Source organism: Mauremys mutica, chromosome 9 (genome assembly GCF_020497125.1).
Source record: "Mauremys mutica isolate MM-2020 ecotype Southern chromosome 9, ASM2049712v1, whole genome shotgun sequence".
NCBI lineage: Eukaryota > Metazoa > Chordata > Testudines > Geoemydidae > Mauremys > Mauremys mutica.
The window spans coordinates 1,413,611-2,512,284 of NC_059080.1; the positions used below are offsets into that span (position 1 = coordinate 1,413,611).

At 45.8% G+C, this 1,098,674-nt stretch overlaps 8 protein-coding genes across 24 annotated transcripts; 5 read left to right on the forward strand and 3 right to left on the reverse strand.

Annotated features, from left to right (window-relative positions):
- The first annotated feature begins 813 nt into the window (after positions 1 to 813).
- HTR2C (5-hydroxytryptamine receptor 2C) lies at positions 814 to 595,155 on the forward strand. 8 transcript variants are annotated; one of them, XM_045029298.1, is made up of 8 exons: positions 814 to 931; positions 11,267 to 11,443; positions 124,918 to 125,054; positions 298,997 to 299,071; positions 465,407 to 465,501; positions 530,111 to 530,751; positions 578,864 to 579,064; positions 593,370 to 595,155. In XM_045029298.1, exons 6-8 carry the CDS (start codon positions 530,367 to 530,369, stop codon positions 594,200 to 594,202), a joined length of 1,419 nt encoding a protein of 472 aa, XP_044885233.1. In that variant the 5' UTR covers positions 814 to 931; positions 11,267 to 11,443; positions 124,918 to 125,054; positions 298,997 to 299,071; positions 465,407 to 465,501; positions 530,111 to 530,366; the 3' UTR covers positions 594,203 to 595,155. The 8 variants fall into 8 exon arrangements, with proteins under 8 accessions (XP_044885233.1, XP_044885232.1, XP_044885238.1 ...); XM_045029297.1 differs by lacking the exon at positions 11,267 to 11,443 and having other exon boundaries at positions 821 to 931; XM_045029303.1 differs by lacking the exons at positions 11,267 to 11,443; positions 578,864 to 579,064 and having other exon boundaries at positions 821 to 931.
- Positions 595,156 to 613,171: 18,016 nt separating this feature from the next.
- IL13RA2 (interleukin 13 receptor subunit alpha 2) lies at positions 613,172 to 643,235 on the reverse strand. The gene is made up of 10 exons (XM_045030672.1): positions 643,087 to 643,235; positions 639,278 to 639,427; positions 637,244 to 637,395; positions 633,242 to 633,395; positions 632,023 to 632,143; positions 627,372 to 627,556; positions 622,502 to 622,659; positions 620,584 to 620,728; positions 618,236 to 618,338; positions 613,172 to 616,459 (listed from the first exon to the last, which is right to left on the reverse strand). The coding sequence occupies exons 2-10, from the start codon at positions 639,354 to 639,356 to the stop codon at positions 616,411 to 616,413; spliced, it is 1,146 nt and encodes a 381-aa protein (XP_044886607.1). The 5' UTR covers positions 639,357 to 639,427; positions 643,087 to 643,235; the 3' UTR covers positions 613,172 to 616,410.
- A 40,987-nt stretch (positions 643,236 to 684,222) lies between these two features.
- LRCH2 (leucine rich repeats and calponin homology domain containing 2) lies at positions 684,223 to 757,302 on the reverse strand. Of its 5 annotated transcripts, XM_045030831.1 has the most exons (24): positions 757,057 to 757,169; positions 739,474 to 739,609; positions 732,605 to 732,778; positions 730,599 to 730,743; positions 728,246 to 728,372; positions 722,505 to 722,610; positions 722,281 to 722,417; positions 719,488 to 719,621; positions 718,757 to 718,844; positions 717,339 to 717,450; positions 716,944 to 717,041; positions 716,789 to 716,856; positions 716,460 to 716,564; positions 713,878 to 713,955; positions 710,382 to 710,450; positions 704,063 to 704,111; positions 702,668 to 702,784; positions 695,935 to 695,979; positions 692,959 to 693,009; positions 691,387 to 691,444; positions 689,374 to 689,486; positions 687,757 to 687,894; positions 687,363 to 687,440; positions 684,223 to 685,991 (listed from the first exon to the last, which is right to left on the reverse strand). In XM_045030831.1, the coding sequence occupies exons 3-24, from the start codon at positions 732,636 to 732,638 to the stop codon at positions 685,872 to 685,874; spliced, it is 2,070 nt and encodes a 689-aa protein (XP_044886766.1). In that variant the 5' UTR covers positions 732,639 to 732,778; positions 739,474 to 739,609; positions 757,057 to 757,169; the 3' UTR covers positions 684,223 to 685,871. The 5 variants fall into 5 exon arrangements, with proteins under 5 accessions (XP_044886766.1, XP_044886769.1, XP_044886764.1 ...); XM_045030834.1 differs by lacking the exon at positions 732,605 to 732,778; XM_045030829.1 differs by lacking the exons at positions 732,605 to 732,778; positions 739,474 to 739,609 and having other exon boundaries at positions 757,057 to 757,302.
- A 22,157-nt stretch (positions 757,303 to 779,459) lies between these two features.
- On the forward strand, positions 779,460 to 800,585 carry LOC123377662 (UAP56-interacting factor-like). The gene is made up of 9 exons (XM_045030835.1): positions 779,460 to 779,622; positions 785,862 to 786,005; positions 793,129 to 793,271; positions 795,469 to 795,596; positions 797,026 to 797,113; positions 798,759 to 798,802; positions 798,880 to 798,954; positions 799,686 to 799,797; positions 800,408 to 800,585. Exons 1-9 carry the CDS (start codon positions 779,535 to 779,537, stop codon positions 800,501 to 800,503), a joined length of 918 nt encoding a protein of 305 aa, XP_044886770.1. The 5' UTR covers positions 779,460 to 779,534; the 3' UTR covers positions 800,504 to 800,585.
- A 77,467-nt stretch (positions 800,586 to 878,052) lies between these two features.
- Positions 878,053 to 966,713, forward strand: PLS3 (plastin 3). Of its 4 annotated transcripts, none has more exons than XM_045029947.1 (17): positions 878,053 to 878,171; positions 927,336 to 927,432; positions 933,309 to 933,395; positions 947,174 to 947,337; positions 951,863 to 951,992; positions 952,630 to 952,762; positions 954,113 to 954,194; positions 954,864 to 955,029; positions 957,379 to 957,521; positions 959,489 to 959,584; positions 960,181 to 960,376; positions 961,149 to 961,227; positions 961,726 to 961,840; positions 961,968 to 962,101; positions 963,917 to 964,040; positions 964,419 to 964,543; positions 965,460 to 966,713. In XM_045029947.1, exons 3-17 carry the CDS (start codon positions 933,329 to 933,331, stop codon positions 965,590 to 965,592), a joined length of 1,887 nt encoding a protein of 628 aa, XP_044885882.1. In that variant the 5' UTR covers positions 878,053 to 878,171; positions 927,336 to 927,432; positions 933,309 to 933,328; the 3' UTR covers positions 965,593 to 966,713. The 4 variants fall into 4 exon arrangements, with proteins under 4 accessions (XP_044885882.1, XP_044885883.1, XP_044885884.1 ...); XM_045029948.1 differs by lacking the exon at positions 878,053 to 878,171 and adding an exon at positions 878,639 to 878,763; XM_045029949.1 differs by lacking the exon at positions 878,053 to 878,171 and adding an exon at positions 905,767 to 905,784.
- Positions 966,714 to 982,832: 16,119 nt separating this feature from the next.
- Positions 982,833 to 997,379, reverse strand: LOC123377517 (leucine-rich repeat-containing protein 4B-like). The gene is made up of 2 exons (XM_045030541.1): positions 997,370 to 997,379; positions 982,833 to 983,687 (listed from the first exon to the last, which is right to left on the reverse strand). Exon 2 carries the CDS (start codon positions 983,490 to 983,492, stop codon positions 982,833 to 982,835), a length of 660 nt encoding a protein of 219 aa, XP_044886476.1. The 5' UTR covers positions 983,493 to 983,687; positions 997,370 to 997,379.
- On the forward strand, positions 997,316 to 1,001,801 carry AGTR2 (angiotensin II receptor type 2). Its single transcript, XM_045030210.1, has 2 exons — positions 997,316 to 997,609; positions 1,000,161 to 1,001,801. Exon 2 carries the CDS (start codon positions 1,000,173 to 1,000,175, stop codon positions 1,001,361 to 1,001,363), a length of 1,191 nt encoding a protein of 396 aa, XP_044886145.1. The 5' UTR covers positions 997,316 to 997,609; positions 1,000,161 to 1,000,172; the 3' UTR covers positions 1,001,364 to 1,001,801.
- Positions 1,001,802 to 1,036,744: 34,943 nt separating this feature from the next.
- On the forward strand, positions 1,036,745 to 1,082,649 carry LOC123377373 (sodium- and chloride-dependent neutral and basic amino acid transporter B(0+)-like). Of its 3 annotated transcripts, none has more exons than XM_045030207.1 (14): positions 1,036,745 to 1,036,888; positions 1,057,997 to 1,058,165; positions 1,063,461 to 1,063,592; positions 1,066,235 to 1,066,396; positions 1,067,605 to 1,067,743; positions 1,069,080 to 1,069,212; positions 1,070,663 to 1,070,803; positions 1,072,165 to 1,072,393; positions 1,073,302 to 1,073,427; positions 1,073,962 to 1,074,080; positions 1,074,857 to 1,074,956; positions 1,075,463 to 1,075,572; positions 1,077,192 to 1,077,359; positions 1,080,698 to 1,082,649. In XM_045030207.1, the coding sequence occupies exons 1-14, from the start codon at positions 1,036,775 to 1,036,777 to the stop codon at positions 1,080,845 to 1,080,847; spliced, it is 1,992 nt and encodes a 663-aa protein (XP_044886142.1). In that variant the 5' UTR covers positions 1,036,745 to 1,036,774; the 3' UTR covers positions 1,080,848 to 1,082,649. The 3 variants fall into 3 exon arrangements, with proteins under 3 accessions (XP_044886142.1, XP_044886144.1, XP_044886143.1); XM_045030208.1 differs by lacking the exon at positions 1,036,745 to 1,036,888 and adding an exon at positions 1,057,446 to 1,057,523; XM_045030209.1 differs by lacking the exon at positions 1,057,997 to 1,058,165 and having other exon boundaries at positions 1,036,748 to 1,036,888.
- The last annotated feature ends 16,025 nt before the right edge of the window (positions 1,082,650 to 1,098,674 follow it).

A 1,098,674-nucleotide genomic window follows, 5' to 3' on the forward strand; every position in this document is an offset into this window, starting at 1 on the left:
GGCAGTAGGGCTCAGGGGGTGGATTCTGGGGTCCCCTCTCTGGCTACGGTGGGGCAAGTCCAGCTTCTGAGCCCCTACAGCGGTGTCCTCCCATGAGGCCAGGAGTGGTCTGCATCCAAATGGCCAGCAGCAGCATTTCCTTCTGAAGCCTGGTCTCCTTGCTGCGAGCGATCACAGCTGCTGCAGAGGCCTGGAAACACAATGGGACTGATAAGGCCTGATTTAGAGGAGGGATTTACTCACCATCCCCTGAGTAACTGGCCTAAAGATTCCTGTTTGCTTAAAAATAAATACTCATATCATGCAAATAGCCCACACTCAGCCCACTGGACTGCTGCAGTGTAGCTTTCTCAGATATCCGTCTCAACGGTGTATTGTTCAACTCCTTGCAAAGATACTAGCCAGCCATAGCAGAACGTGGTCTGCACCCAGCCCTCACACTCCACCGAGCCCTGCTCAGACTCCCGCTTTCCAGCTGTGGGCAACCGTGTCATTTTACAAGGGCCCCGGAAGAGTCAGTCTCACTTCCCAGAGATCTCCCTAGGCTAACCTCACCAGTCTGGTCTGGTTTGTCTCCTTCTCCTCCCCTCCCGCACCATTGCCTTCCTGTGCCTTTTTGATCAGTCCTCAGCTGCTGGGCTAATTAATCCTTGAGCTCACCCAGCCTGCTATCCTGATGAGCTACTTGCATTTCATTTCCCAATCAGATCTCTCTGGGGGAGCCAATTAGCCACCTGTTAATGCTCAGCACTCTGTGCCACCACCTGATTCCAAAACTACATTTCCCAGAACACCCTGTTCCCAGCTAGACAAGCTCCAACCCTTTCAGGAGCTGATAGCACAAGCTGGTCTCTTAAGGCATCAGCAGTCCCGCTTCTGATCTCAGTGGTCCGGTAACACATGCCATCATGTTCGCCAGCAGCCCCAAAAGGTACCATTTTAATAATCAGTGTGTAGTCAGAGTCACTCCTTTTTAACAGAATGGTTTCCTAAGGTGTTTATTTTTCTTAGGGAGCTTGTTGAATAACCCACTTGATGTCCAAGTGTGCATGGAAGTGGAAGTTTCTTTAAACAGCACCTCCCTCATTGAGATCTCTTGTTCTGTATCACTGTGCTGATACTCTTTTGAAGCTGCTGCTTTTGCATCTGCAAGAGGAAATGGGAATAATAAATAAAACGCAGGAGGGGTTTTTAGCATGGTCACTTGCTGAGTTGGTCTCAGTGTGAGGGGTTTTTAGTCTGTTTGCTACAGCACAGCCTGTTCCAAAGTTTTCTCCTTCAGAGTGTCCCAGCAATGTTCTTTGTGTCTTTAACTAAACATTCCTCTGTAATATTTTATTCAAAGTAAAAACAAGTCACTTATAAACAGACCTGTACGGAGTAACGGAGCTAATCAGCCAACTTGGAATGTGTCACATGGGGCTGGACACAGATTGATTTTTCTGCTGCATAAGCTTAGTTGTGATGAAAACCAGTTCAAGGAAAATATAGTGGTTTGTGACTTGGTTTTATTTAAACAAACAAAAAATGCTCTTTGGCTATTTCTTTAAAGCTCTTCACAGAATTATTGAATCAGGTCATGTTCTTATAATATAGAAAAATAGAACGTTTTATATTTGATTAACTCTGCCCATTTTGCCTAACTAGTAATGAAGAAATCTGGTGTTGTACAGGGAGCCATACCCTGGTAAATGCAGTTTGCATGCACAGGGGTCAAAAAAGTACATGGGTGACCAGCTCCCCATTTTTTAGGATACTTTGATTGAACCACAGGGTGTATGAGAGACATTCCTGCTTACATGTAGCAGGATTTTGGCAACCATAACCCTGGGAACGGGAATAAAGCAGTGCTATGCTCTTCTTGTTTAGAAAGGTGTATTAGGAAGAAGAAACTGTCTTGGGTTGTCTAAAGGATTTAAAATAACAAACCTCTCCTAGGTTCCATTGTTTGAAATCTCAGTTACATAAAAATGCTGTGATGGGGATGGCTCACAAGGGGTTTGAACATTTTCAAATTCATACTTTTTCTGAAAGAAAATTGGTGGAAACTTTCACAAATATCACATTTCTTTCCCCCTCCATCTTCCTTTCTAGTTTCAGCCGTTCTAGTGAGCCTAATGCATCCCCACATTGTTAACAAGTGTCTTTGCTTGTTATAGCCTCTCTAAAAAGCTATACACTGGACGAACACAGGAGGGAATGGAGGTTGTTCATATCTGTATGTATAAATATCCCCTGTCTGTGTGTTCCATTCTATGCATCCGAAGAAGTGAGCTGCAGCTCACGAAAGCTCATGCTAAAATAAATTTGTTAGTCTTTAAGGTGCCACAAGTACTCCTGTTCTTTTTGCAAAATGTTACAGTTGTTCTTTCAAAAGTTTACAATTGACTTAATCCAGCTTTGAAACTTTACTATGCAGAAGAAAAACACTGCTCTCCCTTTGTTTTGTTTTTCTAGTAGTTTACTTTCAACACAGCACTGTACTTATTTGTGTTTTTTCCTTTTTTTGTCGCTGCTGCTGCCTGATTTCATACTTCCGGTTCCAAATGAGGTGTGCGGTTGACTGGTCAGTTCGTAACAGGTGTTTGTAACTCTGAGGTTCTACTGTATTCTAATGAATATCACTCTTGAAGACTCAGCCAATACCTGCAAGAGTATAGACCAGTTATGCCAAAAATCATGAAAAATTTCAAAGCTTCGGAAAGCCCCATGGGAATCTTTCTCAAAGGATTTTACCTTCCAAGAGCTGGTACTTATAGGGTGACCAAACAGCAAGGGTGAAAAATCGGGACGGGGTTGGAGGGTAATAGGAGCCTATATAAGAAAAAGACCCCAAAATCGGGACATCTGGTCACCCTAGGCACTTACCAGTTCCCATGCTTCTCTCACTGATTGTCTCCTGGCTCTCAAAGCTCCCAGCTTTCATCAACAATTTATCCCTTGTGCTGTGCTCTCTCTCTACAAATCTGCATCTTATTGAACCTGACCATGTGGGCGGAGAGTTGAGTACATTGAATTTAATATCAAAATTGACATTTCAAATTTAATTTAAAAAATCTCTGGGCCAGGTGCTGAGATGATATAACCTGGTGACATACGTGGAAGTCAATAGAGTTTAGGGGCGGCTCTAGCAATTTCGCCGCCCCAAGCACGGTGGCACGCTGCGGGGGGCGCTCTGGCGGTCGCCGGTCCTGCGGCTCCGGTGGACCTCCCGCCGACATGCCTGCGGAGGGTCCGCTGGTCCCACGGCTCCGGTGGAGCATCCGCAGGCACGTCTGCGGGAGGTCCACCGCAGCCGCCTGCTGCCCTCCTGGCAACAGGCAGAGCGCCCCCCGCGGCATGCCGCCCCAAGCACGCGCTTGGCACGCTGGGGTCTGGAGCCGGCCCTGATAGAGTTTAACTGATTTACACCAAGTGAGGATGGCCCCATCATCTTAATTTGCATGAAATTGCTGTGGGATTTCCATTCTACTCCCAAGAGTGCTGCAGATACCAGAGAGCTTGCAGAAGAGTGCACCAAGCCTGAGTCCTGATCACTGACCTTTCTAAAGCACCGCATAAACAAAGGCTATGCAAACCATATACTCTAGGTGAATGTCTTTACCTCCTACTAGAGTGCAGCTGCCTCTGCATTCACCCCAGCAGCTGTTCAGCAGTGTTTGATGGATCAGACGCTGTCCACAAGTGAGCTGGATGAGCTTGAGAGTGCAGGGCTAGGAACAGTGTAAAGCTGTGACCAATGCTTCTCAACACAGCAGATCCTTTGCCAGAATCTCTCCAATTGCCCACAGAATCCCTGTTTTCAGTACAGCTTCTCCTCTGTATTGACAAGGCCGGTTTATGGGCTAGCATGCAGAAAAGCTTTGTGCTTTAGCAGAAATCCCTAAAAACCAAACTGCAATAAACAGTCGATTTGGCTGTACAAAACCCTGTTATTAAACTATCCTGGGAAAGATCACAATCAAAGAAGCCGGTACAGTAACAATCTGCAGCACTAATCAACCTGTATTACAGCGAGTATCATCTCTGTATAGGTTTGTAACCTTCTCTGTTCCGGTGTGACATTAGCCTATTATTGTACCAGCTAATCACTTCCACTTGATAGGAACTATGCAATTTATGCAAAACAATCTGTTAGAGTTAATGAGCACTCACTTAGCCCCCTTTTAGCAGAATGAAGCATGGCTCCACTAAGTATTGTATGTAAATGTGGTGAGAATGACCAATGAGACTCTTCCCAGGAGGTCAGGCAGAGAGGAAACCGTAGCTGGAACCTGATTAAGCTACAACTTGGCCCCTGTGTATTGCTGCCTTTTTCATTGAGCCTGTAATTATGTTAATTCCTCTTGGCTCATTTAGGAGCAGGTCATACTTCAGCGTTTCAACAGCTAGTTCCTGCAGCAGCCGCTCCTTTTGCCTATCTCCTTGTTAGCAATTCTTTACTCATTCAGTTTGGGAAGTCAGTGTTTTCAAGGACTTCAGAGGAAGAAAATATCAGGCTTGTATGGTCCCGACAAACTCATCTTTTAATTGTGACACAGTGCGAATGAGTGGTTCCTATAACACACCAATAGTGTTGTGGAGATACAGTGATTGACCACTGGGGGGCTACAGTCCATTATAATGAGCCCAGGGAAGAAAGCAACATTACCCTCAACAATTGCTCCTAGTCTAAGATGAAATACCATGTAAATGTTTGCATTATGTTTCTACTTCCCTGATTTAGTGTCACAGGGGTGCCTTTATTTTTAGTTTCTGATTTTTGTAAAACAGCTGTCCACCCCCATCTATGAACAATACATACCAGCTATAACAATCAGCCATTATTTGTGATGGTGGCTCAGGTGACACTGAGATCCCTGGAATCAGATAGTAGGGATGATATGGTCTGGAGTCTCAAATTATTTTAGATTTAGCTGAGTTACAACTTCTTACTTTATTCTTGCACTATACACTGTTAGACTGGAGGGTGTCAGAGGTTGCCATCAATCACAGACTTAGCTGAAGTGGACTGGTATACGGAGCACGCGTCATTCAGGCTAAATGGGGGAGCGATTAAATGCCCTTTTGTGTGGTGGTGGCTGAGACAGCGGAGGCCACATTCATAGAATCATAGAATTTCAGGGTTGGCAGGGACCTCAGGAGGTATCTAGTCCAACCCCCTGCTCAAAGCAGGACCAATCCCCAACAATTCCCCAAGGCACAGGCCAGCATAGCAGAGCCTGAGCAGGAGCTGGGTCATGTGGGCTGAGGGATTTCCCTGGGGACTGACTGCAGATGCAGGATCTGGGGCTTTGCTTGGTTGGAGCTGTGTGTCACACAAGGGCGCCAATTAGGTAGGGGGGGAGCCTCTCTTTCCCCCCCCTTCAGTTTCATACAGGAGGGGCGCTTCCAGCCGGAGCGCTGAACTGCTCAGCATTAGTGTGGAATGTGAGTTCTGCAGAGGAGAGGTGCTTCTCTCAGCTTGTGTCCTTGGGGCCCGGGAGTCAGTGTTTTGTTTACAAACAGAGGCAGGGTGATTAAGATCAGAAAAGGCTGGTAATTTAATTAAGGATCTGGAAGTCGTTAGATGAACCTGTAAAACAGCAAAGAGTCCTGTGGCACCTTATAGACTAACAGACGCATTGGAGCATGAGCTTTCGTGGGTGAATACCCACTTCGTCGGATGCACCCACGAAAGCTCATGCTCCAATACGTCTGTTAGTCTATAAGGTGCCACAGGACTCTTAGTCTGGATCTGTAAAAGCAGCAAACACGGCTCCCCCTCTGATACTGTAAAACAGGAATCCCTGGGGGGGATGGTTGAAGAGCGAATGCAGGGGACTCAGAAGAAATACAGCCAAGGTTATATTCAGAAGAGAGGAAGATGTGAGGGGCATAAGTGAAAATAAGGGGCCAAAACCCAGGGAAGGGATAGCAGTGGCATAGAGAGGTTCTCACGCTACCTCTGGTACTTACGTGGGCCCATCATTGTATTATCTGAGCCCCTCACATCCCAGCCCCTCGGCGAGGCAGAGCAGGGCTGTTATCCCCTGGTACAGGTGGGGCACTGAGAGACCAGCGGCCAGATTTCCAAAGGCACCTAGGCACCTAGAAGGTTTGGTGCTTTGTAAACCCCAGTAGGTGCCTAGCTGTGTCTTTGGGTGCCTAAAAACCTTTGAAACTCTGTCTCTAAGGCCCGGGCCTGAGCTCAGACGGGAAGTCGGGGTGGGGAGGGGAGTAGGTCCCTCAGGGCTAGCTCCCTCTCCGCTGGACCAGCCTCTTTCTCTCTGCTGCATGCTGCAAAATAGAGGCCTCTGATAGATGGGAGCAAAACCAAGGCAGCCAGTCCTCTGAGACTCCAGCAAACAGTCCCAGGACATTGGGGTGGAGGTCATGTCTGACAGACGTCAGGAAGGCTGGAGAATGAGAGTCAGAGGAGAGGAGATCATGTAACCCCCAAGGGGTGGCAGGTTCTGCCCCAGGCTGGGTTGCAGAGCAATGGCTGCTGTGCAGTTTTACATTTTAACTGAAAACCACTTTGTTCAGTCATTGTTTGCTCTGAGCTTGAGAAAAGGAAGGAATGAGAAAGTGTCGCCTGAGTATCAGATGTGTTCAGCTGTATCCAGGCCAATTCCAGAACACAGAAAAGAAACTGCATCCACAGAGTCCATAAAGTCGACCATTATTGTCATGATTTGTGTTATTCACTGGGCACCATCTGTGATGTTTATATCTGAGTAGAGGCACTGATGGCAATAGATGTTTTACTGGATTAAGGACTAGAAGATTTGACGCTCCAACCTTCTTTCTAAAGGAAGAGCTGCCCAGAGCTCCTGTGCCTGTTTATTTTCCTGTCCTGCCTGCAGTTGCCCTGATGTACCTCAGAAGTCTCAATTTTTTCCCCAACTTTAAAATGTTGAATTTTCTTGGTGTTTGATTTAAAATATTCTGCTCTGAGAACTGCAACTCAATCACTGTAGTGTTGTGTTTAAGAGCCTTCTGGAAAGTAACTAGCCTTTTAAACAGAAGTAAAAGCAGTGCTGCCAATTCTCACAATTTTGTCGTGTGTCTCATGATAAGTGTTTTCCTTAAAGCCCCAGCTCCTGGAGTCAAGGGGATACGTGATGATTTCAGCCTTCGTTCTTAAAGAAAAATGACGTTTCTAGCCCTCGTGGCTGTGGAGAAAGCTTCAAAATGTGACCCTAGTGCACCCCAAAGGCTCAAAAAGCAGAATGTAAATAAAAAGAATACTAAAATCTATTATTTTTACATAATCTCATGAGTTTAGAGCCAATCTCACGATTTTTGGTGAGCCTGATCCATGATTTTTGGCAATACTGTGAAAGTGACTTGAAAGTGTTGCTTTCACTCCTGTTTAAGGTCAGTTTCTAGTCTGTTGTTTGTAATGGGGTAACATCCCTAGAGCCCCAGGCAGGTGCATTATAAATAAACTCACAGGGCCTTGTCCTAGTAGTATGTCCCCAAACGTTAAACGATTTATTCCAAGCTTGACAAACGGCAGAGAAGTGACAGAAAGTCATCTAGATTTTTCTATAGTTGTTTCAATGATTGTATTCAGAGTTAGTAACAAAGTAAGAATATACGTACATTTTTTTAAACCTAACCAGTGTCCCTTAAGTGAATTGACACAAGATGCCAGAACAAGTATTAGAATAGGTGGGTCTAATATTTATTTAATTTTCTTTCTTTATATAGGAATTAGAAATTATTATCTGACAGGTGCACTGTATCTAAGTTGTTATCTGCAAAAAACCAAGAAGTTTTCAGGTGCCCAAGTAGCCTTTGGAATTATGGTTAAAGTCCCGCCCCCCAAATCTGAGATGGCAGCCATGGTGTCAGAACCAGAAAATGAGGAGAGAGCCATGTGAGCATGGCCCGGAGAGGGATCAGAGACCGAACGCAGGGCTAGCCAGAAAGGGCAGCCTTGGAAATTGTGAGCAAGGAAACTGCCTGAGATTGTTCCTACTGTGTTCAGGGTACCAGAACTTTGTGGGCATTTTAAATAAAGAAGATTGTACCAAAGAAATACCTGACTTATATCCTCAGTATCTCCAGCCTGGCAAGACCCCAAGCGCTGGCTAATCACTTGGGCTACAGGGCAACAAGGTATTCAGGAATCTTGAGACTGTAAACCGAGAGTTACTTCTCACATGCAGCAGGCCTTCTTCTCCAAGCAGCCTCCATCCATGCTGAATGATGGCCTCAGGGCGAGTCAGAAAATACAGATTTTAACAGGGGCCGTGGGGAAAAACTCTGCCATGTTACTGATGAAGCCCTGGATCTTGCCTAGATGTAAATGACAAATGCATTTGGTCTGTGTCATTTTTTAGCTTCAAATGAAATCACTGGAGTATGAGGACTGGATTTAATTTCAGTTATGCTGGTATTAATCTAAACCTACGATCCATTGACTTCATGGAATCTTACTGTAGACGTCTGTCCCATTCTGGCCACTACAAAACAGTAACCTCCAGACAGAGCTATGTAGGAGAATGTTATTCCCTGATAACCAGAAACTTCTATGGTTAAACTCTGCACCATTCACTTTTTTTATCATCATCTTAATAAAATGTTTAAATATGATACTGGGACGGACCTGCTCTTGGGGTGCCATTCTAGATGCAGGGCACTGGCGCGTTGCTCTAGGTTTGCACAGGTGTAACTGAGTTCAGAATGCAGCCCCTGGATCTCAACGCTGTACCCTCCGTTATGTGGATGTAATGAGGGGCAGACTTTGGTTTCGTTATTGTGGGTACGCTGCAGACACACACACGTGCTGAGTTAGTGCAAAAGTAACCCAGGACTCACCAATGCGTGTTTTTAATGGCATTAATACAATGATGATTTCTGCATTGTGCATCTCACTTCAAACAACCTGAAACTGTGGAATGTGATAACTGAGCTGTACATCAGGACGCTCATTTTGGATGCTCTGAGTGAATTTCCATATCCTGGCATTCTGTTTCTGTAAGGGTTCTGTTTAGCTTGGGAGCTTTACTCAGACTCTCAGGTTGATTTTCACCACTAAGTTGGTAGGAGAATGACAGCTGTATCAAGCAGATTTCTTGGATACAACGAACTAACTTTTAAAACAATAAGAAAATACATTCACCTTTTATTTGACTGATTTTTTTTCTGTGTTTTAAGCGAGACAAGAAAATAAGTCACAAGTTCAGAACCAGTATTTAAAGGTGCAGAAGTGAGATCAGAATTTTAAATTTTGTTTTCGTCTAAATCAGTGGTTCTCAACCTATTTACCATTGTGGGCTGCATCCAATACTACCTGTATGGCCCTGAGGATGTCACATGGGCTGCAGCTCTGTGCTGATTGGGCCACAAGCGGCCTGCAGGCCGCAGGTTGAGAACCACTGCTCTAAATTGTCAAAGACTAGCATAGGACTGGGCCACTAGTCTCTCAGGTTCAGGCATTCCTGTCCGCCTTGAAATTATTCACCTGCTCCAGAAATCTCTCACTCAGTGACACGTTTAAATAACACCAGCTAAACTCTGCTTTGGGGTGAGGCTGGCTACAAATTACATGTCCCAGGCTTGGGTCTGAATTTAGGGCAGTTCATTTAAAAATGCCATGTTTGTCAACAAATGAGAGTGCCAAAAAGCTAAGGAAAAATAACAATAAAAGACCCCCCTTGTCTTTTCAGTGTGTACAACCGAATTATCCATAGAAAGAATTTGAGTGAATTAATGAGGTGACAAGACAAGTCTTTTTGTCTCTCATTTTCTTCTGTTGCCTGTGCCCAGCTGATGGTGTTGGGGCCAGTTGACCAGATGGTGCTAGATTCGTGACTGCCCCTTCTGAGTCAGTACCTGGCACTGGAGAATATTTTGCTCCTGGAGCGGCCGTCTTTCAAATGAGACATCATACTACAATTTTGTGGCTGTTCTTGCAGCAGTAGTTGCAAGAGTAAGATACCAGGATGGGAAGGTGGGAGTCAGCACAACACTTTTGCAAAGGGCTCTGTATGGAAAGTGTGAGAACCTCTGGGCTAAGGTCTCTTCCGTGGCTGCCAGATGTGTCTGCCCATCGGCTGCCCTAGCTGGTCCGGTGAGTTTGGGTGGTTTGGACCCACTCCACATGCTCTCCTGCTTGACTGGCTGCTTTCAACCTCCAGGTTATGCTCCACAATGCTGCTCCCTGTAACGATAATCTCCATGGAAACTGCAATCCAGGGAGCAGCAGAGCATAGTCTCAACAGCCGGGAATTCAGAGCAGGTACCTGGCAGCACTAGCGAGGGGAGACACCACACTCGGCTGGGTGGAGCGCGAGGCTTTGGACAAGGTGTATCTGGGTCAGGTTCTTCCTGTGCGGTTACACCTCTACCACACTCCACCCTGAAGCAGTTACATCTCTGCAGCCATCTCTGCCTCTTGTAAGCAAGCGCTCCAAGGCCATTCAGGATCCAGTGGTCTGGACTTGGAGAAGATTATTTTTCTCTCCGCTCTGATTATCCTCTTTAAAACAACATGAGCCCCACTAAATCCCTTCTGAAACACCGAGTGTGTGTGTTCGTTATAGAGCTTAGCCCTGTAAACACGACTGTATTTATCAGTAGGTACCTGACTTCGCATTTCGGTAATTGAATAGTTACGTTGGATAAAAGTGGTTAGCGCAGAAGTTACTGCCCCAGGACCACAGTCACTCGGCTGCTTTCATTCTGGTGTTTTTCCTGAAGTTGGTACCTTTGTCTTAGATATACGATTTCTTTTACTTTTGGGCTGTCCCTCAAACAATTGACAATTACTAAACTGCACCAAAGTGCTCTGCATTCAGAGAAAACCTGCTCTGGAACTGTTATTACTGACAAATTATCTGGCTGTTCCACCTGCCCATTTGAGTTTTTTTGTTTGTATTCGCTCATGTGACAGACTAAGTGTTAAAAGAGGCTGAGCATGCTGTCAGTTAAAAATGGCTCACCAGAAATATTTGGGATTTGTTGCACTCAGTGAGGGGAAGCCTGATAAAGTCGTTGACTAGCCTATTTCATGGGCTTTTTGTCTTGATCTTATTTTATTATTAGTAGTAGTATTTTATTATCACTACTGCCAGGAAGACAAGGGTCTTCATCAAGATGTGAGGGAATATTGGTGAAGCGAGAAAGTGACTAGTATGCCTGCAGAACATGGACTACACCTTCTGGCATCTTTGGTGTATGCTGGTTTCACCATGACCTGGGATTCAATGTCTAAAGAGCATATTTGAGTTACTGTAAATCATGATGAAGAGTTGAATTTTTGATCTTTCAGAATGTAACTCCACGTCGCTTGGGTACTGGATGACTATAAAGACTTCACTGGTGAAATGGCTGCCATTGCTCCATTGATTCCTCCAACCTGCAAACTCAATTACCAACTTTTGCTCCAAATACTTGCTCTGTGCCTAACTTTACCCGAAGTAAAATACATTGTGCCAAGGTGGATAAGGTTATATCTTTTATTGGCCAACTTCTGTGGGTACACAGTGGAGCCTAGTGGCTGAAACATGTTCAGGATTAGAGTGTTCTTGAGTAAGGCTATGCTCAACCACCCTTCCAGAGGACATGCCTCTATGCTGCTGGTGGGTTCTGCTCGATAGCAATCTGAAGCAGAGCGGACCGACGCATGTTCATTTTCATTATTTGAGTCAGATGCCACCAGCAGAACATTGATTTTCTTTTTTGGTGGTTTGGGTTCTATCGTTTCTGCATTGGAGTGTTGCTCTTTTAAGACTTCTGAGAGCATGCTCCACACCTCGTCCCTCTCAGCTTTTGGAAGGCACTTCAGATTCTTAAACCTTGGGTCGAGTGCTGTAGCTGTCTTTAGAAATCTCACATTGGTACCTTCTTTGTGTTTTGTCAAATCTGCAGTGAAAGTGTTCTTAAAACTAACATGTGCTGGGTCATCATCTGAGACTGCTTTAACATGAAATATATGTCAGAATGTGTGTAAAACAGAGTAGCAGACATACTATTCTCTCCTAAGGAGTTCAGTCACAAATTTAATTAACACACTTTTTTTTAACGAGCATCATCAGCATGGAAGGCATGTCCTCTGGAACGACGGCCAAAGCATGAAAAGGCATATGAATCTTTAGCACGTCTGGCATGTAAATATCTTGCGATACTGGCTACAACAGTGCCATGCAAATGCCTGTTCTCACTTTCAGGTGATGTAATTAAGAAGTGGGCAGCATTATCTCCCATAAATGTAAACAAATTTGTTTCTCTTTGCAATTGACTGAACAAGAAGTAGGACTGAGTGGACTTGTAGGCTCCAAAGTTTTACATTGTTTTGTTTTTGAGTGCAGTTATGTAACAAAAACATCTATATTTTTAAGTTGCACTTTCATGATAAAGAGATTGCACTACAGTACTTGTATGAGGTGAATTGAAAAATAGTTTCTTTTGTTTACAAATATTTGCACTATAAAAATGATAATCAAATATAAAGTGAGCACTGTACACTTTGTACTCTGTGTTGTAATTTAAATCAATACATTTGAAAATGTAGAAAAACATCCAAAATATGTAATACATTTAAATTAGTATTCTATTTAATAGTGTGATTAATTGCGATTAATTTTTTGAGCTAATCGTGTGAGTTAACTGTGATTAATTGACAGCCCCAGTAAATTGCTAAACATGCTGACTTGTCTGGGCAGTTAGGTTGCAAATTAAAGACAAAAAGAAACTGACTAGAATGAAGAGGATGATCCTAGCAAACAACTGATTGTTTTCGGTGGCTGCAGAAAGAGAGGGGGGAGTATCTGTTCTAAACTGCACTTGAATTTAATCTAAAACCGAGAGCTTGATGGTGGATTGTAATGGTGGAAAATTCAATCTGCACAAGGTTAGCAGATGCGTTTCTAAGCCTCTGGAATCTAGTGGGTCGGACGCTGCTCTGTGAAATGTTGAAGTGCTGATTCCCATTAGCTGCAGTAATGCCAGGGAAGGCAGAGGTAATGAACTGTGGAATTGCCTTCTGCTCAGTTTCTAACCAGCTTTTTGTTTAATTCAACAGGTATTTGTACTTGTTAATGTAAATGGGGGGAGAGATTTGAAGGCAGAATTTAACATTTGGAATGGTTTGCAGATATTGTAAACTAGCCACATCTTGTAATCGTGACTTAATGGGAAAACCACGGAAGGTTCTTTATTTAAAAAAAAACACAACAAAACCAAAAAACACTGCAGATTTTGCTTTCTCTGTACCAGCCAATAACCTGACTCTTGTGCCGGTTTAAATAGTCAGACCTTTAATGAATACCAACATGATACAGTACTCTGCCCCTCTCCTTCCAGGAATAGATGCTTGAGGAGAACATTTTAGGTCAGCGGTGGCATCCTTGCTTTACCAGCTAGTCACATCTATGTATCTTTTGGAAGCTGTGTACAAATTACTAGAAATTTTTTATCTTTGCTGCAGATCTAAAACAAAGTGAAACAATAAATCAAGTAGATAGGTTTACCATTTGCTTGGGCAAAACCGCATGTTGTATGCATTTGTTTCTGATGACTTTCCCACCCACGGCATTGCCTCAGACAGGCACTTGACTCGTAGCCTGGGTTTGGTTAGCCCTGTAAAGCACAAAAACGTATTTCCTTCAGCATCCCAGCTAGGAAAGGGATGCCACACTTCCCTCTGAGTCCACCAAAAGTTTTGGGCCTTCTAGATAACCCCCAGGTATTTCCTTCAAGTCCACGGATATTTAAACTGATGCTGGTCTTTGAGGTCTGAATGAGGTATGTCCTGTAGAAATGTGCTCAGGGAGAGAGTACATTAAACACCTGTAATTGATAATACAGTAGTTGTACAGGCACAAAGAGATTCCCCATATTTTAGATGATGCAAAAACCTTCTGAACTTGCTGCCTGCATGCATTACTGGATACTATTGACTATGCATATGGAGATAACATGATCCAGTGGTTAATAGCACATATGCTAGAATTTATTGAACATAAATTGTCAACATGGTCCAGCCATGGACACTAGTTACTGGAGCTTCCACCTTTTGATGCCATGTTATACAAAGAACTAAACGACAAGTCAACAGTTGGCGTGAGTTGCATTCCTTAACTGACCAATGAATTGGCTTGAATACTGGAGACTGAAGCAGTTGATGTTGGGGCAAGGTGCCCAGGGGCCATCGCCAAGAGCACAGAGTAGAATAGTAAGCTAGAGGGAGGGAAATTCATTCAGATAAATTATTTGTACTGCAGTAGTGTCCAGGGCCCTAACCAGGCCCCCTGACACCAGGCACAGTACAAATCCATAACAAAGACAGTCACTGACCCAAATAGCTTGTGATCAGGTGGAGAATGTTGTTGGGAGAGTAGGACGAGGTTACTTAGGAGAAGAATGGCTGAGAGGGGATTGGATTGTGCTCTCATTACGTCCAGGATAAATACTAGGGAGGAAGAAGAGCTACGTCTGCTACAGGACAATGTTGGCACAAGAAGAAATGGATATAAACTTGACAGGAATAAATTTAGGCTGGAAATCAAAAGAAGGTTTCTAACCATCAGAGGAATGAGGTTCTGGAACAGCCTCACAGTAGGAGCAGTTGGGGCAAACAACCTAGCTAGTCTGAGGGTGCAGCTGAAGACATCTCTGAACTTAAATTCATCGATTCCAAGGCCATGAACTTCTGCATAACATAGGCCAGAGACCTGCCCCAAAACAATTCCTGGAGCAGATCCTTTTGAAAAACATCCAGTGTGAATTTAAAAATGGCCAGTGATGGAGAATCCAACACAGCAGTTGGTAAATCGTTCCAACAGTTAATTACCCTAACTATTAAAAATATACACCTTAGTTCCAGTCTGAATTTGTCTAGCTTCAACTTCCAGCCATTGGGTCGTGTTAGACCTTTCTCTGCTAGACTGAAGAGCCCATTATTAAATATCTGTTCCTCATGTAGATACTTACAGACTGTAATCAGGTCACCCCATAACCTTCTCTTTGTCAAACTAAATAGATTGAGCTCCTTGAGTCTATCACCACGAGGCATGTTTTTAAATCCCTGAATCATTCCCATGGCTCTTCTCTGAGCCCTCTCCAATTTTCTTAAAACTGGACACAGGATTCCACCAGTGGTCACATCAGTGCCAATATAGGGGTAAAACAACCTCTCTAATCCTACTCAAGATTCCTGTTTATGCAGGATCACATTTAGCTTTTTTTGGCCACAGCGTCGCACTGGGAGCCCATGTTCACGTGATTATTCACCACACCCCCCAATTTTTTTTCAGTCACTGCTTCCAAGCATAGATTCCCCATCCTGTAAGTATGGCCGACATTCTGTTTTCCTAGATCTGTATGTTTATATGAAGCCATATTAAAATGCATGTTGTTTGCTTGTGCCCAGTTTACCAACTGATTCAGTGACCTGTCCTCTTCATTATTTATCACTCTCCCAATTTTTGTGGTGTTACTGAGAACATTTATGGATGATTTTGGATTTCCTTCCAGGTCATTGATAAAAATGTAAAATAGCATAGGACCAAGAACCAATACCTGTGGGAACCCATGGGAAACAGACCTGCTTGATGACAATATCCCATTTCCAATTACATTTTGAGACCTATCAGTTAGCCAATTTTTATTCCATGTAATGTGTGCCATGTTAATTTGATATTCTAGTTTTTTAATCAAAATGTCATGATATCAGGGGACTACAACTGATGACCCAGAGGTGTCGCCCAGTCTCATGTCCTGCCTTTCTGTGACCCTGAGTTGAATTCATATAAACTTATTTAAGAGGTGGGCAACAAACTATATAAGAAGGAATGTATCTTCAGCAGCCTCTTCCTCCCAGAGCTTGGGATGGTGGTGGAGAGGGCTGGAGGCAGTCCTGAAACCTCTTGGGCCTGTCTACCAATTGTAAGGTAATTTCTGGGCTGAGAGTAGCAGCCTTGAAAGTGCAGCATGTAAAGGGAATTGGTTGAGGAGTACAGGGAGACCAGGCTGCATGAGGAGTATTGTGCTCAGTTTCAGTCACTGTCCCTGAGAAGGAGGCTCAGGTCATGGGACAGGGGAAGCATGAAACAATATGAAACCTGAACAAAACCCACTCCAGGACTGCGCTCGTCCTCCAGCCCCTCCCTGGCCACTTTCCTGCTATCTCCTTATCTCCTTCTGGCGTTTATCGTCTTTTAGAGTCCAAGCTGTCTGCCAGGACCATGCCTCTTTGTGTCTGTCCAGCACATTGTACCAGAACTGAATAATGAATCCACCCTGTCCTTTAACTCAGTAGTTCTCAACCAGGGGTACATGTACGTGTACCCCTGGGAGTACACAGAGATCTTCCGACATCAACTCACCTAGAGATTTGCCTACTTGTACAACAGGCGACATAAAAAGCACTAGGGAAGTCAGTACAAACTAAAATTTCATACAGACAATGACTTGTTTATACTGCTCTGCGCTATACACTGAAATGTACGTACAAGCTTTATAGCCCAATTGATGTATTCTATGATTATATGGTAAAAATGAGAAAGGAGCAATTTTTCAAGTAATAGTGTGCTGCATAGGCGCCGACTCCATGGGTGCTCTGGGGCAGGAGCACCCCCAGGGAAAAATTAGCGGGTGCTCTGCACCCACTGCCAGCCAGGCTCCCCCGCCCCCTCCTCATGTCGTCCTCCCCATGAGCGCACCGGGTCCCTGCTCCTCCCCCTCCTTCCCAGCGCTTCCCGCTGCCTAACAGCTGTTTGGCAGCACTTTGGACTTTTGGGGAGGGATGGGGAGGAGCGGGGATGCAGCGCGTTCAGGGGAGGAGGTGGAGAAGAGGTAGGGGAGGGGTGGAATGGGGGTGGGGCGAGGATGGTGCAGGGGTGGGAAGAGGCAGGGAAGGGGTGTGTGTGTGTGGGGGTGAGTACGCACCGGGCAAAGGGGAAGTCGGTGCCTATGGTGTGCTGTGACACCTTTGTATTCTTACGTCTGATTTTGTAAGCGACTGGTTTTTAAATGAGGTGAAACCTGAGGTTATCCAAGATAAATTGCCTCCTGAAAGGGGCACAGCAGTCTGGAAAGGTTGAGAACCACTGCTCTAACCAACTCCCTTGTCCTTTTAGAAGGTCTGGGGACACGGGAGGGTCTTGCATCTTGTCCTATGAGTTGCCAAACCGAAGTCCTTGGGAGCCCTATCCTGGGGGTTATAATAGCAGAGGGGGGGAATATGGAGAGTTGTGACATGGCTCTGTTGCATGCAGAGAAGGTTTCTGGTTAGTATTCATGTGCTTTGACAGAGATAAAATTGTTCCTAAACCCTGACTGTTCCATCGTTTTATACAGAGAACCTCTCTCATAATTCTAGTTATTATTTAGTGTCATGCTAATTACACCTCGTCGCTTTTAGTGTATAATCATTGTTGGAAAGTAAATGCAGCTTTTTACTGAGATCTGATTTTTCTTGTTGGATTTGTAATTGCCTGGGCAGGTGTTTGATTTGGAGAAATTAGCCGGAGGCGCTCATACAGAGCGCATTGCTATTCAGCAGATACAAAGGTATTGAAAAAGTGGGCAGATATCGAGCACCCGGTCAAGAAGCAAACAGAAGTGGGGGTTACAAACTCAGCTTGAAGAGTTGGAAGAACTTCAGATTCCAGACATGTCTCTTAGAAGCACCACTTCTGTAGTTCTCTGCAGGAGTGATTGATAATACAAAGAGGAGGAAGATACACCCTGGCAGGTGGCGTGCTGGGTTAGCAGCAGCAGGCACAGCCCTGAATGCTGATTATTGGTAACGAGCTCAGGGCTCAAAGCTGGAGCCGGTTGGAACATTTTGGACTAAATGAAATTTCAGCAAAATACGCTGTTTGTCAAAGCTGAAACGTTTTGTGGAGACATTTCAGTTTCAACAAGCTCTTCATCAGTGAAGGGTTGTCAGTTCTGGTCTGCGGGGGTGGGAGAGAGACTGACATATTCTGTTTCTGGCCTGATGGTTAGGGCATTGCCCTGGGATGAGGGAGACCCCCACAGGTTCTTCAGTCGAAGACGTCAAGTGATGGAGAACCCACCTCCTCCCTCCAGTGAGCTGTTCCAGTGCTGCTGGGCATGGCTTGACAGCCTCACTCTGCAGTCCTGTTTTAAAGGTTTTGGTGCCAATCTAGTGAAGTGTTATGCTGGAGTAGTTCTCTCACAGTGGGGGCACAGAGGTCTGAGGGCTAGTCCGCACTAGAAGCGCTATATCACCAGGATATATGGAGCCAGGAAAGCACTCTCCCGTCGACGTAATTACTCCACCTCTAGGAGAGGCGGAAGCTATGTCAGCAGTAGACCTGCCCCAAGAGTCAGAACTATGTCCACAAGTAAAGGTTTGGTAAGGTCATTCACCCCTTAGCTATGCCAGCACTGTAACCTTTAGCAGTCAAACTTGTAAACTCCAAAAAACACCATGCTACTTTGGCAAGATCTATTTTCCATAACCCCATGTTGGTTTGCGTTAATTACTTTACCCTCCTTTAGGTCTTTATTCATCGATCCCATGTCAGCTTCTCCATTATCTTGCCCAGAATCAATGTCAGGCTGACAGGCCTATAATTACCCGGTCATTCCATTCACCAATTTTAAAAACAGGCACCACATTAGCTTCCTTCTAGCCTTCTGGAACTTCCCCACTGCTTCAGGACTTATTGAAAATCAGTGTTAACAGTCCAGCGAGTTCCTCAGCCAGCTCTCTGAAAACTCTTGGATGCAAGTTGTCTGGGCCCGCTGGTTTAAAAATGTCTAACTATAGTCGTTTCTGTTGAACATCCTTCAGAGATACTAGGGGAATGGAAAAAGTCATCACCATACAATGAGATTATACAATCTGTTTCTTCCCCAAATATACAACACACACATTCCTTGAACGCTTCTCCCTTTTCTGAATTACTATTGATAATTCACCAGTTCCATCTAGTAAGGGACCAATATTATTGTCAGGATTCTTTTGGTTTCTAATATAATTTTACAAACTCCTTTGTATTGTCCAGTGCAGTGTGGACACTTGGAAACACCCAATCTGCAGGCTTACTAAGCAGTGTAGACGTAGCCTAGCCCCGCCCCTTATCAGCAAGGCTTTCAAACACTGGCCTCTTGTTTTGCATCCAATCCTTGTGGGCTCAGCTAGGCCGGGGCAGACTTTTGCCCCCACGATTCTTTATTGGCTCTGTTTAGAACATTTAGATGTTTAAGGACCTGATCTGCAGGCACAGCTATTCAGATGCCGAAATGACTGAAACTGAATCCATAAATAACTGGGAGTGCAACAGTGTCCTGGTGAAGGCCAGGCAGGGAGTCTGACTTTTGCTCTAGCTACATTGATCATTTGTGTACCCCCTCCACACCCCAGCCACTGCCTCAGCCTGCAGCCCCCTCCCATATTCCAAATCCTTTGGCCCAACCCCAAACCCCTCATCCCCACCCCAGAGCCCTCAATCCCTCCTGCACCCCAACTCCCTGTCTCAGCCTGGAGCCCCCTCCCACACTCTCAACCCCTCATTTCTGGCCCCTCACCCCCTCGCACATCCCTGCCCCAGCCCAGTGAAAGTGAGTGAGGGTGGGGGAGAGCAAGCCACTGAGGGAAGGGGAATGGAGTGAGTGGGGGGCAGGGCCTCAGGGAAGGGGCGAGGCCTAGGGTGTTCGGTTTTGTGCAGTTAGAAAGTTGGCAACCCTGCTCGTGAATCATTGCTCCAGGACTTCCTACTTTAAAAATGTCAGCGCTAGTTTTTAATTAGTTAGTTAGTTACAAAACTGTTCTACAGACCTAGTTCCTGGGTTTGACTTGATGATGCAACCGTAGCTTGCATCTCTCCTTTTCTACTGGCTTTGCATTTCATGTGTTCTAATTTGAACCATCATTAATAGAACTGTGTGCCAGAGACTGAAACTCTGTTATAACAAGCCAGTAAGTGGCAAGTGTTTGAGAAAGTTTGTGCGTTCTCTGCAGTGCCCATCTGAGAATCTCAAGATGGAAGTCAAGCCTGCAAAATTAATTTGAGTATAAAAATGCATCTACCATGGCACCAGGTTGCATATTCAAACAATGGACCAAGGTCTGACGTCCAAAGATTTAATTGTTTTGCCTGACCAAGACTTCAGAACTTGGCTCAGTTATAAAAACCACAAACGTGCTCTGTACAGGTGTGCACAGCGAATGCTGTGTTTATATTTAGTGATTAAACTGGTTTCTCAAAGTGAGTAGAATTCTTTAAATATTCTGAATAAGCAAGACATTGTTACAGGTTCTTACAGCTTTTAGCAGCTCTGTCTAAATCACGTCTTGGTAGACCAGATCAAGATTTATACATGAAGAAATCTTCATAAATTTGGATTTTGTACAGATGAATTAACTTTGTATGTCAGTTTTCCCCTCTGAAAATACATATAGAAAATGGTTCATGCTACTGTTTTAAATCTTTCTATTTGTCTGCTAAAATACGGTGAGTATTCTATTCCAGGGTACAGCAATATACAATGTGCTCACTGTTGTGGATATAATAAAGAAGGATTTTGTGAAGCTTTTGCTATCTAATTATATTCCATTCTAGCCCACAATGTGTCCATACATCTATTCCTAATCCTGAAAGGCACCCTAAACACTAGCAAGTGCCAAGACAAATTAAAGCATCCAATCTAAGTAAACAAGCACATGGTGGAGTCCATATGTTCCAAAATTAGGCTCATCTTTGTTTATAACAATATATTACTCTTCTGCATTTAGAAAGGAAATCAAACCACTTCTCTTGCATTGGGATGACAGTCTTGCATCCTTAGTGACAGACAGAATATTAATATCACTTTGGGATATTTTTCAGTTCTGTGTTTTGGAATCAGCCCTAGCAGACGGCCTGCTCCATGGATCCTAAAAACCGGCCACTTTCAGTCACTTGGACAAACATTGCAAACAGTCTCATTATGCGCTAGCGTGCATGACACAAAGCAACTTCTGCATTTTGTACAAAAGCTGATACTTGTTTTCTATTGTTTCTGGAGCTGATGAAGTATGTGGCACACGCTGTGTGATTAAAAAAGGTATTTAATGGTAAACCTGGGTGACCCGGGTGATTCCCACCAAATCGCTGCCCAATGCACCTCAGTCCTGACATGTCACCTCTGCACCTCCTGCATGTTACGGGTAGACTTATTGACTGTGGGACCTTGAGGCACTGGATCTCCGTGGACACCTCACTTCAGGCGGAAATGGCTTTTTAAATCTGGGATTTCACTGCCGGCCAGATAATGCGTTGGAACGGAGTGCTCCCAAGGACAGGGAACTAAGCTCAAAAGCCTTTTTCCTCAATGAGCTGTGGTATAATCCATCTCTAGGGACTGGGCAGAGAGCCCATCCACACCCAGTCCTAGCGTTCACTCTTAAAATCTCCTTCCATGAGTCTGGCAGCCTATGTCCCTGAGCCGCTGGCGTCCTGGGATATTAGAGGGGGTAGGTAGTGTTGATCCAGGCCGGGCTGGATTGGCCTGGACTTCAAAAGAAAAGAGAGGAGGCCAAAAGTGAGCAACGCTGAGAGTTTTCCTAAAAACTCATTGGAAGCCGGAGCACTGTAGCTTGTGTAATAGAATGCAAAATTGTACTGTGCTGTTCAGCCACTCGGGGGTGCTGCATAACACCCTCTATTTAAACAAACCTCAGCTGTACCTGGTGGACCATTAAAGGATCTTATGATGAACACAGCTGATGTGTATAAGCACACTCTGTGGCCAGTCTGTATCTATATAGAAGTACATGACATGGTGTCAGGAGTAAACTAGGAACAAAGCAACAGAGATTGCAGGATCTCATCAACATGCTGCTCCTCAACGTTCCAGAGAACTTCAGCTCTAACAGACCTTCACAATGGAGAGACTGGATACAGTATTTTGCAAGATTTTGAATTGTAAACAAATTCCATAAAGAAACTGGAGATACACCGGTATCTTCTTTAATTATGCTGTTTGCTGCACCAAAGCAAACATTCAAGAGCCATTGTTCCTGGGCTCTATCCCATATGATGACAGAGCCTGCTTGGAAAGTGAAACTGTATGTTCATGGTAACACTGACTTTGCAGTTGACTCAGGAGCAGAGGTCCCAGTCATCTCAGAAGGGACTTACAATCAACTTCAACCCCTTCCAGAGCTGAACTCACCTGGCATGGGCTAGTCAGTCACAGAAACTTACAGAGACAAAAGCTTTGAATTCAGAGTGCATGTGATCAAAGACCAACAACTGTCTCAGCTGTAACACACAGCCATGATGGACTTAGTGAGAAAGGGGGAAGAACCTGACAGAGGATTCAATTATATTGGACTTTTCAAAGGCGATCCCGTACAAATCAACTTAAAAGACAACGCTGAAACATACAAACACCTCTACCAGACAGACCTTGGAAGAGACTAGCTGTAGATTTGTGCGAATTCAGAGGACATTGTTACCTGGTTGTGGACTATTTTTCCAGGTATATAGAAATAATGTACTTGAAAGAAATAACATGTCAGTGTTATCGAGAAACTGAAGTGCAGTCCTGCTCACTTCGGTATTCCAGAATCACCAGTGATGGATAATGGACCACAACTCACTGCAGCAAAATTTAAGTAATTCAAAATGAAATATGGTTTTGATCATATTACCAGCAGCCCACATTACCCACAAGTGAATGGAGAGGCTGAGAGAGCTGCACAGACAGCCAAGAAAATCCTAAAGCAAGAGGATCCATTCCTTGCTCTCCTGAGTTAGAGATCAACGCTGATAGCAGCTACTGGATATAGTCCAGCACAACTCCTGATGGGAAGACAACTCAGAACTTAGGTTCTTTTTCTAATCTCCAAAGTGGCCAGATGAGGAGAGATTCTTTTTAACTGATCTGGCTAATGAACACTTTAATAACAGAGGACACTCAGGACCGATGGGTGTTGAACCTGGTGATTGTGTTCATGTGAAATTGGATGGAGAAATGAGACGAACAGCTCCACCTGTCGTAAAGAAAAAATTCAAGTGCCCAGATCAAATGTGATAGAGACCAACCGTGGAGAGTTCAACAGGAACCATCGACATCTACAGATTGTTCCTCGGAAAGAACAATCAACAGAGCAAACTGTACAGATGGCAGATGCAGAACAGGAAGACGACTCAAGCATTCCAAACCAACCACCGCCAGTGGTTGCAACTAATGGACAGCCAGATGGCCAAGCTGTTATGTGTTTAGGTCGTGTAATCAGAAAACCAGTGTGATTCAGAGCCACTTAAGTCTGATATGTACTGAACGTCAAAGACCTCATGATAGTACAAATAGTGTAAATGGTAGGAATGTAGAACTTAAAGGGGAGATGGGGTAGAATGCTAACGTGTCTTATACTGTTCAGCCACTAGGAGGCACTGTGTGTAAAATACCCTGTTCAAGTGGATCTTAGCCATACCTGGAGTAGCACAAAGGCTCTTATGATGAACACAGCTGGGGGGTATATGCAGGCTGGGACCGGGTCAGGGCTGGTACGGGACAGATACCTTGAGTAATGCTGAGCTGACACTAACTGGGTGGCAGCATTGGGGGGATATTCCAGGCTTGGGCAGAACGCACTAGGGGCTGGGCAGCTTGCTGATTACTTTGGTCACTTTTTGTGGGTTGGGGTGAATCTGGAGGGCTAGGTGCTAGATTTGGAATTAACGTGTGTACTTTCACTTTGGCATAACGAGCTCTAGGAAGGCTACTTCTCGAAGAACAGAATGACGAAATCTGAAGAAAAGATGCCTAGGGAAGCTTACAATGTAGTCTGTCTGTTTAGGCAGAATTGTCTATCGTGTGCTGCCTGTTATCTGTAGTCTTGGCATGCATTTAATGTATGGAAAACTATAAAACCAATAGACATTTGCAAGAACTACTAAAACTTTGTTTAATTCTCATTGTAGACGAACCCATCTTCTCTTTACCTCACGGGATGCCATCTTCAAATGGTGCAGACTTTACACTATAAAAGGGGCCAGCCTAGGATACCAGACATGAACCTTTCTGAACATTGCAGAGACTTCTATCTAGATCTCACTTCCTCCATCCAGATTCTATGTAGAATAATTCCAAAGATTCAGGACATCTGGCTGGTGAGCAAGAGCTGAAGTGGAATAGCTGCTGAAATAATCAGAATTTCCCACAACTTGTTCTAGCTGGCTGCAAGTAATTAGGATCTTTTTAATAGGAATGTTTGACTCTAAATGTATTTTAAAACGAGCAAAATAATTAAAGAAATTGTTTAAAAATTAAATGGCATTTTATAAGTACAGGACAATGTCTAATGCTCTAAATATTGTATTAGCCCTTTTAATGAAGAATTAAAAATATGCTGCTATAATAGATAAGAATCTGCCTCTACGGAATGTAGATTTACTATTACTGGAACAAAGAAGCAGCAAAGAATCCTGTGGCACCTTATAGACTAACAGACGTTTTGCAGCATGAGCTTTCGTGGGTGAATACCCACTTCTTCAGATGCAAGTCTGAACAAAGAATTTTCCTTGGAAAAGGTGGAGATAGGAGTCCTGTATCCAACAACTACTTTTAAATTTTCTGATCTTAAGTGTCATGAGACATTTAGTTTGAATGTCACAAAAACATTTGATTAGTTATAGCCTCTTGACTCGGATGTCCTGTGAAGAGCTGGAGACTTATTCAGATAAAAACAGATAATAATTTAGCTACATTTCTGGCTTGCAAATAGCTTGTGAGCCAAGCCTCATTTTCTAAACACTGGTTTCTCATTAGTAACTTTCAGGCTTGTTTTTGCTTCCTGCTTGGATGACAAACATTTCAAAAAGTAGAATAAGGAACAGCAAATAACCCACCTCTGGTCCAGTGTTTGAGCTGAATAGCCATTATTAGCCAATAGTCCCTAATTTGTGAAAACTCTGGGATTCACAGACATTTATAGGGGTCCTGGGTGGTTCTCCAAACTCTCAGGAGTAATGAATGCTCTGATGTAGCAAATGCAGCTCTGAACTTCTATTAACGAAATGCTCCTGTCTTTTTATTTTTTAAATTTGACCATCTCTAGTGTTGTAATGTCCATGGAAAGCAGACACCCCCGTCAGCTGATAATCAGACTCTCTGGTGACTGCTCACCCTCTCCTGCCTCACATTAAATACCTGAATACTTCAATATACATGCACCTTTGAAGTGAAGTACTGTGTGTCCGAAGAATGGTCTTGTCCTGAGCTGTGCCTCTTGTCTTTCTGGCGCAGGTCAGATGGGTAATAGCTAGCTTACCCTGCTCCTCCCCCAGAGCTTTGGTGTACTTCTAATGCTGTGTGCTGGCAGCTGCTGGCCAGTGCCTAAAGGGCAGATGGCAGGCGCCAGATGTGCTGCTCCTCCTGCTGAGGCAGTGCCATGTGATTCAGAGCAGGGATCTGTTGCAGCTCTATATAAGGTAACCGCAGAGGGTCAGAATTGTGGCTTGGTAACTACTAATAAAGCATTCATCAAGTCAAACAAACGCCGTGCTGCTTGTCTGCGAAGTTTCTCTGTTAAACACTGTCCTAGGTGAACATCTTAAGAGACGCTAACCCTCGAGTGACTGCCAGGGCGTGTTCCCATCATTGTAAATTCCGGTCATGCCAATGAGCTGAAAGCTCAGTTTCAGAAACTCCTATTCCCAGGGCATTGCAATCTCTACTGTAAAGCAGCCCCTGAATACAAAGGACAAGGCAGATCTGACAGTTCGGTAGGTTTGGAAATTTTTATTTGCAGTAAAAGAAAAATAAAAGTTTGCAGGTCACAGATGGCTGTTTTTGTGCTCAGATAACTTACAGTTCATAATGAATTGATCTCTCAGGTACACATTTTACACCCCACTCTCCCCAGCCTAATTATGTATTTCCTACAGGGACTGGAGCAGCTACAACATTTATTCCTTTCCTTGGACGGTTCTATTTAAAATGAACCTAAACGCACATAACAAAAGTAAGAGTTAAGGCTGATCTCACGGTCCCCTTTTTACTGCCTGCTTAAAGCCTGTCGCTGTTAGTGCATGGCCATGGGAGGGGTAGGGGGAGACAGTCCTAGATCCGTAGAAAGGAGCACATTGAATTTTTGAGCCTTTCATGGTTAGAGAACATAGTGTCTTGTTCCAGTCTTGTGGTGCTTTTGAGAAGACAGCATTTCCCATGGTGATTTTGTGATGTGCATAACGGGAAGCAACAATGAGACCACAGAATTAATTTCCTCTTGTGCCCTGAACTGGGATTTGAACTCTGATTCCCAGAGGTGCAAGGACCCTGCTGTACCGCCTTGCCCCCTGTAATGGGTGTCTTTTATTTTATTCATCTTCTGTCTTCAGTATTTTTTTTTCTCCTATGTGGCCAGTGGCAATTTAAGTAACTAGTCTGTGACCTGTTGCATACAAACATAATGGCTCAATGTAAATGTCAAGTTATATAACTGCAATTAAGACTAACGAAATGGATTGGATTTAGTGATCAATGTACTGATTCACTTTCAACATGCTTGTTAATATGTGACAATATATATAGTCTCTAATTCACATACATCTATTTCTGTGTATAATCTTATGCCATGTTTTAAAACAATATAGTAGGAGCCTAGGAGGCAAGACCACTGGGTTGTTTCCAGCTCTGCCATAGACGCTATGTGACCCTAGGCAAGTCGTTTATTCTTGCTGTGCTTCAATTAGCATACCAGCGAAATTGGATGAATATTACTTCTCTAGCACCCTCCATTTGAGGATCTGGATCACTTCAATAATAGCCACACCTTCTCCCTTAAATCTCCATGACTCTGACAACTTTTTGGAGAGATTAAATTCTAGAACAGGTGGATGATTAGAAGATGGTGGAAGACTGGCTCTAAACATGCATAAGGACAGTTGGGGTTGGTTCTGCTTTGAGCAGGGGGTGAGACTAGATGAGCTCCTGAGGTCCCTTCCAACCCTGAGATTCTGTGATTCTATGATTCTAAGCAGCAACTAGGCTGGCCCCTTTAAGAACCTCTCTAGCACGTCTTGTAAGTGATGATGAAGGAAGCTGGGACCAGGCCTGTCAGAAAATATTTTTAAATTGTGAGGGGAAAATAGGCTAGGAAATAGTATGTAAGTGTGACCATCACTAGTATTTCTACTCCCATCAAGCACTCAGCACCCTGAAAAAGGTCTGACTTCTCTTCTGTCTGCCCTGAACCTGGGACCTTATTGTGAAAGGGACAACTAAAGTGAATAGGGAAAATAAACCAAAATTGTTGATTTAATCACTTTATACTGACCTGGTTCCCTTTGGCCTGCTAAACCCTGATAACTGTGGAGTGTTGGGAAAACAGCTCACAACTTTCTAGTGCATTGGATGTGGGTTAATTTAAAAGCCCAACCCAATAAAGTCAGTAGCTTTTATAATCATTGTGTTGACTGCACTTACTCCTCGGGCAGAAGGATCGGCCACACCGATACAGTACTCCCAACAGTGGGTGTTTTTTGGCAGTAGGGCCAACGCTCACAGTGTTTCTGAGTGATTGCAGAGGGCTCTGGAGCTTGTCTGCCCATTGACGTGAGATGCCCCAGCCCCCTTACGAAGCCATTTGTGGCCCTCCCAGGAGGGGAGGAAGGAGCAAAGAGCCCACCCAGTCGCCCCCGCATCCAGGACTGTCCGTCTGCTCCTCCCCTTTCCCTCCCTGCAGCACCTGGCCTGGGAAGGGGTGAAGACGCCCTTGGAGCTGGCCTCCCCCGCAGCCTGGGAAAAGGGAGAGGGGGATCCTGCTGCAGCCCCCCAGGCGTGGGAGCGTGAAGCGATGAAGCCTGGAAGGAGCAGGGGTGAGGCTGGGGGTGGGAAGAACTGAGCGTCTGAAGTGAACAGGGTGGGGGCTAAAGGGATTGGAGCAGTGGGTGGGGACAACAGGCAGATCTAGGGGTGAAAGCCCCGACAGTGGGGGCCATAATCCCCTTACCCAATAACCCTGTCACCGTGCATAGTGCGGGGAGTTCAGAAATCAAACCACAGACTGAAACCCACAACCCTCATGACTTTTGAGCACTCGGGGTTGGAAGTACTGCTACAGCCTAGAGACTCGTATTCGAACTCCGCTAGCAGGTGGTAGCTACATTTTTATAGCCTCTAAAGGCAGGTTTTAGCTTTTTACCCCTGTTGTTGTTGTAAAAGACGTAATGATAGTAATAATACCTTTCATGTTCATGCTAATCATGCATTGTCATTACATCCCATGAAAACCCCTAAGGTTGACATATCTGCTGTAGAATCTGAAATCCATGCGAATTGAGCTTTGAAATTGTTTGTTGTACTAGAAGTACAAAAGGGGGGAGTGTGGAAGCCAGTAAATAATTAACAAGGATTTGAAGGGATCTTAATGAATGTTAGTTACTTAGCAAGAGTCAGGCCATACTGTAACCCTAATGACGTGAGACTTGTAGGAGCAAAGATAGTGCGAGGCGACAGGACAAGAACTGTGTACAAAGTTATTACGACCTTGCAATCACTAACCAAAATGCAGGCTTGCTTTTCTTAGGAGTGAGGCAAATAAGATAAGCCTTTCTGCTATGTATAAACAAAATGTATTTGTTGCTTTTTACTGTCTCCATGATTGCTAGAAATTGTCTGTAACAAAGGTATAAAGGCTTGATGTAATTGTTTACCAGTTGAGAGACCTGTCCGGGACTGGGGTGACCCTGTGTCCTATGGCACTCTCTCCCTCCATTGTAATTACTGGAGAAATAATAAAGTATTTGATTTTGCTGCACCCAAACAAAAAGTGAGAACTGAGTTTTTCTTCGACACCCCGTTCACATTGGGCTGAATGCGAAAGGTGGTTATGGAAGAAGTGGTTCTGCTGGGCTCACCCAGCAGAACATCTGGTGCGGCAGGCCCCCAGCATGCGTTCATATTTACAGCTAATGACTCTTGTCCCCTGGATGGGGTGAATTCCATCCGTTTGGAGGAGTTTCCAAACCAGCCCTCTTTCAGAGGGGCTCGCCTGCCCTCCTCCAGGGAACTGGAGACCGGCTTGAACCCACCCCTGGGTCTCCCGGGCCGTATGTGTCGTATTGCCAACCTCCAGAGAGCAGAAATGCCAGTCCCAATAGGTTGGGAATCAGGTCCCAAACTGTCAGGATCTAGAGCAGCCCATGTAGTGCTCTGGGTTGTGATTGTTGTGTCTCCCCACCCAGCTGTAGTGCCGGGAGGCGAGCGGGGGGCGGTTAGCACCGCCCACTCTCCCAGTGTCTTACCCACCTCTGGCTTCTGTAACCGTTACTCTGGAGATTAGCGCTACCCCTGCAAAGAGCGTGGGAGGGAGCCAAGGGGACGGGGGTCTAGCAGGAGGCAAGCAGGGCACTCAGGTAGCTGGCTTGGACTTTGGGATCTGCTTAATGAACCCAAGGTGCCCCCTACTACAAGACCCTGGTTACTGCCACTTGCAGACCAAATGCAGGTGATCTGACCAAAGAATGTCTAGACTTTCATGACATTCTCTTGGGAGGCTGGGTAACCGCAAGGTCTCAAATCTTAAATGTATCTTTCAAAAATAGATTCTGTGCTCTCTCACCCACGAGCAAAGCCATTCTGCAAACCTGCTGAAGCATGCAGTGTGCCGGCAAAGCAGTTGGAAAGACGCTGTGCATCTATACTGCAGCACCTACTTACGTAGCTGTGAAGAACCTAAAGACCAAAAAAAGGCGCTGGAATGAATGTTCAGCAAGCAGCCTGTATTCTGAACAAATGCTTAAAAAAACGTATTTCCGCTTAAAATATTTTGCTGACTAATGTAAATTAAAGTGAGGAATGTGCTTTGAATGGGGATAAGCTTTCAATACTGGCTTAATTTTAAGCATGCATTTTAGTGTTTAGTTGAACATTTGAGATGAAGGATTGTTTACTGCTATGTCACATACATGGCACCTTTCATTTTAAATCTGGTTTGTAGTGGACTGTGACAGGTGACATCAGTGGCAGTTTCAGCAGGACTCTTTCTGTGAAAAGATTTTCAGCGTAGTTAATCCCTGTCTGTTCTGGGTTAGCGTAATTTACATGATAGGATGCTTCTGTAACAAGTATATAGAAATTACAATGAGAGGAAAGCTGTTAAAGCAATCAGACTAAAAGTTTGGCTGTGTAATGAGCTCGCTGAAGAAACTTAGCGACTGTTTGTTGAATATTTATGATGATTCAACAAGCTGATTCTCTCCCCTGTTGTTCAGGGCACCCAAGAGTGCATTTGGCTTGATTACTTATGCAAGGTTGTTGTCTCCAGATCTCCAATAAGCAGAGACAATCAAAATCTGAACCTATGTCCCTTTTAAAGAACAGGAGGACTTGTGGCACCTTAGAGACTAACACATTTATTTGAGCATAAGCTTTCGTGGGCTACAGCCCACTTCATCGGATGCATAGAATGGAACATATATTGAGGAGATATATATACACATACAGAGAACATGAAAAGGTGGGAGTTGCCATACCAACTGTAAGAAGCTAATTAATTAAGATGAGCTATTATCAGCAGGAGGAAAAAAAACTTTTGTAGTGATAATGACAAGAAGGTGTGAGGATACTTAACATGGGGAAATAGATTCAATGGGTGTAACGGCTCAACCATTCCCAGTCTCTATTCAAGCCCAAGTTGATGGTATCTAGTTTGCAAATTAATTCCAGTTCAGCAGTTTCTCGTTGGAGTCTGTTTTTGAAGCTTTTCTGTTGCAAAATTACCACCTTTAAGTCTGTTACTGAGTGGCCAGAGAGGTTGAAGTGTTCTCCTACAGGTTTTTGAATGTTATGATTCCTGATGTCAGATTTGTGTCCATTTACTCTTTTGTGCACAGACTGTCCGGTTTGGCCAATGTACATGGCAGAGGGGCATTGCTGGCACATGAAGGCAGATATCACACCTTGTTCCGCGTTTGTTTCTCAGTGAAAGAGAGCAGGTTGCATGAGCTGTCACTAGCACTGGCCAGCCGAATGACAGCTTTTCGAGCTGGTTCTCACCATAGACGGGGGCTGTGACATACACCCAGATGGGAAATGCTAACACAGTTCCTCTCTCCTAGCCACACTCACTGCGTCAAGGTGCTGCCATAGTGGCAAGAGGGGATTCTCTGGCTTTCTGGCTGCTTTCTCTGCCACAGCTGCTTTGCACTGGTAGGGTAGGGTCCAAGATCTGGCCCATAGCATAGTCCTCATCCATTCACTCCTTAACTGGCTAGGCCTGCCAAGACGGGGTGCCAACTAACGTGAGCAGTGCTGGTGCCTGGTGTGATACGCACACCTGTCCGCTGAGAGCTAGATGGAAATTGCCAAATCAGATGCACTGAATACCTAGCAGATAGTGACTTGCATCGCTGCTCAATAAGAACTTCTGTAGAACAGTACCAAGCCTACCTCGACTTGAGCCACTGATGCCAGTTACAATATTGTTGTCTTTTTACCTTGGCTATATAATCAGTCCCCTGAGCTATCCCGTACCCTTCCACATCCTCAAGAAGTGGTTAAAATGGCTGGGGCAAATAATGCCATGAGGTTAAAAACAGAATTGATAAATGCAGGTTTTGTGGGTATTCTCTGATCATGCATTTAGTCAAAGCATTTATTCAAATATAAGGTCAAGGAATAGATTAAGAAACATGCTAGGGAATGTTATTGTATTGAAATGTACAACACTTACTCCTGAGGGCATTCTGCACTAGAAATTTACAAATTTTGCACCAAAAATGTAAATATTCTACGCATCGTATTTTAAAATTCTGCAAATTTAATTGCTCAATAAATAAATATGGAGGCTCCAGCATGGCAATGGGAGCACAGGCACAGAGGTGGGAGATCATCCTGCAGCCTGCCCCGGACACGGACTGTGGGGGGTGAGGCTGCACCTGATTCTGCCACAATGCAAGGGCCTGGCCTGCCCCAGAAACACCCCGGGGCCCTGCCCCTCCGTGCCAAGCACACTCGATGTAGGCAGGCAGGCTCAGCCCAGCAGTGTGGGGAGGTCCCGGTGTGGGGTGATAGCATTCTGGGTGGAGCAGTCTGGGTGCAGGTGGCTTGGTGAGGGGTCTGGTTGTGGGGGGGTGGTGGGATCTGGATGTACGGGCTCATTGGGGGGTCTGGGTGCAGAGGCATTGGGACTCTGCAGGGGGATCCAGGTGAAGGTGGTTGGGGCTCATCGGGGGGGGTCTGGGTGCTGGCTTCGTGGAGTGCGGGTCTGGGTGCTGGCTTGGTGTGGCTCAGTGGGGTGGGGATCTGTGTGCAGGGGGCTTGTTGGAGTGGTCCTGGTCCGGGGCTTGTTGGGGTGGGGGTTCAGTTGTGGGGGGCAGTCTGGGTACAGGGGTGGATGCAGGGAGGTGGGGCTCAATGGGGGTTCAGGGTGCAGGGGGTGAGGTTTTGTGGGGTGATCTGGATATGAGGTGAGTCCAGATTTATGGGGGTTGGGCGGATGGGAGAGCAGCTTCCTGTACAGTGACCCCTCCCCCGCACAGCTGAGGAGCGATGGAGACAGGAAATGGAGGGGTGTGGAACTTCTTGCAGCCGGAGAGGTTTTTGGGGGTGCATCTGACCTAGCCCTGGATGCTACTTGCAGGGGAAGAGGCAGTCCCATCCTCCCCAGCCCAGCTGGGACTAGCAGCTGGGTAGACACCCCTGGCCGTGGCGTCCCCAGCCCTCCCCCCCCACCAAGTGATTTACCTCTTGGCTAGCTGCTATTGGCACCTGAAATGATGCACCAACACCGCTGGCGAGCGGCACATAACTGCTCTTGTGGCTTCCCTTTGCTTCCCCATCAGAAAGTCATTTTTCTGTGGGGAAGCAAAGAAATCAGTGGGGGACATGAATACTGCACACACACAGTGGTGCATCATTCCCCCAGGAGTAAACAGTCAGATGATGACATATTAGACAACCTATAAAGCCAGGATGTTGTGAGGTTTGTTTCCTTTACAAAACAATGGTATCAGGCAGCTCTCTTCTTTCTGAGTTTTCAAGAAGAAAATACCAAATGAGAAACAGCAGAAATATTTGTTTTGACTTCAGTAAAGTCGACTGGCAAGAAAAAAATCCTAGGTTCATAAAAACAAACGTTTTCATTAGAAGACAAAGTGGGTGAGGGAATATCTTTTATTGAACCAACTGCTGTTGGGGAGAGACAAGCTTCTGAGCTACACAGAGCTCCTTGTCAGGCATTTCACTCAGATCTATGTCAAAAATAAAACTTTAAATATCAGTTGAATTTTCAGGGGTTTAATTGCTGTGTGATGTGTAATTTCAACCCTGTTGTAAATAACTCAACTATTTATACATGAGCTATATGTGTAATGAGATAATTATTGCTACATTACTATTACAATGAATATTTGTGCATTTAATTAACATTTTACCAGACAGCAATTATAATTAAGCAGAGTACTGTTTAAACCAATAACACTTATTAAATGTTTGCGTTTTAACTCTGCATGTGTCTGTAGGAAATGCTCAGTTATCTTCAACCTCTGTGCTTTTTCTATGGGTTACTTTCAGCAGAGTGTTTCCCTAACTCAGACACTAGATTTAGAACAGGCTTCTGAGGGCTGTTCCATTTTGCCAAGGGGAAGGAAGTTCTGGACTGACTGTTCCTTTCCCCCCCTCTCTGGCAGTCCTAGAAGCAGAGCATGAAATAGTTCCAAACCAGAATCATTATTGCAAATCTGAAGTTTGACCATAGGAGTATGGAACAGCTTCCATATGAGGAGAGATTAGAAAGACTGGGACTGGTCATCTTGGAAAAGAGATGGCTAAGGGAGGATATGATGGAGGTCTATAAAATCTTGACTGGTGTGGAGAAAGTGAACAAGGAAGTGTTGTTTAATCCTTTGCATAATACAAGCAGCACAGGTCCCCCAATGAAATTAATAGGCAGCAGGTTTAAAACAAACCATAAGGAAGTAATTCTTCACACAACGCACAGTCAACTTGTGGAACTTCTTGTCATGGGATGTTGTGAAGGCCAAAACTACAACTGGGTTCAAAAAAAGAATTAGGTAAGTTCATGGAGTCCATCAGTGGCTGCTTGCCAAGATGGTCAGGGACACAACCTCATACTCTGGGTGTCCCTAAACCTCTGACTGCTAGAAGCTGGGACTGGACGACGGGATGGATCACTTGATAAATTGCCCAGTTCTGTTCATTCCCTCTGAAGCATCTGGCACTGGCCACGGTTGGAAGAGAGGATACTGGACAAGATGGACCATTGGTCTGATCCAGTATGGCCGTTCTTATGTTCATGATTATTAAAACTTGATTGGTCTTACATCTGTTGGTGGCTTTCAGGCTGAACGATGTAAGAAAGAACTGTTGCTAGTTCTTTGTTTGTTTCAATGTTGGAACATCTGTGGCTGTGTCTACACTATGGAGCCTGTGTTGGTATAGCCAGGTTGGCTTTGCCCCCTAGTTTATATGCAGCATATACCTACAGGAAGAGGATGGGAAAACTAGTAAGAGGCCAATATGGCTCCATGAGGAGTTCTTTAATGATTTGAAAATCAAAAAGGAATTCTACAAAAAGTGGAAACATGGATGACTTGCTAAGGAGGAGAATAAAAGAATAGCACAAGCCTGCAGGGACAAAATCAGAAAGGGTAAGGCATATGATGAGTTACACCTAGCAAGGGACATAAAAGGCAACATGAAGAGGTTATTTAAATACATTAAAAGAAGAGAAAGGTGAAGTAAAGTGCAGGTCCTCTGCTTAATGGGAAGGGAAAACAAATAATGGATGTCATCAAGAAGGCCAATTAATGCCTATTTTGCTTCAGTCTTCACTAAAAAGGTAAATGGTGACCAGATACTCAACACAATTAATGTTAAGGAAGGTAAGGAATGCAAGCCAAAATAGGGAAAGAACAGGTTAAAGAGTAGTTAGATATATTCAAATTGGCAGGGCCTGATGGAATTCATCCTAGGATACTTAAGGATCTGAAGCAATCTTGGAAACGGTAGCAATGATCTCTGAGAACTCATGGAGGATGGGTGAGGTCCCAGAGGACTGGAGAAGAGCAAACAGAGAATCTATCTTTAACAAGGGGAGCAAAGAGGACCCAGGGAATTTATGGAAGCCTAACTTCAATACCTGGAAAGATACTGAAACAAATTATTAAGCAGTTTGTAAGCACCTAGAGGATAATAGGGTAATCAGGAATAGCCAGCATAGATTTGTCAAGAAACAATTATGCCGAACCAACCTAATTTCCTTTTTGGCATGTTACTGGCCTAGTGGATAGGAAGAAAGCACTAGACATATTATATCTTGCCGTTAGTAAGGCTTTTGACACAGTCACATATGACATTCTCATAAACTAGGGAAATGTAGTCTAGATTAAATAACTATAAGGTGGGTGCACAACTGGTTGAAAGACTGGACTCAGAGTAGTTATCAGTGGGTTCGCTGTCATAATGGGAGGGTGTATCTAGAGGGATCGCACAGGGGGCAGTCCTGTGTCCAGTACTATTTAATATTTTCATTAATGACTTGGATAATGGAGTGGAGCGTGTGCTTGCAAAATCTGTGGCTGACACCAACCTGGAAATGACTGTAACCACTCGGAGGACAGGATTAGAATTCAAAATGACCTTGACAAATTAGACAATTGGTCTGAAATCATCAAGATGAAATTCAATAAAGACAAGTGCAAAGTCCTACACTTAAGAAGGAAAAATCAAATGCACAACTACAAAATGGGAAGTAACTGGCTAGGCAGTAGTACAGCAGAAAAGGAGCTGGGGGCTATCGTGGATCACAAATTTAATATGAGTAAACAATTCGATACAGTTGTGAAAAAGGCTAATATCATTCCTGAGTGTATCGGCAGGAATGTTGAAAGTAATACATGGGAGATAATTGACCCTCTCTGCCCAGGACTGATGAGGCCTCAGCTGGAGTACTATGTACAGTTCTGGGCACCACACCTTAAGAAAGTTGTGGAAAAACCGGAGAGAGTCCAGAGGAGAGCAACAAAAATGATTAGAGGTTTGAAAACCTGATCTGTGAGGAAAGGTTAATAAAACTGGGCCTGTGTAGCCTTGAGAAAAGAAGGCTGTTTTCAGGTCCCACCCTCAACCATCAAATATGTGAAGGGCAAAGAGAACAGTGATCAATTGTCCGCCCTGTCCACTGAAGGTAGGACAAGAAGTGATGCGCTTAATCTGTAGCAAGGGGGACAATGGTTAAATATTAGGAAAATCTTTCTAACTATAAGGGTAGTTAAGCTCCGGAACAGGCTTCCAAGGCAGGTTGTGCAATCCCATAACTGGAGGTTTCTAAGAACACGTTGGACCAGGGATCAGCAACCTTTGGCATGTGGCTCTCCAGGGTAAGCACCCTGGCAGGCTGGGCCGGTTTGTTTACCTGCCGCGTCCGCAGGTTCGGCCGATCGCAGCTCCCACTGGCCGCGGTTTGCTGCTCCAGGCCAATGGGGGCTGCGGGAAGTGGTGCGGGCTCAGGGATGTGCTGGTCGCCGCTTCCCACCGGTCCTGCCTGGACGAGATGACCTCTTGAGGTCCCTTCTAGACTGACATTTATATGATTCTATGAAAATGAAACATAACATAAAATATGGACTAGCAACACAAGCAGGCAAAGGCTTTTAAAAAAACACAGTTGTCGATGGCTATAATCAGGGGCGGCTCTAGGATTTCCGCTGCCCCAAGCAGGGCGGCACGCCGGTCCAGCGGCCCCTCCGCAGGCACGTCTGCGGGAGGTCTACCGGAGCCGCGGTCCCAGCGGCCCTTCCGCAGGCATGTCTGCGGGAGGTCCGCCGGAGCCGCCTGCCGCCCTCCCGCTGGGACGCCGCCCCAAGCGCGCGCTTGGCGCGCTGGGGTCTAGAGCCGGCCCTGGCTATAATGGACCGTCCATAGAATACTGCCTCTGGTCTCCTGTACCTTTCACATGCACGTCCGTTACCTTCTTGAGTTTAGACGAGGCTCTCCCATAAGAACATAAGAAAGGCCGTACCGGGTCAGACCAAAGGTCCATCTAGCCCAGTATCTGTCTACCGACAGTGGCCAATGCCAGGTGCCCCTGAGGGAGTGAACCTAACAGGCAATGATCAAGTGATCTCTCTCCTGCCATCCATCTCCATCCTCTGATGAACAGAGGCTAGGGACACCATTCTTACCCATCCTGGCTAATAGCCATTTATGGACTTAGCCACCATGAATTTATCCAGTCCCCTTTTAAACATTGTTATAGTCCTAGCCTTCACAACCTCCTCAGGTAAGGAGTTCCACAAGTTGACTGTGCGCTGCGTGAAGAAGAACTTCCTTTTATTTGTTTTAAACCTGCTGCCTATTAATTTTAAACCTGCTGTCTATTTTAAACCTGCTGCCTATAGCATGTGGAATTGTTGTTTTACCCTCAGCCTTATAAATAAGGTGTTCAGTTGAAGCAGTTCTGGCGTAGTCGTCTCTACAACTCTGGCAGGGGAGCTTTTCTGTCTTCAAAGGATTCTTCTCTTTGCACCACTAAGGGAAGTTGCAGTTTATTGTTTTAAGACTGTTATCCCATGGAGTGAAGAAAAATCGTGTAGTAAACATATTTGATCTGGTAACTCTGGAAGCTAGAACATTTGGCTACAGTTTCTAAGACTGGGACACTGTGTGTGGGTGGGTGGGTGGGTGGGTGGGTGTACCACCCTCATTCCCCCACATTCTCAGGTAGGCTGCATTTGAGTAAGTTTGTAGGAATCATGCAAATCATTCCAATGTGTTGTGCATATTTAAGACTGTGTTGGCATGAATCCCATCTCCACAAGGTTCTGGAGGTTACTGTAATGGATGAAGTTAACAGTGTGTTAGCAAACCCAAGATCCCCTCGGCCTTATGGCTGTCCTGTGCCACACCTTGGCCACTCAGAATCTCCTGGTGAGAGCAGCAGTTGAACTTGGACCCAGGTTCTACAGGACCCTGGGCCCTACTGCGCAGAACGCTCACGCAGCAGTACAGGGCCTGAGACAAAGGGGAGTGGTTCTGAGTCTCCCTAGCAGAGGGCATTAGTGCATAAAACACTAAACAATGACAGTATTAACTGTTTGGGTAAAGGGGAGAGTCTGCAGTGTGAGCTCCCCCACAGGACTTGTTGCAGTTCTGCTTACTGTTCATTGCCTACTGAAAACGTATCCCTACGGTAAAACTCTCAAATGCTCTGCAGGGTAAAACTGCTTTTTAATCCCTCACTCACAGGAACTGTCTGATTTTTTTGGCAGAGGTTTTTAATGTTTGCTTCTGAAGCTGAGCCAGGATTTTTGAAGTCTTTGACAATGTGTTAAGTAGCTTCAGATTTTTACACGCTAACTCGGTGGACTTCAGTGACCCACCTAATGTACTGTTTGTTCCTAACAGCTTCCATTTGCATTCAGATGGATCTGCTGAAGTCAAAGACAAAACTTGAATTCACTTTGACGGGAAGAAGATGGTGCCCTGTGGTTTTTGTTTTTTGTCCAGTGTGACAGTGCCTGTGAGTTTAGTACATCCAAAATGTCTTCACAGAACCAAACAAGATTTGCACATAGATCTTCCTGCAAACAGGAAAGCTTTGATTGTGAGATGAGAAACCTTTAGGTAGTCTTTTATGGCTGACGCTGAGAATTCAAAATGATTGTTCATCACTTGAAAGACATCAGCTAAATTGCGACAAGAAAAAGGAATTGTGATTCCTTGTCCTGAGATTGGGAATTATTGTCGGACTTGAGTGCTCATCAAAAAAATCTGTTTTATGAAATAGTACAGCTGTCCAAATTATAGACTCAGTGCTTTCTGCAGGAGACAATCATTTCTGTTATTCCTTCATCAACTTTTACTGCCACAAATGTTTGGTTTATTTTATTTGTGTTTTTGCCTGTAGCATGGACATCAAGTGCTCAATTCTGCTTTCACTTGGTCTCATTTTACGCCAGTGTAACACTGTAGACTTCAGCTGACTTGCTCTTCATTTGCACTTGAGATCTGAATCAGGCTGTTGTTTCTCTGGATAAAGATGAGGCTATTGAAACCAGTGATTGAGTCTATTGAGAAATCTAAATACCGTATCAGCCAAGAAAGCCAGCTGCAGAATTCATAGACTCTGTCTGATAAAAAGATTGGTGTACACTTGTGTATTTACCAAAATACTTTAAATTGTATTTGAAGGCCAAAAGCCCTTTTCTGACTTTACATCTGTTGGTAACTGAAGGTGTTGATGAATCAAATTCTGCAGTTCACAGAGCTAAGCAAAGAGGTGAGTAATCTGTATTCACGCTTTATTACAATTCTTTATACAGGTATTTGATTGCTAGACATTTGTCTTGAGGGTATGCAGCATGTTTCAGCTATTGTGCCTGGGGGAATCCTGCTCTGTGCCATACATACGTAGAACTACTATAGCGTGTGGTGTTTCCACCACTGAAGCTGCACTGCCTTATGCAATCCTGGAAACAGCAGGAAATGTCTGCTGAGTCGGAGAAGAAATGCTCTGTCGTTCTCTGTTGTTGGAGGGCAGCAGCTTGTGTTATCTGAAATACCCTAGCGCATGTATGTAGCAGGGCACAAGACGACTAGCTGTGCCTGCAATTCCTCCTGTTGGTCTATATGCTCCCTCGCACACAGGTTCCGGAGTGGGTGTGAACACCTGCACTCACTGTCTTTGCTTTGAAACAATGTTCTGAGCCGCACTCAGCGGAGAGCCTGAAAGAGTGTTTAAACCGTGCCAGTTTCCCCATGCACAAACCAAGCCATGCACGTTGGACTCCTACCTTCCCAAGTCCACGTGGAATTTGGGAATCTCCCCAGAAACCTTCCCTTCCTACTGTGTAAGTGACTATAATTTTTAAAAGCAACAAAGAGTCCTGTGGCACCTTATAGACTAACAGACGTTTTGGAGCATGAGCTTTCTTGGGTGAATACCCACTTCGTTGGATGCATGTAGTGGAAATTTCCAGGGGCAAATATATATATATATATATATATGCAAGCAAGAAGCAGGCTAGAGATAACGAGGTTAGTTCAATCAGGGAGGATGAGGCCCTGTTCTAGCAGTTGAGGTGTGAAAACCAAGGGAGGAGAAACTGGTTCTGTAGTTGGCAAGCCATTCACAGTCTTTGTTTAATCCTGAGCTGATGGTGTCAAATTTGCAGATGAACTGGAGCTCAGCAGTTTCTCTTTGAAGTCTGGTCCTGAAGTTTTTTTGCTGCAGGATGCCACCTTAAGATCTGCTATGGTGTGGCCAGGGAGGTTGAAGTGTTCTCCTACAGGTTTTTGTATATTGCCATTCCTAATATCTGATTTGTGTCCATTTATCCTTTTCCGTAGAACTGTCCAGTTTGGCCGATGTACATAGCAGAGGGGCATTGCTGGCATATGATGGCATATATTACATTGGTGGACGTGCAGGTGAATGAACCAGTGATGGTGTGGCTGATCTGGTTAGGGCCTGTGATGGTGTCGCTGGTGTAGATATGTGGGCAGAGTTGGCACTGAGGTTTGTTGCATGGATTGGTTCCTGAGTTAGCATTACTATGGTGCGGTGTGCAGTTACTGGTGAGAATATGCTTCAGGTTGGCAGGTTGTCTGTGGGCGAGGACTGGCCTGCCACCTAAGGTCTGTGAAAGTGCAGGATCATTGTCCAGGATGGGTTGTAGATCCCTGATGATGCGTTGGAGGGGTTTTAGCTGGGGACTGTATGTGATGGCCAGTGGAGTCCTGTTGGTTTCTTTCTTGGGTTTGTCTTGCAGTAGGAGGCTTCTGGGTACACGTCTGTCTCTGTTGATCTGTTTCCTTATTTCCTCATGCGGGTATTGTAGTTTTGAGAATGCTTGGTGGAGATTTTGTAGGTGTTGGTCTCTGTCTGAGGGGTTGGAGCAGATGCGGTTGTACCTCAGTGCTTGGCTGTAGACAATGGATTGTGTGGTGTGCCCTGGATGGAAGCTGGAGGCATGAAGGTAGGCATAGCGGTCGGTAGGTTTTCGGTATAGGGTGGTGTTAATGTGACCATCACTTATTTGCACCGTGGTGTCTAGGAAGTGGACCTCCCGTGTAGATTGGTCCAGGCTGAGGTTGATGGTGGGGTGGAAGCTGTTGAAATCGTGGTGGAATTTTTCTGGAGTCTCCTTCCCATGGGTCCAGATGATGAAGATGTCATCAATGTAGCATAAGCAGAGAAGGGGCATGAATGGACGAGAGCTGAGGAAGCGTTGTTCCAGGTCAGCCATAAAAATGTTGGCATATTGTGGGGCCATGCGGGTGCCCATAGCGGTGCCACTGATCTGGAAATATATATTGTCATCAAATTTGACATAGTTGTGTGTGAGGATAAAGGCACAGAGCTCAGCAACCAGTTGTGCTGTGGCATCATCAGGGATACTGTTCCTGACAGCTTGTATTTCATCTGTGTGTGGGATGTTTGTGTAGAGAACCTCTACATCCATGGTGGCTAGGATGGTGTTTTCTGGAAGGTCACCAATGCATTGTAGTTTTCTCAGGAAATCAGTGGTGTCACGGAGATAGCTGGGAGTGCTGGTGGCGTAGGGTCTGAGCAGAGAGTCCACATATCCAGACAGTCCTTCAGTGAGAGTTCCAATGCCCAAGATGATGGGGCGTCCAGGATTTCCGGGTTTGTGGATCTTGGGTAGTATATAGAATAACCCTGGTCGGGGCTCTAAGGGTATGTTGATTTGTTCCGGTGTTAGTGTAGGGAGTGTCCTGAGTAGATGGTGCAGTTTCTTAGTGTATTCCTCAGTGGGATCTGAGGGATGTGGCCTGTAGAATTTGGTATTGGAGAGTTGTCTGGCGGCCTCCTTTTGGTAGTCAGACCTGTTCATGATGACAACAGCACCTCCTTTATCAGCCTCGCCCACAGACAACCTGCCAACCTGAAGCATATTCTCACCAGCAACTGCACACTGCACCACAGTAACTCTAACTGAGGAACCAACCCATGCAACAAACCTCAATGCCAACTCTGCCCACATATCTACATCAGCGACACCATCGCAGGACCTAACCAGATCAGCCACACCATCACTGGTTCATTCACCTGCATGTCCACCAATGTGATATATGCCAGCAATGCCCCATTGCTATGTACATCGACCAAACCGGTCAGTCCCTACGGAAAAGGATAAATGGACACAAATCAGATATTAGGAATGGCAATATACAAAAACCTGTAGGAGAACACTTCAACCACCCTGGCCACACCATAGCAGATTTTAAAGTAGCCATCCTGCAGCAAAAAAACTTCAGGACCAGACTTCAAAGAGAAACTGCTGAGCTCCAGTTCATCTGCAAATTTGACACCATCAGCTCAGGATTAAACAAAGACTGTGACTGGCTTGCCAACTACAAAAGCAGTTTCTCCTCCCTTGGTTTTCACACCTCAGCTGCTAGAACAGGGCCTCATCCTCCCTGATTGAACTAACCTCGTTATCTCTAGCCTGCTTCTTGCTTGCTTATATATACCAGCCCCTGGAGATTTCCACTACATGCATCTGACGAAGTGGGTATTCACCCATGAAAGCTCATGCTCCAAAACGTCTGTTAGTCTATAAGGTGCCACAGGACTCTTTGCTGCTTTTACAGATCCAGACTAACACGGCTACCCCTCTGATACTATAATTTTTAAGGCTATGTAGTAAATCATGGCCCAATATATTTTGGTGTAACCTTGAAAGCAGGCTCAGCACCTCCCCAAGATACACTGCTGAGGGAGGGGTTCCTCCTTAGCTGGTCATTTCTGGCAGGAGCTAATTGAGCTACTGACCCTGCCCGGGATGGCAGCCTGCATTGCATGTCGGCCTGCTGCTCCCGCTGGCCCCTCTGCCATTTGCGTGGGACAAAGTCCCCTGAGCACTTGTAAACCTGCCGCCCTCTCTTTACATCCCTCCTGAAAGCCTGCCTCTACTCTGCTGCCGACAGACCGCCCCTGTCTGGCCCTGCTGGGGCATAGGGTGAGCTGAGACTTCAGCTTGTCTGCTGCTGAGTCCCCCGCCCCGTCTATCACATTCACTTGGCAGGGCCTGTGTGACAGCTGCACTGTGAGCTCTTTCGGGGTCTGTACAGGGCCTTAGAAGGTGGGGCCGTGACCGTGGGCTGGGCGTCTTGGGCACTAACACAAGCTAATAGAGATTCCACCCCGTGATTCCTTGATGTAGGTACAAGAACATGTTTCTTTTGGCTGTTTTTGTGTAACAGCACTGCACCTGTTACATGGGACGTTGCATCTGTTTTCCACCACAAAACCCCTTATCCTGGAGACCAGCTTCCATGGCCTATCATGTTGGAGGATAGACCGTGACAGGGGCACTTGGCTGTACTGGCAGTATATGGACAGGCCCATATCCTAAACAGCACTTCCTGGCCAAGTTACTCTTTGTAACGCCACTACGTTCAAAGGCAGGGCTTTGGAGCTGTGCTCCGGCTCCGCTCCAGCTCCAGGCAAAAACCTGCAGCTCCACTGCCCCGGAGCTGCTCCACGCTCCAGCTCCAGGCTCCTCTCCAAAGCCCTGTTCAAAGGGATGAATTTAGTTTTTTTCCTCATCCTTGAGCAATTCCTTTCTGAAGGCTTGTCTACATGGCAGGCTGGTGCACTGTAGATTCATGCCCTGGCCTGCTGCTTAGTAACTTGCCATGTAGACAAGGGCTGCGTCACTGACACCTCAGAGAGGGAATACAACTTCATTGGACCGCAAACCTCCTATACTTTGGCATCCTAGCTTACACCTACCAGCTGTTGACAAAGTCTGTACTGTAGGGTGATCGAAACCGAATTCCTTCCATGGCTGGTGGAGAGTTTTCAATCTCTTGCCTCCGATAACTTCAGATAGTTGACTTGCCTTTTAAGATTCCTGTTAGGGTTGTAGGAACAGCTGTACACCTGTCCCCATTTGGTCTCTGAGTGCACCCCTCCAGTGTCAGACTTGGGTCTCTACCTCTCTGGGGGTGGATTCCTGCAGTTCATTCTCTCTGAACAGCTGTGAGCAACAGTAGCTGTTGTGTCCACTGTGGTTACTCAGAGGTCCAGCCGGGTTTGGCACCTGTGGATCTTCCCTTCAGGAGTCTGTGTCTGGTGGCATTCAGGGACTGATGGGACGATGGATTCTGCCTTAAAGGGAGGGGGCGAGAGGCCCCAACCCCGCCATGGCCCCGCCCCTGCTCCTCCTCTTCTCCCTCAAGGGTTTGCCCCCAGAAGCTGGAGCCTGGCCGGGGATCCTGAGCCCCTCCACCTGCCCAGGGAGAGCAGCCTCTGGCCTGTGTCCCCACCCCCAGACCTCCCACCCAGGGCAGGTGAAGGGTCTGTGGCTCCCCACATCTGCCCAGGCTTCAGCTCCCGGCCTGGGCAGGGGGCAGGGCAGGGCTTCAGGGGTGGGGGTGGGGGGGGGGGAGAGGGGTCGGGGTAGGGTTGCCAATTTTGGTTGGATGTATTCCTGGAGATTTCAGATCCTTAATTAAAGATTAATCTTTAGTTCCTGGGGACTCCAGGCCAATCCTGGAGGGTTGGCAACCCTAGGCAGGGGGCCAGAACTGGGCGAAAAGTGGCCAGGACAGGCCCATCCACTTTCAGAAAGTGGGAGGGCTCTGGCCCCTGGCGCCCTGTGACTGGGCAGCCTTCCTAAACCAGGGTTCTGTTTCTTTCAACAGTAGGAAAAAACAGGGTTGCCAGGTGTCCAGTTTTCGACCGGAACATCTGGTCAAAAAGGGAACCTGGCAGCATCTGGAGGCAGGGCAAGGGTGCTCGGTTTTCAGCAATTGGAACGGTGGCACCCTTGGAACAAAGCACGTAGAGGGAAGTATTTTAAAACACCATTTCTATGCATGTCTCTTACCTACAGGCTTGCAGTCCCCAGATGGTAACCCAGGCAGGTCCCTGTGTCTGTCTGGGTTCCCCAAACGTCTACCCCCAACTCTTGATTGAGGGTCCCTTTTAAAGCCGCCTGCTCTAGTTCTTCTGTTCCTGGGCTTTGACCTTTCTGTTCCAAGCTAGTCCCGAACCCCTGCCCCCACGTTCTGGCATTGTCCCTTCACAATTCCAGTGTTTGTTCTGGGGTACCTTAATCTGAGTCATTCTTTTCCGTCCTGCCTGTTTTTTCCAGACAGGCTCCTGTTAAGTTAGCCCCAATATATGCATACAGTAAGCATCCCCATAGCCAGGCCAGCACACAGCATCCAGACACTACAGAGCTGCTCCAGTTCCATCGCTCGCTTCGAGTTCTAATGTAAAGTAGCTTCTTGCGGAATAAATTCTCTTTGGCATCCACCTAGAAATTAATAAATTATAATTTTTTAGATGTGCTTGGGATTGAGGTTCAGATTCTCTTGTTTAATTCTATAGTGCATGTCAGTGAAGCAGTGAGATAAATCTGGGCTGTGTAATGTGAATTACAAGTGACATCTTGCAGAAAAAAGTAAAGAAGGAAACATGTTAGATTCTGAGGCAAATGTCTCCCCATTAAAAATGTGACAGGTGCAGAGAAATCTAAATCTTCAGGCAACTTGCCAGCTTTGTGATTCAGCACAAGAAGAGTCCCTATTTCTGCGTAGTTGTTCTGTTTTAGTGCTGAGGTGCGGTGCTCTGGAGTTTGTTAGAGTAGTGTTGAGAATTTCTTGACAGGTATGAAGGTGATTGTTCTTAGGGAGGTCACTGGTATTAATGAACCATGCTCTGAAAAGAACGATGGAGTATATGGTATATATTAAACAAACAGAATCTATGCAATTTTATTGCAGCAGTAAATTCCTGGTGTGCGGGTTTATATTCTTTTGGATTGGGAGAAATCTAAGTAGGGCTGTGTGCATATGGGGCAGATTGCTTGCTTGCTAAGATCGGCCACTGCCAAAGTGGATCTGATTGCAGGATGGGTGTCCTGAGCGTAAGTTGTTAGTATGGTCACTTCTAAGAAGAAAATGCTTCTTGTTTGTTATTATATCACAAGCTCAACATTAGATTGTGCTCCTTGCGCAACAAGAAACCTCACAGGCACTGTCGGGGTCCAAATAACCCTGCTTACTAAAAATATACAAACACGCCAGGCCAGCACAGGCTCTTGCCAGGCACACTCTGTCTCTAAAACACACACTGCTTGGGTTCTGGGTGCTTGAAACAGAGCACATGGTGAGTGCCACTAGAGGCCCACAGACTATTTAAAGGGATACTACCCTATTTCTAGCTACTACAATCATCAATCAGTTATTGTTCTTTTTCCATTCTGTCTGTCAGACCTTTGCAGCTAGGCAACAGTATATGCCGGAGCACCTGCTCTGTTTCTTTTGGTCTCTTGCAAGGGGAAGCAGTATCCCAGAAATATGGTTCCATGAGGGAGTCTCTCAACCTCCTGAATGAAATGCTTCTGCTCCTAGGGCTCTGCACTTAGTTCCAGAGCCTGAGAGCGTGGATGAAGAGGATACAGTGTGCACATACAGCAACATACAGAAGTTCACACTATCTACATTGAAGAGAACCCACATGGAATGTTGCGGGCTCCTCGCAAGCAAAGTAGCAGGGACATGTGTATGCCCCTCAAACATCTAAACAGACAGCCGAGCGGTGCAAACCTCCCGCTTGGCTTGGCAATGTGCGGGTTAATTGGGTAGCTTTGTAAAGTCAGGGCGGGATTTATTCCATTGCGACACTAGGCGTGATAGGCTGCATGTGGCATAGTGCCTGTTCCAGCTCCTCCCTGCTTCTCAGTAGTGACGTGGTCCAAGCGCTGGCAGGAACCAATAGGAGTGGGCATGCTAATGTATGCACTAGGGCCTTCTAGAGCTCCAGTAGGTTTGTGTGGCTCAGGTCCTTGTCGATTCACCCCCCCCACCCCCCAACATCACGTCCTCTCAGGGTTGAACAAATCCAAAATATCAGTGTGGTTTTCAGTTTGACAATTTCACTGTCGCCTGGTTTCAATCTCAGACACAGAGACCAGCATTTCTCGTGATTCCCATGTCAGACTGCATAAGGCAAACTTTCCGTGAACCTGGCTGGAATTCCAGTTTAATAACCAAACCCAAAGCTGGCTAACTTTTGGGCTTTTTGATAGTGCTGTGAACACTTTGTGCAGCTCTGGCGTGGATGGAGTTTTTTCTCAAGTGACAAAATTTAGGAGATTACAGATCATGGTTCTGTGGTTGAAATATGAGCATCTATTTTTCACATGTAAAATGGTATTTCCTTGCACAAACAGAATATTTGCACATCATATTGCCTGCTTTGCCTGAACTAATTTAAGACTTGATTCTGCATAGTAATTTATTAGATGTTATGGCCTGTTGGGCATGTCAGAACAATCTCTGAACTACACATGGAGAGGTTTCTCTTTAGCACTAGAAAAGTAAAGGAACTAGCACGGGCCAGAGGACAGACCTGAAAGGGAGACTATCTCCTTTAGGGTCCCGGGCAATACCCATTGAAGCTAATGGAAAGATTCTCATGGATTTGGACCCTTAATTTTAAGTATACTGGGCTTTCACTGTCTTATGATTTACTCTCACCATAAATGTAAGAACTAGGAGTGTAGAACAGGCCAGACTGGATTGGACCTGAGGGTGTCTGGTATTGTGTCCTGTCTCTAATAATGGCCAAGACCGGCTGCGTCAGAGGAGGAGTGCAAGAGCCTCGACATGACCAATACTAGAATAATCTGCCCATAAAGGAAGCTCTGTCCTGTCCCCTCAGCTGGAGATGGCTGATGCCCTGAAGCAGGGGGCTTTATATCCCTTACCAAATTTTGGTGGCTAGGTTGAAAAGAATTATCTAATGTAGCTGTGGATGTTCAATTCCTCTTTTGGTCTGTTAATTGAGTCTGCTTAATCTCTCTGTGACAAATGTTGTTGTTTTTCCTCGATAGACTGCACTTGTAGATTTGACAGTACTGTTTTTTTAAAGACCATGAAGAATGTGAGATCTAGTGATTGAAGATTGGAAACTCCCAGACAATAGGAAATCAGCCAGCACAAGGTGGTAATTATAGCTCCATGACTGACAGCAGTAAGCAGCAGGCCCACCAAAAGAACTGTAAACTGATTAAATTCCATTTCTTTTGTATAATGTCCTCAATTTGCACAGCACTCATCTGCATTGGTATCTAAACTCTCTTGTTATGCATGCTTTCCCTAATTGCTTTTTGAAGGGGGATCCATACAGCATATTTCTCATACCGCTAAGCTTATAGTGACATGACTCTGCACATACCATGTCTCGTACAATCTGTCATTGCCCATGCTCAAGCAGTCACTGATCTGATAAGAGGACCAGGGTTTTCATAGCTGGTGTCACAGCCAGGCTGCTCAGTCCTCACTTAGACACCTGAATAAAAGTGTCTGGACTTTAAGGTGCTTGGGGAGCGCAGTGGCAGGGTGTGGCCCGGAGCGCCCCCTTGTGACACAGTGAGGTCCTGCAGACACACTCCCTCCAGCTCCCTCTAGTGCGTTCAGCAATAAACCACTTCCCTCCAGGGTCTTTGAACTAAATTAGCCAGACCCAGGAGAAGGGGGATATTGTTTAATCAGCTTCCTCCCAAAGAGCTCCCTTTTCGGCTCAGGGGTCTTCCCAGCCCCCCCTCCTCGGCGCCAGGGGCATTTCCTGCCAAGCATCTCCCTTCCTTGGCCCAGGAGGCCCACGCTCGCCTTGCTGGGCTGGGCGCGTTACCTGTGGCCAGCTGTGGCTTTCCACCGGCGGCTGCTGCAGCTAGCGCCTTGTTCACGTTGGTCCCTTTTCTCCCTGGCCTGGAAGAGCTCAGCAGGGGCTGGATTTGATGACTTCTCGAGGTCCCCGGCAGCCCCTATGGTTCTGTGAGCTTCCCCCTGCTGGTGTCTCGGCTCAGAGGGAGGAAGCGAGGAACATTCTGCCCTGTTTGCCAGAGGCTGGTTGGGGTAGAGGGAGGAGCCCTGCTCTGCCCCCACTACGAGACTCTCGCTCTGGGGACCTTAAAGGAATAGCCGCATAGGTTTTCCTCAAACCCAGAGTAGTCCCTGAGGCCGCTTCCTCTCTCCCCATATCTGCTGATGCCATTTTCCTAGACCCTTGCGTACCAAACTTTTAGAGGAGCCGTGCCATGGAACAGGATTGGGAACTACCCTTAAGGGGACAGACCACCTCTGTGTCAGTCCCTTACAAGGTAACGGAAGAAGAGCCTGACAGCTCAAGCGAAGTGTGAGGCAGTGGTGAGAACCCAGTGTCAGAGGCCCTACAGGGCAATGAGGCAGAAGTCACTATCCCATCACTGCCAGCTGATTGGGCATAGCCTCGCACTATCCCATGGTCATTAGGATCATCACTGCATTCAGTTTTGCACCGGGTACTTTAAAATGTGCCAAGGAAATTGGAAATCTGCTTTTATTCCCCTGTCTCTGTATATTTAATGTGCCCATCCCTGTGGTATCTGACCTGCCAGCAATCCAACAAGAAGTAGCAAATTGGCTATGAATCTGAGTTGTACTTGTTAAGCTTGCATGAAGAGAATAAATCTAAACATTAACTGGCATGGTAGGTACTGCCAGCAACTTAACAAGTGGGTTCTTTATTTTGAGTTTTCTTGCTATTTCTGCTGGTACTGAGTTCTTGCCCACAGCTTCTCTCCACCAATGCTAGAGTAGCCTTTTGATAGAAGTAGGTAGTAATCTGGTAACATGCATTAGCAGTATCAATATTTCCTATACATCCTCAAAGGGAAGTCCTGTTTTCTAGAACAGGCTGATGCCTTTTCTTCAGAAAAATGAGTTCTGGTGCAGAGAACCATCAGATCAAATATATATTCAGAGGGGCCAGAGCAACAGATACACAAAGGATTGATTAGATCTTATTCTGCTTGATGAGTTTTTTCCATTTTCCATGTGGGCCATGACAAGCGGAATTGTGTGAGACTGAATACGTTACTGTGGAGAGAACAGTGTTTGCTGAACAGAACACATTGTGCTTCTCTGCATTTCCCATGTAAACAGTGTCAAGTGACTCAACAACTTGTGGGCTGTGTTATTAAAATCAGAAGTAGGAATTCTGTGCCTGACCAAAACCAGAGCTTGGAGCTGAACTGCTTCAAAAATGGCATGAGGCATCGGGAGTTGTGCACGGATGTTCCCTCTGGATCAGTTTCTGCCCTTCTCAGTTTTGTGAGAAACTTACATGACAGCGAATTGCAATTCATGTTTTTAAAAATGGTTAGTGTTTAAGGTCTCAAATATGTAACGTAACATGTCCAGTTACCTTAAGCACCCCCCTTTGCACTGCACCATTGTGGCGCTAGTGCGGTGAGTGGTCATTATGTGACAGAATAGCATTGTAGTGAAAATGGTGAATATATGAAATAACGGGCCAGCTCCAAAGCCAGCAGAAATCAGTGGGAGTGTTTCCAGTAGCATGGCTGGGCTTCAGCTCTAGCTCACACTCACCGCAATTCATGCGAGATGATAACCCGTAGAAAGGATTCACAGCCACTTCACAGCTGGCTAAAAGTATCCAAGTCTGAACATGTGCTGATGGACAGATGCTTCTTGGAGCGTAAGGAGGAGATCGTTGAATTCTAGCTTTCTAGCATATTCTATAGAACGCTGCTAGAGATGGGCAGACAGTCCATTTGTCCCACACCGGCTGCAACAGGAGCCTTATCTGCACTACAGAAGATGCTTGTGCTGACAATGGATGACAGTGGCGGATGCAGCTGACCCAGGTGGACACATGGCTTGCACCCTTCCTTGCAGCTTCTGGGGAGGGTGCAGAAGGTCCACTCTGCTGCTCCCCTCCCAGGCACTGGTCTGTATGGCCCTCAAGTGTAGAACATTTAGGATGAACCAAACCAGGTGTTCATCTGCATTGCTGTCATAGCTTCTGGACGGGTAGGAGACGTGGACACCAGGAGCTGGGTTATTTTCTGGCTGGCGTAAGATACTCTTTCCTAGTAGGAATATTGATAGCACATATAGAGTCGCAGACTCCAAGCTCAGGGAGGCCAAGTGACATATGTCATGTGGCTGGAGAGCTGCTGATTTGGGCTGAGAGCTAGGCTTCCCTGTGCGGAGTGCCCAACCCATGTCGCAGGACATGGAGCACGGGGGTTGGGTCGGAGGGAATCTCTGCAGGCATTCTGTGGCCTGGATGAAGAGTCTCCTGCCTCCCCTTTGGCTTGATGAGAGGGCTGGATCTCTGGCCTGATAAGCATAGATAAGTGACCACCCTGGGGGGATGTAATGTGAGCAGGAACGTGTCCTCCCATATGCTCTAAATAAGCCCAGCTTGTGACCCTACTGGTGTGTGTAATTCCACTGAAGATGTGAAGGTTAGGAAGGGTGAGTAGGAGTCAAAGGCCCAGTGGCCACACAGGGATTTTTATTAGATGGCTATATTGGACTTTCCTCAGGTATGTTAACAATGACCCCACCTTGCAAACTGTCTTACGCTGCTTGACATTTTTTCAAGTGAGAAAATAACTGAATAAACTAATTGAAACTCTCATAGCAGAATTAATGAGCAGGATCCTGTGCGGCGCGTGAATCCATTTATTCTTGAGAGATTATGGGAATGACTGTCAATATCTTTTACATGCTTGAACTGTTTTGATCAACAGCTCTCAGATGTGGATTATCTGCTCTTGACAGTAATTGTTTCTGTTTTTGCCAAGTTCTTGCAGAGGTTCCTTGGATGCTTCTTCTCTACTCTAGAGGCAAAATGGAAACTTTCAAACAAATGATCATTTGTCAGAGATCAACCCCCTGGGAAGGATATAATTTTAGCAAGGCAGAAATATTGGTTGTGAGGAAAATTCCAGGGAAAATTGTATGCTGTAAACAAGGTTGTATGTCAATGAATATCAGTGTGAAACAGTAATAGCCACTGACATTTAGTAACACAGCAACTGGTTAATATTCTGTGGAAGATACTTGATCACGAGCAGTGTATCTTTTGTATCATCTCCTTTGTTTCTCTGTAATGAGCACATTTGGCTAGAGGGCACTTGTGCAGTTTATTGTGGTTATTTACCATCTCTGGCAGCTGAAGGTAGCAATGACATTAAGCTGCTAGGACTAAACCAGTAAGAGAGACCGCCCACCTAAGCAAATTTAAACTCAATGCTAAATGCACTAAAAGACCCTAAATAAAGCACTGAATTATTAATTCATGTCCCTTATGCAAGAGCTTTCAGGTAATTCATGGTACATTTCCAGGATAAAAATGATGGGCTGCCATAGAATTATGGGCTTCTCTTGAATGTCTGAATTGCTTTGCCTGTTACTTACCATCCTGTTTCTGGTTCTTAAGTCACTAATTGGCATATGCAATGTGGTGGCGTCAATGCTAACGGCCTTTCAAGGGGGGGATCAAAGCAACTAGAAAAGTATTACTGTAAATGATTTTGTTATAACTAGGTTAATAATTGGCCTAATTATTACAGCCAATGTAAAGAAGGTTATGTTAATTTCAGCAGAGTAAATTGATAAATATTATAATTAAGAAGGTCAGAATCAAAGGTGTTACCATGATCCTGTCACTGTACAACATCAAACACTTAACATGGTTCAGGGTTTTGAATACTGAGACCTTGGCCTGCATATGGCAAACACATAACTAAAAATATTTGTTTACCTTTTATTAAAGATACAGAGAAACCATTAATGTGAAATGTCAAGGATTAAGAAAGGCTTGGTGCACATTTTAACAATGCCTATGGCATGTTTACCAAGCAAAAGGTGTTTATTTGGCAGTAGTCTTCAGAGACTGGGACTCAAATGTTTAAGGAAAGATTTTGATAGAATTCTAGCTCAAACTACAGTCTCTCTCCCACTCACACTTTTTGTTTGAAAGTACAAAATAGCCTTTTAGCTTGTGAAGAATGTGAAATAATTTTATCTTTGATCCTCATAACAGACTAGGAAGTTTTAAAGATTGAAGTGCTGATGGAGTTGAGGAGTTTGGTTTGTCTCTCAATTCATCTCTTCTGGCCTAGTCTTTCGCCAGTCATGTTGCTTCTCTTGGAGCACCTGCAAATAAACCTGCCACAGGCCTGGGCCTTCCAAGCACAATCTGGTGCCATATAAAAGTCAATAAGAAAATAGAAATAAACTCAAACTTACATGTAGTACAAATACATATAGACTGAGACATCAGAAAGATCTGCCACAGTGCAGGACAGACTACATGCCCCAGTAGCCAGATGGAAGAGATTGTAAATCAGTCCAAGCTCAGACTAGAGCTGCGGCTTCTAATCCATTAGCATTCCTAGCCAACGCTCAGCAGTTCTGTTTGTCTGCAGCATGTTTGGTTTCAGCATCTAATCTGCACTAAACACATTGAAAACACTGGAGCTCTCAGCCAGGCTTGTCGTTTATTTGTGTCACAGCTCCGAATTCTGAATTTAGCTTGTCACCTTCTTGGGAAGCCTCTGACAGTTGGAAATACCGTATATTGCATAAAGCAAAGGGTAAGCTTATCCCGAATGACCATGAATCAGACTGAGGATGAGACGGGAGCCGGAATATGTCATTACAGGGCCATAAAGTGGAGCTGTAAGTGAAGATTTCTGTACAGGAGCAGGGGAGATCACAGCTGTGGTATCTTTGGGTCTAACTCACTCATGCAAACAGACCCCTGCGCAGAGTCGGGTTTCTTAAACTTCCTCTTAAAGGCACAGACATTGGTGGAAATCTGCCAGTATTTGCTACTGGAAAACTTAAAACATTTTAGCAACTAGTATTGGGCTTGGCGATTGGGAGAGTCCCGGGCAAGAGACTCGTGAGCTCACTCATGTATTCAGAGTTCTAGAATGCACTGATCAGTCTTCAAGCGAGTGCACAAATTCTACAAGCAAAGGGTAGGTGTACACTGCAAGCGATGGGGCAGGCACTCCCACACTAGCCTTAGCCTAGCTAGCACAGGTAGCAGCAGTACTGTCGGTGTGGTGACATTGGCTTCATCAGGACCTAGCAACCAATGTTCAACCTGGCTAGGGAGTCAAGGTTTCTACTCGCGTGGCTAGCCTCTGCTGAAGCCCATGGTGTCATGTCTACACTACTGTTGTTATCCATGCTAGCTTTAATTGAGCTAGTACACGTGTTCCTCCTTGTGCTACTAGCAGGGAGTTGAACCATTCAAATTTTTGGTTCAGTTCCTGTTCGGGTTTATCAGTATTTCCTAACTCTCCGGTTCGTTTCTGGTTCAGACACTAACTTAGAATGATCGTTTGGTAACCGGTTCAACCACTTGGAACCTGTTTGAACAGGCACAGATACGTTTCCTGCAGATTACTGTCACACACTCTTAAGTTTGCATTGTAACAACTAGCAAAAGAATACAATGATCAATACTTCTTTCATTGGCGAAAATTATTTATATTTTGAACAAGTTACTCCAGAACTCGGTCAGTCAGATCTAGCCGCTGAGGTGACAGAATGAATTTTAGCCCAGAAAATGCCCGTTCTACACTGACTTGCGTCGCAGGAACAAGCCCTCAGCAGAAAGGAGGAGGAGAAGGGAGGGAGGTGTCATGGGCAGTTCTCTACATGGGCATAAGAACAGGAGAACTAACAGTCTCAGAACCCCTCTCTTCACCTCCTCCCTCTCATCTCCTCCAAAGGCTTCCTGGGAAATGTAGCCTCTGGCCCCCTCTGGGGTGGAAGAGGGGAGCGCCTTTCCTCAGCACCCCCAAAAGAGCCCCCCAAAGCACCTGAACTGCTTACCAGGTTTTGTTTTTTGGGCTTCGGTTTCGGTTCAGTCCACAAACCCCTCTGTACTGGCGTTCAGGTTCAAGTTGGGATTTGGTTCGAGTCCCTGCCCACAAGCTTTCCTTGCAGTGTAGACGTAGCACTGATGGGCCCAATGAGCTGAGCTGGGCGATCTAGAGACTGCGGTTTGGAGGATGGGGCCGTGCCTGCTGCGTATCAGTGCCCTGACTCCGTCTGCCTCTGGCAGCCTAAGCAGTGATGTCCAGGCCTTCGCAGGCCTTGCACTCTCTGTGCAGGTGGCGATAGGCACCTACCAACCCCAAGTCCTGCGAGCATCCTGCTGGGGTGCCCAGCCCCTGTGCCACTGAGCACTCACAGAGCTCTCCGATCAGCTGCTCCCACAGGAATAGTATGCACCAGCCTGCCAGATTCAGCTCAGGGTCGCACGCCGCTTAGCACGCACCACTTCTCCTTGGGTTCCCCACTGCGTATATAATACAGTTTATTCTCGGAGAGCAGAGATTCAAATGATAGTAAGTGAGAATACTGGAAACAAATGGTTACATGTAAAACAAAATCATAACATGCTCTCTCTGCCCGACCTTAACTCACAGGGCATCCTCTGTCTCCTATAACCTAGCCTGCCCCAAGCCTTTTCCCCACTGTTTCCAGTCCAGATGGCTGAGACTCCCCCTTTTGAAAGATCAAGCTCACTGGGAGCTTGCCTTCACACACGGTAGAATGCCAGGGCATCTCTCTGCATCCTCAGCTAGCCCAGACCAGGCGTTTGCCTTCACCTGACAACAGGGTCCCATTCTCTCCCACTATTTACCTCTTCCTGTTAATTCCCTTCTGGAGTCTCCACAAGCGCTTCATTAGCATTGGAGTCTGCTAAGAGGCTTTGCTTGGAAGGCACAATACACAATGCTCCAGCAGGGAGGTAAGTGTCCCCACCGCCTGCCTGGAAAAGTTTGTCCCAAAAGTTTGCTCCCTCTGACTGGCCTGCCTTTAATGGCAGGAATGCAGTTTTCAGCATAGATCCATAACACGCATGTCTGCGTGTACATCTCCTTGTGATTATGATCAGTGTGACACTGGCTTTCATTAGAGACCTTACATGGCATTCTTTTGGTGAACCCAAGCGATCCCTGTACCTTATTCACCCCTCTGCCACTTGGCATCACAAGGTCCTTGGGTCACAAGTATGGCAGCACAAGCCTTTTTCCCCTTTATTTAAAACATTTTAGCAGATAGTTCCCAAATATCTGGGCCCCAGTGACGGCATAGGGCGAGGCCCTTACTCTTTGGCGCACAGAAAGGGACTCGGCAAAACGACTGCCCTTCCCTCCTGGGCACTGCCTGGGGAGGGAGCCAGAAGCACTGTTCTCGATAGGAGGCGGTACAGTCCCCACCTGCCTTCGTCTTCTGGGTAGCCCCCCACCCAAAGCCCCGGTAGCCCCGTTTGTGTGCTGCTGTGGGGGAGTGCCCAGGGAGATCTCTCCTGCAGACCCTCCCGGGGCTGTTAATACCATAGGGAGTGACCGGGACCTGCAGATGTGCCGTGCTCTCCCCTGACGCAGCACACTGGAGATGTACTCTCTGCCTGAGTCTGGGGGGTGCTTGGTGTGTTATAGACCAACGTCTGTCTCCCACCCCCCATCCACCCTCTTTTCCTGTTCTGTTGTTGTTCTTAAACCACACTCACCTCTGTGTTATCTGAGCGCTTGTCATGTGTTTTGTTCTCTCGTTGTCTCCTCCAGGGGAGGTGTCTGCACTCCACTGTCCTCATTGCTGTGTGTGTGTTGAGAAGACAGGTCAGACGAGTGTTCCTGGAACTGGCAGCAGAAGGCGGGGACGTTTGGGAAGCTCCGTAGTGCCTGGGGCAATTCTTTCCATGCTGTGGGAGTGGGCCCCGAGAAAGTTCTGTCTCCGACACCGATGAGCTTTACCTTTATTGTGGAGAGTTCCATTGTGTCGGAGAAGTGGAGTTGTTCACCCCTGAGCTTTAGGCTCTTTAAATACCCTGGGCCCAGGCCAGGCAGGATCTTGCAGATAAGGACTGAGACCTTGAACGTGGTTCGATATTCTATGGGAAGCCAGTAGAGTGAGTGGAGGACAGGTGTGATGTGTCTGTGGCAGCCCATGTTGCTGAGCAATCATGCTGGGCTGTTCTGCACTAGCCGGAGTGTCCCCTAATACTAATGGTTTCATACCCAGGTGAACCTCGCTGCTGTAGTCAAACTGAGAGAGAATAAAGATATGAAAAACTGAGGCCAGGTCACTGCCTGCCAGGATGAGACTGTCTCCTATCGAACCAAAGATGGTAAAAAGCACCTGAGCATCAGTGAAGAATCCCCGAGTATTCCTAGACCGTGGACTGAATTGACCAGTTGTGGGTGTGTACCTTCAACCGAAGGAGGCTGTACATGCTTTCTTTGCTCACTAGCATCACTTCTGTCTTGCTGGGATTCCACTTCATCCAACTGCTCTTCAGCCATGAGCTGACCTCATCCGAACACTGGGCCATCTTGGTGACAGTGGTGTGTTGTCTGGGATGAAGGATAAGTAGCTGTATGTCATCTGCATCTTGCTGGCTCTTGAGTCCATCTCATCTGCAGCCTCTCTCAGGCGAGATAGCAGGATCTCAGGGTCAGCAGTGTCAAATGGTGCGAAGAGGTCCAGGAGAATGAGAATGGATGTCTGCCTTCCATGCACTGACAGGAGATCATCTATCAGTGTCACTCAGGTGGTTTTGGTTCCGTGCCTTGGCCTGAATCCAGATTGCACCAGGCCTAGGATATTAGCTTAAATTAGATGAGCTTGTAGATGGCCTTTGGGTACCATCTCTGTGAGTTTGCTCAGCAACAGGAGGTTTGACACTAGGCGGTAGTTGGCTAGGGCTGATGTGGTGTTTCTTCAGTGACAATCAGACTATTATTGTGTGTTTGAAGGAGAAAGGGAAGATTCCATTTCCGAACGAGGCATTGTTTCTTTTGATCAGGAGCGGCACCAGTTATTCATGGCTGTCTTTTTTACAGTCAATAAAAGCAGTTACATAAATATGAGTGTCTAGAATGAACTTTATGATGTTCCAAGTAAGTTTCTATTAAACGTTACTGTAGAATGTTTATAGATCAGTCCCTCTAGGGAGTGATTTTTTCTGAGCTAGTTCATGTACTGCAAAGTGGTGCATTCAGGATGCTTCAGCATTGCCTATTAGCTTTGCATAAGGTGGCTTGTTCAGCCTTTGGCTCTGTGCTGTTTAGCTTAGGAAAATTAATCTTGTTTTTCTGTTATTGTAAGTTCTAATGCTTTATCCATGATCACAAGTTTATTAGCTACTATTCTTAATATTGTATTAGCTGTTTGTTTCTGAGAGAGGCTGCTGCTTTCATGGAAATCCAAGGTTTTCCCTCTAGCCTCAGAAGGAGCAGGACTGGTTTCTAAAATGGCAGTCATTTCTCAGGGGGGATTGGCTTCAAACCTGAAAAAATCTCTGACATTTTGGGCATTACATTACCAACGACCATATTGGATCTCATACTACTTCCTAACCGGTTGCTGTACAGGCAGCGCAGTATTTCAGTAAGAGTAGTATCTGTCTCTTACTAACCAGGGACAACAGGTCTCTAAATACATAGCTATGAAAGTTCTCGCCACTGGACAGTAAGATGTACAGCTGACCACTGCCACTTCCCAAAGCCGTATCCTTGACTCTGTTGCCCAGAAAGACAGTATTTTAAACTTTGGTGAAGCTCGGGGTTGGCCCAGGGATGAATATGGCTCAGTGTGTATAGTTGTCTGCAATTTCCTCTAGCAACTAAGGAGTTCATCAGCAATGACTCAGAGTTTGGCCTGGCCAAAGAACTGTACGGAGGCACTGCACCCATTCCAACGTGTCACTAGACGTAAATAGAACAGATCAGAGATTAATGTGATGTATGTGTAATCCACTGGTGAGTTGTATTATGGGTCCCACGCTGTTCCAATGCACAGAGGAGATGAGTTTTTTGAGGCCTCAGCTGCAGGAATATAGCTCTTTAGCTCAAGCTGTAGCAGCTTATGCCTTTAGCTCTGGAGGTCTCCAGTTCAATCCCCAATGTGTTGGCTGTCACCTGTCTTCAGAGTTCTCACCAGCAGATCTCTTCAGGGAGCACAGGAGAGAGAAGAATCTGGCGTCCCCACGCTGAGTGTTGGGATGTGATGTTTGCTGAGTGCTTTCGCTTCTCCAGTGCACCACCACGACGGTGGGGTTCTGCTTTCCCTGTGGTCAATATCTATTGATTATTACAGTTTCATTAGTTACACTACATTAGTGCCTACAGACTCTGCTCAAGGATCAGGGCTCCGTAGTGCCTGGCACGAGTTCTGCCATTGCTGATTGTTATCACATATTGCATGAAGTCAGCAACTACCCGTCTTCCAGTAAAGAGATCTATTTAACAGAGCAAGAGAACGGTGCAGGGTCTAGGCAAGAACCCGTGTGGGGGATGAGAAAACGAAGAATGCAAGGTTGATATTCTACTCATTTTAATCCAGTCTCTTTTTAGTAGACAGAAGCTGTCTGTAGGCATCATCTTCAACTCATACCTCTGCCTAGGTCCTCACATCTGGGCTGTGCCTAAATGTTGGTGATTCATTCTACATAATGTGTCTAAGATATGGCCTTGCCTAACCATGCACACAGATAAACCTCTTGTCTAGGCTCTTATCTCTCTTACTACAACATCCTTTTCTCCGGCCTGCCCCGCTCCTGTCCTTTTGGAATGCTGCTGCGAAGATGGTTTTCCTAGCCTCTCTCTTCGACTCTGTCACCCGTCTCTCTGAATCCCTCCTCTGGCTGTCCCGTCTCTATCTCATCAAACATAAGCTACTTGTCTTCATTTCAACACCCTTCACAGTCTATTTCCACCCTACCTACGATCTCATTCAGTATCGAAAGGTCACCCCCCCGCCTCCGATCGGCCCATGATATAAGTCTCCATTGCTCCCTTGCTAAATTTTCAAACCAGGTTCATCAAACTTTCTCCCATTCTGCCCCCAGCACTTGAAAGAAGCTTCCCACAAACATCTGCAACACAACCTCGTTATCCTAATTCACAGTCCTCCCTACTTGTCTTTGCCACGATGCCTACAAAAACATTGACAACAAGCCACTAATGTGCTGAGGCCTCTGCCTGTCATGCTGAGCAATATCATCTCATGGTTTCCTTGTTCTCCTCCTTGGGCTGTCTGCATCTTTCTGGTGTCTCTTGACTTACCTGTAGATTGGAGCTCTTGCAGGCGGGGGGTGTCTTTGTTCTGTGACAGCACCTAGCACACTGGGCTCCTAGGTGCTCTGGTAATAAAAACAACTTGTCTCATGATCACCCTATTTATCCATTCTGCTGCTTCCTTCCACGAGAGCTGGAATTATTGCTGTGCCCAGAGGCCCCAGCACAGCCCCGAGTTGCTGTCTGAACAAACTGGAAGGCACAGTACCTGCCACACACCTCTCACCTTCTAATTTAGTGCTGCCCTCAGTGCTGTCTGGGCCGCAGTGCCGTCTTTCCACATGCTCTAGAGGGCTGAGAAAGGACTCCAATTGCCTGGAATATAGCAGGGGAATCTCTTCTGCTGACAAACACTCCGGTGTTATGTGTGTGCTAAGCAGCATCCTCGGGAAGACAATCCTTCTCCTGCGGAAGGAGGGTGCTTTTCCAAGCCATTGGAGCCGTGAATCCTCCTAGACTAGCAGAGATGGAAATCACATTCTTACCAAAATAAGGCTCGAAGGCGATGTCAGTAAATCAGTCGGGAATAATAGTCAAGCCTTTGGTCTATTGCATTTGATCAATGAAGTGGAAATTCATTAGCTGTCTGTTTAGAATAAATACCCTCCCAAATGTCTGACCTTTGTGGTGCAGTGATACTTTGTCATGTCGGGACTTTGAGGAGTGTAGTCCAAGTGCTCTCAATCTTCTGTTGTTCATTTTAAATTTAATAGGCAATCACTGTGTCAACAGCACATTTGTCACCATTATCTTAAAAATGTTTCTTCTCCTCTTGTCTTTAAAGGAAGAAGTGAACTTAATGAAACTTTAGCTTTTCAAATGTTGATGGGGCGAATCCTGGACAAGGAGTATCTCTGTGAATCACCTGTTGAATAAGGAGTTCAGGGTTGGGCTCATTGTTGGGGCACTTACACCAGATACCAGAATCTGTTTTAGCAGATGACTCATCTTTAATACAGGGATGGTCTTCTAGGTGTAGTAGGTTTATCTGCAACGCATCCTCAATGTGGTAATCCTTGCATGTGGTAAAGTCCAGTGTAGCCTCGATAGCTCGTAACGACTCGTAACGATTGAGGCCATCTTACCAACCTTGCCTGTATTTTTCTTTTCATTATGTTTGCTGTTCAATAACTGTAGATGATGATGGTGATTCTGATGTCCTCAGTTAGTAGGTCCTGGCTCTCCTTGTTCTGTGGAGTACAGAAAATTGGCTGCTTCTCAGTGCTGAAATATTGTCCTGCAGTTTTACTGCTGTAGTGAGGAACGTGTATCCTTGCGGTAGGCCCATATTCCTTTCAGTACCACCATTCCAAGTCCAAAATGTGCCAATTCGCATGAACAGTTCTGATTAGTGCTCTATGCTTTCAAAATACTATAGAAAAGTTTCAGTTTGTCATAATACTCTCCAAGGTCTGTCCTAATAATATTTGGTTTCGTGCTGGTACAGCCCCAGAAAGCCTGTTTCTGTGCTCCCTGGGGACTGAGCCGGAGGCCGTACTAGCTCATCATTTCGCAGTGAGACTACAGACATCTGACATCTCTGGCCCAAGACGCAAAAGTCTTACGAGCCCTTTACAGTAATAACCATGCATAGCTCTTGGAGTATTCCTCATCCATAGATCTCAAAATGTATTACAAATATTGGTTGGATTTTTTATCCCCCATTTATAGTTAGGGAAACTGAGGCATGGAGATCGTGTGACCTCACATGGTGAGTTCAATGATAGGATTGCAAGTCTAGTCCCATCTCTACCTGGATCCGTTTAGTGCTCCGCTCCATTTAGAGCTGTGTGTTCAATGGCATAGTGTGCAGACCTACCAGCTAAGTCATTCTAGAAGTATGGTACGGAGGCGACGTGGAGTCTTCTGCAGAGTGATACAACTTTTTATTTTTAAAAGAAACAAATGGGTCAGTCTTGCCACCACAGGTCCTATTGCCTGGTGAGGGAACCTTGCATGTTGAGGGTATTGCAGTATGCTTCCCCTAATACAGAATGATCATTCATGTTCTCTGGGACTTTCTTGGACAGTGCAGAGACTCTATACTTTAGCAGCTATGGAAACCTGCAGTCAAACCACAGCTGTACAACGCAACAGGCTTCTGCCACACAGGTCTGCACTTCTAATAACAGTGGTGGGAGGAAGAGAAATGTGCCCTGTAAAGACGATGCTTTTTAATATTTAATGATGCTTAGCTAGAGAAATGCGTCAGTATTCAGTGTCTGTAGCTGTTAACTAGTGCGGGGGGAGGGGGTGGTTTTAAAATCAGATTTTAGAGTTATGTGGATGATTTTGATGTAACTGTATTAAATCCACTTCAGAGCTAAAGGAAAATGCTTTGCTTATGTTTTATTTTCCGTAATTCCCAGGGTGGAGCATGCTTGGTAGCAAGGCCTAGCACTGGTGTGCTGACCCTGGAAGTTGGACTCTTTCTGCTGGTGGGGTTAGGGATATTGCCGAGGGAGCGTGTGAAAGCTGCAATGCTGCTGCTGGTTGTGCTGCTTCCTGGACCCAGGGCCACTGGTTTGAGCCGGTAGTTGGGAGAACCTGAATGATGAGTGCGGGATTAGCTTGGGCTCCCCATCAGCGGCGTCCCAGGTAGCTTCTCCTGTCACAGCTGGCCAGGCTCCCTTTTTTGGGTTGGGACTCGGGGGGTGGGAACTGTGACCTTGCCATTGACTACTAGCCCCTTCATTCTGTTCTCGCTGCTCACATGCCACGGCGAGGGGACGGTCTGATCGTGGTGTTACATGAAGATCACGTATCTGTACTGATGGGGGGACCCTATTCACGAGTCAGTAGCTTGCTGCTTTTGAACCTTTAACAAAATTGGCAAAAACTCCCTTAAACTCTGCGTTTTTTCCTGCCTGTCACTGCTGATTACGAAGACTCGTTTTAGTGTTTGCAAACAGTATTTTCCAATCTCCAGGCTGCTGTTTCTATTTGATTGAGTCAATGATATCGCAATCTGGTGTTTGTGACATTTATAATCACCTTGGAATTGGTGTTGTCAGACAGGCCAGATTGATGGCATTGCTGATTGACTGGGGGGTGCTGAAGAGATGGATTTGAAAGGAGAAAACGTCTGTCTCCAATGGAAATAACTCAGTAACCAGCAATGGCGGGTGGGAATAGAGTTCGTGGGGCAAGTGCACTGGAGTTTTGAATTAACACTTGAGTCTGGAGAAGTTTATCAGAACTGTCGGCAAGAATCATCTCCCAACTCTCAACCTTTTTGATTTTAACAAGAAGGCTTTGGCTTGAGATTTGCTGTTGCGTGTCTTGGCAAGTCAATTCAGTTGTCAAAGTCAAACCCCATGTTTTTGAAGGCCAGATAAATTGGTACCCAAAGCTAGCAGGCTTTTGAAATCTGGCTATCAAGTTGACTTCCCTGGATATTTGTCTATTATTGGGTGACTTTAGAGATATCTGCCTTCTTCAAGGGTGGTTTTATACTGGGGTTTGCTCATTTAATGGGGCGCCCTGGGCGTTTGTCAGATTGCACTCTGAGACCCTTTCAAATTTTTCCATCACTGCACTTTGCGTTTGGAGAATGGAGAACTGCTTCTCTGCTTATTCATTTGATTTCAAAGTTTTCATTCTCTGTGATTAGACTGAAAAGCACCCAAGTTAAAACTCTTCATAGAAGATGGGTTTATGAATTATAGGAACTTGGGCATGCTGGCTGCATTCTAAATGCTCAATGGTCGTCTTATTGACTGTGCTGGGTCTTCAGACAAATCCACAACTTACGGTTCAGTAAAGCCTATTTGAATGAATAAACACTTCCTTAAAAATGCATTAAAGCAGAACTTTGTAAAACTATAAATCCTTTTCAAACTGGTGCTAAGAAGGAAAAATATCTTGCATATGCTGGTATATGTGCAATTTCTTTTGCCAGCAGTCTTCTGTATTCCGATTTCTATTTCCTTAAAGCTCTTTTTGTATGAAGTATGGCCCTGTTTCCTCAAACTCTATCGCTTCACCTTCTGCTTGATCCTACAGTAAAGTCGTCATTTTATATTTGTCTCCTCACTAGGTTGTAATGACCCATCCTGCATGGGGCTAAGCCACTTGTTTCTTAAATGCCTCTCCTCGGAGGCCTCGGGCCTTGGCATTTAACTTCTTCACAGAGTTTGTTGTATGTGAGAGTGCGTTCATCTGAAACACAAGCCTGGGAGTTTCTGAATCGCCTGAGTGGTTTAGGAGCAGGCTGCACATCATTAAATGTCCATGAGACTTGTGCACCTGAGTCGTTTAGGTGTGTTTGGAAATTCACCACAGATATGTCTGATTGGGATTTAGATTTTTAATTAATGTCTATGCCAAGGTAAGATTTGTTCTTGAATTAATATTTATTAAACATGGAAAGGAAAACAGTTTGAACACCAAAGATAAACATTTTGAGCAGGATTTATTTTAAAGCATCTCCTTGGAGGAGACTTTCACAGTAAAGAATGTAAAAATGATTCCCCCATTGTCAGCAATTTCCCATATTCCCTTTGCTGTATTGAAAATAATTTAAGTAAGTGCCACCACCAGCCTTAAAACGTATGAAAAAGGGATCATAATCGAATCCTAGCAATGTCGGGCTGGAGGGGACCCTGAGAGGCCATCGAGTCCAGCCCCCTGCACTGAGGCAGGACCAAGTGAACCTAGACCAGCCCTGACAGGGCTTTGTCCGACCTGTTCTCAAAAACCTCCAATGGCAGAGATTCCACAACGTCCCATGAAGCCTATTCCTGAGCTTATCTGTCCTGAGAGTTAGAAAGCTTTTCCTAAGATCTAACCTCGGTCTCCCTGGCTGCAGATTAAGCCCAATACTTCTTGTCCTGCCTTCAGTGGACATGGAGAACAATTCATCACAGTCCTCTTTAGAATAGCCCGTAACGTATCGGAAGGCTGTTCTCAGGTCCCCCCTCAGTTACCTTTTCTCAAGACTAATAAAGCACTGGGTTTGTTCAACCCTTGCCCATAAGTCAGGCCTGCTAAACCTTGTGTTGTTGTTGTTCCTCTCCTCTGCATTCTCTCCAGTTATGTCCGTTGGGTCAAGGATCATCCTTTGCAGTGGATGCAAAGCCCAGCCTAGCTGTGGCTATTTGGTGTTACCACAATTTAAATGTTAAATAACTGTGATCTAACGTGGGAGACTCACAACTGAGGAGTGAAACCCTGAGGACTCTGCCCCATTATTCAGCAGGAAGCCGGTCGCAGGAGCAGAGCCCTGGCATGATGAGCGGTGGCCTATGTCGCAGTTCAGACAGGCTGCTGTGGTCTGTAACCAGTGGAGTGATTTTATTCAAGTCTGGCTGTTTCATTCCCAGTCGTGGTGTTTTTCAGCTGTCAAATGTGAGGTCACCACGATCCAGGCGCTCCTGGCCAAATCAGACAGGATGGGATGTTGTTCCTCTCCAGCGGCAAAGGCGTGGTGGGGCGGGGCAGCATTATTTCCGCTGTTCTGATTTCCAGAACTGCTGAGGGGTGCAGGTGGACCCTGAGACCAGGGCCTGTCTGGCTGAACCAAGGGAAGACTCCCCAGTGGAAGGGGGGGGTGTTACGGTGGTAGCAAGGGGAATAAGGTCTCTGGAAGGCGAAGTGCAGGTGCCCACCATGACTGAAGGAAGCTCACTGATTCCCCTGCCATCTTGCTGGGTCAGGGCATCGGTGTTCCAGAGCCAACTCTCAGGTCAGTGGGGCCTGGGTGTGCCAGCTTAGGACATGCCCAGCACTGATTTGGCAGGGTAGCATGGGGCTATGCCACTGCTGCCTGGCACAGTTTGATCGCACTCCCTTTCAGATGCTGTCTAGGCTTGACTGATGTGCACTGTATGTCAGGTAACAGGAGGGAGGCCCAGTGTCTGTGTAAAGGTGAAATCTTCAGTTTGGAAGCGTTTTTATAAGCTTTGCCATTCACCCCGAACACGCTTTTTGGAATTATTTAATGATCTCTTAGTAAAGTTTTTTTTAAATGTTTCACTAATTAGTCCTTTTCTCATGTTTTGACAGGCTATTGTGTAACTACAATAATTAATTCTTATTTTTCTGTGTTTGAATGAACACCTGTTGAAAATCTCAACTAATGATTGGGTTTATTTGTGTTTAAATTTGCCACCAGTGTTTTACATAACAAGGAATTTTGTCTCCATTTAAGTATATGCATGCTTTCCTCGTACTATCATTATATAACAACAGGAGTTAGAAGAAAGTGAGCTCTGGGGTATAATGCAAAATGTTAATTTTGGTACTCAAATCTTCTTAACTGTGAAAGGAATCACCACAGAAGTCTGCAAACAAATCGTGCCATCAATCCTGTAACACTGACAATGTAGCTTCATTGGTTTCAGATGTGCAAGGCTGCTGAAAATGCTGAGGTTTGCTTGATGTTTTTAATATTACTAACCAGTATGAGGTGCATGTTTCAACAAAGATTTGGAAAAAAATAGGCTTGTTGTATTGCCTGGGTACTTAAAAACAAGTTTACAATTGCCTAGACTATTGAAAGCAAAACTTCCTGTAGCAGAGGGCTATCCTACAGAGAGAAGATATCAGATTACCATTGACACAAGAGCCAGCAGGATCCCCCTGATGTCTGTTCACTGAGACTTTGAGAAATCTTAACAAAACTATTTTTAATACGCTAAAGCTGATTGAAAAGTCTCAAAATTATTTCTAAAGTAACTTACGACTGAGGAGGCAAGTTACAGCTCGACAACAAGACATTTTTAACCCAAAATTCAACAAAAGCTAGCATATCCAGCCTTCCTCGTACTCTGCTTTGAGCGTCTAGCTCTATGGAAATAGTGGGCAGCAATGAATTATTTTTATTTATTTCATTCTTTACAGTTTAGTGTTACCACTCTCAAGACAACGAATCCACACCCACAGAATATGCTAGCTGAATGCAAAGGCTATATAAATCAGTGGCCAATAATGCAATAAAATCTAGCAATTTCTTTCTCTGCTGACGTTCTCCATCTTTCCTGCTCTGATTTTTAATAATTACTTGCATACTCAATTTACATATTAGATTAAGCAAACAGATAATTGACATTCATTCGGAAATCCATTTTATTAGCAGAAAATTTACCAGCTAGTGTTGGGCCTGCAATTCTTTTAATCAGAGAAGTTAGCCACAAAAAAGCCTCATCTTGTAACCCTCATGTGAGCAGTCCTTGCTATCAGGAAGTCCCGTAGTCCAGAGGTGCAGGATCAAGCCTGAAATGGGCTGTGAAATGTTGCAGCAAACGTGGGTAATTCTAAGGTGAACATTCTCTCCGGTTGTTCTGTTGTTCTGTTTGTTACAGTAGCACTTAGACACTCCAACCAAGGTTGGGGTCGTAGTGTGCTGGGTGGTGCACAAACACACAGTGAGAGACCGTCCCTGTGATAAACAGCTCACAGTCTAGACAGACGCAGGGTGAGGAAACGGGTATAGCAACCAAGGGGAGTGAGAGGCACAGAAAGAGACGTGACTTGCCCAAGAACACCCAGCAGGTTGGTGGCTAGTCCAGGAATAGAAACCAGTTCTGCTGACTCTCAGCCCAGGGCCCTAACGGTAGAGTCATAGAAATGTTGGGAAGGGACTTTGAGAGGTCATCAAGTCCCTGAGCTGAGGCAGGACCAAGTAAACCTAGACCATACCTGACAGGGGTTTGTCCAACCTGTTCTTAAAAACCTCCAGTGACAGGGATTCCACAGCCTCCCTTGGAAGCCTGTTCCAGAGCTTAACTACCCCAAGAGTTAGAAAGATTTTCCTAATACCTAACCTCAATCTCCCATTACTTCTTGTCCTACCTGCTGTGGACATGGAGAACAATTGATCACTGTCTTCTTTATAAGAGCCCTTAACCTATTTAAAGACTGTTTTCAGGTTGCCCTTCAGTCTTCTTTTCTCAAGACTAAACATGCCCTGTTTTATTAACCTTTCCTCAGAGGTCAGCTTTTACCAACCTTCTTTCATTTTTGTTAGTCTCCTCTGGACTCTCTCTCCAGTTTGGCCCCACTTTTCCTAGAGTGCGGTGCCCAGAAGTGGCCGAGTGCTCAAGCTGAGGCCTCCCCAGTTCCGAGGAGAGTGGGACAGTTGCCTCCAAGGTCTTACACACGACACTCCTGTTCATATATCTCAGAATGATATTAGCCTTTTTTTGGCACTGCCTTACCTTGTTGACTTGTATTCAATTTGTGATCCGCTACAAGCCCCAATCCTTCTCAGCAGTATTACTGCCTTTTGTAGTTGTGCACATGATTCTTCCTTCCTAAGTGCAAAGTTCTTCACTTTTCTTTACTGAATTTCATCTTGTTGATTTCAGACCAATCCTCCAATTTGTCAAGGTCGTTTTGGATTCTAATCCTCTCTTCCGACGTCCTCCCAGCTTGGTGCCATCTGCAAATCTTGTAAGTATCCACTCCATTATCCAACGGGGCAGGGGTTCACTCGCAGCAGGTGTACCTCCTTGGGGCCAGGTGTGCCATAGTGGCTGCCTTCCTGTATGACGCTTGAAGCTGACGGTAGCTCCATTGTTGTGTTGATCTCTCTTCCCACAGTGTGGCCTTCTGGGCAGATCATGCTTTAGAGCACCGCTGCTGGGGTATCAGAATCCAACCAAGCTATCGTCCAATGATCTTACAGTGGGTTTTCCATCTTCCTCCGTGCTCTGTGCTCCTTACATTCCTTTCCTCAGGGGGATTCACCCCATCTTCCTTGGTGGCTGGTAGGGGAACCCAGGCCCATCCTCTTCTCTTTGTTCCAGCCAAGTCCTTGCTGCCTCCTTGGATCGCTTCCTACCTCTTCTATCCCCCTGAGAGTGTCTGCAGACTCTGTCCCTGCAGCCCCTTTCGCCGTCGTCTTGGCCTTTGTGGTGCAGCAGGCTCACCTCTGGAGTCGATGGCTGCCATTCCCTGGATTTCCTGCAGAGGCGGTGACTTAGATTGTCACCTTTTCCAGTATTTCTAAAGAATTGCAAAATAGCTTTTTAAACTGGGTTCCACTTTCCTTGTATTCTGGAAAGGTGTTGCAAAGAATTTTGTTACTACAAGACTTCTGAGTTGTCCATTTAAATATCTCCTTTCACTGGTTCTGTCTTTACAAATCCGTAAGAGATGACTTATCATTTCTGGGACCTTCCGTGTCTTGCATGGTCCATCCTTCTGTTTGTTACAAATAGATTACTATTTAGTCCACAAAGCCATGTTATAATCCTGAATAGAACCACATTGCTCGTCTTCTCGGGATTATATCAGCATTATCAACTACAGGGCATGCTTCATGGATGTTTTATCCCGTCACTTCGTGCTCCCGCAGTTCTTGCCATTTCTTCTTTAGCTCATTAAGTGTTTAAATTCATGCTTCTTTGGCAATTCATTGCCAGCTACCTCTGCATGCCCCAGGACCTGTGCTATTCCTATGGTCGCATCCAGTTGCATGAGTTCACTTGTTAGCAGTAATATTTCATTAAGTATGTCGTTTCTGCTGTCAGACTTGCTATTGTAGGGTGCCTGCAACCCTAGTAGGAATCAGACAGGATGGCCATGGCTGCTGGCTGCACCTCTAAAGCCCAGGTTAGTGCCAGCAATGTGTCTTTTAGCTCAACAGTAACATCAGAGAGAAAGTTGGTTAGCGCAACTGTTTTGTGGAGTCTGAACATGGGCACATAGATTGTCAGATACAGAGACGAACATAATTTGTTGGGGAAGAGTCAACATGGTTTCTGTAAAGGGAATCATGCCTCACCAATCTACTAGAATTCTTCAAGGGGGTCAACAAGCATGTGGACAAGGAAGATCCAGTGGATATAGTGTACTTAGATTTTTAGAAGGCCTTTGACAAGGTCCCTCATCAAATATCTTTAAGCAAAGTAAACTGCCATGGGATAAGAGGGAAGGTTCTCTCATGGATCAGTAACTGGTTAAAAGACAGGAAACAAAGGGTAGGAATAAATGGTCAGTTTTCAGAATGGAGAGAGGTAAATAGTGCTGGGCCCAGTCCTATTCAACATATTCATAAATGATCTGGAAAAAGGGGTAAACAGTGAGGTGGCAAAATTTGCAGATGATACAAAACTACTCAAGATAGTTAAGTCCCAGGCAGACTGCAAAGAGCTACAAAAGGATCTCACAAAACTGGGTGACTGGGCAACAAAATGGCAGATGAAATTCAGTGTTGATAAATGCAAAGTAATGCACATTGGAAAACATAATCCCAGCTATTGATGGGATTAATTAAATTAGCTGTTACCGCTCAAGAAAGAGATCTTGGAGTCATTGTGGATAGTTCTCTGAAAACATCCACTCAATGTGCAGCGGCAGTCAAAAAAGTGAACAGAATGTTGGGCATCATTAAGAAAGGGATAGATAGATAATAAGACAGAAAATGTCATGTTGCCTCTCTATAAATCCACGGTACGCCCACAGCTTGAATACTGTGTGCAGATGTGGTCGCCCCATCTCAAAAAAGAGATATTGGAATTGGAAAAGATTTGGAAAAGGGCAACAAAAATGATTATGGGTATGGAACAGCTTCAATCTGAGGAGAGATTAATAAAACTGGGACTTTTCACCTTAGAAAAGAGATGACTAAGGTGGGATATGAAATAGGTCTATAAAATGATGACTGGTGTGGAGAAAGTAAATAAGGAAGTGTTATTTACTCCTTCTCATAACATAAGAACTAGGGGTTCCCAAATGAAATTAATAGGCAGCAGGTTTAAAACAAACACAAGGAAGTATTTCTTCACACAACACACAGTCACCCTCTGGAACTCCTTGCCAGAGGATGCTGTGAAGGCCAAGATTATAACAGGGTTCAAAAAAGAACTGGATAAATTCATGGAGGATAGGTCCATCAATGGCTATTAGCCAGGATGGGCAGGAATGGTGTTTGTCAGAAGCTGGGAATGAGCGACTGGGAATGGATCACTTCATGATTCCCTGTTCTGTTCATTCCCTCTGGGGCACCTGGCATTGGCCACTGTCGGAAGACAGGATACAGGACTAGATGGACCTTTAATCTGACCTGTTCTTATGTTCGCCATTCTTATGTTCCCTTTGCAACTATTTGTTACCTAACCAAATCTTTGACACCTGTATCATCTCATTTGGAGGAGATTTATACAGCTTAGTCCAGAATCTCTGATACCCTAAAGCTACTCCATCTGGAAGTATCCTTCCTTTAACTGTGATCAGTAAGGCTGTTGAGGGCTTGCTCACAGGACTTCTGTTAATTAGCCTCTTAGCATGTGTCACCTTATCTTCACCTATTCCTTGCTTTATTTCCTCTTCTGATACTTCACATGGCACATCCTAGACCAGCCCTCTTGTTTCAGGTAGGAATCTGGGGAGCTGGCAGTTTATTTTTAGCTTTGTTAGCATCTTTTGTCTTAAGGAACTATCCTACTTATTCTTTGGTTTTGCATTCCACTAACAAGTCTGCACCAGGTAGTTTTCTAGCTCTTACTAAATCTCCAACACATTTTTTTGAAACTACTCTGCAGTCCGCAGGGATTGATATCTCCTATTTGTATGTCCTTAGCTAGGGATTTTACTATTCTGTCCCCCCCATGCCCCATTCCTGCCTTCTCACTTGCTGTTCCTTCTGCTGGTTCTAAAGAATCCACCTGATTTTGAAAGTCTTCCATATGTTAGTTTTCAAACTATTTTAAAGTCCCCCCTCACTAGCTTGGAGAGTCAAAGGGCCCAGCTAATATATATCTTTGGCTCTGGTCCTCTGAATGCCCCAGAACCAGAGAGACACTATGGGTATGTCTACACTATGGGATTATTCCGATTTTACATAAACCGGTTTTGTAAAACAGATTGTATAAAGTCGAGTGCACGCGGCCACACTAAGCACATTAATTCGGCGGTGTGCGTCCATGTACCGAGGCTAGCGTCGATTTCCGGAGCGTTGTACTGTGGGTAGCTATCCCGTAGCTATCCCATAGTTCCCGCAGTCTCCCCTGCCCATTGGAATTCTGGGTTGAGATCCCAATGCAAAAACAGTGTTGCGGGTGATTCTGGGTAAATGTCGTCACTCAATCCTTTCTCCGTGAAAGCAACGGCAGACAAACATTTTGCGCCCTTTTTCCCTGGATTGCCCTGGCAGACGCCATAGCATGGCAATCATGGAGCCCGTTTTGCCTTTTGTCACTGTCACCGTATGTGTACTGGATGCTGCTGACAGACGCGGTACTGCAGTGCTACACAGCATCATTCATTTGCCTTTGCAAGATAGCAGAGATGGTTACCAGTCATATTGTACCGTCTACCATGCCATTGTAAATTGGCGATGAAATGACAGTTATCAGTCGTTCTGTACCGTCTGCTGCTATCATGGGTGCTCCTGGCTGGCCTCGCTGAGGTCGTCCGGGGGCGCATAGGCAAAAATGGGAATGACCCCCGGGTCATTCCCTTCCTATGTTTTGTCTAAAAATAGAGTCAGTCCTGCCTAGAATATGGGGCAAGTGTACTAGAGAACCAGAGAGCACAGCCGCTCCATGTCAGAGCCCCAGAGATCCCGCAGAAATGATGAGCTGCATGCCATTCTAGGGGGTGCCTCTGCAACAACCCCACCCGTTGCTTCCCTCCTCCCCCAACCCTCCTGGGCTACCGTGGCAGTGTCCCCCCATTTGTGTGATGAAGTAATAAAGAATGAAGGAATAAGAAACACAGACTTTTTAGTGAGATAAAATGAGGGGGAGGCAGCCTCCAGCTGCCATGACAGTCCAGGCAGTACAGAATCTTTTCTTTAGACATGATGGGGGGGGGGGGGCTGATAGAGCTCAGCCCCCAGTTGCTATGATGAGGATGGTTACCAGCCGTTCTGTACCATCTGCTGGGAATGACCAGGAGTCATTCCTATTTTTACCGAGGCCAGCCAGGAGCACTCACGGGCTAATGACGAGAACGGACACCAGTCCTTCTGCACTGTACCGTCTGCCACCGGGGAGGGAAGGGGAGAGGATGCTGCTGTTTAGCGCTCCAGCACCCCGTCTACCAGCAGCATGCAGTAGACATAGGGTGACATTGAAAAAAGGTGAGAAACAATTTTTTCCCTTTTCTTTCGGGGGGGGTGTTGAAGGGTGTAAATTGACGACATACGCCTATAGTAGCAAAGGCTGGATGCTGTACATCTGTGTGCGCCCATGTCAAGGATGCATCGATTTAAACTCAGGAAGGACAAGACTTGAAAGAAACGTAGTCAGCTCCACATTTCCCTGAGTAATAGAATCAGCTTGCAGCAGGTGACAATGAGACCTGGCAAGTTTCCCACTGAAATTAGCAAGAGACTAGCGAGAGTGGCTTCCTGCTCACCTCTCAAGACTGCACTTGAGCATAAATAGTTCTGAAAGTGCGAGAGATGCACAGAAAAGAAACAAAGCAGCATTTCCACCTGGGAAGGAGTTGTGCTCCAAGGCAGCTTACCACTCCGTTCTCCGTGCCTCGTGGGAGGGGCTGATGGAATTAGAATGAGGTTGGTTGCAAGGGGAAACTGTTCTGGAAGGAGCTGGGAGTTTATCTGCCGCTGGAGAAGAGGGAGATTCTTGCAGCAAAGAGGAGATTCTTGGGGGCCTGAGGCAGAGGCAGATTTATTGGGGTCCTGGGCACAAAGAAGGTTTGGGCCCCTCACACCCTGGGGGTCCAGGAGTGCCAGAACTGGGCAAAGGTGGCCATTTTGCCCCTCCCCCGGGAGGGCAGGGACACAGGCCAGGGGCTGCTCTCAGACAACCTGGCCCCTGTCCTGGGCAGGTGGAGGGTCCGGAGCTCCCCACAGTGGCCTGAGCTTCCTGGGTGGCTGTTACCAGTGCCTGGCTCCAGTTTCCGGTTTGGCCCCGGGGTGAGGCCTCAGGGGGAAGAGGAGGAGCAGGAGATGGGGTCTCAGTTCCAGCACCAGTGGCTCCCCCACTTCTACCCAGGTTCTGATGCTCCTGCAGGGGCCACCAAATTGGCTGGGGCCCCGGGCATGGGCCCTGTGGGTCTGTGCTGTAATCGGCCACTGGCCCAAAGCTCACGGAAGTCAATGGAAACTCCAGTTGACTCAATAGATGTTGGATTTGGCTGTAGGTATGTTATGCTGAGGGAGCTTTGTAGCAGTAAGAGTTTTTAACTCCTCAATGAACCCCGTAGGAGTGAGTGGACGTTGGAGAACATCTGCTTTGGGGCCCATTTGCTGCGTGACTGAAGAGGGGTGTCAGCTCATCGTGGGATGGGCAGGGTGTCTGGAGGAGAATCTTGTGGCTGGATGGCTGAGTTATTTGTTCCTGTCTGAATGATTGTGTTTTGATGCTGTGGGGGGTGTTATGTTGTAGTAACAAGGTGTTGGTTCATCTAGAGCCTATGTACGGGCATATTATTATTATTATTATTATTTTATTATTAACATTTAACTAACTAATAGTGAAAGGAAAAAGATTGAATAAACTCCGATGCTCAAGTATATATTGTTGGGTTCCATTCTGGGGTGTTCTGATATCTGCTCTCACACTTCCTTGTATTCTGTTCCTGAGCTAAATCCTTCGTATTAACACAATCCTGCTTGTATTTGCTACCCAATAAACGTGGTGCTTGCAGTAAAGTTCTGGTGTGTGCATTTAGCCGATTGTGGCCTGACCTTGGGACGTGTTCGTTATCAGGATGAGGCACAGGAGGGATCTAGGGAAAGTTGCTTAACTCACCAGCTTAAATGGGGGTGGCAGCGAAACAATAAACAAAATCCTCTGTCTTTGTAACACTGATTTGAGGCTGAGCTCATGGGTGTTAGGTACAGCTGTTAACTCTAAAGAGAAATCTAGTTGGCTTAAGGGCACTTGTCTGCCCTAAAACTGCTTTTGTTCCTACCAACTGCAGTTTCAATTGTCAGACAATTCGATTCAGTTTCCACCTGGCACACTCCTACTGTTTCTGAGCACAGAATGGGTGCAAATGACTTGCTATATTTTGTGAGTAACCTTGTTTCAATCTCTTAAATGTTATTGTTGGGTCACTCTTTTGTCACTGTGTGTTCCTTATTTTCAGACTTTAATAGCTTCACTAAATTACAATATTACAAATACAAGAAACTTTAATGGGTGGTAATTGCAGGACAATTAGGCAAATTACTGAAACAGAAAATGATGGTATTAAGTTTTAACTTTTATTATGAATTTTAAAAACCCTTAATACTAACCAAGAACAAGACTAAAGAGCACGAGGTACAGTACTTCCCTGAGAAGTATTTAAGATAGCAGAGAGCTCCATGGCAGGCTACAAAACGAGCTATCGTTTACACGGTGTAAGCTCAAAAGCTTGTCCCTCTCGCCACAGAAGTTGGTCCAGTAAAAGACGTCCCCTCGCCTACTTGTCCTTGTAAAAAATACTCAGATATAGTAAATGTGACACCTCCTCACGCCCAGCTCAGATCCCTTTAAAAGCAAGGAAAGATCCATTTGTGGGACACCTCTTTCCCATACCTGAATGCCCACCCAGCACATTTCTAGTGACTGGGGCACACGCTCCATCGGCACAGTGCGCGAATGCCGGTCTGCCTCAAACAGATAAGGCAATACATGATCCACAACACATCAGTCTCCCTCACAGTTTGTGACAGCCCCAGTTACAACCTCAGTGACACCAGCAAACATTCAGCCTCTGCATGTGCACAGGGCAAGTGGTGGTGTGTCCGTGTGAGCTAGTGAGGAACGAGGGAGGAGTTTCAAGGGATCTGAACTAAGCTTGTTGGGAGGCAAAGTGGTAAACGTCAGGGCTTGTCTTGAGAGCCCCTTTTGTGAAACAAAGGGTTTTCTTTCTAAACAGGGTTTAAAAAACACAAGCAGTGGCTTTAACCCAGAAAAAATTATCTGCCAATCTGGCCTTATCAGCTTCTAACCAATCTACAATAAATGTGTAAACCGTTTGAACCCTTCCGTGTGCGAGAGATTCGGTGAAACACTGGGACTTTCTCCTAGAATGGGAAGGAGCAAAAAAGCCAGTATTGGGAGCCAAGTTCGACCTCGGAGCACCCCCACTCTGGCTACGCGTGCAAATAGGAGACAAGTGTTTGATCCAAAGGCCTGTATTTGAAAAAGTGCCCTGAGTTAACCGCCTCCTACAGAACTTGAACTTAACTCGAGGGACACGTCACAGCTGCACAGTGGAGAACATGCTGATAGCAGTGAACGGAGACCTAGAGAAGAGAGAGCGGTTCCTGAAAACGATCGAATCCATTAATTGGAACTCACCACTCCTGGGACTCAACTTACCAAAGTGCATCAGTAACTCTCTGCTCAGTGTGTGTTCTGCATCCTCTGCTGCCAGATCCGGGGATGGTGCGACTCTGTGACAACTCCGTTTTCAGAGCCTGGCTCCTTAGCTCGAGCTGCAGAGACTTTCCTTTTGCTCTTGAGCTGCTTGGTGTTGGCCAAGACAGTGGCCGTTACACATCTTACATTGAATGCCCCATGTTTGAGCATCTGGAATCCCCCAGCATATCCAAGCGCCATCGCAGAGGGATATTAATTCACTCCTGAACCCCCTTCGCTTTTGCTTCTCTCAGATGTATACTGTTTTCCCTCCTTAATTAGTGGGAACTGTTGCTCCTTTCGCTTAGCGTTTGTTGTGATCAGCCCTTGTTAATTCTGTTTAAAGCTAGGACTTTAGTCCAAATGAGATGCTGGCTTTATTTTGCAAAACTCTCCCTCCTAATCCCTCTGTGCTGGCCTGATGCTGAATCTTTCAGTGTCTTCCTGGATTGTCCCGAATAGAAACAACCTTCAGGTTTCAGAGTAGCAGCCGTGTTAGTCTGTATCCGCAAACAAACAACCTTGTCACTCTCAGTTTTTACAGAGTTCCCTTGTGGCCAGCTTCCCACCTGCCCTTCAGTCTCATTTCCTCAGCTCCGACTCTCCCGCCTTATCGTCCCAAGCAGGGCAGCTCCTCCTTCCCCTTGCTCCCCGCAGTGCGTCCCAGGCCATCTGGGGAGCTGGCCTGTTTTCTTAGAGACAAGGGGGGAGAGGGACTGTCTTTTATTGGCCCAATTTCTGTCGGTGACAGAGACAAGCTTGTGAGCTACACAGAGCTGAGGGAGAGCTCCGCGTAGCTGGCAAGCGAGTCTCTTTACCACAGAAGTTGGTCCAATAACAGATATTCCCTCCCCCACCTTGTGTTTGTAATATCCTGGGACCAACACTGCAAACAACATATTTTATTATGGTCCAAATATCCCTTCTGTTTATTCCTTTGCGTTCTGACAGCTCTGGTAAATCCCCATTCTTTCTGCCGCACTGTGTTGCCTGGAAACCAGGTTAAGCTGTTTGAAACCTGGGTGAATGCAAACGTTCTCTTAGTGATACAGTCTTACTTGAATGAAGGCTTCTCCCACGTGCACAGCTGTTACTCTCACCTCAGCAACCACATGTTCTCCCGCATGTGCGCGTTACAATCCCCGTAGGAATTCCCTGCTTTCCTGTTCCTCCTTGTCCCAGCCCTTCTAGGTGTGAGCTCTGCTGGCCTCTTCCTGTCGGGACACACACTTGGCCCAGGCTAACACCTGTATCCTTGTGATGTACAGGGAGTGCAGATCATCTAAAACAAGAACACCTGAAACTGCAACGTCTGACCCCTCCTTGGCCCATGCAGGCTTCATGTGAGGTGGCACATGGCAAGTGGTCTCTCCCTCATGGACTGGAGAAAATGGCCCCTGAAAAGACCAGCCTCTGCCTTTTAAAACCTCCAGCGCCCTGTACCAGGAGGGCTTCAACCTGTTAAGTTCCCCTGCCACAATTAAACACTGTCCTCCATACCGGTGCTTCCTTTCGCCACTGGGAGTGTACCTGGGCTCACTGCTGTTACCTTCCCGGAAATGGACTGTCAGCCCCGATACCTGCCTCCCCTGCGGCTCTCATTCCTTAGCAGACTTGCATCAGACTCAGTGTGTGTAAGTGAAACGTGACCATCAATAGCATGTCCGTGGTCAACAACCATCTTAGAAAGGGGAGTGGTTTGGCAGACAGGCAGATGTGCTCAACACACCCCATACAGTCTAGATTTGGGTCTGGGTTACGAACACCCCAAAACTGGGGAGTGCCTGGATCAGGGTTTGGCTTTAGCTCATTCTGTGTCATGTTCCTCAGTACCAGATCCGGCCTGGCCTCAAAGCCTGAGTGTATGGCCCAGCTGCGTTCATCTTAAGATCCTTTCATGCTCTGCCAGGTCTGGCTGATTTTCCTTTAAATAAGGGGTTACATACAGCGCCGCCTGGTGGCTGAGCCGTATAATACAGGTGAGCAATCCATCACCTTATAGGGAACATATGGGTTACTTGCAAAATCTGGATCTGGGATTGGATTTCAAAGATCTCCAAGACATGGCTGCATTCATATTCAGGGGGTTGGTAAGGACTGTTGTCTGGTGCATTTTCACAGACATCAGTGGGACTGTTCATGAGTTAGTAGATCCTGAAGTGCTTTGCTGAATGGGGGGTGTAATGCTTTACTCGCTTTTCCTGGGATCCAGGAATGGGGCACATTCTCTAGAGCTGCTCTCCGGGATATATGTTGCCTTTCTTGTGGTAAATAAGTTTCACCCACTGCTTTTAAAAACTATTCACTAGGGTTGCGTCTGTGAAGCGAAGTACGGCATTTCCCCCCCGTTACCCGTTCTGTTTCAGGAGCTGCGTCTGCGAAGCTGGATATCGCTGCTGTTGATTTGTTTTACAGGAGTTGAACGTATGTTAAAGTGTTCATTGCTTGTAGTGCGTGGCCACCATTGATCTGTGGAGTGGAGCTGCTCTCTTCATTACTGTCCCTTTGGGAGCCGAATGAATGGCTGAGAGAAACAGTTGTTTTGAAAATGACATTTTCTATCCCTTTGTATTGAAAGGAGATGAATGCCTCTGCATTTACTGCTGCCTCAGCTACTCACTATCAGACAGGATCTGGCCAGTGGCAGATCTTGCCCTTTTCAAGCTGGCATGCAGCAAGCTGACTGGGAATAGCCCGGCAAGGAAGCCTGAGGACATATTTATAGTTCTCTTGCCCTGTATGAAATCTCGCTCACGTAAACAAGGGTTTGTCTGTGATGTTTGTCTAAGCACCAAACTAAAGCCTTTCGGCAGCATGCCAGATTGTCTTTAAAGCAGCCCAAAGACGCAGTGCCAGGCGGTGCATTTGGGGCCCTGTCTATCTGCTGTCTCACTTTTATATCCACAGTAATTTCCTCTTTGGCTCTCTTCTTCACTGCGCGTTTATTGACCGGTTCTTCTGTTTCATGTGGCTTCTAATTTGGGCTTTGAGGCTGCAAGCCCATCCACATGGATGGATCTCCTGTGGAGACCTGGGTGGCACTGAAACGTCGGAGATGTAATCATCTGAACACAAGGTTCCCAATGGAAGCATGGCGTACCGTCTCGCTACAGCAGTGCTGCCATGTGACCGTACAATAAAACGGAGACTTGCACCCGGGTGCTGTCCTGCAGCGGAAGAGGCTGTAGCTAAGTTGTTGTATACAAGGGTTACTTGACTCTAGAGGACACTAAAGCCCTTTTCTCAGAACAGTTAATACTGCTCAGAATTATTTTGGTGCCTGTTGATGTGATAGATGCTGATTTCAATTAAGCATCTGGCTGAAGGTCCCCTTGACTATGGCTGTTAAGTTTCCCTTCTGATCAGTTTGTTCACGAACTGATGGCTAGTATTCCATCATGCTTTTATGTTCAGTTGGGGCTTGCCTTCCACCCGGACGTGCTATGAGGATGATGCATTGCTAAACAAGACTAAATATCTGCATCTGTTACAGCAGAGAAAATCTGAAAGTTTGCCAGGGTAATTGGAACACGCCATTAGAGAAGGTCTGACAATGAAATGCACAGGAGCAAATTCTGCTCTCAGGCACCTTCAATCTCCAAAGTGAAGTCAACGAAGATGCAAGGATGTGAGATCAGAATTTGACCCAGAGTGTCCAAAATTGGGGGATCTAGGTGAAAATGTCAGTAAATATCTATATTTCCCCTCCCCGCACCGTCTAAAAGACACACTGTGTGTTCTTACCTGGAACCAGAGCTGTGCCTATCTGTGCTTTAGGGCCTTTACAGTCATGGGTGAAGGTGAAGTTTCTGCCCCAAAGAGCTTAAAGTCTCATGCGCCAGTCCTGAATTAGATGTGTGTGGGTGCAGGGATCTGCCTGGGTGGAAGGAGTTCTGGTTAGTCCCTACCCAGAGAATGCACACCTGCAGAACGGAGAGGGGAGCCCTGAAGCAGTGTGACTGGATGGTGAGACACAGCACGAGCAGTGTTAGTTCCAGACTGCTGACAGATTGTACCGTCAATTGCTTGACCACACACTTCGGTCTGGTGTGAAATATAGTCAAGAGACTAAACAGCCAATGTCAGTCAGATTGATTAATATTGTAAAGGAAAAAGGTTCTATAGAACACGGTCTCTGACGAGAAACCCTGTGCAGCCAAGTTACATTCACCTTACACAGAAGGTGTGCTCCCCAAGTTACACATTTCAGATGAGCCCATGTCGTAGGGGGTCTGCCTCTGTGCCGCCTCCACCCCTTGGCTGGAGGAATTTTATCCCAGATGTTACAAGCCACCTGGAGAATGGCGTTTGCTGGAACGTTTTGTGTCGTCCTTGCAGCATGTCTGAAAAGCGCAAGATGCTCCCTGTGACAATGGCCCCAGTGGTCTGTAGACCTGAGTGACCATAAACATCTGCATTACAGATGAAGTAATTCCACTTTATGCCCAATATAAGACGTTGATATTTTGTGTGGAAAGCCTCCAGCTTTGTCCAGTCTGAGCAGCATAGTGTCCATGTTTCGCAGCCGTACAACAGTGTGGGAAGGATACAAGTCGAATAAATCCTGAACTTGGTTGTCACATGGCAGATGCTGCGATGCCATTCAGATGGAGAACCTCCGTGTGAGAACTGGAGGAGCTGGTAAGTACAGAACCCAGATAGCAAAAGCTGGAAACTGATTAGACGGTTTCGTTGCTCAAAGAGATTGGAGTCGCAGGTGGACCTGGTCCTAGATTTTGCAGTTTTATCTTTGACCATGAAACATGGAGACCAGTCTTAGCTGACTCCTCCTCCATATGCTGGAGTACCTCACACAACCTGTTGGGGCTCTGCACTAAGAGAACAACATTTCAGCAGGTAATATTTGTAGGATTTTACAAGTTACACATCTCTTTACATGTCTCTAAAATCCAACCCATCAGTTTGTCCCAGTCCCCGAGCTTGTTGTTCTGTTCCTTTTTTAGCTTTGGTTTGGATTCTGGCGTTCCAGGTACTGGTCTGTCAAGGTACCTCCCTAGCTTGTTCTAAGACATGGAACAAATGTACCTTGATTTTGACAAGTTTCCCATCTGCTTGTGCCAAATGCTTACTCAACAAATGCAAGGAGTTGTGGGTACTTAGCATCAGTGAACAGGGTAGGCCAGGTTAGGCTATATCACTATTACAGTATTTGTGCGTAACGTTATTGGTGCTTAATGCACACAAATTATATATTAGTGCGGACAATTCATGTTATTAATCTAATAGATACTTGTATGCTAGCCAGTATATGTTAGTCAACAAGAGTGAATTTTAAAAATAACTAATTTGAGTTTTCAGTCGCCTTTGTGAATACTGCTCTGTGCATATAATATGATGCTGCAGGATACTCTATTTTGTTTTCCCCAGTTTCACAGAAGGTGAAAAACTTGCCATTACCAGTTCAGGTTTGCACAGTTTTGCAATGTGTAAAATACAGTGGAATTTCACAAAGATGACTGGGTTGCTATGAAGGTGGCAGGTACACAAACTTCCTTTTTTCTTTAAAATATTGTCTGCCCAGGATGGCTGGAACCACTTGTAGCTTTCCAGTGCATTCCCACTTGCTATAGATCAGGGGTTCTCAAACTGGGGGTCGGGACCCCTCAGGGGGTCGTGAGGTTATTACGTGGGGGGGGGGGGGTCGCGAGCTGTCAGCCTCCACCTCAAACCCCTCTTCTCCTCCAGCATTTATAATGGTGTTTAATATATTTAAAAGTGTTTAATTTATAAGGGGGGGCCGCACCCAGTGGCTTGCTGGGTGAAATGGGTCACCAGTACAAAAGTTTGAGAGCCACTGCTATAGATCACTGACGACAATAGGCTTAGCTCCTCCCAAATCTAGAATGTTTTTGCCTTCTGATAACAATTGCAACTTGTTAAGTAACTAAAATGATTGTGGAGACAAGGTGGGTCAGGTAATGTCTTTTATTGGACCAACTTCTGTTGGTGAAAGAGACGAGCTTCTGAGCTACACAGAGACCTTACTGAAGAAGGCTCAATGAAAGATACTACCTCACTCACCTTCTCTCTCTGATACCCTAGGACCACCATGACTACAACACTCTAAACTAGGGCTGTCAAGCAATTAAAAACATTCATCCTGTTTAATCATGCGATTAATCACACTGTTAAACAATCATAGAATACCATTTATTTAAATATTTTTGGAGGTGTTCTACATTTTCAAATATATTGATTTCAATTATAACACAGAATACGAAGTGTACAGTGCTCAGCTTGTTTGATTACAAATATTTGCACTGTAAAAAACAAACGAAATAATATTTTTCAATTCACCTACTACAAGACTGTAGTGCAATCTCTTTATCGTGAAAGTTGAAATTACAAATGTAGAAATATGTACAAAAATTAACTGCATTCTAAAATAAAACAATGTAAAACTTTAGCGCCTACAAGTACACTCAGTCCTACTTCTTGTTCAGCCAATCACTCAGACAAACAACTTTGGTTACATTTGCAGGAGATAATGCTGCCTGCTTCTTGTTTACATTGTCACCTGGAAGCGAGAACAGGCGTTCGCATGGCACTGTTGCAGCCGGCTTTGCATGATATTTACATGCCAGATGCACTAAAGATTCATATGTCCCTTCATGCTTCATCCACCCTTCCAGAGGACATGCGTCCATGCTGATGACAGGTTCTGCTCGATAATGATCCAAAACAGTGCAGACCGACACATGTTCATTTTAATTATCCGAGTCAGATGCCACCAGCAGCAGAATGATTTTCTTTTTTGGTGGTTTGGGTTCTGTAGTTTCTGCATCAGAGTGTTGCTCTTTTAAGACTTCTGAGAGCATGCTCCACACCTCGTCCCTCTCAGATTTTGGAAGGCACTTCAGATTCTGAAACCTTGGGTCGAGTGCTGTAGCTGTCTTTAGAAATCTCACATTGGTCCCTTCTTTGCGTTTTGTCAAATCTGCAGCAAAAGTGTTCTTAAAACAAACAGTATGTGCTGAGTCATCATCCTAGACTCCTATAACATGAAATATATGGCAGAATGTGGGTAAAACAGAGCAGGGGACATACAATTCTCCCTCAAGGAGTTCAGTCACAAATATAATTAACGCATTATTTTTTTAATGAGCGTCATCAACATGGAAGCATGTCCTCTGGAATGGTGGCTGAAGCATGAAGGGGCATATGAATGTTTAGCATATCTGGCACATAGATACCTTGCAATGCAGGCTAAAAAAGTCCCTTGAGAACATTTGTTCTAAATTTCAGGTGACATTGTAAATAAGAAGCAGGCAGCATTATCTCCTGTAAATGTAAACAAACTTGTTTGTTTGAGCAATTGCTGAACAAGAAGTAGGACTGAGTAGACTTGTAGGCTCTAAAGTTTTACATTGTTTTGTTTTTGAGTGCAGTTATGTAACAAAAAAAAATCTACATTTGTAAGCTGCACTTTTCATGATAAAAAGATTGCAACAGTACTTGCATGAGGTGAATTGAAAAATACTATTTCTTTTATTTATTATTTTTACAGTTCAAGTATTTGTAATAAAAATAATATAAAGTGAGCACTGTACACTTTGTACTTTGTATTTTAAATCAATATATTGGAATATGTGAAAAACATCTAAAATATTTAATACATGTCAATTGGTATTCTATTGTTTAGCAGTGCAAATAGAACTGCAATTAATCGGGATTAACTTTTTAATTGCAATTAATTCTTTTGAGTTAATCATATGAGTTAACTGGGATTAATCGACAGCCCTGCTCTAAACATAACATAATTGTATTTGCAGTTTCTGTTCAGTGATTATAATTTTGAGCTGGCAGAAGTATGTATCTTGATAGTCTATAGCCAGGCTTTTCACTGAAAAATACAGATTCAGGTTGACTGAAATATTTTGTGAAACGGTGTTGATAGATGCCAAGCACCTAGAACGGGCCTCTCCGGAACGGTCACTGACAGTGTAACCCTGTCCCTTATGGTGGTGGTCCCGCTCAGCAAATGGTGCCGCGTCAGATAACACTGGCACAGGGTTCGAATGCTTGATTGCTCATCTTGAGCTCACTCTGCAGAACGGAAGCAGTTGCATTTTGGCAAGAGCTTTTATCCGGATCTCTGGAAAGTAACCCAGACAAAGAGCTGCAAACTAGAGAAAGTGGAGCAGGCTCTGCTCTGGGTCACAGGCAGGAACTGCACACGAGTGGGATTGTCCTCGGAAAAGCAACTTATGGGAGAGTCTAGAAGGCGTAAGTAGGCTTGGCAGATTTCAATTTTTATTTTTTTATAATTCCAGTGGATAATATCAATGTTTGTTTGTAAGATTTTTATCTATTTTCTCAGTTGTGGGAAATTATGGGGTGGGTCCGACAATAATTATTTAATGACCGCAGACCGTGATACTCAAAAAGCTCACACTTTATAACTGTTAAGACACAAGCTGCCAGCATCACACATCAAAATAGATAAAGGAAATATCGCTGGGATTACAACACATGCAGATCACGGTGGGACTCGAATACGTTCTTGCAGAGCGTTCCTCTTCCGTTCTGTCTGTCCATTTCTATGATTATCGATGGGACTGTCTGCCAGTTTGGGTGTGTGCTGCAATTGATGTGACTGATGAAAATGGAACCCTTCCAAGCCTAGGTACACCTCTACCCCGATATAACGCCACCCGATATAACACGAATTCGGATATAACGCAGTAAAGCAGTGCTCCGGAGGGGCGGGGCTGCGCACTCCGGCGGATCAAAGCAAGTTCGCTATAACGCGGTTTCACCTATAGCGCGGTAAGATTTTTTGGCTCCCGAGGACAGCGTTATATCGAGGTAGAGGTGTATAAGGTGGAGAACATCCCTCCCGTGGACATCACCCCCTTCCTATGTTAATTGCAACAAACTCTCACCAGCTACCTTATGCTGCCATTGTGCCATGAGGGATCATGGCCCATTGTCTTGTGTCACCATCACACAGTTTGCATGATTGTATGATTTGGTGTTGTCTGTACCTGCTGCTGAATGAACTCCACAGAAAGCAGCTGCAGCTGGGGCACATTTTGTTAAGCGGGTTGTAATGGGGCTGATGGGTCGAGTCCTGCCTGCAAACTAGTGTGATGTGTGGAATCCCCTGGTGCAGGGTTGAGGCGCTGCCTTGGAGGGCTGCATCAGTTCAACACAGCTCCTATACTTTCAGATGCCCTGAAATGAGAGTAATTGCTTGTGAAATTTATGATGATTGAATGAAGTGCTTGGTTCAGAGGGTACAGCACACTTCTGTTTGACTCACTTTATATTTTAATCCAAACTTATTGTTATTGACAAACTAAACTCCATTGAAAGAACAAGTGACACTAGAGAGGGAATTTATGGAAACCCAACTCTGTAAGTATTGTACTTTGGAAGGCAAAGAAAGTCAGTCTATAAAGTGTCGTAAGAACTCGGGGAAAGCAAGAGGCAAGTGACTTGGCACTGTAGTGCTTGGCAATGGCAAGACCAGAGGACACGGGAGGAATGGTAGCGTCCATGATAAATGTCTAACTTGACTTCTCATGAGGACCTGTCGTCATATGTGCCTAGAGCTGAAGCAGCAGCTGGAACAGCCTCAGGCAGAAACAGGGAGAAATGACCCATTGACCAAGGGCACCTGTGTCCCTTCCGAGCTGGAGTTTATTTTGAGCACAGGGAGTGAAAACTGGGAGGAAAAAGAATGTCCTGCCTGCTTCACACCCATCCTGCATGAACAGAATTACTGTCCTGTAGTCACATAGATTCGCCTCCCGAGGCTTTTACAGAAAATACAAATACAAATAGTCCAGCAGCTGAGCAAAGAGAAACCAAACTCAGTGGGGTCTAGCAGCAAACAGAATGGTACAGATCTAGCTTGCTGTGTTGCGCACTCTCTCTGATCACTTTGCTACTGCCGTAGTCTCTGAGTCTTTAGGCTGCAGGCTCTGTGTTTGTCTTTCGTGCATGTACAGGCCCTAGCATAATGGGGCCCTGATGGTGGCTCTTTGCGTTTCTGTGATATAAAGAATTAACAGACTGAAAAAGACAGTGAGAGAACATGCAGGTTGCCAAGTCAGGCATTCAAGAGATAGGAAGTGCCAGAATTACGGCTGAGTGGGTCTCCTTGTGTTATGTGCACTTTCTGATTACGCCATCACCTACTTTCCCCCACACTTTTGCTGTAACTATAAACTATTTTAGAAGAACCAATGATAAAAATCACTTTCAGCCAAAATACCTTATCGGTGCATTCTTCAAAACCTTCCCCTGTTAATAATCTGATAGCTGAAGCCTGCTATTTTGTACTTTAACTAAACTCCATGTTCTAAATTCATATTCTGTGACACCACCCCTCTATCTCCTGTTATCTCTAAACAGAGTGGCTGTTCTTTTGTTCGGATTGTACATAATGGATAACGATTCTCTCTTTCCATGAAGCTTGGGAGATTTTCCCAGTTTTGTTGCCCAGTTCTGGGTTTCAAAATTCCCTAAGACATCGTCACACTATACTAGTTAAGTCTGTTTTCCACAAGGTTGGGAACATGAGGGATTTTTGCTCACTAAGCCAAACTGGAAGCTTCCATCTCCCACTGCTCCATTCATACAGCAGGGTGAGTTCCTGAAGACCAGGTAGCATCTGGGTTGACCAGCCAACTCAGACCTGATATAACACCCATGTAGGTGAGGGATTACCTTGTGGCACCCTAAGCATTAAGGTTTGGAAGAAACCCTTTTATGCCTTTTCCCTCCAATGGGTTACAGCAGAGCTGTAACAAGGAATTTTTGCGCCCGAGGCAAGGGCTGGCTTCAGGCTCTTCAGCAGCACTTTGGCAGTGGGTCCCTGAGTCCCTGTCGGACGGAAGGACCTGCTGCCGAATTGCCGCTGCTGCTTCATTCATTCTTCGGCGGCGGGTCCCTGAGTCCCTCTCGGAGAGAAGTACCCGCCGCCGAAGAATGAATGAAGCTACCAGACAGACTCCCTCCGAGACAGACTCAGGGACCTGCTGCCGAATTGCCATTGAAAAAGCGGTGGCGGTAGAGCTGCCGCTGAAGTGCTGCCGATCGCGGTAGGGCTGCGCCCCTCCGCTTTGCGCGCCTGAGGCAAGTGCCTCACTCACCTCGCCCTTGTTACAGCACTGGGTTACAGCTCCTTTGTTCCAGGTGTAGATGGGCCCTGACACCCAGAGCAGGAGCTATTCTCAGAGTAGTATTAGATCCTGTGTTTCTACCCATCGACACACAGGCTGGGGAAGCGCACGCAGGAGCTGAATGACATTCTCTTGATTTAATTTTCCAAAACTGAAAAGAAGAATCCAAACTGGGCATTGACCACGAAATAACTTAGTGATTCAGTGAGTACAGTAGAGACTTTTCTCACTTTCTAGCATAGAAGCTGGCTGAAAGGGACGTTTTTGGAGCAAACTTGGAAGAGTTTTGCTCCCTGTGGAGCAGCAACACTCCTCACTGTGGCCCTTAGAGATGGAGTTTAGTAAACTGTGTTTGACTTCAGCAGGAGCTCTGAGGGCCTGAGGACTTCCCTTGGGCCCATTTATAGTGCCAGGGCTGATTTTAGGAGGTCCGGAGCATGCTCGCGTTCAGCTGGAATCAATGGGAGCTGCCGTGCTCAGCACTTCTGAAAAACAGGCCCTAAATCTATAGTAGCCCGTAATATTGTTAGTGGCATGTAGTTCCTTTCTGTACCTGAGATATAGGGTGGAGGTGGGTTGCACTATTTGGTTGATTTTTTTTTTTGAGTTATTACTTATTTCAAATTCACATTTTTCAGGAACATTGAACAAGTATTTTGAAGTCTGCTCGTGCTGAGTTTAAGGCTTGTTGTTGGGATCATGAACTTTGCAAAGCAAAATAAGCTTTTAAATTTAAAAACTCTCTTGCCTGCCCTTTGGGTTTTCTGAAGGGGAGTTAGTGTGACAATTCACCAGGTGCAGGTGAATCTGCCTGGATAACATTATAAAACAAGTTACCTGGGATAAACTGATCTTGGAAAAAGTGTGATTCTTAAAGCAGCCACAAGAGGGAGACTGTCCTGAAATTTTCTCCCTTACACTATTTAGAGAAGGAAAGCTGCAATACAAGCCAGAAAGAGGCAATTCCTTCAACTGATGAATATTCCAGCCCCTAGAGAGACAAGGTGGGTGGGGTAATGTCTTTTACTGGACCTGTGAGGGGCTGGATCACAGAACCCCCCCCTTGGGAGCTGCCAACGGATGTGCCAAGACTACTTCTGCCCCTGCCAGCTTGGGACTTCAGTGCCATGCCTGATGTGAGCCAGATCCGCTAGCCTGCTGCAAAGCCAGACCCAGCGTCTGAACCACCTCCCCTGGCAGCTGTAGGCTTATCTGAGAGCAGCTAATAGACGTGTTCCTGTCTTTAACGCTCAGGGTACGCCTGGCGGGGAGTAATCAACCTATCGGGGATCGATTTGTCTCGGCTAGACGCGATAAATAGATCTGCGAATCGACGCCCGTACTCCACTGCGGCAGGAGGAGTAAGCAGCGTCGATGGCTCCTGACGGGGGAGCCGCAGCAGTCGACTCCCTCCCCCAGTGTAGACCAGCCCTCAGATGCCCAACTCCCAATGGGGTCTAAACCCAAATAAATCCGTTTTACCCTGTATAAAGCCTACACAGGGTAAACTTTTGCATGAAGCATAGTCCAGTTACATTATATTCACTCATTAGCATATTTTTATAAAACCATATAGACTGCAGCGTCACAGGACCCTTGCCTGTTGGTGAGAGACACTATCTCCCCCCTTGGTACCTTTTTTCTAGGCATTGTTAACTAAGAAAACCAAAGCAAAACCCAGCATGGTATCTAAAATAACCAGAGAGCAAAGGCTCCTCTCTGCGTGTCGTTTGTTCATGGTTAGAATATTAAAATTGAATGTATTTCTATTTCAAATGTTTTAAGAGAGGCCTTTTTACTTGCATATTGACTGCGTGCAGAATTCGGAACTGGTGTGGTGTATTCTTTAAAAACAACCCCCCACTCTGCTCTCTGTTTAAGAGAGATTCTTATACCGTGCTCATCACTGTAGTGTGTGAGCAGTGATCTCTGCACAGAACTGGTCCCAGGCTCAATCAGATCTGAGCATGGAATCCTTCTGGGTGTAAGTTTGACCTCTCCCTGACCCCATTTTTTTTGTTCTGGATTTCCTGGCTTCTGCCACGAATAGAGAGGGTCACAAAGAAACTCCTCACTCGATTACCCTCGTGTTCTTGGAACCTGCTTGGACATGCCCATTAGCTGGAACATCAGGGCAAGGCCATTCTGAGACATCTGCCTGAAGGTTAGACCAGGGAGGTAACATAGATTCCTAGATTCCAAGGCCAGAAGAGACCATTGTGATCATCTAGTCTGACCTCCAGCGTAAAACAGGCCAGAGACCAGAATAATGGCTAGATCAGATGTTTTAGAAAAAACATCCAGTGTTGATTTAAAAATCATCAGTGATGGAGACTCCACCATGACCCTTGGCAAATTGTTCCAATGGTCACAGTTACTCTCACTGTTAAAAATTTACACCTTATTTCCAGTCTGAAATTGTTTAGCTTCAACTTCCAGCCATTGGATCATGTTGTAACTTTTTCTGCTAGACTGAAGAGCCCATTATTAAATATTTGATCCCCATGTAGGTACTTATAAATTGTAATCAAATCACCCCTTAAAAAGAGAAAGTTAAGCTAAATAGATAGACTCAGTCACTGAAGGCATGTTTGTGAATCCTTTAACCTTTCTTGTGGTTTTTCTCTGAACCCTCTCCAATTTATCAAACATCCTTCTTGAATTGTGGACACCAAAACTGGACACAAGATTTCAGCAGTGGTCACACCAGTGTCAACTAGAGGTAAAATAACCTCTCTACGTCTATTCAAGATTCTTCTGTTTATGCATCCCAGGATCGCATTAGCCCTTTTGGCCAGGAGTCGCACTGGGAGCTCATGTTCAGCTCATTATCCGCCACGATCCCCAGATCTTTTTCAGAGTTGCTGCTTCCCAGGATAGAATCCCCCATCCTGTAAGTATGGCAGATGTTCTTTGTTGATTGAACCCACACCTGCACAACCTGCATCGACTTTCCTGAGCAGGATGGGAGTAGTCACAGAGCCCATCCTCCAGTGTGGAGAGCATGGTGTCCATGAAATGGGCTCAAACTCTTGGATCCTGTCACTCTGTGCATACTGCAGCCCCCGCTGAAGCCCATGGCAGTGGTCTGTGTGCAGTAATGGCAGGTGGGCACTTACACAAGTTCTAGTACATCAGACTTGCCAGTATCTCACACATGTGACATGGGAATCTGTCTCTGGGAGCCCAGGGGCTCCTTTCCCCCGGCCTTGGTCCTTTCTCCATTCATGGTATAAATTGGCAGCTGAATTGGATATTTTATGGGTTTTCCTTGGTTGAATGTTGTCAAGCATCTGTGATTACAGCTAACCTGTCTCTGCCCAGAGGAGAGAGATGTCACAAGAACCAGGGGTCACCAAATGAAATTAACAGGCAGTGGGTTTAAAACAAGTAAAAGGAAGTATTTCTTCACAGAACACACAGTCTCCCTGTGGAACTCCTTGCCAGAGGATGTTGTGAAGGCCAAGACTATAGCAGGGTTAAAAAAAGAACTAGATACGTTTGAACTTAGTGTCACAAGAGTCTATTTTTACGATAGACATGCATCCGAACGTGAGTATTTGATATTCCAGTGGATGAAATTTGAGTGTGCTGAACAAAGAGATAATTTGATTCAACTAGCCAAGTTTGCACCATAATTACCACCTCACGCTGTTTTGAAAACAAATGAATATCTACTCTCTAGAAGCTGAATGAATTTGAAAAACAGAATCAAGTACATGTCCCAGAAGGTAAATATGAGTCTCATTCTCAAGTCCCTGCTTGGGCAAAACTCTCCTTAGTTATTATGTAGCAGAAGCACCCAAAGGCCCCCATGTAGACCAGAGGCTCAATGTCCTAGGCACTGCACCAACTCTAGGAGATGGTCCTTTGCCTGACGAGATTTCAGTCTGAGGTCCCAGGCCTGCCGCTTTCTCCATCTGCCTGGGTTTCCAAGTGCAGAGAATCTCCATACTGCCCCTTTTGGGGAGTGATTCAGTTTGAGCAGGAGCTAACACAGGGTGAAATATATTAACAAAGCTCCAACAGCCACTGCAGTTGGAATCTGAAATGAAACAGGGCAGAGCTCAACACCTGCCATCTGCTTCTCAGCTTGTGCGGTCAAAAAGACAGTTAATGCAAAGCTCCTCTGAGCATCGACAGGTCTCTGGCATTGCTTTGCCAACTGCCTTTAGGAAAGAGGCTCATTTGTTTAATTATTAAATATGAAGTACAAGCTGATGACATCTGGACTCTGTCCATGGCCTCTGGCGTTTCAGAGGGAGAAGCATCCTGACTCAAGTTGAAGAGAAGAGGTGCTTGCTTTGCAGGGCCAGGAGCCCTGCTGGCCTGCTCTGAAAAAAACTTTCATTCTGACCCTAGGATGCAATTTCCTGGTTTCTGCAAATCAAAATGTTAAATGCAGAGACGAAGAACCATCTGCATGGATCCTGGTGCATTCACTGTTGTAATCAGTTCCAGACCTGAGTAATAAGTAGCAGCATATGTCAAACAGGGCCATCTCAAAGCAATTAAATCCAGCCTGTGAAATTCCGGAAACATTTTTCTTTGAAATGGGACCTACAAAGCTGAAAAGAAAATGCAGCCAAACTCCATCATATCTACTGAATGCCCGAGGTTCTGGATGGAGGAGGGGACTCTGCACCGAAATCGGCTCAGCTATTTCTAGGGGATGTTATTTCTCCCCTGTGAATTCCGCAGTGTTTCCTACAGGTCTCCTAGAATGCACCAAGTCTGGTTGCAGCCCAGGCAAGCCATGGTGTTTGGGACTGACCAGGAGGAGTCATTCTAGGAGAGCTGCCGTGAAGCTGGAAGCACCAACGTGATTGCAGGGGTTGGGCAGAAGGGCAGACTTCTAAACCAGCCTGTGTTTGTGCTGCAAATGCTCACAGCCAAGGCATCCAGCACGTTCATGCTCACTTCTCATTGTGAGCATTGATATAAAAGACAAATAACTCAGGGCGACTAAGATACAGAGGTGAATCGGTGTAAATCGTAAGCACGTATTAATCCCTGGGTATTTACCATAGCAGCACTAAGCCTTTTCCCCTCTTCCAGGGCTGACACTACTGAGAAATAAATATGAAACGCACAGGCAGTATGAGTCATTCAATTTACCCCTCCTAAATTAGTTGGCTGAATTTAGGGAAATGCATTTTAGGTTTATTAATGCAATTGTGGCTATAAAGCCTGTCCCTGAAGAGCTCTGAATCAGAGTGCAGGGAGCTAATTTAGGAAGTGCTTTTATGTCTGTCTTCTGTAGGCATCTCCGCTCCTGATAGGTGGGGGAGGGAGGGGAAGGAGCGTTTGGATAGGGCCCGGTCCCTTTGTCAGGTTCCCTCTCCTGCCATCCATTTCCACCCTCTGACAAACAGAGGCTAGGGACACCATTCCTTACCCATCCTGGCTAATAGCCATTAATGGACTTAACCTCCATGAATTTATCCAGTTCTCTTTTAAACCCTGGTATAGTCCTAGCCTTCACAACCTCCTCAGGCAAGGAGTTCCACAGGTTAACTGTGTGCTGTGTGAAGAAGAACTTCCTTTTCTCTCTCTCTCTCTGACATAGGGTTGGAGGTGTGCACATGACAATGATAAATAACATTAAGCCATCACAGCTGAATAACCTTAACCCAGCTCTGTTGTTGGTCTCATGCATGGCCCATCACCTGTGTGTCAAGGTATAGTACGTATGAATACATCTGTCCAATAGGGCCCTGAAATCTGCCCTGCCCCCGCTGACTGCTGCATGGGGAGGCTTGGTTTCCTTCTGTTTCATTGGGCCCAGCACTGGAGTAGCAAAGAACCTTGCAAAGTGGTGACCCATTGGTGTTGCTCTCCCCACTCTGAAGGACCCCAGATTCTCAAGGGAGGGGTTCACGAGCTACTTACCCCCTTGTTTCAGTGGTGAGTGGGGTAGATACAGGGTGGTTTCTAATCTGCACACAAAAGGTGAGCAAGGTCCGTTGTGGTGTGTGGCTGGTGAATGGGAGCAGGGCTTGTCCTTGAGCCATACAGATAAGATTGCCCCCTAGTACCCTAGTGCTTGTGTAGAGAACGGGAGGGGACAGTCTCCGGCGTGTACTTGCAGGCAGAGATGTGTGATGTTGGGGTCAGGGGCCCATAACCAGAGGGCAGAATGAAGGAAGGGCAGCTAACCAGCCGTGTTGCTCAGGAGAGCTGGATTCCTTCTCCTGCAGAGTGACGGGTGGCCCGGGGGGCAAATGTTACAGCCGGGGCATGTGGAGGCTGCGATCAGAGAGAGGCAGAGTTCACAGGGTCTCTGACAAACACGCCCTGCTCTTGTCGCTCCTGAGTGAGGAGGGGGGAGAAGATGGTATTTGCACCAAGCACCTTCAGGACAGGGTTCTACTTGGGCAGGGGGGGGCAGTTTTATCTTGCACCTAAATGTCCCTGACAGCGGAGCCAGTGAATTGGTGCAGCTGCCTGATCGCTTGGCCTCTGGGGGTGGCGCTGGCTGCGCGTGTGGGTTTCTTGCACCTCCACCACCTTCTGCTGGGCAGACTCACTACTGCTGGGCCTTTCACCCTGGGTTACCGGGCGGAACCCAGGCTAACCTGGGCTGAATGGAGCCAGAGGAAGCAAGTGATCAGGCTGGGGTACGTGGGTGGGTGTGGGTGGGTTGATGGAGGGTGGGGCTGGGGGGATATAGAACTTCGGGGAAGGAATGGAGGCTGCTTAGTGCCTGGGCAATGGGCAGCTGGCCGAAGCCGTGAGGGTGGCAGGGGGCGCAGGGGCGTATGAGGTGGTGCAGAGCATGGAGCGTGAGTTGCAGTGGTGAACGTGTCCTGTCCCCCGCGCTGCCCCGTGTAGCCATGGCCCCAGCAGGCCCTATCTGCATGTCAGGGCTTTGTCCCCGGCGCGTCTCCCTGGGAGGTCCCCTTGGTCGATATTCACAGAACGTTATCACTGTCCCTGTGGTGCAGGGGAGGGGGGCTGCTGCCACCTCAGCTGTGCTCACCTGCGGTCGGGAGGGAGTTTGGGTGTGGGAGGGGGCTCAGGACTGGGATGGGGGTTGGGGCACAGGAGGATGTCTGGGGTGCGGGCTCTGGGAGGGAGTTTGGGTGTGGGAGTGGTTGTGAGGTGCCAGCTCTGGGAGGGAGTTTGGGTGCGGGGGGGGCTCGGGGCTAGGGCAGGGGGTTGGGGCGCTGGACGGGGTGAGGGGTGTGGCTCTGGGCGGCACTTACCTCGGGCAGCTCCCTGGAAGCAGTGACGTGTCCCTCGGCTCCGAGGTGGAGGCGTGGCCAAGTGGCTCTGCGTGGTGTGCACTGCCTCCGCCCGCAAGCACCATCCCCGCAGCTCCCATTGGCCATAGTTCCCAGCCAACGGGAGCTGTGGAGTCGGTGCTTGGGGCGGGGGCAGTGTGTGGAGCCCACTTGGCTGCGCCTCTGCCACAGAGCCAAGGGACACGTCACTGCTTCTGGGGAGCCGCGTGGAGCCAGGTAGGGAGCCTGCCTTAGCCCTGCAGCGCTGCTGACTGGACTTTTAGTGGAGCTGCTGGACTTTTAATGGAAAACCGGACACCTGGCAACCCTAAGGGGACCCCAAGATAAGCAACATATTAGTGTGTGAACTTGGCATAAAACTTCTCAGTGGCATTGAATGGGAAGAAACAAAGTCACTTCCGTATGTAAAGACAGCAGCGAAAGGCATTAACGTGGGGGGAGAGGAGGAAGGTCAATAGACAGGGCACCCTGGCAGAGCCAGGGGAACGGGGTGAAAAGCTGTAGCCCCCAGCAAAGTGAAGCGTGGTGCAAACAGGCTAATCTGACCCAACGTCTCGCGTGAATTCTCTGGGCACGGGCTGGGTTCGCTCACCCACACTCTGAGTCACAACTAAAATGAGATCCATTGAGTACGAATCACTACTGACTGACTGATTTATAGTGCAAGGTGCTTCCAGGAGTGATTTCAAATGCAGATGTTTTCTGCGCTGCCTCTCGTGTTGATTGGAGCGAGGTCACTTTGATGCCATGTGGCAGGAGATTGGATTAATTACAAACTGCCTGTACAATGCACTCTCCTTGAAACATAGGGCAGGTTGGGACTTCGTTTAAAACATTAAAATGGTTTAGACTAATAAATACAAGGAGTCACTAGCAGTTTTTCTGCCCAAACTCGTCCTTGTTTTTCAGTGTGGCTGCAGTATGCACACAGCTGGGGGTTAGGGAATGGATACCTGGTGTCTCCAGGAGACGGGGCATTGGTGAGGGTCTGGGTCAAAGGAAGGAAAAGCTGTAGGCTGAGGCTGTATTAAGTTGATGGACCGGTCACAAACGCTAGTGGTGTGTAGATAAAGAGTTAGTGGGTGTGAACCTTTACCCTGTTAAGAGATTTGGACTGACTAAGCACATCTTGGGGTATCTCCCCCTTTCTTCTCCCCTGCCTCTTGGCTAAGTGATATTCCATGGGTAGAGGGTTTTGACTGATTTAATTTTGCTGACCTGTTGAATGGTAAAGGATCAGGCCCATGTGCTTCCTTCTCAGCATGAGACTAAAGTTAGGATTTGAAAGGACACGATGATTTGTGTCACTAAAACAATGCACCGTTACAATTTCTTCTCTGCAGTGTTTCTGTCAACTGTTGCATAATGGCCCTACCATAATCTTTTTATGTCAGCATAATTTTTCAAGGCCATGTTGCTATTTTGCATAAAGCAAATTAATGACTCATTGCTTGACAAATAGTTAACATCAGCACACAGAGAAATTAATATAATTCCACTACACATGGAAAGACTTATAGAAAAGGAAAATGTAAAGAACATTGTCTCAACCTAAGGGGAACTATTTGAGATAATCTATGTGTAACACCGACAGACCCCGGTCGTCATCGGGCGGGATAGAACCTGGGGCCTCCGTAGGGCAAACTCATTAATCTCTCTCGCTAAGGGGTCTCGGCGCCCCTAGATGGGATTGAACACCACACCCAGGAGGTGTGTGGGTTACACATGCTTTATACATGTATAGCTTTATTGCTTTTTATATAAGTACATTAAAATGTGCAACATTCCAGCAATACCATCTTGCATTTGATACCATCCTGTGGATTACAAATCTGTTCATTTTAATGATGTAGAATTTACACATTCCAATGGCAAAAATATCTATTTTCTGTCACCGAATATCTTGAGACCATCTGTGCTCTGAAATTTGTAGGTATTGGATAGAACCTAAAAGCATTTCCATGAAGCATCTACAGTAAACTCCATGCTCTTTTACTACCGTGGCATACAGTTTGTCAGCTTAAGAACATCAACCCATTTTCCCCTTAAGATATGATAATTTATGCACTATTTACATACTGAAGATTTCCCTTAACTACTTTTCAACTAAGAAACCTATAATGAGCCCAAACCATAAAAATCCTACTTACTGGTTATAGGTATGACTGTCTAGCAGCACATCTTTTTATGCAAAGGATGTGGTCTGCTTTATGTTGCTTATAAATAAAGACTTAAATATCAGATCTATACCAGTATTAGTACAGTATAGAGAATGTTTTGTTATAGGTTAATCAGGCATAATTGGAGCCACTTGACAGTGGAATACTGGCTCAGCAGGGACAAGAGTCGCATATGTTCACCTGACTGTAATATTGTTCTTATTCAGCCAGCAGAAACCAAGCTCTCAAGCAAAGGAGCCCCACTGTGGTAACAATTACTGTGATGGAGCAAACACAGCCCCGTACCATCTGTCCAAAAACCCAGGAGGTCAATAGAGTAGCCTGGAACAAGCTCCATCCTGCCTATGCTGCAAGTCCTAGTAGGATAGAGATAGAGTTGTAGCTGCTTGGGAACAGGAAATGAAGAAGAGGAAGGGTTTCTCCCTGCACAGAGGGCAGATCTTGTCCCTCCCTGTGGCCAGAAGGAGTCTTGTCGGCCAAAGTCAGCTAGGAAGGTCATTTGGTCCCAGGTGGGAAACAGATGGAGAAAGTGCCTACCTGCAGCTGATTTACCCCATGGCACATGCTGTCTTTTCTCCAGCTGGCTGTACCAAGGGGGCAGTGGGCAGGCTGCTGTCCTCAGCTGATATTTGTTTTTTCTTTCTCCCTGATAGCCTGGGATAAAGTTACGGTGACTTCATGGGCTCTTTTATGTTCTCCTGGCAGCCAAACTCTCTGTAGTTAAGGAAATGCTGGGGCAATGGGTGTGCTGGTCGACTGCCCTAGGTGTGGTTCTGTATCCGGGAACCATTGGACTGAGCAATGCGTAAGGCTGGAGAAATTGTTTGTCTGAAGGAACATGAGTCAGTCTTCTCCTCTGGAATGGGGCTGATTGTGTGGGGTCCAGCGTGCTTCTGGAGCACGCTTCCGAACATCTCAAGAGCTCGGGGGGTGGGGGTGCTGGGCGGGGAGCTCAGGAAGTTTCTTGTTGGGGTATGTCTTCGGACATGCAAGTAGGGTATCCTATGTCTTCAGACACGACCAACGGACACAGAAGAATACACGGAGACTGGAGTCTTCGGCTACGGTTGTGTGTTTATTGTAGCAGAAGCTCAACGACACCCTGCAGAATCATAGCTGTACCACACTTGTTCCCTCCCCCACATCCGGAGGACTGAGCACCGAGATCCTTTTGCGTTTCCCCACCCCCTCTCCAGGTGGGCAGTTCTGGTCTCGGCCCAATAATGGCCCTCTAATTCCCCTGCTAAATTCCCCGCCCTGTTTATGTTGACCCTCGCTCATGACCATCGTTGCCATATAAGGGGTGGTTCCTGAGCACTTGGCTGTCTGTCAGTGAACACCTGCAAGCTTGTGGTCCATGTGTGTCTCTGCCAGCACCTACCAGGTAGACTCGATGTAACTGCCCACGTTTCTAACTTTTCATTGGCTTGCTAAGGGAGGAGTCTGATGGCTTGTGCTGGTGACGCAGAAGGAGCCGAAGGACTTCCTGAGGTGGGACAACGAACAGTGTTTTCTGCCCTTGTAGTATGGCCTAGAATGTCTGAGCCGCACGGCATCCTCTCCCAAAGCTGCATCAAGGAGCCAGCAGCTGTCACAGCAAACAAGTGACTTCCCTCCTTAACATAAGTGAGTTATTGCCGGCTTTATGTTCGGAACGGGATTCCCTAATGAATTTTCTAAGCCTTATGTCTCAGTCAAGATACATTTGCCATTGTGAGCTGATGGTAGTGGATAAATATCGCTGGTGGCCCATGTCCCATCCCATCGACTTCAAAGATGAGCATTCAGGGTAGGCCGAGCTCATCTGAGTCTAAAGAGTCTAACCCTCTTAAGAACATAAGAATGGCCATACTCGGTCAGACCAAAGGTCTATCATGTCCTGTATCCTGTCCTCTGACAGTGGCCAATGCCAGGTGCCCCAAAGGGAATGAACAGACAGGTTATCATCAGGTGATCCATGCCCTGTCACCCAATCCCAGCTTCTGGCAAACAGAGGCTAGGGACATCATTCCTGCCCATCCTGGCTAATAGCCATCTTCCATGAACCTTTTGAACCCCGTTATAGTATTGGCCTTCACAACACCCTCTGGCAAGGAGTTTCAGAGGTTGACAGTGTGTTGCGTGAAATAATACTTTCTTGTGTTTGTTTTAAACCTGCTACCTATTAATTTCATTTGGTGGCCCCTTGTTCTTGTATTATGAGGAGTAAATAATACTTCCTTATTTACTTTCTCTATACCACTCATGATTTTATAGACCTCTATCATATCCCCCCTTAGTCGCCTCTTTTCCAAGCTGAAAAGTCCCAGTCTTATTAATCTCTCCTCATGCGGAAGCTGTTCCATACCCCTAATCATTTTTGTTGCCCTTTTCTGAACCTTTTCCAGTTCCAATATATCTTTTTTGAGATGGGGCGACCACATCTGCACACAGTATTCAAGGTATGGGTGTACCGTGGATTTATATAGAGGCAACATGATATTTTCTGTCTTATTATCTATCCTTTTCTTAATGATCCCCAACGTTCTGTTTGCTTTTTTGACTGCTGCTGCACATTGAGTGGATGTTTTCATAGAACTATCCACAATAACTCCAAGATCTTTCTTGAGTGGTAACAGGTAATTCAGATCCCATCATTGTATACATATAGTTGGGATTATGTTTTCCAATGTGCATTACTTTGCATTTATCAACATTAAATTTCATCTGCTATTTTGTTGCCCAGTCAGCCAGTTTTGTGCTTAAATAATAACACACAACAGGGGTTAGGCATGAACCTGCACACAGGTCCACCAGCGTTACTGAGAAGCCAACCAGATATTGTCTGTGTTCTAACAGGTTCTGCATAAATATTCACTTGATTTTTTTTCCCCCTTAATTGAGTGTGCTCTCTACAATACATACTTTTTAATTTAAAAAAGATTGGGGGAAGTGAATGACAAAGTTCAGAATACATTTGCAAGTATATTAATTAAAACCACCACCAAATGTACGTGCAAGCTGTGCAGATGCCATCGTAGCAACTAGAAGATTTTTCCAGTGTGTGTTTAGTTGCTTGTACTGTTATAACACACACATACAATTATAATCAAATATTGCCACATCTCTGGTACCAAACATCACTCCCTGCTTGGAGATTCCAGAAATATATAATCATAAAGTGATAAGATGAAGACAGATTGTTGCAAATTGGAGTTTATGTGCTCTTGTCAGTTTCTGACAAAGACTTAATTTTATTTCAATGAGTTTTGTTATTTCCCTTTGATTTCAATGGTTAGTGGCTGGGATTCTCAAAGGAGGTTGAGTGTTAAGCATTGGCACCTAACTCCCTTAGGCTCCTTTTTAACAATAGTAACCTAAGATTTTCAAATGGGAGGAAGATCCCTTGGTGCTGATGGGGAAAACATCTCCTGGGTCTCTTCCATAGATAACTGTTAGTATCAAGTAAGTGTGTGTGTGTGTGTGTGTGTGTTACGCTAAGGTTTTCACCAGGGAAAAAATCTCTTCTGGTGCTGTGAAGGGTGCCCTCACTGGCAGTGCTGGCTAGTGGTCAGGCAGGGGTGTGGCAGGTTGGTCCCTTCTTTTGCTGCTCAGCTCTCTGGCTGGGGCCTGTGTTCCAGTCCCCCCAGTTCAGGGTATGCAAAAGGAAAAATCCAATACCGTCAGGGTCTCTTGGTGCCTGCCAGGGCTTCGGGGCTCTCTCCTTAGCCTCAGGGGGTAGGGCCTGGACCCCTGTGTATTCAGGGCCGTCCCCAGCTGGATTCCAGGCCGAGGGTTAGACTTGTTTTGCTGTCTCCCCTTTAAGGGTTGGTAGGGGAGCTCAGGCCCACCCTCTCCACTGGGCTCTGATCCAGGGCCCCATGGTGGGAAGCTAAGTTCTGCACCTTGGGGTGCTAAGCAGCTGCCTGCCTGGGTCACTTCCTGCCGGAGCTCCCCTGTTCCCCCAGAGGCTAAATTGAAAGAACTGAGCAGAAAATAAAGTTTCTGACCTTCCTAAACAGTTGCTGGGCTCTGCTTTGAGTGCTTGGCTGTGTCACTGTGGTCAGGTCTCAAGCAGTAAGAACTCCTGGGCATCTGCAAATTTGACACCATCAGCTCAGGACTAAACAAAGACTGTGAATGGCTTGCCAACTACAGAACCAGTTTCTCCTCCCTTGGTTTTCACTCAACTGCTAGAACAGGGCCTCATCCTCCCTGATTGAACTAACCTCGTTATCTCTAGCTTGCTTCTTGCTTGCTTATATAAACCTGCCCCTGGAAATTTCCACCACTTGCATCCGAAGAAGTGGGTATTCACCCACGAAAGCTCATGCTGCAAAACGTCTGTTAGTCTATAAGGTGCCACAGGACTCTTTGCTGCTTTTACAACTCCTGGGCAGTTACCTCCCCTGAGCTCAGAGTACAGGGCTGTTACCTTCCACTGCCTGCCCCCTTCTGAGCTGCTCCCCTGCCCCTTCTAAGCGCCACCTCCAGCTTGTGTGGGTTTTCCAGATGCAGGGTATGGGGCTGCCTGGGCTTCTTTGCAGGAGCAGCTCCTTAACCCCTTGTTCTTCAGTGTGGGGTTTGTACACCCCATCACAGGTGCAAGTGCAATTTTTAAAGGAACCCAAACACAATCTCATTTTCCGTATCTGTAACTCACACACAGTATAATTTAAAATAAACTCCTGGGGCCCTATCTATCCCTAAGTGAGCACTAAATATATCATGCTCTGGATAGAGGTTTGTGCAGCCATGGCTAGTGGGGACGTACCTCAGAAGAACAGGCGTATTTCTCTGGCTGTCAGTGAACCTGTTCCCTGCATGGCAGCTGTGGGCCAGCACTCACAAAGAGTCCTTTGGCTAAGAGAAACTAGCCGGTAAGACTCCAGCATTTGGAAACTGTAAGTCTGCATCAAAATGCTTTGTGTAGAGGAGAGTTGGGAGCAGTGATGTTGAAGTTACAGGAACAGCTGTACAGGTTGGAAAATAAACAGCTAGCTTTGTGACAAATTCTGGAGCTGTTCTTGTTTGGAAGAGCTTGAAATGGACTCACTTGCTAAATATTTTTCATAGAAATTTTTATCAAACCTTATCAAAATGGTTATTGAAAGTTCATTTGCTGTAAATCCATTTTTGGGTAAGCAAAGTGGTGAAAACCAGCTTACCAACATTTTATATAATGGTTTCAGTAAAATATCCTATAATTTCAGTGTAAACTATCATTACATTTTTGGAAAAAAAAATTCATTTTAGAAAAAAAGTGCCATGTGAGACTTCGTGAAATCTCGTTGAAATGGTATCAGAGCAAACTGGTCTCAGTGGAAATACTCCCACAGGCTGGAGATCCACACTAGTGGTTCTGTGCCGCCGTTCTCAGTATGGAAAGAGAATACTTTGGGATAAACTATTTTTAACATGAGAAGGTAATTATAAGTGTAGTCTAATAAAAGCTAAGAGAAAATTATACTTCTGGTTAGAGTGTGGGCTGGATTCAACATCCAGAATCCATTACTGTGTCCCCTCTGGGATTTGTACTGAAAATTTGTATTTTAATCACTTGCTTTTAGTTGTACAGTAGCCAGTCATGGGGGCAATGAAATCACACTAAAATATCCTCCAAATCCCAGAATTACCCATGCCTAACAAATTCACTGCAGTAAACAACGTTAGTCCGAAGTAGGTGTTTGGAAGCGCCGTTGTCTCAGAGCCCACGGGCCTAGAACTGGGGTCTGCAGGATTTAAGGCCTGGGTGGGGATGCCACTGAGAGGCTGAGCCCTGCAGCAAGTCCTGTCCTAAGGGACATGAGTGACAGCACTCTGTCATTGGCTAGCTCTCCCCATAGAGAGCAGGAAGCCATTTCTGGGAGTTGTCCAGGAAACACAGGTCCTTTGGTGTGCTTAGACCCTGCTCGTCACTACTCACCTTGATCCCAGCTCCTGACCCTCATCCTGGTTTACTATCTTCGGCTTAAGACCTTTGCTGACCCTGGTGAAAGAGCCTGGTCCATCACAACTCCAATTCTCACCTCACACTGTCAGTTTGGTAACAGACTTGGACTTTGGGGTTTTGACCTGGCCTGGTCCGAGACCTTCTAGTAAGCAGCTCACTCCATGCCCCCAGACACCCACAACCCAGCTATTGCGTAGAGGCCCAGTGTGTAGATAACAATTGAAGCAGTACTTCCCCCTCACTTTCCCCACATGTTGGCAGGGCATTGTCCATTCTGTCACTTGGCTAGGATGACTCTTAACTATAATAATTTGCTACAATGTGCAATGTCCATATCCATAAGATGAAGTCAGATCTTGTGTGTTCCATGGTTGTGAAACGACGGCTTCCTATAAATAAAGATAGGGGCCAAACTATGGAAAATGTTTTATTATTGCAGTAGCACGTAGAGACCCAGTCAGGAACCAGAGTGCCATTGCTCTGTGCACTGGACACATGTAAAAATAGAGTCCCTGCCCCAAAGAACTTGTGATCTAAAGGTATGATGAGGCAGCATTGCATCCACAGTGAACGGAAGTGCCATTTAGCACTGAAAAGCATCATTTCTTTGAATCTGGCCTTGTGGATCAGGTAGATGTCTGTCTAAATGCTCTTGAACAATGATTTTGTAGTGTAAAATCCACACATCATTGAGGGACTAATGTTGCAAGAAGCAAAAGGTAGGAATAAATGGTCAGTTTTTACAGTAGAGAGAGGAAAATAGCAGGGTCCCCCAAAGATCTGTACTGGGACCAGTGCTGTTCAACATATTTATAAATGATCTGGAAAAAGAGGGTGAGCAGTGAGGTGGTGACGTTTGTAGATGATACAAAATTGCTCAAGATAGTTAAGTCCAAAGCTGAAGTTTACAAAGGGATCTCCCAAATACATTGGCAACTCACCCATTTCATCCTCACCCATAACAATTTTATATTCAACAACAAACACTTTGTCCAAACATGGGAACAGCCGGGGTAGTAGAACGGCTCCCCCCATGCCAACCTCTTCATGGGCCCTCTTGAAGAAGGATTTCTGGACCAATGCACCATGAAACCAATGATATACCTGGGATACATCGATCATTTTTTCATCCTCTGGGCAGATGGCTTAAGCTCCCTCATAGATTTCCACCAGAAATTCAACAACCACCACCCATCCACTGAACTCTTTCCAGAACATTCCCACACTTGCATCAACTTCCTGGACAGCGTGATCAGCTTCGACAATGGAACCCTTCAGATAAGTGTCTACGAGACACCCACCGGTCACCACACCTACTTTCACAGATCCAGTAACCACCCCAAACACACCAAGAGATCTGTTACCTACAGCCAGGCACTCAGATACCACAGAGAATATGCTCTGAGCAGAGTGTCTGGGACATACACCTTAACACACTTAAAACTGCCTTCACCAAAACAAGGACACTCCACCAGGGAAGTAGACCGCATCATGGAATAGTCCACTCAAATGCCGCAGGAGAACCTGCTTCAGTACAGAAATCAAATCCCATCTGAACTCACACCCCTAGTTATCACTTACCACTCCACACTGGAGCCCATACAGGGCATCATCAAATAGCTACAACCCACACTCAATGGGGACCCCATCCTGATAGAAATCTTTCCTGAACCCCCACTTCAGTTCTTCAAACAACCCCCCAACCTCTCCAACCCCATCATCACAAGCAAGCTCCTCACAGACTAGGACACATTAACTCAAAATGGCACCAGACCCTGCCAAAACAACAGATGCAAAACTTGCAGACATATCTCCACTGGTACAATGATCAACCCTCCCACAACACACCTGTCAAGATCCATGGGTGTGTCCTTATCCCAACGTGTTGGGTACCTTATCCAGTGCACTCAATGCCCTAATAACAACTACGACTGCAGAGGTATTAATGGACCACTCTATCTTGAATGGTCCCTTACAATATGTGCTAACTCCTTAATGCTAATCAATCTGTTCCACCTGGCATTTAGCTGTGATGCTGGGAGTTCCTTTCCAGACCTGAAGAATTGCTCTGTGTAGCTTGAAAGTTGGTCTATCTCACCACCAGAAGTTGGTCCAATAAAATATATTCCCTAACCCACCTCATCTCTCTGGGACAGAAAAGGGCAGATGAAATTGAGTGTTGATAAGTGGAAAGTAATGCACATTGGAAAATATAATTCCCAACTGTACATACAAAATGATGGGATCTAGATTAGCCGTGTTATGTATTCTCAATGTTGATGACTATTTTGCCAGGTATAAAAAGGCACGTACAGCTATGGGGTAGGAGCTAGGAAGGTGTGTGTGTGTGTGTGTGTGTTTAAGGGGTAGCATAGGAATTTTGTTGCACACAACTCTGCATCGCAGTAGGTGAAGGAATATTTTTTTTCATATTAAACAGAAATATAGAATACAAAATATGTAATTAAGAAATAGTTGTTTTGGCTACTTGTTTGTTTCCTATTTCCATATAGAAATATTCCAGCTGCCTTAACAAATACAACACCTGCGGAGTAATTTTTAAATAGGCAGGTTAAACATCACTTTAGTTGTTGAAGTGTCAATAAAACATATGAGAAGCAGATGACTCAATAAAAGCATCCCTTCGTGATACATCACTGTTCATCCTTCATGTTGGAGAGAAAGTGCTGGGGGAAAACAGAAGAGTCATAACAATGAAGTGGTTGAGTCTGTCATTAAAGCAATGGGATGGGAAGAGCCAAACCCATTCAAACCTGCTGACAAATGCTGGGCTTTTTAATCAGCTGGCGATTGTTCCCACGCTGTTTGGCTCTCTCTTGTATTGGTGTGAATCCAGTAAGGATGAAACTCACCTCAGTGCCATTCACAAGGGTGCGTGGGCTGCTGATGCCCAGAACAAACCCTAAGTGGCTCTCCAGGGTAAGACCCTGCAGACTTTCTTGTCCAATATGAACTGAGCTAAGGCACGGATGCAGGTAATTTTGTCTGTTCTGCAGATGTCTGTTGAATCCAATTAACTTTTTCCATAATGGTTTCAAATGCTAAAGACAGAATCCAACTGGAGAAAATGTGGTGCATGGCTGGGCGGGGACTAAGTATCTTGGAAGCCAGTCATTGGTCACTTTGCCCAGCAAGTTTGAACAGCAGAATGAAGTGATTGGTGCAGATTATCAAATGCTTTATTATTGTTGTTTGTATTACTGCAGAAACCAGATTTCTCAGCCCAGTTCCATGTAGTTTAATAGTCGATGGTTGCTTACTTGTATTGAACTCCAATACGTGCTCTGTGGATGGCTTTCGCTACTTTGGAATTAATTGCCCGTGGCCATATGCTGTGGCCACCATTCATTTTCTGGACACAGAATGAGAGACGGCCTCTGCCCCTAGGAGTGGATAGTGTACAACACAGAAGGCAAAAGGAGGGATTATTTCCCCCATGGAACAGATGGGGGGGGGGCCTGATGGACAGAGGTGAAATGACTCACCCAATGCGAGGGCCTTGGCCATGCAGGGAGAGGTACCCCAGTCTCTGGAGTCCCAGTCCTGAGCCTGAACCATCAGACCGATCTAACGTTCCTCACTTTGACCCTACGACCATGTGGGAGGCTCACCCCTAAACTTCTGCAGTGCCGGGATAGAGCTGGGGGCAGCAAAACAAACTCTGCCTTTGGTTGCTGGTAGGAAAGAAGTCCTGAGTCTCCAGTGCAGTGGGGGAGCTGCAGGCCCAGCAGGCACCCGTTCCCGAGTGTCCTCCCTCACTCTGAGGCCAGGATTGTGTCTGGCTAGTCCAATCCATGCCTGCTGGTAAGGCAGCAGGGGCTGCACACGGCTCAGCTCAACACCATCAATGCACTGGTGCCCGCGGAAGAATAGTTTGGAAACCACTCCACTCACCAGGGCTGTGCACAGAAGTTTAACTTTGACCCCTTTGGGGGGGGGGCCATTTTGGGCCCCCACGGCTCCAGCAGGATCTCTCTTCACCACCTGTCCCGGCTCCGGAAGGAGCTCGCGCTCCCCACTACCGCGGCCCTGGGGCTGGAGGAGTTCTGTGCCCCCAGTGATTATGGGGTGTCCCTGCTTGCCCCCCTTGTGCACGCCCCTGCCACTCACTGGACAGTGGGCCTGGCCGACAACCTGGCCAGCAGCATGCCTGCAGAGGGGCACATGTACATCAGCACCACACACCGGGCCAGTTAGACATCACTGACCGAAGGCAGAACTGAGCCCCTCATCCACAAAGGGGTCTCGGCCCTTTGGATGTTGGGAAAGAAGTTGGACTAGTTTTGGGGGAAAGTGAACCAGGACTCATTCTCCAGTACCTGAGTGGCCTGTGTTAATACACTCACTGCTCCTCTTGCACTGATGACGCTGGTTGTATTGTTACAAACAGAAGGACCTTAGTTAATTCAGCAGCAAAGAGTCCTGTGGCATCTTATAGACTAACAGACGTATTGGAGCATGAGCTTTTGTGGGTGAATACCCACTTCGTCAGATGCATGACTCTTTGCTGCTTTTACACATCCAGACTAACACAGCTACCCCTCTGATACTTAGTTAATTCAGCCAGTCTTACAAAATGTTTTTCTTTCTTTTACAGCGAAACTTGGGGAAAACCCCTGTTTATAATCTGTCCATCTTCCCTGTGCTGTGAAGGACTAGGGAAGCAATACGGGTGATACAGTGAGCTACTGCCAGTGCTTTGTTTACATAAAACACATCCCAGCGATGTGCCAGTGCAGTGCGGTTTGTGGTTGGCTAGCTAGTAAATACCATTTGTACACTTGCCAGTCGGCACTGCACCACTATTGTGTGTCGCTGCTGATTGTTCTGCAGAACACGGTGTTTGTGTGAAATTAACCTGCATCAACACCATAATCAATCATGAAAATAAATGCTCTGTAGTGTGGCTGTATTGGCCGGCATTGATTAGCTTGAATTGCAAACGATGTACTTTGGGCCAAGTCCCATGTAGCAGTTCTGTAGTCCTGTGCGGCAGCACACGCTAGACAACCAATCCGTTATTTATTGGCTGATAAGAACATAGGCAGGAACACATTTTTCATTTTATGTTGAACCCAATTGAGGTCACCCCTGAAGCCTCCAACATGTTCTACGTGCATTTTGAGGATGTTTTCTACAGCTAATAGATCCTCCAGTCGGGCCGAGCTGCACTGGAGTGCAGGAGCTGAGGAAAGGAGGGCAAGGCAGAGAAATAGGCTTCCATTGCTCCGTTTCCACTTGCGTGACTGAACATAAGTTATATTAAATGCCTTAAGAGTGCCCTCACGTCATCCGTTCAGAAATTCTACTCGACACTTTGGCTACATCTCCGCTCGGAGCTGGGGGGTAATTCCCGGCTTGCGGAGACAGCTTCATGCTAGCTCCCATCGAATAGTGCGCAAAAAGGCGTCAGTAGCTGTGGTAGTGCAAGCAGTGGCTTGGGTTCACTGCCTGGGTAGGTGCCCATGGGGTCCAGATGGGTTTATACTCAGGGCCTCTAGCCTCTCCTGCTGCTCGCCGGAGCCCAGAGTCCTGTGGCTCTTTTAGTGTGCTAGCTTCATGAGCCATGGGGTTGGGGCTGGGAATGAGCTCCCACTATCGACATACCTTTAGCTTTTAAAGGACATTACCATATCATTTCTTGGTCTGTGCTGTGGAGGTTTGGTAGCCATCCTTATGGTCGAGCTCGAGTCCATTGTGTGCGTTCTAGAGAAATGGAGATGAGGCAATTAAATCACTAGAGAGGCGCCAAATCATACTGGGTGTTTGTGGGGAAATTGGGGATAGAAGCCAGCTCTTCAGATTAAAGCTGGTTGGAAAATTGTTTTTACCCATGGCGGAGAAAAAAGATCGAAATTTTCTGTACAAAATTTCAATTTTTTTCCCCAGTGAAAAATGAAAACTCAACTTTTTGGCTGAAAACTGAACATTTCAATGTGGAAATGTCACTGCAGTGCTTCATGGGAGTTGTGGTTCAGTGCCTCATGCCCTCATTCTCCTTTCTGGGCGGGGCTCCCCGGAGACAGACTATATATCCCACGATGCACTAGGGTTGCCTCTCCCCTCTTGCTGAGCTGCCACAGTGCCTGGTGGAGTCATTAACTTTTGACCAGCCCTACCTCAGACACCCAATGTTGGTTTAACCGCATGCCACCATTGGAAATATTGCTCCTGCAAGTGGTGATGCTAAGAATTTAATCACAACATCAGACCAGTTGGTCATTGCTGTGAAATTAAAGAGGCAGGAGTTTTGGTAAAGGCATCAAACATGGTGGCTCAGTTTGAGAAAGTCTGGGGAAAGTGTAAATTATCCAGTGGGACATGCTACATATACATATATATTACTGTATTTTTCAATTGCCTGTATACAGTACTGTACAATGAGATGCTCACCAGTAACTGTTCCAACCATCCTGAAAGGAGTCGTGGTGTTTATTTCAGAAAGGGGACTTCCTTTATTATAGCAGAGGATAGAAGCAGAGATCGCCTCTAGCTATAGTTTGGATTTAGTTAATTACCAGGCAGAGACAGGTCTATAACAATGTAAGTGGTATAAAGGAGGACACTAAATTGTAAACAAATACGCTTGCAGATCATTTATATATTGGCAAAAATGAAGGGTCCTGCTTTTAGGTTGACTGGGTGGTGTCCCCTCAAACATTCTGGACCCATGGTGCTTGTTGCAGCATCCTTTTATAAATTTTATTAAAACACTTAAAATCAAGAGACGAGATCACAAAGTTAAAACTACTCTTGATAGCATTGAACTAAACTGAGAGTAAAGCTCTACAAATGTTCAATCATGACACTAAACTGGGAGGACTGGTAGATACGCTGGAGGGTAGGGATAGGATACAGAGGGACCTAGACAAATTAGAGGATTAGGCCAAAAGAGATCTGATGAGGTTCAACAAGGACAAGTGCAGAGTCCTGCACTTAGGACGGAAGAATCCCATGTACTGCTACAGACTAGGGACCGAGTGGCTAGGCAGCAGTTCTGCAGAAAAGGACCTAGTGGACAAGAAGCTGGATATGAGTCAACAATGTGCCCTTGTTGCCAAGAAGGCTAATGACATTTTGGGTTGTATAAGTGGGGGCATTGCCTGCAGATTGAGGGACGTGATCATTCCCCTCTATTCAACACCGGTGAGGCCTCATCTGGAGTACTGTGTCCAGTTTTGGGCCCCACACTACAAGAAGGATGTGGAAAAATTGGAAAGAGTCCAGCGGAGGGCAACAAAAATGGATAGAGGGCTGGAACACATGACTTATGAGGAGAGGCTGAGGGAACTGGGATTGTTTAGTCTGCAGAAGAGAAGAATGAGGGGGGATTTGATAGCTGCTTTCAACTACTTGAAAGGGGGTTTCAAAGAGGATGGATCTAGACTGTTCTCAGTGGTGGCAGATGACAGAACAAGGAGCAATGGTCTCAAGTTGCAGAGGGGGAGGTTTAGGTTGGATATTAGGAAAAACTTTTTCACTAGGAGGGTGGTGAAGCACTGGAATGGGTTCCCTAGGGAGGTGGTGGAATCTCCATCCTTAGAGGTTTTTAAGGTCAGGCTTGACAAAGCCCTGGCTGGGATGATTTAGTTGGGTTTGGTCCTGCTTTGAGCAGGGGGTTGAACTAGATGACCTCCTGAGGTCCCTTCCAACTCTGATATTCTATGATCCTATGATTATCTGATCAAGGTCAAATTAACTAATTAGTCTTAATTTTGGATTGGAGTTAAATCATCAAATGAATACTAAAAATAACCAGCCCCTTATACATTCTGAGGTGTCTGTCTGTCTGGTTATAATTGCCAACCAAAGAATTTTACCAAAGTTAATCAAATCTCTAATTTGGAATTGGTTGAATACCTTAGTATTGAAACCAAATTAAATAATTCTGAACCACAACTCCAGAGCCAATAATAAAGATTCCTCCTAGAATTTCAATTCTTGTGTGGTGACCAATTCTTTCCTAGCATGCCCCCACCCCTGAACAGAGATGTTATAATGCAGATTTGAACAGAACGAGTTTGGTAGTCAGAAGCTAGACTCTGAAGCCTGAGTGACACAGTTACACCAGCCTACCCCCCCAGCAAAGACAGTAGGGAGGTGGAGTATCTATGCCAACGGGTAGGTACAAAAAGTTCAGTATTAGTATTCAGGTTCAAATTCGCTGAGAGTCAACTTAGAAAAGTCCCACTTAAATCAGCAATTTAGAAATGTGCTTTTACCATCCTGCAGAGACTGTAAGTCTGTGCCCACCCCCCAAATATCAAAACTCTGGATCCATGAGACTGCTTTTTGGAACACTGGCATGGTCTTATCTGGGTGAAATGATCTTGAGAGGACGTCATCTCATTAATTTACAGTCCATTCAGTATAAAAAACATCCTGTAAAATAGCTGATTGCTAGGACTCTTTTTCAACACCCATTCAACATTCATCCAGCAGCAAAATTAAAAATAAGTGTGCCTTTATGATTGATGTCATCTTACAAACAAGACAATTTATAGAAATTTTTCTATTTAGGAACTGGTTATAATTCAAATATCTGATCTTCTGGAAACTTCTTGATAGAGAAGTTATTTTAAAACTTATCAAGATGAAACCTGTTTAAGAAACACGTTATTACATTTATGTAAGGTGTTTTCTTTCACACTATATTTTTGATGTCTCATTCAAAATGAAACAAGGTGATAATGGTGTAGGCTGCATCATTAAGCTATTGCCTGGGTTCACTTGGGTGTGATTCTCCACTGTTTCACCTAGAAAAGTTGTGGGCTGAGGTGGAGATCTGTCTACTGTATATATCTTGAGTTATAGGGAAGTCAGGTTTATAATTTTTGCTCTCTGTGGCATGACATACATGTGTCTGTCTAAAAAAGGTAAATAAAAATCCGCATGTGTTCTCACTTCAAAAATAAAATTGCCCTGTCTCACCATGAGTCCTCTTGAGTCATCATGCACATGAAACCTCTTCAGCAAGGCAACTGAAAATTAAGGATTCTGAAAATGCAATTAAGTTAACAGACACCAGTTCAGACATGGTCATGAGTATCCATTGTGGTTGGTGCATACTGGTTAATGGGGAAACATAAACACTCCTTGCACGATCTTATATCCCAGTTTCAGCACACGCATTATACCTCGTTACCACCCAGGCTGTGAATGTGTTAGCTCTCTTACGTTAAGCAGGTACGGGGCTGGTACTTGGATGGGAAAACCTCAAGGCTAAACTAGTGGCTGCAATGAGGCCCCACTTCTGGAGGGAGGCTCTAGGTCATGACTGACACATGAAGGGCAGCAGAAGCTTGTCATGACCCAAGAAAGAGGCTAATCATTGTTCACATGCAAGTTGTCATTTTGAAAGGAGGGGAGCCTAATTCCGAGTCACAAGCGGGTTGTACGGCAGTAGTGGGGTGTGTAGTGTGCTGCATGGCATTCTCATGCAGAAGTCTCAGGAATAAACCATCCCTTCAGTGTTTTAAACCAAGGATTTACTTGGCAGGTGGGCCCTGAAGTTGGAATAACAAGCATGCTAATCTTCTTTGGTTGCCTGAATTGGGAGCCATTCCTTTCACGGGAGCTGCAGAAGCTAGGATTGTGACAAGAGCACCACGATGCTTTCTATTGCCGGGGAAAGAAATGGAAGTTCCTCACAGGATCGGCAAAGTTACAGACGCTCTTTTACAGAGATGATGGTATGCCTTTTTACTTCGATTGAAAAAATATCACTTTTCGGGCAACCTACATTGGGTGTAACTAGTGGTAGAAAGTCAGATCCCGAAGAAGAAAGTTATAAACATTATGTCCATTATTTATTTAAATACATATTTCTGGCAGCAGCTTAAATGTTGCTTTTTAAACCATACATTTCCTGATACTGCATTCATTTAAACATTCGGTACAGTCTTCCTAGCATCTGTTATGCCTCCCTGATTGGGAAGGTCTGGCAGAGCTTAGTTAAAAATGTTGTAGAATTGGGAATGTTAAATTGAGCAGCTGAACGAATACAAACTTTAAGGTACCCCTCACTAATACAAATGTGTCTTGCATCATATGCAATATATGGCATCTATGCTTTAGCCTTATGTGTGAAAAGGGCGGGCCTCAGGATTCTACTGCAATAACATTCTCAAGTCTGGCTCCGGGTCTTTGAAGAAGAAACTGCACTGAGAAAAGTTAAACTAAACACCAAAAACATTTTACTCCAAATTTGCCATGCTTTACTTTCTTATAACCTCCCCCCAAAACAAAACCAAACCGAATATAAACAAAAAAGAAAATACAAAAAACAGGGCGCTCTAGGCAAAATTCTACACCCTCCTAATCCCTTGGTCATTTTGTGCGTATAAATCTATTGAAGAACTAGTAACATGGCTCCACAAAGCAAACAATAATTCAAGCCTATCACATCAGGGAGAGGAAGAGTCGTGTTTTGAGAGAGAGAAATCCATTCAGAAGCCTGTCTCTCTAAGACACTGGCTAGATTAGGGGATGGGGAAGGGATATCCAATTTTTACAAGTCTATTGCTTTTCGATGTTTGGTTTTAGTGAGTGCCACTGTACTTAACAATTTATTCAATGTAGGTTTTATTGCCCAAGACATTATTTGATGCATTTGGATAAATGCTAAGTGTGTGCGCCTTGGAGCTTAACTGCTCAGTTATCCAGAGAAGATGGGTGACATAAATCTCCTTGTGCGATGTGGATGGTGCGTCTTCATCCTGTAATAAGCACACTTGAATGTGATGCCAAAGGCGCACCAGCTGTGGGACTGTGGAATTGCTTATGGATCACAGAGTGTGAAGTGTTAGGCCCTAGAACACTACAAGGTCCATTTCCTCTTCAGAACAGCTTGGGCAGAGTTGAAGCTTTGACACCAGGCGTCTATACTCCTCATGGCCTTTATAGAAACCCCTGTGTCACAAAGACAATATTTGCAATAATAGAGGAAAGGGAAAGCTGGAGCTTGATGAACATGTCATTCTATTTCTGCCAACCAGGCAACAGTGCTGGGCAAGCCATTTGGTAGAACAAGCAGCAGGCTCGCACTGTCCATGAGACCACGCGTGAGCCAATGCAGATTTACTGTGACATGGGTCCACAGGACAGATTGAACAGCAAAAGATTCAGCTGGAAAGAGCTAAAGACACACATCATGCACTTGCTGGGGATCTGGGAAAGATGCCCAAAGGGGAAACTCCGCACCCAGAAGCATTGGGTAAGCAGTGGCCATCCAGCAGTGCCAAACCAGTTGGACAAATTTCAGGTCTCGTCAAACCAAAAAGTTACTCTCCACCTCTGTGCAGTTTAGGTTCTTTCCCCAACCTATACAATTGCCACCAATATTAAATAGGGCCCTTAAGTTCAATAGGTGGTCAGAGGGGAAGAATGTTTTGGCATGTCATGGAAGGGGTGACCCAAGGGTGTGATGATGGTTATTATTCTATGATGTATTTATTCGAAGGACCATCAACTTCTGTGTTTAAATGTTGGAACACAGAAATATGTCACAAGCCAGCAGGCAAAGTGGTGAATATAACTTGCTTCACAGAGGCTGCCCACCTGGAATGGAACTGTTCTTGCATGTTCAGGGATACTTTTTGGGTGATCTTGACAGAGTGTTTTGTCAGAGTGGTTTCCTGTACACCTTGGCTCTTTGTTATTTGTGAGTTAAGTAGGTGAAGAATTTGGCCAAGATTTTAAAAAAATTGGTCCATAAAGTTAGGTTCCTAGGTCCATATTTAGGCACCTAAATCAGTGACCTCAATGGGACTGTTCAACTCTTTTGATAATCAAACTATTTACATAGATGCTAAAATATGGATTTAGGAGTCTAATTTTAGGCACTCACTTCTGAAAAAATGCTTGGCCTTTATCTTTGTGACCCATTAAAGGGTAAATGTTAACAAAGAGACACAAGGCTACCAGATATCATATGCTGATTGTAAAGGTTCCCAGCCAATCAGAGCTGCGGAGCCAGTGCTCGGGGTGGGGGCAGCGTGCAGAGTCGTTTAGCTGTGCCTCTGCCTAGAAGCATCAGGGACAGGTCGTTGCTTGCAGGGAGCCGCCCGAGATCAGCACCCCCTGAATCCGGCAACCCGAAAGCCCTCTCGCGTCCTAACCCCCTGCCCTGAGCCCCCTCCTGCATCCAAACTCCCTCCCAGAGCCTGCCCCCCACACCCCCTCCCATGCCCCAACCCCCCCAGCCCCACACCCCCTCCCCTACCCAAACTCCCTCCCTCTTAGCTAACCGGTATTTTTCACTTACCGGCACCCCCAATCCCCCAACATGCCGGATAGAAAAGCGTTTACGGTATATGAGTTGGGAGTCTTACCAAGAGTGCGTTAGCTTGTGGTGGCTCTTGAGTTCATATACTGAGCTTGTGATTACCACCTTTTCCAGTAATCTGAGCATCTTTTTAAAGTACTTTTGGCTCTGGTAGAGCGTGAAGATATTTCAGCGGCAGTTGGGCAGTGGGTCAGCATGACCTAGTGATTGTTATGATATCATCATTGTGGTGTACTAGAAACTTGTGCCATCAGTCAGCATTACATGCCATAGTGTGAGGATGCATGTTGCTGGGGCAGCCTGCAGGCTTTCTCCTGGGGCTGTGATCACCTTTAACGCCTGCATATGTCGTAGCTGAATTTAGGATTAATAAGAATCTTATACAACATTAAGGCCTTTGTTTCTGTTCCTTCTGGAGTCCTAAGAATCTTTGTCTTTAATCTGCCCCGATTTTTAGGTCCAATTGTTTTCTTTTCTTTTGTTACCCAACAGCTTTGGTCTTTTCTTTTAAACTGTTTGTTGCAGGTTTACTGAACTGTTTAGTGAATGAAAGATCGAGTTACTGATGATCTTGGACAACTACTGCTTGCCTCCCCCAGCTGTTCAAATCAATATGCCCAGGGAGAAGAAAACACATAATGCCCTGGGACCAGAGATGTCCTCCGGCTGCAAGAATATTTCCAGTCAGCACCAGCTAGGAAGGTGGGATCAATGGGGAGGACACTAGCTGGCTATGTCCAGGTGTATTTTTGTCTTGCTCATTGTCATGGTATCTGAGCGTAGTACGCTACTCACAATGTTCTTTTAGTGAACAATGCCCACCTGATTCCTTCCCACGACATCTTCCATGTTTGCCGCATCGGTCCCAGGATATCAGAGAGACAAGGTGGGAGAGGGAATATCTTTTTGGACCAACTTCTGCTGGTTAGAGAGACAAGCTTTTGAGCTTACCCAGAGCTGCTCTTTAGGTCTGGGAAAGGTGACACTCGGGGTTCTTTTCCCAGACCTGAAGAAGAGCTGTGTGTGGCTGAAAGCTGGTCTCTCTCACCAACAGAAGTTGGTCCAATAAAAGATATTCCATCACCCCCCTTGTCTCTCTTACAGTGAGGTCTGACAGCATTTGTAACCTCACATGTGACCCCTGACTGGTGGGATGGTCTGTATCAGAGCAGCTGAGACACTGTAGTAACATCTTCCTTATTCTTTAGGTGCAATATACTAATTTAATTCAAGAAATGCAGAGAGGCCAGGGGAAAGGTGAGGGATTGCAGGTTGTTCTTTCTTTTGTTGCTCTTACTGAATTCAATAGATTCATACACACTTATGGGTTTCTTTATAGATTTGATGAGTTACATAAGGAAAAAATTGTTAACTAGAAATGGATCTGTATTAGAAAATACTGTGTTCTTGGTACCTCTCTGATCCACCAAGAGAGAGATCCCACTGTATTTGGGTATCAGTGAAGAATTGCAGCACGGTACTTTAGGTAATTGGAACAGCTGCAGGTCAGATGAATGCACAAAGTACTTTACTGTTGTCAGTCCTAGATGCTGAATGCTGTAATTTTCCATCAATAAATAGTTTTGTACTTTGGCAGTTAACAATCCTCTGGGTCTATCCATCATGGGCAAAACAAGCAGCCAATACTGAATATTTTCGGGTGGTTAATGCCAATCCGCATTTTTGCCATTGCTGTGTGGAGCCAGCTGGCCCCTCTCAAGCTGCCAGCAGTGACTCAAGAGCCTGGGTATCAGCGTCAGGGCACAAACCCCCAAATGGTTGTGAGTTCACCAACCAGTTATCGAGTGTAACCTACTCAGGCACTATAACGGCCTATACATGGCGAGACAGACGCTCTCCTCGGGTGTTCCAATGTATCTTGCCACCCAGGTGAGCATACCTTTGTGATAGATGCCTCCTCACACCAAGAATCACAGCAATATTCAGCGGCAAAGAGTTGTGGGGCACCTTATAGACTAACAAACATATTGGAGCATGAGCTTTCATGGGTGAATACTCACTTTGTCGGTTACACCCACGAAAGCTCATGCTCCAATACGTTTGTTAGTCTATAAGGTGCCACAGGACTCTTTGCTGCTTTTACAGATCCAGACTAACACGGCTACCCCTCTGATACTTAACAATATTCAGGTTACTCCCAGTCCTGAAGGACCGGTCAGTTACCCAGCTCAGTTGTGCCTTAGATCTTATACCAAAGACAACGCTTGTAGCCAGTCCTCTAATAAACAATATACAGATTTATTAAATAGGAAAAGGAAACTAAAGTTATTTACGAGATTAATGTGGGTAAACGTATAACCACAAATTAGTTACAATGTTAAGTTTCAAGAAGTAATAGACACTTCTGTAACAAGCAAGCTCTACCCATCCTTTAGGGCTAGCCCAGGCTAAGGACTGGGGATCTCTTGCTTATGCCTAATAAATCGAGCCCCCAGAGTCCAAGCAGCAGAAAGATACATTTCCTTCTTGTAAGGGGTTTCTGTCCCCCTGCTCCCTTGTGCTCTGAGCTGCAAACTCAGGTGTTGGGAGGAAACCACTTGCGTGACTCATTCTCCTGGGGGGAGGGCAGAACAACCAGTGCCTTTTGTCCTCTTTATCGTCCCACAATAGACCATCTGGTCTTGTCCTGTTGGGCAGGACGTAGCACTCTCTGTTGGAGACCAGCTCTTCGTACGACTTAATGTCTCTCTCCTGTCTGGTGATTACACAGTCACAGTGGCTCACAATGCAGCTGCTCCAGTGTTCCCGTACAGTATGGGATACAGCTGTTATAGCTGAGATAAATGCAGGTGGCCACCCACAATCATGCCATAAAGCCTAAGCACTAAACACATTCTTGTAGTTCTGATGCCTGTTTAACGACACTGACACACAGGTGAGCCAGACTCATTCCAGCTAGTTAGCGTTCAGTTGAGACACAGGGATCCTGGCATGAGCTGGCACCTGGTCTGCCAACGTCACAGCCCTCCTCCCAGAGAAATAACCGTGCAGAAGGGAAATTTGAAAAAGTGTGTGTACCCCCCGACCATACAACACAGGGACAACATTTTGCATAATACAAAAGAACACCATGCACTTGACGGCAGAGCTGGCGTTAGGCATAAGCAGGCTAAGCAATGGCCAAGTGGGCCCCTTGTTCACTTTTTATGATGTATTGTTTGTGTAGGGGAGGGAAATATCCCTGTGTAGGGCCCCCAGTGGGCTAGCACCACCTCTGCTCGATGGCAGAGGGGACGAGATTTCCTAACGCAATTGGTTGTTTTTGATGCCTTCATTTTGGGTGCCCAGCTTCAGACTGTTCTAAGGGGCCTGATTCTCAGAAGGTGGGTGCTTTGCGCTTTCCGAAAATGCTGGCCCTTGTCAGGTATCTCGGTCAGAGAACTTACCAGAGCTAGTCACTTTAAAAGTAAAAGACCCAGGCCAAGACAGCCGAAGCTATCTGACAGATCAGCCAGGAATGGTGAAAGGGAGCTCCCCTGACGGTCTTGGGGTAACACAGCCAGGGACAGACTGGGGTCATTGCTGGCTCTGCATGGATTCTCCTCTCTTTGGCATGCTCTGCTTTGCAGGTTACCTTTCACTTATTTCCTGTGGCTTGTTTCTCTTCCCCCTTGGTTTTGCGTTGTCTGAATTTTCTTGTATCATAAAGCTGTGAAAAATGTAAAATACTTAGACACAATGGATACGGCTTTGTATTATATTCGCTGGCCTCAATTTATGTGACTTCATTGTGACAGCCCTCTGATCCTTCATGCAGCAAAACCACTCAATCCACAACAGAGTTCGCATAAGCTTTGATTTTTTAAGTTATTGTAAAGGACATTTCCTGGGCTCCTGTTCCTGCCTGCTGCATGGCGGTTGATGTATTGCACTGACAAGGTGCCATCTATCTTGCAGCATCTTGCTGCAGTACATCTTCAGAGAGGCTGCCAGATGCCACAGTGGCCCTGCAAGGGTGGCCTTCTCACCTCGATTGTCCTTTGAAAGGAGATTAGTGCGCCTGGGGGAGGAGTAGGACAGAAGATGCAAGGAGTCTAGGAAGCCCCTAGTTGTAAACACTTCCTTTCCGGTATAAGGTGATGCTGCCCAGAAGTGACTCCGCTGTCAGGACCAGCTCTATGGGCATTTTGTGAAGAAGTGATGTCGCTGGTGTTTGGGGGAGTGCGAGGCTGGGCAGGGTTGGTTTTGAGTGAACCAAACCAGTGAAGCTCCCCTGTTATCTGTGACCCTACGCCACCAGGTCCCTGCAGCTGGGCTCTTCAGGGAGGGGGTCCAGCTGCCCGGTACCTCTGGAGAGCTCCCCCCTAGGCAGAACATTTTGTATATCAAAGGCATTGTAGTGTTTCCTTCCCAATAAGCACTGTGGGGTATGAAATCCGGGAGCCTGCAGGATATTGGGCTCCATCCACTCCCACTTCCAGCGAGTGCGGTAGCAGGGAGAGCTGGGCTTCTCACCGACTATCACACGATCGTCACATTCATCCCTACTCCAGAGACACGTAACAGATTGAGGAGTTTCTACTTTTAACTGAAACGTGGGACTTCAGTGGAAATATGCTCCCCCTGCCTTGCGGTGAGGTACTGTGGAGGTTTTGAACAGAGACGCCGATGCAGACTTTTCAAATCCCTTACAGCCGAGGCCTAGCGTCTGCCATTGCGAAAGGGCCAACAAATGCGAACCGAGTGAGTAGGGGCTGGGGGTGCACAAACTCCCCTGAGTTCTCGGTGTGGCAGTGATCCTGGCTGAGTGCCCTGGGTGGTTTAATGGAATGAGAAGAGTTGTGTTTGGGGAGGTCTCAGATGAGCACGGAGCAGCTGCACGGTTGTGCCAAGTTCTCACGCCGGCTTTCAGGGGAGGGTTCCGACCCTTCTCTCTCACACTGGCCCCTCCTGCTCTTTGCATGGGGGAAAGGGAATTGGGCCGTTAGTATTGTAACGCTCGATATTGTTTTTAAACATTAATGCTTAGCACTGATGCAGCTCGTTGTATTTTCAAAGTGCTTCCCCGTGAAGAGCCGACGTTCTCCTAGCCCCGTTACGTCTACAGACCCCAAAGCACTATAGTCACAGACCATATGCAGTTGTGACAGTTTATATTGGGAACGATCTCACTGTGATTAAAGACTGTTGCTATCACAGCATGGGAAAATGTCCCCTTTTCCGTTCCGGAGAGTGCTTGTCCCAAGCAATGTTTCTGCACTATCCCGGGGTTATGCTGTCCCCCCCTATTGCTGATCTGTTCCCTGTCTGAAAACAGAACTGGGATGCTTATTTCCATGTCCCTTTTCCAAATTCCTATTAATCTTATTCTGTTAGACACGGCACATTATCGGCACGTCTTCAGAACGATAGGGTAAAGGCTGGTTAGCAGCTTCCTCCAAAGTGAGTCTAACGATGGCTCCAGGGATTCTCGGAAGATGCAGCAGAAGGAATAATGCCATTGGCACCCAACGCCAGCTCAAGGCCAGAGTCTGAGCCTGCCACTTGGGCAGTTCCATATGCAGTACGGTCACTGAGTGCCCTGAAAGCATCCAAATGGGTGAAGGGGAGTTTGAGCCGAGCTGGCTGCTGTCCAGAGACCCTCTGGTCATGCTTTCTACTAAGGGTAACGCTGAACTGTTAATAAATGATGTTTTCACAAATCACTTGTTAGACTGTTGCAGTCTGAACTGCTTAAATCATCTGCCACACCTAGGGTCGTTCTCAGAGCCATCTATAGCATGTTACCCGTGTGTGTGATGTGCTCAGACCCTCTGTGTGTACCATGTATTATTAACATGCCATGTGTAATACCCCGATACCATGGAGTGTCATGTCTGAGGATACACAGCGTCCTTCACTTAGTATGTAAAAGCTGGCGAGCTTGTCAGAGTGATGTACGTAGTTTATTTAAATGTACTGCACTCTTGACAGCAGCCATTAGTGTGTCTTTGCATGGTCCTTGGCAGCAATTGTCTTCCCCGTTCCTAGGACGATGTTTAACTTTTATTGATTTCTGCTCACTAATATTCATTATAATAAAATGTTTGTGTACTAAATGTTTACTATGTTGTTCCTAATGTAACGTATATCCACATAGCCAGGTGTCTATTGCGCACCCGAAAAGGTGAAGTCCATGCTGGGGATGGGGGTAACTCTCTAGCAGAGAGCTTTGCTGCCCCCGGATAATTCTTACCCAGATATTTCTGGCCAGTTTGCAGACCAGAGGACTGTGCCTTGGTGCTCACTTTGGATTTGCCTGACAACGCAGTTGTAACAGTAGCCAGGCTAGAAATCACAGGCGTTATTACTGTTAGTGGAGAAGGGTGTGAACTGATCGCTTGCTGGGATGAGGAAGGAAATTCTCCCCAAAGGCGTGAGGTTAGTTGGTAGCTGCATCACAGGAGCTTTCACCATGCGGTGTATGGGCCATTGTTGATTTACATGGACCCAAGCAAGGGTAGGCAATAGGCATAGTCCTCTGCTTTGAGCAGAAGCACGTGGAGCTCCCTTGCTCTCCGGCTCAGGATGAAGGGTCAGGGTTCGGGTTTCTCTGAGGAGGCCGGGGTGTCGGTGCCCTGCTCTTCAGATGAATGGGGGGCTTGATTACACGCTCTTCTCTTTGACCTTGCAAATCAGAGTAACCTGTTTTCCCAGCAGTGGGATCAGTGGCCAGCAGTGCTTTGCCCCTGGCCATCCCATTTTCACTATTGGTAACCTTGTGCTTGTGTGTGTGAGACTTTATCCCTATGCAGGATCAAGCCCTTTATATGAATTACCTTCTAGTGCTGAAAAACATTTATCCTGTGAATTAGGTGTAGTGCGGCAGAATGGGTCGTGGGAAAAACCACCATCCAGGTGTCGTCCAGCTGCATGGATTGGGATGGGGCTTTTAGAGTAATCAATTTCCGGGGGAAGGCAGTAAAAATCCTGTTATAATCAACCAGATTTTGTGTTTCATGTTCAGCTGTCACGCTATTAACACTAGAGCACTGCAGCCTGGCACAAGATTTTTTTTTATTAATGGAAGTGAACTTTTCTGCTTGGTCATTCAGTGATGTTTATGGAGCAAACACATTTTTTAGGTAGCTGATGAACGCAAAGCCGTGGTTGTCCAGTTATCCTCTGTCCTGCCTGCTTGCATATACCTGCATGATGCAAAGGCAGTTTCTTTGTGATTTGTGGTTCATGTTAAATCATTCCAGCAACACTCTCCAGTCCTCTTTCCGGAGAAGAAAATTAACCTGTTTCCTTAACGAGGAAATAAAAATGAGCAAGAAATCCTAGAACAGCTGTATTGCAGACACATCTCTATTCCAGAGAGTAAAAATGGTCAAAAACAGCTCAGCGAACCAGCCAAGCTGGGAGTGAACACAGCTTCTGAGTATCAGGCTAGGTGGGGAGAGAGCTGTAGGCCAGCGAAGAAAAAATCACTCTCTGACTAAGCCTTTGATGGGCTCTTCCAGACACAGCACAAATGGTAGCCATCTGGCTTCCCCCCCACCCATAGAAAGGCAGTGCAGGGTCGACCCCCACCCCCACCCCTCCTTTCTGGGCAGACCGGCTAGGGCTGGCCAGAAAACAAGAATTCCATTTAGCGAAAAATTTTAAGGTTTCAACATTTTTCATTCTGCATCTGAGTGAATCTGAGCACTTTCAAAATTACAGCTGCCCTGCCCCAGAACAGCCGATATCCCGCTAGTTAGGGCAGTCGTCTGGGATGTGGGAGACCCAGGTTTAAGTCTGCCTGGCTCAAAGCAGGGACATTAACCTGGGTCTCCAACATGCCAGGCGAGTGCCCAAGCCCTGGACTAGAGTCAGTCCGTCTTCCTCCTGCTGGAGCCCTTCAGCTTTGCATCAATAATTAAATAGTCACTAGACGCTGAAAGCTTGTGCTGTTGTATCGGTGTAGCAGTGAGGCCAAGTAAGATATAATCTATGTCGTCTCCCTTATACAGCCAATGAAATTGTTGCAGGCAAATTAGCTATAGCGTAAGGGTGGTAACTGATTGAATTACCTCTGGGATCCCAATGGTCTAGGCTGGAGGATGGAAAAGATCCCAGAGGACAGGAAAAGGGCAAACTAGCACCTAGCTATACAAAGGGGAATAAAGACAACCCAGGGAATTATAGACTAGGTAGCTTCATTTAGGTAGCCGGCAAGATAATTGAGCAAACAATCAGTTTGTAAGCACCTGGAAGAAGATAAGGTGATAAGTAACAGTCAGCATGGATTTGTCAAGAACAAATCATATCAAACCAACCTAATATCTGTCTTTGATCTGTCATTGATAGGGTGACAAAACTTGTGGATAGAGGGAAGCAGTAGATGTGATATATCTCAAATTTAGTAAGGCTTTTGATACTGTCTCTCATGAACTTCTCAAACAAACTAGGCAAATATAGCCTAGACCCTGCAAACCATAGTCAGAGAGCCGTTATCAATGATTCACAGTCAAGCTGGAAGGGCATATTGAGTGGGGTCCTGTGGGGATCAGTTCTGGGTCTGGTTCTATTCAATATCTTCATAAATTATTTGGATAATGGCATAGAGAGTACACTTAAATGTTGTGGACAATATCAAGGTGGGAGGGTTACAACTGGTTTGGAGGACAGGATTAGAAGTTAAAATGATCTTGACAAATTCAATAAGGCAAATGCAAAGTACTCTGCTTAGGAAGGAACAATCAGTTGCACACATACAAAATGGGAAATGACTGCCTAGGAAGGAGCACTGCGGAAAGGGGTCTGGTGGATCTCAACTAAATATGAATCAACAGCGTAACACTATTGCAAACAACCCAAACATCATTCTGGGATGTATTAGCAGGAGTGTTGTAAACACGACACGAGAATTCTCTCACTCTTCTCAGCACTGATTAGGCCTCAGCTGGAGTATTGTGTCCAGTTCTGGGCACCACACTTGGGGAAAGATGTGGATAAATTGGAGAAAGTCCAGAGGAGAGCAACCAAAATGATTAAAGGCCTAGAAAACATGGCTGATGAAAGATTGAAAAAATTGGGTTTCTTTAGTCTGGGAACTGAAGAGAAGAGGAGACTGATAAGGGGACATAAGTCTTCAAGTACATAAAAGATTGTTATAAAAAGTAGAGTGATAAATTGTTCTTAACAACTGAGGGTAGGACAAGAAGCATTGGGCTTAAATAGCAGCAAGGGAGATTTAGGCTGGACATTTGGAAAAATTTCCTATTTTTGTGAAAAAAAACAGGAGTACTTGTGGCACCTTAAAGACTAACAAATTTATTTAAGCATGAGCTTTCGTGAAGTGAGCTGTAGCTCACGAAAGCTCATGCTTAAATAAATTTGTTAGTCTTTAAGGTGCCACAAGTACTCCTGTTTTTTTTGCGGATACAGACTAACACGGCTGCTACTCTGAAACCTATTTTTGTGAGATATACAAAGGCCAGTCTTTTTGAGGATCTTGTTAAATTCTTGGCTTCAATGGCATCCTGTGGCAATGAGTTCCACAGTTTGTTTATGCATTGTGTGGAAAAAGTGTTTCCTTCTATCAGCTTTGAATTTCCCACGTTTTAGTTTCATTGCACATCCCCTTGTTCTTGTGTTATGAGATGGGCAGAACAGAAGCTCCTGATTAGGGTGACCCGATTTTATAGGGTCTTTTTTTGGGTCTTTTCCTTATATAGGCACCTGTTACTCCCCATCCCCTGTCCTGATTTTTCACATTTGCTGTCTGGTCACCCTACTCCTGATCTAAACACAGTTTGAAATTGGCCCAGGTGATTTGAGAACCACCGAAGTAGGGGAAACCACTACAGAAAACCAGACTGGTGTGACGGGTCCACACACAGACTAATCGTTCCTCCATCAGTTTTTCTGGAGTGTGGTTTGAGAGTTTTCTTTTGTTCATTCTGTAGCAATTCAAATATTGACCAGACTCTCTGATTTTCTAATTATTTTAATTAACAGAAGCCGAAACTGTTACTGACAGCTAGAGTTATGGAAACATCTTCCAACATCCGATGTCTGATTCTCCTCTCCCTGACCCAGGTATGAATCGGGAGCAACTCCCCTTGAGTCCGTGGATTCACACCGGTGTAAAATTGGTAAGAGAGGAGAACTGGGGGTGATTATTGCTTGGTTTTTGCTTTTCTTGGTTTTTCTTCCACTCTGCTTGAGTATACAGAGACAAATTCTCTGTGCTCTCCAGCAGCAGAAGCTGCAGGCCTCTCTCCACTAGGTTTCCCTGCTGTTCTTTGAAATGCTTACCCCTTGCTCAGCTGTCAGTCTAGCATGAAAAAGTAACAAAAAGTAAGATGACACAGGAGGGCAAAATGCAGATGCTGTTATGTTGCTGTGTGATCCCCTGAGTCAAAACCTTTACAGAGGAAGCATTTTAAAAATGTCCCATTTAAAAAAAAATGTGCCCATGGTTCCTCTTCTTTCTGTGAGTTTAATTGGCTAAATAATCATAATCCACACAAACCTCCACCTTTCTTTCTCTCTGTCATCTCTGTGTGCAGGGACACAAAGATCGCAAAGAATCACAATAGCAAAGTAAACAAATATGATAAATTGACTGCGCAAATGGATGAATCCCTGCGTCATTTTAACCTTCTAATGTGCATAAATGATGTTGATAACAATTAATTATTTCTGGAATGTCAAAAATGTATTAGTGCCTCTTAAAATTTTCCAGACTCTTATATTTAGGCCAGTTCAGAAATTATATCCAAGTTCAGGTAAATACTTTTATATTTGTATAGTACTTTGAAAAAGACCTATATTAACAATCTTATGGATGGTAAAAAGATGAAACTGAAACGGCTGAAGTTATCAAATTAATGAATACATTAAATATATTCAATCATATGTGAAATCTGAACTGGCACATTCTTCTAGAAATGGGTTTATTAGGTGATGTAGTCTTGCTAAAGGTGTCCTTCAGTGAATCATGTTCTTTTCACATTTACATCTTGGTAATATTTCTCCTTAGTTTATTTTAAGGTAATAAATGTAAGGATTTATTAAACATCCAAACATACTCCAGTTTCTGTACAAGGTATTTTATCATAGAATATCAGGGTTGGACATAATACTGGATGATATTTTAATTGGTGAACTGTCCAGGTGCCTGGTGTGTGCATGGCTAACACAGGCAGGCGCATAAAAATGAAACTTGTGAACAATGTCTGCAGGTAATGACGGTGCTTATACCTGTCACTGGTCCACAGGCCCCAAAGCCATTCCCGGAACCCTTCGAGGATGGAGCCTGCCACCCGGGCTCGACAGACTTGGGCTAATGGGGCTCATGCTAGCGCTGTATCCGTAGCTCTGAGGTTGGGGTTCAGGCTCTCAAGTCCATCCCCCTGTCTAGGTATCAGAGCCCAAACTCCAGCCCGAGCGCAAGCCCCGCTGGCCTGAGGCTGTTGGCCTGGATTGGGCGGCTCTGTCCCAGCCTCGGGCTCCAAAGCACTGTGTGGCCACAACCTTACCGTGCTAGTGTGCCCCACTGAGAGCCTCCAGCTAGCAACCAGCCATGGGCAGAGCCAAGGACCAGCGTGAAGGAGGTGGCGCAGTGTTTCAGACCCACAGTTCTCACAGTGCCCAGTCCCCCTGCCATTGGAGGCCAGGATCAGGCTCACAACGTCTGCAAAGAAACGAACAGGATGAGGAACTTATTTTGTGGGAATAGCTGGACAATCAAATGTCTCCAAGGAGGAGAATGCGCTGGACTGAATGCTTACAACGGTTAGTGGGAATGAGCTATGCAGTGAGGATGAGAGAGACAGTCCTGGAGAAGAATATTATTTTGTGACACATCTTAAAATAGTGATACACAATATTTTATTTTATCAAAATAGTTTCCCAAATCATTTGCATATTGAGATCTGGGTTTTGGAAATCAAAAAAATGTCAAAAATGATTGTGATCAAAATTTTGATTAAAAGTATCACAGAGAATGAATGTTGATAACATCAGCAATTATTGTTCACAATTTCATTTCCATGTGTAGGCAATATTTAGACATTTCCCCACACACCCATTTGTGCAGGAATGTGAACTGGCTGTATTTGGTGTAGCCTTTTGAAAGCCCTTTTAAAAGATGTCCTGGGTCTTGGCTCCTCGTTGGCTCTTCCACCCCATATTTCTGTGCCCATCTCTTCTCCTGTTTGTCTTGTCTGTCTTAGTGCTTCACTAGTTCCATTTACTCACGCTCTTCTAATGCCCATATCTTAATTTCATTCCCTGTCTAATTAACCCATATCTGCTTCCACGGTAATTATGGCCAGATTCTGATTCTCTTACTCACAAAGTAGTACCTTACTCTGGAAGGGTACAGCTTCTTGAGAAAAATATTACTCAGATTCTGATACCCTTAGTTTCTCTCTCTCTTTTTTTCTTTATAGATGAGGCAGGGGGCAACATCTCTTCCTTCAAACACCATTGTCAGTTGTATCGTTTGTTTTCTGTTGTAAATTCACAATGCCTCATCACTTTCACCCTGCTGATTAAATTGACTAGCTGCTGTTACTAAGTGACCAGACCTGCAGTTTTCTGTAATACTGCAGCAATGTCGGCAGTTTCTCACCTTAAGCTCAAGTACAGACTATTAAGATAAAAATCACCTTTCAAAAGGGTTGCCCTCTGTGTCAAGCCTCATATCACCATTTCCTTGTACAACAGAGAGAGTAAAACCTATCCAAGTGAACTGATGGTTTTGGAAAGTTTTTACTTTATATCTTTTAAAAATCGAGGATTTTTCAAACCTTTCACACAGTTTTTCTCTAGCTGTGCAGAAACCATATCGTGTCTCTGACACGTTTCCCACAGTCTGGCCTTGCGCTGTGGCCACAGGGAGGATGTTCCCAGCCCTGCAGGTGTGGAGGGTTTGGAAAGGTTTTCTTTTTGACCTTCTCTCTTTGCTTTGAATTTGGTTCCACGTTTGAGTGTTTTGAGAGCTTGTAGACTCAAATCTCTGATACAACTTAGTGGAATGAGGAATACTAAGGGCTGGTCTGCAGTGGAGGTGTACATCAGCATCGCTCTGTCTCTCAGGTGTGTGAAAAATGGACACCCCTTGGAGATGTCACTGAGCTGAGCTGTGTAGACCGTGGTTCGGGAGGGGGATAATTACAGGGTTGGGACAGCCCCTCCTGTCACTACAGTGGGCGTCTGCTGAAGCGCTACAGCGGCGCCGCTGCAGCTCTTTAAGTGTAGCGTACCTGAAGCGCACTACGCTGTACAGCCAGAGCTGCATTCTAAATACAGTGAGGAGATTTTGAGAACAGTGAGTGCAATCAGCATGTTCGGGGCTGTATTCAGAGGCAGGAGGACCATCTTGTGGTTGAAGCCCTGGACTGAGACTCAGGAGATCGTGATTTAATTCCTAGCTCTGCCACAGATTGCCAGGGCGACCTTGGGCAAGTTGCTTAATCTCTGTGCCTCAGTATCTTACCTGTAACATGGGGATGATATTATTTCCTTTGGCTCACCTCTTGCCCGTTTCAAGGAAAGCTCTGCGAGATGGGTGGCTGCTTACTCTGCATGTACAGCACAGTGGGGCCATGATCTCCCTTAGGGTACCTAAGCACTACCGGAAAGAACAGAAAGACGTGGCTTGAACCACAAGGAGCTCGTTATGTTCTTCAGACACTGCTCCAAATGATACAATACAATGCGGAGAATGACACCTAACAAACAGCACTTCCCCACTGGAACGAGTTACCAGGGGCTGGGGGAATTCTCGGTCACTGGATGTTTTTCTAAGAGGTCTGCACTAGTCCCAGCAGGAATTGCCTCGGGAAGTGCCCTGGCCTGTGGGTGCCGGAGGTCAGACTAGGAGTGCGCATGGGGCATTTGAGATTGACTGGGAGAAGATGATGGGAGGGCTGCTCTTCGCCCATGGAGTGGCAAGAACGGGCAAACTTCAGAGTCACCCCTGTTTGTGGTGCTGGTTCTCCTCCGGGCTGCCGTGGAGCACCGTAACTTTAGTGCCTAGGCCTGGATCCTCCCCCTCGGTTTGTCCAGCATGGGGTGGTCAGTTGTGTCTGGATTAACATCCGCCTGCATGGCACCCTCCTGAGCTGAGCACGAGGTGAATCTCGACGTGGGTGTGGAGCAGAGCACTCAGGAGTCATGGTGTGGGGTGAGCATCACCACTGAGTGGCTCCGTTCAGAGGGAGGGAGAGCTGCAGCTGTCCCTGGGGCACAGAGCCTTTGTTAAAGCAGTGCTCTATATGCGTATACTGAGCATGCACAGAAAGTACACTGAAAGGACCGTCATTACGGGGAAGCACGGAGAAGCTAGGAAATACCAGAAATAAGCCTGCCTGTGCAACCTTAATTTGGCCGCCTTGTGCATACGCATGATGATACAGACTTGAATTGCATGGTCATATGCTATTTTCCCCACACAACCCTGTCTCATTTGGTGCTCACTTTATGAGCAGCCACTCAATGTTTTGTTTACTCCTTGTTCAGTGTGTAACCCTGGGCCTTTTTTACCGCACACTAGTCAACCCCTGCTGTAAAGACAGAAGGATTAATTTCCTCATGGGTTTTTCTGGGGCACCCATCAGTGTAGTACCTGAGTGCTTCACAAACACCCTCTTTTTACAGATAGGGAACTGAGACTGAGATTAAGGTCAAAAGTATCCACTAATTTGGGTGCCCCAGGATGCCTGGGATGTGTTTTTTCGGAGCACTTTCTATGTTCAAACCTCAATTCCTGTTGATTTCAGTTGCACCTGTGAGTGCTCAGCACTTTTGCAAATTAGAACTCAGGGTATCAAACTTGTGCACTGCAGATGCCTTCCCCTGACTGTTCTGCTATTGGCTCCAAGAGTCTCCATGTGTTCAGCCCTGGCCTCAGTCTAGAAGATCTTGTGTTACCTGCTGCATCGTCCTTTTCAAAAGCATTTCCTGATAGAAGGTGCACTGAGTGGTGATGTGGAGCTGTCTTTCTGCCTGTCTTGCTTTTCCTGTATTGTGAGTGGCTGGTCATCCTGCCAAGCATATGCTGAGCATGAACTGAATTTTTATGGTGGTCAATTTGCCTGGCAAAGAGAAGTGACGACAGGATGGGGCAAAATGAAAGGGGAGAAAACAGGATAAGGAAATGTGTCTTCTACCCTCTCATTATGTCACCCCCTGCCATTCGTTGCAAATGGAAACATCTGCGTTAAGGCTTGATTTTGACACTGAGTGGGAAGCCAGAGCTATATGCATTACTTGTGCGTTCTTTCTAGTTTTATAAGGTTCAAAACTTATGGAAAAGTAACACTAAAAATCCTCATGAGCTATCCACTGCAATTGATTAATTGCCCTAAGATTTCCTATCAGTTTACTCCAGTTTCAGGAGCTCACTATGGTTATTATTCAAATAAAGAACATTCAAATAAACAAGTTATGCATGAAAATGGAAGGAAGACTGTATAATTGATGCAGAACAAAGCTAATCTCTCTTCCTCCGAGCCCTTGTTCGAATAGCAAACAGTACTTTTATAGCATCTGAATAAAATACAGTAACAGTCTGCCTGGAATGGTTTTTATCAGAGGGATGCCAGAGATATGTATAGAAAGTCCTTGAAACCACACACACCATCTTGCTTCTGCAAGAACAGCCTGATTTCTAGAACTCCATGAATCTCTCTAATGGCTTTGGACATTCAGAGTGAGTGTGATCTGAAAACAGATCGCAAGCCATCCCTGCTCCCAAGAAGACTAATTGCATCAGCAGCGATGTCTTTGTATTTTAAAGGGATGTCTAAATACACACTTTTCTGATGTCTTAGAAGTGCTTTTTCTACCTGCATATTTCCCTATAGTCAGTGTGAGAGTAACTCCTGCAGAAGGCCCTTTAAAAAGTATCATGTGAACATCTAACAAGGACTGGAAGAGCCTGAAGGCTTCTGAACAAGCAGATCCTGAGTAACAATAGCTGACTGGCTCTTTTAAACTGAAACTAAACTGAACTGTTCAGAGCATAAATAACTTTTCCTCGTCAGCCTTTGTACCTTCTCCTACTTGCACAGTGTCATTAACTTCTCCAAACCTCAGCTTTGACCCGTTTTTCCTGTTTCCTCTGTTCTTCCTCTCATGTCTGAATGAAAACCTGCTGGACACTGACATTTGTTTGTTTTAACAGACAAGGGAAAGGGAGCAAAGGGAGGCCGTTGTAATACCCTGAGCCTTTTAAAGCTGCTACTTTATTTGTACTCATGCTCCTGATAATAATCAGCATGCTTTCTATTGACACACCAGCTTTCTATCCCAGGCTCTAAAAGTACATTAATAATCTAACCCGCACAACTCCCCTATGAAAGAGCTAAGATGAGCTGTACCCATTCTCCACATGGGCAAACTTAGCTACGCACAGGGCGTGGCCAGATTCACTTACGGAGCACTTGCAGCTCCCTTTGATTTCAATGGAAGCAGTGAATTCTCACCAACACTGAAAATCAGGCCCAAGGTCAGAGGGTGTGTGGCAGAGAAGACTTTGCTGCCTCAAGTTCTGACGTGCAGTAACTTGCTCCCACTCCTGGATGATATGAGTAAGTATGAACACAGGAGAATCCCCGCTCCTGAAGCTGTGCCAATATCCTTCCTTCCTTTACACCTCCAAAGGGCACCATCAATTTGAAATTGTCATTCTTTTAAAGAACTAAAAGTCGTTACCCCACCCTCCCGCCGTCCCTGAACTCACCTGCCAGGAGAAACAGTGGCCTGGTCTATGCTACGCGTTTAAACCGAATTTAGCAGTGTTATACCGATCTAACCCTGCACTCATCCACACAATGAGGCCCTTTATATCGATATAAAGGGCTCTTTAAACCGGTTTCTGTACTCCTCCCCGACGAGACGAGTAGCGCTGAAATCAGTATTGCCATGTTGGATTAGGGTTAGTGTGGCCGCAAATCGACGGTATTGGCCTCCGGGAGCTATCCCACAGTGCACCATTGTGACCACTCTGGACAGCAATCTGAACTCGGATGCACTGTCCAGGCAGACAGGAAAAGCCCCGCGAACTTTTGAATTTCATTTCCTGTTTGCCCAGCGTGGAGCTCTGATCAGCACGGGTGGCGATGCAGTCCCAAATCCAAAAAGAGCTCCAGCATGGACCGTACGGGAGATACTGGATCTGATCGCTGTATGGGGAGACAAATCTGTTGTATCAGAGCTCCGTTACAGAAGACGAAATGACAAAGCGTTTGAAAAAATCTCCAGGCTATGATAGACAGAGGCCACAGCAGGGACTCAGCACAGTGCTGCGTGAGAAGCGTAACGGAAAGCCAAAGAATCAAATGGACGCTCATGGAGGGAGGGAGGGAGGGAGGACTGAGAACTCCAGCTATCCCACAGTCCCCGCAGTCTCTGAAAAGCATTTGCATTCTTGGCTGGGCTCCAAGTGCCTGAAGGGTCAAAAACATTTTCCCGGGTGTTTCAGGGTGTATGTCGTCAATTTACACCCTTCCCCCCACCCCGAAAGAAAAGGGAAAAAAATCGTTTCTCGCCTTTTTTCAATGTCACCCTATGTCTACTGCATGCTGCTGGTAGATAGGATGCTGGAGCGCTAAACAGCAGCATCCTCTCCCCTTCCCTCCCTGGTGGCAGATGGTACAGTGCAGAAGGACTGGTATCCGTCCTCGTCATCATCCTGTGAGTGCTCCTGGCTGGCCTCGGTGAGGTCGGCTGGGGGCACCTGGGTAAAAATAGGAATGACTCCTGGTCATTCCCAGCAGATGGTACAGAATGGCTGGTAACCGTCCTCATCATAGCAACTGGGGGCTGAGCTCCATCAGCCCCCCCCATCATGTCTAAAGAAAAGATTCTGTACTGCCTGGACTATCATAGCAGCTGGAGGCTGCCTCCCCCTCATTTTATCTCACTAAAAAGTCTGTGTTTCTTATTCCTGCATTCTTTATTACTTCATCACACAAATGGGGGGACACTGCCACGGTAGCCCAGGAGGGTTGGGGGAGGAGGGAAGCAACGGGTGGGGTTGTTGCAGGGGCACCCCCTAGAATGGCATGCAGCTCATCATTTCTGCGGGATCTCTGGGGCTCTGACACGGAGCGGCTGTGCTCTCTGGTTCTCTAGTACACTTGCCCCATATTCTAGGCTGGACTGACTCTATTTTTAGACAAAACATAGGAAGGGAATGACCCAGGGAGTCATTCCCATTTTTGCCTATGCGCCCCCGGCCGACCTCAGCGAGGCCAGCCAGGAGCACCCATGACAGCAGCAGACGGTACAGAAGGACTGATAACCGTCATCTCATCGCCAATTTACAATGGCAGACGGTGCAATATGACTGGTAACCGTCTCTGCTATCTTGCAAAGGCAAATGAATGCTGCTGTGTAGCACTGCAGTACCACATCTGTCAGCAGCATCCAGTACACACATGGTGACAGTGACAAAAGGCAAAACGGGCTCCATGATTGCCATGCTATGGCGTCTGCCAGGGCAATCCAGGGAAAAAGGGCGCAAAATGATTGTCTGCCGTTGCTTTCCCGGAGGAAGGATTGAGTGACGACATTTACCCAGAATCACTCGCGACACTGTTTTTGCATTGGGATCTCAACCCAGAATTCCAATGGGCAGGGGAGACTGTGAGGACTATGGGATAGCTACGGGATAGCTACCCACAGTACAACGCTCTGGAAATCGACGCTAGCCTCGGTACATGGATGCACACCGCCGAATTAATGTGCTTAGTGTGGCCGTGTGCACTCGACTTTATACAATCTGTTTTACAAAACCGGTTTATGTAAAATCGGAATAATCCCGTAGTGTAGACATACCCAGTGAAACTGACTTTACACACAATACTATCATATGCACAAGTGAACTGCAAAAACATTGTTTTTTTCAAATCTCTTCCCTTCTAAGTGGTCTTGGGTGTCACTTGCTACAATTGTAGATATATCGTTTTCACATTATTACACTGATTTGTGTCTCTATTTCTTGCTTTGCTTGTCGCCCCGGCAGCACTGTACTTTCTAACAGTCTCTCAGGATCCTGCGGCTTAAATTCTGCACTCCTTTTTAGGTCTTTGCTCAATCAGAAATCCCCTGGACTTCCCCGTCCCTAAGGACTTGGGTCTGTATTTGTGATCAAATCAAATGTTACCGTGCTGAAATGTGTTATTTTTCTTATCTGTGTAAGATGAATAAATAAGACTTCACTAAAAAGCCACATTGGGAAGAAAATCACTCCATTTAGAATAAGTACAGTGGGGAGCCAATGTAATGTAATGCAGTATTTTCACGCAGAGCTCTTCCAGGCCTCTGCTTGACAGAAAAATATTGCAACACTTGCATTTTCCTTAGACTCAGATCTTCATTACTATTGGTAAAACAATTTTCCTATTGTCCTTCTGTCCAGCTAGAAGAGAGTGTATTCTCTGACTCAGCTGTGGTTAGTGGAAAAAGGACGGTAAAGAAAGGGATCTTTTCCTTTCCTTTCCTGTAATGTACCCTGTGTTTACAAATACTTAAAGCTAAGTGAGAGGTCACTGTGTCTGCAACAAATATATGGGGAAGATTTCAATGCTGAGAAACCATTTAAAATGGGGATATGTCAGTGGAAAAATGTTCTCTGAGATGTTGAAGTCATTTTATAGCTGTGCTCTGATTTATAGCACTTGTATTTTGGGCTTTCAAAAGTAATCAGTTTTAAAGACACATTTGATCTACTTTTCTTATTGCATTTCAAAAGGTCACTATACTCAGAATGAATAGAATTTAAACTCCAGAATACTTTATGGCATTACATCAATAGAACCTCCAAAGTTCATTGGATTTATATTGATCCCATTTTTTATGCTGATTGCATTTAGTGCATTAGAAATTTACATTAAAAAAATCACTTTTTAATTAGCTTTCCGCTTCCAATGTGACATCAAGAAGATAGTTGTTTTCTGACACTTCTGTAACTGCCATTGTATTTTCTCTTATTGTGACCTCTTGTGGAAAGAGAGAGTTAAATCTAGGTGCTGAATCTTTCAGAATACAAGATAGTCTTGAATATGTTCGCTTGAGTAATTCTCATCCTTTATATACAGTGGGTTATATACAGTAGGCTAAACTCCCACTGAAGGACATCGGTAGCAGTTCGGCAATAGTGCATATGTTGCACTTCTCAGTCACCTGTACAGCTGCACATTGTAAAGGTGAAAAACAAAAGTATTTGGATTATATTTTACCCATTGAGAGCTCCATGAAAACTGCATCTGATTGGGCTGTTACCATCTGTAACTACTGCATGGTAAGAATTCGGAGTTTGGGTGGCAAACTAGTAATGACTAATAATTACCATTGACTTTTCATCCCCTCCCATACCCCCATGCAGAACATTCATTCAGTTTAGAACCAGAGAACACGCAACCCCAACAAGGTGTATTAATATCTATCTTCAGGCTGCATCTCTTAAAAACATGCTCAAGTAAACAATTTCAATTGCTGACAGATCTCATTACTAGACACAAGAAGCATCAGCAGTGCCAAAAGGCTTTGCATGTTTCTATCTCTGCGTTGAGGTATTAGTGGCTGAGATAAGGCCATGCCGCATAGGACACCAGTTGCCTGTCCTCCTCTGGCATAACCTCTTCCTTCTCATGATGGTCTCTTTGATGGGAAGGTGATGTGAGTGGGGAATTCTGATGCATCATTTGTAGATCCTTCTATTCAACTCCCTAGATAAGGAGATTCAGAGGCCAGCTCTGCTGTGCCCCAGCTTTGACCTTGAGTTCCACCAAAGCTGTCAATTCCTTTCCAGTCCTAAGCCTTCGGACCACTTACATTCCAACCCCTGGGAAGTGCCCCAGGCCATAGTTTCTATCTACACCAGGGGTCCGCAACCTTTCAGCAGTGGTGTGCCGAGTCTTCATGTATACACTCTAATTTAAGGCTTCGCGTGCCAGTAATACATTTTAACGTTTTTAGAAGATCTCTCTATAAGTCTATAATATATAACCAAACTACTGTTATATGTAAAGTAAACAAGGTTTTCAAAATGTTCCAGAAGCTTTATTTAAAATTAAATTAAAATGCAGATCTTATTAGTTTAGTGTGATCCTTGCCCTTGCTTTTCCTAGCTGAGTTTTCCAATGTCTGGTGGCGCCTATTTAGATACTTTAAGCTGCACACAGGCTTCTGAGTTATAAGTTGATAACCGGCTGGCAGGAGGTCAGCGGCTGGAACCCCTGATCCGCAGCTGAGGTGAGTGGAGCTGGCGGCTGGTAGGGCTGAGCAGGGCCGGAGGCCTGGACCCTGTCTGGCAGGGGGCCTGTGCTGGAACTCCAATGGGAAGCAAGGTGAGTGGGGCTGAGGGGACCCTGGCTGGCAAGGGGCCAGCAGCCAGAACCCCAGAGCAGCGGTGGGCTGACTGCCACCGCTCTGGGGTTTCCATCACCGGATCCTGCCAGCTGGGGTCTCAGCCCACTGCCAGCCTGGGGTTCCTTCCCCCAGGCCAGCAGCGGGTATTGAGTGGGGCTGCGGCAGGGGGGACCCCGGCTGGCAAGTGGCCAGCAGCGGGAACCCCAGAGCGGTGGTGGGCTGAGTAGCTCAGCCCACCCTGCGTGCCATGAAAAATCGGCTCCCGTGCCACCTTTGGCACGCGTGACGTAGGTTGCCGACCCCTGATCTACACCATTCCAGGCTGCACAGGAGGCCTGGTGACTTTATGATAATCTTTGGCAGCCTCATTTCTTTCTACTGAAATAAAAATGTCACCTATACAAGGCCCAGCTTGCTCCCTGCGGCATTAAAAGGGCTCTGGTGTCCTTCAGGTGGGTGGAAGAATCCCATTGTGGGCAGGTAGCTCACTGATGCATCTCTGTTCCTATTTTGGGGCTCATTCTGCCGGGGACATGGCTTATTGGATGGAGAAACACCACACTGATCAGAGGAAGCCTGTAAGGCAGCTGCCTGATTGTCAGGACGTTCTCTTTCTTAGCATTGCAAAACTGAGCTGCTGTTTCCTTTGGATACAGAGTTAAAAAAAAAAAGAATAATTTGATCTTAATGGTTCAGGATGAAGATGTCTGTTGTTAAAAATAATATAAAATAATATTATTATTCCTTCTGGGATGTAGTAATTCTTGTAGTTCATTGTTAATTGAATAGACTTTATAGTGCCTTCTTCATCACAGGCTAGTTCTAGTTTCAGGGGTTTCTCTAATTCCTTGTGTGCCTTAAAACAAGTTCTGAAAACGGAGATTCTGCAAAGCGTATCTTTGGCTTCTGTGCACTGAATGTCTCACTTAAACCACTTCAGTAAATTTTAGGCATAAGAAAGCATGGCATCTTCACTAGTTTACCCAAGTGTTGCTATTTTAGCACATTTATATCTGCTCACATTTTTCTGCAGGTTTAGAGCTCTCTAGTACTTCTGATTGCTCGTTTTTGCCCTTGTGGGATTTCCAGTGTTTAATTGCAATACTGCTGTTAATCAGCATTTAGCAGTGCACGTTCTAGACTGTCAGTGTTGAAGAGCTGAGCAATAGGTTGCCAACTTCTGAATTCTAATCAGAATCATTAGATTATTAATACAAACAAGAACACTGCTTGACAGCCTGCTGCATTTCTCTTTTCTCTACAGCAAATAGGAACTGATAGGAGAAAGGAACTAACTACTTTGAAACAACAGGGATATTCTTTTTAGATCTGATTTCTTGAAGATACAATACAAACTATTTTATCAGGGAACCTGGCAGCTGGCTTTGTTTTTTTTGTTCATGATCTCCACTACATTGTCTCCTAAGACATGGCAATAAAGGTTTCTGATAAATCTTCTTTGCCCAAGAGGAGGAAAGCGTTTTACCATTTGGACATTTTCAGATATAAACAAAGCCATCTGTTCTATTTAAAGCATGGCGGCATTTAATTCCTCATTGTGAGGAAAGGCGTGTGGCTGCCAGAGATGGAGTTCTTTACAGAGAGGTATAAAATATAATTGCAACCAAATTTTTGCAGTAATTTTTCTTCTTTGATGTTTACAGACATTATCCTAATTTAGCTTTTATTATGTACTACAAGTACAGAAGCACATCATGTCTGTTTATCAGACAAAACTTGTCAAGGTACGTTACTTACCGAAGTCCATTGAAGTTTGTAAGACTGACAGCATAGAAGGGATGCAGCTGCTATTTTTTCAGCTTATTTTTTGAATGTAGAGACACTGACCTCTGGTCGTTTGAGAGAGGGATACGGGAGGAGAAAGGGTCCTGTCATTGTATCCTGCAAACACCATTGCTACATAAATTCATAGAATCTTAGAAGATCAGGGTTAGCAGAGACCTCAGGAGGTATCTAGTCCAACCCTCTGCTCATGGCAGGACCAACCCCAACTAAATCATCCCAGCCAGGGCTTTGTCAAGCCTGACCTTAAAAACCTCTAAGGATGGAGATTCCACCACCTCCCTAGGGAACCCATTCCAGTGCTTCACCACCCTCCTAGTGAAATAGTGTTTCCTAATATCCAACCTAGACCTCCCCCACTGCAACTTGAGACCATTGCTCCTTGTTCTGTCATCTGCCACCACTGAGAACAGCTGAGGAATGTTTTCACAGGCATGTTTTCAGTGTGTGAGTGACTCGTGATGTCATTCATGAATGAGTGAGAAGGGAATATTTTTTCTCTGTCACCAAAACCACCAAATTTTTGTGAATCCTTGGTGTAAGAGGGATGGGCAGGCAGGGACAAGGGCGCTCACAATTAGCCATTATTGATATAGATACCAGGGGCACAACGTGATGCTTCCACCTCACCGCAGAGTCTTGTTTTTCACATCACTAAATATCAGCTGTCAGCAGTGGCCTTGCAGCCTAGAGTTAGTAGCTGGCCAGTTGCTCTGCGGCCTAGCTTCGGAAGCAGGCCCCAAGGAGGGGTTAGTTGGGGGCAGGTGTTCTCCATGGGGAACCTCTGGAGGCTGCTGTTCTGAGCAGTAACTGCGTTACTAAAAGGTGGCCGTGCGGTTCCATTCTGACCCCAGCCATGCTTGTGGTCTCGGTGTGTGAAGTGTGTGCTTGGTATCAGGCTGCAGTTAGTAGATTTAAATATCTGGCTTGCAGGAGTCTTGTTGACTGCGTGAGGTGCTGATCGTTCTGCGGACATGTCCCGTTCCTAGGAGAATGGGCTGTAAATCCTTCCCCAGCCCGGGTGCCCAGCTCTCCCCAAGCTGTGCTGGAGAGCCCTGCCCTGGCAGCCTTCTCCCCACAACTTGTGGGGGGGTGTAGAGTCCATCTCTGCCACCACTGAAACCATCTGCCAGGGACAGCTCGAGCAGGTACAGTGCAGGGCACTGCTCCCGGTGGTCCATCTCTCTGGCTGCACCCAGCTGCTGGGGCTTGTGTGCACAGGCTGGGGGCTGGTGGGTTATTTCCTGTGTCAATGATTGAGAGGAGAAGTGAGAAAAGTGCTTTTCAGCTTGTCAGAAATCCTGCCGGGGTCCCAGCCCCTTTCCCCCTGAAAGGGTGCTGCTCCCCCAGTCTGTCCAGCGGCATGGAGCCACCTACCGGTTATCCCAGAGCAATGACTCCTCCCTGCCCCTCTCTTCCTCCTCCTATCTCCATCCTCCTTTTGTTCCCTTCTTTTCCAAGAGTTCCTGCATAGCCTTTGCACAAATCCCTCCCTTGGCTGTCCTGCTTCCCCTCCGTCGTCTGGCGACCCTGATCCCCTCTACCCTTCAGCATCTCTCTGTGGTTCCCTGAGGCCTGCCCCAGCACTGCTCTCCCTCTGGCTCCCCTCAGCGGCTCTCTCTGGGGGTGTGAGAGCAGGACCCGCTGCTGCTGGGCTGCGTGCAGCGATGGAAGTGGTGCCCCCAGGTCCCTCTGCTCGCTGTGCATGGATCACACCTGCAGAGAGTCCTGCAGGCAGCGTTTGCCCTGCAGAGCCAGCGCAGCTACACATCGGGGAGGAGATGCTGAGGCACAATTGCTGGGCGTGTGGCTTCCTGCCAGACAGGGGCTCTTGACACGGGCCTGTTCTGCTAGTGTCTAATCCGCCCTGGGAGGAGTCGTCTGCCCTTCTGGTACAATGAGAGTTTTATTGCTCCAAAGGTAACAGTCGGCAGCTGTTGGTCTGTTTTCTTGGTGCAGTGTTCTTAGTGCTTTGTACAGTGGAGCTGGTTCGTGGCCGGCTGAGGGCTTGTAATTCATCTGTCAGACAAAACCTGCAGCCTGCTCTCGCTGCTGGGTGTAATGGTGACAGTTTCATTGCAACACAACCTTCCTAACACTTGCTCCCTTCTGCTTTGGGGATGAGTCTTCTGGCTCTGCCTGGCTGTTAACCCAGCAACAGGAGACCTGACCCTGTGCAAACATTCACTTCCCTTGGAAGAGTGGAGTCAGCAGAGCCGCCTGCATCTTGTTGATTTCAGTGGGAGATGAAGGCCCTGGGCACCACACTGAGAGCAGGCCTTCTGGGACTCTTCCCCTGATTGCTGGGTGGCATTGGGCACGTCACTTTCCCTTATTGGTCCTTCGTTTCCTTGTATGTAAAATCTGTATAAATAATACCGGGTAAGGCAGAAGGAGCTCCGTTATTGGCCTTTGTCCTGTGGTGGGGTAACATTTTCAAAAACACCTAAGTGATTTAGGAGCCCAAGTCTCACTGAAAGTCAGTTTGGAAAGGGGGGGGGGGGAGGCAGAGAGAGGATTTTATAACTGTTCGCAGGAGCACAAACACTGAAGTGACTGAATCACCAGCGTTGCCACATTCTGTTTTTCCTCCCTCTATTTTTAGATATTTCTGATGTACTTTAAAGGTGAGATATGCAAACGGGAAAGGAAAAGGGCAGAATTCTAAGGGATACTGCCAAGGCTTTGAGTAAGTTGTAGGTGGGGCGATTTCAACACTGCACTTAAAAGGCTTCCTTTTGGGAGTGTGAGTGGAGAGTTGTATGTTGTAGCATTTAGAGGAAGTGCTGTGAGCTTTAGGCTGTGAAAGGTTACACTTTTGTAGAGATTATTTTCAGGCACTGTGATTTATAAGGTATGTATTTTTGTGATCATTTTACTCGTGGTATGTTTTTGCATCACTCTACAGTAGTGACTGGTCTGTCAACCATAAACATATGAGCTGGGCTCAAACTTGGAACATATGTTGTGTGTATGCATGTGTATATTTATGCACACACACAAAAATGGTATTAGTTGAAGAAGATTTGGATTGATTTAGCTAATTTATAGGAGTGCAACAAATTGGAAGATTTTAAACCTTCAAATTCTTGTCTTTTCTATCAGGATCGGTAGTCAATCTCTAATGTGCATTTGGCACTTGTGGTATTTAAAAAATAAACCATCTTGTGCCCTCTGAAATCACATTACATATAAAAGGGATGAGTCGAGTCCCCAGAGAATGTAAAGTGCGTAAGGGATTTGTCATGAGTTGCATAAAATGAAGGTTCTCCCCAGCTAGAAATCTTCTGAGAAGGGAGGAGGGTGGGCATGGAAGGGAACACAGATGAGGTTATAATAATTTTTCACAATGTTCATTTAACTTAGTGATGGTTCATCTCAGGACAACATAATGAAAAGAGATGAAATTAATGATCCATAAAATCTACAGAAACCAGGTAGGGTAATTTTTCAATCTGTCAAAATTAATATTAAAACAAATTTCCTAGAGCTGTGCCTCTTAGAGCGTGGGGGTGAAATCAAGCCCTCCTGTTAGAACTTTGGAAAAGTTCTGATCTAGACTAGAACCTTAACCTTCAAATCAGACCCAGCTCTGCTTTCGTAATCTAGATTGAAATAGCTTTCATTTCTATTCGTGTGGCATTTTTTAAAAGTACACCTATCACTCATGAGTCTCATTATGTAAAAATACGTATTCTTCATACTTGATCTTTTCCTTGGATGTGTTGAGAGTCACAGCTGCTCATTTTAGTGACAAAAATAAATGTCTACAGCTTTTTTACTTCAGTTATCCTTGGAAAGATGATGCAACTAACTCTTCAGTGCAGATTAACTCACGTCATAACCTGTGTTGCCCCTAACTCAAATCCTTTCCACACACACAAACCCTTAACTCAAGCATGGTGTTTTCAGCTTGAATTGGCTGGTCTGTCACAGCTTGATTTAGCACAATTTGTTGCCTGCTAAAACAGCCACTCAGTGTTGATCAAGTGTTATAACGCAGTGTGCCTGTTCTCACTTGAAAATTCCTCTGACGTTAGCCTGTCTTGAGTGTAGACAAACCTGAAGATAGTGAGTTGGGTTCTGTTTTTCCTTGTGCATCATGAACAGACTTGATTGCTATGTTCCACATTGAAAGCAATGGCACTGCACAGGTGTTGTTAAGTGGTTAATTTTGCCTGCAAAACCTGTGTTACCGATGGTGATTGGGACAGATATAGCAATTTCCTGCAGTATCCTTGAAAGACCTTATGGAATTAAGTTTGTATATTATTGTGGGCCAGGATTCTGTGTAACTTCTTTAGGGGGGAGATGTGACAAATATTGCAACCCCATGCAGTATCTTTGGGGTCCATTGTTTTACATACATGTGTTGTGTCTGATTGTGTTCTGCTGTGGGCGGGGAAGGCTCCCACAGCTCCTACAGGAACTAAAAACAGTGGATGGAGATTGAGGGTATGGCTACACTTACGGTTTGCAGTGCTGGTAGTTTGCAGCGCTGGTCATCCAGCTGTGCAGGGCCAGCGCTGGTGTGTGGCCACACTCACAGCTACCAGCGCTGGTGTGTGGCCACATTTGCAGCATTTGCAGCGCTGTTGGGAGTGATGCATTATGGGCAGCTATCCTAGTGTTCAAGTGGCCGCAACGTGCTTTTCAAAAGATGGGGGTGGAGTGGGGTCTAGTGTGACAGGGAGCGGGGGGAGAGAGAGAGGGGATTTTTGGAGCCAACACTGTGTGTTTAGCTTCCTGCCTTGAAAAATCAGAACATGTTTCCGACCCCTTAGTCTTAACTCTTAATTGCAAACAGCCTGCAGCCAACACGACTCCCCGCTGTTTCATTCGCTCCCTGCCTGCCTCTCATTTGATTGTTTACAGCCAGGTACAGATGATCACAGCAAACAGGAGCTCTGTTTGTTTTTTAGATAAGCAGCAGCGGCAACGGAACTCCGCGCGGAGCTCGTTCATAACAAAACAAAGAGAGGCTGCATAACAAAACAAAGAGAGTAATTTATAAAAGCATTCTGGGATACATCCTTATACCCTGGAGGCCAATCACAGCGCTGGTGTGTGGCCACACTTGATGACCAGCGCTGCAGCACCAGCGCTGGAATCCTTATTCCCCATGCTGAGTGAGGTGTACGGCCAGCGCTGCAGCCAGGGAGTTGCAGCGCTGGAAGAGCCCTGCAGGTGTGGCCACTTACTGATTGCAGCGCTGGTGGAGGCTTTCCAGCGCTGCAACTCGCCAGTGTAGCCATACCCTAAGGCAAATTGACTGGGTTGTAGCCTCCCGATAAGGTACCACCCCCTGGAGAGGCTCACATATACTAGTTCCAACTAGATTCTCCAGAGACCAACAGACAAAGAAAGCACTTTTGGATAAATAGCATGAGTTTAAACTGACTCAGGGCTTTCCTTCTGATCAGCAAATGGACAGAGCCTTCTTTCTGATGGCCCAGTCCTTGTTGAAAGGACTGACATCGGCCAGCACCTGAGGCTGGGGGTGACCTCTGGTAAGCTGTTTAGCATACACATAGGTTCTCTTATTGTCTTTAGTATGTTTTCTCTGTAATGCTTTCACCTTTAGAATAAATGTGCTTGCTTAGAAAGCTGTGCGATGACTTGTGACTGCTGACAATTACAGCTGGTCGTAGCCTCTGGAGAGAAAGCAAGGCGCACATGCTGGCTTGTTTAGGCAGTCTGGCTTGCAGGGAATATCACAGGGTAAGGTAGGGAACTGGGCAGCCTGGAATAAACAGGTCAGGACGGGGAGAGACAAGGGGATCTACCCAAGAGAAGTGATGGCTAATGAGCTGGGAGCCTATAGGGACGCCCTTGAGGGACCATGGAACGGGAATACAGGTGCAGTTGTGCTGAACTGTGATAGTGATGAATGAGAATAACACCCAGCTTGACTCCCGGATTCAAGGCTGAATTTGAAGAGCTAGAAGTTAGCTCACTATAAGCAGCCTGATGAAGAGCAGTTGGCTGGTGATGCTTGTGGGAAGCACTTAGAAAAATGAGCTTTCTCACATCCCCGTTTTAGTGAGGGCAACTGTTTGCAGACTAAGTTGGTCCACAGCCCCAGGATCCTGGGTGATACTAGGTGCCCAAATATTCACAGTTGCAAAACCCTCCCCATTTCCACGTGCATCTGGCCAGGAGACCGTATCCCGTCCTATCCAAGGCAGACCTGGCCATGGTGAGCCAGGCATTTTTGCCTTCCAGGCTTGATTACTGCAACTGATATCTAGAAATGAAAGCATACTCTTGGAGACAGCCCCAAGTCTTTGGCTACTGAAGATCAGGAGCAGATTATCCCACATCTGCTACTGCAGGGCTCTTGCATCTTCCTCTGAAGACTCTGGCTTTGACCGTTGTGGGAGAAGAACCCTGGATAAGATGAACCTCAAGTCTGATCCAGTCTGGCAATGCTTATGTCCCTATGTGCCGCTCACTGCAACTGCCCACCTCAGAACTTTGAGGGGAATCTTTTGGCTTGGGTAAAGCTAGCCAAACCGGCTCCTTACTCCAGTCACTCCTGCCCGGTGTGTAAGGGGAGAGCACACCTGCTGTCCACCAATTCTCAGCTGGTCTATGGTTCCCTTAGAGGCCAGAGCCAGCTGACAAAAGTTAGAGCAGCCTAGAGACTGCTCTAATTTATGTTGGGACCAGGGCAGCTGCACTTGAGAATGAGGGAGCTATAAACTGCAACTTGATGTCCCACCACCAGAGTCCATTAGAGAGAATCTGGCCCAAGAAGTGTTAGCTAATTAGGATAATTAGTAATAGCAAGTTGTTTGACGGTCCATTGCATTGACGACTTGACACCATCAGGGATTCAATAACTACATTAATGTCATAAAACATTACAGCTTCCTATTGTGTGTTTGCAGGCTGTCAGCAGATTCACGGCACAGCATGCTTGTTGCTTTCATTGTAGTTAATTACAGTTTATTTCTGTACTTCCATATGTTAATTTATAGCAAAGATTCCCCCTTTCTAATTGACAAGTGTTTTTTTTGTGGCTGGGGGTGGGGAGGGGGGGGGAGCAAGGGGTACAAAGGCAGCAGCAACTTGCATGTTTAACTTCAAACTGTGATCAATAATGTGTTGATACTTGTATAATGCCTGTCCCCTGCAGGCCTCCTGGGGCCTTCTGAACATTAACAGCATCTTCCTAGGCAGTGGCTGCACTTCCTCAGTTACCACCATTTCTTAATAGACACACCATAGGTTATTTCTGTTCTGAGTGCAGGGTAACATTACAGCATCTCGACGCTAGTGCCCTCTGTTTTTACTGGGAAGCGGGGGCCATTAGCACATGTACACTGACAGGTCCGTCTTTCTGAGTAGTAAGCTGTGGAGGCAAGGGAAGGGTTTCTTCTGTCATGGATGGTCCTGCAGAGGCAGGGGGACCAGATGTCTCGATTTCATACGGACAGTCCCGATTTTGGGGTCTTTTTCTTATATAGGCTCCTATTACCCCCACCCCGTCCCGATTTTCACACTTGCTGTCTGGTCACCCTATGCAGAGGTGGTGAGATGCATGGTGGGTTTTTATCCTTCCTCTAAGTGGCGGGATACCAGATCTAGGAGCTGAACTTATGCAGCAATTCCATATTCTTATACTATCTTCAGATTTTATTGCATAGAATGCAAGTTGGATCTCCTTCACCTGGTCTACAGAGATCGCGAAGGAGCTGGCGTGTTTCACTGCTGCCTTTTAGAACCGTGCAAGTTGAGACTGTTCTAGAAGTGACTTTGAACCAGTGGATGAGTGTGCCCCCTCTAACCGCACCATCAGTGCATGGGCTGCACCTGTTTGAAATTTGCCAGTATTGAGCATATGCTGTTGGGTCAAGTTTGTATTTTAAATGGCTCTGGGGGTTGAGCATCTTCAGCAGTTGAAAAGCTGGTTAAACGGGATAGTTCCCAATATTACATGATTAATATCACTGGCTGGTTTGAGTCAGTGCTGCATGTTGCTTAAATGTCTGTGAAGTGGTGTTAATCTCCACCAAAAAGTATTTCTGATTCATAGCTAAAGCTAGGATGAGCCTAACAGAACTTACCTGCTGAGCAAAATTGCTTTGACTGGTGTACAGTGGTTCCCCTGGCCTGGTCCAATGCCCCATGAAGCTGAAGGGTGTATTTCTGCTGAATGCAAGGGGCTGTGATCAGACCTCATGTCTGCAAGTCTGCAGTGTGTTCAATTACTGAGCCACGAAATAGTAGTTTAGTGTTGAAAGTGCCCGTCTTGGATTTACAAAGCCTGAGGAACTCAGAATATGACACTCTTAATTAGATTTATTTGTGAACCTTTCATGGCTTAATCTAGTCTGTTTCCTTCTCTTAAACCCTCTGTTACTCTTTGAGTTTAAATGATGCTGGTACTGTGCTCTGTCTTGTCTGTTTTAGAAACCCACAAGGTGATGGTGTTCAGCATGGTGGTTGCTCATTGCATGCTACTTCTCTTTCTCAGCCCACGACTATAGCCTCACTTAGGCTTTGTCTACAAGATGCATCTTTTAGCGACATGACTGTGCTGATATGGCTGTGCCACTACAGCCATGCCGCTAAAAGGCGTGCAGTGTAGCTGCTGTTTGTCGGTAGAAGAGAGCTCTCCCACCAACAAAAAACTTCCACCCCAACAAGCAGCGGTAGCTTTGTTGGCAGGAGAGCGTTTCCGCCGACAACGCGCTGTTCACACTGGCGCTTTCCTCGACAAAAACTTTTGTCTTTGGGGGAGGTGTTTTTTTTTAACACCTCTGAATGACAAAAGTTTTATCCTTCAGTTACCAGTATAGACAAAGCCTTAGCTACCACTGAAGAATTAATGTGATGCTCCTGATGGGATCATGGTGCTGGATCCTACTCTATCCATTCCCTTTAGTCTTTTACCTTTGCCAACAGCTGCTACAGGAGAACATCAGGTTAAATGTAAACTATTAAAAAAAAGTTTAAAAGAAAGATTTGACAAGGTAAGGAAACAGTTCTGTGCTTCTTTCATTTAAATTAAGATTGTTAAAAGCAGCATTTTTCTTCTACAAAGTAAAGTTTCAAAGCTGTATTCAGTCAATGTTCAGCTGTAAACTTTTGAAAGAACCACCATAACGTTTTGTTCAGAGCTACAAATATTTCAGAGTTACGAACAACCTCCATTCCCGAGGTGGCCGTAATGCTGTAGTTCTACTGTACATTGCTAGCAGCAGTTTGAATTTCCTGGCCACTCGGTGGCACAGCTGGATTTTTTTTCACTGTGACTCACGTGTCATCACAAGCCTTCTGGACATACTTGGGCTTGCCCTGCAAAGCAAACCTGTGGAGCTAGTTAGAAAGAAGCTCCCAGACAAAGGTTCACAGGAGCTGAGGGGTTTATTTGCCCCAGTTCTTGGGTAGAATTTATGTTGTCCAACTGAAAAGGATGCTGTGAATATGGTGTTTGGATAGAACTGTTGCATTCCACTGTAGCACTGTGAATTAAGAAGCCAATGTTCCTGCACCACAGCAATAGCTAAGAGATTGCTTTGTGATACCTGCGGCAACGCAGATTTCTTAATGGCACCCACTGTGCAGGTTGTTGCTAAATGTGCTAAGAAATGGCAAACTGCTCATATCAGCCCTACGCTATCCCAGTGGGTCGAAGGAAAGCCGGGCAGTCCTTTTGCTTCATGTTCCAGAAGAATGAATTACACATCTCCACAGGTGCCTAAGAGAAACCCCCGTCTGCTGACAAGCTTTATCTGATTGCTCTCCTACCCACTCTTGTTAACACCCTGCTTCTGACTCTGGGCTAACGCTTGGTGATTAGGAATCAAACAGACATACCAAGCTACAGGTCTGTACAGCGTGTCCCATGCTAACGCTTGAACATCACGACTGTGCACAAGACAATTGCCAAGTCAAAGAAAACAGGAAATAGAGATTGGCCAACCTGTCTTACTTCCTAGGCATTCCAGCCAGAAACTTTATGTGGCTGTTATCCTGTCAGGACCCCTGAACTCTGCCAGCTGCTTAGCTCCTACCATAAGATGTAGTCTGGGAGATCTGAGAGAGACTCAGGTGAATGGTTTCTGGGATTAACAACCAAAAGGCAGGCAAGTCGAAATGAGAGAGAGAACCCAAAGGTCTTCCTGCGCTGTGGGTGAATGGACTGTTAGGCCCCAGTCCTACCAATCCATAACCACACCTATAGATTTACTCATGATTTGTCAGAACAAATCATGCCAAACCTACCTAATTCCTTTCTTTGACAGGGTTCCTGGCTAGTGGATAGGAGGGAAGCAGTAGCTATGATCTATCTTGATTTTAATACGGCTTTTGACATTTTTATAAGCAAACTAGGGGAATGTATGTCATGCCAGACTAACCTTCTTTGAGAAAATCACTGATTTTTTTTAGATAAGAGAAATGCAGTAGATCAGGGGATCTCAGCCTTTCCAGACTACTCTTCCCCTTTCAGGAATCTGATTTGTGTTGTGTACCCCCAAGTTTCACCTCACTGAAAAAACTGCTTGCTTACAAAATCAGACCTAAAAATGCCAAAGTGCCACAGCCACACTAGTACTGAAAAATGGCTGACTTTCTCATTTTTACCATGTAATTATAAAATAAACCAGTTAGAATGCAAACACTGTACCTACATTTCCAGTGTATAGAAAATAGAGCATGTGATGCGGCGCCTGCCCGACACTGGGCTCTAAGGGGCTAATACAGTCCTTGGGAGGCTGTGCAGGAGGCAGCCAATCAGAGAAGGGCTGCTAGGAGCAGCCAATCAGGGCCGGGCAGGCCCATATAAGAAGGGCTGCAGGGCACAGCAGCTTCAGTCACCTGGAGCTCGAGGAGGGAGGAGGACTGGCTGCCCTGCAGGCTGAGGCCCTGAGGAAGGGCAAAGAGGGTGCTGGGCCTGCAGGGAAGTGGCCCAGGGAAATGTACTGAGGACTCAGAAGTGGCCCAGCAAACAATGGCCTTCTACAGGGTCCCTGGGCTGGGACCCAGAGTAGTGGGCAGGCCTGGGTCCTCCTCCCCTCCCCGCTTCCTTGCCACTGGGGAAGTGGCTAGATAGACTGCAGTCACCACTGAGAGAAGTGGCCGGGCAGGGATTGCAAAGACGTCTTTTGGAAAGGAGGGACACAGAGCATGACACAGCTGCGGGTCTGTGTCACTGAAGGGGACACTGCGGTCCTCGGAGGGATGTAGGTCCAGGAACGAAGAGGTGAGTGGTGAAGCACCACCAGAGTAGGGTGCACTGGCTACCAGAGCTAATCCCCGGGACAGCCACAAGTAGGCGCCGGAGGGGTGAGTGAACCCTGTTACAGAGCCGTATAAACAAGTCACTGTCTGTATGAAGTTTTAGTTTGTATCGATTTCGATCGTGCTTTATATATAGCATGTTGACAAATATCTAGATGAGCTGATGTACCCCATGAAATATCTCTGCCTACCCCCAGGGGTTCACGTACCACTGGCCGAGAACCACTGCAGTAGATCTAATATACTTGGACTCAGTAAAGCATTTGACATGGTACCACATGGGAAATTATTAGTTAAATGACAGCAGATAGGGATCAGTCCAAGTATTGTGAAGTGGATAAGGATCTGGCTAAAGGGGAGAAGGCAATGGATTGTGCCAAAAGGTGAACTGTCAGACTGGAGGGAGGGTACTAGTGAGGTTCCTCAAGGATCTGTCTTGGGACCAATCTTAGTCAATATTATTATTAATGAGCTTGACAGAAAACGGAGGAGAGCGCTAATGAAATTTCCTGATGGTACAAAGCTGGGAGGCACCAACAATACATGAGAGGATCGGATTATTAGACAGGAAAAGCTGGATGACCTTGAAGCCTGGAGTGACAGAAGTGGGATGAAATTCAGTAGTACAAAGTGTAAGGTCATATGCTTAGGGTCAAATAGTAAGAAGTTTTGCTGCAAGCAGTGGGCTCATTGGTTGGAAGTGGGAGAGGAAGAGAGAGACCTGGGTGTGTGGGTCCATCACAGGATGACTCTGAGGCACCAATATAATGCGGCTGTGAAAAAAGCAGATGCGATCCTAGGAGGTATCCTGTGAGGTATTTCCAGTAGAGAGAGCCATTGTACAGGGCACTGGGAAGACCTCATCTGGAGTACTGGGTACAGTTCGGCCATTCCTGTTCAACCCATATTACCTGTGTTTGGGAAAGAGGATTTCAAAGTGGAACAGGTGCTGAGAAGAGCTACTTGGGTGATAGGGGAATGGAGGACCTGTCTTATGAGCAGAGACTGGAAGAGCTTGGCTTGTTTAGCCTAGCACAAAGAGGGGATATGCTCGTTCTCTATAAATACGTCACGGGGGTAAATGCCAGTGAGGGTGAAGAGTTATTCAAGCTAAAGAAGTGGTATAAACTGGTCAGGAAAACATTTAGGCTGGAAATGAGAAGATGGTGTCTAAGCAACAGGGGGGTGAGGTTCTGGAGTAGCCTGCCAGTAGGAGCTGTCAGACAAACAACTTGATTAGTTATAAGAGAACTGGACAAATTGATGAGTGGGATTGTATGACAGTGTTGCTTGTGATGGTGGAGGGCAGGGCTCAGCAGCCCTAGGTGTCCCTTCCAGTTCGTGTCTTACATTTCTAGAGCTCAAGCTTCAGGGCTTCAGCTGGCCACCTGCAGGGGTCAGGGAGAGATTCCTTGCCCCCACACCAAAGTATTCTGGGGGAGGAAGTTTGGCCTCCCTGGCCGGAGATGGGGCGCTGGACAGGGTGGGCACTGAGCATTCTCTTTCTCAGGTGCTTGTTCTGGCTGGTCCTCGCTCACAAACTCAGGGGCTAATGGATCGCCACGTGTGGGCTTGGGAAGGAATCTTTCCCCAGGTCAGACTGGCGGTGGTCTTGGGTTTTTTTGCCTTCCTCTGCAGTGCAGGGTGCGGGTCACTTGCAAGGATTATCTGGGGGCATCTCATTTAATCATTTCCCTGCCATTGCCGGGAGCTTGGTGCCCCTTGGACCTTCCTGTTCTCTGCCTGTGGCACATCCTGAGCGCTGTAATGCTGTGATCCAGTGTTGGTTATTGGGCTCAGTGTGGGGGAGCAAGGGGGTGTTGATGGCTTGATCTGGGGGTCTCCTCTGGCCTTTGTCTCTGTGGCAACAAGGCATTGTGTTTGGAGCCACTGGAAACCAATCTTGGCATTAGCGCCGAGCAGAGCTCGTGCTAAATGATTGAGATGGATAGAGTGAGAGTCTGACAGCTATTCATGGTTAATTAGTTTATAATGAAAACGGCTCTCGTATTCACGGCAGACTATCGGAGACAATAAGTGCAGAGTTATTTTATTGCTTTTGAACAAAGTCTTATCTAGCTCATGGGTGCTCCTGCTGCTCCACCGCTCTGCATCCCAGGGAAGAGCATTCATCTTCCAAACCATCAATGGCAACAGATTAAAGAGGGTGTTTTCTTGAAAGAGGAAAAGGAGGGAACACATTCTCGGAGCAGTACCTTTTACATCAGGCTGTCTGAGTGAATAATGGTGTGCAAAGAGTGACAGCAATGCAAAGCTGCCTCCCTGCTTGGAGAGTGGAAGATCTCTTGAGAAATGGCATCACAGCTCCATGGAAACTAATCGCTACGCTAGGTGGGTGATCAAAGAACTGTAGTAGATAAGGTCCTTTTGTTTGAAATTAAGATGAGCCTGTGTGTTAGGTGTGCCAGATTTTACTTGAGGAAATGTGGTAGGAAGCTACACAAGGGGAGAGAGCAGCATTTGGAAAGAAGGATTTACGCTAATTAATGAAGATGTCACCAAGGGAAGAATGAATGGGAGTGGGCTCCATAGAGAAAAAGCAAACCTTGCAAACTGGGCCGAATTACAGATAAAAACAATTTACTTCTGGGGAAAAGAAAATAACAAAACATAAGTAATGGGAATTGCATTTTCTATCCAGTAATGTCTTTCTTTTTTTAACCTTATTAATGAACCAAAGATGTTAGAGGTAGAAGCAGCAAAAGGAGTGAGCATCAAAATACGATAATGTGCCTTTGAAGTAAAATGCACCTTGGAAACTGTAACTAGGGTCCATGTAAACAAATATATGTGGACAACTTGTTATCCAGTGAAAGTTCCACTGTTTGTATTTAATTCGTGTGGGTGTTTTACTAGCTCTGCACTGGCTTTATAGGACTGAAAGGTGGCTCAGAGCAGTGCACTCTGTAGGGAATCTGAACCTGTAACCGGGCCTGTTCTAGACGGGCGTACTGGGCTGTGAGAAGCTCCTTAGCGAGGGAAGCCGTTGGCACTTGGGCCAGTAGGAACATTTGACGCTGCACTAGGCTCTCACTCGGCAGCAGCTCTGCTGGTTTGTGTTGCCTGAGGGCGACGTGTTGCCCAGCACCCCGGGGAGGTGAGAAAGGACTGTGAGTGGGGCCTGCTCAGAAGGTAACAATATTGACTCAACAGTATCTCGGTGGGCGAAAAGGTTTAGGGTCAGAGTTTAGCCCATGAAATGGCCCCTTGGCAGCTCTCTGGCCAGCTGAGAATAGGTAGGAAGCAGGACTAGCTGTCTCTAAACCGCCCCTTCCTGGCTCCACCTAGCACAGCGATGGGTGCTGGGGAGAGAGGTGTGAGGCGGGCGTGGAGGTGTGCTGCATTGAAGCCCAGTTACTCCTCTTCCCCCCAGCAGTGTTATGGCCCCTTTGTGGGCTTTTCAAGCGGGCACGATTCACAGCAGCCCGGAGGTTGTTCTAAATCACACCAGGGGCTGAACCAGGTCAAGGGTGCACTAGGGTGCTGTGCTTCTGCTTCTCCCTCAGCCCAGGGCCTAGCCCTTAACTTCTCCTTTATGTGGTCCCGACTCTGCCACAGAAATGTCTGATGGGGGATTACAAAGGTTTAGGTCACATCCTTTTCTACTATGGCTGCTTGTAGACACTGCTAGGCTTGCTGACATCCTCCAGATTTCCCCATATTTGCATAAAAATGCAAGCACAAGTCAGTAGCAGTAGGTGCCTTTTATTTTGCAGTTACACTATGGGGAGATAACTCTATGGATTAATGGGGGGGTGTATGGATAAGATAGTGTGTGTGTGTGTATGTATCCAGTAAATATTTAGCCTATTACAAATAATGTATGGACAGAAATGCCATATTTCTGGTTTTTCCCCATTCTCATTTTGGTGATTAGTTGTAAGCAGATGGTGCAGCAATATCCCAAATGTCATGTAATTAACGCACAGAATGTCAGAAGAAATGGCAGAAAGTTGATCCTTTTTCAACTCTGTCCTGGTGTCCATGGAAGAAATGCTGATGACATTCAGCAGTGTGCACTTAAAAGCCAAGGATCAAAAAACTGCATTCCCCATTTTCTCTGATCTCAGGGAATTATCTGAGAAAGGGAGCCCCAGGAAGTCCTTACAGCAGATTTCATTCTTGAATAGGGTGAAATGAGATATCTGGGAAACATGGACATTTTTAAAAAATGGAGAGAGAGAGAGATTGAGAAACAAACATTTGCCTGGAATGTTTCACTGCGAGTGAGAGTCTGGGGACTCTGAATTTAGATCTTCTAAATTGAACCAGGGATGGGAAACAGGCTGGCTTGTAAACATGCCAGAGCTATTCCTTAGTGCTCACATGTTGTTCTGATTTCACAAGAGCCTGGTATCACAAAGCCCAGTAGATTATTCAACTTCCCCTGCAGGCTTGGAGAAATGGCCAGCAATCGGTAGGCCAGACGGAGGGTGGCAGACTTGGTGGGTCTTTGCTGCATCTTTACTTAACTGTTCTTTTCAAACCTAAATTTATTTTAGGTGGGACTGGATGAGAGCTTCTCAGATAGAGCTATCCTTTCAAACAGCAGACCCCGGCTACCCCTGTGGAGTGCGTGCCTGTTGCTGTGCGCGTGTTCGCTTTTTGGCTTTCATTTGACATCTTTGTTAATTATCTTCATGTGTAATATGCCAGGCTTTTATCATCAACCCTTCCAGCATTTGTAAAGGAAGGAGCAGTTTATATAAACCTAACGATGTAGTATTTTGTATTTTCTATAACTGAACGGCTGCTTTGGGGCCAGTCATTTGCACCAGTGATGCAACTTCTCTGCCTTTTCTGGCTTCTCATTGCGTAATGAAGATCACAGTTGCCTATGTTAATCTTTAATCTAACGTGTTCCTTTCCCACTTATTTAAAGCCAGCAACACTGTATAGTTTCATACCTGGTTTGTTAAAGAATTCAAGCTGACATTTGCAGATACGTACATATTAAACCAGCTGTGGGAGGAGTCACATGTCTAGTTAAATTCCCCCTCCAAGCTGTTCTCCAGACTGCTGTGAGGGGCTCCAACCCCTGAGTCCCTGCTCGCTTCAAGCCTCTGGAGTCTGAATGGAGTCCAGGTCCTGCCCATCATGTGTGGATTTCAGGTGCCCTCTCAAGGTACAAATCCTCTGTCTAGCACCCTGCTGAGAGCTGCAACACTGCAGTCCAACTGCCTAGCTCCTGGGACCAGGCCTAACCCTTCAGCCTCCTCCAGAGCTTGAACACACCCTCTTCCAGAACTCCAGCGATGTGGGTGCTCTGGCTTTACCATCTACCTCATCAGGTAACACATCTCACTCGCGCACACACACACATTGCACAGGTGTATAACACCATTGCTCTTAGTAGCACCAGAAATACACAGATCTAGACAAAAATAATACACCCTACACTCATTTCCCTGCCTCAGTTTCCTCACCACTCTGGATCATTCTTTGAGGTGGGGTGAAAGACCTCTGGATGCATCCTAGGCTCCCTCAGCTGCTCATGGGTTGTCTTCTGAACCAAGGAGCCCTTTTCTCTTGGCCAGCTCGCTTGGTCCCACAGCTAAAACAGGTCTCCCTTGCTAGGAAAGCATGCCTGTCTCTTCCCCTCTCCTGCCCGAAGTTTCTTGTCCTTCTCAAAGCCTTCCCCCCGCGAGTCCTTTTTAAAGACCCCAGCTTTGTCACCTCTGTCTTTTTATCCTATTTGGAAATCTTCTACTATCCAAACACTAGCCCTCTGCTCCTAGGGGAAAACTGGATCTCCTAGCGCTAGCCAACCTCCTTAGCATACCCGTGGTGTAGTCAGAGTACAATTGTTGGGTCAATGGAGTAGTTAACCTTTAGTCTGGTGCGTATATGCTCCAGGCCCTGCCAGCCTACGTGGATTCCACATTTCCATAGAGGCATTTCATGATACAGCAGTGTTTCTAGTAACAATTTAATAACAACATCCAGAATTAATTCATTGTACAGACAGGCTTCTCCCCAAATCACCACCGTAGGTAAATGAATTAGGGCCTGATTCTGGAAACCCTTACTACTAGAGGTAGGGAATGCATGATCCTGACTCACATACACACATAGTAGATAGTGTCCAGTTTAAGGCCCTGATCCTGCAAACATTTGTGAATGTGCTTAGCTTTATGCATGTGAGTAATGCCATTGCCATTAGTTGAACAACTCATGTATTTAAAGTTAGGCATACGTTTGCGTTGGCAGAAGTGGCGTCTGGGTCTGAAAATCAGGCTCTTCAGAAGTCCCTCACTGTTACCATTGACTCCAGTGGGAGTAGAATTAGGTCCGTGTGGAAAACTTTGGAAGATCCCACTTTTACTGATCACGTGCAGGACTGAAGGTTGGCAATATGTAGCCCCAGGTAACTCTGTGAAATCAGTGACTTTCGTGGAGGGTGTATCGGATCCATGGCTGTCTGGGTTGTGGTTGGCTAGAGCATTACTTAGGGACTAAGTCCTTAGCTCACAGAGTTTTCAAAGGAAGGACAGGGCTGGTCAATCCTGCTGCTCTAATTATTTTATCCTTAAAAGCATGACAGTTCACTTTCCTGATTGGCTGATGACTGGAATCACACAGGGCTGATTGATTTCCCACAAATTTTGTTGCCCGCATGGAGTGTTTTATGCCTTTCCTGAAAGATATGAGGAGGCTTATCCCACTTCTGCCAGCATTTGCTTGCTTAAAAGGGCTGTTGAATTATGGATTAAAGTACTTAGCATGCTTCAACAGGCAGAGAGGCAATTGTCTTAGCCGCACGATGCAGGTCCCGCTCCTCCTTGGAGAGCAATTCTTCACTGAAAGTAATTTGTGGTTTTAAACAAAGAAATGTTTCTCCAGCTCCTTACAAATTACGTAACAGCAAAGGGACTTCTTTGTGAACTGACAGACAGACCCATCCCCTGCTTCTCAAACCAATGTGCCCTGGAAGTATATAGCGCTTCCCCCAGGCAAAATGCATGAACTTCACAGTATGTATGGGTTTGCCCCAGGCAACAAACCTAACAGAGGGATTTAAAGACACTCCTCCCCACACTTAGATGGGTACCAGAAATTTCTCCACTATATTTTTCTACTCACATGAGGGTTTTTTGCCCATGGATGCAACTTCATATTGTTCCCCACGCGGCTGTCGCTCTGGCTCCTCAGGCATCGCACCGCTTTATGGAAGCAGCTTGAATACTAATCAGCGAGCAGTGATGTCAAATGAAGTGCCAGTGGGAGAATGGAGTCTAACTGCTAACTACAGACAGTCATTGAGTGGAAGACCTCTTACTATGCTTTGCACATCTCTACCCCAAGCCCAAGTCTGAGGGTGAATGACACAACAAAGGACCGCTACAAGAGTTTTCGCTCAGAGGTTATGTCTACACTGGGAAGTTTCTGCGCCACTTATTAAAACATGCTGGAATTAAACCACTGTTGCATGTCCACACTGGGCTCCTTGTGATGCTGGAGCACATCCACATTAGCAGCTCTTGCAATGGCAAAGAAAGCAGTGCATTGTGGTAGCTATCCCTCTGTGCAACTGGCTGCAGGGTGCTTTGGGAAGGGTTTGCAATGCCTTGTGGGGCAGGCACAGCATCACATGATGCTGGTTTCCCAATCCCATCCTTCCATGGGCATCCTACTACATTGCCAGCTGCTTTTCAACTGAAGGGGCAGGGCAGAGTGTGTGACAGAGCGTCTGTGTACGGACAGGGGAGGGAGACGGTGTCAGCATGCTGGCTTGTAAGTTCAGATGGCGGCAGGAAGCAACCACTCCTGGGGGAGGGGGAAACCCCGACATCAGCCCCTGCCTCCCTCCTTGGGTTCACTGCACAATAATCTCTCTCTCTCTCTCTCGCGCGCGCGCAATAGAGCGCTGGAGCCTCTGCGCAAATAGCCTCACGACTCTTGTTGAGGTGGGGTTTTTGCAGCACTGGCACTGAGGAGTTTCTGCGCACCAAGTGGCTTGGCAGTGTGTGCACGTCTGCAGTTTGAGTGCAAAAAGCTGCTTTCCTGCGCACAAACTTGCCAGTGTAGAGAAGCCCAGAGAGAGGTTAGAGTCGTCGATTCAGTCCTGCCTCTGGTGTTCATCAGTGGGAAGACCCTGTTCCCATTGGGCATGGAGTTCTTTGACTTCCATCCTGGTGAGTGGGAGGGTTTGAAGCTCTCTCCAGGACAGGGGTCATATGGCTGCAGCTCAGCTCAGTTGGGCTTTCCAGGCCACTGTCTCATGGGAAGGGATGGGATTCTGTCTCTTCATGAATACAGCTATTCCCTTCTTCATAGAAAACTCCCGTTTGTGGCATTGGCCAGGAGGTAGCTTAGTGCTTGTCCCACAATGTATGAGAGAAAGAGTCCTTCCCAGGATCCACTGACCCTCGGTTCTGCAGGCTGGGGGGGAGGGGAAGAATTTCCCCATCCCTGCACCAGTGCGGAGCAGGCTGCAGCACCAACCGATAGGGGTGGTAGTATTACGTGCTAACTGTATGCTGTGTCGATGATCCCCCAGGGATAGGGCGATGGGGAAGCACCTCTTGGGGGGTACAAACATGGCAGGCAGCGTCCAATAGACACATGAGCTTCCTAACAAGCCTTCTCAAACATTTCCAGATTATTTGCTTTATGTGAATATCCACTTTGTGAATTATACGTTTGTGCCAAAGATTTGGAGACAAATTTCCTGCTCTCCAAATAGATAGCTGGCTTTTGATTAAATAGATGCATGCCCTTCCCTAGCTTTTAGCATTCAGATTGCATTAATACTCATTTAGCTGTGATACATTGTGTTCTGCTCTACACAAGCATGCCGCAAAACAATATAATGTAAGCGCTAAAGCACAATTGAATGGCTAAAATTTCAAAGGGAACTGTGTTCAAATCAGGTTTCTATCAGTTCAGTGACTAGGCATCTCATCAAAATATTGTGGGCTAAACAGGAGCAGTGTGAATCCTTGTGTGCAGTACTGAAGACCCTGTTTGGATTAGATGTGTCCAACCTGGAAAATACATATCTGAACAAGGACACAAACGACTCCAAAATTGGGCTGCTTGTGAATCTGAATCTGTTTTTAGCAGTCTTCCTTCCTGGGCAGGCAAAGGAGGAGAGTCCTGAATGCCTTCCTTCTCAGCCTTCAATAGAATTTACATAAGGTGGGAAGCCTTTGTTTCCAGTGGAAAACTACCAGCAGTGTCCAGGGTGGTACTCCGTACCAGGTGACATCATCAGATGACCCTGCAGTGTCAAAGCAACATCCAGGAAGCTTCTCAGGAAGGTGGGAGATTAGTATCTTCAAAGTTCTATTGTCCTTCTTAATCATAGAATATCAGGGTTGCAAGGGATCTCAGGAGGTCATCTAGTCCAACCCTCTGCTCAAAGCAGGACCAATCCCCAACTAAATCATCCCAGCCTGGGCTTTGTCAAGCCTGACCTTAAAAACCTCTAAGGAAGGAGGTTCCACCACCTCCCTAGGTAACCCATTCCAGTGCTTCACCACCCACCTAGTGAAATAGTTTTTCCTAATATCCAACCTAAACCTCCCCCACTGCAACTTGAGACCATTACTCCTTGTTCTGTCATCTGGTACCACTGAGAACAGTCTAGATCCATCCTCTTTGGAACCTCCTTTCAGGTAGCTGAAAGCACCTATCAAATCCTCCCTCATTCTTCTCTTCCTCAGACTAAACAATCCCAGTTCCCTCAGCCTCTCCTCATAAGTCATGTGCTCCAGCCTCCTAATCATTTTTGTTGCCCTCCGCTGGACTCTTTCCAATTTTTCCACATCCTTCTTGTAGTGTGGGGCCCAAAACTGGACACAGTACTCCAGATGAGGCCTCACCAATGTCGAATAGAGGGGAATGATCACGTCCCTCGATCTGCTGGCAATGCCCCTACTTATACAGCCAAAATGCCATTAGCCTTCTTGGCAACAAAGGCACACTGTTGACTCATATCCAGCTTCTCATCCACTGTAACTCCTAAATGGCCCAATCCAGGCTGATTGCCTACAGTCTGGTGGACATTCCCCAAATACACACCCAGTTGTAATTGTTACATAATCAATATTCCTAACTTCAGATACAGAAATGATACATGCATACAAATTGAATAAGCAAATTCAGTAGATCATAACCTTTCCAATGATCTCACATGACCCATCTTGCATAAAACATGTCTTAGTTATTCCATATTCATATCATAACAAAATTTCTATGAAGAATATGAGGTGTAATGTCACAATGATATTTAGTGCATAATGGGAGGTGGATTGTCCTGAGGTTAAAACACAGAACTGGGAATTGGGGTTCCTGGGGGTCTCTTACCAGCTCTGCCACAGAGAATGTATGACCTTGGGAAAGTCGCGTTGCCTCTCATTTTGCATCGTAAAAGGGATGACAGGCCTTCCCCACCCCCAAGGGGGTTGGGAGGCTCTTTGTGAGGTGCTGAGATACCGTGGAGATGAGCACCCTAAAAAGGCTTATAAATAAAAGTAGACCCCATTGTGGGATAGAGTAAGAGCTGCTCCTGTACCTTCCACTCCCTGATAATTTACGATATCTCCCTTTTTACCTCTGCTCTGGTTGGGACACATTAGAAGTTTCCCCCTCCTCATGCAGTACAGGAGACCTCATTCTGTTATTTCCTTCACTTTCTCCACCAACACACACCAGTTTGGAATACACCCCCTATTCCACACCCACTCCCAGGCAGCCTGACCCCTCTCACCCTGCTTACAAGTTAGCAAAGGGGATTCGGGTTTCAAGGGACCTGGGAATGTCTCACCCTGAATCTTGGACATTGCACTCAGGGAATCCTATTGAACTAGATTGCAGAGAGCTCCAGCTTTGCTGGGTCCTGGGCTAGGGCTGTTATCTGGGTAGATCATTATCTCCCTGCAAACAGGTCAGTTCATCTCTGTTTACCTTAATAGTTACTCCAAGATTCAATCGGACCCATTGTTTTAGTTTAGAAACGTTGCTGTGACTCCATCACAGATTGCCAGCCAGAAGGTGATGAATGATGCTTTTGGTTTTTTTGTTAGGAATGAAGGAAAGAAATGAGCCTTGGGCCTTTGTATAATATATCCTTGTTAAGAGAGCTAGCTGTTGATTCACCCACGTACTGCTGGACTTACAAGATATCAGAGCTGGTTTTAGAGCAGAGACCTGCAGGCACTCAGACCTATTCAGCATTGAGGCATTCCTGTTTCTTAGTACAGTATCCTTGAATTAAGAACAAAGGTTTAGTTAGTTTACATGATAAAAATTTTAAAAGTGCCCCATGACTTTTGTGTACGTGCAAACCCCAGGATGCCCATATCTGCCTGAACATGGGATGCAGATGTGTGGTGGAGCTTGAGCATGTGCAGAAGTTTGCGTTCACTGCTGAAAACCTGTCCTTTGAAGCCCCCTCCTATCAAGTGTCCTGATTACTATACAAGAAAGAGAACTCCTTTTTAAAGGGATAATTCATGCCCTATCTTTTGAACATTGTTTTGAATAAAATAGGAACTGCGTTCTGACCTGATTTTCTTTCGAGCTTAGTTGGACTTCTGTAAGGCTGTAACTCTATTGATCAAGTTAAGATTTTGGACGTATGAGTAAAATAGCAATTTCGTCTCACACTCTGGCCAGTGAGGTGTCTGACATTCCACCGGCTGGTTACTGCTGAAACGCCAGCATCCCTTGAGAGAGACGGTCCTAGCTGTGGCGCTCAAAGGTGCTCCACCTCTCTTCATGGAGGCAGGAATGTCCCCAACCCCAAGTATTTGTAAACACCGTCAGGCAGCGTTGAAAGGTTAGACAGTCCTTATGTCTAAAGGAAAATGTTGGTTTCTTCTTATTCCAAGGCAATTTTCCAGGCATCCAGCAATGAAATGGAATGATCCTGGCTTTGATGCTGATGTTGCTTTCTTGGAAAGCAGCCTAGATATGTGTAACAGTTCCAGGATCAGAGTAGCCATTTGACATAAATTGGTCTTCTGATTATTGTACTTAAAACTCATTATGTGGCACATGTTCCTATCAGCAGAAACCACCGTTAAGCACAATTTAAAAAAAGACTTGATAACCCAGGTGTATGATGTCATCTCTATTCAGTGACTCCTGAAGGGGAAATTGTCTGGAATTACTTGCTTGATTTTGTCATGAAAGATGAGAATATGAAGCAGAAGACCTTGGTCATTATCTCTGGTTGTTATGCAGTTAGTGACCCTGGAGTAACATTCCCCATGATCAGATGCCTAGATAGCAGGGTGATTTGCACATGTGCTATATATAGGTAGGCAGGTCAAAAGTTGTTCTCAGCTTTATCTTTTAAGTGGAAGCACTGATGTAGCTCAACAGGAGAATAAAAGTCTCTCTGACACACATGTGCACACACACACTCCGGGGGGCCTGCTCAGAACTCGGGGATAGCTGTGTAACAATGCACATTTTCACTTGTAATGAGTAGGAAGTTCAGGATTTGGAAATGTAATGTGGTTTTGGAGCATTTGAGGAATAACTTGTTAAAATAAAATAAATGTGAAAAGCTCAGTTTTAAGACACAGTCCAAGAATAGGAATTTGGAGATAGGAGAGGCTGAGGGGGCACTTCCTTAAACTGAATGCTGAATGCTCTGACTGTCAAATAAGGGGAGGTGTGTATTGCTTTGTATGTGCACTTAGGGCAAAAGTTTCCCTCGACAGCACTCTAGTGGATAGGTGTCCAGGGCATGTGCTGAGCCAATTCTGTATCAGTGTCCCCAAGTGACGTGAAGGGATTCCGTGTGCAGGAGGCGCACCGGTGGAGAATCACGGTTCGGAGTAGAGGAGGCCGTCTTGCCCTTCATTTGTGCAATGCTGACAGGTTGAAGGGGCCTTAAGCAGCTGAAATGTGTTTGGCGTATGGAGTTTCCCCCTTGACTCTCAATGTTGTCAATTTCTTAAACAAATGTTATTGCCGGAAAAGAACTGACTGACGTTAGATAAAGGAAAATGTGGAATCATTCCGTACTGAGGTCTGTCCATGCCCCCCAAAATGTTAAAAGGCACAGCAGGTAGCATTGAACTCAAGCTGTGTGTGTGTGTGTGTGTGTGTGTGTGTGTTGTGTGTGTGTGTAACCCTTAATAGTCAATGCACTATCAAACAAGAAATGAACTAAAAACAAATCAAAAGGTGAAAACACACAGGAAAAATAAAAAGAGGGAAGGGAGGGGGAGAAAAAGGAAAAGTTATGGTGACCCCTTGGATCGTCCAGAATTAGGGGAATTCTGCTCCATCTAAATGTAAAATGAAGGTCAAGTTAAACAACATCCTTGACCTGCAGGCAGACCCAATGTTAACTTGCCCATAACCAAAGTGAGCCATGTCCCCCTCTCAGCGTAGGGCTGGTATAGACCTTCCCAGGCTCTGTTGAGAGAACCTCCTTTGGGACTAGCATGGGAAATGAACAGGTTAATTTGAGGGAACAGATCGGATAAGCAAGTAGATAACTCAAAAGGCAAAACCAGTCTGGGCCTGTAGGAAAAGCTGTTTTTAACTAATAGCCCAAACTAGGACCAAGCGAGGCAAAGTCCAGCAATGGTGGCGGAAGGAACTGATTTGAAGACTTCTTAGCAATGGTGAGAGGAGAGGATCAGGAACCTCATAAAGAGGGATGGAGCAGTGGAGACCTTGGAAGCTTTTTTAACTTGCATGTCTGAAGATATGAAAGATGTAGAACAATTGTAGATACATTACTAAATCTTACTGCAGCTATGATGAGAGAGAGAGTCATTTGAAATCTCTCTCCGAGCATTGCATGGATACTTTAATTTAATTTAAAAAAAAATATTAAATTATTAAATTAAATTAAATTAAATTAATACTTGCATTTTTCCATGTATGGACATTTTAAAGTGATTTCATGTGTAAGTTTGTGAATATAGTAACTCCTCACTTAAAGTCGTCCCGGCTAACGTTGTTTCATTGTTACGTTGCTGATTAATTAGGGAACATGCTTGTTTAAAGTTGCGCAATGCTCCCTTCTAACGTTGTTTGGCAGCTGTCAGCTTTGTCCACTGCTTGCAGGAAGAGCAGCTCATTGCAGCTGGCTGGTGGGGGCTTGGAACCAGGGTGGACCGGCAGCCCCACTATCAGCTCCCCGCTCCCCCAAGTTCCCTGTGCGGCAGCTGCCCAGCAGGCTAGCAATTGCAGCTGTCCCTGCCCCACTGCCATGTGCTGCTCCTGCCCTCTGCCTTGGAGCTGCTCCCCGAGACTCCTGCTTGCTGGGGGGGGGAGGGAAGAAAGAGAGGGGCTAATGTCAGGGTGTCCCCCTGCTCCTGCACCCCGCTTACCCCATCTTCCATAGAGTGGGGGGACACACCAGGGCTCAGGACGGAGGGAGCTTGCAGCAGCTGTGGTCTCAGCAAGCTGATCTAATTAACAAGGCAGTGTACTTAAAGGGGAAATGCGCATATCTCCCTCCATTCCTGCTACCTTGTGTAGAGAGAGAGTTAACCCTTGAGGGCTCAGCCAATTGCTAGTTCATCATTTAGCAGTAAGGGAAATATCCTACCCTCTGACTCCTCCACCTCAACCAAGCTTCACAATCATCATCACTGTGTACCAGTATTAAATTGTTTGTCTAAAACTTATACTGTGTGTGTATATATAATATAGTCTTTTGTCTGGTGAAAAAAATTTCCCTGGAACCTAGCCCCCTCATTTACATTCATTCTTATGGGGAAATTGGATTTGCTTAACATCGTTTCACTTAAAGTCACATTTTTCAGGAACATAACTACAACATTAAGAGAGGAATTGCTGTATATGTAGATGCTTGGCATGGTCTCTTCAATAGATTCTCCGCAATCGTCCTGTGCTGAGCTCTGTCATACTGTACTCAAGTTCCTCCTCTTTTGAGTCCCAAACACATCATTCGGGATCATTACCCTGTGCAAATCAAACACTGGTATAATGACTAGCAACACAGCAGGCTAATAAAAAAGAAGGCAAATCAAACCTCTAAAGAAGTTTGTAGGCAAAGGGTTCCTCAACCAGCAACGCAGAAGCGGTTTCTGAATCTGGTATTGTTGAGTCTCAGATAACACCACCGAAAGCCAAGGGAAAGTGCTTGTTGGGGATGGAGAAGTTGGAATGTTGGATAAGTTGGAATGTTGGAAAAGTGGGGAAATTCCAGAAGACTGGGAGGGCGCTTATGTTGTGACTGTATTAAAACAGGCAAGTGGGATGACCCTGGTAAATAGAGGCTGGTAGCCTGACATCAGTCCCAGGTAAAACGATGGAAAAGCTGATATGGGTTCAAATGACACAGAATTAAAGAAGAGGATTATAATTCATGCCAGTCCACATGGCTTTATGCAAAACAGGTCTTAACAAACCTGATTTCACTCTTTAATGTGATGACAAGTTTGTTTGCGAAAGGTAACTGAGTAGATGTATACTTACACTTTTGTAAGTGATTAAAAATTAGCACTAGACAATGTCAGTAACGCATACTTTCTATGGGTTAAGGACGGGCTGACAGCTCTCAGAGTAGTTGTCAGTGGGGAATCATGGAATGGGGTGTTTTTAGCAGTGTTCCTCAGGGATCGGTACTAGGCCTGACGCTATTCAACGTTTTCATCAGTGATCTGGAACGAACTATAAGATCTTGTGATAAAATTTGTGGATGACTCAAAGACTGGGCAGAGTGGTAAGTAATGATGAGGGCAGTCATGCAGAGTGATCTGGATCGCTTGCTAAAATTTATTTTAATTCAGCAGGGGCGTAGTGACCCAGGGGATACCTGTAAAACTCTGCATCTCCTGTGCCCTCTGCCAATTGATACCAAGTAATTCCTAGGTCACAGTAGCATGGCCAGATTTGTAATGCTCAGAGTAACTCACAATGTCATAACCTTGATGTTAACGTGGTTGACAGAAAAGAATTTGACAAGGCAGATCACATCCGTGTTCTGTTTGGAGGCTAGGGAGTCGAGAACAGAGCATTTAGCAGTGGAGAGACACTGTTGGTGGGTAATGCAGCGGCATTCCCATCACCTTGCTTTGGCAGGGGAAACCAAAGCTGCATGAAGCAGGCCAAATCTTTCAGATCTTGACTTGGTACTAGCTGCACCGGTCTCTCCACTGCAGACTGAACTCTAATGTTGCAGCAGGTGATGTTACCTATTTGCGGGCTTTCTGAGGCTCTTGTCAGGTTTTATTACCAAACAAGTGTTCCTCAGGTAGGTATAGTAGGCAATGGCTTTGAAGCGGGGTTTGCTATACCCCTGGGGAGTGCATTAGCTCCGATGGAAGGCAGTTGGTATTGTAGGCAGCAGGTAGATCAGTGAATGCTCGGAGTAAATACGCTCACTAGAACTATATCGAGGGTTTCTTTTATCACAGCCAGTTTTCTACTAACTCTTCAATATCTAGGGAAGGGGGTGGCAGCCCCTGGGCCCCAAAACACCTGCACAGGAACAAGGCCCAGCAAAGGTCTCTGAGTGGTCGTGCTGCGGGACTGGCTACTGTACCCAGCAGTACTCTGTGGGCCAAGGCTGCTGTGCACTGCTGGGAGGACACAGACCGCATCTCCCTGCAGCAGTGTGCAGCTGTCAGGACCTCCCTGTACTACCATCCCCACAGGACTCCGGGAGGGCTCCTGCCTTCTTGGTTAGGTCCCCACTGCTTCTCAGCAGACCTTCTTTAATGGATTCTAAGCCAAGAGGGCTAATTGCAAATGCAAACGGTTCAGGAAAGAACATGCATGAAGTCCATCGCTAGTGACGTATGGATTATGGACAGCATGAATGTCACGGGGGGAAAAAGGGCTGTAGTTCGCTGGGGATTTCTGTGGAATAAAATGTTGGCAGATGCCCAAACTGGGGTTGCCATGAGAGAGGCACTTTCGTAGCTGGATAGCTGCCTGCCCTCCTCTGCTGTGAAACCAAATAAAAAATTAGTGGCACTGATCAGTTGATATCGATTGTGAAAGTAGCTCAGTTTAAGATGCTTTATTTGTTATTGCTCACGGTAGGACTCCCCTTTCATTAAAATCCTCTGATTAGATTAGACTGCGTAGGCTGCAAACATGCTCTCAGGTGAGACGAGCTGTGCCATCCATCAAAGGGAATCTCCCTCGTTAGCTCTTCATAGGTTTCTTTTCACTCCACTTCCAATTCTCATTGCCTGTAGAGGAAAAGCTCTGATGCCACCACTCTCAGCTGCATGGTCCATTTTAGGATCTCCATGGTTGCTGTTTGGATGCAGGGATTCTCCTCCACCTCCTCAGTGGAGAGGAGTCTCTGTGCAGTCTGTGGGCCTCTCTGATTTCCCTAATGGCCTAGAGCGGGAAGCAGAGGGGAGATCCCCTGTGGATCTCCCTCAGCACTCTCTTAGGGAAGCAGCCCCCAATCAGATTTCCGATTCTGCTCTATAACTCTGGAGTCAGGCAGGCCCTTAGAGCTCCTTCTGGCTCTGAGACTTGATTGGGCAAGATTTACCTCTTAGCGTTATGTGGCTTCTAGAGCTGCTCTGAGAGCCTGCACCCTTACATACAATTGCAAACAAATGCATAATTATGTAGAAAAGAAAGAAAAGGCAATGGAATGTAGGCATGGCTTGACGTGAGTAATTTAAATATGAGGGGAGGGCTCATTTCTTGAAAGACAGGGTTAAGCAAGTAACTAGGTCAGCAGGCTGAAAATGGTCTTTTTGTGATAGGATAAGTCAGTGGGTCAATGAGCTAAAAGACAGATGTCTGAACTAGCTACAATACAAGCAGGAACACCCAGGGAACCATTTACTGAGAAAAAGATAACGGGCAAGGGGAGTCAGGAGTGTAAAGATGAAGTAGAGCGCAAAGTCGAACATGGACAGTGTGTGGACAGAGCGTGCGGTACAGGGATTGATTCCTGCCCAGTAACCAAGCCAGTCCCCAAACGTGTAGTGCCTGTACTGGGATGTGTAAATGTATCTAAAGGGAGCGGGGTTCTATGAAACATTGGATGTGTGATATGCCTGTACCCATCCTTACACTTGAACCTAATGAACTCCAGCGTAGTTTGATGGTCAGCGTCGGCGATCCCTCGAGGATGATCTGTTTCACAGGTGGGTCCTTTGGTGACTGAGGGATAGCTCAGTGGTTTGAGTATTGGCCTGATAAACCCAGGGTTGTGAGTTCAATCCTTGAGGGGGCCATTTAGGGATCTGGGGCAAAAATCTCTCAGGGATGGTTCTTGGTCCTGCTGTGAAGGCAGGGGACTGGACTTGATGGCCTTTCAACATCCCTTCCAGTTCTATGAGATAGGAATATCTCCATATTAAAGAGTCTAATCCTTAAGCCACAGGCTCCTTGGGCGAACATTGCAGATGATGTTGGAAGTTAAGGTTGGGCTGTGATCGGTGTGTGACAGTTGTCCGTCCTTTCTTTTCTGGCATTTTTCTGTGACCAGGGAAAGGTGATTTCCCTCAAAAATGGATCTTTCCTCTCTGACAAGTCTGTCCTGGGCTACTGTTTCTTTTGGCCTCCCTGTTTCCTTTCTCATTTGGTGAGTTGGGCGTACAGCCGTTGTTTTGGTGAGGGTACATCAGGCATGCGCACACAGTGCCCGCTCCACCTCAGCTGTTGCTGGATAGTCAGGGCCTCAACACTGAAGACGTTGGGCTCTGTGAGGACACTGACATTAGTGCGATGATCCTCCCACTTTATGTTGAGGATCTTCTGGAGAAAGTGCTGGTGCTGGCGTTCCAGATTTTTCAGCTGTTTTCTATAGGTCATGCAAGGCTCGCAGCCGTAGAGGAAAGTTGGGATTATCACCGCTTTATAAACAAAACATCTAGTTTGATTGTATGTCAATAAAGAAACCTCAGTGACGAGTTCAAACTTGAGCTGCGTTCTTGGGAACCAAGTGGGTAAGGTCTCAAAGGCTCCTGAGTGGATAAGAAGCAACCTCAAGAACAATGAAGACCAAGCATGTTTCACAGAGATAGGCAAAGCCTCTGCTACAAACCTGGCATGTTCATTAAACTAGTTTCTCTGGCTCTGCCAGGAGGGGAGGGGTGGAGCTGAGGGTGGCACTGTGCTGTTCCAGAATTTCAACGTTAGTTTAAAAGAAATGCCTAGCTCTTATGGCTGCGAAGAAAACCTGCTGTTTAGTCACTAATGCAGGGCTGTCCTGCTGCAGGCTCTTTCAGCCAAATTCTTCTGTCCATAGGCAACATTTCTATTGAAGTCCATGCCAGGTTCGTCCACGTACGAAGTGCAGGGTTTCAGGATTTGGGCCTAGGAGTTATAAACAGTCTTCAGTCACCTGAAGAGGCTGTAAACTCTGAATCAAATGATGAGACAAGAGCATCTGGGGGCACTCAAACTCTGCCCCGCTGTGTCCCTCCCCTCGGATAACGAAGGAGGGGATCTGTACGATGTGGATGGGAAATGACCTATGTTTTAATGAAACTGTGCATTGGTATGATCATTAGGACTGTTTCAGTGAGTCATGATCTGAAGTGTGAAAACAGTTAGAAGTAACATCAGGTCTGCTTCAGAGGGGTGTAAGAGCTCCCCTGGGGTACTTGAGAGATACCCCAGCTCCATTCATCTCAAAGTTTGGCAAGAGATGGCAATTTGGGAAATCTACATATAACTCATGAATTCTAGATTGTGTATGAACTCTGTATATATATCTTTGTCACACTGCCCACTCCATTTTGGGAACGTGGGGCTTGTCTGCCTACTCTGCTGTCTTTTTACCTCCATGTTGGACTGAAATTCCAAGGGATGGTGATATAGGGCTGACAACGGAGGGTCATTAAACATTGACAGTCCTCTAGTCATGTGGAAGCCCCTTTGGGCAAAGAATTGGCTACTGCCCAGAAGAGCCAATCTGCCCAGGTGAACTGGTAACCAAGCAACGATCAGCTGGTGGAGGACTTTGATCATCTGATGAGGCTGATTGGGGGTCACCTGACAACGGGGACTAGCGGTTATAAAGGCAAATGTGTCTCACTAGCCACTCTGGGAGGTGGAGAGAAGAGGAGAGAGCGCAGAAGGCTGGCTGCAAGAGTGAGCAAAGACTACATGGTCCAGAGAAGAAGCCATGTGCAGCAGGGAAGTGAGAGAGGAAGGATCGTGACCTCATTAGGGGACTCTGACTCTGAGCCCAAAGAGGGCTCCAGAGTTGTGAGGAAACTGAGGGTGCATCCCGGTGTTTTATTGTTTTGTCTGGATGTGTATAAATCTTGTGCTGTCTAAAGAATGACTGTGTTAGAATCCCTTTTGCAAAGTCTCTGTGTTATGTACTTCAGCTATCCAGGGTCCCTGCGCTTATGCTCCTGGGGAGTTTGGGGGGGGGGCTAGGGGGCAACTGGACTGCAAGGTCTCACTTCTGTGAAGAGGTAACAGACAGAGCCTGCGCCCAAGAAGTGTGCCAGAGATGCCAAGGAAAGACACTACACTGCTGCAGCCTATGCCGATCAAGGGAAGTGCAACAGCGGACAAGTCCAGCCTGGGGGACCCAAATCCAGCAGCCTAGTGAGCGTTCAGCTGGAAGGGCTTCACCAGGGTTGTGACGGGAGTCGGTGTGTACATCGTCCCCCGGCAGAACCTCTTCCGACAAGATCAGGACAAAGACGTGTTCTTGTTCAAACAGGGATCCAGCGAGGCTCGGTCTGATCCTTTTTCAATCATATTTTTCTTGCAGATATTAGAAGACCTCTAATAAGATGGCTTCCAATTTTAACAAATATTTTGTAAAGCTCTGAGTCAATTAAAGGTGTAGTTTGAATAGTGTTTGTAGCTACAGTATTTGAGACGGGTGGAAATTCATTAGCTGCATATTTCACGGTGACAAGAATTTTCAAGCTGAAAACTTCTTCAGATTCACGTACAGCAAACAGAGACATTTTGGCTCTGAGTGCTCTGACAGATTCCGCCTTGGTAGGAAGATAATTGTCCTCTGATATGATGTGTCTCCTCTTGCCGCCTTCTAACTGTGAAGGATTATCATTGTGCATGTCCATAGATTCTGTGCTGAGCCGAGGGAGTTGCTGCGCAAAATTCTTGCGGAAGTCACATTTCCCATGGTAAATGCAGTAATATATTTTTATAGGAAAAGTCTTTAATCTGAATAATCAATACTTAGGGCTAAATTCTGCTCTGTTACACCTGGCAAGGGAATTGTCCCAGGGTAAACAAGAACAGAATTTAACCCAGTGCTTCTATGTAAATATCTCCACGATGTATTCTGTACTTCCAAATACCCAAGCTGAGGATAAGTGTGGAGGACTCATTAAGCCATAAGAACAGCCACACGGGGTCAGACCAAAGGTCCCTCTAGCCCAGTACCCTGTCTTCCGACAGTGGCCAATGTCAGTACAGTAGGAGAAGTCAGCAAAGCACAGTTACACTTACAAGCATACAGGCAAAATAGGAACAAGGGGTGGGGGAGTGTGTAAATTTCCCTGCAACATAGTCAACACCAATTTCTAACCAGGGCACTAGTTTCATAACGAGACCCTGGCATGACTTTACTTTAGAAGAAAACGGAAGATGGGAGAAAATTCTTGCTAGTGAAGCCATTTCATCTAGAGACTTCAGAGCCCTATTGTGAAACACAGCACCGAAATGTGGAGTTCGACGCAAAGAGCTCTGTAATATCACACCAGGGGGAGAACGGAAGAGTTACACAGCGAGGTTCACTCAGTGCAATGGGAAACGTTCGATGGTTCAGAGCTTCACATTTACCACTGGTGATGTTAATATAATAATTGGAGATACACCTATCTTCTAGGACTGGAAGGTCATCAAGTCCAGCCCCTGCCTTCACTAGCAGGACCAAGTACTGATTTTTGCCCCAGATCCCTAAGTGGCCCCCTCAAGGACTGAACTCACAACCCTGGGTTTAGCAGGCCAATGCTCAAACCACTGAGCTGTCCCTCCCCAGACCTGTAGCTGGTGAGATGAAGACAGCTGGGAGACTAAGGGTCAGCCAGCCGGTGAGTATCTCTGGGGCACGTCTGTCTGAGTGCTAGTGACTAACACGGGGGGAGGGGAGAAGAGAGCACTTTTCTGTGCTGGGAATGTGCCATCAGGCTCAGTAAAACTCTGGGCTGGTTGGCTGTGTCTGAAATCTTGGCTTAGGTGCTGCCTGGGTTAGGTTGCTCTTCAGCTAAGGTGGGTTAGTGTGTGAATTCAAGCAGGGCTCTTGGAAGTGAAAGCCATCGGACAGGCCCACAGCGCCCTGGAAACACAGGCTATAGCTCAACTCTAGTGAGGGGAGGTGGGACAGCAAAATGGCTCCCAGATGCCAGGAAAACCCTTTGAATTGTGGGAGGACTTGAGAGCCAATCAGCCCCACCCCACCTGTTCAATAGGAGGCAGAGAACCTCTCCCCAGGCACACTCCAACATACGCCTTGATGCACGAGGAGGGGCTCAGCTCCGGCACGTTGGGCCATGAGCTCTCCCCTGCCTCTCCGTACCTGGAGCACCCCCCTGCTAGCCCAGACAAACCTGCCTCCCGCTGAGCTGGGGAGGGGCATTATTCCTTGTGTCGTCTTCCACATTTCCAGCCGTAACTGTGATGTGCTATTATAGATATCATTATATACATGGTGCCTGCTGAAGCCTGACGCTCACAGAGCATAGGCCAGAACAAAGGAATGGCCGTACTGGGTCAGACCAAAGATCCATCCAGCCCAGTATCCTGTCTGCCAACAGTGGCCAATGCCAGGTGCCCCTGAGGGAGTGAACCTAACAGGCAATGATCAAGTGATCTCTCTCCTGCCATCCATCTCCCTCCTCTGACAAACAGAGGCTAGGGACACCATTCCTTACCCATCCTGGCTAATAGCCATTGATGGACCTGCCCTTCATGAATTTATCTAGTTCTCTTTTGAACCCTGTATTAGTCTTGGCCTTCACAACAACCTCTGGCAGGGAGTTCCACAGGTTGACTGTGCATTCTGTAAAGAAATACTTACTTTTGTTACCTTTAAACCTGCTGCCTATTAATTTCATTGGGTGACCCATAGTCCTTTTGTTATGAGGAGTAAATAACACTTCCTTATTTACTTTCTCCATAGCAGTCATGATTTTATAGACCTGAATCAGATCCCCCCCTTAGTCGTCTCTTTTCCAAGCTGAAAAATCCCAGTCTTATTAAACTCTCCTCATATGGAATCCGTTCCATACCCCTAATCATTTCCGTTGCCCTTTTCTGAACCTTTTCAATTGCAATATATCTTTTTAGAGATGGGGTGAGCACATCTGCATGCAGTATTCAAGGTGTGGGCGTACCGTGGATTTATATAGAGGTAATATACTATTTTCTGTCTTCTTATTTATCCCTTTCTTAATGATTCCCAACATTCTGTTCACTTTTTTGACTGTCGCTGCACATTGAGTGGATGCTTTCAGAGAATGATCCACAATGACTCCAAGATCTTTTTTGAGTGGTAACAGGTAATTCAGACCCCATAATTTTATATGTATAGTTGGGATTTTTTTTCCAATGTGCATTACTTTGCATTTATCAACATTAAATTTCATCTGCCATTTTGTTGTCCAGTCACCCAGTTTTGTGAGATCCTTTTGTGGCCCTTCACAGTCTGCCTGGGACTTAACTATCTTGAGTAGTTTTGTATCATCTGCAAATTTTGCCACCTCACTGTTTACTCCCTTTTCAACATCATTTATGAATATGTTGAATAGAACTGGTCCCAGTACAGACTCCTGGGGGACACCACTATTTACCTCTCTCCATTCTGAAAACTGACCATTTATTCCTACCCTTTGTTTCCTGTCTTTTAACCAGTTACCAATCCATGAGAGGACCTTCCCTCTTATTCCATGGCAGCTTACTTTGCTTAAGAGCCTTTTGGAGAGGGACCTTGTCAAAGGCTTTCTGAAAATCTAAGTACACTATATCCACTGGATCCCCCTTGTCCACATGCTTGTTGATCCCCTCAAAGAACTCTTAGTTTGGTGAGGCATGATTTCCCTTTACAAAAACCATGTTGACTCTTCCCCAACTAATTATGTTCATCTATGTGTCTGACAATTCTGTTCTTTACTATCGTTTCAACCAGTTTGCCTGGTACCGAAGTCAGGCTTACAGGGCTGTAATTGCCGGGATCACCTCTGGAGCCCTTTTTAAGAATTGGCGTCACATTAGCTGTCTTCCAGTCATTTGATACAGAAGCTGATTTAAATGATAGGTTACAGGCTACAGTTAGTGGTTCTGCAATTTCACATTTGAGTTCCTTCAGAACTCTTGGGTGATACCATCTGTTCTGGTGACTTATTACTGTTCAGTTTATCAATTTGTTCCAAAACCTCCTCTAATGACACCTCAATCTAGGACAGTTCCTCAGATTTGTCACCTAAAAAGAATGGCTCAGGTTTGGGAATCTCTCTCACATCCTCAGCTGTTAAGACTGATGCAAAGAATTCATTTAGCTAAATTCATCCCTGGTGTAGGAGTGAATTTGGTTCAAGTGTGTGGCCTCTTCTGTAAATCACCTGAAGCAGGTGGCACATCAACTCTGTGCTTTCAGGAGACAGCTGTGGTGAAAAGCATGGCTCTGCATCCTGCCCTTTCCTTGTGGACTGGCAGATAGTTGTTCACCAGTCAGGGTGCCGTGAAAGTACAATGGGTAAAATTAAAGCCAGGGGCCAGAGTCTGCCATGGCGTAAGCTCCGTTCAGCTCAAGTGACCCCATAAGGATGCAGAGAGCTAAGCTGAGTGTGGCCCGTGGAGTTATAAACATCATTCTGGTGTCAGCTCTTAGAAAAAGAAATCAACACATGGTCAAAAAGAAAAGGGAATGTTCTCATCACTGCTAAGCTTCAGCAGAACGCAAGGAGCAAAGAGTCGATCAGAACAAGGTGTTTATATTCAGACATATACCTCATTACGCCCCTACTCCTCCCACCAGTAGCTGGGAAGCTCACTAACACGCTGTTAATTAACCTTTGGGTTCCCTGGATTAGTGCCTGGACACCCAGTTTGATGGTAGCAATAGGAAAAACATCTGCTCAATCAGATTTTTAAGCATAGTGCATTCTTACATCAGTCTGACAAGAAGGACATCCCCTGTTTACCTGTGTCCCTGAGGTTTTTCCTAAAAAAAATGTGTCTGTCTGTCTCTGACAGTTTAGTACCAGATTGTTGTTGAAGAAGACCAAGCATTGTGCAAAAAATTCTGTGCAGCATGTTTCCGTACATACTTTCCAGCAGGAACCTGTTTCTTTATTTTTCTTATGAAAAGCAAAGGAAACTGGTAAATAATACCTTTTGTAATTGAAGTCAACAGCTGGTCCCAGGGAGGCAAAGGGTAAGAATGTTTGTTTGCTTTCACTTTCTTCCCCAAATCTAATCTGTCGAGTTGCTTCACATCAAAATAGGCTACATTACTCACACCATTGTGTCACATAATGCATAATGTGATGTGACAACTCAGTGTAACTCATCAAGTCAGACTCAGGAAGGGCAGAATTAAGGACTTAAGGAAAGGAAACGCCCCTATACACTTTTGGTCATGGACATCCTGTGATTTAGGGGTGAGAATGGGGCAGAGGGGTATTTTAAACCTCCATGGCCAGATACAGACTCACATGGCATAACTTACATCACCTTCAGGCCTCTCAATATTTAAATTATACTCATTTAGATTCCAGAAGACTCACCCACTTACTGACATGTCACTACAACCCCTTGTGCATCTCCTCTGCGTTTGGCCAGTCTGGTCACACGCATGGCATGAGGCCAAAGGGGAGGGAGATAGTGGGGAAAGCGACTGACCGGAGGGTGGTGTTAGAAGGTCTATGTGCTTCCTTGGTGTCAGGAATGAGGTGAGAGCCAAGCTGAACCTCCGTTTAGCTGTTGAACCAAAAGAAATCCCGTCCGTCTGAGAGGCTTGTGACGTATTATGATGCGGTTGTGTAGCTTTCTCCCTTTTATTTGTCTGTGGTGACAAGTGAGATGTTAAATCCACAGGTTACTGCTCCCAGGGGGGAACCAAGCCAGGGCAAGGCTTGGACATGGCTTGGGTGAGCTCTGAATGTGAGCGGACTTCATGGTTTAAGTGACACGTAAGCATGGGCCTAATTAGGGGGGCACAGCTTAGCTTGGTGAGGAACAGAGCGTAGGCCGGAGGGCATGAACCTGCAGCAGGTGGAAGTGAGACTTTTCCAGAGGAGGGACTGAGCTGCAACTGGGAACTGGAGGAGTGACACGGCAGTGGAAAAGAGGAGCAATGTAACCACATGAGGTGGAGAGAGTGGAAGAAAGGACTTGCCAAAGAGACTTAGGAGTCCAAGTCCCATTGACTTCAAGCTGCAGACCCTGGTGGAGGAGCACAGCCAGGCTGAAGCGTTTTAGCTTCCTGGAATTACGAAAGTTGGAAGCAGGTGGTGGTTGCGATTACAGCTTGTGCTATTTGCTTATCAATTTTGTGGTTGAGTTTGTGGTGTTCTCACAGTCAGGGTGTTAGAAGAGCTCTGAGCTTGTATTTGTCAGCAACGATGAGCTGAAGTATGAAAGTTCTTACTGGAGAGAATCTCTATGTAAAATCTGAAATATTTCTGACCAAGAGAAAACTAATTAAAGAAACACGTACAAAGCATCCCCTTTAGCAATTTAAGATCTTACAAGGGAGAAAAGCAAAGAAGTGGAAACATGGAAGTAAAACAATCTGATTTAAGTTTAAAAACAGAGTGATTTTTAAATAAAACATAATTTACATTTTAAAATATAGATATTTTTAAGTTTAAAAAATTATGATATTTTTCCATCCTGGCAGCTGGGGAGAGTCTGTAGAACACAAGCTACAGCAAAGCCAACTCCCATACAAGCTACTGCTGTCGAGGTACAAGCTGGGTGTCCTTTCAAGAGTCAAACTGAGGCTGCTGAGCAGTGGTGAATCGAAGGAGCCAGGCTCGGTGACACAGTGTCACGAGGACTGTTTTCAGACGCCACTACATTTCCTGGTTTTACCTGGGACCTAGAGTGCAAATACCATTCTCACAGTATTTCTTATCCAACTGAAGCCAGGATGCTGTTATATATTGATGAAAACTGCACAGAGGACAGAAATCCTGTCTTGTGAAGGATTCTGAATTTGCAAAATCAGTTTTCTTTCCGATTTGGAATTAAATCAACACATTTTGAAAGTATCCGTGACAGAAAATGTGAACAACAATCTGTTTCAGATTGAAATGTTTCATTTTGTTTTGGCTTTTTAATTTTATATTATATATAATACACAATTAATAACACATTAAAAACAAACAGTGATTTCCAAACAAAAAATATAAACCTTTCATTCCAAAAAAGTTCTAAATGGGATCTTTCAACGTGGTTGGAACTGTCTTTCTGGTATTTCTCCAAAACAAAATGTGAGTAAAATCATCACCAGTGTCACGAAATGCTTCAGTTGGAATGGAACTGCATTTTCGGACTGAACTTGGTTCTGTTGACGTTTTTCCACTAGCTCTAGTGACAAGCACTGAACACTGCACATCTCTGTCCCAGGGGATGTCTTAATCTAAAGCATAATGTTATAATTCCATCTCCTTCCGTTTACACCAATGGGTGATCTGCCCCAATGGATACACCTGGAGCAGGATGGCCTAAACTCTTCACAGACAGAATGAAGTTTCTCTGAGGAACCGAGGGAGGGAGCCTGGTGCACTTTAATTGGGAGGCCCTAGGAATCTCATGAGAACACAGGATTATCACACAATTGTTACTCTCACAGATTTCCAGCCGCCTTTGAGACCATAACCGTTTGGATAAGCTTTGACTTACTCACTTGAAGTGAACCTCCAAACGCTTAGAGCTTTACATTGCTTAAAAAGCAAATGCTGATGGGATCATTTACTGGCATGAGTTTGGAATATGAATAGTTCAATATCAATCAAAATAACAAAATGCTTCCCTCGTGAATCCCTGTTTCCATTGGGAGCAGACACTCGTCTCTCATAAGGATGCTCTTGTAAGAAAGGGTCTGCAGCCCGTCCATTCCACCAGCCCCCTGGCCCTTTCTCAAGCTGCCAGACTGCAGTTCTGTTGGAGAGTGCTGTCCATGCGGAAGGCTGATACTGACCCACTTCATCAGGAAGAACTGATGTTCTGTATCTTCCAACTAAGGCTAACTGTGGGTGATGTCAGAGAGCCACTACTAGGAAAGGGGACGATGAACTTTTTCAAGTCTCTAATCAGGCCAGTTAAGTATCTGAGGTTTGGCTATAAGATTATTTTATTATCATCACTGTGGTCTGAGTGTTGTCCACAGAGTCCAGGCCACTGTGTGAGTTTGCCAAGTAGTAAACAACAGTAATTTCCTGGTAACTGTTACATTTACTCCTGGGTAAATGAGTAGTAGATATTTCTAAAAACTTCAGCAAGTGCCTACATTACTGACAACAAAACTCAAATATACAAATAAAATGATGTTAGCAGTTCACATCATCTCCTTTTCCAGCAGTTCAGTCATAATGACAGAAATTAAAACTGCAGTGTATGAACTATCCCAGTCTTGGTGCTTTAGTGTATGACTCAGTGTATATTTGAAGATCAGAAGAAAGCTGCAGGCATTTGTCAATCAAATGAACTTGTGAAATGACCACTGCTTTGCTCTCTCTCTTGGAGAAAGGGGAAAAGCAAGGGCAGGTGAGCTACCCACCCTTTGACAAGCAAAATGTTTATGAATAGAGTTCAGTACGTGGAGGAAGGGTTTATAAAACTTCATTGAGGTGCACAGTGAGGAGAGACAGATACAGAACTGCAGTAAGAAAAATTCACCCTGTCCTCTAACAAGAGAGACCATTGTAGAGAGCATCATGAGATTATAGATTCACAGTTTAAGGCCGGGAGGGCCATTAGACCACTTAGTCGACCTGTGTATCACCGGCCATTGAATGTCACCCCATTACCCCGTATTGTATTTAGTGCAATGTGCGTGTTTGTTGTTATTGATAATGACTGAGGAAGGAAAGTGCAGTGGTAACTGCAAGGACAGTGTGGATTGCTCCAAAATGGTAAAAATAAAACTTTGTTCCCGTAGCCCGTTACAAATTACTGACCTTCCCACGACCTGTTCAGCCAGTGGGTAAAGAATTGACCTGGGACTTCCCAGCTCTCCTATAGACTCTCCATGTGACCTCGCTCAAGTCACAGGCTCTCCTGAGGGCTCGGTTGCCCATCGGTAAAATGGGGATGGTGAGACTTGCTGGCCGCACAGGGGTTGGGTGGATAATGTCATCGATATGCAGGAGGCGCTTGGATATTATAGAGATAGGGCTGCATATCTAGATTGAGAGGTGAGGCTTTTGAGTGAACCTGGGCCCAGCTACAAGCAAACCAGATTTACATGAAAATCCAGAGAGAACTGCCATTTTGTGTGTAATGAAACAGAGACCTGAAGAAGAGCTTGGCGTGGCGCAAAAGTTTGGCTCTCTCTTGCCGACAGAAGCTGGTCCAGTAGCACATATTACCTCACACACCTTGTCTTTTTGAAATTGTTAGTCAGTTTTGCTTTGAATTTTAGGGAAAAAGCCATTTAAATACATGGGAATGAATTGTTAGATGTTCAGCTATTAAAGAGATGGGCCTGTATGAATGTCTGGATCACTCCCGTAACCATAGCTTTGATCCTGTCTCATCTCCCATGCAACACCCCCCAAAATAAGGAGACACGCAGCTGGATAGACACATTAATGAACAATTGAATGGATAGAAAATCGGGGACAACTTTGATCACTAAAATGTAAGTGAGGCCATTTTGAATGCCATAGAGCCGTGTGGCTCACCTAACTATGTCGTGTGTCTAGTCTTAGATAGGTAGTGCCATGTGCTCCAGCGTACAGACAGCACACTGGACCTCAGGAAAGAGTCAGAATTTAAGCTTCCCTTCTCTGCGGGTTGTAGACTTCTTGATGTCCTCAGACAAGATTCCGGGAGAGACTGCCAAGGTGCACAGGGTTTTAAATGTCAGATCATTTTCAGATTGAGATTTAACATGGTATCGATCTTACTTGCCCAGTATTTTGGCTTCCCCAGGTGGCAGCAATACAAGGACAAAGTTAAGGTGGTTGAGTGACCTTAGGTGTAAGTTTCAACACTTTCCTAACTTTGAATTTTCTGGCTTCCTAATGACTTTTCCCCCCCTGAGGCTGGCTCTGTCAATGCCACGTAACCACCTTGAATCTCAGTTTTCTTCTCTATTACACAACCATGAATGCTGGTTACCTACACACCAGTGTATTGCAAGACTTAAATTGGGGTTATTAGGTGCTTTGAATGGAATTCACCACATAAATGCAAATGATTAAAGCCAGTTAATAATCCATGGATTATGAGGATCCTTGGCTCTCAGACCTGAACTGTCGACTAAATCATGCTGCCTCAAGTAGGTCTGTCTCTCTCTGCAGCCTGGCAGGAGCCTCTGAACCCCCGAAAATGCAGCTGGCGCAAGTCACTGTGTGGAATTCGGTAACCTGTGAGCATTAGATGGCTTGACCACACGATTTCTGAAGCAGGCATCAACATTCCGAGTGCTTCCAGAAGCTTGCTGACCCCACGGGGGTTTCCTAATATTTGTGAGTGAGAGTTAAAATCCCTGATAATCTGGCACCAAACTATCCAAAGCTAGCCAGAAGCGCCAGTCATCACTGGTCAAAAGACTAGGTAGACACTGGGCTCTGTGGGTCAAACCGTTCTTGATTTTAGGACTAGTCAGAGAAAGTTGAGGGATGTCCCCAAAATGATTCTACCTCCCTAATGAACAGCCTTGTTCAATTTGCTTTACATTTTCAGAAAATTTCAGCCTTGGCGTAAGAACCCAAAAGAGGAACTGCCAAGGCAGATGGATTTCGCTTTGGCAAGTCAGAGGAGTGAGGGTCAGGTCAGCCCATCAGGCTCGTAATGGAAAGGTAGCTTCAGCTGTAAGCACTGGAGTCCCTCCACAGCGCTGGCAGTGTCCCCTGGAAGGGTTCGCGTTCGCCGTTGATAGCTCAGGTTTCTATAGCACTCTGAGACCCTTGAATGAAAGAAGCTACAGAAGCACAAAGCCGCTTTATTAGTAGCACGCTCACCTGTTTGTTTGCTGTTTCAGTCGGTATAAAGGAGTCAGCCTGATGGGAGAATGGAATTAAAAATTAAACAGGTTAGAGCAGCAAAAATAAAGTATTGGAGAAAAAAACCTGGAGAAAGAGCAGCTTCCTTTTATGCTCTCTCTCAAATTACCCCAAGCAAAGGAAGTGACACGTGATGTTTTCCACAGATGGATTAGACGTGGCAGGCAGAGAGTACAGCTGTGCATATCGAGAGCCCCGGTGAGAGATTCTGTATTTGCTGGGCAGCCAGAAGCAGCAGCTCATTTTTATTGGGATTAAACTGCACCATTGGCGACCAAGCAGCAAAGTAGTTCCTGGGCTCTGATTCCGCTCCCGGGGAGCAAGCGAATGACTCTGCTCCTCCAGCTCATGCCTTTCTGTGAAGGATCAAAAGGTGCCGTCTGAAGGTGGAGAGGTGGGACTGTGGCCCTTTCAGAGATCAGGAGACTGAGGCCGAGGGAGGTTAATCACACATATCTGTCAGCTACAACCCCTGGGGTAGGACTAGAGAGGGGCAAAAACATTGACAGGAATAATATCATCGCTTTGACCTCAGTGGGCTGCTTGTGTGAGTAAGTGCTTCCCTGGATGAGTCAGGGTGGCACAAGCCGGCTCTCAGTGTGTCAAGAAATCCACAAAACCTGCTTCACATGCTGAGTCCTCAAAAATAAAGGCAGTGTTTTAAATCTCCCCAAAGGGGAATGCTTTGTATCCTAGCCACAGCGTCAGAGCCAGAGTCAGCCTTTCATTAACTGCAATGTTGCAGACAGGTTGCTTTGCTGAGTATCGACTGGCTGTTCATGAAAACATTTTAAAAATGAAGGTACAGCCTCATGCCGTGGTGTTAGAGAGTTGTCTAATATTAACAACACTCACGTTTTCTACCTTTTGGTCTGCTGCTAGTAGCCAGAATCAGGAGCCTGTTGTTCCGTCTAACAGAGAGTGTGTTCAGTATTTGGAGATTCACATCCACACGTCAGGAGCCCTGGCTTAGCTCAGTTCCCTGGACCAGTCTCTCTCTGGCCAAGGAGGCTGTTTAATCCTTTCATTGCACTTGAAAGCTGAATCCATAGCATTTGCCAATAGAAATGGACACATACATCAAGCTAGGGTATTGTTATGATGCCCCCTTAAACAGGGCCGCCCAGAGGATTCAGGGGGCCTGGGGTCTTCCCCCGCCACCAAATTGCCACTGAAGACCTGGCAGGGGCCCCGAAAAACTCTCGTTGGGGCCCCCGGGGGCCCGGGGCAAATTGCCCCACTGGCCCCCCCCCCCCCCCGGGGCAGCCCTGCCCTTAAACGTGCAGAAAGAAGGGGAATGACCATCTCCTCCGCACAGGGTTGTCATGTTAAATGTCTCTCCTTGAAATGCCCCTTTAGCCATTAGAGAGACAAGGTGGGTGTGGTAACACCTTCTAATGGACCAGCTTCTGGTGATGAGAGAGACAAGCTTCCGAGCTTACACAGAGCTCACCTTCAGGTCTGGCTAAGGCTCTCCGAGTGTCACCGCTAACCGTGGACCATTATCAGCTTTGTGGTGTGATGTCTGGCCAGATCCTTGTTAGGTCTGGTAATGGGAGCCACCATAAAGCCACAATTCTCAATGTAGACTATGCAAAGCAGGGAGGGGACTGCCCATTGGACATGGTTTGGATAATGCTGTTGTACTAAATGTTTTGTTAACCTCTTCAGTTCTCTTTGGGCGTAAGCAAGCCCCGTGGCTCTGTCTGACTAATCCTAGATCTCTCTAAGGCCTCACCATGGCACCTGTGCATCATGCAGTCATTAAGAAGCACTGCATGTGCCCAAACTCCCTCCTTTCCCTGCGCATCACTTAAATCGTCCTCCTCCCTCTCCTTTTGCTCCCATTCTCTCTGTTACTTCTTTCCTGCTTGCCGCCTGCTTTCCCCTCCTACCTGCCCTGTTCTGGATAGGACCCGAGGGAGATATTACCGGGAGAAGGCCTCTTGCGTTTGGATCTGAACATGGTGACAGTTGGATTCTCTAATCTCCCCAGCCAGGTTGTTCCCTTGGTGCTGAGAATGCTCCGCTCATTGCTGATGCTGGCTGACTAACGGGGAAGGATGTTCTGGTGGTTCAGCCAGAGGACTAGCAGTCAGGAGATCTGGGTTTTTTATTTCTGTCTCTACTAGCGACTCACTGTGTGACCTTGGGCAGGTCACGTCACCACTCTGTGCCTCAGTTTCCCCAGTGGTGCAGCAGGGGAAATCCAGAGATGCTGTGTTAAAATTCATGACCTACAAAATGCAGCAATTGTTAGTGCAGATTTAGCATGGTCCAAAAAATGTAACAATTGTTTTGCCCAGTATGATAGTGGAATTATAGCGCAGACACTATGGTATGTTGCCACAAGGAAAGAATTTTTTAAAAAATGGAATAACGTTTCTTTGGCTATGAGGTGGGTTCTTGTTGCTGAAGCACAATCCAGAACCGCTCCTGATGTGCACTGTAGCTTTCAAGATTGAAAACCTGTTCCCTTGGACATGACGCTGTTCTCTCCTCTGCCCGTGGGGTTGTTGTTCACAAGCTCCTTCACGAATGCAAACAGCCAGCTGTTCTCAGCTTTTACAGTCTCCAGCAGTGAGACTGTTGAAAAACAGCTCACATGGAGTCAGAGCTCCATAATAGTCAGTCAATAATAGACACACTTTTTTGTCTTTATGAAGAAAATTGGAGACCCTGTTTCTAGACTTTTCCCCAGAAAAGAGGCACTTTTCAAAAGGGAAAGTCACTGGGACTTGTTTACTTTAATCCTGTCGGTGCTTTTGAATGTCTCCCCAAGGTGTCCAGCTGTTTTCTCCAATTGCCTTTCTGAGGAAAGGCACGGAACAGCAAATTTTAATCTCAAACATCCCCTCCAGCCTCCCCGGTGCGTGGGGCTCATGATTGGGGGGTAAATCCCCAATCCCACAGTCTGAGCTGTGTGGCTAGAGGAAATGTGTCCCTGGGAGCAGCCCACTGGGTCGGAATTTTTTAAAAATTATTTGGTGCGTTTAATTTGGGCAACAGAAGCATTTTGGGAAACTCTTCTAGTGGGAGCTTCTGAGAGACAAAGCCAGTGAATTAACACCCGTGTGGCTGTTTAGAACTAACCCCCCACCCTTTACATGGATGACTGCTGTTATAAATGGTGAGTTCTTTTTTTCAGTGTAACCCCAGTTTGCAGTTGGATTTATCTGGTGGTGTGTGAGTAATAAAGCTGTGAGATATTGACTGGTTCCCTGTTCTCTCACTGCTCGCAGTACATCAAGGAAGGCTTCCCTAGAGGAACTTCTGGCAGGCTGTAAAGCATCAGCCATGACAGCACTGAGGAAACAGAGAGTTGTTTGGCTTTCTAATCTGTTCTCTCCTGCGAGTTCAACATGATTTAACTGTGTTCATCACTTTGTCCTAGTCCCTAGTCCCCTTCGTGATCACTCTTTCCTCCTTCTATTCTTTACAAAAACGTTGGTTCCTCACAGCAGGACCCAGTGACACCAAACTGCATCTCCCTGGGCGGTGCCTGCAGGCAGTCTTTGCCAGCCTCCCGCTGGTGCCATACAGCTGTAGGTAATTCCTGTTGGTCTTGGCCGTGTATTGATACTTTCTGTATTGAGGCCCCAATTCAGCAAGGTACGTAAGCATGTGTCGAGCTCTCAGGATGCGCGTGGGCCCATTGGGGTCTGTAGGCCAGGATGGAAAGAAGAGAGCACACGTAGCAAGTTCAGTGTGGCCTCTGTTATCCTAAAGCAAAGGCTGGGATGTTACACAGCTGACTGATAGTTACTTAGCTGGGGAAAAGAAGGATCCGGGAGACAATGTCTCTCCTCACCTGGTGGTTTCACGCTTGAGATCCAGGAGGAGGTGTAACTGCTTCGCCTCTCCAAAAGGAAACAGCCAATAGGCATGTGTGGCTAAATCACAGACTCTAAAGCCAGAAGGGATCATCATGATCATCTTGCAGGTCACAGAGCCTCACCCAGCCACCCCTGGCTGAGTTACTGACATCCTCAAACCTCCATTTAAAGACTTCAAGTTACAGAGAATCCACCATTTACTACAGTTCAAACCAGCAAGTGACCATGCCCTATGCTGGAGTGGAAAGTGCAATACCACCAGGGTCTCTGCCAATCTGATCTGGGGAAAATTCCCTCCTGACTCCAAATATGGTGATCAGTGAGATCCTGAGCATGTGGGCAAGACCCGCTGGCCAGACACCTGGGAAAGAATTGTCTGTTGTAACTCAGAGCCCTCCCCATCTAGAGCCCCATCACTGGAAATATTTGCTAATAGCAGTCACGGGTGGGCCATATGCCATTACAGGCAGGGTCATCATACCATCTCCACCATACATTTATCAAGCTCAGTCTTGAAGCCAGTTAGGTTTTTTGCCCCTTCTGCTCCCCTGGGAAGGCTGTCTCAGAACTTCACTCCTGTGATAATTAGAAGCCTTTGTCTAATTTCAAGCCTGAACAGAGTGATGGGCAGTTTATATCCACTTGTTCTTGTGCCAAAGTTGGCCCTTAACTTAGATAACTCCTCTCCCTGCCTGGTGTTTATCCCTCTGATGTATTTATAAAGATCAATCGTATCTCCCCTCAGCCTTTGCTTGGTTAGGCTAAACAAGCCAGGCTCCTTAAGTCTCCTCTCATAAGGTAGGCTTTTTATTCTTCTGATCATCCTGGTAGCCCTTCTCTGCACCTGTTCCAGTTTGAATTTATCTTTCTTAAACACAGGAGACTAGAACTGCACACAGGATTCCAGATGAGGTCTCACCAGTGCCTTGTATAATGGTACTAACACTTCCCAGTCTCTACTGGAAATACCTCGCCTGATGCAGCCTAGGATTGCATTAGCCTTTTTCACAGCCACATCACACTGGTGGCTCATAGTCATCTTGTGACCAACCAATACACTCAGGTCTTTCTCTTTCTCTGTCGCTTCCAACTGGTACGTCCCCAGCATATGGCAAAAATTCTTGTTGTTAGTGCTTATGTGCATGACTTTGCACTATTAAATTTCAGCCCATTTCTATTAGTTCAATTTTCAAGATCATTCAGAACTTCTCGTATGATATCCCAGTCCTCCTCCATATTGGCAGTAGCTCCCAACTTTGTGTCATCCACAGATTTTATTGGCACGCTCCCACTTTTTGTGCCATGGTCATTAGTGAAAATGTTAAATAAGATCAGCCCCAAGACCTTGAGGAGCTCCACTGCTAACCTGACAGTTCACCTTTCAGCATGACTTGTCGTGTCCCCTGTAACCAGTTCCTTATCCATCTTTTGATTCTCATATTAATCCCCATTTTCTCCAATTTAACTAATAATTTCCAATGTATAGGCTTCAAGTGACAGAATCAATTCCATCCTTAGGTAATGGTATGAACGTGCTGTAACATGTCTTGGTTCTGGTGATTTGTTCCCCTCCTTAGGTTGGGCTGGTCTGTCCCCTAACATTTAGAGATGTCAGGCCAGATTCTTCACTGGAGTAGGTTAGCTGGCATTTGATGTGTGAGGGGAACTGTGCCCTGCCTTTTCTGTCATTGAAAGGCTTCCCCCCAAAGCGTGTCACTTTGCCCACCGTGTTCCTTTTCCTGTCATTGATGTTTTCCTGAGTAAGTGCCAGCATTTGGCTTAGCCCAAGACTGACTATAGGCAATATTACTTTCTGGGAATATCTTCCTGCCCTCCACAGGTAGAGGTGCAGTTTAGGGCCAGTATCTCTCTGTCTCTCTCTCATTCTTTCCCCTTTATTGACCCTTAGCATTTGCAGAGGCCAAGGTACAGTTTAGAGGTCAAAAGTCAACAAAAAGTTAGTTACCATAGTGCAGCAAGCTTATCCTTCCCCTGCGCTGATGCCTTCGCATCCTTCAAGATCTGTCTTAGAACAATCCAGATATTAGACTGAATCAATTGCACTCAGAGCACCAGATAGCACTGAACTTGCTCATATTTCTTTCTGTGGCTCTTTCTTTCAGAGGGAACAGTTGTTATGCAGTCGCTAGGGCTTGGAAGGAAGATACAAATTTGAAGTGCCCGTTCTTTTAAAATCTAGAGACCTGGAAACTCCTAGAATGGGCAACTCTTCAGGGGCTTGAGAACCCAGTTTCTATTAGTTACAAATTTAGTTTGTTTTTTTTAAACTGCTGCAGGTAGGCTAACAAACACAACCCCATAAGAATGTCCCTTTGCCTTATCCCAGAAAAGACAAAGGGTTTGAAAAGTGTGGAACCTCCTTTTACTAGAAAACATTGCCTGCCACACAATAGCGTTGATAGTCATGTTTTATTACAGTGCCTGCAATCCACTTCTTGCTTTGATAAATATAAAGCCATCTTTGTTTTCCTTATCTTCCCAGCTTCTTTTACTCCACATGATAATAGTCTCTTAGTTTCCCTTGCCTTTCAAACAGGGCTCTGTAAACGGGTCGGACTCACCCCTGCGGCGCCTCCTGCTGGTTTCTCTCCAAATTCGCTCTGTTCAGCCCTGGAGCACCCTCTGCAGGCCGGTGATCCCCCTGTTCGTAGGCCCCCGTGTCCCTCCTCGGACCCGGTGCCCCTTTCTCTGGGGTGCTGCCCCCTGGCAATAACCCCTTTCTTACTCTGTCTGGGTTTCCCCTTCCTTGGGAACCCCCCCACCCTACTATCCCCACTTCGCCTCAGTAGTGGCTACTGCCCAGTCTCTATTTAGCCCCCGTTCGCTGGGGCAGACTGCAGTAGCCCGTACTCATCATTGGCAAAGGGGGTTTGGACCTGCTGCCTTGGCCTAACCTTAAGTTGCCCTCTGCAACCTCCCAGTACCTTCTGCCCTCTGCTAGGCCGCAGCCTGGGGCTTTCCAGGCCAGAGCTTCCCAGCTCCTTAGCCCTGTCCCCAGCCCTGCTTCACCCTAGGTACCTTGTCTCGTCTACCAAGCAGCTAGGCCCATCTCTCTCTATCACCAGCGAGAGAGACTGCCTGGGCTCCTGGCTTCCCTGCCTTTTATAAGGCCCTGCTCCTCAGTTTGGGGCGTGGCCCCAGCTGCAGCCACTTCCCTAATCAGCTCAGCCCTGTCAGGCCACTTTTTAAACCCCTTAAAACCCCGGAGCAGGGGTCCACCCTGCTACAGGCTCCTTTAGAATTTTAAAGCATTTTGTGGCCTCAGATGTTCTACAAATGTCCCTTTATCCAAAGAACAGTCACTGACCAATGGAAGTTTGTAATTCCAGCATTGCTGATGTTACATATTTTCTCACTGTATTTACTCTTGTTTGGTTGTAAAATTAAAAATGATAAAAATGTCCCATGCTTTAGTTGGTAAAACCCAAAGATGAGCAAAAGGCAGTTTTCTGCTTTTGTTAGATATTAATAGATAGAAATGCACAAACTCTTCTGGGATGAAAAACCCATCTAGTGCAATGCACTGTAAGGAGAATTGATGGTATTACTGCAAGGTGTAAGATGTTATATGGTCTCCTCAGTAGCAAGCCCCAGTACAAGGCTTGGGCAGAAAATTGAGTCCAGAGTAATTGAAACTGAGAATACTAGATACATGATTTTGTTTCAGAAAATCTACTAGTTTAAAATAAAAAAGATTGAACTGTGCTTTTCATGGGCAGCTGGTCTCGCCTCAGTCCCTGCTTTTACTTTATGCTTTGTTTGATTCTGTATTATAGTACATTTGATGAGATAATTGATTGGATTCAGTGTGAAGCAAGCACTCTATAGTATTTGAATATTCTATTCTGTCATTTCCCCCCGAGATCAGAAAGTGTTGTAATCTGATCAGGGTACTGAGAACATTGTACATAAAACATGCGGTTACCTGTATAATGGAGCCGGAGTGCCAACAAAAGCTATAGTTAAGGTTGCCTAAGTGATTCCAATCTGAAGGCTGTTTTTCAGTTACGTTTTGAACTTTTCATGCTAAAATTTTCTGTGCTCGGTGGCCTTTCTGATAGAATGTTTAAGTGAAAACAATCCAGCCATTTGTGAGTATGAGAAAAAATGGACTTTTCCCACTGCAAATTGTTGTGCTCTGGTTTTGTATGGCTTTAGTGTCAAGGCAGCAGCGTAGAAAGTGGGAATTTGCCTAGGAGAGTTGTCTTGGTGTGTCTTGGTGAAAATTAGTTTTTATATGCCTGAGTTATGAGGTTTAAGAACATAATCATCAGCCAGTGTTCTTAATGAACATTTTTTGTGTAATTAATTAAACACATTTTGAAACATGTAAAGTGAACAGTTTTGTGTATTGAAATCAGCCTAGTGGTAAGTGAGAAGCTTTGGAGTACAATTTATAGGCCTTGAGAATGAGGTGGGATCCCCTAGTCCATTCTGGTTTGGGCATTGGGGAGCCCTGCCTCACTCAACATGAAAAAGTGTATAATTGGCCCCTGGTTCTGCAAGATGCAAGGGTCTGCGGAGGTGCAGGGGGCTGCTTGTGTGCCCCAGGGTGCTGGATTAGGGGCTAGGTGACGGCCTGGATGTCAGATTTAATACTCGTTTCTACAAGCAGTGCCATGGGTTCTTAGAGGTCACGAGTGATTGGGGCCTTTATTTTAAATTTAACGTGTGTGTGTGTGAGAGAGAGAGAGAGAGAGAATGAGAATCCTAGAAATAATGGGGATGGCTTAATGCTAAGTGAACGAATGTCATCATCGTCTCAGATCAGTCTGGGATTCCACACTATGACTGATACACCGGGGCTATAAAAGAAACCTAACTGAAACCTAATGTTCAGAGAAGAGTAACGTGTTGCTCCAAGCCAATAAAAATACTTCCTTAGAAATTACAATGCCTTGGAACAAGGCAATTATCTCTCCTTTAGGTAGGGAGTGTTGTGCTAATGTTTTTTTAAAGTTGTCAGTTTGTGCACTCTGCGTTTCATCGATTGTCTGCCTGTCTGCCTGTCTGTCTGAGAGACAAGGTGGGGGAGGGAACATCTTTTATCGGACCAACTTCTTTGGGGGGGGAGAGAGAGAGAGAGAAGCTTTCGAGTTCAGACAAACTTGTCTCTCTCACCAACCAAAGTTGGTCCCATAAAAGAGATTCCCTCCCCCACGATGTGTCTCAAATATCCTGGGACCAACACGGCTACAACAACCCTGCGTACAGTGTCTGTCTGTCTAGATGATCTAATCTAATCTACACCCTCTGTGGACACATGATAGAAAACTAAGTCCCGATGATAAAGGTACATTGTCCAAAATATTTCAGCGGAGGTAAATGGATTTTGGTGTTTTTAAACAAAGAAAATACGTACTGAAATTACCATTTTATTCCTTTAACATCTGTAGCAGCTCCCCTGCCAGGCTGGCTTGTGTGTTTTACTGTGCTCTTGGTCACTTTGCTGGATACCCATTAGAGCAAACGGCAGCTGAGCAGTTGTTGGGATTGCTCAGAGTGAGAAGCTGCATTTGGTAAATCAAGAAAGGTTCCTAGCTTCTGTAAAAGAAAGTGCTGCCATCAAGGGCACGGAGATTCTAGCCAGCAGAGAAACATTCCTAGATCAATGTCTTACCGATGGGGGGGATTGATTCAGAATCTGAGGAACAGGGAAGCTTGACACCAGTGTCCCGGAGCTATTTGAATTTAGACTAGTAAAGACTGAATTCGTACAGCCGAGCAAGCAGAGGGGAATGTAGAGACCTGGTGCAGGGGGAGGAGGATTTAAAACATCCGTGGATGTGGAGGAAGGCCTCTCTTCAGTATGAAGATGCAATAGACTGTACTGTAAAAAAAGAAAAGTAAATGACACAACAAGGGGGCCAGGATCTGCTTAGAGATCTCAGGGGAGAAGGGATTATTTGTTATAAGGCTCAGTTTCATTAGCTTTTTGTCCTGTGCCCAGAGCATTGCGTTGGTGCTTTATAAATGCTAATAGGTAATTGTCACAGTTCAGGGCAGCTGTACCTGCCTTTCCTCTCGGCGGCCTAGCCAAGGCACCCAATCTCGGCTTCCAGCTGTGGCCTTTCTTGGGTGGAGACCTGTGTCCCTTCCTCTTCTGACCAGGGTATTTCCAGGCTGCACCGTTCCCTGCCTTAACTGTATATATCTCAGGACAGACAGGTTGCCTAGACACCTGCTGGCTTTCTCTGCAGAGATGGCTAACAGGTGTCTGCTACAGTTATACGATACTACATGGTTCTTCCTGTGCAAGCCAACTTTATCCTTGAGGTCAAAAGCATCACAGGAAAAACAATACCCCCCCCCCACATGCATGCTAACGAGCTCACCAGAATTAACCCCGACTCTCACATGGATTCTGGTGCGAACAGTCCTTCGCCCCTGCCCACCCACCCAAGGGGATTCCCTGTGGTCACTGCCTCAGCTCAGAACATGGTTATACAGTTCAGGTTCTTACACCTGTCCTGGAAGTTCGGACACAAGGGTTTTGGAGGGGAGAATTTGCATTCCCCTCACCCCACAGTACTTCCTAGGAAATCCATTTCGCACGTATTGTTCCAAAAAGACCTTTGAAGTTCCTAATACCTTCCAGAGACTGCATTCATCTCGTCGTCTTGCTGCACACATTCCAGACACAGGACAGGAACGTTTGCACTTCCGATACAGTGGGTTCACCCTCATTCGATAAGGTTTATTTTCATTCCATACGGTTTGTGCAGGATCAGACCGGATATTGTCCGTCTGTCACAGGAGTGCTGTGGTTAATTGTTTTTTACGGCGGTGCCTCAGAGCCATGCAAGGCCGGAACCCTTCTCTGGTGGGCCCTGCATACACCCAGAGTAGTACAGCCCCGGCCCTGAAGAGCTCCTGGTGTCCTGTCATGTCTGTGTTCGCATGGGCCTCTTTGGCCCTGTGGCGTGTGGAAGGGGGAGTGTCCCTGAGGTGCTTTAGCCATGTTGGCAGTGGCTCACCTCTGGAGCAGGCCGACACTGATGTTCAAAATGGGGCACTCTTCTCGCGAGGAGGGGTTTGAGCCCCAGCGATGTGCCGCTGCTCTACTGGTGCCTCAACAGTGGGGGCACGTCGGCCGCGGGGCCCTCTCTCTGCCCGTGGGAGTGGGGCAGGGAGAAGGATTCCCAGCCCGCCTGGCCTCTGGAGAAGGAGGAGGAACGGACCAGTGGGCCATCTGAAGTGAATGCTGAAGCCAAGAGACCTTCCCAAGCTTTTCAGCTGTCGCTCAGCTGGCTGAGATCGAGCAAACGTTGGGGACTGAGTTTTGTTGCTGCCCCTTGCTCGTGGACTCACACAGCAGGCGGTGGTTTCCTGAATAAGCTGGCTGTACAAACGGAAGCTATTAGGCACCCCATGACTAGGAAGTGGCCAGTACCATAGCAGCGACAATGACATCGACACACCAGCCGTGTATTGACAGCTTGAGAAGAAGCCCTGCGGTCAGGGCATTCAGAAAGACAAATGCGCTCTCCCTTCCTTGCTGACTGTGCAAATCGAATAGCCATTTCCAGGCTCTGGTTCACTTCAGGCATGATCTGGATGTGGGTTAAAGCCAGGTTACCTCTCCTCAGCACCTCACCTCTGCATTACATCCCGCTTCCTTGTGCGAGGCTCTCTCTCTTCACCTGCCTTGAGCCACCACCACGTCGATCACTCCGCGTCATGCAGCTTCAGCTTCTCACTCCTCTTCCTGCTCTCTCACTGCGTCAGGCTAGAAGCCTTTGTCTCCTGGAGCCGTTGACGGCTGCTGACATTGCCAGGCTCTGGGCCCTCACATCACACAGTCTTTGGTTATCGCCCGGGGCAGATGGAGAGCAGCTATCTTGCTGGCTGCCCCTGGAGCCTGCAAACCCCATGCTTCACCCTTCCGCTGGTTCAGCTCTTTGCAAAGGACTGTGCTGTACACAGCAACAGGTGTGAGAAGCATCTGCTACCACCATGGCATTGCGCGCTCAGCAGAGCGGCATCCTGCCAGAGAGACGCCACTTGCATCGTTATGCACACTCCCCATCTGTAGGCAGCTTTGTTTAGAACCTATTGCCCTCGTCAAACTGGCACGTCTTGTAAATGGGCACAATGCGGTTCTAGCATATGGGACTGAACAGAGAGAGCCAAGAATGTACAGCAGAAGCAGTGAATTTATTCAACTGGAATGTCAGAACAACTGACTTGTCCTGAGTTTCTCTTCCTAAACCCAGGCATATCAAACACAAAACTGTGTGTGTGTGTGTGTGTGTGTGTGTGTGTGTGAGAGAGAGAGAGGTGGATTATAGGATGAAGTCTGCATAATCATTTGCATCTTCATGTTTCCGTAGAAGGCTTAAATTTATTACTTTTCTGAAGTTTTTCCAAAGAGGTGGTACAGTAACTCTGGGGGCCAATCATGTATTTATAAACGAACACATTTCCTGCTCTGTATATTGTACGTGGCTGGTTTTATCTTTGATTGCAGTGCCGTGTTGAGCTGTGGATTCGCCCCCTCTGAAATCTGTTGCCAGCCGCCCAATACCCTCTTTGGCTCTTCACCTTTTTCCTCCTCCCAGTTGTTCTTGCAGCGGGTTTGCAGTGTTAGCTGGGTCTGGGGTGTGAGGACTAATCTGTGAGTACTGGTGGGTGATAATGGTATGACTGTTGTAAGTGACCTGTCAGCGGGGGAAAGTTCCTGTGTGGATGTATTGGTCTAATGTAGCAGGGGGCTGTGGGAAGGGCAAACCAAACAGCCGCACAATAGGTCTTGATAAGCAGCCAAAGACCGTGGAACGAGCTGTAGCTTCAGGGATCCTGTCTCCAAGGGAGACAAGCTGGTTTTGCCAGGCTGGGAACTTGGAGATCAAACAGACCAAACAACTTTTAAAGGGGACCCTCCCCGAAGCATAGGGGGAGAAAGGGCTTGTGAGTGAAGGGAATGGATTCTGCCAGCCAGACCTTGGGGTTCCCGGTGAAGGGGTGTCTATAGGGAGCTTAGACCTACTAGGAGTGGTTGGACACCTGCTAGGCTAGAGAGCAGTGCTGTTGGTTGCTGGTTTTCTCTGAAATGCTTTTATGGCCCACTGGCCTGGGGCACAGGAGGCCCAGACTCCATCTGCAGCTCGGTCAGTGGACAGAGCACTCGCCTGCGGCTCAGGAGGCCCAGGCTCCATCCCCAGCTTGGCCACTGGCTGACACACTTCCCCTGTCTGTGCCTCAGTCTCCCCAGCTGTCACATGGAGTGATGCTGACCTCCTTTGTGAAGCACTTTGAGCTCTGCGGAGGAACAGGGCTAGCTCAGAGCTGGCTATGACTGTTAGATAAATAATACTTGGCTTTAAGGACACTGTCCTGGAGTCACTGCTCCTGGAGGGAGCAGAGCTGCAGGGTCTGCACCTAAGTCAGGCCTGCCAAGGTGACGCTGGGTAGTACCAGGGGATGACAGCCAGAGTCTGCTTGAGAGCGGGGGAGTCACATGAGGCTCGTGCGCGTGTGCGCGCGTGTGCATGTGTGTGCAATGAGTCAGGAGGGATCAGAGGTGCGGTTCACCTGATTATTGTGGCAGCCGGGAAGCAGAGAACTTCAGTCCATCCTGTGGCCCCTGCCTGCAGGGCTTCAGGCATGCAGCTGTGCGTGCACCAAAGCCAGAATCTGGCCCTAAAAGAGGCGCATGCTTGGACGGAGCTTCAGCCTGAGGAATATGAGAGCAGCTTTGTGCAATTTCTCTCCTTCCCTCTGCTGATGCCACTTTGGTTTCTGTTTGGGTGCGTCCTGGAGGTGATGATCTGGCCTGGAATATATTAGTCATTGAAATGGCATGGAAGTTTCCTTTGAAAACATTCTCCTTGTTCCAAAGACAGTGGAAAATATTTCCCAACTGATGTATCTTTTGCTATTCACATTTGGGGATTGCTCAGCAAGAATCCATCCCATTTGAACCACAGTGCCACGGTCACAGAAAAACTGCTGCAAAAAGCCAGTGTTCTGGCATGCTGCTGGACTGGCAATGCTGTTACTGCAAAGGCAATTAGCAGTGGTTATCTCCAGCCTGGCTTATTGAGTGGGAGGTATCTTAGAGTCACCGGCAATCCATCGCGGGTTGCTGGGAAGTCAGCAAATGGCACGGGCTGTGTAGGAATGCGTCCCACAGTCTGGTGTCTTCTCCATAAGGCTCTTTATTTTGTATGCTGTAAATGACATCCTGCTTGTTGCTGGCATTGCACTTTTTCCTCACTTTAATTGTGAAGCTGGCAATGTCCACAATGATGTAGTCTTGGCTAAAGCTTCACTGTGTGCTGCCTTCCTCTGGAACGAGTGGTATTCGAATCCCGCTTTATGAACTGCCAACTGAGAAGAAACTTTTATGGAATACTGCTGATCCAAGTTGGCCCCATATCCTTCGACAGCTTGCAGGGTGTGGGTCATTAAGCAGTGTCTGCTAGCAGTGACGCTGGTCTGAGCACGCCTGTTGTACAAGCAATTCCAAATCAGGTGACCTTTCAAGTTTTGTACTGCTTGTATTAATTATCCACCTGGATTCTGATATTGTGATAGATTTTGGAGGAATTTGGGGGGGGAATTGCACCTGTATTCCCCCTCCATAGTCCCTCCAGGGCACCCATGTAAGGTTTGTGGCTCCCAGCTGTCACCTCTCTTGGGCAGAGACATACTTCTCTCTCCCTTCCCACCAGGTTTTTAAGGCTGCCCAGCTCCCTGCCTTACACTGTGATATCCACAGCAAGCCAGACTGCCTTGAGCCCAACCGTATGCTCTGCTTTCTCTCCAAGGCCTCTGACCAGTGTATTGCCAGCAGTTACAAGTTACCATCCAGCTCCTTGTCAGCAAGCACATTTATTCTTAAAGTAAAAGCAATACAGAGAAAACATATTAAAACAATAAATAGATTTAAACTGACACTCAACAAACCCCAGGTCACCCATCAATCTTATATGGCCCTAATAGGCCAAAGTCTTTCCTGTTCTTCTGCAAGGGTTGGATCCCCTCATGGGCAGAAGTTCCTGTCCGTTTGCTGGATCAGAAAGCAGGTCTTGGGTCAGTTTAAATGCAGCCTTTTTATGCCATAAGCCCTTACTTGTCTGTTGGTCTCTGGAAAATTCAGTGTGAACCATTCTATGCAAGCCTCCCCATGGGTGGGGTACCTTTCTGGAGGTGTTTATAACCTATGTGATTCACCTGACCCGTCTCCCGCCCCAGTTCTTAGTTCCCAGAGGGGCTAACCCTCCCCCCTGAGTTCTATACATCCTTGGCCCACAGTGATACATGACCTTAATACAATATGGTCCCCAAAGATTTTGCAGTTGCATGGAGTTGCAATATTTGTTACCAACTCTAATGGACTTTTGTTGTGCATCATATATAGACACTATTTTTTAACTTTGATTTTTTTCTCTTGCTATTTGTAAAGTCTTTGCAAGCCTAGGAAATATGCAAAGCTGAGAGATATGCCATTGTTCTCTTGCTGTCATACACCTCTGGAGGATGTCTGTTGAAAGTCACATTTTTCCAGTAGAAGTTTGTAAAAGGAATTAAATGGAAGCACTCGTTTGAACTGCAAAAAATAACCACTTGATCAGACTGAAACACAATGACTGTACTTACTTCAGACCGGCTAGTATAATCATTCAGTGTGCTAGGTGGAGCTAGTATGACATTTTTAAAGTGGCACTAGAGTGAGAAGCCAGGCTCCTGTATGAAAGGACAATGTGTGTATATATTTTAGAGCATTCATTGCTAAAATTAATGATAGGTTTCACCCCTCCTGCCAAAGCTGCTTAGTCATTTTTCTTCCAACCCTGTTAAGATAAGCCTCTTTTCAGCTCTACTGGAGAGCTAGCCTAATATGTTCAGGCTGAGTAAGCGGGATTTGTGAATGTCCTGCACAGGGGCTGGGAGAGCAGAATCCGCCTTCCTGACTCCAGGCCAGACTGCAGGGCTTCAGAACAGCTGAAATCTCCAGGATGGCTGCACTAGGTAGTGGGTGTGCTGGGGGGAGTTCCTTGCAACGACTGGAACGTTCCTTTGCGGCACACACCCGTTTATGCCTGGTGAGCCTTGTGTTGTCAGCTCACTTTCCTCCCCCCTTGGGTGGGGTGGGTCCTGGGGCAAGGAAAGAGAAGACAAGGAGGCCTCCCTATTTTGGTGCTCCTGCCTCAGTCTCATTCTTTGTGTGCCCAGAACACAAGGTCCTGGGGTTCCCTAGTGTCACTGGACAGCCCAGAGGCGTGGGGGAGCCTATGGTGCTGTCCCCAGCCTTCCGCACTAGCAGGTGGATCAAGGCCAGCATGGGAACTGATTGCTGAACCAGTCCATAGGGTGTCTGGACAATGTCCCCCGGGGCCACCAGAGACATGTTCCTGTCTTTAGGAGGTATTACTAGTGCAGAATTTCTCCTCCCTTCGGTGTCTATAGCTTCCCAGCGACAAGTTTCCCATAACATCTACCTCCATTTTCTCCCTGGCACATTAGATCTAGGTATTCTGTGTGTCTTGCTCCAATTCCATCACATCAGTGCTTGTGCTCTAGATCTGAGAAGGGAAAACACCAACACACGGTTTGCAATTTATGGTTAATGTTTTGTTTCATTTATGAAAAATTAAGGCCCCCCTTCCTCAGGTGTCAGCTTAGCAGTTCCCTGGAGCTGACACCAGGCTCAGTTTACATGTTGCTGAGCAGGAAGCGCTGGAGAGAAACCGATTTTATTTTATAATAAATTCACAGAAATATGACAGAATCCTTTTAGAATGTAAATTATTTACCAAAAACCATAATAAGTTATTACCAGCCCCTAAATAATTAAATAAAATGTATATGAATAAAAAATGCACCGCAGATAAGAAGCAGTATGAGGCTATCAAATGAAAGGAACGATCCATTTGGAAAATACCACAATAGTTTTTGAAGCATTTGAGAGTCACCTGTGACATGTTTAAGGCCCTGGTCATGCCTGGAGAACCCTTCGAAGAGCCTGTAGCGCAGTAGCAGAGGCCAGGCTCAAGCTCTGTGTTTTCAGGGCAGGATTGGGTCCTTGGTTTGTAAAATCAACACACTGCATATCTGACCCACTGGATGCTTCCAAAACATGGCTGGTTTGGTGTTTCCATGAGTAGCTATTTAGTGGCGACATCCCAGCCAGCTTGTGTTTCTTTATAGCTTCTGGAAAGGACATTTCTCTCTCTGTGAATAAGGCAACTGGCACGTATGCTGCTTGGTGGCACTGACCTGGCTCCCCTCAAGCTTGCCCACATCTGAGTATGGAATTGGGCCTCTTCTGTGTATGTTGGACACCCCTGTTGTGTGTTAGGAACAACAGTTAACTCAGGAACACATCCAAGTCACTTGTTATGCTTTCATCAGGTTCACTTTTCCATGCAGCTCTATCTCATAGTGTTACTATGTCAACAGTGTCCAGAGTGAGCAAAGTGATTTATCGACAAATCAAATAGACGCTGTCTTACCCAAGAAGCTTACACTGTCCTATCACTGGATCTGCATGGGCAGATCTTTGTGTCTATGGACTGTGAAGTTGGCGAGGTTCCACGCAGTTGCTGTAGACTGCCTTCCTGATCAGCTTGCACAACTGGAGCCTGAAGAGAGATGTAACTGGAAAATAATAATATATGTCTTATATAGCGGGTGTGACACTGAGCCAGCAAGGGCTAAGCAACCAGCAGTCTGGGTGACCGAAAAGCAGCCCTTCTAAGGACAAATTAGAAGAGTATTGAAATGGTAAATGGGACCATTCCTTGTAGATAGTTATCAAAAACATATTAAGTAGACTAGAATCCTTGATATGTAGGTCTGTATTGTTAGAGGGTCAAAAGTAGATACTAATTGTTTTTGTCTATGTTAAACGTCTAACAAGATATAGGTAACCAATGTGATCTAATTAGCTTGTAGATGCTAAACTTCTGTTTCTGTCTATAATGATTCATTACTATATTCTATTGATTCAGAGATCAAAAGTGGATATTATCATTTAGATGGAACTTGTGGTGTAATATTATTGTCTTCATTTCTCTTTGAAATCCACGACTCCACATAGTAAAATTACCTGTGAACTATTTGAATGGTTAACTTCCTTATACTAATGAATCCAACTTGTTACTGGTGTATGCCTAGGAAACAGAGTTTAGTTTCAAAGCTGCAATGTACACATTACTAATCTTTATCCAAGGGAGGCCTGCTGTGATGATTTGCTGTCAAGAGGCTTATCCACTGAACTTCAAGCTATAAAGGAAGTTTTGGGCCGGATCCTTGCTATCTCAGATCTGCTTAAACTTGGGGCTTGTCTACACTTACCGGGGGATCGACATGCGGCAATCGATCCACCGGGGGTTGATTTAGCAGGTCTTTGACTGCCGATTGCGCTCCCATCGACTCTGGTACTCCACTGGAATGAGAATCATAAGGTAAATCAATGGGAGAGTTTCTCCCGTCGACCCAGAGTGGTGTAGACACCCCAAAAGGTTGACCTAAGCTATGTCAAACGTAGCTGGAGTTGCGTAACTTAGGTCAACTTAGCCCCGTAGTGTAGCCCTGCCCTTGGACAGGGAAAATCTAAGCCTGCAAGACGGAGGTCTCCAGGTCTACTCTGGATTAACCCTGCAATTCTCATGGAAGAATCTGAAGAAACTCTGCACATGGGCTGCCTATTGGATTATAACCTTTGAAATTGATTCCAGAAGGAATTTTACAAATTAGCAGCTTCACTGTCTCTGCCATGAAACTGACTGAAGAACTTTACTGAGCTCTGTATGTGTAATGATCTTTAACCATAGCAACTCTGTTTTTTATTAATAAATCTGAGATTTAGTTAATAAGGATTGGCTGTAAGAGTGTATTTGGGTAAGATTTGTAATATTCATTGACCTGGTGGGTAATGTGTCCAATCTCTTGGAATTAGTAGAACTTTATATATAGACTCATAGACTTTAAGGTCAGAAGGGACCATTATGATCATCTAGTCTGACCTCCTGCACAATGCAGGCCAGAGAATCTCACCCACCCACTCCTATAACAAACCCCTAACCTATGTCTGAGTTATTGAAGTCCTCAAATATATGGTGACTAAGGTTTTTAGTAACCCTCCCTATAGTAGGCTGGGCTGTCTGGGTGGGAGCCAGAGGCTGGAGTGCTTAAAGGGGACTGTATTTTGGCTTCTCGGTAACCAGTAAGGTATTACAGAAGCTGTTTGGTTACTGGCTTGGTGGAATCTAATTCTAGATTAAACCACCAGTTGTGGGGATCGTCTGCCCTAGTCTATGCAGTTTGCCCTGAATGAGCATTTCCAGCATGGCCTCTCCAGCGCCACAGTCACAGCAGTGTTTATCAGTAGAGCGCCAAGCATTTTATAAATAGCAAGGTGGTATGATCCCCATTTTACAGATGGGGAAACTGAGGCACCAAGTAGTTAAGTGACTTGGCCAAGGTCACCCACCAGGCCAGTGGAGAAGCTGGCAATAGAACCCAGGTCTCCTGAGTGCCAGGCCAATGCTCTATCCAGTAGACCATACTGCCTCACAGAAAGAAGTATTGAAAATCCAGGGTGACAAGCGCTACCAATGCAGCAGTGGTCATGAGTTGTTCTCTGGGAATACCCATGTGTCAGGCAGCGGGTCCTGGAGTATTTCTAGGACTGGGCCCCATGTTCTGAGACTGCACCCAGGGGGCCGTATCAAGGTGGTTGGAAAAATTCTGAAGAAACAGTTTCTTGTTAAAACCAAAATGGTCCGTGAAAGAGTTCTAGCTTGATGAAGTTGCTCCAAAAACCAGGAAGGTTTTGAAATCTGTCTGGTCTTCTGTCCATTAGTCTTCCTTGGTAGCCCACCAGTGGGACTGTCCCTGAGCTGAGGTCTCCAGGGTTTTCCTGTTTGCTGAGAATTTTGACATTTTTGATTTGCGTTCCTAATCAGAATGAAATGAAACTTTGAAATACCAAAATCCTCTGGGGGAAAAAAAGACCTTTCTCTTCACAGCTTTAGTTCAGTGTGTGTATGGCTGTTTCCTGATTTTTTCTAAGGTTCGTATTTTATTTTAATGTTTTGCCATTAAACGTGCCCTTGTTTATTTCAAACAAATTGAGTAATATCAGCAAATCTAAAGGGAGCCTCCCTGCTGGTTACACTGGAAAGCTCGTTTAAAAACTGCTGAAGGGAATTTCTAATCCCCAGGTTGGGTGAACACACTCCTTTGACTTTGTGCCCACCTACTCAACGAATTCTCAAGCCCGCCTCACAATACAAATGCTCCCATTTCACTATCAGTGCCACAGGGATGGCAGTGAACGCCTGAGTTCCAGACACAACCTGAAATGTTGATAAAGAGCCAAGATGATTGAAGACACAGAAGCAATTTGATCTGCCTCCAAAAAGTGCAGGTAAAAAGGATGTTTCTGGTTTTCTCAATCATGTATTTGAAACGATATTGATTGACTAATATCCCGAATGTCCTTCCTTAGGTGAACTCCCATGCAGATCGCTGTGAGTTTGCCTAAGTAACAACTGCAGATGGGCCCTGGTAGGACTGCCACTAAGATGCTGCCGCTCTGGCAATCAGGGTTGGAGGGACATGTTTTTGGCATGGCCTGGAGTTTCGGCAGCGTAAGCAAGCTCTGCGCCAGTCAGCCCCGCTATGCTGACGTTCACACCTAGGCTTGCTGCAGCATGCTCTGTCATTGCCTCTGTAGGAATGTTCATTGTCGCCTTTAGGTTTGCTGGGAGTATGATGGGATCATTTCTTTTCTTTAAATTCTAAAGCTCTAGGACACTGGTTCTCCTGCTCTCAAACCTGATCCCTCCTCCCTGGGATCCACCTCCTGTTTTTGGCAATATGAAGGGAGGATGAGAGCCCCAGTGCTTGGGTTTTGAGCACCCCAAAATCCCATTATGACTTGGGGTCTGTGAGGAGTGCAGCACTGGGCCTATCTCTTGTTGTTTCTGAGCATATATCTGGAGCTGCTCTCTTTCGAGAGGCTCTGCCGCCAAGGTCTGGCCAGCGTTGGCATGGTATTTTCCTTTGGCTAGGGAGTGCAGAGGAGATTTATGTAATGCTGATAGACCCCGGTTGTCGGTGGGCGGGATTGAACCTGGGACCTCTGGGCATGAGTGTCCACTGCATGAGCTAAAAGCCAGCTGCCTGTTAGCTAAGGCTGTAGAGCAGACTCATTGAACACACTCTAAGTGGTCTCGGTGCCACTAGATGGGACAGAACCCCACACCCAGGAGGTGTGTGGGTTACATTTACCCTTATAGTTCTGCAGTGGGCTATCGAATAGAGTAATACAAACCTTAGGGCCAGATAAGGGAACATTTTCAAATGCACCTAGGTGACTTAGACACCTCAGTCCCAGGGACTTTCAATGAGGGTCCTAAATCAGTTAGGTGCTTCTGAAAATTTCACCCTTATAACCACATGTGCATATGCCATTGGCACCAGCAGTAGTGCCACGTTCCCACTGTAGGCAGTGTACCCGGTGGCTCTGCACACGTGTTGTACCACGTAGAACTTGTGTGAAACTGATTGCACTGAAGCCAGTTCTCAGCATAAAAACTGTAAATATTTGGTCACTTCCTGTTAAGGATACTGTAGACCAGTGGTCCCCAACCTTTTTGGCTGGCGGGCGCCAACCGAAGGACTACTGCGGCGGTGGAGCACCCGCCGAAATGCCGCCGAATTTTGGTGGCATTTTGGCCGCGATGCCTCTCGAGTGATGTCATCGAGAGGCGTCCCCGCCAAAATTCGGGAGCGACGCCTCTTAATGACGTCACTTGTCGACGGCAAGCAGCGTCATCGAAAGGTGTCCCCGCCGAAATGCCGCTGAAATTCGGCGGCATTTCGGCGGGTGCTCTCCCGGGGGCCAGGACACGGGCACATTAAGATGCCCCCGTGGGCACCATGGCACCCACGGGCACCGCATTGGGGACCACTGCTGTAGACGTGTGGACTCACCCCTGTGGCACCTCCTGCTGGTGACTTCCGGGAATTAGCTCGATTCCAGCTTTGGAGCGCCCTCTGCAGGCTGGTGATCCCCTTTAACTGGGGTGCTGCCTCCTTGCAGTACCCCTCTGATCTGGGTCTCCCCTCCCTGGGAAACCCCCACCCACTAACCCCACCTTACCTCAGTATCAGGCTACTGCCCAGTCTCCATCTAGCCCCCGCTCACTGGGGCAGACTGCAGTATCGGCCACTCATCACAGGCAAAGGGGTTTGGACCTGCTGCCTTTGCCTACCCCTGGGGTGCCCCCTGCAACCCCCAGTACCTCTTGGCCTTATGCTAGGCCGCAGGCTGGAGCTCCCCAGCTCCTCTGCCTTTCCCCAGCCCTGCTCCACTCAGGTACCCTGTGTCCAGCTCCCTGCAGCCAGGCCCTTCTCCCTCTACAGCCAGAGGGAGACTGCTGAGCTCCTGGCTCCCAGCCTCTTTATACAGGCCAGCTGTGGCCTGACTGGGGCATGGCCCAGCTGCAGCCACTTCTCAATCAGCCCAGCTTAGTAGCTCCCAGCCACAACCTTCCCCCAGGGCTGTTTTAAGCCCTTCGGGGCAGGAGCAGGGTAACCACCCTGCTACAGATACCCTTGTAAGTACTCCTGAAAACAGGTGAGTAATATAGCGAAGATACATCAGCAGGTTACAGACACGAATAACAGGTTACAGATAGTTGTAAGCCAAGGTCATAAGCAACCTAGTGAAGTCCAACTCTAACAATGGATTAACCATTCATGAAACTGTTGAACATTTATTAACCTTTACTAAACTCTTTATAAAGTGTAACCGAATATGGACCATCGTGAATGAGCTGAAGTGAGGGTGGGGAGTCTGTAGAGGAGCAAAGTTGTGGCTAGTTTTGGAAAATGTTTTTTGAGCTACCAGCCATGGTGTGGCCCCCAGTGCCCATGTGAGTGGGAGGGTTCCTGGGATAGTGGGGTTGGGCCTTTGCCAGTTTCTGTTTTAAAGTGACCATTTAATTGGCTGCTGTTTGTTTCTTAACCGCTCCAAGCACGGTCAGGGCATTCCCTGCCCGATAGCTCCTGCAGTGGAAATGCTGGTCTAACTGTTTTCTAACACCACTGCTGGTCAGTGGCTCTTTCCAGATTGGCATCTCCAACATGAACAACATTTTGGATCAGGGAAGTGCAGAATTTGCACTACAGACCTCACCAGCTCAGATACTTTCAGAGTTGTTATGGTCTGTTGGGTCAAGGCTCCCACATGCTCAGGACAGCTTTTTTAAAGCCATTGTATGGGTGGATTTGCTGCTTTAGCTTTACATGTATTTGATTGTTACAGTTTTTAGAACAGTAAAGCCGTTGAGAAGAGTTGTTTGTGCTCTTTTCAGTGCAGCACTCTGTAATCTGTGGTCTCTGTGGGCTATATAATTCTTGGTGGAACATACAATTTAGTAGAAGTTATGGGAGAATGGCAGCTCCTGCATTTATTTATAGACTTCTTAATGCTTCAGTTTTCTATAATAAGTCTGTATTTAAGGCAGGTTTTATTCACTTTACTGGAATTGTAAAGACATTTCTTATTACCCTGAATCAAAGAGCTGGCATACTCTGCAGCTGATTATGGCCAAATTCCATCCTTGGATGCATGTGCATAATTCCTGCTGACACATCTCATAGCTGAAGGCAGAATTTGGCCCGGAGGTGTGGATTCTGGTCTTGAAACACCAGTCGCTCTATTGCCTTCAGTGGAATAATGGAAATCCACGTATGGTTTTAGGAATTCAGCAGGAAGAGTCTGGGCTGGAATTTAATTTTGATTGACAAATCGTGTCTTACTCTTCAAAAGATAATGATGTCTGTTTGCAGTAAGATGTTCCCTTTTAATGTGCTGCAGGGAGCTGCTAGAATCACTTTGCTGTGTTTCCGTGCTAATCAGATTAGTTCATAAAGCATTATACTTCAGAAAGCCTCAACTATTCTAGATGGAACGAATGTGGTCTTTGATGTGCAGAGAGAGCTTCCAGAGTACGAAGTTTGAAGTGCCTCTCTCAGCAATTTGGTTATTACTTAAACACATTTTGTAGGTTTGGTATCAAAGAGGCTTCTCTTTAATACACTCCAGTGCTTAATTTATAACTTTAAGACAATTTTGAGCAATTACATTGCTGTCCCTTTCTCTACCCGCTTTTCTGACCTGAAGCAATGAAGCAGTGTCTGGCTATTTGTGTTGAGCGGTTTCAATGAATTAAGTACACTTTTTAATAAGTCCCAAATGCTGAAATCCATGCAATGGATATTTTTAACAATGCTTCTGATACTTGTTTGAATTTGTTGGTAACATTTAGGTGGGGTTGAATTTTAAGGCAAAGATCTGGGTCCTTCTTTTAGGCCTTTCTCCAGCAAAATGCTAAACCAAACATATAGCTACCACCTCTTAACGTAGCAGTTCCTTGTGGCATTTTGTGAGCTGGAACCATGGGGGGAGGGATAGCTCAGTGGTTTGAGCATTGGCCTGCTAAACCCAGGGTTGTGAGTTCAATCCTTGAGGAGGCCACTTAGGGATCTGGGCCAAAAATTGGTCCTGCTAGTGAAGGCAGGGGGCTGGACTCAATGACCTTTCAAGGTCCCTTCCAGTTCTAGGAGATTGGCATATCTCCAATTATTACCTTATTACCATGCTAAAGAATCCCTGCTGAGCACGACTCCCCTGGGGGTAGGGAAGAAAAGAGATCTCATGGCTCCCTATGGACATCTGTACACATGTGACCAGCCAGAGACAGCCTCATCTGTTACTTCCTGTCGGAGACCCGTCTCCTCCTGTACACGTCTGTACACATGTGACCAGCCAGAGACAGCCTCATCTGTTACTTCCTGTCTGAGACCTGTCACCTCCTGTACACGTCTGTACACATGTGACCAGCCAGAGACAGCCTTGTCTGTTACTTCCTGTCGGAGACACGTCTCCTCCAGTTTACCTGTCTTCAGTAGACACCTCACTCGGTACAAATGAGCCATACGCATGTTTTGCAGCTATTTGACAAGCAGTGGGCGACTGGCTCCAGGTGGAGACCTCACATGCCACCCTTTAGTGAGTTACTGTGCATCTGTCAGACCCAAGGGATCCCTGTAAAACCGTATGTGCCCCCTGTGCCCTCTGCCAGTTGACACCTAGAGGCACCTGGGGGGAGGGATAGCTCAGTGGTTTGAGCATTGGCCTGCTAAACCCAGGGTTGTGAGTTCAATCCTTGAGGGAGCCACTTAGGGATCCGGGGCGAAAACCTGTCAGGGATGGTTTTTGGTCCTGCTGCGAAGGCAGGGGACTGGACTCGATGACCTTTCAAGGTCGCTTCCAGTCCTACACTTCTATGATTCCTCTCTGTAGCCAGGACCATGCTCAGCACTTACAAAACACCTACATCAGCAGCTCTAAAGATGCTCTCACCTGCCACCTTCTCTCCCACTGGAAGGGACCCAGCAGGGAGAGCTGCAGGAAGCGGGGAGCGAGCAGGCTGAGGCCCTGAGTAGCTGGGAGGGGGAGCTGTCAGGAAGCCTGGCTCCAAGGACCTCAGGGAGGCTGAGGGAGGGCAGGTGTGCAACTGTCTCTCTGGAGCACTCACATGGGCAGGGATGCTGCCAGCCCCTGGGAGCTAAGCCTTCATCTCTGGAGAACCAGCCCAGGCAAACAGAGGCCAGGCTGGCATCCTTAGTGCTCAAATGCCGGGAGGCCTGCCTCGCCGCCCTCCTCGTCCCTGGCTCTTCCTGCTGTCTCCTCTGCCCCCCGGCCCAGAAGTGGGTGCCTGGTCAGCATGCCTCCCTTCTCCCTCTGCAAATAAGAAGCACCCCGCGCGGTGCCCCCCTGCAGTCTGCTCCCCGACAGGACCCGTGGGCGATGTGCCTTTAAGAATAGCAGCTGAGCCGTCGGAGCCCCCTCCCCCCTGTTAATTGTAACGTGTTTTCTCAGCCATGCTTTTCAGTCACATTCGCAGGCTGCGAGAGGGAGCTGCTCCTGCGCCTAGCTGGGTTTGGATGTGTTGTGCTCGCTGGCAGGCAGACTGGCTGGAGGGGATGAGGCTGCTTTCAGCGCGGGCATGAGGACAGGATGGGGAGACAGCTAGAGGAGCAGCATTTGTCCAGGAAGTCGAAGCTCCACCGACCTAAGGAAAGACTCGTCCAGTAGGTAATGTCTGACTCTGCCCGCTGCCCGCGCACTGAGATGTGGGGGTGACACGCCAGGGCACAGCAGCCCCACCCCACCCGGTGCAGGGGCACTGGCGGGATCTGGGAGCACTGCTGTTCCCAGCCTCTCTGCGATTGCTCCCTGGTACCCGGGTACCCTGCCCCGAGGAGACAGCGCTGCCTGTGGTGCGGGGCTGCCTGCCTGGCCAGGTAAGAGCCGGCTGCGACTAACTCGAGGCTTGTGCTACTTCGTGGATAATGCCTGCTGCTTCTCCACTCAGGCTCCTCCATCCCGGCCCAGAGGCGTCTAGTGCCACTTGCTGCTCAGTGCCAAAGGGGAAGCGCGGCAGCTGCCAGGGCACAGGCCTCCGAAGGGTTAAGAGACTCAGTCCGTGCTCCCAGGGTTGGAGTGAGAATTAGTCTGCAGAGGTACACGTACAGCAGTTCAGCTGCTGCTGCTGCTTCTCCGAGGCTGCTGCTGCTACTGCAGGTTGGTGTGTGTGAAGAGCAGCTCTGCTCGCAGAAGATGCTCGCTTGGTGTGTCCGAAGCCCTGTGCATGGCAGCAGAGCCCTGGCAGCGCGAGCTGTCGCTGTCTGAGGGGATTAGTCACCTGCCCACTCCGGCTTCTTAGCAAGGTAGGTGCCATTTCCAGTGTAACGGGCACTGGTCTTTGCTCAGTGCTGGCAGCCTCCGCCCTGCACAGGGGAACGCACCTCCACAGATGTGGGAGAGGAGAGAGAAGGGTTTGGGGTTGTCCCCTAAACCTGGGAAGGGAGGGCTGGCAGGGCAGGTGGGCGGGGGGAGAGAGCCAGGACACCAAACAGCCGACCTGAGTGATATTTCTCAGTGCTGCAAGCAAAGTGGTTGCACAAAATGAGAGCAAACTTGCTGGGGTCTTTGCACCGACCCTTTGGACTGTTCCTCCTTCCCGGGGTGACCTCTGGGCTGGGGAGAGGCAAGGTCATGCCTGGGGACCAGGGAGTCGGGCATGGCGCATGTGCAGGAGCCTTCGCTTTGCTGTCCCAGGCCGTGGCGAGGCCGAAGGGGACCGGTGTGGAGAGAGGAGCGCAGAGGCAGGAGCAATGTTGTTTTTGTGGAGTAAAATGAGATTTGGCTGGGCTGCTAGTGCTTCTTCAGGGCTCAGGGCATTCTAGGCTCCCGGGTGTCAGTTTCTTCTCTCCGAAGAAGATAAACCTATTTTAGGAGGGGCTGCTGGGCACAGGGGCTTTTATTGCCAGCTCTCTGTTCCCCTCTGCTAACTGCTCTCCCACCCGGAACCTGTGGCTGAATTTTTGTTGCATGAACACCCCAGAGAGAGAAGCTGCCACTTTCATCACATTTCCTAAGACAGACTTTTTAGAAAGATGCCGTCTTGGAAAGTGTCTAATGAAGTCAGTGACAACTGGTGCCGTTCCTCCTCTCTCACCAGCTGCTGACGCGCTTTAGGTTTGCCCAGAGGCACAACTGAGGGGTTTAGTCTTCAAGGATTCAGCTGAATGGGAAGCCTTCTGGCTGAGTTCTCAAGCAAGTTCTCCTCCAGAACAGCTGGGGAGGCAAGTTCCTATGACTGACCCGTGTGCTCATGTTAATTAGCCTGTGAACATGCAAACACAGCCCCTGCCAAGGAATGTACAGGACACGCTATCTGGGGTTTAAGCATGGATTGGAGATGGAAGTAGGCAGTGTACGGATTATGTACTCCAAGCACACAGGGAGAATCCTGCAGGTTGCTGGCACTGCAGTTATCTTACGATAAGCAAAAGAACAGTGCCATCGGTGAGTAATATTTTCAGCACGTTTAATGTGGCAGAATAAGTGTTTTTCCTTACAGTGCCCTTAAGGAACATGAGCAGAAGTCTGACCTTCACAGCAATCTTTTTATGTGCTTTTGTGTGATTAGTCGTGGCTTCCTGACAGGAATGACTTCTTGCTTAAACAGTTCAGTCAGATCGCGTCTTGCTTCCTGAACTTCCCAGCATCAGTGTGCAGGGCTTGAGGAAGTACTTGTGTACCTGCTAGGGAAGGCTAGGAAGAGCTCGTTAGTGACACTAGGAGCAAATTCTGCCCCAGCAAATGCAGGGAACGAATATGGTTCTTTTGTGTGGGAGTGGAACAAGATGTAGGGAGCCCATGCAGAGGGCATGTACCCCAGAACTCTGCTCTGCAAGGTTTCTCTGCTCTTTGTAGCACAGGATGGAGGGAGCTTTAGGGTTTGGAGTGGAGGATCAGGAGTGGGACAGGTAGATCTGCTGCTGTGTGAACCCGTCAGCTGCTGGAGGAGTGATGCAGGAGCTGTGAGCAATGCTGCAGTGATGGCTATGGAGCAGCAACTCTGGTGGTTTGTGGCTTGGGAGAGGTGATTCCCAGTTACTCAAACAACATGCTTGGGATGGGATTTGTCCCATAGCCAGCGTGTGTTTATATGACAGAGGGCCTGATTCTCCTTTTGTTGATGCTGGTGTAAATCAGGAGTAACTATACTGACAGCAGTATATATACCGGAGTTACAGCAATGTAAAACAGGTGTAAATGAGACCAGAAGCTAGACCGGTCTCTAAAACATCACCTACAAAATGTGATGAGCATTGAGTAATCAAATGACTATTGTAATTGGGTGCAGACAACACTGGAAACATTCTATGGTAGTCATCACATTTACTGCTTATTACACATAGACAGAATGGCAATTAGAGCTGGCTGAATTCTCAAAATGTTCCCTACAAACATGCGTTCGAAACTCTAAATGAATTTGGTTCAACTGGCAGCTCTTCTGTGTTACTTTGTGCCAGTATGCTAGCGAGTGTGTTTACTGCTGAGAATGTTTGTCAGAACAGCCAGGTTTTAAGCACATGTTGGAGAATTGTCACAAGCAGTGAATTTTGAATTTTCCAGTGTGAATATTTGCACTGCAATCCTGATTCTATGTGCTATGCTCATCCAATCAGGGAACAGAAACTAGCCATATGATTTAGAGGTCATACCTAAAATAGGTTGCTTTTCAAATGCCAAGTACTTGCACCAAACTTCTCATGCGTGGTCTATAGACCAAGAATTATCTGCAGAAATCACTCGGCAAATCATGTATTGAATAATGAATAAATCACGATCTGTTAACAAATGCCAAAAGATTAATTTAATCTGTCAAAAAATATGCTATGGAATATTCCCCTGGCTCCCATGGTGAAATAAGCAGAAGATAATAATTATGTGATTGCAGTGTTTCAAAGGCAGCTGAATTCTGATTTGAATGTTCTGCTACACCAGCCACAGGTGACCAGAGGTCTGTTGTCCAGAAGCTGCTGAACCAAAGATAAAATATACCTTTCTGGTGATAGGTGAGATGTCTTTGAATGAGCGTAATAGTGCAATTGCAATATATCCGGCTTTGTGCAGTTTGTAAAATGTGCACACACTAGGTGATAGTCAGACTCTCTTAGTGATAGAGGATTTATGTGTATTATGCAAGGTTTTCCCATTTTACTGCATTCCGAGGATGATTGGAGATACCGTTCTTGTTAGACAAAAAATGGAATCTGACGTTAGAGGTGAATTCAAAGAGCAATTTCCACTTAATATATATAGCCACAAATAGGAGGAAAGCTGCTTAAAGATTACTTTAATGATGAATCGTTATAGGGCTCTCACCGGGTTGAAAAGCAATAAAAGTCAAAATGAAGTGGTAGGATTTAGTCAGCTGGAAAATATATAGAAAAGCTCCTGTATTATAGACACAGGACTTACACCACAGCAAAACAAAACTATTGGGAGGTACAAGAGTATCGTCAAGTGGCTCTTAACCTCAAAGATACAATGGCAGCTACTCTCTATCATTTCTTGCTCCAGAAGATTATTACCTCAGTTTTTAGTAATTCTTAGTTTAAAGAAAACAATCAGTCGATACCAACAGATATGTCTCCTCTTTCAGCTGCAAATACTGTGTCGTGTTCCTTTCCCCCTGCATGCTGTCATTTTTATTACTAATTTTAATTAAGTGCTGTGCTTTCCCAAAGTCAGATTATTTTGAACTATCATTCCAAACACACAGATGATGCTAGCTGTATAACTGGGAATCATTAACTGTTCACGGACCCATAGCTTTGCTGTAAAGCTGCAGTGGCATGAGTCCATGGATCATGCTACCTTTCTTCAGATGACATGGATTGTAATGGGTTTACTTTTGTTTAAGAAGGATGAATAGAAATGTCAGCTGTTGGGTCCCATGTTCTGTCCCCAAGTCAACACACACTAGACAAATGACATTGTCTTTCATGTCAGTTAAGTCCAATCTTCTCTTTATAAATATTGTCTCAAATCTATAGTTTCTGCACAGAGGATAAATGGGAAGTGTAGCAGAGAGAAGCTGTTGTGCATTGACATCACCAGGTATTTGTTGTTCATGTAGTGTGAACGGAATGGATTTAGAATGTATTTTATTTTATCATCTAAAATGTTTCCACTTGAGGGCTACAGTTTGAGATTTCAGGCTGCGTAACGGGCATTGCACTTACTTGTCTAGCCTGGTATCAAACTAACATTTCCATCAGCACTTGACTCTCTCGGGGAATATCACAGGTGTTACAGGATTTGGTAACCCAGTTCCTACAGGCCAATTTGTTAGAGCTCTTAAGTGGCTGAATAATTATTTTGGGCTCTGCCTCAGGCAATGAAGCCTCAGCTGGTGTCCCACCTCCGTCAGTGCTGTCATGAAAACCCGACTGCCTGTTCCACGGCAGTGACATCTGAAAGCACGGCTCTTTTGATTGTATATCTAAGTACCTGGTATCAAAGGGCAGAAGGTGCTTTGCAGCTAAGGCTGTTCATTAGGCCAGGACCCTGCAACAAGCTGAGTGCCTCTTGGGTGGGGCTGGGAATTCAGGGGACTCAGCACCTCGCAGGATCAGGCCCTTTGAGTTAAACGTTCTTTCAAATCTTGAATTACATAATTAATTGATAGCATAAAATGTAGCATTGCAGTCTGCGATGCCTATTCCCACCCTACCATCAAACAGCAGGCATACTTCCAATTTCGGATCCTGGTATTGTTGTAACTATTCTATGCAATTACATGAATAAACATAATAAATATGAACATTCTTTGTCAAAAGCTAGTAAAATCTTCCTAGTTTACAATTCTTTTATGCTGAAATGGAGTTAGGTATCCCCTGCCACCCTGGAGATAAAGTTGAATAAATACAATATTTGCTTTAGTGGCATTCACAGATCTCCCATTCTCATCCTGCTTTTTATTCTGTATCTACTTGTTCATGCGGAAAATGCAAATTTTCCAAATTAAGAAACAGTAATAAAATCAGTGTTTCACGTAACAAACTATCTCTTGTACTATTCTACCTACTAGGGACTCCGCTGGCAGTCTTCACTCAGGCAAATTCTCATTGAATTCAGAGATTATTTCGTTATCTTTGCACATAGGAGGGCTTCAGCATTTGGCCAGTGATGTCCCTCTTTGTCTTTCTGCAGCAGGTATAGCACAGAATTTTGTTAACGCGCCGTAAGTTCTAAACAGGCATTTATTGTCATGACTTGATAATAGCTGCTGGTTGCTAAAGAGTTACAAAAAGTTACATAAAATGCTGAGTTAGAGTTATTTGGATAATTAATATACAGCAGTTGTCGTTAAAAGTGATCATTTGCCAACAGTTATCATGCAACTCTTATCCAAGGTACCGTAGTTTTATTAGTTCTAATGGGGCCAGTGGAGGTCTCATTCATAAACTGCAGCTCTGTAGTTCCAGTTTTGTTTCAGTATGAATCCTGTTAGGAAGACGCTTTAATTTGTTAGTTTTTATGGTGCCCAGTGTGGCAGTAAAAGCACAGCGGAGTCCTGGAACACACACAGGAACATCTGTACCAAAGAGGACTCTGGCCATAATGATCTGCCTTTGTTATTTTTTATCCATAACCTTCCAGACTTTTCTAAGAGTGGGTTCAAGTGTAAACACTAAAGTGAATCCATACATCTGGATAAGTGTCAGGAGTACAATAAATATTGTGATGACATTATTCAAAGATTTTAAAGATGGAAGGGACCATTATGATCATCTAGTCTGACCTCCTGCTTACCATGGGTCTGAGAACTTCACCCATGGGATTCTTGCACGTCTCTTAGGAAAACTTCCAATCTTCATGTAAAGACTCCAAATGACTGTGACTCTACTCCCTCCCTCGGGAAGTTGTTTCAGTGCTCAATTTTTCACAGTTTAAAAAAAAGTATTTATTTTCCAATTTGCATTTGTCTAGCTTCAACCTTCAGTCGTTGGCTCTTGTTCTGCCTTTGTCTGCTAGATTAAAGTGCTCTCTGCTCTCAGAAACCTTCAGATGAAGTACTTATAGACTATAATCAAGTCACCTCTAAACCGTCTCTTTGTGCAACTAAATAGACTGAGCTCCTTTTTTTTTTTTATTTCACAGTAAGACATATTTTCCATAAGAACATAAGAGCGACCATACTGGGTCAGACCAAAGATCCATCTAGCCCAGTATCCTGTCTTCAGACAGTGGCCAATGCCAGGTGCCCCAGAGGGAATGTACAGAACGGATAATCATCAAGTGATCCATCCCCTGTCGCCCATTCCCAGCTTCTGGCTTCCAGACCTTGAATCATTCTCGCAGTTCTTTTGTGGACTCTCTCTGGTTTTTTAACTTCCTTTTTGAAGTGTGGACATCAAAATTGGAATCAGTATCTCCAGTAATCGTCTCACTAATGCCATATACCGAAGTTATATCACTTCACTATTTTCATGCAATATTTCATCTGTTTGTATGTCCCAGGATAGCGTTTGCTGTCTTAGCGATAGCAGCGCTCTGGGTGCTCATGTTCAGTTGGTTATCTGCAATGACCACATAGTCCTTTTCAAAGTCACAACTTTCCAGGATATGGGTCCCCCATGCTGTAAGTATGGCCTACATTCGTTGTTTCCAGATACATGGTCTTGCATTTGCTTGGTTAAATGCATGTTGTTTGATTGTGCTCGGCTTACCAAGTGGTTCAGATCACTCTATATCAATGAACCTGTCCTTGCCTATATTACCACCTTGACCAATACTGAATAGCATTGGACTGAGAATTCATCCCCGTGAAGCCCATCCACTGATGGGTCCTCATTAACAATTACCTTGTACTATCTATCAGTTAGTTTCTGAACCATTTGATGTGCACCATAGTAATTGTGCCTAGTGCTAATTTTTAATCTGCATGTTGTGCAGTACTAAGAGAGGTGTACTTTGTGAGCACAGCAGTCTTTGTCAACCAGTCTTGTAATGCATTTGAAGAATCATGTCAGGATCATCTGATGGTGACTAGTTTCCATAAAATCATGCAGACTGATATTTAATTATTTTATCACCCTTTAATTCTTTGACTGAGTCCTCAGACAGCTGTTCCACAATTTTGCCTGGGATTAATGTAAAGCTCACTGGACTATAATTACCTAGGTCATCCTGCTTGCCCTTTGTCAGGATTGGTATGACGTTGGCTTTCTTCCAGGCTTGCTTTCAACAGCAGAGTCTTTAATGGTAAGCTGTGTGTGTGTGTGTGTGTGTGTGTGTGTGTGTGTGTGTGTGTGTGCATATAAAAAACATATAGATCCCTCTTTCTATCCACCATGCAGGCTCACACACAACTCCCTCCCCTTCCACGCAACCTGTCATGAGATCCAGCACCTGAAGCTCCCTTCTTCTTGGAGTGCTGATGCCTATGTGTATTCCACTGTGAGTGTGCACGCCCGCCCGATGCTCGGAGTCGGAGCATTCTTGCAAGCAGTCCACTGGTCTGCGCTGTCGCTCTGCCTATCTGAGGAGATAAAGGGTGAAATAGCCCAACCCCTTTCCAGTTCTTCCACCACCACATGGCTAAGGTCAAAACCTCCAGTGTCCGGAGCTTGGTCTTCCTTTTTCTCCCTGCACTGCCACCTCCACCCCCAGGTACCCTGTTCCAGGTACTGGAGTATGCCCAGGACTCCAGGCTTCAAAGTCAGTGCTTCTTTCCCATGCTCCTTCTCTGTCAGCAACAACCATCAGCGTGGCCTGTACTGCCTTGGGGAAGGTGCCACCTGTTTCCCAATCATACCCGTGAGGGGCAGGAACTTTGCCTTAAGAGGCACCGAATGGAGAAGGCCATGAGGCCACAGCTGAACCCAAGCCAGGAGCCCACCCGTACACATCGGCCTCACTCAGGAAGGAGTGTGCCTCCTGCGGTGAGGTCTGACTTAGGAACACGGGACTCTGCTCCCACAGATCCCCCACTGGGGTCTTGTCGAGAGGGCAGGGAACTTTCTCATAAACATGAGAGCAAATGCTCCTCTAAGTCCACTTCAGAGAAGTTGTATCAACCCTGCCTAAGTCGTGTAAATCTTTCTGCTCAGCCCCTGGGAATTAAAATGTCCGAAGTCTCAGGGTCATGACAAGAAAGCCCACAAATCCAGGGCTCCCTCAGTACCAGACCGTGCTCCAGCAGCAGTGGTGCCTCAGGTAACAACTAAACCGAAACGCTGGGAAGCGATGGCATCAACAAAAGGCAGCCATTGAGAGCCCCTGCCGCCCCGACTGTGGCACAAATGAACTGCTCCCGCTCTGTCGGTTCAGGTGGACGGGCCCCTCGCGCGTCAGGAAGAGCAGTGTCTTACGTTCCACCTGATGACATCTTTTGCTCTCCTGGATCCCCTAGCTCCATCGCCATCCGGTCCTTCCCTCACAGGGGAGGGCGGGTGGTTTTCTCTACTTTGCTGCTGCAACCTGGGCTTGCTTTTCAATGAGTCACTTGTGGGACAGCCCCAGCTCCTTTCAAACACTGCAGGAGCCACATGATCATGCCCAAATGAGCCCTCGAGCCTCCACTGCCACAGCATGGAGGGGAAGAGCCATGTGCGGGGTTTTCCCTTGCTGCCTGAGCCTGGCAGTGGGCATCCTGTGAGCTCACCAAGGGCCGCTCTTACCCTCCTCTGCACTGCTGTGTCTTGAGTGCATGAATCTTCCTAATGGATTTCCCAGTATTGATGGAACAGCGCCTGTGCTGTGCTGTCCTAGCGCCTGCTGAGACCAGCATCAGACTTCCCTATGCGTCATTCTGCTAGTGGATTTGCCCATGACCAGGGCGAGAGAGGACGTGTTTCATGCTCACTTGACATTTAAAAAGGAGCTCCCAGGTCAGTGTGGGCCACTGTGATCTGTGTGACAAAATCCTGGTCCTACAGGTCCCATGCACCTTGGAAGGCGTGTTTCTTGGTGCTGACAGTCAAAAGTCCCACGTACTGCGAGCTGCCTCACAGCACAACAGCAGGGCGATTTTTCTCTTATTTTGCAATTTCTTAAGCTAAGTGGGAGACTATTTTTGTAATAATCAGTAACCCATGAAACTGGGGTTAATGCACTCTGTCAGTTGCTCTAGCCTTTGTATTTAGTCATTGTAACACAATTGTGCTAATATGTATGTATCCTTGGGTAATAACGAGTCAAATCCAAACAGAGTAGAAATAGAACCAGCAGAATCCAGAGAGTGTAAATATATCATGCTCCATCATCCTTGGTAAAAGCAGGCTGCAATTTCAGTCTCTAAAGCAGAAGAAAAAGATACACAAAGAAGGTGGAATTAGAACTTCAGTTTATTTTATGGGGACTGATCCCAAAGCCACTGACTAATGGGCTTTGTTGTCAGCCCACAAGGGCCTAACTTTTCCAAGTGTTTAGAGGCCTAAAGATGCAGAGAGGTGCCCCGTGGGATGTACAGCAGCTCCTGAGCAGGCGAGGCACCTCGCTCTCATTGATTTCAATGGCGGTTAGGTAGCTCATCTACTTAGGTGCTTTTGACAATCCCACTAGGTACCTGTCTGCATCTTTAGGTGCCTAAATGCCTTGGAAAATCTGGCCCATAGTGCTTAATGTGACAGGCACTTTAGACAGGTCCGTATGCCGATCAGCTCACAATCTTGGGAATGCATTCTGCACACATTCAGTCACTGCTCTGCTGTTACTTCCACAGAGCCCTAGTCAGGCCCCTGGGGCTCAACACAGGAGTAACCTTACGCGTGTAAATGTGTGCAGGATTGCGCCCTAGGCTGGGCTGCAGCATGTCACATGATGGGTTACAACAGAGGGGGAAGTCACAGAGCTCCAGGGAGAGGGAGCTGTTCGGGTTTGTTCCAGAGCCATAACAAGGAATTTTTGCGCCCGAGGCAAGAGCCGGCTCCAGGCTCTTTGGCGGCAATTCAGCGGCGGGTCCCTGAGTCTCTGTCGGAGGACCAGCTGCGGCCGCTTCATTCATTCTTCAGCAGCAAGTCCCTGAGTCCCTCTCGGAGAGAAGGACCCGCCGCCGAATTGCCACCGATGAATGAATGATGCGGCAGCAGCAATTCGGCGGCAGGTCCTTCCGTCCAACAGGGACGCGCCGCCGAATTGCCTCTGAAGAAGAGGCAGTGGTAGAGCTGCTGCCGAAGCGCTGCCGATCGCGGTAGGGCTGCGCCCCTCCGCTTTGCACGCCCGAGGAAGGGCCTCACTCGCCTCACCCTTGTTACGGCACTGGTTTGTTCCCTACACAGCTTCATGGGTCTAGTTTGGTTTATTTTATTTCTCTCAAATATGGAGACAAAGAACAAATCAATGAGGCCAATCCCCCGACCATGCAAAGAGGTCAGAACTGGGGGACGAAAGTATAAAAATGGAATTAAAATTCATCCAAAGACTAAATTAAAACAGTAGCCATCAGCGGGGCTGTCTTCCATTAGGGCAATAGATCAAATAGGTGCGGGCTGCTATGTAAATCCAAGGCCTGAACAGTTTAATTAGGGAGGTATGTTGCTGACTTTCGCCCTCTAACTCAACACTTAACATCTCTTTTCCATTTGGGTGTCTCTCTCTTACCAGCACTCCCCCAATTAAGCCTGAATTTAAATAGTCAACCACACTGAAGGCAGCGAGATTTATTCCCTGGTGATGGTCAGATTTGCTGATAAAACATCGGAGGGGAAGAATTTTTAATTGAGTATTTTTATGCAACCTCATCTGTCTTCAGGGTAGAGAGTTTTTTGTTTTGATTTGGACTTTTTATTTTTATATCAGGAAAAGTTTTGGAGAAATCCTTGAAACTTTTATCTCAAGAATAAAGCACAAAAGGATAATGGTAAATACGTCAACACTAATGTTAATAAAGTAATAGAAATTAAAGATGTCAAAACCTAGTGGGGCTCAATTCATCTCTATTGGGGCTCTTTCCATTCACTACAATGGGAGCATGATCAGACATTATTCATAGCCCACTGAAGTCAGTAGGGGTCTTCCACTGATTTGAATCAGGCTCTAAGGAGTCTGCCATTTTAGCTAGTGCAGGATTTTTCCCTGGTGGTATGTACTTCATCTTGATTACAAAAGCAACCTGGCTTAGAGGAGATGTGAAGACAGCTATTAACCCCCCCACCCCAATATATATCAAATGTAAGAAAGGAGAAGTTGGTAGTAATTAATATAAATCAAAAGCTAGGAATTGTAGAAAATTGATAAAGGATGCGAATGGATGCAGGGAGAAATCTGTGGGCAGCAGAGTTAAGAACAAAAAGAAGTATTTTTTAAGGTATATTAGTAACAAAAAGAATCTTACCCATGATACTGGTGCATTACTAGATGGAAATGGTAGACTGATCAATAATAATTCAGAAAAGGCAAAAGTGTTCAATAAATATTTCTGTTCTGTATTTGAGAAATACGGATGATGTCATCATATCATATGATGATGAAACAGTTTCCATTGCAAAATAAGTAACTCAGGATGTTAAACAGCAGCTACTAAAGTTTAGTCGAGTGGGGGAGTGGCCAGTAAAGAAGAGGACGTGTCGCTGACAGAGGGTGATATGGATCCCTTGGTAAAATAGGTGCAAGAAAACAATATGATACAGTCAAATGTAAAGTTACATCTGTAGGAACAAAGAATGCAGGCCATACCTACAGGATGGGGAACTGTATCCTGGGAAGCAGGGACTCTGAAAGAGACTTATTTGTCATGGTGTGTGATGGACATGAGCTCCCAGTGTGACACTACGGCCAAAAGGGCTAACTGATCCTTGGATGCATAAACAGTGGACTTGTGAGCGGGTGTGGAGAGATTTATTACCTCTGTATTTGGCACGGGTGCAACTGCTCCTAGAATCCTGCGTCCAGTTCTGGTGTCTGCAATGAAAGAAGAATGGTGATAAATTGGAGAGGGTTCAGAGAAGAGCCATGAGAACGGGTCAGGAAGTTGAAATGTTAAAAAGTAAAGGGTAGGCAAATAGTTTCCCTCCCAGCTCCAGCCCAGGTTTAATCTCAGCACATTTCATCTGGGGTTTTAGTGCCTCTGCCTGGTGGTGTTGAGGATAACTACTGTTGTGTGAGGAAATCATATCAGACAGTCCCTTGCTGGGATTCTAACCTTCTATCATATATAACAAACCTTGGTTAAGAGAGAATTAAGGTTGCGGTGACAGAACAGTGCCTTACATAAGAATGGCCAGACGGGGTCAGAGCAAAGGTCCATCTAGCCCAGTGACCTGTCTTTCGACAGTGGCCAGTGCCAGGTGCCCCAGAGGTAATGAACAGAACAGGGAATCATCAAGTGACCCATCCCCTGTCGCCCATTCCCAGCTTCTGGCAAACAGAGGCTAGGGACACCATCCCTGCCCATCCTGGCTAACAGTCATTGATGGACATGTACTCCATGAACTTACCTAATTCTTTTTTGAACCGTTAGTCTTGGCCTTCACAACATCCTCTGGCAAGGAGTTCTACAGGTTGACTGTGCGTTGTGTGAAGAAATACTTCCTTTTGTTTGTTGTAAACCTGCTGCTTATTAATTTAATTGGGTGACCCCTAGCTCTTGTGTTATGAGAAGGAGTAAATAACACTTCCTTATTTACTTTCTCCTCACCAGTCATGATTTTATAGACCTGAATCAGATCCCCCCATTAGTCGCTTCTTTTCCAAGCTGAAAAGTCCCAGTCTTATTAATCTCTCCTCATTACGGAAGTAGTTCCATACCCCTAATCATTTTTGTTGCCCTTTCCTGAACCTTTTCTAATTCCAATATATCTTTTGTGAGATGGGGAACTACATCTGCACACAGTATTCAAGATGTGGGCGTAAGGTTGATCTATATAGAGGCAATATGATATTTTCTGTCTTATTATTTATCCCTTTCTTAATGATGCCCAACACTCTGTCCGCTTTTTTGACTGCCGCTGCGCATTGAGTGGATGTTTGCAGAGCACTATCCACAGTGACTCCACGATCTCTTTCTTGAGTGGTAACAGCTAATTTAGACCCTTCTGCTTCGCATGCCCTTCCTCAGCATGGGACTTCCAAAACCAGAGCTCAACCATCAGAAGACCAGGAAATGCTAAGCTAATGTGTCCCTGCACATGTCCAATAACAGCCCAAGTGTATATTTTTCAAGATATTAACAGTTGTGATGTTGATTAGAGCATAGAATTGTAATGAAACATGATTGCTCCATTGACTGAAAACATCTGGCAGTGGGAATACTGGGTGAGGCCCCTTTTTCAACCCAAGAATCAGTACTTTTCCAAGACAAGGTGAAGTGTTTTAGTCTGTGTTGAATCCTGAAAATAACAGACCCCATTAACTGGAGATTTAAGCTGCTTTTCACTGGCTGCTGCTGGCTGTAGTTTTTATGATCGTTCTCTTTTTATATCTTCAATTTGTATTGTACAATTTATGTTGATTTAGCTGGTGCCTGAGTCTGCTTGAGAAGGTTGTCTCACCTCAGGCTGCTGATTTAAATTTTTCCAAGTCTTTCAGGGGAGAGAAGGAAGATCTTTCCTTTCTTTCATCTCTCTCCCTGCTGCAGCAGGGCCAGTGCTGTGTTGCCTTCCCGGCTGCCGCAGTGACGTGCTGTTCTGGAGAGCAGGCGGAAGAGCAGTTATTGCCCTGTCTGGTGAATCGGCACTTGTGCAGTCCTCAAGGAGGCAGCATTTGCCTACTCTGCTGATGAAGGGCTAGGCTCCGTCTGCATATGGGGTCTCCAGTGCTGTCAGCAGAATTGGTTTTGATGATAAAGACAGTTTTTCCTGAGGAAAAGTCCAAGGTTTGTATTGTTGTCTTGGCAAAGGAGTTGGCTTGTTGATGAGTGACATGTTGTGACACTGTTTGGCCCATAGTGGAGAGGCTGCAACACTGACTGCTGTCGACATGGGCTGATGTAAAAATCACTGTACCGTCTTCCCCTGTGTCCCTGAGACACAACAGAACCTATTAAGGAGCGTGTGCATCCTGGGTTGAAAGGCTATTCCCACACGAGTTCCAGCCCAGTGGCATGATGTTTGGACACATGTTCCTTTTGTTGTTTTTAATTGGTACTAAACATTTTGGATCCTTTTTCAGAATGAACCAGAGTGTTTTGAGACTATCCATTTTTGCCCGGTGTGGATTTCCTACTCTGGCACATAGCACCTCCCCTCTTCCCAGAGTTGTTGAGGGTGCTTAGCACCTTGGGCTGAAAAGGTTTTAAATGTGTGAATGTTTCAGTTATGAAAAATAATCATTAAACATTTATAGGCGTTTTCACATTGTCGGTGTCACTGGTTTTAATGTCAGGAAACTTTGCATTTCATTACTGGAGTCAAGTGCTGTATGTAATTATTGGGTAGTGTCACCTAGCCAGTTGTAATCGATTTGTAAAGAACCTGGGAGGGTATGTAATTTGCAGGATGCTGGGGTTTCATGCTAAGAAAGAGGTGTCACACACCTGAGTTAATTGTGCTGCAGCACATTTCCTTTACATTTTCAAGTATGTCTCCTTCATCATGTTTTCGCACAGTGAGTGTGTGTCTGAATGGAACCGTCCAGCCGTGTCAATATCGTGAGAAAAGGAATGCCTCTTGACTGTCTCCAGGACGGTTGGTAAAATGAGAGGGGGTGTCACACTGAGATTTGTGCCCCTCTCCTGAAGAGATGTTGAGTGTAGCTGGATTTCAGTTACCTGCAGGTGATGAGCAAGTCCTGACATTCCAAATCAACTTCTGCTCTGGGAGTTGAGCTATGAGAAGTAAGGTGACTAACTTTACACACAGAGCCCATGGGGAAAACAAAGACGTATCACTTTTGTGTGAGGCATTCTAACGCAGTTTTGGATTGCTATCCAATGAGTGTCATGTTCAGACTTAGCAAGCTTAGCTAATCATGCAATTCTAATGATCTGCAGGTCATCCTTACTGGCTATGACTGAACAAAAGAACAGAATCTAATGCCAATGACAGAGAGAACCCTTTCTTACTGTTCACATAATGTTCTTCTAAAGAGGTCTCAGCATTCTCAGACAGCTCTTCCTCTCTTGATTTGAGCTAAGGCATAACCTATCAACCACATCATCACCGATAGAACAACACTTTGTCAGTCCACTTTCAAACTGTGCCATGTTCTCTTACAATCTTGCAAAAGTCAAGAACAGCTTGAGCTGAGCCAAATGATTGCAGTACTATATCACTCACTTGAAATGGGGAGTTTGGGGTTGTTTTCTATTTTGAGACTTCTGGAGAAAAGGTTTTGTATCTGGAGATCAGTAGACTGTTCTCTGTCACCAAGTGCGTCTCCCAGGCTTTTCCTGTTCACTGCTGGCTGATTGAGGAAAGAAGAGGGAAAATATCAATCAAACAGTGAAATCCCTAGTGGTCTGAAAATGCCTGGGTGTTGCAGTAGCTGTTGATCCCAGCGAAGATGGATGGCATGGAGGACAAGATTTAACACTATTCTATCACTGTCTGGGATCGAGGAGGCTAGTCAAGGAAAGTTATTTGTGTGTTATAGATAAAGTAGAATAAAAAAGTATCGTCTCGCATTTTTCAATAGCATAGAAGGGATGCCATTTCCTGCACCAGAGGCCATGTTTGTTGCTAGGAATGCAGACACTGTATCCAGAAAACCCAGAAGAAACAAATGATTACCAGAGATGAATGGTATCCTAATTCCATCATTCTTTTCTTTTATACAAGCCACTGCCATACACAAGCCATGGCAATGAAGGCAGATCTCATTCTGAAAATATTTCAAGTTTTGAATGGATTCTGGGGATAATGTAATTAGTTATTACCTGTTCTTTGGCTTTCAGAAAGGGCTGTTATCAATGCTGTATAGTTATAGGTTCTGTGGTCCAAGTCAGAGCCTCCAAAGAACCCAGTTGTTGGGCCTGTTCCCATTTATCGCAGTGATTTTCAGGATTGAGTTTTGGAACAAAATGAAACTCGTCATATCAATGCAGTCTCTGAAGTTTGTCACAGTAGCTACAAAGTCAAACCTCCCACGGGATGGAGACTTCTTTGAGGATCGTTGTCACAGCCAAGGGCAGGCTATAAAGAACGAGTTTGTGTGGGGGTTTACCAAATACCGACCACATGACTTTTATGTTGCTGTTAGTTTGTTCATCATCTACCTATGAATATCAGATGAGAATGTAGGCCTCAAAATAGTGATTATTTCTTTAACTATAAGAATGTGTGGGGTTGAGGTGAGTGATGCATCCTAGGTTACTGGATGGCTCCTTAAATCAAAACATTGTAGAGAGGTGCATAAGAAGGAGCTGTATTGAACATGTCTGCACTATATGAGTATTCTCACAGCTCTGAATAAACTCCTGAGTCCTGTCCCAGCATAGATTCATAGACTCTAGGCCTGGAAGGGACCTCGAGAGGTCATCGAGTCCAGTCCCCTGCCCTCATGGCAGGACCAAATACTGTCTAGACCATCCCTGATAGACATTTATCTAACCTACTCTTAAATATCTCCAGAGATGGAGATTCCACAACCTCCCTAGGCAGTTTATTCCAGTGTTTAACCACCCTGACAGTTAGGAACTTTTTCCTAATGTCCAACCTAAACCTCCCTTGCTGCAGTTTAAGCCCATTGCTGCTTGTCCTATCCTTAGATGCTAAGGTGAACAAGTTTTCCCCCTCCTCCTTAGGACACCCTTTTAGATACCTGAAAACTGCTATCATGTCCCCTCTCAGTCTTCTCTTTTCCGAACTAAACAAACCCAATTCTTTCAGCCTCCTTCATAGGTCATGTTCTCTAGACCTTTAATCATTCTTGTTGCTCTTCTCTGGACCCTCTCCAATTTCTCCACATCTTTCTTGAAATGTGGTGCCCAGAACTGGACACAATACTCCAGTTGAGTCCTGACCAGCGCAGAGTAGAGCGGAAGAATGACTTCTCGTGTCTTGCTCACAACACACCTGTTAATGCATCCCAGAATCACGTTTGCTTTTTTTGCAACAGCATCACACTGTTGACTCATATTTAGCTTGTGGTCCACTATAACCCCTAGATCCCTTTCGGCCATGCTCCTTCCTAGACAGTCTCTTCCCATTCTGTATGTGTGAAACTGATTGTTCCTTCCTAAGTGGAGCACTTTGCATTTGTCTTTATTAAACTTCATCCTGTTTACCTCAGACCATTTCTCCAATTTGTCCAGATCATTTTGAATTATGACCCTATCCTCCAAAGCAGTTGCAATCCCTCCCAGTTTGGTATCATCTGCAAACTTAATAAGCGTACTTTCTATGCCAATATCTAAGTCGTTGTTGAAGATATTGAACGGAGCCGGTCCCAAACCGGACCCCTGCGGAACCCCACTTGTTATACCTTTCCAGGATTGGGAACCATTAATAACTACTCTCTGAGTAGTTCTCTCACTTTACTTTCTGGATTTCTTTATTTATTGAACTAATCATTGTAGTAATAAAAGTTTTACAGTTACAAAAGGTCTTCCCTCAGTATGACCATTGTTGGCTCCCAAAGCAGTAACTGATAATACTGGGCCTGAACTAGGGACATGAACCTACCAAATGACAGAATGCTAATGGGGAATTTCAATCAATAACATAACCAACAAATAGTCAATAGATCAGGCAACTGGGGATAAAGGATTATATCACTAGATTCTACGACAACAGGAGCATTAGAATGCAGATAGAGAGACCAGAGAATATGGTAAAAGTGAAACAATACAGACTAGTACAGTTCTGAGCAACTCACTCTTAAAAAGATAGACGTATGAGAGATTCTGGAAAAGAATAACAACTATGACTAACCTGACCAATCACTTGAAGGAAGTGGAGGTTGGGTAGGGAGATATGATAACTGCAAGTATCTGGATAGTGTAACACTGAAAAGGGAGAAGAATTACCTAGGGTGGTCCAAGTGGTAAAACAAAATAATAGGATTAAATAAAGCGAAAGCAAATTCAGGATGAGCAACAGAAAAGAAAGAGCTATTCAACTCTGGAACCGCCGTTACATATGTTATTTAAAATGCGTAAAGATTTTGAGACTACACTACAGCAAACAACCCTGCACTGGCCAGTGGAACGGACAAGAGCCTAACACAGCTTTTCCAGGGTTCAGACTGGTAGCCGGGTCAGTCTGTATCAGCAAAAGGAATGAGGAGTTGTAGCAGGCTGGACCCCCGCTCCTGCCCTGAAGGGGTAAAAACAGCCCTGGGAGGGGGCTGTGGCTGGAGAAAGCAGCTTTTAGGCTGGGCTGATTGGGGGAAGTGGCTGCAGCTGGGGCCACGCCCCAAACAGACTCAGCTGGCCCTATAAGGGCAGAGAAGCCACGCTGGGTAGCCCTGGCTTTTCATTGGACCAGAGAGCTGCTTGTCCGGATGCCATATAGAGAACTCCCGTTTGGCCTCAGGAGGGTTCCTAGTCTCTCCCCGCCATGTCTCCAAGCTTGCTGAGAAATGGTGTCAGTGGGCCCTGGCAGCCACTCCGGTTGCAGTCCTGTTGGTCGAGCCCCCTACTTCAGTGGCTCTCAACGTTCCCAGACAGCTGAATCCCTTTCAGAAGGCTGATTTGTCTTGCGTACCCCAACTTTCACTTCAATTAAAAACTACTTGCTTGCAAAATCAGACATAAAAATAGAAGTGTCACAGCCACACTATTCCTGGAAGATTGCTGACTTTCTCATTTTCACCATATAATTACAAAATACATCAATTGGGATATAAAGCTTGTACTTACATTTCCGTGTATAGGACACAGAGCAGTACAAATAAGTAATTGTATGAAATTTTAGTTTGTCCTGATTTCACTACTGCTTTTTATGGAGCCGCTTGTAAAACTAGGTAAATGTCTAGCTGTGTTGCTGTACCAGGGCCGCCCAGAGGGGGGGGGCAAAGGGGCAATTTGCCCCGGGCCCCGGGCTCCGCAGGGGCCCCCAAGAGAAGAGCGGAGGCTCCCGCCTCCGCCCCTCTCCTGGAGCCTCAGCGCATCAAGCGCCGAGTCTCCTCCGGGGCCACTGAGCCCCGCCCCGATCCGAGCCGCGTGGGGAGGAGGTGGGGCTGGGAGCTCCGGGCTGAGCTCAGCTCCCTCCGCTCGGCGTGGAGCTCCCAGCCCCGCCCCCTCACCACGCGGCTATGAGCGGGACAGAGCTCAGGCCCCGCTGGCCACACGCTGCGGCTGTTCTGGCGAGGCGCTGAGACTCCGGGTGAGGAGGGAGCTGGGGGTAAGAGGCTGGGGCCGGGCCGAGGCGGGGGGGAAGCGGGACCCACCGCCGAAGTGCAGCCCGGTCTTCGGCGGCGGGGGGCCCCTTCCGTTCCGGGACCTGCCGCCGAAGTGCCCCGAAGACCCGCGGCGGGGACCTCCCCCGCCACCGAATTACCGCCGAAGACCGGGCTGCACTTCAGCGGCGGGTCCCGCTTCGGCAGTAATTCGGAGGCGGGGGGCTCCCGCCACAGGTCTTCGGGGCACTTCGGCGGCGGGTCCTGGAACGGAAGGGCCCCCCTGCCGCCGAAGACCCCGGGCCCCCGGAATCCTCTGGGCGGCCCTGTGCTGTACCCCCGGCAGAGCTCTGTGTACTCCGAGGCACGTGTAGACCCAGAGGTACATGTACCCCTCCTTGAGAACCATTGCCCAAGGGGGTCATTCTGGCCCCCCAGGAGCTGGCAAACTCCAAGTGGGCGTTGCACATTCATTCATTAAAAAGAAAAGATTCTCTTCCCAGGGGCTGCATTTAAAAAAATCTCTTATCTAGTGAGATGAAATCTTATATGCAAATAGCAACAAAAGAAATGAAATAAAATAAAATATAAACCTTTTTTCATTACAACAATGTAATCAGCTAATGCCTCTTGGAATGGGGAATGATCACGTACGTTAACTCACCTGCTGGTCATGAAAGGGCGTATGCAAAATAACATGATCAAAAGAGGCAGGCAAGTTTTCATGCTCGTAATGTCACGATGATCAGGGGAGTGTGGATCAGCATTAATATCCATGTCCCATTCCACTGGCATCCTCAGTGGCACCACTAAACAGCTTCAAGCAGCTCTCTCCCTTCATTCATTCCAACAACGGCTGTTGTAATCAAAAAGAATGTCAGCAGCAGATGAAAGCCTACTTTAATGATGCTGAGGCAGAAATACTAATTATCTGGAAGGGATTAGGAAGGGAAATGTTGTTTTAACTCCTTACAGATATTAATTATGACATGAATAGCCACTTTCCCTATATGCCTTTTCAGTAGGGAAAAAGCACTGCACGCCGGATGATTGAAAAGACGATATGGTGGCAGAATTGGCAGCCTTTTTGTAGTGGTCCTTAGACTGTGAGACATAATGTGGTTTTGAGTCTCTCTAATAACATAGGTTATTTGCATCTGAATATGTGTGTTAAGTTTGTTAGATGTAGTCAAGGTCTGTTTATTATCACTATGATGAATTGTGTTCTCTATTGGTTTAGCTGCTCACGGTGCTTTAGATAATACATGAAGAGTGATATGTAAAAACCTCAAAGACCTGACATGTTAACTCTGATATAGGAACTGCCAGGCTGAATCAGATTCGAGGGCCATCAGGTCCAGTGTCCTGTCTCCAGACGTAGCATAGGAAGGTGCAAGAACCCTGCAGCAACCGGATGTGGGATAATCTGCCCCCAGCATTAGGTCTCCTCCTTGTCCCCACTAGTTAAGAGACTGGCATATAACACTGTGGTGTTTGGTGCACCGGATGTGTGTATGCACATGTATGGGCGAGGGGTGCCGTCCCACACACAGCGGCAGCATGAAAGAATGCCTAGAGAGGAGGTTACCGGGGAGAGGATGGGGATGTGCATAAAGAAATTGAGTCGTGGTGGAAGGGAGCGGGGACCAAAGAGATACGGAAGGAGCAAAGTTTTTTTCTCTCTCTCTTTTTATGCTGTTTTGTGGCTGCCATTTACATTTATAAAATTCTAAAAGGAAACAATCAGCATGAAATCTGGTCAGTTTAAAAATGAGTTAAAGGTTGTTTCAGGTATGACAGCTGCCCTTGACTCCCCCTGTGAATTTTTGAGGTCTGAATCCCCCTTTTGTATTTTAACAAGTGTTTTCTATCCTCTGTGGCTGTGTGAAAGTCCCACACAAACAACAGGGGAAACTGACGGAGGATGCAAGGGAAACCATGCAACTGACTGCATGCAAAGTGCTGAGACAATAGAAAATAGAAGTTTTGACAGTATCAGGAAGGCCACTGCGAGCCAGGACAATGGTTTTACCACTGGGACCTAGGCAAAGGGCAGACTGGCCCCATTGAAGTCAGTGGGAGTTTTGTCATTGATTTCATCGGAGCCAGCATTTCACCCCAAGTGTCTGCAAAGCTGGCAGGCTAAGGAAGGCACCCCATAACTTCACCACGCTCCCAGATTACATGGCATGCCCCTACAGTGTTTGCTTGTGAAAGAGCCGGAGGATGAGTAGCTGGTCCCCATGGTTCCTTCCGGACGATTTTACATGCTGGCAAACGGAACGGCCTGAGGCAAGTCCCACTCTTGTCCAGTGCTGCTGAACCCTGGGGGGGCGGGTTGCCTGGGTGTACCTGGCAGCACCTCACTCTGTTGTGGGCTAGGGAACAGATACCACTGAGACAGTGGCTCACCAGACACCAGGACATTTTCCTCATGCTGTAGGAATTCCAGTCACGCTCCCCTGGTTTGTGAGGTAGGGAGCTCACCACCATTTTTATCCTGTGTCATGGCATAAAAAGAAAAGATGATTTTACTCACACGAAACGCTGGTGCCATTGAGCTCATTTCTGCACTCAGCTAAGTATATATTCCCCATGGCTTCAGTGAGACATGCACAATTCTACTTGAGGGCTTGACATGACCTCTGAACCTAAGGGAAAGACTGCCATTTACCTCCATGTCCGACCTGGCTCCGGCTTTAAGGGCCGGGCTTGTATGGGATCATGTTGCCTGGAAGCAGGTGGGAAGGAAAGACTGGAGTATTGCCATCAGGGAATGGCATATCCAATTCTTGGGTTTTCTAATCATCGCTTTCCGTGATCTGACAGCAGTAACAGTTCTGTGACACTACTGCAGAAACCCCTTGATTTTGTACATTAGTTCTGCATCTTACAGCTGGACTTTTTTGCCTTCCTCTGCAGCGTGGGGCATGAGTCACTTGCTGGAGGATTCTCTGCACCTTGAAGTCTTTAAACCACGATTTGAGGACTTCAGTGGCTTGGATATAGGTTAGGGGTTTGTTACAGGAGTGGGTGGGTGAGATTCTGTGGCCTGCCTTGTGCAGGAGGTCAGACTAGATGATCATAATGGTCCCTTCTGACCTTAAAGTCTATAAGTCTATGAGACTTGTTTTTACTTTACCTCTTTTGGGTGATGGCTTGCCAACAAAGCAAAGCTATTTTCCATAGATTTTCTATAAAAATAAAGCAATTTATTCCATAGCAATGTGTGGTCATTAGCTTTTATTTCATCACACAGCTTGGGATCATCACGGGCCTTGTACCCTTTCCATAGTGTTTGTCAGGTTTTTTAGTTTTGTTTTTTACTTATTGCATGAAATTAAAATAGAGGATTTTATTTGGTCCAGCTTCCGCATTCATGTTGCCAAGCACCAGCCCCCTCATTCAAAAGGATAAAGCAGGACTGCACTGGCAGGGCAAGAGACTCGGAAAATCACTCTGTAGGTGCCAGCTTGCTGCCATGTAGGGGCTGCTTCTCCCACAGGACGCTCTGTGGAGCTCTTCCTGGCTTCTGGTGCAGAGGGCTGGAAGGTCAAGAATTGACCTCACTATATATCTGCTGCCACAGGCAAAGGGTGGGTGGTAGGTGGGGGAGTGATACCTGAACAAGCTTCCAACATCCCTCCCTCCTAACCCTGAAGTGAGAGACCCTTTTCAAGAGCTGCTTCTTGAGGTCTGATGGACAGCCCATTGAAATCAGTGCAAAGACTCCCATACATTTTTATACGCCAAGCCCACAGGTATATATCTAGGAACAAAGAATGTAGGTCACATTTGCAGGATGGGAATTATATTCTAGAATGTGGTGACTCTGAAAAGGACCATGGAGAAAACCAGCTGAACACAACCTCTCAGTGATATGTGGTTGCCAAGAAAGCTAATATGATCCTTGGATGTATAAGCAGGGAATATTGCGTAGGACTAGGGATGTGGGATTGCTCTGTCTGCAGCATTGGGGAGACTATTAATGGATACAGTGTCCTGGTCTGATGTCTACACGTCAAAAAGAATGTTGACAAACTGGAAAGGGTTCAGAAAAGACCAATGAGAAAGACTGGAGGTCTGAAAAATATGCCTCATAGTGAGAGACTGAAGAAGCTCTATTTAGTTTAAAAAAATTAAGAGGTGACTTGCTCACAGTCTGTAAGTACCTACATGGGGAGGAGAATTATGATAGAGGGGTCTTCAGTCTAGCAGACAAAGGCAGAACGACATGATTCAATGGTTGGAAGCTGAAGCCAGACCTATTAAGACTAGGAATAAGGTACATATTTTTGTCAGTGAGGATCATCAACCAGCATGTTACCTAGACACATGGTGGATTCTCCATCACTTGCCGTCTGTAATTAAGATTAGATGTCTTTCTAAAAGAGAAGTTCTAGCTCGTTCAGAAGTTATGGGCTTGATGTAGGAATCCCTGGATGAAATTCTCCAGCCTGTGCGATGCAGGAGGTCAGATGTGAGAAGGTTAGAATGGCTCCTTCTGGTCTTAAAATCTGTGTTTCTATGAATCATTGACTTGAATGGGCTTTGGAGCAGGTCCATGAAGACCAAAATCATGTAATTCTAGGGTGCCATGATACTCTGATCCGGACCCCATAGTATAGGATTGCTCTAATACACGGTGATTAAAGGGACATTGTCTGCTTGTATTATTATATATTAACTAATATTTTAAATATTCATCTTCTGATAGAGCAGCCTGTAAACAGAATGCCTTGAATTTTTAAATATTTCTTTTAAAAAACTGTATAAATGTTTTGATGCCTTTCTTATGTTTAAAAAGGTCTCTTTGAAAGCGAGAAACTGACTAGCTAACCAATCTACAGGGGAAACAGTCAAACCAACCGTCCTGGTTAAATGCACAAAGTGAATGAGAAAAAAGATGTTTGGATTTTTTTTTTGCTGACTTCTTTTGGTTGTAGCAATCTTAAGTGTTGCTGGTAACTTCAGAATGTACATGAATTGACAGAGATAGGGTGTTTCAAGTCAATGATACCCCTATAAAGGACAATTCGCTATCAGAATCCTAGGTGACAGGGAGGATTTTGGATGGAGAAGTGGATTGTAAGATCACAGTTTTGTGGTTACAAGTGCCATTTTGCTTTGTTTTTACCATAAAAAAACATAACTATGGTAAAAGACTGAATGCGCCTGAGGATATTGTATTCATTGAAGTCCTTTCTTCTACATAAGTCTGGTTCATTTTCCAGTGATTCCCATGAGGTGCCTAATTGAAACCACAGTCAGAGCAGGATTTTGCATCTCATTCTGCACAAATGGGCTATGCAGGATCAGCTGTAGGCTCTTCATTAATTAAAAAAACCCAGTGTCATTTTTGGAAAGAACAAACTGAGCCTGATTTAAAAACTAAAAATTCCCAGGGCAGGTTTGAGTTGCATTCTGGCTACTTAGGAGATTTTTGCATTCACAGTAAATAGGTAAATCTCACTGGAAGAAAAAGAGTTGATGGGTCACAATGACAGTCACAAAATCAAAACAAATGACATTTTAATGGGAAACAGAATCACACTTTTGGGGGATGCTAATGACCCTATTTTCCCCTGATTTAGCCAGCTGGAAGTGTTTCACCAGCATTCATGATCTTTGTGACACCCTAATGTGGCTGGCGCTGTGCTCGGTATGGCCTATGTTATTATAAACATGAATAACACATACAGAGAATTCAGGGTTCCCAGTTTTTCAATTAAGTTGTGGGTTACAGGGAAAGGAATAAACAAAGCGTGAGACACAATAAAGAAACAAGCAGCTCAGCAGATTAAAAAAATACAACATGCAATCAACAACACCATTGTTTCCAAATGAGCAACCCAAGAAATGCTGCAAAAGAATGACTTGGATGGAAATAAATTAAAAAAAAAAAAAGAGGCGGGGGGAACAGAAGAGGGTGTTATTGAATTAAAAACAAACCGAAAGGAGCATGAAATCTGAACACAAAGGTGATTGCAAAGCAGTGCCCAGTGTAATCTGGAGATGAAAAGCAATTATATAATTTTAGAGGTGGCAGAAGCCTGAACAAAACTGCAATGCCTGAAAACATGATTCTGCTGGTGGTGCTCAGAGAGCAAGTGAACAATGTTTGCTGGAATTGTTTTTCGGTTTACATCCAAACACAACCCCCCACCCCCCATTATAGCTCTGAATTTCCAGTGAGAAATGTCAGTTCCTTCCATCTTGCTCAGCTTAGTTCTTTGATGGTTGATATCACTCTGGTTATTGCTTTTTCTGAAGTAATAATTATAGGTGGACTGAGGAGATGGTCTCTGGAGCCAAGGCGGGCACATTAATGTTTGATGTTTGGTTTAGAGACCGAAGAAAAGCTGGAATTTCGCTATTGGCTTGGGTTTCACTGTGCCAAATTCTTGGGAACCACTTTTGAGATTTCCATAGAAAATGATGGCTATATCAAAGACCTATTGTTATTTATCTAATTAGGGATAAACTGATTTTTCTAAGGTATTGATTATTTGAAATTTGGAAATTTTTCTTCAAATTTGTGAAACTTTGGGTGCATTCCCTGATCCACTTGGGTAGAGGGTTTATTCATTTAGAATTAATAATGTCCTGGTCCCATGAGATTTCAGCTCCAGCTGAACTGGAATTTTAAAGTGGGCTCCTTCTGATTTGGGGTCCAACACAGAACTGTAGGTTGGGTGCAGATCTGAGGCTAGCAACCTTCAGGTCACCATGCAAAACACATGTATTTTGTTTAGCACTGGAGTCATTACTTTTGTTGTTTGAGTGGGTTTTTTATGTTAATTTTTATGATCAAAGCATCTGGCTGTTACAGCAATAGTTGCTGTAGAAATCAGTAAAATAGTATCTTTCCTGGGCCATATGTTGCAATATAGTGTCTTCTATTTTCCCTTTTCCATAGACTTATGGAACCCTAATATGCATGCAGTTGTTGTTGTTGTTCATAAGTTGCTGTTCTGTCCAAGAAACTATCAGTAGCAAATGTATTGACACCATCAAGAGCAAGAATTGCACATCAGTGCCAGTAACTGAAATGAAGAGGCTGAATGGTCTTTAAAAATCACCCACTCCAGAACTTCATAACATAGGTAGAAAGAATTGCTCTGGGCTGAAATCTAGCATAGTATAAATCTTTTTCTCTCAGTGAGCAGATTTGTTATACAGAACGGGAGAAGGAAAAGCATTCTTGATTCATAAAAGTGCATTATTGATAATGTAAAATAGCTCCAACCCTTTTTTTACTTTAAACAAAGAGCTTTGATTATTTTAAAACAAACCAACCAACCTATGCAGGTCACTGGTCCTCTGTGCAAGTGAATCATTATTGATATGATTTTTGAAAAACATACAGTAGTCAAAATTCATATGTTCCTTTAACGACAGGTTAGTGGATATCTATTGGGAGAGCACTGCCATATGGCAGATCCCAGGTTTAAACTTGCAGTGTCTGTTTTCCTAACCCGGCAGGAAAAGCTGTTCTTTTGCTGAGTATCCTCTGAATAATTCCCTGCATTGATTCAAAATAGTTAGGTGCTTTCATGCAGGATCATCTGTGATAAACAGTCAGTGTAATGATGGTAGCCATTAGAACCACTCTGCAGCAAGCCCAACTGCTGGCAATCCACTGATCAGACAGTGAAGCCTATTGAGTGACTTGTATCACCAGAGTCTCATGCTCGTTCTGTGACTGTGTGCTGCTATTACCGTACTGTGTATACCACAGGCCAGGCATGCTGGCAACAGCTCTCCGTGGAGTCAGAGTACGGGCAGTAATTTATGTGGCTCTTTGGTCTACGTAGAGCGGCATGAATCCAGCTATTCTTTTTAATGAACAGTTGCATTAAATATTTGTGGTTTCATGTCAAAATCTCATCCATCAAATGTCACTTGCCTGTGAAATCGACAAAATGGCCTTTCCATGTTGAAAATGACATTTCAAGCATGTGAGTTTTGAAGCCACTTATGTTTGTGAGTGTGCCAATTATTTTGCTTGGAAGTGGGTCATTTAACTGAAAAATTGTCCATTTTACAGCTAATAATTCAAGAAATGTGGTGTTTTTCCCCACAACATGAGCTTGATGTTGTTTGTAATTAAATGCCGAATAATATTTAAATAAAACTCTAGTTTAGTCTTTATTTATATAGTGTGTTGCTCACTTCCAGTGATCTACTTAGCAAATGGTACCACCTGATGCCTGGTTAAAAGAAAACAACACTATGTAAAATACGCAAAGCAGCAGATGCATTGTTTAGTCCACAGAGTTGGCCCTGGAGCCTTTAAACATGACTGTCGGCTATAGCAAACCAAGTACCTGGCAGGAGAAGGGAGAGGGTGTTGCTAACACATTTCGGGTGAGAAGAAGCACAGAGCTCCCGCAGTGGGGATGTGGTTTAATAGGTGCTATGCCCACACTTACAAAAATGTCTGAAGCTGTCGCAAAAACTTCCATTTGTCTTGCCTAAGGGTAGAGAGAACAAGTGTCAGGGAGAGTGGAGACTGACAGCGCATGAGGTTTTCTGTGGATATGGTCCAACTCTGCATCAATACTGATAACAAATCCAAGCGTGGGTTATAATCCTGACAGACAGTAAATTACAGCTGCAGTTTGGGCTGGAGTCTAACTGCTTTTGCATTTAATTCAATAACCTAATTGACAGTCTCTCTGGCATATCAGAATTCTCCAGACGTTAAAGGTCCTTCGTCTGCAAGGCTATTTGCCTGTTATCCTCTGACTACTAAGCCGCCCAGTGCTGGAAGGCCCCTCCATGGCTGCCATCACAGACACTTTTGGGGTGTCCAGGCCCCTGCTGGTTCAGGCATTGGGGTGTCTCACAGGCCCTGCTTTGTTGCCCCATTGCAGCAGCTCTCTGTGCCGGGCAGCAGCCCCGCTTCGTCTTTCTGGGCACCGGCTATTTCACTCCCACACGTCTCCCAACAGCAGTGGGACCTGCCAACCCAAGCCCCTCCCACTGCACACCAGCACCCAGCACCCAGGTCCCCCTCACTCCATTCCCCCCACCAACAAACCCAGCCTCACCCGGCTCCTCCCAGTCCCTTGGCCCAGGTGCTGTAGGGGTGGAGATGGTGCTGGGGCGGTGCTGCCGGGCTCACCCCCGGCTCCCCGGGGTGGCCAGGCCGGGCTGGGCACGGGGTCCATCTTGTTCTCCTCCCCTCCCCTCCAGCAGCCCCATTCCCAGCACTCTGAGGTGGGGATATGTACTTTGAACTCCTGGGTGCCAGCGATAGGGGCGACAGACCGTGCCACGGGAGGAGCATGAGAAGGAGGAGAGGCCGGGCAGCAGCAGGAGAGGCGCGCACTACACGATCCTTCAACAGCTGCCTGCTGAGCGCTTGCGAGTCGCGCTAGTTCCTCCCCTGCCAATGGGAGCTGCGCCTGCAGGCTGGGAGCGAGGCAGCACGCAGAGCCCCCTGGCCGCCCCTAAGCCTAGGAGCCGGATATGCCGGCTGCTTCCCGGGAGCTGCGCAGCACAGAGGCTATCAGGGAGCCTGCCAGCCCCGCTGCCGCCAATCAGACAGTCAACGGCCCGGTCAGCAGTGCTGACTGGAGCCACCAGGATCCCTTTTCAACCTCGTGTTCTGGTCAAAAACCGGACACCTGGTCACCCTGTCCCCACCCCCAACACCTGCCCTCACACACAGCAGCAGGCCTGAGCCAGCCCTATTTAGTTGATCAAAGAGACAGTTCAAAGGGGATGTGATTACGATGGATGATTGGAGACAATTATGGGGAGATGATTTCTGATCAGAGCGGGGCCCTTTCATCTAGCAGACAAAGGCAGAACAAGTTCTGATGGCTGGAAGTTGGATCTACGGACATTCAAACTGGAAATAAGGAGCATATGTTTAGCAATGGGGAATTAACCAGTGGAACAGCTTAACAAGAAATGTGGTGGATTCTCCACCACTTGGAGTCTTTAAGTCCAAGATTGGCTGCCTCTTTCTGAAAGGTCCGCTCCGGAAGTTCAGAGCTTGCTGGAAGGATTGCTGGTCCAGGTTGCTGGGCCAGTGTTATCAGGAGGCCAGTCCTACTGGTCAAACTGGTCTCTGCTGCCATTAAACTCTAAGAATATGACTTCTGATGGGAGGAACCTGTCATGAGTCAGTGACTCTGGGCTGCCCAGGGAATGGTTCTAGATTGTTTTGGGGGTGAAAGCTGGCAACATGATTCTTTGCCTAAAAATCCCAGGGGTGTCTGGTGCTGCAGATTAAGGGAACAGTTGGCTTCACGAGAGATGAGATATTCAGCCCTGAGAAGATATGGTTTCAATGGTCCATTTTCAGTGCTTGGCCAAAACTCAGCTGATCTGATCATTTGTGTACAATATCTGTTAATGGAATAGCTGCAGCTTGTCTGGAAGATTGTGCCAGCCATAGTAATTCACTAGCACGTTTCTCCTTTAGCTGCTCCTTGCCATTTGCTTCTCCTGCAGTGACGTCTCTCCGACACACCTGCCTTCACTTGCTCAGATGCTTGGCTTCATGCCTCAAAGGACCAGAAATTGCTAATTGAACTATTTTCACTACCAAGGGGCTGAATAAACCCAGGCTGGGAAGTAAAGGAGGTATGTGAAATGCACTTATTCTGTTATATCACATCCTCTGATTATTAACTGTGACAAAGTTTGCATTAAACTGAGCACTGAATCGAGCTCTGATTCACACTGCAGCAATGCCAAGGCCGTGTATTCCATTGGTTGTACTAAGGACACAATATTATTGTGAGTCACTGATAATTGGACTTGCAAATTTACCTTAATGGTAAGCTCAACTGTGAAAGGTGACAGTTCATAAATTGTCACAATAATAGTGATGGGAAAAGATGCAAAAGACAGACTGATTTTGTACAAACAAAAAGGCCTCCTGACATACAGCTCAAGGGTTGTGTTAAGATCATGCCAGGCAAACGAGACGTGTGGGACTGGAAATCAGTGTGCTAAATTGATGTGTTGGAAATTAGGCCTGATTGGTGAACAGAATAATGAGGGATGGGCTATTCCACCATCACTCCCTTCTGGTGACCTTAAAAGAAAAGACCTGGGGTCGGGGGAGAAATCAGGTGGGGATGCTGGCTGACTGAAAGAGGTTAAAGGAGCGAGCTTTACCATCCTGGCTGCCACCCTGCTGTCTCCTAAAACCCTGGAATCTACCATAACCCCATCAGATCATCTTCCATTGATGAACTTATAGATTTCCAGCACAACATCAACAACCACGGCCCATCCAATTCATAGATCCGGTAACCACTCGAAACACACCAAGAAATCTGTTATCTATAGCCAGGCACTCAGATACCACAGTATATGCTCTGAGGAGAGTGTCTGGGACATACACCTTAACACATCAAAGCAAGGACATCCCACCAGAGAAGTAGATCGCATTATGGAATGATCCACCCAAATACCCCAGGAGAACCTGCTTCAATACAGAAATAAAACTCTCTCCAATTGCACACTTCTTGATGTCACTTGCCACCCCACATTGGAGGCCATATGGGGTATCATCGAACAATTACAACATGGGGGCCACATCCTGAAAGAAATATTTCCTGAACCCCCTCTTCTGGCCTTCAAATAACCCCCCAGTCTCTCCAAGCTCATCATCAGAAGCAAGATCCCCACAGACCAGGAGACACCAACTCAAAGCGGCACCAGATCCTGCCAGAACAACAGATGCACAACCTGCAGACACATCCCTGCTGATACAATGATCAACAACCCCCACAACACACCTTTCAAGATCCACGGGTCCTATACACGCCTATCCCAACATATGCTATACCTCATCCAGTGCACTCAATGCCCCAATAACTCCTATGTGGGTGAAACCCGACAATCACTGCGCTTTCGAATGAGCTCACACCGGAAAATGATAAAAGGCAAAAACACCCTGTCACCCGTGGGTGAACACTTTTCCCAAAATGATCACTCTACATCTGACCTCTCACTCCTCATCCTCCAGGGAAATCTGCACCAACACTTTCAAAAGATGAACCTGGGAGCTTACATTCATCTTTGTTTTACACTAAAAATCATGGACTGAATAGAGACACCGGATTTATGGCTTATTACAACAATCTCTAACCTACTACCCCCCCAGCTTTTTTTCTCCTTGTCCCACTATGACTGGAAGGGTATTAATGGGCCACTCCACGTTGAATGAGCCCTTGAAATATGTGCTAACTACTTATGCTAAACAGTCTGTTCCACCTCATGTGTAGCTGTGGCACTCAGAGTCCATTTCCAAACCCAAAGACGAGATTTGTGGAAGCTCGGAAGCTTGTCTCTCTCCTCAGTAGAAGTTGGTCCATTAGAAGGTGTTACCAGACCCACCTTGTCTCTCTAATCACCTAATACGTCACATTGCCATGGCTTTAACAGGGTTCCCTTCTGTTTTCAATCTTTAATAAAAGGTTTAAAAGGATTTTTAATGGTGTGTTTGGCATGGTGCAAAGCAGGCTGAGGTCTCTGTGTATTGAATCCTGACCCTTGTTTAAAACAGTTTAATGTTGGACAGTGACAGGGTCATGTTAACACCTTTGACGCTTTGGGACCGTGGCAGGGAGTCTCTTGTGTTTAATTTTGCTGGAATAAATGGTCCCAAAGCGTCAACATGTTAACATGATCCTGTCACTGTCCAACATTAAACTGTTTTAAACAGGGGTCAGGATTCAATATACAGAGACCTCAGCCTGCTTTGTACCATGCCAAACACACCAACCTTTTTAACCAGGTTCTCAGCATCAGACGTTGCTGATGTCATCTGGTCATAAATAAATATGCAGACTGCTGATGTGGCAAGGCTGCTGAATTTGAAAAGCCTACAAGAGGGAAATATATACACAAAATCTACACGAATGGCTGGCCTTGGAAAGCAGCTGCCGTTAGCCCCACCCTGACATCTGGCTACTTTCACAGCAGATGTTGGGCCTGATTCTGGTGCTTTGTGCTGCCCTGGCGAGAGGTAAGAATCCTTGGGTGATGGCTATATATCAGTCTGATGTAGGGGGATTCCTGGGGAAAAGGGGGTGTGGATGGGGGTTATACTGGTTGTTCCAGTTTGTGCTGGGAGCTGGTATGGTACCTGACGTGCTGCACCAGGCACAGCTGGGCTGGCGCGGAGGACCTGGGCTGCTGTTTTGTGGGTCTCTGTGGATAACACGTCCCATGTATGTCAATGGAACTGACTTCTACAAGAGCTAGTGCCCTGATACATCTTCAGTCCACGGCTGAGGTGGCTAGAATGTAGAAATGGGTTTATCTAAAACAATCTGTAAATATTTCCTAGCAAGGCCTGGCATTCCGTCAGTTTAAAACTAACCAATTCCCCAGTTTGTTGTATTTGCAGGTGGTAATAAAAACATTTTTTTTCAGTGTGAGAGATTGTATAAAAGCTTTGCAGCTTTCAGGATTGTTGTAAATAGCCAAGAAAATAAATAGGCACTGAGTATGTGGACTAAGGGGCAATCCTGCTTTCCGCATATTATCCACTTCTTGTTGATTAATTCTCTCATAAGAGAAAATCCAATCTGCAGCTTTACGGAGCATTGAATCCCAATGGTACTAAATCTGGTGCAGATGTGCACGTGTAGCATCAAGCCCAGAACTGCCGAGAGATTTTTCATACACTTAGAAATACACTCAGAGCATAAGAAGAGCTTTTCTAGAAGGCCAGATCCTGCAATTATTTGTCTGTCCTTAGGTTTTATGTTGACCCTGGGCTATGGGACTTTGGGAGGAGTTTTATGTGAGTAACTGCCAGACTGGGCATTTTGGAATTCCTATATTCTAAACTTTCCTAGCACAAGGGCAGTCCCAACCTAATCTCACCAAATCTGGTGGATTTGTGGCTATGAAAGCTCATCCTTTACAAGTGCTAGAGAAGCACAAGTAGCATCTAACAGCGAAGCACTGGAAACAGAAGGGATTGCAGTGGTCCAGAGAGGGAGACCTGGTAGGACCGGTTATAACGACTACTGAAATGTGAGTGTCAGATGCCATGGTGATGGGCACGGTGTAAACATTTAGTTTGTTGAGTAGCAAGACATGAGCTGTTGACGTTAGGGGGAAGATACTGGGCTGCACCTGGCCCTGCACCCTGACTCTTCCTGTCATCTTCTCAAGTGTCCTGCATTTGGCCCCGATTTTTAAAGTTGTCCCACAGTCGCACGTTGCCATTACAAAATCCCACCCCAGGTGGGCATTGCTCATCCCTGCCCTGCAGCGGTCAGCCCAGCAAGCAGCCTGGCTTTCCGGTGGCAGGGAGTTGGGGAGCAGCCGGCCGGAGCCACGTGGGGCCGGAGCCTCAGGCTGCCGCCATCATTGAGAGAGAGGCAGGAGGGGAGCCCCTGCATGGGACACTGGCAGCTTCACCTTGTGAATGCCGCCTGTTTGCAGCCAGAGAACCCTGTGCAGACTGCAGCAGCGGGAGTGAGGGGCTGGAGAGCTATTATTAAACGACTGTATTAAACCTGGTGCTAATACTGATAACTGAGGCTCAGGTTTGGTCTCTGATAGTACCAGTAAAAATCAGGGACAAGTCGCGGGCAATAAACAAGAATTCACGGCCGCCCGTGACCTGTCCCTGATTTTTACTAATATCATCCCTGACAAAATGGGGAGGGAGGAGGGTCCAGCACCCACAGCGGCTGGGCTGCTGTGGGGTCCAATCCCCGCCTTGGCGGCTGGGCAGCTGCAGGGGGCTCTGGCTGCCCCACCCCAGGATGGGTTGCTGTTGGGGGGCTCCTGCCGCCCAGAATGGCTGGGCTGCTGGGGGGAGTGTCCCCCATCACCTGGCGCAGCTGGGCAGCTGTGGAGAGCCCAGCTGCCCATGGCAAGTGGGAGCTCTGGGAGACCCCCAGGGAGCTCCGGGGTCCCCCTGCTGCCCAGCGCCTAGGCGGTGGGGGGGGCCTCCGCAGAAAAAGTCACGCAGAAAATGTCACGGAGATCTGTGGAAGTCACAGATTACTTGACTTCTGTGACCTCTGTGACATAATCATAGTCCTACTGATAATCAATGATGGGTGTGAATTTTATTCGCTTTGAATTCTATTAAGGTATTTATTTTTGATGAGTCTGGAGCTCAGCTCAGCTTGTATTTCTAATACTGCTCCACAATTCCTCTTTTTCTCCTGAAGAATTGCTCTGTGTGGCTTGAAAGCTCGTCTCTCTCACCAGCAGAAGTTGGTCCCATAAAAGAGATTCCCTCCCTCACCCTGTCTCTTTAATAGCCCGGGACCGACACAGCTACAACAACCCTGCCCACGTCTTTTGCAGTGAGGTTTGGGAGAATATGGGCACAGAGGAATGTATATTTTAGGGCCCAATTTTGCAACTGGCTCCGCACGGGCATAGAGATCTGCCTGGGTGGAACCACATGTGGGATCAGGGCCTTAATTATCATTTCAACTAGCCCATCTCCTCTCCCCCCTCTAAATGTAAAGTTAATCATGTAAAACAATTCTGTTGTGCTCTTGGGAGAACTGTACGGTTGCACATTTTTTTTAATGACACAGTGCACTCAATAAAAAACAAAATGATGTTCCTTATTGTGTACCTCATTTGGAGGGTCCCTGTCTGGGGCTGAGAGGATACTCACCAGGCAAACCCTTAGCCACTAACCCACATTTTGTACTGTAACTGTTCTGCGCAATTCAAGGGCTGGCCACACGAGTCAGTGCACAGCAAGCCGGTGCGTGAATCCACAGCACATTTGCCAGCCACGCACTAACTTGCTGTGTGGACCGTACTACACTAAAATGCCTGGACACGCTCCCATTTCAAACAACAGTAGGTCAAAGCACATGTTGGAACGTACTGTGTGCAGAAGCAAGGTCCACCCAGCAAGTCAGTGCACGACAAGCCGGTGTGCTGTAGATTCACACCCTGGGTGCTAACTCGCCGTGTACACAAGCCTCAAGAAAAAGCAATATTTTAAAATGTCTTGAATATGATGATCTCTCTTGTTCATATCTCTGGCAGAGGCCTCTCCTGACTGGAACCCCCTCTTAGGACAGGCTGCTGCATGACAAGTGTGCCTGCCTCAGTTTCCCTTCACAGGTACCCTAAGGACCCACACCAGGCTCTGTTGCCTCAATAGTACCCCTCCTAGGGACTAGTTTCCTGCAAAGCTGAATGTAAATAGTCTGGAACAAAAGTCACAAAACAATGTCCATTGATCACTCTAGTGCAAGTGTAGTCATTAAAGTCCCATGCCATCTCGTCCATGGCTGTCTCACACACACCGCTTCTGCCGTGTTCCAGCACAGCCAGGCTCTTAGCTGGTCCTTTTCTGTCCTCCTCCCAGGACAGCTGACGTGCAGCCCCACTCTTCCCAGTGGGAACTTCACAGCCTCTCTGCTGGGAGAGGGTTCTCAGCACAGGAGCATCCCTCAGTCCTCCCACTGGCCCCGGCCCAGCTCTTCAGTGTGAACACATCAGTGGATAAGTCCCTCTGCGTCTTCCCTGACTTCAGCCCCCTCGGGCCCTGGCTCTCTGGCTTGCGGGAGAGGTGAGTGAGCAAACCCTCTTGCTGATCTCCTGCCTTCAGCTTTCCCCCAGGAAGCACCTTCTGGTTCTGGCAGCTCTTCCCGCACCGTTTCATCATTCAGGCAGCTCTGATTCACTTGGATTCTCCCTCGTCCTTACCGCCCACTGCCAGGGCCGCCCAGAGGATTCAGGGGGCCTGGGACAAAGTGGGGAGCCGCGGCGCTTGTACTCACCTGGCGGCGCTCCGGGTCTTTGGCAGCACTGAAGGGCCCCTCGCCGCTGAAATGCCGCCGAAGACCCGGACCGCCGCCGGGCTAGGGCTCGTGGGGCCCCTGCGGGGCCCGGGGCAAATTGCCTCACTTGCCCCCCCTTCTGGGCGGCCCTGCCCAGGGCTGTCCCTTCGTCTTCATTAGCCCAATGGGAGCACCTGCTCTGGCATAGGGGAGCTGGGCCCACTTCTTTTTCTGGGGCCAGCCACCCTGTGACAATCCTTTCAGTACACGTGGGTGTCGGTACAAAGTGCAGACCCATTCGCTGGTGTGTGTGTGTGTGTCTGTGTGTGTGTGCGCGCACGCATGCAGGGCTGGAGTTGACATTTGGGAATATGTGCCCTGGTTTCTGGTACAAGAATTACTCCTTTTGCTGCTGACATTTATGAAAGATGAACATAAACAGATCCTCCTCCAAGACATCTTAAAACCCTTCAGTGATACAATAATGTTTGTGTGAGGAGAAGTGTGTTAGACTTTCATGCTGAGGGGTTTAAGTTGTACACTTGTGTCTAGTGCTTCATCTGAAGAAAAAAACTGATGAAGTAATACAAGTTTTCAAACAGATACTGTCTCACACCAAGCACCGGGACCTTTGGGTGCCATCTATACAGTATGGCACTTGGAAAAAACATAGTCTTTAAACCAAAGTTTAACTGGTACATACTTATTTTCCAGTTTAACTGTTAATCAAGAGCTGCAATTGTTTGATTTCTACATTGATTTACAATTGTTTGATTGTACAAAACACTCTTCACGTGCACAAGGGCTACTGTGACTATGAAAGAGGTATATAGTGTAAATACCAGAGAGCACTACAAAGCAGACGTAACTAAAACTTCCCGGAATGAATGAACGAATCCTTAATCAACTGATTTGTAGAGTCATTGATTTTTTTAAGCCTGGAAGGGACCATTATATCCTGTAGCTTGACCACCTGTATATATCATCCAGCTACCCCTGTACTGAGCCCAATAATTTGTGTTTGGCTAAAGCATGTTTCAGAAAGGCAGCCAGTTTGGATTTGAAGATGTTAAGAGATGGAGAATCCACCACTTCCTGTGGAAGGTTGTGCCAATGGTTAAAGATGAGGGTTATGCAGAAGGGAATTCCAGCAGACTGGAGCCAGATGTGTGAAAGCCACTTGCCACGTGCTTGGATGCTGAACAGGGCACAGATGGTAAAATGGGCAATAAACTGGGCTTGAAAGATGCAGGACAAGTAGGGAAATAAGCAGGAAGAGATCTGAAATGTTGCGAGGGAACCAAGGTATGCCGAAAGTCAAAATCCAAAGCTAAGCTGCTTCTCAAGTGCCTGGGTACCCAGTGGAATGATATCATTTACAGGCATTACACACAAGCTCTGAGGTGTAAATAACAGCGGTATTTTGAATGGACAGTGAATGAGAGAAAGTTGAAGCAGGAGCACTGACTGCCAGATGGCTACTCCTACCCAATTGAGAGCAATCCAGAGTGTGGAGCAAAAGTCTGACTGCTGGCTTGGTTCAGTATCTGCTGATTTTGTGAACCCTGAATAGTTGGAGTGACAATCTCTGCATAGCAAATCAGATACTCAGAAACAAGAGACTTTAAAAGGGTCCCCTAATTATGTATGTAACTCCTAAATGCTGCTACTGAAAGTTTTCACTTTAGCTGACTTGCCTTCTTAAATATCCATAAAACTACTGGAAAAACACCTGACTATATGCCATAGAAAAGTGTCTTTGTCCAGTGGATAATTGTAGACCCTGAGCCATCTTCCTCATATTTTCACTTGGTAGTTCACATTGTGACTGAAGCTGAAGGATGAAAACATATGTATGGAAGCAGGGCCAGATTTAGGGACAGGCGATCCAAGTGACTGCCTGGGGTGCCAGGCTTGGGGGTCACCGAGCTGGAGGTGCTGGTTTTCTTGTTAGTGACAAAAGGGAAAATGGAATGTTTGAAGTAACATGGTTCAGGTATTCTGCATGTGGATTCATTTTTCACTAATCTCCAACTATGTTCTGGACCTTTGTAGAATCTTGTGGATCCTTCCAGACTTTCTGAGAACTACGTTTTCCTCGAACCTCCTAGGATGGCATCAGCCATGCTCCCCGGTGTATAGGAAGGGTGGGGCGTCGCCAGTCAGTCAGTGAGATATAAGAATGAACTGAAGTGAAGTGAGAGTCCAGCTATGAGACTGTGAACCTTGTTTTATTGTGAAATTGTGAACGTGTACTTGTGTTTTAAGGCTTGAAGAGTGTAAGTAGCAACTAATAAAGGACATATTTAATGAGAAGCCAGAGATATCTATCGAATCCCTGTCTATGCGCCAATGTTACTTCTTTTGCCATGCTTAACATGCAATGTCTGATGACTTTCCAAGACAACATAGACTTTTGCTCTCCCTGCTGTTGTCTGTTTTCCCCCCACAGAAAATAAAAGATGCCCCCAAAGAAGCCTTCAAGAGCTCAGTCTAGGAAGCGAAAAGCTCAATTACAGTCAAGAGTAATGACAAAGAAAAATCTGGTTTACAAGAAAAGGAGAGAAACAATAAGGAAGAACATCATGACGGAAACAGCAGTGAGAAAAACTGCACACCACAAATCAATACATCAGATCCTGCTTTATGGCCAGTGATCCTAAACTCTGCTGATATTGATTGTACAATTTTGAATGGGCTGGGCAAAACGGAGAATATGACGTTTCTAGTAAATGAGCAGAAGCAACACTTCTCAAAGTCTCACTGCAAAAGAGTGGTTGAGAATGGTTGGAAACTGAATCGGCATTGGCTAGTTTACTTTAAATCAACGGACAGTGTTCTGTTTCTGTTGCAAAACATTTGACAATAATGCCAAATCGTTGTTTGCACTTTCCGGGTACAGTTACTGGCATAACTTAGCTGATGCTCTGAAGCAACATAAAAAGTCACTTGGCCATTTTATGGCCCACTCCAAATGGATGGAGGTCGAGTCCAGGTTCAAGCTGAATAGATGCAGAAAACCAGCACATGATTAATGTAGAAACCCAGCACGGGAAGAACATGCTCAAGTGTCTGATCTCAATTACCCTCTTCCTTGCAAAGTATAATTTTGTTTTTTGGATCTTGTCAGATAAGTTGTTCACTGAACATAATGGTCGTCTCCTCAGTTTGGTAGAGCTCCTTGGGAAATATGACAGTGGCATGCGTGAGCACCTATGCCAAGTAGTTCATAAAGAAGCTATGGACCGTCACTGCAGCAAAAAATATCAAACCGAATTGTCTGACCTTATGGCAAGGAGGGTGCTTGGTACCATACTGATGCGGCTCAGCAATGCGAAGTACTATGCCATAATAGACTGCACTCCCGACAGTCACAGTGAAAAGATGTCATTTACAGCAAGATTTGTTGACTATGAGGATGACTGTATCCAAGTAAAAGAACACATTATTTGTTTCCGGTCTCTCCTGGAAAAGGCCTAACAGAACTGTTTATGAATGTTTTAAATGAGAATGAAATAAAGCTTCAGGACTGCTGCAGCCAAGGCTATGACAATGGCGCGAACATGAAGAGAAGAAACAGTGGTGTCCAGGCAAGGATCCTTGCACTGAATCCAAGAGCTTTCTTTATGCCTTGTGGCTGCCATTCCCTCAACCTGGTTGTGTCAGACGCAGCATTGCCAGCTTTAGATTCAGTGTCTCTCCTCAGAGTGCTGCAAAGGAGAAACGTCTTGTTTTCAGCATCAACTATCAGGTGGAAGATTCTCACGGACAATGTTACAAATCTGATCGTGAAGCCCCTAAGTGACACTTGCTGGGAGAGCTGCATTGACAGCATAAGGTCAGTGAGGTACCAAGTGACTGAGGTTTATGATGCCCTGATGGAACTGGCGCAGTTGAATAAAGCTGAGGCTGGAATCTGACATGAGGCGCACAGCCTGGCAAACCAGATCACTGACTTCTGGTCTCAGTTGTGGTTTGGCCTGATATCCTGTTCCAAGAAAATGTTGTAAGCAAGGCATTAGAAACTCAGTCAGTGGACGTTGTAACTGCTGCTACTTTGATGAGAAGCTGCATTGGTTTTGCTGTGGCCTATAGAGACAACAGATTTGAAGATGCCATCCCTGCTGCGAAAGAAACGATGGAGAACTTAAGAGTTGAGCCTGTTTTCAAGGAAACTCGTATTCCCTGGAAGAAGAGACAGTTTGGTGATGAGGGGATGGGAAGCTCATTGACACTGTGCCAGTGTCCATCAAAGAAAGGTTCGGACAAATGAAGCACCACAAAAATACTTGGGGGGGAAGGGGGCTGTATGGCCTTAGTGGTGAGCGCAGCTTTTCAAAGCTCAGGCTCACTAAAACATGTCTTCGGTCGATGATGGCCAATAAGAGAATGACGTTGCCTGTTATTTTATCCCTTGAAAGTGCCATTGGCTAGTCTTTGGATCTCTCCAACTCACGCATCGGTCCGCTCTGCTTTGGATTGTTATCAAGCAGAACCTGTCATCAGCATGGACGCATGTCCTCTGGAATGGTGGTTGAAGCATGAAGGGACATATGAATCTTTAGCACATCTGGCACGTAAATATCTTGCGATGCCAGCTAAGCAATTTATTTATTTTGTATCCTTTTTCATTTTAGTTTAAGAACGTAAGAGCAGTCATCCTGGGTCAGAGCAATGGTCCATGTAGTCCAATATCCTGTCTCCGACAGTGGCCAGTACCAAGGTTTCAGGGGAAATTTACAGAACAGGGCGATTGTGGAGAGATCCACCCTGTCTGCTGGTCCTGGCTTCTGGCAGTCAGAGGTTTAGGCTTGCCCTGAGCATGGGGTTGCTTCCCTGATTGTCTTGGCTAATAGTTGCTGATAGACCTATTCCCCATGAACTTAGCTTGTACATTATTGAATCCAGTTATACTTTTGGCCTTCATAACATCCCATGGCAATGAGCTCCACAGGTTGTAGTAACCCTGCTGCCTCTTAATGTCATTGTGTGACCCTGGTTCTTGTGTTGTGTGAAGGGCTAAATAACACTGACTTTCTTCACACCAGTCATGATTTTATAGACCTCTGTCATATCCCCGCAACTCCAATCATCTTTTCTATGCAGAACAGTTCCAGTCTTTTTAGTCTCTCCTCATCTGGAAATTGTTCCATACACTTGACCATCTTTGTTGCCCTTCTCTGAACTTTTTCCAGTTCCACAATTTGTCTGAAAAATAATCACTGCAACTTTAATTCCAGAGAAACAAACTTTCCTTTGTCTTGAGGAGTTTCTGTTGCTTCCAGCACTGTGCTGGAAAATAAAACATTTCAATTTCTCTGTCTGTGTTTTGTTTTTAAAAAACTTACAAAGGCCTGCTACAATGCATGATGATAACTTAAAATCCGGCTCAGTTTTCTGTCCAGAGGGGCTCCATGCCACCGCTGAATATTCACATTGTGTGTGTGTGTGTGTGTGTGTGTGTGTGTGTGTGTGTGTGTGTGTGAGAGAGAGAGATGTCAACACAGCCTGGCTTTTATGTGCATAAACTTACTTTGAAAAATCTACCGTGGTGGTAACTTTTGGAACGCCAAATGATTTCAGAACGCTTCCACACTGCTTTTAACCATAGTCATCTCAGAAGTAATGACTGAATTAATATCAGCTGCTCTGTCATTCACAGCAAAATTATTCTCTTGGTATCATGGATGTGTTTGGTCAGTAAGCAGACAAACCTGAACTTCAGGTAATGGGATGGAAAGTGCTAAGGCTCCTGTGAATGTGTTGCTGAAGGAGGAAAGGCAGGAGGTGAAAAAAGGAGGCACAGAGAATTGAGGAAGAAGGGGAACTCAGTTGTGTTGAGGAAGAGGGGAGGAATGGAAGGAAAAGGGCAGAGAGCAAATGGCGACGGGAAATGGACAGCGTGAGAGGGAAGGGTGAAACCTCCCATGGCCCAACCTGGAATTCCAGTCCCGCACAAACTGGGGCAGGGCTTCTTAATCTTGTTTAATTCTGACTCAGTCACAGAGTAGGTGCCTGTCCTTTTAGGGCTTCCACTTGACCTCAGTTGACTGTCAACCCACCTCTCATCCGCTTGTTTATATTCAAAGGTGGGACTAGTGCTCCTGCATTCTGAAGCTTACCACCCCCTTGGGTCAGTACGTGTTGTGTCTGATCTCAGCGTGGAGTCAGGAGATGCACGCGGTGGGCATAGTTCAAACAATGTGCACAGGTGTGTTTGTGTTAATCGCTCACCTGGAGGCAGCACAGTCTCATTAATGTATTGGTTACATAGAACAAACCAAGTGGATAGTTAATTATCTCACGGAAGATGCGTGTGTTTGAAGCCTGCCTTCCTCTAGTGTATCCTTTTGTTATTGATTGGAATGTATGTTATCCACGGAAGCCATATCAGCAACATCTGATGCTGCAGAAACAGTCTGGCTGTAGCATCAGTTGAAAAGTCAGTGCAGTTTGTTCAGTTAGCTGTGATAGCGACATACAGTTCTTCAGTTCTGTCTGGGGAGGTAGAATATGTTGGCAAACAGGCTGTTGTGAGCTTGTCTTGTCTTCGTCTCAGTTAAACACTAATAGTCAGATTATCTGATGGAATTATCACCTCTCCCATCCCTTCCCCAGATTGTCCCATTTCTCACTCAGTCTGGGGGCTCCATTCCTCTCCCCTACGTACAGGGTGTACAAACGGAAACTGTTCTCTGCCCTGACACCCTCCATGATCCCTTAAACCGATTCTAAATAGAGAACAAATCCCATGAAAATGATCAAATATCCCTTTGCTATTGCAGAGGAATGAAAAAGTAAACTCACCCTGCAAGGAGTTTAGGAGGAAAAATGCTTTGTTTCCTTGTAACTCTTGACAGATTTTCAAATTTTGTCTTAAGAATGAGCCAGGAGGCGGGTGCCTTATTCCCACTGTAGGGGCTGCAGTCAGATTTCTGCTTCGCTGGTGGGATTTTCAGGCGTGCTCAATGTTAGTCTAACTGCATCCATTGTGATCAGCGGGAGTTTTACCTACTGACCTGAAGGGGAGCAGAGCCCACGCTGCGCGCTTTTCAACGTTCGCCCTCTGTGCACAGTAACTGTACATAGGCAAGCGTGTGGTACAGTCCTGCACTGTAATTCCATGGAGGCAGTGTGATTCGGGGAGAGGTGGTAGTGTGGACCAGTGGCTAGTCAAGCTCTCAGAGAGGCTCTTAGTAGACCAGGGTTCTATGCCTGACTCTGCTACTGACTTCCTGAGTGATGTGGGCACGTGTTACGCTGTAAGTGCTGGTCATCTTTATTATGGGTCTGCGTCAGATTTCCCCCAGGCTGGGATGTGCTTGTGCTGGCAGCTGAGCAGGAATTTTTCAACAATGTTTTTCTTCCAAAAAATGTGGATTTCTCCAAACCTAAACCTTTCCTGGGGAAGTGCCAACAGATTTTCTGTTTAGAAATTTTTTTGAAAAAAGTTTTGCAATTGTTGAAAGTTTTGTTTCAGCCATTTTTTAAATGAAAAAACGTCAAGTTTTGGATCAAAATGACTTTTTGTTTCTAAGTGCAAGTTAATCGATAGTTAACAAAAAGTTTTAGAAATGCCATCCACATGCATCGAAGGGTGGGGGCACTTGATGGGGCCAGCTGTGAAAGGGATCAGTCCCAGGAGTAAAGGGGGGAGACCCTCCCCCAGGGATAATAGGTAGCTCCACCCCCTGCAAGTCTCTGGCACCCATTGGCCAGCTGAGGGAGAGGGGTGCTGGTTGCTCAGCACTCCACATCTCCCAGGATTTAGCCTGGTGCAGGGGCCACGTGGAGCCTCTTTCAGCTCCATTCCAGCAGAGAATGGGTTACTCATCGGCCTCCAGGAGCAGCAGTCCTCAAAATGCAGAGTCAGGCTGAAGCTACCCAGAGCGTATGACTGCCTGGATCGTGGGCACGCCGTAGTGCGTTGGGCCCTCCAGAGGGCAGCCGGATCCCAGCAGGGCCTCCGGGCTGAAGCTGTTTGCATCCAGAAGAGGCATGCAGGCAGGCTCATGCCGCTTCCGCACTCGCTGGCAGGCTAGGGCGGGAGCAGATCCAGCCCATGTGGACAAGGCTAGAAAGAAAGTACATAAGGGGCTCACCAAGATATTCCTGGGGCCAGAGGGTTCAGTGATTCAGCCTCGGGACATCCCTTACAACTGGCTGGAAGTGTCCAGGGATGATGGCGGCTATCTGTAGGATCGAGGTGCCAGTATATGTCTGCAGCATGTGCAGGCACCGATTGGGAAGGTGGTGTGATGCCAGGCGGCATGTAGGGTGGGGAGTGACCACACTAGTCACTAGCACCCTCTCTGGCTGGTTTCCAGGACGGTTAAGAGAAGAAAGTGAATGGTTCCCAGAGGTAAAAGACCTGGGATTTTGGTGCTGGGCCTTAGGCTCATGGGATAGGGTGAGACGTGGCCTTCACAAGCCAAGGTCCCCACCCTGTGGCATCCCCTGTCCTCATTGCAGGGGGAGGGTACTAGAACTCAGACAGCTGAGTCCTGGGGGGCCGACTGAGGAGAGCCTACGCGGTGTAATGGGTGATAAGGTAGGGAGCCCTGTAAGTAGGGTTGCCCACTGTGTAATATTTTAAAATTGGATATTCCAGCAGGAGCACTCGAACCTCCCCTTCCCCAGGCCCCGCCCCTTCTCTCTGAGGCTCCGCCCCCTGTTTGCTCCTCTTTCCCCCTCCCTCCATTGCTCACTGCTTTTCCCCTCTCCCCTGTGTGGAGGTAGGAGGTGGCCCTGGCTGAGCAGGGGCTCATGCGGGTGATGACTCGGTGCCTCTCTGCCTTCAGTGACTGGACTTTGGGAGTCCGGTCAGTAGATCTGACCGCACACCATAAGGTCCCCTTTTCAATTGCATTTTACATTGAAAACCGGGCATCTGGCCACCCTGCCTGTAATCCTGGGGTCAGTTATGGGATATATGGTAAGGAGCCCTGTAACCTGATGCTAGTGATGGTTTTATGATAAGGAGTCCTGGAACCCCTGCACTGGAACCAGTTGAATGCTTGGGATAAGAGAGTCCGGCTGATGGGCGGGTAACACCTCTCCCCGTGTTAAAGTTTAATAAAAGTTGCAGCCTACTACTTAATTCCGCGCATGTGTCTGTCCTTGTTTCGCTGCTCTGTCCAAATCAAATATTAAAAGGACAAAAACCAAAACAAAATGGTTCAAAATTCTTACAGTGAAATGTTTGATTGTCCCAATCCACATTTTTTTCCTAGATTTTTGGTTACCAATGTTTTTTGAGATTTTTGACGTTTTGTCATGATTTGGAAAGGGAATATTTTTTCATTTTCAGCACTGCTCCCCTGTGCCGTATATTGCTACAGTTAGGCGACTAGAATATTACTACTGGAAACCTCTGCCACTGACGCTAGGATCTGTGTTACTGGGACACAGCTGTGGACTAAAGTTATGAGGTTGGAAGTGACCGTTGTGACCAGCTCGTCTGACCTCCTCTGTAATACAGGTCAGAGAACTTCCTTGAATTCATTCCTGTTTGAGCTAGAGCACATCTTTCAGAACCCCCCCATCCAATCTTGGTTTGTAATTCACACACAAACCCAGTGATTTCTCCCCACTGCTCAGCCAAGGCCCAGTTCTAGGGTGCTCTAGAAAGAGGGCTCACCTCCCTGAGATGTTCCAACATGTGCTGTTTTATGCTGAAGTACTGCCAGGATAGGCAATCTGAGGTGTGCTCTCCTTGCTGCTGCTTTTGGGGTGTGCATCTCCCAGTTTCCAGAGTGAGTTGTGCCGTCATCCCTAAGTACACTTACCTCTCTGAGAAACAAGAACACCCAGCCCCGCACCGTGTCTTTTGAGAGGGATTGTTCACCTCCAAATGTTTTGTTGGCAGGCAGGGAAGCAGCCTCAGTGCAGCATGGTGATTATGCTGGGTCTAATCCCAAGATTATCATCATAATGAAATCTCTGCTGGGATTGTGAGCAATTTGTGCTCTTTCCATCTCTCCGTATCAGAGGCTCATGCACAGTATTTCTGGACTAATGCAAACTCATACTGGGCTGCTGTGCTTCCCCAGTTTCTGAGATGAGAAGAATCCCCAAACTGGTTCATTTTAAGGCAATTCCATGGAAACTCAAGGGTAGAATCTAGCATATGAAACTACATTGCGCCTACATGGAAAAATAGCCGGACAGCATTGAGAATTGGTTCAGTGATTAGAAGTTCTTATTTAAAATCCTGTCTGGCTCATAGTGAAAATGGGCCAAATGCTCCCCCCCACTACACCAGGCAGTCTCACGGTGACCACCGTTTTGTCTGTTCTTGAAATAGTCTTGAGTAAAAGCTGAAGCAATAGGGAACTCTCCAGTGCAGCAGTAACCCCTGCTGCCTACATCGCGTGTGTAACTGTTCATTGTTGTACCACTCACTTCTGTGTCGCAGGGAAAGTACTGCAATAAGATAACACATTGGCATGCAGATTTATCCCTATGCCACATGAATCTCCTTTCATTCTTACTGAATCTATTATGTATTTAATAATTTACCTATTTTTCATAACAATGAACACATTGTGTAATAGAGTTAATTTCACAGCCTTTCTATTAAATTTTAATTATACTTTAGAAATGAGCATTTTTGCAACATATGTAATTTCAGCACCCCATAAAAACTATTAAGAGAACAGAACAAATTAATGGTGCTTACTCATAACTGGTCTTGTCAAAACCCATTGTTAGAATAACAATGATCATAATAATGCATTGCAATGAGGCCTGAGTATCAGTGCTCTGTGCACAATTTAGATTTGTCAGGAAGGGGAATTATTCAGCAGATCCCAGGCAGATCTTGTGGTCTTGCTTGGAGTTAAGTTTAATTTACCAAAATAAATGTGAAGCTATTTGCACAGAAAGGTTGTAGATAAACCTCATGAGCAGTTTTGAATCCAAACCACTAATTTAAAAAGAAAAAATATCAAACAATAACTATCCAAGGAGGCAGAATACATTTCTGTTTCTTTCAAGAGAGCTCATTGCTAACTCATACACCTTACTAGGAAAGTGAATTTGGGAATCAATGTAAAAATTTCAGCCGATCTCTGCAATCAGTAAAGCATGTATCTCCTCTTAATGTGATTGTCTCCGAAGAATTGCAAAGCTTATTGTCCCAACATAACACACTTGCTTAGTGTGTGCCTAGCGGCTGGTCCACTTAGAGGAGATCAGCCTTCTACAGCTGCTGAGTAACTGAATTACTCCACTAGCTAGTGCTAGAGGTGTGGTTCAGTGTCAACTCACCACCATAAAGTATGGTCTGTTTCCCATTTCGAGCCCAAGGATTTGTAATTTAGCACACAGGTTAGCTCTTCAGTATTGAGAGAACTCGCGGTTCTGATGCAGCCTCCTTTATGCCCACAGTGCTTCATACTCAGTGTGATAAACAAAAACTCCAGAGCCAAGCTTATGTTCCCCGAATCACACTACTTCACACTCCTTGCACCACTGTGCACACAATCCACATTCTTCTTGCTGACCAGGCTCCACTCATTCAAAAGGGACACAGCACCACAGATCCATTAAAATCCTTGAATTTTTCTGGCAGGCTGATAAGCCACGCTGCTTCTCTTTCTTTCTTGTAAGGGATATGAAAGGTCACATGAACCTTTTCTACTCTGGAAAATAATTGTGTTGCACAAGGCAGTTTTCTTTTTATACTTTCTGTACAAGTAATTGTGTTACAGCTGAATATTTCATATAGTAACTAATCTCTGGAAAGCTTGTGGCATTTTGCAAGCAGCAGCTATTTTATTGTAAGGAATAGGTATATGCTTCCACAGTAGACCCAAAAAAGAAAGGAAAGGCTGTTGACTGGATAAACATCAGGTAGTTTGAAATAGTTTCTTTAACCCTAGAAACTATTTTGATGTAGGAGATGGGTTTCATTTAATCTCTGAACATCTCCTCTGCTATTTTATATACAGGAGACTTGGATACTGCTTAAATGTTTTGTCCTGTGCACCTTTTAATATTTCCCATGTAAATAATTCTCATCTTAATTTTTGATGATGTGAAAGCGCAAATCAGTTTATTTTACTACATAAAAAAGTATTGTGCATACTGCAGTGAATAGCTAGAGTGGAAAATTTAAAACCATGTGAGGAAAAGAGAACTTTTCCAGTACGAGTATTTACCATAAGAGGAGGACCTGTTTGAAGGCACAGTGTGAATACTGCACCCCACCTGACATATTTGGTTCATTACCAGCTAGTGTGATCCTTGTTTAACTGAAGTTGTAAAAGCCCCTGATCCAGAACAGTAGGTAACTATAAAACCCCAGTGGCTGCTGGACAGTCAAGGTAAAATAATTGCACAATCACTATGAATTCTTAGATAGCGTGTGCATGGCAGGACATTTTTGTTAGAAGTTTCGTATTGAATTTAGTATGTCTTAAGGCTCTTGGAAAACTATTATAGCAGCACCATCTATTTTTTAAAGTGCGGTTTATATTCTAAATCCCTGTCTTCAGGAGTTGTTTACCTGACCATAAAAATTCAAATGGACCTGAAACTTGCCATGCAAAATTCAGGCCTGGAAGCAATTTTCTTTTCATGAATTTTGCACAAAAAGAAGGGGAAAGAATGAGTATTTCCATGATTTAAGTTAGTGAAATGTTTACTAAGAAGGGGACAACTTACTGTTATAGATTCAAAATAGTTTTTTTCAGATTAATTTGTTAGGGTGTTTAGTCTGTTGATTGGATGTTTTGAAATAGCAGTATTAATTATAATTGAAAATAGACTACTGTGCAGGAACAATGACTCTCAAGATGTCATTTTTAGAATGCATAGCTACTAGTTTAACATCACAATAAGATTTACACAATACAATAATATTGTAATTGATGCACGTTACAAACTTCCTGAATGCACATTAACATGATGCTGTTACTGTGCTTGGTGACGCATGTGCTTGGTGACAGATATTATACCAGGCCCCCATAGAGACGTGGTTTCAGACTGGGTTTACATAACAAATGAGGGTTGCATTTAGTCCCTTATAGGTGGAGTGGAAACTCGATAGGTGGTTTCCTTGCAAGTCTTACACCAGCAGTTGCTTCGGACACCATCGGCCTTATGAATGGTGTTGGGATTTCGTACCCCAAACTGAGCTGCATCTGCCATAGGAAAAGACCATCTTAACAGACCCTTCTAGCTTCTTTGCGGCCCTGAACAATGCCGCTCCTGCAGGATCAGCAGCACAGGGTGGGGAATACGCATTGCCCTGTGGTTCTTGGGCAATGGGGAAATCTGGCAGAGACCTGACCCAAAACTAAGCGTCGTTTGGATCTAGTTTCCCCTCCTCCAAACTCTGTGCACCCTCGTGTGAGGGGGTGTTTCAAATACATGGTTATCGTTTCGGGTCATATCCTATCCTATTGCCTAGTCAGTGTTTGCACATGAGACGCTCCAAGGGAAATCTAGCTGCTGCAGGAAGTGGTTTGGGTGACTCAATATGGGAATTCTTCTCAAAGTCAATGGTGGGCCAAAGCCCCAACGTAGTGCTTGGGCATACACCTCTACCCCGATGTAGCACGGCCCTCGGGAGCCAAAAAATCTTACCGCGTTATATCGAACTTGCTTTGATCCACCGGAGTGCACAGCCCCGCCCTCCGGAGCGCTGCTTTACTGCATTATATTCGAATTCATGTTATATCGGGTCGCGTTATATCTAACTTGCTTTGATCTGCCGGAGCGCACAGCCCCGCCCCCCCCGGAGCACTGCTTTACTGTATTATATCTGAATTCGTGTTATATCAGGTCACGTTATATCGGGGTAGAGGTGTATTATCTTGTGGGAGAGCCTGTTTTTCAGGGACATCTAAAATTGAGGCCCAGATCATGTGTGGTTATTAAAACTTCCCTGACATAGTTTTGCATAAGTCGGGGTGTATTTATTCTGTGTTGTTAAACCTGGTGTTAATATGTGCATATTAGTGTCCTTGCTAAATCCAATGTGGTTAATTATATTCGGCCTAATTATATTTCCATCAGTTGCATTTTAGTGTTCACTTCTCGTCCTAAATTATCGTGTCACGTGAGCATTTGGGTTAAGTCCTAAGGCTGGCAAGTAGGTGAAATGGGCTGAGATTCCTCTGATTGCAGCGTGCTGCCCTGTGTAAGGGTAACATGCTGCTATGGAAGAGCAATGGAAATCAGAGGCGTTTTCTAAATGACAGTTTTCACCTTTTCCACTGTCTCCCAATCCTTCTCAGTTGGTGGCTAACGACCCTATTCTCAGTGATCTCCATTTACTGCTTTAAAGTATTTAAATATTTAATCTTTCTTAATGGAAAAAAGAAAAAACATCCAGTCATTTGGGCGAAGAGGCGAGAAGTACTAGCATGAGTGGAGTGCATTGGTTAGTGAGTTATTACCATGCCTGCTGACCCTAAGGTATCCTCACTTACATCTTCAAAAGAGAAATAAAAGTACAGAGAGAGCTGAATACTTGTGGGGATGCTAACGATGTAGCTGTCTTACATGGGTTGTCTTCCGGCCTCCCGACCGAAAAATCACTGCTACAATTGGCACTAATTGGCAGTCTCTGCAGAAGGGCCAGGGCCTGAATGGGCCCTGATCTGGCAGCCGCTCTTCACAAGACCTGTAGTTTAACACACAAGAACATAGCAAAGGAACTTGTTTGTAAAGTCACTTATAAGCTACTTCTTAATAAACCAGTGAGTGAATATTTAATACAACAGACCTCTGTGTCCATCGCTTTAGTTCTCAGTGTTCCTGTGGCTGATGGGCTGGTAGGCAGGTGATGTCTTGCACTCACTGTAGGGGGCTGGAATCTGTGAAGCCCTGGGCCATGTCAGCTGTGACACAGACTCGATCTGTGGTCTTGGGCCAGTCATTTAACCTCTCAGCTTCAGTTTCCCTACCTATGAAAGGTTGATGATAATTATTTAGCTATTGTACAGGTGTATTGTGATGGGTTATTTAGAGTCCAGCCCTTGGACATGCAGGTGCGATGCTCACTGGCATCAGAGGTGGGAGAATTGTGATTTTTGTATTTTCAAAGTGCTCAGAAGAGAAAATAACATTAAGTGACTTATCTGCTCTGTAGATCAGCTCAGCCCTTCACTGCACCTTGACTCAACGATGCTGGTTTTGACCTTGTTCAAAAAGGAGCTATCGCAGCCACGCACAAACACTGGGTGAACTCCTGGCCCCACTGAGGTCAACAATGAGGCTTCCTCTGAGGCGACTATTTCTCTCTGTGGAGCCTGTGGCAAGCAAGATGGCGTCCTTTTCTCCCACTAGCTCCCAGAATAGGAGCAGCGCCTTCTCTCGAGAGTTACAGGCCATATTTAGTGGAACAGAATAGAAATAAAACAGCTTAATGGGGGAGGAATTTGACTTTATGGATTCTGTTGCTATTAATGTTAAGAGTTTCAAAGTGTAAGTGGTGCTTTCCCATTACTGTAATTACCTAATGCTGATATGTTGGGTTCCTTGATTTGTTTGTAATGACAATTAAATAACTGAACAGCCCTGAATTTGCAGGTATCCTTCCGGAGCCGTGCTCTGTCTGGGATTAAAACCTTTAGGCTGTGTGGCAAATGGTCAATGTTACTGTGGTGGGTCCTATACTTCTCCTTCGTGTGTGTGTGTGGAGGGGGGGAGTCAGGGCGCCGCCCCTTGCCACTATTCTTGGACATTCTGGGCTCTGCTTTGGCCCCAGTGGGAGAAAGTGAGGAGGGGACCCAGGTCTGCTGTCCTGTTCCAGGGCCCAGCCGCTTCAGCTTTGCGGATGTTTACCCTCTTTCCCCTTGGGTAGGGTTTCCCTCAGTCCTCCGTGAGCTGCATCTGCCATAGGAAAAGACCATCTTAACAGACCCTTCTAGCTTCTTTGCGGCCCTGAACAATGCAGCTGCTGCAGGATCAGGATCAGGGTAGGATAGGGTTTCCCTCAGTCCTCCGTGCCGGGGGAGCCCCTCTGCTCTGCTCGGGCAGGGCTTCCCTTCCCCTGGTATGGTTTTATGGCTAGCAGCCACACTGCTCTGAACACTAATCAGCTCTTTCCTCCTCCATGTCTGACTGAAGCAGGGCTTTTTAATGAGGTCTTGGGCAGGGCCTTCATTGGCTCCAGTTGCTCCAATTACCCTGTAGCAAGGGACTAAGGCCTTGATCAACCTAGGGCTTAAATACTTCCCATGGGCGACTCTCCTGCTGCCCTCTGGCCCTGCTGCATGGCAGCTGGTTGAGATCCAAACAAAGTTTAATGTCCTGCTCTGGAATGTCAGGTGACCCAATGATCCACTTAAAACAGGAGCCTCAGAATATCCTCAAAGATTATGGCTGGATGCGGCACAATTACAAGAAGCCCTAACTTTTGGAAGCAGATGTGACGGTTAGTGAGGCTTCGTGCTAGTGCGTCCCTTGACTGCATACCGCAGTTTAACGCAGGAGCAGCCTGTGTTCTGGCTACAAGGGCACCAGTTGTGGAGTTGTTTTGGCAAGGTGGACACCGGACAACCAGCAAGTTTGACTGGGATCATTAGAGAGTCACAACTCACTGTCACCTTTGATCTGGGCTGCAGTTGAACTAGTGCCTAGAGGGAAATGGAACTTTCCTATGAAGTATGGCTATAGAATTACTTGTTATCTTCATTTCAGGTACAATGAAACTCATCTGAAGGGACGGAGTGCGTAACAGAAAGTGTAGCAGACTTGTACTGTGTTTAACTGGTGATCCTTTGGGATGGTCTCTTAGGTAGTTGCCTAAAAATGTACACTCTTGTGGAGGAGGTTTCTCTTTATTTATTGACTTCCTTAGGACAGTCGTTTTTTCATTGGCGGACCCTAAAAAAATTTGAATGGAGAGCGGACCCCTTTGGAAATCTTAAATATGGTCTGTGAACACCCCGGAGTCTGCAGACCACAGGCTGAAAACCACTGCCTTAGGGGATAAATTATACATTACCAAAGCAAAATAGCCAAATCTATAGGAGTTTTTAGGGCATTAAATGTGTCTGAGTTGTGGCGTGCCAAACATCCTGAGAACAGACAATTCTGAAAATGTCCTTGATTCCATTAGAGCCATATTTTAAATTTGGTAACATACCTGAAAAAATAAATCTGTGTTAGCAATAAATTAATTTTACCACTCCATGCTATTTAATATACACTGAACTATAGAAAAACTCCACTTGGAAACTGAAAAAGGATAAAGTAGTAGGGGATGAGTGTGAATTTAAGGGGAGACAGCCTTGTTGCACAATACCTACATTCCAGTATCTCACAGGAGCTCTTCAAACTAACCGGAAACACTCCTGCACCCATGAAAATAAGGGCTAGTCTACACTAGAATCTCCACAGCAGCACAGCTGTACTGATGTCACTGCGCCGCTGTAGCCCTGCTACTGCAGATGCTCTGTGCCAATGAGAGAGAGCTCTCCCGGCAGCCGCAAAATTACGCCACCTCCCTGAGCAGCCTCTTTCCTAGGTGTGGGGATATCCAGACCTGCTCAGTCAGAATGGAAGGGAATTTCTCTCCAGTAGAAAGTTCGCTATGGACTGTAGAAAAAAAGCCTATACCACTAGAGCTGGGCAAAAAGTTACGAACAAAACTTTTTTTGCAATGAAAATGCAGGTTCAGGTTGACTGAAACATTTCAGACATATGTATCGATTTGGTGTGTGGGGGGGGAAAATCCAGATTTTTTTCCCAACATTTTTAAATGAAATGTTTCCATTTTTTTGGTTTGAAATTTACTTCAGTTTTATTAAACAAAAGTTTAAAAAGCTAGAGAACGAAACCATTTAGCTTTGAGTTGAACGAGCTCCCAAGAGCACTGTTTGCTCATAAACAGCATGAGCCATTTGAGTTTCCATATATTGGAAACTGAGTTTATATTTTGTTTAAAACCTTGATTAAGATAAGATCAAGTTATCTGAAGTGACCACTTGCTCTTTACTCATGCAAAAACAATAATACTTACTAGGACACACATCTGTCATATAGACAGAATGCCCACGGGTTCACATTATTATGGGACCAACTAGCTGCTTAATTTAATAAGATCTGTAAACTACATTGCCATATTGTTTTTCATTAATCACTCTTCTCCAGGACAATGGCGTAACATCCTTGGCAGCTATTGTCAAAGTGTGTAGGGAGAAGAGGGAGTGTCAGTGGAGTTAAACTGTTAAATAAAACTGCTTGTTTAGAGGATCATCATCCATAGGAGAGGGGAAAGGATTATTTTTTCCTGAACCAAAATAAATCACTGATTCGCACAGCTCTGTATAGCACATATGTGGGGGTGATCACCATGTGACAAATCACTGAGCTATGTAATAAATTTCATTTACCAGGCACCTTTGACCCCCTCGCCTCCACTCAGCCTGTGGGATTCATTCTTCATTGAGCAGCTTCTAACAGCTGCCATTTTTAAAACAACCTTAACATATTTCCTCCTGCCTCCTCAGCAAATGTCAAATGTCACCCAACCCCTCAACAGAAATAAATAAATAAATGGTACTAATTGGAGCTGCAGGACAGGCAATATTTGCACTCTCCAAAATGTTCCTAAAACTGTGCATGTGTGCAGGGGGAGGGTTGAAAACATCTCATAGGGAGAATAGTTCCTGCGGTTGCACAGTATAAAAGTTTAATTGGCATAAGTTTGGGAGACCTGCACAATGAGTAATGTGGTCACCCCAAGCCTAGGCCAGTACAACCCTTATGCCGTACTTGCTATGCACTGCCACGTTTTCCCTCTGCAGCTTATACCATGTGGTTACTGAATCTGAAACTATTGCTGCAAAATAACCCCAGGATGCTATAGCTCAGTGTTTCTTAACCTTTTGGATTTCAAGGACCGGCTTGCTGCCTTCCTAAACTGTGTCAGGGAGATCTGAGGGATTGGCGCCAGTCCACGGACCGGCTTTTGAGAAACACTGCTGTAGAGGATAAATCTACTGCTGGCGTCTCCATACAGAGTATTTAGACAAGTGAATGAAATGGGTGGTTGATGTTACTATTTTATTTGAAAAGAGGAAACCACTCCAAGTATCAGTGCAATTGAACCAGAGTATGTAACAAAGGGGAAAGAGAGGGTGATCAATAGGTTGTGTATAGCCAGGTTTTTCGACTTTAAGTCAAAATCAATAAAGCTCTGACTAAAGCAAAAATTTGACAATAAGATCTTAGAAAATATACTTGCCCCAGCAGCAAATGGACAAGCTCTGCAGGGTAGAAAGCTGTTTGTAGAGTAACGTGGTGAAATTACAGGAACCACCTATCTTATTGCCCTTATATAAATCCATGGTACGCCCACATCTCGAATACTGTGTACAGATGTGGTCTCCTCCCCTCAAAAAAGATATACTGGCACTAGAAAAAGTTCAGAAAAGGGCAACTAAAATGATTAGGGGTTTGGAGAGGATCCCATATGAGGAGAGATTAAAGAGGGTAGGACTTTTCAGCTTGGAAAAGAGGAGACTAAGGGGGGATGTGATAGAAGTATTTAAAATCATGAGTGGTATGGAGAACGTGAATAAGGAAAAGTTATTTTCTTGTTCCCATAATATAAGAACTAGGGGCCATCAAATGAAATTAATGGGCAGCAGGTTTAAAACAAATAAAAGGAAGTTCTTCTTCACGCAGCGCACAGTCAACCTGTGGAACTCCTTGCCTGAGGAGGTTGTGAAGGCTAGGACTATAACAGCGTTTAAAAGAGAACTAGATGAATTCATGGAGGTTAAGTCCATTAATGGCTATTAGCCAGGATGGGTAAGGAAAGGTATCCCTAGCCTCTGTTTGTCAGAGGGTGGAGACGGATGGCAGGAGAGAGATCACTTGATCATTGCCTGTTAGGTTCACTCTCTCTGGGGCACCTGGCATTGGCCACTGTTGGCAGACAGGATACTGGGCTGGATGGATCTTTGGTCTGACCCAGTACGGCCATTCCTTTGTTCTGACCTATGCTCTGTGAGCGTCAGGCTTCAGCAGGCACCATGTATATAACGATATCTATAATAGCACGTCAAAGTTACAGCTGGAAATGTGGAAGACGACACAAGGAATAATGCTATAATAATGCCCCTCCCCAGCTCAGCGGGAGGCAGGTTTGTCTGGGCTAGCAGGGGGGTGCTCCAGGTACGGAGAGGCAGGGGAGAGCTCATGCCCAACGTGCTGGAGCTGAGCCCCTCCTCGTGCATCAAGGCGTATGTTGGAGTGTGCCTGGGGAGAGGTTCTCTGCCTCCTATTGAACAGGTGGGGTGGGGCTGATTGGCTCTCAAGTCCTCCCACAATTCAAAGGTTTTTCCTGGCATCTGGGAGCCATTTTGCTGTCCCACCTCCCCTCACTAGAGTTGAGCTATAGCCTGTGTTTCCAGGGCGCTGTGGGCCTGTCCGATGGCTTTCAGTTCCAAGAGCCCTGCTTGAATTCACACACTAACCCACCTTAGCTGAAGGGCAACCTAACCCAGGCAGCACCTAAGCCAAGATTTCAGACACAGCCAACCAGCCCAGAGTTTTACTGAGCCTGATGGCACATTCCCAGCACAGAAAAGTGCTCTCTTCTCCCCTCCCCCCGGGTTAGTCACTAGCACTCAGACAGACGTGCCCCAGAGATACTCACCGGCTGGCTGACCCTTAGTCTCCCAGCTGTCTTCATCTCACCAGCTACAGGTCTGGGGAGGGATAGCTCCGTGGTTTGAGCATTGGCCTGCTAAACCCAGGGTTGTAAGTTCAATCCTTGAGGGGGCCACTTAGGGATCTGGGGCAAAAATCAGTACTTGGTCCTGCTCGTGAAGGCAGGGGCTGGACTTGATGACCTTCCAGTCCTAGAAGATAGGTGTATCTCCAATTATTATATTAACATCACCAGTGGTAAACGTGAAGCTCTGAACCATCGAACGTTTCCCATTGCACTGAGTGAACCTCGCTGTGTAACTCTTCCGTTCTCCCCACTAGGCTTGTGGAGTGCTGGTGTGATATTACAGAGCTCTTTGCGTCGAACTCCACATTTCGGTGCTGTGTTTCACAATAGGGCTCTGAAGTCTCTAGACGAAATGGCTTCACTAGCAAGAATTTTCTCTCATCTTCCTTTTTCTTCTAAAGTAAAGTCATGCCAGGGTCTCGTTATGAAACTAGTGCCCTGGTTAGAAATTGGTGTTGACTATGTTGCAGGGAAATTTACCCCCCCCGCCCCTTGTTCCTATTTTGCCTGTATGCTTGTAAGTGTAACTGTGCTTTGCTGACTTCCCCTACTGTATAAACATTTTATCTCCTGCACATCGGCTTGGATGCCCATTCAAAAATAGTTAAAAAGAAAATAATAATTAAACAATGTGTTGATAGTTTGATAGCTGGGCCATAATTTCCATAAAAATAAACCTCTGAGTTTAGGCAAACAGCAGCTCGTTATTCATAAGGGCCCCATTGGGATCCTCTTACTCCACTCACACAATATAGGCACACGCGAGTAACTGCTGTTGGCTGCTCTTCAGGGCAGGGATTCTCTCTCGCTAAGTGTCTGTTCAGTGCCTGGAGTAATGAGGCCGCTAGGTGCTGCTGAGCCACAAGGGGTAAAACCAATAATAATGAAAAGAAACAGTCAAGAGGCCGTAAGAAACAAAAGAAGAAAATCCCGTGATTCTATAATTCTCTGATTCTGTTCATAGTCTGTAAGCTCCTGGGGGCAGGGGCTGTCTTTTGTTCTGGCTTTGTACAGCACCTGGCACAACGGGGGCCTGGGCCATGACTAGGGCTGCTTGGCTGTATGATCATTACAAATAATAATAAAAAGGGACCCCGAGGGAACGTCCTGGGTGTGTGACACATGAACTCTGGTAATATAATATCCTAGAACGCTTTGCCAATGTCCGTGCTCGGCCGTCTGTCTCAGAGGAGTATCTCCTCGCTTGTTAAATGAAGCACTTGAGTCAGTAACACTTGAGCCTAATTGTAAAAACCTCTTCAGTCTAGTGCAGCTTTAATTTTGAAACCCAAATTGGGACCCAAAGAATTGCCCTGTGCTTAGAAAAGGCTGTTAAATGTCTGTCAGCAGCACCAATTTGGGGTCATGCCACAGAGAGCTGTAACCCATAACCTGCAGGCTTTCAGACACGACTAGCTGTTGCACACACAATCAGATTAATGTTTCCGGAGACATGCTGAAAAATAGCCTTGGCTCCACTGAAAGGAGTAATAGCTTTCGGGAGCCTTTCATTAGGAGCCTGCGTTTGATATGGTAATCCCAGAGCACAGTTAGAACCAGCATAGTAATTTCTGCCCCTTTCCATTGGGCGAGAGGATGACTATGACGTATCCTTTCTTCCTCACCTACAGCCTCCCACCAAAAAATCATTTTGATGGATCTTCGAGAGCTGTTAATTTCTTCTTGCATCTGGTCACCCCCAATCGCTGCAGTGATTGTCTTCCCTCTCATAAGCAGAAAGTGGACTCCTTTCTACAGCTAGGAATCCTACGTCCTGAAATCATTGCGTTACCCGTTAGCTCACTGTATGTGCATCTGGCAGCAATCAATGCTTTCCATCCTCCGGTTGACTACTACTTGGTGTTCATGCATCCTATGATCAGGAGATTTCTGAAAGGCCTCGTCAAAACCTTCCCTCTTGTGTCGGTGGCAACACTTCATTGGGATCTTAACCTGGCTCTATCAGCACTTAGGAACTGGCCATTTCAGCCATTGGCCTCCTGCTTGCTTCTGCATTTATCCACAAACGTGGCCTTTCTCACAGCTATCACTTTGCTCAGAGACTAGGGGAAATTGCGGCTGTTACGGTGGAGCCTCCCTATATAGTATTTCACAAAGAGCAAATGTCCCTCAGATCAAATCCCTGATTCATCAAATTGCCTGTGAATTCCACCCAAATCAGACTGCTCATCTGCTGGGGTTCTCCCCCGAACCTCACGACTCCAGGACGACAGGGAGCTCCATGCTCGGCATGTTTGTAGAGCTATGGTTTTCTACCTATAGAGGACGAAGTCCTTTAGAAAATCCCTGAGATTATTTGTCTATTTCATCAAGCGGAGGGGGAAAACAATGTCATAGCAATGGATCTCCAGCTGCATGTGACTGTGTTGTGACCAGACACCCCTTTTCCTCAGGGTGTGAGGCCCACTTGACTGGAGCGCACGCTGCCGCTATAGCATCTCTCCAAGGTGGGTGCCTCTTGTGGAAATCAGGAGAGCGGCAACATGGAACCCACTGCAGACCTGTACCAGATACTGTGCTTTGGTCCAGGCTTCTTCAGCCAATTCTTTCTTGGGCACAGCAGTCCTTCAGTGTGTGGTGAAGCGTGGACCCTCGCGTCCCCCTCCCCCATCAGTGAGCAGTGCCTGTGAATCCCCTACAATGAATTCCCACAGGGACTGGCACTTGCAGGAGGAAGGGAAGGTTACTGGCCTTACAGTAATTGGAGTTCTTTGTGATGGGTGGTGTCTATAGGTATTCATGACCCACCCTCCTTCCCCTCTGCTCTGATCCTCTTGTGGTTTGCAGTAGAGTAGGAACTGGACAGGCAGTCAGTCCATGCCGCCCTTTATGCTCTTGGCTCAGCGTGAGGAGGCACAGGGCAGTGGCGCAGACCAACGGCTAGTGCTAATGAAGAATCTTCCAGCCTCAGGTGAGTGCAGTGCACATGCAGCCACAGTGAATCCTCAGGGACCACACACAGTGAAGAACTCCAGTTACTATAATGTAAATAACTTTCTTTCCTGCTCCCTGTTGGAATATTTAGTTGCAGAATCTAAATTACCCTGTGTTTACCTTCATTCCTTATCACTCCCCTTTCCCTTCTATTGTTTGTTACGCCCACTTCGTTGCCTCTTGTCTTAAACAAGGTGAGTTTAGCATGAGGGTGGGTTGGTCCATAGGTTATTTTGGAAATGCCTTCATGCTTTGGCTTCAACATAGGAAGAACTGTTTGTGTGCTCGATGTTATCTGTGTGTCTGGAGGCTTGATAAGAGTGCATAGTCCAGGTTTAAAAAAGGCACCGCCTCTCTCTCTGAACACCTGGGTGCAGGATAAAGGAGACGGCAGTTCAGCCGTGCTGGTGAAGTCTAATCAATCACTATTAGCTCTAGGCTCAAAAAGAGATGGTCTGAATTCCTTCTGGAAAGTCTTGCCCATAGGCGCGGGTATCTTTAGTGTGAGGGCAGCTGTGTCAGAGCCGGGAAATAAGAGGCTGTGTATATTTGTAGTCTATGTTTGTGTCTGTTATGCAGCATTCATGAGTGTGACAGGTGACTAGTGTACGATGGGGCTAGCAGATCATACAGAAAAGCACACTCTGCACCTCTACGAATATAGAGCAATACGGTGCTGGAGCAGGGCAGTTACCCCACTCCTGGATAAACGGAGTGAGAGCAGCTGAGGGAGGCTGGCTGGGTAACTGGCCACAGGTGGCCCTGATAAGAGGGCTGTGAGTACAGAGCAGAGAGAGTCTCGCTCCAGCCTTGGAGTGAGAAGGGCCTAGCTGCCTGGGAGAGACAGGGCACCTTCGACAGAGCAGTGCTGGGGAAGGGGCAGGCTGAGCGGGGAGCTCAGGCCTGGCTAGCTCCCAGGCTGAGCCCTGGCAGGAAGGCCTAAGGAGGGGCTGGGGCTAGAAAGGCAGCAGGTCCAACCCCCTTGCCAGTGATGAGTGGTTTACAGACTGCAGTCTGCCCCAGAGAAAGGGGGCTAGATGACGACTGGCAGTAGCCACTGAGGCAAGGTGGGCCTAGGGGGAGGGGAGTTCCCTGGGAGGGGAGACTCAGAGTGTGGGGGCGCTGCTGTGGGGCAGCATCCCAAGATAAGCCTGAAGAACAGTGGTGGAGATTGAGGAGGAAGCAGGTACCGGTCGGGAGATACCGGCCAGCCGGAGGCGCTCCAAGACTGGACTGAACTAATTCCCAGACTGACCAGCAGGCGGCGCTGTGGCGGTGAGCACCTGCCGTGTTACGGGTGCATTATAACTACAGCAGAAAAATGCAGCTAGTTCAGCACGTGTGTGGCGGGCCTGCTAACCAGGCAGTCGGAGAGGCTGGCCAACAGCTAACAGATTTCTTGGCTGGAAAGTGGCAAAATGTGCCAAGCATTTTTAATAATTCTATGACTTGGCAGAAATCTGGAGTAACGACCAGTGTGCAAATAGCCCAGAGAGCTGAGCCTTTCCCAGGGCCCTCTCTTTGGCAGTCCCCTCCGACGGGCTGATTCAGATCTGCGTCGGCTCTCGCAGCACCGGAACGCTGCTGGCGAACGGGGTGGCTCCCTCAGTTGGTCCCCCTGGCCTAGGGGTTCGGTTGTGCAAGCAGCCCTGCAGTATGGCACTCGGGTACCAGGTCTAGGGAAAGCAACTGGGATTTCTCATTGTTAAAACAAACAGCAGCTTCAGAGCTCGGCTTACAAAAATAAAGAGCTGGGTGTGCAGCTGTAGATGTCTGACGGACAGAGGCTCTGTGGGAGGAAAGAGAAAATTCTAGGTGCTCCTCCTTGGAACATACATCTCACTCAGTGGTTTGTTCTGTCAGCCCCGTGCCGTGGAAAGGCGAGGCTACGGCGCTGTCACCCAGCAGTGCCGGGCTGAAGGAGTAGCTAAGTGGAGGTGGCTGGCCCATGAGACGTCCAGCTGGACTTGAGAAGCTACTATGGGATATCGAAGAGTGGCTACAGAAAATGGCGTGGCTAGTTCTCCGCCTCCCCTTGCTTTCCCTGCTGTTTGTTCTCAGGTGGAGGATGTACCCGGGCTGGTGTGCGGCGGTGGCGGGTGTGTTTACACAGCACGGGGGATATTTCAGTGCATACTGCACCGTTTCTGAGGCAGGGCTAGCGGGTGCTGCTGTGTACCTGCTGTGGGACGGGGTGAGGGGTGTTGTGTGGAACCACTGGCCCTGGCTGGGAACTGGCTCGTCTCAGGAAGGCGGGAGGTTTCTGGGCTGCTGAGGGAAGGTGCTAGTTCAGGGTCTAGGTTGGAGCAAGCCTCTCTCTGCAAGAACCATTTCCCTCCTCAGCCGGTGGCCCTGCTGCCCTTTCCTGACCTCGCTTACAAGGCGGAGACGTGGCTCAGATCAGCAGGGGAAGGAGCCGGCACGGAGCCCAGACTGGCTATCCGGGGGGAGGCCGAGTCAGTGACTAGCCAGCGAGAGGACAGTGCCTTTCGGAGGGGTGGTGTGTGGATGCTACTACAGGGCTTTGGGAGCTCAGGAAAGCAGCGGGCTCTCTGTGTCTTTGGGGTGGGGGACAGGGTGACCAGATGTCCTGATTTCATAGGCAGGGGCGGCTCTAGCTTTTTTGCCACCCCAAGCACGGCAGTCAGGCAGCCTTCAGCAGCGCACCTGCGGGAGGTCCCCGGTCCCGTGGATTCGGCGGCTTGCCTGCGGGAGGTCCCCGGTCCCGCGGATTCGGCGGCTTGCCTGCGGGAGGTCCCCGGTCCCGCGGATTCGGTGTACCCACTGCCGAATTGCCGCCGAATCCGCAGGACCGGCGGACCTCCTGCAGGCGCGCCGCCGAGGGCTGCCTGACTGCTGCCCTCGCAGGGACCGGCAGGGCTCCCCCCGCGGCTTGCCGCCCCAGGCACGCGCTTGGAGCACTGGTGCCTGGAGCTGCCACTGTTCATAGGGACAGTCCTGATATTCCAGGCTTTGTCTTATTTAGGCGCCTATTACCCCCCCCACCGCCATCCCGATTTTTCACACTGGCTGTCAGGTCACCCTCGTGGGGGAAGAGAGGGAGTAAAGATGAGAAGAGGGGCAGGAGTGCTGGGCAAGGGGCGCCACGGTGCCTGGGATATGAGAGACAAGCAGTCTAGTCATGCGGGCCGGAGCAGGAGACAGCACGCCGCTCACTGATGCGCTAAGAAGGGCTCTTCGCTGGGGCTGGACCCGGGGGGGGGAAGGAGAGGAAAATTACAAACAGCCCCTAAAACCAGAGCGCTCCCCCAGGGCTCTGTGTTCGAGGATTCCCTCACAAATGTCACTTTTTGTGAACTAGTCAATGGGCCTGGTCCGGGCTCTTTGCCTAGTTGGGGTTTCTTTGAGGGGGGAGGGGTGCAGAAGCCTTCCCTCCCCCACCCACTTAGTGTAGGTCTGTGGATAACCTCCCAAATACACGGCCTCTGCTAGCGGGTGAGATGGCTGCTTCAGACCATCGTTCTAGCCCTCCCGGAGGAGGAGCTGGATAGAGAGATGTGCATGCTGTGTTGCCCTGGTAGCTGTGAAGTGCCTGGTGTGTCAGGGAGCACAGCCTGGGCATGGCCGAGGAGTTGGGATTGCTTGTAGGGTTAGCCCTCCCGCCTCCACTCGCACCCAAGGGCCCGCGGTGCGAGGGCCCTGCGAGTCCTAATATCCGCCCCGCGCTTGGCAGGAGTTCTCCAGTGCCACCCGGAAACCTGAACTAGAGTCTCTAGAAATGCGCCTGCCCAATGCGCTTGGGTTAATGAAATGAAATCCTGTTTCGGGGAGGGGGAGAGCTGGATGGAATCTGGTCAAACAGTCTCTGGTTCCGAGTGAGTTCTGCAAGTCGGGGCTGCGCGAGATGGGGCACTCGCTGATCTCGTGGATGCAGGCAGGGCAGCTGGAATGTTCCCGGAGGCCATAATCCCATTATAGAGCCAGATTGCGCAGGCTCGAGACCCTTTCCAAAAGCATCAATCAGGCTTTGGAGAAAGGTTCAATGCAGTGTGTACTAATCTAGCATAGTGCTTCTCATTGTTATTAATTGATGGCCTGTCCCTTTAACTACAGTAAGCTATGACAGCTGCTTTTATCAATCTTTCTGAGACAGTCAAAGAAAATATTTCCTGATTCAGACCAGAAGAATCATTCAGGCTCCCACAGCCCGAAGCTTATTATGGGCAAATGGGCTGAAATTCCTAAGTGGTTCACTCACCCTATATTGACACAACATTTCCCTAGAGTTTCAAGTGGTACAAGTTACTGTGGTCCCAGTTCAGCAAAGCATTTAAGCATGTGCTTTAACTTATGGTGCTGATCCCGTGTATAATACTGCTGTGACAGAGAACGGCATGCTGGACTTTGTTTTTTAATTTAGAAAAATTCCTTCTGCATAAAATATGGACATCTTTAATATATTGGCTGGTGTAAATCAGGGGAAGTCACTGGAATGATGCTGAGGACTTGGTCCATGGAATTTACACTCAGGGTTTTAAATGTTGTGCATAGAATAGACTGCCACTCAATGGAATCCTATATTTTTGTTTACATCATAAAGGCCAGATTCTGATCTCACACTGGTACAACTCCATTGACTTCTGTAGAGTTAATCTTGATTTACCGTTGTTTTAAATGATCAGAATAATGCCCTAAATGTTCAGTGAATGCACAGTCAGAGAAAACTTGAGTGTGTGGGACTCAGCTCTTTTGATATTGTGTAGTTAGAAAGTTTGGGCTCTTGGGGATCAAAACCAACAATCCTTCTCCTCCCTTTTGTAGGTTATTGATCTTTTAATTGTTATGATCTCCATTGGCTCAAGTATAAATTCTAGGTCTCACCCCTGCTCCTGGGGTATTGATTTTGATGAGACAGTTATGACCAGAGAATTTTTAAATTTTATATCCAGGACTGCTGCAAATGAAATGGCAACCATGGAGTCAGATTCACTTTTATTGAAATGCCACCAGCCAAATGTTTCCAGTCACCTCCCATATGTATGTAATTGAAATGTGGTGAGCATTTTGCCAAGTGCGTGAATCGGCAGTGACTTTTAGCCAGCCTATCCATATACAAGTTTGGTTTTTAAATTAAGATGGACTATGTAAAATGACTAACTCCTTTTTTAATAGTGACATATCGAAACCTTTCTCTTTATTGATGGTTGTCTTGGGAAATAATCAGGCTCATTTATTATTAAAGACTCCCAGCAGTGTCCAGACATGTATAAAGACAAGGGGTGGGATTTTCAAATGCACCTAAGTGACTTAGGAGCATGAAAGCTGTTCAAATCAATGGAACTTGTTGACATAAGATATTTGGGTGCATATTAAAAATTCAGCCCAAGATCCTATAAGCCAAAGAGCCTGCAACTGAAGGCCCCACTGCTGCACTGAGAACTGTGTGGGCAGACCCTGTGCCTGGATGGAGTCCCGTTGACTTCCGTTTGGCTGTGTATGGGTGTTTACACCATTCACAGTGCAGTGGCGGGCCCTAACTGGACAAGTACAAACCACGGATGGGGAAGAAAAGGATAAGCAGCATGGTGACTTAGCACACACCGTATTTCACGTGTGTTGGGGTTTTTGTGTCTTTTTGTATTTTCTTTATATTTATTTGGTGAGGAACCAGGGTCCATGGACCTTTTGGAATAGGGTGTTTTAAGGAGGGACTTGGAGGACAATAGGGATGAGTTAGTGGGTCAAGGAAGAGGAGTCTCAGGACTAAGAAGCCACCGGGAAGAAAGTACAATAATGATTAACACAGCTGTCACAGTGCAACCTTCCTTTCCAGCCAGGCCACACTGACTATTTATTATTTATTTGCAGTAGCATCCATTATATGCTAGTGGCACCTTCAAAATGCTTGAGGACAGTCCTGCTTTCAGGAGGTCACAATTCAAGGATAGACAAGTGAGCAGGGGATGGGAAGCAACCACTGGCAGTTTACATACAAGCCAATGTGATCCACTGAAAGCGGCATGACATACATGGGGACTGCCACAGACTTTGGGTGAAATCATCAGTAGAGCCAGGTTTTCCCCATGGGCAGTGTGGGAGAACGTGTGGAGGTGATTATGGGAGAAGTTGGCAGGCCAGGCTGGGATCAGTGGTAGGGTGAGAGATGGATGCTGGGGAGCAGGGCACGAGGGAGGAGTGGAGTTAAACACATCTTTGAAACGTGTGACAAGAAGCTTTAACTTGATGTGATTTGAGCCCCTTCCAGTTTGCAGGTGCAATACCTGCTTCCCCGGGGATGGGGAGATGGCTCCCAGCAGTGGCCAGGTTGCTGTTTAGCATGGAGGTTGCTAATGAGCATGCCTCGCTATTCATTTATTCCATATATCCCCCCCGCTTTCCTTTGTAGTCCTCATCATAGGTAACGTTCAGCTCAAATGTCCCCGAAGTCTGGGGGAGCTGCTGCATTGGCTGTATGAGCTGGGCCCATCCCTGCTTTTATAGCAGCAAGAGTGATGTGCTGCTGTGCAATCTGCAGAGCCGAGCCTGGCCCAGGCTACTGCTTACAGCCTTTGCTGTCAGCTCCCTCAAATGCATTGGGCGAGATCATCAGCTGGTGTAAATTGGCCGTGCTCCTCTCAGGCACTGAAGATGCTCTTAACGTCTGTTTGCGCCAGCTGGGGATCTGGCCCTCAGTCCCTGCGCTATGCTGGCATTGATGTAGGAGGCTGGACAGGTCAGTGTTCATAACGTTTCAGGCAGAACTCTAAAGTAACTCGTGTTTCCTGTTCTAATAAAACCCTGTCACATTAAAGTGACTGGCCGGATATGCCCCTGGCTCTTGTGCCATGCCTGGGCTGCCCTGTGTCTGTGGAATTAGAGTAACCCAGATAACTAGCTGGTGCATGCCCCTGGGCGGTACTAGAGTGTGTGTGACAGAGGGACCGCAGAAGATGCCATCCAGCAAGTCTGCACTCTGACACTGGGGCCGATCCTGCCCCTCCTATCCCAATGCCTGGGCACCCAACTACAGTGGGTTAATATGGAGGGGCTGGAGATGGCCAGAGATGGGGAACCTGCAGAGAGGCTCCTATTGCTTCCCTCCCTCTGAGCTCTCCCAGCCCGTTAGGTGATGCTGTACGGCTGGGATTGTGGGGTGGGGTTGGTGGATCTGCTGTTGGCCCCCCCTCCCCACAGCCGAGCAGGGGGCAGTAGCATTGCCAGCAATGGCTATTGCAGGACACTGAGGCAACAGGCTGCCTGTACAGGGTGGCCTGCCCCTGTAAGGGCCAGGGTTTCTGTTCAATTACTGGGCCCAGCTGGGGCAGGCAATCCCGGTAAGCGCCAGGAGAGCTGTAGGTGGGCCGCTGGGGCAGCCGCTGGAGTGGACAGAGGCACAGAGCGAAAGGCCTCTGGGCCCTGCAGCCGGTGCCCGGCAGGGGAATGGCTCTGGTTTGTGGTACCCTGAGTCTTTTGTTTGAATTAGTACATTGTGCTTCGAGGGAGAAGGGCCTGAAAGAGATCTGGATGCGGCATTAGCCCTCCCTGGGAAGGAGAGACAGGCCAGCAGCCTACATGTGGTGGAGAATGCAGGCAGGCAGTTGGCCCCTGGAACAGAGAGAAACTGAGGCAGCAGAAGGGTAGGCAGCGGAGGAGAAAAAGCAGTTACTGAAAAGCCTGGGGCAGATTTGGTAGCAGGTGGGGTTTGTCTGGTGTCCGCCCAACAAGAGCAGACCCAGACACTCCTCCTGCAACTCTGGGGGAAGGCACAGAAGCAGCCGGAAGCACAGCTTGCTGCTCAACAGCAGCGGCAGGAGCAGTTCCTGAAGCAAATGGGCTCCTGGGAGGCTAGCTGGTCCTGGAGAGGGTAGCTCAGGCAGGCCTGGCCCTGAGCTGGTGTCGGTGAAGTTGGGCCCATAAAATGACCCTGAGGCATTTTTCCATACGTTTGAGTGAGTGGCCAGTGCTGCTGGCTGGGGGAGTTGACGTGGGCCGCCAGGATGGCCTTGAGCAGTCTGGCTCTGAGGTAGAAGCTGCCATATTAGCCCGCGGGGGATTGACTCTGGAGGTGTTCCCGCACCGGCTCCATGTCCAGCCATTCCCACGGGGAGCAGAGCATGCCTGCATGTACTGGCCCAGATTTTGCTGGACCTTGCACTGGCTGTGAGGGAGCAACAACTGGTCTGGGGTGAAGGAAGCGAATGATGAGTAGCAGCACTTGGTGCTGGAGGATGAGATGATGGCGCTTCGCCCTGAAATCCCCCTACAGAGCTGGGCATGGTAGAGAAGGATGAGACACTGGAGACCTGGAGGGTGAGGAGCCCCCCCGAAGAGAGTGAAGACTGCCTTGGTGAGGGAATAGACTCTAGAACTTGTTCCGGTGTGGGAGCTGTGGCTTTAAGGGCCAGGGGCAGCCAGCCCTGTCCCATTATCAGAACCAGCTGGGCAGAAGGCAGGTGGTCCCTATAAAGGCTGAGACAGGGAGCTCAGCTGGAGCAGAGGTGCAGGTGGTGGTTTTTTGTTTGAACTGATAAACTCTGCCCTGAGGGAAGGGCCTGACAGAAACTTGGGCATGGGATTTTTCTTCAGCCTGCCACGTTGTGGTTTCAGGGAGGTGAGTCATCAGTGTAATTCTGTATTAACTTCTAGAAGTTGGTCTTTAAACAACATACAGAAAGGCTGCTTTCCAGTTCAGTTCTGTAGGGTTTTTCCATAAGGTTCTGGGGCATGGAAGAGAATTTTGCCTGTTGTGTGTTTTTGTTTGTTTTTTTAATTTAAATGGTGGATTTTCTTTCTCAGTTTAAAACAATGACTATATTTACATGACTTATGTCTAGTCTCTTCTAAGTCTGTCATTATTTGACTGGAAATAACTTTCCGGCAAATATCTGGGGAGGGATAGCTCAGTGGTTTGAGCATTGGCCTGCTAAACCCAGGGTTGTGAGTTCAATCCTTGAGGGGGCCATTTAGGGAACTGGGGCAAAAATCTGTCTGGGGATTGGTCCTGCTTTGAGCAGGGGGTTGGACTAGATGACCTTCTGAGGTCCCTTCCAACCCTGCTATTCGATGATGATGATGATCTCTGCCCCTTTATCCTGTACCGAAGGTGCCATCCATAAGTTCTTGCAGCAGTTTTTACCTCATGTTAACTAAATTATAGCAAACCAGTGTGAGAAACAAAGAACACAGAAGTGACATAGTAATAGCAGAGTGGTACCTCACCCTTAGAGAAACCCATTTGGATGGCAGTTGTGGTGTGTCGTAATCCTGTGTCTGTCCTGTCTCAGTCACATGCCTGGTCAAAAGATGTAGCAAACAGACACATGGGACTGAAATATGTAGGTGCCAAAGCCCCTTGAATGCCGTTTCTGTAGGACCCCATTACGGGTGACTCATTTGCTCCCATTTACTCATTACTCATTTACTCGTTAAACAGCAGAAAGATACAGGGTCGTTTTGTTTTTTACTTCCAATTACATAGCTGATCCCATCAAATCTGGTGGGGTAACCTAAAATGACATCATCTTAAATGGCACAAGACACACAGAATAAGATAAAACTAGTCTCAGTCTGGACTCTAGGACCCAGTTTCACAGTCATCGTGGGGTTATACACTGAGTGTCCAATAAAAACCACGACTCATTTCTACCCTGGTGCCTACTGCCTTCATCACTTAGTGCCTGGCACATCCACAGCTTCACTTTCCACGCTCTCAGGCTCCATCTAGACAAGCCGCAGAGTAAGCAGCACTATGGAGCGATGGTTTGTTTGCGTGGTGTTGGCTGTGTTCAAGACCATCTCATTGGTACACAGGGCCGCGGGGTGACTGTGCCTTTGAGGAGGACCCTATCTTGTGTGATACACTCCCCTTTCGGCATCTGTGCCAGTCTCTCTTGCCCGGTTTTTAAAAGCCCAGGTGTCTTAGGAGTGAGTGGAAAGGTGTTTTGAGTGACACTGTGGCCTTGTGTTCATTCCCTTTCCTTCTCCTTTGGGGGTTACCCCACTGCCGTGTTTCATCTCTTTGCAGTTCAAAATATTGTTTTTTTATTGTATTTGAATCACCTTTTTCTCCAGCTGCACAGCAGCTCATGGAGGAGAGCGGCGTTTAGTAACCAGAATGTTCGCATTGCTATAACAACAACTAAGCAGAACAATAACTCAGCATAATTTACATTGAGCTTTTCCTATACATCGTGGGGACTTGTTGGAGCTCAGGTTTACAAACGCAAGTGACCCTGATAATGATTCTACTTCAGTGTTTCATATGGTAACAGTTTCTGGTGGGACAGTCCGTTTACACTTGGCAATCAGCTCCAGTGTCTTGCAGGTAGGGAGTGTAACTTACAGACTGGTCTCATTACAACTTGCAGGGAAATTTAGGGTGTCCTTTTTTCATGTGGTCAGCATATTTTCCCTGCTCTGTCTTCCAGGGAGCTGAGACAAAACAGGTCTCCAATAGCTTACAGTGTGTGGGTGTGTTCTAGACATACGGATTGGCCTTGGTTTTATCCCTATGAAAGTAGAGACTTGTGGGGCTTAGGTGCCAGATCAGAATCTCAGAGGGTCTTTCGCCTGGCTCCTCTCCTCCCCCAGCCCCGGCAGGGCTGTGCAGCAGTTTCCCTCAGCTGCTGGATCAGGGAGTAGCTGGCAGTTCTCTTCACTACAGAACTGGGTCAGGGGTGTTCTCTGGCACTGCTGTGGTGAGCCCGTTACTGTGGCGGAGCCAGGAGGTATCTTTGTGGGGAGTGGCAGGAGGTCCCCAACGACTCTCGGCCGCCCGCCGGCGCACTGAACCTACCTCTTGTTCGGCCAGGGCCTGCGTGGGGCCGTGTGTTCAGAGCCAGGTAGGGAAGAAGCTCCAGGACCTTGGAATTGCCTCCAATGAGCAGTAGCAGAAAAGGCTCCAGAGCAAGCTCCACTGTTTAATGAATAAGAGGCTACGGACCAAATTCTCTGGTCCCGCAGGCTGCTCTGTGTTTAGGCCGTGCAAAGTGGCGTAAGCCAGCTGGGAGTTCGCAGTGGAGACTCTCCTGGTGGCATTACCCACCCACCTGCATGTTGGACAGGCTGGGCCTGGCCCCAACCCTCCACTGGCATAAGGAGCCTGTGCCAGCCACGTTTGTGTTTGACTGATGCATAAATGCCCCCACTTTCCTGGGGAGTTAATGCCAGTGGCTGATCTCCCTCACTGGTCGGTGTGCCTTTATTTCCTGCCTTGTCCCCTCCTCAGCAATTCAACCTTCAGCCCACATCTCTCACAGGGCTGGGTGGCTGCTGGCTGCGTAGCAACACAGCTGGAGGTGTCCTACCAGGGATATCCTCTTCCCCCGTCTGACCGCAGCTGGAGCTGTTCTACCAGGGACTTCCACTGCCCCCATCCCCACCACTACAGCATCCTCCAGTGATGCCTTGGCTGTGGGGAGGCAGATGGGAGCTACACAGAAAAGAAAACACAGCCAGGATTTGTTTCCCTGCCCAGGTCAGGTCCAGGGAACTGGAGGGGGTGGCGTGCATCCCACTGGCCCACTCTCTCTCCACCCCATCCCCTGGCACAGACCCCCACCCTGTGTAAATTCCAGGGGTGGGGGGGTGATTACACCCCCATATGTGAGGTGAGTGTGAGATCAGCATGTGGCTCCCCTGCCTCGCACGGTGTCTAGCTTCTGCCCAGATGTGGTGATGTGCTCACAAGAGGTTTTTGGTTAATAATGGTGATGCGTTAAGGTCGTGTCTTAAACCCACGGCCTTTACACTCTGAATACGTTTCTGAAGTAACCCCGATCCCAGCACTGTGCCCCGGGGGTCTGTGTGCCCTGCTGGGTGGTGGGCAGTATTACCTTATCTCAAGAAGTGGAAGGGGTTTCAAGGAGAAGCCAGAGAAGCTGAGACATTCTAGACTCTGGAACTGAAAGTCTTAATGTGACGGTCGCCATCTTGGCTGGCTCACTGGGGTTTGAGGCAGGGGCCTCCAGAGCGAGACGGGTGAATCTGTCCGCCTTGAGCTCAGGAGGTGAGTGTCTCTAGCCTGGGTGGTAACAGACCCATGTTTTCTGAACTGGGCACAGAGGGGCCCTGTAATAAACACTGACTGGTGGGTTGTTACAGAAACACTTTAAAGTCTGTGCTGGTTTTTCCCCAGAGTTCTCTGGATGCCGCTTTCCTCTCTGATGTTTGTGTCCCAGATAGTGGGTTATGACGAGAGCATCGGCTGAGGAGGTGGGTTCCGAAAGACTGAACTGAAATGAAAAACGATATTGTCTTGTTGGTCTCTCTCATCACAATCATTTGTTTGGGTAGGGCCAGTCCTATCCTATAGCTAGAGCACCCATTGCAACTTGCCTGTAAAGTCTCATGGTTCTGTGCCTCTGAGTCACTTCTGCACTCTCTGTGACTGGGTTTCTCTCAATCACATCGGTCACTGAACGTAGATCTTAATAGCTCTCCGCTTTGCCCACATCTGTGTGTGCCTGTCTAATTGGTTCTGTGTGGCTGTGAGGTTGCTGATGCAGATTGAAAAATCAATACTTTTTTGACATAGAGACAAGAATTTGTTGAACCACAGCACCTCAGAATGCAAATCAGCTGCTTTACCAGAAGCCAGTCTACTGATTCTAATGTCATCCCACGGATGACTTCAGAAAAATGGATTTTAAATTGATGCATCATTTCCACGGGACTTCACTCATTAGAGATTGGCCCAAACCAGAGCTGCCCTCCCCTGGATTCTGGGGGGAGTGGATTCAAACTCCATTTCTTGTGCTTATCTCCATATAAACAAATGGCACAGCATCCCCATGCTGAGCACAATGAGCAGTAAAGTAAGTTCACTCAGCACTGCCATGGAGCCCCTGATGCCTAAGGAAATGTGCCCGCAGTCTGTCCTGAACGCTGCAAACACCAGACAGATTAGATGTGGGAGCCTCTGCTGCCCATGAGCAATTTCTATCTCGCTGCCCCAGCAGGGGTATATTGAACTTAACAAAGAGATTCGGCCATCGGCCATGCAAATGGCACCTCATTGACTTAAATGAGCCAAGTGCTACCTTTGGTTTTAGGTGGGGGCCTCCCACTGAAATGAGTGGGAACTTGTCAGGACACAACTGCAACTTAGCACTCACCTGCCGTGCTGGCTAGGTAGCCACTATCGAGGGTCTGCTGATCGTACACCTCTTAGTTGTCTCTCTGTTCCCTGGTGTGGCCCCTTTCCCTCCCAGGTTTGCTTGTTGTACGTTTATATTGTAAGCTCATTGAAGTAGGGGCAGTTTTCTCATTATGTCTGTACGCGGCCAAGCAACCTGGCTATGTCTACGCAGGCTGCAGCAGCAAGTCTCCTAGTCTGGGTCAACGGACTTGGGGTTGCGAGGTTCACGCGAGTGCTCTAAAAATAGCTGTGTGGGCAGCACTTTGATGTTGTGACTCCTGCTCTCCAGCCTGAGTTACGACAGCAAAGTGCTGTCTACTCAGCTGTTTTTGGAGCATGAGCACAAGCCCTGCAAGCCCAAGTCTCTCAACCCAGCCTGAGATGCTTGCTCTCATGGGCTGTGTACATGCACTCTATGGGGCTCTCATCTCTGATTAGCGCCTCGAAGAGCTACCGTAATCAAAATAACAGCATTTGGCCCTTGATCAATGCCAAGGAACAGAGAGCGTGTGTGTGTGTGTGTGGGGGGGGGAATTCACTGTGACATGTTCATATCATCCTGTAGCGAATGGAAGACCAGGGAGAGCCAAACCTGATGGGTAGCTTTTCAAGAAGTAATAGGAGGAGGATGGAACATGAATTTCAAATGAAAAGAAATGGCAGTAAAGAAGATATGGTGAAGTCAGATAAATCTAGAATTGTGTTTCAAAAGGTAGGGCAGCTGCTAAAGGAAAGGAGAAATGAAGGAGGATTTCAATGTCAGAAACAACATGCAGTAGCATTTGTAAAATCTGCGCAAGACCATAAGAAAAATGATGAAAGAGGAACTTAGGAAGAGCAATGTCAAACTTGTAAGAAAAACCATAAGAAAAAGCTCCTCAAAAGCTTGGCAGCATTAAGGTGGAAATGAAGAAACAAGAACATTTCTGTAACACTGAACAAAAACTAGAATGAAGAAATTGACAGGGAGAAAATAAGTCTAACAATGGGAATATTTTATGTAGTGATATGTTTTAATATGGCATATGGCCTCTTTCCTTAACAGTACAAAGTCTTTTCTTGTATCCCTGTTGTTTGTCAGCAGTGTAGCAAGTATCAAGTAGTAGAAAATAGCTTAGGAACTGAATGTGTGACTTGCAAAGTGGTGAGGTGCCATGTTGCACCTCTGGGTAGCTGAAACATTTCTAGAAAGGAAGTGAAATTCAAAGCAGCATCTTTGAGCATTGTGACTTCAGAACGATGTTAGGTTAGTAACATGGGTTCCCATTTGTTAAATACTAGTTTTCAAGAAATAGACAGCATAGAATCATAGAATATCAGGGTTGGAAGAGACCTCCAGAGGTCATCTAGGCCAACCTCCTGCTCAAAGCAGGACCAATCCCCAACTAAATCATCCCAGCCAGGTCTTTGTCAAGCTGGGCCTTAGACCTCTAAGGATGGAGATTCCTCCACCTCCCAAGATAACCCATTCCAGTGCTTCATCACCCTCCTAGTGAAAAAGTTTTTCCCAATATCCAACCTAGACCTCCCCCACTGCAACTTGAGACCATTGCTCCTTGTTCTGTTATCTGCCACCACTGAGAACAGTCTAGATCCATCCTCTTTGGAACCCCCTTTCAGGTAGCTGAAGGCAGCTATTAAATCCCTCCCCTCCCTTCTCTTCTGCAAACTAAATAACACCAGTTTCCTCATCCTCTCCTCAAGTCATGTGCCCCTAATCACTGCCCTCTGCTGGACTTTCTCCAATTTGTCCACATCCCTTCTGTAATGGGGGGCCCAAAACTGGACGCAATACTCCAGATGTGGCCTCACCAGTGCCAAATAGAGGGGAATAATCACTTCACTTGATCAGCTGGCAGTGCTCCTACTAATGTAGCCCAATATGCCGTTAGCCTTCTTGGCAACAAGGGCACACTGCTGACTCATATTCAGTTTCGCATCCACTGTAATCCCCAGGTCCTTTTCTGGGGAACTGCCGCTTAGCCAATCGGTCCCCAGCCTGTAGAAGTGCATGGGATTCTTCCGTCCCAAGTGCAGGACTCTGCACTTGTCCTTGTTGAACCTCATCAGATTTCTTTTGGCCCAATCCTCCAATTTCTCTAGGTCACTCTGGACCCTATCCCTACCCTCCAGCATATCTACTTCTCCCCCCAGCTTAGTGTCATCTGCGAACTTGCTGAGTGTGCAATCCATCCCATCATCCAGATCATTAATGAAGATGTTGAACAAAACCGGCCCCAGGACCAACCTCCACTTGATACTGGCTGCCAACTAGACATGGAGCCGTTGATCACTACCTGTTGAGCCCGATGATCTAACCAGCTTTCTATCCATCTTATAGTCCATTCATCCAATCCATACTTTTTTAACTTTCTGGCAAGAATACTATGGGAGTCCGTATCAAAAGCTTTGCTAAAGTCAAGAGATATCACATCCACTGTGTTCCCCATGTCCACAGGCAGGCAGCTCAGTTCTCAAATAAGTACAGTAGACACCTAAAGGGAGAAATTCACCCCTGTGCAGAGGGACCCAACTGTGATGGGGAGTGTACCTTGCACAGGCTCTGAAATGGTTAATGTGGGCCTGAGAGGCCAGGAAGGCTACCTGCTGCATCTGGAAGGTGGGCCAGGCTTAATTCAAGATGAGTCACAGCTGGGAGAGGAGCTGGGTGGTGAGTTTGGAGCAGAAGGAGGCTTCAGGGAGAAACTTTACCCTCACTCTGTGGGACTGGAGTGTTGTCAGATGCTACCGGTGTGGTGCTCTGCTCTGTTCAATGTTGGTATCACTCGGCTGTGTGCGTGTGTTCCCTCTGTGTGCTGTCCCAGATCTTCGAAGATAGCTGACACAGCAGACCCGATGAGAACCCCCAATGACCACAGAGTCTAGTAAGGTACAAAGGCATGTCGGCCAGGTTTATTGCCGTATGGACACAATTGCCGTTCCCTCTAGATCGTTACTCTACAGGGCATACTATGAGAGAGTGCCTCTTGGCAATGGACTCGGCTCAGTCAGTGGCGGGACTTTCCACTGCCTCCTTGGCCGGACAAAGACACCACCCCAGGGATGCATTCTTATACACAGGTACAAACAAGCTACACATCACTCCTGACGTATGAGGTGCAACCCTCTACGTAGTAAGGTGCCGCCTCTCACCTTGTACATGTTGGTTTGAACAAAACAACTCCATCCATCATATTACCCTTTTGGGGTGGAATGTACAAGTATGTGAATGTTCTGATATCTAGTGTTCAGTACCTTTTAGGTACGTATCTTCTTGCAGCATCAGCCCTTTCCTTGCCAGCTCCTGTGAGCAGGGCCTGCCTCTGGCTCACAGCTTAACTTTGCTTTATGTTAGCAAAGATTTGACCATTACTTTAGTTTAGGCCTCAGGTCTCATACCAGGCCTCTGACACCAAGATTTCTATCTTAGGGCCTTCTCTTACTACTGTGAGGCTGGGGAGAGTTCACTCTGGGATCCCGTCCTGATTACAGACATCTGGCAGGAGGCCAGGAGAGACATAGCAGCCACTGGCGTAGAGCAGACTCTGGTGGGAAACCCTGACTAAAGGACAGGAACTGGATCTCCAAGGAGAGACCCCGGCAGGCATTCAGTCAGGGACCAGAGCAGGGGAAAGTTGAGATGGGAATAAGGTCAAGCCCCAGGAGGGCAACAGTGGGCTTACGTCTCTGTTCTATGGTTTGGGAGTTTGTCAGGGGATCCCAGGGAAGGGTCCTGAGAGAAGGAGGAACCTAGCTAATTTGTGGGGGAGTTGGATTTGTCTTGCGTGCCCCCAAGTATCGCCTCACTTAAAAACTTCTTGCTTACAAAATCAGACATAAAAGTGTCACAGCCTGCTCGTATTGAAAAATTGCTACTTTCTCATTTTTACCATATAATTATAAAATAAGTCAATTGAAATATAAATCTTGTACTCACATTTCACTGTATAGTATATAGAGCAGTGTAAACAAGTCATTGTCTGGATGAAATTTTAGTTTGTACTGACTTCGCTAGTGCTTCTTATGTAGCCTGTTGTAAAACTAGGCAAATATCTAGATGAGTTGATGTATCCCCTGGCAGAGCTCTGTGTACCCCAGAGATGCACGAAACCCTGGTTGAGAACCACAGCTCTACTCCATTTCCTGCCAATTGGTGAGTGCTACGTCAATTTGCTAGTGCTTTGTCCACTCGCTGTTTAAATCAGGAGATTATTTCACCATTTCCCTTGGGAGACTTGCCTTGAGATCAGGATGACTTTCCTGGTATTCAGCCTGAATCTTCTTTTTATCTAATTTCTTCCACCTCTTTTGTGTCCTAAATCTCTCTCCATCCTCTCTATGTACATTCTTCAAATGTTACCAAGTCTGCACCGAGAGATGCTTAGCCCATATCAATGGGCTTTGCGTTCTCTCTGTACTAATCTCTTCAGGTGTGTGATGATGATTGTTGGTTGAAACAGACAGCGAATGGTGTTCAGAGATATAGCGTGATAGAACCGGGCCCTTTGACAAAGAGCGCGAAGGGACAGGTGTTGAGTTGTGGCTGCTGTCCCTCATTGGCTGAGGGTTACGCATGTCGTGTTACTTTTGTTACCCTGTTTGACCTGCTTCACCTCTTGCTTATCTGCCCCATTTACTAATGATGTCTTGTCTGTAAGACTGACAGCTCCTTGGGGTTGGGATTGTCTGACACATGGCGCAGTGGAGGCCTGCTTGTGTGTAGGACACTAGCCCTTGGCTGGTCTGTAGGTGCTGCCACAGCTGAAATGTTTAATCACAAGGAAAACATCTAAGGAGAGGAGATGAAGCTCAGCCCTGCACTCCCGAGAGCCACTGCCTATGCTGAGGGCATTATCTTAGCCACAGAGAGGGGAGAGAGACAAGCAAGATAAGTGCGGTGTTTGCGGACAAAACCGGGCCTGAGAAGCTTCCTGAGGGAGTGGAGGAATCGAACATAGATACATAGAAGAATCCAACCAAAGGGAGTTTGATTTGAGGAGCCAGGGAAGTGGTTTGTATTCAGGTGTCAAACTAGCTGGGGGAGAAATGAGCCAAATGCCGAAGTGTTGGATTTAATAGTTTGACGTTCTGAAGAATGTGAGTGACAAATGACATGAAAGGAGCAATGCTGGTTTCTTGAGGCACCTGAGGTGAAGGTCTGTCAGACGCCACAATGCTAGAAACGGACTAAGGATTAGTAGCTGTCACAATTAAAAATTCCAAATTGGAGAGGGTTAGTGTACAGATGAACATGAGAACCTCCCATGCTAAGTTACACTTTACAGCTACACACAGGATCATGAAATTATCCAGCTCGTGGTTTTACACAGCCACCCATCCCTGTAGTATTGGAGCATCTTCCCAATTAACTTCCCATGAACCCCATAGACTTCAGTGCTAAAGCAAAAGTGTCTTTATGGTGCTCTGCGCACAACTAGCAGTTCAGGTTGAAATAAGTGATAAGTGCTGAAAGGTCAAATGCCTGATCTCCTCTGTACCAGTAATTTGGTCGGGGTTGGTTGGTTTGACTCAGAAGCAGGACAGAGAGACAGCGAGGCAGCCAGAAAAATAGTTTGTATAAAAATCTGAAATAAACACTGGCAGCCATAAGCTCTTGCAAAGTAACTCGAAAGGCCCTTTCCTGTGCTCTGCTTCAACAGGAGCAGAATCAGATCCTGAATGGGCGAAGAGGCATTACTAATCTGTAAATGGATTTGGATGGATGGCTAGAGTTTTGCACATATATTAAAAACAGCAAAATGGACATTTGAATCTTAAACTCACAGTATTTGTGCATGCAAAATTTTCACTTATCTGTGCACTTCAATTGTATTCCAGTATAAAGTATGCATATACCTTTAAATGCTAATTTCCCGGGGGACTGGAGTAGAAAAGTATGCATTACATTTTTGAGAGTTTGCTCATGGAATCTGTTCAGTAGCATTTATCTTACTTTGCATGTAATCCCCAGGTCCTTTTCTGGGGAACTGCCGCTTAGCCAATTGGGATTGGAAAAATGGAGATGTCTGTCAAGAATTGTAGCCTCACTTGTACCCACCTGCAGGGGTATGTACTAGTATGCAGGGGCGGCTCCAGGCCCCAGCACGCCAAGCGCATGCTTGGGGCGGCACGCCGCGGGGGGCGCTCTGCCTGTCACCAGGTGGGCGGCAGGCAGCTCCGGTGGTGGACCTCCCGCAGGCGTGCCTGCGGAGGGTCCACCAGAGCCGCGGAACCAGCGGACCCTCCGCAGGCACGTCTGTGGGAGGTCCACTGGAGCTGCGGGACCGGCGACCGGCAGAGTGCTCCCCCCGCGGCATGCCGCCGTGCTTGGGGCGGCGAAATGCCTAGAGCCGCCCCTGCTAGTATGCAAAGAAACTGGCAGGCCCTGGTGCCATCTATTTGGACTCTGTTCTTGTCAGATCTTTGGAGCGAAGCAGAGCTGGGCCTCACTGAATAAAACCTACTGTAGATGCTGAAGGGAATGGTGATAGTGAGAGGGCATTCTCCTCTGTCAGGAAACAACCAATGCCTCAGTATGGCAATAGAAACACCATGGCAACATTGGGGATCACCCATGATAATTAAACTCTTGAACAGTTGTCGTCATTAAAAATCTCCTGATGTTTTACTAAATGTCCTAGCCAAATTCTATTTGGGCGGTTACATGCCAGGTGAAGTTCCAGCTGGATGAGGTATTTCTTAACTTCCTGTTAGTGTGTTTATCTCATTTAACACAGCTTCTGCATTGCAGGAACCCCTAAGAACAGTTTGGCTTGGAGAGAGAGCTTAGGGAAAGGTCTGTGTGCTGTTTTAGGTACAAGGAAGGCCACGCCCGGGAGGAAGGTGTTTCTGACTTGATAAAGGCCAATGAGACCTGCTGGGTGCGCAGGACCTTTGCAAATCAGACCACTTTTTATATGCATTAATTGGATAAGTAAATGTTCATGATAAGTTGATGTATTATTATTTAGCATATTTTTTGATTTATAAATATAAAATTAAATGTATACATTATATTTGTGTATTATGTGTAATCCTATTGAGTGGGTGTGCGTATACACTATCCTGTAGGATGTCATGGGTGTATGTGCAAACAGGAATTATTTGGGGACAGTTCTGTGGTCTGTGTTATACGGGAGGTCAGACTAGATGATCTCACAATGGTCCTTTCTGGCCTTGGAGTCTAGTATGTATATCTGTAAAGTTTTCTTTGGAAGAGAAATACTCTATAAGTCTGTTGTTGCTATAATAGTGTCACATTGCAACAACTGGAGGCCATTATTTTTCTTAGAAATAAGATCAGTCACAATGAACAACATGTGCCTTATGCTGCAGCAAGTTGATGCAGAAATTGTTTTGTGAGAAATAGCACCAAGCTACAACTGGAAGCACGATGAGGACTCCTAAGGGACAGCACAGACAGCTAGAAGAATGAGCAGCTAGTGCTTCCAGGCCGCCAAATGTGAACTGCTGAGAGGGTTAATATGGCCTGAATAACACAACAGGAGTGAGGGTAAAATCACACACAGAAAATGAAGATAATTTTTACAAGTATGTGTTGCTGCTTCTGAGATGTTAGTTTAGAGACCAGCCTTAGCTTTAAGAAAGGTTGTGAATCTGATATCTCTAATGGGCACATTGACTTTCTTGACAGACCATGGCTATGAAGTCACTTATTCTATTCTGTTGTACCTCACCATTTGTCATATCTTTATTTCATGTACTTAGTTCTAAAACTATGTGGAAATAGCACAGTGGAATCACAAAGACATCATGATTCCTGAATCCTATGCTTTTTAAACAAAAAGTTCTCTTAGTTGTCTGTTGCTTTGGTTGCCATTTTGAATTACTTCGTGTGACTTCAGAATCATTGGAATTCTGTGTGTGTTAACATTTTAAAAAAAAAGCCAAATACAAGGTTAAAAATGTGGAGAGTAAGGGAGGGGCAGGTGGAGATCAACAGAGCAAAAGGTCCGTGTAGAAAATCATGAAATACTGTCGTTCCTTTAAAACTCAATAGCATATTGTACAACCTTAGTTATGGATGCAAAACCAGTTATTGTTTTGTTGGTGCACAGTCTTGAAATTTGCTTCTGGGTATTTTGACCTGTTAATATTTTATTTTCTCTCTTTCAAGAAGGGGAGTGAGATATTTGGGGTGGTAATATTGAAATATGACCCACATTTGTAACAAATGCTGTACTAGCAGCACAGCAAAGAGGGAGAAACTGGCAATCTGGTATAGAAAGATTTAGATCCTTTTTAGTACTAAAGCAGATAGATCACAAATTGAGTTCCATGCAGTAGAAAAGCTAGTATGTCTGAGGACAAAGAACAAAACCAGGAAGTGTCAACTAAAATAAAAGGTGCCTTTAGTAGAAATATCTCCATTTCTACATCGTAGGTACCACTGTAATGAAATCCAAATTAAATGCTGGACTGCATGACTAGACTGTCTGGAAATCCTGATTTGGGATTACAGAGGATATTGCATTTGCACAATTCCCGGCATAATACCAGATTTCTGGGTGTGACTCATTCAGAGCTGTGGAGAATACGTATCAGGTGGAGGATTGGAAGCACATTGATGAAAAGTCAGACTCCTACGGTAGTAAGTGCTTCATGGGATCTGAGGAGTCATTGGACCCTTCAGGGATTAGCTGATCCCCCACGTGGGTTTCTCCTGCTCACTGGCCAAATCCAGGAGTTTGTGGGAATCACTCAGAGGTTGCTAAGTAGTAAAGGATTTGGGCTGCTGGGACTCGACTATAGAGTAACTCCTGGCAAGGTACACTCTCCTCTGGCCTGTGCTCCCAGCGTGACCAACCAACACTGGCTCCTAACGTCTCCATTTGGCTGGGAACCGGCAACAGGGAGGCGTGCTGAGTCAAGAGGTTGGGCTGGGGTGAGAAGGACCCAGCATGGATCCCAGAGACGTTCCTACAGGAGGGTGGCACCGGTGGATGAGAAGAGACGGCAGAATATACGTGCCTGAGAGGCCAGTGGGGGGAGAGGGCAGGGGGCTTTCGCACTTGGCAGAGGGCCCTGGTGAGGCTATAGAGGGAGAGCAGAAGGAAGAAATGTGGGAGGCGAGTCGTGGTTACTGCTAAGGGGTGAGGGAGGGAATGGGAAAGACTAAATGTGTGATTACTTGTTACCTGTCTCCACCAATAACTAAACTCACTTCCTTGTTCTTGCCGTATCTCCTCAGGTATTTCTGTCCGTTTTTGCAATACACCTCACGGGGAGTGAGCTCTTTTGCCTGTGTCCTATTGACCAAGGTGGGGGAGGTGGGGAGGGAGATTCTCGGCTCCAGATCCTCTTTGGCCTCTTCTCTTTTGAGGTTGCAGGTGCCTTTTCTCCTTGGAGATGGGCTGAGTAAACCTTCACCATATGCAAAGCAGATTTCGTAACAAGGACAAGGTTTAGTAAAAACAGGAAATGGTGTAAAAACATAAAGAAACTTGTTCTCGTAGCCAGATCTACATTTCCCTTGAGCTAAGGTAAAGGAGGTTCTTTGTGAATTTAGATGCTAAAATGTAAGAAGTTTCTACTGAGCATGTGTGAACTGTGATTCTCCCCCTACCCCCATGGCTTATAAAGTGGCCATATTTGGGCAGATTTTCTTGGAGATGGCAACAGGCACATCCTGGGCACAAGGGTCACCCCTTTGTCCAACTTCAAATCCCTGCTCCAAAGCCCGGAGGAGCTAGAGCTTTGCAAACAAACAGTCACCAGACATTTTTCACTTGGGCAGAACAGCACATTTACCCCGACCCTCGTTCTTGGAAATGGCTACATTGTTTTGGGCAAAGTTTAAAATAATAATAATTCAGCCTGGGGCAGACACCCAGCATGGAGAACTCAGTCCAAAGAGTTCAAGTTTGGCAAGGTTATAAGCAACTGAAAACAGGGTCCTATAAAGGGAAGTGTCTGGCAACTTTAATAGCAGGAGATGCTACCGGCCCCCCCTAGAATAAAACCAGGGACAGCAAAGGTGATTCTAGATAAAGAATAATATCGACTTGCTGTGCACAGTGTAGAACAATCAGATTCAAGATCCCAGTTTGGCCCATTACATACATGTGCCTTAGTTGAGAGATTCTTATGTGGGCTGGGGTCTGGACACGTAATTCCCTCTAATGTCTGGGGAGATTGTTGAAAACTGAAACAGACTGTATCTCACTAGTCTAACTCCTGTGCAGACCATTGCACGTGATAATACATTACAAGTCTTTCAGTGGTTGCCAATTCTGTTTAACTCCAGGGCAGCGACAGTCTCCACAAAACTGAAGGATTGCATCTCTGCACTGGGCTTCTTGGCAATTGCCGGTTAAGTTGTGGGTTTATGTTGTTGCAGGTTCTTTCCGGATATAAAAACCAAGTAAATAGTTAAACTGCAGTTCCTTTATTAGCTCCCAAAGCAAAGTTCTTTAGAGCATGACACTATCCCAGAAAGAGAGGCTATTAGCAGCGCAGAGTTGGAAGAGTTTAACTGCAGGCACAGGAAATTGTTGACTGACTGGAGACAGGCTTGGCTATCTCTAGAGCCTGTTCTGTGCGCCGCAGGGGGGGTGAGTTCATTCTCTGATTCCTTCTCACAGGGCTGTCAGCACTAGCCTGCCTTCACCTGAATCTTCAGAATTCCTCTCACGCACCGGCATGTGAAAATTGAACTTCTGGAAATAAGATAGAACTCAGCCTTTGAGACTTAACCTCTGGCCAGGGGTCGCAATGGTGGGAAGGGGTAGGTCCCTCATTCAGAGTCCCCTGGGATGTTTAGGTGTCAACACCCAACTCTCCCTGACCCAGCTGGTACACCCAATAAAACTCCCAACAGCCCCAGAATCAGTCCCTTCAGATTTTTCTGTATTGAACATAACAGTCCATTGTCACCTCAGTGCCACTGTGACAGGATGCTGGGTAAGGAGTGCTTAACCAGCCCCCTGCCATGCCAGCTCCCATCAAGGGGAGTAGATGGGAGCTGGCTGAATAGGCCTATACCTGCCTGGCAACTAGCAACAGCTGCCAGCCTAATTAGCCAGGGGCTATAAAAGGGCTGGGAGGAAGGAAGCCGGGGGGATGAGACAGGAGGAGAAGAAAGGGAGAGGCCAGAGGCAGAGGGGTGGGTGGCTCTGGTCTGCTGCTTGTAAAGCCTGGCTGGAAACAAACCTGTATATAGATAGGAAGGTGGTGGTGGGAAAGGACTTGGGGGTTACGGTGGATGAGAAGCTGGATATGAGTCAGCAGGGTGCCCTTGTTGCCAAGAAGGCTAACGGCATTTTGGGCTGTATAAGTAGGGGCATTGCCAGCAGATCGAGGGACGTGATCATTCCCCTCTATTCAGCATTGGTGAGGCCTCATCTGGAGTACTGTGTCCAGTTTTGGGCCCCACACTACAAGAAGGATGTGGAAAAATTGGAGAGAGTCCAGCGGAGGGCAACAAAAATGATTAGGGGGCTGGAGCACATGACTTCTGAGGAGAGGCTGAGGGAACTGGGATTGTTTAGCCTGCAGAAGAGAAGAGTGAGGGGGGATTTGATGGCTGCTTTCAACTACCTGAAAGGCACCTAAAAGCTCCATCAGGTTGGCCCCACTGTGCTAGGCATTGTGCAAATGCATAAGAAATGCTGTACATCAGTAGATGACTGTAACAGACCGTCATAGAAAATGTAAAGAAGCCCTCTATAAATGTAGTTTTCAGGGACTAGAAAACCTGGCTTTTTCTCCAGGTGACTTCTACCCATGCATTACTCAGAAGGCTTGTGTAATCAATTGGTGCTTACTAGAACTATTTCTGTGGTACCTTCATCTGTATTCATTTAGGAGTATTAAAGTTTGAAAGTAAAATCTAATATAAACATGGAACTGTCTGATCAGGCTTAACTATAAAAAAAAAAAGTCTTTTATTAATGTACCCATATGGGGTAGGAATGACTTGAGGATTAAACTAGACAGGCGTGGGATGGATTACAAAACATACAAAGGTAAATGGGAGTTTCCAGATGAGAACCCCAGCTGCAGGGAGAGCGATTCTGAGCTCACTAGCAGTGGTGTGACTCGAGTAAATCCACTGAAGTCAGCAGTTTTCTATCAGGCTAAAACTGGTGTAAGTGAGGCGAGAATCGGGGTTCACACCACTCCCACACAGAATTGTGTGAAGCTGTGCAGACAATTGCACTTCCACATTCTTTTCCCTCCTTTGTGTCTTTAGGCTGGATCCTACTTCTGGTGAAGTAAATGGGTGAAGGATCAAGCTTTTTGGGCCTGATTCTGATTACATCTACTCTGGTGCATATCAGAAGTGTCTTCACTGAGATAAGCAAAATTATTACACGGCTGTCAAACTGGTGTGAGATCAGAATCAGGCTCTTTCTTCTGTTTTGTATAACTAGGGATCTAAAGAATAAGACCCGTTACTGCTAAAGTCAGCCCCGTTTGGGATGCCATATTAGATTGTGAGAGGATGTAACCAACCGTCTGCCACAGGAGCTCCTGTTGGTTGTGCAGACGTCGATGATGAAGGAATTACAATAAAAGGTAATGGCAGGAGATGCTAGTTGACCCAAAAGGAACTTGCCATCATTTTAGAAATCTGAAAATCCTAGTTAGCCAGCTCTTTAACTAACCCCAGTTTTCCCAGGGCTATGAGCATTATGTCTGGAAAAGAAAGTGTTGGCATTGGGTGATGAAATCTAAACATGGAAAGATTATGAAATGTTGGCGATTACTGCAGAAGTAAAGTTGGAGCTTCTGAAATCTTACCCACAGGCAAAACTGAGGGGTAAATGTGCCAAAATTGCAGGCTTTTGTGGTTCTCGTTTTAATACAATAGACGTAAAAGTTTACTTAAAATTAAGCACTTAGAGTTGGCTGAACTGCTCCCTTTGAAGTCCAGGCCCCTGTCTTTTTTTACCTAGTATTTTATCTTTTTAATTGTTTTACTTGTTCAGAGGTTTTTTTGCCTGCATGCTTTTTTTTTTTCTCTTGGTTTGATAGTTTACTTATGCAATGTAATCTGCCTTTTCCATAAAAGAGCCCAGGCACTTACTGCACCATCTCACTAAATAGAGACACAAAGGCTACACAAAAATCCCTGAACACTTAGTGCCTGAAATAAAATCACCTTTAAGGCTCAGTTCTCACACCGTGCCAGGGCCACCCAGAGGATTCAGGGGGCCTGGGGCAAAGTGGGGAGCCGCGGCGCTTGTACTCACCCGGCGGCGGTCTGGGTCTTCGGCAGCAATGAAGGGCCCCCCACCGCTGAAATGCCGCCGAAGACCCGGACCACCGCCGGGCCAGGGCTCGCGGGGTCCCTGCGTGGCCCAGGGCCTGGGGCAAATTGCCCCACTTCCCCGCCCCCCCCCCGGGCGGCCCTGCACTGTGCTGCCTCTGCACCACCATGAGTGGGTAAGCACAGAGATGGCAGGGAGATCAGAAATCCTCCCCAAAATGTCTTGGCTTACCGTCTGTTTTAGCACACTCTGTAGAAACAATTCTCTCTGCTTATGTTTAGGTGTAATCTGTCACCTAGTACGCAGTTCAGGCAGTCACTCTTCTTAAAATGATATACAGGTAGGAACAGTCAGTTTCACAGTAAAAATGATATAATTGCTTACAATTGTAACCTAGAGCCAGATGACTCAGTTTTGCACTTTTTCATCTTAAAAGGAAAGACACAGTTTACCAAGGTAAATCTTTACTTTGTTGTTGGTCTGATTAACTGTCTTTAGTTTGTCCATCAAACTAATATGGTGGGTGGGGATGTCAGCACTTGTTGCTGGCAGCTTGTTTAGTTAACAAATGACAGGGTTCCTTAGACTGTGAACTCCTTGGCGCAGGGGCCATTCCTTCCCTAATGCCTGGAGAGCACTCAGTATGCTGTGAGCGCTGCCAGTAACTAACAGTAATAATTACCGGGCTATTCAGCATTCCCTCTTCGTAGCTATAGATCTGAGGTTAAATTCTGCTCTTCTGACCAAGAGGAGTTCGCATCTTTCTTCTTCCATAAAGCAAACTTTGACTCCAAGAATATTAAATTTAAAAAAAATCAGATGAACAGATTCAAAATATTAAGACTGATTTGGCCACATTCTGCTCATAGCTGCAGTGGTGTAAATCTGGAATAACTCTGTTGCTTCTCTAACAAGATACTCTCATAAGCTGAGATTCAGTTACTGTTTAGGAATGGACCCTGCTGTGCTTCATCAATGTAAATCCAGACTAGCTTCAATTGATTTACACCTGGGTAATAGAGCTGATTCGGGGTTAAGTGGGGCTGTGATCTGAAGCCAGTTTCTGAAATTGCAAATAATTAATGCCTTCCATTTAATTAAATAAATATTTATTAATATTTCCAGTTTGATAAAAGCAGCAAAAAATTAACTGCTGTAAAAAGCTGAGTTAGAAGATTAGAACAAATCAGACTCCATAGTAAACAAATGAAGCAGGCAGACAGATGTCTTAGTTCTGCATTTTAGAAGCATTTCACCTTCATCTGCATGGTCTATAGTGCCATGTGTCTTGAGAATGCAGCTGCTGTACTTTCTTATGTACAGCTAGAAGCTCATAAGCAGGTTCTGCCGAAATAGTGGGTTCCGTCATTTTAAATTTGTCTGTTGAGGCCCCATTCAGTCCTCAGTCCAGACATGCAGCTCAGCTGGTTGTAGGTCCAATTGACATCAGTAACGTGAGTGCCTGGCCTGAGTGGTGCATGGCCCTTTGGGGTAAGTGGATATGTTACTCAGAGTGGAAGTGTGATGACTAGACCAGACCAGGCTCTGCCACCTTTGCTCCTGTTGAGCTGTGCTCATCAGAGTCGTCCCATTGACTTTAACAGGACTGCTCACTCGCGCGAGAGCTGCTCCTCCAGAGGAAGGAATGCTGAGCCTGGCTCTGGGTAACTAAACCTTACAACAGCCGGTGTGGCAAGCCAGTTGTGTACTTAGGGCTGGATTGTCATGGTAAATATGTGAAAACTCATGGTTGTCCATGGAAATAAGGCAGCCATCACAGAAGGAAACGTCAGTTCTGAGTCAGCATGTGTTAATCCAAATTCGCCTTATTTGGAATGAGTCTCACTTAAAATCATTAATGATTTTAAACTCAGATTCTCAAACTTTTGGGATTGGTGTATCCAGGGCCGCCCAGAGGATTCCAGGGGCCTGGGGTCTTCCGCTTCGGTGGTAATTCGGCAGCGGGGGGCCCTCGCCGCGGGTCTTTGGGGCACTTTGGCAACGGGTCCCGCTTCGGCAGGAAGGACCCCCTGCCGGCGAAGACCGGGAGCGGAAGAAGCTCCGGGGGCCCGGGCCCCACGAGAGTTTTCCGGGGCCCCCGGAGCGAGTGAAGGACCCTGCTCCAGGGGCTCCGAAAAACTCTCGTGGGGGCCCCTGCTGGGCCTGGGGCAAATTGCCCCTCTTGCCCCACACCCAGGGCTGCCAGGGGGGATCTTACCCCTGGGACATTGGTGACTGATCTGCATGTTAGCCCCACCATGCCCCTGGCACATTGCTTCCTCTCCACCTCTTTCTTTAAAGAAATAATTGGAGCTATACCAATCTCCTAGAACTGGAAGGGACCTTGAAAAGTCATTAAGTCCAGCCCCCTGCCTTCACTAGCAGGACCAATTTTTGCCCCAGATCCCTAAATGGCCCCCTCAAGGATTGAACTCAACCCTGGGTTTAGCAGGCCAATGCTCAAACCGCTGAGCTATCCCTCCCCCTGTAATGTAGTTGAGATTTTGCTTTTGCTCTACGTATTCTGTTTTTCTTGCTCCCCTGACCCCCTCCAGCCCTCTCTTCCCCACCTCCCTGTGATGTCAGCATCACTCTGTTGTGTCCCCCAGATTACTCTCCCTTTCCATCCTGGTTCTCCCTCTCCCCTCCGCTGACGTCAATGGATTTGAGATCAGACCTCTACCTTCACCAATCTCTCTCCTCTCCCTCTTCCTCCCAATTAATGACACTGGTTTTTTCCCCAGTACCCAGAGCAATGTTGGAAATTGTGACAATCTGTTAGCTGCAGGAGTCCCTGCTCCCCACCGTATCCTGAGCTTTGTGGGGGGCTGCGATTCAAGCTCTCAAGCCTTTCAGTAAAGCAGGTTCACTTGTTGGCTATTGCAACCTGCTACCCACTGGCAAAAATCCCAGATGATTAAAAGTCATGGATGCTCTTTAGAGAACATGGGAAGCACGGAATTCATGACACGTGGCCTTCATCACCCCATTGCGCAGATGGGTAAATTAAGAGATTGTGACTTGCAGGTCACAGAGCCCAGGAGTCCTGACTTCCACTTCCATGCTCTAACTATCCAACTGTATATCTCAGGCAGTGGTTCTCAACCTGTGGTCTGTGGCCCCTGGGGGTCCGCAGAGTATGTCTAAGATTTCCAAAGGGGTCCCCACCTTCATTTGAAATTTCTTAGGATCCACAAATGAAAAAATTGAGAACCGCTGATCTAAGGCAGCCTGTAGCTATTAGATACCCTTTTCCATGCAGTGAAAAGCTCGAGAACAATGTGCAGTTTGTACATTAGCTTATGAAAGAATCATGCCTGGAATAATACTTCATAGTAATCCTCAGCAGTTAGCATTTTACAGGCTGCCACTACTTTGGGGATTTGTTTATATTTTATCTGAAAGTGAGGCGAGTGGCGCGAGACTGTGAGCCTAGAACAAAATGAGCACATTTACTATCTCTTCACAGCTTCCATTCCTGTTCCCCTCCCCACCCCCTTATTGTTGTGACAATCTGATACGGGAGTTTTCCTCCCCCTTTACCTGGTATAATCCAAAGAAGCAAGGGAAGTGCCGTGTAAAGGTCTAATCATGCAAACTCTTGCAGGATTGGGCCCTAAATGGGTCATTCCATTAACCCCCCACATCTTGTGCCTGAATATTTTAGCGCACACAATATCTGTATCGTTTTCTGGAGCACTCATTCTGCTCAGGCCTCTGCAGCGCAGTGGCATGAGTTAGGGATAGGAAAGCAGCCTCAAATGAATGGCGCTTTACCAAGGATTTAAACTGACTCAACAAGTCCTTGATATGGTTGGTTGGTAGATCAGACCTTTAACATTATTTTAGGGTAAAGACCAGTATTTCCTGACACACTCATTTTGATACATCTCTTCCCTGCTTACATGGATAATTTTCTTAGCTTCCTTCATCTATTTTCTATATTTGGTAGTTTTTCTGAGTGCGAAGGTATTGGTAGAAATTCTTCGCTGTAAATGCCTTTAGCCAGCTGTCAGTTCTCTCTCTGGACCCAGCTTTCCCATGTATCCATGTCCTGCATTTTGAGGTTTAAACTGGCACAAACATTCCTCTGCTGACTTGGGTTTCCAAACAGGGGATGTGCCTATGCCAGTGAGGCACACGCGGAGCTCAGAGACTGTGGGGATGGACTAGAATAGAAATTGTGCCCTCTTCCTTGCTTTCCAAAAGCTCAAATTCTGCTTAACTTGCTTCAGCGTATAGGGATGGATTTGAAATCAGTGCACAGAGGGTCATTAGCTTTAATGGGCTTCGGATCAGCAGCTTAAAGTGGGACAATATAAGGCACTTGGAGATGCTGCCAATTCTGCCATGCTCTGTTTTTTCATTTTGTGTGAGAATTTAGAAAAATAATTCCTCATTGAACTTTCTAGTCTCCCTTTATTTAACTATTGCAGAGCAATAACACCTCTGCCTCGATGCAAGAGATCCATTTTGCTTTCTTGTACTGAGCCTTCCTGGCAATTTAAGGTCAGCCGCTGTTCACTGAAGTTTCTATTTACTGCATTCTCCTGCTACCAGTGGGCAGGATCGCTTTGTTCTGGCACATCTCTGACAGCTACCCTAGCTAGTTTATGCCTCTGTAGATAGTTATTAATTTGAGTGTCTCTTTCATTCAACCTGTTCCACTTGCTAAAACATTGCTAATGCAAGACTGCCGGCACAGAACCTTTCCCCTCCATCTCCTTCTGCGTGTATAATGTTACCCCCTGAGCCTCTATACAATGTACACTCACTCTGGCCTTTCGCCGCTTTGCTTTCCATACCCTGACCAGTAAATCAAGATAAAATTATTAAACAAATTGTGGATAAAATGCTTATTTTACATTCCTAAATTTCAAATCTATCGTTAGGCTGAAATGTGCTAATGGTCCCCTTCAAGCAGGTCTTTGATCTGTAGATTAATCACAGACCTGGATAAAACTGATGGGTGTGCTAACAACCCCTTTTTCAGGCTAAATAGGAGGAGCAATTAAACCCCTTTATGGAGTGAAAGCTGGATACAATAGACCCTACTGCCCAAGGTACTGGACTGCATAGCAAAGCCTGAGCAGTGTTAAGCCATGTGATCTGAGAGGTTTTGCTGGGACTAGCTCAAAAACACAGGGGCTCTCAACATTTCCAGACCACTGTACTCCTTTCAGGAGTCTGATTTGTCTTGTGTACCCCGAGTTTCACCTCACTTAAAAACTGCTTGCTTACAAAATCACACACTAAAATACAAAAGTGTCACAGCATGCTAGTATTGACCAATTGCTGACTTTCTCATTTTTACAATGTAATTAAAAAAAAAATCAATTGGAATATAAATATTGTACTTACATTTCAGTGCATAGTATATAGAGCAGTATAAAGTCATTGTATGAAATTTTAGTTTGTGGTGACTTTGCTAGTGCTTTTTATGTAAAACTAGGCAGTTATCTAGATGAGTTGATGTATTTTACCACTGCACATACCTACTCTGTGCCCATTTTACCAGTATGGGAATGCTCACCTTTGAGATTTTAATGCACACTTTAAATTTAGATACTTTAGATATTCTGGGAGGATTTTTCACTCGACCCAGAATGAGGTCTATCAATAATTCCTGTCCGGTGTGGGTATCTTTAGAAGTGTCGAGCTGCTCTGGTGTGTTATAGGTTTTACAGTGTTGCATGCTCATTATAATCTAAACCGTGAGCAGCTGAGGCCAAGCCTGGCGTTTCACTGTGTTTCTGCATAGCGCTGTGCCACTGGAGTGCTGGTACCTGTAGGATTATTGCAACACAAATAATAACTTCTGATGCGTTGGTCTAGTGAGTAAATGTGCCGCTTCATTTAAATGCCACTAATGCATAGCTAGAAAGTGTATCCTTGTGGTTTTATGGAGGGCCCGCTCAGCTATATGTCCTCTTGGATCCCTTTGAAATTAAAACTTTTAGGTCTTATTTGAATAGTCCCGTTGAAATCAACAAAATCACATGAATAAGGGCTTCAGGATTGGGACCTAACCCCCTCCCCCTCCCGCACCCCCCAAAATTATGTTAAATTGTGTCAAAAGCTCTAGTTATGCTGGAATCAGCCAGCAGGCATGTGTTCATTTTAACCCTGGTGCTTTGCCATTTAATTTCTGCTCTAATTCATTACTATAGGGCTGGAAAGTCTGTGGCTATAGCTTCCCTACAGTGATGTCAAAGAATTTTCGGGCTACCGTAATGTGCTGTCTCAAACGTGACTAGCTAAAGGATTTGTGGCAAGGCAGTGTCTAACAGTGAACATCTCTGCTTTTCTAGGGACACGGAGGGATCCAGACTAAGGCTTTCAGCAAACAAATCATGCTGTCACCCCAACGCGCTCCTCTTTGGAATGTAAGTACATGCTGAAACGCAAATTCGCCTTTAGCTTGTTTATGAATCAGTGATGGTGGAGGCCGTCAGTGGCTAGAGTTAGTATTATCATTGCTGTAACACTCACAGGCCCAAATCAGGAGAGGGGCTTTATGGCGCTAGGTGCTGTACAAAGAGCACAGAGCTGGAGATATTACAAGCTGCGAAGTTTGTGTAAAACAATGTGAAGGGGCAGGGGGGACGGGGAAAGCTAATAAAATCGTGCATAGTCCAGGAACATCTCTACACGGGCCAGTGGTGCGTAGCCAGATGCCTTCATACTGATTACGCAGGAGTTCAACAAAACTGTAAAACATAAGCTAAATATCCAACGTCCCTGCTGGCTGCCAGCCTAGCTAGTCTCCATTGCCGGTTCGCTGTAGTCACTGGCGGGCATGGAGAGTGGAATGATGAGAGTGGCAATTTTAAGGTAACATTTGTCAGAGGAAAAACTGAAGCAAAACTAAAGAACTGTCCAATTGTCTGGTGAAAACATCACCCTTCAGAAGCAAAACAACATGCTGTTGCTAACAATCCCGGTTGTGCTGACAAAATGAATGACCTGACTTTTTGTCCCTGGATTTATTGTACAAAATATACTCTTTACCTTGCCTTGCTGCTTGCTGATCAGTCCGCCTTCCTCTCAGGGGCTTACTTAATTTCAGCTCTGCTTTTTTAAAAAAAAATGTGACTTCTGCAACTGTAATAATGTGGTTCTGCAGTGAAAATGGCACTTTCTGCTACCTGTGTGTATTACTAGTCAGTTCTAGCGGCTTCCGTGGCTAAAATAAGGTAGTACACCCAGGCTGGTATCCTCATCTGGTGGTTGGTCCACACAAGAGGTTAAGAGCCAACTAATGCTGCTGGATGATAGAGTTACACCTTATAGTGCACGTTTTTAGCACTGAAAGTCCTGCGTTGGCTGGTGCTCCTTTGTGTTCTTCACCCAGTAGGAAGATGTATTGCCTTCCGGTCAGTTAACTCTGTTAGGGCTCAGGTAAGGCCGTGGGGTTACACAGCTGTCACTGATGGTCTGACTGAGTTTGCACAACATTTATGTGCTGCTGACATTGGAAAAGAACCCAGATTGCTTCTCAAGTGCCAGTTTAATGTGGCAGGGCTGGCAGGTTAAGGGAAACATCTTTCTACTTCTCAGCGGAGCACATTTGATCGGAAAATCATTGGTAGTCAGTGACCAGGGAACCCCACAATGCTGCTTGCTACAGTTTAGGTTTTCAGATTAGAACACTGGTCCTTTCCATTAGGGCTGGGAGGCAGTGTATTGTGTATGGTGGTAAATGCTATAGAGACTCTCCAGAGCGAAATGAAATGTTTCCCTTTCTCCCTCATGATGCAAGAGCATCTTATAGTCCAGTATCTAGGGCATTGCCACCTGTAGAAAGTCATTTTGTCTTTCTTTGGTTTCTCTGTCTCCTAAGTTTTGCTTCCCACTCTCATGTCTATCAAAACAGAAGTTTTTCCCCAAATATGGAACTGGCTTCACTGATTAATTTGATAATTATTGCTGTCAGATCTTCCCTTTGAACTTCCTTGTTAGTTTATCGTCAGGAAGCATCAAATATCTCTGAGACAATTAATCCAAACATTCAATTAAAAAGAGGCAAATTTAGAAAAATCTCCGATTAAATATTTAATTAGAAATCTGAGCTGACATAAATGAAGAAAACCGAAAAGCCCTGCTGTAAAAGGCAGCTGGTTAAATGCCAATCTCTCTGTAGTGATTTGGGTTCACAGCTCAGGCTTGTGATCTGTGTAAAGCTGAGGATATGAACAGAAGTTCTCCATAGTTATGAGCCGGCATCAGTGCATTAAGTGGATGCCAGGCTGAGCTTGCATTAGCTTTTCCACGGTCCCTCTCGCACAAAGGGGCTAATGCCATCAGGAGAAGCCCTGGCAGCGCGGCTCCATAGATGCTGTGGTGCCTGGGAATCAGAGCACCCCGAAGTGTGTGCAGGTGACTCAGGCCTTCTGTGAATCTCCCAGAATCTGCATCTCCCTGGGCAGAGGCAAACTGCAGTCCTACCCTGGAATTATTTGGGAAGCCTTTGGGTGAATTCCTCTTGTGGCGTTGTCCCACTTCCCATGGGCGGAGAGGGCTGAGGCTGGGAGTCCGTAGCTAAAGGCTGGGAGTCTGAGGTGGGAGAATAAGTGAAGACTGTTGTGTAGGGAGAGGGAACGTTGGTGATATTTCGTATTACTGAGCAGGGTGTGAGAATTCCTGGGAGAATAATGCAGTGCCAGCTGGACAGGGGAGAACAGCAGAGCAATTTACAGGGAGACACACTGGTCTGCACAAGTAACTAAGCTGTCCGGCAGTTCAGCCAGTGGAGTCACCCAGATACCCTGGGGGTAGAGGGCCTGTATCGTGAGTTATCCTCTCCTGTGTACGGGAGTTCTGGGGATGTGAAACCAGAAGTCAGAGTTTCTAGCAAAGGATGAGAAGTCATTCTGCAGTCTTTCCACACCCTTCTCGGGGCAGAAGGGGGGAAAGTTTCTCACTGCAGCCTGAAAGGGCTGACGGATCAGCTTTTAATGAGCGTGACACACAGTGCAGTCACTTCAGCCCGCTCTAGATGAGCCTTGAGATGGAGAGGGGAGCCAGATGTGTATCTGCTCCCTGACAAGGCATTGAAGAAGGAAACTGGTAAGATCTCACAGTGGCAAAATATAGCAAAGGGTGTAAGTCAGCTACAGACAGATCCCTCGGATGCCTCTGGCAAAAGATGCTGCCCTGTTATCCTAGACAAACCGATAACGAGGCAGGTGAGGGAAGAAGCAGCGTTCCTACCTCTGTTCAGAAAGGAGGAACCAGTCCTGATAAAAGGCCTTTTAACCAAAACTGAAAGCAGAATCCAGCAGTGTCTACTCTAGCTAGTGTTTGTGGAGCACTGAGAACATACCCAGCGCTGCCGGCACCTAGGGCGTAGGTAACGTCCCTGCCCAGAGGAGACAAACGCATGGAACAACCGGAGAGACAATGCACTGGGTTCAGCACACATGGTGCCCCTAGTGTCTTTGGCTCCGATTAAGAAACAGCAGCACTGTTCAGGGTGGTGGGATGAAGACTAGCAGGCTGCATGGAAGGACTGTGTCCTGAGGAGGGACCTGGCAGATGGGTAGCAGTGTCCAGCCACTCCAGCAAACAGAGGGGCCGCGTGGATATGAGCGAGAGGGAGAAGGATACAGGCAGTAGTCAGGCATGAAATCTTCGAGTGAAAGGACTTTGGGGCTGGGGCGTAGGTCTAGTCTGAGAGAGGCCACGATGCAGTGAACAAAGTGTGAATTTACATAAATTGTAAATACATAAAAGCTGTAGCTAGTAGAAAAGAGATAGCCGGGTAGTAAGCAATGTGCCATAGCTTGCACCCGTGGCCTAGCAGGCACTACAGCCTGTGAACAGCTCATGACCTAGGTGGGATTGACTACCAAAATTAGTAGCCCAATCATAAAGTGTGTGACCCAACGTATTAACCAATAGTGTTACATCGAATGTGCTGCTAAGCTGATTCATGACTATGTACTGTGGATGTGTAGTATGCTCCGTATCCAGCCCCTGTGCTTGAGCCTGATCAACTTGATTGTATGCCAGTAAAAAACCCTCCGTGACAAGTTCAGAGCTGAGTTCCTGGGAACCGAGTGGCCAAGGTCCCAGAGGACACTGATTGGATAAGGTCTCAGAAGCCACCCCAATAGCTGGGGGAGAATGGACCCCACTCCCAGCTGGGAGGTGGGGCAAGAAGCTTCTGGGGGGCGGGAGCCTGCCAGGAACCTGTGGGGTAGTGGGGGTCCTGACAGGGAGCTGCCAGCAGAGCTGAGACCCCAGGCTCTCAACACCCCATGCTGCCTTTCTTAGGTCCGTGGAAGTGTTCCTGGTGAGGACGCGCAGCACTGACCCCAGGACGGCAGTGTGGACATGCACACTGCAGTGATTACTGCTGTGGCGGAAAGTTGACCTAATATAGATTGTACGTGGCGTTAGTAAAGCAGTGGCTCTCTTGGATGTTTCTGTTCTGTGGACCATACAGATTTCCTGCAATAAAGAAGCATCCACCGAAATATAAGAATATTCCCTTGGAAAATCCAGAGGGAGTTTTAGATTAATTTGCTTTCTCCTTTTTAGATAAAAATGAGTGAGCAAAATCTGTCTGGAGAGCTCAGATACAGCTCTCCCGGATTGCTGACTGGAATTGGCGTGTTAAAGCACATCAGAGTTTTGATAAGAACCACTTTTATTAAAGCGTCGGTAGAAGTACAGCAGCCCAATGCAAGTTCACAGCTTCTTCCCATAAGCCCCGATTCAGGAGAGCCCTTCTCTCTGTCCCACTGACTTCTGGGGCACAGAAGCACATTCCTAACTGCCCTTCCCTGAGAGGGCCTAAGGAAGGGGGGAATTTCGGTTCCTCGTGCAAATCCAGAGTAAAAAGGGTCTGCATGAGGGGACTGTGACGAAGTGGGACTGTTCTTAATGTTTCCTCTAAATACTGTGTGGGTGCCTCAGTTTCCCCTATGTATTTCTTAAGTCTCCAGTGTGCATAAATGGCCGACACTCTGTCTCCTGGCAACAAATGGCTGGGGCCCTTCCCCCCCTGCAAGGGGATGGCTAAAGGTGAACAAAGAGATCAGGTGACTTCCTGGCCCGGGAAAGAGACACAGGCCAGAAAGAGGCTGGAAGGGGGTTCAGTCTGGAGCTGGCTGGGGACGAGGAGTGAGGGAAGACGGGGTTGTCTGCCTCCCTGGGTCCCAGAATGGACCTGGCTGAAGGGTCCTGTTCTCTGTACCTACAAGCTCTGGCTTAGACCCTGTTCCTATCATCTAATAAACCTCTGTCACTGGCTGGCTGAGAGTCACGTCTGACTGAAGTGGGGGGCAGGACCCTGTGGCTTCCCCAGGACCCTGCCTGGGCGGACTCGCTGGGGGAAGCACACGGAGGGGCAGAGGATGCTGAATGCTCCAAGGTCAGACCCAGGAGGTGAAGCCGTGTGAGCTTCTTGCCCTGCGGACAGTCTACTCCAAGGGAGAGGAGGCTCCCCAGAGTCCTGCCTGGCTTGGTGGGGAGCAGCTCCAGAGCATCGCCTGGGGACTCCGTGACAGGGACCAGTCCTGGGGATGAAAAGTTCCCTGTCAGCCTTCGGGCAGGGTACAAGGCAGCTGCACAGCCAGAGTAGTGCAGCAGCACTTGTTGCCAGCTGCCTCCCACCTCTCTGCTCTGAGCCTGTGTCTGTCACAGAGCCACTGGGTCCTCCACCAAACCCCTCTGTGCTCCCGGGAAGAGTCTCTGCTCTGGGATGCACGGGGCTCGGCGACAGATGGCTTAGCTTCTGCGGCACGTACTTCCCCTCTGCCATCTCCCAGGGGAGGCTGTCTCTCAGCCTGGTGGGCAGTTCAGAGCGTTTCGCTGACATGGTTAGCTTAGACATCAAGGTGTGACAGAGGGGTACTCCTCTGCCCTGAGGAACCAAACGAGTCTCCCGCTAGTGGGTGTGCAGCTCCCCTTCCTGTCAGTGGGTTTATGGGCCCAGGACCAGAGGCTGGCTGAGAAGTGAGCAGCCTCCCTGAGGTTTCGCAGATACTGCCGCAGGTTCAGACATATGGACGTCACTTTGACCCGTCTGTGGAGAAGTGATGGTGAGGAGAAATTAGTTAGTTCCTTACGTGTTTTCTGCACAAATTTAAACGAGGTAGTTTCTCATCATATCAGCTGACCTGAGAACACTGGCCTATTTTGTGACTAGCCGTTGTAAGCCATTAATGCTTCTGACTTCGTTTCAAAACAACGTAGTCTTTTAAGTCAGAGCTCTGCCTGCGCAAAGACTGCAGGATCCAGCCCATTGTGTGACAAAACGGAACCTGCCCATGGGAGCGCAGATGACCTCTGTGCTGAAACCACAGACGTGAGAACACCGCCCCCCACCCCCCCGGAAAGACAAACATGGTGAGACCTACATTGGTGCTGGGAGGATTAATTCGTTAGCTGCTGAGCCACAGTGCAGACCGCAGGCTTGCTTCTGCTCCCGACCTTGCCACAGAGCCTAGATGCCGGCTTCTGACCTGGTTTGAACCCGACTCTTCTGTTTGCCTGTGTCTGCAGCTTGGTGCCTGACCCTGACTCCCTGGTATCCAGACTCCAGCTTGGTAACTGAGTCATTGCCTGCCCACGACCCAGCCCTGATAGGGACAGGCAGGACGGATGCAAACTCTCAGCCATTAGCGCTGGAAGGGGAAGGAAATGATTGATGATTTTTCTGCACAGAGACAAGATTTGGTTCCATGTCAGATTTTAAGAATGGTCCTGATGCAGTGATTTCTGAATAAACTAATAATGGTTCCAAGCTAAAGCCCTTTAGAGGACTAAGGGAAAGGTTTGCTTTGTGCTAATCCATAGTTTCTGAAAGCCTGTCACAAAGCCACCCTCAATAAGAACAGATCTGACAATCGTAGCTCTCCAAACCTGACAGTTTCAGCAGTTAGACAGTTGAAATGTCACACTGGTGTATGCACTGGGAGGTATATTGACACACATGCTGTGAGAGAACAGGCTTGTATTGCTGCAGTCTAGACAATTGATGCCTATTCCACGGGTCTCATAAAGTTCTGTTTTCCACTGTGTATTCATCACAGCAGGAACTTAACAAATACAGCCGTTAGATAGTCCCTCCCGAAATTCATGCCTGTATTTCAGTCAAGGAGTTCTGAGGCCCAGAATCGAAGACAGACTGCTTTGTCACCAGAGCCGAGCTGTGTCATGCCCAGCACTTCACCATCCCGGTGTTCTGGGCGAGTATTTTTCATGAGCTTGGGATCATGAATTCTCACCCACTGAGTTTCACTTTGAGTTTCTGGTTCATTTTCCCCCCCCCCCCCGCCAGCTTTAAATCAAAGCAGCTGAGTGTCACCATATTTCCATTTCACATGTTTTTGAGCCAAAAACAATGAGCACAATTTTTTTCCTAGATATATTTACTAAAAATGTCCATGTCTCTAGAGGTCCCAGGACCCAGCTCAGCTTTTCCTCTACTCTGTGAGGTGGCAGGGACTGTGGTTAGCAAAGCCTCCCAGACTCCCAATATCCTGCAAGATGGCTGGCCATCCCCTTACCTGGTCTGTTCTGCCTCCATTCCCGCACCATCCATGGAGATCCAGTTGGGCAGAGGGGTGCTCCTCTGCAGCTCCTTCCCACCGGGCACCTGTTGGGGCTGAGAAGCGACTGTCCCATAACAAGAAGAACGAGGTGTCTTTGGCACCTTAGAGACTAACAAATGTATTTGGGCATAAGCTTTCGTGGGCTAGAACCCACTTCATCAGTTTTATGGGTTCTAGCCCACGAAAGCTTATGCCCAAATAAATGTGTTAGTCTCTAAGGTGCCACAAGGACTCCTCGTTCTTTTTGCTGATACAGACTAACATGGCTGCCCCTCTGAAACCTGTCCCATAACAGTAACTTGCGCTATTATCCCTCCTCCTTGGTCTGCCATGATGTATATCGCCTTGTGGCTTTGCACTCCTGGGTAGCAGAAGTATCTTATACATAAGAACAGCCAGAGTGACTCAGACCAGCGGTCCATCTAGCCCACTGTCCTGTCTTCTGACAGTGACCAGTGCCAGATGCTTAACAGAGAATGAACACAACAATGCTATTAGCGAGTGATCCATCCCCTGTCCTCCACTCCCAGCTTCTGGCAGTCAGAGGTTTGTGGACACCCTAAGCATGAGCTTACGTCCTGACCATCTTAACGAACAGCCATTGACGGACCTGTCCTCCATGAACTTATCTAGTTCTTGTTTGAACCAAGTTATAGTTTTGGCTTTCACAACATCCCCTGTCAATGAGTTCCACAGGTGGACTGTGCATTGTGTGAATAAATACTTTCTTGTTTATTTTTAAACCTGCTGCCTAGTAATTTTATCGAGTGACCTCAAGTTCTTGTGTTATGTGAAGGGGGTAAATAACAGTTCCTTATTCATTTTTCTCCACACCAGTCATGATTTTATAGACCTCCATCATATCTCTCTTTGTTCATTTTTTTTAGCAGAACAGTTCGTCTTTTTAATCTCCCCTTTTATGGAAGCTGTTCCATACCCCTAATCATTTTTGTTGCCTTTCTCTGCACTTTTTCCAATTCCAATATATCTTTTTTGAAATGGGGTGTCCAGAACTGCACACAGTATTCCAGATGTGGGTGTACAGTAAATTTATATAGTGGCATTTTGATATTTTCTGTCTTATTGTCTATCCCCTTTCTAATGGTTCCTAGCGTTTTGCCATTGCCACTGCACACTGAGTGGATGTTTTCAGAGAAGTATCTACGATGACTCCAAGATCTCTCTTGAGTGGTAACCGCTAATTTTAACCCTATCTATAGTTGGGATTATGTTTTCTAATGGGCATTACTTTGCATTTATCAGCATTGAAAGTCATCTGCCATTTTGTTGCCCAGTCACCCAGTTTTGTGAGATCCCTTTGTAACTCTTTGCAGTCAGCTTGGGACTTGACTATTTTGAGTAATTTTGTATCATCTGCAATTTTTTTCTTCATCTCCAGTGTGGGGACCTGGCTGCCACCAGCATCAGAGTTTCTCTAACTGCCAGTGGCCATAGCATCCTGCCCCCTCTTCTTTCCTTACTTTCTGTTCAGTCCTCCCCCTCTCTGACACGTGGAGGCAGAACTGCGTGGTCGGTGATAGACCATGACGAGGAAGACCTGCCTCCTGATCCAATTTGCTCTGGCTACAATGGCATCCCCTGCGGAGTGCGTCATGAGTGGTATTTTGTGCCTGAGGGGCCACATCTGCTGCTGCTTAGCTTCACTTTCTGGGTGCAGGTGTTTTGTGCCCATCTCAGACCTCAGAGGAGCTGACATGATGGAGCTCTAGCCTTAAGAACAACAACAATCTGTCACTCTGGCCTTCCCCTGTGCCCTGAGCTGGGGGAGGGCTGGACCTGAACATACCGATCATGATGTGCTGCCTGCAGCCAGCTCTGTGGGAGACAGACTCTTCTGGAGCAAGGGCACCAGTTGCATTAAAGATTGATTTGAAAAATGTGGTCTTGTTTCATGGAATCAATATTCCCTGATGCTGCAATACGGCTGATTTAGATTTGGAACAAGGAATTTTGCCTCAAGCAAAAAACCAGAAAACAAAAAAGCCCTCAACTCTCTGCCTCTCTTCCTGTCTACCAGGGAATAGGGACTCTGGATCAAGACATAAAGGTCTAGAACATTTAGTCTGTTTATGATTTTGCAAATTAATTACACATCTCAGTTAAATCCAGATCCTTCTCCCTCCCCTCACCCCCACATACCCCAACCTTTCTCTCCGTTGTGGTGTTACTTTCCTGGATATAACGTGTGGCCTACAGTTTTACATCTAAGAAATAATTCTTTAGACATTTAGGCAGAACAGTCGTTTCTGGTGATATGCCCAGCGTCTAAGAAAGAAGAGCAATCACTGCTGACAATGAGCACCTCTCTCAGATCTAATTCCTGTTCATTCAGACAGATAGAACTAGCAAGACCATCCGCAATAGCACTGTCTAGTCACTTCCATTAATGTTGCACTATTTACATGGCTGAAATGGCATCATGATTTTCTCTTTTTGTTTTTTTCCTAAAGGAACAATGTTAGACTTTAATGACGCTTGTGGAGGCCTTTCATATATCAACTACGGGTTAGTTAAAGCTCTACTCTTGATATTTTGGCTGGATTTCTAAATTTTCTCCTTTTAGTAATCCACAATGTTAAAACAAACCCTGCTGGAACTTTGGTTACTCCCACAGATAGCAAAGGGAATTCTTATTCAATATACCTGTGTGTGCGTGTACGCTGTGTGCAACAGTGGCTTTCTGGTTGCTGAGGTTTGTAGTTTGATTATTCATGAGATTAAATAATTATTGTTAAGTGCCCCGTGACAGAGTGCCATAGACATTTTTAGATAATGAGTAAAAATGAGCTGGCAGTGCTGACTGTGCTGACGCATCAGAACTGTGCTTTGATTCTACTTTGTGGAAAGCCTGGACTGAGGAATGGCCAATTAATACAAAACCATTTAATTAAAATGTCATCTTCACGTTAGCCAGGAGAAGCCTCCACGGGCAGGATTTACCAAATGAATTGTTTGCTAGGGAGCGGTACGGCTGCTGAAAATAAGTAGAAAGCACCCACAAGTGAGCTGCTGCTTTAGCGGCTGGTCCTGAACCAGAGAGCTAGGATCTCAATCCTGTGAGTGCCTGACACGGGCAGGGGCCCTGTGTCTTCACTGGGGCTCCGAGTGGGCACAGGAGTCTGCTCACGCAGTGTCTGTTGGAGGTTGAGGGGGCAGGGGACTAGGCAGACAGCTGCCAGACCAGAGGGCTAGGTGAAGGGATGTGGCACCCAGTGTTTTAACCGTATCCAGCTAGGCTCCAGTCCTACAAATGGACCCATGGGGATGGACCCTTCAATGGGACTCCACCCACGGGCAGGTTTCTCTGCTTTCAGATCCTGATGCAGGATCGGGCCTCTGGTTTTTTAAACATCCAGCTATTTTCTGTTCTGAGGAGCTCTTCCTTGGCACCCATACAGTGCAGTGGGCTGCTCAGGGAATGGTTCAGGGTAGAATTTGGTAGTCGCCTTTTCAGTTTCCCAAAATTAAGAGTCCTCCAGCCCCACACGTTTGCAGAAGTTAGGAGTTTTTTGTTTTTTTAAATTTTTTTCCTGTTCCACTTTGGTTTAATTTAGACCTCTTGAGAAATGCATGGCTGTTAGTTTCTTGCACACATCGGTCCATCCCCGGGGATCCTATTGCACATTCTATTTAGCTAGCATCTGCCTGTTTGAATGAAATGTTATTTTATGTGGAATTCAGTGTTCTGTTACCAGGAACAGGAAAACTGCAAATAATTCTTTCCCTCCTGACAATCCTGATGTTACCAACTGTATTACTTATTTGCCCTTACCGTCTGGTACCTGTCAGAATTATATTCAAATCCAGAACAGATAGCAGACCTATCCACGTTCCGGTGCTTATAATTGTAGATTTCAGAGTAGCAGCCGTGTTAGTCTGTATCCGCAAAAAGAACAGGAGTACTTGTGGCACCGAAGAAGTGGGATGTAGCCCACGAAAGCTTATGCTCAAATAAATTTGTTAGTCTCTAGGTGCCACAAGTGCTCCTATAATTCTAGAGGCAGATGATGAAATACATGGTTGTAGGTATAACTTATGTTCCCCAGTCCTGCATAGCCATATGAATGAGACACTGTGTTGCTTTGTACAATTCTTCAACAACAAGCAGCTGTAAGGCTTGGAAGTATACAAAGACTTTATCTGAGGTCTCTAATTGGTTCTGGTTATTAACCTTTGGCTAAAAGTTGTCCTACTGGAAATTCCAGCTGGCAGCAGTTGGCCAACTGGCTTTTGAAGTCGAACAATGGGTCTTTTGTTGACTGGTTCTTGGGGCTAGTGGCCCACTACTGGAAATTGGTAACAGAAGAAACCAGCAGAGGCTCTGAAACTGGTAAAGAACTGCCAAAGGTTTTAAAAGATGTCTCCAGGAGTTTCTACTCAGGAAGACAAGCAATTTTTTCTAGGTTATTTTTGTTCTTTTTTTTTTTTTTTTTTTTGGTTTCCCTGACCTGTTTTTTCCATCTGTATGTCTCAGAGCAAATTTTAAGACTCTGGCCTGCACCCCAGTTTTCCAATCTTTGCTAGAAAATTGCTGAATGCATTAGAATTTTCCTTGGGATCTTCCCTGGGCTAGATGCTGGAATCACTGGTGAAATTACCTGGTCTGTGCTATGCAAGTTGATCAGAATGGTCCCTTTTAGCCTTAAAATCTTCAAACCCATGAATTTCCAGTCCAAGCATATGTCTTCTCTAATGACGGATTCTGCATTTTTTTTCCATGTCCTTTTTTGGGTCATGTCACAGACAATGGCACTTTTGTCACCTGGACAATCCAATATAGTTCTGTCATCATTTAGTTCCCTTTTCTGTTTACAGTGGTGCTGCATGTATGTAGGTATACTTGCAAAGTGCTCTGGGATCTTTCAACCTGAAAGAAGTTGTTATGAAGGTAAAGATCTTATTTTATTAAAAATAATTGCAGAATCCTTTCACTTGTACACTTCAAGAAAAGCAAATTTCAGCTCTCAAATTTAGCAGGAAAAGGTATAAAATACATTACAAAAACAAAGCCAATGTAGCAATACTATAGCTGCCAAACACTGTGCTGTATGGGTAATAATGCTCCCCGTTGAGAACTGAATCACACTTTTTTAGCATAGAGTATAATTAATGTTTTTCACACAGTATACAATGGGGGAACTTAATTGTAATGGGCCACCAGTTACACCATGGCTGTTACACTGGGGTGACGGAGTAGGATTCCAATTTCCATGACAACAGAGCACACAAATATTCTTAGTTCCATAACCATACAGCTAAATAGTATTTGAATTAGGTGAAAGGAAGCCATATATCTGTAAACCTTGATGGGAGACTAGTATTAGGTGCCACAAGAAGATACTGTTGCCCCTGCAGACACCTCTAGAGGGAAAGGATCCATAGTCCCTTGGAGGAGGCCAATGCATACCCTGTAAAAGATCACTGTACGTATCAATATCATGCTAACCAAATCACACTAGAATACATGGGTTATCATAATAAATAGTAACATATAATTTATTATCAGACTTGACAATTTCATTAAAGATAATTAAATACTAATGGAGCTGTAATACTCACATATAGTAACGAAGACACTAAACTAAAAAATGATGCAAGTCAAGGGAGCTTCCGACAAAACGTCTGGTTTAAAAAAAGTCCATTGTAGGGCTTTTCTATGACGCTTCCTCTAGTTCCTTCACAGGTGTTCCCTGCTATGGCAGATCTTTTAGAAGTGTGTGCATTTTATCTTCCAAATGGATCTGATTTGCAGAGAAACAGACATTTTCTGCAAGATATTAATTCCCCTTTATAACAGAACATGCCAAATGTTAAGCTGGACATTTTGATCAAGGCACAAAGTTTTAGGTGATCACAATTTTGCATTGTTCGCAAGGGCTTAATACCAACTAATTAAGTGCTGGATAGTGGAGAATGATCAACTCTCCTGACTGTGAGTCATAAAGGTAGCAATTTACATTTGGATTGAGATGGAATAGCCAGAATGCCCCTTTCATTGCTGTCTTTCTCAGGCAGTGTGAGTGGGTGGGAAATGCAAAAACAAAGGAAGCCATGCCAATGGTTTGCTCAGCCATTTCTCTGTGTTCTACGGCATGCCTGCACACTGGGATAGTCCACATGGCTAACTTGCCAAAATAAACACTTTATTTCTTATCAGCCTGCATTTAAAAAAAAATTGTCTCTGGAAGGGTTCTTGTATTATGGGACTTGTCTTTAAAAAAACAAAAACCTAAATAGCCTAGTGCTGTCTGTTACATCTGTTGGTGTGTTTTCGGCAACTGTGGCTTCATGAAGAAAACTTTGGATTGGGGCCATGTGATATGGGATGGGAGAGCATTCCAGCCAGAAACTGCAAAGGAGAGAGCAGACCACTGGTAGAGAAATCAGTGAGGCGAGCTCTCCACTCAGCCTCCTGTTGAGCCTTGTCCTCTGAGCTGTAAAACAGAGAAGCAGATGTGTAGTCTAAGAATTTTTCCAGAATACTCTGTAAGCAAATGAGACATTGTAACGTGGCTTCTCTGGATTGCATTCCCAGCCTACCACGGTTCCTCTACCAGCATTCACTATATTTCTTTTCTGTGTGTTAAATTTAGCAGAGCAGGCACTAAGCCATTTCTCAGTTGTCGCTGTTGTAGCATGTGTACCTTGATATGCATTTCCGCGTGAAAATATTCTCCCACTGGCCCAGATGTTGAATGCATTTCTATGGACCCCAGGTACTTAGGGATACTGGAGAGGATCTTTTTGGCATTCGAAGGAAGAGAGAGAGAAATAGACACTGCTGCTCATCTTGGGGCAAATGAGAAAAGGCCAGAGCTGCCATTATGTTGTTACTTTTTGAAATCAGCTCAATCCGCTGCAGACAAATGTTGTAATCTCTGAAATGCCACCTAGATGTTAAGTATCAGGGAGTAGCCGGGTTAGCCTGCATCCACAAAAACAACAAGGAGTCCAGTGGCACCTTAAAGACGAACAGATTTATTTGGGCATAAGCTTTCGTGGGTAAAAAACCACTTCAGATGCATCCCACGAAAGCTTATGCCTAAATAAATCTGTTCGTCTTTAAGGTGCCACCGGACTCCTTGTTGTTTTTCTAGATGTTAAGGCAATTGAAGCCCTGGCAATACTGACAGTATGATAATGGTGGTCTTTCTTTTCTGTCTTGCTTGTTAATGACCCATCTGAACTGAATAGCTGTGGGAAAGTGCTGACAGTAGGGGAAAGATGTAGGTAACCTGAGAATCGAATACAGATTGGACATAAAATTCCAAAAGACAGAGGTGAGATGGGATTTTCTGGTTTTACTGCTCCTCTGAAATTCATTGTGCTATAGAATTCTACTTACTTGTGAACTCCAGTGAAAGTATTTAGACAGGCTGACATATGAGTAGATAATTGGTACAGTATTTTTCTGGTTTTGATTAAATGACTGAATTGTCCACGGACTTCTATGTAATGCTACTGCTGGACAGAGACTAATGTTCCATTTTGCAGGAAATTCTGCAATTTCAGAATGTCTTCGCTTTTGAAATGGAATGAAAACAAAAAAAATTCTGTTTCCCAGGATGTGAAATTTTAAAAAAAAGTGTGTTTTGAGTTGATTGAAATGTTTAATTCAGATAAAGAATGAAACATTTCATTCTGATTTCATATTTTTTAAAAATTTATTATATAATTTAAAGAACAAAAGAAGCAAAGTTGTTTTAAACCAATCAGACCTTTCATTTCAACCTCATCAGAATGCTCCAGTCTCTTTTTTTCCCCCCTGCAAGTGAAATTTTGTTGAAATAGACAGATTTCCATGGAACATTTCACTCTTGATGGATCAACATTTTCTGATGAAAAAGTGTTTCATCAAAGTCTTTGACAATCATCTCTAGTTTATCAACATAGTAGTTTGTAGATTGTGCTGGATGAGAGCATAATCCCAACTACACATATAAAATGATGGGGTCTAAATTAGCTGTTACCACTCAAGAAAGAGATCTTGGAGTCATTGTGGATAGTTCTCTGATAACATTCACTCAATGAGCAGTGGCAGTCAAAAAAGCACACAGAATGTTGGGAATCATTAAGAAAGGGATAGATAATAAGACAGAAAATGTCATGTTGCCTCTCTATAAATCCACGGTACGCCCACACCTTGAATACTGTGTGCAGATGTGGTCGCCCCATCTCAAAAAAGATATATTGGAATTGGGAAAGGTTAGGTTCCAAAAAGGGCAACAAAAATGATTAGGGGTATGGAACAGCTTCTTTATGAGGAGAGATTAATAAGACTGGGACTTTTCAGTTTGGAAAAGAGACAACTAAGGGGGAGATATGACTGAGGTCGATACAGTCATGACTGGTGTGGAGAAAGTAAATAAGGAAGTGTTATTCCTTCTCATAACACAAGAACTAGTGGTCACCAAATGAAATTAATAGGCAGCAGGTTTAAAACAAACAAAAGGAAGTGCTTCTTCACACAATGCACAGTCAACCTGTGGAACTCCTTGCCAGAGGATGTTGTGAAGGCCAAGACTATAACAGGGTTCAAAAAAGAACTAGGTAAGTCCATGGAGGACAGATCCATCAATGACTGTTAGCCAGGATGGGCAGGGATGGGTCCCTAGCCTCTGTTTGCCAGAAGCTGGGAATGGGCGACAGGGGATGGATCACTTGATGATTCCCTGTTTTGTTCCTTCCCTCTGGGGCACCTGGTATTGGCCACTGTCGGTAGACAGGATACTGGGCTAGATGGACCTTTGGTCTGACCCAGTATGGCCATTTTTATGGTCTTATGAGAGCACACACAGTAAAGCTGTTAAATGGAAGAAAACAGCTCTTGGCTAATCTCCTTGCACAAAAGAACCTGAAGTGCTGCTTTTCTCTCTCTCTCTCTGGTTTGCCAGGAGTACATACCACCAGCCCACAATCCCCTTTTACAAGAGGAGCTATTAATTTCATTCCTCAGCGCTGATGAAGGGAAGGGTCCATCCCTTTAAGTGTATTTGTATGGCACCTTTGCGGTTTATAGCAAACCAGCTTGCACTGCATGAAGGGATTCAGAGTACAGTAACTGAGATCCTACACCTGGGACCAGCTCCTCAGCTGCTGTACATCAGCCTGGCTCCATTGCAGTCACTGAAGCTGCACTGATTTACACTAGCTGAAGATGTTTTCTTTGAATGTTAACTGAAAATACTGTTTGCCATGGTGTTGTAGCCGTGTTGGTCCCAGGATCTTAGAGAGACAATGTGGGTGAGGTAATATCCTTTACTGGACCAACTTGTGTTGGTGGAAGCTTTTGAGTTTCACAGAGATCTCCTTCAGGCTCCTTTGGAAAATCTCAGTAATAATAGGGTATGTCTACCCTGCTGTCACCCACCTGCGGCTGACGTGGGCTTGTGGGGCTTGGCTGGGGGGCTGTCACATTGCCATGTAGATGTTCCTGCTTGGACCTGGAGCCCCGCAAGGGGCTTACGTGCGGATATGACAGCGGGAGGGTCACAGAGCCCAGGCTGCTGCCCAAGCACAAACATCTACAGAGCAGTTTATAGCTCCTTGTGCCGGAGTCAGCAGAGCGGGGCCAGACGCAGGTGTTGAATCGCAGTGTAGGCACATCGTCCCAGGGAGCAGCAGCCAGTCTTGGAGCCCAGGTTGACAGACTCAACCTCTTGCTGCTCAGGCTCTGAAGCCCATTCCCCTCGCTCGGCTGCAGAGTGCAAGCCGCAACGTCTACCCTGCTCTTTGTAGCTAGAGCTCAGTGAGGCCAGATCTGTCAACCCGGGCTCTGAGCCTTGCTGCCACAGGCTGCTCCCATTATGTAGATACACTCCCAGTTCCCCTGTGCCTCAGTTCGGCAGCTGTAAAGTGGGGACAGATTAAAGACTCTGAAGCATGCACATACTTAGGGCAATGGGAGCTGTAGAAGTAAGCACCTGAGGGCTTACCTACACTTACAAATTTGCAGCGCTGCAGCAGGGTGTGAAAACACACCCTCTCCAGCGCTGCAAATTGCGGTGCTGCAAAGCGCCAGTGTGGTCAAAGCCCCAGCGCTGGGAGCACGGCTCCCAGCGCTGTACGTTATTCCCCACAGGGAGGTGGAGTACGGACAGCGCTGGGAGAGCTCTCTCCCAGCGCTGGCGCTTTGACTACACTTAGCGCTTCAAAGCGCTGCCACGGCAGCGCTTTGAAGTGCTAAGTGTAGCCACAGCCTCAGACAGATAGAACTCCCCTAGGCTCCTTGGAGAAGCCCGACCTAAAGGTGTAACCCACACTCAGTTGCAGACGTGTTCATGGCTTTACAATGTGTGAGTAATTCTCCCTGCTGGAAAGCACCTTTCTCCCACACTTCATCGTCAGAGAATGTCAGCGTGTCACCTGCAGGTATTTCACTAAGTGCGGTGATTGATTTGAGATTGAGTAGAAGACTGAGAGCACAGATCTGAACGTGGTCAAATCAGATCTGGATCTGAACACTGTATCTCACAACTGGACCCAAAGCCCAGATCAGAAAGCCTTGATTTCAGAGGAAGTGCCTGTCCAGATCTGATCATCCCCATGCAGCCCCTGTAGCTATGACACTGCAGCCCATGGCTGCTAGAAACCAGTTAAGCTGCTCTAAGACAGTGTGAGTTTTGTACAGGTATGAAAAATATAGGCTTAAATGGGAGACAAATGGCAATACAAAGTAAACTGTTGATCTTCTTCGGCTTCTTAAAATATGTCATGTGCATCACATATCAATCACCTGTGCCTTGCAGTCCTGTCTCTGTAGGATTGAGAGAGAGTGCGTGTGTAAAAACAACCAAACACTGCTTACTGGAGAAGCAAAGGGAAAGGGCATATGGGAGCTCCTGACAATCTGCTGAAATAACAAAACAAGAAGGCCATTCTGTGAGTGAAACGGTGAGCCCGATCCTCAATTGGCATATATTAGTGTAGCCCAAATCCACCAGCTGTGAGCCAGGCCCATTACATATAAAGGAGGAGATCTCAAGGACCCTATGCTGCATTCCCAAAATGCTCACTGATTTTTAGCACCCGTGTTCCCCAAACTCAAACAATACATCACTGCGAATGCAAGCTCTGTGGGGTAGGAGCGTGCTGGATGCTGTGTTCTGTAACATGCCAAGATCACTGGTAGTGCTTGACTAGTAATAAATTGTATCTTGGAAGGGGTCTAATTCTCGGGGCTTGTACACTGCAGTGTACATTACAAAGCACACAGGCTGTACCGCACTGCATTGGCTTTCATTGTACTTTATATTCAAGCTGCACTGTTATAAAAAGTCTTTGATGGCTCCAGTCTAAAAAAACCTTCAGTGCTATGCAGTCGTATCCTATAGATATATTATTGTCGCTAGTGAAGACCAGAAATCATTGCCCCTACTGCCAGCCAAATGGTTTCTCTACTACCTCATACGGGAAATAGGAAGCAATATTCCTAAGCACCAAGAAGATTAAATGGAACTCTTCTAACCAGTGATACATCCAGCTCTAATTGCGAAGCAACAGGCATTACTGCATGCAGGTCAGAGCTACCTGCCCTTTCATTTTACAAAAATACAACCATCCTTCCCCATGCCCCCCCAAACCCCTCAACACCCTGCCCCCCCCAAAACGCCGAGTTTGTTTTGCTTCCCCCCCGACAGCCCTCTCTCTCTAGGTATGTGTAAGTACCTTAGAGAAATAGAGTGCCTGATTCTGCTCTTATGCATAGGTGCAACTTCACTGACTTCAGTGGAAATACACTGGTGTAAATCAGGAATAAGTGAGAACAAATCAGGCCACAATGTATAGTATTTAATTACATACACAAAATAAGGTTCACTCAGAAATCAAATGTAGATGCTGCCTGTAAATAGAAAGATCTATGTTTTAATTAAGAAAATTTAAGGTCTCTCTTTGTTAAACAAATAGTAGAAAAAGCAAGCAATGGTAGACAACAATAAAGTATCTGGCATCTTTTCTTGATTGCACTAAACCTTTTTCTGCACTTTGAATAGGAATAAAAACAGAAACATTGTGGACAATAGTCCACAACAGAACAATCAGCCTAAATAACTAGATTTTAAAACGCTCATATCATAAATGTTGAAAAGGCCTTCAGAGTTTTGTAACTTTGTGCTAATTCAGCTTTTAGTATTTCTTTCCTGCTTATGCATCCTTTTTTATTCCAAGTCCCTTCGTACTGCTGTGAGGGAAATAAAATGTCAAATGTAAAGCATATTACTACCAGTTTGCAGCAGTGCTTTTAGATGGTGCTTATAATGAAGCTTGTACGCATCACTCTCCTTCATTAGTTTTATTCTTATACCTAAGACTCTATAAAGAATAAAACTACTTTGACTTTTTATTCAACAACTATTTGCTAAATGTTTTGATGGATTTCTGATCAAAAGACGGCCTGGGTTAAGTTGAAGCTGCATAGCAAGGCAGGATGAGAACGGAACGCTTGGCTTTTGGGAAGGGCATGCTGGGTGGAGGAGAGCGTGCAAGGAGCTGCCTCTTCCCTTTTTCCTGCCAGCGCACCTGTGAAGGACTTGGGCATCGTCTGCATGTGGCGCTTGCTATTGTTGGAGGCTCTGACTAATGGAAGTGTGGCCTGTTAGCTTATCGTAGGCAACCCCCCAGTCCTCCCCCATGCAGGCTGCAATAGGCAACAGCCCCTGGGGGGAACGCATGTGATTTCTTTCTGGAACCACAACAAGGAGCACATACTCTCCAGTCCAGGCTCCCTGTGCCTTAGGCAGGAAGAGTCACAGCTCCTCTTGTAGGGTTACCCTTCCATTTCCCCCATCCATCCATCCACCCACCTTATCAGTGCTGTTCCCCGCTTGGCCACAGGGGTCACTGTTGAGTAACAGACCGAATGCATTTCCTTCGATGGGAAAAAGTGACTGGCCTCTACAGGATCTCCAGCTTCTAGCAGCCTGAGGAGTGAGCGGGTGGGACAGGGGGGAGGTAGGAAAGCCCGGGAGTTTCCTAGTGTGGTTTCCAGCAGGTCGTTCCATCAGGATAAGGCATTTTGTTTTCTCTTCCTCTCCCCAGCAGAGCATCTGAGGGTTTAGCCCCACAACTCACTGAGATGTGAAGATGCGCCCTGCCTTGTTTATTTAGTTGGACGCACGTGTTGAAGGCCTAGAACGTAGTCACAGGCCATGCAGGGGGCTCTCCTTAAGCACACACCCCTGTGGTCTCTGGCTGTGCCCCTCCCAGCCAGAAGAGAGGAAGGCCCCTCACTCTGGCGCTCCTCGTCGGTCCCTTTTGCGCCAGAGTCAGGAGTCTAGAATCTGACTGACTCAATCCAGACCCCATGCGCAGTGCCTTTCCTTGGCATAATGGCTGCCTGAGCGCTCTACTCCATCGTTCCGTGAGGGCGCAAAGTGTTGGGAAAGTTTTCACTGATGGATGCGAAAGATAGAAATCACTTGCTGTCTCTTACTGACGAACATATGCATAAAAATAGAGGAAGCCAAACTGATGTTGCTTACACATTTGTTTGAGTCCTGATGCAACCTGGTGTGTTACTTTAAACCAAAAATTGCTGCTGCAAATCAATTTTTGTTCAATTTACGGTACATTTGTTGTAGCTGAACTACAAAGATGTACAAAGTTTCCTGGTGTGATTTAAGAGAGAAGACATTTTGAACAGGGAGATAGTGATTTTTGCATCATAATTTGTCAAAACAACACTCCCTCCTCCGAATAATCCAAACAAACTTTAAAAAAAATTCCCCTGAAAAAACCATGAACACTGGAAATCCTGAATATCTGGTATAACTTGACATTCTGGAACATAAAAATGAAGTCATTCATAGTTAGCTCATCCATGCTGCATTACATAATGGTGCATTTTATAACTTTAAGCACAAGTGAAGAAATCTGCTGATGTCACTTATACTTGTCACTGATTGTTACATGAGATCAGAAATAGTATCCTGAAAAGAACTGTCAGTAGGCTGAAGTTTACCGTATTACAGGGGGACTGCGTGCTGCCTTAAGGCACCCAGAACAAGTGGGACTTTAGTGAGGTAAAGATAGGTCTTTGCGGGGCTGGGGGTAGCACACTGTCCACTTCTTTTTCTCTTGCAACTTTAAGAAAAAATTGTGAAGTCATTTCTGCTTCCCAGCTGCAGTTTGCATAGGCTGAGCTGGCAGGGGAGGGCGTGAAGACTCAACAGTGGCAGTCCAGTTGCACAGAATCCCACCAAACACTGCAATAACATCTGCTACCCCCTCTTGGAGTGACTGGGGGAGAGCAGGCCCCCCTCCCCTGAACAGTGCGTGAGAATGCTGCTGTCAGCTGCTAGGAGTGCAGGAGACTAGGAAGGGGGTTGCATTGTTAGTGCAGAGGTGAACCGACCATGTACACACCAGTACCATGCGCACACACACACAGTCAACACCCTGGAAAGAACCAGAGAAATAATGTCCCTCTTGGGTACTCTGGCCCCTCCTGGCACCACTGGAGCCGCCGTTGATAACCCTCTGGGCATGCTGTGAAGCCCAGCTTTTCTCTCCTTCCCAGGCTAGCGAGGAAGGAGTGGGAGGAGGGCTGCGTGATCCTATCCATGGACAGTCCTTCTGTGTGTATTACTCTATGGGGTAGGCACCTGGAGCTTACGATGGTGCCTGTAGCTGTATTTTGTAAATGTGAAGAAGCAATTACACGAACTCCATTGAATACATTACCGAAGCTGCTCTAGAGTACTGACCGACTTGCCGAAACCATCCTGCCCCCTCTCTGTGCACTGACCCTGAGCCAGCCAAGCACTCGGGATATTTGCAAAGGCGCAGAGGAGTGCTGGGTACCCAACTCCCAGGGGTTCCTTTTGGAAATCTTTCTCCCTTAAGTTTGTGCTTAAGCTTTAGACAGGTGAATCATGTAATTGAAATCAGTGGAACTACTCATGTTTAAGTGTAAGTGCTTTGCTGGATTGGGGCCAGAGTGTGCAGCACCATGAAGCACCACGACCCTCCTGCATAAAACCTGTCACCATTGATTGTAGATTACCAGGGCACAGTTTGCATGGCTTGTAAGAATTTAGCTGTTTCCATAATTAGATCCCTTATTTTTAGGAGGGTTTAAAATGGACAAGTTTGCTGTAGACTTAACCTTGGCATAAGAAACCTTGCAAAAGTGCAGTTACTTTTGTCCAAACTAATGGTCTGATTCTGATCTCACAGTGGTGTAAATCAGGAGTAACTGCCCTGAAGTCAGTAGTTATGCTGATATAAACTTGGAGTGAATGAGATCAGTAGTGTTCTTTTAGCTTTGAGTTATAAAAATACAAAATATGACACCTCATCTATGCAAGACTCATGACTGTTCTGGCTGGGAAGTGGTGCCACCTTCCCAGCTCCCGTTCCTGCTGGCCTCCCATTTTTCATAGCACACTCTCTTTCATTTGCTCTTTGCATGTGCTTTATGCTGCTCCCTGCCTTTTGGAATTGAGTGGACAATAAATCAATATGAGCAACTGCCATGTATTGCAGTAATAAAACTATTTACCCAGCTCCCTTGAAGGATTCCTCAAGGAACAGGCTCTATCGACCATGAAGAAATGAATATGTTTTTTCATTCATCTAATGTTCTTATCTCTGGGGAAATGAGCTGTCATGTAAAGTGGCTAGAAGGGTTATATTTAGTGATAGGTTAGATTTCAATTGTTTGGTTCAGTTAAGCAACTGTAAGTTTGGATGCAGTTCTAACCCTTACACAAATTATGCAGACCTCTCTGGTCTGCCGTACTGGTCTGGAGATGTCATGAGAACTGTCTGTCTTGCGATGTTGCTGGTATCGTCTGTTCCCAGTCCTGGAAGTAACTTGAAAATAGTCTGTCTTGTGATATTTCCAGACCTCTGCTTTCCAGCTTCATCTCAAAGCAAAGTCCAGCTGTGGTTTGATTTAAGGGGTAAATGAAGGTTTGAGCCCATCCCTGGTAATGTTATCACTGGCCCATCGGATTTTGGACAGTGATAATGTACAATTATCTATTCCTGCAACAGGAAAAGAACAGTTTAATTTCTATAGAAACTGACCCTAACATCTGGACAGATTGCTCTACGACTTTGTTGGAAGTTAGTAAACTCAGTTGATGCCTGCTGAGGTTTTTGAAGCAGGGCAAGGAAAGGACAGCCAACTTTGGGGATGCTGTTGGAGCCGAAAGGCCAGCCAGGATCTTTAAAGCCTTTTGTAAATGTTCAGGAATACTTTTTTGATCTTATAAAATGCATAACTTCTGTTCTTCTGCCCCAGCAGCAGTTCTGGCCTCTGACATCCATTGGAACCAGGATATTGTCAGTGCTCTGGACAGAGAATGTTATATAAAAGGAATGTAAATGGCTTCCAAAGCTTGCGATTGTACGTTTTGGTATCAGATCTCTCTCCCCCCACCTCTGTTAGAGTTACTTAGTGCACAGCTCTCTGTGGGTGGATATTAAGGGCCCGATCCTCAACTGGAGTAAATCCATGTAGCTCCATTGAGGTCAGTGGAATAATGCCAGTTTACACCAGCTGAGGCTCTGGCTGTCTGTTTATGATATGATATAAAACAATAGTAACAGTCCAAAGCTTTTTTCAACCTTCCATCTAGACAGACACATGGAGAGTCTCCAAGGACCTTGAGTGTTCTTACAAAGTAGACGGTAGGGTTCATTTCAGTCACGTTGGACAGTACAGCAACATTAAGATACAATTTCTTGTATTCTGTCTCCAAACCTACCCACAATGGCTATTCACTGGGATGAATCTAATACAGAACCCTTTGAGGAGGTAAAACAAAAAACCCAGCTTAATGTCAGAGCAGGTTCCAACACAGAAAGCTCTTTCCTATTGTACTGTGGGGAGCTGAAAAATCATTCTGGTCATCCAGTTACTCATTTAGACCATGTCATGTTAATATTCATTGTTATTAGGAAAATTCAATTTCTAGTCATATGTTGACTTTTCTATTACTATGGTAGAATAAACATTAATACAGAATAATCGTAATGTAGTAGAGCTTTCTTAGTGGCATAACGCTGCTGCCCAGCCTGGTTTACGTTCAGCCCGGCCTTTGGAAGTAAGGCGATAATGTTTATGAGCAGATTAACTCACAGTAGAGCTGTATAGGATCAGACTGTTGGTAAGGGCTTTTTAAACATTTCTCTGAGCCCAAACTAGGTCTGGAATTCCCAGGCCTGAGCCTTTGGCCTGCCAGCGAGAAGGGAGCTGAACAGATTGAATGGAGCCAGGCTCTGTACCGTTAGCTAAGCAGCAGTGGTCCCAGGATGACCATAAAGCTGGGTATTGCCACTCTACATTCATCTTTTATTAAACACCTTGGATAAATTATTCTGAGGCCTTTTTGGACTAGCCCTCAGGTTAGAACTCGTCACACATTCCTCTAGAAGAATAAACCTTAGTTATGAGATTCATCATTTAAAATGTTTTCTCTTTCCCAGGTGTGATCGGAACACTTGTTATCAGCATGCCCTGGGCAATGCATGGGCATTGATTTGCTGTTATCTTTTAATACACGTTGTTAGGATTGTTTATCTTTGAGTTTCAGAGGCCTCTTTCCCTCTGCAGCTCCTCGCCAAGGGGGTGAGGACAATCCAGTCCACCCATGGGAGAGCAGAGTGCTCAGAGGGTCAGGCCCTGCAGGGGTATCCCAGGTCTCTCTTGAGGAGCAGTGAGCATGGTAGTGTGTGCACATGCCTCCCAGAAACGACTCTTTCCAGTGACTAACCAGCTTGCTGCCACCTGAAAGCTGGAGGAGTTCCTCTTTGACGTGATCGGAGCCTGTGTTTTTGGTGCGGCAGGTGTGCATCTGTGACTGTGGTTCATTAGCGTTATCACTTCCTGCTGGTTTCCTTGAGGGCATTGCCACAGATGATGGCCGTCCCCCATCTTGCCTTAAGCTGCCCTCTCGCTGCCTTTGGAAGGGCCCGCAGGGGACTGGAAGTGGGATGCTGTGGGTGCCACAAGGATTCCTCATTGTTTTTGCTGATACAGACTAATACAGCTACCCCTCTGAAACCTGTTCCCTCTTCTGTGCCTCGTCCACCTGGCTCAACCAGGCTTATAAAAGTGGAGGTGAACTGACTCGGGCGGGGGTTAGCCATCAGTTATAACAAGGGCTGCACATACCGTATGTGGTGTGCACAGGTGTGGCCAGTGTGATGATTCTGCTTTCTGTGTACTGCAGCTTTCCCTGTTTGCGGGGGGTTGATTCAGTGTGGCTGCTAAAGTGAACAATACAGTTCCCCACGCTCCCTTTGTGTAACACTCTGTCTGTGTCTTTGCTGGTCCATCAGTCTGATATACCAGGCATCCAGACAGAACGTACTGGGTTAGCTCTTTGTGTTGGTGACGAAAAACGCAGCCCTTCCATGCAGGGTGTCCAGGAAAGGTAAATGAGAATCTACCCTGACAGCAGCTGCCTAAGACGGGCTTGACAGTAAGATAACCCCTGATGTTTTCATCTGATCTGACAATTACATCAAAAGGAGTGGTTTTTCCTAGAGCTGAGAAAACATGACAAATAGAAGTATAAAATGAGCCATTAAATATATTGGGAGCCTGCCTTTTTAAAGATTGTCCTCTAACAATAATGATTCTTATACATGGTCACAGCGTCAGCTCTGGGTTTCACCTTTACTATTCTAGATTGAGGATTTTTCTTGCAAATTTTTCAAAATCAAGCTGGCTGAAAGGATTTCATGTTTTCAGTGGTGCAGCAGCAGAATGCTAGCTGAATTGCCTTTTGAGCAGAAGCAGAAAGTAAGAAATTTCAAAATAAAAAAAAGTGTATTAATTTTGATTAATTGCCAACATATCTAGATAATTTGTTATTCTGTGACTTGACAGCATCTTATGGGCCAGGTGTATCTGTGAGGGGAAGCCCTGAGCTGGGGGCTTCGGTGCCCAGTGAGCTAGCCAACATCAACCTGTTGTGCACTCCAGCCTTAACCGGCCTGCTCCGTAGGGGCCAGACAAGGCAGTGGCCCCGTGAAGTGCTCACTATTTGATGGTCAGAAGGAGCATTTCCTGCGCTCCGCTGAGCACAGGGACTGCAAGGTAACTGGCCCTTGCCAGGAACACTCACATGAGTGAAGGCTCCTTAGGACTAGGGCTGGACGGAAAACGAGAATTCCTTGTCCAGGCTTTGCACCACATTGGGAGGAAACAGAGCCCTTTCAACAAAAAATGAGAGAGAGAGAAACCAATCCAAGAATAGCCAATAGCCTGGTGGTTTGGGCACGCCCTGGGATTCCGGAGACCCAGGTGAGTGCCAGCACCCACGCGGTTGGCCTGTTTGTCTCCTATTGGAGCTGTTGTGCTTTGTATAAATAATTGTAGTCACATGCCGGGGGGAGGAGAGCCAGAGACCGACTGGCTCTATAGTCTGGTTGTTAGGGCACTCGCCTGGGACGGGGGAGACCCAGATTCAAGTCACAGCTTTGTCATCTCAACCACTGGGCTATAGAATCAGTCTCTCTCGCTGGCCCAATGGATTGTGAATTATTTGTACAAAGTGGAACAGCCCCAATGACCAAGATTGAGACAGGCCCCCCACAGAGTGGCCTGGGGATTAGGGCCCTGACCCTGGATGTTGGAGACCCATGTTTAAGTCCATGTGCAGAATCAAGAGGAGCAGGAATTGGAACCTGGCTCTCCCATATCTCAGGTGTGGGTCCCGGCGATTGGCTATTCTGTGGGTGAGTGTCTGTCTCCTCCTTCCAGAAATGCTATCCTGGGCACAAGAAATCTTCCTCAACAAAAGTTTCCTTGAAACTGATCACATTTCTGCAAAAAGGTTTGGTTTTGATGAATCCACATTTTCTGAGGGGAAAAATATTTGGTTGAAAAATTCCTGACCAGCGCTATGACTCCTCACCAGTGCAGGTGCAGAAGGGCCAGTCACAATGCAGGCCAATGTATTCAAAATGTGCAGACAAATCCTAGTGCAAATTGTTGAACAAAACTCATTGTGCCAAATTAATGCATTCAGAACCTAATCCAAAAACTGGCACTTGCATTTCACTGGTAACAAAGGGCACGAGAAGCATATTGTTAATTCTAGTGTTGGTAGCTATGAAACTGTGACGCCTTTTGTTTTCTGTGTACTGCACCTGTGAGCTTCTTAGCACTCTAGCGGTGCACAACTTTTGTTCTTGTCGCTCGGGACAGGCCATCAGAGGAGACGCACAATCTCTGCTGTCTCCTGCAGACTATACTTGCCTTCTTCTTTGGCTTGTTGTTCCCCCAATAAAAAATAACGGCCATTCTGGCCTGAAAGTGTGTGTTTGCTCTTTGTACATGGGGAGAATTATAGCCAGTGGTCTGCTGTTTTTAATAGAGACTGTGCCTTTCTATACATAGTGGCATTCTGTACAGCAAAATGAATGCCCCAGGAGGGGTCACAGAGCTTTCCCGTCTGGGTGAATGGAAGTTCTCACCACCTACTGTCGGCTCTGATGGGTAGTGTTGTGGTGGAGCTCCCTTCCTCGTAGGCTGTTCAAAACTCCCTGTCCTTGCCTTGGGGAGACGAGCCCTCTGCACAGGGAGGAATACATTCAGGAATCACTCCAGCGCGCAGAGCTATTTCAGCACCTGTGTCACAGAACCACAATACTGTATAACAACCTCCTGCACTTGGAAATCAGGAGTCAGAGCCCAAAAGATCACAAGACTTGTTTGTTTGTTTTTTTAAAGTGGGGTTTTTTTTCTTTGCCTTCTGTTTTTTGAGTCTTTAGGCTGCACTTGAAGCACATTTTCAAGCTTTTCTCGGCAACCATGAGGGCTGGAAACTTTCTTTTTAAAATGAAAACGGAGGTTCTTGCCCAATCACGTGCCTCCAGGAGTGAGAGATTTAGGAAAACAACCAAATAGCATGAGACTTGCCGTAAAGCCACGAGAATTGGCAAGGCTGACCGTGTCATTGACTGGGACGGCGACTGTGAGTGTAATAAAGTCAGTGCCTCACAAAGGAACTCTAACTCTCTCAGCAAACAGACAATCCCATCTGCCCCTCCAGCCTCTGTCCTTTACTTCTGACCATTGCACCTTTGGGCAATGACTGAGTCTTGCCTGCAGTGAGAACCTGTGGTGGCCACGCTCCTAGCCTGCTCCATGGGCCATCAACTAGACCTGAGCTCAGGGCCCTGGCTTACTGCATCCCTACACTGTCCAGCAGCCCTACATATCTACTCAAATGTCATCCCCACGCTCCAGTGGGAGGAAGTCTGGAAGCAGGACATAGGGTGGAGAGGCCAGCAGCTTGCCCTGTCTGCCCCTCCTAGCCAATCAGGGCTGGGAGCAGGTCCGACCTGACTGTTCTGCAGCTGGCATGTGGAGTGACAAGTGGCCTTTGGGCAGTGAGTTTGATGGTGGTGGTGCTTAGTTCGTTTCCCCATCTGTGAAGTGCATTAAGGACACCTGCCCACCTCTGCAAAGTGCTTTGACATTTGTGGATGGAAAGGGCTAAGTACTGTGATGAGGTGTCTCTTCCAAAGGGCCAGCCTGCTATAGGGTTTTTTAATCATATCTTTTCACAATGTATTCTGCAATCTCTATCAGACCTGAACTGGTCCTAAAAGCCAGTCTCTCACTTAACGTACGTTGTCAAATAAATTGGTTTTAGCAGGGCAGATTCAATTAGAGGCCCTAACTTTGAAATACATTTTTGAGAAAATTATAAAGCAACAGTTAAATGAGAAGGCAAAGTTAGTGGAATGGCCTGACAGAGATTAATGACATATTTTGGGGTTGGCTATATTTCAAGCAATTTAGTGTGAAATTTAAAAGCTGCAGTACAGTTGTATCCTTTCCACAGTTTGATAAAAATACCACCCACCATATCAAGACACTGCAAATCATTTACTTATCAAGAATGGGTCTACTAAAAAATACACAAGTAAGAAATGCAAATTGTAAGTTAAAGTATTTTTAAAACCATAAATGCACGGTATTGGCAGTCTGTCGAAATGGACAGATTGTCAACATTGCAAATGCCAGAGTCAGATGGGAACTGGGTTTAGAATTCTCTTTTCTATTCTGCAGTCCTCACTCTAGTATCTGAGCCCCTCCCCCCCCGCCGCCCCAAGTCATGCATTAAACATGTGACACACACCTGTTGTGTGTTTTCTCATCCTCCCCCCAGCTGGAGAAGTGTGTTCAGGGGAGTGTCTTGTGGAATTTGTTGTTATATTCGTAGGTCAGACCACAAGGGGCCACCATGATCATTTGACCTCCCCCATAACACAGGCCATAGGAATTTGAATTAATTCTTATTTGAACTAGAGCAGATGTTTCAGAAAAACATCCAGTCTTGATTTAAAGATGTCAAGTGATGGAGAATCCATCACAACTTTTGGTAAGTTGTTCCATTGGTTAATTACCATTGCTGTTAAAAATTTGCACCCTCTTTCTAGTCTGAATTTGTCTACCTTCAACTTCCAGCCACTAGATCTTGTTAGACCTTTGGCAGCTATATTGAAAAGCCTTCTATGACCAAGTTTATGTTCACCATGTATATATTTATAGACTGTGATTAAGACCCTTTGTTAAACTAACCAGATCGAGTTTCTTGAATCTATCACTGTAAGGCATTTTCTAATCCTTTAATCATTTTTCATGGCTTTTCTCTGAAGCTTCTCCAGTTTTTCAAAATCCATCTCGAATCGTGGAGACAAGAACTGAACACATTATTCCAGCAGTGGTCACACTAGTGTCACATAGACAGGGGCGGCTCTAGCAATTGCACCACCCCAAGCAGGGCGACACGCCGCGGGGGGCGCTCTGGCGGTCGCCAGTCCCGTGACTCCGGTGGACCTCCTGCAGACGTGCCTGCGGAGGATCCGTTGGTCCCGTGGCTCCGGTGGAGCATCCACAGGCACGCCTGCGGGAGGTCCACCCGAGCTGTGGGACCAGCGGACCCTCCGCAGGCATGCCTGCGGGAGGTCCACCCGAGCCGCGGGACCAGCGGACCCTCCGCAGTCATATCTGCAGCAGGTCCACTGGAGCCGCCGGACGACCGGACCCTCCGCAGGCACACCTGCGGGAGGTCCACCGGAGCCGCCTGCCGCCCTCCCGGCGACATGCCGCCCCAAGCGCGCGCTTGGCGCGCTGGGGTCTAGAGTCGGCCCTGCACATAGAGGCTATATAACCTCTTTCCTCCTACTTGAGATTCCCCTTGTTATGCATCCAAGGATTGCATTAACCCTTTGATCACAGCATTGCACTGGGAATTTATGTTCAGCTGATTATCCACCATGACTGCCAAGTTCTTTTCAGAGTCACTGTTTCCTAGGATAGAGTACCCCATCCTGTAAATATGACCTACATTCCTTTTTCCTAGATGTACACATTTACATCTGGCCATATTAAAATGCATATTGCTTGCTTGCACACAACTTATCAAGCAATGCAGATCATTCTGTATTAGTGACCTGTCCTCTTTGTTATTTACCACTCCCCTGATTGTTGGGTCACCTGCAAACTTTATCACTAATGAATTTTATGGTTTCTTCCAGGTCATTAAATGAAAATGTTTAATAGCATAGGGCTAAGAAACAATCCCTATGGGACCCCACTAGAAACGTACTTGATGATTTCCCGTTTACAGTTTTGTCTTGAGACCTGTCAGTTAGCCAGTTTTTAATCGATTTAATGTGTGCCATGTTAATTTTATATTGGTCTAGGTTTTTAATTAAGATGTTATGCGGTACCAAGTCAAATGCCTTACAGAAGACTAAGTATATTATACCAACACTGATATGTTTATCAGCCAAGCTTGTAATTTTATAACAAAAATCTCAAATTAGTTTAATAGGATCTGTTTTCCCTAAACTCATGTAGATTTGCTTTAATTATATTACTGTCCTTTAATTCTTTGTTAATTGAGTCTCATATCAGCCATTCTGTTATCTTGCCAGGGATCGATGTCATGCTGATGGGCCTACAATTATCTGGGTCATCCCATTTACCCTTTTAAAACATTAACATAACATTAGCCTTCTTGCAGTTGTCTATAACTTCCCCAGTGCTCCAAGATGTATTGAAAAATCTGCATTAAATCTCCAGTGAGCTTCTTGACCAGTTCTTTTAAAATTCTTAGATGCAATTTATCTGAAACTGCTAAATTATACGCATGTTGCTATATGTTTATATTAGAGAAGCTAGGTTAAAGAAATTTTGCCTTGAACTTGAAGCAGAAGGAGGTGTGGTTTGGGATGGTCCTTGGTTCCTGGGGGAGTTGGTTCCACAGTCTTGAGTTGCCCCCAGCAAAAATTCTGTCTCCTGCATGGATATGCTTTGTCCTTATTGTGGAGAGTTCCATTGTGCCAGAGGAGGGGAATTGTTGATGATGGTCTTCAGCCTTTTAGATACTCTGGGCCTAGGCCACTGAGTATTGGAAGATAAACATTGAAACCTAGAACTTCACTCAGAATTCTGCGGGAAGCTGAGTAGGGAGCAGAGGACAGGTTTGATGCGATTGCAGTAGCATGTGTTGCTGAGGAGCTGCACTGCAGCATATGTACCAGCTGGAGTTTGCTGACGGCTGCAAACCCAAGTCTGGTGCACTGCTGTAGTCCAAACAAGAGCTGAGGAAGGTATATATAATGTTCTTGATTCAGATATGTCAGACTCACCAGCTGTTTTAGTACTGACGCTTTTGACATTAGAACCTATCTAGAGAGGGGACACCTGGTTGATAATTGTACTAATGGCAGCAAAGTGAGTCAAACTATGATACAGGATAGACAATCCGCTGAGGTGGAATGATTATCATTGCCTCGGGTGTCTTTCTAGGAGAAGTCCAATTGTAGATTGGTTAAACAGGTCCCCCTCATGTTCTGGAAACCTTTCTGAATTATATACACAAAGTGTTTTCTGCTCTTGAGAAATACTTGAAATCCGTTGTCGTTCTGTGCTTGTGAGGTACTAGGGTTATGTTTGTAAGTGGGCAGTGCTATTGAACTGAGGAGGAGTAAGTGTGTGTACGAGTGTGAAGAGCTGATGCCTAAGGTCTCAATGCTGCAAAGCATTACTGAGCCTGTGCTCAGTCTTTCAAAGCTCATGAGTGATGCCACTGACTTCATGATCTTTCTTCCTTGCTTTCTTTGCTCGTGTGAGCAAGGTTGCAGGATTCAGCGTGAGGATTTTTCTTGGAGCTGTTCACTTGTTTCTTTTCTTTTTGCTGCAGGAGATGGTAGGTTCCTTAAATGGAGTGGGCACTATCAAAACCTTTACAAGTTAGCTTTTGCAAGTAGGCGCCTCACTGTGCAATTCCCTATAGATGTTGGAGGGAATGCTCTGAATGTGTGGTAATGTTAATGACTTACGAAGGCCATGGCAAAGATATTAATCATGGCCTCCTGTCATTGTCTGCATGGAGATTTGGATTTGGCTTGCTGGCTTTTCCCCACCCCCGTCTCAAAATAATTTGTCTCAACTGTTGTTTTGACAAAAAATTCTTAGGGCAAGTTTCTACCCCCTCACCCTGCATCACCTCCTATAGTAGCCTTCTCTGCAGGGATTCCTATCGATATCAATGGGCTACATTCATTGTGAGAGTCTAAATCAAAGCCCATTGAGTAGGTCTTTTGACTCGGTGGGCTTTGGCTCAGACCTTAAAGTACCACTGAACATGAGGAAGTGGGATGGAACGTGATCCTTAATGGAAAGTATTGCTCAAAAACATGTGCGCTTACAAAGCCCTCTGAATTCTGGAAAATAAAATGTAAAGTTCTGATCTTGTGAGTCTTCTGATCAACGCTCCTCAGAAGTAGGGATCTCTTCTAAAGGGGACATGGTAAAAGTGCACACAACAATGAAGTAAATCGGGAGTTCCTGTTTGCTGGGTCTCATAACGCATGGCCACAAGAAATTAAAAGGTGAGAGATTCAAAAGTGACCAGAGGAAATACTTTTTTACACAGTGTGTAATTTGACCGTGGAACTCACTGCCACAAGAGACCACCGAGACCACCAATTTAGCAATATTCAAAATGGATTGGGCATTTATTTAGATAAAAAGAATGTCCTGAGTTTAAACAGTTATTGATAACAACAATTCTGGAAGGATATTAAACCTCCTGCTTCAGGGTTTAAACCAATTTCTAACTCTTAGGGATTAGGATGAGAGCCAGCATGAGGGGCAGATTCCTGCATCTGACTATTGTGTGGTTCTTACAACTCCTGAAACATCTGGTGCTAGCCACTGTCAGAAATAGGACAGTGGACATCAGCTCTGATCCAGTCTGGCAATTCCTGTGTTCCTCAGTAGTACCATTCTGTCCTGTTGAGATCCTTTGGGTGTAGCTGAAAGAAGTAATGAAAGCTTTAGGAGAGGGAAGGTACCATTTTCTCTAGGGTTTGTTTGTGTGGTAATGGAGCTCTGAAACTGTCCCAGAGACATTCCTGAAATACCTTAGCTATTTCAAAATATATATCCTTTGCAAAATGCCAACAAGGCTGAGAAAACATCTTAACTCCAGAATATTGAATAGAATGTTTTCTGAAACAGTAAAACATTAATTTTTTTTTTGCAACCATGCTTTCTGAAACTTTTTTTTTAAAAACATTTTCTCAGATGCCATCTTCTATAGCAAGTCGCATCCTGTGGTGGTTTTTAATTATTAAACCCTAAAAAATCATGACATCTAATGAGAGCGCCAAGGAAGCCCTACAATGCTGTACTGCTATAATACATCTGAAATACTTTCTCCTTGAAACCAGTCTGGGACTAGGGGTTTGGATTGTGTGAGATTGGCAGGTCTAGGCCCTTTGCATGACAATGTCAGAGTACGTCTGGTTAAAAAGCTGGTTCATTTCTGTTTCAGAACACTTAGAAGCTTACACATTTTTTCTTTAGAAATTTATCCATATTAATATGGGTCAATATATTATATTAATGGGTTACATTCACAAAGGATAATTAACATCCATTAGATAAGCAAAAGGTTGTGGTGATTTTTCATCTACTTTAATGTGACTATTGGACACTAGCTGGCACTAATTAATGATAATTAAATATATTTTCAAAAGAATGGGCTGAAATATTGCTTCCCATCCACAGTAGTTATTTCTAACACTTGTAAACAGTAGTTCCACATAATCTAGTATTTAGAAAAGATCCCTTAGTTTTCTCTCCTCTTCTTAGTTTTCTTTCCAGGGGTCTGATCTTAAGATCTACCTCAACCTGGCATGGCTTTTGCATAAGCAATTTGCACCCACAAATAATTCTACCCACCGTTTGAGTCTAAATTGAACGAACAGGTAGGTAGGCTTCTCACTGCAAATATTTGTACCAGAAGTACACTAAGGGTGGAATTATTTGCAGATGCAAAATTGTGCCTGTAAATCTGGAGTCCATCTGTGAAAAACAGTTCCTGAAGCATTAAAATCTCCCCTCACCAGAAGTGAACAATCAGGCTTGTTTCTGTGAAGGGAGAGTGCAGTTGTCACCAGCCTGTCACAGCTTCATGGGCATGAGGAGTGTGTCGCACTAATTAACCACATGGCAGATGCATGCTTTAGCAGTACATTTCTATTTCCTGGTTGTACTGAGGTTTAAGGGAAGCGGGCATCTCTGCACTTACCTTTCTCAATGCCCAATGGACAGGAGAAGACAAAGATCTCTGCCACTTACCCTTGCAAAAAGTGGCTATGGAAATGCAAAAGAAATGGTTCCTCATCATGGCAGAAGCCACAGCAATGGCTTCCTGCACACTATTTCTGCTGAACAGAACCTCAGGTTTGAAAAATTCCTACTGAGCATGGTCCTTGGTTAATTGTCATCAGAGCTATTCCCTCACTGGGATCTAAATGCAATGATACTAGTATAAAAAGGTGCCTTCTGTTGGTATAGCTGCATCCACAGGAAGGCTTCCTGCATCCACAGGAAGGCTTCTGTTGGTATAGCTGCATCCACAGGAAGGCTCTGTACTGCTTCAACAGTACTGGTTTCAAACCTAGGTAGTTTAAATGGTACAGAAACGGTGTCCAGACAAACCCATAATGAAGCACTGGGGGGGATGGCGTGATGTGTGTAAAAGCAAAATGCAATGACATGGATACAAGGTTAATGATGTCAATGCAAGGCCATGCGGATCCCTGCGGTGCTGCTATGGATGCAGAGATGATGTCACAGTTCAGAGAAGTGCTACATCAGGTGGAAAGGGCTCCTTTGAAGTTTTTGTGTCCCTTGTCCTCCTTTAGGGCACAGCTCTTTGGCCTCCAGCATATAGAAACTCAACTCCAAGGACCAAATCCTACCATCTTTGCTTAGGTTTTGCTCAGTACAGATGTGGGCCACTGCCAGTCTTTCCTTAGGACTTGCTCTGACGTCGGTGGAGTGTTACCTGTTTAAAACAAGGATCTTGAGATTCAGCCAAGTCTGACTCGCTGGCTGATGGGCAGAACAACACTAACAAGGAGAGCAAGGGAGGGAAGGGAGTAGGAGTCTGGGAGTAGGAGCAGCAGAAGGTCCCTAAAAGTGGCGGGGGAACCGACGCCCGAACCATGGCCCCACCGCATCCACACAGTCCTTCTCCCCAAACTCCTACCCCTGCCCCCACACTGCCCCTTCCTCCCAAGACTCTGCCCCCACTTGCTCCTCTCTGCCCCCTCCTTCCCCCCCATTGCTGGTAAAAAGGGGAGAGCAAACGCCCACCCCCGATCTGGCCTTGGTGAGGCGCAGCGTGAGAAATGTTTCTGTGATGGGTGGCTATAAACTGTGGCATGTGAGGAGGAGGGTGGGTCGGAAGCCATGCAGGGTGGCAGGGTGTAGAGGAGAAAGAGGGATGAAAGACAGGACAGCCCGGGGAAGAGGAGGATGATACAGAGCGAGAGCACAGCAGAAGAGTGAAAGGAGAAAATGGGGAGAATCAGAAACCTGCTGGTGCCCAGAGAATTCATCATTTAAAGAGACACGTTTTCTGCTAGCACTTGAGAGGTGTCACTTCCCACAGTAAATCACTAGGGCTGCTGTTTTATTAACCAACCAGCAAACCGTTCCCTTCCCCCCGCCACTAGTCTGGGCTCGTCACACTGAAATGGACACGTCTGCTTCTTTGGCTGGATTCTTTGTCTACTCCTCACAATCATTTTGAATGGTATGAAGAAAGCAGATGTCAGAGTTCTCCTCTTGTGCGAGAAAGGAAGATTTTTAAGTCCTCCCCGCAAGGCTTTTAGTTCAGTTTCACAGCCGTATGCTGTGACCCAGGAGAGACTTCACAGCTACAGCTTCAGCAACTGTGCTCCTCCAGTGCTGCATAAATATCCCGATTAAAATACTGTCAAACAGCAAGGGACTCTAAGCTGATTTATAAATGGACATTTATCTACTACAGCAACTGCATTAGCTTTTCTTCTTTGGAGGGAGGATTGCGTCTCTGAATATTTGCCTGCCTTGGCAGCGTGTTCAGCCCTGACCTGTAGGGACCAACTTCAAGTGCAGAGAGAGTAGTTCCTTCTTCTTGCCCGTCCAATCCTTGACCTCTTTGCTAATAACATTGACAGGAGTATAGACTGTGATGGCACCTTTTGTGCTGCAAATAGCCGTGCACTATGACCCGCACTAAGTCTGCCAAATCGGAGTTAGATGATACGACTTCTGGTCAGTACTGACACAGACGAGATTTGAACAAGTGACCTACAACTGTATTCCAGCTACAGCCGGGTATTTGCCTCTGAATATTTGTGCGTCTGAAGCAAACACATTCATTGTGGAGCTGTCCCTGCTCCTTTTGTGTTTGCTTTCCACAGACACTCTACAAATGTCACTGAACGATTTGGAATAAAGACTGTGTCTGAGAAAAGTGCACGGGGCTCAAGGATGTTTCACAATCAGAAAGAAAGGCTAATTGAATGTGTTGGACTGGTTCATGAATCATTCGCTCTGCTTTAATTCCAGATACATAGGGATTTTGCAATGCTAACATAAATGTTTGGAGTGGGAGGAACTTAGAAATGGGAGAACTGCGTTTGTCCGCCCAGTTTTGAACTATTGTCCATTTTTAGAATCGAATTCAAACTGACATTTATTGATGTCATGAAATTATTTATATGAGAGTTTCTTACTTTTAGTTCCAATAAAGGACTGAAAAAGCAAAACCCATGCGAAAGCTTGTACTTGTGGAATTTCTAACAAGGTCTGGGAACAGAAGTGCTGAAAATCTTGTGAGAAATCCTGTTTGCCCAAAATTGCAAATTCCAAGGCAGAATGATGAACTGTTTGAGGTTCTCCAATCCCCCGTTATTAAAGGTTAAATAATTTAAGATTCAGGCTCCTAGAATGACATTAGGTTACAGGACTGATCCTAGCTTGTTTATAATCACCAAGAATTGTCGTATTAAATACCAAGAAAGCTCTGCTTAGTGTGACTTGCACTGACTAAGCTGAATGCCAGGGATGCTTTCTTTTGAGTAACCAAATCCTTCATTGTTGTTAACCTTCATAGGCTGTGGTCTACTCTGCCTCTGACATGAAAGTGCAATATACTGAAGCAAATAAAACTGAAACTGAATACACAGTAGTGGTTTTGCAAATTGACATTCCCCTGAGCTGCGGAAGTGGAGGCTCTTGGAGCCCATGTCTTTCTCCCAAAGAAATGTCCGGTCTGTAATAGCATGAACACATCAGCGGTTCATGTTGGTCTGTTCAGAGTACAGATGTACACTGTCCTGCAGATGGCACGTGGCGGGGTTGCTCCCAGAAAAGGCGTGGAAGCTAGAGGGGAAGGAGGAGTTCTTGCTTCCTTACTCATTGGCAGCATGCTATGGAAAAAGACTCAGCCCACTGATCGGCTGCAATGTGCTTCTTAAAGGCCAGGCTGAAGAAGTAGTAATAATAATTATGATTATCATAATCCCTAGCGCTCACGGAACACTTTCCATCCATAAATCTCAACGTGCCTTTCAAAGGAGATCAATGTCAACGTTATAGTGTGAAAACAGCCGGGGGATTGCCGTTGTTTAAAACAGGCTGGGATGGGACGGGATGGAACCCTGCTGCTGAACTGTCAGGTCTCTTACTGTTGTTTCGTTAAATTGGGAGAACTACTACGCTACCATCATGTTAATGGAAGTGTTTTCATAGAGAGAAATATTCATTCCCTGCTCTCCTGGGTCAGTAAAATGCCCTCTGTCCCCCTGGCTGGCAAGGCCACCTGTTAAGTCTCCAGTCAGTTAACAGAGATCTGAGCTACTGACTCTTGCCCTTCTCTCCCCTCCCTCCTGTCTTCCCCCCACAGTGATAGAAGTGCAGAGTCAGTGGGTTGAGCAGCCTCGGGTGCAGATTGAGGGCTGGTCTTTGCTACCGGGGAGATGGAGGCTGCTGCTATCGATGCAGCGCGGGCCAATTTAGTGGGTCTAGTGAAGACCGGCTATATCGTCAACAGAGTGCTCTCTGGTCAACTCCAGTACTCCAGCTCCCTGAGAAGAGTGAGGGAAGTCGACCGGAGAGCATCTCCGTCGATGCCATGCAGTGAAGACACTGGGTTAAGTCAACGTACGCTAAGTTACTCATGTAGCTGGAGTAGCGTAACAGGTCAACTTACCCCGGCAGTGAAGACAAGCCCAAAGGGTGCTCTTGAGCTGTTGCTTGGTAGGGGTGTGCAGGTCTGGTTTGCACTCTGTCTCTGAGAAGATGCCATTGCATTGCTGTTTGAGTAACTCTTTTGTCCGGCTCAAAACAACTTTAGACTTAGACTCCACATCCTACCTTCTCCGTCAGATGTGAGTGAAAGGTTGTTGGATTTGGTCCTTACTTCAAAGCGTGGTCTTGGGATTTCTTTCCCCAGAATATTTTAATGAGTAAGAAAGGCTTCTATTTATTAAGTAGTGAATCATAGAATCATAGAGCAATGAAGTTTGAAGGGAGTCATCTAGTCTAGCCCCCTGCCAAGATGCAGGATATGTTGTGTCTAACACATCCAAGACAGATGGCTATCCAGCCTCCTTTTGAAAACCCCTAGCGAATGAGATTCCACAACCTCCTGAGGCATCTGTCCCATTGTCCTGCTGTTCTTACAGTGAGGCAGTTTTTCCTGAGATTTAATCTAAATCTGCTGTGCTGTAGCTTGAAGCCGTTGCCTCTTGTCCTGCCCTCTGTGGCCAGAGAGGAGAACTTTTCTCCATCTTTCTCATGGCAGCCTTTCAAGTATTTGAAGACCACTATCATGTCCACTCTCAATCCCCTCTTTTCCTAACTAAACGTACCCAGTTCCTTCAGCCTTGCTCATATGGCTGCATTCCATCTCTCTGCAACTTTTTGTGCTCAGCTCTGGAATCTTTCCAGTTTCTCTACATCCTTTTTATACCGTGGTGACCAAAATTGGACACAGTACTCCAGACAACCATTGCTGAGTAGAGTGGTACTATCACCTCCCATGACTTGCATGCTATGGCTCTGTTAATGCACATTTGCTTTTTTTTTGCTTTTTTTTGCAATAGCATCGCATTGTTGACTCACGTTGAGGATGTGATCCACCAGAATTCCCAGATCTTTTTCAGCCATGCTGCTGCCAAGCCAGCTATCCCCCATTCTGTAATTGTGCATTTGTTTTTTCTTCCTTCAGTGTAGTACCTCATATTTGTCTTTGTGGAATTTCATTTTGTTGTCTATAGCCCAGTTCTCCCATTTATCAAGAGCTCTCTGAATTTTAGCTCTATCCTCCAAAGTGTTTGCAACCCCTCTTAGCTTTGTGTCATCTGCAAATTTGATTAGTATGCTCTCTATATCTACATCCACGTAATAAATAAAGATATTAAATAACATTGGACCCAGAACAGATCCCTGTAGAACCCCACTTGAGACATCTATCCAATCTAACATCATTCCATTAATAGTTACTCTTAGCTTGCAGTTGTTTAACCAATTATGTATCCACTTAATGGTATTTCTACCGAGCCCACATTTTTCCAACTTACTTATGAGAATGTCATGTGGGATTGTGTCAAAAGCCGTGGAGAAGGTATACCTTGCAGAAGCCAGGTATATTATGTCCACTGCATTCCCCCATCCACCAAGCCAGTTATCTTGTCAAAGATGGAAATTAATTGGTTTGGCATGATTTGTTCGTGGTAAATCCATGCTGGCTGCTAGTGACCAGGTATTTGCACATGGAATGTTGTATACGTTGCTCTAGTAGCTTCCCAGGTCTCAAGGTCAGGCTGACCAGTCTATAGTTCCCCCGCTCCTCCTTCCCCCCTTGTTAAAGATGATGGGCACTATGTGAGCCCTTCTCCAGTTTTCCGGGACCTCTCCTGTAATCCCTGAGTTTGTAAATATTATTGCCAATGGCTCTGAGATTTCTTCAGTGTATTCCTTCAGTGCTTTGGGTGAATAGCATCAAGCCCCACTGACTTGAATTTATTCAAATTAGTCAGAAGATCTCTGACACGTTCTTTACTTATCCTGAGCCTCGAGTATTATATCTTTTAGGAACTGCCAGCACTGTTCGACTCCTTTTCTTCCTAATTGGTCTCTCCATGGGACTTTGCCTACTCTTTCTCTGAGTTGGTTGAAATCTGCCTTTTTGAAGTCCAGTGACCTTGTTTTGCTGTTTTCATGTCCTCTTTTCCATAGGATCTTGAATTCTATTAGATCATGATCACTTCCTCCCAAGTTCAACCACCTTCACATCTAATTCATCCCTGGTAGTCCCCTACACATGCTAAGAACTTGCAGGACATACTATGTTTTGCTGTATTAGTCTTCCAACAGATATCAGGGAAGTTAAAATCCCCCATTAAGGTTTTTAAGGTCAGGCTTGACAAAGCCCTGGCTGGGGTGATTTTGTTGGGGTTGGTCCTGCTTTGAGCAGGGGGTTGGACTAGATACCTCCTGAGGTCCCTTCCAACCCTGAGATTCTATGATTCTATGATTAATACTAGCTCATGTGTGTTAGCTTATCTTGTTACCTGATTGAATATTAGAATATTAATTTGAATATTAATATTATTTAATATTCGTTTTAATAATGAATAGAAGAGCTGGACTCAGGTGGCTGACTGAGTTTTGGAAATTTAAGTCATATTTTGTCCTGCTGCTGGCAAAAGCAAACTCCCCATAAGTTTTGATTTTGGATTTAGGACTTAGAGGTATATGGAGAATTTTACATTGATGCACCAGCTTTTGTGACATTTTCGTGCTAACATAATCTCCTTTTGCCCTTAAAATAATTCTTCTCCTGCTTCTAGGGTGATGAGGGAATTAAATAGGTTGCAAACCTCAAGTTCAACATTATAAATCTTCAGACTGTTGAAGGCCCTGACAGATAGTCAGCAGGTCAGTTAGCGCTTGTATAGTTGCAGGCTCGCCAGTCAGCCTTCATCATTGCCATGGTGGCACTGTTCAGATTTGATTCTGGCAAGTCAAAGTTTCAGGATTTGGATGACTTCCCAAATGCTGCCAGATGCTGTCTGCCAGAACAATAACCCTCTTGCAAGGGCAGCTCTTGTGAGATTGCTGCCCCACTTGATTGTCCTTTCCCCATGCATCACCTACTTCTGCCATTGTTGGGAAGGAGAGCCTCCTTCCTCCTCATCTTCCTGGGCCATTTGCAGTGCCAGCTGTCATCCGTCTCTCCCACACGTTCCGAACCTATGGAATGGGAGCTGCTGCATCCCATCTATAGGGTTTTTTCTGTGGGGCTCTAGATACTCCACCCACATTCCTGCAGAAGCCTGCAGTCATCATGCGGTTGCTAGGGAACCATGCACTCCTGTCTTCTGAGGCTGCAGGGTAGTGATGAGCAGAGATGTGTCTTTCCCTACTGAATTGGAGGGTGGCTAACAACCCCAGCCTTCCGCCGAGGTCCCTTGAGGGGTCCTGGTAGCATTCCTCCAAAAGAGAGGGATCCATACCCCAGAAGAGCCCCTCAGGAAGAAAGGCATGGGAAGTCACCAGGCCTCAATCTCTGACAAATGCTCTGAGAAGTGAGAGAGGACAAAACTGGGCTTGTAGGATACAGAAGAGAGGGAGAAGGCTGGATGATACCATCAGGGTATGAGAGAGAGGTGGGACTATGAGAGGTCTGGGTAGGGTTGTGCAGCAAGACCAGAGATGAGCTCGTTTCTGAAACCAGAGCCTCAAACTGGCTTTGTGGAAATAGAGTCAAGATCCAGAAGGTGGGCTCAGGTCTGAGGATCAAATCCAGGCACTCCCGTGCTTGGAGGGGCTTTGAGTCTGAGATGTCATTTTGGATCAGGCTCTAATTAAAGGGACAATGCCATCCTAAAATTTCTACTTGTAAAATCTTTTCCTCGTTCGTTATGCTAAGAGCGGAATCTTGACGAGCTCCCAGGATGATTTGTCTTCAGATCAGACTTGTAATTCTCCAGATTCCCTAAACTACCTTCTGTTCAGAGTTCAGGGGTCTGTTGGGACGTCTTGGTACTTGCTGTTCACGTGCCGCAGAATGGTGGCACCTTTGTGCTCTGGAAGCCACACATGCTCGCCCAGGTTCACTCTATTGAACAGCACTGGCAGTGTCCCTTTGGAGATGGAAAGGACTCAACAAAGGGCTAAGGGTTGCAGTTATCCAGTCTCTTGATGGGTGGTTAGTAAACAGCTATAAACATATTTGACCCCACCTATACTTAGGCAGTTGCCCCATAAATGAAGGTACCCAAATTATTATGAGGAAAACCATATGGTATCTCTAAGCTTGAAACTGCTCTCACACAGGGAAATGCAAAATGCTGTATCTTTTGTAGAACTAGCAACTGCACATGCATATGCATAAATTATGTGGAAACTGATTTTGCAAGAGACAATGTGATGAACACACACATATTGAAGACCATGCTCAGTCCCTTTTCAGTTCTACAGGTAGTTTTGGAAAATATCAGAAAATGATTCCAGGTTAATGGCTTCTTAAACTAACCCCTAAGCCGTTTACTCTGTCAGCAATTTCTAATCCACGTGGATAACAATGCAACATATATTAGCCAATGAAGTGAGTCTGATCTGAGACTTTATGAGGAATTTAATAATTTAGTGTTATAACTTAACTATTTGAAATATTTAAATATTCGGAGTGCATTTCTGGCATTTAATACTCACATGCCTAATAGTCAATTGTTCATTCAAATGTACTAGGGAATACTGAATAGGGCTCATTATCATATTAATATAGAAAATATATTGGGGTAATTATGCACTTCCTCATTCAGCATGAATTTCAGTCTTTTTAGGTGGAGAGTGAGCAAGGGAGAACAGTATCAGAGGGATAGCCGTGTTAGTCTGGATCTGTAAAAGCAGCAAAGAGTCCTGTGGCACCTTATAGACTAACAGACGTATTGGAGCATGAGCTTTCGTGGGTGAATACCCACTTCGTCAGATGCATGTCGGAGAACACTATTTTCTTGTGCATCATTAAGCAGTCATCGGATAAGAGGGAAGTTCCTTTCATGGATCAGTGGTTAAAAGATAGGAAAGAAAGGATAGGCAGCAGGTTGAAAAGAAACAAAAGGAAGTAATGATCTGGAGGATGCCATGGACTGCACCCTCAGCAAGTTTGCAGATGACACTAAACTGGGAGGAGTGGTTGATACGCTGGAGGGCAGGGATAAGATACAGAGGGACCTAGACAAATTAGAGGACTGGGCCAAAAGAAACCTGATGAGGTTCAACAAGGACAAGTGCAGAGTCCTGCACTTAAGACAGAAGAATCCCATTCACTGCTACAGACTAGGGACCAAGTGGCTAGGCAGCAGTTCTGCAGAAAAGGACCTAGGTGTTACAGTGGACGAGAAGCTAGATATGAGTCGACAGTGTGGCCTTGTTGCCAAGAAGGCTAATGGCATTTTGGGCTGTGTAGTGAGGCGGTGTGGCTCCCCGCCGCCCCGGAGTGGGAAGAGCCCATCCGGAGGCTGGAGTGGGTGGAGCTAGGGAAGTATAAAGGCTTTATAAAGTATAAAGTATAAAGTATATACCCGGAAGTATAAAGGCTCGCCCTCAGAGCTCAGTAGGGGCCCAGCCGCTGGAGAGGCCAGACGTCTCTAGCCTAGCCCGCGACTGGGAAAACACCGCAGCCCAAGGCGGCCGCCAGGACTGGCCGGGCCTGCCCTGCGCCCGCTACCCGGAGGAGTTGCCGGGCCTGCCGCTCGTCCACTACCCCGAGGAACCTATGGTGCTGGACCCTCCAAGGACAACACCCTGACCCAGGTACCATACGAGGGGAGTCTGGAAGCAGCCCGGGGGCAGCTGACCCTAGTCTGGCTGCAGCACTGCCAGAGCCCATGTCGATGTGTTGCGGCCAGGATCCCACTGACTCGGCAGCAGGTCTTGTGCGGCTGCCAGGGCCCCGGGCTGGGACGCCGTGGAGTGGGTGGGCCTGTGTCCCCCCTGCCCCCCAACTCTTGGGTGTCAGTCTCCCCCTTACCCCAGACCTGAGGAGGCTGGAGCCTACTGCTACTGCTCAGCCCTGCCTGAGGGCCTGAGCCTTTTGACTCCTTGTTGCCCTGCCCTGACCCAGGGCCTGGGCTTATTGCTACTGTTTATAGTGCCAGTGCTCAGCTCCGGCCCGAGGGCCTGCGCACCTCACCCAGTGTTTCCAAAGAGGATGGATCTAGACTGTTCTCAGTGGTACCGGATGACAGAACAAGGAGCAATAGTCTCAAGTTGCGGTGGGGGAGGTTTAGGTTGGATATTAGGAAAAACTTTTTCACTCAGAGAGTGGTGAAGTACTGGGATGGGTTACCTAAGGAGGTGGTGGAATGTCCTTCCTTAGAGGTTTTTAAGGTCAGACTTGACAAAGCCCTGGCTGGGATGATTTAGTTGGGGATTGGTTCTGCTTTGAGAAGGGGGTTGGACTAGATGACCTCCAACCCTGATATTCTATGATTCTATGAAGTATTTCTTCACACAACATACAGTCAACCTGTGGAACTCATTGCCAGGGGATGTTGTGAAGGGCAAAAGTATAATTGGATTAAAAAATGAATTTGATAAGTTCATGGAGGATAGGTCCATCAATGGCTAGTAGCCAAGATAATCAGGGATGCAACCCCATGCTCTGGATGTCTGTAAACCTCTGACTGCCAGAATTTGAGGCTGGACGACAGTGGATGGATCACACACTAATTGCCCTGTTCTGTTCATTACCTCTGAAGCATCTGGCACTGGGCACTGTTGGAAGACAGGATACTGAGTTAGATGATCCACTGGTCTGACCCAGTATGGGCATTCTTCTGTTCTCAAGGGGCAGGTTTGCGGATCATAGAATAGATACTCCTTTGCTAAGAAGAGAACTGTTTCCTCGTGTCTGTGGAGACTAAAGCTAGATTTCAGTCCCAGACATGTAGCAGACCCTCCCCAGTTCTTGGAATCATTTGCCATATGCTGTTACCTCAGTAAGAAATATATAACAACCAGAGGCTGGGGTCTGTATTTGTACAAGCACAACGGCAGATTTCTGAAAGTTAAACAGTACGGGGATGTAGACGGTATTTGGGAATATAATAGGGTCCATACTTTACAGCCCTCAGGAAAGCCCTATGGCCTGTGTCATAGAGGAGGTCAGACTAGACGATCACAGTGGTCTCTTCTATCCTTAAAATCTAGGAATCTATGAAAGTCTCCTGTAAAAATTTCCAACTATCTCAGCAAGGTTTAATATTCTGGATTTCGATACCTATTCATCTTATTGAAAACCTTGTTATTTTATCTTATGTATGTCTGAGCTGTACAAAGTTTACAGATTATGAAGGATTTATGACACATGCCTGCTTGGCCTTAATGTCCCACTAATGAAAATGGCTTCTGCAGTGCTGTGGGCTCCATCTGAATATTTGGAAGCACTAGACAGCTGGGTGGCTGTTAATATCACACAGTGCTGCTGAAATGAGGTTGCAGACTTCATGCCTTCCAGAATGTTTGGCACAGTGCGATTCTCAAACAGGCACTGAGGAGGTACCTGACCTAGTGAAGAATGTTAACAAACCTGATTCTTTTGTACAACCCAGAATCCATTTGAGACTCGATTATAACTCTAGTGGATTTCTCTACAAAGTCCCAACAGTTCTCACGGCTCTTTAATTAGGCCAAATCCTGCAATCTTCGCCTGGCATTTACTCAGGACAAACCTGCATTTAGAGTCAACTGAAAGATTTAACCCACAGACATTTTTTAATCAATTAATATTCGGGATGAGGAGGAAGAATTGTCTTTTGGAATTCGGCTGGCTCAGAAAGAGGGTTGTATTGTATTTCAAGCTGCCATAGCAACTTTAGTGGCAGGAATAATGAGTGCAATGAGTACAGAAATCTCCCAATTATTCTAACAGTGACATTAAAAATAAAATTGAACAGTATCTGCCTTCACTTCTGAGACCACATTTCAAATCAACTAATATCCCCGGAACTTGGAAAATCAGAAGGCTCTAGCCCTCTTGTTTTGCCCCACTCAGGTTCATTTGGAAATTTGTACAGGTGTAGCCTTTTATTTTATTTAAAGTGAGTTTTATAACATGGTATTACGTCACTGTGGGTTCAGCACTCGTGGTTACAGTTTCAAGCTCAACAGAGTGAAAGTCATCTCTGCTACTTGCTTCAGAGTTAGAGTCTCTAGGAACACACAAAGACCAAGGGTAGTGACCACACATACATTCACCAGTACAAAGTCTAGTCTATTTTATAAGTTTTATTAAAGCTACAATTAAAGTTATGATTACCCAAGCATATAGGAATTCTATACAGACCTATGCACAAGTTACAAATACAATTATACTCACATCATTAATAACAGTGTTAGGGTCAGATGGGTCTCTCATGGCTTGATCATCAGTAGAGGGATGGTTCCTGCTGGAGTCTCCCAGAGAGAGCTCAGTTTTCCCATTCTGGGCATCCCCTTTTTATAATGTGATTCTGTCTACACCTACATTCTGCACATGCCCATAAAACTGACAACGCTTTTTTCTCTTATTGGTCTGTATCCCATGGAAACTTAAGGGACCCCAATTTTCTATAGGCTGTGTACGTTCCCTTTGTTCTCATTAGCATTAATGCACAACCTGTACCCTGTGGTTAAGACACATGTCTGAGACAGATGCACCTTTATGGTATTTTTATGATCTAATATTAATCTTCTGGGTGATTTTGTGCAATATTATCACTTGTCTCCAAGGCCTAAAATAGCTAAGCTAAAGTCTTGCAGGCCTCAACCTATAGGTCTTGCGTTTCAGCTTTTCTTACCCATGTCTAACATTTGGTTCCTCTAAATACTGATCAATCTTATATTTTTATAATCCTACAAATTAACTCTAATTAACATACAATGAATATATGTAACATAAATTGATTAATCAGAACTTCACACAATAAATGGATACTAAACTAAAATCATTGGCTACACAGGAGACTTTCATAGATTCCTAGATTCCAAGGCCAGAAGGGACCATTGTGATCATCTAGTCTGACCTCCTGTATGACATGGGCTATAGGGCTTCCCTGAATTAATTCTTGCTTCAAGTCAAATAGTTATGGGTTGAACTAGAACATATCTTTTAAAATAACATCCAGTCTTTATTTAAAAATTTTCAGTGATGAAGAATCCACCACGCCTTTTGGTAAATTGTTCCCATGGTTAATTACCCTCAGTGTTAAAAAACTGCACCCTATTTCTAGTCTGAATTTGTCTAGATTCAATTTCCAGTGATTGGATCTCATTATACCTTTGTCTGCTAGATTGAAGAGCCCTCTATTATCAAATTTCTATTCCCCATGTAGATTTATAGACAGTGATCAAATAACCTCTTAACCTTCTCTGTGTTAAACTAAGTAGATGAGCTCCTTGAGTTTATCACTATAAGGCATGTTTTCCAATCATTTAATCACTTTTTATTGTCTTTCTCTGAACCCTCTCCAATGTATCAATATCCCCTGAACTGTGGGCACTAGAACTGGACACGGGATTCCAGCAGTGGATGAACCAGTGCCAAATCTAGATTTCTTTTACTATTGGGTCAGAAGTCATTGGTGGAGAGGGTCAGCTCCCTCCTGTCCCTTCCTGGGGCTATGCTCCAGTAGTCTTTACATTTTAACCATGTTAACTGTGTGCTTAATTTGCTTGCAATAAGTGACATGCTGCATCACTTTCGAAAGCATGTGACGTGCTACCCAGGAATTCTTATCTGCATATGTCAGTGTGCACTGATGGTCATTACTTCCTCGTGACATTAACATGAGCGATGAGTGTTTCCCATTTGACATATAAAGAGGGTATTGGTTAAGAAAAAGTCTGTTACTATAAACAAGATTAGGAAGATCGGGGGGAGGGATAGTTCAGTGGTTTGAGTATTGGCCTGTTAAACCCAGGGTTGTGAGTTCAATCCTTGAGGGGGCTACTTAGGAATCTGGGGCAAAATCAGTACTTGGTCCTGCTAGTGAAGGTAGGAGGCCAGACTCTGTGAGATAGGAATATGCCCACAGTCTGGAGAGACAGGTTTTAATTAATGCAGCTAGGACCCTGGCTACAGCATGAATCTGGAGAATCCTACACAGGCTGCAGTGCTGCTTAGTAGGACAAAGAGGGTTAATTTCATATTTTAATACATTTCTGTGTCACAGAACTTTGAAGTCTTGACTGGTCACAGTAGCACGGGAACATTTTAAATAGTGGGTGTGCTTAAAGTCAGCCCCCTTACCCCTGTCCCCCCTTCCCTCCCTTCTCCCCCCCCCAAGGTTGGGCCAGGAGCAGGGCTGTGTCTCCAGGAGGGGGGACCCGGGCGGGGTAAGGGGGCCGAGGCTGTGGCCACAGCTGGGGGCAGGCATGGGAGAGGCAGCTGAGAGCCCAGTGTGTAGAGGGGGAGCTGGGACCCATGTAAAATGTTAGGGTGCTGCAGCACCCTCCGCACCCCTAGTTCCCACACCTGTGACTGATCACATCTCCTCTCTGCCCAAACTATTGTGATCTAATGTGACTGATTATTCCTTAATCACCTGTTGGAGGTTTCTGAGTCTCCAGATGGGTACTTCCCACTGTGGTTTTACAATCTGAATGGCGAACTTCAGTAAATGTGTAAAATCTCTGGGTTTTAATTAGGAAATTTTATGGCAAAACTGAAGCACTAAGTTGTGCACTTTTTTGTGGCGTTTAAAAAACATTTTCAATTTCAGTTTGACATAATCGGAAGAAATGTCTCATGTTTTACAGAGCGTTCTCAGCAATTATCAATAAAAACTAATTTTTAAAAAACCTGTGTAATAGAAGAGGTTTTAAACAATGTAAGTAAAGCTGTCTTTTTAAAAACCTACTCCCCAGGTGGATTGGCAAGTGCACTGAGCTCTAAGCAACTCTGGCAAACTCCTAGACTGTTATCAGTTTGATTGGCATTGTCAATATATTATTTCCTCTATATATTTTTAAAAGTCTTTGTTTGGACTATATTTAATTTTGAATTTGAAATCTGATAATTAATGGTTTTCTCCAATGCATTTTAATCTTCAAGGCTGTTTTGTGTCTTCAGTCAGGTGAATTCATATTTCAGTAAAGGCCAGTCCAAAAAATAAATCTCATTTGGACAACAGATTGCTGGTTTTCCCTTTGATCCTGCTGCTCAGCCTCTGCAAACCTGGCTCTATGTTGTCCTCATTGTACATGCTGTGTGTATCTTTATTACATACACAGCGCATGCAATGTGGACATAATGGAGATCAATATACAGCTGATGAATTTTAAGGAGATTATGATTTATGTTTCATAGAAATATTTTAATTTGTTTTTGCAAATTCCTCACTGGGAGGATTCATTGTGTGTGTGACGGGGTCTCAAAACTACACTGCAAGTGAAATTCACTCTTGTATAGAGGGCTAGCACAAGGTCTGTGTAACATTTAATTCTTACTGAAATCCTCAAAATGATATTTAAGTGGGATTTAAATGGAGCCGAGGCCTTGTGCTCTGCACTGAGGTGCATTTCATCCTGTGTACATATTTCACCCGCTGCTGCTGTAATTCACTCTGAGCTATTCACTGGTTTTGGTCTCTGTACCATACTTCATCTCTAATAGATCTGGTCACATTTTCTCATTCAAAACTTTGTAAATGAAAAATCACCTTTTGAAATATAAAATGAAAATGTTGGAATCTTTTCAGGGTTCAAAAAAGAACTAGATAAGTTCACGGAAGACAAGTCTATCAATGGCTGTTAGCCAGCCTGGGCAGGGATGGTGTCCCCAGCCTCTGTTTGCCAGGAGGTAGGAATGAGCGACAGGGGATGGGTCACTTGATGATTCCCTGTTAGGTTCACTCCCTCTGGGGCACCTGGCGTTGGCCACTGTCGGTAGACAGGATACTGGGCTAGACGGACCTTTGGTCTGACCCAGTACAGCCGTTCTTATGTTCTCAAGGAACTTAAGGAAAGAAGATAAACACAAGAAATAGTATTTTTCAATTTACTTCATACAAATACTATAGTGCAATCCCTTTATCACGAAAGTGCAACTTACAAATGTAGAATTGGTTTTTGCATAACTGCAAAACCAAAACAACGTAAAACTTTAGAGCTTACAAGTTCTCTTAGTTCTACTTGTTGTTCAGCCAATGGCTCAGACAAACAAGTTTATGTACATTTATGGGAGATAATGCTGCCTGCTTCTGATTTACAATGTCACCTGAAAGTGAGAACGGGCATTTGCATTGCACTGTTGTAGCCTGTATTGCAAGATATTTACATACCAGATATGCTAAACATTCGCACGCCTCTTCATGACTTGACTTGTAGATTGCACAAGCTTTTGTCTTTTTTTACAGAACAAATATTTGTAATAAAAATCATATAAAGTGAGCACGCCATACTTTGTATTCTGCATTGTAACTGAAATCAAAATATTTGAAAATTTAGAAAAAAATCCAAAATATTTATAATAAATTTAAGTTGGTACTCTATGATTAACAGTGCAATTAAAACTGTGATTAACCTCAATTACTTTTTTAATGTCATGATTAATCATGATTAATTTTTTAATCATTTGACAGCCCTAACAAAAATGTTTTGATTTTCAACTTCTGTATTTTGTAAAAAATAATGTTAATATTTTTAATGAAGATAGGATGTTTAATTATTATTTTTAAGAAAACATACCATTTTTGATCAGTTCTAAATCACTGAGTTCCTGGATAGACTCAAACCTAACATGAACAAACATTGGGCCAGATTTTCAGAAGCAGGCCTACATTTCTGCACCATCAACTGGCAATTTTGCACCTGAAAATCACTAGTTCAAAGGCTAATTTGGGCAGATTATCCCCACAAGTATTGAAAAATCCTGAATTGCACGCAAAATTATTGTAAGTGAAAACTTTCTACCTGCAGTTTTTGTAGTGGATGCAGTAACAAAAATGGAGGCCCACTTCTTTTTTGGTCCTCTTACTATTTTTTTTATTTGTTGTATACATTTAATGTGAGCCTCTATTATGGTGTTTTTATACAATTTCCTGGCGGCTTGCAGGCATTTCACTCTTGTGACCGTTACACGTGTTCAGTGATATGTAGATTAGAGGATATGAATTAGATTCTTACAGTCTCAAAGTTAAATGAACCAACTGTATTCAGATATGTGAAAAAAGGTGTCAGATCATAGTGGTTTAGGGCACTACTCTGTTTTGTATGTGTTGCATAAATGGCGATGGTATGGTATAGTGGTGTGACTCTCATTAAACAATAATCTGTATGATCTGATATTTTATGGAACTTGAACATCTAGTTTTTACTTATGGAAAACGCTCTGACAATCTGTGTGAGAGATGGCATAGAGCCATTTAGATCTGATACTGTGTGCAGGGACATCCTTGTAAATAAAAAATGAACTTCTGCTGGCTAGGGAAAGCGGTGATAGGGTAGTGGTCAAATTAAATGTTGAGGTGTCAGCTCGGCAGCCTCATCTGATTATCTGCACCTGAGGCTACAGAAATCTCATTAAAGCCCTGTTATTAGATGATGAAAAATGCATCCCTGTCTCAGTGACATGTTTGAGGAGGCAAAAAATGTTCCCCTAGTGCCGGTGCAGTGCGGTGAGAATTAATTTACTTGGCTTGCTTATATCTTTTCTGAGGAGATAGTGGGGGCAAAGCCTGTCAGATGTTTACCTCTTCTTCCTGGTGCTGAGGAACCTCCACTCGCTCTGCCTTCAGACCCTTAGTGCGAACTCCAACAGACGGGCTCCGGTTCACTCCGGGGTTGCCCTCGGCTGATTTAGTTTTGTGGATTTTATTACTTGATCCTAAACCAGTATTTCTATTTATCCAATTATTCAATATGTCCAACTGCATAATAGATCATACAGACTCCAGTGTCTTGAACAAGAAAACAATTTTCTAAGAGCATTAGCGAGAATTACTTTTGTTTTTACGAGGTGCCACTGTTGCATACGTTACAATTTTTAATGTGTTTTTTCCAATCATTATCTCTATCATTGCCACAAGACAATTGCTCCACATTCTTATTTGGTTTCTTTGATGCTTGTAATGGAAAGAAAATTTCAAACTCAGACAGCTTTTAACAAAAGGATGTCCCATTCCCCAGTCTAATACATGCTAAAGAATATGATTAAGATGCCATGCTGTTAACTTAAATAATTACAAAAGACACTTTTGGCTGTGAGGATAAGTTGCCATCTCTGCGGGTTAATAGTTTTGAGTAGATTGCTGCTATAATTTCTTCTGTCATTTTTACAACTAGATGTCTTGCTATTCTGTGCACATGTGTATGCGTTTCTCTAGCAGTTTCACTGGTCATACAAGCTATAGCTGTGGTTGCAAAACTGTTTTTATTCTAACCAGCTTCTTTTACAAAAGCATGTAGCTTTTGGAAACGCGTTTTGGCAAACAAGGCTTTTTGTACTATGGTGATTTTAGAAAATTTGTGTGAAATCTCTTCAATTGTTTTTGGAGTTCATGAAACAGATTGAAAACATATACATTCATTTTCCTTATTTTTCTCCCTTCTACAAAGATAACTTAAAAGCCGCTGAACTTTGAAAGGTCCCAACTGTATGTGTGCTTATAACGAGCACACATTTTGCTGAGTGTGAAAATAATGGTTATCAGACAAGGAAGTTGAGAACATTTGGAGCTGCCGGACCAAGCGTGTGCAGCAGAAAATGTAATTAAGCCGTGAGCTGGAGAACTTTAAAATAGATGTGCTCATGCCAGCAGAGGTAATTAACTTGCTGATTTTTGGTTACAGACATTTACAAGCTCAGCTGAGGATTGCAGAGTCACACCAACAAGTTTACTAGCTTTGGAGCAAAGGGCGATAGAGTGGCTTCACTCTGAAGGAGGAAGTGGTTAAGGGAAGCCTGCCAAAACTGCAGCTGTCAGCTCCCAGGGGCCAAAGCGGACCTATCCGGTGCTGGGATGTGGCCAGGATTTATCCAGGATTAATTCTGTTTGTGCTGAGAATATCAGTCTTTGACCAGAGAGCACGGACTCTCCCAGGTTCCCTGTGAAATGAGTTGACAAGTTGCAGCAAAAGAAAAAAGTGACCAAGAGATCTGGATGAACGTTGAGGGCTTAGAGCAGCGTGGCAGTATTTTGGTGGAAGAGTTTTTCTCACTCCTCCCTGGGATAAGGCAGAAGTTATTGCTGTGGCACAAAGCCATATGCAGAAACAGCTGTTCTGGCATCACACAGTTTTGTGAGGCTGTGGGGTGGGAGTATCAAGAAGCCGTTTTCCAAGTCCATCCTGTCATATGACTCCATATAATAACCTGTATGTTCTGGAGTCCCATGCAGTGTGTCATGGCTTTGTGCACCAGTCTGATTCCTCTCTCGACTGTGGGAGCAGCAGACATGTAGCTCATTTCCAGAGCCACTGCAACAGCTCTGTTCCTTCCCATTTTTGGAGCCCCTCGTTATGCCAATAGCGTCTCTCAGCCCGCCATAATTTTCAAAACATTTAGTAGGCCATAGTGATTCCATCCTATAGTGAGATTGTGCCTGTCTCCTTTAACATTTTCACTTGACTAGAGGTGGTTGCAAAATGGGAAGTATTTTCTGTGGGGGAGGGGGGAATGCCAAGAAATGGAAATGTTTTGATTTTTGAAACATTTTTGAACAAATTGTTCAGTTTTTTGGTGTTTAACCCATTTTTAAAAGAAAACTGAACTTTCCAATTTTCTGTCTCAGCTTTTTGTCAACAAACCTGGAAAATTTTGAATGAAATGCAAAAATGTTCATTTTTTTAAATGAAAAAAAAGGGGAAGAAGTTTAAATGGGCAATTTTGGATCAGCTCTCATCTTTATTCAGTTCTCCAGAATCAGCTTCATTCACCTGGGTTCCACTGTACTTCCCGAAGCGCTAAGGCCCAGATAGTAACGTACTTAGGCATTGCTGTGCTCAGTATAACAATGCCTGACTGATTTAGGAACCTAAATCTCCTTTTCAAAAGGAGGTTAGGCACTTAGGAGCCTAAATCCTGTTTGAAAATGAAATTTGGGTTCCTAAATCAGTTGGGCATTGTGACGCTGCGTGCAGGAATGCTTAAATATGTTTAATAATCCAGGCCTAATATCTTTTCTCTAGTATTTTGAACAGTGGGGTATGCTATATCGCCCTCTCAGCTACAAGCTTTAAATAAACTAAGCAGTGAATCAATTCCTCTGCAGCACTGGAATTATGCAGGTGGTCTCAGATTGTTAGGGGAATGAAAACAAATACCACACTTACTGTCAATTTAATAGTCTATCAGCAACAGAAAATAAACAGGTTTGCTTCACAGTATAAGTAAAACTCCTGGCAAAGTGTTTTGCTCTCTCTGTGGTCATTGTCAAGTTGGGGTTTTTTTTAAATACTTTCCCTTTTTTACCAGTACCTCTGTGATCTTTGTTCTCTGCCCAGCAGCTTTGCCAAGTTTGTGTTTATTTTCAGATGTCATTTAGGGCAGCGCTAGTGTTCATTGTCCAAGGCAAATAATGAAATAGCATTTTGTTGATTCTTTTGAGTACCCCTGCTCATTGCTAGATTTTGTCATCCACACTGGCTCTAACTGCTATTAGGCGTTTGGAGGTGTCCCACGGTGAGATTCTAGCTACTAGTCTGGATAGGTTTGCAACCCTCAACTCTCCATAATTAAAGATTATGTCACATGATGAAACCTCCAGGAATACATCCAACCACAATTGGCAACCCAAAGTCTGGGCTGTGTTGAAATATTGATTTAAATAAAAGTAATTCAGTCTCCAGGCAGTGCTGATCAATGTACTTTAGTTCTATCCCGGGCTAGCAAGAAAGATGCGCTGCAGCATCTTTTTTAGATTGCGGTGAGTCAGGGATCTCTGAAAGGACAGTGTCGGCAGACTCCACTGTTTTCTGTGATATAGGAAGATGGAAGAAACGGTGGAGACTTGGCTAGAAGACTTGAGAGAGAGGTGGAGAGAGACCAGTTGCTTGGAGTCAAGGGCTTCAGTAAATGTGGAGCCCTCAGGCTGCTAGAGAGGAATTGTTGCAACTCTACTGTATGTGGCCACCAGTGGGTGGGTTTTAGTCTAGCTGCACAACAGCTGATGTGTCCTGTGGTAAGATCACCTTTTACTCCAGGGCAGTAATTACTCTTTAAATATTTTACAGTTTTGTAGCTCAAATGTCCAGCGTTGTATTCCTCGTGAGGGCAGCGTGTCGCACCCCCGCCTCTGCCACGAACACAGGCCGCACGGAGACCACCTTGCTTGTAAACACCCCTGTGTCGTTTATTTACAGTGTTTGAATCCCTCCACCAATCTACGCAGTGTCTCCAGGCCTTTACGCCCTGTATCTCAACTTTCTAGCCTGTTCCCCCAAAGCTGCCTCTACCCAGGGACCTCCTTTCTCAGGCTCTCCTGGCCTTCTGTTCCTCTCCTCCTCTCTTCCTCCCACCCCTCCCTTCCTGTCTCCTTTTATACAATTTCCCTTGTAATGGGCTACATTGCTCATGGACTCTCCAGCCCCTGTCTGGCCTGGTAATCGGGTACATCTCTGGTCAATCTAGGGTGACCAGATGTCCCAATATTATAGGGACAGTCCCAATATTTGGGGCTTTTTCTCATATAGGCTCTTATTACCTCCCCCCCAACCCCATCCCGATTTTTCACACTTGCTGTTTGGTCACCCTTGTTCAATCAGGCCTTCCCCAGGGGTACGGCTAGTGACTGGTGTGCTGGCTCAGGCGCTCAGCACGCTGTCACCGTGGCTTCTGGTGTTACTGACTACCATCGGTGGGGTGGAGTGCTCCCAGAAGTGGAACTCTGACCCCAGCAGAAGTGGGTTGCAGATCGATGGCAGCTATTGGAAAGTTGGGTGAGGAGGGCCACGCACCCGACGTTTCTGCCGGAGTGGAATGGAAATAGAGCAGAATGCAAATGGGTTGTGTAGGCAGCATAGTGTGAACTACCTGGGGCAAAAGAGACCACATTGTGTAGCGGTTACTCAGTACTGCCTGAATGGAAAGTAACTACAAAGACCTCAAAGATGAATGGAAACAACCATTTGGGCATATAATATGTGAAAACCACAAGTGGTGTTAAGGGTCAATAGCTCTGAGTATGGCCCTGCTGGGGGAAATCTAGACACAGACCTGGCCGTGTTACACCTGTGCCTTCTCCTGTTGTGACATGTTTGAAAAGTGCTATAAGCAATAGTGGGACTATCAGACCCTGGCTTGTCTCTGATTTTGGAAGACTAGCAAGATCTTTGGTGGGCCTGAACTCCACAGCCATCCTCAGCTGGTGTAAATTGTCACAGCTACATTGAAGTCAGTGGCACTATGACAATTTGCACCAGCTGAGGATCTGACCCGAGTCTTACACATGGGTATAGAGTCTCTTTCTGTGCATAAACAAGCAATAAAGGGCTCAAGCAAAATGTGGTGTTCACTTTAATCTTTGTAGTACTTTAATGGTAGCTAACAATGCCATCAAGCCATCCCTTTCTCTGTACACTGTCATTTTATTTTGATGAGATGTTTGATCTGTTTCACTTCCAACCTTGTTTACTAGATCCCTTAAAATGTCCTTAAGCCACTCACTGACAGGACGTGAACTGTACAGGCAAAACAGTTCAGTAATCAAGTCAAAAGCCACAGAAAAGGAGTGACTAGGAATACAGCTCACAGGCAGATTATAGTATGCTGTGCTCCCATGCCACAGATAGCCCCAGCACTGGTTAGGGTACACATACCGTGCTGCCTCTGCTCACAGAGCCATTTCATAAATCTTCACTCTGCGTCATGCTGTGTTCTTGTTTAATGAATAGGGAAAATAGCCATCACCACCGAGTGATCAGGGAATGGCTCTGTGTGCAGCACTGCTCTCATGAGCTTCGAACCTGGGATTGTTCCTGTCATTGGTCCTAGCAAAGAAAAAAAGACTAATCCAAAATCCTTCAACAGCCGTGAGCCTGAAAACAGTCTTCTCAGGGAAGAAACACATATTACTCTTGAATGACTGAACTAATGAAATTCCCAGTTGGGCTGATTTAATTTGAACTACGTTATGTAGCTTGATTTGGAAAGAATATCAATTAGAGCAATGTAAGGCTGGAAATCCCAAAACATGAATAAGATCAAGAGCTTTCGTGCAAACTATCATAGAGGATTCATTGTGACATATAGTGTGTGTGTGTGTGTGTGAGAGAGAGAGAGAGAGAAGGATTTAACTACAAGGGTACCACCATTATGGAGTCATGTACCGAGTCCCAAGTTACTACCTTAAAAGTGTACCCCATGCTTTCCAGAGGAAAATTGGGGAAATACACTCATTTGGCATGCAGTTACTTGTGTGTCTGTAGAAGAAACTGCAGAGGTTGTCAATGACTGCTCTGTTCAACACTGACTTAAAAGTCCAGTAGTCCAGGATTTTCCTCATAGTCTCCGGGAATCCATCTGTTCCAATCATGGCTCCAGGCGGCACCACATACAGTAGACCAAAGTCCAGCTCAATTTACTGATAATGCCGCTTCTACAATTACTCCACACCCTAATTTCCTTGCCTGCCATTCATAGACAGGGGAAGGGGGTCTAGCATTGCAAAGGAGGAAGCAGTGTTTTACTGCCACACTAGTGAGGTTAGAATCTGAACTCCCTGGGGCAGCAGGAGTTTGGAGCATCACAGAGGTGAGGTATTTGCATCTCAGGGGGAAGGAGTGACTAATGCTGAGCCTGATTTACATCTTAATTATAGAGTAATTGTAATAGCAATTGTATAGACTACTTTGACTTTTATTTCTTGGGCTCAGCTTGAATTAAGCAGCCATCTTTTAACAATTTTTAAATGACATTGTAAATTTTTTTTGCGATTCTGATTCCTCCATTGACTTCCTGCTTGGGGAGGCTGAAAAGTAACAGCTTGAAGCTTTGCAGCTTTGCCTGTGCTGCTGGATGCCCCATTCAACATTGGGGTCAAAGTGGCAGCGTCTGGAGCAGAGGGATGTTTGGCAAGAGAGGCGAAATCATTGAAAGGAACAATATTGCATGGCCGAAACCCTCATGTGCACTGAAGCTTGTTCTCTTCCCTGCTTTTTGATTGGGTTTCTGCTAAGTCTTTGCTGCATGGTTTGGGAGTGGCGCAAGAGGTGACCTAGCCAACAATTACACGGAACTGTATGAATAGTGTTGTTTGCTGGACTACATCTGAAGATGGGCAGTGTTGTTAACTAGCTAAGACTGTCACAGGTATGCTGGTCCTGCTAATGGTGCTTTTATGGAGCCTTAGAGCAGTAGTTGGAAATCTTATTTTCTTATTTCCTGCTGGGAGGCATTAAAACAGCTCCTGATTTTTCAAACATGAATCAAAAGCAGGGTTTCTCAAACTGGGGTCACCGCTTGTGTAGGGAAAGGCCCTGGTGGGCCGGGCCAGTCCGCAGGTCCAGCTGATCGCGGCTCCCAGTGGCCACGGATCGCTGCTCCAGGCCAATGGGAGCTGATGGAAGTGGCGCAGGCCGAGGGACTTACTGGCCGCCACTTCCAGCAGCTCTCATTGGCCCGGAGCAGCGATCCGCGGCCACTGGGAGCCGCGATTGGCTGGACCTGCAGACAGGGCAGGTAAACAAACCGGCCCAGTCCGCCAGGGGCTTTCCCTACAGAAGCGGCGAGCCCCAGTTTGAGAAACCCTGATCAAAAGGCAACCTAAAAGAGAGAGATGATGACGTTGGTGGTTTGAGCAGCAGAGAGTCCTGTGGCACCTTATAGACTAACAGACGTTTTGGAGCATGAGCTTTCGTGGGTGAATACCCACTTCGTCGGATGCATGTAGTGGAAATTTCCAGGGGCAGGTGGTGGTTTGTTGCACCCAGGGATCCTACCCCGGCTTCCTCTTTCCCTGTGTTAAGACAGGCCAATGTCATGACAGACCTCGCTCCAGGTTGAGATGCTGCCTGGGCCCTACATCGTGGCATTTGGAGTTTTTAGGGGCCTTTCATATGGGCCAATTTGGGGGTAGGGAAATTAAGACCACCTGCCTGAGGAGGTGCTGAGCAATTCCTGCTTTATAGCAGGGTTTGAAGGTCACTGACTGCACTCTGCGAATGCTTCAGAGTGTACTGAAACTGGCATGCCCAGGCACAGACACTCAGGTCTGTTATGTTGCTCTTTGGAGTGAAAATTGCCCCCAGAAATTTGCTCAGACTGATCCTCAAATTTGCGGTCCAGGAGTTTGGACAGAGACCAGTGGCTACTCCACATTACTCAGAAGCGTTCTAGCTTCCTTAGCACCTGCAATGGGTGCTGAAGGGTGTAATCCTGCCCCACCGATACTCAGCACTGTAACCAGGGCATAAATGAGGAAGCAAAGGGAAGAGGAAAGGAAGCAAGGAGTCTGATTGTGGTGTGTTTGCTCTCTGCTGGATCCCTTCCCAGCCTAGACACACTGCCTGGTAACTAACCTTGGGCTGAAAGCGCAGCCAGGTGTAGGTGTCCAAGACACTGAGGAAATGTAGGATGGCTTCAGACAAAGAAACCTCAGTGAAAATCACTAGCCTATGTACTGAAATTTCACAACAGCTCATAACTTTGTGAGCTGAGCCACAAAGAACATCCTCCTGCTGCTCCAGTTTGGACCAGAATTCCCAGCTGTCTAGTCAGCTTTTCGATATGTTGATTCTGTAAAGAACCTGCTGCCCCTGATACAGCCCAGCGTGGTGGAGGGATGGACATACGTGTTGGAGAGGAAAGGAGGACAGAAGCTCTGAGTCTGTCTCAGTGCTCCTGAGATTTGGCTCATGTGAATCTGGATGAAGCTTGCTGTGCTACTGCCTGGGACTGGAATGGTTTTGCTCCAGAATAGAGTTTTTTAACCTTTGATGTATCCTATGCTGACAGCCGTCCTGCTGCGACACCTGCAGATGTGTCTCGAACTGGTATCGAATAGCTTCTGAGTCTCCAGTGCAATGAAGGGTCTCTTCAGGTGGCTGTGCCATTTCTTGCAGAAATAATCTTCCGAGGACTGTGAAGTGGAGTGAGCCTGGATGATTGGTGAGCACTTCCTGTCCCTGCGTTCTGGCCAGTGCTGCTGCTCTAGCAGGCTGTGCATTTGTGTGACTGAGCCCTGGGGTCTGCCTTTTCCAATAGATCTGTAGTTTGTCTTATGCAGTAAAACGTATTCGCATCTGCTCTTCTTGGGGGATTAGAAGTGAATTGTCCCAGTGCTGGGTGCTGCCCTGGGGGAGGCGTCCCGTCCATGTGATGCTGAAGCCATGGAGTGTTCTGCCAGGAGAGGGCAGCTTTAAATTTCAGCCAGAGCTTCCTACGAGAAGCTCAGCGGAGGTACCTCATGGGAGCCCGGGATTTAGTCCAGGCTTTACGAGGTGGGGGTGTGAGAACATACTGGGATAATCTTTTAATGTGGAGTATTTTTAGATTCAGGCTTTAATCCTGTAATACTTGAGATTTTCCATCGGTAATTTGCAATTTCTAAACTCATAAAATAGTTTTATTTTTCTTTGTTTTCGTAACTCTTCATTGCCTGGCAGGGCTTTCTCCCTCTAAGCAGTCCCTGGGAATGGAGAATGCCTGTTGTGTTTGATAGTATTCCTCAACGCCCCCTTGTTCAGAGGCCTGCTGTGATCCTTGGAGAGGGCATTAGCAAGGACATTAGGGCTTGTCTACATGAGAAGGCAGCATCGGTCTTCGCTAGAAGTGTGATTTTAAACCAGTTTGGTTACCAAGGGCTGCAAAAGGCCGTGTGGACAGTTTCATTTTGGTTTATTTCAGTTTAGCTTAAATTGATCAGGAATTGGTTTAAATTAAACTGAAATAAGCCAGTCTTAAACCCAGTATGAGTGTCCAAAAAGGGGTTTGCTCTGGTTTAATTTAAATGGGTTTGAAAACCCATTTAAATTAAATGGATACAACTTTCTTGTGTAGACAGGGTGATAATAGAACTAGATAAGATGAAAGTCACTTTTTGTTCCTTCTTAAATACATATCACGGCCTCAAAACTGCTGTTGTGTTTTGTGTGAATATGTCCATGCGTGTGTCTACATATGTGTGTGGTATCATGGTTTTCAGTTATATTCTTTGTTTGCAAATATTGAGAACCACCAAATACCGGCGGAGGGAATGCAGCTAACTGCACACTACCAGCATATTGTCTGTGCTCTAGCAGCGAGCAGTGTGGTTTGCCTTCCAGATAGTATTTTGTCATCACGTCACCGTGTGCGGCTCTGGTGGATGAGAGGGGCACTGAGAGAAGTCTCAGAGCTGAGTTCCCGACTTTCTCATTTATTTCCGTTTGTGCTTTTTTAATACCTTCCCCCACTGTTGGTGGTAAATGGCATTTTTTTATTATTTGAACTATGTATTTGTATAACCAGCTTTCATCTTTCCGTCTCCTTTTTTCATGTCTGCTTTTCGACATCATTTAGTCTTGATCTGGAGTATACTCGTCATCGGGGCAGTCCCATTGACTTCCCTCACTAGTACCAATGCAGGTTTTTATTTCTGTGTTCCAGTATCACACAGAGGTCCCAGTCCCTTCCAGCTCCATTGTGGAAGGGGAAGGGAGATCAGGGGAGGGGAATGTGTGCTTCCACAGAGATGCTGTGAGCACAAGCAGCTGCTTTTTGGAGTCAAAGTTTTGTTTTAAGATACAAATAAATAAGAAATAATGAATGTTGTCAGCAATCCCTGCGGGTCATCTGCCCGGGCGTTATCCACTGGCAATGGGATGAGACTGGCAGGAAGACGCACACCCAACGAATGTTTGCCGCATTGGATTCTTACCGAGTAGCTACTGACAGTATGTTTCAGAGTAGAGAATGTCTGTGCAGTTCTGCTTCTCACACAGCGATCCATGAAGCAGGTCTTGGGTGCTTAAAAGATCCGAGGGGGAGTATGTGTGGCTTTTGGAGGTCTTAATTCTATGGGGCGGGGGTGTTTAGGGCTGCCTGAAATTTTTTTACCAAAAATAATACCCCATCAGAAAATGCAATTTTGTTAAATTAGAAAATGTTGATTTTTGACAAAAAAAAATCAATTTTCATTAGTAAAATCTAAGCTAAATTTTTCAATTTAAATCCACATGTTAAAACCAGTTGATTTTTTGTTTGTTTGCAATTTTGTTTCAAAACTACCTTGTTTCAAATGGACATTTCAACATAAGTTGTTGTTTTAAGTCAAAATGCTGATGTGAAAGGAATTTTTTCTTTTAGAAACAGCATTCTGTAACAAATTTTCATTTCAGTGGGAAATGTTTAAACTTTTTGTTTTGCATTTCTGAATGATTTTTTTTCTGAACTATTTTCTGTGAAAATTTTTGACATTTTGACTTTTCATCTCAATTTGGGATGAAAATAAATATTGAAATTTCCCATGGCATAGGAATATGTCTTCTGCCTAGCACCTGTATCTATATCTCTCTCTATATAGTTGATCCTTGGCCTGAACAGTTAGCCAATATTCGGCGCCTTGCCAGGCTGCTTCCATTAGGAGTAGAAATTGATGTGAGTCGGGTATTTCTTCGGTGCAATCCTGTTTCTTTACAGAAAATGTCCACAAAGTCCTGCTTCCCCAAACACAGTAGGAACAACAATGGCAGGCAGTTTCCTTTCATTGTTTCCACACCTGTGCCTTTCAAGCCAGTACTCTGCCCAAAAGCCATTCTCTCTTGGCTTCCTCCCAGGGTCACAATCACACTGCGTCTCTTGCTGCCTGCTTCCTTTCTAGTTTCATCTGTACACACTCGCACAGCTGCGTCCAAATGAATGCCCCTGACCTTACATTTGCAATCAAGCCACATGGCTCTGATTCTACATAAACCTTCTCGAATTGGTCTGTGCCTTGGTCAGTGGCTTCCAGTATTTCAGCTATGACTAAACAAATGGGTATTTAGTTGCTCTCTCATTTAGCCTGAATGAAAAGGGGCTAGCAGGCCCATCAGCTTTGATGAAGCTGTGATTGCCAACAGATCAGACACTCTTGCTATATTACCAAAATTTTGTGACAAACAGAAAATTCTCTTGATTTTCCTGTAAGAAATATTATGTCTTATGAGATGAGACTAAAGTAAAGTTGCAGGCCGTGTCGTTTCCTGAGCTAGAAAGCAGAGGTTAATCATTTTTAGGTTACAATTTGTTTCAGCTCCAGCAATGCCTGCAAGGCACTATTGACTCAGGCCATGGCTGTAGCTGGATTGCATCTCGGCTGGGGATGGCAGTCCACCAGAGCACTGCCCCAGGGCTTTAGTTAGTGCGGAACATAAATCTATCTAAACATAAAACACAGAGCTAGAGAAGCACCTTAGACTACTTCCAGGTCCTTCTATTTGCACTGACCTGCTCTTGTTGGGTTGCTTGTATTCCTTTGTTCACCCTACGCATGGTGACACAGCAGATTAATAGTTATCTCCTGTATGGGGGTAGGTCCCTTACCTCCTGCGTTTGTTGGTAGCCACATCATTGATCACAGGGATTCATCTGTCTTACAGTGCAATACTTTTAAAAGAACCATGTACATTAAAATGCTTATCTGTTTTGGAAATGTGTTTCCTGCTTCCGAAGTGGCAGTTTTCTGTAAGTGTGAGTGGCCTGAGGAGTGGGCTAGTCAGTGAGGGTCAGTTGTAAGATTTTTTTTTAATAGACAGAAAACCCCTGTGAGGTTCTGTTTTGCTGTGGAATAAATAAATAACCAAAAATTAACATGATCCTAAGTCTGAGGCCTAAGAGCACAACTCGGTAAATATAGTATTAAACCTCTTGCAAAGTGGGCTCCTGTTTGCCAAGCCTACTGGTCATCCTCTTCAATTAATCAGCTCTCCAGACAATGCTGGACCGCCCACTGCAGCTCCTAAATGTTTCCCGTTAGACTAGACAGCTGAACCTAAGCAGCAGTGCATTGACTCAGGCCCCTCCGCACTGCTGCCAGGCAGTCCTCCTACAAAGGAAGGTAATTTAAATAATTTATCATGAGGCGCGCTGTGTGTTTCTGCCATGCTTGCCTTTCAGGGGCACAGAGTGGTCCTTCCTGCAGCATCTGAATCACCTTTTCTCCCCAAAGATTTGTCCCGCTCCTCCTAGAACCGATGAGGAGTTCACAGCTTCAGGGCTGTGGCGCGCTTCTTGTCATTAGGAGCCTCTCTTGTGTGAGCAGTTTGTATTCTGATCCCCTCATCAGCTTCAGCGCCCGAGCTCCTGCTTGTGAAGGAATGAGTGCTGGCCCTCAGGGCTGCCCACCAGCGCTGGTGTGCTGAATGAGATGGGCGGGGCGCCTAGTAATGGCCCTTCTGCCCTTCCTCCGTCCTCCTCTTTCTTCTCTTCTTTTTCTTCCCTTCCTCTTTTCTTTCTGTTTTAAAACATCTTGTCTCAGCCTCTGACACTGAGCCCCCTCTGGCTGCAGAGGCGGAATGTGTCACGTACTGGCAAGAGCCACTCTTTGTAGAAGGGCCAAGTCAGAATGGCACCCCGCTGGCAGACAGGCTCCCCGTCTCGGGGCTGGTGGGGAGAGCCAAGTCTCAGCTCTAAGAACAAACAAATATCAGTACATCCTGTCTGCTCTCCACAGTGCTTGTGTGGGGGGGGGGGAGAGAGAGAGGCCTCCCTTTGGCCGTGTTCCTGTATCACTATCAGCAATCTCTTCCTTTCCGTCCTAGGACAATCCCAACTCTTCAGTAGTTACTGCTTTTCTGCTCCAGGTCATCTTTCTGCTTCATTCCCCCCCCCCCTCCCAAACTCTGGGGCAGATATCTTCTGTGTCCTTTCAGTCTCAATACAATGCCCACTGTCTGCACGATGAAAAGGGAGCAGTGCTCCAGGTGTGAGGGTTCCCTCCTGGTGTAATGGCTGGCTGCGTTGTGCAGATTTGCGACTACCCCACCATGCTGCACATCCACTGTTGAGTCTCCTGTCAGACTCTGCGGGAGAAATGGCATGTATTCCAGCCCCACTGAGCAGGCCATGGCTGGGGGGCTGCAGTTATACCTTTCAGTATCGGATAGGATGGGAGAGCATAGAAAGGGAGCAAACTGGTGGGGTGGAAAAGCATTTGGCAGGAGGCCTGGAGGAACAATGGAGAGGACTGAAAGAACAGTTCTGGGCAGGGCTGGCTCCAGGCACCAGCGAAGGAAGCAGGTGCTTGGGGCGGCTAATACAAAGGGGCGGCACTCCATCCGTGATTGGGGCGGTGGGAATTTGGCGGCGGGTCCCTCAGACCTTCTCTTCCTCTTTGAGCTGCCGCTGAAGTGCCGCCAAAGAGGAAGAGAGGGAGGGAAGGACCTGCTGCCGAAGAATGGAGCGGCGCGATCGAGCTGCTGCTGAAGTGCCGCCGATTAGCTTTTGGGTTTTTTCGCCGCTTGGGGCGGCAGAAAACCCGAAGCCAGCCTTGGTTCTAGGATTGGACCTGATTGGGTCATGGGCAAATAATCATTCTGAAGAAAGGGTTCAAATATTGACTCCACAACACTGTCAAAGGCAAAGAGAGCAGAGAGAGCAGGGCAGATCCAAATCTGTTTTGCTGTTGCAGGCCACTTGTCCACCCCGCAGTCCCCGGCTTTGGGAAGTTCTGATCCTGTACGTGTGCTCAAGATGTTTGTTGTCTGTGTGTTGCCAAGACACTGCGGAGAATGACCCTAGTAGATTATCGCCCAGGCCTTGTCAGAGCACAGTCCAAGGCAGTGTTCGCCATTCAAGGAATCAGTCTTGACTCGCCCAGGTGGTGTGAGGCGCTGCAGTTATTTGTTACGCCCAAAGTCTAGTGAAAGCTGCCCTGGTACTCAGACGGCAGGGTGCCCTGGGTGTTGGCAGAGGGTGACTTTTTTTTTTAAACAGTGACCATTTTATCCCATTGTTCATGATTTTAGCATATCGAATTTCTGTTTGTAGTTTTGGTCCATCATTTTGCACTTTACACTGGAAAACAAAGGGCATTACCTGTGAGCTGAATCAGTCTGGCTCTGACTGTCTGTCCCCTCGTGTCATTGTAAAACATTTTAAATCATCACTTTTCTGTTCCTGCCTGGTAAAAAGGCCCTGTTTCTGGCCTGACACCAATGCCAGTCAGGCGTGACTGCATGAACTCAGTGGCGCTACAATGGTAAAAAACTGACGTGAGTGGAGAATCAGGCATTGTAAGCTCAGTTCTTTAGAATACAGTCATTCATTTATGGATGTGCTGGGGCGAAGGATTTATTTCCTTCTCTGTCCTTATTAACTTTCTCCTGTTGGTTTCGCCTTAATTTAATTCTCTTTCCTTATTGGGCCTACAGTCCCTTCTTTCTTTATTGTTGCCTTGTCCTTTGCAAGTATGTTTTACATAAGAAACAATGTTATAGACAATTAGATTCTAGTATCCTTTTATGCTTTTGACACTGATATGCTAAAGTTTCCTTTGTCAGCTTTTTTTTTTGTCCTTGAATGCCTCTAAAAAACCCACCCTAATGTAACGTCTTCGTCTGCTTTCATTTCATGTTATGAATTTAAAATGCAATGGCTACATACCAGAGGACTGGACAAAAATGGCTGTCCTGCTCCAAAGGGTACTTGGTGCCAGTACATTCTGAGTGCCAGTGAGAGTTACATGTTCAGAAGAGATGTAATACACATAATTTAAATATTTCGCCCATATTTGAATATATTTGTAGTGTCTGATCGACTGGGTTAGCAAAATAAAGACAGATGGCAATGAATTAATTCCAACACATCATCATTACAATGCAGCCATTCTAACTTCTCTGTTGCACTCATCCAACTGGAGCTTCCCCATTTAAATGTCCTCTGCCACTTGCAATAGCATCCTGTGTAAGGACGCAGTAAGAACTGCAGCTTGAGCATGAATTAAGAATTCGTGTTAGATATTACAGATATAACAGAATTTCCATTGCATCAGGAAATGAATAGTAAATGAAGAGAGGAATTGACTGGAATTAAACTGTACATTCACAATCATAATGTGTGAGAGTCCCACCCCACTGTCCTGAAGACAGTGGGGGGCAGGATTGGCCTCATATTATCAGTTGAATTTTAAATAAACTCCCTTTACATCCTAAATTGACATAACTGATGCATAATCAGTACTTAATTTATGCCAGGGCTGAGCCACAGCACCTCTAGGCTCAGCCGTTCAGAGCCCCGGCACCTCTGGGCCTGGCCGTTCAGAGCCCCGGCACCTCTGAGCTTGCTGCATCAGTTATGAATGTAAAAAAATTGCTTGAGCCCCAGCACCTCTTTCCTTACAAATTAAGCGCTGTGCATAATGTTATGTCTCTGGAACAGGGAAAACACTGGCATCAGTTAGCACTCTGAACAGCAAAACCAGATAACTTTCCTACTCTGCTTGTTGTCACAAACTCACTAGCAAGTGAGTAAAGCTCGGCTGTGTGTTGCAGAGCAGTTCCAATCACACACCCGTCTGGACTCTGCCAGTGTGCTGTTCCCATCACTTATCATGTACCTGAAGACTCGGCAAACGTACGGCCCACATTCTGGTCGAGTGTGCTTATAGTCCATTGTTAGCTAGTTTGGAGTTTCAGAAGCTCCTCAATTGCTTAGGTGCCTCTGAAAATCCCACCCCAAATAAGTAAATTTCTGTGCTAACATTTTTATCTTTACACAATGTTTGTACTGTCTAATAACGTCACTTGCTATATTAACAGCATCCTCAGGACTCCAAGAATTGCTCTTAACCATATGCTCATTCTGTGTCCCAGCTGTCTGTCCACCTAATCTCTGTCATTTTTCAAAGGCACCTGTCACCCACGTTCTTTTAATCAGAGAAAGTATTAAAGTATATATGCACAAAATTACTGGGAGCCCTTCAGCAGAGATATGTGTGTATGAACAAATACACAGAAACCTCACTGGCATTCTAACAATCTCTGTAATTAAAATCTTACTTCATCAGTGGAAGATCTCTGCTCAGAAAAGCTGAATGAGTACAGAACTTGTTCTATGCTCATGCCTTGCTGTATGAATGTGAAGTATTATTGATTGGCATTAGTATAAATTTGAGATGATGTAGGTCCAGAATGTAATAGCATGAATTTTTCTTCCTCAGCGTTTGGCACCCGAGTTATAATAATAATTGGAGATATACCAATCTCCTAGAACTGGAAGGGACCTTGAAAGGTCATCAAGTCCAGCCCCCTGCCTTCACTAGCAGGGCCAATTTTTGCCCCAGATCCTTAAGTGGCCTCCTCAAGAATTGAACTCACAACCCTGGGTTTAGCAGGCCAATGCTCAAACCACTGAGCTATCCCTCTGAGTTCAGAGCTTATAAGCAGGGAAACCACATTCGGTTTCTGTATGTGCTGTGCCTCTATGTGGCTGAAACACTCTCCACCTGTGTAAACCTGAGCAATGGGCTCTGTGTGGACAAAGTGCAGAGGAGTAGGGGCGGTGAGGCCAGTAAGCAAGTCTCCTGCACAGTTCTTCCTTCTTGTGCACTCCTGCATCCCTTGCTGCTGCCTCAGGACTATTCAGAAGACCATTAACGTCCATAATGGATAAACCACAAGTTACAACTGGAGCTCTGATGGTGTCAGAGCCATTTAGAGGGGAATAAACAAACCCTTTAGGGTATAAAACATTAGCTATAACATTGACATTCTGCTTAGTTATACCTTAACCAATCATTTCACTGAAATTTAACTAACCAATCCTAACATATTGTAACATGGCTATTTAACCAATTATATCCCACTACTTTAATTGGTGTACACCCAACAAAATTAATTATACAGCAGACAGAAACTATCTCAGAACCAGACAGAGATTATACAGACAAACAATAGGGAAGTGGAGACTACAGTGATAGAACAACACAGAAATGAGGATTTCACATCCCAGCTATTGATAAGTGAGTTCTTGCCAGACAGGATGCTATCAAACTAAGTTTCCTTTTACATCTTCTAGGCTCTTCCCTTTCTCGGAGGTGACAGGAATATCAGGACAGGATTGTATTCCGAACAGCCCAATAGCCCCTTATTTCAGAGTGACTAGTTTGGAATGTGAGGATGTGACCATACGCTTCCCAGTTTATGGTTGGCCTCTGCTGCTTAGCTGAAGGCTTTAGCCTAAGAACCAGGCCTCAGACTGTCACAGTAAGAGAAGGCCCTTACACCGGCAGACAGTGATTTTGATTCTTTCTTTTATACCTCTATAACTAGCTAAGTGATAAGAATACACCTACATTCTTAAAATAGAGGCCTTTGCAGTCAGGCCTGAATATCTATATCCTAACACACGTATCTGCTGAAGACCAGCTGTAGTGGCCTGGTTCCATCCTAAAATGTTAATGCTGTTATAGAATCATAGAATATCAGGGTTGGAAGGGACCTCAGGAAGTATCTAGTGCAACCCTCTGCTCAAAGCAGGACCAACCCCAACTAAATCATCCCAGCCAGGGCTATGTCAAGCCGGGCCTTAAAAACCTCTAAGGATGGAGATTCCACCACCACCCTAGGGAACCCATTCCAGTGCTTCACCACCCTCCTAGTGAAAAAGTTTTTCCTAATATCCAACCTAAACCTCCCCCTCTGCAACTTGAGACCATTGCTCCTTGTTCTGTCATCTGCCACCACTGACAACAGCTGAGCTCCATCCTCTTTGGAACCCCCCTTCAGGTAGTTGAAAGCAGCTATCAAATCCCCCCTCACTCTTCTCTTCTGCAGACTAAATAAGCCCAGTTCCCTCAGCCTCTCCTCAGAAGTCACAGAGCATACGATAAAGTGAGAAGGATACATTTTCCCTGTGGAAAAATTCTCTGGCTCAGAGAAGAACCTTACACGACTCAGTGTGACTGGTACCATGGCAATGGCGGTATGTTTCCCTGGCATCCTGGCAGTGTTTGTGTTACTACTGGCAGCAAAGGGACTGTCAGATGTTTCACTTGATAATCCGGTGGGACCATGTGGGACTTTGCTGGCAGCATTGTCCATGAACAGAGGACCATGTTGGCAGTAGCACTTCCACTGTCGCATGCTTTTCTGGCACTGACCAGGATTCCGAATACGTGTGTGCTCTGTGGGAATACAAGTCTGGAAGCCTGGGGATGGGTAGGACGAACATGCATCGCACTTTACTCTGTGTTGAAGCACTCACTAATTCCCTTTGTGCCCTGGTTAGGTCAGTGTTGTTATCCCTGTTTTACAGGTGAGCAGGGGCGGCTCTAGACATTTCGCTGCCCCAAGCACGGCGGCATGCCGCGGGGGGCGCTCTGCCGGTCGCCGGTCCCACGCCTCCGGTGGACCTCCCGCAGGTGTGCCTGTGGAGGGTCCGTTGGTCCCGCGGGACCACCGGAGCCGCGGGACCAGCGGATCCTCCGCAGGCATGCCGGTGGAGGCTGACTGCCTGCCGCCCTCCCGGCGACAGCAGAGTGCCCCCCGCGGCATGCCGCCCCAAGCACGCGCTTGGCTTGCTGGGGCCTGCAGCTGCCCCTGCAGGTGAGGACACTGAGACACTGTGAGGTTAAGAGACTTGCCCACACCTAAACAGCAAGTCGGTGTCAGAGCCTAGAGTTCCTGGCCTCATGCTTACTCCATTAGGCCTCAAAACTGGGTGCCATGAAACAATCCTACTGAGTAAGTTACATGCCAGATACTGTGGCCTTCCAGGGCTTGCCACTCTCATCATCACTACAGCTGCTTGAGCTCTCATTTTTTGCCGCCTTTGCAGAAGACTTTTTCCTTAATGCCTGAAAAAGTAGACCCGGCTTAGAGATTTAAATCCATGTGCCCAGGTGGGAGAGCGTTGACTAGGAAAGATACTGAAAGGCCACAGCATAGGACAAGGCATTGAGAATTTACTCTTTTATATCCACTCGGTGAAGAATATTCCCAAACAGAATGATGCACAGAGCTGTCTCCTAATGATGCGTCACCTGGTGATGATTCACAACCCTGAGCAATGCCAGGCTCATAGTAAATTATTTCTTTTTTTATTAAACAAGCATTTAAAAATATCTGTTTAGAATTTCAGCCCCAAGGTCATGTTTGCCAGCTGTATTTCTGCCACACACAGGCTCTTGCGCTGTTTGCTCCTTCTCACCCCCCATCCAAACCACATACACACTTTTTTGCTTTTCATTTAATATAATTTCTTATGGGCCCTTCTAGGCAGGGGACTCTGTCTTGATGAATTGGCAGTCAGGGTGATAAAGATAAATTTTCTGACTCCTGTTTAGTTCTGCATCCATAAACTGAAATGTTCTCTCTTCCCTGATCACAGAAAACCACTTATGCAAAGAAGGTAAAAATATCTAGTGAGGTAAAGTGCCACATGCTAAAAATACAGGACTGTGCTATGAGGAGGCAGTGAGATATGGGTGGGCAGAGGGGGAGACAGACATATATTAGAATAAAAAGTGGTATTTTTTTAGGAATAAACTGAAATCTGAAAACAATCAAAGAAATGAATAAAAAGAGCCTCATGGAGAAGCACGGGCAGAATTTAACTTAAGTGATAGGAGCGGAAAAGAAAAGAAATCAGTGCTTCACTGGAAGCAAGGCCAGTGGGAATTCAGAGCCCACAACTAATTCTGCATTCTGGCTCTGATCCCTGCTAGCCTGGCTTATCTGAGCAGCCCCACTGAAGTCAGTGCTCGGACATGCACAAAAACCCAAGTTGATAAACACTTGCAGATCTGGACTGATTTTTTTCACGGAACCAGAGCTGCACCCTCCTCGCATACCTAGCCTGGCCAGCCCTGTCCCCTACAGCATAGGGATCCCCTCTCCTCAACTGCTCTGTGGCAGTGAGGATGATGCCCTCTTCTGGAGCCAATCTTCAAAGTGAGCCAGGTGCCCACAACTCCAGGGGAGTGTTCAGGGAGGCCACTGGTCCACACTCCAGACCAGGTCTTTGGGGTGCTGGCCATAGGACAGGGAGACAGGGTGGGTCTCAGGAAATCGAAGAAGGTTTAAGGAGGGGAGGAGTGCCCAGTTGCTGGAGGTAAGTGGGCATTTCTGTGGGCCTGGGCCGATGGGAGTGCCTAGAGGGTTCCGTTGCAGGCTTGGCTTGGTTCTGTGAATGGCACAATGGGTTTGTCCACTCCTCCTCTGTGCTCAGCTGCACCAGTTATACCGACGGCTGTTCCTGCTTGTGGAGGTAAAAAGCCCCGACTCTCCTCCGCTGCAGATTGGCTGTGGCCACCAGTCTGGGGCTTTCGCTCTTTCCTTGGTTTTTATTTTAGTGAAAGATGGGCAAATAAAACCTGCATTGGGCAGGCAGGAGAGAGGACAGCAGCCCAGTAAATGTACAAATGTAGCGCTCTGCTGCCCTGGGCCTGCACATGTGATTCTCAAGGAGGCAAGCAGCAGCTCCTGACTTTTTATTACTTGTGTAGTTTATGGAAGTGATAAAAGTACTGATGGCTTTTGTTTGCCACTGCTATCGTGTAAATAAGGTGTGGGTGTGCCTGGACTGGCCGGAGAGCCTCTGGGTGTCTGTCGCTACTATTCCCCTGGTTTGATCCATGGCACGTTATGTGGCATTCTGACCTTAGCTCATCTCTGCTTCATGCCAGGGAAGTTTTTTCATTCTGTCTTTTCTGTGTTTTTATTCTCGCTCTCATTATCCTTCCTCTTGGTCCACCCTGAGCTCTTGCCAGCCCCATCAGCTGCCGACCATGGAGACATTTTGGGAGAAAGCTTTGGCAGAGTGGGTCTTGCACGGTCAGGCTGTGGCACAGTCTCATCTCTGGCCAGGGTCTTAGTGCTGGGGACACTGGGTAAAGATTTAAAAAAACCCAGACTGGCTGAGGAGTCTAAGCCCCATTTTCAAAAATGACTAAAGTCCCATCGACATTCAGAGATGTGCAGGCTCCTGAGTGCCTAAATCACATCTGAAAATGGGACTTAGGCTCCTGCATCACTTAGGCACAACCTATGGAACCTCACAATGAGCTAATCGCAGCTGTTGTCCTTCCTGGACATGTACCTTGTTTTAGCCAGTCTATTTGTAAACGTCCCAAGTGATGAGCCTTCCCCCACCTCCCAAGGGAGGCTGCTCCACATCCTAATACAGCTGCTCTCACGGTCATTTTCCAGATATTCATGTTAAATCTCCCCATGCTAAATACCATCTTATTGCACTTGGTTCTATCATAAATGCTGAGAGTTGGTACAGTAACTATTATCCCTATTTCACATATGGAGGAGCTGTGACAGCGAGATTAAGTGACCTGCTCAAGGCCAGGGAGGGTGTCAATGACTCAGTTAGGACTAGAACTCGGGAGTTGCTAACTCTGAGTCGTATGCTTGGGCCACACCTCTCTCCACTGAGTGGAACCCTCCCAGAGGCCACCTTTGGCTAACCTGTACCTGAACAGTGGCCCATGTGAGATCTGACTGATATCCCATACACCGAGTGAGAATAGGTTGGTGTGAGTATGTCAGAACTATTAATATCCCTAGCCGTACTGCAGAATTTCCCTTACAGGAGTTATGTGGTTTATTTAGATTATATTTATATATAAGTGCTTACCCAGGATGTGTGAAAGATTTAGAGAAAAGCATGACTTTGCCGGGAGATAAAAATGTATCCACTGAGAAATCCTGACTCATACAGTGAAGAGAGAGAAAAACTTTGGTGAAGGGCCAAATGCATGACTCATGGTACTGAGTTTGTTATGTACTTGATTTTACAAAGCGTTTCCCTTTGGGAGTGAGCATATGTTTTTCTCTTTGGAGACAAGAATTACTTTGTCAGACAGATCCGACCTCTTTCTTGACTTGCCCAACAGATTTTTTTTTTTTTGGCTGCTGGGTTTAATAGGTACTGACTGGAAGAAGGTCCATATCACCACATTTGCACCAAATAGCATTTAGGGGTGGCCAGACCTGGATCTGAAATTTATACCCGAGGTTGATTTTTTGTTTGTTTTGAGGTTGTTCTAGGCTTCCCCCCATAAATGTATGTATTCTTGATGTTAAAAGGTGTGTAAATGTTTTATGAATGACCTTCCAATAATAATGATTATTAAGAATATATATAGAGAGACAGCTACAGGCAGGACCCTGTAAATAAACTAGATTGCACCAAAGAAATACTTGACCCCTATCATCCATTTCTTACCTTAATGCAGGGGTCGGCAACCTTTCAGAAGTGATTATTCTCTCTAATCTAAGGTTTCACATGCCAGTGATACATTTTAACATTTTTAGAAGGTCTCTCTCTATAAGTCTATAATATATAACTGAACTATTGTTGTATGTAAAGTAAATAAGGTTTTTAAAATGTTTAAGAAGCTTCATTTAAAATTAAATTAAAATGAAGAGCCCCCCGAACGGGTGGCCAGGACCCGGCAGTGTGAGTGCCGCTGAAAATCAGCTCACGTGCCGCCTTCGGCACACGTGCCATAGGTTTCCTACCCCTGCCCTAATGGAAACAACCATGCAAGGCCTCTACTATTGGCTATCTGCTCAGGGTGAAGGGGCAACAGTATATATATCAAATGCCTCATGCTGGCCTAGAGATGAGCATATTAGTTCAACTAATATTATAAACCACTCTGCCCACGGCTCATTTTTTTGAAAGAAACTCTGGTGCCTGATCAGCAGCTCTTCTGGAATCATAATACTGTTAACATCACAATGGGAGCTGACTAAGAGTTTATTGCTAATTAATTGGTGTGAAGCCAAGCTATATCTAATGCTTATGTCCTGATGTTGATAATTTCCAGGGAGTTGGCCAAACCACATGACTGTTATTATGAATGACTTAACTACCCAAGGTGTAAAAGGAACTTATTGCAAACCTTAGGCTCTTTTAGAAAAGAATTGTTACTTGCTTGGGAAACTAGCTGAATCTATCTGCTGAAATTTGTGGTGTTCAGCCTTCTGCAGAGATTGGATTTGATTTGCTCTACTCTTCTTTCCTGCCATACATTTCTGTATCCCCTTAGATATGGCTCTGTGCCTAGCTCAGCTGTCTAGTATTGTAAGGCCTTTGTGTGGAGAGACAAAGCCAGACAGCTTGAGCCCTCTGCATGGGTGTGTGAATGAGTCCTCATGAATGGAAGGTGGCTCAGAAGGCCCCATAGTGTAATTTCCGGGCACACACACACCCAGAGACACGTGCTGCATCCTGCAGACAATTCCCTGAAATTGTGGGGCATGCAGGAAGAGGTGGCTGCGGACAGGCCCTGGGGATCAGATATTGTTCTCCCTCTGACCCTGCAGAGTTATCCAGAAAAGTTAATCCAGGACTTTCTCACACCAGCTTCCGGGGAAGTTTGTCTGCAGGAGGACCCAATGTAAGCTGAGGAAGGATGTCGGGATTCATCCCTCGGAGAGGGACAAAGGAATCAACAGAGGAGAGGGCAGAGTTAAAGCTGGAGAACCTGGCCACACGGTCAGAGAGGGCAGCAGCAGAGCCACCCTTTCACCTCACCTATCTATTGAGCTCTTTTGTTGTTTAAGTTAATGCCGCTGAGACCAAGCCATGCCCCGCCTTCAGGAACAGGAAGTGCTGCTGCTGCTGCTGCCAGCAGTCCTATCCCCCTACGCTTGGTCTGTTAGGAGAGCACCCTGCCTGCTGGCAAGGCAGCTGGAGCGCAGAGGCCAAGCAATGATGGATTTGGATTGGATGAGCAGTCTGCATGCTGTAGCAAGTGTCATCCCCCGGGCCAGCAGTGAAGCACTCACATGGCCTTACACTTGATCACACCTCGGATGTTAACGTGTCAAAGCCAGAGTGCCTACATGAGAACACTACGATCATGGAGACTTGTGGCTGCCAAGAAGACAATTAGCATGTTGCTGGCACACTGGGAAACTTGGAACACAAGATGTGGTTGAGAAATAATTGGCTCATGGTTGCTTAACTGGCGGGTATGGCAGGCACCTCGATGTATCAAAAAGGAAATAAAAAAGAATGAGGCAGATCCCCAGCTGCTGTAGCTTGCTGTAATGTGGTTATAGCAGATGAACCAAAGACCACAGAGAAAAGGCCCATGGCGCAAGCAGATAATGTTTGCTGGGCCTAATTGATCCCTGGTTTAAGCCCATTGAAGGCAATGGTTTTCTATCAGAAATAAAGCCAGCCCGTGGTGTTTGATTGTAGAGAATAAAAGCTAGACCCTGGCAATTAGCCATTTCCTAACCCTAGTAAAAGCCCCTTGAAATGTGTATAGAGACCATTACTGATGAGTGGAATTATTCTTTCAGCAGCCTGTTAGTCTAAAAGCTTTCAGCCTAAATCTGTGTCTCAGCTATTTGGCACAATCCAAAGACTTTTGTCCATGAATTAGACGGAGGCTGCGTTGCAGCTAAGTAATAATTAATAACAATAATAATAATAATACTTTACATCCAGAGATCTCAAAGTGCATTATATGGGAGTAAGAACCACCACCCCGTTTGTAGAGAGGGAAATTGTAGCACAGACAGAGGTCATGTAGAGAGCTGGGAATCTAAATAATTTTTTCTGGCTCTCTGTTTGATTCCCTATCCACGGTACCCTGCTGTCTCAGTCATAGAAACCAACTGACGCTCTATAATCAGAATAGCTTGAGTGAAATCTCAGCTATCGATTTTTAGCAAAAACCAGACCAGAAATGCTGAAGCTTATGGTCTAAAGCTATTCAGGGTACCAATGCAAAGTACAAGTTACTCTATTTCTGAAATGGGCAGGAAGCACGCTGGCCATGGCGGTGGCTGTGCTTATTTTGGGGATTGATTCTTTTTTTTTTTTTTTTTTTTTTTACTTATAAACATAATTTGAGTATAGATAACAGTAAACACAAAAATCTAATACCAGTTAAAATCTTTTTCAACGTGATCCTGGTTTTGTTTTATTCCCAGACCTGTGGGGTGATTTTTTGCTGTCTGCTCATAGATGTGTATTAGTGGGTTTCACAAACCGTGCCGTGTAAAGGATGCAGTTTGTCAGAGGCAATCCGGAACAGAGCCTTTGAGCCCACATGAAGTTCACTGGGACTCTGCATGGACAGAGGGTTATGTGCACACAGATCTGATTGCCAGATTAGGGCCTCCTATTCTTTGAAGTTGTCTTACAATTTTGCTAATGAATTCAAAATAGTTGGCAATGCCTTAGGTACAGTCATTTCTGCTTCCGAGGATCCGTCTCAATTCATTCTTACTTACAAGTAACCAAGGTAACACAACATTCCATGGTAAGTAATAGAGTGCTTTTAATTGTTTCACACACTTCAGAGTTCCCGTGCCTATGGTACTGAAATAGTTCATTACAATCTGTCCTGAAGTTTTTTTTAGAGGGGGCTTCTGTTTTTAAGGGAGCTGGAAATTATGTTACATTTCTAAATTTTGAAATGCAAACTGAAAACCTTGGTTAAAAGGCTAAATATTTGCGTATTAGGAAATAAGTCTAACAAGAGGAGAAAGAACAGGAATTATCTGGGTTAAAGCAAAGTAATATGTTACTCCCTTTAAACCATAGTAAACACCTCCCACATATTTGATCCCACACCCTGAAATGCTTTGGCCTCTAAAGTGGTGTTACCTAGAACAACGTCTAGGTGAGAATAAAATAATTCATTTCTGTAAATTGCAAACTCAGTCAAATTCTGTGTTTGAGTCTAAATGAACCTGCAGAACTTTGTGTTTTAATGAAAGCAGCCTTTAATAAGGCTCACAAGTCAGCAGGGACCCCACCTGGGTATGGCTATATCAGCTCACAGCATACATAACGCTAATCGGTTTTAGTTAAAAGGTAACATGCTGATAGCTTAATTTCACAGTTGAATTTTTTTAATTATCTCTGGAGGTTGATTTTGGCTTTTCAATTTTGGCCATTAGGCAGCAAGAAACTTCAAATTGAATATGCTTCGGGTCTTTTTAAACACTCGGAGTCTATTTTTACCAACAAGAGGCAGCGCTAACTTGTCCTAAGGTAAAGGAAAGAGAATCAGTAAATTCACTGAAAGTTTGCAGAGCAGCCCTGACATTGACATGACTTACTAAGATTATAACTGCAAAAATAGATTACCTATCCACCTGCATGTCTGAGGGAACGTAAAAGCTAATAGCCAAACATAACTCAGTTTATTTGTCTTCTATTTCTCCTAAGCTACTTTTACTCTTCACTGTTAAGGAGTTAACTTGAAACTTAAACATCAGTCCCTCCCCACAAGTCTGGTTTCTGTCTCAGCTGAAATAACTATTTTGGAAGGTGATGATTTTTCACGAGCAGGTCAATGGTATTGCAGGCTCTGGCTGCTCGTTATGCTGTGACATGTAAGAACACAGCATATGGACAGAAAATACCATGCATATTGGGTGGAATCCTTGCCACTCCAAATTCCCTTCATCAATGCTGTCTCTAGTAATTAGGGTAAAATTCTCTCTCACCATTAGGTCTTAAGTCTCTGTGGTCATCCTGGGCTCTTTGTTAAGTTACAAGCATTGATTTTGTCCCTTGAATTAGGCTGAGGCTGTGTGACAACTAAATAATAAAAGCCCTAATATTTTTCATCCATACATCTGAAAGGGTGTAAGGAAGGAGGGTTACAGAAGGCTTAAGTAGAAGTTAAATAGCAAATGAACCTTGTGCTGGCCCACTACATAGGAGTGAACTTTTCCCCAAAAAGCATAGTAATAAAAAGTGCCTTTCGTATTTTCACATTTTCATTTTAGCTGCTATTACAGTAATATGTATATTGGCCTGTCCTGCAATACAAGAACAAATGGATACAGTGAAACTGAAAAGCAGAGCATTCAAAGGAGTTACAAGGCATACTTTTAAAATGCCAGCAATGCCCCTCTGCCATGTACATTGGCCAAACCGGACAGTCTCTACGCAAAAGAATAAATGGACACAAATCTGACATCAGGAATCATAACATTCAAAAACCAGTGGGAGAACACTTCAACCTGTCTAACCACTCAGTGACAGACTTGAAGGTGGCAATTTTGCAACAAAAAAACTTCAAAAACAGACTCCAAAGAGAGACTGCTGAACTCAAATTAATATGCAAATTAGATACAATTAACTCAGGCTTAAACAGAGACTGGGAATGGTTGGGTCATTACACTAATTGAATCTATTTCCCTATGTTAAGTTCTCCTCACACTTTCTATGGGTCATCTTAATTATCACTTCAAAAGGTTTTTTTTCTCCTGCTGATGATAGCTCATCTCAATTGATTAGACTCTTCCTGTTGGTATGCATACTTCCACCTTTTCATGTTCTCTGTATGTATAAATATCTCCTGTCTGTGGGCTTGGCTACACTTGCAGATGTGCAGCACTGGGAGTTAAAGCTGTCTTCGTACAGCTGTGTAGGGAAAGTGCTGGAGTGTGGCCACACTGACAGCTACCAGCGCTGCAGTGTGGCCACATTTGCAGCATTTGCAGCGCTGTTGGGAGTGGTGCATTATGGGCAGCTATCCCACAGAGCACCTCATCCCATTTTGGCGCCGTGGGTTGTGGGAAGGGGACGGAAGGATGCGGGTCATTCCGCTTCCTGTCCCAACGCCCCGTGATGCATCGCTTCACATCCCAGCAGTCACCGTTTTTCCGTCCACGTTTGGCGCCATTGTGACTCTCCCAACGGTTTCTGTGCAGTGTGATTTCTGTGGGAAATGAAGCCCGAGCTGCTGAGGAATATGCTGATGAGTCTTGCCAGCACATCACGTTTGGCAGTTGAGCTATTCCTTCAGCTCCAAAGTGACAGTGAGGAGTCCGATGACGATGATATTGAGTCGCCTGACGCATATGACACTAAATTGCCGCTTATGGGCTCGGGAAACAAGCACTGAGTGGTGGGATCACATCATCATGGAAGTCTGGGATGATGAGCAGTGGCTGCAGAACTTTCGGATGAGAAAAGCCACTTTCATGGGACTGTGTGCTGAGCTCGCCCCCAACCTGCGGCGCAAGGACACGAGATTGAGAGCTGCCCTGCCGGTGGAGAAGTGGGTGGCTATTGCAATCTGGAAGCTGGCAACTCCAGACAGCTACCGGTCGGTCGGGAACCAGTTTGGAGTGGGAAAGTCGACCGTTGGAATCGTGTTGATGCAAGTTTGCAGGGCCATTAATCGCATCCTGCTAAGAAGAACCGTGACTCTGGGGAACGTGCAGGACATTGTGGATGGCTTTGCACAAATGGGTTTCCCTAACTGTGGAGGGGTGATAGATGGGATGCATATTCCTATTCTGGCACCACCCCACCTAGCATCCGAGTACGTTAATCGGAAGGGGTATTTCTCTATGGTTCTGCAGGTGTTTGTGGATCACCGTGGGCGTTTCATTGACATTTACACAGCCTGGCCTGGAAAGGTGCATGATGCACGCATCTTTCGGAACAGTGGCCTGTTCAGGAAGATGCAGGCCGGGACTTTTTTCCCAGACCGGAAGATCACAGTAGGGGACGTCGAAATGCCCATTGTGATCCTTGGAGACCCCGCTTACCCGTTAATGCCTTGGCTCATGAAACCGTATATAGGGAAGCTTGACAGGAGCAAGGACCGGTTCAACTACAGGCTGAGCCGGTGCCGAATGACTGTGGAGTGTGCTTTTGGCCGTTTAAAAGCTCGCTGGTGATCTCTGTATGGGAAGCTAGACTTGGGGGAAAGCAGCATCCCCGCGGTTATATCCGCGTGCTGTACCCTCCATAATATTTGTGAAGGGAAGGGTGAAACATTCAGTCAGGCATGGACCACCGAGGTTCAAGTCCTGGAGGCTGAATTTGCACAGCCAGAGAGCAGGGCTACTAGAGAGGCCCAGCACAGGGCTGCAAGGATTAGGGATGCCTTGAGGGAAGAATTTGAGGCTGAAAACCAACAGTAATGTTTGCTGCCTTGCATGGGAGTGAAGTGCAGTGGTTACAATGTTAGTAGGAATCTGTGTTTCCTAAGCTGATTTGCAGTGCCTGTTTCTTTCCTGGGCTACGGTATCTTTCACTTTCTGCAATAATAAAGACTGTTTTCAAAGCCAAGAATTCATTTACTGAAAAGAAAATAACTTCCTTGACAGACACACAACATTTTGGGAACCTAAAAGGGTGGGGGGTGGGGTGGTGGACTGTACAGTCACAGGTTTGAATATGTCCTGTCTGGAGTGCTGTGCAATGACTGCTGCACTTCAGGCTGGCTATACTGCATGGTGCTGGGAGTTGAGTGCAGAGGGTAAGGGTCGTAGTTCTCAGGGCTGGCTGGTGAACGTACAGGTGTTGGGGGCAGCTGGTGGTGGTAAGAACCTGGATGCTGGGAAAGGGGGTTTGGAGCTGACATTGGGGCACAAGGGAAAGAGCTTTGGGACGGGGGGAGGGGCCAGCACGGTAGTGCTCCCCCTGCATGGCTACGAGTGACTGGATAGAGTCCGCTTGGCGCGCCAGGATGCTTAGCAGCTGCTTTGTGCTTTTCTTCCTGGCCGCTGCGTTTCTCTGGCGGATCCTGCTTTCCCTTTCCCTCCAGTCCTGCACTTTTTTCCTCCAGTCCTGCACTTTCTTACTCTCTCTGGCAGACTGATCCATAACCGCTTTCAGCATGTCGTCTTTGCTTTTTCGCGGCTTCTTCCTGAGGTTTTGTAGCCTCTGAGCAGTCGATGATACGGGCAGTCCAGTAGTCAAGGATACTTTTCGAAAGGCAAAAATGGCAACAGTTAACAGAGGCAGCATTGTTTATAATCTCATCCAGACAGTTATTCCCACACAGTGAAGGAGTTTACAGTCTTCACTTTAGCATACTTTTCCCATCCCAAACAGAGCGCACATAACCCACTGGAGACACGAAATGGTGAGTAAGGGGGACTGATTGCTTCAGGGCTGTGCAGGGGTTTCTGTGCATTGGGGACAGCAAACGGGGCATCTGCACTGAACACTCTCCCAACATTTTCCACAGGAGTTGATCCTGGAAGATATCTCGCTGCTGCGGGTCACCTGGGAAGAGCAGGAGGGTCTTCTACAGCAATGCGGATTCTGCCCTGGCCCCTATGCAGCTTGCCTGTGTGCAGCAATGGTCCCCCTACCCCTCGCGGCACAGTGGCGCGGACAGTAGCCTGACTGGGACAAGGACCACAGTGGCTCTCCCTATAAACTTGTGCAAGCGCATTGCCCACACTCTGGCTGAAACTTTTGAAGAGATTACCGAGGCCGATTACCGCGACGTGATAGACCACATCAATGGGCTATTCCACATCTAGGCTGGCATGCATATAGCCTTAACCCCCCCTCCTCTCCCGAAACATTTCCATCCTGAAAATAAAAGCCGCTTACCGGTAACCCGCTCCTCTGCTTGTCCTTCACCAAGTACTGGCTGCTGCGACTGGCTACCTTCCTCCTGGCTTGAGAAGAGCTCCTGGCTGCATGCCCACTCTGGGACTCCGGGGTGTCTCCCCCCACCCCAGTACCCTCACTCTCGGTTTCCTCCCCCCCTCCCCCTCTTTCTCCTCCTCCTCCCGCTCTGAAGTGTCCATCGTGGTCCTCGGATTGGCAGTGGGGTCACCCCCAAGTATCGCGTCCATCTCCTTGTAAAAACGGCAGGTCGTGGGGGCAGCACCGGAGCAGCAGTTTCCCTCGCAGGCTTTGCAATAGGCACTCCACAGCTGCTTCACTTTAATCCTGCACTGCAGTGTGTCCCGGTCATGGCCCCTTTCCAGCATGGCCTTTGATACCTGGCCAAAGGTATTGTAATTCCTACGGCTGGAGCGCAGCTGGGACTGCACAGCTTCCTCCCCACAAACACTGATGAGGTCCAGTAACTCGCCATTGCTCCATGCTGGGGCTTGTTTGGCGCGTGGAGCCATGGTCACCTGGAAAGATTCACTGATTGCACTCCACACCTGGCTGAGCAAACAGGAAGGGGATTTTTAAAATTCCCGGGGCATTTAAAGGGCGGGTCACCTGAGGCCAGGGCAGTAGAGTTCAAACTGATGAGCAGAGTGGCTGAACAGGTATTCTGGGATATCTCCTTGTCATAGGTCTCACCCCCACTTAGAGCTGTTGGGTTCCAAAATGGGGACCTGCCTTGGCTCCCCTAAACTAAAATCCTAGTTTAGATCTGGTAAAAGCTGCCACCACCCAATAAGGTACATGTATTGGGACACAGTCCTTCCCCAAAATCCTTGGGGATCCCAAGAGCCCCAAATCCATGGAATTCTTACACCCAGGAGAAATAAACTATTCCCCCCTGCTTCCTCCCCCATCCTTTTTCCTAGGAGAGACACCGGGATGCACTACAGAGGGATGCTTCCCTCCTTCCCTTTCCCTGAGAATCCACCCAAGGAAAGATCAACCAAGTCCTTTACAGAAAAGATTTATTAAAGACTAAAAAGAAAGTAATTGTCTCTGTAACCAAGATGGAACAATACACAGGGTCTAAACTTATCAATCTCTGGAGAGAATCCCCCCTCCTTTCTTTCTCAGTAAAAGCAATAACAGTACAGAATTAAAGAAATTCTATAGCAAAACACAGAATTGCAAATACAGAAATAAAAGTATAAGAATACTAGTTCCTTGCTAATACTCACTAGCTTGAATAGAAGAATTTATTGCAGAAACCTGGGAGGACTTGATTAAGATGTCTGGACTTCCTCAACTCCCAAGAGAGACTCTCTAAGAAAACAAAGAACAGGAAAAAAAACTTCCCTCCACCGGGATTTGAAAATATCTTGTCCCTCATTGGTCCTCTGGTCAGGTGTCCACAGGTACTGCTTGTTAACCCTTTACAGGTAGAAAAAAAACCTTAACCCTTAACTAACTGTTTATGACACTCCTAATACCCTGCAGGCCAATAACAGTGCTTTTGGTGGCCACACTGGCGAAGCAGCGCTGCATCACCAGCGCTGCAATAGTTATACCCGAGGCAGAGCAGGAGTACAGCCAGGCCTGCAGCCAGGGAGATGCAGTGCTGTATGTGCCTTGCAAGTGTGGACAGTGAGTAAGTTGCAGCGCTGTAGACCCACCACCAGCGCTGCAACTCTCCAGTGTAGCCAAGTGTTCCATTCTATGCATCCGAAGAAGTGAGCTGTAGCTCACGAAAGCTCATGCTGAAATAAATGTGTTAGTCTCTAAGGTGCCACAAGTACTCCTGTTCTTTTTGCAGATACAGACTAACACGGCTGCTACTCTGAAACCTTTTAAAATGATGCAAGCTGTCAGTCTGCACGATTCAAGGTACAAACTGATGACAAGGAGGGACTTTGAAGGCAATCAGCCACCTCAGGGCTGCCTAATTGCAAAAGGTGGGAGACAAAGTGATCTCCTCTTGAATTGTGTCTGAAAAATACAGTGAAATGCTCAGACTCATTCAGATTTGCTTATTTCTTTCTATGCTAAATAAATAGGAAATATCAGTGCTCTGGCCAGGAATGGTCTCTCTCAGGACATGCTAACATTAACAGAAATAATAAACATTAATGTTTGGTTTCTTGTCTGGGAAGTTGGATATGTAAAGAGAGTCTGCTGTTAGTGTTCCCTATGCATGGAGTTTATCCAGGGCTTCAGTGATGCTAATGTAGATGTTTGCAGACTTTTCCAGACCCAAAGCCGTGTTTCTCCCTGGCTTCCTACACCGAGCAGAAAAATAAAACATTTGGGGTTAACTCCTGGGACCTGCATGGTGCCTGGGTGAACCACAGTATGAGAGACCCTGGGAAGCTTCACATCTTGCCCCTTAAAAGACTTTCCATCTGCTTTCCTGGCTGGTTCTGGAAGTAAGACCACTCATCCCTGGTGCTAGAGGCAGACCGTTCTGCTGGTAATCCTGGAGATGAAGCCTAGGGTAGCTCTCAAGACCTCCATCTGCAGTCCTATCAGTGCCTTGGGTGCCTAGCATCAGCAAGCAGACTATGGCTCTGTGCACAGGTGTCTGAGCATCTTTAGCCCTCGCTGTCTGTACTTCAGCGAGTGCCAGAAGGGTGAAAGCTGTACATTACTAACAGTCCAAATCCAGGCATCCACCCTTTCAGTTAAAATTGAATGAAGAAACCACCTCAGTTTTAGAGATGGAAACCAAGAACATTTCAGAATCCTGAGCCTGAGAAGCATTTCGAACAGAAGAGATGTCAGGGGATGGATAAATTTTCATTATTTTTTTTTTTGTTCCAAAATCTTCAGGTGACTTCCCAGCACTAGACCTCAGGTCCCTGCACAGTTTGATTAGCACTCAGCACTTCTGTGTAGACAGAAGGATCATAAGCAGAAGGGTTTGAAGAGCAAAGACAAACCTAAGCAAAGTGTTAAGCACTCCGCTGCACTACAGTTTTATTAAGTTTCTAAAGATTTCTAGAGAATAAGTGTTAGAAGTAATGATATTTAGTCTATGCATTGACTCAAGGCTGAGCATTGTGGTTATGAGACCTGGAATCCATCATAGCTAAAGATGTTAATCTGTTTAGACAATATTTTGTTTCCAGCAGCAACTGAATAACAGCTAAAGTTATACTTAAGAGTCTTAGAACATCTGTTAAAAGGGCCCTGTGGGGTTCCTGGTAAACACAGGCAAGTTTATTTTAACTCCTTCTCCAAGTCTAGCTTTCCTTTGGAGAACTGACCTTAAACATTCGGTAGTCCGGAAAGAGGTGCATAACCAAGCTGCACAAGGAGGAGAGAATTGCCCCCCTGTACCCCAGAGAAAATTGAGCAGGTACTACAGTCCCTGGAAGTAGCCATTGTCCACTCTTTGTTGCAGAAGTATCCAGAGTTGTTTGCTGGATGTCCTGACGTTTTTTAAAGAACCAGGAAGCAAGTGTCTGGCTGTCAAGAGAAAACTAGGCTAGACTTAATCTACTGCAGAGGAAATGTACTGTGGTAAAAACTAATTTTTCATTTTGGACTAGTCTGCTCTAGAAATATTAGATGTACATGCATTAAAAGGCAGGCTAGGGAACTTCTTTTGTTCATGAGAAGGTGTGTCACAGATGGGACATAATAAGAGACCACCACCCCCTTTATGTAGAAACAAAGTCGAGATGCTTTCCATATCGAAAGCCAGGGCCGGTGCAACCCATTAGGTGACCTAGGCGGTCGCCTACGGTGCTAGCATTTGGGGGGAGGCATTTCGGGTCCTTCTGCGGCGACCGCATCTTCGGCCGCCCTGGTCGTCATCGGCATTTAGGCGGAGGGATCTGGGCCGGGGGGCACGGAGAGGGCTGCCTGCAGCAAGTAAGGGGGGTGCAGCACGCAGGGGAACCGCTCCCCACCCCAGCTCACCTATTCTCTGCCTCCTCCCTGAGCACGCCGCCCCGCTCTGCTTCTCTCCCTCCCAGGCTTGCGGCGCCAAACAGCTGATTGGCACTGCAAGCCTGGGAGGCGGGAGAAGTGGAGCGGCGACGGCGTGCTCAGGGAGGAGGCGGAGCAGAGGGGAGCTGGGGCGGAGAGCTGCCGCACGGCTCCCCGAGCCAGGAGGAGCTTCCGCCGGGGGTGGCGGGGGAGCGCCTCAGGGCGGGGGGTGAGTGTGGGGGGGTGGCACAAGGTGGAAGTTTCGCCTAGGGCGCGAAACAGCCTTGCACCCGCCCTGTGGAAAGCTACAAATGCCTGGTGCAATTTATGTCTGACAGTCACACCACAGAGTTTTCCTTAAATACAAAACAAAATGCCCAGTAAACTAGGTGGAAACAAGTCAGAGTGGATGATGAATCAGCAATAAAAATGTGCTAGTCATGTTAGTGGGAAGTACCACCTAAGTGCCCAGTTCACTTCCTGGACTAGGGAGTGCAACTGTGGATGTGGTGAGGGAAAAGAGATAAGAGGAGGATGGCTTTCCAGGGACCAAGGTGTTCCTAAAGCTGTGACATCTGTGGCAAACCCTGCAGCTGGCCTGGTTTGCCAGCTGCAAACTCCAGAAGAATGTGAAATACATAAGAAGATTTCCCTGGAGAGGTGCAGTGGGGAGAGGTGATGCTCTCTCTGAAGCCCTGCCCATTGCAGTTGAGGGTTGAGATTTCTCAGATCCAATTCTTTAAAAGTCCTGGACAACCCCAGGTCAATCTAGCAGGCCAGGCATGCCTGATCTGTGTGTGTGGTGAGGGGCTTTGGATGGGGGAGAGTGCAGAGAGCTTGGTGTGGACCTTCTCACGTGGTCCAGGCCAAGTGTTCCAGGCAGTTTTTTCTCTTTTTGAAAAGTTCAGGAGTTTCACAGGCACCCCCTCACTGGCCTGTTTCAGAGGTGCTTGATGAGAGCCGTGAAGCTCCCCAAACCTCCAGCTTGAGCACTTTTGCCCATGCTTAGTTCTTTCTATTTTAATCGTATTTTTGAGGCCATTGCCTGAGGTCCATACTTAGTAATATGTAGTCCTTAGACATGTAAAAAAACCCTGACATCAGTGGTAGTTTGCCTGTAGAAGAATTGAGTTAAAACTATGGGCCTCAGTGTTTGGACCAGAGTCACTCTAAGCAACTGTTTTATTAGCAAGCTGGCAATGGTTAATTTAGATCTATTCTACTAATCCAATATAAACTCGAGAGCATGAGTTCTTCTGGTCCCTGGATTCCCTCGGTTTTTGCCTTTGGCTTTACTGTATGGCTGCTGCACTTTTATATAGGTAGGAAATTCAAATTCCATGTGGTGTTAGGGTTCTTGCTCGTGTGACAGATCTGTGGTCCGACATGGTACATTTGATAACCCATATATAAAATAATGTGCTTTTGCTGTCTTCAGTGAACGAGTATTACCTATTCCAAATGCCAAAGACAACTTGTTTTTGTGGTCCTTGATCCTTCTCTTATGATCTTCTAAGTTTCTAAGGTGCAGCTAGTTCCCTTTGAATGCCTGCTGATGCAATACTGTCTCTGCCTATTATTAATTGGCCTACTCTTAGTTGTCAACCAAACAGAAGCATGACTGTGGGGGTGAGAAGGTTGTTGAGCAAACATGAAAATGCAGGAACATGGCCATGTTCTCAAGTTTTTGTTCACTTTTTTGCTGTGCCAAATGCTGGGGCACTGCTGTGCTGTGTGGATATCTTCAAAAAGCAGCCGTTTGCTGGCTTTAGAGAGATATGGGTTACTTGATTTGCTTTGGAAGAGGAACTGAATAGAAAATCCACAGCACAGTAACATACATGTTTTCGTTACTTTTCTCCTATCACCTCTCCTTGTCAGATTTCTGTTTTTCCTCTGGGATTTCCCTTTCTGCAGTGTGCTGTAGGGGCTAAAGCTTGAACAACCAGTGAATTGACTAGACAGAGGCTCTGCTTTCTGGGTAATTATTACTTGATACTATACCAATACTTGACAGCTTTGACTTTCCTGGCTGAAGTTGTACCGTGGCAGTAAGGTTTCTGAGCTGTTTTTCTTCAAGCATTACTTTGTGTCTGTAACGTATTGTCTGGGTAATGTATACTGTGGGTGATGGCGTAAGGGCTGTCTATACTGGCAGGCAGATGCTCAATAAATAATATTTTGTTATTTTTCTCCCATTTGTTAAATAATTTCTGACTTAGCTAGAGATTGGTGGGAACGTATTGGTTTATCATAAATACAACCAAGAAAAGAGCAATCATTTTGCCATATGCCTGCCAATAATATCCAGAAGTACAGTGAATTACTGTATGTTAAAACATCATGATTGTGTGGTGATTGTGCCCAGTGGTATCTGAGCACCCCAGTATTTTCCTGTCTATAGGACAAGGAATAACTGGAACCTCTGATGCACTTTATGGTACCTCTGGGAATGTCTGATATTTTAGTAGGATGTTGTAAATGTCCAAGAACAAGCAGACTCTGTGACTGCTGATACTTTGTGGACTGACGATGGTGGTTGTTAGATTTTGCTTTATTGTGTTTCTACCTGATCTGGGGTTGCCACCAATAGAGTTTTTTTAAGGGTTCATTCCAGTTTTGATGAGTAAACTTCATGTTCTCCAGGTTTAGCTTGCATGAACTTAAGAGGTTCTGAAATAACATTTGGGTCTTAGAAATGTCCTCGTATCACACCTTGATGGTGTTTGATACAACCTCATTACATGACTGTGCAGTATTCTAACTAACATTGTAGCTTTGCGACATGACATTCTGATGCATAGTTTTTACCCATTGCATAAACTCAGGTAAGTAGCAGTCCTGTGCCTACTTCAGCCAAATAGGACATATCCCTGAGATTGAGCCCCTTAGACTTGCCTTAAATTACTTTATAACAATTTTTTTTTATTTCTTGCTGCCCATGTTTATAATTTTACCCTTTTAAAATCCTTTATTAACTTTAATTTTTCCTTCCTAAGCTTTGCAAACTTGTATTCTGTTACATGAGCTTCTTTGGCAGGTTTTCCCAGCCGCAGTTTTAATTTATATCTTCTTTCTGAATACTAGATGTAGTGAATCTTGGACTATTTCCAAGCTCTTTTGAAAATTCATATTTTCCTAGAGGCATAATTTCAGAAGTTCATAGTGACTAATAAGTACTGCATGCTAAACACTCCAAAAGTCAGGATGCTGCACGTACTTTCCAATACAGTAAGTTCTAACTTGCTAATTGTCAACCGTTAGTGATTTCTAGCTAAGTTCTGAGCAGCTTTAAACTTCAGCAATATTTACTGAACTATAGAGAAATTTTTGCTCTCACATATTTAAGAAACTGAACTCTCCAACTTGTGACTTATCACTGCAGAATATCCTAATTAAATTTATTGGAACACTTGCACTTCAGTAATGCATTGGGAAAGCCAATGTGACTGGAAATTTACCCGCTATAGGAGAACATTCTGAATTAAGTTGTCAAAGCTGTGCAGATGGGCTTAGCTGTTATGCCCCATTGATGCAGACGGGATTGTGTCATTTCCCAATAGTTATCCAGTAAATGTAACCCTCCTATGCATACTGATGTTCAGTTTCCCAGTGGTTTATTTTGTTCTCTGCAATTTTCTATGAAAAAATATTTGTCATCATTATAGAAGCATACAGTAACATTACTAGAAGTGTACTTTGGAACTCTGAGACTGCACATTTTGTCTGGGAAATTATCCGTAGCAGAGTGCAAGTAGCAATTGCCACTTTCTTCATGGGGATTACTTAGATGCTGAAATTTAAACATGTGGGTAAGTGCTTTTCTGGACTGAACCAGAGTATCCAGCACCCCCCTGCCAGATCAAACCTGTAATGAGAAATGAATGTGACTGTATTGTTACTGGAGTGTGTCTTGAATCTGCTCCTACTTTAAAACTGCATAATGTTCCTGAACAATGTATGTTGGAGACTGAGAGTTGTATAGAAGGAAGTGACAGAATTTAGCAACCTGCTTTGACTGGTCTATACAGGAGTGCTGCTTTGGGGCAAGCTGCATGGGTTGCCACTCAGAGCAAAAGTCATCCTTTTTACTAGGAAAACTTTTGTTTTTATTGGTTATGTTTCTGTTAAGGGTGAACTTCAAAGGGTTGAGTTCAGATAATCTGTGAACTTTATTGATCTAGAAAACAGGCGGGACATCTCACAAGAGCAGCGTTTTTAGTGTTATTTCTAGGTCTCCTTAATTCTGGTTGAGTCAGAAGAAGAGAGAGAGTCATTTTTCTTGTGCTTTGGTACTTGTCCTCCTGGTTGTGGCTGAAAAAATAGGTTCACCAAACTTTTTGAACCACGGCAGTGGTTCCTTTTGGGTGAATTTGGTTCTTGCTCGATACAAACCAGTTTTTTCCTGCCTAGAGATGTGTACACAAGAGCAGTCTGGTGAAATTGTGGCTAGTCCTAAGTGATTGTGCAAAGAGCATAAAGGGTGGAGAAAACCTTGGTGCTTACACTCCTGTCACACAATGCCCTGCAGGTGTGTATGCCCAGCCGCGGTAAAGGGGCAGATGCTCTGCCCCCGTTTTGAACCAGCCAAGAGAACCGAGTCATCACAAGAGGAGGTGCGTACTGCACCTCTTTGAAGGGGGTGTCAGTTCCCACTGGGGCGCACACACACATTTGTGAGTTCTAGCAGTGTTCTGGCTCAGTTAGTAAGAGAGCCTCTAGGTCCTGTCACTGGGCAGCAGGACCTCTGTCCTCTCCCCAGTGGGACCAGTAAAGTCAAGAACTTCACCAAGTTCCACGTAAAATACAGATACTTTCTGCTGCTATTATAGAAATGTATCCAGCCGAGTTTGAAGTCATGCTGACTCGGGCTCTTTTGACTTTTGTGCTTGATATTGGGTTTGATTTGGGGTTGGAGCACTCCCTGTGCTTAACCCTGATCCCTTGTTTTTGGGGCCATGGCAATTATATGTGACAATCATGCAACTGAATTAGCTGGAAAGGTGGTGAGACCCTTAGGTTTCCAAGAGGGAGTCCAAAAAGGCCCTAATCGTTAATACCAGCCATAATGGTCCGTTCTGGCCTGGCAGTCTGTGAAAATAAAGCACACTGAAAATCATCAAACAAATGGAAAAGAGGAAATCATAAATATTAATTGACTAATGAGAGGTGGGTGTGGATAACTTGTGGTGTGTGTTATGTCTGATCCAAATAGGTTCCTTATTGATTTACGAAGGGGAATAAACAGCCTTAGCAAAATAGGTAAATTGGTTGGTGTTCCAAACACCGAAGGAATAATTAAAAGGTATCTGAAGAACGTAGAAACAAAGCCAGAAAACTACGAGTTTCACTCTGTGAAACAACAAGACAATGGACCTGGGGATGGAAATTCAAAAAAGACATAGAATAGTACTGAGGAAGAGGAAAATTAGTAAAGATGTAGGAGGCCTAGGGTTGATAAAGAACTAACCATTAGACATGAGTTTGCAACATGATAATGCAGAAGAAACACCAACTGTAATTTTTAGTCTGTGGTTCCAAGAGGCCTCCAAGAAGGGGGAGGGATCGCTCAGTGGTTTGAGCATTGGCCTGCTAAACCCAGGGTTGTGAGTTCAATCCTTGAGGGGACCACTTAGGGATCTGGGGCGAAATCAGTACTTGGTCCTGCTAGTGAGGGCAGGGGGCTGGACTTGATGACCTTTCGGGGTCCCTTCCAGCTCTATGAGATAGGATATCTCCATATATCCTGGAAGAGAGTTAGAACTGTCCCCTGTTGTCTGGTGTCTCCAGCACTGGGCACAGCATTAGGAAGGCAGTGGGAAGATGAAGGGAGTTGAGAGAAAAGAAACAAAAATGAAGGTCTGGAGAAGATGATTTATGAGACCAGATTAAATCCACTGCATATGTATGAGTGAGCAAAGTGACAATGAAGGAGCAACCAGTAAACACCAACGTGGGGGAAGTTATTTAGGATGATGCATGAGGTGAAGGAATGTAGAGAAAATACAAGCTTAGTATCAGGAGAAAAGCTCCCTGACAGGGAGATGCATTAGGCTCAGGTTGTGGAGTAGTCTTCTAGGAAAAGGGCCTGAAGCCCCATTGGTCAGCGTAACTAAAACTGGGCTAGAGAAAACACTAGTAAATATTCCTGGGAACACACCTGCCTTGGGAAGGAGATGGGCTGGATGACCCAGTAGGTAGCTGCCTCCTGTAATGTCTACAATTATCATGCTGCATGACCCGCAATCTGGGACTGAACAAATATGAATAACTGACATGTGTTACTAGGGGCGTGAAGTACAGTTTGATGTTACCATAGATACCTGTGATACTATACGAGTGGTAAACTAATGTGAGTTAGCTCTATGTGACATGACTGTGACACACTGATGTGGTGTGTGACTTGAATTTCCTCTTTGTATAAACAAGTTGGACCCTTTGTGGCATGATTATGGGAATTTGTTACCAGCATGTCAGTCTCACAAGATGTAGAAGGTTCTGCTTGGAAGCAAAATGCAGGAAATAACTGAGAACCCATGGAACCAAAAAGGAAAATCAGATTTGCCAAATAACTGCCAGCTGAAATCTGCTGACTTTCCCAGAACTGCTCAGAGGCCTACAGTTTTGGTATCATTCACATTTTCGTACACGTCACTAACATATGTCAAATGAATTAACACACACATTGCTATTCAGCTTGGTTGGCACTAGCAATTCAATGTGCTGAATAAAGATGGTTGTCTGACATCAACTATATGTGGAAAAAATATAAATGTTTTATTTCCTCATACCTAATTGAAAACCTTTCTTTTAAAAAAAATTAAATTAAACATCAGTTAGGAAGACAGAAATAAAAGAGCAGGATCTATTTCCACCATTTTATAAGGCAGTTTCAAAGGGGTAAACCAGTGGCAGATCAGTTATATGCACTGGTTAGGAATATGGATTGTGTTGCCATCGTTTTGCATGTATTTCCTTATGCTTAGATGATTTACTGTAGCTCCATGAAGGGAAAAAACATTGCTTTGTTCTATTTTTTAAATTAAAATAATAAAGAGTCTCTTCTGGATGATAGTTCAATTTATTTGTCTGCAAAGTTTTGTGTGTTTAATAATGTGTCCATTGTCTTCAATAGTGCAGATTTGTGACGGAGGGCAAGTGCGAGTGTGTTCAGGATAATAAGGATATGGACCGGAACACTTTGGCGCGGGTATATGCTAATGTGAATTGTTTGGGTCCCATGTAGTCTGTGCCACTGTGATCATCCAAAGAAACGTTACCATGGGGTTAAGGAAGGGAAACAAACAAACAAATAAAAAAATTGGGAGGGAAGGGGGAAGAAGAAGTAAATGAAACCTCCTCCTGACTTAGACCAGAGCCGCAACATTATTGCCAAAAGCAAGTTTCCTACAGGCTCTGCAGACACGGAGGCCCCAGCTGGTCCTGTGACTAGATGGAACAGGGCTTCAGTTCTGGGAAACACCTTCCAGTCCAAGTCTGTCACAATGACCAAACTCTCACTGTGATTTGACCGCTGTAAAGATCAAAGCAGAGACCAAACCCTTGTGAGTTAGAACCAAAGGTCACATTTTTTGCTCATTGTCACAACTTTAAAAAAATAAAATAAAATAAAAAGCCAGAAGACTGACTGGCTCCTTTTGACCCTGACTAAGGCCACTGAGCAGTTCTGGGAAAGTCAGCAGATTTCAGTCCTGCTGCTCTCTCCATGTGACATCTTTCCTCATACCACAAAATATCTTCCCTGACTTCCCTGTTCCTTCTGCATCCAATGTAGACTGCTTTACCTATGGAAAGGGAAAGACTCCTGCCATGACATCTCTCTTGTTGAGTTGCTAGCAGAGAACTAGAGGTCACAATATATACAGTACAGTTGTATGTCCTCCCATCATCACTCCAGCTGGGTAAGCAGTAGTGGCTGCAGCTGTCTTTACATGGACACTAACTTTTGTGCACATTCCTACTTTACAGTTGCATTACAACCCTAACTACCGGTTATGAAAAAGTATGTATTTTCCCTATGCAATTTTGCACTTTGTTGCTCCTAACTGTTCCTACAAAAGGGAATTGTTTAAAAATAACCCCTTGTCCCTGTAAGGGTGCTTCTCCAGAAGGCAGAGTGCTCAATGGAAGCTTTCAATTTCCAGGGCAGAGAGATCTCGCTGTTATTCCCATTCATTCCAATAAATTGTATTGGACTCTTTATATTTATTGCCTCATTTTATAACATTGAACTAATTTTTAATTTTAATAACACAAGCTGTAATCTTTCTTAGGTTGTTTGGAAGTCAGAAACGCCATGAGCATCTTCCTGAATGCTATACTCGTTCCCGTATTCATCTGCATTATTGGTGTGTCAATTGCAGTTTCAGAACGGAACACTGACAACTTGAGCCAATAATAAACATTAATTTCCCAATGTCCTTGCCTCCTACAGTACATGGTTTTTATGTAATAGCCCTTGATGAAGCTGGTGAATGTGTCCTATAGTGAAGGGCTTTGGGATCCTCACATAAAAGATGCTGTAGGCTTATCTCTCCTCCTACAGCAAAGCTTCAGAGGCAGATTTCTTCTGTGCTGTGCTCTAGTCATGGGGATATGTTTTAACCTTTTGCAGACTGCAGACATATGGAATATGCTGGATACACAGAAAGAAACAGTGCAGCCCACGGGGAAGGGAAGAGATCAGATTACTACTTACAATTCTGGAATAGACTGTCCCTCAAACAACGGCTTGGTAGGATGTGTCTGAATGCTCAGTCCATGCATTATTTTGAACTCCTTCCATCTGTATATTGCGCTAGAGGCCAGATGCATTATGCATTGTATGTGGAATCTGGGCCCCACCGAAGTCAACAGTGGAAAGACTCATTGACTTCAGTGGGGGCATGATTTCACCAAGTATGTTTATTTCCTCCATTCACAACTGTAGCAGAGAAGAAAAGACAATAGGAGGAGGATGCGCCCACAGTAGAGGTCCAATCTGCAGTCCCCCATCACAGAGCTCGGCTCCCAAATCCGAATCCGCTACATTTTAGTCTTTGTTGGAACCATGAGAAGAGTTCACTGAGATATTTCCTTCCACCTTGAGTCTAGGCAAATGGCCTGTTTGGTAATGTAAAGCAATGTTCTGCCTCTCCCAAGTCCTGCCACAGGACTGTGAAGTAAACAATTATGATTATGTGTTTGTGTTATCATAACACCGACAAGCCCCAGTCATGGGCCACGACCCCGTTTCTCATGTAGGTGGCCAGCTCTGTGCTTCTGGCCCTGAGTCACACCTGGAATGTTGTGTGCCAGCAAAAGCCCCATCTGGAGAACTCTGTACTGACAGTGAATTCAATGAGCAGTGAAAACCAGATTTTTCCCGACATTGCCAGTTAGTCAAAACTTTCTTTCTCTCTCTTTTTTTTTTCTTTAAATTTCCAAAAGTTTTCTGGGAGTATAACTGGGAGTTTACTCAGGGATTGAGACATGGAACCTTGAATCATGATGTTGATCCCCATAGACACCCAAATAAAGAAGAGCTGTGTGTGAAAGAGTGAAAAAAAGCAGGCTGGAAAACAAGAGTCACCCTGGGACCCAAGCATGCAGGGAGAACCATAGAACGACATTCAATTTTTTTTAAAATTTGCACTGCTGCACTGGCACCAGCCAGTTTTGTTGCTCGCTTAGGTGAAGTGAAATTGAACAATGGCTGTTCTATGGGGCGTGAGAGAGCACAATCTGCTTTCTGAACAGTGCAAACGTTGCTGATGATGATTATTAACTTAGTGAGTCTGTAACTTCCCTTTTTTGAGAAAATACATGTATTTGATCTAAGCTCTTTCTGTTTCTCTTCTACAGCCTTAGAAATGTTTTATTGCCATTGTCTTCCAGCTCTGCTTACTTTGTTCACTCTGTTATGGTCCAGATGAGTGACCCAAGGGAATGGCCATGATGTTGCTTCTCTGATGATACTATATGTGACCTTCCTGATTAGACTAATGGGCAGTACATCTGACACTAAGCCACTCTGCCTTCCACCGACTCTGACCTTGATCTAGCCTCTGTTCTCAGAGGCTGGTGGCTCTGTTTCTGAGGCTGGGGTTCACTTATTAAAATTCTGCCATCCAGAGTGCACAGCTTAGTAATATTACCTAGTATGGCCCCAAACAAGAACCAGTTTTCTTTCTTTCTGGTTTTTTTTTTAAGGTTTTGACTGGGTGGAAAAATATTTCTCCATCTGTTACTTTCTGTTCTACTAGTGATCTCTCCAGTGGGCTCACGGGTGGGTTTTGCCTTCCTCTATATGCAGCACTAGCGTTTTCAGACAGCAGCCAGAAGAGGTAAGATCTTACCTGGACAAAGGCAGAGGGTGAAAGATGCCATGTCTCATAACCATGTTCCCAGAGTGCTCTGCCTAACCTTCCAAAAGGGCGGGTGACAAGAAAGAACCTACGAGGGCTCCTCTTTGAGGACCTTCAGGTGGATAAGCAGTTCCCTTGCACTACCTTTCTGAAAAGGAGCGAACCCAGTGAAGACTCAGTGGCTCAGGCCACACCTGCAAAATGTTGTATGTGAGTCAACAGTGCCTTGGGATCAAGAGATGATGACAGAGCCAATGGAACCAGCATGAGCACTTCACCCTGGTCCTTTCCTGAAGGGAGATTATCATCCATCAGTATTTGAAGCACCACTGTTGTTAAAGTTGGCACATCACCATCTTTTCAGATGCCTATCCTGACCCAAAGGGAGGCTTGAGACAGCTGGTAACAGATGAGGTTACTAACATCCCGGGAGAGGTTTTTGAGCAAAGGCATGGCAAGTCTGGAATCATGTCCTCGGTGATGGAAGTTTTTATCATTTGGTCAGTGATGGGCCCAGGGGCTTTTTTTTGGTTTCCAGCGGCAGTGAAGGCCGTGGGTCCATGTCATGGCGATTGATTGCAACTTCCTAAGCACACCCGGAACCTTAGTACTGAGAAAGGCCCAAGTAGAGCAGGTGAGGAGTTTCTCCCTTCCTGCTATTCCATGGAAGCACTCAGACTGGCCTGCTACTGATTGGTCTCATCCGAGAAGGTGTAAATTAATTCTGTAAACTAACTCAGCTCCCAGGCTGACAAAATCCAGGTTAATCAGATTTTGTTACGGAGACAAGAAAATGTTTCTCAGTCCATTGCTTCTTTTGTATCATTTACCTTTGTAGTTTACATGCAATACATATTGCCTGGCATTTCAACTGCAGCAAATTTGGACATCAAAATACTGTTTCTGTTTTCTTCTGCAAGCCCCCAAAACTTCTGTCCTTCAGCGACAGGGCCGCTACTCAGATATTCCAGCATATGCTAAACTTTTGACATCAGTGACATCTTTGATTTAAAGCTGGAGCTCATAATCTCCCTGTTTTGAAAAGGTAAGTCTGGTTAGCTCTGAAAGGTATTGCTCAGCAGTGAATAAATCCTGATGTCTCCAGTTCCGTGCAAGCTGGGATGTCTCAGCGGGAGCGCGGAGTCTGCAACCTCAGGGCTGCAAATCCAAGAATCTGCTAAAAGAATAAAAAAGGTAATTTAAATGTAAAAATGTGCTGAAATGTTAACTGATGCTAGTTATTTACATGTTCTGCTGCACCTGGTAATGTTGGGTTGTTCTATTTTCTAAATGATTCTGTTAAAGTGTCTAATATGTAGTGAAATAAGGCTTTAAAGACCAGAGGGAACAGATGCTGGTTTATTATATTAATTTTAATGACCAAAATCAATACCTACGGTAAATTACGTACAACCAAGGAATGAAATAAAATCCATCAATAATATATTGTAGAGCACATTTTTACTTGAAGCAGCCATCTTTGTTTGAAAAGTAGAGGTAAACCCATTTCAAATGTTATCTTTATGACTGAATTTTGATTAGCTTCCAGCCCATTTGAACTGTTGGAAGTAGCTTCTCCCTGCCTCCACCCCTGGATTGATGTTACAGAATGCAGTATTTCAGCCTGCTTTTTCTGGGGCCCTGAATTAAGGCTGTGATGGAATACACCCCTGTATTCACACCTTACATGCTAGTGTAATAATCTTTGTACAAGGCATGCCTTGTAAACTTTGAAAACTCACAATTTACTAGTCATTATTGTCGAAGGTAAAATATGTGTGGCAACACTGTATGTGACGTTATATGATTTCCCTGTATGATGTTATTGACGTGTTCCAAACCTCACAGCCCCGCCCAAGCAGATATTGGCAAATACACCTGTCTTGAACAAAGGAGTGTATGTTTGCCTTAATTTTCATTTAAGCAGTAAACAAAGTCGTCAAGCAGGAAGGGAAAACAAAGGGAGCTCAAACAGGTGGAAAAAACAGCAGGGAACATATTTCGACACAAACTCTTTGTCTCCCAGATCCCAGCTGGAAATGTTTTTCACGAGGTGGACTGAAATTATAAACAGAAGGGGCAAACAAGAGACCCCCCTCCCCCGCACTCTCTTTGCCCATCACATTCTCTGCACCCAAGATGGCAAAAGGAAACAGCTGTTGCACTTTGGGGGAGGGGTTCTGACCTGAAGAGTTTGATCAGTAACCTGGCTGGAAGCATGTGGGAAGAAATTTTGCTAGAATCTAATATAGTTTTATCTACTATAGTAAGTGTTTTATCTTTATTTTTCTTGTAACCATTTCTGACTTTTATGCCTCCTTACTTGTACTCACTTGAAATCTATCTCTTTGTGGCTAATAAACTTGTTTCACTGTTTTATCTAATCCAGTGTGTTGAAATTGAAGTGTTTGGGTAATGCTACTTAAAAGAAGATGGGATATTATTCTCTTAAAAGAATAATGGACTTAAAATAGTCGCACTGTCCAGGCCAGGGCTGGGCATACAGGATGTGCATTTCTGGGGGAAGATCCGGGACTGGGGTGTGTTGGGGTCACCCTGCAATGTAACACAGGCTGGTGAGAGGCAGGGTGTAGCTGGCAGGCTGCAGTTACACACAGATACTCAGGATGTGGCTGGTATGCTGGAGGCTGTTTGTGAGGAGCCCAGGTGGGAGCTACAGCAGTAACGCATTGTGAGGCACCCAAGGATTCAGGGCAGGGGTGATGCAGCCCCCCCCACTGATCTGGATTGTGCCCTGGTATGTCACAAAGGCTTTAGGAGGAGTTGTGATTCTTCATTCTTGGTGACACTTTAGTTCCTAAACCATTTCATTGTTATGGTTCTCTCTGAACCACTTGATTTTTGGTTTCACATTTCACGGTGCTGTATGGTAATAGTATAGGTATCCAGGAGATCATGAAAATGGATATGAAAAAGCCAACCAGATACAAAAGTCAATAAGGCAACAAATCAGTCAGCTGCATTGTTAGAAATTAAAATAATAGCCCCCTATCCTGCATCAGAATCAGCTAGAATAGACCCTAAACTCCTTTGCAGTTGCACTGACTTCAGTGGAAAGGTGCAGTGATCCACTCTAGCTAATCCCAATCTAGCTACAGTTTAAAAAAATGAGAACTATGAATGGAAAACATCACAGCTAAAAATTCCTTGTTGATACTAACTGTGGGATGTCTCTCTCAAGGGCTGATTGGAATTATTTCATATCTTTGCCATGGCACAGATGTAATGTTGTCCACCAATGACAAGAATTATTTCCATAAAGATTCCCTGCCATGTTGTGCTTTCTGAAGCACTCTCAATGGCAGTAGATAATAGTGACTCATAACAGACGCAGTGAAGGAAAGAGCAGCTCATTTTAGCTTCTCTACCAAAAACATGGATCACATTTTGCTATTAAGAGAAAAAATGTCCAGCCAAGTGCAGATATGGGAATGTGGAAATAAAAGGGGAGTCAAATCCCTCTTCTCATTGAGCTCTGTGAATAGCACGTGATCATGATTTTAAAGAAAATGAACATGTAAGCAGCAAGTTGTCCCTCCTGTAGTAGATAAAAGCTTTACAAAGATCGAGGAAGAGAGATTTAAGGAATGTCTTAGCCTCCTTTTGTTTCCCTGGCTCTCCTTCAGGCTCTGAACTATCTCAAATAGACTCCAAATGTTTATAACTTATTTCGGTTGGAAGGTAAATCACTAAATCTCTTGGTGTTTCTTCCTTTGCCTTGCCTCAGTCTAAGACACGGCACCCGCAGGTTCAAGGCATTCTCTTAATTTATACTTGTTGACAAGCCCCTAACACATTTCCCCATCATTTTTCTAAGTCGCATACATCAACTGCATGTGAAACTGAGCATATGTTACGTTCCTTGGAGAATAACTAACAGCTACAGTGTTAGTCAAGAGGCTTTCCAAAGAACACACGTGATGGGGTCTGGGAGGTGCTGACCACTCTGCAATTCCACTGATCAGCACCTGGCATGTTTGGGGAGTGGCCCCCTAGAAACGAAGCTGCCTCAGCAGAGTGCTGCATTTCAGTGGATTTCAGTGCTGTGGTCCTGCTGGTAGGTAGGAACCATGCTGCCTGCCAGTGCAGCGCTCCTTACCGCCATGGCAGGGCAATGTGTGCTGTGTTTTAATTAGCATCCTTGGAACAGCGGGTCATGATGGAGAAGGTGACTTGTAGGGGAAGGCTGGTTAGGATTGATTGATGGCCACCATCCATTTTGTGTTTTATTTCATTTACCCATATTGGCTGGTGATCAGTGGCTGTTCTTTCCCCTTGCCTTGTCCTTTGCTTCTGTAATGTGCCTGACATATTTATAGTTATAGTTTTGCGGTAGCTGGATGGATGGTGGGTTCTGGTCGTATTTTTGTACTGCCAAATATAATCCTAGAAATGCACAAATGCGTTACTTGGTTCTAAATCAGCTTGGTGTGAAAGCCAGGTGGTTGTGCATAAATTTTGCATTAAAAATATGAAATTGCCACAAATACATTTAGCAGCCGAGCCAAATCTCACCCACTGACTCCCCTAAGGCGAGGAAGAGTCTTCCTGGATGAGCAGGACCCGTCCAGCGACTTCAGCAGGGATCCAAAACTTTTTTTTCAGTAAATTTCTAGCCCTTCTGCTTGCAAATAAAACCTTAAAAATAGACGGTGAGCCAATGATACGCAGCCCGGCAGTGAGAGCATTGCTGCTGCCCCATGGTGCAGCCTTAGCGGAGCCCAACTCAGGAGCTCTGCCAACCCTGCAGCCTTTCCCCATTGGCAGCCCCAGTGGTTCCCTGCCCAGGTTCGGGGAGGAGAACAGCAGATTCACTGCTCCTGCTCCGCCTCCAGCAGCTCCCATGGCCCCTCCCTAAGCTAGGAGGGAGCAAATCCAGCCTGGGGCAAATTGGCTTGATGAAAGCATTCAAACTATCGTATATGGACCAGTCAGCCTAGAAATCTTACACTGCCTGAGTAGCGAGTTGTGACTATCTATTATTATTTGTTTTGTGGTCTGTGAGACATTAGTTGTGCTGGTTTCAGTCTGCGCCTTGTTGGACAAGTGTCTGCATTACACTGCACACTCACCAGCAGCCACACACCACACAACAAAAACACTAACCCAGGAACCTATCCTTGCAACAAAGCCCGTTGCCAACTCTGTCCACATATCTATTCAAGTGACACCATCATAGGACCTAATCACATCAGCCACGCTATCGGGCTTGTTCACCTGCACATCTGCCAATGTGATATATGCCATCATGTGCCAGCAGTGCCCCTCTGCCATGTACATTGGCCGAACCGGACAGTCTCTACGCAAAAGAATAAATGGACACAAATCTGACATCAGGAATCATAACATTCAAAAACCTGTAGGAGAACACTTCAACCTCTCTGGCCACTCAGTAACAGACTTAAAGAGGGTAATTTTGCAACAGGAAAGCTTCAAAAGCAGACTCCAATGAGAAACTGGTGAACTAGAATTAATTTGCAAACTAGATACCATTAACTTAGGCTTGAATAGAGACTGGGAGTGGCAGGGTCATTACACAAATGGAATCTATTTCCCCATGTTAAGTATCCTCACACCTTCTTGTCAACTGTCTGGAATGGGCCGTCTTGATTATCACTAAAAGTTTTTTTTCTCCTGCTGATAATAGCTCATCTTAATTAATTAGCTTCTTAGAGTTGGTATGGCAACTTTCACCTTTTCATTTTCTCTGTATGTACATATATCTCCTCACTATATGTTCCATTCTATGCATCTGATGAAGTGGGCTGTAGCCCACAAAAGCTTATGCTCAAATAAATTTGTTAGTCTCTAAGGTGCCACAAGTACTCCTGTTCTTTTTACAAAAATCACAGCTATTGGCAGCCAAGGTCAAGGTCATTAATGAAAGTATTGAATAGTACCAGACCTAGGAGGGACCCTGGCGGGACCACACTAGGTAAACCTTCTCTGTTTGATGTGGGAACCATGGGTAACCAGTCTTTGAGTACAGTCTTTCAGCAAGTTGTGCACTCACCTTATAATAATTTCCCTAGTTTTCTTATGAGAATGTAATGAGGAACTGTGTCAAAAGCCTTATTAAAGTCAAGATACATCACATCTATTGCTTCATGCCCATCCTCTACAACAGGAACCCTGTCAAAGAAGGAAATTAGGTTGGTTTGACATGATATGTTCTTGACAAATCCATGCTGACTATTCCTTATAACTCTGTTGCCCTTTAGGTGCTTACAAATTGATTGTTTAATAATTTGTTCCAGGATCTTTCCAGACATCATTGTTGGACTGACTGGTCTATAATTCTCTGGCTTCTCTTTGTTCCCCTTTTTAAAGATAGGTCTCGTGTTTGCCATCCTCCCATCCTCTGGGACCTTATCCGCCCTCCTGAGTTCTCAAAGATAATTGCTAATGGGTCTGCGATTGCTTCAGCTAGTTCCTTAAGTACCATAGGAGGAATTTCATCAGGCCCTGCCAACTTGAGTACATTTAACTTATCTAATAAATAGTCTAGATGGACCATTGATCTAACCCTGTAAAGCTGTTCTTAGGATATGAGAGAGATCTATGAAATCATGACTGGTTCAGAGAAAGTGAATAAGGAAGTGTTATTTACCCCTTAACATAACACACAAACCAAGGATCATCCAGTGAAATTAACGGGCAGCAGTTTTAAAACAAACAAAAGGAAGTACTACTGTCATCCTGTAGTCATATCTGATCTAACTTGTGCTTGGCTGCCCTGGCCCTGTGTAGCCTGATGGATAGATTATGAATAAAATTCCAAGTTACCACTATGATGGCTGATAGGTTCTTGTCCCAAGATCAGGCCCAGTATGATTAGAATGATTACGTAGTTGGGAACCCCGATGTGCACATGTGCAGCACTCACACTATAGGAACTCTTCTATAGCTCCAAATAAATAATTTATTAATACATTTAGCAAAGCCCCACATGCTCTAACTCAGTAAGTTAGAGAGAGATAATACAGACTGTACATCTGAACATCCATGCTCACACCATCCCTTGCACAACAACCTGAACTGTTAAGCATTATCTTCCTCATTGCTGTCACCTTCTTCATCCTCCTCAGTGGCCATCATTCTGGCCCCTCCCAAGGGCTACATCTCTGTCTCCTACTGCCCTAGGATGACACTTTTATAATATGTTACACTGACGTTACCATGTCTAATGCATATTCAATAGGGGGGTTCCTTGTATGTATTTCCTTCTCTTACCAATGTTAAGATATCCTTCTTCTATTGGTTAGTGTATTTATGATTTCACCCCATTATCATATACATCAGTTCATTGTCATGGCACTCTTGCCGTTGGATGTTCTGACCAAAACCTTCCAGAAGCCGGTGTCAGTTCATGTTCTGTGGTTGGCTGATGTCATTATGGACAAAATACCTCCCTACGCTCTACTTCCAGATCCCCCAAATTTGTGTGTTACCCAAGTTTATCTGTGCCAAAGTTCATAGGCCTCAAGCCTCATGCTAACTGCTGAAGCCAATGACTTACAGAATACAATACATATTATATAATACATACTATACTTACAGGATACAAAGCAGAATATAAGACAAAGCAGTGACTATAATAGAAGTAAGCTCGCCCACTGGACTCACAACTGTTACCTTGTCATTCCTCTGTTAGTCTGTTTGTTCACCTGTTGCATCCTAGACCGCCAGCACCCTGGGCCAGGGAGTCTGTGAGTTATTTGTTTTGTGTGCTGCGTAGTACAATGAGGCGCAGATCCCTGGTAAGGTGTCTGAAGCATCAATAATAAATAACAGCAGTTGTAACATTCTGGCAGCCAGGGATCACTGAGGCACAGGGACAAAAGCCAGCCCCCTTTTCGTGCCTCAGATGCCCTCTCCACAGCAGCTCTGTGTTATCCAGAGACTCCCTTTACCCCAGGGAAATTCTTTGATGAAGCCCTCTTCATAGTTTCTTTATGTGCAAACAACTGTAGTGGAGCCCTATACTCGTACCCTTGATGCCTTGCATAGTGCGTACAGCAAATGTTCACCAGCAGTGTGCTTTGTCTTTTGAGTTCCGTTTATTCAGTATGTGGAGAGCACAGTCAGGACAGTTCTTCCGGGAATCAGGTACATTAGTATGCCTTGCTCGACCTCTGAAATTGTAATTACTGAGCTCACAGAGAATGCTTTTTCCTTTCTGCATATGCATAAGTTATTGAATGGAACCGAAACCATTTATGCCTCTCTTTGGGGCAGGCTGTGGCAAGTAGGTGTTTGGGAGCAAAGCTGAGGTCAGAAACTGGAGGGTCCGACACCGCATGCACTTCCATGCCCTCAAATGGAAATAGGAGTTATTTCGTGTATCAGAGCCTAGGATGCTGTTTAAAATCAATACCTTTGAATGCTCAGTAATGAAAGGGAAATGCATTCGCTGCACATTAGGCGAATGCCTATGAAGATTTCAATTATGCTATGCAAGGATTAGAGCTTCATGGAAGAGTTCTTCTGTATTAAAATTGGCTGTAAACTCAGCAGGCTTAACACGGTGTGGAATCCTGCCACCAGCCATCCGATTGCCTGCCCAGTGTGAGACTCAGGAAGCAAGGACGCAAAGGGCTAGAGAAAAAAAATCTTTATAATTTAGGTCCATCGACACTAATGATTAGATTGTGTGGATACAATGCAATTACCTTATGTCACCCCTATGGAACGCCGGGTAACGGCCCCATGAATTTTGACATTATCCTAAACAAGAGCATTAAATATCTTGACCTGTAGCTGTAGATGTCAACATAATTATTTATGATTTATAGCACAATTGGATTAGATGGCACAGTGCTTAAAATGCAAGCGGCAGCTGATGGCCTATCTGCATGAGGGCTCCCCAGGTGGCTAACACCACACTGGGGTAGCTAACCCAGTTTTAGCAGTGCTGGAGGAGGAGGTTTGCAGAATTTTTATAGGGTAGAAGAGACTAAAGGTGAATAAGGTAGAGTCCTTCTCCTTACAGGTACCCCCTCCCCCCAGGGGAAATGCCATCTTGGGCATATATCCGTATATGCGGGGACAGTCAAACTTCGATAACGTCATTTTTCAGGAACTTGAAGCCTTCAGCAAGTGCAATAGGAAGAGATTTGACCTGTGTTTTGAAGCCAGAACTGGGTAGACCAGACAGAAAGGTGATTATCTGTATCACATCAGAGCCTAGAGAGCCCATTTTGCTAGGCCCCGAACAGACACACACTGTCCTAAGGTTTTCCAGTCTAAACAGAAAAGCCAGCTACAGGGTGGGAGGGGAACTGGAGGCACAGAGAAGTGAAGTGACTTGCCCACCTGATGAAGGAATAGCATTCAGGTCTCCTGGCCCCCCATCCAGTTTGCAATCCACTAATGAATAATGGTGCAGGAAACAAGTGAAACACCTATTTAACCGCCTGACATCTTTGTGGCACGTGGAAATCTCAGAATCCTAAAGTGAAAGATTATTCTTTTTAGTCCAATCCAACACAACCTGCACACTAAAATAGGCAAGATCCTGTGTTTTATATGCACTTTTGCCAATGCGGGAAGTTATGCACCCTATCACAAACTCACATTGTGCCCCGGCAGAGAAATGCTTTCAGACATATACTAGGAGACCAGAAAAAGAAAAGCTGGAAGGTGAAATGTTTATTGATACAAAACCCTCAAAGGGTGAAACCAATTTAAAAAATGCTCTGTGTTTCTTAAAAAACAATATAGGCATCCAAAAGGATAATTTGCTATGGATTGTAGGCAAGGCATTACTTTGGGGGCTTTTGATAAATCAGGCATTCAAACTGCAAATAAACAGAGCACAAGATAGAAGCATGAAGTTGAATGAAATTAAGAAGCTTGAAACAACTGCATTAAAATGCTGTTCTAGAAAATGTATAAAGAAGTGGTTATCACTGGGGACTCTGAGGTACTACACAGCTAACGGTAAGTATGAAAAAGGTAATTCACAAAACTGATTAAAAACAGTTAAACAAATGCAACATAGACAGCTTCCCTCCACTCTCAAAATACACCACCCTCTCATTTCAGCCACCTATCTCTTGTTTTTCTTCCTTTTTAACTTCCTTTAATAATCTGTTTTGGAAGAAAAACTTATATTAAAGTTATGGCCTGGATTATGATGCATTTCCCCGCCTTTGGGTACATTTGAGGTATTAGAGTCAAAGAGTTGAAGGCCAGAAGGGACAGCCAAAGCATCTAGGCTGACCGCCTGCACAGGCCGCCAACACCCGCACCCTAAACCCGACAACCGAAATTAAACCCAAGTATCACAGCCCTCAGGAGACTAACCTAATATGTGCCTCAGGGTGAGAATAGGAGGGACAGAGGCACACTGGTGCCTGAGGCCTCTGGAATGTCAGGAACAGGTTTAAGTGAGATCCACCCAGATAATCCTGGCAAGGATCCTGTACTCCATGCTGCAGAGGAAGGCGAAACCCCCCAGAGGTTACTGCCAGTCTGACCAGTTAGTTCTTTGACATTTACACACTCAGTTCTGGTGATCTCAATGCCTGATGATCTCAATGGAGCTGCACCTGGGATGAATTTGGCCCTCTGTCTAGGGTGGCCAGATGTCTGGTTTTCAACAGGAAAGTCCAGTTGAAAAGGGGAACCTGGCGGTGTCCAGTCAGATCTACTGACCGGACACCCAAAGTCCAGTTACTGGAAATGGGGACGCACCGAGTCATCACCCGTGGCCCCTACTCAGCTGAGGCCACCTGCATCGGGTGGCTGCAGCTCCCAGCCCCAGCTCTGCAAGTGAAGTGCTCCCAACCGGGACAGGGAGAGAGAGGGGGAAGAGCAGTGAGTGCCTGGGGCAGGGGGAAAGAGGAGTGAATGGGGAAGAGGGGCCTCAGGAGGAAGGGGTGGGGTAGGGCGGGACCTTGGAGGGTGAGGCAGGGCAGGGGAGGTTCTGGCATTCCTGGTCAAGTGTCTGGTTTTTATATATTACAAAGTTGGCAACCCTACCACTATGCGATGCTTCTGATAGATAGATCTCTCTCCAGCTGAAAATGCAGAGTCAATAAAAAAACAAGTATATTTTTTAAAAAGGAAGTGTACGTTTCTATTTAATCTGGAACACCTAGTTCAGGATCACTTTCTTTTGCCAGGTTTACTTTATATTTGATTAATTCTAGAAGATGGATTTTGACATTTAAAGTACGTGTAATAAAAAGAGAATAATGACATAGCAGGGATTACAGAGAAATATTTGCTCTTGAAAATGGAAATGGATCTTGAATAGAGGTTGCATCATATCTAAGAATAAAAGTAAAAAAGGGAATGTGAATGAGTGATTGTGTTGGGGATGAATAGTCTTATAGAGTGACAGAGGAATAAGTAGGAGCAGGGACCTTGGAAATTCTAAAGCAATAAACTAAAGGAGTTTTAAAAATAGATTTGTATTATGTGCTTATTATAGTCTCTACGTGTTCAGTCTGAGAAGGGCTACTGGGATGATCAGAGGAATGGAGAATCTATGATACAAAAGGAGACTTAAAGAGCTTGGCTTGTTTAGCCTAACCAAATGAAGGCTGAGGGGAGATATGATTGCTCTCTCTAAATGCAGCAGAGAGATAAACACCAGGCAGGGAGAGGAGTTATTTAAGTTATGGGCCAATGTAGACACAAGAACAAAGGGATATAAACTGGCCATCAATAAGTTTAGGCTTGAAATTAGAAAAAGGTTTCTAACCATCAGAGAAGTGACGTTCGGGAACAGTGTGGACAAAAATCCTAACTTGTTTTAAGACTGATCTTGATACGTTTATGGAGTGGATGGTACGGTGAGACTGCCTACAATGGCATCTGGCCCATTGGCTACTAGCAAACATTTCCAGTGGCCAGATAAGGGACACTAGATGGGAAGGGCTCTGAGTTAGTACAGAGAATTCTTTCCCAGATGTCTGACTGGTGGGTCTCACTCACACGCCCAGGGTCTAACTGATCACCATATTTGGATTTGAGAAGGAATTTTCCCCTAGGTCAGATTGACAGAGACTTGGGGGGCTTTTGCTTTCCTTTTCAGCGTGCGGCATGGTCACTTGCTGATTTGAACCAGAATAAATGGAGGATTCACCGTAACTTGAAGTCTTTGAGTACTTCAGTAACTGAGCCAGAGGATTATGGGCTTATTACCGGAGTGGGTTGGTGGGGTGGGATTCTGTGGCCAGCGATATGCAGGAGGTCAGATTAGATCACGTTGGTTCCTTCTTGCCTTAAAGTCCATAAGTCTGTGTTTTGTTAGAAAGCACATGAATTGCATAGCAGAGTTACCAGTTAACCAATGGACTCCATGCCCAGTTCAAGGGCTTGTATCTCAAACCTCTCTCGACTAGGCCCTCATGCAGAAGCCTCTATAGAAAGCTGAGCCACAGAGTGTGTCCAGACGTGGCCTAAATCTGACCAGCATGGGGAGCAAGGTTTTAGTGTGCGGCCCACACAGTAAACAATCCGCTTCCAGCCTCAATCCCTGTTTAAATATGGGGACTGTGCGCTCAGCTGATTGACTGTCAGGAAAGACCATGTTCAGAGAAGAAAGGACCAGTGTTGAATAAGGGCTGAACTATGTGATAGGAGGCTAGCCTATAATAAGTAAAGGATCTTCCCAAATACCCTTCAGGCATGAGAACTACGTAACTCATCTGCTAACGGAAGATCTGGGTGACTAGAGTGGGATTTTCAACCTCTCTGATACCGGATGAGAACACATTTAAGAGGCTAGGCAGAGACCATGATGGGTGCAGTATCTTGCTTTTTGAATTAATGTATCATAGTCAAGTTAAGAATGGCTCTTGTCTTTATTTGACTGCAACTGGTCACTGATTTAGGGTACACACATTAAAAATAGCTAAGCCATTAGGGATAAATGATTAAATACATTTTACTTGACCCATCAGATGTGATTATTCCTAATAAAATTAAACCCAGAGACTCTCTAGTGGTTGTGTTTCAGGGAAAGGGTTGGGAGAGTAATTCAGATCAATGCAATACAGAGAGATAATGGAGAGTACTTTTTATGTCAATTACAGCAAATAGTCCTAGACCGATCTTCCATGCTGAGGTGAGAGCAGTTTCACATGCTTAACGTTAAGTACTTTTTAGTGAGGTGTCAATAATTTCTCGCTCTCAAGTGGATTGACAGGACACTTGCACTTTGGGTTTTCTGGTTTCTAAGCAGGAACATGCAGTTAAATTCCTCTTCCTAGTTTCCAAGTCTTTGGGATAGACTGTACTGAGGATTTAAAATGTCACACCGAGTGCTGTTGCCATTAACATGTATACCAATTGCTATCATTCCTTAGATCTGCATAGTCTGTTTCTGTATCGTTAAGGGCAGTAATCCACCCGAGCTGTCTGTGGGGTTTCTGAGAGGTATTGGTAGCCATCTCAAGTCTGTTTAAAGTACTGGTACCATGCTTTTCTCCTAGCTACTTACTGATTATGTTGCTCTGTCTTTCAGTGATAGTTGACAGAGCAGGAACAGTAGAGGCTGCTTGCATATCACACTCTGTTCAGTTTTCAGCTGATGAGGCTCAACCAGCAGTACAAGGCACGTGCTGGGGAACTCGGCAATAGTTTTAGTGAGAATGATGGATGGATTCTCTTCATTGTGTTTCAGCCTGAGATCTTTTCCAAAACGGATCCATTACTGGATAAAAGATGCAATTAGAACTAGGGATGATGCTTTATTTTTAAACTCCATTTAACAAATAATATACATTGTGTATAGAAAATTACCGAGCTGGTAAGTTGTTTGCTCCTTTCCAGTATGCAGCACAATGCAGTGCCAAACAAACACAGTGCTGGTGTGTTAATGAAGCAGGTAGCAGTGAGAAGCCCAAGGAAGACGCAGTGAAAGAAGTTCACTGCCAATGCCCACCAGGCACAAACTTTAAATGAACTAATGAAAATAGGGTTGAAGTGGGAAAAGAGTGGGACTGCATTGCACGGGGAGCTATCAGTGCCTAATGTGCGCAGACAGCACAACATCAGGTACCAAAAAACAATATAGGTTCTCCTTAAAAACAAGGTTGTTAAGCGTGAATAAAAGAATGTCACAAAAGCAACCCGTATAAATACAATGGTGGATTTTTATTATAAGGTATAAAAAACTCTTCTGCTATAGTGCATCTATACCTCCCATCAACCTGAATTATTCTGCTTTGGTTGTTTGCTGTATTAATCCTGCTGTTTTCTTGTAAATGTGCTATATTATTTCTTTCCCCACCTTCCTCCCGCACTGTTCAAATGCCTTTTGTTATTCCTGACTAGAACTAAAGTGTTGCTTTTATTTTGCATAAAGGTTGGCAAATCACACACTCCAAGTCAGGAAATTACAAAAGCTAAATGCTGTTCCCAACCCTTTAACTCAGCAATGCTGCATGTATGCCAGTATTTCTCTATTCCTCATTTCACCGGTACGCGTAGCTCTGAAAGTATTATCGGCTGTGCCCCATAGGTACAGGGTGTAGTGGGAGGAGCACGTCTCACCATCCTGCTGCAAACTGAAGGGAGGGTTGGCTTTCTGTCTAATCCAGCAGCCACTCTTGGGTTTCTGGAGCCCCTATCACCATGTATCTACACGCTGAGGGAGTTCTAAACCTGCCCCAAAGGCGCTCACCCTCTCTCTAGATACTGCCATATCGTCCCTGCTGGCAGTGCTGTCTGTGGCTGAAAAGCACTTCCTGGGTTTCATTGGAGTGCTGAGATTGGACAATCTGATGGTGCTGGCAGCGTTGTAGCCGTGTTGGTCCCAGGACATTAGAGAGATGAGGTGGGTGAGGTACGTATCTTTTATTGGACCAACTTCTGCTGGCGAGATAGTGCTACGGCCTCACACTCCTGTCTTTCTCTCCCTTGTTACTGAGATTTTGCCCTTACAAACTAAAGGAGAAATTGACTGACAGGCTACCCAGGAGAGCAGTGACCTTACAGTATGGAAAGTGCAGAAAGAAGCCAAAAAGGGTAGAGAATTCCCCCCCCCCCCCCCCCCCCCCCCCCCCCCCCCCCCCCCCCCGCACCAACACACACACAGCATCTCTCCCACTTACAGTGATATTAGGGGTACTTGCAACAAGACAAGGTAAAATATGTTCCGACAGAAATGGGATTTTTCAGTCCCTTAACAAAAAATGCCCTTTGGATGGATCTCTGAGTCCAGCAGTGTCCAGCCTTTCAGCCCAAGGACGGACTATTTTATTTCAAACAAGCCAGACCACTGGGCGCAAGTTAGAGCAGCCCGAGGTGGCTCTGTCTGTGCTGTGGCTGGGGATTATCCGGTCTAAGCATCTCCATTCCCCACCCCCCACCTCCTGGGCTGCTGTTGGGAAGGGAACCATCCTTTGCTAGAGGCGCCCTGGCTCAAGTTAAACTGTCCCGCTCTCTGGGAGAAGGAAGCCGGCAGACCTGCTCTCTCCTCTTTCTCCTGCAATGGAGCAGGTGGCCGGTGGAGGTGCTACTGGGGTAGGGGGTGCAGTGGGGGTGCAGGAACTCCTGCCTCCGACGCAGAGGAAGGGGCCTGATGCAAACTCCTCCACTGGGAAGTGCCAAGGTGCAGCGTGCGGAGCACGTTTTCAGCTCCCAAGCCAGTACACGTTTTCTTCTTCGCACAGGCACCCTTGAGGGCCCCGGTTTGGGGCCCATCTCTCTGCCTTAGGGTGCAGTGCTGCAGATAGACAGGCTGAATGTTCTGCAAGGCCACGCCAACACAGCCCGTAACTTTGCAGTGACGGGAAGTCATAGTCACGGGGAGGGAAGTGTAGCCCTAATGTTACAGCCTGGGTTTATAAGGACAATGGACTTGGGTCACTTGTTTTTCCTGTCACCTTTTCTAGCAATTAGTTTGAACCCATTCTCCATTTAGCTCATTTTAATGACATGGCTGGTGAGCTGTGACTGAATCCCCCGGCTGGGCTGCACAGGGGATTCATTGTCCTGTGTCAGTGCCGGGATGACAAAGCTGCAGAGGGAGAGGAGGGGACAAGGCGTACAGGGGCAGAGTGACTAGAAATCAGTGGAGAGGCAAATACAATAGACACAGGGAGCAGGGATGTGGGAGAGGTAGAAAGGGAGCTAAGTTCAAAGGCATAAGCGGGTCAGAGACGTAGGACAGGATCTGTGCGGCAAAGGAAAGCAGCTAGAGATGAGTGGGTGCTTCTCAGATGCTGTGTTGGTAGGCTGTCTGGGGTAGTAATAGTTATTGTACAGAGAACAGGACTTCTTTGGAGCTGTTCCATTTAGTCCTTCAGAAACACTGTACTTAGGAGCAAAGTGATAACTAATCAATCATCAAAAGGGTTTTTTTCCTTCCCCTTTTTATAAGCTAGAGTATTCTGTGGTAGCATGTGATGAGTTGCTAAACAAGCGAAAACAAATGAACATATTGTAATGAGATGAACAGTCTCCAGTTGAGAAGCATTTTAAATAAAATTAGGTGCATGCTTTCCCTCTGGGATACAGACACATGGCTCAATTGCCATTTTATTAACGTTATGGGATTGCTGTTTCATATGTGAGCATTTGCCCTAGGGTGCTTTTGAACAGTGAATTCACCCAGTCAGCTGTACAGGACAAGTATCTGGTTGGGCCACAGCTAGAGTACATCTTTAAATGAAATACCTGCAGAGTGCTATGGAGGGCTACAGCAATCGGCGGTTACTCTTTCAAAGTGCTCAGGTTTGCTGCAAAAGCAAGATGATGATGACAGTGATATAAATTTAGAAGGACAGTGTGGTCAGATCACAGAGTGAAAAGAAAATACTGAGAAGATGCAGAAAATTGGTCCAGCTGCAAGTTTCCACTATAAAACACTGTCTGTGCAGTTAATTTATGCACAGGATAACAAGTTGGAAAAGAATCAGTTCAGAGTCCTTTCATTGTTTTCCAGATGAGGTTACACAGAGGTCTCAGTGATGTTTCATTTATATTCCAAAATTCAGGGAAATTACTAGTATGCAAAATGTCTAGAATTCATTCTCTGGAAGGTTGCTTTCTAAACTGGCCACCAAGCAACCATTCTACAGAGAGCTCATTTCTAGGATGCATCCTTTTTGGAAACAGATTTCAGAGTGGTAGCCCTGTTAGTCTGTATCAGCAAAAAGAATGAGGAGTCCTTGTGGCAAGGACTCATCCTGTTTGGAAAGTTCTTCAAAAAATTCTCTCTCTCTCTTTCTCATTGTTTTCAAGACAGTATTGCTCCACTGTTGCAATTTTCCCATCTCGGGTCTTCTAGTTCATTAATTAAACCTTTATTAAATGTTTAACTGAACAAGACAATTCACTACTTAAAAACTATTCATCTCGGCCCCAAGGCTGCCATCTGGCAAATAACTAGCCACAAGCAATACAGCTATAGTACCTGAAACTGATCTCAATTGATTGTAGTCAGCCTTTAACTGGAAAGTTTGAAGCCTACATTTAAGAGAGTAGAATAAAAGGCTCATCATGATAGGATAAGATGAGAGAGCAGAAGCTAAACACAAATGGACTAAATTAAATGGAAACATTAAATAGAAATTCTGGTACTAAATCCACTGAATTGAATCAGTGCAGAAAGGTTTCTCCTATACACCTCAACAATAAGCTAATAATTTGCCTCTTACTGGCGCTCTCACTCAAGGATCTCAGAACACTTTACAGATGTTTACTGAATGATCCAATTTGCAACACACCCACGAGGCAAGCGAGTCATCACCTATTCCCGCCTTGAAATCCAGCCATTTCAGGATGCAGCACAGTGCTGTATTAATTATTAAGAGGGTGGTGCCTATTGGTCCAAACCAAGATTGTGCCCCATTTGTGCTAGGTGTTGTATACACACAAAGTAAACCCACCCACCCCCCAAACAGCTTACAAAATAGAGGAAGGAAGATCTTATCCCCATGTTACAAAGAGGGGCCAGAGGCACAGAGATATTATGTGATTTGCCCAGAGTCATGCACTGAGTCTGTGATAGCCTAGAAATTAAGCCCTGGTATTCCAAGTCCCAGTGTAGTGCCTGAACTGCCAGACCAGCCAGACCATATCAACATTACACAATAGTTTGGGACAGAAAATGAAGAAGAATATGTTTTTGTACAGTGCTTTACACAGAGGGGTCCCAGTTCTGGTTCTGGTTGAATTCTGGTTAATTTTCGGAGTTAGAATTTGACCAGGATGCTAGGGGTTACCATCCGGCTTTGTTTGTGGGCTCTTGGGACAGGAATCGCCTCCTTCATCTGTGTCTATCCAGCACCTAGAATTGTGGGGCTCCAGTGCTTGGCTTTGCTCCTTGGCACTGCTGCTCTGCAAGCAAAAATAATACTCTTATGCTTACAAAACTGTCATGGGATTTTTAATGGATGAAATGATCAGAACCTTGGGTTCTGTCAGAAGACAGCACCTACAATGGCATACCGCTGCCTAGCACAAGGCTGACTCATTGGCGAGAATGTCACGGGCTGAGTTGCAAACATCACTCCCTGCACTGCTTCCCTAGTGCAGGCCTGGCCCTGCTTAGCAAAAGGTTCTCCTCCAGGTGGATGAGAAGTAGTAAAAACCCCACATGTTATGAGTTGAATTCTGGGAAATAATACTGACATTAAGAGGAAATATTTTAAACAGCACTTAAATATTGTTTGTGGTTCTGGTCAGTTTGTTTGAGAGAAAAAACCTGTTAGCCAGGATGAAAGAGGCACCTTGTTTGGCCCCCAGATTGAAAGCTGTGACAAAACCCTACGCCTCAGAAATAATGAAAGAGTCGATAGTGTCTCCATTCAGATGTGATGTGTACAGTGGGCCCAGCCCAAAGGCAAATATCCCATCGATGTCATTGGGAGCCTTACGTGAGTAAAAACTGCAGGAGAAGCCTGGAGAGGAGCAGTGTGGACACCAGTTACAATGTGCAATTTGCAAGAGTGACTAGAAAAGAGGGGCAGAGTGTCAGTTCAAGAACAAGTGCCAGGAAGGGCCTTTTCACGCTGAGATAAAATGTTGAGGAATAACCCTACCAGCCAAGGCTGCCAAGGGGAAAAAGAAATAAGTCTCACGAATGGAACCGTTGTAAAAGCATCGTGGGCATGGTATAATACAGAAAGCAGAATGGCCCTGTTGGACGTTCTCCCGAGCAGAGTGTTACCAGGAGTTCCTATGGTGTAAATACGGCTCAAAGGATATGTTTGATTTTACATAGACAAGTCTTGAAAACTGCTTTTGCTTTAGTTTCCACAAGGTAAAATTGTCATAAACATTTCAAACCCACATTTTCCAAAGAGGCTACTGATCTTGGTTGGCTTAATTTCTGCATAGCCAATGCCACATACTTTGGACCTGATTTCCAGTAGCACTGACCATTCATGGCTCATATGTTGCCTTCAGTTGGAAATACAGCCTGAGGTACCTCCAGCTGGATGGTAAGTGAGTCACTTTAGACAATTTTATCTTGAATTTCCTTGTGTCCCCCTTACTCTGCATACTCCTATCTCTGATACTGAATCATGTCTCTTGTTTTATGGTCACCATTTGTCCTCCAGGACTAAACTGCTTCTACAGGCAGTTCATTGCCACTCTTTAATCAGTTGAAGGATGAAGGTTGTTCAGAGACATGAAACAACCTGGGGGCTAATTTTTAAAAAATATATATACTAACAAATGCAAATCTCTGAACCAGAGGGAAAGTTGTGCCTCAGAAGTGGCCTCAGACTCACCTTTGGTGCTGTAATTTTTCTTTCCAGGATGCTATCTCATTATCTAAGCCCCAACAGTAAGTCGTAAATTCTATTCCATTTCTGCAATTACAAGCTGTGTGTATATACCACATCTATAGAAGCAGAAAACATTAAAATAAATCTGTGGTTTATGCAGTCTCAGCAGGAATTGCTAATCTCCCTTTTCCTGTATTTTATTTGTTTATTTATTGAAAGCTTATCTTGCAAATGGAACCTTTTAAGCCTGGAAATTTACTGGGTGAAACACTACCCTTCTTTTCTGACCTCCGCTTCATGTTCTGTGCAGGTGTTTGGCAGTCCATTAGCTGCTTAATGCTTCCATATGGATTTTAAAAGTCCAACACATAAAGTGCTAAAGGTAGGGAAAATTCCATTGCCGAAAGACCAAAGATCAAACTACTCTTGTTTTGGTGTCATAGAATCTTTATTGAAGCAACCTTTTTTGTTTATTTTTTTGATTTATTAAAATGTGCCTTTCTGGGTCTCTGTTTACACAAACAACAATTTAAATACAAACCACAAAAGAGAGACTCAACAAACCAAAATGACAACCCAGCCCCACAGCCGGTCCCCAAAAATGAGCTGGGCCTCTGGGCACAACCAAAGTACCAATAAATAATAATAATATTGGTTTCCTGAGATGCAAAGTAAATGCTGATTGGAAAATGCTTTTTTTCTTCATGGAAAATTTCAACAAATCCATTTTTTTCATTTTCATCATAAGTTTCAATAGAAAATGTCTGCTTTAGGTCAAAAAACTGAAAATCCCAAATCAGGGCATTTTTTGGACTGGACATTTTTCAGCTGAAAATATAACTGTCTGATAGAAACTAGAAGATGTTTGAGTAAACCAGGCACCTTAATGTAAAGTTTCATTTAATCCCCCTCATATTAGCTTTCCAGGGGATCCTGCCCATCCGTTCCCTGAGGGAGTCAACACTTTCCCGCTGTCTAACGAGTACTTCTCACCCATATTCTGTCCTTTGAAGCTGCTTTTAATTTTTCCCATTACCTGCTGGTGGGGAACTTGCTGCCCCATCATTTTGAATCACATTCTATTATTTATTGTTGCGTTCATGGTTTCTGTGCCTTCTCTACATTCCAGACCTCACTTGGGAATTCTCCTTGGGAATAAGTTCAGTTCAGCAATCCACTGCCACTTTTGTTTGAATTCCTTTTCCCTCTGTGGCTCTGAGGGACGTTTTTGTTAGCATTCCACTCACTTTTTTCCAGTGGTTGCTGAAGGGTGAAGGGTGCAGATTTCCAATCCTGGGACTCAACTGGAAAGAGATTTTCTAAGTCGTAATTGGGTTTTTAAAAAGGCAGTCTTCTGAAATATTTCAGATGAGTTAACAGTTCAAATGTGATTATAAATCATAATGCTGCTCCTTTGTTTTCAGTCATTGGAAAAACTCAACCAAAAAATAAGGCTTGGTTAATTCTCAAATTACTGCTAAATGCCTCGAGTGGCATAGTAATCACAATTCGTGCTCCTTTTCCTCAGACCCACAATGGCCACAAGTAATTTCTTGGTATGCATATACAGTATTATTTCCAAGAATTAGACGGTTATGTTTTCTAGATGTGCCTGTGGGTTTTACCTTTGCTTTCACAACAGTAAGTGTTCACCTCGCTGGCTTTCTGGAGTAATCGCTTTCATGATCTCTAGATGCACACTGTGTAGCCAGCAAAACCGCACACCCTTCTAGCTCTATGTAATACATTCTACAGACTGTAACATCATGAGGCTTAACACAGATTAAAAAGATGCAGTTCTTTGTTGTGATCCATACCATGAAAAGTAACCCAAACAACATGTTAAAATGAGTGTGCATGAAAAAGAGAGAGACAAGGTGGGTGAGGTAATGTCTTTTATTGGACTAACTTCCATTGGCGGAAAGTACAAGATTTTGAGCTTCACAGAGCTCTTCTTCAGATCTGGGGAAGGAAACCGGTGTGTCTGGAGCTAAATACAAGTTGGGACAGATTGTTAAGCATAAGGGGTTTACACATGCTGTAGGAGACCACTTAAAATGAAGTAGTCAATTAAGGTTTAGCAGGCAGAAGGGTGTTTTGAAATTATTTCAATGAACATAAAACCATTGTCTCTTGAGTCGATGCTAGTGTAGGAATGTTCTAGAGAGAGTTTGGTGGATGAGTAGTGGTTGTTGAAGTTGTGAACGTCTACTCTACAATGCATGAAAAGTCATTGCACAGCGAGTTAGATACAAATGGAGCAGCAAACATAACATTTACCTTGTGTTATTGTACGTTTCTAGGTAATTTTAGAAGGGCTGAGGTTCAGCTTCCCCTTTTCCACCTGAAAAATCTGCATCTGCATCTTTGCACTAGGAAGATGAATTGCAGCCACATATCTTAGTATTTCTGTCTCTTCGGACCTGATCTGCAGTCATCAGGTGCAAAAAAACCAGATGCATGTTTTGCAGGTGCAAAATGAAAGCTACTCTTTTGAAAATGTAGCCCATACTATCTGCTTAACTAGGAATTCAGGATTGTGTTGAAGGAAGATTATGCATGCAAATATATTTAGCACCTGCTAAAACAGATCACCTCAGCTTAGTAATAGCTTCCCAACACCCTGATAAAATGCTCTGCAAATTTTTCCTGCGTTTCCTTTTCCTTTGTTGCCGCATATCAGCATGCTTATGTACAATTAGTAGATTTCTCCCTTCTAAATCAGCTTTCTGTTCTGGCTGCCTGCATACTTCAATGATGTCACACAATTAGCTGTGCAGAAAACTTGGCCATTTCAGTTTGTGATTGTCTTCTTTTCAGTTTCAGTTTATGTGGCTTTCCCTCCCATCCCACCACGAAATGTGCTTTGAATTTTGGGTTCAAAGAAATGTCAGCCAAACTTTTGTCTTGTTTTGAGTTGACTTCAAGTGAAGCCAGAAGGCTTTGCAGAGTTTCCATCTGTGATCATAAGTTGCCTGGAACAGCCCTGATTCCTGAAGTTCAGCAAACTTAGCCTGAGCTAAGTGTAAGAAACAAATCAAAATCTTTTTCAGTAGAAAGTTTTGTCACAGCCCGAGCCAAAATGCCGGTTTGGTGATGTGCAGTGTTGCTGTAGCTATGTCAGTCCCAAGATATTAGAGAGACAAGTTGGGTCAAGTAATATCTTTTATTGGACCAACTTCTTTATTGGTGAGGGAGACAAACTTTCAAGCTACACAGAGCTCTTCTTCAGGTCTGGGAAAGCTACTCAGAGCATCACGGCTAAACACAAGTTTGAAAAGAGAGTTTAGCACAAGTAGTTGGTGATGGCAGTTTTCTGCTCTGGAAACACCAGGATTTGTGTTTTAGGTACAGCACACGCTGTATGATAAGTTGGCTCCAAACTTTTTAAAGGATGCCAAGACCTACAATTATGAAAAAGAACTTTACTCAGGCTAGAATGTAATTGCTGGTGTGCTGACCACACTTCTTACCATGTTGATCAGTATTGCCTCATTGTTTCCTTGCAATCCCCTGTTCGTCTGGGTCCATCTGATTTCTTTTGTCTTGTTCTTAAACTGGAAGCTCTTTGGGGCAAGGACCATCTGTCGTTCAGTGTCTCTACAGTGCCTAGCACAATGGGGTCCTGGGCCGTGACTAGGACTTCTAGCTGCCATGGTAACAATACTAACACTAATAACGACATTGCTTCCTAGAACTAAGGAACACGTGGTTACTGGCCAAGGTTTCCCCCTACCAGAACAAGGTTGAAAAAATTGGCCTTTTTATGCAGTGAATAGTTTTTGGCGTGTAGATTATGTCCTTTTCAGCTCTGTTTAATGTGTGGAGCAGACAAATGCCTTGTTGCTTCCCTACAAAAACCTGATAAAGACTAAGACACTATTTTATATGTATTGTTCAGCAGCAGAGCAGAGTTATAGTCCTGGAGCTGTTACATTTCGCCTGCCCTACAGAGTGAACGCTAGAGCTGGGCGGAGAAAGATACCTCATTTCAGGGAGGAGTTCGATGTTTTGAAATTTGGTTTTGTTCCAATTTGGGCCAAAACCAAAAATTTCAAAATTCTCTGCCAAAGGAATACAGCCCCAGCTCTGCGGCCATCTGCGCAGTGGGCTGTCCCAGCGCCACAGACCCTGGAAACTCTGAGATCCCCAATTCAGAGGCTGCCCCATAGCCATGGCCCCTGGAAACCTGGTTCCTGTCTCCAAAGCATTTTGGCATAGGCTGCCAAGGAGCTGGGCGGGCAAGCTGGCAGGGAGCCAAGGAGATTTCGGACCCTGCCTAGGTTCTGTTAGAATTTTGTCAAAATCAAACTGTATCTGCAAATTCTTTCAAAACCATGTTTGATCAGAATTTCTCTCACCAGCTCTCATGAATCCTATTGAGTTCCTGAACAAAAGGCGCTCCTCGCTGGGAGTACAGGTGGGATTTGGAAACTCCAGAATTGTGGAAGTGGGAAGTGAAGCTGGCAGGGATCCCACTTGTTAAGCAGGGCTGAGACAGGAGAACTAATATTCAACTCCTCCACAGTAGATTACAGATAGCTGGGGAGAATATCAAGACATGAAATTCAGGGGCTCCACCGTCCAGTACTATAATAGCCTTTCATTGTAGCAAGGAGAGATCAGTGGGAGCCGGACTCTTTAAGTCAGTGGTGTACAGCACATGCTGGTTGTAATGGATGGATTTGTGCTTTCATTTTCTGCCCATTATATGCAATGTCTGTTACCTCCAGTGACTATGGGCAGAGTGACAAGAGTGTGAGCACAGGTTCCGAGAGGAAGAATCTATTATAAAATTTAATTTGATCCCCAAATCCTGACTAACAATTGACTTTTGGGTAGTTGGAGCCCCAGAGATTGGTTCTTTATTTTGTAAAGACTTTTACTGCCGACAGTGTGACACACCATTTCCACCTGCATGTGAAGGCTCTGGACAATAAGCAAGCAGATGATTTTGACTGAGTGTGTTAACTGCTATAAATAGATAAATGCTGGTATCCTTCAGGGTATTTAACCGGAAAAAAAAGACTTTCACAGTCCTAGACAATAATCCTGTAGAAAAATTGTGGTCCCTGACCTACTCGTGCTAAATCACATCCCTGCAAAACACACTGTAGCTCTAACTTCCCATTCTCCGTGCACTGACAAGCCCAGAAATTAGTGTTGTAACTGGAGGTTCTTTCTATAAGGAACCAATGAAAACTCTTAAACGTAGAATCTTTTATTTTAAAATAAGATTCTCTGAAACATCTTCAAAAGCTCTTAAGTGACTTAGGAGCCCAAGCCTCATTAACTTTCAGTGACACTTGGGCTTAAAAGTGCCTATGTCATTTTTGAAAATTGGATTTAGGACCAAATTTTAAAGATATTTAGGAGACTGCGTTGATTTCAGTGGGAGTTAGGAATCTCAAAACCTTTAAAAATCTGGCCCTAATCATTCAGGGTCCAGAGCAGATGGCAGAATCCCTCCCCAAATGTTTTCCTGTGTTAGCGAAAGTTAATGAATCTAAAACTGGGAATTCAGTTACATCTATGGGTCAGTGGAACAAACGTGTCTTTCAAGGAGGTTCTGTTTCACAGTGTCAAATCCAAGATCCAGTTTTGACCCAACTCTCATTTAAACTCACATATTTTGAAATGTATCTAAAAGGTTAGAAGTGTAGCTATTCATAGACATTGTTCTAGCATTTGTACTGACATCATAGTGTGTTAATTAATTGGTAAGCCATCGTCTCTGTCCTAACTAAAGACAGCGTGATAAGTGTTTTTACTTTGTTGACAGGCCTGCAAATTCATTGCATAACTGGATGATCAATCAGATAATATTACTCTGAAATATGAAAAGAGGTTAGTGTTGTAATGGTTTTTTCAATGTAAACATAAAGAGGCAAACTCTCCTCCCAAGGTGGACATGCCTGTCTCCCATTGAAAGCAGTGAATCTGGTCTCTGTGGGCAGTTCTCAGCCTCTTGGTGATGGTGGTGATGTAGCTGAAAAACACCATCATTTGCGATGTAAACTAGTTTCCAGTAACCATTAAACTAGCAGAATGAGAGCAGTCATCCCTTCTAAACATCAACCATGTTGCTTTAATGCAAAGTTAAATGTTAAAGTGCTTCTCCTGATTGTTAAGCACCATGAAAGCTGGCTGGGAACTGGTTTGCAGCATCTGAGCTGATTCTGGGCTTCTGTGCTGTACTTGTGGGAATGTCACATTTCAATAATAGAGCTGCCTCCAGCAAGAAGCTCAGAAATTCCTATTTGAATCAGAAACCTTCATTTCAAACATAATAAATGATGTAGAGTGGGAAGTGATTGTGTCCATGTGAACCTACAGACTGCTCCCTTGAGCAAAACAGGCTCAAGTGTGTAACTCAGGTACCACTAAGCTGCTTGACTGACTTGCTCATACCTGTAGCCAAGCCGAAAGCATAGGCAAGATCTGAGCCAAATGGGTGAACTGCAGCCATTGAAGTTTGGAGGATATGCAGAGTGTGCACATTTCCTCAGGCACCTCAGAGCACTTTGCTCCCACACATACTGAGGAGTGACCTAGGACATAACCAGCTAGGTCATAACAGAGAGGAGCCAGGCTGACCCTTGCAGTCCCATCATGTTGTTAATTATGTGGGTGCCTCAACAATCAGATTCTTTCGTTTTGGTATAATTCAGAACTAGAGGGTGGTATTTTCAAAGCTGTTCAGCACTGGCCAGACTCTGTTTGCAGGGCAGGGACCAGAGTTAAGCTAATGCTGAGCACTTCTGAAAATCCCACTCTCAGTGCATAGGTTGCTTGTGGGTGTGGTTTCTGCTATACATGATGTGCGTACAATAGGACTTCTGTTTTTGCCGGTGGGTACTTTCCACCTTCCAGTTTCACTGTACATGTGCCTGCCACCTACTGGTGGCTCGTGAGTGCTGAGCAACCCCTATTGTTGTCATGGAGTCGGCGCCTATGCTGTAATTGGCCAAATTCAGAACTGGAGAGATAAATTCAGCCTCCCCACCCCCGCTTCATCTCCATTCAGTTATGGGAATCCAGTTTGGAATCCAGTGGTGTCTAATGTGAAAAATAATCTGGTGAGAAATCCCCTGGTGAGTGGGTGTGGTTGGTATTAATTAGTGACTGGCAGGAGTGTTGCAGATGCTGGTAGGAAAGCTTCTCAGTGGCCCAGCAGACAGTGATGATGGGTGGGCAGCTAAAACCCAAAGGACCAGGGCAGAAAGAGAGAGGTAACCCTTATAGTTGCCTGACTGAGGAAACCTATAAATCATCCCACAGTCCAGGACACCGTAGCCCCTCACGTGGGAGGGGAAAAAATCTGTATAAGCTTGCATGAAGAACAGGGTTAACTTACAGCTAAGGGGCTGGGCTTTACCCTCGTTTTCTGAGTCATTTTCCCCAGTGGGTACCTTCACCAACAACTTCATTGTCAGTGCCATGAGTTCAGGGGATGAAGATCTTGGTTCCCCTCTCATTCACAGTCTTTCAGCCCAGTGTGCACCCACTTTGTGGTAATTTAATCTAGATCACATGTCCCCAGTTTGCTTATGAGAATGTCATGAGAGACTGTGTCAAAAACCTTACTGAAATCAAGATCTATCACATGTACTGCTTTGTCTCTATCCACCAGGCCAGTAACCCTGGGTTGTTCTTGACAAATCAATGCTAGCTATTCCTTAGAACCCTATTATCCTCTGGGTGATTACAAACTGATTGTTTCATCATTTGTTTCATGAACTTCCCAGGTATTGAAGTTAGGCTAACTGGTCTATAATTCCTCGAGTCCTCCCCTGTTTTAAAGATATGGATTATGTTTGCCCTTCTCCAGTCCTCTGGTACCTCACCTGTTGTCCATGAGTTCTCAAAGATGATTGCTAACTGTTTTGAGATTGCTTCAGCTAGTTCCTAAAGTACCCTAGGATGAATTTCATCATGTTTGTTTTCAATATGTTTTCACTATTTGAGGTTGGGGGTGGGGGTGTAAAGCAAAAGCAAAGCAAATTTTGCAGATTATTTTTGAATGATACCAAGAAGATTTTCATGCTGTAAAATACTCGCATATTGGTCCCACTGATTTTTCCTTTGATTTGTATCTTTCAAATTGGTGGCACAGAATAGAAGTCTTAACTCTCATCTTTTCCTCTCCTGGGACACACACAAGTAAAACAGAGGGAGGAAAGCAGCTTGGATACCAAGGTGCTTGGAGATTAGGAACCTGTTCTTTCGCTGACATTTCTTTACCTTTATCCATCTTTCATTAACGTTAATGACAGTGCACCCCAAGGGACACCTAGGTTCCTTGTGTTCCCACTACAGATCTTTATAAAATTGCTTGTATCTGTTTGTGGAGATTTTTTTTTAAGAGCCTTAAAAGTAATAACTAGACTCCTAGAGAGGAATATACATGAGTAGGACCCGGTTCCCCTATCCCCTCCCACCCTGCCCCGCACACATTTGTATTTCACTGAGACTTCAACCACTGAAGCTTGATCCCGCCTTCATGTGCTGTGACACAAGCCTACATAGCTGAGACAAAATGCTGCCATTACATAACTAATGTGACTTGTACCATCTTCAAGCTGTATGTGGGTGGATGCACATGGGGGGGGAGGAAGGGGGAGCTATGGATTATGTAAAAAAAGGCATTGCTGTATGTGCCAAAATGAGTAAGTTACTCATATTGCCTATTAAACAACTAAACCTAGTCCCCCTTCCCTACCCACTCTCCTCCCCCAATTTCTAATAACTATAATCCAATAATGTAAATGACATGAGTTGAAAGGAAGTAGGAACTGGCTTAATTCTATCACTTGTCAAACATATGATCACTTATCCCATTGAAAATTACATTGTAAATCAGCCACGTATTATTTTTGGTTCCATATAATAATTTAATGGCAAGTTAAAAGTTTTGGGCACGAGCACTGTGTATATGACTGTGTGTCATTAACTTGAATTATATGGTCAGAAACTGATTGGTTGCTTTAAATGAACGTTCTATAGCAAACTGAATGGAAATTGCAAATAGACCAGTTAACTGCGATCAATTAGTGTTGACAGTGGGAAGTTGATAATTTTGTATCTGATGTAATTACCGAACTTTATTGCAAATACATCATGTTGGCTGGGATACACCAATGGTAGCATAACTGATTAAATTTGACATCTAGGTAATAGCTCATACCGAAAGGTAATTTTAATTCTGATTTCTTTGTCAGGGCCATCAATTTGATGCTAAAACAGCAAATGAATTGGTCCTATATCACAGGCTGAATACAGTTGAGTTACACAATATTAGGAAAACAGCTAATTATAAGGGCCAGATTTTTAAAGACATTTAGGCACCTAACGATGCACATCCGTGCTAGTGGGGTTTTGCAATGGCTGGTCAGCACCGTTGTTCGTGGGAGTCAGGCATTGGGACACTTTTGAAAAAGCCATTTGGCACCTAGCTGTGTTAGCCCTGGCCCTGAGTTATCTGCCACATGCCAGATGGAGGGCAGTCCCTAGTATATGAAATAATTCTGTTTTCATGCTGCTCGTGGGGCCAGCATTAGAAAGGTATTTAGGTGCCTAAAGATGCAGATAGGTGCTTTGTGGGTTTGACATAAACACCTAGACTCAGATATTTTAACAGTATTTAGGCCTTGGTCCACTAGCATTGCAAGGCCTAAAGGATTTAGACTGCTACGTCCCATTTTCAAAAGTGACTTGGGCACTTAGAGACTAAATCTCATTGCAAGTCAATGGGAATTAGGAGCCTAATTTGCTTTAGGCACTTTTGTGACCCCCACTAAGTGCCTTTCTTCATCATTAGGTACATAAATGCCTTTGTAACACTAGCTTTTTGGGACTCATCCACCAGAAAGAATCCCAGTAACCTGGTTATTGAAGGTCATTATTCAAAATTGTGTCTGAGACACTCTATCTCAAACTCAGTCTTATTCCCAGAGTAGGCTGGAATCCTACTTACTCTGTGGTGGGTAGCTTAGAGATATAAGGCTACATGGACATCCAGAGGATATTCTCAGAATGACATGGTAAGATTATAGATCATTCAAAATTATACCAGTGCATCTGCCAGACATTTTAAGGCACTTTCTTCTTCTCTTGTTATCAGTGCCTACTGCTCTAGATAATAAATCCATGTAATTAAATTATACATTTTTAAAACTTTTGTTCTGAATTATTGATTGGCACATAACCTGCTTTGCAAAATATATTCCTCTTAACTTCTGGACTCATTCAGAGATATGTGTCACAAGTCTTTCTGAAATTCAGCACTTGGACTGGCCAGTCTTTGCTTCAATTAACTAGAGAGAGCAAGTGTCATTACCCCTTGGTTTGCAAGTTTAGCCGTTGTCCTATGTAGGGCCTGCAATTTTCTCATCCCCTCATTTGTATTTGAGTTCTACAGGATACAATGTAGGGCCCAGTTCTGAAGTCCTTCCATGGACAAAATTCACATTAGCTTAAGTGACAAACCCTAGAGAAGATATGGCAGAGGGAGACTGTTTTCTTTTGGTCCTTTTTGCAGGATCCTTTGTTCCCACTCTATACAGGGGTATGTCCATACTACCCACCCGGGTCGGCGGGTAGCGATTGACTTCTCGGAGTTCGATATATCGCGTCTCATCTAGACGTGATATATCGAACTCCGAACGCGCTCCCGTCGACTCCGGAACTCCACCACCGCGAGTGTAGACCCAGTGTAGACCAGGCCAGGAGACTGCAGCAGTAGGAATTAATACAAAGCTGGGTGCATCTTTCTTTCCTACCCAGTGTTGGAAATCTTTTAGGTCATATTCAAATGGCTCCTTTAAACTCTCTTGCAATCACTCCATCTGCTTGTCAGCAGTGTGCTACTGACTCATTCCGACGTCTGGCTATGGACGTCATCCTGAGCTACTTTTGCTTTCCAGTGTGTGAATGTTCCAATCTTTCTGATTTGAAATTTAAAATAAAACCATGATGCTGATGCCATTTCTTATTGATGAGAAGTAAATGAGCAGCAAAGATGACACACGTTGGCTTTCCGACTCATTCTCCATTTTGTTACACATATTGACCTTACGTGCCTGTCAACTGAAAGTTATCTAAAAATGTCTGTTTCATAGCTTCACTCCTGAGAGTCTGAATTATTCAGCAGATATTTTACTGTATCAACATATTCTTATCATTACATTGAATTTAATTCCAGTTCAAAATTAAAATGCAAGTTCACACTTCGTGTTTGCAGGAAAATAGATAATTGTGTTAACAGTTGCTCAGGAATTTTTTAAAATCCAGTGAGTCGGTGAGCGGTATAAATAGTAATCTCTAAGAGCCCCTCAACTGTATTACGTGCAGTAGCTGAGATGATTGTTGAACTGTGGAGAAGAGGAACAAACAGCATGAGAATGACAAATGCTTCCTGCCTGCGGTTTTAGAATGATGTGCATTTTAGTCCGGTGAGCTTTAGGGTCAGACCAGCAGCACTCGTTCCCATTCTCATCACCTAGAATGTAATGACTGCCATATATTTACAGCCAATAGCTACTTTCAAGGAGTGACCGTGATGTCATGGAACCAGTCACCCGTTTCGTTTTGCCCAGGACATTTCCTAGATACTTTGTCTGACTGTATCATTACTTTCTGTTGACATAATGGAAAGTGAAAGGTGAATTTTTCTCTCTCTGTTGCCTTTGGTGCCCTTGACTTCTGCATTTCAGGAAGGAATTTTCCTGAAACAGAAACTACCACAGTAACATAAAGAGCCACATGTGATCCTGCTGCTGCTGCTATCATTAACTGTGTGGGTGCCAGACGTATCCAGGGCCTATTACATTCTAAAGGCTAAAGTCTACAGTCAGGGAGAGCTACAAAATAATACCAACAGCAGGAGACTTGCTACATTAAAGTGACCAGAGTGCCAGAGGTATGGAGTGCTTATGTTCTCATTGGCTTCAACTGGAACTGCAGAGGTTCATGTTTGAGAAGCAGGGTAATGAACACCCATCCAAATTCTACATGGATCTAGCTGTGAAAAAGGGTTCCAGAGACACAGGGTAAGTGTTCATACCAAAGCTAATCCTGTGTCCTGGGAAAGGTGTACTTTGGGTCAAAGGACCTTTGTTCCACCTGCCAAACACAGAAGAGGCTAGTAGTAGTAATGTGATACCTTTACTCATCACAAAATGTTGACAGGTGTTCACACCTACTTCTGCCCTTTTAAAAACTGGAACCCTAATGGAATTACATGCCCAATTTATTCCAATTTTTTTATTCCATTTACACAAAATTATGTTTCTTCATACTCTTTGATGTTTGTTGGAAATTGACTATTGATTTATGATGTATTGCAGGCCTCTTAATTTTAGTAAAGTTTTTGAAGGGCAGAAAAATATATTTTAGCAAAACATACAACACAGACTACCAACACACACATCTTCCCTCCACTTTCCCAAAACAAATAAACATAGATTCAAACCAACGTGTACAGTCTTACAGATAAATCACCTTAAACTCACATTCAGATTGGTTTTCTATTATTTTGTAAGTAAGTCACACACATGGCTCTCAGTTGTGGCTGCTAACTAACAAATTGAAATAGAACTGTAGAGACCCTTTTGAAACTCCCCCAAACTCCTAAGAGAAGTTCTATGAGCAAAAAGATGTTTTTTTCTGAAATCTTTAGAGCAGGTTCAGCAGTTGTGGCACTAGGCAACACAGGTATCTACTTTGTATAAAACACAGAGAAACCATCTTAATTACTTTCTAGAGGACATGTAGCAAAGCACTGCACACACCCAAAGGACACAGCACTATCCACCGTCTCTGTCCTCCTTCCGAAAATAATTATGCATACATTTCATCCAAATTGTGTGCTATTTATAGACAACCCACATTCAGCATATATTCAGACTGGTTTTATATCATTTTCTCAATAAGTCACACATACGTTAGGGACTCTACAAATCAAGCCAATTGCTAAATTAACATATGTTATGTGAAGTGTAGTTGTTTCATAGACTTTATTTAGTAATGTATAATTTCATACAAACACTTTCCTCTGAAACTGAGGGAAATGCTTGATTTGTGTGTGTGTGTTTGTGTGTGTGTGTGTGTGTATGTGTGTATTCACACTAATCCTTAACACTTTCTTATTAACACTATTCCTTTGTCATTATAGCTTTGTATAATTGTTCAATAGACTTTCTTTAGAATTGTACTACCTGCGGGCATGAATACATACATATAGAAACACTTCTGTATTTTTCTGTCATTAAGCCTTTTGGCATATATTTAAGTTATTTAGAATTGTACTAGCAGTTTTATAAAATTATTTAATGACTTGATTTAGAAATGTATTAACTGCATAAAAAGAATATTTTCCTCTAAAAATGAGGAAAAGGCTTGATATCTCTATTTAGATTGTATCCACTTACCCTTTATTCTTCGGTTATTAAAACTTTGGACAATTATTTAATTACTTTATTTAGAAATGTACTAACCGCATGAAAATATTTTCTTCTAAAATGAGGAAAATACATGATACATATTAACACTTTATTTCTCTGTCATTAAGACTTTTTACAATTGTTTAATTCACTTTTTTCAGAAATGTTCTAACTTCATAAAAATCACTTTTTTCTAAAAATGAGGAAAATTCATGGGGTGTGCGTGTGCGTGTGTGTACATGTTAACACTTCTGTTGTTTCTTTGTCCTTAAAGCTTAGCACAGTTGTTAAATAGACATTATTTATAATTATACTAACTACATAAACAGCAGATATTCCCAGGGCCACCTATAGGATTCAGGGGGCCGGGGGCAAAGCGGGGGAGCTGCGGTGCTTGTACTCACCCGGCAGCGGTCCGGGTCTTCGGCGGCATTTCGGCAGCAGGGGCCCTTCAGTCGCTCCGCATCTTCAGCAGCACTGAAGGGCCCCCCGCCGCCGAAATGCCGCCTAAGACCCAGATCGCCATCGGGCCAGGGCTCGCAGGGCATTTTGGCGGCAGGGGGGCCTTCAGTCGCTCTGCGTCTTCAGCAGCACTGAAGGGCCCCCTGCTGCTGAAACGCCGCTGAAGACCTGGAGTGACTGAAGGGCCCCCCGCCGCCGAAATGCCACCTAAGACCCAGATTGCCATCGGGCCAGGGCTCGCAGGGCATTTTGGCGGCAGGGGGGCCTTCAGTCGCTCCACGTCTTTGGCAGCACTGAAGGGCCCCCCGCCGCCGAAATGCCGCCAAAGACCCGGAACGCCGCCGGACCAGGGCTTGTGGGGCCACTGCGAGGCCCAGGGCCTGGGGCAACTTGCTCCCCCCCCCCCCCCGGGCGGCCCTGGATATTGCTCTGAAACTGAGAAAAAGACATTAAATCTATATTCATGTATTGATTTGTAATGATTCCAGTATTAAATATAATTTGTAAACATTTTATTTTTTCCCAAAATTGCCAAAGGCACCAAAAATGTCTATGTCCATACGTGCTACTCAGGACCTCCATAAATGGTAGAAGGAGGGTGGGATATAAGGTGGCAGAAGTGTGTGGAAACCTGTCAAAATATTTGGTGAGTAAAGGTACAGAGTTATTATTACTCAGGCTCTTGGTTATTCTGTAACCTGAATTGATACAGAATGAGCCTAAAACACTCAAGGCCTGTTCCAAAGCATGTGACAATCAATGAAATGCCATGCTGGACCAGAGGGCTTTGGATCAACTCCACGGAACTCAAATAGAGTTACCCCGGGGATTAAAATAGCCTCTATCTTCCCAATTGGGTCACGGCAAAGCTTTCTAGGAATGTCAGGCGTTGCACAAAGACCAAAGATCAGCCGACCAGAGCCATCACCTAACCAAACGCCATGCAAAATCCACTGGATTTCAGATTTCCAAACTCAGCTAAGGTATTTAAATGAACCTGAGATGGTTTCTGGTGTTGCATCTAAATCAGTGGTTTCAAATTAATTTCAGTTTGGGTTTGGTTGACTTCAGAGCAATCCTCACTGAAGTAAAATTACAGGAAATGTAGTGTGAATTCCTGGACGTCAAAACTGCCAAATGACTATTTTGGAATTTTTTCTCATGGAGAGGTTTTATCTTGTCTTTGGAACTATCAATATGGCAGTCTGAGCAACAGGGAGGTAGATTTCCTTTAAATAGCAGGAAATGTTTGGAAGGAGCATATACATGTGTCTTAAACAGCTGACAGTGAAAATCCATTTATATATTTGACTGTCATATTTGAAATAGGCAATTTGTGTTGTATTGGTTAGTAAAAGTTATATAACCCATCCAGTCAGTGAACAGAAGCCATAAAATTAACCAACTGGCCACATTTAGAAATGTGAATATTATGTATTTGTCATAAACTGTTTCAAAGCGTCTCATGCAAGGGGAATTTTTTTGCAAAGAAATTCAAGCATAATGATGAATAAATGTGACACCTTTGTGATCTGCTCCTGAACAGTTTGCAAGCAGGAAAAAGCTCAATTCGATAAATAAATTATTCGTCGCTAATTGTGTCTTCAACCCCCACACCCTTAGATTGCCTCTTAGTTTCAGGTCTGAAGGAATCCCAAATCGAAATTCAGTCAGTCCTTTCAAATCACGCCAGGTTTTTCATCAAAACCATGCATTTTGTGTGAGGCAGAGGGGCTCTTTGCAGGCCATGTACAGGTCAGTGTAGAGGAAGTCATGGGAAGGGGCTACCATAACAGAGCTACATTGAATTGGCTTTAAAGGCCTAAAACTTTACTGCGGGGAGGATGTAGGGGGCAGAAGGACATGGCAGCCTATAAATTGGAGTAGTGACCTTCTAAAGACTGAACTTCATGTGGAGTGAATTCCAGTCTCCTGCATAGGAGAATTTTCCCACAAAACCCCCAATTGCTCAGGGTCTGGATGTCACCTTCAGGGAGTCACGGCAGCTGGATGTTCTGGTGAGCTTCGCCGCCTTGTGCTTTTTTCATTTCACTGTGTGCTTTTTGCCTTTCTTTGTCTCATTTTGGCTTTAGGAAATAACGTTGGGAACTGTCAACCCTCCCCCATCTCTCTCTCATGTAGTTTCTCACGCCTGACCCACTCTTACTCTGTCTTTTCAGATAGCACTAGTTTGAAGCCAGGGTTGAAAGAATATCACTCAGATTAGATCTTGCATATCAAAAGCCATTTCATGTCTCTAGAAATTTCATATAGCAATTGTCTTGGCAGGAGTACTGAAACCGACAATCTGGCTCGCCCTTTGTCCCTGTTCACAAGGACTGGAGCAGAGATGAGAGAAACATTTTGTTCACAATGGCCAGAGTTGTACCTGAGTCCTGCAAGGTCTTGATATGCAACAACAATTTTGTGAACTTCAGATCACTTGAGACTCGGCCTGTATAAAAAACCTGTCATTCAATATACCAGTCTTCAGGTTTTATCAGTTTTCTGCCTTCCAGGAAACTCGCATTCTGCACTTCACTCGTGCAGAAAGGAATAAATGTTGCAAAATGCTGAAAAAATGTATTTCCTATTGAAGGTACACGTATTGCCAGAGCTTAGCCTAGTGCAATACACTCTTTTTGCATAAGTTGATTTAAATTTTACAGTAGTTGCTGCTATTGCAGTTTTAATACTAGTATTTGCTAATGTAATAAAAATATGGTGCTATACAGTAATATTGAGAACTGCAATTTGAATGTAAAATGTACATCTAATCTAGGATGAATACTGTCCATTGACTCATAAGGGAAGTATTTTTCTTGATTTCCTTTCCTCACTCCCCCAATAATTCGCACATGGGGAAGGCTTTTTGGGTGCGTCCTTCTGAGATAGTATCATATGTTGATCTGAGGACTGCCCAAAGAAATTGTAATAATATACCAGAGCTATTTCAGTGCCAGACCAGCTCTGATAAAAGCGCATGGTTACTGGATACCTATGCTGACAATTCATTCTAAAATGGTATCACATTTGGAGATTTTCTTTACATTTATATGGAAGGTGTATTGACTGAATCACTATTAAAACTATTTTTCTAAAGCTGATATTACCACATATTTTAAAAAGCCACATAGCGCCAAGGGGCAGATGTAAATAGATGTACACCATTTGGATGTTAGGACTGTGAGTTTCAGGCAATGAGAATGGAGGTATTGATCAAGCAAATATTTCAGACCATTGTTGGCATGAGATTTTTCTTCAGTACCTAACCAGAAAGTAAATCAAAAACTGGTTCAGAACCAGCATAGATGTTTCAGCTTCCCATGTTTCAAAGCCTGTACTCAGAAAGATAAGTACAGACAATGAGCTAGCCACGAATGGTGATACTACTGTACTCACCAGGCTGCAGAGACTGGTGGCTTGACTAACAATGTGGAAACATGGATTTCAGATCAAAGGCTGGAGTAGAGCGTTAGGAGGTAGAACTGCTGAAAGATAAGTAGAAGCACTTTTTAATTTTAAAACTTGGTAGCAGTTGCAGTGCATTTGATGGAATGGACTGAGTTCCAAATTTTGTTTAAATCAGCTTGAGGAATGATTGCAAGGCAAATGAAGATATTTAAATCTTCAAATGAGAAAGTATCAAGCTCAGGGGTATATGAGTATATGCCCAAGGACAGACAATTAATTGCTTGAACAAGCATCTTGCACTTCAATACAAGGTCAGGTTGAAGTAGTGGAGGCATGAAAATGGTTCCCAGGGTGCTCACCATGGCATGAAGATTAGGTTTCCCTGAGGATGAACTCATTGCAATGCAGAATAGTGTGCCAACATCTAGCCTGTGGTTAATGCCTTGCCTAGCTGAATACATCACATACGTTAACACCACTTCAAGGTAAAAACCTCTCTATCTCAACCTGGTAGGCTGTTGTGGGTTTAATATTAAAGGAGTGTTTAAGTGGATGCTGATCCTCTTGGTACAGTGGCAGCCACAGGGACCATTAACCTTTGGAACAAAGTACCAAGGGAAATTTTGCATTCTTTTTCTTTTGATATCTGCACAGTAAGAACTGATGACTTTCTGGAGGATGCTTTAGTGAAACACAAATTACTGGGCTCAATACAGGGGTAACTGGATGAAATTCTATGGCATGCATTACACGGGAGTTCAGACTAGATGACCTAATGGTCCCCACTAGCCTTAACATCTATGAATATCCTTATTGAGCAATCTGCCTTGCCAAGCCAGAATGGAGACATGTTTGGGAATGAAATCAAAATAAGAGTTTTCTTTCCAGATAAAGTCTTTCCTGTGGTAGTTATGACTGGATGGAGTGCTCAGGATCTAGGCGTGAGTTTCCAGAACTGGTGAAAGACTTTCTCTATAGCGAGCTCTCTCCTTTGAAAGTCACTTCCTGTGCCGGTCTGCCAGAGCACATGCATGGTGACCTTCAGGATGCAAAGATAAAACATCTTGACATGAGTTACCTTTTTTATTCATTTTGCTGCTGTTTGAGTGTGAACGGTTTGGCTATGACTTTATTGCAGACTGTAATATTCACATTAACTCTTAACCTTGCATTTTCTGGGTGGCTTTGTGTAGATTTTGAAAGTCATTATACGGTGCTGGGTTTCGGATTCATTTTTTGACACCGGACCATGAAAATCTCCAGTTTTTGGAAACTTTTCAGTTTTGTTTCTGATTTTTGCATATTTCTGATAGGAAGGGCTGGTTTCCACCCCCAAGAGCATATCAGCCAGTACATACCCAGGCCAGACATTTCATAGCACACACAGTAACACCTTGGATCTCAGCAAGGGTAGGAGGACCTTTGAGGTGTCACTGTGGAAAGCCTGTGCAGAGGAGAATCCTGTCTGAGCAGAATTAGAGTTCAGCATTTGGCTCAGTGGGCGGATTGCAAATAGATACAATAAAATCAACACAAATCAATAAGGACTTTGTTCTGATTTGAGGCATCCAAAGATCTCCTTTAGTCTCTGTTGATGAACTACATGAGTGTCCTTTCAGAGATCAAGGCGAGACAAGGATGAGAGTAGACAGCATACAGCCATACGTTCTCAGATCCAGCCTAGAAAGCGTGATCCAGATACACAAGGGATGCAGTGTCTGGGATTTGGTTTTTTAGAAAAATAAGTGGCTGAATTTACTAGGCATATGACGTTAGGAATGAGCATGCGAGCGTGCAGTCAGTTTTATTGATGGTAAGATATCACCGTGAATAAATGCAGTCACTGTAACAGAACTCTAAGTTGTGTCATTAGCATGGAAACAACACAGTGGTGTGATTTATTTTCTATAATGGCATTTGCTGGTTGCTGTGTATTCCTTGTGATACTTGCTGAGAATTACTGAAAGTAATGAAAACATCATCGCCAGGGTATTTGTCCAGAGATCTGTGAAATATATGGCTTTGGCTCATGCTATTATTTAATAATTATAGATGGATTTGGGTGTACAGAGCAGTTTAGAGATCTAAGACAGCAGCTGCCTGGCCCATGAAGCATGCATTCCAAATCATACAAATTCAGTAGGGATGACAAAGGCCGGGTTCAGTATGCGGGTGTGTATTAGAGCTAGGGTGACCAGACGTCCCCATATTTAGTTGTTTGTCCCGGGTCCCGACTGATGTTTGGTCAGGATACTATTTGTCCCAATATTTCGCACTCCAGGGTTATTTTTTGCTCCGCCGGCGGCACTCTGGTTTGTTTTGGGTTTTTTTGCTCCACTGGTGGCCCCTCCCCCGCAGGTGTCCCTATATTTTGTTCCTCTCATCTGGTCACCCTAATTAGAGCAGTGTTTCTCAACCTTTTTGATACCAGGGACCAGCTTGCTTCCTTCCTAAACTGTGTCAGGGAGATCTCAGGGAAACCGGCACCGGTCCACATACGGGTCGTTGAGAAACACTGTATTAGAGCATCTTCGTTCCAAGTCCTTTCCAGCACAGGTTAATTGTAAACTTATTTTAGCAGATTATGCTGCATGTGAACCAAAACCATCCTAAATCCTTCTCGATAGTGCACACCAATCCCTGTCAGGATTTAAAATACTCATGCAGGGTATGCTTTTCACATAGTGTGTCTGTCTGCTCTAGAAAATTGCCCTTTAAATATACAGGATCTTTTGATTTCCTGTTTCAAGTAACACAGGTACTGTGGTAGCAGCATTTGGACCAGCAGTTAATATGTACCAACTTAGCAATCACAGATTGCTATTGTCATTAACCTCCATGCTTCCATGTGAATGGGACCTCCTCTCCTATGCAGTCAGGGGAAAATGCATCTTCTTTAAAAGGAGGGAATCAGTCAAAGGAGAGGTAACTTCTCCCAGTAAAAGCACTAGCAGCAGCAGCTTCCAAACACTAGCGCTAAGGGTGGGCAGTTTCATGGACTTCCTTACTCTCATGTAATTGTCTGTTCATTATAAAACTAAAGCAGTCTGCACCGTTATTATTTGTAAGTGTATGGAGACAGTGTTCAAAATATACAAAGAGCATTCCAAACACAGAAGTAGACCCTCCCCAGAGAGTGTATGATCTAAAGGTGAAATCAGTATGTAATTTCAATAGGCTTCCACATTGTGTCTCTAGTCTTATGCAGGTGATCTCTGTAATTAAAGCATCTGTAAAATCATCTGCTTTCTGACTTTCATATGTTCATCTATGTGGAAATTGAGAACTAGAGAATGCTTATTAGCAGCTTTGGACAACTGGTTTTTGAGGGAGACATCTTGTCTAAAAGTAATTGACTTATTGACTTCAGCTATATCATTTGTAAATACAAAAATTGTGGTCTTCTGATCCAGCTAGGTGTTTTTAAATTTTACTCTGTATCTTCACCTATTTTAGGTTAATGTATGCGTGCGGTTTTAGCAGTACTGTGGGGTCTTAGGAAGGAAAGGGTGATGAAAGACACTAAGTCATAAAGGTCATGAGGGACAGATTGAAACACTGGGTCTATAGATATATATCAATAAATACCAGGTAAATTAGCTCCAGCCAGCTGCCAGGCTCTGGGATGCTTGCTAGGGGGCCTGAAAGCCTTATCTCCAGCTGGAGTGCTCAGGTCTTCCAGGCTTCCTTCTGCAGAGCAGCCAGTGCTATCAGCAATCAGAAGGCCTTAGCTGGCAGGAAAGCAGGCAGGTTTCTATTGGAAGCCTGCCCGTGATTCAGTGGAAGTTTGTCGAAATTGGACCTTTTCTGCAAACCATTTGGGTTTTGATGAATCGACATTTTCTGATGAAAAGCTATTTCACTGGAAGATTCCCGCTCAGCTCTACATGTGGCCTTTGATTTCTTGTGAAGAGGCTGGCGGAGCCGTATGTGAGGGAAGGGACTTACTGTGCCTGCACTGAATGAACTACATGTGTGTTGCTGAGAACACTGGCAGGCCAGCTTTAATGATGGTATCTTCGCAGTCTGGGGGAGTTTGAGATGGGGAGGAAGGCTCATAACGCCCAGCAGAGTGCTAAAACCGTGTCAGTTCAGGCTGTTAGATGGGAGGTTTTGGAGAATCCTGGCCCAACACGTGCAGAAAGGAGCTCGGAGCTGGTAGAAAAGGTTGTGACCAAACCCAGAAATCTTTACTCTCAGGCTTCTGTGGAAGGACGGCAAGACTTAGCCCAGATATTTTTTTATCTTCCTTTTTGTTAAAATGGCCCAGTGCTGCCAAAGCACATAAAAATGATGGGCGACCGTCAACCTCGGAGTGAAATATCAGACACTCAGGGACGGATTTTCAGCTGGTGTCAATCAGAATACCTCTGTTGTCTCCAGTGGAGTTATGCTGGTTTCCAACAGATGAGAATTTGACCCCAAATCTTCAGATGGGTAGAAATGTACCAGCTCTCGTCTAAACCCAGAGCAGCAAAATAGAGCATAGGGAGCGGGGAGAAAACTGCAAGTCATTTACATCAGTTCAAAGTTACCATTATCTGCAACCAGTTGACCATTTGTTCTGCTTGTTCAGCTAACTGTACTGAGGGATCAATGGCCAAACAAATAAATATATGGATCTAGCTGGAAGCCACCAGTCCAGCATAGAGGGAAAACACCCCTGTCTGTCAAGGCTGGAAAATAGCGCCCACATCACCCTGAAACGGAAAGGGAAGGAGAACAACATGGTACCAAACCACAGTCATGAGCACAACACGAACACTTGGGCCTTGACTTAGTCCCTGATACAGCAGAATCGAAGGCCTTGGAGTCTGTCCTTGGGATTTTTATTTTAAGCTGGTGAAATTTAGGAAGGAACGCAACCCCTGAACACACACGCAAGGGAAAGGACCTGCTCTTAATATCAGGCTAACGTGGGTGGAGTTTGGGTGTTAAGCAGCGCAAGAGTTTTCCAGAAAGGATGGGTGGTCTAAGCAGATGCCATTTCGCGCTCACTTTTGATTGCCCTCAGCTGCTCCTTGTAGCTTCCAAAGGGCTAAGGATGTGCGTCGCGCAGTTCAGTTCCCTCTCAGCAGTCAGACACAGAGGAACTAAGATAGGCAGTCTGAATTCACAAGCCACGAACTTTGATTTCACTCTGTGATGAAATCCTGAAGGCTACTAGCCATCCTGTTGTTGTTGGGATCACAGTAATGCTTACAGGCCACACCTGAGATTAGCACTCCATTGTGTTAGGTGCTGAGCAAATGAAGGGGAGACCCTGCCCCAAGGAGGGGAAGTGATTTGTCCAAGGTCACATAGCAGGTCAGTGGCTGATCTGGGAACAAAACCCAGGGCTTCTGATTTCCAGTTCAGAGCCCTACCCATTGGAGCACGTTGCCTTCCAGCAGCACTGTGCCGGACCTGTGTACATTTCAGAGTTCCATAAAGACTAGAGCAGGAAATAGACAAAGGAAAATGACTGCTCTGTGAATGTCATTCCATCACTTCTGCTGATACGGAGTTTGTCTCATTGCTGAGAACTGTTCATGCTGAATAAGAAACGGTTCCTTTGTCAGCCTGACAATATATGAAAGGAGCTCCATGAATAATAATACATGAAGGTGCCTTGCAATAAATGAATCTTCTCTAAGTTCATAACTACAGGAAAATTAAAATAGAAAAGAGACTGCAGTAAGCTCCTTTGTGACATGCTGCATTGCATTACTACAATCCGTGTTACTTGCTGAAGCAGTACCACAGTGCTAAGTAATAATTATTGCAGTCTTGACACTCATGCAAAGCCAGCCCTTAAGGGGCACTTTCTGGACTTGTTTACGTTGGTATAAACTGAGAAGGGTTTCAGTGGTGTTTCCTTCAATTTACACTGGTCTAAAATCTTCCAAATTTATTATGAGTCTCATTATATTTGGTATTTTTCTTAAAGCATCAGTTCCTGGAGTTATGTGATTACATGAGAATATCAATTTCCCTTTTGAAAAAAGGGAGGTGCAGAGAAAAATGTACAAACAGTTCAGGGCTCAGAACCCAGAGGTCAAGTAAACAGAACCCAGAGTGTATTGTTTTAATATCTCATGATTTCTAAGGCAAGCTCATGATTTTGGGGACCTGACTCATGATATTGGAACACTTGGGGTTGGCATTCTGACTATGGCTATGCCTAAGAGAGTGGTCTGGGCCATGACGAAAGTGGAATGACAGGGTCGGGCCAGATGGCTACAGGAGTGTGTTAGAAGGCAGATATATTAGTCCCAGATTAAGTAGATCCCTTTTCCCTGGGTAAGGTTCCAGAACAAGAAGGAACTTGCTGGAACCAATTAAGGCAGACAGTCTAATTAGGACACCTGGCGCCAATTAAGAAGAAACTGCTAGAATCAATTAGGACAGGCTGGCTAATCAGGGCACCTGAGTTTAAAAAGGACCTCACTTCAGTTTGTGATGTGCATGCGTGTTGCTGGGAGCAAGAGGCACTAGGAGCTGAGAGTGAGAAGGTGTATTGCTGGAGGACTGAGGAGTACAAGCGTTATCAGACACCAGGAGAAAGGTCCTGTGGTGAAGATAAAGAAGGTGTTGGGAGGAGGCCACGAGGAAGTAGCCCAGGGAGTTGCAGCTGTCGCACAGCTGTTCCAGGAGGCACTCTAGACAGCTACAGTCCACAGGGCCCTGGGCTGGAACCCGGAGTAGAGGGCGGGCCCAGATTCCCCCCAAACCTCCCAGCTCCTCATCAGACACAGGAGGAACTGACAGGGACTGTGGGTTCTACCAGAGGGGAAGGTCTCTGGGCTGTATCCTGACCCACATGGTGAATCTCTGAGGCGAGCAAATCCACCAATAAGTGCAGGACCCACCAAGAGAGAGGAGGAACTTTGTCACAATACATACTGGCTAGGTAACAGTGTTTTTTTCCAGCATTCAGCATTCTATCCTGGGCCTGTTCTGACACCATGATGATGATGACAGTCTTTGCTCCTGTAGTGGCTTCATCAGAGAGCCTCACAACACATCTGTGAGATAGAGAACTATTAAATCTTCAGATAGGGAAACTGAGGCATGGAGCTATTAAAGTGACACCAACTTAACACATAAGAACATAACATAAGAATGGCCAGACTGGGTCAGACCAAAGGTCCATCTAGCCCAGTGTCCTGTCTGCTGAGGTATTGCAAACCCGGCCATAATAAACAAAAGATCTGTGATAATGTACTGCAGCATCACCAGGTGTGGGGGCCATGATATTCAGATGGGGCTAGTGATTTTGAGTGGCCAGTTTGAGACATCTTAAAGGGGCCTGGTTTCTGGAAGTGCTGAGTCGTAAACCTCTGAAAATCAGGCTCCTATAAGGGTATGTCCAACTGAGGGCCCAGACTCGCTAGTCGCTTTGGAAAACCTCGGCCCGTATTTTCATTTAAAGAGGGCACTACAAAAGTGTTTGTTTGGTTTTTTTGCCTAGTGGGTCATTGTATCTTCATTTGGGCATGTCGCAGGGTACGCCTGCCCTGTAGCGCCCCCTCCTGGCCAGTGTGGTTCAGGTGCAGCCCAGGTGTTCAAAAAAATTCCTCCTTCTGGGTCCAGTTTATTAAGTCCTCCACAAAGTCTTTCAAAAGAAAAGTCAGACTTACCAAGCCTTCACCCCAGTTTCAGCTGGGCCCAGCCCATTCCCTGGGGGTCTGCCCTCTCTTTAAGAATTTCTTTCTTTCATCCCAGTCCCAAATGGGGCCCAGCCCTGCCTCCCTGCACATCTGTCTCCCTGCTTTCCCAGCACCACTGCCTGGAGTTGGGCCTTCCCACCTGGTGTCTTCTCCCTGCTGACTCAGGGCCCTGCAAGAGCCTTCTGACCCCTGCAATGTCTGCAGGCATCTGCCAACAACCTACAACTGCCTCCCCTTTCATAAGGCCCAGGTGCTTTCCTTTAGTGTCAGTCTAAGGGCACTGTACCCTGCCCCCTCGGAGAGCCAGTTACCCTATGACAGGGTGCCCCAGTTGTTTTGGGGGTTCCGGTTCCTCGGCTTTCTGATTTTCCTTGCCTTTGTCCTGAGCAGATGCCCTTCTATTCCAGCGTGGTCCCAGTGCAGATTAGCAGATGATTTGCTTAAAGCGGAAGGATCTCGGCCATGCTGCCATCACTGGTGAGGTCTCTCAAGCTCCGGGGCTTGTCTACATGGGGAGTTCAGATGAATTGCCTAAAGGTGTGAAGTTAATGGGCATAAATTAAAGTGCATTAAACCCCCATGTGAGTGTCTCATTGAGAAGTAAAGTGGCCTTAGCTCACTGTAGCTTAATCCCCCCAATTGAATCCTTAATCAGTCTCTTGAGTATTTCCACACTATCTAGTCCTGCCATAAAAGCAGATTATCCTGAATTCCGGGCCTCTTGCTGCATGGCTTCAGAATTAAAGCTAGCAAAACTCCAGCTGGTTTTATGGCATTGCTGGCAAGGTCACTGGCTATGTGGAAGTAAACGAGTGAGTCAGACACGGCGGACTGCAGAAATGTCTGTTCTTGGATGTGTCTAAAGAAGGAAGCAGCAGGCACATTGTCATTTGGCAGCCCTCCTGTGCTTATGGGTTTGAGGAGGGGTCTCTGAAGTGTCTTTGTCTTTCTCACCTAGCTAATTGTTCTGAGGTTTTTGCATATGACCTACCCCTGCCTGTTGCACTGGGTGTGTTAGCAATGGGAAGGGGTTATTCAAAGGATTTGACCCATCGGTGTCCTCTGGTTGGACTATGTTTCTGTGTATTTAAAATGTTACTGTCACAGTATACTGTAAGTAATTCTGTGCAGCCACTATTGTGGGGTTTACACACCTCAGCTGAGTAAAGTATTGATTTGCAGTTTAAAGGCCTGGTTCCGGGGGTGTCCGAAGAATACATCTAACATAAATGATGCAAATAGTTTTGCAGAATGTCCAAGAAGTTACACGGGAAATGATGTGAATAGGAAGCAACACAGAGAGACTTACAATCTCGTCACACTGCTAATAGAAAGCCAAGCAGTTCTGTGCTGAAATAAATCAGTTGGTGGCGAGTGGCAGGCAGGTAGGGGAGCCAGACTACATGCGGGTCTTTTTCTAGGTCAGGCAGGTTTCTGCAGAATGTGGTGTAGCCGGTGTTATTTCCCTGGCAAGCCAGGTTAATTTTGTGTTGGTGTTTTCATTTGGGTTCAAGGTTGGCTGTTTTGCTTTGTGTTCTTCTGTATGGTGTGTGCAATTGCTGTGCCCATCTTTCCTTACACCAGCCCTGGGATTTGCAGATTTGGACTGTAGTTTGATCTCTGTCTCTTATTTCTTGGGTTTTGTCTAGTCCCATCTGAAACCAAGGCCAGTCTCTGTGGTGAGACACGACCTAGCAGCCCCCCGGAGATGTAAGGGAGTGTGGCACTTACACAGGATGGGGAATCCCTGCCTATGTCCCTCACTGTGCAGTGCCAAAGTTTTCTCTAGGGTAGATCCTTAGAGCTGGGAGAGGCAGCTGTGGTTTAGTGGCACTAGATGGCGGAGCAACTGCTGCTGTCTTCTCCAGTCACCTTTTGGAAATAATTCTTCTGCTTCTTCTGCACCTCTTGCTCCTATGGGCTCATCTCGTGCTCAGCCCTGGGTGGCACAGTACCCTCTGTGCAGTGTCCCTCTGGAGTCCAGACAGGGATTGCGCCTCTTCCTCCGGGGCTGCCTGCACTTTCTCCCCAGCCACGGCTGGCCGAGGTGTGAGGAGCCGAGTGCTGGAGGAGCACTGTGGTTCGTTTGGTGCTGCCACTAGATGCTCCAGCTTGCCTCCACTTTCACCGTTAGACAGGATTGCGGTGCAGGTGTGGTGGTGAAATAATTTCCCTACCCTCCAAACAAAGGATTCTGCATAACTCTAGTGGGTAAGCAGCTCATTAATAAACCGGAAATTATCTGTGCATAAATGTTTACAGTGCCCTGACCATGCCGTTGCGCTCCTTACGCTTTATGAAAATGTGCTTGAGTGTGAATATGATGTAACTGGAATATGCTTTGTGCAAAAGGTATCTTGTAAGGTATCATTACAAAGCGTATAATCTACTGAGTGTGTTCATCCTATTTGTATGAATGTATCATCTTGTATCTGAAATTAGGAATAGGGAATATAACTCTGAGGGCCTATTGTAATTATGCAAAGTGTGGGCCATTGATGGTGGTTTGGAATCTTGTTGGCTCCCATTGACCAGGACAATTGGTTGTAAATGGCTCTGTTTACTTGTAAGGCTTCCTGTGTTCCTCTAAGTCAAGCCAGGAAGAATGGAGGCTTGGGGTCTCACAGGACATGTGACCAGGTCACCTGGTACTGGAATCCATCTTAATCCTGGTGCTTTTCCATTGAGGAGCAGGGGTGGGGACCCAGAGAGACAAAAGATTCCCACCTTGTGCCAAAGCCATAAAAGGGGGTGGAACAGAACAAGGGGGGCTGCAGTCATGAGAAATCCCCTAGTTACCACCTGAGCTGGAACTAACAAGAACTGTACCGGGGAAAGGATTGGGCCCAGACTAAGGAGTCTAGTCTGTGAAAAAAGCTTATTGGAACATCTCTGAGGGTGAGATTTACCTGTAATCAGTTTCTTAATGTGCTTTTTGGTTTATTTTTCTTGGTAACTTCCTTTGTTCTGTCTGTTATTACTTGAAAACACTTAATTCCTACTTTTTATACTTAATAAAATCACTTTTGTTTATTAATTATCCCAGAGTAAGTGATTAATACCTGAGGGGGCAAACAGCTGTGAGTATCTCTCTATCAGTGTTATAGAGGGTGGACAATTTATGAGTTTACCCTGTATAAGCTTTATACACAAAACAATGGATTTATTTGGGGTTTGGATCCCATTGGGAGCTGGGTGTCTGGGTGCTGGAGATAGGTGACTTGCTGAGCAGTTTTTGATTAAAGTCGGCAGCTTTGGGTATGTGTTGCAACAGATTAACGTGTCTGGCTCAACAAGGCAGGGTTCTGGAGTCCCAAGCTGGCAGTGGAAAACGGGCTCAGAGATAGTTTCAGCACGTTAAGTGACAGTCCCAAGGGGTCTCTGTGACCAAACTGTCACACTGGTGACCTACATGCAGAAGCTTCAAATGGCATTCTGGAATTAGGTGGATTGGTACATAACATTCAGCAATATCACAATGCCTTCTCATTTGAGTTGATTAGTCTCTAGCTAACATAACCTTTATGTTGAAATGATCCCAATTCACATTGTCAGTTAAAATAAAAGCCAACTTAGCTTTCAGGTTTGAGCCTCTCAGTTGGCTACAGAAAATGTGTTTAGTAGAAGACCATGAGATGACACTTTGAGAGATAAAATCAAACTTTATTTGAAAGAAAAATGATTAGTTAAGGAAACAGACCTGCAGTTCCCACTTACACTATGCTACAGTTATATTTACACTCCAAGATGAAATGATGTTTCAATGGGAGGTCAGTCTACTGACAGAGGACTGACTTTTAACCCTGGAACCTAATAATACCAGTTTGCTACTAATTGGAGCTCTCCTGACATCTAGCAAGGCTACTCCTTTTATAACCACTATAATACTAATTAACATTAAACTGTCCCTTACCATAATTATTTCCACCACCTCCCTATTGGCTCTTGAGATTGCACATTATTTAAATTAACATCTATATCAGTGTCCTTCCTATATTATCAACATAGATAGCTTTAAAAAATCACAGTTCTCAAAACACTCATTAAAAACCTTGCTCAAAGGAGTTATACCCAAAACATAGCAGCAACATTACTATGGAACATGTCTTTGCTAACGCCTATTTTCCCAGCTTGCTGCCTCCAACTTATCTCTAACTTCTGCTCACACTAGCATGCTCAGCTTCCCATACACCTTTACGTTTAGGCTTAAGCCTAATTTCTACTTAACATATTTTATAGGCTACACTACTCAGCCTTAAATGCAAGTGCGGGAAAGCTGGATTAATACATTCATCCATCCTAATGCAGCAACACAACAAACATAACCACCAGTAGGGCACGTCATCTACAGGCATGCAGGAGTGAAATTAGGAAGGCCAAATCACACTTGGAGTTGCAGCTAGCCGGAGATGTTAGGAGTAACAAGAAGGGTTTCTTCAGGTATGTTAGCAACAAGAAGAAAGTCAAGGAAAGTGTGGGCCCCTTACTGAATGAGGGAGGGAACCTAGTGACAGAGGATGTGGAGAAAGCTAGTGTACTCAATGCTTTTTTTGCCTCTGTCTTCACAGACAAGGTCAGCTCCCAGACAGCTGCACTCTGCAGCACGGTATGGGGAGGAGGTGACCAGCTCTCTGTGGAGAAAGAAGTAGTTCGGGGCTATTTAGGAAAGCTGGACGAGCACAAGTCCATGGGGCCGGATGCACTGCATCCGAGGGTGCTAAAGGAGTTGGCCGATGAGATTGCAGAGCCATTGGCCATTATCTTTGAAAAATCATGGCGATCGGGGGAGGTCCTGGATGACTGGAAAAAGGCTAATGTAGTGCCCATCTTTAAAAAAGGGAAGAAGGAAGATCCAGGGAACTACAGGCCAGTCAATCTCACCTCAGTCCCTGGAAAAATCATGGAACAGGTCCTCAAGGAATCAATTCTGAACCACTTAAAAGAGGGGAAAGTGATCAGGAACAGTCAGCATGGATTCACCAAGGGCAAGTCATGCCTGACTAACCTAATTGCCTTCTATGAGGAGATAACTGGCTCTGTGGATGAGGGGAAAGCAGTGGATGTGCTATTTCTGGACTTTAGCAAAGCTTTTGATACACAGTATTCTTGCCGGCAAGTTAAAGAAGTATGGGCTGGATGAATGGACGGTAAGGTGGATAGAAAACTGGCTAGATGGTCGGGTTCAACGGGTAGTGATCAATGGTTCCATGTCTAGTTGGCAGCCGGTATCAAGTGGAGTGCCCCACGGGTCGGTGCTGGGGCTGGTTTTGCTCAATATCTTCATTAACGATCTGGAGGATGGTGTGGACTGCACCCTTAACAAGTTTGCAGATGACACTAAACTGGGAGGAGTGGTTGATACGCTGGAGGGTAGGGATAGGATACAGAGGGACCTAGACAAATTAGAGGATTGGGCCAAAAGAAATATGATGAGGTTCAACAAGGACAAGTGCAGAGTCCTGCACTTAGGACGGAAGAATCCCATGCACTGCTACAGACTAGGGATCGAATGGCTGGGCAGCAGTTCTGCAGAAATGGACCTAGGGGTTACGGTGGATGAAAAGCTGAATATGAGTCAACAATGTGCCCTTGTTGCCAAGAAGGCTAATGGCATTTTGGGTTGTATAAGTAGGGGCATTTCCAGCAGATCGAGGGACGTGATCATTCCCCTCTACTCAGCACTGGTGAGGCCTCATCTGGAGTACTGTGTCCAGTTTTGGGCCCCACACTACAAGAAGGATGTGGATAAATTGGAGAGAGTCCAGCGGAGGGCAACAAAAATGATTAGGGGTCTGGAGCACATGACTTATGAGGAGAGGCTGAGGGAACTGGGATTGTTTAGTCTGCAGAAGAGAAGAATGAGGGGGGATTTGATAGCTGCTTTCAACTACCTGAAAGGGGGTTCCAAAGAGGATGGATCTAGACTGTTCTCAGTAGTAGAAGATAACAGAACAAGGAGTAATGGTCTCAAGTTGCAGAGGAGGAGGTTTAGGTTGGACATTAGGAAAAACTTTTTCACTAGTAGGGTGGTGAAGAACTGGAATGGGTTACCTAGGGAGGTGGTGGAATCTCCTTTCTTAGAGGTTTTTAAGGTCAGGCTTGACAAAGCCCTGGCTGGGATGATTTAGTTGGGGATTGGTCCTGCTTTGAGCAGGGGGTTGGACTAGATGACCTCCTGAGGTCCCTTCCAACCCTGAGATTCTATGATTCTAGGTTAGAGCAGGCCATTGGGATCCAGGACTTAATGAGTTCTGGAGGTGCAATGTGCTATTGAAATGCAAAATATTGTCATCTCTCTTAGCAGGAACCAGGCACTCTCAAATATGGACCCCATTTTAATAGAGAGATTTCCTGGAGGACTACTGGATTTCATGGAGCTGCAAGCATGCAGCATTTCTGTGGCACCTACAGCAATTACAGTACTTACATAGAAAGGTAACATTGGGAAAGTACTTAGTGTGGACTTAGCTGTCTTCAAATGCAAATTAGCACCTGGGAATGAGAAGCAGAGGAGCCAGCACAGAGCGAGCAGTGGTCTGTCTGGAGACGCAGGGAGAGTTCCATGGACGAGCCGTGTTCCACAGGCCACACTTGGAGAACCGCTGTTAGAACATGTTGGGTTCTCCTCTGATCAGAATGTGAATTTCTTCTTCATGTAAATCCTGATATCTGGAAAAACTGGAATACTTTGGGATGTTTATTTAGGAACCTTCTCTACTTTCAGTTAATTAGCTGTTAGAAAATATGTTAATACCAACATAAACATGATTTAAAGATAAATATGCTTGTTTTGTTCTGAATTAAATCCTTCTTTTGACCCTCTCAGTCTTAAGAGCTAGAGATTCTAATGTACATAAATCTGGGCGGAGGAGAGGGAAAGCAAACCGCATTAGTTGTAATAGAAGGGTATCTGTGGAACACGGATGAGGTGCTGATCACACAGGACCAGATCCTCAACTGGTGTAAATCCTCACAAATGGAACTACAATGACTTGCACCAGTTGAGGATCTGGGCCTTGAACTAAATGTGTTCTTCCTTCCCAGGTCGCTAAAGGAGAAACTGTGAAATATGCCACTTTACAGAGAGTTTTACAGGCTGTGCTAGCTTTTTATTAATTTTATGTTCCATTAGTAGTCGCATCACATAAAAGATGATCACTTTCTCCCGGATAGGCTTGTAATATATGGCTGTACCTCAGTCATAAATACTCGTAGAAAGGAGAGCAAGAGACCAGTAAAGAAAGCAAATCACCGTTGCTGTGCCCTTTTGGGTAATATCAGTGTGAAAAAGAAAACAGATTATCACTGGGCTGGTCTCTTCTCCATACGAGGCCCAAGTAAATAAAACAGAAAAGAACAAATTAGACATGGGTGTAGTATGTGACTCTGCGATGAAATTCTAATGAGGAAGCCGGTGTGCACTTGATACTTTCAGATCAGAACAGTCAGTGCTGAGTAATGTAGCTAAGATTTGGTTGTGTGACAAAGGAGAGCTGCTGTATTTCAGCGTTTTACTATCCGAGGTGTCTACTGGAATTTGAATTGAATTTCTTCTGGTGTCTTGGCTTGGAACTTATCATTTTCTTTTTGTAGCTTGATCCTTAATTGTCAGATGGATTGAATTGTACCATGCAAGGTCTTGTGGCTGGAAGAGTTTGGTGAGATGCAGAAGGGATGCCTTTCTCAATGTATTTAATTGAGGAATGCTGATGCTATTGCTTTGTAATATTTTCTAGAAACTTTCCTGCCAGTAGTAATTATTCAGTTCTAGACTTGATGGATTATTTATTTTATTATGCTTTGAAAACAGTGTTATCTTTGATCTTCGTTACTTTCACCATCTTATCACCATGAACTTAGGTTGATGAGCTGGTTAAGGGCGTAGCACTGGCATGATAAGATTTGCTTTGCTTGGGAGACAAAAAACAAAACCAAACCAAAAACCAGTTAATGTTTATCAACATTTACAAAATTCCATGGCTATATTCAATTTCAAACAGCAGAGGGAGATTGTTTTATAATGCTATTTCCTGGGTAAATGACATTATAGAATTTCTTTGATTACACATCTTTTGGTTTTTGAAAATATACAATTTATTTTGGATGCTGGATCGTAATGAGCTTGCTGGCATCTCATCAGATTATTTCCAGCTGGCAACAAGCCCTGGGCCATGATTAAAGTTTGTTTTTCATTTTTGGTTGTTTCCAGTTGCTTTACTCTATGATTAGTCCAACGCTGAGATGAGAAGACACTTTGCTGTACCTTAGAACCTGACCATCTTTTGCTACGATCTTTCCAGCTCCCCCAGACTGGGTCAGCACTTGGATGAGGGAGCTGCGGGGAACAGCACCTACCTCCAGGCCACAGGAAGTCCTATGTTGACAATTTGGTGGATGCTGCTGCTCTCCGAGCTGGTTTTGAGCCAGTGGTCAGAGGCTGTGCTAGGGGACATGCTGTCTTTTGGGTAGTTTGTCTTTTGAAAATGAGGTTCACTGGACAGATATCTACTGCTGCCATTGCACAAGGATGGTAAGTTCCCAGCTGTGGAGCAGAGACCATCCTTTTTGTGCATAGATTTTCACTTTCTCACGTGAAAGGGGTTTAGGCAGCTGGTCCCTTTACTTCACCACTCCTCCATCCCTAGGCCTGCAGAGTGGACAGAGCCAACAAGGATCTATTAGGGCTGCATTGACATTTGAGTGAAAACCCCTCTGTGAGGCAGAAGTTTCCTTTATGTGGCAAGGAGAGGATTCATGGGAAGTCACAGGTTGGCTTCACTGGAGCCCAGCACTACAAGGAAGTCAAAGGGTGTGGGCTGCGAGTCCTAGAGCTGGGCCAGAGGAGCAGGGCCTCTGTGCCTTCAGCAGATCTCCTCAGTTTCTCTGGGGCAGGGGGATATAGCCCCAGCAATTGCAGTGCTCTCACTATCAAAACTGGCAGCCAGACATACAAGTGTCTCTGAGAACCAGCCGTTTTATACAGACAGACAGTGGCATTCACAAATGAAGCCATCTGAATGAAATGTATTGTTATGTTTGTTTGGTCCTTCCAGATTAAGCTCAAGGGTTTTCAAATAATCATGTATCAGAAAACGTATTTTAAAAAGCCTTCGCCCGATGAAATTAGCAACTAAAACATCATCCTTCCAATTCTTTCACAGCAAGGACATTACAAATAAAGCCCTGGTGGAGGCTAACGCAACAATGAATTCCATGAGATGGGATTCAGATGAGATCTTTGAGGATTAATCCCTTTAATTCAAACATTTACAGCAGCTGTAGCTCTTTCCATTGGGGATTTAAACCTTGCTGCTCCAGAACTGGCATGCAGACTGCAAACTCAGCGTGCGTTACAGAAGACAAAAATGGAGATTAATTATAAATCGTGCTGGGTACAAAACAATATTATTCTGAAACTTTAGGGAACTATTATATACTGTGTGAAGGTTGTAGAGGTTGGTGTGTGGTCTTACAAAGAAATGTATATGGGTGATTAGGCAGCTCAGACAGGCTGTACTTTTCTGGTATATGGTTAAGTTGCTAACTCACTCTTAGTTTCCTTCTTTTCAAAAGTTCTTCAGTGTGAACAATAAACAGTCATTCCTCATTGAAGGTTTTCATGAATCTGCACTTACTGATACTGATTACTATATAGAGACTAGGCAAAGCAACAAGGTTTTATCATACTGTGATCTGGAGATTGTACGAAACATTTACTACATAATAGTCGAAGTGTGTGACTCATGAGGACTACACATTGCAATAATGTTTCTGTTACTTCTTGGGTGCTACCTTTACATCCTCCCTAGGTCACAAGTGAACATGAGTTTGATTGTCTCATTCTAGATGTTGGTGGATATTCATTCACATAAGATCTCCACATAGTTTGCACAGCTGAGCATGGTTGTCTATGGAGACTCTCAAGGCTACAATATTAGGGCTTGATCCAAAGTCCATGGAAGTGAACGGGAGCCTTTCCACTGATTTCAGTGAGTCTGGCTCAGACCATTAGTAGGTCATCAGGGTGGTGTATTTTTAGAGTTTTTATAGAACGTTACATATCTCCTGTCTCCTGTCTCCATTGCTCCTGGATCGTGCAAATCCCACTCTTACAGTCTTTTCAGGCATTGCACTTACTTCTTGTCAGGTCTGTTTTCTGACTGCTTTTAAAGCCTCGTTCTTCCTTTTTGAAACACTTTGATGTTCTCATCTGTCTGACAAGCTGTAGTACGGGCGTAGTCTTCATTAATGCAATTCTCTAGGAGGTATCCACCAATGTTAAATAAGTCTTTAAAACTTTGAATAAAGTTCTAGTTTTCGTCATGAATAAAGTTTTACCTCTGCAGTTATTTTTACCTTGAAATAATATTCATATTAGCATCTAGGAATTGTTTTCTCCTGGGAAGTAGTAATACGATCGTAGGACAAAGTGCCTAACTAAAAGAGGATTTTATGCTACTTTGTGTGCGGGGAGGGGTGTTTGCAAGAATAAATGTCTTGCAATTTGAAAAAGGTCATTTAAACAAACTAAGCATTGGATACTTTGGAGACATATGATTATAAGTTGTTTTCTGATCTGGGTTTAGGATTTTTCTCTAACTTTTGTGTGTTAAATTTTTCATTGAGGTGGAGTCAAATTTAAAATTATGAAAAATATGAGATAGATTAAAAGACAGAACCGAAGGGCTTTTGAGCAAATTATGTCAGATAATGTGGAGCTCAGGAACCCTAAATTAAGGAACTTGGCTGCCACAGAGTATAACAACTGGGAACAGCAGATTTCAATTCTTGACTATAGTGATGCGACTAATTCATTGCAATTTCATGTCTGAGCTTGGCGTTTCAGAGGCATAATGTAATATGCCATGAGTGTATCAGTCCCTTGAGGCAATAACAAGGGACCATACATGGGAGGAACAGGTTAGAAAATGGAAATTTACACTGAATATCTGAAAACACGTCCCAAATGGCCTGCGGAATTGGGAAGTAGGAAGTGCCCCATTGCTTGGGGACATTTAGGACCATTATGGAAAACAAACTGGTATTCTGTAGGTTGCAATCCCAGCCAGGCAGGGGAATGGACTTTGAGCTAATAAAATCATAGCTGCTGGAGCTGGAGAGCTCTGCCTGGCTATGGGTACATCCCCTTAGCATGAACGGAAGTTGGTACATTCATCAAGGAGCATGTAGACTCTGAAGTCTTTCTAACTGATTTCAGAGGTACTTTTCTCGAGTCTCCCAATGTTTTGTACGTCCATAACCGCTTTCCTGGCAGTGATAATGCTGTGAGCCCGTAGCCAGTTTAAGGTGTTGGACATAAGCCTTATCAGAATGAGATTTCTTTCTGAAAAGACAAAATAGCAATTTGTGCAAAAAGAAACTATAGGAAATTATAATATTGCTAGAACACAGGAACTTACGATTGCATTTAATCCACTAACTGCACAGTGGATTTTTAAAACTCCTGAGTGCTCTCCCATCCTGTTGGAGTAGGCAAACAATCTACAATAATTTCATTAGACTAATGTGTTGATTCTTTTCCATTTTTGAGAGCAGAAAACTTCATGCCATTGGGTAAAATTCACTCCTGTGCACAGAGCCAGTGCCAGGGCTATGCGTGCCTGACATTCCACTCGGCTTTATGTAAGCTCTCTTCCCAGAGGTAAATTTTATCCATTAAGTGTATGCCCTACCGCTTCTAATGCAGGACTCATTCTCTAGCCAGATTCTGGCTCTTTGATCTCAAACTGCAGGAAAAGCCACTCCATTTAATAGGTGTAACCAGTGTACGAGTTGTGTGTCAGAATTTAATTTGAAGTCTAATCCTAATACTAAAAATCTCTCCAAATCCTTGATACTATACTGTGAAATAAATGTTTAAAATCCACCCTGAGAACAAATAACCTTAATTTTTAATGCACCTATTCTGTAATATTTGATGTCTGTTGGAGACATTTGCTAGGCCTTAGGTAATTCTTTTTTCCACCGATTACATTATAACATTAGAGATGTGGTTTGGAATTAGCATATGGCCATGCTGGAAATGGATTTATTAGCAATGAGGTATTGCCAAACATTGAAAAACCATGAGCCAGAACTCCCAACATCATGAGATTTGCTTAGAAATGATGGTAATAAATATTTTGGGTTCTTCTAATTTACTTTCTCTTTTTTTGAATATTTAGGATTCTTGTTTTCATGTTTCTCTGTGCAGCCATGAGGACTAGATGTTTTCTTTTTAAATTAAGATTGTGATTCTCACATAATCCCTGACTCCAGGAGCGGAGGCATTAAGAAAAACACCAAATATTGCAAGACTGATGATGAAGTTGCAAGAATTGGCAATGCTATTGCATTAGACCTAAAATTAAACCCTTACACAAATCTAACGGTTCTGTAATTCTTATGGTTATCATCAAGGCTCCATTTGAGCAACTCCTATCCAGCTGCTTTTCTCCTTGGCTAGGAGATCAGCTTTCTATCCCTTAGGTACTTCTACAGCCCCATTTTCATGGTGTCTGAGCACCTCACAGTCTTGTATCGAGTCATCCTGACGCACCCTGGCGCAGCAGGGATGTGCTATTATCCCCATTTTCCGGAATAGACTAAGACCAAGGTCACACAAGAAGTCTGTGGTGGAGCAGAGAATTGAAACTCAGTCTCCAAAGTCCCAGGCTAGTGCCCTAACCATGTTTCCTTACTTACTTCTGCCACATTTTGAAGACGCTCTACCTGATTCTCTACTGCCCTGTACCAATGGGTCAGGTGGAAAGGTCAGGACACCCCTGTGAGGCCCTGGGGAACGTTCACAGGAAAGTTTGTTTTAATCTCTCTTCAGCTGGATAATTCAGTCCCCATGTTTAACCTGCCTTGGGTACAGCTAAGTAAATAGATTTCCTCTGCCCTCCACCCCGGCCCTCCAGCTGTTTTTGTCTCGTAAGCAGGTTAGAAGTTTTATTTAACATACTCAGCTGGGACGGGAATTACTGCTGCAGGAGCATCTGTCCCTTCCCTGCACTGCTCCCTGAGCGCACCTTATCCAACACAGTGTACAGTGGCCATATCCCCATGTTTGAAGGAGATGCTGGTTTAGGGAGATGCTGGTTTAGGGGAAAGTCCCTTTGCTTTTCTTGGATTCAGGCTGGAAGTTCCTGGCATCATGAACATTTTTAGATGTGATGATTCAGTATCAAAAGCAGGGCTGTGGGTTGGTCAGAAATGTCTTCTGATAGCAGAGAGATGCTGCTTCCCCTGCATGCATATGGAGTCTCCCCAGCGCACTCACCATGGGACTCCCTGCAGGACACCTGGAGTGTCCGGGCTCCAGCATTTTACTTGCAAATCAGTTTGAAGACATTTTTTTAAAACCTCATCATCATAAATGAATAATTGTCATTTCACTGCCAAGAATAAAGCTCTACTCAGAGATAGACAAGTATATGGGAAATCATATGCAAAACTGAATCCAAGACTAGCCCCATGCCTTGGATATTATTTGTTACTTTGCATTTCTACAGCACTTTCTGTTAGATGATCCCAAAGCACTTTATGAACATCAGTGAATTACAGTTCCATGGACCCCTCTGAGCAGACCAGTACAAGACCAAAATACATGGTAGAGCCTTGGTGATGCCCAGGCTGTGACCTGCGGACTCCTCTGAAGTAGGGTAGATGTGTCTCCATTTGCAGGTGAAGAACTGAGGCACAGACTTGAAGTGGCTTTTCCAAGGTTCCACAGGATGGACTAACATGTGGCTGAGCTAGGATGGATCTCTTGAGTTCTAGTCCTGCTCTCTTCTGGCACTGCTGCTCCCTTCTCCCGCTTTCTGCACTCTCCTCTGGCCGGGGTGAGGTAGACATGGTGCTGATGCCCCTCTTCACCACATGCTCATTTTGATACTTGGAGAAAGGTTCTTGTAAATGAAGCTGTGAACATGTCTCCTTTTCTCCACGAGGAGGGAATATTTATACTGCAACTCTGGGACAACTCTAGACTAGGGATGTCTCCCAAGGAAGCCTCGGGCCAAACTCAGTAGTGATGCAAAAAGTGATGTAAGTCAGGAAATAGCTGCAAGTGATTCAGTGAGGGAACTTGCCCAGTTTGCCTAGCCGTGGGCAACCCAGTGGGTGCACCCAGCGCGCTGGGGGTTGTAGCAGGTAACACAAATAACAGGAGGGCTGAAGATAGCGTAGGAGGGCCAGTCCCAGGCTGCTGCACAGCCCCTGGTTTAAAAGAGCCCTCGTGAGTAAGGTGCAGATGCTCCTGCTGCTGCGGAGTTTGCGGCCGGTGTTCAGTACGGCAGGATTCTCTTTCTAAGGGAGCCCGCCCTCGCCCTTGCCTTTCGCATACGTTCCAGTCATTCTTCATGCACACGGTCACCACGCAGTTCCATCATTGACATCCGTTTTCTAACCCTCAGTCACCCCCGGGGCCCGATTCTCCCATTACGCCAGTTTTACACTGTGTAGCTGTGTGAGCTGCAGTGGAGTAACTGGTGTAAAACTGCTGGAGTGCAATGGAGGGTCAGACCTCATGAGTCACAGACACCGCCGTTGCTCCACTGTTGAATTTGCCTCTTTCTCCAATTGACACCTTGTCTTCCCTTGTCTGCCTTTTAGAGAAAGTCCAAAATAAAGACACATCTGCCAGGCATGGGATCTTTCAGGGCTTCCTTCCCTGGCCACCTTTCCTGGACAAAGTGTCAAGAAAGGTGGAATAAACTTAAAACTGATCAAATGTAACCGCCAGTTAAGTGTGCTTAGTTTGTTAAAGAGATGTCTAAATGTTCCAGTTGTTTTAACATGACTTCATTTGTAATACCTGACTACTAGCATGTGTATATTTCAAGTACATAATGAAAGTGAAGTTTCATTTAGCATGGAGATGGAATTGTTTCTGACTAAAGAAGCTGTTTTAGCTCACAGAATAATGAGATTCTTTCCCCCAGGATCATCTAACACAATGTGACAACACAAATACTATTCACTATTATCCAGCCTCCTCTGTCGTCTGTGCCTGCATTCGTACGCACATCACATGCTGGGCTGCATGGATAACTGAAGCTGCTTTTTCTCCATTCCTGATCTTTAAAAGCTCTGCTGCAGATGAGTCAACTAGAGGAGGAGTCTTTTCAATGTTACCCACATGCTGAACAGCACCACTGTAAATCGTTGTGTACAACAGATAAGCAAAATGAGTATCACCCTCACCTCTAATAGTTAAATGTCAGCACACGTGACCACAAGGAGAGACATTGTCTAGTGGTCAGAGCATTGGGCTGGCAGCCGGCAGCTCTTGAGCTGTAATCCCGGCTCTGACAGACTGGCTCTGTGACGAGGGGTAAGTCACGTAGCCCTGTCTGTGGAATGGCGCTCACCGTTCCGAACTGGCTCGCAGAAGGGCTGTGTGACCCACTCACTCAGTTGGTATTTAGAAAGCAAGGAGTAGTATTACTGAAGCATTTAAACTCCACCATATACTTGGTTCTACACTCAGTGCCCAAACCTCCAAGCACATGTGCATCTACATGTGGCACTGGTGGATGCTGTACAATTATTTCCAGTCATTTGTGGGATTTCTTGTGTGTTTTCTTGAAGCATCGAGTCCAGGATACTAGACAAGATAGGCCCTTGGTCTGATCCTATTTGGCAATCTGCATGCTTGTGTTATGGACCAGTTATTGAACACGCTATAGGGTATAATCCTCCTGTTTCCAAAATGAAGTTCCTTTAATATCAAGCAACCTTCCAAGTAATGCTTTGGAATGATTTAGGAATGAGCTTTCCCTAACCTCATCTCTGTTTGGTGCATGGGTAGATGAGACCTTTCAGGAAAAGGAGATGGTTTCTTGTTATTAAGAAAGAAATTCCCTTTTTCAGACAAGGCAGATTTAGCATAACAGAACCCTTCATTAACCTTCTCACTTAAGGAGGAAGTAGATGACTGCACTAAAAATTATTATGAGTAATGTATTGAGTAACTGACTGCTAATTACATGGAAGAGAAAGGAGACGTTTCCCCAAGACAGATAGAGATGGCGTTTGCATTGGCCCTGTTGGCCATGCAAAGAATTGCAATAAAGATGGAAATCACAGAAGGAGAAATCTGAAAGGTGCTGCAGAACTGTTGAGGATTTATTATGCCTGTGATTAACTATGGAGAATGTGCTAGCCTGTGCCATGTTGAAATTAAACACGGCATTAGATGAGAACCAGAGAGCGAAGAGTTATTTAGATGTGTTGGAGAGCACTTTGGCATATGTTTTTATTGGTTGAGAAATTGCTTAATGTTTGACTTTTTATTCTGCTCCTTTCTATTTTATTTCCTGAAAGTGTTTTAGGGCCAGACTTTCAATAGCTACCATTAAATCGGCACACCAAGAGTTCCCCACATAAATTGCCCACTTTTTAGTGTGGCAAACACCTATTTGTTCATGCCTCTGGACAGCTGAGACACTTGATGAATCGCTGTAATGATGTGATATTTGGGCATGCTAATTTAGAGGCAGATTGAGGTTTCAATTCAGATATCGTCCTATTTTATATTCGTCCAAGTCACTTTCACTATTCACTAGAAAAATTATTGTTCCAGGGTAAATTTTGCTATTTCTCTTTTCTAAACCAAAATGCAAAAAATCCATCACCCCTACAGACACCTGAGAATTAGTTTTGAATGCATCTAGTCATTTTTGCATGGAAATGAACATCAAATCTATTGTCATTTATGAATTAACTAGATTTTAATTTAATTCTATGGAGGTGAAAGTCTAGTTTATAAACCCCATATGAGACCACTCAAGGAGGAGATTCTGGAGTTGTCATAGATATTTCTCTGAGAACATCTGCTCAATGTGCAGTCAAAAAAGTTAATAGAATGTTAGGAACTATTAGGTAAGGCATTGATAATAAGAGAGAAAATATCATAATGCCACTATATAAATCCATGGTACGCCCACATTTTGAGTGCTGCGTGCAGTTCTGGTCACCTTATCTCAAAAAAAGATATATTAGAATTGGACAAAGTACAGAGAAGGGCACCAAAAATGATTAAAGGTATGGAACAGCTTCCATTTGAAGAGAGATTAAAGACTGGGGGCTGTTCAGCCTGGAAAAGCGATGACTAAGGGCCATGTGATAAAGTCTATAAATCATGACTGGTGTGGAGAAAGTGAATAAGGAAGTGTTATTTACCCCTTCACTTAACACAGGAACCAGGGGTCACACAATAAAGTCAATAGGCAGCAGTTTAAAAACAAACAAAAGGAAGTACTTCTTCACACAACGCACAGTCACCCCATGGAACTCCTTGCCAGGGGATGTTGTGAAGGCCAAAACTATAACTGGGTTCACAAAACAATTAGCTAAGTTCGTGGAGGACAGGTCCATCAATGGCCATTAGCCAAAATGGTCAGTGACAAAACCTCATGCTCCAGGTGTCCATAAACCTCCAACAACCAGAAGCTGGGACCAGATGACAGGGGAAGGATCACTCCATGATTGCCTGTTCTGTTCATTCCCTCTGGAGCACCTGGCATTGGCCACTGTTGGGAGACAGGATATTGGGTTAGTTGGACCCTTGGTTCTAGGACATCAGCGAGACTACTTGCAAGCTTCAGTTAAAACACATGCTTAAGTGCATTGCTGGATCAGGGCTAGAGTGCTTGGGAATGTATCATACTGACCCCGAGAGAGCTTTTGTCCTGTGAGGGTATTTTGTGTTTGACATCAGTGGTTGAAAGGAGCCTCTTTCTTTGTGATTAAATTACCACTGTTGCCATGGAACACATAATCTGACTGTGTACTTAATGGAGAGACAAGGTGGGGGAGGGAATATCTTTTATTGGACTAACTTCTGTTGGTGACAGAGACAAGCTTTCAGCCACACACAGCTCTTCCTCAGGTCTGTTTACCTAATGCCAGGCCTGAGCAGTGGGATGTTACTTTCCAGCATCTGAAGCAGGGATCTTCTGTACCTGCCCCTACCCATACTGTTCATCATGAAGTCCCCAGTCGTCTCCTGCAGCAGTTAAAACTATGGGTTGGCACCAAACCAGCTCAGGGAGAGAGAATTTAATCAGGGGGGAAATTATTAAAAGTACTAAAGAGTTCGTATTCTCTCTCTCTCTCTCTCTCTCCATTTCATTTCAATATTTAGCTCAGCTATTTGGTAATCGTGAGTCCCCTCCCCCAGTCAGACCCATGGGCTGAGCCAAAGGGAGGAAAACACCATAAGGATTCTTCTCCCATGTCTGCCTGTCAGTTTCTTCCACGTTCAAATCACGGGTAAGTGCGGTGCTTCACCCCGGGCTCGCTCTCCAGCCTGCAGCGGGCACATGCAATTGGAATGAAGGAAGGGAAACAGAAAAGGCCAAAGCTGCCTTCTGTTTATACCAGAGAAGCCAAACTGAACCAAGACAGAAGTGCTGATTTCCACACAGTGTGGTGTGGTTTGTGGGCACAGTTTGCCTGCTGCTGGGAAAAGACCCGTGGTTCTCACTCCCTCCGAGTCTGAGCACTGAGTTCTCATTTGAAAAAGTTCGTTTTTCCAAGGAGACTCTCTCTCAAGCTTGGCGTAGCTTGGCCTATATAGCTTTAAACACACCCTTTTACGAGGGAGAAAATGAGGCCACTCTATCGCATTCATTTGGAAAATTTAGTTTTTCCGCTCCAAAATCTTGAACTTTGCCATTGTAACGACAAACCTGGTGACGGGGGGAGTAGGCAGAATGAGGTGAATGCTGCTTTCCCCCACATCATGTGGGGGTCATCCCAGGCACCCATAGCTGATTTCCACCCCACCTTCGGCCTTGGGGCAGGTGGAGGAGGCATGAGTGGAGGGCTCGGTGGACTGGCTGGCCTCAGCTGGTAGATGGTCCCGATGGGACTGTTGCCACTGGCATACATCAGGGCAGCCCAGAGACTATGCCGCGGGTGGGGTGGAGCCAAGAAGAGAATTGTGGAGCTGTAACTTGTATCCGGCTGGCTGCCTGTCTCTGCAGTGTTGGATGTGGAGCAGAGGTTAGACATTAAAACAAACAAAACCCACTGGTGGGGAACTCTTACTTTGTAGGGAGGCACCCTGACGCCAAGGAGGAGGCACTATAGAAAATCCTCTTTCATTGTTAGTGGAGCAAGAAAGTAAGGAACTTGCTACCACATCACAGGGTAGTAGCCCTTGTTCTTCCTGGGTTATTCCTTCCCAAGATCTATAACTGTTACATGTTTCTCCATTGCTATGCAACAATTAATTACATTAGTTCACTAAACCTATCATTAAACAACTGCAATCTATGATAATAGCTGCTTCTCTAATTAAATACCCATAATGTTCCTATCCTCACTCCTGCGCTTGGGCCTTTAATTTGTCAATATTCAGTCCTCTTTTCATCCTTGCATTTCCCTCTGTTTTGCTAATGTAATCCCCAGGCATGGGAATTGCCTCTGATGCAGGGACAAGTCAGACTGTCTGTTGTGTGGGGAAATTGGAAATGTGGTGTATGTGTGTGGGGCTGGCTCTTTCTGCTCAAGGAGTGAGGAAAGCACATGCTCCTCATCACCAGCCACTGTAACACATCCACACTGCTACACATAAGGAGCAGTTTGTGTGGAAAACTATTAAAACTGCACAGCTCTCACTTTGAATGCTCAGGGCTTCCTGGTCCTGCTTGCAGGCGCTGGGGCTCCGTAGGGAAGAATGTGAGGAGCAGCAGTCAGTTTGCAGCCAGTCAGCCTAGAGTAAGGGGAGGTGAGCTGTGCGTCTCTGTTCCAGGGAGCAACCTGCTTTGTCTCTCTTTCCTTTATTATTCTGAATTCGAAGAGATCAAGTAGTGTTACACCGCGACCTTCTAGCAGGAGTATTCTGTGTTTTATTTCTCTAACTTCTCAGTTTCTATGCTCTGAGACAGAACAGTTTGTATCCTTCTTGATGTCCACATTTCTGCCACATCTTGTGTTGATGCTACACAGGAATGGTCACTTCATTGTTGCTGTTACCCCTTCATTCTGGCCTGTGCAGTTGCAGATAAGCTTCATTTCATGTTTCAGTAAAAGCCAACCTTTTTGATGCAGAAATGTGTGGATCAGGCTAGTCTTGCTCTGTAGCAGTGGACCCCATTTTAGGGGTCAAATCTGGCACCTTTGAAGCCAGTGGGAGGTTTCGTATTGATCTGGATAGTGCTGGTACAGTCCTACCGTGAATTTGGTTGTAATGAAATGTCACTTACATTGCAGGGGAGTGGCTGGCTTCACTCCATTGCAAGGGAATTTTGCTCCTTTTCTATTGGGGAAATTTCAGCACATGATAAACCAGTTGCACTGTACAAATCCCCAGGGGAAGGATCCCCAACCAGAGAGGTGTAAGTGCTGTATTCCAAGGAGACTCTCTCTGAAACGTGGCATTGCTTGGCCTATGTAGCTTTAAACACACAGTTTTATGAGGAAGAAAATGAGGCCACTCTATCACCAGCGCATTCTGATAGCAATGCTGTAGGCCAGGATCATCTGCACTGAATTCAGCTAACAGATTTATGGAGCTGAATTCGAGTATGCCATGTATACATGCTGAAACAGATATATTATTCCTTTTGATCTGTTGTCTTTACACAGCACGAATGGAGTCGACTGGTCTGATTTAAAGTTCGTGCCCTCATGAAAGAGGCAAACAGTTCTCTTTAAACACTCTGCCAACCTAGATTTTCTAGAGAATAATGTGGAGTTGTCACAGGCAGTATTTCGTTTTAGAGCAATTTGATGGTTCGCAAGTCTCTTCAGTAACATCTGGAAGAAATCCAAACAGCACTGACTCATAGGTTCAGGGTTTTGTCTGTGGAGAAGAAGTGCAGAAAAATTATATGTAAAGTGATAATAAAGATAAAAGAACCTGAAAAGGCTCTTTTCTGTCAGACTCTAAAACAGAGTCAAGAAGTGATGATTTTTCAAAGTTTAACATGAGTCTGAGCATTAGAATAGGCGGCTCCCTCAGGATTTGAAATCAAATACAGTGTTGAACCCTGCCTGTGACAGCAGCTTACAAAAATGCATATTAATCAATTGTACATAATTTGAGATGCACCAACACTAGCCTGCTAGTACAGTCGCTTTGAACATTTACACTTTTTTATGAGAACATCAGCTTAATTCTTCATTAAGATCACTAAGCAGATGCAGATTTTATTTAATTTAAATATTTATAGAATTTGCTTAATCTTTCAAAATGGATTAGACTTTGAATGAGGAAGCTAATATCACCTGGGTGATAATTTGTCTGCTGAATCCACTTAAGAAACCAATCAGGAATTAGTTAAAAAGTTACTGGAGTTGAGAAATATTGTCTAAAGTTGTGCATACTACTGGGACTCCAAAAGCAAACCTCCTTCGACGGAGGGAATATATTTCTCAAACACTCTCCTGCAACAGGTTATTTTTACAAATACTACATTTCATCTCTGCTTTTCGGGCATTGCTATTCTACTCCCGATACTGTATACAGCAGACCCGGGACATATGGCACCAAAGAGAGGGAAAAGATACTGAGCGTACGCCCCAGTTCTGCAAACACGTGCATGCTTCCGTTGACGCGTGTGACTAGTCTCACTGACGTCAATGGGACCGTTCTTAAAAGTTAAGAATGTATGTAGGTGTTTGCAGAAGAGGAGAGGAGCCTAAGCCCAAACCATATTGAGAATACTGTGAGCTGCAATGGAGATGTTGCCTCCAAGATGCATCACAATCTGCACTTGGCCCAATATTGCGCTAGGATTCTATCAGCTACAGACAGCACTTTCCACTGGCGTCAAGGACAATTTTGCTAAAACCTGACAGCTCAATATGACCCTTTATATATACGAATCAGTCTGTACCTTTATTTTAAAGGGACAGCACCAATTTCAGATCTAGTCCCTTTTGAACAATAAGCTGAAGGTATTTTCAGGTCCTACACCTACTCTGGACAATTTTTACAGTTTTATTATCCCATTTTCCTATTGTTCTCTCTGTTGTTCTGGCTCTGTTGCTGCAAGAGACCCATACAAGTAGCAGAGGCATCGGACTGACTCTGCGGGGAAGCCGGGAAGCCGGCTGTACATACAGTGCTGTCAAATGCACAAAGGAGACAAACTGAACTAATGGAAAAACATCACTCCTTAGTGATGCGGAACCTGCGGCAGCACGCCTCCCAGGCCAGGTCGATGGACTCAGATTAGCGGGGCTCACGCTGCTTCTCTAAAATAGCTGTGTAGACGTGACCCAGGAGGTTACACTCATAGAATCAGAGAATATCAGGGTTGGAAGGGACCTCAGGAGCTCATCTAGTCCAACCCCCTGCTCAAAGCAGGACCAACCCCAACTAAATCATCCCAGCCAGACTTAGTTCAGTTTGGTTACTTTGTGCATTTGACAGCACCTTGAAATTGCAGCTTGGGCTGGTGCTCAGGCTTCGAAGCCCAACTTTCCTCACTAAGCTTCAGAGCCCAAGCTCCAGCCCAAGCCGTAAGTTCAAAGCTTTTCCTACATAGCTACTGTTAGAGCGCGGGCGCAAGCCTGGGTGGGAGACGGGCTCCTGCAGGCTCCAGAGCGCTGTGTAGACGTGCCCTTAGTAGTACACTTAGGTTAGGTGTTGCTTGTAGCAGGGCCGTGTGAGAATGAGTTCAGACAGGAAGGGGATGGGGAAGCAGACAGCATCCCTCTAACTTGGAGGCACAATTCATGGCTGCTCTGCGGTAATCTGTACTATCCCCAAAGCACCTCCACCTTCCCCATGAGTTTAATTATTTATTTCTCTCGCTCGACTCTGTCAGCAGCAAGAGACGTCACTCTCTGTTTCCGTGAATGGGTTAATCCCCCCTATGCACTGAGAACACTGGTCCCTTCTGGCCTTAAACTCGATGGCCTGGAGTGTCCGGGTCTTACCACTTTGTGTCATGCCGCTGGAGATTCCCCCCGGGATGGAAATCCCACGTCTGACCGGGGCACGGAGGGAAGGGGCCTTAGGAGGAGAGGGGAAGGCTTGTGGCCCAAAGAGAAACTGACATAAGGGCCCTGAGAGACCCGAGGAGCAAACTAACAGTGCCCCTCTGCAGCTTTAACTTCCACTGGGGCTGGGTGGCTGAGTCAGGAAGCTGTGACTGGTTCCTTTGCCACAGGGAAGGAGCAAACTCTGTGAATCTATGAAAGTTCAAGAAGGGAGATCGACATTCAGGGCCCAGTGCTGGTCCCAGAGAAGCAAATTGCCAAACTTCTATTCATTTCAGTAGAAGCAAGACCAAGCTTTCAGGTTGCTTCTTCCATTTTTCTCAGGGGCAATTTTGATCACTCTCCTCCCCAATGGGAGAGGCTTCCTCTTCTGGCTGCACTATCAGACAGCCAAGAACAAGGTGACTAGGCCCTCCACATCTCAGTACGAATGAAACAAATCTCCTGGTTTGGATTTTTTTTTTCAAGCAACTATGGGTTTAATTTTGCAAAATGCAAAATAATCTGAGCCCTTGAATGCAGCAGAACTGGGTTCTGACCCTCTTGCGAGTGTATTTTGTGCTATGTTTGTTTTTTAGTTTTGCTACAAAATGTTCATTAAATGAAACCCAAGTACAGTATTTTACAGATTTTTTTTCTGAGTATCTTATAAATTGCCAAACTACCTTTCACTGATTTTTGCTCCATAGCACTAGGTCTGTGTATAGGCCAATGCCTTTTCTGCCTTTGCTTTACACTCCTACTACGTTGTGTGACTGGCTTTAGAGCTCTTCTCTTGTCTGTTTTGTGCATGATGTTTCAGGTTGGAACACTGGCTGCATTTGTTTGTTTTTTCTTAGCATCCTTACATTTCACTTCTTGCTTACCTGCATGCTCTATTTGGTTGGTCCATAGATCTAATCTGTCTCAATCCTTGTGAATTCTTCTACTTCCCCCTAGCTGTCTCTTCCCAGCAGATTTAATACTTTTGGAAATTGTACTCCTGAAAAGCATCTTCTATAAGCTACAAGGGAGAGTCCTCTGGCAATGCTGATCTTTAAGGAACAATACTTGTTACTTATTTTAACCCCGAAACATCCCATTTGATTGACACAATCTGTTTTCTATTCTTAGGCAAACTTTTATGTATTTTCGTCTATCTTAGGGTTTATATTTCTGCTCATAGCTTCTTACGTCTTCCATGTAAAATCAATAGCAGTGTTCCTACTGGACTTCATGGCATCTCTGGCACGTCTCCATTTGTGGGATCAGGCCTCTGCTCGGGACAGGATTTGGGGGGAGGGATTGTTTGGAAGTGGTTGGGGCAGGACGGGGTGTCAGTATTAGGGGTTAGGGGCAGGCGAGGGTGTCAGTATTGTGCATTTAATTCCTGTGAGGGTGGAAAGGCCATTTCAAAGTGGCAGGTTTTTCATCATTTCCCAAAGACAGTCAGAATCTGGATTCACCCCGTCTCCTCTGGAAAGTCTCTCCACAGCCACATCCTCTCAGATTCATTGACGAGTCTAGAGTCCATATTGGGGTAGACGAACACTGCTTTCAATTTCTCTCTCTCTCTCTCTCTCTCTCTCTCTCTTTTTTTTTTAAAGGTCACCCTGGCAGTATTTTAATTCATCACATCGTATGGAATCCCACTGCGGCCCACGCACAGACCAAGAGTGCCACCAAAGAGATGCTGTTGAAGGTGGGTTAGCAAGAGAGTGAGTCAGTACTTAGAGTAACCTTTGTGCCCTTCGTTTGCTGTACGCCAGCACAAGATCCGTATCGTTACAGCTACTGCAGTGGCAAAACTTCTAGTTCACAGCATGCTGCCATCTGTGCCTGAGTCATGATGACTCTTAGCAAAGAGTAATGGACAGCATTATCTAGGGTAGGATGTGATAAAAAAGCATTAATTCCATATCCAAGTATACGTCCCCCTGCCTCAAACCCCCAGTTGAACTGAGGCGATGTAATCAAACACGAGCTACATAGACCACTCCAGACAATAACAATGCCCTCTCAACAAAGAACAAACTCACGCTCCTGTGAGAAAAGCTTCGCTGGTGGTAAGTAAATCCTGCCTGTCACAACCAAGGGGAGAAAAATGCCTTTCCTTCGTGTGATAGCAGTGTCGCCCAGAAAGAGGGTGATTGCAAGGTGGTGTGGTGGCTTGCTTGGGAAAATGACGGTTTGGCCATTCTTGTGTTTAAGCTCACTCACAAACCACACACTGACTCCTGAGTCCTCAAATGGATAACAGAGTCCAGCAGAGCAAGTCTGACAGGGGCCAGTGCAAGAAGTGGTGGGATGTCATAAAGGAAGACATGTTCGCATGGGTGTGATAGAGGATCTGGTGTTGGGCAGAGCACTTTGGAGGGAGAGGACCCCATGAGATGGGATTAACACAAGAAGCAAGAAGAGCTCATATCTGAGCAGGCCAGTGTATTCCGGTTGGGTTGCTGTTAAGGAACTGGTTAGAAATGTTTACTGGATTAAAGACTTCATTAGCATTTATTGCTTTTGATTCCTTGCAACTTTTAATTAACCCCAATGTCTCTCATGTCTCTTATGATTTTACATTGACTTGTGCTTTGCCCACCTAACGTGTTTTCACTCAGCTACAGGTACTTTGCACTTGTACACAGCTAGAGTGGTTTGCTATACGTCCATTTCAGCTGGCCTGAAAAGCTCGTTAGAGTCTGGGGGGTGAGCTGGGTGAGCACAGCTGCCAGGGCTGCTCGCTGGGAGAAGAAAGGCACATACAGATGTTGAGAAAGAAAATAACTTCGCATTCAGTGCACGAGACCTGTCTCTGAACTGACTATTATGTTTGGGAAAAGTTTTCAGCCTAGAAATTCAAAATGTTTTATCACAGTAGGTCCAACGCCAGCCTCCCATTCTTGGGAGCCTTTCTTCTTCCTCTAAATGAATGAACCTCATCTGTGCCTCCTCTCCTGAAATACTGCATTGAAAATGGCTTTTAAGCTGATGATCAGCACTGCTGGCGACTGCAGCGCCCAGCATCTGGGAAAGGGACTTTCCCCCTTGCCTTCTAATCCTCTCCCAGGAGAGTAATACAACAGACAAAAATTGGGGTGTGGAGGATAAGGATTGTGCCCCCTAGAGGTCTGCGCAGGTCTCTCTCCTCCCACATGGCAGCAGACCTTGTGGTGTCCTGCTGATGTTCTTGGGGTCTGCACGGGGTGAGGGCCGGGACCGGATGTGTGGGGAAGGAGTGGGTGGAGCAGGGAGAACGCACATCATCCCCTTGTGGCCTGCAGAGTTTACCAGGGAAAGGTTGTCTTTTGAGCGTGGAGATGGGGGAGGGGAGAAACTCCCTTTAAGGGAGATCCCCAGGGTAGCCGTGGCCAGGGGCAGTCCCTGGGCAGGGAGTGGGGTCACCAGGAGCACAGAGCCAATGCAGAGGCTCTGGGCTTCCCACTGTGGGCAGGGGAAGGAAATCCTGTTCTCCTGACAGAGCCCTAGGGGGAACCCACCCACCCCGTGGCAGGAAGGAGATCAATGAATTAATTTTTCTCTGTGTGTGTGGGAACCTCCTGCTCAGTGTGGGTTGTTCGTCTCCGCCCTGTGCCTGATCCATAGAGGATGTGAGGCCGGGAGAGTCCCAGCTCCAGAGCCTGGTTCTTTAGCTGAAGCTGTTGAAACTTGTGCTTTCAGTCCTGGAGGTCCCTAGTGGGTTGGCTGAGTGGGCAGCTGTTCGCCATGATTTACAACCTACCCTTCTAAACTCAGCACCAGCCAGAGCTGTTTTTTCTAATCATACACCACTGTCAGGTGTCTCTTTCCATACGTCTTTTCATTATTTTGGTGGAAGCAAGATACTGTTAAAGTTTGTGAAGACACATTTTAACAGCATGTGCACACTGGCCTGACAGCTCCCGGGTTTCTTTTCCTCTAGACTAGACAAGTTTCATCCTAGTTTATATGAAGAAGTTGATCTTGACAGAACTGGTAGCCTCATGTGCCTGCCCTTTGCTTTTCATTCTAGTGCTGAGGTTAAAATACTCTGGGATGTGGGGGGGTGGCTTGTAAATGGACCTGCAGTGCTTCCAGCCTTCCTGTAGCACAGATCAGTTCTTTATTGTTTTTACTAGTAGTGGGTAGAGACCCCCGCTGAGACGGGGACCCCACTGTGCTAGGTGCAGCACAAACAATCACCAGGAGACGGTCTCTGCCCCGGAGAGCTTGCAGTCGAAGGGGACAGGACAAACGAAGAGTTGAGAGGAAGAGACAGAACGTAGAAGCAAAGTGAACAATGTCATGGTTTGCAGATCACATATTAGTGCCATGATTTTTATTGTGTTGGTTGGTTTCTTTCTCTCCCCTGCCGCGTTCAGGAGCCGGAGATGGAGAGCCTGTGGGAGAAGCTGGGAATAGCTAGGTGCTGTCCAACGTTATTGGCTAATATTGATCCCACTTGGTGGTGGTTGGCTGGAAGCCTGAGTGCAGCTGCAGAGTATTTGACTGTTGTTTGCTGAGAGGAGGGATGGCCGGAGGAAAATATCCAGTAACAATGTACGGGGGGAATGGAGGTACATTGGGCACGGTTCCGAATAAGCCCGGAGGCCCTGAGAGTGGGTGCTGAGGGCGGAGTTCTGCCGTGGCTAGCCTCGGACCTCCACTGCCCCTTCTCCCCAGGAGAGACCTGACATTTTTCTTTAAATTAGCCTGCCAAAGTCTTATTTCCTCCTTTGTCCTAAATGTGTCAACCCTCTCCCCTCCTCCCCTCCCCAAATTACACCTGCCTGCTGACCAGGAGAGCTAGTAGTCAGTCCTGGGCCAGTCAGTAATGGAAAGTCTCATATCTTGCTGCCTTGCTTTTACATGGCAAGGGTGGTCAACCAGCAGCCGATGTGACAGGCCTCAAGGAGCCATTGACTCTGAGTTTAGGCACAATTACCTGCCTCTTTCTCTCCCATCTCCCTGCGATAGTGGATGTGAAACCGGAAAGTCAGACCAGTGACTGAGCGGCAGGGGATGAGGCTGGCAGTAGCACTGCAAGTGTTCGGCCATGTTTGCTGCTGAGCGCTCTCAGCATGGAAGGGGCGGAGTAGGACGGCGCGTAACATCGATACGCCGGAGAGGTTTGCTCTATCAGCTTTTACTTGCTTTACAAAAGCTTGCAGAGGCTGCATGTGGGTAAATCATGGCAGGGACTATTTGTCTTCATTTAAAATGCCTCTTCTGGAGCCTCGTCAATGTTTAATGCATTAGCCCTTAAACTCCAGAGACCTGAGTTCAGGTGTGGGATAGGACACACAGGAACACAGGCCTGATAGCTGTTCTGTGCAGGCAGAGACCAAGGAGTGCAGGGCTGGCCTGCCAGGACATCTAGTGGGACCAAGGCCTTAGGTGTATTCCTAGCACTGGGTGATCCAGGAACTTTGGCTGGTTACCAAAAACTTAGTGGCACTTCCAGACTTCCTTCTGGCATCCCTCACACTGTGGGTGTTCATACAGTCCTCAGCTCTCACATCGCAGGAACCATCTCCCACTCCATGCCTTGCTGTTCCAGAAATGCTCTGTAAAAGAGAGATCTCTCTATATATGTAAATAGCAAGTGAATAGATAAGGTGCCAGGAGACCATGTGGTGATATTCCTGGGTTTTGTAGGACCAAGAAAACTAGCTGCTGTCCACTGCAAGGGCTTCGTGTGTGCAGCTGGTAACAGTGGCTGTGGTGTCACGCTGGGTAATGGAGCGGGGAAACAAGCCGGAGAGTTTTGTTCTGGGGCTGTGCATTCTCAAAGTATCACAATGTGTCTCTGCTTTCCACTGGGAAGCCCTGACTGGCCCCTTCATGGTAGAGAAGCAAATATAAAGTTGGACCTTGTGACTTTTGTCGAGAATTTTCTGCTGGCATTTTCCAAACTGTTCTTGATGGTGATGTACAGAGAAAGAGGCAGTAGTGCAGTGACCTGGCTGTGGTAAAGGTGGCTCTCTCTTCCCTCAGCACTCTGTAGGTGTATCTCATGTTAACATAACTGAGAGCTGTGCAGTTTTATTAGCCTTCTTCCAGACAGACATTATAGAGATTCAGCAGCAGCAGATGTGTGGGGAATTGCAGCATAAGAATCCAGGTGCTCACAAGTCTGGACAACGATGTAACCCTTTGTTACTGGCAGATTTTAATAGTTTTTTGTGGCTTAGAAAGGGACACCAATGGTTAAGTATTTACAGTAGAAATCCATTATTTTGACTGTGGCCAAAGTTGTAACCTAGCTATGAAAATGTGTTCAGGAGTGACATTTACCATAAAGCTTACTGGGGAGCATTGTTATTCCCTCTGACGATCCCAGTAACAGGTGTGGTTTTGTGCTGCTATCAGGAGACAAATAGCTGTCCTCAGCCATGGGGTGGTTGTCTGTCAGCACCAGCAGAGCTGTTCCTGGTTGTGTGTTGGTTGGAAACCTGATGAACTGTACTTGTGGCTATCCTGAATAGTTGCTTATGCACACATATCAACTGTTACATGGTTCCCAGAGGCAGTGCCTTCAGAGGCATATCACTGCTTCTGGAACTCTGATACCAATCAAAATTTGGAGAAGCTGTCTTGCTCCCCCCACAAGATGTTTGCTTGATTGGGTGAGACCAGTACGGTTGTCCATGTGCCCACTCTGCTTGTGGCTCTGCTCGATACGTGCCCCGGGATAGCCAGACGTTGCCAACGGAGAGCCTGAGCCAGAGGTAAAGTGGGATTTCATGCAAAGCTATTGATGCCTGAAAGTGCTAACAGCTTTCAATAATTGCTGTTGTTGACAAGTTCTTCCTTCGTGTTCTGTAACTATTAAAATCTGCTGAGATCTGGGGTAGTTTACAGTTTTTCTGTGCAGATCCAGATTGTGAACATAAGGGTTGTGTCAAGTATATTAAATAATTAATGTAAAGGCAGAAGTTCCTTTCCATCCATATACTGTGGGTAGAATGCATATCTGCTGACTCAGCACCGCCTGTTACTGACGGGCTCAGCTCCTGCAGGAGCTAAATGTTAACTTTCTGCCTGCCAACTCCACCACATGGGACCAAATTGCTCTTAGGAACAGCTGCTGCCTTGCTGCTGCTGATTCCAAAGAGACATCAGCATTTTGTCTGATGACTTAATCAACATGTCAGTCTCCCCAGACCTATTTCTGGATTCAAATATGGGTATGAAATTATGTGGTTTTTTTAAAAACCAGGTTAAAAGATGTAACTAGGATTAAGTTTCTTGAGTTGAAAAAATGCCTAACAAATCCAAACCCAAACCCTATCCCTGATTTGTCTTGAACCCAAATTCCAAACCCCAGCCAGAACCTAATCAAGATCTGAACACCCCCTCCCTGCCCCATTTTTACTTTAATCAAAACCATCCCAGGCAATGAGTTTTGTGTTATGGAATGAAGAATGGTTCATGTTTTCTGAGAACTTGGCCCAGTTTCCTCAAAAGATTTATGGGCCTGACTTTTGTGTGTTTGGGGGAAGTTTTGCACATCTGTATGTGTTTTGTTCACTGTGTGTTGCATTTTTAATGTGAATAAAAGGTGACCAAAACAGAAAATAACAGCAGTACCAACCAAATCAACATCAGTTGGACAGCTACCTTTCCAAAGAAACATTGGGGTGACTCTTTAAAGTGCGGGCCTCAGAGCACCGGCTAGAGGGAGCTTGAATGCACATACTGCAGCTTTCCGTGTGCAGTTCTGTTAGCGCACCTCAGTTCTGTTCTGCAAGCCTTCTCTCTTCTAGTCTTGGACATTTCTTGAGCAGACAGTGGTTGAAGAAATCTGCACTAGGGATTAGGCTGGGTCAATCTGTCGTGAAGTTGCAATTCTGAAAAATATTGATGCTCTGTCTAGCACCATGGCCAAAAAACCCAAGAATCGCCAGAAGGAGCTTGTGGGAATGATAAACAAACATGGCACCTTGTCCCCAGCAGAAGCCCCAGAAGACTCAATTACAATTCTTTAACTGGTCTGTTGGTTCCCTATCAGAACCAACAGAAAGCAGTTGAATTTTTCATCTGGCATTTTCCATGCCAGTACATAGGCTGAAGTTACTGAGAGGAAGATTGGTGAATAATAATGAATACATACATTGCTTATTAGTGTGCTGATCTCCGCTGCCTCTCTGACCTTTTCTCTATTATTCTTCTCAGACTTGTGCATATTTTTGCACCTGGAGGTTGCTCCTTGGTACGAAGTTTGCCACATTACACTGAACCCTGGGGACAACAAACATTTTTTCCAGGGAAAATAGAACCAAAGTGGGAATGTCAGTATGTGTGATCCCATCCCTTATTCCCAGACCATACAGGCAGTAATGAGTTTCACCAGTGACTTTAGTGTCATTAACTCTAATGAGGTTTAACAGAATTGGATTTTGATTTTCTATAATTTCAATGGATAATATCAATGTTTATTTTTAAGCAATTTTTTTAGGTTTTTATATATTTATATTTTCACAGTTGTGTGAGATTATGAGGGGGGGGGGTGTCAGACCATGATTACTGAATGATGCTGTGATTCAAAAAGTTAAAGCTTTATAACCATTAAAAGACAAATCGTAAGCATCATATGTCAAAATATACAAAGTAAATATCCATAAATCAAACTGGAAGCAGCATTTTTCTTACTTAGCCTTTCTGTAGGTTTTGATGAAAATATTTTGTTGTCAGTCTGTGTGTGGACGGTGAAATCGATGTGTACCGACATTTACTGATGAAAATCTAACCCTTCCAAACCTAACTATGGAGCACACAGAGTGAGGTGGAGCTGAATGGCACAAAGAGGCGATACAGGCCCTGCCCTCAAGTAACGTATGTCAAGTAGACCAGATCTTCAGTGGGAAGGGAGGGTACTTAGCTCTTCCCAAGATCAGGCTCTCAGTACTGTATGCAGTAACCTGGGCAACAGTAGAGTTTGCTGAGTATCCCAGCCAGTAAATTTGATTGGTTGGCACAGTGTGACTTCTGACTTGTGCTGCCACAGACCAAAGGAGAACTAAGGATCTGCAATTCCTCCCTTTTCCGCCCTCTAACAAGCACTTATGAGAACACTCAAATTTTCTAGCACACCCATGATTTACAAAGCTTTTATTTCTTTGAAAATGTGCAGTGTTCTTTCAGGAGAAGTTTGGCTCTGTTAGAAGGGTGGTCGCTATGGGACATAAGCAAGTTCAATTAACGTAATTGCTTAGGAGTAGGTATCAAATGAAATATGTATCATGGATGAAGGCTGATTGAAGCACTAGAAAATCTTATACTCTCCAGTGACTTACAGTTTTGGTTCTAAGTGGAACAGGGCAAAACATTTATTGCTAAATGTCTGTAGGAAAAAACTTAGAATATCAGGATTGGAAGGGACCTCAGGAGGTCATCTAGTCCAACCTCTTGCTCAAAGCAGGACCAATCCCCAAACAGATTTTTGCCCCAGATCCCTAAGTGGCCCCCTCAAGGATTGATCTCGCAACCCTGGGTTTAGCAGGCCAATGCTCAAACCACTGGGCTATCCCTCCTGCTTGTTTTAAAGCTCACATAACTTATGCAAAATTGCATGGAGGTAGCTTTTGTTTGACATGTATGTAAGGGAGGCAGCATTGTCTAGTGAACTGAGCAGGGCTTGGGAGCCAAGAACTCCTGGCTTCTGTTCTGTTGTGAATAGGATTTGGGGGATTTCCAGGAAATGGGTTATCCAGAATGATTCTTGCAAATTGTTGGAAAGGGAAGGAAAGAAGGGGAAAACTCTGGGTAGGAGTAAGGGAATGTAGCTGCCAAACACTATAAAACTGAAAATATCCAATACCTGGTACAGTGTGAAAGGTTAGCTAGGAGATACTGGGACATGATGCTAATCAGTCTGGCTGGAGCAGAGGAGGGAGTTTTACAATGCATATCACTGAATTTAAATGACCCTTTTGCTGGAGGTGTTCTGATAAATGTTGCATGGACCCAGTTCAAAGTGTCGACAAAATCAAATTTTCATCACAACCTCTGGTTTCTGCAGTACTAGCTGGTGCTGCACACTTTAATGCATCTAATTAATTCACTTGATTAATTTGCTAGTAACTACCTGCCATGAAAAAAAAGATTCTGTTAATATTATTCACCGCTGCCTTTGGGGCAGTAATTAGGTTAAGTAATGTGTTTAATTTCCAATGCTTTTTAAAATAAAATAAAATTTTAAGAGAATGCACCATAAAATTAGATTTTTGTAAGCCCCTTATCTTCAGCTCCCAAGACACCATTTATCCCTATATCCAACTGCATAAGTCAACATGCAACCAAAATGAAGGGGTGGATTCTAACTGGATGTAACTCTTTTTTTACTAGATTGGCTTCTAATCTTGCTCACTCTCTTCTTATATTACTGTAATTCCATTGCATTCAGTAGAGTTGCTCCTAATTTACACCATTCTTACTGAGATAAGAATCAGACCTGCTACATTTATCCTAAATATCTTGATACACAGGTTGTTCTGTGTGTCCCAGAATAGAAAACAATCGGAGACAATCTGCCATGCTTACTCACCTAAATAATCGCTTACTCTGGGAATAGCCCCAGTGAAATCAACATCAGTTCAGCAGATGATTCCTAATCCTGAATTTCACAACCTTTAATTAGTCCACACTGGTATTCAAACCACCAAAATATGTGGTACTTCAGTAGCATATTGATTGTCACAAAGAAAAGTTCTGAGGTTTCTGCTGAACTGACAGCTGGCTGATATAAAGTTAATGTCTAGTTACTATATTAGCAGCAAAGCGTCCTGTGGCACCTTATAGACTCTCAGATGTATTGGAGCATGAGCTTTCGTGGGTGAATACCCACTTCATCGGATGCACCCACGAAAGCTCATGCTCCAATACGTCTGTTAGTCTATAAGGCGCCACAGGACTCTGCTGCTTTTACAGATCCAGACTAACACAGCTACCCCTCTGATACTAGTTACTATATTGTATTGTTGAATAAAAGCAGCTATACGTTAGGGAAAATGGGTACAGATTGCATAAGGGAAAATGAGTTAAATCATTGTGAGCCGTCTGTGTACACCAGCAGTCTGCACTTATCCTCAAACAAACACATTACCCCAACTTTCTGACATTTTCACCACAATGTACTGTGGATGTAAGTGCCTGCTAAATAATAACTATTGTATTCATCCTGGAGGTGGGCGCTTCATTTTTACTCCAGATGTTATGAGGGAAAAAATCTGTGAAGGAAACAAGAAATTAGATAAAATAGTGAGATTGCTGCCTCTCCTGACCCTGCACCCATTGCTCACTCGTGTGCTATACACTGCCTTTGACACGGTGCAGAGTCTCTCTGTATCTTACAAAGAAGACTCGACGAACATTGCCAACTCTTTGAGCTGATGACACTGGCTCTTTGTTTACAATACAGTTTGTGGTGTTTGGAACAGGAATTAGGCCATTGTTGTTTCTCTGACAGTGGTTGTTTCTAGATCATCAAAGGAAGGTATAAAACCCTCCTAACAGATAATTATTCAGCAACCTGCCCTTGGAGGGAGGTTTCCTCCAGCCATAGGCAATTAGTAGTTGGTTTGTGGCCTGAAGCATGAGGGTTCTTCTGTGTTATCATCAGCCAAGAGAAAACATTAGAAGTTCTCTGCCTCAGTAATGGCCTGTGCCAATGGATACCACATTTTACACTGGTGCGTGCAAGAATATTCTCTTCTATCAGTTTTACAGGTTACCTTTTAATTTCACTTAGGCCCAGGTTCTCACTTACCCTAACGCCACTTCACACACCTCTGGTACCATAAAGGAGTGTTCAAGTGGGTATAAATGTAAGGGTTTGCCTACACTTGGACATTTGCTGAAATAGCTATTCTGGAATAATTAGTGATTTGGGTATAAGCCCCATTTGGACACCTTTGTTCCAGAATAAGAATGCTTTTTTCCAGTTTAGCTTAATCCCTTTTAAAATCCCTTTAAGACTGTGTTTGGAAGGGAGCTAGTATAATGAGTGTCTGTCCCTTTGTTCTTGTATTATGAGAGAGAACGGATAAAGTGACCAAATGACCGTCTCAATCCCATTCTTTATTTTATGTACCTCCATCCTGTCCATCTCTTCTTTGTCTCTATTCTGAAGAGCGCTGGTCTGTTAAACCTCTCCTCATGCTGCGTCTCTCTGTTGTCATTTTTCTCACCCTTCTCTGGACTGGGGTGAAACACTCAAACGCTATGATTGTTAGCATGGTATAAAAGTACAGCTGGCTGGTGGATAGACTGGAAGAAGGTAGCAGAATCATCCCATCTGACAGCTGCAGAAAACAATGGTTTCAAATAAAAACAAAAGCATTAACAAAAGATGCACATAAATATGTATAATTGTGCGGAGTGTCTGTATGTCAGTGAAAAGAATTTAATCAAGACTGAACAAACATATTTCATGCCAGACCTTCCTAAACTTCCAGCAGCTCTTTTCCTGAAGCCTGTCAGAATGGCCATGTGATTTATGCCACTGTAATGCTGATTCATCATTACTTTATAAGTGATAAAAGGCATCCAGGTGCCATTACAAATATCTACTTTGTTCTGATGCCTATATATCTCTTTATATATTGCTTTCAGTCCAGCCCAGCTAGTTAGTTCCAATATAGCGTACCCTTCAGCATCAAAGACAGTAAATATATAAATGTAACATTACCATAGACATGTAGTTTGCACAGGTAAAAATATAGGGACCACTGTGTTAAGAAAGACCATGTCAGTTGCAAGATCAGATTAATAGATTTTAAGGCCAGGAGGGACCATTGTAATCATCTCGTCTGGCCCCCTGCAGGACACAGGCCAAAGAGTTTCACCCCTGCCCAATAACTTGTGGTTCTAGATGAGAATCATGCCCCTTCCCTTTCCATATATTCACTGTCAGTGTTCAGATTTTGATAAATACTGAAGGATGGATACTCCTTTTAGTTTGTCTATCTTTCTGAGAGCCGCCAAGACAACTTGTTGATGCTCTGAAGGCGTTTTGGGGCAGATGCATTTCCTCCAGCAGCATCATGCTTTTTCTTTAGCAGATATACCCCCCCACACTTTTTGCTTTTGCTGAGCAGGTTAGCCCATCACTTCCCGGTTGTTAGTTTTAGCTTTCGCAGCATTATGAGCATTACAGTGTCCTCCTGAGACATTACAAGTGCCTTCAGTTTGCATTGCAAATGGCTCCTGATTAGTTAAATCAGGTGCTAAGATGTATGGGGAAGTAAAGAATTGTAGCTTGATCCAGAACATGTTGACAGACAGAAGCAAGAATTGATTCATGCGATAAATGTTTCCATAACTTTACTCTTAGGTTTCTTTTCTCTTCCCTTCAACTTCCCTCAGTTAGTGCTTATGAAATGGAAGGAGAATGCAGGAATTGCTACTAAAAATACATTAGATGAGCAATTAGGATATCAAAATCTATCGACTTTTTTATCTATAGTGTCTTCCAGGGGAAGAGCTATAAAGTAAAGCAGGTTTATCACTTTCAGCCTGGTCAGAGTGATGGTCCCTGGCGGAAGCCAAGGGTGATTCCTGAAGCTGGTTTCTGTTGAACTTCCCTGCAAATGGAGGTAGTTTGAAAGTCTGCAGAGAAGTGTTGTTTGTGGCAGGGCAAGAGACCTGTTAAACTAAAAGAGTAACGGATGTGCCTTGCTCCTTTTCTTGTAACGTCATCGTCTCCTGCCTTTTTGTGCCATTTTGTCCTTCAGATCATTATCTTACACCTAAATGTGATTGGAACTGTCATTTAGCAACTGGTTTGTTTCTGTAGTCGTGTTCCAGCATAATTTTGGGTCTCAGAGAAGCAGAGCATTGCACCTGAGATCGGTAAATATGGCATTACCCAAAAACAGCCAGCGTGTGCTTGCGATTAGAAGTTCATTTAATTGGTCTAGTGTTTTACAGGCATGTTGTTTTCTCCTTTTCTTTCTTACTGTGATATAAAGATTGAATCATGTTTTAAAATGAAATATGAATCCTGCTGGACTGTAAACATGATTAATGTGCCTCATGACATTATTATGACCTGATAATTCCACAGACCTTTGTCTTAGTGCTTCTGGCATGTAGTGTAATGAGCGGAGCTGATAAGCCTCAAGTAAGTTTTGCTGATTGGCGCTAAATTAATATAAAGGCCTGAACCAGATCTGGGCATTACTTTTTTCTCTTTCTTGGTAAATGTGGTAATGTTGGACTCAGCTTTGGTTCTCAGCTCCTCAAAAACACACTTCAGATCTTTGGATTAAACTTGTTTACTCCACTGTATTAGTGAGTCAGAGATCTGCTGGAGAGGAAGGAGCCATTTGCTGACTATCCTTTGTTCAGTAAAGATTTTAAATACGTTACTATCTGATATCATCTAACCTGAACTGTGCTCACAGGTCTTTGAAGTTGGATCAGGCCTTTGGAGAAACTATTCTCAAATGTTATTTGTATTTATATTATCCAGAGTAGTTCTTTATACATTGCTACAGGACCATAGAAATGTAGGCCTGGAAGGGACCTTGAGAAGTCATCTAGTCCAGCCCCCTGCACTGACACGGGACCAAGTAAACCTAGGCCGTCTGACACAGGGATTTGTATAATTTGTTCTTAAAAGCCTCCAATGACAGGGATTCTATAACCTTCCTTGGACGCACATTCCAAAGTTTAACTACTCTTAGAGTTGGAAAATCTTTCCTTAGCCAACCTAAATCTCTCCCTTAAGCCTAGTACTTCCTGCCCTACCTTCATTGGACATGGAGACCAATGGATCACTGTCCCCTTTATAAGAGCCCTTATCAGGTCTCCTCTCAGTCTTCTTTTCTCAAGACTAAACTTGCCAAAAAATTTTAACCTTTCCTCATAGGTCAAGTTTTCTAATCTTTCATGTTTGTTGCTCTCCTCTGGACTGTCTCCAGTTTATCCACATCTTTCCTAAACTGTGGTGACCAAAACATGACGCTATACTTCAACTGAGGCCTCACCAGTGCTGAATAGATTGGAACAATTAACTTTTATGTCTTAGATACAACACTCCTGTCAATAGACTGCAGAATATTAACCTTTTTTGCAACTGCATCCCACACTGTTGGCTCATAGAATCAGAATATCAGGGTTGGAAGGGACCTCAGGAGGTATCTAGTCCAACCCCCTGCTCAAAGCAGGACCAATTCCCAACTAAATCATCCCAGCCAGGGCTTTGTCAAGCCTGACCTTAAAAACCTCTAAGGAAGGAGATTCCACCACCTCCCTAGGTAACCCATTCCAGTGCTTCACCACCCTCCGAGTGAAAAAGTTTTTCCTAATGTCCAACCTAAACCTCCCCCACTGCAACTTGAGATCATTACTCCTTGTTCTGTCATCTGCTACCACTGAGAACAGTCTAGATCCATCCTCTTTGGAACCTCCTTTCAGGTAGTTGAAAGCAGCTATCAAATCCCCCCTCATTCTTCTCTTCTGCAGACTAAACAATCCCAGTTCCCTCAGCCATATTCAATTTGTGATCCATTATAACTCCTAGATCCTTTTCTGCTGCACTGCTGTCTGTCCAGTTTTTCCCTATTTTGTACTTGTGCATTTGTTTGTTTTTTTCCTTTTTAAGTGCAGTACTTTGTTCTGGTCTTTATTGAATTACATCTTTTTGGTTTTGGACCAATTCTCCAATTTGTCAAGGTGAAATCAACAAGGTGAATTTCAATGAAGATAGTAACTAATGATCATTGAAGCAATAGGGTTGCACTAAACATGATGTGATCCAGTGTTGCCAATTCTCACAATTATATCACGAATCTCACAATATTTTGTGCTTTTCTTGTAGTCCCAGCTCCTGGAGTTATGTAATTTATGTTACAGCTTATTTTACAGCTTAGTTTTCTTTAATGAAATTTTCTAGCCATCTTAATTGTGGAGAAAGCATGAAAATGCTATGACACCAGAAAACAAATAAAAATAAACCCAAAATAGCTATTTTTAAACGCATTAATCTTTAAGCAAATCTCATGATATTATGGGGCTGACTTGTGAATTTTTTTTAACCCTTGGAGTTGGCCAGAATGTTGTTCTGGAAATTGTGGTGGAAGCTTCCCGTCTTGTTTCAGGGAAGAGAATGAGATCCAGGAATTCTAGAGTAAGAGACTATGGATACATCTACACTTGGAGCTGGGGTGTGTGATTCCCAACCGGCATCAACATACTTGCACTAGCTCTCATCAAGCTAGCATGGGCATAGTCTCACTGCCCAAAGGGCAAACCCATCTGGACCCCAAGGGTACGTACTCGGGCAGCTAACTAGTGCTGCTGCTCACCTCTGCCTGTGCTACCCTAGCTACATGACTATTTTTAGCATGCTACGTTGATGAGAGCTACCATGAGCATGTCTATGCTAACTAGGAATCCCATCCCTAGCTTCGAGAGTAGGCGTAACCTGAGAGTCTAGAGTAGGAAACTCCTAGGGTGTGTTCTTGACTCTGCCAAGAGTCTCTGACTTTATACTCTCTGCTCTCTGACTTTATACATATTGCTAAATCTTGGTTTATCCCTCTGTAAAACGGGTATCATAGTGTCATAAGACTTAATGTTTGGAAGACCTGGGATGAAAGGTGTAAATACTTGCCGTGAGGAAGTCTAGCTATATTCAAAGGATGTAATTAATGTATCTATGATTTGGAATGGTAGGAAAGTTAAAACTATTGGCAAGGGAACTGGCTCAGCTAAAGTAAGAACTTGTCTGAACCTTAGTCCAATTTCACATTGATCCAGACCTGAATCTGTTTTGTGATTGGAAAAAAGCCAGTTAGCTTTTCTTTTCTTTTCTTTTCTTTTCTTTTTTCCCTTCCACCTCTCCAGTTCCTAGTTCTGGCCAAGTCTGGTATATGATTGCCAACATACTGCAAAAAATACTGCTGCTCTCAAGCCTGACCTGAAGCCGGAAGTGCTGAGTATCTCAAGAGATGCTTTTGGGGTGAGATTCCTAACCCAGTTTTGCAGATTGAAGAGATGTAATTAGCTCAGACTAAGCATATGGAGCCAGATCTTCAGAGAGTGTAAATCAGCTGAGACTCTGGTCCAGGAACTTTTGGGGTACATCTGAACCTCTTGAAGTTTGCCCACCGCATGACAGCTCTCCTTGGATTTTGTTTCTGATTGAGAGACAATGGCCTTCTCTCTGTGTAGCAGATGTGGAAGTTGGTAAGGGAGCTGTGGTGCTGGGCAGCACTCTCATAGTTGACCTCATGGGTGTTCGGACTTGAGACAAGCAGAGACCACACTGCGCTGCCCACTAACACAGAAAAATTCTGAGTCAGGTCTTTGGCAGACACCTCACTGGGGGTGTGATTGGAAACTGAACACAAATGAATGTATTCGTTCAGTTTGCTGAAATCCCTTTGCGGATGTATTGCCAAATAAATTGGGGTTAGAAAAAAAGTTCATTTAAAAAAATAGCATTTTATTAATGTTTTTAATATTAAGATGTGGGCTGGTTCAAACCCCAAAGCACTGAGCTCTTTGTAATCAGCTGAACATGAGCTGTGCAGGGGTTAAAGAAACAGAGGCTGTTCAGCAAAGAGTGAAAAGCATAAATTTACTGCAGGGAGAAATAACGTTCAAGCACCCGTGATGGTGCCCATCTTGACTGAAATAGCAGGGATGCAGTGGGAGACCTCCCGAGCTAAAAGCACAGACTTTTACAGCTTGAGCTAAGGAGCTATGGCTCCTGCAGCGGCGGCTCTGTTAACTTACATCCTCTGCAGAGAGGGGGACCCATGAGACACACCCAGCAGTGGGTTACACATCTACAATCTGAGCACAGCTATTTTAGAATAAAATAAACTTCAACAGGAAGTGGGATCTGCTTCAGAAATGCCGTGTTCTGCATCAGAGATTCATAGAAGGGACCCGTGTGATCATCTGGTCCGACCACCAGCAGAACACAGGCCATAGGACTTCCCTGAGTAACCCTCCCAGTGAGGGGAATTATTTTTCCCTACAAAGAGGTTTTTTGAGGGCCATAAGATGCGGTTGAATGTAGAGCATACAGTATGTTATTTCCTGTTGTACAAGAAGATTGTCTTTTTAGTAACGTGCATTTTTTAAAGGAATTCTTTAATGTGACTTCTAAAGTCTCAGGAATCTAAAGCTTGCAAAAGAATGTCGCTCACAGTAAGATGACACTGTTAGGGATTGCATCAAATGAACTGGCATTAGGTTCCTTGGTAATAACAATCAGAGTCCTTAGAGACGAGTAATCAATTATATGGGCCAAATCTCACCTCGGCGACATAGATGCACTGCTCGTTAATATCACATTTGGAGACACCTCTCAAAACTGCAGTGACTCAGAAGCCCAGCACGACTCTCCTTTGGAGGTGGGTGGAAGTGAAATGCTGGCCCTCTGCTGTGCCGAACGATGATGAACAAAGGGCTGCAGAGCATGGAACGCTTCTGTCTCAAAGGGCCAGTCTAGACTAGGAATAAAAAGTGTTTCTTTTCTTTAAGTGTTGCCTAACGCATTTTAATTAACTCCTTTTTAAATAGCACTTAGAACTTAATGTAGTGATTCACACACCACCTTGCACTACTAAAAATGTGTCGCATTGACCTGGATCGGCTAACACTCGTTTAATGGTGTTAAATCAGGTCTAGACTAGGTATGCAGAGGTGGTTAAAATATATTAACATGTTACCTAGCACGTTTTTTTACAAAAACTTTATTTCCTTAGTCTAGTCAGGGCCAAATGGGAAAAAAAAACACAGCGAGAAAAGTACTAAAGAAATAAAATAAAATTAATTAAACCCAGAAAATCACTTTCACACATGGATGTCAGTTACCCATGTTATAACTACATAGTCAGAGAAATTTCGTGTTGGCATCCTTATGCCGGTTCACAAAATTCATATCATTTTCCTGTAGTCTTCTTTATTCTCTTGTGACTTTGCCTTCATTACCTTACATTTTGGTGTATTTGCAAATTCGATCAATATGCTCATTATCCAGGTCATTTAAAATATTAAATTATACTACTCCCAGTATTGCCTTTGAAAATGTTAAGATTTAGCTTAATTTCCGAGACGCCATTTTATTCAGTAACATAATTTGCTTTTTCTAGCTTTAATTCACTTTTGAATTAAAAGGATATGTCTAGATAAAAGCATTTTCTTGCCAATTTGAGCTCCCTTATTAATAATATGTCATATCTTGATCAGTGATTAATATGTAGGGAATTAGTCACTGACTTAACTATCTTAATGTTTGAACAAAGAGAGGAATTTGTTTTTGTAAATGAGCATATAATTCTGAACAAAATTGATTTAACTGATCTGATCAATGGTTGGTGAAATGGGCATCTTGAATTTATTCTGATTTCTTAGAATCTGGTTTTAGCATGTACTTGTAAGGAAAAATGAATGAGAGAGAGCATTGGGAACATACAGATTGGTAGAAGAATAATCTGAGATGACAAAAGGAATCTAAGATTTAAGGCCGCCTCGCCATGCTCTGTCCAGAGTGAAACCCACAATAACACTACATGTGCTTGGTTTCTATGTTTGTTACAAACTTGAAATTCAGCTCGGGTTCAGCTCCTGCAAGATTCTTGAGCATACTGAGCAAGCCTAGGCTGACTTTGGAGTTTGAATAAGAACATAAGAACGGCCCTACTGGGTCAGACCAAAGGTCCATCTAGCCCAATATCCTGTCTACCGACAGTGGCCAATGCCAGGTGCCCCAAAAGTAATGAACAGAGCAGGTAGTCATCAAGTGATCCATCCCATCGCCCATTCCCAGCTTCTGGCAAACAGGCTAAGAACACCATCCCTGCTCAACCTGGCTAATAGCCATGGATTTATATGATATTTTCTGTCTTATTATCTATCCCTTTCTTAATGATTCCCAACATTTTGTTCGCTTTTTTGACTGCCGCTGCACATTGAGTGGATGTTTGCAGAGAATTATCCACAATGACTCCAAGATCTCTTTCTTGAGTGTTAACAGTTAATTTAGACTCCCATTATTTTATATGTATAGTTGGATTATGTTTTCCAGTGTGGATTACTTTGCATTTATTAACATTGAATTTCATCTGACATTTTGTTGCCCCATCACCTAGTTCTGAGAGATCCTTCCGTAATTCTTCGCAGTCTGCCTGGGACTTAACTATCTTGAGTAGTTTTGTATCATCTGCAAATTTTGCCGCCTCACTGTTTACCCCTTTTTCCAGTTTGTTTATGAATATGTTGAATAGGACTGGGCCCAGTACAGACCTCTGGGGGACACCACTATTTACCTCTCTCCATTCTGAAAACTGACTATTTATTTTCTATCTTTTAACTAGTTACCAGTCCATGAGAGCACCTCCCTTCTTATCCCATGACATCAGAATGAATGGATAATTAATAGCCTTTGATGGTTTTTAGCCTTTCATGAAGCCATATGAAACTTTGGGTTCACCTGGAGATTTATTGGCTTGTCCAAACCCCAAATTCAAAGTGAATCTTTGAAGAATGGAGGGCGGTTGAGAGGAGACAAAGCTAGAAGGCATCAAAATTCAAGGGCATGTTCACATGTAAAGTAGAACCCTCTGAGTTCGGCACTGCTCTGTCCTCAGTTCAATGTATATAACACAGCCCATACTGTGGCTCTGCAGCCATTTGATCTAAGGCATTAGCTTGCTGGTACTAACTGTTCTTTTGTATGCAAGACCCCAGAGGTTCTCAAACTGTTGTCCATGGACCGCTGTGGGCTGTGAAGGGCTGGTTGCTCACATGGTGCTGGCTCCTGTTCCTAGTTTCCATCTGCTAGATTGCATTAAACGATGCTAAAACACATTAAACGCTTTCCTAATGTGAGTTTTCCACATAAGCAATTACAGTTGCCTCAGGGCTAACTTTCAATGAACACCAGAGCTGGTGGTCCACGCAGTGAGGTGTCTGTGAGAGAAGCTCTCTTATAAGATGTACTCCATGCTGTGGAAAAATCTGAGCACCCCTGTGCTAGGCTCTGGAACAATCCACGCTGATGAAAAAGTTCCTGGAATAGAGAGGCTGCTCAGCTCTGTGGTGATGTAGCTGTCTTCAAATTGCAGCAGTTAGGAGACTAGGATGGCTCCTTTCTCACTTCCTCACTTCCTCTCTGCCCAGGTCTATTGACCCTCTGCTACATTATAGGATAAAATTCAATAAGGACAAAAAACAGTCAGTTGCACACACACAAAATGGGAACTGACTGCCTAGGAAGCAGCACTGTGGAAAGAGGTCTGGGGGTCATGGTGGATCACAAGCTAAATATGAATCAACAGTGTAACACTGTGGCAAAAAAAAGCGAACATCCTTCTGGGGTGTATTAGAAGGAACATTGTAAGCGAGACACAAGAAGTCATTCTTCTGCTCTACTCTGCGCAGATTAGGCCTCAACTGGAGTATTGTGTTCAGTTCTGGGTGCCACGTTTCAGGAAAGATGTGGAGAAAGTCCAGAGAAGAGCAACAAAAATGATTAAAGGTCTAGAAAACATGACCTATGAGGGGAGATTTTAAATATTGGGTTTGTTTAGTCTGGAGAAGAGAAGACTGAGAGGAGACATGATAACAGTTTTCAAGTACATAAAAGGTTGTTACAAGGAGGAGGGAGGTAAATTGTTCTTAACCTCGGAGGATAGCACAAGAAGCAATGGGCTTAAATTGCAGCAAGGGAGGTCTAGGTTGGACATTAGGAAAAACTTCCTAGCTGTCAGGGTGGTGAAGCATTGGAATAAATTGCCTAGGGAGGTCGTGGAATCTCCATCATTGGAGATTTTTAAGAGCAGGTTAGACAAACACCTGTCAGGGATGCTCTTAATAATACTGAGCCCTGCTGTGAGTGCCGAGGACTGGACTAGATGACCTCTTGGGGTCCCTTCCAGTCCTACAGTTCTTTGCTTATACACAAATTGCTCTCACGTGAGTGAAAAGCTGTGTTCTTGCTACTGATGGTTGGGCTGGATGTCCAGATACAAACAGAAAGACAGTGGATATTTACATGTTCTTGCCCTTATAAGTAACCAGTTTTCTGCTGCTGTTTCAGCCTCGAACAACTTCTGCAGGCAGGGAGTGAATATTTCATTCAAAAGATATTTCACCAACGTGCACAAAGCAGAGTGTGAGTCTGCTGACCACTCACTGGGAATTCGTTGGTATGTCCCAGAATACAGTTCTGTTCAAGGGCAGGATTCAAGACCAGCTTGTGGGTCGGAGTCCTCTCACCCCCATGTGAGTGAGTACTTCTTAAAGCAGAACTCCCGCTGCAGAACATTGCCCGTTCTGCTCTTCCCGTGAAAAGGCGAGGCCACTGCTTCACTGAGATTCCACTGCAGGCCTGGGACCCTCAGGACCTCTCCGATCTGACTGATTCTCTGGCTGGGGAGGGGAAGTGGAATCCTAAAGGGAGGTTCTGCTCCCAGAAGCAGCTCTCAGAGTGGGTTTCATGACTGTGATATGTAGGCTTTGGCGAGTTAGGAAAATGTGCAGTGATATCTGAGGGGCAGCACCTTCCCACCTGTCTCCATGTGGATGGTGTGATCTCCCTAGGGACTGTTACACACACACACACACACACACACACGCACACACACCCCATCACGTAGCATTTTTAACAACCCAGAGTCAAAAGTCACATTTCCAACCTGGTGAAAACTTGGCCTCACTTTGGTTCCATAAAATGGGGATGCATAAATGATAAAAAGACAGAGAAGCAGGATGCATTCCTGAAATGAACCTGGCTATAAACAATGGAAACAGTTTTGAATACAAAGTGGGATAGATAAATGATCAAGTAGTGTCATGTACTTAAGTCATGGAGGATGTTGTGCTCATTACCATTTATTTCAGAGATACTTACAATGATGAGAATGGTTCCCACCTCCTCGCTCTCATTCACAGTGCATGAACAGACAGCAGATGGAGGAATACTTGTTGAAACTTAATATTGTGTTTTGTAACTTGCATGCAATCCATAGCCTCTTTTCTTGTCTATATTCAAATAGACAGTCCACAGCCCAGAGCCATTAAAGTGATTCATAATGAGTTTTATAGAACTCTATATGCAATTATAAACCTGAAAACAATTTTTAGGAAACATCCAGTACATTTAAAATAAGGAAAAAACAATAGATAACAGAACCAATTTTATGCACAATTAATCATGGAGGCCAGGGCAGTAGACAATACAGTACATGAAGCTACTGATTCTATAAATATGCCGGTCACACTCAGAAGCACCAGAAAGCAAATTAACAAAGCATAAAGCCCCAATGTTCACCTGGCTCTATTATGACCTTTAAACCTCTGTGTACAAGTGGTTGTAGGTAGAATTAGCCCATTTGTATTTCGCTACCCAATTTGTGCACTCATGTACTTGTTTGCACTCCCAATAAATGTGGGGACAATGCTTTGTGGGTACAGTGTTTTGTGTGCAGATTTAGGCTTACACCCCGCAAGGATGCAGAGACTTGTACCAGCATATCCTACCACATGATTGGGACCTTCCAGTCAGTTCTTAGCCCAGTGTGTCAACTACACTTAGAGGTGCAGGGCCCAGAGTTCAGACCTGAGCAACTGAGTTTTCCAGCTGTGCATTTATAACTCAAATACCCCTTTTAGTCACCTAATTACCAAGATTAGCACCAAAATGCCCAGTAGGTTCCCAGATTTGAAAACTGGGCTTCCTCTCTTCTCCAGAAACTTCTTTGATTGGCACCTTTGCAGCGTCACTAGCAAGTCCATTTTTTCAAAGGACTCCAGCAGAAATCATTTCAGTCCAGTATCTCAGATACACGGCACCTAACTGCAGAAATAGGAAGAACAGTTACCAATACCAGCCTATCCAGGACACTGTCCACAAATTAACCCCTAATTTTTTTCCCCAGTGCACATCATAGAATTCAAGATCAGAAGGGACCATTATGATCATCTAGTGATCTAGTCACCACATCATCAAACCAACAAGTCCTTGCATGAATAATAAGGGTAGAGCAGTCGGGATATCTACCGACCACCTGACCAGGCTGGGGATGGTGGCTGTGAAATGCTCGGGAAGATTAGAGAGGCTCTAGAAACCAAAAACCCAATTAAAATGGGGGATTTTAACTATCCCATATTGACTGGGTACATGTCACCTCAGGACATGATGAAGAGATACAATTTCTAGACACCGTTAATGACTGCTTCTTGGAGCAACTGGTCCTGGAACCCACAAGGGGAGAGGCAATTCTCCTAAGTGGCGCACAGAATCTGGTCCAAGAGGTGAATATAGCTGAACCGCTTGGTAATAATGACCATAATGTAATTAAATGTAACATTCATGTAGAGGTAAAATACTAAAGAAGCCCACCACAACCTATCCTGGAAAATGAGAGGCAGGCCCCCAACCTGAAGCAAATACTCATAGGCAACTTCACACCACACAACAGAAACACTAACCCAGGAACCAATCCCTGCAACAAACCCTGCTGCCTACTCTGCCCCCATATCTACTCTAGTGACACCATCAGAGGACCCAACCACATCAGCCACACCATCAGGGGCTCATTCACCTGCACATCTACCAATGTGATATATGCCATCATGTGCCAGCAGTGCCCCTCTGCCATGTACATTGGCCAAACCGAACAGTCTCTATGTAAAAGAATAAATGGACACAAATCAGGCATCAGGAATGGTAACATACAAAAGCCAGTAGGAGAACACTTCAACCTCCCTGGACATTCAATAACAGACTTAAAAGTAGACATCCTTCAACAAAAAAACTTCAAAAACAGACTTCAAAGAGAAACTCCAGAGCTACAATTCATTTGCAAACTTAACACCATTAATTTGGGCTTGAATAGGGACTGGGAGTGGTTGGCTCACTACAAAAGCAATTTTCTCCTCATCACCCTGACTAAATTGGCCTTGTCAGCACTGGTTCTCCCTTCTCTTCATGTGTCAGTATATTTATGCCTGCATCTATAATTTTCACTCCATGCACCTGTACAAGTGGGTTTTTTACCTACGAAAGCTTATGCCCAAATAAATCTGTTCATCTTTAAGGTGCCACCCGACCCCTAATTATAGTAACCAATCTATCGCTTAATCAGCCTCTGTATCAGGTGACTGGAAGCTGGCTAATGTAATGCCGATTTAAAAAACAAAACAACTCCAGAAGGGATCCTGGCAATTACAGGCCAGTTAGCCTAACTTCAGTACCAGGCAAATTGGCTGAAACTATGGTACAGAACAGGATTATCAGACACCTAGAGCAATACAATATGTTGGTAAAGAAGCAACATGGCTTTTGTAAGAAGAAACCAGGCTTAAATCTGTTACAATTCCTTAAGGGTGTCAACAAAATGTGGACAACGGTGATCTGGTTAATATAGTGTAACTGGACTTTCAGAAAGCCTTTGACAAAGTCCCACACCAAAGGCATTTACGCAAAGTAAGCTGTCATGGGATAAAAGGGAAGGTCCTCTCAAGGATCAGTAACTGGTTAAAAGATAGGGAACATAGGGTAGGAATTAATGGTCAGTTTTCACAATGGAAAAACGTAAATAGTAGCATCCTCCAAGGATCTGTACTGGGGCCTGGGCTGTTCAACATATTTATAAATGATTTGCAAAAGGGGGTAAACAGTGAGGTGACAGAATTTGCAGATGATACAAAAGTACTTAAGATAGTTAAGTCCAAAGCAAACTGCAGTGTTACAAAGTGATCACACTAAACTGAGTGACTGGGCAACAAAATGGCAGATGAAATTCAGTGTTGATAAATGCAAAGTAATGCACACTAGAAAAAATAATCCTTAACTACACATACGAAATGATGAGGTCTAGATTAGCAGTTACCACTCACGGAGAAATCTTGAAGTCATTGTGGATAATTCTCTGTAAACATCTGCTCAATCTGCAATGGTGGTCAAAAAAGCAAACAGAACGTTAGGAACCATTAGGAAAGGGATAGATAAAACAGAAGATATAATGTGCTATATAAATCTATATACAACCACACCTGAAATATTGTGTGCAGTTCTGGTCGCCCCATCTCAAAAAAGAATTTGAAAAAGTACTGAGAAAGACCACAAAATTGATTAAGGGTATGGAACAGCTTCCCTATGAGGAGAGATTAAAAAGACTGGGACTGTTCAGCTAAGAAAAGAGATGACTAGATAGAGGGGTTATGATAGAGGTCTATAAAGTCATAAATGTTGTGGCGAAATCAGAACTTAAAGGACTTAACAGTACTCTGAATTCCTGAGCAAGGGGCGGGGCCTCAACCAGAAGGGGCATGGTCCCAACCGGAAGAGGGGGGCCTTTAGATCCCCACGCCCTTTAAATCCAGATTTAAAGGGCCCTGGCTCCGGCTGCAGTAGTGGCGGCTGGGAGCCCCGGGCCCTTTAAATCACTGCCAGAGCTACCAGCTGCAGGGCCCATTTAAAGAGCCCAGGGCTCTGGCCGCTGCTACTGCAGCAGAGCCCTGGGCCCTTTAAATCGCTGCCTGAGCCTTGCTGCCGGAGCCCCGCGGTAGCAGCGGCGACGGGGGCTCCGGTGGTGATTTAAAGGGCCAGGGGCTCCCAGCAGCTGCTACCACAGCGGAGTCCAGGGCCCTTTAAATCGCCGCCTGGGGAAGCCAGTCTGATACGGCGTACCGGTTCTTGCCGGTATGCGGTACCAGGGCGTATCGGCTTACTTTCACCTCTGGCCGAAATTGAATAGGGAAGTGTTCACACACAAACCAGGGATCACCCAATGAAATTAATAGGCATCAGGTTTAAAATAAACAGAAGGAAGTATTTCTTTACCCAATGCACAGTCAACCTGTGGAACTCCTTGCCAGGGGATGTTGTCAAGGCCAAAACTATAATTGGATTCAAAAAAGAATTCCATCCGTTCTTGGAGGATAAGTCCGTCAATGGCTATTAACCAAGAAGGTCAGGGACACAAGCACATGCTCTGGGTGTCCCTAGGCCTCTGAGTGCCAGAAGCTGGGACTGGATGGCAGGGGATGGATCACTCGATAATTGCCCTGGTCTGATCATTCCCTCTGAACCATCTGACACTGGCCGCTGTCGGAAGACAGGATATTGGGCTAGCTGGACCACTGGCCTGACCCAGGCTGGCTGGTCTTATGATGAACACCTACATAACTCAGTTAAAAGTAAAAAATCTGAGAAAGCATTTAGGTCCTTATGACTTGTTAGAAATTTTTTTGTAAAACTTTTAAATCAACCTTAAAAGCCCCTGAAGTTACCTTCTCTGCAGTACATCTACAGCTCCTTTGATTTTTCACCATGTCGCAAGGGCATATCCTGGACATGCAGAGATCCTAACTGTGCACATGTAGATGAGTCATTGCCTGTCAGCAAGGATCCTTCCTTATAGACCTGCCTTTAATGAGCGCTGGCAAAATCCCAGAAATAAAAGCAGAAGTTAGAGAACTTTTCTCTTGTGGAGAAGATGTTACAACAGCAGTGTTATATGTGAGTTGCTGGGGAAGAATTCTCTGACAGAATAGGTGTATTCAGATTATAAAGGTGGCCTTCCATATTTTGGTGGTAAGGAGAACTATGGGTAACTATCAAAATAAGGTGGTATCCAGTTTAAACTATAAAATGCTTTTTCAAAAAAAAAAAAACAAACAAACCCCATAACATGTTCTGCATAACCGGCAGCAATAGTTTTTCCGGGTAAGTTCTACGCTGAAGGGTTCTTTGCAGACCTTGTATGTAATGCTGACCTCACCAGCTCTCCAGAGCACCAAGAATGAGCTTGGGCTGTTAGCTGGCTATGCTGTGGGCACAGAGATAATATACAGCAAGAGGATGCCTCAAAACTAGCAGTTTGTCTTGGCTTGTCTAGTGTTTTTAGTCAGTGTTAGAGACAGACAGACCTGCAAATGGTTTGGAGCAGATCTGAGGAAACTCTGCAAAATTCAGTTCATGACAAAGGCTCCTGAACTGAAGCAAGCAGTTTGGTTCTCAGGAAACAGAAGTAGCTAGGTCCCGGCTAGAAGCTAATCTACCACTGTAGGTTCATTAGGAGGCTGGATTTTGACCAACTTGAGTGCTCCAAAGGAACCCATTACAGCTATCTGCTCTTTCCTCACTCAATAAGCCCTAGGACCAATCATTGTCTTGTCTTAGATATTTTCAGTAGGATTCTTGTAGGCCAGCTGGGTCTGTCTGCTTTCCAATACTCCGTCTATTTTGACCAGACTTTCATGATTATGAGCTGAGGTTTGTGATCAAAGCTCTGAACTCAAATGCAGGTTAATTTCCAATGCTTTTTTGGTCTCAGTGGAACATTATATGCTGCTCTAGACCCAGCTTTCAGGTTCAGTTGGGATATGCATAGAAAAATCCAGATGCTTATCGTGAAGTCATGGAAATGCAGGGCTGGAAGAGGCCTTGAGAGGTCATCTAGTCCAGCCTGTGCTGCAGCAGGACCAAGTACGGGTACACCTGGGCATTCCTGAAAGGAGTTAGTCTAACCTGTTCTTAAAACCTTCCAGTGACGGTGGTTCCACAACCTTTCTTGGTAGTCTGTTCCAGTGCTTAACTGGATGGCTCTGGTGCCCTTGTCCTGGACTGGAGCTAGTGGGGCCAGCCTGCAGCCAGGCACTCCAGGCAGCTGGAGCCGGTGCTCTCGCCGCCCGCCCGCCCACCCACCCGGCGGTCAGGGGGGCATGCTGCCCGCTTGCCTGCCTACCCGGCACTGCAGGGCTGGGTGGGGAGACTCTGGGCTCCAGCAAGGGGAGAGGGTGGGAGGGGCGGGGCCCCGGGCAGAAGGGGTGGGCCAGCCAGGAGCTAACCTCCCCAAGCCCGAGGTTCACCCACCACCCATGCTGCTTCCCCATTGCATACATTAAAGACTATCTCCAGTTTTGTTGTGGAGTTTAGTAGCAATGCGGAATCTTGCTTCTTCCATTCTGTTTTGAAGGTGTGTCAGAACTGAAGTTCTTCGAGACATTGAAGGGTGGCATGCTGATGAGATTGATCTGGCAACCTTTGTCGCTTAGTTCCTTCTGTTTGCAGCTTTTGTTTCTGTTCTCCTCTGGGGCTAGTTGACTTCTGACACCAGATCATGTGCACTTTCTACACAGTAGATTGCTGGGTGGCTACTAGCAATTCAAGCTTCTGTACCTACCATGGATTGGCCACAGAGCTTCCATCCTAGAGAGAGACACCAGGTGTGTTCACTCTCAGATCCTTTAAATTATTGCCAGGAATGGCAGTGGTGAGCTAAAGTATGTTACATATGACACATCTAGTGCCTGAACGGTATAACCGTTTAACCCTCCATCACAAGGCCAATAACCCTGTCATAGAAGGATATTAAGTTGGTTTGACATCATTTGTGCTTGACAGATACTTGTTGGCTATTCCTTATCACCCTATTATCCTCTAGGTGCTCACAAATTGATTGTTTGATAATTGGTTCCAGTATATTTCCAGGCATAGGGATCTCTTGAGCCTTCCAAACTAGGCTGGGGATCTTACAAGAACAAGATATCTTTTGAGACTTCTGCTGGAAACTGGGACTGAAGAGGAAATAATTCACTTCCAAACTGCTCCCGTTGAACTCCAGAAATGGGTGCTGGGGCTTATATTGTGTTCTAACCAGGATCACCCATGCCTAATATGTGTAGTTACACAGTAAGAGACAATATCAACACCACTGCATTTCCAGTATAACTCTCTGTAAAAAGAGTTTAATTTTATTTGATAAGGATGCAAGTAGCAGAAAATACTCAAGAAGCAGAGCCTGGGTCTCTGTTAGCTGTTCACGCATACCAGCTCCCTGACTCTGAACCATGTCTGAAAATGATTTCTCTGTAAAATGGAAAATCTTAATTATTTCTTTAGGCACAAATTAATCAAACTTCCAGTCCTGAGGAGTGTGAAAATGATAGACCCTGCCAGGTGAACTGAACTCAGATCCAGATCCCACGCAGCTCTGTGACCGCAGATACACATATAATGTGTCCAATGTTCATGTAGTATATGGGCAGTGCTAAGAGAAGAAACATTTCACATTATACATAAAATACCCCTGGCTGGACATCTAGTGACAAATGTCAACGTGAGAACTGGCATACGTGGCTGGTAAAGTGAACATGGCTCTTGAAACATTTGGCCTTCAGTGTTCACTCTTTGCCAGAAGAAGCCTCACCAGCAAGAAAAAAGACTGAACATAAGAACAGCCGTACTGGGTCAGACCAAAGGTCCATCTAGCCCAGTACCCTGTCTTCCGACAGTGGCCAGTGCCCGGTGCCTCAGAGGGAATGAACAGAACAGGGAATCATCAAGTGATCCATCCCATCACCCATTCCCCTGCTTCTGCTACTGTTCCTATGAACATTACACGTAAGGAGATGAATGTTTGCCTCCCAGCATTTCACTGGCATGAGTCACAGAAGCAGAGCTGCAGCCAGGCAAACATAAAAATCAGTGGGTCTAAATGAACTTTTCAAAAGTTCTGACAATGTTTAGGTGAACAGTAACTAATTTTTTTTTAAATCAGGCAATTATTAGAGAACAATAACATTGTTAGGCTGACTGGGCTATCCACTGAGGGGCTGTCAATCATTTTTGTTATGAAAGACACAGTACTTAGAGGCTGTCAGTCATGTCTGTTTGTAAGAGCCAGAGAACTTTAGGAACTGTTGCACCTGAATTTACCAAATGCAAAAATACAACAGATGCAGATTGATCATTCCGTTTATAAGGAGGCTTTTGCATGAGTTTTTATTATTATTCCTCTCTCAAACTCTTTTCAACACTGGGAGCTTGGAAGGGCTCATTTTTCAGCCATGAGCTTTTATGCCACATAAAAATAAGTGGGTTAAGCTTACAGTGTCTGCTTCAGCCAAAACTCAGCTTTGCTAGACTCCTTTGCTGGAAAGTGGAAGCGCTAAAGATTTGTTTTTGCAGGCCCAATCCGAGAGAGCTGGTGCTAGAGTGGGGCTGTTTTCTGAAGAGTCCCACAGACTGACACATAGTTATAGGCTTGTAGAAAATATGTATTGAAGAATATCAGGGGACCCCTTCAGCCTGCTTTGGGAATTCTACAGATGACTTAACGTGGAAGTAAATTCACCTGTGGCTGATATGAGAAACGGCCTTCAGGAAAGGAGCTATAGCTTGATGATTCTATTTTAAAGAAGACCCCTGAACACGTGAACTCTTCTGTTTTAAATATACATGAAGAACAGTTGACTGGTTTTTTAATTGAAACAAATTTTAGAAAGAGGGACTCCCATGTCAGCTTTCCCGGTGACGTCCTACGGCTGAGCTACTCCAACCTGATCATCTTTAGAATTCACTATGTGGCCCTGGGGGGGAGTTTAAAATGTCCAAGAACGTCTCCATCAGCTGCCTGGTTTTCCATGCTTTTCCCCCTTTTTAACAGGCCTCCAGTGTCAAACTGAACCTGTCTCCTTGGTGGATTAACCGGGGCTGGAGCCAATCCACGACCTTGCATGTCTACTAATACTGCAGTTGGTTGGAACATAGGGGTGAAATCCTGCCCCAGTGAAGTCAGTGGGAATTTTGCCATTGATGTCAATGGGGCCCGGATAGAACTCATGATATTTTGACAGTGTCTGTGCTCTAATGATCGTTCACTGAGCTACGTATCCTCAACCCATACCCTAAAATTGCCCAGCCAATGCACATATGTACATCTGTGCATGAGAAAGGGTGTTGAGTGTTGTCGATCATCTCACGGGCTATCTGGTGACCCAAGCCCAGTACAAGTATCTGTTTGTACGTGCGATATCGGAGAGAGGTTTTTAAAATGCCTCCATAGTTAATACATTGTGGATTTGTATTACTTTGCTAAACTTCCATCGAAGCATGGAGATCGCTTCATTGTATCCTGTATGCTATATACTAAATAAAATTTTGTTTCAAGTTGGCCGAAATATTTCATTTTGGTTTCTTTAACCTTTGAAAAAATGAAATTAAAGTAATATTCAAAACAAAAAGTCATTTTGAATCAAAATATCAAAACATTTCATTTAAAAAATGGCAAAATGAAATGTTTCAGGGGTTGGGGGGATTTTTTCTTCTGTGGTGCATTTTTTTTTTAACCAAAACAAGTTGGTGAATTTGATGCAATTTCATGAAATGTTTTGGTCGACTTGAGTCAACTTATTTTTCACCAAAAAATTCATTGTCCAAAAACCTTTTCCTGGTGCGAGCTGCGTGGAGCCCTGAGGAGCACCGGGGAGCATGTGCTTCCCCCAGTGCTGTCCCCTGTGGCCAGGGAGTGCACAGTGTGCACCAGCATCTCTCTCCGGCTCCGTGGCCACATCCTGTTCTCCAGCACGAAGGGAGCACAGGGTCTGCGGCTGTGAGCTGCCCTGTGTATCTCCTCGTCCCTGCGTGGCTGTGCAGGGCCTCTATCCTTTCTGTAATTTACACCTGCAGGAAGTTTCCCATTTACTGGGCAGGGATGGTACCAGTTCTCTGGCTTCCACCAGTCACCAGCGGCGCTTGTTATTTAACGTCAGTAGTTATTAGCATTCTATTACTGCCCCGCTGTACAGACACATAGCGAGAGACCCTCCCTGCTCTGAAGAGCTGACAGTCTCAATAGACCAGACAGACACAGGCTGGGAGGGGAAACAGAGTCCTGGAGAGAAGTGGCTTGTGAACGGCCATGCAGCAGGAACAGAACCTAGGCTCCTGACTCCCGAGGCAGTGCAAACCACCCCCTGGGCCACATGGTCTTTCCGTAGTAATGTGCCCAGGTACCATGGTGACAGTCATAATCCAAAAAGAGAAATAGCTGCACTTCCTCACTTGCTAGCTAATTCAGTGCATTTTGAAAGCAAATGTTAATAAACTCAAGTGCTTAATGAGTTTCTAGTGAAAAGATCAAATTATACTCTTCAAACATGGAGCTAGAATTTGGTCTAATTAGAAGAAATATGTTTTTCCTGTGTGGGGCAGTTGCTGAAGTGACAGTCTGGAGACTGTTGTGACAGCATTCGCAGAGATGGGCGCTAGCCAAATAGCGGCACTTCTTTGGTGTCTCGCATAGTGCAGTCGTTCTTCCAAGTGAATAATTATGCGGTGTTCTTGCCGCAGTTCATTAGGTGAAGAAAAACAATGCACTTGTGTTCCATGCGGAGCCTGTTCACACGTTTCAATCTGAACATGATGGAGGGAAGAATTTGGATCCAGACAGCAAATTTTCCCTTCCCTCACCCCTTCTTCCCCCCAGAAAGGATAACCTAATAATAAACAACAACCATTCTCTTCATTCCTGTTACTCAGACTAACCCATCGCAAGTGATGCAAGCAAAAGGAATTGTTACATTGCTTGGTTTTATCAGCGTTGTCAAGATTAAGCAGAGACAAGGTGGGTGAGGAGCCCTTCCATTGGTGAGAGAGACAAGGGGCATGTCTACACTACCCGCCGGATCGGGTAGCGTAACGATCGGTTTATCGGGGATCGATATATTGCGCCTCGTCTAGACGCGATATATCGATCCCCGAACGCGCTCCCGTCGACTCCGGAACTCCACCAGAGTGAGTGGCTGTAGCGAAGTCGACAGGGGAGCCGCAGCTGTCGATCCCGCGCCGTGAGGATGGGAGGTAAGTCGGAATAAGATACTTCAACTTCAGCTATGCTATTCACGTGGCTGAAGTTGCGTATCTTACATCGACCCTGCCCCCTAGTGTAGACCAGGCCAAGCTCTTCTTCAGCTCAGTGTAAGCTTGAAGGCTTGTCTCTCTCCCCAACAGAGGTTGGTCTGATAAAAGCGATTCCCTCACCCACCGTGTCTCTCTAATATCCTGGGACCAACATGGCTACAGCGCTGCCTACAAGAACAAGGAGAGTCATTTCTGTAAATGTAGTTAAGGAACAATGTTTATGGCACAAGACTAGCTAAGACAATAAACAGCTTTTGCTAACGATTAAACCACTGAAGCAAAGCTGAGCCATTTAATAACCACAGAAGCCAGCTATGCCTTGTACATGCCTTTGCCTTGATATTGTTGTTCTCTGACCAGACCAAACAAGATTCAGCAAACCACCTTTAAGAGAAAGCAAACACCGGGGGGCTGTGGAGTTATGGAGGGAACGGTGCAGGCTTGGGTCCAGTCTTGCGGAATTTCCTCTGACGTCAATGAGAGTGCTATGCACACAGCAGTTGCAGTATCGAGGCTATAGTCTCTATTCCCAGTAGTTTACAGCTTTCCAAGACATTGTCCCCCAGGGTCTGATGTGGAGAGATTGTTTTGTGGGTGGGGGAGGGAAGGAAATGGTTAAAGAAAACCCAGTCTGTCATTTTTGAGTAATCTGAGCATGAAAACGCCAGACTGCACCCAGAGTTATTTATGTTTGCAAATATGGGAGCTTTGGCATGCCTATCTCAGCTAAGAGCATGAGGGAGAAATGGGGAAGAAACCAGACTACCCAAAAACTTGCAAAAATGGTTACCTAAAGAATGTGAATGTGCCCCAACTTTTAAACACCCCCTTTTCCTCTGAATTGTGGGTGGCATGTAGGTTCCGCGAGAGCCCCAGCCCAGTTTCTGCATGTAAACTGTGCTTTCCCTGCTTATACAGAGAAATGACTAAGGAGCTACTTATTACTGAGACCATCTAGTGAAGTGGAAAGCCAGGGTACATTACCCTTTGGGAGGGTTACATGATACTTCAGAGAAATCACAGTTCATATCTTCCCAGAACCTCCATGCAGTGCTGTGAAGTGTGTGGGGTGGCTCGGGATGAGCACGCAGGTCATGTTCCGCTTTCACTGTCCACGTGCAGGAATTATTCTCACTTGAACAAATGTGAAGCTTCCAGAAGCACGAGTGGGAGTTCCTGGGGCAAAGCAGTGAAAGCTGAGGAGGGCAAAGGAAACAGCTGTTGTTTCTGCAAGTCCTCGCCAACGTATTGCCTCCAGTTCAGCAACAGGCAGTAGATGTGGAGCAGCTGGCATGGGGGTGATGTGAGAGAGCATTCATGTTACAGGTAGAGGGCCTGATCCTAACGTGACACCACTGAGACTCAGGAGGCACAGCACTGCAGCTAATGCTCCTTCCCAGCAGTGGGGCCAGAATCAGACCCTCGGTGCACCGAGGGCAGGGGTGGCCAGTGTCCTTACAAACAGCATGCACCGAAATATATTTCAGTTAATGGCTTCCAACCCCGCCTGGCACCAGTGAGATGTGAAGTCAATACAGGTTTCAATGGCAAACCACTTTAGAAGCTCTGAGATAATGTCTGCCTGGGAGTGTCTACAGCTTGTGGCATTTTGGTGACTTATAACTGCACGCATTAGGGCAGATTCAAGCATCATTTCAACTCCACAAAGTACCCTTACGGAGAGGGATTCCCCACGCGGGTGGCCTCTAGCTATCATACACAGCTCTAGGAGGACAGGGCGTGTCGGGGGAGGGAAGGCTGTGTCTGAGTGCATGAACGTCGGACTGTTCACTCCACAAAACTGGAATGCCAGGTTGTGCTGTTACCGGCTGATGTATGCGTGTTTTGGAGACTGCCTGCCTTATAGCGAGGTGCACCAGAGCAAACACACTTCATGCTGCTGGGTTTTTTAATGTTATTTTCTAAATAAAACTTCCATAACAAGAAAGGAAGCAGAAATATATTTGTAAAGGTCTCTCATCTCCTAGTGCCTTCTCCTGGAAGAATGCTTTGGGGGTGTGTATAATATAGATATTCTGTTTTTTCAGTGCCCTTCACTCTCTGTCTTTATAATCATGTGGAGCAAAACTACACAATCAGCTCTGCTTTGCTCACTTAGGGGAAAATGTGATCAGGCAATATAGCTTATTAGTTTAAAAAGTGCAATCTCATCTGCTTTATTTTGTCAGCCGTTTGATGCTAATGCAAGAGGCTATTCTTGACAGGCCTGGAAGACAGGAGGTTAGTACATGTGCGTGTGTACATACTTATAATTCATTTTTCTCTCCCATCGGTCAAAGTTAGCTTTCTGTTGTGATGCTGGCAAGGAAGATTAGAGTCTGTTTTAGCCACGTCTAATCTGAGGCATTCTCTCTGTCCTGCTAGGGAAGTGTGCTCACTTAAGCACTGAAGTTGCATCATGAGGCAAAAAGAGAATGAACAACAATGATTAGAATGGATATAGCACTTCCCATTAATTGTGGGGATTTATGAAAATGTGCCTGTTTCTCCCTCTTGCTTCAGGCCCCTTGGACGCGCCACTGGTGGAAAGGGGGCATGTACCCTGCAGATCTGGTGTCAGGGGGCCTCATTGAAAGGGAAGGCGCCTGTGACTGCCTGCCTGCTGCTGATTGGTTGAAAAGGCAGGTGGTAGCTGGGCTTCATAAGGCAGAGCGAGGGGACAGGAAGGAGGCGGGTAAGAGCTTCCCGGAAAAGGAGACTTGGGAACAGCCGGGGAGTGCTGCTGGAGACAGAGAAAAGCAGCTGGGGAGCAGCTTCAGCGAGAGAGGAGGAGCTCCTGAGAGGCCGGAGGAAGCAGCTGGGGTGCTGGTTGAGCTGGGGCTGAGTGGTTGGGGGCTCCTTCAGAAAGGAGTGGCCTGAGTGTAGAGAGAGCACAAAGGGGTCAGTAACTCCACTGACTCTGCGGGGGAGAGAGCAGGAAGAAGTGGGGGAGGACTGAAACCTTGTGCTGTGCTGTGGATAAATGAAGCCAGCGCACAGAAGAAAGACCATGTTTGAAGCTACTGTATATTAATAAACCAGTCCCTAAGAAGGGGTGTTGTTATGTGACTCATGCTTGGGTGGACATATTTAGGAGCTCCTGGGTGAAGGGAAACTGAGACTAGGTGTGCCCAATCACCTGAGGCCTGGAGGGGGCGCTATAGAGCAGGCACACCTGTGTACACCTGGGGATCCCTATCTTCACTTGCTAGAACCTCTCCTTTTGGCTGTGGGCAGCCCTGATCTAACTTACCCCAGAGGCTAAACCAGTTCATCTGCAGCCCATGCTCAGATAATCACAGCTGTGTCATTAAGCTGCCTTTGCCTAATGCTGCAGGTCCTGCCTCAGGCATAGTTTGGCCAGACATTAGAATCGGGGCCTTTCTGTAGCTCCTCATAGCACCCATGTTGGGTAGGGAGGTAACTGCTTTTCTACCCATTTTACGAATAGAGAAACTGAGATGCACATGGGCTAGGGAACATGTCCAAAGCTGTAGGTGGGAGCCAGGATTATAGCCCAGGATTTTCCTTCTCCCAGCTCTGAACTCAATGTGTTGGAAAACCCAGAGCTGCCTCTCCATGGCCTGGCACCTTGTATGGTTAATACAGCTGTGCAGAATGAGTGGTAAGTGGAGGAAAAATGCTGTTAAACCAGAAGGGCAGCATTTCACACTTACTCTGCATTCACCCTAGTGTCATTTAAAATCCCTACATGTGAGGCTGTGGAGAATCAGACCCATTGTTTCTCAGGTTCCAGGCAGGACTAAGTATTATCTAGACCATCCCTGACAGGTGTTTGTCTAACCTGCTCTTAAAAATCTCCAGTGACGGAGATTCCACAACCTCCCTAGGCAATTTATTCCAGTGCTTAACCACCCTGAGGCCTGGTCTACACTAAGGGCGGGGGTTGAACTAGGGTACGCAAGTTCAGCTACGCGAATAGCGCAGCTGATAGCTGAACTCGAAGTACCCTAGTTCGACTTACTTACCCATCCAGACGCGGCGGGGTCGAACTCCGCGGCTCCAAGGTCGACTCCGCCACCGCCGTTCGTGGTGGTGGAGTTCCGGAGTCGACCGGAGCGCGCGGGGAGTTCGAACTATCGCGTCTTGATTAGACGCGATAGTTCGAACTCGGAGAAGTCGAACTCTCCGCGTCGACCCGCGCGGTGAGTATGGACCTGCCCTGACAGTTAGGAAGTTTTTCCTAATGTTCAACCTAAACCGCCCTTGCTGCAATTTAAGCCCATTGCTTCTTGTGCTATCCTCAGAGGTTAAGAAGAACAAGTTTTCTCCCTCCTCCTTGTAACAATCTTTCATGTACTTGAAAACTGTCATCATGTCCCCTCTCAGTCTTCTCTTCTCCAGACTAAACCAACCCAGTTTTTTTCATTCTTCCCTCACAGGTCATGTTTTCTAGACCTTTAATCATTTGTGTTGCTCTTCTCTGGACTTTCTCCAGTTGTCCACATCTTTCCTGAAATGTGGCACCCAGAACTGGACACACTACTCCAGTTGAGACCTAATCGGCACAGAGTAGAATGGAAGAATTACTTCTCATGTCTTGCTTACAACACTCCTGCTAATACAGCCCAGAATGATGTTTGCTTTTTTTGGATTAGTGTTACACTGTTGACTCATATTTAGCTTGTGATCCACTATGACCCCCAGATCCCTTTCCGCAGTACTCCCCACTCGTAGGCCGTCATTTCCCATTTTGTATGTGTGCAACTGATTGTTCCTTCCTAAGTGGAGTACTTTGCATTTGTCCTTATTGAATTTCATCCTGTTTTCTTCAAACCATTTCTCCAGTTTGTCCAGATCATTTTGAATTTTAATCCTATCTTCCAAAGCACTTGCAACCCCTCCCAGCTTGGTATTGTCTGCAAACTTTATAAGTGTACTCTCCATGCTATTATCTAAATCACTGATGAAGATATTAAACAGAATTGGACCCAGAACCGATCCCTGCAGGACCCCACTCGTTATGCTCTTCCAGCTTGACTGTGAACCACTGATAACTACTGTCTGGGAATGGTTTTCCAAACAGTTTTGCACCCACCTTATAGTAGCTCCATGTAGCATGTATTTCTCTAGTTTGTTTATGAGGTCAAGCCAGACAGTATCAAAAGCCTTACTAAAGTCAAGCTATACCACATGTACTGCTTCCCACATCCGCAAGGCTTGTTACCCTGTCAATGAAAGCTACCAGGTCGGTTTGACACCATTTGTTCTTGACAAATCCACGCTGACTGTTACTTATCACCTTATTATCTCCTAAGTGTTCTCAGATTGATTGTTTAATTATTTGCTCCATTATCCTTCCGGGTACAGACGTTAAGCTGACTGGTCTGTAATTCCCGGGTTGTCCTTATTTCCCTTTTTATAGCTGGGCACTAGATTTGCCCTGTTCCAGTCCTCTGGAATCTCTCCTGTCTTCCATGACTTTTCGAAGATAATCGTTAATGGCTCAGCTACCTCCTCGCTCAGCTCCTTGAGTGTTCTAGGAGGCATTTCATCAGGCCCTGGTGACTTGAAAACATCTAACTTGTCTAAGTGATTTTTAACTTGTTCTTTCCCTATTTTAGCCTCTGATCCTACCTCATTTTCACTGGCTTTTCACTTAAAATGCTCTGGTAGCAGAGCTGTGCCCTGTAGCTCTCCAATGTAGATGGTACCTACACTTAAGAAATCTTCCGTCAACCTAGTGCTGTCTACATGGGGACTTAGGATGGCTTAACTGTGCTGCTCAGGTGTGGATTTATCACACCCCTGACCAACATAGTTAAACCAATGTCTTTTTCTAGCATAGATCTGACCTTACACTAGCAAAGGTGGGTGGGATGCCTTGCACATAATACTCTGGAGAAGGGCAGCTTTCTTTCAGATATTGAGGCTTGATGGCTGTAATTGTGATCTGGCTGTGTTTGCAAGTGGGGCTCTTTTAGCATTTTAAACTCTCGTTTCAGCTTTCTGACTGCAGCGTTGCCAACCCCAAGCATTCCAAAGTCAGGAGTTAGGTGCCTGGGATGGGGTTCACAGACCCTTCGTTAAGACGAAAGGATGGAGCAGTAGTGGCCAAGAAAGCCCTGCCCCTCAGCAGCTGGAGAGCATGCTCCATATGGAGGAGCTGCGTAAAATGGGACTCTGGCAGTCAAGCAGGGGGAGAGTGAAGGAGAAGCTGTTGATCGGAAGGAAGCCAGCTAGTGTCTTCTGGGAAACAGGAATCCACAGGGAATGACCTGGACTTTGGTAGGGCTCAATCAAGCAGCCAGGGGCCTGACCCCTTTTTCTCTCCCGGACAAAGGGGAATCACTGAACCCTGCAAAGGATGCTGGGAAGCCCCAACTGGCTGAATCCTTGTTTGAACAACCCTGGATGAGGAGGGAAGCAGAGGGCTGTGACCCCAAACTGAGGAGAACAACAGGGGAGCGGGACAGGAAGTGGCCCAGGCTATGCTGGTCTGGGGTATCAGCTAGAAGGGATGGAAACAAACCCTGTCTCCTCTTGGGCCCTGGGATGGGACCTGGTGGAGAGGGAGGGCCCAGGTCCTGCTACCCTTCCCTTCCCTATGGCCCTAGTCCAACTGGGGGGAACCCAAAGAGGGACAGACTGTAACTTTTCCACCAGGCCCCCAGGTTGTCCCACAAGACCCCCCCAGAGCTTTGGAGACTGAGCTGTGGCCTGTCTACCAGGCCAGCTGGCCCCTAAGTGAATCCCGCTACAGTGCCTCAAAATCATGAGATTTTTAAAAATGCTCCATTCTGGGTTATTTGTGTTTGCTTTCTGGTTTTTGTGACTGTAGGAGGTCATGTTTTCCAGCTTTTCTCTGTAGCCACAAGGACTAGAAATCTACCTTTTTTAACATAAAAGCTGAGATTCTCACAAAATCACCTGACTCAAGGAGATGGGGCTTTAGAAGACATAAAATATGGGAAGACATGATAAAATGATGAGAGTTGGCAATGTTGTGCTTTTCTTTTATTTTCAAGCTGAATGAAAGCAGGAGTCCAAATAACTCTCGCTGGCATTACGAGGCATACCTGGAAGCTCCATTTGTGGTAAAAAAGAATCCACTTGACATCAAATAATAAATAGTATGTCGCAGCAAAAATACTATATTTGAAGGAGTCTGTTAGAATTTCTCACTGCAGTGTCATTCAAAAGACAAATGTTGTGGCATTGTAATTTCATCTTCATTCTAAAGTGCTGGGTGTTCTTCTGTTCTGCTCTGGAGAGGTTTGTATCCTGCCCTCATCCTGCAGTACCTGAGTGCTTCCCAGTTGTGCATCAATGGGAGTAAGAGCTGCCGTGTGTTGTTCTTTGTCTCTCCCACCCGGCCCTGGGGGAGAGTTGTGTGGGCATTGGAGTGTTTTGCTTGGAGAGGGTTTTTGAAGGGTTTGTAGTTATTGTTTTAAATATACATAGCTCTGTCAATGAACTAGGTACTAGACCATCAGTCGTCCTCTAGAATTAAGCCCCAATCGTCCTGCTCCCTGCAGCACAGTTGTAGCTGGTGTTGTGTAAGCTCACAAGTGCTTTTGAACCTGAGTGCTAAATTTGTACTTTTCTCTAAGACATGAAGAGGTACAATTTTATCTCATTGCTGCACATGGAATATGATCAACGTCTGTGATATCAGTGGACTCCGCTGATGACGCTGTGTGGGAGCAAGGTGGGGGATGCAGTGTCCTGATTTTTGAATGAATCAGTTGGCCTGATACAGAGTAAAGTTTCAGAGTGTTTCATGGCTTCCGCAGGTTTAAACGCTGCAGTGAGTTGTTGATATTTTTGGCTGAATAGAGCCCTTTTAAATCAGAATGACTACAATGTCCCTTTTATGTAACAAGTATAAAACACATGCCTTTCAGTCCCCAAAATGAAGCTGAACAATATAGAAGCATCAAATATCAAAAACTCAGTTGGCACTGTTATGCCTTTTGAATCCTCAATGAAGTTACAATCTCTGGGTATTTTTTTTTCTCCTAACTTCTGCACTTGAACAATGTCTGTCCTCCTACACAGTCATGCTGGGGAGGTGACAGGAGGATTACATTCACATTTCTTTGCTTTCAGAGCATTTTTGCTCTGTCTCAAAAACACAGAATTACACTGCTGGTCTTGGGATCCAGCAGTTGGCACATCCATGGGAAATGGAGATAGACATTTCAGAAAAGCGAAGCTTCTGTGCAGCACGTCTTGAGCTATGCCGCCTTCTCTGCATCCTGAGGAGAACTGGACGGTCTCCCTAGAAGCAGGTTAACTGTCCACATGCATTGAACTATGGATGTGGACTGTTCTTTTCCATTATACGCAGCACCAATTCATTCCTTACAAACAGAATCTCCTGTAAAACCTACTATTTAAAATAAATTGAAAACACGATGTTGGTAACCAAGATAGTTCTCTTATTAAATATAACAATAGTAACAAAAATAATGGTATATGTTTGACTTAAACCAAGAAAAGAATGGAAGTTTGAAGTTAAAGGACTAAGACAATACTGCTGTGAGTGCAGGGGACTGGACTAGATGACCTCTCAAGGTCCCTTCCAGTCCTAGGATTCATTTCCCCTGGCAACCAACAGTGAAAGGAAAAAAACAGTGAAAGGAAAAAAACACAAAAAACTTTTGCAAAATATTTGCTGATAGAAAAAATTTCAGAGGAAACTGCATTTTAACTCAAAATCGTGCATTTTTTCAGAGTTTTCCATTTTGAGGAAAAAAGTTTGCACAGCTCTGTTACCATGGCTACAATATGGGGTTTAAAAAATATATTTGCAAATAATTTACATAGAAAAATAATGTTCCTGTGTTAATCCTATCCAGGTTCTGTACAGTCTCTGTAACTGGATAAATAATCTGGAACAATCCCCTTTGGAAAACAAGACATTCTGTGGAGTGGTTGATTACAAATTCTTGGTGTGCAATAGAGAGTGAGGAGAGAAGAGACGTAAGGTAGACTTTTAGACTGATTGTAAAACATCCCTATGGGAAATCTTGGAACCCTTCCAAAAACTGTAACATTCGCTAAAGGTTTTAAAAGCTTCCAATAAAAACATTAGCACTTTCTTTTAAAACTTCTAAAATGAATAGCACTCAAAAGATCTCGTGAGGAAGGAACAAAAACAGACCTAGGCAGTAGCTTAGAGGGATTACAACTCCTAAGGTTTACACTTCATTTCTTCTTACTGCCGCAGGCCATGAGTCTTTACTGACGAGTTAATGCAGAGTGTTATCTTATGGAAGAAAACAAAATCCAAAGGGAAGTATATGGACTAAATACATACTACGATGTATGTTCCCTTCCCATGACCTGTCTGTCTGCTCTTAGACTGTGGGTTACCTGGGCGAGGACTCCCCCCGCTTGCATGTTCCCTTCCCATGACCTGTCTGTCTGCTCTTAGACTGTGGGTTACCTGGGCGAGGACTCCCCCTGCTTGCATGTTCCCTTCCCATGACCTGTCTGTCTGCTCTTAGACTGTGGGTTATCTGGGCAAGGACTCCCCCGCTTGCATGTTCCCTTCCCATGACCTGTCTGTCTGCTCTTAGACTGTGGGTTACCTGGGCGAGGACTCCCCCTGCTTGCATGTTCCCTTCCCATGACCTGTCTGTCTGCTCTTAGACTGTGGGTTACCTGGGCGAGGACTCCCCCGCTTGCATGTTCCCTTCCCATGACCTGTCTGTCTGCTCTTAGACTGTGGGTTATCTGGGCGAGGACTCCCCCGCTTGCATGTTCCCTTCCCATGACCTGTCTGTCTGCTCTTAGACTGTGGGTTATCTGGGCAAGGACTCCCCCGCTTGCATGTTCCCTTCCCATGACCTGTCTGTCTGCTCTTAGACTGTGGGTTATCTGGGCGAGGACTCCCCCCGCTTGCATGTTCCCTTCCCATGACCTGTCTGTCTGCTCTTAGACTGTGGGTTACCTGGGCGAGGACTCCCCCCGCTTGCATGTTCCCTTCCCATGACCTGTCTGTCTGCTCTTAGACTGTGGGTTACCTGGGCGAGGACTCCCCCCGCTTGCATGTTCCCTTCCCATGACCTGTCTGTCTGCTCTTAGACTGTGGGTTACCTGGGCGAGGACTCCCCCCGCTTGCATGTTCCCTTCCCATGACCTGTCTGTCTGCTCTTAGACTGTGGGTTACCTAGGCGAGGACTCCCCCAGCTTGCATGTTCCCTTCCCATGACCTGTCTGTCTGCTCTTAGACTGTGGGCTACCTGGGCGAGGACTCCCCCCGCTTGCATGTTCCCTTCCCATGACCTGTCTGTCTGCTCTTAGACTGTGGGTTACCTGGGCGAGGACTCCCCCCGCTTGCATGTTCCCTTCCCATGACCTGTCTGTCTGCTCTTAGACTGTGGGTTACCTAGGCGAGGACTCCCCCAGCTTGCATGTTCCCTTCCCATGACCTGTCTGTCTGCTCTTAGACTGTGGGCTACCTGGGCGAGGACTCCCCCCGCTTGCATGTTCCCTTCCCATGACCTGTCTGTCTGCTCTTAGACTGTGGGCTACCTGGGCGAGGACTCCCCCCGCTTGCATGTTCCCTTCCCATGACCTGTCTGTCTGCTCTTAGACTGTGGGTTACCTGGGCGAGGACTCCCCCAGCTTGCATGTTCCCTTCCCATGACCTGTCTGTCTGCTCTTAGACTGTGGGCTACCTGGGCGAGGACTCCCCCCGCTTGCATGTTCCCTTCCCATGACCTGTCTGTCTGCCCTTAGACTGTGGGTTACCTGGGCGAGGACTCCCCCCGCTTGCATGTTCCCTTCCCATGACCTGTCTGTCTGCTCTTAGACTGTGGGTTATCTGGGCGAGGACTCCCCCCACTTGCATGTTCCCTTCCTATGACCTGTCTGTCTGCCCTTAGACTGTGGGTTACCATTTTGGCCCTCTGGGTATTTGAACCAGAGACATCTAGAGCTAATAGCACAAGTGTGTTCCCCTTCAGATAAAGAGCCATGGTTGCTAGCTAAAATCTGCAACAGACTGTCATCCGGATTGGGCACAGAGTGGGATGTGTAAGACACGATGACAAGTGGGTTGCACAGTCTCAGGCGGCATTTATGTGTAGAAAACTGTGGGCATCACTCTGGCTTCTGCTTCTGAAAACATAGTCGCATATTGTTGTGCAATATACCTTAGGAGAGAGGGTTTCAGGTACTTCTGATCCAGCTAGCACCAGGAATCACTGGAAATCTCGGAAGAAATTCACTTTGGGTGAAATTTGTAAACCGAGGAGGTTTGAGTAAACATTAGATAAGCATCAAAACCAAGCCACATCTACAAGTCTTTTAAGGTCCATCCATCACATTGAATTGCGTCTTTCTAAATCAACTTTTGGTTCTTTGTCTTTTTATTCGAACACCAGGTCACTGCAGAGGACGCTGAGATTTGAAACAATAGCGGGATGGCAGAATCTAGCTGCTAAAAGTAGAGGCCAAGTTTTTCAGAAATGACTCGCAATTTCGGGTGTCTCAATTTTTGGGCGTTCACCTTTGAGGTACTTTTTATGGTCCTGATTTTCAGAAGATGGGTGCTTAATGCTTCTGAACACCAGGCATCTTTACAACATCTCAGGTTAGTCAATGTCCTCACAAAGATGACTTGTTTGATGACTTGTGCAGTCAGCTGTATCTTTATCACTGATCTAATTTTAGTTCATTCAGCAGTGTGAGTTTTTTGCTGAATTTGAGGCCTAACATGAAAAGCAGTTTTGTGTAGGGAAATTGTATGTTGTGATTGGAGATGGGGCTTGTGCCACTGGACTTCAGCACCACCCACCCAGGTTCAGGATTTTGTGGATATCTGGGTTCTGGATAGTTCCGTGTGTTTGTCTTCCCCATCTCTACGTATTGATCACAGGCTGGGCCATCCAAATTATTAGTCTGCCCAGTTTTACTTTAGAGAATTCTGATGCAGCAGGCTAATTTATGGTCTACGAGTGATATTCACATGCACTAATTAATCCCGATATTGGGGCTGAGCAGACTGCTGAGGGCTGTGAGCAGAATATCTGAGGAGAAGCTCTGAATTTATGAGCACTCCGTGCTCTGTGCCTGTCTCACAAACAGCCTGGAGTGGACAGACACTTTCTTCAGCTGGGTAGAACTCAGTTACTCAGGCTCTATGTGTTTGTTACTAGGTTGAGTTTATATGTAAATTTCCCTCTAGCACAGAATGTGTATGAGAGAGAAGACAATGCCGGTTTAATTCAAAAATAAGATGAGATTTTTTTGGCCCAGTCCCACATGGAAGTCTATTATGCCTTGTAATTAATGTAAATAATATGATATTTCATGTCTAGAATATCTACAATGTATTGAATTGTGGATTTGTGAAAGTTACACAACCTGGTGTAAAGGTGCTTAAGTTGCTACTCATGTGGCCTGCTGCTGCCAGACCGCTATGACTGTGATTATTTAATTTATATTAGTTGTTTAGCATTTTGGAAAATTAAACTGTAGGATACAATCCATGGAAGTCAAGAGGAGTTAGGCATTGTCAAATATTGGACTGTGGGTGGAGATTTTGATAGCAGTATTTCTAATTCTGATCTCCTAATAGATAGGAGCCTTAACTTTAGCTAAAGTAGGCAGAGAGTGGAGAGTGAGACAGGAAGTCAGGACTGTTGAGTTCTATTCCTCGGCTTTTCTTTTGATTTGATTCATAGATTTTAAGACCAGCTAGGCTGATCTCCTGAATAACAGGGCATAAAAGCTCACCCAGTAATTTCTGCATCAAGCCTAGAACATCTTTTAGGGAGACACCAAATGTTGCTTTAAAGAGTTCAAGAAATGGAGAATCCTGCATGTCCATTACATTCAAACACATGCTTATCTCTCTGTCACACTAACCATAAACGGTGAAATTCTGGCTCTTCTGAAGTCAGAGACAAAATTCCCATTGGCTTCAATAAGCCCAGGAGTTCACCCAAATGTGTTCACAGCACTACTAAAACCAATGAGAGTCAAAAGCCATAGGACTAATGAACCCATACGCTGGAAACAGCTGGACTCATTTCCCTCCTTGGAAGCTGCATGAGCTTTGCCTGGCTGCTGGTAGAATGGCTTTTCCCACCCCAAAATGTACTTTACACAGCAAAAGATAAAACCCCGTTTTTCCCTAGACAATAGATAGTGTGTTACCTCCATAACTTTGAGCTTTTCACATTGATATCACCTGGCTGACAAAACGTCAGCAATTTAGTAATCATTTTCAGGAGAAAATTGACTCGATTAAGGTTCCGTTGCCATTGTTTCAGCAGTTAAAGTGCAGACGCTGCCTGATTTGTATCGAAGCTGTTTTGATAGTTTCATTATTGTTCTTTATTTGAGTTTATTAAAAGTGCATTTGACCACCTGTCTCTTGACACTCTGCCTGACATCAGTTATGGAAGAAAATATTGATCCTGTTGCATCAATCGTTCATACAAACTAGAGCTTGTCTTTGATTTGCACTATTATTTCAACTACCCAGAATACAGTAATTGTTCATCCTCTTGAAAAGGGTTGTCTAATGCTCCTGTCAATTTTTATCTAATTTCTAACTTTCTATTCTAGGAATAAGTTCTTTTTAAAAAGAAAATGGCAAATTAGTGGCTTTGGGATTATTTTGAATGGAATGCATTCTAAATGCTAGTTTGTCTGTTCAAACTGTCAGTTGGGACACAGGTTGTTTTACTCTGCATTAGTCTCCCCAGCCTTGATCTCCCTTTATTTTCTTCTTTCAGCCTCTATACTATGCCTCTATCCTATTTTCTAGCCTTTGCCATAAAATGCCACTGAACAGTCGTTGCTTTACTGTTTCGCAGCACCGAACACCGCAAGGCTGCCTTCCCTTCCTCGCTGTATTTTGAGCACGTTTGTGCTGGAAATGCCATGAGGTTGGCATTCGCACTCTGTTGCAGCCATTTTGTATTCAAGTCTTATCTGGGATAGAATCCAAATTAGATCTGATCTTTATTTCTGCATATATTCATAAAGAGAACAAAATTAGCACAAATCACTTTCATGTTTGCTAAGCAAACCAATGCCAAATAATTTTGAACTGTGAAACTGATCCCTAGAGTTCTGTGAAAAGTAAAAAAACCTGAATTAAAAGAGATTATATTGGGGATTAGTTCAGCTGGTAAATGCAGGGGCCAGAGAGCGAGAAGTGAAGGAGAAACCAAGACATGCGTAGTTAAAGCTGGCAACGTATCCATGATTCACGTTTTTATGATAAAATAAAGTTAATATTCAGTCTTTTTTTATTTCCTGGGTTTCAGCTATTATTGCCTTAGTCTTTCTATTGTTTAAGCGAAGTGTTTGCAGCCACATAGTGGCCTGTCCTGCATTCTTGGGAATGGGAATGGGAAGGCACGGAGTGCTCTCTGAAGGCATGTGTTCACGGCAGAGTTACCTGATCAGCGCCTGGATTAGCCTAGCTCGAGTGTGAGTGAGTTGCTGGGTCTCCATTGGTGCTGCACTCACTTCAGTGTGCGGCTGAGACTTCTGAAAGCACATCTCATCATTCTTTGTGCTGCAGTCAATTGAGTTCTTTCCCAGTGAATTGTGGGAGAACTTGACTGTCCTTCTGGTCCCCTGGGGGTGGGGGAATCTGAGGAAGCGTTGGAGGATGATCTGCACCCGAGTGGGTTAGCTTGTGTCTACTCTGCAAGGTGAGCAGGTTATCAGCCCAAATATAAGCCGCTCTTGGGCTTTAGGCTGTATTCCAGGACAGGCCAGCTAGACCGGCTGTAAAGCACCATCATGCTCAGATAAGGGAGTTCTGTGTGTGGATCCCAGCCAGGTTCGGGGCGACACCTGAATGAGAGCCTGAGTTAACTCTGCTGTGAAGACAAGCCGTGAACGAAGCCCATCCCTGGAGCTGTAAGGTTTTGGGGATGCTCTCTGGTTCCAGGTGAGGGGTACGTGCACCAGACACCACTAGCGTTCCATGTCTCAGGGGTTGCAGGATAGAAAAGGGGAGCAGCCTTGGGGAAAAGTGGACCTGGCATGCCAATTACCCAGCTCCTCACAGCTGGCCCCTGGAAATGGCACAAAACCTGGACTCTGCAGGCATGTGAATTGTTCTAGCTACAGAGCTGAATACGTCTGCATGCAGCATGATACAACAGTTCTGTGCTGCGGGTGGATTCCCCTGTGCAAGGGGAATCTGCAGCTGATCATGTAGGCTGACTAGAAGCCTGTTTTGTACTACCAGAATGGAGCTAAGCAGCCTTAATAGAGGTCTCCAAAGATTCAGGCTCTGATTGCATTTTGCGAGAAGGTGCAGTTTGCTCAGATTTTTGTCCAAACCTGTCTGTCTCAAGTTACTCAGCTGTGTTAAGGAACACATCTCTACCACATTTAATATGTATTATTGCTAATAATACTTAACACTTGTGTAGTGTTTTTCATCTTTAAAGAACCCCTTTTGCACATTTAGTGGGCACTGTCATCTTAAGTATCACACTTCCATCTCTCGTTATTCAGTTTGTTTGCTTTGTGCATTTGCTAGCCCAGTCAGTCAGTCAGTCAGTCAGGGTCCAATGGATTAAAAGCTGGCTAACTGATAGATCTCAAAATGTAATTATAAACAAGGAATCATCATTGAATGGTGTATTTCTAGTGGTGTTCCTCAGAGATCAATTCTTGGCCCTACGCTATTTAATGTTCTTATCAATGACCTGAAAGAAAACATAAAATCATCACTGACATAAAAATTGGGGGAGTGGTACATCATGAAGGGGGCATGTCAGTGGTACAGAGCAATTTGGATCACTTGGTAAGTTGGGCTCAAGCAAACAATATTAATTTAATACAGCTAAATGTAAGTGTATACATCTAGGAACAAAGAATGTAGGCCATACTTAGACAATGGAGGGACTCTATTCTTGGAAACAACGACACTGAAAAAGGTTTGTGGGTTGTGGTGGATAATTGACCATGAACATGAGCTCCCAATGCAACGCTGTGGTCTAAAGGATTAATGCGATCCTTGGATGCATAAACAAGGGACTCTCGTATAGGAGTAGAGAGGTTAATTTACCTCTGTATTTGGCAGTGGTGCAACCGCTGCTGGAATCCTGTGTCTAGTTCTGGTATCCACAATTCAAGAAAGATGTTGATAAATTGGAGTGGGTTTAAAGAAGAGCCATGAGAATGATTAAAGAATTAGAAAAACCTGCCTTATAGTGATAGACTCAAGGATCTCAATCTATTTAACGTAACAAAGAGAAGGTTAAGGGGTGACTTGATTACAGTGTGTTGGTATCTTCATGGGGAATAAATATTTTATAATGGTCTCTTCAGGCTAGAAGAAAAAGGCATAACATGATCCAATGCCTGTAAGGTGAAGCTAGACAAATGTAGACTGGACATAAGGCATAAAGTTTTAACAATAAGAGTAATAAATCATTTGAACAACTTATTAAAGTTTGTGGGGGAATCTCCATCACTGACAATGTTTAAATCAAGATTGGCAGTTATTCTAAGAGCTCTGTGCTAGGAACTGGTTTGGGGCAGGTCTCTGGCCTGCGTTATACAGGCGGTCAAACTAGATGATCACAACAGTAATTTTTGGCCTTGTAATCTGTGAATCTCTAAGGGCCCTCTGCTGTTTGTTTTGGTCTTTTACACAGGAAAAAGGGAGCTGTTTTCTTTTTAAACAAATTGGAAAACGTGATTGTAAAACCACCAAAACTGGCAGAGGAAGTCAGGGACAAGTACAGGGCAAGGAATGACTTGAAGCTCACTTTTGTAATTAACCAGATTCCCAAATTCACGATGTTCCTTTAATTACTCTTCACAGCATCCATGTGGGGGAAGTAAATTTAGTTGAATTATTCTTTCTATTCTGCTGGTTGGGAACTAGAGGCAAACAAATTGATTTGCCCAACGCCGTAGAAGAGTCAGTGATGGAACTGGGATTAGAACTCGGGATTATGTGACACCCTGAGTCCCGTGTTCAGACCATGAGAACAGGTTTCTCTCTACTCTTTCAAACTGAAGTCATTTTTCATGTGTATTATACAGCCTGAGCACAAAGCAAGTGTCATGCCCCTCCCACCCACCCCCAAAACATCATGTGGTTTTGCCTGCTGCATAATTTCAGATGACCATACTGGGATATATTTCTGTCACTGAATTTTTATATTGAGTTTCTTCTCATTGCCTATTATGAAGCTATAGGTATGAAAACAGAAACATTTCCCATTATATTTAGCTTCCTTCTCTTCCTTTTGCCTGACTCATCTACTGATGTCATATGCAATAGTTTGTCATTGCAATTTGCTTCAATGGAAATTATTACAGCAAATAATACATATGTGTGTGTGTGTGTGGTGTGTTGTGTGGTTCCACTCATCGCAATTACCATTTTACATAATATAGCATTGTTACATCCCTGCCCAGATGTGCTTACGTGTCTGTTATGTCATAGCAGTGGGCTTCTTTCTTTTTGCTTTGGGCATATGACTCTTTCACAGATGATATGTGTGAAAATTGTCAAATAGTTTTAAGATTAAATGATCACTGTAAGTGAAGAGCCTGGTTCTAATCTCATTCACGACGGACCTGATTTTCCATTATGAATCAGGAGTGACTACACTGAAATCGGTGTATTTACACTGACATGAGGCGAATCAGACTCATTAGCTTTAAGGAAGCCATTCTTGGTTTACACTGGTGGAAATGAGATGAAAATTTCTGTCCGGGTTGTTTGTGAGCAGCAGCCGGAGACAGGAGGCATTCCAAATTAAAGCATCTTCTCTCATGAGGGATGATAGAATTAAAAAACAGTGCTGTCAAATGCACAATACTTTGTTAGAAAATGGAACAGATGGAAAAACACTTGCTGCTGAGGATTACACTCGTTCAAAAGGGTGGATGAGATACAGATACACAATTACCACAAGTGCAAATAGCCAGGTCTCCTGCTTGAGCTTAATGACAATTATAAGCAAATTACATTGAACAGGAAGTGGTAGCAACCTGAACTGAAATTAGATAACGACAGGGAAAACTAGGTAAAAAGCTCAGGAACTCTGACTGCTAATGATTTTGTAATATAATTTATTGTATTAAGAAAATCCGTCGTAGGAGAACTTAGGTAATACTAGAGCTGGTTGAAACTTGGTAATTTCCAAGAAAAAAAATTGAAAGCAAAAAACAAAATAGTTATGTCACTAAAGTGATTTTTTTTCATGCCGGGTTTCATTTACTTTTTTTTTTAATGAACCAAAGCTAAACGAAAAATGGAGGTTCTTCAGTCTCAGTTCAATTTCCTACTCCCCCCTTTTCTTCCACTGGAAAAGGAGGGAAAGGAAAGAACACCAAAAGGAGGAAAACCATAATATAACAAAAATGATTTGTATGTTTACTGAAAATCGTTACCAAATTGATATGGTTTGGTCAAAAAGCCACTTTTGTTGGGGTGGGGGGGAATACCATGAAAGCGTTCAACTGGCTCTAGTAATAGTGAAAATGGAAAGAACATTGGTGACATACTGTGTAACTGAGTAATGAAAATATATCCAGATGGAAATGGGCAGTGAGACACGGAAGGAGTCGGTCGAAGATGGAAAGAGAGGAAGTGAACTTTAGGAGGAAAAAGATAAAAGGAAGTAAAGATCATCTGGGACTTCTGCAGGAAGCCTGTGTTTCAGGGAGAGCCGTTGAGCAGGGTGGTGAAATCTGGGTGTGGGGATGAAGAACTCTTGCAGGTTTGGGGGGAAGGGCTGCAGTGGCATCTTTAAGCTGTAATATGAGGTACACACGTTCATGGAACAGTTAATGAGCAGGAAACCAATCGATGATGAGCGCTGTGTAGAGGGGGAGCTGTGCGCCTCCTCCCATTACGTCGCGGTGGGAAGAGAAGAGGAAGAAGTGGGACAGACAGAGCGGAGGAGGGGACTGGGGCAGAGGTGGGGAGCAGAGGCAATGGTAGGGGGGCTGCAATAGGACTAGGTATTCCTCAGGGCAGAGCGGAGGAGGGAGGAAAAGCTGAGCGTGTGGGGTGATGTGATGGGAAGAAACTGGGGCATGTAAGAGAAGAGAGGGCAGAATTAGAAACACGGGGCTGGGAAGGGACGGGGTTACAGGGACAGCCGGGGGGGCTGAGGCCACGCATGGGAACAGGGCGACAAGTTCCCCATTGCTGCTCTGTGTTCCAGACCCAGCTAACCCCACCATATGCTACAAAACCATCACACCGGCTGTGCAGCAGCAGCAGCAGATTTTATACATGTGACTTGCCCCCATGCCTGAGGGCAAGATCAAGCCCTTAGGGCATAACATGTTTTCGGGAGACAAAGGCAACAATGAGACTTTCACACACATAGCAGGTATGTACCTTGCTGCGTATATTTTGGTGTATCCTGCTCTGTCCCTGTTTCCTGAGCTCTTCCCAGGTCCTGCTGTGATGTATTTGTACCACATCTTGCTGGTTTTCCTCTTTGTTTCCTCATCCTATATTGTGATTGCCTTTGCATCAAAGAAAGTTGAGTCCTGGCCCTTCCATTGCGCCAGGCTGCTCCAGCATGCACATTCCTGCTGATAAAACCAACTTGGCAAAGCCTCCACGGTGTTTGTTTAATGAGTTTTAGTCAGCCGACATTTCTCATTTCTCTGGGTAATAGTCAATCTAATTCCATCTTCTTAACTATTGTTTGCTTCATGTTAGCAGTGTTAGGTATCTGAACAGATTTCGTCTGGCATTGTTGTGCTCTTGATAAGAAGAACTATATTGTGTCGGACTTTGGGTTAATCATCAGACTATGCTTTCAGAGAGTGGAATTTGGAAGTTGAAGGAATTAAGGTGCTTGAAGAAATGTACTTTAATGTCATGTTAAAAACACAGTTTAAGAACAAATGTGGGGAATGCTTTGAATGAAAAGATGAAACATGATCTAGCGTGCCTACATGAAAGAAACAGAATATTGAAAATACCCAGTTCTTAAAACAGAGTCTGCTCTTTCTTCTCAATTTATTAAAATCAAGAATGTGAAGGACGTAAAGACTAGATCTGTAATGTTCCTGTCTAACATTGTCCTTTTGGCCTTCACTATTAGACCAGGAGTTAAGGATTCCTTTTCCATCTGTCTCTTAGGACTTCCTTTAGTATTGTAGTAACCAAGTGCTAGGTAGTTAAAATCAAAGCAGCGCTGGCTTTCTGCATTTGCAGTGACACTGATCCATCTGGACCTGAAGGGGTATGAATCTCCCAGAATAAACTGCCTTGACTTTTTTAAAGACTCTCATGCCATATTATTACAGTTCTTAGTTTTTAATATCACCAAGCAATTCTCTGGCTTACCTTTCCTCAGATGGCTGCTTCAGCTAACATCCAAAGGGCCACACTCTTGCCTTCTTTACTAACTATCCGTAAGGCCCAAAGACGTACCAAGAGAGCATTAGATGGGAGAAGAGCCAGGGAATGCTGAAGCTGAAGGCATTGGGGTTGGATGTGTGCCAGTGAGGGCAGAGTCTAGCTCTAGTTCTATTTTCCATGGCCATTGTCCCAGAAGAGAGAAGAAATATTAATATCCCAATGATAATCTCATCTCAATTATTTTATATTAACAACAAAGGCCATGAAATCTGCAGAGCTGTTCCCTTCCTCCCACCTGCAAGTGACAAGGAGAGCTGATTACTTTGCAACTCAGAAAATATAATATATAGTATTATGAGAAAATGTAATTAATTGTTGTTTCCCCAATATATATATATATATTTTGGCCATGGTCACATTGAAAACAACGCTGAGAAGAAAGTGGCTCCAGAAGGAAAGCGACATTGATCCATTTCCTCCCTTAAATGATTTCCAAAGCCGCTGCACGTAATTTACATAAAAATCAGCTCTCTCTTTTTGCCTCTGGGAGCTGAGCCCGTAATAAACAACAGCCTGAAGATGTGCCGCATGCCTCCCCATCAGAATAGCAAGCACTCAAGAGGCAGACTGCGGGTAATATAGCCAAGTAGGATGCTTGTGGGTCGCCGTTTTTGGCAGAAGTTAAAAAAAAATCCAGTGAACTATTTATCCCTAAAAGTCTAGAGTCTGTAGCACAGGTGGATGTGCCCTCACTCCTCAGACTGTGTGGCCAGTGCAGCAATGGAGCTATGCAACCAGGGTGCAAATAATTAGTGGGCAATGTGACAAGCTCCCGGCAATAATCCTGCGTGCTCCCTTAGGAAAACTTCCCATCAGACACTGTCATACAGATCCAGACTAACACGGCTACCCCTCTGATACTTGTCATAAAAATGTGGGGAAGGGATTTTAGAAACTCTCTGCAGCCATGAAAACTGAATCAGCTCTGTGTAAATGTTGATGGAAAGTCTGTAGGAGCATTTTAAGAGCCTCGGTGGAGCCAAGGGGTAAATGTCTGAGCCTGGACCAGAGGAATGCTGCTTCGATGGTATCATGCCCTCCCGCCTTAGAGTCATACCAACGCTCCTCCCCCGCTGGCAAGGGGGGGTGCATAAGGGCTAGTGTCTGTTATTGACCCTTCAGACCCTGAGCAGAAGTTAATGGTGCTTGAAGTTGGTCAGTCCTGTATCCACAATATTAGACCAGTTACCGCAGGGCAGTGTAATTCCACACACATGCAGAGCCAGCCTCTTAGGAGAGCTGTAATTAGCAATCAGCAGTTACTGGCTCTCAGCCCCAAATTCATGTCCCTAGACCACAACTGCCCCTGTAAGAGAGTCACATCTGATGGAAAGGTGTCTCTCGCATTGCACTGAGGCTGGCATTTTAGCCGTTCAGTAGTCGTCTTTAGCCGGTTGTTGCTGCAGATTCTAATGGTTTGCTGATTCTTACAGCTACTGTTGTCATGCAGTACAATAGAGGGAAATATAATAACCCCTTTCTTCTTTCAATAATATCTCTTCTCCTGTTTAATGTCATCTGCTCTGAAAGCGTGCATTTTTGTGAATAACACTAACTTTTAGTCATAGAAGATTTACTTCATTACTAGAGTTTAATTACATTTATGGAAAAACTGTGAGCAATTTTACAGTTCATTAGACAAATTCTTTGTTGTGGCTGCCTTTTTATTTTCTTCTCCCTACTTATCTGATTTCTTTAAAGAAGTCCAAGCAATACCTAAAACTGGGGAGGATTAACATAAGCCCTATTATCACCCTGCAGTCACAGCAGGCTGAAAACAACCATCAAACATTTTGTAGTTTAAAATAAACACCTCTGCAAGGACTTGAATTAGAGAAATCCATGTGACAGTGCATTCAAATGTAAGGTACAGCAGAGAGAAATAAGGAATATGAGTAACAAGTTCCTCTTATCTAAATAAAAGATGCATCAAGAGTTGGCATTAAAACAATTAGAATGTAGAGAAACCTAAGTGCAACTGTGACAGCATTAATGTACATGAGTGACTGTACAGCACTAGAGGTGCAACACAGGACTCAGCTATATATATTCTGGGCATCTGAAACAACATTAATTGAGAACAGAAACTGTTACAATCAAGTGCACGTGTGTAGGAAGTGCCAGAGAGAACATGTGACACCATTATTCTTTCTACCTAGGTTCCTAATCTTTCCAAGAAGAAAAACAACAAAGAGCTCCATTAGTTTGCGAGGGGAAATAGCTTTCTGGCTGCAAGAGTAGCTAAAAGGTCTTCAGCACTGAACAGCATTCATACACCACAACAAGAACATCTGTTTACAGCCAGCAATGTGGAAATCGTTATTTTAAGGCTTCATGCCAAACAGAATAACTAATTTGTGGATTTTAACTTAAATAAAGACCTGAATGTAGGATGTTTTTTCTTAGTTAGCATGGAATCCTTGGCACAAACAAAGGCTGGTTAGGATGACATGAATCGAGGTTAGATTTTGATAGGGTTATTAGGTGGGATCTATTTCTAAGCTTTATTTTTGAGGAGACACTGTGCAGCTTCCTACAAGTGATTATGGTGGATCTGAGGCCTCACCTTATCTAGCAATAATTATTTTTCAAAACAATAAGTGGTTGTAGATGAAGAACATGTATGTTCACAAATTCAGATAACGAGCCTTTTTGGGTAGCATTCGAACTGAAATCACCAGAATACTGTCCCAGTAAAATCGATTCAGTTACCTACCATTGACTACGCCATCAGAGAAGAAATACGTCCTCACGACTATCCTTAAAGGTTGATGTTCTCATTCGGAATTTTTTTTTTGAACTGGAAGTAATTTAACCATCTAAAGTCTCCTGGCAGGCTGCAATCTCTTAGAAATTTAGCTGAGAGTCTTAGAGACTTGTAGCAGTGAAAAGTAACAGAATTCAAGTTCTAGAAGTTAAGACATCGGAATCCAGTGGCCATGGGAACATATGGCCCATGTTATGCACAAAGTTATGGCACAGTTGAGAGGATACAGAAAACCAATTCCCTAGATTATATTTTTGAACATTTAAGATTATTTTAGTCACATGCCCTTTCCCTGTTTCTTCAGATAGTGAATGAGTGATGTTTCAAAATTGGGATAATTTGTGAAAGCACAGAAAATTGGAGTGGAGATCAAAAAAAAATGGCCCAAACAGAAATATGTTGAACAGATCTCTTGCTCGATGCAAAAACTGAGGAACTGGTTTTATGAAATGATAGATGAATCCTCACTATCCTTCCCTAAAATATGTGTGTATGTGTATATTCTGGTTTATGCTTTTATATTTTATATACACAGATTAGAGCACCAGCAAGCTGCTTATCCTAAATATGAGCTATGCCAGTCAAACTCTTCAGGTTCTTTTTTACAAATCTGGGTTTCATGTAACCTCACTCCAGGTGGCAGGCATTTATATTGGCCTCTCAGAGGACAAGAGACACAAGAAACTAATAGTTTTTGAGGGCTTGAACATTTTTGTGGACTCCCGGAACAGATAGCGCAAGAGCTGGTTTCCGGCCCAAGACACAGTAGCTGGGGAGCTGCAGCATTCAGCTTTTGGAGACAGGAAAAAAAGATGGATTGTCTAATGGCAGAAGAGTGTGAGGGAGTCAGAGCTGAACAGAAAAAAAAATGAAATGTGCTTTTTAATATGGCAGCACTGAGAGTAAAGCTTTGGGATGAAAAACTAACACAGAAGATTCCCTAAGGAGATTATCTGAAAAATGTACCATGACTGTGTCTGCTAAAGATAAGGAGGGACTTGAAAGTAGGAGCTTGACCATAGGCCGACAATTCCATTTCATGCCAACTTTCAAGGTTTCCAAATGTGTTTTTGTTCCACATTGGAATAAAAACAAAACCCTTCCACAAAACTAGCAGTGTGTGTCTCTAGCCCAGTGCTTAGGGTGCTGGCCTGGGAGGGAGAGAGCTGTGACCAAACCCTTGCTCAGCCTGATTCAGAGAAGAGCTTTTTCATTCCGAATCAAGTAGAGCAGGACTTGAGCCTTGGTCTCACCTATCCCAGTACCTTAACTTCCCAGCTATACCTGTCTCTCATTCGCCTGCCCCCTACCCAAAAGCCTTCCTGATTAAAGTTGCATGGAAACCGATACCTCTCTACGAAAGGGTTTTGGCTTCAGGGAAACACCATGTTCTGCCAACATGAAACAAAAATGTCCCACCCGGCTGTACTTGAGTGAGAGTCACTCCAGTGGCAGCATGACGGGGGTCCCTGCAGTCACAAAGAGAGGAGAAGGCTCACAGAGGCCTTGAATCAGGAAAGCTGATTAACTTTAAGCATTTGCTTACGTCCTGTTGACTTCAATGGGACTGAAGTACATGGTTACGTGCTGTCTTCACTAGGGATGCTGTCCTGAATCAGTCCGGACAGCTCACAAGCCAAGTGGTTTTTTGCAAACCATCACAATTTAGTGTATCATATCAGATATACTCTTCTGGCGTGAAATTCTCCCCCCACACAAAGGGTCAGTACAAAGCCTCTGCAGCACTTAAGGCAAACGGAATGGTGTCCTTGACATGGCTCTCTGTACGGGGGTGAATGTCAAGCCACGGTGACTAGCCTATAGAACAGAGATGTAATTAAATTGTTAGCAGATTTGTTCTGCTAGATAATGTGTGCAAAAAAAAAGAGAGGGTAACAATGCTCAGTTTAGTAAACATCAGTGGCAGTAAGTTAGATAAGACCCTGAGTCATAACACTGCACTGATCATATATTTGAGCTGAGTAGCGCATTTACCACTTGTGATCTTTAAGGACCTGATTAGGATAGGTGCTGAGTATGTGTTTGGGGTGTTCCACATTCCTCAGGTTGAGGAACTAAAGGAGAGAGAGAGAGACCCTAGTCCGGCCTACTGAGGATAGATGAAGCTGTTTTCTGTGAGTTTTTGTTTTGAAGGCACCCCTGTCATTGAAAATAAATTAGTGTCGTATTGACACAGTATTAGGGAAGATAGAGAGAGGGAAATTAATGCTATTTGTTCTGGGGAGGAATTATGGTGATTCATAATTATGACCCGAAGAAATATAATTAACTGATCCTAGGTTTAAGCTAATCTGTTTTTCTCTTGCAAGCGAATAATGATTTTTTTTTGTTTACTGTGCATGTCATTAAATAATACGTTGCTGCACCAGAAAGAAAAAAAAACAATTGATAAAAAGTTTTCTTCAGTGAAGAGTCCCTGAAATTCTGCTCAGTGTTCTTTACATTGATTGTCTGCTGTACCTTCTGTGAGAACTGCTACTATCTTCCTGACTACGTTGGTGGCACTGAACAACTTGGAGGATGTGCCGAGTATCTACTATGAAAGGATACACCCTAGTTTCTCGGCCCCAATTCAGAAAACCCTCAAGAGAACACTTAGGCATAAAGTTGCATCTTGGGTCCTTGGTTAGTTTTCGGATTTGTCTACACGAATGTTTAGTTTGCTGAAGTTGGGGTGTGAATATACTCTGCACTAGCCTGGTGTGGATTAACTGCCCATGTGGACCCTGCTGATGTGCATTAACAGTTCTTTAATGTGCTTTGATCTAGTCCATTTCATAGAAAAATATTGAAAATTTATCATGAGAGAGCTGTTTTCCTTCAGAGCAAATAAGGGTCTGCAAATCTTTGCTAAGCTATCAAGGTGGAGATGGAGTTAAAGACAAATATATCAACATCTAAGGAAAAAATAATATTGATCCCAAGAAAGTTTGAATTACTTTATTTTCTTTTCGTGGCAGAGCATCAATGGCAGACCTTCCTGAAAGGCACAGCGTCCCTACTAAAGCCCCAGTACTGCAGGCTGAGGCACATACTTAACTTTAGCTTTCCCTGACTCTGTCTCCCAGAACCTCTCTGATGTGCAGCCTTCCAAACCCTCACTTGAAATAATTCAGGCATTCTCAATAGAATACAAACAAAAACGTTACTCTAGCTTCGGTACACAAGGGATCAGGCTTCAAAGATTAAAGAATTCTAGTGTTTGTCACTCACCCACTTCCACCAAAAAGAAGAATGGCACAGAACAGAATTTGCTCTGTTGATGTCTAAACAATTATTTTAAGAAATAATGGTAATTTATTGATCTGTAATTGGCAATAGGCCTCAAAATCTAGCATCTTCCCTTTGATGTTAACTCAGCAAAATCTGTGATAGGTGCGAAGTTTTAGTTTAAAGTTATGGAGATAATTTTTAAATTATATGTAAAATTAATTAATAAAATATTAATTATTTTATGCAATAGTGATATGCTTAGAAGACTGTAGCTGAAGGAATTAGTCAGAGGCCTTTCACCTCATGATTACTAAAAGATACAGCAGGAAAATAATGTGATGGCTTCAACCCAGAAACCAATTTTTAAATTTTTGTTTTATATAAAAAAAATTAACCTAATTTCTAGGTGCTGAATGATGTTGGCTGATTTTCCATATGAAGCTCAGCCTTCAGCCCCACTATACAATTAAGGTTTATGTATTATGCAAAATGAACTTATGTTAAGACAACACAGGAGACTTTCCACCTATGTTCTGAGACCTGCAGTAAAGCTCTGTGTAGGCTCAAAAGCTTGTCTCTCTCATCAACACAAGTTGGTCCAATAAATACTCCTAGGAGAATTCTGTGCCAAAAAAATAAAAATTATGCACACAATATTTTAAAATTCTGCATATTTGATTTGTCAAAATAGCACAATATAATCCTGCCCATATCAATTATTTTGGTAATTTATTTCAATATACCTGTCAGCAAGTATGTCTGTAACAACACAGACAACAAAAAAGATTCATGAGATGTTTTTTGACAAATAGATTCCTTACTAGGTATATTAATACAGAACTCTGAGTAATAATTCATTTAAACTACAATGTAGAGCTGTATTTCCCACATACCTCAGAAGCAGAAGCAAAATCTTGGGGGCAGTCGGTGGTAATGGAGGAGCTGAGGGAGTGGGAAGTAATTTCTTGGGAGTGAACCTGGAAGGTCATTGGGTGTGGCTGGGAGAAGTATGGAACAGGGTATTTGGGGGGAGGGATTGTTAGGGAGTTGGGGAGCCTTCCCATGCAGACCCTGGCTGACCCCTAACCTCTCTCATTCAGTCAGGCACATCTGCCCTGCCCCACGTGTCCCTGCAACCCCACTCTCATTCAGCCCCTGGCTCAGTGCTGTCACCCCCCTAGCTTCTGTGCTCTTGCCCCACTCTATATGACTCCAAAAACACGGAGCATATTTTAGGTCCCTTGGTGTTATAATAGTTCAGTGCATTTCCTTCTGTTTTGTTAGAACCTCTATGCTACAGTACTAATGACTTCTCCCTTGTCCCTGTTAATAATAGCCAGGCTAATGGGCCAAGTTTAAAAGAAACAATTCCATGTTTCTCAGCAAAACTGGAAGTTGGAGAGTGGGATTAATTGTTTACCCTTCCAATCCTAAATCCAACCTTAATTCAGTTCCTGAATTTCATAGCCAAATTGTTCTGTTGCTGTAATTATGTGTACAGTTCTAACTGCTGACACATACAGAGAAGCAGAATGCTGAGAAGACGAGCTGGATTTAAGAGTGTTCAATTATTTTTCTTTATAGGAAATTAGAATATATTTCCACCAGATTTGGAAAACACACTTTGCATACAAAGTGGCTCACTAAGGCTCTATCTCTGTGTGTGCAATCAGCTCATTTGCAGCAAGAAGGCGAGTAGGGAAGTCTGCTTTCTTCGGGTCTTTCTGATAAACGGTTTTCTCCTGTTTGTAATCATTTTATTTAATGCAAATTGTATTTGGTGGGGAATCAAACATGGCTCTGTGCGCTCAAGGTTTCACAGCACATTAGTGTCTGAAGAACGGAGGCTTCATTTTGAAAACTGAAAGTGAGGAAAGAGTGAGTGAGTGATTTTTTTCTTGTTGTCTACTCCAGTGTAGCCTCAGAGTGTGCCTATAGCAGCCTCCCTGCTGTGCTGTAATATTAGTCATGGAAGAATTGTCTTCTGGATGTGTGGTTGGACATACCACCTAGTTGCCCTTTGTGGCCATCCCAACCTGCTGCCCTGATGAGACCTTTTGCTTCAGGAAACCCATGGGAGAGCTGCCTGCTGGAGGATGTCTGCCTGAATTCCTTTGTATTCAAGGCCTGTTGGAAGATTTTCTCATTCAGTCTGTAAAGATTGATTTATCTTCCTCTTTTCATGAAATCTTCCTCAGTTTATAACTCCTGTTGTGGATGTAAGAACGGCTGGTATCTCTGTGCCGTTGGGCTGGGATAATGTTAGGGCCCAAGATAATTAATGTGATGGGATCTTTTATAAAATTGGAAATTGGGAAAAATAATACTGAGTTTCTGTCTCTTTGCTTCTCATTTTTAACTTCTCTTTAAGACGTCTCCTCCCTGGGAAATTTTAATTCAGCCTCTGACATCATTTCCACCCAAGTTATTCATTTCCAGCATGACGTTGTTTGGCTGCTTCCATTCTAAAATATTGCCTTTTGCGTATTATTCTGATACCTTCCAGAGTGAGACCTCATTTTGTAACAGCCTTCTTGCTATCATGTGCCCTGGATGTCATGAGAACATCTGCACGTGTCTTCTTCATAATCTCACGTTGGTTGTACGGCTCTGTTTAACCTGGTGCAGTTCTTGCTTTCTAATCATTTTCAGGGGTGTTTCTTTGCTCTCTCAGTGGAGTGATTGACTGAACTTTAATCGGATCATGTGACACACGGTAGCAGCAATAAACATGGCCCATTTATTATCAGAGTGAAATTAGGGGCAGTTCCGGCTTCCTTTCCTAGCGTGAGTGTGTTATTGAAGTCATGAGAATCGCGTGTTTAGAACCGACAGGTGTCCTCCTTGCTCTTGCAGCAGCCTCGGGGAGCACAGGCAGGGATGGGGGCCCCATTCCTTTAGACCAGTCAGACTGAGGCTTGGGAGCTGCAAGTGGCTGCGGCTCTTCGCAGCACATGCTATTAAAACACTGTGTGACTTCATTCTTAACCCATCTATGTTATTAACCAGTCAGGATGCTTTTACTATGGTATTAACCAATTGTGGAACACTTGGTCCGTCATTTTGCTGTGAGAATAATAGAGAGAGAGAGAGTAAATGGAAGAATGATTCACACCCCCGTGGCGTCTGTGGGCACTGTTGATCGCTAATTTGGCTCCTCAAGCACTGAGGTCTGAGTATCGCTGTTCTAGACAATGCTCAAAGAACTAACAGAGGTGGTGTTGGGGAAACCCTGGAGGTGCTTGTTTGAAAGTTGAGTTGTTACTGAGGGCACGACAGTGAATAATCCTGCTGTGTATTACATGGCCTCCGATCAAATTCATGCGACAGTATAGAGGGCTTAGTCCTGTAAGACACTAGTCCTAAATCCTTACACAGCCAATCCAGCTCCCATTAAAGTCAGTGGAAAGAGACACATTTATTTCATTAGGAGTTGGATTGGGTCCTAAGTGCTTAAAATGAGGTACCTACATTAGCACTTCCAGGACTGGGATCAGAGTGCTCAGCACCTTGCAGGATCGAGCCCCAAATCATCAATGGGACTGGTACAATTCCTAGTACAAGAAATGGTTCCCCCCCGTGAAGCCCAGGCTCTTTGACCTTGTTGTTGTTGTTCTGGAGATCTGGGTTCTAATGTTCCAGTGAGACCTGTCAACGTTCCTGGGGTTTTGTGCTGCTGGTAGATTTCTGTGACATTCTGAAGATCTCATTAACACTGCAAAGAACCCCATAGAGTTTGGTGGAGTCACCAGGCTACTTTCCAGGGGGGCTATTGTTTTTTATTAATTTACTCAAATAATTGGAAAAAAATTCTTTTTTCAACATGTTGAGCAAGTTTAATTTAGGAGTGTTAATAGTTGTAGCACATAATGTATCAACACTTGTTGCATCAGGAGTCCCGTCTTGCCATCAGTCCCATGTGCACAGTTCTCATTGGTTTCAGTGCTGTGCGTATGTATCTGATGAAAGGCCCCTGAATTTCTGATCAGGAGATTCCTGTTAACTTTAATGGGGGCGAGTCACAGAGCAAAACTTCATGCCCTGCTTTAAGACAGTCCGAGTGGCATGTCATTCACTAGTGCTCCCTTAGCAGAAGGAAAGCAGTTTGTAGTCAGCTCTATTTTCATTTATCATTTTAATGTGAATGTTGTGGAAGTATTTTGCAATTTACTGGTAAGTCACTGGTGATTTTTTAAGAGCATTACAGTTGAGTAAATAAGTGGTTACCGGTGATTTATCACTTTAGTTGCATGTGCAGATGCACTACTATTTTCTGTGCAAATTTCACAGATGTCTCCCTAACTCTGAGGTCTGGAGATCTTTGGAATTAATTAGCTCTAGTTCAGAAGCAAACCTGGGTTCGTTATACACTCTGCTCATTTGAGAACTGCTTTTCCATGTGAAACCCATTAGTAAGTAACCCAAGCCACTGTGAATGCTAAACATTTTATTGTAAGACTCGGAGCACGTCTTTTTTACATAACATTTAATTTAATCCGGTAAATTACCTTTAGCTTTTTGATCCTAGGATAGCAAAGTGATGGATCATATACAAACAATATGGTAGAGAGTCTTTTCTGTCCATATTTTTTAAATGATGACGTAAGATCACTTGCATGTTGTTGGTTATGACAAGAAGCTGAAAAATGTGCTAAAACCAGCATATTTCCTTTTGATGCTGCTTAGTGCTCTTCTTTCATAGTTTCTTCCCATTGCTGATTGTGAAATTTTGCATTTCATTAGAGGCCTGGCTCCTACACAGTGGATGGCAAAATTGCCATTGGTTTCATTGGTGCAAGATCAGAGGTCAAAACAATTGAGTCATTAAGGCCCCGATTCAGCTAAGCATAGGGAGCATGCTGAAGTGCCTGTTTAACTAGGGCCTAAGAAAAAGTTATTGGGATCAATGCAGGAGTTCCCAGGTAAAACTCTCTGCCCTGTCTCAGAGCAGCAGCCGTGTGAGTCTGTATCCGCAAAGAGAACAAGGAGTCCTTGTGTCACCTTAGAGACTAACACATTTATTTGAGCAGAAGCTGTCGTGGGCTACAGCTCACTTCATCGGATGCATGGAGTGGAAATACAGTAGGAAGATAGATATACGCAGAGAACATGAAAAAATGGGGGTTGCCATAACAACTATAACAAGAGTAATCAATTAAGGTGGGCTATTATCAGCAGGAGAAAAAAAATCTTTTGTAGTGATAATCAGTATGGCAACACCCATTTTTCATGTTCTCTTTGTGTATATATCTTCCTACAGTATTTTCCACGGCATGCATCCGATGAAGTGGGTTTTAGCCCATGAAAGCTTATGCCCAAATAAATGTGTTAGTCTCTAAGGTGCCACAAGGACTCCTTGTTCTTTTCTCTGCCCTGTGTTATACAGGAGGTCAGAGTAGCTGATCCAATGGCCCCTTCTGGCCTTAAACGATTTATGAAAAAATAATCTGTCAATTGAAAAAACAGATTTTTAGAAACTCTAAATTGAAAACAAATATCCATGACAAAGCGGCTGAGCAGCTCTGACATCTTAGGGCTATGGCTCAGCTTGCATCTGTAAGGTGAACAGGATTTGAGCCACTGAATTCATTGTGTGCTTGCCTCCTGCACACAAAGACACTCGGCGGGATGAAGGCAAGTGTAAAAATACTGGTCTAGTTTAGCAGAGGTTTGTCTTTCCTCCCCCTTTGGTTTTTAATTGTTTGTTTATTTGGAAAGATTGGCAGCAATGGTGTCAGATAAGAATATATGTCAGGTTTGATTTACTATGCACTTGTCAAACTAAACACAAAGTATAGTCTCCTTTATTATGGCAGGAGTAATCATTTTGGTCCTAGTGTTTTAAATGTCACCTGCGCTTCATCTCTGAGCATACAAGCTCTGTGCAAATACTTCCATTGAAGATTATAGTTTATATTGCGCTTTCGCCATGCTATCAGCATTTGTTGGAGTTTCTAGCATCGTACAATTGCTACTGTATATGAGGTTGAAGATCTGTGAAGTGGCTATCAACTGAAACATGTCTCGCTCTTCAGACTTGCTTTTGCTGGTTTCACAAAACATTTAATTAGCGATAATCAGCTTTTAACCAGCCAGAACACACTGATGTGATTTTTCCCCTACATAATTATAGGCATGGTCTGTCCCCATAAGATAAATTACTTGCAGTCTGGAGAACATTCTATCCAGCAGGAGGAGAGAGGAGGAGAATGTCATTTGCATGGGGATGTAGAGCATTTTGCATGTACTGTGATTTCAGTGAAAAAGAAGGTGCCTTTTTCTTTTCTTTGCAGAATGCTGGACATGAAAATGAGTTGAACATTATGAAATCTCCTGTCCCTCTGGGTTGCCAATCAGTGGTCATCTAACATCATCTCAGAGGAAAACCAGAAGAGCTCCACTCTAACTTCTGTAAGGTTTAGTCCATTATGGAAGATCAAACAATTTTCTGGCGCTGGTTTTGTGAAATTCGGCTGCTGCCTTGGAGCCTCCATTTGAAAAAGAAATTAACATTGAGGAACAATTAAAGAGGAAAATCAGCTCCAGAGAATGAGCACTATAAGTGGTACTGGGATATTAGTCAGCTTAACAACGGTGTCTGTCACGCTAGATTTTAGTTTGCACGGTGGTCTGATGGCTTGGCCCTTAAGCAACAATTTGACTCTGAATCAGAGTTTGCCCACGTCCGACCCTCTTAATGCCTCTGAGTGGGGAGAAGTCTCTCGTATGTCCATGAGGGAGAAGAACTGGCCAGCCCTCCTGATTTTGGTTATCATTCTGCTGACTATTGGTGGAAACATCCTTGTAATTATGGCTGTCTCCTTGGAGAAAAAGCTACAGAATGCCACAAACTACTTCCTAATGTCCTTGGCGGTGGCAGATATGTTGGTGGGGATCCTAGTCATGCCCGTTTCCCTCGTTACAATTCTATACGGTAAGTGACTTCCATTTTCTCCCCCGTTCAACTGAACATAGGTGACAGCAGGTCGGTATCAGTGGCTACCATGAATTGCTGTGCACAGTTTGTACCCATTGCATGAATAACCAGAGGAGTAGAACGCTAGAGGAAATAATGGGCTTTACTGTTCTCTCTCTAGTTTTACTGGGGGAATGGGTGCTCCTTTGGAAACTGTATTTGGCCCCAGGCTGTCAGGATAGGAGCGATCTCCAAAAAACCTTTAAGTGATGATCTCTTTTACCGAGGCCAGCTATAAGGAACTGCTTGGATGGAGAATATTTTTCCTTCCCAGAGGATATGCTGTAAATCATTCTGGTAAAACCCAGAATAGAGAGAAGTAGCTAGAAAATAACAGCAGTGCCTCACCAACAGCTCCAGCTCATTTGTCTCATGGCAAGACAAAAGAGGCTTTAAATCAGAGTCAGATCTTAAGAAGGTCTGAGTGCCGTGAACGTGCATTGATTTCAATAGGGTTTGAAGGCACTCTGCATCTCACAGGAGTGGGACCCAGTGCAGGAAGAAGTGTAGCTGCTTTCAAAGAACTGACTGTAACAAAACACACATTGGGCCACATCCAGCTTTATATGCCACAAAAACACTAGATCAATGATTTCTAGCTGTCATACACCAAAGAATAGCTCTGTACTCGGGTGCAGCAACAGGGTTCTGGAATGACATCTCACCATAATGGCTGGTCTGTCTCCCATCCCTTCTCCAGTGGGTGACAGGGTCAGTGTGGCAATTCCATTGCATCCTAATCAGGATCTGATACCCCATTACCACTTCTCCCTGGTGGAGGCTCCTCCTAACCTACTGAACTCCCTCCCAAGGATTGTAAAACAAACACCGACACTGTCCAGAACATTTCGAGGTGGGAGCCTCTGCCCTTTTCGGACGGAGTACAGCATTGGTGCATGTCCGTAGTCAGGCTGTGAACATCCCCAGCCATGCTTCTCCTTTGGGATCCCTGTTATCAATCTGTCTCCCTTCTGAGTGCCCTGACAGCTGCAGTCAGAACCGGTAACTCCTCTAAAAACACCCTTAAATGTAGGATAAAAATGTGCCATCCCCACAGTGAACACTAGACAAACCCTTGAATACTAGAGGCAGAACAGACTGTAGTGGGGTGCAGCGTTATTTCAATATACACCCCACCAGGAAGGATTTGCCAGGAACTTGCTTAGATCAACTCTCCAATGAGCTGCTTGGTGCATTTTTGGTGCTATTCTTTATGTAGCCTTGGCCACATCATTCCCTTCACTAGACAGTCTCACGTTCACCTCACTGCATCTGCTTCCCTGAAGTGGGAGCAATCGCCCAAACTGATCTGTTCCCGGGAGGCAGGGTGATCTGTCGGATGAGGCACCGGACGAGGCGCTTTGATGCATGGCTTCCACTCCCAGCTGTGCCCCGCCTCTCTATGTGCCTTTCAGCAAGTTGTTCCACCGCTGCCCCAGTTTCCTATCAGTAGAACAAAGGGAATGACGCCCTCCATTTTCAAGTGCTTTGAGATCTACGGGTGAGCAGCACTATGTAACCGCTAAGAATTATCGCTGTAATATTGACTTGACTACTGTAGTGTGGGGGGGTGGGCAAGGAAATTATTCTGCACTATGGTAAAATATTGGCTTTCTGAGGGCTTGTACCCTCTGTCACTTATGTTGGTATAAAGTTACGTTTCTCCAGGGTGTGAATAAACCACGTATGTTACACTGACCTAAGCACTGGTGTGGACAGCTCTCCCGCCGACATAGCTAGTGCCTCTTGTGGAGGTGGTTTTAGCCTCTGTAATGCTTCTAGTGCAGACTAGCCCTAAGCATAACCACTGTGAGCATCCCGTAGGGGTAATATCCACCTATGTCCTTTTCTGTGTGTGACTGGAAGTTTGGCTCTGTTTTTCTGAGGCTTGGTATTGAGACTCAGAATTCCTCGAGTGTTCCAAGGGGTTCACATTTACCTCTTTGCAGCAAGGAAAGACATGTGCAGTCATTTCTCAGGGCTCTTTTTTCTGATTTTTTTTAAATGCCGTAATAGTAATAGTTCTCAGAAACAAACAATGCAGATACGAATCCATGCTGGTTACTTAACTTAAGAGTTTGATTAGTGGTTGATTTACTGGCCTGTAAAGTTAAAAATAGGGATATTTATGTGACTTCTTCATTTGACTGAACCACTGCATGAGATAGCGTTTTAATTTTTAAATGCACTGACCAACTGCACAGGTTTCTAAGCTATATGCGTCATGTCAGCAGTGAATGAAATCACTGTATCATTTGTGTATGGATTTCATGGCTTGACTTTCTAGCTGTTCAAAATCTTATGCATAAAGCCTTTTATTTGCAGTTGTCTGTCTAGCCTCAAATTGGACTTTTGTGATAGTTGCACAGAACCTGTATTTTATTTTCAGTAATTCCTGAGTTTAGATTTCAGTTGCTATTTACGCTTCCTGTAATGCTCAGAATCGCCTGGCGAAAAATGGAACTGTCTCTGAAATTACAAGGAGCGTACATCTATTTTGACTTCATGCAAACTTCTCTTGAGGGTGTAAGAAATAGTACTGGAATGTGCCATATTTCCTGTAGCTTGAAATGGGAGCACTTAAACACTGCATGATTGCACTGACCTTGTGCTTGCATAATTCAGAGTCGCCCACCCCCATGGCTTAACAGAAGGTATATGTATGGAAGTGAACTTCCTAATGAAATATCTTCAGCAGTTTTCAAAACACATGGAAATAGATTTTTCTGTTAGGCCAAGAGAGCAATTACTTGAACTCACTTAAATAGAAAACATCCAGTTTGTGCATGCTGCATTTTAGAGGCTTTTACCTCATTCCCTTTCCTTTAGTGCTGGATCTGCCTGGCAGGTGCCCTGTGCCACAGAGCAGAGTCCCACCACCCAAGCTTTACCCAGGAATTACTGGGCAGCAGTGCACTGGGGGAGCATGTTCAGGTAACAGGGCTGGTTCAGGCACATTGGAGGAACCTGCGGATCTTCTTGATCGGGGTCTCCTGACAAAATCATTTTTCCCATCCCACTTGTAATTCAAACTGCACAAATAGGCAGGCTGGGACAGCAGCCGTGGAGGTGGAGGGAAGGCCTGAAGGAACCCCTGCTAGCAGCAGTAGGGAATCAGGCCAATGCAAAGGAAGAGTCGATCTTCACACACACACGAGTCCCCTTCTGCTTGTGTCCCCTCGCCGGGAGGAGGAAGGGAGGAAGGAGATTGCTCACAATGCTGTGCTGCTCATGGGCATGGCCAAGCATCAGAAGGCTGGTGTAATCTGGGGGAGACTGCAATGAATCTTAGCCCTCAGTGTGAGAGCAGAAAAGCACGATGCCAGCACCGAGCAACCCCCCTGCATGTACTGTCAAATGGTGTGTGCAGAGGCATGAGCATTACACCCTGATCCTGACCGGGGCTGGTGGGCACTACCACAGTGCTTATAATAAACGATCCATTGTCGAGCGGATGGAAGCGACTTTAAAAGATTGTTTAACTCTGAGCATAACACAACCGTCTGGCCTACTGACTAAAGCTTTTATTGAACCACAGATCCATTCAGGTTTAAAATTTAAAAAGTATTTTCCTCTTTCGCCCGTAGCTTGGGCATTTAGACTGAGATGCCTAGAGACAACTTTTTTCTCTCATTGGTAGCATTTTTGGAGCCATGGTCTTTGGCACAGTCCCCACCTTTGTTTACCCAGTATCTCAGATATTTCCCACAGCTAAAAGGAGCTCTCAGGACCAAACCTGCCTAATTTCATCCTCCAAGACCATAGAAATACAGCAGTGAAAAACAGAGAGATGGAATCTGTGAATCAGAAGGCAAACAAGGTGCTTGGTGCAGAAGACGGGTGAGCTGGACGCCTCTGGTGTGTGCTGGGTAAAGCTGTGCACTGGAGTTTAGAGTCTGATCTTGACACTGCCACGAAGGAGCATGAGATTGTAACTGCAGCCTAGAACTTGGCTTACCTCAGACGGCCTGTTTCCAGTTATGCAGCCACCAGTGCTCAGAATCTGGCTTCGATCTACAGAAAGCATCTCGCTTGTCTTGAGCACAAAGTAGGGGTCAGGGAGGCAGCACAGAAGGGATGCTCGCCCATGCTCTGCCCACCAAACAAGCCCCAACCACATGTGTCACCAAAACAAGACACTGCTTAGGGAAGGTTGTTCAAACTGTGCTGTGCGAGCTTGTGGCGCTCCCTGTGCTTGGCTGCCCTTGTTACTTGAATGTTCCCATGGGCTCTGACAGGCTCCTATGGCTCAACTCCTTCTTGGCCCAGGATAAAAACCATAACTGCTGCCATCTCCCAAATGCCACCCACGTGTGGTACCGAAACGAGCCCTTATTCACAGTCACTCGTGCTGAGGGTGACCCTTCCCCTCCTGTCTCATACGAGGAATGAAAGAGTTAACAATATCGTTAACATTTAAATCATTGCGTCTGGGCATCTGAGTTCACCCCTCACTGAGGTGAACAGGGCAGTTTGCATGTCTCAGAGTGACTGCGCCAAGCTCTCTGCAGACTCAGCTAGATGTCTCTGCCTCGGGTATGCTTGATTCACATTTCTGAGGTTTTCTTTGCAACCATAACAATTGGAGACTTACCCTTTTGTAATCAAATGAAAGCTTGTTCTGGAGAAGAAGACAGCAGTTTGCTCCATCGTGGTCCCAGTATGCCATACTGCACCCACAAGCGCATCCAGCCCCTGGCACAAACCTCAGCCTCACACGCTCCGTGTTTCACAATTTTCACTTTATTATTCCTGAGGTCTTGGAGGCAGGGATTAGGTAGGTTTGGGCGGAAGATCAACCTCAACAAAAGATTTCTTTTTTTTCTTTCTTTTTTTATACAAGATTTTCCCCCGGAGACTTTATTTTCAAGGATACCATATACTGCATGGTGTAGAGTGTGAGAGCAAACAGAAAAAACTAAACCCACCCTCTAAAAGCCAGCAATAGAGCAGCGCTCCCACAGAGGTTCTTCTGCCTCCAGCCATCAGGAAGCTGCTTTCATGGAGACCCCAGCTTTCCTCAGAATGCCTGGTTGGGACTTTTGTCTCAACCTGTATCCTTACTACAGGAAGAAACTCCCCTCTTGCTGTGTTCAAATGGGGCCTCTGCACCCTGTGAGCTGGGGGAACGTCGTTTTGTAACAGAATGTAGCACAGCTCCCCTACAGCGCATCAGCAACTACCGAGAGGTAGTAAGATGCCTGATTAGGTAAACCCACTGGTGATCTTTTCTCAGGGTATGTCTTGGCAAGTATGTTCCTCTTCAGTCAGGATCAGTTTGTCCCTGGGGTCTCTCCAGTGATTTCTGTGGAGTTGCACTAGAAATGCATTTGGCCCTCAATCTGTTTTCTGTAACTGAGAAGTTGCTATCTCAATGTGTGATCATTCAAATTCCATTTATATAACAGCCTTTAATTGTAAAGGCATATGATTCAGAGAGGCAGAAAAAATCTACGTGGCATTAACAAGCCAGATAAACCCCATTTTCTTTGCAGCACTTGTGCATCAGATTCATAGATTCCAAGGCTAGAAGGAAGCCTTGTGATTATCTAGTCTGACCTCCTGCATGGCACTGGCTGGAGAACTTCCCCAAATTAATTCCTAGAGCAGATCTAGCACATGCAGCCGCTTGTGAGTGCAGCTTAACTAATTTAGAAAAATGAAGGCTGAAAATTGCATCTCCAGGTGCAGTGAAATGGAACAAACTTCCTTAATTTGAGTTGTTATTATTTGACATGAGGACATTAAAGTCAGGTATATAACCTTTAAAGTCAAGGATAGGAGGTGAGCATTTCCTTCCTGAAAAACTTGCCAGCAAACTCCAGCTCTGCAACATTGGCTCTCACTTTGTACTGCTCAATTTCCTTCTGTTCCTTTTCATTATCACTGCACCCCTCTTCTTCCTCTCCTTTTCTTTTCTGGGTCATTACGGAAGGTGGATAGCGAACCTCTGCAGACTTGGAAAGGCTGTGGGGGAGGAGGGAAGGGGGAAGATCTGGGCAATTCTGTCTGAAGCATCTGAAACAAATGTTCAGTGTTAAAATAACATGAAAAGATTTTCTGGAAACCACTGAAGACAGGATGTTCATCACTCTGACCTCGGCTCATGCTGTTGGGCTTTGAAATGGGAATACCTATCATTCATCCAGTAAGATCTCACAGTGCGCTCAGCTCCTGAAATACATTTCTGTAAGCAACAAAGGGGGTTAGATAGTTAAAGGTGGCCTGGAACCCTTTGCTTTCAACTTCCTGGCACTGATGGTTTGCGTCTTACCCTTACCAAACATTCTGTAACTCTGCGCTGGAATTGTCAGAGTGGATCTGGCCAATGGCCTGTCCAGGCCAGTGTGCTCTCTCCCACAGCGGGTACCACCGGCGCCTTTGGGAGAAGGCATTACGCTGCCATAAGGAACAGTTATGCTGTAACCTGGAAGTAGGGGGAGTTTCTTCTTAACCCCAGCAGTCAGAGGTTGGCTGATGCCATTTTCATCCCAGCTAGTGTGGCTACAACTGACTTTTGGATTATTTTTATAAATGCTTAATCCTCTTTTTTTTTTTAATCATGCTGAACTCTTGGCCTCAATATTATCTAGTGGCGGCGAGTGCTACAGGTTAATTATGCATTGGGTAAAATGTATTTCCTGTTCTCAGTTTTAAATGTGTTGCCTTTTAATTTCATTGAGTGGTCAATTGCAATGTCCTATTGATTTCTTCTAGAACAGGCATTATTTTATATGCCTCTGTCAGATTTCTTCTCATATGTCTCTTCTTTAAAGTGCGTAGCCCAAGCTTTCCAGGTCTCTGATTTATTTTATTTGCCCTTCTCCAGAGCTTTGCCATTTCTGTGATATCCTTTTTAAAACAGGGTCACCAAAAATGAGCACAACATTCCAAGTGAGGATGTTCACTCATCAAGTGGGTAATTCACTAGACTTTTCTTAATCAACCTAACCACTTGTTTGCCTCTGTGACCTCCATGCCCATTGAACCGATCTTTACACTGAGCTGGCTGAAGCTTTGGCTGAAGAGGAATTAATTTAAGAGTGATTAAACAATTGTTATGCAGGCCAACCATTTGAAAACCAGCACTTAACACACTGGGCGAAAGGTTTTTTGAAGTCTCCTGCCTTTCCAGTGCATCCTCTGTTCTACCCTACCCCGCTCCTGCTCCTGTCCGGGGTGATGTTTGCTGTTTTAACATAGCAGCAGGAAGCTTGTCTGTTATCTGTCTGTAAAGAGCCATATATAACTGTGGCACTATATAAATAAAGAAAATGATGCCTAATAATAATGGATATATATTCCTTTCAGTGACTGCATCAGATGGGACTTTCTGCTGGGAAGTATGACAAAATCACTCTCATTGAGTGATACAGCATTATTTATGGATGAAATTTCTCCTCTCTATCTTCCTACTTACTTTGAGTGCGTTATCACACAATGCTAAGCTTCATAGGGCTTATTTGGGGCATACGTTTTGTGTTGGTCCCTTGCAAAGGGGTGAATTTCACCCAGTTGTGAAGCTAATGAAACAGTTGCACAGGCTTGGAGAAAGTTTGCCTGCAGTGTATAGGATCCAAGATGGGCCATGCAGCCCTGTTCTTGGGTTGTCAGCCAGGTTTTGGTTTTGCAAAATGAAAACAAGCATAGTTGGGGTGCAGTCCCTATTGTCCCAGAAATACCAGTGTTCAGTGGAGAAAGGGTGCAGGGGGCTTCATCCAATCCCCTCCAGTGCAGATACATACAGATCTAGACAGTCTTATTTACTATATATTTGTTTAGCTCTAGGATACTATACCTAGTCATGGCAGGTTTCCCTTTAAACAGCTCTTCCTTTCCCACAACAGATGCAAGCTGTCCGTTCTCTGTACTATATCTTAGCTGTGATATTTTAACTTGCCAGTTACGTGAGAACATAAGGAAGCAAAGGCACAAGGTGCTGGAATGTATTTTTTCGGTAGTTCTGTGCTAGTCTCTCCAATTGCCCCTTTTGCCAGCCTTGGCCAAAGAACGTCCTTCTTCTGCACGACCCTGACTTCCTGACAAGAAACCCAGCCCTAAGGATTTATTTCAAGTCCGTGGTGTTGGTGACATCATTAGATCCTAGCTCTAGCTGTTCCACCAGGCTCAGTTTCATGGTTCAATCTCCCCCTCCCTCCATGCCCAGTGATAGTTTATCACTGTGATTTATTCACCAGTTTTGGCCACTCTCATCACTAGATGACTTCAGATCCAGTTGGCTACAGTACCCCCTTCGATGGCAGGCCATTGGAGCTGATTGGTCATTCCTGAGCTGCAGGCTGTCCACATGGCTGAACCCCTCCTTGGCTAGCTGAATCTCCCTCTTCTGGGCTCTCTAGGGATGCTCTCCTTTTAATAGTAACTGTAGCTGAGTTTCTGGAGTTAGCTGTATTGTGCTGAAGGACGTCCTGGTCCCAGGGACAGCAATGCTCTACCTCTGCCATCAAGTCTTTCCTGCTGTGCTTAGTCTGCTGGTTTCTGCAGAATTTCTTCTTCTTTAGATCTCCGTCACTCTGTCTCTTCCATCCGTTCAAACTTCATTCCTTTTCCCTTTAAAATGGCCTGCCCTAGTTCTCTCCTTTGCCAGGAGAGACCACCTGCTAGGCAGCAGCAGTGAATACTCCCATTTACTCTGCCAGGACCAAGGCTCTGTCAGGTGATCATGTTCTGCTACAGCATCAAAATGTATTTGTCCCAATGGAACGGTGACGACAGCTGCTCCTTCACCCCAGGAGCTACAGATGTCACCAGAATAGTTTTAAGGTCATCTTCCTATCGGTAAGCACACTGCTTCCTTTACCAGTAGCAAGGCTTATCCTTCCCATAGGAGAGACCCTCTTACCAACTCTACAGGGCATGACCCAGCATCCTCCTAATATCTAGCTTAGCTCCTCAGCCGGCATCGGGAGGAACCTGACCTCCTAAAAGGTTTCACCCATTCTTGCTTGTCTTGACAAATCATAATTACTAGTTAACCATTACTATGCATGGCTTTGGACCAACATGTGCTCAGTGCCTCTTCTCAGACCTCTGTACCTCCTCTAGCCCTGAAGGGAGGTGCCCTGGGATTTGACTGTCCATTTTGTAGAAGCAAAAGACAAACAAGAAAATAGGTTTGCTTGGTAGGATTGGATACAGTAGTGCCAAGTCCGGTGGCAACAATGACTTGTAGTAACCACAGCGTATCCTAAGCATCACATATGGTACCACTGACTGACCATTAGCTATTATGCGCTGTTGGTGGCGGAGCTGGCCGGGCATCCTGTGGAGTATGCGGTGTGCCCCTAGTGAGTAGCCACACATTCTGTGCCTAGCGTATACAGTATTTAAATACCTTCAGCAATGCATCTTCCACAGCTGTCCTTATGGCCACGTGGCGGGTTCTCTTGCGTTAACCACACCATTAACAAATGGTGTTGCTTCCTCTGAGCCAGGTTCCCACAGTTCCGTTGGTCGGTCTTGCCTCCATTTTCTGAAGTGCTGTACGAGGGATCTCGTTTGGCTGTTACATGTTAGACCTCTGCATTCAGCATCTTCCATGCCATTGTTTGACTTGGCAGCCTCAGCGCCCCGAAGCTCGTACTGACGTTCCAGACGGCTGAAGAGTGGGCAGCACTCGCTGCCCGTGATATCTCCCGTCGTCTGTCCCTTCACCAGCTCACTCTCACGGTCCTTACCGCTAACAGCTTGATTCAAGACTTTGGGAAGATTCTGACCGTTCTGATTCAGACCAACAGGCTTTTTTTGCCTCCTGATTTGAATGGGTGAATCTAAAGCCCACAGTGAGGAGTTACTTTCCACACTGCTACCAAAGTATCAATTGATGTGATACATAAAAATGAAAGAAAGGGAGTGCAGCATTGTAGCGTTTAAAAACCAAAGCAGACCCACCATTTCCCGTGAGAGAACATGCAGGCAAATGTTATGGTGTAAACCAGCTTTTCTAAGGAAGCTGGGAAGTTAGGTCAGATTGGGCTTACAGTGGAAAGCTAAGTGTGTACGTTCTCATCACTATCGTTGTCACCATGGCATCACCACCTTACATACGTACATGGAAGATGGAGAAAAGATCTCACCACTTCCTGCGATGACAGCACAGACTTCCTGGTGTCTGGGATTTCGGGAAATCTCCTTGAGTGACCATTAGTAGCAGGAATTTGTTGCCATCTATCTTGTTTTCAGGATGCTAAAGGGCAAGAAATGGATAAACATACAAACACTTGGGTAGGTTTTACGTTCTACGTGGCAGATGGTCGCATACAGCCTAGTACCAGGGAGCCGGGAAATATACTAGCTGTGGTTCTAATAACACAGCACGTTCAATTCTTGTGCAGTGCTTCTACTGGTGATAACTTGGAGTCGTGTCCATGGACTGACGGGCAGTTCTACCTTAGGAGCATAATGCTGCTTTAAGACACGATTGCCAAGCCTCAATTGTGTAATGTGTCAATCTCTGAAGTGTGCATTTTCTACTTGTGCAGAGTTTACAGGGGGCATCTGTTGCAAATACAGCCATGTGTTCATTCAAAGCTGATAATAGGCTGTTCTAAATCTGTAAAATATCTGTAGGTAATCGGGAAGGGACCCCAAACAACACCTGAAATAAGATATTCAGTTGATGAGAAATTAAAGTTACTTATGGATTTCCACATCAACTCTCTCAGAGCCAGTGATACATTTTAGTTTGCAGAGTAGGTCCATTTTCTCAATTTTCATCTAACAAAGTAGATTAAGCACATTTTACTTCAGGCATATCTGGGAAATTGAATAGACACTCTCCAAAGGCTTTTGCATAGATTTTATTTCTAAAAAATATGAAGTTGTAAGTATCAAAAATGGATTACAAACGAAGTGGTGGCAGGATGCATCAGGCCTGACCTTTTGCCAATTAGTCAGTGCTCTGACATATTTATCTATTAGCCCTTCTTGAATGTCTTGGACTAATAGACAAGTTCTCTTTGACAGCCTAGAATGTCTGCTGTGGCATGTAATTCCTAAAGGACTAAATAAATTAGTTTGCTAATTAATAAATATGTAGAGGGGGGAAAGTAGATGAGAAATTAACACTTTGTTTAGTCTTGATGGACAAATTTGTGATCTTGTAGCTAATAGATATCAAACTAAACTGTGAGGGCATCGGCCGCTCTGTGTGCATTGTGGCTTTTGATAATTGGCGGAGATCCTCATTGACTAGCATTAGCTTGGGAAAAATATGACCTTGCTAGGTGACTATCGTGTCTGGTAATTACAAGAAAGAAAGAAGTGTTGTGTATCTGAATGCATTCTTGTCCCTAAGATTAACCCAACTCTCACAGGAATTGTTCCTAGTATAAATAACTGGGAAAGTTGTCACAAATGCCAAGAGAAAGGAAAGATACCTTTGGCTCTGATAAATCCAAACCAATTGGGGACCAATTGTTACTAGCAGGTGGCCTGAGAGCAGTGACCAGCACACTGTACTGTGACTACAGGAGTCCACGTTTTAGAGCTCTTCCTTGGGTTTTAGAAGACAATATAAACGAGACGTCCAGGAGGGCTAGTATTAGAGGCAGTGTGTGTTAGCACCAACTGCTGGAGCACCCAGATGATGATGATGATGAGCTGTAATTATTATCATTATTTATATGGTGACACAGATGCTCCTGGCACTTGTTGCAGATTTATCTGTGTGTTCCCTCAGCAGAAAGAAGAAATTAGAAACAGCTCTTGGATCAAGCAACCCATTCAGCCACCGAGTTTTGCCTGATCTTGTCTCGCTCGTTCTATTGTGGCATTGGCTACTCAGGATGGAAACCCTGCTGGTAGACAGGGTTGGGCAAGACTAGCGTTGGCTATTGTTGAACGAGTTACTTGGCACTAGAGAACTAATGTAATGCCTGAGAAGGTAGGTGCTGCCCCAGAATCCCCCTTTCACCCCAGGGAAACAGCCCCAAAAGACAAGTGATGGGACACATTAAATAAAGAAGCAATACATTACGGCTGGAATACCTTACCTAGATGTCTCCACATTTTGCATATGCAAATATCTTCCAGCTGTGCTAACATGGACCACAGACCTTGAGGATGCTTGACATTTTCTGAAACGGCAGCACAGAACAACATGCTGCCTAAACAGCAGGGGCTATACACCATGTGAATTCACTGATAATTTACAGTAATTACTCTATCCATTATATGTAGTATTAACTGTGGCCAGCCAGCCTTGAACATGTGGGTCAGAATTGTGTGTAAGAAGGGTGTAGGAAAAAGTAACAGTATGAAACACTTTGGTGTGTACATTCATTGTATTTAATTGTAAGGAGCCGGAGGTTTCAGCCATGAGTGTCAAGTGCAGGTCAAAGAGAATGAGTCTCAAAAAAATTAACAGTGAAATAGCCGCCTGCAAGCCAGCAAGCTATGCTTACTCCAGCTGGTAGACATTTGGTCTATGGAAGTTCAGAGACAGCAAAACCTGGATGTCAACGAGACAGTTATACAGGAATGAGAGCAGTGTTTTGGGGTCTGCAGGCTCAGCTGGGTATCGTGGCTCTGGAGTGAGAACAAGTCAAAATAGGGTCAGGAAGAAATAGGAGTAAAATAGCGCTGGGGCTGGATCCTGAGGCATTATTGGGTGTGATGGAAGTCTGAGGGATTTTGATATGAATATCACATGTAGCACCTGGTGTTTTCATCGTGCTGCACAGTCATTTACTAATTACTCCTCACCGGGGCTCGGTGAGGTATGAAATATTAACGTGGTTAGCATCGCGAGAAAGGTAAACTCTAATCCCGCTAAGGCGATGCCTTACAAGGCAGTGACATGATGCAAGAGGTAGAAGACAAACATTCCAAACTACCTGATACAGTCATAAACATCTGTGAATTTGATTTGGGGAACAATTTCCATTTTTGTCACTGCCTTTGATAGTGAAAATCACATAGTTATGAATCATTGTAGAAATCCTTAAAAATGGGTAGTTTCACAGGAGACATGGATTTTTGTAGTGAAGAGACAATTTTATGCCTGCAGAAAGTATGGTTAACTTTTTTTCTGTGTGAAAACATCCAGATTAGAATGAAAAATATTTGAACATGCAAAAATGGTATAGCTAATTATGAGGCTATTTCAGACAGCCCTAGTAAAGACTAAATTCACAGGTCTAAGCAAAGTCGGGGTGAACATGGGCATGGAGCCCCAGTAGCTGAAGAAGAAGGTGATAATAAGAATCAAGGTGAATATTCAACTGACCAAGGCTCAAACGCCACCTCAGTTGATAAAACAAAAATTGGGGTGAGAGAGTGTAACAGCTTCCAGTGTGACCTAAATAAACAACCACAGTGAGCAGCACAAGGGAAAAGGCACGATACTTCCAGGGCACGGGCTGGGAAGAGACCAGTGGTGAGAAGAATGGAAAACAGCAGCAGCCCATCCACTCCTGCTGTAGCAAACAGGAGCACATAATAACTAGGAGTGGTCAGACGGGCAAGCCTCATTCAGCATCCGTGAGTCACTCCCCTGCCCCAAAATCACACGTGCGTAACTGGGGCAAATGAAGGTGCATTTACAAGGCAACAAATGTGAGGCTGTCGCAGTCCCAGCTCCCCAGCAGCACTCGGACCCAAAGGGCTCTCAGCTCACACACTGAGCTGCCCATGAGGTAACCGATCAGAGGGAAGAATTTGGCTCTGCATTTAGAAAGAAGAGGCGCTGTGGAGACAGCTCTAGAAGCTGAAGTACAGGCCACAGATTCCTACCCGGACTCCCCCCATTTGCTTCACCATCTAGAAACGATACCACAGAAACCGGGGGAGAAGATGGTTCTCTTACACTGTTGAATAAAACGGCAACGCTGGTCACATTGATTTCTCCGATATTTCCTGTATGACTCTGTCTGTGAGGTTATCAGCTCCATATTTTTGCCTCCTTTCTGTTAATTTTTAATCATTGTGTTTAGTTCCTAGTACTGGATTATCACAGTGCAGACAGACTTGCAGCTAGTGCAGAATGGGTAACTCACAGGTGATACAGTGCACTTTGAAGTAAAGATCTTAGCCTCACCACAGTGATTTCTGGTTTTGATAGAATTCTCCTGTCACGTCTCATACCCTATTTCCTATGTTCTGTTCCCCTCGTGCTGTGTACACACCAAAATCCAAAGAGAATCAAGAATATTACAGGAAACCTGACAAAGGATACACTTGATTGCATTAAATCTACTCACCATAACCATGGCTGCAGTCAAATCATGTAATGTGTCTAAGCTGGCTGGGATCTCCCAGGGTACATATAGCTTTGGAGCCTCCTGTGGTCCTGTGTTTGTTTCCTTGGGTCGAATGTCGTATCGGCCGAAGTCGCCATCCTGATTGCTCTTGTCATCTGGATACCTACCCGGCCCTTCAACACTAGTGATTTTCACGCACTGCTCTTTCTTCTCTAGGGTTAGGTCTGGGGTTTTCCTAGTCGGCTTGAGACTGCAAGAGAGGAAAGGTGAGGTGAGAGCGGCACACAGGGAGGAAGTGGAAATCTCCAGGCTTCTCCGTGAAGAGCTGCTGATGGGTTATCGATAAGAGAATTCAAGATACAAGCAACATCATTGGCATGAGCTTGAGATTCTGGCCTGGGAAGAAAAGGTAGCATCAGGTTTGCAAACCGAGGCTTCCGTTCTCTCCATGTCTCCTCGAGTTGCACCTTCTGAAATAATCCAAGGGATGGAAAGCCATTTCGGTTAGGGCTTAGAAAGCACTGTCCTGGAGAGGCAGGTCTGGCAGGATGAGGGACTGTATGCTGCTGGCTGATTAGCAGAGCTCCTGGGCCTTGTCTAGGGTCTGCCTCTAGGATTGCTTAACGGATGGATGAGGCTGGTGGAGCTGGAGCCTGATCTGCCTACGTTTAAGGAGCCACTCTAGCTTGGTGTCTCAGGCCCAGGCTGACAGGAGCGGGAAGCACCGCAGAACAGCATCTCTCACGAGCAGCACTATCCACCCAGGGCTGTGAACTGTGTCTCTATGAGCAGATGCCATTACCAAAGCACCAGATGTTAGACTTGTCACCGTTGCTTTGCCCAGGTAAGGCGCTGGCTCTGGTGCCTAATGTGCTTTCTCACTAACTGAGAAACGTTCTGTGTGTGGCTGCAGCTGTTAGGGATGCTTTTATACAGAGTGTCACTCTTTGTAAGCATGCTCCCTGCAAAAATGCAGATTTCCCTGGAGCCTTGGATTTCTTGGTAAATGTCTCCGGATTTATCTTTCAAGGCCCACTGTAAATTTTCTACACAGAAGCCCTTCTCTCACTCCACAGAACAAAACCCATTCGTCCTTTAGCAGAACTTATTGGGAGCAGACAAAAGCAACAGCCAGTTTCTGGGTCTGCAGCATGAAGCAGCTTTATCAATGCAGGAGGGGTAGGACAGTCATTGCAGCCCCAGGGGAATGTTTCAAGCTGTCAAAACAAGGCAGTTGCGTGGCTTGCTGGGAGTTTGGTAGCTGAGTGGAGCCCAAAGCATAGGTTTGAGTTGTATCATGTAGGGATTCAGACTGTCCATATCCCATAGAAAAGGTGGGAGAATAGCCCTCTTACTCTGCGACGTTTACATAGATGCTTCATCCATTCTTGTAACAAATCAGACATGCCGTGGATCATAGACTGTTGTCTGTGCTAACACTTCCAGCTGGTTTTGGCTGGCAGCATGGCTTGAATCTCTGGTTTAATCCGTGCAGGCAGGACTTACTCCAGTTAGGCCCCATTCCGGAGTAGGTTCTCTGCTGTGTATAATAAGCAGAGTCCAATGTCACAGCAAGCAAGATGGAACATTAACACAACGACATAAACAACCCCAATTACCAGGGGATCTTACTAATACAGTGATATAAATCTGACCTAAATTGCCATCTGTTGCGTAAGGCCAGATGCATTAACTGGACATAAACAACTGGTTGTAATCAATGTGCAATTCTCCCTTCTGGACTTCTGGTAAGGCTTCGTTAACTTTAATTAAAGGAATCAAGCTTATATTGCACGAGGAGCACCTTTCTCTGCCCTTTCTTTTGAGAACGATCACTGTTGTCATTCTCCTTCAGTACGTGTGCTGGAAGTTAGTAACCTCTGAAGACATTTCCCCATGCTGTTCTGCTGGTGAAGCATCCGTTTTTACTAAGTGTACTCAATAGTCCACTGAGTGCTGCACGCTGGAGTGTCTCCTTCATTGGACATGCATGTGCCTCAAGTACAACGGCTTCCATGATGGAGGAAGTGGTGGCAAATAGAGCCAGTTGGAATATTTCTACAGAAATGAAACGGGTGAAATATTCGAAACGTTTTGCAAAGACGCAGCGTTTTCAGTGAGGTGTGTGTTGGCGGGGGGAAGGGGTGGGGGGGTAGAAAAGAGGAACTCCGACATACATTCTATGTAGCCTTGCGGTCAGGGCGCTGGGCTGTGGGAGCCCTAGGTTCAAGTCCCTCCTCTGCCTGAGTCAGCATCATCTGGGATGAAAAGCTTTGCTCTGAATCAGGCAGAGCAAAGATGCCAATGCAGACTAATTTCCTCACCAGCGAGACACCTTCACCCTTTCTCTGGCTCCACCAACCCTGGGTGAAAGCAGGAACACCAGACATTGCAACAATTCTGTTTTCAAGCTTTTGCTCTAGCAGCAAATGCCCTCTGAGCAGTGTAAATAAGTCAAATCTAGTCCCCAGAACACAGGTGCAAGACGGGAGGATCTGCAGAGTCGGAGTGGGAAGGGAGCTGCTCTAACCCTGCCGAGCAGCAGCCGCCTGCCCCAGCATGCTCCTCACCTGTAGGGGACGTGACGGGTGGATCAATTGATCTCTGCTGACGGAGGAGAGTAGTTGCTAGTTCTCTCTGCCTGGGGGTGGGGATGGCTTGAGGGGACACACAAGGGATGGCGTTCAGCAAGAGGCAATTAACAGCTGCTTTACAGAAGAAGGGCGTGCATGGGAACATCATTCTAAGACTGGCTATTGAATGGGTAGTGGCTTTGGCCCAGTGGTTTTGTGCCAGTCCCTTGCTACTCTAGCGATCCCGATCATCCAGTTGTGACCTGCCCCATAGAGCAATGAGTTTACTGGACTCTGCAGGCCATATGTTGCTGTCAGGTGCAGATGCAGACTGGCTACTCGTTGCTATGGGATCGCCTGCCTTTGTCTTGTTATTTCTTTTATGTGTGTCTTTCTTTTCTGTGCACTGACTGTGTTTCGTTTGTTCTCTCCTATTCTTGTACTCTCTGATCTGTTGGGTAACCTCCCTGTGCAATTAAGACCATTGAATCAACAAAGCCCACCTGATTAAATATGCTTGGCGTGATAAGCTTCTAGAGAGATGTTTTTGGCATCCCTTGCGGTAATAGGGGAAGGTTTATATGGATGTTTTCCCAGAATTGCTGAACTGTTCATTGATCTCAAACGTATTCTGCGGTTGCAGATCTATCTGATGTCTGCTCTGTTGTGTTACCTTGTTGTGGTATGTTTCATTGAATAACAGGGTTTCCCCCCCCCAAAAAAAAAGTCAATTGGTGCTCTATGTAAACATCCCAGAGCAGCTAAGGATTAGGAGCAAAAATGCCAGAAATATCACAGGGGCCTGAGCCAGCCTCCTAGCCACTTTGTGCTGTCTGCATTCCCTACGTGTTAACATGGACCTGAAATCAGGCTGCTGCCGGAATGAGTGCACTGCCCCATGCAGCCATCCATGGCGATGGCTTGGGCCAGCTGAGCATGGTCAGCCACAGCAGGTGCTTGAGAGAATAAGGAGGATCATACCCCATTGCCATAAGCTCTGCCTCTGAAATCCCCTTCCATGGCTGTGGCTGATGGAGAACTCAACGGCAGTGGGTTCCACAGGCTGTAGAGCCGTACCATTCCCCCAACTGGCCATGGCTTTTCACACATGCGCAGCCTGAGGTCTGAATGTAGCCACGTGTGTCTGACAACTGGAAACTAGTGCAGTGCCTTCCCTTCAGGTGCAATCTGTTGATGATAGATCGTGGGTCTGAACAATCCAGCTGCATCTGGCCCTGTTATTCTGAGGACCACAGGGTACTGCCAGTTTGAAAGACTCACTGACCGAGCTTTGCTTTTGTCAGAGAGCCATGATTGTGGCAGATGGATGCTGCAGAATCTTTCTCTGTGGGGCTGCCAGCTTTCTTAACCAATGGCACGGGTAGCAGAAAAGCCCAAACAAGGTTGTGCAAAACTGGAAAATGCTGCACAGGAGCATGAATCCATGTTCAGATTAACAGAGGCATGTTGAGCAGAAAAGAGATTGTCCTATTTTTCTACCTCAGAAGAAAAGACGTTAGAGGGTAGAGGACACCCGTGATCTTCTTTTCTAAAGGTAAGATGCGCTTTGTCACCTCTTTTGTTTCCATCAGTAGTAAAAGGCTGCAGTCCCTTACAGCGCCTGCTGATGGGATTTGCTGTGCGCTACGCAGGTGGGGAAAGGGATGGTTGCCTGAGAAGCACACAGGGTGAAACCCCAGAGCCCACTGAACTCAATGAGAGTGTCACTGTGGACGTCAGCGAGGCCACGATTTCATGCAGAGCACTGCAGGTTTGCTCTGACATCTCCAGTTCTCTCTGCTCTTCCTCTGCATAATAATGGCTGCTCATCGCACCATGATCCTAACAAAGCACCTCTCATCTAGATGGCTCCCAAATACACTACAAGCATTAGGATATGTCTGCAGTGCACAAAAGGTGTGTTCTAATTGCTAACCCAAGTTAAAAGCAGAGTTGCCTTGTCTCCACTGCTATTTTAACCCACATTGGCTAATGCAAGTTAAGGACACGCCACTTCTTTGCAGTGTAGACTTATCCTTACTGACAGCAGAGTATGGACAGGCAAGCACTTCCCCACCACTGCAGTGCAGCACTGCTTAGCAATGCAGAGCAACACCACACACTGCAGGCAACTGTCCAGCTGAAATTATATGGCACAGGTAGGTGGGGAGCATGAGCTGGAGTGTGTCCAGAACAGCTGATCTAACACTACATGAGTAGGAAGCATTCAGCTCAAACCTTAAATGTGCTGTACTCACCGTCAGCTTAGGGCCTGATGCTGCAAAGACTTAGTACAGGCCGAAATGTGCCTATGCAGTGTGAGTAACAGCAAGTTCTAGCAATGGGACTGCTCCCAGTGCATGGACTTAAGCACGTGCTTAAGTCTTTGCAGGAGCAGAGTCAGTTTGAAGACACAGAATGGTTTCACTGGAAGTTGGTTGGGTGAAAGCTGCTTATGAACTTCTTTGCACTAATATTGTGGGGCTGCTGGTCCCTGATGAATTTCTCATTTGAGCAGCTGCTGGGAGAGGTCACAGAAGGGTAAATACATGGTATTTCATCTGGGTCCCTGATTGGCTGAGCCTACCCTTTGGGGCCAGGATGGACAGCAGGAATCCATTTCACTTGATTTTTCAAAGAGAGGAGTTGTGCTCTAGCATAAAATATTAAACGGTTAAATGGTTAATCAATAAGTATTAGTCTTACCATTAATATATTACAGTTAAAGTTTAAAACAGATTGGCAGCACCCCGACTACAGACCCCATTGTGTGGGGCCAGGTGATAGCCCTGGACCCCAGCCCCAGCCCCTGACCCCTGTCATGTTAACGATTAAACCGTTAACCGATATAATTTTAACAGTTTAAACAGGTACTTTTTTAAACAATAGCTACATTCCTAGTAACAACATGATGCAGATGGGAAAGTGAGATCGCAGAGTGTAATCCTGTCCTGTCTGCGTGTCTGTCCACGGACCGCACCTCGCGTGCCACGTCATTATTTTAATTCTGTCAGTACCAAACAATAGTGTTCTGATGATGGGGGCTGGTAGCAAAGCCATCACTAAGGTTGTACCAAAGAAATAATACACAGGCCCTCTGCATCGGATCACTGTTATGCCTTTGCCAGGGGACGGTTCCCTGTTTCCAAGTCCTGACTCAGCCCATACCATCGTGCCCTGCATCTCTCAGGGCCAGTTTTCTTTCTGGTCTGCTGGCGTTGCACGGCCAGCGTCTGTGTGTGTTTAGTTGTTTTATTTCAGCGTATAGCAACAAGACGTGCCCGTGCTGGCGCTCGGAGATGCAGGACAGATTATTAAAGTGACAGAAGCAAAATGCATCTCAGTCAGCCTCACCCATCTGTCAAGCAGCAACTCTGAACAGAAAATCCTTATCCCTCGGCGCAGAAAACAGCACTGTCTGGGTGCCCTAACTTTTCTGTCGGGAGGAAAGAATGGGCCCTCCACATGCCCTGAGAGTCAACAAAGCTGGGCTGTTTCGGACGGGCCGAGAGCCCCGGGGCCCTTAGGGAGAAAGCCTGGCCAGCTGTCCCTCTCTGCCCATTGAGGGGGATATGGCATCACCACCTCCATGATCACACCGGTGGCAGTGCCCCAGAGGGAGAACGGTGGGGTCAGTCACGTCAGTTGTCCCCAGGCCATTTAGGGAGGGTAGTTTAAACCAGACACCTTGCCGTGTACCCAGAGACTGGCTGGGGACCAGTGCAGGTCCCAGAGCACTGATGTCATTTGCTCAGTGGTGCCGGGGCCAGGGGGGCCAGGGGGGCCTGGCCCATCCACTTTTTGCCAGAGCAGACCTCACCCCCTTCCCCTCCCCTTCCCCCCAAGCCCCCACCCCCTGGCCAGGCCCGAATGGAGCCTGGCCAGGGAGCCCGGCAGTTGTGGGAGCCCTGCAGACCTTCCACCTGCCCTCCTCACATTCCAAGCAGCACAGTGAGATGGCACCTTGTGGTCAGGCATCTTTATTCCCTTGCCCCAGCCTTCAAACTGATGGAACAAGGGTTGGCACCTGTCTCCTCTTCCTGGGTGGAGTAGGGAGCGGGGACAACCAACAAAGTCTTTGTCCTGTGATGTTTCACAATGGCTCATTTGGATTCAATGAGCCTTCTTGTGTGCAGGCCCAGGGCGTGACTGTAATGAATGCTGCTGTCCTGTTTGGTGAGTTACACAGTTACAGAGGTTTACAATGCAAACACTCAATATAACTTTATACCACCGGCGACAGATGTTCTAAGTGAGATCAATCCATGTACCATCCTACAAGCATTTCATCAAGTCTAAACACATTCTTATCAACTTAACATCTCTTGTAACCATGCCGCCATACAGGTGAGCCAGACTGCTTCCTGCTGTGCATCTGTCTGTGTTCAGTGAGGGCTAGGAGCCTTGGCATGTGCTGCCCCCTGGCCTGTCAGCGTCACAAATATCATTCATTAAGCAGCAGTTTTTTCAAATATAGCCACTGAAGTTTTGCTTGCAAATATATATGCATGTATGCGTAGGCAGGTGAGAGTTGCACATGCAGATGGACTGTACATGCGTGAGTGTTAGAATGAAGAACACTGCATCGCTGCTGTTTTTTAAGTTTCTTTTTAAAATATAATTCATTGATTAGGTCTAAGCATCCTGATTTTTAAGACTTTAATGATCTATCCAGAGCATTAAAAATAAGGGTGTCTCACTTGTTAAACTGGATACTTTGCTTCCACACCCCTGGACAATAGCTGTTTTTACAAGTTATTTAGTGGTTCGTATACATGAATTCGAGGTGCTTGATCAAAGCACTGGAGCCTAACAAACATGAAGTGTTCCATTGTGTGTTTAGTTGCATTTCAATTTTACATGAGCCCTGTTGTCAATTTGAATAAAACACAATGTTGTCAATGCAGCATCCTAGTGCCTTCTTTGTTTACAGATCTGTGACGTTAAATATGAATTAGAATGCATGAATTCTTTATTTACTTTTTATGCTGGTATTTTGGCATTTTCCATTCCAGTAAGCACCATATGGGTGCATTCCCTCATTGTCATTAACATTAGGGGGTTTGTTAAAAAGAAATAAAAACATGCACATACTGTAGCAAAACAAAAATCAATAAAGGATAATAAACCAACATAAAACTAGCAGTCGAAAGTATTTAGACAGCACAGATTTGGGAGGGAGGGGGGAAGCATTATTAGTTGATGTTCAACTGCTCCGAAGAAGAAATTGTCAGTTAGTGATGTGTCTCGCTGAAATAGTAATTAAAACGAAAAAAAAGGTGTTATAGTTCTTTGGTTATTTTCACTGGCCTTTTTTTTCCCCTAGAGACGAAAGTAATAGCCAGACTGGAATTGCAAACACTTTGCAAAAATCAAGCTTATTTGTAGAGTAAACCATTTTGAAGTATGTGTTTAACTCCTATAACGTCTAGATCGTCTAACTGGCTGTGCATGCAGCTTCACATGCTCGATTTCAGGGTATGTCAGCTACTAGCAGTTTTACACATTAGTCCCTCTAACCTTGCCCCATTGCAGGCTTCCCCGAAATCCTGCTTTAAGACCACTGGATCCTACATGGCTGCAGTGCAGAGGACTGAAGGGTCTTCAGCAGCTATTTATAGTCACTTTTCTGAGTAGAATTGCAATAGGGAGCTCTTGGGTCAAATCCTAAATCACATCCTTGCACTGCAAAGCAGCCTTATAGCTGCCCTAACTGGTGCAGTGTGATCCGCCCTGATCATCTCACCCCGGGGTATGGGAAGTGGCATCTACTCTGGCCTTGGGGTTTAGAGCACAGATGTGGCCATGCCAGCCACAGCATTGCCAGAGGAGCACCCTGAACTGATTCCATCAGCCCCCCTCGCCCGCCCCCAATACCCTGTGAATCAATCCTCGTTTCTTCTACAGTCTGTCCTGTCAATGCCCCTGCCACTGCTCCCAGAAGCTGCCTGAGCAAAGGAGGAAATCTCAGTGCACCACTTATCCAGGGTGAATAATTTCTTGCTCAGTTCTATCACTCTATGCTCATCTCAGCAGCCTGAATATGGGGCAGGAAGCTAGCCTGTCGCCTGGACTTCTCAGCATTTGCCAACATGCTGTGTTATAATTTCAGAAACTGCTTAGACTCCCGGTCTGTTGCAAGGCTTAACATTGGGCGTCTTTTCCCCCACTGGCTCCAGCGGCAGATACTGAAGTACTTTAGCGTTAGTGCAGAGGGGATTCATGATGGTCAGCTGTACTTCTGCATATCTGACTTTGTTTAATTTTGTGTAACTTAAAGAGAATTTCACCCTTTCCTGTGTAGGAGTTAGAGTCCTGTGCAGGTGCCTCCCAGCCATCAGTAATCTTGTCCAATCTCCTCCTTGGTAAATTTGGGTAAACTCGATTGTGTGCAAAAAAAAAAAAAGATAGGAAAATGATGAAAATACAGTCTGCTTCCTTCTTTGTAAGAAGCTTTTCTTGGTTTTCTTAATGAGATTACTGTCATAATAAAAGCAGCAAAGAGTCCTGTGGCACCTTGTAGACTAACAGACGTTTTGGAGCATGAGCTTTCAGCTTTCGGCTCATGCTCCAATACGTCTGTTAGTCTATAAGATGCCACAGAACTCGTTGCTGCTTTTACAGATCCAGACTAACACGGCTCCCCCTCTGATACATGTAACAATAAAGACACTTCACAAAGCTAGAAGAGAAGGGGTAAAGAGGCGAGGGGACCATTTCTGGCAATGACAAGAAAACCACATCAGTGTTATATGCTGCTCTGGATTGTTTTGTGAAGCCTAAATGACATTTCCAGGATCAAGTAAGTGAACTCATGGTTTGGAGGTTTTCTGCTGCTACTTGGTCACATTTGTCTCGACGTTAGATGGTGACTTTGATGTCGCATTCCCGTTTGCATGACATTTCTCTGGACAGCTGTTAGAAAGATGTTTGTGAACAGGTTAGCATGTGTTGCTGGACTAACAGGTAAGGTGCTGGAGATTGATACTAAAACCCCAAATCTGATTAAAAGTTAATGAGCCCTATGACTTTCGTAGAGCAGACATAAAAGCCTACCAATGTCTGTTTGACCGGACCAGCATATGTTTGATTGTGATAACTGGTTCACTTTAGTTTGGTTGGTGTCCACAGTACCTGGTGCATGATAAACACAGATATCTAAGCTGAAGAGGAGGAGAACCACGTACCTGAACTGGTATGTGTCTGTAACAAACCATGGCTTCAGAGAGATTCCACAGTCTTCAGCGAGGACTGAACCAGTGATCTTCAGCAGGGAAAGCATGAGCCCTGGTCAGCTGAACTAGAGGAGGAGGCTGTAGGTGCGTAGTAGGCTGTTACAGTCACTGGGTGCAGCTGCTATGGGGGACAGTCCATTGAAATACCATAGGCTGCTTGGAGAATTGTATTAAGGATTGCAACTGCTGCCGCCTAGTGATGGCTGGGGAATCTCTGAGACATTCCTAGCATTCTGTCCTCTCCTGGATCCCCTGCATTCTGGAAGTGGGTATCAGAACTAGGTGTGCAGAGGATTGCATGTGGATGTGAATGTGGAAAATCCTCTCTTGAGCTGATTAAGTTACAGCTAAAGAAGTGCCGAAGGCAGCCGCCAGTTAAAAGATTAACATGCTCTTCTTCCCCGAGAGAGCAGAGGCATTGGGAGTTAAATACCTCTACATTGTGGGTTGAATATGTGCCCTGCTGGCAGGAGCTGTGTTGTGGGGATCCAAGCACCATTGACTCTACACCTATATCCGAGCCATTCTGCAAGAGGGGTAGCGTGTGCCCCAGCATGCTCACGAGCCAGCCGGGGAGCTGCCCCAGAGCTGGCAGGCACAGTGCCTTCAGCCCATGGCGTTCTGACAGTGCCCCTCCCTAGCATTCTCCAGCACGAGGTGGGAATGGTGCTTTGCTTCTGTGCGGGGGCGAAGGTGGAGCCCTTTGCCTCTTCCCCACAACTGTCTGGCAGAAATAAAGACTGATCATGCTGGAGAAGCATAACACATCTCCGCCTGCGAGAGGTCTCCGCTGCCCCAGACCATCTGCCTAGACTTGGGCATTCTTAAGTCTTCAGATGTCAAACCTCAAAACACTGATTCTACTGGTGATCAGATAAATTCTTCATTCAAATGTGGCTTGAAATTGGCTCAAGGCAGGAATATTGGCACATGGGCCCTCCACCTCAACGCTGTAGCCACTAAATCCCTATGCAGTCAGCCGAGCAGCACACAAGTAGTTTTCCCAGGGTGTGCCAAAGTGGGAACTGAATGCTGCCCTTAAGGCTGTTAATACTTACGCTAAGAGTCAAGGACATGCAGTACCAGAACCATCTCTCACTCTCTCTCTCGTTACAGAAACCCCTGGCCAGGAGGGGATTTTTATGCATTACTGGCAGTGCATCCAATTATCATAAGAAAGTTTTGCTCCTGCTCAGCCTGGCTGGCTGCCTGAATGGAAATCTTCCCGCCACACTCCCTGGTGCATAATTAGGCAAATTAACTTTAATAGGAAAAGGCACTCTGGAGAGCAGAAGGAAAAGTTCAGGTACAAGCTTGCTGCCTCTCTCCTCTTTGCTTGTACCACTTCTTGTGCAGTAATTTCTTTACTGCCCTCCTCTCTCCATAACCTTCACTGCTTAATCCCCTGTTTTCTTCCTCTCAGCCAAGCTGGTTCCCTCCAGGTCGTTATGAAGAGAGGTGTCCTGGGAACGGTGGTGTGAACTTCTCCTCTTCTCTCTTTAGAAAATGTAAAAGTTTGTGAACTCAGTGCTGGGGAAGGTGCTCAGCTGAGGCCGTCTTTCATCCGTAGAAGTAGCGCAGGATGCGCAACATCTGGGTAGTCTTCCCACGCTACCTCACTACTGTATTTTGACGTGCTTCTCAAGGGACCACGTCTAGGGCTGTGAGGAAGGGTGGGCCTCCAGTGGCTTCTGTGCCAAAATTGTTAACAAATAGGTGGCGGGAAATTTGTGATGTGAACGCCTGTCTGAATGAAGGCTGTCACACAGGCCTCTCATCAGGTATTAGATGGTAACAATGTACCATTGGTAAAAGTTTGTGCCGGGCTGTGCATCCTGGCCTGAAGGTTAAACCCAAGAGCTCTCATCATTTTTGTTTTATACGTTAGATCTAGGAACAAATCCATTTTTTCATGCCCCTCAGTGCATTCTGGTTTTGGCCAAGCCTGGTGTCAGATATACCAATATATTGTGAGTCTGCTACTCTGTTGTTCTCATCAAATTTCCTACCTAACCAGAAATTACAAGAAGTTTCATGAGAGAATCTGTCTTGTGAGATTCCATCTCAGTCTGTAGATCAAAGAGGCTCAGAAAAGTTTCCAAACTTCATAAAGTTTGTTAATTGATCCACAGCAATAAAATACCCAGTTTTATTACAACTTCTCAGATGTGGGAGTCCACAGACTAGACAAGTTTGTAACTAGAGCTTGAATTTTGTCATGCTCTGTGAGTACTTTGATTTCCATTCTTTACTCATATTAACAAACTGGCAATAAGCCCTCTGCTCCCACTGTGCTGAAGATATCAGCACAGTGCAATTGTTATCCATGACCAATCCATTTTCACCTTTTGAAGTATAATGTTTTTGAGAATAGTCCTCTTGATGTATGATGGGCTCTTTGTGATAAAAGTCCTTTCCCATCCCAAATCAGGAGACCACACAGGAACAGCAAGAGCGGTAGAAGATCAAAGTGCTATTTAAACACTGGAACCACATGACAGACTTTTCCACTCCTTCCTTTTTCTAATCTGTCCTGCTTGTGCACGAGGAAGAAGATTACAAATACCTCTGTAGTGTCCATATATATGAATTGGGGGCAGTCTCCTTAAGGAGGCAAAATCACCTGAAGGTAACATCCTGTGGTTGTTTTGGTTCTGAACATTGAGTTCTCCCTTTGTGCTATTTAAAACAATAGGGCTTCATCCATACGTGAACATATATTTGAGCCTCGTTCCGCCTCTGGTGCTGTATAACTCTGGGGACATTGCAGCTTCTCTATGAAATGTAATGACCTCGTGCTGTACCACGTTCTCTCACAGGGGACTCCTGCCCATGATTCCAGGTGAGTGAGGAGTACTCGGTATTCAGCCAGCCAGAACTGATCGAGCCACTCAGTTCTTTGGTGACAGCTCACAGCCAGGAAGAAAATTACTGCAGCTTGGCAGGGAGTTAGACTAGATGACCCTTGTGGTCCCTTCTTACTCTGTGGTTCTATGATTCTACCAGGGGTCAGGACTGCAGGATGATGGCACCAGAGTGGCTTGGTGACGGTCTTTTAAATCCTTCCGAGTGCAAAGATTAAAATCATCGTGGGTGCCTTTGTGCACCTGTTTCAGAACCATGTACATGTTACAGGGTACAAGTGCTGCAGGACAAAGGCACGCTAGTGTCAGTTTGTCTGAGTCTCATGTAGAGCTTTTGATAGCAGGTATCTAGGCAGTACCAATAACAAATTCTATACGACTTCCTTTAACATTCTGTCATTTGATTTGACAAGTTAGCCGTCTCCTTGGAAAAGCCACATGTAGTGAATGTGGTCCATTAGTGTCCAAAAGATGCAGGAATTCAGCACTGTAGTTATGTCTGTCAGCTGTGCAGAACCAGACAATAGAGGGCAAGCATGTTAGGGGTCAGAATTATGCAAGGTTTGCTGGCTGAAGAGGGATTTCAGTGATGGATGAGTCTTATGCTGTCCCTCTGCATTGGGCTTCCACCCAAGAGGGAGCAGAACTCAGGGTACGTTTATACTTACCGCGTGGGTCGACGCGGCGAGTTCGACTTCTCGGAGTTCGAACTATCGCGTCTGATCTAGACGCGATAGTTCGAACTCCGGAAGCGCCGCGGTCGACTCCGGTACTCCACCGCGGCAGGAGGAGTTGGCGGAGTCGACCTTGGAGCCGCGGAGTTCGCTTCCGCGGCGTCTGGACGGGTAAGTCATTCGAACTAGGGTAGTTTGAATTCAGCTACGTTATTCACGTAGCTGAATTCGCGTACCCTAGTTCGACCCCGGGGCTGTGTGTAGACCAGGGCTTAGATTGCACAGCTGGCTATCCTGATCAGACTCAGCGCAGAACATGCGTTCTGGAGCCAGCGCAAGCTGGTAGCCCCTTTTACACAAACTGGCATCTACTGTGTGAGACAGTAGAGAGTCCAGCTTTCACGTTGCAGTTAGAATGGGCTGAATTGTCTCCTACCCTGGTTTGAGGGAGACCATCTATGGAAGCTGGAGGGCAGAACTGGTGGCAAACAGCTGCACCTGAATGGCAAATAATGAGTATATTGTAATTTTGATTAAGCAAGTGGGAAATGGATCGCCCTAAATCTGCCCGTGTGTAAACCCTCTCTCCGTTCCCTGGCGTAACCAGCCCATGCAGGGAACGCGCCCGTGGACTTGGTGTTACAAAGCAAGAGAAGTGGGAGTTGTTTCTGGGGGTGGCGTGGCTGCGGCAGGGTGCCACTGGAGTCTCAGCCGGGAGAGCTCGGCCCTGCACTGAGCATTCCTGCCGAGCCAGCGGGTGAAAATCAGTCTGCCCCGTGCGGCACGTAGTGGCTGCTGCTGCCCTCAGCTCTGGAGGCGAGTCACAGCGAGTGGCCCACCTGGCACCCCCTCATTCAGCAACACAATGCGCTTTTGAGATGGGAGGCTGAGTTGTCCGTCTGACATCTCTGCTTGTGGTAGCTTTGGGGGCTGACAGGCGCTGTGGGGCATGCGGGGCAGATTCTGCTGTCCATGCTCACGTGGAGCAGTGTTTACTCCCACGGGTAGTAGCATGAGTAAAGGTGGCAGGATCTGGCCCTCCAACTTCACACATTTTGGGTCAGAGACTGACTTTTCATTTGTTTGAAGCCCTCCTCCCCCCGGCACAATGGGGCCTGATTCTGCCGGTGGCCTGTGAGCGCTGCTGCAATATACATAATAGGGCGATATGGCAGGATCCCTTGCTATGAAGCTGCGCACGTCTGGCTGTGCATATGCACGCGACAGGAAGCAGAATTCTGAGTGGAACCGCAGGGAGGGGAGGAGCTGGGGAAGGGCCCCTGGAGAGTTGCCCCAGGAGAGGGGCTCAGACACATCCCGAGCCAGGTTATTTCTCAAACACTGTGAAAGGTTTGAGCTGAAGGAGTGAGCGAAGTGTCAGGTCAGCTCATGGCTCCGCTGAATTTTTTTGCCCAGCCCTAGTTTTACAGTGTTGACGTCATTACAAAGACAATTATGAGCAACAGCCCTTTAAGGTGGGAGAGTGAGTGGGAACATTGTGGGAATCCTTGCGCGGTAGTTCTGGAAGCTCAGAAAGTGGCCTGTCTCTCTTTCCAATGCATGTGTCACAGGCACTATTAGAAGGGTCAGCAGATCATTACAGCAGAACATGGACTTGACTAGAATTGTATGCATTCTTAGGGTGATCTAGAATGTCTTTTATTAGAAATTTGGATTTGCTTGCATTTTGGTTGGAGTAACTAGAATCCATTTAGAAAAGGTAATAATCGTCTGGCTTTGATTTCCTTGCTATTAGCTAAGTCAACAATACCCATTAACAAAGGATTCCACTGAGTAAGCTGGCTGAGGTGTTCTCTCTGTATCACACAAGTTCAGACACCTTTAGTGAAAGCTTCCTTACCTGAGACTGTCACCAGGAAATTCCAAACTGGGACTTCTTGCGTCATGACAAAGGCTTCTGGTTCTTCCATTTGTGACCACACCACCACGCGCACACTTTTATAGGAGAGCTCTTTAAATGAGTGTATGTAAACAGTTAATGGACAAGGTGCCAACAAATGGCACTCAGGAATAAGTAGCCTAGATCCTGGGTTTTCTAGGACCAATAAAACCTCTTGCTCCGTGAGCGAGAAAGGGCTGAAATAAAAAGTAGACACATTTCAGTGTGACAGGGATGCTAGATCTATTTCCTCCACAGTCATCATTTCCTGCTGTTTTCAGGGGAGCTGTCAGTCCAGCTGGGCAGACTTTTACAAAGACTAGCTGGCTTTTAACCTTGTCATCAGACAAGTGAAATGTCACTAACTTGACGATGGCTTATCATCTCTCACAGAATCCACACTATGAAATACCCTGGACAGTATGATATAGGGTTAACTCACTGCTTTATTTTTATAGGTCAGAAGTCAGCAAAGCATTTAAGCCTAGGCTTAGCTTAACTTTCCAGCCAAGTTATTGGGACATAAGCATGTGCATCGGTGTTGCACTGAATCAGGGCCATAGCAATGACTAGGGTTGTGTTACACTTCTAATAATGAACAGCACTGTCTGTAGTATGTATTTTATTATATGTTTATATTGCGTATACGTAACTATAACCGGGCACACCTGCTCTCGTTAAAGCTGCAGAAAAGCGTCCCTTATTATAGAGATGAATCTTTACATTATTTGCAAGTCTATGAGGAAACACAAGGTCTAAACATTGTTGCACTTCAAACTATAGCACTTTTGTTCCCCCCGCTCCACATCCCCACCTTCAGCTCCAGCGTTCTTTTGACCTTGTCTCCCGGGATTCAAACCTACGTGGAAGGAAATGAACAGCTAGCTCAGAGGATAAGTAGATTAAATCAATGAGCTATTGCTAATTAAGGGTTCACTCGTGGAAGATGCTGATCACTCTGGCCCCGATCCAGCAATGCTCTTAAGTACAGGCTTGATTTTAAGCTTAAAGTTAATCACGGGCTTAAGTGCTTTGCAGAATAGAAACCTTAACCAGCCAGTTGTTGGTATTATACATAACCTTGTATACCTAATCCTCTTAATGGCACTTTAACAAAAAGGGACTTTGGTGACTCAAGGATAACAAATGAATCCCTATACTCTGACTATGCAGTTACACTGAATTAAACGTAGCCATACTGAAGGCAGCCCTGTCCATTGTAGCAAGATTGAAAAGATCATTTATTGTGCTGTTTCCAGGTGTACTGACAGATTTTCAGTTTCTCAATATTCTTTTTCATACATAGAAATGTGTTTTAAAAATTAGTCATCTGCAAACCCATGAGTTATGAGGCAATGGAAGACTGTTGCCTAAAGTGCAAATCACTAAATCTACTGCTAACATCACAATTACAATAAAATCTACTGAATAAATTCATACTAAAAATTACACACTTCAGGATGGAGCCATAAGCTTCTGTCAGAGTGATGTTGTGCGAGCTTGCTACCTGCAAAAACCTTTATTCAACAGAACAGATATACCCGAGGCAGCAGTCCTACAAGATTTCCAAGCATCACTCTGCCCTGGAAAGATAACTTCTAGGGCTGTGAATGTAATTCTCTTCCCATGACCATTCCATTCTCAGCCTCCCTGTTGAGGCTGCCACTTGTGATGTGGACTCTTGTCCGCTCAGAATTAAAGTGAGACGACCAATTAATTTCATGTAGGCCATCAAAGAGCTGTCAGGATGACACTGACTTTTGATCACCACTGTCCTGTGCTGAACTCAAACTCATGACCTAGAAAAAGTATGAAAGACACAGACAAAAGATTCCCGCCTTGTGCCAAAGCTATACAAGGGGGTGGAGCAGGACAAAGGATGCTGTCAGTCATGAGAAAACCCCTGCTTACCACCTGAGATGTCTAACAAAGACTGTACCAGGGGAAAGAATTGGGCCCAGACTAGGAAGGAGTCTAGTCTGTGAAAGAAGCTTATTGGAACATCTTTGAGGGTAAGATTTACCTGTAATCAATTTCTTAATGTATTAGGCTTAGACTTGTGAGTTTGTTTTATTTTGCTTTTGTGACTTACTTTGTTCTGTCTGTTATTACTTGAAACCACTTAATTCCTACTTTTTATACTTAATAAAATCACTTTTGTTTATTGATAAACTTTTATTTTGCTTTTGTGACTTACTTTGTTCTGTCTGTTATTACTTGAAACCACTTAATTCCTACTTTTTATACTTAATAAAATCACTTTTGTTTATTGAGTAAGTGATTAATACCTGGGAGAGCAAACAGCTGTGCATATCTCTCTATCAGTGTTATAGAGGGCAGACAATTTATGAATTTACCCTGTATAAGCTTTATATAGAGTAAAACAGATTTATTTGGGGTTTGGATCCTGTTGGGACCTGGGTGTCTGGGTGCTGGAGACAGGTAACTTGCTGAGCTGTTTTTAGTTAAAGTCTGCAGCTTTGGGGGTGTGGACCGGACCCTGGGTCCGTGTTGCAGCAAGCTAGTGTGTCTGGCTCACAAGACAGGGCTCTGGAAGTCCTGGGCTCAAAGGTAGTTTCAGCACATCAGTTGACAGTCCCAAGGTGATCTCTGTGACCAAACCCATCACAATGGACTGTCTGCTGAGAATGAGCAAGCCCTCGGACCACTACCCCTTCCTACTTTTCCACGTGGGCACCAATGATATTGCCAAGAATGACCATGAGCAGGTCACTGCAGACTATGTGGCTCTGGGAAGAAGGATAAAGGAGTTTGAGGCACAAGTTGTGTTCTCGTCCATCCTCCCTGTTGAAGGAAAAGGCCCAGGTAGGGACCATCGAATTGTGGAGGTAAATGCATGGTGCACAGGTGGTGTCGGAGAGAGGGCTTTGGATACTTCGACTGTGGGGTGTTGTTCCAGGAAGAAGGATTGCTAGGAAGAGATGGGGTCCACCTAACGAAGAGCATCTTTGCAGGCAGGCTGGCTAACCTAGTGAGGAGGGCTTTAAACTAGGTTAGCTGGGGGATGGAGACCTAAGCCCTGAGGTAAGTGGGGAAGTGGGATACCAGGACGAAACACAAGGAGGAGAGTGCAAAAGGGGAGGCCTCCTGATCCATACTGAGCAAGTAGGGCAATCGGCTAGTTATCTTAGGTGCCTGTACACGAATGCAAGAAGCCTGGGAAACAAGCAAGAAGAACTGGAAGTCCTGGCACAGTCAAGGAACTATGATGTGATTGGAATAAGAGAGACTTGGTGGGATAACTCACATGACTGGAGCACTGTCATGGATGGATATAAACTGTTCAGGAAGGACAGGTGGGGAGAAAAGGTGGAGGAGTTGCACTGTGTGTAAGAGAGCAGTATGATTGCTCAGAGCTCCAGTATGAAACTGGAGGAGAGTCTCTGGGTTAAGTTTAGAGGCAAGAGCAACAAGGGTGATGTTGTGGTAGGCATCTGCTATAGACCACCAGACCAGGAGGAGGAGGTAGATGAGGCTTTCTTCGGACAACTAACTGAAGTTTCCAGATCACAAGCCCTGGTTCTTATGGGGGACTTCTATTACCCTGACATTGGCTGGGAGAGCAATACAGCGGTGCACAGACAATCCAGGAAGTTTTTGGAGAGTGTTGGGGACAACTTCCTGGTGCAAGTGCTGGAGGAACCAACTAGGGGCCAGGCTCCTCTTGACCTGCTGTTCACAAACAGGGAAGAATTGGTAGGGGAAGTAGAAGTGGGTGGCAACGTGGGCAGCAATGACCATGAGATGGTCGAGTTCACGATCCTGACAAAAGGAAGAAAGGAGAGCAGCAGAATACGGACCCCAGACTTCAGAAAAGCAGACTTGGACTCCCTCAGGGAACTGATGGGCAGGATCCCCTGGGAGAATAACATGAGGGGGAAAGGAGTCCAGGAGAGCTGCCTGTATTTTAAAGAAGCCTTATTGAGGACGCAGGAACAAACCATCCCGATGCTCAGAAAGAATAGCAAATATGGCAGGTGACCAGCTTGGCTTAAAGGAGAAACCTTCGGTGAGCTTAAACACGAAAAGGAAGCTTACAAAAAGTGGAAACTTTGACAGATGACTAGGGAGGAGTATAAAAATGTACGTTTTGTTAGACTTGGGGGCCTTTTGTTTTGATAATGTGTTATGAACATCTGCTTTCTGAGTACTGTTTATGGAGATCAATTCTCAGTTTGTGTTAAAATGTATTAAGGGATTTCTTCATACATAGTTAATAATGCAGTTCAATCAATCACATCACTGCTCTACTAATGCGCTGAGCATTCTGGGTTGGAATTCCAGAACACGGCTAAAGACACTTCTGCTGCAAGCTGAGAACAATACTGAGATTTCCAAGGTAGCACTTGTCTCTAACAATGAAGAGAAACATTACTTTTGCATATAGACTCAATGAAGGCAGATCAAGCTCTAGTATACTGATGACTTCTCTAAGTGAATAGACATTACCTCTGGAAATGTAAATGTGTTTCTTCCAATTTCTTTTAAGCAAATAACCTACATTATTAGAAAGAATGTTATGAAATACTGTATCTGACAAAGTCCCTCAATGGGAATGCCTTATCCTTTAAAAATTCTTAAAATGATATCCAGCCATCCGTCCTCTAAATCAAATAATTAATTCAAGTTTGGGTTTAAATTTTCACTCTTCTCAGAAATCCTTTCAAGGCCACAAGTCATTGCCCTGGTGATTAGAAAGCAGAATCTAACACGGGAATTTAAAATTCTGTTATAGATAATATTGTAATGGCCATAATTGCTGGATCTGGTATAAAATCCAGTCATTTATCAATTAGTGGATGCAGCTCGTGAGATGAGAGGCTTGTACTGTAACAGCCAACTCTGCTGCAGTTTGTCAGTCTGAGTCAGAAAGTCCCCGTCAGTGAATTTCCAGGGGACAGTAAACTGTCAGACTGCTCAGCACTCTGTTAGTCTCTGTACTCAGTATTTGTCACAGTGCCTGGAGTGTGTCACTAAGCAGAAAGCTGAAGTTCAAGGCCTTGTGGGATGGTTCCCTTTGGATGAGAAATCGGTGACATGGACTTGGTGTAATCCTTGACGCACTCTGTTTATTTATAGAAATATATACAAAGTCCTGTTTCTCTGAACAGCATTAAGAACACACAACAAACAGGCTTCTGCAGAAATCCACTCTGTCCTGGGCCCAGGAAATGAACATCCCTCTGCTTCCTGGCCAGGGTCACACACAGCTGCTCCTACTTACTCACTACAACTGCTTAAACACACAACCTTGTTACAGGCCTCAACCCCTGAATTTATACCCACGGGACCCCATTAGCTCCATCCTCTGCCCTGGCCCCCTGGCATGCCAGATCTCTCCACAACCCTGTTGAAATGTGGACCATAGGCCCAGAGTTGGTTGCAGTATCCAGTCATGGTCTCACTTAATACCACCTCCTTACTCTTACTCAATATTACCCTGCTCTGGCATCCAGTGATCACATTTTCCCTCCTAGCTACCGCATCGCCTTGGGAGCGCTTGCTCCGTTGGTTACTTAGTGTGATCTCCAAGTCCTTTCCAGATCACCGCTTTTCTAGGATACAGTCCCGAATCCTAGGAGTGTGACCTACATTCAATATTCCTAGATGTCAGATCTTGCATTTGGCTGGGTTAAAACATGTATTGATCAAAGGAACCCATCAAGGGATCCAGATTGGTCTCTATTGCTGTTGTATAACTGCGGTTACTTTTTGTGGTTAGCTAACCAGTTTTTAATCCATTTAATACATTGATTTGTACAGTGCTCATCCGGGACTGAATACCTTACAGAAGTCTAAGGATATTATGTCAACACCATTATCTTTATTAACCAAACTTGTGATCTCATCAAAAACAGTATCAGTTTGTCTGCCAATACCTCTTTTCCATAAAACCATATTGATTGGTATTAATTGTGATACCATCCTTTAATTCTTTACTGATTGTGTCCCTGAAGCAGGCTGGTCACCCCGCTCCTGCCCTGAAGGGGTTAAAGCAGCCCGGGAGAGGGCTGGGGCAGAGAAAAGCTGGGCTGATGGGGAAAGCAGCCACAGCTGTAGCCAGTGCAATCAGGGCCCAGCTGGTCCTTATAAGAGGGCAATGGACCAGAAGCAGGGGGAGTCTCTCTCTAGCGGTAGAGGGAGACAGACCTGGCTGCAGGGAGCTGGAGACAAGGTACCTAGAGTGAAGAAGGGCTGGGGACAGGCTGGGGAGCTCCAGCCTGGAAAGCCCCAGGCTGCGGCCTAGCATTGGGCTAACAGGTACTGGGGTTGCAGAGGCAGCCCAGGGTAGGCCAAGGCAGCAGGTTCAAACCCTCCTTGCCAGTGGTAAGTAGGCTGATAACTGCAGTCTGCCCCAGGGTGCAGGGCTAGACAATGACTGGCAGTAGCCTGATACTGAGGTGAGGTGGGAATAGTGGGTGGGGGGGTCCCTGGGGAGGGGAGACCCTAAGACCGAGGGGTTACTGCCAGAGGCAGCACCCCAGCTAACGGGGCACCGGGTCCAGGAGGGACACGGGGACCAAGCGACAGCGGGACACTGGCCTGCAGAGGATGCTCCAACAGCTGGAAAAGAGCTAATTCCCTGGACAGCCAGCAGGAGGCGCCGCAGGGGTGAGTCCCGCGCCTTTACAGTCCCATATCAACCTTTCCAGGATTTTGCCCGGATGGATAAGATGCCAGTCTAACCAGCTGATACCCGTCCCATTTACGCTTTTTAAATATTGCCATGAAGGGAGCCTTTCTCCAGTCCCCTGGAACTTATTCACTGCTTCAAGCTTCATTTAAAAAATAACATGAATGGTTCCGAGATTTCCTTAGCCAATTCTTTTAATACTCCTAGGCGCAAGTTATCCAATTGTGAGGGTTTAAAAAAGTTTTTTATTAACTTAAGTAGTTGCTGTTTAAGAACATAAAAACGGTCATACTGGGTCAGACCAAAGGTCCCTCTAGCCCAGTATCCTGTCTTCTGACAGTGGTCAATGCCAAGTGCCCCAGAGGGAATGAACAGAACAGGGAATCATCAAGTGATCCATCCCCTGTCTCCCATTCCCAGCTTCTGAGAAACAGAGGCTAGGGATGCCATCCCTCCCCATCCTGACTAATAGCCATTGATGGACCTGTCCTGCATGAACTTATCTAGTTCTTTTTTGAACCCTGTTATAGTCTTGGCCTTCACAACATCCTCTGGCAGAGAGTTCCACAGGTTGACTGCACTGTGTGAAGAAATACTTCCTTTTGTTTGTTTGTTTTAAACCCATTGCCTATTAATTTCATTTGGTGACCCCTAGTTCTTGTGTTATGAGGAGTAAATAATATTTCCTTATCTACTTTCTCCACACCAGTTATGATTTTTAGACCTCTATCATATCCCCCCTTAGTCATCTCTTTTCAAAGCTGAAATGTCCCAGTGTTATTAATCTCTCCTTATATGGAAATTGTTCCATACCCCTAATAATTTTCATTGCCATTTTCTGAACCTTTTCCAATTCCAATATATCTTTTTTGAGATGAGGTGACCACATCTGCATGTTTTCAGAGAACTATCCACAATGACTCCAAGATCTCTTTCGTGAGTGATAACCGCTAATTTAGACCCATCATTTTATATGTATAGTTGGGATTATGTTTTCCAATGTGCATTACTTTGCATTTATCAACATTGAATTTCATCTGCCATTTTGTTGCCCAGCCACCCAGTTTTGAGAGATCCCTTTGTAGCTCTTTGCAGTCTGCTTTGGACTTAACTATCTTGAGTAGTTTTGTATCATCTGCAAATTTTGCTACCTCACTGTTTACCCCTTTTTCCAGATCATTTAGGAATATGTTGAATAGAACTGGGCCCAGTACAGACCCCTGGGGGCCATCACTATTTACCTCTCTCCATTCTGAAAACTGACATTTATTCCTACCCTAGGAATAATTTAGAACCATTTAGCATCCTCTCTAGTTATTGATGAAGTAGAACATATTTCGTTATCACTGTAATACATGAAAACGTCATCCAGCTTCTTTCCAAGTACAGAACAGAATGTATTCTACATCAGGATTGTCAATTTTATCATCTTTAGGGATGTGGGGAGCATTGTTTACTTGTGGAATTGCCGTTGCCATACTGCTAACCCCAGGCATTCAAAAATCCTAAAACAGACCCTAAAACATCATGAGATTTTAAAAAATAATCAATTTTGGGTAATTTTATTCATCATCTTGTTTTTTTGCTCCTTAGGGCATCACATTTTAAAGTTTTTCTCCAAAAACATGAAGGCTAGAAGCTTGTGGGGTTTTTTAATGAAAGCTGAGAGTCTGGTTTAATAGCATGACTCCAGGAGCTTGGTATTTAAGAAAAGAACCATGAGAGTCATGATCAAGTCATGAAAGTTTGCAGCATTGCCCTTGAGTCCTGCTGCTCCTGTAATCAGAACACTTGTCCACCCTGTAAAAAGATCCCAAGTGCGCTCTATTCTGTAAAAGAAGAGGGTAATCATGGAAAATTGCAATGATTAAACAAGATATTTGGCACCTCTCAACTATGATGAAGACTTTTACATATGCTCATTTATATGACTCACAAGATGACAGGGACATTTCTGAATTGGTTGTCTGTGGACATAAGTTAGAAGGAAGTAAATTAGCGAAAGAGAAATACATAGTTTTACATCTAGTGATGTGGTGTTTCAGGCTTACAAATACTTTGCTCTTCAAATAAGAGAGAGGAATGAGAGTCATTAAAGCCTTAAGTTCCCTAGAGAATAATGCAGAGCAGTAATGTTAAAACTGTATGTAATTGCTTTCTATTTTTGTATAGTCTGTGGCAGCTATGAAACTTTAAAGTGAATATCAGAAAGTATGGTTAATAGAAAATGCTTCAATTGCAATATATTACTGCTGCATAAAACATCTTCTGTGCTTTTAACAAGGGAGATAGCACAGGTTTTTTCCCCACACTACATGACTTCTCAGCCTGGAATGTTTTAAAGAATCTGAGAAATGGCAGAATCTGTCTGAAAGTGAAAGTTTAGGAAATAATTTCGTAGGCTTGTGTCCCCTGGGAATTGCACATGGATGAAGACATACTGGACTAAAAGCTGCCCCAGTAACATGTGTGCAAACCGAGTGAAAGCTATAATTGAGTATTGTAGCATTGCCCTCTCATTAAGTAAATGAATCCGAGAGGCTGGTAATCACTAACTGAAAAGGATATATAGCCTCATTTCCCATGGAACCAGGAAAAACCTCTTCTGTATTCTTCCAGCCAACTCTTGGGATAAGTGGCAGGATATGTGGGTTTTATTTGAGTAGTGTATATTCTGGTTTGATTTGGATAACGAGACTCCAGAGAATGATCAAGAAGTGCTTAAAACATGCTACACTCCATCATTAGCACCCCCTGGGACTGCCATGTATATATGGCATACAGTAAACCGTGCTGGGATTCATGCTCATTTCCCCCAGTTTTTTGGGAAGGAACTTCAGGCCCTGTTTGTAGTTGGAGCAGAACATGAATAAATAAGAAGATAAAGCAGGAAGTGATTTAAACAGAGAAATGTGGGAAAATGTGCACTTCTTGCCAAGACAATGAACAGTAAATGGGGTTGCACCTGTCTGTGTATTCTGCAGCACCTCACTCCTGGCCTGGGTTATTGGGCAGCTGAGCCCAAAAGGAAAAAAATAAACTCATTTCATGTGGGGCTTTGAAAGCTGCTTTTTATCCTCCCTGGCTCTGATCTAAGCACAGTGTTTGTTACAAACCCACTCCTACACCTGAGCCTTTCCAAATCCCTCTTTACTGCTGGGAGCGAAGTGGCCACTGGACCTTAAGATGTGTTTCCCACAGAAAATTTCTGAATCTAATTTGATTAATGTTACAAAACTCTTTGTTTTACCGTCTTGTGAACACGTATGTTGTCCCTGGGTCTAATACAGCATTTGGCTCGAGTGTCCCACTGCATGGTCACAGTGATCAGGCTTGGAGCAAAATACAGTACTTGGCAGATTGCTCGAAGAACCGCAGTAACTGTGCGTGTGCAGTAGCCACGCCTCCGAATGAAACACAGTGAGCCAAACTGAGCCCTGGCACAAGCAAGTAGCACTCAGATGATGGTAAGACCTCAATGGAAGCCAGACCCTGCTCACACAAGGGATGAATTTGGTCTGCGATCTCTATTTTCATTTCTTTTCAAATTGCCCAAGCTATTGGATGATATTATAGACGAAGTGATATGCCAGATAGGAGAAGTCACTTTACACACGGCCCCTGCCCGCCTGTCCCCTTTGCTGGTGGATCTAAGAAGTAAGATTAACAGCAGTCTTGCAATAGACAGCTTTTTCTCCAGTCCTCGCCAGAGAGAACGTTAGCAAGTATGCATGGAGGAAGTCTGGATCAAGTAATCCTCTCAGGTGCCCATGCGGAAAGAGTGTGTTTTGCCCATGCTCCGTTGCCTTGGGAACACTTCCTTTTGTAGAGCTAGGTATCCAATTTACCCTTCTGTATGCTAGGCCTTCTCTTCCTTGTCTAGAGAAAAACAGTGAAAAACTCACAGGTTTTTTATTTAGAGTTTGGGTCATTTCCCTCAATTTTGCATCTTCCATGTTTCTTTCCATTTGAAGACTCTGGTGTAATGTGTTTTTTCAAAACAGCAACTCATACAAATCAGAGAGATTCTGTGTTTCATTGTGAATGAATACCAGATGGTATTCTCCCAAGAGTTCTGAAGGAACTCAACTATGAAATTGCAGAACTATTAACTGTGGTTTGTAACCTATCACTTAAATCAGCCTCTATACCAAATGACTAGAAGATAGGTAATGTGGCACCAATTTTTTTAAAGGCTCCCTGAGGCGATCCTGGCAACTCCAGGCTGGTAAACCTGACTTCAATACCAGGCAAATTAGTAACAACTATTGTAAAGAATAGAATTATCAGACACACAGATGAACATGATTTGTTGGGGAAGAGTCCACATGACATTTGTAAAGGGAAATCATGCTTCACCAATCTATTAGAATTCTCTGAGTGGGTCAACAAACATGTGGACAAGGGTGAAGGACTTTCAGAAAGCCTTTGACAAGGTCCCTTACCAAAGGCTCTTAAGGAAAGTAAGCTATCTTGGGATAAGAGGGAATATCCTTTCATGGATAAGTAACTGGTTAAAAGATAGGAAACAAAGGGTAGGAATAAATGGTGAGTTTACACAGTGGAGAGCAGTAAACAGTGGTGTCCCCCAAGGATCTGTACTGGGACGAGTGCTGTTCAACATATTCATAAATTATCTGGAAAAGGGGGCAAACAGTGAGGTTGCAAAGTTTACAGATGATACAAGAGTATTCAAGATAGGTAAGTCCGAAGCAGACTGCAAAGAGTTACAAAAGATCTCACAAAACTTGGTGACTGGGCAACAAAATGGCAGATGAAATTCAGTGTTGATAAATGCAAAGTAATGCACATTGGAAAACATAATCCCAGCTATACATACAAAGTGAATGTCTGAATTAGTTCTTACTCGTCAAGAACGAGATCTTGGAGTCATTGTGGATAGTTCTCTGAAAACATCCACTCAATACGCAGCGGCAGCCAAAAAAGCCAACAGAATGTTAAGAACCATTAGTAAATGGATAGATAATAGGAGATAAAATATCATATTGCCTCTATAAATCCATGATATGATCACACCTTGAAAACTGCGTGCAGATCTGGTCACCCCATCTCAAAAAAGATATATTGGAATTGGAAAAAGTACAGAGAAGGGCAACAAAAATGATGAGGGCTATGGAACAGCTTCCATATGAGGAGAGATTAAAAAGACTGGGAGTCTTCAGTTTGGAAAATAGATGACCAAGGGGGGAGAGGGTATAATAGAAGTCTGTAAAATCATGACTGGTGTGGAAAAAATGAATAAGGAACGATTATTTACTCCTCCTCATAACACAAGAACTAGGGGTTACCCAATGACATTAATAAACTGCAGGTTTAAAACTAACATAAGGAAATTCTTCTTTACACAACGCACAGTCAACCTGTGGAACTCATTGCCAGGGGATGTTGTGAAGGCTAAAAGTATAAGTGGGTTCAAAAAAGAATTAGATAAATTCATGGAGGACAGGTCCATCAATGGCTATTAGCCAAGATGGTCAGGCATGCAACCCTATGCTCTGGGTGTCCCTAAACCTCTGACTGCTAAAAGCTGGGCTTGGATGACAGGGGATGGATCACTCATAAATTGCTCTGTTCTGTTCACTCCTTCTAAAGCATCTGGCACCGGCCACTGTTGGAAGACGAGACAGTGAGTTAGATGGACTATTGGGAGATAGAACTGGTCTGGAATTAGCCATCAAAATGTTATTTCGATGGAAAATGTTGTTTCTGGTCCATATACTCTGTAAGAAAAATTGAAATGAAATATTCCATTTAAGGTGATCTCGATATTAATATGTGTCTACCTGAGCAGCTGTGGTGCCCCCTGGGAGTTGTAGTTCAGGTGCTCCAAGCCTCCATTCTCCCCTAGGGGCTAAATTCCCTGGCTGGACTGTGTCTCCTATGATGCACTGCTGGCTTCACTCTGGCTGAGCGACACTGGTGCATTGTGGAATTACCATGAACATGGTGCATCATGGGAGATGTAGTCTGGCCAAAAAGCCCACCCAACAGGGAAGGATGGGGGCTCGAGACACTGTGTCACCTCACTCAGGTGCAATCCAATGTCAAAACAAGCCTGAACAAAATTTTTAGACATTTCCAAATTCAGCATTTTTTGGAATTTTTATTCTGTACAAAATTTCAGTACTTTGACTTTGTATTCCAATTTGGGGCAGAAACAAATGATGAAATGTCAGAATTGCCCAGGTGACAGAAATTCCAGTTTTCACGCAGCTGTAGAGATGGAGCTGGGAATGAAAGCCAGGTCTCCAGAGGACAAGTCAGGCATCCTTTCTACTCGCCAGCCTCCTGCCAGGGGCAGGTGGACTCCACTGGCACACACATGAGTTGCACACAGCCCAGTGTAATCTTGTTTTTAAGTTCTGTCCTGTTGGGCCTGACCCACAGCCCACTGAAGTCAGCAGGCAGAGTCCCACTGCCATCACTCGGCTTTGAATCAGTCCCTTTGTGCAGCAGGTCAGGCTGGTTTAGCTTTCACTAAAGTGATCTGGGAACCTGGAGGGAGAAACCTCCTCTGTGCACCTGGTGCTGCTGTTCATGATTCAGGCCCACACACTGTGCCCACTCTCACACCAGTGAGGCAGCTATAGAATTCAAGTGCCAGACGCCGGATTGACGACTTCTCCTGGTACAGGTGTTGTCTCTAACACACAGGCCTTCTGCCAATTTCACTGCCCATTTTTGCTTTATTAGTTGTCATCACAAGGATGCCTGTAAATGGAGTTGGATTTTCTCCATTCTGACTGTTGAACTCATGCTGAAGACATGGCTCTGGGAGGTTGAGCTGTCAATACGCCACAACTGAGACTGAGCTGCTGCAGTGAACCAAAGGATACCGAATAGCCCAAGCCATAGAACTCTGAGCCACTTCTGAATGTTCGGGGCTGCCAAAGTGCAGGCTGTTGGGAATCCAGGGAGTTGGTTCTGCCCGTTCTCCAGGAGCAAAATTCAGATTAAAGTGCAAGTTTGGCTTTGGAAACACACTTGTCCGTGCACTGAAGTGTAGAGGTGTTTGGAGCAAGGGATCCAGTTATTATTGACCCACCCATTTGCACGTCTAATAACGGTGTCGTGGCCATTTCTTGAGACTTGCCAGTCAAACGGAAATGAAAAAAGACCAAGTGAGCTGTTAACTTTGGGAAGTACATTATTTCTGGGGAGAAGGCAATATAAGATTATACATTTAAAATAAACAAGTTTCTATTCTCCTTAGTCTGTATCCTTGACCAGTCACATGGCACAGCTACCTTGTACCTCTGATTACATTTCATATGAAATTACAGCTGGAGTCGATTGCTCTTTCTTACCAAGACGACTGGCTTCGTACTCTGGGTGGGTGTTTTTCATATGCACAGTTTTCTTACTGAAAACTAAGTGCTTGTGTGGCTTGGGCATACCTTGTGACCCGTTGTCTGAAGGCCTAGTCAAATGTTCGAAGCAGCCACTGAGCCCCAGACGTCATCAGAGTGACATTTTTAATATCACACAATAACTTAAGGAACACCCTGAGAAAGTGAAGTGTCTCTGCTGACATATAATTGCCACTGCAGCGTAAGCACCTCCTGGGGCCCTGGACTCCTAAAGATGGAAAGGATTAGTCTTCGGGAAGACTAGGGTGCTCGCCTTGCCTTGCGGCCAGCCTGCAGATTTATCCAGAGCTCTGTGCAAAGCCTCTTCTCGGCTGTGGTGTCTGCCCCAGGGCTGGATTTCTGCTGCCCCAGGACTACTGGCCAGGCCTGCAAACAACTGCTGTACCTTTTGCTGCCCCTGTACAATTGCCTGTTCTGCCTCAGGGACAGAGCTGGCCCTAACAGGCACCAATTGTGGGAGCTGAGGGGTTGAAAAAAGAAAAGAGGCACAAAAAGCTTTTTATCATGAAATGATGCAGCAAAATCAGCTGCCGTAGCTCTCTTGACTGAATATAATAAACCTCAGCAGGCAGAGTTCACCCACATGACGTCCGTGTCGTTAATTGTATTGGGCAGGAAGGAGAGTGTTTTGTTAAGCTGCACTGGGGGGCGCTAGGAAGGCCTGCTTCCCAGCTGGGGTGCGCCCAGGTTCCCTGATGATCAGTGCAGCACTGTGCCGGGCGGGGCGAGGGGGGTAACCAGTTGGAATGCAAATATTATTCCCTTACTCTCTGAGCAGAGACTCATGGAAAGATCCATTCATCTGACACCTATTCACCAGTCCCACTTCATCCTCCTCAGCATGCTGTCATGTTCAAATCGTTCCTGATTTCATTCATTAGGCTGCTGGGGTGCTGACACCACTGACTGTCATACTGATCAATAGTGTCTCATTCTTTCCTGGCACTTCCCCATCAGCCTGTCTGTATCAATCCATTGTCTCTTGTCTTTGATCAAAGCTCTTTGGCGCAGGCACTGTCTTTGTGTGTGCAGCACCTAGCACAGTGGAGGCCTGGTCCGAGACTGGGGCTCCTAGGCACAATGTAATACATGCAATAATAATAGTTCTGCAGTTCCTATACTCGTCTCTTACTTAAGTCCATATGAGAAAGGCAGCTCCTAGAAACGCCTACTAAAAAGACTGACAAGGCATTAACTGTGACTGACTATGTGTTAGCCTGGGCCGGCAGCTGCTGGCAAGGGCTTGGGGCTTATATTGAGCTACTGTACCACATGAAGGGGATCAGAGTCTCTCTTTCCAGCATTGTGTAAGCCACCTCCCGGCGTTAACTGGTATTCAGAAAATGATCATTAAAGAGCCAGCAAATCTGAACTGCACTCTGCCAAAGCTTTGACCTCAATTCAGGTTGGTCGCAGAGACATCCAAGGCATGAGCTAGCGCAGGAGGCTTATCATTTGATTGATGGTAAAGGTGCTTAATCCTCTTATAAACTGGGTGAGTCATAAGTTAATCGTGTTCCATTTCATTGGATTTTATATCACACAGACACCTTCAACCACAGCTGTTCCAGCAGCAAGGGCTTTGACCTCACCACCTCTCCGAAGGGTCTCTAGGGTCTGTCTGCACGGCAATATGAGATCCACAGCATGGCTTGGGCTCCTGGGGCTCAGGCTGCGGGGACATTGCTGTGTAGACATTCGGCTGGAGCCGAGGCTCTGGGACACTCCCCTCTTGCGGGGTCCCAGCCTGAGCCTAAACATCTACACAGCAATTTTACTGCTCTGCAGCCCGAGTCAGCTGACCCGGGCCAGCCGCGGGTGTTTAATCGCTGAGTCGCCATAGCCTGAGTGCTTGCTCCTCTAAACTAATTATCCACCACTTCCTGCTTGTTCCAAAAGAAGCCAGACGACTGGATGCCACCGAGCAAGACTCAGGGTGGCCAACTTAGCAGGGCAACGTGTTGGTGTGCAGCCAAGATCTTCCCGGGAGTGAGAATGAACCCAGGCCTCTGATCCCCAGGGAAACGCGGACACACAACAAATGACAAAGACCAGAAATGTGTGCGCTTTCTGCTGTCGGAGCACCGCCTGCTGCTTGTTTCATGGAGTGGTGTCTGGTGTATCCCTGGGGATGGGAAACAGCCATACAGTGAGCTGAGTGAGGACAGCGGTGGTCTCCAGAACGACGGGCGGTTATGTCAATCAGGGCCTTTGGCCTAGGTTAGTTCCCAGTGAATGATACCACAAGTTCATGGAACGTTATGTTAATGGGGCTGGTTTCCAGTAAGGAGGAGGGCAGGCCTGGGGTCAGGTCTCCTGAGTTCTGTCCCAGCTCAGTCACCAATTCAGGATTGTACTTAAGCACATGAGAAATTTCATTTACTTCAGTGGGGCTACGCACACATGCTGAAAATTAGACGTGTGCTTAAGTAACTCCCAGAATTGGAGCCTCACTATTTGGCTTTTGGCCAGTTACTCAGCTAGTCCTTCCCTCAGTTCTTCCACTTGTATGATGGGGCTAATGTATCTTTTTCCCCTCTGACACGTTCTCTTGCTACCTGTTCCTGATCTTCACTTTGCCAATTTTAAATCATTTAATTTGGTTCAACTCACTTCAGATTCCATTAAGTGTAAGGAAACTCCAGGCTCTGTTCTGCTTGGTTACCCATTTAAAAAAGGTTTCAATGAGGTTCTGACCAACCTTCCTGGTTTTCCATTAATGGGAGGCCGGGGGGTAGGTAAGATGTAGCATTGCTTCTACTGAAGAATTGATTCTATAGCTGATTTATTTAATCCTCCCTGGCTGAGATCTAGAACGGGCCCGTGTGCAAATTGCCTGAAATATCAGTGTTCTGAATAATGAACAACTTGCTGTTGATGGCGGATTCCTTATTATTCAAATCTTAGGGCACCTCTCATGGTTGCAGCTGCTGTCGACGCTATTGATTAAATTGTTTTGATAGGTGAGATGGAAGCACAGAGGTTGGCAGGACGTGTCATTGATCTGTTACAATCCATTCTGAGCATTAACGCATGCAGAGTATCATACAAAAATCAATTTTCTCCCAGCCTTAATTTAAATAGCAATGCCCCCTGAGGATCCTTCTGGGGCAGTTTTATTCTCAGGCTATACTTCGCTACTTAGTGAACTGATTAATAATTGTAGACACCCCTATTAGCCATGTGCCAACAGCAGTCAGATGAACCTATCTGCTCAGTTCAGGTTGCTAGTATATTCACGTTTGTAAATCATAATACTTAGCACTTTACAGCTTCAAACCCCTTGGCCAATGCTCCGCTGGGAGGCAGGTAAGTATTATTCAGATACTGCAACAGCCCAAGCTGGGAAGCATGTTTAAAGTTGAATTCAGAGCTAGCGGTACCAGTCAGCTTGTGGAAAAGTTACCTGTAAGCGTGCGGACTCACCCCTGCGGCACCTCCTGCTGGTCTCTGTTGGGAATTAGCTCTCCAGCCGTCAGAGCGCCCTCTGCAGGCCAGTGATCCGCCTTACCGCTGGCCCCATGTCCCTCCCAGGACCCCGGTGCCCCTTTCTCTGGGGTGCTGCCCCCTGGCAGTACCTCCACACTCTGGGGCTCCCCACCCAGGGGAACCCCCACCCCCATCCCCACCTTGCCTCAGTCTTGGCTGCTGCTAGTCACCACTTTAGCCCCCGTTCCCTGGGGCAGACTGCAGTGTCAGCCACTCATCATAGGCAAGAAGGGTTGGACCTGCTGCCTTTGCCTACCCGTGGGCTGCCCCTTTGCAACGCCGGTACCTAATACGCCTCACCAGGCCTGCAGCCTGGGGCTTTCCTAGGCCGGAGCCTCCCCGGCTCCCTTGGCCTGTCCCCAGCCCTGCTCCCCTCCAGGTACCTAGTTAAGCTCCCTGCAGCCAGGCCCTTCTCCTGCTGAATGCAGAGAGAGAGTCTGCTGAGCGCCTGGCTCCCAGCCTTTTTATACAGGCCAGGTGTGGCCCAGCTGCGGCCGCTTCCCCAGTCAGTCCAGCTGTTAGAGCTGCAGCCCTCTCCAGGGCTGCTTTAAGCCCTTCAGGGCAGGAGCGGGCTAAGCACCCCGCTACAGTACCTTACACCCTTTACAGAGAAAGCTTGAAGCAAATACGTACCGGTCCGAGTCCCAGTTGGGAGTGGCACGCTCTGGTCTCAAGCGGATTGAATAGCATGTTGCAATATGCAGCCCTTAGTTTTACGAAAGCATAGGTGAGATGAAAACCAGGGCAATATGGAATCAAGCTGGGACCCAAATGCATTCCCGACTCAACAGTTCAGCATGGTCAGGATTCTGTTGTGTTTAGTGACCAATAACACAGGTCACAGAAAATAGATACCTGGGAAATGCTGAGAATTTGCTGGACATCTTGAGCTAGGGACTGAGAAGATGAGGATGTTGGAGGTGGTTTCCCTGTCATCCACATTCACGCACCCCTTAAAAGTATGTCATTGGCTTAAAATACCAGACCACTTTGATTGTAAATGATGACCTACCTTCCCAAATCATTTTCTTCTCCTTTTCCTTTCATTTCTCTTCTCTGTGTTTCAGATTCTGCTTGGCCTTTGCCTAAACAATTGTGTCCCGTATGGATTTCCCTAGATGTGCTCTTTTCAACTGCCTCTATCATGCATCTCTGTGCCATCTCTCTTGATCGGTATGTAGCAATACGCAATCCCATTGAGCACAGCCGCTTCAATTCCCGCACCAAGGCTATTATGAAAATTGCTGCAGTTTGGACCATATCGATCGGTAAGCAATGTGGCTCACACTCCAACTGTGTCTTAACGAGTAACTCACTTGGTTACACCTCTTTTCCATTGGGATTTTTAAGAGGTTGCACATTTACCTGGGTTGCATGAGTAAATATAATGAGTGGGAAGTAGAAATCTTTTGTTCTGATTGGCTAGTGGTCATACTAAGCAATGCTATCTGAGAACACCACTGCTTCTGATGGTCAAGCATCACCGCATCATACATACCAGTATGCCAGTAAACACCATAAACAGACACAACACAACCGAAAGGGGCAGTAAACTGCTGTGCAAAGAAAGCAGATGGGGAAGGAAAGGGACATTGGAGAAGACTCTGAAAGTAAAACAGCCCACTGTAAAGAGAGGAGCCACTTCAGTAAAAGAAACCCCCTGGTACGATGAGGAGGAAACAAGAGCAAGTGAGTGCCCCAATGGCAGGAGTTCAGATTCCAAGTGAAGGGGGATAGTTTGGGGAAGAAATATTAAAATGTTTCAGTGTTTTGTAGGAAAGAGGAATTTGTGGCAAGAAGAATTGTAGGACAGTTTTCTCTGCTCTGCTATATTGTCTTGCTCGTATAAACAGCAGTTGGGACAAGATTCTAAATGTGACTGGAAGTCCCTTTCCCCCCATTACACCCTGCTGTGCTTGTGGCTTTAAGCTGTGTGCTGCGAGAAAAACATGTACTGTATCTTGGTCCTTGAACTCCTGCAAGGTCTCCTCATCCGGTACCCTCTGCAGTGAGGTATCCTTCACTGGAATGAAGATGATGACATGCGTCTACAATGCTGTAAGTGCTGGCCATGGAGCTACAGAAGATGACAGATAATGATGTTGCATGTTTGAATATATAATTTATAATAATGATTCAGGATCATCGAATAACAGGCTCAAATGGAATTATTTAATCAAAGATTATCAGTCAAAGATTACTACCGCATTATACAGAAAAAAAATCTACGGCACCTCTCTGTATGTAGGGTGAAGAGCTGGGCCCTGTTTCCTTCCTCTGTAAGTGAAGGGATGCTGACAGTTTTCATTCCCAGTCTAACCCCCCAAATCTCTCGCCTTTGATAGGGAGTGAGACAAAGCAGTTTCTTTTCTGAGGGAAAAATTACTTTCCTGAGATGTGTACTGTTTCAGTATCTTATTGTACCTCATTACTTATGGAATTTCTTTATGGTGTCTTAGTTTACATGACTGATAAGCTAAAAGAATTTCTAAATCAATCATTATTATTAAGAGCACCTGTTCTAATAAGCACTTCCTAATGAGTTAAAAACATCCTTCAATGGGTCATAATTTCATAAATCACAGAAAACCTTGCCAACAACATATATTCCTTTTCAGTTACAGAACAAAACTGGATTGTAAGATGCCCCCTATCAATTACCATGTCTTGTTTATTCTAACATACTTCTGTAGTCTCTTCATTAGCTTTGAGTGGTCCCTTCCCTCAATGCCTGGACTATATTAGTAATGTCAGGGGGGAAAGCAGGGAAAAGTTTACACATATTCTATTGTTGAATTTATTTTCCTTACACTCAGTAGGTTCAACTGAAGGACAAAGAACTTTTCAGTTCCAGTAGGTATCGGGCACTAACTATCTAGATACCCGATGTAAAATGGATTTTGGTTAATATCATTCAGTACTAAAGTGATTTGTGAGCCAACACCAGCCAAAGTTGATCACTTTGAACAACACGGCTCTATCTGCTGGATATCTAAGCAGAGCAGGTGTGTTCATGTAAATACACTTTGCTCCTGAAGTCTCTCCCTTCCTCCCCCCAGCTAGTTGCCAGGGGAGAATTCATTCAGATCCTGCTTACATCTAAAAGAATTGCGAGAGTTTAACTTACAGAAATCGTAATAGGTTAATGTTTACTAACAATGGGAAATATACTTTCCAAGTCATGGATGCACCAAGAATACGTATTAGAAGTCCATGTTTGTGTGTGTGCTAGTTCTGCATCAGTTCTCCAAAGAGAGGAAGTCACGTTAATACTCTCTGATGAAATTAGATTGTTTAATAAATGGACTCCTTTAAGAAACTCTTTGCTTTGGTTTCTCTGAGCAGCCTGTTTGTGGCAGGAAACAAAGCTGCCTCGTTTGGTGCATTACAGGCTGTGTGGAGGGGAGTTCACGTGAAGGTGGCGGCCTGTCTGCGGAAGGCAGAGCTGTGACGTGGACTGCATGCCCACACAAAGGACTAGGAACCTCTCCCACACTAAGCAGGCTAACCAGACCTTGGGCCCAAGCACATGGGAGTGAGTGAGGCTGCCTGCTGGAGTCAGGGGCAGGAGTGGGCAAGGCAAGACAGGAAATGGGTGGAGCCTGGTCCCACTACCCTACCAGCGAGGCGGAACCCAGGGAGGAAACGTGACTCAATGGGATGTCTCTAATGCACAGTGTCTCCCAGGCTGCTCCTGGGGTGGGGCAGCTTGTGCACGGCCTCTGCCTCTGCACTGTGCATAGTTACAATCTAACTTGTGCATCGAGAATACTGGGTGGGTGCTGCTGGGTGGGTGTCACTCAAGGTGTTGGTTGGGTCCTGGCTGACTCAGAACCTTTCCTCTCCACCCATGCAGCAGCTGAGCTCAGCCGAGACCATTGGGTACACTGCCACCTGGGCACATCCAGGACATGTCCCCCTGCAACAGGGGGTGGGGAGAAGTCTGGACAACATTGTACTTATTGGTGCCAACAGAGCTGTTTGTGAGAGTGAGCACGATCCCCGGCAGTGTGGGTTTGTGGAATTCTCCCGGGGCCCTGTTCTCCACAACGTCAAAGCTACTCAGATGTAGTAGGGAGTGGTTAGTGGCAGCCTGATCCTCAACCACCTGCCCCCAGAGGAAGTTAGAGCAGGTCTTTTCTAACTTCTCCTGCTGCTGTAAGATCTGTAGCGAACCTCCGGCAACAGGGCTTCTTGCTGTGGAGGAACGTCTGGCTTCTTGGTAGGTATGAGGTTTTCTGTTTCTCTAGCATCACTCACCCAGCGTATTAATAATAGCAACAAAACTGCACGTCCCCCATTTGCTCTGTTCCAGTTGAGACTCAATGCTGCTCTTCTTTATCCATCCCTCGTTCCAGTTTCGGAAGAAGCTTGGTTACACAGCTTGCCTGGCTGGCAATCTCTCAACCTGCCTGTTCGCACGACACCATTTCAGGCTGGCATAAGGACAACTGAGGTCTCTTGCACTGCATGAGAACAAAGTAATTGGCACCTCCTGCACACGTTCTGCATAGCAGGTAGCAGCTGTGACTTCTCTTTGGCATCCTGACATTATGTCTTAATGAGCCGCAGACCTCCACATGTCTTGTTGATGTCGTATTAATTGTGAACATCATGGTTTTTTACCATTTCAAGATGATCCCTTGCCAAGCAAAACTTCTGTGGATTGAAAACATGACAAATAACTAATGAAAAACAAAACACAGTCGAGCGTGTAGTCAAGTAATGGCTGGGGTATGACATGGACTATGTTAAAACAAGATCAGTCTCCATGATTCACATACGATGTTATGCTTTAGGCTTTAGATTGGCATCCTGTTCATCAATGCAATAAAGCATTCACCTTTAAAAAGGATTTCATACCCACATTTAACTGTCTCGGCGTTGCATCTTTTTTTATCACTGAGCTTTATTTATAGGAATATGAAAACTTACACCTAAAGGAACAGATGAAGTACATGCTTATCTCACCTTAAGCGACATTCCACTGTATTTTATAATAGTCTCCTGTTGAGGGTCTGAGCCTTCCATCCTTACTCACGCTGAGTAGAACTTTACTCTGCAAGTTGTTCCAGTGAAGTCATCTTGTAGGCCTCTAGGTAGCATATCAAAGCCCTGTTGATCTCAGTAGGATTATCATGGAGTAGGGTCCTACTCCATCTGGGGAACACTGGCAGAATGGGGTCCCACAGGCTAAAGGCAGTCGTATGCTTTAGTCAGAAGTTTTCCAGAGCAGGTTACATATAAAAGTAAAGGGAAGGCTAGTGGAACTCGATATATTTGCCCTTCATCTTTTCGTGTGTCAGGCTTTTAGAGTAAGTTCACATTACTTGGATTTGATTTGAATTTGTGCCATGAGGTGTCTTTATTAATGTTTGATAACTTTCTCAGCAAGGAATTCTTTATGGTAGGGACGGCTGGATCATGGAAACAGCCCCCATGGACCCTCCCTGCCCTGGGGTGCTACACAAACATGAATCTGTTTGCATACTTGAGCCCTAAGTTAGCAAACAGAGCTGAGGACATGTTACAAGGAAAAATCCGGGAAGAATGTGACTAATGGGCAGGATGACAGATGGGAAGTCTAAATGTGTTACTGGGCCTTTACCCAACTCTTTGAATCAAGGTAGGCTGCCTGGAAATGCTCCTTCTGTGACAGGCACAACAATAGTATTACTGAAAAAGTGAAGTGACTGCATGTTAATGAAAGTGCGTACAGGGCGTTCACACACACACACAGATCTGGGGGAACGCAGTACAGTTATTTCTGTCGTGAGAATGTCTATGGACACCAAGTATCTATTTGACCCTCACTGTGGCCAAAAGTTTTTGCTTGGCTCAGGGGCGGCTCTACCTTTTTGGCCGCCCCAAGCAGTCATGCCCGGGAGGCGCCCCGGAGCCGCGGGAGCAGCGGACGTCCCGCGGGCATGACTGCGGAGGGTCCGCTGGTCGTGCGGCTCGGCTGGACCTCCCACAGCTGCGGACGGTTCGCAGGTCCGGCGGCTCCGCTTGAGCTGCCGCAGTCACGCCTGCGGGAGGTCCAGCCGAGCTGCGGAACGAGCGCCCCCTCCGCAGTCATGTCTGCAGCAGGTCCGGTCGTCCTGGGGCTCCGGTGGACCTCCCGCAGGCATGACTGCGGCAGGTCCGCCGGCCCAGCCTGCCGCCCCCCCGGGAAAGGGCCACCCCACGTGCGTGCTTGCCGCGCTGGGCTCTGGAGCCGGCCCTGGCTCGGCTTCACATGCCGGCTGAGAGTTGTTGTGTTAATTTAGATGGAATAAATGGGCCCAAGGTGTTTATTTCACCCAGTCACTTTCCAACATTAAACAGTGTTAACCAAGGTTTGGGGTTTGGAATACAGAGACCTCAGCCTGCTTAGCACCACGGCAAACACTCCATTACAAATCCTTTCAACCTTTTATTACAGATCCAGAAAAGAAGAAAATACTGTGACAGCCTTTGAAATGTAAAGCGTTGAATCAGGCTTTCCTTTCCACACCTGCCCTTGTTGCCTTCCCCTTTAGCTGCAGAGAGCTCTGGCGAGGAACCTCACTCCTTGTCTGACAGGCTCTTCGGTGGTGATAGCTGTCCCACTGGGAGATGAGAAGAAGGTAGTTGAGATGGGCTGGAACTGTTGTTATTAAGTCTCCATTTCATCCCAGGTGGTGTTTGGGATTCAGCTCGACCTGGCATGGGCGGCGATGTCATCTGGCCCCTCTCTCTGGCCCAGTCTGGTCAGGACATTTCTCAGGATCAGGCTGACATGAAGGCCCGGGGTCCCAGGAGGAAATGCCAGTGGCAGCCATGATTGTGAAGCTCACTCCAGTAGCCTCTGTCTGTTATTCCCTATTTTCCCCTCAAAGTCTCTTTCTTTAAAGACCCCACAAGGGGCGATGGGTGGAACAGCCGATCCCCTTGTTGTTTTGTCCACCTCTTAGGCCTACTTCCAACACCCCAATTTTGGTTCACTGATTTCCAGTCCCACATTTTCTTGTTCATCAAGCCTGACCTTAACGCAGTCCTGGGGGCCTTTTTGTTACGACAAATTTAGTCTGTCTGGCTCCCATCAATATTTGTTATTATCGGTTAGTGTAACATCTCAGGAACTTTCACATACTTTTTACAGTTCAGCTCACAATTAGAGTAAATTTGTAGGCCCAATTATCACATAATTGGCATAAATCAGTGCATCTCCATTAAAGTATTAGATCTTCATCAGTTTGGACCAGCTGAAAATGTGGCTTCAGCTGGTCTCTTGTCTCCAATATTCTGTAATACTGACTACTAATGGAGACCTTCATGGGAATTCTGCACATATAGGACGTGTTCCTCAGCTGCTGTAGATGGGCATAGCGCCATTGTCTACAGTGAGGCTATGCAGACATATCCCAGCTTAAGATCTGGCCCGAAGATAGCAGAATGTTCGAGTCAAGGACTGAGGAGCAGATGCAGGTTCAGAATTTCATCCTAAAAGCTCTGCTCTAATACACTGGCCAATTAAAAAAAAGACGTTGCCCCCACTATGTCTTGGTTGTTCATTAAATCCTCTCACAGACCCTCTCCTTAGTGGGAGCAGCTTGTTTTTGGCTGATTGGCACCCAGTGAAGGAATTCTAACGAGACAGGAAACCTTGTGTCGGCAGAAAACCAAAATAAAACTTAATTCATGAAAATAACAAATGTGGTGCACAGAAAAGAGGTGACAGAAAAGTGAAAGTGGATTGATGTGCTCCTGAGCCTGAAATGACGGGGCTTTGTTAAGCCGTGTGACAGGTCTCTTCTTTGGCGCCCGAAGAGATGATGGAGGTGGCTTTAGCATTGCCAGGTGACTCTGACGCTGTTGTTTGGGGAGTAAGGCTGAGCTTGCGGTTGTGGTACTGGAGTGGGACTCAGGAGATCAGGTTCAATTCCTGCATTGGCTACAGATCCCTTGTGTGACCTTGCAAAGGGCTTTAATATTTCTGTGCCTTAGTTCCCTATCTGTGAAAAACAGATATTCCCTTTCTCCCAGACTGCTGCAGTTAGGGTTCAGACAGGCTTTTTGTTTAAAGCTTGACTCTTCTAAGTGCTCTGAAGTCTACACAGTTACTCAGATTGCCTTGAAAGTTTGTGTGCCTCTTGGAGGTGCAGAATTTGGTCAGAGATCCAAATTTGGGGCTATTTGAACAGGGGGTTCCTGAGATCCAGCCCCCGGGAAAAACCCAGATTTCTGTAAAGTTGACCTTTGGAAATGCATTTTTGCAAAGAGCTAGAGATCAAACCAGGGCTGAGATCACCCACCCCACCAGGGTCTCCCCAGCAGAGCACATGCCACCCACTAGCCTTTGGGAGAAATCAGATCACAATGTTACACTGGCAAGAATTTCTAGGGCTCAAGCACCTCCTGGATTATACGGTGTCTGTGCAGAGAGAGAGCGAGACCAAGAGTTTTCAAAGGCAGCTAAAATTCACAGTTATGCAGCTCTGAGACTGTCCTGGTCATTGAATCTGAGTCCCGCACAGCGACAAGGGAGGTGTGTTGCTCCAAGCTGCCGCTGTTAAAGGAGGTACTTTAGTTTGGGGAAATGGAGTCTGAGAACAGCAGACTATTCACAAGGCACTGAAGTGAATTTTTAAAAGAAAATAGATGACACATGCCAGTGCTAGCTGGAGTGGAGCTGATTCGTGGTGGAAGTCTGGAGAGGGGCTGGGGGCAGTGCAGGGAGAGGGATAAGGGGATGGGTGGTAAGAGAGGGGTTTGGGGGAATGGGGGACACTGGGCAGGGAGACATGAGGGTGAGCGATGAGGGGGCTGGGGGAAATAGGGGTAGAGGCACCACTCAGCTCTACGTTCCCCTCCCACATGTGTGCCATGATCTGGGGGGCCGCAGCTCATCTACAGGGGTCTGAGACCCCCCCACTCCTTAACCTCTGTTACTTGAGCTGGGATCTGGGGGGCTTGTCATTCTCGGAGGAGCCTATCTCCCTCCCTCCCCCACCACCCCACGTGTACAGGATCTGGCAAAGCCCTGCCCCTCTGGGTGTGCAGCTGAGCACAAGCGTGCTGGGCACATGCATGCTGACACTGGGTGAGCAGTGCAGAATGGGCATGCTTGTTGCATATCACAGGCTGTCTCGCCCGGGGAGGGGAGGACGGGAACATGCACTGACGCTGAGTGGAGCAGCGCCCACATCTGCAGACGCTTGTTTCAGGCTGTGTTCATCTCCTTGAGGTGTCCTCATTCACCTGAGAATATCCCCATGTCACCCCTCGCTGAGCCTCCTGTGCTGCAGGGGGATGTGTAGTGCTGTGGGGAAGGAGAGATGTGAGGGGCCAAGCAGGGCACAGAATGCAGCTCCTTTTCAGAAAACTGGGGTGGCTCTAAAAAGCGTCTTTGGGTTCTCTCGGCACGCCTGGGGGAGATAGCTGGAGTTCAAGGCTGGGCCCAGTTGGAAACCTGGGTACACTGCCACATAGGCACATCCAGGACATGTCCCCCCGCAACATGGGGTGGGGAGGAGTCTGGACAAAATAGTACGATGGGCCAGCTGGGAGGGGAGGGACAAGGCTGATTGGTGGGGCTGATTGGTGGGGCTCTGAGGAGGAGAAGGGGATGGGGCAGGATCAATAGTCCACTTGGCTTCCCTGCTAACTACAACTGCTACAGTGACCACTAGCTCCTACCGACAAGTTTTCTTTCTGTTCAAAACACTAGGAAATGAAATGGCAAAAAACTTTGTTAGTGCTCATAGATTCCAAGGCCAGAAGGGACCATTGTGATCATCTAGTCTGACCTCCTGTATAGCACAGGACAGAGATCTGTCCCCAGATAATTATTCCTGGAACAGATATTTTCAAAGAATATCCAATCTTGATTTCAAAATTGCTTTTGACTCAGTTGGGTTTTGTTGTCTGCTCCCAGTGAGAGACTTTGTCTGTGACATTACATTTTCAATGGTACATGTACATTTGGGGATTTTTTATGAGACTATCTCTGGATCAAATAGTGAAATATTTTACAAAGATGTATTTCAGGTCACTTGTGCTTTTGTTTTATAAATTGAGACTATACTGTGAGGAGTGTCTGCCCTCTGTGACTGCTATGGCATCTCAGCAAAATTCAGAGAACTGAGCTGCTGGCTTGAGAATGCCTTAAAAGATGACAAGAAATGGGCATTAAGACAACAACTGTAATTGAATTTGTTGTCCAAAGGGTCTTGCTCCATCTCCCTTTCCTCCTGCTCTCCCTGTGCCAAAGAGGAGGTGCAAAAATCTGAAAGCAGGGGGTGCAGGAAGACTATCCCACTGGTCTTTCCACTGTGTGCTGCTCTGAAATGAGACTTCCCACTCAGATGCCACTCGACTAAAGAGGCATTGAGCACCCCAGTAGTGGGTTGGAAACTGTTGTGTGACCTGTTGCGTGCCAGTCAGCTCCAAGAAAGGAAAAGGCTGCCTTAAAGTCTACTACATAATAGTTATTTATTCGCATTGCTATAGTGCAGGGGTAGGCAACCTATGGCACGCGTGCCGAAGGCGGCACCTGAGCTGATTTTCAGTGGCACTCACATTGCCCGGGTCCTGGCCACTGGTCGGAGGGACGCTGCATTTTAATTTAATTCTAAATGAAGCTTCTTAAACATTTAAAAAACCTTATTTACTTTACATACAACAATGTTAAACTGTATTATCGGCACGCGAAACCTTAAATTAGAGTGACTAAATGAAGACTCGGCACAGCACTTCTGAAAGGTTGCCGATGCCTGGGGGCCCCAATCATGGACCCAGCGCCCCATTGCGCTAGGCACTGCATAAACACAGCACACAAAGATGGACCCTCCCTTGGAGAGCTACAAAGGGTTCTTAGTAAACTTGTACAAATACATTTAGCCAGACCTGGGGAGAATGCTGGGTTAAGAGCGAACCTTTAGCAAAATGGCTGCCAAGTAGGTCAGGCTGGTAAGGCAGGGAGACGACTCGGGACAAGTCCCAGTCTTGCCCTCATAAGTTCTGTTCTTGTGGTCACAGCTTCCACGTGTGATCTACTGGCCATGCCGTGGATGGGGGAGGGAGAGGCAGCCAAAGATAACCCTCAGATTGCAAGGCTGGGGGATGGGGAGGATGGCTGCGGTTGGGAGAAATGGGGGAAGGTGGAATAGAGGAGAAGGGGGATGTCACTTGGCCACTCCCAGAAGGTGAGTCCTGAGTATGGGGCAGATTCAGCGGTGGCCCCTGACTGAGCTACAGAACAGGTATTGGAGTAACCCATCTGGGTGCTATGCCTCTGGCCCTCATCCTGCTCTCAGCCACTGGGCTGTGAATAAGGAATAGCTCCAGGCAAGCACCGGTGCACAAAGACTGGATGAGAGCAGAATTATGCCTGGCAGTGCAGAGCTAGCTGGGCTAACCACTACCTCGAGGGTAGCAGGAGCTGGGGGGTTTCTCCCAACCAAGCAGCTCAGATGGTACCAGGCTGGAGGGAGGCCTGTTCAGGGATGAAGGCGCTTACAGCCCAAAAGAGGTTATCTGTGAATGATGGGGCAATGTTTGGGATACAGGGTGTTTCTTATCTTAACTGAACTGTTTCACCCACTCCCTAATAGAAACCTGCTGTCCTGTTGCTCTGTAACACACTCCTAGAGACTAACCGATGGCGAGCGCTCTCCTGCCCACTCACATCCACAGCATCCATGAGTCAAAGGATCTGCCTCTGCTACCCAGTAAAGTGCTGCGGTATTGGGCCTTGAGACAGACGGGGAGAAAGGAGTACCCCTGTAAAACCTCAAAACCAGGACAGCGAGGGTTGATTAAAGCAAGGAATTTATGCGGAAACATTTGCATATTTTAATCAACTTCTAAAGATCTCTTTGTTTCAGTCTTTGGAAAGCTCCGACGTTCTCCATGCTGCAGTTATCGTGTTCATTGTGCTTTTCTAACCTTTCTTCTTAAAAGGCAATGAATACATGCCCTCCTAGAAATTGGAATCTGTCATAATCCCAGGCTTTCCGAATCATCTGCCATCTCTGACCACTGTGGAGTATCAAGAGAGAGCATACGAAATGGTTAAGAACTGGCTAATGGACAGATTTCAAAAAGTCCTTGTCCATGAGGACTCATCATCAAATGGGGGTGTTTCTAGAGGGGTTCTGCAGGGATCAGTACTAGGCCTGTAATTTTCAGCAGTAATCTCAAACAAAATATAAAATAAAATGTGCAGATGACGCAGACTGGCGTAGTGGTGGTAAACAATGATGAGGACGGGGCAGTCAATCAGAACAATCGGGATCGTTTGGCAAGCAGGGCCCACTCACACACAACGTGGTTTAATATAGCCAAGTGCACAGTTCTACATCTAGGAACAAAGAACTCAGGCCATCCCTACAGAATGGGGGACTGTATCCTGGAAAGAAGGGACTCTGGGAGGGATTATGGGGTCATAGTGGACTGAACATGAGTTCCCAGGGCGATGCTGTGGGTGGGTTGTAGACAGAGGGGGATAGGGAGTCAGAGCAGGGAGGTGATTTTACCTCTGTATATGGCATTGGTGAGACCGATCCTGGAACACTGAGTCCAGGTCCGGTGCCCACATCTGAAAAAGGATGTTGAAAAACTGAAGAGGGACCAGAAGAGAACCACAAAAATTATTCAAGGGCTGGAGAAGATGCCTGTCAGTGAGAGACTTAAAGAGCTCAGTCTGATCACCTATAGAGAGGTGATGATAAGTGTGTCGGTACCTTCCTGGGGAGAAGATGCTGGGTACCAAAGGGCTCTTTACTCTAGCAGAGAAAGGCAGCACAAGAGCACGTGGCTGGAAGCTGAAGCCAGAGAATTTCAAATTACAGACTGGGAACAAATGTTTAACAGAGACGGTGATTAACCATTGGAACAAACTCCCCAGGGAAGTGGTGGACTCTCCATCTCTTGATATTTTCAGATGAAGACAGGCTCCCTTTCTGGAAGACGTGCTTTAATCCAACACTGAGCTCAGTACAGGGGTAAGCAGGTGACATTTAATGGATGTGTTACACAGGTGGTCAGACTAGATGAGCTAATGGTCTCTTCTGGCTTTACAATCTGACTCATTCCTGACCCTGGACATCTCAAGCTCTGAAATAGAGTCTGACACTGGCACCAGTTCTTAAGTCATTTCATTTCCCCTTCTCAGAACGGAGATTTTCCCTTTCCCTGCCATCAAATGGTTCCTGCAACAACTGGCTTTGCTGCATCACAAAATTAGATATTCACCTGTTGTTAAGAAAGATGACTCCGATCAGATGCATCCAGAGTAGAATATACTTGTCAGCCATCAGAATTTAGATATGTTTAAGTTCATTTTAATAGATGTGAAAGTTACAAACGTTTTTAGAAGTGCAACAGGCCTGCCTGACCCATCCTGTTTGCCAACCAATCATTCTTCAGGGTAACAGCATTTCCCAAGAAGAATTCTTTAAAACTTTTTTCACAAACATTTTTCACTTGCAGTTATTGATATCAAAATAGGACTGCAGTTGTTATTTTTCGACAGAGCTATCTGCTTTGACTTAAAATATAAACACAGGATATAAATATATTCCTGCTCCATGCAAGTGTTGCTGAGAAGGGAATTAGGTTCCATAATATACAAAAGCATTGCCTAGTTATGTGACCATAATGACACCCTGAATGTTCATCTAATCACTGTGGGCTAAATCCAACTCTGGTGGAACTCCATTGAACTCAGTGAAGTTGCACCATGCTTGAATTTGGCCCCTTGTTATTTTCTGAATACAGTGGGCTTGTTTCTTACTAACAACTTGTAGCAAAAAATCTATTCAGACATGCACTATCCCGGTTTTATTCTGATATAACTCCATTGACTTCATTTGGATTACTCACGTGTGGAAGGGCTGCAGGATCCGACCCAGTAATTGTTAAATAGCTATGAAGCTACCGAACCAAGAAGCTAAGAAGTTGGTTTTTAGTAGCAGGTTGTTAAATGGACTTGAGAGGGTTAAGGTTGTCATAGTTAAGGTGAGAGAGGAGGCGATTACATTGGTGAAGACATGAGATGATGAGAGCCTGGATGTGAACTTTGGCAGTCTGCAGAGAGAGCGAGATGGCTGGATAATGTAGATGTAGCTCAGGACAATGAAGGACAAGCGTTAGGTATGTGAAGCATTTATAGGCGTCATTGCTTTTCAGCAGAAATTCCCTCACTAACCTACTGGCAAACTGTAAATGTATGATGCTGACAGTACTCAGATGTATTCTTCAGGATTCTGGAGTCGCTTAGCAAAGGCAGGAAAAGAACGCCATGCTTAATAGCACATTTCGCTCTCTGCTTTTAGATAAAGATTTTGGACTTCTAGAACATGACACACACAAGACAATGACAATGGATATGTAATTTATATACAAAGGTCCTGGTATTGCATTATCTCAATCTAAACCATTGATGAGTGCAGAGAGCAAGGGAAACCCCCTTGGCAAATACAGGGATTCCTGTAGTTTTGTCAGCAGACCCAGTAGTTGGGGAAGTTAGAAGATGCACCCTAGTAAAATTTAATGTATTCATTTAAAGTGGGCTTCCCGTCTCAGCCAAAAGCCTTATTTGTGTGCCTCTGACTTCAGCTCTGAGACTGGCCCACTCACAACTGCCTCTCACAACCCCTTCACTGACACTGGGGGGGTGCGGTTCCCTCCTCCCTTTCTGTTCTCACAGGTGTACCTCCCATGGCAGCCTGTACACACCCGTAGCCTGTTGCATTCTGGGTCCTAGGGACAGGAATCAGACAGACACTATTTGATGTATGCCTCATTGTTAGACTTCACAATTGCTTCATTCTAAGGCTTCAGAGAAGACTGCCTGTATAATGACGGCCAGGTATACGATGCAGATAGCCCCTGTGCCTGGAGACACATGGGTTGTGCGGCTTACAGAGACCCCTGCTCTCCCCTAACAAATACAGACAAGAAGCTTGATCCTGAGAGGTGCTGAGCACCCAGAGCTAACACTGTGGTCAGCTCCGCTCAGGATGAGACCAGAAAATAGCATGTGCTTCCCCCAGAGTGCTAGGAAGAACGAGGCTGGTTTTCTCTTACAATCGTTGCAATATTGTTTCACAGATTGGCCACACGAGCTAGCTGGATGTCACTTTCTTGTGTTTGGCCTGGGCCTGCCTCAGAAATTCAGAGTGTCTGTCCTCCACTTCGCCCCAAACCTGGGTGCCGGGCTGAATATAGCAAAGCTCTTTGGTGTCGTAAATAGCCACCTTGTCGACAGCGTCTGCGGGTCGGAATTAACGTCAGAAATAACAGCCCAGGAGCGGAGTTATACTGAAACCTTGGGGAGGTGGTTCATTGCATCGGCGCTGGAGTCCAATATGCCTGCACGATGTTTCGAGACAGCAGGTCTTTCTGTCACTAGAGCCGTGCTGCCACCTAGTGGGGTTGAGCATTACAACAGGGGTTCTTGTTCCTCCTGGGGATACTGGCTTGTCTTTGGAACAGCTGTAGGCACGGGGTGAAATGCGGTGTGTGTGAGGCACGAATCATTTACACACGCTCTCTGGAGTCCTTGTCTGCTTTAGTAACAGTCTGCTTTCGCTCTCTCTTTTCCAGGGATATCCATGCCCATCCCGGTCATAGGATTGCAGGATGACTCCAGGGTGTTTGTGAATGGGAGCTGCATTCTGAATGATGAAAACTTTGTCCTTTTTGGGTCCTTCGTGGCATTCTTTATCCCCCTCATCATCATGGTGATCTCATACTGCCTGACTGTCCAGGTGCTGCAGAAGCAAGCGACGGTGTTCATGTACGGCGAGGTGCCCAAGCAGCGAAGGAGCAGCATGAACTGCCTCAAAAAAGAAAACAACACAGAGAACATCTCGATGCTCCAGAACCACGAGGCGGCCTCCCACTTGAACTCTCCCGCAAATAAGGAAGCCGTGCTCTTTCGGAAAGGGACCATGCAGTCTATCAACAACGAGCGCAGAGCCTCCAAGGTCCTGGGGATTGTCTTCTTTTTGTTTCTTATCCTGTGGTGTCCATTTTTCATCACTAACATCATGTCCGTTCTTTGCAAGGAAGCCTGTGATGGGAGCCTCCTGGGCGAACTCATGGACGTGTTTGTGTGGGTTGGTTACATTTGTTCTGGGATTAACCCCCTGGTATACACACTCTTCAATAAAACCTATCGCAGGGCTTTTGCCAACTACATCTGCTGCCAGTACAAGCCCAGTAAAAAATCAACACTGCAACAAAACCAGTGTCTGAATGTCGCTTCCACGGCTTCGTACGGGAAAGACCTTACTTTAAATAGCTACCGAAATGGCAATGAACTCAACAGCATGGAGTTGGATGAAACTGAGGAGGGCTTAGAAATGCAACCGGGGACTTCAGAGCTGTCGATAAACAGCTGCAATGTTGTAAGCGAAAGGGTGAGCTGTGTGTAATCGAGTCTCACCCGTGGCTCTGCAGCTGAAATATACCTGTGTAAAAATGTATGTGTCAGTCAAAGAACAATGTAAATACTGCATCCTGAACAAAGCTTTTTTTAAAAAAATCATCTTTCCAGCCCAGTGCTTTAAATCCTACATACACTGAGGGGAGGTTTAAAGTTCTATATTTACTGTTCCTACTAGATCAAAAATATCAAGTATTTTGCTTACATCATGGACAAAATGCCGACATTTTCTTCCAGTGTATGAACAAAAATGCTGAATACTTACTCAGGTGGCATTTGCTGGAGTCCAGAGTGGCTCATTCATAGCTATAGATCAACTCCATGGAAATGGACTTGATCAGGAAAACTTTTTTAAGTTGACAGTAAATATACACTTTAAATCCTCACCCATGTTATATGCCATGCAACAGTGCAACACCAAGTCGTAGCAGACTCCTGGAAGGGATCCCTCTGCCAAGCATCGCAGTATTGCAACGGAACGGTTGGCTAAGCAGACTGCTCACTGGGGGGTGCGGGCGGGGTGACTTTTCCCCCTGGAGAGCTGTTTTCACTTCTGATTTCATTTCCAAGTGTGCTGAGATTGGCAGTCACATCCTGGTCCCTAGCAAATGCTTGTTCATGCCACACAACTAGGGAACGTGACTCCAGTGCACTTCTGCAGCCCTGGGCTTTCAGGGCCATTTGACCCTGGGATCCTGAACTCTCATGGCACCATTAAAACCTGCAAACTCTCTTGGCCCTTCCTTTGTAAATAGAGTGTCTCTGACTCTGCCCTGGACCCTAAAAATCACCAGATGCTGAGCTAGCAGTGGGCCAGGCTCTGCTCCGCTTTCTCCTGCCTGTTGTCTGATGGGCATGTGATGGTGGCTCACATCAGAAAGGTGAACGGAGTTTGGCTCAGTGTCTGGCTCTGAAGCAGCTGTTAGCTCCTGTTCAGGTCTTTTACACCACACTAGTGCAGGGCAGAGTTGCAAGCAAAGTCTACTATTTACAGCTCCTAGATCAGCCGAGTGCCCTTCGCTTGCTGCTGGGTCAGGCTGTTTGCTTTGAGTGGCATGTCATTGGGCTCAGGTCATGTGCTTTACCTGGAGAAGTGGGCTTTGGTTTCATTGGGGCTCTCAGCTTCATCTTTCCTAGCCTCTTGCTCTCACCAGTCTGACATTTCCTTGTTCATTCACATGTTCGTTTTCTCGGCAGCCTGAGATGGGCGGTGTCACAGTTCTGGAGAGTCAGCACTGCTTTCTTCTGCGCATCCTGCCACCGCAAACCAGACTTCATGCTTGTGTTGGGAGGGCTGCTGCTTGGACTGTGAGGGCGAAAGAACCCTCCCAGCCCCGTGAGCCCAGGTGCATCAGAGTAAGCGAGGCCATTGCTTGTTCCATCCTGGGAACGGGCTAAGCACCAACCCACCTGGTGTAAACCAACAGTAAGCGACTGGCCCCAGGAGCTACAGTAACTCCTCACTTAACGCTGTAGTTCTGTTCCTGAAAAATGCAACTTTCAGTGAAACAATGTTAAACGAATCCAATTTCCCCTAAGATTTAATGTAAATGCGGGGGGTTAGGTTCCTAGGAAATTTTTGGGGGGCAGACAAAAGGCATTATATACTGTACAGTGCTGTCCTGTACTGTGTTGGGAGGTGCCCCTGGCTTACCCCACACAGGCACAGCCTGCTGCAGGCAAGGACGCTAGGAAGCAGCTTCGCAGCAGCAGTGGCAGCTTCCCTGGAGAAGAACAGGTGCTGACTTTGCCGGGGGATGCTCCACGCCCACCTCTTCCCACCCCCGCTCCACCTCCTCTCCGGAGCATGCAGCGTCCCCGCTCCTTCCTTCCCCTCCCAGAAAGTCCTACGCACCGCCTGTTTGGCCGTGGGGGAAGCATTGGGAGGGAGGGGGAGGAGGCGGAGAAGAGGAACTTGGGCAATGCTCCCTTGTAAAGTCGCAGCTCTTCCACAGAATCCTACAAGCAGTGGACAGAGCAGGCAGCCAAACGACGTTAGAAGGGAGCACTGCACAACTTTAAATGAGCATGTTCCCTAATGGAGCAGCAACGTAACGTTGAAACAACGTTAAGCGGGAGGACGTTAAGTGGGGCGTTTCTGTACGAGGAAGTAGGTGAGGAACTGTGACTCGGGTGAGGTTCTGGCGTGCTGCAGGCTCCGAACTCTGCATCATGCCAGAGCTAGCCTTTAGCAGCTTAGAGCTTCTGTAACTAATTAACAAACCTAACGACATCCCTGTGAAGTAGGTGCCTTTGGCGTGACTGGCAGTCTCTGCTTATGAAAAACCCAAGAATATCAAGGGTGATGCATGTCAAGGATGAGTTGCATTTGCTTAATGTGAACTGGTTTTCATGTTCTTAGGCACCAGCTGGAACCACAAAGGAAGTGCAGAATGGAGCTGTTGCTTTAGTGAAGGGGTTACACTGTTGAATTGCACTTGACAGCAGTTATCTGATTGTGGCCCTTACAGGAATCTGCAGCCACGGCTTGATCCACCACTGCATTACTCCAGTGTGACTCCGGTGCAATCCCACTGAAGTCCCTGGTCCTGATTCGCCTCTCATTCATGTCAGTGTAAATCTGCAGTTCTTCCACTGCCATCAATGGAGTGACACTGGCATAGGACCAGAGTGCCGCTGTGGTGAATCTAGCTCCCGCTTTGCAGGAAGGCAGCATGCATACATGCAGCATGTATTCTGCAGCTACGCAGGGACTGGCCTGGATGTTCAGTATGTCTCCTCGCTCATGTGTCCATTTGTATTTCTACGCAGTCATCGTAGCTGGTAGCATTGGGGCTGGACAATGACACCACTTCCCTCCTCGGGTGGCGGCCCTTTTCGCTAGCTCAGGTTTGACATACTGCACGTGCTGGAGGGGATCAGAACTGTGTGTTTCCTTTTGTTGGGTATTTTTGCAGGGCAAATTCACAGCACATCTTTTCCAAAAATAAATCTCTCTATCTAGATTTTTAAAAAAGCAACCACAGACTTTAAAAGTACTAGCAATAAGTTGAATGATACTAGCTTATAGCACATGTATAAACAGTTCATATGTCATGGCATCCTAGTATTTAGCAGAGTCCACATGCAGGGATCATCCTTGATTAGGAACCTTCCATCCTGTTCATGCAAGTACAGTAGTTATGATACAAAGGGAACCTCCTGCATTTGGATGTAAATACTGAGAATTGAACATAGATGCTACAATACTTTTATAAATGTTTAAAAAAGAGACTTTCACCCTGAGACTTGTACCTCCGGTGACCATTGCTACTCAGCTGAAACCATTTGGATGTATATTACCTGTTCAGCTAACCGTACGAGAGGACAGTCTTATGACCCCCATGTTCCCTCCCTGCCAGCAGATGGGAACATCTTTGTGAATGGTTGAATGCTGTCACCTCCCAACTTCTTTCTGGTCATTCACCCCCAGGGTTTTGTGATGCTGCTATTAATTTATTAAAGAAACATTGTTGTTTTAATAATTCTTATTTAATTATTTTCACGGTCTTTTGATAAGAAAATATTCACTTGGTTTTCTTCTCTCCTCTGCCCATCCCCAATTAAAATGTACCCTACCCAAAAAACCTAATATCCGCAGAATGTATTTAATTTTTTTCTTCCATTCCTATGGCTGTTGCATAGTAACTTAAGCCAAAACATTAGCTCCTGCAAATGTCTGTACCCGTCCATTCCCCAAAACACAGAAAGCGCAATGAAACCCTGAGGAACATGAACCTCCACTACTGTCAGACGTGAATTACATGAATTTAGGTGATGCCAAAAAAGTGGATTTATTCCTCTATGCTTTAACCAAGATGGACTTGTCCTCAGAACAACCCTGCTTTCCCTAAATTCCAGCAGTTCACTATTGTACTGCGTATCGTACCGATCTGGAGGTGTGTGGTGGACATGTCTGCCAGGAGGAAGGGGTTTAGTTTGGGTCCCCAAATCTCTGCTCAGGTCTGGTTTGCTTTATAAGCACAGTGAGTGATTGCTTTTTTTAACTCTGTTGTTAAGGTAAAACAGCAACAGTTCCTTGGCAATGTTAATGGGGAATAAACGCGCTGATCTTAGCACCTCTCACTTTCCAAAGCAGATAGGAGAGATGCAGACTTTTCTTTGAGCCTGGCCAAATGGGGTGACACTGCAATTGAACAGCTTCGCTGATGAGATTTCAGAAGACTTGGGGACAGAGTTCCTGGGGTCTTGCCTGCCCACTGGTGTGAGACAAGCTTCACCCAGCAGCTTTCACGTTGGCATTGGCTAGATGGGCCCCAATGAGCCCACTTCACGCACACGCCATAGTGTTCAGCTGTGCCACGGGGACAAGAAATGTTAACACAGAAATTCCCTGAATGCCGCCAACCCACCCTTCTGCTCCATGGGTCTGTGGCCCTTCGCTGCTGTCCTGGGCTGCCGTAGTTTGCCAGCATTTTACACAGAGCCTTTCCCGCAGGTCCATCTACACTGGCACTGGAAGTGGACACAGCCATGCTAGCTTGAGCAGGGTCGGACTGGCATGTCTACGAGTTGGCAATTACATCTCCCACTCCAGTGGAGACGTGCCCACGAATTATCTGCGGCCTGTCCCTGCACTTACTCAAGGTTATTAAATGCTCTGACTAGAGCCCACTAATGCTTATTCCGAGCAGGACACTGTATGGTGCTAAGAATTCATGTTACCATCTCAAACGTTTAATGCTTTGGGAGCTAAGGGCCGGGTCATATAAATGTTGATTCACGCAAGAGCGAAGCCGTTACTCAGTGCCATTGTATTCTCAAGAAAAGACATTACGCAGCAAGCAGCCTCTCCCTTATAGAAAGATCCTTCCTGTGAGAGCTTCCGAGGGGGCTTTACATTTTATAACCAAAATCAGCCCCCACTGACGTGCCAAGAGCAGTGACCGTCCCAGGGTGAAGATGGAGCTGTCTCTTGCCACCCCTGCAGAAAAATGTCACCTGGCTGGGCTGTCCGTGATCACTGCAACACCGGGTACATAGTAAAGTTCCTTTCCGAAAACAGTAAAAGGCAGCTCAGGCAGCCTGACCAGCAAAAGTGTAGGCGTGTCATTGTAGCATGTGCCACAGAGATTTTTCATTGCATCAACCTGGAGAAATGGTCTGAAGTAAATAAGATGAAATTCAATGAGGAAAAATGCCAAGTATTCCACTTAGGAAGGAACAGAAAATGGGCAATGACGGCCTTGGAAGGAGCACTGCAGAAAGGGATCGGGAGGAAGGGGGGCAGCGTGGATCACAAGCTAAATATGAGTCAACAGTGTAACACTGTGGCAAAACAAAAAAAAAGCAAACATCATTCTGGGCTGTATTAGCCAGGAGTGTTGTAAGCAAGACATGAGCCATAATTCTTCTGCTCGACTCTGCACTGAATAGGCCTGAACTGGAGCATTGTATCCAGTTCTGGGCACCACAGTTCAGGAAAGATGTGGACAAATTGGAGAAAGTCCAGAGAGAAGCAACAAAAATGAATCAAGGTCTAGAAAACATGATCTATGAGGGCAGATTGAAAAAACTGGGTTGGTTTAGTCTGGAGAAGAGAAGACTGAGAGGGGATGTGATAGCAGTTTTCAAGTACATAAAAGGTTGTAACAAGGAGGAGGGAGAAAAATTGTTCTTCTTAACCTCTGAGGACAGGACAAGAAGCAATGGGCTTAAATTGCAACAAGGGCAGTCTAGGTTGGACATTAGGAAAAACTTCCTAACTGTCAGGGTGGTTAAGCACTGGAATAAATTGCCTAGGGAGGTTGTGGAATCTGCATCATTGGAGATTTTCAAGAGCAGGTTAGACAAACACCTGTCAGGGATGGTCTAGATACTACTTAGTCCTGCCATGAGTGCAGGGGACTGGACTCGATGACCTGTCGAGGTCCCTTCCAGTCCTATGATGCTGATTCTGATGTCATGATTGACACTTTGAAGTATTACGATGATTTCAGCCACACGGAAGCCCGCACCCGGTGTCTGGGGCGGTTTTCTCCTCCTGGCAGACGTCACCCCATCAATAGCTGCATCACTTCCTATTGGCTGCACAGGGATCACCTGATGGCTCTGACTGGGCTGAGCAGCGGCCTCAGATGAGCGATTGCGTGTGACTGTGGAGGAGGTGGGTGCTGTAGCACAACCAGGTACGTGCACAGATTAGACACCCATGTTCTGAGCACTAACATCATGCTGCACCTACTGTCCTGGAAAACTTTGCTTCCTTGGGATGGTGGAAACAACATTGTTACGTCACCTGCTGACTTATGATGTCACTAGTTAAAACGCCCATGGAACTGGGGCTCCAGGTGGCGCTAGAGAGCTGCCAGAAGGCACCCAGAAAAGTATTACAAGTCGTGTAAACACACGTTCCTTGCGAAGGCCACAATTGCTATTAAAGGGTGACATTATGGTAATGCTTGACTCAGTCTATTATTAGTGAGCACGGTTCCCTGGCAGGTTTCACACTCGCCCCACTGGGCCCCGGCCATTTCCAAAGCAAAGATGGATTCTGCAAGCGGGCTGAACAGGACTGGGTTTGCGCTTGTCTCCACGTGGCAGTTAAACTGTGTCTGGCTGCACCCAGTGTTAGCAACGTGTCACGTTCCTAGTGCAGGCAGCACTTCGCAAGCTCGCCACGGTCACTGGCGTCTTACTGCACTGCTGTAGTGACCAGGCTAGAAATTGTTTTAATTCATTTCCTTACGGCAGTTGAGTCCAGTAATGATTGTACCGTTCTGCCAAACGCTGCTGAGGTGCAGCCTTCTCAAAGAACCAAAATCTTCAACGGTAAAACAGTTACAAACGGCGAGACACCTAGGGCCAGCTTTTCAAAGGAATGTAGGTGCATAAAGAAGCAGACAGGTGCCTAGTGACAGGCTTGCAGAAACTCTAATTGCTCTGGGCTGGTGATGATGGTGAAAAATTACTGTGTGCAATGGAGCAAAGAGAAATTTGGGGGGATTGAAATGAAGAGCAGTAAAGGGGGAGTCATTTCCTCTCCTATGGACGGTGCTTAGCTTCCCTTTCCCAAGTACATACGGCTCTCCTGGTATTTAAATCAAACTTTGTCAGTAAGTTAATGGGACGATGGCTGCTGTTTCACTCCTGCCGGAACATGGGGCCGCTGGCCTACCAACACTTGTTTTCATTAGGGAGCGTGAAGAAGGGAATGCTGTCAAACGGAGCAATCATACAATATCACAGAGGAGTAAATTAAATCTGCTGTTCTGAACCTCCCTCTGTGTCAAATGGTAATTAGGTCACAGCTAAACTGGATTACTATTTGAGTGAATTACAACCTTATTATTCAATTGGCTTTCATAGAACCTCTTTGAGGATAGTTTGAACTATTTCAAATGTTTCTCCGAAGGCAATCTGTCACCTAACTCCCGTTAGAATAATGCCTGGTTTGGATTTGTTTCTTTACTTTATAGAGTATTTTACATTTATGTTCAGAAAATTCTCTACTTAAATATTTAACGCCACTTCTTACTGGAGAATTTAACACCTAGCAAAATTGGAGGGTTGTTAACGATTCCATTCATAGGCAACTAAGATTTTAATCAAAGGCACCAGCTCCAGCTCAGTGACAGAGAGCTCCATTGAAGCATTTTGTTGGGAAGGTGTTGCCATATCTCCAACATGTTTCTCCTGGTTGCAAATTTCGTCACACATCACAGTGTTTCCATGGGAGAAGGGAAGTGTAAATTCAGAGCAGAAAGATCTCTGGCCATCTGTCCTGGGGACGCACATTCTATCCATGAGATCAGTACAATCTGGATGCCATAAAATGGCTTCTGAGAAAACCTGGAACTCAAACACCTGTTTTATGACAAACATTCACCTGCCATGTAATACAGAATCATAGAGCCACAAGGTTAGCAGGGACCACAATGGTCATCTAGTCTGCCAAGATGCAGGATTTGTTATGTCTGAACCATTCAAGACAGGTGGTTATCCAGCATCCTTTTGTAAACCTCCAGTGAAGGAGCTTCCACAACCTCTCGAGGCGTCTGCTCCATTGTCCTGCTGTTCTCACAGCTAGGAAGTTTTTCCTGAGATTTAATCTAAATCTGCTGTGCCAGAGGTGTAATATACACCACCATTTACCTCACTGCTGGATGTGGCCCCTTCTTTCTCCAGTGCATTCTTGAAGATTGAGTTATTAATGGGTGTAACCCCAAAATGAGTATTAGGTGCACTGGACTGTGTTGGTCTACGTCCAGGTAATGATAGCGACCCTGAGTCTTCACTCTGTGATGCTGGTAAGTCTGTCTGTCATTAGCAAAGCCGGTGGATGCATGTGCAGAAAAGCAGCTGAGGACTATGAAAGGACAAACCAGACGTGTGTAAACATGAACTGCCAGAAGGAGACAGTTGGCAGGAGGCTGGTTAAACCACTGGTTTATCCTATTTAATCTCTCTTGGGGCTTCGTGTGGCTCCCATTATCACAGCATCGACGTGCTTGTAATGATAATATAATTACTGAATTCAGGTATGTCCTTTAGCCACTGCAAAGTGCCTAAGGCCCTGGTCAAAAGAATAAAAACAAATGCAATAGAACAAACACATTAAATAGCAACCTTTTAACGGCGTAAATGCGCTTCAAGTGCTGCAGTCAGAGCTCTGTTCGTGGACTTGCATTGATGCTGCAAGGGGCTGCCTGGAGCCAAGGGCAGGACTGATGGACCCTGAAACCTTCTCCTTGTTCATTTACACTGAGCCAACTCCGGAAGAAAACTAAGTGCTTGGCGACTCTTTACTAGGCAGGCTAGGTGTCTTTGTTGTGGCTGACAGTAGCATTCGTGTGTCACAGTCACTCAGCGTGAGATGATTTGGGGGCTGATGCAAGGCCTTAATATTTGCGAAGAAGCAATTTTTGCACGTACCATAGGTAGAGCCCCAGAGAATGCGTCCTTGTAATGCCGGCAGGACTCGCCAGCCAGGCAGATGATGTCAGCTCTTTAGAAGCAGACCGATGCTAGTCAAAGTAGATACATATAGAGAAGACGCTTTTACCCAGGCTTTCAATGTTTTATGTTTATCTGACATATGCTCCATCAGGTTCTTGCTCTCCAGTTCAAGGCAGATAAATTGGTCTTTAATGCTCATAGAGTGACTCTAAGCTATTCATGGAGGTGCTGAAGGATTGGCCTGTTTATAGATTTTAACCTTGAAGCATAAACCTTTCTCTAGGAAACTGTGTTGCTAATTATTATTCTAGTTTGCCCTTTCCTTGTGTGAATTCCAGCGAAGTACATTCTGTTGTGTTAGTTCTTTAAATACGTGTAACTGTGTCTGGGGGAGATGAAATGAAATTATCTCAAGCTGTTTTTATTTTATATTTTTATTTTGCCTTTCAAATGAATCCTTCCAGCCACCTGGCATGGCCCACGCTGGGGTGGGATCTCCAACAGCACCACTGGAGTCATGTGTCATCTCCTATTGAGATGCCTAATTCTCTTAGGCACTTCTGAAAATCTCATCCGATGAGCGATCCTGGAAACTGAAGTACACAGTATATAAGAATATAAAAAACACTGCCCTGAAACGCGCCCCAGAATCCCTCAGCACTCCCCAGAACCCGGGGAACGCAGCATTCCTGGAGGATGACAAATCCAGGCTGTGGTGGCACAAGGCAGGGTCCCTCCCAACAAATGCCTGCCCAGCAACCTTGTCCTGTTTATACTGAGAGATCTCCAGCTCACGCACTCATCTCATCTCAGTGGTGACATTGTGGCATCCAGGTGAGAGGTGGCCCCTCGGGGGCTGCTGTTCCACCCAGGCCTGCAAAGCTACTGGGTCTAGCTTCTTTCACAGAAAATGCATCTGCCAGTGCTTCACCGGATTAAATCCCAGAGTGACACTGCAACAAATGACAGGAAACAGCGATGTCTAAACTGTGTCTGATGCACACATGGAAAGTGTTCCACTGCAAAGAGAGGCGATAAGCGGCATGGACAAGAGCGAAAGGGAATGTTATAAAAAAGAGATGGTCGTGTTGCAGAGAGAGCCAGGAAAGTTCACGGAGGTGGCCAGAGATGGTACTCAGCCCAGCACTGGCACAGTTGTGGGGAGGAACAGAAAGGAGACAGATGCAGCTGAGTGGGAGGGGTGATTGGAGAGGGCAGTAAAGAGAGAGACAATCAATAGATGGAGAAAATCTAAAACCATTTTGAACCATCTCCTGCAACGAATGGGGCTCCAGTAGGGATGTCTGACAATGGAGTTGATTGTGGTTGTTACATGAGAGCAGAGGAGAAACATCTTTTTGCATATATCATGGAAAGGACAACGATGGGAAAGGAGTAAAGGTGACAGAAGATAAAAGCACAATTGGGGATTTCAACAGATGTGGTGTCATCAGAAAGCTGTACAGGGGCAATGCTAGTGAATGATGGACCTTTACGGATGCGGAAATTAGTATTGTGATATTAGGTTGATGGGCACTTTGGAAAACTTAAAATAGCATTATGGCAAGTGTCACCAGGTGGCACTGTTACACATAGTCATCCACTTAGCAGGTAAGCAAGTTGTTAGTCGTTGAAGAAATGCTTGTGTTGTTGGAGGTTTGATTGCAAGATTTGCTGTAGTCGAAGCAACTGAAAGCAGCAAGAAGGTTTGCTCTGTGCTAGAATCACTACTTGGTGCAGAGTTGCTGGCCATCAGATCATTAGTGTTGGGCTGAGATTTCTGGAAGTAGGGATTGCCTGCATGCTATTTGATCATCTCATTTCAGGGCTGGTGACATGGGCAAATAAAGCAAATTACACTTAGAATATACACAGCTCACTGATTTCTTCTCCACTGAAAGCTGGCCTGCAAGGCCCTGGGATTCTGCCACTGCTCAGCAGGTGAGCTAGAGCAGGACACCAGTGTCGGAAAAAGTGGCCACAATAAATTAGCTTAGTGAGGACAAGTAGGATGTCCAGCTGCAGACAGTGAGCACGCAGGAGACCTTGGTGGAGGGGGAATGGAGAAGGCTGGATGCTTGTTTCTTTTGGAGTCACTTCCTTCTCTGACGCATGGCGCTGACAGTCACACGGGGGTTGGTCAAGACGGAGAATGGAAGAGCTGTTAAAGGTGTTGTACAAGTGAGGTTCAGCAGCCCACGCTAGCGGGGGGATCACGTTGCAGAGGTGAAGCCACCACCACAGGGGCAGAGTGACTTGACAGGCAAGTGAAGAGCAATGGCAGAAGGAAGCAAGACACCTTTTCATTCAATGCTTCCCAATGTAAGTTACAACGAGGCAGTTTTGCTTGTTAACGCTCAGGGCCCATATCTGATACCACTTACATTGGTGCAAACGCCAGTCTAAACAGCTTTGTCCAGCTGAATGGAGCTGACAGAAGGAGAAATGTCTGTGCCACTGCCTCTGCCTAGGATTTATTAATTGCTTTACCTTTTGAAATGTCTCTGGGATAATAGCTGTTAAAGTAGCGGTTTATTGGTTGGATCCCTTGAGCAATAATTCTACGTCATGCCTGAACGACATTAGCCCCAACAGGAGACCAGCACCTGGAAAGGCAAGAAAATTAATATTGATTTTGGTATAAAGCTTCGGGTGGTCGTTGTTCCACACCCGGTGGTTTTATTTCTCTGCATGTTCATAGGGTGAGTTTGACACACGCCGTTTGCAGAGCTATTGCCACCATTCAAACTGCTCATTTGCAAACTGTTGCCTGGCGCTGTATTTGTTAGGGGCGGGAATCCCATGTGTCTGTTTGCCTCTAAGCCAGGGGTCTCAAACTCAATTTACTTTAGGGCCAGTCCTCAAATCCCACCAGCGGGCCAATAATGTCACTCATGCCGCCCAAACTCCGCCCCCGCCCCCACCTGCCTAAGGCTCGGGGCGGGAGTTTGGGTGGGGGGAGGAGGTCTGGGGTAGAGGGATCTAGCCAGGAGAGAGAGCAACAGCAGGACTAAAGAGAGCTAGACCTGAGTCAGTGACATCAGTGTGACTCCTTCGTTTGGGACGGAAGCGCCTAAAGCTGATTGAGCGCAGGTCGGTAGCACAGAGACCCACGCAGAAATGACTGCACTGGTTTTGGTTCACACCGTTTGTTATTTCAGTGTGTAAATCACCTCTGTGACAGCTGCTGAAATAACTGTATATTTCATCCTCTGAAGCCGCCACAGGAGGTTATCCTAGCGGCAGCAGCAGCAGCTACCCTGGCCATTATTATGGATATTATCATAGCCCCAGGGGCCTATTACGCTAGGTGCTGTACAAACACCAAACAGAGAGCCCTCTGCCCCAGAGAGTTTACAATCTGAGCATAAGCCAAGAGACAACAGATGGGTACAGGCGAACGGGAGGTGTGGGAGGGCACAAGCAACCAATGAAACAACACTGAGCAGCAGCACACAGTGGGCTCAGCATCCCAGCACCCTACAGCATCACTGCAAAGGAGAGCCTTGAGGCGGGATTTGAAGGAGGCTGATGAGTCCGTTTATGGGGTGCTGCCTGGGCCAAAGCACAGAGGTGCTTGTTTGACAATGGCCCAAGTCGGTGCTGAAGGCTGGCATGATGTCACATGTGCTTTTAGGAGGCCTTCAGCATTATCACCACTTGCTGGTCAGTCAGCGGTACTCAGCCTGGCGCCAGGAGAACATACACGGCCCATTCTCTGGGGCCTTGTGTGCCTGGAGCAGAAGCTGAGAGTCGGATATGAACACAACTGTTCCATCGGTGAGAGTTTTCCCCCAGGGGTGAGGTTGGCCCTCGGGCCCGTTGGGGCTGGTGCAGGCATCACCTGCGTGGGGGGGAGTGTGTGTGTGTGTTGGGGGGAGCTGCTTTCTCTTACTGCTTCCTTAGTTGTATTTCCTTACACTCCCCCTGCAGCTGCCCCAGCGTGTGCCCCACACGCACTTTGCACACGCTGGATGCCAGAGGGGTGCAAGGTACGCGCTGCCACTTACAGGCTCACCTAAACCAGTGTGTAACTGTAGCCCTGGTGTGGCTCCATTGACTGTAATGGAGTTACTCCAGATTTACACCAGCCTGAGCCGAGGCTTTCCCTGGGTGTCACTTACACCACTGGTCCGCTCCCCTTGCCGCGAGCATAGAGGCTTCCGTGGGAGATGCTCCCCACCACCCCCGCTTGCTCGAAGCTGCCTTTGTTTATATTTGCCCACAAACTAGAAATTGGTCACATTCCTCCCCAGAAGCCATTGCTAAATAACAATCCTTTATCCATCACCCGCAAGTCGGGTCCGCTCAGCACTGCAAAGCGCGGAGATACCATCTGGCCCTCTCTCCCGCAGGTGTACAGCTGATGCAGTGGACACCCCTACACCCACCCCTGCAGCCGCCGCATCCCAAGGGACTTAGCAGCTCTAGTCCATGCCTGGAGCAGGTTTGGGGCAGAGAATCAAGGAGCTGGGGAGCCCTTACTGAGCAGACCTCAGCTACAGCGGAAAATTTGCCCCCATTTAACTTTAGTGAACTAAATACCAAATTCTGGCCTTGTAGCATGACTGCAGCTCTGCTTTGTTCTCATCATTTGGATTCAAGTACAAATGCTGACACCCAGTGGTCATGCCCGTTTCGCTCCTACAAGAGCTCCCTTTTACCCAGCCCACAGCTCCAGAGGCGTCTGCAATAGAGCGTCTGTCTGCCGCCTTCATTCCCTCACGCACCACCGGCCTGAAAAGCCTCTTGCTCACCGGAGCTGACTTGTTTCAATGGCATTTTTCTCATGGCTCAGGCTCCACAACTCAACCCACTGTAGAGTGGTTCCCTGGGGGCCCAGGGTGACTCAGCCAGGAAAAAGAGGGTCACCGAGGGCTGCCCAGGGTCCAGTGAAAGGTCTGGGCTCTTCTAGCAGCTGCTGTTGCTGTGGTGAGAAACCAGGGCTTGGCCACGGGGTTCTACGCAGGGAAGGCTGTTCAGGTGCTTTTCAGCCCTGCTGTCAGGTGCTGTTAGTATAACGACATTTGCCCCTTCTGCTTTGTTACTTACCAAATGAAGAGCCGTGAGGCAGTGACAGATACCCTGATTTGTTTGTCATTCCCCTGCAGCAAGTGCAGCCTCTTGTTTTCAAGGATTCGACAAGGATTGATGCTCTCCAGGGACAGACCCTTAGGAACAATCATTTCGTGTGGGTTGTGTTTTAATGGTGTCAAGACTTTATCGATCCAAGTAAGAAAAAAGCCATAACCACCGTGGGAGGTTCAGCCGGGGGGATGTCAACACGCCCAGCAGACATGGGGTGATGAAAGACAGAGCCCCTGCCCCCCCATGCCGCACCACCCCAGCCTGTGCTTTGCCAAGTGTTACTGCAGTGGAGACGGCTCTTCGTGGAGTTTGCGCCATGCTGAGGGCATTGTCGCTGAGCTCAGACGAGGGTGACCAGATTTTATAGGGACAGTCCCTATATTTGGGGCTTTCTTTTATATAGGTGCCTCTTACCCCCCCACCTCCTGTCCGATTTGTCTCACTTGCTGTCTGGTCACCCGAGCTCAGACTGACTGAAAGAGCAGCCGCCTGGGGTTACATTCATGGCTAAGGTTGGGGGAGCGGGGAGGTATTTGGCTGGCATGGGTTTTGATCAGGGCTGGCTCCAGGCACCAGCCGACCAAGCAGGTGCTTGGGGCGGCACCTTGGGGCGGGGCGGCGTGCAGGTTTTTTTTGGTTTGGCAGGGTGGCGCTGGACGGTTTTGTTTGTTTTTGTTTCAGCTGGGCGGCGCTCGGAGGGGGGGTGTTTCGGCCATGCTCGGGGGGGCGGGGGGTTTCGGCGGCATGGCGCTCGGGGGTGTTGGCAGCGCGGCGGTAAGGGGGGACAGGGGTTTCCGCAGCACGGTGCTGGGCGGGTTCAGCGGTGCTCAGGGGTTTTGGCGGCACGGCACTGGGGGTGGCAGGGGACTTGGCGGCACAGTGCTGGGGGGGTTGGCGGAACAGCACGGCACTCACGGGGGGGCGTTACGGCGGGGCGGTGCTCACGGGGGGGGGGGTGTTACGACGGGGCGGCACTCTTTTTTTTTTTTTTGCTTGGGGGTGGCAAAAAAGTTAGAGCCGGCTCTGGTTTTGCTTGCCTGCCACGGGGCACAATAATTTTGCTGACTTTATTCTGTTTGGTAAACTGAGCCTACGTGCCATCCTAGGAGGTTCGAGGAAAATGTCGTTCTCAAAAAGTCTGGAAAGTTCCATGAGATTCTACAAAGGTCCAGAACATTCTAGGAGGTTAATGAAAAATGAATCCACATAGGGAATACCTGAACCATGTTACTTCAAACATTCCATTTTCCCTTTCACTAACAACAAAAGCAGCGCCCCCAGCGCGGTGACCCCCAAGCCTGGCACCCCAGGCGGTTGCCTGACCCTAAATCCAGTCCTGCTGCAGCTCTGGGGACGCCATTGGCCAGCCACCGCGTGTGTGAGCCCCCCTCCTTTTCCTGCCCTAGAGACACTGCCCCCTGAGCCCAAGCCCCGAGCCCAGGCCACATTGTCCAATGCCTTTCGTTACAGGGCCTGGGGCTGATATTTCGCTTTGGGCTCTGACTGTTTTGTTTCCCAGTCGGCCTGCCCGGCCAGCGTGGAGAATAGCTCCCTTCTTTGGCAGTTAGACCCCGCGGGCTGAATGGCTGGCGGTCACTGGCCGGGTGTCTGTGGTGGGGGGCGCGTGCGGGAACTGTTGGCCCCTTCAGGGTGGCCAGGTGCCTGGTTTTCGACCGGAAAGTCCAGTCGAAAGGGGGACCTGACAGTGTCTGGTGAGATCTATTGCCCTGACACCCACAGGCCAGTTACTGCAGGCAGGGGAGGGGGCTGGGTCATCACCGGCACCAGCCCCTCCTCAGCCGGGGCTGCCTCCTCCCCGCGTGGTAGACAGACTCCGCAGGAGAGTCCCGCCCGCGCCAGGCAGCGGGGCGGGGAGTGGAGAGGGGAGAAGAGGAACCGATGGGGGCAAGGTAGGTGCTGGAGAGGGGAGAGGCGGAGCCTTGGGGGGAAGATGTGGGGCAGGGGAGGTTCCATTACTGAGGCCCCGACATGCAGCACACAATTATTTCCCTTTCACTGAAAACACGTGTGTCACAGGGCCCTGCGAGTCAGGGCTACCAGCTCTGCCCCGCTCTTGTGCTGTGACTCAGCCCGCACCTCCCTGTGACTCTGTTTCCCTACATGAAAACTGGGCCAGGTAACACCGTATTTACCGACTACCCACAGGCCTTGGGCAGTTTACTAGCTCACAATTATTTCACTGCTGATCGGTTTGACTATCACCGGGGTCCTTCGGTGCAAACGTGCCAAGTATAAATATCAACACTTTCCAAATGGGTCAGGGTAGTGGCCATGCCAGTTCCAGAATCACTGTGCCACCCAGGCACTAGGCGACCCTCCCGTCGGCCCCCCCCTCCCCTGAGCCATAGGGTAGAGGAATGGCTCTTTCAGACGAGGTTAACTCGGTTTTTGGACGCCCATAGGAAGGTGGCTGTCCCGGCTTCCCACCGTTTCCTGGGAAAAGCACCCAGGCAGCAGAGCCATTGATGGCCAAGCACAGAGCGCCGTGCGGCTCTGGGGGTCCTGCTTGCAGGGGGCCATGCTCGTCATACTGGCAGCCCAGGGAGGGGTGCGTGCGCCCGCAGCAGCTGGCTTTGCCCGCAGCGTGTCTGCCCAGGGAATCCAGCTGGGGGGACCAGGCGGACGCTGAAGGAGCCTGGCTGGGAGCAGGTTGATGGAAGATGAGGCCAAACCGCTGTCCGGCTGGAGAGTGGAAGCGCATGGGAGACTGGGGCCAGCGAGAACACACTCAGGAAGCCTGCCCCCTGCCCCGCCTCTTTCGCCAAGGCCCCGCCCCCTGCCCCGCCTCTTTTGCCAAGGCCCCGCCCCCTGCCCCACCTGTCCCCATTTCCCACGCCGCCCCGGCCCTGGCGCTCGCTCCCTCATCCCCCAGGTATCACCGCCGCCTGCAGAGCCGGCAGGGAGGCGCTGATGTGGTGCCTGCCTGGTGGCCCAATTGGGGCACAGCTGGGGGGTGGGGGGGGCTCAGACCCCCCAGAGCAAGGGACTAGGGTGGGGAAATCGGGGCACAGCAGGGAAGATGTGGGGCCCTGGCACAAAGGGCCAGGTGGGGAAACCGAGGTACAGGGGGGTCAGACAGGTCCCCCCCCCATGGCACTGGTTTTGTCTTTGCAGCTCGGTCCCCGGCAGGCTGGGGGCAGGGGGACCTGCTCCCCCAGGCTCCAGCAGCAGCTGCATCTCCCCACCCCACCCCGTGGCAGAGGTAACACCACCAGGTTCTCTTTCCAATCAGACGTTCCGGTCAAACACCTGGCCAGCCTAGTTCGTGCGCATGTGTGTGTGTGTGTGTGTGTGTCTGTCTGTCTGTCTGTCTGTCTGTCCCCTGCCCATCACTGATCAGTAACTCGGCCTGCCAGGTACTACTGGCGCAGTGCACTTGTTTGGGGTGTTACTCAAAGGGCTGAATGGCATCAGCAACCCAGGTTCTGAGCCTGTTCTTTGTACCAGCAGCCATGAGCCTTTTAGCCAAAGGGGACAGAGTGTAACCTTCATCCTGTACTGCAATGCACACAGTGTGTTTGCACACACGCTGGGTGCAAACACACAACGCCTGGTTAATGACAGCCCCACACTGGCCTCTCGCAACCACACTCAACCCCCACCCTGGCCTGCTGGGAGCCCAGAGCTAACCTGCCTGGCTCACGCGGGCCAAACCCGTTCTGTACCATGGCTCCCTGAGGCATCCAGCACAGCTACCCCTGCGTTCTCAGCCGGGGGCACCTGGGCTGCGAGTAATGTGTCTGGGGCCACACTGGTGTAGCCAGGGAAAGGCAGCTCTGCCGGCTGCCACTGAGCGCCGGCTTCCTGCCATCACAGGCAAACAGGGTCTAAGACTCTGAAAACTGGCAGTTTGTGCCTGCTGCCATGTTTGTGCATCAGGATTATACCTGCAGCCTGACTGATGCTGCGTTTTAAGGCACTGGCTGGCTGGCTGGTGTAACCCAGAGGGAAATGGCTGACTGGGTTTGGCAGAGTTGCTGTTATAAAGACAAGTAAAGCCCAGACTGAATTCAAGGCCAGTTTATTAAAAAAAAAAAAAAGGTCATGGACATTACAGCCAAACGTTTCAAACGTGGCTGTCTGTTCCCGGGAGCCTGTAGCCATTTCTGGTGACTGATTGTTAGCCCTTTGGGAAGCCTTGGATTTTGGAGGCGGCCTGATGAGAGCTGCTCCCTGCCCTGTCGCTGGCAAAAAATGATCAGGCCCCGGGGTCATAGTGAGAGAGTGCAGGATAAAAGCAAAATACGTTTATAGCTTTTGGTCCCCGTCATGCAGCAGGAACGATGTGTCACACCAAGCCAGCTGGCTGGCGGGCCTGCCCTGAACCGGCAGCATTTTTCTAGCATAGCATCACTGAAAAGGAACAAGCCCTTCTGGAGTGCCTTGGGCAGGCCCCTTGCAAGGCAGGAGTGAGCACTACCCGCTATGCCTCAGCGCTTCCTCCATTCCCAGCAGTGGGGCTTTCAATTGGTCCCAGCTGCACCTGGGGGTGAGGTTCTCGCTCTCTCTCAGAAGACTTTGCCTATGCTCAGTTTTTCTCCCTGTACTCCACTGGCTAAGACCTCCCTGGCTGGGGACTTTACCCCCTCCAAATGCTAGGGCTGGCCCAGCTCCTCCCCTGCTGCAGCTCCAATCAGCGCCAATGGCACGATGCAGCTTTACACCAGCAGAGACGCTCTTAGTTCTTTGGAGTTTTTCTTTTCACTCAGGCCTTTCAATTCTTCAGTAATGGTTGGTGCATGTCTCTGAATTTGGACACTGCAGAACTACACCAGAGCAGGACACCGCCCCCCCCCCCTTGGGTTTGTTCTAGGTTGTGAGGTACTGCGGGTCGAAGTGCACATCTGAAAATAATACCTTTTAATCACCAGGGTAAAGAGACAACTTGTGCATTTGGAATAAATTCTTATTTTGATTCTGGTCTTTTTTCCCCCCTACTGGAATAACAATAAAGTTTGGAGGTGTTTGGCCACTGATTTTTGTGGCAAGGAAGTTTATTAATTTAGGAAATAAGCCGGCACAGGAGTAAGAAAGCACTAATACAAATATCAAAAATAAATATGGTCCAAGGTAAATGAACAGACCCTGGTAGAACATTGCCATTAAGCAACCTGACAGATGCAGTGGACCTGAAATGAGCCTCAAAGTCCTGTTATGTTTCTTGAACCACTGGGCCAAGCAGCCAACACACCTCACCCCTGTCCCCCAGGTACATAGTTTCTTAGCCTGTTTTATAAGCATTTTTTAAAAAATAAACTTTGCAGTAACACTTGCCTGAGTGAGGTGGCAGCAACATTTAATTAGTGTCATTTCTGTGGTGACTGTCCCAGCAGTCAAGCTGTGCTTTCGGTTAAGTTCGTCTGCCCGCTCCAACCTTCTACAGGTGTTGGGACGTCACCTCAACGTTCGTGTGACAAGGGTAGTTCCCAGCCTTTTTTTCCTGCCATTATAAACATTACCCAATGCTTTGAACACATTCTTCCTCCTCAAGACTTAAACAATCCCATGCGTGTCTTACTCACTAAGGCTCGGCAGAATCTGCATGTCCTGGGGCTGAGTCAGTGTGACTATGTTTATTACTAGCCAAAACGTGCAGGCCAATCATTGAAGAGGCTGGGTGACTATGGGAGAATATGTTGCCACACACAAGTACCACAGCTGTGTGGCCTTGGCCCCTAGCTTAGTGTGCAGGATTACTCACTAGCTGGAGCACTAAGATAATAGCGGCCGGGAGGGCTATTTTGGGTTAACCAAACCAGCCACTATAGCGGCTCGTAATGGCTTGTTGCCAGCTGAAATGACAGTATGTGGGGGAGTGATGGGGGGCTCACACGCACACACCACACCTGCCCCAAAGCCCAGGCAGGTAATCTGATACCAGTCACTTATCCTGGGTCGCTAAAAGAAATTGGCCCCTGCATCTCCCCAGCCCACATAGCATGTCAGGTGCTGCTGTGACACCGCAAACCACAATAATCTGTCCCCAACACACCACTGGTCAGCAGCCCACCAGGCAGCTTGCCAACAGCCTCTCGCTGGCGTGAGCCATTTTTCTTAGTGCAATACCTGTTAATTTGGGCAGTCCCTGGCCAGGATGCCCTGCTTCTCAGAGAGCAGCAACTGCGCACATCTGCAGCAGGCAGGCGCTCTACTGCAGCTATTTTATTTACAGAGCTCGCCACTTACGGGAGGCTTTCAACTTTCCTAATTGTGACCACTAACGAGGCACTGAGTCCTGGGGGGGGGAGGGGGCTGCATCTACCTTAGAGGAGGCGCTACATCAGTTAATTGCTGCATCATCTGGGGTAAGATGCTTCAGGATGCTCCTGAAACAAGAGTGAGGAAGTGGGCCTGGCTCAATGATTGTTTGTTGTGTCAGTTGGGCATTTGTCTCAAAATGTCTTATTGAAAATTAAACATTTCCCATTTGCACATGCAATCTTGCACCTAATTTACATTTTTTTTGCATTTACATTTAATTGCATTGCATGTGCAAGTCATTGGTTATGCACCCAGCAGGCCCTTTGCTTGCACACACACCTGACTGACATGCAGTAACTGTGCACGGATGCACACATCCATCAGGCAGTTTGACACACATTTTTAGTGTGCATGTGTGCTGTCTGAAAATCAGAGTAAAGAATGAGCCAGTGTGCTTTTAAACAAACATTCCCGACAGCATTCACGTGTACTACTCCCTCTGCCAGTGTATTTTAGAAACATCCATGAGCCAAACACTTCTGCATGAGGGGACATGGTGGATTGATACTGAGTGTCTCAGCTCAGGGCTAGCATTTAGTTATTTCTGATTCCATCCCGTGCCCATGTTCACTTTTTCTGTGCTATAGTGTCAAGTCCAGGACTGCTCCCTTCTCTGTTACAAAGGCCCAATCATGGAGTTACAAAGCAAGCATGCACCATACTCAAACCATCGTTTGTCCCCCAGCTGCACTTCCGTCTCCAAGCCCCACCCGCACACAGTTCCCATGGCATGGGGGAGGATGCAAGTTCAGCCCTTTGCCCATAGGACGTTACCATTTTCTGATCGGATGAAGGCAGATGTTGGACTCAGGTTTGTGGTGATTTGAAATTCAACTTTCCAAGCATCAGCTAGTCACTGAGAGGTCCCTCCTTCTTCTGAGCCCTCCTCCCAGGAAACATGTTCACTGAGAGAGTTGTGGAAAGTGAGACCACTCCCACAGCAAGCTCCAGGAGCATCAGTGTAATGTCACTTGTCCATGATCAGCACTGGGCTGTTTTTACTCCACAGGCTTCGTTTAAAGCTGGTCAGACATTTCATCTGCTGGGCAGTCCTTTGCATAAGGCTCTTTCCGATCTAGGAGCCTCTGGGTGCTTTGTAAAGCTGTTTTCCATGTCCAAGTCCTGCAGGACATCCCCTTCCAGCACTTGACAGTGGAGCCTTAGGATTTGTTCCTCCCATGAGCCATCTGCCATGCACTGTATTTGTAAGTACAGCCATTCCCGGCAAAAAAAACTGTTTCAAGGTCTCCTCTTTCACAAATAACTGTGGCATGGTAGATGACATGATTAAATAAATGCAGTTAAATAATGTTCATTGTTTAAAAACGAACAGTGGACTCAAAGAAGGTAGAGAGGGAGCCAGCAGGGAAATATACCGTATGGTGCTCAGCTCACTATGGACGATAGCATCTAGCAACCTTTCCTAGGCTGGTGAGTGTAATCTTGATCTTCCACTGAGTTTCCATCATGTTAACTGTGTTTCCACTCATTCTTATAAACACACACAGCAGCCCTGTCGATATTATTCATCATTGTCTCCACTGCCTCCTTTTTTGCCCTGTTATTTTATCATAAAAAATTATTCTAGCATCAGTCAAAAAACTTCTCTGACCGTTGTGTTGTTGGACTATAGAAGCATACTAAATAGGAGTGGGGAAGTAGAAAAGACTCGTAAGAAGTTCAGGTTTCATGTCTGTTCTTGGGATGACATGCTAAGGGCAATCCATTGGACACAAGCTGCACAACAAGCCCATTTGCAGCGTTAGCATCCCACTGGAGCGTGAAATTTGCCAAGAACCAGAAGTTGGCATGGGTCTTTATTATGGACATCAATAACATGTGCATAATGCAGCAGTAAGTTCCGCTGACAGCTCAGAGGGCATCTCTGGAAATCATTTTGTTCAGGAATTATTCCAAATATAGAGATGTAGGTGATATATTTTTCTCTCCATTTGTTCTTAAAAATATAAAAGGCAAATTAAAAAACAGAAAGATCAACATGTAGGTATGTATAAAAGCCGGGACATCCAAATAATTGCTCTATTTAATAGGCTTCAATTCATCTATTATTAGAGTGACAATATTTCTATAGCTAACTCTTCCTCTGTATTGACACCTGCATGAGTAAAAACAACAGACTATCCATGTGCTTTGAGATTATGTGGTCATAGAGAAAGAGTGATTCTAACCATAGGTTTCATGGGTAATTTGTTTGATACAGATCCTAAGGGATACTTCTGACCCAAAGAACATTTAATTAACTAGGTTGTGGGTAATTAATTTACCAGACCTGCTTCCCTCTGTGCAATCATTAATATGGGAAAATGTCTACCCAACAATGCATGTTAAGAGCTATTGGCATCAAAAGAGTGGAGCAGCACCGCCGCGTGAACTGACATAGTTCCAGTACAGCTCAGACAAATTTACCCTGGGGTTGAAGATCTGGCCCCATGGCTTTGGGCACAGATGCTGGCATTAGTTCCACTGGTGTAAGCTGGGAGTAACTCCATTGGAACAAATGGAAACAGTTGAGAATTCCACTGGGGTAACAGGTAAATGTACTGCACATTGGAAAAAATAACCCCAACTATACATACAATATGATGGGGGCTAATTTAGCTACAACGAGTCAGGAACAAGATCTTGGAGTCATCGTGGATAGTTCTCTGAAGATGTCCATGCAGTGTGCAGAGGCGGTCAAAAAAGCAAACAGGATGCTAGGAGTCATTAAAAAGGGGATAGAGAATAAGACTGAGAATATATTATTGCCCTTATATAAATCCATGGTACGCCCACATCTCGAATACTGTGTACAGATGTGGTGTCCTCACCTCAAAAAAGATATTCTAGCACTAGAAAAGGGCAACTAAAATGATTAGGGGTTTGGAGAGGGTCCCATACGAGAAAAGATTAAAGAGGCTAGGACTCTTCAGCTTGGAAAAGAGAAGACTAAGGGGGGATATGATAGAGGTATATAAAATCATGAGTGATGTTGAGAAAGTGGATAAGGAAAAGTTATTTACTTATTCCCATAATACAAGAATTAGGGGTCACCAAATGAAATTAATAGGCAGCAGGTTTAAAACAAATAAAAGGAAGTTCTTCTTCATGCAGCGCACAGTCAACTTGTGGAACTCCTTACCTCAGGATGTTGTGAAGGCTAGGACTATAACAATGTTTAAAAGGGAACTGGATAAATTCATGGTGGCTAAGTCCATAAATGGCTATTAGCCAGGATGGGTAAGAATGGTGTCCCTAGCCTCTGTTCGTCAGAGGGTGGAGATGGATGGCAGGAGAGAGATCAGGAGAGAGATCACTAGGAAAATCTGATCAGAAGTGTAACTTACATCACTTGAATTTGACCTAGACAGTTAGGAAGAAGATATACCCGCTCACTCCCTGGGCCTTTCTAATTCGTTTTATATCATGAAACCGACACAAAAACTGTCACTCTTATTTCGCCATTTGTGTGCTAAGGAGAGCTATACGTTTATGCACAATAGCGGTGTTGGTTAACAGTAACTGTTACTATTGTATTAAACTTAATAGTCATTGCTAGAGTGTGAAACAAATACTGCATAATGCCAGTCTAAGGCGCAAATTCTGCTCTTAGGTCACTGTCAATGGCGATAGAATTTGACATTATAGCAGTTGTACTTCATTTCATTTCTAACTGTACAAGCTGAAAAAGCTAGACAGACGTATGTAGCCTACAAGTTGCCTTAGCATTTACCTTTTCTTGCGCTGTGCAGCTAATAGAAATATTATGATGACAGTCAGAAAACTTAAGACTACTGCAATGAGGATGAACAGCTGCTTTTCATCTTTTCTGGACACTGCGAAGACAAACCACAAAGCATTAAAGGAATTTCTCCATTCGGCAGTAATTACATTACACTGCAACAAGACTGGAGCCAAGTACAAAATCCCATTTTCTCAGCATATGGGCTAGTGTATTATTAGATTTAACATGCTGCACACGTCCATTAATCCTTGCAAATATTTTAGGTTTAGACACATTATGCCCAGCTATATCCACCAGTGCTGCTCTTTGCTGCACTGAGATTTTATCACCCACTCGCTTCAGGAGGGACCCATCTTTCACAAACCTTGAGGCAGCCAGCCCAGTTCTGATCTCACGCATGCTGGAGAGAGTCTGGGGTGCTACTTTAGATTTGCAGCAGTGTGGTGGAATTGAGGTGATAATGTGTGTTTAGGAAGGGAATTAACGTTTTCACAATTCTTGTTTTAGCTTTTCCAATTGCCAAGGAAAGGAAGCGCCTCCCGCAAAACATTTCCAATCTGAGTAGCCCTGGCAGACAGAGGGGAGATAGAAATGACTGGCATCCCCATGTCACAGATGAGGACGTGAGGCCTAGAGGGGTTACGTGACCTGCCCAAGAATACACAGGAAGCCTGAGGCACAACCAAGGCCTGATTCCGGGGCCCTCGCCAATCATGTGCTGTACAGGGCACTGCTAAGCAGCTTTTTAGAATCAGGACTCAAAACAACTAACCTAATGAAACTGATTTTGAATTCAGTCCAGAAAGTCCCACTGTAACCATGTCGCTCATGTAGCCAGATCACAGAAACAATACGCTTGGTCACCTGCATCCAATGATAACCCAGTGCGGCTTGAAAGTATTAATGTGTAACCCCCTCACCTCCCCAAAAAGCCATCATGCCTCCCTCCTCATCTCACAATCCTTCGTGGTTGCAAAGGCAGCTGGGATTTAGTTCATGGGAAGACCCAATGGGGGTGGTTTGGGTGAGGGATGCTGGTCTCCTTCTCCCCCTCCCAGCGGCTATGAGGTCTCTAGCAGCTCAGCTCTCTCAGCCCCCAGAGCTGAGGCTGGTTCTGAGGCAGGAAGTGAGGAGGCAGCAGCAGAAGGCAGGAGAGGTTCCTAGCAACAATAAGATTTTGCTGACTTCTTCCCCTCTCCCCGTGGACGCAACGCGGGGTGGTCCCCGTTACCACCTCCGCCCCCGAGGGTCACAGCACATGGGCTGGGAAAACAGCAGCCTATTGAGTTCTCACCGCAGCCTGCTAGCAGCCAGTGTGCAGACGGAGGCAGTCTGAGTTCGTGGGCTGAGACACACATTCCAGGGAATGGGGGTGTGATCCTGAGCCCCCCGCAACATGAGCTTAGAGCCAGCTATTCCCCGCAGCCAAGTCTGACCAAAGCCCCACCAGCCTGCTGTCCTGGCTGTTGGAGCGTTCCACTATCCCTGCGGTCATTCAGACCGCGGCTGTCACCGCTAATTAAACCAAGCCCCCCCCCCCCACGTGCTGCTTCCCAGAAGTGGTGTGTCACCACATTTATAAGTGGGTTTACTCGCTAATCTCATGACTGGTGCTGTCCTGGGGTGACCACATGCAGAAATGCCATGGCTGTGGCCCAGCCTGGGAAGTGATTTGCTATGCACGCCTGCTTCATAGCAAGGGGGGGTGCTGTATCCACGTGCTGCCCCTTTGCTTCTCAGAGAAGGACTCATCCTCCTAGAGCCCTCTCCTCCCCAAATCCCCAGCCCCATTTCAGCAACCAGCAATCCCCTCTGTCAGCTAAACCCTTGCCTTCCACACCAAGGTCACGACGCTGGGCACTGCAGATGGTCTCCCTGCTGAGCCGGGAAGGAAACCGGCCCCCAGGATGTGGTTCTCCACAGTCTACTGCTTCCTGAGGCTGCATGGTCCTGTACTCAGAACAAACAATGGCCAATGGACCCATGGACAGCACAGCACCGCCTCTGGCCCTAGTCCCCAAATCCTGCCCCACAGAGACTTGGAAAGCGTTCTCATGGAACTGGGGCATACTCCCTATAGTCAGATCTGCAGAATTAGCCCCTGTCCAGCAAAACTGTTTCAGTTCTGCGGCCAGCAGAGCACTGCGTGGCCACCAAGAGGCATTTCCTGCCTGTAAAATGGGGGTGGGGGGGTGTTTGGTGAAGGTTAAATAGCCCATGTTTGCAATGTGCTTTGAAGATGCAAAACCATCTCTGGGCCAGATCCCCAGCTCTCAGCCCCAAGACAGACCGATAAAGGGGGCCCAACCGCACTAGTTTCTTTTACTGTCTCCTACCGTAGAAACACTCCCGCGTCCATTCACTCCAGAAGCCCTTGTCGGCGCAGAACATGTTTGTTTTCCCTCGTACACGGACGCATGAGACGCGGCTGCGATTGGACTGGGAGAAGGTAAAGGCGGTTTCCACTTGGGTTGAGACAGCCTGAGAAAGAGGTGAACATGCAGAATAAAGAAGGTTGATTGATTATGTGCTACAGGAGTTAGACCAGGTCTCTACACTAGAAACTGACATCAGTATATCTGTGTCGCTCCACACCCCTGAGCTACTCAGTTACACGGGCTAGACAGTGCAAGGGGAGAGCGTCTTCTGTCAATATAGCGACTGCTCCTGCGGACGCTGGTTAACCCCCCCAGGAGGCTGGCTTTGTTTCTTTGAAATGCATTTAGTGATGGCTTTCTACAGACCTAGCATGAGTAAAATGAACAAACTAATCAACCCTCTAAGCCAATTGTACTGGCATGTGAGCCACGGCCACAGTTTATTCTTGCTAATTTGTGGAGCCCTTCGTAAAGTTACCTAACTGGTGGATTATAATTTGCCAGTAAACACAGCCTTACAGGGATTCATTCCAGCAACTCTGGAGCCCATATTGTAACTAACAGGCACGAGGAAAGGGGCTGCACATCAGCGTTAGCGTGTGTTCGTCACCACGTCTTTGAAGAAATTAAAATTATACTTGCCTTGGGCCAAATCCTAAATCCTTGCTCAGGCGAAACGCCCGTGGATTCCACGCAGAGCTTTGCCGGGCGCAGGCTGCAGGCCTGACACCATTCATATTTTGGATGCTTGAATTGGAAAGTTATCCAAGTATCTCCTGGGGCCTCCGGAGAAGCCAGGGCCCCTTTTTGCCCGGGGCAGTGCACAGCACCGTGCCCTGAAGAGACTCCAGTCTATACAGACTGGCCAGAGGAGCTGGGAGGAAGGAAGGACTGTTATCCCCATTTTACGAATGGAAAACTGAGCCCCGGAGAGATGAAGCGACTTGCTTGCGGTAACACGTGGAGTCTGGGTAAACACTCGATTCGAACCCAGATCTCCTAAATCCTGATTAGGGCCACAGCTATAAAACCAGGCCTCACCCAGAAAGAAATGAACATCTGACGGTACAGTCGCCCCTAGAAGTGAGTATATGCTCCTCCTCCCCCAAACAGACGTCTGGTCCCTTTTTAAAGCCTTCGTTCTCGTCTCTCCACGAGCTGGCAATAAGTAGGGTCTGGCATAACAAGCTCTGCCCTCAGGCACCACACAGGGAGGTCGCGTACAAGAGCATCCCTGCCACCCAGTCAAGCACTGAGAAGAGCGTGGTGCAGGCAGCTCTTCACCCGTGGAAGCCGGGGGAGCCGGGCACGCCAGCCTGCTGCCCCTGCCTCCCATCCATTCGAGTCCTGTGCCGGGGCTATTGGCCGAGGTGAAGCTATGGAACAGCCAGAGTCCTGGGGCAGTGAGCTCAGCTGGGGGGAGGAATGACAGGCTTTTACATTCATGCGCAGGCACGATGGAGAACCTGCCAGCCACGTCTCTCTGCCCCTCGCAGATCTTACAATCCAATCCAGAAGGCACAAGATTGGATCTTTTTATATGTCACCTTATATTCCAGCTGTAGAGGTCAGATCCTGCCCTCTGTTACACCACCATACGTCTGGAGCAGGCTCGAGCAAGGTCTCTCTCTGCAGCTGGTCAAACTTTGCCCCAATGCACCTCACTCCTCACCGGCTTTTACAAACTGGTGGCAGCTAATGAGCCTTCCCACCATTCAGTTCAGGGCTGTTCCTTGCCTGCTTCAGCTTCCGGCCCTCCCATCCCATCCTGACAGCAAGGGGATGGAACAGGCTTCACGATGAGCAACCTTCTCACTCATCTTAAACTAAAGCCTGTGTAAGAAAGTTGGTTATCAACCGTGTGTGTGTCGCATACCGTCCAGGGAGCATCAGCATCACCATCATGCTCTGTCAGCTGCACCTCGTAGTCCAGGCAGCGCGGGGGGGTACCCCCAGCAGGAGGGCGCCACTCCACATGAACTTCCTCATAGGGAGAAATGGAAACCGACAGCTTCTCAGGCGGAGACGGTTTGACTGATAAGGAGAGAGACATGATCAGACCTTCCACTGGGGAATCATTGCCGCTTTCAGTCCTGGTTGAACTTCAGCGGCTTCTCCTGAGACGGTACCCAGTGCCCTCTGGCATCCTGACCAGGGCTGGCTCTGGCTTCTTTGCTGCCCCAAGCAAAAAAAACCAAAAAACCTGCGGGGTGGCTGGAGCGGCGAAGCAAATAAACAAATAAACAAACCTGCGGGGCGGCCGGAGCCGGGGTGCAAACTTTCGGCTAGCAGGACTCCCTGCGCTGCAGACGTGCCCCGGGCAGTGATGTGCACACCCCGGCTAGCAGGGGGGAGGGGAGGGAGCAGGGGGGGGAGAGAGAGAAGGGGGGGCGGCCAGGGCTTCCTTCAGCCGGGGCGCTCACCACTCGGCCCCTCTCGCCGCGCCGCTCCGGTCGGCGGGGAGGGAAGGACGCGGGCTGCCAGGCTTGCTGCAGTCCTGGCACTGGCTGGGGCAGACGGAGCGCGCAGCCGGCTCCCAGCAGGGTGCTCCCCTCCTCCGCACTGCCGCCCCCTACAGGGCGGCCGGAGCGGCAAACAAAACAAAAACAAAAACAAAAAAACGGCCGTGCTGCCCTAGGATTGGGCGGAAGCCGCCCCTTAGAATCTGCCGCCCCAAGCACCAGCTTGCTCGACTGGTGCCTGGAGCCGGCCCTGGCCCTGACAACCAGCTGCATGGATGTGGGCTGCCTTGAAGACAGATGTGGGCCATTACATTTAATTCCTAATTGAGAATTAGATTCTGCCTCTGAAACATGGGGTTTGGTACTTAAAAGCTCCTTAATGCATGGCAAGTATTTTGAGATGTTATTGTAGGTGAAATGGCATTGGTCAGCATCACAGTTCAGGGCAACTGGACCTGTATTTCCCTCCAGCCAGGGCACCCGTATTTAGGCTTCTGGCTCTCCAGCCGACACCTCTCTTGGGTGGAGACGTGCGTCTCTCTCCCTCCTGACCAGGGTATTTTCAGGATGCCAAGTTCCTTGCCTACACTGTGAATTCCCCAGCAACATCAGGACTGCTTTAATTTCCTCCTCAGAGACAAGAAAGTGGAGCTGCCATGGTTAAATTACCACGCGGCTCTTTCTCAGCTCATATTCCGAAGGTAAAAGCATTACAGAAAACACAATCAAAGAACTATGGGCATGAGAATGAGCTTACCAGACAACACCTCAGTGCCGACAAGGGCGCTAAGCAGCCCCAGGAGGTTTTCCTGCAGTTACCAGGTCATAACCCCTTTGGCTCAGAACAAGAACAGACGGGAACGAGTCATTCCAACTCTTCCCAGCAAAGACTGGACCCTGTCCATTTGCTGGATCAGAACGAAGAGCCAGAGTCAGGTTATTTAACCTAAGTCCTTTCTCTGTCCGTTGGTCACTGGAGAATCCAGTCTGAACCAGTCCATGGGAGCGTCTCGCCAGGTGGTGGTACCGCTTGGACAATATTGCAACCCAAGTGAATTTGCCTAACCACCCTCCACTGTTCTTAATCTCTGGCAGGGTGTGATCCCCTCCCCACGGAATTCTGCACAATGCTTGGCCCACAATGATACATTCATTTAATTCAGTAAGGTTTGTCCAGGATATTGCTGCCATCAGCACATCATCTGTCACTGTGCAAAAGCTTGTAGCAAATCTCCATCTTGCCACTAACTGCACCCGGGTTTGCGTTAGCTTGCTGTTGTGAACCTGGGTGCAGAGATGTCCACACACCAAGGGAACATCCACCCTCTGCCAGAGGCGTTGCCTTCTCTTGTGTACATTTGGGGTCTGAGCGTGATGAGTCATGGCATTTCCTGCCTCCTGGGGGGAAGCGACAGCGTGAGTTCTTCTACTATAGGAATTGCTAATGATTGCTCCCTTCTTAAGTGAGGGTCTATCATGTGCCAGAGAGACTTTTAAGCAGAATTTCACATTAAAATCAATGGCAGTGCATTTGTGAGAGTATCCGCCTTAAAAACCTATGGCATAATACAGTCCATAATACTTAGAGCTTTGGCTTCAGTGGTAAATGTTCCAGGATTTAAGATTATCCTTTGGTCAAACCAGCTTTGTCTCATGAAGTTACATGTTGCAGAACAGCAGCAAGCTTATCTGTGCTCTCTAAAAATAAAGCAATTTCTTGCAATCGCAGAAATTAGAGGTGGAAGAGAACCCTGGTAAGTATGGAAAAGTTGGATAGAAAGAAATAGCTTTCACCAGTAATTTGATATTTTAAAAAGGCTGTTTTTCATCAGAAACAGACTTTCAAATGAAAAACGTTGGCCAGCCTCACTCTGGAGTCATTACGATTGTTCCCAAGCCCAGCAGCATATCAATCAGAAGTGTTGTTAATACCGAAGCGATAAATCAATCCCAGTCACATGCAAACTCCTAGGTAGAAACATTCTAAATTGCCTTCAAATATAATGCTGGCTAAAAGGAGCTAAATTCATAGGTGATGTGTAAAATGGTAAACAAAACCCATTACAGCTCCCTACTCTATTACACAACCTATATCCTGAGGCGTCTCCCCCACCACTCAAATCCTGACTTATCTCACACGCTTTAATGACTTCATCCTCGTGACACTCCGCAGAGGGAGAGAGAGCTCATTGTCCCCATATTACGGACGGGCAAACAGGGCTACAGAGCTACTGAGTAGAGCGCAGAGAGAGGAACTGATTTTTCAGTTTCGCCGTCTGTTAAATAAACCAAATTCAGGTCAACTTGAAACAAATATTTTCAGCAAACCAAAGAGTAAAATTTGTTTTGGGTCAAAATGTTTCTTTTCATTCTCAAGCCTTTTTAAACATTTTTAATTTTTTAAGAAATGTAAGAAATTTTCAGAACAAAAAGTCATTTCAAATTGAAAAATCATAGAATCATAGAATCATAGACTATCAGGGTTGGAAAGTGTTGGGAAAAAAAGGTTTAGGTTTTTTCAGATTGTTTTCAGACTTTTTCCACTCCCCCCAAATAAAAGTAATTTGGCAAATTCAGCACAAATTTGCAAAATGTTTCTGTCAACCTGAATCTGCATTTTTTGGCACAAAATGTTTCGGGCAAAAACTTCTGCCTAGTTCTAATATTATGTGACTTGCCTAAAGTCATACAGGAAGCATCCTCCCTTGGACCAACACATTTGTGTGAGCGTAAGGGAACTTAGCCCGGTGCAATTTCCATGCGACGAGGCCCTACCAAGGGGCAGGCGAGCACATTTGTACTCTCTTCTATTAGCTGTCCAAGCCACACTCCTGTTTTCGGTCCCCCGGGCTGCAGCTCCCTCTAAACTCACTTATGGTTTTAGCCAAAAAGTCTGACAGTAACCGTCATACTGCATCCAGTTGTGTATCTCTTGGTTTTAATAAAAAGCTGAAAGGTCCCTGCACTTTTCTGAATTATCACAAGTTCTATTAAGACACAGAGAAGCTGTTTCTGTTCCAATGGCAATTCTTATTAAATCACCCACAGCCAGTAATATGCCGCATCAGGTATTATCTGCAGAATACCGAATGGAGTCTTTGCTCCCACCAGTATGGACTTCCATCAGGGCTGCCCCATCGTTCTCAGAGTGACGATCATCTGAAGGGCCAGCCAGTAACACAGTCGCTAGGTGAAAGAGGGGGAAACACCTGTCCTGTGAGCAGGAACCCACCTCCCCACTTTCTCCCAGCATCTGCAACAGTCTGTTTCTTTTCACGGTTATTTACAAAAGTCTCCCTTAATATGGCCATTAGGATGGCACTAGGAAACACCTTTGTAGACCAGTTATCACATTTAGGGCCAAATCCAGAGGTCTTGGGGAGAGGATAAGTTCAGGTGACTTACACCTACTTCCAGCATCCTCAATGCGACTGTTAAACCAGTTTAGACAGCCTCAATTGCCACTGTTTACTGAGACATTGAATTTGGCCCTTAGACTGGACTAGAACCAACTGGCTTCTTGTAAGTGAACCTGTAGCTGATTTTTTTAAAATGTGCCCAGCACTTTCCCCATGCTGTCAGCGTCTTTAACGCACACAATAGTTACTGCAAAGTTTGAAGACTTCAGTTCAACACCTAAATTACCCAGTTATTAAGGCTGCCGAGCCAAGACCGTAAAACTACCCCACCAACCCATAAGGGCGAGATCCTCAGCTGGTGCAGAGAAGCGAAGCTTCTTTGCTTTCAGTTCATAGATGTGAAAGTTTTCTAGGGTTGCCAACTTTCTGACCGAACAAAACCAAACACCCTTGCCCCGCCCTGTCCCCGAGGTCTCACCCACTCCATCTCCCCTCCTCCCTCTGCCGCTCTCTCTCACCCACCCACCCTCACTCACTTGCTCATTTTCACGGGGCTGGGGCGGGTCCCTTTTCAACTGGGTGTTCGGTTGAAAACTGGTCATCTGGCAACCCTCTGGCGTCCTGTAAAGCCCAGGGTAGGGAACCCTCCCCCAGTAAATCCTGCAACTACCACAATAATTTGAGGTCGAACTGGAGAAGATCTTGTACCAAGACAGCCAGGCTTGATTTAAAGATGGCCAGTGATGGAGAGTGTACCACATCCTTTGGTAAGCAGTTCCGACAGTTAATTACCATCGTACTTACAAACCACTGAAACCTGGTCCCAAGAAAGCTACTGACTCATCCCAGGAGCTACTAGACCATGTAAGAACCCACCTCTTTCCCCCCGCAAGCCTGCAAAAATAGATGGGTCCGTCGTCATTACCTAGGTTCTGAAGATGGAATGTGAAGTAGGAGGGTCTCAGCTGTGTGGACTCTGAAGAACCATTAACACAGACGTTGAAATCAATATATTCTGCCTGCCTCAGGTTTTGCAAATTGCATCCAGTATTTCTTCCATGAGTCTGAATATAGTCGCTGCATTGCACTGCGTGATCCAGCCCTTCGTACCTATGCATAAGGTAAGAAAATTCTGTTACATGCCATATTTAAAATCAGGGATTTTTAAACTATTTGCACTGTGTTTTATTCTTCAGAAAGGTCTGACAGGTCCTTGACTAAAATAGTATTCATGATCCAATGATTCAGTGAAATAAATATGCGAGATCAATCAAGATCTACACCAGAATGGCCTTTTAAATCATGAGTCACTATTTTATGATCATATAAAATCACCCATAGTATTAAACATGAATCCTTTTTGTTCCCGGGCTGGCTATGGTGAAAAAGCATTTGGAACTGAAAAAGAAGTTGTGTTTCATTTCCTGTTCTACAAGATTGAGGGTTAAAAAATATGGCAACTAATTAATGAGTGAGGCAAGAAGGCAGAAGAAAAGTCTTGTATTTTGATCTGCTCATCTCCAAAGTTTCAGGCTAAACCAAATTAAAAATCTGTTTACAAAGAAGGCCATGACTCAGCCAAAGTCTGGTGAGTAGCACTGCAGCATTCTTGGAAAGGGGCACACCCAGGTTATCGGGTAAGCCATCAAGGAGTCACTCGTGAGGACTGATGAGGTGCCATATGACTGAGTGTTAGAACGTGGAGACTGCAGCTTTTACCATGTGGAGCCGAACATACAGAATGTTCCCTTTTGCAATGAGGTCACACAATGCAGGAAGCTTGCAAAGTAACATGTCCCCTGACACAAGGCAGCGAAGTGCGTCAGTGTGCTGGAAATCCTGGAAGGTCTGGTCACTAAATGGACTCTAAGCCGAAGAGGCACGCGCCCTTTCTTTCCAGCTACTGCACCCTGGGGAGATACTAGTGTAACAACTGCTACCATGGGTCACCGGCAGGGATTCATCCCAGGGTTACGAATCCCAGCCTCTACCAGCACAGCTAGTGGAGGAGCTCCCCCTCAGCCCCTGCGACCAGCTCCTCCAGAGGAAGCATGGCACGTACTGAACCCTGGTGTCCACAACACCGGAGCCAGCAGCTCTGGGGGAGGAAGTGGTGCCTAAACCTGGCAGCTGGGGGTACCTCGTTCTCTGTCACAGTAAGTTCCTGCATGGTTACATTTCCCAAGGAAATCACAGCCTAGTGCAGCATCGGGAATCCCTCCCCTCATCTGTGCCGGGACCATTCCTCCAGCCAGGGCCAAAGCAGGCCTGCACCCTGCTGTGGGCTCACGCCAGGGGGTCTCCTGCTCACTTGGCTGCTTGCACTGCAGGAATGCTGGGCGTTGGCCAGTGCTGCCAGCAGGACGTACATTCCCGGCGGGGAGGGGCCAAGGGCAGGGACACGGAGCTGGCCCTGACCCCTCTGTGTACTGGTTGGTGGCTGTGCCGGCCGGAGGCCTGACTTTGTACACGTGGCCACTGGCACATACCCCTCCCCAGCCCAGCTAGGAGCATTATAGGCTCGGCAGGTGTTGCACCTCTGGGGTTCCCATGGAGATACGCCTCCCCCAATACTTCCTAACACTGAGCTCCAACATGCCACACTCCAGGGAGCGAACCCTCCTTCCTGCCCAGATCCTGGACATGCCACTAGTGGGTCCTTTTCTGCTAGGGCAGGGCTGGTACCCAACTCCCACTTGCTTGGAGTCCTTCCAAGAAGTTTGCAGGAGGACTGAATTTGGCCATTCTGTTCAAAGCCCAGTGAGTGTCCCTGTGCAGAATACATTATCCAGGAAAGGTCCCTCTCTTCACTGGACATTGCTTTATAAATAAACAAACGACTCCTGCAATTTGAAAAATGACCTTGGTGCAGCTGCTGTGTTAACTGGAGCACAGTCCAGCTCCAGGCGTTTGTTTCTGTGATGAGGTTTCCAATTCACGGTCACATTTTTCAAACAGATCTTTGGCATTATTGTTACTAAAACAACTTCTAATCGGTTTTGATGTTTTTTGGCAAAGTTGCTAAAAGCATGTGGAAACCAACAACTGGAAAGATGTCGGTGTCTCATTTGCATGGGGAAAGTAAAAACAATGCCTTACCAGTAATTCACTGGCTCACTTTTGCATTACTTATTACAAACGTGATAGTGTGTTATTAATTTACTTTGATCCAAAAGTCCAACTTTGTTTTTCCTAAAGAAAAGAAGCCTACGTGGCACCCTGCAGCAGGTCAATAGGGTTAACTACACGGAAGAAATCGCTGGACCATGCATGAATTAACGGCACTTGTCTGGATGGGCTGGCACCACTACACTTTAACAGCCCCTAACTTTTGTGGGTTACGCATTCAGGGCCCCAGAGTGGCTGGGGTGCAAAAGAAGACAAAAGCCTGGATGCATTAGGCTGCTCACTAGGACTGGTGAACTCAAGCCAATTCCCACAACAGTCAGATTTACCTGACTTTATGGAGAGCCGAAACGCGTGGCTGACATGCTTTAGTTCTGATGGGAAAGGCAGGGCCTTCAAGGTGCAACACACAAATGCAAAATACACACAGCAGGTGCAGAAAGGGAACCCTCACCAGGAGGCTGCATTTACAAACTAAGGCCGGGGTCTGGATCCGTGTGTGCAGTTCTCTCCATGGCGGATGCCCCGTCTCTGGGGCTAGGTGAGGACGGGGCTCTGCAGACTGCAGGGCGTGGCGCTATGGGTGGCATAGCAGGGACGTGCCCAGACTGAGGTACCTTTCCCCCCGCCCGAACTCAGCTGCAGGAGCAATCAGCATCTCCGCTGAGCCTCTCCATGCTGTGTAACCTCTCTACAGGTGGATCCAGGGTAGCGGCTGACATAGGAGCAGGGGGCAGAGGCAGTGAATCCCCCAATGTCCCTGGTCCTCCGGCTAACCCCCTAGCCATTCTGCAGAGTGGGGGAAGGTAAACCCCACCCACTCTTTTCTGTACTGCCCTCCTCTGTGGGAGGAAGTGACCTCACCTTTAAGAGCTGTCCCAGGTTAGGCAGCCAGAAGGGGCCCCTCTCCAGTCAATTTTGAATCCTGAAAAGTTGAGTCTTTTTTAAGCCATTTGTTTAAGTGTGACTGTGAATCTGAGACAGTTTGTAGCCCCAGGTTCCTCTTTTTTACAAGGCTATGATGGATTTTGTATAAATTGTGCTTTGTGAGATATCGTTTGAAAACTCATAACTTGCTGATCATTACTGTCCTGGTAAAATGTGGGTGGCAACTTTGTATGGAAAGCTATAAGATTCTACTGAATAACATTATTGAGACATTTTCTATGTGTAGAAAAGCAGGCACATACTTCCTCAAAGACAAACTGATGCTTCAGCCAAGTGTCAACAAAATCAAATGGTCTATCACCTGGTTAAGTGGCCATTCTTTGGCAGGAAAAGGGGCATGGGCAAGAAATTTACATTTTGGCAAAGAAACAGCAGGTGGTTCTGGTCCCCAGATATTTTCTGTCTCCTGAACCTCAGCTGGAGATGATTTTCAAAGAAAAAGACAAGTATAAGAAAGGGGAACAGAGGTCTCCAAATACTTCTCCCTTTCTCTCTGCCATGGCATCACCACCACCTGAAGGACAAGGAAATTAATGCTGAAGTGGGGGAGTGGGCCTGACTGGTAGGATTCTATCCAGTAAGACTGCTAAAGCATGTGGTAAGAGACACCTTTGCTTTGCATTCATTTAGCTTGTTAAGTTAGATGTTAAGTGCATTTTACCTTTTATTTTCTTGTAACCAATTCTGACTTTTACACCTCATTATTTGTAATCACGTAAAATCTTTTTGTAGTTAATAAATTTGTTTTCTTGTTTTATCTAAACCAGTGAGAGTTTGGATTGAAATGTTTGGGAAACTCCATTTGGGATAACCAGATTTGTGCATCTCATTTTCTATTAATAAATGACAGATCTTGTGCATCTCATCTTCTATTAATAAATGACAGGAGGTGGCTGGGCAGTACAAGAGGCACATTTCTGGGGGAAAGTCTGGGACTGGGAGTTTGCTGGTGGGGGCTGGAGAATTTAGGGGACACAGCTGTCTGTCAGTCCAGAGTGTCTGGCAGTCCAGACTCTGGGGAATATCACAGAATCTCAGGCAGCAGAATACGAATTCTTCCCTATTAGAGTATTCAGTGCTAACTGTAGGACAGTAATAATGATTTAGAGAGCCGCAGGTTCCAGTCCCAACCCAAACTTTCCCAGGGCCATTGAGACCTGGGGTTTGGTACAGACAAGTTTAGAGACAGGGCTCCAAGCTGCAAGGTTTGGTTCCAGATCCAAAGTTTGGGGAACTTTTGGTTTGGGCACATCTCTGCTAGAATAATTTGATACAAAGGCTGTTTTCAGGAGCTCCAGACCTTGGCTTTCAGGGTTAATGCTTTGTTCCCCATGTCTTGTGCTAACATCTGTGTGTGGCATTTACCTATGAGTCATGTAATGGGGACACCAGCAACGAAAACAGAATTGTGATGGCTGTTTCTTTGTGAGTCTAGTGTGCTGTTTGCCCTGTGAGACTGCTCACCTGGCACCCAAATGCTTCCCCGCCGAGCTGGTACGTACCAATAATATAGCTCATAATGCGCCCCAGGAGGAGCTAGCCAGCCCAGCTGCCAAGTGCATGTGAGGTGCTCCCAATTGTAATAGACACAGTGGAAGTCTCGGATCTGTGACTCCAGCTCTCCTGTTAAAGGAAAAGGAAAGAATGACGTTATTATCTGAAAGGCCCCATTTGGGCTGAGCTGAGAAATAGCCTTGCCAGCCCATGTGGTTTCTCTGCACCATCATGCTGGCTCGTGTAAACAGACCAATCAGGCTAATTCGATAGCAACGTGCCAGAGGGACTCGCTAGCTCGGCAAACACTTCATTTTAAGTGACCCTTTGCATAGCAAACCCTATTTACATGTATTTATTTGCAATGGAAGGGTGAATAAGTGACCCCGGCTTAATTATTCAGAGGTGATTTGTCTGAGCAATTGAGCAGATTTCAGCTAAGAGAGGCAGGGTCACAAAGCAGGAGGCCAGTCCCTGCTTCTGACTCAGTCTATGACATGATGCGTGTTCTCAGACAACTCACTTCACAGCTCTGCAATACTCTGCAAAGGTTTTGCGAGCCGGAGGGGAAAGGCAGCGTGCAGGCGAGACAGTACTATTGATCGCTGATGGGGAAGGTCAGTCGCATTCTCCCCTTCTGGCAGGGCACGGTGGGGGAGATGGAGCCAGAATTCTCCTGTCCAGGGACTGCAGAGAGGATGCATGCATGCACATGTGCGAGCCGGGAGGTCGAGCCAGAGTGCTGCTATCAGGGCACAGGCATGGGATGATGGGGTTTAAGGATGTGTCTACACTGCGATTAAAAACCCGCAGCTGGCCCATGCTGGCCGGCTCAGGCTCGTGGGCCATTTAACTGCCGTGTAGACTTGTTGGCTCTGGCTGCAGTCCAAGCCCAAAAGTCTACAGTGCCATGAAACAGCCCTGAGAGCCCGAGTCAGCTGGCATGGGCCAGCCGGGGGCATCTAACTGCAGTGTAGAGAGACCCTAAGTCCACAACCCTCAAACAATGACCATTTGCTAAGCAAAAAAAATGGCCTAACCTGGCAAAGAACAGTTTTTGCATCTAGTAGCCTGACAGGCTCTGCTGCACCTAATGCACCTCAGGTGATGGAGCTGTACTGGGGCAGCAATAACTTGGTTGTGGAACATTCAGTCAGGTCAACACATTTTTCCAGGAAGGTGAATGGCCTGGAAAGGTTGCGTGGGGACCGGCAGCCTGCGCCTTACCTTTTGGAGGCACCTGGAAGGTAGCGTGAGTCCAGTCGCTCTTCACTTCAGATTCATTCGTACAACGTCCTTCCAGCAGAGTCTGGACCTTTGCTTCAGTTCTCTTGCTGAGATCAAATCCATCGCCATATTTTAATTTCTTAGTAAAAACAACCTGGCGTAAGACACACAACACTGCAATCAACTTTTGGTGTTTATATTGGCTGCAAAGTTTGCTGTGCGTGCTTGTTCTCTACACTGTACTGTGTTATATATACACCATAGGGTTACACACACACACACACACACACACACACACACACAATGTTTCCTGTGGACACAATGCAGATCTTTTACATTCCTACAAAATTTGCCCTGTCCAATGCTTATCCAGCACCCAACATTTCACTCCCCTGCACTTCCCTCTATGGGGATGGATATCCTTCATGGCACTGTAATGGAACACTGAAATTCATCCAATCTAATCCCGTGATCCAACCATTCCCATGGCCTGTCTCAAACAGTAGCCAGCACCAGATATTACAGGGGAAGGTGTGAAAACTCCCAAACAGACAATTCTGGAACAACCTGCCCAGAAGGAAAGATTCTTCCTTAACACAACCAGTGTATGTTGCCCCTTAATCAGTTACTTTCTCGTTTGTATGGGTCTCTCACTGCAGCAGGGGACCATCTTAACGAAGAGACAGGGGTCCCTTTGCAGCATGCAGCGTTTAACAGAGCTGCTGTAGAAAGTGCCAGCGCAGATTAGAAGGACCTAGCAGCAGAAGGAGCTGAGTCACGCAAATCTGTGTTCCCTTTTAACTGATTCTTCATGTGGCAAAGTGCAACCAATCTCCCCAAGTCAGGAGATGGAGCTAGGAATTCCTAGTTTGCTGGGAATTAATCCCACCAAATCTGGGACACAGACAATTTTTTGAGCATTTAATATTTTTCCTGAACTTGGAAAAAATTTTATATCACCAAGTAACTTGAAAACAAATGAAATTTAAATTAAAAAAACAAAAAAGAAAAAGAAATTGAGAAGGATTAAAATGAAAGAGCAAGAAATGGGATTGATTTATTTAAAGAAAAAGAAGAGAAACAGCAGAGCCCGATTCCTGTCCCACCTGCATCACTGCAACGGATGCACACAGCCCCTGCACTTGCACTTTTTTTAGTAGCCCAAGAATATAAAAAAGTCTCTTGAGCCATGTGCTTCTGACCAGCCTCTGAGTAATCTCACTACCCCAGGGCTCTGACGCTCACGCAGCCTTTTACACAAGCTGCTCCCTGTGGGCACATGCTCTGACTTCATCTTTCATTTCTTCTGTGTGCTCGGGGCTGCCAAGAGAGTAAGTTAGTTAATAAGCCCTGTCCGCATCAAGTCTTTTGGCAGGACACTAGGTACCGATATTTCACACGATGATGTTATCTGTCTGTCTTTCTTCCTGATCTGCATTTTACAAGATACTTTTGCTGCTACATCTGCGTCTGCTCCTGCTCTTCTAGGCTGTCTCTTTATTTCTTCTTCATTATCTTTGCTAATTTAGAGAAGTCGGACTGTTTTCTCCAAAGATCTTTTTCTTTCTTCTCTGACTTCCCCCGACCAAAGCGGAGAAACCCAGACACCCACTGGGCAGCACAGCCTGGGGAGGAGGTGACCAGCCCTCTGTGGAGAAAGAAGTGGTTCGGGACTATTTAGAAAAGCTGGACGAGCACAAGTCCATGGAGTGGATGTGCTGCATCTGAGGGCAGGGCCGCCCAGAGGATTCAGGGCACCTGGGGTCTTCGGCGGCAGAGGGCCCCCCCTTCGGTGGTAATTTGGCGGCGGAAGGACCCCCCCCCCACCGCCGAATTGCCGCCAAAGACCGGGAGCGGAAGAAGCTCCAGGGGCCCGGCCCCGCGAGAGTTTTCCGGGGCCCCCGGAGCAAGTGAAGGACCCTGCTCCAGGGGCCCAAAAAAACTCTCATGGGGGCCCCTGCGGGGCCCGGGGCAAATTGCCCCACTTCCGCCCCCCCCCCCCCGGGCAGCCCTGTCCAAGGGTGCTAAAGGAGTTGGCGGATGTGATTGCAGAGCCACTGGCCATTATCTTTGAAAACTCTTGGCGATCGGGGGAGGTCCCAGATGACTGGAAAAAGGCTACTGTAGTGCCCATCTTTAAAAAAGGGAAGAAGGAGGATCCGGGGAACTACAGGCCAGTCAGTCTCACCTCAGTCCCTGGAAAAATCATGGAGCAGGTCCTCAAGGAATCAATTCTGAAGCACTTAGAGGAGAGGAAAGTGATCAGGAACAGTCAGCATGGATTCACCAAGGGCAAGTCATGCCTGACTAACCTAATTGCCTTCTATGAGGAGATAACCGGCTCTGTGGATGAGGGGAAAGCAGTGGATGTGCTATTCCTTGACTTTAGCAAAGTTTTTGATACAGTCTCCCACAGTATTCTTGCCAGCAAGTTAAAGAAGTCTGGGCTGGATGATTGGACGGTAAGGTGGATAGAAAGCTGGCTAGATCGTCGAGCTCAACAGGTAGCGATCAATGGCTCCATGTCTAGTTGGCAGCCGGTATCAAGCGGAGTGCCCCAAGGGTCGGTCCTGGGGCCGGTATTGTTCAATATCTTCATTAATGATCTGGAGGATGCCATGGGCTGCACTCTCAGCAAGTTTGCAGATGACACTAAACTGGGAGGAGTGGTAGATACGCTGGAGGGTAGGGATAGGATACAGAGGAGCCTAGACAAATTAGAGGATTGGGCCCAAAGAAACCTGATGAGGTTCAACAAGGACAAGTGCAGAGTCCTGAACTTAGGACGGAAGAATCCCATTCACTGCTACAGACTAGGGACTAGTATCAGAGGGGGAGCCGTGTTAGTCTGGATCTGTAAAAGCAGCAAAGAGCCCTGTGGCACCTTATAGACTAACAGATGTTTTGGAGCATGAGCTTTCATGGGTGAATGCCCACTTCGGACTAAACGTCTGTTAGTCTATAAGGAAAAACGTTTTCACTCGGAGGGTGGTGAAGCGCTGGAATGGGTTCCCTAGGGAGGTGGTGGAATCTCCTTCCTTAGAGGTTTTTAAGGCCCGGCTTGACAAAGCCCTGGCTGGGATGATTTAGTTGGGGATTGGTCCTGCTTTGAGCAGGGGGTTGGACTAGATGACCTCCTGAGGTTCCCTTCCAACCCTGAGATTCTATGATTCTATGATTCTATGTCCTGTTCTCTAGGGGCCCGCTGAGGTCACTGAAAAGCCTCCCCTTGTCTGCCATGGGTTTTGCAAATGGCCCTACAGAGAATTGTGTCCAACACAATATTGGGTGATTTTTTTTTTGGCACTTCTAAATATCTGACAGTGAGCAATTGGAGTATTGGGTGTCTGTTCCTCTGGGTCCATTACATTTTTACCCATGTGGGAGCCTTATCTCCCTGCCCACGGACAAGTATTTCAACAATCCTCCTTGCAGCAGGCATATCTGCTTCCTCCTTGCTACATTTTAATGAGATAAGATGGGCAATTTTATGTTATGGATGACTTCGGTTCAGACCATCTCTCAGAGATAAATGTAAACAGGAATAAAAGATACCATCATGGGTAAAAGAAATGTTAGAATGTTATGAGAATGAATCAAACGTAATCTCACATTTATAAAGCACTTTTCATCCCGAAGGATCATAGGCACTTTACAGACTCCCAGTTCTGCAGAGACTGAATCCTAGTGCATTGAATACTATGAAATTACTCTTGGCAATCAGTGCTACACCCAGTCGGAAGTGTTTGTAGAAGCAGGTCCCAAAGGTTTTGGCGGCTGCTGTTAAGCTGTAAAATATTTTCATCCTATTCCCAGACTTACGTTTCTACATCATTCATCTGTTTGGTTGACAGTTTGGCCTTGTCAAAGGAAGTTGCTTTAATTACCAGTTGTTTTTTTTTACCAACTTCATACCATTCACTTAAAAAAGGTGTAATCGACAGATGAAACCAAGGGGAAGCAGTAGCAATATCCTATACATCAAGCTATGCTTTAGCTTACCTTCCAATCTGCATCGCCCGTGCTACGGTATTTTAATTTATATTTTATTGTACACTGATCGAGGGTTAGCAGGGAAGGTGGAGGCTGCCATTCTATATAGAGATGGCCTAAAAGTCCAGGATCAATTATCTGAAGATTGCGGGGAGGTTCAACTGAAACAGGAAAAGCAGATGGATAAAATGAGTTGTTTTAGAGAAATTAAAAAAACCAAACAGATGTTTCAAACTCTGATATTGCACAGAAGACAAATGGCCTTTTAGACACAGAATCTCAAAATGCTTTGCACCAAGGTCACTGCACCACCATAAAACTGCCACCGCCTCCAGGATTAAGCATGGGTTTTAACAATGTTCAAAAGCAAGACTCAGCAGTTTAGGATGGGTAATTAAGAATGTTGGATCCATTGAAATGGCAAGGCTTGGCATGGGTAATTGTAACTTGGACAGGGCACCAGTGTTCATAAATCTGTTCCTGTGAAAAACATCACGTTTCTCACACTTCCAGGCTGACTCAGCCACCTCCCAGCACATGTGCGCACAGCCAGGAAAAGACATTTTTGATGTAAAATCAGCCATGTGCACTCAGCTGAGCAGAGCTCTGGTGTCTGAAAATTACACTAGGCTCTTTCCAGCACCAGTAATCCTAGGTTCAAATCAAGAACTTTGGTTGCACCTGTGCAATCTCATGTAGTCAAATGATGCCTTGCAGCCACCTGGGCAGCCCTCTTGCTTTCAGTGAGGTTGCACAGAGGTAATTGCCTTGAATTAGAGGGGTAGCCGTGTTAGTCTGGATCTGTAAAAGCAACAAAGAATCCTGTGGCACCTTATAGACTAACAGACGTTTTGCAGCATGAGCTTTCGTGGGTGAATACCCACTTCTTCAGATGCAAGTAGTGGAAATTTCCAGGGGCAGGTATATATATGCAAGCAAGAAGCAAGCTAGAGATAACGAGGTTAGTTATCTCATCCTCCCTGATTGAACTAACCTCGTTATCTCTAGCTTGCTTCTTGCTTGCATATATATACTTGCCCCTGGAAATTTCCACTACTTGCATCCGACGAAGTGGGTATTCACCCACGAAAGCTCAGGCTGCAAAACGTCTGTTAGTCTATAAGGTGCCACAGGATTCTTTGCTGCTTTTGCCTTGAATTGTTTGCTACATGCTGCTGATGCATAAGAAGGAGAAGACTCCAGCTTGCTCTGCCTTAGTTGGGCTACGAGGCAGCCTCTGCTGAGCTATCTCCACTCGGTGGATACCCTGAAGCAGAGCAGGTAACGGTGCCACCACATGTCCTCATGCACAGGGACTCCTTCCTGGTGCCCAGGTGTAATTTACACCTCTCTGGGCCAGCTCTGGAGAATCTGGCCCCACGGAAGTTTCATGTGGGAGAAGACTGCAACACTGAGTCCCCAAGTCACGTGGCTCAATCACCTGAAGGTATTTATCTTTGAGTGGGGAACAGAAGGGTTTCAGTTCCTCTCTTTTATCATTGGAAGCACACACTGCATTTTGATAGCAAACAAACATTCCTTAGGAGAAGAAACAATTGTGTTGCCAGTTCCCTTCAGGTTGTAAATTAGCCCCATCCACCAGATTAACCTGTTACATTCGGCTTCACTGGGAAATATTGAGGAGTATTTTTCTCGGACACCCAAGGTGCGTTTAGACATTACAGCAACATGTAATAGATGTATTGTACATCAGCACTGGATGCCCCTTCCTGCTTCCACTGAAGTTAATTGCAAAGCCCCCTTTAAGCACAGGAGCCTGTTTGCCCAGTCCAGCAATTGTAAACCCTTCCACAGGGGTCTGCCCGTTTGCAGGGTCAAAGCCATGAAAAGCTAAGATTTAGGGATCATCCTTGTACTGTTTTAGACCTAGCACATTCTGCATCTTGGCAGGGGGGGAATTAGAAGGCCCTTGCAGTCCCTTCTAGCCCTGTGCTCTATAAACAGCTTGGTAAATTTCTGCACACCATTTAATCTGAAGCGAGCATTAGACAATAGCATCATCATGGATGCGCCTTGATTTACCTGAGGTCTGGTGTCCCGAGGAAGCTCTGCAGAACCAGGCTAGGATTATGGTGACAGCACAAATCCACTGGATGTCCATTGGTGTGTAAGACTTCAAAGCTTCCCACTGGGAAGTGTATTATGCCAGAAAAATATCCGCACACGAGAAACCTACAAAATAAGCCAGGTTGAAAACTAGTTGAGGTATAAAACCAGCCACACCGGAGAAGCAGATTTCCCCCTGCCTTGTGAGCACCGGTAACAACCTTACAAGCATTTTATCAATGTAGATGCTAAATGCCAATCACAATGTTATATGCAGTGTGGTTGTAGCCATGTCTGTCAGAGGCTATTAGAGACCCAAGGTGGGGGACGGGATAGCTTTTACTTGACCAACTTCTTTTGGTAAGAGATGAGCTTTCAAGTGTACACAAACCTGAAGACGAGCCCTGTGTGAGCTTGGCTCTCTCACAAGGATTTCTGCAGAAAATGCCCTACATGAATCCCCCACTCAGACAGCAGAGTGGGGCTGGGGCAGGGGCTCCCAGAACAGGAGAGACACCCAGATCCATTCTGCTCCCCCATCCCTCCCCCTTTAGCAGACAACCCCCCCACCCCCAGGAAGTGAGGGATTTTGGAGAAGGGGGCGCAGGCATCACCCAGCTCACCCCGAGACACAAGGCTGATTCCAACGATTTCTTGGAATGGCTACTCCCCTTGGGAACTGGATCCCACATGGCACCAGTGCAAACTGCTTTCAGACCACTGCTGGGGAAAGCCGGCAAGTTCACCTGGATGCCAATGCAGGGGATGGCGTACGGACACTAGTAAGAATTGCTGACGCTGGTACCGGGACTGATGGCAAGGAACCAGTTACTGTGCCAGCAGATGCAAATGCCACTGTAAAGTCAACTGAGGGGCAACATTACAGCAGAGTTTGGAAACCCAAGTTCTTACAGTAAACACCAATTCCACTTTCTTGCAGAATTTGAGAATTTCTCCCAGTCTGAAATTTTCGGCTCCGACAAACGTGACTGGGATTCAGTCTAAGAACAACAGTCTGTTCTTACATAGCTTTCCCTTGGGCGGCTCCTCAGACCGACCAGTGTGAGCCCCCCTTACTGCTCACCAGAACGGACCTGGGCCCGGGCAGGGCTGAAGGTGGCATCCCAGAACCGTTGCTGCCCCATTGTCCGGCGACCTCCCCTACACAGAAAGGAGGTCGGAGGGAGGGAAGTAGAGCAGCCCCATCTCTCTCGACGGAGGGGAGCTCATTCTGGGGGGACAGATGAGAGAGACAGAGAGGAGGGAAGCGTCCCACTCCCCTCACTGATTGGCTGTTTTTCAGTTTTCCCAACCCTCAAGTGGGAAACGGTCGAGTTCGGTTCCCACAGAGCCTGTCGCACCACTGGGCAGGGAGTGGCTGTCCGGCACACCGCTGAGCTGCCACTGACCGTTACCTCAGGCTAGGGTGACCAGACAGCAAGTGTGAAAAATCGGGACGGGGGTGGGGGTAATAGGAGCCTATATAAGAAAAAGACCCCAAAATCAGGACTGTCCCTATCAAATCAGGACATCTGGTCACCCTGCCTCAGGCAGAGGGAAAGTGGACAGCTGATCACTAAGCTCGCTAGCCCATCCCATGGAAAGCGACTGCTGAGACCCAGACCACTCTGCGGTTCCTCGGACCCCCTCAGGCAAGACAGACACCTGCAGCATCGACAGGTGCCTGGCCTGGCGGCTGGCAGGCTAGAGAGCTGACCTAGCAACTAGGGTCAGGGAGACTTTGTGAGTGGTTAAATGAAAGAAAAAAGGGTTTAGGGCAGACTCCATAGATGGCTGCGTATCTATATTTTAACAGTCTAGCCAGAGTCACCTGTATTATAGATCGTATCACTTGTTCTTTGCATTGTCGAGTGTTTATATAAAGCTCATTGGGTGTTTGGTAATTTGAGAACTGTCTGCTCCTTTATGAAGTGAGTACGGTCCCCAGGGATTACCCATTGTTTCCCAGGAGACACCACCAGTAGAGGAGTCCTGACTTCAGCAGGGAGACCCAGATGGACAGAATGAGCCAGGACCCAGGAGGTAAAGCGCACCCCAGAGTCTGCACCCTCAGAGCCACCGGGGGGTGTGGAGAAGGTTACACAGGAATTCATTTACGCTTGCAAACCCTGTGTTTTCCCCATAGGTGTGTAAGGCATTCAGCCCCAAGCCACTTACAGGACAGAGGCATTGAGCAGGTTATTAGAAAGCTGGCAGTCCAGCATCAGAGCAACTTGGGATTTGCCTTCCTAAGGTATCCTTGTTTACAGACTATGAACTAATCACACACTACAGCAGAACTGGTTGACATTGTGATGGGATATGGTAGAAGGATTCACACAAATTTTGTTTGCTCAAGTCTAGCAAAGGAAGGAGAAAAATATACAGAGACTGCATGCTTGGTATGCCTCTAGCAGGAGCTTGCAATGGCATAAAGCCTGGAAGAGTTGGGTCTGTCCTTTTGGTTCTGCTACCACCCAGAAGAATATTGCAGTACCCGGGTATCTGATGGAGTGAGGAGAAACCTCACTGTCTTTAAAAAATATCCAACAAAATGTACTGCAGCCAGAACCCTCACACAGCACAGGTGACCTCCCCTGGAGCAGGCACCAGAGCGCTCCACCCACTGAATGAATGCTGTCCTGCAGACCAGAACCTGGGATTTGTCCTGGAACCACTTTGCAAGGGGCTTCTCTGACTGACAGGCTGCAAACACAGAAAGCCGGCATGTAAATATAAAGCAGGCCCTGGGCAGCTCCAGTTCACCCTCTGCTCAATTTATTTACAGCTGAGTGCCAGAAAGAGATTAGACACTAGAGTAGTAGAGAGAGCAGGAGAGAAGTAAAAGCCTGATGCTAGATTAAGGGATACTGAAGACAGGTGTTAGAAAATATCCTAACAGTACAGAATTCCTACTGTTAAAAACACAGGGTGGAGCGGAAGGAGTCTATAAAATACACATCAAGATCAGTTATAAAGGTAACTTTATTGGTTTCAAAAGTATTACATTCTATATTTCAGTGGTGGGGAAATTATCCTCTATATTCCCTCCTTGTCTCCTAGGGCCATTGTGTGGCTCAGATAGCTTATACTAGTGAAGTGCTCTGACGTGCTTGGATTAAAAGCCTAATATAATTGCAATTTGTGGTTTCTGCTACAATGAAAGAGAACAGAATGGTGCCAGAGAATGCAATGGCAGAGCCAGGAAGCACATACGTTCCAAAATCAAAGACCTTCACATAAATGTTAGTGACCAGCATAAGCCAACAGCCACAGGAATATGAGTGGCTCTAGTTTCTGGATCTAAATGAAGACAACATTGAAATGTACAATTTTTAGTGTGATATCAAGAAATACCCGGAGGATATTTACACACAGTAAATGAGAGCAGTTCGTCTGTAGAAAGTCAAATACGATATATGTGATCACAACATAAAATGCGTCCTGTTGAAAAACGCATCAGACTTGTTATGTGCATATGCTCCAGTACCAGAAAGATCCTTACACTTAGGAGTCAGGTGAGAGACTGGTACAACCTTCCCTGTGAGCAGCACTGATTTGCAGAATTGAGAAAGCCACCAGAAATAATTACACAGGTGAGTTCCATTTCCCAGCTAAAGAATTAAGCACAAACGGCCAACAGGGAACATCTAGTAGATGAGGCAGATTTCAGTAAAAATAATTGCAATTAGTTTGTAACAAATACAGATTAGTAAAATGAGCTACAGCTAAACCAAGACGCACATTAAAACTCAAGGACATTTTAAAACTGCAAAAATTCTTACCTAGAGCCCTGGGGTGTGTTTGACAGCAGAGGCTAAAGCTGGAGTGAGTGTTCTTTCCAGCAGGCAGTTCCTTAGCTGCCGTGGTTAATAATCTGAAGAACTAGGAGGTCTCCACGAGTCAGAGTGCTTTAATCTGTTTCCCTCCGCAAAATTGAGTGACCCATTGTAATGATGTTGCAATAGCCAAAGATCATAGCCTTGACCAGGCTGGCTGTTGGGACAGGAAATCCAGAAACTCCTGGTTTTGTTAAGCCTTGGTGTTAAGCACTGCTATAAATATCCGGGTAAATGCACAGAGATCTTCTGAGTGCTCTGATGATTCACCGTGATGGGAAACACGTCTATAATTTCTCATCTCCAGTTCCCCTTCCCCGGGGCACTGACACACCTCCCCCCCCCCCCCGCATGCTGCCAAGTAACACAGCTCGCCACCCCCCTGGCTGCCCTTCCCCCCCCCATTTGCTTCTCTCCCCTTTCAGGTGATCTGGTCTGAGGCCCCTTCCTATCAGCTGTAGGATCTCAACCAGCCCTGAGCCCTGCATTCACTCTGTGACCCCCCATCGCTCCCTCCAACACCTCCTGGCTTCCTTCCACTAGTCATGGGGGGGGGTTCCTCACAAAAGATCCATAAAGCCACTGCCTCACCCCCCCTCCCCCCCGCTTCAAATCCCTGTGCCCATAAAATCCTGTCCCCTCTGGGGCATGTTTGTGCAGCTAGCAAGCTGGAGCAGCTGTTAGATGCACTCTCATTTCCCTGTTACTTCATCTCCCCCCACCCTGCTCCCTCCCTCTCTTCCATTCACCCAGTTCATCCCCCAGGTACATTCTGTCATGAATCTGCCCTGGTACTTCTGAGGCAGGGACGTCTTTTTATTACTCATTTGTCCTGCCTGTAGCCCTGACCCTGGACTGGGGCCTGGGGACCAGTAATAATCACCCCCTGGACTCAGAAACTCTAGAGCTTCTTGTGTCTCGAGACGCTGCAGAGACCTGTCCAAAGATGCTGCACTATAAATGATCCATTTCCATCTGCGTGAGCTGGAGTGTCCTGGATGAACCAAAACAAATTCAAGGTATTTTTCTGCAACAGTTACGTCTGCGTGTTTCCAGAGTCTCTCAGTCTGGGAACAATAGAGGCTGTTCTAAGGCCAAAATTGCAGCTGGTTTCCCGAGCCTGCCAAACTGGCAGCTTTAGTAGGGACTGCATGTATATTGCAAGGGGTTGGTTATTGTCAGCTACTCAGAGAGCCAGTAAGAAACCAGAATACCTTGAAAAGATTTCACAAAACCACTTCTTTACTGGAATCATGAGGGAGAAAGGACCTCAAATCTCCACCCATTGCTTACTGTATTCTGTTTCCAACGGACCCAGTCCAAATAGCTATACCATTATTCTCTAGCTGGGGTCAGTGGAAGTTTTTTCTGAGTGAGGAGCACAGACCTGACCTGTCAGCACTTATGTTGTTTATCTTTTGCATTTCCCTCTGCCTGAATACTGAAATATAGATACAAAACACCTGCCCCGCTGCTTTACAAGTACTGTTGCCAGGCTGTTGTGTTTGGGGTGAAAGCTCTGTGGGCTGCAGAAAGTTTACATCCAAAATTAATTTTTAATTTCTGAAGACATCCCTAATCACTTGACACCTGCTTGGTCCTGGTGTCCCTTCAGGAGTGCTGTGAAAGGCCGGCACTGAAAAACATCAGCATTGCCACAATCCAAGAAACCTTAAGAAATTTGCAAGCAGGGTTTCCATGAGCCTCAGTGCAAGCAAAACATCTGACCCTACAACCCTGGCTGTCTCCTCACCGGCACCGCCCAGAGGAGAAATCCGGCACAGGGGATTAGGTGACATGGCAACCTGCCAAAGCAGGGGAACACTCCCCGCACAGAGGACAATTGTTTTCACTGGAAGGTGAGAAGAGCCCGGAGCTGCCTATTTGATACTGTACGTTGGCCTGGTCACTGGGACACTCGCCGCACCAGACGGATCCCAGACGACGCTCTGGCTGTCTGCGTGGGCACGGTGAGTTGGCCAGCACCATGACAGGGAGCCTGCTGCCCTCTGGGGAGTTTAACCATCTTCCCTGATTCAGCTGTATGCCGTTCTCTGTCTTTGGCCGAGGTGGTGTCCGTGTCCCTTGCACTTTGCCGCAGTGCAGAGAAGTCTGTTCAAAGGCACTGTGGGGGGGCAAGGCGGGGGCCCTGAGCCACAGGCTGCTGCTGCTGCAGCACAGAGGTGCAGAGCGGGTTCTAGAGCAGGGGTGGGCAAAATTTTTGGCCCGAGAGCCACATCGGGATGGGGAAATTGCCTGCAGGGCCGAGAATGTAGGGCCAGGGAAGGGGTGCGGTGTGCAGGAAGGGGCTCAGGGCAGAGAGTTGGGGTGCAAGAGGGGGTCACAATGCAGGAGGGAGCTCAGGGCAGTGGTGCAGGAGGGGTGTGAGGTGTGGGAGGGAGTGCACAGTGCGGGAGGGGGCTCAGGGCTGGGGGTTAGGGTGCAGGAGGGGTGCAGGGCTGGGGGTTAGGGTGCAGGAGGGGTGCAAGGTGCAGCAGGGGGCTCAGGGCAGGGGGTCGAGGGGCAGGAGGGAGTGCAGGGTGCAGCAGGGGGCTCAGGGCAGGGGTTTTGGGGTGCAGCAGGGGGCTCGAGATAGGGGGTTGGGGTGTGGGGTGCAGGAGGGGTTCGAGGTGAGGGCTCCGGCCTGGCGCCGCTTACCTGGAGCGGCTCCGGAGTGGCAGCAGCGTACAGCGGGGCTAGGACAAGCTCCCTGCCTCCCGCCCCCATCCCCCAGCCCTGGCCCTGGCCCTACGCCGTTCCTGGAAGCGGCCAGCACCATGTCCCTGTGGCCCCTGGGGGAGGGGGGCAGAGGGCTCTCTACACTGGTACCTCCCCCGAAGCTCCCATTGGCTGCGGTTCCCCGTTCCCAGCCAATGGGAGCTGCGGGGGCGGTGTCTGCAGGTGAGGGCAGTGCACGTGGGGCCGGCGGAGGGGGGACTGTGGTGCCATGGGGATGGTAATCCCGGTGGCCGGATCCAAGCCCTGTGGGGCCAGACCCAGCCTGCACACCGTAGTTTGCCCATCCCTGCTGCAGAGCCTGGCACAGCACCCTTGGGACCAGCATGCACGGCATGGCTGGCAGCAGGGCAAGGATTTGTCAGTGGCACATCCTGACGCCCCCGTCTCTCTCACTGGAGTAGGCTGCAGAGAGCTGCTTAGCACACCGGGCAGGGCTGGAGGGAATCCTGCACCTGGGCTCTAGTCTGGGCAAAGAATTTGCTCCTTAATGAACTTCTATAACGACCTGTGTCGCTGCCGTTGCCAGGCCAGCCAAGGGCACAATGGCTGCAGATCAGCGGCTGCCTTCTCGTTAAAGATGCTGTGTTGGTAGGAGATATGCTAGTTCGTCTAGTCTAGTCGTTAACATGATCTCGTCTGTACGGTGATCTCACCACAGACCTGCCAGCTGACTGTGCAGCAGCAGCAGCTTCCCAGAGCACAGGGGATCTCAGGTTTTCTAGGAAGCTGATTCCAGGTCTGATAACGTGCTCTGGGTGGGGGTGATCGCTAGGAGATGTACAGCACAGCTGAGGAGGCAAGTGTTCAGCTCATGAATTAGGAATTAACAACATGGTGGATAAGGAATTTCTGTGGTCACTGAAATCACTCGGCCTGATCCAAAGCCCTCTGAGGTCAATGGACTCATTGTTAAGGGATGAAAAATACAAAGGAATTGAAAAACACATCCCAAGAGGCGGCTTTTAACCTGAGAGATTCATTCTCTGCAATACAAAGAATGTAATAAAGAGCACCTCCCTTCATGTCTGGTACAGAGGGAGATAACTGGGGTGGATCACATGGGTTTGAGTCATAATAAAACCTCTTGGCCCGTAAGATATATCTACCATCGACAGATACCACAGCGGCCTAACAATTTGGGGAATCTGTCCATGAACAGTTTATGAATTCAGTGTGTGTGTCTCTTGACTGAGCTGCAAGCTGCATTTTGAATATGGAGCTTGTCTGACTTCTCTGTTTACTTCAGATTGGGCTGTAATTTCAGGGGTTAGTGGCCCAGGGCTAACGATGAAGGGTTTAGGGTGACCAGATGTCCTGATTTTATAGGGACAGTCCTGATTTTTGGGCCTTTTTCTTATATAGGAGCCTATTACCCCCCACCTCCCTCCCGATTTTTCACACTTGCTGTCTGGTCACCCTAGAAGGGTTATTAAACCTTGCTGGTCCTCTCTTCAAATAGAAGCACCCTGGCTCCCACCCAGGATAATGGTTGATTAAGGGAGAGATCGCCTGGCAACAAAGTCACCTGCTTGGGATCCAGGGTCACCTGTGGAGGATGATCAGGTCTCCTGACAGAGGAGACTGGGAAGGATGGGAGCTGATCTGTGATCCAGCTGACGGGGGCTGCTGCAGGTGCCTGGGGGAGCTCTGCCTTCCTGAACCCAGATGAACTTCCCAGGGAAGGGGGAGCTGGAACAAAGTCCATTGCACTCAGGGAGTGGCTGTTTTCTAAGTGATCTGCGCGCGCTCTCTTCGGAAAGGCCTAACGGGGTTAGACACCTTTCGCTCTAGCCGGTCCCCCTTTGCTTCTGCTATCACATGTCCCTGAAGAGGTGAAGTGTGAACCCGGAGGCTCGTGTCTTTGGCGCGACTCTGGGGAACATGCACAAGCTGCGGGGAGACTCGGGAGCCTGGGCTAGTTTCGGTGCCCAGGCAATTGGCCTGTGGTGTCCCACTGCCAAGAGGGGTGTCGGACACTAGAGCCGCACCTGGCGTGCATGCCGAGGGACAAGGCCTGAACTCTGCGAAGGGCATGTACTATTCAGCATCACAGCAGCTGAGCAGCCTGGGAAAAGTCCAGCTAGGTGACCTTGACCAGACCGGAGACTCCCTATTTTACACAGCTGAGTTGCCCTGAGTTGCACTAAATGAGCTCCACAGGGAGGGCTGGAACATGAGAAGCAGCAGTTCCCTCCAACTAAGATTCACAAATTGCATCATTTTAAGCAAGTCAATTGCTTGAAACATGAAGGGAGAGTGAATTAAGAGGATGTGATAAGGAGGAGAAATTGTTGCAACAAAAATAATCCTTCCTTGCATTCATAAATCAGACACTTAGGGTCACTGTGAGCCTCAATGAGTCATGGGATGGAATTCAGCTTTTCTAGCAATGGCCAGTCTGAGAGCTTGGTTTTAATGGCATCTCAAGTCAGATGTGCATTTCCATGGGCAGATCATCAAAGAACTGCCGCATTCAGTCCCCAAGATCTTTGCCTATCAATATAAAAACCCTGTTCTCACTGAGGCCTTTGTAAATGGTGGAAGAGGAGTTGTTTAGCTCATCCCTTGGCTCCAGAGAGGCACATTTCCTCTAGTAGACGTTCCCACAGACCCTCTCTTTCACTGCACTCCCTTGGGGTCTGCTCTGAATGGTTCGATGCTCACCCACTGTATCAGAAACAGTAACTAGCTCTGTCATTTTTCTTCTCCTCGACTTTCAATACAAAACTATCTGCGTGAAGAGTTCTTTCTCTGCTCCTCTTGGTGCCATGCCTGCGCTGAAGCTCCAGGGACATCTGCTAGTTCCTTTCTTCACAGCTTCTTAAAGCCTGGTGCAGCGTTCCTGAGAGATTCTCTTTTTGAGCAGCTCTTCCTTTCATAACACACACTTGCTCTCCTCCCCCCACACCCTGCCAGGAGAAAGCTCTACAGCTCCGATTACCCTGGAACTCTCTGGCGCTCCTTTGGCCTGGATGGGAGGGGATGATGTCCCTCAGGGTTTGGGCAAACCCTCCTTTCTGCAGTCTCTGCGTTTGAGCACTGTCTGGCCTGGCACACCCTGCTGCAGTAGGGCTAATTTCATTCCTATTGTCCATGACAGCTCCACCGGCCCCACACCGAGGGCTGGCAGACAGAGTCCTTACTGAACAAGTCAGTGGTTACTGTGCAGAAAGCAATTAACATTCAACAGCTGTGGAGCTCTTTGTAGGTACAATAAATAACTCAGGGCTCAGTTGTGAACTTGGCTCAGAACAGGGAGCCACTGGCCTGTGGAGCTGCCAGGCCTCAGGGGGAGCTCCTGGAGCCATAATGGGTCTCTCCGACCAGTGGGAGGGCAACAGGGAGGTTTTATTCCTACCTCCCGTCAGGGGTGCACTGTGTACTCCTCTCGGTTTGCAGAGAGGGACTGATGACCAATCCCTAGCCCTTCCCTGGGCCTTTGTAGTTAACCAGGAGCAAGCTCAGGAACTGCCACCACCTCCAGCTCCTGCAGTCGGGCACCAGAAGGTGTGAAGGCTTCCTGCACCCAATCCCCCCCTCAATATCTGCATCGGGACCAGCTACAGTCTGACCTGCAGGCAGGGACTTAGCAGCCAGTCTATACCAGCGAGCTTGCAGATTGCGACATGTAACAATCCACAGATGAATCAAACCCATGTGATCCATCCCGGTTATCTCACTCTGTACCAGACATGAAGGGAGGTGCTCTCTGCAAGGCACAAAATAGCAGCCATCCACAGCTGAGTACTTGGGCCATGAAACTAGCCCAGGACTAGTTTTAGGGAAGATTAGAGTTTTCCCACCAAATGCTCTTGGCTATGAACAGACAAATTGATTTAGATCAAATAGAAACAGAAATTTTCACCAAAATTTAATTGACTCCAGCTTGAATTTTTATTATTGCAAATGAAGCCACAAGTACTGCGGGAAAAGCTATGACTGCGGGAATTGTACAATGTGGGTTTCTCTTGAGAATTTCAAATTTAATTTTTCATGCCCTGGGGTTTGGGGAAATCAGGATAAAAATCTGGAGACAAATGTTGCCTTCTGTGCAACCTACTGAAATCTCCTAGGAATCTTATCCTAACCCAGCCAGTGAAATCAGAGGCTAGGTCAGAAGGGGCCATTTGATTCTCTCGTGTGACTCTCCATGTATCACAGGCCATTACATTGCATCCTGTTACCCAACAGCTTGTGTTTGGCTAAAGCATCTGAAAGGCAGCCAGGCTGTGTCTGATGACATCCATCACTTACTTGGGGAGTTTGTGCCAATGGTTAATCACCCTCCCTGTTAAAAATCTGTGTCTTCCAGCCATTGATTCTTGTTCAGCGTTTCTCTGCTAGAGGAAAGAGTCCTTCACTACCCGGCACTTTCTCTCCATGGACATACGTATACATCAGGATCAAGATACCTCTCAATTTTCTTTTTTAATAAACTGAACAGATGGATCTTAAGTCTCTCATTGTCAGACATTTTTTGCAGCCCTTATATCATTTTTGTGTCTCTTTTCTGCACCTTCTCCAGCCTTTCAACATCCTTTTCAAGACGTGGACAGCAGAACTGAATGTACTATTGCAGGATTGGTCTCACCGATGCTGTATACAGAGCTGAAATTAACTCCCTACCCCTCCTCACTGCTACCCTGTCTCTACATCTAAGGAGCAGATGAGTCTTTTTGTCATTGTGTCACAACGGGAGCACCTGTTGAGTTGCTTCTTTAGTATGACCCCTAAATCCTTTTCAGAGCCACTGCTTTCCAGGATCTAGCCCCCTATTCTGTAGGTCTGGCCTACATTCTTTGTTCCTAGAGGCATAACCTTGCATCCAGCTCATGCCGTAAGACTGCCCTGGCCTTCTCATTATTTAGCACTCCACCCATAGGTGTGTCAGCCACAATTTTGTTTTGTGACGTGGTTTTGTGTTTACTTTCAGATCATCGATGAGAATGTTGAATCGTGTCAGCCCTGACAGGGATTCCTACGGACCCCTGCTAGAAATACCCCATTCAGCCTTGGTGAATCCCCATTGACATCTTCGAGCTCTGTCAGTTAGCCAGGTCTTAGTGGGCTCTACTGACAGGGGCCTGCGACCGGGCTCATTTTAAAATCAGAATATTGGGTGATACTTAATCACACACTTTTTACAAAGCCCAAGCAGTTACCTTTAGCCGTCAAAATCAGTAAGGTTTCCCCATCTCCAGTGTTGGTGAAGGTCCCAGCTGGTGGGAAGGAGACCGACGGAGTCATCAGCCAATGAAAGCTCCATGTCCAGCCCAATATTGAACACAGGGGCTCTAGGTCCAGGCTCGGTAGGTAGCAGCATAACGAGCTGCACTGTACTAGCAGGGACATCAAACAGGCTCTGCCTCGCCGAGTGATGCCCCATGCCAGAGCGATTGCAAAGCACCTCCCTGCTCCTCCAGCCCCCCTCACAGGAAATAAAGTGCCACTGCGTCTCCTAGCACCTCTCTGCTGTTACCAGGACTTCTCTCACCTAGCCGCTCCCCCACAGGATTCTGAAATGCACTCACATCCATTGGCAAGGAAGCCCTGCTTCCAGGGCCTCTGCTAATATTCCTGCAGGTCGGCTCCAGCCAGGAGGCGTTGGCTGCGGCTGTTACCTTTGCTCCCTGCACTCAGCCTCGTGACCATTTGTCTTGCCCTGCCTTTGCACTGTCCTGCGACACGCTCTACGAGCTGTGTTCACCTCAATACATGTCCAACACTGAAGAGGCAAATGCAGATTGTTTGAGCTCCTTAACGCTGACCACTCTGGCCAGCCTCGACCAAAGGCAGCAGAGCCCTGAGTTACGGGTGCGCACCTCTGTCACGGGTGGGGAATCTAGCTGACGGATCCTGTGTGTTTTAACCCTCTGGAATCTGAACCGAGTCCACTCCCTGCCCCTTTCTGGGGTGGGCACAGCTCCTCTGTCTAACGCCCCTTCCTCAGTTTAGACCACGCTGCCCAACTGCCCAGCCCTGGACTCTTGATGAACTCCCCCAGACCTTAAACCCGTCCCCCCCGCCCCCAGACTCCCACCCGAGGTGTGAGCCTTGTGTTACAGTGCAACTCTCTTGGGCCGCGGGACAAGGATCAGCATGTAACTCAGCCAGGACTCCAGCCCAGCATTCCTATTTCCTCTGCCCCACTGGAAATACCCACATCTACATCGAGACAATAAACACTGCCCCGCTCCCATTCCCTCACCGCTCCAGGGCATTCCTGGGGCTGGGGTCAGGCCGTCCGGGACCCTGCCGGGTCCTTCTGCTGCAGAGCACGACGTGGGTTCTGAAACACGGGGCCTGCTCCTGCCGCTCGCCTCTGTCCTCGGCAGCCCATCTCCTTCCCCTCTTCTGCCCAAGCTCCCTCGCTCCACCTTTCCCTGCAAGCCCTTTTAGACACCTGTTGTTCTGCCTCTCCACTTCCTCCTCCCTTCAGACAACAGGAGGAAGTATCTTTTCACAGCTTGAGCAAACCACCTGACCATACCTATTGGCCACTCAAAGCACAGTCATTAAAGTAAGAACTACCCATTGTCATCAAACTGGTGTGCACATGTTGCAGATCCTGTCAGCCGTGGGGGAGAAACACTGGCATGGGGACTTCCCATGCTACAGAAATTTCCTAACAACTAGAATTTGTAAGTTGTACCGACTCACTCCCCAAAACCATCACATTCCACGAAAGTCAGTAAGAACTGCTTGTGTGTATCTTGGTGTTACAGCGAGTAGCAGAGCTGTATTGCCAGTTACAGGCTGTTTCTGCCAGTGTACTGTTCTGTTTTGCTGGAGGCTGGCTATTAGTAGTGAGTCAGTTCTCCCCGGAGCTTAGTCCAGCCTATTCCATTGCCTCTCACTGCAAACTGAGATCTGTCGAATTGTTTAATGAACGGATTTAACATCTTCTTGTAAGAGACAGTCGTCTGCATCACACAAGGCTTCTTTCTCGTTTGATGGGTCACTTAGTTACAGGGGCTATATACCATGTTAACTATACCCCATGTAATAATGTGAGTGCGAACAATACATGCAGCATCCAACAAGCATTTTGTAACACACTAAACACATTCCATCTTTATAAAAGCAAGAATGCTCCATGTTAGGCAATCCCCTTTTTACTGGAAAACCGCTCTGCACACCTCAGAGAGGTTCTCTTAGATTCCATCTGAGAGCAATGTAGTAATTCATTTCTGCGGTTCTCTTCTGCGGCACTACGGTAAAGGTCTGCTAGCCAAAGAAACACACTCATCCCCCCTGAAAAGCGCCTGAACCTCTGGGACTGACCCCATGCAAGAACCCTCTCCTTGGGCGTGGCTTTTCAGATTAGGGGGTGAAGGCATCAGCCTTGTATTTCTGAGGCTGGGACTCTGCAAGTGACGCAGTCTGTTCGGAGACTCGCCCTTAAACACCTCCCCCCTGTATTTCTCACTCTGAGTGAGAACTGGGGAAATGGAGCACTTGGATATATGCCAAACCCAGGTACACACCACTGTCCCAAACTGAACTAGCAACCAAGCCACAAAACTTGGTCTGACTCTTTTTTGCAACACACTGAAGTTCAGGGTTTGCATCCACAGTTTTGGCTGGGGTTCACCTGCTCTCCAGACCCGGCTAGTTTGCTTTGGAGGGCTTCATTCTACATTGTGCCCTTCAGGACAAAGTCTGGGCACCAGCCTGGTGCCGTGTGTTGCAATGATTAGATATTACATCAGCAGGTCAGTGCATGCTGAGCATGGGGCCCATGTTTTATCGGACAGGGCACGTGGGGCAGGTTGAAGCCTTGTTCCTGGAGGTGGCGGTTGCTGCTTTCCTGCACTGGTTTATTGGCTGAGTTAATTTATTATTTGTATCTAATTAAATGTTCCATCCTGGGGGGTTGGGGGGGGAGGTGTCAGTATTTGCAGTCCTATGTCTGACTAACCTTTAGGGCATCTACAGCTTGCTGTAGGGTCACTTCTAACATTTGTTTAAATTGAAAACCAGAATACAAATCGGCCATTCAGCACAGCCCACCTACAAAGCCCTGCACTCCTGGAGCCAAGTTACAATTTGAAATGTTGACAAAAATCGTGGGCCCCAGCTCTCTAGCCCATTCTACACTGTGCCCGTCACTGGGCTCTCCCATTCCCTTACAAGCGTGAACGCTCCACGCATCGTGGAGGCAGAGACCCAGGGTTATGGCCCTTGTCCCCAACCAGAGGCAGCTAGGATTAATCTTTTCTGCCTTGTTCCCCTTGCAAAGGAACAGACCTGGATCTGCAGATGGCTTTGCCAGCTTAATTCTGAAGGATACACTGTGCCTCTCATTTCTCTAAAGGGGCATCTTCATTGTAAGCACCACGCTCAGCCTGCCGGCCTGCTCCCTCTCACCTCGGCCCTCAGCGTCCTTGAACTCTACGTTTCAGAGGAATCCCAGCTAGAACTGAAAATAAATAAGCCCCCTCTCCCGTGGAAAGAATTACATTTATAATTAACTAGCTCTGGGGGATAACGGTCTGTAAACCCATCTGAAAAAAGGAACAGAAAAAAATCCCAATTTAGTTTACGTTTTTTCACTTTTGTCAAAATTTCAAAATCAGTAACAATTCGAAGACACTCACTCAGCGTCAGTAGTAAACTATTCGACACATGGTCTCCGAAATAAGCTCTTTCCTCTAATATCTTTGTTATATTATTGGGAGATTTGAGATCCTGGGTGGTTTGTGTCTGACATCCGGTCTGGTAAGTGCTGTATTCAAGCTGCGGCACTTCGGTATAGGCTGAGTGAAGCAATGCAAAGCAAGGATTTCAGCTGGCTTTGAACCATAAAATAAACAACTTGTAATTTGTCACTGTGGTAATTAGCTGTCCATGGCTGGAGGGATTTTTATAGCTCACAGCTGGTTTGGGCTATTGTGTCCCCCTGGGGTGCAACCTGGAGTGTGGAACCGCTGAGCCCTCTGTCCCTCCAACCTGGGCTGCCTCTCACACTGTGATGCCAATGTCAAGCCACAAACCTCTGGCAGACACTGCACTTACACAGACACAGACATCCTCAGGCAGGGACACACCCAACTGTGTTACAGGAATGATCTTCCAGCCACTCATGAACCATCAATAGGGAGGCTCCAGCCAATTGCCCCCAGCGCCCCAACCTTGCACCTCAGAACTGAACCATCATCTCACACTGGTCAGAAGCCTGGCCAGTGCAAACACATTACCCATCTGTCCCTCCCTCAGTGTGGAGAGGGGACACATTAGCCTTGGTAAGCTGAGCTGAGATTTCCCACTGTTTTAGGTCAAATATAAACCAAACAGAACGACAGATTTTATGTGATCAGAAGTAGCAGGCATAGAGATCAAAGTTGGTTACTTAAAAATAGAAATAAATTCACAATCTGAGTTCTACAAACTAAACAGGATTTAAATCAAGCCATGTCCCACCCTGATAGATGGTATAAACAGGTCACAGATCTTCAGTACACAGGCTGGAATTCTCCTCCAGCCTAGCACCACCCTCCCCAGTTCAAAGTCTTGGTCCTCTGGACATGTTTCCAGGTTTTGAGCTGCGGGGGTGGGGGGGGGGGAGGTGAGGCCAAGTGATGATGTCACTTCCCCTCTTTTATAGTTTCTTCTAGCCTGCTGGAAAGATCTTTTGACGTGGGGATCAGGCATTCACTGGTCAAGCATTCTCCATTGTATACATGCTCTCTCTGAGAAGTCTCTGGATGGCTGTTGGGAGAGTGGATTCCCTTTAATGGGCCATCAGCACATCTGGCTCCTTCAGTGTTGTACTGAAAGGCTGGTTGTGGGTGTTCCCAACCTCACAACATATTTCAGTAACACACACAGCAAAACTTCATAACTTCCCAACCAATGACAGCACATACAATGTTCAACAGATCAAGACTTTTAGAATGATACCTCATGAGGCAGACTTTGTGCAAAACATACTCTAATTCCATGACAGTGGTAAAACTCGAGAGACAGCCTCCTTTTGCAAATCCAGCTCTGTAAATTTAAAGATGCAGTAACCCAAATTCCTGCAAACCTGCGATGTATAGCATACTAAGAGTGTGATGGATGTTTGGTTGTTTCTCATGCCCTGGTTAGAAGGTGTCTGTAATGTTACACTACTTTTAATATAAACATCATACATGTGTAATACATTCTCCTCCTTCAGAAATGCCTCCGTCCATCACAAACTATTTCCTAGCAAGCCTGTGTGTATGTGCAGAATTTACACACACAGGTAAACACTAAAGCACTTTCTGAATTAGCCCCATTAAATTCCTCAAGCTGGAAACCTACAGTGTACAGACTCAGTCTACATCTATGCTGCAACACACTTCATTAGGGGAAACTAACAGATTTCAATGTGAGTCATGGGATTTTAAGACCAGGGCATTCAGAATTAGACACATGCACACCAAACACATAGAAGTTCTGCTGACTAATAGCTTCCCGCTACAGGATCCTGCCTTCGCTAGTCCCAGAAGAGTCAGAGAAATGAAGTATCATAAAAAGATTAAATTGATGAAGAGCAACCAAGTTTACACTGAAAGGTTTTTTCAAGGCTCATGAAACTTGGCTGCCTAGAGAGTGCTTCCAGGAACACTATCAGAGAGCACAAGTCAGCCCAGGGCAAAGACTGTAAGAAAGAGAAACAAATATTTTTTCCTTGTATATATGTGACAGGAGTTTACAACCATTGTTCAAGGTATTTCACAGTGGAAATTCCCACCCATCAGTAGTGATGCTGAGGAACTGGATGATTCAAAGGACCAAGTGCCTGTAGAAAGGTCACTTCCAATTGTAAGCGGAGTTCTTTGGGATACATTATTTACATGGGTTCCACCTGGGGTGTGCACTTACCCCATGCACTGGAGATTGGACACTTTAGCTAGCATGGTCAGCTGGTTGCACCTGCCCCTCTGAAGGGTATCAAAAGGGTAGAGTGACCAACCGACCCTCAGTTCCTTTCCACCACTCCTGGCTGCGAGATGGCCCCAGCTGGTAACAAGCCCTCATTGCTCTGAAATCCAAGAATTGCAACTCAAAACTGTGCATCTAACATATCAGTTTAATGGTTTTATTTTACTGGTTTTCTTGGCAGCTGATGGTGGCTGGGTGCTTCGGAGGCCAAAATGAAACACGCAGAGCAGGGACATTCAATCAAACTAGACGATCCTGTGCTTGCTGCCCCATACTGCTACACTCCAGCTCTCCCAGGAAGAGGGACCCCTAATGCCAAATCTCAGCTGAGAAAAACCTGCCTCTCCCATGGAATGTTCATCCTCAGAAGGCGCCACCATGCGCCTTCCATGTGGTCCTCACTGCCGTGACAAACTGCCTCTTTCCTGATCACACACCCAGCTCCTAGACCGGTCAGGCCCTTAAATATCTTCAATTGCACCTCAGAGTGAAGGGGAAGCTGCTGAAGAGACTAGCAGCTGCATTCTGCACTTACTGGAGCCGGCCACGGCTGGATTGGTTGTAGTTAAATCAAGCATGGAAGAGACAGTGGCGTGGCTCACCCTTGTAAAGTTCACATTAGACGCAAGTGTCTGTAAGCTCCTGGCCATATGTAGGCCATAACGTAGCAGCCACTGCTACCGTGGAATCCAGGAGCAGCAATAGGTTGCAAACCATTTAGGGATGGGGACGGCACCTCTGCCCATCTTTCTAACTGCTTCCCAGGCCACAAGCATCATTTCAGTTTGTTCCAGGATGAATCTCGACCAGTCTGGTCTCATCCAGGTGGCTCCTGACTTGTCAGACACCAGTGCCAGGTTTACGATGGCACCAGTGGCACCATGGAGCTGGGCCCATGCTCAGAAGGGGCCCCTGCCTGCTCTGCTTGCACTGCGCCCTGAGATCCCACCAGCCTGCTGGCTCCCCACCCCTGCACCACCCACCACTTGCTCCTCTCCGCCCCCCGGCCCCACCCGCCGGCTCCTCTCTGCCCCCTGGCCAGACCCCAGTGCACCTCCGGCTCCGGGCAGTCCCCGCCTGGGACTGATGCAGACGCTTGGCCAGTCTCGGCGGGGGCTTGGCTGGGCCCCTCCAGGCAGGTGGGTCCTGAGGGATCCCGGCCGGGGCGGCCCGGCCTGGCTGATCGCACCACTCCCGAGGGGCTCCCGGAGCAATTCCCCATCCTGGGACCAGCCCTGGCAGCTCAGCCTGGCAGCCAGTCACCTCCCAGCAGGGCCGGTGAGTGCGGCCGAGAGGCAGGGAGTGGGTCTGTGGGGAGTCTGGGGGCTGCGAGGGAGCGGGGAAGATCTCTGTGTGTTGAGGAACTAGGGAGTGGGGGTTCAGTGTGGGGTGCTGGGCAGTTGTGGGCAGGGCGCTGTGCATTTGTGGCACTTGTGGCACCGAGCAGGAGCCGCAGAACGGTTCTGCGCTCAGTCTCACACGCTGCCCATTAACACTGAATAGGAGCTGTGACGGGAGGGAAACCTGCAGGGTCCCACAAGGGAGGTGATTCGAGGGAGATGAATAATGTCCCACCAACAGCCTCTGACATAGGAATGTAGCTGCAAAGCCACCGAAGGGCCCCACTTTGTCCATTCCTACAAGATCCAGTGGGTGAACCAGCAATACCATCTAGGTAATGGCACCAAAAGCTGCTGAGAGGTGTAAATGAAACACCACGGGCACCTTACCCATGTCCATTGCTATGTCAACCACCAAAGATATCAGTGCAGACCCAGTCTGAACCCGACCATAAAGATAAAAGTGTAAAATCCCAGATTAGCTGGATATTGTTTCCACCTTTCCAGTTGCCTTCAATAGACAGGGAGCTTTCAGACAGGAGGACAACTGGTGAGTTTGTTGGCTTCCAGAGATTTTTTGAGGAAGGGCCTAGCCACCCCTTGTTTATGTGTGATGTCAGCTTGCCTTCCAGAAGACAGCAAAACAATATATTCAACTTTTCCAAAATACTTAGTCTGAAATTCCGTATTTTGGGTTGCTTATAACCTGAAATGCAGCTATAAAAATAATGCTTAAAAAGTAACATCTTGCATTTTTATACACCACCTTTCATTCGAAAAGATCCTTCTCTGCTGTACAGAGAAACATGAATGATAACTATCAGGTGAACCACTTCCTTCACCAGGGTGTAGACAAAAAACTGATACGATTCAGTTTTGCACAATGTCTAATTAACCTGTGCCATTCATTGTCACATGGTATAATTGAGGCCAAAACCTTAGAGATAATAACATTTGCTTTTTTGTTGTATAATAGGAATATTTATAGTTACATTAGATAAGATTATATTTTAAGGATACGGTATAAACCCTCATTCTTAAGGAGTTAAGGCAAACACCATCCACTGTTCGGAAGAAAAATGATATTTGACTACACGGACAGCTGGTCTGCATTATCACCAAAATTCTTGCATTTCCATCTAATACAGGTCAGAGAATACAGGTCAGCAGAATATTATTAACGGAGTTGGATGGGATCAGCACATGTATATTATAGAAAAAAATATAGTCATGGATTATTTGACTATAAATACAATAACCACTATTCAAGGGATATTCCTTGGAAATTAAGTGTTTAGATTACGTGACCCAAAGTCATAGACCAAGCAGTTATTGGCAGTGGCACTTCTATTGCATCACTGGACAAATATTTTGCCTGTGGGGAAAGCACAAAGTTAATCTGCTGTTTCAGTTCTGTCACAGGCCCCAGGCCAAATTCTGATGTGTCCATTTGCACAACAAAGAGTAGCAAAAAGTCTGGGCACCAGAGCACAGTTTACTGACACAGAACGTTCTTTATCTTATCAAAGGCTTCCTCACACTCCCAGATCATGTTTAGTGCTGATGCCTTTGAGACATCTGTCAAAGATGCTCCCAAGGTTGCAAAGGAAGGCATGAAGCAAGAGTAATAATTTGCTAACCCAAGCAATGCCCACACTTCCTCTTTGGCCTTGGGGATCAGAGCTTTTTTAAGGGCCTCTGTCTTGTCCTGAAGGGGCTGGATTTAGCTGTTTCCCAAGAGACACCCGAGATATCTTGTTTCTTGCATGCCAGACTTGCATTTCTGAGGGTTTACTGTGAGCCCAGCCTCCTCCAGCAATTGTAGGACGGAAGCCATATGGACGTAATGTGACCACTAGTCTGGACTCACCACTGTTCTAAAATGGATTTCCATGAGATACCTGCCCTTTTCTCTTTCCTGGATAGAGGATCTCATAATCCATCTGCCCAGCTCCCCAGATGACTTCATCTGGGCCCTGTCATTTGGCCCAGAGTTTGCTTTGTGTGCCAGGGATCAGTCGCAACTCACAATCCCAGGCTGATATGCTGTCTTCCTAACCCCTTTGTGGTAGCTGTGACGTTCCCCTCTGGTGTTATCTGGAGCGGTGATCTGCTAGGTCACTCCAATCTTTGACTCTGGGAGCCAACCTTACCCTGCTCCGCTGTGAGAACCCCCACTCCCGGGCTGTTCACGAACAGCCTCCTGTGTGTTAGCTGCTCCCAGCTATGTGAGTGAGCACTTTTGGCCAGCCACTGCTTGGATTGTGCAACCAAATGACCCTAGCCACTATTTCCAATCCCAGACACAACACTAGGAATCTCCGTCTTGCAGTGTCCAGTTATCCCCGCTGGACGCTGCAAGCTTGTATGAGTTTGTCAATTTAACAAAGAAATTGATATGTACGAGGCTTGTTATCACCGAGGAGAGTCTCTGGCACGCTTCAAAACAAACGCACTGCTTCAGATAATAAATTTGTTTGTTTATTCTAACTACAAAAGATAGATTGTAAGTGATTATAAATCAAAGCATAAGTCAGATTTGGTCAAATGAAATAAAAGCAAAACGCATTCTAAGCTGATCTTAACACTTTCAGTGCCCTTACAGACTTAGATGCTTCTCACCACAGGCTGGCTGGTTGCCATTCAGCCAGGTTCTCCCCTTAGATCAGCGCGTCAGTCGCTTGGTGGTGATGTCTGTAGATGGAGGTGGAAGAGAGAGGAAGAGCCTGGCAAACATCTCTCCCTTTTATCATGTTCTTTCTTCCCTCTTGGCTTCGCTGCCCCCGCCCCCTGTTCAGAGTCAGGTGAGCATCACCTCATTGCAGTCCCAAACTGACTAAGGGAAGGAGGGTGACTCACTTGAGAGTCCAACAAATCATTTGTTGCTGCCTAGGCCAGTGTCCTTTGTTCCTGTAAGGCTGGGGTGGGTTAGTCCCATACTTGCCCTGATGAGGTGTGAACTCTGCTCCTGGAGAGTTTTGCTTGGGCTGGTTTTAAGCCATGAGGACACATTTTCAGCCTCCTAAGTATATACATGAAATTACAACCTATAACATTACTATAACAACAATGCTCAGTGCATCATGAGCCTTCTGAAGACACCCGACATGACAAACTTTGCATTGGATCCCCCACAATAATATTATAAGAATGAACCCGGGGGCGCAGGGTACAGAGCATCACAGTAGTGTCAGGCCTTGGCCTGCTGGGCTCATGGAACATTTTCTCAGACAAATTGTCCCACAACTTCCCACATCTGCGGGACGTAGGGTAGTACATTTTGGGAGCAGGATTGTTGTTCTTCTCAGGCCTCCTTAAAGAGATCAAGGATTCTCTGGTGTGGCTGTCTACACAATAATTCAAAGGGTGGGACCTTTGCCAATGCTTGTGGCACCTCCTTCACTGCAAAGAGAATTAATGATAGCAGCTGGTCCCAAGCTTTGGGGTCTGATTTACAAAAAAGGTTAATGTGTTCTTTAGGGTCTGATGAAATCTTTCCACACACCCAGCTGTCTGCGGGCAATAGACTGAGATTTGACTCTTAAGGAGTTGCCAGATCTCCTGTAGTAAACAGGCAATGAATTTGTTTCCTTGGTCAATGAAGACCTCGGTGGGCAAACCTACCTGGGAAAAGGCCGGTACTAGTTTCTTTGCAATCGTTTGGGTTGTCATGGGGCATAAAGAAATAGTCTCTGGGTAGCGGGTGGCACAGTCTATCACAACTAGGACATACTAGTGTTCCCTTGCACTTTTTTCCCAGGGTACCAGAGGGGCCTGGGTGGCCTCGTTGGGTGCTACTTGCTTGCATTTGGGGCAGGAAGCACAACAGTTATGGCTCTTTGTGGATACCTGTCCAGCAATCTCAGGGTTTTGTCCTTTCCCAGGTGGCCAGAGGAGGGTACTGAGTGAGCCAGTCATAGGACTTCCCTCTTAGCTCCTCATGGGACCAAGAGTTGGAGGTTTGTCAGTCCTGTTTGGCTCCATGCAGCAAGCCATTTTGTATCTCAAAGTGGGGAACTGGGAGGCCTGTGGGTGATGGTACCATTGATCACCACCACCTGGGCATAAGGCTTTCCCAGGGTGTCTCCCTCCCTCTGTCTATGGCTGTCCAGTTTGAATGGTGGGTCATCTTGGCCAAGGGGTTGGGAGTACTCATCTGGGGTGTGAGAGCATTCCTCAGATTCAGTCATTTCTGCAAGACCTCCTTGTAACCAACCTTCCTGGGTTCCCATCATTGTACGCTTGGGAAGGGCTTTTGACCTAGAAAAGCCAGAAGCAAAGTTTGCAATTGGAAAGAGGATGCCCAATTGGTCGGGTACAGACTCAGGGCTACACAGAAGGCCTGAGCAAGGAGATAGTAGAGAGGGGAAATGCTGCCAGTCCGTCTCTGTTATCACTTTCCAGGGTAAGCAACTCTTCATGCCTGCTAATCTGGGTCCTCCCCTACTCAGCAGTACCCAGGAGGTAGGACAGGAGTGGACATCCCCATGGATGCTGGTAATATGCACTGGGTCATCACAGTGGAGGACTATGGGGTCCAGTAGGATTGCCACGACTAGCGTGTGAAAACACCCAGAATCTACAACCTCCTACAATGTTTTCCCGAGTTTTACTGAGCTATGATGCCTGGTAACAGCTGTCAGCTCTGGGATCAGAGGCAACAGAGTTCTCTGATCCCTTGTTTGGATGGCAGCCACCAGGGAGCTGGGGTTATGTTGTCGAACCCAATCTGAATACCAGCTGAAGTGTGCCCAACTATTGTTCTAATACCATAGAACATAATGTCCATCACATTGCAGGATGGAATTCTTCAGACACTGGGCAACAGCCTGTGGTGTGACCTGGGAGCACAAGGCTCCATCCAGAATTGGTTGTGATGGGCCTCTTGACATACCTCTGCCACCTCAAGGATAGCAATCTTTAGACTGTCATAGTCTTTGGACGCCTCATTGTGTAAGGCCCCGTAAGTGACCTGGGCTTCCTTGGACAGGAAAGGTACAAGCTGTGCGGTCTGGGTTTCCTTAGCCCACTGTGGCATACAGCTACCCACTCAAACCGCAGCAGATATGCCTCTGGGTCATCAGCTGGCTCCAGCTTGGAAAGGGCCAGACCAGAGCCTTGTGCTCCACAGACAGATGAGGTGACAATCCGCTGGAGCGCCACCTCTTGAAAGGGACACTCTTGCTGGTGGTGGTGTTGCCGCTGTTGAACCAGCTCAAGAGATAGAGCCTGCTGCTGCCAGGCAGCCCACGAGGCCTCTCCCTTGCTCCTCCAGGAACACCGGAAAGGTTTCAGCCCAGGCCTGCTCTTGTGTCAGAAATCTCACACTTCCAGAACCTGTTACCTCAGGCTTGCCTGAGTCAGTGGAGTGTCTCGTGAAGTGAGCTGCCTTAATTTTACAGCAATCAACTAATATTTAACTCAAGATAGTCACCTGGGCTTTACATTCCATAGCCTAGAACAGGGTTTCTCAAACTGGGGTTGCCGCTTGTGTAGGGAAAGCCCCTGGCGGGCCAGGCCGGTTTGTTTACCTGCCCCGGCCCATCGCAGCTCCCACTGGCTGCCGTTCGCTGCTCCAGGCCAATGGGGGCTGCTGGAAGTGGCGGCCAGTAAGTCTCTCAGCCCGCGCTGCTTCCAGCAGCTCCCATTGGCCTGGAGCAGCGAACGGCAGCCAGTGGGACCCATGATCGTCCGGGGCAGGTAAACAAACCGGCCCGGCCCGCCAGGGGCTTTCCCTACACAAGTGGCGACCCCCAGTTTGAGAAACACTGGCCTAGAACAACAGTCCTTTGGTGGTCTAACTAAAAAGGTGCAGTCACAGTTTGGCCACTGTCCAGACTGGGTTTCTTGGATTAAGACAGAGGAAATCCTTCCTCCCCTGCCACAGCTTCATCCAGAAATGGCTTCTGCCCATTTCCAGCCCTTCTTGTTGCTAGAGGAGGCCCAATTCATATTGGTCCTGCCAGTAGCTGATCCTGGGTGCCCTCTCCTGCAGGTCTGAACTTGCTATTCTTTTTCTCTTTGTTGGGGTGTGCCAAGGTAGTGGGGCCTCTAGTCTGGAGCAGCAAATCCATTACACCCCTGCACAAATCCTAGCAATGTGCATCAGCCATTTAATATTTTATGCTGGGCATATGACTACTTTAAAATGCATTTTTATACTTTTTGTTACTAAATATTACTAAAACAAAAACTTTCAAAATGTTTTCATGGATAGAATCATGAGGTTTTTGTTGTGACCTCTTTAAAAACTGTTCATAAATCAAAGATGTTTATCCAAATGTTTGTATCGGAAGGTGTGTTAATTTGCTTTTCCTTGGCTTGTCATTACGCTTTGATTATAACAAAAACAGTAACATGAGACCTAGGTAACCAAGAACATCCTCCCAAAGAACAAATATTTGAAGAAAGCAGTTTGTCACTAGCCTGTAAACTGATAGTCACTGGATGAACTACTATCTGGTGAATTCTTATGAAGAACACACAGATTAACAAAAATCAGGATCAGCTTCAAAGTGATTCACATGAACAGAAAGGATCAAAGTCACAAAAACATTTATAAATGATTAATTTGACCAGCTTAATTTCAATATGAAAATTAGAAAACAAAATCCACTTAACTCTGGAAGCCTGACAACCAGGAAATCCAAATCAACTAAAAGCCAAACCAACTTGAGGTACAAAAGTTAGTTACAAATTTGCATACATAATTTGGAAGATAAAAGTAGTGTGACCAAGGCCCTGACAATATGTAGTTTAAAAGTTTGGGCAACAGGTAGTGCAGAACTGGGAGGTGGCTGCAGAGGCCATGTTGGAGTGAACCGCCTCCATGCTCATTGGAAAGCCCACCTATGTGGAGCAACAGGTGGCCAACCTCCCTGATCAGCTATTTTTTCTAACTGTGTTGGGGAGGAGCTTTTTCTGTTTGTGCGGGGGCGGGGGGAGAGAGGGTGTCTGGCAAATAGAGTGGCTCGTTCTCGTCCCTCTCACAACACATCCGCAAGAAGCTCCATCAGGAAGTGGCTGCAGCGGTGACAGGCTGCTGAAGTCAGCAATGGCACTCTGCGGAGCTGTTCGGCCGGCTAGCATGGAGCTGGCATGGCAAGATGGCAGTGACTCCTTGGCTGCTAGAGATGCAGATGAGGAGTCATCGCTGCTCGTGGCCAGCTTCTCAGGTCAGCCTGGGCATTCAGCCGCCCCAGACAGGTTATATGAAGTAGAGAAGACCCAGGGAGCCTCGAGTCTCATGCCATAGGAGTAGTACAGGCTGGGGGGCACTCCTTGTGCATGGATGCAATGCAGAGCCGCAGATGGCCAATACAGTGGGTTACTGTTCACTTTTACGTCTTACTCCCCTGCAGGGCTCTGCCACTTTTCATGACATTATGACAATCTTAGAAGTAACTGGAAATTAAGGGAATATACAAATAGATATACAGTAACTCCTCACTTAACATTGTAGTTATGTTCCTGAAAAATGCGACTTTAAGTGAAATGATGTTAAACAAATCCAATTTCCCCACAAGTATTAATGTAAATGGTGTATGTGTGTGTGTGGGGGGGAGGGGAGGGGAGGTTAGGTTCCAGGGGAAATTTTTTTTGCCAGACAAAAGGCGTTATATACATTTTAAACAAGCAATTTAATACAGGTACAAGTTTTAAAACAAAAACAATCTAATACTACAATCACCACTGCTGAGTATGAAGCTTGGTCGAGGTGGAGGAGTCAGAGAGTGCAAGAGGATGGATTGTCTGGCTGCTCCTCTTGCAAGCACAGGCACTGACTTTGCTGGGGGCAGGGGGCTCAACCCTCGGCCCATCCACTCCACCCCTTCCCCCAAGCCCCACCCTTGACCCACCTCTTCTCCCCCACACCTCCTCCCCCTTTATCTTGCACTCTACAGCCTCGCTCCTCCCCCCTCCCTGCTAAACGCCGCCAGCCAGCTGATTGCCGCGGGCAGGAGGTGGGGGAAGGAGTGTTCAGCGGGGTCTACCAGCGGGCGGGAGGCGCTGTGGGGACGGGGAGTGGGGGAGAGGCTGCATAGGGAGGCTGCCAGCTGTGGAGAAAGCAGGCAGCCAAACAACGTAAGAGTGGAGCATTGCACAACTTTAAATGAGCATGTTCCCTAATTGATCAGCGACGTAACGACGAAACGACGTTAACCGGGATGACTAAGTGAGGAGTTCCTGTATTGCAAAAACAGAGCTAAGCAAAACCTACTTTAGCATCCTGATGCATTCAAACTCCAAGTAATTCCTAGGGTTTCTGTGGTGTACTGTACCGGGGACAAGCAGTGGTGTGGGGCCTGTGCATTATCTCAAGGGCACTTACCTGGATTATGAAATTGGGTATTTTCATCTCTTAAAGGACAAGTAGAAAAATTATTTCTTTACAGGGCTGTATTTTGATTGCTGGAGAGTTAAAAAGGGCCATAAAAAGTTACGTCCACTCCATGAATGCCAACATCATGCTGATAAAACCTTTATGGGACACTGTCATATATTCCACCTTATGTGTGTATAAATACATGTCATTTTTGTTATACTAAAGAGATAACCATTTAATAATAAACCCAATGTTAAAATACTGGAAGGACAGACGTTTACTGAGCAGCTGAAAAATACAAATATTCAAATCATTTTATAAATTTATCATATTTTAAAATATCAGTTAAAAAGTTTAAGGAATTACTACATACAGGCTGGTTAATTGTAACATTTTCCTATTAAAATACAAATGAGTTTATAATGATACACATTTAAATCTTTACCGTATTTCTGAAGTTCACAGGTAATTAACATTTTCTAATTCTTTTTACACTATCCGTTATTACCTGCAAGTTATTGTTGTGTTCCCCTACAGAGATGTTTGTCATTCAGTTACAAAGGCAAATGAGTTGAAATGACTTTTTAAATTAGGATATAAAGCTGTCTGATCAGAACATTTATTACTATGAGATTTCCATCCTGACAGAGCCCTCGTTTGAAAATAAAGCAAACGATTACATATGCGGTTTGGGAATAGTTTTGACATGCTGAAATAACATGCAACCTTTTAAAAAAAGAACTCTAAGATTTACAGAAAACACTTCAAACTTTTTAACAGCTATCTGAAATGCTAAATTTGTAGCTAATTATAATACCTTGATCGCTATTTCAATTTAATATAGTCCCACAAATATATTTTGAAGGGGTTTTGTTGGGTTTTTAAAAAATATTTTATGGTCATTCCACAAGTAAAATGTACTGGAATGTTGCGGTTTAAATAGGGATTGTTGTATGATCAATATTCTCAACTGAGTGCACAAAAATCCTCTTTCTGCAACTTCCACAAACTCTTGCTCCTGCACACATTTAGAGGGGGAAATTTTTCAAATGCTAAGGTCAGAATAATGAATCTCAATCGAAAAAATCACAGAACGACGGTTGGAAATTGGGAGACATCAGCTGCTTGTCATGTGACAACTGAAGATAGATTTAAAAAAATAGACTCGTATGTGAATGAGAATGTGTATTACATGACTAGTTAAAAGTCCATCTTGAGATGCACTGGCAACTTCAAACCACAAATGGAGAGAGAAGCTTTCTCTTGCAACAGTCAACCTGATGTGATTAAGGAATCATACATGGAGTGTCATGCATAGATCACAGGGAAGAAAAACAGACTGAGGTCTTGCACAAGAACCACATGAAAACAAAGATTCTTGTGTCACTGCCCATGCTAGTGAGATGTGAACAGAAAGTTGCATCAGTTCATAAATGACATTTGCATTACCAGCTAAGAGGAAAAAGGTATTGCAATAAAGATTCTCTAGAAAATATACTCAGTGTTACAAAGTCCTCTTCCCTTCTCTTCATCAATAGTATTGGCAAGAGCATCTGCCTTTTGCATTGCCTTTAACAGAGGTGGTAATAGAAAAAACAGTAAGTACTGCCCTTGTCTGAACTACATAGCTAGCAGGTGGCATCCTAAAAGCTGGAATAATAGGGACCATTTTTCTTGGGTCCCCTTGGCCTAATAAATTAACCCTCTCTCCACACATCTCTCGAGAGCCCCTGGATGCTGTTTTTCTAGAAACACCTCCACGTGGAGATTGCAGATTGTTAGATTATTAAATCTCCTCTATGCAGTACTGACCTGTCTCCATGACTGTGTGGAAACTGAGTATCAGACTTAACCAAAGAACATTCTATGTTTAAATCTTAAAACCTTGAATTTTTGCTATAAAAGAATTGTTTTAATACCCGCTTACAAGCTTTTTCCACGGGATTTGATCCACTTTCTTTGTCATGCTGTTTCTCAATTTCTACTTCATAATTTCCCAAATCGGGCTTCACAATAGTAGAATGGAAGACCAGGCTCTGCTGCAAGATGCCAAATCTTACATAATGAAAAAAATGTCAAAAACACCCTATGCAAAGGGGAAGCTTTCACACTTTTAGTATTCAGGAACCCTAAGGCCCAGAAAATCTCAGTTTAAAAAAAATTAACTAAAAGCTAAACACAGGCAGAGAAGAGGGTGCCATCAGCACTGAAGTCTTGTATCTTAGATTATGATTTTGTACCATGACAACTAAACATTATGAGTCAGAAAACACACAGATGAGTTGGCCCTCAGATATACAACCAACAGGATGTTTGTTGGTCTTATGTAATATAAATTAGGAATGATTTCACATCAAAAAGTCCTCCCTAGAAGTGAGGACTCTGTCTTCACAGGTTATGAACTGTTGGTCAAGCAAGTCATCACAATCTCCCCTACCCATAAGAAGGTCTTTCAATACACAAAGTATTGTGGCAGAAAAAAGTATATTAATTGTTAAGAGAACAAAAACTGTGATGCAAAAAGTCTTCACTGTTGCCTCTTAAACACGAGTACTGGCCTTTAAAAGAAGCTATGACTAAACAATAGGTAAATCTGAATTTGGTAAGTTATACACAATACGATATAAAAGATTAAAACGAATAACTTGACTACATAGAATTTATGAAACAGTTTGTATTTTATACATAGAATATGTACACTGGTTTTGGACATGTGGGTTTTATCCATGCAAATTCAATACAAAACTATTTACAAAAAATAACAGTAGGATTGTTTTTCAAAGAAACATGTACATGTTGGAAGCTCCAGCAATAATGGAAGTCCTGGAAAAAGAGACGCAAGATACAGTATTGTACACACAGGTGAACTTAAAAGTGAGGAAAAGGGTTTACAAAACATGAAATGCAGAACGAATTGAAACGCAATATCAAATAGTTGTATAATAACTATTTACACAATTTAAGCATCTGCTGCTACATATGTGATCACTTTCCAGATATCTGTCTCAGAATTACTTTGTAAATTTTGCATACATTTACATGTTGCTGATTTGGTTACATTGTGTTTTCTGAGTTTTATAATCACAAAAAAAGGTACAAAACAAAGTATCTGAATACGGACCAAGTGATAGTTTAACATGGTTTTTAAGCAATCACATTTTCTTGGTTCTACAGATTACACAATAGTTCAAAGTTAATTCACATTAATCCCACACTATTCACCAAACAATCCCTTTACAATGTTTGTGTGCACACTACACAAACAGGACTAACATATGCATATACTGTAGCTGCAACACAGAACAGCAGTGACTTGGAAATTCCCACTCTTGTGGCAATGCCCTATCAATGCTTACTACAGTACATGGGCTCAGCAAACAAAACTGTACTAATACTTGCAAATAAAGGCTTGCTCCCGCATGTGCTCTACCAACAGAACTCCCATTGTTCAATGTTAATTCCACGTGGGCAGCAACACGGTCAGGCCCAAAATAAGAACTGCCATTCTGGGCAGACTTTACTGATTTAAAAGGGAAAAAACCCATAAAGCTCCCACACTTTTGTGGTTACCTCCACATATTTGATCTGTCTGGCGTTATGAAAGTACTACACTTCCACCAAGGGGAAAGCCTTAACTTTGTCTTAAGTGCCAACAGGTTGTTTTAAATGGGTTGCTATGTAGCTCAGTTATAAAACACATGGGAAAGCCTAGTTTCCCTGAAGTCAAGGAGAGTTTTCTCACTGATTTCAATGGGGCTAGAATTTCACCCATCGGGAATTAATCTGTATCCGGTTTAATCAGTTCCTCTATTTTAAGACTTGTTAGAAAAGTGAGGGAGAAGTTTTGTAAAGCTTAGCAAGGACTGGCATTCTGATGCATGGAACAGAAGGAAGTTTACTTAAAGAACCTTTGTTTAAAAAAATATTAATTTTAATTTACTTTAAAAGCAATTAGAATATCATTCAGAGTGACTGATGCCATCATGGTTGTTACTGTTTTCTCCTGCCAGCCTTAAAAATAATCTTTAGGTGGCTTTATAAACTAAAGCATATTTTTTTAAAAAAAGATGAGAAATAAAGAAAATGACAGTGAAACATGGTGTAGTATAAAACTATAATTTAAGACTGTTAACAGAAATGCCCTATAGACAATATCTTTTAAAAATTAATCAATACAAAGCTCTATTCTATGAAATAAAAATTAAAATCACTGTCTGGAATTAAACTGAGAAGGAAGCTTCTCTATTTTAATCACAGGGGCAATGTAGAGAAAACAATTTCCACATTAGAAATAAAAGTGTAATGTTTTCTTTTCACATTTATATCAAAATAACTGTACATAAAACTTATTGTGCTTTTTAAAAAAAAAATTCTGTGCATTTTATATACATATTTTCCCCACAGGTGTGCAGACCTCTATAAATGCATTGTGTGTATATTATGCTTAACTGTGTGTTTCACATGTAATGGCCAAGAGTGTTAATAGTATTTCTTTTCATAGGATTACAACTACTGTACAGTGGCTCACAAACTAGAGTCAAGAAGCAATCTTAACTCCAGGGAAATTTCTTCGTTTGCAGCACTGCATGCTCCCCTAACAAGCATTCCTCTCATGAGTCCAATATGCCAGTATTTTTTTTTGAGTGACAATTATTGGAAAACGCCCACTCACACCTTACTTTTCCCAAATAATTATTCTGGTCTTTCCTAAGATTTTCTGCTCTCTATGCAGAGAGGTTACTGTCCCTTCAGATGCTCCACAAAAGAGGATTTGGATTTTCACAGCCACAAAATCCTAGCCCCCTTACTTGTATACAGCAATTGTCTTTGCGGAAATGATCTTGGAGAAGGTAGTGGTTCTACGTCCTGCCCAATGCTCTAGGGAGAGTGGATGTGCACAGAAGGATGGGAAGGGAGCATTCTTTCCTTGATGACTGGGGGGAGAAGGACAGCAGGAAGGGATTCTTGACAGACCTATGAGAGACAGCCAGGGACTTCCTGCAGGACGAGGATAGAGGAACAGAGTCCGTAGCCTCTGGGAAACTGAGAAAGCCAATTCTATACCTACTATAGCCTGTACAGAGAGATGTGGGTCCAGAACTAGGAGCTGATCCTTTCAAACCTAAAACTATACTGTAAATCCAAACCATCTACTTTCTTCCCCCAATTTGCTTCATCAGGCTAACCTGTCTTCTGAATAATCTGGTCTGGGATGAAGCCAGCATACACCCCACTGGAAATTCTATGCCACACAAAAATTGCACATATCCTCTTGTATATGGACAATTAGAATTTGCCTTTACAATTTCAGATCAGAGTGGTGTTCCTTTATTTACATGTGACTTTTTCAAATGCCAGGCATTTCATTTTCAGCTGGAAGTTGTTGGAAATGACAGACAAGTGTTTCAAAATGCTCATTTAAAAAAGGATGCACCCCTTGGTATAACCTGGTGCAGAAAATGGTAAAAGAGGTTGCTTACCTGTAACTAGAGGTTCTTCGAGATGTGTGGTCCCTATCTGTGTTCCACACTTGGGTAAGTATATGCACCACACACAAATCCAGAGATTTTTAGTAAGCAATGTCCGTTGGTCCACATGTGCACAGTTGCTCTCCTCATGCTCTGAACTGAGGGTATGAGGAGCAGTGCAGACTTATGCCTCTTCAGTTTGTTCTCTTACCATGAATCCAGTCATCAGCCACCATAGAGCGGATGGAGAGTGGGTAGTAAATACAGCTAGGGACCATATATCTCAAAGAACCTCCAGTAACAAGTAACCTACTTCCATTTCTTCTTTGATTGATGGTTCCTAGGGGTATTCCACACATGGGAAATTAGTAAGCAGTAGTCAAACAGGAGGTGGGAGCAAGGATGAAGATGGTATGCATGTCTGTAGTATGGCTGTTCCCACAGCTCTATCTGCAGCACTGGTATGGACCGACGCATAATGTCTGAAGGTACTGCTAGAGCTTCAGGTAGCTTCCCTGCTTGTATCTAGCAGAGTACATCTCCGAGATGCTAGAGAGGTTGTTTTGGCTCTAGTGGAGCAGGCTCTCATCCCTTCAGGATGTGAGAGAGACATGCTAGTTGATAGCAAAGATTCAGCTCGAGATCTTTTGAGAGAGTGTGCATAGAGAATGCTTGAGTTGTTGATTGCTCTGCTAAGGCGCTAAAGTCTTGGCCGTTTCCGATTTGCTTTCATTCTCTCCACATAGAGCATCAGTGCCCGTCGGACATCTAGAGAGCGAAGCCTACTCTCCGCATCAGAAGCGTTGAGGTTTTGGGAAAAAAAAGATGCCAATAAGTGGATGGTTTGTTTTATGTGAAACTCAAATTATTTTAGGGATGAATTCCAGGTAAAGGCAGAGAGGTGTCTCTATGAAAAGTGGTATACGGAGGATTTGCCTTGAATATAAGAGTGGCCATACGGGCCATCTAGCCCAATACGCTGTCTGATAGTGGCCAGTGCCAGAGGCTTCAGAGAAAATGAACAGAACAGGGAAATTGAGTGATCCATCCCATTCCACCTTCTGGCAGCTGGAGCTGTAGGGACACCCAGAGCACGGGGCTGCATCCCTGACCATCCTGGCTTATAGCCATTGATGGCCCTATCCTCCATGAACTTATAACGAGACTCAAAAAAAACCTAGATACTTTTGGCCTTCACAACATTCTCTAGCAACAAGTTCCACAGGATATTAATTTCATCATGTGACCCTGGTTCTTGTATTATGTGAAGGGGTAAGTAACACTTCCCTATTGACTTTCTCCACACCAGTCATGATTTTTATAGACCTCCATCACACCCCCATTTAGTCATCTCTTTTTTAAGCTGATCAGTCCCAATCTTTTTACATCTCTCCTCATATGGAAGCTGTTCCACACCCCTAATTATTTTTGTTGCCCTTCTCTGCACCTTTTCCAATGCTAATGTATTTTTCTTTTAGATGGAGTGACCAGAATGGCATCAGTATTCCAGGTGGAGGCATATAATGGATTTATAGAGTAACATCATGATATTTTCTATCTTATCTATCCCTTTCCTAATGGTTTCTAACTTTGTTAGCTTTTTTGGCTGCCACTGCACATTGAGCGGATGTTTGCAGAGAACTATCCACAAGTACTCCAAGATCTCGTTCTTGGGTGGAAACAGCTAATTTACACTTAATCATTTTGTATCCTGGTATTTTTGTGTCCCATTGATTATCCTCATCTCACCAAGTTTCCAGGGCGCCTGCTACATCAATATCCTCATTTAATGCCAGGCAATTTAGTTCACCCACATTGGTATTTAGACTCCTAGCATTTTTATATAAGCACTTACAACATTCATCAACATTCAGTTGCTTGCTTTCATGTGTTCTATTTAAATGGGATTCTTATGTTTTACTGTTCCTCACTAGTTCCAATCTGTACTTTACGAACTTCTTTCCTATCCTCTTTACTAGGATATAGAATATCCCCCTTAATAAAGTCATCCCCAGGGGACATCTTGGTCCAAACCAGGTGCTCCTCTGCACCTGTTGGCTTTCTCCCAGCCCTTAGTTTAAAAAAAAAAATCTTCTACACCTTTTTGAATTTTACATGCCAGCAATCTGGTTCCATTTTGGGTGGAGCCCATCCTTCCTTTCCCCGAAGGTTCCCCAGTTCCTAATAAACCTAAAATCTCTGCTCCCTACACACTCTTCTTGTCCACACATTGAGACCCTGCAGTTCTTCCTGTCTTCCTGGCACTATGTGTGGAACTTGAAGAATTTCAAAGAATGTTACAATGGAGATCCTTAACATTAACCTCTGACCTAACAGCCAAAATTGGCCCTCAGGACCTTTCTCCTACCTTTTCCTATGTCATTGGCACCAACATGTACCACAACCACTGACTCCTCCCCAGCACTGAACATAAATGCACTGTCTCGATGTCTTGTGAAATCCAGTCTTCACACCTGGCAGGCAATTTACCATAATGTTCTCCTGGTCACCACAACCCTAACTATCTATATTTCTAATAATCTGATCCACGTTATTATCTGGTTTGTCTCAATAACTGGAGTTGCCTCCCCCAGTTGGGTATCCTGAGTGCAAGAGGATACGATGACATCATCTGGAAGGAGGGTTCCAAATATGGGATTTTGGATGTTCTTCCATGAGATATGGGAAGAGACTGTTCTGCTGTGTCCCTGAAAGTCTTACCTGTATACCTGCTTCCTTTAGCTCCTCCAGTTCAGCCACTCTAGTGTCAAGAGCCTGTACCTGGTTTCTGAGGGCCAGGAGCTGCTTGCACTGAATGCACACATGGCACCTTCAGAGCAATAAACTGGACAGCCCCACTCTGCTGCTGGACTTTTGACTCTTGAACGGCCTTTTTGGGGGGTAGGGGTGGGAGGGGTGATGGTTATTGGCCTAAGTTTAGAGTATGTTTGTTAGGTATCTGCCTCATACTCCCTCAAACCTCCGTTTGCTGCTCCCATTCGCTAGCTCCTCTGGTTGCTAAGGAACTCGCGTTTTAAACCCATTCTCCCTGAGTTAGTCCTGCTCCCTTGTCAACGGAGTCCAAAGGGGGTTAGCATCAAAGGATAGCAGGCTTGAGCCTCATTAGTAAGCTCCCAGCCCAGCCTAGCTGGCCCCTTGGCTCAGCATACAGCCCCCAAAATCGATCACACTATAATCTTAAGTCAAGCAAGCACACAGCAAGCAAGCACACAAAAGACAAAAACTCATCCCAAGGATCACATACTCTTGCCTCCTTCATCTGAGAACACTCTTGCAAAACTCTCATTTGCTGCTGTTTGCTAGTTGTGGTTAGCCATGGAGTTCCCCCAGCTCGCTCACACTTCTGATTGATGGGATGGTGCCTAGGAAGACAACTTTCATCGCCAGGTGGGACGTGGAACAGGTGGCTATTGTCCAAAAGGAGATCTGTTAAGTACTGACAGGACAAGATGGAGATCCCATTCTGGTGTTAATTTCACCACTGGTGAGAAGGTTCTAATGAGCCCCTTTCAGGATGAGTTGTTGGATGAGTGAAGGTAGTATGGCAATCGATTGGAGGACTGAAGGATGAAAGGCACTGATTGCTACAAGATGCATCTACTGTCTAAAAGGTGAGTAGAGTAGTCTAAAATGACAGGAATGCCAAAGGATTATGGAGATAACTAGTGCTGTTGTGACCAAGAGAAGTGCTTCCATTTTGCTTTGGTTGAGAATGGAATGGACTGCCACCCATCCAAATATCAGATCATGAGTTGCAGAGATGTTGTGCAGGGATGCCTAGTTACACCATTATGTTGTCAGTAGAGCTGGAAATGGTCAAATGCTGCTTGGAGGATGGGTTGAGATCTTCAGGAAATCCAAGATCCAGAACTGTCTCCGGCCAGCTGGGTGTGATGAGGATGACCTGAGCCTTATTGTGATGAATCTTTAGCAGAACTTGTGGTATCAGTGGGATGGGAGAAAAGGCATATCTGGGGTGGTCTGTCCAAGGTAGCAGAAGGGTATTGCCCTTCGAGCCCCAGCCCAATGCTGCTCTGGAACAGTACACAAGGTGAATTTCTTGTTCGCCTATGAGATGACGAGGTCCCAAGAGAGTGTTCCCCACAGGGTGGAGTTCTTATTTAGGACAGAATTGTGAATTCGTGGTCTATAGAAAGACATTTTCTGAGATGGCTGCTAAAGGAGTTCTGCACACCTGCTAGGTATGCTGCCTTGAGCATTATGTGGTTTCTGATGCATCAACTCCATAGGTTAACTGCCTCTACACAAAGTAAGGGACCTTGTTCCGCTCTCTGTGTAAAAGACTGTCGTGTTATCAGATATCATCTAGATAGATCAGGATTGGATGAGTGGAAGGAATGTGTTGCAAGCTAGACGGATCACCTTTAATTCCACTAGGTTGATATGCATCCTGACCTCTCAAGGGGTCCAGGTGCCTAGTGCACTGTGATTGTCCACATGGCCTCCCCAACCCTCGAGTGTGAGAAAAGGAACCTTACTGGGTTTCCCCACCAGGCAACAGAAGCCGGGATCTTGGCCAGGACTGTTATTCAGCATTGATGTTGTCTTTGTCTAGTGAGCAGATGGCCTGAAACCAGGTTTATAGGCAGCAGAGGTGGCGCCCAGTAAACACTGTTATGTGGGTGCGTGAGGCCATGTTGCTTAGATGGGAAAGGCAGACCCTGTCTGTAGTCTGAGGGTGACCTGTTTTATCAAACTACTCATGGTGTAGAATCTCTCCATCAGAAGGTAGGTTCTTGCCGAGTCCAGAGTTGCTGTTATGAAATTTATGGTCCTTGTGGGAATCAAAGTAGATTTTTGTTTGTTGATGCATACTGCCAGGTAAGAGAAGAGGTGGAGTACGAATAAGGTTGCTGACTGGACTTCCCTGCCAGATCTGCCCATCAGCAGCCAGTTTTCGAGACACGGAAAGACTGTAAAGCCATTCCTTCTCATCTGGGCCACCATTACCCTGTATCTAGTGTGAACAGGAGGACTCTGAAGTGATAAAGATCTTGCCCAAGGAAGAACCTGAGAAACATTATGTGGTATGGGTGAATGCTTAAGTGAAAGCAAGCATCTTCCATGTCAAGATCTGTGAACCATGTCGCCATCTTCCTGAGAGGAGATTATTGATGCCAGTGTGACCATGCTGAATTTTAATTTTCAGATGAAGACGTTTAGTTGGTGTAGGTCAAGAATCAGTCTCTATTCTTCTTTTTGGCAACTAAGAAAACTGGGCAGTAGAATCCCTCCCCTTGATGTTGAGGTGGCACTCGTTCTATGGCTCCTTGCTGGAGAAGAGAGTCCACCTCCTGATGTAGAATTGCCTCATGAACTCGGTCCCTGAAAGGGGGCTGAGAAGCAGGTTTGTGGGTAAGGAGGTAACAAACTCAATTGTATAGCCTGAGTGAACAGTTTCCAGCACCCACTTGTCTGTTATTGCCCTCCAATTGGGGATGTAATGAATAAAAGTAGTCACCAAATACCTGGGGACAGGGTCAGAATAATGAGGCATCAACACAGCAATGCGGACCTTGCATGTCTTGTCAAAAGAAATTCTTGGGCAGGAGGTTGGAATCAGCTGTGGTTGATCTTGAGGAAGCTGTGTACCTTAGTCTCTGTACCTTCTGCTGCTCCTGTGGTGGTTCATGAGGGGGCTGTCTTGGCCTGTAAACTTGTTTCTGGTGCTTCCTGTGGGACAAGGGTATAGATGTCCAGACAGCAAAGTGTTGTTCTGAAGTCCTCAACAGAATGAAGAGACTCAGTCTTTTCATTAAATAAGTTAACTTCATCAAAGGGCAGATCGTCAATGGTACTTTGCACCTCCCAAGAAAAACCCAAGGACTGTAACCAGGATTCTCTCCTCATAACAACTGAAGTAGCCATCTTTCTGGAAGCAATATCAGCAGCATCTACTGCAGCATGAAGAAATGTTTTGGCCACAAAGTTTACCCTCATCAATTAGGTTCTGGAATTGGGCTCTATCCTGCTGAGGAAGTTTGTCCTTGAAGTCAAAAAACTTCCCTTAATTGGTGAAATCATATTTTGCTAAGAGGGCCAGGTTGTCAGCAATTTGCAATTGAAAGCTTGTTGAAGAGAAAACTTCTCCCCCTAGGAGACTGAGGCATTTGGCACCCTTCTCCAAAGGTGTTCTCTTGGGGGTGCTGCAGCCCGGATCTCAGTGGCTGCTGAAGTTGGGTGCTGAATGTGAGAACAAAACCTGCTCCTTTAAGTGGAATGAAGTAGTGCTTCTCAGCTTCTTTTTGGGGGGGGGGGGGGGTAGGGCGGGGAAGAAGAGTGCATGAGGCAGGAATGTGCTACACTACTCTGGCTGGATCCATAATGACTGTTGTCTGGGAGGGCCTCTTGACTTGGACCTGAGAGTTGCAAGATATCCAATAGCTGTGCTGAGACTCCTGAACCTGCTTGAGCTGCATCTGGCACTAAGACACCACTTTTTGTGAGAGTTCCTGATATTGCCTATGATCATCAGCAGATGGGGTGACTGCTTAATCTAGGTAGGATGATGCAAGATGGCCACCGGAACCACTGGAACTGTCAGATCTGGCTCAACTTCCTCCCCCTCACACTCCAATGGAGCTCTTTGGTGTTGGGTAGGAGATAGTAGATAAGGCTCATGCATGGATCAGGGTGCCAAGAGTAAGAGTCTCCTAGGGCCCCTGTAATGCCATTGCGAGAGGTCAACTGGTTGGGGGGGGTAGACCCATGACATTACGAACCATCGGTCCCTTGGAAAGTCATACTTTGACAGAGGACTGAATCCTGTTTTCCTGGAAATTCAGTCCATACTTGCCTCCCTTTGTAGATGCAGAGGTTCATATGTAACCTCTCACTAATCTGATGTGAAGTTTGGTTCCTGATCAACCATTGGAAGTGTTGATACCGATGGACGGGTACTCAGGTTCATGAATGAGAGAGATTAACTCTGTACCCTCAAGATGGTTTCTTCCTCTGGTATGACGATCTCTCTAAATAAGGTTGGACCTGAGAGGAGAAGGGATTGAGGACACAAGAGTGAAAATATCCCCACGGGAGACATAGGTCTCAGACTACCACATAGTGTAGGGTGTTTTGGTGGTCAGGGCCACTGGAGCCAACACTTCCCTGGTTAGAGTGGACATCAGATTTTTCTGAGACTTTGTTGGTGCAGAGTCTGATCTGGATGCTGAAGGTAGTGGATGCCTGTCTTTTGGTTTCTATGTTGACACCGAGATTGGTATCAACAGATCTGTACACCTGCATGCCACATTCTCCTGTAGAGGTGGTTTACCCAGGCCTAAGTCCTTAGGATGTGTGCAAGGACTCACCCAACTTCGATGGAGTTCGGGAGGGATCTCTTCAGGTCAGATTTTGAAGAGGGTCTTTGCCCCTGTGCTTGTGAAAGTACCCCATACTCTCATGAGAACCCTTTGATTCTTTAGCCTTGCAGGTTGTAGCCTCAGCTCCTGAGTTTGTGCTCAGAGGAGTGCTGCCTGTTGATTGAGATTGGTGTACAGAGGAGGTCTCCCTAGTCTGGATGCAACTGTGGTCTCATGGTTTTTTCCCCCCATGAGGTTCTTTCTCAGTCTGAGTGCTCAACCCTCATGAATTTGGGGAAAGAGTGGCGGATGCTGCACGTAGCAGGGATGTGAGCCTTGCCAAGACGGTAAAGTCAGCATTAGTGTTAGTTACTCACTGAGAAGGAGTGGGGGGCAGGAAACAGTTCTTAAACCCTGGGATTGTGGGCATAGTCCTCGCCCTTGGAGGAGAATTTCTCCAACGTGGGGAAAAAACCTAACTAAACTACACTATACAAATAGTGCAACTTGAAAATAATATAGTTTTTAGTATTTGCACTATCTATAGACAGACAGACAGACACACACACACACAGACTGATTGATTGATTGAAGAAAACAATGGAAGAAGCTGTGGATGCAGAAGATTCCACCTCAGACAATGCGGAAGGAATTGGAGAGGCATCGGTCCACACTGCCTCATACTTCCTCGGTTCAGAGCTTGAGAAGAGCAACTGTGTATGTGGACCAACAGACACTGCTTACTAAAAATATCCAGACTCAGATGCATGGTGCACACATGTACCATCACTCGAAGAGGTAGAATGCCTAACCAGTGCAGAATAATTTTTAATAGGAAGAAGTGCTAAAAATCTTGTAAGAATTACCAGTGAAAATATAAACTAGAACCTGCTACACTGAGACAAAAGTTAATTAGATTGTATCATGGTAAAAGTAGGCCTTTTAATGCAAGTGAAGGCTTGACATTGTGTCATTTACCAAATTATGAAAAACATGTTGGGGAAGTTGGAATTTGGTAAAGATACATTTCTTTTTAAGACTTTGTTTACCAAATAAATGTTTTATCATTGTCTCTGTGTTGGAATGCAGACTTATTTTGAAAAAGCCAGACAAAATGCAGCCCTATGTTATGTTTTGGCATTTAAGAAAATATCAAAAGGAAATGACGTCAGAGCTTAAAGTGATCCTTTACTTCATTTTCACATGCTCTGCCTGTGAACACCAGTAGTTTTGAAAATATATTTTAAAACTATCATTTCCTAAAATACTGGGGAGAAACATGGAACTTCTGAGGTTTAGTGAAGACAACCACCATCTTGTCAAAAAATGATCAAAATTGAAAATATTTATGGAATACATCACATCTTACCATGGCTTGAATCTGGCCATGGATTTTAATGCCAATATTTTTTATTTTGGAAGATAACTGCCTCCAAGTCACCAAACATTTTAAAAAAAAATGCAGTTTTCACTATCGTGAAACAACTGCTGATAGTTCCCACCTCCACAACTGATGCTATTTAGCTTCTTGTGGTATAAAAGTTGTGCTCCTGAGGAAATCTTTCACTGTCTTAGTACTGCACGACACAAAATATAGTACTTTGCTATATAAATGTATTAATGTACATATTTTAGAGCTTTCTGTAGCTTACCAGAGAGCTGAAAAGAGGTGAATCATTGACTGGCTTTTAGAAGCACTCTAAAATTTACAGTGGCATTATCTAAAAAACTGCTGTGGAGACTGCTCAGGCTCATTAAACTCTTTTAAAACCTTCTCCTGATCTTTATTTTGTTTTCAAAATACTATAGGCTTTCGGTTTCCATAAGATCAGAAATCTTGGTCCCATTGAAGTCACTAGCAAAACTCTCAATGACTTCAATGGAGCCAGGATTTTACTCAGAATCCTTACAATTCATGTGATAGTTAAAAAATTACTATTTCCTTTCTTAATTTGCTCCTTTATACAGGACATTATTTAGGGCCCTGGTTATGTTATGGAAGGGCTTTAGAAATCTGGACACAACTGAGGCTTTTTGATTGTCCGTCAATGACTTGCACTCCTGTGTGCCATATCAAAGTCACAGATCAGTCCAGCCTTTAATTGTTTATATGTAAACTAGTGAGACTTTAGTAAGAGTATTTCTGAGACAGTTCGAAGTCATTCAGCCACCTTGAACTAAGCATTTTATAGCATGTTTTAAGTAGTGCAATGAATCACCTAGAAACGCCTTAGCTGAAATATCTTATTCCTTAAAGGACAAAACATTCTTACATGAGACACTGGAGCCACCCAAACATCCTGCCAATCTTTGGGGGAAGAGAAGACACATATGGGGCCAAAGAAAACATATTGATATGTTCAGACACATAATATAAAACTATAAGATGCATTTTTAATTATCTTGGGGTAATGGCTTTGAATGCTCAATAATCAGCACGTGAATAACTCCTATGATAGTTAAATCATCAAAAGGCAATGAGTGAGATTTCCTAAAGCTCTTACTGTTGGCATAACTCTATTCCTATTCAAGTCAAGCCAATGCTGAGTTCTCTGAAGCCCCCACCAAAAAAGCCCAATCTGAGTAGCCAAAGAAGGTCCTACACAAAATGGAAACACAGTGTTTCAAATGTGCAGGATGTTGGGATCTCTTCACTCCATTTGATGCCCCAGTGCAGAGCCCTGAGGCAGTTTCCCACATGGAAAAGTAAGGGGGAAGACAGGCTACTGGGAGCATGAGGGGGTGAAGTTAGTGGGTCTGTAAGCAGATGTGGTTAGCAATAGAAATAGATAATAGAAGGACTGATGATGGCTTCTTATGATTAAAGACATTTAGAAAGAAACAACACTCTAAACATGCAATATTAGTTAATTCCACCAGCTAGGAGCATCCTTCTACAGGCTGCTTTCCCCTTGTCTGTACATGGGAGGAGAGAGGGTCTGCTACTTCCACTCAGTGGGCTGGTTTAACACAAGGGAATGGCCAGGCCCTGCCACACTGCGTCCTGATTTCTGCATGGAAATCTAATATTCATTCAATATTGACCTAAGGAACCTTGCCCTTCCCTTACTCTCCAAAGCTGCAGTTGGGGTTTATTTTGAATTCTGAGGTGGGGGAAAAAAGATATGTTGTAGACAGCAATGCCTCCCCCATTTTCAGATTGGAGGTATTGTTTCTTCAGTCCTTAAAACATGGAGCCATATTAACTCCTTTTTCAGTTTTTTCTACAGATGCTACTACTCCTGCATTGTGCAATGGTGCAGAATTCCCACAGAATTTGTGCAGAATTCAAGTTCTGGGCAGAATTTCCTTTTTCCCCTGCAGAATTGGCGCTGCAGAGCTGCTGGCTGCCACTAGGGGCCAGCAAAGTCCAGCTCTTTAGCTTGCAAATACATTGCTGGGGGGAGAACGAGGGTTCTGGGCAGTTGTGGTTCCCAGCATGCCCTGACGGAGGTGGCATACAGGAAACGCCGTACAAGCCTGGAACCTGGCAGCAGGCTGTTTTTCCCTCTGGATCCCTGCACAAGAGGTGCTTTCGTGGGTAAAAAAAGCACTTCTTCAGATGCATGACTCCATGAATCTGAAGAAGTGGGTTTTTTAATCCACAAAAGCTTATGCCCAAATAAATCTGTCCAACTATTTTAAGCTAACTGTGCTAACTTTTATTTATTTTTAAGTGAAACTAGTGTACTACACTGACAGCTAGACTTTTTAGTGTTAAAATTTTAAGTCAGAATGTAATCTTCTCTTGACATATTGCAATACTTCACACGGGATAAACAAAAACTAAGTGACTAGAAGGGGTCTTAAGTGAGGATTGCACTGTATTCAGCAAACTTTACAGAGGAAATTTAATTCCATCAGGAAAACTGAAGTGTCGTTCAGGATTGGTGAACATATTTAAACAATCCAACAAACACTTGCATTATCCAACAGACTATGGTTACAAAAATCTGAAACTTAATGTCTTTGCCACCCGCAAGTCTATGGTTAACACTACTGGAACAGGAATTGCTATTTTTGAGGTCAAGAGGGTATGTATAAAAAAAACTGCAAGATAGTACAGTTCTTAATATGGAACATTTTCCCTCTGAATGATCAGGTAATTCTTCAGCTATTAAAATACAGCAAAAGTAACAACCAAAAATCTGCTTACTGAACTAAAATGTACTTGTTCATTGTAATCTCAACTAAATTTTTCCCCCCCGATACTGCATTTATGTGAAATGAGAATATTTACCCATTCTTTTTTTAGAATGGACCTCTGCTATGAATATGAATTAAGATAAACAAAAAAGGATAATTCAGAGGAAAGATAAATGAAACTACTTATTTTAATGGCCGATTATATTGAGCCAATTACAGTTTCTGCATGAGTACCTGTTTAAATTATATTTTTATGTATGTGATTTTGTAAAGGAGGGCATGAACTATATTTGAGAATGCACTCTATAAACAATAGCATATGTTAACAAGAGCCTATGAATTACTTTTATTTCAATGGATTTTAGTTAAAGAACATAAAATAATTTTATCTTCTAAATCTTTTAGCCATCAGGATTTTAATTTTCTTCTTAACTGGCTTTAATGCGTCAATTAAAGAGAGTAAGGAAGAAATAAAGCAATATTTTCTTCCTCATTCCTTTGCCAAATGAAATGAAATAGCTTTAGGTCAATTGGCAAAAGAGTACAACTTAATTTTTTTACATCATCTGGCACACAAGGTTTTACCCTTGATCTAAAGTAACAGTCTAAAAATACATCTGAGACATATTTAGAGCCCAACATTTTTTTATTAAGACACATATTTACTAAAAGCAGCAAAGAGTCCTGTGGCACCTTATAGACTAACAGATGTTTTGGAGCATGAGCTTTCGTGGGTGAATACCCACTTCGTCGGATGCATGTCGAAAGCTCATGCTCCAAAACGTCTGTTAGTCTATAGGGTGCTACAAGACTCTTTGCTGCTTTTACAGATCCAGACTAACACAGCTACCCCTCTGATACTAAATATTTACTAAGAAGGTAAACTTGTTTGGGAGGAAGGGAAAGAGACAGAAAGAAAGGGAGTCAACTGTCCATCAATCTTAAAATATCTCAGAACTCTGTGGGAAAAATATCAGTCAGAAAAGTTGTAGAATCAAACAAGTACTTAAACCCAGAAGTTCAACAAAGCTTCTGTTGCGGGGATTTAATTTTTTTTTTTTAAACATTTGTCCCCGAGAGTTTGATATTCTCAGCACAGACTTAACTGTTGATAATTGGTGACACTGGTGCAAATGAGAAGCATTGGTGCAAAGTGATGATGCGGTATGTCATGCAGGTGGTTATTTCCAAAATAAGTCCCTCTCAACAAACGTGTAAACACTGAAAAATATAAAGATTCCTAGCTTGAATTTTTTTTAATCTAACTTGTGGTGATGTTACTGTAAAAAAAACTAATGCAAAATCAGGAACAACATGATGTAAAATCCTGAAAGTCACAGCATAAACCTGAGATTTTGGCAGCTTTATCAAAACATCCTTAATGATTATTATGTATGCATCACTAGTCCATACATTTCTTATTTAACTATGGACGTCATGGTTTGTCTCAAAGACGGAAAATAACTCAAAGTGACAATTTTTGTTAACAATACATTAGAAGAAAAGTGATTGGGTATTATCAAATTAAATAGCATAAATAAAATGTATTTACATTATTTTCCAATCATTAAACATAATCAAATTGTGCAACTTAAAACACCTAACACAAAAAAATGTGAAGCATCATTTAAATCTTCACATATTACTGACCTTAAGAAAAACTATTAAAATATTAAAATTCCCATTGTATCTATTTCAGACAAAGAAATTGCAAAAACATTTAAGACTATTAAGAGTCATCAATTACACAGGCACTTCACATGTAAACAATCTACCGTACAACTGAAAAAATAGTTTGGCACAAACTTAGAAGATTGGAAAAAACACCTTTTTCCTATATAATGTTTTGTGTAATTACCATACATCCAACTAAATACTGGAGATGTTAGAAGTATATAAATTACAGTCAGAAGTGCAAGAAATAAAGAACTCAAATATAGAGCTATATGAAACAAAAATGGATTAAATGTGATCTGTCACTCAGATTTTCATTATCATACTGTAGCTGGTTTTTGTTTTATCTTTACATTTAACCCAAATGATTGACAAACTTTTTCTAGTAGGGCTTTGTTTGGGGTGGGGGGGTGATGTTATCCTTTATAAAACAGAACTAAACAACATTTTCAATGTAGTAAAAAAAAATCCAGCTTTTAAAAATAATATAATGAAACATTAATGGGAAACTTAGAACTTATATTACCTGGACAGAGAATCTGATGTTGTTAAAAATCTCTTGTGCATCCAAGTTTTAAAACATCAGTATAACTGTATATTCAGGTAACAGTCAGTTTGAAATCAAAGTTTTACATGTCCCTCCAAAATAAGGCTCTGTCTAAAGTGTCTGGGCAGAAACTACTTCTGATGGCTTGGATGTTCCCATTGAGGAAGCTGAATTGCTTGGCAGCAATCTAAATCAATAGATCCATGATAAGTTGTCTGGTTTCCAAAAGTCATGTTACACAGAAGAAAGCTGGGATGCTTTAGATGAAGGTAGTTCAAGCAGAGCCTGAACTGTAAGACCAACTTTCACTAGACCCCTTTCCTCCAAAATGTGATGAGGCAGGCAAAGCCTTTCCTGAAAAATAAAATGGTATATGCATCATGTTTCAATCATTCTGCACAGCTTGGGTAAAAAGTGTACTTTCAGAAGACTTCAACACTCAAATACCTCACTATGACTAATTAGAGATCCATGTAGAAATCTTCTCTGGTCAATAAGTTTGCATATGCATCTATCTCTACAGCAAAATTTTAAGTGTGACAAGGTGCTCAGAAGTTAATTATATCTCACATAAGATCTGATAATTGCAGTGTGAAAAAATGACACACAAATATAAATTAGAGCAAAACAAAAACTAAAGAGTGTTTCATTAAAATGTTAAACTAAGAAGAAATAAACACTATTTCTTAGAAGCCTCTGACAGTTTATTGACTATTTAGGGCCGGAGACTCCCATCTGCTTTCATAAACAGAGGGAGCAAAATGGAGTGAGGGTGGGGTAGTGCTGGTCAGTGGCAGACTTCTTCCTTCCTTGTCCTTGCAGAAGCTCCACTACAAGTTGTTTGTAAGGAGGATTACAATCTGCTGGAACTCAAGAATGACTCATCTCCCACCCAAACCCATAGGAATTCTCTTAAGCGTTACATTCAACATGAACCCCTTTTCTCTACCAAAGTGGAGTCATGGGTAGCAGCCAGTAGGGGAGTCATTGGAAACATGACTTGTGCAGGAGTTGTGCGGATATGGAGGGTGGGAGCAGAAGCACAGGGTTATAGCTTAGGAACTACGGTTTTCAGGGTTAAGCCACCTTCCTGTCCTACTGAGGTGGAGTTAAACAGCCACTAGCAGAACAGTCATGTGGCTACTGCAAATACAAACTCATGGGGTTTCCTGTTCCCTAATGCACGGAAGAAAATTTGGCCCTTAATTTTTCCCTTCATGGAGAAGGTGGAAGAATGAGCGTGGGTAAAATGAAAGTGAGGGAATAGTAACAAAAACTACAGATGAGCTAGTACAGTTAAGAGCCATGCAAGCTTCCTCTGTGTAGCTCTGTCAATGCACCTTGTGATCTGCAAAATCCCGTTCATTCTAGTCCAAGATCTTTCCTAGGCAGATACTGTCATTCATGCCACAATGTGCCACTAAACGAAGGGTTTCTGATAAACACACACACACACACGCAGCTCTTCTATTCACCAGTAGATCTCAACGCACTTTATACAGAAGGTCACTATCATTATCCCCTGAAACTGAGGCACAGGGAAGTGACCTGGCCAAGGTCATCCAGCAAGCCAGTGGCAGAGCCAGGAATGGAACACAGGTCTCCCAACTCACATTTCACTGCTTTAACTACTATGCTTTCTAGATAACCCAGAAAAGTAAATGCTGACACATCTTGTCTGTGATTATTAATGAAGTATATTAATCAATAAAGTGATTAGTATACCTGTGGCACGCCCAATTTTTTACAAGCATCAAGAAAGTTTTCAACATTTCTTCTGCACTTTGCCATACTGAGTTTAGGCTGTAAAGATAGGATGTTAGATCTTTGTTACGCATTTATAAAAGGACTTTATAATTATGATGCAAATTCAATAACAGTTGTATTAGAAAACAAGCAAAGTTACAAAACTAATTTTTTAAGGACTTAGTACATAACAGACTGCTATACCCTTGAGCCTTAATGTAACACCAAATACTGGCTTATTGCATCCTGAAATAAAATAAAAATTGATAATATAACCATTTAAAATAGTGAAGGTAATACACAATTTTCTAGTGTTGAACTCCAACAGTTTGCTTTCACTTCAGATAGAATAAAAATGATGTAGCTGACTCACCACTGCTGGTGATGGTACATGAATACTTGCAACAGAACGTGGCCTTATGTGATTGGCTAAATGGCAAAGAACAACCCCATCCATCAATGCTGCTCCAATATCATCTGGCAAAATGACTTTTAGCCTCGATTCAAGATTCTGTAAAATAGAAGAGGCATCCATAGTAACGATATTCTCACTGTCAAGGAAATTTTGATTTAATTTAAAATCCAGTAATCCCATAAATTTAAAAATGGCAACACTAAGCCTAAACTGTTATGCTACTGAGTACAAATATTCTTTGTATAATTAACTTGTTTTTCCTCAGCTCAGTTTTTAATGGTGTGACTATGTTCACAGGTATATAGAGGTAGCAGCTCATGCAGCTGCTCACCTGTGCAGATCAGCTATGAAAACAAACCTACTGCTCCTATCAAAGCCCATATAATGGACAGCTTGCACTTTCATTTTCTGAAGGTGAAGGATCTGTAGGCTGAAGTGTCAGGCTGAAAAGCAGCATCGGCTGCTGGTGAAGATATGGAGGCTATGGGTTTGATACATGCTATTCATGGGAGGCAACTTCTTTTATTTTTTCTACTCTGGGGGTCATACCCACAGAGAGAGACAGAGATGGTTGGAGTGGAAGCATATTTTGGGGGGTGGGGTGTCACCCATCCAGGAAGTGATAATTGAGTGGTGAGGGGTAGAAGTACCTACACCTGTGTAGCAAGTGAGTTGGAGGAAGGAGGAAGTGCTTTTCACCACACAAACTACAAGCCTTCATGGAAAAAGGGGCAGGAAGCACACTCGATTAATCATCTTAGGAGCAGTGCTTCTCCTCAACAGCTTAACTGGACTTGAGCAAATTGCTGCTGCAGCAGGAGCTGGAGCTGCTATCATGGTATTATTTATAATATAGACTCAGTGTTTAACTGAAATCTCTGAACATTATGTGCCCTTTAGATGTGTGCAGCCTCTGATGACATGCAGGCAGCTGAGAATTTGAGGATGAATTAAAAATATAACTAACACAACATCAAGAAGAACTGACTGTTCTAAGTTTCTATTTTATCTAACCATTCTTTAGTAGTTGCATAAAAAAAGAGTTACACTTTGTTTTAATAATTAAGAATGTAACTTACAAAATGATTTTCAGAATAGAGCGATATAGGAAAACATTTATTCAAAACACTGAAATTTAGATCCAACATGGCTTTATTCACACTTTTTTCAGCTAAGGTCCTTCCCACCAAAGCATGTCTGATGACTCAGGGATGAGGATTCGAAACCTGGGACCAACTCTTCAGGTACATGCCAGAATGCACAGCTCGCTAGTTAAGAGGTGGGCACCATTCTCCTTGTGCCACATTGGCTCTCAAGGGCCAAACGTATGGCCCAGATTGACATGTAGGGGCATCCCAACTGCACCCCCTTTCCTAACCTGGTAGGAGAGATGTGTTGCATACAAACTCCAAATATGGAGTTACAATACTACAGTTATCATCCTTGCACTGCCTGGGCCATGTAGACAGGTTTTACAACAAGTACATGCTGGTGGTGCAAAGAAAAGTAAGCGCACTGCACGCAAGGGTGTGGCCCCACCAGCTGGAGCCTAAACAGCAAGTCATGGGAACGTACATTGCGAAGATGTCTTATTTGTTCCCTTTCTTCCCTTAAATGCTCCATTTTCCTCCTCATTGTAAATCCAGGGTCCACTACTCCAGAGTCCTGGCGAGAGGAACGGCTGAAAGCTGTTATAAAACAGACAGTTGTCAATATTTGGAACACCCCACTGTGGAAAAAACATCCACCAGTAAAGTAAAAGAGAGAATCACAGTTACTGAAATGTTAAGCAGAACAAGTATGTTTCAATGCTATAAAGTGACTACAATAACTTAAGGCTCAATGGCCTAGCAGCTACATGTAGTCTTTAGGTGTTAAATTTTCAAAGGGAAGCACATTGGCTCTCCCTTCAAATGTCTGCATTTGTGCCTGGAAATTAGGTAGGTAGCAAATCTGTCTGGATACAAAACTGTGCTTTCATTTTTGACAAGGTAAACCATACTGGTTTTTGAAAATATCTATTCTTACAGCTTTTTACTGTAGCCCAGCATAAAACTGTTGTGGAAGGAACTCCCTGAATTTATTTATAACCATAAATTATTAAAATAAATATTTAAAACTAAGAGATGGGAGAAAGTTTATGAAACCACAAGTTACAAGTATGAATTTTCTTATTGACCAAAGCTTCATAATACTACACTGCTGCAATGGAAAGGACAAGGTTAAGCATTCAAGTTTGCATTTGTTTATCATTATCCACTATCAAAAAACCTTGCAGGCAACTATTTTATTATTGGATTATCCTCATACTTGCAAATACCAATAATTTTGCAGTATTTAAGTTGGAAGAATTTCCATAATATTTAGAAATATTGTAACTTATTACACTTTTAAGTTTAATTCTTGTGAAAACACATTGAAAAGTTCTATTTTGGGGGGGGGGGAAGGGTCGTCTTAGCAGGAAAGAATCTAGACATCCCCAATAATGAGCGTTTTATGTAACTTGTTCCTAATGCCAACACTGGTCCTGTACATTTTATGACATGCATGCTACACATAAAAGATGTGTATTCTCATCTTAACCACCGAGTCTATGGAAATACCCAAAGCATAAACTTCTTAAAAGGTGGAACTCTTTTATAATACACTATACGTTAGAGAGTGAACTGTCCACAGAGACAATAAATGACCAACTGCAGAATGCATTTTAATACTGAGTGCTTACAAGCTAGTATTAACAAAGAACAAATTTGTTAAGAGAGCAAAAGATTGACCTGAATACATATTGTAAAGAAGTAAGGCAAGCTTTTCCTAATGAGCTCAGAACCTCCCAGATGTTCATGTGAAATTCTTCATTGTTTGGCCAAGGCAGCATTTCTCAACTATACTTTAAATAGTTAATATATATAACATGCATATGACTGATGCAAATGTCAGAAGACAGCACTAACTACAAATATTTGTAGCCTTGCTTCCTAGTCTTCAGAAAATTAAGGTCTGCTTTAAATAAGAGGAGTTAGCAGCACTCTGGAAGTGGCAAGGGCGTGGCAGCCTAAATGTGCTGAGCCTAATGACTACTGGCAAACTCTGAAACCCCACATATTATGTCAATAGACAATAGCCCGCCCTTCTGTGAAGCTCCCAGCCATTGATTGCCAAAAGCAGGTCTGCATTGTTTTCCCTCCTACAAAGGATGGCAAAAGACACAAAAGAGAAATCAATAGAGCCCTGCAAATCCGTGGATATTTGCTTTATATCCGCGGGTACCTGCATCTGTGGATACTCAGACAATTTTTGCAGCTCCGATGCAGATCGAAATTTTGTATCCGTGCAGGACTCTAGAAATCAATGTAGCAAAACTGCAATTTAGAGACTGTGCAGTTATGAGCTTATCAGAGCAGCTAGCCATGCCTCTTCCAACTGTACACTTGCCATAAGTCAACCGTGGGCACTGTACTGTGCAGTGGCCTCTCCCCTTCTATTTGTTCCAAAAAGTCCCAGTCTCACATCTCTGCTGCCTTTATCTTCAGCTCTAATGTGGGAAGCAAGATTTGCTGTGGCATACTGTATTAGAGAACACCACCTTACCTGACCTAGGTTTGAGACCAAACGGACCATGAGAGTTACTGTCTGTCCTTTCATAATCCTGTTAAAGAGATAATATATCAAGTTTTCTGCAATTTTCTCCAATTTTTGATGAAAAATTAAAAAAAAAATGTTTTCACACCCTAAACTTTTGTTTCCATGACGACAACCTGCTTTAACTTAGTTGAAAAGCTATAATAAGGGGGAAGACATTTTAATAAGAAAGCAGCGAATGAAGACTCATCATCCACAGAACAGAAAAAGACACAAGCCTCTTCTAGGCACAAAAGTGGCACAAGTTTAACTCAAATCTGTTTTTAAATCAATTTAAACTAGTACAAGCCTCTGCATGGACACATTTCTAAGCTAGTTTGTGAAGACTAAGTGTATCCACACATTTCTAAGCTAGTTTGTGAAGACTAAGTGTATCCACACACAAGCTGGGATCAATTTAACTACATCTATATAAAAGCCAATGCTAGTTAACTTGGTGCCACTTGTATGTGCAAGCAAGGCCAGAACCACTTACAGAACAATGGTAAATGACAGCATGGGTAGGTAATTGTGGAACGAGCAGCTTGCAGATAGACAGCCACTAATCCAAGTCTGTCTCTCCCCTGCTGTGACAGCACAGATCAAGATCTGGTCTGGATACCCTTTTGCAGCTCAAATGGGGGGAAAATAGACCCAGGAGGGACTATCTTTCTGTTTTCAAGAAGAAATTACTTTCAACAGCTGGGACAGCGGCCTCTCTCATCCCAAAAGGTGGCGAAGGGAAACTCCAACTCTTCAGATCCCTGATGTGCTTGGAATCTTCTCCCAGCCCCCTCCACTGTACACAGGAGACTCCTACCTCATGCCACACCCTCATGATCCCTATATGACAGTGGGTGGAAACCTTCAGCTTCATTGGGTGTCTTTTCTTCCTGGGTCAGTACTATAATGCAGCTGACAGCCAGGGAAACATCATGGTCAGGCCACAAAGCATTTTCCTTCTTAACCCTCAAACAGCCAGAGAACCACACTGCCTGGGTAAAAGATGCATAAGGCAGTCACGACTGTGGGGATGAAACCCCTTAAATTAGAGGGGGGCCTTTCACAATTCTAGCTCCTCTATGGACTCGCTGAGGTCCTACACCATAACTTGTTTTTAAAACTAAAATGCTACACATGTAGGTAGCCTACACTCTGTCTCTGTTCAATATGGCAGCTATGATTTCTCCCTTCTCAGTAGCTATTTTCATCAGCTAGAGTAAGAGAGGCAGAAAACAAATGGCGCTTTCTTATACTCCAACCTTCCAAAAAAGTCAGAGAGGGAGCGAGAGATTTGATGGTAGTGGAGGCAGGACAAGTTAAGGAAGTTAACAAGGAATCTGTCCTTGATTCCTACTTATTTCTGCTTTTAAATTATTGCAGAAGTGTATAATATTTCAATTCCTCTTTCAAAGCAAAGCCCACTGATTAACATTTTCTGACCTGTCCAAGAGTTACATGTTTTTGCACAGTGAACCACAATGAAAACAAATTAGCACACAGAAAATGTTCACTGAAAGAAAAAAAACCACAAACTTGTACCTCAGATGATACAGGAGACTGTGGGGACACATTAGTATTATCACTGTCTTGCTAAAAAGAAATCAAAGAGATGAAATTATAAAATGAAAATTATGATTTTGAATAGGTATAATATGAAATTATGAAAATGCATACAAAAGACACATGCAACATTTTTTCTTCAAGTGTCGGGCAAAGTGGTAGTGACTAAATAAAAAAATTGCAAATCAACTAAACACACCTGTACAACAGCCATAATTTGACAAATAGTTTTTCCTATTGTAAAACATTTTTAACTTGAACACCTCAATAAATGGAAAAATGCATAAGTCTATTATTCATTAAATACATTTCAATTTGATATACTTCATTTTGAAGCTAATGTTATTTTAAAATATAGTCCTTTCATTTAGTTGTAAAACGTTTAAGTAACAGAGCACACCTTTATCTATAAATATTATTTTGGAAAAGATCGGACTAGTTACTGCGGTTTTCCTTTAAAGATGGTCACAAAAATAGAATGTAAGTTTTCACTGGATCTTTCTTTGAGATCCAGCTTTTTCTACACTACAGAACAATTTTTCTCCAGATTCTAACTTTAGATGCATCTACTAATTCACACTTGAGTAACTACAGCAGTTGAACTGGTAACTGTTATAATAATCTAAAGGATTGCTTTGTGCATTTCCATATAGTTAAAAGACAAAAAAGATAAAGGAAGAATATTTCAGCCATCCTGACCTTGCAATTGGAAAGGTAACTGACAACATTATGGTTTGCCAAAGGTTTCGCTTTAAATATTTCCAACAAGAAATGAAAGACAAGACAAAGAAAGGAGGACAAAAAATGAATTTCAAAAGTAACACTAACTCTTTACTTACTATAGTCCAGACTTTCAAATGCGAGGCTGGAGTGCATTTGGTAATAGCTAGGGCTGCCAATTAAATGGCAGTTAACTCACACAATTAAGTAAAAAAAATTAATGGCGATTAATCGCAGTTTTAATCACACTGTTAAACAATAGAATACTAATGTATTAAATATTTTTGGACGTATTTCTATATATTCCAATATATGGATTTCTGTTACAACACAGAATATAAAGTGTACAGTGCTCACTTCATATTATTTATTACAAATATTTGCACTGTAAAAATATTAAAACACAGTATTTTTCAATTCACCTCATACAAGTACTGCAGTGCAATCTCTTTACCGTGAAAGTGCAATTTACAAATGTAGATTTTTCTTTATTACATAACTGCACTCAAAACCAAAACAATGTAAAACTTTAGAGCCCACAAGTTCACTCAGTCCTCCTTGTTCAGCCAATCGCTAAGAAAAACAATTTTTTTTTAAATTTACAAGAGATAATGCTACCCGCTTCTTATTTACAATGTCACCTGAAAGTGAGAACAGGTGTTTGCATGGCACGTTTGTAGCTGGCACTGCAAGGTATCTGTGCGCCAGATATGCTAAACATTCATACGCCTCTTCGTGCTTCAGCCACCATTCCAGAGAACATGCTTCCATGCTGCTGATGCTCGTTAAAAAAAATAATGCATTCATTAAATTTGTGACTAAACTCCTTGAGGGAGAATTGTACATCTCCTGCTCTGTTTTACCTGCATATATTTCATGTTATAGCAGTCTTGGATGATGACCCAGCATGTGTTTGTTTTAAGAACACTTTCACTGCAGATTTGACAAAATGCAAAGAAGGGACCAATGTGAGATTTCTAAAGACAGCTACAGCACTCGACCCAAGGTTTCAGAATCTGAAGTGCCTTCCAAAATCTGAGAGGGACGAGGTGTGGAGCATACTTTCAAAAGTCTTAAAAGAGCAACGCTCTGATGCTGAAACTACAGAACTTGAACAACCAAAAAAGAAAAATCAACCTTCTGCTGGTGGCATCTGACTCACATAATTAAAATGAACATGAATTGGTCTGCACTGCTTTGGATTATTATTGAGCAGAACCCATCATCAGCAGGGACGCATGTCCTCTGGAATGGTGGTTGAAGCATGAAGGGACATCTGAATCTTTAGCGCATCTGGCACGTAAATATCTTGCAACGCGGGCTACAACAGTGCCATGCAAATGCCTGTTCTCGCTTTCAGGTGACACTGTAAACAAGAAGCGGGCAGCATTATCTGCAAAGGTAAACAAACTTGTCTGAGCGATTGGCTGAACAAGAAGTAGGGCTGAGTGGACTTGTAGGCTCTGAAGTTTTCAATTGTTTTATTTTTGAATGCAGTTTTTTTGGTACATAATTCTACATAGTAAGTTCAACTTTCATGATAAAGAGATTGCACTACAGTCTTGTAGTAGGTGAACTGAAAAATATTATTTCTTTTGCTTTTTAAAGTGCAAATATTTGTAAAAAAAATTACAAAGTGAGCACTGTACACTTTGTATTCCGTGTTTTAATTGAAATCAATATATTTGAAAATGTAGAAAACATCCAAAAATATTTAAATAAATGGCATTCTATTATTGTTTAACAGCGCAATTAATCGTGCAATCAATCATGATTAATTTTTTTTAATCTCATGAGAGTCCTAGTATTAGCATTTCATGCTGATGGATGCTATGGAAATAATATGGTGCAAAAAGCATAAGGAAATATTAACAGGCTTTTTGTGGAAGAGTCACTTCATCCGAAGTACCTAATATTGTGTATAGTATGTACATAGCAGTGTATATATTGCTTTTGTTCAGTTACTAGTTTGGTATTATACTGGTACTAAAATGTAAAAATCCGCACATGCTTCATTGTCTCATTGTTTCCTTGTGTTCCCATCTGTCTGAATGCAACTGTTGTCTCTTGCTTTATATTTTGATTGTAAGATATCTGGGGCATGGACAGTCTGTGTGATGTTTGTATAGCACCTAGCCCAGCGTGATCCTGGTCCACGACTGGGTTCTTAGGTGCTATAGTAATACAAATAAATAATGGATTTTCTGAGGTAGTTTTTACCACTATCATGCTCACCTCATCATTTTCATTTCCACTTGAACTCTTTCTGGAAGACTTGTACTACAAAACAGAAACAAGTTGTGTTTTTTAAACAGGAAACATGGGTTTCATTTGTACCAAATGGAATCTCTGTCCATCAAATTGTCAGATAGATTGGAATCATTCAGTAAACGTTTTTAAATGGTGAAGAACTCGGGGCTGGGAGTTAGCAGTTTCTATTCCTGACTGCCACTAACTCCTGACATGATCCCGAGCAGGTCACGTTACTTACCTTTGTCCATCCACATTACTTACTTATGTCACAGGGCTGCTGACAAGCTAGCAGTGCTGCAGAAGTAAAAACAAAAGGTTACTTACCTTGTGTAGTAACAGTGGTTCTTTGAGATGCATGTCCCTATGGGTGCTCCACATAAGGTGCACATGCACCTCTCAAGCCCTTGATCAGAGATTTTTCCATTAGCAGTGTCCATTTGGCCCGCTCATGCCCTCTATACAACCTGATGCCACACTCTGAAGGCATACAGGGCTACACAGGCAAACTGCCCTCAATTCTTCTGTATCTGAATGCCCAACAAGAACAGTCTGAAGCAGAGGGGAAGGAGGGCAGTAGTGAGAGGGATGCACATCTCGAAGAACCACAGTTACTGTGTAACTACTTCTTTGAGCAGTGTCCTTATGGGTGCTCCACTTCAGGTGACTCCCGAGCAGTGTGCTCACCGGGAGGGAGCGAGTTTCGGAATCAAGTCCAAAATCGAAGACCGTACAGCAGAACCAAGTGCTGCATCAGATCTGGTGGCGTGAACTAATGCATAGGGTTGAGAAAGGTATTCACTGTAGCAGCTCTGCTTATCTCAGATGCTGGAATATTTGTGTGTAATGCTGTGGAAGTTGCTTGTGATCTTGTAGTGTGTGCTACAGTCCTTTGGGGAGGCAAAGCACCAGCTGCATCATACCAAGCACTAATACAGCCAGAGATCCATCTCAACAGTCTCCATGAAGAGATCATGCACTTCTTTGACCGTTCAGCAATGGTGATAGAGAGTCTAGATGATTTCCAAAATTGTTTAGTCTTATCCATATAAAAGGCCAATGCCCATCATACAACTAATGTCTGAAGAGAAATCTCCTGGTGAGATTTATGTGGTTTAGGAAAAAACACTGGTTAAGATTGGTTAAAATGGAAATTCGACAGCACCTCAGGTAAGAACTTTGGGTGCAGTCACAGAGAGACCTTGTCCTTGAAAAATATCGTGTGGAGGTCTACCATCAAGGCTCCAATTTCTCCAACCCTGAGGGCTGACATGATAGCTACTAGAAAGGCCATCTTCATAGATAAGTGAAGCAAGGAGCAGGTCGCTATAGATTAAAACGGAGGTCCCATAAGATATCTAAGTACGCAGTTGAGATTTGAAGTCTGAGCAGGATCCTTAACATGTGGGTGAAGATTACCCAGACCTTAATAAATCTCGATGACATTAAGTGCACAAAAATAGAAAACCCCTCTAGAGGGAAATGAAAAGCTGATATTGCAGTGAGAGGAACTTTAATAGAACTAATAGATACACCTGTTTTTTTAAACCCAGCAGATAATCCAATATGGCTGATGGAGGAGAAGATTCGGGCACAAGGAGGTGATCTTGATACTAGTGGTTGAACCTCTTCCAATTCTGAAGGTAAATAATTAGAGTTAACTCCCTTTTACTGATTAGTAATGTTGAGCAGGTGGATTTTAATCCCTTGAACCATCTAGGAGCCATGCCTGGAGATGGAGGACTTCTAGGTTGGGGTGAAGCACATGACCTGCATCCTGAGACAGGAGAAGAGGGACCATTGGAATCTTGAGCGCCAGCTGGATACATAGGTGAAGCAGGTAAAGATATCAAGCTTGCATCGGCCAGGTCAGTACTACAAGGATAACCCTGGTCTTGTTTTGCCTGATCTTGTTCATCACTCTAGCATTAGTAGTGTTGGAGTGAATGTGTAGAACAGGTCCTCTATCCAAGGAAGCAGAGAGGTGTCTCCCAAAGAGAGGTGACTTAGACCTTCTCTTCAGCAGAATAAGAGGAACTTCCTGTTGGGGGATGTGGTGAATAGGTCCATCTGTGGAAGTCTCCACCTCTGGAATATTCCATGAAGGATTTGAGAGTCCAACTCCCATTCATAGTCCTGGGAGGAGCACCTGCTGAGCAACAGGCTTTGAAATTTTGGACTCCAGGAAAGCAGCTAATATCTGAAGCTGCTGGGCTATACAGCAGTTCCATAATTGTATAGTTTTGGTGATCTTGCACCTTCCTGTTTACTGATATAGAACATGCAAGCCACATTATCTGTAAGTGATTCTGATTGATTTACCCTTGATAAGGTGTCAGAACTGAAGGGGGATAACTTGGACTTCTTAACATTTAGCTGGAGACCCAATTCTGGAAGAGGGAGAGAGCTGTCTGGATGGAAATTAGCACTGCTTTGTAAGACTGGGCTGACTTTTCAGATACAGGACGACTAAAACTGCTTCTTGATGAAGATAAGCAGCCAGCCCCACTTGTAGCAGAAAGAGAGCCTGAGACAAGAGGCTTTGTATCAGAAGCCCATTATGAGGCCTAAGACTAGAACAAAAGTAGTGGTCAAGCCTTGCTAATAGAAAGCAAAGTTAGCAAAAAACTCAGGCTCTGCCTGTGTGCAGGCTCACAGAACCTGGCAAAAACAGGGCTGGTATTGCAGAAACATGCACACTCCTAAGTGCTAGGCACAGGACACTCACGCAAGCACATTCCAGAAGGGTGGTACTACAACACCCCGACACCAAGTATAGTACGAACACACTCCCCAAAGATGATGCAAGGATACACTGACCCCGTCTTAGAGGTAAGGTCAGGATGACAGTGTGATGGACAGAGATGTTTTGATTGAACCAACATATACAAGGTAATGGGTGGTACCAAACCACGTCATGGAGCAGTAACTAACTACATCTGAGGGGCAACACGCAACTTGTTTGTACTGGTGTACAAGGATGGATCTTAGAGGGAGTCTTTGTCTGGCTTAGGGGGCAGTGGAAAGACCCACCACTAATTGAGCTGGTCCATTGTCATGGGCATACATGCGTGAGTGTAACTGTAGACATTGATCCGGGGAGCTAGGACCATGCTTCGTTGGCAATAAATCTGGCCGGGTGCCTTCGCTTCTAAACCAAGTCTTGTGGTCTTATTGGGCAGTTCTATCTAGGTCTGCTGTGTCTGCTATCTGCACAGAGCTAGGAGAGCACCCTGAAAGAACAGACACACGCAGCCAACATCTGACAACACCACTAAAAGCTTTAAGAACACCGTTGGGGCCAAAGAGAGGTCAAAGGGAAGTACTAGATATTGAAAATGATCCCGGCCCATGATACCAGAGTGCAGGTATTTCCTGTGTACGGGATGTATCGCTATATGAAACAAGGCGTCCTGTAGGTCAAAGGCCGAAAGCCATTAAATTCTTAATGGCAGATTTCAACTGCCTTAATTATAAGACCACTATTTCTGCAATCTTCTGCCTCATTCACTACACACCTCTAAACTTCTGGAACAAATGAAGCCTGGGACCTACAGACAATTACTTCCTTTACTAGACAACCCTGGTTCATCCCCACAGGGTCCATCCTATGCACTGAATGAGCAACGGGTCCTAAGAGGAGACAGACAGCATCCCTGTTCTTAGTTCGGGCACTCGGACTTAGACCCAGCACAGTCTGCAGCAGCCCAGAACTGCAATTACAGGGAAAGTCCTGCTCAGCCCTGGGCTGGAGCATGCTCAGTGCAGAAATCACCTATGGAGCTTCTAGCTGCTAAAACTGAAGATGTGTCTACTGAGCAAGTGTGAACTGCAATTTTTCAAAGGCTTATAATTTGGCCAAATTTGGGCAGATTTTTGTGGGGACAGCAAAAGGCACATCCTGGACACAAAAGCCACCATCCTGTCAAATTTCAAGTACCTATTCCAAAGCAGCAGCCCTAGAGATTTTTTAAAGAAAGGGTCACCAAAATTTTATAACATGGGCAAAGCAACATTCTTTGAAATGACAAACATTTTAGCTATAATTTAAAAAAAAAAAAATCATCTTACGTAAGACAAAGTCATCACTGGCCCTTAGTATTAGGGGGTGGCCTTGTTAGTCTGTATCCACAAAAACAGAGATCCGTGGCACCTCAAAGACTAACAGATTTATTTGGGCATAAGCTTTCGTGGGTAAAAAACCCACTTCTTCAGATGCAGGCATTATACATGAAGAGAAGGGCGTTACCTTACAAGTGGAGAACCAGCGTTGACAGGGCCAATTCAATCAGGGTGGATGTAGTCCACTCCCAATAATTGATGAGGAGGTGTCAATACCGAGACAGGGAAAACTGCTTTTGTAGAGAGCCAGACATGCCCAGTCCCTCTTCAAGCCCAAATTAATGGTGTTAAATTTACAAATGAATTTTAGTTCTGCAGTTTCTCCTTGAAGTTTGTTTTTGAAGTTTTTTTGTTGAAGTATGGCTACTTTTAAATCTGTAGTAGAACGTTCAGGGAGATTGACGTGTTCTCTTACTGGCTTTTGTATGTTACCATTCCTGATATCCGATTTGTGTCCATTTATTCTTTTACGTAGAGACTTTCTGGTTTGGCCAATGGTGTGGCTCATGTGGTTGGGTCCTCTGATGGTGTCGCTAGAGTAGATATGGGGACAGAGTAGGCAATGAGGTTTGTTACAGGGATTGGTTCCTGGGTTAGTGTTTCTGTGGTGTAGTGTGTAGTTGCTGGTGAGTATTTGTTCAGGTTGCGGGGCTGTCTGTAAGCGAGGACTGGCCTTCCTCCCAAGGTCTGTGAGAGAGAGGGATTGTTTTCCAGGATAGGTTGTAGATTGTTGACGATGTGCTGGAGAGGTTTTAGCTGGGGTTGTACGTGATGGCCAGTGGTGTTCTGTTATTTTCCTTGTTGGGCATGAGCCGCACCATCAGGGACTCATTCACCTGCACATCTACCGACGTGATATGTGCCAGCAGTGCCCCTCTGCCATGTACAAACCAGCCAAACCGGACAGTCTCTATGTAAAGAGTCCTTCCCTTTCCCCCTCTTTGCTCCAGAGTCACATATAGTACTAGAGGACACACTTCTTGCCAATTCAGGATGATGTGCAGGGAGGTCTCCCCAGCCTGGGCCTGACTAGGGCCTTGCTGCACTCCATAAGGTGCTTCCAAAGCCAACGTTCTCGCAGAAACGCACAGCAGCTATTGCATTTAATGGAGATATAAGCTTCTCCAAGGCAGTAGAGGCAGTATGGTTATCGTCACTGGCCCAAAAGGAGTGACGAGAGGAGACGTGGTTTTTGAAACCTGGTATCCTAGGCATAATCTAAGTCCCATGTTGGGAGATTGGAAAGAATCTCACGTTGGGGAATCCAACAATAACTAGTGAACACTAAATAACAAATAAAATGAAAAAATTATAATGAAGTATCAGCTTTGGACATTAGAGGATTCTGACTCAGACCATGTGGTGCTAAGAAAGAACTGGAGAGGCAGTCAGTCAGCCCCACTCCTTATCTCCTCAGTGTGGAGCATGAGGAGAATAGGGACACTGGTGTGGACTAATGGACACTATTTGCAATAATCCTCCACTTTCAGGAGGATGGATCACATATATATTCAGTTGAATATAGAGAGGCACTTGCACTCAAAGAAGAAATGTGCGATTGGATTCAGTTTATTTAGATCTTCTGTAACACTGTTAAAGCTGTCATATCTTTATAGATAGAAGGGCTAATCTAAAGCTTGTCACAAAATACCACAATTATCTACAGAAGTTGGGGAAAAAATTTACATCTGCTCTGTTGCCCGTGATCGTGTGCCTATTTTGCATCATGCAGGCACTGACATCTTGTGACCATTAGTACACATTGCAAACAAATGGAAATAATTTCAGAGTACTTCCTCTCTCTCACCCTCAAGTTAATGCAGTAAGATACTTACTAAATCAAACATGTAAGGGTGACATTAGCATACTGTACTAGGATATGGCAACTGATTTAAGATATACTATATATCTTTCTTAGACTGCAAAAATACCAAATTGAGCATAAATGTTTAAAATAGTTTTGGATATTTTTTGTGGTTTTAATCCTGAGGTGGAGCGAAGAAAAGAAGAAATGATGGATGTTTGGAAGGATTCTAGGTTAGGTTTTATTCTCTGCCTTCAGAACACAGTTTTAAGTTTACATTTGCTATTGAAGATAAGAGGAATAAGAAGCATTTCCTCACTCAGCTAAATGTTTCCAGTTTTCTGCACTCTCAAATTGCTCTGGAAGCATATGTATTAATCTAACAGGATTGAACCAACTGGAGAATATAACTCATGTGCAAGTTAGAAGAAAATGCTATCCCATCAGGCCCCTTCATTTAGTTACCCAAGAAAACCCACTTGTGTATCTTACAAAAGAGAAATAAAGCCCATAGTATTTTAATGATTCATGCCTAAAACACAGTATTTCAAAATATTGTTTGTTAATATGTATTTGATTAGATGTTATATACACACTTACTTCTACAAACTGCAGCAGAGAGTGAACCAGAAGATAAATGTATCAGTTTGTATCATACTAGTCTGGTGATAATTAAGCTTAAATACATTGTCTTCCTTTAGGATTCAGAAAAGGTGCTCAAGTTGTAACTAGAAACATTAGTTCTTCAAAGAGGGAAAAGAGGCAGCAAATGAAAAAATAAGTATACAATACCTTGAAATATTCCTTTCTAACTTGTTTGCTCCTCCTCCTCTCTTCATTCTGCCAGATAACAGGCTGTGTTTCTGGCCAGTGCTGCTCATCTGTCAGATCCTTTTGATTCTCTAGTGGCTGCAAAGTTCAACAAAGTTTTTAAGACAGCAAGTATTTAAACATTAGTATGGATTATGAGGACACTGAAATTATATTAAAGAGGTAAATTTGAACGGAAAAGTTGGTTTAACTAGAAATACTATTTATCTTGGGCCTTATTTGCCTCTGTTACACTTCAGTTTTGCAGCATTGTAATTTCACCAATCTCTGATACAGGTCACTTCTACAGACAGCGCTTCTTACATTTCAAGACTCTAAAATAAGTTATATATGGTGGAGAGTATAAGTTTAATGATGGTCTTAAATTACTTAATTTTTTTTTAAAACCACAGCTTTCTTCATTATCCCTGCTGGGCCTGATTTTCACAAATTAGGCATGTACGGAAATTGTATACACTAATAGGCATGCAAATGGAAAGGTAGATTTGTGATGAGCTATTCATGTGTGATTACCCTATCTGAGCACGCAGCGAGTCACTGTGCATGCAAATTGAGGTGTGCATAATTTTACACATCAGGTCAGTTATCCACTGATTTTTTTAAAAAAAGCATTTTCTTGTGACTCCCACCTACAATCAAATGTATGCAATAGATGGCACTATCTAAATATCCATCTTTACAACATGTAAATTAATATAATAATTTGAAGGAGACAATAAAAGGCTTATTCATAAAAGATCAGTTAATTTAAAATAATTAAATGTTCTCATATCCACTAAATATAAAGGAAGATGATTCAAAACTCTCTTTGTATTACCACCTAAGGGCACCATAAAATGAACATAAAACAACAAACACTGAATTGAAGTCTACAACCGAACATTTTGAGTTTTATCACAAACATTTCACAGCACTTTGATGTGTTTCCTACCTAGGTATAAAAAGCAAAACAAGAGATCTACAATATGACTATTTAAAAACTGAGAAAAACAGAAAAATCTGTTACGCACAAGGCAAAGAAATGATACAAGAATAAAGTAGGGCGAAATTAAGACCCATAATGCCTTAGAAGCAGTACAAAGATCTTAAATTCATATAAGAATTATTTGAAAGAAAAAAAATGAAGCCTGTATTAAAGATGCAATACAAAATGAAGTTTGCATGAAGAGTGACATTTTTAGATTAACTTTACCTTTGCAACCACAATTATGTACATAAATTTATTGGTAAATTGCAAACAAATACATCTGTGAACACAAACACTATGCAAGTTATGCTACACCAGTAGCACATCCATGGATGAAATGATTATCAAGGGCTAATAAAGGTTACAGAGTTTTACATACACATATTTACCTGCCATCTGTAAGGAGACACTGGAGAATTTGTTTCATCTGTTGAGACACTTTAAAAAACAAACACAAAACCTATTTGTATATGTATTTTCTTGGTTTTATTAACTATGTTATTACTTTTTACACACTAATAGCAAGACTTCTAAAATATTTTATACGAATATAGAAATTTGATATTTTAAGCAGATTTTTTGAGGTCTGAATGCAGTGTTAAAAATACATATTGTTATCAACACTGTTTTGATGTCTTGTCTGTTGCCCAACAACTTTATAACCAATACTGTCAAAGGTAGTTTTATGAGCATTTGATTAAAATGTAATGAAATTTGAGATTTTTGCATACAGATCCATTTCAAGGTCCTTTATAGTTTTAGCATACTATGCTTACTATTTTCCAAGTTTATTTCCAATACATACTACAACTGGATAACAAAATCTTTAAAATATTATTTGTGGAATTCAGTTACTTCCTTTCTTCAAGAACCAGATACACACTTTGTTCAAAATTAACAGTAAAACTGAAGTCTGTTCTAATGCCATTTTAAAAGGGCACTTTCAGTTTAAGGCCACACACCCCCCTTTTTTTTTTTTTACACTGAATATTAAGAACATCTAAGATTACAACAACTGAAAGTTCAGAGTAAAAATTTCTCTATCGTTTCCAGGGTTTTTACTTTGTGACTGCAACAGCCCCGTATATAGTCAGTTTCACTGTTTGCCCTGTACGGTCAGTTTTTGTGTGTCGGGGGGTCCTTCACACAGCAATAAGGCAGAGAAACATTTTAGAAGAGGAAAATTAAATTGTAGAACCTCAAAAGTTCATAGGGGGACTAACGGGTAGATATAGTACTTGAAACTACTTGTATTATTCAATTCAAAAAATGAGCTTAAAAAACTTAAGTTCTTTGAACAAAATCCTTCTTCAAAGTTCCTACTTAAAACTCACTGCTTCAGTAATGGTTACCAACAACCATCTTGGCTGACAATGGGGACCGAACCAGGGAACCTCCAGAGCTGAAAGCACGAGTCCCATCATGAGCTGAAGAGCCAGACACAGTAGCTGTGGGCTGCAAGAGATCCTCCCTTCTGAGGACTTTGCACAGCGAGGGATACATAGCACTCACCAAACAGTGGGTTACACTTAGAGTCATCTACAACTTGGTAACAGTTAGACGAGTAGCAACTTGTAATTTCTGCTCCTACTGCATAAGAACTGTGCATATCCTGCTATTTTGTTTGTCTTCCTCAAGTTCACTCTCGTTATTTCTCTCATTTGCCTGACAGGCCTTATTTTTTAGACTGTAAGCATTTGGGGGGTTAGGGACTATTTTCTATATGTTTGAATGGAACATGTTACATTGGGGACCAATTTGGCCAAGGCCTCTAGATGCTACTACAATGTAAGTAATCAATCCTGCAGCTCTTACATAGCGAGATCTGACCACAATGAAGGTTTTGCCTGCTTAAATTCTTCAGAAACACAAGGCAGGTGAGGTGATATCTTTTATTGGACCAACTTCTGTTTGTGAAAGAGAGAAGCTTTTGAGCTTACACAGACCAGAAAAAGACCTGGTAAACTTGAAAGCCTCTCGTTTCAACCAACAGAAGCCTGTCCAAGAAGAGATATCACCTCACCCACCTTGTCTCACTAGTATCCTGGAACCCACATGGCTACAGGACTGTAAAGACTTCAGGGCAGGGACAGTCTTTTTGTTCTGTTTTTACCATGCCTAGCACAATAGGTTCCTGGTTTATGGCTGGGGCTCCTAGATGTTACTGCAATACAAATAAACAACAATAATCTGTTACCTGCCCTATGTTAAAAGGTTCTTCAAGGAATTGCAGTCAGTGTGGATCCCATAGCAGATGTGCATGTGCCTCATGAATGCGAGATTGGATTTTTTTTTTTTAATAGCAGCATCTGTTGGGACGACGCAAGCACCCTTTGCCACCTTGGGCTCCTGAGCAGTGACAAAGGGCAGAGCGGCTGCAGCCTTTTCTCGTTTCCCTTGCAATTCAAAGCCTGTGGAAACTGGGGACTCTGGAAAATGGGACCGGAGGATGGGCTGTGGGATACACATTGATAAGAAGCAGTTGCTGTAGAGTATGTAACTGTTCCCTGAGTATGCGGATTCCTCTGTGGTGACTGGCAAGCAGCACTCCCTCAGGACTGTGGGAAGAAGGATTTCAGCTGCACACGTTAAACAGCTATTCTAGTACTGCCCTCCTGAACCTGGCATCTCACACAAGACGTAGTGTTTAACAAAGGTCAGTAGATTACTCAAAGTTGTTGCCTTACAGATGTAATGAAGAATAAAAGATATCAAGTATAGTTCCCCTCTATATCCTAAATATAAGTATTAATTTATGTAGTGACTCAGGCCTGTAAGATGTTCAGCACAGGAATACAAGGCCTTAGGCCTGAAACAGGCTGGTACATAAATTCTCAGGGGCCGTTGTGTGGCTCAGAAGTGGGCAACTGGATTATGATGTTGCATCATACAATATGATGACATCACTGAATACAACACGACAGAAAGGGAAGGGTAAAAAAGCAGTAAATCATTTCTGATGACAAGGGGCTATTTCTAAGGTAACTGCAGTAGCTACAAAGTTGCTTAATACTCTGCCAAGACTTTTAGCAGGTAGATTTAAAAATAGGAATGAGATATATGATCCTTCTACAATACTGTTCTGGTGAGAGTAGAACTATAAATGTCACAAGCTGCAATTTGGGAAACAGGCCTGCAAAATTTCTACTGAGGGCCATTATAGGTTTTGTTAAAATCCTAGTTTTAATTGCATTAGAAAATCTAAGGAGGAAAAACAGCAATGCACATAAATAACGAACCAGAAACAATCCTGTTATGGAGTGTTCACCCAATGAAAGACCTGGAAGGGTTAAAATGGCTAAGTGAGCCAATTAACTGCCCAGGCTGCACCTGGAGGAGACAGGGAGCTCAGATGGGCAGGAACAGGTGGGGCCTATATAATCCAGGAAGCTGGCAACAGAGGGGACTGCATGGAAGTAGTCTGTACTCACTCCCTGGGTGAAGGGAGATATGGTTCGGACTATAGAGCAGTGGTTCTCAAAGTAGGGCTGCCGCTTGTTCAGGGAAAGCCCCGGGCGGGCCGGACCAGGTTGTTTACCTGCCGCGTCTGCAGGTTCGGCCGATCGTGGCCCCCACTGGCCGTGGTTCACCGCTCCAGGCCAATGGGGGCTGCTGGAAGGGTGGTCAGCATGTCCCTCGGCCCGCGCCGCTTCCTGCAGCCCCCATTGACTTGGAGCGGCGATCGGCCGAACCTACAGACGCGGCAGGTAAACAAACTGGCCCGGCCCGCCAGGGGCTTTCCCTGAACAAGCGGCAGCCCTAGTTTGAGAACCACTGCTACAGAGGATAGTCCAAAGTCACTCCTTGGGAAGAGGGAATTGGGAGGCTGGCAAACCTGAGAGGGGGAAGCTAGGAAAGTAGGACAAGGCTCAGGGGGAAAACAGCGAGGTATGGGAGAGGACAAACCTTTGCTGCCAATGACAGGGCCCCTGAGCCAGGACCCAGAGTAGAGGGCATATCCAGGTCCCCCTACCAGCCACTGATGAAATGGCACCAGTGGGGCAGTGAGTAAGAAAACTGCCTGAACCCATTTTTTCAAGAGGGCCTTTGATAACCGGGGGGGAAGGGTGGGGGTCGGGAAACAAGTATGGTGACCTGGCCAGAGGGGTCGAGTCATGAAAAGGAGGCTGGGGTTCCTGGAGTGAGAGGGGTCTGCAGGGCAAGAGGACAAAGGAAGAGACACCACCAGGGGAGGGAACAAGGCCTGGCCGGACCTAATCGCCAGGATGGCAAGCAGGTGGCGCTGCCAACAGTGAGTGAACCCTGTAAGAACTAATTTTTGGTTTATACATGGATAATGTACCTTTTTCAAAAGGTACAATATACGTTAAGATGCTTGGAACCAGACCTGTGTGAGATACATCATACACAATTTTTAAATCACTTAAATATGTATTTATCATTTATAGACCTATTCATCAAAGAAATCCAATCTGAATAAAAAGCATTGAAAAACAATTGTATTTAGAGAAAATGTTACTTGTATATCTATTTCCTTTCTGCCTTTCCATTTATTATTGCAAGTATTTAATAGGAAACAAAAATCCTGTTTTTAAGTTCTATCCACTCGCGTTGATTATTCCTTACTTGAAGTAAATCCTGTTAGTTACAGACTAGGCTGCTGAGGAGAGGATTATGTTGTCACAGACAAAGGATTAGGACTCTGGGGCTCTAATTTTACAGTTCAAAAATGGTTTCTTCTGACATTAAAAGGGAAGTTTGTATCTGCCAAATTTGTTTCTTAGAAATAGAATATCTATATCTACCGGTCCTCTACCTAGGACTGGTTCAAACACAGACAAAAAGATGCTAGTTAAAATCTACCTTATGAAGAGGGCCTTCCCCCCATGATTGCTCCTGAATATACCAAGTAATTGTAATTGTGCTCTCCCCTGCCCAGTAGCTGGGTTTAGGATTTGGCATTATTCACTGATATGATTTGCAGAGTAGCTTTTCCACTCCTGATGCTTCTGACTATTTACAGTTGGGAAGTGTTTATTAGCAGCTGCAAACAGCAAAAACCGCCATTAAAGAACTCTAGCAAAGCAATAGTATCCCTAGAAAAAAAACAAACAAAATTTAGGATTAAAAAAAAAAGTTTGCTTTCAGTTTAATGCCTGAATAACTTGGAAATGCACTGTTTACACCATACAGAAGTGTTTTTCAAATTACTAACAGTTTAAGTTAAACACCAAAACTAATTTTCTCAAGTTCTACTTAAATGTTCGAAGTGAGAAATTCCACACTTACCCCCAAGTTATTCCTAATATAGATAAGAAACTAACCTGACTATATTTCAAAGAATAAAACTGGTAAATTAAACTCAATGAAAAGCTCTCTCAGCCATTAGGGACATGCCAAAATTAAACAAAACTGACATCTCAGGGACACGGTCAACTTGCATTTCTTTTAAAATTGGCAAACTAAAACAAATTCTTTTGACAGGGCACTCTTTCAAAGAGAGCGTTCTGAGTTTTTTCTTTAAAATGTCTCATAAAATTTTTATCTTTTATCTGTTCTTTTCAACCAGAAAGAAACTGACAAGCTGACTAAAGAGGGCAAACAGTGAAACTGATTCTACAAACAACCTGCCAAATGCGCCAAGTAAACAAAATGAAATAAATAATAAAATAAAGATATTTTCACTGACTTCTGTCAGAATAATCTTGGATGTTACTACATCATATAGTAGGCACATATCATTCACAGAAAGAAATAAGTGAAAGGTAACTATGCAATTCATTCCTGAGTATTTCAAACATGCATTATCAGAGGAACTGATGTAAGTTTTAGTGATATAGAACAAAATTCTTCAATTTATAACTGAACTTCAGCCATGGAATCTGAGCAACCCAAACCATACGAATGTTAGATACTTAGGTAAGATACTAGAATTCAATTCAGCCCCAATGGTGCAGGGAAGTGCAAACTGCACCTCACTGTGCCCACCAGGGACCAAGTGGAGAGAAAAATCAAGCCTGGGAAGTGCAGGCCTCTCTGCTAGCTGTTTTCCATTGAATCAGCTCCTCAACCAGACTCTCAGCTGTGAGAACCTCTCTCTGCTCAATCCCTCACCCCCCTCAGATTGGTTTTCTGCTGCTGGGGACCATGAGTCAGAGGGTGGTGTTAGCAGACACCAAGCAACTCTGGCCTTTGTTTCCTAAAAAAAAAAACCCCTTTATCAACACTGGTATAAGCCAAGTTTGGGTCTCTCAGCACAAAAGGCAGATAAGGTCACCCAGCAGAGTAGCGATACAGCAAAGGGCACAGAGCAGTCCGGAATACTAATCTTTTTATGAACTCATGGCTGAAAGAATAAGAACTTTCTGATATCATGTTTCACAGTGTGAAAAAATACTGATCTACAGAAATATACATTGCTGTAAAATGTCTTAATGATCATGTTATACCAGAATTAAACAAAAAATAATTTCTTGAAGAAGTTCACCACCACAACCCCAGAACAGCTAAAAAGTGCTCTGGTATTATTCCAACAGCCGTATTTCACATCCAAATTTTGTCACTGGAAGGAGTGTGGGGCTCCCACAAAAGTCAATAAGAGTTATTCACGAACATTCAAGGGCAGAATTCAGTCCTCACTGTTCAGTGTTCCTTCATCCCTACCCTGTATGAAGTGTTCACCACAACAAAAAAAAAAAAAAAATTATTTCAATACTATGAAAGAAAGCGCTAAAAATTTCTTAATACCTTTTTTCAGATTCCACGGTCTGCTTTGGCCTGTTTCTTGTGCTTACTGAGGTCGAATGATTAAGAAGCCTACACAAAGAGAAAACACATTTATCTGGCAGCTCTCTAGTTAGCAACCTCTGTAAAGTATACAGCACCTTCTCCATTAAATGCTTCCTACAAAATAAACCAACACTCTGAATATTTGTGGCATATTTTACATAGAATCTGAATGTGCTTATATAAAGAAAACCCAACAGAGCCCAGTCCTGCTTCCACTGAAGTCAATAGCAGAGTTTCCAACTTTTATGCTCTCTCAAGTCTTGCAATAGTAGGTTTCTTTAAAAAAAAAAACAAAAAAAACCCCAACTCTTTACAATCTCAGAAAAAGCTAGGTCTCCTTCCTCATTTTTTCACACAAGAGGCCACATCAGCTGCTCTCATTGGGTTTAAAGCCAGCCAGCCTTCAGCTTAGAAGCCCAGTCAGTATTCACCCAAAGACAGGAGACAGAGGGACATGGGAATGCAGAGTGGGAGCAGTCAGGAAGAACATACAGGTGGTTAGTGAGGCACAGCATGGGGAGCAGGGGAAACTTAAAATAAACAGGAGACCGCAGTAAAGGCTGAGAGAATTGGGAGGGAGTCAGAACAATGACGGGGAGAATGGTGCTGAATAAAATGGCAATTACCCTCCTGAACTCTGGAATGGGCAATTGAAGTCACCCTCAAAACAGCTGGTGGCCTATGCTTGTGTGTGCATTTAGGGGTGGATTATTAACCTGAAACAATCACACACAGTGTAGAAAGAGATGGGTCTGCCCCCCTTAAAGGATTAAAAAGGCAGAAGGCAAACCAATAAACAGAGCAATTTTTTTAATTGAACGATTTTCAAGCAAGCCTCGTGCTATTTTAGGGTTGGACTCAGGATTTTTGAATTCTTAGAACAGAAAATATTGCACTGTAATACTCCACTGTTCTCAGTCCTGCTCACCGTGAAATCAAAGTGTACCCTTAAATTATACAAAAACCTAGAATTCAATAATAATAATGATAATAAAAACAAATATGTACTAAAAGGATAAAAAGTAAAATTGGAAAAGTGAAAGACACCTACATTTTAAGTCACAGATTAACCACTCTCTTACAACTGTCTTTAGTAGCAGTGAATTAATTTTAACTGCTGACTTGTATCACAGGCTTTCATTCAACCTCATCATCGGTGGCTCAGCTTAATGGTACTATAAACACTTTTCAATGACAGGGTAAGTGTTGTATGGTGTTGTGACTGTACAAATCTCATTTAACGGAATAAAATCATGCAGATTGAACTCTGAAACTGGAAAATATACTCCGTCCAGTCCACATTCCCTATATTCAGTCTTTAAGGACTGAATATTTCGGGGTGTTTTGAGGTAAGAAAAAAATTCTAATTCTCCAGAACAAATACTTACATAAGGCTACAATGTTTGTGCTATGTGATATAGCAAATACTGTAAAATAATGCAACCATTTTATGATCATTAGTTTTCAGGAAATATTCCCACTGAAGTCAGTGGACAATTCTGCCATCAGTATCCTCTAAATAAGACCCTTAGAATAAAATTAAAGATTAAAAACATGGATTAATTTGAATCACTTAATAACTTTGATGCCACAACTGAAACTGTCAGTGTAGATAAAATGATTTCATGTAAGACAGACACGCAGTTTTAGAAATAAGCCGTTTGACACATTAAATACTAATGATGTGTGCATTTTTGCTGGTTGAAGCTATTTCCATTAATGACACAAGTCACTGATGCTTCCAATCATTAAAAACCAAGACATTTATATGGGTGTTCAAATATATTTTAAATACTGTACTTAGGAAAAATAAATTCAGATCTCTTTTTTTCCAGTATTGAAAATAGTCTGGAATGGTATAATCACAAGTGAACTCAGAGTAAATGTACTGGTAAGTAACAGCAAGTTCAGTATCTGTCAGGTTAGTGGTTGGATGTTTGACTAGTCAGGGCTTTTTGAATTTCCTGTGAGACTGAATGACAGAGCTAAATGGATTTTTGCAGGTTTGTCGGGAAAATGTTGTCTACAACCTGTTTATAAAACTGCATGGAAGTCAGTTAATCTGTATTTACTAAGTTTCCAAGCCCAACAGTTCAAGGTAAAATTCTCTGAACTGGAAAAAGAGTCATTCGTTCATTCCAAACATTGCCCCATCCCCTGAGAACATTATACTTTTCTCAAAAAACAAAACAAACCAACCACCAGACATTAGTAAGCTTTGTAACTCCAAAACTAAGATTCCAGTTTATAAAAAAAAAAGCCAACAAACTGCAGGGTCTATGCAAAATGAATGTGTAAAGTCACTCACAAATTATTCTCAGAGTGATGCTACCAGGACAGATTCCACCATTTCCATCTTCACACTCAGCCCTCACTCTTTGTCATGTACTATAATCAGTAGTTGAAGGGAGTCTGGCCTTATTTATCACTAGAAGAGTACTTCAGTATTTCTTTGCAAGACATATAGCATGAGTTCCATTGTTTTCTCCTCTTTAAAAAAATCCCATGTCCTGACAATTATACAAATTTTGCTGTACACCGAACTAGTGTATACAATCTCCACTCCAATTTTCAGTGTTCCATTGACATACATTACAAGTACAGGATCTTCTCCAAACTTCAGATTAGAAGGGATGATGGGGGGCTGACCTTACCTGTGCTTACTTTCCAAAGTTTAATAGGTTGTTTCGTTTTTAAGTAATGTGGAATCTTCACTTGGATTAGTAGGCTCTCTGATGTTTGTGATTCCTGAGTACACTACATTGTTCTCAAGAATTTTCCAAGTCAAGTGAAAAATTGTGTCATGACACATTAACTGGACATTAAAAGATTTTTTGCCTGGAAGTCCCCTTAGATTAAAATACTCAAGAATTTCTCAGTGACAGGAGTCCCTGCAGAATATGCCAGGTGAACAGGACCTTGGTGGGTCTTGCAAGTGGGGAAGGAATTCAGATGGATTCTAAAATCAATAGTGAGAAGGACGCCATTCCTTTCAAGGCAGTATCCCATCTTTACATATGACTCTTCCTTCCATATCCCAACACTGAACTTCTTGTACCCCATGTGGCTTTTACTGGTTGCCAACTCCCTCCATCTTGAACTTTGCAGAAAATTGTTATCTAGGGCAAGATATAATATTTGAAATTTCAGGCTGGTTGCTTAGGTCTAGTGAAGTCAGTGGTTGGGACTGGAAAAAAAAGTCAAGCTTACAATTGGAAGTTACGTCTGAATAGCTAATGTTAAACTACCTAATGTTCTGAAATACAAACACATTTCCTCTTGGACAATACTGAATGTGTTCACAACAATTTAGTTTGTGATCAGTTTTTTGGCCATTTAATATCCTATACTAATTCACTCAATTACTTTGTTCTACTTTGCATAAGCCATGTCTTGATAATGTTTTGTCTAACATGCGATCTTCAGAGTTTTAAGCTCCACAAACACTAGATACCTGGATGCACGTCCTGCAGCCCTCGTCCTCTGGAAGAGTTTTTCACTGAATGAAGTTCTATAGGTTAATGGTCTCCGTCTGTATTCACATTTCATGTACACCAAACCCAGAGATGGAAGAAGGAAGCAGGAGAAGTAGATGGGAGAGGACAGGGAAGTCATTAGTATAGCAAGCAGTAAAGAAAAAGAGGATAGATTTCACAGGATTAAAAGAAAACATGCTAAATGATCAGAGTTAAGGTTAATAAGAAATTATTAGATTGCACAAATTTTAGAGGAGTCCATGTGATCAGGTCAAAATTGCACAATCTAAATATTTACAAAGTTGTAGATTCAAAACCAGAAATATTCCAACTGTTAATCTCTAATTCCAATTCTTATTGCTGTCACTACAAGGAATTATACATTCACAAAAAATTATGAGCCAAAATCAGGGCTGACTTACACCTTGTTATATTTTGCTGATTGCATATAGTTTAAATCAGTGCTGAGTTTGTCTCCAAATTTTAAAAAATGCACACAAATATTAAATACAAGTGCCATGGATATAGCAGTAAAGCTTAGCAAATCAATAGGTTCATGCAAGTATAACCATTGCAATGCCAACCAAAGCAGAATTTAGTGTTCTGAACTCAATTACTAAATACAGCACAGTAACGGCTATGCTTAACAGAAGTAATTTAAAAGCAGCACTAGGTTAGAAGTCTGGTCACAGAGGAAACGTTTGGTGTAACAAATGATGACATAAGGAGATTTACAACATGTTTTTCCAATATAATTATCACAATTTAAAAAACTAACATGACAATGTTTTGAAACAATGTTTACTATAATTTTAAAATATTGTTTATATTTATTTTATAGTACAGGAAAAATTCAAAATATTTTCTAATTCTTTTTTGCCAGTTGCCACCTAACCAGGACTAAACATTACTGTTTCCTACTTATCTCTTTCTTAATTGTATTTCCCTTCCCTATGGACACATCCACATTCCTAAATTCTTTAAACAGAATTACAAGTAATTAAAGCTATAGAAACATTCATATTATCTTTTCACACAGTTAATATTAAACTCAGCTAACACCAATTCATTAGTTGTGATTTAAGAAGTACTCGATGGGGATAAACTCTGGCCAATTTAAAGCCTGACAATATGCAGCTGCAATATCAGGATATTTTAAGGTTTAATATCTTTCACAATGTTTTAAGACAAACTGATGCGTAGCATCCCCATCATCTCATTGCTATGCTGAAATTTAAGACACTAATGAAAAGTATATTCATCTGATCATGGAATGTGTCATCTTGCCAGATTGCTGCCACACTCTCTCTGCTTCGTTCAGTCTTGCTCCTCCACAGCTGAGCACATTTGTGGGAAACCCTATGACCATGCAGACTCCCCTACTAGAAATACTCCTTAACCCCTCTTAGTTCTGCCATGTTCCTTATAGAACACCACTTCTTCACCATCACTGAATGCCACATCCAGAAATCCATCTGCCAATATGCCATTGGCTCTCCCAAGTAATCCTTTCAGAGCCCTTCCATTCAGGATTGCACTAATTCTATTCCATTCTCCCCAACATTAAATACAAGCTTCTGGTCCTTAACAACAACTGAGCCCTTCCCTACTTATCCTCTCTTGTATCTTCTCATATTGCCTTCTTTCTCCTTCTCACTCCACGGCAGCTAGCCTCCATCACCTGTTTTTCCACCTCCACGAGCACCTTTTTATTTTCTTCCTTGTTACACCTATATATAGAATACCCTGCCCAAACCAGTCCTCCTGTCCCACTCCAAATCCCTCCTCAAGAACCCCTTCCTCTGCAATGCCTATTGGAAACTGCCAGCTAGCTAGATGGACTACTGATATTCAACTTGTTTGTGAGTTTTATCATTTGAAAGACCCATACTTGAACAAGTGTCCTCTCTCCTCATCCTTTAGCAAAATGTTATATCTTGGTAGTCTGAATGGAGGAGTTACCCTCTAAAATCTGGTATCCTGCATTCACTGAAAACTTCATATTCTGTAAAAATAACCAACCACAGAGAAGCAGTACATCGTGCTAAACAGTCATTTATAATCTACGCTTAGAGCATTTTAGCACATCAGCAATAATGCCAAGAATTTGCCATTACTAATTTCCATCATTTTTACATAGGAGTGTCTCACTTTGAAAAGTGCCAGTGTTAAACACCTGATCAGATAATCAATGACTAGCTTAACATTATGAAACATAAAATGTTCATGTCAAATGAATTTCCTGTTCTCGTTTCCACTAGATGAGCAATGAAAAAAATCATCATTAATTGCTATCTATCACAATATACAGGTTACATCTGGACACTGTGGCTTCTCTATCCATTTTATGAAAACAGACATGTGAGACACACACCTAAACATTCTGTATGAATTTGTTTGACTGTTTAATGTCTTTAGTTGCATAAGTCTATCCTCAAAGCTATAGAACAAAAACAAAACAAACAAACAAGAGTTTTAACCAGACAACTTAAATGGAAAAACAAATTAATAGGTCAGACGCGTTGTGGGCCATATTTACTGTATTTGGATTTTGTATTACCTGTTTTTCTGCTCTTGTTGCAGTAGCTGAGCTGCTATTTTTCTCAAGTCAGTCACTTCTTTCAATTCATCATATTCTTCTGCCAATAGCTGCTCTTTCTGAAGCCTGAAAGATTAATTTAGCTTAAACATTTTGTTTTCAGTAGGTTATGGAAAGGCATGTATGTTTGGGGACTTGTTTTTTAAGCAAATGATTGTGTTACTTGACAGCAATTGAAAGAAACCCTTCCTAAAAGTTGATCTTCTGCCCAACCACAGGTGCTTGTACTCACTATCGCAGAACTATGCTTTGGAAATATTGACTTCTAAAGAGATGTTTATAAGGCCTACCTTTTTTCATCTCCCCACTCATCATTCCCTTCTATTTTCTGCAATTTCTCAGGGTGTTTTCCTCGTTCCTTATACAGAAGGAAAAAAATTAAGAGTTTAGACATTAATGACCAAGATGTGTCATCTAATTTTTTCCACTTATTAAGTTACCTTACCTTAACATAAGAGACAAATGGTCCCATTTGTACATCTCCTTGCTCAGGAATAGCTGCATCTTCTGTGTTAGGGTCAATGTAATCATACACCTCCTGGTCTAGGGATGATTGATCAAGTTTGAAAAAAAAAGAAAATGTTAAACAGTTCTCTGAACCGAGGTACTTGTGACAAAGTCAAATATAACTAATACAATGAGCTCTTGCTATATCTAGACAAGATTTGCAAGAGATGGCTTTTTCTTTGTTGATCTTGTATTTAGAATTTTATTACAATGTTGTTTGAGTGTAAATGCATAGATCTAATACACCATCATATAATCTTGTGCAGTGCTTAATGGAAATTATCTGCACCTGAAACAAGAGTGTTTCTGTGTACTAAAAAGATTAGGAATTACCTTTATGTGAGTCAAATTTACTTCCTATTAAATGATTGTCATTCCTTAACGTCTGTTCCCTCGTCGATTCTGATACCTGAGAGTGAAGGCTGATTGTGTCATCATCAGACGGCTGCAAAGAATAATCAGAATTAAAACATGACTGGCATATTACTCAGTTTACTGATAAGCCACAAATTACAACATAGAATCTGTGTGTCGTAAAAGAGCCTACTACAAGAGGAGATTTAGATGAAACACTTATATGAATGCAAACTATGGTCAAAACATGTTTTGTTTCATTTGAAAGACAGTACTTTTTATTTACAGTGCCCTGCAGCACAATTTTGGGGCCACTGGTCTCTTAGCTGAGTAAAGTGTGCCACCTACAAAATCAACAGTTTCTGAAGCACACAGATATTTCTCTACCCAGTTACTAAGCACAACCACACTTAAAGGATCTGTGATTCTGTCCATTAAGTTTGTGTGGCCACTTTACTTCTAATCAGTTTGACCTTCTTGACATAATCCTGGAATACTCCTCCACTTTACGATTTCCTACGAACAATCTAATTATGCTTCAGATGAATTTGCAAGTACAGTTTTTAGCCTAGACATAAATCTTCCCTTAGTGCCAGTTTTATAATTTTACCATATTCAATTTTAGTACTGCTGTTATCAAACTGTAGTTGATTACACAAAGATCCATACAGCTACATAAGCAAGCTATTGGAAAAATAGGATAAAATCTCCAATTCCCTTATAGCTTTCAAATGTTGCTGATAATATGTCTGTCAATCAATAGTCCCCATTAATAAACAGCCAATGCAAAGAAAAATACATTATACCTCAACTTATATTAATTATTACAGAAATTATTAGAAAAACAAAAGCAACTCTCAAATTAATTGTTCCCTGTTGTAAAAAATTATCTTGCATTTTATATATGAAAATGGCCAAAGAAGCCACCACTGATTTGGTTCAGAGTTCAATTTTAAAAAAGCTTGGAGTGGGGTGACAGAGCACCATGCAACTAATTAGGGCTAAATATTCAGAGGGACATATAAATAATTTTAATATTTAGTATCATTCTATGCTTTACAGCAAGTTTCACCAACAGAAGTTGGTCCAATAAAAGATATTACCTCACCCCCCTTGTGTCTCTAATACTCTGGGACCAACGCAGCTACAATTACACTGTTTACAGTAAGTTTGTCACACATTTTACTGAGTTAGCTTAAATGTAATGCATTAAATGTTCTCAAGTTCTACAAAGCACATTTGAATGACAAAGAAATAAGCAATTTAGTGCAGCAAACTTATGCACAAGCTAAACGATAAACTGCTTCTGTAAATGAAGAAAAGTACTGTCCTTTCAGCCCTCTTCTATCAACACAGAAAAGTAAAAAGATACAGTGAATAGTAAAAAAACCACTCACTTCAGTTGTAGACAATCTTTTATCCCCATTATCACTGCCAATGCCAGAGTCAGGACCATGATTTTTATTGGGATAAAAGTCTTCCATACTATAACAAAGAGAAGGCATTGCAGGTAAGACAAAATATCACTTTTCTAAATGGTAAGTGAAAGGAAGACACGATTTTCAAGATGTTCCCCCCCATATCTCTATGGTTGCTGGGACAAAAAGAGTTTATTGCTTTCTTTTACACCTATCTGTGACATAAGACCCACTATAGAAATGTTTAGTGTGCTGAGAGGTTATTTTAAAGAACGGTATCGGATGGAAATTTAAGGTTGAGAAGATCAACTAGGTTATCTCGTCCAACTTCCCAAAAAATTCAGGATTGTTTCCCAAAGTCCATTCAATCGCTGTGTGAATTTCAAGTGCAATATACTGCACTAACCCCCGCACAGCGACGCTCATTGTGCACTAAGAGTTCCTTCTCGCAGCCTAGCTTAAGCCACTCTCAGTGCAGAATAAGATGCATCCGATGAAGTGGGTATTCACCCATGAAAGCTCATGCTCCAATACGTTTGTTAGTCTATAAGGTGCCACAGGACTCTTTGCTGCTTTTACAGATCCAGACTAACACGGCTACCCCTCTGACTATTAAAATTACATGACCTTATTGTGAGAATAGTTCTCCATTATCCTAAACGCTTATTTCATAGCAAACATTAAGTAGTTCTAAAGAAGAAAGGTAATACCTGTCTGTGAGTGGCTGGGATGGGATTCTTTTACCCAGTGATGGAAGATCTAAGGAATCTGGTTTTTTATCTATTCTGAGGCATTCTTGAATACTGAGGAATTTAAATATGTGAACTTTGCCCTTTAAACATATCTGTTAAGAAACACATGAAAAAAATTAATTTAGATGTATGGTATATTTATAATATCATACATCAGACACTTTCTACATTTAAGAGTTATTTTTTTATTTACTTTCTACTATTCAAATGAAAAAAAATGAAGCTTTAGTAGTTTAGCAGTCAGGGCTGGAAAAAAATCTAATTGTCCAGAAGCCCAAGACAAGCAGACCTGCTCTTTGGGTAGATAAAAGTGCCTGGCCTACCTGCAGAGTAAGGACAGCAGAGAAGGCTGCCGGTGGTCTGAATGGCATCAGGCACAGAGACAAGGTGGGTGACATGATGTGTGTCTTATTGGATCAACTTCTCTTGGTGAGACACAAACTTTTGAGCTGTGTAAACTCGAAAGCTTGTCTCTCTCACCAACAGAAGCTGGTCCAATAAGATATATTACCTCAACCACCTTGTCACTCTAATATTCTGGGAGCAACATGGCTACAACAACACCGCATAAATCAGACACAGAAGCATCTGAATACCAATCACAGGGAAAGGTATCAGGGTGGCTGAAGCCGCAACAAAGGTAAATAAGACATCTCAGGGATGAGGGAAGAAAGGAGCTGAGTTTGGACATTTCTGATACATGCTGTATGAAACTCATAATACATATTATCAAACTAAGCCAGTATACAGGTTATAAACAAACAAAATTAAACTCCACCATTAATTTTCTTATGTCAAAGATGTTTCTAATAAGTACAACTCATACAACTGTATTAAAGTAAATTTTCTGATTACTTTCAAATTTCAATAAGGGAAAAAACAAGTACACCTCTACCCCGATATAACGCGGTCCTCAGGAGACAAAAAAATCTCACTGCGTTATAGGTGAGACCGTGTTATAGCAAACTTGCTTTGCCCCTCCCCCGTTCCTTGTTCCCTGACCACCCCCTCCAGAGACCCCTGTCCCTAATCACTCCCAGGACCTCACCCCCTACCCAACCCCCCTGTCCTGACTGCTCCGAACCCTATCCACCACCCAACACCCCCTGACAGGCACTTACCAGCAGCAGCGGGAAGCGGAGCAGCCCAGCCCCAGTCCACTCCACTCCGCCAGCTTCCAGCCGCGGCACTCCGCTTCCCGCCGCTGATGAGTGCGGGGAGCTTGGGGAAAGGACACTCCCACGTACTCACCTGCGGTGGGAAGTGGAGCACCACGGCTGGGAGCTGGCGGAGTGGAGCTGGCTGGGGCTGGGCTGCTCCACTTCCCGCTGTCGGTGAGTGCGGGGAGGTTGGGGAAAGGACGCCCCCCTGCACTCACCTGCGGTGGGAAGTGGAGCACCACGGCTGGGAGCTGGCGGAGTGGAGCTGGCTGGGGCTGGGCTCCTCCGCTTCCGCCACTGCTGGTGAGTGTGTGGGGGGGGGGGAGATCCCTTCCCCCAAGCCACATCCTCCGAGTGACATGGCTGAGGCCGGGGCGAGGGAAGCAGAGCGGGCTGCTCCCGGTCCCCTGCTAATCCCCCAGGCCACTCCGGGACTGCGGGGCCCCCAAAAGTGCCCTCCCACAGCTCCTGCCCCCTAGACCCTGGGGGCGGTGGAGCCCCTGACCGCCCCCGAGACCCTCTGCCCCTTATCGAACCCCTCAGCCCCAGCCTGGCCCAGCACCCTCAACATGCTGCTCAGAGCAGCATGTCAGAGCTTTACCGTGTTGTATGCGAACCTGTGTTATATTAGGGTAGAGATGTACTATATAATATCCAGATAAAAACTATGCTGACCTGGAGTCAAAGTTGCGTACGTATCAGTAATTTAACGGTAAAAAAAAGTTACAGGGATGTAGTAATTATCTCCAAAACAAACATCACAAACCCAGAAATATTCGAATTAAACTTAAAAGAAATCCAAAGATGTTAAGGCATGGAAATGCAAAGATACGGCTGTTGGGTGCCTTTAATCCACCCTGTAATGACGTTATTCAATACAATTACATGCAATTATGACTAGTGAATGATATGGTTTGTGGTTTCAGATTAGATTAAACTGATTTTTAAGACTTTTTGGGGGCGGACCTTGCTCATTATGTCTCTATAGGGCTGGGTTGAGGAAAAGATCAGCAACAGAAAGCAGATGGAAAGAACAAGCAGAAACATGGATGCAGAGAAAGAAAGATGGCTGTGTGTGGGAGAAAGAAGACTGACCCTAACATTCACACCTACAATTTTTCTCCTGGGTTAAGTCTTTGGATATTCATGACAATTTATCAGATTACCCCATAATATAATCAGCATTAGCCTGATTTTCAGGGGTTTATTCATAGTTTTGTTTTTTTAAGGATAGAATGGACTATTACAATCCTTGAGGGGGCCAGTTAGGGATCTGGGGCAAAAATTGGTCCTGCTAGTGAAGGCAGGGGGCTGGACTCAATGACCTTTCAAGGTCCCTTCCAGTTCTAGGAGATTGGTATATCTCCAATTATTACAATTATCTAGTCTGGCCTCCAGATTAACTAATGTAAAGGGTGGGATGAATGACTAAACTACAAAATAATGTTTTTGAGCAAAGGATTATGGGTCAAGAAATGCCCTTATGATATTTCCTTGTGCCACTGACAGTTGGTTGGTAATTAACCTAACACATCTCACCCTTTCTTACAATCCTGGGAAAGTTGAGAAAATGGAAGTTTTTTATACTAACCTGTGCCGGTGGTATCTGCATTGGATTGTTATCCAAAATTATTACTTGTAAATGACGTAATTTCCTGTAACAAATTGGGATCTCTGTAATTTTATTACAAGAAAAATCCAGCTTTACCAAGGGAAGGTCTCCCAATTCTGTTAAGGGGGAAAGAAAACAAAATCAGACACCCTAATGTTTTGTGTAATTTACCTATTTCAACACGAGGATGGTGAGCAGCTTACCATCTGGCAACACATGGAGATTATTTCTTCTAATGTTTAGTTCTCTAAGTGACTGGAGTTTTCCTATTTGCTGGGGAAGGACCTGAATCTCATTGCAGCTGATATCCTAAGTAAAAGATAATGAGTCAATGAGCTGAATAGCTCGATTGAAATTAAACCAAGGAAAAATTTCAGTGAAAGTTATTACAAAAACATGTTTTAAAGAACAATATCCTCATTCCTTTTCCCCCCTTTTCTTACCAAACTGAGAGCTTCTATAACCCAGCTCTCAGGAGAGCCTTTCCCAATCTGAAACAACATTTGGTAGTGTGGGAGCCCAATCAAGGAGTCTAATCCAATGGACAAGGAAAGGTCACCTTTGAGATTTGCACTAGACCCAATCAGGAGATCTGGATTTGATTCCCATCTGTCTTTTGTGTGACTGCAGACAGCTCACTTACATTCTGTACCTCTGCAAAATGGGGATAATAATTTTTCTTCTTCCCTATGTTACACAATCACCTGAGACCCCTGGATCTAAAATGATGAGCCTCCACTGTAGCGGTTCCAAAACTGTGGGTTGCAACACCAAATGGGGTCACACCATCAGCAGAGAGGATGACAGCAACCCCTACTGTGTGGAAAATGCCATTTCATGCCACACAGCATAACCTTGCATGTACAGTGAGTGCAAGGTCACGATGCATGGAGGACAGCATTTCACTCTACAAAATAGCATCCTTTGCATAGTGTGACCTCACATGCACCAGACATGCAAGGTCACACTTTGCAGAGTGCAGCATGACTTCACACATACGAAGCGTGCAAGGTCACGTTGTACAGAGGACGCCATTTTGCTCTATAAAATGGCATCCTCCATGCTGTCCGTGATCCCAGCTGAAAATACTTAATTAAGATAGGGTTGTGCTAGCAAAAAGTTTGGGAACCTCCTGCTCTACTGCCTCAGAAAAAAAGATATCATCCTGGTCTCTCAAAGGCTGCTGCAGACTCATTAAACCTCTCTGGTTCAGCCACAATGAATAAGCAGAGTTTACACCTGCTTCTCACAGGTGTTGCAAGACTAAATTAATGTTTGTTTAGGCATTCATATAAGCGTGGGAAGGTACCTCTCAACAAGGCGGACACCACCATAAGGCAGGTGGTGAAGAAGTGGATGTACCTTCCCCAGAGGGCCAATAATGAACTGGTGGACATCTTGCATAGGCAGGGTAGAGTCAACATCCTTTGAATGGTGATCTATGCAACACTGCGGTGATCACTCACACATTCCGTCTTTTGATATATCAGGACGCTATGGTGAGGAGCACTGCAGCCAGTGTTGTGCGTGATAGCAGCAGGAAGCGAACAGCTAGGGCCCCTTCCAGCCAAGATGTCGCCACGTACTTGAGTGGCTCCCTGGAAGGCAAATTTGGAACAGACTGGGGAGACTTTGCCTCACTTGGACTTGTACCCACAATGCTAAACGATGGCTGCAGCAGCTTATTGGCCGCCTCTGGACATAGTATGAGGAACATCAGGAGCTGGGAGTCTTGGTGCCACAGGTCAAGAACATCGAGCACACGTCATTACTCCAACAGCAAGGACCATACTCAAGAGGACACTGAAGGATGCCATCCGTTGGCAGTAAGTGGAAAACCTAAGATGGAAGTCGGACCATGTCAAGGCTTTTGAGGTGACAAAAGTGGGATGCCAGCAACCACTTCCTCCCCAGGGACAGTTTCACCTGATTTGCCGACTGGAAATTCATCAATAGGGTTTGGCTCAATTGCATCCTGCTGAACGGAGCCATTGGGACAATCAATGCAGAAAGTTTGACTGTGCTAACGAGACACCCCCTACATCTTGTGCAGCTGCAAACCCAACTTCAAAACCTGCCAGCTGCACCACACCACTACCCAAGACCACCTAATCAAAGCCATTCTACCAACCGTGGCAAAGGTTGCCATGAACTCCACCATCCCTGGAACAGAGAATCAACTGCAACTGGACATAGTCATTACTAATGAGGAACAGAAGGTGGCAGTCATGGTGGATGACACAGTTCCTTTTGAGAACAGAACCCCGGACTTCTGCAGTGCTAGAGCTTGAAAGCTGGAGAAATACACTCCCCTGGCTGATGCTTTGAGTGCCAGGGGTTACAAGGTTCAAACACACGGACTGATTGTGGGATCCTGGGGCACCCAGGATCCTGGGACACCCAGGATACTGGTAACAAGCGAATGCTACTAGAATGTGGAATCAGTCAGCTCAGTGCCTGGCTAAAGCAGTGACTCACAGCATCAGACACCATCAGGTGATCAAGGGACATTTATTTAGACTAGAACATATCACCAGAAATTGGCAATACCAGGAGAAATGAGCTACAGTGCCAACGAGAAGCAAAGACAGGAAAGTAGCTGAAATTCTTCTCTGGTGGACCATATTTATTCATGGACAACCTACTTTAAATTTTCAATTATTGAGGAACAATCTATACTCATTATTATATTTTCCACAAGCTACTCTTAGCATAAGTTTCCATGAGTGATGTATCTGAGTATTTGGATACTGATATTTAAAATGTACTGTTAAATTTATTAACCCTAATTTGAGATATTGCAGATTATGTATTATATCCATTTTATGACTTTTTAAATCAAACTTGCTACTTTTTGGACAATTTAACATTATATTCTGATGAATAGAAACTTCTTTATTAACCGGTGTCTTAGATAATTTTAGCATAAGCTTTAATAAAATATGGAGAAGACCTAAAAACTAATTTCTAACCTGGCTGAACACTGGTTCAACAAGAGAGACCTATAGCTCGTTTTCCAGCTCTGATTCATGTGTGCAATGATAACACTTACATGTCTAACTACCCAATGCTGCAGATGAAAACTGGATGTTGATTTTAAAGGGTAGGTCCCTAGATGTAAATCCAGCTTTTCTCCTGTGCAGCTTCCGTGCTCAGGCGGTGGGACAAGTGACTCCACTCCTGCATACATGTGCCCATTCTCTCTCTTCCGCCTCCCTACTTTAGGACAGAATTCCTTCCCAACATCTCTCTCCAGCATCCATTTGACTACTTGGGTTGCCTACCAGTCTTAAATGTTCAACGTGGATTGTTAACCAGTTTTCAGTACACTTAAATAATAGTTTAACAGAGTTTTCTATTCCAAGTCCATGGAGTAAGTAAAGAAGGGTGATAAAAACATTAAAAATCTACACTTCAGTTTTATTTGTGGCAACAAATGCTTTTTAATCTGTTGAATTTTCTTGATAATTATAATGCAGAGTGGTGACGTACACAAAGTGAAAATATTTTTTTTAAGGGACAAAAATAGAGCTGGAATGGTTAATATTTTAAAAAATACTCATCTCAATATTCTTGGTTGGCAACGGTTGCTCTGAGTCTTTAGAATAAAGACAGTATGCCTACTTGACAGGCTAGAGATGTTATCTCTAATGCAGATATCAAACAATAGTGGAAATGGACATGAAAGGGTATTTAAGCACCAGGATTAAAAACACCTTCATGTTGTGTACAGCTGGCAGTGTGCTTGAAAACCACGACAGTAAAGGCAGCAGAGCACAAACCCACATACAGGAGCTATATTTAATATTCAAGATCACATTTTACACCTTGTGGTGGATTTTTTATTCTGGCAATATTTTACATGTCCATATACAGAGAACTGTAGGTCTAAGATTTCGGTCAGTGAGTGATCCCATGGATCTGTAATTTTAAAAAGCCAGAATTTTCAAGTTCTACATATATACAGTATAAGAACGAACATTTCAAACGCTGCAGAAGTGACTAGAACAGCATACACAATTATATTACCAAAGGCATTGAGTCTGAATTGTTACTGAAATGGGGGGCAGGCTGTTTACAATGTGCAGTGAGATAACAGTGCACCTCAACACTGACAAGTCACCAGATCTAGCCCAGGTCCTCATTGTTCTATCGAGTTATTATACAGCCATTAGTACACTCAGACTCCATTCTGGGTGCAATTGTAGACAGACTGCAAAAAACTAATCTTTACTTAATACCAGATTGCCTCCTCACATTAATTACATGGCAATTAATTCTTACTTGGTTTTTGAAGATGAACTTTATGAAACCCCTGTAAAATCCCCAATAGTAAAAACATTTATCCCATTTTCAAATGGCAAAGATGTCAGATTCAAGGGGCTTTAAACAGTGAGTAAACACATTTTAAACATATGAAAGATACCGCGACAATGTACTTTCGAATATACTGACTAGCTGATCAAAATTTAGTATTCTCCCCCCCCCCAAAATATGTTTCTTTACGCACACAGAAGGTATAGTACAGACCCACGAGAGAAAGGGATAGTATAAATAATGGGCATTCATTTCACTAACATATTTCACAAAGGAAACTGAGTTAAATCTTTATTTCTGACTTTTGAAATGAAAAAGCTGGACCTGGAATATGCTCATGTTTCATTACAGATGTGAGTGCAATGTTCTAGACTAAGCATATCTGTTACAGGTGAACTACAGCAAAAATTAAGTTAAAAGATGCAATTTCATTTTATAGTAAGTGAAGCTACATTCCTTCGTAATTTACTTGTCACTACATATTAAACTGAGAAACCATATTCAATAAATAGGTTTCCCAAATCTTTCATGTCAATGTATTAAGAGAAAGTTTGATTACTTACATATTTCAACGTTTAGTTATTCTAAACTGTTAATAACTTGTAACTGTACTTTGAGTTCTGCAATATACTGTACTTTTGTAACATGCTATCAAATGCTGACCATGCAATAACTAACTAAGTTGGAATTCTGCAGCAATGTATCACATCCCCCAGGACCCAGAACAGTATAGGAGAGAGTCTCCATAACCTGGAGGGATTAGGATCCAGGAGGTTCCTTAGCTTGTCCCTGCCACATGGCCTTTGGGAAAAACTACAGTGGGGAACCAGTCGGACTCCAACCAGGAGGAGCACAAGGAGCCAAAGTAGGGAGCTCTGGACATTTCGGGTAGGGCTACACAGAGTTTTGGAGCCCACAAGACCAAGCCTCCCAGCCCAAGTAAATAGATCACCCCCTCTCCAAGGTTTCATGCCCCACGCTCCAACCAAGCCACAACTTCAAAGAGCGGTCTACACAGCTGTTTTTAGAATGCTAGCAGGAGCCCTGCTAGCTCAAGGCTGTCAACCTGGGCTGGGAGACTTGCTCCCCTGGCTTCAAAGCACTGTGTAAACATACCGTCAGAGAACTTCTCACAGTTTTGACTTGCCTCTCTTTGCCCTGTGCCAATCAGCTGTTAGCGCCAATCGTCTCCATCCCATCCACCCCTTATAATCTCTTCACCTCAGTTTAACTCCACACTTGTCCCTCTTACAATCTTCTCCACTGCCCTGTCCCCCTCAGTTCCCCTTCCCTGTTAGCTTATCTCCTACATAATTCCCTCCCTCCACCCCCACCAAAAAAATATAGGCAACATGATGTTTGCTACCGTCATATTGTTCACACTGCTTTTGTCTCATATCCCCTTCCCCGACCAGATGGGTGTCTTTATGCTGTAAGCTCTTTACGGCACGGACTGTCTTCTACTCTGTACAGTGCTTAGAACAACAGGGCCCCACTCTTAGTCAGCCCCTTGCACTACCATAATAAACTACTAATAGCAGTAGTATCAAATTATACTTTTTTACAGCACTAATAAGTTATCTATACTGTAAATACACTTAACACTGGTGTACACAATTATACTCACCAACTCCATCAGGTCTCTTAACTTTCCAATTTCTTCTGGAATGGATACCAGCTTATTATTACTGACAACCAAAACTTTAAGAGGCAGGTCAAACAGGTATTTTGGCAATGTTGCTAAAAGATTTCGACTAAAAAGGGAAAAAAAAAGATTACATTGAAATAGTCTTTTGAAGCTTGTATGAATTCCAAGAAAACATTCTCTCTGTTCCAAAAGATATTAAAATACACAGCAATACCCCTCATTCAAATTTTAGCTGTGTTCCCCAGTGTGAATCACTTACATGAAAAAAGCCTGCCTTAGCCAAATAAATTCCATGTCCCCATTCAATTTGAATAAAATAGCATTCTAGTGTAATAATTCAGTCTTCCAATAATATGATGCAATTATAAAAACATTTCAACATCTTGGCAGACCAGCCTGTACAAGTAATGTCAAGTAAAATGGACTGAAGATAAACAAGACAAAATAAGCAAACCCATTGACTTGTAAATTGAATCTCTGGGCTTGTCTACACTTGAAAAGCTACAGGAGAACAGCTGCACTTTGGAGTAGATACTACCTAGGCCAGGGGTTCTCAAACTGCGGGTCAGGACCCTTCAGGGGCTCATGAGGTTATTACATGGGGGGTCACGAGCTGTCAACCTCCATCTTAAACCCTGCTTGCCTCCAGCATTTACAATGGTGTTAAATATATCAAAAAGTGTGTTTAATTTATTGCGGGGGAGTTCATACTCAGAGACTTGCTGTGTGAAAGGGGTCGCCAGTAAAAAAAGTTTGAGACCCACTGACCTACGCTGATGGCAGGAGTTCTCCTGTCGGTGTAGGTAACTCATCTCCCCAAGAGGCAGTACCGAGATTGATGGAAGACTGTCTACAAGTGAATTTAGATTGGCTTAAACTATACAGCTCTGGGGGGGTGAATTTTTCTCACCCCTGAGCAATGTAGCTGGATTGATCTAATTTTCTAGTGTAGACCAGACCTCTGTTAGGGCTTGTCTTCATTCCAACAGTAGAGTCTAGTTACTCCACTCCAGCTAGCCTAGCTCAAGAGAATGATGGGCCAAACTGTGAAACACTCAAGCTATACAGTGATTTTGACTAGCAACACAGAGGGAGAGTTGAGGGAGCTGTTTTGGGTAACCACAGAGACAACTCCTGCAGGAGGGTCTGAAAGCAGCTGAGTCCTTCCTCCTCTTCACCAAGCAAGGATACTTCCCCAGAGAAGTAAAGCACATCATGGAACAGGCCACTCAAATACCCCAAGAACCTGCTTCAATGCAGAAATAAAACCCCCTACTTAAATGTGCATTTGTTCTGGTCTTGTTTGAGGAGGTTTTTTCCTGCATCTTTTATCCCCAGAAGCAGAAAAGGATTGTGCTTTACAGCCCCTTTGCACAGGAAAAGAAAAACAGCACTGATCTCTCAGATGTCACTAGTGCTCTTTAAAACCTCCACAAAGCAGACCATTCTTACTCTGCAAATTTGCCAGTGCATAACTTCCTAAATATTCCTTCCTGTTTCAAATTTGGCCTTGTATACTACATCTCCATAAGCTTCTGACTAAACGTCACTTGAAGTTGAGTTTAAAAAAAAAAAAAAAGGACAGGATGGGGGGGGGGCACATTGGAGCTTTCAAGACATGATTAACAATTATTTTTCCTGAGTCCTCTCTCTCTAGCAATCAAGTCACCTCAAACTTGACAAGAGCAAAATGACGGATGGTCACAAATCCCATGTGCAAAATGTATAGTGGAAGAGATTATTCCAGAAGATTTTAGGTGATCAGGGACCAAAACTTGGGCATATTGTAGAAAACAAGTCTCAACTGCACATGGGAAGGTTACAGTTTTCCATAATACCCCATACAATATTTATGTATACCGATTAGACTTTATAAACAAGTCTTCCTGTAAAGCTGGTGTTTCTTTTGTCTCACAAGATCCCACTATTTGTTTTCAGTAATACAGTCAGCTCTCTCGCTACTCATTTGTGTGCTAAGTCAATTGAGCCTTCTGAAGAGAATAATCCAGGTTCTATAGCCTATTTCCAACCTTCATAGACACTTTTATCTGTATAGCACCAGAAAGAAAGGAAACTTCCATTAGCTTCCCACATAGTTAGCTTCTGTAAATTACTATTTGGAATATGGCAATACAGTCAACTCCTTCCCAGGAAGGAAGAAGGAGCTACTTGATCTACAACCAAAGACGAACGAACTATAGAACAACGTTTACCAAGCTGAGGAAAAGCAGGGAACAAAAGTAATCAAGGTCCTGAGGAGGATGAAAGCCATCTTTCCTGAGGGTCTATATATAATCCCTAGACATCAACAGGGAAAAAAAGAGTTACTCACCTAATATTAAGATATGTTAACATCTGCAGATTTTTGATGGCTTCAGGAATGGATTTGATGCAGTTGTGATACAAATTTAAAGTCTCAAGTGGTGCAAACAGCCAGACATCTGGAGGAATTTCAGTAAATCTGTTCTTTGAAAGATCTGAAAAGAAAAGATAGTTTTCCAAAAAGTCAAAAATTTAACCAAAACTGGAGAGATGCACAAGATAACTGCTGTCCTTGCCATGTTGCTGCAAGATTAGGTGTTTGATGTTTATAAGTATTTTGGTTTTACTAGATGCTGCTGAGAAACAACTTATCCATTCACCCTGTTAAACAACATTATTTTAGCAGATTTATCATGCCTTTCATCTCAAGAAAACACAACTGTCATGTTTTCCATTTAAGTAGTACTAATCAAACAGTTCAAAACAGAATAAAATCCAGACAAACTAACGCTAGGATTATTTTGGTGGGCAGAGGAGGGGTGTAGTTTCCACCATATTCAAGTCGCAATGGTGATAGTTTCAAATGATGGCTTGCATTTTGAAACATAAGTGGTCAGTACAAAATACTACAGACTATACGAAAAAAGCTCCCATACCATAAAAAAGTTGCAACAATGACTTCATCAAGTCTACGTTCTCAAATCAAGTGACAGAATCAGTTCATGTTGTCATCTTTGACAGGTGAGTACACTAGGTAGTTTTAATACACATCAATTTAAAAGTGTGATATGAACCCTGAATTCCAGAGGTATCAATAAGGCTGCCATTTAGTCATGGAGGGCAGGGAAGTCACGGATTCTGTGACCTCCAAAGACCTCCATGACTTCAGCCAGCGCCACCTGGGAGCTTCAGGGTCCCCTGTTGCCTGTGGAGGCATAGAACTGCAGGGTACCCCCTCCTGCTGCCAGGCAGGAAGTGGGGAGAAGGGCCCCTACCTCTCCCGGCCAGCAAGGAGGGCCCCCACTGCCTGAAGCCACCAACGGAGGGGGCCCCTGGAGCTCCCAGCCCACAGCAGATGCCCAGGCTCCCCATTTGGTTATGGATATTTTTAGTAACAGTCAGAGACAGGTTACTTCTTCTGTGAATTTTTCATTATTGCCTGTGACCTGTCAGTGACTGTTACTAAAAATATCCATGACAAAATCTTAGCCTTACTGATCAGTTAACCACCAAAAAAGTTTTTTTTTTTAAAAGATGTCAAGATCCTTAGCACAATAGTACATATAATAAAGACAAGTGACTTCATTTGGATAGATCAGTAACCCCCTTTGAGTCCATTCTCACTACTAACTGAGTGATTTAATATTTGAGCAAAACCCATTCAGCTAATTAAGTTATGACAGGACAGTGAGTGGGTGGGCACATATCCACACAGAAGCACAGAAATGTGAGACTGGAACAGACCTCAATAGGTCGCTTAGTCCAGTCCCTGGCACTGAGTCAAGTCTAAGTATTATTCTAGGCTATCCGACAGGTATTTGTCTAACCTGTTCTTCATAACCTCCAACAACAGAGATTCCACAACTTCCCTAGGAAATTTATTCAGTGCTTAACTACACTTTCAATTACAAAGTTTTTCCTATGGTCTAACCTAAATCTCCTTTGCTACCATTTAAGACCATTACTTCTTGTGCTGTTCTCAGTGGATGAGAACAATTTAACACTTCTTTATAACAATCTTTTACAAACATAAAAACTATCACGTCCCCAGTCTTCTCTTTCCCAGACTAAACAAACTTAACTGCATGCATAAATGCATGATTTGTGTACAAAGCAACAGTAACATCACATTAGAAGTAGACATCAGCGTAAGGACCTTGCCACTCTCTAAGAACATTTGGCTTTTTATGCCAATTTTCAGTAAAGATCAAAGTAAAACCCTGGCCCCACTGACTTCAGTGGCCAAGATCTCAACCCACGTTTTTAGAACAAAATAAGATCCCTGAACATCAGGATTTAAATGAGCCGTGACAACCTTCACATAAAATTTTAAGTGTTAAAAAAGTAACTACCTACACAGTATCTTTTCCAGTACAGATTTTTCATTCATGAATAATTTTTTTCTTCAAGAAAACGGGAAGACTGGGAAAGAGTCAGGCCTTTGTATTTCTTTATACATTTGTGTATCTTCAGGGAGTTCTTAACCTCATCTTGTCAGTTTAGGTAAACAGCTTCTTCTTCCAAAATAATCTGTTACAATGAACAGTAAATTTACTTATGGAATTAATTCGTTAATTATATTTAGGCTTGGAAGAATTAGATTTTTAAATTGGTAAACATCATTTCACCCACACACAATAGACAAAAAAATATTTCCACTGATGATAAAGTAAGGCAAAAGTAAGAAAAATGCTGCTTAAGAACACTGATTTTAATTTAAGGATATTTATTTTTATATTTTGACATATGATGTTGACAATTTGTGTTTTAACTTTTTAAATCTTTAGATCTACGATCATTAAATAATTATAAGTAGTATTACAGCACTATCATTCTTCAGCATTATCACCACATAGAACAGATTTTTCCTCTTGCTGTTGAATAGGTCCATGAAAGATTTTTCATTGGTTATACACTCCTTTCATCATGGGGATAAAACACACAAAAAATGCTTAAAAACAAACACTGATAGTCAAAATTATAAAAAATAAAATAAAATAAAATCTAGTTCTGCAAAGCCTACTCATATTGAATAAAATAGAGATTAAGGGCACACAATCTAGATAGAATATAGAGATGCAAATATCAGAGGGTAGCCATGTTAGTCTGTATCCACAAAAATGACGAGGAGTCCGGTGGCACCTTAAAGACTAACAGATTTATTTGGGCATAAGCTTTCGTGGGTAAAAAAAACCACGAAAGCTTATGCCCAAATAAATCTGTTAGTCTTTAAGGTGCCACCGGACTCCTGCGTGTATTAGAGACCCAGATTTGTTCGTTTATTCAAAATAACTGTAGAAAGGTCTCAAAGATAATAGTTAAAATTGCATTTCAAACTTATCCTAGATAAACAGACTTGCTTTTGCAAGCAAAATCTTTTAGATAAAAAAACTGCAATTTAAAATGGTTTATTACTGTAATTTAATGGAATTAAAACTAAATCTATATAATTAAGAAAGAATGCATCTTGTCACCATAACCCTAATTAACAAAATTTTCTGCTTCCAAGATGCTTTGATTTTTAAAAAACACTAGAAAATGGAAGATTCTCCCTACTTGAAACTGGGTTTCTGTAGCAAAGCTATTGAAAATCTAGTAGAAAGAAAATCACTGGTATATTCAAATATACAAAACAGTGACCCAGTCACTGGATTACAAAAATTTTATTCCCCAGCCAACTATAATCCCTGTACATGCTGCATATTTTGCTTCAAATTGGATTCTTCCTTAGCTTTTTTACATGCAGGAGAACCTCAGAGTTACGAACACCAGAGTTACAAACTGACCAGTCAACTACACACCTTATTTGGAACTGGAAGTACACAATCAGGCAGCTGCAGAGACCAAAAAAGAGCTAAACAGTACAATACTTTATTAAACATAAATTACTAAAAAAAAAAAATGTAGGAAAAGTTTTTAAAAAATTTGACAAGATAAGGAAATTGTTTCTGTCATTTAAATTAAGATAGCTAAAAGCAGCATTTGTCTTCTGCATAGTAAAGTTTCAAAGCTGTATTTTGTCAATGTTTAGTTGTAAACTTTTAAACGAATAACCATAATGTTTTGCTCAGAGTTACAAACAACATCTATTCCCAAGGTGTTCATAACTCTGAGGTTCTACTGTATATTTATGAAATAAAGTTCAACCTTGAATTATCTTTAGTATCTGGGTCGGAAAATAATGCAGGAGTGGACAGGGCCCAGGAATCCTGATCAGAATACAGAGTAAATCTTCTCCAGAAAGTGTTCATTACTGCCTGAAACCCCTATCCTTTTGTGACTGAGAGCCTGTGTTTTAGAGTGCCTACAGAGGAAGAAATTTTCCTTCTTCTGGGACTGATCCCATGAGGTATTGAGCACTCAATTCCCATTGAAGTCGGTGAGGGGTTTACAAAAGTTTAATATCTTTCAGCATCAGTCCTATGGAGAGATATGAGGAAAATGGAATGCTGAGAACTGTGGCAACCCATCCCCACACAGGCATCTAGCATAGGATGGCTCATGGGAGTTTCCCTAGGTTGGAAGGGAAAAGTGTTGTGGCCCTTCAAAGCCCCAGTACATGAGGATCTTCTGAGCACCCCTCTGTTATTGAGGGAGAGAGGAAGTCCTAGAAAACAGAACCCTGTAGGGCCATTCAGAAGAGAGAGACAGAGAGAGAATAGTATCAGAGGGGTAGCCGTGTTAGTCTGGTTCTGTAGAAGCAGCAAAGAATCCTGTGGCACCTTATAGACTAACAGACGTTTTGCAGCATGAGCTTTCGTGGGTGAATACCCACTTCTTCAGATGCAAGAAGAATACCCACTTCTGAAGAATACCCCGTGGGTGAATACCCACTTCTGCATCTGAAGAAGTGGGTATTCACCCACGAAAGCTCATGCTGCAAAACGTCTGTTAGAGAGAGAATGAGAATATATAAATAAATAAATAAATAAGTAGTAAGATGGATTATTTACATTCTCTGTTTCCTGATGCTGTTACATCCCCCGCCCTCCGGAATATCATTACCTTCCAAACTAATTTCCCCATCCACACACTGAACTTGCTTCCAAATCTCTTCTGTCTCATTTGTCCTCTTTCACTCCCATTCATCTCCCTCCATCCTCCCCAGTTCTAGATTTTTAAGGCTTCTTTCCCCTTCTTTAATTCCAGCTTCTGAAACATCTCCCCACTCTTCTGCGCCCCGTCCCCATCCCCATGAACTGTTGCAGACAAATCAAAGGAAATAAAATATTGTTTAAAACAAGGTTAAGGTTTAATCCAGATGCTTTTACACCACAGATACTGACTAATCCAAGGCATTTTAAATGAATTAAATGCAGAAAACTGCAGTATAAAATTACAGCGCAACTGTTACAGGCATGCAGGCATATAAATACATTTTGTCACCACTGATGTTCAGACAGGTACACTTGTGATAATTGTCAAAAGGAGGTTATGTGCCAAAATGCAGTATTGCATGTGGAGATAAGCTCAACTAAGCGCAGTTCTCAGAATGCTTTTCATACACTTTGTAGACCTTTACTGCCATATATATTATATCTTGCAGTTTAAGAAATTTCATGTCTCAAATAAAGACTCTGAAAGAACAGATTTATATGCTCAAACATGATTTAACACTAAGGATGGTTTCAAACAAAAGCAGATTAACACTGTTTAATACTGTCCAAACCCACAATGTTTCCTTCCCTGTTTGAAATATACCATTTATTATTACTTCACCAAAAAACCTGAGGCTGTCCAAAACCTGGGCAGTGCACTTTATTACATTTGCTTAATAAACACAAATGGTATCTGCCTCACTGACAACCAGCAGAGAAAATGTGTTTTGGTGAAGTCTTATCATGAAAAAGGGAAATAAAGGCACTAAAATCCCCACATATATTCCACTATAAATTACCATATGCCCTTTGAGAAATGGCATTTTCAGTGCAATCTATGTAGTTTAATACTTCAAAGGCAGGGATTTTTAAAGTGTGTTTAATTCTTTTGGTACCTAGCCAGCTGTTAAAGACAGACACTGAATTTTAATGCATAAAGATAATTGTAATCAATAGGAAAAGTTCTATGGTACACAGTGTGGAAAAGAAAAAACGACTCCATTAGCAAAGGAAAATTATATGTGACATAAAAACATTAATTTTGTGCTCCCTCAGCTGACTTTACAACTTGTACTGTGTAAGCACCACGTTTCCATACCTGGGCAGGTGTCATTCCAGACTTGCAAAATTCTAATCAACCAGGTCAGTCACTTTTTGAGGAGTGAGAAAACGAATATATTTTTCCATAGCATATATCCTTGTCATTATGCCAAAGGGTGAGAGATTATATTTTGTGCTGTTCCTGGTAAACTTTCAGGTAGTTTTGCAAACCTGCATTATGTGATAATGCTCATTTACAATTGAAAGTCTCTGGCATGGTAATGTGTTAGATTAGATTAGTTTATTATTAATCCTTGGACTACTACTAGTTATGTCTACAGAAAAAGAATGAGAGAAAAAGAGAACTTTTAATGTAAATAGATAAGTGGTAATCTGGCATCTTTTCAATTTATATATTCTACCAAATATGCTACACATTTCACTCTGAATACATAGCAAAGCACTTCCGTTTCCTCCCCTTCCAAACTAAATAATACTTCTTCTAGAACCTTATAGAATATCATCATTAATACACATAAGATCTCAAACTTTTGAGAGACACTACAGAGCGATTCCAAAACCTTCCACTTGCAGTTCAGGTCTGATCACACAATGCATATGGCCATCTCAGTGTACAGGTAATTTTCTCCAAGTACTGAGAGAGGCACCTTATACGTGGAATAATAATATGATAAGATATCACGATCAAATTACCCTTTACACAGTGCATATGCAATCACTAGACAGAGCAATGGTGTTGAATAAACTACATGCAGTCAAATACTGGGCTCATTAAATATAACACTCAAAATACATAATGTAATTACATGCTCTACCTATTATTCCTGTCTCATATAAAGGCAAATATCCAGTCACTCCCTTTTCCTCTTTTCAAACACTAGGGCAAGTGACATGAAGAAAATCAAAAAGTGGGTAGGGGGAGCAAAAGACCTCAAACTCAAGATCTGCACCTTCCTTGACAGAGCTGCAATAGTGGAAGCAAGGGTGGAATCCACAATGCAGGCATGCCTAAGGCACTTTGACAGCTGTGTCATTTAGCCCTACAGATAACCATGCCTGAGCTACACTGCAGCTTTCACCTTTACAGCCAACAGTGGATGTGTCCCATTCTAGCCTGTGTAGACAAAGCATGGGAGACTGCACAGCATGTATGTGAACAGCACAGAAAAATGTCTAGTGTTTCAGAGCAACATTCCTCCCCATATATACATATACACACACACCTCCCTCAGGAGCCACAAAGGCTGAAACACTGCAACATCTGCTACCACCATAGACATTTAACCAGACAACATATTGTTGGAAAACAAATACATATGAGCCATCAACAAGAGAGCTTCTTTTGTCAGAGAGCATCCTCAAAAACAACAGATAAAGCTCAAGGATGAAGGCCTTGTATTCAGAGGATGCTAATGTGGACCCAGTAACTTGAAAAACCTCTACTACTATTAAGTGTCAGTGTCACCTATAGGCCATATGCTAATATAAAAAAAATAAAGACTGTTCCACTATTATCTTTCTGTTATATGGACTGATACAGCAGCTGCTCTGCGTGTATGTCAACACCCACTAAATTCAAAGGAATTCCCATTCATGGAAGGGCTGCAGCATTGCCCCCCATGCACAAATGCAGAAGTGAACACAGACACAAGATTGCTGCGACCATCACCAATTCGTTACTGTACAATTCTTGTGGGCAAAGTGTTTGTATTTTGTTTTTCGTGCAGTGTGGCAAGTGAGTGTATTTAAGACTTTGATTTTATTAGCAAGCTTAGTCCTATAGTACAATGTTCTATAGCTAAAATGGTAGAATAATTATAGCATGTCAATGAGATGAGCTGTTATAGTTTAAAGAGATTTTTGGTTTCCTGACATATGCAAAATAGGAGTGCTTATCTCACAGAAGCTCTCCTACTTCTTAAGCTCTAGAGAATTCTCACTCCAACTAGGAGAATTCAAGCTTTTCATGGTTCCCTTCTTGGTTCCAAAACTACAAATCACAAGGGATAGTTTTTGAAAACCATGTAAATGAAAGCTGAATATGTTGAAGGAAATCAAGATTGAAATAGCTGGATTTAAGTGCTAAACACTCTTGTTTAAAAAAAAAAAAAAAGTTACTGGATTTCCTTACGAAGAATCTCAGTTTAAGTTTCTTTAATTATACTACTTTAACTGGAAAGATTCCTTTCAGATTTGTCATGTACTTTAATATACACAATCATCTGGAACAAGTCATATGACTAAGTGATGTGCTACTTAAACATCTCAGTGTGCTAATTACACATTGTTGATTAATTTTCCAATCAAGGATCAACACCATGAAACATGTATTATTTCCATTTTACAGACATCCCACTCTCACTCCAGAAGCACCACACCTCAACCACAGTTTCACCTTCCCGTTTTACGGGAACAGCATATCTTGCCTTGAGGTAAAGACGGGAACAATGGTCTGGTCCTGTACTCCGAGAAGGGACCCTACTATGCAGACTACAGTTAACTTGCACATCAGATCCCCAACATAGGTCTTTTCTGCTGGCCCTTGTAATCAGCCATTCAAAAAATCATCATCTAATATATGATCAATCCCACTGTTCCTGGAATTCATCAAATTTTAACAAATAAATGTATAACGCAGAAAATAGAGTGGGATTTCATATATGAAATATTTCTTCTTATGAGCAGGTTATTAAATAGCTTCCCAATATAGGGATTCCTGTACTGTACTCTGAAGCATATGCTGGTGTCAGAAACTGGATGCAATTCTAGATGGACAACTTGTCTGCTCCAGCACAGCAAGTTGTAGGTCTGGAAATCTAGGTTTTATTTCCACTCTGCCACTGACTCACTTGAGCAAGCTACTTCACGGGCAGGGAAACGGAGGTACTAAGTGGTATAATATTATTTATCTAACTCACATGGGTGTTAAGGCTTTCAAGCAACTTGCAAATGTTCAGGGGGAACATGCTTCATAGTGTTATTTATGTTTCGCTAACATAAAAATGTAGAGTCATCCGCTTAAAAGTCATCTTCTCCCTCATAAATGCTGGCACACTTGAAACCAACCTGAAGTAAATGGAAATTCTTGGCAAGCATCTGGATTCAATTATTAGTCTTCCAGTTTCACAATGGCGCCCAATGTTTGTGTCACTCCTGATGACATCTGTCAGCTTTGATGAGGACAGATCAACAATAGGGGAGGCTGAGGGTGAAGAAAAAATTCTACTTATCTTGGATACTTAAAATATACAATGCTGCGAAAATATACACTATATTTTAACCCTATATTCTTGTTGTGTCATAATTTCAGTTTCCCATCGCTATCTTTCCAGTAAACCCAGGGTAGAATTATGGCTTACAAAACTGTTTTAATATTAACATTGTTTTATAAAGATTAATGTAAACAAATCACAGTTTAAAGCACCATATTTTATTTTTATGAAATGTTACTACAGTTCTATGGGTGGTGACAAGGGGTTTGAATAATTAATTTAGGAGGTGGGATTGCCAGTACAATTTGGGCTCCACCCATTTAGGGTTGGGAACCACATTTGAAGATATCTTTGTTTCTCTCTGACAAGTGTGAATAGAGCCAAACCATGAGGCATATGGTCCCCTATGTGGTAAGCCCACATTGAGGCTAAGCAGCTCTATGATTTCACCTACACTGTGTTTTTTGTGAACTTCTCCCACCATTCTTCTAGCACCGGTGACACTCGACCAGTACTAGTAATTGTGGGAGCACTAGTGTAAACCAGCTGTTGGAGTTTTTATTACAATTGGCTAATCCTTAGTCAGCACAAGCCAGGACTATGCAATATACCACTGAAAGCCAGTTCAAACATGCTAAAGTAAAAAGAGGCAGGGGTATGTCAAAGAAAGCCTCTGTGTAGACAAGACCAAAAGAGTTCATTCTAGTTTTCTCCAGATCATTCCATTGGATGGATAATTAAATATTTTCCTTAGCCTATTACTGATGCATCATAAAAACAAGCCAAATTTACCATTTTAGAGACAGCAGGATCATTTCCTCATGAACAGGTTTACATGGCGATGATTAATCTGTGCAGGACTAGAAAATATGGGACCCACAAAGGATGCTTTGTTTTACAAGTCATACACCAGTATCTGAGTTACACATCTGAATATACTGAAATTGAATCATTAATGATCAAATTAAGTTAGCCATTAGCCAGAGAAGGAAGGAAAAGTTACCACTCAGATTTCATATCTAGCACCTGCTCCTTTTTGCTCCCAATTTTGATACTCAATGGACTGGACAATTGCATTTAAATTTAATCTTTCATAAGTTTATCCAACACAAACATAGCCCCTTTCCCAGATAGAAGGGGAAAGTGAAAGAATGAAATCACAAACTAAAATAGTTTTGTTTGTTTGTTTGTGAGAAAAGTAAACCTCAGCACTAAGATTTCTTGTCAGAGCAGGGAAAATTATGATCCTTGACTATCTCAAGATGAATGGTAAGCCACAGAAGGCAAAAGGGAAAAAAGCCCCAAGGCTCCAATATCTACCACCACTGGAGTGTGCACTAATTCACTCTTGGATACGAAAAAGATTTGATGCCATTTAAACATCTATTAATACTAAATTGTAGTCATTCTAATATAAAACAGGCACTTTTTAATATCAGGGTAACAATCCTTGGATTCCTATGACCACATCAGTGGCCAAAGAAAGTTAAAATGAAATTTAAATTTACTAAGTAATTATTGTACCAGTGATGTGATTACAGAACCCACATATAAGTAATTCCAGGTGCCTGGCCTGAAAGTCAAAACACCAGGAATTTTATATAAACTTGTGTATATTTGTGATATTTTTCTCATTGAAACACAATGTAATTTCAGTGGAGAAGGAGGTGGGGAAAGGATTCTTTTCTGTCAAAAGCACAAGAAAGAGTCTGGACAACTGGGATGTATTCCAAGAACTACCACAAACTTCTTGTGACACTTATGGTAAATCTACAAAATGGAGATAGTTCTCTACTTCACTGGGATGTGAAGCTTAATTTATTAGTGTGTGTAAACAGCTTTGGTTTTTTGGATGGATGGCACTATATTAAAGTCTAAATATTAAAAAGCAAGAGAATCTTTTCAATAATAATTAGAAAATAAGTTTCTCTGCAACTTATTGCAGCTGCTTGATCAGTAACATTTAAAGTTAATGTTGGGAACAACTTAAAAAAAATAGTCAATCAGTTAAAACCCACTTCTACTCAACGTAAAGACAAACTGTCTTCAGAGTTACAACTGCCTAATGATCTGCAACGAAACTTTCACTGTATACAAAAATTTCACAATATTTCATTTAGCATAGAGTACAGGAGTAAGAGAAAGACACTTGTGACAACCAATGGAAAATGATTCAAAATATTTGATATATCAATCCCAGATTCTTATTTAAAAAGGAAAAACAAAGATGTGCATCTGAAACAGAAAAAGACACACAATCATGTTCCAGATCAAAGCCCTTACCGAGTATTCCACAATCTATAAGGGAAGGGGAATGTCCAATGAAAGCTCAGTTTTTAAGCCGACTGTCTCTATGGGCTCAGTTCTGCAAGGTGCTTAGCACACTAGCATGATCCAGCAAAGCACTTAAGCACATGCATAGCTTAAACCATGTGAGTAGTCCACATGTCTTCCATGCAAGATAGCAGCACATCGTGCAAGATCAAGCCCTGTAAGAAGCTGTGATTCTTCTAAGTAGAGGGATGAAGAATTAAAAAAGAGAAAGAATCCTCTCTGTCACAGATCAGCATCCAATCATTGCAGACTAAAGGTTCCTTGGCAGGGTTATTGAGGACTTTTTCTAAGCTTTTATTCCATTATTTCAGCTGTTGTAAAAGAGGTACAAATACCTATATAACCCTTGCCAGATATCCAGAGACTCCCACTGTCAGTTATTTTTCCCTATTATTATGCCCTGTAAAAAGAAAAGAGGATAAATCTCAAAAGTGCTGGTCAGATAGAGCAACGGGGGGGAAAAACACCTGCATCAACAGCAACATGTAGTTTGTGTCTAACATCATTCTTTAATATGATTAACAACAACAGAAAGAGAGACGTGCCCATACCACTCAGAAAAATGCCAAGTTTCTGAAGAATTTAAAGTGCTACTGCTATTAACACATCTTTCAGGACTCTGACAACATTTCTTTAGAAACTGACTGTGTTCTACTATGTAATAGTAAACCAGGGAAATAACAAACACAGTCTACTTCAAACCAGGATAGTTGTTTCTGCAGAAGAGATCCATTTCTGCTGCTCATTCCCAAACTGAAGCCGTAATCATCTTTTTGTGACATCAATCATTTCCACAGTAACTAACTTCAGTGTCAGAGGATATGATTTCAATTTGGAAAGAGGAAGTATATCTTTTCTTGTCACTGAGGAACAGAGGCCCTGTTTTTATGCAATTGTCTTTTTTAAAAAGGAATGACAAATACAATGTGAATAATAATACCATTCTCCAAGGGAAAAAATGTGGTTGATGAGAAGTCGGCAGACATTTAAAGACAAGACTCAATCTATTGTCCTTAAACTGAATCAGTCCATAAGTCATATACAGATATCTGTATCTATAAGTATGCATTTAGAATAGCAAGACATGTCCATGGGTACATATCTGCCTTCAAGACCTCTAATGATTCTTATGAATTTATACTGTAGCATTAATCAAACAAGTATTTATAAAACCAATACAGAAGATTAGTGGTAGAAAACAGCTCAATGACTTTAGCTAAAAGGAGTTCACAGATTAGTCTGTCATCAGCTTACCAAAATGGAAATAAACCCCATCCCATTACACACTTTTTTTTTTAAAAAGTACTTTACAACTGTATCATGATCTATTACAAGAAAGAAGTAGAGAGTAGAGAGAAGCTAGTAAGTGAAAAGTGGTTTTAAAATTACAAAAGACAACACATAATATGTTGCTACTTTAAAACTGTATTCTAAGGAGAGCTGGCAAAGACTCCACTCCTGTATTTTGGTTAACACATTCCACTGTGAAATATTTTTGTGACTTTAAGAAATTCTAAAACCCTCAATGTTTGCAGCAGGTTTTTCAAATTTAGCAGTGGGAAAGTCCATGGGCTGGAGAAGGGTCTTTTGTCCAGTGAAATTCCATTCAGGTTTGGCTGACAAAAACTTTCGGAAGTCTCCACTTCTCTCAGGTTGCTTGTGTTGTCACCATGCCATAACTGAATGTGAACACTAATTTAAAAGCCAGGCCTCCATTTCCAAAGCTGTACACACCTTTCTCCCCAACACACTTACACTGGGAACATGGGGAGCTGATGACCACTCCAGTGGTGACTGTTTGCTCTTGCCGCTTCCCTTCCTTAGTCTTTACATCTACCTAAATCCACTAGCAAAAACAAAGTCAGAACTAACATACATGACATTTGCTGCTCTTACAAGGGTAGTGAACAATGCATGTTCTATTCTTTTCTCCTACCCTTTGCCTGTCTTGCTTATTTGGATTGGAAGATCTTTGGGGCAGGAACAGTCTTACGCTTGTGTTTGTACAGTACCTAGCACAATGATTCCCATTTGACCCCAACCACCATCATAACATGATAAAACAGCAGCAACAACCAACAATTCTAGAATAATTGGATGGTATCAGACTTGCCAATTTAGTTCTTAGTAATACACTTTTAAAAACTGAACATTTGCTCCAGGTTCAATTAAGATTATTAGCTTTAAATTAATGTCATCATCCCCACCAATATGAGTCTGGCTGATCGGCAGATACAAAAAACTCATCTAAGGAATAACATGGATTTCACAGAATACAATTAATCCTCATAACCAACAGCAAGACATGAGCAGCTAATGACACTTAGTTCTTGAAGGTGCACAGGTATTTCAGAAGCTCTTTTTTCATTAAATGTGAAAAAAGTACAATGAATATTTAAAGGTACATAAGGATGTTTTAGTTACTCAGTGCTTCTCTATTTATACCTACTGTAGAACCATCAACATCATAGCTTATTTAATCACTAAATGCACAGCAGGTAGCCCAAACATCAAACTACTGTATTTGCAGCTGCATTCTTCCTTTCTCATTCATTCAACCCCACGCAACAACCAGATATACACAGGTTATCACAAACTAAGATCATCAGGTTCTACTGGATAGGATGCTTAAATTTTCATCTATACGAGGGGTAGGCAACCTATGGCATGCGGCACGCGAGCTGATTTTCAGTGGCACTCAACACTGCCTGGGTCCTGGCCACAGGTCTGGGGGACTCTGCATTTTAATTTAATTTTAAATGAAGCATCTTAAACATTTTAAAAACCTTATTTAGTTTACATACAATAGTTTAGTTATATATTATAGACTTACATTTTAACATTTTTAGGTGGTCTCTTTCTGTATTACTGGCACGTGAAACCTTAGATTAGAATGAATAAATGAAGACTCGGCACCCCACTTCTGAAAGGTTGCCGACCCCTGATCTATTCCTTTATTTCAAGATTTGAGAAGGCAGTATGGTCTAGTGGAAAAACCACTGGACTGAGACCCAGGAGACCAGGGTTCTATTGCTGGCTTACCCAAGGTTGCCTAGAAGGCCAGTGGCTAAGTCACTTCACTTCTCTATGCCTCAGTTTACCCATCTGTAAAATGAGGATAATGATACCGTTCTCCTTTGAGATACTCATGAAAAGCACTATATAAGAGCTATTATATAAAATATATACTCATATACTCCCTGACTAAACTGACATTGTTCCATTAACACTACATTATGTAAAAATAATTTTAAAGCGAGTGCGAAACTATTTAAAGTACAACAGCCTGTACAGTGCATTCTAACAATCCAAAATTTTCAAATATTTCACCATGCCAAAACAACTGAACTGTAAGTTCAAATTGTGCCCCCACCCCTCCACTTCAGAAACAGGTTCTACAGGACTGAAAAACCAGGGGCCAAACCCAAGCAATAGTGCTCTATAAACCTACCACATAGCCATGCGGCTGTTTTACATATGATTGCAATAGAAACAATAACTCTACCTCAGATTGAATGAGCCTTGACACAGCTTTTAAGGTCATCACAATGCAAAATGCAGTCACCTAGTGACTGCACTGCCTGAGGAACTGCAGTTAAATGATAGAAAGCCAAGTGGAATTTAAGAGTTAGTCCTCTCCAAGGAGACCTGTGAGGGCCTTTTGACATCAAGTATATGGGAAAAGGCCTTCTTAAGATGGGTATGCAGTTATGGGGGAAACTGTTGCCAATGCAATACTCTTATTAAGACAGAACTCAGATGAGTCCACTGCACCACTTTATCCTTACAGCATGTGGTATCAAGTTGATCAGATATTAGTGCCTGAATTTCAGTTACTCTATGAAATTAAGTCACACCATCAAGGAAAATATTCTTTCAGATCAGGAATTTGATGTCAGAGGTACTGAGTGGCTAAGATGAGCCACCATTTTCTTTGTCAAGACCACATTGATATTCCTCAACATTGGGAGCATCCTAATTTCACAGTGTCAGGCCCTGAATAAACTAGACAAAAAGAGGCTGCAGACACATTGGTCAACCTTCTATTCATTCATAACACAACTAGAAATACCTGCCATATGGCCCCAGATGGAGTTAATCTAAGTGAGATGAAAGCAGTTAAGCAATGTATAGGGCAGGCAAAAGGTTCCACATGGGCCTACAGCATAAGTCTTTTCAACTAAAGACTGTAAACCCTTGTGTGTGGTAGGCTGCTTCCAAGAGGCCAGGAGGCCTTAAAGACTTGCTCAAATGCACAATGCCTACAGAGCGCTAACTTCTCTGAAGCCAGGCTGTCAAATAACTTCATCTCACAGTAAATTTTCCTTTCAGTTAGATATTTAGGGATGCTAAATTATTTCCACTACCTTCACCAACTGTTTTCAAAAATGTAAATGTAAGTGCTAATTTTGAAACTGGAAACCATGTAACCAATGTGAACAGGACTGCATTCTTAGTGTCTCAAAAAAACAGCTTTGCAGCTCTTTAGATGAATACATTTAAACAGTACACTATCCAAATTTAAATTGAAAAAAAATAATAAAAAGGTAATTTGACAGGTACTGTCTGGAAAAACTAGTTATACGTGAAAGGCCTTTAAAATTCATTGTTTACAGGCTCCCTAAATAAATCATTTGTTCTAAAAGAACAAAAGATACTGTCAGTTCATAAAATACCTTGTGGTATGTAAATTACTAACTGGCACATTTGTGCCAAATTAAAATATACAGGGTATGATTACTACACTAATACATGTAAAACAGAATCTGAAAAGTATCAGCTGGTGGGCTTTGATAGTATTTTTTTTTAAATGATTCAGTGATATCACTTTGACTTGCCCTGATAATCTCAAGTATTTGGGAAAAATTTTTTTAATAAGGCTTGAATATTGAATTGAGATTTGTTGAAATAGGCCACTGAAGCAAAATCTTAAGGAATCAGTGCAACTAGCAGGTGAGAAGAAGCAACTTTTACTCTTACCTGTGCAATCTGGAGGCTATTCAAATACTTCTAGAATTTATACCCTGCCCAATCTGTGCATGTTGAGTTATTTATTAGACATTATAATAAAGGAAGATTTAAAGAATACATTTTATTTCTAGTCTTCTACAGAAGACAGTTAATGAAAGACTGACATTGCATTTTCACCTTTATCCAACCAAACTGGCTTTTTTCAGGAAATGTCTATCTTCAATTATAAAACAGGGAAGGAAAGAAAATAACTGCCAATTCATAGAAACTTTACCACTGAGATAAATGTCTAATGCTCTGCTCACATTACATTTTACAAACTCCGGAGAATAAAAGATTTCACTGGCGAAATTTTAAACTTTACTAATGAAGAGACAGGATTATAGAAAAAAAAGGTCTCCCAGCTACAGTAATATTGCATAACTAGGTGAGATAACTTACATGAGATGTCAACTTAGGTTAGACTTTCTACTGGAACTAAATGCTTTTGAGTTTGTTAATGGTGCCTTCTTCAGTTATTTCTTAAATAAAAACAACCTATTATAAATTCTGTTGATATTAACAAACATTATTAATGTTAGTCAAAGTACATTTAATATGATGAGGCTTTAAAATTTTACCAATCACTCATTTTGCACAGATCTAAACCTATTAGTCAGGAGACTGATTTCAAAAATAAGTGACTTCAACTGCGATCTCATTGGGCAATGCTTTTAGACAAAGACCAAGCCCCAGATGCCGGGAAGAGTAGGTGCTATCTTTTGGAAAAGCATCTGCTAATGTCTCAAATTTGAACTCCTTTTTCCCCAAACAAGTAATTTGGCTGCTGGAAAGGAAGACTGACCACTTTCTCTCACCAACCCCAGAGTCTCAGGGCTGCTGTAAGTGAGGTGATGGCCTATGCTGTTCTATCCCCCTCTAGCTGTCTTGGGGCAAGTGTTGGAATTACTCCACTCATCTTTGTCCGAAACAGCAGCAGAAAACCCTAGCATTACTCTGGTCAATTTCATTAATGGTCACAGTTTTGAACAGCAATGGAAAAACTGGACAAAGTTGTTGGATTTCATTCTATTGCTGCATAACCCTCCCCCCCCACACACACTGCAGAGACCATGGAGCTTTTTAGATGCTGCGGGAGATACTGCTGCATTTGTTCATATTTGGAAGGTTTCTTCCACAACTTTAAGGACAAAGAATACTTTGGTAAGGAAAGTGTGCTTACACTTGACAGAATTTATTGTAGGTCCTCATATATGCCACTGCAAGCTGCCTAGTGACTAGCAGCAAGTGGATTTTTCAAGCTCTGATTCAATGCATTGGTAATATAAAGAGAAAAAACATCCAACTTTTCTAATAGCTTTCAGAAGTAGATTCCCTTCCACTTTTAGTGACCTGTTTGGGAAGCAAGAGCGCTTTTCAGATTTTCTTTTGCCCAATTTTAATAAGGGGTACTGGGTACATCTAATTTTTCAGACATTAGGCCCATCTTTTATTCAGTTTAAGTTTCTACAATACCCCAGTTACTATAGCCAAGGATGTGTGTTTTCTGATAAATATTTAATTCATAATAATCATCTTACTTTCACGTTCCAATCTTTCATAAATTTAATTTAGTTCATCTTTGTTTTGACTTAATTCAACATTGCTTTAAAAAATTAAAAATTTACTCTCTCATTTTTCCAGACTTCAAATTTTGTACTAGCAGGCTGTTCCTGATGCTGCTTGGAATGGTGAAAACAGACTAATTTGTCTGTTGTATTTCAAGGATGCACATGCATCAAAAGACCTAGTTTCATTTCTATAATTTACTATTTTATATTAACATTAATTATGCTAATATGATTTTAAGAACATTCAGAACCACACAACCATTTGGGACTGCCCATGCTTTAAGAAGATTTGATAGCAGAGTATAGATGAAAATCCAAAATTTTCAACCATCTTTTTATGGTGCGTAGCCTGAAAAACCTGTGTTTGATCAGAAGTCTTCAGTGATCTGAAGCTTAGATCTGATGAGCAAGTGTTATGCTGGACTCGGAGATGCTCACTGCTTTTATAAAATAACTGAAATGAAAAGATATCATTCTGAAATCCACAGTGCTTACATTTGGCAGATCTTCAATAGTCAGGCCAGACTGTAAAATCATGGGGGAAGAAATCAAATCTTTGTATATGTTCATACAGCATCCAGGACAATGGGTGTTCTGAATTACTAGCTAGGAAAAAGGCTAGTACATCTGTTAAATCGTCCTTGGGTGTATTTTATAAAGTGCAGTATCTGCCCAAATTGAGAGCCAGCTATGAAAGTTGGCTGAATTAAAATACAAAAAGACAAGTAAACCACAGAAAGCTCAAAAAGTAGAGTATTATGACATTTCTTCAGAGAACACCCGAGCAGACTGAAATTTCAGAATAAGTTTTCCTTAACTCAGAAATCCATACTAGCATACCAGACAGAAGTATTTAGGTGTTATAATACTCAAAATTATTTTTCTTCTAGTGTCCACTGCCATTATTTCCCCCACACACAGACATCAGTATTTCTGAACCAGTTATTCACATGTTTAATCCTCCAATTCTCTTCAGTCATTTACACCTGTTTCTCTGACAAAGCCTTCAATGAGAGTGAAACATACGCAGCAGAACATGGTATTTCCTCCTTCTAAAAATCAATGTGCACTAAGCTATTTAAATAAAGGTGTGTGGAGTGTTGGGTTCCAGCTATTTCAATATGTAACTTCATTTTAAGCAACTGCACTGGGTTGATGAGATATTAACACTGACTTTGTTCGAATAAAGATCTGATTCTGAATTGGGATCTGCTAGTGTGGACCTTTCCTCACAAAGTCCCATTACAAAGGCACTGTCCAAAACAAACCAACAAGTTTTCTACATCAAACAGAGATAAAAATAATAAAATTAGAGATTTGGAATTATCAGTATCATACTGATCAGGTCATACAGCTGGATCTCGACGGGTTAAAGGGAGCAATTAAGGAAGGTAAGGACATTGCTGGGAAGCTACATGACTTCTTTGCATCAGTCTTCAAAGGATGTTGAAGAGATACAAGAAAATTACAGGTCTGGGACTAGTAATAGAGGTGAGGTACTATCAAAGACTGCAGTGCCAGAAGATGTTGAAGCAATCTGATCATTTAAAAAGCAACAAGTCACCAGGCCCAGCATGAATCCAAAAGTATGAAGTGACTGAATGGCTAAGAAAAATATGTAACCTCTAACCGAGAGCAGCTACTGTTCCAAAGGACTGAGAGTAGCAGATGATGTACCTATATTTTAAAAAAGGACAGAGGTGAATCATGGAATTACAGACCAGTAAGCCTTACATCTATATATGGAACAAACTGAAAAAATAAACTTAAAACACCTGGAAGATCATGGTCTAACCAGCACAGCTTCTGCCAAGGGAAATAGTATCTCACTAATCTCTTCGAATTCTTTGAACATGTCAATAAATTTGTGGATAAAAAGAACTGGTTGACAATTTACTCAGGCTTTCAGAAGGCATTTGATAAAATTCTTCACAAGCAGCTAAGTCCTCATGGATCAGAGAGACAAAAGTAAAGACAACAGAATGGTCTGTTTTCATCAAGGCATAAAGTTAACAGCAGGGGCTTCAAGGTTCTCACCTAGGTCTTATAATGTTTTATATATTAACTATCTGAAATAGGAGTGAGTAATGAGGTAGCAAAATTTGCATTTGACAGCGTTATTTAGCTTAGTCAGAACCAGAAAGGATTGCAAAGAATTTGGAGAGACCTAAACAAGCTAGGTGTATGGGCAACATGATGGCAAATTAAATTCAGTGTTGATAAATGCAAAGTAATGCATACTGTAGGCAAAAATGTGAACTACTTATACACCACCCTGGGTTTTACATTGGTTTTATCCATTCAGTAAAGAGACCTAGGCATCACTGTGGACAGCTCAATGAAGACCGCTGCTCATTATGCAGCTGCAGTTAAAACAGCTAGCAGGATAGTAGGCTGCATAAGCAACAGAAAGCTGAATAATACAGAAAGTATTATTATGTTTTTCTATAAATCAGGGTTGCAGCCTCATTTGGAATACTCTGAGCAGTACTGGTCAGCCCATCTCAAGACAGATATTGTAGAAAAATAACAAGAATGATGGGGGAGGGATAGCTCAGTGGTTTGAGCATTGGCCTGCTAAACCCAGGGTTGTGAATTCAATCCTTGAGGGGACCATTTAGAGATCTGGGACAAAAATCTGTCTGGGGATTAGCCCAGCTTTGAAGAGGGGGTTGGACTAGATGACCTCCTGAGGTCTCTTCCAACCCTGATATTCTATGATTCTAAGAAAGACATGGGCAAATTCTTCTATGAAGAAAGGTTGTTTACTTTAGAAAAAAAATACATAAAGGACACAATAAAAGTATACAAAATAATCAAAGCTACAGAAGATAGACATTTCTCTTCTTTCCATCTAGCAACACAAGAACAAGGGGCACACTTTCAATTAAATTTTAAAAAGTGTGGAAAATTCAAAACCAAGGAAAAGCAATACTTTTTCACATGTGCAATAAAACTGTGGAACTCACTGCCAGATGAAGTCATTGAAGCCATGAACTTAGCAAGATTCAAAGAGTGACTGGAAATGTATATGGACAACAAGATTATAACAAGAGTTTTGGAAGGGATATTAAACGTTATTCTTTAGGACTTAAGACAATTTTCAATTATTAGAAAGCAAGGCAATATAGATGCCAGATTAACCCACATTTGCAGGGTTCTACACCTTCCTGTGAAGCAGCTGTTGCTGGCCACTGACAGACAGCATACTGGACTATCTTTAGAGTCTGATCCAGGATAGCAATTCCTTTATTCCCATCTGCAAGTTACTGCTAAAGAAGTTTTAGTATATATTTTAAGTTATCTACACATGCACTAACTCTGAAAACATGAGTTAAAGAGATTCTGTTCTAGGATAATAGGAAATGAATATGGACAAAACACTGGAATTTGTTTCATGTTTCCAATAGGGTACATTTATAATATTTAACTGAAGAAATGTGGGGAATTTTATAAAATGAGCTTTTTAAAGCGTACTAATAAAATGCTGTCTTGGAATGCTGTTCTAAAAAACTGATAGTCCATTTAGTAGGGCGAGTCAAGGAAATATAAATTGTAAGTTAGGTAAAAGGAATAAATCAGAACTAAATCTTTTGTCTCTAGGTCACTGGTATAAACACAGACTACATCTAAGAGAAGGCTAGTTGAAAGTTTCAGTCCAATTCCTAAAGGACGGAGGTCCATAAAACTCCAAGAAGCATTGCAGTTGGCAACCTCAGTTGTCATCTTTTAAATGATAAGCCCAGGATTGACTGGATAGAATGAATGGGTAATTACCCCAGAGTAGTCCCCAAAACAGGGGTAGGAGACACACTGGCAGGCAGACAGGCATTGCAGAGAAGCTTCCATTCCTTTTTATGCTGTAACTATTCTATTTTTCAGAACGTTTAGTCCGGCACCTTTCATGAGCAAGAAATGCACCAACATAATATGCTTCAGCTTCTGTAAGGTTAATTTACATGTATTATGATCTGCAGATTCTTATTGAAGACGGATGTTCTTCAGTTTGCAATCACATATTCTCTATTTCAGATGCACCTCACTCAATTTCTACAATAAAATCTAGACTCAACAAATTACAGAACAGTTTCTGGTTCCAAAATAACAGATTCTTTGAGTTCTTAGTATCTGGCAGCCGGCCAGCTACCTGCCACCATTCTTATCAATGTCAGTACCATCAAAAAAAAACAACCAACCAACCAACCAAACACCACACACCACTTCTATTTCATTCAAGAAGGTACAATCTGGTTAGATGACTAGGATGTAAATCATCAAACCACCATGCCCACAACAACTCTCTTTGGGTGTAAACTTATCTGCATTATGTGAGAACATCAATTGATCCATCTAAAAGGGGCCAGATAAACATGAAATAAACTGGGTCAAATAATGTCAGGAGCATCGGACAATGATATACCCTTCCAAATTGGTATGCTTGTTGACAGTCTCAGCAGAGACATCAAGGAATCAGAAGATAGGCTGTTTTAGCCTCCCCGTTACATCTTACGACAACCTCTCCATATCAGAGACACTTTTGAGGCAGGCACACTGCAAAGCCCATCATTTACCTCTCTCTTTGTTAAGGCTGTGGAGGAGGGTAGCAGTTGAAGTGAATGAACTTGGTTAGTCCTCCGTCTACAGCAGGGTTTCTCAAACAGGGGTCACCACTTGTGTAGGGAAAGCCCCTGGCGGCCAGGCTGGTGTGTTTACCTGCCCCGTCTGCAGGTCCGGCTAGTCGCAGCTCCCACTGGCCGCGGATTGCTGCTCCGGGCCAATGGGAGCTGCTGGAAGCGGCGGCCAGTTAGTCCCTCGGCCCGCACCAAGAAACCCTGGTCTACAGGATGGGCATCCATAGCACTGGACAGGTGCTTATAGGCACATTTTTAATATCTGAAGAAAAAATAAATGAGGGCTGAAGTTTGGTGGGACAATGTCAGGATGTTTGCAAATCTGCTTACTATGTGGTCCCTGTTCTGTGTATAGAGAATGTTAGTTTCAAGGGCTGTCAACATAGCACCTTTCACAAGCAACAAATTCACATTATTTTTTTAAATGACTAAGATCACAAAAGTAAAAAAGCAAAAACATAAGACACTTCCTGTGTGTCAATCTGATAGTAGATTTACAAAAAAAAACCAACCACCACCACAACTCATTTCTTGGCCAAATCAAGACGTCAGTGATGTAACAGACCTGTATGCTTAATTCCCATCAGACTTAACAGTGCCCACACAATGAGAGGATGTGGGCCTCAAGACTGTAATTACTTTGGTCTCAGAGCATTTCCTACTGGATATTCTCCAATTTACACAGATTCTCCAGTTTAAAGGCTTTGACAGATGCATAATCAGAGTTAAAGGGCCAGATTACTGTTGCTGCAAGATTATTGCAGGAAATAAGTTTTGCCACATAATATAATGAGATGCGATAAGATGCCACAGGCCTTTGCTACAACACTTGCAACTCATGGTTTAGTAAAGCATTTAAAACTTCAGCATATGCAGGAGACCACACAAATAAACTGGCGGAAGGGAAGTGTTCAAACTGGGAAACACACTCTCACACCCATCCTCTCATCCACATCCCCTTTCTGGATAGGACAATTCAGTTCAGTTCAAGTTTATGTGTCACAATTGATTTACACTTAATTCAATAGACGTTTTATGAAATGTGAACCAGAAGTACTTCCAACTCAGTAAACAGAAATTGGTCTCTAGGGAGGAAGGATGTTGTTGTGGCTAAGGCACAGAACCCTGAAGCTATAGTAGTAGTTCTAGGGTCCTGTTTTCAGCTCCACCACAAATCTTGTGCAAGTCGGTCACTTACAGACAAATTTTCAAAAACAGCATTTATTTTGCATGCCCATCTTGAAACACTTTGGGTCTGATTTTCAGCACGTTGAGCACAGGCAACTACCACTGACTTTTACAGGACCTGTGGGTGCTCAGCACTGCTGGAAGAATGTCTCAAGATGAATAACTAAGAACTGAGGCAACAAAAACAGAGCAATCTTAACCAGAACCACTGTGCCTCAAATTACATAGTACAAGATGGGGATTAATGCTTCCCTGCTTCACAGGCATGTTGTGATGTGAAGCTAATTTATTAATAGTGTTAAGTGCCATAGAAGTGCCTGTAAATAAATACAAATAGTGTAACAATAATGCAAATCTGATCCAAGAATCTAATGCTTCTTCAGAGAAAATCTGTAAGTAACAACTTTTGATGCACTCACAGAATACTAAAAATTCACTCACCAGTCAAAAGAAACAGATTAGATAACTCCAAAAACCAAATAAAAAACAAAACTACAAAGTTCTTGTTTACAAACAACTTTTGGAAAGATCTGTATAGGAGTTGAACTACAACCTATATGGTTTGAGGATTAATTCTTTAGTAGGTCCTGCATTAAACCAGTTCCACTGTATACAAATAGCAGAAGACTCACGGTGCCATTTGCCAATATTACTAATTATTTGAACAATTTCTTGATGCCATAAAAGCACATATAGCTCTTTGGGGCAGGGACCTCTTTTTGTATGTGTTTGCACAATATCTTGCATTATGAAGCCTCAATTCCGATTAGGGACTGTAGGCACTACAATAATATAAATCACTCAGGTCAGATTGGCATTCTGACAAAAGAGTCAGATAGCTATTCATTTACACAAAATTGTGTTGACTTTGTATTTTAATTACTGTATACATTCAAAACCATTTCAGTGGTATCTTATGATCAATGTATACCCATTAAATGTATGGACCCATGATGAACAGAATACAAGACAGAAGAAATCTTTTATTCACTGTATCCATTTCCTCATATATATTTTCATTGTTGAGTATTTACACATAGAAGTGCTTAGTGTGTTGACAGGCACATTTTATACCCCCACTTTTTTTTTTTTTAACAGAAAAACGTAGAGCTCTCACGCCATACCCCATTTTTTAATTAATCTTGTGCATCCATTGTAAGACAATTAAAGCACTCTTGCCTATCCACATTCTGCATAGCATATGCAAATATACTACATGTGTCAGAGAATAAAACCATTAACAGCCTTACTGCTGGATACTCCAAACATCCAGTTTCTTAGCAGGCCTTCACAAATCATTTAAAAAAAAAAAGATATTGTGATCTTATTGAACAAGATTGCCTATAACCCAACACACAAAATGCAGTCCACAACAAAGACTAACAAAGAATAAGTATTTGATGAACCATGGGAGCACAGAATTGTCACAGATGGATGAAAGCACTACAATGGGCAGACTCTCTCTTTCAGAATGATAAGCCAATTACCCACAATCCCATGAAAAAAAGAAATAAATATCACTTTCTGTTTCCTACTAATATATGTTAAAAACCCTTACTACTTTTGATCAAAATACAGCAGACCTCAGTTAATATATTTCATTTTACCATCCTACCCTAATTAACTCATGTTCAGTGACCAGTCCAGTAGCAAATAAATTCAAAATTAAGAGTATAAAAATACACAATAAACCCCCCCATAGCTTATAATAGAAACCAGATTGTCTAGAGACTATACCGAAGCAAATACCTCCAATTCACCTCACATTTTAAGAGAGTCTAGATAAATTCAATGGTCTAGGTTCCCACATCTGTATTTAGTAACATGGTGAATACATTCAGTCCTGATCTGCACACTGTGTTCGCAGGCTGCGATGTGTGCACACTATGCCCCCGCCTTACCCCTTACTCGTAATGGGAAAGAGGCATATTGGAAAATCCCAAGCAACAATGCTGCATCATGAGGGACTTGCCACCCTGATGGGGCCAGAGCCCCCAAAATGGGACAGATGAGCCACAACACTCAGGCCTGATTATTGAAAGAGAGAAATAAGTGACTGCCTGTGTCCTACCCAAAGCGCAATCCCAACCCATCCCCCCACCAGGGACATACCCTTCCTATCTCCCCCCAGCCCATCTCCCCACTACACACACTCAGCCCCCCCATCCCCCGCCAGGGACATACCCTTCCTATGTCCCCCAGCCCATCTCCCCCCTACACACACACACCCAAACCCTACAACACACACACACCCATGTCCCCCAACTCCCCTCCCCACCCTTCATATCTCCCCCAACCCATCTCTACCCTACATACACACAACCCCCACACAACACACACACACACCCATGTCCCCCAGCCCCCCTCCCCTCCTATGTCCCCCAGCCCATCTCCCGCCTACACACACACACCCAACCCCCACAACATACACCCATGTCCCCCAACCCTTCCTATCTCCCCCAGCCCATCTCCACCCCACACAACACACACACACACCCATGTCCCCCAGCCCCCCCTCCCCTCCTATCTCCCCCAGCCCATCTCCACCCTACACACACACACACACACACCCATGTCCCCAACCCCCCCCGCCCCCACCCTTCCTCGGTCCCCCCCCCCCATCTCCCGCCCACACACACTCAGCCCCCCGCCCCCACCGGCCGGGCATCTCCCCAGGGCCCCGCCCCGGCCCCGGCCCCGCACCTGCTTGCGTGGTGTCGCTCAGGTCGTAGCCGCCGCCGGGGAAGTCGCGGAGCTTCCTGCCGCTGAGGCAGAGGATGCCCGAGCTGGCCGCCTCCTCCAGGGCCCGGTCCAGGCTGCGCCCCGTGTGGGGCTGGGGCAGCGGGGCCGCGCCCCAGTACGGCCCGGTGGGGTAGCACAGGGTGAGGTGAGCGGGGAGCCCGAGCCCGCCGCCGCCGCCTCCCTGCCCGGCCGCCATGTTAGTGCCGGAGACAGGCCGGCCCCACAACAAACAGCGGCGCGCAGGCGCCGCCGGCCAGGGGGAGGGGGCGCGCCGGGCGCGGGGCAGGGCCGGGGGCGCGCCGGGCGCGGGGCAGCGAGCGCGGGGCAGGGCCGGGGGCGCGCCGGGAGCGGGGCAGCGAGCGCGGGGCAGGGCCGGGGGCGCGCCCGGCGTGTCTCCTCCTTGCCCCTGCCAGCGGGGCCCCGGCCGGCCTGAGGGCGGCGTTAGGGTCGGGCCGGGCGCTGTGTGGAGACGGGGGGGGGTGGGCGCGCGCAGGGCCCCCCAGCGGGCGCGCTGCCCTCACGCCGGCCGCGTAACAATTCAAGGCAACTCCCGGCGTAGCCAGCGACCCCCCCCTCCCCCGTCCCGCGCCTCACACCGCGCCTCACACCGCGCGGCCCCGCCGGGAGACTCGCTCGGGCCCCGTCCTGCGTTGAGATCAGGGCCGGGCTGGGCTTGCGGAGCCTCTGTCCCCTCGCCCTGGGCTGGGCACAGCCAGTCCCGGCCAGCGGCTCCGTGCCCGAGCCCGGGACAGCCCGGCGGGCTCTGCCACACGCACCGGGCACCAGGGCCACCCGCTGCCCCGACTCTGGGGTCTTTCTCAGACAGGCTCCTGTTACCCCCCACCCGCATCCCGGTTCCTCACACTCGCTGTCTGGTCACCCTGCCTGGCGCCCGGCACCTGGCGCCGTCCCCCTCCCCGCAGGAGGCGGTTTTTTAAAGCGGGCAGGCGGGCGGGCCCTTGGGGAAATACCTTGTACTGACTGTGGTGACTCCAGCCACTCGTGGGTATCCCTCCCTCTGGGCTGGGCTGTTAGCACGCTGCCTATCTGCTCCTGCACACGGCCAGGCTCGGCCTAGGGGCCAACTGCCAGAAGACTGTCAGGATCAAAACACACCAAGCCAGCAGCTCCGCCGTTTCTGTTATCCGGGTGTAAGAACGTTACTTGCTACTGGTGAGTGTGGAGGCAAGTTTGTGAGACTGAATGAGCAGTATCGAAATTGTAGTATAAGAATTTTACAATGTACAAAAGCCAGAGTCAAAAGATGAACACCTGGAAAGTGATGAAGAATCGAATGAAGATAAATCTATCAATTAATACACAAATTGATGGGCAGTGAGGCAAGCAATAAGTCTGGGTTCAGCTGCTCTGCTGTAGCAGACATCCTAATGCCCTTAGAGGGCACAGTATGAGAAGTCTTGGAAATCATGATGATGTGAAATGAAGTGGGAAACCATCTGATTGGAGAACTGCTTTTTTACTGCTGTAGGGCAGTCTCAGAATATATTTGCCAGCTGTCCACCCATTTCCCCAAGGTATCTGTTTCCTGAAAAGGATTCAATAAATAATAGTCCTCTAAATGCATATGAAATCCTGGGCAAGTGACCTAGATATGGATAAGCAATTTGATAAAGTTAAATGTGATAGAGCTTTCTATTGTATTTAGTGGTATAGTCCTTGGAGAGGGAATTACAGAACTACTGTGACAGTTTTTACTACGTATAGTCATCTTCCACATCAGATTGTGTTATGGGCATTAAGAGTCTTTGTAAAAACTATACAATGCAACTATAATTAGTCATGAAAAGGTGAGAATTCCTGTTCAGTCATAACCAATCAATAGCCAATTTAAGAATAGGATCCTTCCTGCAACCTTACCCTCATGAGTAGTGCACTGACTTCACTGGCTGGGACAACTTGGATGAACAAGGATGCAGGATGGGGCCCATAGATTAATTTGTTAATTGTTCCAAAGCCATTTAGCAAAATTTATAAAATGGAAGGTTTCACTGTGTACTCTGTTATACTGTCCAACATATGAATGCTTCTACAAAAAAAGGAGGAGTTGCAGTTTAAGGTAATCATAAAAATCTGTCTATAATTTATCCATAGTAATCCGGTATTAAAGTATTCATTCTTACACCAAATCATCTGCTGGGATAAATGAGTGAAACTTCAGTGGTGTTTCTCAGTTTGCACCAGCAGAGAATGTAGTCTTCTGTAAAGTTGTATACTGGTAGAATGGATGTAAAGAAGAAATATCGAGTGGGTGTGGAATATAAGGAACTTTAGAAAAAACTGTAGGAGCATGCTGGTTTATGCTGTTGCAAGATATCATCTTGTTAATAACATGGAGGAGGAAATGTACACTGTATTGAAAAGAAGGAGATTCGGTAAAGCTTGAACGGTCACAGAATTTCCCTGAAAAAGCAAAGGATAGTCCCTTTTCAACCATCAGTGTGCCATCTATGAAAGTCTAGGGTACTTGCAGGGTAGACATGAAAGATCCATTTTCATCCTGTTTGATTAACAATTTGGCACAATCCTAGCCTACCATGGTGGCCATGGCAACTCTTAAATGACTATTATAAAAATATTATTTAAAGAAGTATACGTTAAGCCATTATACCAGTTTAGCTGTGTGTGTTAGAGAGAGAAATGTTTTACAAGAGGCTAGGCCAAACAATCAGAAATTCCTGTATATAGGAACATAAATGCTATGGTGAAAACAAATCAGTAAGAGCATCTGTTCAATAACTACAGAGCATGATTAGTATTTGTGATGTAGGAGAGAAAAAAAATCAATAAGGAATCTCATCAGACAATACAAAAGAGCAGAAATAAAGGATGCAGGTAAGGTTCTCACATGAAAGATAAATTAAGTAACGTTGAAGTGAATGTGGAAAAAATATTGATGCTCAGACTCCAAATCTTGGATGCAAAGTGGAGGAATATAGAAAATCAGAAGCCACTGTTGCAATATCCTATGCTCTGTAGTAATATTAGTAGTACTTGTAAAATTGTTTAACATTTTGTGATTAGCAAGTGTCCTGGAATACTACCTCTTCTGCATGAGGAATTATCTAAATTGGTGCTCTGTAAATATGAGATACTGTATACATGTCAGTCAGAAAGAATCACATGGCTAGGTATGCTCCCAAGCAGAATAAGCCTAAAGTAAGATCCACAGAAGCAGATTCTCAGTAGATTGCACAGGGTGCAACAGAGAGCAGAATTTGTTTTCATATTTAGATCTTTCTATGGTTCCCTAAAGTGGAAATTTTATATATGCGATGTGACTAATTTTGAGGCTCTGAGGGAAATTGCTTCCATGAGCTCTATAAAGGAGACTAGCCTTCAGACAGCAAGTTAGTCCATATGTCAATGTGAGGCAGCTGAGACGTTATTAGTCAAAAGAGGAACAGCCCTTGAATATAGTGTGGGCGATATCTGTCTGAAATTCAGTAGTACAGAATTAGCCAAGATAAGGAAGGAAACTACCAAGGACTGAAAGATTTAGTTCTTTAGTGCTTTGACTGTTTAGCATGTTTAATGAGATTTATAGATTCCAAGGGCAGAAGCGACTATTGATATCATCCAGTCTGATCTCCTGTATAACACAGGCCATAGGAGTCCCCTAATGTAATTCCTAGGGCATATCATTTAGAAAAACTTAATGAGGAAGCAGTCACGGATGTACAGACAATATGATCATGTCACTGCAAATAGACTGATTTTCTCCTACAAAAAATCCCAAGTCTGTGAAGGAAGTAGCATGAGAAGTGAAATAGGCAATTGTCATAAGTAGTATCAGTGGCCCAGAACATCTGCTCTGCTCCAGCCTAAGGCAGAAAGGTCTTCTAATGCTATCTTAAACAGCCAGCTGAAGATTTCCCAACATGGGAGAAAATAGAGGCAGTCCAATGCCAACCATCCTCACAGTTCTTAGCATAAGTAGTATGTTAGGGTAGTATGTTAGGACAGTATGGCCAGAAATAGCTGGCCTTGCCTCTTTGCCACAACTTCCTTTGAAAATTATTGCAGCTGGCCACAATTTAGAGCAGCCTCCAGGCTGTTCTAAGTTGCACTGCGGGTAGAACTAGCACCTGGCTGGCACCAGGCTCAGAGGAGCACAAAAGTTGCATAAAGCTACCTTTGCCCCCTAATCTGAGTCCTGGCTAATCGCATTCAGCCATATGTGAGGATCAGGGCCAATATAGCTACATAATCTCTAGTTGTCACAATTTTTTGTTAACGACTCCAGATCTGACTTCAAAGTCATATACAAATTTGTATCCTTAGGGTTCAGTCAGCTATTGGTTGGCTGAGTCTCAAACACTCTTGTGTTTGCAAGCATTATTCTGCATTGTGAGACTGCTGTGTACCTGATCTCAGCATTCTTATGAGACTTCCCTTTTTTTAGTTTTGTTTTGGGTTTTTTTGCATTAAAGCAGCATGGGAGCAGCACAACTCACAGGGAACTAACTGGTGGCAGTGTGGTATTTTAGATTAACATAGTGTTTGCATCTGGATTTCCAGGTTAAAACCCCCCACAGATTTGAAATACTTTTGAGTAGAAATGGAGTCAAGTCAGCATATTCAGAACAGGACCTACATTTTTGCAGAGTTTGGGGAATATTTGCATCAGAGGTTTTGGTTTGGCTCATTACCAAAAAGGCTGAGCCGCAAAGCCCAGATCTCTGAGCTCTCCCAAAGATCAGGGGGCTCAGTTCTAGTGCTTCAGCTGAGGCCCACCCTCTGCTCATGAGATTTAAAAAAAAAATATCATATCCACCAAATAGCAGTGGGAATAATCTGTCTTGTTTTAGAAGCTGAATGAGCTGTTGGTGAGTAGAGGCAGCTTCAGGGTATCACTAAACTCAGTGACTGTTTCTTTCAGATTTAGTGGAATTCTCTTTTCTGTCTTTACTCTGTCAAAGTATCCATAAATTGTGGTCTCCAATGGCAACAATTTAGTGTATGCAATCAAGGGCTCAAATCCTGGTGTGTTGCAGGAGCAGCCACTTTATAGAAGCTATCTGGCCATGAAAGAATAACCCTAGTGGAGGGAAAACAACGAGGAGTCCTTGTGGCACCTTAGAGACTAACAAATTTATTTGGGCATAAGCTTTCGTGGGCTAGAACCCACTTCCCAATTTGTTAGTCTAAGGTGCCACAAGGACTCCTCGTTTTTGCTGATTCAGACTAACACGGCTACCCCTCTGAAACCTAGTGGAGGGGAATCTTTTGGTGGTACAGAGCTGATGTAGTCTCCCCTATGTCAATTTCCTTCCTGCTGCTGATGTAGGAATGAGGCCTGAGAAGAGAGGTAGGGCCAGGGCATTGCTACACCGGTTAGCTGCTTTATTGAATCTTAGGGATTCTTGGCAAGTGGAAAAATTTACAGCAGCCTGAAAATTGCTCTAAATTGCACTAGGGGATTGGCCCAGCTCTTGGAGAGCCCAGGTTGGGGAAGCATTAAGGCCAACTTTGTAAACCCCCATCTGAGCTATGCTCCTTGCCTATAGCCATGGAAGTGGGCAAAAATGTAGAATTGCAGTTATTTGAATTCCTATCTAGTTTCAGTAACTTTAGAGATGAATAGGGGCTGCTCACACATCTCATAGAGCAATTATTCCAGGCAGGTTGTCTGAACTCTGTTTTACAGCACCATATTGAGTCATATTCAGAAAGTTTTCTTAGAAACCATAAGAGCTATTACTTTAGTGAAAGATTAATTCAGGAGAGAAAGTGCTTGGAGGCCACCAGAAAAGTACTGATACAGCATATATCAAGTACTGGCTCAATCCCACCTATGGACAAATGCTGCCTTTAGCTCACTCACACAATAAAAAGTATAAGTAGCAAATAGGATGGGCTAAATGAAATGGCTGAGGCATCATTAATAAAGAGAATAGTTATTTGAAATGATGGTGTGGTCACCATAGCTACAGATCAACAATTAACTATTATGAGAGGGTGCCTATGATTTCCAGGTTTCTAAGTGAGGAACAGGTAGGAAAACCAATGTTCACTTGAGAGTTTCTGGTAAATGAATCCAACCTTTTGTTTGATGTCTGGGATTCTGAAGTCTAATTTTACCCACTTATTATTCCACTTGTTCTGTCAGCTGTTATATCTTTCACCATTTTTTCTCACTATCCTTCCAGTTTGTCTTTATTAACAAGCACTCCATTTCCTCCCTCTCTTTATTGCTTCTTCCCCACAGTGCTAAAAAAAAAAAAAACACCTCTAGTTTTCAGGATGCTGAAAACCACTACAAAGTCTCCAGCTCTTGTGGGTAACTTCCACTTTGAGAATCTTTGTGGTTATCCACATCCGTTGTACATGAACTTCACCTTGTCTAGTCTACGATTTAAGGTATGGTGTTATGTGCTAGCACACATATAATTTTAGAAGTTTAATATATACAAGCCACCCTGCCTTTCACACGTGTCTGAGTTAGAGCCTGAGGAAGCCATGTCTAGATAAGGCCTTTGTGCATATGTGTCTGCCCTCTAGCATGCCTGCAACACATCATATTACAACACACAAGTCTTCTTCTCTCCTCCTGTGTCAATAAAAGCACTGTCCTATTACAAATAACATTTCACTAGACTCTTCCTTTGTTTTTTTTTTAACAAGTTTAGTACATTATAAAATATTAGAACTTTGTTTTACTTTTTACCTTTACTTTTTGAACCAACACACACATTAGACAGCATGCAGACACAGCTCATACAACACACACATTAGACAGCTCATACCTTAGACAGCATGCACACACAGCAATCCACGAATGTGCTTACCCTATTGTGTGCATCATAGCGAGACGGCTGAATCTCCAGACCCCTGAAGCCTGAAAAAGGAAAAAAAGGACATTAATAACATACAGAAACATGAGACACACCCAAAGCAAAGCCCAGCTGTCTAAAAACATCTCCATGCTTTTCCATGGCAAAATGGTCCCTTCTGGCCCCACCCTAGTCTGTGAGCCTCTACAACCAGGCAAGATCTTTCCCATCCAAGTATCTCCACAGGAGACAAGAAGGAAACTTCTGGTTCAAATTTCAAACATAAAAAGAAACTTAAATAATTATGAAAGTGACGTAGAGAAAGAAAATAGTAATAAAGCTCCTTATCTCTTCAAGCACCTTGGTGAATGGTGTTCTTAGTACATCCCAGGCTGCTAGGCCCACAGTTGATTCAGTAGTGGTTTGATATGTGTAGGGGTTGATGAATCTGCACCAAGGCATTTGCAACATGTGTGAGTGTCAGGTCATAGAAAGGTTTCAGAGTAGCAGCCGTATTAGTCTGTATCCGCAAAAAGAACAGGAGTACTTGTGGCACCTTAGAGACTAACAAATGTATTTCAGCATAAGCTTTCGTGGGCTACAGCTCACTTCTTCGGATGCATAGAATGGAACACACAGACAGGAGATATTTATACATACAGAGAACATGAAAAGGTGAAAGTATGCATACCAACTAGAAAGTAGTCCCTGCCCTTCAAGAAGTATGCATGGATACTATGGTAGGACAGAACCATTTGCATCAGGCTGCCAGTAGATGCCAAATGTGCTTTTATACATCACTGATAGTATGCACTTGCTCCAGAGAGGGTCTGCCAGGCGTTGTGAGATAGTTGCACCTATCGAAGTTCAAGCAGTGGTTGCGAGAATACTGTGTGTGGAGGCACCACACTTTTGCCACTTGTGGCAATGTGATTGCATTAGTGCAAGTTGAAGCCCTGCAGTTTCCGAGTACAGACAAGGGTTTAGAAGCTTTACGTAGGGAAGAGAAAGCAGAGGCTTGAGCAACAGTTGAAAACACACCAATGAAGCTGAAGGTCTTCTCTTTAAAGAAAGGCCATTACTGATATGTCTTTAAACACAGTAATCCAAGAGGGCTTTTAAGAGTGCAAGAACTATTCAACATTCAGACTTTACTGATGTTCCTGTGAGGCTTTTTTTATGCATAACGTCACTTTTCTCACACACATTGAATAACACTAACAAGTATGCCTTCAGTATTTAGCTACCAGTTTCATGTGTCAGGTTCCCACGTGCTAGGTGGTTGACTGTCTTTCTATTCATCCTCTCTATTTTGAAGAACCAGTTGCCTGATTTCACCTGGATACACGTGTAAATGTGAGCAGAGATAGAGAGGCCAACAGAAACAGTTGTTAAGTGGTTCTTTTGTCAATTAACCCCCCTTTCTCCTTACGTGCACACACAAATAATCAAATTCAAACTTGGTATAAATAAGGACAGATCCTATTAAAGTCTCAACACATTGGCCCATTTTGGCAGTGAAGCAAGCCACATTTTTCTAGCTAGAACAAAAGGCAAATGCACCACTGTCAATACTAAAGTGCTAATGCTTTATGTAGTGGAATATTTTGAAAGATATGGACACGGCTTATTCTGTGACATCTGATTTATTAATAGAAAAGAAACAAAAATAATTTCCCTTTGGCTGCTTCAGTGAACATCTCTTCATATGTAAATAAATAAATAAGATTTTATTATTGTACAGACTACAATAAAACAGAAGATCCGTTAAAGAGAAAATTCCCTGATATATCCCCCATTTGGAGCATCTGTTTAATTGTACAACTGTCAATGCTTCAGTGAACTACAGAAAGTACATTTTGTAGGGTTTCTACCCTAAAAGATGAAGTTCGTGAGCTTAATGTATTTTAGTGGCAAGCGTGCGTGCTAGAAATATGTAGAAAGCTAGAAATTCTTTACAGATGGCAAGGCTGGGATGAAGGTGTGCGTTGCATTCAGTCTTCCTACAATGGTGTCTTAAGGGAGTTTGCGCTTCTGACTTTAAATAACTTGCATGCTATGCCATGACAAAGTGCATTCCCATGTCCTGGTTCTTGATAGAATTAAGAATGTGGTCTTCCATTAAAACCTTACTTTAATCCCAGGGAAGACACTTCTGAAAGTGCAGTCACATTAAAGGTTATGTCTGTATTGCAAACAAAGGTGTAATTGTAGTGTGGGTAAGCATACCCCTACTAGCTTTAATCTAGCTAGCACAGGCAATGACAGTAGTGTCGACAAGGTGCCCGGGCTAGCCTCCTTAGTACGAGATGGCCGGGGAGTCAGGGTACATAGTTGAGTTGCTAGCCTGTGCCTCCTTGTCTACCCTACCGTTGTCACCAGTGCTAACTAGATTAAAGCTAGCACGGAGATGCCTACTCATGCTGCAATCACACACCTTCACTTCCAGTCTAGCCATATGTTAGGACAGGCCAAGTTAATGAAAACGATTTCCTAAACAGCTGCCCACGATAGTATTAAGGTTTAACCCACTACCTTGGTGTTGGCTTATTCCATGGACACATCTCTCAAGGTATATTCTCATGGAGTGCGATGTGGTTCAGAAATGCCAAATATGGTTTATGCCAGAGACAGTAAAATCCAAGAGCAATCTTTAACTTCCACAGAGAGCAGGCAAAAAACAACAAATCGTATACTACTCAGACAGAAAAAAGAAGATATTATTTATTTGTATTACTGTAACACTCAGGATCCTAATCATGGACCAAGACCCCATTGTGGGAGCACTGTACAGACAGAACAAAGGCAGTGCTTGCCCCAGAGTGAATAATCTTGTAGCACAGGCTGCATCCGCTAGCAACGGGGTGAGGTTCTGTAGGAAAAGAAAAGCTCCATTGGTCATTGACGGAAGAGATCTTTTGCCACACGATTGAACAGCAGAAATCAGTGGTGATGCAAACACTATCCAATTTATTACAATAGCACAATGACAAATATTCCGTAATAAATATTTCAATGAATGTATTCATTCATTCTCACTCAGAAGGTGATATGTAATATGGTTCAGTAGTTCATTTTGCAAGGGGAAAATAGGTAAAGAAAAGTCAGCATAATTTGGACCTCCTTTTCCCTCAAGAAACCAGTTTTGCATCCCCTTTAATAGATTATATGCAAGTGGGGGGGAGCGGGGCTGCTGAAAGATCTAATGAATGACAAATCTGTTCAACATAAGCCTTTCTACTGTGATACACTGATTTCAATGTAATCTTAATGAAATTTCCATTTCTGATGCCAGTACTCCCCACCAAACTGAAAATTATGCTCCCTCTAATTCTTGCTAACTGAAAAATCGACAAGTAACACCCCCCTCACAAAAATAAAATAAAATAAAAGATAGACGCACCCTTGTGGCCAAATTAAGAAGTGCCACAAAGAATATGTGGCTCTGATCAGTTTGGGTTTTTTTTTTACCTTTTACATAAATAACATTGTTTTTACTTTGAGAGAATCTTCTGAGATGTGGAATTGCACTTTAAAAAGAGAAAACTGGAAACACCAAATGTTAAAAGATTTCAGGGGAATGCTATCCTTATAACATTAAACAGATCTTATCTTCATTTCCAAAGATGCCAGTGCCTTGATTTTCTTTTACAGCATGTGATTTTAGGATGCTTAATGAAAGAGGAAGGATTTATAGCTTTAGTGTTATGGTATAAAATAGCTATTGTATCGTATACAAGTTTTAAAAAAATCAGATACCAGAAGTGGTCAGTGTTAATATACATTATTATTTATCTTAAAGTAATACAATTTAAGATTAATTTGTATGGCTATCATGACAAAATTAGTAACTTTCCACACAGAATACATTGAGACTGCTAAAAGTGGGAGAAAATAGTTCAGGGGATATTATAGTTTGCCTGGGAATTAGAGGGCATATGTTCCATTCCCAACTAACTTTTGGGTTGATTTTGTTTTTTCTAATTAACTAAAAGCCTTTTAGAATTCCTTTATATTGTGATTGTGTCACAATAGGAGTGTATGGTAAACTCTGATGCTCTAGAGGGGAAATTGGCTCCATTAGTTTTCTGCCATAGTTACATGATGATTAGATCATTTCTCAGATTACCATTAGTGCATTTTGAGTGGCTTTTTCATCAGATCCAGATTCCATGGGAAAGCCTGAGTTTATGGTATAGTTAATATTTCCCAAGGGTACATTAAGAGTAGGAGATCCCACAGTAACTAGAATATTTACTATCTTCCAGTAAATAAATAAGAGTACTTGTTCCTGAATACTGGAATATTTTTCATCTTCACAGAGAAACAATCCCCACCAGAGTCTCATTCCAGGATCCTGAGAACCAGAGCACAGATCGCTACCATTTGAGTTAATGAGCAACCCATTTAGGTGGCAGCTTTTATCTTACCAGAGGGGAATGCAAAATGAACTTCACAACATAAAAACAGCCATACTGGGTCAGACCAAAAGTCCATCTAGCCCAGTATCCTATCTTCTGACAGTGGCCAATGCCAGGTGCCCCAGTGGGAATGAACAGAACAGGTAATCATCAAGTGATCCATTCCCTGTCGCCCATTGCCAGCTTCTGGCAACCAGAGACTAGAGACACCATCCCTGCCCATCCTGGCTAATAGCCATTGATGGACCTATCCTGCATTAATTTATCTAGTTCTTTTTTGAACCCTGTCATAGTCTTGGCCTTCACAGCATCCTCTGGCAAGGAGTTCCACAGATTGACTGTGTGCAGTGTGAAAAAATACTTCCTTTGGTTTGTTTTAAACCTGCTGCCTATTAATTTCATTTGGTGACCCCTAGTTCTTGTGTTATGAGAAGTAGTAAACAACACTTCCTTATCTACTTTATCTACACCAGTCATGATTTTATAGACCTCTATCATATCCCTCCCTTAGTCATCTCTTTTCCAAACTGAAAAATCCCAATCTTATTAATCTCTCCTCATAAGGAAGCTGTTTCATACCCATACTCATTTTTGCTGCCCTTTTCTGAACCTTTTCCAATTCCAATATATTTTGAGATGGGGCAAATACATCTGCACACAGTATTCAAGATGTGGGCATACCATGGATTTACATAGAGGCAATATGATATTCTCTGTCTTATTATCAATCCCTTTCTTAATGATTTCCAACATTCTGTTAGCTTTTTTGACTGCTGCTGCACATTGACTGTTTTCAGAGAAATATCTACAATAACTCCAATAACTCTTTCTTGAGTGGTAACAGGTAATTCAGACCCCATCATTTTATATGTATAGTTGGGATTATGTTTTCCAATGTGCATTACTTTGCATTTATCAACATTGAATTTCATTTGCCATTTTGTTGCTCAGTCACCCAGTTTTATGAGATCCCTTTGTAGCTCTTTGCAGTCTGCTTTGGATTTAAGTATCTTGAGTAGTTTTGTATCATCTGCAAATGTTGCCACCTCACTGTTTACCCCTTTTTCCAGATCATTTATCAATATGTTGAATAGTACTTGTCCCAGTACAGACCCCTGGGGGACACCACTATTTACCTCTCTCCATTCTGAAAACTGGCCATTTATTCCTACCCTTTGTTTCCTGTCTTTTAACCAGTTACTGATCCATGAGAGGACCTTTCCTCTTATCCCATGTCAGCTTACTTTGCTGAAGAGCCTTTGGTGAGGGACCTTGGCAAAGGCTTTCTGAAAATCTAAGTACACTATATCCACAGGATCCCCCTTGTCCACATGATTGTTGATCCCCTCAAAGAATTCTAGTAGATTGGTGAGGCCTGATTTCCCTTTACAAAAAACATGTTGACTCTTCCCCAACAAATTATGTTCATATATGTGTCTGACAATTCTGTTCTTTACTATAGTTTCAACCAGTTTGCCCGATACTGAAGTCAGGCTTACAGGGCTGTAATTGCCGGGATCACCTCTGGAGTCCTTTTTAAAAATTGGCATCACATTAGCTATCCTCCAGACATTTGGTACAGAAACTGATTTTAATGATATACCACAGTTAGTAGTTCTGCAATTTCACATTTGAGTTCCTTCAGAACTCTTAGGAGAATACCATCTGTTCCTGGTGACCAGATGTTTTACAATTACACTTTACAAACATTCAGTAACTTGGCTAGTTTTTATTAACTGTTATTTTAAAATGATAGAGCCAAATTTGTCTGTTACTCTCATGCAACCCAATTTAGTTCTTTGGGGTTGCAGACTTATTACAGAGTAGATCTTGACCTTTTTATCAACCTTAGGTAATAATAGGTGATATCTCCTAGAACTGGAAGGGACCTCGAAAGGTCATCGAGTCCAGCCCCCTGCCTTCACTAGCAGGACCAATTTTTGCCCCAGATCCCTAAGTGACCTCCTCAAGGATTGAACTCACAACCCTGGGTTTAGCAGGCCAGTCAGAATGTGAAACTCTTAAACTGTTAACCTCTGAAATTATGTGGAATGGAATTAACTGTGGTGCTTAGACTGTCTTAAATAAAGCAGGGCAAATGGGATATTTGCCAAGTTATTATGAGGTCACAGATTTAGTTTGGAAGGGTTATAACCCTAATATCTGGGCTTATTTATCTCAGTCGCCTGTCTATGAAGGCGATTCACTGCCCTAAAATCTAGGCTTATTAAATTTTGTTTCTTCCTAAATCCCAATATCATATGGATATGTAAGAGTAAAAAAAAATATATAAAAACCTCATTTGCACTGTAGTTCCATACAATTAGTTTTGCCATTTCAAAACAGCAAATATTGCTATACATGCTGTCTTTTAAATTAATCTCTGTGATTCAAAATATTTCTAACTCTCACCTTTAAACCTTTGAGATAAAGTGACATTGTTTCACTGTTAATGTGGTAAAAGGAAACACTATTGGAAATCCCACAGGTCTGTTACTTTTTCAAATGTTTTAACAAGGCAATTGTTATGATTTCACAGAAAATCACAAATGCATCACTAAACCCCCTTGATACACTGTGAAAAACTCCAAGGCTTTGTTAGGGGAAGAATAAAAATGCCTTTGGATAAAAAATCATTATGTGTAGATTTCATTCATTCATGTATTTAGCCTACGCTTTCAAGGTTTAAAAAGAACAAAAATCTTCTTAGGGCAATCATTTAAATACCTAATGCCAAAAGGGATAAATAATTTCTCTCTGTCAGCAGAGTTGGAATGATACAAGCAATCACATCTGCCAATTGATTTCATGGCCATAGTAGCCCTAACATAGTTAACGTAGATTTTGTTTAGTATCTTTAGCACTAGAGAAATGAAGCAAAATAAAATACAGTTCCCCCACCACCACCTCATCCCAGGTGGCTCTCTGTTCAGATCACAGTTTCTTAAGTCTATATTGATGCCTTTTCTATGCAAATTTAACAGAATACTGTAAGATCTCCAGGATCTCTCTGGAGAGTTCTTCACAAGTTATTCTACTTCAATCAGCATCTTAATGATCTCCCCCCAAACCTGGATTTTAGATGACTGAAGCAAACAGTTACCTTCAGAAATAGCTCCAATGTGGGAAAAATTAGATCTGTATCATTCATGATCACTATGGACAGCAGGGTCAATTTTCTCCTCTCACACTAGAGTAAATTTGGAGTCAACTCCATTGTCAGTGGAGTTACAGTGGGGTAAGAGAGGTGTAACAAAGTAATCTGTGCAACCCCCGTTGTATTCTTCTCACCCGAGAGACTGGGGTAAGACAGAAATAATGTAGTGGAAATATGGTGAGCCCCAAGCATTCATGATTCATGAACCACCACTCCACACCCAAAAAAAACCCCATGAGATTATTTTTAAAATAATCTCATGATTGTTAAAACAATACATTTTGGATTAATTTTATTTGCCTTCTGGTTCTTGAGACTTTAGGGTTTGTGTTTTCAGGCTTTTCTCCAAAATTATAAAGGCTATGAACTTTCATTAAAAAAAAAAAGTTGAGATTCTCTTGTAATGCATGACTCCAGGAGCTGGAGCTTTAAGAAAAACACCAAATATCAGAGTTGGCCCAGAGATCTCCTAACTTCCCAGAAGGCATCCTGTTCTTATGCTGGGTTCCTCTAGGATCTACAGAGGAAAACTGAAGAGAGAAGAATTTATCCCAGTGCAAGCAGCTGAGGCACCAGCTGTAGAGAACCTGACGAGATGACAGACACAAGTGTGCACATGAGGGGTGTGCATTCTGGCACTCCCTCCTAACCGTAAGAGCACTAGTATAGCTTTTCCAACTCTGGCCAAGTTACATACAGTAACTAGCCAAGTTACTGTATGTTTGTAAAGTATAATATGTCTCACCATATTTGATGTTCTTAAAGCCTCAGCTCCGCAGGCTACTAACTCTTTCACCCCTCAGTGCAGGCCTCCATAGTCCTTTGCAGGCTACAGTGTTTTCCGCTGGGTCCACCCTCGTCTGGCCTACTAGATGCAGGGAAGAAGAGCAGCTTCCTCCCACCCTTGTTGGGAGCCCTAAGTAAGGGCAGTTGCAGGACGGACCTTAGCTGTTTTGCAGGCCAAGGCACCATCACCAACAGCCAACCTCCCCTCCCTAAAAAAGGCCAGCCAATCAGAAAAGCCAAGAAAAAGGCCAGCCAATCATCAGCGTAGCTAAAATGGCTGGTGAGCACAGCAGAAAAAGCTGAGTGCCACAGCAGCTCAGTGCCCCCTGGAAGTTGGTACCTAGGGCGACTGCCCTGCTTCACCCACCCCTAGAACTGGCCCCCGGAAGATGCCTGCATCAGGTCTTCAGTTCCAACCAATCCTTTGTTTCCCTGGGGGGTTTCCTTCACGTGTTCCCCTGCTCCAGAAACCATGACCACTCTGCACAGACCTCACCTGCCCACCCCAGTTCAAGGCCCACAAACATCTTATCAAGCACCCTGCTCCTCCCCACCCCCACCTGGGTTCCTTGTTTTACCGGCAGCTCTTAGGCTCCTCCCATGCCACTATTCTGGTCACAGCCTGTCTTAGGTTCCTTCCCCAGCTCCAACTCCCTGGCCACGACGGGCATGACCGCCAGCCCTTCCCTCTCTGAAGAGTCTGCCCAGCAAGCTGCTGCTCCTTCCAGCTGTACCTCACTGGAGAGAGAGACACCAAATCTTGCCTCATCCACAGTCCCCATGAAACTCCTCCTTCCCTCGACTGGCTTCCTGCCTGTTGCAAAAGGCTTGATTTACATAACCCTCTCTCTCTTCCCAGCCAGCCCTGCTTCCGTCCGGCCATAACTAGCTCCCACAATGGCTGCCTTCAGGGGGATGGCACTTGGAACAGGGATGTGCAGCCCCAGGCTTGCCCTTAAAAGGACACCCTGGGGCTCCTCACAAACTATTACAATTTAACACTATAGTAAAATGCAGATCGAGTTCAATATTACAAATCACAAGCATTCAAAAATGAGTCGGGCCTCAAACCAAGAGATTGGCTTAAAAATGTGCAATCCGTTCATGTTTTGTTGCAGAGAAAAGCTCAAAGCCATGAACTGAGACTGAGTGCACCCCAAAGGCCCAGTAACCCTCAAGGCAAATTAAAAGAAAAGCAACTTTGGCTTAAAGACAGGGAAATATGGGGTGCAGAATGGAGGAGGGATTGGGAAGAGGTGTGCAGAGGAATGCAGAGAGATTCAAGTGGCTGGGGGAATTTGGAGCATACAGTATAGCTGCTCTGTGCTACTCTGGCGATAGGAAGCAACTGTAAATCTTGTTTAACTGGCCAGTAAGCTCAGGCTGCTTTGTGCTGCTCCGGAGTGGGGAAAGGAACCCGTGTGTACAGGTTAACATGGCCATCAAAGTTAAATTTAAAAATATGGAAGGTTGACACTTCATCTGTCAAAATCCTGAGAAACATCAGATAGTAACTAGAATGTGCATGCCACTGCCATGCCCCCGCTTGCAGCCAGGTCACATGCTGCAGATGCATCTTGCCTTAATCTTCCCAGCTGGGTCAGCAACATTCTCTTTGGGATTCTTGTTTACCGTTCATGTACGACATTTTCAATTAAAAATTGAAACATGCCACAGAAATTCCTAGACAAAAGATGTTCAAATGGAATTAAGATTGACCGCACATATCAGCAATTTAAGATTAACTACACTACAGATATATTGCAGTTATCCCAAAAGCAAGTATTATAAACCCAGGAGATTCAAAGTTAAACTTAAAAGAAATCCAAGCATGTTATAGTATGAAAATACAGGTAAGGAATTCAACCACCCTTCACTTTGCCCGCTCGTGACACGGGTGGTGTGGGGTGGAGGGGAAATAAGAAAAAGTCTAACGGGTCTTTAAAAATCAGATTAATCTAATGTGGGAACAGAAACAGTAAAATGCCTTAATCATAATCACGTAGTTATTGCATGGTGTCACTACAATACAGTGCGATGGTTGTTCCTACCTTAGCACCATTCTATTCTTTGAGTATTATAAATGTAAAATTCCCTAAATTATTGCCCTCACTTTTCCAATTTGAATGTGAGCCCAGCAATTCAATCTGCTTTCCCATGTCTTGTAAAGGTTATTTCTATTATGGTAGTGCTAGGGGCTGTACACATAGTAAGAGACAATCTTTGCCCTGAATAGTTTTCAATCTAAGCTCCTGATTCCATCAACACTTGCCTGCATGCTTAACTTCAGTGCCATTGACTTAAATGGCACTATGAAGGTAGGCATGCTCCTCAGTGTTTGCAGGATCCGGTCCTAAATATTTAAGGCATCATGTGGGAAGAGAAAGAACCACAGAGAGGTGAAGGGTCTTGCCCAGGGTCTCAGGACAGGTTAGCAGTGACAGCTTGTCCAAGTACCAGTTCAGTGCCCTATCCCCTGGACCACATTCTGACTGAGTCTGTTCCGCTTCCATCACCTTTAAGCTTCAGCATTCTAGCATTTCAATGTACTCCTGTTTTTAAGGCCCCTCCACACATATATATTAGGAACTATGACTCATAGCTGTCTCTTGTTACTGGTACTTTGGCTCCCTCACGTTCCTTCCGTATCACCAAGAATTTCATATCTATTTCCAGGGATATTAGGTAGTGCATTGTATGGGGTGAATGCCCCCACTTGAACTGTGTACTGTACATTGGGGGAAATGAGACACTGTCTCAGAAACTCGCCACACTTTGCAGTTGTGCAAACTTTGTTCAGTGATTTATGTGACCTTTATTATGTACCCTATAGCAGAGACGATTTCAGAGCAATTGTTATATAAAACTGCAGAAACAAACATGCTATTCATCTAGTATCACATTAACCCAATTTAAAAGGGTAGATTGTTCTTTCAGCAGATTTTCTATTCCTTTCTGGTTTGTTTCTCCATAAGGCATTGAAAGCAGAGGAAGATAGTTTGGCAGGACATTCTGCATTCAGAGAGTGGGCGATGGACGTTCCCGGGATTGACCTGTTCTCTTGTATAGGGAGAGAAAGGTCCATTGAAGAATCTGACTTGCACTTGCAATCCATTCGGGGTGCTAAGACTTGGGTCTGGATCTTATTCATGGGGGACACAGATTGTGTTTTAAAAGGGAGACGAAGCAAAGGGTAGAGAGGAAACTCAGCAATAAACAAGTCCATACTAATTATGCTCTGCAGTTTACTGCTAATTTTTTTGGGGTGGGGGAGGACGACACAATGGTATTTAGGATTTATAAGGAAGCATCTATCAGTTTTTAATTTATCTTTCATCATACCATCGAGGTCCCTAACAGATGAAGTAGGGAAGAAGGAGTCTGTGACACAGGTTTTGTCTAGATGATGAAAAGAGGTGCTTGTGGAAACTGAGTCAGCAAACTCAAGTTAGCTAATGAGATTTGAAACACCCCTTGGCATCACATGCATCACAAAATAGCGCCTTAAAATGGTATTAGCTGGTCCCTTAGTGCTAGCTGGCCACAGGGAAACAATTTTAATGTTGTTAAACTATTGTCTACGCTGGGTGTTAAAGGAGGTAACATGATTTGAAACACAATTCAATTTTAAAGCATCTTTGTTCCCTGCCAGCAAGATCCAAAGGAGACTAAATGCTTTGTACTTCCTTAATGGTTTGTCTACACTTGAACTAAAGTAGGGTGTGAATTTAGAGCACAACAGCTATTTGGAATAACTGTGTGGACACTATTTTTCCATATCAGTGCCCAAATGTGGAGTTATTCAGGAATAACAAGAAAATATTCCTGAGTAACTCCAATTTAAGCCCTAATCTTAAACCTCTTCCCAAGTAAAACCACCAACATCAGCTGCTTTTGAGCAGGAACAGTTGTGGGCTGAAGGGTCACTATTAGGAGAAGGCACTTAATAGGCCATATTATTATTCATTTGAATTACAATAGTCCCTAGAGACCAGCCCAGCCTGGAGCCCCATTGTGCTAGGAACTGTACCAACACAGAGCAGCAACACATTCCTCCCCCAGAGAGTTTACAATCTAAACACAAACTGAAAATACCATATTTTTAAAGGGCAGGTTTTTTGGCTTTGTGGGAACACCACTTCCAGGACACCCTCTCAAGGCCCAGGGGGGCCATGCAGCCCCTTCCCTCAGTAACTTTCCACACTCTAAAGTATTTAAAACAAAACTCTCCTTCTGGGGTCTAGTTTATGACAGCCTGTCCACACAGTTCCCAGTGGTCTTCCAGGCCCAAATCCTTCCTTCTTGGCTAAGGCATTACACTGCCCTTCTTCTGGGTTGGGGCTGGGCTTCTCCCGGCTCCCTTCAAATTACCCTCTGGCCATTCCACCCAGGCTAGTAGCAAAGCATTTCAAAACAGAGAATTCAAAATAAAACCTTCATAGCAATAATCCTTCCTCTGCGGCATCTCCACCAGGTGCAGCTTTTCTCCATGGCTTGGAGACCCAGGCACAGCCCTCTAGAGCAGCGGTTTTCAACCTGTGTGCAGCGTATAGCCCAGTCAGCACACAGCTGTGGCCCATGTGACATGCTCAGGGCCATACAGGCAGTGTGTGTATATATAGTGTGGATGCAGCTCCATGTGGCCCACAAATACATTGAGAACCACTGCTCTAGAGGCTCCCCTAGGCTCAGGGACTCCTGCAGACACCGGCTCCCTAGCCAGGCTCGATGACCCCAGCTGGCTAGCACCTTTCCTTCTCTCTCCAGGGGCCTGATGGGCTCAGGAGACCTTTTTCATTTTCCCCATCTGGGGAGGAGAGTTGGCTGCGTCACACTTGTGGCTGAGACCCATCTCCCTTCAAAGGGCCAGCCCCTCTGTGACAAGCCTTACAATGGGGAAGGGCCATTTCCCCCTTTTCCATAACTCAGAAACGGTGGATAATTTCCCCAAATTATATTCACCTCTGGGCTACGCCCGGGCCTGGGCAGCACCAACCGCCGAGGAGAACTGCTCAGACTCAGATGAGCCTGCAGTTAGCATGACAGCCCCGGCATAACCTGGAGTAGTGGAACCTCTATACCCCCACTACAATTCATGAAATAAATCTAATAAACGGAGACAGGAGAGCAGTAGGTCAGGAGAAGAAGACAGAGCATTTGAGGTTGCTGCTGGGACAGGTGGATTTGGAAAAGGAGGCAGCAGCTGCTGGGATAGGTGGAGCTCTGGGTGGAAAGCTGCTGCTGGAAGAAGGGCTGAAGGGGGTGCTGGTGCTAGAAAGGGTGAGGTGGGTACTGCTAATGCTACTGGAATGGAGCGGAAGAGGAAGGGACAGTGCTATCTGGAGCTGAGGCAGGGAGAGAAGATGCTGCCGGGACAGAGGGCGCTGGAATGAATACGGGGAATGGAGGGTGTTGGTGGAATGGGTGCTGGGAAGGGAAGGTGTTGGCTGGGGTTGCTGGAGGAACGGCAGGGTGAGGGAGAGAGCTGGTTGGGGTGCTGAGAGGTTGTCAGGGTTCCCCTCCCCCCCCGAACTCTGGGGTACAGATGTGGGAACCCACATGAAAGACTCCCTAAGCTTATATTTTACCAGCTTAGGTTGGGTGCTTGGGTGCTGGGGAGAGGGAAACTGGGCAGGGATAGGGGGAGGGTGCTGGGGAAGGGTGCATGAGGCAGGGTGGGGTATGGTGCTGGCTAGGTGAGTGCTGGGGGAAGGATGCCCAGAGTGGGACAAGTGCTGGCTCCCTGGGTGCTGGGGGAGGGTGCTTGGAGCAGGGTGGGGTGCTGGCTGGCTGCTGGGGGGAGGGTGCCTGGGATGGGGTGGGTGCTGGCTGGCTGGGTGCTGAGAGAGGCTGGCAGGAGCGGGGTAGAGAGGGCTGGCTGGCTGGGTGTGGGTGCTCAGGGTGAGGTGGAGGGTGCAGGCTGGGTTGGTGCTGGAAGAGGGTGCCCAGGGGGGTGAAGGGTGCTTGGGGCACATAGGTGCTGGGAGAATGTGCCACGGGTGGGGTAGAGGGTACAGGCTGAGTGTGTGTTGAAGGAGGATGCCTGGAGCAGCGCAGAGTATGTCCTGGCTGGTCACTGGGGGAGGGTGCCTGCTGGCTGGGCACTGGGGGGATTGTGTAGGGGGGTGCTGGCTGGATGCTGGGGAGGGTGTCTGGGGTGGATGCTGGCTGGCAGGATAGGGTGCCTGTGGCAGGTGCTGGCTGATGCTGGGGAGGGTGCCCGGAGCAGGTGCTGGCTGGGGACTGGGGACGGTGTCTGGGGTGGGTGCTGGCTGGGTGCTGGGAAGGGTGCCTGGGGTGGGTGCTGGCTGGGGACTGGGGAGGGTGCTGGCTGGGTGCTGGGGAGGGTGTCCGGGGCAGGTGTTGGCCGGGGAGGATGTCCAGGGCGGGTGCCAGGGGTGGGTGCTGGCTGGGTGCTGGGAAGGGTGCCAGGGGTGGGTGCTGGCCGGGGACTGGGAGGGTGCCAGGGGTAGATGCCGGGGTGGGTGCTGGCCAGGTGCCAGGGGCGGGTGCCAGGGGCGGGTGCTGGCTGGGGACTGGGGCGGGTGCCAGGGCCGGGTGCTGGGGAGGGTGTCAGGGGTGGGTGCCAGGGGTGGGTACTGGCTGGGGGCTGGGGAGGGTGTCTGGGGCGGGTTCTGGCTGCGAAGTGGGGTGGGTGCCCAGAGTGGGTGCTGACCGGAGCGGGTGCCCGGGGTGGGTGGCAGGGGAGGATACCAAGGGTGGGTGCTGGGGTGAGTGCCAGGGTGAGTGCCAGGGGAGGATACCAGGGGTGGGTGCCAGGCTGGGTGCCAGGGGTGGGTGCCAAGGGAGGGTGCCAGGGGTAGGTGCTGGCTGGGTGCCAGGGTGGGTGCCAAGGGAGGGTGCCAGGGGTGGTGCCAGGGGAGGATACCAGGGGTGGGTGCTGGCTGGGTGCCGGGGTGGGTGCCAAGGGAGGGTGCCAGGGGTGGTGCCAGGGGAGGATACCAGGGGTGGGTGCTGGCTGGGTGCCAGGGAGGATGCCAGGGTGGGTGCCAGGGTGAGTGCCAGGGGAGGATACCAGGGGTGGGTGCCGGGGGTGGGTGCCAAGGGAGGGTGCCAGGGGTGGTGCCAGGGGAGGATACCAGGGGTGGGTGCTGGCTGGCCGGCTGGCACTCTCCGGCCCGGCACATTCCAGGCAGGCGCACAGAGGAGCTGGGCGCAGAGCCGGCGGGCGGGGACGGGCAGCTGGGCAGCGCGCCCGGAGCACCGGCCAGGCTGGGCACTGCCTCTCCGCTCCCAGCGCTGGATCCGCAGCAGGAGGCCATGGAGCCGGCGGGGCCGGAGCCGGAGCCGGAGCCGGGAGCCGGCGCGGGGCCGGAGCGGGGCGCGGAGGAGATTGACATGTCCCTGGGTAGGTGCCGCCCGGGGCGCGCAGCCTGGAGCGCTTGGAGAGGCAGAGCGCACAGTGCGCCGGGCGCAGCCGGAGGGGAGCCGGGCCCCGCCAGCCCCGGTCTCTGCGCTGGGCTCCGCGGGGCGCAGCCCCTTGGCTGGACGGGGCGAGCCGAGCCCCGTGCGCTGGCGTTTGCCGCAGCCCTGCGAGGGGCCCATCCGGGCTTGGCACGGCGCCCGGCCCCGCTGGGTGACCCCTGGGCCGGCTGGCGGAGCTGCCCCGGGGCGCGCCGCGCCTGGTGTCCCGGAGTCCGAGAGCGCCTGGCCTGGCCGCCCGAGCTGGCAGTGAACGGGAGGTGCCCGGCAGCCCGAGCTTTGCCTGCGCCCGGCCGCCAGCGGCCCGCCCTCAGCACAATGCCCGTGCCATGAAATCATCCCCGCCCCCGGGCTGGGCGCTTCCCCGGCGCCCCTCTGCAAAGGGGCAGAAATGCTGGCGGGAGGCGAGACCTGATTCTGAGCCTTTCCTTGTTCTGCCTGTAACTACCGCCTGTGCAGGACTCAAGCGGCGCTTACCTGCCGGGGAGCCGCAGCTGGCATTCTGCAAGCCGGGATCTCCGAGGCTAGGACCCCCGGGCTCCGCAGCCAGTTGAGTCTGGTGCTAGAAGCAAACAAAACCAGAGAAAAGAAACTGCTGTCGGGTGTAGAGCTGCTTTCCCCACACCCTGAGTGTGCACAGGTGGAGCAGCAGGCGGGGTTTGGCTCAGCCCCAGGCCAGCAGCTTGTTTCTGGGTATTTACAGTGAGCAGGTTCAGGGGAATGACATGTGGTCTTTGCTGGGAGAGTTGGGATGTGTCTACTCTAAGGAGGAGGAATATTGTGACCATGGTGAAAAACCAAATACTGCAGCAGGAAGGATGCTGACTTTTTTCAATTGTGCGCTAATAAATGAAAACTAGAAAAAGGAATTGACCCAGTGCCATTTGACTGGATGAGGCGGATTAGATGCCCAATTCTGTCATGTCCCGTTGAAAAATTCGGCCTTTATAAGTAAAATTAGTTCCCAGTTGCAGCATAAATCTAGGAATTTTAGGGGCCTAGTCAAGTGCGGTGGATATTAAAGGGAGCTGGAGTAGCCCCTTCCCAAGGACCAGTAACATCAGAGTAGCTGTTTTGTCAGGTTTCCCCCCTGTATTTTGAGGTTTCTGTTATGTGACAGTGCCCCATAGAATTACACAGAAAGACAGCAGGCTGTCAGGCATACAGACCATGCCCCATACAATAGAAAGCTCAAGGTTACATTCCAAGAGAATGTATGGCTGTGATAAATGTAGTGTGTGTGTTAAATGGCAGAAAGAGAGCAGGTGGGAAAAAATCATAGTTTAAAAAACGGTCTCTGAATGCTGCTGAGACACAACCTAACTTCAGAGCTGAAAGTTTCAAACCCAGCAGGCCGGAGAGAGACCCATACATGGACCCTCGGCCAAAATGAAAACATGAGCCAGGGCCTGTGGTCACTTGGTGCTGAGACTATTTATAGCAGCTCGCTCATTAGGGCAGTCGTTTTCTGGCAGTGAATATGTTGATCTGGGCATAAACAACTGTCCTTTTATTAAGTCACGAGGTTTGGGATACAGATCCGGGAGGATTATTATACTGACATTTCCATTCTATAAACAAACTTTGCCAGGCTTGAATTGTTGGGTTAGCTTCGTACTTCTAATAGCTGCACGGGACTGTTTCTATCAGGACACAGTAGAACTTCTGGAGCAGAACAACAGAAAGTTCTATTGTTTTCACAGAAAACCCAGCGCCAGATCCTTGGCTTGGTGTGAATTGACGGAGCTTTACTGACTTCAATGAAGCTCTACTGATTTACAGCTGCTGAGGATGTGCCCCCTAATTTCACTATTTGTTTTGGGTCACTCTGGGTGACCCTAGCACTGGGTCCTCTGAGGTGTGGTTGTCCCTTCTGGACTGACTGAGCTCCCGCGGAAGGCGCTGCTCAGGACAGGTTTGAAGGCTCACTTTTAGCAGAACCTTTATGCTCCATCTCTCACTATTTGTGATCCCTGCAAAGTGCACCTACCTCAAGGGGGGGGGGGTTAATTTGGCAACGTAGGGGCCGCAGCTCTAAGGAGACACTTTCAGCATCAAAATCAGGTCTTTGGCTCTTCATTTTCAGCTATATTGGGCCTTATATCACTGTCAATGAGGAGTAACTCTACTGAAGTTAAAGGAGATACCGTGATGTGAAGTGGGTCTAAGGGAGATCAGAAGCAGATCCATAGCTCCTAATCCCACTGCTGAAGGCCTCTGTGATAGAGTTTATACTGCAAAGGCAGAAGGGAGGAGGGAGAACTCCTTTGGATCGTCCCAGTCACACATCAAGCTAGATATTTCTGCTCTGACACTGACCGAAGATCTGTCCCACTCCACTGCAGATGCTGATATTATAGCCCCAAGACTCAGTTCCTATGCACAGTCACACAGCAGAACATTATTTTTCCTCATTGTTGTCTCTTTTCTACAGCATTTACTTATGGAAATACAGAAGGGTCCCAGACAGGCCCACGGTAACCGTTGCTGTAGCTATTTCCTTTTCAGCATGGAAAGGTGGTCAAGCAAACAACTGAGTATTTTTCACTTATAGCAAAGGGAGAGCGATTTCCATCAGTCCTTGGATCCCAACATCTGCTCCCTGTTCCCACCTCCACCAGGAGCAAGCAGGGACTCAGCTAGGAATGCATCTCAAAAATGTCCGTGCTCCAACCTCACAGGAACACTTCAGTGAGACCATTAAAGCACATTAACATTGAGATCACCCCATGGGCTCTGCTCCCGGCAGACGGGTTCGCAAAATCACAAAAGCAGGCAGGGAGTCTAGCCTCCCTCGTACCTGACACTGTTCACTTGTATTCCTTTGGTTCTTGGTATTTTTGGTAGAGATTGACAAATGACAAGCACTTGAGGAATGATTTGTACCCACAATAATGGCTCTAGGAAATCTCCTGGCATGCGGCCACCTCCATCAAAGAACACACCTTCCACCAGTCTCTGCATAAGCAGCGGTGAAGTGAACACTCCATTATAAGCCTGATTTTGACAGTCCTTCCCCCACTAATTTGGTGAAAACAAACAATCTGCCTGGAATTCCATATACATTATCTGATGACAGGTTGGAACCTTTCTGGAAAGTTTGAGGCAAATTGAACGAGTTTTGGAAATATGAAATTTTAAAGGTACTTTTCATTTCTTGAACCTCTTCTTCTTCTTTTTTTTTTTTTTTTTGCACCAGACTTCAAAACACTTTGGGTTACAAAGCCTAGAATTATTTTAATCCACCTTGTTGAGAACTGGAGCCTTTGGCTAACTGGGGAGGGTTTCTTAGCAGAATCATTTCGCTAAAAGCAGTTGAAACATGCATAAAGTGATCCAGCGTCCACATGCTGCCTTGTGGAGAGTGTAAGAAGTTTGTAAAAGATGGATGGTAGCTTCCAAAACTGTGCAAAGCTCCCAGGCACATCCTAAGTAACCCACATGGGGGGCAGGAGCTCTTTCTGAAGCCTCTCAGAGTAGCAGCACCACCATGCTCCATCCTAAGGTGCATAGCTGTTTTTGTCTAGTTTAAGTGTTTCTAAAGCATGTCCTATCACAGTGGTCTATAGGCACAGGTATGTGTTTATGGAAATCTGCAGCTAACAGAAATACAGGTGCCTGACTGGAGCTGAACCAGCAAAAAACTGGAGTAAGACAGTGGTGAAGAGAGAGAGAGAGATTCTCCTTCCTGCTGACATAATGCCACTAATTTAGGTTTAAATGTATAAGGGTTTAATCAAAGGAAAAGTTAATTGCAGCCATATGAACGGGTGGCATTGTACAGGCTCAGGACCAATAATGTTACACCCAGAAAGGCAACAGAGTCCAGCAAAAGAAGACATGACCAACAGCCGGGTCTCATGCTGTGAGCACCGTGACCCAGTATCTCTCTCCCCACTGAACGAACAGTTAACCCCCCGAATCTAATTATAGGCCCTGCAGCAGGTGTTCTGTGGAGGTCTGGTCCCTTTTCTCTACCCATGTGTGGGGAGGCGGGGCTGAGGCTGACTCAGAGCTGACAGGTGGCGCTGTCCCAGTCACTAACCCGTTATAGAGCAGGACGAGGGCCAGCGGGTTGCTCTCTCCTTTTCCTGTACAGGCAGTGGGCGATTTCCAAAATACCTACCTGCTGCTGCTGCTGCTGGCCAGGGGGCAAACATGGAAACTGAATCCCTCTGTTCAACATGAAACCTAATAGCTGGTTCCCTTGGTGTAGGACAGAGGAGGGATCTGTTAGAGAGAATCTACCTCCCTGCCATGAAATGCAGGTATTTCCCCACTCAGTGCTCGTCTGTTTGTTCCTCTCATGCTGTTATAGTGCTCCGTGCTGGATAAGACCATTACTTTTCAGCTCATGTGGCCCATCCAATGGTTTGAGTGCACATTCCAAACAACTGGAGAAGTATCACCAACCCCGTGCAGTCAAAAGTCCTGAGTCAGGTCACTGAAAATCATGAGATTGTCTTAAAAGTCACGAGATTTTAAAATAATAATAATACAGTTTGGGTTGTTTTTATTTGCCTGCTGGTTTTTGAGCTTTCGAAGGGTTCACAATTTCAAAGTTTTTCCTTGCAGCCAGCAGGGCTAGAAATTTACGTTTATTTTTTAAATGGAAACAGAGATTCTCACTTAATCTCATAACTCCCAGAGCTGGGGCTTTATGAAAAAACATCACAAGACTCACGATAGATCCCTGAGAGTTGGGAACACTGTCGGGGGTATACACCTTTACTGATGTCACATTAAATGAACTCAGACCCCTAAGGAGTGTGATTCCTCATTTATCACCCCACTTTCAGGCCTTTATCATTGCTGTGCCTCGGGTTTTCCATCTGTAAAATGTGCAGTTGCAGGGACAATTAATTCATTAATGGTTGTATAGCATCTTACAATCCTCAGGGGGTGGCTGCTGGCGAATTGCTTATGGACCAAGGGCTTCGTTGTGCACTATGGGGGCAGTGCAAAGCTGCAGCACTGTCCCAGAGGTAGCAGTGAGCCGGATTACACTGCACGGAGCCTGGCACAGCAGGGGTCAGATCCATGGCCCTGCCTCCTCCTTACCCCTGTGGGGCAATGTATGAATGTCTATGGGGGCAGGGGGCTGGGGAGGACTGTGAGAAAGCCCCTTGTGAGGGCCACGCCAAGGGCGGGATCTCTGGGCAGCATCTGGCTTTCTGTGCTATACCGGAGGCCAGACATCTCTCTGCCCTTAGAATCACAGAATATCAGGGTTGGAAGGGACCTCAGGAGGTATCTAGTCCCACCACCTGCTCAAAGCAGGACCAACCCCAACTAAATCATCCTTGAGATGCGTATGACTAGTGCAGATACATGGTCCAATCCCTACAGCCATTTTCACGTACAGCCAAAGTCTGCTTTCAGGGACATTGCTGTAGATAAGGACTGATCTCCAGGCACTTAATCCAGATATGCGCCTGTGCAGAATGTGACCCTTAATTAAATTCAGGTACCAAGCAGCATTAGGTGTAGTTATTAAATTAATGCTCTATAGCTGTGGCTTCACAGGAGGAACAATGCTTCAGCTCTAACCTGCCTCTCCCTAAGCTGCATAGTCTCTAAGGTACCACAAACAGCGGATTGATTCCTTCTGCAGGTCTTTTCTCCATTAAAAACCAAACCAAACCTAATGGGAATATTGTCTAGCTGGTGTAAGTATGAGGAGATTGGGTGTGAATCGCTCGGTTTCTCTGTGTTGCTCGCAATGTATTTAATGGTGACTTTACTTTGGGATGGTGTGTGCGTTATTTTACTTGCAGGTGTTTATTTGCTCTCAAGTAGCCAGAATGGAACGTTCCAGCTCACAAGTGTTCAAACTTTCCCGAACTGTGACCCTAGGGTACAGCAGAAAAAGGTTTTTGGACGCCCCACGTCTAGCTGTAAGAGAGGGAAGGTGGTCACCACGTCACAGGCCCAGGTTGTGAACCCACGCTTCTGTTCATTTCTACCTTCCATTCACAGTTATAGTTACACATGCCGCCACCACCATGGGACCGAGCTGGGGCGTTTAGTACTTGGCAAGCCTCGTTTGTCGTAGCACAAGCCTTGTTTTCAATATGGAGGATAATTAGAAGTACTCAGTGGAATGTGATGTTAGCTGAAATTGCAGTTTTCCCTGGTTTTTTTCCTTTGTGTTTTCCAATCCAGATGACATCATAAAGCGCCACAGGAAAGGACAAACAGGCGCAAAGTTAGTAGGGGACAAACGAAGGCAGCAAGTCAAGAACAGGAATTCAGCATATGGAAATGGGAGACCCAGGTTCCGTACCTGGATGCAACGCAACCTGCAAGGTATGTACATGCTAAAGTGCAGCCATAGGAACTAAGGAGATGTTTAGGATGGAAGGACACCTGTGAAGCCAACCACACTGACTCTCCTCTTTTGAGTGTTCATTTGCACACCAAGCGATATCGTCCCAAACCTTTGCTTCTCTAATCCTGGACGGTTGTAATATCTACTTTTGCTCTTGGTAGCTTAGCAAAAAGGAATTTGTCTGTAACAATTGAATATCCAGGCTCTTTCAAAGCATAATTTCATGCCTTTCTCCCCCGCCTTCCTTCCTCATGAATTACTAATTCAAAATGACTTAATATCAACTCTTCCCTTTTGAGTTTTGCATATTTTAATTATACTCTTCATAATCCCCCCTTTTCCCAGAACACACTTAAATTACCCCTTAGGTTACCCTCTGATAGTTCAGTTATTGGAGTTAATTTGTCATTTTGCTTGAACCCATTATTTTTAGGATGTGCCTTGAATAATAATGTGTGACCACACAATAATCTAAATTGGCTCTACTACTTTTTATTCACAAAGCTCAAATGACTTCTTTTGTGCATCTTAGAATTTTTCCATCTGTTTTTTACTGCTGTTAAACAAGTTTGCTGAAGGTTTTAAAGGATTATTCTGCTCTATCTTAACTATTTCTCTTCTCAATGCAAACGGTATGTAGTGCAGTATGAGTACTGAGCATAGGTCTTGTTGGTGTTTGCCTTGTTCTTGGTACATTCTCAGTCAGCACAATGAGCAGCCCTCAACTTGCTACGGTTCAGAAGAAGTTACTCTTAATTTACCCTAGCAAATCGGACAAAAATTTTTTAGGATGTTGATGGTCTTGTACCCTGAACCACCATTGTTCAGCCATTGACAAGAGGGAACTCAGAGGTAACTAAGTCAAACTAAAGATTTTTGTGACATTTCCCAGGGTACAATCTGGACAGCTGAACGGCGGTGTCTCCTCAATTCTCCAACCTGGGGTTCCTTTTACTCTGCTCTGCTGTGAGAACTACCACTCCTTGTCTGTTCACACACAGCCTCCAGCATGTATGTCACTCCCAGATGAATTCTATGAGTGCTGCTAGCCAGCCATGCCTGAATTATATTGCAGAGCAACACCACAAACTCCCAGTCCCAGACTTGTCCCCAGAAATGTGCATCTTGTACTGCCCTGCTCCTTCCTTCTGTGCAGTACCAGCTCATAGAAAGTCCATCATTTAATTAGCAGAAAACGATATGCACAAACCCTGTTGTCTCAAATGGAGGTTTCCAAATACTGCAATCTAAACATCCACTGGTTTAGAAAAAACAATAAAATAAGTTTATTAACTACAGAACGATAGATTTTAAGCGATTACAAGGAATGAGGCATAGAAGTCAGAATTGGTTACAAAGAAATAAAAGGTAAAATGCAAACTAATATCTAACTTGATAAGCTAAGTGAACTTGAAGCAAAAAGGGTTTTCTCACCACATGCTCACAGCAGTCTGGCTGAGTTCCTTCAGCCAGGACCCAGTTCAATGATGCTTCTTTTGTCTTTCAAACATTGTTGATGCCATGAGTAGAGATGAGGGGAAAGAGGTGGTTTGTATCCTCTGTTCCTAATCTTTATATCTTTTCCTCTTCTTTGAGAATCATCTCCAGAGGGGGTTCGGGTGACAGCCAGTCTGTTCACACTGGAACCCGCATCTGTTTCATTGCCAAAATGTAAATTTCTTGCTTACACCCTTCTTCCTGCCAAAGAATGGCTGCTTAACCAGGTGATAGTCCATTTGATTATGCTGACACCAGGCTGTGGTGCTGGCTAAACTTTTGTCTCTGAGGAACTGATTTGGGCTGCTTCCCCAGATTTGGAATATGCCTCAGTAGCACAATACAGGAGAATCTTATAACTTTACATACAACATTGCCACACATATTTTACCAGGACAATAATGATCAGCAAATGATGAGTTTTCAAATGATACTTCACAAGGCATACTTTGTACAATGTGTATCATAGTTGTGTAAAAGTAGTGAAAATAGGGATATAGTCTGTCATAATTTTAGTGTAGGTATTCCTTTAAAAAAATTCCCTTATTCTTAATTTACATCGTGGTTTTTGCAAGCCTCAGCATTTTGCAGATTAAACTGCATTTAAGACTTGCTCCTGTAAGCTACAGAGCACCCACTGCCCCTGCCAGAGTTGAAGTCAGTGGAAGTTTAGGGTGCTCAGCACTGCCAAGAATTTGGCCTTATACACTGAAAGGGCTTACTTCAATTCAATCACCCCTGAAATGCAGCCAGTTCTGGGCTGAAGTGTGATCGTTCTTATCACAAGTACCAGCAACACAACACTTCAGGGAGAGGGAATTGAGTCTCTGAATAAAGCAGCAAGGGATTTACACAGGTGAAACGCAATTGCCTGTATTGCAATTTGGCCTAAAACTTGGTGAGGGTTGCTCCAGAGAGTCTGCAATGCCAAGCGGTTATTGGAGTTTCTGTGTTAAATCTTCTCCAAGAGGGACTGTTAAGCTCTGCTCTCATGGGAGCTCCTCTCAGAACTCAGCTTGCTGGGGCAGAGGAGGCTCTTTGCCAGCATAGCTGTGCTCTGCACAAACACAGTTTGGAGCTCCCCGTGTCAGCACAGAGCAAGTCCCCTGATCAGCGGCATGCCCTGCTGAGTTTAGGAAAATCTGCTGTAACGAACATTGCCCCCACTACGTCAGAGGTGGGGTCTGCAACTTTTAAAATAGCAACATACACACAGTGTATTCTGGGTCAGACTCTCAGCTGCTGTAAATCCAGGGAGCGCCGTGGAAGCCAGTGGAGCAGTGGTGATTTACACAAGCTCAGGCCTCAGTGAGTGGAGGCTTTGCAGTGTGAACTGACTGGCAGGAGCAGGATTTTTTGACCCTGGCTCCTGTTAGTATTAATCCCTCCTGCTGCACCAGTGAAATACAGTAAAACCTGCCAAGAGCAAAAGTGGTTGCTTGTAAGAGGTGGTCTCTCTTCAAAGATATGGCATTGGCACCCTTACTTCTGCACTGCTGCTGGCCACCGTGCTACCTTCAGAGCTGGGTGCCCGGCCAGTAGCTACCGCTCTCCGGCTGCCCGGCTCTGAAGGCAGAGCGAAGATCGGCAGCTGCTGGCCGGGTGCCCAGCTCTCAAGGGAGTAAGAAAATGTGGTCACTGGTCACAGATGACAGCTGGTCACTTTTCATAGTTTCTTCACAGTTAAATTATAGGGGGGAAAGTTCTGTGGCCTCTGCAGGTGCTTGTGACAGGTGGGTTCTCTTCAGAGGTGGTCGCTAAGACAGGATTTATGGTCCCCTGAAAAGCCACCGCTGAGCTCAGTGCCTCCTGGTGGCAAGGAAATGCACCGCTGAGCCTGCTTTCTTCTCTCCCTGTGCAGAGCCATGCTAGCCGGCTCGCCGGCCTGCGGGGAAGGTGGTGGGTGGGGAGCATGATGGTGGCGTCTGGCAGCTAGGTGAGAGGAACAAAGAGAGAACAACCCAGGCATGGCGAGGAAGAAAAACAAGATGGGGGCAGACAGAAACACCCCCATGGGGGCAGAACAAGGAGAGCAGGATGGGAGAATGGTTAACAACAGCTTGGGACTCCAGGAGAGAGAGCCCAGGGCTGGCCATGAGTCATCCTCTGTCAACCAGAGCGAGAGGGGAATGTTCCAGGGAGCAGTGGAAGAAGAGGGTGAAAGGCATCTTCCTCCTTCAGATGCTGAACACGATTCCAGAGCAAATCCGTGTGTAAAGCTAATTTCCTGGAGGAAGGCCCCCAGCTCCGCCCAGATTATGTAGATACATCAAACCACAGCTTTCTATCCCTTCTCTTCCTCCCTGCTCAGATGCACCAACTTCATTCATTCTGCAGCCACTGCTGCAGTGGAGTCTCCAGTATTTAGAGTGGCCATTTGCAGGGCACCACAACCAGACGACATTATTGACCCTATAAAACTTATGAACAATGCTGCATATTCTTGAGTGCCATCTAGTGGCACCATGTCCATTGACTATCGACCCAGCCAGCCCCCTCTTCATAATAGCCAGCACCCTCCTAGTGCTTCACTGCTGTTAGGACCAAAGCATCCTACATCTGCCCTTCCCTTCTTTCCCCTTCGAACTACTATATTCCCTCAACTAACTTTCCAACAATTGTCACCAGTTGGGGCTACAGCCTTCATCAGTACTCACTGTGGGGCGCTCTGTCTTCACTGCAATATAAGCCCAGGGTCGATCTGGCAGACCCTGGGGAGCCTAGGGCTTAGAATCATAAAGCCACAGGGTCATCTGGTCTCACCCGCTGCCAAGGTGCAGGATTTGTTGTGTCTAAATCATCCAAGACATGTGGCTATCCAGCCTCCTTGTGAAAACCTTCAGCGGAGCTTCCACGATACCCCTAGGCGACTGTTACATTGTCCTACTGTTCTTACAGTTAGGAAGGTTTTCCTGAGATTTAATCTAAATCTGCTGTGCTGTAGTTTGAACCCATTGCCTCTTGTCCTGCTCTCTGTGGCAAGAACAAACAACTTTTCTCCATCTTTTTTGTGTTAGCCTTTCAAGTATCTGAAGACGGCTCTCATAGCCCCCCTGAATCTCCTCTTTTCCAAACTAAACATAGCCAGTTCCTTTGGCCTTTGCTCACAGGGCTGCATTCCAGCTCTCTGATCATCTTTGTCACTCACCTCTGTATCCTTTCCAGTTTCTCTACATCCTTTTTAGACACTGATGACCAAAATTGGACACAGTTCTCCAGCTGAGGCCTAACCAGCACTAAGTAGAGCGGTACTCTCCTGTGACTTGCATGCTGTGCCTCTGTTCATGCAATGAAAAATTGCATTTGCTCTTTTTTGCAACAGCATCACATTGCTGGCTCAAGTTGAGGTTGTGATCCACCACAACTCCCAGATCCTTCTCAGCCGCACTGCTGCCAAGTCAGTTTTCCCCCTTTCTGTATTTCTGTATTTGGTTTTTCTTCCTTAAGTGCAGCACTTTACATTTGTCTTTGTTGAATTTCATCTTGGCTATAGCCCAGTTCTCCAATTTATCAAGATCCCTCTGAATTTTAGCTCTATCCTCCAAAGTGTTGCAAGCCCCCTTAGCTTTGTGTCATCTGCAAACTTCATCAGTAAGCTCTCTCTGTCTACATCTTGGTCATTAATATTGATGTTAAACAACACTGGACCCAGAACAGATCCCTACAGAACCCCACTGGAGACCTCCCTCCAGTCCAACATCATTCCATTATTAGTTACTCTGTTTGCGGTTGTTTAACTGATTATGTATCCACTGCATGGTAGTTGATCCAGCCTGCATTTCCCCAGATTATTTATCAGAATGTCATGGGGGACTATGTCAAAAGCCTTGCTGAAGTTCAGTTATATTATGTCCACCATGTAGTCCCTAGCCACCAAACCAGTTACCCTGTCAAAGAAGGAAATCAAGTTGGTTTGGCATGATTTGTTCTTGGTAAATGCAGGTAGTCAGAAATTGAATGAGCATCTACACTCATGTGTAACTCTAGGTTAGGAATTGTTGAACTCTGGGTCCCAACCGGGGCCTCCAGCATCCACACTCTGTTGTGTGAGCTTGTGTCCAACCACCCCTATCCCAGAACTCCTAGTGTCCTCCCAAAATGTGGCCACTGCAGCTCTTTGTTGGTGGTACAATGTGGGAAAACATCACCGTCCAGGGGACAGGAAGTCGGCCTGTGGGATTGTGGGGTACTTTTGGCAGAGTTCCAGAACAAGACTCCAGTGGGGCTGCATGTACACTGCAAAGCCCCAGGGCCTGAACCCTGGGTCAAACCCATCCATCTCTCTGGGGTCCTGGGTCTCAGCCCTGGGCTAGTGTGATTTGTGTGTAGATGGAAGGGGGGTTAGGCTTGAGCCCTGGGCTTACACTGCAGTGCAGACGTCACCTGTGAGGCCCATGTGTCAAAGGAACATCAGTGCTTCATAAGAACACTTCATCTCTAGCTGCTCAAGTCATCATGAATTATTGACTCAGTGCTGTAGATAGACTGTACCTGCTTTGCATTTTGCACTACTGAAGTTATGTAGAGTGCAGTGTTTTGTTAACTGCACGGAGATATTAAGCATTGTAAAGCATCATGAGCTATGCTTGTTCTTGAAAGTATGTCCTGACCAATAATGTCTACATGAGTGTGAATATACAGTTTGTTGAGACGGCCTCTCTGAAAATGACAAACAATTCTGACTACACGAGTTTATCACATATAGTAATTAGACCATAATGCACCATAACTTCACCTAAAGATTAAGAGCTGTTTTACTCTCTCTTTACAGTTCAGAGAGCACAAAAGCATGAACAGGCTTTGAGAAAAGAAAATATCACTAAAGCTAAATGGGTTTTAAGCAGTGTGTGCGTGGACTGCTCCTTTGTTACCAACAGCAGCAGCAGGTAGATGCAGAATTTATGCAAAGGTTTATAAAGCTACAAAAGGGAATAGACCCCTGTTCATTTATGAAGCCTCATCATCTGGGCATTCATGACCATTCCCAGCCTTTTGCAGGTTAATCCTCCAGATGCGTGCGCTCATTTGCGTGTCAGTGGCCAGAGGGCACTGGAATCTCACAGCTATTTCATAGCAATGTGGGGATGGGCGCTCCGGCGGCAGACGGGAAGGCTCGTTGGGGTACTGTCTTTATTACAAGTCAGAATTGTCTTCTGTCCACAAGTCAGTTAAGTCTTAACATTCAGACCTTTCCTAAATCAAATCAGATACAGCTTTAAACCTTGAAATCGAGTCACTGGAAAGACAAACCCCCCTTACATTTTTAAAAATTAATTCACTTGGTTTTGAGCAAAACAGCTCCCACCATTCCAAAACACATTTCAAGCTCCTGTACTAAGAAAATCCAGTACATTTTAATTTTGTTATTATTAAAATTGTTGCTCCCAGGCTGACACTAAGTTTCAACCAGACACATTTTGAAATAAGAGGTGCTTTCAAAATAAGGATTGATAACAATGCTAACCCAGAGTAGCTGTGCCTCCAGAGCTCCCTGAGCACTGTCAGCAGAGTTACCCTTCGGTCCATGTGAATGAACCCGGTGAAGCATTCAAATTCCTAAGTCCAGGTGGTGAAGGATTCTAAAACAGGTGTTTCTCTTCCTAGGACCCAATCGATTTAGAAGAGGGTTTGGACAGCAGCAGTATAACAGGAGACCATTTAGAAGTGCCATGGCCGGTCCAAGAGGAAGAGTAGCTGCCACATTAAATGGAGCGAGCCCTTTAAACCGGCAGGCGTTAGCTCCAGAGGTAGGCGGGCCGGGGGGGAGGAATCCACAGCTGTTCCTCAGTGTCACAGCGTTCTGGAAGGGCCTGGGGTTTTTATCTTGACTTGCCTAAGAGAAGAGAGTCTAAGCAGAGAATGTTTTCTTTGTTGTCCAGTTAGGCTTATAGGATGTGAAGCTTGTAATGGTGTCAATGTATTTTACAGAATCTGTGCCGCTTGGCTGTGCAAAAGCAGCCCTGTCTTACAGCGATTCCAGGTCACCTCCCCTTACTGTGGCCTCTCCCAAGTAAATAGCTGAAGAGTCACCATCAGTTTTGCCCACACAAGGCAAGATCCAGTGCCCAGTGAGGTCAATGGGAGGACATCCATTGATTTCAATGGGTTTGGAAAGATTAGGTCTGTATGACTCATTGGCATATGGATAATAGTCTTTGATTCTACAGGGGTGCTAGCGACAGCTTTGGTTAAGGTGCTCAACTGCTGCCATGATAAACTCCCCTTGGGGGTAACTTGTGACTTTCTCAGACTTTCACTGTGTCAGCCTGAAATCCTTCAGGAGTGGGGTTTTGTTTGATTGGTTTTTAAGGTTTGAGTGAAAAAGTGATTCAACTACTTTTAGCATCGAGAGAACAGGGGAACAATACACCTTTGCCATTAAAATAATTCTTGTAACTTTGTTTTGAACATCTCTGGCACCAAAATGGTTTGGGACAGAAAGCTGAAGTGTAGCATGTAGCTAGTCCTGCGGGAGGAGAGTTGCCTTTTGCTGTCATGGTAGAAATCCATTTTGATTTGGGTGGGTTAGGAAGGTTTGAAAATAGTACTTCACATGTGCTCAATACGTTTTTTAAAACTAATGATAACTCATATAATGACAATCTCCTGATAGTGAAAGAGGGCAGCACTGCATGTGTATGGAATTCGGTACTTATTTAAAGGGCATGTAATGAATTAGGTACGTACTGACTATGGCAGGATATTAAGAGAAAGTAGGAAGTAGTTGCTAGGGAGCATAATTCTAAGGTAGCTTTCATTCCACAGAAATTAACGGAGTAGGAGTCTGTGAAAACATATATCGGTTAGTGGGTGGGGACAGTGAGATGGGGATGGTCCTACAGCCATGGAGGGGGATAGTAAGTAGCAGTATTTAGAAGAAATGCAGCAGCTCTGCTTTACTGAATGGGGATCTTTTGAGGTGTCTGGTCTTCCACATTCTAAGGCTCTGATCCAGCAAGGTATTTCAGCGCATGAGTGAACAGTAAGCAGTAGTTTATTGAATGAGGCAGGATTTCAGGGGGGTTGTGACCTGGGGTCATACTGTCTTTGCATAATCCTGTGTCTCCACAAACAAGTTTTGGCATTTCTGTTTTCCCTCTGAAATATAATACACCCACACATTCCCTTTGAAACATTCTAGCCTGTCATTCATAATTTCAAAAAATTGTTAATTAGTTAAAAAAAGAGAGACATGATTGAGGAAAAGAAGTTGCTACAATATCATAGATCAGTGGAAATATTCATGTCATAGTGGGAAAGATCACAAAACATCTCAGGATTTAATAAGCTTAAGGGATCGATTACATACCATGTCAATTATCAAAGAAGAAAAAACACACATCAGGATCTTTCATAATAATACAAAAGTCACGTAGGAAATAAGAGACAAGGTGACCCTTGGAGTACCTTTCCCAGACCCGAAGAAGAGCTCGATGTGGCTCGAAAGCTTGGCTCTCTCCCCAACAGAAGCTGGTCCCATAACAGATATTTCCTCACCCACTTTGTCTCTAACATCCTGGGACTGACACAGCTACAACTGCCCTGCACAAGAGAGAAGTCAGCCCCAGTGAAATTAACATGGGGACAGTGGGAGTGAGTCAATTCCAAGGATGAATCTCCCTGAAAACTGCCAAACAAAGCCCATCCTGAATGATGTGCTGAGAAACGCAGACTGCTTGGACACACTCAGTCTTTCCAGCAGACCAAGTACAACCATGTACAAAAGGGAAGCAAGTCAGTCCAGCAAACAAACAAATAGATTTAAGCACTGCCTGGCCCCCATGGCAGTGTGGCTGGGGACAGATCAGGAACAGCATTCATACGAGTATTCTGGTAGAGACTAATCCCCTGCTTTGTCATATTGGGTGACCCTTTTCTCTGGCTACTGAGAAAGCAAACTCGGCAATTATTGCTGATCGCAAGTGAGCTGTTGCTATGTTTTAGGGCAACCAGCATGATGAAGTGCTTACAAAAAGCAGTGACAGCGGACAGCCTGAAGCACAGAGATGGCTACCCCAGCGCCCCAAGAGATTCAGGACAGCGGGACTCCCTGGCCAAGCCCCAACTAGAAGGTAAACAGTCTGGTACATTGATCTGACTGAGAAATTATTTCCTTGTCAATTTGGAAGACTCTCTCGTGCTATTAAATCTCCTCTCGTTCTGCATTGACTGGCAAGGTGCAGCAGCCATGGAGTGCACTGTACTTTATGAAATATTCCTTCTTGTATTGCTAAATCACTTGGAAATAAGCTTACTGCATGCTTGTGTTTAATAACCAGACATTTCCTCTGCCACTGTTAATAATACATTAGAATTTCAACTTGTATTAAACATTTTGTCCGACACTTTGATTGCACTTGTTACTTTTGCCTTTATAAAAACAGAAAATTTAACTTGAAAATAAAATAAAGGAAAGGTGCTAAAACCTTAAAGCCAGAGTCCAGTAGCCTAATTCACACTAGATTGTACCTCACTGCACAGGAAGCACCACTGAAACCAGTGAGCCGACTCTTGGAGAAGGCACTACTGACACCAGCAAGGTGATCTGAATCTCAGCCCAAGGGACTGAAAATAAGGAGAGCAGGGAAATTCTGAGCTGAGGCTGATGATCTCTGCAGACATTTTAAGGCTAGAAGGGACCAGTCTGACGTGTAACACAGGCCACAGTATTTCACCCCGTTACTTCTCTGCCAGTATGAGTTGTAGATTGGGCTGCACTAGTCCCCTGCTGCACTACGCGTGAGTGAGCTCAGGGACCCACTCCTGTGTCCTGGGGAACAGGGGCGCAAGGGGCAGGATTCAACACAGCGGCTGGAGACGGTTGGAATTTTTCACAAAAACAGCTTGATGTCAACAAAATGTGATTTTTTGATGAAAATATTTGAAACAAAACCAGAACGTTCCTTTCCTTTTGAACTGAAGTGTTCCAATGCGTAAAACATTTCTGTAGGCAAGTTTTGGATTTCTAATTTCTGTCCCGTCCCTTTTCCTTTTTTACTCCCTTCCCCCAAATTAAAATATGGAGCGAGAGAGAGAGAGAGGAGGAGGCAGGGAAGAAACCCCAAATCTGAGACTTGAAAGTTGACATTTTTTTCTTTTTGGAAAACACCAAACTTTAGTTTGTCATTTCGTTCAGAAATTGTCCTGGGAATAAAACTAACTGTTTGATCCGCTCCTAAGGGAATAATCGTGTAACAGGGAGCAGCACAGGAGCCTCGTCCCAGCACAACGTCCCATGGCATAACTCCTGTTAGGCCAAGTGCAGAGCTGCCCAAGAGACTTTGGCTCCTCCCAGCTCTGCACGAGAAGCGTTTGGAACGTCTGACTCGTAGCAGCAACGTTGCCAGCCCTGGGCAGCTGGCAGTTCCTGGGTTGCTTTTCATGTGTTTTAAAATCAAACCCAGTTAGATTATTTCCTATTAAGCTGATGACTAGACCTTTCCCAGTGCTCCTCCTCAAGGCAATCGTTTCGTCACTTTGCCTCTTTTCTTTTCATTGCAGGCCTTTCCCGCTAAACAGGAGACCAGCCTTCCAGCAGAGGCAATCCAAAGTCAGCTTTACCAGAGGGGTCAGTGTGCCACAGGCTCTTGTAAGATCTGACAAGCTTGATAATTATTTAAATGTGAATCGTCCTGTCTCCCTCCCCCCACATGTGAATCCTTGCTTCTGCAATTAGCTGGGAGAAATAGCCATGGTTATACAGAGTGCATGGCCCAGAGTGTCAAAGGCCCCTCACCCATTGAAATCCAGCTGGGCCTCTATTCCAAAAGCGAGTGAGCATATGCAGGATCGGGGCCGTAGTTGCTCTTATGCTGTTCACTCAGTTCTAAGTGTCCTGCACATGTCTACGTGTCCTGGTGCTGGCCTCTAAGGGGGTGTGTGCACAGCCCACAGCACTGCACCTGCAGCCTGGGTCGAGAGCCTGGGGTTAGCAGGGCGCATGCTGAACAGAGCTGTGCAGACCGTGCTTGGAAGCTGCAGCTCAGGCTGGGGATGGGCTGCGAAGCCTGGCATCTTCAACGGGCTGTCTACACCGCTGTCCTGGAGCACTCTGCGCCCTGCTCACCGGAGTCTGTCGATGCAGGCTGGGGGGACTTGCTCCCGGGCGCTGCGTAGACATGGGTCACATCCATTTCTGGCCTCAGTAACTCTCCTCCTGCTACTGGCAGAGATCAGACCAATGCCTATGGACAACCATGCCCCTTACAATAGTGAACATTCAGACTATTTGTTCAAGCCAAATTACTGAGATGCTTGTTGGCATTGCTCCGTGGGCCCTGATCCTGCAACCACGTGCCAACAAGAGCACATGGGCATTCGTGGGCATCAGTATGTTCAGGACCCAGACCCAGAGCAGCGTGCACTAAATGATAATGCTGCATTACAAACAGGGGCGGCTCTAGCTTTTGTGCCGCCCCAAGCATGGCAGGCAGGCTGCCTTCGGCGGCTTCCCTGCGGGGGGTCCCTGGTCCTGCGGCTTCGGCGGCTTGCCTGCGGGAGGTCTGCCGGTCCTGCGGCTTCGGCGGCTTGCCTGCGGGAGGTCCACTGGTCCTGCGACTTTGGCGTACCCGCCGCTGAATTACCGCTGAATCCGCAGGACTGGCAGACCTCCCGCAGGCGCGCTGCCAAATGCTGCCTGACTGCCGCCCTCACAGGGACCGGCAGGGCTCCCCCCGCGGCTTGCCGCCCCAGGCACGCGCTTGGAGCACTGGTGCCTGGAGCCGCCGCTGATTACAAACACAGAGTCTCAGCTTACCACTTTGGCCTCTGGCTAATAACAGTAGAATAGGCGATAAAATCGGGTTTGCTTGGACTGCAAGACAGAAGGGACAGAGCAAAATTAGCCCCGACTAATCCATACATTACAGTGAAAACCAAATTCACTGCCTTGTTGGGGATATGCAGCTGGAGCCATGTCGGTCCCAGGATATTAGAGAGAGCTGGCGGGTGAGGGAATCTCTCTGATTGAACCAGCTTCTGGCGGGGAGAGAGACATGCTGTCAAGCCACACCGAGCTCTTCTTCAGGTCAGGGGAAGGTGCTCCCAGCATCACAGCAAATAGGAGGCGGAACAGAGTGTTTAGCATAAGTAGTTAGTGAATATTCTAAAGGACCATTCTCCGTAGAGTGGTGATATTCTGTGTAAAAATCGTTATTTTAAGCTACTTTAGAGGGAATTATTTCTCGGAGGGACAGCTTCTAACATCAATCTCTCTCCTGCATTTTATTTTACAGCAAACAGAACCACACACAGAAGGCAAACGACCATGGATGAGAAGGTAATTGGGAGAATTAAAAGAGACACACACACAATCACTACGCGAACCAAATGGACTAACTTTCTCTTCCCCGGCAGGTGGCAGCTGCAGCCCAGCTCTGGAGCAGTTCTAACCATTTCTGTCTGTAATCCTCAGGCAAGCCACACCAACATGTGAGTACATGGCCATGGTGTATGGTTTTAGACAAGCTGCTAAGATCTGTGACGCTGAAAAGGTCCCCCTGAAATCCCTTTTGCACTTTAGAGCTGAGTGAAGAATTCAGATTAAGATTTCCAGACAATATGACCTCTTTCTGCTCCTGGAATAACTGAAAGCAGATTGCAATTTCCTCCCATTGATTCATTACCTGGCTTGATCTGCAGGGACAGTGCTTGTGGAACTAGTGGTGGGGAGCGAACCTGGGACCTCGGAATCTAAGCGTCTGTTTGAACTCAAGGGCCAGCTCCATTTGCTGGTGGTAGCTGATATTGTGCAACCGCTGGAGAGACACCACTGGCCCATGGGGGGTACTGTGGGTCCACAGAGGGGCACTGGAGAGTGATGCTGCTCCAGGCCCTGGCTGGAAGAGGGGCTTTCGTGCCGTGCAGTGGCAATGCAGGCAGCAACTAGCAAGCCCACCGCCATGGGGCTGGAGTAGCAGTGGAGGGGGGCTGGGCTCCAGTGCCTTGGGCTATGGCCCAGACTGCATCTCCCTGTAGCCCCCGCGCTGCACGCCTGCTGGGAGCTACGCGGCGCTGTCAATCACACTCCTCAAGACGGCAGTGAACCATACCCCCAGAAAGGCTAAGGAGATGCAGGTGGCCCTTTCAGCTGCCTGCTGCTAGAGAGTGATTGAAAACGAGCGACCTTCGCTTGCTAAGTAAACGCTCCATCCATTCCACAGGCCGGGAGGCAAGTGGCCGTTCCTCAGAGGCAGGAGACCCCCGCCAAGGACAGCCAAGCCCCAGCCCCGAGGAGTGCCGCTAAGATTCAACTTCCGTGCGATGGCGAATCAGGTAGAGCGGATGGCACGAGTGTGTGAATGCTCAGATCAGCTGGAGGTGCCAGGCTCCGTGCTGCACGGCCGCAGGGCACAGTTGCCGTGTGACCACTCGGATTTTCCAAACAAAATGTTTCCATTTGGATTCAAAACCCTTTTTTGTTTGAATTTTACTATTTCAATTTTATATTTTAAAAAGTTTAAAAAAATATCTTGGTAACTAAACATTTTGTTCAACCTGAAATCGTGTTTGGGGATTTTCCAGTTTGGCTGCTGAATCAAAACGTTGGTTATTCGCACAGCTCTAGCTTTCCCACTGTCATACCCAGAATAGCTCCAAGCTCCTGCTTTATCTTCCCTCGCGGTTACTCGAGTTCCTTGCCAGATACTGTGCACTCAGGTGCCCCCTGCTTGTTCCGGTCCTGACTAGGATACTTTAGTGGTCGGGTCTGGTGCTGATGGAGGTTTTCCAGCCAAATGCATTTAATCAAGCTCCTTGCACAACTCCATGTGATGGATAGTTTAATTGACTAGCTGGCTGCAGAAGCACATTCCTGGCGTGTTTTAATCAATACCCCCTGCAGATCTGGGTGTGAATCACGCTGAGCCCTCCCTTTCCCCTGCAGACCAGCCTGACCTTGGATGAGAGATTCTCCGGCCTGAGGAACAAGAGGCGTTTTACGGCAGCGAGGAACAGCAGCCGGACAGTCATGCTGCCCTAGTGCCATGTGTGTGGCCCGGGGATGGCGGATCCAGCCCAACCTGAATAACGGGCCACCAATAAAAGGCAATTGATTCCCTTTCCGCCGGCTACCTTGGTATTACACCATTCCCTTGCGTACACACAGGGAGTCAAGGTCCTGGCTGGGGCAGGGACAACCAGAACTTCAGGGCTAAACTCTTGGGCAGGCAGTGACCCCTAGATCTGCGTAACTGCCCCCCAGCCAGGGAGCGTGGCCAGACAGGCCCTGGTAGCGTGTCTTTAAGGGAGCTGCAAGCCATGGAGCTGTGGTTCTCCATCATTGCAGGGGGACCCACCAGCTCTGGGTGCAAGCCTGGTCCCCACTGCTCCTGTGGCAGTGACTCCCTCCCCCCACACTGCTTCCTGTGCAGGAGAGGATGTCTGGCCCTCCACCCTCAGATGGGCTCCTGGGGCCTCCTCTAGGCATCCTGCCAGCCCCCCAGCACCCAGCCTGTCACCCCCCTTGGCTTTGCCCAGGACTTGTTCTCCTCCTTTGCTTGGACGGGGGCCCTGGGAAGGCAGGGAGTCTGAGACCCAGGAGAGGAACCAGCACGCGGGTGACGAAAGGAAAGTGGGCCAGGCTCAGGGAGCTTTTCAGGTGTCAGCGTTTATTAGGGTGCTTTGCTTTAGTTCTTGTCCACCTGAATTCTGAACGATTGACTTATGTGGCAGGCCAAGCACTTTACAAACACGTGTGAAGACAGGGTCTGTACCCCAAGACTTTACAAGCTGAGGCTCCAGCCTGGCGCACGTCACACACACACAGTCCCATTGTGGTCGGGATACAGTTCGCATCAGGAGGGTGATCCAGGCCTTGCGTGCTAGGGGGTTTGCACTGGGCTGACTAAGGTTGCTGCCCCAGTGCAAACCCCGAGCAGACACATGCTGCACTGATGTGAAGAGCCTCGCAGGGGTGAGGCAGACCCTGGTTTGATGCCAAGGAAGCCTGTGCTGGTGCACGTTGGTTTTTACGTCACTGCAGCACGTCTGCACTAGGGATCTGCCCCGGTGTAGCTCCATTGGTGGCCAAGGTCCCAGTGTAAACAAGGCATTATCTGCATCGAGTTTGCAGGGCTGGGGCCTCCTGAGAGCCCCTCCAAATGAAGGCTAATGAGCGCGAACAGTGGAGCTTAGACTTTCCCAGACCAAGCTCCGTTACTAAATGCATCCCCCTCCTTCAGTCTGTGACTGCACCGTACATAGCCTGGCCTGGGCCTTGCCACGGACGGGGAAAGGGCCGTGCGTGACAGCGCGCTTTCAGCTTTACACCAGAGCAGCTAACGTGGTTGGACAGGAATTTTTGTGATCATCATGCATCCACATCACATGGATCATCTAGTCTGATCTCCTCTATAACACAGGCCAGAGAACTTCCCAAAACAATTCCCAGAGCAGAGCCTTTAGAAAAACATCCAGACTCGATTTAAACATTGCCGGTGATGGAAAAAACCACCATGATCTTTGGTGAGTTGTTTCAATGATTACTCTCATTGCTAAAAATGTGTCTTAATTCCAGTCTGAATTTGTCTAGCTTCAGCTTCCAGCCATTGCGTTGTTAGACCTGTCTCTGCTAGACTGAAGAGCCCCTTATTAAACATTTGTTCCCTCTGTAGCTACTTATAGGCTGTAATCAAGTCAATCAGGGTGTTCTCCGCTGTCATCCTGTTGGTACGTGCGTCAGCGACATGGCTGTACCGTGTATGTGGTGTAAGGGTTAGTTAAATAAAAGTAGGCAGACCTAAGAGCTAAAGGCCACATTGAGCTTGCCCTTTGTTCTCACTGACTCATGAATTTGGATGGTGCAAGAGAAAAATTTAGCCCTATGTAAAAGTGGACTGAACTGATAACCAGCAATATTCCAAAACATCACAGCCCACGGCGTATTGGGTCAGGCACTGGAAAAACACCACTTTCTGCCTTGCTAAGCATAAAATAGTGAAATAATTCTCTAAAATGTAAGTTACTTTGTTTTTGAGTTAGGTAGTTAACTGATGACCACAGCATACGTTAGTAGCTCAATGCAGTAGGTAACTGATGGACTTAACATATCTAACTTAGAAACAATTGAAAGCATTTTGAAGTGACTCGTGAATCTTTCCTTTTGCAAAATTGAATTTATGCATCACCTTTGCATTTGAAACTGGGGCGAGCGAAACATTTTCTCTAGCCCTGTATAATTTTGCTGCCACTAAGATTTTCATGCTCAGAAGTTTCCTCCAGCCCCCAAACATACCACGTGCCCAGCAGGTGGCGGCATTCAGCTGTTTACAGGAACCTGCAGTTGGGTGTAGAGGATTTCAGCTGGAGAGAGGAAAAAGCTGGAGTGGTAACAAAATTGCACAGACTTTGGAGGCCACAGGGAAGGAAGGGCATCTGCTAACGCTGGAAAATATTTCACTCACAGCAGCACTGGTCTGACTTTATTTTAAATAAACAGTTTCCAGGCTGCCAGAAGACGCATGGAGATCGCTGAGAATTTATGGCCTCAAATGCATTGTAGGGCAAGAGATGACAGGTAACATTTATACGGATTTAGTAAAACTAATGTCCAATCAAAGCTCTCGACAGCCCCCTAAACACTATCTTCTGCAGCAGATATCCTCACAGAACGTCCATTTCTGCCGAAGATACATTCATTTCACTGCATAGAGAAGAAGAGACCACCCAGAAAACTGGCTGAAATAAGTGACTCCAAGGAGTGGGACTTTATCATTTTGACCAGCGTTGCTGGACGTGATTTTTCCCCCCCTTATGCAGCAGCTCCCACAGTCGGTATTTTTCTAGCTGTTCAATGGAGGTCTGGTTGAACTCTCAAGCTAAAGCCGCACCCTGAATGAATTTATCAGATTAGGGATGAGTTCCCGGTCAATTTCCTCCATTGTCAATTTCCCCACAACCTTCCTGTTCTATGGACAGCAGGAGTAACTGCATTAGGGTACTTCTGATTGTTCCTGGAAGCGTGTTACTGACCCAAAGCAGCAGGTGTAGTCTCACATTTAAGGCCTCCATTAGACTCATCAGATCACTATGGTCAGTTGCATCGCAAGACAGCCCCTTTGAGCCAACGTGGCTCCTGCGCCCTCTTACAGCCCGTTTACTCCTAGCTCTGCCAGTAAACTGCCCCGGGAGGGGTGTGGGCAGACAGGGCAGCGTGCGACCCACTAGCTGCACACCAAGCACTTTGACGAGCATTAAACACAAAAGAGGAAATAGTTTCTTTTCTAAACAAAACGCTGCAGTTTTAGGTCCATCTTCATTCCTGGGTTGCAGGCAGCATTTCAGGTTCTAACTATGAAGGCATTTTCAATTAGAAAACTGTGCTAAAAACTCATTGTCCAACTGTATCTTTCAGCTTCCAGACTACAGGCACTTCCATTAGAAATTACAGCAGACACGTCACACTTAAGCCCAGCACGAAGTGATGTCAACAGGAAATCCAGGAAACCAGAGGCTCAGAAAGTTCATGCACTCACGAGTGAGGCACTGAAACATTCTCTCTAATCCGATAACGAAGCAAAGCTCATGGTCTGGCCTGTGCTCACAATAAATTAAATGGCTTTTGTGGTCATCAAACACCAAAATACAGCTCCCCCCTTTAATTGCTGACAAGAGCTGCCTTGTATAATTGCTGCCTTGTATAACCTCCACTAGAGACATGAACAGTTCAAGTGTTCCTTTAAGATCTGGCACCAGCTCAATGGTTAATGAGCATGTTCAGCCATGGTCCAAATCATGCTCATCTGCTGATCAGACCTGTTGGCTTCAGTCTGCCTCCTTGCCGTTGGGAGGGAAGCAGGACTTCGCCCATTTTCTGCAGTAAACAGATCTGGCTCATGTACACGGCCCCTTTGAACTCATGTCTATGGAGGGGTTGCCAGCTATGGTCCCAAGGTGAGGTGCGAGTGGGACAAGAAGCCGGGTTTGGTTTGGGTAGGGCTGGCTGTCCTGATCTGGCTGTGTGAACAGCTGGGCTGCCCGGTGTGTCGGTATCTGTGGGAGGAAGTCTACCACCCAATCACAGCGTGTCATGGAAATCCTGTTGGGATCTGGTCCAGTTTGAAGGGGGCTGCTTTGCAATGAACGAGCAGGGCGATCGATATGGCTGGGATGCTGGAGGTGAGCACCATTGCTGAGCTGTGCCATTTAAACACACACACACACGGAAATGCAGTTTTGAGCTTTGTTTCCCTAGGGCTGTAGCCAGGCATAAGTCCCAGGGCCAGATGGGCAGAGCCAACCGCAGGCATCTAGTGTCGGCCCCGTGGGGAGGAGTCTCTGCCCACACCTAGCAACTGGCTTTGGCACAATGTATGTGCTGCTGGCTGACTCCAGAACTCAGCTTCTGCGAAGGGGGCAGGTTAGGCAGAACGTTGCCCATTCCTTTACAGGGGGTCAGCAGCATCCTTCCCCGGTGCTGCGCCCGGCCTGGCTCAGCTCTGTTCCAGCCCTTTATCATCCTGGTAGCTGTGCTGGCTCAACTGCACCTGTCTGGCTGCCTTTCAACCAGCTCCAGGCGCCTCCCAGCTCTTCCCAGCCCAGTCAGGACTGGCCAGCTGCACCCAGCACACCAGCATCCTGGGCTCACCATGTGGGAGCAATCTCAAACTGCCACAGTGAAGTGTCTTGTGCACATGTGCTGTAGTTCAGGCACACCTTGCCATGCTGGCGGGAATGTCCCAGCAGCCCCATCTAGAACCTCCAGCCGAGACATCTGGGGCCTGCTTCTCATTTACACCAAGGCTCCTTCGCACCGTTTTGGCACTGAAAGGTCCCTCCACACTCCCAGAACCGTGGGAATAAGACTCAGGCCCTGGTCTTTGAAAACAAAGGATCCTGACTCTCTCTTTTTGGAACATACCCATTTACTGCTCTAAACACCAGCTCTGTGCAGCAATGCTTTGGGAGGCCACCAAGAGCAGGCTGCAGGCCGTCCTCTGTCTTTTTAAAATCACATTGCAAACTAAGGAGAGTTCTTGTAATTAGTTTGCACCACAAGGCAAAAACATATGTAACAGCATCCCTGCAAGTGACTCCCTCACGACCAGCCTACAACAGTCACCCAGGGGGTTAAGGAACAGAAATTCAGTCTGAGCTCCAAATGCCTGCATCTGATTTCCTGGAGCAGAGGCCCATGAGGACAAAAACGAGTGCGGTTTCAGGCAGACTGTGCTCTCTAGACAGTTGGCCAAGTCTATCCTGGCCGCGGAGAAGCAGCTGAATGATGGAACACCAGGCCTGGTAGAAGCTGGAGACTGGGCTGGTGCTGAAGTGCATTCTGCACTGACTGTGAAATGGGGAGCTGCTCTTCCCCCCCAGTCACTCCTTGCACTATCCCTCTTGCTGGACTCCAGTCCTTTTATTTTCTCGAGGGGGCGGGGGGGGAAATGCTCAAGCAAATTCTCAGCCTGGCTGCAAAGCCGAGTCACACAAGGCGTAAAGTCCCTTCCCGGCTGGGAGATGCCAGGCGAGGAGAGTGCAGGGGAAGGGTGGTTAGCGGAGGTGGAGCCCGTTATCAGCATGTAAGAATTGTTTGTCTTTCAGGGGCCCTTGGAGGGATTCAGGCAGCCAGAAACTGAGCTCAAAATATTTCACCAGAAACCTGAGACCCAACCTGCACCCCCGTCTCCGCAAATCCCTATGGACTTGCTGCCGCCCTGGAGATAAGCTAAGCAAAGGGGGAGATTTAGGGAGTGTATTAGACAGCGGCAGGTTTGGTTTTTTAAAAAAGAGGAAGTCTGAGCTGAACCTGAAGAGGAGAGCAGCAGTTCTTCCTGCATGCAGCAGAGACCAGACCGGTCCAGAGTGTCACAATGCCCTGAGATGGGGGAGAGCAGCATTAGGCCCTACATGGTGTGCGTCTTTAGAGACACTTGAACTGCTAACTTAGGCCACTATTTCCCCCTCAGTTGGGCACGGGGAAGTTAAAGATCCATTAGGACTTTTCCCTGCCAATGCAAGATGTACTTTGGAGACCTGTCAGGGCTTTCCCACTTCTCACTACAGAGCTGACTCCCCAGTTTCTCAGTTGTAATATGCTTGCATGGCACTCAGCCTTATTTTATTGTGTTTGTAGCAGAGCGGAATTAGACATAAACCCACGGTGGAGAAGATAAACGTACATTTACACATTGGTGGAAACCTCATTCCAAAAAGATTTCTGTAGGAAGCTGTGTAAGATCCCAGGAACAGAACGGGCAGGCAGTTGGATCAAGCAGCATGTTAGATACCCGATGTGGTTATCGTTTTCCACAAAGATCCTGTGATAATAAAGGTTTGGCCAGGCACTGACTGAAAAACAGTAAATTAAGGCCAGTAAACTAGTTAGAGTCTGTAGAATACTTGGCTTTCCCAGCCCTGTCATCCTAAAGTGAATGTTTATTTTGTTAATAAGCTGTGACCTATGGTAGGTGCAGGTGAGACTTAGGCTGAGGTGCCTGCTGCTCTGTGCCCTTGAAATCAGATAGCCCCTTTCAGAGTTCACTAATGGAGAATTAACTTCCATATGCATAGCAGAGCATTATTTGCATCTGCAGTCATGGACCTCTGACATTAACTCTTCAGCCAGATGACCTTTGACTGGCTTTTATAGGCAACGTAGCTGCTTTAAACTGCACCAATACTGAGGAAAAGAGAACAGTGAAAAATGATTTAAGCCTTATCCATTCAGGATCAGGGCCTTGGGTGTTAATACTAAGCCACTTCCCAAAGCAGGCTTTTTAAGTGCAGTGTTGACAACTTCCATGGTTTTATTGCAAATCTCATGATATTTGACAATGTTTTAATTAAAGCCACAGATCCAGTGAATTCATAACAATCTCAGCCTCCACTTACGCAAAGTGTCAGTTTCTAGCCCTCACTGCTGTGGAGAAAAGCTTCAAAGTGTGACCCAAGTGCCCCCTAAAGGCTCCGGAACCAGACGTCAAAGAAAAAGAACCCCCAAATATTACTGGTTTTTTAAATCTCAAGAGTTTTCAGCTAATCTCACGATTCTGGAGCCCTTGGAGTTAATCACACTGTATCTCTGGGCCAGAGCTAGTCTTGGGACCTTTCTAATGATTAGTCGAGATTTACAAGCATTCAGAGGTGTTCACCATTACAGTATCTGGGTCTCGGCTTTAGGCACCAGACCACACACAGGGCACTAAAAGCTGTGTATATAGTGCATGAAATATCCAGCTGGGCTAGAATAAATTCTAAATTTTCCCAGGGTCAGGCCAGAAGGCTGGGTTGGAGCAGAATGACTCTGGTCAATTCTGAAGCATATTAAGCAGACCAGAACTATTTATCCAGAGCCTTGGTCTTAGCAGTGCTGGAGGAACATGACAAGCCATGGTGAAGCACCGTCACCAACTTCTGCACCCTCAGTTCAGAGCCATTTTCCATCACTGCACCATTCTCCAGCTACCTGGTCCTGTTTACAGGTCAGGAAGGATTAAAAATGGGCTGAAGATTGGATGCCAGGAGTAGCAAAATTCTGTGAAAGGGCAGCCAGGAACGTCAAGTGATGCTGCAGTGAAAAACAACAAAGCAGAAGGGGGGTGACTCCTGGTTCTGGTCCATGTTGTAATCCAGGCAATTTGTAATTAGCACACTTCCTGAAGGAGGAATTATTTTCTTCCCTCAGTGGCTGCTTTTTTCTTTTCTTGCTTGAAATGCTCATAAACCCCAGTGAACACGGCAGGAGTTTGGAGTGTAGAGGTGAATCTCTTGCCACACTCAGCCCCCTGGACTCTCCTGAGATGATGACAGTCCCCTGAGAATGGATCAGAGATCACCAATCTGTTTATTATCAGAGGGGTAGCCGTGTTAGTCTGGTTCTGTAGAAGCAGCAAAGAATCCTGTGGCACCTTATAGACTAACAGACGTTTTGCAGCATGAGCTTTCGTGGGTGAATACCCACTTCTTCGGATGCAAGTGGTGGCTCCACCCATGAAAGCTCATGCTGCAAAACGTCTGTTAGTCTATAAGGTGCCACAGGACTCTTTGCTGCTTCAATCTGTTTATAAAACACGTCTGATGCAAGGACATTAGTGAACTCCCCACTTGTGCCCTCAGACGCGGGCAATGAGAGAAAACCTTCACTCTCCTTTCTGTAAAAAAAAAAGTAACAGGTAGAACTGGACCCGTTGTTCTTCAAGGCGCTCAGCACCTGGTTACAGCAACCCCCAGGGTACCTCAGACAGACCTTCCTCCTGGTGCAGAGTCTGAATCGTAGAGTCCACCTCTGCAGGTGAATTAGCCACTTTCTTTATACACAGCAGCTGCTACGCCAACAGGGCTACATACCCGGCAGTGGGTTTATCAGACCCTGACCCTACAAACCAGCCACACAGGCTCTCCTTTAGCTGCACCCAGAAAGGAGAAGTACCCAGTCATCACATCTCCTTCTGAAACCAGTGCCCACAGCTAGGTAAGTTCTCTTCCTGCAGAAAGAGGACACAGAGACGCGTGAGGCCTGCCATGAACAAATGGCCATGGCATTGGAGTTTGTATGGGTCTTTGGGAGAACCTGCTTCGTTACCACTTTGGCCAAGGGCTGAGTTGTCAGGGTTTATAAGTAGATCTCACCTCATCCCTTTCTTAGACTGCCAGGCCAATGCCTTGCGCAGGATTTCCATTGCCCTGAACAGAAAGATTGGCCCCTTAGATACAGTGTCTCTTCAGGGGCAGAAGTACCTCTTCTGAAGCATGACCATATCACAGCAAGCACTGACCTCAGCAATATTGATACTACAGGTAATATTCACCTCAGACCGCTAGACACAGCCAATCGGAAAAGTCAAGGCGATTTACTTGGGCTGCCTCCTCTAAGGCTGCAAAGAACGCATGTCCTCGAGGTAAAATTTCACTTCATGCCTCACATCGTGAACTGTGCAAGGATTCATCTGAGCCTCTGCTTAAAGGATTCCACCATCAGCCAATCTCACGTCTCTCTTTTGACCACAGTTAATTGTGGTATGCAGAAAATGTCTGTCTACAGGGAGGAAGCGAGCTGAAATTTAGAGCATTCCTCAGGGGCTAGCTACTTATTAACAAGTAACTACCAGACTTTTGTCTGAAGCATCTTATAGACTAGCAGATGTATTGGAGCATGAGCTTTCGTGGGTGAATACCCACTTCGTTGGATGCATGACGAAGTGGGTATTCACCCATGAAAGCTCATGTTCCAATACGTCTGTTAGTCTATAAGGTGCCACAGGACTCTTTGCTGCTTTTACAGATCCAGACTAACGCGGCTCCCCCTCTGATACTTATCTGAAGCGCAGTTATATCATCAGTACACTTTGCAGCTATAATACAAGGCCAGTGGCATACAAAACAACTTGTGAACGCCTCATTTGAGTGCAGGACTGGGGTCTAAGTAACGTAGAGGTTTTTGCCATCGCTAATGTTGATGGTTCTGTACAAAAGAAAACCCAGCTCGTAGCTCGCAGCAGCTTAGGAAAACGCATCAAAAAAGTTCATGGTGTGAAAAAGTAACAATTCACATGGAACCTTTTTTTTGCCAGGCACCCGGTACAGCCATTGCATTTCCCACTGTAAGAAAGAGTAAGGAATAACTCCCAGGGGCTGTCTCCTCTCCATGAATGCAGGCACTAGCTCCCATTCACACTAATGGAAGTTACATGTGCACAAAGAGAGGCACATATACTCCAACGAGCTATAAATAAAATAAGGCCAATATATTTATTTTGCATAAACCAATAAAACATCCGGGCTTTGGTTTTATTCTAAGAAACTGCAGTTAAAAGTCATCTGGGAAAACTATCCCAGACTGTCTGACATCTCCTAGGAACAAATTTCACCTCAACATGAAAATAAAGTGCAGCTGAGGTGGATTCCTCTGGGATCTCAGCCCCCGGAATAAGACCAGGCCGTGTTGAACATCTCTGTGTGCGGGAACCGGGGGCGTTAGGTTTGCTAAGGTTTGAAAAGGGAAACGCCACAGTCAGAACCAAGCTGAGCTGGAACCTTCAAGCCAAACAGAAGACTACGGAGAGAGAGGGGCCGACAGACACCGAGTCTCGGTGCCGGGAGGAGGGCCCCATCTCTCCAGACAGTGAACAACTTGGAGGAAAGGGTAGTGAAGCATTTTTATTGTCAGGAAAAGTGCAAGAGGGAGGGGACCTGGCCACACAGAGGAGAACTAGGGGCTGCATTTGTAGAGTGCCTGGGGCTTTGGGGTTGATGGGCTCTGCGGAAAGGACAATGCCACCCCAGGCTGCTTTAGCATCTTAAGTGCTGGAGAGTGAACTGTGGTGACCACGCCATCGTCCAGCACAGACCCATAGCACCTCAGGGGAGGAGAACCTGAACACAGGTGGCGGCCTCACCTGCCCCTTTTGGTGCAGGAATGCGGAGAGTCATGCTCTGCTCACAGATCTGGGGAAAGGGAGGTTGGGAACAATCTGGACCTGAGTTTTTGAAGAAATCCAGAGCCATGGTAGCCACAGATGGCTGAATTTCACCTTTCGGGCCAAGCAGTAGGATGCTGACAACTGCTGCGGCTTGTAAGGTCCTAGGGCGATTTTCAATTTAGGTACAACAAGCTAAGTGGGCAAAGAGTGGAGTATTGTACAACTCTCTTTTCTGGAGCAGATTGGAATCATGTTTGGATTATTTCTTTCCACTAGCGCCCATGTCAATAGCAAGCCAGGGACACCGCAGCATGAGTACAGAGGGCACTGGAGTGACTCTGGAGTGACACCGGAGTACCGGAGCCGAGCAAGCAGGAGATAAAATGGATAATCCAATTTGATTATGTTTTAGAAACTGTTTGACTCACACTGTTGAATCTATGACAGTGAATCTGTGACAATGGATGAAAATATACACCTCTACCCTGATATAACGCTGTCCTCGGGAGCCAAAAAAAAAAATCTTACTGCATTATAGGTGAAACCGCGTTATATCGAACTTGCTTTGATCCAACGGAGAGCACAGCCCCGCCCTCCCCGGAGCGCTGCTTTACCGTGTTATAGCCTAATTCCTGTTATATCGGGTGGCGTTATATCAGGGTAGAGGTGTACCACTCCCTAAGGAAAATGCTCTGTTATTCAGTGTGTTGCCTATAAGGGGCAATAAGGATGTATTTATATAAACTCCAGTAGAATTAGTCACAATAGAGTGCAATTGTGGCACATTTTAAACAGGGCAATACTAGAATGCAGCTCTGAACAGAACATGAAGATGCAGCAATTTCCATCTGGCACTTACTTTAATGGAAGGTTTTGTTGTCTAATTAAAGCCTCTGATCAGGTTTCTATGTATAGTTGATTTTGCATGAAAATGGACTAGATGGAACAGTTAATCCAGAGACCGCAAAGAGCGTTCTACTCTGCACGTCAAGTCGCAAGCTGACTGGTGCGAAGACGCTGTACCACCAGCCTGCCAGCTCCAGCCAGGGGAACTATTTGAAAGAATGTGCACTTAGGGCGTGGACAAAATCCTGCGAAAGACTCAATGGGAGCCTTTCTAGCCACTTTGGATCTGGCCCTCTGATGCCCATTAAGGACCAGTTGAGAAGGCATTACAGTGCAAATCAATCACCCATACGCAGTCACATTTCACAGCCTCACTTCCAAGAGCTGACGCGTGGACAGCAAGTCCGCCTTTCTGACGTTTACAGACTGTTGAGTGATTTTTTCCAAACCTCTCCCTGCTGGTCTATCCAGCCTAGGAAGTTGTGTGTGCAGTGCCCCCCTGCAGGGGAATGGGACACTGGAAGGGAATGGGAATGGGTTAGACAGGCTTGCTTGCACCTGGAGGTCGGCAGTCAATGAAAGTCACCCCCTGGCTGGTGAGTGGCCTGCCCTGTGGGAAGAGCTCTGGTGCATACATGCCCATATCACCATTATCCATAGGGAACGCTGCATTGTACAGCCGACATTCAATTAATGGAGCAGTGCTGAAAAGAATCCTCTCCCAAAAGTACCCCCGACGCTGCAGTCACCCAAGTCTCCCCCTCTCACAGGTTAGTTCCTCCGTGTTTCTCTTGCTATCACATGCCATAAACGGAGCTCCCCGCTCCCTGCACTCCTCCCTTGCTTTAACCTCCCCACCCAGCCAAAATGCTGCTGCTAAAGACTTCCTCTCCTGCTGCTCTGGCCAGGACATGCCTCTCTTCAGGCTGTTACACCAGCTTGTGCTCACGTCACGTCAGCTTCTCTCCTCCCCTGGCACCCTGCAGAACGGTGCTCCTGCTCGCGTCTCTCCCCAGGCCCCTACTGAGCCTTGTCTGCTCGCTGAGCCATGGACTTACCTTAGTTAGCTCAAACCACAGGAGGGGAGGGAGGCTGTTCACTCTTATTCCTTATGGCTGGTAGATCCCAGCGCATCCCTGCTGCAGGACAGTTTCTCCCAGGGACCTAGATGCTCAAGCGCCTGCCAACACATCACGCTGACACAGCTTTGTCCCCATCCTGCGGCTACATCATGCAAGTCTGCGACTGCCGCTGAGCTCATGGGCCCGGTCCTTTCGCTCCAGCAGTGGTGGGTCCTGCTTTTAGTTCCAGGGGTCACAGGTTCAATCCCTGCACATGACGACCGGTTCATCACACACGGATCTGTTTGCCCACTTCAAATCGCCCTCCTCAAAACACCCAGAGACCCCCAGGTGTAGTGAAGCAGTCAAGCCAGAGGACCACGCCAAACCCTGTGTACAATCCGCCTGGTGCTTTTGTGAAGCTGAGCATGGTACTGACTTGTGCCTTTAGACTAAGCTCTTTGGGGGCCAGAACACTGCTTAGGGACCAAGTCACATGATCACAGCACATGTGTAGATGTGCTATTCGGCACACGTGTTCAGTAGTGAGGGTGATTAACGGTTGGCACAAACTCCCAAAGGGAGAGGTGGAGTCTCCATCTCTTGATGTCGTCTTCAGATCCAGACTGGCTGCCTTTCTGGAAGATGCGTTAGCCAAAGACAAGTTATTGGGCTCAATACGGGGGTCTCTGGGTGACATTCAATGGCCTGGGATATGCAGGAGGTCAGACCAGATGATTTAATGCTCCCTTCTGGCCCTAAACTCTAAGAATTGGTAAATCAATGCACCCGTATGCCATGTATTGCATGGAGAGTCATTCAGAAATAGGGAGGCGGAGCTGGTCAATCTAGGATTCCAAATAACTCCTCTGATGTTTACAACATCTGGCAAAGTGGTTTATTTAGACATAACTAGACACTAGGCCTATTTCCTGCCAGGGCCAGCTCCAGGCACCAGCCCAGCAAGGGCGGCCAACGGAGAGGGGCAGTGTGTCCAGGTCTTCGGTGGCAATTTGGCAGCGGGTCCCTCGGTCCCTCTCGGAGGGAAGGACCTGCTGCTGAATTGCTGCCGAAGACTGAAGCGGCTGCAGTAGAGCTGATCACAACTTTTTTTTTTGCTGCTTGGGGTGGCAAAAACCCTGGAGCTGGCCCTGTTTCCCGCTCACCTACCCAGTATAAATCCAGAGTAACTCCTTGGAAGTTATTTTGCCTCCCTTGGTATCCTGCTGATAATTGATTTATATCATTAGACTGACCTAACACTTGGTAAAGCAACCCCCATCCTTTCATGTATTTATACCTGCTCCTATATTTTTTATTTCATGCATCTCATGAAGTGGTTTTAGCCCATGAAAGCTTATGCCCAAATAAATTTGTTAGTCTCTAAGGTGCCACAAGGACTCCTAGTTTTTTTTTCCTTTGAAGTCGCTAGAGTTACTTATGCTTGTTTTAGACTAGTGTGAAAGGAGAGTCCGGCCCAAGGGGTTTAGGTGCCACCTAGCTCACTCCATTGTCCGCGTTCTGTGCGTGGCTGGTACGTGACTCTGCGCTGCCCTGTATCAAAGCAGAATGCTCCTTGGGCAGGGTGCCAAGTCCCAGGACTGTTTGGACAGCAAACTCTCCGACACCGCACTGCAAAACGTCCTGATGTCAGGGCACAGACACTTTAGTGAGCAGATACTTCCTAGGTGAGAAAACAGCCACTTACCCTACAAAGAACTTTGGCTTCACACAAACCTGTTTTCCTTTCTGAAAACGTTCAGTGTACAAAGCTCTCCCACCCTTCACTGTAGCACCACTGGTCATCCCAAATCTCCACAGTTCAGGCTGCCCACGTAAAATGGTACCATGCCAGCAGTGAGCTGGAATTACTTACTTGTGTCTGGAGCACTATTGGCCTCTTACAGACCAGAATCACCATGACACACAGAATCAGACGTGCTGGGCTGGAAAGGCTCGAGCTGGAAATGGCTCGAGAGGCCATTGAGTCCAGCTCCCTGAACTGAGACAGGACCAAGTTCACCTGTCAGGGCTGGTCTAGGTTTTTGTCTAACCTGGTCTCAAAAACTTCCAGTGGCAGGGAGTCCACAACTTCTCGTGAAGCCTGTTCCGGAGCTCAACTACCCTTAGAGATAGAAAGTCTTCCCCACTATCTAACTTAACATGCCCTTGCTGCAGCCTAAGCCAGTTACTACTTCTAGTCCTATTTTCAGTGGACATGGGAAGAACAGAAGGAAAACAATCAATCACCGTTCTCTTTACAACAGCCCTTAACGTATTTGAAGACTTATCAGGTCCTCCCTCAATCTTTTTTCAATCTAACCATGCCCAGTCTTTTTAACCTGTCCTCATAGGTCACGTGTTCAAAGACTTATCATTTTTGTTGCTCTCCTCTGGACTCTCCAATTAGTCTTTCTTAAAGTGCAGTGCCCAGAACTGGACACAATACTCCATCTCACGAGGCCTCACAAGTGCCAAGTAGCATAGGACAATTACCTCCCGTGTCTTACATACACACTCCTTTTAACACACCGCAGAATATTAGCCTTTTTCAGAACTGCACCACATTGTTGATTCAATCAATTTGTGATCCACTATAGCCCCCAGATCCTTTTCAGCAATACCACTACCTAGTTCTCATTTCACAGCTGTGCATGTGATTTTTCCTTCCTAAGTGTAGGACTTTGCACTTGTCTTTTTTCCAATCATGTTTATTTCAGACCAATTCTCCAATTTGTCAAGGTCCTTTTAAATTCTAATCCTGCCCCAAAGTGCTTGCAACCCCTCCCAGCTTGGTGTCATCCACAGATGTTACAAGCACCCTCTCCACTCCATTATCCAAGTCGTTAATGAAAATACTGACTAGTACTGAACCCAGGACAGACCTCCACTAGCTATGTCCTCCCACTTAGCCAGTGAACCACTGATAACTACAGTTTGAATACAATCTTTCAACCAGTTGTGCACGTAGCTAATGTAATTTCTTCTCATAAGCAAAACAGGGACATGTTATGTAGAATGTCATGTGGGACTGTGTCAAAAGCCTTACTAAAAATCAAGACATATCTACATCTTCACTCTATCCACTAGGCCAGTAACCCTGTCCAAGAAGGAATTTAGGTAGGTTTGTTCTTGACAAATCCATGCTGAGTATTCCTTATAACCGTCTCATCCTCTAGGTCAGGTGTAGGCAACCTATGGCACTCATGCTGAAGGCAGCAGGCAAGCTGATTTTCAGTGGCACTCACACTGCCGGGTCCTGGCCACAGGTCTGGGGGGCTCTGCATTTTAATTTAATTTTAAATGAAGCTTCTTAAACATTTAAAAAACCTTATTTACTTTACATACAACAATAGTTTAGTTACATATTATAGACTTATAGAAAGAGACCTTCTAAAAACATTAAAATGTATTACTGGCACGCGGAACCTTAAATTAGAGTGAATAAATGAAGACTCGGCACAGCACTTCTGAAAGGTTGCCGACCCCTGCTCTAGGTGCTTAAAACTTGATTATTTAATTATTTGTTCCAGTATCTTCCGAGGTATCAAAGTTAAGCAGACTGGACTATAATTCCTCAGGTCCTCTTTGTTCCCTTTTTCAAGATAGATACTATATTTGCCTTTCTCCAGTCCTCTGGGACCTCACCCTTCCTCCAGGAGTTCTCCAAGATAATTGCTAATGGTTCCAACATTGCTTCAGCTAGTTCCTTAAGAATCCTAGGATGAATTTCATCAAGCTGTGCTGATCTGAACACATCTAACTTATTTAAATATTCTTAAACCTGGCGTACTGGGGGCACTCACCTCTCACGAGCACCCCGTCTCAGTGCATGTGCCTGCACACTGACTCTGTTTGTGGTGGGTCTTCAGCAACCCAGCCAACACACACAGTGTCTGTATGTGAGATAAATCACACCACTTCCAGGATACAAGTCCAACGGGGGCCCTATTTCAGAGCCCTCTGTAAGGTCCCTTCATCTGCAGCCCTATCTCTGGGCTTGAGCCTCAGTCAGTCCAACAGGGCCTATCGCAGAACTCTGGTTCAAACGGTCTCTCAGCCCCTTCTGGGCTCTTTCAAATTGTCTCTGTTCAAGAGTCCTGGCCCCGGTGTGGGGCCATGTCCCCCAGGGCTCGCTCCTGGAGACTCTGCCTCTCTGGACCTTTCTGGCCCCAGCTCTCCTGCTGGGACACTAAAAGAGTTCAGTTCCCCTTCTGGGGTGTATCAAAGTCCAGGCCACTTTCCCAGTGGCTGGTGGGGGAGACCCAGACCCACCCTTTTTTCCAGGTCCCAGCCCAGGGACCCTATAGATAACAGCCATCCGCCATGTCCCTTTAAATAAACTGCATCACTGCTGCAATTCCCTGGGCCACTTCCCCATGGCCCCAGCACATTTTTCACCCTTACCTTGTCGCCAGCCCGGAGCTCCTTCATATTCCCCCTGGCCTCTGCCAGCACTGCTCTGTCCAGGCTCCTGTACCTCCCTCCACCAGCCAGGCACACCATCCACTCAGCTCTAGCAGGGAACTGATCTTACTTTGGTCCTGCAGCTCTTTTTATACTAGCCTGCTGGGCCCGGATTGGCTGCTCCCTGTAGCCCCTTCTGATTGGCTGTGTCCCACACAGCCACTCTAGGCAGCTTGGAGGACCCCCTCCACTTCCCTTTTCTGGGGTGGGGTATGGCAGGGTCATGAAGTGTCCAGCAGGGGGCCTCAGGGCCTGGTGCACCCTGTCACACATTCCCTGTTTTGGTTTGCATTCCTTCTCTCTTGTTATTAATACTAAGTGCATTGAGTGCCTGGTCACCTTTAACCTTTTTATCGAAAGCTGAAGCAAAATAGGCATTAAATACCTCAGCCCTCTGATGTTGTCTGTTATTAACTCTCCTTCCTCGCTATGTAGAGGACCTGCACTTTCCTTCAGCTTTCTCTTGCTCCTAATGTATTTAAAGAACCTCTTATTGCCTTTTATGTCCCTCTCTAGGTGTAACTCATTTTGTGCTTTAGCCTTTCTGCTTTTGCCCTTGCAAGCTTGTGCTATTCTTTTGTACTCCTCCCTAGCAATTCAAGCACACTTCCACTTCTTGTAGGATTCCCTTTTGACTTCAGGTCATTAAAGAGCTCCTAATGCAGCCATATTGGCCTCTTACTATTCCTCGTATCTTTCCTTTGCATTCAGCTAGTTTCCTGTTGCACCTTTAATGTTGTCTCTGAGAAGCTGTCAGCTGTCCCGAACCCCTTTTCCCTTAGATTTTCTTCCCAGGAGACCTTACCTACCAGTTCGCTTAGTTTGGTAACATCAGGGGGGTTGTTTTTCTAGTCCATTGTCCTTGTTCTGCTGCTCTCACTCCTTCCTTTCCTCAGAATCCTGAAATCTATTATTTCCATGATCACTTTCCATAAAATTGCCTTCAACCTTTGGATTTGCAGGCAATTTCTCCCTTTTAGTCAGAATCAAGTCTAACATGGGTGTCCCCCTGGTTCTTCCTGAACCTTCTGAAACAAAAAGTTGGCCCCAGCACATTCCAAGAACTTTTGTGACACTTTGTGTTTTGCTGTATTACTTTAAATGAATTGTAAACACGGGATATAAAATAGACTCATAGACTTTAAGGTCAGAAGGGACCATTATGATCATCTAGTCTGACCTCCTGCACAATGCAGGTCACAGAATCTCACCCATCCACTTCTATAACAAACCCCTAACCTATGTCTGAGTTATTGAAGTCCTCAAATTGTGGTTTGAAGACCTCAAGCTGCAGAGAATCCTCCAGCAACCCCCCTCTGTGAGCACAATTCTTCAAGGGCCTTTTCTTTTAGCATTTAGTTCATAGGTGATAGTCCAGTGTCCAATATCACATTCAGGGTGTACCAGTCAGTACTGGGATCCCAATCTTGTGCCTTAAGCTTCCCCTGCATTGAAGCATCAAGTAGATTGAGATAACAGGATCAGGACTCAAGGATCTTTTATACAATTTCATGTCTTCTTTGACCAGTTGGAGTCCCCTGGGGAACAATAGGCCCTCATTTCCTAAGCATCCTTGTTAATTATTCACACAGATTAACATAAGGCAATCTGTCCACCAGGCAGTCTATTACCGGTACTTAGCTATGCAAATTAACATAAGACAATCGCCTGTTCCTCCACCATTCGCTATACATTTCAAAGAGAGATGAATACAGAGATAGCCCATGTTTACAATTCATTTAAATGCTAGGATGTTCTTTTGACCTCTCAATTATCAGAATACAGCATAGACAGGGACTGTTGATTACATTGCTGACCACTACCCATATACCCGTAAATACACAAAACCACAAACATTATCTCCCCACAGGTCTTTAAGGGTTGAATATGAGTCATTTATTCTACAGGATGTTTAACCCTTTCTGGCCATGCGTCACATTCTTTTTTCCCCACCTGGAAACACCAGAAGTTCAGCGTTTTAGACCAAGCAGAAGTACAACAGAAGCCAGGGCACAGTACCTAGCCTCAGATGTGTGGAAGAAATCCATTCCAACCGCCCATAATTAGCGTCATGTTTCACCATGTGTCACCCAGCAAAGTGGCAGCACCAGTTTTTGAAAGACTGATCCCTCCAGGACAGGAAACCAACACTGCCCCATGCCCAGCCTGCGGCCAGGTGAGCTGTAAAAAGAATTCAGGCCTGCACCGCTGTTCTCTATGGGGCCTGGCTCCAGCTGCCATTTCTCTCCCCAGCCCCCAGGAGAAGGGGATGGATCCTAAACATATTTTTCTCCGTTACTTGGCTCATCGTCAGCTCTTCCTTCCACCCTTGAGCCATGTTTATATTTTGTGTCACTTGACTTCTTTGTCCTTGTTCTGATACAAAACGCTCCCTGTTCCCTCATCCCAGCAGCCCTCTGGTGCTGTCTCAACCCCACTTCTTGCCTGGGCACGGCGCTCTGGAACAAAGGCAAATAAGGAGTCCCAAAGGAGAACAACGGGCACTTGCTGCCACACCCTGCGCCAGGGAGGGCTTGTGTGGCTGCAGCTGGGGCAAGGCAAAGTTTTAGTTCCCAGCAGTGAGGCTTTCCTTCCTTATCTTTAAAAGTCAGCTGCAGAAATGAGAGAAGAGGCAGGGCACAAATCAAGTGCTGAGCCCGCTCCCAGTTTCCAAGCAGCTCACCAGCATGTGGTTTTTGTTTAGGCCGTGGAGGATTTGCTGAGTCTCCGGGAGGCTGAAGAGATGGCTCTTTGAAGTGTCTTTCATGCTGGAGCCACTTTCAATGAAATCAACATGACGTTCTTTTCTAAACCCTAGAGCCTTTGAGAACAGAAATGTTCTGATGTTTGGCTAGTGTGCCTGGCTCCTGACCGGGCTGCTGAGATCACGCTCGGCCACGGAATCCTGTGCTGACAGCATCACAAAATGCGAACAGATGTAGGTGATGGCATCCAGGGGAGAGACTCATCCATTCTGCTTATGACAGCGACATCCTGCTTCCTCTTTGGGACTCCACCCTAGACCCAAGTGTAGAAGAGCTCAGCAGGATCCCAAGAGCTCACAATTCATTCCAACAAACCAGAAGCCTTTAGTGTATCTCGCTACGTACCTAATGTGTGGCTGAATGATTTCCTGTTCATATGGACTGCTGAGGACTTCAGATGTCTTGGGGCATGGGGCTGGAATTCCTTATTATCTCAGCTATTTGCCGCCCGCTCTATGCTTTGTCAAATGTATGAGCCACCTATTAAATGCCTAGAAGAAAAACCTCTCACCAAGTGGGTGGGGCTAAATAAGAATATGGAACTGTTAAATTCACCATTCATGCTGTCAGAAGATGGACCCGTGCAGGCTGCTGCAATCGGGTGCCAGCCTTGAGCTGCGTTGCGATTGACTGATATCATTCCACACCCACATCCCCAGTCTTCCTATCAGTTTACAGTAAGTTAAGAAGTACCTGCAAAAACAAGATCATATCTTTGACTTTGTTTATGGCACCCTCTGGCATGGTGTCTCCACTCGACCTGAATCATACAGCAGCCGGACAAATACCCTTGCAATTGAAAATGTGTTCTAGTTCCCATGAAAAAATTAAAAGAAGACAAAAAGGTTTTGGTTTTGTCACAATTTTTCATGAGATTTTTTGTTTTTCATTAACCAAAAAAAAAAAAAGTAGAACTCCAAAAGTCATTTCTGGGTGTTGAAAACTGAAAAATTGTCAGATTTCAGATTTTTCAATTCAAAGCCAAAAAGATTCAACAAAAACATTCATTTTGTTATGACAATTTGCTGTTTCATCCCAAAGCCCTTTTTTGGAAATAAAAGTGGATATAATTTTTATCACCTGCCTCTTTATTCTAAACCGAGGTTCTGACAAGATTGAGGCCACCCAACATTTATTCACATCCTTTGATTTGTACTAAATCTGGTCCCAAACCTTCTTCAGCCATTTATAATCTTCGTTCCACATGACACCAATGTCTCCAGGTGCTAGTCCCTTCAAGTGGCTGTGTTGCTAACATCTGCATCAATTTGTTGGTTGCTCGTGCCTTTGTCACGGATAGCTAGTGCTACCTGGAGCTCCCTGCCCACGCTAGTATCCAGGCTTTTATCCCAAGATAAGGGATGATGAAGGAGGAACTTTTAAAAAATACACAGCAAATGCAGGAGGCAACATCTCTTTATGGTGGGTATCAGAAGATGTGTGGGCATTCCATTGTGAGTGGAAGCTGGAGCAGCTCCTTTGTATCAATGGAGCTGTGGTGGATTGCACCAGCACTGAATGTGGTCCCTGAACTTCTACCATTGAGTTACGATGCAACCTTGGACAAACCACTGAATTTCTGCACAAGGAGGATAACATCTGGAATCACATGATCTTCTGCTCCTCCAAGACCACACATTGCAGTCTCGACTTTGCCTCCCATCAGCCTTCCACTGCCTGCTTTACCGAACAGTCCCTTCCCAGCACCACACACCCACTGCTCAGAGGGGTTAGTAGGGGGTTGTTTGGAAATGAGGCGCGTGGAGGTGGAGAGCGAAGTGAAAGTTGCGGGGCTGAGTTTGTAGCAGCTGGGCGAATGGCAAGGTGTGTGCTCATAGGGGGAGGAGTGTGCTGTTCGGTGACTTAACTTTTCACTTCCTTGACTTTGTGGGTCTGAGCCACATGTGTTACATGTGGAGTAACTTTCACTGCTCCACAATGACTTTTTTGTAGAGTGATATTTTATCAGTAATAAGCATTTTATTAGTAATTGCAACTGCTTTGGAGGATAGGGTCATAATTCAAAATGATCTGGACAAATTGGAGAAATGGAGGTAAACAGGATGAAGTTTAATAAAGACAAATGCAAAGTGCTCCACTTAGGAAGGAACAATCAGTGTCACACATACAGAATGGGAAGAGACTGTCTAGGAAGGAGTACGGCAGAAAGGGATCTCGGGGTTATAGTGGACCACAAGCTAAATATGAATCAACAGTGTGATGCTGTTGCAAAAAAAGCAAACGTGATTCTGGGATGCATTAGCAGGTGTGTTTAGAGCAAGACACAAGAAGTCATTCTTCCGCTCTACTCGGTCCTGGACAGGCCTCAGCTGGAGTATTGTGTCCAGTTCTGGGCACCGCATTTCAAGAAAGATGTGGAGAAACTGGAGAGGGTCCAGAGAAGAGCAACAAGAATGATGAAAGTTCTAGAGAACATGTCCTATGAAGGAGGCTGAAAGAATTGGGTTTGTTTAGTTGGGAAAAGAGAAGACTGAGAGGGGACATGATCGCAGTTTTCAGGTATCTAAAAGGGTGTCATAAGGAGGTGGGAGAAAACTTGTTCACCTTAGTCTCTGAGGACAGGACAAGAAGCAATGGGCTTAAACTGCAGCAAGGCAGGTTTAGGTTGGACATTAGGAAAAAGTTCCTAACTGTCAGGGTGGTTAAACACTGGAATAAACTGCCTAGGGAGGTTGTGGAATCTCCATCTCTGGAGATATTTAAGAGCAGGTTAGATAAATGTCTGTCAGGGATGGTCTAGCCAGTATTTGGTCCTGCCATGAGGGCAGGGGACTGGACTCGATGACCTCTCGAGGTCCCTTCCAGTCCTAGAGTCTATGAATCTATAAGCGATAGCCCCCAGTGCCAAACTATGGTAGGAGCAAGCATAGTGGCACCATGGGTTTATATTCTTTTAGCAGCAGTTTCAGGAACACCTATAATCAGATACATGAGCACAGAGATGTGCAAAGGAAACTTAAAGAACAGACTATTTAGCCTAAGCATGTTTTTAACTGGTCACTGGTCTGCATAACTTCTGAGTCAGGTTAAAAACCCTGACAAATGCTGTTTTTCCACTGGCACTCGCACTTTTGAATAATACATTTGCAGAGAAACTCATTTTTTAAAACCCGAGAATAGGCCCAGTCTGGCAATCTGTGAGTGTTGTCTGTGTCAAGGACTGGGTCCCATTTTTGTGGTTTTTTAAACCATATTTTAACCGAAATGCTCCCGCATATCAACCTGCCACTGTGAAATCTCTTTGATTCAGATGTGCTGACTTGGGTTCACAATGTTTATAAAGCTATGGAAATGCTTGATATGTATTTCTACACAGCACTCCCAGAAATTGCTGGTTGCATTTTGCACGATTCACACAGTGACCTTTAAACCTAGAACAATGCTACAGAACTAAAAAGCAGTTAGCAATGCTAATGTCCTTGCTTAATTTGCTAATTCATTTTAGTTCTATAAATAAATAAATAGCCACTTCCTATCCCTGACCATTGCAAGATTTCAGCTTTTTACAGCAATTGGCTACATTTCTGTACATGTTGTGCTTAGCAAGAGACAGATGGAAGGCAGGATATGCATGGCCTTACCCTTTACTGTATCTTATGCAGCTTCTCTCTACCAAGTGATTTAACAAATGTGTGTGTTATCTTAGGGGTTGAATTGCAAAGTGGTGAAATCATGGAAGACCGCAACAGGGGCTCAGCACACTTTACTTATATAACAGCAAAGTTCATTGCAACTATCCAGTCAGTGACATTTGCCCAGACATTCTGTGTTATTTTTCAGCAAACACCGATACAGCTATAAAGCCAAATTTAAGAGACATTTTTGCTCTCTCTCATGATATGTTTCCCATTTTGCACCACAACAAGAAATCAATACAGAGGTTTGAAGCTACAGCAGAATTACCGCAGGGTGAGGTATTTAACCTGGGAAGGGGGATTTTTATATCAGGCTTTTAACAAACAAAAATCTTTAACAACCTACAACAAGAAGTTCTTAGCTTGTAAAAAGAGACTTGCTTGGATCCTGCTGTAGCCATAGCACATTACTGCTCTGCCCGTTTGCTCCGAGCGGTACGTGCTTGGACGGAACACCAGTGTGCCGCAGGACGTGGTGTCCAGTTGAGCCAGCAGGTAGCCGAGTTCCCCTGAATCAATGTCCCATGGTATTCGAAGGTGCTGCGCTGCTGGAGCTGGTGTCTTTTGGATGAGAGTCTGACCACTTGTGATCAGCAAAGATCTCATGGCTCTGCTTACGCAGCTTTCCAGGGCCTGATTGTCCACTGCCTTGCACGGGCATGTGCACCACCACAAAGTGGTGCCATTGCACAGGTGTGAATGATTACACAAGGCGCCAGGCAACGGAGAACTGGGCCTATAGTTTGTTAGACTGCTCTTGTCTGCCGCCTGGATGGCTACACTCCAGGGTTGAGGAAGTGATCTTTATGGGTGTGTGCTGTGCTGTGGGATCTTTCAGGCTCAGTGCAACATGAAGATGGTTCCTTATTGCCAAACTCTTGTCCTCTAGTGATCAGAGGATGCATCCCTCAGAACTTACCCCCTCACTAGCACAAAGGAGACGGAGGAAACCTAGGTGAGCATTAAGGGAAACTGGCATCCTTCAATGACATGAAAAAAGCATCTTCCCAAGTAACTGACTCGGTAATGTTAAATCCCGCCTCATGGCTCATCAGAGGGAATTACGTGCAGAGCAGAGCAAGATAACAGGGAAAGCAGGAATCTGGCTGGCACAGCGTGCCCCTTCAGATTAACCTGTATAGGGGAGTCTGCAGAAGGAAACAGTTCTCCTCTGGGTCGTGTTCTTCCCCCAGACTCATACTAATCCCTCCACGGAGTTTGTTCTCTACAAAGCCGGAGAATCGTGGAAAGGGGGAACCATGTGGGCTCTTCTGCTTTCTCTCCCTCCCAGACCCACGGGGGAAATGAAACAAAGTTAACACAACATACAGTGCAAATCCTCCTTCGGGGGCTGGGACTTGCAGGGGCAGCCCTGGTAGGGAACCCCCTTGGAAACACAGCTCCTGCAAGAGCCAGGCTCTCTGTACGCCGGCAGGGAACTAGGAGCCCAGATGGTAGCACATAAGCAGAAGGACCTTCTCGGATGCTCTTCACCTCCTGTGGATCCACAGGGGGATTAGCCAGGCCCCACAGGATGAATTAATAGGGCACCTTTAGCAGGGGAGGATTTCCCATCTGGGAGAAGGGGGCCCATGAAAGAGGACACCCAGATGAAGACTATTTTTGTTCAAAGATATGGGACGCTACATATTGCTGCTGCGTCACATTAGCAGAGCTACATCACATGAGCTCTGAGAAGCTCGTGGGCTCTGGATTCTGGAAATGCTGAAGAATTCAGGGCTTGCTGCCATCTCAGGGTGTCTGCTCCACCTGTTAGCACCTTTTCAATCTGAAGTTAATCTTGGGACATTCTGCAGCACTAGACCCAAATGACGCTCCATTTTGTTCTGCAGCTAAGACTGGAGCATTTCAGCAAAAACAGTGCATGTAATTCAACACAAAAGCAACCAAATGAAAGCAGGTGGTTCCTCCTCTGCTCCCACGGGGATGTGCATGCTTAAAGTGTGCTCTGGGTTCCCACTGTGTTAAATCACCAGTTGAATACGCAGTCCTGTCTTCCTGGGAGGGCCAAATCTTGCTCACGTTCTCATTTACTTTAATTCAGATCAGGTGATGTCAATGTGAATCATTGTGTGAGACATACGAGCAGGACAGGAAGGTAACTGAGGGCTGTAGGAAGGTGAGATCAAACCAAGCATGGTTTTGCTCTGAAATCAATAAGGTGGGTAAAGAAACCAACTCCCAATGACTTCATGGAAATCCCAGTACATTCCAATAGGCATGCACGGGGACCACCAGTTACTGCAGTCTGGATTTAGCCAGTTTCATCAGGGTGAAACTGACCATGATGAATCTTGGAAAGCCGAGTGGGGTTCACAAGAAGTCACAGACAAACACCTCATGAAAGACCCGACATCAAAGATCCCTGGCTTCTATCTCCCACAAAGCTCATGGGCAACCCTAACCCGTATCCACACAAACCATGGCAGATGTGGATACTTCTGCACAAATGGAAAATTAAAGACTTTCCAGTTTGTGAATGTAGTGACCCTGAACAGACCATGGACCATATAACAACTCTATGATTGAGTCACAAATATGAAGGAGGCATCGCAGCAATGTGCTCTGCACTCCAGATGCAATTATCTGGTTTAGTCACCTGAGTGTAAAATTATAGCTGTTGGTCTACATTTACATCAGCTGTACAAAGAAGATGGCAGCCAATTTCTTATGCGTTCTGGGGCCCATTCAAAGGGAATTTCAGCCCCTCTCAGGATTCAATCACTGAGGCCAGACCCTCAGCTCATGTTAATTGGCCCCTGAGGTCACTGGCGTGACTCCAGCTTGCACTACCTGAGGATATGGCCTATAATGTTTATGAAACACACTGTATATAAGGAAGAAGTTGCTTTTGACCTCACACACTCAACTGTCAGAGCCAGCTCCTGCTCATTTCCCCACCAGAGCTGCCCTCCACTCCTGGAAACCAGCCACTTCTCAAATTGAAACCAAGGGCCCCCTTCGTGTCACTGAGAACCAAAGAACGTTCAGATTCTCTATAAAAACCAGAAAAACTTTGACAAACGTGAATATTTTCACAAGAAAATGCCCAGTCAGTCAAACAGCCGTATTTTGTCAAAAAATATGCGATGATAAAACATGGAAGTGCTGTCCTCACAGCCCATACCTGAGACACTGAGACAAGTCCATATACTCCAGAGGGATGTACTAGTCCTGCCCTGCCACATTAACCTGTGTTTTGGAAGCTCCTCTTTGGAGAGCAAAATCCCACCTCTGGCCAAGGGGTGATGACAAAAGATAAAATTACATGAATTCTGGGGAGAATATACTGATGGCAACAGACGGGCCAGCAAGAGGAGTGCTGCGGCCAGGCCAACGTGGGGAGACTGTTGTAATGGGTGGGGTGATTTCGGACTGATGTCGCTGTCTGCAGGTTAGTTTAGCTTGGATCTTGTTGGGATTAGGTTGTAGCTTGGCCTCAGTTGACATTGTTGATAGGCTGCTTATGGCTTTTGGCAGGGCGGGGCAGCTTGTGGCTTTCCCATGGTTTGTAGATGGAAAGCAGTCCCTGCGGATGGGCAGCTCCTGGCCGGGTGAAAGGTAGCTCAGGCAATGTGCATTAGTTTGTCTGGCTGGCTGGTTGTATGTTTAGCTTTGTGTGGCTGGTGGCTCTGATTGATTGTGGCCATTTGTGCCATATGATTATGGCTGCCTTAGTTTTGGCTGTGCAGTGTTGTAAGATCGAAAGCTTGTCTCTCTCATCACCAAAAATTGTTCCAGTACCAGATAGTCCCTCCCCTGCCGGGTCTCTCGTTTGGGCTAGGGAAGGCTGGTTGGGGCTAGATTCGGGCGGCTTGCAGGGGAGTTTGACAAGTGGCTGTTGGGCGGTTCTGACTTGGTTCAGACATAGAAAAATGGCTGTTGATGCTCGTTGGCAGCTGTTTGCTTTCTTTGGGTAAGGATGGAAGGAGAATCTGCGAAATGTTTCAACTTCCACCCAATGAAATTTCATCAAAAATATTCTGACCTAGTGTCAAGGCTTCATCTTAACTTCAGCAGGTTCAAAGTTGATCCTGACAATTTGTGGCTGGCAATTGGCATGCTTCATGGCGACAGAGTTTGGCGATGACTGATTTTATTTTCAGTACTAGGGCCGTGTTCTCTAGGTCTCTTCAGTTCACTCTCTCTTGGATAGTCTCTGGAGAAAAGCCTTAATTTTCTTTGTAATCATCCCCCACCCCCTGCAGATTTAACATCTGTAGACATGCTTGCTGCTAGGCCATGGCTTTCTCATAAGTAGAATTCAGGTGCAGGAAGGACTAATGGTCCATTGTATGTTGGCTGACAATTTGTCCTGCCTTTTGAAATGATTTTCCTTCTTTTGTTACTAATCCTTCTCTATTGGTAGGTGTGATGAATAACTGTCAGCAGACCTCAGAAAATAAATTTATTTCTGTGCCACTATAACAGACAAATGAATTTCTGCATTTTCTTATCTGCAGAAAAGTACAATATGCTGAAATTTACCAACATGCTTTGGACAGCATTTATTGTATCCGTGTTTATATTTTGTCTAGTTTTCAATCTAGATTACATCTGTTACATTCATAGGTGTCCGACTGGCTCTGGCTACAAGAGATGACTTTCCTTCTCAAATATTGGAAATAGGTCAAAGTTGTATATTTAAGGTTGTAATCCAAACTCCCCAAAGTCTGGTGTATTTCTGTTATTTCTCCCTCTAATCTGCGGTGCACCTAGAAACATGCAATTTTTAGCTGGAGTCGTAAAACCTCCAAAATTCTCTGTACTAGAAAAAAATTTCTCTGCATATCCTTCTCTATTTGAGTTTATGTTACAAATTAAAATTAGTTCTGAGCGGAGATACACATGATTAATGAGATCTCAACCTGGCAATCAATACTTCTTTAAAATTTGGCCAAATTTCAGATAAAGGTCTGCAAAACCAAAAGATAAAGTTGTTCCAAAGACACTTCTGGAATCCTTACTAGTTTAAACCAGCTTTCAGTTTAGAGTAAAATGAACAGATTACCCCATCGCTTGGATTAGTACTTAACAGGTTCAGCTGCAGCATTCTGGTTTATTGACTCACTTTAATTTTGTTTTGTACTTAGTGTTCACGAAGGCTACCAGACTGATAGCACTGAAGACTGGTGGCCCTATCTCTAATACAGCAATTCATTCAGAACAAGCAACCGTGGCTAGAAATTCTGTGCCAAGTTTTAGCCCAAAGCAAATGTTAATGGCTCGGTTATAATTCCTTGATGCAAGCGGTCTAGAATGAAACTGCTTATACATCATTAACTGTATCAGCTCTCCAAGTGCCATGGTAACATGCATATGGTATGTTGCTTTTTAATGGAGATATGTTTAGGGGGATCCTTGTCAGAAGCCTAATTATTTTATTCAGTTGGATTTGAGAATTTTCAATATGTTCCTTTGAGATAATCAAAGCCTTCTCCTAGTACATGCTATTCAAACGGGAGTCTGTTTGAAGTAAGTTGTGTAAAATTTGTCTCCATAAGAAACCCGTGGTATTTTGTGTGCGTGGAGAGCGGGACAGAACTTCCAAAAAGCACATTTGCTCCAAAAGACTAATTGGCTTAAGAGGGATCTAAACTTACAGTCTTACTAGTTACAGCTGAAAACGTTAGATGTGGCATCTCCACAAATACACCCAAGTAAATTGATGTGAGACTCCACCGATTTCTGTAGTGTTAATCCTCGTTTACACTGCTGCAAATCAGATCAGAATCATGTCCCTTTGTGTGCATCATTTGGACAAAGGCATTTTCCGTTTTGTTCTTCTGTAATAACGTCCAGCCAGGGGACTAATTAGGCAGACAGCATTGCTTGGACCCAAGTTGCTTAGCAACTCCCCAGTTTACCTTCAGGTACTTTGTTGTAGGTGCAGCGTTTGTTCAATTGCTTCATGTCATCAACTAAAAACAGTTCTGCAAAGGCTGGTTTGTGTGTTCACGCCAAGCTCAGCCGTCAAAGAGCACAGAGTGAAGAGTAACTGCCCCAGTTGCTTTGGGCACCTAAGCCAACCCAGCCCGGGTTGACCTGGTTGATGAAATGCTGCTGCTGAATCAATGAGTTTATGGATGTGCAGAGCCGCATTCACTGCTCTGGAGAGTGCAGGTTAATAAGCCAACATCTGAACCAAACCTAGATAACTGGAGCCACCCTAGGCCTGGTGACAAAATAGCTGGACTGAGCTGGACTTCACTGCACAGCTGCAGAAGGGTAATCGGCAGCAGGAGCAGTCACTGCCCTGGTGCTCCACCAGCAGCAGCTCCAGCTGACGGAGGCTAATGCATATTGCTGCTGCCCCCTACGAGCTCAGCCATGCGTGTGACACTTACTCGTCCTCTGAAACTAATAACGGATAATATTATCCAGGCAGAAACTGCCAAATCTAGCAGGGTTCTATGTGCACTGGCAGATCACCCAGTCCTGGGCCAGCTTTCTGTGGACACTATTTCAGTGGCTTCCCATTTTAATTGCAGAGGCAGGCAGAAAACACAGATCTCAAGTCCTGGTCCCGAGCCTTAACTAGAAAGCCATCTTCTCCCTGTCCTGTTTCTTCTCTCCCCACTGCTGCCCCGTGTCACCTCCAGACAAGTCTATAAAACAGGAGTACAAGATGCGCGGGTACCGGACCGTGCTGCTCACACATTTCCAACTCCTGCATCAGCCCGGTAACCGGGTTCATGTGCATCATCAACGGAAGCAGGATTTCTGCCCAGAAAGGAGCAGCCTCTCCACCCCACCTGCTGTAAGTGGGATTGCTAGAGGGACATTCCTAGGCCGTCCTGCAGTCTATGGCATGGAAAGAGTTACAGATGAGCCTGACACAGGGTGGAACTGGGGTCTGATCTCTGAAGAGAGAGCGTGTGTGTGTGCGCCCCTCACACACACACGCACACACACACACACACACACACACACACACACCCCCTCATCCAGATTGGATTTGGACAACATGCTCCAACAGCTGCAGATTCTGAACTTATTATCTACACTAACATGTAGAAAATTGATTTCTCTGGTGCCTTTAAAACTCGAATGGTCCCAGTCTGTCAATCACTGTAGCTTCTCGGTTAAATCCTCAGCAGCATTTAGATTGAGGAAAGGACTAGCTCAGTTAGGTGCCTATGAAATATTACCCACCATGCCTCCCCCCTTCCCTGGCTGTCTCCGTGGGTGATGGTAATGCAACCGGAGTAAGAGTCTCATTTGCATTCTAGATCTCCTTTGCATGTGCTTTGTCTACATTGCCCTGCTCTATAGGCTTGCTCATAAGTGTCCATGCTTGCCAGCTGTTCGTACAATGCTTTGTTTACATTAAGAAGGCCTTGAAATACTGTACAAATAAACCCAGTATTGGAAAGGTCTTTAAACTTCAGGCTGCCGGGAGGGCTGTGCAAATGTTAGCGCTTTTGGGAAGGATTAGGCCTGGTGGCGCTCAGCATGTGTTCTTTAAGGCATTCCTGGAGCGGATACCCATGTCTGAGTCACATTTGCTCACCGTCTCTGTGGGCCACTATTTGTGCTTCTTCCTCTCTTGGTGCTTGTGAGTAACATGTAGCCACCCCCCAGGCCCATGAGCTGCCACCCCCACGCAGTGTCAAACCTCCCATCACTCAGCAAGCGCCTCGAGAAGCTAACCAAGGGCCAATGATACACTCATCTCCTGAAAGCTAAGATTCTAAACCTGGCACAAGCTGGATTCAGGCCAGGACCTGGGACAGAATCAGCTTCAGTGGCACTGATGGACATCTCCCGCTGTCAATGGGTAGAGCGCAGACCTCCATTGTCATCGTCTTGGGCCTCTCTGCAGCATTCAGCTCTGTCGACCATGAGATACCGAGAGAGGTGGCAGGGGAGAAGGCCAGGGGAATGTGCCAAAAATGGTTTGATTCCTTCCTGGAGGGCCGCACCCCACGACTAGTGATGGGAAACTGCACCTCCACCATGAGACCCCCTCACCTGAGGAGTCTAAGATAAATTCTCCCACTGGTTCGTCTCAGCAGCTATACGCAGCCACTGGGTGCACCGGTCAGACAACACCGACTCGTGCAGCAATATGCAGGTGGCACACAGCTCTCCCCACTCATCGCCATATATGGCCACACCCCTACCACCAAGATGGCCCCGTGCTTGGAAGAGATCAGCTTGTGTATGAAGTACAGTTGTCTGAACCTGAACAAGACAGAGGTGATGCTGATGGGCAGAGGAAAGTATTTGGGAGAGTTTGCAGACATGGTGCCGTGTCCTTCAGGCGAAGGCACACACCCATAATTGGTCAATTCAGTCCATAGTTTAGGAGCCGTTTGGTTTCCTCACTGACACTAAGCTCACATAGCTGCAGTAAAGCTTTCTATCATCACTTGTTGGCTAGGAAGCTCTATCCCATCCTCACAGACAATGATGGGACCTCAGTTATAGACACACCTTTGTCACCTCCTCTCTGGACTACAGCAATGCGCTGACCTCATGCCCAGGGATATGAGCTTTCAGAAAACTCCAACCGGCCCAACTGTGGCACATCTCCACAACAACACAGGCTACTCACCCCATCCTCTGCTTCCTGCACTGGCTTCCCATACAATTCTAATCAAGTCTTGGTCCTTATCCTCAAGGCACTCCAAGGCCTGAGTCCAGGGTATCTAAAAGACCTCAGGTTCCGGGATGGAGAGCCTGGCTGACTGTGCTGCTCCTTGATTCTCAGGGAACTCTCCAGAAGGGCAAAGCTCCACTGTGCAGCAGGTGCAGCTTTCTGGGGAGCTGGTCCGAGATGGTGGAATGAATTCCCCCAGGAACTAAGAACCAAACCAAACCTCCCATCTTGCATTCCCAGGCAAGGTGCATTTCTTTCACCTTCCTTCACTAACACACATAGAGCAACAGAGATATGAAGGGGAAAAATTCTATCAGTACAAAACACTCCACATCACATTCAATTGTCCCCTGGTTAGAGGATGAGAGAGGACAAACCACACATGATAGATGTTAGTCACATCACTGAATGCCCTGCCTGCAGGTGCTCAAATACTACAGTAGTGCGCGGTGGTATAAGGACTTATTATAGGTGGGGCTGGTAGCACCATCTATTATTAAGGTTGCTTATCACTTCCCATTATAAGAGCCCGTTTTCAGTTGTTTCTAACTTAGCCAAACTTGGACTGGGCTGAAGTGTTCCATGCCAGATACCTGCCTTGCATTGCTGGCGGGCCAAAGCAATCCGGCCAGTTCAGAAAACGAGGATAGGGAAAAAACACATTTTTTTGCCTATGTTAAAAAATTCTCTGACCTTTCCTTTGAAAGGCTCTAGTTCTCCTTGTGCGTTGGAGCAGAGACTGGACAGCTGGCAGGGGACAGACAGCCTTTGTTTCAGGGATGTGGCTTTTGTCATCCTTGTGAACACTTGCCCAGCTCCTAATGCTCCTCAAACGGCACATCTGCCATCCCCGCACAGCCTGGCTTGCCTGGACTGGCTGCTCTGGGCTGGGCTGCAGCAGGCATCAGAACTGAGAGCAGGGAGTCGCGAGGGGGCAGCTCCCCGATTCGAATGCAGAGGCGACAAAAGCCAGACCAGGGAGAGGGAAAGGAGTGAGATTTCTTTACTCCTCTCAGATATGACCAGGCTAGAGGCGTGTTCAGTCTGATGCTCACAGGATACAAACAGCTGGCTGCCGTGCTCAGCCCAGGAGAAGGCCTGGCCACAGCCCACCCTGTGCCACCCCTGTTGACTAGAACTGCAAAGTTCACTGTGCACCACAGACTACTTTTTATTTAACCATTTCACTACACTACAAACTTCTGTTCTCCTGCCCCCTGCACACTTAGCAAAGTAATTCTGAGCAGAAGCTTCCAGGGCAAACACTGGCGAAAGACACACCTGTTTTCCTAGCGAAGGCGCTGCCTGGGGTGGTGCGAGAGAAACATCTCCCCAGCTGGCAGGTCCTAAGCCCGTTAGGGCTTTAAAGAACAAAAGCCAACAGTCGAGTTTTACATTGTAATGCAGGTAGGGTGACCAGACAGCAAGTGTGAAAAATTGGGACGGGGGTGGAGGGGTAATAGGAGCCTATATCAGAAAAAGACCCAAAAATCGGGACTGTCCCTAAAAAATTGGGACATCTGGTCACTCTAAATGCAGGTTCCTATGGGGAAGTGCCTGTGGGAGATGGAGTTTGAATCCCTGATCTATTATATAAACTAGAATCCCTGGCTGGACTACATCTTCCATGATGCAACACACTTCCCCTCTGACCAAATGGGATGGTGTCCAGCCAGCGAGCCCAGGCTGAGCCTGAGAAGGAGCCAGAATTTACCAATGTACCTTGCCAAAGAGCCACAGTAACAGGTCAGCAGCCCCCCGTCAGCTCCCGCCCCCAGTGTCTCCCACCCGCCAGCAGCCCCACCGATCAGCACCTAACCCTCCATCCCTGCACCTCCCGCCTGCCGCGATCAGCTGTTTTGTGCTGTGCAGGAGGCTCTGGGGGGGAAAGGGGGCGGAGCGAGGGCACGGCAGGCTCAGGCTCAGGGGAGGGAAGGGGTGAACTGGGGGCAGGGCTGGGGCAGAGCCAGGGGCTGAGCAGTGAGCACCCCCCGGCACATTGGAAAGTTGGTGCCTCTAGCTCCAGCCCCGGAGTCGGTGCCTGTACAAGGAGCCACATATTAACCTCTGAAAAGCCACCCCTGCTGTAGGGAGAATGGCATCAGGAATCCGATACTACCTCTCCCACAAGGCAATGCACCACCATAGCTTAACCTTGATCTGACGAGAAAGGAAACATTTTGCCTCAGGCCAACAAACTGAATGGATCATTTCGAGCTGGGACTATCAAACTCTTTCGTGCATATAAAAATGGCAAAACAAAACATTTTGTCATTTCTGAATTGAAATTTTTTCTAACTTTTCATTCTGTAAATATTTCAATATCTTAACTTTGTTTTCTGATTTTGGACAAAACACAAATGTTGAAATATCAGAATTTCCTGGGAGATGGCAAGTCACATCTTTCCTCGGCTGTTACTTCTGTGCCTTCAATACACAAACTGGAGCTCCGGAGCATTGAAGCCAATCACGTCTCATTGCTGGAATAAAGCAAAGTGCTTCTGTCTGAACCCAAGGCAGCTCTGCAGCACTCAGCACATGTGGAAATCATCATGTTCGAGGTTTGCAAGCAGTTTTGCTTCTCTGCCTCATGACAAATGCAGACTAAAACAGGATCATCACCGTTTTCTAGGCAGCACATTCTTTTCTAAATCCTCCTCCAGATGAGCTCATTAACACACTCCACACCAAAATAATGCAAGCATAAAAATGACTTTGGATTAGATAGCATGTTTTTCTCCCCTTAGCTTCTAGGGAAAACTAGATAAACCTTATCACTTTAATTCCAGACTAGCTTACTGCTGAGAATGGTCCCCCTTTTTAAAATCTAATCTTATGAAAAAACTGGCTACTTAAAGCATATTTCTGTTAAGTGCCTGGGTTAAATGTGTATATCATTTTCTGCTGTTGCAAGGAGCTGCAGAATAACTAATTTATTCTTTTACTGGCACTGAGTATAAAATGACTGTTCTTCTATATCAAATATTCTTAATCAGAGAACTCTGCACACATTCTTAGAAAGGCAGCTCTCCGGTTCAGTTTTGAGGAGGATTAACAACCAGATTGCAGTCTGAAGGTAGGCAGCATGGTCAAGCAGACTAGCCTGGGATCTGCTATTGGCTTTGCCACAGATTCGCTGTATGACCGTGGGCAAGTCACTTCACTTTTTTGAGCTTCAGGTCCCCATCTTTGCAATGGGGGATAATCATACCTGCTCACCTCTGTAAAACACTTTGAGGTCCTTGGATAGGAAGCACAATCCAAGTGCTAAATATAGCATAGATTAATACGGTTTATAAACCGTTTTATTAGACATTTGATTGCAATTGCCGCAGAATTCTTTCCTAAATTGTTCTCATCTCATAAATTGTCTGGAACTCTTCATCTGAGAAATAATTTTTGTTGTAATATAAAATTTAACACCAGGTATTCTAATGGCGGCCAGTCACCTGCATTTCTCACTAGGGAACACTCATACTGACTTCTGGTGGCATTCTTCTTGAGAAGGCGTACAGGATAAGACTCTGGAACAGATGTTTTAAGTATTTGAGGGGAATTGAAGAAGAAAAGTGCAGAGACTAAAGAGTAAGCTACATCTTGGGCTGAATTTGAGCTGGTTGAAGTTTTTCGATTGTGAATAACCATTACAATTTTCAGAATGAATTAGTGAAAACATTTACTTCTTTCAACCAGCTCTAGGGTGAATGACTGTGGAGGGTGGATCTAGTCCAAGCATTGATACAGGAAAAGAGATTTTTTTCTATTAAATCATTTGTTTGGAGGCCATGGCTGAATTATTTTACTGGTATTATACAATCCCATTTCCCAGTCTCGGCTGGCATTTGCTCTTAAGTGTAGCTACATCAGCTATTCAGGAAATTCAAGATCAATCAATCATCAGACATTGAAACTCAGGAGACTGAGGCTGAATTTTTGTTACTGAACTTCTTGAAAATCCAATCCTAGGCAAAACCTCCATTAACTTCAAAGGGGCTTTTCCTGATTAAGGGATGCTGAATCCGACCCTGTGTTTGTACAGAACATAGAGCAGACTCCTTTTTTGGAGTTGGTAGAGAGAATATTGACTGTCCATGGAGAATGAGCACATGTGGCCCAGCCAGGAAAGCCAGTAACAGGGCTTAGGATTTTGGTTGACATAACACACACACTGCTTCAAAACCACAATACCTTCTCGCCTTGAGCCAAAGACCATTTAACTCTCACTTCCAAACGTCTCAATAAATAAAGAATAAGCATATTGAAGGTTATGCAAACAGAGTGGCAAAGTTCCTGCAGTTTAGATTGCCTTTCATATCAATTCCCATTCCTGTTTTATGACTTTCATTAGCTTGCAATATATATTCCCTTCTGTCTCTCTGCAAGTCTTAAGGCAACCCCAGCAGAAGGAAGATGAATGTTTGTCCCTTTGAAGTCTGGTTACAAGCCTGCCTCTTTGGCCCAGGATATCACCACCCAGCTTGATTTACTTTTTATCTGGTGACAACCCTCCCAGACCAATTCTGGCCTTGGCTTTGCCTTGAATTAAAACACACTAAGGACCAAAGTGTCACTAGTGACGCTTTGCTCATACGAAGGTGTGTAAACTAATGGGCATGGTCCTGTTCCCAGAGCCTCCAGGGCAAAATGGCCATTTGGGAATTGAATGGGAGTAGGAATTGGTGCAGAATAAGCTTCCCAGCGAAGCACAAACATTTGGGGCTGAGATGGGGATGGGATTGTCTAGGAACTATTTTTGCCCCAAAGCTAGTTGTAGATGTTATCAGGCCTGCTCCATACTATAAGGATATATTAATCCTACCTACTTCATTCTGCAACATGCCGTGCGATTTCTAAAAGTGTGAATATATAGCTATTTTGACAAACTTCCTCCTCTACCTTGGTGGATCCTGCGCTTATTGGCGGATTTGCTCGCCTCACAGATTCACACTGTGGGTCAGAAAACAGCCCAGAGACCTTCCCCTCTGGTGGAACCCACAGTCCAGGTCAACTCCTCCTGTGTCTGATGAGGAGCTGGGAGGTTTGGGGGGAACCTGGGCCCGCCCTCTACTCCGGGTTCCAGCCCAGGGCCCTGTGGACGGCAGCTGTCTAGAGTGCCTCCTGGAACAGCTGTGCGACAGCTGCAACTTCCTGGGCTACTTCCTCGTGGCCTCCTCCCAACACCTTCTTTATCTTCACCACCGGACCTTCCTCCTGATGGCTGATAACGCTTGTACTTCTCAGTCCTCCAGCAGTGCCTACTCACTCTCGGCTTCTTGCACACCTCTTGCTCCCAGTTCCTCGTACTCACGCACTTCCTCTCCTCTGGCTCCCTTTGGCCTGACTGGAGTGAGCCCTTTTATAGCATCAGAGGGGCCTTAATTACAGTCAGGTGCTTAACAGCCTCACCTGACTCTTAGCAGGTTCATTGGAGTCAGGTGTTCTCATTAGCCTGGAGCAGCCCCTGCTCTGGTCACTCAGGGAACAGAAAACTGCTTATCCAGTGGCCAATATATCTCCCTTTCACTACTCGGCCATTCCCAACTGGCCTGGGTCTATCATACTACATAGGGCGTAGAATATAGTTGTTAATGAAAGACTTCAACATAGCATCCTTTGAATACTCAGCATAACTTCATTTTTCCCTAAAAGCTGCAGGAAGCAAAAGAGTGGGAAAATATATTAATTAAACAGGTATTACCTAGTAGAAGTGGTCATGAATTTTTCAGTGAAACAGTTTTCATCTGAGAATGCCAATTTGTCAAAACCAAAACTTTTTGCAGGAAAGGACTGGTTTTGACAAATTTATCAACTTGAAGTTTTTTGTTAAAAAAAATTCAAAATTATTGGAAAGTTTCATTTCTTCATTTTTTTTTAAGTGAAAGATTCTAGTTTTCTGGCTCAGTGCCTGTGTTTTGCCATTTAAGCTAATTACAGTGGAAAAATTAAATATATTCAAAATCAAAGCAAAAAAGTTCAAAATTATTGAAATGAAACAATTAGATTGACCTGAACTAATATTTTTTTCTTCAGATTTTTGGTTTTCAGGTTTTTTTGACTTTTTGTTGGGAAGGGAAAGTTTTAAAAATCTTGGCAATTTTCTCAGGACAGGAAAATCATTCCCCCAACCCGTGGAACTCGTTGCCAGGTGATGTTGTGAAGGCCAAAAGTATAACTAGGTTCAAAAAAAGAACTAGATACGTTCATGGGGGACAGGTCCATCAATGGCTATTAGCCAAGATGGTCAGGGATGGAACCCCATGTCTGGGTGTCCTTAAACCTCCGACTGGTAAAAGCTGGAACTGAACAACAGGGGACAGATCACTTAATGGTTTTCCTGTTCTGTTCATTTTCTTTGAAGCATCTGCCACTGGCCACTGACAGCAGACAGGATACTTGGCTAGATGGACTATTGGTCTGACCCAGTCTGGCCGTTCTTATGCTATTACTGCCTACAATAAAGTAATAGCTTAAGCAGATAACCTGTGAATTTTTTAAAGATACAGATACACCCACAGCCTGATGTAAATGCCTGAAGTACTGCGAAATGAGGAAATCTGAGATGGAAGAGCTTCCAAGTACTAATCTCAGTGGGTTCTTTTTTTCTTCAGAACTTAATTGCTCAGCATTCATTTGTGCAAAACCAAACCCAAGAGTGGTTCAGATCCTGTGCTGGAACCATTTAAATAGTAGTGGGTTTGGCCCATCTCCACTCATGGTACTTTTCTGCTCAACCAGCCAGTGATTTGAACTCAAGGATCATTTTGATGAACACCAGCTGGGGCGAGTGCAAGTCAGAAGTTCCAGAAATATTTATTCTGCGCCACCGCCCCCCTCAACCCCTGTGCAATTAGTCAGAAGTGATTCACTGAAACTGCAACCAGGACTTGATCCTGCACTTCCTTCAGGCAGAACTAGGAGTCCAGGCATGGAGCACTTGGAGACTTGGGCTCTGAATCACCTCCATAGGGCCATATAGTGTCTTTAGTCCACACGCAAATAGCCTGGAGTTTGCTTCGTCTATACACAAAACACCTGATGCCTCAGGAAGGTTAAATGTTCAGCTCCTTATAGAGGATAAAACTGCCGTCCTCAAGAAGGAAAGAGGAAACATACAATTTAAGGATGTAACCGAATTAGACCAAGAGTATAATTTGCGTTTGGATTATTTATGACCTGTGCTCTCAGAGTTGATGATATTCATTACAATGAATATAGCCTGAAAGCTGTTTAAACTCAAAGCCAGGGCAGCTAAAGAACAATATTATGCAATGGGTGCATGCAGCTGCTGAGAGCTATGTGAGACGCCAGGGAGCTGAATGGCCTCACTCTCCCTTCTGAATTGCACTATTTCAGGATGAGCACAGGACAAACAAAACAAGCACTTGTCTCCCCTCCTTTGGATTCTTTCTAAGGCATCTGTGCCTGAAGGCAGAAGGGTGGGTGAGTGGGCTGTGGGCAGAATCTTAATATTTCTAATATGTCCTCAGCTGGCTCCAGACACTTACCCAGCCGAATGTTCCCAGCTGCAGTAGTTGCAGCAGAAATGATCCAACACAAGATGCCCATCAGTGTGCCAGCAGCAGGCCAAAGAGCTGAAACTCCTCGCTTTGCTGGGTGCAGACATTAGTGCTTTGCTCATTGAAAGCTGCCTTGTCCAGCCCCCATAATACACTAGTTATCCTGTATCAAGAAAGTCTCCCAGAGGCATTTAACGCTAGACCATCTTTCCTTCTGGCCGGTACAGTGATCGCCTCTTTGCAAAACATTTGTTGCCATCAGTGACGGTCAATAGATGATATTTCAGTAACTCATTGGGGCAGGTTCTGTCCTGGCCCCTAGAAGCTGCTGTGGTGGCTTATGGGGCAGGAACTGTACTGCAAGGGGGCAGGAAAGAATTGCCCGGGTGCAGGCACAGCACAGGGGCAGTGTCCATGGGGCCACGGAGATTGTGGGCAGCTCTGCCACCCACAGGCCATGCCGGGCGGCTGCCGTTATGTGGGGTACGCCTGCACTTTGAGCTGCGGGTGACGCTCGCACAGACATTCTCGCACGAGCTCTCCTCGAGTTAGCGAGCTAACAGCAGGAGAGCAGCCGGGGTCAGTTGTACACACCTGCCGAAATGCTGTGGGGATGTGCTCCGCATGGGTAGCCTAGGCCACCTTGGCTGCACTGCTCTTTGTACCCTGCTGGGACGATGACAGCTAGCAAGAGTACGTCTACACGAGCTGAGAGTCACCTCCCTAGCTCCAAGTGAATCTGCAGTCTTAGGTCCCCAGGGCCTGTCTACATTACACTGGGGTCCATTCATCCTCTGGAGCAGCCCAGGATTGGCAGGGTGCAGAGGTGGCTTAAGGCACTCCTCCCCAAGTCACGAGTTCGACGAGGCGCAGCACCGAATCTCACCCGATGAGTCTGGACAGCAGGGAATTGCCAACCCTTTCTTGCTCCCTTCGATGCCAATCGTAACCTCAGTGGACGCAGGCTCTGGCACCCGGAGTTATTGATTGTAATTATTGCAGCTGTGATAGAACCCCCCTCATACCCTCACCAAGAGACACCTGTCTGAGACCACGCCTGGGCAACCACACACTTATAAATACACATGAACCATGATGAACTGGGACAAAATCATTTCACTTCCCAAAGGCCAATGCTCCATTGGGCAGCTCGCTCTTACCCATATGTGTATCTTCATTTGCTTCTCTGGCTGTTAGGAGAATACTTTCCAGGTCTGTAAAACTACTTAGTGAGAAATGAAAACAGCAGCCGAACGGGACACCAAGCCAAGGAATAGGTCCAATCCTGCAAACACTTATTAACGAGTCTAGTGCTCTGTGTGGATCATGAAATTTACTCTCAGCTCATTCAGTATTGGTAGCCGCTCTAAACACAGTACTTGGTGCACATAATTTTCCATGTGATCATATCGCTGTGAACACCACTTTGGTGTCTGTACATTTAGGGTTTGATTCAGAAATCAGTGGGAGTTGTGGGTGCTCAGGATCAGGCCCTTAACGCTGTGTTTTAAGTAAAGGAACATTCACGTTCTGAACGGTTCCTTTCTCAGGAAAGGATGTTGCACAGTAAATAAAAGGCAGAGAGAATAGATTTAGGCTCCTATATTTATACAAACACTGAGCAAACTGCAGGTTACTGTTCCTGTAGTTTCATTGCCCAGAATGGCAGACATGGGCCAAGACATTTATAAAAAGAAATTTCAAGTTAGTCTCTTGCATCCAGCGTTTGGCGCCTGCCTGATTGTCAGGATTGCTGACACCCAGCAAACTCGCTGAGGTTAGAGAACATTTCTGAGGTCCGTGGGAGCAGCTGGGTGCTCAGCCTTTCAGAAAGGCAGCCAGGTGGCTAAATATGGATTGAGGAGTCTCACTTCTTGCTCCTCTTTTTAAAAATCTTAGCCACGTTCGCAAAGTCACCTCCCTCCTCTTCTCCTTTCAGAGGGAGTTGCCAGATTCAAAGAGGTGGTTTTCAGTTGTCCAGCTCAGGAAACATCATCCACACAACCTGGAATGCACTCGCTCACTCACTTTCAAAAAGAGGAATGTGTGCCAAGCCTTCAATTTTGATTTAAAAAAATACTAAATAAAGATTTTTATATTTGCACCCTCTTTTTAGTGTGGATGACACAGGTTTTAAATGTCTGTATAATTCCTAGTGTTTACCACTGTTCTAATTTGGTCATGTAAATCTGTATGCTATGTAAAAATAATACTGTACTTAGGCCATTGCAATCGTAACTGTATCATTGACTATACACACAGTGATAACACAGTTCAGTATTTTTCTGGGACATGTGCATATTTAACATAGCACCAGCACTCAGGGAAGGTGTATTGATCCAGTAAGGGGGGAAATATAAATCTTTGCACAATGAGACTCAGAGGTGGTGGGTATAAGAGGCCAGGGGAGGCTAAGCCTTTCCTGGGGCGCAGCGACCAAACCGCCGCTTCCAAGAGCACGGGTGCCTGGACTGTGGTGGCCCCACCTGCGCTCTACCCTGAGGCCCCCTCCCGGTGTTCCCCCATGGCCCTGTCCATGATCCACCCCTCCCCCAAGGTCCCCGGTGGTCATCACTTGCCGAGTCCCTCCTCCCCTCCATCCCCCTCCCCTGAGGCACCCACCGCCTGCTGAGTCCCGTGAGATGGAGGAGAGGAGGGATGTGGCCGGCATCTCGGGAGAGGGAGGTGGAGCGACTCAGTGAGTGGTGGGGTCTTTGGGGGAGGGACTCAGCGAGCACTGGGCGGTGGGGGTCTTGGAGGGGTGTGGAATGACTCAGCAAGCAGTGGGGCCTTTGGGGAAGGAAGGGTGGGGGAAGTGGAATCAAATTAGGCCTGAATAAAGACTGGGAGTGGCTGGGTCACTACAAAAAATAATTTTCCCTCTGTTGATTTTCACCCCTTCTTGTCAACTGCTGGGAATGGGCCACATCCACCCTGATTGAATTGGCCTCGTTAGCACTGACCCCCCACTTTGTAAGGCAACTCCCATCATTTCATGTGCTGTGTACTTGTATTTTTCACTCCATGCATCTGATGAAGTGGGTTCTAGCCCACGAAAGCTTATGCCCAAATAAATTTGTTAGTCTCTAAGGTGCCACAAGGACTCCTCGTTGTTTTTATCCTATTTGTGTGCATGTATCATTTTCGTATCTGGAGTTATAAATATTGACTGTGCATCTGTATTTCAAGTGTGCTTGCTCCTGGGTAACAGACACAAAGCTTTACATCCCGTCTAGCCAGCACATTGTGAATGGCCTATTCACGTTGAATGGCCCATAAGCAAAGACAATGGGCCATGGGAAAAAGCTTATCCTCACCTGCGGACCCTTCAATCAGCATCTGGACAATGGCTGCCACGTCTCACTGAAGCATGCCAGGGCATGTGACTAGAGTATGTGATACTGGACTCCATCTTGTTGCTTGTACTTTTCCACAAACTGTGCTGGGGGGCTTGGCTTGAAACAAAGAAGTTCCCTCCACCTGGAAGCAGCTATACAAGGGGGGAAGTGACATCACCACAGGGCCTCACTCCCTCTACAGCAGAACACCTGGAAACACCTTAGGAGCAAAAACTGACCTGGGGAAGTGCTGGCCCCAGGCTGGAAAAGAGGATCCCTGCCTGTGTATGCAAAAACTAACCTGCTTGTGCTATCTAACTGGGTGAGACTCTGCTTAATTCAAATCCTACCTAGTGTCTAAGGGCTAGTCTACACTTACCAGCCGGGTCGACGCGGTGAGTTCGACTTCGCGGAGTTCGAACTATCGCGTCTAATCTGGACGCGATAGTTCGAACTCCGGAAGCGCCGCGGTCGACTCTGGTACTCCACCACTGCAAATGGCGGTGGCGGAGTCGACCTTGGATCCGCGGACTTCGATTCTGTGGCATCTGGACGGGTGAGTAGTTTGAACTAGGGTACTTCGAATTCAGCTACGCTATTCACGTAGCTGAATTTGCGTACCCTAGTTCGACCCCGCTTCTTAGTGTGGACCAGCCCTAAGACTTAGACTGCGATTTTGTTTATTTCTTAGGTAACCATCTTTGATCTGTTTGCCACTCTTATAATCACTTAAAATCTATCTTTCTGTTATCAATAAATCTGTTTTATATTTTCCCTAAAACAATGTGGTTTGCTTGAAATGTGTGGGGAAATCTGCTCAGGAACAGGGGATGGTGCATTGCCCTCTCCACATCGAGGGAGGGGAGGACTGGGTAATAAATTTATACTGGTTGGGCTTTTGACCAGGGCAAGACCGTACAACTCTGGGGTCCTAGGTTGGGGAGCTGGGGGGTGAGCTGCCTGGAATCTCTCTATTGTTAATTCATGAGTGACTGAGGAGAAGCCTTCATGTAACTGCAGCTGGGTGTGTCCCTGGCAGTGAAAGTGCTTGTGTGAGTGCAGGACTGGGAGCGGGCTGCAGTTTGCCACAGCAGCACAGGAGCCCAGGAGACAGATGCTCAGCGGTTCCCCAATTCCAGGTTGCACCCGAGGGGGGAAACCCATCACAATGCTATTTGAGGTAACAACATCAGTAATATCATAGAATGCCACAGGGGATCTTCTCTCTCTGCCGGAAGTTCAGTGCAAGCCCTGCCAATATGAATGGGAATTATAGCATCATTACGAGTAGTAAATATTTATATTCTGATAGTGCTGGAAGGCCTGCACATTCCCCTGTGAACTGAGTAGAGAACCTATCCCACTACATGTCACTTTGAACACCAACATATTTCAAACAATATCATGGAAAGGGAAGTTGGACAACATATCTCCTCAAATGTTAAGGCCAGAAGAGACCATTATGGTTATCTAGTCTGACTCCTGCCTAACACAGGCCAAAGAATTTCACCCAGTAATTTCTGCATCTACCCCCATTAACTTCTGTCTGAGCTAGAGCAGACAGCCAGTCTTTATTTAAAGACTTCAAGTGATGGAGAAATCAGCACATCCTTAGGCAAATTGTTCCTATAGTTAACTACACTCACTGTTAAAAATGTGCACCTTATTTCTGGTCAAATTTGCCTAGCTTCAACTTCCAATCATTGGTCCTTCTTACATCCTTTTTGACTAGATTAAAGAGCCCCCTCCTATCCAAAATCTCTTCCCCTTGTAGGGTCCTTATAGACAGTGATCAAGTCACTTCTTAGCCTTGTCTTAGAAAAACTAAATTGACTGAGCTTCTTAAGTCTTTCACTATAAGGCAGGTTTTCCAGACTTCAAATCATTCTGGTGGCTCTGTTCCAAACCCTTTCCAATTTTTCAACAGTCTCCTGGGATGTATTTTCAACATAATGGGATATACCAGATTTTACTGACTTCACTTTTTGCCCCTCAGCTTTTAAAGAAGAGTCCGATTCCACGTACAGATGTACGTGAAACTTCCGCATCGCCAAACCATGTCACCAGAGTAATTAGTGTAAGCAACCAACCTAGCTTGCAACCCCAGGCGTCTGTGGATGATCGGAATCACTCACATGGCTTGCAGGAGGTCCTTAGTTTCTGGAGCAATTCCACTGTCCACGGAAATGTGAATGGGTTCCCCCAGCACCAGCTAGAAAAGGCGGGATCCCTGATTAGAGACATGTGCCACACCTGATTGACTGCCTCCTGGCCAGATGGGGACCAGCTAGGTGATGATCCATTAGATGCTGGGTCTTATAAGCAGGCAGAGGGAGCGAGACTGCAGACAGGGGAAGACTCTTCCACAAGCTGAGAAAGAGAGTCCTGTGAGGAAACCCTGAGTGGGGGCTGTGAGGGAAGTTGGCAATCGGGGCATAGCCCTGTGAAGGGGCAGAGGACCTCATGTTTCCAGCAGATCAGAACTTATTACATTAGACTTTTGCTACCCCGGAAATGGGGAAGTGACCGAGCTGGAGGGCCAGTGAACATAAGGATAGAGGACAAGCTGGTGCAGTGCAGAGAAAGCGGCCACAAGGGACAGCAGAGCCCGGTGGAACCCTGTGTCTCGACCCGACGCGCTGCTACGTTCTGGAGTAGGAACGGTGTCTGGAAGACTGCGTTTTAACTGGGACGTGGCGTGGAGAATGAAAGTGCAAACTGCACTAATGCCCAGCACAGTCTGTCCTCTAGACAGTGGCAGAAACGCATCATTAGGATGAGATGAGAAGCATTGATCCCGTAAGCCCACCAGAAACTCCAGCATGTAGAACCACTGGCAGCCAAAGCAAGATGGCCGCTCGGGGGTGGGGCAGTTTGGCTTGTTAAGTCTCAAAAAGAAATGCAACTATTCCACGCACTCGCTAGACTCTTACTCCACTCAAACTGAGGAAATATGGGTAGTGAACGAACCCACCCAAAGCTGAATATGATTACTACAATTTTGTAACTGTATAGAACATGTGAGTGAGAGGCCGGGTAGAGGGTGACAGAGCGTGCACCATTTAAGCTGTTCTCCTTCGTCTTTACCTTACTGGTTTTTGGAGATTTGAAATGCTGACTGAACTCTGTTGGTCTCCACTGAATCGCCTTGTGTGTTAATACCCAGTACAGACAGTTATATATTAGTACCAAGACATCATGGGTGACCTGCATAGGAGCTTTTTGGTTGACTATAACATTTGATACTTCTGAGAAGGGTTACATTAGTTGTGTGCTGCTGGGCAAAATTTATTGAAATGCCTCTGTTGAGGATATTTCACAAAGTCACTTTGAAACACTTGGCTGCATATTTTAAGACTTTCAGTCCATTAAAGATTAATGGAAAATGGGCTTCAGATCACCTAAGTGTTTTCAGAACAACCCATTATCTGCAATCACCTTTTCCCATTCCTTTTCAGTATTTCTTTCATTTCCAGGTTATTCTTTAATAGCATCCCTTAGCAAGCGGCTACTACAGGGTTCTTGCCCCAAACACCGCAGCCCCACTCAGTCAGTGGCTATGGAGAAGAGTGGATTGTTCAGATACTAACGTTATCAAAGAATGGGTCACAGCGGATGTGCAAATGGCATTTTCAGTTCGGACGTGTCCTACACACTCAGCACGGTATAATGCACTTATCTGTGGGTTTTATTTTTTTACTTGCCACGCTGTGTTTGTCTCGTTTGCAACAAGAAATAAAATGATAATACTGTAAACAGACTTTTTAAAAAATGGCGTCATCATTTTTAATACAGATTTGTCTGCCCAGGATTTAAATCTTGGGAGTTGCAAATATTTAACAGTACCCTGGGGAAGAGCCTGTATGGTTAAAGGGTAAAGTCTCCTTTCCTCTCTTTCATTTTTTATTTCAGTAGAGCTCTGTGTGTATATTATGGTCTGGTATCAAAGACTGAACTGTCATTTTTTGAATATTAAATGGGCCATATTTTTCCTGCAGGTAGTTGGATGTAAGATCCCTATCTTACACTACATTACATATTTATTTTTAACAGCTGGCCTCTATAAACTGTTATCATAACCCACTTGCCTAACAGCATTTAGCCAAACTGTCATCATGAAACAAGGCATTATTGTTTTCACATGTGTGGCTGGTTGTTCTTTTGCAGTCACATTGTCTTCATATGATCCCGTTACATATTCTTTATGCCTTCAAATTTTGCCCAGTCCAGATGATAGCTAAGAAAAAAATATCATAGTTGAGTAATAGAATTGACATTTTCTCTTCAAATAGTTTTGAATATAAAGCTGAAGAGGAATTCAGTGCATGTGGTACTAAGGAAATCAGTGTGTTCTGTTTGTACTCAATGCAAACCATATTCCAGTAATAAAAGCCTTTTAGTCCAATTGTATTTCATTAACATAAGGTTTCTAACCGGAATAGCGGAAGTGTCAGGATTCTGTGACAAAGGGCATGCTGTTGCTTTCAGTTACTCTTTGGATCTCACACTATTAGCAGGATATTTTGGATACTGTTAAATACAAAGGAGGCAGGCTTTCCTAATGGTTGGAGCACTGGTCTATGACTCAGAAGACATGGTTTCTAGTCCGAGTTGCTGGGTTACCTTGGGCAAGCCACTTCCTTGGTCCAGTGCTTTGAGATCTACGTAAGAGCTAGGTATTATTAAAACATTTTTTTAAAAACTCCTTGGAAACGTAGGGTGAAAAACATTGTTCTAAAAGCTCATTTCTTCGTAGGACTCCCATCATGCTGCTGTGGAAGTTACCTTGCCTGCTTTAATATTGCTATCGCACCTGCTACAGTCTCTCCTATTAGCATAATGTCATCGTTCCCTGTGTTTCTCAGCTAGACCTTTGGTTCAGGCCAAGCAAGGCCACCTTTATCCCTTACTGATCTTTGGGCTGTTCTTTGCATCCTGGGGCCATGAGCACCTCAGGGCACTCTGGAGCAGATCCCCCTCTGCTTTATCTCGGCCCCCGTTACGCTCGAGTGCCAAAGACAACAATAGGTCCTTCTGCATTGGTGCTTATTGCCTAATTCCACAGTCACACAAGTGATCTGAGCCCTGCCCAGTGCTCGGGTTATCTAGCACGTGAAGTCTCAACTTCCTGGTAATGTTCACTATGGAATATAATGGGCTTAGGGGCTTCTGGCCAAGTTCCCCCTTCCCTCAGGACAATGGAAAGTCCACAGGCTAGATAGTTAGAACATCTGGGGTCCAGCTTATTAAGTCCTGCACAAAATCTTTCAAAAGAAAACTCAGCTTTATGTCTTCATCCCAGTCCCAAACTGGGCCCAGCCCCTCCGTGTTGAGGTCTGTTTCATACCCTCCCAACTCCTCTTGCCTGGAGTCTTCCCTACTGCTGTCTTCACCCTGAAGTGTCTGCAGCCATCTACCAGCCACCTGCAGCTGTCTCCTCTCCATAAGGCCCAGGTGCCTTCCTTTAAACCCTATTGGGCAGCAGGTGATCAGTCCAGCTGCATCAGACCCTGCTGCATTTAAAGGGGCCGCTCACCCTGTGACACTATCCAATGAATAACGTGCTGTGTACGCTATAGGGTGTGTTAATGCTCTCCTCATTGTGCAAGGATTTCAATGCGTGTCTATCTCTCTTTCTATTGAGATAAGAAGGTAAATGCCTACAGACCTGTTTACTAGGGACTGGATCACTGACCAGCACTTGTGTTTATTGTTCAAATGCCAATTGCAATTACATAAATGAAGCAGGCAATGGAACTAGAATGATACTTGTTAGAGTGCATTGAAAGAGTCCTGTGAGGACACAGCTTCTCTCAAATGCAACTTTAAACCCCTTCATACGAAGAGTGCATTGATGGGATTCATCAGACATTTCAGAAATGACTGCGCCTGTGAAAAGGAAAAGGAAAAATGTGTTTCTTTCACTGCAGGAACCAACGATTTATATTGTTCGGCCTAGGAGCTGGAACCAGGGAGGCTAGGGGTGCTGCCGCTCCCCCGGGCTTGAAATGGTTTCCATCACATACAGGGTTTACAGTGGCTCTCAGCACGCCTGCTATACAAATTCTTCCAGCACCCCTAGGCCTGGGGAAACTGTGCTGGACTCGATGCATTTCCGAGCAGCACAATGAGAGAACGCTGTGTGGTTAATAAGCACGCGGTAACTGAACGTAACAAAACCTGATTTTGAAGCAGAACTACAAGCAGAGAGAGAGAGAGGGACTGTATGTACACCGCCAAGGGGCTTTCAGTTAAAACTCCAACATAGTCAGAAGACAGCTCTGGATCTGGGTGATGTCTCAGGCAGAAGGGCCAGATTTGTACCCGGGAAAGATCAACGGGCTAAATCATGGTCACAAAAGTCCCACTGGATCAGGGGCGGCTCCAGGCACCAGCGCACCAAGCATGTGCCTGGGGCGGCAAGCCATGGGGGGCGGCTTGCCAGTCGCTGTGAGGGCAGCAGTCAGGCTGCCTTCGGTGGCGTGCCTGCGGGAGGTCTGCCGGTCCTGAGGCTTCGGCGGGAATTTGGCGGCGGGTATGCCGAAGCCACGGGACCAGCGGACCTCCCGCAGGCAAGCCGCCAAATCCGCGTTACCAGCCGGACCTCCCGCAGGCAAGCCGCCGAATCCGCGTTACCAGCCGGACCTCCCGCAGGCATGCCGCCGAATCCGCGTTACCAGCCGGACCTCCCGCAGGCAAGCCGCCGAATCCGCGTTACCAGCCGGACCTCCCGCAGGCAAGCCGCCGAATCCGCGTTACCAGCCGGACCTCCCGCAGGCAAGCCGCCGAATCCGCGTTACCAGCCGGACCTCCCGCAGGCATGCCGCCGAATCCGCGTTACCAGCCGGACCTCCCGCAGGCAAGCCGCCGAATCCGCGTTACCAGCCGGACCTCCCGCAGGCATGCCGCCGAATCCGCGTTACCAGCCGGACCTCCCGCAGGCAAGCCGCCGAATCCGCGTTACCAGCCGGACCTCCCGCAGGCAAGCCGCCGAATCCGCGTTACCAGCCGGACCTCCCGCAGGCAAGCCGCCGAATCCGCGTTACCAGCCGGACCTCCCGCAGGCATGCCGCCGAATCCGCGTTACCAGCCGGACCTCCCGCAGGCAAGCCGCCGAATCCGCGTTACCAGCCGGACCTCCCGCAGGCAAGCCGCCGAATCCGCGTTACCAGCCGGACCTCCCGCAGGCAAGCCGCCGAATCCGCGTTACCAGCCGGACCTCCCGCAGGCATGCCGCCGAATCCGCGTTACCAGCCGGACCTCCCGCAGGCAAGCCGCCGAATCCGCGTTACCAGCCGGACCTCCCGCAGGCAAGCCGCCGAATCCGCGTTACCAGCCGGACCTCCCGCAGGCAAGCCGCCGAATCCGCGTTACCAGCCGGACCTCCCGCAGGCAAGCCGCCGAATCCGCGTTACCAGCCGGACCTCCCGCAGGCAAGCCGCCGAATCCGCGTTACCAGCCGGACCTCCCGCAGGCAAGCCGCCGAATCCGCGTTACCAGCCGGACCTCCCGCAGGCAAGCCGCCGAATCCGCGTTACCAGCCGGACCTCCCGCAGGCAAGCCGCCGAATCCGCGTTACCAGCCGGACCTCCCGCAGGCAAGCCGCCGAATCCGCGTTACCAGCCGGACCTCCCGCAGGCATGCCGCTGAAAGCCGCCTGACTGCCATGCTTGGGGCGGCAAAATACATAGAGCCGCCCCTGCACTGGATCCAGGGTCGAGCTCTGCCCTTCTTGGACTTGTGCCAAGTGCTGCTTGCCCAGTCCAAAGAACCTGGTCCTTCAGCTCTATCCATCGCCAGGGGCAGATCTCCTCCATCGCCCCGTGTAGCCTCGGTGCTGTTCCCAGGCTGACCAGGGTCAACAAGATCTGACCCCACCAACTTATACTGTCTCCTCCTTTTCAGCCCAAGGCTAATACTACTGGTACACTGGCCACCCTGCCTCATCGGTCAGCAATAAACCAAAGAAGTGACCTGTCAGGGTGGAGCCAGAGAAGAGGGCACCAGGGGGGGAAGGGTGACAGACATTGCACTGCTGACGATTATGGGATAAGTCCTACCAAGCCATCAATAGAGTGCCCTGTTGGAGGAACAGCGTATTCCTCCAGGCCTCGGGGAATATTCTGGTTCCATTAGCCTTTGAGGTGGACCACGAAAACAGAGCCCTCTCCCCAAAAGCCTAGATGCTCCCCAACCTCGAAACGCAGGCGATAATTGTTAGTCCAGGACAGTGATCTAGTTGCCAGTTGCCAAACTCCCGGTCAAGACTGTGACCAGTGAGGTGAGTTGAGCCAATAATCACCTGGAATAGGATTGTGGCCATAAAATCCACATCTGCCTCTCAGGATTTCTCATCCAGGTGGATAAGGTCACCGACCACTCTCAGCCTCTGTGATGAGGAACTTCATCAGCTCCCTCAGGGACTTTACCCTGCAATTGGGGATTGATGCCCTACAGCCAGCCAGGACTTAACCACTTCTGGGGACTTGCACAACAAGTGAGCACACTGTCCTCTTCGGCTTTGGGACTGGAGGCTTCCTGCATTTCAGACTGGATGTAAACAGCACAACCACACCACCTCTCTGCTTATCCTCAGTCAACTGTTGCTGTACCAGGGCTGGCTCAGGATTTTTGCTGCCCTAAGCAGCGAAAGAGAGGAAAAAAATAAAAAAGCCACAATCGGCGGCACTTCGGCAGCAGCTGAACCGCGCCGCTTCATTCCCCCGCGGCAATTCAGCGGCGGCAGGTCCTTCCCTCCGAGAGGGACCGAGGGACCCACCGCCGAATTGCCGCCGAAGACCCAGATGCGCCGCCCCTTTCTATTGCCGCCCCAAGCACCTGCTTCGTTCCCTGGAGCCGGGATGCTGTACCAGATCCTCAGCTGGAACCAACGGTGCCAAATCCAGTCCAGTGATTTCTGTGAACTTTCCCAACCTTTGCACAAAACCAAATCTGATCAAAATGAAAACAATTTTGCAAAGCTGCCCTCCACCCTGGTGCCCCCTGGAAATGGTTGGCAATTGCAGTTGTAGGACACCCTGAGCTCCTCTGTGCACGTGAGGTATAAACATCAAGGCAGGGTACAGTTTGTCCGAACTGCACAGCACTCAATGCTTATGAGATCTTTGGAGATTTGTTGGGTTGTGAGAAGCTATGGCCTTTCACTAACCACTGACAATTGTAGAGTCAGACATTTAAAATAGACTTTGGCAGAAAAATAAAGAGAAACGCAGGATGAACAAATCCAAAACCTACAACACAGATTTCTTTTGCTCCTCCTGGGCTACAGCACTCTTCTCCATAACATCAGCGTCTGTCTCTTTCTTGTGCACACACATATACATACGCACACGTGCCACTTCTGCAAAGGAAAATCTCCTCTCTGAGACACGAACTGATTTACAATCTGTCTGTGTTACAACTCAAGCTGACAAAGTAGGAAAAAACAATCATAAAGCTTCAGAAGGCTCTGGAATAATCCAGCCTACTGGGGCAACTATGGTGCAACATCACAAACTATTGCTTTCCTGCCAATCACATGATACTAGCAACTGCCCATTGCATGTGTAAGACCAGTTGGCTGTAGCCAGATCATCTTTCAGTGTATCTGCCCTGAAGGAAAAGGGGAAAAACAACTGTCTAACAATGATTTTGTATGGATAGACAGGAGCCCGGCAATCAGTTTCCTCTTTCTTCATATCGCTGGAGAACAAATTGCTCAGAGCAGTGGGAAATAAATCTGGAACACTAAAGGGGAATGGCTGCTCAAAAATTGGAGCAGAAACGGCATTTGGGAAACCTTTACTCTATTGCTAAGTTTAGTAAACCCTAACCATAACATCAGCACAAATGATTCAGGACATTACTTCATGACCAGCTTGGCCTGCTCTCTCCCCAACTGGGTACAGATTGGTCTTCTAAATATACACATTTGGCAGCCCGTGTAAGCTTGCTTACTGCCATCTTTTCATGAGGCATGAAAATGAGGCCATCATTTGCTTTATGGGTTTAAAGGTTTCACAAAGTAAATCACAGAAAAGCTGAGGAATGAATTCCATCCACAAGTGCCACTTCCACAGCCAGACTATGCGCCACAACACAGCTCTACTGAGACAATAAACCACAACACACAAAGATATCACAATGACTGACTCAAGGGGGAATTCCATCAGCACAGCGAGCTGGGGTTTAGCTGGGTGACTCCCATTTTGCTTGATACAAATTTCAAGGCTAAATCTCTGTCTGACTCTGAATATTTCTAGCTGCACTGTTGACTCACATTCAATTTGTGATCCGCTATAACCTCCAAGTCCTTTTTAATCACCTAGCTATTTATTTCCCATTTTGTAGTCATGCATTTGATGTTTCCTGCCTAAATGAAATATTTTGCACCTTACTGAATTTCATCTTGTTGAATTGAAGCCAATTCTCCTATTTGTCAAGGTTGGTTTGAGTTCGAATCCTGTCCTCCAAAGTGCTTGAAAACCCCTCCCAGCTTTGGAGTCATCTGCAATTTTTATAAACGTATTCTCCACTCCATTCTCCAATTCATTAATGAACAGTTTGGATAGTGCTGGACCCGGGACTGATGATGGTGGACCCCACTAGATACACTCTCCCAGGTTAATTAACAGGAAACCACTGACAACTGCTCTTTGAGTGTGGTCTTGCATCAGCCTTATAGTAATTTCATGTAGGCTGCGTTTCCCTAGTTTGCTTATGAGAACAGTTGCACATAAGTGAGGAAAGCACAGACCACCCCCCGCCATTGCCCAGTGACTATCATCTTTATAGGCAGCAACAAGAGCAGGGTTGTCACCCCCCTCTGAAAGACGTACCGACACCTGCCCCCATTTAAAATGTCTGTTTGTCTGCAGCGCTGGCAACACAATGTGAACTCTGTTCTGTTGTTCGTGTCTGTTGTTGGGCCTTCCAAGCCAGGCATGATTCCAGTTCCCAGAAAGTCAGGCTGATGGCTGCCGACCCCACCCCCAGCATCAGGATGAAATTATTGCATGTCTGCTTTTGTTTCAGTCTGCTGAGTGCCACAGCCCGCGTGCGCCCAGGAGGCACGAACCAGGAATTTCCACATGGCATAAACACACAACTGAACAAAACATTTTTAAAGCATTTATATCCCTGGGGACATTCACATGCCACTTCCATAGTCACATGCCAGCCGAGGGGCTGATGTTTGTTATGAGATCCATAGCAAGACGGAAGGAATACAGTCTAATTTAGCAGCCTGCAGGAAGTGGGTGTGCACAGTACTATTGCAGTATTCAAAACAATAACGTATTGTACAAGCCGCTGTCTCGGGCGAACATGATAGAATATGTCAAATGCTGGTACAATGTCTCCAGTTCGGTTAAGTAGGCCATGCTCATGCTTCATTGCCACTGTAATTATGCTCTAAGGCTGCTACTGCTATTACACACTGCAGCTCTGGACTGGGCATGCTGATGTTAGCTTCGACTCTAACCAAAAACAAGATTTTTATCACAGATACCCTGCTATAGAGATTGTCACAGTTCAGGGCAATTGCACCTGTACTCCCTCTCCATGGTCCCTCAAGGGCCCCAGCTCTAGGCTCCTGGCCTCTCTTGGGCAGAGACCCGCATCTCTTTCCCTCCTGACCAGGAATATTTCCAGGTGGCACAGTTCCCTGCCTGCACTGTGATATCTCCAGCAAGCCAGATTGCCTAAAGAGGCCGGTGTCCACACCTTGCTTTCTCTGCCAAAGCTATGACCAGCTGCAATTGCTAGCAGTCACAAGTCACCACACAGCTTTCTAAGCAAGCACATTTATTCTTAAGGTGAAAGCATTACAAAGAAAACATATTAAAAATAATAAAAGAACCTACATGCATAGATTTAGACAGACTTTAAGGCCAGAAGACACCATCATGATCATGTGGCCTGACCTCCTGCACACCACAGGCCACAGAACCTCACCTCACCCACCCACTCCTGTAAGAGACCCCTAACCTCTGGCAGAGTTATTGATGCCTCAAATCATGGTTTAAAGACTTAAAGTTACAGAGAGTCCACCAGTGACACTAGTTTAAACCTTTAAGTGACCCGTGTTCCATGCTGAAGAGGAAGATGAAACCCCCTCAGGGTCTCTGCCAATCTGAAATCGGGGGGAGATTCCTTTCCGACCCCAAATATGGTGATGAGTTATACTGTGAGCATGTGGACAAGACCCTCGAGATGGACACCTGGAAAGAATTCTCTGTAGTAACTCAGAGGTCTCCCTTCTAGTGTCCAGTTCCCGGCTGTTGGGGATTTTTGCTACAGGCTGTCGCCGATGGGCCACACGCCATTGTAGGCAGTCCTGTCATACCATCCCCTCCATAGACATATCATGCTAATAAGCTTACCAGAGCTCACCCTCCAACTTCAGTCTCAGGTGGGAATCAGTCCTTCAAACACCACCAAGGAGTTTCTGTGGTTACGAGTTCATAACAGCCTAGCTCAGAACTCACACCCTATGCATAGGTCAGTCTTCCCTTCAGACAGTGCGGGCCTTTGATCTTGAGACTCTGGGAACAGGTACTCAGCAGACAACGGCCCTCTCCTCATGGCACAGCTTCAAAAGGCTGGTTTTGTGCATGACTGGGGTGGGAGGGGGAGAATTGGCATTCACCTCCCCCTAGAGATGTCCCTGGCAAACCCCCTGACACCGTTTGTCCATTCTTGCCTGGCTCACTGTTCAATACAGTCCTCTGAAGTTCATAACGCTAGCAAGGGTTCACAGCCCATCTCCTCCCTAAAGAGGTCACACACAATCCTGGCCCAAAATAATACAGAACCTGTGTATTTAATACAATGGACCCCAAAGATACTGACTTAATTCAATAAGGCTGTAGAGGGTAGTTACCCCCGCCCCTGCCGGGAAGGGCTTAAAACAGCCCTGGGGGAGGGCTGTGGCAGGGGAAAAGCTGGGCTGATTGGGGAAGCGGCCGCAGCTGGGCCACACCCCAATCAGGCCACAGCTGGCCTGTATAAAAAGACTGGGAGCCAGAGGCCCAGGAGTCTCTCTCTGCCTTCAGAGAGAGAGGGGCCTGGCTGCAGGGAAGCTCAGGGTACCTAGAGTGAGGCAGGGCTGGGGAAAGGCCCCACAGAGGCACTGGGTTGCAGAGAGAGGCAGCAGGTCCAGACCCAATCTTGCCTGTGATGAGCGGCTGACACTGCAGTCTGCCCCAGGGCGCGGGGGCTAGTTGGTGACTGGCAGTAGCCTGTGACTGAGGCGAGGTGGGGATAGAGGGTTGGGGGTTCCCCGGGGAGGGAAGACCCTGAGACTGAGGGGTTACTGCCAGGGGGCAGCACCCCAAAGATAACTGGGCACTGGGTCTGGGAGGGACACGGGGGCCAAGCGAAAGTGGGACACCGGCCTGCAGAGGGCGCTCCGACGGCTGGAGAAGAGCTAATTCCCTGGAAAGCCAGCAGGAGGCGTCGCCGGGTGAGTCTGTGCACCTCTGCAAAGGCTTTTAAAGGACATTGCAGAACATTGCCACATCTGTCACAGATGTAACCCCCAAGGAGATGACCTAGATTCCTGGAGCTCTGTCTGCTGGCCGCTCAGGGAGGAGGAGCCAAGGCAAACTCGGAGTCTGCCCGGCAACCACTAGGGAGTGAGATGCCCTCCCAGGGGGTTGAGGAGAGGGGAGAAGCCATTTGGAAGAGGCTGGAGCCAGCGAGGGTCAGGGCAGGACTGGCTGTGTGGGGAGCTGGGGAGTCCCAGGCCTGCAGGCAGGTTCCCCCTGAGAACTGGCATCTAGGGACCCGACCGCAGATCCCCCCAGCTGGGTTTTCCTTCCCCACGGATGATTCCCAATTGGTAGCGTTTGCTGAGAAATTTCCCCAGCCAGGCTGGGTTCACCTCCAGCTCCCCTGGTGAGACCAGTCCCCACATGGTCAGCGCTGCTGCCCGCGGAGTGCGTGACTGGAGCTGGGCGAGGAGGTGACAGTTTGGATGTTAGGGTAGTTGTATAACCTGCACCTTGAGCCCTGCGCCCCTTTGTGGTGAGGGGAGATCCTGGGACCAACACAGCCTGATTCCTGCCTGAGGAGGATCCCTGACCGCAGACCGCAGCCCCTTTGCAGTGACTGAGGAGTCCAGCGTCATCCTCAAACCTGAAGGTCATTCATGGAGTTCGTGAGTGCACTGTCTTTAGTTAGTTAGTCAGGGAATTTGTTTTGGGGACCCCCTACTCCCTGAACTGTGTCCTCAAGCCAGGGAGTGAGGGTTTGAGGATTTTATAACCTGCTGCTTATTACATCTGTGGAGGGATTCACCACCTCCTCCCACTTGTGGGTCCTTTGGGCTGTGCTGAACCCAGTCAGCCACACGGCTAAACCTCTGCAGAGAATGTTATAGGTCATCAAGGGCCCCAGCAAAGTACGCGTACCAACAGGACACTCATTTTACACTTGTTACATCAAGTCACGGGTATTTTAAGGGTGGGCACCGGTGACCCTAAAATAGTGTTTCCCCTGTTATGTTGTATATGTTGCCTGTTTAATATAATTGTTGTGTTGAATATATTTTTATGTGTTGTGTTATTTCTTGGAAGTCTCCAACTATCTGGCAAGTAAGTGGGGATTCCTCTGTAGTTAGGATTTTCGGCCCAAGCTGCCCTGGTGACCCTGCCAGGCAGGAGCGAGGGGGGTGGAGGCACCGCCAAATAATTTCATAGCAAAAAAGATTCACCCTGCTGAGTGGGTGGCGGGATCCAAAAGAACCCAGACCTGTCCATCAGAACCTGTGAGAGGATTGCCATTAAAGGAGGTAATCAGGTGGAGAGGGGCGCTACACAGAGATACGCTCAATGAGGGACTTATTTTTTCTCTCTCTCTTTTGGTTTTAGAATATGTATATCACATGATCACCTCATATAGTTTAGCTATATTACCTCATAATATGCACATAACAAAAGTCTAGAAAATGGTTATTTGACTCTCACAAAACACCACAGCTCGGAGAGAGACATTCAACATAAAATAATACCCCTGATTTATACAATGCACAGAAATTCCAGATCACTTTGTAGTCTAACAAAGTTAAATGCAACAGTGACTAAGTATCTGTTTGATTCAATATGGAAGCTGGGAAATGTTGCTGCATTCTAAGGAATGTATATAGACTGCCAAGAAAGAAAAGAGGCCAAAGAAATCATTTGTAACTGAATTTCTTTATGGTTGCAGGGATGAACTGCATGTAACAACACCAGTTCCCAGGATCAGTGAAAGTAAGGACCAAATAGAATATTGGACCAACTCTTAACAACAACCTTACACTTTAGAAGCGCAGAAGAGTTCAGGCTGCATAGTGGAAGGAACAGCGAAGTACCTAAGATCATGACATGATTATGTGGGGTGAGTGTCACAGTTTTAAAATGGCACCCTACTGAGCTTCCCAAAGAAAAAGGACCAGATAACAGAGATGGCTGAAGAATTAAATCTAACTTTCCTTCTCTTTCTGTTTGTGATTTGTTCACCAGCAGCTTACAATTTTCTCAAATTTGCTTGTTGAAATTTCTCTAAATCATCTTCACTGAAAAAATCATGCTCAGTAGATTATCTGTGAGCAGTTTGTTGCTTTGACTATCTGACGTTTGATATCCGAGGTGGGGTGCTTCGTTTTGATTGGATGCACAGGTCACATGGTAAGTTTGTGTCGCTCTCCCTGGAAGGGTGCAGCCTCTAGAATCAGACAGCTAGTGGGAACGCTCACAAGGTCTGGATGAGCTTTCTGGGAACCTGTGGGGCTGTTTGCATGACAGTCTTGCCAGCAAACTTGTTTACTGGAATATTTGGTGAATCATAATAAAAGGCTCTTGGACACAGTTGGAATGACTTCAGGGCCTGATCCTCACCTCATTCACTTGCTTTACCCTCGTAATACTCCATTGACTTACTCCTGGTCCAGGCCCTCAAAGCTCTTTACTGAAGCATGTGTTTGCCCAGTATGGGCTTGTCTACACTACCGGCCGGATCGGTGGGCAGCGATCAATCCAGCAGGGGTCAATTTATCGCATCTAGACTAGATGCAATAAATCGACCGCTGAGCGCTCTCCCGTCGAGTCTGGTACTCCACCAGAACGAGGAGCGCAAGCGGAATTGATGGGGGAGCATCAGCTGTCGACTTACCGCAGTGAAGACACTGCAGTGAGTAGCTCTAAGTACGTCGACTTCAGCTACGTTATTCACATAGCTGAAGTTGCGTGTCTTAGATCGACCCTGCGCAGGAGTGTAGACCAGCCCTATGTGCCCGGCTAAACTGGAGAGCAGGATGGTCGTTATTCAAAGGGAGGCAATGGGTACAGCTTAAACAAAAATAAAGACTATGTTGTGACTGCAACAACTGCCGGCCTCTGAGCCAGGGCAGCAAGTCCCACAGTACGTTGGCACTATTCGTCTCACTGGTGTTTGCCGCCTGTTGCTGTCAGGGGCGCCCACCTGACCAACTCCCCATTCCAAGGCCCCAGGCAGGGCCGGCTCCAGCTTTTTTGCCACCCCAAGTGGCGAAGAGAAAGTGGGGGGGGGAAGAAGCCATGATCGGCAGCACTTCAGCGGCTGCTCTACCACACCCCTTCATCCTTCGGCGGCAATTCGGCGGTGGGTCCTCCCCTCCAATAGGGACTGAGGGACCCACCGCCCAATTGCCGCTGAAGACCCGGACGTGCCGCCCCCTTCCATGGGCTGTTAATGTCTGGCTGCAGATCACAGCCTCAGGAGGGCTCCAAATCTCTCCCAAATCGTGGGGCCCGAATGCAGAAAGCATCTCAATGCCAGCCTGCTCCTAGGTGCTGAATGAACATGCCACACCTGCTGGCTCGCTCCCTCAGCGGCTTGTCGGAATAACCACACCACTGAGGGACTGCAGCAAGCCCCCCTGGAGGGCTGGGTACAGCACAGCCGTTCTAGACTCAATCCAGCCCCATCTGTCTTCATTTTTCTCACCCTTTTAGACTGAACAGAAGTGCAGCCAAGGTCAATTTCAGGGGGATTCAGAAATAGCTTCTGCGACGTGCCGGTAATCACCAGGAGTGAAGCGTGGTAGCTGCTTAGTCAGAGGCCAAGTTCCCGCTCCTACGGTAGAGAGCTGCACAAAGACAGGAGGTTACAATGCCAGCCTAGGGCTTGGGAGACCGGGGCTCAAATCCCTGCTCTGCTACAGGCTTCCTGGGTGACCTTGGGCAAGTCATTTAGCTTCTCTAGGCCTGGGTTCCTCCCCCGTACAGTGGGGATAACAGCCCTGCTCTGCCTCCCGGGGGCTGGGGAGATAAATACATTCAGGGTTGGAGGGGCTCAGACACTCCAGTGATGCTGGCCAGGTAAGTACCTCCGATGAGACCTGCCCTTGCAGGGTAGGATGGCTGAGCCTGGCCATGGGAATGTGATGCCAGGCACCATTTGCTGCTGCTCTGAGAGGGTGCAGTGTGCACCTGTTGCTAGCACATACACGCATCCTGCAGGCTAGTCCCCAGGGGACTGGATTTGCCTTCTAGACACACAACCACATTCCTGGTGGAAACTCAGGTCTCTTCCTTGCGCTTCCCAGAGAGACTCTGTCTTACTGCTTGCTGGCAGAAAAGGCATCCTCCTCCCAAGCTCTTCTCTCCCCTGGCACGCCCAGGCAGCACCGCGCCAGGGCTTGCCCCACACTTCTCCCCACAGAGGACCTTGCGGGAATTATGTCTGTCATTGGAGGTTGGGAGCATAAGTGCCATTGGGACTCTCCTCCTGTGTGTATTGGTGCAGAGCAAAGAGGTAGACAAATCACTTGCAATGGTTTCTTTTCCCTTCCCCCTTTGCTCTAAGACCCTAATTCAGATATTCGCTCACCCCTTATGTAGTGTGGTTGCCAAAGATTAGAGGTACATGCTTCATAAGGGCTGCTAGTATCTAAGGTACAGCAATTGTCTCAGAGCTCTGATTTACCAGCGTCCAAGAGTCTCTGGTACTAACAGACCCTGTGGAGATTGTTTTTATTTATTTAGAAGGGTGTTAGTCTGGCTGCTTTTGTTCTGCTGTGGATTTGGTCCATAGTATAGGTCAAACTAATACGAGTTCTGTCATATCTGCAACAAAGCCAGAGCTGTCTCTTGCTTACTTCCTCCGGTTTTTAAATGCATTTCTGTCCGAGAGGGGAAGCAATTAGTGGGGGAAATCTCTTTGTCAGAGCTACCCAAACAGCATTCCAGCATGCACCCCAAGCACTGGCGGCTCTGGAGTCAGCCTTGCAGTGGGCACGTAGGATTTCTTAGGAAGTGGGCTGAGCCCCCTCATCTCTCTCAGACTTTCCCCATACAATTTCCTTGGTTTGTTTTTAAGATGAAATAACATTGCAAATCACTGAGTCAGAAAGTGCCATTAACAGAGAATATTCTCCTTGTTTTTTGAGAGACAATCATAAAGCAACATTCCACCAGGAAAAGTTTCTCATCAGCCCATTGGCGCTTACTGGAGCTGAGGTTCTCAAAGGTTCCATTTTGCTATGGGTGAGAACACACGCCCTTTACGGAGTGCTTCCCCTCCCAGTCTAGGGGGTAATCTCCTCCCGTTCTAATGGGCCTGCGGGCCACCACCCAGGCCTCCTTCGACTACAGTGCCTGGGCTCCACAGAGCAGAGGTGAGAAGCGCTGTGCTAGTGTTCAGAGGACGCAGGACAACACTTTGCAAGCCAGGAGGGCTCTAGGGCCGTGGCTTCTCTCTCCAGAGCAAGAGAGAGATGCCCAGCTCCTGGTTCACAGCCCCTTTATAGGGCCAGCTGTCGCCTAACTGGGCGTGGCCCCAGCTGTGGCTGCTTCCCCAGTCGGCCTACCCGATTGGCTCCCCAGGGCTGTTTTAACCCCTTCAGGGCCGGAGCGGGTGACCGCCCCGCTACAGGGGATAATGGTCCTGACCGGGTAAAGCGCTTCGTGAGCTGCTGATGGAAAGGCTGTAAAGAACTGGGTATAATTGGCACATCTGAAATTGCCCTAACAACAGAGTCAGCGTCGGCTGTTACAGTGACAAAGCCAATGGGCCCCTTCTGGTGTGTGTCTGGTGCTGAGTCCCGGGGCTGAGGAACTCTCTACATGACATGTGCGGCTAGTGTGTGTTCCACTGAGTACAGACGTTTATATCAAGCATGGAACTCCTGAGCCAAGCCAAGGAAACAACACACTATGGAAGCATGGATACGAGTGCCGACTTCCTTCTAATCGCCGGCCTCCTGTTTTCTTTCCTGTCTGTATCCTCCCGCACCTCTGCACTCGAGACCCTAGATTCATAGACTTCAAGGCCAGAAGGGACCATCATGATCATCTAGTCTGACCTCCTGCACAGTGCAGAACACAGGACCTCACTCTTGTAATAGACCCCAACCTCTGGCTGAGTTACTGACGTCCTCAAACCTCCATTTAAAGACCTCAAGTTACAGAGAACCCACCATTTACACTAGCTTAAACCAGCAAGTGACCCCTGCCCCATGTTGCAGAGGAAGGGGAAAACCCTCCAGGGTCTCTGCCAATCTGCCCCGGGGGAAAATTCCTTCCTGACTCCAACTATGGCAATCAGTTGGACCCTGAGCATGTGAGGGAGACCCACCAGCCAGACACGTGAGAAGGAATTCTCTGTCGTAAGTCCCTTCCCATCTAGTGTCCCATCACCGGCCATCGGAGATATTTGCTGCTAGCAGTTGCAGATCGCAGTAACCTTAACTCCAGCTCTCTTTCCAACACAAATCATTACAAGACGTCCACTTCCCCCCCCCCCGCCATCACAAAGACCTTTAGCCTTGCCACCATCTCAAGATATGAAACCTTGTCCTTGATACCACAGAGCATTGGACTGACATCCAGCCGGGGGACGCGGTGTTCAGCTCTGCAAAGGAAAGGAGTGGGCAGTGCTAAGGCTGAGGGTCGCAGTCACTGGGGAACATTGGTGGGTTCAGGAATCCGCAGACCTGCACTGCCTCACTTCAGCCCAGCTACAGACTTGAATGAGGTAAGGGCCCAACATATCGCTGAGTTCAGCTAATCCATTCGGTTGGCACTAGGTTCTTTGCCCACCAGCGGAGATGCACAGCAATGGCTGACAAAGGGGGTATTGACTCCCAAGGAGAGCTGGGAAAATCATTGTTTTTTCGGTTTGGTGGCAGTTCTGAAGAATTGAAAAAGAAATTTAGGTTGGGGTTGAACCGAATCTGACTTTTCCAGAGGCTCAAAGAAGCCTGTTTGGGGTCTGTGCTAGAACAGGGATTTGAACTGGCATCTCTCACATTTGAGGTGAATGCCCCAATGTCTCTGCTACAGATAAAGGGGTCAGGGTGGGAGGGCAGCAGCGGCTCTACCTCTCCTCTGGCTGTTTGGAAAATGACTGATACAATTCATGTCAAATTCAGGTTGACTGAAAACACATATTTCAACAAATCAGCTAATCATCTGCTCTGCTCTTGGGGTCACTGCCCCAAAGAGGTGACTCCCAGCTGCCCTGGGCTCAGTGCTGCCATAATAAGGTGTCTCTAGTCACAACCGTCTATCAACATCATTTCTTCCCTCTCCTTAGCAAAGATCACACAGCAGAGTCCTTTGGTGAAAGTCATTTACTGGCACCGAGATTGCCCAGCACATTTACCGGCAGTATCTTAGCCAATGGAAAGGAAAGCCTGGGTATCCTGATACACTCACAACCACGGCATGTTCAGTGATGGAATATCCCAGTTTGCTCACTTACTAATTAGAAAAATCACACCATCTGCAATTCAGTGGGAGTTTTTGGATGTTCAAGGAATGGACGACAGGCCACATGGAAGCAAGAATGGCCCAGTGCACATTCCTATGCCCTGGGTATTGCTAAGATTTATGGCATATGCTTTTCTAGGCCCATGTGAGACTGGTGCATATGGATTAGTTACATGACTGGGCTAGATACCGTGGTGGTTGGAGGCATCCCCTTTGCAGTGTTGGTCCAGTCTGGAAGCCCCTGAGGGACTGGGAAGTCCCTAAAAGGGATCCAGATTGGCTCCCCACAGTGCTGGCCTCTGAGCACCCATGGGTGCAGAGAGATGGGGTGACGGCCCCCTCCGGCCCCATTCCTTTCAGTGGGAGATGCCCGAGGAGGCTGCCCGAGCCTGCCATCTCCCTGCACACAAGGTGCAAGCACCTGTATCCTGCCTGGGTTTGTGCATGTGCACAAGAGGATGAAAGGGCTCCCTGGATCTTCCCCCTCCACCCACTCTGCACACACATAAAAGAGTCACAGCTTGCCCCTGAATGACGCTCTCGCCATGCTTGCTGTGGGCACAGTAGGCACCAAGCATTTTAAATGCTGGTCCTTGTTCCTGGTTTATTTCAATGGGAGAAGATGCACCGGAAAGAGAAACCAGACTTTCCTATAAAGCCCACAGGGAAACAGCCACGCACCAGCGAAGGCCACGGCTCGCTCTTTTCATTTCACAATAAGCTGCAGGATGACAGAGAACTAAGGATCTGATGAATAATTATCAAAGGAGCATCTCGCAGAGAAGGATGGGGAGGTGGATTCTCAGTGAATCATTCCCTCCCCTTCCCACACCTTGCTGTTGAAACAGGAAGGTGCGCACCAGTGAGGTTACAGTTCATTCCTGCTGTGGATGGTTGTCAGGAAGGGCTGTCAAAACTCCGCTGAGTTAATGTGCAACATTGTACTTCTTCTTTGTAAATTGCCTGGAGGATGTTTGCTGTAACCAGCCTAACGCTGCGGGACTCACGCTTGTGAGACTCAGACTCTGCTTTACCAACCCTCACTGGGAAAGCAGAATACGTCGTTCGGAGTCCTTTGCTCCACGCTTATTTCCTGTAATTCATGTCATACCATTTCCCAGCACTTCTTTGTATTGGGGCAAACACTTATCAGATGCTCGTAATCCTCTGTAAATATCTACCAGGTCTGTAAAATATGTGGGCTGCCTCGTTCATGCTGAGCAGCGCTCTGCAGTGTGGAAGGTCTACTAACGTTGGCATCTCTGACTTGTTTAATATTCTCATCTCAGAAAGAAGGTCCCTGCTCCTCTAGCATTGCTCATTTCCATTCCTCCCCCCGCCCATGTATGCTTTGGGTCTGAGCAGGTCACACGAGATCCTGCTCGTTGACAAAGCCATGAGCACAGGCAGCTCTCTGTGGGAGCTGGCACACTGAGTGCACTGGAGATAACCGCACTCTCAGAGGGGAGAGAGCGCAGGCAAGAGCATTGAACGGAGTTAATGTTTGCACAGCGCGTGGAGTATGTGAACTCCACAGAACCGCAGGCTCTGGGCGGAAACGCAGGGGCAGCTCCGTGATCCAGAATGGCCCCTCCATGAACATACCCCACTGAACCACCCCCTGTGGGGAGCAAAGCTCAGTAAAGTTCTCCTGGCACCCCCCGGCAGGAGGAGATAGCGGGGAGGGGCCTGGTGGAGTTTGGAGGCCTTGCCTCCTCCTGATCACACAGATCTTGGGACCAACCCCCACCCCACTCCCTGGAGCCAGAAGTTTTCTTGCTAGGCTAACTGCCGCTCTGCTGGCCTCCACGCTGTGGGAGCGTGTCCCTTGCTCACGTCAGGCGACCCCCGGCTCGGCTGCTCTCTGGACATGCCCCCAGAACGCTCCCGTCCTGTCTCAGAGAGCCCCAGCTGGGTGGAGCTGCTGCTGGGGAGGAGGAGCAGGGCAGCGACATCTTCCCCACTTCTGTGCCCCGTGGTGTCGGGTCTCACAGCTCCCCACCTGCGCGAGGGGAGGGGAGCACGGTGCTTTGGAGCCATTGGCCTTGCTCACTTTACTTAACTCTGTAGATCAAACTCCTCCTGCCCCTCTCCTCTGTTAGATTCATCCACCTCTTGCCATTCACCTACACCCCCAGTCTAGCTCTACCATGATCCTTGCAGGCGGCTCCCGACAGCCCCCTGGAGCCCCGCTGAAGTCACAGGGGCTCTGTGCAGGCAGGATCAGGGCCCTGGACTGTGAGCATTTTGGGGAGGGACTCTCCTTTTCCTTCGTCCTTGTCCAGGGCCCCACATAATGGGGGGTCCTGACTGGAGCCTCAAAGAGCTACTTTGATGCCATAGAAAAATGACTGTCAACAATGGAACCTCCGACTTGTACTGTATCTGCTGCTTTCGATACTGTGCGTGTTTTATCAATGATGGCCCTTATTCCACCCCTCAGTGCCAGCCTCCACCGAGGTGAGAGTGACAGGGCACTTTGTCAGTCCTCCGGGGAACGTGGACTTCGTAAGAGAACCAAGGAAAGAACGCAACTTGTCCTGGGCTTTATAGCTTACTTTTAATAATGGCAATTAAGCTGCAAATCCAGCTGCCATGTGCGTGTAAATGAATATTGCCCCAGAGCCATTCCTGTTGCAACAGGTGCACTTCCCGTGGTCTTTATCCCCCTCCTGCTCTTGCTCTGTTGACACTCAAGTCAGCAGCTGAAGCCCCCGTTTGGTAGCTTCACAGGCTTGGATTACTTTCTCCGCCATGTATTGTTTCAGCTGTTGTATCTGACTAATTCCTCCCTGAAACTTCTGTTAGCTCTTATTTGGCATTCTGCTGGCTCAGGAGGAGTAATCTCCACACCAAGCAGCTGAGAGTCTGGCTGGCCTGTTTTTAAAAACAAAAATACCTTGAAAAACTTCTGGCAAAGGTCAAGTCATCTGAAGAAAGCCCTTCTCTTCGCCCAGGTGACCAAGAGCGCAGAGTGCATCACCCCTGGCAGGGGAGAGGAAGCTTCTTTCTGGCATCAGGTCATCAGCATGAGGTAAGAACTAGAGCTGCCTGGAAATTTCCTTGTGAAACCTGAAATTGTGAAACCCTGAGGTCTGCCCTCAGAAATCAAACCAACTTTGTGTTGTCCTCACTTTCCCCCAGCCCATCACCCTTCAGTGCACCCTACCATTGTTACTGTCATGCGCATCGCTGTAACACCTAGAGGCCCAGTCACGGACCAGGACCCCGCTGTGTCGGGTGCTGTACGAACACAGGACACAAAGACAGTCTCTGCCCCACAGCGCTGACAATCTGTGAGATGAGAAACAGCAGGTGGATTCGAACAGGCAGGGGAGCATTAGGAAACAATGAGGCAATACCAGTTGGCATGACGCCGGGCGGTGGCATCCGCACACCAGCTTTCTCATGGTTGCCAGGTGTTTCGCAGGCATGCTGGCGAAGGAGAGGTTTCAGAAGGGTTTTCTGGGAGGACAAGGAAGTGGTTCCTGGGCAGCTGCTCCCCAGCGTGAGGGGCAGCAGAGAAGAAACCACAAAGCTGCTTGTTTGAAAATGGAACAAGTGGGGGAGGAAGGCAGATATCCTGGCACACTCGGCGGTGGGAGCCTGTGGCAAATGAGGGACAGTCAGTCAGGAATCAGGCTGGGAATTCAGCCTGGACTGAAGGCGACAGGTCTGTGAGGGAAACGGTCAAGTGAAAATAACGAGACTGAGTGTCTCTGGCTCATTCAAGTTACCATGGGAGGGGTTATGCTCTGCGGTGTTAATGACACGGTAGGTCTTCTGAGCCTCGGATTGGTTGAGCCTACTCCCCGTCATGGGGAGGGCCCGCTCTGGTGCTGCGCCTGGTTGAACGTATGCAGCAGGATTGACCCAGCTGCAGTGTGGCACAGGAGCCCTAACACTGCATTGCACCCAGCCAGACCTGACGTTTTGTTACTCCTGTAATTACAGAAAAGTGTCCAAAAGCACAACGCCCTTTTCTGCACTCCCCAGTGCTATGTCTAGGAATGTCTTCCCAGCGCCACGCAGGGCCCCGCCTTGCCGCCCCCGCCCCGTGAGCGGTCGCACTGGAATCCCCAGGAAAGAGGGAGGCCCTGCCTCTGTGTAGTGAGAGCCAGGCCCCCCGAGGAGGGGCAGTGATTCCACTGCTATCGCTAAGTGGAAATCGGAAGGGATTTACAGGCGTCTGAGGCCACTGGTGCAGAGACCTTGTGCCCCAAGTCCCCACCCACCTCCTTGGCAGAGCGGCTCCGGGTGCCACCGCCTTTGCTTCACCTGCTTCAGAAACCCCTTGGGGAAAAGAACCAGGCTGAAAACGCTGGGAAAATTCTCAAAGCATTGCCTGAGTGTTTCCTTGGCATTTCTGTGGCTGTGAGTCACACGGCCGAATGGCTGCACGGGTTAGATCAGAGAAAGGCACAAAGCTGTAAAAGCTGTGAAAGCAGAATGGCACTAGATCTTATACCAGAGGAGACAAGGCCTGGAATACTCTGGGGATCGGCCACCTTGCCCTCCCCATGTTGCTAATGAGACGAGGGCCCTGATTTGGTCCAGGCTCGCTGGGATGGGGATCGCAGAGGTCCCCAGAATGAGAACATCCAAGAACCACTAGCTAGTTGGTCTTTTTTAATCTCTAACTTCTGTGATTTGAAGACAAGTCCCTCCTCTGCATCCTTGGTTCCAAGCTGAACTCTTAGGACGTCCTCCACTCACTTTCTAATTCTGTCTACGCCAAACCCACAAAAAGAAAAGCTAGAGGATTTTCTTCTGTTCTTTAAGCCACGTTGCAGCTATTAATACCTTTCTATTGGCTGCACGCCCCATCAGACATTAATGGAAACAGCTGGATGGAATTCTGGGAGATGTTCCTTTTTTATGCAGCACAGAGAGACATTTTTACAAGCCACTTACCGCACTTTGTCAGTAAGTGTTGTTTTTTTTTACTGGAATGCATTGGTAGAACTCTAAGAACCCTGTCAAACTGGGATGTGAAATGACAGCGTAGCATCGGCATTAAAGGCTGCCCCATGCAGAAGTTACAAAAATATAGCTCAGGAAATTTCTCCTGATTATTACAAATGTGTTTCAACACCAATGGTTGAAAATTTCTATGAAACATGCACCCATAAAGAATCACCTGCAAAGCTACACTCTCAGCCTCACACAATTTCTTCCGTTAGCAAACACCCAACCCACACCTGGGGCCACACACCGTCCTCAGTCAGCACACCAAAAATCTCCACCAGAGTAACAGGCCAGCCCGCAGGCTACTTAGGTTTTGTTCTAGGTCCTCCCACACGCCCTCCTGAAGCCACACCCTCTTTCTGGCGTGGTCAGTTTTTGTGCAGCTCCATTTTTGTGTTCTAAACTAGCAGCCAGACCAGCAGGAGGTTAGAACCTGTGCTTAGAATCTGGAGACAGGTTTTATGGTAAACGGTTACATGTTCTGGTGGGATTGCTTGCACTGAACTCTGCCCATATAGGAAACATGATATCAAGCTTACCCACTGGGGACACATTGCCATCTTCAGAGGTGTGAGATGGGACAGTTACAATGACGTTGGGCATGATTGGAAATAATCATGGAAATGTTACCAAAAAGTAAACCAGGAGGCAAATGTGCTGGCCCAGCTGCCCATTTTGAAAAGGGAGCCAGCAAAGGAGACTCTTGCTACTGGTTAGTCTGCACTACAAGGGAGGTGTTACAAATCCCCAGCCTCATGCAAATGAATAATGCAGTCAACAGCTGAGAACGGCAACCTCGGTCTCATACCTGCTCCACTGAGCCTGTCACCTGAGGAACCTGTGGAGAATTTTATTTTCAATACATTTAAATCCATAGGAGATAAAATATCAAGGGCTAAGCAGGACCAGAGCAGTAAGTTCCACTACACATGGCCAGGGCACGGGCTGGAGAACCGCCCCCATCCCGTGGGTCCAAACCCTCTATGCACGGCGCAACCTGAGCAACACTGTCATACAGGTTCATCCACACCTCTGTGCAGAGGGGACTGGGCTTGGAAAGGGGAGGGCACAAGGGGATAGGTGCATCTTCTAGGCCTGGCAGCAGCCTTAGCCACTACTACACCCTTTGGGCTGCAGGATGGGCCAGGGAGCTGCTGCTGCACTGGAATGAAGAGGGGTTGTCTGCAAAGCTCGCTGATTCAGCATTGCCCAGGAAGGGTTCGGACAACGAGAATTTCCCTTTGAGATCTCAGGGGACAGCAATCTTTTTCTCCCAGGATTCCCCTAGGACCAAAGTGACACCTGATTAACATGAGTTTGCTGCTATAAAAGGCTTCAGCAGCACGGATCCTACATCACTGTTACATTGTGCACCTCTCTGTGCTGTGCGACCTACAGGTGTGATTTCGTGCTGCAGAAAAGCATTGTGTGTCCCCTATGTCCCCCTCTCCCCATATCATTGTCTCCCCACTCTCCCCACCATGGCAGGGGCTCGGTGTGTACCCAATTTCCCTTTTTTACCCCCATTCCAGGGTCCTCATTCTCCCCCAGCCAGGATTCTTTGTCTCTCACGTTCTCCCCTCCCCCCACACCACAGTCCTTCATTCGCCCCCACCAGGCCAGGAGCCGTGTGAGCCCACCTATTCCTCTCTCCCTTCCCCCGGCCCTTTGTCTCCATCAGAAAATAAGTCATTCAGGATGTCCACTTGTTAACAGTATTGGGAGGATGGGCAGAGTTGAAATAGGGGGTATTGTTACGCGGGAAAGTGCCATCAATTGGTTCTTTGATCTATCCACAATTACAGAGGTGGTTGAAGTTGCTGCCTCTGCTAACCAGATGCCAGAGGTGCCATGTGTTCCCCATCTCTCCCTTCCAGGTTTCTAGTTTTCACCAAAATCAGTCGGGCTCTACTGATGCTTAGAATGTTCACTTAATTTTGGAATTAATCAAATGTGGCCTTTAAAAAGTGATTGCAGTACATTCAAACAGACAGACAAATGCTCCAGGGTAGGGCCTCCCATCATTCAGCCAATTAGTGAGCTTCCAACACAGAGTAATTATTCTGGAATAGTGTGTCCACAAAGGGAGCTATTCCAGAATAGCTATTGCTGAATAGTTTATTCCCTGCGTAGAGAAACCCTTATCTGGCATCACACATATTTTGGTTACTTAAATGCCTAAATTATGGGTGCAGAATTTCACCCCAATTATTGCTGCCCATAGAAATGGACACACACACACGTGAGCGTGTGTAATATTGGATATACGCATATATTTATAAAGATAAGGAAAGTTTATTTACAAAAAAGGTTATCTAAAAATCACCTTATTGGCTTTGAATTACAAGTTCGATACGTTTTATCTTGCTCTATGATTTTCCTGCCTTATGAAGTAACCAGTGGCTCCATGTTTATTAGCACTGGCACTCATCCAGGCCGTCTCCCCAGCTCCAGGCTTGCAAGAATGCCCTCTTCCACTCTGGGTGGATCCCCGAGGCTGAGGCAGGGCCGGCCCCAGGCACCAGCTAAGGAAGCAGGCAGGGCCGCCTGGGGAGTGGGACAAGTGGTGCAATTTGCCCCACGAGCCGCTCCGGGTTTTCGGCAGCACTTCGGCGGCGGGCCCTTCCCTCGCTCCCGGTCTTCTGTGGCAGGTCCTTCAGTGCAGCGAAAGACTCGGAGCGAGTGAAGGACCCACCGCTGATGTGCTGCCGCAGCCTCGGAGTGCCACCCGGTGAGTACAAGTGCTGCAAGCGGCGGAAAAAAAGAAAAAGCCGTGATCGGCGGCACTTGGTCCTTCCCTCTGAGAGGGACCCGCCGCTGAATTGCCACCGAAGACCCGGCCCTGCCCCAGGCCCCCTGAATCCTCTGGGCGGCCCTGGAAGCAGGTGCTTGGGGTGGCCAAAACAAAGGGGCGGCACGTCCGGGTCTTCATCCGGGAATTAAGCGGTGGGTCCCCAGTCCCTCTCTTCCTCTTTGAGCTGCCGCCGAAGAAATGAGGGAGCGAAGGACCCACCGCCAAACTGCCACCAAAGAATGGAGCGGCGCGATTGAGCTGCCACCAAAGTGCCGCCGATCAGCTTGGGGTTTTTTGGGGTTTTTTTTTCGCCGCTTGGGGTGGCAGAAAACCTGGAGCCGGCCCTGGGCTGAGGGCTGGTTGGGAATTTGGAGAGCTGCTCCACCCCTGAAGCGGAGCAATGACCTGGTGCCAGCATTAATAAAGCGAAAGACGAAGTAAGGCAGGGGGTCTCAAACTGGGGGTCGGGACCCCTCAGGAGGTCACAAGGTTATTACATGGGGGGGTTGCGAGCTGTCAGCCTCCACCCCAAACCCCACTTTGCCTCCAGCATTTATAATGGTGTTAAATATATTAAAAAGTGTGTTTAATTTATAAGAGGGGCAGGGGGAGTGGGGGTCTCACTCAGAGGCCTGCTGTGCGAAAGGGGTCACCAATACAAAAGTTTGAGAACCACTGAAGTAAAGGGATGAGGAACGGGATAGAGAAAGAAAGAAAAGATGAAGGCCAAAAGAAAGTAGGGACAAGGAGGAAATACAGAGAAAGGGAAAGAGAAACTCACAGATTAGTCTGTGGCAAATACTCACACTTTGTCATGGATTCCAGGACAATAACCAGAACAAATTCCAGAACAATTACCACCAAATCCACTTAAAAAAAACAAAGTTTACTTTTAGGGCATAAAAATTCCAAAGCAATAAGAGAACTTGTCCTGCTCTCTCTCCTCCCGACCCCTGTTCCTGCTTTCCATCACGTACAGGATTGATCCTGTTCGTTACCCCTAGCCAGCCTTGTTAGACCTCATTTCAGCTGGGCTGGGCTCGGGGAAGGCAGACTGGGGCTGAGAGAGGAACTGGAGGTTATCACATTCTGTGGCATTGGGCCGCTCTCTCACCAGGTCTTTGTAGGGGATAGGAAACACACTCGCCCAGTAGGATATGACCAGGAGATAACTGTCTGGTGTTAGTGATTTTGCTATAACCCTAGCCACGCCCACCCCCACCTTTGTAGCAGTGACCTACGTATGTGTCCTGTGTACACTGTCCCAGTCCTGCTTGGCCAACCCCCTGGCTTCCCTCCTTAAGACTCATTTCGGGGCTGTTGCCCAGCTCTGTGCTTGTGATCAGCCTGTCACACTAAGAGGCTAGAGGTGTAATTTCAACTCACAACAATAACCAAGTTACCGCATGTGAAATGTTAACTTGGAAGCCACCACTTCTGGCTGCGTGTTTGCACAGCTCCTAGCACGGAGGGGTCCCAGTGCGTGACAAGGATTCCAAGGTGCTCTTCACAAGCATAATGGGTAGTGACAATATTTCACCACAGTTTGCAGCTTGGTTTATCGATACAGAATGTGCCGGCCACTGCTTCCTGCCCCTTCACCACATGCTGCTCTCTAGAGCTGAGATTTCAGAGGCTTGTGCTTTGGAGGTAGCTGTTTGTCGGCTCCCTGCGCTGGAAGAGGTGAGTGTGGATGCAAGTCACCGAAAGCGGAGATGGCCGGGCTTGGAGGGGATAATATGTCAGGGAAAACTCCCAAAGCTGCTTTGTCTCAGTGTAAATACTGATGTGGGACCCTGGGGCTAGAGAGGAGGAAAGTTCAGCCCGTAGATATGAGCTACAAATAAAGACTTCAGTCACCCACTCTCCTACATGTGAATGCCCCCGAGGTCAGTGACTCCTCCAGAAGCTCTTCGTTTTAAAGTCTATCGTGGTTCTGTGGCGCACACAGCTCTGCCGTGTTCCTGTCCTTTTGGAATGACATGGTGACTCCTCTGCTGAATCCAGTCTCCAATGGGGGAAAACAAGAGCCTAGTTTTAGAGAAATGACATTCTGACTGCAGAATACAGAGCTTAATGATGTCAATAATGAGCTTATCTTACACAAACAGAATAAACAGAAGGCGCTGGTGATTTCACAATACAATTCCATTTTATTGACAAGTCCCATGACATGATCCACCACTTAGCATTCAGTAGAGCAAGTGAACACGCAGGGATTGAGCGGCAGCCCACTGTAATAACCATCCAACAGTCCAATGGACTGACCGTGCAAGCCTTACTTTCCTGAGTAATCCATCCTTACACCAGTGCGTAAGAATTCTTCACCTGAGTCAGGCTTGCTAGAGCAGGCACTTTTAGATCTCTCTGTCAGAAGTTGTTTGTAAGTAGGAAAGTGTCCAGAACTATTCAGGTAAATGTTTATAACAGGAGGTAAATCCTATTTGTTGCAGCATCAAAACATTACTTAGATTTTTCTGGGCTTTCTGCGGTTGGAAAAAAAAAATCCCCACCAGTGCAGGCTCATTGATCTATGCAGCATGCCACTTTAATTGTCCTCTTTATCTGATAACCTTAATGCAGGGTTTTTTATTACTTTATTATTTAGCATTACAGCTCTTACACAAACAATCTCCAGCGCTGGAAAAGTTGTGAATAGTTACAGAAAGCAAAACGAAGTAGTAAAAAGCTGTTGCAAAGCACAGTAACAGGACCAATATCGCACCCTTTGAAGCCAGTGGGGGTTTTGCCACTGACCTCAGTGAGTGCAAGAATGTTAGAAGCCCACTTCCACTTGATTTCTGAACACATACCCTTACGATTCTTCTAATGTGCTCGGCAGCCTCTACCCGTTCCACAGACTGTACGGGTGAGACACAAGCCTTTGGTTACCCAGCCAGGCATCTTCCCTTTTCTCCTGAGCATCCTTTCCTCTCATCTGGGACTCTCTTGACCTTAAAGAAGCTAGCTTATACATTCCCATATCAGACAGACCTCACAAAGATATTTACACAGATGCCACTCCAAGGTGGTTATCATGGTCTCTTATGACCTGTGCAGTGCCTGTTCCCTCATTTTAGTAAAATCCTATGTCTATAGTACTTTTATTTTAGTCCTGCCTCATGCAGGGGGCTGGACTCGATGACCTAGTGAGGTCTTTTCCGGTCCTACATTTCTAGGATTCTACGATGTTGCTGTTGATTTGGATTGTTTTGGTTCCTGTTTTCTTGCACAACTTAAAAGGTGACAATACTGATCTCCTGGCCCACCTTTGTATCTGATTGACAAAGGGCCATCTGCCCTTTGCCCTAACCTAATGACCATGCATTTACATGTTAATGGTCTCAGCTAGTGGTGTCCACCTGAAAACAATCTGATCTGCCATTAAAGAGACAAGGCTCACTGATTCCTTATAATGCCAACTTAACGTATTTCACCCTGTTATTGACATCTTAAAGGCAATATGTCACACACACCAACCAAAATGACATGATAAAAGCACAGACAAATAACTTAGACAAGAGAGAAGATGACAGGATTTTTATAAGGAGGCAAAGCAGATACAGAATATGTATTGCCAAACTGCCAGCCAAGAGGTTTATGTTTAAACAGGTATCATTAGAATCCATAACATTTACTTCTGTGAAATAGACAGTTACTATGTTAGCACTAATCTGAACGTGGGAAAGCACGTTAAAGGCCAGCCCTGCTCCCACTGAAGTCAAAATGGCAACAGAAGTTTAATATGTCCACTTAGATACATTCTAAACAAAGTGGGTTTAAACGAATACGTATTCCTAACATTTAAAATGTTTAACATACAAATACAGTGGATGACCCTGTGATTGCTGTGTTTTATCCAGGATGTTCTCTCACACCTGTTAATTCCAGGTCACTCTGCTGAAGAAGAAAATTAATGTAACGCTGCTGAAGCTCGAAGGCATAAAATGTGGCTTATTTGTTTTCCCTTTAAGCAGTTTACAAAGTCAGTAGTTTATATATCCACATTGTATTCCAAAGAAATATTTCACTCTCACTTAGTAAAAAGATCAGCTCAAATACCAGTAGCCTAGTGGCCTTTGTATCAGGGTTAGCCTTTGCTAAAATGTCCTCTCCCTTCACTCATACACTTTGGCTGCATAAATATAGACATCTTCACCCCTAGGATTTGCTCTGGATATTGTTAGATGATCTTGAAAATAGTTTGGTGATCATTGGTGCATATGCCTGTTGTCTCCTGCAGTGCATTGAAACTGAACATTTGTATTGACTTTTCACAACAGGCAGGGAAGATATTATATAGAATATTGTACTAAGAAATGCTGTAAACATATTGTACATAACCATCTAAGAATGTTCAGTGTTGTACTTGGAGAAGAAAGGAATTCATTGGCTGAATAAATGAGTCACACCAGGATGCATCTTAGCATTACACAGAGTATAGTACAGTAATTCCACTGGATATACCCTAAAGTGCTTTAAACTTCATATCATCATTGCAATCTGGATGCTGCCCAGCATTTGTAGATGAATTACTAGATTCACAAACTGTGGATTAACTTCTGTGGTGCCTGAGGTTATAGGAAAAAGGCCCAACAAACAGGCTACTGGTAGATGTACAATATGTCATATACTTCACCCTCTTATTCAGAAGACAAAGGGATGCCTGTTTCATGGTATGGGTTTTGACAAAGGCATGACAGAAACCTGTAGTCTGCATTTTCTGAATAGTCAGCATCTCAAAATCAAAATCTTTTATGTTGCTAATTACCCCATGATTTGACAAACAGGAATTTTTTAAATCAAATTTTTGTTAAAAACCCAACCAAGACTGATAACATGTGGGATTATGACTATCCTGTTAGTATTACAGTAAAGTGTGCTGTTAAAGGGAAACATTTGCCTACTCTCATCATTACAGAGTCAAAAATAGAGATGGAACATTAAATCATAACTGTATCACGTAAGATCTAATCAAATGACTATGCAAGATAATCAGATTTACAATGAGACATTCGACTACATAATATAAATAAAAAAGGCTGCAGGAAGAGAATCTAATTCTTGTCATGAATCCTGCTCCTATTAATTAATATAGGGAGGAAACTCCCACTGTGAAGAGGATCAGTTCCATCAGGCAGGACCAGTGCATCAGCTTTTTATTTTGCAGCTTTTGCAAATTAAAATCAAAATGAAAATTTTCCCCCTGACATTTTGACAGTACAAACAGTTTTGCTTTATCCAGTAATGATCAGAATGACAGTCTTTTCGTTAAATAATTCATATCGAAGCTCATAATTCTGGAGCCGGCAGGCAGAACATTTAATGATTTTAGACTTAGAAATGTGCACCTACGTATTATGCCTTACATAACTAGATATTTAGTATAATGGATTTTATCGGGTACTGCTAGTGAAACACATTTCTACACCGTTGCAATTTTTAAATACAAAAGAATGATCTAATCTTGGTATACGTCTCCCTTTTTGAGTATCAGGGGGTAGCCGGGTTAGTCTGTAGCCACAAAACCAACAAGGAGTCCAGTGACACCTTAAAGACTAACAGATTTATTTGGGCATAAGCTTTTTTGGGTAAAAAACCCACTTCTTGAGATGCATGGAGTGAAAGTTACAGACGCAGGCAAATTTAACACCATTAATTTGGGCTTGAATAGGGACTGGGAGTGGCTGGCTCACTACAAAAGCAGCTTTGCCTCTCCTGGAATTGACACCTTCTCATCTATTATTGGGAGTGGACCACATCCCCCCTGACCTGGTTCGCTACTTGTAAGGTAACTCCCTTCTCTGCAGGGGTCAGTATGACAATGCCTGCCTCTGTCATTTTCACTCCCTGCAGCTGAAGAAGTGGGGTTTTTTCACCCAGGAAAGCTTATGCCCAATTAAACCTGTTAGTCTCGAAGGTGCCACCAGGCTCCTCTCCATTGTTATAATTTGGCAAGTAACTGTAGGGTTTCTATAAGTTTAATTTACTGATGATGGGAAAAAGTTAAACTACAAGCATGGGACATGCCGGCTGATTATAAAAGTCAAACGTATCTTGCTCCAGTGTTGCCGCGGAGCTGTTTTAATTTACTCTATTAATTAACACAGACCAGAACCCCCCGATTCTTTACAGAGGCCGAAAGCTCCGCGTGAGGCTGGAGCTGCGCAGGGGGCCGAGCTCGCCGGGCGAACCAGGGGCGCCACCCGGGGAGTGAGTTTCTCTCCAGGCGGCTTCTCACCTGCGCCTTTGCCAGCTGTGCGCACAAGCCTGGGTGCCTGGCTCCCAGCCTGACCCGCTGGAGGCCGGCTCGGGGGGAGCCGGGATCCCAGCCCCGGCCTGGCCAGGGAGGCTCCCGGCTGGCTCGGTCCCGCCCCGCCCGGCCCCGAGTGACTCGGTGGCCCCGCCCGCGGCTGGCTTGACGCGCAGGCGGCCCGGCCCAGCCCCCCCGCCGGCCGGCCGGAGCCAGCAGCGCGGTGCCGGGCGCTGGACGCGGGGCGGCCGGAGCGCACGGAGCGTGAGTGGCGGGCGGCCGGGGTCTGCGGGCGCTGCCCGGCTGCGGGGCTGGGGGAAGCTGGCGGCGGCCCCGGAGCCGGGAACCCGCCCTGGGACCGTGTCCCGCTGGCGTGGGGCGGCCCCGGGCCCCCCTGCACCGCCCCGGGGAGAGACGCGCCCTGGCCGGGGGCCCTGGGGTGACTCCGCGCCGCCCTCGGGCCCTGGCCGGGAGCGAAGTCGCTAAACACAAACCCGGCTGGGTGCGAAGTCCCGCCCCTGCCCGGAGCTCGGGGGGGAGACGCGTCCCTCCGCGTTTGCAAGTAGCGCCCGGCTGCGCCTCGCCCGGCTCCCCGGCTCCCGAGGGGACGTCTCTTCTTGTCGCTGCCCCGTTCCCAAAGCTGGCAGGGAGGAGCGGGGCGCGCTGCACCCTTCGCCTTGGACTCCACCGGGGCAGCGCCTCTCACCGTGCCCGCCGGGCGCCGCCTCCGCCAGTCTGCGGCCGGGAGGTGCCTGCAGCAACAGCCTTCCCCGGGTGCCGGCGTGAAGCTCCGCTGTGAGGCGCGATCGCGCCCTAGGAAGCCATTCTGCAAATGGTCTGGGCTGAAAACTCTCAGGTTAAACCTGTGGAAAAATGGCAAGATCAGCCCCTCCCTGTGGGGAAAGGAGGCTGCTGCTGTGAATGGCATGTGATAGTAGGAAACAGTGAATTCATTGCAGTTTTCCTTCTAACTTATTTATGCAGAGTAGTAGCCCAAAGGCAGACCAGTCACTGGGCCAGGGAAATGTTCTGGTCCAACAGACCTTGTTGGACTAAGGGGAAATAGTCAGGGGACTGTTTTGGTTTATTTTTGTACATCTCTAATTTGGGATCAGAAAGGAAGTGTGACCAGAGATCCACTGAACAATGATTGTGCACGTTGGTGGTTTGGTGTAGGGCAGAGCTGTGAGGAGTGGACTTCTTCCCGGAGGTGCTGGGTCACATTTCCTCCTCTTAAGAATTTGCAAGCATTTAGCTCTAGCAGTGAATGTCTAACCTGAGGTGGTATTGGATCTTGATGCACTTGATGTTTTAACTGAAATGTAACTCTTGTCTGGGGCGGAGGTGTGTGTGTGTGTGTTGGGGGGGGGGGGGTTATCGAAAGACAGGAGTGGGGGAGCTGTATTGAGACTTCCATATGTATGCGAAAAAACAAACAAAATAAGCAACCCCCCAATCTTGGTTCAATATTAACCATTCCCTCATGTAGGGAAGTATATCTGCTTGCTTTATGGTACTTTCCTTACTTTATAGGGGACATCACTGATTTGATTTTTCTAAAGAGCTATTGTTATAGCTCTGAGAAAATGCCATTGAATTATAACCTCTGAGACTATTATTACATGTTACAAAATCCCAGTGGAATGTATGTGCACAACCAAAGCTATGCTTCCTGTTTTTGGTCTCTTCTGCAGATGGACTATAAAATATAATAGATATCTCAGATGAAACATTTTCTAGAGAATTCAGATATATTGTTCAACCAGTAATACTTGTGAACTTGCAGATGAGTCTAGTTAAAGGTAGTCCAAAAAGAAAACCTTCAGACTGACAGAATTACATTAATTAATTTTAAAGACGACAGCTGGAATGTGGATGTGGCTAGGACATAGCTTCAGAGATCAACATGTGTATACATACTGCAGATCTTAATTTATAGAAATTGTCAATATTTAAGAAGAGAGGCCTTGTTCAAAGGGGACCTGTTGGTAGGTCCGCAGTCTAGGACAATATTTCTTGGATGTTAATGGATAGAAGCATGATCATTTAAGTGTAATGTTCTGCAACTGTTTATTCATCCATGAGTGTTAATGTACAATTGTGTATATATGGTAGATCTCTGATTCCAGATCGACTGGAATGCTTCCAAACATGCTGTAATGGGCGGAATGACTTCTTTAAAACAAATATGCTAGAAAGTAACTTACTGCTCTTATCACAATTTGCTAATCTTACCAAGCATGATTTGTTTAAACAATTTGAGGATGTTGCCTGGTTGTAACCGAACTCTTCTGAAGGAGTTCTGCTTTTGTGGAAGATGGATTGCTTATTCTTTGTCTAGATTAAAAGATCACAGCAGTGATTATTTAATTCACTGCTCTATATTTAGCCTTGGATGGCTGTACTCAGATTCTCTTTGTTCTTTCATCAAAACTTATAAGACAAGGTTCTCCTTTTTATAAAGAGTGAAATGACTAGAACAAAGTTTCTAGAAGTGTACACATTCTTCATTAGCTTTATGTTGCTTTACTGTCCTTGGTTTCAGAATGGGGTGGGGCACTGGGTCTGATGACTGCATCAAATAGCTAGCTGATGGGATGCTTGGACATCACACAAAAATCCAGAGGAACTCCCTTCCCCTGACGCTTTCCTTGCTAATTTCTGTGTTCCCAGTTTCACTTCAGAAATGTAAACTTGTTCTGGAATTCAGAATGTTTGTGGGGGTGACCGCCACCCTGTTAAATGGTTTTGCTTGCTGAGCTTACCTGTATAGGACCTTCTAGTGCAGTGGTTCTCAAACGGTTGTACTGCTGACCCCTTTCACATAGCAAGCCTCAGAGTGCGACCCCTTCTTATACATTAAAAACACTTTTAAATATATTTAGCGCCATTATAAATGCTGGAGGCAAAGCGGGGTTTGAGGTGGAGGCTGACAGCTCACGACCCCCCATGTAATAACCTCACGATCCCCTGAGGGGTCCCGACCCCCAGTTTGAGAACCCCCATTCGAGTGGCTCTCTTGCTCTGTTGACCTGTGCTCTAAAGTAACAACTCCTTTGCTTTGCAGGAGTTGAGATACAGCAGTTCTAACTGTTAAAGATGGCTGCATTTCTGGTTTCTTCCCTCAACCCTATCCTCCCTGTCTGTCAATCCCTAAAGGATTAATTGAATGGAGTTATTGTTCATAGCAGCTGCCAGAGGTCCAGCAAATGGTAACACTGTTGCATACAGCTGTATAGATTAAACCTAATTTTAGAATGATTACTGGTGCCAGTAAAGCTGCACAGGTGCTTAGATGTTTGCAGAATCAGCACCTTAGTTACTTTTCTCCCTGATATTTGTTTGGATCTTAACATAATAGGGGAGAGAAACCTTTAACAAAACAAAGAAACAACCCCCCCCCCCAAAAAACCCCAAAACCAAAACAAGGCAAAAGAAGCACACATCGTCCCGAGTTTTCCTCAGTACAGTAGTGTCGCTTAAACAAAAAATAAAAAAATAAAATATTCATTATGGTCAAAACTCTTCCTGATTAGCGGCAATCATTGATCTGTTGACATAAGCTAGCTTTTGTGGCTCTTAAACGCCAAGCACAATATTATTGATTTTTAAAATGCGCTAAAGAGAAATGTCTGTGTCTCTTGTCCCTTTCCCAAGACCATTTTCATGTGAACTGCCAGTGGCAAAGGAAATGATTGTATTACAACATTTGCCTGCTTGTGATGGATTGGGTTTCATAGAGCCCCCACAGCACTCTATAAAATAACAGCTGCAGTTTGCACTGCACCCCAGAGCAGAATGCTAGTTATGGGACTGAAATATGTGCCAACCAGCTATGCAAGCTGCTCAGTTGACAGGTATCGGTGAACATGAAATACTGCCAAATCCAGACATTAAAGTGTCTCTGGTGTTATGGTCAGAGACTGTCTAATTTCACATGCTAATACATGATTACCTCTCTGTACCCTCCAAAGTAGGACTACATTATAAAGTCTAGTTTATTTTGGCTGGAACTTAATTTTATCAAAGACTATTATAGTGAAGTAATGGAAAAGTGACAAAACAAAGTGTTTAAATTAGGGTCTTGTATCTTGGTTTAAACCCAAACTTAACTATAGTGTACATTGAGGTGTCTTATGACTTCAGTAATAAAAATCAGACCTTCTTTGGTGAGTTATGCTCATAATCAATGCCAGTTCTGTGACTGACAACCAGGATTATGTGATAGGTTAAACTTTTTTTCACTTAATTTTGTAACAATGAAGCTCTCTTCCCTCTAACAAATGTCGGGAACAGCTGCTGTGTGATGTATGTGTTAGTACTTCTATGACTGACCACAGAGCAGTTAGTATATACCAACCTGTGTTCTAGGTAACTTTCCGATGGCTGTATTCATAAAAGATTCATTTGAAAAATAGTTTAATTAGCCTATAAAAGCAAAACACAACAGTTCTCCAGAAACTTCCAGATCTGCAAATGGCGGCTTTAGCCCACACCAGAGTTAAATGCCGTAGGTGAGATAAGTTTTTAAATCTGCCAAATAGTCTTATCAGAAATGCAGAGCAAAGGCTGTTCTTGAATATCCTTTGTTTCAAGTAGACTAGTGATGCAGCCTACTTGAAAGAGAAGAGTAAGGGAAGCTATCTTATGTTAGGGCGACTCATGAGTTTCTAACTTCCCTTTGTGCTGTTTGTCTTTATTTAATGAATGACAGGTCATCTCTCCCACATGCCCATCCCAAATATTTAGACAGGCATCTGTTGTCAGTATCCTGATGCATCTGCTCTCATTGACATGTGAGAAGCTAGGCTGTTGTGTAAGCAGTGATGACTGTATTTGCATTTGTTGACTGGCTCACAAATGAGTTTTTTGTGTACAAATGCTTCTGTCAATATCTGGGAAAAGGGTGCCTGTATGTACACCTGTCAGGCTTGGTTAGCTGAGGGCAGATAGCCTGGTGTCAGGCCACTCTCAATTAACAGCTCAAAAACTTTAATGCAGAGGTGGGTTGCCTGGTGGTGATGTCTTGTGCTTTTCCAGGACATAGAGTTCAGCCACACGCAGATCTCTGAAAACGAAGAAATACACGGGTAAGGTACATGCCACTCCTGCAGTGTCACCTGACCTCTGCCCCCTGGAGCTTGTGGTAGCCTTTGGGAATGTTTCAAGAAGGGGGGTGCCGAAAATAGACAAAGACATTTGTGCTCCGCTGGTTTGAATGCCAGCATTTATCTGCATGCACTCCAGCTGCATTCACTGTTGCGTAGCTATATTGAATGGTGAAGGGATTAGTTGGAGCAGATTGGAAGAGATCTCGGTATGAAATGAGGCGCACATGTACCTTGATGGCTCAAATATGCTGAGTTCTGTAAGTTGTCTGAGGTGCACAGGGTTGTCTTGTCATGGGGATTGTCAGCAGTCTGGTCACGCATGTAACTCTGGTCTCCAGGGCTTAGTGAGGGGTAAGTGAAGGTAACATAATGTCACAGAATGAACCCTCAAAGCAAGGGTGAAGACGTGTTAACACGTAGCATGTTGGGGGGTGGTGGTGGTTTGTGTGATTTGTGCAGCGTTTGAGAGTAGCCGGGGGTAGGTAATGCCTGTTTGCTCTGCCGGACCTGAACCGAGTTTTGCCTTTACAGTGTTCGTGTGCCCTGTCCCCAGAGAGTTCGGTAGCATCTGGAAGGACAGAGTGCCAGTGTCGCTTTGGCACATTGCCCTCTTTGAGCAATGCCCCAGAGTTAAGGTTATATTGCAGGAGTGGTGTGTACCTTAGCACCTTGCTTCTGGGTTTTCAGAGATTTGAGTGTAGCTGAACTTGTCTTATGCCCTTCCAGAACATCACCACTGAACAACCATAACATTTTGTTGGTGAAGTTTTTGGGCAGTTAACTTGTGTTTTGGTTAAATAATTTCTCAGCACTCAGGTGGCCCAACAGCCCGGCTCTCCTGCTCCTTGGCAGTGATCGATTGGCACAGAAGACACTGGATGCCTATTAGCCCCTTGACTGCCCTGCATCTTCTTATTTCCCATCTCTCTGGCTCTCCAGAACATGCAGGTTCTCTCTCCGTCCCACGGGTGGAGGACCTGGGCAGAGGGTGCAGGGACGGCTGCCAGTGGGGGGCATAGTTTGAAGCGGGGACAAATGGAGGAGGGGTCATGGGGGTGGGGAGAGGTTTGGGGGGCACAGCTCAACTCCTGGCATCCGGCATTGCACAGCTCTGACCCCTTTCTTTCCTCCCCCCATTTCCCTGCGCTGCTGTGACCTCCCTTCTTGCTCTAGAACCAGCAGCATCAGGGGAAGAGGAGTCAGGCTAGTGCTGGAGACAACCTGGGGCAGGTGGGGAGTCCTGGGTTCCTTCCTCTCATCAGCGATTAGTAGAGGAGATGGAAAGACCCTAAGCCCCCACCCTGGGCCTGGTGGAGCAGCTGTGAGGAGGCGTTGTTGGGTGACAGGGAGGGCACAGAGGACTCCATTTACCTTCCCCTCCAAGTACGCCACTGCAGAGGAAGGTGCCCACCCCACCCCGCGATGCTGCTCTGTCAGCTCCCAGAGAGCAAAGGCCCCTTTGAGGGCAATCCCTTAATTGTTGAGGGATCAGAGAAAGTCTACGTTCTTGGAAAGAGAGTTCTTCCAAGTTCTCGTCCTCACATCGGGTTTTCAAAGGCCTCGTGTTTGGATGAACCTCAACACAATAAGAATCGTCATCTAGCGCCGCGGGGGCCCCTCAGCAGCACGGCCCGAAGGGTCAAAGGTGGCAGAGAGGCTGAGCCTTCTCTTCCCCCACCCCCCAACCCTTCATCCCATCCAACACCCTTCATGTCCTCCCTCCCTTGCCGTCCTTTGCTCACGCGTAGCCCCATTGTTCAGGAGTAAGGCAGAGGAGCCTGACTCGTGCTTCCCTGACCCTAATAAGAGATACTCCGGCTGAGGCTTGGGAGCTGCAAGTGGTTCTTTCGTGTGTCTCCTGCGGCTCTTCGCAGCGCATGCTATTAAAACGCTGTGTGATTTCAGTATTAACCAGTGAGGATACTTCTACTATGTTAGTAACCAATTGTAGGTGGTAAAATAATAATACTTGGTCAGTCCTTTTGCTGTGAGAGAAAATATATATATGAGAGAGACTGACTCTAAATATTTCCCGTGTCGCTGTTTCAATATGACTAGATAGTAAATAAAACAATGGATTCACACGACGGTGACTTTTGGGTAATGTCGCTAATTTGGCTCCTGAAGCACTGAGGTCTGAGTATCGCTGCCCTCTTACTAGAGTCTCTCGTATCCTCTGTACTTCATTCGTGCTAGTTTCCTTGGCAGTTCTATCCAAAGTAAAATTGGTGTCTGCAGGTGGGTTTTAGAGCATGTTAAAACATTTTCTCTTACGCCAGGGCAGAGCTGCCCACGGAAGCCCCAGCAGGCAGAGAACAGCTAATGCGCCTGGCACATGTTCATTGAAACCTGTCATGTGTAGGGCTCGAGCTCACGGTCCACGGGGGCTGCTAAGGTTCAGTGGCCACCCGGTTAATGTGACAGCCGATGGCCTGCAAACCACCTGGCCTGAACAAAGCGGCGTTACTCCTGCTGCACGTGGGGCTTGTCCGTTAGGCTCAGGCTGAACTACAGGCCAGTCAGTCTCACCTCAGTCCCTGGAAAAATCATGGAACAGGTCCTCAAGGAATCAATCCTGAACCACTTAAAGGAGGGGAAAGTGATCAGGAACAGTCAGCATGGATTCACCAAGGGCAAGTCATGCCTGACTAACCTAATTGCCTTCTATGACGAGATAACCGGCTCTGTGGATGAGGGGAAAGCAGTGGATGTACTATTTCTGGATTTTAGCAAAGCTTTTGATACAGTCTCCCACAGTATTCTTGCCAGCAAGTTAAAGAAGTCTGGGCTGGATGAATGGACGGTAAGGTGGATAGAAAACTGGCTAGATGGTCGGGCTCAACGGGTAGTGATCAATGGTTCCATGTCTAGATGGCAGCCGGTATCAAGTGGAGTGCCCCAAGGGTCGGTGCTGGGGCCGGTTTTGTTCAATATCTTCATTAACGATCTGGAGGATGGTGTGGACTGCACCCTTAGCAAGTTTGCAGATGACACTAAACTGGGAGGAGTGGTTGATACACTGGAGGGTAGGGATAGGATACAGAGGGACCTAGACAAATTAGAGGATTGGGCCAAAAGAAATATGATGAGGTTCAACAAGGACAAGTGCAGAGTCCTGCACTTAGGACGGAAGAATCCCATGCACTGCTACAGACTAGGGACCGAATGGCTGGGCAGCAGTTCTGCAGAAAAGGACCTAGGGGTTACGGTGGACGAAAAGCTGAATATGAGTCAACAGTGTGCCCTTGTTGCCAAGAAGGCTAATGGCATTTTGGGTTGTATAAGTAGGGGCATTTCCAGCAGATCAAGGGATGTGATCATCCCCCTCTACTCAGCACTGGTGAGGCCTCATTTGGAGTACTGTGTCCAGTTTTGGGCCCCACACTACAAGAAGGATGTGGATAAATTGGAGAGAGTCCAGCGGAGGGCAACAAAAATGATTAGGGGGCTGGAGCACATGACTTATGAGGAGAGGCTGAGGGAACTGGGATTGTTTAGTCTGCAGAAGAGAAGAATGAGGGGGGATTTGATAGCTGCTTTCAACTACCTGAAAGGGGGTTCCAAAGAGGATGGATCTAGACTGTTCTCAGTGGTAGAAGATGACAGAACAAGGAGTAATGGTCTCAAGTTGCAGAGGGGGAGGTTTAGGTTGGATATTAGGAAAAACTTTTTCACTAGTAGGGTGGTGAAGAACTGGAATGGGTTACCTAGGGAGGTAGTGGAATCTCCTTCCTTAGAGGTTTTTAAGGTCAGGCTTGACAAAGCCCTGGCTGGGATGATTTAGTTGGGTTTGGTCCTGCTTTGAGCAGGGGGTTGGACTAGATACCTCCTGAGGTCCCTTCCAACCCTGAGATTCTATGATTCTATGATTTCTAACCTTTCCCCCCAGCGGCTTTGGGAACAGTCCATAGGCTGTGGAGCCAGAGGGGCCATGGCCCAACCTCGTGTAGACAGTGATCCCTTATGAATCCATTACAGCTGCTGCTGGAACAACCTGGCGCGTCACTTAGGCTGCAGCGTTGCAACACTACCAACCTCTGACTTGGCCACCCCTCAGCCCCGCGGGGGATGCTGAGCTCTGGCCCAGCGAGTGGTGGTGTGACCTACTGTGCTAGGAGCCTGACTCCTGGCAGCACCAGCTGGGTGGGTCGGTGGGGGGAGAGGCTCCCAGCCGAGGGCGGCCTGGGATCCCTGCAGAAGGAGCAAGGGGGACAAGCGGGACTGGATTGGAGTCCCTGCTGGGGTGTGGGGTGCCACTGCTGGCAGTGTCCCTGAATAACTGTCGAGGGTTTGCTGAGAGGTGGCTCTCTTGAGCCGTTCTTTCCCCCTCTTTCCTGTTTTTCCCACACAAACTCCTGTTGTGTGAACTAGTCTGTTCACACCAGAACACCCCGACCACCAGCCAGCATACCGTATTCCTGAATGCTTACAGAGCTGCCCCAAACCCGTCACGCTGGGATTTAAGAGCAGGGCTCTGGGTGAGACGAGGTGTATGGGAAGGAACATGTACTACGCTGGTGCGGTACTGTATTGCGCAGGGATTTGGTGCAACGTTGTGATAGTGCTTCCTAATTCCACACTAGCACGTTGGATCGAAACCTGCTCTATTTAAAGGGAATTTTTTAGGGATGGTAGCAACATAATGTCTATTCCCCAGGCTGTAAAGTTGCTATCTCAGCTATGGGGCTTCTGGAGATTTCATGGCCATTGCACACTCAGGAGTACTTGGCTGCAGTGTCGGCTTTAGGCCTATTCCACCAATTCCCCCGAATCGGGCCCCGCGCCTAAGAGGGCCCCGCGCCCAGTGAGAATCCCTTCCCTGGCTAGAGGTGCCTTTTTAATTTTTACTCACCTGGCGGCACTTCGGGTCTTCAGCGGCACTTCGACAGCAGGTACTTTGCTCGCTCCAGGTCTTCGGCGGCACTTTGGTGGCGGGTCCTTCAGTGCCACTGAAGACCTGGAGTGAGTGAAGGACCCACCGCCGAAGTGCCGCTGAAGACTCAGAGCACCGCCCAGTGAGTACAAGCCCCACATGTTTTGTTTGTTTGTTTTTTTTAGTCATCCCTGCCGGGGCCTTGTCGAAACTGTTCGAATTGGGCCCCACACTTCCTAAAGCCGGCCCTGCTTGGCTGGTGGATCTGTGTAGCATAGACCTACCAGCCTTCCCCAGCCTGAATGTCCCCTCTGTACTACTGTGTACAGCGCGGTGGGGCTTGCGCCTTCGTGCAGTACCTTAGTGATGTGCTAGCTGGAGGCTCCCGGGGGGGAGGGGATTCATTGCTTAATAATTCTATTGCCCGACTCCTGCTCTCTCCCCCAGAAGGCGGCACTAGCAATGTACTCTCTGCACTATAACCCTTGTTTCAGTGGTATTTGGGAAGCAGTGACGTGGGAGAAATACAGTGGTTTACCGATGTTGGGCCAACTTAATGTGTGGCTACGGCTGGTTGGCGTACGGGGAGGGCAGCAGGTGACATGGATGTTTTAGTTCAGTGCTGCTGAATGTTGCTCTTGTGTTAATCTTCATGGGCCAAATGTACCTTCTGGCCCATCCTCTTGCCTGTCCTTGATGAGGCTCAGAATTTCCTTTCCTGGTTCCTCAGCAGCCTGGAAAATGTGCATTCATCATGCAAGTTATTGGGCTTAATCCTGGGGTAAGTGGGCGAAATGTACCAGCCTGTCATATGCAGCAGGTCAGACTTGGTGATCTAGTGGTTCCTTCTGGCTTTAAAGTCTATGAATACAAATAACCACACTCAACAGAGGCTCTTGTGTGCAGTTGTAACTTAACTTAAATATGGTGCTTACCTGTAGAAAATACTTGTTTGTGTTCCGGTGCCTTGAAGAGCACAAGTTTAAAGCAACATCTTAAAGTACCATATCCAAAACGGAAAATAACGTCCTTTCTAACTCTGAGTTAAACGCAGGCCCCATCTCTTTGAAACTTAACACACAGGATAGATCTGCCTTTCCCTTCTGTTCACTTTTCATAGAAATTGGATTTGTTTAGTATAAAAAAAGCAAGTTCATATTCCCAAAATAGAATTGACAGTCTCTAAAGAAAGGTCACCAGACGACTGTCTCAGGATAGAATAGAATGGCCTGGCTAGAGAGTGAGACACACCCCATCTCAATTTAGGTTAAAAACAATGTTCTTTCCAGTAAGCTAGAAGCTGTGCCTGATGGGTTCACATCTTGGTAGATGGCTCTATGGGAAGCCCTCAGAGGAACTGTTCATCACTAAATCAGCAGGAACTGGTATGTTACTCTAGGTCCCTGAGGCTGTTAATGCTAAGGTCTGGTTTACACTACAGAGTTAGCTTACGTCGACTTAACTCTGTAAGTGTCTACCGATATCAGGGCTTTGGAGCGGAGCCCGGAGCTGGAGCGTGGAGCAGCTCCGGAGCAGTGAAGCTGCAGGTTTTTGCCTAGAGCTGGAGCAGAGCCGGAGCACAGCTCCAAAGCCCTGACCAATATAACTCGTTCACTACACTGACTTAACAACTCCACCTCCGTGAGAGTCACAGTGCTTAGGTTGATGTAGTTGGATGGACAGTGTCGGTGTAGACACTGTTGCTTACATCGACTGTTGCTGTCTTTCACAAACCATCCTGCCATGCCCCACGCTGGCAGTTAAATTGGTGTAAGTGTCCTGGTGAGGACAAGAACCACAAGAAGCATAGTGTGGACACGTAAAACCGATTCAATTACCGTGATGGTTGAACGTCAACATAACTTAGGTCGACTTACATTTTTGTAGTGTAGACTTGCCCTAAGTGTCTGATTGCAAACCAGCAAAAGCAAGGTCATTCGGTTACGAGTGAATATCAGTTGATGTTCCAGCATCAATTCTTGCTTTTTTTCAGAAGAGGCTTGGAGAAACAGGGACTGTGTCACGTGCTGTAACAGGTCCTACAAGCTCTTTAAAAATGCAGGTTGGCGACTGCAGATTTCTGTAGCCCAGGTATAAATTCATAACACTTGGGGGTCCCATCTCTGCTCCCTAGCAGAGTACATCAGTGACTGAAGAGGTGGGTGCTCGCTCTTGCTGACTCTTCCCTGCCTCTAGGATTCAGATTTTGGTTTTTCTTTTTGGAAAAAACTTACCTGGGCTTCAGCTATGCTTAGGAAAAAACAGACTGAACACACCACCCTGTTTCTCATTCGCACGCTCCGCGTTCTAGCTGCCTATTCCCACAGTGCCTTACAGCTCCCACATGACAGCAGTAGCGGTGTCCCTGCATCGTGTCTCTGGCCCTTCTCCCTTTCAGGACCGAATTCTGCTTGGAGTGGGTAGAATGGCGCTTTTTTTTTTTTTTTGGCAGGGGTGAGGTAAGGGGAACAAGTGGTATGGGAATAAAAGGAGCATTCAGATTGTGAGTCACAGTGAAAAGGCTTCTCCAAGAGGAAAGCCTTGCAATATGTTATCAGGACAGTCAGACTCTGTTAGCCTGGTCTCTGGAAGGCTGGTCCATAGCCGTATCCCCTGGACAGGGAATGCTTTCTCCCGGCTCTCACAGGCTTCGTCCAGGGCTTTGTGATCAGCAGTATCCCGTAAAGTGCAGCTATTGCAGTGGTTCATAGATCAAAATTTGGTCTTTGATGTAGCTGGAGCCTCACCCACTAATTGCTTTGAAAAGTAGGACTCAGGCCTTAAACTGGCTTCTGACTGGGAGCCAGAGGAGGGATTTGAGGATGCACTTGATGTGCTCACGGTGGCCTGAGTTATGGAGAAGGCAGCAGCCACATTCTGTCCCAGCTGCTAGAGCTCGGGCATCGCCTTCATGTTCAGCCCCGGAGACAGTGAATTGCAGGAACCTGCCCGGGAAGTGACCCATCTGTGGGTCGCTGTGGCCAAGTCCTCGTCCAGCAGGAAGGGACGTCACTTCCGAGCAAGCTGGAGGTGTAAGGAGGCGTTTTTGGCAACTGATGCCACCCGGTCATCCAGACTTAGTGAGGAGTCAAATCGGTTTGGCCACACTTTGACAAATGGGCCGTCAGTAGGTGCAAAGCCTTCCTTTCCCCTTTCTAATCAGCATTGCTTCAGTCTTGCCTGAGTTCGGCTTGGACTGGCCGCTCTCCCTCCACGAGCTGGTCTCTCACGGGCGTGAGACATGCTAGCAGTGACCGTGGCTGCGCCGTTTGAGAATGAAGTGTGGAGCCCCTGGCATCTCAGCGTCTCTGCCCGGCATCTCATGTAGGTAATGAAGAGGAGGGACCCAGCAGGGGAGGGTTGTCTGAGAGGAGGAGCAGTTACCCCTCACCCCACCCTGAGCTCTGCTGGAGAGGAGCAATTGGTCGTGCTGGACAGTCAGCTCCTGCTGCCTCACCTAGGTGTGGTCAGCTGTGTGCAAGGCGGCAGAGAAGTCCAGCAGCTTAAGCCTGGACACCACACCTATGTCTGTGGCCATGAGACCATCTTTTCGTGCCCTGGAGCCGTCTGTTTTCTGTGCCCTGGTCCGAACTCTGATTGAGACACCCAGGATTCCCTGACCGTTATGGCTATTGTAGGTCCCCTCCTTCCCTTTCTTCAGGGCCTTGTTTTGCCTCGGTTGCATTGAGCGTGCTCAAATCCACAAACCAGCTTGGGCAGAGTCCTTTGGCCTGCTAAACCCAGGGTTGTGAGTTCAATCCTTGAGGGGGCCATTTAGGGATTTGGGGATTGGTCCTGCTTTGAGCAGGGGGTTGGACTAGATGATCTCCTGAGGTCCCTTCCAACCCTAATAATCTATGATTCTATGTTGGCTGACATGGCTTAATGGGCTTAACTTGAGAGTAAGTAGGGACCACTAAGGTCTCTTGTCCCTTCTCCTCAGGGTGGGGAATCACTGATCTGTGGTTTCAAAACAGCCCTGCACAAGTGCCGTGCTGAGGATTCTGGGGGAAACTGTTGCTCCCTGGAGCACCGCTGCAACGCCCCCAGCGTGGTTGGAGCTGAGCTCTGAGTGTCCACACCAGGAAAGGGGTGCGTGGTCGCTAGAACCGGTGTGGCGGTCCCATCTCCATGTGGCAATCAGAGGGAAACCCTGTCTTGCTGCAGATCTGTCTTTTCCGGGCAGTGGTAGTGACGGGCTGGGTTTGAGCTCCATTGGGGCATTTTCTGATCTGTGTGGATCTTGGCTCTTGGTTTTTCCTACTTGGAGCTGTTGTCTGCAGCAGAGAGAACCGGGTTACAGGGGTTCAGGGAGTGCCAGGAACTTCAGCTGCTTGCTGTGCCTCCTCCGCCCGGCTCCCTGCGATGCAGGGGAATGGTGGGAGGGACCATGGGCATCCTCAGCGTGTAGAATGCAGAAATGCGATCAGGACAGTTGCACTTTGTGGCGGGGTGGAGGAGGTTTGTGGACACGTCACCTAAGCAGTGGCAAATTAGCCACTGGGCCAACGGAGCCCCGGCCAGCTGGGGGCCCCCGGAAAAAATCTGCCACTGGGTGGCAGAAGCTCAGAGCCCTGGCTGCCGGATGGGCAGGGTAGGAGAAGCCCCCACACCCTGACCCTGTTCCGTGGCAGAATGGGGGCAGGGCTGCAGGCAGAAGGGGTGGGAAAGGCTCCCCCCTTGCTCTGGTTCAGGGCCCCAGGAAACCTTACTCTGCCTCTGAAAAAGCTGGAGGATAGAAAGGTTTGGCCACAAGCACTGATGTATGTGTGCCGTGTAGATGGATAAGTGGGGAGTGGATAAGAAGAGATGGTTGTGTCTGAGCAGGCCAGAATTACTCTGCGCTTGGTGTCTGAGCAGACAGACCACTCTGGGCTTCATGCTTTCTTTGCTTGGAATGGCTTCCCTGCCCTCCTCGGCCAAACGCCTTATCTTGCTTCCTTTGAAACCACACGGCCCCTCTTTCTCCTGGTCTGTTCTGTGTCTGGTGGTTCTTAACTTTGACTGTAAGATCTTCAGGGCGGGAAATGGTGTGCATCGCTTCTGGAAGGCACTGTGTAAATATACCGTAGGTGGCTTATACAACTCCCTTTTGTAGCAGTAAGGAGTCTGCTGCCTAGCAGTGTAAGGGCTGGAGCCTTTGTTGGAATATTTTTTAAATTGCTTGATACTACTTTAGTTGAGATTAGAGAGTTTGTGTGTTCGCTTAGAGGTGGAAAAAACTGACACCTGCTGTAGCGAGATGATAGTCTTCAATGTAAGAAGCTACCGCTCTTCAGGAGCATTGGAACCAGGCTGTTCTAGAACACATGCGGAAATCTTAAAATACCCTAAATAAGGAAAACAGTGAGCCCTTACCCTTTGTAAGAGAAACCTGTAAACGCAGAGATCCTTGCTGTATGATTGGTCACAAATTCATGCCCAACTAAAGGCAAAATTCCCTGCAGTGAGATAAAGTGGAAAGAGCAGAGTTGGAAAACGGAGAAAAGGCAACAGAATGTCCAATGTCTCATGCTAAACGCTGCTGTGAATTTGGACAACCTGGCATTCCACTTAGAAAGGGTGAGTAAATATCCGCACGTCTAGAGCTGTGTCATTCCCTCTTGATTCTCAGAGTACGGAACGCAGCATGTAACCCCCAGCAACCTGGCTCCTATTAGCTATGGAGATTGTGCTTTAACTTTGTTGCTTGATGAAACTGGTTCTGGTGCACTTACTCCAGATGGTAGCTCCACTGTCTTTCTGTGAAGCAAGACTATAAATCCAAAATGCTGATGTGGAGCTGCTAACAATGTCCTTTTGAACTCCTCAGAAGTGTGGGTTTTTCTAAAAACAACCAACCAACCAAGCAAAAAAAACCTCCCTAAAAACCTCTTACTCTTCCATTAAGATTACACCAAGTATAAAAGAATGAAATATATTTAGATACTAAATGTGTAGTAAAGCTAGCAGGAAAATAACAGGGTATGTAATCCTGTAACTAGACTGTTGCATTGCATGCACAGAAGGGGACCTGCAACCTTTGACTCTGGCATTTGCACACTTTTGGGTATCTAGTGTGGAAATAGAGAAAGAATGGACGGGGATGGGAAGGGGATTTCAGTGCAAACAGTCCCCTCTCCGACACTAACAACATACCTCAATATTCTCCCACTCTTCTGTGTGGAATAATTTTAAGACTTAGAGAGCAAAGTCACTGTAGATCCCCACCATTTTTCTCAAGTCAGTCACATAGCCTGACACCACAGTGACCTGGAGAGAGGACAAGGTTATGCTCTGCCTCAGTGTGGTGAAAATACCAAGTGATAAGGGGCATAACTTGCATAGTTCATTCAAATGTAACACTTGACATGTTTCAACTATTCAGCTTTATCAACAATAGCAGTGTGTGTAACTAACACAAATTGCAACACCTCTAGCGATTGTAATGAAACGCAGCTTTGTGTATGTGGATTTTATTTCACAATGGCAACAAGAGTTGTCATATCCCCATTAATTTCTTAAAATGGACTAAACTGGAGACTTCTATTTCTGTACTTTTAGCCTGGATGGTGGTAGAGATTACTGTAAGTGTCTTGCTGGTCAATTCCTCAGGAAAAGTTAGAGAATACAAAGAGATTGGACCAGTAAGCGTACTTGGTAGTTAGTATGCTAGTATGATCTAGTACAGGGGTCGGCAACCTTTCAGAAGTGGTGTGCTGAGTCTTCATTTATTCACTCTAATTTAAGGTTTCACGTGCCAGTAATACATTTGAACGTTTTTAGAAGGTCTCTTTCTATAAGTCTATAATATATAACTAAACTATTGTATGTAAAGTAAATAAGTTTTTAAAAATGTTTAAGACGCTTCATTTAAAATTAAATTAAAATACAGAGCCCCCCGGACCGGTGGCCAGGATCCGGGCAGTGTGAGTGCCACTGAAAATCAGTTTGCGTGCCGCCTTCGGCACACGTGCCATAGGTTGCCTACCCCTGATCTAGTATCAGCCCTTCGTTATGCAGAAGGCAGACTTCTGACAAATCTCCCATGCATAGGAAGAAAGGTAACAGAATGACTGGCTTAAATTAGGGTAGTGGCAGATCAGTAGTGTGCATCGTCTAGGGCAGGGGGTCTCAACCTTTTTTTCTTTCGGAGGCCCCCCCAACCTGCTATGAAGAACTCCACAGCCCACCTGTGCCACACAACTGTTTTTCTGCAGGGCTGACATTAGGGGGTAGCAATTGCCTGGGGCCCCACACCACAGGGGGCACCGTACAGCTAAGTTGCTCAGGTTTTGGCTTCAGCCCCAGGCTGCAGTCCAGTGCGGCAGGACTTTGGCTCTCTGCCCTGGGCCCTGGCAAGTCTAATGCCGGCCATGCTTGGCGGACCCCCTGAAACCTGCTCACAGCCCTCCAGGAGGCCCCAGATCCCTGGTTGAGAACCACGGATCTAGGGTGCCTTCCTTTGTCTTCCCCTGGCTGTCTTGAGGATGCTGCCTTTCGAAGCCGCTGTAACCGATCTAGGCAGCTGCTGTTAGCCTCTCCCCCGTGATGTAGGCTATGTAGGGCAGGTCTTGCTCTTCTCTTTGCAGGAGAATCAGCTGCGAAGGCCCCTTAGCATAGAGCCTAAGCAGTCTTTAAAAGAAGTTAACCTATTTGCCCTGCCCATTGCTTACTGTGACAGTAATAACGTGGAGCGGTTCTGCTGCCTAACTTTCATGTGCCTCTGATCTTACTCTGTTGGAAAGAAGGAGGGAGGCAAAACAAATTCCTACCCCCTCGCCAGGGCTGCTGTGTCTGACTCGCTGGGGAGTGCTGCTGTGAGAACTGAATGCTGTCTCAAGGCAGGTCAAGTTGCTGGATCAGCAACAAAGTTAACTATGTCCCTAACTGCACTGACACAACTGAGTGGCAATTTGTATTAAGATTATTCATCCCTGTAACTGGAATTCACATCCTATGAATCCACAGTTCAGATTGGGATTGTTTGGTGAAGAAAGTTTTGTAAATACTGGGGCCCCATTTACTTTGTCTTCATAATGATCTTCCATTCTCTTCCCTGCTAATCTACTGGCAAGGGTCTGTGCAAAACGAGTTCTAGCCAGGGTTGTGGCTTTGAGATTCCAGGACGCTGACTATTCTGGAGACAGGCTTAAATATTCTTCTGTTTTGGAGCACTCCCTGGAATCTTGAACAGGAGTCCAGTGGGCAGGCAGAGACTCCAATCTGTCACTGTTTTTCTTGGGTGAAAGCAGTGTTTGTCTTTGCTCTAAGTAATGCAGCTGTGTAGAGCTGCCTGCAGTGTACCAACTACTGTAGAATATGTAGTAAAATGTTGCTTTGAACCAGAGAGTAGAAGAATGTGCTCATCTCGAACTGTTTGTGGTGGCTATAGGGGTTAAGCTAATGGCAACAATATTCCCTTAGAGTCCCCATCTTCACGGCTTGCGCACAACGCATTTCACCATAAATGCGGCGTTAAAAGAACAGTGCTTCGTTTAGGCCCTGAAGCATGATTATTAGTGTTGGGATCAAGGAGACGCGGAGTCAAGAGGTTTGTTAAGCAGGCGTCCCGAGCTCTCTTGAGCTGGGTTTTTATTAGTAATTAGAACAAAGAGCATGAGATCACAGTTACTTGTAACATATTGATTGGTTCACCCATAGCCATCTCCCTTTGTGCAATATATCATAATTGGTGAAGGGGCTACGTGAGCTATTGGAGGGGCTACGTGCGCTATTGCCTAGCCTGTGCTTAATCAATAACCTGAGCATTGCTTTACCTTAAGCCAGGAGTAAATGTAATAAACACGTGTGTGGTTTGCCAGCACAGCATGTTTCACTACACCTCCCCCTTTTTGTTTTTAAGCAATTTGCAGGCATAATTCTAGCACCTCCCCCACCGCCCTCTGCTCCGTTAAGCAGAAGGTACTTTGGTTTAAAGTCTTTGCAAATACCTCCCATATATTAAGATGAACCCCCCCAGTCACTATCGGTCCCCCTTCCGTAGGGACAGTAGTTAAACTGAAAATAATTATCGTTAACAAAAGTACAGAATTGGCATTTAAGGAGGCTATTAATGCCATCATATAGTTCTCTGCCGTTTTCTCTTGTCCTGTTTTTTCCAACAGTTGTTCAGCCTGATTAGCTAGGTTCTTTACTTGGCCCCATGTGGCAGGTGCATTTCGCTGGCCCCCTCGTTTTCGGCCCGTTGTTACTTTTCCTTGTTCATCATATAAGTGTATGTTGAAGTCAGGGATGGGGTTGCTCAGTCCCTGATGCCACGCCATCCTTGTATGGTCGAACGTATCGTGCAGGTACCCAGAGCGGGCCGCTTGGTGTTGATACAGCTGCGTAACCGCGCCCCCAGGTGATTAGTGGCACAGGTCCGCTCCACTCCGGGCCAGGTAGCTGACGATAGGTTACCTTTGGAGCAGGAAGAACTTCGGTTGTCTGATAATGCCGTTGTGCCCTGGTGAAAAATTGAGAATTGAAAGGTAATAGATTTAAATGATTGAGTGTAAACAGTACTTGAGCCAGCCATTCTTCCTTTTCTGTCAGGCTGCCGGGGACAATTCCCCCTTTTTGTTTTTGCCGCAGGAGGGCAGTTTTTAATGTGCGATTAGCTCGTTCTACAATGGCTTGTCCTTGGGAATTGTATGGGATGCCAAAGGTATGCGTGATTCCCCATCGCGTGCAGAACGCTGCCATCGCTGAAGAGCAATAGGCTGGGCCGTTGTCAGTTTTTAAAGCTGATGGCTTTCCCATCACTGCAAAGGAACGAATGAGGTGATTACAGACGTGTTTGGCTTTTTCCCCTTTTTGTGGCGTTGCCCATATATAGCCAGAATAAGTGTCTATGACTACATGCAAATAGGACCAGGGAGCTAATGGTGGGAACCGAGTGACGTCCATTTGCCACAATTGGTTTGCACCTAGCCCCCGAGGATTTACCCCGATAGCGGGTCCTGTGAGGTTTCCAGTACACTCAGGGCACTGCTGAATAATCGCTTGTGCATCAGATAGTGGTATGGAAAATTGCTTGGCCAATGCCCTAGCATTTTGGTGATGTAAGGAGTGACTTTCCATAGGAGAGCAGGGGAAAGCCTTTAAGGCGTTATCAGCATAGGCATTGCCTTGTGAGATTTCTCCGGGGAAAGGCTGATGACTCCTAACATGTGCGATAAAAAATAGATGTCGTCGGTGACGTAATATCAGTTGTAGGGAAAGAAATAAACCAAGCAAATTATTATCCAAAGATGCAGTAACACAACTAGAAGCAATATTACTAACAACATTGGCAGCATACAAACTGTCCGTTATGAGGTTAACTGGTTGATCAGAAAATGTGTTAAAGGCAAGAATTAACGCAGCTAGCTCCGCACGCTGAGGAGAGCGTTGCGGTAAGGTAAACTGGGATTTCCACTGGTCATTTTTCTTCCAAGCAACCACCCCTCTGGAGGGGCCACCATCGGTGAAAATGGTAAGAGCTTCTGTTATGGGAACGGGAGATACCAAGTAGAATACTTTCAGTGGAATATGCTGAGCAACTTGGAGACGAGGATCCTTGGGAGTATGGTAAGTTACAGACCCAACATAATTGGCTAGGGCTATTTGCACCTCCTCCGAGTGCATACATGCAACTTCCCAGGTGGCGATGGGGATGGGGATAATAATGTTTACTAAATCCATGGCAAACAAGTTTAGTGCTCGATTGCGTCCTTTAGTGATTAATTGAGCAAACATTCCAGACAATGGGACGAGTGTGTTTTTGTGTGTGTGTGGTAAATACATCCACTCGAGGATAAATTCTCTCTCACTTGTATGTTGAAGTAATGCCCCCATGAATTGCTTAGTGTCCCCAAGAATCATTAAGGATGGGGGCACGTCAGGTACTGCTCTATCTACCCATCTTTCTGCCATGGCTTCGTTGACCTTATGCACTACCTCCCGTTGTTCGTTTGTTAGTGATATTATGTCTCCCGGTTGCTTTCCTAATTTTAGGGCATTAAACAGTGGAGTTAGCATAGAAGTGGGAATCTTGTAATACGGTCTTATCCAATTTATGGATCCTAGAATTTGCTGTAGTACTACATATGTTAATTTTTTTGGCAAGGTAAGTTTTGGAAGTATGGGCATGGAGTATGCTGCAAGCATTTTATGACCTAAATATTGAAAAGGTTCGGATTCCTGTATTTTTTCCGGGGCTACTACCAGACCCGATTGACTTAAGATATCCGTTAACTCACTTTTCCATGTGGTGGGTAGGGGCCTACCGGCTATTAAGATATCATCCATATAATGGTATACAAGTAGCTTTTTGAACTTATTTCTGAAAGGTTGAAGAGCAGTGTTTACAAAATACTGACACATGGTAGGGCTATTTAACATGCCCTGGGGTAACACTTTCCAATGATAACGTGTTGTGGGTTGGGCATTGTTCAGGACTGGCACTGTGAATGCAAAATACTTTCTATCCTTTTCCTGTAACGGTATTGTAAAGAAACAATCCTTTAAATCAATTATCGCTACCTGGTAGTCATAAGGGATTAAATTTGGATTGGGGAGGCCACACTGCAGGGGGCCCATTGGTTCTAGTATTTTATTAATTTCCCTCAAATCGTGAAGGAGCCTCCATTTTCCTGATTTTTTCTTAATTACAAAAACAGGAGTATTGTACGGGCTTGTAGTATGCTCAATGTGTTCATCTTTCAATTGTTGCTCAACTAATTGCTGCAAAGCTTCCAATTTGTCTTTAGGTAACGGCCATTGTTCTACCCAGACTGGTTTATCAGTTTTCCACTGTAACGGAAGAGCCTGAGGCTTACTCATCTTCCAAAACCAGTTTTGCCCCTATCTGTTCTAACAAATCTCTTCCCCAAATGTTAAACTGTAAAGGCAATATGCAGGGTTGAATATATGCTATTATGGGACCTTGTTCCTGGGATTTTACCGGTAACCATTGAGAGCTCTTTTTAGATGCTTGGCTTCCTCCTACCCCGAATACCGCAGGGGCTATCTCAGAGGGCCATTTAGGTTCCCAATCCTTTTCAGCTATGACAGAAACATCCGCCCCTGTGTCCAACAAACCGGTCAGCCACTTACCTTGGAGGTTATACTTACGTTGAGGTTTGTGCAGGGATATTCGGTGTACCAACGCCGCCACCTGTGGGTGAAAGGAAGAGTCGCTGTCGCCTTCAGTACGGGTTGATCCAAAGCCTCCTGTACGTGTTACCTGTGATTTTTCTCCAGGGAGCTCATATGGCAACAGTATCATTTGTGCCCAGGAGTCCCCTCGTCTTAAAGTAAAAGGCAGGTGACTCCAATACTGAACATATATTTTTCCCTGATAATCAGCATCAATCACTCCTGGAACTACCATAATTCCTTGTTTGCTTGCTGATGACCGAGGGAGTATAATGCCCACCGTCCCTTCAGGAAGGGGCCCTTTTAATTGAGTAGGCATTAAAAGAACTTCCCCCGGTAAGAATGAGGATTTTTCTTCTTGATTATACAAATCTATTCCAGCACTGCCGGTCGTTGCCGGTTGCGCTGTAGTCAATTCTTCCGCCCCCATTGTTTTTCCAGGGCCCGGGGAGGGCCCGGTTATTGGTTTCCCTGCCCCAGTCCTGATCGACATTGATTTGCCCAATGATACCCCTTGTTGCATTTAGGACATTTTTTGGAGGGCCTACCCCCTTCCTGGGGTCTTCCTTTATGTGCTCCCCCTCCGGGTGCCCTACACTGGCTTTTAAAGTGACCCGGTTTTTTGCAATTAAAACAATTTCCCGTGGGTTTATTACCTTGTCTTATAGCCCCCGCCAAAAGAGCCATAGCATGGGTTTGACTACCGACATCCGCGCAAGCCTGAATCATGTCTGCTAAAGTGTATGAGGGGCGATGTATTATAGATTGCAGTACCTTCTTGCAATCAGCATTAGCTTGCTCATAGGCCAGTCGCCGTAAAAGCTCTGTCTGTGCCTCCTCGTTATCAACCTGCCGCTGTACTGCTTCCTTGAGCCTATCTATGAACTGCGGATACGGCTCTGCAGGCTGCTGCCGGGTGGCTGTGAAAGACCTAGTCGGTTTCCCACTTACGGGAACCCTTCTGAAAGCTCTCATAACACTAAGTTTAGTACGAATATATGTATCTGGGTCTAACTCCAACTGTCCCTCTATAGTGCTAAATTGGCCTGCTCCATAAATCTGGTCAGGCGTGGCAGCTGGGGTTGAGTATCCCACAGCAGCTAACCTAAACTCACTGTCCCACACCATATACTGGGCGGGGGTCAGCACCATACGAAATAAGTCTTTCCAATCTTGTGGAGCCATAATGTAGCCATTTCCAATTCCTTCTAAAATGCCTGCCACGAAATTAGACCTGATGCCTGTCTCCGTGATAGCTTTTCTCACCTCCCTCAGTACTGTATACGGTAGCGCCGTCCACTCTCTGGCGGCATTGCCCTGTGCATCGACTCCTGCCGCTATAGGCATTAACATGGGCAACTCCCCCTCCCACTGATGTTCTTCCTCCAAATTCAATTCCCCCGTCTCACGCGCCAACGCAACCGCCGCCCGGACGCAGCCCCCACGATTCCCCCGGAAACAAGGCTGATCAGTTCCTTTATTAACGGAGGGATCCGAGGGCCGCTGCCCCGTATCCGACACCGCAGGCGCTGGTGGTAGCACCCGCGGGTACGGAGGCGGTGTTGTCAGCGCGAGAAGCGGGGCGGCAGTGAGAGACGCCTGTGGCCCCAGTTTTCCCACTGCCTCAGTACAGCGCTGCCACATGAGCAGGTGCTGTACTGCTGCTCTCGGTGTCTCAAAGAGCTGTGTTCCTATCTTTTGCCAATCTTCTTGCTGCAGGGATCCCTCTTCGGGATACCAGGGGCATTGACATTCTATTTCCTTAACAAAATCCTCTACATGCCGCAGCGTAACCGCTGGGCAACCGCTCCCCTCAATGAGCTTAAATAATTCCTTAGCATGAGCCTTTTGTGGCACTGATAAATCGCTCCCCATACTCACGAGTGGCTGTTTCCAGCGGGTGCACCTAGACTATTCCAGTCGGATGAGCAGGGGTCCTCGGGATCCGGTGTATCACGTCGGGGTCACCAGATGTTGGGATCAAGGAGACGCGGAGTCAAGAGGTTTGTTAAGCAGGCGTCCCGAGCTCTCTTGAGCTGGGTTTTTATTAGTAATTAGAACAAAGAGCATGAGATCACAGTTACTTGTAACATATTGATTGGTTCACCCATAGCCATCTCCCTTTGTGCAATATATCATAATTGGTGAAGGGGCTACGTGAGCTATTGGAGGGGCTACGTGCGCTATTGCCTAGCCTGTGCTTAATCAATAACCTGAGCATTGCTTTACCTTAAGCCAGGAGTAAATGTAATAAACACGTGTGTGGTTTGCCAGCACAGCATGTTTCACTACAATTAGCATTGCAGTAGTGCCCACGGTTATCAGCTGGGGATCGGGGTCCCACTGAGCTGGATCCTGTGGCAACACAGTAAAAAGAGGCCAGGTTTCAGCAGTAGCCGTGTTAGTCTGTATCAGCAAAAACAACCAGGAGTCCTTGTGGCACCTTAGAGACTAACACATTTATTTGGGCGTAAGCTTTCGAAAGAAATTTGTTAGTTTCTAAGGTGCCACAAGGACTCCTCATTGTTTTTACTGTTCCTAAAATCTGAGTCTGGGTTGTGACAGGACTCAGCCGGTAGGTGCGATGAACAAAGGCGGGAGGAAAAGGAAAGAGTGGCGCCGTGACCATGTTATTGATATAACTTCCACCAGACCACCTCCGGGAAGGCAAATCCCTGGGCCCCGATTTCCATCAATGCTACGGAGTGGAGGGGGAGATCTGGACCCTGGATGTGTTGTTTCATGTCATTAAAGCTCTTGTGACCGAATCTCTAACCCAGACTGCAGCTCATTCTACTTACAATCGCTCTGCGCTGTTTGGCGAGGGACGCCACAGTCCTTTCCTTGGGGAGAATGTTCAGGGGAGGTCCCAGCACAATCTTGCTCCCACCCAGGAATCACACCACCTTGTTGATCCAATTTTGTGCTCAGGATTTCTCCTGGGTGCTTGTAGGCTGACCAGATAACAAGTGGGAAAAATTGGGATGGGGGTGGGGGTAATAGGTGCCTAGATAAGGAAAAGCCCTAAATATCGGGACATCTGGTCACCCTAGGTGCTTGCCACTGCTTAATTAAATCAAGAACTCAGAGAAATGCAGTGCACTTGAATGCACCACCCAGAGTTTGCAAAACTTGCATTGCTGGTGTCCAGCTGGGAAGGTTTTGGAAGTGTTGACCCCTGTAACCTCAGCCCTCCTGGAGAGATGGCATCAAGTTACATCTGCCAGTTGTAGAATGATGTGAAGAAGGCTTATCTCTGCCCTTTCTCCAAAGATCAAAGCTAGCATGGTTGGTGATGTATGTGTACTGGGGTTATGTAAGGCCCTGTTCTGGGGAGGATCTGAAGGAGAAAGGGGGCAGAGGGTTGTGGGAGGAGAGGCCTCACAGGTTAGATAAATATGAGCCCTGACCCTTGTTTGTCCATCACCCATCACATATGAACATCTGGAGATTTTGGTGCGATCTAAAGGTCTTTTCTGACTAGTCCGTAGTCTTTTATCTTCCCACCTGTCAATGCTTCAGCTTCATGATAAAGGCTCTGTCTTGCTTTAGGGGAACCATCAAAAGTTCAGCAGAGGGTAGGAGGGGCAATACCATGCTACGTGTAGAGTACACCATCCTTTGGTACATCAAGTCTTCTGTATAGAATGCACATGAGTTAGCGTTGGCTTTGATGCACACTGGATGCTTTTGACGCACTGTCAGTATACTGATAAAGGGTAAAATGCACAATGGATATTTGAGTTTTATATGTCTGCAAAGCAGAGTTGTGTTCTTCCAGTCGAAATAGGTTTTGTATGCTTTAGAATCTCTTTAATTTCTTAGTTAGAAAACAGGCTTAGTAAAGGTGAAACACAATCCATGAAGTATGTATGAAACTTACTGAGTAGCAAATCTGCTAAGTGAGGGGTCTGGTTTGACTGCAGCCATCTTACACTAAGTCTTTGCCTTCATTTCAAAAAGTGGTTGTTGTTTTTGTTTTTTAACATTGAGAGAGCGAACTTATCACGTATACCCTGTGGAACAAGTCATATATAGCTCTTACCTCAGTGTAGCTTGCTGAAGTCAACCCAAAACCTGCCACCTGGGGTTTGCCACTAATAACTACACCTAGGTAAACTACCTGTGCCTCAATGCTAGTGGAGACCTCGAGATTGAGGTCGCTATGTAAAAACCAGACCTCTTTTCACATTAGCCTTAGTGTTTTAGGAAGGTGGAAGTGGCATAAGCCAATAAATAACATGTTCCTCAAGAGCTGGAGAAATTTTCTAAGGAAATTAAAACTGCAAACTACTCTTAAAATGTATACAACCTACCCTGAAGGACAATCCCTAACTGTTACAGATCTTGAGAGACAGGCCAGTCCTCGCTTGCAGACAGCCCCCCAACCTGAAGCAAATACTCACCAGCAACCACACCCCACACAACAAAAACACTAACCCAGGAACCAATTCCTGTAACAAAGCCCGTTGCCAACTCTTTCCACATATCTAGTCAAGGGACACCATCATAGGACCTAATCACATCAGCCACACCATCAGAGGCTCGTTCACCTGCACATCTACCAATGTGATATATGCCATCATGTGCCAGCAGTGCCCCTCTGCCATGTACATTGGCCAAACCGGACAGTCTCTGCTCAAAAGAAAAAATGGACACAAATCAGACGTCAAGAATAACATTCAAAAACCAGTCGGAGAACACTTCAATCTCCCTGGTCACTCAGTTACAGACCTAAGTCGCAATTCTCCAACAAAAAAACTTCAAAAACAGACTTCAACAAGAAACTGCAGAACTGGAATTAATTTGCAAACTGGACACCATTAAATTAGGCTTGAATAAAGACTGGGAGTGGATGGGTCATTACACAAAGTAAAAACAATTTCCACATGCTAATTTTTCCCCTACTGTTACTCACACCATCTTGTCAGCTGTTTGAAATGAGCCATCCTGATTATCACTACAAAAGTTTTTTTTTCTCCTGCTGATAATAGCCCACCTTACTTGATTAGTCTCATTAGAGTTGGTATGGGAGCTCCCATTTTTTTCATGTTCTGTGTGTGTGTGTGTGTGTGTGTGTATATATATATATATATATCTTCCTACTGTATTTTCCACTGCATGCATCTGATGAGGTGGGTTTTAGCCCATGAAAGCTTATGCCCAAATAAATTTGTTAGTCTCCAAGGTGCCACAAGGACTCCTCGTTCTTTTTGCTGATCCAGACTAACACGGCTATCACTTTGAAACCCTTTAAAATGTTGTGTTTAGACCAAGCTTTAAAAATCAGGCTTCAGGGAAGGGAGTGCGTTAGATCAGAAAGCGAAAGTGCAGTAGGACTAAACACCTCAGGTTCAGGGGAAGCCCTGGAGATGCCTACAGAGGTGTGCAGCCTTAGGGAAGGACAAAAATAAGCCTCATGTTTACTTATTTTCCTGTAGAGTCCTCAGAAACCTGCAGCGGTGTTGGACCAGGAAGTGACCTATAAAATCCTCCTTTGTGCACTGTTACTGCCCCCGGCCTTGTGACTTGGGATTAGCTGACACTGGTACCTAGCTGAGCCCTGTGACACCTCAGCACCCCCTGGGCGAGCTGAGGCACTGATGGAAAGCAGCCTACATTTGGCCGGCAGAGATGTCTTGAACATTTCGGGAACAACTCTACTTCTTGGTGAGAGAGTCCTTGTGCATGTGACAACCACATTGGTGACCCGAGTGGCAATGGTTTGCAGTCTGTACAGGTCACAGGACTGCATGGGGAGGGGAATCTGGTAAGTTAATATTTTAATGTAAAATATCCCAGAGATTCGTGGGCTACTGCTGCTGTGCCGTAACGTGGCCAGCTGAGCACCACGCTGTAAGAGGCAGAGAGAAACCTGACTTCTCTATTCTACAGCGACAGGTTACATGACTGCTAATGTGAACTTAGGGGTAATTTATGAACTAACTCTTGCACGGAATGTGGAAGGCTGGAAGTCATTTCAGTTCTTCCTGGGCCTGAATGCTTTGGACAGTTAACTAATTAACGACATCAAGAGAGCTATGGTGATGGGAGACTCGCAGTCTGACAGATAATGACCTGCATTGTATGTGTGAGCTGGGATAGTTTGAGTCCCATTAAGCGTTTAAAAAAGCGTTCAGAGCGAGCTACCAAACAGCCTGGGGCTCACTACTCCAGAGGGCCATTGTCATAGTGGACTTCCCAGCAGGGACTTAAGAGTTAGATGGAACAATTTTTAGCAGAAACCAGAAAATCTAGTCCTGAGCTAAATAGCTGGAAATGGCTCCAAGATATCTGAGGCATGCGTGCTCATGATTCTGGTTCCTGACTTGACCGTGACCAGTTTGGCTTCAATGAACCAAGAGGCTAGCTACTAGAGGCACTTAAGACTGATGTGGTTGACAGCTGGCTATATAAAATCCAGGGGTTCTTAAGTAGGGTGACCAGATAGCGAGTGTGAAAAATTGAGACGGGGTAATTGGCATCTATATAAGACAAAGCCCCGAATATTGGGACTGTCCCTATAAAATCAGGACATCTAGTCACCCTGTTCTTAACACCTGGAGATACTGATGAGTTCAAAGTCTGCCCTTGTCATAGTGAAGGTGTGGATCCTGCTTGGGGCTATGGTGGGGTTACTTTAGAATTTGCATACAATTTTACAAGTGTGCATTCTGTAAGAATGCTTCCAACAATGGGTCTAGTTACTACTTCTACCTTTTCATTAATAGGTGAAATATTCTGTGTTGGCAGCATTTTCCATCATGTGGAATACCTGCTCACACAACTCCCCTCTACTCACGCTGTGTTAGCGTAAAGATCTCTCCTAGCAAACTGGAGAGAGAGATTCTGTAAGACCGGAGGTCAGGTGATGCCTAATTGCCATTCCTGCTGTAGTCATGAGTCATCGGCAGAGCCACAGCCTGTTCCCTGAATAGCAATCCTGCCTTGTCCATTGCAGCAATTTGCTTTCTGCTTGGTAACTTAATATAGTGCTTCTGCAGTCACTTACTGACCAAACAGTTCCGCGCCGGGTTCTGTTGGAAAAAATAAACAAAACAAAGGCGTGTTTAATGTTAGACAAAATCTGTAAATCTGACTTAAAATGAGGTCTACATTTTAAAGTGCCTGTTAACATTTCAGTGTCTTTATTTCAAAAGTGAATTTGTGCAATGAAAGATACAAGCACAAATGGCTGGTAACTGTGCGGACTTAAGTTGCTGCCGTTCAGATGGCAGAATATCCCTTGTGACAGGGAAAGCTGAACGGCAAGGACAATTTCTTCCTCTCTCCTCAGACCCACACTGGGATACTGAAAAGCCAGTTTTAACTGCTGATTGTATCTGACTGGTTTTAAATGATCACAAATGTCACACTTTTGCTGCATGTCAAAAGAAGACTTTGCTCCTTACACTTATTAAGGAGCACTTGGGTTAACTTGCAGAAGGTGAAGCTCATTCTGTGAAGACCCAGCCTTCTATCTGGGTTCAAAGTGTGAACTGTTGAAGGACTTGTCTACACTGGAACAGCTCCCTGTGTGGACACAGTTTTGGAATTCAGTACAAGTGACTCCTACTCCAGAACTGTGTCCAAGCGAGGAGCTGTTCCAGTCAGTTTCCCCATGTAAACAAGCCTCTACGTTCACCTCCTATGGCTGAGCAGAATAACACCCCTGGTAGTCCAGCAGCTGGCTTGGAGGTGATGATGCAGTGTCCTGAGCAGCAAGATGAGTGGTACTTAGATGAGACGTAGCTGAGCCTAAATCTGCCCATGTCTCTTGTTGGTCTTCCTGTTGCACAGAGAACTCTGGGGAAATAGGTACTCCCTCTTCCTTGCTCAGTGCTTGTCTCTTTAAATCTGCTCCTTTTGCATTTGTCCTTTGTAAACTTCAGCTCCCCCTCCCCCCTTCAGCTCTCCCTCCCTCCAGCAGTGAAGTGCCTTTTCTGAGCAACCAATTTACTGTAATTGCTGTGCTCACTGATTATAGCACAAAGTGCACCTTGCAGGGGAAGTTTGGTTTGGGCTAAAAATACTCCATGCTTAAGTTCTTACTAGCTTCACCTCCCTTTTGATAAGACAAAGCCCCGCTCTGCTTTTCCTCAATCTCCTATTGGTAGAGCAGAGGTGGGGGATTCCCCCAAATTGCTGATGTAGGTCTGGCCCTGTGACCCTGCTCAGATGCCTGTCTAAACCAGTCCCAGTGGGCAGCAAACTCTGAGCACTCTGCAGTTTGGCCTTGCTACGTATATCGTTAGCTGACAACTGCTGCTTGCTGTGAAATCTGCAGAAATGTTGTAAGCAAAAACTGGAGGAGAGACTTCCTCCCCTTGCACATAGGAGCACATCTGAGATTCCGACTGGGTTCTCTGGACAGCGTGATCTCCTCCCCTTTCAATCCCCTCCATTCCATGCTTCTCACCTTACATTTTTGAGATGTAAAAAAGTGGGTGATTCACTCCTAACAGTAAGACATGCTTCCCGCTTATCACCGTCAGGAAATGAGTGGCTATGGAGAGCTTATTCGAGACTCTGCTTACGAAATAGCAAGAAACGAGGTGCCCTCTGCATTGTGTTCAGGTTACACCTTCAGCCTCCTGGAATATCTTGATCACCTCCCCTGAATGAACAGGGGTTTAGCTACTACACCAAACTCTGATATTCAGGGCTAGCGGAGAAGTGGAACGTAGTCCTTAATATCCTTTGTGAGCTGCGGAATCATACCCCAGTATGTAACCTTTGTTAACGGCAAATACACAAACTTCTAGCCCCTGTGATTGTGAATAAATCCTTGAATGCGCTATGATGGTGTCTTCCTGGTGCAGGCAGCCTGAAACAATAGCTCTGAGAGGTGTTAACTCTGAAACCTCAAGAGGGCAACTGCAAAAGTTAAGCTTGGTGTTCCACCCGCTCCCAAGCTGTCAAACTCTTCCTACACCTTTTATGTTGATATAAAATTAGGCAGTATGTCCACAACTGACTCTGTGGGTGGGGGAGGAAGAGAGGAGCGACGTGAAATGGAATTTGATATGAAAAGATCATAGAGGAGAGGACACTGTTTGAGGTTTTTAATGGAATTCAGTTTGTAAATGAAGCTGCCACCGAAGCCAGCTGGCCGTGCTCCAGAACCCTGGGCTGGCTTGGTGTGCACGACACAGGACTCTGGTGACAGTTTGTCCTGAATTGTTTGCGGCTCTGCATGGATCCCAGTCAAAGTCAATAATAGGTGGGTGGAGAGACGACAAGCATTAGTTGCCAAAACCCTGCCAACCAGACCTTTGGCACGTTCTGCCAGACGAAGGAGTGGGTAGTACACGTGGTCCTGTTCCTGAGTTCCAGCCTCTGACCTGCTCTTCCCTGGCCACTGGTTCTCTGTCTAGTAGGGCCATTTGTTTTTTCTTGAGAACCTAACTACACCTACCAGCCTGTGAATGGCCCATGATCCTGAACGTGAGAAGCCTTTAATGGAGCAGGGCAGACGGCCTTGTTTTTGCTGGGTGAACGATGCTTTAAGCTCTGACGTTAGGGCAGGGACCCAAGGGCAAGTTGATGGCGACTGGAGTGGCACAACAGCCACCTTCCTCCCCCCCCCCCCGAGATTTGTGTGTGTATGACCCTGAAATTTCTGGAGGAGCCGCACCTCCTTCAAGCTCTGTTTGCGCTGCTTCAGTGGCACAAACGGGCTTCATGCAGCAGCTAACTAGCCTCCTCTAGGGCAGAGCCTAACCTGGCTTGGGGGGGCGCCCTGGTATGTGTGTCAGGTGTCGGTTGGGAGCCAGGCCACTGATCCTGGTTAGCAGAGTGTTATTTTCAAGACTCTTGTCAGTCAGTGTAAGTTAGAGCAGTCCCAAGGCTGCTCTAAACTGTGCAGGTGGCCAGTTTGGCCCCAGCAGCCTGCCAAGGTTGGGAGGAGGAATGTGGAGTGATGCCACCAGTGCCTCCTTCCCTGGAGGCCTCTGGCCCTGCTCTAGTGCTCCTGGGGATTTGTGAATATTGACATCCATGACAAAACTCGTTAATCCTTTTGATACAAACTTTGCTCCAGTCTCCAGCCTTACCCCAACAGGTCCTGGCTTCCTGCACCTGGCCCTGCAGGTAGCTGTGCAGCTCCCCATGGTTACAGGAATAACCAGCTTCCCCTTGTCTGGAGCCTGCGGGTCACTGGAATGGGGGTCCTACTCCCTAACCTGGACACTTGAAGAACCTTGTAGGACTTTCACCCAGCTGTAACCCAGGGTAACTGGTTGCTTTCCAGTGGGTGCGTTCGCCCAGCTTCCCTCTGACAGGTGTGTTGAGCTCTGAGGAAAGAGGGGGCAAGTTGTTACATGGAATCTCATGCTTTGGACTTTCCCCTCTCCCACGTGTGACCACATTGTGCCTACGGCAGCTGCAGCTGCTGCTTACGTGGCTGGGTTTGTAGGGGAGTGTCGAACATGCATTTTGTTGCCTTTAAAATGAAATTTAGCAGCTGGAAACAAGGCGAGCGATTGCTGTGTAACCAGCAAGTCCTCTGGGGGCTGCTCCTCAGCATCCTCTGAACTGAAAGTCCTGCTTTCTCTGCTTCTGACCGGTATGAGTTGTTGGTTTGGGCATCATGCCTCCAAAGGCTTTTAAAGAAGTCGATAGCTCCTCTTTCTTCTACCTTGCCTTTCCGGATTAAAAACCAAGCCCTCCTGGGGTTTTCTAAATGCTGGATGAATTAGTTCCCTGGCTCAGATTTGGCTTCAGTGCTTGTAATTTAAACCTCTCGGGGATTTCTGTCCGCCTTTAGGATGGTCTGGCTGGCTCTTACAGGAGCAGGTACGGTCAGTCTGTCTGTCCAGTTGCTGCTGGACAGTATCTGGGCACCTAGTGGATTGAGAGCATTGCAGGGAGCCAGGAATTTCTTAGGGCTTGTCTACACTGGCACTTTACAGCGCTGCAGCTTTCCCGCTCAGGGGTGTGAAACCAGCACAGCAAGTTTCAGCGCCGTAAAGCGCCAGTGTGGACAGTGCACCAGCGCTGGGAGCTACGCCCCTCGTGGAGGTGGGTTTTTTAGAGCGCTGCGAGAGCTCTCTCCTCGTGCTGCGCTGTGACCACACAAGGCACGGGCAGCGCTTTCATGTTGCCAGTGAAGACACGCCCTTCGTTCTAATCCCCGGTTCTTGACTAAATTGTTCTTTGGCCTTGAGCAAATCTCTTAACTGCTCTGCCTGAGTTTCCCTATGTCTAAAATTTACTTCATTTAGGGAGGGTGTGGCACTGTTAACATTAAGAGTAGTTGCACTGTGTGAAATAAGTAATTTGTCAGAAGTGAATGTGACAGTTCAGAGATTAACTGGCGTGTGTGTGTGTGTGTGTGTGTAACTGGTATGTCTTAGTATCACTGGCATCTATCTCAGATAAGCATGATTGTTCTGTCTTATTGACAAATGGATTTGCTTCCCAGTAATACTCCATATGGAGAGCGAGACTTGTCTAAAATACACTCTCTGCGTGTGCAAACACCTCCGCTTTGGGTAGCGAGCTACAGAATTTGGAGAATGGTTTTAATTACAAAATTGACAACATCCTAATTTCAGAGTCACTTCAGACACATTCTGTAAATCTCCCTGAAAGGCTCTTTTTCCCCTCTTGAGATCATATATTGAGTGGGCTGTAAGATTTCTATTGTGCAAGAACAGGAGAAACCAGATCTGACCAGGCATGCCCTAGGAAGTGAAGTGGGAGTGTTCCTGAAACTGTCTACTCCACTGGCTCCCAGAGATGCTCTGGCTCCAGGGTGTGGCTCAGAGCATGACTTTGGGATGACTAGCACTGGCTTCAATGCTGGCTGAGGTTTTCGAGCGGAATTGCACATGCGTTGACAGTACTGGATTCAGAGAGGTTTAGAGAGCTAACTGCTTCTCAAGGTACAGGACCACTAGTTAACACTTAGCCTCCCTCTTTATACTCATGTCTTTACAGCTCTGTGAAGAGATAAGGGGTGTATTGTGTTATGCACTGATGGTACATTCAAAGCTTGCTCTCTACGGCAGTGAAGCGCTGGCAGCTGACAATGGGAATCGCATAGGCAGTAGCACTGCAAGCTTCCTTGTCTTGCTAATGCTCAGCTTTCAAAGGCGCCATCGTGCTGGTCTGAACCAGATTCAGACGGTCTAGGTACAGGGGAGAAGGAAGAATTACATTATTGAGGATCCAGCAAACTCAGAAGCTGTAGGGTGTTTGGGTTTGGCTGTGCCTGCTTCATCCCTGCTTCTGTCTCAAGCCCTTTCCCCCACACGAGCTGCTGCTGGTGTAGCCAGAGGAGGAGATTGGAAGAAGCTGGTATTCAAGTGCTCAGTAGCCCCTTTGACCTTTGTCTGGAGAGTGAAGATGCTGGTACTTAGAGTTCAGAGCTTGTCTTGGGAGCATGCAAATAAGTCAGGAAATCCAGAGTTTAGTTGTACAGAGAGAACTTATAAAGGACACCACGTGATACCAAGAGACTTTGTAATGTCTGAAAGCCCATGTGGTAAATCTGCAGTATCTCAGTCTTGCTGTCATTTGCAACTCACTTGCAAAGAACCTAGAGAAAACAGTTCAGGCTAGTGACCTTCTGTAAGTTTCTTCTTTCTTGTTGCATGTTTGTAAACTGAAATTTTAATTATGGTCTGGGACCCAGTTACACTTCTGGGATAGAGCCACCAGGTAAGGACTAGATGTCATAGGTAATAAGTTGTATTACTGAAGGAAAATCCTGCCGAGAACAGCATGCATAGTGTACGTGGTGACATGAATGGAGATAATTCCTAAGGGACACCTGCACCTTAGCAGTGAGGCTTGCTGTCAGGTTGGGCAGAAGGCTGGGGGAATAAGGATTATCTTTTTAAAACAAAAATAAAAAATGAATCTTATTTAGTGTCTTAAGTAGTTTTGCCTAGACTAGCTATTTTGTTCTATGTAGCACACTTCCTACCTGCACGTAGTGCTCTCAAAAAGTTCAGGGTCGACACAGTTATCTCCTGAACCTCCTTTTTCAAGGAAAAGGACAGGACTACTGTGTACTTCCTCAGGCAACCAGTTACACCAGCCTATGCTATCCACTCCTGTACCCGATGTAGAATGCATGGCTGGGGTGTCCTTATATGCCCTGTTTCTTCCAGTTCGTGGAAGTTAGAGCAGCCTTTAGACTGTTCTAACGTGCATAGTGGGACTGCCCTGGTGCACAGCCAACCCAAGATCAAGGGAGCACAAAAGGTAGATTTAAAGTCACCTTTGTATTTCTCTCGCTCTCTTCCTGACTTGTGCTGTGTGCTCCTCAGCTGCAGTTGAGACCAGATCACTCATTTTCCTGGCCGAAGTATTTTTGTTAATAAAATGCAATGAAAATTTGTTGGCAAGAGTATTTTAATCTTCAGAATGACCACTGATTCTTTAACACTCTAAATTCTTCAGTCACCTGAGAGTTTTATTCAGGTGGAGTAATCTCCCCTGCTAGCATGAAGCGGGGGTGGGGATGGCTGGCCCTCTAAAACAGGGGCTTAATAAAAGCTATTTCTTAACATGAATAGCATATACAGCCTGCCTCACTTAACCTTGATGGTGGTTGTATTTCTGTGCATCAAGTCAGAGATCAAGTCAATGTAATAAAAAATGCTTGCTTGGTAACTTGCCTTTTGCTTGTGATGTCTGATGTGGAGCCTGTCGATAGAGTTATAGGACAGACAGCGTGGGTTTGTTCTTTAAAAGTAGCTGGACTTTTTATTTATATAGTTATTACAGAGTACACAGGCCAGTTTTGAACTGTGTACACTTGTAAGGGTCTGGAGAAGCAGCGGTAGAAGTGGCTGTTGTGGATGTGGGAGAAATGTGCAGCTTTTTTTGGTAAATGTTTTGCAGCGTAATGCTAGCTTCCCGGGAAGAATATTTTAAGTTGTAGCATTCCGTCAGCATATTCTCATTTGCTGGCAGGAAGTGTTGTAACTTGCTGTTTAGAATTGCAATTGTAAGAGGAATGCTGGATTTCCAGATTAACTTTCTGGGCGTGGGTCTGGGTGAAGGTGCCATTAGTCCTGGGACTATGCAAGGGAGCAGGGTTGCTCTCCTCTCAGAACAGGAGGAGGAAAGGTAAGGATGTCTCATTCTGTGAGCCAGCATTATAACCTCAGCTTAATTTTACTACATTTCCTGGTAGCCCTGGATGCTGGTAGTTCGTATATGAATTTGTGCATGCTTGAGAGAGAGACCGTTCCCTTATTTTTTGTAGTAGCTTCTGATGCTGTAGCCCGATATGCAAAGCGAGTAGCTTTAGCTGAAGCAAACCAAATCCTGCTGAACATGGTTTTCATCTGTGCTCCTGATCAAATGTCACTGTTTGTTAGCTGTAAAAAGAGCAGGAGGACTTGTGGCACTTTAGAGACTAACATTTATTTGAGCATAAGCTTTCGTGGGCTACAGCTCACTTCATCATGGGCTGTAGCCCATGAAAGCTTATGCTCAAATAAATGTGTTCGTCTCTAAGGTGCCACAAGTCCTCCTGCTTTTTTTTGTGACTACAGACTCACACGGCTGCTGCTCAGAAACCTATGTTAGCTGTGGCTCTCGTTTGTTCGGAGTGCTTGGATGTAAATATAATTCAGTCTTCGTTAGCTGTCTTTGTTAGAGAGTGAAGCGACGTGACATATGGTAACTCTCTCTTTTTTTAAAAACTAGCTGGACTGTGGTCCTCCCTTCCCCACTCCCCCGCAAGCACTTACTATAGTTTAATCATTTCAATGGCTGTCTGTAGTGTTTTAAATGCTAGTACCGTTTCAGCTTGCATTCCGCTGTAACTTGCTGAAAGGTGCTAAACATTTAGCGCTGGTAGCGCTATGCATCTGCTTCCGTGTATGAAGGATCCAAGCATGAAGAACAAGTTTTGAGGGAGTATCTGGCTCTGGAGTCCAAATGCTCTTTTCAGAGGATTCCAGCAAACTGGAGTCAGTACCCCTCTGATCATTTGTTTAAATACACATGGCTGGCATGATCTGAAACAGTGCTGCTGTGAATGGAAGGCATCTGGCCTTGTAGGTTAGGAAGTGTTGATGGCTGAGGCTGAAATACACTAATCTTCCATAAGAAGTTTCATAGTGAAAAGTAGCCCTGTGGCTTATTTGAAAGCCATAATACACTAATTATAAATCCTTAAACAGAAGCTGTCACGTTGAGTAATGGTGCCATTTTCACTAATAGACTTTTTCAGATACTGAGTACTAGACTGAGGTGGTTTATTGTTTATGCTGATGAACGTTAAAACTTAGATCTGAAAATATTATTTGTCCAGTAGAATAAGTTGTTGTCATCAGTTGATGCACTTAATAGAAAGCACAAGAGTTATTCTCTAAGGCAGCCTATCAAACTGAATTTTGTATGGCTTCTTCACACATTAATTGTACAGAATGAAATACCTTGGTGTATCATTTAATCTAAAACTGGCTTTAGGACCTGAGATTACATCTTGCAAAGAGGGTCTTACATTAAAAAGTTGATCTCAATGGTAGGTGAAGTTCAGTGTATTCAGACTAGAAAAAAGGCAGTTTTACCAGTGAGGGTGACTGACCATTGGACAACTTACCTGCAAATGCCGTGGATGAGGCTTTTAAAGTCAGAGCAGCTCTCTCCGAGGCATGCGGCCGGAAGTTATGGGTTTGATGCAGCAATCCCTGAGTGAAATTCTCTGGCTTGTTATATAGGAGGTTAGACTAGGTCATAATGGTTCCTTCTGGCCTTAATATCCATTAACTTCTGGTGAATATCACAAAGGTTCATCGCTGCCTCTTCTCTGCGGCAGCAGAGCTCGACTGATCTTGCCTTGGGCATGACTGTATTGGCAAGTGTATTCCCTTGGCTCCATGTACCTTTCCTCCTTTGTAATTAATTTACTCTAGGGAGGAGAGTGGAATGCCCTGCTGTCTGCAAGGAAAACTTAATTTCACTACACCAGATACAAATTTAATTTCACAAAGGTTTGCAATCTTTTTGGGAGGGAAAGGCTGGCAGAGTTTTCTGCTATTCGGTACTTCAGTCTAACCTTAGTATAATTTTTATCTGCTTCTGTTAAAGATTCTGTCTCCTCCTTAATAGCCTCTCTACAGTAAAGGAGCATCCTTGCTCCCCAGCCACTAATCTTGAGAGGATTATGAAGTGCTCAGTTTTTTTTTTTCTAGAAGAACCATCCTAGGAAACTCTTCAATGCAGGGCAAGAAGTTATTTTCCTTTTGCTTTCTTTAGTTCTTTCTAGTACCAAGGGGAGAAAATTCTTTCTATTGGCTGAATGGTCTCTCTCCCCTCAAAATCAAGTTCTTGCTTTCCTCCCATATCTAATCTATGCCATCTTGATCATCAACTGAAATTCTTCTTAAACCCCTGAAAATACAGTAAGTTCTTGGCCATGATAATGGTCTCTTGGGTTTCAGAGTGGCTTGTTGCTAGTTCAGGAATGTATTTGTTGTTCGGTGTTTTTCCGTTAAAATGTATTATTTGTAATCTGCATAGTGAGTACAAATCTCTGATGTGGGGGCATTTCGTTCCTGGCTTCACAATGTGAAGACTGCTTCTGTTTGACTCTCAAATTGATCAGAAAACTGCTTGGAGAGTGTTCCTGTATTTTTGGAAAAGGGTCACACAAATGGAGGCGTGAAAGCAGTTGCTGAAACTTGCTTTAGTCCAGGGGTTCTCAAACTGGGGGTCGGGACCCCTCAGGGGGTCACGAGGTTATTACATGGGGAGTCGTGAGCTGTCAGCCTCCACCCCAAACCCTGCTTTGCCTCCAGCATTTATAATGGTGTTAAATTAAAAACACTTTTCTATATATTTATAAGGGGAGGGGGGTCGCACTCAGAGACTTGGTGTGTGAAAGGGGTCACCAGTACAAAAGTTTGAGAGCCACTGCTTTAGTCTAACTCCTTTACGGGTCGGGAATGGAACAACACTCAGTTATGACTGAAATAAGCTTGTTTGCAGGGACGGGGTCTATATGTAATACGCCTGAGGGCTTGTGTATGTGGTGCCACAGTGAGCTCAACCAGGCTGAGTGCTCTGGAGAGAGCACAACACGTTCGAGCTGGTAGCCCTGTCTAGACCCTGCGCCTGGCACAACCTGGAAGATGCCTAGTACACAATAACATAGTCCTGTGGGATCGCTGCATAGGGAGAACATGGGCCAAAGTACGGATAAATACAATCAAGACCTCTTGGGTTCAACCCGTTGTGTTGGCACGTGAGCATAACTCGCATGCTGGTCAGTTCCCCACTGTGCCCCGTTCAGAAGATATGAGTTATAGGCCCCAGTTCTGGGGGTGGGTTGGGGAGGCAGTGTCGTCTCATCCCTGAGTTCCCTGTACACCAGTGGTCCCCAACCTTTTTCGTCTGGCGGGCACCAGATGACGAGCCATGGAGGACCGTGGCGGCGGACGAGCATCTGCCGAAATGCCGCCTACAAGCGGCAACGTCAATAGGTGTCGCTGCCGACAAGCAGCGTCATCCAGAGGGGTCGCCGCCAAAATACTGCCGAAAATCAGTGGCATTTCGGCGGCGACGCCTCTGGATGCTGCTGCTTGTCGACGGCATTTCGGCTGATGCTCATCTGCTGGCCAGTAAGCGGGCACCCTTAGATGCCCAGCAAGCGCCATGGTGCCCGCGGGCACCACGTTGGGGACCCCTGCTGTACCCTGAATGCTGGCCAGGTCAAGCTGGGGAATCTCCAGGGAAGAGCAGCTGCTTGGAACCCAAAGGGTCCAGAGATGCTTAGGATCTGATGCGGAGGGGCCAGTGGCGTCTGGAAGGAGGCAGTGTAGCCTGACTCACCTTTGTCAAGGAGGGAAGTGCCTGTATCACATAGCACGGGAGGCCCTGCTGTGCTGGGTGTTCTCTGTACACTTAGTCACAGAGGCTTCCTGCTCTGAACGGTTTCCATTCCAGACAGATGCTGGGAGGAAGGAAACACTCTGCCCAGAGAGGGAGACTCAGATTTGCCTAAGGTGCCATAGTGAGTCTATGCTAGAGCCAGCGCCTGCTGAATACCAGCACCTTAACGACAAGAGCACTCGCTTGAGAAAGGAGCTGAAACCTGGTGAGATCAGGTGTTATAAATTCCAGACAGAAGCAACTGTTTGTCTTCCCACAATGCACACAGCTATGGGAGATGTCTTGAAATGAGCACCTGCTCCTTGCAGCACGTGAAGCAATTAGTTGCAATGTCACGAGTTCAGTTAACAGGGAGGACTGCCGCCATATTTTCAAAGTTGATGTGAATGTCTTATTGTAATCCAGGTGTAAAGGAAACCGATTTAGCAGGTTTTGTTTTTCTGATGGCCCATGCATTAAGGCTGGAGTGGCTGCTTTGCTATGATACAGATGTTAGCTAAACTATAATGTTTCAGAAATAGTTGACAAGCAGGTCCCTTAAGATTGAATTAGAGCAATAGTTGAACTGGTTTCTGCTGCATGCTGTACAGATTCTGAATACTTCGTTTATAACTATGTTTTTGGAATATGATCATCCTACCACTTAAGACAGATTTATTTACAGTTAGCAAACGATAATCTTCACCTGTTCTGCTCCATCTTCCCCAGCTATTACATGGAAGCGGCTCTCTCCCTTTCGAGGTAGCACTGTCCTTAGCCGCTCAGTCCGTAACCCTTTTCTTTATTACTCCCCGGTGTAGGTGTTCTCTCTGGGGGCTTGCCCACACTACAGGTCATGTCAGTAAAATCTGTGTCGCTCAGCAGTGTGACTAAGCCGCCCCGAGTGATGTACGTTGCACGGAGCTAAGCACTGCTGCAGGCGTGGGGTCATTCTGCCGACAGAGCTCTCTTGTCAGCACAGAGCGTCTTCACCAGCTGTGCTCTAGTGCCGCTGCGGCGCAGCCCTAGCTCGCCTGCGGGGCGTGTGGCCCCTGCTTCTGTCTCCCCACTTCCCGGCCTCGTCCCCTTTTGTCCACATGGATTTCTGTCCCCTGGTCCAGGCTGGTCTCTGGGTTTAACTTTTGTCAAGGGGTTATCCTGAGCCTTACGAACCAAGGCTGTACCGGTTCCTGCATAGCCAGCGTCCACCGCATCTCTAGTGCTCTCCTCTCCCTCTGGCAGCAGTGCTGGAAAATTATCTGCACGCTGTCACCGGAGACACCTGCTGGTAGGAAACGAAGGGAGCCTTTACTGGGTGGCCGAATCACCAAGGGCTTGGCTGGCAATCTGGGTCTGGCCGTCCCGAGGACTGAGTCTAAGAGAAGCAGCCAGAGTCATTTCGCCTTTGAGGATCCCCCACCTGACAGTGCTTCATCGTCTCCTCTCTCCCCAGGAAGGGCCCGAGGTGGGGTGGTGCCACATCTGTAAGGCAGCTGGACATGAGGTAATCCTGGGACACGGATCTGTAGCCCCACCCTTCGTCTTTGAACAACTGCTGCTTACCCCCAGGTGCAGCCTCCTTTCTCTGTGTGCCGGGTGAATTCCCCCAGGAGAGTTTCTGCTACTCCCCTTTTGGAGTGAGCAATGTCCTGTCCCACATTGTGTGTTGGAGGCAGAGCACACAGCACTGAGCAGCCTTGGCTGTGGCTGCGCTGCCGCGGGAAGCCAACCTACGCTACGCTACGCTACGCAACTACAGCTAGGTGAATAACGTAGCTGGAGGCTGTGTCTGCACTGCCGCGGGAAGCCGACCTACGCTACGCAACTACAGCTAGGTGAATAACGTAGCTGGAGTCGACGTAACCTTTGGCCAAGTTACCGTGGGGTCGATGGCAGAAACCCTCTCGTCGACTTACCTTACTTTTCCCATCTGGGGTAGAGTACAGGGGTCGACTGGAGTCCATTTGGCGGGTCTTTAGTAGACCCACTAAATCGACCGTTGGTGGATCGATCTCAGAGCATCGATCCCGATCCCAGCTATAGTGTAGACATAACTCTCTTATCTCCTTAACCTCACTCTGTGTTCCATCTCTGCCAGCCAGATAAATAGCTGCTGTGAAGCTACAGATTGCATGCAGCAGGCATGACTGATCTCTCCTCCGACTTCCCTGCCACTGACAACAGCACAGTGAGGATACTAGGGTCTGTGGTTACATTCCCAGTAGTAACTGTGCTTTTAACGTCAGGTTTATTAACTACTTAGTTGCACAGGTTGGGATTTCCTGCTAATGCTAAATGTCTCTGTGCCTAATGGCTTGAGTTTCAGTCTCCAGCACCAGCCCCAAGCTTGCTGATTGTGTAGCCAGTGGATATAGCGGTGTGTTGGTAAGGCTTGCTTGGGTCAGAGAAATCTTTGAGTAGTTCCTAGAATAAGTGGTGGTAAGTCTGCCTCCAGCCTGGGTTTTCTCCAAGACAGCATGGAGAAGCCAACGCTCCTTCTCAACCAGCTCCCCAAAGTGAGGGTTCTGGACTTACCAAATCAACTTTTTGTTTTTTATCTCCTGGGGATAAGTTTGAGTGTGGGGAGTTCCCAGGAACATCTGAAAAAAACCTGTTTGCAACTCACACCCAGGAGGGCTTGGGGGATTCCACCCTTTGGTCTCCCTCCCTCCATCTCACACAGCCCCAAACAAATCCTTGTTCTTGAAGGAGCCCCAGGGCATCCATGCCAACACTGCAGAAATCTCTCCCGGAAGCTATCGGAGGCAAAGCAAGCTCTGGTAGAAACATCCCAGCAAGAGAGGTATTTCCATAATCCCCGGCTGCTGCGGGAAGGAGTGTCCGTATGGTGGAACTCCTGCAGTGCTCTGTCCCACAGTGACACGTCTCCAAATCCTGCCTTGATCCCCTGGCAGGGCTTGCAGCGACCAACTCCAAACTGTATTTCAACGCCCCTGATGAATTTGGCAGCTCCCCGGATATTGGAAGCTAGCGCTGTAGTGACGGGAGCAAAATCTCTTCCAGTCTACACCCAAACCAGCGGAGCAGCAATCTCTGCCTCTCTCGGCGTGCTTGTCTTCAGTTGTTTGCCAGCTCCACCCAGGCAGGGGTCATGGAAACGGTGACAGTTGTCAACATACCCTAGGCCACCTGATTGGATTTGATTCTCCTCTGGATGCTCCCTGACCATGTGTCCCACTCCACTCTCACCTGTTTGCCTCCTGTTACGTCTACACTGCAGTAAAAGAGCTGCGGCATGGTGTGGCGTGGCAGGCCTGGTCGGCTGACTTGGGCTGTGGCTCTGGGGCTAGACGCTTGGGCAGGAGCCCGGGATCTGAAGCCCCATGACCTGGGCTCCAGCCCGCGCGCTGCTATCTTTAGCACTGCAGTCCAAGCCCTGTGAGCACGCTCAGACTGGTGCGGGGTGTTTTATTGCAGGGTAGGCATATCTGTGGAGAGCTCTGGGGGTCCCTGCCTATCTGGCTGGAGACAAAAGCTCAGTGTAAACAAATCAAAGTACTTTTATTCCCATTGTGAGAGCACTTCCTGGTTCCAGGAAGCAGGAAAATTGGGAGTGGGTGAAGGGGGAGGGACAAACAATGGGATTTTTTAAAAGTTTCTAAATTGTCCCATAAACCAAGTTCTAATTGACATTAAATCTGAATTCATCATCAGAGCCACTGCAGAAACAGGGAGTGGTGGATTAAAAAAATAAGAGTAAGCGTGGAATTCAATTTAGAGGTGGTTCAGCATCTTCAGAAGAAACTTCAAATGGCCCCGTGCTGCTGAGCAGCAGAACTTCTCCGAGGTCCGTTCTGGCCTTGGGTCCTGTCATGAGTGCTCTGTTGTTCCCTTCCTTAATGGGCCCTGGGGAAAACAGGACTGCACTGGCCGCAAGATGCTCGCAATAGCTAGGTGTTGGAAGGAGGATACTTTTAGCAGTAAACATTGATTTCACTGAACACACAGCTACGCACACACATACACGAAAAAACAGTCCCACTGATAGCGATTTTACAGACGGGCAAAGTAAGAGCCGTGCTGCTTGGGAACATCGAGTGTGATATAAGGGCATACACTAGCTGTATTTTGACATGTGATGTTAACAGATTGTGTTTTAATGGTTTTAAAGCTTTAACTAATGGACCCCTCCCCAATTTCCTGCAACTATGAAAATGGAAATAGATAAGGCTGAAATAAACATTGATGTCCATCAATTATTAAAAAAAAAAAATGGAACACTTCCAGCTGTAATTAGTGCTGGTAGAAAACATCAGAAATGAGGGTAACTCTAATAAAATCTCCTGCTTCAGAGCTCTGGCCAGTTGCCTGCAGGAGTCAGGAAGGAAGGTCTCTCCCTGATGCACAGTTGGGTACATGCATTTGGATTTTCTCACCTTCCTCTGAAGCATCAGAGATTGGCCACAGGTGGAGATGGGCTACAAGGTGGGTAGGTCAGTGCTCTGAAGCAGTACAGAAATTCCTTTCTAGATGCCCAAAAGGTGTCTTGCTCACATGCTCAGGGACATACCAAGTGGGGGCCTGCAGGGATCAGTTCTGGGTCCAGTTCTGTTAAATATATTTATCAGTGATTTAGATAATGGCATAGAGAGGATGCTTATAAAGCTTGTGGATGATACCAAGCTGGGAGGGGTTGCAAGTGCTTTGGAGGATAGGATTAAAGTACAAAATGATCTGGACAAACTGGAGAAATGGTCTGAAGTAAATAGGATGAAATTCAATAGGACAATTGCAAAGTACTCCACTTGGGAAGGAACAATCAGTTGCACACACACACAATGGGCAATGACTGCCTAGGAAGGAGCACTGCGGAAAGGGAGCTGGGGGTCAGAGTGGACCACAAGCTAAATATGAATCAACAGTGTGACACTGTTGCAAAAAAAAGCGAATGTAATTCTGGGAGGTATTGGCAGGAGTGTTGTAAGCAAGACGCGAGAAGTAATTCTTCCACTCGACTCTGCGCTGATTAGGCCTCAGCTGGAGTAATCTGTCCAGTTCTGGGTGCCACGTTTCAGGAAAGATGTGGACAAACTGGAGAAAGTCCAGAAAAGAGCAACAAAAATGATTAAAGGTACAGAAAACATGACCTATGAGGGAAGATTGAAAAAAAAATTGACTTGGTTTAGTCCGGAGAAGAGAAGACTGAGTGGGGACATACGTACTTGAAAACTGTTAAGAGGTTGTTACAAGGAGGAGGGAGGTAAATTGTTCTTGTTAACCTGAGGGTAGGACAAGGAGCAATGGGCTTAAATTGCAGCAAGGGAGGTCTAGGTTGGACATTAGGAAAAACTTCCTAGCTGTCAGGGTGGTGAAGCACCGGAATAAATTGCCTAGGGAGGTTGTGGAATCTCCATCATTGGGGATTTTTAAGAGCAGGTTAGACAGACACCTGTCAGGGATGGTCTCGATAAGCCTTGGTCCTGCCATAAGTGCAGGGAACTGGACTAGATGACCTCTCGAGGTCCCTTCCAGTCCTATGATTCTGTGAGTCTATACTGACCAACAGATTTGGGATTGGGAAGGAATTTCCCCCCATGTTGCATTGGCAGGGGCCCGGGAGGTTTTTGCCTTCCTCTGCAGGATGGGGTGCTGGTTGCCTGATGGGATCATCTGGGCATCTCTTCCCTAATGAGTTCTCTGCCATGGCAGGGGCCTCAGGTGGTGGTGGTAGCGTGGTCTCTCCTGCTCTCTGCCTGTGACACAGCAGGTCATTCTTCTGATAGCTGATCTGCTTTAGTCTAACTGAACTCATTGGACTACACATAGAGATAATGGGGTGAAATTTAATGGCTTGTGATATACAGGAGCTCAGATCAGATGGTCCCTTCCGGTCTTAAAATCTACAAAACTTTATTTGGGAACAGAGCTGAAATTCATAGGCCCGAGACTTGACGTGCACTAGCTTCTGCATGGAGAATTTTGTTTCTGTGACAATAAATACTCTAGGGATGTTTAAAACATTTCCAAACCACAAGGCGCCGGAAGTACAGCGACTGTAAGCAAAGCTGTACCTGCACGGGAACGAGTGCTTGCTTAGCGCTTCGAGACAAGAACCAGTCACAGTGAAAATGCTAGCCAGGTCACCAGAAACTTTTCCCACTTACACATGGACAAAGGCAAGGGTTCAGCCTGCAGTTGTCCCTGTCTCTGCAGAGTCCATGTCACTGAGCACAAGAATGGCCATACTGAGTCAGAGCAAAGGTCCGTCTTCCGACAGTGGCCAGTGCCAGTTGCCCGAGAGGGAATGAACAGAACAGACCACTGGTTTTTTCTTTCCCCGAAGCTAATGGTTCAGTTTCTCTTCACGTGCCAGCAGCCTAGGACCTGTGAATAATCCTGCAGTAACAAACAAATGTGCCCCCTCCCAAAGCAGGGAAAGAATTGGTAAACAAGGAAACACACTGTAGACTTCAGACTTCCAAATCTGATACCAAGAATGAGAGGACAGGTCACTTCCTTAGTTTTCACGTGCTGGCAATGGCTCGCTGACCACTTCTGGTGCCTGGGGTAAATAACGAGTGTCTGCTCAATCGCATGTGCAATGCAGAGCTCTGCACACTCATGGCAGGACAGATCTTGTTGGCAATAAAACCTCAGAGAATTCTCCCCGGCTGGACCTGAATCAAAGGAATCTGAGGAGCCTTTGCAAGTATGTGCTGTAATTGCTGGCAGCCAGGCAGCAAACTCTCTCCGCCCTCTCAGATGTCTGCAAACATGGCATTTAACCTCTGGCCCAAAGCAACAGCCACCTCCCCAGAGATGTCAGGCCTCTTGCGCACAGCACCCAGCCTCTGTGACTGAGTGCCTCACGCCCAGCGCACCTGGCTCCTTTTTAGCAGAGAGAAATAGAGAATGCAAGCTTTCAACTTGCATCAAATACGCCGCTCCTTTCCGTGTGTGTGTGTGTGTCAGCATCAACGCTGGCCTTTCTGGCCTAGTATGGCCATTCGAGGGGTAAGCTGGGACCCGTGGCAGGAGGCATGAAAGCCTCACCGATGTGACATTTCATTGCTGGAGAAGGGAGCGAAGCCTTCTCAAACTGCTCTGTGGAAAGGCCTTTCGCCCCAGATGGCTGAAAAGGCCACGTGACCGTGCAGGCATGAGCAGCCCTCTCTTTAGAGTTTCCGAGGAGATGGGGAAGAAAGCAGAGCAATACCCCCATCGTCCTCGCCACATGGAGGGAGGCTTCGGGAAGGGACTGGTGCTCCTCTGAGGAGTCGGAGGCATGGGAGGTGATGTAAGCCACAGCGGGAGATGCGATGGCTAAGGCTGGGAGCTGAGGGGAAGGCTTTCCACAAGGGATGAACAGCGGGAACTCCTAGCGAATTAACGGCAGCTTTTACTGAAGTCAAGCCTGAGTGAAAGGGTAGAGGGGAGACGCTGCCGCCCCAGAGTGCACCGTATAGCAAAGCAGGGCGTCCCTGGGTTACACAACCGGAAGGGGCCCTCTCCATTACCATGCAGCTGACTAATGGGGAAAGAAGGGTATGGATCCAGCTGACATGCTGTCCATGCAATTGCACCTTCATGGTGAAGGGCCCTGAGCTTACAATACGGTGGGTTTATTTGCCTTCTAATTTTGGTTGTTTTGGGGATGCCTACGGACAACTCAACATCCCAAGTCTCATTCACAATCTGCAGTTCTCTTCCCAGGGAGTCTTTGCTCCTAGATGAATCTCATTGTGCGGTGGAGGAAGGTGTGTGTTCCTTCCTTACTGCTTGTTTACGCTTTAAAATCTGACTCCATATTTGCTTACTGGAGTAAACAGGTGAATGCCGGCTTCCTGTTACCTTGTAGTAGAATCTCTAATGTTACAGGGTTTGCAGAACTTTTAAACTTCTGATACTAGCTCCTTGCCTTAGCCCAGAACGGTTAGCAGGCGTTTCTAAATCCTCCTGTGCCGTGGATCCAGGCACCCCCAAAGCTGAGCCGTTTGTTTTTAAACGGGGCGTGCACATTTTCACGAGGCTAGTGGCATAATGCCGCCTGGCACTTCCAGCTGTCCCTGGGAATGGCTTGTACTGTTGGGAAACTGTTTGGCCATAGCTTGGTGGAGGTTTCCTATTTTCTAGGTTAAGTTGCAGCCGTAACACTTTGGTGTGTGTTGTTTTGTATCCTGTCTGCTCAGTGAAAGGCGCTGGCTAATCGCTCGTGAATCATGCTAGTGCTAGTAGAGCTGTGCAAATGTGAACTGGTCTCTCCTCTGTGGCTTTCAATGAATCGCCATCCTCCAGGAGGACATGGGCCCCATTGCCAAGCTCCAGCCCAGCCCGCCCCAGCTCTCCCACGCTCGCTGTGCCTGGTGCTGTCTTTGCAGTGGAACGGTGATGGCTTAAACCCGCCCTGCACACAGATATCTCTCTTCCTACCCCCTCCAGAGAGAACTAGGGTCCCATTCTCCCCCTCGCGCTCCCTGCCTCCATAAACCTGATTCTGACCCTTCAGGGAAAGTGGGGGCAGCAGCCAGGTAGATCTGCCGCCCCCACCCCCACAAGGTCAGGCAGGCCTGCCTTGGTGCCACTCCTGCCTGTATGCAGTAGCCACTGTCCTTTTAAAAGACTCCTCCTAACCCAGAGCCTGAGGCAAAGGGCCCCTGGGTCCTGGCCGTGGGGGTGCTGCATGGAGGGATGGCCCCACAGCCTGTCCCCCTCCACTTCAGGGAAGATTCTGACTGGGACGGGCTGGAAGGAAGAGCAGGCTTAACTCTCTGATCCCCTGCGGGTGCCAGCGGGGAGAGGGCCGGGCCGCTCTCCCTCGAACAGCTGGGAGGTGTAGCAGGCAAGCCAGCAAGCTCCGGCAGCGTGTGAGGGGAAAGGGGTGAGCTGGGGGGTGTGAGGAGGGGGCTTCTGAGCAAGCGTAGCCTGGCTAATCAAACCAGTCAGATCGACCGGGCTTCAGAGGGTCAGCCTGAGTCTGGCTGAGGGCCGAGTTCCCAGGGCTCCGGCTAGCTGCGGTGAAGAGCAGGGCTCTGAGGGGGTGTTCGCTGGAGCAGCAAGGGGTGGTAAATAGCTGTTTGCGACCAGGCCAGGTGTTTAAAAGCTGTTAATACAAAGCCCGGGGTACCTTTGACCCTGCGTGGCTAATGCCATAACCCCCTGGCTCAGTGTCTGGTGCGTTTAGAAGTTGTACAATGTCTGTTTGATGCAGAATTTTGACCCAGCGCACATCTGGGGTGTGACTTGGTACAGAACAGAAACTCAAACTAAAAGCCACTCTTCTCGGCAAAGTCATAATGGGGCAGCGGTAGGAGATACTGGTCTGCCAACTCCTGGCTTGTATTCCGTTGCCTCTGCCCATATGCGCAGTAGAAAAGCGTACGCCCTCCAGGCCTTCCGCCTCCAGCTGGGGCGTGCTGCTTAGGTCGGAGTAGTTCTGTTTGCTTGCTCCAGTTGGGGACCATTGTGCTAATGACGTAGATGAGGCTTCACTAACTGAATCCAATATTTTTCCATTTGCAGAGCCTGAAACCGCTCTACAGCACAAGTCTCCATCTGGCCACAATCTGCTCCTACACAGCCCTGGCAGGGACATTGATCCCAACAGAAATATCACTTGGTAGGTGAGACTCGCTTGGCACCCAGGGAAAGAGAAGGCTAAAGTGTGTGTGTGGGGGGGATGGGATGGGAGGGTGGACTGCCCCAGCGGGGGGGCAGGGGGGGGCGGGGATGGGAGGGTGGACTGCCCCAGCGGGGGGGCGGGGGGGGGGGGGTTGGGGATGGGAGGGTGGACTGCCCCAGCGGGGGGGCCGGGGGGGGGGATGGGATGGGAGGGTGGACTGCCCCAGCGGGGGGGGCCGGGGGGGGGGGATGGGGGGGGGGGGTGGACTGCCCCAGCGGGGGGGCCGGGAGGGTGGACTGCCCCAGCGGGGGGGGCCGGTGGGGGGGATGGGATGGGAGGGTGGACTGCCCCAGCGGGGGGGCCAGTGGGGGGGATGGGATGGGAGGGTGGACTGCCCCAGAGGGGGGGCCGGGGGGGAGGGGAGGGGAGGGTGGACTGCCCCAGCGGGGGGGCCGGAGGGGGGGATGGGATGGGAGGGTGGACTGCCCCAGCGGGGGGGCCGGAGGGGGGGATGGGATGGGAGGGTGGACTGCCCCAGCGGGGTGCACCGTGGGGAAGATGGGATGGGAGGGTGGACTGCCCCAGCGGGGGGGCCGGTGGGGGGGATGGGATGGGAGGGTGGACTGCCCCAGCGGGGGGGCCGGGGGGGGGATGGGATGGGAGGGTGGACTGCCCCAGCGGGGGGGCCGGGGGGGGATGGGATGGGAGGGTGGACTGCCCCAGCAGACAGGGCACTGTACTGGGACTCTGGAGGAGCTTGGTTTTAGTCCCACCTCTGCTGCGTTTTATCCCTGCGTCTGTGACTGGCTTTGTGCCAGTAGGCAGGTCACCACTGTGCCTCAGTTTCCCTGCCATTAAAGTGGGGATGGGGCCTCACTGGTAACTTGCCTTGCGCTGTATGGATGAAAAGTGCCGCACACAAGCGAGACGTTAACTCTGATTTGTGGGGCGGTCTCACATAAAGGCATCCTTGCTGCCCCGTGCTCATGCCAGCTGCTGTGTCTGCTGTGCTCAAGCACTCGTCAGATCGGGTTAGACGGCCAGCTCTGCTCTAACTCCGGTTAGCAGAGTCTTCATCTGTGCGGGGTGGGTATAAAGCAGAGTAACCAATGTGCATCACCTGTCCTGCTGCACAGCCTTAATGGGGCTCTTTCACCTCCTACTGGGAGGTCAGCACTGTGCCTTTGCCCGCAGGTGACCTCTCCTGGCTATCTCATGGTCAAAATGCCAATTCTCTCTCGAAAATCCTTGTGGAGACGAGGCGCCGTCAAGCATTAGTTTACCCCGCTGTCAAACGCGCCCGTTGGGCAGTGTAGACACAGCTTCAAACACTGAACATTTGATCGTTCAAGCAGATGCATGGCCAAGCCCAAACTCAAGTCCTCGTCTAGTGTGCTTTCCATGCTCCCTCACTTGGCGGTCCAAGGAGCTGGCGTTTCAATTGCAGTGGTCAGTCCCAGGCACGCTGTAAAACTCACCCACCGGTGGTTTGCTTTTTCAATGTCTGGCCTTTATCTGGCGAAGTCTGAAGTGTCAGGAAAAATAGCGTACCCCTTCTTTGTGCTGGGCTTTGTCTGGTGCCTGCGGGACACCTCTTCTCTCACATCCCCTGAGGCAGAATGCACCAGACCCGCATTCTGGTGAGGGTGCGAGGTCCAGGGGACTCTGTCCAGCTGGTGCCCCCTTGGAAGGGAGCCCACTGTATCCTGTAATTCCACAGCACCAGTGTCACGGGCAACTCGTATTCTGTTTAGAGAGTGTAGCTGAGAATGCCAGGCAAGTGCTGATGACCGAGCCCCGAGAGCAGCGGACATTCGGCTGACCTAACGCAAAGAGGGCACAGCAGTCTTCCCCATCCCCCTGCCTTCAAAGCAAATATACTGCTGACTTCTGGCTCACTAAACGTGGGCTGAATTACACCCAGATGAGAGCCTTGCAAAGCCACACCCATCCAAAGGGAGGGTTCCTGCAGAGTTCGTGGGGCTATGGTTTGATAGAGTAGGTAAAAATAGCTTCAAATACATGTCCAGTCAAATGACGTCTTAAAAACTTCTAAAACAAGCTTGGTGCAGTCTGACAGGAATTTGCAGGGACGCTGTCAGCTTGCAATCAAGATAGAGATTTTAACTTGACAAGGAAGCTCAGAGGTGGGTGTAGCGCTTAATGCTTAACTTTCCAAAGCTGTCTTTGTTGATGGACAACTAATTGCTTCAGATGTAGTCAGTTTTTTATAGGTGCCATCCTGAGCATTAAAGCCGTACAAATAATCAAGACTTCAGCAGAGGTTTTATTCAACGCTATTGTAACAAGACCAAGTATTTGCAGCTTAATTCTTTGGTTCAGATTTCCCTCCCATTGCCCGCTCAAGTACCTGAACACTCCCTCCGACTCCTTCGACATTCCCACTTGTCAGCACATGTATGAAGAACAACCTCTTTGTTTCTCAATTTTCATGTAGTTTTCTTCCTCCCCTGTTGTCATAAGACCCACAGAAATGACTGTTTCTCCTAAAGCATCAGTGGCACTGCATAGATCCAGTATTGCATATGCACAGAGTAAACTGACTCAGCTGAGTAGCTGTCACTTTCTGCCACCCCTAAGATCACTGTAACAATAGTAGGTAGGTGACTGGGCTCTGGCTTCCCTGCTTCTTATAAGCCCCAGGGCTTCAGTTTGGGGCGTGGCCTCCAGCTGCAGCCACTTTCCCAATCAGCCCAGCTCTGTCAGGTCACAGTTTAAACCCCTTAAAACCCCGGAGCAGGGTCCACCCTGCTACAGTAGGACATTTTCATTCAGATTTAAGTTGTTGACATTATTTTGGAATACTAATGTGGTTACATTACAAACTCTCCCAAGGGCTTTTTAAGGAAAACCTTAGCAGAACCTTACAGTAGTAGAGCTGTACCAATAAAAGGATTCGGGGAACGAGAAGGAAAAGTGAAGGTTGGTAATTCAATGTTGGAAGTCTCCTAAACCTGCAGTAAGTTACAAGAAAACTTCTGTATGTGCAGAATAAAACCTGAAGCTTTTTCAAGCAATAAATCTGCACCATAGTAGAGTTTCTGGCATTCTCACTTCGGAGAGAACTGTGTGTGTGCTCCCTTAAGCTGAAGATTCACTTTCTGCTGAGGGTCCTGTTCTTTAATGAGCAGTGTGGCAGGTCAAACACACGGCTCCCTGGCTGTGCTCACCGGCTGAATGACCTTGTGGTGGTGTTTATAGAATTTCAGCTACGTGTGTAATCAGCACACCCAGGAATCTATTAAATTTATGCTCCAAATCCACTGGAGGCAAACCTCTCTTAGCCACAGCACAGATCACACCAGCAGGTAAACACCTTGGGTTTACCCTGAAACAACTCCCGATCTGTGGGAAAGCTCAAGTAAAAGTTCAATAACCAAATGAAGTCTCAGTCTGACGTGTACAGACTGGGCAGCCAGAGAGCCGCGGACGAACGGGTCTCACACAGTTTACATGCCTTGAACTGGATATTCACACTCACTCAGTCTTTGCTGCCTGTTTGGCTTTGGTATTAGAGCTTGCTGAAGTTTGGATGACCTCTTGCCATGGCATTTGCCCCGTCAGTGTGCTGTACTTCCCCCTATTTCCTATAGGCCAATTCCCGACCTCACTGAGTGCTGGAAGTGCCATCAGGATAAGGGTCTAGTGCTGCCATAGTCAAGGGACTGTCAGCCGGTCTGTGACTGCAGTATTGGTTGGGTTTTTTATAAATGAGTGTAAATAAAATTCCATCTTCAACTTCCATCTGCTGAAAGCCAGTGAATTAACAAGTCGCCCCCTTGCAAAGCATGTTGCAATAAGGCAATGGGGATTAGCTCCCATCTGCTTTGCTTTCCCATCAGTCTGCCTCTGCCCAACCTTTCTTGCTTTGTTTCTTGCTTTGTTTGGTGTGGTTTGGAGACAATAAATAGTTTAACAAGGTAAAACTTCATATCTACAACCCCAGGCAAACACACATTCCAAACTTTAGAATCCCAATGAGCCACAGTTTGGAGCAACTCTGGGCAATCAATGCGGCTTGCAGCTCAGAGTGCATGCGCAGGCTTGTCGGGTCAAATGGCGCTAAAGCGGAGCACGACATTCCTCGTGCCAGCCCACAAAATGTAGATTGATGAGCTCCCTTCCCCTCCCCCACCGCCCGGCTCACGGGGGCTGTTCCACTACGTGGGGAAGAAACTGTTCTGATTTGATCTCTCCAGTTGATGCCATTCAAAGCTGCCTTGTCATGTCCCCAAGTCCTCGTGAACATGGGGCCTGTGTTACAGTTGAGTGAATCCGGCTGGGGCAGGATTAAGGCAGGCAGAGGTACTGTCAAGTTGTGCCTAGGCCGCCAGCCCCTGAGGCAGTGACAAACCACAGAACCTTGGCTCTCGTAAAATTAAATCTGTCTAAACCTTGTAAATATTTAACCAGCGTAAAGGAGCCGCACAGCCTGCCAGCAGGTCTGACACATGGCCATACCCCAGTACCTCAGCGAGGTGCGGGTGCTGATACCTCCTGCCAGCACCGCCCAGCAGAGAGGACCCTGGTGCGTTGGGTGCCCTCCCTGCTGTCACCCCCTCGTGACTCCACTGTTGGTGGCAGCAGGGGCCCCCACACCAGCATGAAGGCAGAGTTCTCCCTTCTCCGGGTCAGACGCCAGCCCTACTGAGGGTAGGTGTAGTGGCCTGCGGGGAAAGAGCATTTGGCTTGCCACAAAGAGTGGTGGTGCGTGGACCCTGCCGCTTCCCTCCAAGGAGGGGATGGGCCGGAGCAAAGAGGGTATGTCTACAGTGCAAGTAAATACCCGCAGCTGGCCTGGCGCATGGGTCTCTTTCATTGCCCCGTAGCCCAAGCCGGGCCGGCTGCAGGTGTTTAGTTGCAGTGTGGGCATAGCCTGTGTGTGCTGTGCCCAGGACTCCCATTGCTTACTCCGTTCTGGTGGGTTCCTCCAAAAATGCCTCCGTGCGAGGGTCAGCTGCACCCCACGGAGAGGCACTGCTCAACTCTGTGCATCTGAAGTGCACCCAGGGCAGAGGAACTGTCATTAGTCTGAACAAAATAACACTTAGTTTCCATACGCTCTTATGTTAAGCATGGTATAGAGCCCCTCGTCCCTCTGTGCGCTCGCCCCTGTCCCATGCCTTGCAGAACCGTGCTGCCGGGAGACCTGTGTCAGTGGAAATAAGCCCCGGCTCATCCGTTCCTCCTCAGGATGCTGATGGCTAAAGACAATTGATGCTTTTCAAACCGGTTTTACAAATTAAAAATGGCCTGTTTTTGGAAGCAGTTTTTATTTGTGCCAGTTTGGGTTTTTGTGAAAGAATTTGGGGCCTTTTCTGGGAACTTCTTTCCAAATATTTTTGAATCTTTTGTTTTGCCAAAAACCAGGTTTTGGTAAATTTTGATAGCAATGTGATTGTTTAGATAAACGTGGAAGAAAATAATATTTTGAAATTGCATTGGGGACAGGGGAGGAACGTAGGTTGTTCTGGTTTTGAGTGATTTGAGATTTTTCATGCAACGAGCTTTTCGTTTTTCAAGCAGCTCTGACTACGGCACACAGCTGTGACAGATGCTTCAAAGGAACACGAAGAGCAGTTGCAGTGTGGGCTGCCGCTCATAAAACGAACACACAGATGGATAAATATTAACAAGGCTGGCAGGGCTGGGCATTCCTTTCCATCTATGCTCAGCAGCCGTTTATTTTGCTGCCTAGAGAAATCCAACTACAAGACCTCCTGGGATGATAGGTGTTCGGAAGAATCGCCCTTGCCTTTATCTGCGTGCAGAGTCTTTTGTAGCATAACTGCGGAAGCAAATGCATGTGAACAAGACTTATTTGTTTCATGAACTCTCCTCTTTCTCTGCAGGTACTTGCTAAGTTTGTGAGATGGCCAGCACCACGCAGATCTCCAAAGATGAGCTGGAAGAACTGAGAGAGGCCTTTGCCAAAGTTGGTAAGTAGCTTTTCCTGCTTTTGGTGTAAGAAGCAGCACACAGAGGTGAGATCCTACCACCTTGTTCGCGTCTGCAGCCACCAGCATAGACTGACAGGTTCGTTCTCTCTCTGTCAGCAGCAACACCAGGGAAGCGGTAGGTGGGCTATTGGTGCCATTTTAGTGCCTTGCACTTGTGCCTTCTCATGGGAACCCTTTAACCCCACCCCCCATGGTGTCATGGGCAAGCCGGTGGAATACATGCAATGCCTGTTCCTTGGGCAGTCTTGTCTTAGCCAGCAGGTCCAGGGCTGCCTCTGATCCCTTTTTGGCCAGGTTCTTAGTTATCTCCTGACCCTGGTGGAGGTGGATTCTCAAAACAAACAAACATTACTTTAGGCACTTGGCCTGGGTGATGTCTTAGCATTTGTAGGCCTGCCACGTGCTGTAGCCAACTTCAGAGAAAAACCCTTGAGCACAGCACTGAACCTTCTGGACTGGCTAAAACATGAGGGCATAACAAAACTGGCAAGGGGTCTCCCTTGTAGCCACCGGGGGTAGTTCCATCTGGCGGCTTTGCCATCCGAGCAGGGTCCAGCACGACCTGCCTGTTCCAGGATAAGTGACCCTGCAAAGCTGCATCTCCTGAAGGGAAGTGTTTCTGGGAGCATGCTTCCATTCCGGCATCTTTGCTCTTTCTCCCTGGCTCACACTCGCTCCACCCTTGCTAGAAGTTGGGCACGACCTGTCCTAAGGGGACAAGTGAGGCATTGAGTGAGACGTGACATTTTTAGAAAGCAGGTTCCCATGACCTTTGGGATTAGAGCTGGCAGGAAAGCCGCAGATCTGAGGGTCTGGTCACAGCTCTTAGAGCATGACTCAGCTGAGTGGGGAACCCCAAGCTTGTGGCGATGGGAAGACGTTCATTGGTTAGAAAGGTACTATCATATTGTGACTCCGGTGTGTGTACACTGCTGCCCTCTGTTGGATGGAGGTCGGCCTGCTAATGCACCTTTTTTAGGGGCCAGGTTAGTCTACGGAGATCTAGTGCTAAGTGTCAATGAATTGCGAAGGTGAGCAGGTCTGAGTCCATCTATTACATTTACCTTTTTAATTGAGTTTCCTTGGGAAGTAAGCAGCATTCAGTCAATGAGGAAGTCCCAGTTTTACACATGCTTCAGACTTATTTCAAAGTAGGCAGGGATCAAATTCCTCTCCTTCTATGAAGACCGGCCTAGTGTTTCACTTCCAATGGTGTTCCTATAAGCTTTCTCTGTTTAGCTCATGTTTAAGATCAGTCAGTATGAAATCTCTCTGCTGTATGAACATGGTGAGACTTTGGTCTAAGGCATTTTATTTACTGATGGAGCATTCATTTAAAGCAAAATGATTCGAATAACTGATTTTAATTTTTTTCCGCATTTGTACTTCTTAGCTATTTTCCTAGAGAGAGGATTTAATGGTTACCACCTGAGAATCAACACGTTGGTTTGCAACTACATAGAATTTTTACACTGAATTTAGAACTCTTTTGCTAACCGGAAGGATACACTATATCTATACATATTTAGCTAGCTAATTATAGAACTTAACATATTATTCAGATGGTTAACTTTTACATTTTTGTGTTAGAAAATGGTGAACGATGCATTTCTTTTACAAGATCAAATTTTTTTATACATGATCTGTGTCAGACGGCACTTGGATGGAAATTGGAATTCAATTAAAAATGCACAAAAACAAAATTTTATTAAAACAAAACTACCTTAAATGTGCAGGAGCTGTAAGAAACAAGTAAGGTTTTCAAAAAATACATTTGAATGTAAACCTGATTTACTTAAACAATTAATTTAATTGAACTGATGGTTTTTGGTTGTCCTTTGTGTTTTTTGGGATTTGTCATCTGCTCACACCTCATTTTCCCTCTTCCAGGCTCTGAATAAAACAAGTTTTCCTGCTTTTTCAACACCCAATTGATTCCTCTGCTTTAAATGAAGTAGTCACTGAAGTGAGCTAGTTCAATAAACTGAAGTGAAGAATATTCTCTCTCTCTGAATCTGCAGAAGTGACTGCAGCTGTCAAAAACTGGCTGAGCTCTTCAACCATTTTTGGTTTGAGGTGCTTAGTCAGTGACTTCCACCAGTTCAGGGCGTTGACTTTGACAGCCACATGTACTGCTTAATATGTTTGTTTCATTGAAATGATTTTAATAATTATAGTTTAGTTTAGGCCTTAACATAGGTTGTCATCATTTCAAATTTCATTTTAAATGTTTTAAAAAGTAACATGTATTTTAATTGTAAATAAATATTTTTTTGGCTCTTAAAAAAATAGTGATTTTGACCCCACCCCATTCACTGATTATTTCTATGAAAACGAGCTGTGGGGGGCAGGGAAATTGAAGAGAACAAAACCCAAGTCTTTCAGGTATGTCATGCAGAGATCTCTTCTGTTGTAATTCGTCACGTGCTGTGTGCCGTGAATCAGTTTTACTTTGACCTTCCAGGAGGCAGCGGCTTGAGGAAACTCAAAAGTCAGACACACAGTAAAGACAGAGAGCCAGGCAACAAGGAGCATTACGTACATCATGGCTTTTGTCATGAGCTCGCTGCTCTTTGATGCCTTCCAAAACTTTTCAGTTCTGGTCTGCAGAAATTAAAATGGCTCTTTTGGACTGTGCCTTTGTGCATTTTCCCATCTGGTTCTTTTAGCCCTACCCCCAGATATGCTCCAGGAAGGTAGGACGAAAAGACTAATTCATTGTTGTTGAGCTGAATTTCCAAGGGCACATGTCCTTACCACTTTGGGCGTAAATCTCTGCCACGAGATTGCACCAGGAGGGGGGCGGCCAAAGGCCCATGCATTGTGTGATCTCAGATCATCTCTTAACTAACAAGCGTCCCCATTAGAAGGGAGGATTGCTACATTGACTCCCCACGCAGTAAAGCCTGAGCTCTCTTGTGTGACCAGTCTGTAAGAGGCAATCGGAATTCAATTCCGTTCCTAGTTTACAGAGGCAGCCAAAGACTGAGAGATCCAAGTCAAAAATGATTTTACTCTGGGAGATTCCAGGTCACTGATAATTCTGGAGATAGTCTCTCTTTAGTTAAAAAGTGACGTATAAACCTTTTGAAACATCATTGCTATCTTCAGGCAGTTGCAACAAGGGTGACTTAGGAGCTTGTCCTTCAGTATCAGGGGGTGGCCGTGTTAGTCTGTATCTACAAAAACAACAAGGAGTCCAGTGGCACCTTAAAGACTAACGGATTTATTTGGGCACAAGCTGTCGTGGGTAAAAAACACCTCACTCTATGCATCTGAAGAAGTGTTTTGTTGTTTTTTTTTAACCCATGAAAGCTTATGCCCAAATAAATCTGTTAGTCTTTAAGGTGCCACCGGACTCCTTGTTGTCCCTCAGTAGATTCCTTCTTATCTCTCTTCTAACCAGCTTGTCTGCATAACAACTGGGCAGTCTTGTTTAACAATGGAAAAGCCTGAAGCTATCTGAAATGTTTTGATTGTCTCAGGATGAAATGTTTTTTGCCTCAGGATTTATGACTTGTTTTCTGGGAATCTTTCTTCAGTTTTTTAACGAGTGTGAAAGTATGTAACTCTGTTTCCAAAGAAATCCTCTTCTCACTATGAGAGTCCAGCTAGGATCCTTGGACAATTGAGCTCCTGGTTGGTTTTTTTTTTTTGGGGGGGGGGGGCGGAGAGTGTGTGTGTGTGTGTGTGTGTGTGTGTGTTTGTGTGTGTACACACGCGCAGGCCGGGCAGGGATTCCATGGAATGATTGATAAGTCACACCGGGGTTTTGATACTTGACTTTATTAGCATCCTACTAATGAAGTGAAACTACAGTCTGTGTCGGAAGCACTTTGATTACAGCATCTAGCAAATTGCTGTTCCGTTTCAGTGGACTTCTATTTATAGTGCTGGGGAGACTAGCCGGGGATGGGCTCACCTGGGCTGAGGTGGGTTTTTGGTAGCCTCTTGTTCTTAAGAGCTCCTGGGTGCAGTATTGAACAAACACATCTGGCACTCTTCAAAGCGCTAAGTGTAGTCAAAGCACCAGCGCTGGGAGAAAGCTCTCCCAGCGCTGTCCGTACTCCACCTCCCTGTGGGGAATAACGGACAGCGCTGGGAGCGCGGCTCCCAGCGCTGGGGCTTTGACTACACTGGCGCTTTGTAGCGCCGCAATTTGCAGCGCTGCAGAGGGTGTGTTTTCACACCCTGCTGCAGCGCTGCAAATTTGTAAGTGTAGCCAAGCCCTTAGTCACTGTTTGTCTTAAGCCTGGTCTACTCTTGAAAATTAGGTCAGCATAATTGCATGGCTGCAGGGTGTGAAAAATCCATACCCTTAGCAGCCTAGTGAAGCTGTCCTAAATCCCCATGTAGACAGCGTCAGGTTGAGGGAAGAATTCTTCCATCAACCTAGCAGAGGTGGATGACCTACGCCAGCGGGCAAATCCCTCCTGTCAGGAGAGGTAGTGTCTACACTGAGGCACTACAGCGGAGCAGCTGTGGTGCTGTCGCGTTTTAAGTGTAGCCAATCCCTTAGCTTCAGTTCTGCTGGAGTGCGTCCGAGATCTCTCCTTGCCATAAAGAAATCCAGGAAGGAGATCACCTGTGACAGGTTCTCTAAGAACTGGGCAGGTGGTAGTAATCTGGTTGCTCTGGTTAACTGGCTTCACCCAGAATTAAAAGGGCTCACGCCCTGGCCAGCTTCACTGTGCAGAACTGTTCCTGCCATCTCCTTTCTCTTCAGACCTGTCAGCATCTGAGGGATGCATGCATGCATGCCGTCTGCAAAGCCAGCGTGGTGTGTGCACTCCACCTCAGACTCTGTTACACGACAGGGGGGAGAGGAAATCCCTTCCAGAAGCTGCACAGCAGGCAGAGGAGAGCTGGGGTTTCTTTGGAATGTGAAAACAAAATGGAGGTCGCTGCCCCATGGACACGCAGCTCTACAAAAACAGGGGCTGTCATTGGGGGTGGGGTGGGAGGACGGAAGCGAATGGCAGCTTTGAGGGGACCAGCAGCTGAAAGTGCAACCTTTAAAATGGCCCCTTAGTGATGTGCTTGTAATGCAATAGCTTATGGAAATAACTCGATTTGGGCTGCTGAAAGGTTGTGCCTGACTGGCTGTGTCCAGCTTTTGAGTGATGCATAGCGCTTGGTGCTTGCTCCAAATCTCAAATAAGGGCAGTCTCATCGTAATGTTGGATTCTTTATCGGTCTGTACTTGGCTGCAGAGCAGTATTCTCCCCCCCAGAAGGAGACAGGTATAGAACAAAATCTGTTCAACTTCTTTTCTCCTGATTTCGTGTACTTCTGTACCGGTGATGGCCCTCCCGCTTGGAAACACCAAGGATTTAACATTTGCCGTTTACTCCAGAGCAAGCAAAAAGTGTTGGCAAGGCAATAAAAAAAAGCTCCAGAAAGTTAACTTAAAGCAAATAAAAAGAGGATTTGTGATCCTGAAGGAGTTTGTCACGCCAAGAGCACATACCCTTAAAAGGAAATGTGTGGGTTACTTTCCCCTCTTGCATCCTGTTATTTAAGCTATTTTAAGTTTTTGTCTGGAGGAAGCTGAGCCAGAGCTGAAGTGGCTTTGATTTTTTTGCTTGTGGTTTTGTTGCGCCACCTGCATATGGGCAGAGCCTGATGCCATATATCATTGCAGTGACCTTTAGTGGGTCCAGCATGTTGGCGTGGATACATCCTCCAGGAGAAATAGGAAACTTTGGATGAGCTGTAGTTTCCTTTCCATCAAAGTGTAATGATCCCAGTCTGTAGTTTGCCTGTTAGAATGATTTCATATTTGCTTCCTTGTAGTCCTGGCTCTTCTGATGCCCAAGCGTTGGTTCTGAAACAGGCTTTCTAGCTTGGGACCTTCAGCCAGTGAATAAGGTTTGTTAGTTTGTTAGTTTGTTTTTAAAACTACTTTACTGCATTAATAATGAGCTGATGTCAAGACGACCTTCTAGCTTAAGTCTGGAAAAATAGTAGAGGGCTTCCAGAAATGCAGCAGAGAGCATGCAGTGCCTTTGTGGAGATGGTCTACAGTGGCCTGCTAGAACTTGCCATCACACAATAAGGACCCTTGTAAACAAGCCTTGAATCCTATGTGCTGTTGTAATCTTGAAAATCTGATCCACTAGTTCTGGCACTGTGCGGAGTGAGCCTCTGGAAGAGTAAATGTCCTGTGGGTCAGGGCTAGAGCTCTTTGTCTTTTTATGGGAGTTACTTTCATTGAGTCACCACAAGGACCTGCTGAAATTTGAAGGGAGAAGGTTATGTCTCCAAACCATATAAATTAAGGCTGTGTATCTGTGCGCGTGCGCTCTCTCTCTCTCTCTCTCGCTCTCATATATTAAGGTTGCTAGACTGTATAGCCCAGGGGTGGGCAAACTTTTTGGCCCGAGGGCCACACTGGGGTTGCAAAACTGGATGGAGGGCTGGTAGAGAAGGCTGTGCCTCTCCAAACAGCCTGGCCTCTGCCCCCTCCCACTTCCTGCCCCCTGACTGCCCCCCTCAGAACTCCCAAACCATCCAGTCCCCCTTCTCCTTGTCCCCTAACCGCCCCCGGGGACCCCACCCCCTATCCAACCTCCCTGCTCCCAGTCCCCTGACTGCCCCCCTCAGAACTCCCAAACCATCCAGCCCCCCTTCTCCTTGTCCCCTAACTGCCTCCTCCCGGGACATCCTGCCCCTAACCGTCCCCTGGGACCCTACCCCCATCCAACCCCCCTGCTCCCAGTCCCCGGACTGCCCCGACCCCACCCACATCCGCGCCCCCTGACAGGCCCCCTGGGACCCCGCGCCTATCCAACCCCCCCGTTCCCTGTCTCCTGACCCCCACCCCGCAGAACCTCTGCCCCATTCAACTGCCCCCTGCTCCCTGTCCCCTGACTGCCCCCCCCAGAGCCCCCCGCCCCTTATACAACCCCCTGGCCCCGGCCCACTTACTATGCCGAGCAGAGCATGCAGAGCAGCATGTCTGGCTGCCGCGCCCGGCAAAGCCAGACACGCTGCCACTCTGCTTGGCAGGAGCACACAGCTCCGCTGCCCAGAGCGCTGCCTGCGCAGTGGTGTGGCTCTGAGGGGGAGGGGGAACAGCAGGGGAGGGGCTGGGGGCCAGCCTCCCTGGCCGGCAGCTCAGGGGCCGGGCAGGATGGATCCACGGGCCGGATGTGGCCCGCAGGCCGTAGTTTGCCCACCTCTGGTATAGCCCGTACTAATATGCATCTCCATTCTGCTTCTCAGTTCCTTCTCAAACTCCCTCTGCCCATATCTCCACTCTCACTTTTCTCCAGAATAGGCATTCTGTATACAGCTGGATTGCTTGAATCCCATTGTAACTAAAAGTGAAAGTTCACCTACCACACAGGAGCTTACAATTCGCTGTGAGCAGTGGTGACCATGCCGATAAGGGAATAGGCCCCTTCCATGAAAAGGTAAATCATAGACTTGTTGCTTTCGATCACAGTTTGATGGTCTGTGGCTTTTCCCTGCCCAGTAAAGACATAGTAGCTTTCTATAACCGATCTTTAAGGTGTCTAAGGTCCAAGTCTGCAGGATTACTCTCAACAGTTTTTGTAAGTGCTTGGGTGCTTCTCAGTTACTCAGATTGATGCTATCAGGGCATTCCTGGGTTCCACTCTGGCTGCATTAAAACTGTTTAAATTCTGGGGCAGCGTATCCATCAGACTTTAAAAACCTAAATCCACTGCTCTGTTGCCAAGGAGTTAAGACTGAAAATGCAAGCCTCTGTGTATTGTAATCCCTGTGCTGTGCGGCCTGGTGTCTTGCAGCTGAGGCAAGCAGAAGATCTATTTAAGTTGTAAATCCCAATTGTAAAGTAGCTGGGACACTAATATCCTTATAAAACAAGGCGCAATGGCAACACCGTAATGCAGAGTGTTAAAATAGAAGGGTTTTTGTTTTGTTTTTTTCCCAGGTTTTTGATCAGAGGAGTAATTCTTGCAAGCAGGTGATCCTGGTGTCACTGTAAATCATTGTATCTGCAACCAAACTCCAGGGAGCCGGGATAAGATTTAAATAACGCTAACTTACGCTAAAAAGGGACCGTGGGGCTTGTTTACACGCTGCATTAGCCCACGTGAGTGAGGTGCAAATTCTAGTCCGTCCCAATTTGATGTGCACTAACTGGCCCGCGTGGACCCTGCTGGTGTGCGTTACTGGGTACTGTTTGACACGGGGCTTGTTAGTGCGCACCAGTAGGGTCTGCACGTGCCAGTTAGTGCACAGCGTGCTGATGCTGACTAGAGTTTACACTCCCCTTGTGTGGACCAAGGTGCTGCCTGGACAAGCCCGCAGTATTATCGGGGTTGTGGGGGTATGTGTGTTCGCTCCGTGGTTGTGTTACTAGTCAGTGTGGAAAAGGGCTGAGGATGTGAGAGGCAAAGGGTAAAAGAACATAACGGCCGTACCGGGTCAGACCAAAGGTCCATCTAGCCCAGTATCTGTCTACCGACAGTGGCCAATACCACGTGCCCCTGAGGGAGTGAACCTAACAGGCAATGATCAAGTGATCTCTCTCCTGCCATCCATCTCCATCCTCTGACAAACAGAGGCTAGGGACACCATTCTTACCCATCCTGGCTAATAGCCATTTATGGACTTAGCCACCATGAATTTATCCAGTCCCCTTTTAAACATTGTTATAGTCCAGCCTTCACAACCTCCTCAGGTAAGGAGTTCCACAAGTTGAATGTGCGCTGCGTGAAGAAGAACTTCCTTTTATTTGTTTTAAACCTGCTGCCCATTAATTTCATTTGGTGACCCCTAGTTCTTGTATTATGGGAATAAGTAAATAACTTTTCCTTATCCACTTTCTCAACATCACTCATGATTTTATATACCTCTATCATGTCCCCCCTTAGTCTCCTCTTTCCCAAGCTGAAGAGTCCTAGCCTCTTTAATCTTTCCTCATATGGGACCCTCTCCAAACCCCTAATCATTTTAGTTGCCCTTTTCTGAACTTTGAAAAGGGCCCAAATCCTATTTTCCCAAGTGACCGAGGGGCTTAGGCTCCTCAGTCCTTCCCCACTGCAGGGAAAGGCTCTGGTGTGGGGAGGCAGCGGGGAAAAGCAGAGCCTTTTCCCCACTGACTCCCTCTGTTAGCGCCTTTCCCCTCTGCAGTGACAGGCTACAGCAGCCGTTCCCCACGGCAGAGCCTTTCACCGGCAAGGCGGGGAAGGACGGAGGAGCCTGGCTGTGCGGGTGCCGCATGTAGCTATGTGTACACTACACGCTGCCGCCAGTGGTGTGTGGGGGTGTGGGTGGAGCCCGAGTGAGTCTGGACGGCAGTTCAACACCCACATCACGTTCGTGGCGCTCAGGCTGTTGGGGCTAATTGCAGTGTAGACATTTGGGCCCGGGCTCTGGGGCCTTCCTCCTGAGATTCCAGCCTGAGCCCAAACAGCTACACCGCAATTTTACTGCCCCCAGAGCCTGAGCTCCCTGAGCCGGAGTCAGCTGAGACAGGCCAGCTGTGGGTAGCTGATTGTAGTGTCTACGTGTCTAGCAGTGGCCTGTCTGCTTGCAGGCTAAGGCGGAATTCTTGGTCAATTCATCATCCGTTTTTTCCATAAGTGTTCTGAGAACCTGGTTAAGAGCATGTGCCATTGGGTTCCTTTGAAATGACCAGCCATTCAGGATATGCTTGGTGATAGAATTTTTTTTCCCAGTAAACAAATATTTGATTATTTTGGAGAAATTTTTGATCTGCAAGAAATCCCAGAGTAAATGATTATCAGAATCATGAGGAATTTGTTTTAGTGATTAGCTTAAATTGTGATATAATCAGCTGAAATGTCTCTGTTAAGGGACTAGCTTAGAATAGCATTGTATGCCTGTGATCTTTGCCTTTGGGACAGAGTTGGTGAGCTTTAGAATAAATTGTTTCCCAAGAGATGGTGAACCAGGCATTACAACTGAAGCTCTATATTATCTGTCTGCATCAAGTTGGCCTTTTGTTTTTCTTATAAGGCTGTCCCATCATTCTGAAATAAAGGAAGCTTCCACGTCTCTCTCTCTCTCTCCCCCCCATCCCCCATGCCATTCACTAGAGAATGAGCTGTCATTTAGTGAAAATGTCTCTCGTAATAAAGCACTTATGAGGGCAGAGCTTTCCTTTCTGGTAAAACTATTCCCGTCTGTTTTTAAAGGTAAATCTAATTTCATCTGAAAGCACCTGAAAGGAGGTGGAAAGCAGTTTGTATCGAATGGATGGGATTTCAAAGGAGCAAACCAGGGCTTTAGAAACAAACTGGCTAAAATAGTTAGTCCCTCTTGTGGCCAGTCCTTGCTTACGGTATCTCCTCTAATTGTGGAAATGGTGGTTTCTGTTCGGTTCTGCAAGAAATACCGGGGGAAAACATGGCGAACCCGCAGCTGGTGACATCCCTGGGGTGGTATGTACCTTTAGGGGAGAGGAGGATTTGCTGGACCTCTGACATAGGCCTGAACTCCAAATAAGGCCAGCTGGCATTAAAGGCTTTCGCCTCTGTGATTCAGGGTGGGAATCCAAAGCAGCTGGCCAGCCCTGAAGGTTGGATGGCCTCTTTCCTGAGCTCTAGGGTTGGGGACTTTGGAAGTAAAACTTCCTCGTGATCTTCCAGGCAACTTCCCATCAGGCGAAATCCCATTCGTCACCTGTCCTGGGACACCTCTGGATAAACACAGAGTGCTGCTGTAGGAAAGAAAACCTGGGTCGCAAATAATTTTTATATACACAAGTTTGAGGTGTCAGAAATGAAATCAAATGAGGAATAGAAATAAAAATCACAACTGCCCTCCTGTCTTAGCTAAGGTATGTATTTAAAGCTGCAAGTAGGCAGCTTTTGGCGTACTTGGTTATTTCCTTTGTTAGACAATGGTTGGCAGTCATGACTTGGACAAATGTTAGCTTAAGATTCAGCAAAACTCTGCACAAGTGTCTCTGGGCTCATCTGACTTGTTTGGCACAAGTGCAGAAGGTTCTGGTGAGTCATTATGAACCCAAGACTTACACTGATTAGCGGAGGTATTTGGGGTGAAATTGAAGTACCTCTTAAGGCCAGAGCTGCCCCTCTGCACAGGAGTGAATTGCCTCCTTCATGCATTGGGCATTTTCATTGGCTTCTAGGCAGTGAAAGGATCTGCATTAAGGAGCTAGTTTGTGCAATGAGACATTTTAATGAAAGACGCTGTGATTTATCTCCAGGGGAAATAGCTTGCTGATGACATCTGACTGCTGTGCTTAATAAAGCTTGCTTTGTAAGCTTATATTTTTGGAATAAAGTTCTAAAATTGGAGGCCAGACAGCAGTGTTTTTCACTAAAATTACTCTTTGGTCAAATCACGTTGTATTTTGTCAGCATTACTGTAAGTGCTGCAGTTGTGTATAGGATTTTAATCTTTTAGTAATTCACTTTGGAATACTTTTGATTGTATTACATTTTAAGGAAGAATTTAGGAGTGACTACAGGGTTGTACTATGGTACCTGGGACACCTGCCATTAAACCATTTGCATTTCATTTTCCTGTGAATTTACTTTAGATCAGTAAAGACTGACCTTGATTATTGTTTTTTTTGGCTGGGTCTTAGATGAAAGCAGGATCAGTTCTGAGTGGTTCTGTTTGTTGCATCTGAATGTGCTCTAGTGACAGACGTTGCTTCTGGGGCAGGCTGTTCAAATTCTGGGCTCTCGTAGGAAGGTGGCTGCGTTGTGACTAGAACGCACGTTTTGTCAAAGCACCGATCTCTTCCCGGAGAGGGTATGTGGAGTGAAGACTAAGGATGTGCTTGTTGATCTTAAGGCATAAGAACTCACATGTGTGACTCCCACAGATGAATCCAGCTGCAAATACCTGTGGCTGCCGGAGCTGCTAGGAGCTGTGGTCTCTGTTTTCTGCAGCAGACCAGCTCTCTGGGGGAGGCAGGCTTGGCAGTACACAGCTGATGTGACTGGTGGCTGTAACTGCAGAGCTGTGGAGGGAAAAGAATGAAAGACGACAGCCGTAATGCCTGGAGGGGAGGAGGGAAAGAGAGATGGGGCAGTTGCTTGGCTCTCAAACAAGAGCAGCTGCTGTCTCTAGGAGGCTAGCCAGTCTCAGCCATTTTCTCTGGGACCAAGGCCCTTTGCTAGTTCAGAGAGTGCTTATGGCTCTTAAGTGGTTCTTTTGCTACTGAGGAGGCCGGTGGACAGCCCTGGAGAGGGAAGTCCTTCCTTCCAACTCCTAATTCCACATGGTCAGCAGTTCAGCTTCTATACGGGCCTGGTCCAAGTGCCATCCAGGGTGTCACTGGTGAGGTGGCCCCATCCCCTAGGAACTGGATTAACCTCTCTCCCCCGCACCTTGCATTGATGTAGGGCACAGTCTGCTAACGACGCGGGGCTGCTGTTGGCCTCAGCGACTTAGCCCGTGAAGGCACTGTACACTTGACGCTGTGTTCTTCCAAACTGGTTCCAAAGAGAACCAGTGCACAACGAGGAAGAATGGCGGGTGAGTCAGGAGGTGGCACTCTTCACTCCGCAGGTGAACCAACACTCCCTCAGGGCTGCTGGTGGTGGAGGAGCAGTATCTCAGATGAGACCCGTAGGGGGCACTAGACCCAGCACCTTTGGTAAATTCTAAATTGCACAATTATGTTCTGCTGATCCAAACTACTCTTAAGATTTCTGTGGGATGCAGGATAGTTGTTTCTTGTCCCTGAACTGTTGCGTGGTGTGTTGGTGTTAGTTCTGACCTACAACACCACACATGCCTGTATTTCAGTGGCAGGGAAAACATTTGCTACATGGCATTGTGTGACTGTAAAATACCAGGGATCCACTTGTATGAAAGGCAATAGATAAACTGAAAATCTTGTCTCTTGTCCCGGTCTCCTCCTCCTTACCCAAGTAGGTGCTTACTTAAGCCTATTACTAAGTATCCAGTGGTGCTATAACTTGATAGCTGATTATCAAGCCAAATGTCATTGCATAGCTCTCTTTGGCAGCTCACATAAATGGAAATGTTACCAAAGTGATTAATCAGTTCTGTATTGGATTTTTTAAAAAACCTCTTTAGATTTGGAAAGCCATGGGATCTTACACCAATAATTTAAACTAGAGGGGGGTGTTTAGGATGTGTATTCTTACTCAGAAAATATTTTAAAATGAGTCTTATACAAGACGTGGGTGCTGGTGCTACAAAGCCTTATGCAATACAAAACCTTGTGCATGGTGAGCAATCCCCTTCAAGTCAAGTCTGAAGTCAGCTGGCTTATGTGCAGCATGTAAAGTCAAGCCCACTAGTCCGTGCAGGATCAGTGCCTCACTGCCTGTGCTTGCCTGCTAAATTTAAAGTCCATGCATTGGAGGTACTGCATTCAAGTCCTGGGTTTGAACCTTGTCACGCACGGAATGAGGGGTCTCACAAAAAAACATGATGTTGTGCCAGCTTGCTCCTGTCAGCGCGGGCAACCTTTCTTTAGTTCCCTCTGTTTTAATTCACATTCTTGGTTAATCCAGTTTACAGTTATGAACAGCAAGTTTGTGACACGCAGGTAGATTTGGATCTAAAATGAGTAGACTACTTAGGATATTTATCTCATGTTCAGTCTCATCGCATCTCTGTGCCTTACAGAAATTACAAAACAAATGGGCAGACCCATTTTACATTTCAGTAAAACATGTTGGGGGATTTGGGGTTAATTTATTTTGGTGACAGCAGCGATGTACTTCCAGGAGGATTAACTTATTTCTACAATTCTCTCCTTTTTTCTTTCCCCCGTTTATGTAAAGATCTCAACAGCAATGGATTCATTTGTGATTATGAGCTGCATGAACTCTTCAAGGAAGCTAATCTGCCTCTCCCAGGATACAAAGTGAGAGAGATCATTCAGAATCTTATGATTGACAGTGACAAGAACAAGGATGGGAAGATTAGCTTTGAAGAATTTGTGTTTGTAAGTATATTTCTGCATTTCCCTGCAATTGAGCTCACCATGTTTTTGCTGTAGGGTGTTGTGACAAGTACACAGTCTGAACTGCTTTAGATGAAGTCCAATAATAATGGGTGTAACTTCTCATTCCATTCACCTCAATCACAGACTGTCTACTTCCTATTAGGGCTTGATTTTTTTTTTTTAAAAGACCGTTTGAAGTTAATGCTTAGTGCTTCTAGAAACACTGTCTGAATAGGCCCAGCCTTTCCTACCAAAGTACTGGCCTTCCCAGGGGAAAAAGCAGGGTTACGTGTGAAGGAATGGAGCAGAAAATGTCTCAGAACTTTCCCAGTATGAAAACTGTCTGCCTTAGAGAGTCTGAAGAGTCGTTCCTTTCTAGGGTGACTTGGTGTTTTCTGAGTAGAGGGAAAGGTTCTTTCACGTCTCAAACCTCAGAAGATACTGACTTGAAATCGACTTGATCTTTCCAAACACTGTTTAGGTCCCCAACCCAAACCAGAATTGATGTGATGGGATCTATGCGCTCGTGCCGCTTCGCATCTTGCTAAGACCTGGTCTCCACTAGAAAGCTAGGTCAGCATAACTATGTTGGTCAGGGGTGCGGAAAATCCACACCTCTGCACGTCGAAGTTAAGCCGACCTAAGTCCCCGTGTAGACTGCAGCAAGTTGACAGAGGAATTCTTCCATCAACCCAGCCACTGCCCTTGGGGAGGTGGATTACCTACGCCAGTGGGATAATTTTAAGTGTAGATAAGCCTTAAATCCTGTCCTAGTTCCTGGATTACTAATGTGGCCTGCATCTTGCAGGAGGTCAGACTAGATGATCATAATGGTCCCTTCTGATCTTGAATTCTATGATTCTATGATTCTATGATTCTATGATCGTGGCTAGTGAATGCTTGGTTCCCCAGACGAGTGGAGCAGAAGGAAAGGAAAGTTTCTTACCTCTCAAGTGCTTGTGACTACAAATCACTTGAGAATTTTCTGTTTGTTACAAATGAGGGTGGGAGGCACGTTTATAAGGTACACTTAGATTAGTTCTAGGTGCTGGTCTGGTTGATTTAACTTTCACCATTGGCCTGCTTTTCCCTTCTGAGGAGGAGTGCAGAGGAGGATAATCTGGAATACAAATCTAGAATCTGGCCTTTGACTCTAAAAAGGGATCAGAAAAAGTGTGGTATTTCTGGCAAAGGCTTTCTCTGAAAGACTGTACCCTCTTTACACTCTGACGGTGATGTTGTGACAGCAATGCCACAGAATGTGTGGGGTGAGAAGGGCAGCTGTTTCTGTGTGCAACTTCTCTTGATTTCTTTTAACTTAGCTTCAACTTTTTGTTCCTCAGTTATTTTCAGACCCTCTGAACTCTTGAGTTCGGAGCAGAATAGTAAGTTGGAGTTCATTTGCAGTTTGTGAGCACTTGCATGTTGGGTGCATGTTTCAAATGTCAGTTTGCACTGGTTCATAATTCTAACTTGCACTAGAACACATTTAAAAGATTCTCATTCACATAAGTGAAGTGTTTAATAATTTTGTATGTTAATAATATGAAGCTCTCCTACCAGCAACTAACCTCTGTGGGGAGACCATCAGATTTAGCAACAATTCTGCTTATGAAGTTTATTTATTAAAGTGTAGCAAGAGGGATGTTACAGTTTCAGTATAATTACTTGGAGAAAAAATATGAAGGCGGAGGAAGACTCATCTGAGGTTGACCAAGATTTCATTGCCAAAAAGCGGTCTTAAAATTAAGGGTTGGCTAGCCTTGTTCATTTGAATGACTTCAACAGTAGTGTACTGGAGCAGCTCCTTGATTGGTCATGGAAAATCAAATAAAATACCTAGGTAACTTATTAAAACGAAAGTAATTCATCTACTGAGCAGCTTGTTACTTTTCAAACCCGTTTGCAGAACGGTCGTAGTAAACCTGCCATCTGAAGTGCAGTGCTTGTAAAAGAGGATTTAAAAGGGTCCGTTTGAATAGTTCACTGTGTGAGGCTGCACGTTTCCAAATTCATAATAAAAAGAACTGTGGCACAAACTCACTCCTAACCCCGTGGAGCCTGGATCCTCTGGTCCAGCCAAGCTGTCCCTGGTGCAGGAGCGATGCGGGGAGGGGCGATGTTGCTGAATGCCACCTTTGTGCTACCCCATCCTGGTGGCAGCAGGGGCTGATTCAGTTTGGTGTCTAATGCTGTGCTGACCGCCATGTCTCTGGCGCGAAGGGCTTTAAGGAGCAGGGAATGGGGACACAGCTAGCTGCAGTCAGTCTGCTACTGGGGGCTTCCCTCTGCTGCCCGGTTAAGACAGGCTTAGAGTCGTGTTCTGCAACCAGAGCTGCAGATAAAGAAAACGTTGAAGAATATGTTGGGCCACTAGAGAAATGCTTAGTCCTGCCCATGCCAAAGGATCACACTACAGGTTGTACCAGAAGAAGGGGGATTGCTGAGACCAGTAAGGAACAGAGAAGTTCTAGAGGGAGGGAGAGCTCAGTGGTTGTGAGTTCAGGGATCTGGGGCAAAAATCTGTCAGGGACGGTTCTTGGTCCTGCTGTGAAGGCCGGGGACTGGACTCAATGCCCTTTCAAGGTCCCTTCCAGTTCTAGGAGATTGGGATATCTCCATATTAAAAAAAATAGCGAGCACTGGCGGCAGGAAGGAGCGTGAGCCCCAGACACTGAAATCTGAGATCGTAACTGAGAGCCCTACCTGAGCCTGGCCACCGAGTCTCCAGGCAGAGCCCTGAGCACCGTGTGAGCCTGTCTGACACCTACACAATACTGGAAGCATTTCAGTGATGGGTGTAGGTGCCCCTTGCTGAAGACGGAAGTCAGTCCCTTCAGGAGGGTCGAAGTCGATTGAGAACGGTTGGGTAGAGATGTTCTGACATGCACTTTCCTCCTCTCCCCGCCCTCACCAAGAGTCCCAGGCCTCAGGGCTTTGAGAAAGATGCTCCATAACCAGCATTCTTCTGAGATTCTGACGTTACCCCAGTTCTCCTGGGCTTGCATTCAGTGTGCCCACAAATGCTGCCTTTGGAATTCTGAAATGCTTAGCAAGGCTGCTGAGAGCTGCACGCAGGAGTAGACATTAGATTTAAGCCAAAATACTGGATGGGTTTGAAATCCTGACAAGAGACTGGCCTGCTGCCCTCTTGGTTAATCTCTGTTGCCCATAATAAGGCATCCTTGAAGTAGCAGCTTTGAGTTAGCCAGGATGTGGCAGGCTAGCTACGGTGTGTGACTGACGCTCCTGCTCCCGCTTGGTGTGTGGAATTGTGCCACACTGGGAACAAGGCCTGATTGTTACAAGAAACGTGGCTTATCTTCAGCTCCTCAGTGCCAAACCTGTGCTTCTTACACAAGAGAAGCAGAGGGTGCAGTATTACTGCTGGGGCAGAGGGGGAAATGTGTGTACCTGGTAACTGTGTACAGAGGGAAAGGAAATACGAGAAGACACCGTGCATCTTTAATGCACCAGGGAAAGGGCCAAAGTTGTCCTGCATGGAGAGCGTTCCTCTGTGGAGCAGCAGCTGGAGTTGAAAGCTCTTGGGTGCTTTTCCAGGAGGATGTGCCAGCTGGGAAGCTTTCTGTAAGAGTGCAGAAAAACTGGATGATTGTCAAAACCCCAAGAGGATGGCTGAGTCTCACTTAGGCAGATATTTCATGGAAGATACAAGGTGTGATACAGAGATTGCTGTAAGCCCACATGGAGAAGCAAATAGGAGTGGGACTCAGCAGGGACTAGCACGAGGAGACCAAAATGGTGAGCACGTGGAGGTGTGGGCAGCTGATTAGTTACGATAGTTATAGGTAGAGGTAACCTCTGAGATGATGGTGATTTCTTGATGTGTAATTAGTTTTTCTTTCCTAATAATTAGCTCAATAGACAGTACATTAATATCTGCAAAGAAATCCCAGCATGAGCTTTTCCATGCTGAAGATTCTCTCTTAACCTCAAACATCAAGAGCGTGTACTGATTTGGTCTGTTGAAAAGTTTGTTACCTCGCAATAGCCTAATATGGTAGGAAAGTCACTGCTGCAGTCCATCTTAGAGCTGTACTATTTTACACTTGCTCAGATGTGCTTTAAAAAACTCAGGTTTTTGTTTTCTGTGGGATGTGGACAAAGTCACATCTGGATGAACTAAAGACACCTGCTTACGCAAACTGGTTAAAATTGTGCAACAGCTTTCTGAATTGTTTTGCTCACATGGAGAATGCATGTGTACTTGCTTTCAGACTGAAGTTTTGAGCTCTTCTGGTGGCCTCTTGAAACTGAACTAAAATAATAAATGTATGTAAGTTACTGGCTTCTTAAGGCTTCCATTTGAGCAGGTGTTTGTACTGCTTGATTTGATTAAATCTAATGGAACCACATTGTTTTCCCCCATAGTAAATTTAAATCCAGTATTATTTTGCTAGACCATTCTTATGTTTACTGATTGTACTATAAAGTTTGTTTAAACACGTGTTTTCCAGTTTACAAAAAATGAATTTTTGTCTAAAGAAAACTTTTTGAACTGTAGATTTTCCAAGAGCTGAAAAGCAGTGATATTGCTAAAACTTTCAGAAAAGCCATCAACAGAAAAGAGGGAATTTGTGCTATTGGTGGAACGTCTGAGCTCTCCAGTGAAGGAACACAACACTCTTATTCAGGTATTACTCTGACATTCGAATGCTTTCTTGAGTAAACAGACCAAACCCTAGAACTAGCAAGTTTAATGAACTGGCAGAAAACAAGCTCATATGTTTTTTGTTTTTTTCCCCTGAATAGTCAAATTGAAAGAAGAGCAAGGCTAAATATCAAGTGATGCTACATTAGCTCTGTTTAAGTTGAGTGGTTGAGTATGTCCACGTTCCTGTTTTTAGATTTGTCCTGCTAGCATTCTCAGTTTGCTGATATAGTCGTATTGCATTTGACTATAGCCAGCTCAATGAGTGACTTGTAACTTCGAAAACCCTCTACCACTACAGAAGATAAAAAGCTCGGAATTCGACTTTTATGACCAATCAGTGCTTCGTTTGTTATGATAGCGGTGCTGGGGCTCAAACAATTAGGTGCCAGGGCTCAAGTTGTTTTTTTACATTCATAACTGATGCAGCAAACCAAAGGTGCCGGGGCTCTGAACTGCCGAGCCTAGAGGTGCCGGGGCTCTGAACTGCCGAGCTCTGGCAGAAATTGGGCCCTGTGACCAATAAAATGAAAACGTAGTGCGCTAATTACAGTGCACTGTTCAGATGTCTGCTCTGCTGTAAAAAGCCTGCATTTGCTTTACGATTGCACTTGTTTTAGAGGAAGAAAAATATGCCTTTGTAAACTGGATAAACAAAGCCTTGGAAAACGATCCCGACTGCAGGCACGTTATTCCAATGAATCCAAATACAGATGACCTGTTCAAAGCTGTTGGAGATGGGATTGTACTATGGTAAGTCGTAAGTCTGTTTCCTACAGAAGTCCTGTCATTGGGACTTGGCTCTTCAATCCAGGCTGCTTTTCTGACCCTGTATGTTTGGCTAGACTTCTTTGCCCAGGTGAAAAGGGGTATGTAGTCACCTCAGACTTTCACTGCAAGAGAGCACTTTGGCTTTGATGATGTGGGGGAAACTGGAGTTCTATATTGTCTGTGGACTCTCACTTCTCTTTGGGTTTGAAATGTAATTTACCTCTCCTTGCTCCTCCTCAGAGGCTTGGCTATTGTATTAGCAAAATTTAGCAGTGACTTTGGAAAAGTCTGTCCTACAAAAACCCAGCTACGTTCATAGATGCACAGAAATGTGTAACAGTGACCTGTGGGGGCATGTTTTGACATCAGTCCAGTTTCCTTACATACCTGTATCTCAAATCACTATCATGTCCCTTGTTGGAAGCCTCAACAGAGGCTAAGGATGAATGTGTCTAGCAATAGGATCTCTGAATACCTGATCTACTTCCCATTGACTCTAATGGTAGCTGGATTAGGCTCTAGGACTAAGGTGGGACCCATTAGTAGGGAAACTTCCTCTGCTGTTCACTGCAAAATTTGGAGTCTACTCTCCAGGGCCATCAAACAGCCTACATATTTACTCTGTAGAAACGGCTTTTAGATTTAAAAGCAAAGTGAAATGGTATTCCAGTGGCACTGTAGCAAAAGGCTGAAGATCTATTGTAGGTTAGGCATTGCCTTTTTTCACTTTGATTCTTTACCTGCCTTGTTTTGACACCTGCCCCTCTGTGATACAAAAGTAGGACTAAGCGGGGAATAATTTATAATGTAAAACAGAAAGTCTGCTTCGATTCATCGTGCCAGTAGACGCCTGAAGCATTGCTCTACATGCTGACTAGTAGAAAAACCCATTCTGAGCCTTTTGTGAATTCACTTCACATGCCATCTCTTCCGAAAGTTTGCACTGTCTGGGTTTTTATTTTGGCATTCATGTTTATTATTAGCAAGGTCTCTCCTTTCTAAGTATGCTGAACCACATAATGTGGTTAAATTGGAAGAAAAGAAATCTTCACTCTAGAATGTACAGCAGAACAATGGCTCTTCGCTAGTTTGCTGACGGTATTGTGAATAATTCATGTGTTTTTACTCAAGCAACTGAGCTAGTTCCGTGATGGCTGTTACTGTATTTACAGTTTCATCAGGCTTAACTATAAATTACAAACCTAAACCTTTTATTTTAAACAACTGAGTACAAAGTATCTGATCAAATCTCATTATTATTCTGTTTATTTGCAACAACTTGTGTTAGGATTAAACGCTTAATGGTGTTTGAATATTTTTGTCTTTTGTCAGTAAAATGATCAATCTTTCTGTTCCGGATACAATTGACGAAAGAGCAATCAACAAGAAAAAACTCACACCATTTATAGTTCAGGTAAGGTACAATAGACTTTCATTACCTCTTACAAAGATTGAAATCATGCAGGGCTTGTGAGGGGAGATGAATACAGCGACCCATGGAATTAATTCGTGACTCTGGTCCAGAGCAGAGATAAGTTTTAATTGTATTTAATAATTTAAAGGACTCTCTGTACTGTGCATTAAATGGAAATCTTAGTGCAAAGGGCAATGTTCTGTAAATATTCATAAGGGCAAGAGGAATGATGTAATGCTAAAAGCTGCTAAGGGTCCCCTTCGCAGGCTTTAGTAAAACTGAAATACTGTAGCTGTCTACGTACCTCTAGGTGTATGCTGCTAAGGGAGGTCGATAGGTGTGTGTGCATGTATGTTTGTATTAGAATACACAACATAGTAAATTGATACATGTTGAATACACAAACTATGTACCTGTGTGTGCACACAACATTTTAATGAACACTTTGATTTTCCAATCTTAATCTCAGAGGCTGAAACTAAAAACCAGAGACTGAAATTAAACCCTTGGGTCTAATTCAGTCCACTTTGATGAGAGTTCCTTTAAAAACTCCCTTGGAGTCGAATGCAGCTGTAGTTACTATAAAACTGCAAGGTTTCTTCTACTGAAAGCAGGGAAGTCCCCGGGCTGTCCGCACTGAGACCTCTCATTTAGCTGTCTTGTTTACAGGAAAACTTGAACTTGGCCTTGAATTCTGCCTCCGCCATCGGGTGTCATGTTGTCAATATTGGAGCAGAGGACCTGAGGGAAGGGAAACCACATCTGGTGCTGGGGCTTCTCTGGCAGATTATTAAGATTGGCTTGTTTGCCGACATCGAACTCAGCAGAAATGAAGGTAGCAACAAAGTGTAAATGATTGTTTATCCTTAGTCAAGCCTAACCTTAGGGTGACCAGATAGTAAGTGTGAATTGGGATGGAGGTGGGGAGTAATAGGTTGTTTATATAAGACAAAGCCCCTGGTCACGCTGCCTAAACTGTCTCACATTACTGTCCTGTGGGGAGGGGGAATGAGGCTTGAAATGAGTCATTCAGCGGCATTGCTCAGCCTGAGGGACATTGCCTTTCAGCTGGGGGTCCTTCATGCCACATTCTTCTCATCCAGCCAATCTACGCTTCATTTTCTTCCCCTTCTCTGCAAAGAGACTTCTCTTACTGATCATTTTGATCAGGGGTCAGCAACCTGTCAGAAGTGCTGTGCCGAGTCTTCATTTATTCACTCTCATTTAAGGTTTTGCGTGCCAGTAATACAGTTTAACGTTTTTAGAAGGTCTCTTTCTATAAGTCTATAATATATAACTAAACTATTGTTGTATGTAAAGTAAATAAGGTTTTTAAAATGTTTAAGAAGCTTCATTTAAAATTAAATTAAATTTAAAATGCAGAGCCCCCTGGGCGGGTGGCCAGGACCCAGGCAGTGTGAGTGTCACTGAAAATCAGCTTGTGTGCCATAGGCTGCCTATCCCTGATTTTGATTGTGAAGAAACTGCTTTGGGTTCTCAGACTGAGATGTCCTGAACCCTCCCAGCACTTTATGGAGTTGGCTTGAATAGGCTGGATGGCACGCGCTGGTAGTGTGGGTGCATTTCAACGGTAGCAATAGCGACAAGGTTTTCTTGTCATGGACCCACCTTGGGCTAAATCAGCGCAAGCTGAGCATGTCTTCTCTGAGCAATGATAACTTCTGACTGGGAATGGGGGAACTGCTAAATCTCCATAGACCATTAATTGGATGTATTTCTATCTGCAAGTAGATGTTCTCAAATCACAGGGTATCATTGTGTGATGCTTAGAGCTGGTCAAAAAGCAGACCTTCCTTTCTCAGATTTTTTGTACTAAATTTTTCTGGCTTTTTGACAGAAACCTCCCCAAACTGACAGTTTCTTGCCTTTTTTTTTTTTTTTTTAACCAAATGGAAATATTCACAAAATCATTTTTTTTGTCAAGATTAAATGAAAAATATTCAGCCAGGTCTATTAGTGTCCACAGTGCATCACTTGAGTATCGAGGCTAGTGTTCTCCCTGCTCTAAAACACCAGGCATCAAAGAACAAGTACATCAGCTCTCTCTTTCATTATGTCCTGATGCACCTCTCCAGTTGTTGAAGTTTGTTACAAGACAGATCTTGCTTACTGAATATGTAGCCAGCTGACTAAAATAAAAGGTGTAATCTTTAAACCATAATCTTGAAACTGGCTTGGATGTTAAATCAAGCAAAATTTCTGGCCGCCTGGTGGTTATGGCACCTGGACTCTTGCTATCATCTACTCTTCTAAGTGAGACAGAATTGGAGCACGCCAGAACTTGGAGGAGCCCGTCCCTGCAGGTAGTGGCATTGGTGCTTCGGCAAGTGGCATTCTCTTGGTAGAGCTTGAAATGCTGACTCTTAGGGAGAGACTTCAGAAGATGTTTGGATCACAAATAACTGCACTTTGTCCGTTTCCCATCTTCAACCACCTAAATTGCCCTGGCACCTTTCGGTAGGGTAGCTTAGCTTTCCTTTCCCTTGTCAGTGACAGTGGAGTGATGCTGTGGGATACCTGCCACATGTAGCTGCTAATGAATTATAGCCTCATCAGTGCCAGTGATCCCACCAGTCAACAAGCTCTGGGATCCTTGTGGACTAACCGTGCCACAGAAAGGCTTGTGTGTGACTTTGATTGCCTTTTTATTACATTTTCCCTTCCCCCATCGCTACCAAGGTAAGTAACATTTGGGCATAGAATTTCCAACTCTGCTCCCTAACACTCATCAGCAATGGACTTACAGCAGTGGTGTATTTGTAGTTGTTGTCATTTTTCAGAAAAACATATGTGAAATTGCGTACACACTGATTTTTAAATGGAAGGGCATGTACCAAATAAACTAGATAAATTGCCTCAACCTGGAGGGTTGTTAACTGGAGCTGATCAACAAATGTATGTATTTTCGGGGGGAGGAGGGATCCTTCTAGAAACATGCTATATGGAATATTACGATTTTTAAAAAATTATTTTTATTGGAAAAACCAAGGTATGTTGGCAGAATCAGAAATTATTAGAGGGAAAAACTTTGATATGGTCTGTAATTTTTTGTCCAAAAATAGTTGGGTGAAATCTTTTTCAGCCAGCTCTAACTGTAACTTAAAAGAAGGCCTCTTTTTAACCCAGTACTTCCCTGTATTGATGCATGTCTGTTTTCTTCTAGCTTTGGCTGCCTTGCTTCGCGATGGTGAGACTTTGGAGGATCTTATGAAACTATCCCCAGAAGAGCTGCTTCTGAGATGGGCAAACTTCCATTTGGAAAATGCAGGGTGGCAGAAAATCAATAACTTCAGCTCCGACATCAAGGTAATTGGAGCTTTGCTTCTGTGAGGAGCAGCCAGATGCATCTAAGCCAGGTTGCTGGGGTGGGGTGTGTGTGTGTGTGTGTGCGCGCGCGCACTTCTCTCCTGCATTCTTACATAGTTAACCAGTTCGGCCCTAATCCTGCTAACACACACCTGCTTTTAACTTCACGGCCCTGAGTTTGATTTCAAGGGGACTCTCAGGTTGGTAAAGTGAAGCACCTGTTAGTGTTTGCAGGATCCAGGACTGCTTTACTTCAATATAAGAGCTGACCCTGTCCTCGTACAGTAGAGAAATGGCGACTAGCTTACTCGGGGGTTCTGCCCTTGAATCCTCTCTGCTTGGTACTGATTATCCAGCCATAAAACCGAGTCTGGTGTGTCTTTGTTGTTTATGGTGCCTTCATCTTCAAAAGCTGCAGATATCAGTTCAAAAGCCCTGAAGGGTTTTTACTGCCCGAACGGGGAAGCAGTACATCCCTAGGACGCTTTCATGTGGTTAAAAGGCACATTCTCAAGACAGTTCTCTTTCAGAAGCTGTTTTCAAGGGTCCGTAGGAAGCACTGGACTAGAACTCATCCGAAAACATGGGGAAATATTTCAACAAATGTTTTGACCAGTTCTGCAGTGGAGAGCTCGTTAATTGTATGGAAATGCTAACTCTTGTTAGCAAATACTGATACTTTACCGGAGATGGCACTGCAGAAAGATCTAGTCCTGTGTCTTCACAGGGGGCCTGTTGAAATGGGTGGTAGGTGGGAGAAGACGTGTCTCCTAGAATGCCTGCTAGTGGCTGGTCTCGTGGCTTCCTTCCAGCTAGCAGCCCTCCCGGGCCTGACTTCTTGTGCACTTTATACAGCAAGGGCTCCAAACGTGCCTGGAATCCAGGGACATTCCTACAGTTTGGGGGGTTAGAAGCAAGAGATTTATGGGACTTTTAAAATATATTAAAACTTTCTTCTGCCTAAAGGGAGCTTCCTTTGGTGCAGGGAGTAAATCGATGCCTAAGGCTGGCTGGGGGTGCAGAGAATGTTGCAGAAACTTTCAACACCCACCTCCCCACCCACCACCCCCCCACCCCGGTTTTCAAAATTAGAAAACTCCACCAAGAGCTCTGCCCAGACCGCTCTGCGCAGTGCAGGCTCCCAGCTCGTAGGATCTCGTGGGACACTTCATGGTCCCAGTAAGGGAAAGTGTTTTAGTTCTTGTTCTGTAGCTCTCTCTCAAAAAAACAAGCTCAGGCTTGAATCTTCTTCCCCTCCGCCCCCTTCACTTCCCACTAGACAAAAGGTTTGTACCCCCAAATCATCTCTGGAATGGCTAAAACCTTCATGTGAATACACAAAGCTCATATCTTGTCTTGGGATCTGCTTTACGAGGAAAAACCCAAACCCTGCCTTGTGTAAATGTGATACAACAAGAAAAACCTTCAGGCTCCATGTATTCAAAAGATCAACAACACTGTCTCCTCTGTACTGGTTTCCTTTAGCAGTGTTGTAGCCCTACAGAATGATCCCTTTCTGATTTGAGGTGGGGAGGAGGTGCCTATACGCCTGAGAAATTTATATGGTAATTGGCATCAGGAGTATGAAGCTACTCTAGAGGTCAATATATATGGGCTGCCTATTGGATCTCTGCAGGCAGTTGTTTAAGACCAGGATTTCCAACTTGCATTTTTTTGCCGATTGTGGTGGTGTAAAACATTCAATACTGACCTGTTATTCTGACCGTTTAAATGCTGGTTTATGGTTCTGACACTGGCTTAATGTTTCTAACTTTGTTCTTCTTTCCTCTCATGCCTCCGGGATTTCTGCTGTGGTGCCCTTTCCCTCTTTGCTCTTGCTTGTCTGTCAAGCTCACTGACTTCAGTAATTCAGTCAAGGTACAGACACTAACCGAGTCTGTCATGTAATGTTCGTGTGCGTTCAGCACCGTGTAGGAGAGCTGAATATGCCACTTAATCCATTTCAGGATTCCAGAGCCTATTTCCATCTCCTCCACCAAATTGCACCAAAGGGGCAGAAAGAAGGAGAGCCGCAGATTGATATTAACATGTCTGGTTTCAATGTAAGTACTCAGTAAGTCTTGTCTGGTTTTTTTCCCTTGTCCTTATGCTGTAAAACTGAAAGCTGGGTATAGACTTTGCAGTCTGCTTATGGCCTCTTAATCATCTGGTGATTGTCAGACTTTGAACAAATAAGATATCAGTGGGCAAACAGAGACAGACACATTTCTGGTATACAGTTAAATGAGGCTATGTTTAGACCTGGGCATTAACAGCCAGTGCAACAATTGGAGTAAGCCAAATGTCTGAGGATTCAGTCGCCTTTATGCCTGGTGATATAGTAGTGAACATGCCGAATCACGAGTTCTAATTATTATTCTAGCTGGCTACTCTAAAGCTTGAGAGTGGAGCTTTCTAACAAAGCGGGTAGATGGTGACCAGTGCGTCCATAATGCTATGGCTCATTACTACAATATGTGTTCATTGCTTTGTTTTTATTCAGTCCGGTTAGTAAATGCCCCATGCCTCCTGAAAGCAGGCGGACTTGTGTATTCAGTCCAGCAAAGGCAGTGGTCAGGAAGAAGTTCCTGCTTTTTATAGTTGAATGACATCCTCAGAGTTTGCTGGTTATTCATGCTTCTGTCTCCCCCCCCCACAGGAGAAGGATGACTTGAAGAGAGCAGAATACATGCTTCAGCAGGCAGACAGACTGGGCTGCAGACAATTTGTTACCCCGGCCGATGTTGTCAGTGGTAATCCCAAACTGAACTTAGCCTTCGTTGCAAATTTGTTCAACAGGTATCCGGCGCTTACCAAGCCGGAAAATCAGGACATCGATTGGACACTACTGGAAGGTAATAAAACGTCTCTCCTATCATGATGTTTGAAGGAAAAATACCTAATGGAAATGTTTTGTACCACAAAAGGCTGTTAGCGTTCTGATGAGCCATCAGGCTTTGAAGAGTGGTAGTAACGAAAGATTCAGCACTGTGGTATTTCATTTTCAGTGATGCTGTTTACCAATGGATTTTAGATGTGGCGTGTGCATGTGACCAACCCGTCTTGCATATTGGCACAGGGGTCAGATACCAGGCTCTACACTGAAGTTTGAATGTAGAGTCACATATAATGTGCTTTAACAAGACTGCTCAACCCCCACGCCAGTGCTGAGAGGCTGGGAAGGTAGGAACCCATGTGTAGATGGGTTACCTGCAACACTGAGACGTTGCTTTCAGAGGCATCACTGAAAGTACTGGGCTGCCTGGTTCTCAGCCATTTATTATTAATGTTAAACTCTCACTGCTGCGTATTCTCACCTGGGATATTGCACCTCTGACAGGTGGTGCATACGTCGCAATCCATTTTATTGACCCTAAACTCCTTAACTTCCCAAATCCTAGTTAGATCTTTCAGCATTGAGAAAAGATGTCCAGGTAGCTGCCCTATAAGTGGGTCCTTTATGAATCGTTATGGAGGCAACTGTTTTTCAGCCTTAAAAATAAGCTACCCAGTGCAGAGCTTCCTGTCAGGGCAGGTGGGATGCTCGGTGTCCCGAAGGCAGAGTTCTCTCCAGATTGGTGAGAGGCACCCGTACAGGCACTATAATGTCTGTCTTCTTTAACGTAGGAGAGACACGTGAAGAAAGGACCTTCCGTAACTGGATGAACTCTCTCGGTGTGAATCCACATGTAAACCACCTGTATGGGTAGGTCTTCTGCATCCTTCTTCCACTAGAGCAGTTGGCTTTTAGTCAAATGCATCTTCAGTTCTTAATCGACCAAAAAAGAAACCTGACATTTTAAATGAAGTAAAATAGGTATTTGAACCTGTTCAGCTCTTCGATTGTGTTTAATGATATGTTAGGGCACCTAGAGCCTTGGATACGTCTTTTTCTTTTTTTTTTAAATTAAAACTACCTAAAACAGGTGCTCCTCAGTAAAATTGCAAGCCTAGTCACTATATTAGCTGCCAGTCACTCTGGAGGTGCACTGGGATCTAGATTTGCCTTATGACAACCAGGGTTTATCTCCCCATGTCAGAAGGTGGGAGAAGTTTTTGATATTTTACTCTGGGGTGGTTGGTTGCTTCTTTTTTTTGCACTGTTGTAACATAATTAATCATAACGTTAAACGTAAACCTAAGGAAAGTCAAGGTGTGCTTCACTCTCCGAACACCAGGACTAACCAATGCTAATCCATCCTAGTGACCTGCAAGATGCACTGGTAATATTACAACTGTACGAAAAAATCAAAGTTCCTGTTGACTGGAATAAGGTTAACAAGCCACCGTACCCCAAGCTTGGTGCAAACATGAAGAAGGTGAGAACTTTAGGTTACGGTAAGAACAATAAGCCTGGGTTAGAAATGTAACATTTGGAAGCCTCGTTATAGGTACATTTCTAATTTTTTTTTGTTCTTGTACATTTTTTTTCCCCTGTGCGTGAAGCTTGAAAACTGTAACTATGCAGTGGATTTGGGAAAGCATCCGGCCAAATTCTCTCTGGTGGGCATTGGTGGACAAGATCTGAATGATGGAAACCAAACACTGACGCTAGCTTTAGTCTGGCAGCTGATGAGGAGGTACAAAGCTTGTTTAAAATATCGAAACGTTGTGAATGAAGCATTGGAGTGTAACATGGTATATCCCATGCTCACGGCTCTCCCTCTCTCGGTGGGCCAGACCATAGATGCAGATCTGACAAAATACTTCTAGAGCTCGGAACTTTTAGAATTTTTGCGCCTCTTTCCACCCCCCACCCCCCAAAAGGGGGGGAACCGCAACAAATTTCAAAGTTTTTTTGAAACTTTTAAATTTTTTGTTCTGAAATTGTAGGTGTAAAAAGCCTCCTCCCTCTTCCCCTCCTCCCCCGCTTTTCTTTTTTAAAAAGGAAACAAAGTGGGATTTTTTCCCACTAAAATGAAAAACTTAATGACAAATTCTTTACTAAATGGAAAAACCTAGTTAAGTGTAATAAATTCCTGGAGAATTGCTTTTTAAACCCAGCTCTAAATGATTCTAGTAAGATACAAAACTGAAAATATGCACTGTACAGATAAAATGAGGCCACTTAATAACATTCAGTATTCTAGCCAATATTTTCATTAACGACTTGGATATTGGAGTGGAGAGGATCCTTATAAAAGTTGCAGAGGACACCAAGCTGGGAGGGGTTGCGAGCACTTTCAGGGACAGGATTAGAATTAAAAGGACCTTGAGAAATTAGAGAATTGGTCTGAATTCAACAAGATGAAATTCAATAAAGGCAAATGCAAAATTACAAATTGGGGAATTACTGGCTAGAGAGTAATTCTGGAAAGGATCTGGGAGTTCTGGTGGATCACAAATTGAACGAGTCGACAACGTGTGGTGCAGTTGTGAAAAGGCAAGTGTCATTCTGGGATGGATTCGGAGTGTTGTGTATACGACACAGGAGGCAATTATCCTGCTCTGCTCGACACCGGTAAGGCCCCAGCTGGAGTTCTGTGTCCAGTTCTGGGCACACGTTGTAGGCAAGATTTGGAAAAATTGGAGAGTATCTAAAGGAGAGCAACCAAAATGATAAAATGTTTAGGTAAACTGACCTATGAGGGAAGGTTTTTTTTGTTCTTTTTGGTTTTTTTTAAAAAGAGGCACCTTTAGTCTTGAGACAATAAGAGTGAGAAGGAATCTTCTAAGTCTTGAACTATGTTAAGGGCAAAGAGACAGGATCAATTGTCCTACCTTCTTGTTATCCATGTCCACTGAAGTAATGGGCTTAATCTGCAGCAGGGGAGATTTAGGTTAGGTATTAGGAAAAAGTTTCTAACTCTAAGGGTAGTTAAGCACTAGCAATAGGCTTCCAAGGGAGGTTGTGGAGTCCCCTTCATTGGAGGTTTTTAAGAATGGGTTAAACCAGTGATTCTCACCCTATTTATCATTGCGGGCCACATATGCGTTACCTGGGCGGCAGGTTGAGAACCACAGCTCGCCCTACATTTCTGTGATTAGCTCTAAAGAATTTTATCTGCCCTTTTAATAATGCAAAGCTTTAGGTGTGTTACCCATGTCAATCACAGTGCAGTCACTAACTTCATCTGAACTGATGGTGACTACACAGCTTAAAAAGTGACTAAATACATGGGATCAGTTCAGTATTGTTCAGGGTGTCATAACTGGTGGGGCACATTGAGAGGAAGTTAGACAGAATCCTTCTCTTCCCTTGTGCACCAAAGGTAACATAGAGCAGAGGCTGAAGTCAGGACTCCCAAGATGGGTCTGCTATTGTAGGTTGCTTTGTTTTGGCTCAGTAGCCACCCACCCCTATGCTGAATCCTATACTGCATTGAGACCATGGCTTTCTTCCTGAACCATATCTACCCTGCGCTGTAAGGAACCTGTCTCCCACTCATTCTCAGATACACCCTGAATGTTCTCGAGGACCTTGGTGATGGTCAGAAAGCAAATGATGACATCATAGTAAACTGGGTGAACAGGACACTGAGAGAAGCTGGCAAGTCAACCTCCATTCAGAGCTTTAAGGTACAGGGCTCCTTTTTCCAGTGGGAGGGGGACTGGCATCTCCTTTGCAATGCGTTGTGCTGCAGTGTTGGCCACAGACTTGGGCAACTCCATTGCAGGCTGTTGGGGAGAGGAGATTTGCTGCCTGCAAACCAGTTACTGTTTGTTTAGCACAGTCTAAGCACTTTGTCGCAGCTAAGCCGAGTAATAATGGTAATATGGCCTTGTAACTGGCTCGGAAAGGGTCCTGTGGGGACTAATTATTAGTAGATGGTAATAATTTTGTGACTGTTAAAAAACCCTTAGTTTTGTTACCCATTCCGCAATCAATTCCGCTGTTGTGGAATCGGAAGCCAGACTTGCTGAATCCTCACCGTATGTCACTGTGTATCCTTCTAGGACAAGACTATCAGCAGTAGCTTGGCAGTGGTGGATTTAATTGATGCCATACAGCCTGGCTGTATCAACTATGATCTGGTAAAGACGGGGGACTTATCAGAAGATGACAAACAGAATAATGCTATGTAAGTGTCTTCGCCTTCCGGCTGCAGATGGGTGTGCTCCAAAACCCGTGTTCTCAATCTTTTGCCATACTGGGACTGTCCAGTGACACTGTCCCGCTTAGCCTATCAGAAGGGCAGGCTTCTTGTGATGCCGGCTTTTGGAAGGAATAGAGAACTGCTTGAACAGTTCCTAGTAGCGTGATCCTCTTTCCAATAGCAGATAGCCCTGTGAACAGAGCAGATTCTCTCCAGTTTGGTTCAGATTGATTTAATAAATACTTGGCCTGTATCTCAATATTTGATATTTGAACTCTTAGACACATGGGTCACTATGGTGAGTCTGGTTCCTGGTGAGATCAGCACGAGTCTTCTTCAAAATAAGTTTCCAGTGGGAGTACTGAACTGGAAAGTTGAAACTTGCTTTCCATTAAGATTCTGTAATAAATGTAACAGCAAACTTTCAGCACTCTGCTTGCTTGAATATTGATAGAAAGCAAACACAAGGAGCATGAACAGAAGGCGATAGTTCAGAAACTTAACTGTTCACCAGTAAGAGTTAGTATTTACTTATCTCTAAGGAATATTAAATATGCAGCGAATAACTCAAGGTATATGTATTACACTTTCTCATTAACGGTTTGTAGAATGGACTTAGGTTCAAAATATCAAGTAACGTGTATATTAAAAACTGCTAATTCTCTGTAATAAGATTATTTTAAAACCAGTTGCTCTACATTAAAAATGCATGTATAAAACAAATCTACTTGCCATTTCTAAACAATCACACCTTGAAATCGGAGTTAATACCTTGTTGTTAAACTGTGTGTTAGTGATCACTGAAATCACGCTGCAAAGGCTGGCTCTTTGGCTAGCAAGTTCAGGTAAAGGGAGGATTTGAAACGTTTACATGTACTCATTTCTCTTGACTGCTGAATAGGTACGCGGTGTCCATGGCCAGAAGAATTGGAGCCAGAGTATATGCTCTTCCAGAGGACCTTGTGGAGGTGAAACCAAAGATGGTTATGACCGTGTTTGCCTGTTTGATGGGCCGAGGAATGAAGAAAGTGTAAGATGCTGAGACACGTGCAAAAATCCCAACCTTCCACCCCAGTGCATGACTCGCCGATCAGCTGTGTCCGGGATGAAATGCTGTTGGCCTAAGAACTGTTGAAGTTTCAAGGACTCTCAGTTTTGCTTTGCAAGACTAGAACATTAACAACATTCTCAGGGAGAGGAGTTTTTAACCAACAGATTTGCTCTTTTCCCAGAATGGAAGTTTGATTTAAAGTGCTCACGGAAATGCATTCATATCAGAGCAGCATCTTAAAAAATGCTGCACTGGACCTATTTCTCAGATATTCCGTGTTTTTCTTCTGAGGGTTGCTAAGGTGGTTGGCATGAATCTTAATAGAAACAAATCTCACTTTCTATCTAAAAGACAGTTTAACTTGCGTCTTGTGGTCAAATCTTGTGTGTTCTGGGTTTGAGCTTTTATTCCTTGCCTCTGTAACCATAAAGTTACAGAAGAAGCTGAGATCTGTAGCACAATTTATAAAGTTAAATGAGAAAATTGTATTTCTGAAGATCAGTCTTCCTGCAGTGTTCTCTCTACATGGTGCTTTTTTATACACATAACAAATATTTTGATTGCTTCACAAATAAAGCATAGCATTTTTTTTTCTTGCTACCTTTATTTAAAGGTCTTTCAAGATAGACTACATTTGAGACTACCACCATAAAACTCAGTCTCTCTGGCAGTAGTGGACATCTGATGGCATCATTAAATCTGAGAATCAAAATGAATGCATTTTTGTACGCATCTTGGTTCAATTTTGTGTGCACCTAGAAAATAATTTTTACAAATCCTGCATGTAAACTTCTATTACTCTTTTATTTAAAATTCTGTTGGGAATAACACATTGCAGGGCGGCTGTGAAGGGAAACGGCAAATGTTACAAACAGCAGGGTTAAGTAATCTGAACTGCAAAGTGCCGAGACACACAACTATTTTTTACAAATATGCAGGAAGTGGTGTCACCAAAGAAGGAAGGAGCTGTATCCATAGGAGTTAATGTACTCTTGCTTTGGCAAGCTGTTTGCTATATTTTGAGATCATATTGCTATTCTGAGCTATTCAAATGATGTAATATGGTGGCAAAGCATTAGTTGAAATAAAAACATTTAAATACAAGCATCTTTTTTTGCATATTTAATCTGATTCACACTTGTCAGTCTCTCCTTATTGACCATTCAATTTTTCGACTTACTTCCATGGTTTGGACTTGTGGGATTTTTGTGCTGAGCCTTTGGTTTGCTTTCTGGGAGTGGCGTAAGAACTATTTTTTTTCCACCTCTTCCCCTTTTGCTCAGTAATGTTGGGGGCAAGGAGGGTTGACAGTAATTGCTTGATCTCAAACTAGCTACATTGTGAAAACTTTGTTAGTTATAACTGTGTTCGTTTCTTGTTTAAAACGACCTGCAAGGGGAATGCTATCCCATCCAACTTTAGTGTCCTTATCCACCTTGATCCTTCCATAAAGGATACTCAAGGCACTCACCATTTGAAATCTTATGTGGCTGTTTCCCACTCCAGTGTGCCTACCCAGCATGTGCCCTTCCGGAGATGTCACAGCTACCACTGAACCCTCTTGAATTAGGGAACTAGTTCATAGGTCACAGAGGCTGGGTAAATGCTGTTTGGGGACTAGTAGTACCTCATCCCAAAGGGTGTAATAAGGCCAAATAATAAGGAGAAAGGAAACAGGACCTTGGATCTGGCCTCCCCTGTTTGGTAAAATGGGGCTTTGGTTCCGTCCTCTCCTGTTTGGTAGCTGCTTGGCCAGCCCTGCAATCTAACTTCTCACAGGGGTTGGTGGAGCTGTAACATCGCCAGCACGGTGCATGCCACGCATTCTGCAACATCATGGAGAAGTCAATTGTGCAGCCTGATGTTGTGAGACCTTAAAAGAAATTGGCTTTTGAGCAGAGACTGGATACTGTCGTAAGTCAAGCATTGGCATGTTGATCCACATGGCTGGCGTGGATGCAAATTTGTTAATTCAGTTTGCAAACACTTTTGATGATAATCTGTACTTCATGCAAGCTCTTCATAAGCATCATTAACGAGGTGGTTAAAGTCTGTGCCTTTAAGAATGAATTCAGTGACAGATTAACCATAGCCCCACTTCCACATTGCAATATAAAACTGTTCAGAGGGCAGGTTGGACTAACTTTTGTTTTAATTATCAATAGTTGTCAAAGCTGTTTGCGAGAAGATCTTTGCTCCAGGCCTGGCCAGCATGCCACATGGTTTAAGTGCACACAGATACCTAGACCTCTGTCTTTTAGCTTTTGTGAGTTTTCATTCATCATTAAGGCTGCAAGCTAGTTCGCAGAATTTTGGCAACACGTGAGGCCCTTGCTTTGCTATGGAGCGTACTGTGCTCAAGTAAATATTTCCTTATGGGAAGTCCAGGCGATGATGATTTGGAGATCATGATGGGGAGCAGTATTGATGTGATGCACTTTATCTGCGATTACATGTTTAACTTCCAGTATGGGAGCATCTGGTTCTGGTTTGTCTAAGAAGTTGCCATCCTGATGGTCTCAGGGGAGGGAGATGTGCCCTGTCAGGGCTGTTTTCTGTGTGCAGTCTGCTGTTCGCTTGTTTGGTTTTTTGCAATACTGGCTTTATATTATGAATATTATTGTGTAAACTGCCTGATAAGGCTGTCCAAATATTTTCAGTTCTTGGTGAAAGATGACAACATTTTTTCTGTCTAGATGATTTTGTTTCTCAAGACTTGCTGCGGCAAGTAACTAGGCTTTAGAGCCGGCCTGGAGATTCATCTAGGAAGAGTTCTTTGCAGAGTCACATTTGTTATGCTTGGACCTTGTCATGAGGAAGCCTTTGCAACTCCTCTCTGGAATTATTTGTAATAACGCTGCTGACGTCTTCTAGCTAATGTATTGGGAAGCGGTGGCATTTGCTAGGTATTCGTGGGTATAAATGCTGTCTGACCAGTAAGCATTCTAACCTCTCCAATTTTTTACTTTGAAACATGTATCCTGTCTTGTCTTTTTTATTTCTTAATTACTGGTTTTCTCTCTCTATTCCCGCTGTTCTTTAGCGGTATCCACACCCACAAAAGATGATTCGAGGGCTCAGCTTCACTAAGTACTGAATTAACTTCTGGACTTGAGCTGCAGATGAGTGACTCCAGTGAATCCCTGTAATGTGGTTAATCCGCCTGCATTCCTGTCAGATTTATAATTGTGTAATGGAGACGGCAGGGCCGTATGTAAAGGGAAACCAGTTCAAAGTAAGAAGCATGTCTGCTTTCAAAGGGCCATGCGAAGCAGCAAATGTCCAGGCAGCTTTTTGAAGCAAAGTGCGTATGGTTAAGTGTGATGCACCTATTGAGAAATGTCACCATTTTGTGAGGTACATGGGCACGAATAGTGTGAGCATTTCCTCGCCGATGTCTGTCTATCCTGGTTTATGTCCCCTGCATCCTCAATCACCGAGTCTACGCTGTGACTGCAGACTGCCAGCAGGGGCAGTGCGGGCAGCATTTTTTGTATGTTGAGAAGGTGAAGTCAATAACAAGACCTGCAGCAAAGCCCAACACATCCCAGGTCCGTTGCTCAATGAGGGATCCAGCATGATCACTGAGGAGGAGGCTAGACCAAAGCCCAGAGAACAGGGAGTTGTGGGTGGAGAGACCGTAGTACTCGAAGGCTTGGCCTGTGAGTTCTGTCTGCCGAGGTCCAGGCCTGTTTCTGAGCTGTGGGAACTGTGCTTGGCCTAGAGGAGGGCCTCACACGGTCTCGACTGTATGTGTTAATGGGAAAGTGAGCCCCAAACTCTGAGCATGTAGAAGGGCCGCAGTAAGTGAGGGCTTGTCTCTCCTTATGGCCATAAGCTGGGGGACCGAGTGCTGCAATGCTGTGCTCCTGGGAGCAGCACGTGGCCAGGCACTTCCAACAGAGGAGAGCACGCCCGGGGTTTGTCGTTCTTTGCAGCAAAACAGAAAAGAATTCCTGGACGCTACAGGTAGAGCCCAGGTTTCATCCCCAGTGCTGAAAAATCTTACCCTGAACCTCTAAAATCCATTTAGCCACGAAAGGCCTTGGACTATCCCAGCTTAAACGGAAGTTAGGCACTGTCTGTCTCTCTGCTCGGTTTGAATGCCTGAAAACATGTTCCTCTTTCAGATGGCTGGGAGGTGAATACAATCCCTGAGCAGCTCCAGTTACACGGCTTTCCATAAATGCTACGATTTGTGCCTCCGGAGAGAGGCCATTCTCAGATGCGTTTCTGTTCGATCAATCAGAACGTTTACAGCAAATGTTCTCAAAGACCAGTGACCAGCTGAGATAAGTGAGCGAAACTCCTGGCTCCTAACGTGGTGTTGTGGGGGTTGGTTTGGTTGCTAGCTGACGCATGTGAGTTACCCTCCATAAGTGAAGTTCTGGTTAGAAAAGCACCTTACTGGATTAATTCGCTATCTGTTTGTATTATGCCATTGTCTATAGACCCAGCCAGGGCCCCGCTGGGGTAGGTGCTGTCCAGGTGGGTGAAACAAAGACCGTCCCAGAGCCAGCGATCTCATGCTACAAGTTTATGGCCAGAAACAACAAACAAACGGGGAGAGAGAAGGCAACATTATCAGTGTGATTTTGGATTAGCATAGTGCGGTGGCTGGGAGATGCGCCATTCCTGGGTGGTATCTAACAGCCACCAGCAGCTGGTTGTCGATCTACTTTCATTACGTTGTAGTGCTGGACAGCTGGGTTAGACTGCTGAGCAGGGGGCTGGCAGCGGGAGGGAACTCAGCAGGCCGGCAGCAGGCCGGCAGGTGCTCACCCGGCACTGGCAGCTGTCCAGGAAGAATAAACGCAGAGCTAGTCTGATCGCAAGTCAGCTCAGTGAAGATCAGCATTCCCTGCGTAGGGAATGGAAACACACTTCAGAGACTGGCACTGGAAGAGGGGAGAGGTCCTTAAACTGGATTGTCCGTCAGCAGAACCCACCTCAGCCACAGTCACCATTGGTAGGGATGGAGGCATCAGGTGGTAATAGCAATGAATAGGGGGATGGTCTATAGATTGGGTTGCTGCTGCTGCTGCTGTTGGAATGGGGTCTGACGGGCGGCCCCCGCCCCAGCTAGCCTGCGTGCGGGCAGCTACAGACGTGATATGGTAGGAGTCCAGGTGCAATTTCCAATCAAACTGAAGACATCGGTCATGAACTCTGCCAACTCTTCTACCCTGTGTTGAGGGCGAGAGATCCTGGGCTTGGGAACGCAATGCAGACAGGCTTCTGCAGACACCCCGGGCCCAGTGGGAAAGGACCCGACTGGTGTGTTGAACGTACGTTAAACCGTTCCCGTGCTGAAGGAATAAACCTGAAGACGAGGGCTCTGGACTCTCGGTGCTGGCCGGTGTGCCCCAGCACAGAGGTGGTGAGTTAACCCGCTGGCTTAATCTCTAGACACAGGGGTGCTCACCCGGTCGGGAAGCCAGTCTAACACCGCTCTGGACCACATTTCTTTACAGTCATTAACCAGTGTGACTGAAAGTACCTAGGGGGAAATTCACTGCGGTGCTGAGGGGCAGCATGAGGCCTGGGCGCTCTTCAGACTGGCGAATAGCACTGAAGTGGTGGATAGCTCCTGTCATGTCTCTACTCCCGGCCTTTCTCCCCAGGGGCCGGGTTCACCCATGGAGAAGTGATGGCCCAAGTCTCTGAGTCACTGCAGGGCTGTTGCCCGTCTCTTCCCAGCCACCACCTTTGCCCTTGTGCTGCACGGTAGCTTGGAAGCTCCACTTCCGCCGTCTACTCTTGGCACTAGTATTAGGCACTCGGGTGCCCCCCTGCCAGGTGGGGCAGTGAAAGCAGCAAAACAGCCCTAAATATTCGTTTCCTTCCACTGCACCACAGCTCTCGTCGTTTCTGTTTTTGCAACATCACTTTTACTTTCCTTCTAAGGCACGAAGCTGCAGTTGATGCTGCTAAGTGCTCTTAGGTCTCCAGAAAGAGTCTGGGTTGCCAGACAGCTATTCCTAGCGTTCGGTCAGTCCTGCCAAGACTCCAGCCCATCCCTGGGGTAAAAGCCTCTTTAACCTTGACCTGCACGTTGGAAGCTGCAAGTGTGTTTTTGTTGTCAGCTGTTGTATAAAATCTGTGGAATGTTCGGGCAGAATCCTACGTCCCCTCTAATCTCTACTTCCTAGGTATTGGAGTTACTAGTTTGTTAGAGTTATAAATGGTAGCTGCAAGAGGGGGAGGGGGAATATATACCGGCATCTGCTTGCCCACTGGGCACGTAATAGGAGCAAACGGCTTGTCACATCACCCTGGACACTTGCCCAGCGTGAAGGGTGGTTACTGTTGGCACGTTGCTGCACACTTTGCAAAGTAGTCGCTCCTAGGGGGTGTGAGAGACTGTGCTGGACAACAGATGGAAGAACCCCCCCTGAAGTGGCTGGAGATAAATGTGCTGACATGTCCCTAGGGTGATGGTAAGTGGGGTGGAAATAAAATATTTACTAACTCATCTTCTGCTTTTCTTAATTCAGCCACACATTAGCGCTCGCTAACAGAGCTGGGGAAAGGCAGTGCAGTGCCTCAGACGGTTGCTCACAGTGGCTCAGGAAGAGATGAGTCACTTAAAAACATCAAAACCCTCCTTTTACTTAAACCAGTGGCTCTCAAACTGTTGTCCTGGCGACCCCTTTCGCACAGCAGGCCTCTGAGCGCGACCCCCCCAATAAATTAAACACACTTTTCAATATATTTAACACCATTATAAATGCTGGAGCCAAGTGGGGTTTGGGGTGGAGGCTGACAGCTCACAACCCCCCATGTAATAACCTTGCGACCCCCTGAGGGGTCCTGACCCCCAGTTTGAAACCCCCTGACTTAACCCTTCGTCTCTTACCTCCAGCACGCTGCGCTATGGCTTCTTGCTGCCAGATGGCCCCTTGTCTTCTCCCCCTTGTGAGGTGGGGGTGGGGGGTGTCTCACACTTCTAAGGCTCTAGTCTCCTCAGGGAAGAGACTAAGCGGGGCACCTTTCCATGCCCCCGGGCTGCTTTCTGCGACACTAGAATCACCCCTGTACTGTCCTGCTAGACAGCCCTTGTGCTCCTGTTAGCCGGCGATTCTCCCAATGCAGGTTTTATTCTAGCGTGTCCATTATGTCCTGCCCCCCGCCCCCAGTGGAACCCGCATTTGTCCCCATGGGCAGGCTCTGCTCCCCCCAGCTCTGTGGCGATGGGGGCCGTACAGTGCAGGGAATAAAACCGCTCCGGAGCCCTTCGATGGGATCCCAGCGGGTCCGGGTTCAGCTCAGGAAAGGAGCGTGATGCAATTACTTACCTCCAGGATACCTCAGCGCACGTGCTCTGGCCTTTTGAGTTAGAACTCAGGTGATTTCTCATTCTTAAATGGGAATTCGCTTGAAGAACCCATCAAGTCTCTTTGTTTTTGGCACCACCAAGGGGCAGCCGTGTGTACTCCAATAAATATGAGCCCCAAACAAATGCCTCCAGAAAAGAAAGCTCTGACTTTAAATGACTGCAATATAAAAACCCTTTACTCACCCCTTTTAGTTGCCTGTCATCCAGTGCTGCACACACCGAGCTGAAGGAATCGCTTTGTGGATCTGGAAGTTAAAAGAACTAGGAGCAACATAAGGTTGTAGAGAACCATTAATGCCAGATCATTCAAATTGGACTTTCTTGTGGATTGAAACGCAAGGGAAATGAAGGCAAATGCTGACCAGCCATGTGCTATATGGGGAGAGGGTCTAGGGGTGAGTTGCAGGAATCTGAAATGGGCTCAAGCAAACTGCAGCTTCCTCCTCTTCCCACAATTCTTCTGCCCAGAAAATCCTCCCCCTGCTTTTCATTACCTGTGTGCGGTGACCTGGCGTGCTGTCATGCAGCAGACCCATAGGTAACCCACGTACAGCCGTCTGTAAAGGCAGATGTTTATTATGGCCCAATAGTGGCAGAAATGTCCTGGGAGGATGAAAAGGACCAGAGCAATGAACCCGGAGAGCTTTGATACTCACAGCAGAGCAGGAAAACAAAAATGTCTGAAAGCAAATGGGAAATGAGGGTTTTTTAAAGTGCCGTAGAGGTTTTATTTGGCTGTGAGCGTTGAAAGTGAAATTAAACTGCTAACCTCTAATGTCATTGCTTGGCTGCATCCCAGCTCCGCTCTTTCAAATCCTATTTCGCTGTCCCCTCACCACCTCTCCTAGGCAAAGCACCCTTGGAATGTCACAATGAGAACCTACATTTCAAATGGATTTTCAAGTGGTTTACGTGGGAGCATCCAGTTGCTTCACTTCTCCAGAGAGGAAGAGTCAAAACAAGAGCTGGTTGAAAAATATAGGGACTCATTTCTGCAATTTTTTTTAACATAATAAAAAATTCTTGTCTGAATTTGTTGCGGATTTAATTTGAATTTTCCCCAGATTGATTTGAACCCATTATTCAAAATACCTTTTTTTCCCTTTCCCCCTGTGAGTGTGAAGGAAAAGTGCCAAGAGTAAAATACAAAAAACGGACATTGGAAAAATATTTTTCATTTTCGTTCCATCTGAATTGCAATGAAAATGTTTCTTTCTTCACAACGAGCCCTGTTGGTGCCAGGATATCAGAGAGACAAGGTGGGGCAGGGAATCTCTGTTGGTGAGAGGGACAAGCTTTCGAGCTGCACACAGCTCTCCTCAGCTCAGTGCCACAGCTAAACACCAGGCGCAACAGACTCTTTAGCATAAGTAGCGAACACACATTGCAAGGTGAAGTGGCCCATTAATACCTCTCCGGTCACAGAAGGAGGGTGGGGGGGGGAGAAAGCTGTGCGGTGGGAGGGGGTTAAGTGGGTAACAGATTGTTGTAATAAGCCATAAATCCAGTGTGTCTGTTCAGCCCATGATTTTTAGTATCTAGCAGAGTTATGAATTTAAGCTCCCAGGCTCATCTTTTGAAGGTGTTTGGTGCAGATTTCCCTGGAGGACGAGGACTGAGAGGTCAGATGTAGAGTGATCGCTTGGGAAAAGTGTTCACCCACGGGTGACAGGGTGTTTTTGCCTTTATCATTTTCCGGTGTGAGCTCATTCGAGAGCGCAGTGATTGTCGGGTTTCACCCACACAGGAGCTATTGGGGCATTGAGTGCACTGGATGAGGTACCACACATGTTGGGATAGGCGTGTCTAGGACCCATGGATCTTAAAAGGTGTGTTGTGGGGGTGTTGATCACTGTAGCAGCAGAGATGCGTCTGCAGGTTTTGCATCTGTTGTTCTGGCTGGATCTGGTGCCGTTTGGAATTAGTGTGTCCTTTAATTGGAACCCAAATCACCAGAGTCCCAGTCCTGTGCCCCATGTCCCATGCTCTGGACTGAGCCGCCGCTCAGGAACGTGTACAAACCCTGTCTGTAGCTCCTGCCATATTCCAAATAGTGACTCTTTACTATCCAATCCTCACACTGACGGGTTGGGCTGTACTCACAAACAAAGGGCAACATCTGGCCTCCCCAGGCATGTCTTTGGGTCTCGCTGAGGGGGGGATGAATTTCAAAAACTTAACTATTCCCTTGAGTCCAAATACAATTTTAAACTGAATGTGTAAATCCTGCCGCTTTGGTTGCAGTGGTTTTAGTTTGGGAGGCAGCCGGTTCAGTCATTGCACCCCTCTGTGTTGTCATCCCTTCTCCCACCCAGGCAGACTCCATGTCCTGCCCTCCCCGATGGGTCAACAGTTTCAAGAAGAGATGCCACATGACTCGAGGTGTTAATGGCCATTCTCTCTAAGTGTGTGTGAGAGAGGGCAGGATGGGGTGGGGATGTGAGGGCTCTCATCACGCTCTGTTGTCGTCCATGGAAGATCAGACTTGTTCATCAGCTGCTGTTTCTCATAAATAGGCAGGACCATGTGCAGGAGAACGATTGGTGCCACATGCTAACGACTGGCGACTGCAGACCTCCAACTCTGGATCTCTCTGGCAATGGGGGATCTTCCGATGTTCATAAAGCATTCGCTCGTAGCCGGTTACATTGTGTATCATGTTGAGTCTAAACACCCCAAATGAGCTATCAATTGGAAAAAGTAATTCTGTGTCTGCTTTTCTGTGCAGACTTGTGGAGGTGAAGGAGTTCCGGCTTTGCGATGAGTCTAAGCAGATCCTTGACCTATAGAAGTCGGATGCAAGGTCCAAAAAGAAAAACAACCGAGAATGGCCCTATATTATGGCTGGGTTTAACAAACAAGCCTCAGGTTATTGAAAGCAAGGCCAGTGCTGCCAACGCATGGATCGATAGCACTGAAATCAGCTGAGTTTGCTACCATCAGTTAAACAATTTAAAACTGAAATTAGACTGACATGTTCTTTCTTCTCCTTTCCCCACGTGCTGCTCCAGGCAGTAGCCCTGTGACTGCTGTTCTTCGGGCCAGTACAGACTGGGTGCACTGTAACAGAGGGTCACAGCTGATTGGTACTGGAGAGCTGCCTGTGGGATGGGGTGGGCCATGCTAGTCTCCTGCGGATGGTCCTGTTATTGCAGCCACCCTGTTTGCAGAGAAGGCACGCGGAAGGGGGTGGCATACCGGGGGGTGGCAGTAGGCAGCAAAGGGAAAAGTGTTCTGAAAACATGTTTACTATTGATCTTCCGACAGAGCTTGGTGTTTATCTGTAATGCGGTAGCAGCTAGGGGCCCTAATCATGGCCCAAGACCCTGTTCCTGTAGGTGCTGTAAGAACACAGAACTAACGGATTGTCCCTGGCCCCAGGGACACAGGTAGCTGGATGAGGCTGTGCAATGGGTGCAGTGTCCTTTAGCTGCAGGAATCTTCCCTGCTAAGATGAGCAAATCACAAGGAGAACAATAATCATAACTGGGATGACCCGCATGTTATAGCCCCATTGGGACACCAGGGGGAGCTGGGCCTTAATTTTTCTGGGGAAGGCTCAGTGTGTTCCTGGAGCTGCGGCCTGACCGTGCGACTGGCTTTGTACGGCAGTGGTAGGAGGCTGCTGCTAAAAAGTAGCATCTTGTTTATCCAAACCATGGACACAACCCTGCGGATCAGCCTGCATCGGGGTCGGCACCTTTCCGAAGTGCTGTGCTGAGTCTTCAGTTATTCACTCTCATTTAAGGTTTCACGGGCCAGTAACACATTTTAACATATTTAGAAGGTCTCTTTCTATGTCTATAATATAGAACTAAACTATTGTTGTATGTAAAGTAAATAAGGTTTTTAAAATGTCTAAGAAGCTTCATTTAAAATTAAATTAAAATGCAGAGCCCCCCAGACCGGTGGCCAGGACCCGGCAGTGTGAGTGCCACTGAAAATCAGCTCACGTGCCGCCTTCGGCACACGTGCCAAAGGTTGCCTACCCCTGGCCTACATGGTAAACCCCTTCAGCAGCTTGCTGGGTGAGGTCTCAAAGGCCTGGGGAGGACGGTTTCTACCAGATCTGCTCTCGCTCAAGCAGAAGTTGTGGGCTCAATGCAGAAATTCCTGGGTGAAGTCCTGTGGCCTGGCTAATGCAGGAGGTCAGATGAGATCAGCATAACAGTCCCTTCTGGCCTGAGAGAGAGAGAGAGAGAGAGTGTGTGTGTGGCAACAGCAGGAGCCTAATGCCAGGGCCGGCTCCAGGTTTTGCCGCCCCAAGCGGCGAAAAAATCAAATCAAATCAGTGACACTTTGGCGGCAGCTCAGCCGCGCCACTCTGTACTTCGGCGGCAGGTCCTTTGCGCCCTCTCTTCCTCTTCAGCAGCACTTCTTAGCTGTCTCAGGTTGGCCCAAGGAGCTTGCAGTCTAGACAGAGGAAGTGACTCACTCAGGGTCGCGCAGCAGGTCTGTATCAGAGCTGGGAGTTTCACCCAGGTCTCCTGGCTCCCAGTCCAGTGCTCCAGCCACTGGGCTGCACTGCCTGCCAGGTAACTCACTGAGCAGGTTCAGGCTGGGCAGTCAGGGAACACAATCCAGCTGTGAAATCGTGCGACTTAATGTACGAATTAGCAGCAAATTAAGGATTTTAGAGCTGTCTTTTTCCAGCCCAGCCCTGCTACATGGGAGCAATAATCGGAGTATCGAACAGCGGAGTTGGCAAGTAGCCGTGGAAGTGCAAAGTTGTTGTGCTCCCACTTTGACTTCCCAGTTGAGATGTTTCCCTCTTTGCAATCCAGCTGGAAGAGCGGCGATGGAAGCCTTCTGCTCTTGCAGTGCACTGTCACTGCGTCTGCATCCTGGAGGAGACCCCCTGGCTAGTCTGCTGGGCGCAGTGAGGGGTAAGGGGGTGTTGACAGCAATTCTGCAACATGGAACTAGTCACAAGATCCTCAGTCGAGAAACTGCCAACAGCCAAGATTCCCGACTGACCGAGGAAACGGTTGTTTAGCTTGAGTTCAAGTCGAACATTTGATCTTTCTCTTTTTCTTGCTTAGGAAAGGTCAGGTGGGGTCAGCGGGTAGAGACTGACTGTTAGGGTCCAACTTTGTTATTAGACAGACAATTCTATAAAACTAGACATGGCCTGCAACCATCCCAGCTCGGGTGTGATGAGCTTGGCTGGGGCTCTCCCTGAGACAGCCTAGGTGTGATGGGCGTGGCTGGAAGAGAGGCAGCAGCGCGATTCCCCTGTCACTGGTCCTGATCTAAGGTCCCAGTGTGATGGGAGGGATTCTGTGGTGCTTAAAGTGCTTCTCTGCCTGATTTGGAGCAGGAGCGTGTACCTGGGTCTCCCACTTCCCCGGTGACTGCCTTGACCACCGGGCTCTTGGCTATTCGGGGGTCTCTGCCTGAACAATTTGGAAAGGTCTCAGTTTTGTCCCAATGTGGAATAGGAAATTTTTTTGAAATCTTGAGTGTTTTTATTGGATGTGAGTCATTTCCTACCCAGCTCCAGCATAACCCCTCGATCCTGAGCATGGTAGCTGTGAGAACCTCCTCTGACACTCTCTGCAAGGTAAGGGAGGTCCTGGCTGCCTTCAAACTGTGTAATTGTGATTCTAGTCTGCTGAACTAAAACATTTCCTGGAGTTTTGGCTGTATGCGCTATTTTCACTTTGTGTTGGTCTGCTGGGCTGTTTAAAGGCTGTTGCAGTCTATCCTAGAGGTGGGTGCATTTCACCGGCAAAAACTTTGTTTTCATGTGTGTACACCTGTATGTGTTAAATTGATATATAATTCTGCAAAACCCTGGCCTCCCAAATTCACACCTCCAAACCAAGTCCCTGGGAGTCCTACCTGTGCAGTGAAGGGCAGATTTTGACCTCCAGTTTGTAATCAGTGTACAGAGTTTGAGTGCTTGGAGATGTTCCGATGACAAGTGCTGTACAACTGATATTAATGAGCAGAACCTCCTGGAGGCAGAAGTCACTGAATGACTTCCAGCCAAGTCCCACCCATTGCACACCCGTAATCTACAGGAACCCAAGGGACGCTGACACGGTGTGAAAGAGGAGCAGGCTGAACTGAGATTGGGAGTTTTCCTGATTTCTGATCACTTCTTGGATAAGAAGTAGCCCCATATGGTGGGAGTATGGCAGGCTTGGGATATTGCCCACCCAGTGGCTTTTCTTCTGAGAAAATGCAAGAAAACCATGAAACACAAAACACACATTGTGTGCTTCACTTTGTAAGCATGTTTAATCCCCACACACAACCACAGGAAATCTTCACACACACGTCCAATAGGAAATGCTGATGAGAACTGTCCCTAGTCTACTAACTAGTTACTGCTTCCACTCTAGTTACCTGCCCTTAGCTAAGAACACACTTTTACCAACATATTTGCTTTTTAGCACCAATCCTATTATGTAATTTTCAATACTAAGGGCACTTGACCGGCGCTTAGCTGCCTGCAAAGGAGCACAGGGCTTTTAAAAATTGACAAAGTGCTGAATTTAACTGTTCTGTCTTGTGAGATTTTTAAGATTTTACTTCCACAGTTTTCTACCATTTTTGTGCAACTCAATCTTCTTTGAAAATATAGATCTGAAGTAGAAATCTGGATCATCAGTGTTGAAATGCTAGAAGAGGAGGATTATGTTCCATCACCCACAGTTCAGCCTCTGTTTCCTGTTCTGGTCTCTGTCTATGGTCAGTCACTTTGGCTAAGTAGTTGGAATTATTCCATAGTTTTTCTAAATCTTACATTGCTTCTATCCTTGGGCGGTTCCAGTTCTTCATAACTTAGATCAACCCAGCCTGCTAGTGAGACTGTCTCAGTAGCGTCATCAATCTGTAATCAATGAAGGCCCTCTGAAATCTCCTTCAATTGTTTTTATGTGTCGAGTGACTTTCTTTAGAGTTGTGTGTTGTATACAAAGCGTGCTATGTTGTGATCAAAGTCCTGCTCAATGCTCATCGCAAATTTCAACAACCTTGTGACTAAAACTGTGGACACAAACTTCCTGAGAGTGCTGCCCATGACTAGAAAGTGCTGTAATCACTTATTTAAATTGCCTTCAATTCAGTTGCCCCTCTCCCCAATCAGGTCGGACCAGGTCTTGTGCTGCGGCCTCCTGGCAGTGCTGTGCTGGCAGATTCTCACTGGAGTGTTGGTGCAAAGGGAGGATGGCTCCAGAGGGAGGGCTGGGGCCTGGGTAGTATGGCCAGGTGTGGGGTGGCTGCGGGTATGTCTGCTCTGCACACCAAGCCTAGGTTCTGATTCAGGTTTGAGGCCAAGCCCCCTTTCCGTCCACACACGAATCGGTCTGACTCAGGTCCTAGGGCCCTGCTGGGGGGTGGGTCAGAGCCCGTGTCCCGCTGTGACTTGTGCAGTGTGGCCGCAGCTCGCGCCGCAGACCCGAGTCAGAAAGGCTGCGTAGTGCAGTGTAGACGTGTTAGCGCGCCGGTGGGACCCCGGCCCAGCGAGCAAGAGTGCAGGTTTACAAGGCAGTGCGGATGCTCAAGCCCAGGCTTGGAAACATCGAGTCTACAAACCTGAGTCCCACACGCCCAGGCTTACAGTGCAGTGTAGACGTACCCCTAGCGTGACCCTCTTGCTTCTGCCTGGGTGCCTTTGGGCCATTGGCAGCTGGCGGCTCTGCCGTAGGCTCGGGACCCAGGCTGGCACGTGTCTTGTGTGCCCCTATGCCCAGTGTGCAGAGGATGTGAATGTGTTACGGCCCTAGTGTGTGAGTCTGTCTCTTTGGGCACATCTACACTTCAGCGCCCGGGGCAGCTGACTCCCACTCCCAGGGCTGGGGCTGTGGGGCTAAACGAACAGCGTAGACATTCAGGCTCGAGCTGCTTCCTGGGCTCGGAGACCCTTCCCCCTCATGGGGTCTCCAAGCCCACGCTCCAGCCCGAGCCCAAACATCTACCCTGCAATCTGATAGCGCCATGAGCCCAAGTCAGCTGAACTGGGCCAGCTGCGGATCCTTTACTATAGTGTAGACGTACCCTTGGAGTCTCCACAGCCTGGCCTATGATCTTAGCTCTGGAAGACATTGATTCAGTGCTAAATATTGGACAAAGATGGTGATCATACCAGAAAGGCGACTTCTGCCTTCCCTCGTGGAGCTGCACTGCGCCGTGTGTGGGTGAGAAGCTGGGGCTATCGGCTCCCCTAGGGCAGTTCGCCCTCCGTCTGTGGAGAGCCCTAGTGAGGTATGCTGGTTAGTAGCGTGTAGGAAGTGGATGGGCTCACAGAAGGGCACACTGGATGCTTTCAGATACGGTCTCCCAGCTGCAGCCAGGCTCTGTGTCCAGCCGGAATCCGTTTCTGACTGATTCTGTTTACAGAATTCCTGTGCCAGGCCTGTTGCTTCACTTGGGTCTCTGCAGAGAGCAGCCTCCTGTCCCATGGTGGTCGGTTGCCAATTTTCAAGAGATATTAATGGAATGTTTGAAGCAGGTTTGCAGGGGGTGTTCCGGAGTAGAAAGGCAGTAAATCAAACCGGGCCAGCCAGCACAGAGCTGAGAGAGGAACAAGCACAGTGAAAACACACCCACCAATACCAAATCACTAAATAGGCAGTTACTCCCAGGTTGGTTTGGTTTTGACAGTTTAAAAGGTTTCTTTCACGTCTGTGCAATTCTGCTACTATTAAATATGGTACTTTGAGGACATCAGAGCTCTCAAAAAGTTGGTCCCCTGGCCAGCACTGGGCTTTGGGCTTTGTTGTTTTAAACACCCACATACACTGAAAATTCTTCCTGGGAAGATAAATGAGGCTAATTTCTTGGACGGGGAGGAAAGAATGCACGGCTCAAACAGTGGGGGAGGGGTCTTGCGGTATCACCAGGGACTTGTGGAAACTCCCTGAAGCTGGAGATGGTGTTTGGGAATGTGGGAGATGAAATTACACTGTCCTGGATATTTACTGATAAAAGGTGACAAGGCAAATCTGGTGTCGAATGCGTGCGCCACAGTCACATCTTCAAGCACCTAAACAGAGGCTTGTGCTACAGGAGGCTACTGTAAGGAATAATTGAGAGCTAAAATACTGTTGTTTTATGCCACAGTTCTGTGACAGGCACACACTCTCTGTTGCTCCATTACTCACTGTCTTTTACATTCTTATTGCAGAAGTGTTTCATACAGTATCACGTTCCCGGGTACGAGCTGAGGGGAAACACTGCACATTTATGTAGACCCTAAATTACTGACGTGGTTTTATAGACATTTGAGATGTGATGGGACATTGTGCACACTAAAGAAATGCAAATAAATGTGGGAAGTGCTGTCCAGAGGCACAGGACGACATTCTGTATCCCCAGGAAAGCCTGTGTTAACCGGATTAACTCTAAACTAAAGAGACTAGAGCTTGAGCTATATATAGGAATGCTCAGACTCAGGGCATCTCAAAGCATTGTGCAAAGTGACATAGCACAGGCTGGTGGTGAAGAGACTCTACATTTAACAGCAGCTCACACAGACAAGGACATGAGAACCTTTTTGTAAGTAGGGAAAACCGACCAAAAAGTAGGATCTTCAGCTTTCACCTGGATGCCAACAAGAAACAAGCGAAAGGGACCTTGGTTTTGTCTCATGTGAAGGATAGTGCTGCCTGGAGCAGTCTTTCCCTTCACTCATGCACTGCAGCGTTAATACAGATTAACAGCCCGAGCCCTGGCATAGAATTTGATAACCTGACCTTTTCACCCTCAGGAATGCTGCAATCCTATTAGAATCCTGTTACCATAGTCATTGTGTTAATTAGTTTTGCAGTGCCAATAGCAAGATGTAAACGCTGTTTGTCAATAGTTTATTCATTTACAAAATCTCAGCACATTCCTGCAACTAAATCCATTGTTCACTTTTTTTTATAAACAGATTACAGAAAAAATGCTGATACATCTGATCCAAGTCCAGAAAATGATTTGTCCAGTGTCTCTGCCAAATGCCAAGCACACCACGCGAGTGTGATCCAAAGTAATTTGTCAGAAATAGCATGTGGCATGGCAGCAGTGTTGGCATCGCTCTCTTCACACTTGTCTGCACTTGCCAGCCCAGGTGGTATTGAGCAGTTGATTAATTTGCCGTGAGTGAAGGCGTCAAGCAGGGTTTGGTTGTGAAGCACTGGAAAGGCACATTGCATCCCCTCAACTGCCCCTTTGTATGTTGCTATCCAGGTGGGGAACCAAAGCATTTTGCAGTCGCAGTCCCAGGGGTTGTGGGATAGAAACACGTATTTCAGTTTCGGCAGCTCTGCGAACAAGTGCTTGGGAAGGGAACTTAAATTGTTTTTGTTCAAGTGAAGGAATTGCAGTTTCTTTAAATTGGAGAAGGCAGCGTGGGAAATGGATGAGATGTGGTTGTTGTTCAGGTACAGCTTTCTCAGGTTAAGCAGGCTGTTGAAAGAGCAGTTGATTCTGGTGATTCTGTTGGCTTCAAGATGCATGGTCTTGAGCTGGATCAGACCACTGAAAAGCTGATTAGGCAAATCAGCTATATGGTTGTGTCCTAAATCTAACACCCCCAGCCTGTTTAGCATTGCGAAGGCATCGTTCTGAATCGTCCAGATCCGATTCTTCCGGAGGTTCAGCTCGTACAGGGCTTTCAGATCCTTCAGAGAATCTCGGCCTATGGCTTCGATGTGGTTTCTTTCCAGAGACAGTCTCGTGAGGCTGGCCAGGCTTCTGAAGGCTTGCGGGACGTAACGCAGGTTGTTGGATGTTAGGTCAAGCACCTGTAAAGAGAGCAAATACGAAAACACCAGCGGGTGGATTTCGAAGATGTTACAGCTGGATAAATCCAGGCTGAGGAGGTTGGAGAGTCCCCTGAAAGTATTAGCATGCAGGTGTGTCAAACGTGGATTCCAGCCGAGATCCAGCTCCCGTAAATTGCTGAGAGCACTAAAGGTTCCTGGGTACAGGAAGGTGAGGTTATTGCGATCCAGCCAGAGGCTGCGGAGGAAAGTCAGATTTCGGAATGTGTTGGCAGTAAGAATCCTTAACAAATTGTTAGACAGGTTTAAAGAAACGGCAGATGCTGCTATTTCTGCAGGAGGAGTTCTCAGTCCGGCTTTGTTACAGCGTATGGTGTCCTCAGGAGAGCACTTGCACACGCTAGGGCATGCAGCCACACTCCCACCCAGGCCAATCCTCGCTGCACAGGTAAACAGAGAGAGAGTAAGAAAGAACATGACCCGTCAGAACCCCAACCCCACAGCAACTTTTGCGTAGTTACTAAAGCGAGGGTGGGAGAAAAGAGCACAGCCCTTCCGGAGAAGTGACGAGCAAACACTGCAAGGCTAATTAGGCCGTGTTCTGATCACCGGTGAAATTAAATCAGGCAGCTTACGAGGCTGCAGCCCAGTGGGGATCAAGTTCTTACGCAGACAAAAGCTGCTTTGGTGTTTGTTTTGTACAGAATACTGCTGGGAAACAGGAACGTCCCTCCGCCATGCGCTGCGTTCAGACACAGGGCTGGTTTCCCTGCCCCTCTCTCTAATGGTAACAGGGACCAACAAGCTTTGCTACAGAATCTGCTCTGCAAAACCTGCCACTTCCCGGTGCCCAGGCCTCTCTCACAGCAGGATGTTCCACGCTCTCAGACCCGGCTTGGCAATTTCACTGAAGTGCCAGTTGTCAACAGGCAAAAGCTGAGGGCACTTCAGGCCTGGAGAAATGCGGATACAGGATAAGTGTGGGATGCAGACAGCCCCCGAGTGCAGCCCCCCCCCCAGGCAGCTCCTTGTCAAACTGGAGTGCCACATCCACGCACAGCACTTGCCCCAGGTGCTGCGCAGCGAGGCCCTGATACACCTCTGGCCATGCGGCTGGATTGCTGCCGTCCAGCAGCAAGTGCACCGCTGGGAGGGGATGGTCCGGGGAAGTAGATGCTGCTGCAGTTCCTGGCCTGTGGAAGTGGGTATGTGAACGGGGCAGATCACCAAGCGCTCCCTGAAGGGGTGACTGGCCACAATGCTCTGACTGAAACCCCGATCTCCGGTCCTGGCTGGCATCGCAACGGGGTGCAGTGGAGAGGTGCAGGGAAAGGGGGGGGCAGGCGACCGGAACTGGCCTGGCACTGCCGTGCACTGTTGACAGTAGAGGAGTAGGGAAAATTGTCATCAGCAAATGCAGATTAGGTGAAACCAAAACTTTGTGCCGCAACGTATCAGTGACAACCAAACCTTCCTCCGAGCCGGGCTCTCCCTCGGCCAGCCTCTCCGGCTGGAGCTGTTCCACTGGGTCTAAAGGATTAAACATTCCTTGGGGCAGAGAGAGAGAGACCCCACCCCAGAATGGCCACTAGCCCAGTGGGGAGGGCACTCCCTGGGGATGTGGGAGGCCCAGCAGCAAGTCCTTGCCCTGAATGCAGCAGACCGGGTGGATGCCGTCCCCAGTGGGCAATAGGGCATTCCGGGGTGGGGGGCCATGGCCGTGCTAACAGGAACTGCTTTCAAATAGCATCGGTGCCAACTGTTTGCTAAGGTGGGGGAGCCATAGTAACTGGGGAGCAGGCGAGGCCCCCCGGGAATGAGCCAAGGCAGCATTTGTGCGGAGTGGCTGTAAGTGCTGCAGAAGGCAGGATGAATTAAATGGTCTAATTCAACTAGACTTTTTCTCCCCCCGCCAGCCCTGGGGAAGGAAGTGCCTGGCACTCACGCTGATACCCGGCCAATGGGAAACGAAACCACAGCCCATCTGCCCCCGAGACGCTCAGCCGCTGGGCTCATGCTCTCGTCTACGGCTAGTTCAGGGGCACCACTGCCTGTGCACCGCACTGTGCTGACAATCACATTTTACTTCTCTCGGCCGTTTTCCTCAGCCTCAGTTTGACTCTGATTCAGCTGGCAGGCCGGCTTGTGTCAGAGCGATGGATGCTTTTGGCAGCCTGGAATGCACTCGAATGTGAAATGATCCTGACACAGTGACTGCTTGAGATAAGGCCTGACTGATTGGCTTTTCATTTGAGCAAAAACAGATGCACGCTTCTTGGGACTCGACTCTGGCACCCGTTCTCCACTGCCCGGCCCAGCCTCACATAAGCTGTCCACAGATTAGACTTTGCAATGAGCAACATGGCAGTGGATCCTCCCGTGACTTCAGCTGGGCTCTGCATGGGTGTAAGAGTTCATTTCCATGATCTCACTGCAAGACTAGGGCCTTAGGGTGTAAGTTTACACTGTACAGTGCAAAGGGACTATTTCTCCCTATGTGTTCAGATGGTGCCCAGGGGTGCTATTGGAATTAAAGCTCGGAGAATGACGAATTCTTTGGTTCAGTGACTGAACCGAAAAATGGGGGAAGGGGGAGAATCATTTCAGGTTGAACACCACATTTCTTTGGACCTGTCACAAGACATTTTTGTTTCTGAGGGTTTTTTCTTTAACTTTTTTACAAATTTTGGAAATAAAATTGAAGTAAAATTTGAAATGAAGAGTCATTTCTAATTGAAAAGTTTGAAATGTTTAATTTAAAAATTGTTAAAACAAATCACTTAGACCTTTTGGATTTTTTTTCCATATTTTTTTTACCAAAACAATTCGTGAAGTTTGACACAAATTCACTAAATATTTCAGTTGACCAGAATCTGCATTTTTGTTTGAAATTTTGTCTCACTCTAATTGGAATGTAAATGGTAAATCATCAATATAGGGGAGAAGCACAGAAACCTTGCAAGCAGCATGTTGCCTTTATCCCAGTGTTAATCCTCTCCAGTACAAGAGAAGGTTTCAGACAAGCAGCCAGAGCTGCTTCTGGGGTCACGTCCTCACGCCCTTTGGTTTTGATCCTGGAGCTAGAATGGAAAGATGAACCTCAACTGTTATTTAAAACTCCGAAGGTGTTTCTGGCTCTTTTCCCTGTGAAGACTGCTGTGAAGACACAACTTTTTTTAAAAAAAAAAGGAACAAGCAACTGGACTCCACTTCTGCAGAGAAGGCTGTTAGGGTTTGGAGGGTTCAAATGATCACCCCCTGCCCCCAATGCTCATGTAAAAGGAGTGAGTTCACTTTGGGGGGATTGCCTCACGGACCCCTCTCCCCGCCAAGTCCTGAGACCAGCAATGTGCATTATGGTGGAGTCCTGGTGGACCAGAATTGGTCTGGTTAGTGGCCATGGCATATGTGCTAGGCCTACCCAAAAAGGCTAAGCAAAAGTCCCGGCGAAAGGCCTGGGTATGGACCTAGTACTCTGGCTTCTCCTGTAGTGGTTTTCTCCTTCGAGGTAATGGGGTATGCTCACTGCAGTCTTATAAAGCTGTTCATGAGCCAGCCTGCGACCTGAGCATTCCCGAGCTTTGGGGCCTGCTTGAACTTTCGACCCAAACCCGAGTCTCTGTAATGGACTGAACGAGAACGTGGGATCCCGGCTGTTCTGCACTCTGAGGCACATCCAAAATCTGGATCCAGACCCATGTCTCAGGTCTGGGGTGTTGGCCCAGCTCCGAATATAGTACTTGGGGCAGGGGATGGTCTCAGTTGGCATGACCCAGCCTCCAATCTCAGAGGACATCTGTACCCATATCCCCCCAGGGAAGTCTCCAGTCCCGCCTTGCTCCCGCAATACAGTATTTAATAGGGAAACACTGGGCTGCCGTTAGAAAGAACTGGTGTGCATTGCTGACCAATGTGCTTGGGGGATTCAGAAGGAGAGTGGGGGCGCCTGCTACAGTGCAGACCCATTGTCAGACTCCACCCGCCCCAGAGTGGAGAATTTATCTGAGTCGCAGTGAATATCTGAGAGGCCTCTGGGGACTGATTATCATATCTCTGGCAACTGATGGCGGGCAGTGAGAGATCTGATTGTTTAGCTTACGACGCCAAGTTGACTAGACAACTGATCGCAGCTGACATGGTAACAAAATAACCAGTGACACAATCCCTGCTCTTTAATTTTTAATGATTCCAGGGTTTTTTTCTTCTTCCCTATACTGGAATTCACTAGTTTTAATCATGTCTTTTTAAAAGCACCTTCTCCCTCAGTGTCTCTGTTCCTTTATGCTTTTTTCCCCTTTGACATTCATTTTTCTGTCTGTTTTCAACCCCTTCTTGTCTCAGCTTTTCCTTTCTATATTCTCCAGATTTTGGTTTCCTTCCATTCCTCCCTCTTCCCTGCATCTCTCACAATGGTCTCGCTCCCGCTCGGGCTTGCCAGCTGTGTCTGCAAAGCAGCAGAAGACATACAATGCACGCTATGCCTGAACTCGAGTGAGAGCGAGATGAATCTCATTACCAATGCATTGTGTTATTGTAGCAGCGGCAGATTAGAAGGCTCCCTCTTCATTTGATCCCTTTGTTTGCTGCAGCTTGAGTTTGTTTTTTTTCCTTTCAGAGTTTGAACAAAAGCCCCATAAGAACAACTCTTCTCTGGAAGCTTGGCTGGGATTGCAGCATTGGGTAATGGCCTCCACCGCCCAGCTGGAAACAACACCATTTGTTTCATTAGGAGGACATGTGGCACTTTTGCAAATGTCCCTCCTAGAGGCCAAATGCTGATTTTTCAGCCCCAAACCTGAAGGCTCTGGCTCTGTGCAGGAGACTTCCCTGAGGGGTGGGGGATGGAACCTGCCCCCCTCCCCCAAACAGAGCACAGAAACATGCACTCTGGGGCCATTAGCTAGACCTTACTGGCTGTTTGCATCCGTGCCCGTGTCTGGAGTATTGGCTAGTGCATTCTAACAGCACCAATCCAAACACATTCCTTCTTCCCAGCCCCGTGTGCCGACACACACTGTGCAACCGCAGCACGTTGTGTCGTGCACAATTCCCCGGACAGTGTCCCTCTGGCCAGGGGCGGCTCTAGGAATTGCGCCGCCCCAAGCAGGGCAGCACGCCGCGGGGGGTGCTCTGCCGGTCGCCGGTCCTGCGGCTCCGGTGGACCTCCTGCAGACGTGCCTGCGGAGGGTCCGCTGCTCCCGCGGCTCCGGTGGACCTCCCGCAGGCACGCCTGCAGATGCTCCACCGGAGCCGCGGGACCAGCGGACCCTCCGCAGGCATGCCTGCGGGAGGTCCACCGGAGCCGCCTGCCGCCCTCCTGTGGCACGCTGCCCGAAGCACACACTTGGCACGCTGGGGTCTGGAGCCGGCCCTGCCTCTGGCTTCTCCCTGACCTAGGTCAGCAGAACTGCAACCATCTGGTACTTTTGAGACCTTGTGTGGGCCTCCCCAGGTGGGCAGGGTTACCCTTCTCGAAGCAGGCTGGCAAGCTGCTTTGGTTTTCCAGCCAGGGATGTTCTGTTTCTGTTCTTGTTTACTTTTTGTAGCTAGCTCCTAGTGAACAAGGTAGATCAGCTGATGTGCTCCCTGTCTTATTTACAAGTGCTCTGTGCTTGTTTTCGTGAGTCCAGCAGCTCTGCCCATGGGAGGGCTATCCAGTCCTCAACCACGCATCTTCTGGGCATCATGACATAGCCATTCTCAGGGTCCTGATTTCAACTCCGCTCTCTTCCCTTTCATGCTGCCTATTTTGCAGTTAATTTCTTAATGGAAATTTTTAGATATCAAAATTTATACCGCTCTTAGAATTTTTTTTTATTGCCAGGTATTTCCTAGTGGGACTAAAAGCGTAGTGGGAAAATAGAACCATGTGGGGCTGAGGAATATACTGTTGATTCAAAATGTTCTTTAAACACACAGAGGTTTTGGATATCATAAATATCATATTTATATCTTGTTATGGCTTCATTTCCTTGTCTGTTTATAGCCCTTTTATAACTTCCAGATGCATGCAATGGTGACAGCACTGTTGGGAGACAGGCAGCCCCTGCAAGATGCTGCATCATGCAGAACCATTTTTTGATGATTGCAGGTTGGCCCCGTGTGGCCTCACGACATGCAAAGTTGCCTACGCTTCGCACTAGCTGTGACAAAAATGCATGTTGCCGTTACGCCAAATGTTGCTTGATTTAGCTGCATTTCCAGTTAGTTCCACGCAACCCGCACTCTGCTTCTCAGGCACTCGATGTTCACACAGTGTAATGTACCTAGAGAGGGCTTGTTTTTGTGAAAGCCCCAGGAAATGAAGGCTGCCCAACTTGACGGTAACTCTATTATTTACATAGTGCCATAAGTGTGTGTGTGGGGTGGGGGGCTTGGGGGCTTTACAGACAGGTCGAAGACGAGGTTCCTGCCATGAGGAATTTCCAGTCGAAGGGTCACCTTCTGCTCACGCTCCTGATTTTGGTTACTGCTGATGTACTGCCTTTCATTTTGTTTCCACCATGACACATGAGGGCCATAGATCTTAGTGTTTCGCAGGGATGATTTCTTTTGTCCCATTGCTGCTTCTGGTATGAATGTTTCCTAGAGTACATACACCGAGTGTTTGGCTCAGACACCTCGCCATTCCACTTCGCATGGGACGTCTGAGCCTTTCGAGTTCATTTGTTACCATGTCTCAGGCCCATGCACAGGCTAAATTCCTGTTTTGACCATTCTTCCGGCAGGGATTTGGCTGCTCCCTGGGATTTATTTCCTAGCAGACCCACTGCAGAGGCTTTATGGAGCTGGAGATGTCCAATGTCCTGCTTAGTATTTTACCCAAGCCATGATCCACCTCTTTGGTCATGTTTCTAATTTTCCTGTCCTGTTTAGGTTTTGCTGTTGGACGGTATTAGAGGTGAGAATGCGGCCATGGAGGAGTGTCTGGTTTCAATGCGACTGCCCCGGATGGTTTCATTCCATTGTGCCAAACTTTCTCCTGGTCTCTCTCTCGTACTATTAGCATCAGCTATTTTTCCTAGTGTTTGGTGAGATTGTTGTGCCTTGTGGGTCCAATGAGCTATAAATGCAGCAAACCTTATTTCTTACCTCTAAATGAGGAGAGATGGAGCTAGGATAATTTTGGTACCTTTTCTATTTGACTGCAGGAACAGTGAAGTCTTACTAGTGTTGTTTGATTTGTATTATCATAGGGCTTCTTGGTCTGTATTTCCACCATAAGGACCAGCAGTGCCATTCCAGAGAGAGGAGAGCATGGAGACCTTCCCATGCAAAGCCAGGACCAGAGATGATGGGCCCAAGCAGAACATGGGTAGTCATCCAGAACACTGGCTTACCGCAGCCCGCCCCATCCTCCAAAGAGACTCTGGAGGCCAGGCCTTTCCACAGGAAGTGCCTTTGGACAGTGGAGGGGATAGATGAGTGCCCACAATGTTTCACTGATGGCTGCATGTTAAAAATCCCCAAACCTTTCCTGGAGTGTCTCATTCTGTTTGTATGAAGCGTTGTGAGAAAGCAGCTGCGGGCAGGTCACTCTCAAGGTGAATGTGCGAAGTGGCCGCAAGCCAGCGAAAAATAAAGGCATGTTCTGTTTCAAAAGTGCATGTGCTCTCGGCAAGTCCCTGGGGCTCCTGGCATGTGGCCGAGGCAGACCTTGCTCTCCGACTTAGGGCATCCTGTTCTAAGTCCATCCGGAGTGGGACTCTACTGTGGGTTACTGACCTACATTTGATGCAGTTTCTTGGGGAGAAAATTTACATGAGTTTTCCCCATGTTTTTCCTAAAAGAAACAAATTAAATCCACAAATGCCTTGTGCATCTGGAGCTGCACAGAGGAATTTGGCAGGCCAAGGAGGTTTTAACCTCAAGAGTACGACTTGACAAGCTGCTAGAACATTTTTGAAATATTACATTGTTTGGAATATTCCAGGCGAGGGCTGGGAAAGCAGCAGTTATCAGCTTCCCTGTGAAACCCCAGACACAAACTGTTTAATGTACATTTATTAATTTACAAAAACAATATGATGAATTATGGGTTCAGATTTACTCTCCTTAATCAGCTTTTTTTTTTTTACTGTAGTAATTTTCTAACCAACCAGTTGAACGTTTGGGCCGGATGTGAGCAAGATGAGCCTCGGCTCAAGATGAGCACAGATAGGCGTGCAGGGCCCAGCCTTCCGTTGACATGCACGTGTACATGTCCAGTGCAGGCTTCGAGCTGGGTTAGCTTCAGGTAAGGGGGCTGAAACAGAAGGTGCTTCCTACTCATCTGTCCATCAGCAGGGCTGGGTGGCCTTGCCCCTTTCCCCGTCCCCAAAAATCTGCAGGTTGCCTGTCATTTGTCTGAGAGGAAAAGATCCATTTGCCGCCATGCATCAGCCTGGTCTTCCTGGCTTCTGGTGCCCCTCAAAAGCATGGTTCCTGATCTAGTGGGTAAGGGCCGTTTCACCCTGGGATTTGCACCAGGAGGGTTTGAAGAAAGTGCTCAGTGGAAATCAGCCGGTCTCCCTGCCCCCACCTGCTCCCACCCTGTGGGCCCGGATTCCTGTGGGTTCTCTCTGGGGAGTCTAGAGAAAGGGGGAGTACACTGCCAAGCCCCTCCTCCTTAGGTGACCCACCAGCCCAGCTCCAGAGATCTCTGTGGAACGGGTGTGTGAGGAGTGTGGCTGGTGTGCAAAGACCCGCCTGGTCATGTTTTCGCCTGGAGCTGGAGCCAGAGGCCATGCCAGGTTTGGGCCTATCCCTCTGCTACTAAGGGTACGTCTGCCTGTGATCTGAGGGACGATCCCAGCATGGGTGGACGTAGCTACCATGGCTTTCCCCGTTCTAGCATGGCAACAAACAGCAGCCTAGATGCTGAGACGTTGGCTTCCCTGTGGGCCGTACAAGTGCGCCGGGGACCTTGGGTACATCATCCCATTGCTCGCCTGTGCTGCTGCGTCTATGCTTCTCTTTTTAACCCTGCTGCGATCACGCCTCAGAGTGCCAGGCTGACCTATTCTGAGACAAGCCAGTGGTGAGGTTTTAGGCGTTCCCAGGGGTATTGGTAGGGCAGATAGAGCAAGTATCCACGAGGAACGGAAAAGGATCTGGAGAAGAAAACACTGTTTATATTTCAAGCTAAACAATCATTTGGTCTCAGCATCATGCAAAATAAACTTTCACATGCTACTGATGTTTTTTCTTCGTTACAAAGCCTATCAGCTGTTTGAACAAGCAGGGCAAAGGCGCTGTCAGAAGTGGTTATGTACAGTGCAGCTGGCAGCAAGAATTACGGCTGCAGGGCGACGTTCTCTCAACTCCCGCCCGGGAGCACATGAGCACAGGGCTATCGATCAATGATGTGGGCTTGTGAAAACGTGCAATTTTTCTCCTGTGTGCGAGGGACATGGTGTCAGCTGCAGCTCTGAAAAGAGTTGGGTTTGTGTTGTGCGCATGTGCCAGGCGCTCTTTATGGAGGTGTTCAGTGCTAATTATCCAACAGAGAGCACGGCGCGCCTAGCGAAAAATAACCCTCATTACGGTGTTCAAAAGTGACCTTCCTCCTTGTAGTGCTGGAGCATCATGATATGAGCGAGGTGAACGTTTTCATTTTCAGTGGTTTCTAATTACATGGCGCCTTCTAAAAAAATTGTGGAAAATTTTCTGTTTTAAATTTTTTTTCAGATTTTTTTTTAACTTTTTTTTTTATTTTGTTGATTTTGTTTCTACCCCTTCTCCCCTGATCTTTTCCAGTGGCTAAAGAGAAAGAAGGGGGAGGTGGAAAACTCCCCGAACTGAATTGAAAATGAGAACAGGTTTATTTTTTTGTTTTGAAAACTATAATTGTTTTTCATCAATCACTGAAAAACGTTGAAACTTCCCATGAAGAATTTCAAGAGAACAAGGTAATTTTTTTTGCCCCCACCCCCACATACCATTTTTCAGCTGACTCTGATTCGAATTTCTGCCCACAAATCTTAGCGCGGGTTCTGTGCTAGTGGAGATGTGTGGGCGGGGGAGCTACCCTGGAGGGAGGGTGAATTCTACATCGTCCTTCCTGAAGGATGCGTGTGCTGCTCTGGATTCAGGATTGCAGCTGTGCTGTTTATCTGCCCTTGGCATATGGTTTCCCTGGGACACTCGACTGTTTTCATTTCATACGTTGATCCCCAGAGCAGCGTCACAGTTGTATCAGTAGATTTTAAATCCTGGGCACGTCTGTTCGGTTGTTCTGTCCATGAAGCGCTGGCTTAGGTACGCTGCAGTGAAAAGAGGGAATAGGGGAGTTTCTCTGCTTTTCAATCATGTTGGTTTGTGCGGTAAGGGCCAGGTTTTACGACATGTTGAACAAAAGCAAGTCTGCCGAGCAGTGTAGTTGATTTGCTTTCTAGGGAATGGGATGTTTGTGCAAGGAGCCAGCACTGGAAACTGAGACCTTTGTGTAGTGGCTGATCAGGTGCAGCAAAATCCTCCCCATTCACACGTGTTCTCCTTGGCCACAGCTCCACTTGGAGTGAGAGGGTAGGTGAGTCTGCAGGGCGCACTGAGCCCCAAGAGTCTCTGCAGACGGGTTTTCACAGCATTAGCGGGATTTCCGAGCAGATGTTCACCCTGCCCTCAGGGGAGCGTGGTGTGGTGTCTCCCTCCCCTGTTCTCTTGAACAGGTCCTTCCATGTCGCTTGGCTCAAGGGGCTTCCCTGCTCTCTAAGGGAGTGTGCACTGGAGAGACCGTTTGCCCTATTCAGCTACCCCCACAGAAGGGAGGAAAGCCCTGGGTCCCCTGGACTGGAGCCCGGGGCTCCAGCTCTTAGTGGCTATTGCATAGATCAGCGGTTCTCAAACTTTAGCAAACCAAGGACCCACATTTTGATTTAAAAATGTTCATGGACCCCCCCAAGCCAGCTTCTCATTTTCCCCAGAGGTGCTCAACCCCCACTCATCCCCAGACCCTTCCCCCAAAGCCCCACCCCTGCCCCTCCTCTTCTCCACCTCTTTGCACCCCTTTCCCCGAGCACGCTCCTCCTGCATGCCGCTGAACAGCTATTCCCTGCATGCAGGAGACATGTGGTGGGAGGGCCAGGAGTTGATCAGTGGGGCTGGCAGTCCAAGACATGACTCACGGACCCCCTCTCTGCGGATCCCAGTTTGAGAACCGCTGGCATAGATGGTCTGTTTTCCTGAGGGCTGTGAGTCATCCAGCCGAGCGGCCAGTAATGCTGCGCATGAAGCACTGCAAACTCTGCTCCGCACACAGCTTATGAAACTCAGATCCTGGCAGGCCATTTCCCCCTACGGATTGTTCCTCGCAATCTGGGCTGTTGCTCATGGTCCTGCCGGGGAAGGCACCTGGCTGGCCTGGCTCTGGGTAGTGCTTAGGCATGATGAGAATAAAGCCAATGTCCTGCTGGCTGCTCAAAGCATTCGGGGCTGGAGGAGGGCAGGCCAGCGTAGACACTTGTATCTCATCACCAGCTGCCTCCCTCTCCTTTCTGTACTCGGCGAACAAAGTGTCCAACCCCTACACAGGGAGCAGTCGTGGCGTGAACGGGCCTACACTTCTGCACCCTCTGCTGCCCAGGGCACCCTGGATCCAGGCCCCGCTGGGGATGTGTGCGCAGGTTTGTGGTTAATCTGTTACAAGTGGCAGAGCCCAGTCCCATCTGGGTTGGCAGGAGAATCTCCTTCCCTTCCCTCTCACACAGCTTGCTCCGGCCTGGCCTCTGCTCCGGCCTGGCCTCTGCTCTACGAGCGCTGACCCTCACTGGCTTCCCCTGCAGCAGAAAGCCTGGACGCTGTTGTGTTAAGGCACTAGGCTGGCGTGTGACACGTGGGTAGAGGGTCAGAGCTGAGCCCACGATGGCAGTTCAGTTGCGTGGCAACAGTCAAAGTCTTTTGTGTTTGTTCCATGCTGGAGCAAAACCAGAAAGTTTCAACCCTCTTCCCCAGGCTGGACTGGTGTCAATGTCCGTTTTCGGATGGATAGTGGAGCTGGTGACTTGGGAAGGGGGGGGTGGCTGTGTCCATCCTGCTGGCCAGAGCACTCCCCAGGCATGTGGAAGACCAGGTTCGAGTCCCTGATTTGGAGTGAGCTGGCTCTGAATTAGGCGAGCAGGGACTCGACTCTGGCTCTTCCAGTCCCAGCCAGTGCCCTAGCCAGGCAATGGAGTGTGAGAGACTCTCTCTCCCCTTTCTGATGAAAACGTCTTCAAAAGTGCTACGTCTCCACCCCGGGTTAGGCTGGGAGGGAACAGCAGAGGGCCCTTCCCACCAGCTCGTTTGGTGATCTGGTGCTAGCAAGAGAGGCTGATCCAGCAGGCAGGGCACTAGAACCAGGCCGTGTGTGGGCCTGAGGCAGGTCTGGCTCTGGTGCCGTGGGATGGGACAGGAGCGCTGCCCTGCCTGCCAGGTGACCACAGTAATGGCCGTGAGGTGTGTGGATCACGTACGCGCGTAGAGAAGGGGCTAACTCCCCAAGAACAGCCCCGAGTCTCAATAACCCCAAAGTCACCAGAACGGGGGCAGCTCCCTGCAGCAGCCCCCCGAGCGCCAGCTTCTCTGGGGTGGTATTGGATTGTTACTGCTGCCGGGCCGAGTCTGCCCAGGTCGTGGCAGGCAGTGGGTGGGATCTGCAGGGCAGCCTGGACCTTCTGCCACCCCGGTTTCAAAGACTGTCGTGGGCTGCTGGCCCTGGGGCCTGGGCATGTCTGAGGGAGCCGGTGCTCCAGAGCCAGTGGTCTATGCGGAGCTGCAAGAGGCACGTAGAACTGCTGGGGGTGGGGGCTCTGTCGTGCAGGCCACGCGCAATGAGGGAAGCTGCAGCGGGGGTAGCGTTGAGCAGTTGAGGCAGAGAAGAGCTTTCTGCCCTCTGGGCATTTTTAAAGGCAGTGTCCAGCTTTGGCCTGGGGCACTGTCTGCATGGCCAGGGTCCCTCCTCGTTGGGAGGAGCGGGCACATGGCCCCAGCAGAGATGTTTGGGGCGGCAGAGGGAAGCTGACTTCTAACAACAGGACAAAATGTTTACAGCGCTTGTGAATGTTTAGCTTGCACGAGCGTCTTCAACTAAATAACGTGCAAGGAAAAGAAGCATGAAATGGGAATGAGGGGGAAGCACATTCATGTACACAATTTGCTGTGAGTTGTATCTGGGTTTGAACGTGCAGGCTACAGCTCTGCCGTGCTTTTAAACAATGGGCTTGTTGTTGCTTTACCTCGAAGCACGATTCTTCTCTCTGCTCTGGGATTTGCTCTGCTGCAAACTTAAACTCTTGTGCATCATCTCGCAAGCAATGTACCTGGTTTAAGACCTCTAGGTAATGTATGTCCATATTGTGCATCGGAAGGCAGCAGCCCTCTGAGTTTTTCCTTCACTTACAAATTAAATATTTTCCCACTGTGAGCTCACCTCAGTTTCCCCTCCTGCTTCCCACAGTCTACATTATCTTCTGCACATTTTACTCCCTTTGTTGAATTTCCTGTTGTTCCTTTAATAAGCACAAACATCTACTGCTCTCTGGAATTTGTTGTCAAAGACTGAGAATCCTTTAAAGAAAGTGGGATTTTCCCCCTGAAAACCATTAACTACAGAGTGTGTGTGTGTGTGTGTGTGTGTGTGTGTACGTCCCTAGTATAAGGCACCCACTATCTATGTTAGCAAAACAGCTCAATATGCTTATGCAAATTTCATTTTGTTCTTGTTTCTCTCCTCTTCGTGTACTCACATGATCTTGGATGGGGGATTCTCAATCAGTTTTGCTGCCAAAAAAAAAAAAAAATCAACAAACTGGCAAGCATTCATATTTCAGTCCTGGAGTTATGTAGGTTAAAGTTTCCTGGTGGAGACAACAGAACGTATCAGAAAGAAAGCAGAGAGCTGGAGATGTTGCCTGCTAGAAGGAAAGTGGAATAAGGGACCATGTTATTCTATATCCATCTCCAGCTTGAATTCCGACACTTTTAAGGTAAGTGGAAGTCACTTCTTGTTTATCTACTGTTAAAATTTTGTTTACGATATATTGCTTTACCTACCATGAGGCAATGTGTCATGCTGCTTTAAGTGGAAGCATAGCAAATATAAGTACAATACTTTACAAAAAATAAAATAAAATGAAAATAAAAAATCTGAAATGAATCATTTAAGTGCAGACAGCTGAGCATGTAGAAACAGCTGGTGCTAGTTCATGATAATTTATCTACAAGTAAACATAAAACAGTCCTACTGAGAGTAAATCAAACAGATAAGACTTCATGGCTCTATTTCCAACACTTCAAAAGGTTTCAAGATAGAGTAGGCACGAGAAAAAGGTGATCTATACAATTAAAAACAAAAACCAAACCAAATCCCTCCCCATGGTGGAGGAACTGTTTAATTAACAGTAAACTGAGTTTAAGATCCAGTGTGTGTGACTTACATTAGTGCTTCTTCACTTAATTAGGATACATCCATCTGCAGCCAATTTAATTCTTATTACATTATGATAACCGTGTATTTAAAAGTTCATTTAACCAGATTTTTCTAGGCAGTGTATTATTTACTGTAGTATTAAAATATTTCGTGCAAACCATACAGGATCATGCATGAGAAGAATTGTCTAAAGTTGTTAAAATGATAGAAAATATTGAGACTTTTTGAGGCTGTCATTCACCCTTTGTTAAATAAAACAACATTGTTAGATCTCAGTGAGCTAGATCCTGCAGTCCTTACCCGGTCAAAACTCCCCGTGTCTTACCGAGACCTTGGCTAGGTCTGAAATGGCGGCATTTATACCGTGCAAGGATTTTTAGTAGCATAAATATAAATGGTTCCATGAGTATTTAAACAAACAGCAAGTGTTGTTTTATCTTACATAATGACACATATTGGAATGTCAAAATGACATCCTTTTTATTGATTAAACTCTTACATAAGAATATGAGAACATAAGAAAGGCCATACTGGGTCAGACCAAAAATCCATCTAACCCAATTAACAGACTGTTTCTGTACGATACTCCTAGCATTTAACAGAATATCATTGGTCACCAAAGCTTTGGGGAGGCAGTCAGAGGTGTTTCCATAACAGTATAACAGCAGCAACAGTAGTGGCCTATTGCTCCCTAGCTGGATTAATTGTATTGTACAGAGTAGAGATGTGGGCACTAATTTCCCAAACCCATCTTGTGATTGGCCGGCTGGGCCTTTGTGATAAGAACGGCCAGATTGGGTCAGACCAGAGGACCATCTAGCCCAGTGTCCTGTCTTCCGACAGTGGCCAATGCCAGGTGCCCCTGAGGGAATGAACAGAACAGGGAATCACCAAGTGATCCATCCCCTATTGCTCCTTCCCAGATTCTGGCAAACAGTTTCTAGGGACACTGTCCCTACCCATCCTGGCTAATAGCCATTGATGGACCTGTCCTTTATAAATGTATCTAGTTCTTTTTTGAACCCTGTTATACACAACATCCTCTGGCAAGGAGTTCCACAGACTGACTGTGTGTTGTGTGAAGAAATACTTCCTTGTGTTTGTTTTAAACCTGCTGCCTATTAATTTCATTTGGTGACCCCTAGTTCTTCTGTTATGAGAAGGAGTAAATAACACTTCCTTATTTACTTTCTCCACACCAGTCATGATTTTATAGACCTGAATCAGATCCCCACTCTTAGTCGTCTCTTTTCCAAGCTGAAAAGTCCCAGTCTTATTAATCTTTCCTCATACGGAAGCCGTTCCATACCCGTAATAATTTTTGTTGCCCTTTTCTGAACCTTTTCCAGTTCCAATATACAATGTGACTAATGCTGTGCTTGTGAACATGCACTGAACGTTGAATTGAAATTTCACATGAAGTAAGTCCTCAAAAGATGTGTGACTGAGCTCTGTCTTTTACTCCTGTATTCATGGCTATGTGTTGTGGCTGCTCCTGCGTTGTATTACTGAACTGAAGGCTAGTCCTGCTCCCACTAAACTCCAATGACTAAACTTCCACTGACTTCATTGGGAGCAGGATCAGGCCCTTGCTTCCCTGACATGTTCTTCTCTTCCAGTGAATACACAGCACTGGGAGACAGGAGACCTGGGTTCTAGTCATTGTGTGACATTTGCAAGCCTTGTGGCCTTCTCCATGCCCACTCCATGAAATGGAGCTTTGCCTCGCTTGTGGGGTGGTTGGGAGGTGAGATGAATGTCTGTAAAGCGCTGTGAGCTCTTTGCATGGACGTGCAAAGAATGATTGTTTTATGTCAGCTGTGAGAAAGATGGGAAACAGGATGAGCCCACGGAGAAGAGAATCAGGAGAAACCCAGCCTGGGACTTGTCCTGAATCAATGGGCTTTCCCTTCTGCTGCCCACAGCAAGAACCTCCTCAGAATCTCAGAAAAAATCCAGATGCTCATCCCTTTGCTAGGCCTAATTAGGATGTGCCATCACCTCTCTTTGGTGCTAATTGTACCCTGTCATTGGAATAGAAGTTCTGAGAATAGCAAAGGTGATTTTGTAGGCTACGATTGACTCTCACACTTGTTTTATATCTGCAGGTGAACAATGTGATGATAAAGGTGTCTCTAGCACGAGAATTTCCAGCAGTGAATATCTCCTTGCCAATACCCAAGATGTATAGTAATTACTCCAGGCTCAACACTACGGAAGAAACGCTTCAAGATGTACATTCCTCCACTACAAACATATCAACTGAGCAGATGTCTCCCTCTCCCTGTCCACTTCTATATTCAGACTATCAATTTACACTGATTCCGGTGCTTTACTGCGTTATCTTTGTCCTTGGACTTGCTGGCAACAGTGTGGTGGTCGTGGTACTCTGCCGCCATCACGGCCCGAAAACCATTGCTAATATTTACATTTTCAATCTGGCCATGGCCGATTTGTTGTGCCTAGCCACACTTCCCCTTTGGGCAGCCTATTATGCCTATGGATACAACTGGCTTTTTGGATCTGTGATGTGCAAAATTTCAAGTTCCGTTCTGTCTCTGAACATGTTTGCAAGTATATTTTTCATCACCTGCATGAGCATGGACCGGTACCGGGCTATTGTCTATCCTATTCGATCTCAAAGGAGAACACTGCAACAAGCTTCACTGATAGCATTACTTGTCTGGGGCCTCGCTTGTTTGTCTTCCCTGCCAACGTTTTATTTCCGTGACACGTACTTCATTGAAAGCTTGGGGGTGAATGCTTGCATTATGGCTTTTCCTTATGAGAAGTATGCAAAGTGGTCTGCTGGAACAGCCTTAATGAAAAACACTCTTGGCTTTTTGATTCCTTTAATTGTCATAGCTACATGCTACATATGGATCTGGATGCACTTAATGAAAGCACGGGAATTTAGGAAAAACAAACAAAAAAGAGACAAAGTCTTGAAACTGGTGGCTGCAGTTGTGGTGGCTTTCTTAATCTGCTGGCTTCCATTCCACATTTTAACCTTTTTGTATGCCCTGGCTCAGATGAACATCATTGATAACTGTGACATTACAACAGTCATCGACACGACTTTGCCTTTTGGAATCTGCCTGGGATTTGCAAACAGCTGCATCAACCCTTTGTTGTACTGTTTCATTGGACACCAGTTCCAGGAGAAGCTCCAACATCTGTTTAAGCTGCGAGTCTATCAGTTTAACAGCACCAGACAAAGCTCTTCTTCAAGAAAAGGGAGTTACCTTAAAGATGCCGAGACCCCTGGGGGCTGTGACAAAGAAAGACTGAACTGTAAACCAACACTGTAGGTAGCAAACAGGGTTTCTTTGGGGCATCTGGATGCTATTAATGCCACAACACTATCCTCTTTTTTCTTCCATTTTCCAGGTACAAAATGTTCAAAGGAGAATTTATTTTAATGTACCTGGTCATCTACTTTACCTGCCTTTTGGCAAAGAGCAATGAATGTAGAATTTTTACGTAAGGTGTAATATATGTAAAATAAACCTATACATGACATTTTAAAATTATAAGATTGTATGTAGCTGGGGGCACGTGAATGCAGTTTAATACTACATAGGAAAGGATGACCAAAAATAATGCTACTAAAAGACTGTGCAATAGAGAAAAATGTGAATATTACACCCCCTCATTAAAATGTCTTCCTGAAAGAAAGAGTTTGTCATGATAAAAAGCTGTCAATCGTATTATAAAATGAGTAAAATACAGATATTACTGTACCTGTTTGTAAGAAAAGATTTTCATTTAGTGAAAGTATTTGATTAAGAGATCAGATTCTTTATGCATTCTGAAAGAACCCTCCCCCACACGTTTTGAAAACACTGGACTTATTTCCTGTTTGTTTGGTTCTGGGACCATTGCAGCAAATAGACAGTAAATTGGATCAAAACCAAAACCTTTTGAATGCTGTCCCCAAGCCAGAACTGCTGAAATATCTAGTTTTGGAGGGGAACCTTTTGATTCAGGAAAGCTTTTTGGGAGGAGCAAGAGACACATACCTGCTCTACAGCCTGGTGGTTGGGGTCGCCGGCTGGGATGTGGGAGACATAAGTTCCTGATCTTCCTAACTGAGAGCAGTTTTTTCCATCCCAGGTCACTCAGAATCAGGCAGAGCAGCGAGTGGGGGTCCCAGGCCATCGCCCTAGGCATCAGTCTGTGATACTGACCCATCACAGAACAGATACAGCCACAGGAAACATTTTGGGTTAGCCAAGATTTCATGTTCTCAGAAATGTTCTGACCTGCGCTAGGAATGAGCGGGGCCCTGGTTGATTCTGGCAGTTAATTGCTCGGCAATTACTGAAACCCAGAGTGGAGCTACAGCCACACAAATAATCATATTCAGATAATTGCCTGGTATTTAAAGGGACAGGGTCATGGAACGGATACTGTCACCCCTTGCAAGGTCAGTAGTGAGGGGCAATATTTGGCACCTTTCTCGTTCTGAGCAGAGAGGCCAAGCCCTGAATGAATCCGCAATTACACACTAGAAATGTGAATGGGCCCCTCCACTGCCTCTGCTCTCAGCATAAGAGTCATACATCTGGTCAGTGCGGCACCCTTTACAAGCACTGCATTCCGCCTGCAGTTTCGCTGCCAGCTTGCAGAGGCCAAACCGAAAAGTTGTTTGGACTGAGAAATGTTCTGTGCCCCACATTTAAATCCAGCTACACTGAAATCTGTAGCCATATGCAAACAATTACTGGCAACCTCTGTGTGTGACCCAGCAGCAGCCAAGTGGAAACTCCTCCTGCAGCAGATTAACAAACACAGCCTGGGGTTCACTATTACTCCCTCTGGTGATTTGCACAGCTCTGCCGGGAGCTGCGGAGGGGGTGCAACTTGTCTGCTACACAGATATGGTAGGGGTAATTTATAAGCACCGAGGGCCAGTTTCTGCCCTCAGTTGCACCCACGATAGGCTGTAACCCAATGGAATTGTGTGCGTGTCACAGAGGGTGGAATTCAGTGGAGGAGCTCCTGCTGTCAAGGATATTCATTTCCCCCTGCAGGCTGATTGCACTCTTTGTTTCTGCAGTTGCATGGAGATTAAGAACCTAAGAACAGCCATACTGGGTCAGACCATGGTCCATATAGCCCAGTATCCTGTCTCCCAATGACATATGCTTCAGAGGGAATGAACAGAACAGGGCAATCATCAGTAATCCATCCCCTGTCATCCAGTCCCAGCATCTGGCAGTCAGAGGCCTAGGGACACCCAGACATGGGGTTGCATCCCTGACGATTCTGGATAAAAGCGGAAGCTGGGCCTATCCTCCATGAGTTTATCCAATTCTTTTTTTGAATCCAGTTATAGTTTTGGCCTTCACAACATCCCCTGGCAGTGAGTTCCACAGGTTGGTCATGCGCTGTGCGAAGAAATGCTTCCTTTTATTTGCTTTAATCCTGCTGCCTTATTTATTTCACTGGATGACCCTGGATCTCGTGCTATGTGAAGGGATAAATAACACTTTCACTTGCTCCCCACCAGACATGATTGTATAGACCTCTATCGTATCCCCCCGTAGTCGTCTCTTTTCCAAGCTGAACAGTCCCAGACTTTCTAATCTCCCCTCGTATGGAAGCTGCTCCATTCTCTTACTCACTTTTGTTACTGAGGGGCAGCTACCAGCTGTGGGTTAGAATGCTGGGGTTTGTCGGAGCGCGAGAGCAGGACAAAATAAATAGCCCAGGGCCCCTAGGGAGCAGCTCCTGGGTGGGACGGGTCCTTCGGCACATGGATCTCCTCAGGCCCATGCACAAAGCTGGTCAAGCTGCCTCTGCGTCGATTCCTCTTCGCTGCTCTGTGGAGCTGGGGATCCCTGAGTGGCGAGGGGTGAGGGGGATGTGCATGGACCTATCCCTTGGGGACACCCTGTGGGGCCCCTCCCACAGAGAAGTCTGAGGGGGAGCCAAAGATGGGGGGCAGGGACCCCAGAGCCAGTGCAGAGGCAAAGGGTCTCTGGCAGATCCCCTGGGACTGGGGTTTGAGGGGAGAACCCTCCGCTCCTTTGAATAATTTGTCTCTCAACTCCTCCTCTCCCCCTATTGAAAGGGAGACTCTGGGGGAGCTGTATGCGGGGATTTCACCATGTTCCCCCCAGAGGGGCAGAGCTGCAGTGTGTGTGTGTGTGGGGGGGGTTCTACCTTCCAGAGTCTGGCTCTGTCCTCACCAGCACGGCAACCCCCAGTTTCCTGCTCTCCCGTCTGCTTTCATGGACTGCGCAAACCTCCAGTGGGGCATCGCGTCCGTGCAGCTGAGCTGAGCAAAGCAAAGGCCGAGAACACTCACTAACGGGCGCAGGCTCTGTGAGTAAGTGGCTTGTTTGCATACTGTAAACAACAAGACAGCAATGTTTAGCACAGTGTGTTCTCCCTGAGAGGCCAGCAAGCCTGAGCATGTCTTGGCACCCACTCAGCAAGCTCGTCCATTTCCTCTTGATTTATTTCAGACAAGAATATTTCTTGCCACCCCCAGCTGGCTCGTGTTATGTGGACACCCCTCCCTGCAGCCCGGCCCACATGGGCTGAGATGCAGCCGAGCCGTCGTAAAGGGAAATGAATGGCCTGATTGCGGAAATCTTTCCCCATAAAAGTGATTACATTTTAGTGTAACCTGAGGCTTCCCTCTGTGGATGTGCATGAACCCCAAAGCATTCGAATGACAAATCCCTGAAGCCTGCGCTTGCTGCGGCCAGCTTTGCTGGTAGGTCCAGAGCTTGCTTTCTTGGGGAGAATTCAGGGGGATTTTGTGGCAAGGCAGCTGTCCATGAACCAGGCCCTCCAGCTGTTCTGGGCCACTGTCGAGCTGGGCGTAGCCCTGCGTGTGGTCAGATTGCACAGCGCTCACTGGCTGCTGCTGCTCTTCATCTGGTGATGGAGGCAGAGCAGATCATAGAATCACAGAATATCAGAGTTGGAAGAGACCTCAGGAGGTCATCTAGTCCAACCCCCTGCTCAAAGCAGGACCAATCCCCAACTAAATCATCCCAGCCAGAGCTTTGTCAAGCCTGGCCTTAAAAACCTCTAAAGAAGGAGATTCCACCACCTCCCTAGGTAACCCATTCCAGTGCTTCACTACCTTCCTAGTGAAATAGTTTTTCCTAATATTCAACCTAGACCTCCCCCACTGCAACTTGAGACCATTGCTCCTTGTTCTGTCATCTGCCACCACTGAGAAAAGCCGAGCTCCATCCTCTTTGGAACCCCCCTTCAGGTAGTTGAAGGCTGCTATCAAATCCCCCCTCACTCTTCTCGTCTGCAGACTAAACAATCCCAGTTCCCTCAGCCTCTCCTCATAAGTCATGTGCTCCAGCCCCCTAATCATTTTTGTTGTCCTCCGCTGGTCTCTCTCCAATTTGTTCACATCCCTTCTTTAGTGAGGGGAACAAAACTGGATGCAATACTCCAGATGTGGCCTCACCAGTGCCAAATAGAGGGGAATAATCACTTCCTTTGTTCTGCCGGCAATGCTCCTATTAATACAGCCCAATATGCCATTGGCCTTCTTGGCAACAAGGGACCACTGCTGACTCATATCCAGCTTCTCGTCCACTGTAACCTCTAGGTCCTTTTCTGCAGAACTCCAGCCAGCTCAGATCTTGGTGATGATGGTGGGAAGGGGAAACAGAGGAGGTGATCTCAGCAGATTCAGACCAGAGGCTAGTTTGCCTTTCCCTTGGGTCTAAATCCTGTATGGTGCTGTTCCCATTTGTGGGAAATGTTGGCCTTGAAAATCCCTTCCCATTCCAAAGTGGAAGGAAAGACCAAGAGACCCAAAACCTTCACCAAACGAAACATTCCGACGAGTTCTGAGCTGGGAAAGTTCAAACAGAAAATTGCAGTTTGATCATGAATTGTTTCAATTTGATCAAAACCGGCAAGTTTCCATTTTGATTCTCCCAACTGAAAAATTGATGAAAAGTGACATTTTCCTGTGGAAAATTTTGATTGAAAGAAAACCACATTTTCTGAAAGGAAATTTTTTCAATCACGAAATGTCCTGTACCTCTAAGCCTAGTGCATGGGGGCTGCTTTTGGAAGTCCATATAGCAGTGATGAGCATGTGTGCATTTGTCTACCTGTGCTTGGATGGGTGTTTGCACCCTTTCTTCTCCCATGCCAGCACCCCAGATGTACTTAAGGTATTGTTGCCTCCAGTCTGGATTATGATGATGCACCATCTCTTGCTCTTAGTGAGCACCTGCATCTCTGAAATCCAAGGGAAAGGAGCAGTAAAGATCACACAGCTTCTCTCTGCCCAGAGATGGATAATCAAACCTGCATTCTTGTTTGTCACCTGGCTGCCCCTGCAGCCTGTTAACCTTCTGAACAGGTAACCCCTCTGATTTGAAATCAGCACGGGCTTTGGATTCTTCCCAGTAGGACATATTAGAGCTGGCTAAAATCTTTCAGCCAAAACACTTTCTGTTGGAAAATGTGATTTTGTCACAATCAGCGTTGTTGGGGCAAGAAAACGTTGATTTCTACAATTTTTCAAATTGGAAAAATCCAAATTGTTTCAAAGCAACATTTTGAAACAAGAACAACCACATAAATCATTTTGCTTTTACTTAAAATGCAATTTCATTTTGGTTTTTAGAAACTGAAATTTCAGTTTTCCATTTGATGTGGCTATTTTAGTGCCCCCCTCTCATTTCCTTCCAATTTTTACTTTCCCCTTTTCCCCCACTGGAAAAGGGGAGGAAAAAAGGAGAGTGAGGGAAAAACATTTTTCCATCTGGTTTGATGTTTTGAATTGAAAGGGGGGAATTTAGAGCTATCCTGCATTTTCATTTCAAAGGGTCTTGCAGAAAAGCAAAATTTTACAATGGAAAAACTTTGAAAGGGATTTTTTCCCATGGAAAATTCTGCCAGGGAAACCCCTGGTTTCCTGCTCAGTCTGCAGAAATGCCTATTCTTGAGAACTGGAGATTGCTACTCTTGTTAGCCTCTGACTTTAGCAGTCAGCAGCACTTCTCCCCTAAGGCATCTCTGCCGTTTTCTACCGTTGGCAGACATGACCAATGAATTGTTCCAGTTCCGCTCTAACTACCAAGACTGACAGGGTGTCTTCCAGAACCCAGATGTCACGGACTGAGATGGGAGACAGCTGTGTGCTGGCAACACGTTGGTGCATTTATCAGACCCACATCCAAGTGGCAGTGGCAGTCCACAGAGCTTAGATTTCACAACAATGGACTTGATCCTGGCTGAGCACCCGGAAATCCCCCTGAAGTGGCTGAGGAGCCGCAGCACTGCACAGAGCTCTCCATGCGTTATATGATTGAGTGACACCTATATCACCATGCCGGGAGCCTCAGAGCCTCATCTACTTACCTGTTCCAATTGCCATGTCTCCGGGAGATGCTAATGCGGGCAGGACGGTTTTGAGCTGTGGTAAAAGAGGCTTGTAGAACTTTGGCCTCTCTGTGTTTTGGTCAAAGAGGAGAGATGGCAAATCCAGGGGAGATCCCCTTGGAAGTCTAGCCCAGAGTTAGTAGCACAAGACATAGGCAGAGTCTCCGATGGACGCCAGCCTCGGTCTTGGGTGAAACACTTTGGGGCCTGGAGCAAAGACTCTGGGGACGTCAGAGTTCATTTTTTTCCTCTCAGCTGGGTTGGCTATTTTCAAGACAGTGTCTCTCTATTTGCTCCTACTGTTCCTGCTGGAAAAATCTTATAACAGTACAGAGAATATTGTTCCTACAGGGTATTTACACTAGAATTCTAGGGTGACGCTATTTAAGGAATTCTGTAGGGTGGTTTAAAAATTCTATATGAAGCGCATAACTTTACAAAAAAAATGCTATAGCTTTTTAGAGGAGTTTCCATAGACCCCCTATTCAGTCACTCCCTTTGAAATTTGAGAGGGGTTTTTAAGGGGCATGATCACAGTTCTGCGTGATACTTTCTGTAGCTTTCTAGCTTGACACACCATTTGTATCTGATGCTACATGCCAAGACAAAATTTGTATCTAATGGTATAAGTTACCAGTGCAACTCCATTAATTTCAATAGTGTTACACTGGCATGAAATTGGAGTAACGCTGAGGTAATTTGGGGCTCTTAAATCTACCAACTTAGAATGGGATCCAGAAGAATATACAAAGCTCACTCCTCCCAGCTGACAACCAGCAGTTCACAAGTTTAAGCAAACAAAAGTTTACAGTGCTACAAGCTGCATCTTTAAGGCAAAGACGCCTGGCTGAGGGATGCCAAGATTCAGCCTGGGGCTTGTTTTAAGAATGTTAAGTTCAAACATTTGATTGTTTTTTACAGTAAATACAAGAAAATCAACCAGAACCAAATGAACTGCTATAGTTCAAATGTTACGTATCAAATGCAGATGCCAAACTGACATGAGAGAGAGAACAAGACACAGTATGGGAATCTTCCCTGAGGCTAAAAGATCAAAAACAGAGAAGTGTGAGCCAAACTGTATGGCACATCCCCAACATGAAAGAGAAATGGGAAACCTGAATTAAAAATAGATTCCTAGGAAGGTTTATTGGGGATATACGGTAGGATGCAATTGAATATTGTGGGGCTGTACGTTTATGTAATGGACATAACAAAAGCGAGTGATGCCATACTAGTCAGATTATAGACTGTGTGCAAATGAAGATGGGGAGGGAATCCTATAAATAAAACATTATTTCTACTTCCGTTGTGTTGTCCACAGTTCTTTGGCTTTGTTGCAAAGCATTACCCATATATCCTCCGTTCTGTCACTTCACAATAGGAGTTTATCCAGAACATCATATGCAAAGTCTCTCTTTTCTATTGGTATAGGTGAAACTGGGATTTTCAGTAATATAATATCATTAATTATAATATAGTTATAATATATATGGAGATACACCTATCTCCTAGAACTGGAAGGGACCCTGAAAGGTCATTGAGTCCAGCCCCTGCCTCCACTAGCAGGACCAAGTACTGATTTTGCCCCTCTCCTGTCTCTATCAATAGTATGTCACCCCTCTGCCAGAAGCCTGCATCTTTCATTCACAATTTGAAACAGAATACCAGGGTTCCTATAACGCTTTGCCACAAGATGGCAGGCATGTACCTATCATTTGAACTCTGAGTCTAACCAAAACTGAAGCCTGGTCTTTGGAAACGTTTTTTTCCCCCTCTACAGTGTTTTACACGGTGATTTAGGCAGGGTGACCAGATGTCCCGATTTTGTAGCGACAGTCCCGATATTTGGGGCTTTTTCTTATATAGGCTCCTATTACCCCCCCACCTCATTCCGATTTTTCACACTTGCTGTCTGGTCACCCTAGATTTAGGCCTTGACTGCTACGTGCAATTCACACTCTGGTCACCCGTGTCTGAGAGAAATCCTCAGCCCCATTGACTTATTGCAAATATTTCACACAACACATGGCATTTCAAAGTTATTGTATGGAAATTCTTACGTCTAGTGACATTCAGAAACTCACTTCATCAGATAATGCAGATCCTTACAGTGAACGATGCAGTGAAAATATGAAGACGCCGCATAGAATTCAGTGCTTGGAATGCTGGCCGATTGCTCTGACAGAACATTGAGGACTGTGGTCCATCAAGACAATCAAGTTTAGTAAGTGCCTAGGAACTTGGCACTTTGCAACGTGTTAGGAAGGCAGAAAACAACCAGCAGACACACATGGACCCAGTATCTCAGTTCCTTTTAGAGAAGAATGAAGCAGCGTGCTGCAGGTCTGTTTCCTTATGTCTGTGAGAAGGAGATAGCGAATGACGCTGTGCAATATAGAATCATAGATACATAGGGTGGGAAGGACCTCAAGAGGTCATCTAGTCCAGCCCCCGGCGCTGAGGCAGGACCACGTAAGCCTAGACCAGCCCTGACAGGGGTTTGTCCAACCTGGTCTTAAAAACCTCCAATGATGGGGATTCCACAACCTCCCTTGGAAGCCTAGTCCAGAGCTTAACTATCCTGAGAGTTAGAAAGGTTTTTCCTAACATCTAACCTAAATTTCCCTTGCTGCGGATTAAGCCCATTACTTCTTGTGCTACCTTCAGTGGATGTGGAGAACAATTGATCACCGTCCTCTTTCTAACAGCCCTTAACATATTGGAAGACTGTGATCAGTCCCTGCTCAGTTGTCTTTTCTCAAGACTAAACATGCCCAGTTTTTTAACCTTTCCTCATAGGTTTCTAAACAGTTTAATACTTTTGTTGCTTTCCTGTGGACTCTCTCCAATTTATCCACATCTTTCCTAAAGCGTGAGACCCAGCACTGGACACAGTTCTCCAGCTGGGGCCTCGCCAGCGCTGAGTAGAGCGGGACAATGGCCCCCCATGGCTTACATACAACCCTTGTTGTTAAGCCTTTTCGACAGAACGACTGCCTAGTCGGTTAGTCCCTGGTTTCTCGTTGTACACTGGATTTTTCCTGCCTAAGTGAAGTACTTGGCACTTGTCTTTACTGACTTTTATCTTGTTGATTGCAGACCAGTTCTCCAATTTGTCAGTGTTGTTTTGGATCCTTAGTACCACAAGCACTGCAGGGGACAGGACTGTCATTGGGAGCCTTGGCTCTGTCACTGGCTGGAGATCTGTGTCGCTGAGCGGGTGCATGCCGAGCCTGTTTGGCTTTACGCTGCTGCTCTTTCGAGGTGAGTTACGGGTGTTGATGAATAATGAAATGCCAGCGCTATTCACTGTGGCCTAGATTCTGTGACCTTTACTCACACCGAGTAGCTCCTTACTCTGCACATGGTACCACTGAGTACAATGAGACTCCTTGCAAAGGAAGAATAGCAAAATATGGCCATTTGTAAGTTGCATTCGTAGCCAAGCCCTGTTTGCATTAAATGGGTGTTGATTGCATGCACACGAGGCCTGGTTCCCTGCTTTCATCGTAAAGGGCCGTGCACGCCTGTGGCCTGTATGAACAACAACAGTAATAGTCTGGGTGCATGAGTAAGCAGAGCAGGGTTTGCTCCTCCAGAGGTACCAGGCCTGTTAGGAATAGGGAATTGGCAGTTCAGTGCTTCCTTGGCACAGTTCTACTGGAATGGGTCCCCACAACATCAGTACTCAAACCAGCTTCTGTGGTTACTAGGAGAGAGAATATTTATCTGTCTTTGGCATGACTAGAAACCACCGGCTGCCCTTGGAGCAATACAGGGGTTTTAAATGCAAGAGACCCAGGGGACGTGCCCAAGCACCCAGACTGCGGCTTCTTGTTCCAGCTCAGCTCCATGCCAAACAGAAAAGAGAGTCCTCAGTCAGGGCCTGTGGAAACCAATGGAGAGACTCTCATTGACTTCAGGCCTCAGGCTCCTTCGCCTAATTTTAGTTACATTCCTCACCATAGTGCAAAGCTGAGTCTATCCTTCCATCAACCCCTAGAATGCCAAAGAACAAAATTCCCAGAGGGTGTCAGCAGCAGCCTTCGCTTCAACTCTGAACCTGGCAGAGAGCTGTGATTCAGGAGACAGCCAGGCTGGAGTGCTAGAGACAGGGCTCCTCTGATGCAATGATTTGATGCTTTGCAGGATGCTCTGTGGCAGTTTGGAAGTGTGAACAGTGGCACTCTGACTTCATGGTAACAGCTGGGAAAGTTTCCAACCTTGAACTTGCTGCAGGAGACCAGGAGCAGAACTTTCCTGGAAAGCTAGTAAAGGGGGAAAAATTATATGGTCCTTATTGTTGTTGGTTAGTGGCAGCACCTGCCCTGTCGAAGGAGCTTTCCAGACACTATCTAAGTCGTCTTGGCGACATGCAAAAACCAGATGTTTATGTGCCTCAGAAATGCCTACTAAATCAAACAGCGTGGGTTTTGCATCCAGGCCTCATGAATCCTATTGAATAAATACTTAAGAAAGTTCAAGGGCTCTTTTTTGGTTGCAGAACAAGTGAAGCAACTGTGAGCTTGCCCTGAAATGCAAAGGCACTTTAATAACCACTGGCCCAGTTAAATAGTACTAATTAACTACACAGTGAACTTGAGAAAAAGTCAGAACATGAAGGATATTGCCCTGTTCATACTCCGAGACCCTTCCCATCACAGCTGCTGCCAGGATCAGTCCTTGAATGTTTCAAAGCTGCCAGCTGCACTCGTCTACTGCCTTTTACAGATGACTAGCTGCCTCTAAAGAATTTCCAATTTGCAATATGAATGTTTTGTCGGTGCAAGGCAGAACAGCGTAAAATAATCCTGCAAGCAAACTTCTAACACAGGAAGGATGTGAAATGTTTCTTGCCCCATTTCTCCCTGCTGTGTTCATAGATACAGCAAGGACAGGCATGTTAGAAATGCACAGAGACTTGCTTCCTTCTTCTTTTCAGTTTTCAAAGCCTCATGCCACTGTTTAAAAAAAAAAAAAAAAGGACTAAAATAAAGCAGCCTGAAGTGAAGGATCCAGGATTCCCATGTCACGTGTGATTAACCAAAGCTTAGCGAATTATTTCCTTTTACCAACTTTCTCTCTGGAGATGTGGTGCCATCCTCCCCTCTGAGGAACCCTTTTCTCTCAGTGCTATCATCTTGACACTGGCTCCATCCTCGGTTGCTTTGCAGCGCTGGGCCTGGAGGTTGTTTCCTGCTCACATTGTAAGCAAGTCATTGAATTTCCAGTGATGGGGCAAGTGGATGTAATCCCAGGAGCAGCAAACAACGCGTCGTACTGATTTAGTGTGTTGTTTAAGAGGGCATGTTGCCATGAAATCAGAATATTTTTACATACGTTTACTCAGCAAAAGGAATGCTGTGCCGAGGGAGAATTGATTTTTCAAGAAAGCAACTGTTTTTGCTCTGGTTGGAAAATTTGGAAAACATCAAAATATTGATTTTTAAAAAAGGTAAAAAAATCCATAAAATCATTTTGCTGGAGTTTCCTCATTTTTGACCATCTTTAGTTTCCCTGTGAACCATCTGTAGGAAACTCCAGAGCTTGTATTGTGCTGTAGCAGTCAGGTCTCTGTGTCAGAAAAGTTTGATCATCTTCATCTCTCTTCTTAGTTTCATGCTAACTAGGGAATGTCTCCTGGGCGCTTCCTCATTGAATGCGACTCTTCATTGCTGCTGCTCTCCCAGCTCACTGGCCGCTGGCGCCAGGCTGTTGGGCTGAGAGTGGGGTACAGGCTTGGGCTGCCTTTCCAGCTCTCACCTGGAAAAACAGGTAATTAATGGGAAGGGGAAAAGCTCACAATCATTTTACCTTCATCCCTTCTTCCTCTCTGCATATAACTGGGCCAAGGGATATAGTTTTGTTTTTCTGCCATGAGGCATTGCTGGCAGCTGGTGCATGGATGTGGCAGCAGGTTTAAAACAAACAAAAGGAAGTATTTCTTCACACAACCTCTGGAACTCCTTGCCAGAGGATGTTGTGAAGGCCAAGACTATAACAGGGTTCAAAGAAGAACTAGATAAGTTGATGGAGGATAGGTCCATCAATGGCTGTTAGCCAGGATGGGCAGGGATGGGTCCCTAGCCTCTGTTTGCCAGAATCTGGGAATAAGCAACAGGGGATGGATCACTTGATTCCCTGTTCTGTTCATTCCCTCAGGGGCACCTGGCATTGGCCACTGTTGGAAGACAGGATACTGGGCTAGATGGACCTTTGGTCTGACCCAGTCTGGCCGTTCTTATCACAAAGGCCCAGCTGGCCAATCACAAGATGGGTTTGGGAAATTAGCGTCCACATCTCTACTCTGTACAATACAATTAATCCAGTTAGGGAGCAAAAGACCCTACTGTTACTGCTGCTATACTGTTATGGAAACACTTCTGAATGCAGCTCCAAAGCTTTGGTGACCAATGATTTTCTGTTAAATACTAGGAGTATCGTACAGAAACAGTCCGTTAACTGACAATATAGCAAGAAAAAAAGAGGCAAACTTACGCTAGCATGCCTAATCACACATTGCAAACTGGTGCTGTAGAAAAATAGCTGATTGAAAGGCACTGAAACATAGCCTGACTTGAAATAATAGTATGATTTGCAGAAATGAATGGCAATTTCAGTCCTCATTAAATCAATACTGGTGGTACTTCAGCAAACTTAAATGGACAGTTCTGTGGACCTGTCCACCATCTGTTAGACTTAAAAGTTCTGGCACAGCCTTATAGCTAGGCTTGGAAAGAAGAGATTTTGTTGGTGTACGTCAGTAAACATTGATTTGACCTGGCACACTCAAAAGTGTTCCCTCTAATTCCCCCACCCCCACCCCATGTGAGGAATGAATTTTGTTACATGCATCAATATGGAGGTGATGTGTGACACATGATCTCCACATTGGTTAACATCATAAAATTCATGTGGTGGGGCGGGAGCGAGGGGTTCAGAGCATGGGGGGGGCTCAGGGCTGGGGCAGGGGGTTGGGGTGCAGGGGTGTGAGGGCTCTGGCTGGGGATGCAGGCTCTGGGGGGGCAGGAATGAGGGGCTTAGAGCTGGGGCAGAGGGTGTGGGGGTGAGGGATCTGGCTGGGGATGCAGGCTCTGGGGTGGGGCCAGGGATGAGGGGTTTGGGGTGCAGGAGAGTGCTCTGGGGCTATGGCGGGGAGAAAGGACTCCCCCCAGCTCACTCTCCCTGCTGTGGCAGCTCCTGGGCTGGGGTGGCAGGATAGGCGCCCCTTCCCTAGCCCCAGCATGTTTGGGCCGGGGCAGGGTTCGGGCTGGGGGAGGGGCCTGGGGCTGGGCTGAGCTGCTCCGGCCTCACCTGGGACTGCGGCACCACAGCTGGGGCCGGGCTGCAGTAGACTTGGGACTGGCAGAGGGGCACCCCGGCCGTGGCAGGTGGGGAGTCGGGCTAGGTTGGGGCTGGGGGAGGGGTGCCCCTTCCCCGGCTGTTCCCCAGCCATGGCAGGTCCCCAGGCGGGTCCCTCGAGCGCCTGCGTGGCACTAAATAGGCTGCCCCATGGCCGTGCAGCTTACAGGGAACTTGAGTCACCACCAACAAAAAAGTCCATCAATAATCATCAAAATGTACAGCCAGGCAAAGAAAGAGCAATGCTGCCTGAAAACTTCTTAGCACTGGGCTGAAGGACATTGACGCTGCACATTTAAGCATGGGATGTTGACAATTTGTGTGTTAACAATTATGAAGCTTTAACTTCACCAGGGGCAGGGGTGGTGGTGTGTCAGACAATAGTTAATGACAGTGGACATTGAGAGTCAAAAAGTTAAAGCTTCATAATTGTTACAACAGAAATTGTCACCATCACATGCTAAAATGTGCAACATCATGTCCTTCAATCCAGTTCTATCCAGTTATCATCATCTGGCAAAATTACATGACCCAACTCTAGAAGGATGGGCACACTGGAAGGACGCATAAATACATTCCCAGCTCGCTTTCTGAGTTTACCGCAAGATGATAGCCCAGAGCTAGGGCCAAAATCTTCAGCTCTTATAGGCTTCATGTTCCCTTTCCCCCTTCAATTCTCAAACATGCTGAGCACCCAGTGCTCCAGTTGGAGCTCCAATGGGATATGCACACACTCCACTCTTCCCAAATCAGGTCCATTGTGTTTCAAACTGAGCGCCGCAAAATAGACACACCCCAAATCAGTGGCATCTTGTGCAATTTTGGGCCTATGTTACTTCTAGAACACTGTATAACTGAAACCTTCCTCCCAGCAGATTCCACAGTGAATCCCACGCCTTGTATTGGTAGTCCTAACTTAGCCTTCTGGATCTAGTGGGCAAGAAAGAGACCCAGAGTTTTCTGTTCTCGCTAGAGGTCGAGTCTAGGAAGTTAAAAGAAGTTTTTATCTGTGTTTTATTATTTGGTTTGTTCAAGAAGGTATGAAATGTGGAGATACCAAAGCAGGAAACAGGACTTCATTCTACTAGGGTCTGCAAACATGGAGAACTGGAACAATGGTAAATGAATGCACACATCAGCTAGACAGCATACACGTGTTGGCCCTAGTGATGGCGTAGAATTTCACTGCTATTACTTCTGTTTTCACTAGACTACGAATACTAATAGACTTATTCCTAAAATAAATTTGACATAATAATGTAATGTAAAACATAAACCAGACATGGTGCATCTAAAATAGCATAATGATGAGATCAGCTTTGCTTTGTGTTTGAAGCATTTTTACTGCAGGCCTAAAAAATCTTGTTTTTAAAACCCTATTGAAATTGCAAAAGTGTAAAAAGAGGCAGTTGTGAAGTTTCAGAGTAAAACTTATTTTAAAGACTGAACCTGACAAATTCCATAAATTTGAATATTACTTTAGACATAAGTGAAATCTGCAGTATGTTTGGGAAATGCTTGTGGCAGTTTCACACTGGGTTTATATTCCTCTTGTTGAGTGCTAACAGAATCTGGCATCTTTGTATGGGTACTAACTTCACTGCCGAGAAGAAATGGGTGTGTTTATATGCTAGATTCTCAGGTAGCTGTAACCTCTTAGGAAAATAAATTCTAAATGTCCTTATGAACATCTTCATGTCTCCTAGACTTTTGCTAATATTAAAGGTAGACAGAGTTTAATATCTGGTATGTCCTCTGCTTGGGGATCGGTCAATTTCTAGCAGATTAGCATTAACATAGATTAACATTTGAGCCTTGGGAATCAGAATATCAGTTTTTAGACTCTCAGATTCATAGATTTTTAAAGCCAGAAGAGACCACTGCAATCTTCTAATCTGAGACCTATATAACACAGGCTGAAGAACTTCGCAGAATTAATTCCTGTTTCAAATCCAATAGCTGTGGATTGAACTAGAGCGTATATCTTAGAAAATCAGCCAGTCTTGATTTAAAATTTTCCAGTGATGATGAACCCATCACGACTCTTGGTAAGTTGTTCCAATGATTTATTACCCTCATTATTAAAAAAAGGCACCTCAGCTTTGGTCTGAATTTTTTTAGCTTTAACTTCCAGTCCGGGTATGCAAAAAATTTTGCTGGTGCATCACTGCACATTTCGTTCCTGTAAATTCTTATCTATTCTTGCCTCACCTGAAATGGCCAAATCCCTTTCAAAACATTATCTAAATGGAACAGATGTTGAAAAACCCCACAACCAAATAACATTGTGTTATAATAGCTGCATTTCTAAACTGAAGCAATCAGAATTCCAATCCGCTGTTATAAAGAATGTCTGGAAGCTGTACTTGGTACGGGGTGAGCCTTATCATAGTCTTAGCACTTGATTCACAACGGTTTTATATCATAGCTTAAGGAAAGCTGCACCCATTGTATTCAGCCCCGAAGATTAAAAGTTCATTGAGTACAGACTGGGAACTCTATCGGTAATAATTGACATTTCTGAGCCGGATGCTGGAGTCAACGCTTTTACCCAGATGGGATGGCCCTTGTGATGTTAGCACAGAGGGACACACGGCTGATCAGTTTCATGCCCGACTTAATATAGGCTTAACTGGCTGAAAAAATGTGCTAGGCAGTCTATTGTGAGGGCGAGGCTCTGACCCTCTGCCAGGTGTTGTGTAGCACTTCCCCCTGCCCCATGCGGAGTCTCACTGAATTCTATATTATGTGGGGTCCGTGGGAACAGAACGTGCAGTAAGATGCTATTCAGCAAGAGCCAGGCTGTCACAAACTTGTCCCTAAACGTTCTGGTTAAAAGAGATGGCCTCTGCCAGGGATGACCTACTGGGCGTGGGTTTCATTTTTCCTTCACCATTATTAAAGGCAAGCAGAGATTGGGTTAAAGTCCCTTTCATGGCTCCCTCCAGCCTCGGCTCAGTGATATCCCAGTGTAAGAAGAATGTTTTAAAGCAATACATCTAAGCGTGTGCTCACAGTAACGAGCACTTCCTGTCCCGGGAGCCTTTGGGCTGCTGGGCTGAGCAAAGCAGGAGAGCGAGCTTTCTCTAAAACAAGTACAATCCTGAAGAGGCAGTGGGCCGTGCATCCCTGCTCTACCTTTGGCAAAACCTGTTTCCCAGTTTATCTGAAGCAAAACAATTCCTTCATTCAAAATGAATCACCTGGCGGAACTTCCTGGCAGCTTCCCCATCTTTAAGAAGGAGCCAACTCTTGCCTGCGCATTCCTCCAGGGATTTCTGGCCTTGTGCAATTACTAAACATCCATTATTCCTTGAAACGCAGGAATTAAAGTGTCCCCCCCCCCACTCCCGAGCTGCTCTGATAAACTCTGAAATTCCCCAGTAGCAATAATACTGTCATTTTCTAAGCCTGAAGAAATAATAAAGATCAAATAAGAATAAAAAATATCCCCCATTTCAGCCAAGCTCCCAGTCCTGGAATGTTCTGTGCCATCCATTTGCGTAACAGGCCACCAGATTTTTGCTGGTTCAGACAAAGAGAGCTCCGATGTAGAAATGGGTCGCTGCTCGCCAGCCTTGTTCCTCTGCTGTTGACTGTGATCAGTGGAGGTCAGTGAGAGACAATAGCAGCATTCCTAGTGTCTGCGTTTCACCAGGCCCTCTCCTCTCACACTGCAAGAACTAACCACTCGCTAGCCACCCGCTTTCCAAATCCCTTTGTCACAACCTCTGGGCCTGATTCTCATCTGATTTCAGTGGAGTTACTCCTCATTTTACTCTGCTCTGACTGGGATCAGAGTCTGGCCCTGTTCCTTTCACCAGTTACTGGCTCACAAATTCCACTTTCCTTCCCTGGCCTGACCTAGACAAGTGTCCAAAGGACCGGGAGTCATGGTCTTTGGAAAGTGCTGAGGCTGCCGTCGCTTAACAGTTTGTTGTTTTCCATTGCAGAGCCGTTTGGATCCTGGGGTTTAGTTCCTATGACACAGAGAGCAGCTTCTCAAGGGTGGGCCGGGTTTGTCTGGCGAGAGTTGTTTGCATGTGGTTCCCAGCCACATGACTGGGGAATGCAAAGCAACTGCTGTGTGCCCTCAAACGGCACCATTTCCTGTGGGCAAAATTGTGGGTTCAGGTATGAAGATTTGGGGCTCGAGACCGCACTGCCTCCCTGCTCTTTTACCTCCTGTTCCAGCTCTTGCTCTGGAAGGCTGCGAATTTATCACTCTTGAGGGTGTTTGAAATAACAATAAAAAGTCGTTTCTTGTAGTGGGAAGGGTGGGGCTTAGTCCATTTTGAAGCTGTCAGTCTCTTTAGCCTCCAGTATCAAACTGGCCTTTAAAAATAATCACACTTGAACAAAATGTTCCTATAATGAAATCTCAGCTGTATTCGGAATAACAATTTCACCTTTACAAAAGTATCTCTGCATCAGTACAATTGCAGCGAGGCAGGAATTCCAAGAAAAGTCTTAAATCTTGTAGACATCAGCCATGTACTAATCATGCCCAGGTCTGATTTTACATCGCATTTCCCATGCTCTGAAAGGCACCTCCCCACAAAAGCCCCCTCATTCCTTTTTGAAGTATGAGCCTTCTGCACAAATACAGGTCTGTCTTGGTTTCTGACAGCTGGTGGCATCTTTCCGGGCTCTTGTTTCTTTGGTTTTTTGGTATTTTTCAAACCCCTGGCTGATGTGGTAAAGTGCAGTAGTTTTGTCAGAGACTTAGATGGGCTATGAATGCCAATATTTAACTACTTTTTATTGATACAGAGACCTGTGCTGATACAGATCGTTCGTTTTCAAAGAACTCTGTAAATGTTCTCCCATGTGCCCAGTATGGATCATCCTGGAACTCACGCCAACACAAACAAGTCTTGAAAAGATAATGGGTCACTTCCTCATGTCATGGCCAAGCTTTTCCCAGGGGCTGTGCTACAGAGCCTTTTACCTGTGTGACACTGACTTGACTCTGGGTATGCAGCCATTGACCCGGGTCCTTCTATCACTCTGTCTTCTGCAAGCCTCCAGCATGTACAGAACAATGCCAATGCACTCTCTCCTTCTCTGCCACTAGGAGGGGCGGAGTGGGCTTAGTGCAGTGGGTCTCAAACGTTTGTACTGGCTGACCCCTTTCACACAGCAAGCCTCTGTGTACGACCCCCCGTTATAAATTAAAACCACTTTTTAACATATTAAACACCATTACAAATGCTGGAGGCAAAGAGGGGTTTGGGGTGGAGGCTGACAGCTCGCGACCCCCCATGTAATAACCTCGTGACCCCCTGCGGGGTCCTGACCCCCAGTCTGAGAACCCCTGGATTAGCAGTTGTGGAGGGGAACCTGAGTGAAAAGGTGGCTGCTGCATTTAGCTTTGAAGGTGGGAGGAGCTGGAAGGGGAACGTTTTCCCCATCCTGCGACTCTCTCTGCGAGTTCGGAAGTGTTTCCCGTTCTTCCTCAGGATGAGCCTGTGACCTGTAGACGTTCTGTGCTGTGTGTGTGAGCGCATGCCCCAGAATAGCCAACAGCGCCATGGTCAGGCACTTCTGTGGGAGGCCTGAGTTCCAGTCCTGACTCCAAATCAGCCACACCACGGACTTGGAGCCAGGACTGCCGCATCCTTAGTCTCTGTTTGCCAGAGGCTGGGAGTGGGCGACAGGGGACGGGTCACTGGGTGATTCCCTGTTCTGTTCATTCCCGCTGGGGCACCCGGCATTGGCCACTGTCGGCAGGCAGGACACTGGGCTGGATGGACCTGACCCAGTCTGGCTGTTTGTATCCCAAGTGAGAGCCCTCACCACCAGGTGCTTGGCTGGTCTGGGGCGCTCTCCCTGACCCAAAAGTCCAGCCTGAGTCTGAGAAACTTTTCCCGAGGAAAGTCTTGGCGAACCCAGGACATTCCCACAAACTGGTTTGGTTTTGTCAAATCAGCATTTTCCAGTGAAAAAGCGTTTTGTAGAAAAATTCCGGCGCTGCTTTGCTTGGCGGTTGTTTCCCTCTCCCTGGCGGTGAGTCAGTTCAGCAGTCGTGGGCTGGCTCCTCTGAAACCTTTGCCTGCCACAGTCACCCGCCTCTCCCTGTTAATCAGCAGTTTTGTTGTGCCTCTGTGACATCGCTGCCGTGGGAAGTTTTGGTGGAAAGAGAAAGAGGGAGGGAGCAACACCACGCAAGGCTTTGCAAATCGGGGCAGACGCCTTGATGTGCTTGAAGTTCCCCGAGGAGACAGTGCAAGAATCAGGCTGACAGGTTACTGAACAACCGGGCTGCTGCATTCGGAACCCGCAGGAGCCTCTTCATTCCCAGCCAAGGAGAACTGTCAAAGCGCAGCCCAGATGCTGTGAAAACGTGGGTCATCCTGGCTGGGCCGGCATGGGAGAGGAGCCGGTGCGGTCTCCTGGCCAGCCCCAGATGGGCAAGAGTGGTTTTTGCTCCCGTGGCTATTGGAGCATGAGACCAACTGCGCAGTCTGAAGGTCGAAGTCTTGGATGGAGGGGATTGTTATGGAGAAGGCGAGAGTCCCAAACTCTCCTTGCTAGTACCACACGGGTGGGGGAGGGCTGAATGGGCACAGAGCGCTGGGACTGCAGGGAGACGGTCTCTCCAGAACTGTCCCGAGGGACATCAGCTGAGCAGGATGGGAAAATGTATGCACCCAAATGCGTGTCCGTTCAGTGCACCAAGTCATCGTTGTTGGTACTGAACGTCTCTCATTGATGGACGGACGGACGGGCTGAAGTTTCTGGGGCTGTGCATTAACAATAGCATGAATCACTTTGTATCTTCAAAGTGCTGTACAAGAATTAACCTCATACCTCAGAGGGGTGTTGTGAGGAGTAATGTGACAAAGGGTTGCTAGCCCCGTTTTATAGATGAGGAAACCGAGACAGAGAAAGTTTAAGTGACTTGCTCAGGGCCACAATCCTGCATTCCACTCACACCCTCAACTCCCACTGACTTCCCTGGGAGTGTAGGGAGCACCAGGAATGTGCCGTGAGTCAGGGAAAAGCCATGATGAAAACTCAGGCAGTTTCGGTTTGGAGTCCCCTCCTCAGTCCAGTACGCCATGTGGCCACCCTTAAGTCTGCCTGACAGCTGGCTCTAACCTGCACAGGGACAGTGCCACAGTGCTGCCGATGCACTCAGTTTCCGCCCATGTGTCCCATTTATTTCTGTCTATCACTAATGCTAGAATCAGCTGGATAACTTGGGCAGGCCATGGTTTGGTTATCTGTTTGTTAAATAAATCATTTGTATTGAGCAGCAGGCGCACGTTTGCAATGCCAGTGGTGAAGAGCATATCAAAGCACTGCAGTGTAGGTGCACGTTTGCAATGCCAGTGGTGAAGAGCATATCAAAGCACTGCGGTGTAGGCACACGTTTGCAATGCCAGTGGTGAAGAGCATATCAAAGCACTGCGGTGTAGGCGCACGTTTGCAATGCCAGTGGTGAAGAGCATATCAAAGCACTGCGGTGTAGGCGCACGTTTGCAATGCCAGTGGTGAAGAGCATATCAAAGCACTGCGGTGTAGGCGCACGTTTGCAATGCCAGTGGTGAAGAGCATATCAAAGCACTGCAGTGTAGGCGCACGTTTGCAATGCCAGTGGTGAAGTGCATATCAAAGCACTGCAGTGTAGGCGCACGTTTGCAATGCCAGTGGTGAAGAGCATATCAAAGCACTGCAGTGTAGGTGCACGTTTGCAATGCCAGTGGTGAAGAGCATATCAAAGCACTGCAGTGTAGGTGCACGTTTGCAATGCCAGTGGTGAAGAGCATATCAAAGCACTGCGGTGTAGGCACACATTTGCAATGCCAGTGGTGAAGTGCATATCAAAGCACTGCGGTGTAGGCACACGTTTGCAATGCCAGTGGTGAAGAGCATATCAAAGCACTGCAGTGTAGGTGCACGTTTGCAATGCCAGTGGTGAAGAGCATATCAAAGCACTGCAGTGTAGGTGCACGTTTGCAATGCCAGTGGTGAAGAGCATATCAAAGCACTGCAGTGTAGGTGCACGTTTGCAATGCCAGTGGTGAAGAGCATATCAAAGCACTGCGGTGTAGGCACACATTTGCAATGCCAGTGGTGAAGTGCATATCAAAGCACTGCGGTGTAGGCACACGTTTGCAATGCCAGTGGTGAAGAGCATATCAAAGCACTGCAGTGTAGGTGCACGTTTGCAATGCCAGTGGTGAAGAGCATATCAAAGCACTGCAGTGTAGGTGCACGTTTGCAATGCCAGTGGTGAAGAGCATATCAAAGCACTGCAGTGTAGGTGCACGTTTGCAATGCCAGTGGTGAAGAGCATATCAAAGCACTGCGGTGTAGGTGCACGTTTGCAATGCCAGTGGTGAAGAGCATATCAAAGCACTGCAGTGTAGGCGCACGTTTGCAATGCCAGTGGTGAAGTGCATATCAAAGCACTGCGGTGTAGGCGCACGTTTGCAATGCCAGTGGTGAAGAGCATATCAAAGCACTGCGGTGAGCTAATGCATATGCAAGCAGAGAGGTAATAAAGTACTAAAGTTTTCCCCAAAGGACAGTGCGAAGCAAGAAGAACTCTCAGCTCTGTGGTTTCAGTTTGGCAGCAGGGAAACATTCTTCAATAATCTCTGCTCTTATCCCTGACAACATCATTTGGGGTGTGGCCCCACGCGAAGCTGCCAGGGAGAGAGAGACTCACTTATGGGAGAAACACGATTGGTTCCTCATTTTCTCTAGGACATGCTGTCTGTGACCACTCTGGATTTGGTCATGTGACTTTAGAGCAGTAGTACTGTAGTTGTTTCATCATCCACAGTGGAAAAAAAACAGCTGTTGGGAAACTCCGGATGTGTTTTCCTGGGCGTGATAAAATCCGAATCCTCTGACCAGTGCTAAGTGGTCTGTTTTGAACATTATGTTCACAGTTGCCTAGCCCTTAGATAATGTCCATTAATACAAGGTCAGAACGTTACTACACTGGTGAATTCCTACTTTCAGAAAAACAAATGGTTCTAAACTGAGGCCTGGTCTACACTTGGGGTGGGGTGGGGGGTTGGATCTAACTTACGCAACTTCTGGTACGTGAATAACGTAGCTGAAGTCGATGTACTTAGACCTACTCACCGCGGTATCTTCTCTGCGGTGAGTCGACTGCTGCCGCTGCCCCGTTGACTCCGCATGCACCTCTGGGGGCGCTGGAGTACAGGAGTCGATGGGAGAGCGCTTGGGGGTCGATTGATCATGTCTAGACTAGATGCAATAAATCGATCCCCGCTGGATCGATCGCTGCCCACCGATCCGGCCGGCAGTGAAGACCTGCCCTGACTGAAACCCGCCGTTTGGGCAGCTCCCACCTCTCCCACATCCCCTCCATGGAAAGGCCAAGCTCCCCTTCTCCTCAGCTTTGAAAATTCTTCTTCTGACCTTCTAACTTCACCCCTTGTAACTGCCAACCTCTCCCTGCCTCAGCAGTGGCAAAGTCCCTTTATCTTCGTCCCCTGGCTGCCCGAATTCTCCTCAACTTTCCATAACAAATGGGTTTCAAAAGAGCCAGCTGTGAAGTTCTACATCTGGGAGCAGAGAATGTCCGCCCTGCTTACAGGATGGGGGGCTCTGTCCTGGGAAGCAGGGACTCTGAACGAGACTTGGGAGTGGTGGTGGATAATCAGCTGAACATGAGCTCCCAGTGAGAAGCTGTGGCCATGTGATCTTTGGATGTCACAGTTGGGGCTAAATCAAGGACAGGGGTTGGCTCTGACAGCTATTAAGTGTGATTTACTCACAAGCCTTTAAAAAATCAATCGGAGCTGTTGGCGTTTTAAAAATCTTGCCATAAACAGAGCATTGCAGCCTGTCACAGAGCAGCACCCCAGCCACGCTGATAGTGCTGCAGGGTCGCCAGCTCCATTTCAGCCATGGAGAGCTGACACGGGAAGGGGGGGTGATAGTGGAGTGAGGTGACAGTGGAGTGGGCCTGGGAAGTTAATGAGAGAAGAATCCGACCCAACCTACAAAGTTCGTTTGGAAGTTTTCTTTGTTACTTTAAAGGGCAAACAGCGTAGAGTGGCCTCTAGTTATTTGGCTAGGCAATAATGATTGTTTCAATGTGCACTAAACAACCTTAATAAACCAATTAGTTCCAGCAGCCATGTGCCTTCAGAAGGACTTTAAGGAGTTGGAATTTAGCTTGCAGTGTAGAAAAGCTGTGCTCCATCAACGAGATCACAGATACAGTGTCCTGGCTTGACTAACTTTCTCATTACCCCTCTGATTCTTTTCAAGAGCTCAGAAATAAACATGGCCAAGAAAAAAAAAATCTCCATGGCAGCATTAACAATAAAATAAATCATAAAATACCATGTGTTGGCTTCCCCAGTGTTTCTGAGTTCAGATCTAGAGCGTCTCTGAGTGATTTCTATTTGGTAAGAAGTCAGGAGCATATTTTAAAAGGAAAACCATGTGAAAACATATACTTCTTTCCCCTATTGCCAAAAACTAAATTAAAATGCCAAAATGAAAAGCTAAAAGCAAAGTTGGGAGAACAGCAATGTAGCTGGGTATGGACTTGAGTGCACGTCGAACTGCAAAGTGGCCGAGGAAAGTCCCAGCCGTTCAAGCCAGCAATGAGTTGAGTTGTGCCCCGCCAGGCAGACATCCTGGAGTTCTAGACCCCAGCACTGCACTGAGCTATTCCTGTGTTTAAGGGCCTGCTCACACAGAGCTCAGTGCAGGGCCAGGCCTTAGTTTGTGCTTCAGGTTTTGGGTTTTATAGTGTTGAAACTAGAGATGGCAGAAATGCAGAGGGGTCCCCTCCCCTCAAACACTGTAGGCACCTGCTGCTTGGTTCTCATTGTGTTACCGTCTCTCCAGGATCAACAGGGCTCCATCCACGGCAGTTCTATACCCAGGGATTGAAAAACATTGAGGATGAAGATCAGGGAGGTCAAGAGAAAGAATTAACCTCACTGTAGATAAACTTGGCAGCCTTTAAAGCTTCCTGCTCCAGAGCACCGCAGGTCAGTTCTTGTTGATTTTACACCTGTTGATATCACTCTCTTTTGTGTGTGTGTGTATTCTGCTGTTTGAGATAATCGTTCTTTAAACAAGCTATAGTTTAAAATACTTGCATAGACAATTTATTTCCAGGTTGTGAGACCTAGCTACCTCCCAAGCTGTGAAAGAGAGTGCTGGATTAGCTTTCTTCATACTAATGCCGCTATATTTAATAACATTTAAATCAAAGCTTTATAGTTTTCTGCATTATCGTGGATGACTTGTTACGAACATACAGGGTATTTCCACACTGCGCACTAAGCCTGGGCTCTGGCACAGGTTTGAGCCCCAGCCCCGCCTTCCATCCACACATATCAGGTTGACTCGGGACTGCAAGTGCTCAGGAGCCGGGTCCCAGGCACCTGTTAACAGTATGGGTCAGAGCCCAAGTTCTGCTGTGACTTGGGTGCAAGCCCTGCCATTTTGCAGTGTGGACACAGGTCAAGTCACAGATCCGAGGCAAAAGGTCTTCATAGCACAGTATGGATGCACTAGCATGGCTGTCAGACCTGGGTCCAGCAATTATAAACCCAGATTTACAACGCAGTGAGGATGCTCAAGCGCAGGCGTGGAACCAGCAAGTCCATAAGCCCAGGTCCCAGAGACCCAGGTTTACAATGCAGTGTAGACAGACCCGAAGAAATGTCTTCTCAATAATGAAACCTCTTGTCTCATTCATTCAGTGTGGCAAGTGTCATGTTTGGAACATTGCCACTGAATCCATGGTGATGAATTACTGCGAGTGGTTGGGGGAACCTAAAGAGATTAGGGGGGTCTGATTCCGATCAGCACCCAAAGTTTGGATGCTCATCCACAGACTTTATCTTCACCCCCTTAAGTGCAAAATTGGGCTACGGTTCTTGTGAGGACAGCCCGTTTCCTGCGGCGCCCAGGGTGTCTTGTAGGAATATCCTTTCTTGTGTTGTTTGACAACTCGTGCCAGAAGCAGAAGGAATACTGCTCGGCACTTACATAATGCTTCATACCTCAAACCCTTTGGAAACACTGGGCCAGCTGCTGCTCTCAATTACACTGCTGGAAATCCAGGACAGCCCCATCCAAGCCAATGGTGTTACTCTGGATTTACATCAGACAGAATGAGAGTAGCGGTTGGCTCATGAATACTCACAGCTCATCTGTGAGGTCTCTTCAGGGCAGGGCCTGCATATTTCTCTTAGTTCTAAATAGCACAGTGTACGCCGTCAGCACCTAATTGAATAATCATCATCCTTATAGTAATGTCCCCATTTCAGCGGTGTTGGAGCAGAAAGAGGAAGAGCAACTTGATGAAAGACACAGAGTGAGTCTGTAGAGGGAGCCAGGGTCAGAACTTTCTATTTCCCTGGCCTGTGACCAGACCATGTGGGTGATGTTACCAGTAAGATGTAAAGAAAGAACCAGGAAGCCGATTTCACGGAGCTTCCAGAGAAGGTTTGGATGGAGGAATGCCCAGGCACTTAGTTTGTTCTGCTCTCTGGGTTGGGGTGATGCTCCCAAATTCGGTGTCAGTAGCATGACCCCAGTGTACAAGAGACCTGTGTTCAGTACAGAGAAACACAACAGGAACATGGCAATGGAGCTTGTATTAGGCAGGAGGGTTTTGGTGCCCTAGGAGAGTTACTGTCTGATGCTAGCTTTGCCCATTGGGGCTCCTTCATTGCTGCCAGGACTCGAGTCAGTGTTGGGCAAACATTTCATCGTGCAGCCGTGACACCACCCAAGCTGGCAGGTCCAGGTCAGCGATTCTTCCGTTCCTGAATCTCCACGTGCCAGGCTCTGCTAGCATGGAGCTCTGTGCCCTGGTGCTCTTCATTCCCCAGCCCTCCTCTCCAGTACCCCGTTCCACTTTCCTCCCCTTGCTTTCCCTCGGTCTTTAGTCACACCTCCCTCCGACTGGAACTGTCCCTCCCTCTCCCCCCCTCGTCCCCAGAGCTTCTCCTCCACCTTGCAGTGCTGGATTTTGTGGCACAAATAATACAAACATGTTAAAAGGCTCAGAACTATCTTGCTGCATGCCTTCCCTCACCCCATCGCCCGGCTTGTGTGTCGGATCCATCTGTCTGCCTTTAATCTCTTGACTGTAAACTCTTCGGGGCAGGGACTGTCTCTTCCCAGAGGCTCCTCTGGCGCACAGCACAGTGGGGACTTTGGGCACTGTTACAATAAAAAGTGAGTAACAATGAAGCACGACAAAATCCAATTGGGTTTTAAAGAAATTATCCTAGAATCCTATAGGATTGCACAGAGAGAGAGAGAGAGCTCTGCTCCATAGGGTTTTAGAATCAGCCTGTGTAGACCGTAGAGCAGGGATCAGATCCTCTATTACATTTTTCACAGTTTGGAAAAGTTATGGGGAGATTATTGCTTTCTATTAAATCCTAAAGGACTTTTCCATATTGACAAACACCTGGACTGACAAATGGAGCCTTTTCCCGCAGCAGTTGGGGGTTGGAATTGGGATTCCCATCAGCATCCAGCCTTGGGGTCCCTCTACTGAACCTCTCTTTAATATTGCTTCTGGCTACTGGGTACCTGGTAAATTTTTCAGTCCCTGCATATGCAGCTGTAATAAAGAGACCCAACTAAGGCCATGTCTATACTAGCACTTATGTTGGCAAAACTTTTATTGCTCAGGGATGTGAAAAAAAACCCCTGTGAGCATGAGAGCTCATGTCTGCAGGAGACACTCCTCACAGACATAGCTACCGCCACTCACAGAGCTGGTTTTATTATGTCGACAATGACATAATTTATTATGATACAGTGGCCCAGTTGTATTGGTTCTCCAGTGCTAGGAATACAATCCACAAAGTGTCTGAATTGCAAAATGCCTATAAGAGCATGGCAATGTTGCTAATTTTTTTTATTCCAAACCATTTGAGTTTCAGGCTTTCCTGCATTTGGTATTGTTTTGGACATGGACTGAAATCCTCAAACTCCCAGGCAGAATGAGTCAAATTAGTTACTGTGGATTAGTTATATGTTAATGGAATCAGATTCTAATTAAGGAAATCTCCTACAGGCTAGATACTCATTGCATTAGTCAACACACAGGATTTTCAGCAGGGTTTCTGTCTTGCATGAAGAGAGAGAAGGTGCAAGGGAGAGGGACACACAAGAATCATTGAAATCCTGGGCCAATAGAAGACAATGAGAGGATTTCCCCAATGCTCTTACCTTCATGGTGATTTGCCCAATAGGACTGAACTTTCCAGCCCGGTAAGGAAGCTAGGTTACTTGTATACTTTTATGCCTCAAATCATAATTAAAGCGCAATCAGAAATTGTGTTACAAAATAAATCACAATTTTCCCCTCCTCTCAGCTTATTCCTCTGGATTTCAGAGGTGGAGGCTTTCTTCAGTATTGTAACACGAAATAGGGAACTATTAAAAAAATTGTTGTGGGTTGTGTTTTGAAAGAAAGTGCCTGACAAAAATACACCCATTCTTCAAAACGTTCACACCATTGTCAAATATTTGCTTTACATTTTGACTTGTGGAAGTGTTTGCTTAGTCTCTACTAAGTGGAATGCAAACTCAATAATATTTGAAGCTTAGTCAACTTTTCAGTCTCCTGGAGTTGGAGTTAAGCAAAACAAGTTCAACCATATCTAAGCCTCAGCATTGTATTCAGTCGCTGACCTCACTCGATAAAGTTCCTTTTTACAATAGAACCTCAGAGTTATGAACACCAGAATTACAAACTGACCAGTCAACCACACACCTCATTTGGAACTGGAAGTACACAATCAGGCAACAGAGACCACCTCCCTACCCCCCAAAAAGGACACATACTGTACAGAACAGTACTGTATTAAATGTAAACTACTAAAAAAATAAAGGGAATTTTTTTTTTAAAGATTTGACAGGGTAAGGAAACTGTTTCTGGGCTTGTTTCATTTAAATTAAGGTGGCTAAAAGCAGCATTTTTTTCTCTGCCTAGTAAAGTTTCAAAGCTGTAGTAAGCCAATGTTCAACTGTAAACTTTTGAAAGAACAACCATAATGTTTTGTTCAGTGTTAAGAACGACCCCCATTCCCGAGGGGTTCGTAAGGTTGAGGTTCTACTGTACTTCCTCGTCAAGAAAAATGCACCCACCAAAGGCTGACCTTAGGCTACTTAGGCCTGCCAGCATATCCTTATTAAAGTGATTAAGTAACGCACTATACGCAGTGTGAGCTAGAAGAGAAGATTTCTCTTTCATCTCCATGAAACTAAACTACAGCCTTGCCCTGATGAGGTCATGATTCTTAACAGGACAAAATAACAACCTTCTGCAACTGAATAGTTGTCGTTATTACAAAGCCTTTACCCTTTATTTACAAAGGTAACTTTAAATGTAGAAAAATATCCCATTCCCCCATTAAGGCTGGAGATGGCTCCTGACCAGGGGAGTAAACATTGCTTCGGGTGTTACAAGGGGCAGGACCAGGAGTAACTGTATGGAACTGAACACAGGAAAGCTAATCCCCTGTATCAGGAAAAATAACTGCAAAGGAAACCAGCCAAGGCCTGGTCCTTTTGCCAGTGATATCCATGTGACTTGTGCTGCTGTCTTCATTGGGAGCAGGAGCTCAGATCCTTAGAAGTGGGACTCTCTCCAAATAGAAGGGGTATGGAAACACCATCGCTTGTGTCGTTGAAAACTGAACTGGACCAAGCACTAGAGAATATGAGACTATGAGTGTGAGTGTGTGTCCAAGGGCATGGAAGGTTTGGCTGTTTTCTTTTTGTCTTTGTATGCGGTACCAGTTGTGGCTAGCACTGCTGGCTTTGTGTTGAAGTTTTTATTTAAGAAACATGAACAAAGAGAGAGTGAGTTTTGAACAATAAAGGATCAAACAAAAATCAAATGCAGAGAAGAATCAGATCAGGCAGGGCACAGACCAAGTAAAATACATCGAAAGTTTTAGATTTGTAGAAGTATTGATGAATCACAAGGATAAGTCTCATGCTGCAATTTAAGACACGTTGATAATTTAAAACTTATGCTCATAGCAATTTTGGCACTGGAGAGACCCAGATGAGTACAGTACTAAATAAAAATAGTCGCTGGATCTAATAAAATGAAATTCATGATAATAATTTTTAAATTCGTCTTCATCATCACAGTAACCTGTGCAGTGCTGTAATATCAGAAATGACCAATAAACAGGAATTGTTAATAGCTGCCCTCTCTCATACTCTGGAGTAGATCAGGTCAAAACTTGTTACTTGAATAGTTTTCCCATTGAAAAATGTGTTTGTCAAAATTGAAAAATTAGATGAAAAAATATTGATTTCGATGACATTTTCTGATTTCCTGCTTGTGCCAACCGAAACAAAATTTTCACTTCAAGTTGACATCTTGACACACAATGACTTTTTTTTGTTTCAACAAGTTAAATCATTTAGTTTTGACTAAAAAATGTCAACATTTTAGTGTCAACCTTTCTGATTCAACCCTTTTGGGAATTTTTCATTCTGCAAAAATTTCCAATATGTTGAATTTTCCATTGTGATTCAGAATGGAAATTAATGGCCAAATATTGATGTTTCCGACGGGAAGAAAATTCCGCCTCTTGGCCAGCTCTGTGCACAGTACCTGCAGACCCAGAGCTGAGACCTTTCTGATCCCTTGCCGTTTGCACACAAGCCCAGATCTGGCAGTGACTGGTGGAGAACAGAAAGCAAAACACAGCAGCAGCAGCAGGATTAACGTCTATTTAGAACTGACAATGTCTTACTACCATGCTTTGTGGCCCCAAAGGGAAGTGGTCCTCCAGTTAGTGCTGAGAGTATATCCTGTAATCTGCAAGAACTGCACTGGGTCCATTGTCCGAGGTTTTTCAAAAGCTGCACAATTTAGCTCTTAGTTTATGGCCACCAGTGGGAGTCAAACCACAAGCACATTCTCCTATGAGATTTGCTGTTATGGAAGTCTGAACATTTCTGCGGCATTGTGGCATTGGGACCAGCTGCATATCCAGTAGCCAACCCCATGCCTGAACTGCTGCCCTCCCACACCAGGGTAGATGGCAAGCAGCTGCCAAGGGCAGAACTGCAAGAAATTTCCAGCACTTGTGTTCTCTCACTTACTCGTTTTCTAGTTTGAATCTTTAAAGGCAGGTAAGAGAAGATTTCTGGTTTAGCCATTCAGAGTGACTCATTTGTTTTGAAGCTATAATTGAAGTATCCAAGTAAAGAAAAAAGAATATAAGATGCTTCCAAACAATCTTAACCTCCACTGAGGTTTCAAATACTTTTCTAGCATGAAAACGTTAATTAGAACCAGGAATAAAGCAACAATAAAGCATCCTTGGCTCACACCCGATTTCCAATATCTTTGAATCAAATGGGATCTGACTTCAGGAATGATGTAGCTTATAAGCAGGATATGCTTGAGCAGTTCTGAAACTGGTGGTCTATCTGTGCTGAAATTGCAGGGAGGTTAAACTACATCCATGCAGCCAAATCTGGCTTCTGGTGAGGTCAGTGGGAATTTTGTCCTGACTGGGGAGATGGGGCCGTTCGAATGGACTTGCTAGCAGTGCCATATGCTCTGCTGCATGCCAGGGCCTGCTCTCTTTGCTCACTGCATGGGGAATCATGTCTCTGTGTTTACAATTCTGACTCGGATGGCATCAGATCTGATTGAGCTGTACTGCTTAGCTGGTTACTGCAATGATTTGTGTGCTTCTGTAAGAGCACAAAGAAAAATCCTGCAATGATACCCAGATTACAAGACGATAATACAAAGTTATGGATAACCCCCCGCCCCCCCTGCAAAATCCTGACTCAGCAAATTCAAAGCAATATTAACCCAAATTCGATCAGGAGTTAGCAGGGAAAGAAACCTGGTGCCTTATTGTGAGCTGTGTCGCCAAGGCCTTTCCCCGTCTAGCAGGATGGGCCACTGGTAAAATCCATCTGGAAATCTCCTGCCCACCAAAGATCAGTGACAATATAATTTTGCTCTTATACAGCATCTCAGACACACAGATCTCTGTGACGCCTCCCGTGGGTGCCCAGGGCTGTGAGGCCCCTCGCTCCACGTGCCCTTAGCCCAAGGAAGCTTTGTCTGAGCCTGCCAGGAGAGGTCAGCTCCCAGACATCACCGGCCATGGGCAATACAAGCGCTGCCTTCCAGGTCTAGGCCTCTCTGCCACTCCACAGCTTAGCGGCGAGGACACATCAACTCCCAGGCCCTCCAAGCATCTCCCGGGAGTGCCTTGCCCCTGTTCCACGCCATGCTCTGTGTTCACTGACCCGCTGCTGCCAAAGAAGCAGGACATCCCGGCATACCAGTCCCACCCCAGATCAGTGCTCCACTGGACACACAGCACCTACATACCTTCCGAGTGAAAACCAGGATACGTTTATTTAACAAAACACAGAGATTCAAGTAGTAGCAAGTAGAAGTATTGGAAACAAATGGTTCACATGCATTCTGGAACCCAGACTTAATTACCAGGATACTCTCACCTCTTGTCCCTAAATCTCCCAAAATCCCTGCAGCACTTCACAGGCCGGCTGTGCACCCACCCACCCTCATCCCCGCTGTTAGTTTTCCTCCTCAGTGAAGTACCGGTATGTCCCTTTGCACTCCACAATGCCAATCCTTTGTCTTTATTCATCAGCAGGACATCCTCTGCTGTTTGCTTATTCCTGTAAATTTCCTCTCGGGTAGATTTCGCAATCTCTCAGTCCACACTGGCTCAGTGTGTAAATAGGCACACATTGTGAGGCATACAATGCACAATGCACAAATGGCCAGACAGGGAAATAAGTGTCAGTTACCTCCTGCCTGCCAGGAACAATTCTGAGGCATGTCGCCTCCGGGTGACCTGCCTTCACTCCTAAACCTTAAGCAGGTAGTATAGTATGGATACATCCTCCTTCAATATCATCAGCACGCACATATCACAATGAGTCTGATGACCAGTGGGCTACTGGCTCTCAGTAGAGACCTCAGATGCCAGCATCTGGTGAACTACTATGCAGATATCTGACCTGGGGTGCCTGTGAAACCCTGTGCTCCCTTGTGCCCTCTGCCAATTGGCATGAAGGGTCCCTGTGTCACAATCACAAAGCACTTTACAAAGGTGGCTAAGTACGATCGAGAAGGGAGAGGGGTATACAGCAAGCAGGGCAAGAAATGCAGCTAAGGCCCCAGGCTGTCACTTAAAGCATCCAGCCATCCCACAGTGACTTGCGTAATGTCCGGTTCATGTGCTGGGGTTTGCCTCTTCCTGGGACTGCAGGTGAAACCTTGTCTCAATCGCTCTGATATACGCGCAGTGCTGGGCACCACAGCAGGATTTTGGCAAGTGTCATTTTCCAGTTATTTACAGGCATGTCAAGTGCTTTTGCAGAAGGCTAATATTAGCTGTCTCTTGTTTCACTGCTTGATCTTTTTCAGTGATTTGGCATTTACAGGTTGAATTACTTACTAATGTTTGATTTCTATGCTCTGACGTGAAATCCTGCTCGTGGACAAGGGTTTTCTGTAAACTGGATTTGCTGAAGTAGGTTGGAAGGGTAAACCTGGTTATGTGTCTTCATGACTAACCCTGTGCCAGTTGTGTAAACAGAACATCTTCCTCAATCACACGCCAGGTAGGAGAAAACATGCATCATGCATCCCAAACAAAAAAGCAGCACCCCTGTGCTACAGTCAGCAGTGCCTGGGAGGTGCCTGGTTTGTGCAATATTTTTTTAGCTGAGAATTATGCAGGGAATTACACACGGGGGTTTTCCCAAAGCAGATAGTGTGAGGCAAAGGAAGGGCATGTGGGGAAATGGAGGGGGATCTGGGATGGGCCAGGAAGCCTTTAGGGAGTAGGGAGTCTGCAGAGGGAGTTCGGGCTGGTATCAGAGCCCCTGGGGAAGGAGAGTGGTGGAATTCGGTGATCACTCGGGGCTTGCAGGAGCTCTGCCTTAGTCTGTGTCTGGTTGCAGCTGGCTGTGCACAGCAGCAGCAAGGGCTTCACTGCATCCTGCTCAGGTGCTCTGCCTGGGGAGCTCAGCCCTTAACGGCACCGTCCGCAACACCACGTCTTCCCTTCTACAGCAAAACTTAATAGCGGGCTCCCCACCCCCTTTACTATACCACACAGTTACAGAGACGTATAACAACCCACTAACTAACTGTGTTGCCAAGGTTCGCTACGTCTCGGAGGTGCCCTGTGCCGTCGCTTGGACCTGTCGCGCTCCCCTGGAACATCAGCACTGCTGCTGGCAGGAGGCAGCCAGTCCACTTGTTCTGGTGGTGTCATAGCCTGGGGCTCTGCTGTGTCAATACGCTGTGGTTGTTCCCTGTCTGACACACGCTCTTGGACAAAACAGCAGACCCACCCTTCCGGGCTTTTGACAAGATATTAGTAATGTAAAACTACTGTCTGGAAACATCATTTTATCTGCTGATTGTAAACAAGTACACGCATGTCAAATGGACAGTTACATCTCTAGGGACACTCTCTCTAGCAGAGTCCAGCTTCTGCAGATGGTCCCTGAGTAGTGACTGTGCTATCTTGGAGTGTCATAGGCTTTCTATAAGGGTTGTACATACCTTTTCTTCATGGGAAAAAGGAAAAAGTAGTGGTGGTGGTGTTTTAAATTACTGTTATTATTATTTATAAAGGAAAGAAGGCATTTATTTTCTCTGGGCCGGATGGTATACTCATTGAGTTAGACTCCCGTATGATTGTCTTCATGGTTTATCTTAAAAAGTCTTGAAGGGATCTGAGAAAAAATCCTAAGGAAAAAAGTATTGGGGAATAAAATATTCCTTAAAGGGCAAATGAGTTCGTTACTAATTGTTCCAAATGGTTACTCAGCCGTAGGGGTATGTAATGATTAATTGTATATCTTGGTATTGACCTATTCTGTGTATAGAGGTGGTTTGTTGTTTCAACACCTTATAATTAATCATGTTGCTATATTTATGGACAAAGGAACATTACATTCATCTCGCCACAATGTTTGCAGAATGAAATAACCAGATTTATTGACATGAAGCCCCATTCACACTCCCTCTGACATTAAAGTCAAGAGCCGTCATTTTCAAATAGGTTCTGTGTGCCTGGCTGAGGAAGTTTGGTTTTCGGAGCATGGGTGTTCAGAACATTCTCCTTCACTGTCTCTCCCATTTGGTACCCAGAAATGGAGGTACCCCAAATCCCTAGTCGTGTTTTGGAAATTTGGTTAAGATGAGGTGTGCCTGCAGGAGTGGGCAGCACGGGTGAACAGGCAGATTAACTAATACCTCTGCCATAAATGGATCACAACCAGATTTTGTTTGCTTAGTAACTGCACCAGAGAGTAAATAATTGTTATGTCAGCATGTGAACATGTGTGGGTCCTAGAACCTGCCTCTTTGCAGTTGCTGCAGAACTGGTGAGTATTGGTAATTTTTGATCTTCACAAATAGGTAGCTGGCTGCTTTCATTGTTTGGTTGTTTTGGGGTAACTAATGAGGTAAACAGTGTCATAAAGCCAGGAGTAATGTTCACAACAGGGAAACCTGCCAGAGGAGGAAACAGCTGTTGGGTTCAGAGAGAACTGAGCCACTTGAGGGTGTGTGGTGGCAGGGGTCAGACTCCATGGGGCCGTTACACCTTGCTGATGGGAAAACAAATGCAATCTGCTCTTTCTGAAGAACTATTCCCCAAACCAAGGGAGTAGATTGTATATTTTCAAGCTAGGATAGAACATATCTTGTTGAAAAACTATCATCTGCAAATATAGAGTGTGCCTTAAAACCGCCAGTCAGCTTAGCATTTAGGGATCAGAGGGTGAGGGGAGGTTTACTGAAGTCAGTGATGAGGAGACTGCTCCTGAGGGGCCTACATAATGGTGGCATTCATGTGGATTACAATGAGTAATTTGCATGAGGTGCCTCCCCCCCTTAACTTATGTCAGCGTGGTGCTCATCAGCACAGACGCTGCCTCAAGGGAGATGGGTATAGGCAGTTTGCAGCGGGGCCCGAGCCGTAAAAGATGGGGAGAAGGTGGAATCAGAGGCTGGTTCAGCACGAGGAAGCTAGCAGCAAAGACTCAGGAATGGAAGAAAGTAGGTGTCTGTTTATATAGAGTCAGAGATTCCAAGGCCAGAAGGGACCATTGTGCTCAGCTAGTCTGAGCCCCGCCCCCCATATCGCACAGGCCAGAGAACTGCCCCCAAATCAGTCCTCACGCAGAGCTCTTAGAACAACGTCATCCAGTCTTGATTTAAACTTGTCCGTGGTGGAGAATCTGCCAGGACCCTTGGTAAGCTGTTCCAATGGTTAATTACCCACACTGTTCAACATTTCCATCGTATTTCCAGTCTGAATCTGTCTAGCTTCAACTTCCACCCATTGGGTCATATTAGATCTTTCTCTGCTACCCTGAAGAACCCATTATTAAATATTTGTTCCCCAGGTAGATACTTATAGACTGTAATCAAATTGCTCCAAGTCTTTGTTAAGCAAAGTAAGTTGAGCTCCCTGAGTCTATCATTATAAAGCAGGTTTTTCTAATCCTTTCATCATTCTCATGGCTCTTCTCTGACCCCTCTCCAATTTATCAACATCCTTCTTGAACTGTGGGCACTAGAACTGGACACAGGATTCCAGCAACGGTTGCACCAGAGCCAAATACAGAATAGAACAACCTCTGCACTCCTACTCCGGATTCCCCTTTATACCTCTAAGGATCATGTTAGCCCTTCTACCAGGCGCTCATGTTTATTTGATTATCCACCAGGACCCCCAAATCTTTTTCAGCATCACTGCTACCCAGGATAGGGTCCCCCATGGTGTAAGTGTGGCCTACATTCTTTGCTCCTACGTGTATATATTTACATGTAGCCATATTACAATGCATATTGTTTGCTTGCACCCAGTTTACTGAGCCATCCAGATCACTCATCAGTGACCTGTCCTCTTCTCTATTTACCACTCTCTCAATTTGTGTGTCTGCAAACTTTATCTGTAATGATTTTGTTTTATTTCTGGGTCATTAATAAAAATGCTAAATAGTGTAGAGCCAAGAACTATCCTTATGGGACCCCACTGGAAAACACCCACGCGACGATTCCCTGTTTACAATTACATCTTGAGATCGGTCAGTCAGCCAGCTTTTAACCCGTGTAATATGTGCCATATTCATTTGATATCGTTCTAATTTTTTAATCCTGGGCTTGGAAATTAATAGCTGGGCGTCTTTAATCGGCATGCTTGACACTTCCGTAGCCAATACCCAAGCAGATACTGAGCTTACATTGCATGCGCACAAGCTAAGTTTGGCATCTCATTAAGAGGGTGGGGAGCAGGCAAAGCATTCAGCCTCTTAGCCAGACAAACGAGTTACACGTGTTATCCTCCTTCTTCCAGCAAGTGTTGTAGTGTGGCTTTCTCCCTCCCTCTCCATCCTGATATGAACCATCGGTTGTGGCAGTGATGGTACAGAGCATGTGTTGGTTAAACCTGGGTCGTTTAAAAGCCTGTCTGTCTAATTTTTAAGAGGCAGAATTTGCACAGAGAATAGAATGAAAAGCGATTCCCTTTTACTGACATATGTATTTTCTCAGGATGCAAAAATGTTTGTCCACAAATATTACATAAGGAGCAGTGGGGTGTTTAATATAAGATTATTTTGTAATAACCTTCAAGTGTATTTTACACAACAAAGGAAAACTGTAGCACACAGTCTCCGAGACACACACACACACAGAGAGAGAGAGAGCACCTCAGGGTTTGGGTGACATCACAAACCACTCCAGTTTCATCCTTGTGGGGCTTTCCTACTGTCATCACAAACCCGGGTGAGCATGGGGGGGTGTTTGGCCTATTGCTGACGTACAGCATTGGGGTGCAGTGTCAGACAATAAACTCTCGGCATGTAATAACACCTTGCTGTTACATAGCACTTTTCATTAGTAGCTCTCAAAGCACTTTACAAGGGAGGTCAGTATCGTTATTATATAGGATAATATATAAAGGGAAACTGAGACAGGAAGGTGAAATGTCTTGCCCAAGGTCATCCAGCAGGCCAATGGCAGAGGCAGGCATAGAATCTAGGTCTCCTGACCCCAGCCCGGTATCCCACCACTAGGCCATGTTTCCTCCCAAGGATGTGGTGTCTCTAACTGATAGTGATTGAAATAATGGAGTTTTTGTTACTGATCGTAGGGTTTTATTTTGGACTTCAGTTCATGTGTTTTTGGCATAGGTCCCATTCACTCAGCCGGGCCCTATGGAGCACTGAGATTTCCACAGTCAGGCACCACACATTCAGCTGAACTATTATAAGTGGATGTTAAAGGCTTAACATAGAAGATACAAGAGGTTATTGCAGTCATCCCTCCCCAGAGTAAGTTGCTCGGCTCCAAACAGCTTCCCATTCAAACCACATCAGTCTAGTAATTTACGGACAAGTCTTGCCCCTCTCTCTCTGGGCACAGGGATCCCCATCTCCCCTTTCCCAGAGCCTGCCTCCGCAGTGGAACCAATGCAGCACGGCAGCACAAAGAGGGCGATGGATTTAGGGAGTGCATCCCCCTGTGTGGCCAGAGCCCATTTCTACACTGGCTCCTAGGACATGAGAAATGGCAACTTTTGCAGCTGGGGGTGGAGCAAGGCTGGAAGCCTGGCTGTGGCATGGATCATCTAGTTCTCCCGCATGGCAGGGCTCTGTTGGGACTGTGGGGGGCTGCTGCAGCCATTCAGAGAAGTAGCCTCTTTGGGTTTTCCTGCCCCTCCACCACCTGGGAGATGCACTGCCCAGTACGTGGATGGTCCCACAAATTGCCTATTGAATGGAAGTCCAAAAATAACAAACTTTTTGGCAAAATGCAAAAGAAATTGCAGGTGTATATTTCTGAGTTATAGAACGCGGCGTGTGTTAGAGTTTATGGGAGCGGGGACAGAGCCTCACAGAACTCCAGGTCTTGAGGAATCTATGGGTGGAGGTGTCCTTGTGCCCTTTATCCTGCTCAGGGGATAGAGGAAAGGTGAACAAGCTCCATGCACTTACCTTCATCCCAGCCAGGTCCCTGGGGTGCACCAGCACCCTCTCATGGTCGGCACTATTAAATGTGCTGGAATGATCCAGGAGCATGAAGATCAGCATTGCATCCTGGACTGCAACCCAAATGGGAAGGGTCCATGACACAGGAGGAGGTGATGAGCTGTTGAGAGATGGTTCATCACCAGGTTCTGAGTCGCTGCGTTCAGGGAATAGAGATCAGACCTTGAGTTGGAGCAGATGAGGTCACGTAGACTGAGTAATGTCTTCTGTAGTGCTGAAGAAACTGTACTTTAGGGTGGGTGAAGACTGCCTCCTCAAAGGAGGTGTTGCTATGCAGACTAGCAAAGAGTCCACTGTCTTTCGCTGTGGATCCAAAGCACATGCGATGTGTTGAGGTTTCCTTCAGTGCTTTAAGGTCTTGTAGCTGTGTGAATGGGGCAGCAGTTGAGGAAGGGACCCTGTGTGTAGAGCTTCCAATGTCTGGGATCAATAGAGGGACTGAACCCTGGGTTTGGCAGGTCTTGCTCACAGGCCACACTAACAGCAGTTCCCAGCAGGCTGGGCTGGGATATGACACTGGGGGCTGGTATTCTGCACTGACAGGCTGGTTTACACTCTGGGGAAGTTCAGCAGAACAGGGCTCCGGGGCTGCTCTGAGGCTGGTGAAGGAGCTTTAGTCCTCCTGGGCATTCAGGAACTGCTTGTGCACTACGAGCAATACTCCATGCCTGCTCTATGCGGGAGCAAGGTCATAACATAGAGGTCACTGCTCTGTCCCTAACCAGCATATCTGAGCTTTGTGCCTAACTGTCCACGACCCACAAACAGGATAGAAGGCAGAGCCCAGATCGTGGGTGATCTCACTGCCGTGTAAGCGGAGACGACTCACCCATTAACGAAGGAACAAGCACCTTCTTTTCACTTTTCTAATCCGACGTGGAGGTAACGTCCTTTGGCTGAAATGCCATTCCACAAGCTTCTAGAATATTCTGCTCCCTCTAGAACCATTCTAGTCATTCTAGAATGTCATTATCCTACTCTCTGGCATCTCTCATTAACACTGAAACTTGGGTTAACGTTTGCTTTTGCACATCGTCTTGGAAAAAAACAAAATAAAAAAACCAAGAGGACAAATAAAATCCACGCACAATTATTTTCATTTTTAAGAATTCTGTTTCTTAGTGAAGAACAAACCAGCCATGCTCACAGCATCTGCAGCATACACAGAATGGACTGAAAGCCTAACCCATGGCTCAGTTTTATATCAAGAGAGACCAGATTCCAGGAAAACGATAGGACCACAGAAACCTCCAGAAACCCTATTAAAATCTCAGCCCAGGGAAACCTGAGAAATGTGGATTTACGTAAATTTGAGCTCTGAAAGGCAAAGTAATCACAGCTTCACCAACTGAACCTCATTCCCTTCTCACCGTGAACGAGCCATAGACAAGAACAAGGAAGGGAGCCTGCATGTAACTCAGTTTTTCTGAAATCCAGTTTACCTCATTTTCTTTCTAATGGGAAATCACCCTTAGCGATTACTCAAAAGAATTTACCTTAATACATCGGCAATGTCAAAACTTTAAACTTACCAGCCTCCCTTCATCACCCTGAGAGGAACAGAGGTTTTCCAAACCATTGAATATAACTTGAGGTGTATGAAGAGTTTGTATAATACACACATTGTCTTCACTCCATTTGGAGCCTCCATGTAAACTTAATCTGCAGATTATCTCAGAGGCATGTCCTCCTCTTCTCTCTTGTGTCTGTAGTGCTTTAGTTCTTCTCACCACCTCAGTGATTCTACCTCACTGAGCTCCTGCTGACAGGAACAAACCCTTCTGCAGGCATCCATTCCACCAAGACTTCCTGAATCTCTTTACAATCTTGATGAATTTGCAGCTCAGAACTCCTGATATTCCATCCAGCAGAGCAGGTTGTTGGCAGTCATGGGTGGAGTCCTAGTCTCATGCTGGTCATGGTCCATGTTATGGAGCAACCATGGGGAATTAGTAATGTTTGCCGTCTCCTGCCATTGTCCCTTTTATGTTCTTTCTATGCCTGAGTGTTTGCCCATCTTGTTTGGTATGTGATATGGCATTTGTACTCTTGTGCTACCAGTCTGTTGTCTTGTTAAGCAAAAAAGACTAAAATAGAGGTCAGTACTATAGCCTATGTGCATAGGCATTTGCTAGATAAGGCACAGCTGTAAATTAAGCCCGTAAAGCAAAGAGCCTTAGGCCTGTGCAACAATAGGTTAGCTAAACCAGGCCGAAGAAGACTTAGCATAAGCAGCTAACCAGAAATAACCCTAGCTCATAAGATATCCCAGTTAGAGTGTTGTGATGACTAACTTGTTGACATGTAACCATAAAATGTCAGTTGATATCACTTTGAAGTACAGTACTTTAAAATTAAGAACATCAGTAGATGCCTGACCGCAAGATCGTCATGGTAACTAATGGACATATATGCTAATGAACCTGAGATAGAAGGACTAGAAACCTATGGGAGAAAGGTCCCCAACATTAGCTTGAGGAAATACAGATAAGAAAAAGGCCTATTGAATAGGCAGAGACATAGTGAGCGTCAATATTACATATCATAAAAGTGTGCCTTGGCAGATGCCAGGATGATGCCCATGGGGGATGACAATGAGGAAGATGATGATGATGAGGGTGATTGACACTTTGGGTCCTTTTGCAAGGGATGGTGTGAGTATATGGATGTTTAGTTGCTTGTATTGTCTCTACCTACCTTGTTGGGTTGGATTGTTTGTGGTCTCTGTCTGCAAGAAATCCCACACATCTTTGCAGTGTCCTTTAGACTGGAATGCTCTGGGTATACTAGGTCCAGTTAAACACGGTGCTGTCTGTACACTATTAAACCTTTATAATCATGATAGATGAAACGAATTAAATAGCCGTGCTGCAGTGTCTGCACTATGCATTCAGAAACCAGTTCATAAATGCTTTGCAAGAGATGAATATACGGAGTAGATGTCTTATGACTTCTGATTCTCCACATTGCTAGTGGAAGCTGAGTATTGTAAATGATCAGGCACTTAAATCAGGGCAAGTGCCTGGGTTTCTATTGATTGAATACATTTTTAAAGGGTGCACATCGTGGAATGTTCCAATGCCACAAAGATGCCTACCAGTGCTGATTCGGAATGCACGACTGCACGTTGAATGTTAGCAAGCCCAATCTCACCGCCAAGTTTCTGGTTTGGAAGTAACCCCTCTGCAGATGCTGGCCTTGTTGGGACTCCATACTGTGTACTGAGATGGCCTAGCTCTGAGACACATTTTGTAAAGCCCTGTCCACATGGCAACAAAAGCCACTTTCAGGTGCCCTAAGTCAGCAGACTCGTACCTGAGACCTTGAACTACAGGGGCCAAACCTGGTACTTTAACCCAGGTTTAAAACAGTTCTTTAAAGAAGAATCCAGGCCTGAGGAATGCCCATATCACCAAGAATAGGGAATTCGACCCCCACCCCACCCCCATTCACGATCAATGGATGTCCATGATGAGTTGGAGCATCTTGTGTGGCTGGTCTTCTGTTGGCCAATGCTTCTGTTGATGTGCTGATTGGCCTGGGCACTGTCAAAGCTCCCTTTTCACTGAACCATGGTCTGGGTGGCCCCTCCATGAGGTATGTGGCAGTAGCTTCATGTGTTCCCTGGCTACATCATTCCAGGATGATGTCCACACTCCATCAAGCTGCATTACAACATTACCTTGCAAAATGTTTCTTCCAGGCATGTCAGCCAAAGAAAGGCCAGTGTCATCCCCAATGTGGAGAGGTAGCAAATGACAGGATTATTGGGTTGAGATAATACGGACAAATTAATTATTGCACAAAGGCTGATGGATCCAAAATGTTCTGGGTTTGGATTGGTGTCAGCAGATTTGGATAATCGCCCCCAGGAATGTGAAAGGACCTGAATTTCTGAAGATGTGTCCCTTGACGCTGGAAATCACCTGGACAACCCAAATGTAACAACGATTGATTTGGGGAAATGTCTCAATGCAAAGCGAACACAACTTCTGCACACAAATAAAATCTCTTCAATTGGGGCATGGAGGACTCTGTAGTTAGATCCTGTGGAGTAACACTAATGGGCCAGATTACATATCCAGCTGTTTTACTGAAGGCTGGCAATGCAAAGCAGCTGTAACCCAGCTAATTAGCCATTCACACCAGATTTATTGCTGACCTGTGTCACTAGAACAGTGCAAAGAAGTCCAGCATACCAGAGAATTTATTCCAATATTTTGACATTTTTTTCTGCCGATTGTAGTGGAATTATGTGTATTAATCTCTTTTCTTATCAGCAGTCAAATAAAAATAAAGTCATTTATCTGTGTACACTGATGTGTGTAATTCCTCTCAGAGCATGAAATAAAGGTCTGCTCGCCCGTTTGTCCCACAGAAAGTGCAGAAAATAAAATTATGTTTAAAAAGAGGCATAGACATAGATTAATTGTGGGGATGAATTCCAAAGCAGCTTCTGGCAAATTCATCTCAGATTTAACTCCACTGGAGAGAAAGGGATGATACATCAGGGATGTATTTATCCCCTCACCTTTTCTATACTGAGACTCCATGAAGTCTGCTAGGACTTTGCTATTGCTAATGCTACTATGTGGAAGGCACTCAGAGTCTACTGCGTTGGAGGGTTAAATCCCTTAGCTAGATAGATTAGATAACAGGAGCATACACGGAGGGAAGTACAGACCCTTATTTTGGATGGCACCGCTACCTCATCTTTTCAATTCCAAAATGCCATCGTGGTACTATTAGTTCTTCCCCTGTAATCACTGCCCCAGGCAGCCAAATTCTGTCCTCAGGAGTCACTGGGACGTGCCCTGGCCTTGCTCTGGGTGAATCCAGACCATAGTACAGAACACAGGTGCTTGTGTTAGACGTGCTGATAGTTTCAGAGTTTGGGGAAAGATTGTTCCCCCTGTGTTTTAAACACAGTTCTCATTGTTCATGATGGAATGTAGGGGCGGGCGGGAAGACAATGATCTTCTCTCCTCCTGCAGGCCCCTTGCACCTCTGACTCTGCTGGGTGCAAAGGGAATCTATGCGCCTAGAACTGGAAATTCACCTATGTAGAGTGGGGTGCCGTGAGGCCTAGGCACCTCCGGAGGTCTATCTGAATGATTTTCTTTTCACAGACTTGTCCATAATCCTGGTGACTGAGGGGTGAGACACGGCTAAATATTTTACCGTGCAGTGGGTATTAAGAGCTGATTCCTGCCTCGGCATTTTAGTTCCGAATTTTATTTTATTGAAGAGCTAGATTGTGCAACCCTTACTCCCCTTGGTCAACTCTTGCGCAGACGAGCAGTGCCGTTGGCTGGGATGGGAATACTTCGTAAGGCATTGCTCCCAGACGGGAGCAGGTGTCACACAAAGAGAAGAGTGGACAGAAGAAGTTACTGCCAGTTACACAAGAGAAAAGCATACAGACTAGCCGAGGCAATACAGGTTATTAGTTACAGACTGGTGGTCAGGCTGCTGGTGGAGAACAAGGATAAATATAATGCCCTGTAAGGGTACGTCTTCACTACACGCTGTATCGGCGGGTAGCAATCGATTTCTCGGGGATCAATATATCGTGTCTCATCTAGACGCAATATATCGATCCCCGAACGCGCTCATGTCGACTCCGTAACTCCACCAACGCGAATGGCGGTAGCGGAGGCGACATGGGGAGCCGCGGACGTCGATCCTGCGCTGTGAGGACGGTAAGTAATTCGATATCAGATACTTCGACTTCAGCTACATTATTCACGTAGCTGAAGTTGCGTATCTTATATCGATTTCCCCCATAGTGTAGACCTGCCCTAAGATCATGTAATGAGGGGGTTTTAGTATGTCAGATCAGCTGAAACACGTGCTATGTGATAGACAGCCCTTCTCTTTTCCTAGACATGTAGGACTGGAAGAGACCTCAGCAGGTCATCTAGTCCAGTCCCCTGCACTGAGGCAGGACTAAGTATTATCTAGACCATCCCTGACAGGTGTTTGTCTAACCTGCTCTTAAACCTCTCAAAAGACAGAGATTCCACAACCTCCCCAGGTAGTTTGTTCCAGTGCTTAACCACCCTGATACGAAGATTTTCCTAATGTCTAACCTAAACCTCCCTTGCTACAATTTAAGCCCATTAGTTCTTGTCCCGTCCTCATAGATAAGGAGAACTATTTATCACCATTCTCTTTCTAACAACCTTTTAAGTACTTGAAGACTGTTATCATGTGCCCTCTCAGTCTTCTCTTCTCCAGACTAAGCAAATCTAATTTTTTAAATCTTTCTTCCTAGGTCAGGTTTTCTAGACCTCTAGTCATTTTTGTTGCTTTCCTCTGGACTTTTTACAATTTGTCCACATTTTTCCCGAAGTGTGTTGCCTGGAACTGGACACAATACTCCACTTGAGGCCTTATCAGTGACGAATAGAGCGGAAGAATTACTACTCATGTCTTGCTTACAACACTCCTACTAATACGCCCCAGAATGATGTTTGCTTTTTTTGCAACAGTGTTACATTGTTGACTCATATTTAGCTTGTGATCCACTCACAGCCCCCAGATCCTTTTCCACAGTACTTATTCCTAGACAGTCATTTCCCATTTTGTATGTGTGCAACTGATTGTTCCTTCCTCAGTGGAGCACTTTGCATTTGTCCTTATTGAATTTCTTCCTATTTACTTCAGATCATGTCTCTAGTTTCTCAAGATCATTTTGAATCCTGTCCTCCAAAGCACTTGCAACCCCTCCCAGCTTGGTATTGTCTGCATATTTTAGAAGTGTGCTCTCCATGCCATTATCCAAATCATTTATGAAGATATTGGATAAAACCAGACCCAGGACCAACCCCTGCGGAACCCCATTCAATGCCCTTCCAGCTTGACTGTGAACCATTGATAACCACTCTCTGAATATGACTTTTCAATCAGTTGTGCATCCATCTTATAGTTTGTCTAGATTGTATTTCCCTAGTTTGCTCATGAGGTCATGTGAGGCCATATCGAAAGCCTTACTAAAGCTGAGCTAGCTCACGTCTATTGCTCCTCCTGCGCGTCCTTTTCTGCCTTCTTTTCAAAACAGTTTTCATGTAACTAATGGGGATATGGGTGGTTTCCATATGCAGCAGCACCCAAATGTTACTGAGGAAAATGACATAAGAGACTGATTCAATGGGGAAGAATTTGCTAATAATTGAAATATGTCACTGTTAGCAAGGGCTGTGGGACTCATCTGGGCACTCTCAATAATTGACACTCCAGCCAGTATATTGCTGAATATTCATACTCTCAGTTATATTTCTATGAAGAATGATTCCCTGGTTCCCATTATTCACAGCTCTGAAAAAATTCCACTCCCATTAAGCTACTTATTATATTATGAATTGTGTGCGTTGCCCCAGAGCTTAGGTTTTGATAAGTACACACTCCTGGTTTGTATTTTTCATGCAATTTTAACTCCTCCCTTGTATTAGTGGAACTTGTTATGTTGGGTTAATGATATGCTCCCTAGTTGCACATTTCAATTGCTCAAAGAAAAACAGGTTGAAGATACTTGTGGCTTATATAAATACAAGGTTAGGAACAGGGGCGGCTCTTTGTTTTTTGCCGCCCCAAGCACGGCAGTCAGGCGGCCTTTGGCGGCTCGCCTGTGGAAGGTCCACTGGTCACGCGGCTTTGGCAGCGTTTCTGCGGGTGATCTGCCGGTCCTGCACCTTTGGCGTACCCGCCGCCCAATTGCCGCTGAAGCCGCGGGACTGGCGGACCTCCCGCAGGCATGCTGCCAAAGGCTGCCTGACTGCCGCCCTCACAGCGACCGGCACACCGCCCCCCGCGGCTGCTGCCCCATGCACGCGCTTGCTGCGCTGGTGCCTGGAGCCGCCCCTGGTTAGGAAGAGGAGGCTTGAGGCTTTTTTAAAGTTTATTTCAATTCTTTAAAAGTTGATGATAAAATGTTGTAATTTTAAGAAAGGAAAAAGTGTTTTTATTCATAGAATACCCTGAGAAAGATTCTTTAGGTCGAGATTGTTGTATGTTGGACAGTTAGACCAGAGCTATTTCATCCAGTTTCTGAAAGTAATGGAGCCAGTTCTCCCTCAGTTACACAGGACCAACTGCCTAAGGAAGATATTGGGCTACCGTGGCTACACTCCTGTTTATACTCACGCTAGCTTGATGAGAACTGGTGCAAGTATCTGCACAAGAGCTGAGGAATCACACCCCTAGCTCCTAGTGTAAGTATCACCTCAGAGAGTGCTACAATGAAGAAAGATCTCACTGGAGAACTAGTACCTGGGGTTAAGTCAACACTGCTGCCTAGAAAACTATATTGCAGATAATGATGTCGTCAGACGTCACTGGTGTGGGACTCTGCTCTGTTCGATGTTGATAACAGTCGGCTGCATGTGTGTGTTCTCCCTATGTGCTGCCCTGGCTCTGCGTAGGTCGCTGGCACAGCAGATCTCGAGAGAACCCCAATGACCACAGACTCTACTAAGCTATGAAGGCACCTGGCCAGGTTTATTGCCAAACGAAACACAGTCTCCAGCTCCCTGGATCAGATGTCTACAGTTCTGCTAGTACATCTATGCTCCCTGACAATGGACCAGCTCAGTCAGTGGCAGGACTTACCACTGGCCCCTAGGCCAGACAAAGTCAACCCCTCAGAGGTCCATTTTTATACACAGGTACAAACAACTTACACATCACAATCCTGATGTATTGAGGTACAACCCCTCTACATGTTAAGGTGCCGTCTATTACCTTGTCCATGTTGGTTCGAGCAAAACAACTCTATCCATCATATTATCCTTTTAATTCTGTCTTTAGGATGAGTCAGCATGTTCCTGTTATCTGAGCGGGAATGTGCTCATGTTGGAGTGTTCTGGTACCATCCTGGCACGTGTTTACATCTCTTGTGCCCAGTACCTTTTAGGTATGTGTGTGTTTGCAGCATCAGCCCTCTTCATACCAGAATCTGTGAGCAGGGCCTGCCTCTTGCTCACAGCTTCACTTTGTTTTATATCAGAAAAGTCTTGACCATTACTTTAGCTCAGGCCTTAGGCCTCATACCAGGCCTCAGCTACAAGGACTTATATTTCAGGACCTCATCTTACTACAATGTACAATAGAGCTGGTAAAAAAAAGTTGATGGAGCAGTTTTCCACTGGAAAATGCCATTTTATCTTAAGCTACGTGTTTTGCTGGAATGTGTCATAAAGATTCAAAACTGAAATGAAGTATTTCATTTCGACTTTCTCAATTCATTTCATTCCATTCCAACCTTCTAGTTTTGACGCACCGTCTGAGAGAAATGACATGTTTTGACATTGAAACGAAATGCTTTGATAAAGTTCTTCTGAACTTTCTGAATCAAAAGTTTTGTGAACTTCTATTCCACAAAAATTTCAAAGTCCCAATTTAGGACAAAAACAACTTTCCAAATGCTGGGATTCCCCGAAGGATGGAAATTCCGTATTCTGACCAGCTCCAGTGCACAAACAATAAATGTGGCCCTGAGAGGAAAGCTGAAGAAATCCTGGGGGAGGGGGGCAGTTGCTCAGTTATAAACCTTCCAGTCTCCCTATTCTTGCACTGGCAGAGGCTTTGATTGCAAGCAGGAACCCATCTCCTTGAAGTGAATGACAAAACTGGGAGCCTGATCAGACCCCAAACCCACTTGTTTACTCATGGGAGCAGTCCTATAGAAACCTCAGCTGTAGGCAGCAGGATTTTCTCATGATCATTTCTCACCCTCACTGTAGTTTATTACAACCCCTTAAGAAGCTGCTTCCTTCTCACTGTTTCCTCCTGCAGTGCGAGCTCATTGGTTTTAAGGTTTAGTTGTGCAATTTGCATAGGCTGTGCCCTTGTTTAGCCTATGACGACCTCTCCACAATAACATGGGTCCTCTGAACAGGAGGGCCAGATAGGGCGTGTCTGCACTACAATTAGACACCCCCGGGTGGCCCGTGCCAGCTGACTCGGGCTCATGGGGCTCTGGCTAAGGGGCTTTTTAACTGCAATGTAGAGGCTCAGGCTCAGGCTGTTACCTGAGCGCTGGGACCCTCCCACTTTGCAGGGTCCCAGAGCCCAGGCTCCAGCCCAAGTCCAGACGTCTACACAGCAATGAAACAGCCCCTTAGCCCGAGTACTGCGAGCCTGAGTCAGCTGGCATGGGCCAGCCCTGGGGGTCTAACTGCAGTGTAGACAGACCCTCGGTATCATCCCCTCCTGCCAGCTCTTCCAGATGTGCTTCCCTGCTGCTTGCAGCTGGCCCAGAATGCAATCGTTGCTCACAGGGTGGAGTAACCGGGTTTACATTACACCCACCCTGTGTTACTCTCCATGGGTTGCCCGGGAAGTGTCAGGTTGGTTTCAAGTAGGTGGTGAAGGCTCTGGCTCTATTCCAGACCATTACACTCAGACACCTCCTACCATTCAAGGACAGAGTATGGCCACGAACTCATGAAAAGTACAGAGCATCTCTTAGAACCACAGTTAATTGGGACTCAGTGATGGCCATTACAGCCTTGCCAAGCATTGCCTTGTGTACCTCCCCACACAGCATTGCTAGGATCCGTGTGAGCAGGCTGAGCAGAGGGGTGGTCACTCCCGGAGCACGGACGGCAAGCCCGGAACACCCAACTGCCTCCCTGCAGTCAGCTCCCCCTGGAATGCACTCACCAGGGAAGGGCTCCTGGAGGTTCCCAGCCTCTGCAATAATGTCATTCAGCCTCCTGCTGAGTCTGCAGCTTATGCCCAAGTAAATGTGTTAGTCTCTACGGTGCCACAAGGACTCCTCGTTGTTTTTTCTGATAGAGACTAACACGGCTACCGCTCTGAAGCTTCGCCCACTGTGCAGTAGTGTGGGAGGATGTCAAGGAGGTCAGTGCCATTCATGGAAATCAGGGAACGTGCACACATGGCAAGTGATGGGCTGGTGCTGTGATTAAGGGCACAGGCTGGGATTGCATAGTTCAGATATCCCCAGACCATCCACAGCAGTGGAGCTGGCAGGCGTGTCGGCTGTTACCGTGGTCACAGACTGGGTGTCAGGCTGGCACCGTTCACCAGAGAGTGGATCAGACCCCACCCCACATGCAAATCATCTAGTCTTCATTTCCTGAGGTCAATTCCAGGCTGTGCCACAGACACCCTGTGACTTGGCAGGTCCCTTCAGGCCGGGGAGGGGAAAAGTGCAGTTAGGCGCCTGGTGAGATTTTCAGATGCCCCTAGGAACCAAACGTCCACTGAACCCAATAGCAATTTGGCACCTAGGAGCTTTTGAATCTCTCACCAGGTGCCTCTCAGCATCTTTGGGTGCCTAAACACCTTGGAAAACTGGCCCCTGGTCTCTCTGTGTCTCCATTCCCCATCTGTAAAATGAAGATAACATATTCCCCTGTCTTGCCAGGGTGCTGGGTGGTTAGATCATGAATGTTTGTGGGGTGCTTGGATTCTACCACTGCGGGCGCCATATGACACGCAACCTTTTAAGCAGAATGGCAACCAACCATCACGAGACACTACTAAGCGGTGTGGCTAATGTATCATTGTTTGGGATCTTTAAATCAAGACTGGATGTCTTTCTAAACCACACACGCTAGTTCAAACACACACGATTGGGACTGATAACGTTCATGTATATAGTAGGGAAGAATCATTCCCTCTAGTGCAGGAAATACTGGGTGAACTTCTCTGGCCTGAATGATGCAGGAGGTCGCACTGGCTGATCCTGGTGGTCCCTTCCGCTCTTTTAATCTAGACGTATAAAGCAAGCGATAGCCTGCGGCCTCGGAGCAGCACTAGCCTGGTGCTGTGATGACCGGTTGGATGACTCAGGTTCCCTTCCTTGGGATCAGGATCACTTTTCAAGCTGAGGCTGCTGCCGCTGCCTGGTTTGCTAACGGGCTTGTCCACTGACAGGGAAGCTATTGGAGAAGCTGTTGTGCTGAAATGGGAACAATGGTGCTGCCAGTTTTATTGTTGTCAGTCCTTCTGTCACCGGGAGGACAGGCATCCACCTCTCTCCCCACGTGCCGTTCTGGACCGGCTGACCCAGCAAGCTCTGTCCAAGGCTCTTCGTGCTTCTCGCGTGAAGATGGCGACATCCCGTTCGTGACCATTCATATGCACTGAGTGCATGTATCGTGTCGTTTCCGGGGCGGAGCAGGGCATCCCGAGTGGGGGCCCCTACTCCGCTGTGTGCAGTGCGGGCTGTGTTCTGCCAGGCTGCACTTAGTACCAGCTATGGGTCTGGTTCCTATGCCTGGGCCTTTGTCGGTAGGTGTGACTGGCTACTTTGTGAGTGGGAGTGCAGTGTTCATTTGCATTTTGCAGAGGGGGTGATTTCCCTGGCCTGGGTTATCCTGCAGGTTTCTGTTCTGTCATTGCCCGGTCCAGCCAACTGTCTGTATGCAAAGGCTGGGCACGTGCATGTGTTGTCACCCCTTTCCAACAGCAGCAGTGTTCTGCTTGTGCGAGCGTGCACTCTTGTCTGGCTGCTCGCACGGGGGCAGAGATGTGTATGGCTTACTCCCATTTTTCAGCCCCGTCTGTTGGCATGGCAGCAGCTCGTGTCTTTCTGCATTCACTCTGTGTTGGTCGCCAAATGCCTATTGTTCCTGTGGATTAGTTAATCCTCATCCGGATTCCCTCCCGTGGCGTGCAGAGCCTTGGAACGGCTCCTTCCACCTGCCTCTGGGTAAAGGCCATGCCAGATCTGTCACTCCTGCCCCTCAGCTCTTCTTTAGCTCCTCCCCACAGGCATCAGCAGATGCAGAGCCCGGCCTTGCTCTGCTGCTCCCCATTTTGTCTCGTCCCCGTGCGGGACCTGCATACTCGGCCGCAGTGTTGAGCGCATTAGGTACGTGGTGTCCCAGCCGACACACAGCCTCGGAAAGGAGGAGAAGCCGTTGGCTTTGTCTCACCAGTTTCTTTAATACACGTTGAATGTGTCTCTCTCTCACCCCTGCAGAAATGCCGGTATTAACCAATGGCCTCACTGAACTCCCAGTGAAATCACTCGTGTATCTGAAACTCTTTTATGTACTCAGTGAACTTTCCATGTCAAATAGCCTATGAGTATAAAATCACCAGCAGCTGCCCGTGGATCTGATCAGTATGTTGTCATCACAGCAAAAATGGGACTAATGCTTTATTTTTTTTTCTATTAGCGGGATGATTGTTAAAGGAGTTTATAGTAATTTAGGGTGACTTACCAGCACAAGTCCTATTGATTTTCAATGGGACTTGAGCCCCGACTCAGGTGCTTTTGAAAACCTCACTTTGTGCAGGGGTCAAGCTGCTCATTACTGTTGTGTTGCTGGATCAGGAATTCCACTGGTAACTGGCTTAGCAATAAACAGGGGTAATTATTACACTGTAATGAAGTCAATGATTAGCTCAAGTGTGCGGGAAAATCCCCCTGATCCTTAATGTTGGAGGATTCAGGCTCTAGGAAGTGCAAATCAAACTGCTGTGCCTTTCAGCAATGTATCTTATCAGCGGGTTGAACAAAGCCACGCACTTGGAAGCTCTCCTGCCATAGGCCCTGCAATTTATTTTTACTAAGCACTGATTTTTTTAAAATACTGGAAGTGCATAAAAATGAACAGTCACTTGTCAGGAAGAGAATACCTCCCAGGTGCGGTACATTGTGTCGCTGTACTCTGGTCGTCTCTAGTTACATGGAAAGAAAATACCCCACTAAATGACTTCACAACATTACAACATGCACTGAATCTGAATGAGAAGGGAGAGGTTGCAGCTCTCAGGCTGGGGTTGTTTTTTTTCTAGTTTCATTTCAAACTAAGCACATCGCCAGGAACAGGAGCTGGCTTCTGAATCATCACACTGTAGTTCTGAAGAAAATTGGCACTATGATCACGTTGTTCAAAGCAACAGTTTTCATCCTGGCTGTGAAGAGCTGATGACTCAGACTGTGCAAATGGTCAAAAACTCCCCCATAAGCCAGGCCAACTCACCTTGTTCCATGGTCATTTCAAACTCACCGCTTGGAATCCAGTTTGCCAAAAGGTCCACTAAAGTTCATGTTCGATCCCAGCGAACATGGGGCCAAGTCTGAGAGAATTTGGGCTGATGTATGAGTTTCTCTAGCGTGTAGGTGAGATTTGCGTTTTCCTTCAGGCTGAGTTTGTGGGAACTCAGAATTCAGATGGTAGATGGAAACCCAAGGAAATGCCTTCACCAAAGCCAGTGTGTTGTGCAGCCCTGCAACTCTGGTTGTAGCTCTTTAAGCAGGTACTGTAGATTGGTATTCTTCCAGCAAGCTAACGCACATGCCTCCTAGGGCTCCTACTGCACAGGATGATCCAACAGAGCCCAGTACAATCCTGTTACCTCCCCCAGTGTTCCAAATACACCTTTCACGAATGGTGGATTGTGCCCTGCTTGCTAGTGCCAAGCAGCTCCTCCCTCCATCAGGAGCAGCACAGACCTGTGAAGTATGGTGCTGCTCCCTGGGAGTCGGGGTGGCACAAACTGGCTCTGAAAAAGAGGATGGGGCATACAGTCAGGGCAGTAGTTGGAAATGGAAGCAGTCAGTCCCCACCAAAGTCCCCTGGCCAAGGAAGGATTCTCTCCCGCCGTAAGTGTGGAGATGTTTGGCCAGGTTGCTATTTCTTGTCCATAAAGGGCTCTTTGTGAAATCCGCACTCACCGCATGTGAAGCGAGAGACCTCTTTTAAGGAGCCCTTTCCCACCCATAGCCCCTCGGGCTCCTGGCTGAGAGGTGAGTTTGCTTTTATGGTCCATTCTCTAGTGCGACTGATAAATGATGCCCACCTGGCCCTCTCGGAAAAGGCCACACCCCACCGTGCCTGTCTGGCTGGTGAGTCACACAAAGGGATCCTGGGAAGTTTAATTTAGGAGTTGGAATGTTCATATCTGGTCAATGGTTTGGGAGCATGAAGAGCAGAGGCAGCAGGCTGGCAGGTTAGGTGGATGTGTTGCCAGGAGAGGGGGTAGTTAGGAGGATGGGTAGATGTGGGGGGGGGTGGCTGGATGTGTCGGTTGGGGGGTGGCTGGCTGACATGTAGGTGAATGTGTGTGTCAGGAAGAGGGTAGGAGGATGCATGTGTCAGAGGCAGGGGGTAGGCAGGAGGATAGATATTTTGGGGTGGTTGGGGAGATGTCAAGTGTGTGTGTGGGGGGGGGTGGCCAGCTGGCAGGTAGACGGATGTGCTGGGGGTGGTTAGGAGGATGGATGTGTCGGGGGAAGGTGGATGGATGTGTCATGGTGGGAGGGTGGATGGATGTGTCGAGGGGGGATAGTTAGGAGGATGGATGTGTTGGGGCGGTGGGAGACTGGGAGAGGTATTTAGGTGGGTGGATGTGTTGGGGGTTAGGAGGATAGATGTAGGGGACTGTCTGGGGGTAGGTACGTAGGTGGGAGGATGGATGTGTGAAGGGGGAGGATGGCTGTGTGTGGCGGTGGATGGATGTGTTGGGGGTAGTTAGAAGGATGGATGTGTCAGGGTTAATTAGGAGGATGGATTTATTCAGTGTGGGGGTGGATGGATATGTCGAGGATAGTTAGGAGGATGGATGTGTCAGGGTGGATCGATGTGTTGGGAGGTAGTTAGGAGGATGGATGTGTGGGAAGGTGGATACATGCATGGGGAGGGAGTTAGGAAGATGGATGTGTTGGGTGGGGGTTAGTTAGGAGGATGGATGTGCAGGAGGAGGCTGGATGTGTCAAGTGGGGGGTTAGTTAGGAGGATAGATGTAGGGAGATGTTTGGGGGTAGGTATGTAGGTGGGAGGATGGATGTGCGATGGGGGAGGATGGATGTGTGTAGGGGTGGATGGATGTGTTGGGGGCTAGTTAGGAGGATGGATCTGCAGGGTGGATGGACATGTCATTGAATTTTCTTGGTGTTTGGTTTAAAATATCCTCTCGTGGAACCTGCAACTCAATCACTGTAGTGTGTAGTCACTGTAGTGTTGTGTTTAAGACCCTTCTGGACGGTAACGCCTTTAAACAGAAGTGAATCTCACACAGTGTTGCCAACTCTGATGATTTTGTCATGAGTCTCATGATAATTATTGTTTTCCTTAAAGCCCCAGTTCCTGGAGTCAAGTCATCTGTGATGATTTCAGCCTTCGTTCTTAAAGAAAAATGAAGTTTCTAGCCCTCATGGCTGTGGAGAAAGCTTCAAATGTGACCCCAGTGCACCTTAAAGGCTCAAAAAGCAGAATGTAAATAAAAAGAACCCCAAAATCTATAATTTTACATAATCTCATGATTTTAAAGCCAATCTCACAATTTTTGGTGAGCCTGAGTCATGATTTTTGAACATTTGGGGTTGGCAATACTTGAAAGTGACTTGAAAGTGTCAGTTTCACTCCTGTTTAAGGTCAGTTTCTAGTCTGTTATTCCTAGAGGGGTAACATCCCTAGAGCCCTAGGCAGGTGCAATATAAATAAACTCGCAGGGCCTTGTCCTAGTTGGATGTTATGATCTATTCCAAGCTCGATGAATTGCAAAGAAGTGACAGAAAGTCATCTAGATTTTGCTACAATGGTTCCAATGGTTGTATTCAGAGTTAGTAACAAAGTAAGAATAGACATTAATTTTTTAAACCTAACCAGTGTCCCTTAAGTGGATTGACACAATATGACAGAACATGTTAGTTAGAGCTGAGTTGGCCTAATAATTATTTCATTTTCTTTTTTATATAGGGATTAGAAATTATCTAACAAGAGCACCTATGTTGTTATTTCCAAAAAACAAACAAATACCCCCCCCAAACAAAAATAACCCCAAGAGTTTTCAAGTGCCCAAATAGCCTCTGGAATCATGGTTAAAGTCCCTCCCCCCCGGCATCTGAAATGGTGCCCCTAGGTGGGTAGGAGGATGTGTGTGCGGTGAGGGGTAGGTAGGTGGGGGGGGGGATTATTGAAGGCGGCTGGCTGGCAGGAGGGAGGATGTGTGGGGGGAGGATGATTGGGGGGCTGGCTGGATGTGCGGGGGGTGGCAGGTGGGAGGATGTGGGGGTGGATGGATGCGCTGAGGGAGCTAGCGGGGGAGGATGGATGTGCGGGGGGGCGGCAGGAAGGAGGATGTGGGAGGGGCTGGATGTGCGGGGGGGGGCGGCAGGTAGGAGGACATGGGGGGGCTGGCAGGATGTGCGGGGGGCTGGCAAGTGGGAGGATGCGGGGGGCTGGATGTGCGGGGAGGGCGGCAGGTGGGAGGATGTGGGGAGAGGATGGATGTGCGGGGGTGGCAGGTGGGAGGATGTGGGGAGAGGATGGATGTGCTGAGGGGGCTAGCGGGGGTGAGGATGGATGCGCGGCTGGCAGGTGAGAGGATGGGCGGGGGTAGGATGTGCGGGGGGGCGGCAGGTGGGAGGATGCGGGGGCGGGGGGGGGGGCTGGCAGGTGATTTCCCTGCCCCAGACACGGCCCCGCCCTGCCGCGGGGAGCCCGCCTGGGAGGTGCCCAACCCGCCGCGCCCCACCCGGGGCAGCCCCGGTCCCGCCGCGCTCGTCACGGCCGGGCAGCCCACGGGGGCGGGGGGCGGATAAAGGGCCCGGCCCCGCGGCCGCCGCTCACTCGGGCCGGGGAGCGCTCGGAGCCGGGCTCATGGGGACACTCGCGCCGCCCGCCCGCCTCTGCTGCGGGAGAAGGAAGGTGCGAGCCGGGCAGGTGCCGCCGGGGTCGGGGGGGCGCTCGGGGCCCCGGGCAGGTGCAGCCGGGGGGGGGAGCGCTCGGGGCAGGTGCAGCCGGGGGGGGGCGCTCGGGGCAGGTGCAGCCAGGGTCGGGGGGGCGCTCGGGACCCCGGGCAGGTGCAGCCGGGGGGGGTTCGCTCGGGCCCCGGGCAGGTGCAGCCGGGGGGGGCGCTCGGGTCCCGGGCAGGTGCAGCCGGGATGGGTGGGGGGCGCTCAGGCCCCTCGGGCAGGAGCCCCGAGGCACCCCGGGGAGCCGGGTGTCCCCCGAAACACCGGCAGCGCCGGGGTCTGGGCTCCGTCTCTCTCCCCGGGGCTCCACGGTTCGGGGGCGGGTCTCTGCGGCCCGCGGGAGCCGCGGGCTCTTGGCCCAGTTGCTGGGAGCAGCAGAGACGCTCCCAGCCGGGCCCGCGGTGACCCCCCCTCTCTGCTCCCCAGGACTTCACCCTGTCGCAGGGGAAAGATGCCCCCGCGGGGCAGAGCGAGGAGCACTCGGAGCGCGGGCACTGGTCCAGCAAGACGGACTATCTGCTGTCCATGGTGGGCTACGCGGTGGGGCTCGGCAACGTCTGGCGGTTCCCCTACCTCACGTACCAGAACGGAGGCGGTGAGTGCTGCGGCCCCCGGCTCCCTGCTCCGGGGTGGGGGGGGGGGCTGCCGTGAGCCCCCGCGGCGGGTGTCAGACCCGCTCGAGCCCCAATCTCAGAGCCAAGCACCCCGGAGCTGCTGGAGAAGTTGGGAGTCAGATTTGAATGAAAGTTAAGCTGGTATCAGCCTTTATCACCGGCTAAACCCGATCCCTGGAAAGGGGGGGCGGGGGGCCCCTCTCTCGTTAGAAGTGGATCAGGGCGCTAGGAAGGGAAGGAAAATGTGAAGTATCAGTTCCAAGCTCCTCACCTGCCAGGTAATGATGCTAGTGTCACTCTCAGGAAAGGAGCTGAAATACCCCTCGGGTGGGTTATAACTGCTAAGAGAGACCCCACCCTGAATGCTCAGGTACTGAGGGACCAGCTACACTCGGTTCTACACCTGCTTTCTACAACCAGCTCTCGGTATCACTAATTCCTGTGTGATGTACCCGAGTATTTGGAGTCTAATATCTAAACTGTATGGTTACATTTACCTACATTTGGGGTATTGCAGATTATGTACTCTGTGTCTTTTATGTGTTTTTAAACAAACTTTGTAGGGTCTGTGGATAATCTAAGCACTGTACTGGGGTGGGCAAATTTCTTAGCCCGAGGGCCACACCTGGGCATGGAAATTGTATGGCAGGCCATGAATGCTCATGAAATTGGGGATGGGAGTGTGTGTGGGGTGCAGGCTCTGGGGTGGGGCTAGAAATGAGGAGTTCAGGGTGCAGGCAGGAGCTCCGGGTTGGGGTAGGGGGTGTGGGGTGTGTGTGGGGGGGAGGGCTCCAGCTGCGGGTGCGGGCTCTGGGGTGGAGCTGGGAATGAGGGGTGCCAGAGGCTGCTCTGGGCTGGGACCGAGGGGTTCAGAGGGTAGGAGGAGGATCAGACCTGGGGCAGGGAGTTGGGGTGCAAGAGGGACTCAGGGGTGCAGGTCTGGGCAGCACTTACCTCAAGCAGCAGCATGTCCCCCCTATGGCTCCTAAACAGAGATGCGGCCAGGTAGCTCTGCACGCTGCCCTGTCTGGAGGTGCCATTCCTGCAGCTCCCATTGGCCGCAGTTCTCAGCCAATGGGAGCTGCGGGGGCGGAGCTTGGGGCTGGGGCAACATGTGGAGCCCTGTGGTTGCCTCTACATGTAGGAGCCGGAGGGAGAATGTCGGGAGACACATGCAGTGAGGCAAGCCCCAGACCCCGCTCCTCAGTGGGAGCTCGAGGGCTGGATTAAAATGTCTGGAGGGCCAGATGTGGCCCCTGGGCCGTAGTTTGCCCACCCCTCCACTATGCCCAGATATATAGAGACTCTTTTCTCAACCTGTGTATTATATAATTTTAACATTAGCTTTAATGACATTTTAACCCTATTTAGCACTTAGTTAGTAATGTCCATCTGAGGCTCTCTAAGCCAGGAGAATACGATAAGCTTCCCCATCAGACAGATGGGAAAACGAGGTACAGAGAGGCTGTAACTTGTTCAGACTTATGCAGTGAGTCAGTGGCAGAACCCAAACCAGAATCCGGGTCTCCTGACTCCCATTCCAGTGCTCTGTGGACCAAATCTACTGCCAGGGTTCGGGATGGGTAACCAGCCAGACCGCAATATTCTCAGCATTTGGTAATTCCTGAGGCCTCAGTCCAGCAAAGCATTGAAGCACGTGTGTGAAGCTTCAAGTTAGTTTGACTGCTCATGTGATTTACAGCTACCTAAGTGCTTTGCTGGCCTGGAGACACCCCCGCTTCACTATTGTCAGTGCAACAGGACGAGTCATCTGAGAGAGGGTTACTCGTGTGAGTAAAAGAGTTGCAGGACAGGCTTTAAAGCTGTGACCTGAAATAAATGACACAACTTAGAGCAGCGACTCTCAAAGTGGGTCGTGACCCTGTTTTAATGGGGTTGCCAGGGCTGGCTTAGTCTTGCTGGAGCCCAGGGCTGAAGCCAAATCCCGAGAGTTTCAGGCCCGGGTGGGAGGGCTCAGGTTACAGGCCCCTTGTCTGGGGCTGAAGCCCTTGGGCTTTGGCTTCAGTCCCCCCTCCTGGGGTCGTGTAATAACTTTTGTTCTCAGAAGGGGGTCGCGGTGCAGTGAAGTTTGAGAACCCCTGACAGAGCCGATTCTGTTCGTTGTTAATGGCTGTTTCTGGTGTAAATGTTGAAGGTTACACTTATCCGTACTTCACAAAGCTGCACTCCAATTAGAAACCCTCCCACACTAAAGGGGGCTGCCCAGGGCGGGCAAGAGGGGTAATTTGCCCCAGGCCTCGGGCCCCGTGAGCCGCTCCGGGTTTTTGACGGCTCTTTGGCAGCGGGCCCTTCCCTCGCTCCGGGTCTTCGGCGGAGGGTCCTTCAGTGCAGTGGAAGACTCGGAGCGAGTGAAGGACCCACCGCTGAAGCGCTGTCGCAGCCTCGGAGCGTCGCCCAGTGAGTACAAGCGCCGCAAGCAGCGGAGAAAAAAAAACGTGATCGGAGGCACTTAGGCTGCTCTACCGCTGCCACTTCATTCTTTGGCAGTAATTCAGCAGTGGGTCCCCCTCAGTGGGAAGGCCCTGCCGCCGAATTGCCACCGAAGACCCGGCCCTGCCCCAGGCCCCCTGAATCCTCTGGGCGGCCTGACACTAAATGATGCTCAATGCCTATTTATTTTAAAGTGGCCTATTTTAAAGTGGCCTCCCCTTTTTTACCTGGATTAAAACTAGTTTATCCCAAACAAAGACTAAGAATAAAGGTCTCTAATCTATTCACTACAAGGTTACATTCCATGGGTGCCTTGGCAGCGCCTTCACAGAACACGTGACTGGCTTTACCTGACAAATCTCTGGTGAATCACTTGGCTGAATGCAGAGGCGGGATAGACAAACTTTGGCCTGTCCTGTGATTTGTGGAGGTCCGGGATTCTATTTCAGGTGGGAAAAGCAGGTGTTTAAGTTAAATGCCTTAGGGCCCTGTCCAACTCCCACTTAAGGTCAATGGGTGTTTATATTGTAAGTGCGACACAGCCAGATTATGTAAATTTGCATACAGACATTTGAGTATAGATATATGGAGTACACGGTGGCATTCGTGGCATACATTTTTTATTGGCATGTGTTTGGCCTGGTTGCATTACTCATGAGTGATGAAGCAGAATTCTAGTCCAAAACAAATGTTAATAAATAATCAGTATATCACACTGCACTGTCATGTATTTTTGTATATGGAACAAAACAGCTATTCAAGGAATATTTTAGAAATTAAAAAATATTTTATTGGGACTATTTTTTGTATCCTTCTGCCTGTAAGGCCAGGTGCCTTCAGCAAGGCACATACACATTTGCTTAAATTTAAACATGAGTCGTTTGCTTGAATTCAGTGGGGTTACTTACATGCTTAAGGTTAAGCATGTGCTTAAATATCTTGCCAAACTGGGTCCCTAATTTATCTTAAACCCCTTTGTGCTTGAAGAGAGAAAGTAGATGAACAGCTGCATGTGCATGAATATCAGCTGTCTTACCGGGCACTGTTTCTCTCTCACACTTATGCACTACAGCAAATATGCAATGCGGGTCCTTCTCATAGTACAATAGGTCTCAGTAATGAGAGGTGCTGGAACAATGTGTACAGTGGGGGGCTGAGAGCCATTGAACCAAACCATAAACCCTGTATATGATGGAAACCACTTCAAACCAGGGGATGTGGCAGCCCCCCAACCCCCCTATTTCCAGCACCTATGTCCCTGACCCCAGTTTAATGTGGAATTTAGGAAAGCATTCATGCAAGTGGCCAGCTGAGGCTCTGTATCAGAAAGGAGTCAGCCATATGAAACCATATGAAACAAATTACAAACATTTCCATGTTCTAGCCGTTCTAACAGTGAGTGCAAATCACCACTGAGTACAAAGAAGAAACAGTTCATTTCTGTTTTAAATTTAAAAGCAAAAGCTACTGTAGAATGCAAACAAAATCAAGAGTACACACAGCCAGATATCTTCTCCGTCTTCCTGACAGAGCAGTATGTGTTGGACAGTTTTTTATCCTTATTTTCACAAAAGAAAAGTTGTGCCATAAAAATTGATCAGTTCTAAGTTCCAGAGCCTAGCAGGGTGGCTCAGTGCTGTCTGTGCCTGTGGCAGTATGAGGCAGCGCTGCAGAGGAGAAGCAGCTAGAGGCATTGTGCAGTGTCTAAAATTAGTGTTAAAGGTTTGTTTTGATTTACTGTTATTTATATATAATGGGCCAGATTGAGCTATTTTTACTCATATGGGTAGTATATGGCTCATGCTGAGCAGCCCCAGGCTAGTGAGTACACACAGCAGATTCTAATTATCAGTATTTATATCGCACTGTACATTTGCTTGTCACCTATAGAAATAAAAAAGAGATGAGGTCAGGTTTTTGATAATTCAGCCTTTCTATGTGTGTGTGAAAATCCAAGGTGCAAATAACCATGGATGCAGTTTTGAGCCTACATTGATTTGCAGGTGGAACTGACGTAATGTGGAAGTCTAAGTACCTGATTTGTGAGGGCAATACAGTGCACATTTTATTTTGCTTAAATCATTAAAATTTAAATTAATTTTTTATCAATAGTTGGTTTTATAAAATGTTTATTTTTAAATTACAAAATCTAAATCTTGGGCTGAACTTCGTTACAGTGTTCCTGTAAGCAATTACTGAAAGTAAAAAACAGGTGGGGGAAACCAGATAATTTTAAACCTTTCATATATATGTTATGCAAGTACATCTGTTCCCTTTTATTCAAATATTAAAGGCCCACCGTTTCGCCTTGAGGTGGGCTTTTAGTTCTGTGCCTTGAATCTTAGCCTTTTAAATAAGTTATTCAGAGATCGAGCCACCTCAGCATCTTTCTGACCTACTGATCTTTTCCCGTGAAACATATTTTCAGTTGTGGCCATAGGCACAATTCGTAGGCATGCCTGAAGGTATATCAGGGATCTATGTGACACAAGCAAACATCTCTGGATAGACAAGGTAACCAGGCAATTGCGCAGCCTATTGTTGATAAGAATCATTGTGAAAGAAGTAAATAAATTTGAACTTTATTTTACATAACAGCCATGCTTATGTTACTAACATTACCTTTACTGGAACCTGGATCAGACCACCAACGAGTAATTACCCCTTTCCTCTGCAAATACTATTTGATTTTACAGAACACTGTCCTTAAAAAAACAATCTGTACATTCTGTACAAAATAAAAACCACTTTGGTATATTTGCATCTGTGGCTATACAAAAGGAGCAGAATTGTGCCGGTATAATAGGTTTTTCTATTTTTCCCAGGTGCCTTTCTAATACCCTACGCAGCTATGCTGGCATTAGCTGGTTTACCTTTATTTTTTTTGGAATGTTCCCTGGGGCAGTTTGCCAGTTTGGGGCCAGTTTCTGTGTGGAGAATATTACCAATTTTACAAGGTCAGTGACATTAGTTTTTTTATGTATAGATCTTCTTTTGTTGCTCTAATAGTCAAAAGTGGATTAATAATTTCCCCATAATGCTTCTGGCTAGTGTCATAAATTAGACTCTAGAGTACTGTACATGGTGTGTCGTGCCATTTCATGGATGGCCAAACTGAGAGGGCTAGTATATACTGCATGAGAGGCAATTGAATTCATGGCACTATATGTGATACATCAGAAGCAGCAATTTTCCAGAGCGTCAATGTAACTTTATTGTTTCTCATTTACTGGCTATGTCTTCTCACTATCTGCTAAATAGGGGTCTGCATGGGACATGCAAATCCTGCATTTAGCTGCTCAGATTGGCACTTGCACGTGTAAAGAACCATTTTATGAACCTACGTGCCTATGCACCTGGCCTCTATTCCAGCAGTGTGGTCTGTGGGGCACTGAGCCTGCTGCAATCAGAGACATCCCACACACATGGGAATCAGGATCATGGGGCAAATCCCACCCTTATTTGCATCCATTCTGCTCCAACAAGGCTGGACATAAACGAGGCCATCATTGGGCCTGCATGCCCTCCTGACCACCCCGCTGCATTAAGATAGGAATAAGGAAATTACATTTTAATCGTATTAAGAGCTTTATTTGCCTTTACTGATCCTGTGTATTAGTAGACAACAAAAAGGGATTATGTCCAGGCATTTACTGTTCCTTACCAGTTTCTGCCTCAAAACTCACCAGAAACAACAAGGCACTGCACACAAGCTTCCAAAATCTGCTCAAGATGAAAAGAAGGATGGATCCAACCCAAAGGCGGTTGGGTCTATGGAGATAGCCAGGGCTGTGTGTGTGTATAAACACATATGTCATATATACTCCCCGAGATCATTAGAAAAGGTTTGGTAGGTTGACCTCAAACTCACAAAGTTCCTTTTGACAAAGGAAAAGCTGCAGTGTCCTTGCAAACCACCATTTTATGCTGCCTTTCATTCATTGATGCAACTAGCAATCGCAGTGAGATCTCTACAAACGATGCAATCAGCTCCAGTTTCCTTTCATTTTGTTTCGAGACACCCAGACCAAAATCCATTGAACTTCAGGGACACAAAGTTTAAAACCTCACCCAGACTTCACAAATGGCTCTGATTTTTCTACATGGCTGGCCCAAACCCTGGATCCAAACCCCCATTTGGGATATTCAAAATCTGGATCCAGTCCCTAATTTTGTGGCTACAGCCCATCTCTATGTTTGTTACTGTCCAGGGTAAAAGGAATGAAGGTAATTCTTCTCCACTGATCTTCTGTTTTTCCACTTAACTAGCACCGATATTTTCCACCCTCATTTTCCTCTATTTAACAAATTTCTTTTAGCGATGCACCCTCCCTTTTCCCTCCTGTCTGTCTTCTTCACCAGTCCTTTCTTCAGCTGCAAAGAGCTGGACATGGTTCCCTTCAGCACATGATTCATTGCTCCTTGTATTGGCTACAGAGAGTGATGTGGTACATCCCCCCTATCCCCCGCTCACAGTCTGTTGCCACTGTTTCCTTCTTTCCTGGTAGTCTGGGATCTGATTTCATCCCCTGCCCTAACTGGGCTTCCCGTAGTGAGCTGGCCTGGTTCTTTAACACTAACATGGACTCTTGGACTAGCATGGGGTAGTTTTCCCCTAGCTCAGTGTGGAATGCAGAAGACTCTCCCTTACTTTACCAAGTTGTTTATATTCATCTTTAAAATTATGTAAATAACCTAATAAATTAGCCTGAATGATCTTAGTTTTACTGCTAGGAAAGATCAGTAAGGTTAAGCTGTTAGTTTATTTACACACACAAGTGACACGTCTTCGCAGACTTTAGCTGCACTGTGCCTATAGAAATCAGCTATGTCCAAATTTTCCCTTCAGCACCGGACTCCCCTCGGTATCTGAACCAGTGCAATCTGGTCTCCTCTCTTTGGCTTGGACCGCCTTGGAGCAGATGTTGTATTCTGTTCTGTTCTTATTCTGCATCTTCACCCTCAGCTGGGCCACTCCACACACTAACATTACAGACTCATGGACTCTAAGGCCAGAAGGGATCCTTGTGATCATCTGGTCCAACCTCCTGCACCTTGCAGGCCACAGAACGTCACCCACCTACTCCTGTACTCCCCTAACCTCTGGCTGAGTTCCTTTCTTCCTCCTGCTGCACTACGCTGACCCTTCCTCCCCTACATTTTCAAGGAGGTGCGTAGCATTGGGATTGGGCGACGATATTCCCTACGGCTATTAAAATGTAGTGTGTCTCCCCCGCCAACTCTTCAGCAATGCTGAGGCTTTTTTTGTTTATTGCAATCTGCAACCTGTAAATGCTTCCTCTCTGTGCACGTGTGGAACTCCTCTCCCAAGCTGGCCATGAATGAAGAGTGCATTGAAATGAACCATGCTCATTGTACATGTGCTGGGAATTGATATATGCCCAAGGTTTATTCACAGGGGATTGTCTTTGCCTGGTGTATGTACCCAACAATACTGTGCGATCCAGGGGACAGTCAAATAATTTCTAGGCAATGTGGAGGAAGGGTAGAGAAATGTGGAGTTCACTGAAGTTGGTGATTGACGATCTCTTTATACTGTGTTTGGGTTGGATGATGAAACTTCTGCTCTCTTTTCTAGGAGTGGGAATCACGATGGTCATCATCACCACCTTGGTGACAGTCTATTACAATGTTATCATTGCCTATGCTCTCTACTATCTGTTTGCCTCCTTCCAAAGTGTACTGCCATGGTCGGACTGCTTTGCGTGGGCAGATGAAAATTGCAGCACAACACCTGTAGGTACGGTATTTTAAATTAATCCACACTGTTACTAGGAATAATTCCATTGCTTCTGTTTCCCAGTAATAAACAAAAGGCATTAAAAAGGGCAGTAGGGGGACAGTTAGTTGGCCATGATGCCGTCTGGAAACCTTACCTTGAGAACCAGTTGACACCTGGACTGATCTTCTTTCTATCTGCCTGTAGCATTTGCCCATGTGATCTGTTGGGAACTAGAATGACTCCTCCTCTCTGCCTTTCTGCCCATCTTTCCTTCTTCCCTAGAATAACACATTTCTAGACTGGTATAAAATCACCAAACATCCCACACTGCAATTTCCTTAGTGCTTCGTGACAAAGAAATGGCCGTCCTAATGCAAAAGAAATGCACACCTAGTGCATTCACCTGGGGTTCTTCCAAAATCCTTTATCCTATGTGTGTGGCTTTGTTAACACCATGTGTTGGATGGACATTGGCTTCATGTCTCATCATGTCTTTAGATAATATTTCCAGGCTATTGATTGCCTGTGTGCATGCATGATTTAAAAATGGTAATTTCCCATCCCCCAGTGAAGTTTAATAGTTTATCACAGACTGCAGTTCTGACATATTATTTAACAGTTTTACATTTATACATTTCAAGGAGATTCTCTTAAAAGACTAATAACAATGTTTCACCCCATATTAAAAGAGTGCTGGATTGGTATAAAAGTCAGACAAATTGCCCCAAAATTCTGCACTACAATTTCACCAGGGTTTCACGTCAAGTGAATCCTCTTGCTGATAGTGCTCTTTACTGCATTGATCAACTCTTGTTTGGCTTAAATTGTAGCCAAGAGATTTGCAGTACATTTTAAAGAGAACTAGGAATAATGCCGGTCTGTTCCCATCAATATGATATGGGGTTGCTATAGATGAGTGTGAACTGAAATACTGGATCTGGCCCTTACATTATCAAAGAGTTGGAAATCCTAACTGCACCCAGGTCTGATTTTTGCAAACATTTCCTATCTTTACGTTAGGCCAGCCAGGTTCCCAAAGCCGGACACACCAGACCTGGGAGCGTTTGGGTAGGGAGCCAAATCCACATCTGAAAGTGGTGGCTGGGGTCTGTTTGTAGTTACCACAAGAAAACACACTGAAGCCATAACAGCATGAAAAAGGCACTCACTGTAATCAGTCTGTTTCTGATTTCACCCCTGAACATTAACAACCCTTTCTCTTTTAGTGAGTGATTGCAATACGACCTTACCAAACGGGATAGTCATTCACACAAACTACTCGTACGTCACCAGCAACAATCTAACCTGTCTCAATGGCAGCTTAACGTATAAACAAGTGCAACTTCCCAGTGAGCAGTACTGGAAGTGAGTATACGGTACCACCTTTCCATTGCTAAAATCAGTATGTGCTGGGTGGGGTTTGGGGAACCCCGTGGAACTCAGACCACTCTCTAGAAACAGCTTTGGGCCAAGCGCATGGGACTACAAACTAAACCTGAGCACTTCTGTCCGGAAACCATTAAATACTGAATCGGGGTGACACGTGTAACACAAGTCACAGAGAAGCACAAGAACAAATTTATAACTAAGAAATAAATAATAAAATTGAGGAACTTTTCTCCCCCTAAAGCCCCGAACATAAGGCGCGTTCTTTATCCCAAATTAGGATGTTGAAAATATGCAGCCAGTCCACTTGCCTTTTATAGACCTGTCATTACAGAACACTTTCCAGGACAGGCAAGTGTTCATAATGTGCAGGTGTCTCACCTGCATACCCCACACTTAGGTGTATGATTCACTGCTGCCTGATGGTGAATAGAGTAATAGGCCCTGCCAGGGTGTGCATTAACATGCCATCAGTTCACCTGGGGCCAGAAGCCGCATGGCTCCAGAGCCCCTGGAAGAGTGTCACTCGTGAATCAGTGCTCACCGTAGCGTGGTTTGTCGCTGTGTCCGTCACCCAGGCACCTGGAGCTGCACAAAAGCCCATAACACAAAGGTGTGTTTCTCCTAGCACGACCCCACTGGCCACTTGCTCCTTCACTTTCTTTACCATCCTCAGCTGGTATAAATAACTGTAACTCCATTGAAGAAAATCTGGCCCTAAATTGGAATCTGCCTACTTCCATTTTTATAATGGTAATTGAGCTGCAATGAGTGGAAAGACTAGCCGGGTTGTTGGAGAGGTGTTGTCCTCCAGCTCCTCTCAGCCTGGCAGCGCCGGGCTCGTCCTTTTAGTTAACAACCCGAGCTGGCTCTGTGCAGTAAGGTTCTCGTTTTAAAAACAGCACAGTCGCGTCTATATGCCTACTGAGCGTCAACCCGAGGCAGGGCTGAGAGGAAAGCACTGGTTTCTCTTTGAAGCCTCCAAAGAAACCAGCTTTCCCGTCACTCCCAGCCTGGCCCTCTACCCGGGAAGTTAACGGAATTGAAGTACTTGCTTGAAATCAGCAGATGGTTAAAAGTTGAAACGGACACATTGAAGAGCCCAGCTGGGAGGCGGGGAGGCGGGGGTGGAGCGGGGCTGACAGGCTGTGCACCAATGGAAGTTGATGCGTGGGTGTGACATCACCAGCTAGACAGACATGAGCATCCCCTCTCCAGAGGTGGCTCTGGATAATCAGTGGGGCTCTTCATGCTGGCAGCTGCCACGCCCTGGTGCAAGCGACGCGATGCTGATCACGGTGTCCTGTGCTTTCAGTAAAGTGGCCCTTCGGCGCTCCAGCGGGCTGGACGAGACGGGTGAAATTGTCTGGTACTTGGCCCTCTGCCTGCTCCTATCCTGGCTGATAGTCGGAGCTGCATTATTTAAAGGGATAAAATCTTCAGGAAAGGTAAGTCGGGAGGAACCCCTGCTAGGTTTCTGGGACTGATCCTGCTGAGAGATGATCCCAACTTCAGTGGCAGTCAGGCCCTGATTCACTAGCTCATGACACAGGCAATATCTGACTTGGCTGCTGCTGTTTGCTCATATTTTACATGACACGGATAAAGCACATGGAGCCTGATTCTGCCACCCTGACCCGAGCTCAACGGTCCCTTATTCCACCAGAAATGATGCTGTTGGGGCTTTTTACGATCACGTGAGAGACGTCGGCTGAGTTCCTGTTATAGCGTGATCTCTTGTGAAGCAACACAGACTGCACGCGTGTGCGCACACACACACACACAGTACACACACATACACACACACTTTATGCGCACGCACACACACTTCATGCGTGCACACACTGCACGTGTGCTCGTGCACACACATGCTGCCTGCCTGCACGCACACACTTCACGCGCGCACATGCACACACACACTGCACACGCGTGAACACACACACACACTGCACATGCGCGCGTGCACACACACACACACAATATGCCTACAGATTACCTACGTTTAGCCTGGATCTCCGCCTCCCTGCACCTAGCGAACTTGATTTTCTTTCCCTTCCTCCCATGTCCATCTCCTTCTCTCCTTGCTTCCCCATCACTTTTCTCTGCCTCTCACTCTTCTCCGCAACACAATTTCCTTCCCCGTCTCCTGTCTCTTTGGGCCACACCAGCTTCCATTCCAGCCTCTAGTTCCTTCCTCCTCTTAGGGGTCCCGGGCACTGGCTCTGCTTTTGGCCTATAGGCCCTTCTCTCCCAGCATCAGAACAGGCGTGTCCCTTGGCAATTAGAAAGAGGCTCTTGGAGCCAGTGCAGCCAGTGTGTTGTGGTGCAATGCCACAGCATGATGCAATGCTATGGCAAGGCAGAACCAGCTAATCTGCCTCAGTTACAGAGGTAAACGACAGTGAAACCTGCAGCGAGCGCCACCTCCAGAGTTGTTGTTGTTTGTTTATTTGTACTGCGGTAGCACCTGGGAGCCCCAGTTTATAGCCCGTGACCCCGCTGCGCCATGCGCTGTACAAATGCAGGAAAAAAGAAGGTCTCTGCCCCAACAAACTTACAACTCCCTTTGCTCAGTAACTAAATCTGCTCCCCCAGTTTTGTAGTAAATATCCCACTGCTAGCCAGCTGGCTTGGGCAGGTCCTGAGGTGCTCACCGGGACAGGTTGGATGAGGTTTGTTTGCCATTGTCGTGCACAGTTTATGAATCCAGACTGGTAATTTGTAGAGATGAACCAGGGAACGGTCACGTCCAGACTTGAATCCAGACTTTTCCAGCCCAGAGATGAATCCAGTGAATGGTTTGTTTGGATCCAGAGGTTTGGTTCAGGCCCTTTCTGGTCATTTTTATGAAGCGTTTCCCCCCAAGCCTAAGGCTTCTCCCTCCATTTCTCTTGGCAGGTTGTTTATTTCACAGCTCTCTTTCCATATGTTGTCCTCGTTATCCTGCTTGTGCGAGGTGCCACCCTGGAAGGGGCTCGGAATGGCATTGAGTATTACATTGGAACACAGTCCAATTTCACAAAGCTGATGGAGGCAGAGGTGAGACTAATGGGTGGTTCTGAAAGCATAACATATTTGCTTGCTTAGATCAGCTCGTAATTACACAATCTCAGAGTTTATAAAGGCTGGCATGTGGCTCGGTTTCCAGAATACAATAGCTTCCTTCTTAACCAGACGGACTCCTCATAACCACAATTACAGCAAAACCCTCTCTCCCCACCTAGAGCCCATTTATCCAGAAAAAGGGCAAGTCTGCCGCATCATTTGAACAAAGAGGGGTCTGGATAGGGTTGCCTGCTATCACAGCTACATCTGAGGTTTCGGTGTTACCATCCTCCATTTTTCCGGAGTGTGTAACTTTACTCGCTAGCCATGGACGTACCCTATGGCCCGGTGATAAAGTTCTTGCCATGAAAGTGAGTTTTAGGGCTGCCTGCTTTGGTTGGCATGAATTTCAAGGCATTTTATCTGCAGGTTTCATGAGTGTTTGAGCTTCTGTTTTCGACTGGTCACCCAAAACTGTGCCTTGCCCTGGAAGTTGGATCAGGGCAGAATAGGGAGTGGAGAGCAAGGGAGGAGACTGGCTCCTAGCATGGATCTTCTCTGAGGTTCTCTCCAAAACCAGCTCCTATTTGAAGACCCAAGCTCAGGTGTGGTTCTTCCTAGCATGCTATAATAAAGGCTGGCCGGGGGCTGGGAACAGCACTTAGAGCCTGGCACACTCAGCTGTCCATCCAGATGTCACTTCTGTCACAGCGATGGCTGCTGCCATATTATTGCTGGTTGGTGTCCGGTATCATTTGGTTCTCAGTGGATGGGTGTCTGGTGCACATCACCTGAAATGCTGGTGTAACCCGAGAGTGCCTCCACAGTCATAGAGGCAGTTCTTCCAGGTCCCCGTCTGAGGAGCATGGGTGGGACCATGTGTGTGGCAGCTTCCACTATTGCCAGCCTGCGCTGTCTGTTTTATTTCTATATTGGTGTTTCTATGATGTTCATATCTCAGCACCTCCCAGACACATCAGTGAATTACATGTCTCCTCGCTCCTGTGCAGTAGGAAAGTACTTTCCCCACCGGTCTGACCTACTGGGAAACTGAGATGCAGAACATTTAGATGACTTTGCCCAAGGTCACGCAGGCGGTCAATGGCCAAAGTAGGAATAGAATCAAGATCTCCTGGGTTCTGGTTCAGTGCCTTAAGCACAAGACCAGCCTTCACGCCCTCTGGATAGGAAACGTCACTCCCCGGGTTCATTGATACGTGACACTTCTCACTAAAATTCCGTAACATTATTTTTTTTAAAAATGCAGCACCCCTTACAGAACACACCTAACGGGTTAGAACAAGTATTTCGGGGTAAATAATGTAATAACCTACCTCAAATTATTTCTGTTTTAGGTTTGGAAAGATGCAGCTACTCAGATATTCTTCTCCCTGTCGGTGGCCTGGGGAGGCCTGGTTGCTCTCTCCTCTTACAATAAGTTCCATAACAACTGCTATTCCGATGCCATTGTTGTTTGTTTAGTAAACTGCCTCACCAGCGTGTTTGCGGGATTTGCGATCTTCTCCGTTTTGGGACATATGGCTTTCCTGGCAGACAGACCCGTCTCTGAAGTTGTAGACTCAGGTTTGTTTGATAGTCTTCTTGTCTGACACACTCTTGAGTTGTTTTCTAAACCGATTTAATCTCCGCTGCTCTGACCGTAGTTTATTGGTGCCAAGCACTTTCAGCATATAGAGGCTTGAAAGAAGGAGGATGTTCTGTCCTGGTTTTCCATCACTAGTTGACTTCATGCTGTCCACCATAAGTCAATGGAACTTCTGCTCCTAAGTCACTAAAGAGCTATTGAAAATCCCACTCTATGTATCAAGTGTATCTCAGCTGCTGGGCAGGAGCAGTGATAGATTGATACATACGGTAATAGAAGAGGACATTTTAAAAAATGAAAATACAGGCTTGATATTGATTCTATTTGTCCTATTGCATCAAACATGTTAGTAAATCTTCCACCCTATACACAAGGCCTGTGCACCGTTTAAGTCCCACTGAAACACTAACAATAGGGCTTAAGTGGTTCTAAAGTAGCACATAAGCTTTTGGGATGACCAGACCTTCTCACCAGGGGGAGTTTCACCTCTCATCTATTTACAAACCCCTCAACCTTGCTGTTTTGCTATTGGGATACTTTCTCGTTCAGGATCTGCCTTTAATATTAGCCTATTCAAAACTGAATGAAAGTAATGAAATGTCGTTAGTATTTTTCCACTATCCTATTCAGCCAAAGCTAATAAACCTGAGCTTTGATGAAGTTTGGTTCAACAATTTCAGGCTACATCCTGCTTTGGTTATAGTCAGTAGCAAAACTTCCATTGACTTTAATGGTGTTGGATTTAGTCTTTAAATTCCCCATCCAACACCTGACTTTGTATGCCAAGTTCTTATATAATTTCCCATTATTTAAGTTTAAGAGAAATGAGTCAATTTTGCACTGACTGGGTCAGGATGATAACATATCTTCTCCTCCTCTATTTCAGGGTTTGATTTGGCATTTGTTGCCTATCCATCGGCTCTCTCCAAATTACCAGTTGCCCCTCTTTGGTCCTTTTTATTTTTCTTCATGCTTCTACTGTTGGGGCTCGACTCTCAGTTTGCTTCCATAGGTGAGTAAGACATGACATTAGAGCTGGGTCAAATTTGTCAGCTGATTTCCCCTCTCTCCCCCCGCAGACTTGGAATAACCAAAACATTTCAAGAATTTGTGTCAATTTCAGTGACCCTCCCCCACAACCCTTCCAAAAATCAAAATTTCGTTTTGACATTTTCCAGATGAAACATTTTAATTTTTCAATTTCCAATGACATGTTGTTTAGAAATTTCCTTCAATTTTATTTTGAAGAAATTTTAAAACGCTTGAAAATTTCAGGTTGAACAAAATGTTTTGTTTAGTGCAGAATTATTTTTTTTTCAACTTTTCAGTTTGCTGAACATGTTGAAATTTTTTCATTTCAAGTGAATTGAAGTCGACAATTATTTTATTTATTTACTTACTTATTTTCAGAAGAGCCAGTGAATGAAAAAATCAGTTATTCACGCCGTTCTGCTTAAAATAACAAAATGCTTCTTGGTTAGTGTTAGCTGCATTTCTTCATTTTGCTGCCTATGTGCAACAAGTAAAATTCTCTCTTCCCCTGCAGAAACAGTGACAACCACCATACAAGATATGTACCCCAAGATGATGAAAAAGATGAGGGTTCCTGTAACCCTGGGATTATGCATGCTGCTGTTTTTTCTTGGTCTCATCTGTGTCACTCAGGTATAACATTAACTCTTTGTTGGAAATGGGTTTAATTATGGCTCAGCTGGTGGGGGAATTTGTACAAGACAATACAATCATTTCCCCGTGTGACAAGCAAGTCTTGTGTTTCTGTATTCTGGGAGAGGTGACCTCCATGCCCCCAATTCTGCAAACACCTATGGACATGCTTAATTCATGCATACAAGAAGTCCTACTGGCAGTATTTGCAGAATCCAGTCCTCTGAAATGACTAATCTTTTAAATGGGAGCCTTTGTCAGCTTATAATTTGTGAGCTGTTCTTTTAGTGTCTGTGAGCCGTTGATTTAATTTTTTTCTTCGGTTCAGGAGATTAATTTGTGTAATCTTTGTGTGTAACTCACACAGGGAACTTCTGGGTCTTTGTCCCCCTCTAGTGGCTGGTGCATAACAGAGAATAAAAGTCAACTTCAGCAGCCCACTGCTAGTGTTTCTCCTTTAGCTCAATCCACAAAAGCTGATGTTATAGAACCCAGCGTCCCAGATTCAAACCCTGCTGTCCTGTTATGTGTGTTTTTATATGTGCTTTGTTATTACAATAGTGATGAGTATGCCATCAAATGCAATTGTCTGTTTTAAATATAAATATTTAAATGAAATAATGTGCAATGAATGAGATATCCACCTCTGGGAAACAGAGGTTTTAAATAAAAACCCAGACTGAGGTTTAATTCAGTTGGCATGAGCACCTCGTACTGCCATACAAAAGTTTACTAGCACTGGGTGAAAAGCTACCTCTTTATTCTTTGTTTTTCAGGCAGGAATTTACTGGGTGAACCTAGTGGATCATTTCTGTGCTGGATGGGGGATCCTTTTTGCAGCGGTCCTGGAAATAATAGGCATTAGCTGGATTTATGGTAAATCACTGACACTGGAAAATCAAGCTGTGGCAATGCAAATAATCCCGGTCATATCACAGACATAAAACCAAAACATTCTACAGGAAAATTTGCATAATATCTCAATGGTTAAAAATATTTCTTGTTCCAGATCATTAGAACATCAGAACGGCCAGACTAGGTCAGACCAATGGTCCATCTAGCCCAGTACCCTGTCTTCTGACAGTGGCCAATGCCAGATGCTTCAAAGGGAATGAACAGAGCAGGGCAATCATTGAGTGATCCACACCCTGTTGTCCACTCCCAGCTCCTGGCAGTCAGAGGCTAGGGACACTCGGAGCGTGGGGTTTCATCCCTGCCCATTCTGGCTAATAGCCATTTCTGGACTGATCCTCCAGGAACTTATAATGATAAGGAGCAATGCATCCATGCTTTGTAGCGCTCCCCACACTTGCTTTCTGTGCATATAAAACCCATGTTCTAGACCCGATCCTACAGTGCACTCTTTGGCCATCTTTCCATAGGAGGAAACCGATTTATCCAAGACATTGAAATGATGATTGGCAAGAAGAGCTGGTGGTTCTGGCTGTGGTGGAGAGCATGCTGGTTCTTCGTTACGCCTGTTCTCTTGTGTGTAAGTACCACGGTCGAACTACTTTCAATTTTTGGCCAAGAACATATTCATTCCACCTTGAACAGTTTCCCTGTAGAGATTTGAGGCTACCTCTCTGAGCCTGCTTTAAAGCCAGCGTAACAGGCCAGCTGAGGATTCTCCACATGTGTGGTAACTCAGACGCCATCCCTGCATCCAAGCATCCCTCCCTGGGCACAGGACACATGGCTGCTGCCCTTGTGCTCTGGCAGTGCCTGGCCAGTGCCTAGCAACTCAAGGGGTAAGGAATGCACAGAGGGTTACCGGCATCGCTAGGAGCCAAAAGGCCATTCCTGGAGATCAGGCTAATGGCAACTAAGTCATTCCTTAAAGTGAGAGCAACAAGGTCTCCATATCTCCAACACTGCCCAGCAGGAGCTGAGTGGGGTTTGCTGCAGCCCTAGGGCTGGTGTATGGCCTTAGCAGAAGGGGAAATGTTTCAGGATCTGTGTGGACCTGAATGTGGGGCGGGGCAGGGAGCTCTCTGGCATGAGTTCCCGTCCCTGGAGAAGCTGACGATTTCTGGCCAGGGGGCAGGTTCTGGCCCCCAGCTCCTCCACTGGTGTATGGGGCTGACGTTTCCAGGGATGGTGCCCAGCCGCTTCCCCCTGTTTGTCACATCCCCTGGCTCATCCCGGTTTGGGATATTGGAATTTCCTGTGGGATGGAAATTCCATGTTCAGACCAGCTCCAGTGCCCTGCAGAATAGCTCTGACTTTTCCAAACGTGCTCCCAGCCAGTTCTGAATCTACCATCCATCTCATCTTCCTCATACGAAGCCCCATGTATCAAAGGCCTTACATGGAAATACTCATTCATCACTCTGGAATTTCTCCTCTCAGTTCCCACCCTTTCTCTTCCCCACATTCCTGATGGACTTGATTGGGCTACTAAATCCCTGACACAATTCTCCTGAGGCCAATGGCATTACACCTGGGACGAACCAGCCCTTTCACCACATTCCTTATTCTCCAGGTTCTCTCTGATCATTGCTACTTTGTGCTCTCATGTGCTTCTCATCCTTCATATGTGCAAAACAAAACTAAAACCACACCTGCAACTGTGGCAGATCCCTTTCTAGCAACAACATTATCTCTAATCTCTCTAGGATACCCACGAGGAAATGCTCAATGTAAATATCTTACCTGGGCAGGAATGTTCTCCAGAACTTAACTCAGCATTCTTTGTCCCAATCCTGTAAACACTCGACTAGTGCACAGAGGTACAGTGAGCTGGCATTCCACATCCTCAGAGCATGCCTGTGCATGGACCGAATGTGTGAGAAATGTGCCTGCCGAGTTATGTGGATTTCCGAGCAACACGGGTTTTTAAATATAAAAAAATACAGGAAGTGTGTGCATGCAGGTCAATAGATACTTATCGGTCAGTAGGGGGCGATGCATGATCATTCTTATTGCCTGCCCACATTTCGAAACAAAGCCCTGAACTGCAAGCCAGAGACTGCATACAGAAAGCACCTAGATCTCTGTCAAAGCAGCAGAGATAAATATCTTGGAGATAAATTGGTAAATTGTGTGTTCTGTAATCAATACCAATTGCTCTGAGCTTTAGTCAAGTTTTCTCCCTCTTTTTTCCAACAGGTGATTTTATGCTGGTCTTTGGTCACATTTTCGCCTCCCAAGTACGGCTCAGTCGAATACCCTGCGTGGGGATCAGCCGTGGGCTGGTGCATGATTGTCTTCTGCATCATCTGGATTCCCATTGTTGCGATTGTAAAAATAGTGAAAGCGCAAGGAAACCTGTGGCAGGTAACGGTCTAAGAGAACAGCTGGAAGGGGGCCACGGGGTCAGCTGCCCTGACGGAAGTTAATGGGGACACTCACCGTGTCCTCACTGGGGGCAGGATCCGACTCTGACTTTGTACGTTAATCAGACAAACTTGTTGGATCAAAACAAAGCCCTGGCATTGCCAGAGGTGAATTTGGCCCGACTGGTTGTCATAGGAAGGTAATGAGCAATTCCCTTGGCATTTCATAGCCATTTGGCAGTGGGCAGTGTTTCCCTGTGGTACGGACGTGCAGTCTGGCCTGATCTTCATGGTCTCATTTACTGCTTCCGTTGTCATCCCAGTGCTGAACTATGCAATTTCAAACCCACAGTCGGGCATCTTCACTCGGGCCATATCCCACTGTAGTTAATGAGGGTTTGGACTGAGGAAGAGACAAAGTGGGTGATGGTGAGAGAGACAAGCTTTCAGGATACACGGAGCTCTTCAGGCCTGGGAAAGGTAGTGAGAGTGTCACAGCTAAATACACAGTCCAGCCGATAATTTAGCATAAGTAATTAGCACATATTCTGAGGGACCATTCAAGGTGAAATGGCCCATTAATACCCCTGCTGTCATAGGACAAAAAGGAGAGGGGAGTAGTGGGTATAGATTGTTGTAATAAGCCATAAATCCAGTGTCTTTATTAAGACCATGTTTTTTAGTATCTAGCAAAGTGATTAATTTAAGCTCCCAGGCTCGTCTTTTGAAGGTGTTGGTGCAGATTTCCCTGGAGGATGAGGAGTGAGAGGTCAGATGTGGAGTGATCACTTTGGGAAAAGTGTTCACCCACAGGTGACAGGGTGTTTTTGCTTTTTATCATTTTCCTGTGAGAGCTCATTCGAGAGCGTAGTGATTGTCGGGCTTCACACACAGAGGTGTAATTGGGCATTAAATGCACTGGATGAGGTACACCGCACATTGCAATAGGCTTGTGTAGGACCATGGATCTTGAAAGGTGCGTTGTGGGGTGATGACCATCATACCAGTGGAGATGTGTCTGCAAGTTTTGCATCAATTGTTCTGGCAGGGTCTGGTGCCGCTTTGAGTTGGTGTGTCCTAGTCTGTGGGGAGCTTGCTTGTGATGATGAGCTTGGAGAGGCTGGGGGTTGTTTGAAGGCTGAAGAGGGGGTTCAGGAAATATTTCTTTCCAAATAGGGTCCCCATTGAGTGGGGGTGTAATTGTTTGTTGTTACCCCATATGGGTTCCAGCGTGGGGTGGTGGGGACAAGTAGGGGTGTGTGGTTGGAGGGAGAGTCTTATTTCTGTATTGAAGCAGGTTCTTTCAGGGGATTTTGGTGGCCTGTTCCATGATGTGATCTAGTTCTCACGTAGAAAGAACAAGGAGTACTTGTGGCACCTTAGAGACAACAAATTTATTTGGGCATAAGCTTTCCTGGGCTAAAACCCACTTCATCAGATGCATGAAGTGGAAAATAGAGTAAGAAGATATACATACAGAGAGAACATGAAAAGATAGGGGTTGCCATAACAACTCTAATGAGACAAATCAAGTAAGGTGGGCTATTATCAGCAGGAGAAAAAAAACTTTTGTAGTGAGAATCAGGATGGTCCATTTCAAACAATTGACAACTTCCTACTGTATTTTCCACTCCATGCATCTGATGAAGTGGGTTTTAGCCCACGAAAGCTTATGCCCAAATACATTTGTTAGTCTCTAAGGTGCCACAAGTACTCCTCGTTCTTTTTGCTGATAGAGACTAACACGGCTACCATTCTGAAACTTCTCCGGTAGAGTGTCCTTGTATGGTGAAGGCAGTTTTAAATGTTTTAAGGGGTATTTTCCAGACTTTCTCCTGGAAGAATATTCTGTGGTATCTGAGCACTTGGCTGTAGGTAACAGATCTCTTGGTGTGTTTGGGGTGGTTACTAGATCTGTGAAAGTAGGTGTGGTGACCGGTGGGTGTCTCGTATACCCTTCTCTGAAGGGTTCCATTGTCGAAGCTGATGACGGTGGATGCTAGCGTGGGAGTGCTCCAGAGAGAGTTCAATGGACGGCTCGTGGTTGTTGAAGTTGTGGTGGAAATCTATGAGGGAGTTTAAGTTGTCTGTGCAGAGGATGAAAATATCATTGATGTATCTCTTGTATATCGGATAGTGTCTGTATAATAGTCTGGTCTGGCTGGCTGTGTGCCCATGCCCAGGTGTATTTGCCAGCTCATAGACTCTAAGGCCAGAAGGGACCATCATGATCATCTTCCAAGCCACAGAACTTCACCCACCCACTCCTGTAATAGACCCCTAGCCTCTGGCTGAGTTACTGACGTCCTCAAATCATGGTTTAAAGATTTCAAGTGACAGAGAATCCACCATTTAAACTAGTTTAAACCTGCAGGAGACCTGTGCCCCATGCTGCAGAGGAAGGCAAACCCCCCCCCGCCCCCAGGCTAAGTTCCCTGTAAACTGTGTGGCCGTGCAGCAGCCTATCTAGCACTATGCAGGTGCTCAGGGAGCCCTCCTGGGGACCTGCCACACCCGGGGCAGGGGCATCCCTCCCCCGGCCCCCACCTAGCCCAGCCACCAACCTGCTGCAGCGCCCCCCCCCTGCTGCGGCCCAGACCTGCAGCCAGGGTAGCCCTCCCCTGGCCTGGACCTGCTGGGGCTGGGGAAGGGGCACCTATCCTGCAGCCCAACCCCAGAACTGCCCCTGCGGGGAGAGGCGCCTTTCCCTCCCCACCCAGGTGCTGCTGCAGGGAGAGAGAGCTGGGGGGAGTCCTCGCTGCAGCCCTGGAGCACTCTCCTGCACCCCAAACCCCTCATCCCTGGCCCCACCCCAGAGCCTGCATCCCCAGCCAGAGCCCTCACCCCCTGCACCCAACCCCCTGCCCCAGCTCTGAGCCCCTCCCACTCTCCAAACCCTCCTGGAGGTGGGGTTCTGTCCCTCGAGTGGCACCGAGACCACTTAGAGCGTGTTCAGTGAGTCTGCTCTGCAGCCGTAGCTAACAGGCAGCTGGCTTTTGGCTCATGCACTGAGGTCCCAGGTTCGATCCCGCCCGACGACCGGGGTCTGTCAGTGTTACACTAGCACAAGTCCATCAACCCAGGCACTTTTGCAGCATGAGCTTTAAATGCAACTGAACTTACTGGGCACTTGTGATTTGTAACCAAATATCTGGATCGCTTTGATTTTGAACCCGAGGTGGGGGGTTGAGGCGGCGGGGAGGTCGGTGTTTAGATTTCTCCCCACTGTTCAACAAAAAATGACTGAATAAAGCATGGTGAAGAGAATAAAAACACACAAAGACATCTCAGCAGCTGGAAATTAAATCCCCTTTGGCGACTGTGTTTTTTGCTTCCCAGCGTATTGTGAGCTGCTGCCGGCCGGCTGCTAACTGGGGTCCCTCTCTGGAATGTCATCGAGGAGAAAGGTACAGCCACATGGTAGATCCCCACAAGGAAAGAGACCAGGAGATCCCCACCGTGGATGGCTTCGTGCACAAGCTGGAATGAGACTCCTGCCCCGGGCTGCATTATTTTTAACACAAATGTATTTTCTTTTTGTTTAATGTTGGAAAATAGTGATCCACACTATTGAAAGCTGCACTATTTATTGTTAGCTCTGCCTTACAGGGGGAGCAGGTCATGGAGTGGAGAGGAAAGCCCAAGCCCACGGGCTGGGAGGGCAGGAAAATACACTCCAGCCTCTCAGAGCGTAGGGACTGGGAGCAGTCCGTAGGGCCCCTGGCCTGCAGATGCTGCTATGGGGGGATGTGTTCTGGTGCTCTCCTGCACCGGGCTCGAGCCACGGGGCTCTGTGCTGGGCACGTACCAACAAGCCACGATCCTGACGCACCTCCCCGCGCGCTCTGTTTTCCGGAGCTGGTGCACAGCTCAGGCTGACGGCACGCAGAGGGGCGGATGGGTTGCTGCTCTCTGCTCAGCAGCCCCGTGGAAGTAAATACTTGCTGCTGTCTGGGCCTTGCTCAGGCTTCTCAGGGCTTGGTGCTGAGCAAAATGTGCGTCTGTGTTGCCTGTGTCTCTCGATGTTGAGGGGTGACAAGCTGCCTGGCTTACGAGGCTAGAATGTGGCAAGGCAAGTTCCCACCGATGTATCATTGTTTCCATTGGAATTCCTCAGGGGTCACCTTTCGGTACAGTGTAAACACAGTCAGCAGCCACTGTCTGGTCCTCTCAACCCAGCTTCCTTCGTGCTGGGGGGGGGGGAAGTAGGGCAATTTACCCCAGGCCCCACAAAGGCCCCCACGAGAATACAGTGTTCTATAGTATTGCAACCTTTTTTTATGGAAGAGGCCCCGAAATTGCTTTGCCCCAGGCCCCCTGAATCCTCTGGGCGGCCCTGGCTGAACTGCAGTAGAAACGCTCACCCTGCAGTTTGGGTCCGTCTGTTCTTCCTGCCCCATGCACGGCTTTACCCATCCTTCCCTTCTCTGCAGCCCACACTCACGGCAAAGCTCCCCCTGGGCAGGGGCGCCGCACCAGGCCTGCCTACTACTGCAGCCTTCAAAATAGAGCCTGGGTGGGACTTCAGCGTTGCCCAGACCTTGTACTGGTGATCTGCAGCGGAGAGCAGAATTTCACCCTGAGTGCAGGGTATAATTGCCATTCAGCATTTGCAATGTCACCAGCCTCAACCACTCCAAAATCATGAGTGGAGACCCCCAAAATCATGGGATTGGCTTAAAAACCATGAGCGCTGGGTTCTTTTATTTGCCTTCTGGTGTTTGTGGCTTTAGGGTTCACAGTTTTCAGCTCTTCTTGGCATTGATGGGGCTAGAAACTTACTTTGCTTTTTAAATGAAAGCTGAGATTTGCACATAATCACATGACTCCAGGAGCTGTGTCTTTAAGAACAAACACCAAATTTCGTGAGATTTGGGAACACTGAATTTGTTCATTTCCTGCCAAATATGGAATGGGTGGTCTGGCTAAGGGGTGCTGACCGTGCAGACATTGTCTGGAAATCCCAGCCCCACACAGAAATCATATTAAATGAACAATTAAAACTTGTGCCTGTAGAATAGAGGATTTCTATTTTGCATTATTTAAAAAGCTGGGTGGGATTTTTTTTTCTCTCGTGTTAATTGTGGGGTTTTTTTGAAACCACATGGCAGGGTTATCAAGTACCAGTTCCGCTCAGCGGTATCTTACTACTTCTGGGCATGGAGGGGGCCGGATAGCTGAGTGCTGGCTGTACTCTATACACAGACCTACATTTTATACTGGCATTTTTATGATAAATTAACTATCGTGTTACTGTTTTTAGCAAATAAAATGTAGAGTTTTTACAACTTTTGGAACCAGATGATCCAAGTGGCCTCTTTTGTCTCCCGCTGGGTAGAAAATCACCTGAAGAAAGAGGCAGCGGTTGTTACCTGAGATTGTCAGAGCAGCTTTGTAATGCAGCAAGACTAGGGTGTCCTGAAGCAGGGATGAGGGAAGCCCCATCCTGGAGGTATTTTAATGTGGAAGCCAGGAACAGACATAACAGACCTGGTTGTGAGCTGCGATCCAGGCCCAGTGCAGAGGGCCAAGCTAGCCGCCTGGTTTCCCTAGCTGTCAATTCCTCCAGCATGGAGAAGTGTGCGGCTGGCACTGAGCCCATGTAGTCAGGTGCTGTGCCACCTGAGGGTCCCAGCTGCCCTGGGGCAAGGTGGAGGCTTGGCTGGAGTGCACTGTTTCTCCTGGGCTGGCAAACAGCCCCCTTGGAGGCTATTAGCTGGAATGTTAGAGCAGCCTCTAGGCTGCTCTAAATTACTTTGGGGCCAGGGTTGTCATGGCACCAACCCCAGCTGCTCCCCAGTGGGAGGCTGGGGAAAGAGAGAGGCTGGAAGTCAGAATCTCCCTGGCTCCACCCTGCCTTGCGCCAAGCAGAAGAGCTGGCAAGGTGTGAGGAGGGACAGTGATCTGTGCCTGGCAAAGCAGGGGAGAGGGGGGTGCAAGGGAAGGAGCAGAGAAAGAATCCAGAGGTTAAGCTATAAATAGAATTTCATACCCCAAATGGGGGGAAAGTGAATCCAACCCAAAACACGACCCAGCAGAGGGTAAATAGGGGCTTTGGAGAAAGTGGACAATACACCCCTCTCCATGTACCCCAAATGTGCCATACTGCTGGGCGCTCCACCAGCTGCAGCAGCCAGGGCATCTCTCCTCGCCCTCTCTGTGCAGGGCGTCCCTGGCTGGAACTCCCTGAGTCACTTTCATGATCCTATCCCAGCCTGGCCTCCCATGTGCGGCCCATGAACCAGACAGCAAGCAGCTTCCCTCCAGCCTGGGGAATCAGGCCAAGCCATATGGGCCAAACCCACTCGCAGGCAGGACTCTTGGGAAATGGCTTCCTAGACTACACAGCCCTGGTGGCTGGCCGAGCCCCTGGCGGCCACTCCTGGTGGGACACAATTCCTTAGGTGTCTTTAGGAGCCAAGATTCCCCCACCACAGCCCCTGGCCTAACAGCTGAGACAGGTGCTGTCTCCTCACCCATCGGGAGTCGGCTGAGCTGATCTCCAGCACAGCTCCTGGGGGAGGGCACAGGCCATTAAAGCCGGGCTCTGCTCTGCGCTCCGCTGACCTCAGCACCCTGCTCGCATCAGGGCTGGTCACACAGTGGGAATTCTCCCTTGCAAAGTACTCCAAACTGAAGGGAAATGGTCTGTTTTGTTCAAAATCCCCCCCCCCCCTTCCCACTTTGGAAGAAATCATTGAAAACAAACAATTGCATCTTGATGCAAACTGAACTGAATCGAACCAAATACTTTGATGGGTTTTTAAATTCCCTTCCCCTCTTTCTCTCCCCTTGGGGCAGGGGGGAGGGAAAGGTCAGAAAAACGAAACAAAACCGTCACTTCCATTCCATTCGGTTTGAATCCAAATGAAAATGTGAGTTTTGGTTGTTGGCAGTAGAGTGAGAACATGCTGACTGATGGGGACGTTTTCATAACGTCAATAGCCATGTAGCAGGGTGGTCCCCTGCTCCTGCCCTGAGGGGCTTAAAACAGCCCAGGAGAGGGCTGGGGCTGGGGCAAGAAGCCTGGGCTGATTGGGGAAAGTAGGCTCAGCTGTGGCCGTGCCCCAGTCAGGCCCCAGCTGGCCTGTATAAAGAGGCTGGGATCCAGGAGCCTCTCTCTGCCTGTAGAGGGAGAAGGGCCTGGCTGCAGGGAGCTAGACGAGGTACCTAGAGTGGAGCAGGGCTGGGGAAAGACAGAGGAGCTCCAGCCTGGAAGGCCCCAGGCTGCGGCCTAGCAGAAGGCCAAGGGGCACTAGGGGTTGCAGAGGCAGCCCAGGGGTAGGCCAAGGCAGCAGGTCCAAACCCAGCCTTGCCAGTGATGAGTGGCTGACACTGCAGCCTGCCCCAGGGTGCGGGGCTAGACGATGACTGGCAGTAGCCTGATACTGAGGCAAGGTGGGGATAGAGCCAGGGTGGGAGTTCCCTGGGGAAGGGAGACCCTGAGAGAAAGGGGTTACTGCCAGGGGGAAGCACCTCAGGTAAAAAGGCACCGGGGTTCAGGCAGGGACACGGGGGCCAGAGGACAGGTGGATCATCGGCCTGCAGAGGGTGCTCCGGAGCTGGAACAGAGCTAATTCCCAGGAGTCACCAGCAGGAGGCGCTGCAGGGGTGAGTCCACACTCCTCTACAAGCCATTTTTTGTCAATTCCCTCCCCCCCCCGGCCAATAACAACCTTCCTCCCATCCCTAATTCCCGTGTAGGGAATGCCCTTTGGTGGGGTTTGCTCTCTAGTCACAGGGCACGTCGGCGTTTGGCCAGTAGGGCACAATGTGGGTTTGCTGCTGCTTCTCGTCCCTCTCTCGCTCACTTGCACTCCTATGATGCAGTATCATGGCACAGCGCGGTGGAGGAGACGGGCGGGTGCACTGTGTGTGTTGTGTTCCAGAGGCTGCCGCCACGCCTAATACAGACCATTAGATGGCCCCCAGCTTACGCTCTTCTGTGTTCACCGGCTCATGAGAGGCTGCACTGAGGAGTTCATCTGAAAACAGCGATGCTTGTAGCTAAATGTCTTGGTCTGATTCTGTGCGCCCCAGACTCACTCGCCCCCTTGCACCTGCTTGCTGGGAGCCGATCAAAAAAAAGAAGCAACAAGCTGCAAGCCACAAACTAGCCCACAAGCAACTCACAAGTCAGTTAAGCCAAAAACAAGCCCAATTTCTGTGGGTTTGGCACGTCCGGTCAGAAGTGGAGCCAGGACTAGAGCCACGTCCACAGATCCCCAGTCCCGCCGCCTACTCAACAGATCTTGCTGCTGCTCAGCCAGGGGCTAGTTATGCTTAAGGCTGCGATTCTGTCACGAAGGTCATTCCACGACCTTCCGCCACGTCCGTGACTTCTGCAGCAGCAGTTTGGGTGTGTGGGAAGGGGCTTAGGGGTAGGGTTGGAGGGTGTGGGGAGGCCTCCCACTGGCATGGTCCTGCAGCTCCTAGGCACTGGAGGGGCTGGGGGGCGGCTCTGCGCCATGCACCGCCTGTGCCTGCACGTCCTGCCCCCGCAACTCCCCTTGGCTGGGAACTGCAACTCCCCTTGGCTGGGAACTGCAGCCAATGGGAGCTGCAGCAGCTGGCACTTGTGCCCCTCTGCCACCAAGGAGCTGCAGGGATGCAGAGCCAGGTAGGGAGACCCTGCCAGCCCCGCCAGCACCAGCGGGTGCTGGGCCGCTCCCCTAGACCACCCCCAACCCTGATCACCTGCAGCTCCCCCTACCCAAGTTTTACTCACAGGTATTTTTAGTAAAAGTCACAGACAAGTCACCAGCCATGAATTTTTGTTTACTGCCCGTGACCTTTACTAAAAATACCCGTGACTAGAACGTAGCCCCCAATATGGCGCTCCCAACGGAGGTGGCGGAAGGTCCCGCCCCTGAAATACCACCGACGAGTCCGGCCGCCATGGTCGCTGCCCCCCAAATGTCAGTGCCCTAGGCCACCGCCTAGGTCGCCTAATGGGTTGCACCAGCCCTGTGCTTCCCGGGCGAGGAGACCCACAGCCCAGACACAGTCAGAAGCAGAAGGAAGAAGCAATGAATAAAGGGAAACTGAAGAAATGTCCCCCTCCCAATGGCCTTGCAGAATGCTCAGTGCAAACGAGGCAGCAATTACTGCAAAACATGCCATAGAAAAACAACGGCTTCCCCTACACTCCTCTCAGTGACAGGCCCCCAGTCACCCCTCCGGATACACCGAGGCACAAAGATATTTTTCCTTAGGCTCAATGGACAGACAATTGCGTTTGCTTTAGCTGCTATACCTGGCAACGTGGCCCCTATAGAGTCCTAACAGACCAGCAGCAACTGCAGCATTTTTGTGGCAGAGCAGTTGTTCAAGAAAATACGTGTTCAACTCCCTAGTTGTCTCATCCCTCTTTGGGGGGGGGTCTCCTACCACCACACTCCTGGCAGCTGAAAGGCCGTCGCAGGGAAGCTGTGTCGTTCGGCACATGGAGACAAGGGGGATGGGAGCTGCATGCACTGCCATGCAGAATGCATTGCTGTCCTTCACGAGCCACTTTGCACGGGTGCTCTGTACGCCCTGCACGATGTTTGTCAATTAGGTGCAGGCAAATGGGCTCTTCAGCAGCTTGGGCTGGAACACATTAGCTTTGTCTGCGGCTTTTGGGCCAAGAAACCAGGCATCTGGTTGCGACGGTACAGTCCTAATGGTCCCTGCTGTTCTCCGGCCGGCACAAGAAGGGCTGGAATCCCCCCGGCCTTTGCACAGGTGTGCAGTGGGGAGCGGGGGGGAGCGAGTGTGCAGAGCCCTTTGCCTTGCTCCATGTGCAGCGTGGGTCAGAGCTAAGCACTTCTGGGAGTAAGGGGACGGCTCCTTTCCCTTGCCAATGGGCCTGGCTCCCCCCAGCCCCACATGCACTGCCCAGCAGAGCTCACAGCCACATGGGGAGTAGCGCGCTGCACCCCACGAGGTACGAAAGCCCTGGGAGCGCAGACACCACGTGCCCAGGAGTAGGGTTATCTGGAAAATGGATTAGCCATTCAGTGAGGAATTCCTCCCGTCCGAGCTCTGGTTTCCATCTGAACCTGAGGGAGAAGCCGCGGTGTCCTGCCGAGTGCCAGTCCTCCCAAGCTTTGAGTCAGGAACGCTGACGTGTTTTGTATTGTTCATTTTGTTAGTGTCGTAACAGTGTGACACAATGTAAAGCGATCTATTGTATAACAGCGATCCAAGTGTCAAGTGATATTTAAATTAATAGTTCAATAGCATAAGAAAGTTAAAACAAAAGGAATTGAAATGCTCAAGGCAAAACAAGCAGGTTTTGCCCTGTCAAAAGGAGACGTTTTGACAACAAAACGAGAAAGTTGCAATGCTTCATTTCAGCTTTATTCTGTATAAACATTTGTCAAAGTCAACGCGCCTGCTGAATACTTCAGTTTGGACATCGCTGCATTGTCTGATGGACAACTGGTCTCTTGATGTGTTTTTGACCAGTTCTACCCAAGAGGCACCTGTGCCTGTGAGTGTTCACGCGTCCCCGCTTAGGGACCAGCTCTAAATCAGTCGGTGGTGCTACTGTGGACTGTATCCCTAGCTGGCTGGAACAGGTAACACCGGCCCCGCTGTGACGGGCCTACAAGGGGAGCAGTGCATCAACCCCAGGGTCTGCAGGAACCTTCATCACTTCTCCCTCTTGCTTTGCAAACCACCTCTTAGGGAGTTCCTCGGGCAGCTGCAATTGTCCTGGGATACGTTGCCTGACCTGCTGGCATGAGCGAACCGGGGAGGGGAATGCAAGGAGGGGGTCATCTTTAGTGCTTTCAGCTTGGGGACACCCAACAAAATCCTGCGGGAAGTATGGGCTGGATGAATGGACTGTAAGGTGGATAGAAAACTGGCAAGATCCTCAGGTTCAACGGGTAGTGATCAATGGCTCGATGGCTAGTTGGCAGCCAGTGTCAAGCGAAATACCCCAAGGGTTGGTCCTGGGGCTGGTTTTGTTCAACATCTTCATTAATGATCTGGATGATGGGATGGATTGCACCCTCAGCAAGTTCGCAGATGACACTAAGCTGTGGGGAGAGGTAGATATGCTGGATGTTAGGAATACTGTCCAGAGTGACCTAGAGAAATTGGAGGATTGGGCCAAAAGAAATCTGATGAGGTTCAACAAGGACAAGTGCAGAGTCCTGAACCGGGATTGTTTCGTCTGCAGAAGAGCAGAGTGAGGGAGGATTTGATAGCAGCCTTCAACTACCTGAAGGGGGGTTCCAAAGAGGATGGAGCTCAGCTGTTCTCAGGTACCAGACAACAGAACAAGGAGCAATGGTCTCAAGTTGCAGTGGGGGAGGTTTAGGTTGGCTATTAGGAAACACTATTTCACTAGGAAGGTGGTGAAGCACTGGACTGGGTTACCTAGGGAGGTGGTGGAATCTCCTTCCTTAGAGGTTTTTAAGGTCAGGCTTGACAAAGCCCTGGCTGGGATGATTTAGTTGGGGTTTGGTCCTGCTTTGAGCAGGGGGTTGGACTAGATACCTCCTGAGGTCTCTTCCAACCCTGATATTCTATGATCTCTAAGTAATGAGACAAAAGGCAGGGGTGGGGAGGGGAAGTAAACATGGACATTTTTAAAAAAGGGTATTAAACATTCCAGGGGAAATATGAGCACAGGAGGCTTAAAGCCGTGCCCGAAAGATCAATGCTGCAGAAAGGGAAAGGGTGCCCCTTATATGATATTGCTGTGCAACAATGGCTGCTGAAGTTTTCTGGCTAAGAAAAGGTGACGGGCAGATGCTGCTGCCTTTCTGCACTGCAGGCTGTGCATGGAGAAAAGCAATCATGCCTAGCAGGGAGAAGGGAACTGAGAATTGATTTCCTTGTCTGTTTCTTTGCTCTATTGACATTCACTCCTGGGATCGGATCCGCAGCAAACCACCAGATGGTCTGGGATGTGGAGGGGAAAAGGAGCGTAATCAAACCTGGGAGGGCCTCTGGCTATATACTTTAGCTTTTAAAAACTTTTATTGTGAAAAGTTTGTATTTTATATAGTAAGCTTATTTACAGTTAAAGTTACTATTCTTTTTAGTACGAGTTTTTGGTATAATTTTGTTTTAAAAGCAGTCCTAGGGCTTTCTTGTTGTTTTCTGGCCGCCTTCTCTCCAATCGCAGAGGCTGTTTTTGCTAACAAGGGCTTTGCTGCAGCTTCACAGTTTTTACTAAAAAGAATAACCCATGTTAGTCTAAAACCTAGGGAAAAACTTTTTTATCACTATCCATTACTTTTATAACCCGGGTTGATTTTTTTTTTAAATTAAAACACTTATGCCAACGGAGCTAAATAAAGAAATGTGTCTTTAGATAAACTCGTCTTCTCAAGTGTTTATTCCTTTACAAGCCTTTCACCTCTGTTTGTTTGTTAAAAAGTGGGGAAAGAAACAAACTTCTTCTTTCTAATCCAATGGTTTTCAAAATAAGAGGTTTATAAACTGTCTGTTACTAAAAACCTGGGGGTTTAAACCTAGGGTGCTTCTGCCTGCTCTTTTTTTTATTATTATTATTATTACAACACATACAAAAGGGATGTGTCTTAGGTTTGTCTTTTCAAGTCATTATCCCTTTGCAAAACTTAATGTAACTTTTACTTGTGTTTGTTAAAAAGCAGGTAAAGAAGCAAACTCCTTCTCTGTGATCCACTGTCTCACAGAGGCTGCTTTACTAACAGGAGCTTTGCTGCAGCTTCGCATTGTTTTTACTAAAAAAAAAAAAAATACCCGTGTTAGTTTAAAACCCAGGGAAAAACTTTTAAAAACTGTTTGTTACTAAAAGCTTATGGTTTTAACTTTTATAAAAACCCCTATGTAAAAGGGCTACATGGCGGGGGGGAAATGCTGGGGGTCTGTTTCTTTAGATAAGATTAAGACAGTTAAAAGAGGGGGGAGAGGAAGAGAGGGGAAAGAGAAGGGAGATGGCTCTTGTTTAAAATCTTGAGACTCTAGAATTGGTTCAGGAAAATGAATTCTATGATGCTGTAGAATAAACTCTGATTGGTCTGACCCAAAGGCAGTGATAACAAGTCTGAGAGGGTCTGAACCAGGGAAGTTGCCTCATTCTACAGAATGGTGAGATTTCTCTCTCTCTCTCTGATTCAACCATGTGCTGTCTATCTTGCCCTTTGCAAAGGGGACTCTTTTTCCTTTTTTTTTTTTGCCCTGTTCTTTCTTTTAACCTCTTTTTTTTTCTTAACCTGCACTGGTATTGAATAGTTTAAATGCTTTTTTTATTCACTTTTTTACCATGGGCTTTCTAAACAGGCTCTGCCTTAGTAAATTCCCTTTTTAAACCTAGTTTTATTGTTTTTAATATTATTTATGATTTTAAAAGCTCTTTTCTTAACCTACCCTGATAGTGAGTAGTTTAAATGCTTTCCTATTCACGTTTTTACCATGTACTTTCCAAACAGGCTCTGCCTTAGTAAATGCCCTTTTTAAACCTAGCTTTTAATATTTTTAATGTTTTTAAAAGCTTTTTTTTTAAACCTACCCTAATAGTAAATAGTTTAATTGTGTTTTTCTTAGCCATCCTTTATAGTTTTTGGCTCTGCCTTAGTAAATGCCCTTTTTTGGCTATATGTGTTCTTTTTAAACCTAGTTTTTAATATCATTTAATTCTTTTTCTTAAACTAACCCTTTCAAAACAAAATTTTTTCTTTTTTTCTTTAAGTTCTTTCTATTCTTGAATAACCTACCAAACTAGGTCTTTACCATCCTCTCTCCTGACTCAACCTCCCCAAATAACCTTTCTTTCCTTTTTTTCTCTAAACCTTACTCAAACTTTCTTTTTTTTTTCAATCTTGAAACTCCCTCACATTATTCTTTCAACCTTTTTCTCTAAATGTACCCAAACACATACAACACTTCCGCATGTCAAACACACACATGCACACACACATTTTCTTCAAAATGGCCAACAGCACCAAACTTTGGCGCCAACGGAAACTGGGTGGGAAGGTGGGACATAAGCCCTAAGTGGGGCGTGGAAACCTGTCAAAAATGCATTGTGATGAATACTATTGAGCCATATACTACTCACAAGCACATTCTCCTATGAGATTTGCTGGTATGGAAGCCTGAACATTTCTGTGACATTGTGGCATTGGGACCAGCTGCATATCCAGTAGCCAACCCCATGCCTGAACTGCTGCCCTCCCACACCAGGGTAGACAGAAAGCAGCTGCCAAGGGCAGAACTGCAAGAAATTTCCAGCACTTGTGTTCTCTCACTTACTTGTTTTCTAGTTTGAATCTTTAAAGGCAAGTAAGAAAAGATTTCTGGTTTAACCATTCAGGGTGACTCATTTGTTTTGAAGCTATAATTGAAATATCCAAGTAAAGGGGAAAAAAAGAAAATAAGATGCTTCCAAACAATTTTAACCTCCACTGATGTTTCAAATACTTTTCTAGCATGAAAACGTTAATTAGAACCAGGAATAAAGCAACAAGTTTAAAATCCGTCTTTGGCTCATGCCTAATTTCCAGTATCTTTGAATCAGATGGGATCTGACTTCAGGAATGATGTAGTTTATAAGCAGGATATGCTTGAGCAGTTCTGAAACTGGTGGTCTATCTGTGCTGAAATTGCAGGGAGGTTAAACTACGTCCATGCAGCCAAATCTGGCTTCTGGTGAGGTCAGTGGGAATTTTGTCCTGACGGGGTAGATAGGGCCTCATGACCATTCGAATGGACATGCTAGCAGTGCCATATGCTCTGCTGCATGCCAGGGCCTGCTCTCTTTTCTCACTGCACGGGGAATCATGTCTCTGTTTATATCTGACTCGGATGGCATCAGATCTGATTGAGCTGTACTGCCTAGCTGGATACTGCAATATTGATTTGTGTGCTTCTGTAAGAGCACAAAGAAAAATCCTGCAGTGATACACAGATTAAAAGATAATACAAAGTTATGGATTAAAAAAACACAACCCAATCCTCACTTGGCAAGTGCAAAGCAATATTAACCCAAATTCAATCAGGAGTTAGCAGGGAAAGAAACCTGGTGCCTTATTTTGAGCCGGGTCACCAAGGCCTTTCCCCATCTAGCAGGATGGGCCACTGATAAAGGCCATCTGGAAATCCCCTGCCCACCAAAGATCAGTGACAATATTATTTTGCTCTTATACAGCATCTCAGACCAGGGCTGTGAGGCCCCTTGCTCCACAGGCCCTTCACCCGAGGAAGCTTTGTCTGAGTCTGCCAGGAAAGGTCAGCTCCCAGACATCACCGGCCATGGGCAATACAAGCGCTGCCTTCCAGGTCTAGGCCTCTCTGCCACTCCATAGCTTAGCGGCGAGGACACATCAACTCCCAGGCCCTCCAAGCATCTCCCGGGAGTGCCTTGCCCCTGTTCCACGCCATGCTCTGTGTTCACTGACCCGCTGCTGCCAAAGAAGCAGGACACCTCGGCGTGCCAGTCCCACCCCAGATCAGCGCTCCACTGGACACACAGCACCTACATACCTTCCGAGTGAAAACCAGGATACGTTTATTTAACAAAACACAGAGATTCAAGTAGTAGCAAGTAGAAGTATTGGAAACAAATGGTTCACATGCATTCTGGAACCCAGACTTAATTACCAGGATACTCTCACCTCTTGTCCCTAAATCACCCAAAAACCCTGCAGCACTTCACAGGCCGGCTGTGCACCCACCCACCCCCATCCCCGCTGTTAGTTTTCCTCCTCAGTGAAGGACCAGTATGTCCCTTTGCACTCCACATTGCCAATCCTTTGTCTTTATTCATCAGCTGGACACCCTCTGCTGTTTGCTTATTCCTGTAAAGTTCGTCTAGGGTAGATTTCGCAATCTTTCAGTCCACACTGGCTCAGTGTGTAAATAGGCACACATTGTGAGGCATACAATGCACAATGCACAAATGGTCAGACAGGGAAAAAAGTGTCAGTAACCTCCTGCCTGCCAGGAACAATTTTGAGGCAAGTCACCTCCCGGTGACCTGCCTTCACTCCTAAACCTTAAGAACGGAGTATAGTATGGATACATCCTCCCTCAATATCATCAGCACGCACATATCACAATGGTTCTGATGACCAGTGGGCTACTGGCTCTCAATAGAGACCTCACGTGCCATCGTTTGGCAGTGTCCAGTTTCTACAGATGGTCCGTGAGTAGTGACTATGCTATCTTGGAGTATCATAGGCTTTCTATAAGGGTTGTAAATACCTTTTCTTCATGGCAAAAAGGAAAAAATGCTGCTGCTGCTGGTGGTTTAAATTACTATTATTATTATTTAAAAGGAAAGAAGGCATTTATTTTCTCTGGGCCGGATGGTATACTCATTGAGTTAGACTCCCGTATGATTGTCTTCATGGTTTATCTTAAAAAGTCTTGAAGGGATCTGAGGAAAAAATCCTAAGGAAAAAAGTATTGGGGAATAAAATATTCCTTAAAGGGCAAATGAGTTTGTTACTCATTCACTCACCCAGTCGGGGTATGGGCCACCAACCACAGATCTCCAGAGTCCTCTATCCTGGGCCATTCACTCTAGCTGGTTCCAGGTATAGCCCATTTTTGTGCTATCAGCCTGAAGGTCGCGTCACCAGGTGTTTCTTGGACGGCCTCTTTTCTGCTTGCCTTGGGGGTTCCACCGCAGTGCCTGTCTGGTGATGTTGGTTGGCTGCTTGCGTAGTGTATGTCCTATCCAGCCCCACCTTCTCCTTCTGATTTCTTCCTCTGCTGGGAGTTGACGGGTCCTCTCCAAGAGGTGGATGTTACTGATGGTGTCTGGCCAGCGGATCTGGAGAATCCTTCTGAGGCAGCTATTAATGAAGGTCTGGATCTTCCTGATGGTTGTTTTGGTTGTCCTCCAGGTTTCAGCTCCATACAGTAGGACTGATTTCACGTTGGAGTTGAACAGTTGAATCTTTATTGCCAAAGACAGCTCTCTGGAGCTCCAGATGTTCTTGAGCTGTAAGAAGGCTGCTCTTGCCTTACCAATCCTTACTTTGATGTCTGCATCTGTGCCACCCTGCTGGTCGATGATACTACCTAGATAGGTGAAGGACTGCACTTCTTCCAGGGGGCTTCCATTCAGTGTGACTGGGTCGTTGCTGATGGAGTTAATCCTTAGGATCTTGGTCTTGTCCTTGTGGATGTTGAGGCCAACCTGTGATGACATGGCTGCCACTACGCTGGTCTTCTCTTGCATCTGCTGTTTACTGTGCGAAAGGAGTGCAAGGTCATCGGCAAAGTCCAGGTCATCAAGCTGGGTCCACAACGTCCACTGGATTCCGTTCCTACGCTCGTAAGTGGATGTCTTCATAATCCAATCGATGACGAGGAGAAAGAGAAGTGGTGACAACAAGCATCCTTGTCTGACTCCGGTTCGCACCTGGAAGCTGTTTGTGAGCTGCCCTCCATGGATCACTCTACAGTGTATACCGTCGTATGAGTTCTTGATCAGGTTAACCACCTTTGCTGGGATGCCATAGTGCCAAAGGAGCTTCCAGAGGGTCTCTCGATCCACGCTATCGAACGCTTTCTCATAGTCAACAAAGTTGATGTACAACGAGGAGTTCCACTCCATAGACTGCTCGACTATGATGCGGAGTGTTGCTATCTGGTCCGTGCATGATCTGTTCTGCCGGAAACCTGCCTGTTCATCTCGTAGCTGTGGATCGACGGCATCCTTCATTCTCTCTAAGAGGACTCGGTTGAAGACCTTCCCTGGCACCGACAGGAGTGTGATTCCTCTGTAGTTGGCACAGTTGCTGAGGTCTCCTTTCTTGGGGATTTTGATGAGGTATCCCTCTTTCCAGTCTGCTGGAATCACTTCTTCTTCCCATATCTTCTCAAAGAGGGGGTACAGCATTTCCACTGAAGCATCCAGGCCTGCTTTCAGGGCCTCTGCTGGGATGTCGTCAGGTCCAGCTGCCTTCCTGTTCTTCATCATGGTGATGGCTTTTCTGATCTTGTCTCTGGTTGGTTTATCGCAATTGATTGGGAGGTCCTCGTTGGCTGGGTCGATGTCTGGTGGATTTGGTGGTACTGGTCTGTTCAGGAGTTCCTCAAAGTGCTCCGCCCATCTGTTCATCTGTTGTTCTATTCCTGTTATAGACTTTCCCTGCTTGTCTTTAACAGGACGTTCTGGCTTGCTGAACTTTCCAGACAATCGCTTGGTAGTATCGTACAGCTGTTTCATGTTGCCGCTGTATGCTGCCTGCTCCGCTTCTGCAGCCAGTCCATCCACATAATCTCTCTTATCCTTCCTAATATTCCTCTTCACTGGTCTGTGGGCTTCAGCATACTCTTTTTGAGCTTTGGCCTTTGCTGCTCTAATCCTGCTGTTGTTGACTGCTGCCTTCTTCTTCTTTCTGTCTTCTATCTTAGTCAAGGTCTCTGCTGTGATCCACTCTTTCTGCTGGTGTTTCTTAATTCCAAGCACTTCCTGGCATACTGACCTAAGTGTCTCTCTCACTTTCTGCCATCTGTTGAGTACACTGTCTTCCTCTTCCTCAGACCAATCCTGTAGTACTGAAAACTTATTCTTCAGCATCAGTCCAAAATCTTCCTTGGTCTTATGGTCCTTCAGAAAGCTGACGTTGTACTTCGCTCTTCTGTCTGACGCGTCTATCCAGTTCTTCTTCAGCTTCAGCTTCAATCTGGCCACCACTAAGGGTACGTCTACACTACGGGATTATTCCGATTTTACATAAACCGGTTTAGCAAAACAGATTGTATAAAATCGAGTGCGCGCGGCCACACTAAACACATTAAATCGGTGGTGTGCGTCCACGGTCCGAGGCTAGCGTCGACTTCTGGAGCGTTGCACTGTGGGTAGCTATTCCGTAGCTATCCCATAGTTCCCGCAGCCTCCCCCGCCCCTTGGAATTTCCAGGTTGAGATCCCAGTGCCTGATGGGGCAAAAATCATTGTTGCGGGTGGTTCTGGGTAAATGTCGTCAGTCACTCCTTCCTCTGGGAAAGCAACGGCAGACAAGCATTTCGCGGCTTTTTTCCCTGGATTGCCCTGGCAGATGCCATAGCATAGCAATCATGGAGCCTGTTTTGCCTTTTGTGACTGTCACCGTATGTGTACTAGATGTCGCTGACAGAGGCGATTCAGCAGCGCTACACAGCAGCATGCTTTTGCTTTTGCATGACAGCAGAGGTGGTTACCAGCCATACTGTACCATCTACCATGCCATAAATTGGTAATAAGATTATCATGGTTACCAGTCCTTTTGCACTGCACCATTTGCTGTTGTCATAAGTGCCCCTGGCTGAGATCAGCCAGGGGCGCAAAAGCCAAAATTAGGAATGACTCCCAGAGTCAATCCCTCCTTTTTGGTATCTAAAAATAGAATCAGTCTTGCCTAGAATATGGGCAAGTGTACTAGAGAACCACTGTATCATAGAACCAGAGAGCACAGCTGCTCTGTGTCAGATCCAGCAGAAATTATGAGCTGTATGCTATTCACAAGGGGTGCTCCTGCAACAACCCCACCTGTTGATTCTGTTCTTCCCCCAGCCTTCCTGGGCTACCATAGCAGTGTCCCCCCACTTGTGTGATGAAGTAATAAAGAATGCAGGAATAAGACACAGTGATTTGTTAGTGAGAAATGAGTGGAAGGCAGCCTCCAGCTGCCATGATAGTCCAGACAGGACATTAAGCAGTGTGGAGGAGAGGAGCCCAGCATCCCGCTGCTAGTCCAGGGACAATTGAATCTTTTCTTTACACATGAAGGGTGGGGGCTGATGGAGCTCAGCCCCCTGTTGCTATGATGAAGATGGTTACCAGCCATACTGCACCATCTACCAGGAAAAATCAGGAGCTTTTTACACAGGCGCCCATGATTGACCTCACTGAATGCTAGTCGGCATGGTTACCAGCCCTTTTGCACTGCCCCATGTGCCAATAGGCTGATGATGATGATGGATATCAGCCATATTGCACCATCAGCCACCCATGGCGGGGGGGGGGGAGTGAGGATGTTGGTGTTGACTGCTGCAGCATCGCGTCTGTCTGCAGCATTCAGTAAAGATAGGGTGACATGTAAAAGAGTCAAGAGAGGATTGTTTTCCCTTTCACTTCTGGGGGTGGGTGGGAGGTGTAGTAAGTGCAGGCCCTGATAAAGGCCCAGTATGAGGCCTGAGGCCTGAACTAAAGTAATGGTCAAGAGTTTGCTAACATAAAGCAAAGTTAAGCTGTGAGCCAGAGGTAGGCCGTCGGGGTCACCAGTGTTGTCAGAGCGGTACCGGTGTGGTGCTCTGCTGTCTCCTTGTTGATATCACTCGGCTGCGTGTGTGAGTCCCTCTGTGTGCTGCCCCAGCTCTGCAGAAGCTGACACAGCAGACCCGACGAGAATCCCCAATGACCACAGAGTCCAGTAAGATGCAAAGCCACATCGGGCTAGGTTTATTGCGACCTCGGACACAATTGCAGTTCCCTGTAGGTTTCTTAGCCTAATTCAGGGCATACTACGAGAAAGTGCCTCTTGGCAAGGACCCGGCTTAGTGGCGGGACTTTCCACTCCCCCTACGGCCGGACAAAGGCACCTCCCCAGGGATGCATTCTTATACACAGATACAAACAAGTTACACATCACACCTGACGTATTGAGGTGCAACCTCTCTACGTAGTAAGTTACAACCCCTCTACGTATTAAGGTACCGCCTTCTACCTTGTACATGTTGGTTCGATCAAAACAACTCTATCCATCATTTTACCCTTTTGCCCCTGTCATTGGGATGGGTCGGCCTGTCCTCCTGTTATCTATGGAATGTTTCAGTATAGTGTGTTCTAGTACTGTGTTTATGCTAGGTGAATATATGTTTATGCAGCATCAGCCCTTTTCGTGCCAGCTTCTGTGAGCAGGGCCTACCTCTGGCTCACAGCTTAACTTTGCTTTATGTTAGCAAACTCTTGACCATTACTTTAGTTCAGGCCTCAGGCCTCATACTGGGCCTTTATCAGGGCCTGCACTTACTACAGGAGGGTGCGTAAATTGCCGAGCTATGCCCTGAACCACCGCGGACAATGTGTTTGACCCTAGAAGCATTTGGAGCTCAGCCAAGAATGCAAATGCTTTTCGGAGACTGCAGGCACTGTGGGATTGCTTGAGTCTTCCAGTCCCCCCTCCATGAGCGTCCATTTGATTCTTTGGCTTTCCGTTACGCTTGTCACGCAGCAGTGCTCTGAGTCCCTGCTATGGCGTCTGTCTGGAGATTTTTTAAAAATGATTTTGAATTTTGTCTTCTGTAATGGAGCGCTGATAGAACAGATTTGCCTGCCCATACAGCGATCACATCCGTACGGTCCATGCTGGAGCTCTTTTTGGATTTTGATT

What these genes read in the sequence shown, in the direction of transcription:
- IL13RA2 (XM_045030672.1), bottom strand. Translation starts at nt 639,356, where the DNA reads ATGGACATCCAGTGGATTTGTGCTGTCACCATAATCCTAGCCTGGTTC. An exon ending in CTTCCAGGTGCCTCCAAAAG is followed by an intron (nt 632,144 to 633,241) that starts GTAAGGCGCAGG and finishes TTCCTTTAACAG; the next exon opens with GAGAGCTGGAGTCACAGATC. An exon ending in ATGCTGATGCTCCCTGGACG is followed by an intron (nt 620,729 to 622,501) that starts GTATGCGACACA and finishes CCTCTTTCTCAG; the next exon opens with GCTGTCTCAACCCAAGTGGA.
- LOC123377517 (XM_045030541.1), bottom strand. Translation starts at nt 983,492, where the DNA reads ATGCTAAACAGGCTGGGGGTGTTAGATTTAGGACACAACCATATAGCT.
- PLS3 (XM_045029947.1), top strand. Translation starts at nt 933,329, where the DNA reads ATGGCCAGCACCACGCAGATCTCCAAAGATGAGCTGGAAGAACTGAGA. An exon ending in GCTTTGAAGAATTTGTGTTT is followed by an intron (nt 947,338 to 951,862) that starts GTAAGTATATTT and finishes TTTGAACTGTAG; the next exon opens with ATTTTCCAAGAGCTGAAAAG. An exon ending in CATGTAAACCACCTGTATGG is followed by an intron (nt 961,228 to 961,725) that starts GTAGGTCTTCTG and finishes AATCCATCCTAG; the next exon opens with TGACCTGCAAGATGCACTGG.
- AGTR2 (XM_045030210.1), top strand. Translation starts at nt 1,000,173, where the DNA reads ATGATAAAGGTGTCTCTAGCACGAGAATTTCCAGCAGTGAATATCTCC.
- HTR2C (XM_045029298.1), top strand. Translation starts at nt 530,367, where the DNA reads ATGAGCACTATAAGTGGTACTGGGATATTAGTCAGCTTAACAACGGTG. An exon ending in CCTCGTTACAATTCTATACG is followed by an intron (nt 530,752 to 578,863) that starts GTAAGTGACTTC and finishes TCTGTGTTTCAG; the next exon opens with ATTCTGCTTGGCCTTTGCCT. An exon ending in AGTTTGGACCATATCGATCG is followed by an intron (nt 579,065 to 593,369) that starts GTAAGCAATGTG and finishes TCTCTTTTCCAG; the next exon opens with GGATATCCATGCCCATCCCG.
- LRCH2 (XM_045030829.1), bottom strand. Translation starts at nt 757,291, where the DNA reads ATGGCGGCCGGGCAGGGAGGCGGCGGCGGCGGGCTCGGGCTCCCCGCT. An exon ending in TGTCTCCTTACAGATGGCAG is followed by an intron (nt 702,785 to 704,062) that starts GTAAATATGTGT and finishes TGAACTTTGCAG; the next exon opens with CCACTAGAGAATCAAAAGGA. An exon ending in TTAGAAAGGAATATTTCAAG is followed by an intron (nt 695,980 to 702,667) that starts GTATTGTATACT and finishes TCTGTTTTGTAG; the next exon opens with TACAAGTCTTCCAGAAAGAG.
- LOC123377373 (XM_045030207.1), top strand. Translation starts at nt 1,036,775, where the DNA reads ATGGGTATAGGCAGTTTGCAGCGGGGCCCGAGCCGTAAAAGATGGGGA. An exon ending in CTCTGAAGTTGTAGACTCAG is followed by an intron (nt 1,072,394 to 1,073,301) that starts GTTTGTTTGATA and finishes CCTCTATTTCAG; the next exon opens with GGTTTGATTTGGCATTTGTT. An exon ending in AGGCATTAGCTGGATTTATG is followed by an intron (nt 1,074,957 to 1,075,462) that starts GTAAATCACTGA and finishes ATCTTTCCATAG; the next exon opens with GAGGAAACCGATTTATCCAA.
- LOC123377662 (XM_045030835.1), top strand. Translation starts at nt 779,535, where the DNA reads ATGGAGCCGGCGGGGCCGGAGCCGGAGCCGGAGCCGGGAGCCGGCGCG. An exon ending in GGAGATTGACATGTCCCTGG is followed by an intron (nt 779,623 to 785,861) that starts GTAGGTGCCGCC and finishes TTTCCAATCCAG; the next exon opens with ATGACATCATAAAGCGCCAC. An exon ending in TCAGTGTGCCACAGGCTCTT is followed by an intron (nt 797,114 to 798,758) that starts GTAAGATCTGAC and finishes TTTATTTTACAG; the next exon opens with CAAACAGAACCACACACAGA.